At 36.1% G+C, this 1,153,433-nt stretch overlaps 1 protein-coding gene, 3 non-coding genes and 3 pseudogenes across 9 annotated transcripts; 2 read left to right on the top strand and 5 right to left on the bottom strand.

The window, feature by feature from the left end:
• Nucleotides 1-157,619: 157,619 nt before the first annotated feature.
• Nucleotides 157,620-158,831, bottom strand: LOC111759030 (LIM domain-binding protein 1 pseudogene; annotated as a pseudogene).
• Nucleotides 158,832-192,335: 33,504 nt separating this feature from the next.
• NAV3 (neuron navigator 3) lies at nt 192,336-1,087,027 on the bottom strand. Of its 6 annotated transcripts, XM_058308465.2 has the most exons (40): nt 568,808-569,695; nt 435,064-435,181; nt 434,363-434,415; nt 415,429-415,501; nt 412,489-412,672; nt 385,979-386,047; nt 382,381-382,520; nt 372,104-373,100; nt 360,813-360,928; nt 348,120-348,228; nt 346,997-347,380; nt 334,171-334,290; nt 281,965-282,097; nt 280,951-281,221; nt 279,374-280,082; nt 276,932-277,420; nt 272,388-272,429; nt 270,801-270,961; nt 263,491-263,679; nt 261,016-261,068; nt 255,604-255,627; nt 252,756-252,833; nt 244,642-244,725; nt 234,193-234,304; nt 227,014-227,135; nt 226,027-226,047; nt 225,176-225,348; nt 224,834-224,899; nt 223,767-223,920; nt 222,417-222,591; nt 218,728-218,825; nt 216,781-216,876; nt 216,337-216,505; nt 214,977-215,212; nt 207,108-207,262; nt 206,026-206,097; nt 205,307-205,503; nt 204,302-204,420; nt 199,404-199,607; nt 192,336-194,958 (listed from the first exon to the last, which is right to left on the bottom strand). In XM_058308465.2, exons 1-40 carry the CDS (start codon nt 569,048-569,050, stop codon nt 194,839-194,841), a joined length of 7,128 nt encoding a protein of 2,375 aa, XP_058164448.1. In that variant the 5' UTR covers nt 569,051-569,695; the 3' UTR covers nt 192,336-194,838. The 6 variants fall into 6 exon arrangements, with proteins under 6 accessions (XP_058164448.1, XP_058164449.1, XP_071075069.1 ...); XM_058308466.2 differs by lacking the exon at nt 224,834-224,899; XM_071218968.1 differs by lacking the exons at nt 224,834-224,899; nt 272,388-272,429; nt 385,979-386,047; nt 568,808-569,695 and adding exons at nt 822,302-822,695; nt 1,086,690-1,087,027.
• Nucleotides 311,127-311,268, bottom strand: LOC111759038 (small nucleolar RNA SNORA15). Its single transcript, XR_002793135.2, has one exon. It is a non-coding gene; the product is annotated as a small nucleolar RNA SNORA15 (small nucleolar RNA).
• LOC111759034 (small nucleolar RNA SNORA32) lies at nt 482,471-482,592 on the top strand. The gene has a single exon (XR_002793132.2). It is a non-coding gene; the product is annotated as a small nucleolar RNA SNORA32 (small nucleolar RNA).
• On the bottom strand, nt 556,297-556,402 carry LOC111759032 (U6 spliceosomal RNA). Its single transcript, XR_002793130.1, has one exon. It is a non-coding gene; the product is annotated as a U6 spliceosomal RNA (small nuclear RNA).
• On the bottom strand, nt 727,970-729,619 carry LOC101444229 (phosphoglycerate mutase 1-like; annotated as a pseudogene).
• LOC139440106 (uncharacterized) lies at nt 977,062-980,835 on the top strand (annotated as a pseudogene).
• Nucleotides 1,087,028-1,153,433: the final 66,406 nt, after the last annotated feature.

Raw genomic sequence — 1,153,433 nt, 5'->3', positions numbered from 1 at the left:
CTTCTCTTTCCTCTGTGTGCTGACTTCCTGGGGCTCCAACATCAGAAGCCCTCAACACTGTTCTTTGTCAGGCCTTTTAACTGTGTGTCCCATTAAGGGGTGGGAACTCGATGCCCTAATCATAACTCAATCATGCTCAGGTACAGATCAGATTACAAGCATAATTCAATATTTCTTTTTGGAATTCATCAACAATATTAAACTGCTACACTCAACCCTCTGAATTCCAAAAGGACATTACAATATTCAAAAAAGACCTTAAATCAGTTACAATGCAAGGACTTAATCATATTACAATCAAATATTTATTTATTTTTAAAGATTTATTTTTCTCCCCTTCCTCCCCATTCCCCTCCGCTCCCCCACCATTGTCTGTTCTCTGTGTTCATTTGCTGCGTGTCCTTCTTTGTCCGCTTCTGCTGTTGTCAGTGGCATGGGAAACTGTGTTTCTTTTTGTTGTGCCATCTTGCTGTATCAGCTCTCTGTGTGTGTAGCACCATTCTTGGGCAGGCTGAACTTTCTTTTGCACTGGGTGGCTCTCCTTACGGGGTGCACTCCTTGCACATGGGGCTCCCCTACGCAGGGGGCACCCCTGCGTGGCACGGCACTCCTTGCGCACATCAGCACTGCGCGTGGGCCAGCTCCACACGGGTCAAGGAGGCCCGGGGTTTGAACCGCAGACCTCCCATGTGGTAGACGGACGCCCTATCCATTGGGCCAAGTCCGCTTCCCTACAACCAATTTAAAGAAATACAGTTTGTCCTGGGGCAAAGTCATGTCTGCTATAGACCTCTGAAATTACAAAACAATTTATCTGCTTCCGATAAACAAATGGATAGAAAAAGTTTAAACATTTTCATTACAATAAGGAGAAATTGGGAGGGAAACATGAGTTAGTTTCTCTGCAGTTCAGTAGACCTGCAGGGAATCCTCTATTGGATTTCAAAGTCTAAGAGTCATTCTTAAGATGACGGTTTCTTCTCCTTGGGGCCTTATGGGAACCCACCCTTTCCACATGCTTGCCCAACAGCCAATTTCTTAGTTCCACCCTCATCAAACATCTGGGTGTCAATCAAGCTCCAGACCTTATCCTCCAAGAGTGTTGGAGATGATTGCCACACCTTACCCAATCTTTGGGTTAGAGTCTTAACTCCCTAGTATAGTGACATGAAGACAACATCCCCCCTAACCTTTGGCAAACAGGCTCAACCCTCTCAGAGCAATGGGTTGACCACTTGGCCTTCCCTAACCTTTGGGGGACAGGTCCACCCCTTTCAGACCTGTGGGGTGCTGGCCTTAACCACCCTAATCCTTGGGGAATGTGGTCTACCCTCTCTGTACCCTGGGGCAGCAAAACTTTCCCAGAACATTGGACAGGAACATCCACCCTCTTCAAATGCTGGGGCAAACTCACACTCTCTGTATACCTGGGTGGGGTTCCTCTTTTGGCCCAAGGTGACGTCCGGATTCCGGATCTTAGCTTCCATGGTGTTCGTCTTAAAGCTGTTTCTCCTTCAATCTGTCCTTTCCATGTCCTTTTTATTCCAGGCTGACAGTGGTTTTCTTCATACAGCTCTCTCAAAAACCTTGTTGGTTTAGCATGCAGGAAGCAGGGGCCCAAGCCACCAGACAATAAGACTTTCCACAAGTCTTGCCAACATACTGCATCTTTAATCCTGATTTACAAGTTTCAAGTTTAGTTAAGTTCTTAAATGGGGCACTTTCATCTGGGAGCTTGATTTCCAGAGGCTTGGAATTTCCAGAATCAATTTCTGTTTTCTTTGTGCCCAGCAATTCAGTTCTTGGCTTATCTCGCTTGTCTAGCATTTTGCTATAAGCTTCAAGAAGAAGCCAAGCTGCATTCTCCAAGTTTACTTTGGAAAGTTCTTCAGCTAAAAGTCCAGGCTTGTCATTTTCAAATTCTGCCTTATGTAAAACACCAGGAGTTAATTTTGATAAGTTCTCTGCAACTTTAAAACACAAAAAATTCTCTTTAGCATCCATATTGCTATCAAGAGTCTCTTCAAAACATTCTATGCCTTTTCCATCAAGCATCTCACAATTCCTCCAAAAAATACCCCTTACCCATTTATAAAACCTTTCTAGCATTTCAGTAGTTGCAAAAACACTTCCCTACTCCTTGGCACCAAATTCCGTATTAGTCAGCAAAAAAGGGGTGCTGATGCAAAATACCAGAAATTGGTTGGTTTTTATAAAGGGTATTTATTTGGGGTAGGAGCTTACAGTTACCAGGCCATAAAGCATAACTTACTTCCCTCACCAAAGCCTATTTGGAGCAAGATGGCTGCCAACGTCTGTGAGGGTTCAGGCTTCCTGGATTCCTATGTTCCTGGGATTTGCTTTTCTCTGTATTCAAGGTTCCTTTTTCCTAGGACTGGCTTCTCTCTCCTCTGTGAGCTTATTTCCCAGGGCTCCAGCTTAAGTCTTCAGCATCAAACTCCAACTTCAGAAGCCCTCAACACTGTTCTTTGTCATGCCTTTTATCTGTGAGTCCCCACCCATCATGGGGTGGGGACTCAATGCCCTAATCATAACTCAATCATGCCCAGGTACAGATTAGATTACAAGCATAATCCAATATTTCTTTTTGGAATTCATCAATAATATTAAACTGCTACACCCTCTAAGGGTAGATTTTATGAATCATTGGGGAATCTCAGAGACAGCCAAAGTAAATGCAACCTCAGGCAGTGATGCTCCTGAGGGCTATGGAGACACCAAGGTCCTATGGTCATGGCAGATGGCTCCAGAGTTTGGTTCCTTGCCAGTGGGCCCTACTTTGGAATTTGTGCTCCTGAGTGTGATGGAGTTGGACTCAGATGTGACTTCTCTGCACATGCCTCTTCTGTCCCTTTTACTGAACCTGTGGTTGGCACTGGGGTTGGTGTATGCCCAGGAGACTTGACTCTCTGGACCATCCATTTGCCAACTGGACCCGGAGTCTCAGCAGAGTTGCAGCACCTACTCTCCAATGTGTTGGACTTGCCCAGGTCAGCTGACAGGGAGGTGAGAATGGACAACCACCACACCTAGGAACCCAGAGAGTCTACAACTGCAAGCAGGAGAATCATATCCATCAGCCACGTGGGATCTAAGCCCCCTCTCAATTGAGAGGTGGAGTGGGCATTACCATCCCAGGGTCCACAGGATAGAGGAATAAAATATGGATTAGAATGGACTTATTGGTATTCTACTATAGAGTTATTGTGACTCTAGAAATGGAAGAAATTTATATCATTGATATGGAAACAGTGACCACAGGAGTTACTGAAGGTAAGGAGAGGGAAACTGGAGGTGTGATATGGGGGAATTTTCAGGACTTGGAGTTGTCCTGAATGATATTGCAAGAACAGATGCAGGACATTATAAATCCTGCCATAACCCACTGGATGAACTGGGAGAGAGTGTAGACTACAATGTAAATTATAATTCATGCTGTGTAACAGTGCCCCAAAATGTATTCATCAATTGCAATGAATGTACCACATTAATGAAAGAAGTTGTTGATATGGGGAAAGTGGGGGGGTGTGGGGAGGGGGGCATATGGGAACGCCCTATATTTTTTAATGTAACATTTTGTGTCATTTATGTACCTTTTAAAAATAAATAAAAAATATATTTAAAAAAGAATCATTAGGAATTGAATAGGGAAATATTTGGTGTCAATATCCTTTTGATCACAACAAGTAATAAAACAACTTACTACCCCTGCATAAAACTAGTGATATAATCATTAACAAATATGAACCACATTTTTTCTGTTAGTAAACATCAGCATTTATGATTAAAATAATTTCCCCTTATAGAGGAATGGATAAAATAGACTCAGAGATGCAAGGGATCTAAAAGATCATCTATTTCAGCTACATTTTTTCTTTATTTTGTTTTCAGCAACATGCCCCCCCACTTCCTCCTCCCCTCCCACCCCTGCAGATGTCTGCTTTCTTTGTCTGCTCATTGTCTCCATTCATTGGCTGCTCATCTTCTTTAGGAGGTTCTGGGAACCGATCTCAGGACCTCCCATGTGGGAGTTGGGCCCTCAACTGCTTGAGTCACTTCTGCTCCCCTCCACCACATTTTTAATTTTTTGTTCTATGTGCCCTCTAAATAGTCATACAACCTGAGCTTCCTCACACAACAATCCATTCCATTGTTAGCACCTGATAACTGAGTCTAAGTTGTTTCTTTAATGATTTCTCTCTTTCTAAAACTTTCATTTACTGGTTTGGGTTCATTCATTCAGTAGATATTTTACTGTGAACAATGCACTGGGGTATAGAGATACAGTCATTTCTAGGCCCTGTTTATAACGTCCAGCCCACTGAAAGCCATCAGAATAAGTCTGATCCATCTTCCCTGTGACAGCACCTCATAGTTTTGAAGACAGTTATTCTTAAAGATGTGGAAAACTGCCCATTCATCTTTATGAGACATTATCTCATTTGTTTGCTGTTTCACAACTGACAAGTGCAGGCATTGTCCTAAGCACTGGGAATATTACTATGCCCAAGACAGATGTGGCCCTTGTCCCCACAGGAATTAAAGTTTATTGAGATCTACATGATTAAACAAATTATTACCAGATCAGGTATTATGATAAAGGGAGAAATGATGCTATGACAGGCCCTATCTCATCGAGGTAGTCTGAGGCTAGAGTCCTTAATGAACTGACAATTAAATTGAGGTCTGAAGACTGAGGTTAACCAGTAGACTATTCTAGGCCAGGGAATACCAAGTGCAAGGACTCCATTCGAGAAAGAGAATGTTACATTCAAGGAGCAAAGACAATTTTAATAAGTGTGTAGCATGGTGTGGGGAGGGAAAGTGTCATGAGATAAAGCTGGGAAGGTAATCAGGAACCATGTCTGGAAGGGTCCTATAGTTTATTTTAAAAGTTTGTACTTTATTCAAAGAACAAGGAGAAGAAATTCAAGGGTTTTAAGTGACATAATCAGATTATGACAGTGACATAATCAGATTTGAATTCTGTAATGATGGCTCTGGCTTCAGCATTCAGAATAGAATGAAGGTGAATAAGGCTGGAGGCAAGATATATGTCAGTGCCTCTCAAAATTTCATGTGCATATAAGTCATTTAGCTAACTTCTGAAGTGCAGATAATAAGTGGGATTGAGGCAGGGCCTGATATTTTCTATTTCCAACAAGCTCTTAGGTAATGCTGATGCTGTCAAATGAAAGTCCTCCGTTTGAGTAGTAAGTAGAAGGTTGTGTGGTGAGAGATGATGGAGACTGGATGAGGTGATAGTGGTGCAGTTGAAGAGAAGTTGTAGCTTCAGGTGAGTTTTAGAAAGCAGATTCGGTAAATCTTCAGAATTGATTGTGTGGGGAGTAAGGAAAGGATGCCTCTCAAGTCTTTGGTTTAGGCAACTGTGGGGGTTGTGATATTATACATAATTTATAATTTTTAAAAAAACTCAATTTTTTCAGCCTATCATAAATATAACAAGTTTTCTCCAGTCAACTGGTCCTGGTCCATGGAATCAGATATATTTATTCTAAGATGTGTTAAGTGGCTTAGAGAATAAATACGCTTGGACGAATTGCCTTGATACTGTATTTGGATTGTTTCAGAATGAAAAATCTAGGGATTTGATTTCTATATACAAATCTGTAGCCACATGTGCATGCAGGATCTATAGGCTTGGAGGTCTGCAGAGCTATAATTCTACAGTGCACTTGGAATACACAATGGCTTGCATACCAATGGGGGCTCTTTTGGCTTTAACAATAGAAATGAGTAACTAGAGATGAAAAGGCTCATTTCCTAAATTTCTACTACTGGTGTGGTAGTAATAGTGGAAATCAAATTCCTGTGATGAGCTGACATGGTTTTTAACAGCTAGGATTCTTTCTTTACTCCCACAGCACATTCCCTGGCAGATTTCTGTTAAACACAAGAGGTAATTTAAAGGTTTGATTATTATAGATTTCTTGAAGTTTAACCCACATAGCAATAGCAGCCAGCCTTACTATAATAGTTGAGAGAAGAGAAGGGAAAAAAAAGTCTGATGTATTGAAACAACTGAACTTTATTTTCAGAGACAGTTCTGTTCTCTCCTGTCTGAAATATCTTTATTTTGTGTTTTATGAACAAACTGTTTATTTATTAAACTATTCAGGCATGGGAATGATGAGCAGGTCCTAGGCTTGTCAGTTTACTGGGAGAATTGAAATGTTCCTGGTTGCTAAACTAAAAAAATATGATAGTTTATGGTATATATTCTATACTTTTCCATCTACTTAAATTGAAGCTGACAGAGATTCAAAGTCAATGCTTTCCTTGTAAAGTGATCTTTTGTGATGTAATTACAGAATGAAATCCCTTAGCTGAAATAAGATTTTCTCCCCTAGAGATGGCATTAAAAAGAGAGAGAGATTACCAAGAAACAATCTGAGAACCTAGATGAGTAGCAATGAAGTAATTTCTTTAATGTTTTTGAATGCTATCAGAAAATCTCATCCTTTAGCTGAAACAAGCAATTCACACTAGGAACTAAGCAAGCTAACTGGGGCGCGGCTGAAGTCTCAGGAAAAGCCAGATTGCTGTCATAATAGACATCTTTGAGGTATCTTCCTGCTTTACTTTCCTAGGCTGCTTAAAGCAAATATCATGAAATGGTTCTGCTTGAACAATGGGAATTTATTAGCTTACGGTTTTGAGGTTGAGAAAATGTCCAAATCAAGGCATCATCAAGGAGATATTTTCTTCCCGAACACTAGCTACTAGTGTTCCCTGGCTCTTCTGCTCCATGACAAGGCACATGGCAGCACCTGCTGGTCTTTCCCTTCTCTTCTGGGTTTCATTGAATTCAGCTTTTTGCTTCCATGGCTTTTTTCCTCTGAATTTCATTCTCTTATAAAGGACTCCAGTAAAAGGATTAAGATTCATGCAGATTGAGGTGGGTAACACTTCAAAGTAACCTCATCAAAAGGCCCCACCCACAATGGATCCACACCTACAGGAATGGATTAAATCCAAGAATGTGTTTTTCTGGGATACACAGCTTCAAACCATCACACTGGCCAATGGCCAATACTGTTCTCCTCTGAGAACTTCCTGCCTAACCCCCTAGAGAATGGGTCCCTGTGGCAAAATCAATTCCATTTTCTTTCTCATGGGCTTCCAGCTAGGCTGAACTTCACAGTCTCTCTTGCAATTAGATGAGTCCTTGTGACTGAGCTCTGGAAATGGAAAGTGGTTGAAGTGATGAATGCTACTTCTTGGCATGGCCCCTAAAAACTCTGCCAGGAGATCTTCCTCTTGTTCTCTCTCTTCACCCATTGGCTGATCAAATGCAAAGGATCCACTGGAGAACTCTGACATCTTAAGAGATGGAGAAATCATTGGATGGGAGATATTTGGGTCGCTGAAGAAGAAATGGAGAAATCTGGGATGTGACACAGACCTTTACATATTAAACATTTTTTGGGGGGGTGGGGGGAGGTTGTCAGCCAGCACACCTTGATGATTACAATCCTTTAAACTGTGTCTGTGCTGTGTGACTCTAAGGCCTAAGCTAATTGGACCAAGTTCACTCTTGATGGACCAAGCTATTTCCTGGATAGAAGAGAACCCACCTCTGCTGCTGCTCTTCTGTAACTGAGGATATGTCAATTTGGGAGTGTAGAACAGTTGCTTTTGGTCATGTGTAGGTGGAAGTAGATAAAACAAGAGTGCTAAAGAGAATGACAAGCCAGAGTGTCCAGAAGAGACCATGAGAACACAGAGAAGAGGTGAGACATGAGAAACAGCTTTTCCTTTTTAACAAATAGCATAATCCCCCCACCCCACCCCACCACTTTTTTTAAATCTCCAGTGAACTTCTATAAACTGGCAACAAGAGAGCCTTTACTAATCTGAATTCAGGTGATGGATTATACCTAGGGATTGGGAAAGTACTTCTACAAGGCCTCAGATCAAGCTCATTTATTGCTGTTCTTCCAGGGTCTTACAATGGCATTCTAATGAAGATTCAAGAGCTATCCACTAATTCAGGCTGCTCTTCCATAATTGTGACAGAGAACTAGAATCAAGCCCATCTGGACTGCCTGTTGCTCTAGTTCAGATTGCAATGTTTCTTCAGAACAGTGAGGTCCATTAGTCAGTGGTAGGAAAAGAAGAGGAAAGAGTTAAAATCTTTGTATTCAGTTTAGGAAGAAAGAAGGGAGAAAGAAGTAAGTGGTAGAGTGCAAGGGACAGATCAGGACACGGGTGGAGAGGAGAAATAAGACAGAAAAAAGGAAACAAGAGAAAGAGAAAAGGAGTGCAGAAAATGCTTTACTCTCTAGACCTAATACGTCTCCTACCTAGTTGGTTGAGTTTATCACTGATGGGAGAATCAAAAAACAGGAAAATGAGAATGAGTTGCTCTTCTAAACTTCAACCAATTTAATCTTCCTCAAAAAAATATATACTTATGAGAAAAAGATGGGGTTCCATTTGTATTTGGGTTTATAGTGTTCAGGAAGTGAGGGAGAGGGCCTGTTGATATATGTAACTATCTCTGCATGAAATTTAAAAATTCTGCCTCTGAAATGTTATGTATATATGGGAGAAAGAGTAGGCCCTGCATCCAAGTAGGAAAGAAAATGAGGACTTGGAGGCTACTACAAAGGCCTTTATATAGACAACACAATGTGATAATTGGTAAGCCAACTATTATTTTTAAGCAATGGTCACAGCTATCCCTGTTCTGTATCATGTTGCCTCCCTCATCTCTAATCTCATTTCCATTTCTTTCTAGGAAATGAAAGAGAGCTACTAGAACATGTTTAGAACATAAATCTGATCATAATTCTCTCACATAAAAAATCTTCAATGAGTTCCCATTATTTTTTTGATTAAGCAAAATCCTATTAGCTCAATGAAAGTTACCCCTATGATTTCCTTTTCCCTTACTCTATTAGCAAACAAACTGCACCATCTCTTGGTATGTTGTTCTCTTTGGCTGAAGTGTCCTTCTATCCTCTCCCCCTTGATAAAACATTGGCAATCCTTAAAAGGCTATTTTAAAGGCTAATCTCAAGTGTTAGTTCCTTTCCTATTTGCCTTAGTTTGTTGTAAAAATGTCTAAATCAAGGCATCATTTAGTTTACTAAAAACTGCCAATGAAAAATACAAGAAATAGGTTGGTTTTTACAATGGGAATTTATTAGGGTAAAAGCTTACAGTTCCAAGTCTATGAAAATGTCCAAATCAAGGCATCATAGGAGATGTTGTCTCACCAAAGGTTAAGTGTTTACAATCCTGGACTCAAGCTGCCTGGCAAGGCACGATAGAGGCTTCCAGGTCTCTGCCAAGGTCTCTGCCTTCCCCTCCAGGCCCACTTTCTCCCCATGTTCAGCTGTGGGCAATCAGGCACATGACTCAGTTCTCCTCTCCTCCAGGATTCCTTGCTTCGGCTTCAGGCTGCTCCCCTGATTCCAACCTCTCCCTCAGCCTCTCAGAGTTTCTCTTTTCCTGCAGCTGCAGGCAATCCTGGAGGCCTCTTTCATATGGGAGGGTAAAATGGCAGCTTTTCCTCTCCTCTGTCCTCAGCTTATATAGGACTCCAGTAAGGAATTAAGACCCATCCAGAGTTCCTCAAGCAATCTAATCAAAGACTCCTAACTGAAGTGATCTAATCAAAAGTGATCTAATCAAAAGGTCCTTTATCAGAATCCAATCAAATTGTCCCATCAACAATGGCTTTATAGGCAGAGGAGTAGGTTCCCTTAAGAACAGGATTTTCTAGGATCCACAAAAGTTCAAACCAGAACACTAGTCTTTCCCTATTTGGAATAACAGGATTTTTTTTCAAACTATTAGTGAACGTGCTAGATGCCAAGCACTTTACTCAATTAATTCATTTTCTTTTCACAACAACACTACAAGGTAGGTACCCTCGTTATCATAAGCATTATAAAGAAACTGGAAAACAGAGACCTTTAGTAATCAGTTAAAAGCCACCGAAATATTGGGAGGCAGAGCCAAGATTTTCATTCTGGCATACGACTGGAGAGGCCTCTATCCTCCCCATACTACCTCCTTTACTCCTGCTCTCTATGGCTATTTGTAAGTTGTTTATCTCTCCAACTAGGATATAGTGGAAGAGACTATAGTGGAAGAGACTATAGTAGAAGAAATATATCTTTTTTCTTCATCATATCCCAATCAGTGATTAGATTACAGTGGCTATGTGGATTTCATTTAATGGAATTGGAGAAGGATGGTATATTGCCTAAAAAACTATATATGTAGAAGGCTATCAGATTTTGACTGAGTACTCATCTGGGGTGCTTCTTGATAAAGGTAGATAATCCATAAGCAGCAAGTCAAATAAAATAATCCAAAGATTGAGATTAAAAAACTTGTATTTCATTACTCACAGTCTCTGTGACATCAATCTTCTTTCTTGTCAGAAATGTGAATCTGGAGAGAAGGTTTCATTGACCTAAACATGAAGAACATAAAGATGGTTCTAAAATATGATGTGACCACATTCCAGAAAGCTGTCAAAATGACTTAGCTCTTATTTTCAAAATTGTTCTTCATAGCCTTTTCAGATTTTGTTTCCCTGTCTTTACTTCTTCCATCTTTATGGCATTACCAATGAAAATTGTTTTAGCATTAATTTATCCAATATTTCACTCTAGTGTCTTTGACCATCATACTATTTGTTTTGATCCAAATAGTATCACTGGGTTTTTATTGTGCAACTGAAATGTGACCACTTCTCTGGCTTCTTTTCATGCTCACCATTTGAAGCTATTTTATTTATTTGTTTCATTTTATATTTGTCATAGGACCTTTGTAGTCCTTTATTTTATTTTTTTTAAATATTTATTTATTATTATTATTTTTTAATTACATTAAAAAAAATATATGAGGTCCCATTCAACCCCACCGCCCCCGCCCCCCACTCCCCCCTCAGCAACACTCTCTCCCTTCATCGTGATACATCCATTGCACCTGGTAAGTTCATCTCTGAGCATCACTGCACCCCATAGTCAATGGTCCACATCATAGCCCAGACTCTCTCACGTTCCATCCAGTGGGCCCTGGGGGGATCTACAATGTCCCGTAATTGTCCGTGAAGCACTATCCAGGACAACTCCACGTCCCGAAAACGCCTACACATCTCATCTCTTCCTCCCGTTCCCCACACCCAGCAGCCCCCATGGCTACCGTTCCCACACCCATTTCACATTTCCTCTGTGGACATTGGATTGGTTGTGTCCATTGCACACCTATGTCAAGTGAGGGCTTAGATTCCACATGGGTACTGGATGCACTCTTCCCGCTTCTAGTTGTAGACACTCTAGGCTCCATGTTGTGGTGGTTGACCTTCTTCAACTCCATGTTAGCTGAGTGGAGTAAGTCCAATAAGTCAAAGTGTAGGAGCTGAAGTCTGTTGAGGCTCTGGGCCTGGGTGTCATATTATTAGTCCAGAGATTCAAATCCCCTACATATATCTTAAACTCAGCACCAACTACAATTCCAATAAAGTAGCATGTAGTCCTTTAAATGAAGATTTTGATGGATGTTGTCCTTTTCATTTGTATCTTTTAAAAATAATTGCTGAGTAATTTCTTAATGGCCTTTCATTTAAGTAAATATTTTAAAACTCTGGATTTAAAAAAATGTAAATTAAAAATAAAAAACATAGGCTATTTTTTTTAATCCTTAACTATGTTTTAAACTTCTGTTATTTCATCAGACTACTTTGTATGATTGTCTTACCTATTATCTATTAGACATGGTACTGCACAGCCTGCAGAAATGGATAGCTGCTCCTGTGTTTGCTTGGGTTATAAGTTATTTTTCTCTGATTTCTCAAGTCTTGCTACATTAGAATTGTAGCATATTTTCTCCAAAAGAAAGAAAGAAGGCACATAAATGTGCCAGAGACAAGCTTGCGATGCCTTTTTCAAGAGCACTGGACCAGATCAATCTAAACTTGGAATGCTGCACTGCCATCTGGGGGATAAAATTTTAACAGTACATTTACTATTGAGGTGAGATGGGGAGCAAGTGAGAGTTCAAAGCATTCTAAAGATATTTTAAACAATGAGAAATTTTTCTAAGATACTGAGTGAAATTCTATACTACCATTTAGCTTACTTCCCCAAACCAAAATATGTACACCTAAATCTATTCTTATCCTTAAAATAGGGTTGTCTTTATGACATGTCACTTATCTTATTTATTACACTTATTTCCTTTAGATCATAATTTGAACTTAAAGGAATTTTAGGGGCCATCTAGCATAAACCTCTCATTACAGAAATGATGAAACCAAGATTCAACTATTTCTACAGTTTTCCCTTTCATATAACTTATTGTTGATCCAGGAGATATAAATCAATTGAACATCCTCTTTTCTACAAGATCTTGTTCTCATGAATATCAAGGCATAGATGCTTCCCAACCTAGTAAACAGGCACTTAGCCAGTCTCCCAGGAGTAAGATATATGTACAGGTGAGTGAAAGTAGTGTTGAATTTAAGGTTCTCTGAGACCTTACATATACTTTTGGTAGAAGGAAAATAGAATATTAAAGTGGAAGGATGAGTGGTACTGCTTGATTTTTATAATTGTCTTAGGGACTAGTGTACTTATCCCTTATTAGTCTTTGATATTAATTTCCCATAATGTACTGTATTTTAAAAAAGAATAAAAGATCAGGGGAGGGGGCAGATGAACTCCAGGGATTTGTGGGTATGTGGTTGAAACTACAATGTTGGGAATGTTCTTTTGACAAATATGGCAGGGGAGGGTTACTGGTTTAGGGTGTTGGAAATGGGGGGCATGCAGGGCAGGGTGCACCCAGGGCAGGCTTCTAGGAAGTATGTGAGTGTTCATCTTGTCATAGTGGGCTGTATCAGTAGGTGACCCACATAATGAACGGGAAGGTGTTGGACTCCCATACTGGGGAGTCCTGCTATGTTCTCAAATAGAGAGGCAGGGGTTCATTGAGAGCATAGGCAGTGCCTAATAAGGAAGACAGGCCAGTAGGTTAAGCCCTCAATATTGTTCCAAGTAATGATGAATCTTGTTCTTCAAGGGGTGAAGCTTGGTGGTTGCCATGGGCCCTGAGGGGAGGGGAGGAAGAAATAGAATAGATGGAACATGTGACATTTTGGGGCCACTGGAATTGTTCTACATGATCTTGTACCTTCCCAGAATCCTCAGGATTGGGGAATGAATGATGGACTAGAGTGATTTACTGTTATTCTACCATAGGACTTACTGTTATTCTAGTAAGGGAAGAACTTTCATCATTGATGTGGAGGCAGTGGCTACCAGAGGTTCTGAAGGAAGGGAAAAGGAAAAATTAGTGTAATATGGGGGCATTTTCAGGACAGTGGAATTGTCCTGAATGATGTTGCAATGATAGGTACAGCCCATTATATATCATGTCATAACTAACAAAATTGTGTGGGAGTTTAAACTACAATGCAAACTATAATTCACATTTAATGGCAATGCTCCAATATGCGTTCATCAATTTTAACAAATATACCAAATAAATAAGGGATGTTGCTAATGTGGGAAAGTGTGGGAGAGGAGGGAGTAGGGCATATGGGAATCCCCTATATAGTTTATGTAACATTTATGTAATCTAAAGTTTCTTTAAAATAAATAAATAAATACATAAAATAATATTAAGTTAAAATTTAAAATTAATAAAAGAAGAAAAAACTGGCACATGCCAGTTACCAATCCTGAGGATTCTGGGATGGTGCAAGATCTGGTTTCTGATTAGTAAGACAGCTAATAATTGAGTTATATGGAAAGTGGAAGTAAATCATAAGTTACCAAGAAAAGTGGCTGCCATATGGTTAAGTATTTTTATGGTTTGGTTTGGTTTGGTTTGGGAGGGAATCATTTTTAACTTACTTGTTATATGTAAGCAACAATAACATCACTTTATTAATTTATTCATCAATGGTTATGTTATCCCTGCTCACAAAGGATTTAGGTAAGATAATGTCTTTCATCTGCATTAAAATTCAAAAGTCCCAAGTCTTACTCTCCAATCAACAGGATTCCCAAAGGTCTTATCATTATGTACAGGAAATAGCTGAGGTTTCCTCTGAATCCCTGTGTGCCTTGTCAGCATCTTCCCAGTCCTTTATGCATGAAAGTTAGGATACCTTATTCCTGAACCAAGCCTTTGGTAGTCTGCATGCCGCTGGCTCAAAGCACTTTAACTTTGGAGTAATTGACCACAGATGGAATTTCTATGGAAGGGTGACAGTGTAATTACCATGAAAAGACATTGAGTTCATGATTTTTGATCTCCCAGGGTGGCAGGAAGGAGAGAAGGCTTAGGAGAAATGAACGGACATCAAGCTAAAAGAATATTAATAGAATTAATACACAGGAACAATCTAGTTAAACTTGTCTGCAATTGAAAATGAATTTTGTCAACTACACATATGCATATGTGAATTCATCTCTTCATATGCAAGAAAGACAGAGGAATGAGTTAAATAAGAAGGTGGTAGTTCAGTTCATATAAAATTGCGAAAAAGGAGGCCCAGGGCTAGAATGTTGATGAGGCTCCTTCTATCAGTGTCTTTTCTTCCAGATCAGACTATTTTGTTGTTCAAGATGGGTGCTTCAACTCTTATCATTGTGGGTACACTCAATTACCAGGAAGGAAGAAAAAGGAATGAGGAGGACATATCCCTCCCCTGAAAGGGCACATCTCAGAATTTATACATATCACTCCAGTTCAGATCGCACTAGCGGGATATAGTCCTGCAGCCACACCCAGATTCGAGTGAGACTAGAAAGCACAGACTTTAGTTGGATGACCAGGTACCCAATTAATATTCTATTACATGTAAAAAGGTGTTTTAAGGTTGTGCTAGCTGTTGTTTGGAGAGGGAAAAAAAGCTCCCAAAAACAAAAGATCTCAAACACAATAAAAGTTTATTTTTCACCTATGCACCTATGTCTCACATTCATTCAGAAACCAAGACTAATGGCTTTGCCACCTTCAATATAGAGCTTCATTGCTAGAGATGAGGAGAAAAAGAGAATGGAGAAGCTATGCAGGCTTCTTAAACACTTTGGCAAAGAAATGACAGACTCTATGTATCGCTTTCACTCACATTCATTGGCAAAAGTATTTGTATGACTTTACCTGGGTGCAAGAAGGACCCATTTAATCCCTGGATGGACATCTACTTTCTCAGATCAATACCATACTATGAATGGAAGAATGAACTTTGGTAGAAAATCTGTTTGTTCTCCAACAGAAAAGGAGAATGGATAGTGAAGTCTAGTCTACTTTGATTTTTTCCATAGTTGCCCAATTGGGTCACACTTTTCTTCTCATTCGTAATTAGAAAATGCTCCTGCCCTCTTACTCCCCAAGAGAGACAAGTCCAAAGTCCCATCCAGGCCCAGTACCCTGTCTAAATTTTGGAATGTCTGGGTGAAGTGCTTTTATAGCATGTCTAGAAGTGGTTTCTCATGGATTGCCAATCTATAAATCAAAATCAAGGAATCTGCCCCTCCCTAACTCAATATATAATAGTGACTAAGAACAGGATAGACATAACAAAACTTCCATTCTGACCAGGCAAAAATGGGAACAACACAACAGTAAATGTCAAATCTATAAATGGAAATTGCAAAGACTCACTATCATGGCAGTGGAGTAATTTTCTTTAAGCTCTCTGGCAGTACATGGTTCTTCTCTCTGGGGGATACTTTCTAGGTCATTGTCCTAGGAATGTCTGAACTTGCTTTTCAGAGTTTCATGTCTGTCCATTAGTTCTGTGGTCAGATATGAAGTAGACACTGAGAGTTTGCTTATCTTCAAAGCTTCGTAAAGTTGAACAGATTACTTCCTGCTGATTGGTAGAGGTTTAGGGAGATCAATTTTGCTTTAGGAGGTAAACTGTAATAGGCTTTTTCAAGCCTTATCATGATGTCTTTGGCAACAAATGCAGTAAAAAAAACAACAACAACAAAACTAAGTAAATCCATTGACTCTTCATTTTGAAAAATTTATTGAAATAAATTACTCATACATAAACATACACAAACAATAAGTGTATAATAATAGTTGTGAACTTACAAAACAAATATATATAACATCAAACAAACATATATAACATCTCACTCTACCACCAATAACTTGCATTGTTGTTAAACCCTTTTAACTAATGATTAAAGAGCATTGTCAAAATATTACTACTAAATATTTTCCCCAATCAATCCTATTATTGTTATTTTTATATCATTTATATATGAACATACATAAACAATTAAGTGTATGGTAAAAGTTGTAAATGTACAAAGCAAACATGCATGACATCATACAGGGGTCCTGTACATCAACCTCCACCAACACCTTGCATTGTCATAAAATGTTTGTTACAAACTATGAATGAACACTGTCAAAATTTTACTACTAATCATAGTTCTTATCTTACATTTAGTGTGTTTTACCCCAAACCCACCCTATTATTATTTTTTAAATTTATTTTTTTATGACAGAAGTTGCAAACTTATAAAACAATCATGCACATGTGCAGAATTCCCAAACACCCCTCCATCAACACACCATAATGTGGTGTGTCATTTGCTACAGATAAAATAATATCATCTGATTATTGCCATATCCATAGTGTACATTTGGCTCACATTTTCCATACTGCCTCAGTATCAACACAGTACATCTTTTGCATAGATGCAAGAATATTATATTATTACTACTAACCACAGTCCACAGGTCACTCCAGCTGTCTTTTTCCCATGCTTCTCCACATTCCCAACATCATGCAGCAGAGACATACATCACCTCTAGCTAACAAAGGACAGTCTTGCATCTGTACCATCAACCACAATTTTCATCCACCTCTCAGTTTACTGTGCTATCCAGTTCCTAGATTATTCTCAAGCATTTCTGAATACGAGTGCTTTACATCACTGGTTAAGTTTATTCCTGACTATTTGAGTTTTATCTGTTATATTTTACTTTCACCACTCTTTTGACACTTTCAGTTACTTTTATTGATATAATCTTCATTTCTAGACTCTCTTCCAGGCCCCTCTCTCCTGTCTTTTCTTTTTAGGCTCTAGCACACCCTTTAGTATTTCCTGAAAATCTGGTCTCTTACTTAGAAATTCTCTAGTTTCTGTTTATCTGTGAATATTCTAATTTTATGCTCATTTTTAAAGACAGTCTTGGGGGATATAAGATTCTTGGCTGGAAGTTTTTCTCTTGTAGTTTCTTAAATATATCAGACCACTGTCTTCTTGGCTCCATGGTTTTTGGTGAGAAATCAGCACTTAATCTTATTGGATATCCCTTATATGTTATGCATTGCTTTTCTCTTGCAGCTCTCAGAATTCTCTCTTTGTCTTTGGCCTTTGATATTCTGATGAGTATGTGTCTCGGAGTTGTTCTATTTGAATTTTTTCAGATCGGAGCACATTGTGCTTCTTATTCAGGGATATCTATGTCCTTCAATAGGGTTGGGAAATTTTCTACCATTATTTCTTCAAATATTCCTTTTGTCCCTTTTCCCTTCTCTTCTCCTTCTGGGACACCCACAATACATATTTGCATGTCTTTTGCTGTCATTTAGTTCCCTGAGACCTTGTTCAATTTTTTCCATTCTTTACTTCATCTGTTCTTTTGTATGTTCTTTTTCAGAGGCCATTTCTTCAAGTTCACCAATCCTTTCTTCTGCCTCCTCAAAGCTGCCATTATATGATTCCAATGTTTTTTAAATTTCATTGATTGTACCTTTCATCCCCATAAGACCTGCTATTTTTCTGTGTATGCTTTCAAATTCTTCTTTGTGCTCATCCAGTGTCTTCTTAATATCCTTAATCTCTTTAGCCATTTCATTGAATTTATTAAGGAGATTTGTTTGAACATCTATGATTAGTTGTCTCAACTCCTTTATGTCATCTGGAGGCTTATCTTGTTCCTTTAACTGGGCCATAGCTTTCTATTTCTTGGTATGGATTGTAATTTTTTGTTGGTGTCTTGGCATCTGGCTTAATAGAGTATTTTCTCTGGGTGCAGTTTTTCTCTTTAGTTTAGGGCTTTCTATCCTTTCTCCCTTGCTGGTTGTGCAGTAGGAGTCAAGCAAAAAGGAGTCAAGTTGGTGCTGAAAGCTGTGGAAGGTCAAGCTGCCCTCATTGCACCAGGGACCAATGAAGCTTCTTCCAGCTTTCTTCTTTGCCAGGGGTAGGGACAGAGTCACAGTTGTATGGAATAATCCATGTGCAGACCTAGACTGTAGTTGCCCAGAGAGACTGATGAAGCTTCACATCCCACTCTCCCCTGCCTGGGGCAGGGATGGAGCTGCAGGTGTGATCAGCAATCTATGCAGTGGGGGTCTAAGATGACTGTGGTTGCCCTGGTAGACTTCTGATTTTTAGTCTATGCCAGTCAAAGTTACCTGCAGTTACCTGTATAGGCTGGTGCAGGGCTCCTCAGCCTCCTCCCTGCCAGAGGTGGGGCTTAAACCTAAACTAGGGCTGCAGGCTGATCTGCATGAAAGAAACTGGTTCCTTAAGACACCAAGAGATTCAGTCAGCCCGGCTTCCCCTCAGGCTGGGGGTGGAGTCAAAATGGCGGCCACTGGCCTCTTTCTAACTTGCACTGGTTCACACCCCAGCTCTTCCCAGGTTTATATCTTAGCCAGCCAAGTCTACCAATCAGTAGCTGAAATCGGCAGCCAACCATCTCCTCCTCCCCTGTTTCTGGGAAATGGAGCTTCCAATTCCAGCCACAAAATAGTTCCTGGGGTGGCTTGTGCTGCCAGAGTAGGATAATCACTGGCCTCTGCGGCTTGGCTAGTAATTTCCTAGAAAGGCTGGTGCAGGTCCCCATAGCTTCCTCCCTGCTGGAGGTGGGGCTGGGGCCTTGACTGGAGCTGCGATCTGATCTGGATGGAAAGAAGCCAGTCCCCACCAGCACTGTGGTTTTCAGTCCACCCTGCTTCCCCTCGTGCCAGGTGCAGAGTTAAGATGGCTGGTCCCAGCCTCTTTCTGACTTGGAAAGGCTTAGCCGTTCTCAGGATTATACTGTAGCCCGCTGAATTTACTCAATAATCAATAATCAATAGTTGAAATCGGTGTGCAACTGTCTCTTCCTCCCCCATTTTGGGGAAGTGAAGCTTTCAATTCCAGCCATGGAACAGCTCCCACGAAGGCTTGTGCCTCCAGTGGAGGAAGGGCACCAGCCTCCACAGCATGGAGCGCTCTACTTATGAGTCTTCTCGGCAGATGGGCAATCTCCTCCTTCCACTCCTTCAAGGATGTTGCAGGGTGCTCTTCTTGTCTCCTGGAGCCTTCAAACAGGTACTTCAGCTGCTCCAGAGAGCTCCGGGTGTTTGCTAACTGCCCTGTAGCAGGAGCTGACTCTAGGAGCTCCTTACTCCACTGTGATCTTGCTAGTTCTCTCTTTCTTTGATTGGAGAAGGGGAGCAAAACCTGGTCTCTCTCATACTCTGGCAGAAACTGAAGAACCTCAGGATTTGGGTCTTATGCCCTCTCAACTGAGTGGATTCAAGTTAGCCGACTCTTCATTTTGAATCAGTTCTGTCTGCAAGTAAATAAAGACAAAGTTCTCTTTTATATATTGCTTTCTAGGCAGAAAACTCTTGTCTTTTGTTTACTTGCTCCTGTGTCCAGACGATAACCCTCCTCCTCAATTTAATAGTGGTGATCTTGAGACTAAATAAAACAATTGGCTTTAGTAGGAAGGCAACACCCTTAATCTAATGTTTCCCATGGAACTGGTTCCCATTGTCTGGTAGACTTAATGATTTTATCCATTCTTATCTCCTGATAACAGTGTTTCTTGATTTAGAGACTCATTTTATCACTGCCTCAGTTTGGGTATAGAAGTCCTATCAGGACTAATTTATAAGACTCTGAATTACAAGACTATCAGTCTATTTAGATTGCAGGCCAAAGAAGTAGAAAGCCTATCTTACCAGCTCACTGCCATTTTTCCTTAGGATGTGGTCCTTTCTAACTGGAGTTCACTTCTCTTATAGTACTTTACTAAATGTGTCCAGGAGGAGAGAAAGTGGGGAGAGAGGGAAAGGGTGATCAATAGGCAAAAAGAGTCTAAGAGTTCAGAATTTGATTGACAAGTGATCTAACCTCCAAGGTCTCTCCAAGTCAATTTTAGGAAATGTTTGGCCACAGCATTTCTAGTCCAATATCAACAGCTTTCCAGTCCAGGATTTGAATCATCACTCCAAACAATAAACCAAAATAAGATTGTTAGGTTTTGTTCCAGCAGCCCCACTTCCGGTACCATACTCTGTATGAACTGGAATATCAAACCAACCAGTGTAGCAGAGAAGATCCAAAATAATAAAAGTTAAACAAGATAGTATATTTATCTTTCAGTTAGAAGTCAGCTAGGATATTCAGGCTGATATGATTCCACAAACATTAAGGACCTACGCTGCTGCTGCTCTTCTTCTGTCTTGCCATCTTCAATATATGATTTCTATTTAATGATAAAAGGAAGATACTTCAGCTCCCATCAATATGCATGCTTCCAGGTGAAGTGGGGGACAGAGGGGAAGGGAAAGGTCACATTTCCTTCCCTCTAAGGTATAACTCAGACACAGATATATAACTTCTGATCCTATCCCATTAGCCAGAACTAAGTCATATGACTACACAGCTAGAGTCACTAGAGTCTGGGAAGTATAGTCATTAATGATTTTAAAAGAAGTGAATAGTTATTCTGGAATAGGCATCAGTCTTTGCTATTGAATATAAATGTATGTAATTAAAACAAAATTATGATACAAAACCCATCCTAACTATTCAAAATATCCCCTGATACTTTTCAACTTCCATCTATTCTACTAAAAGTGCTTGTCAAATTCACAATATTAATTTTACTACCCATTAATGCAATAAACTCATCAGTTTTAAAATTACAGATCTAAAAGTTTAAGCGCCATACCCTTCAGTCTAACTGCAATTTTGATTATTAAAGGACAGTTACATTTACAGTGATTATAGAGAAAAAACTTACTCTCAGTAAAAGATGAATCATCAACAACAAAGAAAAAAAGGAAAAGAAAACAAATCTTTCCTACCAGCACATGATTGATTATGTGGGCATCCTTTAACTGGACACAAAGTCCTACAAAGTAGAGATAAAAATCTTAAAGATACAGGTGTATGAATTCATTAACACATGAGTGTGAAAGAGTTTCAGGGAGTTTCATACCCTAAAGGGTAATTTCAGTCTACTACTTTTGCTATTTAAAGTAAATAATAATACTCTCATTACCATACCTCAAATTTTAAGCATCCCTCTGAGTTCAAAGTCACATCCTTTTCAGACTGTATTTATCCCCAGCACATGACTAGAAACAGGAAAAGCAGCTATAAGTTTTAGCACAGACCTAAGGGTATACTTCATATGGTTTAACAATAGAAAAAACATAAATGCATATCCTTACAGAACTAATTATTTTCCTTTTAAATTTTTTTCATTTTATTTTTGGAATTACATGAAACTTTGAGGAAAATAAGCACCAATTATCAGTGTACAAAAATTTCAACAGTGAATAAGATTTTGCAACTCTTCAAACAAAAATGAATCTTGGGCAAAGCTTTATTTTTAAAATGTGGTTTGACACAATATATTGACATTTTAGAGAAGGTGGTAGTGCTGAATTTCAAAGCTTCTAGTTTTAAAAATTATTAATATAATTGCTTGTAAAGAAAAAGCATATGCATGTAAGATTCATACCATAAGTGTTTCTAAAAACAGATATAAAAACAACAAAAACATTTCAAGGTAATAAATTATTATTTTGCCTAGTGCAGCAAGATAACAAAGAATCCCTGCCCTTTTTCCAGCAGCCTACTCTATAATAAGGATAATATCTAACATATTTTTCACTATTCATTCTTCTTCACTTTCCACCATACTGTGTAATTGATTGCCACTGGTTTAATATCTCCAGTAATTCTGGATAAAACAGTACACTATTCAGAAGCAAACTTGCTACTGATAAGTGGAAAATGCTATTTCATGAAGAACAGAGTTTTCTACAAACATATACTGAAAGACAAAGGGCATTTCCAAATAGATGGCAATTAAGTGATTATATTTCAGAGTTATGCTTCTCTTTTATGTTCACTCCTCTTTTACCCTTACTCATGCATGCTTCCCTTTTTGACCACCATAGAAAGGAGTCAAGCTGACCTAGCTATGTTATCTGGCATATACAGTCTGCATAGTGATCCAATTAGCTCGATCTATGCAGGCAAATGTTAGCTTCAAATCCTGTTACTCTTTGTGTTATACTTGAAACTTGAGCAAATCTTAATCAGTCCAAACATCATGTGGTTCCAGCTTGAAATCTTTGTTTATGGCATGGCATCTACTTCATATGCCAACTCTCCTCTGTGCTTTCTTAACCCATGCACTGAAATTGCTTGTTTTACTTGTTTTCATACGTTCCATTTTCTTTAGACTATGACTGCCCTCAAGAGCATGCCTACATCTTTCTTACCCTGGCATTAGAACAGTGCCATACGTAGTAACACCTTAATGAAAGTTTCTTAAATGAATTCATAAATACAAAATTATGGAAATGTTCATAGCAACCAGAACACACAGTGGAAGTCTAAGAGGAAGAGGATGATGTTATGAAGGGGAAGTATCCATACAAACTAATACAGAAATGTCATCATTAAACATCTGCAAATTATAATTCTTACTTATGAGCATTTTCCAGATTTAAAGTTCATTTGAATGCAAGTACAACTATACTTATAAAATAAAGTACTGAATTTAGTAAATATTTTCATTCACACAATTTGCAAAGACTGAAATTTTGCCCAAGTTAAGTAATAGGAATCTTTAAATATCAGATCCTGATGCTAAACCAAGTTTTATAGCCTAGAGATTTTGTGACACTGTAGACATTCCAAGTCATCAGTAAACCTTCTGAAGAGCCCAGAATTGGTCCTCATAAAGCAGTGTAGAGAAGTTATAAGAAGGGCCATTTGCATTCTGACAAAAAAGTAACAATGTAACACTTGGTTGCACTTACAAAGAAAATAGGTATAATGGAGGAAAGCAATCTATAAATTAATTACTATTTGGGGTATCTCAAAACTGCTTCTGATGTGGGCTATGGGTGGGAGGCTGTTCATCTCTTCGTAGATAACCTAAGCTGTATGTGTCCTGACCTGTGGGTGTGGGACAGTGAGAGGCTGCAGCCCTGCCCTTGGTGACCATGGCAACGACTCCTGTCCCAGAGAAACAGTTTAGCAATGCAAACTCTATAAACTTTAAATATTCAGGGAAAATGCAAACCAAATGTGCTAAAAGCTTATCTAGAGTGTATGAAGTCCATGCTAAAAGCTTACCTAGGATGTGTAAGATATATGCCAATTCAAGTTTATTGATCACTGAAACAAAGTACCATTTGGCCCTTCCTCTGTATAAAAGGAACTCAAAAGTCTTGTTCGGGGCTTGAATTTTGGAATAAGAAGCTCCGAGCCCAACTGGACGTAAATAGATCATTTTTCCTTCACCAAATTATTCCTGAGTCCTGGCCTTATTATATACAAATAATTGAACCTTTCGACTTCTACTACACTTCAATTGAAAAAATATTTGTTATAATTTCTTTGTATAGCTGCTTCAGTTATAGCCATCATTTGTATGGTTTCTCTTAGGTTGTAATCCATCAGGTACTAAGAAACTGGTGTTTGTATGAAAATAACACAGGTTGTAGCAAAGACACTAACAGTTATATATTATTAACCAAAAAAATGAAAGGAAAAAAAAGGAATCACAAAGGAATGGATACACTGTGGTCTCACTTGCTCGGAGAAGATTTAAAGGCAAGAAAACCTGTTTTCTTCTTGGGAAGCTATGCCTGAGGTCTCTCTAAGCCAGAATGCTGAAGCATTGGCATTGCATTCTTCCACTCTTTCTAACATGTCTGGTTTTGTTGTTGTTGTTGTTGTAGTTGTTGTTTTAACATCAAAGAGAGATATTTTGGGGGAAAATCACTTGAAAAAGAACATGGATATGAACTTTTTCTGTGAAGTATGTCTTTAGGAAACAACCCAGTTGAAAAGCCACTGACAATTCTACAGTGTTAAGAAGCCCTTAAGGAACCTGTTCTAGTTTACTAAAGGCTGCTTGGAAAAATATACAAGAATGTATTGGCTTTTAAAACGTGAATTTATTAGGTTAAGAGTTTACAGTTCTGAGGCTATGAAAGTGTCCAAATCAAGGCATCATCAGGAGATGGGCCACCGGTGATCCTGGAGTCCTTTTCCACATGGCCAAGTACACGGAGGCAACTTCTTCTCTTCTGGGTCTAGGTGCTTCAGCTTCTTGCTGCTCCATTTGTGGCTTCCTTTCTCCTGGGTTCCCTTTTGAGCTCCTGGGTTTCTTCTCTCCATCTCTGTGGCTTTTTCTGTGAGTCTCTATGTCTGCAGTTTTTCTCTCACCCATTTATAAAGGATTCCAGCAAAAGGACCAAGACCCACACTGGGTCATGCCTCACTGAAGGAATCCAGTCAAGATCCCCCAATTGAATCTAATCCAATAAAAGGGTACCATACCCACAAGAATGGATTAGCTTCAAGAAAAGGATCTCTTCTGGAATCCACAAAAACTTCACACTGTCACAGAATCCAGACTTCCTTATAGCCAGTTGCTTGGCTTTCCTGCATTTTCCTAAGCCTAATCTCCTCCTTGGACAATCTATAGGGTGGGCTCAAATAAAAAGAAAAATGAAAGTCTGGAAGGGACTACCTTAGGATTAATCCATCATAGACAGAACTTGATTATCTGTTCACTTGTTCAGAAAATTGAGTACTTGATGTGTACCTCACAATGTACTAGTTCCTGTGGCTACAAAGCCAATCAAGACAGTTGCTCAAAGTCCAGTATTGGGAGACAAACATGTAAGACAATATATGGAATCAATTTTTATATCCTAAAATAGCAGTCACTCAGCACACAGTGAGGGCACAAAGAATACCACCAGCAGGTCAAGGAAAGGTTTCACTGAACAGGTAACACATAGAAAAATGTAGAAATGGCAGAGAAAAGAAAAAATATGGAGTTATGAAATAAAAAAAGGAATTCTGCAGAACTACAAATATTTTCCTATGTCTGGAAGATTTAGGGAGGACAGATAAAGAATTAAGATAGGGAGGATGGTAAGGCTTGATATCATAGATGTCTTTGAACAGCATACTAGATGTTTGGATCTCACCTTGATGTTGGTAAAGAGCCTGAAAATAAATTGCACATAAGCGAGACAGGGATACCTGCCAGGAGTCTATTCCAGTAGTCAAGGAGAAAAATGAAAAGAACCTTAACAAATCAATGACATAAGAATGGAGAGGGGGAAGCGGACTTGGGCCCAGTGGTTAGGGCATCCGTCTACCACATGGGAGGTCCACGGTTCAAACCCCGGGCCTCCTTGACCTGTGTGGAGCTGGCCCATGCGCAGTACTGATGCGCGCAAGGAGTGCCATGCCACGAGGGGTTGTCCCCTGCATAGGGGAGCCCCACGTGCAAGGAGTGTGCCCCATAAGGAAAGCCACCCAGCACGAAAGAAAGAGTAGCCTGCCCAGGAATGGCACCGCACACACGGAGAGCTGACACAACAAGATGACACAACAAAAAGAAACACAGATTCCCATGCTGCTGACAACAACAGAAGCAGACAAAGAAGATGATGCAGCAAATAGACACAGAGAACAGACAACTAGGGTGGGGGGGGGGGAGGGGAGAGAAATAAATAAATAAATCTAAAAAAAAAAAAGAATGGAGAGGAAGTGGTGAAACCAGGAGACGTAAGTGAGAAAATAGTTTGGTGGTCAGCAAATAGAAATCACTGTCTGTTACATGTGTTGTTGTTTTATAACCCACAGGCAGATTAGTTCTACTAGACTAACGGGGAGAGGAAAAGTCTTTGCTTTTTTGTTATGGTTCGGATCCTTCTATTTCCAATAATACAGCAGCAAAATTGCTAGATCTACTGTTCAGCCTAAATCTGATCATGAGAGGCCCTTGTCTGAGTCCTGTGCTTTGGAGAGCCTGAAATGATCTTTTTCTGGCCACATCCATCTCCATGGGGCAAGGAGTTGAGGGGTCCAGGAGACCTGTCTCTTGTCTTCTAGATCAAGCCCCTAGTTCCTAAGAATGCCCAATTTCCTGTCCATATGACTTTAGCCTGTTCCAGGGCTGGCTTAGATCTCTCCTTTGTAAATAAGCCTGTGGTATCTTTAGCCCTTGGCTGGAAGGGTGGCTCAGGGAGAGCATTTGTGGGTGAGTGATGGAGCTTGGATGCATGGGTTGGGGTATCCAGCGGCAAGTGGAGGAATCTCCTATACATTGGAATTGACACAAGGGTGGGTATAGAAGGGGGGCAGGCTGAAGGCTGGGATAGCCTGGGGTCATGGCTGGCTTTCTTTGCATCATCCCATGCTAGCACAGATACCTAAAGAGCCCAAGGATTCTAAATTCAAACCTGCCTTTCATGACTATTATAAAGGCATATTTGTCAAGATTTCAAGATAGGACACATTTTATTTAATGGTCTATTTATAATGTTTAAATAGGTAGGCACAAGATACATGGGCCTCAATTTGTACACTTTCCCTGGGCCCTGAAAAAGTTAGGGATAGAACATTGTGGAAAACTGAATTATCATGAAAAGCATTACCAAACAAAATTCCCATATTAGATATAATTCAGCAAATACTTATAATTAAATAGGCGGTTTCACAAAAAAGTAAGGAATTATTTCTGAAGTCACAGAAAGACCAAGAGATGAAAAATTTAAAAGAAAGATTGAGAGGACAGAAAGAGATCTGTTTTCTAATTCAAAGGAAAAGAATAAAGGGAAAAGGGAAACAGCAATACTTTTGAAGAAATCATGTTTTGAGAACTTCTAAAACTAACAAAAGACACGACTCTTCAGGTTCAGGGAGTTAAACAAAGCCAAAGTTAATAAATAAAAAGGAATTAAAACCTATATTTATAACAGCAAAACTTCAGAAACAAGAGAGAGAGAGAAAGAGAGATCTGCAAAGCAGCTCTGGGCAAAGATGTAATATGCACAAAGGAATAAAAATGGAATTGACAAGATACCTACCACAGCAACACCTGAAGCCAAAAGAGAGTAAACCTTCAGACTCCTTAAACTGAGTACACAGATAAACTATCGTTCCAGAACTAGGGAAAACAAAGTCATCTTCAGACAAAGGTCAATCACTTACAATAGATAGAACCTCACTGAAAGAATTTATTTTGAAAAATAAGCAATCTATTCCAGAATGAAGAATTGAAATGCAAAAGGGAATGAAGAGCAAAGAAAACAACAAATGGATGTTTAAACAAACATCAACAGTAAAAGCTGATAAACATGATCATAATAATGTCTATTTGGGGTGATAAAATGAAGTTTAACTATAATTTTGAAATTAATATAAGTTATATAAGATTGGTGGGAGTTGTAAAATTTTCCAAGGCCTCTTCATTGTCTAAGAATATTGTAGAGATATTGATTAATATCAAATTTTAAGTTAGCACACATGTGAAAATTATAACCACTCAATGATAGGACTAGAGAGTGGGCTTTACAAATTAATTGAGGAGAAAATAAAATTTAAAATGAAAACCTCAAATTTAAAAAGTGGGCCATTAATGAGGAAGAAATATCTTAAGGGAAAAAGGGCAAAAGCAAAGTTTAAAGTGAGATGGTAGGGATATTGCAAATGTTAATAAGTTATTAATAAAAAATTAAATGAGTTAAATCAACAGTTGATTTACATTAAATAATAAAAGAAAACCAAGCAGCATCATTTACAAAGGATGCATATAAAACATATAGGCATGGTCACATGTAACCGAGGACCTATGAGAAAGCCTGAAAAGTGGTTGGAAAAAGAATTAAAGGAAAATTATAGTCATGGTTATGAGTAATATATCCTTTCAAGTATGTCTCTAAAGTGTCATGGCATATTTTTAAAAATAATTTTTAAAATTTCTTAAAACATATAATTTCCTTAGCCACTAAAAGAAATTTTTATGTTAACAGGTAATTGGTGAGAAAATATTAGAAATTATTTGTTCTAATATATGAAAAACATATTGGATTTTAAAAATAAGAACTTTACCTTCCTAAATGAAAACATAGATGCTCCAGGAAGATAAGAAACTTCTTTCTTAATAGTACATTCTTCTGCCCTAAGTATAAATGAATATTATACTATTGTTATAAGAGATAACTATACAGACAATATTGATATTCATCCAATTATTATAGTATTTGTCTAGAGATTGAACATTGGAATAATATTTCAAGTAGGAACATTTAAAATATGTATTTTTCACATTTTTTGTTGATAAATCATGTTGGTAGAAAAATTATTATCTATAACTCATCTAGCTAGGAAAGAATTAGTAACTCCAAATGAGTTGAAAAAATATAATTTTAGAAACAGAAAATAACATTTTTATTTGCTAGAATATCAATAATTATTGACTGATCTTTTCAGAGATACACTATATTGTTTCCCAAAATTAAAAGAAAATAACCACATTTTTCTATATGTTCATATATAATGTAAGCAATATATTAAGAAGTGCCAAAATAAGTGAAAACAATCTAGGAATATTTTACTACTTCATATTTACAGTTATAGTTTCAGATTAGACATTATTTTATGCCAGTAGGATAACCTGAAGGTAGGGGTTAATAATCTCTGAATGCAGAAATTACACTTTACTTACTTGCGTTCTGATTTAATTCAGGCTTTCCTAACCTTGGTACTACTGACATTTTGGACTGGATAATTCTTTGTTGGGTGTGTGTGGAGGGGGTTGGGGGAAAGATAGGGACAGTCCTTTGTATTGTAGGAAGTTTAGCATCATCCCTAGTCTTTACCCACTAGATGCCAGGAGCCCTAAGTCATGACAGTCAAAAATGTCTACAGACATTGCAAAAATGCCCCCATGGGGAAAAATCTCCTTTAGATGAGACTCGCTGATTTAATTTGAGTGTTTCTAGCTAATTTCATTTTTATTTTTTTCTTAGTGAAACTCATGTGTACCAATTTTACTTAATTTTATTTTAGAGTATAAATAAACCTAACATACAGTCCAGAAAATGTTGTCTAAAGTAATGATTGACAGTTCAATGGAAGCAGTGATTTCTATAGAAAGCACATCTTTTACAGGGTATTTTGTTTTTTTCAGGAGATACCAGGGATTGAACCCAGGATCTTGTTCATAGGAAGCAAGTGCTCAGCCACTGAGCTACATCCACTCCCCAATGAGAGCTCGTTTTTTCATTTGTGGTTTGTTTTTAGGTGGTACTGGGGATCGAACCAGGAACCTCATACATGGGAAGCAGGTGCTCAACCATTTGAGCTACATCTACTCCCCTGCAGATTTTTAAAGCAGATCAAAATATTTTTACTTTTCTAATGACTACTGAGGTAGCTCAGTAGCATTTTTGGGGGCTTGCTCTATGTTTTAGTTTTAGCTAAGGATCTTGGTTGCAAATAGAATCTTGCTGCAAATTTAGTTAAATAAAAAGGAGTTAGAGAATCTCCCCTATAACCCAAGAATATAGCAGCTGTACTGTCTTCTGTAAATTGGGTTATTGTGAGACCCAGGAACATTTCACTCTTCTTATTTTTTTTCATATGCTTCATTATTCTATTATTTTAAACTTTTTATTAGAGAGATTTTTAATCATATGCAAATTTAGAGAGAAGAGTAAAATTAATACCAATGCACTTAACAATTTAGCTTTATCAGTTACAACATACTAACAATCTTGTCTCTCATGTCCCTCCTATGTCATTTTGCCTCACTCTATTGGATTATATGAAAGAAAATCCTGGAATGATATTATCTCACTAGTAAATATTTCCATATATACTACTATAAGATAAGTTCTTTTTTTGTAATATAACTATAATACCATTATCACATGTAAATTCAAAATAAAATAATTTTTAATGGAATTAATATCACATCAGTGTTCAACTTCCCTGATTGTCTCATAAATGTCTTTTAACAGTTGATTTGCTTGAATTAGGATCCAAACAAGTTCAACACTTAGCATTTGATAGACATGTCACTTAATTCTGTTTCAATCTATAACAACTTCCCTTTCTTTTTTTTATCCCTTTTTTTACATCTTCTGATTTTTAAGTTTATTTATACTCTATGCCCACCAACCAAAACTCTTCCTTTCCTCCTACCTCCCTTTATCCTTTTATTTGTCCAAGAAGCAAGGTTATTTGTCCTGTAGAATTTCTAAATTATGGATTTGACCAACTGCATCCCTGTGCCATTTAATGTTCTTACTGTCACTGTATTTCCTATAATTTGGTATTTAGATCTAGATGCCGATAAGATTCAGGTTCTACTTTTTTTTTTCAAGAATATTTCATATACTTCTTTTATTTTTTTTAAAGATTTATTTTTTATTTATTTTTCTTCACCCCACCCCACCCCCACCCCGGTTGTCCGCTCTCTTTGTCTATTCTCTGTGTGCTCTTCTGTGACCGCTTCTATCCTTATCAGTGGCACTGGGAATCTGTGTTTCTTTTTGTTGCATCATCTTGTTGTGTCAGCTCTCTGTGTGTGCGGTACCATTCTTGGGCAGGCTGCACTTTCTTTTGCACCGGGCGGCTCTCCTTATGGGGCGCACTCCTTGCATGTGGGGCTCCCCTACACGGGGGACACCCCTGCATGGCACGGCACGGCACTCCTTGCATGCATCAGCACTGCACATGGGCCAGCTCCACATGGGTCAGGAGGCCTAGGGTTTGAACCATGGACCTCCCATGTGGTAGATGGACACCCTATCCATTGGGCCAAGTCTGCTTCCCATCATATACTTCTTGTTGCATTATATCAGTAAGCAAAAAAAAGTCAGTCTCTTTTTTTGTGACATTAAGTTCCCTATTCTTTATTAAATGTCTAATTGTCCAGAATTATGTATTTCACATATGTAGCTTTAGTGAGTACAAGAATATCATATTGACAATACCTTTAATGGGCCATTATCCATGGTTCTTCCTCTACTATTGAAGGACTTTAAATCATGTTTGCACAATAGCAAGATCATTGGAATAAATGGATAAATCTCCCAGTATTATTTGAAGATGCTAAAACTCATTCAGATGGAAAATTGCTAGGAAATTTGTTTAAAACAAAAATGTCAGGAAGGGATGTGGCTCAAGAGATAGGGCTTCTGCTACCATCTGGGAGGACCTGGGTTCGATCCCTGGGACCTCCCAGTGAAAAAGAAGAGAAAGCATGCCTGCACGGTGAGCCAGTACCAGCGTGGTGAGCCAGTGCCCACATGGCGAGCCAGTGCCCATGCATGTGAGTCATGCAGCAAGATGATGACACAACAAAAGAGAGATGAAGGGGAGAGTCAAGGTGAAGCACAGCAGAAAACAAGAACTGAGGTGGTGCAGCTAACTGGGAATCTCTATATTAGAGGTCCCCAGGATCGAATCCCAGTGAATCCTAGAGGAGAAAAAATGAGAAGAGACCCAAAAAGAGAAATAGATACAGAAGATCACACAGTGAATGGACACAGACAAAAAAACAGCAGGGAGAAATTAAATAAATAAACAAACAAATAAATAAATAAATAAAATTTTTTGGAATGCCATGGCCTTATAATCACAGCATAAATCTGGTGACAAAACTAATAATAATAATCCTGCAGATATGACTAGGGCTTTAGAACTTGCTAAGCATTTTCACATCCAGAATTTCATACAGTTCTCAAGGCAGCTGGGAACTAGCAAGCTGGCTTGCACGTCCACGATGGATCAATGGCAGGAGACTGCACTCATACCTGAGTCTATCTGTTGTCCTCCCTCAGAAGGAGGTTGATGGCTGATAATGAGATTGTTTCTTTCAAAAAATGCAGTGTCTCCACCAGAGTTTGCTTTTCAATTTTAATAACCAACTTTAAAATAAGAAAATGCAAGTGGCATAATTGGCCTGGACCTTGCTGACTGATACTATTAAAACAGGCAAAGAAATATCATAATCCCTAGACTGGAAGTAACTTTAGGGATCATCCATGTCACATTAAGGAAGAGGAGGCTGACACTCAAAAGAAGACATATACAGAAGAGGCAATCAGTTGTGGATGTTGTTTTAATTATTAAATTAAATAATTAATAAGGGTCATATTATCTGTGCATAAAAATGCAATATTATCCAAAGCTAGATTTAGGAATTCAAAATTCAATCTCTGTGAGAAAATGTTGACAGAATGTATGATTTCCTAGCCAGGCTGCTCCAAAAAGGCAGGAAAGAGTAAAAAAATTAAATCAAACATATGGATACCTAAGCATAGAAAAAAGATTATTTCATTGAATTAAATAACTCTGATTTGATGATATTTGAGGATCTTATACATTCAAGGATCTAAACTGTACTATACATTAAAGGTCTCAACGACAGACTATGGTAATCCTTGACCTTAAGGATAACATAGGTTGGTGAGAAATATAATAAATGCACAATCATTTGAAATAAAATACTGAATATTGATATTGATATTAATTCACAGTATCAAAAACTAGAATAGAGATACCAGGGGTGGGGGAAGGGATAGGGAATGGGGAGTTAATGCTTATTAAATTGTACAGAGTTTCTATTTGGGTTGATGGAAAAGTTTTAATAATGGAAAGTGGTGATGATAACACAACATTGTGAATGTAATTAATAACACTGAATTATATTATATTTGAATATTCTTAAAAGGGGAAATTTTAGGTTGCATATATGTTACTAGAAATAAAATTCATGAATCAGCTAAAAATATTGCACCAAGACTAAGCAAGCATTTGCTTGAAAACAATCAGGTGGAATTAATTTAATTAATAATCTGATCAATGTGACACCATAGTCAAAATAACAATGTGCTAAAGAATTACTACTATATTAGATACCAGTTTTCAACTAATACCGTATTGTTAAACATTTTGATTGACCCAAAATTTCCCTATAAACTTGGGAACTCCAATTATAGTCATATAGTTTTTCTTTTATCATGAGCAAAAATCACTAAGTATGGTGTAATTTCGTCAAGGTATAGAGAGTGCTATAAATGCCAATAAAAAAATAAGGAAAAGAAGAGTTAAAAATCTTTTTTAAAACTTTATTTCAACTTCAAAAAGCAAAACAACAGATGAAAATCTTTTTTAAATGGTCATTTAACTGAATAAATATTTTCTATAATTTCTTACAATGCATATATGATTATCTTGAAGCCTAAGAATTTTGTGAGTCTCAAAGCATTTTCAGATTGACTTGTACAATAATAACTATAACACCACTATATTTGTTACTTCTCACATAATGTATATAGGGATATGATATGTATTATAGCAGCATGGTTTTCAAATTACACACATTCTAATAGTTAAATACTAATAGGGATACATACAATAGCAATATTTGAAACTATCTGAACTATCTTTTAGATTTTCTTTATTGCTCAGCTTAGAGATTAATTTTGTTTAAGGATCTCCTGAGTTAATTTCATCAATGATTCCTCATGGGTAAACCTCACTATTTCTCAGCCAATGGCAATTTTAAGTGAATATTTTATCAAACATCAATATAAGAGATAAACTTTGAGTTAGGAAGAAATTGTGCAGAGTTAGAGAAAAGAAGGCAACAGTTTCACTGTATTTTGCATTCTTCATATTGAGCATTCGAAATAAAATCTGTTGGATATGGAGGACACTTTTAATTGCTAACCAATAGCCATTCTCTCCTCTGCCCCATTCTTCCTTGCTGGTAGATATTTACTTTCCACACTTTGGAGGCTGAAGATGCCAGGTAGTTACTTTTCCAACTCTCTCATAGCTAAAGCACAGGCATGTGATTCAACTTTCATCAATGGAACCCAATGTTAAAATTTGCTAATGAGTTCCTGGCAGATTTTCTTCTTTGATAAAAAGAGGCTATGAGTGAGCAGATATGGCTCAGGCAATTGGGCACCCACCTCCAACATGGAAGGTCCTGGGCTCAGTTCCTGGTGCTTTCTAAAGAAGCAGAGCTGATGCAACAAGCTGACACAACAAGCAGGGAGTGCATGTGGCTCAAGCAGTTGGGCACCCACCTCCCACATGGGAGGTCCCTGGTTTGGTTCCCAGTGTCTCCTAAAGAAGATGAGCAGACACAGTGAGCACTCAGCAAGCAGACATAGCAAGGAGACAGATGAGGGAGCCATCTCTTGGGGAGGGGGGGAGGCAGAAAAAGAGGTTATGATGATAACAGAATATACCTTTCACCATCAGGTGGCTTTTGGTAAACAAACCTGGAATTTATGAATTTATGGGGTATGGCCAGCTAGAAAATGTCATGTCAGCTACATAATTAACAGTATAAAGTGGACTAGTTTCATGACCATAACAACTCCCTTTGTGTAAGCAATTTCCTATACGCATGGTTTAGAAACTTCATATAATAAAACTTAGCCAGGTGCATACTAATGCTGCAAAGAAAGATTCAGGACACAGTGTCATTTGTCCCACATTTTACCATGGTTCACCTGTGTTTCCTCTGAATTCTTGGTAAAGTTTTATATGGGGTCAGATCTCTGAATTTTGTGAATGTGATCCAGCATGCCATTACTTAACTTTCATTTTCTAATGAGAATTATAGAACAGCAACTCAAGGACAATAATATTTTCTGAGGATGCCTAAAGAGCAAGACAGAGCATTTTTCTCTTTAAGTTCTCCGTGCTGTTTCTAACAAAAATCCAGGGTCTGAGGCTAGCTATGGATAAAAGTTTTATTTTAAACTGTGACTTAAAATCTGAAGAGGAATACTGTACCTCCCCCAGAAATCCTGGATTTTGATCTGAGTACAATAAGTGAGTGTTTGCTTTGAGGAGAGGTGAGCATGCTTAATTTAGAGGAAGGAGTGTGCGCCTGGATAGTTCAGTGGCTTATTGTAGAAACTATTTTTCCTTTCAAAACCATTCTCTTCTCTTTACACAATTATAAATTTTTGGCTGAACACAAAGTTGCCCAACTAAAGTCAACATTTCTACCATTCCCTTGCAGCTAGATATGGTTATGACTAAGTTCTGACCAAATGGAAAAGAAATATGTAGCCTGTTTTCCATTTTGTTCTGATCGGCATACTCATACTGTAACAAGAGATGAAAGCTGTTTGTTAAAAATGAAGGGTAACAAAATAGAAGGAGCCTGGACATTTGATTCTTACGGAATTACCATGCTAGCCTGCCTGGACCAAATGTCTAGACTTTCATAAGAAAGACAAATAGAGCCCTATCTTGATCAAGCTACTATTATCTTTGCTCCCTACTATTGAGCTAAATCAATATTCGAACAATACATTCACCCACCCCTAAATCTAATGATTGTATATATTCTCTCATATATAAATATATCCATATATAAATATAAAATTTGATCTTTGAAACATATTAAGCTTTCATTTATTTTATTTTCATTCTCTATTTGAAAGTCTCAATATATGGCCAGGTAAAAGTATTATTATGCAAAAATGGAGAATAGTTAATTGGGGGACAGCTAACAGTCTGTGCCATAAAAAAAGTATTATTATGCAAAAATGGAGAATAGTTAATTGGGGGGCAGCTAACAGTCTGTGCCATATTTGATTATTTTGGTAAATGAACACAATACAATTTCAATAAACACATGAGCTTATATTATTTAATAAATTATGTGTCAATTATCACCATCCACCTGTTATTTTAAGAAATGTTAACATTTGCCAAAAGTTCTTAATAGAAACTGTTTTGTACCATGAGGCTTCCCAAAATAATCAGGGAGTTTTTTATTTGTTTCTAGAAAATTATTTTGGTTGGAAGGAAATAATTACAGAATCTCCTACATTTATGAACTTTTAAATTAAGAAGTTTTGTGCATATGAACAAAGCTGAACTCCAGGACAAAAGCATCTTATCTGTCTCTTTACAAACGTTGGAAGAAGGGTCATATAAGATTTTTCATTTCCTCCACTTAGTTTTTATTTTTGGCATTTATTTTTTGTTTGAAATTGGTTTTGATGTATTTTAAGAACTTATGTTCACCATCCTTGATAAATGCAAAACATCAAGAATGGGAAAAGTACCTAGAAAATCTTTAATTTGATGAAAATAGTTAATAAAATTAAGTAATATGTAAGAAAATAAAGTTGTGCATGCATAAAGAAATAATAGTAGGAATTATCATAAAGGAAAGTAATAAATAATACAATGTATAAAAAGAGTTGTTTGCCTTTGCAATTTAATAATCACCATATGATGGGAAAAAGAAGTGACAAGTGAGAAAACCAGATCCTTGTGGAGATGCATGGTTTTCAAACTTGACCAGATGTTGAAATCTCTGGAAGGGCATTAAAAGTATGTGTGTCTGGTTGCCTCTCCCCAGAGATTCTAATTTAATTGGTCTGTAATGTAACATGTGCCTGGATCTCTGGATTTTTTGGAATCTCCCCAAATGATTCTAATATGCAGCCTCAGTTGAGACTCACTGGACTAAGGTAATGGCATCAGTGCCAGATATCAAATATTATAATATTAATGCAAGAAAAATTTGGAGATTCCCTGAAAACATCAAACATAAGCTTGAAGCAGGTTCTGATTGTAAAACATCCCAAGCCTCTTACTCCATCTGCAAAGGAACATCAACTAGGATTTTCTGAGACAGGCCAATAGCACTTTCTATGACATTAGAAATATTCTATATCTGTGCTGTCCAATACAATTGCTGCTAATCACATGTGATGACCAAGAACTTGAAACATGGCTAGTGAGCCTGAAGAACTGAATTTCTAAGGTTATTTAATTTTAACTAACTTATATTTAAATATAAATATCTATGCCTGATAAGTAGCTATCTGATTGGACAGCACAGCCCCAAGACAATTTCAGAGAACATCAAGATGGGGCATTATTTGATTAAACAGATTTTCAGAGTTGATAAGGTAGATGGTCTGTTCTGGATAAAGATTCTGGACAGAACATATATTTGCAAGGAAAAAGAGTATGACTATTTTTTTTAAAGTTCTGAAAAACATACTTGCAGAAAGGATGATAAGCTTAAAATACCCTTTGCAAATCTTACCCCTGAACAAATAGATTTATGAACAGATTTCCAGAACAAAAGTTTGGTGTGAAGATGAGTTTAAGTATTGTTTTTATTTTGATGATTTTGATTAAATCAACCACTTGTCTATAAATGGAAAAATATGGCAGTAAGCTTCATGTATAAAATGAATCTACATGAGGACATACAAAGAGGCATAAATTAAGAATCTATGTCAATATAATAAGTATGTGCTCTTTTATTCTATCTTTATATTGATAACTAGTATTTGTGTTTAACATAAACTAAACACTGTGCTAATAGCTTTTATATGCATATTCTAATTTTATCCTCATAATCATCTTATGAAATAGGTATTACCCACATTTTATAGATGAGGAAACTGAGGCTTATAGATATTTAGTAATTTCTTTAGAATTAATGGTAACAATTGACACACCTCCTTAAAATTATAAGGAATATTTATTAATGTTATTATATTTCTTGCTCTTCAACATATAAATATCAGCAATGAAATAATGCTCTATCAACAGAAAATGATTGATTATTATCTAAACAAGGTATTATCTTATATGTGAGATTTATAAATGCATTTTTACTTAGTTAATATACTACTTATGTGTCTGTAGCAATCCAGCAGTACCTTGAACAAAGCCAGTTTCTAGAAACTATGGTAACAAAAATGCATTACTATTCAAAAATTAGAACAATGAATTGTATTCAATTGTCTCCCATAGTCTTGCCAAGGTAGCAAGAGCTAAAGTAGGATAATGATTATCACCCATTCCTTTTGTTTTGGAACTATTCATTAAATAAAGATAATTCAGCCAAAATACATTTCAAAAAGAACTTGATGATTTGCACATTCCTTAGAAATGCATTCGCCAAGTAACAATGGCTTTTAAAATCTAAATTTACAGTTAGGAGTTACACAGGATTTTGAAGAGCAAAGCCATTTCTGGCAGCTGAAGTACAAGAATGAAGAGACAAAATAATGAGACCTTGGGAAGATGTCTATAAATGTGACACCATATACTGAACATCCATCTAAAGTTATCACTGAAAAGCTTGATATATTCTTAAAATGCCCAACACTGCCCCACCAGGCAATTTTTCAAAATTTATTACCTGGTTTTGTATATTTTGCTTTAGATTCCACTAGAAAGATATTGAACTAACTGAATTACTGTCTCTGAAGGCAGCCAGTAAGTTTTTACAATGTTACTCTCTAAATTCTATAGACTAATTTACAAATGAATAACCAGGCCTCATCTTATAGACTAAAGTTGCCATTTTCATTCAGTAAAATAAGGAAGTATATTTGAAGATTCATGTTATCAAATACATCAATGCTGCTATTATTTTTGGTTAGCAGATTATATACATTTTTATTAATATATCAATCTTTTAAAAATATAGATCCGTCTAGAATAAAATCCAATGTCAGTAACTAATAACAGGTACTTACTGAATTTCATTATGTGAATTATGTGGATTCTTTCATTTAATCCTCTCAATTCTATGAAGATGACATTATTTTCCATAATGTGCCTACCTGGAAATTGAGGCTCAGAAGTAAGGAGTTCCCTGATGTATCACAGCTAGTAAGGAGATGTGCCTGGTAAGTAAATTCATGCTTTCAACTACTTTCCTGTAGGCCTAGCTAGGAATATACCTGGAGATAGTTAAAATTTCCTGGTCCTTTCTTTTCTGAAAATAGCCATGACTTGCAAAGAAAATGGTTACTTTGAAAATATCAAAGAATAAAGTCATGTAATCTACTCCAAAGATACCCTTACTTTTGCATAAATTGTACAGGAACAATGAACAGAAAATTTCTTTCATTTTTGTAATGTGATAGAGTAGTTTTTCTTTATTTCTTCAATATTGAGAATGTTTAAAATAGTAAATATATGAACTCAAATGCATTTTATTATGTTTTTATTCTAAATTGTGAATAAATTCCTTTCTTATTTGGAACTCAAATTGAGTCAGAAGGGAACTGTGACTTTATTACAAGCCAATAGAACATGTAGTAAAGTAAGTCTAGAGGGAAAAACAAAACCATGGAATACTAGAAGAAAAATAAAGGCACATTTCTTAACAGTCTTAGAGTAAGGAAGGTTTTCCAAATTATGGTCACGGTTCTAGAAGTCATTAAAAAATTTATATATAATAACAGTAGCCAGAGTATTATCATTTTCTTACATCAATTCCCCAAGCCCCAATTGTCACAGGTTAACATGAAGAGGGCCAATCAACACTTGCTCATGTAGTGGGTTGCTTTACCAGAGAGGAACCCCAAATCTTTGATAATCAGTAAGTATACCTGACCTTCACCATGGAGGGAGACATTATCTTTATTATAGTGGACAATTAAATTAAAAACAAAAGAAAAGAAAACAAAAAAGAACCACTCTTATCTTCCAAGGTTGTTTGGTATAAAATACCCTTGAAAAGATTATTCCGAACAAAGGCCTCTGCTCAAAAGATATACAGAAATGAAAGAGACCTGTGGAGAATTCTCTCAACACCAAACCAATGATCATATTACAATATTGCTTAACAAAGGAGTTATAACCATTTATAATCCCTTTTAAAGAATATATAAAAGAATGTGTAACTTTCCCAATAAATTCACTTGACCCTGGTACAGTCAGCTTTATAATATTTATTAATAGGTATAAAATTATTCCCAAGGTTGATTTAATTGACATTTCAGTACCAGAAATAAATAATTTCCATGTGATTTTTTTTTTTAGGTGATACTAGGTATTGAACCCAGGACCTTGTACATGGAAAGCAGGTGCTCAACTTCTGAACTACATCATCCACTCCCCAATGAGAGTTGGGTTTTTTTATTTGTTTGTTTTTGTTTTTAGAAGGCACCAGGGATCACACCCAGCAACTCATACATGGGACACAGGTGCTCAACCACTTGAGCTACATCTGCTCCCTTCCATGCAATTTTTAATATTTATATTCCCTTCTGTGCATGTTTATCTCTTAGAATATCAAAACTTATATATTTCAGTGAGCTCTTTCAATAGTATAGATATTAACTCCTCATATGTAGTGTAAATGGTTTTCCATTTTATGTATTATTTTCATTTTGTTATATCTCATGAAAAGAAATTAGTATTTTTACACCTATCAACATTTTCCTTCCTAATTTCTTCTAAAGATTATTTCACAGAATTTACATTAAATTCTAATTTGGGCTATATTTTCCTAAATTTAAGTTTATTTTAAATTGTCTCTAAATTAATCTGAACTTAATTTATTAAAAATTTAAACCCATTAAACTTTTCCCCAAAGTATATGTTTTTCAGAATACTTCTATGTATATTATCTCTTATGATCCCCACAAAAATTTTGTGAAATATATAGGATAGATGTTAGAATCTTGGAAGGGATATCATCAGTCATTTGGCCTTATCCTCTTTTTAAAACTTAAATTCCTGAAACAAAACAATTGGCCATTGATGGTCTAGCCAAAGATTAGGAACTGATTTTTCCTTCGAGTGACTCCTTCCATCTTGGGAGAGCTCTGCTACAAAGTTCTTCAAATCAAGGCTAAATTTGTCTCCTTTGTTTCCTGTTTATATCTTTGGAGCCATGTAGAATAAGCTTAGCTTCTTATTCCTGTGGTAAGGAAGAGTCTACTACTTTTCTCCTTCTCTTTAAGTCTTCTTTCCTATTGGATAAATGCTTAAATGGGTTCAGCTCCTTCAAATTTTCCTTTTATTAGTTTCTTGACCATGTGATTTAAGTTTAAACATATGAAACTAAAACTCCAGTCATAAACTGAACAATGAAAGTTGAGAGTGGTCATGTCCTTGCTCATTTGAGATACTCTATCAATTCAGAAAATTGTCACTTATGCCAATTGTTGGTTCTGAACTTTGTCTCACTTTTCTTTGCAGTGGGAAGGGGTATGCTGGGAAAAGTGTTGAAGTCCCAGACATGATGTACTAGATTAGCCCAAAAGACTGTCAGGCACTTTAATATCTTGAGTGCATATATAAATTTATATCATATATCATCACAAATTGAATGAAAATGCCTATAAAAATTACCTCTTTGGATAAAATTTTGGACAGGATAGAATCCTCTAGTTCATGACTGGACACTTTCTTTCTAATTAGAAACAGTATTCATATTCTATCAATTATTAAGTTACCTTTTTTTTTTTTTTTTGAGGTTCCGGAGATTGAACCTAAGACTATGTATGTGGGAAGCTGGCACTCAACCACTGAGTGACATCGGCGACCCTGATTTTGTTTTTCATTTGTTTTGCTCGGTGGTGTTTTTATTTTGTTTTGAGGTCCGAACCCAGGACCTCCCATGTGGGAAGCAGATGCTCAACCACTTGAGCCACATCCACTCCCAGTTAGCTCTTATTTTGGGTGCTGTTCTCAAAGCTTGAACACGAGGCTTCCAAGATCTTTTCAAGTGCCTTGCTGTAGTCAGGATGTACTAGCTTTTCCATATTTCTATTATTATACTATCATAGATGTGAGAAAAGAGTTACTTAAAAGTTAGCAGTGAAGCCCAGCATTGAAATGCTGAATTTTATTCTAGTCAGATTGGCATTAAACTAGGCAAGTGTCAAGAAATCAAAAAGATAGGGAAAAATTGAGCAGCAGTCAGTTATTCTGGAAGCTGTTGCCACAGAACTGAGTGGATTATCTAGAAATCTGTTATAGCTATATTAAAAATAACCGGGGGGTGGGAGGGGGGAGCGACTGTGGCTCAATCAGTTGGGCTCCTGCCTACCATATGGGAGGCCCTGGATTCCCATCCCAGGAACTCCTTGTGAAGGCAGCCTCGCCTGCATGCTGCTGAGAGCTGCCCAGCCCGTGAGTGCCAGAGAGCACTGCCCGGCCCCCAGAGAGCAGGTGCCACAGAGCGCCGACTCAGCAAGGTGACACAGCAAAAAAGGGAGACGAGCAGAAACACAGGAGAGCATGCAGCGAATGGGCACAGAGAGCAGACAGCAAGCAAGTCACGAGGGGGAGGAGAAATTAAATAAATACAGACACAGAAGAACGCACAGCAAATTGACACAGAGCGCAAAAGGGGGGGGATAAAATAAAAACAAAAAAGCTAAAGGGGGGATAAAACAAAAACAAAAAAGCTAAAGGGGGGATAAAACAAAATAACCAGGAGGAGCAGATGCAGCTCAAAGGTTGAGCACCTGCCTCCCATGTACACAGTCCCAGGTTCAATTATCAGGACCTCCTAAAAAAATTTTTTTTAAAGAATTACTTCAATTGTGCACAAAAAAGAAGGTTGAATTTTCTACTACATAGTTTCAGCTATATCTAAAACATTAAGCTTTCTTCTCTGTGATTACTTAAGACAGTCTTGCAAGTTTTAAGGATATAATTTCTGAACATACAAAGTTTTCAGGAGGTCGTATTTTAGACAAAGATTCTGATAGACAAATCAGTTTGTAATTTACAATTGAAGTCTCCATACCTTAAGACTATATAAGTGATGAGTTTACATGAAAATTGGTGAAACTGGGGCTTTAAGATAGTTAAACTTTAAATATGCACACAATTAATATGAACATCTCAACTCAGATGGTTAATCAGTCTATCAGTATAAAAATCAAAACTAATTTTGTCTGAATTTACTGGCTTTTTGTAGAAAAAATGATTAACTAAATTAACCAGCTATTTCAGTCTACCACCATGTCCCACCAAAAACCTTCATATATTTGAGGATAGCAATCATGTTCTCATCTCCAGACTAATGCCAATTATTTTAACTCTTCCTTGTAGGACTTCTCAGCTGTTTGGTCATTGTGTATCTGTCCCTCTTCTCTATATATTTTTTTCATCTTTTAAAAAATACAGTGATCAAGAATGGACATATACTGTACAGGAAATGTAACTGTATTAGTCAGCCAAAAGGGGTGCTGATGCAAAGTACCAGAAATCTGTTGGCATTTATAAAGGCTATTTATTTGGGGTAGAAACTTAGTCACAAGGCCTTAAAGAGTCCAACTCAAGGTACCATAAGAGGTACTTTTTTACCCAACGTCATTTTCCACATGTTGAAGCAAGATGGCAGACAATGTCTGCAAGGGTTCAGCCTTCCTTCTTCCCCTTAAGACTCCGTGATCCCAGCTCTTCCTATCTCTGCTGTAGGCTGGCATAAGGCTAATCTCTCAGGGCTTCTCAGGGGGCTCTCTTTTCTCTTCAGCTGTAAACTATCAGGCTCATCTCTCTTCCTGGGGCCTCTGCCATGTATGTAGAGCTGTCTCTCATTCCTCTGTGTTAGTCTTCTCTGTGTATCTATTTTCCTGTTCTTGATTAAGCATCCATTTATACAGCCCATCAAAGGGGGCTGGGATTCAAACTGAGTCACCCTAATGACGTGTTCAAATCAAAGCCCTAACCTTGATTTAATAAAGTAAAAGCAAAACCCCTGAATTTAATACAATCAAAGGGGTATCACGCTCAGAGGAACAGACCAGTTTACAAACATAATCAACATCTCTTTTTGGAATTCATAAAATAATATCGAACTGCCACAGTGACTAATAAAAATTAGAATGGAAAGATAATTTACCAATCCTTACATGTGATATCAGGCATATTTAATTGAGTAGATTGGTAAGAACAGTTAGTTGTTCACTACAGAACCACAATAATGGCTTATATTTACCTCATGGCATATTTTGCTCTCTTTCCCTAATTACTTCTTTGTATTGTGATTTTATCATCTATGTTACTAGTACTTGCTTCTTGAATTCCATTATGTGCTTTAGGACTATATCATTTTTATTTTCTACAAATAAAGTAACTGTATGTTGGTTCATTTGACCAGGTCAAATAATTTCATTCAACTATATATAATGAAGTCTGCTTTGATCAAATGGGGTTTATTTTTTCCACCTAGTAATAACCCTGGGAAAGAATAAGGAAATAAGTCAAGATTGGCATAGCTACTCCACAATGCCAGACTTCTTTGTTTCTTTTCTTACTTTGCCATCCTTCATGGGAGTTTAACATCCTAATAATGCACAATAGCTGCCGTGTACTCAGAAAAGGGTAGCATGTACCAGTTGTATCTGCACCTCAGGAAAAACAATTATTTTCCCATAGTCTACCCAGTAGATGCCTGTTTACTTTTCATTGGCCAGAACTGCATCAAATGGTCACCCATAGCTAAAAAGAATCCCAGGAGGCAAATATTTGAACTGGGCACATTGTCAATGGAACAAATATTGGGTGTTAGTAAAGAAGAAAGGGAAATTAGCTACGGGTGGACAATTTCCTGTATTTGCCATCTCTTATACTGGTATAGTCCAGATTATAGTTCTTAGGTTACAGATGAAAATGTTTAATTGGGCAGAATAAAAAATGAAATTAATAATATATTTTCTTTTCCCATTACTTGACATGATTACGTCTTCGCTAACCTTGCCACCACCTAGTACTGATCTGGGGTATAACACAGTGACTGGTCAATGATATTTGCATAGAACTATCATTTCTGGAATTCCTGGTTTTACTTCCCCTTAACAAGCTTTGAGGGGATATGAGGCTTGTGCTGCCTTTGAACATTGATAAACAAATAAAATCAATGTTCTAAAACTGGTTATGTCCTCACTTTAAAAAAAAAAAATTGGATGTCTCCTTCCTACCCCACTGTAGGAAAGTCTTGGGAAAAGGATGATGGTGAATTTATTGAGTCTCTAAGAGGTTATGTCTATATAAACAGTTTAGAACTGTAACTGTACTGTTATCTCACTTAGAACTGAGATAAACTGTTTATATTTGCTTTTTACAGGTGGTTTATGTGAACCATACAGTCACCATTCTTGAGAGTACAATACGCTTTTATCTTCTATTTTTTTGGTATGGCTGTTAATTTACTCCAAAATCTAGAGAATTTCAGGAGTAATCTCAATACTTGCTGCATTTTTCATTCAGGAGCCCTTTGACAATCTAATAATCTCTAAGATGCATCAGAACACTCTGGACATATGTCAGTTTTAGAGGGAAAATATCATTGGCTTGAGATTAGACATACTGACGTTCAATTCTCTATTTTTTATTTATTTATTTTTATTTTTTAAAACATTTAAAAATTTTTTATTTATTTATTTCTCTCTCCTTCCCACCCCCCAGTTGTCTGCTCTCTGTGTCCATTCGCTGTGTTCTTCTGTGACTGCTTCTATCCTTATCAGCGGCACCGGGAATCTGTGTTTCTTTTTGTTGTGTCATCTTGTTGTGTCAGCTCTCCATGTGTGCGGCACCATTCCTGGGCAATAATAAAGGGGGGCATGCAACACCAGTCTACTTGGGCAACAGCAGTCATTTTGGAACTATACAGCATAGATTCCTACCCACACCTCCAGCTCCATTTCTGCCCCAGGCAGGGGGTGAAGGGTTGTAAAGCTTCATCATTCTCTCCAGGCAACTACAAATGGTCTTGGCCTGCATGACTTGGATTATTACCCTTGGCTGTGACTTTGCTCCTACCTCTGGCAAAGGAGAAAGGTGGGAGAAGCTCCACTGGTCCCTGGAGCAAGGCAGGCAGCTTCAACCTACACAACTTACAGCATCAACTACATCCTTGGCTCCTCCTACACAACCAGCAAGGGAGAAAGGGCAAGAAAGTTCTATTCTAAAAAGAGAAAAATTGCACCCAAAATAAATAAATCTAGTAAGCCAGATGCCAAGACACCAACAAAACTTAAAATCTGTACCAAGAAACAAAAATATGGAGTCATATAACAGCAGATTTGAGGAGGCAGAAGAAAGGATAAGCAAGCTTGAAGAAATGGCCTCCATAAGCAAACACACAAAGAACAGATGAATAAAAGAATGGAAAAAATTAAACAAGTTCTCAGGGAACTAAACAACAGCAAGAGATGAGCAAATGTATGTGTCATGAGTGTCCGAGGAGAAGAAAGAGAAAAGAGGCAGAAAAAATATTTGAAGAAATAACGGTAGAAAATTTCCCAAGCTTACTGAAGGACATAGATATGTGTCCGAGAAGCACAACATATTCCCATCTGAATAAATCTGAATAGACCAGCTCCAAGATACATACTAAGCAGAATGTCAAATGCTAAAGACAAAGAGAAAATTCTAAGAGCAGCAAGAGAAAAGCAATGTATAACATATAAGAGATACCAAATAAGAGTGTCAATTTCTCATCAGAAACCATGGAAGCAAGAATACAGTGGTATGATGTATTTAAGATACTGCAAGAGAAAAACTGCCAGTCAGAATCTTATTTCCAGCAAGACTGCATTTCAAAAATAAGGGTGAGTTTAGAATATTCACAGATAAACAGAAACTGAAAGAGTTTATAATGAAGAGACAGACTTTGTAGGAAATACTAAAGGGTATGATACAGACTGAAAAGACAGGAGAGGCTTGGAAGAGAGTCTAGAAATAAAGATTATATCAGTCAAAGTAACTAAATGTGTCAAAGAGTGGTGAAAATAAAATAAGACAGATAAAACCCAAAGGTCAAAATAAGAACTGCCTTTACAATAATAACATTGAATATTAATGAATTAAACTCCCCAATCAATAGACTGGCAGAATGGATGAGAAAACATGAGCCATCAATATTTCATCTACAAGATTCTCACCTTAGACCCAAAGATACCAATAAATTGAAAATAAAAGACCCGAAAAAGATATTCCATGCATGCAGTAACAACAACAACAACAACAAAAAAGCCAGAGTAGTTATATTTATATCACATGAAATAGACTTTAAAAGCAAAAATTTTATTAGGGACAAAGAAGGACATTATATATTAATAAAAGGGGCAATTCACCAGAAAATAACAATCGTAAATGTATATGCACCTAACCAGGATGCCCCAAAATACATGAGGCAAACACTGGTAAAACCAAAGGGAAATAGATGGCTCTAAAATAATAGTTGGAGACTTCAATACACCACTCTCAGCATTGGATAGAGCATCTGGGCAAAGGATCAATAAAGACACAGAGTTTGAATAATATGATAAGTGGACTAAACTTAACAGACAAATGCAGAACATTGCACCCCAAAACAGCAGTATATACATTCATTTCAAAAGCTCATGAATCTTTCTCTAGGATAGAACATATGTTGGGGTCACAAAGCAGAGCTCAATAAATTCAACAAGATCAAAATTATACCAAACACTTTCTCTGATCATAATGGAATAAAGTTGGAAATCAACAAGAGGTGGAAAATGGGAAAATTCACAAATATATGGAAATTAGACATCACATTCTTAAATAAGCCTGGGGTCAAAGATGAAATTTCAAGAGAAATCAGTAAATATCTCAAGATGAAAGAAAATGAGAATACAACATATCAAAACCTCTAGAACACAGTGAAGGCAGTGCTGAGAAGGAAAATTATAGCCCTCAATGCTTACATTAAAAAAGAAGAAAGAGCTAAAATCGATTACCTAACTACTCAGCTGGAGGAACTAGAGAAAGAAAAGCAAATTAACCCCAAATCATGTAGAATGAATGAAATAACAAAGATCAGAGCAGAAATAAATGAAATTAAGAACAAAAAACAATAGAGAGAATTAACAAAACAAAAAGTTGTTTCTTTGAGAATATTAAAATTGACAAACACTTTGTAGACCAAGAAAAAAAGAAAGAAGATGCAAATAAATGAAGTAAAAAATGAAGATGGGGACATTACTACTGACCCCACAGAAATAAAAGGGATCATAAGAGAATGCTATGAACAACTGGATGCCAAAAAAACTAGACAATGTAGATGAAATGGAAAAATTCCTAGGAATGTATGATCAACCTACACTGACCCTAGGAGAAATTAGAAGACCTCAACAAACTTATCACAATTAAAGAGAGTGAAACAGTCATCAAATAACAATCCAAGATGAAAAACCCAGGATCAAATGGTTTCACAGGTGAATTCTACCAAGCATTCAAAGAAGATTTTTAATACCAATGTTACTCAAGCTCTTCCAAAAAACTGAACAAGAAGGAATGCTACCAAACTCATTTTATGAAGCCAATATCATCATAATACCAAAGCCAGATAAAGATATTATGAAAAAAGAAAATTACAGACCCATTTCTCTACTGAAAACAGATGCAAAAATCCTCAACAAAATACTTATTAATCGAATCCAACACATTAAAAGAATTATTCATCATGATTAAGTAGGTTTTATACCAGGCATGCAAAGGTGGTTCAACACAAGAAAATCTATCAGTATAATACACCACATTAATAAATCCAAGAAGAAAAATCATGTGATTCTATTGATTGATGCAGAAAAGGTATTTGATTAAATACAGTACTTTATAAAAGTACTGCAAAGGATAGGAATTGAAGGAAACTTTCTCAACCTGATAACGGGCACATAAGAAAAATTCACAGCTAACATTGTACTCAATAGTGAAAGACTGAAAGATTTCCTGCTGAGATGAGGAACAAGACAAGGATGCCCAGTGTCACCACTGTTGTTCAATATAGTGCTAGAGGTTCTAGGAAGAGCAATTAGACAAAAATAAAGAAATAAAAGGCATCCAGACTGGAAAGGAAGAAGTAAAATTTTCACTATTCACAGATGATATGGTCTTATACCTAGAAAGTCCTGAAAAAAATACAACAAAGCTGCTACAACTAATAAACAATTTCAGTAGTGTCAGGATACAAAATCAATATGCAAAAATCAGTGGTGTTTCTATACACTAATAAGGCACAACCTGAGGAGAAAGTCAGGAAAAAAATTCTATTTACAAAAACAACTAAAATAATCAAATGTTTAGGAATAAACTTAACCAAGGATGTGAAGTACTTGTATTCAGAAAACTACAATGTAATCTTAAAAGAAATTTTAAAAAGACCTAAATAATTGGAAGAACTTTGCATGCTTATGGATTGGATGCCTAAATATCCTTAAGATGTCAATTCTACCCCAATTGATATATACATTCAAAGCAATCCTGATAAAAATTCCACCAGTATTTTTTAAACAAATGGAAAGCAAAATTTTCAAATTTATTTGGAAGGGTAAGAGGCCCCAAATAGTTAGAAACATCCTAAAAAGGAAAAGCAAAGCTGGAAGACTTCCACTTCCAGACTTTAAATCATATTCTCTAGCTACAGTGGTAAAAACAGCGTGGTACTGGCATAAAGATAGACACATAGATCAATGGAACCAAACTGGTGGTTCAGAAACAGACCCTCACATCTACTGTCAACTGATTTTTGACAAGTCTGTCAAACCCACCCAGCTAGGGCAGAACAGTCTATTCAACTAACCGTACTGGGGGTACTGGATATCCATAGCTAAAAGAATGAAAGAGGACCCCTATCTCACACCTTATACAAAAATTAACTCAAAATAGATCAAAGACCTAAATATAAAAACAAAAACCATAAAGATCCTAGAAGAAAATGTAGGAAACCATCGTCAAAATGTAGTGGTATATGGTAGATTCTTAGACCTTACACTGAAAGCACAAGCAATTAAAGTAAACATATTATATATAAATGGGACCTCCTTAAAATTAAACACTTTTATGATTAAAAGGATTTCATCAAGAAGGTGAAAAGGTAGCCCACTCAATGGGAGAAAGTATGTGGAAACCACAAATCTGCTAAGGGTTTGATTTCCATTCTATATAAGGAGACCATACAATTCAACAATGAAAGAACAAGCAATCCAATTTAAAAAATGGGCAAAAGATTTAAACAGACATTTCTCCAAAGAGGAAATACAAATGGCCAAAAAGCACATAAAAAAAATGGTCCATAACACTAGCTATTAGGGAAGTGCAAATCAAAATGACAATGAGACACAATTTCACATTGCATAGAATGGCCATTATTAAAAAAACAGAAAACAATAAGTGCTGGTGAGGATGTGGAGAAACAGGACCAGTCTTTCACTGTTGGAGAGATTGTAAAGTAGTGCAGCCTTTTTGGAAGACAGTTTGGTAGTTCTTAGGAAGCTAAAAATGGAATTTCCATAGGATTCAGCAATTCCTTTGCTAGGAATAGATATAGAAGAACTGAAAACTGTGACACAAACAGACATCTCCACACCAATGTTCATAGCAACGTTATTTACAAATGCCAAAAGATGAAAACAACCCAAGTGTCCATCAACCATTGAATGGATACGAAAATGTGGTATATACACATGATGGAATACTATGCTGCAGTAAAGAGAAATAAAATTGGGACACATATGATAACATGAATAAATTTTGAAAACATTATGCTAAGTAAGGTAAGCCAAGGCAAAAGGACAAGGATTGTATGGTCTCATTAATATGAACTAAATAATCAATGCATGGAGTTAAAACCTAGAGTAGGTTAGTAAGAGATAAGAGGAGGGCTGAGAAGGAGTACTGATGCTTAACGTATGTAGAAGATTTTTTTGTTGTTTTTTTTTTTTTTTAAGATTTATTTATTTATTTATTTCTCTCCCCATTTCTCCCGCCCCACCCCGGTTGTCTGTTCTCTGTGTCTATTTGCTGCGTCTTCTTGGTCCGCTTCTGTTGTCAGCAGCACGGGAATCTGTGTTTCTTTTTGTTGTGTCATCTTGTTGTGTCAGCTCTCCGTGTGTGTGGCACCATTCCTGGGCACGCTGAACTTTCTTTCACACTGGGCGGCTCTCCTTATGGGGTGCACTCCTTGCACGTGGGGTTCCCCTATGTGGGGGACACCCTGCATGGCATGGCACTCCTTGCACGCATCAGCACTGCACATGGGCCAGCTCCACACGGGTCAAGGAGGCCCGGGGTTTGAACCGCGGACCTCCTATATGGTAGACGGACGCCCTAACCACTGGGCCAAGTCCGCCACCTATATGTAGAAATTTTAATTAACTTTACTATAAGTGTGGAAATATATAGAGTTGATGGTAACACATTATAGTGAGTAGCAGCTGGTTTATAAATGGGAATATGGTTGGAAAGGTTAGTCTAGGGATGTAAATGTCAACTGAAAGAAAACTTGAGAGTAATCTAGGGTCTGAGTAACATGGTGAAACCAGAGGTGGATGAGAATTGTGGTTGATGGTACAGACGCAGGAGCGTTCTTCTGTAAGCTAAAGCAGATGTACATCATTATTGTAGGGTGGTGGGATGTGGAGAAGCATGGGCCAAATACAACTGATGTGACCTATGATCTGTGGTTAATAACAATATTGTAATATTCATGCATCTATACCAAAGATGTACTGTGTTGATGATAATGGGAAATTATGGAAAAAGCAAGCCAAATATATGCTATGGACCATGGTTGGTGGTAATAGTTTGATGATATTTCAACCTGTAACAAATGTTCCACCACAGTATGGTATATTGATGACGCGGTGTTATATGGGAATTCTACACATGTGCATGATTGTTTTGTAAGTTCACAACTTCTGTAATAAAATATTAAAAAATAATAATAATAGGGTGGTTTGGGGAAAAATACACCAAATGTAAGCTATGGACTATAGTTAGTCATAAGAATTTGACAATATTCTTTCATAATTTATAATAAATTTCTCAAAACAATGCAAGGTGTTGGTGGTGGGTTGATGTATGGGACACCCATATGATGTTATGATGTTCATTTTGCAAGTTCACAACTTTTACTATACACTTGTTTATGTATGTTCATGTATAAATTTAATAACATTTTTTAAAAAATCACAAGCAACAGAAGAGATTGCATTTGATAGACATCCCTTTTCTATAATATTCTATTTGATTGGCATTCCTCTATGATCAGTTCCTAGATAAACATAGAATTTTCTGGGGGGAAAAAAGGCTAGAAGTTGCAAAATGCTTTGATTAAAAGAAAAAAAATCTCAGGGATTTTAAGAGACGTAACGATGATTTCTAGGGAAGAAACTACATTTTATCAGCATAAAAACCTGAGATTGAAAGTGAAATCCAATTGGGAAAGATAAAAGGACAATTGTAAATGAGAAGCTGCCCACTGATGCTGAAGTGTGTGTACTTGGAGCAGGATGATGCATAACTGGAAGCCATTATGATGCCTTCCTCAACTTCCAGTGAGGTGCTTCTCACCTAGAAGTCTTCACAGGCTGAACAGGTGTTCATGAAAAAGAAACCACCATGTACCCACTATTGTCTGATCATAGATCCCTGTAGTAGTTACAAGGGTGCCTGTTAACCAATTACCACAAATTGGTGGCATAAAACAACAGAATTTTATTTTCTCATTTTGGAGACCAGCATCCAAAATTAAGGTGCTGTCAGTGTCACATTCTCTCCAGAGGCTCTGTTCTGTTCCAGCTTCTGATTACTGTTGGCAGTCTAGACTTGTGGCTGCATCATTCCAATCTCTGCCTCCATGGTCACATCACGTTCTTTTCTTTCATTTGAAATCTCCCTCTGCCTCTCTTTTGTTACTACATTTAGGGCTCACCCAGATAATCCAGGTTGATCTCTCAAGATCCTTAACTTTGTAATGGTGCATTCTCTAAAAATGACAGCATGCACAGGTTCCAGGAATTGATGTGGGCATATCTTTTATTGGGAGGGGAGGGGGAGCTCCATTCAATCCATTAAACCCTGGTTGTATTTTCCTTGTAAATTTAATCTCTGAAGAAGTTAAGCGGTCTCTCTTCCTGATGACAATTCTTCCTCTTTCAAGTGAGTTTGAGCTTCGTCTTTCCTTAACTTAGGGAGAATGTGGATGGTGGGGAAAGAGAAAGAGAGAGGGGTCCAGGTATACTTTACAAAGATTGGACATTTTCACCAGCATATCTCCAAGTGCCAGTTCTATATAAAATGTTTTGTTTTTGTTTGTTTTTTTTGATAAATACTTAATACCAACAAAAATACATGAAAAAGACTTCCCATTACCAAAAATAATTTTCTTAGGGCAAGCTGGACATTGAGAGCAAGTATTCATTCTTTGAGATGACCAGGGATATAATGAGTGAATAATAATCATAACAGTCCCAAACTTAAGTTAACTAAAAGAAAAATGTCTAATGTATACCCAAGACCTGGAGCATATCATGACCTTGAACATCTGGCTTGATTTGATATTAAAATGTTATTGTCTTTCTTGCTGCAATGGGCATACTAGATTATCACCAGGGATACTAGGAGGCTTAGTCAATATTTCAACAATAGAAGTGAAAGGACTCATTTTTCCCGGTCAAATGCTCCATTCGTTTTTAACACAATACTCCTCATTTTCTTTCCTAAAGCTTATGGCTAAAGACCTCAGAAGGAGTTACAAATACCAATTAACATTACAAATACCAATTACCATTAGACTCACAAATTGAGAATTTTTTTTAAATCAAATTATAAATAAGTAGACTCTATAAAAGTTAGCATTTTTCTTGGCAAACTGATAGTAAATAAGCAGGCATAAACCTCCAAGATTTTAACTCTTCTAATCTAAATCATACCCAAAGAAAGAAGCAAGAAAAAAATCAAAGAAATATAGTAACAAGATAAACACAGCATACACAGGCCCCCTTCAAAAGCACAATGAATGTCTTGTACCCAATATACATATATGCTGAGACAAATCATTGGCAAAAGAAAGAATGGCACATGGTAGGACAATATTCCCTTGTTATAGGTTTTGTCTTTTGATTTTAGTAATCTGCTGATGCCATTCTCTTTCATAAAGAATTAAGACCCTCACAGAGTGCCTTCTTTCATTTCATTTTCACTCCATAACCTTCACCTGTATGCCTCTTTAAAGACAAAGCTAACTTACATAAACAATTTGCTTCACTGGAGGGAATAATACAGTGCATTCTGATATGTGAAATTTCCATCTTTCACTCCAAGGGGTTAAAAATTACAACAACAACAACAATAATCATCTCTCATTCTTATGTTCTTTCTCTCTTTCTTCTTCTCACCCTTTATGGATCCCACTCTCCTGGCTCTCTTTTCCCCTCCTCCAGATGAGAACCCAGCTGTCAGCATTGTGTTGCAATGCAAAGATGTCAAGGATGTTCTACTCGGTAATGAACAGGACCATTGAGCATTTGTTTTTCTTCAGTGCTTAACAGAGAATCTCAGCAAGAGAAGTACCTTTGCCATGCAGAAACAATTCAGAGTGCTTCAAGGTTTGGGCTTTTTAGAACAACACATTAAGCTTATTAAGTTCTGAATATTCAGCAGATTAAAATAACTGTTTGCTTTTTCATCATTATTGCTTCAAAAATGAATATATGCATTTGCATTTAAAGACATAAATCCAGGGTCTCTGTATAGCAAATACGGGGAAGAAAATCTTTCCCCCTACAATTCTATATGGAAGGAATGCAAGTGGCAAAACAAAACATTCAGGCATAACATTTTAGTCTATTAACTGTGCACTTTGGAGGCAAAAGAAAAAAAGTAAAGAACACTCAAATTACCATTTGCAAAATAACCACAAATTTTTAGTATACAGCATGAAGCATAGAAGCAATACAAGTTGTTCTTTAAAAGCTTTGGATTAGCTTTTAAAGTTGTGGATCTGTAACACAAACAAATTTAAACCTAAGAAGACATCCTGTTGCCATGACAATGTATACACTGGTTCCCTGCCATGACGGATCGTGGGCTGCAGGAATACGATCACATCATGTACTTCAGGGTTCTGTCAGAAAAATGTGTCATGTTTAAACTCTTATTAATATATTACTTAGAAGTTTGATTATTTTAGCCTTAAGAAATAGATGCCATGCCATAGACAAATAAACTAGCATAAATTAAAATGCATTAAATGCATTTCTTCCAAAATATATTTCTTTCTTATGTTAATAATAGCTGTGAGCTTACCTACAAGATCTTTAAATTAGAGAGATAAAGTGAGTCTATTATTCAAGAATGAAAAGTGTCATTTGTTGGGATCACCAGTTATTTAGTGCTTCCCTGGAAAAGAAAGCCTTTTACTAATCTGAAGCCTCAGAGAAAACTTATTGTGATATATTAGTCATCACATAATAATGTCTACAAATACACTTTAAAAACAAAATAGAAGAACAGAGACTGGCCCTAACTTGTCACAAACATCATGAGTCAAAAAGAATCTCTGTTAAAGCACAGAACAAGCAGGGTAAGAAGGTACTTTCTGTCAAGGCAGATAGCAGCTTATTATCACCACTCCCTCCCCTTCTTCCCATTTTCCAAGATTTTCTTTGCCTCCTTCTGTCTTATTATTTTGTAGGTGATAAGAAATGAAATGCTCAACTGTGTTACATTAATTCTTCTTCTCACTAAACATCCATCCATCGAACTTTTAGTATGTTTTGGCTACACAAAAGATGAGAGAAGAATAAGTTCGCCTAGTGAGAAAGGAAGAAAATTAGGAAAAGAGTAATTACAGAATCTTAAAGGCTATAAATTCTGGAATGTGAAGGACAGATCAACGGAGGCCTCAAACAGCCTCCAGGAAGGTAAGAATCCAGAGAGGAACTTTACTTAAGGTAGGCAACAGGGTGGAGGTGGGGTGGAGGCCAGGTGAAAAGGAGAAGCAATATTTCAAGGAAAGGGCATGTACAAAGGCATAGAGAGATGAAGACCATGCTCTGTTCTGAGAAATCCCGTTAATCTGGAATGAGGTACATATGAGAAAACAGCATGAAATCTGCTTGCCGTAGTATGAGTTTATACTTTTTTCTGTAAAGTACAAGAACCCCCCCCCCAAAAAAAAAAATTACAAGTCAGGGGAAAGCAAAATCTGAAATCTGGTTTAGAAAGATCACTCTGAACAGAATGGTGGAGGATGCATTAGGGTTGAGGTGAAATAGAAGACAGGAAAACTAACAAGCTGTAATAACAGCCCATGTGGGAGAGACATAAGCAGTGTCTATATAGAGATTTGGGGAATCTTTGAGTGGTAAATTTAACAAACCTTGGAGAACTACTGGGTGTAGAAGTTTAAAAAGAGGGAATATTTTGGAATAAGTGATTGTGTGTGCACTGCTACAATTTTCCACAATGAGGATTATCATTCAGGAGACAGGCACAGGTATCAGATATGGATTAGAGAACTAAAGGGAAAACCCTGTAACAACCGGTAAGACCAATAAGGAGTGAGGAGAGACGATCAAAGATTAAACGTTGGAAACAGCTACACTGAAGAGATATAGAAGAAGAAGATACAGCAAAGGAAATACAAAAGAGATAGGCAGAAATCGGTAGCTTTTCTTTCAACAAAATCATCTCAAAACAAGAAAGTCTGCCCTATTGAAATATATTTGAAAGATGTTTATTTTGTGAAAGAAATTCACCACAAAATCTGTGTAAGTAGATTAGAAATTATTATCCCTTTTCTTATTTTATGGAAGAGAAAATTGAAGCTCAGAGAGGTTAGCTAAATCCCCCATAATCACACAGCTGGTAATCCAAGAGTGCTGACTCCATTTTCTCTATATATTACATTATATCATCTAGTCATGCTTGTACTACATATAATTTTCATGAAATTAAAAATTTCAAAATTATTTCATTGATGAAAAGCATACCACATCTTAAGTATAGAAATATAATAACTAAAATCCTTTTTGGGGACAATTATATATGAGTACAAATTCATTTTTAACCCTGAATTTGTGGAACTGAGATATGATGGTTATAAAGTGGAGAAAAGAATTACAAAGTAGGGGAAAAAATGTCAGATATTTTTACTCAAGTGGGGGAATCAATGTAATTTTCACTCTCAAATGAATGCTGCTAGACTAAAGGTGATAATTATTATCCATTACCTGTTTCAGATATACAAACAGGACAGTCAATTTTAGACTCACTAAATAATCAGGCAATCTTAACTGAGCTTAAGAAAATAATCTATAGAAAGAATAAATTATTCCCAAGATTTTCTTAAAAAACATTCAAAAGCAGTACTCAGTCTCTTGCATAGATACAGGGAAAGGGTAAAATGATAAAATGTTTGCAAAATCTGACAGGCCCTAAAAAAGTAATGTAAAAAAAATAATGAATATATCAGATTAAGAACCAAAACAAATGCCACATTTGCACAAACATCTCAGAAATATGATGAATCCTGCAAGAGCCATCTAGATGTTAAGAAGTATCTTAAGAGCTATCTTCATCTCAGTATGGTCACTGAGAATATCTCAATCCTTTAAATAATGAAAATTATTTTTTTGAAGTTTAACTGGCATTTCATGCTACTTTACAAGTTTTCTTTTCTTTTCAGTCTAAATGACTGGTAAGTAGCTATCATGTCCATTATTTAAAGATAAAAAAACAGAGACTTGGGGAGGCTGATATTTAACCAGTTTTATCAGAAGGAAAAGATAGAAAACTAGAGCTTGAATTAATGTGTTCTGACTCTACATCCCATATATAACAGGTCAATATACCATTCCACGGTGCCCTACTCCAATCCTCTTCTTTAACACTCCTTAACAAAGCCCATAAAATACTCTTTTGCTAGTTAGAAGTCAAATTGTATTGAGATGTCAATTGTCTCATAGCAATTATGCCTTATGATTTCTGCTTTATGAGATCATTCCTCTGATGCACAGACTGCTGATTCCCTTTTCTACTTGAAACAATGTTCCCAAATAGCCAAGGGTGTGTCCTAGGCTGTGTTAAATTCACTAGTGCATTATTATAGGACTCAAAGACTCTGCATTTTAATTATACGCAGTGATTTTATAATTCAGTCCCATGGCAAATCATTATAATAAACACTTCAAAAGAAGCCTCATCTCTCTATGCATATTGCAAGTATCAAATACAATGACCTTTCCCATATTTGCACATTAGTAATTTTATTTTAGGAAGGGTAATGAATTCCTTTGCTTCTCAATTTGATCTTTGTTTTTGTAAAATTTTAATCATCTGGCAATTCAGGGTCCTTCTTTATAAGTCAAAGTTTGAAGTCTCTTTGCTATAACCAAAAATATAAACAAAGAATTCTCAGATGATAATTAGGGATTCCCTAAGCTTCTTAACATTATTTTAAGTAGGCTAGCTAAAACATGCCTGAAAAGGAAAAAGAGCATTCACTAAGGTTTTATCCCTGGGATAGTCTTAGGAAGTAAAGCAGTTCTGAAGAGTGTTGGGCTTCTTTGGAGAATTGTATGGATTTGGCATAGCACCATCAATATTAGGCTTCCAGAGGGAGGCAAGAATTTAAATTATTCATTAAATTAGGTTTGGGAAATGTTTGTGGAGTATGTGTTTGGGTTTCTGCCAGTAAGTCTCCCAGAATTGATGAGACCTAGGTTTGTACACTGTTAACATGTACAATGCCCCCCAAAAAGAAATACAGATTCACACACCATAATGAATTCTTCTTTCCTTCTTTGTTCTTCAATAAAATATTTAAGCAACTACTCTGTATTAAAAATTGGCTAGGCCCTGGAAATAAAAGTAGGAGGGCCATTATCTGCCTTCAAGGAAGTAACAGCATAAAAATGTGTCTACCAATAAGTCATTATCATTAATAAAAGTATCTTAAATAAATGTAATTCTGAAAAACATAATTCCACATGGAAAAACAAATCCCTCAAAAAAAGCAAAATATTTTCCTCCTGAATTTTCAGAATTTTGGGAGTAGCTGAGTACATCCGCTATTTTCATCCTAGTTCTGTAGAAAATAACATGTGTACTTAAATTTTGGTGGTAGAGGTAATTTCTAGACCTTATATGGGAGAAATGATTCCTGGACATGCTCCTAGATACAACATTACAGCCAATTATGAGAGCCTGGGAGATAAAAGATAGAGAGAAAGGGAAGCACGAAGGAAAATTGGGGGGCAATTTAAAGAAAAAGGATGGAGAGAGGTAGAGAGAAAGAACGAACAAGAGAGATCACAAAGCGAGTGTGTGAAGCAAAGGAAGAGATAATTCACATTGACAGAGTAAAGAGAATCAAGAGATAATATTTTCATTGGCATCAACGTCATAGTTTATCTCGTAACTGGTAACTAGTGACTTGTGAGATGCAATGGCTTATACTACACTACTAATAATTGAAAGAAAGCATTTGTTAATATAGTGCTGCAAATATAGTTAACCCTCAATTATTTCATGAAAGAATCCAGAATTTAAAAGTTTAATAATAATAGTTAACATTCATTGAGCATTTAGTAGGTATAGTCAACATGCTAAGTACTTTATGTTTTGTAATCTTTTGTTGAAACGTGGTTATTTTGATACTTTATTGTGTTATTGCTGGAACTTAGGCTCTGAGATGACAGTGTCTCAAGATTGTATTCAGGCAGTGTTGTGATGGAGCTTTCCTTGAATTCCAGGTACTAGCAACAACAACAACAACAGTAACAACAACATAAAACCAAACAGGAAAAGGAAACGCCTTTCCCAGTCTTTGCAAATTGACCTTTATAAGAGTTCTCTGAGGAGTTTATCCGTACAATGTGTTTAGAGAAAAGCTGGGAGCCAAAGCATAGAGACCTCCCTTATCCATATAGCACATTCATCTTGGCTTGAGTGTGCCTGTGTGGTCTTGGAATTCCCCCATTTTCACAGATAAGAATGTCCCTTCTTCTCTAGGAAACATTTTCCTCAGAGTCCTAGCACTGTACTGTAGGCTCTATGCCAGCAATCCCTGGCCCTAGTCAGCAACTACTTGACTGCTTTCCCACAGTGTTCTATAGCAGAGTCTTGAGCTGCCTTCTATATGGCAAGTTCTGGGGCAACAAGCTTGCCACAGGTGTCCTGGTTCAGTCCCTCAGGCCACCACCAGAAAGAATGGGACAGACATACATTCTCCCAGTAAGCGCACAAGGGTCACCCTTCTCCCTCCAAAAGTGGGCCCAGGGACCTGCCCTGGGAGCATGGACTGGTGAGGGGATGGGGGAAGAGCCCAGCCAGGACACCAAGAGACCTTACCTATCTTGAATTAGCACTCAGTCTGTACTGCAATCCTTTGTTTCCTAGATGTTTTGCCACTTCTTGCTGGTTGTTCAAAGCTTCTGCAAGGGGTGGAACCCTGAAGCTTCTCACTCTGCTCTCTTGATCAGGGGAAGGCCTGCTAAGTATTTTATGTACATTCTCTATTCTTAACACATAAAATGCCATAGATAAGTGCCATGGTAGATATAGACTACTATTATTCCACATTATGTATGATAAAATTGTAAAACATGGGGCTTTTAACAGTCCTTCCCATTTGCCCCTCTCTTCAAAAATAGTTAACGTGTCAGAGTCTGAAGGTAAGGTACAGACAGCTGTGCAATTTTGGATGGGTAGTTTGCCTAAGTCTTACTTATTCATCAATAAAATAGATATAGTAAAATTATAGCATCACCTAAGGATTAAATAAGATAATTCAGATATAAAATTATTTTATTGCTGGAACAAAATAAACGCTCAATTTACCAAAAGAATCATTATTAACATCATCGTATATTTTACAAAGGTTGACTACATTTTTAACATCAAAATCATAAGAGTCCCACTCGTGGTTAACTGGCAAAAATTTATTATACACTAGAGATGGTGTCAGTTTAAAAATTAAGTGCTGGATTGACATATCAGATTATGGATTTCTAAAGAAGATTCTTTAAAGTGGTATGTTAATCCAGGAAAAATAGCACTGTGTTTAATGTAGTAAGATGGAAACCTAAAAATACTGTTACTCTTTGACATTACTGTAAATATAATGAATTCTAAATCCCCTGGGTTCTGAAAAGTGTTATGGTGACATCATTCTGTCAAAAATTCTGCTATAATACATGGTTAAACTTCTAATGTCTATCATGCATGTATAAGGAGTAAAAAATAATTATGAAATATTAAAACATTTCCCCTTTATTCATTCTTTTTTTTGCCTTCTGCTCTGCTCTTGCTCTCCCTTCATATACTCCCTCTCACCCTCCCTCTATTCTTGCAATTGGGCAATTGGTACTGAGAGTGTGGAAAGCAAAGGAAAGAAAGAGTTTCCCAAGCATTGATCTGCAAAAGCCTAGTAACCATTTTAAGTTAAGGAAAAAAATTTTAAGAATAAACAAAATATTTGAGCCAGGTAGATTGAAAAGAGTAAGGATGCCCCAGAAATAGGGATAAGGAACAGCTGGCCAGGTAGATGGGAATAAAGCATGTTTTAACAAACAGCTGTGTAGATCAGATAGGATGATGGTCAATTTAGCAAACTCCCTCTATAAGGGAAATACATAAACTGCCAGAATTTAGTCATATTCCTGGTGGAGGAGGGTGGGGTTTAAATAGTTATTAAATTTATGTCATTGTGAGCAGAATAGGGGATCAGATTGGAAATTTTTTATATAAAATATAATGTTATTTTCTTGCACACCTGAATTAATGGACTCAGGTTTATATTTCCTCTACACATATTCAGCATGTCTGTGTATTTCTATAATACTATACGTTGGTAGATAGAGACAGGCCACTAAAGAGATAGAGATATTGTTATAATGACTTGAAAATATCTTAGATCTCCTTTATGTAGGTATTATAAAAATATATTAATGTTTAATCTAATATGGCCATACTGTACACATACATTTATTTTTTTAAAGCAAAAAGACAAAACCAGAATCATTGACCATATAAAATGTTTTCTGGTTACACAAATAATCAGTGAAAATACTTTTTAAAGGATATCAAGAGGTATCAATAAACTACCGAGGGCAGCAGATGTGGCTCAAATGGTTGAGCAATTGCTTCCCACATGGGAGATGTTGGGTTTGGTGCCAGGTGCCTCCTAAAAAAACAAACAAGCAACAAAAATAACAACAACAAAAAAAAAACTCAGAGAAGCCAATGTGGTTTAGTGGTTGGGCGCTGGCTTCCCACATACGAGATCCCAGGTTTAATTCCCGGCACCTCAAAAAACAAACAAAAAAAACTGCCTGAGGCGTTTAATGGTCTTTAATACAGTCCACAACCTTGGCCTTGAAAAATGTTATTTTATTCCTTTTTGCTAGCATACATATGCATATATAGGTTTATGGGTGTATATATATATAGACACATATAGACATATCAAATGGCTATACAATTACATTTAATTTCTTATAAATTATGCATAGCAAATACTACATAAAAATTTTCCCTAGGAATTTGTAAATGTCTAAAGGGCAAGAATCCTGTTTTATTCATTTTCATATTAACATTGCCTGCCAGAGTTCCTGAACCTGGTAGGTAGTTTATATTATATGTTTATTTAATAGCCATTTGATGGTCATATGTAAGAAAGCGACATGATCAGAAAGTGTGCTGAAGAATATTAATTTGGAAGCTATGAGTAACATAGCCTGGATACGGTAGTTAAGCTAGGAGGCTACTGAAACACCAGGGGAAAAGGGTATGAAGTTCTGGACTAGGTTGGGGGCACTGGGAACAAAAAGGAGGTAATGAATGAGATCACCACTCAGGAAGTGATAGAACTGGCAACAGTTTCCTGTTTTAGAACTAGAGCTCTTTTGGGCTTGAGCCTAGAATGGTTTCTATCCCTTAGCCAAGTAAGTGCTTGAGGATATAAAGTCAATTTTAGGTGTCAGTGAACTAGATGAAATGGCGTTTTAAAATTAATAGCATTCAAGCAGCTCATACATTTAAATTGTTTGGTTTTAAATATTCTGTCTAATTAAGACACGAAATATATCCATTAAGGCTCTGAAAATACCTGTGTATGTTGCAAGTGAGATAATATGGTTCCAAATACTCTCTTTAAAATAACAATAATAATAGCAATTATCCATTTCCAATGAATAATCACATGAGTAAAAGCAAAGCAATGCAGCTTTCCCTTTAAGATACTTTTTAAATCCTTTTTTTTTTTTCATTTCAAACTGAAATTGGAATTGTTGCCAATTCCACACTTAGAGAAACAGGTTAGTAATACTGCAATGCCTGGGGTCTTTATTATCTTTGAGCTACAGTGAAACAGAAGCTGTCTTAAAGGCAAAATAACAAGAAAAGATTCATGTCTCCAAAGACATATTAAGGTAAAAAGTAAAAATGATCATTACAGAACATAAAAAAAATTCACCAACATACCATTTAAATTAAAAATATGCAAATGCATCCTTAGCTTTGGAATATTCCTATGTATAGAATCTTATGGCATCACATTTGTCTGCATTTCATGGTTTATTTCACAGAGCATAATTTAGATGGAATTGGACAAGAACTACAACTTCTCTTTTGTGAAGTTCCTTTTAAATTTCAGATTTGGTTTTGGTGTTCTTTGATATAAATTCTGAGGGAAACCAATCTCTATTATAGGGAAACTTTTCTTTAGAAGGCAGATTTGTACAACATGGTTTAATACAAGATGTACAGCTATGTAATAATGGGATAGAGTTTGTGTTTCCTTTTTTTAAAATTTTAATTGAAACACCAATAAAAACTCCTCTAGTACAACAACAGGCACTCAAATCACACTGAGAAAGGGGCATAAAATAAAAGAAAATTTGCCATTACAAAAATAGAAATATAATAGTTATCAAAATTAAATGACAAAAATAAACTGCAGTGCCATTTTTAGAAGGAATCAAACATTGCTGGAAAACTGGCTTGGAGTTAATGGAGATCAGTGATGAACAGCCAGTGACAAGAAGAGATGTGAATGAATGGGATGTGACTAAAGAAAAGGGGGAAAAAAATCCAGGTTAAGAAGAATGGAGAAAACCACATGCCTCTTAATGGATACTCTCCACAAGCCCATCCAGAGAGCCCTGAGGACATTCTGCCACAACTGTTTTTCTCCAGTGTAAGTATAACTTACTTGTACACCTATCACAAAATTCCCTTGTGGGCATAGTTAGGAACTCATTCTTTATAGGAATTTCATTATTGCATTACAGAATTATTGCTACTCTAGGGAAGAATGGCTATGTCTAAGGGTATGAGGGAAAGAAAAAACAACCTATGTCCACAGCTGCCTTCTGCTAGGGGCAGTGGCCTCGGCAAGAGGTTTGCAGACGTGTAGACCACCATGCCCTCTACCTTAACTACAGCTGACTGCATCTAAGAGGACCCTTCATTATCTGATCCACAGAGTGTCTCAAAGCATTCTCTGGGTGGGTAGGAGAACATCCCAAAATGTCTTTAGATGCAGTACTTTGGGGAGATACCCCTCACTCTACAGAATTCTAAAGCAAGCATGTTGTTTATATTCAATGACTTTACCAAACTATAGGCTGCCACTGGTCTACTGTGGCCAAAAACATAAAGACAACAAACCTGCCCAACAGACATTCCTTGAACTGGATGGTGAAGGTCCAAATCAATTGGAGTCTCTGTAATTTAGCTGTGAGATATGCAAAGAGATACTGCCAAAGCCTTGAAAAAACAGAAACTAGGAAAAACCTTATTAGCTAGAGTGATGAATAGAGGAAAAGTTATGGTTGGAAGAAACTTAGTGGCACAAACAGAGAAAGAAGGGAGGGAAAGAGAGAACAAAAGTCACCAAATAGAGTACTAGAGAATGATAGAAAAATACCTCCTTCTTGGAAACCAGTGAGTTTCCCTGAACAAACTTCCAGTGTCCAAATGACATTCCATTCTCCAAAAGGCTTGGCTGGAAGAAATGTTTGACTTTCATAAATTCTAGCTGTCCTGTTTTCCTGTATATGATTACAATAAACCTCCACTATGTATCCCTTTTCTTAGCAACTTGAAAGACTCGAACACCAATGATACATCCAAGTCTCGAGTAAAAAAAAAAAAAGGAGGAAATTCAACAAATTTTGTAAAAGTTGAACATCTATATCTCCTCAACTGACACCTATGGTCCAAATTCCACTGTCTGAAGGTAGGAGCACTGACTCAGCACCACACAGCCCTGGTGGCAGGCTGCCCACACCACCTATGTTCCTGTGTCCTTGGGTATGCAGAACAAGATTTGGACAAGTGCCATTTTCTTCATATTTAGTTCAGGTTTATTATCAGTGATGGATACACGATGCCATTTAACTGATCAAGGGCCCACTTGAGATGCTAAAATGGACAATAAAGTATTATTTTATTGTTCTTTTATTCCCCTCAGAGAACCTGTAACTTTGTCTCAGAAGACCCTGCCTTTTATGAGCCACAGAGTACCTCTAAGTATCCTGGGAGAACAGGAACCAAACTTGCAATTTCTTCAGTTGCATCACTTTGAGTGGAACACTGAGTATCCAGCAACACCAACCGGCAGACTGGCGACACCCTTATATGGATAGTTTGGGTGGGCAGGGTTACCACACCAAGGACCATGACCATTCTCAGGCCTGCCTGAGCTGTACACACACTGGATGGACTCTGATGAAGATTTATGCAATACTTTACTCAAAGATTCAGGTAATCTACCTCGGCTGTAAAGGTTTAGCAAGGGGAAAGGAGTAGGACGTTATCCCTCATGCCGACCCTTGCCTAGCTAGATAGGGTGGGTATCCTGTGGTGTCATTTGAGCGTGCACACATATTTCCTCTCTGACCCTTAATTCCAAAAGGCTTCTCTCTCTAATCCTTCTTTTTCTTTAGGTCTTACTATGCCTCTCCTATAAAAAAATCAGGTACAAATTATTATTGCCATAAAAGTTTCAGTTTCAGGCATTTACTAAATATCAATATAGTTTCTGCTGGCTCTGAAAGTAGAAACAGGTATTCTGCTCTTAGTGTTTTCTTGTTCAGTGAAAGAAAATAGTAAATTCTGGCCTAATTTGGGGGGATAAGAATGGGGGACATTTACTCCTGGCTCTGGATAGTTTTCTCCTAAAATATCTGAAATTAAACACCTTACTTCCAAGGAGTAATTTTATTGTGAAGAACACCACTGCATCAGCATGAGGAAAACATATTCCTCCTATTAATATATATTTTTATATTTTTGGATTAAAAGTTTTAGAGCACAGAAAATTACAAATATAGTAGAGTTCCCAGACACCCCAGAGTTTCACCTATTATTAACCTCTTAACATTTGTATGGTATATTTGTCCCAACTAATGAACCAATAATGATACATTATTAATTAAGTCCATACTTTGTTCCCATTTCCTTAGCTTTGTCCTTTTTCCGCCCCAAGATGCCACATTACCTTTAGCGGTCATGTCTCCATATATTCCTCTTGATTATGACACCTTCTCAGAGCATCTTTGTTTACAATGACCTTGAAAGTTTTGAGGAGTGCTGGCCAGGTGTTTTGTAGAATGTCCCTGAATTGGGAATTGTCTGGTGCTTTTTGTTTTTGTTGCTTTTTGTTGTTGTTATTTTTACTATCCATAATTAGGGGTTATGTGTTTTTGGGAAAAGACCACAGAAGCTGAAGGCCACTTTCATTGCATCTTATCAAGGGTACATTAATGTCAACCTGCCCTATCACTGTTGATATTACCATTATCACATGGCTGAGGTAGTGTTTTGTCAGATTTCTCCACTATTAACTTACTATTCTTCCTCTTTCCTTACTGTACTCTTTGAAAATAAGTCACTATAAACAGCCCACTCTTAAGGAGTTGGGTGTTACGCTGCACCTCTTTGAGGGCAGAGTATCTACAGAAATTATTTGGAATTTTTCTGCATAGGAGATTTGCCTAGTCTACCTCACTTATTTATTCAACCATTTGTTTATATCAGTATGGTCTCATGGATATTAATATTATACTTTGAGTTATGGTCCACTACTAATTTATTAACTGTGTTGTTCAAATTTTCCAGGTTTGGCTATTGGGAATGCTTTCACTTGGCATCTATGTCACTTTGACATACTCCTATCAAATAGTGTGTGGGTGTTTGTTTTGTTTTTAGTACTTCTTACTTTCTGGGATTACAAGATGCCCCAAGCTCATCTTATATTTCCTGCCCCAACTCTAGAACAGGCCATTTCTCCAAGCAGATTTAAGTAACCACAATCTGGCAACTAGGTGTGCTTATTGTTACTGGGGCGATATTATTTTAACCGTAAATATCATGGACTAACAAATTTGGCTTATCATGCTGAAAGATTTCCCTTACTGACCTGGGTTTATCCAATAAAGACGAAATACTATGTGTAGCAACCTACCCGGCTCAGAGTGAAACACTTAAAATATATCATGATAACCTTCCAAGGAAAGACTAGCTCCATTCCATTTACCAGTGAATTTTAACACATTAAACAGATTAGGTGGACTGGGTTTGAGTACTGTTCTCTTAATCACCACAGTAAACTGTCTTTTTATTCTCTAAAATAAGAATTTCTTTTTTTTTTTTTTTGATTGTCTTATAAGCCAGCAAAAGAAGCCTGTTTGTGTAACTTTCTAGAATGTGGAAGTGTCACCTGTGTAACTTCAACACAAAGGCAAATGGGAGTGTGTTTGCACCACTGTGGTACATAGAGCAGTAACCACTAACCAATTTAGGAACCTGCCATGAGACTATGCTGGTCCTCAAAGGTGTGCTCATCGCAATTTCAATAGGTGCTATTAACTAGTCAATGTCACCATCCCTGTGTAGAATTATTTGCAAAGTCATTCTAAAACTGTGATTAGATGTATAAAGTTATACAGTTCTGATGAAGGTAATTAATGATTTTTTTTAAAACTTTCTCCCTTCCCCCACCCCCAATATCTGCACTGTGTCCATTTGCTGTATGTTCTTCTGTGTCTGCTTGTATTTTCATTAGGTGGCTCCAGAAACCGATCCTGGGACCTTCTGGAGTGGGAGAGAGGCTATCACTCTCTCGAGCCACCTCAGCTCCTTGTTCTGCTACATCTTCTTATTTTCTCTCCTCTGTGTCTCTTGTTGCATTATCTTCTGCACCAGCTTTCCACGTTGGCTGGCACTCCTGCATGGGGCGACACTCCCAAGTGGGGCTACATTCCCTCATGGACCGGCACTCCACAAGGGCCGGCTTGCCCCATGGGTCAGCTTGCCTTACCAGGAGGCCCTGGGCATCAAACCTTGGACCTTCTATATGGTAGATGGGAGTCCAATTGGTTGAGCCACATCCGTTTCCCAATTAATGATTTTTGATTCCCATTTAGAGCATGTAATTAGTGGAGAAACCAGTCTCAAAACAGAAATCCTTTGGACCAAGCCAAAATATGAAGTGGCCATCACTCCCTAAATTAGGAATTGACCATTCAGATCACACATTTATTTTTTCCTCACTGTTAGGATTTTTCCTAATGTAGATATTAAAGAGCTTTACTAACCAAACTTCTGAGGTTGGGAGGTCAAAGTTACAACTTTTCTCACTTTTATTAATGCCCCTTTTTCCAGTTCATGACATTGATATAGTGGGCAATCTTAGGTGATACATTGTACTGTGTCAGTAAGAAATTCTGTTCAATTATATCAAGAATAGCAAACTTCATTTTAGGCAACCCAAATACCATACATGAGATTTTGCTGAAGTTTTTACTGAAAAGAAGTTTATAACTTCCATCCTAAACTCAAATATCCAGGGTGGAAAAAGTACTTCAGGAAATCTGAATTATGTGAATCAAGGCATTAAATGAACCAATTATCTTCTTTTCTGCATTCATCTCAAAAAAAAGAAAAAAATGGGATTTCTGTTGTCTAAGTTACTATCTGGCCTTAGAAAGCAGAAGAAATTTTAATCTCTTGATGGAATTTAAGAATAATTGTTTGTCTGTGGAAAAATTCTACCTATAGAGTAAAGAAAAATAAACAATCTAAATTCTAAATCAAAAGCCATAAAAGATGTTTTAGCATGGCTCAAGAAGTAGTTGAAAATAGAGGCTGCCCTTTTTATCCCTTTCAGAAATTTTTGATAATCAGAAACTAATCACAAAAAAAAAAAAATAGAATGTGGTACATAGAAAAACCAAATTCAAATAAAAGAATGATACTAATACAAGCACATAGCATATAAAATATATGCTATAGAGAAAATAATATGAAAATATTAAGGCAATACAAGCAAAAGGTCCTGATTATTCAAATCATAGAGATATGTTCCTTAATTTCCCTAACAACAAATTTTGATACAAGAAAACTGTATTGTTTGAATGTTCTTTAAATCATTGATCTTTCTTTTAAAACAAAATGGTGTTTTTAAAATCAAAATACAATATGCTTATTGCAAGAAGTAAAATACAAAAGGCTTAAAAACAAGGCAAAAATGAGTATAACACTAACCATTCAGAGACAATAACTCCTACTTTTGGTTATTTTTTCAGATAACCTTCCATGCTTACAAATTAAAATTACATAAATTTGATAAAACAATAGACATATTGTCTAACATTTATTTTAAAGTATGGTATGAGCATCTTTTCATATCTATAACTGACAACATAATTATTTTAATAGTAAAATAATTTTCCCTCCTGGGATTGTATCATAATATATTTAACTAATCTTGTACTGATGAACAGTTATTTCTAATTGTTACTATAAATCATTCTGAGAACATCCATTATATGCATCTTTATGTGTCTGATACTGCTATGATTTCTCTATTAAATGTATCCATTTTAAATTTGAATGTACACTGCCAAATCACCTAAAAAGATAGACAGATGTAAATGTTCATGGAAAAAGCTTAATCATGTTTTGCTATACTGTAAATTTTTCGTCGAACTCTGGAATTGCTACTATCTTGGTCTTTGCTCTGTTTTCAATGTCTGAACTATGCCTGGAATGCAGGCAACAAAATAAATATTAACTGAATAAATTAATATTGATCAAATTGGATTTAAAGACTTTAATTTGCATCTAATTAGTTTTATATTTGAAACTGAAGGCAACTTTTCTTAGCCTCCTTTCTTCAAGATAATCACTGAGAACATTTTGCCTTGGATGTAGGGACAGATTCTCTCTCCATACACTCTACATGAATTATATATCCACTGGGCTCAACCATTTACCAGCTTGCAAAACCTTAGGCTAAGAGCTTAATATCTGTGAGTTTCTCATTTTCCATATGTAGAATAAGTATAATAAAAACCCACTTCGTCTGCCTCTCAAGATTGTTGTGAGATTTAAGCAATAAATGTGAGGTAAAAGTGCTTTGTACAAAATAAAATGGTCTTCAAATAAAAGAGATTAACAATTAAAGACAGGTCTAATGTTCTGAATGCATTATACTTGACATATATTAACCTGAAAAGATTTCTGCAATCATCTTAAAACTCCAGGCTCAGAGGATACCATCTCCAGTGTTTATCTGGGAGTGATGCATCATAATGGTGATTTCTTGTAAGATTGGACAATGACATTTGTTTTCACTTTTAGCTGTCATACTTAGCTGAACAATGCTTCCCAGTGATTTGTGGCATCAAAGTCACTTCCTTTTTCTAAGCATGACTTTTGTTATCTCTTTGCAAGCACAGAAACTTAAAAGTAACAGCATAAATAAATTTTTAAAAACCTCACAGCTTAAGTATTGATTAAAAACAAACTTGGTTCATTAAAACCACTGCTGGGATTTGAAGCACTTAGAGGTAATCTTTTCTTTTCCTCAGCATTAAAAAAAATATAGTGATTTATAGAGCTTAGTGATTCTGAGAAATGTTATTTAAAAATATGCTTTGAATTAAAAATATATATATAGATTGTTAGAGTCCAAATTTCTCCTGTTTTTCGTCTCTATATATGGGGAAAATAATTTCTCTCATTAAAAAAAATACTAATAATTAAATAACACTTTTCCTGTTATAAGGATATTCCATATATTGTATCCTCCATCTTCATCTCTTCCTGGAGCCTTTCTCCTAAAGGGACAAGGTCAGAATGTGGTAGAAGTAAGGCTGAGCAGTCACTAGCAGCTGTCTTTAGGGATCTTCCCAGAGAGGGAAAAATCTGTGCACCTGTCAAAAGGAAATATGTGTCCTGCTCTCACTGGCTGCACTGTGTTCCTCCTTCCAGCCAGGTGTCATCTTTGTTGGAGGGAAGAATGTCAAGTCTCAGATTGACCCAGGCCTTTGCCCTACTAGAAGTGCCTTTAGCTGTCACCCTCCTGTGAACAAAGGGGAAAAAAAGACACTGAATCAAAAAATGATACTCAAACAGGTTTAAAACTCCTTGAGACTAAATTCTGTCATGGATTTATATATTTAGTTTTTTATCATTTTAAAACTGATTAGCCTGTACATTAGTGGTCCCAATATTCAATATTAACATAAATCCATCACCGTTTTTACCATATCCATGTACCAACTGTACTATTACTTTCTCGTTAATTTTCAATTGATGAATGTTTTTACTTAAAATTTATTTTAAAGAGAACTTTAAATCTACATACTTGGGAAACTATAAATATAATTATAAATGAAAATGCAGCAAAAAATGGTAAAAATCCTACATTATTATTGTCTTGCAAAAGCTCTCTCTCCTTTAAAAATGGCAGTGATAAAAAAAAGCGTTAGAAATAGCCTCAAAAATGTTGATCTCAGTTAATCAGAAGACTGAGAGAGAAGTGAAAATAGAGCAATATTCTCACCCTATGAATCATTGCTGTGTAACGCCACATCCACGTACCACCTAAAAGGATCTCTTTCACAACCAGTGGTATTTATCTCTTCTTTAAGGGAAACACAGCAGGACTATACTTTTTCATCATGAGTACTTTGAGCCATTAGCCTCTGTTGCTGGTGCTTCTACTTGAAAAGAGAAGGCAGAAGCATGACAAACATTTTACTGTGCAGGCAACATATCCAAAGTAAGTTTTCCAATTTTCACCCAGATTGATTGTTTTGAAGATATGATCTCTGTCCAATACCAAAACACCATAATATTGATGGCCTATTAATTCAGAATGACCCCACAAAAGCCTTGGATGCAGAAGCAGTGTTCTGTGCTTCCCACATTTCAAGTGCATTGAAATCACCTGCAGATCTTCTTAAAATGCAGTAGGTCTAGTAGGTCTAGTTGGGGCTAAAATACTGTATTTTCAACAAGCTCACAAATGATGCTGATGCTGCTGGTTAGTGGACAGAAATGGGAGGGTTAAGGTCTTAACATTGAGGCTCCATAATCAGGCTCTGGAGTTATACTTTTCAAGCTTGACCACTTGCTAACTATGTGAATATGGACAAATTATTTGATTTCTCAGGGACTGTTTCCTCACTTGTTAGATGGAATAGTAAGGAGAGAAAACTCTATCCCCAGATAGTTGTGAAGAACAAATGACTTACAACATGGAAAGCACATTGGACTATAAATGGCACATACCTAGCCCTCAAGCTCTTATAATGAAAAAACTGATAATGATGACAACAAATTTCAGCAACATTGTATTTATTCCTTAAACAAAGGCCTATTGCTACCTGGGTCATATTCTCTTATCAACAGACCTCTGAATATACCTGCAATCTCTTTTTATGTTGGTTTAGTTCCAGAGGGACAATTAGCAAAGCAGCAAAATCCCTAGTAAATAGTATTACAGAGAAAGATTAAAGCATCCATGTTTCCACCTACCTAAGGAATGTATTTCCATTTGTATTTAGTGCCCTAATCAAGGTGCGATTTTTTCATCCAGAGGAAGAAATGTTTATCTCCACCATGGCCAAAGCACATGCAAAATAAAAAGATACAGAATTCAGATCTTGTAGGGTAGTCTCTTTAGGTTAAAAATAGAACAGCAACACATGAAAGGCATTTAGGACTTTGGCAATTAAATTAAAATTCGGCACTTCAATTCACCCTGCTCTCACACTGAGTGAATTAAAAATTCATATTAAAGAATAAACACGGTTACTTTACTTTCTTATTTTCATTCCATTTTAGCTGTCCACTTCATGAAAAGACCCTAGGTGTTGCAAACACTTGTAACTGTTCCATGTCTGAGTTCTCAAATTCTCTATCCACAGCCTCTTGTATCAGATCTCAGTTTCTGTTCCTTCTATTCCATTTTCTCTTCAAATTTGAGTCCTTATCCCCATCCTGTTTACCAAAATCCATGACCCACTCCTTATCTAACTTCCTCTCTGATCCAGCCTATTCCATAGACTGTGGCATCAAATATTCTCCTGATTGCAACGCCTTTCTGTGTCCCTTGCACCCAGTCTTCCCTTCTCTTTCAATAGCCCTTCATATTATCTCCAACTTTCTAAAATTCATATCTGATCATATCACTTGGTTATCATACTTTAATAACGCCACTAAACCTATATAGTAAAAACTTAATCCCTTGACACGGTCATAAACCTTCACCTGGCTGGCAATTATCCCTAGTCTAATGCTACTTTCTAGCTATTCACATCGAACAATCTACTCTTTATCCAGAACAAATTACTTCAGATCCCCAAAAGACCATTTTTTTCTCATATCTTTGTGCCTTCAAAAGACTGAGCACTGGAAACCAAGCCTATCTGCCTAGCACATTTCCCTTTCCAGGGGAGAATCAGAGCATCTACTATGTGATTACATCCTTGGCACCTTGTTTTCTTGCCATTATACCTTTATGCCATGATTCTTAAAATAACATATTTAATTCTTTGATTCTCCCATTATGTGTTATATACCTTGAAAGCAAGAACCACACATCAATGTACTATCAGCACCAGGTAGGATAATGAGAACTGTCATTCCAGTTCTCATTATACTACTTGGCATGGTATTGCTAAATACTTGTTAACAAAAATCAGAAAATGAAAAGATATTCACATGCCTATAATGCCCACTTCTCATTCAGACACATTTTCACTCATCAGGGAATATCATAACCCTTAACTAGCCACCACTCAATATTTATTAAAAGACCATTATTTTTTTAGAATTCTTTAAACATTGCTAAATTTAGCTATTACTCAAAATCAGTAATACTCAAGCCCTTCATGAAAGAACCTTTGAAATGTCATATTTAAAGTTGTATATCCTATTACATAATACCTAAATGTGTTATTTTAAAATACATAGATTTTACATTAAGTCTAGTTAATTAAAAAAATAGAAAAAGTGTCTTATCTATCCCATTAAGAAATGGGTGAGATACAATTCTTCAATATGTCTGTCAAGTCCAGAAATATAACTGAAATGTAGAAGAACCTATATTATATATCAGATTGTTCTGATAGGACATTTTTTCTTTACTTATATTCCAATTTTCTTATATATGAAGATAAATTAAAAATTATATTTATTACTATAAGAAGCAATATTTTAATATAATTTAACATTTCATGCCGTTTTTCTGTTTCACATTTTTAACCTAATATTTTAAAATCAAAATCATTTTAAAATCTTTAAAGTTACAATTAATTATAATTATAAAGCTTTTTTTCTGTAAATTATATCACTTGACATGTTCTTAAAATTAGTGACCAATAAAATTCGGTAGATGGGAAAAAATGGCAAAAGTGTTGCCACTTAATAAACAAGTTAATGGTCTCTAAGGATAAATGACCAAAATACTGTCAAAGAAGTGATATAATACAGGACACCAATAATGAAAATTTTGATGTGTATCTTCTTGTTAGGAGTTGAAGTTGATTCATAGGAAAGACTAAGAGAGTCTAGAATCCACGTATTAGTCACTTTGACTATATCAAATAAATGCTACCTGAAGGTTCTTCTATGAAATTAAGAGAGGTAAGAGTGCCACTTCTAATTCTGGCTATAATGATCTAGCTTGGTCAGACCATTCCACTCAATAAAAATAGGAAAAGACAGAGACATATAAAACCTATCTGTTTTAAGGCATGGGAGAGCTAAATTTGAAAAGCCAAGATCCTTAGGGGAAGAGAAATGTATAGGGATATTCTGACACTTAGTGCATCTTTTTAAAATCCTTGAGTCATTTGCCAGTTCATTAATAATGACTGAGAATCTGAGTAACTTTCAGCAGTTTTTGGGACTAAGAAGAGAAAAAAGATGTAATTCAGTGTATATCAATGAGGAGAGAGACTGTTAAATCCCCAAGTTTTCAATTTGGAAGATTAAAAGGCTATAACTCAGAATTAATGGAGAACCAGAAATAGAAAATTTTCACAACCTAAAATAAATTTGATCTATGAATAGTCTAAGATGATCTTATTCTAGTCTAACTCTGACCACTTTTTATACCTAATATTCAGTTTTCATACAAACAGGAAATACCAAATAACCCAAACCAAGAGTGAAAAAATAAAGGAGATTCTGTTGTTGTAAATGTCAGGCATGAACTTTTAAATATCTGTGATTAGTATATTAAAGAATACTTGTGAGTATAATGGTTAATATCAGCATATAACTGGAATCTATAAAGAAGAATTAGCATGGAAAAATTTAGAACTAAAGAATACAACTAATGAAAGATTTAAAATAAATAACTCAGTAGATGGATCTGAAAACAAATTAGAGGCAGATGAAGAAAAAATTAGTGAACTGGGGAATAGCTAGCAGAAAATAATTAGACTAAAGCATGGAAAATAAATTCACAATCCAAACTATAAAATATTATTGATAGATATTAGTAAATACATAAATAGCTGGATGTATTTCTGTATCAAAATAGCTGGAAATATCTTCAGATACAGTAATGTTATCAATTTTTTCAAATTGAAAAATTATTTCAGGGAAATCTCAATTAAAAGTCCAGAAAGTTGTTTTTTGTTTTTTTTTTTAATATCATGGTCATTGACAAGCTTATTATAAAAATGATGTGAAGATACAAAGGGACAAGAATAGCCAAATGATCTAGAAGAAATAAAGAGGTTATACAATAACCATAATGTGGGTTAATATTGCCAGAGGATTTTTTCATACAAATTGAGCTTATAATTTTTTCTCGGTGAATAAGCTTTTAAAAGAATCAGTAAATTATTTTATATATTCTTTATTTTTCAATTAATCATTTATTAAATTTTTTGTTTTCACAGATACCATCATTAAAACAGAAGTTCATCAGGAAAGTGGATGTGGCTCAAGTGGCTCAACTACCATATGGGAGGACCCAGGTTCAATCCCTGGGGCCTCCTGGTGAAAAAGAAGAAGAGAAAGTGTGCCTGTGTGGCAAACCAGTGCCCTCAAGATGAGCCAAGTGCCCACGTGGTGAGTTGAGTGTCCATGCAAGTGCCCGCATGGCAAGCCAAGTGCCCATGTGAGTGCCCATGTGGTGAGTCAGTGCCTACACAAGTGAGTCACACAGCAAGATGATGACTCAACAAAAGAGAAACAAGGGGAAAGTCAAGGTGAAGCACAGCAGAGACCAGGAACTGAGATGGTACAATTGACAGGAAACCTCTATCCACATCGGAGGTCCCCAGGATCGAATCCAGAGAATCCTGGAGGAGAAAGACAAGAAGACAAAAAGAGAAATAGATACAGAAGATCACACAGCAAATGGACACAGATGGCACAAACAGCAGGGCAGGGAGGAGGAGGGAAAGAAAAAAAAAGTACATCAAAGGCTGAATAGTTCATATTGATGGTGTACTCCAACCATGAAAATAAAGAATCAGATTCACCTAGTTTTTCAATCATTTGCACAAGTATGAGCACATTTAAATTGTAATTATATAGTATTGTTTTTAAGGAACCTTGTTTTTCACTTTTACTGCCTCTATTTTATCCAAAACATTCTTTGCCATTTTACCATTTTAGCATTGCTTTACCAAACTCTAGGCTAGTCTTTAAGCTTCACCTTCTATGACCTTAAAATAAACTTCAAGCAATTTTATATGTTATTTTGAATGTTATGATTATTGTATTTTGCCCTTCAGACAATATTTTCTCCTTTATCAGTAAAATCTTCTGATGATTTTCATTTAAATTGTCTAGATTATCATGTGTATACTACCAAAAGGCATGAATTAACACAATTTTTTATCAGGTTTTTGAAGCTAAATTTCATCTCTGAAACTATAAGCCTTTAAACACATCTTACTCTTTTTTGACTGTCTATTGAAGCTTACTATCATGTCACATGCTATGATTGGGATGATGCTAGTAGCCTCTTCGCTGTTAAGTATAATGATTTCATGTTCCTTTGAACTTTTTAAATTACATGTTTTATGTTTCAACTTCATACTTCTAATACTCTTATTTTTTAATTTCTGAATTACTGTTTCAAGTTATATTTTTAAGGTAGAATAACGTAAAACAGTAACTTATGGATATATCTAAATTACAAATCTTTGAACTACTTGGTATTTAGTAAGAAAGTAGAATTAAGCACTATAGCGTGTAACTAAAAATTCTGATCTAGAGTAATTTAGCAGGAAGATGAATTTCTTAGTGTAGAGTTTTTTAAGTATTAAAATGAAAACAAAAAGTAAAACTGGTTCATAAGGTGATAAATCAAATTTTCAATGCAATTCTTCATAATTTTAACAATCCATGCCATATATTAGCATAATTTGTTTACTCTAAAATAGTGCACCCTGTTCATGTTGATACATCTGTACCATTGAGTTCCTTATAAATTTTTTTTAAGATTTATTTTTTAATTATTTCTCTCCCCTTCCCCCCCCCCCCCAGTTGTCTACTCTCTGTGTGTTCTTCTGTGACCGATTCTATCCTTATCAGCAGCACCAGGAATCTGTTTTTGTTGCATCATCTTGTTGTGTCAGCTCTCCGTGTGTGTGGCGCCGTTCTTGGGCAGGCTGCACTTTCTTTCATGCTGGGCAGCTCTCCTTACAGGGTGCACTCCTTGTGTGTGGGGCTCCCCTATGCGGGGGACAGCCCTGCATGGCATGGCACTCCTTGTGTGCATCAGCACTGCACATGAGCTAGCTCCACACAGGTCAAGGAGGCCCGGGGTTGGAACCGTGGACCTCCCATATGGTAGGCGGACGTCCTATCCTTTGGGCCAAGTCTGCTTCCCCCTTATAACTCAAAAGAACATTAAAAAAAAATCTATATAGCCAGCATAGCAAAATAGTATTCTGCTCATTTTGCATATGAAAATGTTTGAAAATACTTTTAAAGAATATAAAAATTCAAAACCATTTTTCTCCAAGTGTAGGGAGACATGACACTTCTGTGAAAAGTGCCTTATTATATATCTGTTGCAACACAGTGACATACTTCCATGAACTGTCACCTGTAACATATTCTAGTTTGAAAGCATGACACCCAATACTCTGAAATCTATCACTAGATTAAGGGAGGCTACTAAAGAACAGGCTGCATAGAGCACATTTCTTGATAACCATAGATTTGTTCCTTAAAATTGTGCTTTAGTGTGTTGCCTTCACTGAGTAGGAGGCAGGGATGCTAGTATATTTCTTTCTATGTTTTAATTGATGTGGCTTGATAAAAAATCACACTATCTTAAAAACTTTTAATAATATATATAGCTGAGGAAATGAGAAAGAAATACCAGGAAAATCTGAGTAACTACGACACCTTTGGAGACAAAGTGACTTCATTTCTGTACAATTACTCCTTCTTCTACATTACCCCAAACTTGATACATATAGTGTGAAAAGAATAAATTAGATGTTGTATTTAAAATTAATAGATAAGATTTAATCTTATCTGTCAGTAGAATTTTAGAAGTTCTAACTGTAAGTCATAAACAATGAAAAATATCCCGAATTCAGTAAATCTGTAGGAATTGTGGTACTAACTGATAAGAAAATATAATCAATATTCATAATGGAGTGAATTAGAAAATATATTTGTTGTATCCAACCAGTGGCACAGTCACCCCATTGAGGAGTAATGCCCTAATGAAATTTCCTTTTTGAAGCCATTTACCACATTTAAAGAGGGTCTTGTTACCATATTTAAATTCCACTTATGACATATTAAATATTAAAACTTTTTACTTTTCTCATTGTTGAAATTTGACGATGAACCCGTTGGTTAGTATCTAATGTCTTTGGACAGCACAACCCCAGGAAGCGGATTTCTTATTGCAGTTAATATAAAATAGTACCGCCCAGATTGACAGCCTGGCTACTGATATTTCAAAGACATAATAGGTTTATGAAATTGGTACATTAAAAAAAGAAAGTCCATAAAGTTACTGACTTAAGTGCTTTTTGCTCTCTGTGGTTCATCTGAAATGTTAATTCATCCATCTAGCCCATTTTAACTCACATGCATAATATTTTATTTTTCATCTCCCAATAGCATGCTGTTGTAACTAGACAGATTTTTTTTCACAGCAAAGTGAATTTTGGATTATCTAATATTGCTTGATAATGTTATGAAAGGAATTACAGGCATTGAAGTACTGCACATTACTCCCACATCTTTTGCCTCACTGTGCAGTCAGCCAAATTATATATTTATTAATTTTGTTAAGCTTGCCTCGTGAGTCAATAGATTGAATAGAGTCCCTGTTAATTAAGTTTGCTGATGAAATGACTACAAGCTTGGAGAGTAGCTTTGGAATTTAAAATGAGTTTAACCACTAGAGGGGATTTATGTGTTGGATAAGGATTGGACCAGATGACCTTTTCCACTTTGGGATTCTATAAAAGACTGAGAAATCAATACAACAAGAAATTATATGAAATAAATTCAATATATCAAAAAGTTAGCTGGAATGAATTAAAAATATGTATAATCAAAATTACAAATTGATGGTTAAACAGACATAATTTTGAATTCTAACAGAATCTAAACTTGCTCCAAACTTTTCTATGGAATACATTTTGTGTGCTAGGATTGGCTAAATCTTATAGTCTATACTTCCTGATCAACCAATGATACATTTTTCTGAAGTGGTATGATTAGTTTTGGCCAAGGGAATATGTATAGAGGTAATGTACATCAGTTTCAGGACAGCCTTGTCAATATACCCTCTCTTGTATACTCCTCCAATCTCTTTCTAGGCCACCTAGAATGGAGTGACCCCCAGGACAATTTGGATGCCATGTATCCAAGATAGGCTCATATCTAAAAATACAACACATGCATATATATACACACACACACACACAGTTTTATATATATATATATATATAATTTTCTTATTGCATAATTAAAATGGCTGAAATTTTGAGCAGGTGTATCTGAAAAGAGAATACCAAAATGTTTAATAAGCATATGCAAGGCTTCTCAACTTCATTCATCATCAGAAAATAGAAGTTAGAACCTCAATGAGATACCATTATACACCTACCAGAGTGGTTAAAAATAAAAAGTAAATAAAAATTTTCAATGCCAAATAGTGGTAAGATTATGAAGCAAAAGAAAATTTTAAGCATTGGTAAGAAGAGTATGAATCACATACACTTTAATCCAGAAATTCCACGCTTAGCTATTTCTCCAACAGAAATGCAACATACATTTACATACATACAATGCATATATACAAATGACATGCACAGGAGTGTTCAAAAGAACTTTATTCATAATAGACAAAATGTAAAAAAAAAATCAATGTCCATCAACAGTAGAATGTATAAATTATAATATAGTCATACAATGGAATATCATAGAAAAAAAGAAGAAAAACTTCTTTATTCAAGACTGAATAATATTGTACAAAGAATCCCGGAAACAAATCACAACATAATTTTATTTATATAAAGTTCAAAACTAATATATAGTTACATAAATAAGAACAGTAGTTACTATCAGTGTAGGAAGCAGTATTGACTGTAGGGGTTTATGGGAGGCTTCTGGAATACTAGTAATCTTGTATATTTTGATTTGGGTTACGATTCCCTGGTATTTCTATTTATAAAAATACATAGAGTGGTAAACCTAAAATTTTTGCATTTTAATAGAATTTTTTTAAAGTTTACAAATGAGTTAGAGCCTGACGAGTTTAGGTAAAATGTCCTCAATATACATCTGAAATATTAAGAGTAGAAATGCCATGCAATTTCCTTTCTCAAAAGAGATTCAATGGTTTAAATGCAATCATGTCCAGTGGCAGGCTGGGAGATTAGATCACCTTTCTGGGTCCCTTTCAGCCTTATGATCCTATGATCTTTCCTACGGTGTGCTTTCTCATAAGTCCCCTTCAGTCTTTCTATTTCTTCTAGAATTCAGTTGTCCAGGACTGAACTTAATAATCTAAGGGGTTTCTCACCAGGACGCAAGTAGAAAGTCTGTCACCTCCCTAATAGATAGCATGATGGAGTTGTATCCAGTGGGAAATCTCAATGGCATTTTATACAGACCTGCTACACTTGGATGGATAATGCAAGTTCATATACAATTTTCTCTCTGCTCTCACCTCTGGATATTTTAATATTTCTTCACAAGTTTTCCTTTATGTTGCATGCTTTGCACTAGATTTATTTTTCCCCTAGAGGTACTAAATTGACTTCCCTTTTTCAACTTCAGAACAATTGTTTTTAAGTATTCTAAGTTTGAATATGTGGAATGGAAAATACTGGTGATTTCAAGAAATTTCTTGGAGAAAAAATTTGTGTATTCTTTGTCATTACATAAGCAAGGGGATTAACTGAACAATAACTTATCTTGTTTATAAACATGTATTAGCATTATATGGGAAGAACCAAAGAAAGACAGTCTAGAAAAGAAATTAAATGTTTTATATAAAATCATATTATTATAACTACAAATATTTGAGGTTTTATTCTTTAAATTTTCTTTCATAGTGATTATCTGGCTATTAATCTTACCATTAAAACTATTGATTAACTTAGCTTCAAATTTTTTTAATTGAATCAATTCACACAATATAGAATACTACATTAAGAAAGAAATTATTACTGCTAAAATGTTGCTCCTTTCAAATAAAATTAAAACTAATATCCTCTTAGTTTATGAAATGTGTGACATCTATTTTGCTCTTGCATTGTTGGATATACAAAAAGCAATGAAGAATTAGTTAGCTTCTGTTGAACATAGACATTTTAGGAGCACTTTTCAGTTAGAGAATTCATTAGGTACAGAAACCTATTGTTTTTGGAAGTTCCCCAAGCAAACATTTACTCTGGAGAAAAGAGCTAACAGATTTGAAGACCTTTACATTAAATGACACTACAACATTTGTTCCCAGACTTTTAAAGCTCTCCAAAGGCTGTAATTTTAGGACACCCATTGAAACTTTATGCCACTGAATGGACTGGGGCCACTACAGAAAAAACAGCATTCCCCTGTTACTATGCATCTGTATGTATAGCAATCTCTAAATATAGCTAATAGAATCTCAGCATGGAACCAGAAAGAATTTTTTCAAATTCATTATAGTTGCAACTTACTCTAGTTGAAAAATTGACTTTGCACTGGAAATCGAAAATCTAACTTCACAATAGAGTCAATCATTGGAGAGAACATACCTATTCCTATGCATTGAGGCCTAGATGCAAAAATCATGATTCACAAAAAATCTTTGCATCATTCAAATGTAAGCCAAATGTCAATAAAGAAATGTCAATTTACAGAAATGCAAATTAGTACTGATTTGAAAGAAACTGAATTTTTTAAATACAAAGCTAATTAATAAATATTGCAGTCCATGGAAAATTTGTAAGATAGTGCACAGCAACCACAATTAGTTTTCACTGAAGAAGAATCTCCTTTAGCATACAATGATAACGGAGTAAGAATCCTGTGATACCCATCATATGGGCATGCCTAATGGGCAAATGAGTAGGTTTCATTCATTCAGTCACTGATACATTTAACAGACTTTTTTCTGGATGCAACAACCGAAAAGCCTAAAAAAGGATTTTATGATCCATAATTTCCCTCACTGACACTGTATTTCTGAAAAATTTTTATTCATAGAAGTAAGTCCATTTCCTAACATCAGTAGGCTATTTGGCCTAGTGTTTATAAAAGCAGAGAACTCTAGAACTATTTCTGAAACCCCCAGGATTTTATGGATCCCTGACTGAAAAATGCAGGTCTAGTTGATTAAAGATAACCACATCCTCTTTTCCTAAAGAACTTTGCGCATGTGGAATCATAACCAGCCCAGAGCCCTGTACCATCTGCCCATCATACAGATCTTAGGTAAGTCAGGAAAGAATTTTGATTAATGTCCATCTCATGTATTCATAGAACTGAACATCTTGCAGCAAGGAAATAAGGAAGATCTCTGACCAATTGAGATTTAAAAAATTGTATCCTTTCCACTGAAATAAGGAAAGTTTCCTGCCAATGGCCATCCAACAACAGATCTTGTGAGGAGATGAATCCTCCCAACAACCACATTAAGTGAGTTGGAAGTGGATCTTCCCCCGCTTGAGTCTAAGGATGAGACATGTAGGCTGGCTGGTAGCCTATATGTAACATCATGAGAGAGCTTGAGGCAGCAGCACCCAGATTGGATTTCTGACCCACAGAATTGTGAGATAAAAAATGTTTGTTGCTTTAAGCAACTAAATTGTTCATTTTTTTAAAGCCACAAAGTTTTGAGGCAATTTGTTGTATAGTAACAAATAACTAACACATAACCTAAATTACGTATTTTATATTCCTGGTAAAGTGGCATTAACTTGTCTTATCACATCTACTGACTAGCCCTTCAATTTAAAATTGCTTTGAAAATGTTGATAATTGTTGAATTTGGGTCATAGGTATTTTGGGGTTATGATACTATTCTCTTTACTTTTGTATATTTAAAAAAACAATGCAAAAGTTTCTTAAGATGTTATATAAAATCAGAGATTCATATTTCCCCTTCCCCCTTTTCCTTCAGAAAAAATGTTATTTCCTTTCACATTTTCTTACAGGAATTATTCCTCATCTCTTTCAGCTTATCTAAAAGCCTAATGATATAACTGTATAGAGTTGCCCCAAAGTAATCTGACTTTATATTGCCATAGAAAATTTAAAAATAGGATCTATAGGGGAAAGAGGTTTCTGACAGGATTGTTTAATGAATATGGACTTTTCTTAAGCAAACCTGAGTTCAAAACCATGCATCTATTGCATAGATTGGTTAATATTATTGATTCCCACTCTTTTTTTATATTTAAAACTGATTTAATAAAACCTGTCTCATTTGGGCTACAATAAAGACTACTAATATAAACTTACATAATAATTGTTGAGTCATTTTATGGTACATGGCAATTATTTTTCATGTTTTATCTCATATAAGCTTTAAAAGAGTTTCCATAAAATAGGTTGTTATTCTCCTATTTATCACTAGGGAAACTAGACACCAAGACATAAAGTAACTTTCTTAAGGACATACAAGTAGTAGGTAATGAACCTGGGAATTGAACTGATATTTCAATCAGTTAGCTATACTATAAGACATTATATATTATATGTCTCAAACAGTATATGGCACAGGGCAAACATAAGTTTAATTCCTTTCTCATCATGCTTATGCTAAGACATAGTTGAGAGTCAACAATATAACTACCTGTATTTGTCAGGTTTCTATTGATATAATGCTGTATAACTATCCACAAATCTCCATGGTTTACAACAAAAATCATTTATTTCTAGCTTACTAGTTGTGAGCTGGCTAGGAATACTCTGCTTCACACTGCAGATTAAGTCATGATGCTCCATGTTTTTCTTTTTCCAGACCAACAGCTACCCAGGGCAATTACTTCTCAAGTCAGATGGTAGAATCTCCAAGGATGGTAAGCAGAAGCATTTAATGCTGCTGGAGTCTTCAGCTTAGAACTGGCACATTCTCATTGTGTCCACATTCCACTGGCCAAAGAAAGTCACGTGGTCAATCCTAAAGTCAATGGGGGGTAAGAACACATACTAGGCCAAAAATCATGGCAGGGAGGGGAAGGAAGGGAGAATTGTGTATAAATAATACTACCACAACATCCATGGAAATGTTATAAAAATAAGTATTGAATGTTATGTAATGACATGTATAATAAAATGATTGCTTACCTATCACTGAAGTCATTGTCAGGTTAATATGTCTATTAACACTAGCCAGCATTTTTTAAAAAAGAAGAAGAAAAAAAGGAAGGAAGAAAGAAAAAAAATATCTGTGGTCATTACCAAGAAACCCTTTCTTCCATACTTTCCAAATTAATGCCTAATGGCTCTAGAGTAACATCTATAATTATTGAATTACTTTAGAAATTGTGTCCTCAGTCACCACAAATTTAAATATATCATGCTTTCTGAGTGACTCTGAGTTAGGGCTTTCACAATTTTAGTCCAATTTCTGTGAGTAGAATACAACTGAGATTTGTTTTAACCAATTCTCCTTATCAGAATTCTTTTATACCAGAAAATTTAAGGAATGGTAAAAGACTTTGTGTTTTGATTGCCATCTGTTATTAGCTATCCCTCCTTGACATAATTGTTACTTTCTCCTTTATCCAGGGATGCCTCTCTTGGTGTTTCCATTTTACTAAAAGCTTTGTGTGTTTGTTTTGGATTGAATGGTTTATGTATTTGGCTTTCTCATTGCATTGTAATTTCCTTCAAAGAAGGGATTGGATCCCATTTATTTTGGTTTCATTTTTGCCTGTTATCATGACTAAAACCTAGTAGGTAGCTAATATTTGCATAGTAAGTGAAAATTGGCTAAATAAATAGAAGATATACTTTATTACTACATAGCTTGTCTCTTAAAGGTACAAAACTCTAATTTAAAAATAATAGGTTTTGACTGAAAAATATCTGTTAATTCCTTTTTTTAAATTAACAGAGTGTAAGTCTTGAATTATCACCAAGCGGATGGAAAAAAAGGCCATCATTTACAAACCTTTCGAAAAGTCATGTTGAGAACAAAATGATACATTTAAGGAAATCTGTACACAATTAACATGACACACCATACCTAATAGCACACAAGAAAGCAGCTCTAATCTAAGAGATAAAAGACTGTCACACTGTGTAGAATATCTAGAACTATAACTTGGGGCTTAAAATAGGGTTTCTGGGCTAGATGGAAAATGAAACCCTAAAAGACATTACTTGCATGACACTATTGTACAAAAAAGAGTAGCTAGTAACCAAGGGTGTCAGGATTCCTGCTCCAGGTTCACCTTTAGTAAATCAGAACCAAGATATGATTGGCAACAGATCTCGAATTAAATTCTACCAAAGGATAGAAGAAAAGAAAAGAAGGGGGAAAGATAGCATTATTGAATATCAAATATTTTCTAGGAATTCCATTGGATGTCTTCCCATATATCATTTATTCCTTCAATATATATTTACCGTCTACTTGTGCCATGCACTATTTCATGTTATTTATATTTTTGTTTTATGGTTATGCTATGTAATAATATATTATTTTATGCATTACAACATGGCAAAAATAGAGAAGACTAAATTTCAGTGAGAGACATAGAAATTAAACATAAAATAGAATTATGACATTTTAGACACAGCTTGTTCCATGACAACATAGAAGAACACCTGACCTGGACTTGGGACAATGGGGAAAGCTTCCAATGGAAGAAGTGATTTCTAAATTAAGAACTGTTAACCAGAAGAAGAACATTCCAGGATAAAGAAAGACATGGACAGTTCAATAAAGTTCTCTTATAGTAAACAATGTTATGGAGTTCAGATTGAGGAAATTTAAGAGTCACTCAAGTTTAATTTGCCATTTGACAATGCCTAATACAAACATCCTTTCTATGGGAAAGATTACCAAATTTTTTCTGTTTTTTTCTGGAGTCCCAGAAAACTCTCTCTCCTTTATCACTGTCATACATTTTAACATATGTTCACACCTGAAATAATTCTTGTGGCTAGGAAAATTACATGTATACAGGTTAGGCTTGGGTGCCTCAGGCATTAATAAAGAAAAAGTATACTTAATAGTAATAAAAAGAAAAAAAGTACAAAGAGTCTTAGCTCTTTAAGTTGAAAATATAATGGCAATATATTAGAGGATTTTATCTTAAGAGAATGTTGTAAACAACTTTATGTCAATACATTTGAAATCATAAATAAAATGGACAATTTTGAAGAAAAAATAAATTACTAAAATTACTAAAATAGAAAAGCTGAAGAAACCTGAATCTATTTAAAAAGTAAATCAGTTGGGGAATTTTTTTTCTCTAAAACAGGCAATAGACCCAGTTACTTCCAGTTATGTTTAAAGTCTTTAGGCTATGGCTCAAGCAATTGAGCTCCCCTTTACCAGGAGTGGAAAGGTGCAGACACCCTAGTGACAAAACAAGGCACTGGGAAAAAACAAGCAAACAAACAAAAAAACGATGATGCAACCAGATAGAAAAGAAAAAAAAAGTCTTAAAGACACAAATAATCCTTATAGTACCAAAATACAATTCAGAAATGCCAAGGTAGTTTATTCTAGGAACCCAAGTTTTGTGCAATATATTAAAAAACAGCAATTCAATTAATATTATTGCTCAAGTCCTCTATTTCTTCATTCATCTTCTGTCTAGAAATTCTAGCCATAATTGGAAGAAGTATATTAAAGTCTCCTTGTATGAATGTATAACCATCAATTTTTCCCTTCAAATCTGTCAATGTCTGCATCATATATTTTGGGTTCTTTTGATAGCTGCAAATGTGTTTACTATTGTTAAATCTTTTTACTTAATTGATGGTTTATTACTATATAGTTCCTTTCTTTGTCCCTTTTAAAAGTTTGAGTTATTTTGTCTGATGTTAGTAATAGCCGCCCCACTCTCTATTGTTTACTATTTGCATAGAATATATTTTTCCATACTTTCACTTTCAACATTCTTGTATCTTTGAATTTAAGATGCATCTTTTGTAAATAAAAGTTAATTAGGTCATGCTTTTTTATTCATTCTGTCAATAAATGTCTTGATTCTCTCACCCATTTATGTTTAAAATAAATACTGATAATGCAGGACTTCTACCATTTTGCTCTTTGATTTTTTTAAGTCATATATTTTTTGTCCCTTGTTTCTTCCATTATTGCCTATTAAATTTTTTTTTTTTTTCTATTCTTGGGTAGAAGCCTCTCTTTCCTTTTTTTTTTTTTCTTTTTTTCTTTTTCTTTCCTTTTAACATTGTCGAACAGTTTCCTCTGTAGGTAAAAATTTAAGATTAAGTTGCCAACCGTGTAGCAATCAAAGTATAGAAAAAGACTACTACTACTATTAATATCTGAAATATATTCAGTGATTTGTGTATGAACCTACTTAAACCCTAGTTAAATATTCAAATAACCCAAGGAGATAAGTACTATTCATTTTACTATATTTACTAATAAAAAAACTGAGGGGCAGAGTGAAGTTACCTGGCCAAGATGACAGAATTGGGCAGCCAAGACATTAATGCCTCTTTTTGCATTTAGTTGATCTTTGATAACCCTTTAGAATCCCTTTTTATTTCCTTCTGTGTATATTTTTCTGATATTTTCTTTGTGGTTACTATGAGGTTTCCTAAGTTTAACATCCTATAACAATTTCATTTGATTTGATACCAAATCAATTTCAATAGAATATACAAACTATGTTTCTATGCCTATCTCCCCACCTTCATAATATTCTTGTCACAAATGTATATTGAGTCCACAATCATAGATTTATCATTACTTTTTATGTATTTGTATTTTAGATCCTAAAGGAAGTAAAAGGTAGAGCTACAAACCAAAACTACAATAGTATTGGCATTTTATATGTACTCATGTCATTATCTTTATTGGAGATCTTTATTTCTTCATGTACCTTTAATCTATTGTTTTGGGTTATTTTCTCTCAACATAAAGAACTTCCTTTTAGGACTATGTTGGTGTTGAAATTCCTTGGCTTTTGCTTATCTGGGAATGTCTTAATCTGTTCTTTACTTTTGAAAGACAGTTTGGTAGATGTAGAATTCTTGGTTAGCAATTTTTTTTAGCACTTTAAATATGTCATCCCATTGCTTTCTTGCCTCCATGATTTCCGACGGAAAAAAATTGTTTAATCTTATTGAGATTCCCTTTGTACAGGACATGTTGCTTCTCGAAGTTTTCACAATTCTCCCTTTGTCTTTTACTCTCAACAGTCTAATTATAATGTACCTGCATGGGTTTATTTCAGTTAATCATGTTTGGATGGTACTGAGTTTCTTGGATGTGTGTATTCAGGTCTTTCATTAAATTTGGGGACTTTTCAGCCATTATTTCTTCAACTATTCTTTTTGCCTCTCTCTTACTTCTCCTTTTGTTGTTGTAGAATTTGACACTAGGTTCAATTATTTGCGTATAGAAAGGCCAGGACTCAGGGATGATTTTGAGAAGGAAAAATGGTTTATTGATGGCCAGCTGGACTTGGGAGTTTTCTGTTGCAAACCCGAGCCCTGAAAAAGAATTTTGAGTTCCTTTTATACGGAGAGGAAGGGTCAAATGGTCCTTTCATTTCAGTTCTCAATAGGTTTGAATTAGCATGTATCTTCCACATCCTAGGTAAGCTTTTAGCATGGACTTTATACATTCTAGATAAGCTTTTAGCACATTTGGTTTGCATTTTTCCTGAATATTTAAAGTTTATAGAGTTTGCATTGATAACCTGTTTCCTGGGACTGGAGTCGTTGCCATGGTTACCAAGAGCAGGACTGCACCTTTTACTGTCCCACACCCACAAGTCACAGACAGCTTAGGTTATCTCTTAAGAGACAAAGAGCCTCTCACCCAGAGCCCACATCAGTGAGACTCCCAGAATGTGTATATTGGTACACTTGTGGTATCCCACATGTTTCTCAAGCTCTTCATCTCTTCACTTTCCTCATTTTCCTTTATGTTCTGCAGACTGCTTAAGTTCAATTGTCTTATTTTCAATTTCAGAGTCTTTCTCTTGTTAGCTCCAATCTGTTGAACCTCTCTTGAGAATTTATTTCAGTTACTGCATTCTTCATCTCAGTATCTCTATTTGATTCCTTTTATGACTTCTGTAATTCTATTGAAATTTTTCTTCATTTATCATTTTCCTGATTTTCTTTAGTTCTTTATCCATGATTTCCCTTCAGCTTTTTGAACATATTTAAGATAATTTTTAAGCAATCTTTGTCTGGTATGCCCCAAATCTGATCTTCTTCACTGATAGTTCTAATGCTTTCTTTTACTTTTTCATGGGCCATCATCTCCTGTTTCTTTGTATGCCTTGTAATATTTTCTGCACACAGGGTATTTTAAAATTTTAATGTGTTATACCTGGAATTTAGTGACTGAGATGTCTATTCCTTAAGCTTTTACCCAGCTAGCTTTATGACACTGATTTCCTTGAATGCTTGGAGCTAACAACAACAAAATCCTTTTCAGGCTTTTGCATATTAGCCTGTTTGAATGCTTTCAGGCAGAGCTTAGCCCATCTTAGAATGCATTTAAAGAGCAGTCCAGCACAAAAGCTTAGGGTCTTCTCCAGTCTTTTCTATGAATATGTCTTATCCTGGGCTGGCACATGTGGCCCGAGGAATTCCCTCATCCACGTGGATCCAAATGCCCCCTTTTCCCAAATAAACAATCTTTCCTCCTAGTCCCAGGTGCCACACTGCATATCCCAAAGCTGTCACTCTTTTGCCTCGAGGAGCTGCAACTTGACTGTTCTATCATAATATTCCAGCTATCCTGTGAGCAGCCTCCTTATGCATGGCAAGCTCTGGAACCTGGGACAGCTGGCTAACAAGTGTCCTAATTCAGTCCTTCGCATTGGCAGAAGACAGGCTGGCACTGACATACATATACCTATGTATTTGCATAGGCATTACTCTATTCCTCTAGAACTAAGACCCATCCCACACTGGAAGCATGGGCTGACTCCACACCAAACCAAAGGGGAGGGGGGGGGTAGAGTCAACAAGAGCAAAAAAGGTTTTCCTACCAACTTTAAGTTGTCCTTTTCTTGATTGATCAACAGATGAATAAAGGAGGAGATATACTAATAGTTATACATAAGGCAAAATGAACATGGCAATATTGGCCAATTCTGTGTGGCAGGCACACTGATATTTGTTCTATTATTTACTGTACTTTACTGTATTTTTAAACTATCCAATGCAAGGACAAACAAATCAATAAAAGGTACTTCAGTAGAAAAGGTACTAATTGTTTGCTTTATAAATTTCCTAATAAAGCTTTCACATAAGGAAAATATTCCACACAAGTATTCCATTCCTAGAACAAAGACAGAAGTTTTTGATATAGAGCATCTACCAAATATTTGCTGTTTGAGACCAGGAAATTTCAAAGTCTATTTTAAAAAACAAACAAACAAAAACAAAACAAAAAAATCTTTTGACATAGCAGGCCAGGGATCTAACCTGAGATGTTGTACGTGGGAAGCACACACTCAATCACCTGAGCTGCGTCCATTCCCCTCAAATTCCTTAAACACATTTTTACTCTAGGATTAAAAACTTAGAGAAAAACTAGCAAAACAATTTTCTACCCATTTTATCAACATGCTATGCCAATAGATGATAGGTATTTGATAAAACTACAATAAGTTTTTTCACCCTTTTTGAAAGCAATTATTAAAATAAGCTAATGTGACTAAAAGTGTTGATGAAACAAAGCAGTGTGAGTTTGGAAAAAAATATTTTTTCAAGTGTTTTTTTAATTTCTTTTCTTTCAGAGTCTGTTTAATTCATGTGAATATTCCATTCATTTCTCTTCAAACAATGAGTGATACATATTTTCTGTATGAAAGTTGTTTTAACACCTTTCAGAGTATCCATAAAGTAGGATTACTTTTTCCATGAGAATTAACGAAGACTATATTTTCATCTTATTTCCAAATATTATTAAATATTTGACACTTTTGGCTATTTAAATTACCTTTGATGAATCTGAGATACACTTTTTTAAAAGATTTATTTATTTATTTATTTTCCCTCCCCCCCCCCACCCCGTTTGTCTGTTCTCTGTGTCTATTTGCCGCATCTTGTTTCTTTGTCCGCTTCTGTTGTTGTCAGCGGCATGGGAATCTGTGTCTCTTTTTGTTGTGTCATCTTGTTCTGTGTCTCTTTTTGTTGTGTCATCTTGTTGTGTCAGCTCTCCGTGTGGGTGGCGCCATTCTTAGGCAGCCTGCACTTTCTTTTGCGCTGGGCGGCTCTCCTTACGGGGCACACTCTTTGCACGTGGGGCTCCCCTACGCGGGGGACACCCCTGCGTGGCACGGCACTCCTTGGGTGCATCAGCACTGCACATGGGCCAGCTCAACAGGGTCAAGGAAGCCCGGGTTTGAACCACGGACCTCCCATATGGTAAACGGACGCCCTAACCACTGGGCCAAGTCCGCCGCCCTGAGATACATTTTTATCACATTGTTTCCTTGGACCAAGAGGAGGGAAAATTGCATATTAGTTTTATGTTTTCCAAGTCTAGTCTAAACTAAAATGGGCATAATGAAGATTTTTAAACCAACAAATACCTTTTTTGGGGTAAAATACCAATATATTTAGGAACCTTGAATTTATTTATTCTCCTTATAAAATCTGACAGCAGTTAAACATAGTTTCTACAGACAACTTCATGGCAATGAACTGCAAATCCTAAACAATTTCCTGCCCAGGTATTATGATTGTTTCAATTCTTAAAATTCTACATGTCTAATAGTCCCTTTCAGTTGTCATTGTCTCTAAAATGGTCTCCCAATTCATTAAAATTGGAAATGACCTCTGCTTACAAGCACATCTGGGGTTTTGCATGATTTACACTAGAATCATATTTTCTTAGATTTGGGAAGGAATATTCAGATCATCTAGGTCAAGCCTCTTTCCAATGAAGCAATGATTTCACTATATAACAATACTAGTGGATAGTCCAACTTCTACTTAAACACTATTAAGTACTTACAAACTTTGGCAGACACTCCTCCACCTTGCCAAGCCAATATCCAATATCCAATATCAATTCTCGCCTTCTTACTCACAAAATCACAGAGATTGAAGCAATGATATATATCAAAAGGGTAACCATGTAGTATAGTCCTGTCTGATGAGAGGAAAGCAGCAGCTGATTTTGTTTTCCTAATAAAAAGGGACTTATCTTGGCTGGTGATCAGTTTTTGAAGACATACCTAGAGTATCTTCCTAGATATGGTGTATATGAAGATGAAGAAGAAAGTCACAATGAAGGAAGAAGCCAGAACATTATTGGTATCATAAAGTACATCAGTCTTCCTTATGCATTAAAATAAATAAATAAATTGCTGTTGGGTTAATAGTAGTCAGATTTCTCACTTTTAGCCAAACACAATTTTTATTAAAATGAAAAATAGGTTAAATGATTTTAGAGTTTTGCCAAAACTCAACATTAAATTAGGATTTTAAAGATAACTAAAATCTCCATTGTGCTATTTTTGAAAAGTCTTCACATTTATATATCTCCAATCCCATGGATTTACATCAATTTATCTTAATTATTTTCAAAGATAAATAATTCTCTATTATCTTGATTTCTCTAATTGCTATGTATATCTAAGATCCTACCATATTTTGCCTTTTATTCTAATTATTGGCACTTATATATCTTTTAATATGCTATTTATATCTTTAAAGAAACCAAATTATTGAATATAAAATTATGTAATTATAAATTAAAAGTACTACATAAATATTAATTAATGTTATTAATAGTATATTGTTTTTCTATTCTGCTAATGCCTTTTACCTGGTATATACTCCAAAATAATTTTGAGTGAGCAATTCAATGAAATTTCTAATTCTGACAAATTATAAACATTGGGAGGACTTGGAAAGCTGTCATTATCTTATTGGTATTTCAAAATATCACCACTGTGCTAATAGCTACATGGCAAGAACTAACTAAAACTGTATGTGGATATCTTTCTGAACCTTCTTTTTAAAAGTAAATTGAATTATTTCAATTGAATTATAGAAGTACAATATTTAAAGAAATCCTGTGGTGAAACCCTTTTGCAAATGTAATAAGTCTCGCTTTATTCACCCATAATTTATCTGCTGGGTTTTTTATTGCTCTAGGCAGAATTTGGATGCTACTAACACTTGCAATAACTGGTTATATAAGCTTCAACCAGCATGCCAGGCAAACAATTTAAATTGTTGTCAGAAAGCTGGGAGGAAAGGAAAGTGTATCTCTAAAAAAACCTTAAATTCTTCCAATCAAGAATTTCAGTAAACAAGGTAATTCTATCTAGATGCAGCTTGAGTTTACTTAGCAGTTTTCCCCAAGGGGTGGTCTAGGGACCACTTTATGTTCTATATAAGGCTCATCTCTTATGTAAATCTGAATTTCTCCTGATCAGTTACAATCCTAATCATATATAAAAATTTGAATTTTAAAGTCCACTGGTTCCCTTTTTCAGATCCTTCCTCAGTGTGGATTTGGTGTGATCAGAGCACTGGCAGATGGAAGATCTGATTCAAAACTTAATACTACTTAATATCAATAACCTCTAGGGCCTTTATGGTGTTACATAATATTTAGAAATATTATTTCATAAATAGAAATAATGGTTTATAATTAGGAAGCCAATTATTCATAAGTAATAGATGTTTCCAAATTCTGTAAATATCTCCAAAAACATCTAGTCATATGATGGAATATTATGCAGTTGTAAGAAGAAATGAAGTCATAAAACATACAACAACATGGATGAACCTGGAGGACATTATGTTGAATGAAGCAGGCCAGACACAAAAGGGCAAATATTGTATGACTGCGTTACTATGAACCAAATACATTGTGTAACATGATGATTTTTAAAAACTTTATGTATTCAGTACATTAAAATGAGAAATGTATGTTTTAAATCAACTATAATTTCTTCTTTTTAAATTGTTTATATTTCAATTACTTAATGTACAAAATAAAGCTTAAAAAATGTTTATATAAAGACCCAAAACAATAGAAATTATTAAAGATTAAATTTTAAAACATAAAAATTTTCTCCAAACTCCTCAAACAAAACTGTCAAATATCAGAAAATGTCTGCTATTATGTGAAAGGTATTCAATTATGTTCCTGAGGTTTAACACTTTCCATTCAAAGAAGTTTGTCTTATGAAGCTTTTACAAAGAAAGCTTTAGATGATTTTATTTTGTAAACAATAGTCATCTATTAGATGGCTCAAGTTACAGTACAATTCTGTCCTGCCTATATATCCAGGATTTGTAGCCATAAGAATCTTATAAAATAAGTTTATAAAATGTTTATTACCAAGGTCTGCAGATTGAGTTCAGGGAAGAATAAGAAAATAAAGAGTATTGGAGGGCAACTAAGAAACATATCTGTGAAAGAAGTGTGTGTGTACCCATGTTTAATATTGAACTAGTGATAATGATTCTGCCAAATCTGCTCTGCTTTTGCGGTGTCTACTGGTAATTATTTAAAGAGAGGAAACATTATTTGCACATTTTGTTTGGGTCATTATCTCTTAAATCCCTCTGTTTTTTAACTTTGAAAAAATCTAGAAGAATATGCAATTTGCATCAAACGATGACATCAGGCGCCAGAGAGTTTCAGCATGTCTTTCTGTGAAAGCAAAGGGCACATCAAGCCAAACTGCTCATGGTGACTAACGATTACACTGCCTGTGCCGGCCACTTTCGGTTGAAGACCTCTGCCATGTTGTCATTATTATGGGATGTCTTCTGGCTCACTGACCCCAGCTTCCATTCTGCTTCTCCACAGCCTTCAAAAACACTCAATAATTAATGAACTGTAAAATAACAATCATTCATCAGGATTCCTTCCCATTAATACTGAAAGAAAATACAAAGTTTCTTCCCAGTAGTTGTCAAGATTTTATGGGCAAAACATCTCTTTTTTTGCCCATTTCTGACTGTTTTATCAACCAATTTAGGAATCAATTGTTACACTATTACTCAAAGACCACTTCTTTTTCTACAGTAACCCAAAAGTGTGCTATATGTTTTTCGTCTATTTATTTGAAGTTATTCCAAATCTGTATTCATGATTACTTCCATCTTGCTAGGAGTGAAGAGCCTTGTGAAGGAGAAATAACTCAGTGAAGCCAATAAAATTTTAGACCTTAAGTTCTACAATTTGCATAATTGAAACAGAACACTCAATATGCATAGCAATATTTCTTCAAATAATAATATTGCTTAAGAAAAAAAAAGGTAAAAAGTAAGATAAGCTAAAGAGAGAAATTAAAGGTATAAGAGAAAATATAAGGAAAAATAGATGGGATCCAGTTTAATGCTAGTATAGTGATTTCTAGACCTCTCATCCAAATTGCATTTCCCAACAAACCCCACTTGCCAAAGAATTACAATTCCAATTGATTTAAGAAATTAGTGTGGATACTGAGTATGAACAACTAAAAGCTGACTTTAGCTCTTGGTAAACTTGGATTTAGCCAACATTTTCTAATTAAGTTCTTTTCTGAATGAAATTAATTACCTCTCTTTTTGAAATCATACTTTCTAAAGACTTTTTATTCCAGAAAATTGATAAACAGTGCAATAATACATAATGCCCAGTTATAAACCCACATAACTCCATCAATGCTTTTTTAAATTCCACTGGCCAAAACTATGTTTCCCATATTTTTTATATTGCCCTTTATGGCAGCCTCTGAAACATATTCATTTACATATTTTATTCTTGTTGCATTTATATCAAAGATAAATATTTTGGTGTTCTTTGAAGTGAAAATCAAGCCTAAAACTCAAGTATTCTAACCTTAAAATGCATCTCTTCCAATTTTTTTTTTTCTGAGGTTCATGGCTGGAGATTGAATCTTGGATCTGGTATGTGGGAAGCTGGTGCTCAACCACAGAGCCACATCAGCTCCCCTGAGTTATTTCTGTTTGCTTGTTTTGTTTTTAGGAGGTATCTGGGACCTCCCACGTGGGAAACAGGTGCACAACCACTTGAGTCACATCCGCTCCCCCCACTCACATACTTCCTCAACATTTTGGTAGAGGTTCATTTAGAACAAACATTAGTTATCTAATGACATTTCATCAATAGTCTTGAGAAGTAGTGGCCAAAAAATAAGTTCTAAAAATATCAGGCAGACACATAATGTTGTTTTAAACTTTTAGTATTCACATTTCCTAAAAATATGGCTTATCAAAACAGAAAGCCACCATATTTTTGCATTCTGGATATGAGATGTCTATCCTGGTAAAAGTTTAGCTTCTAATGCTTTCTAACTTGTAGCTACAGAAACACAATCACTGTCTTTAGTATTTCAGTACGGTAAAGCAGCATCATGAGATCATGACAACTGTTAATTGACCCATTTGGGGTCAGTGTAGGTGTTTTAGCATTTTTAAAGGATCACTGTGAAACTGCAAATAACTAACAAAATAGCTTAGCATGCCATGAGAGTCAGTGGTTATTGTTGTTTGTTGTTGTTTTCAGATTTAAGTATTTTCTTCACCTTAGGATCATGGGGCTCCATAAAGGTGCTGATTTTTTTTCACAATTGCTATTTTGAGAGTTGGAAAAAAACTTCAGAAAGCTCAGCAGAAGTTTTGGGTTTTGTGGGAATTTTATGGGTTTTTGTTTTTTGCTTTTGTCTTTAACCTATTCTTCAATATGACAGCTTTCTTGGAGAAAGATGCTCTACAAGGACACAAGAATAGCAGGAATATTCCTGTGAATCAAGTGAATGTGACCAACATGGCAAAAAAAAAAAAAAAATCTGCCAAATATTTGTGTGGCATCATGTTGAGAAATCAGCCCATAGGTTGGCTTTTTCTCTCTCTAACCAGATACTCTTTGATATAGCCAGTAAATTCCAAATAGTATATTAACCACAGGAACTGCCTATGTGAAAGCAAAGCAAGCTTCTGACATTTCTGAGTGTATGGATTTTATTCTGGAAATATTATTTAAAAGCTTGATTGTAATTATATAACTGAAGCACATTTTCCAATTCAGTTTATTCATAATTGTTAGAGGTTTGCAATAATTAACAAGCTGAACCTCAGTTTCTCCTGATATGCATTGGGAAAAAGGTAAACCCCCTCCTGGTGTGGCACTTTCCCACAGGTTAAACAAAGGAACCCCTAGAGACAGGAGTAAAGGGAGATAGAGATCGTCACCATCTGCATATCAGAGGGAAATGGAGATCTTTACTACCTCTACCTGCATATCAGAGGGAGACAGAAATCTTCACTATTTACAAACCCTTTAAAACTTACAGATCAAAAGAAACATTTGCTCCTGCAGCATTCCAAGAAGCCACAGACTCGCTCAACCCCCTCCCACTACCTCACTCAGACCCTCAACCCCCTTGCCACTAACTATCATTTCCCCACTTAGGAAAGTTCTGTATAAACTCAAGTCCCCCCTTCCAGGAGTGAGCTGAAGTCTCTCTTCAGACCCCCACCATGCTGGTGGTGATGGTGGTGGGGTTTGAAGTCTGTTCTTCAGACCCCCTCCATTGGGAGAGCTTCTCAATAAATTCTTTGCTTATGGTCAATCAGTCTCCATGTCCCAGTAAGCGCTGTATTTTCTCCAACAATAATAAAGCTGCATTTTTATTTCATCTCTAAATTGTTTTCTATCCTTAAAATAAAATTTAAAAATAAGTGCTTCATGAATGAATGAATGCTTTTGGAAAAATATAATTAAAGATAAAATCTTGTCCCAATCCAGGAAACCTTTTGAAGCTGACTAGTAAGATAGGGAATCAATAGATGGACGTCAATATCCCCAAGACGGCTGCTGGAAGACCCACACACACGAGACTCTGCTATACAGAACAAGATTTCCTCCAGAAGCCAGGAGAAGCCCCGGATATTCCCCCAAGGACTATAATTGGGCCCTCCTCGGAGATTGATGGGTGGGGTAATCAATCAAACAGCAAACCACAGAACTCCTCCCCTGCCATTAGCAAAGAGGCAGAATAAAAAGAAAGAATGAAGGCTTCTTGTTCTCTTGCCTTCTTCCTGTCCCAATGTCGGTCCTGCCCATTTCCTGCCTTCGGTGCCCTGCTCTTGCCATGTCCCCCTATATGGATCAACATGCAAAGTAAAACCTGGGCATTTATATCTATAAGGGGAAATTGTAGTCTGTAATCAGCCTACTTTATCACTTTTCAGTCCCTTCCTCTATACTTGGGACCCATGGTCTGTTATTTTCTCCCATTTCTCTTCCCTCCCTACCTTAATAAATTACTGGCCTAACTCACCCTAAGTGCTCTTGAAATTCATTTCTGCAGCACAGTCAAGAACCAAGAAAAATCCAGTAACATATTTGGCGAGCCAGCCCAGGAGCTTATTAATAAGTGAAACAATGGCCGACAGTCTGTTTAATGCTTTCCTTTGGTTATCCATTTTAAACAGGTTCACCTATGAGCCTCCACAGGATGTAATATTGGGAGGATGAGGCCAGGGCATGTGAACGCTCTGTGTCCATGCCACATGCCCAGGCTAATGAGATGTGACCCCATTGTGGTGGTCTGGAGCACAAGACAACAGCTCAAAGCAGGGTCCTGCCAAGGCAGAGGTTCCCCTGCCGAGTGCCAGAGGCTCTGAAGCATGTTTTTCAACCCCTTTTAGCAGCCAGCAGCTCTGCCCTTGGGGCTGGCTGACATTGTCTTCTCCCACCCTCTCCCCTCGGTGGCAGCATGGCAATGGTAGAGAACCAGAGGTTTGCCCCTCCCAAAGAGTCCACCTTTGCAGGCCTGCCCTCCTATCAGCCCACACCTGGCTACCTGGACTGGGATGAAGTGGGAAGGTGGTGGGCAGGGCCAAAGTTGGATGCCATGGAAGTCCCCTTCTTCCAGAAGAATAGGAGGAAGAAGCTTTCTGCCCCTTCTCCAGGAAGGAGCAATACTCGGGTTGAAAGGCATCTGATATATTTGGTCTGACTTCTAAGTCCAGAAGGGCCCCAGAAACACCGAGGAGCAGGGACTCTGTGATTCCTGGGGTGGCAGTTAATCAGTCAAACATTCCCTGAGATTTAGCTCAGGACCTTCTGTTTGGGTAACAGTGCAGTCAGTCCTGGACTCTGGAACATAGGGGTGCTATGAACCAGAGCAGTAAACTCTGAATGGTTTCAGATCAATCTCTCTTCTGTTTTAATCAGTGCTTAACTTTGTGTGTAACTTTGAAATCTGTGATTAGCTTTGTCAGTTTGCTTGTACCTAGGAAATCAGATTTGGGGTTCACCTGTTACAAATTGGATAATGGTGAAAGGTAACCAAAAAATGAGGCTTTAAATGTCAATACTATCTTATGAGTGAAATTTAGTATATAAATTACAAGTGGAAGATACTGACTTTTTGAAGAATACATGTCAGTTATCTTGCAAAATGTTTCATATTCTAGATCAAGGTGAGTAAACTTCTGCCTGTTTTTGTGCAGCCCTTGAGCTAAGAATAGTGTTTACATTTTTAAATGATTGTAAAAAGAAGAATGAGAAGGAAAAGAGGGTGGTGGGGGAGGAGACAGAGGAAGGGAAGGAAGAAGAGGAGTAGGATCAGAAGAAGAGGAAGAAGATGAAAAGAAGGAGCAAAGAAAAATCAAGAGAGAGAAAAAAGGACTGGAGAAGAAGGGAAAGAAGAAAAACAGCAGTGATGGAGATTACATGTAGCCTGCAAAGTCTAAAATGTTTACTATCTGACCCTTTACAGAAAAAGTTTCCAATCCCTATTCTAGTTCTTTCTGTTTTCTCATGGAATCATTTAATTTGTACCCCAATTCCTTGGATTTGGGGTAAGTTGGAAGTTACCTCTGTACCTGTGCTGCCCAATACAGTAACCATTAACCAAACTAGCCACACGCGGCTAATGAGCACTTGAAATGTGGGTAGTTGAAATTGAGACACACTGCAAATGTGAAATACCAGATTTCAAATACTAAGGAGGGAAAAAAAAAAAGTGTAAAATATATCATTAATAATTTTATATTGATTCACATATTGAAATATTTGGATATATTGTACTAAATAATTTTATCCTTAAAATGAAAAATAAGAATAAAAGAGGAAAGAAGAATTAAAATAAATAAAAAAAGAAAGAAAAAAATTTATGCCACTTTTTTTTTTTTCTTTTTAAATGTGGCTACCATAAAATTTTAAATTACATATGTGGTTCATATTATATTTCTATTGGACAATTCTGGTCTAGAGAATTGATAAAGTTGGGTTAATTATTTTTGGCAGGAATACTTCATACCTGATCATATGTATATCATCTTTTATCACAGCATGAGGTATAGTGTGACATTGTTCCATTATTAACAATGTTAAGTTTGGTCACTTAATTAAGGGGCGACTAAAAGTATTTCTTTTAGAAAGGTATATTTCTCCCTGCCAATTAGTAATCTATTTCTGTCATAAGAATATCCAAGTCCCAATGACTTTTCACTTAATGGCATAAAATGGCATTCTTTTCTTCCTTCCTTTCCCTTTTTCCCTTCCCTTCCCCCACTTCCTTTCCCTTTTTATATTTAGAATCACAATGGATGCATCAATTTTTATTTATTCAGTCTGTTAAAGTCAATTTTAGTTATTATTCTTTTTTTATATTAAAATTTCCCCATATTTGGCTTATTGGAGTTCCTTCAAGCTGATTCCTGAATCCTTTTATCCCAACTACATTCATTTTTGAGTGCTTCCTTGCTTTCTGGCAAAGAAGTCCCAGACTCACCATATAACTTTCCCAATCCAGAGATAGAATCAGATATTTTTCAAGGAGTCCCCCCTTCTCTTAGTGAAAAATGATACTCCTAATTTAAAATTAGGATGGTAGGTGTGAACAGAGTTATTGATGTGATATTGCTTTTAGCCCTTTCAGAGGACAGAGCTAGAGAATATATTTTAGCAACTCACAAACTCATTTCCAATTTAATTTGAATATTTCAGGGGTTTTTCTTAACTTTTATTTTATATTTGAATTTATTTTTGTGTACAATGAAAACCTTTGTTTGAAAAAATTAATTTATTTACTTATTAGCTTTTTAAAAATAATTTCAAAATTACAATAACAATATTACAACTAATATTAACAAAGTTGACTAAAGTTTGATTACTTTGTAGATATTTTGTCCTCAGAAAATAACCTACTAAGGATGTATAGTCAGAGTGACTTGAAATGCTTATTCAAAGTATTGAAAAGTAACTTGAAATAATTGTTTATCCTTAGAGGTTATGTTATAAATTTGATAGACAGGTTCATTTGTTTCTGTTTGTGTTTTTTGTTGTTGTTGTTGATTTTTATTTAATTTTTTAAACTTGTAAAATATTTACAGAATTCAAAAGTCCAAAAATATATTTTAAAAATTTAGCCACAGAGATCTTGTTCCCAACCTTGTCCACTCCATACTGTTTTCATCCCCTTTGTAGGTAACTATTTTCATTAATTTCTGGTTTATCTTCCCTATATTTCTCTTTTGCAAAAATGAGTGTACATATACTCAAATAAATAAAACCATATACCTGGTTCCATTAAAAAAAAAATTACAAGTGGAATTGGTTCAATTGCTAGAAAAGCAGAGAAATTTCACCAAGTTATTCAAGAGATAGACTTCAGCATTTCAAAGTATTGTGCATTCACGCCAGGCCTTCAATACACTGCAGGTTGCCTCTCCATTTGAGTTATTGGCTACATTGGTCACTGACCCCTAAAACAATAAAGGTATCTACTATATATCTGGCTGTGCTCCTGAAGTTGATGGAGACTGCATTGTAGTTTCAAACTCCTGCAGCAGCCAATGATGACTCTATATAGACAAATGTGCAATGAATGTTGCCTCCAGACTGGCACTGTTTCATAGTGCCAGAGGGTGCTATGCACCAGGCCTGTGGAATACTGGTGCCTACCTTCCTAGAGTCTCTCTAGGGTCAATGGCACTGCAGCTTGCGGGCTGTGAGAAGAATATACAAGTGGAGCAATGATCACCAGAGTACTGTGAGTAGAACTTAAACACAATTGGCATTATGGCCTGCTCCCATATAGAAATAATGTGTATGGTATTACAAACCTGGAACTTGAATCTATTACAATTGAAAGAGAAACCTAAGCATTGGGTAGTACATTAATTATTATTAAGCACTGTACCTATCTCTCTCCTATTCTAGATATATTCCTGATGGTTATGGTGATATCTTTTGGCATATGGTGATCATATGCAGAGAAATACTGAACATGCTAAAAGTCCTGGTAAACTTCATTTTCTAAGTAGTTAATGAATGTGCTTATAAGAAAAAGGAATGCCCATCTTGCCTGAGAGAAGTGGGGGCAACAATCCTTTTAATTTAAAAAGCCACCAAATTAACTTGGGGGTGATATTTCTGTCTTCACCCCACACCACGTGGAAGACATGCGTAGCCCAGGTATCCCTCTTGACCCTTGTTCTAGAACCTGTCCCACACATTTCTTGAGGACTGGCAACCCACATGCCATCCTACCAGGGTTAAGCATTCCAACAGAAGGGAAACAGCAAATGAGGTGGCTAGGACCCAATTCAGCTTAGCCCCTGTCAGATGGTCCATGGACAACCTTCCCTCACCCAGGACCTGGAACCCAGGTTCTGATCAAGCTTGACAAGAAAACAAGTCTCACTCAATTAGAGCCAAAATGTAAGGAACCTTACTCTCTAATTCTGATCACTCCCTCAGCTGTTAAAGTTAAAAGAATTTCCAGCTTGGTGCAATTATCCCAAGTGAAGCCAGTTGCTCAAGGAAGAATGAATTCACCAGAAGCACCTGACAGGATGTACAAGTGTCAGTCATTGGATGGCCTAAAATCATTCTACAAGAGAAAAAGCTTGGCAGTGTCTATGTCAAAGTCAGCTGTTCCCTCTAACACTAGCCCAAATGTTTATTGCTAGGGGAAGAGCAAATCAGACACTCCTTTAAAAATCGTGTCTGTTTTCATCTCCTTTAACTAAAAAAGGGAATACCTCTTTTCATTCCTCTCCTCTACCATAGGAACTGGGATTGGCAATTTATACAAAGCCCCATTATCTATTGCAGTCTCTCCCTAGAGTTAACCAATAGCATAAAATAACTGAAAGAATACTGTTTCCCATCAATTTTGGGAAAATGCAACCTTTATAGGCATTTGGCCTTTTCTACTTTTGTGGTCCAGTATTCTCTTATTGGGACATATATTCTCAAAATTCTAACCAAGTTTATTTCCTCCAGAATCAACATCTTGATAGTCATATAGGGACTTCATCCAGCTTCGCTCAGGATGCCAGATCCATATTCCTCCAACTGAGATAGAATAGCAGGAGGGTTTTATACCTTGTCAGGTAGGGCCTACTGCCTCTAACCAGCAGGAAGTAGTTACAGAAGAAAGACCATCTCCCTTCAGCACTCCTTTAAGAATAAAGGTGTAAATTCTCTGAGGGCGGGGGAATGAAGCTGGCTAGTAAGATGGGGAATCAATAGATGGATCTGGAACCTGACAAAGAGTCCGCATGGACATCAATATCCCCAAGATGGCTGGAGGACCCACACATGCAAGATTCTGCCATTCAGAACAAGATTTCCTCCAGAAGCCAGGAGAAGTCTCAGATACTCCCCACGGACTTTATAATTGGGCCCTCCTAGGGGATTTGTGAGTGGGGTAATCAATCAAAAATAGCAAATTGCTGGAACTCCTCCCCTGCCATTAGCAAAGGGGTGGAATAATTAATGGTTTAAAAAGCAAGCATGAAAACCTCTTGATCTGTTCCCTTCACCCTGTCCCAGTGCCTGCCCTCATGCTGATCCATGTACCTGTTCCTACCTCTATGCCCTGCTCTCACAGTTTTTCCCCTGCCATGGCCACCACACAAGTAAAACCTGGGCATTTATCATTTATAGTGGGAAATTGTAGTCTGTAAATTAGCTTGCTTTATCAATCTTCAGCCCCTTTCTCTCTACCTGGGACCCATGAGCTATTACTTTTTCCCATTTCTCTTCCCTCCCTACCTTAATAAATTACTGGTCTAATTCATCCAACTTGCTCTTGAAATTCATTTCTGCAGCATAGTCAAGGTAGAAGAGAAAGAATAAGAATTTCATTATTCAATAAGCATTAAACCATAATGTGATGCATAGGAAATCCACTAAGGAAATTGCAAAGAAAAGATTGTTACCCTTTTATGTAAAGGTTTGTATACAAACCTTTTCATATGTGGTCTTAAGATAAGTGATAACTAGCCCTCAAGTAAGAAGACCTGATGGCACCATTAGTCAGCCAGAGTTCACATAGATTCACCTGGAAATTATATGATCTGTGTTTGTTAATTGCCTCTATCCATTGGAATGAAAAAACTTTGTAAAAGGAGAACAGTTACAACTTGGAGTCAGACACATAAATTAAACTCCTTTTGAAATGGGGAAATAAGAATGCTCTCTTCCTTGATGTTTACCTTTCAAAGCAATGGCTCCCAGATCCTTGAGAAAGACATTCCTGGTTGTCCATAAAGCTGACAAAAGGCTTAGTCTGGAAAAAAAAAAAAAAAAAAAAAAAGGATTTACACACATATCAATTGGACAGAGAAAAGATTCACAATTAGAGGTTTTCTAAAGAATGGTCTAAAAAATGGAAGACGTCTCTTTCCCTTTTGTACTCCTTTTTTGCGTAGTACTAGAAAAACCCAGTATAGCTTAAATATTGAGGCATTGTACTGAAACTTCATAACCAAGAGTTAAGAATTAAATAGATGCTTTTATATTATAACAAAAATAGCAAAAGTTTAATATCTGAAATTGCTGAAACTGGCTGGATTTAGCCTAGACCTGCTATTATGGTCTTTCTAAAACAGGTCTCATCCTGTTTTTGGTAATGTGTACGGTAATGAAAAACTTAGCCTCTCCCTTGTGTATAAACCACTCCACCCTCCTGTTTGAATCCACATGGAATACTTTGTGACTGACCTCTACTCTGTACTTCCCAGTCCCAGAATCTTGATTTCTGATGATCATAACTTTGTAACTCACCCTGGTTTGGTACCCACCCTACCATGTTCAAACTCTTAATGTTTATTAATGAAAGAGCCTGTGTCCAACTCTGCCCCACTTATTCATTAACATCCCGATGGTAGAAAATATTAGAAGGTCTGCAGTTTGTGGAGGCTGATTTGAGATTGTGTATCTCCAGGCTCCCACCTGTGAATAAACCCTCTTTTCCTTCCTAGCCTAGTTTGGTGGGTATGTCTGTTCGGCCACAAACGAACCCAATAAAGGAACACCCAGAACCTTTTTCATTTGTACCAATTTTTTTTCCCTTTTTTGTTTGTATTTACCCTTATAGTGCACACCAAATAGAGGGTGATAATCCGCTCTGGTATCTCAGCCTTCTATTTTGGGCTTATTAAAATACTCTCTCAAGTTTAAAAAATAGAAGTCTGAGTGCTAAATATTTTTTCAACCAACATTAATGAGAAGTCATGTCAGGTAGAATGCTTTAGATATACATAAGAGGCAAGCTTCACGGACTACTAATCAGCTAAGTGTCTTCTTTTTAAAAATTCAATAGAGCTTTGTGGGCTTTGAGACTATTTTAGACAATAGCAACCTCAAATTCTCAAGAAAATGAGATAACTCTAAATATTTCATGATTAAATAGCTCTTACATAGGATATTAGTGTCTAATATCCTTTCATAAAAGCTAGAACTGACACATAACAAATATTTCCCTACACCCTCCTGAGGTTTTGAAAGAGCCCTTTCTGTACCATACTTTTACTTACTAAGGAAAACCCATTCAATCTGAAGGAAAATAAAAATTTTTAAAGGAAACATTCATCATAAAATTAAAGTTCTGGAGGAAAACAGACATAATAATTGTCAGTATCAATGCAATTTTTAGGAACACCCAGTCCAAGAAATTTCCCTGTATCCAATCTATGTCTAAATACAGCACATTTCTAAAATAAAGACAATGAGTCACAGTGAAGAACTAGACTCCTGGATTCATCAGCAAAGCAAAATATAGTTTAAAGCACAAGTGAAAATCATTTTGTCTTTTTTTTAAAGTGACTTCCAAATCTTTTCTTCTAAATCTCTAAGATTTAGTAGTTTTCTAGCATGTATTCTGTTTCTTTTCCAGAGTGGTCATGTTTCCTGTTATAAGAAGCAGTTTGTACCAATATCATTCTGCTAGAATACAGCAATTACCTAACAATTTAACTGTAACTGTAAAAAATTTTTAAAAATAAACTCACCACACACAACACAAAATCCTCTTATTTTCTGTAGGACTTTAATTTAGATTTTAATTCATGTATTTCACCCTTTAGAAATTTTCCATTTTCCTTTCCATGACTTACATTTAGATTTGAGTCCACTGGAAGGAAATTGAAGCTTAAGCTGTTATGGCCAAGCAGCAATTACAGTATTAACCACTGGCACACAGGTTCACCCATTAACAATGCCCAACAACGTCTGGGATAGAAACTCCACACTGCTGGGGTTATTTCATTGAAGTAAGGCCTCCTTCAGCTGTGATCTCACCATCTAATCACATTTTTCACAAGTTATAAAAGAGACAGTGCTTGTTAGGTAGAAGATGCACTTAGCTTTTCTGATCTAAACATGTCACAATCAAAGTCAAGAGGCAATTTATGGTTGTTAGCCACTTGCTAGTGCACAAATATCAGACTGTTCTAAAATAAAACCCCTCAAATGATTCAGTAGTCTCTCATGAGTTTCCACACATCCCATGTTTGTGTGCAAATTGTTACCCATTTTCATGTGAAGTTTGTCTTAGACATCCCACTTTCCTGCAGATTTAAGTCACCATCTGCAGTATCAGCTTTATCAATAAAAATTTGTATTTTGTCCCTCCTCCCCCATCCACTACACTCTTGTTTTCTAGCTCAGTCAGTCAGAATTCAGGAATTGAGAGTTTTATTTCTTAGCCTCTTAAAAACCTCAGCATGTTTGAGGAAATTATATTTTACTTCATTTACCACTTAAAGGGATAATGCAAAGATCATTAGTATATGTTTGGGGGGAAAAATCACAGGCCTTAAGTAATATTCATTCTTTTCTCAGGTTTATTTTCCAACTGGCCAGCTAGTTTTACAGGTCTTTTAACATAATGAGCCAATGATTGGAATAATCTGTTCAAGTATATAACGGCATTATAATTGCAAGTTAATTTTATTAATTTCAGAGCAATAAGTTAATGTGAGAAAACAGTTAATGTACTATTTAAATGATAGTTAGAAGCTAACATTTATTGTGTACTATGTGAAAATAATTCTACTGAAAACACATTGCCTTATTTAATCTTCCAAATGTCCCTTTGTGAGGCACGGTTATTGTTTCCACTTATAAACTGTTAACTTTCAAGCTTAGAAAACCAGTCTGAGGACATAGGCAGAACTCTTTGAGGATTAAAAGCCAGGTCTGTGTGACCCTAAAGTCCATGTGCTCTAAAACTATACTATATATTGCCTTCAAATAATATTTTCCAGAATTCTCCTGTTAAACAGAAGAATTTGGAAAATATATTCAGCTAATTAAACATATTTACTGAGCCCAACTCACCAATATGCAAAACACATTAGAAATTAAGTAAGGCTAGAGCACTATAAAATTCATGGGTTTTGTTAGGAACCCATTGTCTTTCAACAAAAGATTTATCTGAAAGATAATGCGTAAAATGAGGATTCTCTGGTTGCAAGGGACAGAGTTCGGTTATTGGGCATGCATCCTAAAGATGGTTGGTGAAGTAAAAACAAATAGGAAGCAGGCCCTAGTGCTCCACAATCAATTCTCCTGGAGAACTGAGATGATTTTCAGTGTATAATAACTCTAAAAACCAGTTATCTTATTATTGTCTCAGCAGCACCTCCATTAATTCAAACATTTTGTGCCCAGCAGTGTTGGTGATGACAGTTCCATTTCTACTTCTCTCCAAGGACTTTTTCCCATCTTGCTCCTGGCTGCCTTTACGCTTCCTTCTTCATTGACTTCAGCTTTCTTAAGTCCTTGATTGCGTCATGCCTTTCGTTACAGATGAGCTTAATTTACAACATCATTGGCCTCTGACACTGCTCAGAGTCAAACTGTCATGGATTGATGGTTTATTGCTCTTATGTTTTTTACTCCATCCTACTCCAGTAGTATGCACCAGTTTTCTTCCCAAATCAATGATTTCCCTTTGTGTATACTAAAACTTCTCCCTTTTTTTAATTAAAAAAAATTTTTAGTAGTAATAAACTTTAGAGAAGTTTTACATTTACAGAAAAATTACACCCTTAGTGATTTCCCATATAACCCTCCCCTACACACACCCATACATATAGTTTGAAATCCTATTAAACATTTTCCATTAGTGTGGTACATTTGTTACACTTCTACAACATTGAAGTATTGCTACTGACCAAAGTCTATAGTTTGCATTATGGCTTACACTTCGTGCTATACAGCTTTATAGGCTTTACAAATGTATAATTTCCTGCATCCGTCATTGAAGTATCACACAGAACAATTTCACTGCCTTAAAAATACTTTGTGCTCACCTATTCATCCCTCCTTCTCCCCTCTGAACCTGTGGCAACCACTATCTTTATATCAGTATTGCAAGTTCTTCTTTTAACTCAAGAAACTGCAGTAACAATAAATCAGTGCTGTTAATTAGCATGTTTACACAATCCCCTTAAGTTTGTGCATTCCTTAATTTTGAGGGATTTGGGATAATGTGCGTTCTCAGGCTGAGAGGGGACATACATATTATATGGCAGATGGAAGGAATTATTTTCTTGCGGTTGTAGATACTCCTTATTTTGGGGGGAAGGGATTTGTCCATCATCATTGCTGTTGTTTTTTTTTTTAAAGATTTATTTTTTATTTATTTCTCCCCCCACCTCCACCCCATTGTCTGCTCTCTGTGTCCACTCACTGTGTGTTCTTCTGTGTCTGCTTGGATTCTTGTCAGCGGCACCAAGAATCTGTGTCTCTTTTTGTTGCATCATCTTGCTGCATCAGTTCTCTGTGTGTGTGGTACCACACCTGGGCAGGCTGTGCTTTCTTCATGCAGGGCAATTCTCCTTACGGGGCGCGCTCCTTGCGCATGGGGCTCCCCTACGCAGAGGACACCCCTGTGTGTCAGCGCACTCCTTGTGCTCATCAGCACTGTGAGTGGGCCAGCTCACCACATGGGTCAGGAGGCCCTGGATATCGAACCCTGGACCTCCCATGTGGTAGGCGGATGCTCGATCCATTAAGCCAAATCTGCTTCCCTCAATCATTGTTTTGCTGGTTGTCCAGGACAAGCCTGAAGAACCAGATAGTAGGAGTTGGCTGCAGCTCTGCTGGGTTTCAGGGCTTAATTGAACTTATGAACAATCTGAAGATTTAAGTCTTAGAAATTATAGGTTCCAATAAAAGGAGCAGAAGAATCATGAGTAGAGGAATTATAAAGGGTATGACTATATTATATTGGGGAAATAGATTATCTTACATTCCAATATAGGGCCCCATCAAAGGGCTGTGGATTTCATGAGGCTGTATACCTGGCCCGTGGAGCCCTCACAAGCACATTTGCTTGAGACTTTGTTAGTGAAATCTGCCTGAGACCCCTCTAAGTAACCTGTGGAATGACCTCCCTACTCACTGTGAAATCTCTTAGCCATAACTCGTTATTATTTAATGTGTCCCCCTTTTGGTCAAGGTCTTTTTCCAAATGCATTGCTGGTTACTCTTGACAATAATCACTTGGTGACAGAGAGTCTCATCCCTGAGAGTCTTGTCCCAAGTTGGAGGAAGAGAGAGTAGTGAGTTCATTTGCTGACTTTGGCTTAAAGAAGCTACAATTGGGGGTCACAAGGAGGACTTCAGGAGGCAACTTGTCAGCATTAATTATCACTAGACAAAGTTTCATTTTTACAGGAATAAGGTTCATAAGTACAAGCATTAATATTGAGAGCATAGCATATTGGCCTGCGTTTTTAGTCCAGAGATTTTTGCCATTTCATTCGAGAAAGTAGCAGGACTCCTCTAGGATGGAAATTTACTATTTTGTTAGCTAATGTGTGAGCCTCTATCTATCTAGAAAACATACCTAGGACAATATGAATACATTCATATCCCTTAAAAGTATCCTTTAGGTGCATTTTCCCCCTTATATCATCCCACTATGAACACACTGTACTAGTGACATGTTGTTGTTATAGATCTTGAAAAAACATTCTTATTTTTATTTTCTTAACCACAATCCTCACCAACCCCAGAGTTCATTGAGTTATTCAGTCGCTTGTTCTATCCTCTAGCATCATGGATGACATAAAATTTCCCCTTTCAACCACACTCAAACTCACACTTCAGCACTGTTAAACTCATTCCTCTGTGCCACTATCACCTCAGTCCATTTTTAAACCATTACAACCAACCTAAATTATAAATTCAGCACAGATTAAGCATCCGCTCAAACTTCTCCTTTGAAGTCTCACCATGTTTGAATGTAATTGTTTCAAAGAAAGACAATGGCTTTGCTGATATCCTTGCTTGGTCTAGAAGCCTATATTTACTAAAAGATATGAGTCCATTTAATTAAAAGTTTTTTATACTTCAGCGTCAGCCCATCAGTTTTTATTTTTAATCACCACTGATGATGTTGGCCATCAAGCTACTGATGTAGCATATATCAGTATTAACATACAGCACAGTTTAACTGTATATTTTAATCATTACTGCATCATAAAATTGGGAGTTATGGGTCAGCTTAATCAAAACTGTGGTTTCTTTTCTCAATAGACATAAAATTCCATGCTACCACTTCTTCTAGTGATACATCACACTATGCTGTCCACAGAGGTGGATCATAACCATATGTTCCTGGTCCTATAATGAGTGGTTCAGGGGTAGATTCATGACCTAAACCAGACCAGATTTCATATCACTGATACTAGCAGGGAAATGTCTCTTTCCTCTTTAGAAAATTTCTCTACGGCGATGATTCCAAAAATATTCCACAATTACTTTTTTTTTTTTTGTAAACCACAGGGAAAAAGCTTGTCTATCTAGAGAAAGTAGAGTCAACCAATGACATGCAAAGAGAGATGGAGGGACAGAGATGAATTCTGATTTTGGCCAAGCCCCAGTTTCTGTTCCTTAAGCCCCTGGAGCTGCCCAAGTTCTGAAGTTATTTCTTCTTTATGTGGACTACCCCAATATTCTTCCAACAAATCTTTTTTATAGCTTAAACTAATGCAAAAAAGTGCACTGGACAATGTGAATCCATAATAATGACTTTATTGATAGCTACCATGGCAGGGGAGAGTGGTAGTCTTCTATTGAAACAAGGGACAGTAAGCTTTTTAAAGGCTGTGGATGGATTAGTGGAAAAGCATTGGAAGATAGTGGAGGTTGTTGACCACTGTGCTGGGGGAGGGGCAGTGATTTACTAACATTGCGATCAGGACCTCTTGGTTTGGAATGTTTTCCTTTGTGGTATTTAGACCAGGAGAGATGAAAAGAAAGATGACCTGCCTACTTAGGAGCCTCTCAGTTGCCTGGATAGTACAAGGTAGGAGTCACAGGGAGGCCTGGAGTCAGGGGAAGCCTATCTAAAGTTTAATCAAGCTAAAGGGAAGTTAAGGCAGTCCTGGTCAGTTTCTTGCAACTGAAGAACATAACATCCCTCTAGGGGTCCATGAGCTTTAACTGAAATTTTAAAAACATTATTCTTGTGGGGACGTGTTGGTGTGGGTGTGGTATACTTATTAAATAATACGCAGTATAGTGTGGACTTAGGAATCGGTGGTTTTCACCTGACTGGCAAAGGGGTCCATGGAACAAAAAAGGTTAAGAACCTCTGCTCTAATGGAAGAAATACCATTGTTGTGGAGGCAGGGACCCGTGGATATTCAGGGCTTAGGGAGAGAGAAAAATAGGTGTAATGGGGGGGGCATCTTCGGGACTTGGGAATCATCCTGAATGACACTGCAATGGCAGGTACAGGCCATTATATGTCTGGCCATAACCTACAGAGTCAAATGGGAAAGGGTGCAAACTACAATGTAAACTATAATCCATGCTTAGTGGTGATGCTACAAGATGTGTTTATCAAGTGCAATGAATATACCACACTGATGAAAGATGTTGCTAATGTGGGAAAATGTGGGAGGTGTGGGTAGCGGGACATATGGGAACCCCTATATATTCTCTGCAACATTTATATAATCGAAGTATCTTTTGAAAAATGAAAAAAGTGAAAACAAAACAAAACAAAAACCCTGCTCTAGGGAGATTATGCTCCCTAATACAGAAGACACAATTGTAACTCTCAGACCCTTTCAAGTATAAAATTCTTTCATTTAACCAAGTTCTCATCTATGGAAACTTTTAAGTGCCTCTGATTTACCATATTGAACACAAATTCATCCTTTTTCCTTCAGTTACTTTTCCTATGTATCTTCCCGTGGGTTTTGTGTGTATCAGAAATACTATTTTCCTCAAAGTAAAAAATAAAAATTAATCTTACCATTGTCTCTTCCCTTCTTCTGTCTTACTTCAGTTTTATCCATTGTTCTCATTATCCCTTAAATTTCTCACTTATACATTTTCTCTGAGCTGTAGTCCATATTTTTATGCAAAAGATTTTTATGTATCTGCTTTCTAATTCCTATGTCTTCTACAAAATACTTTCACCCTAATTTACTTTAAAAAAAAAACAACTTTTTTTTTTGAGGTACCTAGGGCTGGGGATTGAACCCTAGACCTCCTATGTGGGAAGTCGTCGCTCAACCACTGAGCCACACTGGCTCCCCTGAGTTGGTTTTTTTCATTTGTTGGTCCTATTTTTTTGGAGGCACTGGAGTCAGAACCCAGGACCCCCCCTCCCCCCAATCTGGGAAGCAGGCACTCAACTGCTTGAGCCAGTCCACTCCCCTTAAAATATTTTGAACAACACTGCTCAACTTCAGATATAACACAAACCTATAAGATAAAATCTAAACTTTTCAACTTAACATTGTAGTTTAGGTTTGTATCCTTTACCATTTCAGCCTAAGCTCTCATTGTTTTCTTTCAGAAATCCTATAATTATCCATACAATGTTCCCTAGTCACATATTTATGTATCTATGTCTGCACCATTCATTTTACCTAGAATGCCTACCATGTTTTCTAAGCTTTGTCAAGCTCAATTATTATCTTCTCCTTGGAGAGTGTGTTCGCCCAGAGGTTAGCTAAACTAGTCAAGAGGAATTGAAACTGAATGTGATGAGGGAAGAGAAAAACATCCAGATAAATATGTAAATCAATTTACTTTGGGAAACAGTAACTATAACTTAAAAAGAGGGAAAACATTGTAGGTGATGACAGTGAGTCATATGAGAAAACATCTGACTGGGAACCAGAAAAAATATTTATGACCCCAAATGCAAATATGTCAATATAAAGAAGCCAAGCAAAGTTCATTTTATATTTTTAGGAAAAAATTAATTCGTAAATTTGGTGGGCTGTCATAAGAGGGCAATAAAGTGTGAGATGGGCATATAGACCTACTAAGAGGTATATAAGAGAGGACCTACTAAGGAAAACTTTGTGACAAGTTTTACATCCACACAGAAAACCAAGATCTGGATTAGTAAGGATTACTGAAGAACATCTAGGAGATTTTTAAAACTCGGTGAGTAACCCAAGACATTTTTCTGTAGGGTTAAGAGTTAGACACACAATAAATGTTGGCACTAGAATTAGGGTTGAGGGTTAAGATTAGGATTAGGGGCACCCAATGGAAATAAGAAACTTGCTCAGGAACAAGACATAGTAGTATGTTAGGAAAATCATTTTAACTCACAACAGAGTACCTGAGTTTTTTGCATATACATATACACATTATAAATATAATTTGTATCTGATGTTGCATTACTTCATAGTGAAAAATAAGTGGAGTTAAATGCTTCATATTATACAAAAGGACTTGTATAAAGAAAGTGTTCATGATATATGGAGAAACTAGGGGCTTTGGAAGGTCTGACAATGCATTTTTGTACCATTTAAAGTTTGAATTATAATATGCACAGAATATGCAAAAATGTGCTGCCCATCACATTTTCAGGCATAAGTTAGATATAGATAACAGAGGATACCTGCATTTACAATCATTGTGTGAAATCAATAAAACCTTAAAATAAATCTAGATATGAACAACTGGAGAAAGAAAAATATAAGAATTATATTTGTGAACATAGATAAATATTGGCAAACAGAATATAGCAATGTATAAAAAAAGCAAAAAAGTGTTCACTTTAGACATTCGAAGATTAATATTTAACATTTGAATATCTAACTCACCATGTTAACCGATAAAAGGAAAAGAACACTATTATACTAGATAGAGGAAAGGGATTTGAAAAAAAAATTAAATTTCTTGAAAACTGATTAAATGGAAACTTTCCTAACCCGTTAGAGGGTGCCTGCCAAAAAAACTACAGGAGCATTACATTGAAAGTCAAAAAAAGATAAGAATCTTGCCACCATCACTGTATCAACAGTTACCTATTGCTCAGTAACAGACTTCGCCCCAAATTAGTACTTTATAAAAACAATAATTTTATTAAATTTCATAATGCTGTGAATTAGTTGGGAATGGCTCAAATGTGGTGACTTGTTTGCTCCTCTTGGTCTCTTCTGGGTCTGCTAATTTGAGCTTAGTTTGGGCTGGAGAATTTAAGATGACCTCACTCACATATATAGTTGGGGCCTCTGTCTCTCTCCTTATAGTCTTTCATCTCTTGGAATCTTGCTCTCCATGTGGCCTCTACAGTAGGATAGTTCAGGCTACTTCTCATTTACTTTACATCTCAGGGATACCAAAAAGTCAAAAGCAGAAACTGAGGATCTTTACAAGATTTAGGCTCTGGAACTCAGGCATCATCACATCCACAATATGTTTATTGGTAAACCAGTTTAAACGCTAGGCCAGATTCTGTGTGGGAGTAGACTATGATGGCATGAGTAGCAGGCAGCATGATTCACTGAGGGTCATTTTGGAACAATCTATCACAGCCACTTCATTTTAAGTTTGTATTACAGATTTTATCCAGCATACTAAAATGATGATGATGATGGGTGATATCAAGGATTTAAGGGGAAACCTCATTTAAGAATTATATGACTGTAAATATAGAATGAACCCAAAAAATTAGAACAAAAAAGATCCCTGCCAACAATCTAGATATAAACATTTAAAAGATGATATGTACCATAGCAGAAAGTCATGAAGTATATAGGAATGTCCAGCAAAGATGTTCAAGACCTTTGAAGGAATTTATAATGTTTTATTTATAGGAATAAAGGAAGACCTATGGAAATGGAGAAATACAGCATATTCATGGATAAAGAAGCTAAATAGCATAAACTAGACAATTTTTCTAATATTACTCTTATCAACTCAATGAAAATTTCATCAAAATGGCAATAAGTAAAAAATTGATAAATTGGTTATATTAACAATTATAAGCTTCTGTATATCCAAAGGAACCATAAAGAAAGGGGAAAGGTAAGCCATAGTGTGGGAGAAGGCTTATGAATTGCACTAATCTACTAATGCATTACTATCAAAAATATATTTTTTAAATCTTTCAAGTTAATAAAGTAAAAATAAAATAGATAAATGGGTAAATAGTATGAAGAGGAAGTTAAGGATGAGGAAACTCAAAGTGTCCAATAAACAAATTGAAATGCCCAATTTTTCTAATTACGATAAATGAAAATTAATCAATTTAGTAATTTGGTAAATTTTAAGCTATCTGAAGGTATTACATACAACTCACAGAAATATAAACTTGTGCAACTTTTTAATTTTTTTCCTTCAAGGAGGTCCTGGAGATTGAACATAGGACCTTGTACATGGGAAGCAGGTGCTCAAATCATTGAGCTATATCTACTCCCCTGGTGTAACTTTTTTGGAGAGTGCTTCAGCAGTAATATAAATTTGAAAATGACTGGTAAAACCTTCACACACATGTCCTGGGAGAATAAATACAAGAATTTTTTTCCAGCAATTTTTCTAATAGCAAAAAAAAAAAAAAAAGGCATGCAATCTATCAAAGGAGAACCTTTAAAATATTTGAAATATCCATAAAATGAAATAGTGTATAGCTGTAAAAAGTAATAAATTTGGGCCATGCCTTGAAACATAGATAAATCTCACAGGTAGAATGTTCAGAGGGAAAAAATAAAAATAGTTTGTATGAGGGCTATGTAATTTAATATCAATTATATAAGATTTTAAATCACTCAAAACCAGCAAATATTTTTTGTTTGTGTTTATTTAGCAAAACTATTTTCTTTAAAAAAAATGAATGAAAACACATTTAATACAGTAGTTAACTCCATTTCAGCTATACCTGTAATGTTTTATTTCATAATCTGGGTGGTAGGCACATGCATACCTATATTTTTGTGTGCATGTCCTTGACAGATTGTAAAAGTTTTTTTTTTTTTTAAGAAAAAGGAAATATAGAGAACGAGAGAGCTGCTGGGAACCTGAAATTTGGCAAATGATTATTTGTTTTTAAAAAGAAGAAAAAAGAGGTATCATTCAATTTTCAGCAAATATTTATTATAATTTAGCTATGTATAGACACTGTGCTAGGTGAAAAAAGAGCAGTGAAAAGACACAGTACTGCAGTCACAACACCTATAACCTGAGTACTGCATAGCCCAAAGACAGTTGAGGTTTATGTGGTTTTGGTTCAAAAACTTTATCACCAATAATTAAAGTGGTGGTTTTTGACAGTGAGTCATACAAGGCTAATTTTCCTTATTTTTGGCTAAATTCATTTATTTTATTGAAAGCATCCTTTATTTTTATGTCCAAGAAAAATACCATGGTGTAGTATATCTGGAATTGAAACAATCTATGATAATGTACAAATTAACTGATATCAATCTGAAGGAAAGTTCAGGGTTTTTGTGTTGTTTTTTTTTTCCGGAAAATTGCAGGACTCAGGGCTCAATTTTGATATATTGAGATTTTGTTCTATCATTGATTTGTTTCTTAATGGCTTGCCAAAAATATAGATGCCTATGTTTATTCCACATGAAATTGGAAACAAATAGAGAATTTGTTAGCATACAGTACATTAGTATGCAAAAGTAACCAGTAATTGCCAAAATTCTAGTTTGCTCCCAAACCACACTTCCTGTCATAAATTTACAAATATTCTTGTAGCATGACTATATAATCCCTCTCTAAAACTGTTGTTAACCGCATTTGCTGAAATGGTTTTTCCCAATCAGTTGTAAGGTGTGTTGAAAATGACATGCTTGCAACAATTTACAGGTCCCCAGTTTTCAATTAATTTATTTTTTTCTAAAGGAGCAAAGGGAGTAGATAAAATATGAATCTCAGTGTAGAAAGCACTAATAATTGTTGCTTTGACTATACAATATATTGTTGCTGCCTTCCATTTCATTTGGTTTTTGGTTTTAGCTACTTCTGTAAAACCTTTTTTGCAAAAGAGAATTTGTCCTTCCAGTTACTGAAATTTAGCAAAAGGAAAAGATACATCAGAGCAGAATATTTTGGCAACCCATAAAATTTCATCAGAAACTTTAGTACATAAATGAATTAATCCAGAAATGCAAGATGTGGAGCAACTAGAACATTCATACATAGCTGGTGAATGTGAAATGGTGCAATCACTTTGGAAAACAGTTTGTCAATTTCTTACAAAGTTAAAACACTATATGATCTAGCAATCCTACTCCTAGATAGTGACACCCAAGTTTCCAGGTGAAATATTTTTTGTAGAGCCACCATTCAAATAGCTACATAATGTACAGCTGTTTCTATAGTACATCTCAGTGCTTTACAAACTTCAGACGTAAGGATCACCTGGAAAACTTGTTCAAAATACAAGTTTGATGAATTCCAGCCTCATCACCAGAGATTGTTATTTGGTGGGCCAGAGAATTTGCATTTATAAAAAGCTCTCAGGTGATGTTGTTCCTGATGATTCTCGAACAATACATTTGTCTATACCATGTTTTGGAGTTAGTTTCTAAAATCTTCTTGCTAAAGAAGACATTTTATTAGTTCAGAGCATTTAGTTATGATCTTACTTCAGGAGAGCAAGATTTTCTATGTCACTCAATGAAACACTTTCCTAAATCAATGTGGTTTAACACCTAGAGAAGACCAAAACATGATTTCCTTGATACTTTCAAAAGCTTATTTGCCTGTCCAAACTTAAAGTGAAAGAGTGCATATCGGGATGAATATCCTTATGATCACTCTATAGTGAAAATGCAGATAGTAGTAACACAGTAAACATCTAAACTTCTAAAATCTGTTGGACTTGAGAACTAAACTCTGTCCACTATTAGCTTGCAGGAACAAACTCGAGACCTAACATTTCAGCCAAAGTTGACTTCGGCGTAAGCAATAGGGCATTTTATATTAGAAGCTCCTTGTACACATTTTTGTTTCTAAAAGAGGAATTGTTTTAGCTTCCTAGGCAGAATTTATTTGCTTACGGTTTTGAGGCTAAAACAAAGACCATAAGAAGAGGCGATCAAGGCAGTGCTTTCTCCTGGAAAACGATGGCATTCTTGGCTGGCTGCTGGCGATTCCTGTGCTTGGCTTGCGACATGCCAATGCACATGACAGCTTCTCCTGGTCTCTCTGTTCTCTTCCGGATTTCCTTGATTTCTACTTATTTCCTGTGTCTTTTCCTCTCTGTCTGAATTCCATAGAACTTATAAAGGACTACAGTAATGGGATTAAGACCCACCCTGGTTGAGGTGAAACGCACCTTAACTGAAATAACTTCAACGAAAGTACCTATTTAAAATGGGTTTACACTCACAGGAATGGATTAGAGTTAAGAACGTGTTTTACTGGAGTACTTACAGCTTCAAATCACCACAGGAAGTTAATGTGGGGAAATACGCAAATAATAGCTCCAGAGATAGAGTGGGGGAGGTTGCTTTGAACAAGTGGAGCACTACATTAGTCAGGTGGGGGAGGGGGCTGTCTACAGAAAGACAGCTGCTTGCATGTAAGCACCAATTAAAGGTTTCACTGAACATTTTACAAGAACATTCTACTGGTATACTTAGGAAGTTAATCAGCCGAATATTCTATTTGAAAAGAAAACATATGCTGAGGGTCTTTTAACATAAGATGCAAACATTGGGGGAAACAGTTTTTAAGTAAATGTGAATATAGTTTGGTTATAAAACCTCTTTCCCAAGTTTCAGCTAGATGTATCTTAAAATGGCTAACTTGCAGAGTTCCTGCAATAAACTTTACTTGCGAACTTGAAGTTTCATGCCTTAAAGACAATTTTCAGGTCTTGTTCTTTTTACTGCCATGTCTTGGCACATACTGCTTAGAAGGTAAAACACTTGTTCTTAATTCTACTTCTTATTGGGAAAGAAGTGCACTTGAGGTCCATATTTTCCATATTTGTATGTAGAGTGAAAAACAATATTTCTTGATGCCTCCGCTGATTAAAAATAAAACAAAAATGCAGAAGGGTATGGGGGAAAGAGAGTGCAAGTTTTAATCCATGCCAGTTCATACTACATTTCCAGTATGTGCTATTTATGTTTTTGTTAGATCTTAAGACTGAGGAATAGGCTATTCTTTGGGAACCAAAATGAAGGCATATTAAAAAATGCTCATAAATTACATTAATTAATGGTGATTAATATAGGTACATGCCTTATATGAAGTCTATGAAAAAAATCAATGCTAATGGTCAAAGGATCTTAATGTAGCTATGTACCTAGAGACTCTCAGCCAAGAGTCTTTTCCACTAAGCTCCTTACTTAATTCAGAATGTAAACAGATGCTTCCTTTCATAATCCAGTGCCAAGCTCAGGAGATGCTACAATGCTACTGAAGAAAATGTGTTTGGATTTGTCCCCTGTTACTGAGCCTGTAAGCACTATCAGGAGAGTAGAAAATGCCTATTTAGAAATTATTTGTGCTTACTACTGTGCCTTAATTATCTTCCAACTGCTATGCTGGAACATTCATTTTGAAGCAAATATTCAGGTTTACATCTGGGACTCCATTAAATATTTATTTTGAGGAGACCTGGGATATTCATGACAAACCCTTATGGGAAGTCCATAGCAGAGCTTTTTTTGCCCAAGGTTTAAATAACTTGAAGGTAGATTTTGAAGGCCTAGATAGATATTTTGCCCCTTTGTAGCTATTATTAAGTATGACAAAAGTGGCCACACTTATATCTAATGCTTCAAAAAATACTTAAATGCTTATTTTTTTGTGTAAGTGCTAAGGAAGAGATTCATAAGATGTTCCCAATGGGATTGAACACATCACCCAACCTGATCTGGCCAGAATGGAAGGATTTTCTTAGGAACTAACTTTTAATCGGAGGCTTGCAGGATGAATAGGAGTCGGCTAAAGGAGATGGACGTAGAAAGGGAAGGGAAGACAGTCATCCAGGCACACAGAACAAGGGGTGTGCAGGCCCCGAGAAAGGAATGTAACACAAAGAGCTTGAAAAACAGAAGGAAGGTCACTGTGATTAAGCTGGAGAGAGAAAGGCAAAGGAAATGACAAAATGAGGCTGGTTAGATAGGGTCTAGATCAAACAGATTTGTCAACCGTATTAAATATTTTAGACTTTATTTCTTTGGAGCTAATTTGTGTATCCTTCTTCCCACCACCCAAAGATATGTAGAAGCCCTAATCCCCAGTAATTCAGAATATGATTTTATTTGAAAAGAATATCATTCAGAGGCTGAGATTGGAATTATGCTGCCAAAAAGCCAAGGATTGTAAGGATTGCTAATCTCAGCCAGGAGCCGAGAGGGAGGCATGGAACTGATTCTTCTCTAGAGACTTCAGAGGAAGCATGGCCCTTCTGACACCTTGATTTCAGACTTCTAGACTTCAGCACTGTGAGGCAATAAATGTCTGTTGTGTTTTGTCACCAAGTTTTTGATACTTTGTTATGGCAGCCCTAGGAAACTCAAAGAGTACCCTAAGAGAGAGACAGTGAATCACTGGGGGTTTTGAGCAGGGAGATATTAGTATCTGAGGGGTAAGAATGGAAGCAAAGAGGACAGGCACGAGACTTTTTTTTTAATAGGCCTGGAATTGAACCCTGGACCACCATGTATATGGGAAGCCAGTGCTCAACCACTGAGCCACATCCTCTGCCCTGAGTTGGTTTTTTTGTTTGTTGCTTGTTGTTTGTTTTTAGGAGGTACTGGGAACTGAACCCAGGACCTCCCATGTGTGAAGCAGGCCCTCAAATGCTTGAGCCACATCTGCTCTCCAGGCGACTTTCTTTAGTCCCAGAAGATGATGGTATTATGCACCAATGTAGTGGGAGTAGAGATAAACAGAAATGGTTAAGGGTAAGAATACGTGGATTTGAGGGATAAGAATGGAGGCATCAAGAATGAGCTCCAGGGAAGCGGATGTGGTTCAATTGATAGAGCATCCACCTACCGTATAGGAGGTCCAGGGTTGCCACTGACAAGAATGCAAGTGGACACAGAAGAACACACAGTGAATGGACACAGACCACAGACAGCAGACAATGGGGGGGGGGGGGGGAGGGGGAAAGGGAGAGAAATAAATGAAAACAAATCTTAAAAAAAAAAAAAAGAATGAGCACCAGATTTCTCACTTAAGAAACTTGGTAAGGTAGCAAAGAAATGGATTTATGCATTTATTCAACAAATATTTGTTGAATACGCTACATGCCAGGTACCATTCCAGAACATGGAGTCATAATAGTAAGAAGGACAAGTATCCTGTCATCGAAGACCTTCCCTTACGGCCGGGGCCAGTGTTGGCTATGGTGACACTGGAGGTAGAGGCAGAACTGGACCAAAAAAATAGCACCTTTTTCCAGATTGGGAAAAACGTCTGGTATGTGTTGAGTCCTTACTATATCCTTGGCACTTTTATAAATGTTTTATGTCCATATTAAATCATTTAATTCTTATTAAGTGTTATGCAATAGGTACTATTATTATCTCCTTTTAGCAGATGAGAGAAAAATGAGGCCCCAAATGTTTAAGAAATACACCCATATTCACACAGTTAGTAAATAATTGGTAAATAAATGGTAAATAATTCAGAACTGGAACCTATGCAGACTGACCCAGAGTTCATGCTTTTAAACACTACACTATGCTACAGAAAAGAATGTATCATTTCACAAATTTGTTTTGAGTGATTTGTTGGGGCAAACACCATTCTGTTCTCTAGAAGGCTAGATCAAGTAGGAAGGGTTAATAAAATGTTATAATTGACAAAACAGATGAAGACACTTGCACAGGCTTTATCTAATTGTAATAGTGTTTCATCATACACATATTTAACTTTCAAAAATTCAAAAGTAAATGGCACTTAAAGAGACAGAAAAAAAACAAATTCAATAGAGGACATTTTGACTGCTATTTCAATCAAATTCAATAGAGGACATTTTGACTGCTATTTCAATCAGTGGAGTTTATGCCTGGAATCAGCAAAGTGGAGAAGGTACATCTGCTGTAAGCTCAGTCTCAGTTCCTACTTGCCCACTAAAATTGGTCACCTCTCCCAGAGGTGAGTGTGATTCTTGTACTTAAGGCCCATAACCACCCTGTCCTCAGTAAGATAACTACTTCATCAGGTACCCATTCAGAGAAAGAAAAGTTGCCTGCATTACCTCTAAAGCTAACAAATAATAAAGATGTTGCTATGTCGTACCTTCTTAAAGGTTATTGTACAAGATTTTGTTGGTTCACTTATTTGTGTGGTAGATTTAATTTTTTCCCTGTTACTGTCTGTACCTCCTATAGTAATATCAAACATCACCATCTGTATTAGTCAGCCAAAGAGGTACTGATGCAAAATACCAGAAGTTGGTTGGTTTTTATAAAAGGTATTTATTTGGCGTAGGAGCTTACAGATACCAGGCCATAAAGCATAAGTTACTTCCCTCACCAGTCTATTTGGAGCAAGATGGCTGCTGATGTCTGAGAGGGCTCAGGCTTCCTGGGTTCTTACATTCCTGGGGCTTGCTTTTCTCTGAGTTCAAGGTTCCTTCCTTCCTTAGGTTCCTGCTTTCCTCTGTGTGCTGACTTCCCAGGGCTCCAGCTTAAGTCTTCAGCATCAAACTCCAACATCAAAACTCCAACACCAGAAACCCCCAACTTTGTCCTTTGCCATGCCTTTTATCTGTCCTAATCATAACTCAGTCATGCCCAGGTACAGATCAGATTACAAACATAATCCAAAATTTTTTTTGGAATTCATCAGTAATATCAAACTGCTACACCATCCGTTGCATGTCATTTGCAATGCCTTTCCTAGTGGAAGATGTATAGTTCCACTTCCATAGGCTTCAGCCTTGGCCATCTGACTTGTTCTGACAAATGGAATTTGAGCAGGTGTGATATATGCCACCACTGAGCAGAAGCTTTGAGAGCCATCCAATAGTTCCTCTATTGACCACCCCTTCATTCTGGATCCCAGAATAAAAAAGACATGCAGAGTCAGGTGAAGCCAGCCAATATATAAAATGAAAAAAACAAACAAACCTTTGCATCTTAGGCTGCTGAAATGCAGGATCTGTTTATTACTTTAGGATAACATAGTCCAAGATAATTGATAATGAAAATTCAAGAATACTTAGGACTAAATTTGACATCAGAATTTCATTTTGAATTCTGCCTTTAGAACCTAGTTCTACATAAGATGCAACTCCATGTACATTTAAGTCATTTCTGCCACTGCTCTATAATGACCACACTAGAGATGTGGTCAAATCTTATCAATGTGGCAAGGAAGAGAGGATTCAGCTCCAAAGAAAAGCATTGTTTTTGGTCCTACAACAAAAGCAGACGGGCTGAAAATCTGACATGGTTCACCCTAGACCCCTTCTGATCATAAGCTACAGTAATTTGTACTACCTTCCCCACCCCATCTTCATGTCTGCCTATAGGATTAACAGTTTTACAAGTTTTATAGTGTGCTTTTTCTGAATGAAAGAGTAAAACAATAACAACAAACATTTAGACACATACATTCTTTGTTTTGTTTTCCACGGTCTTGGTCTCCTAATGAACATCCTGTCTCCTTTTACAGACAAAATGCTGGTTTGCCACATTTCACTAGACTGGAAATCTAATTTATGTTTTGGATTTTTCTAGGTGTAATGAATGCTTTCTTCTTAGAGTCAATGTTAATTCACCAATACACCTTCCTGAACTCAAATAACTGCTCTCTGTTTATATAAGAACTGCTTGGTTTTGCTGAACTTTAGCTTTAACAACTAACTTCACCTTTTGTCAGTAATTCAAATACATACAGAGAGAGATATGAACAAGCCCACAGGCCATCTCTTGATATTTCTAAATACTTTCTTCCCTATTTCATGCTGGCAATCCACCCCAATGGCCTACATAGCAGAGAGTGATGAAGCATTGCCACGCAGATCTAGGCACACGTGGGACAATGCAGACTTTGGTATGAGGTAAAGTGTGGAAGTGGCACTGGTGGCAAAAGCATTTTCTGACCTAAGGACCTTGATCCACGTCAACATGGCATGAGTAGCTGAGATATAAGAATAGGACCAAGAGAAGAGAACATGGGCTTTTTAAATTTTTTCCTTATGGCCTTTAATTTAGTATAATGAGAAGGAGAGTAAAACAAAACCAGCTACCTTGATGTATCTCCTCAGTCCTTCGTTTTTTTGACCTCACATAAAGTCACATAAAGAAACAGTCGTGTGATCAAGAGGTGGATAATTCACTCATTATTACTATTAGTGATCCACTAGCAAAATTTTTTATTCCTGTGACCTAAGTGTTCTGCTGGTCTAGAGGCCTTAGTTTCAAAAGGAAGAATGCTTCCATGAGGAGATCTAACAATTATTTCGTTGAATTGGAAGATGAGACTGCCACCTGGTCACTGTGGTCTCCCTTTGCCTCTGAATTGACACACAAAGGAAGCAGTTGCAGTATTGCCTGGTGTGGTTGATTCTGATTACCAATGAGAAACTGGGCTACTACTACCCAAGGGGGGTAAAAATGAGTTTTCCTAGAATTAGGAAATCCCTTAGGGTGTCTTTTAGTACTTCCATGCCTTGTGATTACAGTCGTTTGAAAGCTACAACAATCCAATTCAGTTAGGACAGACCCTTTAGGAATGAAGGTCTGGGCCATTCTATCAGGCAAAGAATCACAACCAGCTGAGTTGCTTGCAAAAGGCAAAGAGAATATGCAATGTATAGTGTAAGAAGGTAGTTATAAATAACAACTACAACCATGTGAGTAGTTGTAGACATGAGTATTGAAATTGTGCATATTTCCGGCTTATACTATAATGAATATGTTTACATATATGCATAAAGCAAAAAAAATTCTTCCTTCTTTTATCCCTTGTCATGTATCATAAGTTGTATTAACTTTACATCATAGTATTTAGGATTTAAGTGACAGAAATTTTTTTTTTTAATTAAACATAGGAAAAAAAAAAAAAGAGAAGGTCATTCACCTACATAGAAGGAGGTAAATGTGTGGGTAGTCATAGAAAAACTTTGAAATAAACAGCAAGAACTAGGGGAATAAACCCAAACGCAATGATCATTTCCACATAAGATCTGAAAGACACCAAGCTAGATTTCTGTTTACCAGTATCTGGTCATTGAAGGAAAACAAAATGCCTCTTTTCCCTTGCATTCTTTGTATACCAATCTTGCTCATGAGCTATGCTTTCCTCTCAAAATTTAAATACACTTTTCCTCCCACCCATAAGATAGAATGCCAAATTCTATTCTCTGATCAGCTATTGATTTTGTGCCATCTGTCACCCGTGAAGCATGATTTCAAGGAAAGTGTGGCATCTCTCAGCTTAAATTGTTCTAGGCAGCCACCATTTCCAAAGTGCTAGACACAAGCCTGTTTACTCCCTGTCTGATTCATGATTTGTTGGTAATTTTTCATTATTTATAATTTGCATCTAAATGGATTCATAAAATATAATGGAAATTTGCATTTGAGTTGATAGGTTGAAAAGAAGGTTTTTAAACCATTATTTTCCTCAGTTGGAAAGTTCTAATGGACCTGCCAGTCACCCAAATGAGCTTTCCAATAAAACACCATTTACCATAAGTTTTCTCTACTTACTTCTGGCAAATCTAACCCTTACACTTTTCCTTCTTTAGGGAAAAAATATCATGGAGGAAATCTACAGCATTCTTCAATTTGAACTTTGCCACTTACTGAAAGTAGTACAGTAATTGAGCAGACTTACATAGCTAGAGTCTGGAAGATAGGTTACCAGGAGACAGAAAGGGAATAGAGCATAGTGAACCAATGCTCAATATGGGCAAAACTTATGACAAGGAGAAAGAAATGTCAAACCTATAAAAGTGTCAAAACCTATAAAAGCATACAGTGCAAAATGTAAACAATAAGGCAAACCATTAACCATGGTTAGTAGCAGTGCTGCAGTATTTTTTCAACTGTAACACATTTACCATACTCAGGTAAGATGTTATTAATAAGGGAAAATGACAGGAAGAGAGGGAAAGGGGCACGTGGGAAATCCCTATGCTTTCTATGTGACTTTTTTGTAACCTAAAGCTTCTTTGAAAAGAAAATGAAAAAAAAAAATGACACTGGGGAGTATACAGAAGAAATTGTCACTGAACATAAACAATAACAGCTCTTAAGGTGATGAAAGACACAATGCAAAAAAATCATTTGTTTTTTTTTAACTTATTCTTTATTTTCATTATTTTTCATTTATTTGGCTTTATTTTAAGTAGATTTTGGTTTGCAGAAGGGTTGCAACTATGGCAGGAGAGGCTCACTGGTGTGGGTTTCAGTGATGGGGGATGTGTTGGGAGGGGTGCACCTGCGGAGGGCCTCTAAGGAATATGAATGTGTTCAAGTGGTCATGGGATGTTGTCTTGATGGGTGAAGACACATACAATAACTGAAAGAATGTTGAATTCCCATCCTGGAAAGTCCTGCTACAATGTCTAATAGAGTGGCAAGAATCCATGGAGTACATGAGTAGTGCCTACCCAAGGAGGACAGACCAATATACATCAGGCCCTTGATATTGATGCTTGTACTTATGAACATTTTCTTGTGAAATTGAAACTTAACCAAGTATTATATATTGCCTAAGAGTTACCTCCTGAAATCCTCCTTGTTACAAATCCCTCTAAGCCAAACTCAGCATGTAAACTCATTACCTTACCCTGGCTAGAAAATAACTCCCACGATGAGTCACCCTTGGCACGGAGGGATTATTACCAAGAGCCAACTAGTGAAGTACTTGGAAAAAAAGACCTTGACCAAAAGAGGGAAATGTTAAATACAAATGAGTTTTTATGACTAAAAGATTTCAAAGTGAGTTGGGAGGTCATTCCAGAGGTTATACTTATGCACTTCTCAGAAGGAGCTCAGTGACTGCCACAGTTAACAGTGCCACAAAGGGGGCACCTGAAAGCTCTAGAGAAGTCTAGGCACTATACACAGGGCAGACAATCCCAGGAACTCAGCACCCTGTTAGTAGGCCTTAGCTTGGAATATACGTTAACCTATCCCCCAAAGTATTGGAGTTAGACTCATTTATAATTTTCCTACACATGGCTCTTATGCCCCTTTCATCTGAACCTGTAATTAGCATTATACCTGTTAAATATGTGTCCCAGAGTCATAAATCTTTCAAGTGTTCATATGCCAGTAAAGCCCTGAATCTCAATGGAGTTGCAGCCAACACCTCTCCAGTTCATTGGACTCACCCAGGTAAACTAACAAAAGGATGATGATGGACAATGCTATCCAAAAATACAGAGAGTATCTATAACTGCAGGCAAGACAGTTCCATCTACCTGCCCCATGGAATCTAATCTCCCTCTCAATCAGAAGCAGAATTGGGCATCACCATCCCAAAATCTTCAAGATTGAGGAATGAACAAACATAAGGGAGTAACGCAACTATGGACTAAAGTTGATTTGTTGTTATATTAATGGAAGAACTTATAACACTGATATAAAGGCAGTGATCACCAGAAGTTCTGAGGGGAGGGAGAGGGAAGAATAGATGTAACATGGGGCATTTGAGAGACATTGAAATTGTCCTGCATGACATTGCAATGATGGATACAGGTTATTATACATTTTGTCAAAACCTATAAAATTGTGCATTGCAGAGTATAAATCATAATGTGAACTATAGACCATGGTTAGTAGCAATGCTTCAATATATGTTCATCAATTGTAACAAATGTAACATACTAATGAAAGATGCCTTAAATGGGGAAAAGTGTGGGAGGGGGTGTTGTTGTGGTATATGGGAATTCCCTATTTTTGATGTAACATTTAAGTAAACCTCTTTAAAAATAAAAAAAAAAATTTTAAGTAGAGCAGTGTCAAAGGGTATTTGAATAACTCATGGTCAAAGTAGAAGCATGATATAAAATGACCTTAGAATTATAATTACATTCATTTTAAAAACATGTAGCAATGAATGAATAGAACATTTGCTACATTTCACATATACATGTTCTACTTCCCTAAATCTTTGGCCTTTCCCTTCTCTGTTCAACTAACCATCTATTTTATATACATTCTCTTCGGATTAAGGTCCTTTAACTTCAAAGATAAGAAACACATTTCAAGCCAAATCAAGAATAAAAAGTGGGATTATTATTATAATTTTAAACCTGGCATTTTATTGGATACAGAAATAGAAACCAAAGTACCATTGACTCTAACTGGGACCATGGCAGAAACGTCAAGGATAAAGACTCGTATCTCTTTCTCTCAAGTCAAAGAATTTACCACATGTATGTACTGAGTAACCTCTCTGTGCTGGCAAAGTCTAAACAGTAGAAAATAAATGAGAAATTTTCTCTGCTCTCTTGACACTTATAGTTTAGTAGGGAATGAAGACATTAAACCAAGTTTGAAAAAAATTTTAAAGATAGCAAAATCGTACAAAGTAGAAATCCTAGATACAGAGCTTACCTAAGTTTGAGAGAATAGGAAAGGGTTTAGGTTGAACTTTAGGAAGAAACAGAAGGTAACAAGGCAAGAGGCAAAATGAACCTTCAATTAGCACAAACTGTGTTGTCTAAATCCCTTCTTTTCATATACCTGCTTCATTCTTCTACAAATGCAACTTCATTTGCCTAGTCATAAGTTTTTCTACCTACTCTAAATATTGATAACTTCAGTTTTGGAGATCACAAAACCATTGGGACATTATAGACAGACTATAGTTGCTGTAATTAAATCGGGGATCTGACTGACTTAGCCTAGCCAATGGAAAAGTTTGGCTTATGTTAAGTACAGCCGATGGACTAATCATCTCAGAGGAGGAGAGCAATAGCAAAAGTCTCAAAGTAAACAGTTGTGGTTGTGATCAGGAAGGTAAGTAAGAAGAAAAAGTGGATTGTCATCAGGCAAACTGACTGGCAAATCTAGGATACAAGTGTCTGGGTACTCACAAACACACGTAGAGCTTGATGGTAGTGCTCTATGTTGTTTCTCATTGATGTTAAGGAGCTGTGCACATTCTCACCCTGTCCCTGTGGATAGCCTATGGCTGGAACTGAGGAATGACCAGACGCACGAGCAAATTATGGACATGGAAAGAAGTTTAACTTTCATGGGAATGGTATTCATGACCCTGGCTTGATTTGAAAGGAATTATGTTGAATGTTACATGATTTTGATACTCATGACAAAATTACTCTATCAGTATCTGCTAGTAAATTATTGGGTTCTAGAATCAGACAGAATGCTGTTTGAATCCAAACACTATTAGTTACAAGGTATGGGACTTTATAAAATCTGCCTAACATTTTTAAGCTGCAAGATTCTTCATCCATAAAATTGAGATGATAACAATACCTGTGTACCAGTTAAGAATTGTGTTGGAATAGGACACAATTCCAAAAAAAAAAAAAAAAAAAGAGCTCAAATACATACAGTTTAATCTCTCTCATAAAAGATCTAGTCAGCCCAATGTTGGTATGGTAGCTCCAGGAAATCATCCAGGACTCAGGTTTCTTCTCTTTCCACTCTACCATGCTCCTCACTGGCTTCCATCCTTAAGTGACCATGGTCCAAGCTGGCTGTCAATTCATAAGTTTCCATACATGCATTTCAGACCATGTAAAGGAGAAAATGGAATCTGAATGTACAATTCTGTGTACATCTCATTGGCCAATGCTCAGTCACATGGCTGCATGGCAACAAGGAAAGCTTGGAAATGGAGTCTTTTAGTTAGCATTTTGTTGCTGTAACAGGTGAATTTGGGGTACTCAGGAGGAGGGGGGAAATAGATTGGTAGGCATCCAGCAGTTTCTGCCATAACGTTCCTTACAGAATTAGTGTAAGGATTAAATGAGTAAATGTGTGTTTAATTTTTAGCACAGTGCCTGATCCATTGTTAGCACTCAGAAGCTACCATTATTACTGTTAGCCACTTGCCAGAAACATAAATTCCTATTATTTAAAGTTCATTAGAAGTATGCAATCAGATTAAAAATGAAATTCTCTTTGGAACTGATTAAATTTTAAATGAAATGAATCCAAAAACCTCAAGAACAAAATGTGAAGGAAAACAGTTCAAACCAGTAGGTAAAAATCTATAGTTTAGAGAGTTTATAAATAAATTTTTAAAATTATTATTCTACAGATCCAAAGCTAGGAAACTGCAGAAAATTACCTTTATAGGGAAGGAAAATGGTTTCCTTTAATTCTAGAATAATTCTCAATAAATTACATAGAAGAGATGATAATAGAATGTGAGCACTTCCTCAATACTTCACACATTTTCACATAGTTCAGCACATGTTCGTACGTGGGTGGAAAAAGGAGGGTGGTGGGGAAGCAGTGTTCCTGTTCTTCCTTAGATGTCTTTAGGCTTTGCTCTCTCACTTTCTTTTTTCTATTTCTGCCAGCCTTATTTTTTTCCCCCTGTCCTCTCCATCTCTACCTCTTTATTCCCTTTCTCTTTCCCTTTGCAGTTTCCTCTTATACTGTTCAACCATGTGAATTCACGATGTTTTTGAGGTTTTATGCAAATCATAATCAAAGTTTTTTATTCTGTTTTAGAATGTGCTTCATCCTGAGTCATGCTTCCAGACAAGAGATGGTGCCATGTTCTCTTAACGCTAATTTGGTTGTCTCAGAACTAAGGTGGAAGCACACTGGTGGATACATAGTATGGTGGTGAGGAGACCGTGTGGCACCTTAGGCAAGTGAATAAAATGTTCTCAGTCTCAGTCTCCTTTTCTCTAAAACTAGTATAACAATAGCACATATTACATAAGGATTTTTTAATAGATTAAATCTGGTAATGAAAGTAAACTTCCTAGCACATTCAGAAACACAGAGCAAATGTTAACTCTAATAATAATGATGCTGTACATTAAACTAGATACAAAAATTTCCCAATCAAGCTTCTGGCATCTTCAAAATATTGTTTTAAATAAATAACAGATTTTATTTTACCATATACTTTTAGGTCAACAGGAACTTCCACATGGAGCAAAACAAACAAAAACTCAAAAACAAATATGCTATGTTCAGTTCAGCTATTATGTAAATTCTATTCCCTGATAGGATACTGCAGATTGTCCAAAATCCTGTTACCATGGCTCTAGTTCAATAGCCAATACTCTTACACATTTTCTGTGTGAGAAAATATGATGCTTTAATCTTAGATTTACTTCTTTCGGACTAACAGAAATATATCATCTCTCTGGTTAATTTTTTTCTTGTATCTTGAAGTTATTTCCTCATCGTTCATCACTCTTCAGACAGAATAGACTAGACTAGACTTTATAGGGCAATCTGTACAATATTAGCCCTCACTGACACACCTTTAGTCTAATTAGTGTGGATATGTTTACTTTTTGCCTGACCATCTGAGATAAATGTGTTCACTTATTCCCCACCTTCCAAAGCCCATATGGTGTTTTTTTTTTTTTGCCTAATATTCCTTTTCCCAAGTCAGTGGACTTATAATGATAGACTTTCCCGACATCTATCAAAAGTAAAGTTTTTGCCTAATAAATCTTTTTGAGAATCTGATGAAAGAGGTGGCTATTTGCTCTGGAAAAAAAAGAAAGATAGAGAGCATACATGTACATTCATACAAATGCTTTGCACACACGTTAGGGAGATTCATAGACCTCTGGCACCCATCAGCGAACTACTTAGAGACCACTAAAAGGAAATTTTTATTTTGTCAGCAAATTTTAATATCTGCCATAAAATCCTTACTGTATTTTATCACAAATGAAACACATGAAATCATGAACTAAGTTTAGTTTTGCCACAACCCACAACCCAAACTAGCAATTGGTTCAAACAATACTTTTTTCCCCACTTCCCATTCTGTTATCATTTTTTAACTTAGCAGACCACTCACACCTCTCAAAATCTCAATCCTTAACAAATGATTTACAAATAAATGCAGTGACTATCTCTACCTTACAGAACTTAAATAGAAAACAAGTTTTATAATAACTGTAAAATTCATCCAGTGAATGCCTATTTCACTCCCAACTCTTATAAAGCCAAATCCATTTTTCAAATTCCAGTCAAATTCATATATTATCTCCATCCATGAAAAATTTAATTATTTCCCTTGTAGTACCATTATAACCATAAGAAAACTGGGATACATCTTTTCTGATAGACTGTTAATTCCCAAAGGGCAAGGATAATAGTTATTGCTACCATATGTGTAATTTAATATTTGCTAGGGTCTCAAATATACTGTTATTCCCACTTTGCAAATACTTGAGTTTTCAGGGACTCACAAGGCATTTAAGTGATGGTAAACCTGAAACTGCAATCCACTTCTGTCTAAATCCAAAGTCCGGCTTAATTTCACCATGACATTCTACCAGAGAATACATCTAGACTCCCCCCTCGGTCTGTTTATTCATCCTTTCACCCAACACTTACTGAATAACTGCTATTACAGACATACTGTAATTTTTAGCTAAGGAAATACATGACTGAATACAGCTTATGTCGTTAGACATGCAAATTTAACTGTATCCCCTTGGTAAAAAAAGAAACAGAATAACTTAAATACTTAAATTGGTTCTGTTCACTGTTTTACTCAGTGAGTGAGTACCAGAGTAGGCCTGAGGTGGGAGACGTAGATCTGCAGAATGCTCAAGAGGTCACAGTCCCAACATGCCTCTCATAGCAAGAGCAACAAAGCAGGATTTGGAATCATCCAGGATTTGGAATTTATCTTTTGCACATATATTCTTTACTTGGTACTTTACTGTATACAGTAATGTTTATATATAAACATACCCAAAATCATTGTACTCTGAGCTCATTTGCAAATCTTAGGGGTAATTTTGGCTATACATAATAATTTTCAAGTTATGTCTTGACTTAAAATCTAACCTCCATGTAAAATACAGCACTCTACTATTTTCACATTGTATTCTAGGTGAAGAAAGGATGTGTCAACAGTAGGAAGATGGTCTCTGATGCAGCTCTAAAATGGGAGTCTAAAAAGAAAATATCTAGAGAGAAACTATATCTGAAGCAGAGGTTACCCTGGCCATGAACACAAACATCCAGTTAATTTTGCAGTATTACTGGTGGATTCATCTGCTCATACCATAAATTAATAATACAACTCATTGAGATTGTCTAAGTGAATCCCCTCTTACACTGGTTTCATCTTTCCTATATACAACTTTATAATTATAATTTAGTTTTCCTATAGATCTACCTATAAAGAAATAATGCAATCTGCTGCATTTGTGATTACATTTCTCATTGCTTAGAATCCTTTTGTTTTCTGTTCACCAGTATTTCATGAGTTTAAACTAAGAGACTCAGTACCCTGGCATCTACTCATATCTGTGAGTCCTAAAATCAAACTTCTGAGCCTTTCAGTAAGGATAAGACACTGGAATATGGGAATCCCACCAAGGTATTACATTTACCAAAGCCTGACAAATTCCATGTGGCATGGAAGAAATAGGAGATGATGGAAGAAGAGTAAGTTATGACAGGTTGTGAAGAGTTTTGAAGGCCCTGTCGAGTTTAGATGTTACCTTATAGGCAGAGGTGAGTCTTCCATGGCTTACAAATTGAAGAAACATGTTTTTTTTTTTTTGGTGAAAATTTTTTTTATGTTTCTTTTCTTTGATAGGAGAAAGAGGTTATGTGTACTCTGATACGTTAGTTCTCTCTTGTCAAGCAGGATCCTAAGTTTCCCCCTTCTACTTCTTTTCCCTTCATCATCCCAAATGCCAAGCATTTCTCCCTTCGCTTTTGCCTTTCCCACCCAGCTTCCAAATTCTACCCTTCATATCCCACCTACTTGTAAATCCATTCCCAAGGTCCATGTTCTGATTATTAGGACACATCCTTAGTATTTGCAGACCTAATGACTTGGCCTTTCTCAGAGCCGTTTATGTAGAAGTCAGCTGTGGCCTGTCACCCTTCCCTGTGACCTACAGATAACCCTGTGCTCAGGACTAGATGTTTTAGCCTGGCTCCTAGGACAGGATGGTAAATGTGGGCTGACTCCCTTCTTGGATGTATCTTGACATAAAACACATCCTACAGTTGTTAGTGGATTGCCTGTACATTCCTTCCCCTTCTGCCTTGAGCACATATTAACATTTCCAGACTAAGTATGTAAGTTTTAGGGCTCCTGGCCCACCCCTGCTGCAATATCTGTTCTTGAAATGAAGGAACAGAGTCCTTCTCCTATGGCACAGAAATAAGAAGGGTGTGGACAGACCATCTCCCTATGTCAGCAGCAGAGCAAGACCCACTGGCCATGGGGTGCCAGTGCCCACTAGTGAAGCTGATCTTGCTTTGTCTCTTTTCTATATGAGTAAAGATTATTCCACCCAGTTGCTTGGGTGAGTCTTGCTTTTGTTGGTAACCCTGACACCTGAAAATCCTGAAGTGGGTTGGGATCCTAGGACTGCTATTTCTGGTGGCAGGTATTGTTACACTCTTTGCTGTCCTCCACAAGGTGAACCCCTCCCCTAGAAGTGGTAATAGGTGTCTGTCTTCTGACCAACAATCTTGGAAACTCTAGCCCAGTCCAAATTGCCCTCTACTCTCTCCCACAGTAGTTTGTGACCTCCTTTCCTCACTGCAAGGCAGTGTGAGAGACTTCAGGCTGAGTTTTGCTTCTTCTGCTATTTTTCTTAGAATTAGTGTGGAGATGAGTATTTTCTTTCCCTAAATGATGCTGAAGTTGTGGTTTTTGTATAGTTTTACTTTTTCTTCCTTATTGTTCTGGATGGTTTTGGAGGAAAGACTGGGAGATGGGGACCTACGCAGTCATTATTGCCTTCATCTACTCAGAATTTCTCACTAGAGAAACTGGAAAAAAATTCAACTGGAAGAGAGGTTAAAAAGGGAGAAATTAAATAGGATGCTATTTTAATAATATAAGTAGAATACTGTGAGGGCCATAATTAACTTTGAAGTTCAAGAGGATGTAGTGGGTTCAGATGATATTAAGAAGGTAGGTATAGGGCAACTGCTATTTCCTAAACACTGTTTGGGTGAACCCTAGGTTACTGGCCAGAGCCACTGAATACCATTATGGTAGAACCATTCTGAGATAATGAAAACAGGATGAGGACTGATTTGGAGGGAAGGGAGTGTATAGAGAGGGCCTTAATCAATTCAATTTCAGAAATATGAACTTGGAATGCCTGAGGAATACCTTACTCTTGTTCATTGGGAATTTAGAAATAGAGAACAAAAATGTGATGGACCTAAAGTTAGAAATCTGGAAGTCAAAAGCATAAAGCTGCCAGGAGAAGTTGTGTTCCTGTGTGAGGTTTATCAGGGAAAAGATGGGAGAGAGAAAAGGAAAGATGAAAGAATGCTAGGATAAAACCTTGGGCAATACCATCATTAGAAGTGAGGCAGAGGAAGATGAACCACTGCAGAAAGTCTGGAAAAGAGATCTCAGCAAGGCATGGGAGAACTAGGAGAAAGGTCCTTCCTAGAAATTGAGGGAGAAATCACTTTACTGATGGAGGTGCTGATCTAACTTGTAAGTATTAAAGAGGGGATGAAGGAAAAAGTAAGGGGAAATGGCATGTACATCAAGTTGCTTTAAAACTGAAGGTCTATTGACTCTTTTGAGGATTTAGGGGGTCATTGGTGATGTTTGCAAAGAGCATATTTTATATGTTGATAAGGGTGAATATCACATTTTTGTGGGTTGAACAGTGGGGAAGAAGTGAAGAATTGAAGGCGGGAAATACAGACATTTTTTTCCCTCTTTTTTAATTGTATTTTTTCCTTAAAGATACATAGATTACAAAAATGCTACATTAAAAAATATAAACAATTCCCATATACTCCCCACCACCCCCACCCCACTCCTCCCACATCAACAACCTGTTTCATCATTGTGGCACATTCATTGCACTTGGTGAATACATTTTGGAGCACTGCTGCCCTGCATCTGTAGTGCCTTATCCATTGCAGCCCCTGAAGAATAAAATAAAGGTCAATAGTTATAGTAATACATGTAACAAGATTCCTGTAACATTTCAACATTCCTGACCCTGTGACACTTTTGTCTCGACATGAACACGCCTTCTCTCTCCGCTCTTAAATGGAAAGTTCCTTAATGTGAGGCTATATGACTAAATCATCTTCACATCATGCAGGTTCTGTGTATCTGCAATGAATTTTAAGAATCTGTTGTCTAAATGAACAAGTTAATGAAAGACACAAAGAGCTGAAACCCCTCTGTTCCAAATCCCGTAACACTTAGTCCCTGTTTCCAGCTTCCACTGCCTGTAAGAACATTTAGTCTCCTATTTGAAATAATGAAGAGATGCCGAGTCTTAGCTTAATTTATCAGCTCTGAATGACAGTCCCTGGCAGCCACAGCAGAGGAGCTGTTAGGAAGCACGGAAGACTCTGACAACCAGCTGAGGTATGTAAATGGCGGTTCTGACAGCCTTCCTCCAGAAGGGGCTTTCAAACTCTAACATGCTTCACCATTTATCTTTCGTCTTACAAGTAAAGAGACTTTTTTTTTTTCCTATGCACCTACCCACAGGCACTTATTTAATTTTATTACTCTTCTCCACTGTGCTGCCAGGCAAATCTCTTTTAAGCCCATATTGATTAATAGTATGGTTTACAGTTATTGTTCGATTTCAAAGTCCATCTCAAAATGAGACTCCAATGTGGACTTTCAGATCTTCTCCACTTCAGCTCTGTTTGGAAAAGAAGGTTCTGATTGATATGGGTTTTAGAGAACACATCACTGAGCTCGAATACAAAAGCAAGAGTCTGTACACAGAGCCACAGAAAGGAAGAGCAAACAAATGTATCAGAGCTTAGTTTCTAAGAGGAAAGTTCCAAAGGACGAATGCAGACCAACATACCCAGTGAAAGATTTTATAGGCCTTTTGACTTTCACTCTAGGTTTGGCCTCTTTCATAGGCCAGTAAGTTTTTCTGGAAGCCAAATAAAGAAGTACAAAGGAAGGTTTCCTGTTAGACTTGTATCCAAACATCCGAATTTCTCCAGCTGGCTGTGGTGAACATGTGCTTAATATTTGTAGAAACTTGGCTTGATTTCCCCAAATCTCTTATTATTATTTGGGTAGAACTGTGGTGTGCAAGCTTGCATTTCTCCATTTTATTTTGGCTTAACTCCCTATTTCCATTCCAACTCACACCTCCCATGTGTATGTCCCCTTGTTTCACATCTTACTGCCCCATTAAGTGATACTTAGATGTCTTTACCCTTATAGAATCCTCCAACTGAAAGTTAAGTATATTGCAGACTTTGAGAATTTGGAGACATGGGGAAGGGAGAGGATTATTCAGCTGCACCATAGGACTAATGACTTAATGCTGATTATTAGACACCCCTGGCCTTAAAAGTCCTTTAACTAACCCAAAACATTTAAGATGGTCCTTATTTCTACTAGGAATTTAGTCTTGCACCATATTGCGGTCCTGCTTTCTCCTCAGACCAAGCTCACTCACCCGTAGCTCCCACCCAAGGTTTCAGATAATTTCAGATAAGTTTAGCTAGCCCTTTGTTTTATCACAAACCATCTGCTCATTCCCCAAGGACCTCATCTTCATTTTTATGACTGAACATGACTCCTTTCTCCTTAGGAAGAATTCTGTGCCAACCATTAAAATAATACATTTTTCCTCCTTCTGCTACTTCAAAACAAAAAACTGTATTCTTGGGCTTCCCACTAAGAAAATTATATGCTTATGCCATCACATTCTCATGAAAAATACAAATTTAGGGATATCAGGATTTCTCTTACTTCTTATGCTTTTGTTTTCCAAGGATTTATCTTACTCCTTCATAACCTTGGACTAGTCTCCTCTAGAAGGCCCAGCAAAATAGTTAAAGAAGGGAAAGTAGAAATCTTTAGTTTTAAGCACCACTCCTCCACTCCCCCACCCCATCTTGTTTCACTAGGTCCAGAGGGTTTATTTTGTTCTCCTCCAGACAAGTTCCCTCTTTGATATCAGGATAGTCAAGATGTCTACACTCTCACGTTTTTCCTGAGTCCATTATATCCTCCATAATTTCATGTCTTATAGTCCTTTCCTTTTGCTCACTCCTTGTGCTAATAGATATACATTTGTTAAACTTAATTTCCTGAATGAACAACTGCTATTTCCTACACTGTGTGAATGCTGAATATAAAGCAGTGAACAGAATAGACAAAAAAAGTCTACCCTCATAGACTTTCCCCACTCATTGGGGAAAGACAGAAACAAACAAAATAACAGAGGACTTATTTAATATGATGACAGATATTACAGAGAAAATTAAAAACAGGGAAAGTGGATGAAAAGTATGGCGTGGTAGCCGCAATTTTCAATAAGGTTGTCAGAGAAGGGATCACTGACAAGTTGACACTTGAGCAAGTATTGGTATATTATTATCCTAAAGCTGCTGTAACAAATCACAACAATTGAGAGGTTTAAAACATTTATTCTTCTACAATTCTGGAGACCAGAAGTCTGAAATCAGTTTCATTCAGCAGAAACCAAGCTGTTGGTAGGGTAACACTCCCTCTGAAGGCTGTCAGGAAGAACCTGTTTCCCTGTCTTGTACAGGTTCTAGAGTTTCCTTCACTGCATTTTTGGCTCATGGTCACCTTCTCCTCCTTTAAATCCAGCAGTGTATCATCTTGCTTTAGTGATTACATTGCCTTCTTCTGTGTCAAATCTCTCTCTCTGCCTTCCTCTTAAGGACATGTGATTACCTTTGGGGCCCACCTGGATAATCCTGGATATTCTCCACATCTTGAAGTCCTTAACTGAAGCACATCTGTAAAATACCTTTTGCATTTAATGCAATATTCACAGGTTTCAGGGATTAGAACCTGGATATCTTTGGGGGCCATTACTGAGCCTACTACAGGTAGTAAAAGGCAAACCATGAAAATGTGTGTGGATGGGAGGAGATCTTTTATTCCACAAGCAGCAAGGAAGTCAATGTGGCTGGAGAGCAGTGAGCAAGGAGAGTAGCAGATGAGGTCAGAGAAACAAGAAGAAGGGTCTGGTGAGTAGATGGGGCAAATGGGTTACAGCTTTGAATTCCATTGAGAGGACGTTGGTTTTACTCTGAGGTAGGAGACAGCTAATATAAAGAATCCTTCCTGGTGAATGTGTTAGATAATGCTGAAATGCATGAGTCATTTTCCAGCCATTGGCACAAACTCATGACAGAGTTATAATTATTTTTCAACATTTCCCTTTACTCCTACCCAAATTGCACATACACACTGAAAAGTTTGTCTATTCTAAATTCTCAGAAATTGAAGGAAAGCCAGACTTCCCAGAATCATTCATATGTGTGTTAACCTGAAAGTATTAAAAAACACTCTACAAGATTTGAGGTTTTCACTTCTTGATCTCCTCCAAGGAATGCACCATGGGCTTTCTCTTTACAACATAATATACTAACTCTTTGGGGTTCAAGACCCCTTGCATCCTGTTCTAAGCATTGGACTTATAAACATCCTAGATGTTTGAAAAGGGGAGTGTTTACACTGTTTACATGAGGCCATTCACATAGGTGTCAGCAAAGACTCTAAACACAGGTGGGCATCACCTGGTCAAGTCAAGGAAGTCTCTGATGGAAAACTCACCAGGCATTGACAAGAACCTCTAATGAGGCTCCCCAGCACTGGGAACACCATGGGTTTGCTCAAATGGTGGTGATGGCCTGAAAGCATTGGCTTGTCACCCATGCTGCTCCCTGGCACAGGAGATTGACTGTTCAGCAGTCTCTTGGTGCTGACTATCATTTCTGATGTGTGCTTAGAGAGCCAATTTGGAAGTTAAAAACTGAACCTTGTCTCTCTCTTTGCATTCCTACCACAGTAGCCTAGTTCTCCAGGCAATGTGCATGCCTCTGAATGACTGGGGGAAAAATATCATATACAAGGCAGTTTTGTTTCAATATTTTAATATATAAATATTATTTAATGTAAAAAAGTAATGTATAAACTTTAATGTATAAATCATTTAACATAAAAAAAAAAGTCTACATTTCTAGTTGCATACATTCCCAAGTAAGCAGTGAACAAATGACTGGCTAATGCAGAGTGAGAAGAAGCAAATTTAAAGACTGGAGAGTTGCCATATAAGTCTATGTGTTCAGCAATGTCTTTAAAAATCCAGAAAGGAGTAGAACTCTGTAAAATTTAAGTACATCTATTTATTTGGATATTTCTGTCTTCATGCATGTTCTTTGGAGTTGTGGATAAATCCACAGATAATTCTAGATGACTTTTGGTGCAGGGTTTAAACCTAGGGTCTTCTTAGAACTTTTTCTCTCTTAGTAACTATTCAAAAGACTCAGGTGAGCAAATAACAAACCACTTATCTGGTTAGTGATCTTCGTGCTAATCCTATATTTCTAACAGAGCTTGAGTTACCATTTGGCAGGGAGAGATGTGTCTGCTGGAGCAGAGGTGATGAAATTGAATGGCAGTGAAAAAAACTGGGTATGGGGAAATGAGGGAGACTTGGAAGCCATTTGCCCAATCTCAACAAACAGCAACCACCAAGAAAGTTAATGGTCTGCAATCTCCACATGTACTTTGCTGTCCTGAAGAGCAGTGTTTCACAGTTTCAGTGTAAACATGAGCACTCAATATTAATTCAACAACTATTTCCCAGCATTCAATATGATGCCAGGCTCTGTTTTGGGGACTGGAATTCACACTCTAATGTTTGTGCACACATATACAGTGATTTTACTCTGATTTTCTCTTTTGCTTTAGCATAGTAGATGACAAACTTGTGTATAAAGATCACTGTTCACTAGGACTGAATAAACCTGGGTTCATAGTTCATGAACTTTTTTTAAGCAAGTCTATTCAATGGATGGAGTCCTAGTTTCCTCATCTGAAAACTGGATATTAGAGCTTAAATCCTTAGAGCTTGGAGCTTAAGTCCTTGCAAAGATTAAATACAGCAATGCAATGCATTAACATGCCCAATACACAAGAACTTCAGTAATTCAGAACCTATGCATCCTTATAGAATCTACCAGAGCACTACTTGGCAAACTCTGGCCCAAGGGCCTGTTTGTCAGGAATACAGCCACACCTGTGCCCTCACGTAGTGCCTATGCTACTCTCACACTATAATAGCACAGTGGAGTGCTTGTGACAGAAATAATATGTGACCTCTTGGCCCACAAAGCTAGAAATATTTACTATCTGACCCTTTACACAAAAAGTTTGTGTAAACTCTTATCTGCTGGAGAACAAACTCCATCTAATCAAATAATGACCAGGAAAACTTCTGCCAAGGGACTGATGGCAAGCATTTTTAAATATAGGAAAGTACAGATAATACAAACACAAAGGTGGGAATGAGAACATAAGACATGCATGACGGAGTAGATATGCTGGGACTAAAAATGGGAGAGGAGAGAAGGAAAGAAGAAAATAGAAAATGCTCACTATAGGCAATGTGTGAGGGCTAAAGGATACTGAGAAGACAAAAATGGATAAACCAGATGGTAAAATGACAAACAAGATTTAAAAAGGCATCCAAAAGAATTGTAAAAATAATGCTAACCTTCCTAAATAACCAAACCCAAAACTTCTTAATAAAATTCATAGAATAATAATGAATGTGTATATTTTGCTCATTTCCTGAGCAAATGAATGTGTATAGTTTGCTCATTTCCTGAATGGAAATGAGCAAACTATACACATCTTAGTGACTTGATACCAAACATATTAGCCATAACAATAAATGTGATTGTACTTAATTCACTGATTAAAAGGAAAAGATTTCCAATTTGTCTCACAAAACAAAATGTAGCTATATGATGCATGAAAGAGACTGTGTCACAAAGCAGTCTCACTTCTAAAACAAAGTGATACAGGAAGGCTGAAAATAAAGGGAAGGGGAAATTATATCAAACAGAGAACAGCTAATAACAGACAAAGAAGACCCTGATTTGGATATCAGAGTAGAATTTAAGCCCCAAAGCACTAAATGTGGTAAAGAATAAGATTTGTTAATGCTAAAAACTACAACCTACAAGGATGATACAATACATATGGATATTTATGTTCCAAACAGCACACTGATCATCCCTTATTAAAAAAAACAACTATCAGTACAATAAGACATAGAAAAATACACTAGTAATAGGAGACTTTAATACAGTGCTCTTAGTAAGAAATAAATCAAATGGACAACAAATAAGAAAAATCTAAACAACATAATAAGTAGGGAAGATCTTACGAATATATATCAGGCTCTCTACCCTGATAATAGAGAATATGCATTCTTCTCAAGTGTCCATAGCATAGTCACAAAAAAATGATTATTTGCTAGGTCACAAAGAAAACATCTGTTCCATAAAACAGATTACAAAACACACTCTCTGATTCTATGATCACTATACAATAAAAAAAGAATTTGCTAACAACAACAACGACAAAAATCAACAACAAAAAAAAGGCCCTTCTACCTGGGAATTAAAAAACAAACAGCTTTTAAACAACTCCTGAGTGAAAGGCAAACACAACTGAAACTACAGATTGAAACATAAATTATGGCAATGAAAATATATCAGAATCCATGGGACAAATTTGAAAGTAATTAGAGAGAAATTCATTGCACTAAATACTTCTCAATAAAAATGAAAGAAAAAAATAAATGCATTAAATTCCCAGCTCAGATAAAAAGAAAAAGAATAACAAACTATACTAATTGAATGCATAAGAAAAGAAATAATACAATAGCACAGATTAATTAAGGGAATAGAAATAAGTAGATCTAATTAATCAAAATCCTGATATTTTTTAAAATAGACAAATACCAGCTGTATTAGTCAGCCAAAGGGGGTGCTGATGCAAATACCAGAAATTGGTTGTTTTTTTATAAAGGGTATTTTTTTGGTTAGGAGTTTACAGATACCAGGCCATAAAGTATAAGTTAGTTCCCTCACCAAAGTCTATTTTCATGTGTTGGAGCAAGATGGCTGCTGACATCTGTGAGGGTTCAGGGTTCCTGTGTTCCTCCTTTCCAGGATGTTGCTTCTCTCTGGGTTCAGGGTTACTCTCTTCCCGGGGCTTGCTTCTCTTTCCTCTGTGAGCTTACTTTCCAGGGCTCCAGCTTAAGATTTCAGCTTCACACTCCAACATCAAAACTCAAACATTAAGAACCCCCAACTCTGTCCTTTGTCAGGCTTTTAATCTGTGAGTCCCCACCCACCAAAGAGTGGGGACTCAATGTCCTACTGACACAAGAGGTCTACATAATTACTTAATCAAGTAGACCTCTGAATCCAATATAATCTAATATGCCCAGAAGAAAAGATCAGTTTACAAATATAATCCAATATTTCTTTTTGGAATTCAATAATATCAAACTGCTATACAGGCTAACCTGATAAAGAGAGAAACTAGAAATATAAAAGTAAGAAATGACATGGGGAAAACGACCATAGAAACAAGAAATTTTAAAAATCACAAGACACTTTACAGAACACTCTACAAATTTAATAATCTAGATGAAGCAAATAATTTTCTAGGGAAAGATACATTTTCAAAGTTGGCCCCATTCAAGTTAGAAATCTTAAACAGACCAATTTCTTTAGAAGAAATAAAGAAAGTTATTAAAGAACTAAACAACAAAAAAGCACTAGACCTAAATGTTTCCACCAAATCTTCAAAGACCAAACAGTCCCAATACTCTGTAAATTATCCCAGAGCATTAAAGAAGATGAAAAATTTTCTAAGTCCTTTTATGAAATAAATACTTCTTTTTAAACCAGATAGACAATACTGAGAATGAAAACTGTAGATCAATAGTACTCAAAAATATTGATGAAAAACTTTTGAACAGAAATTAGTAATCAGATTCCAAAAGCACATTCAGAAAATTATACACATGACCAAGTAGGATTTATTCCAAGAATACAAGTTTGGTTTAATGTTAGGAAATGTATTTTTTGTTTGTTTGTTTGTTTGTTTTTAGGAAACATATTAATATTATATGTCATATTATTAAATCTAAGGGACACAGTATATGACTATCTCATAGATGCTGAGAATGCCTTTGACAAAATTCAACACATTCATAATTTTAAAAAGAAAACACTCAAGAAAATAGAATTTGAGAGCTAGAGATAACTTCCTTAACACATGTAGCATGTGCCTCTGTGTGTACCTTACTCCTTTAATTAGTATCTGGTAAGTTAAAAGGGAAACACTGCAGGCATTAGCAAATTGGCATAAAGATAGACAGATTCACCAGTGGAATTAAATCAAGAGTTTGGAAATAGACCCTCACATCTATGGTCAAGGCTGGCAAACCCACTTAGTTGGGTCAGAATAGCCTATACAACAAATGATACTGGGAAAACTGGATATCATATCTGAAAGAAAGAAAGAGGATCTTTATCTCTCACCTTTTATAAAAATTAATTCAAAATGGATCAAAGACCTAAACATAAAAACTAGAAGTATAAAACTCCTAGAAGAAAAAGTAGGGAAACATCTTCAAGTTCTTGTGCTTGGTGGTGGTTTCTTGGACCTTACACCCAAAGCAAAAGCAACAAAATAGAAAATAGATAAATGGGACAGCCTCAAAATACCTTTGGAAGCAGAGGCGACTCAAGTGATTGGGTGCCTCACTCCCACATGGGAGGTCCCAGGTTTGGTTCCCAATGTCTTCTAAAAAGAAGATGAACAAAGAACAGACAGCAAGAGAAAACAGCAAGAGGAGGGGGAAGTTGAGGGAGAAATAAAAATATTTAAATTTAAAAAAATTAAATACTTTTGTTCTTCAAAAGTCTGTCAAGAAAGTAAAACAGTAGCCTACACAATGGGAAAAAATCTTCAGAAACCATATATCTGATAAGTGATTGATCTCCATGTTATAAAGAGGTCACACAACAACAAAATTATTCTAACAACCCCATTTTTTAAAAAAAGTGGACAAAAGAATTAAAATATTTGTAAGGAGTGATGTTCAACACCACTAGTTATTAGGGAAATTCAGACCAAACCTACAATGAGATATCATCTCATAACATACAGATAGCCAGTATTAAAAGAATAGAAAACTTCAAGTGCTGGAAAGGATATAGAGAAATAGGAATTCTCCTTCGCTCCTGCAGGACTGTGAAATGGTGCAATTTCTGTGGAAGACAATCTGATGGTTCCTCAGGAAACTAAATATGGAACTGCTATACAATCCAGCAATCTTGCTACTAGGAATATATTCAGAACTGAAAGTAAGGACATGAACAGATATTTTTATATCTATGTTCATAGCAGCATTATACACAACTGCTAAACAATGGAAACCTTGTCTGACAACCAACGAATGGATAAACAAGATATGGTATACTAATGTAATGGAATATTACTCAGCTGAAAGAAGAGGTCAATTGAAGAAGCGCATAACAACATGGATGAACCTGGAGGATATTATGTTGTGTGAAATAAGCCAGACACAAAAGGACGGATATTGTATGGTCTCACTGACATGAACTAAATACAGTGAGTAGACTTATGGAGTTGGGCTATAAAGTGTAGATTGGTAGGAGATGGAATGTGGGATGAGAATGTAGAGAAGATACTGGATGTATGTAGAATGTTTAAAAGGGTCAAATGTGCATATGTGAAAATGGTTGGACCTGATGATAACACATTATAAAGAATGTAACAAACAGCAGATATGGATGTGATTGTGGTTGAAAAGAGTAGTTTAGGAAGATCAATGTTAGTTGGAGGACAGCTGGAGATAATATTAGGAATGCATAACAATATTTTGGAAGTAGATGAAGATTGTAGTTAATAATATAAATCCAAGAATGTTTTTCTACTAGAGGGTGCTATGAATGTGATGATACATGGGAAAATATACATGTAATTTATGGACTATAGTAAACAGAAAAATTTTAATGCTTTTGTAGTAAAAGCAAAGTTGGTATTATATTCTAAGGGGAAAAAAAAGAATATAGGCTTTGAATTTGTGAGATATGAGTACAAGTAAGCATTCTTTTCTCTTCATTTTTCATTAATAAGGAGACTGATTTTGTCATTTAACTAATTTGTGTTCATCTGTGTCTTTTTCTTAATACTAAAGGAACAGCCATGTTAGCAATTGGAATTAGATGAGATGAAATTAGATGAGATGAAATGAAATTAGATGAAAAAGAACTTTTTAGAAGTAATGTTTCCATAACCTGTTGAGCTGCCTTTTTCTGTTCCTTTATTTCTGTGAATTTGAAATAAAGTTGTTAATATTTTTAAAAATTAGCCAATGAAATTAAAAAAGAATGAACAAAGAGTAAGAATAGCTAAGAAGCGCAACTTTCTAGTTATGGATGATATGTTTTGTTTTTATTTTATATTTTGAACCCAGGACCTCATATAGGGGAAGCAGGCACTCAGTCACTGAGCTATATCTGCTCCCTGGATGATATGATTTTATACCTGAAAAAAAGAAACCTAGAGAATTAGTGATAAAACTAACTCAAACAATAGAAGAATTCAGTAAAGTAACAAGAGATAAAATTATCGTCCTGGAGTGGACGTGGTTCAAGTGTTTGCGCGCCCCCCCTCCCCCCAACACACATACATTCAGGAAGTCTTGGCTTTGGTTCTGGTGCTGTCTAAAAATTTTTTTAAATTAACAAGCAAAAAAAAAAAAAAAAAAGAGAAAACCGACTCAGGGAAGCTGATGTGGCTCAGTGTGAGCACTGGTTTCCCACTGGTTTCCCACATACAAGGTCCTAGGTTCAATTTCCAGCCCTGGTACCTCAAAAAAAAAAAATTATCACACAAAATTAAGAGCCTTTATATATACATCTAAAATAACATCAAACAATATTGAATATTTAAGAATAAATTTAATGAGAAACATGCAAAAGCTATATGAGGGAAATTTTAAAACACTCCCAAAAGCTATAGCAGTAGAGATAAAAGACTCCCAAATATACAACTAAAAAAATGGAAATATTAATACATCCTCTCTTCTTGAACAGAATGCTTCAATATAAATGTATAATTTATAAATTTAATGCAATTAAAGTAAAAAACAAGCTATTTTTTGCTGTTAAAAATTGATACTAAAGTTCATATGGAAAACAAACATTCAAGAATACCAAAGAAAACATGAATAAAGAAAATTTATAGGCAGGGAGTGGCCTTAATAGACATTCAAATAGTACTAAATAGTCTCTTTAACCAAAAAAGTGTGGTACTGGTACATTAATAAACATATATATAAATGGATTAGAATACGTGGTCCACAATTGAAGTCAAATCATATAGGAAACTAATATATGAAAATACCTAGATAAAGTGAGTCTTTTTAAATAAATGGTGCTGGGACAACTCAGGAGTCATTTGGGAAAAGGAAGTTAGATATGTATCTCATACCATAAATAAGATCAAATACCAAATGGATTAAGGATCTAAATGTAAAAATTGAAAACATATGTAATAGTAGGAAACACAGGTGCATTCCTTTTTTTTCCCAGAGGCACTGAGGATTGAACCAGAGACCTCATACATGGGACATAGGTACTCAACCAACTGAGCTATTCCTGCTCTCTTGTGCTTTTTTTTTTTTCTTTCATTTTTTATTGTCTTTTCTTTAAAAGATAAACACAAAACTTTACTTTAAAAAACATAAGAGGTTCCCAGATACCCCAATCCCCATCCACCTGCCCACCCCAGCCCACTCCTTCCACATCAACATACCCTTTCCTCAGTGAGGCACATTCATTGCATTTGGGGAATACACCCCGGAGCACTGCCAGACCCCATCAACCATAGTTCACATTGTAGTTCACACTCTTCCTCAGTCCATCTAGTGGGTTATTTTTTTTGTCTTTATTTATTTTTTTAATGTTACATTCATAAAATATGAGGTCCCCATATACAACCCAACCCCTTCACCCCACTCCTTCCCCCATAACAACAACTTCCTCCATCATTATGAGACATTCATTGCATTTGGTGAATACATCTCTGAGCACCGCTGCACCTCATGGTCAATGGTCCACACCATAGCCCACACTCTCCCACAGTCCACCCAGTGGGCCATGGGAGGACATACAATGTCTGGTAACTGTCCCTGCAGCACCACCCAGGACAACTCCAGCCCCCGAAAATGTCCCCACATCACATCTCTTCCTCCCACTCCCCACCCCCAGCAGCCACCATGGCTACTTTCTCCACACCAATGCAACATTTTCTTCGATTACTCATCACAATAGTTCATGAATAGAATATCAGTAAGTCCACTCTAATCCATACTCTATTCCTCCATCCTGTGGACCTTGGAATGGTTGTGTCCACTCCACATCTATATCAAGAGGGGGCTTAGATTCCACATGGATGCTGGATGTATCTGCTTTCAGTTGTAGGCAGTCTTGGCTCCCTGGTGTGGTGGTTGACCTTCTTCACCTCCATGTTAGCAGAGTGGGGTAAGTCCAATAAACCAGAGTGTAGGTGTTGCAAGTTTGTTGAGGCTCAGGGCCTGGCTATCACATGGTCAGTCCAGAGATTCAGGTCCCCTGGGTATACATTAACCCCAGCACCAACTACAGTTCTGGTAAAAGTAACAGGAGAGACTTGTGGACAAAGATCACATCTGAGACCAGTTCCATCACACAGAAACACAAACTCCAAAGTAGGGCCAACAGACATGGCACTGAACTCCATCTGCCATGATCTTGCATTTCTTTTTAATGGCAGTATAGAGAAGGCAATAAGAAAAAGTTTGGTAAATTTGACTACGTATACTTTTTAAAATTTACATGACAGAAACCACCATAAACAAATTCTAAAGGAAATAAACTGAAATAGAACATTGGCAACATATACCACAGATGAAGGGTTAATATCACTAACAAATAAAAAAATAACCCTTAAAATTGAGGGAAGCCCAAAACCCAATAAAACTGTCAAAATGATGTGAACAGGCAACTCTTTTAAAATAAAATACACAAAAAAACAAAAAATGCACTCCAATGTAGAAAAAAATGTTGAAACTCACTCATAATTCAAAGATACACCTCCAACATTACAAAAACATTCATAAGTTCATTCATTGCCATGTTCTTTGTAATTACAATTTTTAAAAAACTGATCAGTACCATACATGACTCAAATAGTCACCCAACCTCCCCAAGAAAAGAGGCATTACCATTGGGGTGGGACATCCATTTTCACCATCTGCCTCAGCTCCTGAGACAATACCCTTCCAACAGTGACAGCTGGAGTGGAGGACCTCAGAATCCAGAGGGGGACAGTAATGCTAATACTTCTGGAACTCACCACAGGAAAAGATAGGAATGTCACAGAGCTAAGTCTAGACTAATAGAAGCAAAACCCTGAAAATGAGGAACCCAGGAAGCCTGAACTCTCGCAGGTATTGGCAACCATCTTGCTCCAGCACATGAAAATAGACAGTTGTGACCACCAATGGACTCCCTAGCTCAGGACATGCCTTCCCCAATTCATCACACTAGAGGAAAAGGGAAGGTAGATGGCAAAATGTTTTCTTGATCTAAATTTCCCAGATCATATAAAATGGTATATATACTCTCCCACTCCTAATCTCACCGTAACAGAGACCTAGGTCCCCATCTGCCAAGAGCAGGGAGGTAGTTGGACTTTGATTAGGGGAAAGGTAGGGGGAACATAAGTTACTACTTAAAATGACATTTTTAAAAAGTTTAATAGAAGAACCTTCTTGTATTTATGCTATTAACCACAATTCTCATCCATCACTGAAATCACTGTTATGGTCTCTAGACCATCCTGTAGCATTCTTTCAACTGACATTAACTTCTCTAGACTAGCTGTTTCAACCACAATCACATTTATAAATCAGCAGTGTTAGTTACACTCTAAAATATATTACCATCGATTCTATCCATTTCTACACATTTACGATCAACCTTGTTAAACATTTTACAGACATTGAGCATCAGCTCCTTCTTCTCAACCCACATTCTGTTTCCTAGTAACCAATACTCTGTAATTTAAATCCATGAGTTTATTCATCATATTTAGTTCACATTAGTGAGACCATAAAATATCTGTCCTTTTGTGTCTGGCTTATTTTGCTAAACATATTTTCCTCAAGATTTCTCCATGATGTCATATGCATCTCAACTTCATTTCTTTTTACAGCTGAAGAGTATTCCATTGTATGTGTATATTAAATTTCATTTATTCAGTCATCAGTTGGTGGACACCTGGGTTGTTTCTATCTTTAAGCAATTGTCAATAATGTCTCTAGGAACAGAGCTATAGAACATGTCTGTCTGTATCCTTACTTTCAGTTCTTCTGAATATATTCCCAGGGTGTAATTTCCAGATCATAGGGCAGTTTGATATTTAGTTTTCTGAGGAAATGTCAAATTGTCTTCCAGAGAGGTTGCACCATTTTACATTCCCACCAACAGTAAAAGAGTGTCCCCATTTCTCCATATCCTCTCCAGCACTTGTAGTTTCCTGTTTTTTTTCCCCCCCAGTGACCATTCCATAAGGCAGGAAATGGTATTTCATTGTAGTTTTTATAGCATTTCCTTATTAGTGATGTTGACCATCTTTTCATGTATTTTTAGGTCATTTGCATTTCCTTTAGGAAAAATGTCTATTCAAGTCTTTTGCCAATTTTTAAATTGGTTTGCTTGTCCTTTTTTTGTGATTGAGTTGAATTATCTCTTTATATAAAATGGAAATAAACCCTTATTAAATATGTAGTTTCTGAAAATTTTATCCCATTGAGTAGGTAGCCTTTTCACCTTCTTAAAAGTCATTTGAAGCACAAGAGTGTTTAATTTTGAGATGATACCAACTATTTATTCTTTTGTTGCTTGTGCTTTGGTTGTAAAGTTTAAGAAACCACCACATACCATAAGATTTTGAAATGTTTCCCTCAATTTTCTTCTAGGAGTTTTATGGTTCTAGTTTTATATTTAGGTCCTTGATCCACTTTTTTTTAAACCCCCACCCCCCACCCCACAGCTTTTTGTGTGCTATCTGTTCTCTGTGTCCATTCACCATGAGTTCTTGTGTGTCTGTGTTTTGTTTTATTTTATTTCCCCTCCCCCCTTGTGGCTTGCTTGCTGTCTGCTCTCTGTGTACATTCACTGCAGGCTCTTATGTGTTTCTGCTTGTCTCCTTTCTTTTTGTTGCATCACCTTGCGGAGTCGGTTCTCCATGGCATCTGCAGGCCAGGTGACACTTCACCGCATGCGGGTGAGCCTACCTTCACAAGGAGACCCCAGGACACGAACCTAGGGCCTCCCATATGGTAGACGGGAGCTCATCTGATTGAGCCATGGCCACTTCTCCCTTGATCCATTTTGAGTTAATTTTTGAATAAGCTGTGAGATAGGGGTCTTCTTTCTTTGTTTTGAATAAGTATATCAAGTTCTCCCAGCACCATTTGTTGAATAGACTATTCTGATACATCTGGGTGGGTTTTACAGACTCGTCAAAAAGCACATGATTATAGATAAAAGGGTCTATTTCTGAACTCTCAATTTGACTTCTTTGGTCACAATTCTATCTGTATGCCAGTACCATGTTGTTTTTACCACTGTAACTAAGTAATATGCTTTAAAGTCAAGAAGTGAGTCCTCCAACTTCATTCATCTTTTAAAAAATACTTATGCTATTCAAGCCCCCTTACCCTTCCAAATAGTGTTGATAATTGGGTTTTCCTTATCTTTTTAAAAGACTGTTGGAATTTTAATTGGGATTGCATGAATCTGTAAATCAATTTCGGTAGAATTGTCATCTTAATATTTGGTCTTCCAATCCATTAACATGGAATGTCCTTCCATTTATTTGGGTCTTTGGTTTCTTTTGGCAATCCTTTGTAGTTTTCTGAATACAGATCCTTTTACCCTTGATTAAGTTTATTCCTAAATATCTGTTTCTTTTAGTCACTATTGAAATGGAATTTTTTCCTGACTTCCTCCACAGGTTGCTCATTAGTAGTGTATAGAAACATTACTAATCTTCGCATATGAATCCTGTATCCTGCCACTTTGCTGAACTTGTCTGTACTTCTAGTAGCTCTGTTACAGATTTTTCCAGATTTTCGAAGTATAGGATCTTATCATCAGCATATGGCAAAAGTTTTACTTCTTCCTTTCCTATTTGTGCACCTTTTATTTATTTTTTGCCTAATTGCTCTAGCTAGAACTTCTAGCACAATATTGAATATCAGTGGCAACAGTGAGCATCCTTGTCTTGCTCCTGATCTCAGCAGGAAAGTGTTCAGTCTGTCACCATCAAATACACTGTCAGGTGTGGATTTTTCATAATTGCACTTTACCATGTTGAGAAAGCTTCCTTTTATTTCTATCTTTTGGAGTGTTTTTATCAAGAAAGGATGTTGTGTTTTGTCAAATGTCTTTTGTGTTTCAAGTGAGATGATCATGAGGCTTTTCCCCTTCTTCCTATTGATGTGGTGTATTACATTAATTGATTTTTCTTATGGGGAGCCATCACTGCATGCCTGGAGAAAATCCCACATGGTCATGGTGTGTAATTCTTTTAAAGAGATATGGATTTGGCTTGTTAGGATTTTGTTGAAGATTTTTGCATCTACATGTATTCATAAAGGATATGGGTCCTAATTTTTTTCTTGTGCTATCTTTATTTGGCTTTTTTATGAGGGGGATGTTGGACTAATGGAATGAGTTAGGAAGTGTTCCCTACTCCTCAACTTTTGGGAAGAGTTTGAGCAGGATTGGTGTTAATTCTCGGTACACTTAGTAAAATTCACCAGTGAAGCCATCTGGTATTTGGGGCTTCTTTCATTGTGATTTTTCTTCTTCAGTATGTTAATGTGGTATATTACACTGATTGGTTTTTTTGTGTTGAACCACTCTTGCATATATGGGATAAAACCCTCTTGATCATGGTGTATAATTCTTTTCATGTGCCTTTGGATCCATTTAGCAAGTATTTTGTGAGGATTTTTGCATGTGTGTTCATTAGAGAAATTGAGTTGAAATTTTCTTTTTTCACAGCATTTTTATCTGGCTTTGGTATTAGGGTGATGTTGGCTTCATATTTTTTCTAGGGTCAGTGTAGGTTGTGAGTGTGTTTCTTTTTTTTTTATTATTTATTTTTTAAATTTATTTCTCTCTCCTTCCCCCCCCCCCCAGTTGTCTGCTCTCTGAGTCCATTCGCTGTGTTGTTCTTCTGTAACCACTTCTATCCTTATCAGCAGCACCAGGAATCTGCGTTTCTTTTAGTTGTGTCATCTTCTTATGTCAGCTCTCCGTGTGTGTGGCGCCATTCCTGGGCAGGCTGAAATTTATTTCGCGCTGGGCGGCTCTCCTTACGGGGCATACTCCTTGTATGTGGGGCTCCCCTACGAGGGGGACACCCCTGCATGGCATGGCACTCCTTGCGTGCATCAGCACTGTGCGTGGGCCAAATCCACACAGGGCAAGGAGGCCAAGGGTTTGAACCACGGACCTCTCATGTGGTAGGTGGACGTCCTATCCATTGGGCCAAGTCTGCTTCCCTGTGAGTGTGTTTCTAGGAATTTGTCTACTTTTTCTATGTTGTCTAGTTGGTTTGAGTACAGTTGTTCATAGTATCCTGTTATCTCTTTAATTTCTGCAGGATTATAGTAATGTCTCCCCTTTCATTTCTGATTTTATTTGCAACATCCCTTTTTTTCTTTGTTAGTCTAGCTAAGGGTTTGTCAATTTTGTTGATCTTGAACAACCAACTTTTGGGTTTGTTGATTCTCTCTATTGTTTTTTGGCTCTCAATTTCACTTATTCCTTCTCAAATCTTTATTTCTTTCCTTCTGCCTGTTTTGGGATTAGTGTGCTGTTCTTTTTCTAGTTCTTCCAGGTATGCAGTTAGGTCTTTGTTTTAGTTATTTCTTCTTTTTAAATGTAAGCCTTGAGACCTATAAATTTCCCTGTCAGCACTGTTTTTTCTGTATCACATAGATTTTGATATTTATGTTCTTACTTTCATTTGTTTTAAGATATTTAATGATTTCTCTTGCAATTACTTCTTTGACCCACTGATAATTTAAGAGTGTGTTGTTTAATCTCTAGATATTTGTGGAGTTTCCCTTTCTCCACATTATTTATTTCCAGCTTCATTCCATTATGATCAGAGAAAGTGCTTTGTATAATTTCAGTCTTTTTAAATTTATTGAGACCTGTCTTGTGACCCAACATATGATCTATCCTGGAAAAGGATCGATGGACTCTTGAGAAGAATGTATATCCTGCTTTTTTGGAGTGTAGTGTTCTAAAATGTTAGGTCTAGTTCATTTATTATATAATTCAAGCTTTCTGTTTCCTTATTTATCCTCTGCCAAGATGTTCTATCCAATGCTGAGAGTGGTATATTGAAGTCCCCAACTATTATTGTAGAAAGTCTATTTCTTCCTTCAGTTCTGCCAATGTATGTCTCAAATATCTTGGGGCATCCAGGTTATGTGCACAAATATTTATTACTGTTATTTCTTCTTGGTAAATTGTTCCCTTTGTTAATATATAATTACCTTCTTCATCTCTTATAACAGTTTCACATTTAAAATCTATTTTGTCCAATATTAGTATCGCTACTCCAGATCCTTTTTGGTTATTATTTACAGAATATCTTTTTCCAACCTTTCATTATCATCCTGATTGTATCCTTGCATCTCTTGTAGTCAGCATATAGACGTCTTACAGTCTTTAATCCATTCTGTCAGTCTATGTCTTTTGTCTTTTTATTTTTATTTTTATTTTAGGAGCTACTCGGGATTGAACCTGGGACCTCATACACAGAAGCAGGTGCTCAAATACTGAGCTACACCTGTTCCCCTAGTCTATTCCTTTGGATTGGGGAGTTTAATCTATTTATGTTCAGTGTTATTACTTTAAAGGCATTATTTACTTTGTCCATTTTATCCTTTGGCTTTCTGTTGGCATATCTTACTATTGCCTATCTTTTTACCTTTACATTAACTACCCTTATGGATAATCTTCATTTCCACACTCTTTTCTAAGTCTCTCACCCTTGTAAAATTCCCTTTAGTATCTCTTGTAAATCTGGTCTTTTGGTAACATACTCTGTTTTTGTTTGTCTGTGAAGACTTTAAACTCACCCTCATTTCTGAAGAGCAGTTTTGCCAGATGAAGAATTCTTGGATGGCACTTCTTCACTTTCAGAACCTTAAATACATCATCTTATTGCCTTCCTGCTTCCAGAGTTTCTGATGAGAGATTGACCCTTAGTCTTATTGAGCTTCCCTTGTATACATTGCTGATACATTGTGATACATTGCTTTCCTCTTGCTGCTTTTAGAATCCTCTCTTTATCTCTGGCACTTGACATTCTGAATAGTAGGTATCTCAGAGTAGGTCTCTTCAATTTTTTCTGTTTAGGGTGTGTCTTCAATTTCTTGAATGGATTTAGTAGATTTGAGTGACATCATTGATTAGTTGTCTTTAATCCTGTGTCCTGTCAGGATTTTTGGTTGTTCCTTTGTGCCATATCTTCCTGTTTCTTGGTACGCCTTATAAACTTTTTGTTGATGTCTAAGCATCTGATGATATTGAAGATTTTATTCTATTGATCAGTTTCTCTCTCTTTCCTAGTGTTTGTTTTTTCATGGCTCTTCTTTAATTTTTGGTTCACCTTTTTCTAAAACTTCTAAGATTGCCCTTTTTAAGTTATCAAAACTGTTGGGGTACAGAAAAGATCCACACGGGCATGGGAACAGGGATGAGAGACAAGCTTTATTTTCCTTCACTTTCCTAGTCTTCCAGTAGATGGCGCTCTTTGGTTAAACTTTCCACAGAGGTGGCTCTTTAAACTTGGACTGACTGGAGTTTCTGAGCCTGCAGTTCAAAGCTAGGTCCTGCTGTTTAAACTTGCTGAAGAGAAACAACACTCAGCCTGCTGCCTCACTCTCCCTCTTCCCAGAGAAGACGTCCGTTACCCTCAGTTGACACCATAGCCATGGTGTCATGGGTTTTACTGAGGCTATTCACCTTGAAAGTGGAAGATGGACACCTTTCCCATCCCCACCATAAGTAAATCGTGGTTTTCATTTCACCCTCTTTGTCTCTGTCCCCAATCCCTCCTGGACGCTGCATGCAGCACTCTCCTGGTCTGCAGGTCCCCCAAACAGCTCCCTTGGATAGCTTCTTCCCTTCCTCCCTATTTTGTAAGAGCACTGCACCTACAAGACCTACCCCAATGCCATCTTCCCAAAACTCTCTAAACTTAAACTTTTAATAACATTAATAAAACAAAACAAAACTATATGCTTGGAGCTAGGATATGGGGCAGAAGGGAGGAGATGCCCAAAACTTTACCCCTCTACTACCAGCCACCTAAATGGAGGGCTTAGAGGAGGGGTGTTCTATAGTCAGGTGATGAGCCTCTTGGGCTTATCCCTTAACTACCCACCAACCACTATCAGGTAGACCTGCTGGAAGGGCAAAGTTACTGGCTGGACTCTTCTTGCTGTTGCTTTTTTTGGTACCGCTGTCCCCCAATCTCCTAGTGCTGCCCCCTGGCATTTCCCATTTCCATGGTTTGCTGGGCTGCTGCCATACAGGCTCTCCTGGTGGAGCTATCGTATGCCACCACTTCTGGAAAAGGCAGGTCTCAGGTCAGTTGGAGGGACTGAGACTGTAGGTCTTATGGCAGGACATGATCTCCTGCATGGGCTCAAGTATCACACAGAGGCATAAGTAGCTGGGAGTGGAATTAGACAACCCAACTCAAGTATCACACAGAGGCATAAGTAGTTGGGAGTGGAATTAGAGCTGATCCAGCATCTGGGGGTCCTGGTGTACATGGCAAGGATGCTGTGTGGCGATGAGCTCTCAGTAATGCCGGCTGCTGAAGGGCTACATCTTTATTGGCATCACAGCATCAAACATGAACTCCAGGTATGATAAGCCCTTGGCACATAGCTGGGTGAACATGGTTTGTTGTGCTGGGGTGGCCATGCTGTCCTGTACACTGTCATGCGACACAAAGTTGCTGTGGAATGTCTCCATTCCACTGGGGTGGAGCACTGGGGTGCTTAAGCACACAGTACAGTTCCAAATTATATCCTTAAAGATGCTGCGGAAGTAGAGTGAAGTCAGAGTCCAGCCATTGGTGTCTCTTTGGTCCATCCAAAAGAAAGTGATGGTTAAAATGGCATCATCCTCAAAGACCTCAGTCGTGAAAACACCCCACCAAAGACTGTTACACCCTCTGTCTAGTTCTGAAGCTGTTAAGTTCGAGTATTCTGTAGTCAGTTTGGTTGCCGTATGGTGTGTGCTTCCCAATCCTACGCTCCAAGTATGTAGGCGAGTACATGGGAGTTGGTCAACATCTCGATCCGGAATGGTGCCAGGATGGAAGAGGTAAAGACATTGCCAAAGCAAGGCTCCTTTGGCAAGCGCAGCTTGAATGACCTTGAGGAACACCAGGACAGGCAGTGCCCAGTGACGTTTTCACATTGCCTGCCACTGGGGGCCCAGCCGAGTCATAGGGTCCACCCCGCGCAAGACAGGCTGGGCATGAGCCACTGCTGCCCCTGCGGCCCCTGTCTCTGGCCCAACTCGGCTCCAACTCTGGTGCAGGAAAGGAAGGAAGCCAGGCATGTGAGCTGCCTCTGTGTGCGTGTGCTCTGGTGTGCATCCCTGGAGTGTGTGTCCGTGCGTGCATGTCTGTGCATTCCCGCGGCACTGCAGCTTGCCCCACCCCCATCCCTCGCTCTCCATCTCACCACAAGAAACTTTAATATATCTAAATATTCATACATAGGTGAGTGGTTGAGTAAACTCTAGCATATCCACACAAAGGAGTAATATATAACTGTAAAAAAAATGAGGAGCTTCTAAGATCTCATGAAATGATTTTGAGGATATACTGTGGGGAAAAAAACAACAAAAGAATATGTGTCGTTTGCTACCTTCATTTAAAAGAAAAAAAGGCGATATAAGAAAACATCAATGTATCTGCTCATTTATGCAAAAGAAATACTGGAAGGTCAAACTAGAACTGCAAATGATTAGTTACCTATAAAGGGTGGGTAGAAAGAGGGGGCAAGAATGGGAAAATGGGGATGGGGTGGCAGGAATGGGAAGGGGTGACTGTTTTCTTTTTGAGCAGCTCTGATTCACAGAACTATAGTAATGTTTCACATACTCAAAGTAAACAGAAATAAAACCAACCAATGTGGGGGAACACCAAATGGAATACAAACAACAAGTGTGCCTTAAGTGTTTTACAGATGAATAACAAACACAATGAAGGGGATGAGGCAGAAAAAAAATAACCTGAAAAACTTTGGAAAATATTATCCATACTAAACATTAAAAGACCAATAAAAAACAAACATACAAACAAAAACCTGTCAAAATATTTCTCAAAGTGATGTTGGTTAGGAATTCTAAAACTATTTTTGTGTATACTAGAATTGAACAAATAAGTAAATATCTTTTGTATCTCACTGTTGGAGAAAGAAATTAAAAATTAAAAGGTGAAAACTCAAAACAAACAATATTGGATTGAAATCTACTGTTTCAGCAAAAACTCCTGGTGCCAAGATCCTATTTCCAAATGAGGTCATGTTTACAGACAGGGAGTTAGAACTTGGACATGTCTTTTGAGGGATACCACTCAACCTCACTATTCTTTAATAAAAGAAACCATGGCTTTTTTGAGCAATAGTTGATCCCAGAACTGGGACAATGAAAATAAAGGATCAACCTGAACATCATATGATATCAGATAGCAAGGATGTGCTCAAAAATAATAATAATAAAAATCCAAGATCCAATATATCTAAAGGAGTTCTTCAGAGCTAAAGCTGGGAGAATTGGAGAGAAAAAAAAAATGGCAGTATTAGATTATAAACACAATATTAGATTATAACCCATAGAAATATTCATAAGACCATACTAATACAAATAATCAGTTAAGTATATTGGAAGAAAACACAGCTCTTCCATACAGTAGAATACCGATTAAGAATGTATATAGTGAATCACCACTAGACAAATGGAATAATAATATTGTTGTAAAAAATATCAACTGATAGATGCTAAAATTAGTGACTGAAAGTTGCAAGAGAAAGAGTATTTACATAGGTTCCAAATAGTCTCCCAGAGATCCAAAAATATCGGTTAACTGCAAAGGGAAAGAGCAAATTTACAGTGGAAGGATGAGGTAGATATTACCTTAAGCAAGTGATCAAAGTCGATTTCAGCATATCAGCATCATGAACACTGTGATATGATGCATTGAGAAGGACACAATATAAAAATGCCACAATAATGCTCAAAAAAATCATGAGAAAATATTACACATAAATTGAAGAAAATTGAACAGATTGAACAAAATTACTAATCCATACTCTTCTAAGATTTCAAGGTCATGAAAGACAAAGACTGTTAAATGAAAGTCAAAGAAAGACTATTAGGAAAAACAAGAAACGACTGAAAAACTGTTATAAGCTGCAGGAATCTAAAGAGAAATTATAATTAAATACAAAATGGAATCCTGATGGAATCCTGAAACAGACAAAAGACATCAGTGGGAAAATTGGCCAAATAGGAATAAAGTCTTTAGTTGAGTTAATAGTATTATATAAATGTTAATTTCCTGGTTTTGATAGTTGCAACATGGTTAAGGGTTATAGGGTATGGACATTCTCTGTACTATTTTTGTCAATTTTCTATAAGTCTAAAATTACTTCAAAATAAAAATCTAAAAAAATTATAATTAATTTATTTCAAGACAATCAAAGTCAAATTTTTTTGCTTGAAATTAAAGAAGCATAATTATTACTGGCTAATTCATAGGAGAGACTTTTCAGTTGTATTGTCAAGGTTTATTTTATCCATGTACAAATGGAAGATTTTTTGAAGGGAAATATAACGCAAGTTTTATGTGAGCTTTCTTTAATCCTTTCGATATAAAATGCTGACAACTTATTATGAAGTAAAACAAGTCTTGAAATTTAGGGAAATTCTTAATTTCAAATAGAAAGATCAACACAGAAGAAATGGTAAAAAAAAAATACAAAAAGGTTTTTGACAAAAATGCTTAATGGTCTCAGTTTTAATACACCATGCCTCACCTTCCTTTCCGACTTTGCCTTGGAGCTCCCTGCTGACTGTGCTATACAAACCTAGGAGTGACATCAAACAGAGTGGGAGGTGTTCATACTAACAACTATTTTCTCATTGTGAGATTTCAGCTCCAACTTTCTAGTCTATTTCTCTCTTCACCCCTCTGTCTGTGCCTCTTGCCGCCTCTTGTGGCACCACCACCACCACCCAAAAGAAAAATGATGGTATAGAACTAGCACTCATTAAGTTAAGTTCTTCATTAATCCAGTTTAGTTCATCATTTTCTCCCCTATACTCCTACAGCATTAGTTTTACCTTTGTTTCTTGAACTAACTAAAGCTGTTTTATCCAAAAGTTATTTTCAATTATCTGTTTCTTCCAATATTTTAGTGACATTTTGAGGGCAAGGGATACTCTAAATATATCCTTGTATCTCTAGCACCTTGAACATACCATCTATACTGAAGATTTGTCATTATCAACTGAAAAATTCATAACTAAAATTAAAAATCTTTTTTTGCAAAATCGTTTTGGTGAATCTAGTCAAGCAAAAATGTTGTGTCCCTATATTTAACTCCCTGTCATTCTGTGATGACCAGCAATATTTTCAAATATGAAAATATTTATTCATTTATTTTTACTTGACTGCTCACATTGTTTTCAGTGTTTAGTCTGGAGCAGTCTAGAAGTATAGAATAACTCCTAAAATTCTTTCCTTGGTATATTAGTCAGCCAAAAGGGTGCTGATGCAAAATACCAGAAACTGGTTGGTTTTTATAAAGGGTATTTATTTGGGGTAGTAGCTTACAGATACCAGGCCATAAAACATAAGTTACTTCCCTCACCAAAGTCTATTTTCACATGTTGGAGTAAGATGGCTGCTGACCTCTGCGAGGGTCCATGCTTCCTGGGTTCCTCTGGGCTCAGCAACCCTGTTTTCACCACAAGGTCAGTTGTAGACTATGAGGCTCTCTAGGTTTTGCTTCTGTCCACAAGGTCAGCTGTAGACTATCAGGTGAACAGCTCTGTCTCTTTCCCTGGGGCTCCAGTTTAAGACTTCAGCATCAAACTCCAACATCAAAACCCCAACATTAAGAACCCTCAACTCTGTCCTCTGCCATGCCTTCTATGCCCTAATGATGTGGCCCAATCAGCCTTAATCATAGCTTAATTACACCTAGGTACAGATCAGATTACAAACATAATCCGATATCTATTTTTGGAATTCATAACTATATCAAACTGCTACACTGGGTTTAACAGTTCCTGGAATCTTTGCTTCTCTAAGCTCTGATTTTGCATTCCTTTACATGGTCACACATTGAAATGTTATCTATTGGAAATGGTCACAAGTGATTAACCTTTTGAAATGATAAATTAGTCATCCCTAGATTAAAATTCAAATAAAGAATTGATCCTTCTCTGATTTTTCCATGATTTACTAGTCATGTAATTTCCTTGTTTCCAGTCAATGTATATGGTAGACACTATGTGCTCTATAGCCCTTAGTGCTATCTACCAAACATTTCCATTCCTCTCCATTTGGGACACATAGAATAATTATATGTTTCCTCCCTCTCTCATTTAGATGTGGCTAAATGAATTGATTTGACTAATGAAATGTGGAAAATGGATGTATGACACTTCTAGGAAGAAGCTTGAAGTGTTGGTACTCAATTATCCATATTCCTTTTCATGACTGCTATGATAATGGGAGCATATAGCAAGATGCAGACTCCATCAACTTCATGGTCTGAGTAACTGTTTTATGCAAAGCACCTCTGCTGACTTACACTGGACATGTAGCATAGTGAGAAATAAGCTTTTGTTGTCTTAAGTTTCTAACATTCTGGGGTTGTTTACTACTGTAGCAGAATCTAGCATGTCCTGACTGGTATACTACCTAGCCTGATTAAGTGCTATGAACATAATCATATTCCCTCCAGGAATATAAGATAGGGCTGCAGAAAAGAAGAGTAAATAGACAATTACAATCCGGGATGAAATAAGCATTTGGTATTTTTTTATTAATTGTACTGAAATATATTCATAAACCATACAATCCATCTAAAGTGTGCAATCAATGGCATTGGTATAATCACAGAGTTGTTCATTCATCACTTCAATCAATATTAGATCATTTTCATTATGCCACAGAAGAAGAAAAGAAGAAAAATCAACAAAAATTAATAAACAGTACTTTTTTTCCAGGTTCTTTTACTTAGAAAGACTTTCCTTTTTTTTTTTTTAACTAATTGATGGAAGATTATTAATATATTACTTCACTGTCCATAGTTTGCTTAGGTTGTATTTTTGCCCATGTATCACCCTGATACTAATATAACATTAACATACTTTGTTCTGTTTCTGAGAAAAACACTATTAACCATACTTATTTTTCACAAGAGGGTTTGCTATGCTATACAGTCCCATATTTCATTTATTAGCTGTCCTTCAAGTGATAGACACAGCCTTAGACTTTTTTTCAACCACTATCATACCCATATATTAGCGCTGCTAATTACCAACACTATGATGTGTTTTCACCATTTCTGTTCATTTCTAAACATTTACAAACAACAGTTTCTGCACAGATTAAACTTCAGCTTTCCATTCTTTCACCTCATTACATTCTAGCTATTAACTCCAGAGGTTAATTGGAATTGATTATATGAAGTTCTGTTGATTAAGCAGCGCCTGACTTCATAATCTCCATTCAGACTTCTATCTGGAACTGCAGACTCATGTATTCAACTTCTCACTGAACCTCTCCACTTGGATGTTAAATAGACATGATGTATATAGTTACTATGGGTAAAAGATTTAAAATGGAGTCGGGAGGTCATTCTGGAGGTTACCTTATGCGATTCTCAACCATATATCACTAACTGCCAAAATTTGCATAGCCACAAACAGCACAGTTTTTCAAAACCCTGAGGACATGGATACCAGAAACAACCACAAGATAAAGAACTCAGTAAACTATCCAGCCTGAAGGTCAGCCCTGAGTATCCACCAATTCCAAACAATTTAAGTAAACTTTTCCTTTTTCTTGAAAAACTTTTGCCTGGAAGTACCCAGGAAGTACCAAGACAGGGCACAATTTGGGTTGCTACCTGAATCTGTGTTCCCAGAATTGTACTTCTAAGACCCCAAATAAATTATTTTGATGCCTTGCAGTTAACTTTTTCTGTCAACCAAGAAATAAAAAACTAAACATGTCAAAACTGAGCTCCTGGACTATCCACCAACTACCTACCTCCTGCCCTCCCCATCGGTTACTAGCAGCTTCATCATTTCAGCTTCACATAGCCAGAACTTTTGAAGTCATCCTTGAGCCCTCTCTTTCTATCACACTTCTCTTTACTCAGAATCCCACCATCCCACCCCATTCACTATATCCACCTGCCCTGGTCCAAGTTACCACCATCTCTTGCCTGGAATATGGCAGTAGTGCCTACCAAGCTTCCCTACATTTAACTTTTGCATACTCCATGCATTTTCCACACCACTGGGCCTTTGCCCTTGCTCTTCTCTCTGCCTGAAAGGATTTTCCTTCAACTCTTCATATGACTGATTGAATGACATCCTTCTGGTCATAAGCAAAAATCACTGTCTCAGCCCAGGTTTCCCTGGCCTTGTCTATAACCAGTCACAGCAGCATATGCCGCCTCACTTCCTCCTTTCCTAGCACTATTTAACCGACATGTATATTTATTTATTTAAATTCTCTTTGTCCCTCTAGAATATAAATTCCGCAATGAATTCAATCGTGTGTGTGTTTGGTGGGGCTGCGGGTGGGAAGTTCCTGTCGCCTAGTGCCCAGAAAACTGCCCGGCATATAGTTTGATGTTCAACAATATTAGTTTATTGACTAAAGTGACTTACAGGAATCAACTAGAATTAAAGTTTTATAGTATTGGGGGTCAGCAACATGAGTATATTACGGGTTATTCAAGGCAAAGGAAACAACAAATGCAAAAACCTTGGCCTAAAGCAGAGATCACACATTAAGGAAACAATAAAAATCCAGCTAGACTGATATGTAAAGTTCAAGGTCAGGCTAATTAGTGTAGGATGAATTTGGATTAGTTAGCAGGAGTTGATTATAAAATTTCTTATGATAACTTTATGCTAAATAAAGGAGAACCATTGAAAGATTTTAAGAAGGGGAGTGACAAGGACATATTTTCACTCAAACACAATAAACAAAACAGACTGCAATTTATATAATGTATTAGAAAGGGAAGAGGAAGAGGAGTGGTTATTTCTAAAAGGATCTTGCTTATGATAAAAATACTCCCGGGCTTACAGTGTGTTCTTAAGGAGTGGGAGCAGAGGGCCAACAAAATTATCCAAGATGGGAGTCTATTTCCTACATTCAGTACAAACAAAACTTATTAGATAAAAAAAGTGATGTGATTATAAGATTCTAAGTCTGTTTTGCACTGAAATAAAAAATCATTTTGAGTAATAAACAAATATAATTGTAACAATGATTTGAGTACACATGGGGGCTGAGAAAATAATTATTTCTACCATCTAAAGTACCTACTGCTGTTTATCAAGTTTGCAAGATAAATGCTTTAATTCATTACATTTACATAAATTCTCTTACAGCACCTTCTTTATCAGTGCTCTTACAAAATGAATTGATTTCCTAACACTTTCTAACTTTTTTCAATTATTATCCTTAGATTTGTATTACATTAAATTTGCTTTTCTTCAGGTAAAGTATCTTATCAACTTATCACCAAAAAAATGGGGATTCAAGAATCAATCAAATTTTGAAAATTTAATTTCCTTCCTTATGAATAGAGTCCGCCTCTTGTCACCTTTTGCATGATACCCACTGCTTTCATTAAGTCAAAGCTGGTAACCCCAGTAGGTTTAGCTGTGTAGCCTTAGAAAGAACTGAAAAATTAAATAGCAAGTTGGTACAAAACCTCAGCACATCATGAGGAAGATTACTAAATGTTTTTTTTAAAAATGAAAATCTCCTGGTATCGAATTCTCTTTCATGTAAATTGGTCATGTCCATCCTCTTTTCAGAGCATAAAGCTTACTAAGTTGATTTGTGATGTCACATTACAATCAAGGAGAAAAATCCCACCCTTTATAAAGCTCACTAAAAATATCAGAATAACAAGTATTAATACACATTTCTGTGCCTATGACTTTCTTTAAGTACCTCTTAGAAGAAAATGATATAGTGTTTGGGAGATGGTAGGAAGAAGCAGAAGGATATAATTATACCTTTAAGCACATTAAAGAAGAGATTAGAATAAATCCAAGACTGATCTACTATACCAACAGCCCTTAGGCAACCCCAAATATTAGCCTGGCTTAGAGAATGTTGGCCTCTTCCTCTTCCTTTCATCCTTGGTATGAAGTGGCTCAGATTTGATTTATTAGGTTATGTTTTATCCATTTCTGAGCCTTCCCAGTACAAAATCGACGCCACCCCCTTGAAGTCTCAGGATGAAGTGATGGAGTGCCTTGGTCCCTGCTGATCTCCTCCACTGATAAGGGCCCCATATCCCTGTTTGACTATAGTTTTAAAGATTAAATCCAAAGGGAAACAGGAACACAAACCTGAAGAAGTGTGTGTGTGTGTGTGTGTGTGTGTGTGTGTGTGTGTGTGTGTTGGCTGGGTGAGTTAGGAAATGTTTTTCTCTTGGTTTCACTTTCCCATTGGAGAGAGGTCCAATAGATAACTTCCCTGTACCACCTATCCTCCCCAAGGGAGGAGTGAATCTACTTGGTAAATTTGGGAATAGATATGCTTGGCTTTGTGGGCAGGGCAATGTTGTACTGGGTAAGCACTGTGAGTGTTAAATTAACCCGTCCCCCCATGAATAAATAAGTAACTAGGTAACCAAATAAATTATTTCCAAACTCAGGGGAGGAGCTAGATCATTTTTTGTCATCTTGAAGACTATGATTTTGTCAGGCCATAATTTTCCCCCTCCCCCTCCCCCTCCCCCTGCCCTGCTGTGTGTTTTTTGCTGTCTGTGTCCATTCGCTGTGTGATCTTCTGTATCTATTTCTCTTTTTGTCTTCTCATTTTTCTCCTCTAGGATTCACTGGGATTTGATCCTGGGGACCTCAGATGTGAAGAGAGGTTTCCTATCACTTGTGCCACCTCAGTTCTTGGTTTCTGCTGCGCCTTACCTTGACACTCCCCTTTCTCTCTCTTTTGTTGTGTCACCATCTTGCTGCATGACTCACTTGTGCAGGCACTGGCTCACCATGCAGGCACACATTCCCTTTTCCTTTTTTACCAGGAGACCACAGAGATTGAACCCAGGTCCTCCCATATGGTAGGCAGAAGCCCTATCACTTGAGCCACATCTGCTTCCCGGTATTTTTTTTTAATTAAAGATACTTAATGTATAAATCCATTTAAAAATATTTAAAGGGGTTTAATTGACTAAGATGCTTAAAAATTAAGAGTTTGAAACATGAAACTTGATCTAATCAGGTGTCAAAGAGTAAAGGTGAGATCTTTATCAAATAAAATAGATTTATAAGTCACAGGATAAAATGCTTTAAGGCCTAAGCAAAATGTGATTTTTGAATTTATAACTCTAATGAATTGATTGTTAATTTAAATACAAAATGTCAAAGTATTTTCACTACTAAAACGTATTCTAAAATTTCAAATTGGCTTTTAAAATTCTTCACTGATGTATCAAAACTTTCAGAGATTGCTTTTAAAAGCATGACCACAGATGTGAATATCAATGAAAGGGCTTTGAATATTGGCTACAGGGAAACCTATCAATATAAACTTCCCTGGATAGTTCCCTCCCTTCCTCCCTCCCCCCTTCCTTTCCTTCCTTCCATCAAAAATAAGACCCCTTTAAAATAAACTTTCTGTATTCTAAAATGTCAAGAAAAATATTATTTGCCCATTTTTTTAAAAAAAATTAAGCTTCCCCACCCCAGATGGCCCCCTTGTCTATCTGCTTGCTTTGTCTGCTCATCTTCTCTTTAGGAGGCTCCGGGACCTGAACCTGGGACCTCCCATGTGGGAGCCAGACACCTAAGTGCTTAAGCCACATCTTCTCCCTATTGGCTCATTTTTTAAAAAAGATTTACTTCATTTATTTACTTCTCCCCATCCCCTTGTTGTTTTTTCACTTGTGCTTGTCTTCCTTGTTTCTTTAGGAGGCACCAGGAGCTGAACCTGGGACCTCTTATGTGGGAGAGAGGTACCTAATTGCTTGAAACATGTCCACTCCCTGCTTTGTTGTGTCTCTCATTATGCTTTTCCTCCCTGCATCATCTTGTCATGTCATCTTTAGGAGGCACTGGGAAACTCTGCTCTCTGCTTTGTTGTGTCTCTCATTATGTTTTTTTCTTCTTGTGTCTCTTGTTGTGTCAGTTTGCTACACCTGTCCATCGTGCCAGTTTGTTGTCTCCTTAGGAGGCACCAGGATCTGAACCAGTGATCTCCCATGTGGTAGGCGGGAGCCCAGTTGCCTGAACCACATCCGCTCCCCTATTTGCTCTTTTTTAATTGATGTTCATTTTAGCTAGTATATTAGATTACAATCCTTCATCCATTACCCAATTCTACACATAGGTAGAATTTTATTTTTGAATGTTTTAAGGAATATGGCACACCTGTATCCTAAAGCAAGCATGATAATCATGCCTAGAGCATTAGTCCCTGCATTACTATATTAAATTATTATACTGGTAAAAGTTACTGTGCTAAATGACTTAATCTAACCCAGTATGAGTATTTCTGTTCCAGTATGAGTGTTGAGACATATATACAAAATACTATTATAAACAAAGAGCTAAACTGAGAGACAGAATAATGTACTATAAGATTTCATTTCTTGCTAGGGGTCCCAAAGGTGTATTTGGTCTAACTCCCATGATATAGATGGAAACTTGACAGTGGATGTGATGCAAATGTGTTATACATAATCAAGAGTCCATTTTCAGATATATGACTTCTCCAGTTATAGAATTGTTCCTATGGAAAATGTGATGTGCTTCAAGGCAATCTAATTTACTCTGTGAGCTTCAGGAAATAATTTAGTGAGAAAATGGAAATTTTCTTTATTAAGATATATGAAGACAGGCTGTGTTTCCTCTTTGAATAAACATCTTACAAAGATAACATTGTCATTTATATGGATGCCATTGATAGGAAATCAGGGGCATTTAATTAAAAAAAGCTAATTGCAGCAGATTGAAGAGGAAAAACCTGGGTGTCCTCTCAGAAGGCTAAGTGAAAAATAGTGGCAGGAAAGTGTAATTAAAGAAAGAGACATAAACCAAGCAAAGAAAAAAAATTCAGGAAGGTGGAGAGGTGACAAGACAAATGGAACAATATACAGAGGACTTTTACAAAAGGTTTTAGGGGAGAAGAAAAAGACACAGTGAGCAAGAGCAATTCAATTCAGATTGGCAGGTACTAAACAGATTGGTCGTTCCCATCAATATCAGGGAAAGGCATTTCTCTAGGGCACTCCATGGTGTGGGGAAGGAGGGCATTAATGAAAACAGTATGCCTCAGGCCAAGTTGTTTTACCCAGAAAGACTTGGCCTAGCTCTGCTAGCTGTTAGAGAAAATTGCATGCACATAGCTGAGAAAAAAATAGAGATCTTTCTATTTTTCATCCAGTTCAAATAAAAGGCAGGGAACAATCAACATAACAAAAGATGTGCCATGCAGATTACTTAATATAATTCTCCTGCATTCATCAAAAATCTTTCTCTCTTTAGCAACCTGTTCTCCACAAGCAGTTTAGGTGTCTCACAGAGCTAATGAAATGTATCATCAAAGAAGTGTTTGTATTCACATTCGCAAAAGCAGAGGCTGGGCCACTTCCTGGGTATGCTGTGAAGTGTAAGAAGAGGTCCCCCATTTTAAAATATCTCCCCCAAGAGCTTGCTACTGCACAGGAATTTCTTTCCAGCACGGTCATTCAGGTTCAGGCATTCTCTTCTTTGAAGGTCCAGGTTAAAATGAAAGTCTGTTACCTGAAAGGAAAACTAGACTCTCCTAGGCATGATCCTCCTCTGTAATGGTTAACAATAGCAACAATTGGCAACTTTGGGATATCTCATCAGCTTCTCTTCTTTGAAAAGCCCCCTGTTTGAGTTTTCCTTGACTGTTCAAGCAAATATCATGCAATGGGTTGGCTTAAACCATGGGAATTTATTAGCTCACAGTTTTGAGGTTAGGAGAAGTCCAAATCAAGACATCATCAAGGTGATGTTTTCTTCCCAAAGACTATGGCGTTCTGGGGCTGCTGCCTGTGATCCTTGGTCCTTAACTTTTCCTGTCACATGACAATGTACCTGATAACTTCTCCTGGCCTCTCCCTTCTCCAGGTTTGGTTGATTTCAGCTTCTGGCTGTTCATTTTGTAGCTTCTCTCTCTGGAGTATTATTATTATTTTTAAAGATGTATTTTTTATTCATTTCTCTCCCTTTCCTCTCTCCCCCCTCAGTTGTCTGCTCTCTCTGTCCATTCGCTGTGTGTTCTTCCGTGACCTCTTCTATCCTTATCAGCAGCACCAGGACCCTGTGTTTCTTTTTGTTGCGTCTTCTTGTTGTGTCAGCTCTCCGTGTGTGTGGTGCCATTCTTGGGCAAGCAGCACTTTCTTTCTCACTGGGCGGCTCTCCTTACGGGGTGCACTCCTTGCACATGGGGTTACCCTATGTGGGGGACACCCCTACGCGGGGGACACCCCTATGCGGGGGACACCCTTGTGTGACCCAGCACTCCTTGCGCCCATCAACATTGCGTATGACCAGCTCCACATGGGTCAAGGAGGCCCGGGGTTTGAACCTCAGACCTCCCATGTGGTAGGCGGATGCCCTATCCATTGGGACAAGTCTGCTTCCCTCTCTGGATTTCTTTTTGCCTCTAAAGGACTCCAGTAATAGGATTAAGAACCATCCTGATTGAGTTGGGCCACGCTTTAACTGAATAACCTCATCAAAAGGTTCTACACCCACAGGAATGGATTAAGTTTAAGAACATGTTTTTCTGGAGTATGTAGCTTCAAATCTCTGCATACTCCAATTCACATGGGTTGACTCTAGACAATTGTTTTACTAGTACCATGTATGTGAACTTACCCTACTGATCAGAGCTGATTGGACAAGTAGGGATACATGATTCAAGCTGAGCCAATCAGAATCTTTTGCTTAAGAATTAAAATGCAGATATACAGAAATTAGGAATCGCAAATTGAGATTAATATCATAGCACTAAGATTTTTTTTTCTCTAAATAGACCTGGGTAGGTATTGCTTTTAAAGGAGAAAAATATCATGGAATCCCAGTATGAGTACACTAATTTATTACAATCTTTCCTGATCATGAGCAAATATACACAATACCTATACTTATAATCCATGTATATTTATAAGATTAAATATAGTTACACATATAAACAAAGTAATTGATAACAGTCAAAAGAATGGCATAAATTTAATATGAAGGGTATATTATTTTGTCTAAAATAAATCACTGAATGCTTAATGTGCCATGGGATGAACTAATTTTCCCATGGCTTAACTTTCACCCAGACAGCATGTTGTGATTCTGTAGGTAGAATGCATTACAGGTATCTTAAGTGCCCATGACCTACACAATGATTTTGACTCTGCTCTTTTATCAATAGCCTTTACATTTGAACATTTGAGTAGCATTGCTCTAGAGAAAATTAATAGAAATGTCTGCAATGATAAAAATATTCCATATCTGTACTGTCTGTACTGTCTGATATAGTAGCCACCAACCACATGTAACTATTGTATTACCTGAAGTGTGACATATTGGATTTTAAATTTTATTTAATTCTTATTAATTTACATTTAAATAGCCACAGGTGGCTAATGACTGTTGTAATGGGCAGCACAACTCTACTTTTTTCTGAACCTCCTTTCATTTGTTGGCTCTCCAAGTTACCGCTAAAACAACATGTTGTAGAGTAAATTAGCTTACAATTTAGTGGCTTGAAACAACAAATTTTTATTAGTACACAGAGTTTCTGTGGGTTAGGAATTTGGGAGCAGGTTAGCTGAGTGATTCTGGCTAAGTTTATCTCAGGGAGGTACAGTCAAGATGTTCCCTGGGGCTGGAGGATCTGTTTCCAAGATGGTTGCTGGCAGGAAGGTGGAGGCTGTCACACGGTGGTTGGCAGGGAGCCTCAGCCACTCGCCAGGTGGGCCTTTCCATAGGACTACTTAAGGTTTCCTCACAACACAGCAGCAAGCTTTCCACAAGAGAGACAAAGTCAGAGAGGTTTTTTTATGATCTAATTTCCAACGCTGCACACGGTCGCTTCCTCTTTATTTCATTTATTAGAAGCGAGTTAGTCAACACTATCTTAGGAGGAGAAATGGGTTCTACCTCTTGAAGGGAAGAGCATCAAATAACATATAACTTAAGTCTGCTCCAGACATGCTAACGTATCTAAAGCAATGCAGCTAAAAAGTGGAAAAGCATGTAATTGAACTTATTTTCTGGACCTGGTATTTTAATCACAGTATTCCACTGCCTAGAACAACTACTCCTTCAAACACATAATTTCTTAAAGGTGCATTTAGAAACCAAAAGACATCTAAATGCACGTCTCTGGCAATGGACACAACCAATCCAATGTCCACATAGAAGAGGTGGCATTGGATTGGGAAAAGTGGACATGGTGGACGATGGGTATGGGGAAAGGCAGGAAGAGATGAGAGGTGGAGGCGTCTTTGGGACATGGAGCTGCCCTGGATGGTGCTTCAGAGGTAATCACCAGACATTGTAAATCCTCACAGGGCCCACTGGATGGAATGGAGGAGAGTATGGGCCATGATGTGGACCATTGACTATGAGGTGCAGAGGTACCCAAAGATGTACTTACCAAATCCAATGGATGTGTCATGATGATGGGAACGAGTGTTGTTGGGGGGGGGAGAGGGGGGGGTGGGGGGGGCTGAATGGGACCTCACATATATATTTTTAATGTAATATTATTACAAAGTCAATAAAAAAAATAGTTAATAAAAATAAATAAATAAATGCACGTCTCTGGCTTAATTATTGATGAAGCAATTATAAAAATAATTATAATAAATATTTTTAAATTATGTGCATTTTATCCATTTGAATTTGCAAATGCTATTTTGCGTTACATTTTTGTCTTTAGTACTTTTTCCTCATTCCTAATAATTGGATATATATACCTTCAGAAGGAAGGTAGAGCAGTCAGCAAGGAGTTTGGAATATCAACAGTCATTGCCATACTGAAAAGTCCAGTTAAACCTTTCCCTTCCAGGAAGCCTCAGAGTGGCAGCCATGCCCAGCCTCCTATCTGAGGTTCTCTTGTGTACCCCTATTGAAGTGGCGTTTGAGGGAAGTGTCATAATCCAAGAAGTACGGGTTGAATGATGTTTCCAATCTCTACCTCTTTTCTCAGAGAAGTAAAAAAGGAGCCAAGTACATAGTTGACAAGAATTTTACTGAATTCCTGGTCTTCTTCTATTATTTAATACCACGGTACACCCCCGAGCCTTCCATTATTCTGACCCAGAAGAATTCTTCTGTCCTTTATGCCAGTCCATTCCTCCTTTCTCTTGCTCTCTCACTCCGCCCACAATGTGCTCTTTCACAAGATTTTTTCTTTAGACCTAATATTCCTCAGTATTTTTGCTCTTCTTTTTTCAACACTTCTTTTGCTGAAAAAAAACTGTCAGGATTTCATTCTTCTGCTTCTTTCTCACTCAGACTCATCATCACTACAGTCCAAAGGACCAGTGACATCAGGGGTAGAAGAGAGAGCAACACGCCATGCTAATCGAGAACCTTCCTCTGTGTGTGGGCAGGAGGGGGAAACACACACAAGCATTTCCTTCACCACTCTCTACACAGCTGCCTGGACCTGGACTGAAGATAACTGTCTACCTGTCCGACAGGATTCTAAGAAGTGGCTTGGCAGAAAACTGCCCAGATTGAGAGGTCCACGTTTAATAGTGACTGAGTAAGCCACTCACATCCTTACTGGACAAAATTTAAATGTGACACATTTGACATGGAAATAAGTTAGTAGAAAGAGCAGAGCAGAGAGATCAAAAGCTACAAGGCAGTATGGCAGATTGACTAATGTACCCCAACAAAAACACACTCTAGACTCAGATTAAGAACATGTATTTGTTGGTGTACTTTACTCAACCTATAGAGCCAATGGGTGCAAACCCATAGGATCATTTGAAAATGTTGTTTTTAGTTAATGTGTGGCCAACTGAACAGGGTGGGCCTTAATCTGGATTACTGGAGGCCTTCAAAAGAGAGCACAGAGGTCACGGAAGCGAGAACTGAGAGGACATCACCATGTGATGGGGAGCAGAAACACAAGCCGAGGAACTCCAAGGATTGCTGGCAGCCAGCACCAGAACACTTCAGTCTTCTGGGAGAAAGTACACCTGGCTGAATCTTGATTTGGGATTTCTTCTATCCTCAAAACCATGAGACAGTACATTCCCATTGTTTAAGCCTGCCCATTGAGTGGTACTTGTCATAGCAGCTTTTGCAAAGCAAGGCAGGCAGTAAGCCTTGCACAGACCTTAGCTGTGAGGCAGAGAGAAGGAAAATAGATTTATGATAAAGTCTAGTTAATTGAGATGAGTCATGTGCCTCCTCTTTGCAATCTGGTGGAAACTAAAGAACCTATTAAATTGGGTAAAATTTGTTTGCTATTTTGATACATCTTTTATATTTGGGGTTTATTACTTTTTTTTTTTTACCACAATGTGAGCCCAATCCTGGATTGTAATTATAATAATAATGAACAACATTTATTGGCTATTTGTAATTTAGGAGGCACTGTTCTAAATCTATAAATATATTAACACATCTCTATATTATCCCCCATTTTACATGAAAAAATTGAGGCATAGAATACCTAAATAACTTACTTCTGAGCATATAGCTAGCAAAAGGTAGAGGTGGGGTTTGATCCCATGCAGATTAAATCCAAGGCTATGCTTCTAACTACTAAGCTCCTCTGCTGTTTTAAATGAAATGGTCCCCTGTTCATAATAGGGTAATTTCTACAGTTCTTACCCTGGCATGCCAGGCCCTCCAGTCTAGATCACAATAACCTTTTCAGCTTCATCTAGTTCCATTACTTCAACCTAGCTGCCTTCTCCAAGCCCTCCAAGCATGTAGCCACAGGCTTTGCACTTGCCTCTCTCTACACCTTTATGCCTTCTGAAACTGGAAAACCTAAATGCATGAGAGTAGTGTGATCACAGAGAACCAGCCCCTAGGAAGCAGCTGGCCTCCCAAGTGCCACAATTTCATACATCTGAATTCTGAAGCTGTAGAATTCAACTTTGACGAACAATGCAATCTTCCAAACTATTTTCTGTGTGTTTAGGATCTCAGTAGAAGAGCAAGGAAAAAGAAATTTAGTGCTGAGCTGTGTGAACATGGTGTGACTCTTGGATAATTTATTTTTTATGACAGATTCCATTTTCTGCTGCTGCCATGATTACACAGGAATACATTTGTCCACTGAGAGTACATTTGCATTTCTTACATGGGCTAACTCAGTGGTAGCATTTAATTTGTGTACTATAATTATTCACTTATTAGACCAAAAGACAGTACATGCTCAAATTACTAAGTTTATTGAAATGTTATTATAAGAAATCAGTCTTGAGAGGAAAAAGAAACATCATTGCATAGCTGGTGATTGTCTCGTTATCTTAAAAGTGCAGATATCATTGAGATGATTAGTTTTCTGGTCCAATTTAGATTTGAAAAGGTGTGAATATGTTCTCTGTCAGACATGTTAGTTTGCAGTATTGTTTATTGTGTAAGGCAGTTGTTGAAAATGGAAACACATATAGAGTGAAATAAACTAGGTATAAGTTAATAGGGGTGATTAAGTAAGGTGAGATAGTGGTGAACTTGATGAGTGAATGGTCATCTGAAAGTGTAAGAAAGAAATCTTCTGGAAGAAAATAAGGCTCACCCAATTGTAGAGAAGAAAAGAATTTATTCTCAATCTTGCAAGAAGGGGTGCACAACCAGAAAACGTGGCTAGCGCACTGAACAAAGAAAAATGACACAATTTATACCCCTAAGCCTAGCATGCAAGCCCGTCCACTGTTTCTCCATAGATTGGATACTTCAGAAGTTACAACCTATTCAAGAAGATCTAACTTTTCCCGCGCAAAAGTTTGTGATTAACCGCTTCCCCATCACATTCCAACCATTTTAGCTTTTACATGCTCCCCTTTGCCAAATAAGGAATGGAATTTAGTGCTGAATTGGTATTGACTTAGCTCTTTCTTGGGCATGTTTTTTACTGCCTATAGGACTGGCTTAAGCTGGTTTCCATTGTTCCTGCTTAACCCGGGAGTGGGAGAATGAGGCAGTAGGCTGCCAGGTTACATTAATTACTATTTTTTTCCTTTATGTGAAAGCTAAACTAATCTTCATTTCTTACAAAAGGTTCTAGCCATTTATTAGGCAAGTCTAGCCAATTGTTGCATTGGTCTAGCCAATTATGACAATGATGGGATGTAACCTGATGTAGCCAGAAGGACTGATTTTTAAGATAAACCAGATAGCTGGATATCTGTATAAAAGATTCTGATTTTTAAATGAGGTAGAATTCTAAGAATGATGCCTCTGCTGGTTTCAGTCTTTTGTGGACCCCAGAAAAGTATATTCTTAAAGTGATCCATTTCTGTGTGTGTAGACTCATTGTAAATAGGATCTTTAGGCAAGTAGGATTTTAACATAAGATGTTACTCACCTCTTTGGGGCTGGGTCTTAGTCCTCTTACTGGGGTCCTTTATAAACAGAGGACTAAAAAGTCACATACAGGAAAAATCCACAGAGAAGCCAGGAGAGGTGAGTGGAGCTGCCATTTTACCCTGCCATGTGAGAGAGGACCCAGGATCACCACAGCTGCAGAAAGAGAAACCCCAAGAGGCTAAGAAAGAGGCCTTTTATTTTGGTCAACACCTTGATTTAAGCTTCTGACCTCTGAAACCAGGAGCCAATAGATTCCCGTAGTTTTATTTATTTATTTATTTATTTATTTATTTATTTATTTTAAAGATTTACTTTTATTTATTTCTCTCCCCTTTCTCCCCACCCCCCTGCCCCAGTTGTCTGTTCTCTGTGTCTATTTGCTGCGTCTTCTTCGTTCACTTCTGTTGTCAGTGGCACGGGAATCTGTGTCCCCTTTTGTTGGGTCATCTTGTTGTGTCAGCTCTCCATGTGGGCGGCCCATTCTTAGGCAGGCTGCACTTTCTTTCACGCTGGGCAGCTCTCCTTACAGGGCGCACTCCTTGCGCATGGCGTGAGGCTCCCCTATGCAGGGACACCCCTGCATGGCAGGGCACTCCTTGCGTGCATCAGCACTGCGCGTGGGCCAGCTCCACACGGGTCAAGGAGGTCCGGGGTTTGAACCGCGGACCTCCCATGTGGTAGACGGACGCCCTAACCACTGGGCCAAGTCTGCTTCCCTAATTCCCATAGTTTTAAACCAACCTATTGTGTGGTGTTTGTTACGGCAACCTGACAAACTAGGTCACCTCTTGCCTAATTCTCTCCCCTTTGAGTGTGGGTGGAAACTGTAACTATAATAAGATATTATTCTTGATATTGTGATGTTATATGGTGAAAGGGCAAATATTTAGGTGGGCCTAATCTAAGGATAAGGGATAAGCCAGAGTCATTCATAGGACAAGAAGGATACAAAAAGCTGTCCTTAGCTTTGAAATGGAGTAGGTCATATTCAGGGACCTGAGAGCAGATTCCAGGAGATGACAGTGGTTCATTGTGGACAGCCCCACCCTAAATCACATTGTTAGACTATCTGGCATAACCCAAGGCCCTCAGGCAAAGTCACTCCCATTAGGCATGCTATCACAAGGGCTTGGATGTTATGGCCTAGAATCCAAGGGCAAAGGCCAGACCTCTTCTGGGCAAGGTTAAATTTTTTACCACATGACATGATACTAAAATTAGTTTTACATCTTGACTAGGCTAATTAGTACTCATCAGCCTCTGAGGCGTAAGTTTGCAAACTCTGGTGTAACTAAGGTGATGTGAGACAGTTCTTATGGAAGGGATTCTGAGCATTTCTCCATCTTTTTATGTGATGACTATACAGTTTGCTTCTGCTTGTCATCACTTAAAGTTGCTTTCAAAAGAAATAATCTTTTGATTGGAATGAAAATAAAAATTATCCACAAAGTGATGATGAGTAAAAGCATAAATTAATGAAATGCAGAAGAGCATCAATACAGACAATTTATTGGCTATGTGGACATTTTCTGCATTTGGTGATTTGAGGTAAAGGGAATTTTCATAAGCATTTTTTTCCTAAAATGATTTGAGGGTTATTGTTTCTTTAAAACTCTTCATTGTATCCCTCTACAAATCTGCTTCATTTATTCTTGATTAAGGGTATATCTTTAAAATAGAGGGCATATGTTTGCATTTCAAAGATTCCCTTCTTGAACAGCATGCAGTAAATGCAGCGAAATTTCAGAAATTCCATAAGATGCATTTACTCTTTTGGGAAACAAGTAATGAAGATTATTCCCAAAGACTCTAGGAATAAATTTATGCTCATCACTTCATGGCCAAAGTGGTTCTTAAATATCAAGTCAATCAAGTAATTGCAATTGCAATCAGTAATTACCTTCTCTTCCAGCCCTCACGAACTATAAATTCAACATCTAGGTTGAACATCTAGGTTGTTCAAGGCATTGTTTTGAACTGAATGGTGAGAATAAAGATGACAAAGACACCATGGCCAGCTAGCTTCAAGTATCTTACTATCCCCTTATCATTTTCAATCTTTCTGTTACAGTTAGGAAATGGGCATGTATAGGTTCTACTGATGATGCTTCCAGATCTCCTAGTTCTACTCCACTTTTCCCAAAACACCAAAAACAGTTGAAGACAAAAAACAGTTGGACCCATATCGTTGCAAGTGGAGAAGATGGAAAATGTCAAACTCTCCAACATCTTGTCCCATTGCTTACAGTGATCTATCCCTGGGGTGCTTACTGTATAAAAACCACTAAGCTGGATTTGAGCACAAGCAGACTTAAAAGACCATCCTGCCTTGCTTGGTAGAGAAATATAGCCTGCTTCATGTCTCACTGTTCCTGTAAGCCACTCCTCCTGCTTTAGAGAGGCTCCAGTGAAGGGTAGGGTTTTCAAAAGCAAGCCAGGGTCCTGGAAAAATTTGGGAAGAACCCTGGCTAAAAATCTTTGCGTGGATTTTTGGGGCCCTTATCCCCTACCCCTGCCTTCCATTTCTGGACCACCAGGCCCAATTATTTGTAGGCGCCCCTTTCCTTAGGGTTAAGGGATGGAGTGAGACTCCTTCCATGGCTCATCCCTGGTTAAAATTCTATTTTCTATGGCTCAAAGCCTAAATGAGGGGAGAGGAGAAGTAGTTTTCCTTTCATTAGCACTTTATTATGTCTTGAAAATCAGCCACTTGTTTATTCAATGAGGTCAGAAGATAATGTACGTTCAATAAATAAAACAAATATCTTATCTTTAGAGGCCACAGATCATTATTAACATCTGTTGTAGAAATACTAAAGCTTATATTAAAGTATAAATAACACTGTCATTTCCTCTGGAATTTTCAAATTAGAGTTCCACATGCATTTGATTAAATAAGGCACCATTTAAGTATCTTACCCTTTGATTGCAAAGTAGTATTAACTCTGGGTTTTACTTTTTCTTGAGTTTAGGTCCCATGATCCCCATGAAGAGTAATATGAAGTCATTTAACAGAAATTTTTAAATAATTGTAGAAATGGTTCGTACTGATGTGGACTATGGGTGGGAGGCTCTTTGTCTCTTCAGAGATAACCTAAGCTGTCTGTGACTTGTGGGTGTGAGATGGTAAGAGGCTGCAGTCCTGCCCTTGGTGACCATGGCAATGACTCCAGTCCCAGGAAACAGTTTAACAACGCAAGGTCTATAAACTTTAATTATTCAGGGGAAATGCAAACCAAATATGCTAAAAGTTTATCTAGAATGCCTGAAGTCCATGATAAAAGCTTACCTAAGATGTGGAAGATATATATGCTAATTCAAGCCTATTGAGAACTGAAACAAAAGGACCATTTAACCTTTCCTCTCTGTAGAAAAGAAACTCGAAAGTCTTGTTCGGGACTCAGGTTTGCAACAGGAAGCTCCCGAGTCCCGCCAGCTGTCAATAAACCATTTTTCCTTCTCAAAATCATTCCTTAGTCCTGGCCTCTCTATAAGAAAATAACTGAATCTCTCTCAAATTCTACAACAGTACTACTTTGTAGCTATATCTCTATATAATTACTAACACATCATGTCATACTAGAAGTTACAGTTGTTTGGCACCAAAATATTTTTTTCATAATGTAACACTTGGGTTGATTTCCAAATATAAAAGGTGATGAATTGTTTGCAGCATTTTCCTATGATTATTTTCAAACTCCTATTCCTTTCTTGCTTTCCTGACTTTGTTGAACTCTGCAACTTGACCTTTCTTCGCAATTAATGGTCACACAGTAACTGTAGGTCTGATTCTAGCAGTATCAATATTTGCTTGGCTAGAGAAGTATTTTCATCTGTTTGCACATGATCTATTCTCCAGTTCTCTGAAGGTCTTGCATATCTTTTGCAATTCATTGTATCAAAAGGAAATTTGCAGAGCAGCCTTCGAAACGGTGGTGTCCTGCAGGAGTAATGCGGGAAGCTGCTCTCATGGAGTTAGCACACCAGCTGGTAAACAAAATACTTGCCTCCACTATTGTTCTATGCTAATGGCATATAGAAATTTTATCTTCAGTTTGATAATTAAGATAACATTAGTACCCACTGTAATTTTATTTTATAGGAGAATTAGTTAATTTTCTTTAAATCCCAATGCATTGGTATCTTTGGGACATTAATAATTTCTGATTTCTGAATATGCCCCAGTATGACAGACATGTTTTTCCTCAAGCCAGTCAATAAAACTATTCATTGATCCTGAAAAAAGGCAGAGTTTAAAAAGTCATAATAATTAAAAAAAAAAAAAGGCTATTTACTGTGTTGGTTTGCAGCGGTACTACTTATATCATGTTCCCATTGTTAGCCCTGTGGTTTCTGTAGACAAACTAAATTTCCAGTAGCAGACCTTCAATAAAACATAACACAGTATAGGAATAATGGTGCTTCTGGTCTTGAAAAGAGATAGCAACTGAATTTTAACATATAACAAACACAACCTTTATAGTTAAAAGAACCTTTACATGTTTTGGGGCTCTAGAAAGCCAGGTTAGTGATTAGAATATTGTTTGGTAAGCAGAGAATGTGGACAAAAAAGAGGTGAATAGCCCTGAGGGATATTTTATTCAGATCAGGGAAAGTACTGATATAAGTAGTCTGTTTGTTCTCCCTCATATATGGAATATTTAGCAAGTTTTCTCTGCCTCTGTCTTTGTCCAACTATCTTCAGTCTCTCAAAATATTCTCTTTATATTGATAGATATTATTATTATTGATGGTCTGTGGGGAAGTGCTGATCTTTCTCTGTGAGTCAGTTCATCAATTAATACTTAAAAGGTCTCTGGGTGATTATGCTTAATGCTGGGTTTTTTGCTTGTTTTTAAAATACAGAGAAAGAGATTTTTCCTGTCATGCAAAAGGACAACCTGAGGAAAGTAAATGTAGGGAAAGCGGACTTTGCCCAATGGATAGGGCATCCGCCTACCACATGGGAGGTCCGAGGTTCAAACCCTAGGCCTCCTTGACCCGTGTGGAGCTGGCCCATGCGCAGTCTGATGCACACAAGGAGTGCCCTGCCACACAGGGGTGTCCCCCACGTAGGGGAGCCCCACATGCAAGAAGTGTGCCCCGTAAGGAGAGCCGCCCAGCATGAAAAAAAAGTGCAGCCCATTCAAGAATGGCACCGCACACATGGAGAGCTGACACAGCAAGATGACGCAACAAAAAGAAACACAGATTCCCGGTGCCATTGATAAGGATAGAAGAACACACAGCGAATGGACAAAGAGAGCAGACAACTGGGGGGATGGGGGGTGGGGGGAAAGAAATAAAAAAAATAAATCTTAAAAAAAAAAATAACGTAAATGTAGGATGCCCAGGCAATCTTTGTCCTGGTATTACAAGGTAAGATTTTTGGATGTCTTGCTGTTTTGAGGTGCTCTGGAGAAGGAGGACACAGCAACAAATAATCAAACAAGCAAACAAACAAACAAAACTGCCCAAGACAATGTGAAACAGGAAAGGGTGATTTTATTCAGGGACGGCTATCACAGGGCAGACAAAGTAGAATTCAGCTCTCTGGAAAAAAAGGAAAGCTAGAATTTTTAAAGAGCTGGGATGGGTTGGAAGATAAAAAAGGGGGTTGATAGATGGATGAGTGATTTACTGAGGTTGCAATCCGGACTACTTGGTTTGGAATGTTTTCCTTTGTGGAAATAGGCTGCCTGGAGTCAGTAAGGGCCTGGAGAAGGAGGAGGGAGAATGGGAAATGGCTGTTTAGGGCCCTCTCGGGAGCCTGGGTAGCATAAGGGCAGGTTAAGAGGCAGAAGGGAGAGGGAGGTGTGGAGGAGGTAAAATTAATATTTAGAATAGTTAGAGTCTGAAGTTGTCTTTTTCGCTCCTTTATTCCTTTTTTTTCCCCCTGCAGTCCTAGTTGTTTTCCTCTGCGGTCCCACAGCTGCAAGATCAGTTTCAAGGAGTCAGGACAGGGAAGGGAGAAGGTAGGGGTGGACCAGGAGTAAGGCTGGCAGCTTGGCCAAGAGAAAGAAAAACAATCTTGGTCAACACATTTATTAAGGAGTCCATGGATTTAGAGCCAATGGTTGGAATTAAGATAAAATGTTAGAAACCAGAAAGACTAAGAAGGCTAACAAAGTCAGTAAAATAGGTACAAAGAAGCCTCAGCACTTGGGTGTGAAGGGAAAAATGGTCTGGGTTTCTAAATTAATGGGAAAAATTACAACCACCCCCACCACCCACCCACCCAGCAACACACTTGCACCTGGGAAGAGGTTCTCTAAGTGAAATGAAAAGCTGTTCAGTGTCTCTAGAGCTGTGCTCTCCAGTTTGGTAGCAGCCAAAGCCCACGTGGCTATTTCCACTGGATGGCTGTAGCAATTTAGGGTCTGAATTTTTAACTTTACTTAATGGTAAATAACTTAAATTTAAGTTTAAAACTGATCACTGTTTATTTTCAGTATGTTTGGAACAATTTGGATACACTAATCTTTTTCAACTGGAAATTTTATGAAATCTACAGACTGAGTTTTTCTGATGAGAATTTAGTGTCCGAATTAATCTGTTATATAAGGATAAGCTACCTGCTGGATTTCCAAGGCTTAGTATTAAAAAAGTAAAATATGTAAAAGACCTTATTAAAATATTTTGGATTGATGATATGCTGGAATAGTAATTTCAATTATTGGGATAAAATAAATTATACTTAATTTCACTCGTTTCCTTTTACTTTTATTAACATGGTGACTGGAAAATTTTAAATTACATAAGTGGTTTGCATTATATTTCTTCTGGAAGCACTGCTCTAGTCTAAAGGGCATGAAACCTTACTGGTTAGCATAGGCCAGGTGAATTTCTCCTAAATCTTGGGATTATGTTTCATTGGTAACTAAAATGTACACAATATTTGTATTACAAGTTGTGTTTAAAGCGACTCCAGGTCTATTAGGTGCATTTTATTTTCCATCAACATTTCAAGCTATAAAGTCTGTTTGGACACAGGTGATCAATCAATTGATTCTTCCTGGAGAAAATACAAAACATGAATTGGATACAGATTTTCCTTCAATTCAATATTTTTTTTTCCTTATATTATACTGACTCCTGTATAAATAAATGTCACATTAAATAGGCATAAATGTATTATACAAATTGAAAAATTAAACCCAACTGATATAAAGAGGTCTAAACCCAATGGGCAATATAGAAGATCTACTTTGTTCATTACATTCTCCTTTCAGTCTTCTCTACATGGTCAAGATGTTCATGTTTGGAGATATCACAAAGCAAGATTCACGTCTTCACTTCTCATTTCTATGCTAATGTTTCATATTTTGATCTTTTCAGTCTCCACTTGTCTCGAGGCTCTAGCCTCGTATTTCCAACTGCTTCTTGTATTTACTCTGTTCCCCCCGCCAAGCATGCATTTAAATTGAACTGTATATAATTAAGGCATCATAAAAAGACTGGAAAAACAAATAAAAAGAAAAGTTTATAAAAAGTATCTAGAGGGAAGCAGATAGGTCCAGGGTTCGATTCCTGGGGCCTCCTGGTGAAGGCAAGCTGGCATGCACAGGAGTGCTGGCCCACACAGAAAGCTGATGCAGCAAGATGACACAACAAAAAGAGACACAGAGGAGAGACAATAAGAGACACTGCAGATGAGGGAGCTGAGGTGGCACAAGAGATTGAGTGCTTCTCTCCTCCTCTGCAAGGTCCCAGGATCAGTTCCCAGTGCCGCCTAAAGAGAAAACAAGCAGACACAGAGGAACACACAGTGAATGGACACAGAAAGCAGTGAGCAAAAAAGATGAGGGGGGTGGGAATAAATAAGTAAATAGTTTTATTAATAAAATTATCTAGAATGTTATGTTTAAAGGAAAAATATATCAAAAGTTAAGTAGCACTTTGCCTGATCTGGGTGGCAAAGTCCTCAGGCTACCCATTTCTTTACTTGCTCACCAAACAGCTTTCTCTACTCCTCTGGCTTTCAAGGAAGCTCCACACCTGTAAAAGTGATTTTCAAATTTAATGCTTTTGTTTAAGGTACATTAAAGCTCAGTTGCTGTCTCCATGTGCAGCAATATTTTTATCTGACATGTATTTGAGAATGCACTATCCAGGCCCTGAGATTACAACTTAATAAGTGGAACACTGTATATGTGTGGTGTTAGAAAAGCACATAACTCAGAATTTTGACTTGAAAGGACACAGAAAGACTTATTTGAGGAAATGCTTTTGAGAACATGTAAGGGTCTTGGAGTAAGGGGAAATAAATTACCTTAAAGAAATATTGTTCCCAACCTAGTCTGGGATAAAATGTTATTGCTTGATATGATTAGTAATCTTCTTTGGATAAATTATGATTCTGCCAAAATGCTTAGCAATTTTCAATAGTTGCCCAATTATTTATAGGATTAATATTTATTAATATCAACATAATATGTTAATGGATATATTAATAAAATTAATTATGTATGGGAAGTTGGTCCCTCACTCATTTACCTGACACTCGAGTCAGGAGATCTTTAAATGAATATTCTTTTCCTTTTGAACCTAGTAATATTTCCTATGTCTGTGCCAGAAAAGAAATGTTTAAACTGGCCAACTAGAGGCTTTTCCCATGCAGCAAGATTATAATAAAACATTGATGCATGCTCATAGCTAAATTGGATAAAAAGTTGTTATTATTTCAACAATAACTTCTAGGTTCGGTAATTGCATTAGAGACTTAGAGAATAGAAAGGAAATGGCGGCAGTGGACATGGTGAAAAAGGAAGCTGAAGGGTAAACAAAAGCCAGACTGAGCAAGGAAGTGTAGGACTTCAGTATTTGAATCTTACCCTTTTAAAAAAATACAAAAGAGATGAGGTACATACTCACATTTACATTTTGTAAAGATCAATTTTTTTTTACAGCAGTGCTATTCAGTAGAAATATAAAGCAAGCTCAAATATGAGCCACATATTTAATTTTAAATTTTCTAGAGAAGTAAAAAGAACCATGGGACATTGATTACATGAATATAATTAATATAACCCAATATACTGGAAATACAAACATCTTACCATTTAGTCAATAAAAATTATTTCATATTTTTTTCATATGAAACCTTTGAAAGTGGTATAAATTTTACATTTTACAGCCCATCTCGATTTGTGTTAGCTACATTTTAAGTGTTCAATAGTCATATATGTCTAGTGGCAGAGGTCTATAATATAAAGAATTGATTGGAGAGTACAAAATTGGTGTCAGGAGACAGGTTAGGAGACTGTATTAGTTTCCCACAGCTGTTGTGACAAATTTCCGCAAACTTGGGGGCTTAAAACAACAGAAATTTATTCTCTTACGTTTCTGGAGGCCAGATGTTGGAAGTCAATGCCACTGTATTGAAATCAAAGTGTCTCATCAGGGCGGTATTCCCTAGGGACCCCTACAGGAGAATCTGGTCCTTGCCTCGTCCAGTTTCTGGTACTACCAGCATTCTCTGGCTTGTGACTACATTGCTTCAAGATCCATACATCTTCAAATCTCTCTCAGTTCCATCTTCATATGGCCTTCTCTGTGTATGTGTGAAATCTCCCTCTGTCTTGTAAGTATATTTGTGATGTCATTTAGGGGCCACCTGGATAATCCAGAATAATCTTCCCATCTCGATTTCCTTAACTTAATCATATCAGCAAAGACCCTTCTCCCAAATGAGATAATGTCTACAGGTTCCAGGAACTGGGAATATCTTTGGGGACCATTATTCAATATACTACAGAGACTGTTGAGTTTATAGGCAAGAGGTGATGGGTGGCTTGGACTAAAAGAGTAGGTAGTAGGTATATAGAGCAATGGAAAGATTTAAGAGCTCTTTAGGAGATCAAATTATAGGACTTGAAATGTATTGGATAAGGGGAGGCGAAGAATGGATAGATGTCAAAGTTACTTTTGGAATTTTGTATTGTGCAAATGGATGAAAGAATACTTTTTATGGAGATAAAGAATGCTGAAAAGCAGTCAGACTTTGGGATCTGTGGTGATTATATATACATGTATGTATATATATATATTTTTAATTTGCTGATTTCAAGATACTTTTGAGAAATTCAGATGAAAATGAGGGAAGTTAATAGCACCTGTGTGTGACAATTGCAATAATGTATGTGGACAAGATTGCCCAATGGAGGAAGAAAAGAAAGCTTGAGGTTAAAGCAAGAGAATGCTGACTTTAATGACTTGGTTGAGGAGAAGCCTACCATGAAGTTCGAGTGAAAGAAGAACAAAACAAGAGTGAGCTAGTATGGAAGTCTTGTAAGAATTAGCAATGTTACTCTAAAGTAACTCATGCCGAATTCTGAGTGTCCTCTCTAGAAATTTTAATTACTCATATCATCATAAATGCTTGTTTTTACTAATATCAAAGAACAAAATGTTAACTGCCTATTGGACCTTTCAGATGAGGTAATAAAGTTATGATTGATAATTATTATAGCTCATACCATTCATATTCCCCAATGTCAAGCCCCCATTACCCCCAAAACAGTGGTGCTTACAAAACTGCTTGTACTTTTAAAAATGTCATCTTAACAGCTAATATAAGTAATAGCTGAAAAATTAATGTTGTTTTGTTAGAGAATAACAAAGCATTAATTTTTAAAATTATTATACTCTAAGTGTTCTGAAGTATCTGCTTATTACTTATTTTAAAAGAACCAAAATGTAGCTCACTGGTTGAGTGCCTGCTTCCTAGATACCAGGTCCTGGGTTTGATCCCTGGTAACTCCTAAAAAAGAGTCTTTAAATAATTATGCAGGTCATGGTTCACATATCAATTTTATCATGTATCAAGGAGGCCATCTGGGTTATATGTCTCTCTTTGTATTTCCATTGTATGCTGTTTTTTTCTCTATTATGTCATTTCTCTTCACTTGTTTTTCACTAGATTGTAAGCACTGAGCTTAAGTGCCTAAAATCTTATTCATCCGTGTACTCTGGGACTTAGCAGAACCTGGCATATACTTTCTTTTGTGTGTGTGAGGTACAGGGCCGGGGATTAAACCCAGGACCTTGTGTGTGGGAAGCCAGCACTCAACCACTAAGCCACATTGGTTCCTGGCACATACTTCTTATTTGTTCAATAAACAAAGGAAGATATTCACTCAACTGCCAGAGATGATGCTAATTTGGGCCTCATCTTTTTTTTTACTTGTAAACATCATCATAAACTGTAGTTTAAGAGTAATATGCTCCCCAGTTGCCTTTGTCTCTCTCTATTCTATTAGAGTACATCAATTCACTTGTAACCTTGTCATTAATTCCCAAATGCCTGGCACCATTTTTTTTTCCCCTGCAGAGTTTAAAGCTGTAGCATAGATATGATTTTCTGTGCCCTGTCCTGGTACACTTTTCTCTGGTGGGCATTCAGATTACACATGTATGTACACATGTATGTATTGATGGGCCTCTGCTACTTTATTAGTTATAAAGCATTTTCACCAATATTACTTCATTTAAACCATCTAAGAGTAACCAGAGGTAGAAAAAGAAAGAGAGAAGATGAAAATAAGAAAGTTTGTGCCAATTGCTAAAGATTACGAGTTGGAGGCAAGTCTGTGACCTCCCAGGTTGTCCTCCACTTGCCCAATGCCCCTCTTTCATTGTAAATCCAGAATGGAAAGCAACCCTCCAGATTCAGTAGGACCATTACACGGTGCAGTGGGATGATCTCTTGTTTTGGATATTTTACTGATTTAGGTACATGTAAGTTTGTAATAGGTAATGGGGCACAGCTGTGTCTCATGTCTCACTATTTTCCTCCCCTCTTTTAAAATAGTTGTTACTGGGAACTCTAGTCACTACTCAAACAATTGAGGCTTGGGCACATTTAATTTTAAACTTCTGTGAAGAACTTCATATTTTAACAAACAGAAATATAATCTTATTAGAGAAAGTTGATTTTATTTTTTCCTTGGAGTTCTTTAAAAACTCTGATTGAGTGCATTATAGGTAGATATTTGAGATAGATAATATAGAGGGGATAGAAAGATAGGAATGTAGAGATAGACTGAAATTGATTGATAGTGATAATTGAGGGTTATCTGTAAATAATTGACCTTTGCAAGATTGTGTTATTTCTGTATTTGATGAATAGATCCTTATGCAGTTCACTAGAAGCCTCTCTTCAAGTTGATATTGAGTAATTAATACTCAGGGTAGACTTGTTCGATTCCCTGCATGACCTTTAAACATCTTGACCCTTTTCCCAGAGATATCATAAAAGACTTTGCCAAAAGCCATTGCTATAGTCCACATATACTCTGGTTATTTTAATTCCCTGATCTATTTATGATCTGATAATTCTCTAAAAATTACAGCAGTCTACCAAGTGAACATATGATTAGGATAGTGTGATAAATGTTTACATATAATTTGGATATATTTTTATATAAAATTTCTCTTAAGATGGAAACACCTATGTAAAAGAAGAGAGAAATAAAAAAGGAAGTATAAAACATAATATGAGAGAGTTTATGTGATCATAGTAAATTTATTATATAGTCATACTATTTTCATATTTCTTAGGAAAAAATGGTATTTTTATGATAAAATTTCCATCAAAATAGAATAAAGCAGAACATTTCCAAAGATTTAAAAGGATGAATTTCAAAATTTTATCAGAATATCTGCTCTGTTCCATAGAACACTTGAAGTTTGTGTATTAAAATTTGAAATACAATAATTATAAGAATGTCAATCCTTCAAATTGAACTGGTTTGTTTAAATTAATCCTATTCTGGCCACTAGAATTTTGCAGCGTTCTGAAGAGTGAAGACTTTGCAAATTCTAAACCTATTTGTGCCAAATTCAGCTTTATGGAAATCCAGAATTATTTACTGAGTTGTTCATCAACTTCAACTCTACCATGCCATTCTGGATTATTAAAATCAAGGTTAAAAATTCCAATGAGGAGAGCACATGTGTCTCAAGCATTTGAGTGCCTGCTTCCCACATGAGAGGTCCTGGGTTTCATCCTTGATGCCTCCTAAAAACAAACAAACAAACAAAAACAAGTAAACAAAGGAAAAAACCACCTCAAGGGAGCTGATACAGCTCAGTGGTTGAGCTCTGGCTTCATCCTAGGTTCAATCTTGGCCCTGGTATCTTAAAACAAAACAAAACAAAACAACAAAAACAATGATACAGTCAAGGCTTGTTATTTTTTTAAATACAATTTCATTTTTTAATGAAAAATTATTTTGGAAAACAAACAACTTGAGAACTTTCTTTTTCCTCTAATTAGATTCTAAATCAGATTGTGCTATTATGTTTAATTTATTTGGAAATGTTTTCTTACTGATGAACTCTTGGGTAACTGGAGAGATAATGTATATTTCACACGGAGAGGAGATCCTCAAACCATTTTCATTAAACTAAAAAAAAATATTGAATTCAGCAGTGGAATATTTTACCTATGACAAGGTGCCAAAAAAAAAAAAAAAAAGAAAGGAAAGCAAAATAAAAAACACAATTGAAGCATCTTTAAATATATCTTAACTAATCAAAGACACAGAAAAACACTTTAAGATGACTCATTTTGTATAAAAGTAATATATTTTAATGTGAAATTCCAAAAGCCTGAATGAAAAGTATTTGAGTTTTTCTAACTTCAGCCATAATTCTCTGGTGTCCTTGATTTTACTGACACCTGAAAATATACACTGTAGCAACCATTCAGTGGACTATTTAGTGGACTTCCCATTGGCCACACTTACAGTAGACAATTTAGGTACCCATCAAAGTAAGAAGCAAGAAGTTTCTTGGCACATATTATGTGAATAATAAACTTTTGTTGAACAATACTATTAGCTCATTCTTTTATAGAACTTAGGATATGCTGCTTTTCTGAGTGCTTTACCTATTTTAAAACATTCTTATTCAGTCTTTAAAACAATCTTTGTGTACTATTATTGTCCCGTTTCACAGTGAGGAAACTAAATGAAAGATATCTTTTAATAAGATTCTAATCTGACTATATTTACCAGTTGAATCCTGGGAATATTTGCAATATTACTGACATTGATAATTTCTTATAATGGTTGTATTAACACAGCAGGCTTTAGTGAAAATTCCCTGAGTGCTACGCATTGTTCTAAGTGTTTTACAGACTTAACCTCAGTCCTCCCTACAGCCTAACAGAGTAGATATTATTACTTCCCCCATTTTACAGAGGAGAAAATTGAATTAAAAGATTACATTCTTTTTTGAAAGTCTATTTTAAAAGAACACCTAGAAATGTCAAAATTTCTTTATACATTGTTAAAATGTTTAAAAAACAAGAATAAACATAATTATTATTTAATAATAATGCTTGCGAGAGCAACTAAATTTTATGGAGGACTTGGTGTTAGGCACTATTTGAGATGTTTTTCATTAATGCCTATTTGATCCTCACAGTGTCAGAGAGATGGATACTACTATTATTACCCTTTTATAAATGAGGAAACTAAGGCACATGGAGTTTGAGTAAATTGGCCAAAGTCACACAGGGAGGAATGACTGGGATGGGAGTCATACATATGCGGTCTGAATTGTATTCAAGTTTAGAATTAATTCAATTTTTAATATAACAAATAAAAAGAACTGTGAACATTTTCTGTATCTGCCAAATGCACTGATTTTAATCCATTACTGATGACTGATCCATTTTAACTAATACCCTTTTATGATTTATGGGTGAATTAACCCTACTTCTATTACCAATGACACATTCAAATAACTGGGATTGAGAAGGTGCCCAAAGTACTTTGGAAAAAAAAAAAAAAAGACTAATTCTAGAGTGTGTTCCTTTTTCTTTTTGTAATTTTCTCTTAAAGAATAACCAATCACTGAAAGGATGATTTTGCTTTAAAGTCACCTTTAGAGCTAAAAGGTCAAAAATTAACTTTATAGAATAAAAACAATGAAGTACTTAATAAGTTGATTCAACTAAGTTAATATTAACAGTTTCTTTATATTAATTAGACATTTAGGTAGTCAATTCAGATTTTTCTAAAGAATATTTACTAACTTTCATTTTAAAAGATATATATCCTTATTTACTTAAAATCTATGATGCCCTATGATGTATATACAATAAAATTCACATCCATCTGTATCAATGGTATATTAATAGTGCAAGCCTTATTTTAAAACTTGACACTCCTTAGTGCATAATTAATTATTCAGTCTTTCATCATAAATAGACGCCACATATTATTGTCAATAAATAATTCCACTTTAATGGCAAAGTAATAATTTAGACAGATACAGGGTGCACATTTGCAAAAAAATATATGCAAGCTGGTTTACAACCTAGAGGAACAATAAACCAATAGAAAATACATCATCCAGTTAAGTCCATTGACACCAAGAACTTATTATTGGGGCTTTACAAAGACTACAAAACTTTTCAGATGATTTATTTCACTGTTTCTGTCTATTTACATGATATGTTACATCAAAAATGTACAAAATATAAAATGTATACAGACAAATGTTTCACAAACTAGTTTAAGTTGTAAACTAGGTGGACCTACTGGTATGTATTGCAGGAAGTTCTGTTTATGCTCATGTTTGGGCCGTGTTTCTCAAAATGGCAGGGAAAGATTAGCAATTCTCTTATATCACATATTTTACAAGGGCAACTAGTCACTCATCCAGTTACATATATCGATGTTCCACAACAAATTTGATCCATGTTTGAGGCTTCAAAGTCAGGTTGACAATCCCATCTGCATAAATTCAGTTCTGATTTCCCCTGGGGCAATAGCACCATATAAGAACCTTTAGACTTAGAGACACTCTGAAAACTGCACAAATGTCTTGTGTTTTTGTTGTTGTTGTTGTTCTACAGCAACTGACCCGTGGGTGGTCACAGAGAATAGCACCAATTACACTTCCTAAAGATAACACATTTTCACATGCATAGAACAAGTCTACACTATGGCCTAGCCCTTGGGTTTTAAAAGTTTAAAACCTGTCCTTTGTGTGTGTGTGTGTGGTGGTAACTTCTCCAATGACTCAGATCAGTTTTCATGCACTCTCTTTAAAGCCTGCCATGACAGATGCACTTTCAGACAGTTTTACTTTTCCAAAAATGTATTGGCTTCATGTACAGTTTTGAGGCATGCTCACTCTAGCACTGATAGCTCCTGCATAGTCATAACAACTGTAAATACAGGACAAACACGCCAGATAATTACAGCTTTGAGGATTTGCATTCTGTATTTGTTTGCAATGTACAGAAAATTTCAGCAAGTGAAACACCTCTTAACACCAACAGGATAAAATACAATTTTTGCTTGTGTTTATTTTCATTTGTGCAAGTTTTAAAAATTATTTACAATACCCACCCAGTAGACTGTGCAAATCTAACCTTCTTTTACAGTATAAATGCTTCCTCTTCCACAGTGACTTCACTGCTTCAGTGTTCTTTAATGCTGAATTTCTCATGTACAACAATAGCAATCAAAACAACATGCGTCAAAACTATTGAAAACAAAACAAAACAAAAGAATAGGGAAGGAAAGCCGAATAGTTAGTTGTGCTCATGCTGCATCTAGTGCTTCCAGCTCTGCTGGATAAGAATTCAAAATCTCCTGCCTTCTGATACACTTTCACCTAGAACTGGATGGAATTTTGTCACCTGTCTCAGCTTTTAAGTGACGGTCAAAGGTGGGTTTCTGGATTACTTAAATACTTAGGATAGGCAAAGCAATCTATTCACACAGTAAAAATACTGATCTTTCTCCTATCCATTTCTTCAGGGAAAAAAGAGGATATACAGAGATGAGGCTACTGTGTTAACTGGTGTTGCTTATTGGTAAATGAAAAGACAGTGGAAATTACCAATGGTTTAGGATTCATAGCAACTGCTAAACTGATGTAGAAATTTGTTTTAAGGCAGTGAGACAGCACCATAGGAAATGTTCCTTCTTTCACTGAAAAGGCTCAAACGAAGAAAGCCCTAAAAAAGCCTTTTGTCAGTGTTGACTAATAATTGGTATAAAACTCTTGTTAAGGGAGTGGGCAGGTGGCTTAAAAAGACCACTGTGGTAAAAACAACCTTATAAAACCTGTGACTCATACACTAAAAAGTTGGTGGAGCACATCGTGGGAACATGGCAGTTAGGAACTAACTTGGCACTTCTCCAGCTTGTCACAGTAGTGCTTTCCTGGGGGTTGCACAATTCCATTTGTGCTCGGGGAGGACTGGCCTCTCGGATTCATTTTGGAATAGGGGGAGCGCACAACACAAACACTACTGGAGCCCTGTGACCAGCACCATGTGGCACGAAGGAGGTGGGACGGATCAGAAGAATGGACCCTGCACCGGGGTACAGCCCCTCAGAGGAAACGCAAGGAAGGGACGAAAAAAGGCCTGCATTGTAAACTTTTAAAGAGGCAAAAAGTAAATTCCAGTTTGGCTATCTCATGTGCAATCTATTCAGTTGCCCTGCCATTAGGGTCCTTTCCAGTTGAGCAATGGAGCCTTATATCACTCCACTGATATAAAAATTCCTAGAAAGAAAATAAAGTTAAGCATCCATTTCCATTTAGCATCTCGGCAGGTCAGACTTAGTTCCTGGTAGAGGATGACTCTAGGTCCGGTACCTTGACAGGGTGTTTTCATGCTGGCAGTGGTTTATTTAAAATGACTTTCCCATGAAACATTTTTTTTTTTTAAAGCATAGTCTTTCCCCCTGTTTTTTCACCCTCTCTAGAGGGTAGATTCAAGAGATGAATCCAAAACGTCTTCATGGTGGCTGGTGCTATCACTGTCACAGCTTTGTGTGCCCGAGTAATTGGCTGCTTCTTGGAGTTTCATTAGCATATTCATCTGAAGAAAGAAAAAGAGACATCCTTGTAGGCAATGATGCATTGAGCAAGCTGGCCCCACAAAAATGAAAGCCCTGAGCCACACGGAGGAACCGTCTCACCCCATCCAAGCGAAATGGGAAAACAATTTTAGATTTCCACTCATTGCCCCTGGCTCCTACACTCTTTCTCCCGAACACGATGAAAACAGCAAACCATAAGGACAAACTAGGGACACTAGATAACTCTTTTATTGGGGCTTGTGGATGTATACCGCTCCAGCAGGGAGACTGGAAAGGAAACTGTATCACAGCTGGACATCTGGGCTTGCTGCTGGAGAGCCCGCCAAGCTTCCCAGCTTTCTGGCTGGGAGAAGCAGAAAGCATTGAGCGGCAACTGAAAGTGGTGAATGTTCACACACACACAGATGCACAGAAAGACGCACGTGCACGGTCCTTTGAGAAAAGGAGTGGAATGAAGCCAGCTGCTGCACACAAGCACACCATGTGCTGTTTAGGAGCTGACCTCGAGAGGAGGTGCTGAATGAAGCGGACCATGAGTGCTTGAAGAGGGAGAGGGAAAGAATCACTGTCAATAAGTTTTTGTTGTTGACTTTCTGACTAAAATTGATTGATTTATCGCTGAAAACAAAATCACCTTCTGGAACGATAGCAGCTGTCTTAAGTTCTAAGCCTTATAGCAGCACGGTAATACTTGTTCTAGTAAAAGGGACATATGAATGAAAGCACCTGGGGAGAAAGGTAGCTAGCACGTCCATGTAAGATGAAGTACAGTGAAGGTACATTCTTGGATCTTGATAGATCTGCAGCATCAATGTTAGAGATGGAAGTTTAAAGAAATTGTTTAAAAGCAAATTGGGGCTAAATGGTTCAACAATTTTAGGAAGCATTGAAAATCGGCATGTGTCTTCATGAGGGTAGTGGAGATGTTTTCTTATTGAGAAAGTGAGAAATTCTTATAACTCCCTAAATTATATTCTTGATATTGCTGCATGCATATTAATCTTATAAAGTAATAAAAGTTTTCCTTTTTTTCCAAACTTGGATAAACAGGGACTCTGATCCAATAGAATTGAGAAATCTAAAAAGGAATACTTGGTTATATGTTATGTATAATTTGTATACGCTGAATGTAAGATGTGTGTCCAATAAATGTTTGTGAAATGAATTATAACCTGGTAATCACCAGTTTCAGTGAGACTGCCTTTCTGACATACAGGCTATAGTTAAAGCATATTTGAAAGCCTTTTTAATATACTTCAGGATAATAATTTTCAACAGATTTTTAAAAATTGGGTTGTTAGACATTTTGTTGTTGAGTTGTAGGATTTCTTTTTATAGTCTAGCTATTAAACTCCAAATGTATTTTGCCATTCTATAAGTTGTCTTTTTACTTTCATAATAAAGTCCTTTAATGTACAAATATTTTTAATTTTCATGAAGCCCCATTTATCTGTTTTTTTCTTTTATTGCTTGTGTTTTTGGTGTAAAAGTCTAAGAAACCATTGCCCAACAGAAGGTCCTGAAGGTATTTTCCTGTTTTCCTCCAGAATTTTTATTATAGTTTTGGTTCTTATTTCAGTTCTCTGATCCATTTTGAGTTAACTTTTGTATATGGTGTAAGGTAGAAGTCCACTTTCATTCTTTTGCATATAGATATCTAGTTTCCTAGTGCCATTTGTTGAAGAGATTTCTTTATTGAGTGGACATGGTAGCCTTTTCAAAAATTAATTGACTATACATGTGTTCTGACACTCAGTTTGATACCATTGATCTATATGACTGTCTTTGTACAAGTACCATGCTATTTTGATTATTGTGATTTTGTAATAAATTTTCACATTGGAAAGAATGAGTCCTCCAACTTCATTCTTTTTTTCCAAGATGTTTTTGGCTACTTGGGGCCACTAATCCTTCCATATAAAATTGATGACAGGTTTTTCCATTTTTATAAAGAAGGTTGTTGGAATTTTGATTGGGATTGCACTGAATCTGTCAATGACTTTGGGTAGAATGGCTATCTGAACAAAAAATGATAGATTTGACATCTTTGTCCCTCATAGGAATTTTTAATTTAAAGTCTGTTTTATGTGATATAGGTGTAGCTAGCCCAACTCTTTTTTTGGGTATTACTGGCATGGTATTTACTATTTCCATTCATTCACTTTAAGCTTATTTGTGTCTTAATTTAATGGGGGTTTCTTATAAACAGCATGCTTTTTAAAAAAATCTATTCTATTAATCTCTGCCTTTTGACTAGAGTTCAATCCATTAACATTTAAGGTATCCATTGATAAGGCAGGATTTCCTTATGCCTTTTTGTTATTTGATCTTTGTAATTCTTATAACTTTTTGTTCCCCCAAATCTTCCATTAGTGTCTGTTTTCATATTTATTTGATTTTTTGGTACTGTATCATTTCAAATTCTTTCTCATTTCTTTTTGCATATATTTTTCATATTTATTTGTTGTGGTTACCCTGGGGCTTAAATTTAACATACTAAATTTAATTTTTTTTCTTTTAACACTTCAAATATTTTATCCTATTACCTTCTAGTCTCCATAGTTTCTGATGAGAAATTCACACTTAATCTTAATGGTACTTCCCTATACATAACATTACTTTCTGTTGTAGCTTTCAGAACTCTCTCTTCCTCCTTGGCATTTGACATTTTGACTTCTATGTGTGTGGGCATGGTTCTCTTTGAGTTTATCCTAATTGGAGTTCACTGGGATTCTTGGATGTACATATTTATCTCTTAAGTTAAATTTGGGAAGTTTTCTCCCATTGTTTTTTGAATAGTCCTGCTCTTGTTCTTCTGGAACTCTTATACTACATATATTGATATGCTTAATGGTATCCCATGGTTCTCTTAGGCTCTTGACACTGTTTTTTATTTTCCCCATTGTTTCTTTTTATGCTGAGCAGCTAGAATAATTTCAATTGTCATGGCTTTTTTTGTTTGTTTTTGTTTTTGAGGAGGCACTGGGAATTGAACCCAGGACCTTACACATGGAAAGCAGGTGCTCAACCACTGAGCTACACCTGCTTCTCACAATTTGTCATGACTTTGAGTTTGCTGATTCTTTCTTCTGCCAATTCCTATCTGCTGCTGAAACCCTCTAGGGAATTTTTCATTCCAGTGTTTAACTCTAGTATTCCTGATTGGTTTCTTTTTAAAATTTATATCTCTTTATTGAGATTCTCATATTGTTCATTCATTATTTTCCTGATATTCTTTTAGTCCTGTCTCTGTATATTCCTTATCTCCTTGAGTATATTGAGGATCATTTTTTAAAAGCCTTTGGTCTTTTTTTATAAGTCTGGTCTTATTTGTTGTTGGTTTATGGACTTTTACCTTGTTTCTTTGGATGGGTCAACATTTCCTATATGTCTTAAAACTTTTTTGTTACATTTCCCATTTGTCTTGTAACTTTTTTGTTGCACATGGTACATTTTAACATTTAAAGTGTTACTCTGAGCTGTCTGAGAGAGTTTACTGAGTTCTAAGAGCTAAAAAAAAAAAAATCACCCCATGCTCAACAAACCAATGCAAAAACTACCTTTCACAGTCTTTGCAAATTGTCTCTGCATCAGCTAGTTTTAAACTTCAGTTTAGCTTTCCTATCAAGAAGATCATCCTAGGCAAATCTGAAGTGCAGGGTCTTCTTTGTCTTTTCTGAGTCCATGCCTTGTACCTGGGCTGTGCTTGCTCTTTGCCTTAGGAATTCTTCTTTCTACAGAAATTTGAAGGATACCTCTACTCCCTATGAAATAGACTCTCTTCTCCTCCAGGGAGCTCTATTATATGACTTAAAGCAGGTAATCCTTAGTTCCAGACTGCCTTTCCTTAACTGTTTCTTATACTACTTTAGCCTTATAGGCTGCATTATGGTAGATTGTCACCTACAAACATGCACCATCATATATACCCAGGGGCTACTTTGTTCCCTGTGGAACAGGGTCTGGGATCCACAGTGGGAATTCAGGCTGGCTCCACATTACACTGGGGAGGGGCTGATGAAGGAACTGGCAAGAGTGCCAGGAACGTCTCCTATCATTTTCTAAAGCTGCCTTGTCTTGCTTTGGGACTAATCTAGGTACTGCAACCCCTTAACTTTTTCCAGAGTTTTGAGAAAGATGACTCTGCAGTTATTGCTAGTTGTTCAAAGATTCTGTGGGAGGGCACCCTGGTGCATCTTATACCACATCCTGGTTGACTGGAAGCTTTTGACTACTTTTAAGTATACATGTTGGGACTTTGGTTCAAGAATTTCACCCAGTGAAAGTGGGTCAAAGGTAAAAATGTTAAAACTGAGTTCCCAAATCAGGGAAAGTCCCAAATATTATGTAGGATAACTAATATCTATGACACAAATAACAAAATACTAATGACCACACACTGTAGTCAAGATTGTATAGGAAGAATAAAATATCAACTTCTTACCAGGGGGTCCCCCTCTGTGTCAGTTTGTGGAATGTGCTTTGAGGTTGTGGCTTCCTTAGTGGATGTGCAGCCCTCATACCCAACATCTTCTGGTCGCAACTGAAGTAATGCTGGGCTCTCCTGAGGCAGAGATGCTGAGCTCCATGGGTATGTGTCCAGCACCCACTTTGAGGGATCTTCCCATGGTGCGCGTTTCCCGTACATCTAAAAGTTGACCACATATTTAGCACATATAAAATCCATTTATACTCAGTAAAAATGGCCTCTGCTAAATTAGAATTCCTTTGCTCATTGAGCTCTCCTGGGACTGACAAGTGAATTAATTCTAAGATTTTAAACATATATCTGTCTATATAGCTCACTTTAAACTCAAAGGCTAGCCAAAATAAAGTTGAACATTTGGGATAAATGACTAGCATTTGGAGAGGTTTATTTTAAATACATGTAGATATGACTACCAACATTTATCTTTATTGTTAATTTTACAAACCACGAGAACACACAAAGTTGAGGAAGAAAAGCTCCAGTTACAGAGGACTGAGAAAAAGTGATCCTAGACATTAAGCTGAATTGTCAACTACAGTGCACTTTGGAAAGATAAAACATCAAAAGGAATAAAAAAGACTTCCTACTCTGTATGGCTTACTGTACTCAAACTTCCTTTAAGAATAAGAATACTTTTTCTGATAACTGCTTTTCCTCAGATTAAGTTTCCTTAAGAAACCTATTGCTTCCTGCAAAGATGTTTTTAGATGTTTATTTATAAGACCATTAGTAAGAGAGGAGAAAAAATGGAAACGTATGCATCAGCTTTGCAAGGACTCATACGGAGACAGAATCCCCATTAAAAAAAGATGATATAACCTGGTAAAAATCTTGGCAGTGGAGTGTAGGGGAGGAGATGAGTTCAAGCGATATTAAAAAGTTAATAGGCTAGAACCAAAGCTGAAACCAACCTGAAAAGGGCACATTGAGGAAACAGAGATTGATAGAACATTTTAGAGGAGCACAAGACCACAGAAATGTTAAAATTAAGAGAGGAGAGCAGTATCTTGGGCACATTAGTTCTTTAATGTACATCCCCTCCCCACTTAGCCTGTTCTACTAAGGGCAATCCTGACCACCAGGTGCATGTTAGGTCCCTGAAGGCATGCTCTGTGGGTATCCTATGTGAATTGTTGTGGTTTAGTAAGACAAAAGCAAAATGATGATCTTTGACATCATGAAATGGCTGTGTCCTGTGAGTTGGACTCATTTGTGGTTTCCCTACACTTGGCTCTTCTGCACCTTCTATTTGAACCTATAGTTAGTACTAGACTTGGTATGTATGTCCAAGAGACTTAAGTCTTTGGGCTGTCAATGTGCCACTTGGGCCCTGAATCTCAACAGAATTGCAACTCCTACTCTCCAGTTCATTAGGCTCACCCAGGACAACTAACAAGGACATAATACGGACAATGTCCATCCCAAGGAACAGAGAGTCTGCAACTGCAAGTAAGGTAGTCTCATCCATCTGCCCAATGGGATCTAAGCCCCCTCTCAACTAGAGGTGGAGTGGGCATCACCATCCCAGAATCCTCAGGATTGGGGAGTGAATGATGGACTAGAGAAGACTGTTATTTTACTATAGACTTATTGTCATTCTAGCCATGGAAGAACTTTTTCTCATTGATATGGAGGCAGTGGCCATCTGAGGTTCTGAGGGGAGGGAGAAGGAATAATAGGTGTATTATGGGGGCATTTTCAGGACATTGGAATTATCCTGCATGACACTGCAATGATGGATACAGGCCATTACACATTTTGTCATAACGTAAAATATTGTGTGGGACAGAGTGTAAACTGTAATGTAAACTATAATCCACACTGAGTGTTAATGTTCCAAAGTGTGTTCATCAATTTTAACAAATGTACCACACTAATGAAGGATGTTTTTAATGTGGGAGGGGTAGGGGTGGGGCATATGGGAATCGCCTATATTTTTTATGTAACATTTATGTAGCCTAAAGCATTTTTTTTTTAAATTTTAAAAAGTATTTTTTAAAAATGTCAGTGGTCTGCCTTAGAGTTGTTTTGGATTTCTCCTGGAGGAATTGTATGAAGCTATGGCATTCTTGCTTAACAAAAGGAATCCAGGTCCCGGTATCTGAGTATTTCCTTAGGAGATTGAAGGTATATCCATTGCATTGGTAGCAAACAAATTTATTTCAATAATTTTCTTGTTTTAGAGTGGGCACTTTCTCTCAATTGATAACCTACTTTTACAGCATAAAAAATAACTTGCTATACAACTAAAACTGAAGGGAATTTGTAATATTTGAAAAGTTTAACTATGTTTTAAAAAAAATATGAGTTAAAATCAATCTTAAATGCCACCAGCCTTTTAAAGAATCATCAGTAACAACAAAATTGGAGGTGACAAGTAAAAAGCTAAACAGGTTCAATTCTGTATTTCAGGGTAAAATAGAGAAAAGGTATTTAAAAATCAGAAATACATGTATCCAGAATCTTTGATTTAATTGCTGAAATTTCAAGAAGGAGAGACTCACTAGAATAAAAATGAAAATCCATTGTATCACCAGTGTTGTTTCCAACTACAACATATGGTAGAGAACAGTGCCTGTATGGTTCTTTACTAAAGCATCAACCTTTATCTGAAAAGAGATCTTTCTATTCCTCTCAGATTTTCACCTTTGCTACCAAGCTTTGCTTTGCCATTTCTTTTTTCAATTTGAGCTTCTTTGTTGCCAGTGGACCTAAGAGTTTTTCCTCCTGCACTTACAGGAAGCATAAATAAACCACCCAAAGAATACCTTTCACCAGTGGATTTTTCTGGCTTATATCCTTCAATGGCAATGAGAACCGTCTATCCGTTAAAGGGTTTTCATATTGGGTCGTCCCCCTAACAGTATCGATTTCAATCTACATTATGGTTGATTCAGATTTCATACTAACCTACTACTAAACATATAGAACCACAGCAAGAAATCTGAGATATTTTTATTGCTGTTTAAAAGTAATTTTTAAGTATCTCTCTGTTTTTGTTTGAGAAACTGGTATTATTTGAGTATACTTTTGCCCAAATGGAAGATTTATAGAATTATAATTCTCAGAATACTGTTTCATAAGTAATAACTTAAATATTACAATTTTCCATACATATATTTACATATAAAACAAATATGAAGAAAGAAGAATTTCATGTGTAAATACTGGATCATAGTTTATTAATATCAAAACTTTATCCAAAGAACAAAGAATTCACTTTAATATTAATTTTAAACTTATTCTTTTTAGAACATTGTAGATAATTTTTCAGACTATTTTTTTTATTTTTGGTAAACTGATCAAAACTGACAGACCTACTTCACATCCTAGGCAGTATAAGAGTTTGAAAGAAATCATGGAAAGTGACATGTTATATTTGAATTAAAATAAAACAAACCAAAAATCTTTGGTATAGTCTATTTTGTTGGAGTCACTTTCTGGGGCTGGATCAACTTATACTCCTAAAAATATGAAATTGTGCTATTTAAATCTAGAGTAGGACCAATCAATAGCAATCTTTAGATCTTAGCTTTTATCACTTAAGCTTCTGAGATTTCCTCATAATATTTCTATGCTTACCAGAGTGACAGTGATATTTCTAAAATACTTCCATACCATTCAGCTAAGTGAGGAAAGCATGATGATAAAAGGAAAGGAAGAAAAATAGATGAGCAATTTTTTCATATAGTAAAATAAAGACTTATATGCCCTGCCATGACCCACTGGGTGGACTGGGGGAGAGTGAAAACTACAATGTAAACCACTATTCATGTGGTGCAGCAGTGCTCCAAAATGTATTCACCAAATGCAATGAATGTGCCACGATGATGAAAGAGGTTGTTGATGTGGGAAGAGTGGGGTGAGGGGGTGGAAGATATATGGAGACCTCATATTTTTGGAATGTAATATTAAAAGAAATAAATAAAGACCAAAAAAAAAAAAAAAAGACTTAAAAACTGCATTACCGATGACAAAAACATGAAAAACATAAACAATATCTTACTTCTAATAGCAGTTGTGACAACCAGAACTACAAATGCTTAAGCAAAAACTGCCTAAACTTTGGATAAGTTATTGAAAATGGTATTGGGGTCTTCCACGATAAGTTGGGTGAACATGTAGTATAAATCTTAAACATTTAACACTGAGTTTTATAATTCTACAATTTCTTAAATTTCAACTCTACTTCTAGAAATATCAAATCTGATAGAAAAAGGATAAGTATTTTATTGAAGACATAAGGTTTTCTCTTTTGGTGATATATTTGACTTTTTAATCATGACTATACAGAAGTCTTGGGTGCAGAGCCTCATGATGTACAATAGAGGAGAGGAAGAGCAGACATGCTGCCAAACCACCTTGTCAGATAAAAAAGCCAAAGTCTTGGAACTTAGAATGCTCCTTAAGAGGTAAGGGTTCTTGGCATATTATGTTAAAGGATTTAGAACTATAAAGCACACTAAAAACAGGTAACCTATAAGAAAACCTACTTGGTGCAAATTATGTGATTAGTTTATAAATGGCCAAGGACCATGTAATTCATGGCTGTCTCTTAATATGTAGAGTTGTACAATTAACTGACTATCTAATGAGAACAATCTGCAAACATTCACGGCAATAAACATGGCCTTGAATGTGGAGTTGTTGGAATAACTTTGCTTTTTTCTTCTCTGATATCTGTTCTCAGAACAGGTGAAAGTATTGTGTATTAGTTGCTCTTTGAATTTTTACCACTATATTTATAGAGTTTACCTTTTGGTTTTTCCTGAAGTGATTTTTTTTTTTTTGCTTTTTAATAAATGTAGGATTTTTTGTTTGCTTTTAATTGTAAAGAATATTAAGTATTATACCTGAAGACCTTCTCTCACTGCCTCCAGAATATAAGGTACCAAAGAATAGTTCCAAAGATCCATGAACCACACTCTAGAACCTTCTACATCCATGGGGCAAGGAAGGAAAAGTCGGGGACCTGAGAAGAAATAAACAAAAGCATTTTTTAGGAACATTATATTTAAAAATCTAAATACATATTCAGACACCATTATTCTTGCAGGATTCTTAGGAACCTATGATTCCAACCAGTTTGTTTATTATTAAAGTAGGCTTTACTCATGATTCAATCTCCCACCTCCCTCTTTCTTTTTGCAATAAAATATTAATCTGAAGCACAATGTATTAGTGTTAGTCTTAAATACCAAAATCCATTCAACACACCTCATTTTACAAATGATGAAACTGTGTTGAAACGAACTGATTAATATAAAGTGTCATTATTTGCACAGGTGGCATGCAATCTGGGTCTTCTGACCCCAAATCTGGATGATTCTGCCTCTAGTGAGTATATTTGTATGAGCCATAACAAGGGGAAAGGGACTTCTCTACATGTAGTTTAAGATAGAGTATAAAAATAAATATCTTTGTGACACTTAAGGAGGAATAATGTGAACAATTTTGTGTTCCTGAAAAATAGAAAATGCCTAAACCAACTATAAAACATCTAAATTATCTCTAATTGAAGAGCCATTAGCTAAAATTTGTTTTTAGCATAACAGTGGTACCCAAAAGAGATGTTGTTTATTTCAAACGGTCATCTGATTTTTAGATATTTGTTTGTATTAGACTTCTGTGATCTCAGTAATGTCTTTGTAAACCATAATTGTTTGATAAAATGAATCTGTAATTGGAGATATAAAATTTAGGAGAAAGCAAACTTTCAGAAGGAAAAAAGTAAATTTGAATCTTTGGAAGCTTGAAAAAGATCCGTTTGACTTGTTATTTTCTACCATCCAATCTGGCCATCTTTACCAAGTACTCTTAGTTCCTGGAGAACGGCATATTGTAATTTTGGAACTCACCAATGGTAACGTCAGAAGAACTGTGTGTTTCCAAAAAACTGTTCAGATGATGCCATGTCTTAGGAATCCAGTCTACAATTTTGACTAGGTCATTATTGCGTGTGTTCCTTTCAATTTCTATCTCAATCAGTTTCCTTCGCAGATATCTGCCTAGAAAGCCTTTTACAGGTTCTGTATGGTTTGCACATAGTACCCACCTACAAAAACAAACAAAAAGCTTCACAAATTAACACCAGGAGTCTTTACATAAAGTCCGGAGTGCTTCCCTTTCCAATATAAAGTGCAATTTAAAATAACAGTGTTTCCATTTTAATTGGTGGCCATATTCTAATGACCAAAGGGGGTTACGAGATTTGCTAGCATTAAAGCTTTAATGCAGCCAGCTCTTCTTTATGAGCTAAAGTGTGTATCAGAGGTGAGTGGGTGTATACATGCTGAGCTCTCTTCTGGAAGGGAATAAAAAATCCCGAAATAGGAACTCTCTTCACATTCCCCACACTTATAAGAAGAGTGCTCTACTTTAGCCAGTTACAGAGTGAGCAGAAAAAAACTTTTTTTTTTTTTTAAAGAAACACTTCTAATTACAAGGAGAGGACCACAAATTGTTTGCTTGAGAAAGTGTATGAAGAAATAGGAATTATTTTCACACAAGAGGTCACCCCTGGCAGAAATTGTCAATGAAATGAAAAGAGACAATTGAAAGAAAAATGTATCTTCACCTGAAATTGTGATGCAGCTCTAGATTTGGTGATGACGAAACTCCCTGATTCATTGTTCCAATAATATAGGGACTAGGAAAAAAAGAATGAAAAGGAAAGGACAGGAAATGTAGATATATTGAGGATAAATGAGATTAATCCATAAAAACTTAGAAAACAATTCAGATAAATATGGATTATTATACTTTAACATTGGAATTAAAAAATGTACTTTTATAAAATTAAATTGGAAAATTGGGCTGGAAATTAAGATTTGAGTTTTAATTTCAGCTTTGGTAACCCCTCTCTGGGCCAGATTTTACTTAGCTATAAAATGAAGAGGTTAGAATGGAAATATCACAACAGTTTCACCCCACTCTAACATCTCAACTTCATTATTTTTTTCTATTTTAATGTCTTTAGTTATTTTTAAAGATTCCTAATAACATGAGAAATTTGCATTTTTGCTTCAACCCTTATTTTATGCTGATCTGTTTTTAATAGCCTTTATCTCTAGCATAGAGTGATTGAGATATTTGGAATCATTATAACTAATATTATATATGTTGATGCTCTTATATGTCCTCTCTTTAAGGACCAAGATGCAATTAATATCTAGCGCATGTTCGGATTTTTATACCATCCTTTCCATAGCAAATATTTAAAAATTAGACTATTAATAGAGGGAGCTACATTTGAATATTTAAAATTTTCTCTGTAGAAAAGTTGTACTTAAACTTTGATGTGGATTGAACATGAAACCAGTGCTCTAAAGGCTCCTCCTAGTTCTTAATTTCCTTGATTAAAACCATTCCATCAAAGATATTTCTTATTCTCCAGACTTTGAGGATATCTGTCGAAGCTAACTTAATCAAGGAAATATTTTCAGCCTTTAAAAAAAAGCCTCAGATACAATTGTTGAATGAATAAACAAATGTTTTAAGGAATACATATGGAATCTTTGGAAATATGCTACGATTTTAATGAGGGTTTATTAGTTTAATGATATCCATGATAGGTATGAAAATGTAGATAGGCACAAAAAAGCTAATTTGATCACCATCTATTCAGATTTCATCAATCAAAAAATTTGATAAGCATACCATTTGTTGTATTTACAGTTGAGAAAACCATTGAAGATGTCACTCAAAGAGCCCACATGGTGAAGATTATCAAGAATTATCACAACTGGGAGCTCTATACCATTATTATCAGCACTGCACTGTTCAGCCAGATTAGCTAGATACTGCTGCAATTCCTTTAACAAAAATAAAGAACACAAGTAGAGCAATAGTAAATTTATACCAATTGCAAACAATATTTTCGGAACAACACTCTTTGTATGCCATCTAGTATCTTTCATTAAAAACACATTGGAGTGTTCCATTGATATAAAACTTTAGTCTACAAAGCAAAGATCATATAATGCTGAGAGGATAAAATTTTTAAAGGAAAGAGACGAACAAAGAAGAGAAGCAAGGACAAAAGAGCCAATAGAAAACACCTGCAGTAAACATAAAAGCGCACAAAGACATCTCCTACTTGCTTTTCTCCTAGAAAGGGGCAAAAAAGAGGTCTAGATAGGAGCTCCTATAAAAAAACACAAATATGGAGACCGGATTCTTATTTTTGGTATCTCAATGATAAAACTGAACTTAGTAAGCCATATAGTTTCAAGAATAGACTAAGTTAAAAAAAAAATGTTTCAATTCTAATTCATTAAGATGGGGTGCAAAAATGCAGCCCCAGGACTGGGATAAAAGTATGATGTTTCTCTTTCTGCATGGCATGGAACTGCTGTGATTTTAAACAGGGACAATTTTTTTTGTCCTTTTGGGGTCATTTGATATTAGCATTTAGCATTTTGTAAGAGTCTTGGTTCTTTTACAAGTGTTATCTCTTTTAAGTAGCTTTTAATCTAAATATGATAACAAGTTCACTGATTGACTGCTCTCACAGATGGGTAGTCAAGACATATAATTAGGTTTCTTAGAGTTATCCTAATCAGTAAAAGCATTTCCATAATATTTGCATATTTACAATGACATTTTCAATTTGTAAATCTTGCTGAGGTTTAAAAAACAATTCCACGATCCCATATTCTGGCAGCCAGGTAAATATGTGAACCATTTACCCTAGATGCAACTTCTCTGTCTGTAATACCACTTTAGAATTAAAAGTAAAAGAGAATAAACCAAGACTATCCAGGGTATTGGGACCTTTAATAAAATATTCATCGAAGACTGAATATAAAATGTATTAAAGAACTAATATACTATTTGTCTTATATTGAGCAACTCACATTGAATAAATGTCTAAATCTGGGAATACAGAAAACTATTTTTTAAACCAATAAATAGTCTGGGAAATTTCATTTCCCTTAAAAGAGAAAATGGAATTTATATCACTTATCTAGCTATTTTATGTCATTTATTCATTTATAAAATAGTCACTGTCTATCTACCATGTTCAGAGCCCTAGACCAAGCCCTGGAGGTATACAAAAATAAAGCATTTTTGCTGCTGTCATAGTGCTCAAATAAGTTTAATATTTATGAAGAACTACATCAAGTCCTTTTCTGGGCATAGGGCTTAAAAAGAATCAAATGAATAAAATATGGTGCATACATACAATGGAATATTTATCAGCTGTTTAAAGGGACGAAGGCCTTTCCTAATACATGTGACAACATGAATAATCCTTGAAGACATCATGTGGATGAAATAAACCGGAAACAAAGGGACAATTACTTTATGGTCTCATGATCTCACTGATTTGAAATAATTAGAATAAGCAAACCTATAGAGTCAGAATGTAGACTAAAGGTTACCAAGGGACAGGGCGGGGATAGAGATGGGGAATTAGGCTTAAAAGTTACAGGTTCCTATTTGGAATGATGGAAGTATTTTGGTAATGAATGGTGGTGGTGGTAGTACAAGATTGCGAACATAATTAACAGCACTGAAATAAATATCTGAATATGATTAAAAGGGGAAATGTTAGATTGTTTACAATTATAAAAATGTGCTCTCATCAGTTTTAACAAATGTTCAACACCAAAGCAAGGTGTTAATAATAGGGTGGTATATGGGAATCCTGTATTTTATGCATGATTTTTCTGTAAATCTACAACTTCTTCAATAAAAAAAAATCATATATAACCCCTAAAAAAAGGTTTTAGACTGTTGTGCCCTATAGGTTCTAAGAATTTCTACATTAGGGATTGAAATTTAAATAAGATAAATAATTTCAATATAATATCATGAGAGTATTTGGGGGAGATGCAGCGACTGTCAAGGCAAGCTTTCTGGAGGAGGTAACCCTGGAGCTTTGTAAGGGCGGCAGGAGCACACATAAATAATGAACTTACAGAGGGTAATGTGAAACATCCTGTGAGAGAGGTTAAAGCAGGAAAGTATTCTACAGAAGGGAGAGGGATTAATTCCAATTGGGGATCCTGATGTATTTCATAGGGAGGGCATTTGAGATGAATGTTAAATAACGAGTGAATTCTAATCGACAAGTAGGCAGCCATTCATTCTCTAAACATTTAGCAAGCACCTACTATGAGTGAGGTACTCTGGCACCAAGGATTTGAGCTAAAGTATAACTTCACTATTCCAGGAATTTAGAGTTAACAAGCAGAGAGGCAGGTCAATAAGTGAATTACAATGTAGTACGATTAGCACACAAACACGATAGGGTGACTCAAGACAGGCATCTAACCTAGGCTTGAGGTTCAGAGAACAATGGGCATACAAAAGGAGAGACCATTTAAGACTAAACAATAAAGAGTGAAGTCTAGAAGAAGTATGTGGTGTGTTTGGGAAATAATCAGTATTCTGTTGTTACTGAAGAATATGATACACAGAGGTGGTGGTGGTGATGCTGAAAGAGAAAAACAAAATAATCTGAACCAAGCAGAAGAGTTTGGATTTTACTATATAAGCAACAGTGTACCACTGATCATTTTTTATAGTAATGGAGAGGGATTTGGTCACTAAAACAGTATGTATCGAGGGAAATGTGAATCATATGATGATTAATTAAAAATGGAAAAAAGCTTTCAAGAAGTTTATGGCCCATAATAGAAGGTTATGCATGTACTTACATAACCATAATTCAGTGAAAAATAATATATTACTTAAAAAATATAGACCAAGATTTTATTTAGAGCATATAAAGATTACTTAAGAAAGCTGCTGGGAAGGGGTTTCTGGTAGTGGTATTATTTGCTATTAACCCCTTATCTTTATGAATAAGTAATATACTGATGCTTAAAAATGGGAAAGGAACTTTCTGATTAGAATTAAAAGAATAACCAATGTCAGAAACATCCATATAGGAAAGTTTTAGTAGTATATGGTTTGTGAAAGCAAATAGTGGTGAATAAATTGGAAAGAATAGTTTGCAACCTTCAATAACTGGTAAGATCCCTGGACTTTTCCATAGGCAATGAAGAAACAGTGACTGTTTTGGGGACCTGAGGAGCACAGTCAAATTCACAATATAATAGTGTGAAAAGGAGTCAAGTGAAATCAAGAGATAATATAGGACTGAAGAGGGATAAAGAAGTGTGGGAAGATTTCTGATCAAATGCAAATAGCAATAGGAAACGACTGGAGGATTTTAATATGACCAGATTATAATTATGAAAATATACTCTGTTTTGTGGTGAATGAATCCAGACAAGAAAGGGGAGAAGGGAAATTTAAGGGAAGATTTGGATCAAGCCATTAGAAAACTATTGAGGTAGCCTAGGTGCCAGAGGGTGCTAATTTGGGTGGAAGGGTATGGTGGTGGAATTGGAGAGGAGGGGTTTATAATATTTTTTCAGAGATGAAATTGGCATTTCTAAACATGAATATTTAATAGGCTAATAGAAACATATTAGTAAGCTAATAGAAACATAGGTCTACTATTTTGGAGGGTTAATAGTGCCCATTTGGAATCAATCACTCAGGGGGTAGTTGAGGCCACCGTGGGAATCACCCAGATGAGAAGAGAAGTGAGAGAGAACAGAATTTTGGGAGATGTTTTCATTTAATTGGTGGATCAAGAAAGTACAGTCAGTGAAAATGACTGTGAAGGAGCTCACTGCAGGGTAAGAAGAAAACAAGGTGAGAGTGATAATCATGAATGTCAGAAGAGTTTCTAGTAGAGGGCAGTCAACATTGTTAAAACATTGTTAAAACATTGTTAAAAATAGAAAACATTGTTAAAAGTAGAAAACAGAAGAAAAGGCATTATATTAGGTAGTTAGAAAATTGGTGGGTGATTTTTGGAAGAGCTAGACCATAAGACTGTGGTTCTCTCTCATCTTTGTTGGGGTTGTAGATCCCTTTGGAATCTAATGAAAGCTATGGTACAATTGAATGTACACATAGACTTGCACACAGAACTTTGACAAATAACTTAAGGGATTTTCACAGAAATCTTTGAAATCACTTCTTCATTCCCCTCTTGCTTGCTTGAGGTAAAATCTTAGATTGAGGAATTGAGGCATTAGCCATTAATAGTTTTCTGTCCAAGATCTAGTCAGGCAGAAGAAAACAGGTATTATCTACATCCCCAACTTTGAAAACAATATATAAAACACAGTAGTTATATAAAAATTGTTGATCATTGCTTCCTCTGGTTTGGACTTCAGATACATTAAAAATGAATCTGCTGGGAAGCAGACTTGCCCCAATGGATAGGGCGTCTGTTACCACATGGGAGGTCCGCGGTTCAAACCCCAGACCTCCTTGACCCGCATGGAGCTGGCCCATGCGCGGTGCTCATGCACGCAAGGAGTGCCGTGCCATGCAGTGGTGTCCCCCGCATAGGGGAGCCCCACGCGCAAGGAGTGCGCCCTATAAGGAGAGCTGCCCAGCTCGAAAGAAAGTGCAGCCTGCCCAGGAATGGCACTGCACACATGGAGAGCTGACACAACAAGACGACACAACAAAAAGAAACACAGATTCCTGGTGCTGCTGATAAGGAGAAAAATGGTCACAGAAGAACACACAGCGATTGGACACAGAGAGCAGACAACAGGGGTGGGAGGGGGGAGGGGGAAGGAGGAGGGGAGTGAAATAAAAAATAAATCTTAAAAAAAAAAAAGAATCTGCAAAGTCAAGTTTCCTGCTCTTTTCCCACCTGGTATTCCAAGTGGCTTCTGCTGACAGTGTATTCTTTACTAAATCCTAAATCCAACCCTTGCCTTCTGGGCCTGCTATATCAAATGTCACAAAGTATAATTGTTTATGTGTACTACTCTCGATCAAACTATTCCAGCTGGCAGCTTGAGAGAGGGTTTGAAAAGTAGGAAGAGGGACAGAATGTAAAATGCAGAGGTACTATAAATATGAAGAGATTGTTTTTGTTTTTGTTTTTATTTGATGGCTTACCGCTTGATATTTTTGGAATCAAGCAATTGTTTAGCTTTTTGTCTCCAGTGCTATCTATGGTATAACATAAAGTATGCCAGAAATTACATGGCTTTGTTTGAATTTTTCCAGGGAAAGGACTTATTAATCCATGCCTCTTTTACATTGTGCTTTGGTAATTCTACACTGTCAGCAGCTATCCCTAATACAATCCGCTTGCCAGCCCTCCCTTCCTTTATACCACCTTCACTTACTGCTACCCTCCCAAACAACAGTGCGAATTCTCTGACAATTATTCTCTGGGAATGACCAGCATTATTGACAGTCCATTCATCTCTTACAAACATAAAAGAAACAATAAACCTTTGTTGTATTTTGTACTTTCTGGGTGCTGAATCCCATGTGATTTTGTTTCATGGGTTTCTTCCTATTACTGTTTCCAGCATCATTTGTTCTGTTCAAATGCACTTGGCAATGCTTTACTTCTCATTATTTTGCAATAACAAAAATTGAACTGACCAAATAATGGCACAAATGATTTTCTTCTGAAAAAGCCGAAGATAAGAGTGTTGGAAACATTTGATCAAAAAAATTTTAAAGGATACTCATAATACAGTATTGACTAAAAATACCTCCAAGCACTATACTGTTATAAAAGAACATAACAACGGATTTGGAGGGAGGAAAATTTAATAATATAAATTATCCAACTTTATTTTAATACATCAAACTACATCTTTAAAAATGACCATTTAACATAGATGGAGTTATTTTTTTTTTCAAAATGAAGCTCAAAGTTAATCAATGATTCAAAACTTAATATTAAGTATTCTCAAACTTTATCACAATGCCTTGGTCTGATCTAATACATCTATTCTTATTTCCTAACCATTTTTTTTCATAACGAAAGTAACTTCTGAAGACTTCTCTCATAGCAACATTGAGGAAAAACCAAAGAAAACACTGAGGATGAATAAGGAACCCTTCATCTATTTGGTTGAAAAGAAAAAAAGAAAGTTAAAAGCTTTTATTTAAAGATATGAGGAGACACAAAACTCACGGGAGGCATTAAACTTACAGGCTGGAGCGAACAATCATGCCCTTCCTATTTCTCCGTAGAGAAGTTAAATACTCGGCCTCAGGTTCCATGCCTCTCTTTACTTGAAATGACAATGGGTGTTCCAACCACAAATTGAGTAGTGCTTGGGTTCCAAGGAAGTATTTGGAATTTATGCATTTTATTTACGTAGCCTTAAGAGATTGCCCTTTCCTTTATGTCCATCATTGTTCTCCTTGAAGAATACATATCAAGACAATTTTGAACAAAAGTGTGGGGTGTGTGTGTACTTGTAAGAAACACTCACTGGGAGCAGCCAAGGGCTATAAATAACATTGCAGGGAAGCTTTATGTTGTGCTCCCTACTACTGTTGCTCTCTTTCACCCTCTCAGGCACACACACACACACACACACATTCATTTAGTCCTTACCACAAACCTACTATTATCCCCATTTTACAGCTGAGGAACTGAAGTACAAAGAAATGCAGTGATCAGCATAAGATCCCACAGCTAATCAGTGTTAAGGACTTAATGAGCTATCACACCAAGAACTTTATATTCACTAAGTTACATGTCTGACTTATTTCAAGAATCAAACGGGTTTGTGTTGCTGTCAGAAATCAGTCTTGTTCCTGAAATTTTGAGGGACTGAGTTTTGTGTGAGAGACTGTGTCAATTTAGATCACCTAACCAAGGTATGTTCAGGAAAAAATCATGATCCCCATATTCTCTGGATCCTCTTAAGTTATTGCTTATAACATTTGTAATTTTGCAGGAGAAACTTATTTTGAATTGATTCAGAATGTAAAAATTACAGGTAAAAATGGGCTAGTGTTAGGAATATGTTAGGAATCAATCATTTCCTTTTTAGGATTGCTTATTTTATTCAGAAGATATGAAAGTACTAGCTAAGTTTTATATTCCTTCATACCTATTTAATAGGTGAGGATATTCAGGCTCACCTATGGCACATTTTAGACATTATTTGATGGTGAAACAGAACATTGTTCAGTTTCCTAAGACTCCTAAGCAGAAATCCTACAAAGATATGACATAAACAAATTGTTTGCTACTCCCAGAATTTCTGCCTGGAAATTCTACTTATCCTGAAATCACCATTCTTGCAACACCATAGTCAACTCCTACTTACTTATCTCTTAGACCCAGAGCAACTATTGCCTTTCATGTAAAACTCTGATTCCTCCAGGAAGAGGTTTTCTTCCCTTTTGCATCTCTAATGTTTGCACAGCCCTCTTTCTATTTAAGCACTTGCTAAGATGTCTAAGAAAAACAAGACAATAGGACCTTGTCTTTTTTTCTCTACCTCCTTGGAGTCGCGTGTAGTACCTGATGGAGAGCTGAACTGAATATTATTGAATAGCAGTCTAGTTCAAATTCAAGAAACAGGGTTCAGTGATCTACCAGACTCTACTTTTAGTCAAAGAGAGGGATAACATGGAAGTCTCATGAATCTTAATATCGAATTACATAAGACATCAGTGGATAAAGCATATCTGTTCTTTTAGGATTTTGTGACTTACCTTACTTGACTTATGGTCCACATTAAATGTAGCAATTGCATCCTCTGTTTTTTTCCTCCCAGATTTGGTTATTACATATTCAGCAAGTTTGTTTGCTAAATAGGTCTTTCCAGTGCCACTTGGTCCCGATAGTATAATTCTGTGATGCTCCATCAATAAGTTAAAGTACCTTTGGGAAATTGGTTTAGGAATCAGCGTATCAAAAACAAAACTATCCAAACTGTTTTCTTCTACCCCTGAAGGAAGAAACAAAGGGGAGAGCACGCCTTATTTTTCTACATAAACTAGAATTCTAAATATGGTGTCAACTGACAACAGAGCTTTGTTAATTGTAGGGGCATAGTCTATGCAAAATAATTTCCTTAATATTTCTTTCCCATAAACATATGTTCCCATTTTAAGACGACATTTCAGTAATAAGGCAGAGTAAACATCCAAATGAAAGAAAGCTATTTCCTTTTGTTCAAGCTTCCCTCCCACTGTCTATTTTATGTTATCTACTAATGTTTCCAGAGAGCTCTTCCATTACTGTTAATTGTATCATAAACGCTTTCTTCCCTTTGAAGGTGGTAGTTTTAAGAATAAATGTGGAGATTATATACATAGATACACATGCATATACAGATAGATTTATGTGCATATTTTTTCCTTTTTCTTATTCTTCTCTTCTTTCTATTTTCTTCTGTCTCTCATTCCATATCCCAGATGCACAATTGCTTAGGCTTTTGAAGAATACAAATTGTGATGTTTGGCAGGGAATTAGGAAGAGAAACAATCCCATTTCCTTTTACTAACCAAAGTGCCATAATAATAAAATCAAACATTGACATATTTCTCTATTAACCTCTGTTTATAAAGGTGTTCTGATTCTTTAACATACATAAGGAAAAAATTATTGAGCAAAATGTACTTCAATTATTGCATTTGCCTAGAATTAATCACAACACCCATAGCAAAGCAAAGAGAGTTTGTCATCCCTAGTTTTCTAATCCAAGGAAATTTTTATTTTAAAATCAAAGATATCATGATGAACTTATTGTTTGGGGATATAAAATAAAATTTTGCTAATGGAGGAAACCTAGAAATTTGATATTCTCTAAATAACATTCCTTTTGTTGAACCTCAGGGAATCTAAAATTTTTTAAAATTTTACATCCCAGGACTCAAAGAAATTCTAATATGTGCTTTTAATAGGATTTTAATGTTTTTTAAAAAGCAATCTAGCTCCTTTCATACAAAATCTATTAAGTAGAGGTTAAAATAGTTTTCCAATATGAAAATTTGAAGGGAAACTGCAAAAAAGGGTGAAATGCTGGTAAAAAGTACAATTGTGCTTTTTATTTTTTATTTTATTTTTTACCTTTTAGGTTCACAGTGATGATGTTGTTATCTCCAACAAGATATCCACAAGGCAGCAGTTCAGGCAAATCTAGTTTATGGGATCTAATTAAATCTCCTATACAGTAGTTAGCAATGCAGTCTGAGCTCAGACCAAGGCTAGAGGATGTATCAATTCGGAACACATATTCCTAAAATGGCACACACCAAAAAAGAAGGTCACAAGAGAGTTTCAATTCATCTACAACAAATACGAAACTCATGGAGCTATGAGGTTGGTTGTCAAGAATTTTAGAAATGTGTACTATAAGAACAGTTAGTATCAAACAGTACAAGGAGATAAAGCTTTTCTTAATATCTGAAATAAGAGGGGAGGAAAACAGATATGTCTAAGCTAGGAAAATCAAGGGAAGCATCTAAAATGAAACATTTAAAAACTAATATCAGGCCATCTTGCCCAGCTTACCTTAAAGAGCCGTCTAATTACACCGTCTAAAACATCCCACTTGGTTTTGCCACTAACACCAATAGCGCCTATCAAATATGCCTGAGACTTCTGATCCTAAATAAGAACAAAATAAAACATGAAATCTAACTGTGCCTCATGTTTTATTACTACAATTTCTACTAAAATTTATTGTAGTTGGTAATTACGACTAAAATATTTGCTAAGCCTGTGGGTTCTATAGTAACAGACGTACATGAAGGATTATATAAAATAAAACATAGTCAATGAACAAAATCAACCAACCAAAGTAAAACAAAAACACAAAAAAGTAACAGTAATAACAGGAAGAAAGAAAGCTATTGGATGAAGTGGTATGTCAAGGAAAACTAATTCATGAACCTGCCAATAGAAGGGAAAGGGGGAAGGATAGGAAAGAATAGTGTTTTGCTTTAATGCTGTGCGTGCCTTCCTAAAAAGCAGCAGTTTGGTGCTTCTTAGGAAGGAAATGGTGATGAAGATGTAATAGAACTACAAGACTTATTTGTCAACAAAGAATCTGTTTACAATACAGATAATGGCTCCAATTAATCTTTTTCTGAGGAATTTCTATATATATTTGAAAAAGTAAACAATTCAAGTTTTGTATTCTAACTGGAGCTTCTTTTATAACGACTGGAAATAGTTATGTGAAATAGCTCTCATGAAACCAGTAAATATAATTAGATGGCTGATATATTACAATCCTGGTTCCAGTTGCCAACTATGTGGTCTTTAAGGGGTGGCAGAATAGTCACTGAGCCAGGGGTAAGAAGACAAGGATTTTACAAAGTACAACCCTTACCACCTAATTAAGCAGTGTGATCTTAGATAAGTCACTTAGTTGGCTCAGAGCCTCAATTTCTTCATCTTCAATATTTAATCCAGTAAGTGTAAATTGTCATCATCATTACTTAGATATAGGCTCTGTTAGATTCTGATATCTTTTTCAGACAAAGTTGAGACATTTACAGTGGAATCACTGTAATATTTTTTACTATTTTCTTAGGGTCTTTATTAGTAACAGTATTCAAAGACATTGTTCATTAGAATTTTTTGGAAAAGGAAAACTTGTTTTGCAATGTAATTAGAACCCAGTTATAATGGATACTTACACAATATTTTATAAGCAGTTGCTTTTAAATAGAAATGGTTTAGGCTAGGGAAACTATTTTATTTTCTCACATAAAAATCCACTTTGGAAAAGCATTGGATTTCCTGGAAGGAACATTTGTTTAGTGTAGAAATTCACAATTTTCTCACTTTTCAAACCTAAATAGTTTAATACTTTAAAAATTTAAAGGACTTTTCTGTTTTTATATTTATTAGAAAAAAATAGAAATAAATTTGTATCCCTGGCTACCCAACTAAAAATTGAATCAGCATAGAGGAATTTTTAGTTTTAAGAAAGGACTAGAGTCACAGTGACATTGCCAATTTGAAGGCAAAATGTGATGCCAGAAAAATAACATGCTTGTTTGATCAGGTAGGTCCTAGTTTAAAAATGATAGAGACAAGTTGCCTCGATGGACTTTTCATTCTGAGTTCAGTAGAAAGTATCTTCCTGATGTCTAGAATGTTCACATAGCTTATAGTCTTTCCTTTGTACAAAGACTATATTAAAGAGTGCAAGTGACAAGTAAATATACATCGTAAACATTGTACATGATCCTGCAAGTGATACTGAGAGAATATTTTGGACAACATGCTTATATTAAAGAAGGTAATTTTTAAAAAAGTTTTGGAACCAAAGGTGATGTAGTTTGACAGTCAATATTACATGCACACCACATTTCTATCTAAAGATGATAATAAGCTAATAAAACATCTTTGATAGTATATTTACCAGAACAAATATTCAAATATAAAATACATGACTCATGGTAACGCCCAACCTTTAGGAATAAAGAATTTAAACTAAAGAAGTACCTTTGTTCGACCGTAGCCTTTGCTTACAGAGACCACAATTTTCACACTGCGGCCATCTTTATGTCCAGTTGCATCACCAGCATCATCCAGCAAAATATCTGCCAAATTTTAAAAGAAACACACACAATACGGTAACGTTAGCATTAATTTCATTACTGTTACTGTTTTCTTCCCCATTATTTTATATTGCTCAATGAGAGTGTTTAGCATCTCTGCTTCCCATTATAATCTGGTTTGAAAAACCTGAGCTTTCAAGAAGATGAATTACTCTGGTTGTATTAAAGTTTCTATTTAAGAATTTATTTCTGCTTCCAAAGATCTTCACCCAAGTGCTGGACCATTGTCTTAGATGAGAAAATAAGGGGTTTCTTTTTCTATTACACAGAAGTTTGAGTAATACCTGAGTAATAGTCAGTCATCACGATAACTGTGACAAACCAAAAAGCAATCTGATTTTGCTATCCAACCTAAAATATCCAAGCTCAATACCCATGTAATTTATGAATGCAAAGGTGCTGAGATTGACTGTCAACTCAAATTATTTTCAAGCATTTGGCACATCCAGCTTACCTCATTTTTACAATTAATAGAGATAGTAAATTTCAACCATGGCATCATATTTCCTTACAGAAGTATATTAATTATAACTCTCCTGTACCCTTAATGCTTATAGTTTCAAAATCAAAATAGCATTTCTAGTAATCAGCTAAGAGTTACAGAATAGTGATAAAGCTAGATAACCTTTAAAATACCAGCCTTCAAATGTGATTAAAGATTAATTTTCAAAGTATTTAATATCAGATTTATGTCCAAGTTGGGGAATTATTATGGTAAACTGTCATGAATATATTTTTCCTTTGATAATGATGTTACTATCATGCTTAATATGAAGATAGTGTTCTGTGGACAAAGGAAGCTTGGTTATGTACTGAAGAGTACACATTGCCTGGTAAACAGAAGTCTCAACTGCTCTGACTCTAAATTTACAGAGACAAGTGCTGTGATGGTAACATCATAGAAACAATACTTTAATAGAATGGCTTCTGAAAAGGCAATGGTTTCTATTATAAGAATACGTGATTTTGCTAAGGAAGGAATAAAAATTGTTTTAAAATTATAACAAGCAAAAAACAACTTTTAGAGCTTAAGGAAAATGGAAAGTTCAGTTAGAAATGTTCAATCATCAGAAGATGTCCCTTACTATAATTGCTTGACCAGATTACCATCTTCATAGTCTCTCACCTTTTCATTTATTCCACTGAAAAATCAAAGTCTTCCCTAAGTGTCACTTTAACTCTATTACTGCTTTTCTCAGAAGTTTAGAGTAGCTGCCATTGACAGTTCACATGGAAACATCTTGTAGTTCCTGACCAAACTATCTCTGGTGTACTTTGCTTAATTATTCATAAAGGTTCATAAATATTCAACAGATATTTATTAAGCATAAAAGACATCAGGGACTGTACTGGGTATTGGGAATGAACACTATGGTGAGAATGAAAATGAGTTCCCTGCTCTTTTGGAGTATACATTCTAAATAAGATAATTTGTTTAGTGGTTTGCAAGAAATAGTGTAATAGAGAGTACTTGAAGGGAACAAGCTTTAGATGGATATGTAGTCCTGGAAGGCTTCCATAAAGAGGCAGCATTTTGGGACAAGATCAGAAGGCTTGTGGAGAGTCATGGAAAGAGAAATTGGGTCAGCAAGACAAATTCAAAAGACTTCATGTCAGAGCTGGGTGTGTAAGAAACGTTCAGGGTATGGCAAGGCGAGATATGAAATGATGTTGAGGTGGGGAAAGAGCAAATCAAAGAAGGCCCAGTCTTCAGTCCATGGAAAAGGGTGTAATCTCATTGCTGATATACATATCTACTCAAGTTTGCTTTGGAACAGGCTATTTATTTCATGTCACTCTTAAAAACTAAACTTAAAAAATGAAATTCCACCTGGCAGAAGGGGGTAAATATTTATACAGCAATGAATGTGTGAATGACCGCCTTGGCTTTTGTCACCTAAAGCTAAATTAATACAGAGGTTAAAAAGTCAGCACTGGATTCATCCACCCCTGAGTTCAAATACTAACTCTTTCCATTACTAGTTGCATGATCTCGGGCAAATTATTATAGTAACTTTCCTAAGTCTTGGTTTCCTCATCTGTAAAATAGGGCTAAAACAGTGCTGCTTCATAGGTTTACTAAAACAGTGCTGATTCATAGATTTATTGAGAGCAATAAAAGACATAGCGCTTTCAAAACACTTCCCTCAGTATTTAGGAAGTTTACTGTTCTCATCATCATTTCTTGTCCCTGTATTTACTTTAATACCTTCTTTGGACAGTGGAGGATCACAGCATGAACCACTCTGGATCCCCCCTGTCCACAGTGTATTGATAGGAGCTGACAGTCACCTGAAGAAGCAACTCCAGGACAAAACAGTAGATATGAGAAATATGAAATATGTCAGAAATGTTGTTTGCATGAAATACACATAGTTCCTTCCCATTTACCCTTTAGGTGTAAGATGAAGGCAAGTATATATCTGGGTCTGTCATTTTGCATTTTATATTTTTAAGGGAAGACAAATAGAAGAATAAAAAACACAGTCGTAATATTTTTTGCATGTGTTTCTAAAAAGCCCAATCAATAATTAAAGCATGATGGTTCCTATTTTTTAGAAGCAAAAGATGAGATTTGTTAAAAATGTTATCAATATCATCATGTTCTGTCATTTCAGTTGTCCTCATTATTATAGTCATTGTTGTAGTTGTTTTCTTGCTTGTCTTCTGCTTCTTCCTCTTTTTAAATTCTATTTGTTAGTGTAATTTAAGACAAGTAGTGAAGGATCTCAGTTCTATAATGGAGCCAGGAATATATATATATATATATATATATATATATATATATATAATTGGATTCCGAGCGTCATCTACTGGCTGTATCTTGTAATTACCACAAATTCTCACTTGAACCTTTCCCAAAGTAAATCCCCTATACATAAAATAATTCAATGCCATAGCAGCACTTAAATTTTAAAATGGAGTAATCCATTTGATATTAAGATGGCATTATGTCACATGACTATTTGCAATTGAATCAAAACCACACCATTTTCCATCATTAGTACCACTGAATACAATAACAGAATCCAATGAGCTCTTTTTGTTATTGAAAATTTAATAGACTTGCAGACTGAGTAAACTAGTAGCATTTATGTTCTCTCTGGGAAACATCACACAAGATCAAATAGCCAAATTTAGGAATAGGTCCTGGTATACTTGTAAATGTGCTTTGTATACTTAAAAAACTATAAAATTTGCCTGGAGTTGTTATTATGTTTATATTCATGAGTATTAATGATCATCACTGAGAATAATTATTATTTCTTCATCTTATTCATAATAACGGTGAAAGAACATCCCCAACTTCACGTGATACTAAGTAAATGATTATGAAAGCCATATCTCTAAGACTTCCCTTCATTCTTTCACAAGAATGTTCTTTTAAAATTACAACTAAGTAGACTAAATTTAAAAGAGATAACTTGGGCTATCTGAGAATTTGAAGTGATAGCATTTTTAAGGGGCTGTGGGTGAAAGTTATGGAGAGGAAGATTCTCAAAATTCCAGGCTGTCCTCCCTCCCTTAAATCATAGGCATGCTGTGATCAGGCAGATACATGCAAAAAGTCACCTGAGGTAACAGACTCTGTGATGTTCAAATTGTTCAGAGAGAGTCCTAATGACTGCCGTGAAGATGAAGAGGAGGTGCTGCTTGAGGATTCTGACGGTGGCCGAGCAGGCTTAGCCGTGTTCCCAGTTTCTGCCTTCAACCGGTCATTTTCAGCCTTGAGAATTTCAATTTCATTCTGTTATAAAGATGGAAAACATGAAAGAAATAGAGCTAGTTTGATGGAGAAACATAGTACTAATCCTTTCTTAAGGGTTAGTTTATTAAATGAACCATGTGGTCATATATTAAATGAACACATGTAAACTGTGAAACAGAATTTCCTTTGAAAGAAGAAAAAGCAAGCTTTTCTGTTTCTTACATAAATATATTCATATATTCATAGACAGAGATACCTTAACCATTAGAGTTTTCAAATTATTTCTTGAATTTGTCATCCATTCTTGGAGTTTCCCAGGATTTGATCTTATTTGAATTAAGAATTATATAATTGAATAATCCATAACATTTCTCATTTTAAAAGTTAAAATCGCAGACAAATAAGATTATGTGTAATTCAACCATGGATAGTTGAAAACAGAGCAAGACAAAAACAATATGAATAAGGTGATTTTAAATTACTTCAGATCCCTTGCTAACATCTGAAAAAAGTTCTTGTTTCTTTGAAATGCTGTACTAAGCCCATAAAAAAAAAATAGCCTTTTGATGAATATATACAGTGGCAGAAGAGCTTTTCAGCAATGAGCTTTTCTTATTTCAGTCTTCTATGGTACCAAGTGATTACTGGATTACAATAATAATATGAAAACTTAGACTGAGCACAGCCTGGTTCTGAATTTAGCCTTCAGATGCATCCAAGAAAAACAAAAGCTTTACATTTACAGATGGCATTCTACATCACTTGTACTTCCATATTCAGAAACTCTGTGATAAATTTTGTAGTTTCCTTAGTACTTTTGTTTTTCGATAGAAAATAGGTAAAGGTATTTGAAAGTCAGATTTCAAAGGAACAGACAGAAGCAAACATAAATTAAGTCATGGAAAGGCGAAGAAGCAAGAATTGTAGCAGATTCTTTGAAAGTTTAGCACTTAATCCAAATCTAATCACTAGGATAAATGTCTTGTGTACTTGTAGAGTGGAACTGCCCTGTTTGTACTCACATTTCAAACACTGGATTTGAAAAAACTCTCTAATTTGGTATTTAGTGAAAAATAAGATGCAAAGATTGAATAAACTGAGTAATATTTCCACAGTAGGTTGGGAAATGAGAACTTTTTATAATGACGAAGAGAAGAAAACAAGCAGCATTTTTATTTCTCCGGTTTGTTCCTTGAAGGTGCTTCAGCACTGACCTGCATCCGGTTCATGGCTTCCCGGATCTGGTCCAGATGATGAGCAGAGCTGAGGGCCTCAAGCCGAATATCTGTTAATTTTAGTTCCTTTTCTCTAAGTTCACTCTTCAGCTGCAGAATTATCTCAGCCTCAGCCTCTGTGCATTCACAGATCCTGCAGAAGCAAACAAACACAAATCAGTGGATGGGGAAAGTCAGGGGATTAGGGAAAGCAATGCCTCTTTTAACAGCCCATCTGCATTATTATCTAGCAGGTACAGAAATTATTTGCTGCTGCAAAACCCAGGAAACAGAAAGTTTGCAAGGAATAACTTATGTGACTGCCACAGCACCTTCTTCAAGTTACCATGAAAACCCAATGTAAATATTGAGAAACAAAAATTAGAGATTAGTTTTGGGCATATAAATAATGAATGAGTGTTACATAACCTTCATGGTAGGCTCAGCTGATTACGGGGCTCACAGTTTATGAAGCTAAACTGCAGGTTTCAACCCATAAGCAGGCTAGTCCAGGGCCGTTTGAAGGGTATACATACTGTAACATTTTTGTTTTGTTTTGTTGACAGTTTTGCAGGAAATCTGTAAAAAGCATTTGTTTTTTATCTTTTCCATTTAAAATGTGAGGACCAGGTTGCTGATCACAAAATGATAGTGCTATGCTCTTTCTTCCTAGGTGGTAATGAAATTATGTAGACAAAGCTTGACAGCTCTATGCTAGTGATTGTCATGGGCATACAAAAGAAATCTGATTTAAACAGTATATATTAGTAAAACCAAGAAAATCACCTCATCAGAGCATTTTTCCACATTCTGAGTGTTGTGTTCTTCCTGGTACTCTCAAATAGTGGGCTACCATGAGAGTGTTAGGTCAGATTATATAATGAGATTAAAGAGCAATGATTTGCAGTTTGGTCTCTAGGGAATTGAATTATGCTTGAAAAACAGGAAGACAGAGGAGATTTCTATTTTTCAAATGCATGCCAGTGTTTTAAAAAAATCCAAAAGCAAACACCACTGTGGTTAGAACTTGAGTCTTTTCAGGTTTCATGCACCACACTCCATTTTACCGGGATCTATGCTTGTAGATCACAGGGCCATTTTGCCGTTTCTTTGGTGGCCAGACAAGGGGTGACCTGCATTTACGCACAGTTAGACAGACACATGGACAAATGCAAGTGAAAAGAAGTGAGAATACCGATTTAGAAAACGGGAGAAAGTGATCAAGAACCACCAGAATTCTAATCCATGAAAAAGGAAAGAAAAACAACCTAAGCAAGGTCTGAAAATGATTGATACAGATACCATGCTGCAGTTGGGAAAGTACAGCCTGATTACATTTAAAGCACAAATAGGCTTGCCTGAAGTTGTTTTTAAAAAATATTTAGCATTCTGAGGCGAGAGACACTTACGCTGAGGCCGACTGTGAAGGCTTCATAGATGCTGACCCACAGTCACCGGCATTATGGGGCAACTTGGGGGATGCTGGAAGGGATGAATCAGTAAGCTCTTCAATGTCTGAATGTGAGGAAGGAGGCTTGGTGGATTTTTTCTTCCCAAAGGCTTGTTTGAATGAGCTTCTCAGCTGAAAGAAGGACAGAAATTACCTTTCTAGTCTATTTGCACTTGGAGAGTTTTTGCTTTGGCGGTTAGTTTGCAGGTGCCATCCTAGCCACTGCCTGGGGTCAGTATGTATAAGCAGAGTATTAAAAGTTGCAGCACAGTATCTCTAAAAACAAGAATACTGTGTTCTGGGTTTTGGGTTTATTCTTGTATTAATCCAGCGCAGCGCAAACATGGAAGGCTTTTAAATAGTGCAGGGTCAAGGGCATGGCTGTCCAAGCACTCATTTAAAACTAAGAACCTTGAAGGGATCTCCACTCCCAAGGCATTTCCCTTCAAGGAAGTTTGTTTTAAATGGCCACTTCAGAGCTACCATCATGTCATTTCCTGTTGACAGTATAAACTTAAAGGTAAAATGAAGTCAAATTCACCTACCATTTCATTAATTGTGAGTTTCTGTTCAAATTTTCAGTTCCCAGACTATTCAAAACCAAAATTGGTATCCCCTACTGCTCTATTCAGAAAGTGGTTTAACTTCTCTTTAAAATTTGAGATTAAAATGAAAAGACACAAAGAAAAGACGCGCAAGGTAATCTGTTTTAAAAAGGTATAAAAGCCTACTGCCAAAATGAATAGCATTCATGCCAAGGTAGGGTTTCTTAAATAGATGCATGCCAAATTGTCCACGGTTTATATTCACCTCACTTCCTCTAGAGTTCACCTTGCAGAAACATGAAAGAGTGTGGAATTACAAATCAAGGGAATGAAGGCTGATCAGTATTTTAAAATATTACCTGCATAAACATTTTTTTAAAACAAAAGAGATATTTCTTTCATTATTCATAGAAGGCACAAAATCCTCTGATAGTTATATTTGGGGTTTCATCAAGAGTTGTACTTATTTAAAATCTAACTCTGTGTATGATAGTAAAAGAAATCCTTTACTTCATTATTTTCAAAGTATTTTACAGTGGTAGCTTCTACCCCTCATTAGTTTTTAGCAATTGCTTAATAGTATCATAAGTTATATCTCTATCAATCCTAAGGCATGGTTCTGTTAAAGCATGGTTAAGGCATGGTTTCCATATTTCTGCTATATTCCCCTGGTTAAAAAAAAAATCAGTCACTAACGTTGTTAATTTTTTATGGAGGGTGAAATTTTATTCACATTGGAAGCTCTTTTGACGTGGGAACTTTCAGGGCCTCTTCTTTTTCTTTTCCCAGCTCCAGTTCTCCTCATCTCCCTCTATTACCATCACCACAACCAACATCACCACTGTCTTCTTTTTTTAATTCTGCCTCTTCATTTCCACCCCCACGACCTCTGCTCTAAGTCATTTGTTTACAGATATCACCTCATTTTTCTTCACAACTCTATAAAGTCATTATCAATTATCCTATTTTGACAGATGAGAAAATGTAGGCCTCCAAAGTTGAAGTAACTTGCCCAATATACAAATAGTAAGTCTCAGAGCTAAGATGCAAACCCAACTTCCCTTCCAACTCCAAAAGGTCTGCTCTTCAGCACCCTGTCACCCTGCTCTTGATGATATACGTAGTATTGGGGTGCAGGTAACTTGAATAGGACTCTTTGTAAACTTCTGTACATCTCTAAAGCCCCAAAGGAAAAAGCCTGATTCATTGTGCAGTAATAAACTTCTGAGTTAGATTAATGCTGATGACTTACCCAGTTTTTCTTTTTCTTTTTCTTAGAGTCAGCATCATTACCACTGCCAATGCTGGAATGGCTTGTGGCACTGTTGATACTAGAAACACTTTCGGAGGAATGCTGTCTTCTGATGCGGAGATCTAGCAACAGATATAGAGAATCAGGTTTGCTTCTCAAGACTCTAATCTGAACAAGTTTGGCTTTTAGTGGAAGTTCTCTAATAAAGGTCAGTAAGGTTTTGTGCAGATCATTTCAATGCAGTTTTTTTTTTTGTTTTTTTTTTTTTAGGGTTACTGAAGTACAGCAGTGTTTGCTTTACTTAACTGAGTTATCTGCATTAAGATTCAATGAGAATCTGATATGTTTTAGCACTAGTAGATTAATGAATTCGGCATTTTGTCAAAAAATGAAATGCTATGCTAGTGGTTTCTGTTGACTACCTGGATCAAACAGTACTTCCAAAATGACTTATTTGAAATAAGTTCCACGGAGTAAATGAAAACTCATATAGGATGAGAATTGATGGTGTCTTTTTAATATTTGTTATTAAAGTTACTGAAGCCAAATTTATTAATTTTCCATTTCGTAGAATCATATCATTTTAGAGCCAAAACAAACCTTGGAATTTATCTAACCAACCACTTAATCTCACAGATGAGAAAACTGAAGTGCATAGATGTTAACTTGATCAAGGTCAAAGAACTAAAGAGGGAAGGCACTTCAAGAGAGCATCTAGGGAGAGTGGGTTTGTGAGTTAACAGAAAATATTTAAGACAGTGTCATTCTTCCACCATACCCATAGTCCCTGTCCATGACTTGGAATAGTAATAGCAGTAACAATAACAATAAATAATAATAATACAGCTAACTTTTGTCATGTGCTTACTCTGCCCCTGGAGTATATAATTTTATTCTTAAACCACTGAAATGAGTTTAATTACTAAAAGTAATTTGCCTATAGTCACATATATGGAAAACAGTGGAGCTAACCTCAGATCTAGGCTGATTCCAACATTTATTGTGCTAACTACTAGACTTCTAAAAAGGCACGCTGTACTTTTCTAGTTACACAAGGTATTTTTGTGAGTATAGAATTTGAAATTTGATCACTTTGATAGTATCCGCTCAGCCCATATACAATCACGTTATAAGAATTTCTTTCATAGTTATTAAAATTAGAACCTAATTTTAAATTTTATCTATGTAGTGTACTGATAGTAAGTGTTAGTAAAAACACTAGGAGAATTCAAGGATGATTTTTAAGGTCAAATTTGCTCTTTGTCATTGCAGTTACTATATGTAATTGACATCAGTGTAGACCAGCCAAGCAAAAAATCTCAGTGGAACCTGTAAGATGCCAATGAGTTTCCATAGAAACAGTAGTATAATATGAACAGTTTTTCAGTTGACTGGTATATTTAATAGTACAATGACTCATAGCAATAAAACTATAACTGATTACATTCAAATACATAATAAATGACTATATGTGTGGGCATTATATATATCCTCACATGCATATACACACTTATCAATTAATATATAAATTTTTCCATTAAGGTAATACACCATACCAACAAATTTCACAGGAGAGAAAAATATATAGCTATTTTTCAGAATCTCCACATTTTTGTCTGTTATAAGTATTTCATATTTTTAAAAAAGCAATGATGAAAACATTTACTGTTTTTGCAAGCCAAGATACTATAAATGTCAAATATAAATTAAAGTATTTCTGTATGATATATATAATTCAGGAATATTGTATAAATAATTCAATAATAAACCTAGTATCCCTTAATTAACTAACATGGAAGTTATATGAATTGAAAATAGAAGAATATGAATAGGTATTTTTTCATGTTTTGATTAATTCCAAATAAACAAAAATAGGTTAATTGGGGAACAGATGTAGCTCAAGCAGTTTAACACCCACCTCCCACATGGGAGGTCCTGGGTTCTGTTCCCAGTGCCTCCTAAAGAAGACAAATAATAAGCAGACAACAAGCAGACATTGAGCAAAAACAACAGCAGACAATGAGCAAAAACAAGAGCAAAGAGCAAAAAAAAAAAGCAAGACAATGAGCAAACAATGAGCAGACAGTAGACAGTGAGCAAAATGAAATTAGCAGGGAGTGGATGTGCCTCAAGCAGTTGAATACCCACCTCCCACAAGGGAGGTCGTGGGTTCAGTTCCCTGTGCTGCTTAAAGAAAAGAAACAAAACAAACGAGCAGATAACAAGCAAAAAACAAACAAACAAAAAACCAGGCAGGCAAAGAGCACAAACAACTGAGAAAAAAACAACACTGAGCAGAAAAAAAAACCCACGCAAACAGATGAGGGAGACAACTTGGGGTAAAAAAACAGGTTATATCACTGGTCACTATATATTGAAATAATCATAGTGTCAAAAGCAGTCCTTGAAGGCATTAGTTACCTTCTGTTATGACTACATTTACCAATAAAGATTAGCGAAGGCATAATTTCAGTAATAACATGGAATGAAAGGAAAGCGTGGTACTTTTCTTTACAGTTCTTTTCAGGTGTGTATAAGTGATTCAGTAGATGGACCATCATAGTGCTCAGTAAAGAAATGAATATCAACATCTTGAAAGAATGGAGCGGCTGATTTTAAAATTATACATTTCAGTTATGTGTCCATTAGTTTCCACTTCTCATTTTCTCCATCACCACTACCTCCATTCAAGCTTCTGCCATTACTTACCTGAGCAACAGCAAGAATAGCTGTCTAACTTACCTTCACACCATTCTACAAACTGTGGCTAATCCCTTTAAAAGAAAAACTTCAGCACTCCCTCACGTAAGGCCTTGCAATAGACTCCCACTTTACTAAGGGAAAAAACTGCAACTCTTAAACAAGGTCTAAAAGTCCCTGAGTAATATGGTTCAATCTTTTTCTACTTATTTCACCTTTGTTTCTTATCTTCATTCTATCAGTTCTACAAAAGCCAAGGAACTAATCTATTTTTCTGGCTCAGGGCCCTCCTGGAATGTTCTTTCACCAATATATACAATATGATTCCATAATTATTCTTTGGGCCTCCTCTTAAATACAAGTTGCTTTCTTGGAAATTCCTTTCTTGACTATGCAACTTCTAGGAGGTTACCTAGTTCTCTCTCTATAGCATCTATTCTTGCCCATCTCAGAACTTATATAACTATTTGTGTGCACATGCTCAGCTATACCAACAATCACATACAATCATCTATTTTCTGCTCTCCCACTAGTGCTTAAGTTCAACAGAAACAAAGACCATTTCTATTTTGTTTACCATTGTATATCCAGGGCCTTGTATGAAGAATAGCATGTGGTAGGCAATCAATAGACACTTGTTGAATAAATTTATTCTTTCTTATTATTCTTTCAAAATAATTATGTTTGCATAACATTATTCCAAAAAATATTTACTGTTGACTACAATTTAATACGTTTTGTTGAACTATACTTGGTACACCTTAGGGAAAAAAAATAACCCACATCGACACACAGAAGTAGTGATTTAAAAAGCAATAGCATATTTTGAAAAAGTAAAATTTTCCATTACCTTCAACTTTCAGTATTATAACAATTATGTTTTAGAAAATAGCCTAAGAATAGTTTATCTTACTCTCTAGTGCACTAGAGTGCACTTGAATGCAAAGGGTATCCTTATGTTTCAAGATCTAATAGACTGCCTATTACACAGCAGGTATTTAGATAATGCTTTTGAATAAATAAATACATTTGTTCTACTACACACTGCTATTACTTATTAGTGTTTGTTAAGAAATGTGACACATAAATATGATGCATTAATATACAGAAAATGGAAGAGCCCATTAATAAGGCGACAAGTGATTTTGCGATAGTTGAACCTGATTTTTAAAAGTACTGTCTTTTGAATATATATCTTAAGACACTATATTAAATACTTATCTGAAAAATTTTAAGGTCCCCAAAACCAAACTTCAATATGATCTCAGAATGCAAATGTATGGCTGTACAATCACCTTAACAAAGATGTAAATATATATATTGTGGTCAAATGACTGTATTTTCTCCATGTAATATTAATGGACAATGTAATAAGAATTACTTTGTGTACTCTAAATTGAATATTGATTTTTAAGGTTAAAGAAACACAATTTAATTATCCTGTATACATTCAACCCCTTATAACGAGTTGTTTTTGTTAGTTTTAAATCTTGGAAAATTATTTTTTAATCATTTGGATAATAATTTATTACTTTGTTCACTTTTAGGCACCCCTCCCCCATTTCTGAGCAAAGGAATTTCTATTTTTTCTCAATTCCTGAGGCTCTATTAAGCTACCTGTTGCCTAAGATAAAATGAATCCTTCCAGAAAGTTTCATTTCAGTGACTTGTGCTGTGTTAAAGAAAGGATTAAGCTTCTTTAAATCCCTTCTGGACCTATTTATGACATGAAGATTTAGAACATAAGCTGCTTTATTAGAGCTCTAAGATGAGCTTTAAATATGCAGCAATTTTCCATGCAGCATATAAATCAACTGCCATGGAAAGTTGCTACATTCTTAACAGAGGTAGCCCCTAGAGAACTAGTTTGTCCTTCATTTTATGTCTATCTCACTTAATAAATTTTTCCCCCCAAATTTAAATTAAAATGTCAAATTGTCATTTTTTAAAAATAAAATTTGATTAAGTTCCTTTTATGTGCATCATGGGCACTAGGAAAAACAGAACAAAGCACCCTGCCAACAATTAGGACAGAGAGACCGAAAATAAAGGCAACAAAGTATAATGCAAATTTTAAGAGAGGAACTAGGGTTATTTCTAGAAATATATAATAAATATATAAGAGGGAACCTCATCCAGTTAGGGGTCAAGGAAGGATATTTAAGCCAACTTCTGCAGGTTCTAAAAGAGTGTTCATGCTGAACAGAATAGGTGTTCCTAATAGAATATTCAGGATGAAGAACTTATGAAAAATTGAAAGAAATTCCAAGTAGTTGAAATATGCAATATAAAATATGAAAAAAGGGAAAGAGATAAAATCTAGAATAGTATATGGTACATAATTAGTAATCAATAAATATTCAACGAGTGAATGAGGCTAGTGGAGATGGTAAGGAGTTTGTACTTTATTCAAAACATACAGGATGCCTGCAGATATGTTTTTAGATGGTTGCTCTGGTTTCAACAAGAAGACTGGTGTATAGTGGAATAAGGTTAAGAGGGAGACTAAGAAGTTGTGGTCATAGCTCAGGGGATAGATGAGGGATTGTGATAGCAGGGAACAGAGAAAACCGAGCAGATCCAGGAGATATTTGAAAGTCAGGATTAACAGAATGTTGTGATTTATTGAATCAGAAAAGGAGGAGTCATAAATGGCACCTAGATTTCTGGCTATATGGAAGGATGGTGGTGCTGTTTCCTGAGAAGGGGAACACTGAAGGAGAAGCAGGTCTGAGAGGGAAGATGATGAGCCCAACTTTGGAGATACATGAGTATAAGGTGCCCAACAGATACATGAAGATATCCAGAGTTTTTCATTAGGCAGTCAGATATTTACATCTGTAAAGGAAGAGATGAGCCTGGCCTAGAGATAAAGATTTGATGGTTATCAGCACATGGATGACAACTCTAGCTAGAATATAGGATGGGTTAGTATTGAATTTTAATAGGGTTATAGAATCGTAAAATATAGACTCATATTGGAAGAGAGCTTAGGACTAGATTTCAGGGAATATAAAAAATTAAGGAATAGATACCAAAGAGTGAACCTACAAAAGAATCTAAGGAAGAGATTTCAAAGAGGGAAAATCAAGAAAATATGATGTCATGCACATTAAAGAAAACAATGCTTCAAGTAGGAATATATGACCATCAGTATCAAATGCTGTTTCTATGTCAATACAAATAAGAGTTCTAAAAGTTTTATTGGATTTAGTGACACACAAGTCACTATTGACCTTGGAGAGAATAGTTTTGGTGGAGTGTGGGAAGAGAAGCCAGATTTCAGGGGGCTGAAAGGTGATTGGAGACTAAAGACAATGAAAGATTCCATAAAATTTTCCACAACCGATCTGGAAATGGAAACAGAGCTGGTAGAATATTTGGGATCTAGGAAGGGATTTTTAAGATAGGAGAGACTTGAGCATATCAAATGCCAGTGAAAAGATTTAGGATATAAATCTAAATAGAACCTATATAAAGAAAAAAATACCGACATGGAATTCTTTTTCTTTTTTTTTTTAGATTTATTTATTTATTTCTCTCCCCTTCCCCCCGTCCCCCACCCCGGTTGACTGTTCTCTGTGTCCATCTGCTGCGTCTTCTCCGCTTCTGTTGTTGTCAGCGGCACTTGGGAATCTGTGTTTCCTTTTGTTGCATCATCCTTCTGCATCAGCTCTCCATGTGTGCGGTGCCATTCCTGGGCAGGCTGCACTTTCCTTCACACTGGGTGGCTCTCCTCACGGGGCGCACACCCTGAGCATGGGGCTCTCCCATGCCGGGACACCCCTGCATGGCAGGGCACTCCTTGCGTGCATCAGCATCGTGCATGGGCCAGCTTCACACGGCTCAAGGAGGCCCGGGGTTTGAACTGCGGACCTCCCATGTGGTAGATGGGACGCCCTAACCACTGGGCCAAGTCCGCCGCCTGACATGGAATTCTTTAGGAAAGATTATTTCTTCAGTGACAAACCGAGTGGTGGGAGGTAGTGGCAGAGATCAATATTTTATTATTGTTTAGAATTATTGGATCATATTGTTCTTACTGTTTTTAAATTATCTATAGGAAATATACCTTGTTATTATCCCCACCCAGGGAGAGTTGCCCCCCTCACCCATTATTTGGCATGTTCCACATGGAAAACTTTATTTTTGTGTACAGATCTGGATTTTCATACTCCTTCCCGGGTTTGCTTTGCTTGAGGTTAGATATACAAATCTTAACTAAACTCCCCATCCCCAGCTTCACCAAAGCAAGAGGAGAGAAATGCAGGCACAACTATAGAAGCAAATTCCTTAAGGCCAATTTAATATTTATATGCTAAAGAAAGCTACAGTTCCCAAATTCTGGGATTCTAATCTCATTAGTACCAATTTACCCAGTATAAAAGGCAGTGTCACTAAGTAAACGCTTTCTTCTAATTAATGAATAAAATAGATGCCGATCGCACTGGAGGAAAAAGGCAATGTTTCTAACGATACCTTTGGGAGGGTGGTCTGGACCGTTTAGCGCTCCCTGTATGGCTGCCTGGGCAGCAGAGTTCTGGGCCTTCAGCATCTCGATGGTTTCTCTTAGTTCTATAAGTTCAGACTCCTGTAGAACAAACAATGTTTGCAAGCTTTAACACCCAGAGGGGAAAATAAAATGCCTTTGTTCATATTCACCATCTAATTGCTTCAGGTTTATGTAGGGCTAACCTCCTAGGAGATGTTGATGCTTGGCTGACCTTGTCAAGTTATATCCAACAAATTCTCACTTAGCTAAACTCCAACAAATTCTCACTTAGTTATTCTCTTATAAACGTGATATGAATAGTCTCTACTCCTTTCAAAGGGTGGCACCTGGAGCTAGCCATTACAAATTAAAACCACATATCATACTTCTCATTTTAGATACTAAGCACATTAATATTGCTTATGATTATCTTAGATATCTAGATATCATTATTATAGTATTGTATCATATTGTATTTACTGTCAACTGAAAACCCTGAGTTTTAATCAAATGAGTGAATTTAGACTTGTTTCATTTATTTTGCACTCAGACAATTGATTCTTTGTATTCAAGTATAACACCTGGAACTCATCCTTAACTCATCTCTATTAAATGTCATTGCATTTAAACATGCCAGTCTTCTGGCAAAACAAGGTCATTTTAGATTCTGAGGATTTCATCCAATAAAATATATTGATTCCTGGTATGGAGACCTAATCTCACTAAGCCAAGGCAACATAGGAATTAGAAAATTAACTGACTAGAAATATATGAAATAAACTGCCCTTAAATGGTAGTTAATTAGAATAGCATAAAAAGGCAGCTTGATACAAACTTTTATGAAACAAACCAACAAAACATTTATATAAATCGTGAAGAATTATTTCACCAGAAATTACTCTGAGATACAATAACCAATAAATAAATAAATAAATAAATAAAAAGGAACTGGACTACTCTTAAGATTAGGGTAATAGTTCCATCAGAAACCCAATTATAAAGATATCCTTGTTGGTGATGACAATCATAAAAATTAGATCCTTTTCAGCCTGTTAGAGAGAGACTTTCTCAGTAATGATTTGTCATTCATCATTTTCTCTAGCATTGTTGGCAGAAAGCCAGAGTCAGGCTGGCTTCCTCATTCCATGTTAAACAGTTTATTCCCGTTCAATGTCTCCTTGAATATATGAAAACCAGCAAGGATCATTGACAACTGCCTTTGCAGGAAACTCTTTCATATATGGGGAATGTCAAGTAACTATTCTAACCTTAGACACTTAAAAAAAAGATAAGTGATGCTTATTGAAATGATATACAAGTTCAGAATAGGCACCTGGCATCTCAGGTATCTATTTTCATTAGATAACTGACATATTCCAGTAGAGAACAGCTAGATTTTCTTAAAAACAAACACTTTTATAGACTTTTAGTAGCTTATAAGTCAAAGAATCCCATAATGAAAAATCAACAGCAATTGCCTAGATTTATGGATGTGTCTTCAAATACTTGATGGTAATCTCATTTGCATTTATTTATCATAAAACAAAGATATTTGTGGAAAATTTCCAGTGTCATGCCACAAAAACCACACCCAATTTGTCATAATTTCTCAGACTCTCCCAAGTTCTACAGTCTGTCTGTACCTTGCCAACTAGTAATAGATAAGTTTACCAAAATTTAATATAATTTTCCATTTAAGTTAAATTCCCCAAGAAATGAAGTATCTACTGGAAATTCATTCTATTTTTTACCAGGAATTTATTTGCAACAAGAATATGTATAGTATATATTTAATAAAAACATAATTGAAATATTAATTTTGCAACATATATGCTAGGATGTATGTTAATTTTAATTAAAATCAGATTTGCATTCTTAAATTTAAAAACAACAATTATTTTACTGTGGATTAAAAATCTGCTAGAATATCTGGCTTTAGCTTTAAAAGATGGAAATGAGAAAGTCGTGCAAAAGTCTAAAGAATGGAACTTAGTTTAATAATTTAGCTGACTCAGCTGACCATTCTAGAAAGTTTTTTAAGTGATTAAAAGTGGAATGTTGCTATTTCAGATAGCAGTGAATAATATGAGATAGAAGAATGATCACTTTCTAATGAGGAGCATCTTTTTGAAAATGACAGACATTAACAGGCCTGTTTCACTCAGTGTGACACACTAAATGCCAAGGAAGAATAACTAGGTAAGAATTTTATTCATTTTATAGCTTGGGAAAATAATGTCTATGAAAAAATTAGTTTACCCTAGTCCATATTGGTAGTTCTTTAGGAGGACTTTGTAAGTGTAAGCAAACACCTATAAAATGTTGCAATGGTCTTCAATTAAAAGCAAAATTCTTATTTATATCATCTGTTCAAACCTAAACTCAATTATGTTTCCTTTCCTGCAAAAAGTTTCTTCCTTCTTTCTTACATCAATTAATGAGATCCTGCCTCATCTTGCTACCCAAGAGAACCATCTCTTTTCTCTCAATCTTTGCATATGCTTTCCCTTTGCTTTCAACACCTTCTTCAGCCCAAAAGGCCATGGTAAAATGCCTCCATACATGTAAAATTTCTTAATTTTCCTCCCAAGAAAAATGAAACGATCCGTTCTCATGCTTCCAGGACATTTAGTGTTTGCGGTGTTTATCTTTTCTGCTGATTTATGAACTCAGTAAATGCTGGGATGATTTTGTTAAAAAGTGCTGGTTTATGTAAAACAGGTGTTTTGCTCCTTCAAACATTAATGTAAAACATCAACTTTACTATGTACATTTTTTTTTACAAAAGGATGTCTGATCACCTAGGGAATGGAATGCCATATTAAAAAGTCAGTAACTGTATCATTCATTGCAAACAGAAGGTCTTAATGTGGCTAGTTAGTGGAATCACCTTCTTTGGATGGCAAGGAAACAGGTTTTCCTTTCCTTCTTTTCCAACAAAGTTAAAGAGATACATTTAAGGCATTTAAAAATAAAAACTTGACTGAAAAACAGAAACTGTTTTTCTATAGTTTATTTCTGGCTTTTCTTTCCCCCCTTCAAAATTAGTTACTAGTCACACTTATTTTTTTAAGCTATGTTTTTCTAAGATTTCTATAATGTATGGAAATCAAGACGTTGCCTGCAAGCACAATGAACTCCCCACCCTTTTTGTTTTTGACCACTGTGGGGAGTGTGGATCAGGAGTATAATTAGAAATGAGTTCCAGAGTAAACTGAATACATAATCATGAGATATCAGAAATATTTTGCACATAGGCTCTTTCTTATTAGAGGACAGTCTAATAGAAGATAATTAATTTTTAAGAATCCCTATAAAACCTTCAGAAAAATTCTTTTAAAAATGTATACACCATCAGGATATGGATTTAAAATCTACTCCTCCAATTGAGTGGTTCCCAATTTTATTTTCTCCTTATTATCTCTCATTAACTGTGGAAAAGAATATTTGGGCCTGGGGTAATTTCACAAAGGCTCTTGGAATTAAATTGATCAGTTCATATTTTGTTGGTGCTTTCCATTTTTCAAAAGTGGTTAGTTTAAAACCTGAGGGCCAAACTAAAATGTCATTGCCCTTCAATGAGTTATTAAAGATAATGTTGCCATAAACACCTGCTGACCATGTAAAATTCTAGTTTGCTGTGATTTTCCTGTGTAAATGAAGCTAGAGGGGGGTCGATATCCTTTTAGCTGTTTAACTGTTTTGTATATGTTTCTGAGGCTAAACAAATTATTAAGGTCAGATTTGAAATGCTGCAAAATAAAATCATCAAGTTTTGTGTCTTAATATAATCTTTCCTCAGCATTCTTTCCAATGTAATTTCCCATGTCTGACCTCCTTCCAAATTTCTCCTGGGCGTAAGCCTGATTAAAAATCCCAGCACTGAATGTTGGCCACAAATATTGTCAACCAACTTGACCTTCTAAGGCAAGACAAAAAAATTCCATTAACTGTATTTTGCTTCATCACATTCACACTCAGTCTCACAATACTCATCTGTGTTTTCTTGGAATGCATTTTCCCCGTAGTGTTAACTTTGAAATCCTTAAGTTTTCTACTGGAAGAACCTGGCAACTCTGCTGCATCTCAGTTCAGATAATCTAAATTCACCAATTTCCAGTAGAAGTAGTTTGGAAAGTATGGATTCACATTACTTTATACACTAAAAGTTAAATGGATGTATCATATTTTCTCTGACCCTAGTGATACAGTGTTAGAAACATTTTCAGATGACTAAATATGCTAACCTAAAGTGGGGGAAATTTAATGTAGTGTCCTAGTTCAATCAATTTTTAATTCTTTTACACTATTATTTTCCAAAGAATTCACTTTGAATTTCCTTATTTTCAACATTAAGTAATTGTTCATTGTAGCAACCAGAAAAGTCATTTCACAGCATTGAGAATGAGAAAATCTTATGCTTTACAGTCAGCATAAGGCTCTATCTGAGCTCCATCATTCATACAAGAAGACACTCCTCTCTCCTGCTCTGACCTCTTAACAACACTAAACTTGACTCTCACAACACAGCTATTGAGAACTGATTTTAAAGGCTTCTGAATTTTAAATTTCTAAATATTATCAGTGAGGATAGCTAGTAAATTTGAACACAAGGATTTAACAGTTTTGTAAAAATTTCACCTATAAGAATATAGATTTGCACAACTCTTGTCTTTTTATGGTTTCTATTTCAGCCTTTCTCAATTGTTGTTCTGTGAGAAAAGTCCTGAAGTGTTACAAAGACAGTACATAGCTAGTACCATTCTGGATGAAGAGAAGTCAGTTCATTATGCATAGTTTATATAATGGTTTCCTTGAGACATTAAGAATTCTGGTGGAGAAACCCTGCAAAAAGGACAAGGACCTGTAAAGAGGATAAATTCCTGATTAAATGATTTCATGATCACAGAAGTAAAATGTTAAGACTTAAGTCAGGAAAAGGGCAATGCCTAGAGACAGTACTGTCCTCTGGCCAGAATTATTGAAAATTATCTTAATTTTTACACATTTCTACATTTCAAAAAATATAACATGTGGTTTTCTAGCAACTATTAGGAAATGATGCTAGATTGATCTTCATTAAATAACTTTTTAGTATGTTAGTCTATGGTAAAACCTTTTGAATGGCTTTTTGTTTTCCAAGACTAGCCTTGGAGAATTTTCTAACCTTATCGCCAAGTTTCCCCCACATTGCACATTTTTCCTAATGTTGTTCACAATTTCTTTCTTTGTTGCTCACACTCATGCTGTTTGTTCATCTATGGTGTACTTTGCTCCGTTTTTCACTTAATAAACACTCTCTATCTTCCCTAAGCCTGAAGTGACTCTGCTCCACAGCCTCCACTCTGAAACCAACTCCAAGATGCAATGGTTCCCTTAAGACCGGTCATCACATTGTACTTTCATATTTCTAATGGCTCCTAGAATTTTCTGCCTTCTGAGTTATTCATACATGTCTTTCCTTTCTTGCCAAGCAATATGTATACAAAATTAGTGTACTGACAGACAAATTTGGCAAGAGAATAATTGTGATTTGGTATCTAGAAGTAAGGAAAATTATTAGGTCACTATTCAAGGGAATGATTCTGGTCTGTAAGCCAAATTAAAATGTGATGTAGTTTTCAACCTAATAATACCATGGGATTGCTGAAAGTCACATACTTTGAAGCCAGAAGAAGCCAGGACACTAGATTTGAATCTTAGTAAATCTATTTCTTAAGTACTTAATAGAGAACAGGTAACTACTTTGATTTTGGTTGCCTCATGCAGTAGCATCCTACCCCACTCCCCAACCCCTTCATTCTCAGCTTTACTTTTCTCAATGGCATCACCTGAAATGATATTGTTTTAATTATGTTTTTAATAATTGTTTTTCACCTACTAGAATATAAATGTCAGGAGAAGAATATACATTCTGTTTTGTTCCTTGCTGTATTCACAATATCTCATAGACAATAGTTAATCGGTATAAATTTGATGAATGACTAAATGGATAAATGAACCCTGGGGCTCCTGGAACAGAGTTTGAAAATCTCTGGTCTATATTCTCTAAGCTTTTTCCTCAGACTTTTGGATCACTAGAGAGCAATATACCCTTTTATCTCAACTCCCTGAAGAAATGCCTTTACTGAAATATGATTAAATGTTATGCCCTCAGCTTATAGAGAAATGTCTATTGGAATGGTGATTTTGTCTTTTGTTATTCTATGACCCCAATTTAAGAACTCCTGCAATAAATTCCTCCTTGAATTCAGTGCCAATTTTTTTGTCTCTTCAATCTAAATTATTCTCTTCAGGGCAGAAAATGAGAACTAAACATGCCAAGCAATCCCCCTTTGTGCCTTAGCCTCCTTGACATTCAATTCAGTTCAGTGCTTTGCGTAAGTAATTATCTAGACTCAGGCATGTAGTTAGATATATTTCTCTATTCCTTTTTCTTACATTCTGCCATTTTTATTTTATTGTACCATATCATATTGTGAGTAATTTTACAGACCACTCAAAACCACTTCGGAAATAGGCAAGCTAAAATCTTAGAATAATAAAATAAAATAGTTATAATCATTGCTGCCTATATACAGCTTTTTTTTTTAAAGAAGGGGAATCATTTCATGTTCAGTTAAACAAAAGTACAAAAACACACTGTGATATTTTCTGAGAGAATTTCATAATTTTGACAGTGTTATTTTTAAGGATAATAGGTACACAATTACGAAACTCCTTATAATATGGAAACGTATTTTTAAATAATTAGGCATTATTCCTAGGCATTGTACATTAACATACCTGTATATTTTTCCAACTTCTATGAGAATATTTATTTATAAATATAGAAGAGTTGAAAGAAATATTAAGGACAAGAATCTACCAATTTTGTCTTAAAAATGTTAAGACCTCAATACTAACCTTGCTTTTCAATGATATATACCTTGCATTTGGCCAATGATGAATTTGGTTTATCTTATATTTTTCATGGGAAAAAAAGAGAAAAACTTAAAGAGATAATATTTGTTGATTGCCTGCTGTGTGCCACATTATCATAGCATCTCACTAAATCCTCCTATTTTACAAAGCAGTTATTATAATCCTCAGGTTTAAATGACAAATTTGAGTTTCAGCAAGGTTAGTTAATATTGGACAAGATTATATAGCTCTTAAGAAATATAGCCAGGATTCATATTCTGGCTTTCTGAGCTCGATGTTTATATTCTTTTCTACCTGGCTACTCTAATAGGCCTTGAATTCTATTTGCTAGGTCCTTATGCTATACATTGACGTAGCAAACTGTACAAAAAAAAAAAAAAAAAAAAGATAAAATTTCAAAGCTCAAAAGGAATTTGTTAGCAGCCCTTCTAGAAAAGGTTTGACAGGGATGGATTCTGTTCTTTTTTATAGGCAGGGAATATTAATGAAATAGGTGGATGGAGGATAAGGGGAAACTAGAATGTAGTTTGCTAATTATACCAGGCAATTATAGGAATATTCGATTTTTTTCTTTTGATTTCATTGGACTGTCCTTTTTGTCTTTAAAAAAAATTAGTGAATTGACAAAATTTACCAATATGTGCTAGTTATATTAAGCTAAAAGCATACCTTATAGAAGCTAAAGACAAAATTGAAGGTATCCCTATGGATAGATATAAGAATTGATTCTGAAAATATGTAAAACCCTTTAAATTATGGCTCTTTTGAGAATTAGATGAAAACTGTGGGAAACTACTCCTGGTATGCACCTATGCAGCTTTAATAAACAACTTCATACAATTCCAGAGGCTTCCCCTGTCTCTGACACTCATCCAATGATGCAGGTAAAGAACACCAGAACACATGGCAGAGAGGTAAATTATTGTGATCAGAAGGAAAGTGTTTGAATTCTGTCATGGCAGATTGGGATGTATCTGCCTTTGTGAACTAAATCCTTTGTTCATTGCCTTTTAGTATTCCTGTTTCCATGCCATAAAATCCTTGAGTTACTTTAAAGCTTTTGATAAACTTAAATAACTCTCTTTCAAAAGTAGCATGCCCCAGATACCAACTCATCCTTGTTATTCCTTAATTACGAGCTCTGTCCCTTGTCCCATAGCTGCTGCAACTGAAAGCTCCTTACTTTGTAGAGTCCTTACATCTGTTCCAGACCTCTTTCCTAGGTCTCTGATCCTATGACCATGGCCTATAACTGGGCTTATAGAAAATGCATCTGTGTTATTAATAGGGCAAAATGTGAGAGGGAGAGGGAGGAGAATATTGGACTTTTCTGTGGCCTAAAGCGTCTTTGAAAATAACTAAAAAAAATAAGACACTGGGGCAACATTCAGAAGAAATTGTCACTGTACATAAAAGATAACAATCCTACAGTGATGAAAGACAATGCAAAAAATTTAATTTAATTTGTTTAAATTTATTTATTTTATTATTTATTTATTTGTTTTCGGCTTTGTTTGAGGGACATTTTGGTTTGCAAAAGTGTTGCAAATGTGGCAGGGGAGGATCATGGGTGTGGGGTGTTGGTGAAGGGGGAATGTATGGGGAAGTATACACATGGGGCACACCTCTGTGGAATATGAATGTATTCAAGTGGTCATGGGGTGTTGCCTCGCTGGGTAGAGACCCACATAATAACTGAAAGAATACTGAATTTCCATCCTGTGAAGTTCTGATACACTGTCTAATAGAGTAGCAAGAATCCCTAGAGTACATGAGCAGTGCCTAGCAAAGGAAGACAGACAAATATGCCAGGCCCTTGATATTGATCCTTGTACTTATGACCTTGCTCTTGCGAAATTGAAACTTAGCCTAGTATTATATATTGCCTAAGAGTTACCTCTTGAAAGCCTCCTTGTTGCTCAAGTGTGGGGTCTCTATAAGCCAAACTCAACATATAAACTCACTACTTCTCCTCCCCCCGCCGCCCCAGTGTGGGGCATGACTCCCAGGGATGAGCCTTCCTGGCACTGAGGGATTATTACCACATGCCAACCAGTGATACATTTGGAAAAAGATCTTGACCAAAAGGGGTAAATATTAAACACAAATGAGTTTTATGGCTAAGAGACTTCAAAGTGAGTCAGGAGGTCATTCCAGAGATTACATTTATGTACATCTCAGGAGAATCTCACTGACTGCCATAGTAAACAGTGCCTCAAGCAGGGGGACTCCTGGGGGCTCTAGAGACATCTAGACACTATAGGCAGGACAGACAACCCCAGGAATCTGGCACCCTGTCAGTGGGCCTTACCTTGGAATATAAGATAACCTATCCCCCAATGTATTGGAGTTATACTCACTTACAATGTTCCTATACACAGCTCTTATGTCCCTTTTATTTGAACCTTTAATTAATACTTTATCCATTAAATATGCATCCCAGAGACTTAAATCTTCTGCTTGTTCATATGCCAGTTGAACCCTGACTCTCAACAGAGTTGCAGCCAACACCTACTCCTCAGTTCATTGGGCTCTCCCAGGACAAGCCCATCCCAAAATACAGAGAGTATCTACAACTACAAACAAGACATTTCCATCCATCTGCCCTATGGGATTTAAGCTGCCTCTCAACTGGAAGCAGAATGAGCATTACCATTCCAAAATCTTCAAGAGGGAGGAAAAACAGACATTAGGGATGAATGCTACTATGGACTAAAGTAGACTTATCACTATTCTAGTAATGGAAGAATTTATAACACTGATATAAAGACAGTGGTCACCAGAGGTTCTGAGGGAAGGGAGAAGAAGAGTAAGTATAAGAGGTGGACTCTTTTGGGATATTGGAATCGTTCTGCATGATATTGCAATAAAGGATACAGGCCATTATCCATTTTGTCAAAACCTATAAAATTGTACAGTGCAAAGTATAAACCATAATGTAAACCATAGACTATGGTAAGTAGCAATGCTTCAATGCTTCAATATGTGCTCATCAATTGTAACAAATATACCACACTAATAAAAGATGTTGTTAAAGGAGAAAAGTATGGGAAAGGGAATATGGGAATCCCTATATTTTTTGATGTAATATTTATGCAATCTAGAGCTTCTTTAAAATAGAAACATATATAAATAAAAAGAAAATGGATCTTTGAAAATTCTTGTTAGAGTGCAATATTTGTCAGCTGCATAACAAATTGTTCCCAGAATATTCTAGTTCTTCTCCTATTCAACTATTTTTCATTCTTAACATTTGATATTCTTTTATTAATGTGAGTGTGAAGCAAAAGAATAGATTGCCTTTGAAGAACTGCACGTATGTACGTGTGTGTGTTTTCCAATATGGTTTAACCTGAATCATAAATCTTTAAAATTAAAATCTAAAAAAAACAGTATAATCTCATTGTTAGGATTTAGTATAGAATGATGCTTAATACATTTCAGGCATTGCTTAAATGGTCTATGCAAATTGCTGTCTTCTGTCCAGCCCCAGGAGCAGTTCCTGAGCATACCTTCTGTTCTGCTGTCATGGTTAGACTTTGCAATCGGCCAGTCATATTCCCTAGACTCTTTTCAAAAGCTGCAACGAGGTGAGCCTGTGAACAAAATGGAAAGAATACATTTTAAATGTCAGAATCTCCCATGGATGCATGAAAATACTTCATTCCACAAAATGCTTAATTTCAGGTATTCTAACACTTTAAATACTATTACCATCATAGCTAGCTCTCAAATGGTGATTCTCTTTTTACACAGACCTCCATTTACCATTTCTAAACTTTAGCTTTTAAACTCAGTGTCTCAGTCTCTTGACATTTCATTTAAGTTCACCTGCTGAAAGGGAATGGGATTTTGCCAATAATAATACCTTATGATTTGTACATCATAAAGGGATTGACACTCAAAATTCTGAATTAAGATATGAGTTGCCAAGTTTTTAGACTTAAAGCTCAAGAGGAAGACACTGAAATAGTCAATGGGTAACTGTTCATCATTTTGAAACTTCTATGATGACCTTTGAAGATATTGTTAGCTCCTCTATTGTAACGACATTCTCCTTCAAGTGTCAGACATATGCTGACAGCACTAACATTATCTTTCCTCTTTTTCTGCTTTCAAAGACTTGAAAAGAGTTGTCTTCTTTTTCTGAGCTCTTTTCTATATAAGGGCTTTTCTTTCTACTTTATTCCTTGTAACTAAGGAAATATAGGGGGACCACTACTCTTTGTTCTATCAATATGACTTGTGTTATCTCTTTCTTTCTCTCTCTCTTCCCAATCCCTTACTCAGAATGAGACACCAAGGTTTGTTAGCAGATTTAAATGGATAAAAAGCATTCTAAGAAAAAACGAGGAATATCTTTTATAAAATTTTCTCAGTGACAAGGAATTTCTACCTTCAGAAATTAGCATAAGGCTAATTTCTTATTGTTTTCTTTTATGTTCACTTTTTTGTAGTTGTGAAAAAACCCACATGGATAGAAATGTGGACAAAATGAAAATAGCTCAATGATTAATTACATAGTCTAGGTTCATGTACAATAGAACATTTCAAGATGCCAGAAGTTCTGTGATACCTCTTTCCAGTCCTCTCTCCTCCCAAGATAACCCTTTTATGACTTTTGTGGTAATTATTTTATTGCTTTTCTTTATAGTTTTACCACCTAAGTTTGCATGCCGAAACACTATATTTTACTTTTGCTTATATTTAAAATGTTATTTAAGTGGAGTCAAATGGTACACTTGTTTTGTGAATTTTCTTTTACTTAACATTATGGTTTTGAGATTCGTCTATGTTATGTGCACCAGGAATTAGCTTTTTCTTAAAGTAGTCCGGCTTGTGAATTCACAGTTTATTTGTCCACAATGGCCGTTTTTGCTGATTCCTGTTTGGGCTAGTAGATATATCAATGTAAGCATACAATGAGTTATTAAGATCTAAACCTAAAATGGCTTCTTATGAGTCAGGAAAGTTCTAGTAGAAAGCTTGTATTAATATTTATGAAATGCAATGCAATATTCTACTCAATTTTGCAAAGTTTAAATCTCTCAAAGTGGAAATTTGTAAATTTTAATTGTTGAATTGTGAGTCCTTGAATATACATACGGCAGAAACTTATTTTACCTTCTGGGCATGTTTTATTAGTATAAGAGGAGTTTAACAATTGACAAAGAATCAGTATCATAAAGACTATATTGTATAAAATATATTGCTTAAATTTTGTACCTACAACTAAATACAAAACATTTACCATTAGAAGGTCAATTTTCAATCCTTGGGAAAATTGCTTTTTATTAATTAATGATAAAAAATCTTATTAATGATACAAAAAAACATTTTAACTTGAGTTATATTCTTCCCCATGAAGTATGTTAAAAAAAGTATGTGTGTAGTCTACTGCTTTTAATTAATGCCACTTTGGCTTAATTTATCAGATTAACTTTGTTATTTTTGGAAGTAACAAATGTTATAATTATAGACCAAGTGAGATAGATGAAAAGGGAATAATAGAGGCAAATAAGGGACCAATTTTTCTACCAAGGATGATATTTGTCATCTTAACAGGTGTGGTAGTTTGACATTATTTATGAATTCCAAAGAGGTATTTATTATGTTTGTAAACTGGTCTGTTTCTCTGGGCATGATACCCTTTGATTGTATTAAATTAAAAGGTTTTCAATTTACTTGATTAAATCAAGATTATGGCTTTGATTTGGCCAAGTCATTAGGGTGTGCAGGGTTGAGCCCCTTTGGTGGGCTATATTAAACATACACTCCAGAAGCAGATATGCAAGAAAAGGGAGAGTTCATTGGCATGGAAGTGGCTATTTGCCTTACAGTTTGCAGTGCCGAGAAAGCCCTTTGCCAGCCCACAGCTGAGATCGGAAGAAGTTGGAACTACAGAGCCTTAAGAGGAAGAAGGAAGAACAGACGTTGGCAACCATCTTTGGTGAAAAGTACCTCTTACGTTACATCGAGTTGGACTCTTTTAGGGCCTGGTAAATCTAAGCTTCTACCCCAAATAAATACCCTTTGTAAAAACCAATAGATTTCTGGTACTTTGCATCAGCACCCCTTTGGCTGACTAATACAGCAGGGAAAAATTAGAAAGTAAATCTTTAAAATATTGGACAATGTATCTTGTCTGGAAAAAATGAACCTTTTAAAAAAGTATAGATTTTTAGGGGAATTATTAAATTTAGTTTACTTTGTTCTGACTTTTCTTTTAGCAGTTACATATTTTTCATCCAAAGTAAAATTGTACCTATTAAATGATGGATATTTTTGGGAGTCTGTCAATATAATACAATAGATAATACTATTAATTAAGGGAAGGTATTTTAAATATACACTGTTTTTAATTTTGGAATCACACAAAATTATCTGAATAGACATGGGAAGAGAGTTATCATGATGCTAAACAACATGATGACATCATTTTGCACTAGTATAAGGCAGTTTACAGAAATTGAGTAACAATCCACCTATCAAATAAAAAAGAAACTAAAATTTAAATCTACATGTATTTTTAGATGGAAATACATAGATACATAAAATAAGACTTTACATTTGAAAATCAGTAGTTAGATGAACTAAGAATATTTCTGGAACTCTATCATAAATAAGGTTTCACATTTCTTTTACACTGCTTAAAATGGACTTTTCAGTGTTTGTCATTGTTGACATGTACAAAATAGTTTCCTCCTAGAGAAGATGCAGGAAAGCAAGAGTAACTGCCAGGTTATATAAAAGTATTAAATAAGCGCATAGAAGTAGGACACAGTCCCAAGTGAAAAAACACCTGAGAAATTTTTGGTTAAAAGATTTATGGACTGAAAAGCAAAAAAAAATCTTTTGTTTGGTGGTGTATTCATTCAGTGCTATTGTTGAAAAATGCTAGCAATAACTCTCTTTGTGTTCATTTCCAAATCATCTAAGAGATGCAATTTGAAATAAAAGTATATAAAACAAGCAAAGCCATCCCTCCTGTCTTGGTTGCATGAAGGCGTGTGGGGGAAGCCACAGGATACCTGCTGACTGTGCAGTGTGACCAAGCATTTGTGGTTGCCCTTCCAAGGGCAGCTTTTGGTTTCCTGCTATTTGTCGGTGGGGTTTTGTTCCTGGAAAGGCCAGGCAATAGCACTTGCCGCATATCCTCCTAAAGACATCCTAATAGAATAGTTTTACAGTCTTCCTCTGTCCTTATGCAGCTTTGATCAGAGCAGTTTCACAATAGGGAGGGAAGGCCTCAACTGAGTGGAGGCTGTACTTCGCTAGTCACACAAGAGATCATATGACTGGGCATTTTTCTGACTTAAAACTGCCCTATTTTTTACACAAAAAAGTAATTTTTTCAGAGAGGCAGATAAACTTGAAGTTTAAAAATTAAAATGTGGATTGTTGTGAGGATTCCATGGAAATATTATTCAGAGCCAAGCATACCAACTACAGGAAGTACCCCAAATTAAGGGAATTCACATAAGTCCTGATAGAATTACTCATATTATTATCATGTAAAAATAAATAACTGGATATGTAAGTGATCAGTAATAGATAATGATATTGTCTTCAAAACCAAACTCATAATTAGTCATTATAAATTATGGCTGATACATTTCTATACAACAATTGTCATTGTATATATACCAGTCACATTTAACCAAAAAGTAAAATGTTTACTTGTAACCTGAAAATTAATAAATAAATAAATAAATAAATAAAGGACTTAGTTCTAAGTCTAAACAGGAACTGGACATAAAAACATCTTGATTTATATTGAAGAAATTGTATACAGAAATGATTTATACAGTCCCGATGACTGATTTAATTTATACACATTTAAAATATACATATATTTTAAACAGATCAACAGAAATTAACCTAGAGGAAATGAAATGGAAAACATGATGAATAAAACGTAAGCCCTGTATTTCTTAGAACCAGGGAAAACCAAGTGTTAAATAATCTTTTGTGGTTCACTATGGTCCTTGAAACTTAATGATAAAAAGAACAATAAAGAGCATCAGTATGAGATGGTCTATAGTTAATAACTGACTTATGAGTAACTCAAATTCATGAATGTGTGAAGGAGATTTTAAAAACATAAATGGGCATAAATATTCAAGTCTCCATATTCTGAAGTTATAATATTATAAACACTTGAAATAAGACTGACAGTCAAATCGCTTTATGAAAATTTATACATGCACCCATTTGTATTAGTTCTCAGGTACTGTAATATTTAGTCTTAAAGTGCATTTTAATAAACTGGTTTGTTAACAGAAGATAATCTATATCCTCATTACCTGAATCTCTTGACTTTTATCTTTTGACAAATTCAGCAAATAAAAGTCGGATAGTAAAAAGCTTTATGGTGATTAGATAAAAATTTCCAGGAAATTAAAAACTACTCATTTTTTAAAAAATTTGGTGATATATCTACAAGGTGATTTTTATTTGATTTTACATTTTTATTTTTTAAATTTGAAATGATACCAGATTCACAAGAAGTTTGCTTGTTTATTTTATTTTAGAAGGTGCTGGGACTCGTACAAAGCGAGCAGGTGCTCAACCACTGACCCCCAAGAAGTTTTAAAGATAGAACAGACAATTTCCCTTCTACCCTTCATCTGATTTCTCCCAATAGTTATATTTTATATAATTATAGTACAATATAAAAACCAAGAGTTTACCATGGGTACATATATGTAAAACTGCATATGAAGATTCATGTAACTGCCACCACAATCAAGACACAAAAATCATTTTAACATCTCCCTCTTGCTTCCAATTTATAGTCACACACACCCCTCCCCATCTCACCATTCTCATCCTAACCCCTGGTAACAACTAATCTGTTCTCCATTTCTATAATTTTATTTCAAGATGTTATATAAATGGAATTATACAGTATGTGATCGCTTGACAGTGGTTCTCTTCACTCAGCATAATGCCCTTGAGATCCATTCAAACTGTATGTATTAATAATTCATTTCTTTTTATTACCAATTGGTATTCCATGATATGGAAGTAGCTCAGCATATTTATCTATTCACTTGTTAAGAGACATTTTGGTTGTTTCCAATCAGTTAGTTATTAAAATATAGCTGCTATAAAAATTGAATATGGATTTTACTGTGGATCTGAAGTATTTTGAGAATAATTCTAAAATATTCTGAAGTTTAAAAAAAGCACAAAAATTGCGTATATATTTGTTCACATCTGTGTATAAACTTGGTAAGATAGATATAGCTGGAGGAAGTTGGGGGTATTATTTGACCCTGCTGCCTCTAATTCTGTCTCTAACCATTTTTTTTTTAATCATCACTCTTCTAGGGAGACATTACAGACATTTTCCTCCTAATGATCCCCTTCTCCCATGCAATTTTAATACCACAGATATGCTGTAGATCTGCTTATGTACTATATGTTTATCTGTGTGTTATATATAAAAAGAGTAAGATTTTTTTTTCACCCTGTTGGTGGTCACATCACCCCTCAGCTGGGAATACATGAAAACTCATCTGTGAAAACAGAGGGACGTGCATGACTGGAGCAGTCGTCACAGGTAAGCAACGGCTAGGTTAACATTTTTTAAGTGCTTGCTCCCCTTCCTAACAATGGCCTAAGTGTTGACCCTGAGGGCTGTTCCCCTATGTTAAGAGTCTGGTTCCTCTTCTCTCTGTCTCTCTCTCTTTTTCTCTCTATGTGTATAAACCTCCTCAAGGATGTATTGTATATATATACACAGCGTCAAATGAAAGAAAATTGTTGGAAGGACACAAGAAAACAATAATCATGACTGGGAATGGGAGTCTCAGAAGGAAAATAAAAAAACATAATGTTCTTTTAAAACACTCTATAATTTGTATTTTCTTTTTGTTTTTACAATATGCATATATTACATTGTAGATAGAAATAGTTTAAAATGTATTTGTATATCAGTCCAAATTACATTGTATATAGCAGCTATTTATTATTTCAATATCTGAACTATATGATGAAGCCCACCTGAGAGACATTCAAAAAATGAAATAAAACCCCAAGTAATAGTTCAAGACATTTGGAAGTGCCAGGACAACCCAATACATAGAATCTATCAGTGAGGCTTTCGAACTGCAGATAAACACAATCCAGTGTATTTTTGGCATTTACTTTGCTTTATATGCTCTGGGTACAAATCCCCCTACCACACAGGAGTGTTTATTATTAAACAGCTAGCCTAAATTATAAGATTCATAGTTGTCTCTGAACCATTTCTTTAAGAATTACTCTTAGAAATAAAACATGGCTTAAATAATACTGTTGTCTTTCAGTATCACCTAAAAATTCTCTAAATCAGCTATTTTTATGTATTCCTAAACAGCTACTATAAAAATAAATAAATACAGTCTAAAAAAATTTTACTTTTCCTAAAGTTGAAAAGATAAAATCAATTCAAATCCAGTGCTTAAATGAATACATTGTGAGTAAAATTACTTACTTATAACCTGTCTAATTTAAAGTACACAATGAAAAGGAAAAAGAAAGCACAAACATTTTACTCTTAAAATGTTCCTTATTCAAACCATACAGGGGCAGCCTACACCTGCTCACTCTTGAGAGGTTATCCTCTGTCAAAGAGAAAGCAAAACTCTCTAATCATTATTGAAGTGATGAATGCATAACTGTGATTATAGCAATACCATTGATTGTACACTTTGGATGAACTGTATGTTTATTAATATGTACCAATAAAATTGATTTGTTAAAAAAACAAAAGCAAAACTTTGGAGTCGTCTTGTTGAGAGGAGGGGTGGTTGGCAGGAAATAGACCAAAGCAACTGAGCAGACTAATGAAGAGTGAGGACAGCAGGGCATAACGCAAACTAGCTGGAGCTTCCTTATCCCTCACCTGTTGCTTCTAACTCTGTCGTTCCTTAGATTAGGCTTAACGCCCCATGTTGCCCTTTACTATTCTGCATCTACTCTGAGTACTCCACTCCCTGGCACATGGGAAGACATTCAATAAATGTTATATAATAGATGATATACATGTTATATAAGAGATGTTCTCCATTGTCATGATTTTTGCCATTCTGGGCTTCTTTGGAACTAGTAAAATTGTATCCTTTTAAAGTACTATGACATGGCCGCCAAGGTTTTTTTGATAGTACTATATCTCATCTAAAATGTAGCTAAGCTACCCAAATTTAGACCATAATTATTTTCTTAATTGCTTGGATACTTAACTTATTGTTCAATTAACTAAGATGAAGGAGGTGAGGCAAATGGATATTTTATTTTCCAAAGGCAAACATTATCAAACTCTATCATACTGTGGTTTGAGAAAGATTTATGTTTGGAGAGTGTTTAAAAATAAGAGAAAAGAAAAGAAACAACTCTTATATCTGTTAAAGGTTTCAATCTTGTAAGAAATAAGAATCCATTTTAACCACAGTATTCTCATCAGTTTGGGCTTACATTTTATAACCAACAGCAAAGAAAAGTTTACATGGGCCCCAATTCAAAGATTTAAATCTCTATTATTCTGGACATTGAAAATTTGTAAGTCTGTTACTAAAATTACTCCATTTTACTGTATAAAATCTCTTTCAATATATTTTAAAAATCAAAAGTGACTTACATTTGCTGAAAGTTGAGATGTGAGGGTAGCTACTTTTTCTTGTGATGCAACTAGCTCTCTCCGCAGTTTATGGATTTGCTTAAGATAAATTAAAAAAAAAATCTATTCAATACGCTAGTAAATTTTAACTTACAGCTAAAAATTCAATCCCCCAAAGCAAATACTACTTTTAGTTTATTCTGCCCCACTGCATCATCACCAATTCCTGAAAATAAATGTGGCATATTAGCTACACAATGACAATCAAATGTCATTTACAAGGACAAATGCCTAAGTTCAAAGTTGTGACTCAGAGTTGCAAATCAATGGATATTTACTTGTTCCATTTTTCATCTTTACCTGACTCAAGAGACAGCTACTTTCTCTTGATTCTTTTCTCTCTATAAATGTGTTGTAATAAAACTTAAGTAGAAATAGAAAAATTTTTTCTTCTTAAAAATTAAATATATATAATATGTATATTTAATGGCCTGTTTTAGCATATTATTTTCCATATTAGTTCTTTTTTCTCAGTATACATTTTAATTTTCCCTGGTTTGGCATCTTCTGAGAAACTGTACAATATCCTACAGTCAATGAAAATTTGACCTAATTCAACATTTAATTTTTAATCTATATTTGACAATAATTTAATTGGCAGGGCTTTTAGTTACTAACACTCAGCAAAGTCTTCTTGAATCTTTATTTTAAAATCCTTTATTTGCAAATTATTGTTATTTCAGAGCAAAATGCTTCAGAGATTATCCATATTTTAAAAATAAGAGGGTAAAAAAGTAATACTTTTCAACTAGATAAACCAATAAAATAAACATTCTAAAATGTTTTCCTTTTTAGTTAAGTTTGAACTCTGATAAACCAAAAAAGGTCAGGGTATACATTGATTGTACATTTTGGATGGATTTATGCTTTATTAATATATATCAATAAAATTGATTTGTTAAAATTTTTTTAAAAAGGATATATTATTTTAGAATTTTTATTTAGACACTTTCCATAGTTTAATCTGCATGTCATATGTTGCCATGAAATATAAACAGTGATTAGTGAGGGTGAAAGATTTATAATTCTCTGAGACTAGGTTCCACAAGTGTACTTCTGGTCTCAAGGGATATTAGTTACTTAGGATGCCAGATATTCTACTCCTATGCTTCTTATTTCTTCAAAAACAAGTCTTCTATTGTTGTAGTTTGAATTTTGGAATGCTGTCTCAGTTCGAAGGAACATTCTTAACATAGCTCATTAACTGTCTTTTTATTTTTTCCTGCACATTAGATTCTATGAAGAAATGGTATTTAATCCTGAGAATCTAAAAAAGAAGAGATCTTTAGGCTGTAAGCAGAGATTGTGAACATTCACATAATTTCAGTAAATTTGTTTCCATTTCACACCTTTTTAAAAAAAGTGATATATCCCCAGCTCAAAATCTCCTTTGAATTACATTTATATGATGACTAAAAATAGTTCCAGAAAGCAGATAATGTATTTTTATTCTTAAATCAATACAAACTTAAAAAGTCTTCCTCTACTTAATAGTCTTCATTACATTTTACCATTTCCTTTAAAATTTAATTCAGGAAAACATAAATTAATGTAAGTTATTATTATTTTAAACATGACTCATTATGGGCATGAATGATAACAGGGAGTTGAATACCAACTAATAAGGAACTTCTTATACCTTGTGATCAATGTTAGGAGCTTTGTCAAGTTCATGTGATATAAATAAAAATAACTTGGGTCTTAACATTTATATTAATTTATGTGGTTTAGCAATTTTAAAGATCAAATTAGTAAAATCAATACTTTTTCAATATTTTTAAAACAAAATAAAAATAGCATAAATTTTACTTAAAGAGGCTAACAAATTAATATTTTAAAGGCAAGAGTTCATCTACAAAGGCTGTTGCCAAGAAATTTATTTTTTTCTGTGGTCTGGTTGCCTCAGGGTAAGCCAATCAAATAGTCATTATCTCATCTTGAATAAAGTCCTAATTAAAGACCTCCTGCTCTCCTTGGCCAGGACACCTCTTATCCAAAGGGAGGGTAGAAGAATATTCCCTCCAGGTTACAATTCGATATGAACATGATTGCAACAAAGGGTATATTTGTGAAATGACTATGTGTAGTACAAAATACCACACTAGACTTATGGCCATTAAAGGCAGTGCGGTCTTGGCATGGCTAGGAGGCTGGTATCATGTTGTGGAGCTCTGGTGCCTAAGAATCAACAGTTCGATTAATCCTAGGCAGATGGTCTCACAGTAAGGAACAGAGGTTGTCATAAAATCATCCACATATTCATTCATTCACCAAAGATTTAATGAGTGCCTACACTACTAGAGACATGCTATTAGGTGTTGAGCTAAGCCTCCAAACTTATATCTGAGGGGTGAGTTTACTTCTAAAAGCTACCTTTCATTTTATGGTTTTTTGTTGTTGTTGTTTATTTTTTATGAGAGAAGTTGTAGGTTTATAGAATAATTATGCAGAAAATAGAATTCCCATATACCTCTCCTCATACCCACTTACAGTTTTCCTGTTATTAACACTTTGCATTACTCTAGTACCTGTTACAATTGATGAAACAATATTAATATGATTATACTGTTAACCACAGTACATAGTTCAATTATGGTTCACTGTATTGCACAATCATATTTATTTATTTATTTGTTTTTAATTTAAGAGGAAATATCCAAGACCATTTTCCAGTTTGCTTGGTCACTTCTGTCAGCAGCCCTGGAGAACTGTGCTTTAGTGCCACAGTGTCCCCTAGTGGGAACAACAGTAATTTCCTCACATGTGTAAATCAGAATAGTTAAATACAAGAATGTTGCAGGCATTTTACCTCTGAATGAGCCTTTTCTTCAGCCTGTAAAAGAGAAATGAAAAAAAAAAGTCACTAGAACAAAATTATATCAATTCATTCCATAAGTATAAACAAATAAAAATAATTTTGTGTATTTAAAATATCTAATAGAAGAATATAATAAAATACATAAAATTATTAAATTAAAATGGTAAAACCAGGAAACAGGAAACTTGAGGATTGAAAGCGAATATTTTCTCATATAAAACCCAAATGGTAATTTTAAAATGTACATTATTTGACTCATGGATATAAAATATGCCTTAAAGACAGAAGATCTAATTAATGAAGTGTTATTCTAAGATCCAGAACATTAGCAACCAAAACCTAATAGCTCTGAAATGACTGTCTGAAAAAGGTAGGTGAAGGAAAAAATGGAATACTGAATTTTGTTTTTTAAGATTGTAGAAAATGGATTTGAGAAATCTCATGAGATCTTCATTCAAGCCTTAGGAGTTAGAATTTTATTCTGTGATTTACAGATCAGAAAGAAAGAGAAATAAAGGTGGGGAAAAGGTTGACTTCTACTGACAACCACAGAAAATCAAGTTTATTATTAATCCTTTCTATTTTCATTTTTCTAAGGATTACTAATTAAGTTTATTGGGCAGCAAGTCAACAAAACAGTGAAACATCAAGTGTTAAGGTGGTGATAAAAGTGGTTGATAAACATTTTTGGTTGTGTAGTTTATGAAAATGAGGACTGCTGTAGGAACTTGCAGGGTGTTTTTGGCCTCAGCTGTAGAGAACTCATAACTCTGTTTTTCTTCTTCATGCTGGGCTGCAAAATGCCAGAAAATGAGCTATGGGAGTCATTATGCTTGGGAAGCTCCCTCTCATTCTGGAATGCAAATACCACTGAACAGGACAATTCTGCTCACTGACTTAAGAGATTCAAAACTGAAACACAATCTCTTATCTCCTATCACTATTTGGGGGGCATTTCCTGATTGATGCCAAAGTAGCAGAGTTGCTTTTTATCTTTCTTTTCCTACAGAAAACATAAAATAAAACAGAGTAAAATAACCAAAAGGATATATTTTATGCATAAACATCTGCTTTAACCTGAGTATTTGATTTTCTTTGTTTTCCCCATCTTAAAAAATTAAATGTATACCTAGTGATATAATGATTAAATAATATACTGGTTAAGTGGTAGAATCTTAAGAGACTTACAAGTAAATTTTTAGTTTCAAAAAGGATTTCAAATGTTATATATATTTTGCTGTTTGAGTCAGAAGTAGGGAAGGAATTTCAAGATACAAATTTGATTTTATGATATGTGGCACAATTAACTATTTATCTTAGCTTTCCAAAATGTTTACATTTTACTTTGCATATTTTCTTCCCAGTTTATTCTGCCCAAATCCTGTTTCTAGGCTGGCTAGGATCATACAAAACTGGTTGATAACAAAAATTTGTATGTTAAGTATGTATTTATGTTAAGTAAAATTAAAGGGCTGCGGGTGTTGCAAGTTGCCCAGGAGGTGTTTATCAGAGAAGGGCTCCTCCAGAAGACAGAAACAATTGACCTGCAGGCGTTTTCTAAGAAAATGGAAAACATGCTGATGAGCAACACCTGGTAATAAAACTAGCTTCAGGCCAGTAGAGACAGCTTCTTAGAATGGACAAGCCTACACTAATCAAAGTATGGCTGTTCCTCACTCTGTGTAAAATGGAAATTTAACTTGGGCCAGTCAGAATATTCCCTCACATGCTTCCATGTTTTCTCTAATGTGCTTCCCCTTTCCACCCCCTTGCTGGAGCTCCCTTCTACTTTCTGAATGGGATACTACCCATTTCATGAACCACTCAATAAAAGTTTTGACATCCTAAACTGCATGAAAAGTTCTTCTTTTACCATTTGGAAAAAGGTGATTTATTACATGTTTTCAAAAGAAAAAAAAGACACTCAGATTTTTTTCATTTAAAAAAGCCCTAGTACATTACATATTCTAGTAGTAAGGATAGCTATTACATATTAGTTCTCTACATACTGGGTATGATAAAATGATCTTTCTCATTGCTAATTTTTCAAAAACAATCATTTTCTTTTATCCTTGTATTCTTTCATACCCTGTGGTTATTAACATTAGGTAGGTGTTGCAATAAAGTTGGATTATGTAATTAGGCAGAATATCAATATTATATTTCCTTCAGTGATTTAAGCACTGGGATTAATAACGTTATCATGAGTTTTGATTACTTGCCATTTTTAAATGATGATTTCAATGTCTTGCAGGATGGTAAGCACTATAAAACACCTTGCCTAAATAAACATATATCAGTCTGACTCTTTATTCTTTAAACCATTCACTGACCATTTATTCATCCAATCAAACTTAATAATTTAAAAATATTTCTTTAGTATCAGCCACATGTTAGGCACTATGCCAAGCACAAAAGGGATACACAGTAAGGCAAACATGGGCCTTGTTCTCAATAAAGCAACAAAAATTAGATTGCAAGTACAAAAGAGGCTCAATATATTTTTAAATAACAAATATATTCAGCCAACAAAAAGTCAAATGTTTAGCAGGACCAAGCAAATAAAGATTAAAAAGGGCTCTTATATTTTTAAAAACCACTCAGCCTTCTTTGTATTTTCCCACTCTTGTGAGAGAGATGGATACTGAGGAGAGTGCATTGATAAATAGCAACATAACCTCACAAAAGAAAAGAGGTGGTGGAAGCTGCAGCTTGCCTGAGAACACTTGCCAACCTATAACAGTGTTGACACAAGATGCTCGTCACCCTGGAGGAATTTTGTCTCAGTATTGCCAGATATTCTGATTTTTTAATCAGGAATTTAGAAACTGAAGTTTTTAGATCAAGTCTCCAGATTTCACAGTGTTGACCTAGATTTAAAACAAATCCAAAGTTTACCAAAGATAACACCTTGTCAAATCAAACAGGGCTGGTAGTTTGCAACCTCCTGGGATCTTTCAGCTCAGAAATTCTACTAGGTGATTTACTCAACTTTATAATAAGATACTTTTGAAAAAGTAATCAAATTGTAGTGTTAAGAGAATTTTAAAGAGCTATATATGAAGAAAAAGTTCTTCCCATGAGATTTGTTAAGGCTGGAGATTTTATAAATAAGTGTTCTTAACAAACACCTTTGTTAGTGTATGCTTTACTATTTTTAAGCTCTACAGTTCCATAAATTGCCTACTTGGATAATATTACACTATAACAGCTCAAGGCTGATAAGAACATTATTTTGCATTATGTAGTGCCTAATATTTCTGGCTCCCTAAATATTTTTTTTCTGAGTGTTTTAATTATTTTATGAAGGACTACCATGTACAGTTGTGTGGGATGTGCATTGCATAACTTCAGAGGGTGCAATTTACTTAAACTGATATAAATGGTGCTTCTTGGAACTGTGAAGTTTACAACCTCCTCTATGGTATACGATGTCCTTGTTCCTCTCTAATATCTCAGAAAATCCACTGGACAGATGTGATAGATCTAGCCATGGTTCTCTAATTTTATTTGATAGATGTAGTCCAAAGAAGTGTAGTGACTTGCCTAATGTCACACAATTGTTACTGATAGAGCCAGGCAATAATGCAAATTACCTGAATATCTGGCTTTAAGTAGGCATAAAAAATAATAATGAATTGCTTTTGCATGTCATAGCTTGAAAAGCACTTTCACAGATATTTTCTTAATGACAATTAAATCTCAATCCACGATCATGGACTTTTGAGGGTGAGGAGAATGACTTCTCACCATCTTTAATTCTTAGTCCTTCAAAATACATTTAATTGTTTCACATCAGCTTATTTGTCAACTCAAATGTATGACATATATGTATAAATATATATAATGTTAATAATTTGAAATGCAACAATTTAAATTTCCTAATTGCCTAGTAATATTATTTTCTCATATGGCTTTTATCACCTAATCCTTTTTCCTTTTCACTCTTAACACCAGGGCCTTATTTCACTTCTAAACGATGGCCTGTAAACATATGTACATATTCAATTTTAATTTCTTTTTCCATTTCATCTTGTACTCTTAATTCAGTAATTCTCATTTATGGCTCTAATTGCCTTTATTGTTTGATATCCCACTACTATTTACCTACAATATTTCAAATTACCCTCCTTTGTTAACTTTAGACCTGCACTCTTGAATATAGTAGCCACTAGTCATATATAGCTAGTTAAATTTAGATAAAATTAGATATACAGCTCCTCAATCACATTAGGCACATTTGAAATATTCAGTAGCCATGTGGGACTAGTGGCTAATATATTAGACAGTGTAGATATAGAATTTTTCATCATCATAGAAAATTCTGTTTGTCAACACTGGTATAGACAAATTACTTTTGTTTTCATTCAAATTTTTATATATTTTGAGTCTTTCTCAGGCTTCATGAAAGTAATTTTATTCAAATATTGTTTTTGTGCATCTGTAAAATATGATTATAATATGTTGCATATTTTGATGTTATATAGAGACTTCAATTGCAACAGTTTAAATCAGAATATATTTTTCCCAGAAGTGGCAGCATTGGCCCAAATAGCAGCCAATGGAGTCTTTTATGAGTTTTCCCCCATTTGCATAAAACTAAAGATTTACCAAAATATGAATAGTTATTTCTTCACTTACAGTAGTGTTTGGCAATTATTATCATTTAAAAAGAATAAGAAAAATCTCTATGCCAATGATAAACTGATCTTGAGTGACTAAAGTAGTAAATATGAGAGACTGACTTGTAGAGAGGACCATGGTATTTGAAACTGGAAACTGAGGGGAAATTAGTATTGCCCTTAACGCCAAACATCTCAGTGACAGTGGGGGTGGTGAATTTCTCATGACTCTTTCAATATGGGAATTAGTAATAATACTCCAGTCCCTTTGAGATTCAGCACACTGCTTTTAAACTATACCTTACTCTTACCTTGGCATTAAGGAACACTCTCGTAAAATACAACTTTCTGTATACCTTTTGTTTGATAAAAAGGAAATGATATTAAGTGGACAGAAAAACTCAACTTGAGAAAAACAGATTATAATTTCATACATTAGGAAAAGAAGTTGAAACATTAGCATTTCTCCCTAAGAAATAATGATTTCTAAAAAAAATCACACTCTATTTCAAAAGATCTATTACAAAACATTTCATACCTCCAATAGGTTTTACTAAATTCATCTTTCTATCTACTTATTAATTATAATGTATGCATAAAATTCAAAGTGAAAGAACATATAATAGTCCACAGACGGGCTGGAGGAGCACTTGCCAACTTACCGTTATGTGCTTTAGCTTAAAGTCTGCCCTTATTCCACTGTGCAACTTTTCTGTCAGTCTATTTAATAAATTATGTGCTTGGCAATGGCAGAAGCTTTATCTTAACAGCCAGTACTTACTGTAGAGTAAAGAGAAGACGTGCTGGAGACCAGTGACAATGAGGAGCCATGAACTACAGAAAGCACAAAGAACAAAAGAGGTAAAGAATAAAAAAGTTCACTTATAAACTCCAGACCTTTTAAAAATGTAAAGAAGTTGTGGCTAGGGAAATAAAATAACAACAAGCAAAAAAGAATCTGAGGACAATTCTACAGTAAGTTTTTGCAGATTAAAATGTTGAGACATGTAAAGACTCTAAACCTATCAGCCAAAGTAACTTATTCACCATATTGTAGGGAGTAGTTGCTAAGCATTGACCTTTATAAACAAGTTTTGCATATGCTGAAAACTATAATAAACTCCCAGTAGTAAACGTCCAATAGATAATAGTCAAAAAATCATGGAAATCCAAATTAAAGCTGCCATTAAACAAAATAATTTTTAGTGTATTTTATTTGTTTTCATTTTTATACAATGATCAAAAGATGGATAAAATTGTGTTTAATAATATCTGGAGAAAAGGTCCTCCTCTTTGCTTTATGGGATAGTAGATAATTATATATATATATAATTATTATTAATAAATCCATCTATTAAACAAGAATTCATTGAGCATACACAATGGGACAGGCCTTTGCTAGATCCTGGGACAAAAAAAAAAAGACCCAATCTGAAGAGTTTAAAAAGATATAGAAATACATATGACTAAAAAGATAACCACAATAGAGGAGAAATGCTATTGAGAGGAATGTGTTGGTTAGTACAAGAGCAGATGGGAGGAACATACAAGCCAGTCTGGGGAGGGCTAGGAAAAGGGTGCTGGAATAGCGGTAATAGGAATGAAAAGAATGGGGAGCACCTGAGAGAAATGAAGATGCACCTCTTTAAAACTGATTGCGTGTAGACCTGTGATCCAAAAGAGGAATGAAGCAGAATCCTCAGATTTCTAGCCTGGGCAAATTCCCCTCGATGAAACATGTTAATTATTAGTCTCAACTCAATTATTTAAAAGAAAAGCCCATTCTTTCAATCTCTAAACACTTGCATGAACAAAGAGAGTTAGCCTGGTATAACAGAAGGAATGTGGACAAAGAACCAAGAGTTCTATTTTTAGGTGTCTGGCCTCACAGCTTATGGCTCAGTCTCTTCATAAGTTAGTATGAACACTGGGTATTATTAAAGTCCTTCTATCTCTCTAATTCAGTAAGTCCTTGATTCTTGACCAAAATGGAAGAATCATAATAGAATTCAATGAACGAGCATTAAAAGGCCATTTGGCTCACTCAGGCTTTCAGCAATCCAGATTATTCAATTCTCATTCATGGAAGTCCAAATTTCCCAGAATAACCAGCATGGTATTTGGAAACGAGACACCCTAGAAAGCAGTCAGTATGCTTGCCAATTATTTTTACAGTATGAAAAGGGTCCTGTCAATACAGGGAGCAACAGAACCATTTCAAAACAGCATTCGCCTTAACTGATTAGTTATATTTTGTCTATCTACACTGCAGAAATTAGCAAAATCTTGGGGGTGTTAATTCACTGTCACAGTACACTCAGTGATTTAGTTAAAATATCCTAAGTGGTACTGGAGATTGCGGTTCACTATTTAGTTCCAGCACGTTAAATGCACATTGATGACCTGAAAAACATGAGGCAATTTCCATAGCTGTCTAAACTTTTAGTTAGAAAACACTCTAAATAAGAAGATGGGAAGTGGGGAGAGAAAGGAATATAACTATTCTTTACTCTAATTGCAACAAATTTGTGAGATTATGTATACAGAAACTAAGGATAATAAAGTCAAGAAATTTGCTGAAGTTCATACTGCGAATAGATGGCTAGGCAGAGGCTCAAATCCTAGGCTGTTTCAAGATTTGGAGCCCTTTCTTTTATATGTAATTATTTAGGACTAGGATAGTATGGATGATTTCTTGTCTGGTTTTATTTTACTCCATTCGAATTTTTACATCTAGTTCCATTTTATTAGGCCAGGTCATAATTTTATTGACATTGGATTAAAAAATATAATTTATAAAGCAAAAAGGAGATACAATATGAATTTTAAAATGTAATGCTATTAAAAACAAGACTATCACAAGAAGAAGTTTCTGAGACTAAAAGTAGCCAATATATGAAAGTTTCATAAGAGAATTTTTCAGATTTATGCTTCTCTAATTGAAGTGTCAAACAAAACATTGGGCCTGATACTTGACACAAGGCAAATTTTCTCTAAAATTATGGAATTTTTGTATGAGAACACTGAAATTATCCTGCACTGTTTCACAAAGTTATTAAATCTAAACAATCTCAGCATATTTTCAAATGCATAAAGATACAGAAGATAATGAAGAAAAACTCTTCTTCCAGCTTCAGGGCTCCCCACCTGAGTTATACTGATTTATTTATTCTTCAAATATCCTTGTGATATGAGTATTGCAATAATTTTCATTTCAGAGTTAAAGTCATTTCATCTTTCTTTCCCCCACACTTACCTTCTTCCATGCTGTCTCTGAATGACCCTGAATGACTGATGGCACGTGGCCTTTCCTCTAGAGATGTGGCACTCCCACAAAGCTGGGAGTCATCATAGAGATCAAAGGAGGAGTCTTGGGCTGGGATGCTGTTTGAGCGCATCATGCTGGGCCCAGGAAGGTTAAACTGAGACAGATTGGTTGGACTCACTGAAAAACAAAGCACACAAAATAGGCTTATTTTGGGGGCTTGAGTGATGAAAGTAGTCGATTGATAGTGAGGATGTGATCCCAACGCTTATGGAAAAATGAATTCATTTGGTAGCCTTCATCAAGGTATACAAAAGTCAGCCTCTGAAATGTTCAGTAACAGTCTTTTAGCACTCTCATGGCAAGCAGCTTATACATTTCTAAAACAACATTAAACAAAACCACCTAGTTACCTCTGTAGTTCATGCTACAAATCTCATAAGATGGTGTTTTCTGCTGCCTGTGATGAAGAAAAGGGAAACTTTCTAGAGTCTGAATGTTTCTTTTTAGAGAATAATATTCATTTAATGGGGAAAGAATCTAAAATATAAGAAATTTTAGTTTTTAAAAAAGCCCATAGACGTTTCCAGATATCCATTCATTTTTAATTATGAATTTATGTAACTTCAAAGTTACATTAAACTTATTGCCACTGTCACTATTGTCGGAGTTATGTCATAAAAGAGAAAGAGTAAAATAAACAACTTCTTTAAATGAAATACGGTATAAGGTACTTGATATTTGCAGCCTGTCACAAGGTTAGGCACATAAAACTCTTTGTACTGTGTTTAAGACCAGACCAGAACGCCACTATGAGACTGTTGAAAGTCACAGCATGTTGTGCTTCAAAAGCATTATCTTGAGACTGTAATTCAAAATAAAAATTTATTTGCCTATTGCCAAAAAGATCTAATGGTATTCAACTTTTATTGAATTGTTGATAATAAGCAATTTAAAGAAAGATGAGCTTGATTGAATATACAACTGAATTGGAAAACAATACAATTTTAATACATGAAATAGAGTAAAGTGGAAAACAAACTGAGAAATATATCATAGATACTCATATTTCAAAAAAAGCAAGTTTATTACAAGTAGTGAGGAAGTAGGTGAGAACCTCTTGAAGTATGAAGGGAACTATTGAGTAAAATCCTGGAGGAATTTATATTGTTAGTTTGGAACTGATCTGCTAAAACTTCAAAATTTGCCCTGATTTTTTTTTTTTTGACAGAGGCATAACACATCTTAATATAATGTAATGTACTGGCTCTCAAAACAATGTAAAATAGGAGAGAGATTTCTTGAGGTACTTTAAAGGGGGATTTTCTCCTATTTGCCAGGCATTGTGCTGTGTATGTTATAGGTATTAACTGAAATAATCCACACAATAACCCTCTGATATTGCTAGTTATGGAATGGGATAAAAGAAGAATAGGGAAGGGGAAGGCAAAATGGGATTAAGAACTGTATCTAAGCATTCATGGACGTGTCAAGCGCACAAAACAATCCTTAGGAAGGAAGGACTGAAGAGAGGGAGAAAGGCAGATAGGGAAGGAAAGGAGGAAGGAAAGAAAGAGGTGGGGATGGGGAGAAAGGAACAGAGAAGAAATGTTTTAGGCACATCCCTTATGCCAGCACCATCATTAGTTCCAGTTTGTTTTAACTGCTGACAACAGCCAGGACACACATTGTAGGACATGTAAGACTTGAGTGTTTATGTTTATGATACCGGGATTGGGGTAAATAATTCTATTCCACAAATACATAGGGGTTGACTCTTTGCTAAATGAATGAGGTATTCAACACATTTACAAGTGTACTATTTAAATAAATAAGGAGAGACAGAGAGAGAGAGAGAAAGAGAGAGGGAGGGAGGGAGGGAGGGAGGGAGAGTGGGAGAGAGTATGAGATTAGAAGAACATTTTATTTTCTGGCATTCTGTAATTTTTACCAATATGATTGCAGAGCTATCCCAATAAATGTTCTTCTGTAACTTAAATACATAACACTTAATTCATCTAAGAAAATATTATTGGGGACTAGGGCAAATTACAAAGAGAATATTTGGTATTTACAAACATTTTGATAGTTTCTCTGGTGGAAATGTACCCATGATTCTTAAAGAATGTTTAAGTTAATATCTATGAAGGGTCTGCTTCGTTGATGTTTAGTGAATAGAAAGATAAATATGACAGAGTTCCTGATTTTAAAAGGCTCCTAATTTAGTGGAGGTGACTGAAAGGTAGAAAAGTAAGTAAATTAGACAAAGAAAATGTGTATAATGGAAGACAAAGGCAAAACAGACAAACTTCCCATAATAGAATACAAATTGAAGCAGAAATTCTAGTGGTGGTTTTGTTTTCCATCTGACTGCAGGCAAATTTTCTAGTCTCTACCCTTCAGTTTCTTCATGAATAAAAAAAAAAAGAGACAGAATAAATGAACTCTAAGATCCATTCAAAGCCAGGGAAGACACCAGAACTTCTAAATAGGAGAGATATATAAGGGGCAATCTATTAGGGGAAAGAGAACCATTGACCTTGTCTTAAACGTATTTGCACAGCAAAGCCATTGTTTTTACTAAGATTATAAACTTACTTGTGGTAATTTAAGCAGAATAGGGACTGATAGAAATGTGGCATGGGTTTTAAATACCTCCAGTCACTCCCTGGCTTTGTATATCTGGACACATTAGCTAACGATCTTATGCTATTTCTTTAAATTGGAAGAGTTGTCATATAGAATTAATTTTAACTTATTTTATGAAATCAGAATATGGAGTTGGGAAAAAGAGGTAGAGATTCCAGAAAATGTTATTTGACTATTACTAGATTTAAGCAATTTTGTTCTGTTAGTGATTTTCAAGTAGAAGATAGAGATGCTGTAAAAATTTACATAATAGATGAATGATTCAACCAGATGCGGGTCTCTTCCAACTCTGAGGTACTATGGTTCCGTGAGTATAGTAAAAAAAAAAACGGATTAATTCTGAATAGGTGAGGGGATGAATGTGGAGGAAGGAAATAGAAGAGTGTACAAGATAGAGGGGCTTTAGAAGAAAAAGCATAGGGGCTGTTTCCATGCAAAGGTGTTTAAGCAGCACTCTGTGTGCAAGCGGGTCTATCACATACATAGAAATCTGGAGTGACAGGTTGCTATTAATGCTGCTGCCTGGTAAGCCTTGTCATGAGCTGTACACTGAATCCAAACTATTGTTCTCACTCATGGAAACACTACAGTGATTCTCCCTGGGAAAGTCATTTACCTCACAAGGACTTTGTGACCAATAATAAATGAAGTTCCATTTAAAGATTAATTTTGTTTATATAAGTTATATCCTGATATGCTTTTTTGAGTGGGATCATTTCCGTTATAGCTAGCATGCCAGGAAATACTCACAAACCATAGCTGACTTTTGCAGGAGCACAGACTAATCTGAGAATGATATAATTGTGGTGTTTTAAACTTTCTAGTGCTTATTACACAAGATTTTTTACTATTTTTTAAAAAAATGTTCTGTATTAATCTATTTTAATATATTATATTATGTTAACATGTATGGGAAGATCTCTCTACATACGTCCTAAGAGGTGAAAATGTTGAGAGCTATACGGAAGCTATAAGAACAATTAGGTTAAAAAAATTTAATTACCTGGGTGAGAGGTAAAAGAGTTTGAACAAGAACAATGTTATTTCATGAGAGGTAGATATGAGATGTTCTGGAGATAAAATTCCAGGTTTTGGCTTGCTAAAAACATACCATATATCAAGATCTAAGTATGGTTCAAATGTTGAGTATATTGAGATTTTGTACTGAAGTGGTTGGGCAGAAGGGTGATACAGTGAAATGGTACAGGAAATAGAATGACTTTGGCTTGTGGTAGCTATGTGGTTTTTCAAGCTGATAGGATTTTCATTTTAAAACTCAAAAAGATCTAAGGGAAAGAGATGTTGAATGAATTGTGCTACCTTGGGTCCTCGCTTATGCCCAGGGTTTCTACCTAATATCTGGCACAATTGTTAACAGTGGCCCCTTTCACTCTCAAAAGAGTGAAAAAGTGTTTGGACAATAAATGATACAGCTCTGTTAAGATGAGCATCCTCTGGAGAACCATGGTTGGCAAAGCACTAAGAAAGTCAGGAGACTGGTGTCAGGAGAGTCGAGGCCTGAAAGCACTTCAGTGGGGAGGCAGCAGTGTCCAATACTGTTTCGAGATGATCTCTGGTAGAAAACACAATGGGCTAAGCCAGGGAGACCCATATCCTAGGCAGGTAAACCTGACCTTTCAGACTCTCAGTTTCTACAGGAACAAAATAAAAGGGACGTATTTGCTAAGTGGTTTACAAATTCACATCATTAGAACATTGAAGCTCCACAGAGACGCTATTATTAGTAAAAGTACAATTCATTTCATCTATTAATTATGCTTCAACTCTTTTAAAACTATATAATAAAAAGCATTCTCAAAATGTGCTATACATTGTGACCATGGACATGTTTGCTTCAGTTACCATGTTCAGTTTGATTTCTGCAACTTTGGAAGAAAGTCTCTTCTCTGCAAATTCCTGGTAATCTTGTAATTGAATACTTGATTCAGAATGTCATAATCCTCTACTAACCCTTCAAAATCCAGGCTGTGCATGTTCCTCACATAAAATTATGTTGTTACTGTTTTGTGGATTACACCCAATTAAATGCAAGTTTCAGATATATCTGCTGAGTGGTACTCTTGAGAGTGTAAAGGTGACTTTCCATAAAAAAGGATGGTGTAACAGAGATATACTTTTCAAGTGACACACTCTCCTGACTGCTCATGTACATTATCTCTTTCATTGTTCACAATATAACCTCTGTCTTAGGTATCCATCCAACAGATAATAAATTTGAAGTCACGAGACTTCACCATGACCAGACATAGTAGATGGCAGATTGTGATTCAAACCCAAGCCTGTCTACTGCAGAGGCCTGTGTCTAGAGCCAGCAGTCATCCCTGCTTTCTAGCAAATAAACCTTTTGTCATTCCTACTTCAGTGATAAAAGATTAAAGAATGCAAGAGATTCTAGGTTTTGGTATCTTCTTGTCTGTCTTTTATATTTATCCTAAGAAATGTGAGTGTTGTTAAATGTTCTTAGAAATTCAACAGAAGACCATTTCCTAAAATTTCTTATTTTGACATTAGGAATTAATTTAATTTAAAAACACACAAGATTTTCAGCTAAGCAGCTTTTTTAAAGTTACCACTTTCAATAACTTATCTGTATGAATCTATATTTTCTCTGCAATATCATTCAAATTAATTCAAACTAATGTTTGCTAAAACAACTAAACTGCTTATACTTGAACTTTATAATATTATGAGTTTGAACTTATAAAACCAACTTGAATTAATAAACCTTTGATTTATGTTTGTAGTGTTGGGCTTTCATACTAGATTTTATGTGAAAAACAATCATTTATAAAAGCAGGAAATGGAAAGATTGAGTATAGACTTCTCAATTGTATATTCTGACAGTGACGACATTACTTTAAATTCTTCCTTGAGAGTAAATTAAGGCCAAGGAAGAAATAATTCAGGTAGGGAGAGATTTGAACTTGATAGTACGTTAAAGAGAGAAATATCAGTATCTGGAATGTTGAAGGTACTTAAAAATATTGAATGAATGAATGCACCAATGAGTAAATAGGAGTACATATGAAGAATCAAGAGGTGGAAGACACTTTATGATGCAATGTCCTAAGGAAAATGAGAAAAGATGGATTATTATAACCATAGGTAAAGGGTTTCATTTGGAATTTTCAGAGCTGCTCCATTCATATGGATGAAAATCATCCCTGATGCAGAGACAATTCGGTAAAAATGGGCAAGAGTTAGGAAAACTCATGTTGGAAGACTAATCTCAGAAAAGTTATGAGGGTTTTTTATTGTAAAGAATGGAGAAGGTGCACATAATCAGAGAAATGTCAATGGAAAAGTAGTAGAGTAAGAAATCAACTAATCAAATCAGTATTTATTAGGTTAATAAATAAAAAGAATGGTAAGAGATATGAGGGAACTAGCAAACCCATAGCATTTTTGGTGGATTTGGATTTAAGCTGTTGCATAAAATTAGATTTAATTTGTTACAGCTATGTCTCTATAAAAACCATTCAAACACATATTTTGAGGCTAAAGTATTTTATGGCTTTTGCTATATTTTCGAACTAAAAATCAAAGTAAGAGCTATACACCATTTGGCATTATGGGGCAAATGAGTCTCATCATTGAGTAGGTTTGGCAAATAAAAATTTGGTGTTTGATATGTATTTATAAACTCATATGGAACAATGGCTAATATAATTGCTTTTCATTGCTTAAAGCCGTATTCAGTATATCTGAAAGTATTACAATTGGAAAGACATCACCTTAAGTGTTCCAATGGGGCTGAAAGTTGGGAAGTACAAATTATTAAAAAGGTTGGACATTTTGTGAGTCCGTTATTAAGGAGAACTTTTTTTTCCAGATGAAAAGAGATATTACTTTAAATGTGACTTTATAGAAATCTGTTTTTAAAAGCATTGGCTCCATTAAATAACTGCCACATTTATACTTCATTGTTTTGTCACTTTTCCCTGTGTTTTCTGTGACATTTATGCAAATGATTTTATATTTCATCCAATGATGCTATCACAGAAGTAATCCAGTGGCTAAACTAGTCAGTCATGTATTTTCTTTGCATTGTGTAATAAAGAAAATTGTGTGGTGTACTTTCTTAGAAAATTTTTTATGCATTTTATGGAAAGTTTTAACTAAAAGTATGAGAAAGAAATGATCTTTGTGTCATGGAACCACATATTTTTTCTTCTTATTTGTATTTAAATTTTATATGAAAAAATGATTAAATTTGTTATAAAATATTTTAACATTAAAACATAGTGAGATGTTTTACAGGTTTTCTAGAGAAAGTTAACAATAGAATGGAAAGGCCCTTAGGTTTGAAGTCAGGTGTTCTGGGATCAATTCCTGCATCTGCCCTTAATAGCAGTGAGACTTTCGTCAATTTAAATGCCCTCCCCAACCCCAAGGAGCTTCAACTGTAAAATAAATGAGAGTTTTCCTTAAGTCAAGCAGTTGACACAAGCAAGGAAGGGCACAACGTTGGGAAATTGTTCTGTGAACAGTAAACAGCCAGACAATGAAAGTATTGGTAATGTGCCTTTTTTCCCCTTTTGATGAACAATTCTTATGGAGAGATACCAGGGCTCATATAAGGGTGGGTAGTAAAAGGAGCAAAATGGAATGGATGTTTTAGAATTTTTTACCCAAGTTGGAAAAGTGGTATTTTCCTGTTGCAGAAGATGACATGGCAGAAGGTGAGACCAGAGGTGACTGGTTACCAGTGTCCTGCAGCCCTCCAGTAGAGTGGGAACGCAACCATTCTTTGCCTTCCTCTTGACTGGCCTGCCGAGATGATGGGGTATATCTGCAAAACAATACAGCTAAGACACTTAAGCACATCCACAAGGGCAAGGAAATACCAGGACAGGAAAGCAATTGAGAGAAGTTTACTATTCAGACTTAATAACATTCTCAAACAGATTGAATTTAATTATAATTGCTCAGTTCTTCCAGATGATTTGACACCATCTGTTTGAAGCTCACAGGAAAAAAAGAATTCTTGAGAAGAAAATTATACTTCTGTGAGATAAGAAGTTGAAAAACCACAAACAATGAGCAGACAACCAAGTTAATTGAGAAGGATTCAAAAGCACAGTATCCGGAAGGATGTGAGGAGGGTGAATAACAGATTCAAAATGCTGGAGAAGGTAGGACAGAAGTCAAGGAAAATGGAGTGATGGACAAAGAAAGCATTGGATATGTAATACTTATTGATAGCTTTTTTTTTTTTTTAAAGGAAAAACAGTTATTTGGTTAAAACATCACAGGACATCATGTCTGGATTAAACAAAAAAGGAGGAGGATAATGTGCTCACTTTAATGGAAAATAAATTCTGGAACAAAGTATTTGGAAATGGAATAATTGCCAGCTGTTTGCTATTGCTAACGGAATGGAGAGGAGAAGGATAATAGGAAATGACCTATATTGGCCAGTACTCATTCCTTCACCAGAGTAAGGAAATTCTTAGCACCAAAAAGCTGCCAACTTAAGTTCATACAATTGCACCTCTCTTAGTAGTTCACTCTATATCCCCTCCTCAGATAAAAGGGTGTAGTAAGGAATGGCTGTGAATTAAATTTTTATTTTCTTTATCATGTACTGAATAATTATTTTGAGATTATATGAAAATAGACTAAATTAGATCTGACAGTTCACTCCTGATAAATGGAAATTACTTTAAAACTATTTTGAGATTTCACCAAAATGATTCTTTAAAAATCATACCTGAATTACATTATTTGTTCTCTGATGATGAAATTATGTATCTTTTGACTCAAATTTGAGCATTGTTCAACCTTTCTACATTAATTGGCCATATCTTTAGCCTACACAGGTTTTGAAGTTTTACAAGCAAATGCCTCCAATATGCAAAATTTAGGAAAACTAGTTTCATTTTTACATCCAGAAGTGACTTCTGCATTCCAGCAAAAGTTAGTGCCCCCAAACATGCAATGCCTGGGACAAGTCCTCTGAAAAGTCTTATTACTCCAAAATAGTGATATTTACATTAGGTTTTATTTGCTTTGAGTCTTGGTCTCTACTAATATCTCTACCTAAACACTATCTCACCAGACTCCTCAGGTCAAAGAAAGCATCAAGATTAAAAGTGATTTCATCCTCAATGCCAGGTGCTACATTTCAAACAAACAAACAAAGAGGAAGAGAGACAGCACACAAAGTTTACATAACAACAGAGAAAAGCAGCAATTGTGCTGATAGAAATATATACCTTAGTCCCTTTTTGGGTAGTGTATTTCTGTCAAGCTGCATGCTGTTAAAACAAAGAAAACCCCTAAGGACATAATGTAAACAAAACTTACAAATTACACATCCAACAAAAATGGTTCTCTGAACTACACAAAACAATTTTTGTAACACATATTTTATGTCTACCTCATAGAAAAGGCTAAGCCAAGGGTAACCAGATGTTCCTTTCTGTAACATATTTGTGTTCCTTTCTGAGTATCATTTAATGATAATTTAATAAAAAGATTATTAGTAAATTAAATCATATGTTGGAATAATTCCGTTGTGGATTCTATTTACCACGTGCTATAGCAGTTTTTCCCTCCTCATGCAACTGACTAGATTTCTGCTATAATTTCACATGCAGGACAATAATAGAGTGGGCATGAGATATATCTGCTATGCCTAAGTGTCAAGTTCCTAAGGGAAGAGTATCTAAAACACTGTTCAAAATTTATATTTTGCATTTTCAAATATTTCAAATAAAAATAAAGGTGTATTTTCCCCACTTATATGCAAGAGAAAAAATTAATATGTAGTGGGTATCTGATTGAAATTCAATGTTAAAATAAAAATTAAATCAAACTAAAGTATAGCAGCTTTTGGAAATTATGAATCAGATATTCAAGAGACTTTAAGTTTCATCAATCTCTATTTTAAAGAATTCTCAGTTGATCATAGGAAGCGATAAAAATTTGTGTCCAGAGAAGATGAGATATGGTCTCTCTAAGGGAAAAAGGGTGTCTGTTAACAATTAAGTGGAAGAAGACTAGGAATTTCTATTCTAATCTCTGGTATGTGATAACAAGAAGTAAAATTAATTTAGATTTGCAAAATTATATCTCTCTTCCATTTAAATCGCAAATGATCAAAATTAAATACATAGGGTATGCATTATGGGGATGACATAATATGAATGTAGACACATTGACTTGGAATTTAATCACTCAAAATCAAAGCTAAAATGTTTTCTTTTATGTATACTCCATTATCTAGCACTACAAGAGAAAGAATCCAAAGTCATTATACAACTACAACTTTATTTACTGAGTATATCCAAATAATGTGGCTATATATTGCAGGGGCCAGTTTCAGTAACATTCCTTGGTATAGAAGATTTCATAGCAGTGTGGATAAAAAAGGGGGGGAGGGGATCATAGTGAACAAATATTAGAAATCTTCAAATTGTGTTAAGCATTAAAGTGTTAATAAGCCATTTTCAAAATGATATCTTTCTGTGTGCAAATTTATTAAAGTTTATTGTTGCAAAGGAAATTGAAAACAAGCATTTTTTTCCGATGCTATCCAATTGTTTTGCTGAGAAATTTAATGTAAAGAAAATAAAAAATACATTTAATTTAACCAATTGAAGTATAAGCCTTAAATAAAACTATCCATTGATGTTGGATACTAATGATTTTATAGTGTAGATGATTTCCATAAGCCCTCAGAGGTCACAAGCCCCTATGTCTGCACAGGCCAGGCAGGTAATAAATACAAGTTTCTTAGAGATTCTACACAGTCTGAAAGGAAGAGGCATCCTTTGGCTAAAACCAATAGCTCCTATGAAGGAATGTGAAAACAAGGTTACCAGATCTGACTTTTAAAGACAAGCCAGAAAACTGGGTTCTTATGAAAAATATCTAAATATGTAAATCTGGTCACTATTTTAAAATTTAAAAAAAATTTAACTTGGTTAAGTCACACACACACAAGCAGAAATGTGGATTAGTTATATCCCAAGGGCCACTAATGATCTAAGCAGCTAAGAGGGAAAATTGTTATTTAGTTATTTAATTCTTAATGAAGATAAATTTGAACAAACGTTAAAATACTTATGAAAAACAATTGACTTAATGGCATTAGGGTATAAAAATAAATAAACAATTCTATAGCTTAAACAGATAAGTCATGAATCTATGTACATCTCTATTATATATCTCTAATTCACTTGCTTGAGACTTTTGTACGCTAATGCTTTCTCTCAGATATTGCTTTTAGTTTTCTTAGCATTCCCAACATTTTGCTGACCACTTAATTAAAATTAAGTCAGAATTACCTATCATGTCTAAGTTTTTCTTCCATAGAATATAAACATTGATAAATGTTCTTTTAAGGATCATGTTAAACTGTTTTTGCTTGGACTTCTGCAAAAAAAGAAAAATCACAACTTCTAACATCAAAAATTATTTCAGTCCAGTAATTTACTAGAGAGAATAAATTAATATCTATATTAATTTATATTTATATTATATACTACAGCTATGAATAAAACTTATTCTTTATGATTTAATATCCACCAATACATTTTATAAAAAATCAAGGGCTAAACATTTTAATGTGTTAAAATTATTTTGCTTAAGTTTTAATTTTGAAAAATCATGAACCTACCTATTTTAACATTAGGCCATTCCCATTTGTAAAATTGGCCTATTTCAAAGAATGAATAATAAAAACTATCTGCATAGTTGCTAGCATATTTCTATACTGAAATTCTATTTTAACTTCTGCCAAAACATAGGCCAAAGTATCAAAATTGTGTGTGTGTGTGTGTGTATATATACATATGGGTATGTATGTATATGTGTTTATAGATAAAATACGCATCAATATGATCAATTGGTTTTGATTTGAGGGCTAGTTGGTTATAAAGAGTTACTTGGATACTTCTCTGAGTCTTTAATGTCTGAAGGCCAAATGGTCAATCTGTTGCGGTCATCTTTATAATTAAAAAACAAAACCCAGTATTTTGGAGGATGATTCTGTTTAATGAATGATTACCTATTTGCAGTCTGATTCAGAATTTGGTTATCAAATTGTTATTTGAACATACCAGTAGACAATTTAATATACATTTATTAAAACTGTAGTTTGCCAATAATATATTCTCAAGATAATTTGATTTTACTTGTCAGACGTTTCAAAAGTGATATATAAACATGCCTGTTTATTTTAAATTGACTGAAATTCAAACTTAAGGAGCTGTTGGAAGCCTATATTCTTAGGATCAAAATCAAATGAAACAAGACATTGGTTTTCATATACGTTGTTCATGAAAGCAGAACCAGAGGGAAACAGGATGCAAATCCCCACATTTTAGTTTCTACCACCCAGTTGTAAGTCATATATCTTTTGGCCCAGTTTTGTTTTTAAGAAGAAAAATGAGTTTTATAAATACCAGCCCACCTAGCAAGTATTAAGGAAGTCCCACATTTCCTTGATACTTATTTAGTTCTAAAATTCATTTCTCAAGGGCAAGTTCCATTTGCATAGCTGTCCATTACCTTTTTTTTTAAAAAAGCGGTTCTGGGGATTGAATCCAGGACTTTGTACATGGGAAGCAGGAGCTACATGGGAACCACTGAGCTACATCTGCTCCCTTGTCCAAGTATCCTGGTCAAGGGCAGTGGAAGCAAAGTGGGATGGAACCAACAGGAAGAAAGAATATTTTGTTCTGGGTTTCTACTTCACAAAGACAAGAGAAACCAGGAAGAGTAGAGGAGGGAAAATTAAGGTCAGCTGCTGGCACACTATATATGGTAAGGGCTAGAGTGGTTTTAAAAAATGATACTGGGAGTAAGGCTGAATAAAGTCTGAAAAGGAGGATATCTGTCAGTATCAATATCAGAGTATAAAAGAGGAAGGTATCAAGCATTTTCAATGACTAATGGTGTCTCCACACATTAACATAATTAAGATAAGTGACCAAGACAGTGTTTGAAAACTTTGGTGTGCCAAGAAACCAATAACATTTAGGGGGAGAAATGGCAGTTTTAAGACATCTTCCTGGGGGTAAGAGATGAAATATTTGAGAAACAATTTCTTTTTTTTTGGGGGGGGGGGAGGGTGGATCTACAGCCATTTGGGTCAACAGTGATGTTTTCTGGTGAGTATATTAGGTAAGGAATACTTTATGTTAAAAACAAACCCTTATAAAACAAATCAGAAACACTCTATCATATGTTTTTAATTTTAATTTTATGGGGCTTATTAAAAATGTCACTAGATTAAGCTTTTCTTTAAGAATTCAATCTGACAACTGATGTTTTTCCCCAATTCTTATTCTTATTCTCCAGTGATCCATTTGCTATTTTCCAGAGAAGTGCTAATAAGGTAAATTTAACATATTGCTCAGAGTGTAATTGTAGAATCCATTTAAATTTGGTTTTCAAGATGTTTGAATTATGAGAGGGAGCTAGTGTTGTCCTGGAGTTTAAGCCAAATCATTCAAAGGCCTTGTGAAGACATCAGTATATAAAAACATGCTTTGAATTTATTCAGATTACCTACTGAGTATATATGTGTTTGCATTCATATAAAGAAACTTAATTATCCACTCATCTTACACTTAATAGTTTTATTTTTCTGCAAAGTTGGTAATGAGAGTAATTGAAAGGCCACTCTTATCAATGTTACATATCTGTGCTACACGGTGGCACTCCCACTGAAATCAAGGGGATTTAATGTGGGGGTGGGTGGGCACAGGGGGGAGGTGAGGACTTCTTCAGTGCCTCCAGGAAAGCTCACCTTTCTGAGAGAGTAGATCTCACACTACCCGTTCTCATGAGCAGGCTCTGAACCTCGTGAGTGCCTGTGGTCAGTCCAGACAAGGAGCCATGGTGGCTGAGGGGGAGGTCAATGGACTCAGAGCTCGTATGGAGGCTAGTCATGGACTGGTAACTCGGAGTGTCCTTGCTGCCGGCAGAGGAACTGCTCAGATTGGCAGCCCACACGAGACCACCTGATGTGAAAGAGTGAACCGATGCTGGGCTGGAAGCCAACGAGTGACTTAAGCTTATAACATCTGTTGTTAAGTCTGAGGGTTTATTGAAGAGAGGGCTGCTGCTGCCACTTAGCCCACCAGCACTGCCCATGCTGCCCGTACCAGACGACGGTGACTCCAGACTGCCTTGCCGCGCTAATGTGGTACTAGGACTGGGCATTACTGAGGAGGATTTCACACCCTCAGTATTAGGTGCAGAGGCAGATTTGCCACCTGCCTTGGCACCAAACAACCTAAAAGAAAAACAAATAACAACTTCAGTTGTTCCAAGAAACTAATATCCACATTTAATTAGGGTTACAGTACACAGAGCCAAGTGTGCTTGGGTGTACTGCACTACCAAGCACTTCCTGTCTCTATGTTAATAAACTTTATAAGCTTGGAGTTGATAACTGAGTGCTGAAAAATTTCATATCACCAGAGAGGTAAATCAGTACAGGGTTGCTACTCAGGGGGTAGGGGGAAGCAGGTAAAGCATAAGTAAGTCAAACATGAAAATCGCCAGCTTTCATGAGGTTTAATGATCCTGAGAATCATTCATGCAAATTTAATAGTTTGACCATACTTGCTGCTACCTATTTACAGAGCCATTATAATGAAACAACTTCTACGCATTCGGTATATAATACTTATAAAGGCTTTTTTTTCCTACTTTTTTTTTTCTTTATAACAGTTTATTTGAAATCTAAAAGGAATGCTTAAGGCAGGTTTAGGAGATTATGTTACATATCTGGTCATCTGAGGGATTTTCAGGGAGTAATAATTTAGAAACAATATTGGACATTGTTGGCAACAAGTTGGTTTATCTGCATATCCCTCAGGAAATGCCAGAGGGTTTTATGTCCATTGCCAGCGGTATTCAAATATATAACAGTGATGTAAAACATAGTTGGTGCTAAATTAGATGTTGGAGTTCTTTTCAGAAAACATTTTAGTTTTGTAAATGAAGCAATGACAATCAAATTTATGTAAATATGGAAATAAAGTGATATGAAGTAATGGCATAATGATTACTATTAAGTTGCAATGAAATCCGTATTTCTATAGTGAAATATTTTATGACGAATATGAGAAATTGTTTCATAGGTAATGGGCCACAGGAGGGCACTATTAGCTCTTACTTCAGCAACAGATATATTTACTCTTACTACAAGTCATAATTTATTTTTTTCCAATGAAAATCAACATTTCAGAAAGCCAGTTCTTTTGTATTAATATTTTCACTGAGGAATATAACCTCTAGACTTTTCAAACAATCATGTTTTTGAGATTGCTTGAAATGTAAGAGTTAATATTTCAAGGTCCTTTATTTCCAAGGTTCTTCATTTAATCAGTAGAATAAACACAAACCTTAAAGATATTTAACATGTAATGGTCTACAGGTCATACTCTATCATTTTCCAGATAAGGAAACACACCCAGACAGGTTTAGCTGTCTGTCCCAAGTCTCTAACCGTGTTCATTTTCCTGCCTCTTAAAAACGTATTTGTAATTAAAAACAGTTAACTGCACATATTTAATACCAAATATAATCCTGGTACAGAAACCAAGTCATACTGCTTATCAGAGTCATGTCTAAGAAAGTTGGTGCTAGGTTGGAATACTTAGTCCAGTCTTTAATTTTTATCCTTTATCAAACACCTGAATGTTTTCAAATTTTCTCAGTATTATACTTCGATTTTCTTTAATAGTCTTTAATAGACAAGACTATTAAATAGTTAAGATATGGTACTGTATAAATATATCCAATGTTAAAATATGTCCAAAGAATGTAACTTAATCTACTTTCCTGATCATCAACTCATTTATAGCTAATAAAGTAATGTACATTGGAAATGAATACCAATAGTCTTAAAGACCCATTTTGTTTTAATGGTGAAAAGGTGGAATGGAAATCTATGAACATTTAACAAGCTATTACATTATGTCGTATCACTACCCCTGGGTGTTGCCATCTGCTTTTACATCTCTTAAAAATGTTGTTTGTGTTAATAAAATTAAAATAGTAGGGAAACCAAGAAGTTTGACCATTTTTCAAAATGAGTACCATTTTTTGTTAGCTATTTATATGATCAGCTTCTTAGGACTCACTGTATATCAGAAACTGAATAAGAGAGTCTAAAATATATGTATCTTTATAAATACAGGCTTTCATATTTTCCCCGCATCACTTTCTGCATCCTTACCTTCGAAATGTAGGTGAGGCAATGTCAGGATACTTGGACCCTGGCTGTCTAAGGCCTTGTGTCCCACAGGCATTAGCAGAGGTGGGGCTGGATTTGGGGGAACCTGACAAAGAAACACTTTCTGAATCTGAGACTGCTACTTTTTCCTTCTCCTTGTCTGTTTGGTTGGCAGTGACTGGACTGGAGCGTCCTGACCCAATCTTAGTTGGCTCCCTCAGTTTCGAGGTGGTGGCACCAGCTGACTTGCTGCTGACATTGGAATCAATGCTGCTAGTGCTGGATCTGTGACCACCGCGGCCTGGAATGCCACTGGGGCTGGATTTTGAAGGGCGGGGCAAGCTGCGGTACTGGAGAGTGCTCTTTGCGCTAACATGAAGCACAACATCATCCTGATTCTGTGAACCGTCCAAACTGGTTTTTCTCCCTGCATTTGACTTCCCACCAATGGCGGCGGATTTGGGAATTTTACCCAGTGTTGCTGAGCCACTTGTTATGGTTGCTCCACTAGAAGTGATCATAGTAGATGACCCTACAGTGCTTGGCTTCTTAAATCCAAAAGAGCTGGTGGCAGTCGATCTTCCAATGCCTGAGGGGGGCTTTTTCCCCTCATCTCCACTGCTTTTTCCTGCATCTGAAGGAGACCTTTGAAGAGATGTCCCTTTCAGGGGAGATTTCCCTTTCTCAGAAGCTTTGGCATCATCAGTTTTCCCTGATTAATGAGAAATATGTAAACATATGCATCTGTACATTTTAATTTCCTAATAACATTTTTTTAAACATTGTGTAAAATCTGAATGCTTCTTTACATTACCTCAATTCCAAAAGGCGTATTTAAATCTAATAGGCAAATTTTAAGTTACAAAAATGTGACTGTCAGAGGAAATGCTATAAGACATTGAGGAGATAAAATAAAAACATAATTTTTGCTATTTATTAACATTATATTTTGCAACTTTCTTTCTTTATAAAGATAGCCCATAATCCTATCAAACTAAATGCTACATGAAATTCATTTGGATATCTGTGAGATCTACACTGTGTTTCAACTATACTTCAGGTGGCACTATTTAAAAAGTAATGAAAGAGTCTTCAAGAAAAAAATGGTGCCTTTTGGCAGATCTCTTATCTCTTCATTTATAAAGTCTATTTTATAAACTTGTTTCAAATCTCCAGCATTTCAACCCATTAGATTAGGATGATAGCTTTTTAACTCTAAGTGTGTAGTAAAACTCAATGACATGTTTAACATGAACATTCCAAACTTTCAAAAGGAAGTCAGGACAAAAGCAACCTTATTATTTATTAACCAGTCTTATTTTATTTCTACATGACTATGGTAAAATAAAGAGAAACCTAATGATCACAAAACATGAGGGTTCTCTCTGGAAAATACCTAGGTTGCTAGATTCATGTGGACTTACATGACAAAGTAGATAAATTTAAAGAGGAAAAATTTTCACCTAGAAGGAAAAAAAATCTGATTTTATAAAGAAGAGTAGTATTAAAAAGAACACAGAATGAAAGGAAACAATACATGAAAACACTTTCATGTAGCAGCTGTAAAACGACAAGCCTACCAGGAGTCTTGAGTGCACCTGTTCCAGCTTTCTGCCTAGATGGTGATCCTCCTTGGGCAGACATGCCTCTTCTCCAAGAACCTGTCTGTGAGACAGACAAGGAGGCTTTCTGTCCCACCTTCTCTGGGTCTTCTGGAAGCCCTGAGGAAACACCCTTCCACTTGCCACCACCGTCCCCATGGCAGTCAGTGTCCTCTTCTGTTTTTCTCAGCTCCTCAGTACTATCCCAGTTTTCATCTGTTGTGGAACGTTTCTCTGCATCTGTCTTCAGCTGCAAAGAAGATATTATAGGAAAGTTGTATGCTGAAAATCTATTAATTAAGGCACTGGAAGGAAGTACTTTCAGAGAACTGTGAAAAAATAAGCACTGATTTATAGTTCAAAAGAATTACAGAGTTTCCTCTATTTATATCTATGTCTTCACTCAAGTTTTATTAATTTTAAATACATAATTCTCACTTGCACATCTTAGAGAATGTCAGAAGAAATATGCACAGAAAAGTAGCAATGGAAATGCCAGACAGGAAGGAATTTTCTGTGTCAAATGCAGCAAGGAAACATAAGACAAGAGAAAACTTCATTTAGTATTCATTATTGAGTTAACACAAGAGATCTAGTAATTTTTCCCCAGAGATCAATGTAAAATTAATCAAGAACCTACCCAAAATTAGAGTATTAAAATACTTATTGGATTTTTAAACAAATCTATCAATATTATAAAGAGAGATATGTCAACATAGGTTGTTCTGGACGAGATTGTAATCAAAAGAAAATATATCTAAGCTGATTTAGATGATTAAAACTAGGCTCTGGTACACATTGTACTTCCCAAGTATTGTAGCTCTAAGGAAGACAAAGACATTGCACGATCCAGGGGTGTCAGCTGAGTCCATGTTTCATGTTACCTTTACCTTATTTAGGGTATGCAAATATGTCAGATACAATCATTATTAAATAATTGGGGGAAAAAACTGGCAGGAGCACTTTGAATCAAAAAACAAAGGAAATTCTCACCTGTGTATTCTTCCGAGACGGGACAGTGATGTTGGAGTAAGAGCTGACTGAGGACGCGGTGTTCAAGTCATCAGTGCTGATGTTATCGAGGGTGTCGCTGAGCCCACTGCTCACTGAACTGCTGTCATCCCAGCTACAGGCAAGACATGCAGCAGCAAATTAACCAAGCACAGGGAGAATGATGCAAGTCACCTACATTTCTATACAACCTTTATCATGCAGCAGAAAGACAATCCTCTTTTTCTACTTTTGAATGAAAAAGTATTTCTTTTCCATTTTGGGAAAATCACTTTTATAAGAATTGAGTACAGACCTCAGAATAATCTTACAGGTATTTCTAAAGATAAGAATTTTGAACAGATGTATGTTGTGGGGCAAGGTTTGTGGAATGAATGAAAACACTGCTACAAATACTGCATTATCAAGAATGAATAACATTACAGCTGACTTTTTTTTTCTGAAAAAGTAACCAGGAGTCACAAGGAGTGTAAGAATTCATCCTTTGTTGTAAGAATCAAAAACATTTGCTTTAGTCAAGAACTGGAAAATAATTTTTCATTCTTTCTCTTACCTTAGTAGCTACTTCCAATCATTCTTGACTACTGAGATTTACTCAGTTACATACATCTCTCCATTGAGATGTATAATTTCCTCAATTATACATCTATCCCTTGCATTTCAGTCTTGGACAATTTATAATATCCTCTGCCTTCCTGCTGTTGTCTTACTCAATAGACTTTCGTGTGCTAAGCCCAGTCAATGATCACAAATTTATATCTGGCAATGTCACTCCCCTGCTTAACTTCTTTCTTTGCCAAAGATTTATATTTGCCAAAGCAGTAGATTCCAAAATGAAATGTACCTGCCTGAGTGCACAAGGCAATCAATCCACTTGGGGATGAGAAAAATACCCAGAATTCTACATATATTCGTTTTGATATAAAGAATACTACAATAGGCTTCATTAATATTCATATGTAAACTAACATAGGCATCTTCAATCTATGTGTTAGATAATGCAGACATAAGGTAGGATAAGCAAGGACACTGGAAAACAATGAGAAGGGGTGGATCACAGTTCTCTCATATACTGGCTGGCTCTCAGTCTACTGTGATATATTACAGCTTAGCTGTCCCCTATTAAATGAATTTATACATACTGAATGCAGATATTAGAACTATTAGAAATAGGTAAGAGCTAAGTCTCACAAATGGGCAAGTGGCTTAAAAAGCCTCCTGCAAATAATCCACATATTCAAGAGAATATTAATAATGAAACCATAACCAGATCCGTGACACAGGCCTATGCTCTCATGGAGTTGAAATGAGAAAAACAGTCTTCTGGCAAGCATGGAAGCAGAGTTGAATCTTCTCTGTTAGCAATCTGGTCTCTACTTCCAAGTGTCAGATGTGCACAGTGGAGGCAATGATGCCTTGATGCTACACTTGGCTAAGAGCCTGCAAATAGCCTGGCTCTCTTTGTGCTAGATATTTCTTAAGAATAATCTAAAGAGTCTCCTTTTATGTTTTAATTCCTTAATGTAGTCAAAGTAGATTCTGTAGCTTATAAATTAAAAAAAAACTGATATAGTCATTTAAAAACACTTCTTTACTATATTCTTTAAAATTTTTCATATTTGTAAATGTTTTATAATATGTATAATATCCTCTCACAGGAATACATGCATATAAATAATAAAAATATAAATATACACACTTAGGACACCACTAGTCTAAAGTAATGTTCAAGTTTATTTAAAAAGAATCACAGGACTTGCTATTATTTGACCCCAGACTTCTTTGTTCACTTAAAGTCTTTGCATCCCTTTCTTCACATTCTGTGCATTGACCTGCATCTTCATGCAGTTCCTACCATCACCATGTTATTTCCAACTCCTATGGTCAAGCTATCCCCTGTGCCGGACTTCCCCCCTTATGACTCAGTTCCTCTCTCTCTCTTTTTTAATAGTCTCTGTGTCTATTCGCTCTGTGTTCTTCTGTGACCATTTCTATCCTTATCAGAGGCACCAGGAATCTGTGTTTCTTTTTGTTGCGTCGTCTTGCTGTGTCAGGTCTCCGTGTGTGCAGTGCCATTCTTGGGCAGCTGCAGTTTCTTTAGCGCTGGGTGGCTCTCCTTATGGGGTGCACTCCTTGTGCATGGGGCTCCCCTATGCGGAGGATGCCCCTGTGTGGCACGGCACTCCTTGTGTGCATCAGCACCGCACATGGGCCAGCTCCACACGGGTCACTGAGGCCCAGGGTTTGAACTACAGACCTCCCATGTGGTAGGTGGATGCCCTAATCATTGGGCCAATTCTGCTTCCCTATGGCTTAGTTTCAGTATCCCATATTCTAGGAAGCACTCTTCTTGGTAAATTGCCCCTTTTATTTCTATATAGTGTCTTTGTCTCTTATAACAGTTTTGCATTTAAAGTCTCTTTATCTGATATTATTATAGCTATTCCTGCTCTTTTTTGGTTATTGTTTGTATGGAACACCTTTCACTTTTAAGCGATTTGTGTCTTTGAGTCTAATGTGAGTCTCTTGTAAATAACATATAGTTCAACAATATTTTTTAAATCGATTCTGCCAATCTGTGTCTTTTGATTGGGGAGATTAATACATTAACATTCAATGTTATTACTGTAAAGACAGAACTTACTTCAGCCATTTTGTCCTTTGTTTTTTCACATATCTTTTTTTTTTTCTCTTTTTACCCTTTAGTTCATTACTGATACTCTTTTCTGCACTCTTCTCCAAGCCACTCATTCCTGTTTTTTTCCTTTCAGCCTGGAGAGTTCCCTTTAGTATTTCTTGAAGGGCAAATGTCTTGTTGACAAACTCTCTCAGTTTCAGTTTATCTGTGAATATTTTAAATTCAACCTTGGTTTTGAGGGACAATTTTGCAAGATAAAGAATTTTTGACTGGCAGGTTTTCTCTTTAGTACCTTAAATATATCATACCACTGCCGTCTTGCCTCCATGGTTTCTGATGAGAAATCAGCACTTTGTCTTATTTGGATACCTTGTATGTGACAAATCACTTTTCTTTTGTTGCTTTCAGTATACTCTATCTTTGGCATTTGGCATTCTGGTTAGTATGTGTCTCGGATTAGGTCTATTAGGATCTATTCTGTTTTGAGTATGTTGTGCTTGTTGGACATGAATATTTATGTCTTTCATGAGAGCTGAGAAATTTTAAGCCATTATTTCCTCAAATACTCTTTTTGCTCCTTTTCCCTTCTCTTCTCCTTTTGGAACATGTATGTTTGTGCACTTCATGCTGTCATTCAAATCCCTGAGACTTTACTCAACTTTTTTCTATTTTCTCTGTTTTTCTGACTGTTTGATTTCAATTGCCCTGTTTTCTATTTCACTGATTCTTTCTTCTGCTTGTTTAAATTTCTTACTGTATGCCTGCATTGTATTATTAATCTTTACTATTTGCCTTTTATCCCCAAAATTTCTGTTATGTTTCTTTTTATACTTTCAATTTCTTGTTTATGCTTACACAGTATCTTATTATCCTTTATCTCCTTGAATTGGTTTTGGAGATTTGTTCGAACATCTTTTATTAGTTGTTCCAAATTCTGTGTCTCCTCTAAAGTTTTAATTTATTTCCTTGACTGGGTCATATTTTCCTGTTCTTAGTATGGCTTGTAATTTTCTTTTGCTGATATCTAGGCATCTGATTCTCTTGACAAGTTTACTCTGATGGTCAGTTTCTCCCACTTGTCTAGGGTTTTATTTTTGACTGGTTTTGTGTTAGGCTCTTCTTTGACACTTGTTTTAAATTATTCTACACCTTAAAATAGGCTGTGATTAACTGATCACAGCTTTTCAGCTCTTTTTCATCTGATTTTTGCCCTGGATATGAAATAAAAGTTTCAAGATTGCATTTTTTGTGCCTCTGTTTCATACCTAAGAAAAGCCTAGGAAGTTTTCTTTTTTTTTTTAAATTTTTAAATAAAATGTTAATATTTATTAAAGTAGTAAACACATATTTACAAAATTATTTTCTTTTTTAAAATTTTTTAAAATTTAAGTTAATAGAACACAAGGAAGGAAAGTTTTCTTTTATTCTCTTCTTTCAGGATGGATTAAGTAGCTATCTTCTGTACTGCCTTAATACCATGTACAATCTCTAGACTGAATTTTTCACATTGTTTTATAAATCCATAAATAGGTCTGAATGGACCATTAGTCTGTGAGTTTCCTAAGTGCTGAAGTATGTCTTGGTTTTTTTTGAATCTCTAGGCAGTGTCTACAACATAAATATTGAATAAAATTCTCACATTTTATTGAGATTAAGAGAAAGACATTTACTGAGCTAAACTCTCATACATGTGTTTTTAAGGAATATGTGACACAATATATGCTGTCTTCAAAGAGAAAATTAAAACAAAAAGATAAACTTTCTAATGATTATGTTTAAAAAGACCATTCCTCTGGCAAGGAGAATAGAAAGCAAAATTTCTAATAACAGCTTCTACATAAATGTAAATCCTAGAGTCAGTGAATATAAAGTTAAATGCAGTAATTAATACTGGAATCACAGCAACAATGTAAGTACTGCTTAAATTCATCAAAATTTTCAGTGAACATTTTTCCATTTTTGGTTACTATGGCACAAATGAAAGAACTTAAAATGTTATAAAGTTTCTGTCTTTCAATACAAAAATCAAAATAAAATGTGTCCCAACAAATACAATATTTTAAACATGAAAAAGAAATTTCCAAAATCAGCCTACTGTAATGGAAAGAACAAAGGATTTATAGGATTAGGTCTTGGATTTGATATTTCTTAGGGGTACACAGATAGTATGTGTATTTAAAGTTGCCTTTATCTCATATTACTTTGTGGGGAAACAAACTAATCACTTAAATGAATCATTTCTTATTTCTTACATTTACCATCTCATCAAATCACTTTAAATATAAGTTCTCAAACAATGAAATGTCACTTTTTGACTACAATCATCCACAATTTCAGCACCTCAAAATCTACCAATTCCTAATTTTTATATCCAGTTTCTTAACTACTTCCTATTTCTCCTTTTAAGCAACCCTCTTGCATTTTTTACTCCACTGATCTCTTTACCAAATTATGCAGGATCCAAAGATTCTGGAGCAAAAAGACCCAATTCAGTGATGGTCTAACTGGTGCATCCCCTAGTTCTCCTTGCCTCCTTAATAGTCTTCCTTGTCTTCCCTGGCTCTATATAATTACATAATAATATAAATTAATTAGAACAAATCTTTTCTCCATTTCCATTTTTGCAAAATGATTATAAAGTCAACTAATTTTAGTAATTTAATCTCTACAGGTTAAAGTTTTCTAGCCTCAGGTGGCTTTTCAGTGCTACTCAGAAATCTATGTTTTACCCAAAAGTAATTTTCTTCAAATTCCAAATATATTTGCAGTGTATTCTTAGTATTTTTAAAATTCTTTTGGATTTTCAAGATCTTCCTCCTGATACTATATTAAAATTGACTTCACAATGGTTATTATGCCCATGGATTGAGTGCTTATTATGTGTTTTACTTTTCTAAGTACTTAATATGTATTATCTAATCCCAAAACAACTCTATGAGGCAGGCATTATTTATTATCCCCATTTTACAACTGGGGATAAAGAGGTTCAGAAAGGTTAAATAATGTGCCCAAGATTCCATGAAGATGCAACTAGAATTTGAACCGAGGGATTCTATCTCCAGAGACTGATTAGCATTATTCTCCTCTACCTGTCATCTTTTTAGTCCTTCTTTCTGGAAACAACAGCCAATGACATGGCCTCTACAGGCTTTTTGCCAGCTTAACCAGAATCTTTAGAGTCTTACTAATTCCTTTTCTTTGGGATTCCCTTAAATTCCTCAATATTCTGGACTTAACTCACATTTAGATAATATTCCTTAGGAACTGTCTAGTTTTCCACAACTTCAACATTACCTCCATGATTGTGACACAGATTCACATCTCTAATTCAGCCTTCTTTCCTGACTACTAGATCTGTATTTCCTGACGTCTCCAGGACAGCTTCTCCAAGTCCCAAAACATCTCAAATGCAGTCTAGAGGGCATCATTTCCCCTTAAAAATTCTTTCCCCTCACTTACTGATATGACCTTTCAAATCCTTAGCCATTAAACCTTATTATTACCTTTCTTCTCTCACTAGCTCCATTCTAAGTCAAGCTGCCTCTAATTGTATAAGATCCTTCTCAACTAATATATATTGGCTATCCTTTTGTTCCACATCTCCACTGTCCATGCCCATCCTTCCTTCAATCAAATCTACTGCTGAGTATCTGATATTGTTCATTAAATGATGACTAATCCATAGCTCCTTTCCTTGAGGAAATTAGTGCTTACTAGGGAGGAAAATATATAAACAAATTATTAAAATATAAAATGGTAAGTGAAGTGCGGTAATAGAGGTGAATGCAAAGTGTATAGAAGGATAAAGCCACTATTCTTCAATAGTTGAAGCATTTCTTTATGATAAGGATATTGCAGGAGGAAGGAATAAGCAGAAGATGAAGTACTATGTGAATCACTTCATTGTGGCATTTTCCACCTGTAATAATTTTTTTTTATATATATATTTTTTGGTTGTCCATCTTCTTGGCTAAAATCTGAATTCCTTAAAGTCAAGAGCCATGTTTTATTTCTCACTATAACCCTAGCACATAACATGGTGTCTACTGTTGAATAGGTGATTAGTACATGTTTGTTAAATGAATGAGGCAGTTTTACTTTATAAAAATGCTACTTATAGCCAATAATGTTATATTGGGTGAATTCAAATATTAAAGCAGATTTTGAGACATATTTTCTCAACATATGCCTTTTCTAAGTAGTCTTGAAGAAACAAATTTTGATTGATGACATTATTTTCCTAATCTTAAAATTCTATGACTTTCATCTTAATTTTGTAGATATAAAAATTTTCCCTGGCTAGGATGCAATTAATCTTGTTTATTATAGCACATTTTAATTAAGTTCATAAAGATTCAGAGAAAATATGTTTTACTGAAAAAATTAGTTTTCTGACATAATTAACTCTGAGTAGTAGGTCTCAAATCTCATCAAAATCTTTTTTTTTTAATTTTAATTTCATTAGGATGTGCTGAGGACTTAACTATATTCTTTATAAAAGGGCAACTACATATCTCCTCCAAGTTACAGATCTATCACTCTGCTGAATTTTTCCTCAACAATCTATGACAGCTCAATAAATTATAAATCTGTGTACTTATTCAAATATCTTGCATGTGCACAGGCAACTTTAGGGCCAAATAATCAACCATTGTTCAAGAGTTTACAAAAGAACAAAAATAGCTAAGAATTATTCACTAGTCCTGAGTAGCATCCCATTATATGTATATACCTCAATTTGTTTATCTACTGCTTGTTGACAAACATTTGGACATTTTCCAGTTTTGAAATACTATGAATAAAGTAGCTAAGAAAATTCACATACAAGTTTTTGCATAGACATATGCTTTCATTTTCTCTTGGGTAAATACCTAGGATGCAATTGTTGTGTTATCGAGTTGAGTATATGTAAGAAAAGTGAAACTCTTTTTCATAGTGGTTATACAAGTCTGTGGTCTCACCAACAAGGTATGAAAATTCCAGCTGTTTCACATCCTTGCCAACAGCTAAACTATTGGCTATGTAGTTGCAATACCCATCTCATTATGATTTTAATTGTATTTCCCTGAAAACTAATGATGTTGATCATTTTCATAGGTGTTCATTAGAATTTGAATATTATTTTTGGTGTCCGTTTAAGTCTTTTGCCTGCTTTTTGGAGCAGTCATTGTATTCTTATTATTGAGTTGTAAACGTTCTCTGAATATTTTTGATATAAGTTCTTGTCAGATATACATATAGTGGATATTTCCTCTCAGTTTGGCTGTGGCTTACCTTTATATTTTGTAATAATGCCTTTCAAAGGGCATAAGTTTATAATTTTGATTAAGTGAAAGGATTCAATTTTTCTTTAGTTTGCTTTTTCTCCCCTGCCCCATTGGTTTTGCCTACCCCAAAGTTTGTCTCTTATGTTTTCTTCCAGAATTGTATAGTAGTTTCAGCTTTTAGTTTTAGGTCTATTATTTGTTATATAAGGTATAGCTTATTGTTTTATATTTTATGCATGACTATCTGGTTTTCCTAACACCATTTGTTGAAAAGACTATTCTTTTACATATCTAATTACATCTGTAGCTTTGCAAAAAATTAAATGATCATACATGTTTGGATCATTTTGAAGATTCTCTGTACTGTTCTTTTGATCTATATGTGTATGTTTTGCTGACATAACACTGTTATGGGTAATGCAGCTTTACAAGAAGTCTTGAAACTGGATAATACCACCTCCTCCAGTTTTGTTCTCCTTTTTATAAGTTGCATTGGCTATTCTAGTCCTTTGCATTTCTATTTAAATTTTAGAATTAGATGGTTGATTTCTATATAAAGCCTGCTGGTGTTCTGATTGGGATTACAATGAATCTATAAATCAATTTGGGAAATATTGGTATCTTAATACTGAGTCTTTCAATAAACAAACAAAAAGTATCTCTTCATATATTTTGTTCTTTTTAATGTCAATCAGCAATGTTTTATAGTTTTCAGTGTAGAAGACTTTTTAAAATCCCTAAATATTTTATGGTTTGATAATATTATAAAAGGTATATTTAAAACTTCGTTTTCCAATTTTTGGTTACTAGTTTATAAAATACAATTTTTGAATCTTGACTTGGTATTCCGTGATCTTGCTAAATTCACTAAATAGATGTAGTAGTAGTATTTTTTTAATCAATTTTTTGGTCTTTATACATAATTAAGTCAATTGTGAATAAAGGCAGTTTTACTTTTTTTTTTCATTTCTAATCTGTATGCCCACTCCCCTTAAATACTTAAATATTTTAAAGCATCAACAAAATTCAAGCCTTTTCTCATAACTAACAGAAATATATTTTTTCTACATAATATTTTCCTAAGAGTTAAGTCCATGAGAGAATTAAAGAAACAATGGATAATTCCCTATATAGGAAATACATAAACTAATAGAATATGGGATAGATTAGTTAGTAAACATTATTTTGAGAAAATTTGTAATGTGAACTATATACAGTTTAGATGTATATCATATTTCAAATTAAATACCAAATAACTTCAGAATTGAAGAAAAAGTAGAGGACTATTTTGTAAAATATACATTTTTGCTTTCTGGATGATGAAGAATATTCAAAACATAAAGCAAGGGACAAGGCCATAAAGAAACATATTAGACTTAAAAGATGATTCTTCTATATGTTAAAAGCATGAAATGAAACTTAAATGAAAAAATGCAGAAAACGTTAGAAAATGTTTAAATGTCTTAATGTCTGAAGCTTAAACCAATAAGAAAAATATCAAGTCCACTGAATAATGGACAAAGAAAATTAATAGAGACTTCACAACAGAAAAATTTCAAATATCACAAAAGCATATAACAAAATTTAACTTCATTAATAATTAAAGATGCAAGCTAAAAGCAATAATTAATATGTTTATAGTCTTTACTAGAGACTAGATATGGTTTTGAGCATTTATATGGCAACTCAGTTCATTCTCACAGCAACCCAATGAGATTGGTAGGACTATTATCCCTACTCCACAGATAAACAAACCGAGGCACAGAGAAGCTAAGTAACTCATTCAAATTTTTGCACATAAAAAAAGGTTAGAGCTGAGTTTTGAATCAAATCAGCCTGACTCCAGGGTCTAGTCACTTAATCACAACAATAATATAATAATAATAATATGCCATTTATGTCCCATAAAATTAGCAGAGATTATTTTAAATATTATTAATCAATGTTGCCAAGGTTGTGAAGAAACAAGGTACATTTATTCAGTACTGATGGGAATCTAAACTGTTGGAACAGTTTAGAATAGTTTGGGAAAATGTATCAAACATCTTAAAATTGTTCTTAAATAATTGTCCTACTAAAAACATTTCTAAGAATATATTCTTAGTAAATAATCAAAGACGTGGGACAGAGATTCATATAAAAAGATCTTCATCCCAGGATTCATTTTACTTAGAATTGAAAAAGAGAAAGGGATAAAATGGATAAATTTCAAATGTATTATGCTAAGTGGAAGAAACAAGATTCACAAGGCTACATACCATATGATTCCATTTATGTGACATTTTAGAAAAGGCAAAACTACGGAGATGGGGTAACAGTGATTGTCAGTGGTTAGGAGTGGGGGAGGGTTTGGCTAGAAAGGGATAGAAGAGGGGAATATTTTGGGGTGATAGAGCTGTTCTGAATCCTGATTATGGTGTTGTTTATCTGACTTGGTACACATCCAAATGCAGAACTCTAGAAAACAAAAAAGCAAATTTTACTGAACATAAAATTTAAAAAAGTAGCCAATTAACTTGTTGAACAATTACTATTTGGATAAATACTACATTTCAGTGTTTAGATTGCCAATGCTCAACAACTCCACAAGGCCAAGTTTCTCTTTACTTATCTGATAGTATTAATATATATGTAGCTCTGACCCTTGTGTTAACCACTAGATTCATCCTTGGAAGCAGACCTGCTTGAAAACGAATGTGTTATATGTTATTTTGTGGTATAGTCAGTTTGCTTCCTACCATTAATAATCTTATTTTTCCTACATTTTATGATGAGGAATTCTGAAATATAAACTAAATAATTGTTAAAATATTTTTGCAGATTTAAAACTGGGTCCAGAGGAAAAAACTAGTCTTATTTCCAGTACTTCTGCAACAGATTCCTGCTTTTGGTGTAGTAGCCCTCCATATGGCAGGTACTCAAGTCAGGCTCTTTGATATTTCACATTGCCAGGTCAACTCTCCAACATGTATGTGTGTGCATAAAACATTGAGATTTCCCTTCAATAAATAATTAATCTGTATACTTCAGGCATTCAGCAGTAATATCAATCTCAATTTGCTAGTTTATTCAATTTATTCATTACTAAAGGAATATGATTACTATTTATTCCTTTAGATTTGCTCAGCCCCAAACCTAATCAATTACAATCATGAGAAAGCTTTCATCTAAGGTGACATTATTTCTGATTTCAATTAAAAACACCTAGATAGCCTTAACTGTTAACAGCTTATCTTTTGGTTTGTTTTATTAAAAGTTTAAATAATAGTCATATAAACAATACTGTTGTATTTTTTTTTCAATGTTTAAATTATACATTGTATGGCTATTTAGAAAATGTGACTCTGGATAGTATAGCATTTGTCAGAATCTGAGTGTTCTTAAGTGAATGCTGTTATAAAATTATGGAACAAGTACCTGATGTACACCATAGTGTTCCAGCAACATGAAATTCTTCCTCCAGGTACCAGTATGTCTCACTGCTTCATTCACTCAGCTCCTTGCTAAAATAATCACCCTCTTCAGTGAAGCATTCCTTTAAAATTGTGACACCCTTTACCATGCACGAAATCTTCCTATCTTTCAGCTGTAGGCTTTCTTTTTATCATTGCCACCATTCAGTATAGTACATATTTAACTAATTAATCATTTTTAATGTCAAACAACAACATGTAAAGCCCTAAGAGCTGGAATTTTTTGTATGTTTCATTCACTATTGTATTCCCAGTTTTGAGAACTATCCCTCACACATAATAAGCTCTCAATCAATACTAGTTTAATAAACCAATCAGTCATAGCCACTTGCCCACCCAATTCTTAATGTTGACAATAACCTATCTGATTGGATGCTAGGTCACAAACCATTAGTAAACTATTGCACACCGGGCTTGAATTTCTGGATGCCTCTCCCAATTATGATTTGTCTTCTAACTATTTCGCCTTCTAATAAATAATCAGATTTATCAGACCAGCCTTAATCCAGGTCCTAGTTCCCCACTCCACACCACTCTGAATTCTAAATTAAAGTCCATACATACATCCCTGGTTCCATTTCCATGCACTACAAGAATACAAATAGTTAAAAAACGGTTCAGCAAATTCAGCATTTTTTAAACACAAATTCTGGACAAAAATTTGCCATTAGTAAAAAATGAGGCAATGTAATTTAAGTGCCCATTTCAGTGCTTGAGAACTGTGGGCATTCAACAAATATATAGGATGTTATGCTAGAGGTATTTAGGCAGAATCAGCCACTCAGATGAGAGTAGAGTCCCATTTATTTCCACAGGTGTTTATTATAAATGGTAATTCTTTAGTTCAGGCATTCTTAATCCGGGGTCCATGGACCCCCCAAGCTTGAATTGAAAAAAAAATCAACTTATTATCTTTATTGTCTCTGACCTCCCATTGAGTGTCATAAAAGAATCTGCCGCTACATTCTGAGAAGGGATTCACAGTTTTTACTTGACTGGCAAAAGGGTTCATGGAACAAAAAAAAAGGTTAAGAACTCCTGTTTAAGGTGTAACGGAGGTAGAAGAAACAGAAAAAAAATTAAAGATGGGGGAAAAAAAGGAGTACAAATTTCTAAAATTTCATCTAATGTCAAATTCTCACAAAATAGACATAACGAGAAAAATAATCTGCTTTCTCCCAATTAGCAAATTATAATTATAATTAGCAAAAAGTCTAATATACAATAAGAGTTCTAAGGATTTTACTATTTCTTAAAACTAAAAATAATTGCTTTATGAAAAGGAAAATAACCTCAACTCTTCATGAGACTGTTTTGACACAACCTTCTGGATAAATTTCTTATTGTCAATGGAAAAGTAGGTGACAATTGTGTGGGCAGCTGCGGGCCTCCAGGAGGGTCGACGCGGATGGCCGGGTGAGCTCTCCGGACGGGGGCTGCCCCACGGTCAAAGGAGAGGAGGGGGGTCGGCACGAAGCCGTTGGGCCCTCGCTCTCTCCGCTCAGGCACGGGGGACGCGCGGTGCAAGCAAAAACACCACGGAGACGAGGTCTGGGCACAAGTCTGCTTTATTGTAGAAGGGGACATGGTTTTATAGGGTCTAGGGATACGTAAAGGGACTTGATTGGTGCCGGCGGGTGCTGTTGCTTGCGTAGACGGTTACTGGACAGTAGGCGGTTACTAGACAGTAGGCAGTTACTGGACAGTAGGCGGCTAAGGGGTTAGGAGCAAGGGAGGGGAAGGGGAAAGTGTGGGCTGTCTAGATAACGGCTAGGCGGAAGACGGAGAAGGAGAGAAGGAGGGGCAGCACCGGCTGCCAATACTGGGCGGGAAGGAGATGGGGACAATTGCATAAAATAATGAAGACACCAATTTTAAACAATCCTATCACATTCAAGACAGCTCTGTTTTCCAGTGTTTACAGAAATTTTAAAAATATTTATAAAGCAATACGGACCTCTTTTAGAACAAATTTTAGACAATATTTTTGCATTTAATAATTTGAAAATACTCAAAATTAACTAATGTACTAAGGCCAGGTTTTAGGTTTTGGTGGCAATATGTTACAATAACGATCTCCTCAAATCTAAATGAACACAAACCACTTAGACTTACACCATACATTCTCTATCAGCAAACACTATGTATAAGCTGTCAAGTTTGAGTACTGAATCTACTGAAGTGTAAATTCTGTTTACTTCAGGGTCACTGATAGAAAGCAATGTAGTGTACTTCAACAAGGATTTATTTGGCATTTCCTTTGAAAAATCTTTTATTACCAAGAAGAAAAGAACAAGTCTTTGAGACTTTTGAATTAGTATGGGAAAAAAACTCTCATTATATATAAACATTAATATACTAAAATGATATATTAAATAAATTCTTTTCAACCTATAAAATGTATGTTTCTATTACAGGTAGTAAAAATTATTTTCTATCTCTTAAGGAGCTTCAGCCTGCCCCTGCTCATTAACTGTTTAATCTGATACAGACTGAGAATTTTGGCTGCAGTCAGACAGTAGCTTCTCTCTCATAGTCTCAGTGCCCAGCTTGGCATCTGACCCATGACACTTTCTTACTACATGTAGAGATCAGTTAGTGATCTAGTCTTACAAAGTCAGAAATTACAGCCCTAATCTGCTACTCAAAAGCTCATTGTAATACTAAAACACACATATAATTATAAATTGTAGTAAAAATTGATAGGATGCAGTGAGAGGAAAACCAGTAAGAAGGACCTGCTTTATTGGACTAATAAAGAGCAGTCTCTTTGACAAGATAACATCAAATAGGCATTAAGCAGACAACAGAAAGATAAAGAGAAGCCACAGAAAGATAATGGAGTGGGGTAAAAAGGAATAGTGGGAGAGGGTACAGTGAGGACAAAGACCTGGAAGCCACAAAAATCTTGGCATATGTGAGGAACTGAAAAGAGACCAGTGGGACTAGCACAGAGTAGGCAAGGAGAAATGTATCAGTGCTGGACTGGAAAGGTAGGCAGGGCCAGTCCTTGGGGGACCTTGAAGACAAAAGTAGGAAACAGGAATTTCTGTAAAACACAACAGAAATTCATCAGATACTTTAAAACAATGAAATGACACAAGCAGATACATACTTAAAAATATTATTCTAGTATTCAGAATATACTAGATGAGGAAGAGCAGAAATGGGAAGCTCAGTGGAAAGGCTATTGCTGACAGACTTCAGTTTTTGACTAGATGGCTGTCAGTAAATTAAAATAAGTTGATTTCAAGATATATACACAATTTCTTCTTTGGTACTAGGGCTGAGGATTGAATCTGGGACCTCATATGGGAAGCCGGTACTCAAACACTATGCCACATTGGCTTCCCTGAGTTGGTTTTTTAGGAGACACCTGGAGCTGACCCAGGACCTCCCGTGTAGGAAGCAGGTGCTCAATAGCTTGAGTCACATCCGCTGCTCAAGATATATTTTTGAGATAGAAATGATAGGATTTGCAGTAGGATGGAAAGCAGTAAGAGAGAAGGAAAAAGAACTCTAGGTCTTTTGCATTCTTCTTTCCACTGGCAACAGAGGAATGAAAGGATTTTTGGAAAAGAAAAAAAATCCACTAACTGGACTAAAAACAAAATTCTAATCCCATACTCTGTTTGTACTTGGTACTATTATTATTTCATATACCAAGGGCAGTCTAGATGAGTTTACTGTATCATAATTTAACTGTATACTCTTGATAAACTAGCAATCCATGTAAACATGAGGTTGAAGTCTTTCCATTTTCATTATTTTAGTACGCAGAAAATGCTTGGATTATCCATAAAATATTTATAGAGACTGGTATTAATACTGTGTGAATTTTGTGAAAGGGAAGCAATCAATAAACTCTATGCAAAGATCTTTTCATTTGCTTTTCTTTACTCTAGAAAAAAAATCATGAAGATTTACAGTTATTCTCATGGCATCAGATAGGGCTAGACAAATGAAAAATGAAAAGCTCTTTTCTTTATAAAAGAGCACCGTAAGTAGACTTGGTTAAATGTAATGAACAACATTAGTTTAAAATGAATTATGCAGTCAGGCAAATTTTATGTTTTAATGGTATTCGAGGCAGATAAAGAACATCTATTTTTTATTATATGAGCTGAAATAACAACACATAAAATAATCTTATTAAGAATTCTCTTGTTTAAACACATTCTTGGAATAACGCTTATGATGGTATTGGTAGTTTATTTCAAAGTTCACTTTTAAGATACTGAAATGGGTGAAATATGTGTGAGGTTTTTTTTAACTCTATTACTGATAAGTTACAAATATATAATAAATATGAAAATTAACTCAAAATATAATAAATATGAAATACAATATAATATAAAACATATAATAAATATGAAAATTAACTCAAAATTCAATTAAGGACCATTTGCATCTCTTTTTATATCTTATATAGATTTAAAAATGAATACATGCTCATTGTTGAAAACTGAGCAATTCAGAAATAGGTAAGAGGCAAAGTTTAAATCATCTGTAATCACATCCAGACTAAATCACCTGCAATCACACTATCATTCCTCATGTAAATTTCCACCCCACTCAAAAACCTTTATCATTTGAAATACTTTTAGCATTAGCTATCTCTTTTAGAAGAATGGAAGGGTCCAAATTACTATAATTTCAAGGTTGAATGAAAAGGGAAACATTATGTAGAAATAAAAGAGTTCAGATAAAGCTGAACAACTGAGCTACAGAACTGTGAACAGGGTTGAAAACAGAAAATGTTCTGTTTACCTCACTTGAAACATCATATGTTAAAGTAACAAGATTGCAACCAATAAAACATTTTAAGAAGAAAACATTATTAACAATGAAGAAATATTTTTGCTCAGAGATACATAAATGTGTTATAATAAAAACATCCAGATTTTTCCATTTAATAAAAACATTCGTAACACTGACTTGGTAAAGAATATTCTCTAAAAAGTCATTCCAGTGAGTGAATATCTCTAGCAGAGGGTAAAAGATAATAGTTCAGAATTAGAGAGATGCTTGCCAGAAATTCACATCCCAGAACTGAAGAACAACAGATGGCAGCAGTAACAATGAAAATTTGCAGCAGATACTGTCTGGCATGCTTTCAAAATGGCCATTTATATTTTCTAGCACAAGCAGCCAACTGCTGTTTCCTTATATTGTCTGTCTGTATGGATTCAGAAGAGAAGAGAAAAATGCAAGAATGACACCTGAATATCTTAACAGATGAAGAGGATTAAACCAGAAAAGCAAGGGTGAGCTGACCACTGGACCCTGGCCAGGTGTGTTAGATTCCTGATCTCCAAAGTGGTCTCCTTATTGACAATGCTTTGCCTAACCCATTTCCATGTCTGAAACATTGGCAGCTGCTTCTGCGCCTCTGCCTCATTCCCCACACCCTGATGTCTGTGTTCCTGAGCCCTGTTTAGTAACTTCCATTTGATTTCTCCTTCCTGCCTAAGGAGTATTTGATTCCATAGATCCTGGACCATAATACCTGATCCAGATTTTCTCTGGGTCCCACCCACTAGGAAGTGAGAAATCATAAAAGATGAGGTTTAAAAGAGAAGGCAGTGGTTGGTAAACAGGGCACCTCTCACCTCAGGCAGGGAAACTGGAATCAGAGCTTCCGCAGCAAGGAAGGGTCAGACAGAAGCAAGCAACAGAGAGGCACTGAGTTCTAGCACAGTCAGGAGGCAGGGATTTACAGGAGGCGACAATGCTCAGACCATAAACAGGACAAGAAATGTGAGGCCCTGGAACAAAGAAACAGCCCTTTCCTCTCAAGGAGCTTTTATGTCACTGAAGCAAAAATCAATTTCCCAGGATTTGTTGAAGGCAAAGAGAAGGGCCATGCCTGAAAGAATAAGAAGACTTGGAGAAAAGCAGCTCCTTTCCATGCAGTTTGTGACATAAGCTATGGTATCATTCCCTGCTCCTCTCCTCTCCAGAGAGAACTAGGTTTCATTCTAAGGACCTGGTGGAAGTAAGGGGATTGGCTGGGGCATATCCTGTGAGATGCCAGTTCATGGAATCGATGGATCTTGAGGATTGTATCCTACACTCTTTACCAAATAATGAATTTACTAACACTGTTTTTTAGATTCAGGGATATGTTAGTGAGTATTCTTCTTATACGAATATAAATTGAAATTTTAGGATTATAATTTTATACCAAACCTCCATATTCTATAAGCCATATGGATTACTTCTAGGACTGCCACTAGCTTGTGTATACATTGAAAGTGACAATAGATGTATATGAAATTGGGGGATTTCATTTCCAGAAAGCTAAAGATGATAAATCCCCTAATTACTTATTGTCTTTCAGACACGGTCTTTGAAAAAAATCTCATCAATTTTATGTTTTCCTCTTCAAATGCTAAAGACAAAAGACGAATTCAAATGAAGCCAAAGATGGAGCAATTTTGGCATTCCTAAATTTGCATCTTTCCACTGATCTTCCTTTCCTTATCATGACTCACCCCTTAGGTGATCTCATACAGTCTTTTAAGAACATACTGAGATTTCTTCAGTGAACTCCATATGAAGTAGTTAAGTTCATATCAAGGGGCCAAGATTTATGCAAGAAATTTATCTTAAATATTAGAATTGTTGCTTACCTCACTCTAAAAGTGGCAAGTGTAAACTAAGACTAAGAGAACAGCAAATATAACTCTTCCATCTGTGCCTAATCTGGGACATGGGGTTCTTGAAGTGAAATGGTTAAATGAAAAACCCAGACTATTTCAATTGAATTTATACTCATATACATTTATATTTGCTTTCTTTCTTTCTCTCTTTGCTCGTCCTTCAGGAGTTCAGTAGGATTGATTGAGGACGTTTATAGAGTTACTTGTAGTGATTGGAAGATCTTTTGGTACTTAAATAACTTGTAAGGTATTCAGGTACTACGTTCTCATAGGCATGCCATGGTAGTGAACTGACAAAGTAAATGTATTACATAAAACATCAGTTATACTCTATATCAAATCAAGAAATATTTTTGTAATATTGTTGATCTGCAAGGCACTGTACTAGAGAGTCTATAATTCAGATTTATAAATTGGCAATTAAAAGCAGCATTACTTTTCTTAGTTTTCATCATATTCCTACTATTTTAGAATAACTCAAATAGCACACATTTATAATTGTGTATTTATAAAGTATTATAATTATGACCTCAAAAGATTAAATGCTTTAGGATATTATAAAATAAAGCACAATTATAAGAGTGTTAATGTCATTCTTGAAGTTTAAATATGCAATTTGAAATCATTTTTGTAATTGCTTTACTTTCTAAAGTACAATTTTTAATCTGAAGAATAATTTTCTTCTCATTAAAATGTTAGACCATTACATCCTTGGAATAATTTTAATTAAAAATAAACAGTCTACTACTATAAAACCTGGGCATAATGTTTAAGCTCAAGCATTTGAAATTAATATTTTCTATATTACTTTTTAGATAAGGGACAAGCAGATTCTATAGTTGCCTGCTAGAACAAAATTCCCAACTGGCTTAAGACTTCAAAACCAATTTTCTGTACAGTGTTTTAAGATAAATTCTTAAATGAAGGGACATATCACATGAATGTCTAATCCTCAATTGTATTCAAAACTGGTATTTTAGAAATGTCCTAAAAATAAATAGGAGTAAAATAAAATAAGTAGCAGTCTTTTGAATATGCACTGGAATTAAAATATCTCCTAAATGTAAAAGTAAAGATGATTTTGGGTAACATACGATGTGTACTGAGAAAGTAAGAAGCTTGTGCATTTTAGTTCTGTTTCTCTTATGTGCTTGATTTTTTTACTTAATGCACTGCTCACTCTTATTTCCTTTTAATCCCCAGAGTCTCATTGTTTTGACAAACTGAAGCCCAAGGTTTATGGCCTCTAGTCCCTATGGCTTTTCTATTGCTCTGGCAAATCTTAATACCATAGTGATGTCTATTTTCTTTCCAAAAATAATGTTTGGATTTTGTAGTATTCCATCACAACTTGATATCCCACAAGGTTTAAAGGTACTTTGGATTTCCTAACCAAAGCTTAAAATGCCCTCTCTCTTCTCTTACCCCATAAAATTTACTGAGCCCTTTCTATATTCCAGGCACTGCATTAATTGTTGATTATAAAAGGGTGACTAAGCATTAACAATTTCTCTCCTCAATAAGCATTATACAATATGGAAAAAGAAAGACAGGTAAACACCTGCAACTGAGAATGTGTTATTCTGGTCAAATAACAGAAGAAATAAAAACTTTTTGTGTAAATCCTACACCTAAATTTGCTTGTTTCCACACAGTCAGATAAATTTAGCCACAGCACCTTGAAAATTATACTTAATGAATCATATGCATTGTTTACTATTGAATCATTTCTTCTTTTATTTATTTATTCATCCTCCATCCTTACTGGGGCTATGAGGATGAACAGAACGCAAATTCAGCCAACCAGGACCTGACCAAATGAAAATGACCGAAGGAAGTAGAAATGATTTGGCAAGTTTCCTTAGGGAATTTAACCAACCAACTAACTCAACCAGTATCTGAAAGCCATGTATGTATCTTGTTTTGTGGTCAGTAATAGGGAGAAACCAAAGCCTGCATCTCCTCACCTAAAATAGCCTTCAGGTCCACATGAATATAGATGAAACAGTTTGAAGAATAATAAATACATTCAAAGGGTGAAATTAATTTCTTGTTGGTGTTAGAAAAATCTTACCATACCATGTGTTATTAAGTGTTCAAAGACTTATTTAATACAATGTGGCCCTCCCTCAATATAAGGCAACTATTTCATATGGGGCTCAATTGACCACTCCTTGCCCTTCCTCTCCACTAACACCATTGCAGTGGTATTTAAATAGCCCTTAATATGAATGTGTACTTTTCAAGAATTCAAGAAATTCAGCAAAAAAAAAAAAAAAAAAAAAAAAAACTAGGCTCTATGGAACCTGTATCCTTGTTTATCTTGTGTACTATTGTATCCCCAGTGCTTAATATGGAGTAGGTGTGGATATTTACTAGATGAATAAGAAATAAATGCTACAGGCTGAGAAACCATTAGGAAAACTAAATAGCCATTTTGTTTCCTAATATTTAGACAACTCTTTAATTCGGGATGAATGGGTGCTGTTATGAGAATGGACTGAGCATGATTATGTATATTCAGTCTAGATTTTAAAATGAAAATATCAAAGGGAAGGAAAGGAGAAACTGCATAAGAAATTCAGGCTATTAACAAGTGAGTTATATGCAAGATCCTGATTAACACTGTCTTCAGTTAACATTTATTTTGAATTATGATTTGGGTAATTGAACATGCTGAATAATGGGGATTGATTATAAGATCAATTCCTGTAGCACTAATTTTTTACAATTAAAAATTGTTAACATTAATCAAAGAATCATGCATTTTAGCAGGACAAGGCCAGTAATGCACTTCAAGGAATTCATTATGATCTTCTAAAGCCAAACTTAGGTATAAAAAAACTTAGGTTATCATTAAATGTTACATCTTCAAGTGAACTTCTCAAACTCAAAACATCAGTAAGAATTGATAGGTACTATTTTTATGATCTTGAACACTCCATGTGCATGCTTTAAACAAGTCTCCATTAATTGGTGATGTTAGCAATCAGCTGTGTTTCAAAAAGCACCTTAAAATGTAACTACATAGTTTTCATTTATATTATTCCATTTTCCTAGATAATAATAGTTGAGTAAAGAGCTGAAATTTAGAACTCTTTCGATATTTTCTTTGACATACACACACACAAAGCACAGAAATAGCTATGACACTTGGCAAGATACCATTCACCTCGCACTTTTTATTGTTAAAGTGTGGAAGTAAAAGACGGAGCCCATGAAAAGACTGTTATTGAATTTTCACATCTTTTTGACTTTTATCTCTGAAATCAATGAATTTTAGAAATATGAAAGCTACTATTATAGGATCTGTTTTATCACTTTAAAGGTAGGTCATAAAGACAGTTATATGATGTGTCGACCATAGCAGTTTTTGTTCTAGAGAAACTAAAAATATGTGGTGGTAATTTAAAGCAGAACCTACAGAGGAAGGACAGACCAGGATTACGCTGTAATAAAGTTCACAGAACAGAGCTCTTTTAAGGGGTCAGTGGACCATGATCACTGGGAAAATATTCTAAAAATCTCATCAGATACTTTATATTAGTCTAATGATTTGGAATCATGTAAGACAAAATTCCTGAGGTGACAGCTAACACATGCCTCCAGACAAGCTTAATTTAGAATTTCAGACAAATAGAATACAGATAGAATTTCAGACAAATAGAATTTTCAGACAAATATTTCAGACAAATATTTAAGCTTTTCATTGATGAATATTACATCACCCACATTCATGTGCAGTACTGGAACCAAAGAAGTATGGTTATAGAAACACTAGCAATTTAATTCAGTTTTCAAAATATTTTTGCATGGAAGCCTATATACAAAGTATGGTATCAATTACTTGATACAGGGCACAGAAAAGATTCCAGAGACAGAGACACTTAGATAAGGATTCTAATGTTAGAAAAAGCAGACAATGCTGGACTGATAAACAAGTAAATGAAGTCACATAGAAGACAGGCCAGAGAAAAATGGAGAGAGCTTTACTCAGGTTTTGAGAAATAGGTAAATTTGAACAGATAGAGAGTGAGAACAAAGACATAAAGGGATTGAGGAGACTCTCTCAGCTGGAAGTCAAGACCTAAATTGAAGAGGAATGTAAAATGAGGTTGGTTAGATATACTGGATCATTAGGGATATGAAGTTGTTCTTCATTAATTGGATTAGATATAGCAAGTAAGGAAGAATTTTCAAGTAGGAGAGAATCAACCTACACATGGTGAGAAGAGAGAAGGAAACCAAAAATACCCTAAACTACCTAGATCTCATCATAACTCCAGAATTCTAGTTTCCATTCTTGACCCTGTCACTAACTGGTCCATTCAAATTGGATACAAATTTCAAAAATCATGATTAGTAATAGGCCTAAATTCCATCATCTAAGCTAATAAAAATAACTGAAATGAAATTCTATTTCTCCTTAAAACTAAAGACAGAAAACAAAGAAAAGAATACTTTGAAAGCCAGCTATAGAATATCTTTGACAAAGCTGAGTACAAGGGGATTTAAGGATTCATTTCTGACAAATCAGAAACCCAACATGCCTGTTAACCAAGGTAAAGTGCCTTGGTTCTTTAATATGTTAAATGTTTGTTAAAAATGTTAAAATGTTCATCTGAATTTTTATTAATTATAGCTTTACCATATGGCTAAGTATTTATCTCTTGTTTTACCTATGCTATTTTGATTTCTCCACTTGAATTAAAGCTACAGGGAGAAGAAATATAAGCCTATAAATGGGTTGAATTCCATAAGTGTTCGTACATGTACAAACATACATGTTTGAGTGAGGAGTGGTTGTGTGGAAAAAATGCCCTGATATGTTATATTTGCAAAGAGAGTACAAGGAACAATCAAAGACTATTTTAGTTTCCTAATCTGCCTAAAGTAAATACCATGAAATAGGTTGTGTTGGACAAAGGAAATTTATTAGCTTACAGTTTGGAGGCCATGAAAGTCAAGATATTATCAAGGAGATGCTTTGTACCTAAGGACCAGATACCAGTGATCCTTGGCTCTGCCACATGGCAAGCTTATGGTGGCAAATTAGCTGGTCTCTCCTTTCTCTTCTGGGTTTCTTGCTTTCAGCTTCTTGCTTCTGTGACTCTCTCTCTCTCATCTTACCATTCATTTAGTTTATAAAGTACTCCAGTAAGAGGATTAAGACCCATGTAATGATATGAATCACATCTTAACAAGTCACACCTTAAATGAAGTAGCTTCATCAGAAGGTTCAACTTACCATGGGTCCACACCCACAGGGATGGATTAAATTTACAAACATGTTTCTCTGGGGTACATACAGCTCGAAACCACTGCAATGACTTTCATGCTGATTTCACAACATACAGAGAATAGAATCCTTTCAAAATCCTATATTCTAATAGCTAAGGAAAGATCAAAATCTAAACTACTTGTCTGAATGCTGACAAGAAGTATGACTGGGAAAATTAAAAATGATAGCAGCTTGAATAATGGGCAGGAATGTTTCATATTTTGCAAGCTTTCTGTGATGTTACATTGATTTTACAATAAAAATAATACTTAATATAATTGCAATCTATAAATGAATATTCAAATTTATCTGTGATTAGGAGTTCAAGTGTGAGACTACTACAAACAAATAGATCCTTAATTTAATACAAAGTATCTATCATCCCATAAAAAAGAATTAGCTGGCCATTTTAATTCTAAAATATTCATGGCACAATGTACAAGAAAAAAACTCATTTATTTTAGTGCTTGAATTTTTAAAACTATAATTTCTAGAAATAGAATTGATGAGGCCCTGTACTTTACAATAGTATACTTGACTGTCTCAGAGAGCTAGAAACTGGAAGATAGGCTTACAGGAAATAGGGGGGAAGAGGAAGGTTGTGAGCCAACATGGGTGAAATCTATGATAAAGTGGAGGTAAGTAGTTGTGCAGTGAAGGGATAAGATGGGAGCATAGGGATACTATTGGGTTGGGCTTTTCTGGAGGGGGGCTAGGGTTGTGAGGATGGGTCAGATGCTCCAAGGAATTGGGGGGAAGGTTGGGGGAAGAGCAGGTGAACATGGGAGATTGTCAGGTATATGGTTGAAACTATAATGTTGAGAAAATGCTTTAGAAAATATAATAAGGAAGGGTTACTAGTTTAAGGAGTTTGACAGGGGACATCTGGCACAGAGTGCACCTGCGGCAGGCTTCGAGGGAGTGTGTGAGGGCTTATCTTGTCATAGCATGTTATAACAGTGGGTGGAGACCCATACAATGAGCAGGAAGGTGTTAAACCCACATCCTGGGATGCTCTCAAAGAGAGGGCAGGGTGTTGCTCAAGAGCATGGGTGGCTCCCAATGGGGGAGGACAGACTAGCATGTCAAGCCATCAGCATTGTTGCAAGTATCTATGAAGCTTGTCCTTCAAGCAGTGAAGCTTGGTTGTCACTGTGGGTCCCAAGGGAAGGGGGAGAGAGGAATAGAATAGATGGAAGAGGGGTTAACTAGGAGGCACTGGAAGTGTTCTGCATGATCATGCAATGATGGATACAGGCCATGTTAAATTTCACCAAAGAGTTATAAAGTATATAGTCTAAAATGTAAACCATAATGTAAACCATACTGTAACCAAAAGTTTACAAAAGTATACAGTCTAAAATGTAAAACAAAATGGAACCATGTTAGTAGTTATATTTCAATATCTGTACATCAGATGCAGAAAAAGTAACATCCACATGTAAAAAGATCATTGCTGGGGAAAAGGGTTTGATCTTGGGTATATGGGAGTCCCCTATATTCTATATGTAACTTTACTGTGACCTAAAACTTTTTTGAAGACATAATGAAAAAAAAAAATGTAGACACTGAGGAAGAAATGGAAGAAACCACCTTGCCATTGTACATACAGGGCAATACCTATTACAGTGATGAAAGGCAAAATGTCAAAAAAAATTTTTATGATAGTTTTCATTTTTTAATACCCCAATTTATTTTTACTTTTAGTTTTTCTAAATTATTATGCATTCTATTTCTAATATTTATAAACCTATCATTACTATTTCATTTTCCCACTAACTGAAATTGGCAATATATTAGGCTTCATTTTTGAAGAAGTTTTGGATCATAGACGGGTTCAACTATGGCAGGAGAGGAGCACTGGTGTGGGGTGTCATTGATGCCTGGGTGGGAGGGAGTTCTCCAGGGCATGCATATAGGGTATAAAGGTATGTTTGTATGTTCCTTGGGTATTGACATATTGGGCAGAGTTTCACACAACAAATGAGGGAGTGCTGAGTTCTCATTCCAGGGAACTCTGTCTCACTCTTCAATGGAACAGCAACAATCCCCCAAATATAAGGGCAAAGACCAGTAAAGAAGGATGGCTCAATGATGGGCCCTTGATAGTGATGACTATGCTTATGAGCCTGTGTATTGGAAATTTCAACTTGGCCTGGAGCTGCAGGATGCCTAAGAGATACCTCCTGAGAGCCTCCATGTTGCTCAAATGTGGCTACTTTCTAAGCCAAACTCAGCATGAAAATGTTATTACCTTCCCCCCAGCAAGGAACATGACTCCTGGAGACAAGCCTCCCTGGCACCAAGAGATTACTCCCAAGCTCCAGCTGGTGATACAACTAGAAAAAGGCCTTGAATAAAAGGGGGAAATAGTATAGACAAATGAGTTTATATGACTGAGAGACTTCAAAACAAGTTGGGATGTCATCAGAGGTGTTGCGCTTACACGTCTCAGCAGGATCTCAGTGATAGCTGAAGTAGATACAATCCCAGCTAGCGGTGCTCCTAAAGGCTAAGGAGACAGTCAGGTCCTATGGCCACGGCAGATGGCTCTGGAGTTCAGTGCCTTGCCAGTGGGCCCTACTTTGGAATTTGTGCTCCTGAGTATGATGCAGTTGGACTCAGATGTGACCTCTCCATGCATGCCTCTTCTATTATGTTTACTGAACCTGTTGGCACTGGGGTTGGTGTATGCAGGAAACTTGAATCTCTGGACTGTCCATATGCCAGCTGGCCCTGAACCTCGGCAGAGTTGCAACGTCTACTCTCCAGTTCACTGGATTTAACCAGGTCAGCTAACAGGGAGGCGACGATGGTCAACCAGCATACCAGGGAACCGAGAGAGCCTACAACTGCAAGCAGGAGAATCCCATCCATCAGCTATGTGGGATCTAAGCCCCCTCTTGATTTAGGGATGGGGTGGATATCACCATCTGTAGCAGTTTGATATTATTGATGAATTCCAAAAAGAAATATTGGATTATGTTTGTAAACTGGTCTTTTCCTCTGGGCATATGAGCTTATATGGGATTATATTGATTATATTATCAGTAGGGCACTAAGCACCCACTCCTTAGTGGGTGGGGACTCGCAGATAAAAGACATGGCAAAGAACAGAATTGAGGTTTTTTGTTGTTGGAGTTTTGATGTTGGAGTTTGATGCTGAAGCTTTAAGCCAGAGCCCCAGGAAGTAAGCTCACAGAGGAAACAGAAGCAAGCCCCTGGAAGAAAGGAACCCAGGAAGCCTGAACCCTCATAGACGTTGACAGCCATCTTTCTCCAACACATGAAAATAGACTTTGGTGAGGGAAGTAACTTATACTTATGGCCTGGAATTTGTAAGCTCCTACCCCAAATAAATACCCTTTATAAAAACCAACCGATTTCTGGTATTTTGCATCAGCACCCCTTTGGCTGACTAATACACCATCCCAGGGTTCTGAGGATAGAGGAATAAAATATAGATTAGAGTGGACTTACTGGTATTCTATCATAGAATTATTGTGACTCTAGCAATGGAAGAAATGGTATCAATGATGTGGAGACAGCGGCCATGTTAGTTGCTGAGGGCAGGGAGAGGGAAGAAGAGGTATGATATGGGGGCATTTTATGGACTTAGCATTGTCCTGAATGATATTGCAGAGACAGATGCAGGACATTATATATCCTGCCATAACCCACTGGATGGACTGGGAGAAAGTATAAACTACAATGTAAAATATAATCCATGCTGTGTAGCAGTGCTCAAAAATGTATTCGTCAAATGCAATAAATGTGCCACACTGATGAAAGAGGTGTTGATGTGGGAAGAGTGGGGGGTAGGGTGGGGAGTGGGGTATATGGGAACCTATTATGTTTTTTAATGTAACATTTTGTGTGATCTTTTTATGTATCACACAAAATGTATCACAAAAGATACATTTTATGTATCTTTTTAAAAAAAAGATAATAAAAGATTTTAAAAAGTATGCTTGAACACTGCTAGATTACTTTACTACCCACTAACATAGCTTTGCTCTCATCAAAAAAAAAAAAAAGTTAAAACAACATAAAATGGAGAGTCAAATCCTACCCAGTTTACTACACTACCTCCTAACAACCCATTTTTTAGTTGTGCATTGCAATTTCATTTGTAATATATGGGTGCTTTGGAATTCTTTCTGGATGTATAAAATAACTCCCAAACTCATCAGTGAAGTACAGGACAGAATATACTTGTGATTGGCAACATATTCTTTAAGGCTAGAAGTTTGGTTCTTAAAATTAGATGATATTTGTCAAGATCCATTACAAAATCAGTTCTCACAGAAGAGTTATGTATTTTGGCAGCTTAGTAATGAAATCCTCGATTTCAGTGAGATCAACAGAAGCATTTTTAGAAAATCACTCCCAGACCTGAAGTTAATTTCTTCTAATTCTACAATATCTGCAAGCCTTGTATTGGAGTCTGGGTTTTAATCAGCCCTGCAGCACCACCAAATGATTAGTGAAACTTAATAAATAAATAAACACCAAAACCCATTTGATAGGAAAACTACAATGAAGCATAAAAGAACAATATGGGATACAGGCTCCAAAGTACACATTTTTTCATTGACAATTTACAAGACTTCATAGACAGTTAATACAAAAAAAGGAAGAAGTGTTGGTTCATAAAGGGAATCTTCATCACTAAAGATTATTTGATTCTTTGTTCACTAATATGAAAGACACCAAGTGATATTACTGTTATCCCAATTCACAGGTGATGGCATATCTCAATAGAAATAGTTGAGGAAAAGACAAAATGCACAGTGAAGTGGGCTACAGAAATACTGACAGTGGAATGGATATATTTCCAAATTGTTAATTGTAGCCAAATTCTAGGGAATACCTTTGTCTGTTACTTTAAACTAAGTGGAATGCTCTCTCAACCATGTTTAAGACCTTGAAAATTTTTCATTACCATCTGACTTCTCATTAAACATAAACGCTTAGGACAGGGGGAGTGGCTATGGCTCAATCAGTTGGGCTCCCGTCTACCACTGGGTTCATGTCCGGGGCCTCCTTGTGAAGGCAGTCTCACCTGCACACTGCAGAGAATCACCTGGACCACAGGTGCCGCAGAGCGCCAACTCAGCAAGGTGACACAACAAAAAAAGGGAGACAAGCAAAAACACAGAAGAGCATGCAGTGAATGGACACGGAGAGCAGACAGCAAGCAAGCTGCAAAGTGGGGGAGAGGAAATAAAATAAATAAATACAGACACAGAAGAATGCACAGTGAATGGACACAGAGAGCAGACAGCATGCAAAAAGCCATAAGGGGGAAGGGGAATTAAAAAAAAAAAAGCTTAGGATGGGTTCTTAACCAGACCCTTGGGGGTTTGTGGACAGATTTCAGAGAATCCATGAACTTGAACTGAAAAAAATGAAGTTATTATCTATTTTCTCTGACCTCTAACTGAAATCTAGCATATCCTTCACTTATGAATGTATACAATAAAAAAATTGTAGTAGTATTCATTTCACCTGACCGGCAAAGAGATCTGTGGAACAAAAAAGGTTAACAACCCCTGGCTTAAGAAGATAAAGGTAAAGGTATCAATATATTCCAAATAGCCCCTCATAATTTTACTAGGATAAAAATATTGGAAGCAATAAACACTCATGCTGTTCAGCCATACTTTTGCAAGGAACGAGAAGTGGGTATCTGGGTGTAATGAATCTATAAATAAACATACACAAAGTGCTGTATACTCTTTATGATTGAATTTAATCTTACCTGCAGTTTTTATATAATTGACTAATAATATAAATTGCTGATATTCTTTTTTTTAAATTTGTGTTCGGCTTTAATAATGATATATGCTATGAAGAAAATTTAGTACACCATCACAATAATTTTAAAGGGAAGACTATATTTTGGCATGGTGTCTGGCTGTATAGACTACTGATAAAAGAACACAGTATTTGGCCACACCTTCAGATATTCTTGTTAATTTGTCTTAAAAAATTTTAACACTAGCAAATACAGAAAACATGCTGCAGGAAAAGACTTCAAATAAAGCAAAGGTAAACAAAGCCCAGAGTTAAGGTTTTCTTTTATGTAATTCTGTTAACAATATACATAATACCAATTCAGTCTTTAAAATTTGTCAATGCTATCTGGACATTTTACTGACATAACCTTATTTAAACTTCTCAACAATCTCATAAGGTAAATGCTATTGCTATTATTTTGCTGAGAAGGAAACAGACTTAGAAATAACTTGTCCAATTTCAAAGAGTTATAAAATAGCTGAGCAGGAACATAAACAGACTCCTGAACCTGTGCTTTTAATCTCTAGGTCATATTGTTCTCTGATTAATTCATAGAACTTTGAACCCTGATGCTGAATGAGTCTGGATGACTTAATAGTGGATCACAATCTACATTTTTATCACAATGCATTTTACTCAGCAGTTGAGTTTGGCTTTTTTTTTTTGGTAATTTGTGATAGCCACTCTGGTTCATAGAGATGTATCTTTTCATCATCCTTTGCCAAGATGTAGGTGTTCACAAATGATCTCTTCCTGGCTCCATTCAAAATCTCTACCCCTGACCTTTCTCCCAAGTGCTAGTTTTCCATTTCAAATTGCCTGCTTTACATCTCCTCCTGGATGTTCAGCCCCCACACAATATGTTCCTTACTGAACTCATCTTATTTCTTCCCAAATTTATCCTTTCTATTAGATTTTCTTTTCTGGCTATCATTTCTACAATACTTCAGAGGATGGAAAGTACTTTGAATCTTCCCTGCTATAATTTGCATTATTGTTCATAAATATTCTATCCCTATTTTTTTGTGTGTGTGGGTATACACGTCTACCCCATTGATTTGATCTTGGCCACATTATGTGCTTTGGCCAATGGAACATGAACAGATGTGCCAAATGGCACATCCTTTAATGGGTAATACAAATTTCTACCAGCTCTCATGCCTTTTTCCTCTACTTCAAGAACAGAGACCTCAAATAAAGCCTGCTCCTGCAGTTTGGGTCTAGGAATGAGAAAATGGGTAAAGGAAAGCCTCAGCAGCTACCACAGAGCTCTGATATACATGTAAAAGGGAGAAATGTTTTTTATTGTAAGCCACTGGTATTTGGGGTTATTTGTTGTTATTGCAAATCTGGCTCTTCTTTATTACCTTCATCAGGACATCAAATCACTTGTTACTTTGTATAAATTTTATATCTGTAAAAATCTTCTATCCCTTCCTTTCTCTTTTTTTTAATACCACCACCACCCTAATTAGGTTAAATATTACCATCCCTTTGATTATTGTAATTCCTAATGCATATAGTTTTTCTTTTATTTTTGCTCTAGTTTCTCTTCTAGGAAGATGACTTTACCTCAAGTGAAATGTGATAAATTCTTTGCCCTATTCAAATAACGTAAATGGCTCTACAAGGGGCAAAAGTAATCAGCTATATCGAATAGCATTGATAGATCAAGTCAGAAAAAGAATTAGAATTTACCACTAGACTTACCAACATGTGTTTGTTATTAATGAAAGTCACTGGTAATTTTAATAAGAAAGTTTTATGACCTTTGTAAGAACAATTTTGAAAGAGTAATGTGGTGGAAGCCTGAATGGAAAGGATTCCAGAGAAAGTAGGAAGAAAAGACTGGAGATAGCAAGATAATTTAAAACATTTTTTCAAGAGTTTTTATATAAAGGAGAGAAGAGAAATAAAGTAGTGCCTCAAAGGGAATATGGAAATAAGGAGGTTTGTTTTATTTTGTCTTATTTTGTTTATGGTGAGAGAAACTTGAACAGGTTGATGTACTGATGGGAAGAATCTTGTGGAGACAAAAAAATTTGATAATGCAGGACAGTTTGGAGATAACTGAAGCTATAACCTTGAGAAGGAGAGAGGTTATGGAATCCAGTGCTTAAATAGAGTGTTTGGACTTGGATAGTAGTTGAGACAGTTCCTACATTGCAACAAGGGGTAAGGCAAACGTAAATATTAGCTGGGTGGTAGAGTGATATATGTATTGCTTCCATTTCTCAGTTAAATGGGAAGCATGCAAACTGGGAATGAGGATGGGAGGAAAGGATTAGAAGTTAGAGAAGAAAAAAGATGGTGTGTGATGGTTATTAAGAGAATGAAAGACTAAGAGGACTAGGGAAAATATGGCATTGCTGGGCACTCTAGGAACCTACTTGAGGTTTCTGGTAGTGAACTTACCATGAAATCAGTCTTCATGGATTCTGAATTGTCCTGAATTCATATTCAACTGGGCAGGTGCAGAGCAGGGAGAATGTTAGATGTAAATAGGGTTCAGGCTTTGCCAGTCAAATAGGCAAAGGGAGAAAGGGGCAGTGGAGTAGAGGGGGTATGTAAGGAAGTGAAATTTTGATAGGTCATGGAATATAAGCTGTGTAAAGACTGTAAGGACAGAGGGAGGGTGTGGAATGCTGACATGTTAAGGATCAGTGGACTGCAGGAATTGGTAGGATTATATTGCTGTTAAACCTAGGATAATAAAGGGAGTGAGCTAGAAAATAGGATTGGTTATTGGAAAGTAGAATGCTCAAAATTATTTCAATGGGAAGGGTGAAGTTTTTATTAATGGCATGTTCTGGGGTATGACCTTAGGGGTATGTGGTTAAGAAAGAACAGAGAACAAGAACATTGCAGGGTAAGGTATCAAGGTCTGAGAAAGTAAGCTATTGGAAGGAGTATGTGAATACTGATTTCCTAATGATTTATGATAGGAGTGGTGTGAGAAATAGAGACACAAAAACAAGGGCTAAAAACTTGAAGAATGAGGGAGAGTGATTTAAAGTTCTTGGGATGACAAAAGCAAGGTGCAACAGGTAGTCTCAACAGTTAGGGCTTCAAAACTGGGTATTTTAGGGAGTGGGGAATGAAAACAGTTTAGAAGAAGGAGGATGTTCGACCCACCTTCAGGTCCTTTAGTAGGACTGGTATGGGACAGGGTTGCAGGGGATGGGAGACCTCAGGAGAGAGGCAGCTTTCAGTGAAAGGAAGAGGGGGAAGGACATATTTCAAGAAGAGATTAAAAATAGGGGTGATTTAATTGACAGTGGATCTTGAATTCTAAGGAACCCAATGGGAGGAGTCCAGGTATTGGAAAGATATGGAATACGCAGTTTATGAAAGAGGATTTCAGGAACTATGGCATGAGAATATGGGGACGAAAGAGACCTTGTTAAGGTAATGACATATGATGTATTCTCTTGAAAGTTTGATACATGGAACAACACAATTTATAAACCAAATATCTTTTGTTAAAATGCTAACAGTAGGAGAACTATATCACACATTGCTTTTGCTTAATGAGATGAACAGAAATCACAGGCAGTAAAAAAAACACAATTTCAAAGCGTTGAACAAATAACCCGTTTCCCCCAGTTAAAACTTACCAAAATTTTTTTTAAAAAGTTGACTAATATGAAAGAACAATTTGTTCTTAAAATATATATTCTGATAGTTATTTTTAAAATGATCATTAATTTGGTAAAGTAATTCATCAGCTCCTACATTTATATTAGAAAATGTGCCAGTACCAGGGAAAGATAAATTAAATAGCACTCGGGGAAACATCTAGCTAACTTTCTTATCTTTAGGAAGGTTCGTATTTTTTGATGAGAAATGATCTCTGTGGTATGGTCAGAGGTGGAAATCTATGGTATGGTTTACAAAGGGAAAAGTACAGGAGAATGTGCAAGGCTCATCCCCAAGGATGCCTCACCTCACGGAGATGACAGGTCGGCTAGGCTCTTCTCTCGGGAAAGGGAGAAACATCATTTCCACACAGAAATAATAACATAGAGCCTCAGTCAAGCCTCTCTCACACTTCCAGATCTGCCCCTACCAGATTACCAGATTTCCCATGTTGTTAACTAGGACCAGATCAGGGTTTGGTAGGTGGGCCAATAAAATATATAAGGTTGTGGGAAGAAAATAGTCCAATTCAGTCACAAAGGTTTAAGAGAGGAAATGTCAAGAGATGCTAAGAGTAAATGATTGAGCAAGAGACTGCCAGCAAGATTGTCTGAGGGCAGCTGAGGTGCATCAAAGGCAGAGGCATTTCCCTACTCATCTCCTGTAAAGGGTCACAATCACCACTGTGCTGCGTACCAAGTCTGCTCTCTGCCGTGGGCACACTGTGAAACTTGCAGTGCTGAGTTAACAGGCTGATTAGTTGTACCAATACATGGGGAATAATAAAAAGCCATGCTAGTGTCTGTTGACTCTGACTGAAACAGATCCTTTCAAGAAAAGAATATTCCTGTGAGTCTAAATTCTCAATTTCATTCTTTCTGAATATATAATTCTATATAGTTCATGATATACTGGAGCTTTGATAACAATATAAACAAATGAATGTTTTATATACACATTAAACCAAGAGTCATGCACCATTAGGTTTTTCTCCTAGAGAAAAAGAAAATTCTGACTCCTCTATTTCCTGCTTTATTGCTTTTCCTTTGCATACTTGCTAGCTTCTCATATGGATACAATCTCTAAAATATACTGGACTCCATTTGTGATTGCTAAATTGTCTGTGGTTGACAGGATTTTGAATGAGTCTATTTCTTATTATCTGGAGCATGTACTCAGCTAAATAAAGTCAAAAGGCAAATGAGTTTAAGATAATTAGATGGTGCTGGTAGTACCTGCAGTATGCACTTGACTTTCATGATTAACTCTGCATTGAAGACTACATAGATCATTATATTTTGCAAAACAGCATCATAGCAGAGAAGTGTCCAAGGTACCTAGTGACCTCCATTATCAACTTCATCATTATTATCTTATCAAAAATAAATGGTCCAATATCTTGGAAAAACTCCAAAGCAGCAGCTGATTAAACATTATGATTTATTTTAGATAGAAATTAAACTGTACTGGGAAAAAAGTGAAATCTAAATGTCATCATCAATACTGACACCCATTGGGTTAATGAGTTCCTGTCATTACAGTAACAATGGGAATTAAGATTTTAAGAAAGTTATCTCTTGAAAGTGTGGTGATAAATACTTTAGTTCAAAAAGCACATTTATGCAAGTGAAAATGTATTTTAAAAGGCATGTTGCAAAGAAGAAAACATTTCAAAGTTAAGTTGAGGCTCACTCTACACAGCACACAGACAATTTTTGAAAGGTTTCCGAAAGGTGTTTAGAAAATGTGAGGTCTACTCTGTTCTTGTGGCTCGCTTGCCAAGGGGATGCGATACTCTCATTTTCTGCTTTCTACTGAATTTTGCACCTTTATACACAACCCACACCAGGAGAGTACTATACTTATGAGAAGTATCCTTTTTTAGTAAAATCATTACCAGTACCCTTCCCCCAAACTATTCTATGTGACTTTCAAGAAAGCCCATGCAGATACAGTCTGAAATTCTCTAGCCTACATAATGGAGGTAAAAAAAAAAAAGGTTCAAAGCCATTAAAACCTACACAAAACACATTTAGTAGGGTAAATGTATTAACTCTTCACGCTTCAGTTGCCTCATTTGTAAAATGCAGAATAGAGTATCGTCAAGTAAGATACTTGGCACAGCATTTGGCACACAGTTAGTTAAATAAATACAAATCTGCGTCCCTTTCTCTCCTGGCTGGGTAGGGGGGAGAACAGCCATCACTGACCATGCCTGAAGAGACTGAAACATTACCTAGTAGCCAGGCATGATCACTTTCCCAGGGTTCTCTTTGGAGACGGTTCCATTCTGCCCATAAGAATACAGAGTATCTAGCCATTCTCCAACTAATTCAAGAAGTCTCATATTTGTTTTCTTATTTGTAAAGAAGTGAGAGTTTAAAAAATTACCTCAGTACTTTCTTCTGTGAAGAAAAGGAAAAAGAATTGTACCTGACACTGTATAAGATACTTGTAATAAATTATCTTGTATATTCTTTATAATAGTTTTAGTAATGTAGATCTGTGATTATAAAATAGATATCAAATAACAAATAGCAAAAAATACCGCCTCTTTTGCTGATAAAAATATCACCAGCCTTGAAAATATTGGATGGATCAATGTCAGGTTAAATAAAATCTCAAAGAGATATGGCAATGTGTGCTTTTTAAAAAAGCATTTCTTTCAAACTTGATGATTATGGACTTATTTTTCCCAAAGACATTTTTCAGGTAATCAACCCATAAATCTAAGTCTTTATATATGAAAATCTCACCCACCCTACATTGGGAAAAAACATCACTTTAGAATTCCTGTGCTAACCCATTGTTGCACTGGATACAAGGCTCTATGGCATGTCAGCTCAGCATGCTGTGACAATTAAATAAAGGAATGACACTTACTAACATCAAGGCATATTCACAGCTGGGGATTTCAAATGACAGTTTTATTTTAGAGTTCAATCTGACTACACTTTGGACACCAGAGGGTGTTAATTGTCTGTGAGCCTTTGTTCTTGATCTATTTAAGGAATCACAGAGTCAATGGCTATTAAAATCCAGCAGACGATTGGTTAGAAATATGATCAAAATTATTTTTTCCTTATAATAGGATTTTTCTAAATTGCTGTTCAGTTGATAAAGAGATTAAATATTCAGATGAAGATACTATTTCACAATTTCTTCTGGGCATTTTGTAGAGTTGGGACAGTAAGTCTTATAGGGTCACCTTTCCACTGTCTCAGTACTGTCCTCTATTGTCATGCTTCAGGGTATTGAGAGAGAAGCTAAAGCTTTCACTTGAGAAGGATAGAAATAGGTAGACACAACTCCCATATTTTTTATTTTAACCTTCTGATAGAAAGAGTTTGATGTAGTCCAAAGAGAACCAGAATAAAACGTCCGGGCTAAAGTATTAGCCCTGTAATAGGAATCCACATACTATGTCACCAAACTAGGGGTCAAATCCATAAGCTAAGCAAGTCTTTTGTATATCCTGTGAGCTAAGAATGGTTTTTACAATTTTAAATAATTGGAAAAAAAAGGTGGCAATTTTTTTTCTCTCTCTTATTAATAGAGTGCTTACTTAATAGCCTTGATTTTGCCTCTTATTCCACTAAATACTTATATCTGGCCCTTTATAGAAAATGTTTGCTGAATCCTGGGTTGGATAAAAATCAAGCTGAGTTCAGTTCTAACTTCACTATTTAATTATCTGCAGTTTACTTATTCAAGCTTTCATATTTTTATTTGTAGAATAGGGTTTTTAGCAACTTGGCTGGCTTCACAAAATTCATATCAAGTTATAAAGAATAAACGAATGTTAAAAAACTTAAGTATAAATGTCTATGCAAATATAGTGTAGTTTTTAAAAATATATTAAATTAAAAATATTAAAAATTTAAAAATCTATAGTTTTAGGTCACAATTTTTTAAAACTTAGTTGGGAGAGTTGTGATTTTTTAGATGCATGTTGAAACATACCAACAGCAAACTTTCCTAAGGGAATTACCACTGGCTCTCCTAGTATTGCTTTGCTACTTAAATTTCTGGTTTGAATGTCTTGGTCAAATATTTTTTCAAAAAAATCACCAGGTTGAAATCCTTGAACTTCTTAAATTGACAGAAGTAAAAAGGAATATTTCAGATAGTATGGTTTTGCGAGACGTTGATACTTAATAAATTCTCCTCCATTATGCCTTCAAATGTCAACACACCTATCTACATTAAATAAACAACTTTCAATAAGATAAAGCATTTCTTTCACTCAGTGATTCATTCCCTCATTGCTTCATTTAATAAACATTTATTGAACACTACCAGGGTATCAGGCTATGTACTAGCTGCTAAGAATATAAAACTAGTTCAGACATGGAATTAATTCTTTCAGTCCAATGTGGAGAGCATTATGATACAAGGATGTATATGATGCAATGGGATTTCAGAAACCATAAATTTTGTGTGAAGAATTGCATTTGGCACTGGGGTACAGGGATGAATAAGACACAGTCCTTCTCCTATGATATTTTACAAGTTACTGGGCTAGGCACATAAAAGAGATTCCTCAAAATAATATGGTAAATTATAAGACTGAAATACACCTAGTGCACTGAGAAGGGACATTGAGCCCACTATAAGGTTTTGAAGGAAGTTTACAGAAGAAACAACATCTGAACTGAGTTTTAGAGGATGAGTAAGTTACAACTGGAAGATTAAACGGGTATTCCAGGGATAAGCAAAGGCACAGAACAGCAGTTTTTTGGCAGGGTGGAACTACAAGTAGTTCATCATTTTCACAGCATAAACTGTAGGTCTTGTGAGGCAAGAAAGTGGTGGGCCAGAAGCCAGAATTCCCAGGTATGGAATAGAAGAAAGGAAGCAGTAGAGACAGGTGCATGGGACTTCCATGGTTTGAGCATGTTAAAATGGAAGGATGGATTTAGGCAGTTAAGATATTACTTTGGCCCTGGTGATTGGCTCAGAAATGGGCATATGATCTAACCTATTTGATCTAAGTGACTTTTAGAAATCAGCAGGGGTTTGCTTTTGCCCACTGGACCTAAACCTTGAATTAGGTGCCCTGGGAGTTTGTTACAATGAGAGGAGACTCTGACATTCAAGTCAACTCATGCAAAATATAATAGCCAAGGCAACAGAAAAGGGGAAATGGGTACTATTATCTCCAGTCACATCTAATTCAGAGCTACCTATGAACTTTTTTGTTATGGGAATGATGCAAATTTTTGTTTCTTTATGTCAGTTTTCATGTGATTTTTCTGCAACTTACAATCAAGAGCAATTATGCGATCCAAGTAGGGGGAAAAATGTGGACATCTCAATGTTTATTATGCAATGGTCATATAATTATCGTGTTTTCAGTCCTCACCTGTGCCATGTGTTCCATCCAGATTCCCTTTCTTCTTACTCTCCTCCAATCTTGCTAGTGTGGGAAAGGGTCTGTTGCCCAGTTTGTCCATTTGGGTTGGGGATCTAGGGAACTGCTTCTTAAAAAGGAATTTAATCCAATTCCTCCTGTTTTTATTTCATATTCATTCCTACATCCCAAGGCAACTGATCCTAAAGTTCCCCAGCCTTTTGGAGCTCTTATGGCATAAATTAGATCGCTTCTTGGCTTTTCCCACAGTGTGCTCAGTGCTGTCTTGGGGCTGCTAGAGAAGCTACCATGCTTGTACTGTCTTGTCACTTTCACAGTTTTGTTGCTATTGTCTCTTCTTCTGTACTCTGGCCCTTATGAGTTTATTATTATTATTTTTTAATCTTTTCACTAGCATATTTGTTAGGTTTCATGAATAAGTGGAACCAGTAATATCTCTGCCATAAAAATCAACTATGCAAACATAATATTTACTTGTCAATTAGAATTTGATCAGTGTGTCTTGGTTTGTATTGGGATCAAAAAGTTCTAACCACCAGCAAATCAAACTGGAGGGAGGTCAGGGGACAATCAAATTACTTTAGTCAAAACTGAAACTGAAAAAGATTTCAAAATAAGCAAAATAATATTTATGACATTATTTGTAACCTGGGTTTAAATCCCAGTTCTGATATTTAATAAGAGTGTGACCTTGAGCAAGTTGTTCAATTTCTTTGAGCCTTGGATACCTCGTGTGCACAAAGCAGATAGTTATAATACCAAACTTAGAAGGTTGTTATGAGAATTAAATTAATATATGTAAAATACTTAGAACTATGTCTGGCATCAGCTAGGCCCTCACTAGGGAGACTATCATATTTTCATTTTTCCTTAGAAAATATGTGGGCCATCAAGTAGAAATGGCTAATAAAACTGATTGGGGGTGGAGTAAAAGACAATATTACAGAAGCAAATGTTAAATATGAAAGAAAAACAAATGATAGAGTTTTGTTCTGTAAGAAACCAGGAACCTCTGCATATTTAATTAGCCTTGAAGATGAAATATTATTTCAATCAATAGTGGTTACTATCTATCCTGTTAGCAGGAAACAATGGCTGATACATTTTTAAATTGCAACAAATTCATGAAGTGTAAAAGCTTACAAAAACCTTAGCACAAACTTGAAATGAAAAAAAATCTTAAATCCTAGAACTTTATCTTAAAGAAGGAAATTTATATGGAAAAATAAAATTCCAAATTTACATGTATATATATTTACACCCACATATACACACAGAGACATGCACAAGCATATAAGTGAAGCATTTTCTTCTAATAGAGCCAAAATTCTATTTTTTTTTACAAGTAAATATATGGATATAAGCACACAGAGAAAGTAAGGTCTGCTAAAGACTGCCAATAAAATCAGAAATTTGATGGATGTCTTCAATTTAGTGGTTGATTTACTAACTCCTTAAATAAAATTTATTCCATGTGGTAGAACAGCATGCAGTCATTAAAGGTCTTAGGTAAGATAATCTTTAATGGTATGTGGTAATGTGCATTATATACCATTAAGTGAAGAAAGCAGAATACAAAATTGTATCTCTGTTGTATAAACAGAGAAGTTGGACAAGACTGAAGGGATATATATCCCAGCAATATTTCTGGTTGCCTTAAAGTGGGAGGATTATGGATTATTTTTTATATTCTTCCTTATACTTTTCTGCATTCTGGGAATTTTTCTCAATAATCACAATTTTTTTAATAATAAGAAAATAATCAATTTAGAAAATAAACACTCATTTGTAAAGAAAACACTTTCATTTAGCACTTATTTGAAACAATCACATGGAAGCTCTGTTAACCCTTGAAAATATCCAGTCTACTGAACATAATTTTAACTCTTTCAAACACAAATTAAGTAAAGCAAGAAAAAAAGAATATAAGCAGTGCACATATTAATACGACTCTAATAAATCCATGCCACCCACTCTGTACAGCCAGAGTGAGGAAGATGTAGGATTTAACTGCTGCCAGCCAGAAGCCCTCATTTTAATGATCCCAAGTTGAATGTCTCACCCCTATTAAAAAAGAATTCATCCTCAGTACTGAGTTGCCTTATTAAAAAAGAATTCATTAGTTACCCTATTAAAAAAGAACTCATCCTCAGTACTTGAAGAGGAAAAAAAAAGTTTCATAGTCATCATTTAAGAAGTCAGCTTCTTAAATCAAATTAAATCATTAAACTACTTGACACTATCATTCCTGTTTTATTTCTCTTTAAGAAAAACATCATATAATCAAAATATACAAATTTCTTTTCCCTTCACATATGAATTTTTTTAGTATTTTTCATGATATCAGCTGAACACATGTCCCCTTTTCTTCTATTTCCTTGAGTCTGCTAGAAATAGATATTTCAACAGACATTAGATTCACGTTTGTACCGTATTTATATTTAAAAAAGAATAAAACACTGCTAAATTGATTTACTGATATTAACAAGCTAACAAGTCTTTTAGAAATTCTAACACATGTAGGGAGATTGTTCTGTCATTTGTGTTTTTAGATCTATTGACAATCTGCAGTAGAAATAGAATATGATTACGTGCTGAAGTAACTTAACATTTTTCTGAAGCTGAATTTAAAAAAAGGAAAATCTGTTCATATTTCATAGCTTTTTTTAGGCCAAAAGGGAAAATTGAAATAATTTAGAAAGTCAGAAAATTTCATCCAAGCATGATGAAACCTTTCTTGAAATAAAAAATTGTATGCATGATAGTAAGAGCACAGGGGCTGAATTCAAACCCTGTGTCTTTGACAAGTTACTTGATCTAAGAGCCTATTACCTCATTTATAAAACAGAAGTAATAAAACACATTTCATAGGGCTGTCGGAAAGATGAAATAAAATAATATATTTAAATAATTTGACATGTTGGCTATATATATTAAGACCTCAATACTGATCTTACTGTTGCTGTTATTATCAAGCTTGAATTATCATTATCAACATCACCATCATCTTTATCTGATACATTAATAAATTATTTTGGAAGGCAATGTAAAATACTGCATAAATAAGAGTACAGGGCTATCTCTTTCATTTGGAGTTTAATTCTATAAAGATAAAGTTTTAGTTTGGCCAAGGTTAATGTCAGGATCAGTCTTACTGAGAGGATCTGCATTTACCTGTGTGTATGCTTTGAAAGATATAGAAAACCATCTCAACCAAAAATATCTGTAACTCAGGTAATTTGTATTGCCCAAGTGTCCTTTGGATTTGGCTTTTAGGTTTTAACAATTCCCTACGTTAACATCATTCTAATGTAAGACCTTGATTGAGCAGAGTCAGCAGAGAGTAGGTTTTCAAGGTATGTTTGCGGTGTGGATCATTTCTAGGATGGGAAACTTATCAGGTCATTCACAATAATGTCTGCTAATTCTAAGTACTGGTACACAGGAGAGAAGCCCAGCACAAATTCCTAAGCTCAAAACGGTGAGCAAGATATCAAAGGAGAGTTGAGATGGTGACAAGAATGCTTTCTCTATGCACGTTTTATTATATTATCACTTTGCAGTCCTTTCCCAGTGCCTTTTGCTTTAACTCCATAACTAGCTCATCGGTAACTTCAGAGCAATATCTAAATCTTTCCAAGTCTCTGCACTTTCCAAAAATTCTAAGGGCAATGCTATAGCTCTATGCAATACATGACTAAAGGTACCAAATAGATGTATACACAAGTGAATGAATAAATACATAAATTTTAATTTGATGGTCACTTTTAAGCTCTAGATACCTATAATTTTATTTCTCATGAATATTTTTTGATCTCTACACTAAAAGAAAATTTTGAAGTTTGTGATTTCTTTCTTCTGTCACCAATAAAAATTCATTGTTAAAAAAAAAAAAAAAAAAAAAGAATGCTTTCTCTACTTCCTCATGTTTTGTATTAGTCTATCTCTACTCTGAGTAAAGAAAACAGGCAAAAAGGCAAGCCAGTTGATTAGGAAATGAAAATAACTATATTTACTTTTTCTATTACCATCTTAACCTACTAATCTATTTTGTGTTTGCTTTTAATTATTATTTAAAGCCAGTAAACTAATGAAGTATATACTTAAAATATGAGAATGGACTGATTCAGTGATCTTCCTGGAACAAATCAACAGTGAACAGAAATAATTATTAGAGTATATACAGACCAGTGACAAGCATCATGAAACTGACCCTGGAGATATTTGCTTTGTGGTTTAGGATAAATGTCTGTTGCCTTTACTTTTCCCTTTCAGGGAAGACAGAACTATCAGAGGCCTCCTACCCTTAGAACAACTACCGATCTGATTAATGAGAAATTTTCAGATTCTCTTTGTAGAGGTAGTGCAATTTTCTGCAAGTTGGTAACAATTCTTGATTTACGGATGTGGAGTTATAATGATTGATAATCTGAAAGGCAAGAAAAATCAAGACCACCCTTGATGCTTTCTGTAAGCTCTTTCATTATCAATGGTTTCACCATCTGGATTGCAGGCTCACAAATCAAACCAGTTACTACAAAATAAAAACAAAAATATCATAATTTCTATTATATATTAGGAATTTATATTTTTAAAAGGTCATGAAACATGCAAGAATCAATAAAAGATGATACTTAAAATGCATTTGTTTATAATTGTAATTAAGAATCAGTATATTTAGGAATGTAGTTTAGGTAATAATAAATGGTCAATTGAAGCTAAACCTGGAAAAGGCATCTTTGTTACTACAATTTGCAGAACTTTGCTCCCTAAGGACTTTCATATCTGGAGCTTTGTCTTCATCTTCTTTGAGACTCATTCTATCATCATGTTGAATTTAATGGCCATCTGGACGAATCATCTAAATAATCAAACTTTGACCTCTATGGCCATTCTACTCTAGTAAGTCAGGCCATAGCTTGGACCTTGCCAATCACCCAGGAAACCCCTCCCTCCCAAATGTTAAACTATATATTATTTTATTTTTGACCAAAAACCTTCTATGATCCAATCGCGTTCATTCCCTTCCTTGTATTAAATATGCTCACAGACCACTTCCAAACTTCTAGTCCATTTAGAAATCATTGTTCTCACAGCCTAACAGTATCTTCTGCTTCTCTGCCACTGTAACTCAGCTTGAACCCAATGGTAAGTTGTTTAAACCATACTTTAACCTGTATACTTTATTATGTCCAATGTGTTAATTGCCAATATCTTGATCAATGCAATCATCTACTTTTTCTATTCCTGCACCCAAGCTGCTGAGTAAAGCTATAGAAAATGCACAGAATAGAATGCACAGATCCATTTGGATCTATAATAAATTTATGATTTCAAATTTTAAATAGATGGTCTTGGTTTAGGTAAATCTTTGGACACCAAAAGCATAATTCATAAAAGAAAAAGAAGATGACAAATTGTATTTCATTAAGTAACTGTCCTGTAAGTTTGAAATTATTTGAAAATAAAAAGTTTACTAAAAAGAAAAATAAACTTTTGCTTTATAAGATACCATTAAGAAGATGAAATGATAAGCTAAATACTGGGAGAAAATATTTATGAATCATATATCTGATAAAGTACTGGTATCCAGAATATATAAAAAAACTCTTACAACTCAGCAGTAAGACAACTTGTTTTAAATGCACAAAAGATTTGAATAGACATTTCACCAAATAAACTACATATAGTAAACCTACTGACAATAACAACTGTTGGTGAGGATGAGGAGAAACTGGAATCCTTGTACTTTTCTGGGAGGAAGGTAAAATGGTACAGGAACTTTAGAAAACAGGTCATCTCGTTAAAAATTAAACCCAATTTTACCTTAAGACCCAACAATTCAATTCCTATGTATCCACTTAAGAGAAACAAAACACACATGTGCACTAAGACATATACAAGAATGTTTATAATAGCATTATCATAATAGCCAAGAATGAATGCAATCCAAATATCCATCAACTGATGAATGGATAAACAAAATATGGTATGTCTATATAGCATTATACCATTCAGCAACAAAAAGGAACAAACTACTGGGATACACTACAGCATGCATGACACTCAAAATCATTTTGCTAAATGAAAGAAGCCAGACAAAAGAGACCATATTTTATATTATTTCTTTTATATGAAATATCAGAAAAAGACAAACCCATGCAGGTAAAAAGTGGATTAGTAGTTACCTGGGGCTAGGCTTTTTTTTTTTCTTTCAGAAATAAATAATTGCTTTAATATTTACAGCCTTGTATTTGGCTACTTATTCAACAGAATTTCTCATTATGAATAACTTTCGATATTTATGGAAATGCATATCAGGATACAAAGGCTTTAATTAAGAATTTTTGAAAGAGCTAACATAAAATACCTATTTCTAAAGGCTCTGGTAACCTTATATCAGGGCTCCTTCAGGTCACTGATGAAAGAAATTCACCTTTATTAGGTGAAATACAGGTAATTTATTGTCTCATGCCACTGGAAACTCCAGTTCTAGTTTCAGCTTGATCCAGGATTTAGCACATATTTTCAAGACCTACAATGTACTGACTCTTTTTTTTTTAATTTATTTTTAAAGAAGTTTTAGATTACATAAAAGCAACATTGAAAATATAGGTGATTCCCATATACCCAACCCCCTCCCCCTCTCACACTTTTCCCCATTTACAGCATCTTTCATTAGTTTGGTACATTTGTACAATTGATGAACACATATTGAAGCATTACTTCTAACCATGGTCTACAGCGTACGTTATGGTTTACACTTTGCACCACACAATTTTATAGGTTTTGACAAAATGTATAATGGCTTGTATCCATCATTGCAACATCATGCAGAACAATTCCAATGTGTGCAAACTGTCCTATGTTACACCTAGCCTTCCCTCTCCCTCACCTCTGGTGGCCACTGTCTTTATATCAGTGTTAGAAGTTTGCAAATGGGCATAAGGGATATTTTAGGGGATGATGGGAAAGTTCTAAAATTGATTATGGTAATGATTGCCCAACTGTAAATTTACTAAAAATCATGAATGGTACACTTAAAATGGATCAGTTTTATTATATATAAATTGACCTCCATAAGGCTGTTAATTTTTTTTGAGGTAGTCAGCACTTCTCCCTAAAGATTTTAGTTTGCCTAAATTTTTAGCCGCAGTCAGTGGTTATCCCAAATTTCCATAAAATTCTCAACATCCTATTGTGCATGTAGGTTCCACACTCTCAACAATGAATTAACCACTTATTTTAGAGAAAATGTATTATCTAGGACTTACAAATTCCAGATATTTTCCTGCAAATTAGTGTTTCTCCAAATTAATGTCAATGACCTCCTTTTTGTTTGTTTGTTTCAAAGGGAGACATGTTCCTTCTCTACGCTAACCTCTCTCTGCTTGTGCTCTTGGTCCTAACCCTTTTCTCAGATTCTTCAACTTCTTAATAATTATTGCCTTGTTTGGTCTAGGAATTCACTCTCTATTCTATGCCAGCTCATGTTCTCTTACTCTTCAAACAAAACAGAGCAAATCAGCAACCAGCTAATCTTCATTCTGGCCCTCGTGTTGAATTTTGTTTGACCTTTCTTTTTAACATTAATGCAACATTCCCAAAGGAGACCTTTCCCTTCATTGTATCAACCTCCTAATTTCCTATTTTCTCCTGAACTCTTTATACTCTAGCATGTTCCCTTACTACCTGTATGAAAATAACATTGATGAAGTCACCAATCAAAATTAGTTGCCCAACTTCACATTACTGTGGACTTGATATTGTTGCCTACTCCTGCCTCTCTCCATTTCAAAAACACCAGTAAACCCCCTCTTTGTTCTTTGACCTTTTTCTTAGCGCTTATTTCTCTAACTGCTTCTTTAATGACTGCTCATCCTTTATTCCCTCTTTAGATGCCAAGGGTTCACTCTCAAAACTTGTTTTCTCTGAGATACAAATGCGTTTTTAGCCTGCACAGTATTGATTCTGTTTTTGAACAAAATTTAGTTACCCCCGTGACAGGTTTCAGGCAGGCCCAGTGCTAGCCCACTGAAGGATGCTATGAGTGTGAAAATGACCTTTGATTTGCTCTGCCTTGTGATAAAAAACTCAGAAACGTGCTTAGATGTTTTTGCCTATTTGCACCTACAGGGCAGAATTCTCATGACTGGTGGATATCTCATTCTGTGCAGGCTTACCCTCACCAGCTGTGCCTCGATGAGAACCTTTAAGGAGCCTGGGAAGTTTACACAACCATATGTGAGAAAAATCATTGTCTCTTGCTTTGCGTAAGCTTCTCTGTGATCTACTAGATTATCTGGTATTATATAAACTTTTCATCTGTAATTATAGCTATTGAACTCACAGATCTATTATAACATTTGCCAATATCAACAAATTGGGAGACTTCTCACAGAAGTCCAGACTCTTAGCTTTGCTTGAAAAATCAAAGAGTTTTGGCAACACTTGGTCTCCTTCCTGAGTCTGTGCTTGTCCACCTGGTAGCAACCTCTGGAATGGAGGGTGGCTTTCTCCTTTAGACAGGCCATGTTCACCTCGACCTTCCTACATCACTCATTTCATGTGATCTACTTAATCCATGTATGATTTTAATTTATGATGTTTACACTGTGAGTACTCACTACACTTTAATTAAGCATATATACTGTGACTTAGCCCATATCTCCAAGAATATACCCACCTGGGAGTTATGCTTACAAAACCCAAGTTCCTCTCCATATTGACATATATAATTTCTTCCTAACCAGTGTCCTTGTCCTTGTGTCATCCCTCTTCAATATTCCTGCCCTACTCTGAGGGCATTCTTTTAAAAATTATAGCATGTGCTTGTTTTGAAATGAAAAGAAATTAATTTTAAAACTAATTAGAAATAGGAAGTGGCTCCCATATGGTAGACAGTTGGGCTCCTGTCTACCATGTGGGAGGCCCTGGGTTTGCGTTCTGTGGCCTCCTTGTGAAGGCAGGCTCGCCTGCACCGCTGCGGAGAATCGCCCAGCCCACAGACGCTGCGGAGCACCAACTCAGCAAGGTGATGCAACACACAGAGAGCAGACAGCAAGCAAGCTGCAAGGGGGGAGTGGAAATAAAAATAAATAAATATAGACACAGAAGAATGCACAGCAAATGGACACAGAGAGCAGACAGCATACAAAAGCCACAAGTGGGGGATATTAAAAAAAAAAAACTAATTAGAAATAATAAACTAGCTCCTTAACACTATGTTTCCCTAGAATGGCCCTCTAGCTTCTTTGTCTCCCATCATCCCTGCCCACATCCCCAGTGCACTAGCAGAATCCCATTATTAATGGCCCCTTAAAGCAAATTCTTCCATTCCTCTATACTTTCATACCCATAGGTTTGTCTGATCTTCCCCAGGTTATATGTCAAAAATCTTATGCCTTCTTTAAGATTTCATTTAAATAATACTACTTTTTGAAGTCTTTCCTTATACTCCCAGGTTGAAATAATTATTTCTCTTTGGTGCTTCCAGGGTATTTTGAAATACATCTGTAGTGAGTCGGCCTATATTATCATTCCTTTAATTTTTGGCTTCTATTTTTTCTATCCAATCATTAAACTCAGGACCTTTCTTTCATTATTTTGTTTTGTGTTTACCCTAAGTACTATTGTGATAGAAGCCATGTAGGAGGTGATTTTATATTTCTTAATCAAATATTTGTTAATGCCAGTATAGAAGCCAATGAAGGATAGTTATAGGAGTTAATAAAGGCCAAAACAACAATCAAACCCTGGCCACTCTTCCCCAAATTTACCTATTATATAGCAATACACAATTATATAATTCTATGTGAACTAGGATTTGCTTCATTATACCAGTGCCAAATGCATAAAGCCCACATTTTAAAATTTTTTTATGAAGTATCCAAAGAGTCTCCAATATGTCTACAAGAATTACATGTCTTCTGTAATCTTTTCATAGTCAGTTTAATAAGGAAATGGGGTTGAGTATAATCATTGATGTTGGATTGATATAGAAAGTAAGGGAACTGGAAATTCTTTGAACAACAAAATACTTTAAAAACACCACAGATGACTGTTGAAAACACTCCTCTTTTCTTTGGGGCCATTTTCAATCTGTTTATAAGAGCAATTCAGCTGTTTTCTACTGTCCACCCACATCTTAACAAGAAGTTGATCAAAGAGGAATTTATAACTTTCATATTATAAAACAAATAAATCAAATCCATTGGTATTCTTGCCAACTGGATGCTTTGTTCTTACGTAAGTAAGAACATTTTCACTTATAAAGCTTTTAAAAGGAATATCTAAGAAATATGAAAAAATGAAACACTGATGATTTTTCAAGCTTTCAAGCTTTCATGTCAATGAACTATACTTGTTATCATCTTAAAAAATGAATCAATCAGTAATATGTTTAATATGACTTAAAAGAACCTTGATTAAGGTAGTTGGGAAACCATACAGATAAAACAAGACCTCTTGTACTATTAGCTACATGATTTTGGGTAAATCACTTAATATCTCTGAATTTCACTATTACAGCCAATTAAATGAGGAAGTTAGACTAAATCAGCATTCCTTAAAATGTTACAGGAATAATTAGTAATCATTATAGAGAAAAAACAACTTAAAGCACACTGAATAAAATAAAGTAGGATTTATTTTGAACTATAGGACCTCTCAGTACCTTTGATATGTTAATATATAATGTGATTCTCCAGAAAGAAATCTGATTCGCAAATGTATCTGACCCCAGAAAACTGATTTTTAACTTGGAACATCACTGTCATCTCATAGGAAAGAAACACTATTTGGAAAACGCCATACTATATGACATTTGAAAGATATTTAATCAGTATGATTAATTTTTGATAACCTTGTTTGTTTTTCACCCTACATCTCCATATTTTATAAGCTAATGTGGTTATTTCAGTGACTTATCAGGCAGATATTTATTGAGATCTTATGGTATGCGAGGCATTGGTGGTACAAAAATGAATTATACACTATCCTTACATTCAAGTGTCACATGTATGAATGAAGTACACATGTAAACATGTAATTATCGATGTGACTGCATAGCAGACAGAAGAACACAGAGTAGGCATTTTATTTTTAACTATCAGAATATGATAAGAAAATTGTTTTGGCTTTTAAAACGCTGCTGCATGCTCTTTGTGTTTGCTTGTATTTGTAGAATACAATTTCTCTGACTTGGCATTTCTAATATATAGATTTAGTGACTTGTATTAATACAATTCTTGCAAATGTACTTGGCATTGTCTTCTGATATGTAGGAGGCAAATCAGTTGAGAACAAGTTTTTCTATTATCTTAATGGTAGCAATTTCCTTTCTTTGTTAAAAATAAACGAACAAAGTCTTACTTTACAGCTGTCGTTTCTTATCCTACCTAGAACAGTTATAAGAACTAAGAAAATTTTATGAGACAACATCCAATAAGGTGTCTTAAATTAATAGACTTAGAAAACTACAATATTCAAGAGCATGTATTTTTAAACTATATGCATCCTGAATCACTTCTGAAATAAAACAGGATTGTATAAGATTTTTAGACTCTTATCTATAATAAAATGGAAACCCCTGTCTGTGCTGAAAGGAGAGTTTACATTCTAACCTTATTGCTATTTAATTTATACAAGTGACTAAAGTGATTTTTATTTAATCTTTACATTATATAATTCTTTCAAAAATCTTTTATATAATTCTCAGAAGTTGAATCTACCAGATGTAATTTATTTGAGGTGTAACATGCCATTATTTGGTTTAATTAAAATAATAGTATATTCCTTGGTATACCTTAGAATTTTGATATTCTCTTTCTCGACAGATAACAGCTTATAGTATAAATAAAAACTTCAGAGTTTTGTATTTCTGTTTACATGTTTATGCCAAGTGTTTATATTTTCATAGGCCTGACATCTATTTGGTCATTTTAACACAGAAATTCTCAAACTTTAGTGTGTACAGAATCACCTTGTGGGCTCATCAAAGCTCAGATTGCTTCAACCACCCAGATTTTCCATTGCAGTAGGTCTTGGACAGTGCTGAGAATTTGCATTTCTAACAAGTTCCCAAGTCACGCTGATGCTCCTGGTACATGTACCACACTTTCAAAACCACTGCTTTTGCAGGCCCCAATTTATTAGACCCTGGTATTGTGGTCGTTCTGTAGGCCTGAGGCTCCTTAGACCCCAAATTGGCCCCTGAAAGAATCAGGGAGTGCTGGTTATTCAAATCCTCTCCAAACTAAAGTCACCTTTGTGTTGATTTCTATATTCTACCATTACAAGTTTATTTCCCAAAGATCACAGATTTTTCCCTCCATTATTTTCCACTGTTGACTAACAATGTCTAGGCTATTAATTTGCAAGGTGTGGCATATATTTTGGATTTCTTCCCTTCTACTTTCTCCTATTTTTTCCATAAAACCCTTCCCTCTCTCTGAAGGTATTTTTGTAGTACCCGTCTCTATCCAATTGGACCCTACTGCCAGCCATATGCATTCATTTGTGACCTGTGATTCATTCACTCCACAAACATTTGTTAAAGACTCAATATGTAATGAAAATGACTAAAGTTTTTAACTCATGAGGTTACATTTTAATGGGGAAGACAGAAAACAGACATGTAAATAAATAAGTGTGATACATTCAGAGAGTGATATGTACAATAAAAAAAATACATATATACATATATACATATATATATATATATATATATATATATATATAAGCAAGAAAGTAACTAGAAAGGAGATACATCTTAGCTACCCAGGTAATGAGAGGGCAATGTTAAATTGAAACTGAAATGATGCCATGAAGGCAACAATGCAAAGAGCATGGCAAAGGGTATTCCATGTAGAGGAAACATCAATTCAAAAGCTCCAAGATGGGAGTGAGCTTCGACTGTTTAAAAGGCAGAAAGAAGTCCAGTGTGTTAAAGATAGTGAACGTGCCCAGGAGGAAAAACTTTGAGAAGTTCAGGTCAGGGGGCAGAAGCAAAATTTTTTGAGTTATTATATTATTATTTTTTTAAACTTTTATTGCAGGAGTGTATATACAACTCAAAATTTCCCATTTTAACCACTTAGAAGTTTACAGTTCAGTGGAATTAATCCTAGTCAACATGAGTTAAGATATCAAAGGAATTTGAGTGAGAAGAAATGGAAGACTAATGTCAGAATTCCCTGTCTTGCCTTTGGAGTTGGTTGTATACAAATAAGTACAATGAGTTGTATATAGTTCTTTTTTTCAGAATGGGAGTACAGTAAGACTTAATCTTTTGTCCTTATCAAAAGTGCTGAATTAAAGATTCACTCTAGGTACAGATATCTAGTAGTACTGGAGATGGAAAATCTCTTCTTGCCCAATAAAGTCAAGATTGTTAGTGAAGAGAGGCCAAAATTAGGTCGGGAATATATCTCACAATATGATTTTACAAAGGCAGTATTCTCTAACAACAATGATTTTTCTAAAATTGTCAATACACTTACCAGCAAAGTAACTAGTATATGAAAACATATACAAACATACACATCTTCAAGCAGTTTGAGACGATGGAAAAAGACAATGGAGAAGCAGAATTTAGCCCCAAGCAAGGACTGCTGTGTAGTTTCAACAATTCTCTCAGGAAAATCATCAAGCCTATTGTACCAGATAATCTGAATTATGTTTGAATCTTTTGATCATTAGCCTCCAGGTAAATCTGAGGGAATCTGTGCTGAAAGGAATTTATTAGCCAGGGTTCCTTTCAAGTAAGGCAAATAAGTCCATGTTTATAATTTTGGTTTTATAGATAGTAAATGTTATCATTTTGTAACCTGAAAATTTTAAAATATTCTCACCAGCAACACAATTTTTTTCAGTAGCACAGAGTGAAAAAAAGTCTCGTAAATGATACCACTTTAGTTTAAAAATATCCCTAAGTAATTATTATATGAGAATAAAAAAATCTTTTGTTTTATACTGTAAAACTCTAATGGTCTCGTTTATGAACCGGCTTTACTCACTGCTCAACATCATATACGTTGGTAATATTACCTGTCTGCATCCACTGTCACATCATGAACCCCTTTCTGGATGACGTCCCTTGATGTTGCTGTGTCTGGTATCCGGTTCAGACTTCTAGTATACAGGTTGAGCCCTCCATCTGTCATGTATCTGAAAACAAATGTCTAGTTAATCAATAAAAAATTAAATGACCTCATTTGTGTAACTTGTCAAAATGCTCACAATTTTCAGTAAGTACTGAAATATGCTCTATTATAATTTCTTCTATATAAATATTCTACTGACCAGGAAGAATTAAAATATTCTCATGTCTGTTAGGAAATCAAACTTCATTATTTCAACAGTAATTCGTGTACTATAAAACCTTCCTTTTTTTATGTATTACTAAACTTAACGTTAGATTAATTCATTTAATAAGTAAGAATTTGGTCATAATTGGCCACTAGAATAAAATTACAACCAAGAGGCATTAAATGTTTAACATGTGCCAGAAACTATTCTAAATAGTCTACATGAAATATCAATATCCCCACTTCAAAGATGATAAAAATACATAGGAACCAAAAGATTAACTACTTGTCCAAGGTCACTCAACCAGCCACGGCAGAAATGAGAGATGAATCAAACAAGTGCATTCCAGAGACCATGATCTTAACTACCATCCAATGCTGTCTGAGCTGAAGGGTCACACTGTCTGCCTACCGTTGTCTCTGAGAATTACAATCTTATCATCACCAGACCATTATCCCCATACAGGATTGGTAGACCCAGGTAGTCAAGTTACTATTAAGGAATCCTACTGCCTTGGTCATGGGGGATTAGTATCCTACTCCATGCTGGGCAAATCAGATTTTTCTCTTCTGAGAATTGGGATTAAGATTTTAATAGTCTTTCTATGTGGTTAGAACTGATAATAATGGAAACTGGGAGTTGTGAATATCTATTTTCCATCAGGTACAAGATCCACAAAGAAATCTGGTCAACGAAGTAAGAAAAATAAAGCAGAAGCAGAAAGAGAAGCAGAGGCCATGTAGCTTTTACCTTACAACCAGCCTTTGGGTTCTAAGAGACATCCCTACTTCCCTACAATTAAGTCCCCTATTTGCTCACACTAACTCAATTTGATTTCTTTTTTTTTTTTTGAACCAAAACAATTTATCATGAAAATCATAACTTCTAACTCTCAAAAATTGGAGATTAACCAAATAATGTAAAGTCAGGATTACAGAATTGAACCAGTTACTTACATAATTAGTAAATTCTGTAACTATTCTGAAATTCTTCTTACTGAAGAAGTGCATAAAGCCTTAAGATAGTCAGAATTCTATAAATAGTAACTATTATTCACAAGCTTTCCTATACATTTTGAAAATAAATTTAAAAATTTTATATGCAAAACAAAAGACTAAATTTCACTACATTCTTCTTTTTTTTTTTTTTTTTTTTTTTAAGATCTTTTTATTTCTTTCTTTCCCCCCCGCCCTCGCCCCCGCCACGGTTGTCTGTTCTCTGTGTCTGTTTGCTGTGTGTACTTCTTTGTCCGCTTCTGTTTTTGTCAGCAGCATGGGAATCTGTGTTTCTTTTTGTTGGCGTCATCTTGGTGTGTCAGCTCTCCGTGTGTGTGGCACCATTCCTGGCCAGGCTGAGCTTTCTTTTGCACTGGGCAGTTCTTCTTACAGGGCTCACTCCTTGCGCGCCGGGCTCCCCTACGCGGGGGACACCCCTGCATGGCGCGGCACTACTTGCGCGCATCAGCACCGCGCATGGGCCAGCTCCACACGGGTCAAGGAGGCCCGGGGTTTGAACCGGGGACCTCCCATGTGGTAGACGGACGCCCTAACCACTGGGCCAAGTCCGTTTCCCTTTTTTTTTTTTTTTAAGATTTATTTTTATTTATTTAATTCCCCTCCCCTCCCCCGGTTGTCTGTTTTCTGTGTCTTTTTGCTGCGTCTGGTTTCTTTGTCCGCTTCTGTTGTCGTCAGCAGCACGGAAAGTGTGGGCGGTGCCATTCCTCCGCAGGCTGCTCCCTCCTTCGCGCTGGGCGGCTCTCCTTATGGGTGCACTCCTTGCGCGTGGGGCTCCCCTACGCGGGGACACCCCTGTGTAGCACGGCACTCCTTGCGCGCATCAGCACTGCGCATGGGCCAGCTCCACACGGGTCAAGGAGGCCCGGGGCTTGAACTGCGGACCTCCCACGTGGTAGACGGACGCCCTAACCACTGGGCCAAAGTCCGTTTCCCCATTATTCTTATAAGATGTTCTAAATGGTTAATTTTCCTGATATCTTGATAGCTGAATAATTTAATCCCACTAAAATAAAATAAAAAAATAGGACATTGGCTCTAAAATATATTGAACATTTACATGCCTTTTTTTTTTTTAAGATTTATTTACTTATTCTCTCCCCTCCCCCCCATCCTCTCCCCATTGTCTGCTCTGTGTGTCCCTTGACGTGTGTTCTTCGTTCTTCTGTGTCTTCTTGTCTTCTCTTTAGGTGGCACTGGGAACTGACCCTGGGACCTTCCAGAGTGGGAGAGAGGTACTCACTCTCTTGTGCCAACTCAGCTCCCTGGCCTGCTGTGTCTCTTGTCTTTACTCTGTGTCTCTTCTTGCTGCACCAGCTCTCCACTCAGGCGAGCTTGTTGTGAGGACCAGCACTTCTGTGTGGGCCAGCTCAACATGCGGGCCAACTTGCCTTCACCAGGAGGCCCTGGGAATCCGACCCTGGACCTCCCATATGGTAGATGGGAGCCCAATTGCTTGAGCCACATTTGCTTCCCCACCTGTCTTTTTAAACAGGGAACATTATTTTAATTTAACTTTTTCTTTGGATGGCTAATTCCTGGTTATGATCATCAATTCTTGTGATGTTTAATGGGGAACTGAAGAGTAAGGGCTATTTGTCCTCCCTACTTTTTGTCAGCTGCCACTTCTTAATGTTGACAGTGTTTTAGTGTTTAATCTTACTTCAATTTCTTATCTTATTTTCTACACAGTTCTCTGCCAGTGTATCTCAAAGCTTTTAATTGTCTCTTCCTGAGGTGGTGCCTATGAATTCCTGGTAAGGTAAGAGTGTAGTGGCAAATATTTTCCTAATTCACTTCTGCTTTTGAAATTGTGTTTAAAAAGGTTGAGGGTGGGAGAAATCTCTCTGGATAAGTGAAATACTCCTTTATTATAAAAAAGCTATTAACATCTATAATCCTAAATCTAATCTCTGGAGGAAGATAAAACAATGTCTACTTTAATGTTACACATCTTAATGATCTGTTTTATTCATCTGTGTATCTATAAAAATATTTAGCAAGGTACTTTCTATCTAGTTTGGAATCAATAAATAAGCTAAATATTTGTTTAGCTGAATTCAGAAGGCTGTGATATTGTAGGAAGAAAACATCATGGGCGGTCTTAGCAACTTTGCCCATAAAGGTGATCGCCTCTGAACAAGAGTTAGGATTGAAGATCACTGCTAATATTAGAAACAAAGTAATCTTTTAATTATGTTGACAAAAGTAAATTCTAGAGACAAAGTAAAGCAGGCTAGTTTAGGGAAGGAAAAGACAAATCTGGGACCTGGCATAAAAATATGTCTGTGAAGCACGTGACTATCGGAATCATTTTTGAGGGAAAGACCCCATAAAATGGGGAAGAACCTCATGAGAATTCCCCATTTGGAATGGGATTTTGTATGGGATCAAGTGGACCTTACCATTGGGCCCCCCAAGGGAATTGACAGGTGGGATAACCAATCAAAACTGCAAAAAGCTGGGACTCCTCCCCTAAACATTAACAAGAGGAGTGGTAATTAATATTTAAAAAGCAAGCACAGAAGTTAAATTGACCCTTTTTTGGCCCTGTTTTTTGCCCTTTCTTGCTTTGCCTGGACCAGCATGCAAGTACATCTGGGGACTTGTAATCTGTAATGAGAATTTGTAGTTTGTAATGGAGATTTGTAATCTGTAAAGGGATTTGTAATCTGTAAATCAGCCCTTTTTACCCTTTCTCTCTCTCTGCCTAGAGCAGCCCACAAGTATACTGGGACCCATAATCTGTTAATTTATTTCTCTTCTCCCATTTTCTTAATAAACTATTAGCCTAACTAAACCAGCATATTCTTAAATTCTTTTTTGTAACATAGCCAAGAACCTAGAGAAAACCAGCAGCAAAAGGTTAACTGCTTTGAAAATTAATTTGAAGAGGGGGCAAAAAAAAAAAACCTATACATTTAAAAACTTCATTGAATTTCAATGAAGTTTTTAAATATATATATATATTGTTTTTTCAGGAAGTATGTCAAAGTATATTCTTGGGCCTCTAAATTTTTCAGGTTAAATCAAATAAGTTTACAACCACTAAGTGTTAAGTAGACCCCAAATCTTGAGTGTATCATTCTTCTGTTTACTTACCTATACTTGTTTAAGTGTTAGTATGGCATTTTAATGATAGAGCCATGCATTTGTTAACTGAAAAATAATTTACAGGCATCACATGAGTATGACAAATTCCTGTTTAAAATTTTTTTCCTTGAAATTTCTTCCTTCTTTTCATTCCTTCTGAAGGAATAAAAATGGAAAAGAACATGAATTTCATAATTTATCTAGAAAAATATGCTATAATCTGGATGTTATAAATATTAGGGGATAATTTCAAAAGAATAATGTGAAAAATTTTAAAAAGTTTTCCTAATAATGTTATGTCTAATCTTCAAAAGTATCAGCCAAAGTGAATTTAAGAGGAGGCTAGAGTAAGAGAGGACTGCTTCTTAAACATAGATTTAGGAATACAGATACAGAGTAGAAGTGATGATGGATTATCTTCACTTCTAATGGTCATGCTTCCTTTGTATATGCTGATACAGTTACAGGGAACACACCAACCAATCTCGATGTACGACTCTTCTTCTTCACTCTAATCTGTTCGAATCTGTGAATCTGTTATCACTAGGCTCTAGTTATTTCTGGAATTCACTGAAAGAGGGAAAAATTGTAAGAATGTTTTTTAAATGCTCAATCCTATTTTCTCAATCATCTAAATGATATACAACTTAACATCATAACAATCCATGTTTTTTAAGCTTTATAAGGACATATGTTATATGTATGCAAAAACATATAAAGTATAAAAGTACATAGTAAATAATAAAGTTAATATGAAACTTTCATGTGTACATTATCCAGCTTCAGAATTAGAGCATTTCCAGTACCTTCAATGTTCCCTCTGAGCTCTTACCAATCACACACCTATCCTTTCCTTCCAGATGTATCCAATGTTCCAGGGATTTTGTTAATCATTCCTTACCTTTTCTTTATAGTTTTACCACATAGTTACATACTACTAAAAATATGTTGTTTAACATGATTTTGAACTTTATATAAATAGAATCACACTACATGTATTCTTTTGGGGCTTCCTTCTTTCATGCAAAATTATATTTTTGTACATCATCCATCTTGATATAGGTAGTTGTATTATTCATTTTACAGCTCTGTAGCTCCATTTTATGAATGCAGAATTTATTCATTTAAGTACTTTGCACATGTGACCTGATTTTAGTCCTCTTGCTGTTACAAACAAGGCTGCTATGAACATTTATTTATATCCATATTTTCTTGTGCTGACAGGTGTGAGCTTCTCTGTGACCTATTTCTAAGATAAGAATAACTGGGTCATAAGAGATACATATATTCTTTTACTAATCATTGCCAAATAGTTTTCAAAATGGCTATATCAATTTAAACTTCTATGAATGAGAAGTCTGATTATTCCATAACCTTGCCAATATTTGGTATTTTTTGATAAAATGATGGATATGAAATGACACCTAATTTGACTTTAATTTACAAGTCCCTGATTACCAAGCAGGTTGATCATATTTTAAATTTTTATAGGATATTTCTGTTTGTCTGTGAAATATCTGCTTCGGCCTTTTGCTCATTATACTTTTGGAAAATAGAAAAATGTTTGCTTGTCTGCTTTTTCTTCTTCACCGATACTAATCCTTTTTCAGTAATATGTGTTCCATGTTTGTGGCTTGCATGGGATTTTGTCTGGATACTTTTCTCTTTCTCATTTCTATATGAAATTAATTTTTCCTGAATGATTAGAAAGAAGCTTGATTTAGATAGCTTTCCTACTTACTTTCAAATAGCACTGTCTTCGTTATTTTTGTGTAATGTATGAAAACATGAAGACTTGTTCTTTAAAATTTTCGTGCTTGTTCCCCTCCTCCATCTTTATCTAGAACTTGTCTATCTTTATTTCTATTGCCATGATCTTGTTCAATTGATTTCACTCCCACAATATTAACTTCATGTGGGGCTCCATCCTGAAAGGGAGCTGTGGCTGGTAGGTTTATCAAGTTTATAGGGGCTAGACTCCTCCAGTCCCTTCATCCCTGACCTTTATACTCAGTGATGAGTCCAGCAGCGTCAGCTGCTATTTGCAGCTCAGTACTGTTCGTTTTCTAGTCAATTTCTATTGGCTATTTTGTGATTTTCTTAGCATCATCCGATGCCCTTTGTTTCTGTTTCTTCTCACACAGATGGTGATAGCATGCAAGTCATTTGGCTGCTGATGGTCTGTGCCCAGTTCCTTGGGGTTTGAGAGGATATCTTGTCACCACCATTTCTGTAAATAATGGTCATGGGTTTCTGGTTTTGTTACATAGTTACTCTGCTGCTGTTTTTAAGTAGGGATTTGAGAAGATTCAAACCTATGCTCCACCATATTTGCCATGTTTCCAGAAGTCTCTGTTTGTATATTCAATATAACACAACTGCTGTTTTTGACTATGAGCTCATTTTTAACCACATTCACCCACGGAGCATTTAAACGTTTTGTTATTTTCCCCCCTCAAAAAACACCCCTTTTTGCATCTTTTTTTAGATGAGCACAGAGAAATAATAGTGAGACCCTAGATCAAATGTGCCAGCTAAGAAATCTATACTAGTAATGAATGGCTGCTATGAAATTTGGTTATCCTTTTTTGAAAAAAAAAAAAAAATCAAGCTCCTACGATTGAAATGTGTATGTACAGACATGTAGACAACCTCATAGATCACTCTGCCATGATGGTTAAGGATACTGACTAGAGCCAGGTTGCTTAGGTTCAGTTCTCAGTGCTGCTAATTACTGGAGGTGTGGACTTGAGCAAGTCCCTTACACAAGCTCCATTTGTAAAATGGAGAGTAATAATACACTTACTTCTTAGGGTTGTAGTGAGATGTAAATGACATATATAAAATGCTTAGAACATTGCCTAGCACATAGTAAATGCTATATTATATGTTGGCCAATATTATCAGCTGTTATACCATCAAAATTTTTACATTTATTAAAAATTACTCTCATATCTTAATATGAAATTAGTAGAAACATTAAGATGAAGACTCTCTGTGGTTCACAAAAGAAATCTTTTCACCCAGTTTAGGCCACCTTCCCTTTCCACTATTACATATTTTTAGGCATCACAAATTTTACTAAAGGAGAATGGAAGAATGATCAAGCCAAAATGGGAGTAAAGTATTTCCCTTTATTTCATTGTTTCATTTCAGATTTTAAAAATTACTCTGTGATTTGGTTATGTGACTTAAAGTGGAGATTTAGGTATATTCTTTGCCAAACTATCATTGTGATACCTGCAGATAACTTCAAGTTCCACTCAGTTAAAATACATTACTTTCTTCCCAATTTTTTTTTGTTTCCTTAAGAGACCTTTTCAAAACTTATTATAAGAGGACTTTCTCTGACTAATTCCTAATTACTGACAGATTCACATCCCCAAGTGTTTAAAGTAATTCAAAAAAGAGAATAAAGTAATAAGCCTTTTTGAGCTTCACGAATTTTTGAATTCTCAAAATGCCTATTAACTAATTTTATAAGTTCTACATATAGTACAGAAAAAATGAAACATCATCCCCTTTTACAACCAAAAATAATCTTAAACACCTTCATCAATTACTAGAGCTTTGAGTATTTTTCCCTTTAATCTGCAAAACGAACTTTTAGAAATTGGGAAAAGAAAGCCAGCTTTGCGTTTCAATTTTTCTTGAGCTGTAATGCAGACATTTATTTACCCTTTTTTTCTTATTTAAAGAAAACACCATCAAATTAAAATCCTCCTGGGATGTCTCTAGTCCTCTTATCTTCCCCTATTTTAACCCTAGGCTGAAACGTTGGGCTTCCTCCTATAATGCCAACAGGGACATACTGGGTGCACTGGCTGGTGAGCAGTGAATTTGAGCAGCACATCCTCCTAGGGATCAGCCACACAATATCCCCAACTACCCTGGAACTGAGATACCCACATCCTCTGCTGCCTTGCTTCATCTTCCTGCACACAGGAAACAGAACTCGAAGACATTATTTAAAATTCAATGTCCTGTATTCTACCATAGGATATGGAAAATTTATAGGTTTAAGCAGGTCACTATCACCAAAGGAACTTTTTGTAAAGAATTTTCTTAGTTTTTTTTTTTTTTCCTTCCACTTTGAAGACTGAATACGGATAATTTTGTTGGTGAACCATACAGACTATTGATGCATATTTTAAGAGAGTCATTTGACCCAAGAACTCCTTTGAAAGACTGATAAAAGGAACAAAAATGGAGGAGATCAGAGTTCAAATCAGCTTGCAATGAGGCATGAAATAAATAGAATGACAAAAGATATAACTTTTTTTCCACTAGCGAGTTCAGCAGAAACTAGGGAGCTTCTTGTCAATCCAATTTTCTCCTCCTTTTGAGCACACAGCTAAACATTATTTCCTGGCCTTTCTTAGTGTCCATGCGGCTGTTCTTCATAAGGGAATCTGAATCTCAGTGACATGCCTGGTACATGCAGAACAGTCTTACATGATGGTTCTTTCTCTCTTTTTCCATCTGCCTGTTGAATGTCACTGCCCAAGAAGACATTGCAAGCTAGGCTGGATGACAGCTAAATGACCATCTGTCTTAGACTGCATCATGTCCATTACCAAACTGAAGATCAGAAACACCAGTGAGGATTTTATGAAAGTGAGAAATGCACTTCTTTGATAAGCTACTGAGATTTTAATATTTATCTGTTACATAATTGAGTGTTAACTAATACAACTATAGTGCTAGAAAATATAAAATGCTTCTGAGAGTAGGTATATGCTTATAAAATGTATTACTACATACAGAATTCTCAGTTGCTAAAAAACATTGCCTTAAAAAACTATTTAAGTATATTTATATAGATGTGTATATTTTCATTCATTATTAAGTGATCACTAAAAATATGAAAACTCCTAGCATGTAAGTCACAGGTGGGCAGATACTTTGTCTATATTGTTTACCACTACACCCCCAGTGCTCAGAATGTTGACTGACACATAAGATGAACTTAATAAATACATATATTTTATTATGTACATATATGATTTAGCTCATAATCCCAGTTTCTCTACATTTTTTGCCATGAGACCTCATGCCTTCTACAATTTTGCTCTCTCCCATTTGAGATGAATGTCTACATTATATCTCTACCTAAGGCACTATTTTTGCTTTTTTAACAAGTATTTTTATTATACTGTCTCAAATTTCACAGTTCTCACTCTACACTTAACTCCCCTCTGCCTTCTCACCAAACAAATCAGTTCTCCCTGCCTATTTTCTCTGACAGTATCATAATTATCTTGGTCTTGGTTTTATAATCTAGAGCACCCCCGCCCCTCCCCGCCCCCACCCAGTTGTCTGCTGTCTGTGTCCATTCACTGCGTGTTCTTCTGTGACTGTTTCTATCCTTATCAGCCACACTGGGAATCTCTGTTTCTTTTTGTTGCATCATCTTGTTGTGTCAGCTCTCCGTGTGTGCGGTGCCATTCTTGGACAGGCTGCACTTTCTTTTGTGCTGGGCGGCTCTCCTTACGGGGTACACTCCTTGTGCATGGGGCTCCCCTATGTGGGGGGCACCCCTTCATGGCAGGGCACTCCTTGCACGCATCAGCACTGTGCATGGCCAGCTCCACATGGGTCAAGGAGGCCCAGGGTTTAAACTGCAGACTTCCCATGTGGTAGGTGGACACCCTATCCATTGGGTCAAGTCCACTTCCCAATCTAGAGCACCTTGTCTGAAAGCTTTCCCTATCTTATACCATCATGAGTAGTCCGTCATTTTTCCTTTGCATTTCCTCTTACATCAATTAATTTTCCTCATTTCATTCCCACCAATGCCTCTATCACCATGCCCAGCTCATTGACTAGTAGGCAATCTCTAAATTAAAGTAACAGTGCTTTCCACTGCATATGGTCCTCAGTTAAGCTTCTAACAATAATATGAGGCCTCTAACAAGAGTCCCCGTCTGTATTTGTCTTCCATGAATCTCAGTTAAGGAGAAGAGCAATGAATGTCATCTTATCCAACTACTCCTCTGATCTTGAAAATTAAGTGTTAGTAAAGTTTAGTTAATTACTTATACAATATTTATACTTTGATTACACATTTTCTCTTTTTTAAAATGATATCTCCTGTCTCTGGATATTTAAATCAAGGAACGTAACTCAAAGTCAAATATTTCCTTTTTTAAATTCCTTCCTTCCTTTTTCATGCCAAGACTTAGGGCTTTGTCCTTATTCTGAACTCTTAACTCAATTTAATCTACATGAACCTTTTGAAATGACTAACATATTGCATTGTGGATGACTCATGATTTCTGATTTAAACTGCTCCCTGGATATGCCTTTGCCCTCCAGCTATGCATCTTACACACGTCTAGGTGTGTGTAAATAAATGAATAAATACTGTGTATAAAATTAAACCTTTATCCAAATGCCTCCCAGGAGTGAATATCAAACATGGACATACATATATGAACACATTTAATGATATAGTGAAAGTAAAGGGGGTAGAGATAGAGGAGGGAGAGTGGCAAGAATGGAGAAGAAAGAGGGGTAAGACTGAGAAGAGAAAGTTTGTGTCTTTGATATTCCTCTGTTGCCATCGAATTCTCTGAACTCCTGGATATTCCCTCTTAGGTAATGTGAGATACATACAAATATGATACAGATAACAAAAAAACCCAGAAGAAATCAATATTATTAATGACAATAAATGTCATGAAGATAATAAATTTACTGAGCACTTATATGATGCCAGGTATCGAGCTAAGAACAATTTTGTTGTTTACGTCCTTCATTTGTAACAACTTGTTTGAAATTCTTTAATTACATCCTTAAAACAGTTGACAGTAAAGAAGTCTGGTTAAGTTAAGATCTCAATTATAGCAAATGACAAAAAGGGAGTGAAACCAGACAGACTCCAGTGAAAACTCAATTTCTTCCTCTTCTAATTAGCCCTAGTTCTAAATCTGTCTGAAACTCAGATAGGGTGGATACTGGGAATAAACCAGTAGATACCAGGATATCAGAGCAGGATCAAAAGCGGTTATAAACTTTTTAGATCTTTTCACAAAATCAACTGTTGAACACTAGCTTCTCAAGAATGAAATCACAAAGAGTAACTCATATTGAAGAATAATTTTCTGCATTGGTCCTATTAGAAGCACGAGGACAAGGAGTAAGTCAAAGTCCAGACCCACATGAAAATTATAGGTAAAGTTAATTGGGAAGCACATCCATGTGTTACACAGCTTAGGTTTTAAAGTCAGACATAGCTGAGTTCTAATGCAAGTATGATCTTTCCTTAACTTTATACAATTGGGACCTACTAGCCTCAGTTTCCTTTTCTGTGAAACAGATATAAAAATACCCACTTCATAATGGTTATTGGGGGTGAAGTGGTTAAATGAAATAGAATCTTTAAAGAACTTTATAAAAGTGTATAGGTGGTTAGGGCGTCCGTCTACCATATGGGAGGTCCGCGGTTCAAACCCCGGGCCTCCTTGACCCGTGTGGAGCTGGCCATGCGCAGCGCTGATGCGCGCAAGGAGTGCCGTGCCACGCAAGGGTGTCCCCCGCGTGGGGGAGCCCCACGCGCAAGGAGTGCGCCCGTGAGGAAAGCCGCCCAGCGTGAGAAGAAAGAGCAGCCTGCCGAGGAATGGCGCCGCCCACACTTCCCGTGCCGCTGACGACAACAGAAGCGGACAAAGAAACAAGACGCAGCAAATAGACACCAAGAAGAGACAACCAGGGGAGGGGGGGAAATTAAATAAATAAATAAATCTTTAAAAAAAAAAAAAAAAGTGTATAGGTAATAGGAAGTACCCAAGATGGCAATTACAATTCTTAACAGAAGTAGTTTTAATGGATATCTCACTGCCTCCATTGGGGATCATCCTCCGATTCAGCAAAAAAATCCCAGATTGCTAAAATCAGAGTTTTACAATTACAATTATTTTGAGAGTGTAGCATAATAGAAAACAGAAGAAAAACAGGGGCTAAGATTTTTTTAAGTCTTATAACACCAAAAGAGAATAAATAGATTGAAACATTCAACTCCAAAATGATTTTTCCCTCAAGTTAAATTAGAGGTACATAATTGAGGGATATTAGAAAATATTTATTCCTCAAAGCAGTTACAGGCAGCTTCTGGCGAGACACAAAAGAAAAATCAAGTGCTCAGCAACTCTTCCTGTCTATGTCCCACATCATTCACTACAAAATCTGTTATTTAATTATCATCTGAAAATCACTCTGAAAAACACAGGATACAAGCTTTTCTCCAAACAATAGGAAAACTTAATGACTTATTAGGAAAATAATGTATACAAATTTTGGTTATTTTACTTTTAACGAATGAGCAGAAAAGATGGCCTCACCCCCAAAAAACCTGGCATATCACCTTCTCCAATGGCATCATGAGCTAACCTACATGCCCTTCATAAATCTAATGAATGAAACTCTCCTTTTCACCCAAGGAGACAAGGGCCACTTACCCACTATTGATGTCATCAGTCCTGAGACTTTTCCCAAGGATATCCCCATCACTCATATATCCACCAACATCAACTTCAGAAGACATATCCAGGTCACTGCTCGCTTTCTCACTCATGTCAATTTGTGCCATGTTCCCCAGCCGGGAGACAGCAGCTCGGCGGAGGGGCGTTGTATACATGAACCTTGAGGGGTCCGTATGGATGAATCGACCAGTACTGCTGCGAGGGTAGCCAGCGCCCAGGGAGGGAGCATCTCCCGCCTGAAGTCGAGGACAAGCCTGGCCCAGCCTCCAAGTCATGGGAGTGGGTCGACTTGCCAAGCTGGATATGGTCCTTCCATTCACTTCTGTTGTCACCGTGCTATCAAATGTTGTCTCCAGAGTGCTGTCAATTAAAATACGGAAATAACTGTTCTGTAGTTCACTGGGGAGCATAGACCAAGAATGCATGGAGACAGGAAAGGCTAGAGTTGACAATCAGTTCTTAGAAGTATGTCATTTTCCTGAAAACCAAATTGTATGCTCATTTTGAGATGCTAATTATCTCTGCAGATGACAAAATGGGGGAAGGGACATTTGTCCTCAGGTTTTTTTGTGTGTTTTTCTGTTTTGCATGTGTCAGTTTTTGTTTTGCTTCCAGAATAAAGGCTATCATTACATTTTGGATAAAACAAGATTTATTTCACAGTCTCAACAAACTCTTAAATTAAAACCATCATGACCTTTGCAGAACTATAGGAAGCTAACTACAATTATGTTTGAAAGTCTCCCTACCAGGCCCTCCAGATGCATCTGAAAGGTAACCTCTGTCACTGTTCTCTAAGGCAGGCATAAAAATCCACTTAATTGTGGTGGTGGTAGTTGCAGTAGCTAATTCAGTTTGAATGTGGAATTATATCAAAGAGGAGCCAGACAGGAGGAAGAAAAATCACTGGGTATGTGCTAAGAATTATGTGCTATTCAGTTTAAGGACAGCAATTGATTGTCATGTAAAATTTAAGTGAGAAAATAGGAAGGAATACTGAAAGTCATACTTTATCATTATAAGAAATTAAGCTCTCTATTGCAAGTTTTGTGTGTTTTTTTTTTAAATTGGTACAAAGATACGCAGAACTGAGAAAAACCTGTGACTTATCTGGGTCCCACGGAGACTTGACATAGTCTCTTCTAAATTCTGCCTCAAATCAGCTATGTTTTTAACTGTTCTCATTCTCCTTGCTTCAGGGTCTTCACCTAGAAAAATCAACAAAAGAATACATTTGTTATTAAATGTCATTATTGTCCTCAGAATAATTGTATACATAGGTAATATAAATTCATTTTCATAAAAGTAAAAAGATAGAGGAAATTCCAAATAACTGTTATCATCTGAAAATTATAATTCTTCTTCCAAAAAACAAAATGTGAATAGAAACACACATAATGTCACAAAGAATAATTTTAAAGTGATGATAATACAAATTTAATACTTCATAGGACTATGATCTTAATCATTGCAGAGTGAGACAGTAACAAATACACTGTATATTATTCCATGTTACTGAACTTAAAAATCTGAAATTATTTTGGATACTGATTATCTCAATAATCACCCATTTTTAAGAACACTGAGAACAGTTGAGATAAAGTTGCCTTATGTAGCCAGTTTACATTTGGACTCTGGGGAATAAGATGGAGGCCATTTCTTATAGAAGTAACAGCTTTTTCAATGTTTTGTGTCATTGGACTCATGGACTAAGATTCACGTTATTGGGTGGCTTTATTTTTTATTATATCTCCATTTTCTACAGGGTACCCAAATTTCCATACTTCTACACTAGAGTTCAAGTAAAGTCATAGACATCTAAACCCAAAATGTGACTAATGTGTATGATAAAAATGCTCTGCCAGGGTGATCAATGCTGGCTTCTACAACCACCACCTGTCCTTTTGGAGTAGAAGTACCAGGAACCATTTTGTTTATGTCCAAATACTGCTTCCTGGGTCAATAACCAATGCAAACTAGTGAGTCTGAATAATAAGAACATGGGAAGAGATTAGGGGAGGCATAGTTTTTATACTGCTCACTTGGTGCTCAGAAGGATGCCCAGTGATAAGAGGTTTTAGGAAGGAAGGAAGAAAGGGAGGGAAGGTTGGAGGAAGGGAGGGAGGGTAGGAGGGAGAAAGGAGTGACAAAGGAAAGAGAGAAAAGAGGGAAGGGAAGGGAATAGAAAAGAAGGGAAGATAATAGAAGGAAAGGGAAAGGGGATGGAAGGAAAAGAAAAGGGGGAAGAAAAAGAAAGGGAGAAAAGAATACACACATTAAACTACACTCAGAACATTATCATAAAGACAAGTCACTATATATTATATATCATATATCGTACATCCTATATCATATACCTACAACCTGTTATAAGGATATAGGTAGATATTCAATCTGTTAATTTTCTTCCTTAGCATTAGATTTTTAAAAATACACAGATGTGTCCATTTAACATTTATAATCACAGAGTTGGTGGGGATTTTTGTGATTGTTTTACCTTTCAGTAAGTGAACTCATCACCATCTCACTGAGAAAAGGTCTACCTGCCTCTGCCTGAAATCCCAATACTGGAAAGGCTACCCCATCTCTGGACAGGGACGGTGACGCCCAATATTAGAAAGGTCTAATCATAAAACTATTCATCAGGGTGAGTTACAATTATGTCTCCCTTTAACTTCTACCTAGTTACATCTAGCACCCCCTAGTTTTGGCCTCTGAAACGAACTGAACAACTTTATACCATTTTTACCATGGCAGCCAACAAATTATTGGAAGACAACACGTGCTAATCCCTCTGCTATTTTCTTCAGCTAAACATTACTACTTTGTTCACTTATCCTAATCCTGGATGGTTGCCAAAACAACCACCATGCTGCTGCCAATCTGCCAATCTTTTCTTTTTAATTCACAAATTATCTGAACCATAAAAATATGCTTAGAAAGATCATTATTATTTCAAACTTTAAAAATATGGAAAAACTTCCCTAAGGAAGTTATAGTTTTAGAAATAGAAAACTACATATAGTACCCTCTTAGAAATAGCATAAACTTTTCCTACAGCAATTTAAGTCACACAACTCCTACCATCACAGATTAACATTCTTTAAAATCTCAGAGCTTTTAATAATCCTTCATACTCTCCCCACATTCTCCTGGAACTTCTGTCTATCCTTCTATTAATAAATATAACACAATGCATTTGAGAATTGGCTAGAAAGAAGTCTGCCTTTCCCTTCCAAATAATCTGGTAGAACTCTGAAGTAAAGAAGAGGTTTGTAGGGAAAATAGTGAAAGGAGGGAAAAGAATATCATTATAGTCAAAGGCAAAGCAGAAGTGAAGAAAAGATTTTATTCACATTTTGTCAAAGGAAATATTGAAAGAGACAAAATTGGAGAAACCCTAAACCCACTGTTTAGTATGTAAAATTTCTTTTAGTATAGATGTCTTAGATCCTAAGGGATGGTAAGAGAGAGATGAGAAGGAAAGAGGAGGAGATTATGGAGATGATCTTTTGGGGGTGAAGGAAAGGTTACAAGTCATTGTCCTTATGCAGGTTCCGAGAGTATATATTTCTCCTATATCTGACCCCGTTCCCTCTGGTAGAAATTTTTAGTGTTACTCTTGCTGTATTTCAACCATTTGCCAACTGGCATAGTGTCAATAATAGTAATATTTGAATTATTTTCAGTATCTTTCTATTAACTTTAAGAACATTATCTTTTCAGATGTTGTTTCACTAAATTTCATCTCCTTTTACATGCCCTTCTTTTAATCCTACAAGCATCTTAGATCCTTGGATTCTTCCAGTTGAATCCATTGTTTGTTTACATACCTTCTCTCAAGCTCTAGAGCCATAGCCAGCCTCCCTCCCTTCCTTGGCTTTCCTCATTGTGACATCCACTCATGACAGTGTACCACTCATGATAATCAGACAAATGGGCCTTTCCCTTTCAACACTTATTGTGAATGATAATAACCAACTCAAAATTTATTTCAGTAAATGCTTTCAAAGACCCACATAAGGCAAGATAAAATGGAATGCACAAAAATCCCCTAAGGATTGCACAGTCTGAAATAGCTTGCAATTTTGTACCCAAATGATGTCGAGAGGAGTTTTTGGGAATAAAACCCCACAATTGAAAGGCAAAATATAAAAGCACAAATAAAATGAAATGTTTAGTAACAAATGAAATTTAGCAGAAAAACACACATGAAAAATATATTTAATCACAAATGTTATATCACCTGTCACTTGTATAATCTTAAAGTCACTATGATTCTTGAAGGAGTTTTTCTTGTGTCAGACATAATGGTGGGGGTTTTCACACATTTTCTAGAACAGTGTATTCTGAAATTCACTTGAGGTTTTAACATTGGTACAAACTGCTTTCTCATTGCTTATAAGGTCTTCTCTATGAGTAGAGCACAGAATAATAGGCTCAATTTGGTGCTTCTGAATTATTACTCAGTGGCAGATGTACTATTTAATCTAAATGGTCCAGCTCCTACTTCTTAGGTCCTAATCATACACACTGTAATTAGTACTGCCAGCACTGTCATCTTGTAATAGGAATTCAAATTATATGTGTATGAATCTGATTCATTGACAATTATCTCTTATGTCACCTACATTATAAATGCTATTATCTAGGGTAGAGATGCCTGATTTGAGAAATAACTGAGTTTTATGGATGATCTCAACAGTTATATGGATGAAAAATTTTCAGCTCCTCTGGTTAATCCAGATGCTTTAGGCAAAAATAACAAAATATGGCCAACGGTTTTATTGTTAACCTTTAAGCACTCTCCAACACAGTTAGAGTATAGACCCTAGTCTGTCTCAATTATTAGGATATCCCATAGTAAAGAGTTGGACTCAAAGAACCCTGACTAAAAACTAACTTGGAAGAGGCCATTTTGAGTCAGAAACTGAACCTAGTCAAGCATGTGGCAAGAATCCTGTAATTCTGTAGGCTTGGATATATTCACCAAACTTAACATTTATCATCATTTTAGGAAATTGTCCTAAGTCATGTTATTAATATCAGAGCTATTTGAACAAACTCATCCTCTTATTTTTTCAATTGCATTTTTGAATTCTGGTTTAAGGAAAAGAAAAAAGAAAAAAAATCCCCTTAAAGAAAATAACAATCACACAAACTACAAAAAAGCAGATGCTTAGTTTAAAAAAAAACATGGCATACAGAGACCTCTTTGAGAGCTTACTGTCTGACAGTAATGCTCCAAGTTATTTGTGCACAAAAAAGGCGTGTGTCATGTATATATCCACCCACCGCATGCTATAATTTAACAGAGCAACTGACAAATGCTCTCAGGGAACTGTACTCTATTCATATCTTTGAAAACGCTTACATAAGAGGTACTTAGATCAAGATAAATGCTACTATTTTAAAAGCAAAAGATGAATATTATTTGATACTACAGTTTCAGAGGATCAAAAAAAGACTCATAAGGATACTGATTCTCTCTCCTGTCTTTGTCCTCTTTTATGAAAAAAAAAAGCATCTCATCACAGAAATCACACAATGCAGAAGAAGTAAATCTTCAATAGCTGAGCACCTGGTATACTCAGATTCAGAAATTACTATTCCAACAACTGTGGAAACATTACTCTTTTAAAGCCAAACTGACATGAAAAATTGAGCAATATTTGCCTTTGCTGTCCCTCTAAGCTTTCTTCTTCTAAAGCTGTTTCATGAAAAGATTCCAGAAAACCTCATAAAGCATCATGTAACAGGAGGGTCTACATAGAGAGTAAAAACAATTATGTATTTAGCATCAATTGCATGACTAGAAACAAAGACATCACTAGCCAGATTTAATTATTTTGAATTGATGAGGTCCTATATAGGATCCTTTAAGAAAATATACACTGACACAAAATATGATGTGGTCAATTTTTTTTTTTTTTTACCAATTATGGATTTTGGAAGAAAGGACTGTACCATGTAACTATATTTTGGCATAGAATTACATTTTGAAATAACAATTAAAATGGTATTCATTTTAACTGTTTAAGCAGGTTGCAGAGTTGACTTTTAAAATGTAATCACAAAGCTCCTTCAGACATCTTCAAATTTAGTTATGAAAGATTATGTCAAAAGTTACTGCTGAAACTCATGTCATTGAAAAGGCCTAGTGTATAAAGTAAGCAAACAGTTCACAGACACCCACATAGTAGATTAGCTATAAGATACAAACTCAGGAGCACTTTTTCATCAAACACACACCATACACAAAATGAAGTGAGAAAAGCTGGCAGAGAGGCACCTGCCTTTCTGAAAGTGTTACTAGAATGCATTGTCCTTATCACTAAGGTATAACTATGGGCCATGTCTTCAGATGTCACCAAGCTGCAGAAGAAACTCAATTATATGGAAAATATACTCACAAGGCCCTTCATTCTCTATTCCACATTTCTGGTGAGGTCACCTTGAAGGAAGTTAAATTAATAGGCCCCATTAATGATTAAGTTAAGAAATGTTTGGTGTCTTAAAATGTATTTTTAATGATTGTTTACAATGTACAGGACACTAGGCCAATAAAACCTATGTCAGATCGCTACTATTTACTTTCAACGAATAGACTTTGTAACTGGTTCTTAAAGGCTCAGCTTGACTAGGAACACAATTTAAAGAAGGAAGAAATTAAAAATTTTTTTGAGTAACTATAGTTTAAAAAGACCAACCTGCACAAAGAAAGATATCAGGTTAAGATACATGTGCAGTTTCTTAAAATGCTCTACTTATTTTAGGATTAAACCCAACTTACCTAAGAAGTCAGTGTAAAGTGCCTGCTCCAGATCGCCCAGCATTGTGAGGATAACATCCTCGTCTAGATGAGCAGTCCCTTCTCGCAGACAACTTTCTCCCTCTTCTTCGGCCCAGCTTCTGCTGATGCTGCTTGGCTTGGAGGAGCCATTTTCATCTTCGGACCTGCTATCTTCATCACTCTCACCTTCCAAGTCTGTTTTTGCTGACCAGTCCTCTACACCCTCACTGCCTGACTGGATGCCCCCAGTGGGCAGGAGGTTCCAGGCTCCTGAGCTGCCAGGGTGGTAGAGGGACTGCACAGACCGTGAGAGAAATCTGGATAGCGAGCGCCTCTCAGCATAGCTGGATTCTCTCTGGCTGACCTTTGCAGCATTTCCAAACCAGTTGGAAATGCGCACAGTGGGTCTCCTCTCTCCCTCACTGGTGAGGGAAAGATTGGTCAGAGATTTTTGCTTCTGAAGGCAAGCTCCATTTCTCCTTATTTCTTTGCTCCTAAACACAGAGAGTTCAGCAGGGCGCTGCATGGTTCTTCTAGAGGCTTCACCTTTTCAGTTGGACTTCATCTTGTCTTCTTGCACAGAGATCTCAACTGGCCCTTTTGGTTTTAATTAATACATGCAGCTCAATAAAAGCCCCGGCTCAAACATTTACATAAAATTCCACAGATACAGTACATACACTTGATAAGCCCACACTTTAGCTTGCTACATCATTTCCCTAATCAGCATACTTACAAACATTTTTCTTGAATATATCTGAAGCAGAAAAGAGTTCACCAAAGACTCTACTCCAGCTGAAAAGTAACACAGGCAGCCAACTACGTTTTCCCTTCTTCATCCAATCGCATGTCTCAGCAGGACGATGGGTCCACATTTCCCTCTACTGCTTCTGTGTTCCGAAATGCAAGGTATTGAAACACGAGTGATGTCTCGCCCTTTTCTTCCCTTCTGTTCTCACCAGCCCTTGATTGATTTAGGTCCGCAGCCCTTTACTCTCGATGAGCTGACACAGTGCAGCAAGTACAGCTTCCGCATCGGAGCCCAATAAGAGCAGAATTAAGCACTGACGCCCAGCCCTGCACGAGCCTCTCGCGTTTTAGTATTCCACCTGCATTCTCAGATCTATGGCTCTTCCTTACTGCTGCAGTGGATGCTGCTGGCTGCCATGGCAGCAAACATCCTGCTAAATTAAAACAGAGGCACGGAAGCCACTATGCAGCCTAGAATGCCACAGGTTTCAGAGCCAAGCCTGAATGAGATGCTATGCCATTAACCCTTTGCATACTTAAATCACTCTCAGCCACCAAGCCTCAGACACACTGACACACACACATGCACAGATGCCGAGAATGACAGACTAATTCTCTATAGCTGCAGGCAGCTGAAGCAGGCAGATCTGCCTTCTAAATGTTGGGATTTGTGATGTAAAAGCAAAACTCAAATTGAAGATTGTAAAGGACCTAAAAAGTGAAACATGACACTCTCCACCCGCTTGCAGATAATGCTTTTAAGAGAAACACTTGTCCTTATCTTTTAAAGAATAAACCAAAGGATTTTTCCTTCTGAAGCTATTTAGTAAAATCTTATTTTAGATTTCTTCCTACCTTCTTGTAAAACACAGCAAAAACTATAATACAAAATATTTTCCCTCATATTTTGAATCAAAGACATAATTGAAAGTTTATGGTCAAGTTTGTAAAACATAATGTTGTCACATAAAATTCATGCTAGGTCTTTTGAAATTGAGTGGTTTTTCCAAATCTATTCCATAAGCCTATTGTGGCATAATCAGCTTTTAAATTTTAAAATATTTGATAAAACAGAAAACCCAAAAGGTAAATTTCTTCTGATTAAACACACCACCTTGAAACTCTGACACTATGAAAACTTTTTAAAAATAAATATTAGGTATGGTAGAGATAATATGCAACATGGACAGCTAAAGAGATGAGAATTATAGTTAAACTTTTAAAAGGGAGAAGTGGAGAAATTTACGGAAATACCAGATTGTTTCATTCAAATATATATATAAATCTACATCATTTTCAGAGCTAAGGCAGTAAAATTAATTTTTATTTTCCACCTCATATTGTGAATCTCCATTATAATTTATATAAAACTTATACATCTCTATATAATAACAGGCTAAATTGCAAAGTTTAGCTTAAGGCAGATCATATGTAGATCCATTTTACAAATATTTAAAAGGAATCAGATTGATTTACCATAAGAATAGCAATTATTTGTGACAAAATTTTGCAACAAACAAACCAGCCTGAGACTGATACTCAATTCTTCACTCTTTCAAAATAAATTGTGTTCTTTTAAATAAAGATACAAACGTTGAATCATGGAAACTGACAATTGTGTTTCTAACAACATATTTCGTAAAATATATTTTAAGACACCAGAATGTCTCCCTTCTTGGGATTCTTCAGCATAAGATTGTTTTTCTTTATTTTGAATTATCATGACGCAGTGAATTGCCAAAATTCACTATTGTGAACTTTGTTGACATTATAAAACTTCAATGTGTTTAATATGTGTTACATTGATATATGGTAGTATACACTAAAGCCTTAGATATTATAAACACAACGCTACAGATGTTGAAAGAGTTGGCCTTACTCATCAATAAAGGAAAGCAATAATTATGCCTTTTCATACAATGGTGGGCATGTACCAGTCAGTTTACACTAGCAGTTCTTAAACTTTATTGAGCTTTATTAGATCAGAAACACTTTGAGGTCTCATTAAATAAAACACAGATAGCTAGACCCTACCCTCACCTCTGCTGATTCAGTAGGTCCAGAAAGGGACATGATAATTTATATTTCTACCATATTCCCAGATAATGTGGATGCTGGTGACTTTGGAATTCCCACTTAAAGAAATTATTTAAGCTTAGAGTAGTGGTTTTCAACTGGTAGTGACTTAGCTTTCTTGGGGAATTTGGTAATATCTGGAGACATTTTTGGTTTTCATAACTTGGAGTGTGGAAGGGACAGTACTACTGGCATGTAGTGGGCAGAGGTTGAGATGCTGCTATATATGCTACAATGTACAGGGCAGCTCCCCATACAAAGAATTACACAGCACACTATGTCAATAGGGTTAAGGTTGAAGAATCCTGACTTTAGAATAAATAGTGTTGCATTTACAAACAACTTCAAAGTGTCAGTGGCTTATAAAAACAAAGATGTACTTTTGCTCATATTAGTGTCCACTGAGTTGGACTTCAGCTCTGGTCCAGGTACTTTTTAATTCTAGGATCCAGGATGAAAGAGCAACCCTAGTCTAGAATACGTTGGTCCCATGACAGAGATAAAATAGAGATGGTAGAACCAAGCAATTCAGAAATTACCCATGCCATTATTCCACTAACATTTCATTGGCCAAAGCAAATCACTTGACCTGCCTGATTCTTTCTGCAAGGGTGAATCCTGGAAGGGGCGGGCCAATTCCTTTGGAGTTGGTAAGATGGTACCGATAGAGACTGCAAATATTTTTAAGAAACAAGCCCACAGAGAAAACATCAAAAGTGTTTCTTTTTTTTGTCATCTTGTAGGTACAACAGTTTTGCCTCTGGAAATACACTGGTCTATGGTTTTATCCTGAACAATTACAGGGAATCCATTTATTGCCTCTTTAGAGACAGATATCAATGCTTGCTTTGGTTGTGCATTCACACATGAGTATATTCGTACTTACGTCTATTCATAGATATAAATAAATGGTATTCAAGGTGGCGAGGGAGACCTCAGTTCAAAGGAGACAAATATGTCCAATCAATACTCAAAATGAAAATCACTCTAATTCTGTTAAGCCCTAACAAAGTGTAGTTACTATGATATTCTGAAAAGGAATGTTTTTGAGCTCTTTAACATAATTATAAAATGGTTATTTAAGTAAAAGATCTAAACTAGTTTATATTATCTTAGTTTCACCTTCTTGATCTTTATAAACATTCAAGAAAAGGCAATTTAAGTGACCCTTTACAAAGAACTCAAATGTCAGATATTTCCCAAGCTTATCTCTGTTTATTTTAAGTTCTCACTTATAAAATAATTTCCCGAATTCATCCAATTATTTTAATATTACTTTTTTACAAATGAAATGCCAGCTTCACTGATATTGAATCAGTCTGCCATCTACCAACATTTCTCAGTTGAATACAGATTCTAGATAAAGGTTAAAAAATGCATTAAACAGATGTCATACATGTTGGTAGATAGCCTTATGCAAAAGAGGGGCAAGTGTGAACTTACATAGAAAAAAAATATCTAAAACTTTCTTGGATGGTACCAGTGGAAAAAATCTTATGCTCACTTTGCATTTGGCAGTCTTTCTGAGCACTTGATAGAGGAGATGGCCTCTGAGGCCAAATTACTTTTTGTCAATGAATGTGAGAATGAAGTCAAAGCCAAAGCCTGCATAGTCAATCCAGCTGGCCTTCTAGTATTGAGGTCATGCATGAATCTTAGAGAACTGTTTGAAAGAAAGAAGCTCATTCATTCACAGTCACTTGAGTTATACAGTGTATTACACCTGTCTATAATAATTACTGGAATCACCATAATCAGCTTATATATATATCATTAGGTTTTCTCCCTAAAAATGTGCTGAACAAAATAAAAATAAGTGATGTATCTGGAAACTTCTCAAGATTTAAAAAATTACATGTCTTATCACCATATACCATTTATTGAGTGTCACTGGTTTCTGATGCGTATCTTCACACAACAATTAACTACTTTAAACATTCATTACCATTTAATCACAAAGTTTTTAAAACTTCATGTGAGTAAATGAATAGATGAAAATTTATAAACTAAGCTCCTTGACTAACTTAGTTAATCCCTTTAACAAATCAACTTTGCAAGTTTGTATATAAATTTGTTCCTTTACTGTATGTCAAATCTTTTGCATGTAATGGATTTTTAGGTGATGTAAATAAGGACACTTTTTTCATTTGTTTAAGCACAAAAGGGATATTTTTCCTCTAGTAACATAACCAAAAAATTCAGGGAAGTGGGGAGGGATAGATTTAGATACAGTTTGTTCAGGGACTCAGACACTTCCTACAATGGCCTTGGGCTTATCTCCCTTTTTCTAGGTTCTGTTTCCTCAATGCTTGTTTTGTTTCAGGGTGAAGAGAGCTTCCAACAGTTATAAGCTTTGTTTAATTAGCTTCATATCTAGTGGAGAAAGAGAGCTTCTCTTTCCTGATAGCTTCAGGAAACATTCTGAGATTGAGTCTCACTGGTTCTGACTGAACTAGACTGGGTCAGATGTCCATTCCTGAAGCAGTCACTGTGGCCCAAGGATATTGGGTATTCTGATTGACTGTACTTGGCTCAATTTCACTTGAATCATATGGACAGAAAATGATGGGATTTTCCCCAAAGAAAAATAAATTGCTCCTCTCAAAAGATGTGGCAATGGATACTGGCTAGGCAACTACACCAGGGCTCCGAGGAACACTATGACGTCAATGGCACTCAAGCTATAGAGCCCCTCAAATACCTGGTTCTTCCTGGAGTGACAGTCCCTGTTTTGATAGATTACACTGTGCCCCTCCCCCACCAAGGCATATTCATGTCCTTAACCCAGCCCTGTGATTGTAAAATCATTTGTAAATAGGGTCTTTGAAGATGTTATTAACTAAACTGAGACCACACTGGATTAGGATGGGTCCCAATTTAGTATCATTACTGTACTTTCAATAGTCTTGGACTCAGACAGAAGGGAGACCCTAAAAAAGATATACAGCATTGTTCTGGCTCTGTGACTACACGGAATTATAGGAAAGCCTTATGGAATGCTTCCCCAATATGTAGAAGCCTATACAAATAACATCCCCATAGGTATGTCACGGCATTATCATTTGTACCCCGTCAGCACTGGTCCTTTGTTGCAATCTTCATGTGAAACCTGCTGCCTAATGCTGTTCTGCGGTTAATTCCATAAGGTGCCCTTGGGATGCTGTTACTGTCAATATCCACTAGTGCACACTGCAGTCATGGCTAATGTTTGCCAGGGGATGCTTCAGGTCTGCTAAAGTGGGGGAGTTTCTTCACTCCAAAATTCGTCATAACATAACCTTTCTGAGTTTCAGAGTAATACATGAAGTAGTCCTTGGAGTACTACAGAAGTTTTAAAATGAAATAGTCCTTTTGGCTTTTCGCCTTGTACTTAGTTGTGAATACACAAGGGCTGCTACATCCAAATAACAGACATACTTCTACTTTAACGCATTCTTATTCTTAGAAACAGATAAAATGTCCTTAAATGCTCTCTATCCTTAGGACCACTATATTTTTCTAGGCAGCTGCTTTGCTCCTCTTGAAAATAGATTCACATATAACAAAATTACTCCAAAGGCCTTCTATATATGCCCAGACTTATCTGGATCCTAGGAAAAATACTAGGGCTAAAGCTGAGAATCCTATTTTATACATATAAAAATATTTTTATTTTATACCCCAAAATCTGACAAACTATATCTGTGGTATATATGTATACATATGTATTTTTTCTTATATTATTTATATAAAATGCACTAATTTATAAAAAATTCCTAATTAGAATTTTTTTCCAGAATGAACATTTGGAGCCAGCTTGTAGAAATGTTCTAAATAATGCAGAATTAAAGAGAACAGGTTGGATTGGTCATGGAAAATGTATTCTGACACCTGATCTAAAGTATTTTCAATTTCTAATTATATACAAGGAATGCCTTATTAACAATAGAAGATTATTCAGTTTTCTTTGATTATAATCAACTTGACTGAGAGACTTATCGTGTTTTAAAACTCAGCTTCTGAAATACTACATTCTTTACAGTACAGCAAAGAGATCATCTTAAACAGAAGAATCAAATAGTTTAAAGAATATCTTCTGAACGAGGTGCATATGAAAAACAGTATAGTAAAAAGATTTATAGAAAGACCACAGAAATTCTGGGGTTTGACCTACCCATCATTCAGATTACTTACCAGATATCTCCTCTAGGCATTGCTTAGCAGTCTTACTATATGATAAATCCATTTTAGTAGGACTGGTACAGGAGTCAGCAGATGGTAAAGAGGTACCTTCATTTTCTGAATGTGCTCTGAAATTAACCAAGAAGACAGAAACAAAGAGCAATTGTAGTCACCAGTGACTCATCAAAGTGGCAATTCTCTCACACAAGAAGAAATCAACTTAATAAAATTTTCTATCAAAGTAAGTAAGCTTTTCTTTATGGCTGGGGCCTTCCAGTTTTTTCTTGTGGGAAAATTTTATTATTTTTGCATATGATCCAAGATGGAGTGAGATATCAAAACAAATTTCTTTGATTTTTCTAAATTTAGAAGTTTGTATCTTCCAACAGTTGATTACATTTTTGGGCTAAAGACTTGAAAAGATCCAACTTTTTTTTTTCCTGATTTAGGGACACTCTAGCTAAACTGTGTTCTTATGAGAATAATTAATAAAAACACTGGGACAACCCCTACAATTTTTTGTCCATGAAGATCCTCTTATGAATTATGTGTTTTTTACATTGCTCATAGATATTTATGTGCTGTCTTCAGTAGCACACTTTTGACAATGAAGAAACACTAACTATATATATATACACACACACACGCACACATATATTTTTCAACAACTCTGGCCAACTGTATAAAGCTTAGACAAATATTTAACATATATGCCTTGAAACACTCTCAAACATACAAAATAAAAGAGAAAATAAATATTTAAGTTGTTCTGGGCTGAAAATGTGATTATGATGGTTTGATTACCAAAGACTGCTGAAAAATCAAATGCAATTAAAACCAAATTCTCAATCATACAACCACCTTTTGCATTATGTGTTTTATTTTTGTGTGTTATGTGCATAAATGTGTGCTTGTGTGTAGTTAACATGTAAAAGGTTGATCTAATTGAATGGAAAGTATTCAATGGAGGGTTTTTATATTTTTTGACATTCTAGACTTCATGCATTTGTCTTCCTTTTATGCACAGACAGCAATTTTAATACATATGTCATTCTCAGTGCAGCTTCAAAATCTACATATATTTGATACTTTCAAAAGCTACATATTTTATCCCAACCACCATATTTTTAAAAAATTCACAGCACAGACTGCTAAAATATAGAAGGAAGTAAGACAAAAAGTATTAGATGTTGGACTGTGTTCTTTGTGAGCTTCCCATTTGCTCTGAATCCCAAATTTCTAGTACTGGGTCTGGCCCATGGAATATGATCACTAAATAGTTATTACTTCAAAAACATCTATAGAGAATATTTATGTGTGAAATAAAAATTTAATGTATTTTTATGAATTAATTAGTATTTTATTTTTATTCTAAATTCTGATTTCTCTTGAGAGAAAATAAAGAGTAACTATTAGTGACAGAAATATTTGATAGATATCTGACAATTCTAGAAACTCTGATCAATTCATAAGGATTTTAAGAAATCAAGGAAAACTATATGCTGTATGTATGGGTGTATTTGTACATATATGAATTTACATATAAAAGGAAGACAGAGCTATGCAAGAATTTCTGTATGAAAGTATCCTACCTTGGCTTCCATTATAAAAATTCTCTCCTTTGTTCCCCATTTTCTATGAATGCTACTCTGTTTCTCTTTTGTTCTCTTATACCTAATCATTAAATGGTATGGTTTGGGGTAGTATAGAAGAGATACAAGGGGTAAAACTGTTGGGGTTCCTCAAAGCAAGCTCCAAAGCTGCTTTCAGTTTTCATTCTACGGTCTCTCTAAATGATCTAATCACATCATTGTTTTAATTATTACCTATCCACATACTAATTTCAAATTTATAAGTCTAACCCAGGACTTTCTGCTGCATTACAGATGTGTATAATAACTGCCTAATTGACTTTTCTCTTGATTGTCACAAAGATATTTCAAACCTATCATATACAGAACTGAACTCATGCGCTTTTCTAACCAAATCTGGTGTTTGTTAATTGTATACCTGAATAAAACCCCTAACATTAAGTTTTGCATGGTCTGGTCCTTGTCTGACTCTTCACCATCACTTTTCACTGGTCTCCTCTTTACTCTCTCCATTATGACCCCAGTCTCTTCTTCACTCCCCATGGCTCCCTGTCTCAACAGGACCTTCATATTTGATATTACCTTTGTCAATAATTTATTTTCCTTTCTGCTGCATCCAATTAATATTTTTCCTTTAGATCTTAGCTCAAGTGACTCTGTCTTAAGGATTTGCCCTATTTTCACTAATCAGGAGAATTTCCCAATTATAATTTCCTGTACCTTCCTTTACAGTACTTCACAATCTTGTAATCTGACATTTGTGCAATTATTTGATTAATATTTATCTCTCTAACTAAACTCCATTGTCCAGGTTTAAGCTCACCATTGATTCCCAACATCTAACTCCATGTCTGCATGCAATAATATTTCATAAATGAATGAATGAATAAATCATATCATTACTGATAGTTAACTGGATTATTGGTAGGCAAAGTATAGGAAAGGAAGTTTAATATAATGGGTTTAAGATATAAAATTTGGCTCTGTCACTAATTAACTCATGTGACCTCAGACAAGTTACTTAAGCTCTTTGAACCTCAGTTTGCTCACCTGCACAAACAAAGAAAAATGTGTGTCTTGCAAAACAATTGTGAACTCAAGTTTTATTATTAATAATGCTCTGGGCAGGCATTTAGACTTGTGGGTTTTCATCAAAATTAAAACACTGGAAATATATTTGGCTCTCTGTGTAACTCATTTCTTTTCTTCTCTGGACTCCAGATTTTTCCATATCCTGTGTCTAGCTATAGTCCATTGCCCTCCGCCCACAATTTCTGAAGTCTACAATAGCCTACTCTTCCACTTGGGCTCCTTTCTCTTGGGCCACCATATCTTCCTTATCTCTTCCTCAGTCTGCTGTCTCCAAACCAAGGGAAAAAAATAGTCTGAAGTACCCTAAAGGTTTTTGTTTCTTACTAAGAAGTTTAAATGGAAAGCATATAGTAACACTGGGGACTCCAGGGAAGACTGGCTACCAGCCAAAAGGCCTTGCAGAGGCACCTTGCTTTCAGGAACTGGCTGTGAGCCAGGGTCAAGCTACAGTTCTGCAGGCTCAGTATCCACATATTCATTGATCTCTCAGAAGTGAGTCACATGAAGTAGTTCATAGAGGTACTTGTCTAGAGCTGAATGACAATTGTTCTTGTAAGAATAAGACCAGCAACTCTCACAGGACCCAGAATGTCTGTGGTCATGTGTTAGTTATATAGATTCAGGGTATCTCTCTGTAGGAAAATCTGTATGAAATGAGAAATTATTCAGAATGTGCTTTGGGAGGAAAGTTCATTCAATACAAACAGGTCTTAGAAAGTATTCCTTAGGAAATAACTTGTGTGAGATTTAACATGCAACTCTGTTGCCTAAGTCCCCATTCCCCTTCTCTGAGACACTCTTGTAAAACATTTTCATATATCTGACAGTTCAATATTGCCTTAGGACTTTTATTTTATTTTATTTTTTTTAAGGTGGCAGGGTAAATTTCTGGCTGACTCACTCTTCATTAAATTTTTATTTTAGTTACAAGGGATAATCTAATTTAACTTATTTTCAAGTATTTTAGTGTGTTTCCCATGGTATTTCCTATATGAATTATCCACATTAACAATGATAGGGAAACAGATTGATAAAGGAAAGGAACATGGTGAAGTTAAAGTTCAAATAATTGTAAACAGGATATTGAACTCATCTTTGCTTTGTATTCACATGTAAATAGTCCATATCTCTCTGGTTACATCCATTATAAGCCCCAGGACTTCTACCTCAGCTTTTGTTAAAGTGGAATTAGATTCAGTCTATAATCAGTATTAACTGGCAAGAAGTTAACTTTTATACCATTGATCAAAGAAGTTCAATTAAATCTTTGAAGGCTCTTAACATGCATGTCTTTTCTTTTACTGCATGCTTCATAGTAGTAAAACAAAAGATTAGTTGATGTAATGACAATTTATGAAGACTTCAGAATCAATAGTGTTCTCCAATTGGAAGTTAGGCTTTGATAGATACAGTGAATATTGCACTGGTGTCACTTACTATTACCACAAAAACTCATATGATGGTAAAAAAACAATGAGCACCATGATGTTCCTTCAAACTATCTAGGAGGCACAGTTCTGTGCAGCCAATCTTGCTATGAAATTTACAACATGGTCATCATGTTAGAAATACCTACTGAGCCTATAAAATATAGCGTTGTAAAAAATGAGGTGCAGAGGTGCCCAAAGATGTACTTACCAAATCCAATGGATGTGTCAGGATGATGGGAACGAGTGTTGTTGGGGGGGGGAGAGGGGGGGTGGGGGGGGTGGGGTTGAATGGGACCTCACATATATATTTTTAATGTAATATTATTACAAAGTCAATAAAAAATAAAAAAAATTAAAAAAAAAAAATAGAGTTTAGAGTTCTGAAAAGCCAGGTCTCCTAGTGACAGTACCTCTTACTAAGAGATGACTTGGTTAAAAGCCTAGATTTCACCAATTATTAGCAGCAAGGCTGTTTTCTATTTACACTTACCTGACTGTATCTAGAGTTTTACCTCTGGCACATCCTTTAAAATTAACAACAATCCTCTCATATAGATGCTGCAGATTAATTAAGGCTTCTAGAAGTTAAAGTAAGTTGTTCTGGTAAACACTTAATCCACATTCAAACTTGGCTCCCTGTAATCTTCAACTATTAACCACAACCCTAAACTTTAACTGCATCCAAATGCCTCTGGACCCTGAATATTTTATTGAAATTCAGCTGACAAATAGCTCTGTCACCAAGTTATTAACAGAAAATATTTGAATGCTACCATAACTACTGGTCTGTCCTAAATTTTACTCTTTAAGAAAAAGGGGGAGCAATACTTGCTATTTAAAAGAACTCAGCAATAAACCTTAGATACTATCAAACTTCAAATATTCAATTTCATAAAAATGATGTTTGCCGGTTGGCTGAGAAACCAAGAAATCTACTGGTTTATATTAGATTCATCTTGATATGGTTTTAATCACAAATGTCAACAGAACAGAAAAGAACTGGTTTGAGTCAACAAAATTAACTAATGGCCTTATAATTCCTATAGGAAATGATAAGAAAATATCTTTCAAAAAAAAGCAATGATGGGCTTACTTTCTTCTTTCCTTCCTGGTGGGAAGGCAGCCAGGTGTCAGTCAGATTCCAAGCCAGGAACGTCAGAGTGCAGAGTAGCTCAGTGAGAACGAGAGTTTGTTAAATTTAGGGACACTGAGCAAATAAGAAAACATATTGAGGATAGTTGAGAGGAAGCCCAGGTATGAAAAGGGTAAAGCTAGAATGAACCCTATAGTTTGGGGCTGGAATTAGAGGTAATAGTTTGAATTCATGGTTTTCAACATACTGTCAAATCTCATTATTTGTGCTAACTACGCTCTGTAAGGTTGCCATGAGCACTGAATTAGTGAAAACTGAGCCATCATTCTTGTGGGAAATGCAAGGTTAGATTCCTCTGAGCCTCTGGTTATTTTCCTCAACCAATTAATATATAATCTTGCTTTGTGTGGGTTTCTATTTAAAGATTCTTATTTAATATACATTGTTAATTCATGAACATGGAACTCACAGTCAACAGCTCTATAACTCAGGCTTTGGCAAAGCTTATCTAATACATGTATTTTCTCCATAAGGCATATTATGGCCTTCTTTTGCTTAGGAACACTAGAAAGCACTTCAGCACTATATTTGAGGGCCATCTTAAATAGCAAAATCACCAAAAAGGCACAAAAATGTGAAAAACATGGCACTAAAATATATCATGAAAAGGAGTCATGTTTCAATATGAGAACTAAAACTAGAAGACAGAGCACTGCCCTGTTCAACCTCAGCTGGGAATGTGTTCAATAGGCAATGTGAATTTTTCACATTCTACCCATGTCCATGAAGGTGCTGTTATTATTGATTTTGGGGTTACAAATAAATGTTAGTGAGTAGATGAATCTGAATCTGTGAAAAATGATGACCAACTGTATTTCCTGACTTTGAACACTGATAAAACCTAGAATCAGTAAGATCTTGGTTTCTAAACTTCACTAAAATAAATTAGGGTACCTTGGATAAAGGCTGATTCCAAGAATGGTTAGAGAAAGTATAAGTTGAAACTGGAAGACCTTGTACCAAAAAGAAAGTTCTCAGAGTTATGCGGTATGTTAGAAGGAAAGTCCAGATTTAACAGTCTCTCAGTGGTCAAATGTGAGACAATTTAAGAATCAAAATAAATAATGATAGCAATAGATTGTAACTTATTGAATAAAATAGGAATCTCTATTAGTCCACACAATATAAATAAATAAATACATAAATGATGGTGAGAACACAAATCTCTTTCTTAAAGGAGAATGCCAATTTGTAAAAGTAGAAGGAATGAAGGAATTAGACAATCATCACTTGGCAACTATTAGAAAAAATAATTCAAGCAAGAAACTTGAATGTATGCTAAAACTTGTGGGTAAAAGTAGGTAATGGAATTTTTACAGTCTCAAAATATCTATCCACACATAAGTTTGTTATATACAAATGGGGGAAAAGTAACTTTAGATTAAAAAATTGTGGCATACATCATCTTAATCAATTATCCAAATTTAACAATACCTGATAGTCTGTAATATGTAAAACATGACATCATCTCTGTGATATTACAGACTATATACATATCAGAAAATATTTATCAGAGACTATCAGAAAACCCAAATTAAGAATTCCTGGCCTTCCAAATGTCAATGCCATGAAAGTGGAAAAAAATTACATCAGAATTGTTCCAGACTGAGGGAAATTACGATGAGATGACAATTTGTTTTAGCACGTCATCCTGGAGTATATCCTTTTGCTAAAAGTGATAATTTTGGGAAAATTGGTGAAATTGAATAAGGTCTCTGTGTGCTCTGGAGGAAGGGTACATGGGAGTTCTTTGTACTATTCTTGCAAATTTTCTGTATGTTTAAAATGGTTTCCAATGAAAAAATACAACATGGAAAGAAGATAAGGCAAAGGTTTGGGAAGCAATCTGGCAGCAAACCTTGGATATTGAGTACAACAAATGTAGTTTATAAAATAACACCCTGAGAGAATGCCAACCCATAGCAGTATTTTATAGAACAGAGTTCTGCATTGTCCGTCTTTAAAATACTATCGTGTGAAAGAGTTTAAACTGCTGCAAAATGCATGTGTGTTCGTGTGCGTCTATGAAACCTAGCAAAAGACAAGTTTGCAAGGCAAGAATTCAATAAGCTTTAGTCTGTGCTGATGATCAATTTTTGCAGTTCACATAAAACCACGATTGCAGCACAATCTGTAATTGTAGCTGCAAGGCTTATACAAACTTTATGTGCCTGATGGCTCTATGTTCTACATGTCAATCTTTGTAACTCATAGCTCCTCCTACTCAACGTTCTGATTCAACAGATAAATGAAATTTCAAACCATATGAGTAAGCATTTTTCAAATGTCATGTTTTGTATACTTTGTTTTTCTGTATTTAATATATTCAACCATCAATTTCCCATTTCACTTCCTAGGCAAATGTGAAATCTCACAAAAACCTGTTACATAAAAAATCTCTTCTGAGAATCCATGATGTGGTTGTGTAAGACACACCGTATAATAGCAAAATAAAGAAAACCTTTAAATTCAGACTACTTTTACCTAGTTTTATATTTCAAGTGTGTATAGCGTCTCCCACCTATGTTTAATTAATGAGTTTAAGAAGCATGATTTTTTTCCTCTTTTACTAGTGTCTTGCCTTATCTAAGAGTTGTTTTTATTTTTCGTTTTTCTTTGAATTACTCATAGTCCTTTTTCTGTTCCTCTCCCCCCTAGGAGTTTGCTTTATAGTCAATGCATTGCTTTCTTAGCATTTACTACAAATGGTTAGAAATTAAGGAAAATCATATAGTCCTAAAAATAGCAAGTGACATACTGGTCAACAGCTACTTTGAAATTGTGTTGGAGGGCCCCTGTTAAAAAGACCCATAAAATTAAGAGCTTGCTTTCTTAGGACAGAGTTTGTATGCTTTATTGCAAGCATTTCTCTTCTGTTGCCAATGTTTATCTTAGTGCTAATCAGAAATCTTAAAACAGGTGTCACTTAAGGAAAATATATAGATGCTTAACATCAACAACAAAAATGACCAAAGTTCAGAGAAAGTATACAGGACTCTACTCTCCACATTTAACCAATTACAACACCATGCTATTTCACATACCCTTACAAGCATGGGGAATACAAGTCTAAAGTGGTGAATGCAAAAAACAATGGAAGGAAAAAGATGTGAGAACACAGGAAAGATGTGAGACCGCACATATTTTTGATATTTCCTGGGAACTAAGTTAACACTTTATGGACTCCAGGGAAGGAAAAACAAGTTCTAAGAATACAGCAAAAAGGGTGACACCAAGGTATAAGAGGAACAATGAAAATGAGGCTCCCCCTGCCCCCACTATATTCTCTTCTCCTTTGTTTCCTATAATGTGGCATTCAGTTCAGGTCTTAACAAAGCTACCTCTGACAGTCTTGTTAAATTCTCCTGCTTCTAGCCACCAAACCCGGTTGACACCATGCTGACCTCTCTTACAATGATTTCAGTTTACACATGGAAGACACAGTAATTTTCCTTCTTATGCCACACACAGACACACATACACAGCCCAAGTCCAAGTTCCTGATATTAAAGACTTCCTACTACAATTTGGCGCCAGTCAATCTTCACTATTTTGTTTTCACTTTATCGCCTGCTACCCTCATTCATACAATTCCATTTCCAGAAAAACTGACATAACTTGCTGAACATGCTACATATCTTGCATTTAATAAGTTTATTTGATTCCTTCGGACTTATTTACATTTAAATTTCTGCCCCCTTCGTATTTACCTGGCCAAATCCTACCTATCTTTTAGGAGCCCGGACAAGCGCCACTTTCCTGGTTTCAATAGCTGGAAGCAATTTTCTACTTTTTGAAATCTCAATGAGCCAAATCTCGTTGACCCCTAGGAGCTTTACTCTCCCAGCCTCATTTTGTAGTTATTTTTGAGCTGGTCTCTTATTTACTATACTGTGGGCAATGCAAAGAAAATGAATATGGGATATGAGATAGTTCAAGAAGACAGAAAATAAGTGAGTAAACGTCCTGAATAGTAGATATGGTTTTATTCTTTAAACATTTTAATTAAACACTCCCACTTATAGAAGTAAAGCACTTCAGAATATGTTTCTATTCCATTGTACATTTTCTGAGTCTAACCCAGAATGATTGTATTTCGTTCAATGATATTTATGGGATGCCGTACTGTGGGTAGTCTCTGTTCTTGCCAATTATGCTACCAAATAAGAAAGACAAGAATGCTCTCAAGGCGCTCGCTTAACAGATAACAGTGAGAGGTGGCTGAAGTTACATTTGCTAATAAGTAAACAAGAAAATAGCAGATAATAAAAAAACTTTTTGAATAAAATATAAGAGGATGATGAGACAGAATCCTGGCATGACACATGATAGGTGCTCCTTTAGACTAGATGTTTGGAGAAAGCTTCTGGGAAGAGCAGCATTTAAGCAGAGTTCTGAATGATGAGAAGGAGCACTGCAGTGATCTGGAGGAACATCAGTACAGGCAGAGGGAAGAGCTATGGCAAAGGTGCTAGTTTGGTCTGTTGACAGGCTAAATGTTGGTATTTGATGAACTAGGAAAGAGTGCTGTGAGTGTGGCTTGAGGGTTAGGTAGAGGCCAGGTTAGGTAGGGACTTGTAGATCAGGACAAGGCAACTTCATTTGTAAGTGTAATGGAAATGAATGGTATCACAAACTGAGATGGCATGTTTGATTTAGAATTTTAGAAGACCAGAGTGCCTGCTGTGCGAAGGATGTTATTGTTAAGGGACAACAGTGGCAGCTGGAAGACTCACTAGATACTAGGTGACACTAAGTGGTGACTTGGGTTGGACCAGGGCAGGGAGACTAGAAATGGAAAAAGAATGACTGATTCAGGTTGTATTTTGGGGGAAGTCAGTAGGCGTAGATGAAAATCAGATATGTGGGGAGGAAGTTTTTGAACTAGAAACAAATATAATTTTATTCCAAATTCTTTCCCTTTGTCTTTCATTCCAATAACCATGAATCCTAACATTTAGTCTCTGTGATACTTTTAGTAACTTGCATTTGCATAGCACTTCACAATTCACCTATGTTTTCTGCACAAACTGTAGAATGTTATATTTGGATGAGCTAAATTCATCCTTCTACAGGGCAAATTCCAACCCATCCTTTCAAGTTTCACCTCATCTCTTCTATGAAGCATCATTGACTCCATTCCTATGTGAGACTTAGGAAAACCATCTTCTACATTATTTTATATTCTTCCATAATTTAATATTCTTCCATAATAATATTCCATTATTTAATATTCTTCCATAATAGCAATGATTTTATATTTTCAATTACAGTTTCACCATTGTCACCAATAGATTGAGCTCATATTGGACAAAGAGTTTTTTTTTTTTTTTTTTAATCATTGTATTCCTTCCTACATAATACTGGCAGATGGGTGACAGGCACATAAATGAAAAACAATTTGGTGATTTCCATTTTCTTAAACTATGATCATGATAACACTTCCCAAACGTCTATAGCAGTTATCTTAACACTTAAAAAGGCAGCCTGTTTCAATTTCAGATAGATTTAATTGTTGAAAACTTCTTAAATTGAGATAAAACTTAAGAATTTTTTTCACCTTTTAATTTTACTTCTATCCACTCATTAAATGGATAAAAATAACAAATTCAAAACCACTTTTATCACATGGAGTTACAAATACATAGAATAGTCATACTTGGGTAGGAATTTGACTAATATGAAATCCATTAACTTCTAGAACCCGGCATTATATTTATAGGATTCTGAATATTCAATTTATAAGTATATTATGAAGCATAGATTAGAGTCCCAAAAGGAGTATTTAAGAACCTAGTATGACCTAGAAATGGGCTGGAAGAGATAAAAATCACCATGAGCTGTTACTTATATATATTTTTCATTATCACTCAATAGCCCATACATATATAATATAATATGCATATACATTTTAAGTTATACTAGTGAATAGCAATTAAATACTTCGCATTTTAAAAGTGAGTTCTGAGAGCGAGTTTTCCAAATTCACTACTGAGTATGCAGACTCGTAAATGTGCTTACAGCTAGGGACCTTACCTATAAATGAACGGAGCCACAGTGGCAGTATTCGGGTGACTGTGCTGCTGCTGCTGAGGGAGTTGGACAGCACCATTTCCTGTGCTCTGTCCACTACTTTGTGCCATTGGCAGGGTACAGGAACCAGAAGGAGAACCTTGGCCAGTTTCTGTGCTTGCTTTCTCAGTAGTTGTGGGCTTAGGTAAAGACTGGGAAGGACTTCCCTTGGTAGTCCTGAATTTTTCAGACTCTTTGCTGGCTGCACTGCTGGGAGAAATGGTTTGCTTGGCTGTTGGCACCTTTGAGCCTGGTTTTGGAATCCCACTCGAGGATGGGATTAAGCTTTCCTTCTTGGCTGCCATTGTCTTGCTGCCCTTTGGGATCAAGCTGGCAATTTTAGAGGTCTTTTTTGGGGCTGTCTCTGTCACCTGATCCTTCTCTTCCTTGACCAGTTTTTCAGTGCAAACTTTATTTTTGTCCCTATTCTTTTCTTCTTTTTCCTTTGGCTGTAGCAAAGACTTTTTATTGCTGAGATTTTTGCTTCCAGCCTTTGGAGGAGCCAATTTAGGTGACACTTTGGGACTGCTATTTGTCGAGCCACCACTATTCATACTGCTGTTAATACCATCCATTTCACCAGATTCAGAAAAAACATCCTCATCCTTTCCACCATCACTTAGTCCTGAACTGGGACATTGCGGGGGGCGTAAAGCAGTTCGGGTATTGACCAGTTTAAATTTTTCAAGCATGGATTTCTGTCCTGACGTTGCTGTTTTGGGCCCTTCTGAGACTGGTGGCTTTAATCTGTCTGAAGATGGTGTGGGAGAGGTGGCTGGGCTCGACTGCTTTACAGCCAGCATGGTGGAGGTTGCACTGTGCTTGACATTCATGGACTTGCTGCGCCAGGGCTTGCTGGCACTAGGAGAAGGGATGGCGGAGGCAGGGGGCTGCCCAGCAGTGATGGGAGGCTGCATGTTGCCATTTACACCTGAAGATGGTTGAGGCCCTTTGGAGGAATCTAGACATTGTTCAAAAAATAAAAAGAATGGTTAGTGTTGATCATTTATACCAAATCATTAAGTACTTGCTAAATATAGCTGCATAGAAACATCTTTCCTCTGAACTGAAAACAGGCTACTTCCATGGCATCAACTACTTCTGTGATGTGGCTGTTTTTGTATGATATATCAAAAATGAAGAATGCTTGGATGGTATTGATTTTTGGAATAATTTACTATTTTTCCCTCTGAAATTAACTCCTACTTAAATGGATTTTACTAGCCACAGATATCTAAAGATGAATAAAGTAATATTCTCCAACTACCACCATACTTCATACCAATAAATAGAAGTTCCACATTGCCTTGTAAAGGTATTTTATAATGAATATTGAGAAATTGCTTTAAGCTACAGAAAGCTTACTTTATTGTTATCTGATTAGATATGTTTATGAATCATTAATTTTTGTTAATTGTGTTTATTTTTATTTGCATAACAGATTAATTTTCCATAGTTTACCATTTCCTCTATTATAGTCATAATCATTCTACTGTAAATGTCATTTTCTCTGTGCACTGTACATTCCACACAAAGAGCTTGCCTGTTTTCATAGTTTTATACTATGCATACAGCCCCACCATGTGCCAGGCACTGAACTATGTATATGAAATATACTAATTTAATTAATCCTCCCAATAACTACATGAAGTTTTCATTATTAACCCCAGTTAACAAATGAAGAAACTGAAGTATAAAGAATTTAAATAACTTGGCCAAGTAACACAATTTGTGACAAAATTGAGAATTTAGTTTGGATTCTTGGCTACTTCTGTCAATCATTATTTTACATATTTTCCAAAAATTAGAAGGGCAAATTCAATGGCTCATCAACTGCAACAATTATTCCTTGAATGTAGAAACATAAAACTCAACAAAAACAGTAATTGTTAAATTAATGCTGCTAATAGGATTATAGCAGTGAATTTTATTTCTCAAGTATCAAGATTCAACTGGAAGCTATGATTACCTCCAAACAAAATGAATTACAACTGCAGTGAATTGTAAATATGCCCATGCATTTCACACAGTGACCTACCTCTTTTACTGATTCTTATCTGACATATATCTCTCTATTTTTCTACTATTTCCAGCAACATTAATCAATGCTATTTAGCTCCTTCTATCTTTTGGACTCTAAACTTGGCATACAGCTCAGTGGTTACTTTATGCAAAACACTCAGAAATACAAAATAATATAGTTGGGGGTAAAAAACAGGCTCATAAAAGATAAATGCTACTACATGCCAAATGAATGAAGGTGGGTAAGAAAGTGATAGAAAAGAACAGAGTTGCAAGAGATAACAGAAGGCTGTATAATCTTTAATATGATCAAGGTGATGAGATGAAGATATGACAGAAGGCATTCAAGACAGGAGGAACATTAATAAAACTTTTTTAAGGAACTCTGTAAAATTTTATTCTCTTTATTTATATTTAAAAATATGTACATACATATACTGGGATATAAATTTGGAGAGATATAGAGCACCCAAAAAATCAGAGGCTATTTTACTGGGAATGCTGTTAAGAGGAATAGGATGACATCATATTTAATTCATCTTAACTTTCTAATATTAATTTCAGAATCTATTTGCCATATTGAATATATTATAATGAACAAAATTATACAATTATGTATATAATTATTACAATCATAACACTAATTGACATTTTACTATTTCACATTGCTGTTCATAGTAATCTGAAAAGGTTGAAAGTGCTCATATTTTTAAATCACCTTTGTGGAAACCAAAGGTTGGAGAGACTATGCAACTCATTCAGTGCTGTTCAATTAGTGATGGGTACTGATCTCACATTGTGTGATTCTAGATCCCGAGGTCTATAATTTTCTTAGAATGATGGACATTCTAAGTGTTGAACACAGTGGCTTTCAAATTTTAATGTGCAGGGATCTTATTAAACGTACATTGTGATTCAGCAGGTCTGCAGTGGACCCTGAGATTCTGTATATCCAACAAACTTCCAGATTATGTCAGTTTTGCTGGTCACAGATCATGATATAAGTAGCAAGGATTGAACAGATTCATAAACTATGGCAATTGCTGACATCCACAGTTTTAAAGGGTCATCTCTGATGACAGTATCCAAATTGACTAAAATCTTGAAATGTTTCATAGCTGCACAGCATTAATATTATCCATTCTTTGGACTTTCAGAATTTTGGCTAGCTGTGAATTTACCTGAATGCTTGGCAGTTTGAGGAGAGAAACTGCTAAAAACCAAAATGAACCCATCAGGTTTTCCCGGCATCATTTTGTGTCATCACTTTAGGCACACAGTGTTCTTGCAAGCTGTGCAACTGCAACAAGGTGAAGAATCAGGGGACTCCTGCCCCCGTGTGCCTGGAGCTACAGTGGGGATAAGAGTAGGGTGTAGAAGGGAACTAATCAGGATGCTTTTTAAGCATACTTGTGAGCAAGGAAAGTGGGAGAGGGAGCTCCTTCCTTAGAAAGTGAAAACAGGATGAGAGCATTAGCTAGCCAGGATGTTATAGCAGTCCAAGTTGAGAAGAGGAATTTCAATATCACTACTGTCAAAACTGAGACAAGGGAGAACTCAAAATTATGACCTTCATGGATAATCCACTGCAATAGCCATAGAATGGGCATTCCTCAAAGCTCAATTAAAAGTGTTTCACCAGCTTGCCTCTATGCAGCAGCAATGAGGTGCCTCAGATTTTATTCATCCATCAGGAATGAAATGGATAATAAGACTATGAATTCCTTACAATGAAGGTTACAAAACAACAGCAACTGAAATTGCAGCATCTGTAGCATCCTCATGGTGGGTGCAGCCACAAATTCTAGTCTCTCATTTATTTATATATTCAATATACAGTCACTTGGTCTCTCTGATAGCTTCCTGAATATTGAGAACTCATTTTCTCATTATGTATGAGAGTTATCTGGGTATAGGAATAAAAACATATATTTAATGTGTGTCTTTAAAGATGTTCCTGAAATGACTTTGTGTATCTATTTACTTCCTTGCTTCTTGTCTCTGGCCCCCAAATAGCAATTTTCCACTCTCTCTTCTCTTCTTCTTCTTCTCCTTCTTCCACCAATACCTCCACTACAACCAAATGATACTATTTATTAACTGCTTACTTTATTCCAAAGCTCTTCGTGTATGATATCTTATTTTAATCCCCAATAATAGTCAATATAGTAGGATTTCTCTTGTTAGAAATGAGGAAACTGATGCTTACAGAAAGAAAGAAACTTGTTGCAAATCACCTGTATTGCAAAACTTACGAAAGATAAAATCCAGTTTGGAACTCAAGTTGATTGGACTCCAAAATTTGGGGCTACCTATCTCTTCTTTATACCTGTTTGCTCCATAACCAGAAATTCTGCTGATATGACTCATTACAAAGTCACATGTTTTCACAAAGGGGGAAGTAAATTGGGAAACCCTTAAAACATGTTTTCCTTCTTCCTCAATTAGCAGAATATAAATGGGGAGAACATCACATAAAATGCCATCTACTCAATAAATTATATATTGTATTCTTGTGCATCCTACTTTCATCCATTCTTCTGAGCTGATATGAGAACAGATTTTAATTCATGCTCAGAAGACATCTAAACTCATCTTGCAAATACCATTTATTTGCAAGATGAGACAATTATTTCATCTTGTAAATAAATGTATTTGTGGCTTGAGAACAGGACTACTCATTTCTAAAGTTTATACATTAAGTCAAATTTGACAACAAACATAAGTGAAGTTTAGGGACTCCACACTTCTCTATTGAACTTCAGCTAGTATTAGTTAGTGCCATATTACCAATAATGCTATTAGCCTGACAAATTTGTGAACATAGGAAGCATTCTGAATCTCTTTACTTTTTCTTCACTGAAGAGTACTGTGCTTAGATGAAAACAAACCAGATTTCATCTTAGAAATACATAAAGTAATAACAACAAATGATGACGATAGCAGCATTCTTTTTAAAGTAGTCATGGTATGGCAGGCATTGTGCTTCACTCTCTGCTGAACACAAGACACATTAATTAAGCATTACAGATCACTGTGGAAGGAAGAAATTATTAAGTAGTGTGGTCATGGAAATTAGTTTGGTAAATAATTAACTTAGACTTTCATTTCACAATAACATACTAGAATATCTTTTGAAATATTTAAAAAGTTGAAAAAAATAGCATTAAAATTCAAATATGATTTGCTACCAAGTAGTGCCTCTCAAACTTTAATAAACTGTCTTCCATAAATGAATACTTGTGAGATGCCTCAGTCATCAATTTCACAATGACTCAGCAGAAACATGGAATAGTGTCATAGGAATTCTAAAGTGGCTGTGCTTTCTGTTCATGCTTATATAGTATCATTTGCAATAGTAGAGTGCCACTTTGTGGAGTGTGGTGAAATCAAGGGAAGCTTCCATTCACCAGCTGCTTTCAGAAAAGTGTGTGATTTAGATGTGTATAATATGTGTACATCTCAAAATGTATGCATGTACATATAAACAAACATATACACTCAACTATATTTAATTATATTGCATTATATATGTTCCTGTTATTTTGTGACAATCTCTAAGATTAACCTGAAATGATAAATTGACATTATATTTTAAGCTTGCATAAGTAGTAAGAAAACGAAGCAAAAGCTCAATACATAATTAAGATCTGAGTAAAGAAATATAACTATTGCTTTGAAAATAAAACAATGTAGTCCCTTGACCTTGTAGTAATTTCAGAGTAAGTTTAAAGATATGTAAGGCAGAGAAACAGCTTAAGAGTACCTATGCTTTAGCTAACGATGAACATCTAAAATTTCATGACTAATGCAAAAATTCACAGTAGACCTTACAGTTTTATAAAATGTAACTAAAATGCTGCTAAATTCTTGGCATCAATCCTATACGATAAAAGTATAAATGAAAGTAAACTCTTATACAGAAATTATTTCATCAGAATCCGTAAGTATAGAAAGAAACTCCCTTTTCCGGTAAAGGCCCTGGTATATTGTAAGAATCACATGGGAAAAATAGTAAAATGATGTTCTCTGGTGCCATGGCATGTTTCTTAGCAACATGAAAAACACTTCTCTACTAAGGAACTCTATCGAAGCACAAGTGTTTACAGATCATAATTCATAAACTGAATTCCAAATAAAGCTAGAGGTATTTACATTTTCAATAATATTAAACTTTTAGCATCTTTCAGACTTGTTACCCGGAGTTTATAATGCAAGTAAGATGTACTTAAGAAAATAATTTGCTTCAGGTATACAAAGTATAAGTACCAGAGCATGGTTTTTATGTGATTCTTGATTTCCAATGAACAGGCATTTCTTTTTTTAAATAGCATATATCTGTCAAAAGTATTCTCATGGGGCATGCAGGCCAACTGATAAATGCCGGTGTCAGAACATATTATTCATTGTCAGTTTCTGAATGCCAGGTGTGACAGTTTGAAGTTGTTCTATGAATCCCAAAAAGAAAAGGATTATTTTCTTGAAGTAGTCCATTCCTGTGTGTGGGGGGCCCTTTTGATAGTACATCAGTAAGGCATGACTCAGCATGGGTTCTTGCCCTCTTACTGGAGCTTAATAAAAACAGAGACCCAGAAAAAGAAAGAGACAGACAGACAGGCAGACAGGCAGACAAAGGAAGCTGCCATTTCGACCCTGTCATGTAAGAGAAGACTCGAGGATCACTAGCAGCCAAAGCTTAAGCCTGAAGCCCCCAAGAGTCTGGGCCCACTGAGCAGCTCAAGACTGAAAAGCCATATGCCTGATGGCCCACAGGTGAACTTGGGAAGAGAGCCAAGCAGTCAAGACTGAAAGAGGAGGCCCAGAATATGCCTAAATCATATGCCTAATTGCTCATAGCTGGGTTCCAGGAGACAGTAACTCTTAAGGAGAAGGCAGGGACTTTGTCAGAGATGGGCCACCATCCTGCTTCCCCACATGGCAGGATACCAGGTTAACCAGTAGCTGACTTTGGTGAGAAAGCATCTCTGATGGTGCCTTGATTTGGACATTTCACAGTTTTGGAACTGTAAACTTTTACCCTAAATAAAATTCCCTTTGTAAAAGCCAACTTGTTTCTGGTACTTTGCATTATAGCCCTATGGCAAACTAAGACAGCAGGTCATCAAGACTCTCAAAACAACTCTCAAAAGAAAAGCATCTCTAAAAGCTATGCTATCTTTAATTCACCATGTGTTCTGAGAAATCTGTTCCCACATTCCACTTCAACAAACTAGAGGGATGTCAAAGCATGGCATTCCAGTGTAACATTCGATTGCAGCCTCCTTTGTATATGATATTCTATGACAATGTTCAGTGACAGCTTAATTCATTTAGAGAAATGGTAAAATGAGCACATTGTTTTTTGAACTGAATAGCTATTAAAATTATATTAGATATGTATCTTGAAATATGCCTTGTGATCTATTTTTTCAAAGCATGCATGTGAAAATTTACCGCATTTATGACAACTTTCCAAATATGAAGTTGCTTTAGTTGTGAATAAACTTTTACAATCTAATATATATTCTTTTATTTTTAAAGATTTATTTATTTGTTTATTTATTTTCCCTCCTTCCCATCTTCCCACCCAGCTGGGTTTTTTGTTTGTTTTTGCTGTCTGTGTTGTCTTTTCTTTTTATTTTCTCTCCTTTAGGATTCACCAGGATTCGATCCTGGAGACCTGACGTGGAGAGAGTTTCCCTGTCAATTGAGCCACTTCAGTTCCTGATGTGCTTCACCTTCACTCTTCCCTTGTCTCTCTCTTGATGCATCATCATCTTGCTGTGTGACTCACTTGTGCAGGCACTGGCTCACCATGCTGGCACTTCGCTCACCATGCCAGCACTCACACACGCACTGGCTCACTACACAGGCATGCTTTCTCTTCTTCTTTTTCACCAGGAGGCCCCAGGGATTGAACCCAGTTTCTCCCATATGGTAAGCAGAAGTTCTATCACTTGAGCCACATCCACTTCCCTAATATATATTCTTAATATTCTAAAGTTGTTGATATAATTCATCAGCTAAGACTTGTTAAAGAAAGTATATCTCTGCTTAGAAGCATTTGGAGAACATATTACAGAATATTTGCTAATCCTTTAAGGAAAAATTCTTTATTAAATTTAAATGTTACCAATTTCTAATATCTGAAAGGGAATAAGAGATTAAAATGCTCAAATTTGCTTTCTGAATTCTCTCATTCTAATACTGTAATCTTTGAAAATCCTTGTTTAGTTTTCAACTTACTTGGTCATATCCAGGATATGCATGCAAACTAGACTGTGATAGAGAGCAACTTGTCAGCAGATGGAGTCTTACATTTTAAATAAGTTGTGCTACCACTACAAATATGTCAAAAAAGCTAGATCAAAATTTTTAATAAAAAATACAAAGAATTTTAAATAGTCTAAAGAAAAATTATAAGTTTTATGTGGAAGGTTTGTTTTGTTTGTTCTTATAATTTAATATTTTGGAAATATAAAAGAACATGACACAATAATTAATTTAAAGACATTAAAATTGGTATATTGACATAGTATTGTATCTCCATGTTTAAGAGTAAATGCCATGTTGTACATTAAACAAATCCCAGATGACTGTATTACATCATATGCAATTTAAGCATGTCACTATTGATAGATTAAACACATTTCATGCCTACACTTAATGTATTTCAAAATAGTCGTGAATGAGATCTCACACTTGAAGAATTTAGAATTTTACATTGGTTAGATTTAAAAATGATGGCTAACTTACCATGAAAAACTTAAGAAACTCATAAAGTATGAGATCTATCTCCACCTTGTGGTTATTGTAAATATTGCTAATGTTCTAATTTTGTACTATTTCCTAGACAGGCAGAACAGAGGTTGAATGATCATGGAAAAATATTAATAGTTGTTTATCTTTGGATTTTTCTTTCATACATCAGAAGTAAAATTATTACACATGACAGATAAATTCAGATACATTATACTTTCAAGTCTTAAAGTCATCTAAGGTATTTCTATGTTTCTTTGCCAATATTATTCATAATTTTTGCAAAAATATCATCTGGTATCATGAAGCAAATTGGACACCCGGGCAGTCCATACATTACATTTCCATTTATAAGCATGTTTAGCTTTCCCAGAATTTCATAAACAGATACAGGCAGTATTAGCCCTGTTTCTAGGAAAGTCATAAAACTTGGAAACACAAAATGTTAGCAGGGAATTGTCATCTCTCCTTTCACTAGGAAAAGTATAAATCTTCAATAATATTTCCTAGGCTCTTAAATCAGAGGTTTTATTGTATATTTTATTGAAAAATTCCTAATTTCCAAATACAGATTTTTTTCCCAATTAAATTCTAGAGCTGGGGATATTGCAGGGATCAAGACAGATAACTCCGCTAATAAGTGTTTGCAGTCTGATGGACTTTGCTCTAAAATTGGGGAGAGGGGAGGCAGAAATTTCACCAAATAGAGTTTAATTCATAGATTACTCCTCCATCAATTACAAGATAATTCAAGTCTGAGTAAGAGAAAGTTGTCTAATCAGATTGTCTATCTAAGTAATTTGAATAGTCTAATCTGAGCAAAAAGTTTCCTACCTGGTCAGACCAAATTTGCCAACTCTTCTACTTAACAAAACATAAATTTGTCACTTTTCAACTTCCTGTCTGGTTCCATGTACTGTCAAATATTGTGAAAAGAAGTTTAAAGTTCTGTTGATTTGAAAACACTACCTCAAAATCCTGTGGAATGCTCTAGTCCCTCACACAGCCACACTACTTACAACAATATAAATTCTTGATTTCCTCATGGTTTATGTGCAATTTCACACCCTTTCCCCTTGATATGATCAAACCAGCATCTCCTTTCAGGCACACTTTGCATGTTACAGAATACCATATGGCACATAGATAATTTATAATTTGCCCTTAAAGCAGATCTCCATTAAGCATCCTTTCTTCCCAATGATTTTGTGATTTGATATTTTTATAATGCACTATATGCCAAGAAAAATAAAACAACCATGAATAATTTGTCTCTTTAGAGAAAAACAAGGCCATATTATTTCTCTGTCCTGCTGCTTTCAGTGAGAAATAGCTATCATAATTATTTCTCAACTTTTGATGTTTAACCTTAATTGCCTAAACACTTAGGGCACTTATATGCCATTTAAGAGACTCCATTGGTTAGACGTGTGCTGTAATGATGTAACGCAAACACTTACCTTTTTCATTTCCATTTGCATAATTTGGAGGCTTGTTTTTGTCAATGCTGTTAAAGCTCTGACTTCTCCTGTTTAAATTAGAGGCTCCCTGTACCTTGTTGCTGCTGCCTGCAGCTGGCACCCTAGAGGGCCCTGGAAGCCTGAAATAGTATAAGAAAAATTACATCATTATTATACTCTATGAAAAGACAGGGAGAAGAAGTTCTGAGAAGGGAAGAGTTAAAAAGGAAACCACAATATATGATATTCTAGTTAGCAGACAATGGTGGTTTTAGTGACAAATAAATTGGTAAACTGTCTTCAGAAAAATCTTGTTTCAGTTTCAAATACGCATGTCCCAAAAGTATATTAATAATGTGGAAAAACTAGAAATAAAGTATCTTGTAACTGAAAAAGTCATATGTACCCCAACACCCCAGTGAACAAAACTTTGCCTTAACAGGACCATAACAATTACATGAAAAATGTGGAAAACAATGACATTTAACTATGTTCTCAGTGTGGCATTAACCAGCTATCTGCAATTGTTGTCATGCTGCTCTTTTCTTTAAAATTTGTTAAAAACAAACTTTAGGTAGCTGTATCCTAAGTCAGTTTGTATACTGATGACAAGAATGAAGATACTAAACAAATTGCAAAGAGCACATGCTTATTGAATATCTAAGCTAGTCGGCTACTTGAATTAAGGTGTGATACCGAGACCAAGGTCCTGTATCTTATTTGACTAGCCTGCCTTACAAAAAGACTTTTCATTCTTTTACCAAAATAAGCACCTAGGCTTTAGCTGGTTATCTTATAAGTGTGGCCAACTGATTACACAGGTGATATGACAAGAAAGGATGCTGGTCTCAGAAGAAAACTGAGCTAGAGGAATGGCAATTTAAAATGCAGAAGAGATATGGTGTGGGGCATTTTCAGGATTTGAAGTTGTCCTGGGTGGTGCTGGAGGGATGGATGTTGAACACTGTGTGTCCTGCCATGGCCCACTGGGTGGTCTGGGGGGGAGTGTGGACTACAATGTGGACCACTGTCCATGTGGTGCAGGGGTGCTCCAGAATGTATTCACCAGGTGCAGTGAATGTGCCACGATGACGGAAGAGGGTGTTGATATGGGAAGGGTGGGGTGGGTGGGTTGGGGGGGGTGGTATATGGGGGCTCATATTTTTTTTAATGTAACATTAAAAGAAAATAAAGAAGAAAAAAAAGCATCTAGAGTAACAGTAGCTTCATCTACTTTATGTATGAAGAACAGGGCATGAGGAAATACATAGGCATAATAACTTATCATTGGAGGCAGCTGGGAAGGAGGATATGCTCTAGAGGCATTTTATTTGGACTAAAATTAAATATCAGTTTGGATCATTCATTTTACAAGGTAAGCAGTTTCCATGTTAAAATTTCAATATCAATTACTTCATGAACTGCACCTAAATGTACAATTACTATATTTCAATTTATACTACCATAAGTTGTATACATACAATAAAGTCAATCTACATAAATTAAAAGCTAGAATTACCCAAATTGAGAATAGAATATTGGCATTCTGTGATCTATTTAGAAAGAATGATATTGAAGGTTGCCAACATCTTTGCTAGTATTTGCTGCCACCGTGTGTCATTGTGCACTGCTCTGAAAAAAATTTTAAAATAAAACAAGGAAAATCAATCCAGAACCTATAAATGCAGCACTGTTTTTTTTAGAGATGTCTTTTACAACATTTTAAAACAAAAGAATGTTTACATCTGTCAAATTAGTGCCCAATATATCAAAATTTCACAATCCAATAGCTATAATGCTCAAATTTTAACTCGCCTTTATAATTCTATTTTACTATATTCTGCCTAAAGATTATTAGAAAATCAAGCCTTTAGATAATATAAATACCTTTCTAACAATAAAAAGTATTGTGATATGGAGTGAACATTAGGAAAACACAAATATCAGTTTAAAAACAGAAGTATTGCTTTCTGGGAATAAATAGTTTTAGAATGTTGCCTGTATTTTGCAGTTTTAAGTACATATGGCAAATAAACAATCCTTTCAGCTATTTTGCTAAATGTGACATAAACAAGATTGGAATATTTTCCAAATGATTCCAGCATTTAAATTTGGTCAAAATTTTGTAAGTATAGCACATAACCACAGACACTAAAAATTTACAGGACCACTGACTATACTGCAGAAAGAACTCAGAGCTCAACTAATTTGGCCAAATCTCCCAATCATAATAAATCTGAGACCTGGTTCTGTACACATAGCCACAGACTTAGAAAGTTCATTCCATGTACAAGCAAATATTGCCACAAAATCTCCCTTATTTGCAATGAAACTTGACCTGTTTCTAGTAAGCAATTAAAATGCATTTTAATCTTTACTGTGACCCATGAAACCAAGTGATCTTTAGTTCTCAGAAGAACAAATTAAAACAAATTAAAAACTCCATTTGTTCTTTTCATTTTCCTAATTTGATGGGCAGCCAGAGCCTCCAGATCATTCATCAAAGTAATAAAAAGAGAAATGAGACTGAAGCAAAAAAAAAGAAAAGAGCAAGAGAGCGAGGGGATGTTCTAATAAAACAAAATACATTAAATATATTTTACATGCACAAATCTAACAAGAAGTAATTTTTAAAAAGCTCATTATACAAGGCGAGGTGACTGTTTTTTGCACATCCTAATTTATATCATTTATTCTAACATTTAATTAAATACCCTTTTTATCTCCAGAATCATTGTAACTATTATGGAAATGGACATAATTAGAAAGCCAAGGCAAGGGAAAAAGCGCATACCTCAAGTGAGGGCATCAGAAGCAGTCCTTGTGGTCATACATTACATAATATGATTCATTAATGCAGTAAGAACAGTAAACCACCACTGAGATGCTTCCCCAGTAAGTGAGATGGCACATATAATCACATAATAATCAAGAGCACGAAACACATTTGCTGTGGCTTTACTCAGCTGTTCCATGCCTTCAGCAACTTAATATTTAAAAAAAAATAAACTCCTGAAACATGTTTACATACCAGTACTTTCCCAACATTGCATAATGTACTGTCATTTATTATAACAGACTATCTTTAAAATACTTAAGAGTTAGAGAAGCAAAAATTTGAACTTATTATAGAAAGAACAACAGTCCAGGCTGACCTGATGCTAACTTCCCCACCAAAATCTGCCAGTGTTTCTCAACTGTGCTTTAAAATGTTTAATAATTTATGCATGCCCATCTCAAAAAGTAATTACAAGTTTGTTATGCAACTTCCAAATTCTGTCACCTGGGAAAAAACAGGCCTTCAAAGTACTTTTTTGTTGTTCGGTTCCTCTAAGTCTAGCACCTAGACTTCAGGTCTATCACTGCACTGTGTTAACTAAATTAAGATAGAAGTAGCAAAACACCATTTAATGATTTAGCAAAATATGTTCATCTCTGAAGCTGCATGTGGAAATCCACTATGGAGGAGTTCAGTGCTCTAAACTTTTTATCCAGAAGTGTGTCCGTTAAAAAAAAATTTTTGAGTGACAGAACAAAATCTCACTGGGCATTTACGTGAATATCACTAACAAACAATAAATTAGAGATGTTAACTGACCTAGTAGGCTTTTTTTGACTGGTTGCAATTCCACTGTGATTAGACTGAGTTGCATATCTGGCTGCCAGACTGTATGAGGAGAAACAGAGAAATTGAATTAAAGAGGTTCTTTGAACATGGGAAGAAAGCACAAACTTACAAGAAAACTATGAGTTAATGAAATGCAACTGGAACATGTATAAGCATGTATAAAGAACAAATCAGAGAATTATGATAATGCAACATATATACCATGACCTTTGATTATGAACGCACTATGAAATAATGCAGTGCACCACTTGTAATAAAATGTGTCATCACTGACTTTAAAATTATGGCTGCATGATATTATTTTGACATTATTATGTAATTTATAAAGATTAAATATTTGTAAATGACTGTGAAAACCTCAGGGAAGCTGAAGTTTGATTTATGTGCTAAGGTTTGACTTACGTGATAGAAAGTTCTTTTTCTTAAAAAGGTTAAAGTGAATAGTAGGAGATCAGAAACTCATTTTTGTTTTTTTTAAATGTAATTTATTTTGAAAACCAAATGTTTTTAAAAATCTAGTTTTTGTCTAGTAAGTTATTGATCTCTAGTACTAAGTAAATTATTTTAAGTACGTAAACAATAAAAACACTTTGTCCAAAGTAAGATATATATAAAAACACAGTAAAGTGGAGTTAAATTTCTCAAAAACAAACTTAACTACTAAATGCCAACTTCTGGACATTTTAAAATTACATTTCTTAATGATTTTTAAAACCAAAAGCTTTGATCAAAGTCACAAGAATGCAATATTAAACCCAAGTTAAAAGAAAAATAAAAATCTCAAAATCTGTGCTTCTAATTAATTATTTGAAACAAGTTTAATGGTATACTGATAGACTAAGGTCTTCTTTTTACACTCATTTTAAAAGTTTTAAAATCAACAGTTTAGAAACAAAACACAAATTTGAACTTTAAGTTAAATTGTTTTCTGAGTTACCTAAAGATTCTGAAACATACAGTAATAATAGTGTGACCAGGACTTGACTGAGTGGATAATCCTTCTTAGGTGAACTGTGGATGATTCTATATGAGCCTGATTGCAAAGCATACACAGTTTTCCAGGCCCCAGGTGCAAAAAAACATGAGTAACATGGGGGGTGTTGCGATCAGGGTGGGAAGGGTCATTTGGAGTCCAGTTGCAGTCGATAGAGTTGCTTTGCTGCTAAGTAGAGTGGATTGTAGTCAAGGGAAGGATTCCTTAAGATGATCATATGTTTCCCACGTTCACTATTACTCCACTGAGCCAGACTGTGGTGGGAACATACAGGTCCTTGAATTGCTTGGCTTGAAGAAAACTAAGTCAGGATCCTCAGACGGATGGAGCTTTACAGGTTCACAGAGCACTTATTTCTCATATTTGCTACGTGGTATAATGCTATTTGAATATAATGGGCTCTGTATTCTAACTACACTGGGCACTGAGGCAATTTCCCAAATTCCCTCAGTAACAACAATATAGGATAGTAATTTAAAAATAAAACCCAATCTGTCTCAATGCAATAATATCAGATATTAATTTAAAAATAAAGGCACCCAAAGGAAGAAAATTCTTTCATGAATGCCTCTGTCTCCTTTGTCAACACAAAAGAAGTACTAAAAGGATTTTACCACTATGTCTTATCCTGTACCCTCCAAAGTGAACACAAATGTAAGCAGGAGAGACAAGAATAAAAAAAAAATGTGCCTTCTTTCTGGCATCAAAGCCACCTCGTTGATTTTTCCTCTATGATTTTAAAGTTCCAAAATATATCTCCTACTTTAGAAATGGAGGTGGGAGGACACTGACAAGTCCAGAAGAGTTAGGTGAATTGGCCAAAATCAATTTGGTTTTATGGCCTATGTGCATTTTCTGATTTGTTATTGGAGGAATAACCTACTCGCTGTCTATATTTTTATACCAAGTCCTCACACTTTCATCCCCTGAAACTTCTTTTAATCCCCAAATCCAAGAAAGTTTCTTTTTTTCACTTTATTTCCATTAACAGTCACCACCATTTTCTTTAGTCACGGTGGCTTGAAACATCAATAGATGACTCTCGCTTTTTTCCTTTCAATAATTGCAGGTATGCAATGAGTATACAATCATGTTGATTCAACCTCTGCAAATTCATTTACATCTATGTCCTTCTTCAATCCCCATGCTCAACATACTAATTTAAGTTCTCAATAGCTCCTACAAAACCTCTAGCACAGAGTAGTTCAAATGCTGTACTGCATATCTAATTCATTCTCTAGAATGTATTTGTCCAGAATGGAATATTAAGACCAGAAGAGACCACAGAATTATGTAGGCCTATTTCTTTATGTTATAGGTAAAGGAAAAAGCCCAGAGAGATTTAACAAACTTCTTCAAACCATGCAACTGATCAGTGGCACTTTCAAATCAAATAGTGACATTCATAGGCCTTTATATATGTTGTTATGTTTCTACCATTATGCTTTATACTGTCTGTCATCTAACACTTATTCAAGCCAAAAGAAATTCTTACCACTACCTGATCATTGCTGGTACTTTTCCTTTTTTCTCTGCCTTTATTCTTGATGTTACCCCCTGGGAATGCTTCCTACCTGTGTCCATCATACACAATTCTATCCATTTCTCAAGTCCAGCTTAAACGATAGTGAGTACATGTAATATTTTGCCATCTCTTAAACCTATACTTAAACTCTAAACTCCTAAATATATGCTTTTACCCATTTTATGTAATTAAGATTTTACAATTTTACTTAGTTCTTTAATTGTAAACACAGCAAGATTTCTTCAAGGTAATCCCTTAAATTCAATTATTTGGAAGTACAGAATAATTTATAAGTACATTTTCTTGAAAGAATTTAAGTACATGTGAAATACTGTGGTCAATTTGAAAAAATAAAAAGAGACTGTGAATGTACTGTGAACTTTTTTAAGGAAAATAATTATTTCTATTTCTTTCCAATCAATAAGGTCTACTAAGACTTTCACAGATATTGAGAGTTTACCTACTTTTTCTGATTAAGGGGGAAAACTAACATATTTTGAGAACATAATATATGATACATCACCAAATCAATAGCTTAAGTGTAGTAAAGGAAGTGGATCACAAATACAATTATTGATTGACCAGTAGAGAGAATTTTTCAAAGACCTCTATGCCAGGAAACAATAATAAAATACTGGATTATAATGCATTTGACAATAAATGACAATAAAAATAAATAAATTTTTTTTAACAAATAAATATCAAGAAAAGGAAAATATGGAGAAAACCTATAGAGAGACAAGAAGTTAAAACCAATTGTAACATATAGAACCTTATTTGGATCCTCATCAAACAAACAACTTAAAAATTCATGAGAAATTAGGGAAATTTTAACACCTAGACATTGAATGATGTTAATAAATATATAATAAATTTTAAAGTGTGATAATGGTATTGTGAATATATTTTAAAAACATTATTTTAGATATATTTTTGAATATTTATTTATGAAATAAGAAGATGCTGAATATTTGACTCAAAATAATCAGTAGGGGAAGTAGGCTTCAGAATGGTTGGTTATAAATGAAACATGGTTGGTTATGTAAGTTGACAAGAGTTGAAGCTTGTTGATGAGTCCAGGTAGGAGTATTATTTTATTTCCTTTACTTTTTTATGTTTGAAATTATTCATAATACAAAATAATCTGTGGTCTTCGTCTGTGTGTAAATTCGGAAACTCTGTTGACCCTCTACAAGCCACATGTTTTCAATTTGTGAATTATGGCTGTTCAATTTGATGACCTTTAAGCTATATCTTCTAGTCCCTGCATTTTATAAATCTATAAAATTAAACTTGCTTTTATAATTTATGAAATGCATATAAGATTTTTCTCTAATCTGTGCATGGAATTTAGTATGTTAAAAAATAAAAGCTAGAATAAGTGCTATTCTTGTCTATTATTATAATTCTCAAGAAGAAAGTACTTGTTGAAGGAAAGACAGTAGAACTGTCATAAATGCTTAACCTCTCTAAAAACTAGCAAGTATATTGATAGGGCAACATCACCGTTTCATAAAGTCTATTTCCAGTACGGATAATAAATAAAATATTTTTTACCAATGAACTCATTGTTATCACCAATTCTAAGAGTCTTTGTTTTTCATGACCCCCAGCTACTATCAGGTCATACTGTAGTAATGAGCATTTCTAATGTAGAAAAACCACTGCCTTGGCTCTATATAGTTTCTAGTACTTATAGATGTTTACAGAACAAGCAGCACAGACTTCTTGGAAGAATAATTTTTGAACAAATTTTGGGCTCTATAGATTCTACCTGGAGCCCAGTGGATAAAGTAGTAGGATGACATACACCTTATATTTCCGTAGTATTTTATAATGTAGGTACATATGTATGTAGGTGCAATTTAATTAGAAATTTGTTAATTGCTGGTTCAAATTACAATTTTCCTGCCAACTTACACTAGCTTTCATGTCTTTGATTATGTCACTTAAGTACCTGTTACCTCTCCTTATTTTCGTTTTCTCATTTGAAAAGAAGATAATAATGGAGGCTTAGATGAAAATTTGCATTCCATTCTCTAAAATCAAGCTATTACTTCAGTTTAAAATCACCTGTAATCTGGGGTACACTGGAATATCAAACTCTCAGTCTCAATATTCTTTTCCCTTTCTCTCAGCTTTCCTATTCAAACTCTTATATGGTCAATCTTGCCCATATCTCTTTTGATGAATGACTTAAAATATTTCCCTTTAATAGATCCTTTTACTTTTCTGAACATTTTTCTCTGTCTCTTTCCCTCTAAGCAGCAAAAAAGCATCTTTCCACAGTGCTTGCTAACACTATTTCCCAATTTTCAGATTTACAGACAGACTTGTGCACATAGAGTGTGAGTAGGCAAGCTAAATTTAAGTTTATTGGTGAAACAGACACAAGGGACATGTAGACACAGCTCTGAGGAAAGTAGGGAGAGAGTCAGAACACCAGAACACCAGAAGACCAAAGATTTTCAGACATCTGGAGTGAAGATTACATATTATTTTTCTGAAATGTCAAATGAGACTTCTTTTAGCTAATGGGTGGGCAAAAGATTTGAGAAATGAAACTGTTGTTCTCTTAAAGGAGTAATCTGCTCATCTTTCTGATAAGGTGGAATTTCAAGGGAATGTATTTTTTTCCCCACCCTAACATGCAATACAAGAAGAGGAGACTATCTATATATAGTCAACAAACGGAACAAGAATTCATCTGGTGTTTAGTCCATAGCAGGAATCAAATGGTAAAACGTTCTAGCCCAGCTTCAGTGTAAACCCCTACATGGAATTGTATATGACATTTATTACAAGGAAAGGAAGCGTTTCTAGGACATAGAACCTGAACTGCAGTTACCTATTTTTACTAACTACTAGAACCCTGCTACTCAAAGTGTGGTTTGTAGTTCACCAGCACTGGCATCACCTGGGACTTGTTAGAAATACAAAATCTCAATTCCCACTCCAGACCTAATGAATCCGAATCTGTAATTTAAAGGTATCCAATGCATAATAAAACTGGAGAAGCTGTGCTTTCCAGAATATCCACAAATATTCAACCTCATGGGGAGAAAACCTGTGGTTTCTAAAGTCAAACAGCAAAATCTAAACATTCCAAGCCATGCCTCTTTTAGTCCTCATGTTCCATCATTTTGCTGCTTTCAAAACTTAGGAAAGCTTCCTTTATCTAGAAATTCCCATTTTACTTATTTTTCCTGACTCAACATCTAACTCTTCAGCTACTCATCCTTCTTTCCTAATACAGTTCCATTCACTGTTCCCACCCCCTAAATTTTATGCTATGATAATGGATATTTTCAAGATCATAATTCTAGCCAGGAGCTAATTCACTCCTTCATTCTTTTCACAGAAATTCTAAATTGAGAACTCTAATCTCAATCCTAAACTTCAGAGTTTCCTTTTGAAACACCTCTTTGATACCTACTAGATATTTCACCTAGATTTCTCACCTGGATTTTTCCAGATACCTCAAAAAATTTAAAAACTTCACTCTATTTCTTTACTAACAAGCTTGTCTGTCTGAATTTGTTCTGACTTTGCTTTAGTATCACCAATATTTCCCCCTTTGTCCAATATGGAAACTTTGAGTTGCCTGACCTTTTCCCTCTTCTTTGACCTCCTGTCATCTCTTTCATGGACTCTAATAATGCCTCTTAGTCTCCTTGTTATCAGTCGCTTGTAATATTCAGTCTAATCAAATCATTTTTCTCACAGCCAAAAGAATTAACTTCCTAAGTTCCCTAAAAATGTCAGTCTCACTCTTTAAAATTGCTGTTGACTTCCAGTTGTCTGCAGGATAAAATCCAAGCTCTGTGCTTTGATTTATAGAGTTCATCATTGTACTTCCTTAACCAAATTTACAGTTTTATCCCCTCTGCACCTTCTCTACCCAATTTTCTCCATTGTCACCATAATTCTGCCTCCTGCCACTTGTCTCAACTAGTTTTAAATAACCACAATAATTTAAAATATATTTTTACTTTTCTTATTCACTCATTCTGCAAATATTCTTTTAACACCTACTATTTGCCCAGGCAAAAACCTAAAGAACCATGTCAACTTGCTAAGGAATTTGGCCTTTTTTCTGGCTATAGTGGGAAACTGCCAAAAGCTCATACTTCAGAATAAATAGTAAACTTTCAGACTCTCTTAAAGATGTAAAGGAGGACTTGAAGGATGAAAAAGAAGGCTGGGAGATTTAGCAAGACTGGAAACAGGAAGACCAAATAGGAAATCACTGCTATAATCCACGCAAGATTTGTGAGGATCTGAAGGATGGCAGAGGCACTAGAAATCAAAGTAAGGATTAATGACAGACATATAACGTTATCATGCTGGACATAGGTACTGAAGGAAAGAGAGAATCTAAGATGATTCTTGGGCCGCTGGCTTGAGTAGCAGAGTACAATTACCTAGGAAGTAAACTGTAGAGAGATAGTGCATCCTGTGCATAGTGAACAAAAAGAAAAAAAAAATCAGGCCTCCAACTATAAATTATGTCAACAATCAAGTGGTAAAGGATGGATATTCAGGAATGAATAACTTCACCTTCACATTAAAGATAAAGTAAATATCATTTATCTTCTAGTGATTATTTTATAAAGTACATGAATATTATTGGGTGTTGAACTGATGAATAAGTAAGAAACCAACCTATAATGGTTAGTTAAGTCTCAACTTGGCTAGGCTATATACCCAGTTATTTAATCGAATACTATCTAGGTGTTGCTGTGCAGGTATTTTGTAGAGGTGGTTATCATCTACCATTAGTTGACTTTAACAGAAATTGCCCTCAATTATGTGCATGGGCCTCATCTGATCAGTTGAAGATCTTAAGGGTAAAAACTGAGGTTTCCTGCGGAAGTAGAAATTCTGCCTCAAGACTGCATCATCAAATCTTGCCTGAATTTCCAGCCTGTTTGCCTGCCCTGAGGATTTTGAACTTTTTTCAATATCACACAACTGTGTGAACCAATATATATTTAATCTCCTATTGGTTCTCTGTTTCTCTGGAGAAACCCTGACTGATACATATCCCTATGGTTTTTATTTTTTGTTTTTGTTTTTCTCAAAGATTTCTTTTTTATTCATTTCTCTCCCCTTCCCCCCTCCCCACCCTCCAGTTGTCTACTCTCTGTGTCCATTGCTGTGTGTTCTGTGTCTGCTTGCATTCTTGTCAGCAGAACTGGGAATCTGTGTCTCTTTTTGTTGCATCATCTTGCTGTGTCATCTCTCCGTGTGTGCAGCACCACTCCTGGGCAGGCTGCACATTTTTCACTCAGGGAAACTCTCCTTTCAGGGTGCACTCCTTGTGCGTGGGGCTCCCCTTTGTGGGGGACACCCCTGCGTGGCATGGCACTCCTTGTGCACATCAGCACCGCATGTGGGCCAACTCACCACATGGGTCAGGAGGCCCTGGGTTTAGAACCCTGGACCTCTCATATGGTAGGCAGATGCTCTATCAGTTGAGCCAAATCCGCTTTTCATCCCTATGGTTTTTAAATTGGCAAACAGACATTGATATGTGAAATTTTGATACAATTCTGTGTTCTTCTTATTCTAATAAGCATAATTATTAGAATAATTCCTTATTCTTCAAAAATTGCAACCTAGTGGTTACCATGGATTCTGAGGGGAGGGTGAGGGAAGAGTGGATGGAGCATGGGACATTTTTAGGCATTGGAATTGTTCTGCGTGATCTTGCCATGATGGCTACAGGCCATTATGCATTTTCTTAGAACTAATAAAAGTGTATGGTGCAGAATGTGAACCATAATGTAAACAATTGAACATGGTTAGTGGCAATGGTTCGATATTCATTCATCAACTGTAACAAATGTATCATACTCATGTAAGATGTTATTAATAGGGGTAAATGTGTTCAAGTGGTCATGGGGTATTGTCTCAGTGTATGGAGACCCACACAATAACGGAAAGAATATTGAATTCCCATCCCAGGGAGTCCTGCTACATTCTCTAATAGAGTGGCAAAATCCCTGGAGTATATAGGCAGAGCCTAGCAGAGGAGTACATACCAATATGCCAGACCCTTGATACCGATGCTTGTACTTATGACCCTTGTTTTTGTGAAATTGAAACTTAGCCTAGTATTATATACTGCCTAAGAGTTACCTCCTGAAAGCCTCCTTGTTGCTTTACTGTGGCCTCTCTCTAAGCCACGGAGGGATTATTACCAAGGACCAACTAGAAATGCATTTGGAAAAAGACCTTGACCAAAAGGGGGAAATATTAAATACAATTCAGTTTTTATGGCTAAGAGATTTCAAAGTGAGTCGGGAGATCATTCCAAAGGTCACATTTATGCACATCTTAGGAGGATCTCATTGACTTCTACAGTAAACAATGCCTCAAGCAGCTTTCTAGAGAAGGCTCTAGAGACTTTTGGACACTATATGTAGGACAGACAACCCCAGAAATCCGGCACCCTGTCAGTGAGCCTTACCGTGGAATATATGATAAACCATCTCCCCAATGTATCAGAGTTGGACTCATTTATAATTTCCCTACACATGGCTCTTCTGCCCCTTTTATTTGACCCTATAATTAGCATATACCCATTAAATGTGTACCAGAGGCTTAAATCTTCTGGCCATCCACATGCCTGCTGAGCCCTAAATCTTAGCAAAGTTGCAACCAACACCTACCCTTCAATGCATCGGACTCAGCCAGGACAACTAACAAAAGGATGATGGTGGACAATACCTACCCCGCAAAACAGAGTGCATCTACAACTGCAAGAAGACAGTACCACCCATCTGCCCCATGAGATGTAAGCCCCCTCCCAACTGGAAACAGAGTGGGCATCACCATCCCCAAATCCTCAAGTTTGAGGAATGAACAAACATAAAGGCGGAATGCAACAATGGACTTAATTAGACATATTATTTTAGTTACGGAAGTACTTATTGATATAAAGACAGTGGTCACCTGAGGTTCTAAGGGGAAGGAGAGGGAAGAATAGTATAATATGGGGCATTTTGGGGACATTGGATTTGTTCTGTATGACATTACAATGACTGATACAGGCCATTATATATTTTCTCAAAACCTATAAAATTGTGCATTGCAAAGTGTAAAACTATATTGTAAACTATAGACCAAGGTTAGTAGCAATGCATCAATATGTGTTTATCAATTTTAACTAATGTGCCACACTAAAGAAAGATATTGTTAATGGGGAAAAGTGTGGGAGGGGAGGCAGTGAGATGTGTGGTAATCCCCTATTATTGATGTAACATTACTGTAATCTAAAGCTTTTTTAAAAATAATAAAAATATAACTACATTAAAATTTTGATTTTTTGCACATTATTAGACATGTCAGTAGTAAAGATCTAGTATTATTGGTTAATAGAGCCAAACTACCAACCTGAATCCTAGCTAAGGTCCTCTCTGCCTATTTCCACATCTGTTAAATGAGGGTAATGCCTTAACCTACCTGAAGGTTTTTTAATGAGAATTAACTTGTAAAGTATTTAGAAGTAGATCTGGCACAAATAAGTCTATAACAGTTAAAAAGAAAATACGGGGAACAGATGTGGCTCAAAATAGTTGAGCTCCCCCTTCCCACATGGGAGGTCCTGGGTTTGGTTCCTGGTGCCTCCTGAAAAAACCAGAAACAACAACAAGCAAAACGAACTTAAAAAGAAAAAACAAAAAACAAAAACAACTCAGGGAAGTCAATGTGGCTCAGTGGTTGAGTACCGGCTTCCCACATACAAAGTCCCAGGTTCAATCCCCGGCCGCTGGTACCTCAAAAATAAAAATAAAAATATGGTGGAATTTAGATACATATTTGAGAGTCCTTTGATGCACTAAGCTCCCACAGGAGGCTCTTAAAACATTCTGGTGACTCCAGTACTTACATTAGTATAACAGCTGATATTTCACAATGTAACATATTGCCCTGCCCACAAATGCTACTTAGTAGTTTCCCCAATATCACATACTTTGGTTTTCGCCTGTCACTTTCTATGTAACTATTCTTATTCAAAGCACAGAAGCACATAATTAATTGTCAGCAAAGTAGATGAGATTTTATCTGTGTCTCTCAGTATCAGGGTTTAAAATAACTTTGGGATCATGGCTTCTTGAAAACAAATACAAGCAAGTCTTATTCTCCCTAAAATCCCCCTGTATAACACTCACACTCCTTGTCTCTTGAACTCAACAATCTACATCTCTGTAGGTCCTAACTTTATAAAGAATCATAAGAAACTGTCCCAATAGGTCATCCAAGAGCCACCATTCACAAAACATCATACATAGGAGGGGTCTTCCAGAACCTATATTTCTAAACACTGTACATAATCCAGAAAAATGCCTTAAATACATGGTTAAGCAATGGTTTTGCTTTATTAAATAGTGATTGGATGAAAATATAGTTTTTATATGCTTATAAGATATTGTATATTAATAACATTCCAACTAGAATTTGGTGTTAATTTTGTAGTCTAGAGTTCACAAACAATTTGAAAGACAAGTCTAACATGTCTCATAAGATGAAGCACTAATCAATTGAAAAAAACAATTTGCCTTTAAGGAGATAGCAAGAATAGCTGCCTTAACCCTGAATATATTGTAAAACAAAAGAACATCCTTCATTTTTTCATTATCACGTCACCCATAAAGGTTTGTGCTCCCCAGAGTTTTATGCCAATCCCTCCATTTTTTTCCCCTAGCTTTATACACTTTTAAGTAATCTTCATTTCTATTGTTCCAATCAATAAAACACTACTAATATTAGAATTGTTCTGCATGATCTCACAATAATGGATACAGGTCATTTTAAGTTTCGTCAAAATTTATAAAAGTGTACAGGCCGAAATGTAAATCATATTATAAACCATTACCCATGGTTAGTAGCAATGCTTCAATATTTGCACATCAACTATAACAAATGTACCACCCATATGTAAAATTTTATTAATAGGGGAGAGGGAAAAAGTGGAGGGCATTGAGTATATGTGAATCACCCATATTCTCTCCATGACTTTTCTGTGACCTAAAAGCTTTTTTGATGATAAAATGAAAAAAAAAAAAAACAAAAAAAGACACTGGGGAATATACAGAAGAAAATCTCACTGTACATACAAGACAACAGATCTTAGAGTGATGAGAGACATATTGTCTAAAAAAGTTTTTCTATTATTTAACATTTTTTAATTTAAAAAATTGTACTTTGTTATTTTTAAAACTATCACGATTATTTTGTTTTCTTATTATTTATATTAGGTTACTTTCTTGGCTTCATCTTTGGACAGGTTTTGGATCACAGAAGGGTCACAACTATAGCAGGGGAAGAACACTGGTATGAGGTGTCAGTGATGGGGGATGCATGGGAGGAGGTTTGCCTGGGGTATGCCTCTAAGGCATATGAATATGTTCAAGTACTCATGGGGCATTGCCATGGTAGGTGGAGATCCATACAATAACTGAAAGAATATCAAATTCCCATCCTGGGGAGTTCTGCTGCATTTTCTGAGGGGACAACAAGTAACCCCCGAGTACAAGGGCAGAACCTAGTGACCATCGCACCAAGGCCTTGATACTGATGATTGTACTTATGAGTCTTTTCTTTTGAAATTGAAACAGTCTAGAATTATATGTTGACTGGGTGTTGCCTCCCGAAGACCTCTTTGTTGCTGAGTTGTGGCCTCTCTCTGGGCCAAGCTCACCATATAAACATGCTGTCTTCCCAGCTTCCTGGGAGTGGAACATGGCTCCCAGGAATGGGCCTCCCTGACACCAAAGGATCACTACCAAATGCCAATTAGTGATGAACCTGAAGAGAGACCTTGACCATAAGGGGGAAATTGTAAACACAGATGAGTTTTTATGCCTGGGGGATTTCAGGGTGGAGGAGGTCATTCTAGGGGTTACACTGATGCAGATCTCAACAGGATCTCATTGACTGCCATGGTAAATATTAGCTCAGACAGCAGGGCTCCTGAGGGCTCTGGAGACACACAGACACTATAGGTAGGGAAGACAACTCAGGAGTTTGGTGCTCCGCCAGTGGGCCTTACCTTGGAACTTATGCAGCCCAGGGTGACAGAGTAGGCCTCATTTGTGGTTTCCCTACACATGGCTCATCTGCCCCTTCTGTTTGGACCTATAGTTATTACTATACTTGTTAGGTGTAAGTTCAAGAGACTTAACTCTTGGTCCATCCATGTCCCAATTAGGCTCTGAATCTCAGCAGAGTTGCAATACCTGTTCTCCAGTTCACTGGACTCACCCAAGACAACTAACAAGATGATGATGATGGGCAATGCCTATCCCAAGGAACAGAGAGAGTCTGTAACTACAAGGAAGAGAATTCCATCCATCCGCCCTATAGAATCTAAACTCCCTCTCAATTTTAGAGGCAGACTGGTCATCACCATCCCAAAGCAAGCCCTCAAGATTATGAAATGAACAATGGACTAAAGTAGACTTACTATTATTCCACTATAGAGTCATTGTTATTCTAGCAATGGAAGAACTTTTATCATTGATGTGGAAGCAGTGGCCACTGGAGGTTCTGGGGGGAAGGAGAGGGAAAAATAGGTATCATACAGGGACATTTTCAGGACATTGGAATTGTCCTGCATGATGTTGCAGTGATGGATGCAAGTCACTATTTTTGTCATAACTTACAAAATTGCATGGGACAGACTGTAAACTATAATCCATGGTTAGTGGCAATGCTTCAATACATGTTCATCAATTTTAACAAATATACCACATTAATGAAGGATGTTGGGAAGGTATGGGAGGGGGAGGGAGTGTGGCATATGTGAATCCCCTAAATATTTATGTAACATTTATATAATAAAGAATCCAAAGATTCTTTAAAATAAATAAATTTTAAAAAACAAAACAAAACACTACTAAGCTATGCTCCAGGTGTCTCTCGTGTTTCAGATCCATGTACTAGTCATCACCATCTAGAAGTCCCATTGAAATCTCAAACTCAGGAACTTTTTCCCTTCCATTTCCTACCTCTTATATCTTTCCACTCTTTTATTATCATCTTTCTTATTTAAATGCTTCACCATCCAATGAGTCAATCAGAACAGAAATATATAATTTTCTCTCACCCTTACTTGAAATCATTCACCAAATTTGATCAATTGCAACTAAAACATTTTTTTTTCCCAATCAGACCACTTTTTCATCACTATAGCTGCAGTGTACTCCCCCTTCCCTCTCTGTAGCACATCTTTCCTGTCATCAGGGTCATCTTTCTTAGTGCAAATAGCACCATTTTCCTCCTGCTAAAAAATGCATAGAGCAATTTTCCTTTACATTCAGGAAACAAGTCTGAATGCCAAAACATAGCATTAAGGACCTATGCAAACTGATCTGTACATACTTCTCTAGTCTTCTCTCTCAAAATACCTTGCAGCAAATTAAACTCATGGCTATAATAAATTCTTTGACACTCATCCCATTGAGAAGAGCAGTATTTTCTTCCTCTTCTTGAATGTAGGTAGGCTTATGACTGCTTCAATCAATAAAGTACACTGGATGGGGCACTATGAGAAGAAACTTGGTCATAAAATATGCAGCTTCCAAATGTTCACTGAAACACTGAGTCATCATGTAAAGAGTACCTCCCTAAGAGTGCCATGTGTAGGTTCTACTCCAGCTAACATATGTTTACCAGGCATGTGGGTAAAGAACTCATCTTGAAAGTGAACTCTCTAGCCACAGATGTTCCTGGCAGTTTGCATCATGTGTGCAATTTCACCCTTCTCAGTTGAGGCCCAGACATAGTGGAACAGAGACAAGCCATCTCCATGGTGCCTTGTCTGATTCTTTAGTTGATAAAAACCCAGGAGAATAAGGAAATATTATGCCACTAGATTTGAGGTGATTTGTTAAGTAGCAGTAGGTACTCAGAACACACTACTACTTAAACTTTCTCCTTGGTCATACTTACAGAAATTAGTTACAGTTTCCCAAACGTGACATGATCTTCAATTCTGCAATGACTTCGTGTGGGTTCTTTCCTCTAACTATGGTCACTGAGAAACTTTGTACTCTGCTAGATCAGTTAACACACCTTATTAACCATCTGTTTAAATGTCCAGTTCTGCTAGTTAGGGGGAAGCTGAAGATAAAAGCATCACCGTATCTCAATCTTACAACTAGCATAATTCTTGGCACAAACTAGAGGCTGAATCTATTCATTGAAAAATCACACTTGAACTCTCAAATCACCAGTGAAAAAGAACACTGTACTCTGATGTAATATATAAAAGATCATTAGCAATATCATCTTTCCATATGCCATATGGTATTCATTGTCTATGCCAAAACTGACTGTGTTTGATTCATCGAAACAAGATTCAGGCACAAAACTGATTTTTAAAATAGGTGTACTTAATACAAAAACAGTTGGATAAACTGAGTTTATAGAATAAGGTAGTGTGTAGAGTAAAGGCAATTATCCACATTATTTAGGTTTTTAAAGATCCTTATTTATATTAAGAGGTTTTATAGAGAATTATCTTAGAACCATCCTTGTTTCTTCCATTGCCTATTTAACTTTAGCTTGGAGTCACACAAACTCATCAAAAGTTTGGAAATTCCTGTGCAGAATAAGTTGGACATTTAATACTCTTGATTCTCAAAGAAGAAGAAAAACATGATTAATCCTAATACCACCTTTGTTCTTTCAGCAACACTGTTCCCAAGGAAGGATGCAAAGAAATAAATCTCAGAATATGAAGTAATGAATTTCTTGAGTTTGGGTTTTAAAGGACATTTTTTTTACTTCCCAAATTTACTTCCCTTTTATAAAATCATATTATGTTCAAAAGGCAGGAATGATTTCCTTTCAAAACCACTGAAAATGGCTTCAGAGAAAATTGGGAATAAATTACCCAAGATAAGATGTAATTAAATATACAGAAAAAAGTCTTAAACTAGAATTTTTTTTACAAAAGAACCAACATTAAAGACAGTAAAACACATTCAATAAAGATTTTTAAGAATGAGATAACACTGAAATATGTTGTCTTATGGACTATGGGGTTATAGGATTGCTCAGGGTACAAATGAAACAGCACTTTCAGGATTAAGATTTAAAGAGCTCCTTAAACCAAAATCTTCTTTGACTATAAAGATTTTCCCTCCTCCAAGATCCTTGTGAAATCCTACAAAACGATGACAAGTTAATTGCTCTAAAGAAGAGGGAGGTATTTGGTTACTTCTGCAAATATCCCTTTTGTAGCTCAAATCTATATATGCTCCCTTATTTAAGACTTTTTATAACAACTGTCCTCACATCAGAATATGTACTAAAAATACTTTGTCCCTATATTTAAATTTTTCAGAGTTCACTGAAAAGTTATTGCTTAAAGCATAAATGAGTTAGAAACCTGGTTTTAATCCACATGTGTTTCTATTTAGTAAGTGGGTGGCTGAAATATCATCCCAATTGCATTTGAGACAGGTTACTGTGATAACTTATCCCATTAGTGAACTATGGTAAGAAAATATATTATAACCTCTGTCATCTTAAATTTCTGCAGACAGATAATAGGGCCACCTGCCTGGTCTGCTTTTGTGAGATCTCAAAACAGTAACCCAAGAAGGAGATGCCCGTCTTAGATACGAGATCCTCAAAGTCTCATGCTCTTTTAGGAATGTAGAACGTCAAGATAAAGGAGAATTCAGGAAAACAGGCTCATTTCTCTTGCAGTGTTACCATAAATTAGATTTCCACAATTCTTTTACTTCTATATAGCTCAACACACTATGCTTCTCCATGGATCTTTTTCTAATTAAAATTTTTAGTATGGAGTAAAATTATATCACAATACATTCAAAGTACCATTCTTCCTTTCATTCATTTTAAGACAACCATCTTAAGAAGCATGGATCCTGAATATTGGTAAGATATTTTGTTAAACTGAAAAATTAAAACTCACTGTGGTTATGGACCACCATGTTCAGTAAAAAAAAATCAAGGTCACTTAATACTTTATTTTAAAATGTTGCAGTGAACACAAAATATAGTAACAAAGTATTTTTTAGTGTATCAGCTCATGAAAATGACTGTCAATTATAATATTTATAAAATATGTAAATAATATCTAGGAATTATTTGAAAATCTACAAGGAAGTCTGTTTTATTGAGTCCTTGTAATGGGGATACTTTCAATTTATTGCAAAGTAAATGTAATCATCAATACAATCAGTGTTATATTTTAATGGGTGGTTGGAATCTCAAAACATCTCTGATCATTCACTGTGGTCCAGAGTCTGTCCCACAGCCTTGACGGGAGAGAAGACTGATTTTTTTAATACAACTTATGAGACTGATGAGTCAATGAGAAAGGGGAAGAGAGTGAGTGTGGCCAGAAATAGAAAAGTAGAAAAAGGTATATGGTATGGGCAAATGTTGTCAGTGTCTTCTTTAAGCAAGAGGGACATTTGATCAATTATAAAAGTCTCATTGTCAAGACTATTTCTGTTACAGGAATGTGTTCAGTTCCATAGATCCAATTCCATGCTCAACCAGTCATGCCTTTAATATAATTTGGTTTTCTATAGACATCTGACTACAGAAAGTAATTCAATAGTCATATTGACATTATTATTATAGCTCTTATGACAGGAGCATTTTCAATTGTAGATTAATAATTTAATATTTTGAGATATAGTCTTTAGTGGAATATAGATTAATATATAATAGTTTCATATGGTGTAAGTTAAAAGTATAATAATCAAGTCTGTATTATCAACATCCATTTGAAGAAAAATGACTCCAAATATTAAAAATCAAATAGCTGCATTTAGACTCAAACAATACCTAGTGATTGGGGAAAAATGTTCATAAAATCTTTAAACAGGTTATGAAAACATCCTAGGGAAAAGTTCTAAAGAAATGAATCAACATTCTGAATCATATCTCTATAATTATATTCTGAATCATTGCTCTGTAATGATATACATCTCACAATTTTTTTTAAGATGTGGTAGCTAGAAGACCAAAATATAAAAATGTTGGCTCACTACTGTTTTTATCTAGACATATTTATGTCAAAAAACAAAGTCTCAGCTTAAATTCTATAAGTTAGGAGTAAGTCTAATAATTTAAAATACATTTTAGATTCTCACAATTATCTTGGAAAGATAGAGTACAATTATGATGTTTCCATTTTATACCTGGAGAAAGTAAACTCAGTTGATTTCAATTTTGTTAAGTGGGGAGAACTATTAGACTTGAGAATGATTCTGTCCATGTCTTCTAAGATTCAAACACACACATTATTCCTTTGTCCCTAATGTGATACTAATAATATGTTGATAAAAGAATAATAACTATTTAAGTTCACAAAATCAAATAGAGTAGGATAGGGAATAGGGACCATTGTGGGAAAGATATTTTAACAGATTTTGGAGAATTGAAGGTAAATAGAGTACAGTTAATGGAGGACAGCATAAGAGAAGCCTCGCCCTGTAATACCCATGGAGGGAAAATTCACTTTAGAAGGTAAAGAGGGATGCTGGACTCAGAAACTGTAGGTGAGATAAATGGACTACAAAAAGGGAGAAATTAATTAAAAACCTATGCCAGACCCCATATGTGGACTACTCTAGGCCAGACATCTTCATAGGCAAAAAATAAATTAACCAGCCATCTGAACAGTAAGCATTTTACCTGTAATTAACTGAATAATCCCAGAAAGAAGGATTCTGGCATATAGAGGTCCCTCAGTTTAACTGAACTGATCTCTCTAAAGCAGAATCCATCATAAAAAATAAACCCTGGCCTATAGTCAAAGCTATCTACAACTTTATGCTTAAATTCAAACAAATATCATGTTTCACCAGACATTCAAAGAAGGTCCTTAACAGGAAAGAATAAGGTATTGATTCTAAAGAATATTTTTATAATCACCATGATATAAACACTCCACTGGTTTTCAATTTTTGGAATCAACTTATACTAAAAGTTTGGAATAACGTTTATGTGTACAAAATAGAATGTAAATGTTATGAGAGTGGAAATTATTAGCAAATGGGAGACAACTGAACAAAATACTAATATACACATTTTATTGCTTCCTCTTCTTCCCCACTAAAATATATTGTCTACACAGCAGCCAGAGTGACTCCTTGATTTATATGCCAATTCATGTACCTCTTCATGGCAATAATAACTTCCCTTCTCTCCTGGAGTAAAAGCCAGGCCTTCACAATGGCGACAGGGTTAAGCTAATGTCTCTCTGCTTTTTTCCTGCCTCTTTTTCTCTGATACAGCCCAGGTGGGATACTGTATATTCTTTAAATAAACTAGAAAGGCTCTTGGTCAAGGTCTTAGGACTTGTTTCATCAGCCAGAAACATTCTACCCATGACAACCACACAGCTAGTTCTTCTGCTTCCTTTGTTCAACATCATCATGTGAGTGAGAACTTCCCTTAGTACCCTGTTTCAGTTTGCAAAATTATGGCTCCTACACATCTTATTTATCCTCCCTGATTTATTTTTCTCCATAATAATCTGCCAAGTTGCTAGTATTATTTAAATTAAAATTTATCATTTTATTTTCTCTTCTCACTGGAAAAAGAAACTTCAGAAGGATGAAGATTTTTTTAAATCAATTTTGCCCTCTGCTTTATTTCCAGTACTTTGAAGAGTATTTGGAACATGCGAGGTGTTTGGTAAAATTCATTTACTGGTAGTGAGTTAGGGAAGATGCAGCCTTGTAAATCAAGTGGTAATGACCAAATTAGCCAATAAAAACTAGTGGTAGAAGTATTTTATTTAACTATATTGGAGTAATGACTAAAGGAAATATCTAGATGAATTAAAGAGGTTGCCTCTATGTAGCCAGACTGGGCATGGGAAGAGCTATGTCTCAACCTTTGATTTTTAATCATAGAGATGTTATTCATTTGAATTGTGTTTAAATAGTCAATAAAAGTAGAATGGACAGAACTTTATTAGAGAAAGTGAGAAAGGGGGAAAAGAGTGATGAGTTCGACACAAGTTTTCAAATGTGGGTCTATATATTTTATTATGCATGTGATGTACTCTTAAATTGGGAGAAGGAACAAAGAAAACTACTTGTTTGAGTGTGTTGGGTACTGTATACATAAATTATTTCTGTGGTCCTCCCAAGAGCCCTATGAGAAAGCAATCGTCATTCCAGTATTACAGGTAAGAACCTTCAAGGGTATTTGAGCGGGCTGAAAACCATTGCCCAATGCCACACTACAGGGAATTGGTGGGTGGGATTCAAACTTATGTCTGCCTAACTCTAATGTAACCAAAACAGTACAGATGCTTTTCCATTTATAACAATGACGTAGGAATAGTTGTTAAGCTTTTTAAAGAGTGGAATGAAGCATACAGCAACATAACCAAAGAGTGTACATGTGTGTCTGTGTACACATCCTCTTAATACTATGCCCTTTTAGTTTCCCAGTTCAGTCAACTAAAGCATAATTTCTCCCCCTTCAATCATTCTTCTCTAGGACATTTAAAAAAACCTGTGTTTCTTGGTTTTGATTCATAAACAGCCTAAATTTCTTTTTAAAGTTTAGTTGATTCACTGAATTTCAAGAGCACAGCATAGGATATAACACAGAACTGAGTCAAACAACTAATTGAAGCCAGGTTCACAAGGGTTTACATTACCGAGCCTTCCTGTCATCTTTAATTAAACTTCCTTCTATATTTTTCAGGATTTATAGCCTCAGGCTGAAAAGCTGTAAAACGGTCCTAGTTTCAGAGTGAATCCCCCAGAAGGAAGTGATGTTGTCTGGAAAAGAGACCCTATAAGGCAAATGTCCTCATTAGGTAGAGGGTTCCAAGAACAACGTGTGTGGCAGGGTCACGGGAACCTTGAAAAGGGCTGCGCGGGAAGAGACAAGCCACTCCAAGAAAATTTACCCAGGGACTCTGCAATTTGACATGTGAATCCTATGGGAGCAAGTTTCTGTAAACTGTAAATGGACACATTCTTGAATTACTATTACAAAATGAAAAGCAGAAGGATAACAGATCTGTGGAGATTGTAATCCCCATATTCCTAAAATAGCTCCTTAAATTTCTAATTCAGAAAGATTTATCATTGTCTCTGACTTTGCCACTTCACTCATCCACCTATGCCTTTTTCTTCCTCCACTTTGACATTCATTTTTTGTATGTTTTAATTCTATAAAACATAAAACCAAGATATTTACTTGATTTAATTACCTCTATGCATGAATTGGAAAAATTCATCAACTATTCAATAACAGGATGGTTAATAATCTGGACAAAAATTAAGTGAAAAAAGCCCATACTTTAATGAAAATCACTTTTATTTTTGAAGCTTTTAGTTTAGAAAAATATCATTTTTACATATACTATCACTCTTACACCTTATGCAACCCTGGACCAGCAAATGAGAAAAATGAATTTCCATTTTATAATTTTCTTTCACTGTAATTACTTTACAGGGTCTCAGAAAAAACATGCCCTCACATTCTGGACACTCTGGGCTGCCATCATATGCCAGGCATTTGTATATGGTCTTAGTTACATTGAACTTTCTGTTACCTTTCATGTCTACTAGAACTCTAAAGATCAAAAATCAACTTCTGGAAAAGAACGATTAGCAGAAATATTCAAAATGGTGAAGATTTATTTGCTTATGGAAATGAAATTTTTGGATTTGAAAATCATATAATCCATTTCTACCTTGTTTTCTAGATTCACTTCCCAGTTAAGAATATGCCTGAGTATACTCCTATATAAGAAATTTAACACTATGTAAGAAAATATTTCTCATATTTTACTCTTGATGGGAGAGAGTATCTTTCATCTTCTCTTTTCAAAAACAAGAAAAACCAAATAGAAAGAAGTAGTCTTACATTTTTGTATTAAATAACTGCAAATAGGATGTTTAACTTTATGGAATGAAGCAAAATATTTAATTTTTATCCATAAAATACTTCCAAAGATCAGTGACCTAAGAAAACAAATCTTATTTTTATATTAAATATATTTAAAATTTTTGAAATATTTATTTTGTGACTCAACCAATAAGCTCTCTATCACTCTAAATATAACCAAATATTTATCTGTGGAGGATTTAAGGAATTTAGAACCTGAACCCAGCTTTATTTTAATACATATAAGAAGAGTGGATAATTAAAGTGAAATGATAAAGATGATAGAGTCAGTGATTGAGGAACAAGATTTTTTTCCTATTCCTTAATCAAAATCACATGCACAAGGCCATCTTAGGATTAATTCAGAAGTATATAGCTTTGAAATATTCTTTCACTTGTAACACTAAATTATACCCACAAGATATGGGCAATTCTTTATATTAGGATTCATTATTAGTAAACTATACTAATAATCTGAATATCTTACACACAATACTTTTGTGCCAGTTTAGTTATGGTACCAAATTTTTTTTTAACCCACCTGGTAATGAAAACTTTGGGGGAAAAAAAGAGTATGCTGTGCTAATTGGAAATATCATGCATTATTTCTGAATACCAGATCATCTCTCTTATTTGGCTCTTCTAAGCAAAACATGCCAGAGAAGAAAGGAGTTGAAAACATAAATGACTTCAAGCCATTAGTGACATTAGGTAGCCCAAGCACTTCACTTTTGCCACCTACTAATTTTAACTGATCTCAAATGCTAACTTATCTTGACAACCTGCTTTCATATTTTCCAGAACAGAAATCACATATTAGAAAAGGAGTTGTGCTATAGAGATGCAGAAATGCTGACAGCAGTGCAGTACAATGAATGATAACCAGAAAGCAAGGGAGGAACACAGTATCTATAATAAACAGATAAAAGAATCCAAGAAGCCTACAATCTGGAATCAGTTAAGATAGAAGCAAACAAGTTCCATGCACTGGGTAGTCTCTGAAGATTCCACTACATACCATATGGAGCCTAAATGCAGTTCTATATCATGATTCTCTTAAATCAAGAACACATTTAATTATTTTTATCATATTCATTTTTAAATCTATGTCAATATTAATTTTAACAGATTTACACTTAAAACTGTAAATCTTATTAAGTGTTGCTTTGTAAAATTGGGGACAGTTATAATCCAGATTTATTAATATTTACATTATTTCATTTCAGAAATAATTTTTGAGCACCTATTATATGTAAGGCTCTGTGATACAGTAGGGAACAAAACAAAAATATCACTGTCCAAGAGGTGCTTACACTCTGGAGTGTGGGGAGACATGATAATCAACAATACACATAATAAGTAAGTAAATTATAGTGGGTTAAAGGGAGATTAAAGCTACAAGAAAAAAAGAAGGAATATAGATCAGAGTGCAATGGAGAGTGGAGATACGCAGGTTGTGTACTAAAAGGGTCTTCAAGTTAAGCATGATTGAGAAGGTGACATATGAGCAGTTGGTAAGAAATTTAGTCAAGGTCCTATCTGGTAAAAAGTATTATAGGAAGAAAAATTAACTGGCCTAAGTTCCCTACTGTGTGCGCATGCCTGAGTTGAGATCATTGAGGGATTTTGAGCATAGGAAGAACATATGGTAGGTATGTTCAAAAGGCTTTCTATGTTCTTACCCATTTAACCTCTAAATCAATTGGTACCAGGTGTTATTCCATTTTAACAGTGGCGGAAACTGAAGTACAGAGAGGTTAGGTAAACTGCCTAGGTCACATAATTAGGAAGTGGTGGAATAGGTATCCTAGTACAGGCAGTCCAATTCCAGAGGAGAGCTCTTAACAAACCAGAAGTCTAGGTGCCATTTTAACAGAACACACACACACACGCACACACACACGTACACTCACACAATGTTGGAAAGGAAGCTGAGAGGCCTGAAGAGGTTCTCTTGACATTCTATTTCTCTTGGTCTCTGTTTTATTTTTGCTCAAGTATACTTTTTCTCTAGTATATTGCTAATCTTTAGATCAATTTTTAAAAATAAAATTGCTCAAATTTATTGAGGTCATCAATAGTTATTTTCGAAAGAGGGGAGCTAATTTAAAAATTACTAATGTATAAAATATAGAATCATATATAGTGATGGCAATTTATTTTAAATAAACAAACAGAATAAAACAAACACCCTTCATGGACTGAAGCAATGTGTCAAAGAAATGTTTATTAATATACAGAGAAAAGTATAAGTACATTTTCTGGCTAAATATATAGGATAAAATAACAAGTGGTCATTTAAGCTATGTACTTGAGAACTTTGGAATCAATAAGAAGGTATCACAAATCATGATACCTTCTAATAAATAAAGAAAAAGTGTCACTGGGATTTTTTTCTCTGCATTAATTATCTTTGCTCTAATATGTAAAGACTATATTCCTTTCTAATGTATAAAATCAAAATGGGCTTCTTAGAAATACTTAAATATATTAATTGTTGCATGTAACTTCATATAAATTCTAATTCATAGATTAAGTCAAAACAAAATCTATACAAATGTGAATAAGTATTGATGTCTGAAATAGTTATATTTTTAAAACATCATAAATTCTATTAAAATATAGTAATAATAAAAATTATCATTATCAAAACTAACACAATTCTGACATATTTCTGTATACTACTTAACTTTGAGATCCTCTATATCAAGGCTCTGTCGCCTCAATCCCAGGATCCCTTAGCAGAGAGTACCATATTCAGTATAGGGAGTAGACCACAAACAGTTAATTTCTCAATCCAAAAAGTAATTAAATCCAATTAATCAGAAGAAAATTTATCTAAGTATACCTCAGTCTTAAAGATATTGGTGAAATGAATATTTTTCATAACTTTTCAATGAAAAAATAAGATGCCATGCCTAAAAATGGTGTAAATTTACTGTGCATATTAAATATAGCTTTATATTTAAAACTGCCCAACAGTGTCATAACAGTCATATATAGCCAGCCAGAATAACAGGGAAAGAAATAACACTCCCTCCCCCTCCCAAAAGGGTCATCGCAGCTGAGAAATTCTGGGCAAGGAATTCCCCATGACAGATACAGAAATAGAGTGAGGTAAAGCAGAAATAAGTGATAGTCCATACCGCTTCCAGAGTCAACATGCTTTGTACAAAATCATTTTACTTCCCTTATTTTTTCAGCTATTATTCTTGCTTCTTGTCCATTCAAATAGCTTACACCAAGCTCTAGAAAAATATTATTTCTGGCAGGTCTCAAAATCTGGATTTCTTTTTACTAACCACCCACAGAAAAAACTGATGTTTCCCTTTTCTCTCATCTTCTATTCTTAAGGAAATCCAAGGAATTTACCCTGTAGAGAACATTTTTTCACTTTGACTCTTACATAATTTCACTTGACATCACAAAACTCAAAATGAGCTCAAAGAGCTGAAGCATATTTGCATTATTGAATAATATAAAATATCCCCACTACTCTACAGCCTTATAGTATACTGTAAATTTTCTGTAAAACCATGGTTTAAAAAAATTATTTAATAATTCACTAATGGATAAAATCTGCCCATGTGAATAGAGTTTACATGGCTATATAAGAAAGAAGTGTTATACAATACTAAACAAAAAACAGGATTCACATGTGGGATGGTTGAAAGAGATAAAAGAGAGGGATTTTCTGAAGAGTCATACAGTAAATGGGGGTGGGGAAGTTTGTGCAAGTATTTTTCTATTTTCATTTTAAGTTTTTGAGTCAATTCTAATTACCAAAAACAAACTAAAAGTATACTGAGTATTTTAGGTTTAAGTCCTGACTTCTAAGATGGAAAAAGTCAAATATTTACATATGTTCAGTATATGTATATGTATATATCAAAAGATGATGAAGGATATTTTCATCTTGGAGTTCCTCTCTCCTTAAGAAAAACAATCACAGCTATTTATATGCAAGAGTTCTAACTATTGGCTACCCAGGTATCAAATAGTTACCAGTGCAGTAGACTCCATAACATTCATCAAATTTGTTCTGTGATGGTCTTTATCATGTATTGACATGGCTAGGCTATAGTCCCAAGTTATTTAACCAAGTGCTAATCTAGGTGTCATTATGAAGGTATTTTTTAGATGTGATTAAATTTTATAAATAAGCTTCTCTTAAATAAGAGAAGTTATCCTAGATAAGCTAGGACATTTAAATCAGATTTATTTAAATTAGAACATTTAAAACAAATTCCACCAGTTAAAAGGCTTTAGAAGCAGAACTGAGAGAAGAAATTCTCCTAAGTATAGCAGTTTAGGCTCATGCTAAGAGCCCAGCCTACCTTTCCTGATCACCTGCCCTTCAGATTTCGGACTTGCATGGCCAGCCCCTATGGTCACGTAGACTCTTTGTAATAAATCCTTTTGTAGAATCTGCCACTGATTCTATTTCTCTGGTTTAATCCTGACTGATAGAAATCCAAACAGGAAAAATGCAATAATGGAGAGGGAGGGAAGAACCCTACCCCAAGCTGTGTCTACATGTACCAATTGACTCAAGTCAGACAAACACAGATAGGCATGTGTGTATTAATGCACACAGCCACACACATAACCTCACACCAGAAACAATATACTCCCAAACACTCAACCCCCTTTGTTTAACAGACCTGAACTTTTTGACAGACTTAAGTAGTTTAATCAATAGCAAGCATCAACAAAACATGATTCAAGAGCACACTCTAAATACTGAAGTAATTTGTAGAAGGAAGTAGCCATGTCACATTACTTACACAAAGACATTTCACACACATTGAAACAGAACAACAATCCTTTCAAAAACAAAATTTTCACCTGAAAGAAGACAGACATTGCTTGCCCAACTAAAAAGAAAAGTAGTTCTAACTTATAAAACATTAGTCAAATAATCCCAACACACTAATACAACCACAAAAATGCAGTTTTTCAAGGCCACACACAATAACTGGTTTGCAACAAGTTGAATCTAGCCAAAAGAATCTTTACAATGTCCACTGCCTCCTTCCTTACCTGGACTGCATATCTTGCTGGGGTTTGGCCTGACTGGCTTCCGCCTGAGGGGAAGTATGAGTGACTCGCTGCTGAAGCTCCACCAAGGACTGGTAATACTGCTGCTGATGGTGCTGTTGCTGCTTGTAGCGAGACAAACTGAAAAACAGCCCTAGAATGGCTTTTAAGTTTCCATTTCTTATTTCTGCATAAAATGGAAAATATAAACACAGCACAATGTAAATTGAATTTTTTTTTTTTTAACAAATGAAATTCTAGATGCAATCCTCTTAGATGGAATCTATGAGGATAAAATATAACTCAAGTGTCCCAGTTGCGGAGTCAAGCCAAGTCTGAATTTCTGAAACATGCTAGCATTTCCAAATAGCCTGGAATTTCAGGGGAAGAATGAGGGGATGGAGGATGGGGAGAATAAAGCTCATTCAAGAGAGATGCCCTGAGCTATATTTTTTCCCCCTAGCATTAGCTTCCTCTTAGAAATAAGTGGACTCTCTGCCTTGTGCCACTCTCTTGATTTAGCTCTCTCCTTCCCTCACAAATATGCACAGATGCTACCAACATAGCAGTAGATATGGAATGGAGCAAAAAGCCACTTAAATGTTGGTTGTCCTGCATTTATAAATATTGGCTGTGTGGGTGGACCTTATAATACCAACTGGATTTATACCAGTCAACATTCCTTCTAAATCACTTACCAACCAATTAAGAAATTATAGATAGATACAAATACAGATATAGATATATATTCCAAAAGCACACCACAGTAGGTTTTGTGATTTAATCCTGATTCTTCTATTTTAAATCCATGCTACTACTAATAGATAATAATGATCAGCTCACACAACTTTAGATAATGTAATTGGAAAAAATTTATGTAGAAATCCTCCTTCGGGGCCTCCTATTTAAGTTATTCTAATAGTGAATAAAAACTTAAATGCATGAAGTAGGCTACATGTGGCTAGCTTTTGCTCTTGTCCGAAAATTTATTAGGAAAAGAAAAAGAAATGGAATCTGAAATAAGGCTATACAATATGTAATCATATTTTAAATAAATCTTACTGTTGGCATAAAATATATCACGCTGTGAGGTCAAGGTTATGTCTCCATTTGGAGTTTTGGAACATTAATAAGATACTTGGATTGTTTGCTCTCTGATTGTTTATCATATTACTCAGACTATGCAGTGGATTACTCATATAAAATAAGTCTCTGAGTTCAATTTTTTCAAGACCTTCCTCACAGTTTCTATACAGTAGAAGAGTTGGCTTTGTCAAACTGAGAAAATTATTTTCTCCTGTTGAGGCGATTGGTTGTTTTTAAAGAATGTTTATTAAACATATATAATAAAGCAATAAAATTTTTAAAAAATGATTTAGAAAATCATTTTTGAGCATTCATATATTTTAAAAGATAAATAAAAAGCAAGTAGGCTTATTTTAGTTATGGATGTCATGAGAGAAGGAAGAGACATAAAACAAATAAATGAAAGCATTTCTAACCTGCCTTTACCACTTAGAAAGCAAAATATCATCCTGGGGAAATATATTCAAATTTTATTCTACATAAGAGAACCATAACTTGGGTGTGAATTTAAGCTTTTTGGTAGTTAAATGTGTAACTCAATTATACATCCCAGTATAAAAAGATAAAAGATAAAAGAAATGTGAAATTTAAAATAAAAGCATTTAAATATAAAAGAAAAATTTGTGAAAATTATGTATTTCTACTAAGTGACCATTATATTTCAGAAACCACATAATTTCTCATTTTCCAATGACAGCAACATTTTAAAGACTTAGAATTTTCTAATATTTCTAATATTTGTAGGAAAAAAGGCTTCTTAAACAAATTTACTGTAGTAGAAATAGTTTGCTGACTTAAAATTATCAGAGTGTTTAACAGTATTTTGTAGGAATTACTTTTGACATACAGTTAACATTCAAATTAAAGATGATTCTTTTTGATCCAGGTCCCAAATGACTTGCAATTTCATTATTTGGAGCAACTGGCTTTGTTAATAGTATTTGAAAATTTTAGAAAGCTGCCCTAAAAGGAATATTAAAATTCAAATTTCCCACTTACTAGGAGTAGTGTATCATTAATAATCCACATTAGCAAAACAGCATCTTATTATACTTTCATGAATATGATATTTAAAATTTGGAATGATAAATGAATAGATAAGGGAAAGGAAAAGAATGATAGGTGAATAGAATGACAGATGATTGAGGGAAGGAGAGAAAAACAGAAACATCAATTTTCTTCATTATGACAAAGCTTGTCTCATGTATGGCAGGTTTTGCAAACTTTTGCCAACTTCCTATGAAGATGAAAGAAAAGCTGAGAAAAAAACAAATGACAGTAATTCAGTCCTTTTCCACTTTGCTGTATTTCTCTTTTAAGGAGGACTTTTCAAACCTTTAATAATTTTATAGCCTTTATATAAAACAATTATAAATCTGTAAGTAATAATTATTTAAGAACTCATGATGACTTAAATTTGTCAAATATTTTGACTATCATCGATCTGATTATATTATAGAAATGTTATTAAATAACATTAAATATTATTAAATTATGTTTGAACATTAGTTACACTTTTTAATCTGTATGTATGTCCATCTATCATCTAGCTTTTATCTATCCGTTCTCTCATCTACTTGAGACTGTAACAATACTGTACCTTAGTAATAGCATGAAGATATTTTGCTAATCCTCACTTTCCATATACTGAATCATAGAAAGAACTCAAGAAAAATAAGGAAAAAATAAGTCGCTAATATGTTTACTAATAAGTATTATGTTTATATTTCTATTATTTTAGAAACTTTACTGATTCCCTTTACTGTGTTAAAGAGTTATACATCTAACCCTACATTGCTTACATTAGGAAAAATCTTTAAAATTTGACCTATTTGTGACAATTGTGCTGTTTCTTACCTTCAGCAGATAGACCTTGGACATTTACTCCTCTGGCTGCTAGAAAACTAAGGCAAACATCAACATTTTCAATCTGTAACATGAAAAGCAGTGAAAAGGTAATTTAGAGGATTATTTTAAAATAAAGAAACAAGCTAGAATGAAACTAGAAAGAAACATGAAGAAATAAAGAATGAATACTTTACATTCATTACATAGTAGAGATCTTTACCAGAGTTTAACTAGAATTATTTTGACTAATTGTGGAATGAATATAAAGCTTTCATTGTCCTGTTTGGTACTTACAAACAATTCATAAAGGCCTAATCAAGAATGGCATTCTGGCAATCAGCAACCCACCTACTTAACATAAAACAGGATTTTGTGTTTTACAAATAAGTTCCAGTGAAAGCGTCCATACAGGACGAGACTTGCATGTATGCTTTACAATGTTAGGATGTACATAGAGACTCAATAAGTAATATTTGACAAATAAGACAAAGATAGATGCAATGGAGTATGTGGTAACATGGCATCAAAGAAATGTAACATATTTTTTACCCTAAACCATAGAAAATGTTTATTTTTAAATTTTATGCATTTTACCGTATGGTAAATAATTCTCTGATTAAATATAGGCATTACCATTGCTATTTAAAAGCACGGATACCCATGGATTTTGAATAGTTGGTTTCAAAATATTAACTGGTTTGTTAATACATGGGATAAGAGGCAAAATTTAAAAAAAACAATTGACTGAGTCATATTAATTCACAGATTTTATCTCAATATTGCTTGTGGTGTTATACAGCTAATTTTTACAGCAAAGACTAGAAAATTCCAGTTCTTTCTTAGTCATCTCCCTGTTTTATTTTGTTTTTGTTATTCTATAAATCTTGAAATTCTAAAGTAAATAAGAGATTTAAAGTTAATAACTTGGCCTGGTTTTGTTTTCCATCTTATTAAATTCTCATCAAAGCTATACATCAGGACACACAAAGTTCTACCAATGTCCTTTCTAACTTGGCTTCATAGTTAGCTAAAAAACGCCTCATAAAGAAAAAAAAAGAAAAAATAGATTCTAGAATATGTGCTTATAAAATGCACAAAGTTTACATTCCTTTTTAAATGTAATTTTGTGCAAAAATTAAAGTAATAATATCCAATGAAATGTTCTTTTCTTTAAAATAACCACAAGCAAGTTCAAACATCTTTGGGGGAAAAAAAGATTTTTATATTCATCCATTTCAAAGTCATTCTTATTAGAATTATTTCAAAAACAGAATATAGCTAAAGATGCTGAATACTATATGACCTAATGAAGCGTGTTGCTCTATCCATCAGCAAAGGCTACAGTGCTCAAATGCATATCCGATTCTTTCCTTTCTTCACATTTCACTCTACTCCTAGACATAAGACTTGATACAAAGAAAGGATGGATGGAAGGGAGGGAGAGAAGGAAAATAGAAGAAAGGGAGGAAAAAATGGAAGGTAGGAACAAAGGAAGAGAAAAATAAACATACTCTTGTTTCATTGCAAGGGCTGCTTCTTCAAAATATTCATTTTTAATTTTACAAGGCTCTTGGCAAAATTCTCTGTGTCTGGCCTTTGTGAAAACCAGTTATTTTTCTGCTGTATTAGTTGTGAAAATAAACTTGCAAAACCATACTCCTCATTTAAATGATTAAAATATTTTGAGAGACTGTTATTTGTGATGAGAGGCTGATATACTTAGAAAGTTTTCATGTATGTAGTTTATCTTTGCTAAAACTATTGCTAAAATAAACAAGAGATTTTTTCAATAGTTTCAACAGAATTGGTAAGTACTCTTATTTCGTAATTGGTACACCTCAAAGCAAGAGTAGAATATAAACTTAAATCTTAGGGATTTGAAATAAATAATCCTAATTTCCTTAAAGCTGTCTTTGGGGCAAATTAGATATTGTACCGTATCTGTGCTTGGGGAATGGCAGTAGAATTTTCAAAGGGATAAACTCCACAGTACTCTTTTAAATTTATCTTTTCTGGTATATTTAGAAATAAATAAAAGAAGAAGCAAACAATTAATGTGGTCTAGTATTAAGAAAGGGAATTGGCCTTGAATCTCAAAAATGTCATAAAATTTTATGTAAAACATGAATATGGGTGATATTGCATATATAAGACTTTTTACAAAATATAAATACAAAAATACTAGAGAGAAGGAAAAAGAATAGCAGCTAATTATGGCAGAGGAAGCTTAGAGAGGTTGAGAGGTGATAAATTTTGTTTGGTTTTTGTTTTTTATTATTGGAATAATGAAATGCTCTAAGAATGAAGTGATGAAGGCACAAATGTGTGATTATACTGAAAATCATTGATTGTACACTTTGAATAGATTCTTGCTTTATTAATATTTATCAATAAAATTGATTTGTTAAAAAATATTGTCATAACAGTATTGATTCTTTTAGTTTCATATAAATTATATGCCTTTTATAGAAAGAAGAGGATTTCTGATACAAACATATACAACTCACTGCAAAATATTAGCAGACAGTGGTGTCTACATTTAAGTTACTTTTATTATACATGAATAGTTTGGTTTACTGGAAGACCTGGAAAAGATTAACAAATAGAATTTGCACTTAAGTTTGTAAGGAAGCTTTTTTAGACTATCATTTAACCAGCATATAAAATAAATTTATAACTAGACAGTGTATTACAGCCACAACTCTCTCAACATATGTCATAAATTGGAAAAGAAAAATAAAAAGGCCTAATAGAGGAAAGAAAAAAAGTGATAGAAAATACATTCTTTATTTCTTTCTATTTATTTATTAGGAGCATCAATCTTTTGTAATAATCTCTCATAGTCTTTCAGTATGAACACCAACAATTTGAGGTAGTTAATATAGTTCCCCATTACTTACTATATTTGTTAAGTAATATCAACAGAATAAGTACCTGCATATACAATTTTCAAATGTCTATTAAATGCCAATGTATTTAAGTTTGTTTATACAACACTATCCCCTTGTTCATTTGTCAAAATAAAATTTCTAATGGTGTAACAGCATAATAAAAATAACTTAAGAAAATAATGTCTTTTCCCTGCTTCATTCCAAAGTCCTTCCATAAATTCAATCATTATTATTAGTACTATGCGACACTTTTTCTTTTTTGTCCAGCAAAAAAGTTATAGTTAAAAGAGTAATAAATTGGCACTGAAATAATTTGAGAGCACTTTTCAACATTATAATAATATACTATGTTAAATGATCATTTTTTTTATTTCAACAAATTTTAGAGATTAGTTTCTCATCATTCCTGTTTTTTTTTTAAATGGATATATTTATTTGTTTATTCAAGTATAATTTAGATGTTATTACAATAAGGGTTTTGGAGACTTAAGTTGCAGGAACAGAGCAACTTATGTAGACTCAGCAACCCAGTACTATATTTGATATTTGATAGTTGCTTAATGCATATGAGGAAGAATGGAAAGGAAAGGACTTGGTCACCTTGTATTTATGGAAATTATTTTTTTTAAAAAAGAAATGAGATCACTGAATCCAGAGACTGCATATTACATTTTCTTTGGGATCTTTTAAAAATATACTAACCCCCTGGGCCTGACAGCAGACAATACCAGTCAGCAACTCGTGGGTTGGAAAGCAACATCAACGTTTTAAAATTTTAACTCCTTGTCTCAGTCCAACCTCCTCTTTATGGATGAGGCAACTAAGCTCCAGAGAAGGTTTAACTTAAAGCTGAGCAAAAGAAGTCATGCCTAATTTACATAAAATTCAAGAAGCCAGAATAGTGGTGCCCTTCAAAGGAGTCTAATTTGGAAAGCGGCACAAGAGAAAAAGGTGTACTGGAAAGGCCCTTTGTTCTGATCTGACTGGTGATTACACAGATACATATATATATAAAAATCTTTCAACTCTATACTTAGGATTATGCACTATATACACTTTCTAAGTATTTTCAATTTCTACTACAGTACTTTATGCACTCTTCTATGAATGTTTTACTTCAATTAAAAAAGCGTACGATGATTGTTCTGTTGCTTTGTGAGAATAGATTGATACACGCTTTGTTAGGTGGTTGTTCCAAATAAAGTGAAAGCTGATGGTTTTCTGACCAGGCTAGTGGCAGTGAAGAAGGGGTTAGAGTCTGGGTATAATTTGAAGGTATCTAGTGGGTGGATACGGTATAGGAGAGGAAAAGAGGAGTCAAGGATGACTCCAAGGTTTTTGGCCTCAGCAACAAGAAGGATAAAGTCTCTGTCATCCTAAATTGGAAAATGAAGTGGATGGAAACAGGAAGTTTATTCTTGGACATGCTGACTCGTCTCTTAAATATCCAAATGAAGATATTGAGTAGGCAGTTGGACAGTTGGGCACAGAAATCTGAACTTCAGTTGAGAGGACTGCAATGGAGATCTAAATTTGAGAATCATCCTCATATAGATGGTATTTAAAGCCATGAAGAAATGGATTAATTTACCAGGGGAGTGTAGACATGAAAGAGAAGAGAAACAAACACTGAGCCATAGGAGATTATTATTAGAAAGAAGAGGAGGAAGCAATAGAAGAGACAGAGCAAAAGGAGGAAAATCAGAAGATAATATGTAAATCACTTAGTACAATAGTCTGCCCACAGTAAGAACTCATCAAACAGTAGCTATGATTGTGATAAGTCTTTAATATTAATAGAGGGTGACTAATTTATAAAGTGGCATCACAGCCTCTTTTGCTTTTGGCAATACATCAACTTTCCTGAAAGCCGTCTCTATTGCATTAGACCTATTTTCCACTTCTTTAATCCACTGGCTCCTAAACTTTTCTATAGGTTAGAATTGCCTAGGCTTTTAAGAATATAGATGCCCACCTCACACCCTTATCAATTAGGTCAGAAGGTCTGCAGATAGGAGCCACTTACCAGGAATTTTTTAAAAATCTCCTGGTGATTCCAATGTGTAGCAAAGTTTGGAATCAAGGGTTTCATTATGCTCTTTCAAAGAAACTAACTGCATATAGTTTCAATTTATCTCCATTTGCTTGGAGAATTTTACTCTTCAGACTGTAGCAATATATTGTCTTTTGATTATTTGGGTCAAGTTGCTATATAGTTCAGTAATTTTATATTTTATTCCTGGAATAGTATATGAATGCAAATGCACACATATACACACACTTAAACATACATAAATATATATATATACACACACACATATGAGAATACAATAATGCAAACAAATTCATTCTGAGCTCTGAGCACCACATTCTCACTTCGGTTCAGGTAACATTCACATCTGTGGCTGATGGAAGTTACTTCCAAGACTTTCACGTGCATATTATAATGTCATGCGTAATAACTTGGGTCCTTTCTTCAATTTGTGTTTTACATTTTCTTGGTATGAGGCCCCTATTTGTCTGTGTTTCATGTTAATTTAAGCACAGCTGGATAACTATAAAAGTATGATTACAAAATGACAATAAAGCAAAACGTTTCTAACTTCTAGATACAGTCTAGAACCTTGAAGCTTTTGGAGTTTATCCAAATAAAGTTATCACAGTGACTGAAACAAAAAACACAGTTTTGTTAGACTAAAGCTGAAAATGGACTTTTGTGTATTTTCTTTATTAAAGAAACTAAACAAGTTCAATAGAAGCTGGTTCATATTTTTAGAACTGAGTTTCTATTTGTATAATTAATACTGGTATCTTGACATATCACTATGTAAAGCTGTCATGTTCCATAAAGTAAAAACATTCATTTATTCTTTCATTGAACATGTACTCAATTTACTCTGTGCCTGAACTGTGTTCAGTGCTGCAGATATAAATTTCAAGACTTGGTCACTATTCTCATATTGTCTAAAGACGCATTGACTTATTTCTGATATTTTTAATACTCCCGTGAAAAATAGCAGCTCATTTTTCAAAACAGAAATTTGTCCATTTATTTAGTTGTATATTTATTCTTATTTACTTGTTAAATATGAATATATCTAATTGATAAATCACAAATTGGGTTTCAAATAAGGAAAGGAAAGACTTTCATTATCTGTATTTATAAGAATTTAAGACATTCATCACAATATCTGTGCCTTCAATTACAAAAAAATCTTGGGGCCAATATTCTTGACAAATCAAATGCAGGGTTTGTATTGGGACTACTTGTATTTATTCATTTCAATGTTAATAAAGTGTTCAAAAAGAAATGTAGGGTTTCTTCAGCAGAACTCTTTATGCTGTATGTTATATGCTAACCCAGGTTTTTAGCATTTTTATTACAAAACTGTTATAACTTGTTTTGAGATATGTAACTGTAGGCATCTTTTACAATATTAACAAAATCATACACTACCTATTCATAGGTTTCTTTCAGTTTTATTTATGAATTTTGAATGGAAATTACATTTAGGTACTAAATATCTGGATATGATTAATATCAACATCATAGTTGTGATTAAGTTTAAAGCTATGGCACAAACACTTAACACTAAGTAATTCATTCAGTAACTATTGACTGTTTATTATGGGCAAAATGCTCTGCTAGAAGTTGAAGGGATGTAAAAATGAATTACAAGGTCTTTGCCTTTGTGAGTTTGTAAAATAACTGAGGAAACAGAAAAGATACATAAATTGCCCTAACCCAAACCATAATATGATAAATTTCAAATGAGAATTATAAACAATGTTGTCTGACAGCAAATAAAATTCAGTTATCAATTTTCACTACAGACATGGGGAAAACATCACAGAAGTGTTATTTAGACTCAAAGGCTAAGTCAGATTTTGATAAGTTTAGACAAGCATTGGAAGGAGGAGTGGGACATGTCACCTAGAGATACTATAAGCAAATTTCTTCACAAGGATGTTTAAGAATAGATTACACCAGCCTTACTTCCTGCAATCAAGCTCATGGAGCTTGCCTTGATTGGCAGGGTTTGAAGACTCTGTGCCCTTGGTTTTTAAACTGCCACAATATAAAAAGTAAAAAAATTGTATACCAGGTGGCAGACATACACCTTCAATGACTTCTTTTTCACTACAGAAGAAATGCAACCTTGTTAGGACATGTCTGAGGCACTAGATACAACTGCTATGAATCAGACATAGAGAATGTCAAGAAGAATATAAACCAGTCTTTCTATTTCTAGATGGTGAATTCTGATTGGCTACTTTTGTGACTGGTGCTACTTTTGATTGTACTTCCTAATTTTATGCTAAACTTGTATTACCAGTGTCATTATATAAATTAACTGAGCAACTAAATGTGATTTCAACCAAAAAAAAGGTAAGATGGTTCAGCAAACTTTCATCCTATCGTATAATTCATAACATTAAACAAATTTTAAACAAAGATTTTTAAACAGAAATAAATTTGTATGAAAAATTAAAGTAAAATGCAATAGTATTTTGCTTTGGTTAAAATTTTTATGATGTTTTCTTTCTTTCATTCATTTAACAAATATTAGTTCATTGAGACATTTCCCATTCATTAAAAAATATAGTTTTAAAGAAGATAGTGAGATAAGTCCAACATAAATCCTATGGATGTTATGATCATAGAAGTACATAGAGGAACTATTAAAGATCAGAGGCTAAGAAAGTAGGAAAGGAGAAAGCTATTAGTAGCTAAGACTTATTTATGTAGCATAGTTTTAAAGATTTTTTCTGAAATTGACATTTTACAATGAGAAAATTCTTCTCAGAATATTGAATTAACTTGCCAAAGGACACACACAGTGAGTAAAGGTCAAAACCTGAGACCCTGTCTTTAAACCTCACATTTTGTTGCTAGTCTCTACAAACGTAGGAAGGGTTAGCTAAGTAAGGGGATGTAGCATGAGGTGAACCCAAGAAAGGAGCATTATGAGAACCAGCCATGGTTGAGAGACAGCTCTCAACTACATGGGGATGTTCAAATGTTCACTAGATCTTTCTCTATAACTTTCTTGTTTACCAATGAAAAAATCAGCTACTCCAAAGGCTGGTTGCCTTCAAGTTGGTTTGAAGAATCTGTGTATGAGGAGAGATAAGGCAAAAGGACCTCCTGGAGCAAGATTCTTGAAACAGCAGGAAGTGGGGCTGTGGAGATAAATAGGAGCTAGATAAGGACTAATTCCATATCATGCTAAGGTTCTGGGCTTGATCATAAATCTAAGGGAGCTAAGGACATGCTTTAAGCAAATGAATGAAATTATCATTGTTGCATTTAGAATATAAATTTTATGATGACACAGTACATACACACATTTATTGACAGATCCTAATAAAAACAGCACATACCAATTTTCACCCATACGATCTGTAATGATCTCTGATTATTTTGCCTGTTGTAACCCACTAACTTCATAAAACTCTAAGGATACAAGCTGTGGTTTGAAAATCCCTGTACTACATGTCAACAATGGAAGCAAGAATACTAGTTTGAAAGGTACTTCTCAATTTTCTTCTCCTTCAAACAACAACCTAGCACTCAAAGGAAGTTTATAAAGAATTTTAAGCAAGCATAATATTTACATGCAAACCATTTTTCAACTTTACAATAAACTTTAGAAGTTTATTGGTTTATCCCAATAAACTTTAGAAGTTGATATGGTTTATCCCACACGACAGATGCTCAGAGAGATAACATAATTTTTACCAATTTAGACAAAACTAATAAATAACAGAGGCAGAATTCAAACACAAGCCTGCCAGTTTCCAATGAACTTCTTTCCACCATCCTAAGCTCCCTACCACTATAATTCTGACTAAGTCATTTCCACCCTCTCCCTCAAGCTCTCCAGCCTATGGGCAGGTAGAAAGGACAGCATCTGTTACAAAATAGGTGCTCACTAAGTATTAGGTTGCATGAAATGATGAAATTCCGTAATATGAAGATAAAGACAGAAATAATGGGCAAACTCCACTTAATTTACACATATTCAAAGTTCACAAGATTTAAATACTTCCAAATTATTTCTCAAATGTCCAATGAATTCTTTATACCCAGGAAATTAACATCTTAATGACTGATAAGGCCAAAAGCCAAGGAATCCCAGAAGCTACAAGAAGGTGGAAGAGGCAAGGAATGAATCGTCCCCTAGAGCCTCCAGGGGCATATGGCCTGCCAACACCTTGATTTTTCCCCAGCGATACAGATTTGAGACATGGAGTCCACAACTGTGAGAAAATAATTTCTGTTGTTTTAAGCCACCAAGCTTGTGGTAATTTTTTGTAGCAGCCACAGGAAACTAATACTATTTTGATACCTGGAAGTATGGTACTGCTTAACAAGTATCTAAAAATGTAGATGTAACTTTAGAATTGATAGGGAGGGTTAGAGACTAGAAGTTTGAGAAGCATAATAGAATAAGCTTAGACTGCCTTGAACAGACTGTTGGAAGAAATATGGATGTTAAAGACTCTGCCTGTGAAGGCCCAGGAGGAAGTGAGGAACGTGGTAGAGAAAGCCTGCTTAGAGAATACAATTATCATCATAATTAGATTGTTGGTAGAAATAAGAACTTTAAAGGTGCTTCTAGTGGGAAGTGGATGTGGCTCAAATGATTGAGCTCCTGCCTATCACATAGGAGGCCCCAGGTTCTGTTCCTAGTGCCTCCAGGGGAAGATGAGCAAGACAGCTAGCTGGCACAACAGGCAGGCACAGCAAGCAAGTTGACACAAGATGACCCAATAAGGAGACAAAAAGAAGAAAGACAATGAGAGACATGACACAACAAAGCAGGGAGCTGAGGTGGCACAAGTAATTGAGCACCTCTCTCCTACATGGGAGGTCCCAGGTTTGGTTCCCAGTGCCTCCTAAAGAGAAGACGAGCAGACACAGAAAGCACACAGCAAACAGACACAGAGAGCAGACAATGAGTGAAAACAATGAGGGGGGAGGGAAAAAATAAACAAAATAAATCATTTAAAAAAAAGGTGCTTCTAGTGAAGGCTCAGAAGGAAATGAGGAACATGTTATTGGAAACTGGAGGAAAGGAGATCCTTTTATATAATGGTAGAAAACAGCTGAATTTGTCATAAAGTTGTGTGGAATGCAGAATTTGTGAGTGATAAACTTCAATATTTAATTCCTAAAGGTGTGATCTGATTCCTTCTTGCTGCTTATAATAAAATATGAGCAGAAAGAGATAAATTGAGAGAAAAGCTGTGAAGCAAAAAAGGAAACAAGACTTGATGATTTAGGCAATTCTCAATCTATCCAGATGGGGAGAAAATACTAAAATTAGGAGATTCACTGTGGAAAAAAGTGTGCCCTGGAGAAAGGGTTAAAGGTGTAGCCAGACAATCTTTTGTTAATGCTGAGGAGATGAGGCTTGTGACTAACAGATCCCCTCAACCATCTCAGCTGAAGCCAGGAATAGAAAGGGGCTATCGAGGAAGGATCTGTAGAAGATCCTCTTATCTTATGGCATGACTCCCATGACACGCATGGAAGGTTCTTAAGATTTTTTTTATAATGTTATACCAGTAGAAACTGCCAGCTTAGATTAAAAAGGACAGAGATGGTATGAAATGAAGAAAGGCTGTCAGACTCCCAATATGCTATAGGCAGGAAACAGGCTGATAAAACTACTCAGCTGCGAACATGAACCATCCTTCAAGAAAAAAAAAAAAGACTCATTCCAAGTTCAGGGTCTTGATCCCACAGGACAGAGGAGTATTCTCAGGTCTTGAAATAAAATGGAATATACCCTACTGATACTGAAACTGCTTGGGAACAGGGACTCCTTCCTTCCTTCTATTTTCTTCATTTTGGAATAGGCATGTCTATAAAAATTGACTGTTGGAAGCAGATAAACTAGAGTTTTCTAGTTTCACAGGTCCACAGATGAAGAACCCCAGGCAGGATGGCCCATACTCAGAGGCTCACCCAGACCTGATTTAGGAGATCTAGATAACGAAAGTTCAGATTTCTAAGCTGATGAGTTTTAGATGCGATTGTAGATTTTGTCTTGATGCTGTACTGTAATGGCTTAAGACTTTTAGTAATGTTAAGACCGGGTAAATGTATTTTGCGTGTGGAACAGACAGATCTTTGGAGGTTAGAGGTCTGACTGTTCTAGGCAGAGTAACCCCCACCCGTGCCAAAAATGAAAAAAAAGAGATATCCCCTTCCTAATCATTGGAACCAGTGAATGTTCTCTTATATGGCAAAAAAGTGTCTTTGTGGATATTATTAAATTAAGGGTTTTGAGATGGAAAGATTATCCTGGATTATCCTGATGAGCTCTAAATGCAATTACATATATCACTATAAGAGAGGAAAGAGGGAGATTTTAGAGAAGGCAGAAGAGAAGAAGGAGATGTATCCATGGAAGCAAATACTGGAGTGATGTGATCATGAGCCAAGGAATGTCAGCAGCCACCAGAAGCTGGAAAAGGTAAAGAACTGATTTTCCTCTAGAACATTTGGAGGGAGTTTGGTCTTTGAATGCCTTGATTCCAGCCTCATTATACTGATTTGAGATTTCTGGTCTCCAGTGCTGTAAGAGAATAACATTCCTTTGTTTTAAGTCACCAAGTTTATGATAATATGTTCTACCAACCACAGGAAATTAATTCAATGATCTACTCAGTAAGGCAGGTGACAGCTTTAGCAAACATAAGTCTTGTGAGCATACAGATATGCTGGCCATGGATTCTGGGGTTTTGAAAGGCACACTTTAATTACAATGTCATTACAATGCTAAGGCTTGCATGTTTCATTCTCTAGCTCTTAAGTTTGCCTGTGTTGAGGGTAGGAAGTGGGGTAGGGGGTCGTATTTTTTTTGTTCTTGGGCTCATTTTTTTATTTGGTTCTATATCTTGTACCATTTGGTGATAAAATACAAGGAATGCGTTTATTTATTAAGCACTACATTATAGTAATTAAAGGTTTTCCAAGTCAAATAAATCTGGGTTTGCATCTTGGTGTTTCAATGTATATATTGTGAGAACTTGACAAATTTTTTACCTTCCCCAAACCTCAGCTTCCTCATTTGTAAAATGGGTGTGAAAATAGTACGAACAACAATATATTCTGTGAAGATTAATAATGATTATTAATAATGAAGATTAATAATGTGAAGCATTAATAATAATGCTTTGCTCCATGCTTGGCACAAATTAATCCTCATGATGATGATGATGGTTAGCATAACAAAATACCATATGTAATAGATTCATTTATTTACATGTGAATATATATATAGAGAGAGAGATACAGTTATATAGAATTCAGGAGGATTTAATCAGATATAAATACTTTTTGTCCAAAATTCTACTTGTTCACTTTAACTGACTTGGTAATTAAAAAATAATGAATACTATTGAATATTTTTGTCAATTATAGTTGACATTAAATTCTCATTGCGAACTAAAGTATTAAAAATTGTAAAAAATTGCATCAGTATTCACTGACCTAAGGATGTACTCTTTTGGTTTTCTATAAATTTGTGCTTTTTGGTATGTTCCAGGAAAAACAAAACAAAACAATCTTACTGCTTTTTTATGAAGTTATAAAGTTGCTCTGAATCTAAATAATATTTATATATATAGGGCTCAAGTTACATATAACAAGTAACTACCAGCTCAAGGTGTCATTTCAGCATAAAATCTATACATAATTATCTCATCTGCTCTTATACTTTTCCAGTCTCACCAGAATTTATATTCCTGCCATATATGGAAGAAGCAAATAATAAAAAAGAAGAATGTTTATTTATATTGCATGGGGGTCATCTGAACCAAAACATGAAAAATAATTACAATAATAATAAAGTGTTAAAATTCAAATCTCTTGAACTCCAGGCCTTATTTTGTTGAACTTATTTCTTAATATGTTTAAAAACAATCAGGCCAAGATTTTGGGGTCAGGTAGACTTGAGTACAAGTCCTATTCTTCCATTTGCTAAATGAGGGGATAAAAGTAGCCCCATTGAGCCCAGTTCTTTGCATATTAGCTGTGGTGACTAAATGAAAAATGTAAGCAAAGCACCAGAGATATAGTTGGCATTCAATAAATAAATGAAATCAGTATGTGGTGATGATAATGCTGAACTTTCAGGTCCATCTCTAAAATTATATATTTTTATGTAAAGATTTTACAATATTTCTTATGTTCGAAACATGGCTAATAAAAATCGGGAGGATGGAGGACAAAATGATTTTTCAAAGTTTAACTAGGCGTCCCATTATTTTTGTCTCTGTCTTTCCACACAAATCAGTTTAACTGAATTCACTATCACAACCTTTTAAATATAATTTCATGAAGGAATTAGCTTGAACATACGTGAATTTCAAAAAAATTATCCAAGGTTACACTTTTTAAATGGTTGGACTGAGGTCAAGCGAACATGATTCCTCCTACCTTCACTTCTTCTTCTTCTCTTAAAGAGAAATTTTAAAATAAAATTATTTATCAAGTGCATCACAGTTCATATTTAAAGTCTCTCAACTTTGGTATTTTGTTTTCTAATCTAGGATTTAAAATTTTTTTCTACTATTCAATATTTTACCACTGATTATTATAAGTAATTTTTTTCTGCTAAGTTTGATGGGTAGGGGAAATTTGGGAAAGATAGAGCAATAAGTTCTTAAACAATGCTAGATTACGAGAAGTAAAAATACTCTAAAATTATGAAAGGATGTTTTCTAATGTTAAGTTTGATTGTACTGTGTGTTTACTGATAATGGCTTATCAGTGGGAAATAATTTTTAGCTTTTTAAGTATTTAAAAAATCAAGTTTAAGAGCATACTAAATGGTTAAAAAAGTACTCAGTATTCAGATACATAGAAGAAATATTTACTGTATTTGCCTATGGTAATAGGTACATTTACAAAGCTTACTAATTGCTCTTAAAATTAATCCTTATATCTTCTCTCCAGAAAGAAAATGAAAACATATTCAAGAAAGTTGGAATCCAAACCAAAACAAATTATTTTATTCTAATTAGGTTGCTCATACTAATGACACAAAACCAATTTAAATATTATAAAAATCATAAGAAAATTTAATATATTTACTCTATAATATAAAGTTAATATAACAAATGATTCTGTTATTTTTAGCATTTATTTAATTTCTGAATGGCAGGTCAGTTATTTCCTATAAAAAATAGTTCTCATGTTGCTGTTCTTCTTTGTAATTTAATACATTTTAGGAGGTATCTTCTTCATGGTACTATGAAAGTGATTTTTAAAACCTGTAAAGATTGAAAACCCAAATAGAATTCTAAGATACAATTCTGAAGAGAAATCATGGTTTTTGGTGCTTTGCTAAATCAGTCTAGCAAATCAGAGTTGCAAAGGATTTTAGAGTCCATCGCTCCAATTCCCTCATTGCAGCAATGAGCTGAGGTCCTCATCAGTGACTACTTCCGTCCTCACGCACCCTCAGGGTTAAATAGAATTAGACTTCCTACGATCACTGTCCTTTCAAGATACCATACTTCCTCTGAATGCCTCCATGTTATATCAGTTATTTAATTTGAACTTTAAATTAGCACCATAGAGAACAACTTCTATACACAAAGCCAATTTGAAAAAAAAAAACTGTCACAGTGATATTCTCATAACTTAAATGTAAGTTTCTGAGTATTAGTAGTTTATGCTTATTTCCAAAGTTTGAGCCTATATGAAAATAATGAATCACTAAGGAAACCACAAAGTAGAAACTTCTGCTTAATGTTTCTTTGGAGAACAGACCTATATTTGTATTAAAACATTTGTCTTCATTAAGCTATCTTTTTGTAGCCATTCCAGAAGATGAACAGTTTCAAAAATGGCAGAGGTATCATGTGAATGGACTAATTTAGCAATATTCCACCCCTCTGAGTCACAGTGCTAGGCTCCTGCAGTATGCCATTCGTAAGATTTCATTAAACCTTTAAGAGCATTCCAATATTTTATCCCTTCCCTATTTGGGTAAGAACTTCTTATCTTACCAAAAAAGATTCTTTAAAAGAACAGCAATTACAAGCATTGGCTGAAAGAATTAAAACTTTAAAGGACAGAATAATGATAACAGCTTGAGGCAATTTCAATATGAAGAATCATTTCACTGTCCAATGAACTATAGAAATAGAATAAAGATGACTCTGAAATCCATAACGGTATTTATTCTGGAAGCCACGACCCTTTGGGATATAGAATAAGAAGAAAGAGAAGACTGAAACCTAATTTTCCATCTTCTAGGAATAAAAAAATTCATGAGTGTCATGACCATTTCAAAAATCCTTACACCAGCAAATTTTAAGCAACATATAAGTGATATGATAGAAAATAAATTGAAGGATGTGGCTGAAAAATAACCGAGCTTCTAGGGTGAAGTAAAGGGAGAGGACAGGAAAGAGAAAGGACAAGCTGTGAACCACAATGCCAGATCCTCAACTATGCCAGATAAGCTAATTCTGGGTTTACAACTACTTCACATAAGCAAATTTCCTAATCCAATATATGTGTTTATGAAGAGCCTTTGATATAATGGTCTGTTAAAATAAAGGAAAAATTGTCTTCTAAGCAACTCTTCTCCTACATATCTTACATTTTCGTCTAAGAACGTTGCACTTGTGCCTCTACATTTCAAATAAATGTTGGACATTTTTTCCTGCTATTTTTAATCTGCTGAGCATTCTGGACATTCTAGGTATTTATAGTTTACCAGCTTATTTCCTCATTTAAACTCACCAAAGTTGTGGCATGCAGCATATATTTTGAATCCTGACAACACCCACCTAGAAACTACTCAACAGGTGTCATCCATATCAGTAACTTCATCTTTAGATGAGGATAAATATAGTGTTTAGTAAGCTCTCACAAACTAAATTCTGTTTTTCTAGATGAGTTTATTTCAAATGAAACAGAACCATGAGTTTAAAACTTAGAATACTTAGAATACTTATGAATCGAAATCTCTCACTAATAGTGCTAGTAACTGGTAAAAGACAAGTTCATAATTGTATTAATTTTCATAAATATTTGGAGCCTCATTTTCTTAGCTTCTCTTCTCTACCTATATTGCTTCTTCCGTATTTGCTTATTTATCCTCCTTGAAAAAACTCCCGTCATACTCCCAATATTCCTCATTGCTCATATCCAACTGGAGATCAAGATTTACTATTTCTATAGTTCCTGGAAAGCATCCAGAACAATCTTTTAAATATTTATATCAGATCATGCCCAGTCCTGCTGCCAAAGACTCCTCAATCAACTTAGAATTACATACAAATCCTTACCTGGGCCCTACATGATCATGCTTCTGTCTTCCACTCCAAATACTTTTTTACTGTGTTCAAACCAGTTCAATTTTTTCTGGAATATACAAATCTGACCCCTTTCTCAGTCGCTTTGGTTTTGCTTATACTTATCTGCTGTTGTTATTTATTTAAATACAACTCCATTCTTCAGGTGTAGTTCATTAAGCGTCCCAATACCTGGAACCTTAAGTGCTCAGTAACTATGGGTTAAGTATTAATTATTAATTACCTGGCTGTTATGGGAATTTATCAATATATTGCACTATCAAAAGATAATTTGTATTCTTAAAACCTTAAAACGATTCCTTAAGGTCACCAAATTTGAAATTTAAATAAAGGCAATTTTGAGTAGAAACAGCAGCAGACTTAGTTATACTTTACATTTCATTAACACAAATGGCAAACTAAGACCACAAAAGACCAGATAAACAAACAAACAAAAAAAGTGGCCAAAGTCGTTCTGTGAGCAAGGATAGCATTCACTATTACTAAAGCAGCACCTTTTGATTGTTATGCAATGATGAAACAGGCTACATCCTGTTTGGAGCAAATATGTGAAATTCATAAGCCTACTCATGCTACCATAATTTTCTCTCCCCTAGTTTTGTGTCTTGGTTAAAGTCTGGAATTTTTATTCATTAATCACATAGTGCAAATGCCAGTTCTCAAGAACAAAGGCAAAATGATCAACCAAAAACATTATATTTACTTTAAATGTGCTGCTCTGAATTAACATATTGAGGTGAAGGCATGCCCAATTTCAGATTTGAAGTTCAACCACATCAGACAAAATGAGGATTTAAGTCATTCTTACTCAAAATGCAATGTGATTCTGACCAATATTTTTTGGCAGGAAAACTATCTTTTTTTATAGCATTTGCTTTACTCATGATTTATCTTTTCTATTTTTTTTAACTCAGAAGTAGATGTATCAAAATAACATGCATACTAGCCATTACATGACATTTTGGGGCTAAAAGGAGTAGGAAGTAATAAAAAATTAACATAGTCTGATACTCATTAGAATCCTTTCCCAGATTTGGAGAAGCTTTTGGTACAGATGTTTTAGATAAATATCTAAGGACCGGATATCTATCCAAAGTTATGAGGCTTGGAGATTTTTTTTTTCCTGTCATCAAGTACAAGCTTGCCTGTTTATCAGATTCTCTTTAACAAGAATAATATTGGAACAATAGCAGAGTGGTAAGAGCTTCTATATTATCAAAATGCTTTATATTACCCAATATATTCTCAAGGTTGAAATAATGAAAGCAAAACCAATAGTGACAGATTCAAGAAGCAGTATTTTTAGGGACTAAAGAGCTTTTAATAAAACCCTAAAGATTTCTCAACAGGTGTTACATTGTGAAAGTATTGTAGTACTATTTTGCAGTTGAATATCAGTTTAGTTAGTAAAGACTGTTCATATACACATCTCATGGTCACATCTTAATAGGGCTTATTTTACAAATGAGAAAGCTGAGACTCAGATAGGTTACATGTCTTTCCTCAAATCACACAACTATTATGCAGCATAGTCTAAACATATGCTAATTCAGCTTGCTCTCAGTAAAACTTCAGGGAACAGCTATAATTAATTTCCATGGCGCTATATTCATGCCCAGAGTAATTAGATCAGGAAATTTCCTCTAAACTGAAGTATTTTACAGAGACCCTATCTTTTATAGTTTTTTTTTTTTATAACAGCTATGCAGATTCATGACATTTATAATAGGTCTTTGGAGAGTTTATTATTTTAAAAAAACAGACCTGTTAGTTATTCATGCTTTGAAAATAAATTTCTTTTGTTATTTTGGATTTCAGTTTTCTGATATTAAGAAAAGCAGGTCATGAGGTCAAAAAAGTTCATTTTCCACATTCTTTTATTCTCTGACAATTAAGAATTCATTGAATTTATTGATAATGATTATTCTGTGCTAAAAAGAGTTTTTGGGGAGTACCATCGTGTAGATTTTTAGCTTTTATTCCTGCTTTTGGGCTGATGTACATTTAGTTAAGGCATTTTTTTTGTATTTCAGGTCCTATAATACTAAATTATGATTATCTAGTAAAGAAAGGGATGGGTTTTTATGGCAGTAGCTTAAACTTTGATCTTACTATAAAACTTCAAGTTTTACCCCTTAGTAAAGATACAAGAGGGCTGGGTAAGAGACCAACTTCCAAATCAATGGCTTTGTGAAAGAGGTTATAATCCTATCTCATAATCAGTCACTGCTAAGAAAACTTCCAGCAACATGCCTCTGGAGTTATTTCCAAAAATGTTGAAGAGTCCATGTGTTTACATTGGACTTTGTTATGAACAAGGAAAAACTTTTTATAATACACATGGCAAGCTCTGTTCTACAAACTGGTTGTTCAGACTAAAAGACTCCACTTAAAACTGGAAATGGGATTTATTGCCCTCAACACTAAAGTCAAATTATCTAGGACATCAGAACAAAATAAGCCAAGAAGCTGATAAAACACTGAAGATAGGCTATACAGGAGTCATACTTTCTCAACTGCATTGATGCTATCACTTGTTCATAAATTGCACCCTAGAAATAAATATGATAGAATGTGATCAACAGTATCCGAAATAAGCAGAAAGACGTGCAGGGAAAAAAAATGTCTACTACATTTACAAATGCAGCCAATTATGGAAGTGAAGACAAGCAATATTTATTGAGAATAAATTTGATTCTTACCATCTGAGACTGACTCCTAGGACATCCATTGATATCTTCAACTTTTTCATTTGCTAAAGTCAAGAAGTGAAATAAAAGGGAGAAAAAAAGAATGACATGCTTAAGAGATGATGTGAAATACAGTCATACAAATGAGACCAAAAAAAAAAAATTCAAAATAACAAAAACAAGCAAAATTGCTGCTTCCACATTTACTCTGTCTCCCCAGCCATGTACTAAAGAACACACAACTTGTTAACAGCCACCAAATCCATATGCACAAATCAGGCAAAAAAAAAAAAAAAAAGAGTGAGAAGGAAGTTGTTGCTAATTCTTTAGCCTGTGCCAAATGACTGCTGACATGAAGCCTTTCACAAATGTCCCTGCTGGATCAGGATACAGTTTCAAGGAATCTCTGAGTTTATGAGTTACTCCAGCTAACAAAAAACCACACATGGGAGACATATGGTTTAATGAAGCATTCATTTCTGACAATTCAGTATATGTAAAGATTCCGTTCTACCCATTTAAAAGTATGGCCAAACTACCTTTTCCCAATAGCCTTATAAAAACATTTTAATTCAGTCATGGGAGAGCTACATTAATCTCAGGACACATGGACAAAGTCAATACACATTCAACTTTGAATTGTAGTTCACCAAAGCCCGGGGGAGGTGGGTGGGGACAGGAGGTCAGGTTTTCTCTCAGAAGGCAGGTCTTACCAATTATCTGGATGATTTCTGCTAGCAGTACTCCATCTGCAATGTCTTGTTGCAAATCCTTGATCAGCCGCTTGTGGCCCGATTTTGCTAAGTAGTGGTTGGCCCAGTCTGTATAAATCTGTTGAAGAGAGGGAGGGGAGAAATGACATGGGGTGAGGAAAAGAGAGACATAAAAATACTGAAGACAAATGCTGGATTCAAAGGGAAGCTATTCTGGATCACATTCCAGTTTAAGAAGTCAGAGCTCAAGAGGAAATAGTTGTAAAGTAATTTTTAAACAGCCCTTTCTCCTGCTTATCTCTTGTTTCAACAGAGGATGATTCATTCTGTTTCAAAATTTGGGGCCAGTCACTTGTGACAAAGCAAAATCTCCTTTCCCGGATGACTACTGAGGAAACTCCTGTTGCAGAGCAGTGTGGTGCTCTCTCACTTTTTCCTGGTTCTATCATTTTGAAAATAATCCTGCCTGTCCTTGTAAAAGGTTTGAAACCACCTGGATGGATTTATACAGGAACCCTACTATATAAATTTATTTCTCTGAGAAAACTTTATTGAATCTGTCATATGAGATACTACACAGGACAATACTTTGGCATCACTTAACGAAGTAATTATAAATGCATTACTGTGAAAGTTATTTTATTTTGACTGTCATCTCCCATTTAAGCCTCTTGAAATGTGTTAATATGAGAGAAAAGAGGTAGTAGCAAATGAAGTTATTCCACACAAAGTATAATATATAATTGAGAAGTGGATTGCAAGCCACAGTTTGGCTATTTAACCTAGAGTTAATGGCTTGTCAACAATCAACAGATTACGAAATGAAGAAACGCTGAAACTGTACAAAAACTTCACAAAAATAAAATGTTACTAATTTATCAAATGTTATGGTACATGTAATAATATAGAGTACTATTTTAAAGTAAAGAAATAAGTATGAATATCAATTTCATGGAAGACTCATAAGGATGTGTTAGTAAATTTCTTACAAGGCACACGGTATATGGTTTAATAGAAGAACAAAGAATTTGAAATGAGAATAAAGAAGGGAAAATAAATAGGATATATATATATATATTTTAGTGCTTCCATAATGCTTTCATATATATATATATTTTCATATATATAGAATTAGAACTGGGAACATAATGGGACCTGGATATAAGAAGTGAAGTGAAGGGCCTTTCCAGAAGAGGGCTTGTGCAATGCAGAAAGGTAGAGAGGCAAAGGAATCCAGGACACAGTTGGAAACACTGTAACCAAGGCAGGATGCCTGGAATTAAGCCAATTCAGGACAGAAAGGTAAAGTGAGTCTAATATTCATGAACACTGAATATCAAGTAAAACTGTAAAACAGCTTTTTATCTTTAACAGAACCAATACACGTTGTTGTAAAAAATTAATCAGGAGTATAAAACTAAGAGGTAAAAGTCTCACCACAACTTGCAATCCCTGCACATCTCTGAATAATTTGATTTGAATAGTTGTAATTTTTTTCCCATGACAACACCAGACTACATATTACACGCACATATACACATCTGGTAGGATTTTTAACCAAATTTGACTCAAAATTGACATATTCTGCAGTTTCAACTTTTTATGTAACAATACTTTAATAACTTTTCTAATAGTCTTTCACATATATTTATTTCATGATTTTTGGCATTTGATTATGCCTAATATCAATCCTTATACTGAAGAATATTTACTTTGTCTAAGCATGCTTCTATTATAGCTAATGCTGTAAGAAACAGCCTTACATATGTAGAACAGGGTTATTTATGCTATCTTTGCGCACTCTCATGTTAATAGTTTTCTAGGACTAAAATATAGAAGTGGGACTGCATTTTTTGATGGATTCTAGGGGCAATCATTCCAAAATTACAACATAGAAAGAAGAGTATTTATTTGTTTATAAAATACAAAGTGATATCTTAATGCAAATGGTGATTAAGTTTCCTGAAGAACATAAATTATTGGAGACATCAGTGATATAAGAAAAATATATATGATAGGGAAATTACATCTCCCCTTTCCACACCCATGATCTTCTTTCTTTTGAAGATACTAAGGTAGAAGAAAAATCACTTGCAGCAGTGCATTGAGAATTTGAAAACAAATGCAGACCATCTTATGTGGTGATGATTACCTCATTAAAAATTTCACTTACTTCGAATTATTGTAAAATTGTCTTTTTATAAGGATTTACCCTTATATCCTTACCCTTATATCCAGGTATAAGGATTTACCCTGTTTGGAACACTTTCCTCTTAACTATACAATATTCAAATGTTGGCATTAATCAATTAGCCTTCTAGCAGAAACTTCATATCAAAACAGTCTTGATTTGAGCCAAGTCATCTGCAAAGGCAATGAGCCACAAAAGTCACTGGACTGATTTTAAAGGATGGAACAAAGATGACAAGCAAGGGTTCTGGAGTCAGACCTGGCTTTGAGGCCCAGAACCACCACTTACTACCAAGGGATCCTTTCTAAGCCTCAGGTTCCTCATCTTTAAAACAAGATGTATTCATTTTTTAAAATAAGGTGCCTTCACTTTCCAAGCTGCTATGACAAATACCACACAAAGGGTTCACTTAATCAATGGTATTTTATTGTTTCATGGCTTTGAGGCTAGAAGTGAACATCCAGGCATTAGAACAGTGATACTTTCTTAAAGTCTCTAAAACTCGGGTGCCAGAAGTGGATTTGGCCCAATGGATAGGGCAACCACCTACCACAAGGGAGGTCCAAGGTTCAAACCCAGGGCCTCCTGACCTGTGTGATGAGCTGGCCCATGTGCAGTGCTGATGCGCGCAAGGAGTGCCCTGCCACGCAGGGGTGTACCCTGTGTAGGGGAGCCCCACGCTCAAGGAGTACACTGCGTAAGGAGAGCTGCCCTGTGTGAAAAAAGCTCAGCCTGCCCAGGAATGGTGCCGCACACACAGAGAGCTGACGAGCAGGATGACACAACAAAAAAGAGACACAGATTCCCGGAGCCACTGACAAAAATACAAGCAGAAACAAAAGAACACACAGCAAATGGACAGAGAGAGCAGACAAATGAGGTTGAGGGGAGGGGCAGGGAAGGAATAATTGTCTTTAAAAAAATCAATCAATAAAAAAATAAAGCTCAGGTGCCACTTGCTGGTGGTCCTTGGGGTTCCTTGGTTTGTAACATGGCCTCGGCTAACACGGCCTTGTGCCCTCCGTTCTTCGGTTCTACTGACTTCCAGAGTACAGCAATTCCCCTTGGCTTTCCCTTACCATATCTGAATTTCTTCTGCTTATAAATGACTCCAGTAATCCTGATTAAGATATAAGCCCATCAGTAGGGTCACGCCGTAATTTAAAATAACATCTTCAGGAAATGCTATCTACAATGGGTTCACACCTACAGGGATGTAGATTAATATTATGAACCTCTCTAAATTGGGTCATATAATTTAATCTACTATATAAAGATAAAAGTATTACTTTCAAAAAATAAGGGTGTTGTTTAATAAGATAGGACTTACAAATTGTCAGCCAGAGTTTGTACTGAAGAAATATTATTTTTAAGATTGCCTCAATCTTTATTTTGTTATGATAGCTTTTCAAAAAGTATTTCTTGAAGTTTTCACAAAAATAATTGAGAGGACGACTGTAAAAGGCTAAAGAAACTGTGTTCCTCTTCTCACACTTGAATCGCTGACTCCTCCTGCCTTTTAGTTCACAGGGTCACTCATCTGCCTGTCATCCAAATGAAGGAAATGCTTGGCCGCCATGTTCTCATGCAGGCCTGCAATATCGCTAATGTGACACCACCTCCGTCAAGTACTACGTCACGTGGATTTTGTTCAGGGAAGGCATTAAATTATGGAAGAAAATATCTATTTAAATAACAGAGTGGAATGTATGAAAAATGAAAATCAAAATACTTTCTTTCTCCAAATACATTTCAAGAGTGTCTCAGCCTCTATCCAAATCACTCCTGCGAGTTAAGTGAAAAAATAATTGGGAAACAAGCTGGTTCACTTCAAGATCTAGTCAGGAAGGCCTCCAAATTTAGCTCACTAATCATTTTTGACTTGGTCAGGGTTTTTCCCAAAGGAATGCCATATCTAAGTGCTTGAACTCATCCAGCTTCCCCAACATCTGAAACTTGCTCAGACCATGGTTACAACTTTAGATAGAATCAGTTAAATCAATTCGGACTATTTAAAATAAATCTCCATTAAAAATAAGTCTATGCACCTTATTTATTTATTCTAACAAGCATTGTGTACCTATTGTGCATGCCCTGTTAAGATATAAGAGGCCCTTCAAGAAAATCACAAGAATGGGGAAGCCAGTACCTTCCAAAAAGATGTTATGATCTAGATGGGGAAATATAAACAATTACAAGATAAATTATATACATATTTTTAAAATATTTCATAAATTTAAATTAATCCATCTTTTAAATTGTTGTATCTTCAAACTGAAGGAAGAGAGGATAAGGATGAGGTGTATGTTAGTAGGACAGTCTTCAAGCAAAATTTTTTGTGTTGATGAATGTATAACATTGTGATTTTATTTTTATTTTTATTTTTTATTTTTTTTGTGATTTTATTAAAAACCATTGATTATACACTTTGGACAGATCATATTGTATGTGAATATATATCAATACAACTACTTAGAAATAAATAAATGTGCAAGAATACTCAGAAAGAGCAGCTAAATACAGCAGAGAAGCATAGAGAGATTGGGTGATGCATTTTTTTTATTATTAAAATAATGATAATGTTTTAATAATGATTGAAGTGATGAATGCACAATTATGTGATTATATCAAATACATTGACCATACATGTTGGATGAATTGTATGTTTTATTAATATGTTTCAATAAAATTGATTTTAAAAAAACAATAAAACATGGCCTTTCTCTAACATTTGTGAAATGTTAAAATTAATGCCCCATAATATATATTATTATGGCATATATGTACAATAATTATGATGAGATGTTTTCTAACATAATGTACTATTATCCTTGTTAAATCTTGCCCAGGTATATTTATCCTAACTAATTTAGAAAAACTGCTGTAAGTTGTAATGACCAGTTGGTTTAGTCTTTTTTTTCCCATAATATCTCTATTAGAGTACTTATTCTTCATTATAAAGTAGTAGGGTCAAATAGAAGATTAGAAGACAATATACATGACACCATATTTCTTTTGTCTAGTTAATCTGTCATAGTAACATAACATCAGAAGAAGATCTCCTTTGATTCTTCTTGGTTGATTTTTCTCTACTAATAATGTAACACACTGTCTACATGTAGGTTCATACATTTACCACTGCAAGCTGCAGTTTCCTTTAACCATTATTTATTTTATCACTTGATGAATGTTTTATAACTACCTGACACTCAATATAAAAACAAAGATTGCAAACATTTTTGTTATGTCAATACACTGCACTGAGGTACATAAACTCCACAAGGAAAAACAATGATTGATGTTTTGGTGGGTTATTTCTTTTTAATTTTTAGTTTTATTTTTAAAAACACTCCCTCTTCTCCCCTCTCCCCAGTCCCATTCTCCTTACCTGGGTAAGCTTTGTGGAAGTGCTATTTCTAGTTATAAGTGATTTCACACAATTTTTTTTGTTTTGTCTTGATTATATCATGAACATAATGTTTTCAAGGTCCTTCCATGTTGCAGCATGTCTTATAACTTCATTTTTTCTTATGATTGAATAATATTCCATTATGTGCATATATATTTTGTTTATCCACTCATTTTTATTGATTCTTGGGTTGTTTCCAGGTTTTTGTTTTGTTTATAATACTACTATAAACAATAGTTTACAGGTATCTCTTCATGACCCTATTTTTCACTCTCTCTGTATATAGCTAGAAGTAGGATTGCTGAGTCATACAGTAATTCTGTATTTAACTCTTTGAGGAATCTCCCTATTTCATTCCACCCTGGCTGTACCATTTACATTCTCATCAACAGCACAAGAGAGTTCCAATTTCTCCACATAATAGCCATCCTTATGGGTGTGACGTGGTATCTCATTGTGGTTTTAATTTGCATTTCCTTAACGGCAAATGATGTTAAATATCTTTTCACATGTTTATTGGACATTTTTATATCTTTGGAGAAATGTCTATTCAAGTCCTTTGCTCATTTTTAAAATTGGGTTGCTTGTCTTTTGCTGTGGAGTTATAGGAGTTACATATATATAGAGGGGGGGTATATTAAGTCCTTTCTGATATAGGGTTTGAAACTATTTTCTACTATGCTGTACATTTTCTTTTCACTTTGTTGATAATTGCCTTACATGCAACAAAAGTTTTAAATTTTGATGTTATCAAATTTATCTGTTTCCTTTGTTGCTGCTGCTTTTCATATTATATCTAAGAATGCATTGTCAAATCACAGGTCATGAAGATTTGCCCCTATGTTATCTTCGAAGAATTTTATAGTTTGAGCTCTTATACTTAGGTCCTTGATCCATTTTGAATTGATTGGTTTGAGATAAGGAGTTTAACTTCATTCTTCTCCAGGTGGATATCCAATTTCCTTAACACCATTTGTTGAAGAGACTATTGCTTTCCCATGGCACTTTTTAATTAGTTCTAAATAGTCCAATAAATGGGAAGAATAGAAGAAAGACAACTTCATTATTCAAGAGTCCATTTGAATAGAAGCCACTAATCTGATTGGAAAATATGAGTGTACCCAGACAACTTTAAGTATTAAGCTCAGGTGACTTTAGCCCTGGATTTATTTGTACCCATTACTTTCCCCCCCAACAGTCAAACAATAGCAATATCTTCATATAAGCATTGTGCCCTGATATATTAAAATTATTGCCTTTGAGAAGCCAAATAGAATAGTGAAAGCCATAGCAGCAATACATTTTCTTGACAACCAAGGATTTCAATGGCAAGAATTGAGATTTTGCCTCTTAGAAGGCAGCAAAGAACTTAATGCATTAATTTAAATAAATGGTTGATTAGGTAAAAATGATCAATGATGTAAGAGTACTTTCCCCACGAAGAAAAAAAAACCGGTAGAGGGAAAAAACTGTAAGGAAGGCAAGGTCCTGAGAATAGACCCAACTGGCCCCATCCCTAGGCTTTATTAAATACTAACATTTGGGCCTGAGAATGGACTCACAAAACACAAATTCTACCACAACTGTTTAGGAAAGTACCCTTTTTCCCTAAGTCCCTGCAAAGCAGACTAGTAAGATAGGGAATCATTAGGCAGATCTGGAACCTGGCATGAAGTCTATGTGAACACTGATATCCCCAGAATAGCTGCTGGAAGACCCTCCCCAAGATTCTGCCATTCAGAACAAGACTTTCTCCAGAAGCCTGGAGAGGCCCAGATTATTCCCAGAGGACTTTATCATTGGGCCATCATGGGGAATTGAGGGGGGAGTAATCAATCAAAACAGCCAACAGCTGGACCTCCTCCCCTGCCATTAGCAAAGGGGTGCAATAATAATGATTCAAAAAGCAGGTACAAGGCCTGAACTCCCTCTCCCTTTTGTTCCCCAATTCTGGCTACCTTCTCCCCTACATGGATCAACGCACAAGTAAACCTGGGCATTTATAATCTATAATGGGAAATTGAATTCTGTGAATCAGCCCTCTATCACTTTTCAGCCCCTTTTTCTCTATCTGGATCCATGATTTGTTATTTTGTCCCATTTCTCTTCCCTCTATACCTGAATAAATTACTGGCCTAACTTACCGGACATGCTCTTGAAATTGATTTCTACAGCATAGTCAAGAACCTAGACAAAATCCAGTAATATAATAGGCAAGCCATACCAGGAGCTTATTGGTGAGTGAAACTATGGCCTACAGCCTATTTAATGCCTTCCTTTGGTTCTCCATTTTAAACGGATTTGCCTACGAGCCCCCACAGCATGTAATCCTGGGAGGGAAGAGGCTGGGACATAAGAATTCTCCACATCCATGCTGCATACCCAGGCTTATGAGAGCTGACTGGGGTGCAAGACAGGGGCTCACTGTGTCACTCTTTCAATCCTTTTTAGCAGTTGTGGGCTCTGCCCTGAGGGCTGGGGATCATTGCCTTCTCCTACCTGGGAGGGGGGATCTTCATGGGTCCATGCCTTTGCAGGCCCACTTTTCTAGGAAGGGGCAAGCAGGCCAAAATGGATGCTGTGGGAATTCCCTTCCCCAGGGGAGTCACAGGCCAGGATACCCTTGTATAATTAACTTTTACTCACGTTTTTTACCTTCCTACTTATTGCTACTGAAATCTCTCATTACAGGTTTGTGTTAAAGTGCTTTGGAACATCTTAAAAACTTTAAAACTGAAAATGCCTTTGCTAACAAGGAAGTTATTGCCTCAAGGCTAGAAGGCCTATTAGCTAGAACAATTGATCTCTAATCACTTAATGGCCTTTTGATGGCTGGTCTAACTGGGAAACTCCTAGACTAGGAAGGCTTTAAAGACCTCTGTAAGAAAAGAAAGAAACTTTTTGCCCCTTCCAGGAAGGAGCAATATTCGGCTTGAAAGACATCCGATCTGTTGGTCAGTAGTCTTCCAAGTCTAGAACAGCCCTGGAAATGGTCGGCAGCAGGGGGTTCTGTGATTCCTGGGGTGGTAGGAATCAGAGAGCAGCCAAACGTTCCCTGAGGTTTAATTCAGGAACTTCTGTTTAGGTACTGTGCAGTCAATCTCAGACCCTGGAATGTAGGGTGCCGACAACCAGAGCAGTAAAGTCTGAATGGCGCCCATTCTTTGGGCCCTTCCATTCAGAGGGCAGTCAGATATCCCCTGAGACTTATGTCAGGCACTTTGATTTAAGGCAACTTCTCAGAACATCTCCCACTAACTCAGCTTGGACACATTGGTCTGATCTCTGGAATTTAATCAGACATCCCTCAGGACTTAGGCTGCCTACAGGGACGCCTGTAGGACAGGCTCTGAAAATTAAAATTCTCAGGATGCTGAGAACAGAGCATCAGCTTCAAATTGTGTGAAGTGCTGAACATACTAGTCAGACTAGGACTCTGGGACACCAAATCCGTCGACTAAAAAGTGCTTCTTCATTCTTTCTAGAATAAAGGGTGCAGCCTCTAGCATACCAGCGAACTTTCCATAGGAGTCTCTTCTCAGGAATCAGGAAATTCTACCTGCTGCTGGTCCATGTGACCACAGTATAGCCAAGAGCAGCGTCTATATGAAACCCTGAAATCCAGTTAAATGAGTGTAAAAAAAGAGGACAGATAGATCTGAGGCCCAGAAACCTTATGTCGTATCTCCTTAAATAAATGAGGAAATATACCTCAAACTTTCATTAGTTTAAAACTCAGTTGTGCCTATAAAAGGTGTGAATAGAAATCAAGATCCAGACTGGTTACTAAACCTCTCCTGGAAAATAAGAAATTCCATGTGCTATCAATTAAAATCAAACAGTTCATATAAATGCTAAGGGTATAAAATTCTCTTCTGTTTTAATCTGTGATTAACTTTGTGTTCAACTTTAAAATCTGTGTTTAACTTTGTCAGTTTGCTAGCACCTAGGAAATCAGATTTGGGGTTCACCTGGACAAATTGGATAATGGTGAAAGGTAACCTAAAAATGAGTCTTTAAATGTCGATACTGTCTTACAAGTGGAGTAATGTATAAATCACATGTGGAATTGATTCAACTGCTAGGAAAGCAGAGGAACTTTGCAAAGCTGTTCCTAATAAAATTCTTGAGGCTTAGTTAATAAAGGTACCCAATTCACCTTAACATAAAAATTTACTAGAAACTATAACTAAGAATTATGATATTAATGGCAAAAAGTAACTTCATAGCAGTGAAACCTGTCTGGAATGTGCATGTTCAAGTGCTGATAATGAAAAGTTACCTTGATTCCATTGGGAATCTTCAGTTTTCATTTTTTAATAAATGGAAAAAGTAGTTTCTTCTCTACTGCTAAAGTAAAATACCTGCTAATTAACATCTTTATGGTAAAAGTGTAGAAGCAAGAAGCAAAGTATTAAAAAGTTCATTTTATGTGTTACACATTGCATTGGAAGTGTTTAAAAAGTGTATAAAAATCAAGAGATAAACTTCAGCACTGTCAAACTCTCTTGTATATTCAAACTGGGCCTTCATTTTGCCTGAGAGCAGTGGGGGCAACAGCCCTTTTAATTTAAAAAGCCACCAAATTAACTTGGGGATGACCTCTCCATCTTCACCCCATGCCAGGTGGAAGATATTCTTGGCCCAGTTCTCCTCCTAGCCCTCATCCAGAACCAGTTCCACTCCTATCCTTGGAAGGACTAGCAAACCCACATGACATCCGACCAGGGGTAAACATTTTCCCACCAGCAAGAAACAGCAAACAAGGTGGCTAGGACCCACTTCAACTTAGCCCCTTTGAGATGGTCCATAGACGATCTTTTCTCATCCAGGACCTGCATACCAGGTTCTGATAAAAACTTGGCAAGAAAACAGCCCTTACTATCAATTAGAATCTAAATGAAGGGACCTTATCCTGTGGTTTTAAGCACTCTTACAGTTGTTAAAGTTAAAGGAATTGCCAGCTGGGTGGACTTATCCCAAGTGAAGCCAGCTGCCCAAGGAAGTACTGACTAAAGAAGTACCTGATGGGTCGTACAAGTCCCAGCCATTGGATGGCCTGAAATACTTATTCAAGAAACAAAGCTAAGTATTGTCTGGGTCTCTAATCCATCACCCTTAAAAAACCCTTGTCTGTTTTCATTTGAAAAAGGCAATGTGTCGTCTCATCCTTCTCTTGGCTGTTATAGGCATAAGCACCACTATTGAAAACTGGGGTTGGTAATTTATACCAAACCCTATTATCTATTTCAATCACTCCCTAGAGCTAAATAACAGCATAAATGAAATCAGTTATGCCTTAGAAGCTCTAAAACAGCAAGCAGACTCTCTTGCTGCTGTGGTGATGCAAAATTGCAGGGCACTTGACATGCTAACTGCTGTACAGGGAAGAGTATGTCCTTTCCTTAAGGAAGAATGTCATCTCTATGTACATTATCCTGAAATAGTCCTAAACAGTATTCAAAACCTGCAAAATAAAACCCACTAATGTCAGGGAGATGCAGCCTTTATAGGCACTGACCTTTTCTACTTTTGTGGTCCAGTATCCTCTTAATGAGACCATATATTTTCAAAATTCTAATAAAGTCTATTTCTTCTAGAATCAAGATCTCATTAGCCATATGGAGACTTCATCCAAATTTGCCCAGGATGCCAGATCTGTCTTCCTCTGATTGAAATAGAGCAGTCAGAGAGTTTTACACCTTGTCAACTAGGGCCTACTGCCCCTAACCGGCAGGAAATGATTACAGAAGAATGACCATCTCCCTCCAGCACCCCTTTAAGGGTGAGGAGGGGTGAGGGGGGAGTGAAACAGGCTAGTAAGATAGGGAAACATTAGACAGATCTGGAACCTGGCAAGATGTCCATGTGGATGTTGATACCCTCTAGATGGCTGCTGAAAGACCCTCCCCAAGATTCTGTCATTCAGAACAAGACTTCCTCTGGAAGCCAGGAGAAGCCCAGGATATTCCCCAAGGACTTTATCATTGGGCCCTCATGGGGAACTGGGGGGTGGGGTGGGGCGGGGAGGATCAATCAAAACAACAAAAAGCTGGGACTGCTCCCCTGTCATTAGCAAAGGGATGGAATAATAATGGTCAGAAAGCAGGTGCAAAGCCTGAGCTCGCTCTCTCTCCCCTTTGAATCCCAATTCTGGCTGCCTTCTCCCCTGCATGGATCAACATGCAAGTAAAACCTGGTCATTTATAATCTATAATGGGAACATATAGTCTGTAAATTAGCCCACTTTATCGATTTTCAGCCCCTTCCTCTCTACCTGGGATCTATGATCTGTTATTTTCTTCCATTTATCTTCCCTCCATACCTTACTAAATTACTGGTCATTTGATGTGCTCTTGAAATTCATTTCTGCAGCATAGTCAAGAATCTAGACAAAATCTGGTAACACCTGAAATCCACATGGGATCGTTTGAGAGAAAGCCAGCAATCTTAGAAAATCCTTGAAATAGGAAGAGAAAGGATGAGTAGAACTGATACAGAAGTAGAAAGTACACAAAATATAAGAGGACAGATTATGATAACTCAAATCTAACAGGCATCATATATTTAAGCACTTACTAGACAAGAATGTTGGCAGGTTCTGATGGCAAAGAACATGATGCCACGAAAATAAGTAACCAGCTTTGCCATACTCCGCAGCCCAGATCACTCAAGAGAGAAAAGATGCACAAGGCAAGGGGAAGAATCTGGACTTGAGTGAGCGTTTTCCTTAAATACTAAGTTTGAAAATAGATGTGTTTGAATTTACATTGAATTGGCAGAAATATTTTTATTAATACCTATTGTATAGAAACAGAAGCTTAAGAGGTGAGTTCACTTATATGCTTTTAAAAAGCTATAATTTTGTATACCTCATTTTTATGACTAAAAATCCAAAAGCAGTAGGAAATGTTACACAAAGAAGTTCAGGAAATCACAATATAACATTTATATTTGGTCAATTTCAAAAGTCTACCACAGAGTAGATCTTAATCTGCTGTTACAGACTGACTTGAGCAGGAAATCCATGGAGTCAAATCCCACAGCTCTTGCAGATCCTTCTTCCAGAAATCTCAGTGGGCTGAAGGTTATATGGTAGCATTACGAATTAAACTCTTTAAAAGTTTATGTAACATGTTTCAATGCAACACATATATAGATCCACCCACTAAATGGTTTAACTCAAATAGTATATTTCTTCATTTTTACATCACTAATAATGGTGACTGTTCATGAAATAATTTTTAAAAATCCAAGTTTCAAGATTGATGTAAACATGAATATTGGGAATGGATGTGGCTCAAGAAGTTGGACACCCACCTCCCACATGAGAGATCCCAGGTTCAGTTCCCAGTGCCTCATAAAGAATACAAGCAAGACAGCAAGCTGATGCAATGGGCTGGCGCGGCAAGCTGATGCAACAAGATGATGTGGTGCGAAGACCACAATTAGATGATGCAATGAAAAAAATGCAATGAGATGATGTAATAAGGAGATGCAATGAGAGACACAACAAGTAGGGAGCAGATGCAGCTCAAGTGACTGGGCGCCTCCCTCCACCATGGATGGTCCCGAGTTCGATTCCCAGTGCCTCCTAAAAAGAAGACAAGCAGACGCAGAGAGTGCACCACAAACAGACACAGAGAGCAGACAATGAAGGGGGAGGAGAAAATTAAGTAAATAAATACATCTTTTTAAAAAATGAATATTAATGAATCAATAACCTTAGAAAATCAGTGGATGGTCTAAGGGTGCAAGTAATTTCTAAACATGAAATGACCTCTCTGATATTTTCCATTTCCTTTTTCCTTTATTTCTCACATCTAATCTCTAATCCTACTCTGTTAATTCTATCTCTTTAGTACCTTTTGACCTTTCCACTCAATTCCAGTATACTTACCCTGGTTCAGCTTCTCATCACCTATCACCCAAATTGTTTTAACAGTCTTAGAAACAGTCTATGAGTATAGGTGGGCTAAGCATTCAACTATTCTATAGACTACAACTAGTGATTGCTTTAAAATGAAAATCTGATCGAGTAGTTTGACTTCCTACTTATAATCACAGAACAGCTCCCACTTAACTCCAGAATTATAAGATTCCCTCTGAAGTTAATTTATTAAGTTTTTAAAACTAAATTGGTTTAAAGGAAAATGGCAAGAGAATGTAAGAAAAACACAAGTATAAGTTGTTGAATGGCTAAAAATTGAGGAATACCATGCAAAAGGATGAACTTTGACACATAGAAAGGAGTGGAAAGCAAATTCTATTCAGAGGATACAGGAATAAAGGAACAGAAGTATGAAACAACATGCTGATTCAGAGAATATTTAGAAGATTTGTTTATTTACAGCTTACGGAAGAGATACATGAGAAAGACCAGAGAGAAGTGGACAGAAAAACAGGTAGGGATCAGGCAAAGGGGAATTGTATTGAAGCAGGCTAGATAGGGAATCAATAGATAGATCTGGAACCCGGCAAAAAAACTGTGGCCATTAAACACGTGTTCTTTGGTACCCCCAAGATGGCTGCTGGAAGACCCTCCGAAGAACTCCCATTCAGAAGGAGATTTCCTCCAGAAACCAGGAGAAGCCCCAGATATTCTCCAGAGGTCTTATCATTGGGTCTTCCAAGGGGATTGAACAGCAAACAGCTGGGAATGCTCCCATGTCATTAGCAAAAGTGGCAGAATAATTGATGGTTTAAAAGGCAAGCGGGAAAATGAACTGGCCTTTTCTGTGTGCCTGTTCGTGCCCTATTCTGGACTTCTCCACCCCCACCTGGATAAATACGCAAGTAAACCTGGGCATTTATAATCTCTAATGGGGAACTGTATTCTGTAAATCAGCCCTCTTTATCACTCTTCAACTCCTTCCTCTCTTCTGGTTGAACCAGAATCAAGAAATATGTAACTAACTCTTTCTTCCATCAAGAGCCAGAAAATACAGACTCTAGGAAAAAGTTGGACTATGGTTCCAGGAACAGGAGGGTGGAGCCATAGGAATGAAAACCATTGGGGGGATTAAGTAAAATTATGCATGCTGATATTGAGACACCTTCTCCCAATCCACTTCTCTTCACTTCTGTTCAGGAATACAGGATTATATCTCCACCCTGACCACTGTCAAAAGTATAGAGGATTCTTCTCTGACAACAATGATCATTCCTAAGAACAGTAGACAATAGCATTCAGGGTATTCAGTGAATTGACCAGTTGGCAATCAGATGGTCCTATAATGAATGCCAGAGGACACTAAGAATTGTGTGCACAGCTACACATACAAACAGCTTCCATGTAGATTTTCAGTGTCTCACAGTCGATATAAGGATTGAGAGTTACTACACATTTGATGTTAACTTCTGAAATAAAATACAGATACCAAAATAAACAGATAAAATGAGGTCAGAATAAAAGAAAGAAAAAGCAAGAAGAAAACTTCAAGGAAATTACAATTAATAACCCAGGCTAGATACCTAGATAAGAGATGTTGTATCCATCAGAAAAAGAGGGACTCATTTGCATAATCATGCAGTAAGTACCATGTAGAACCCAGAATTTCTGACTCAGTATTTGAACTCTTAGCCTACACAAAAGGAAATATTTCAATTATGAGACTTCTCTATCTCTAGCCTCCTACAGTTACTTCCATTGCATGTAATTTCTATCTCAATATGTGGAAGGAAACTTCCTTTATGCAATGGGTTATAACATTTTGTAATTGTAGAGTGTGCTATGGGAAATCCATGCTAGCAACTTGCAAAATTCTAATAAGGCAGGCAACAACATGAGCTAAGATTTGCACATTAACCGGTACCAAAGAATATCTTAGAAAAAGAGTTAAGAGAAACAAAAGGCATGATACTTGAGATTCTTCTCCCTTCTTTTTGTCTGTCTGAAAATCAAGGTAAATAGAAAGCTCAAATGAATTCTTATTACTATTCTCCAAGGACCAAATAATACAGTAGAAGAGATGTGTAAGAAAAGAATGTTAATGAAACACAAAATTAAAAGAGAATAAAATTGCTCTGTATTTCTAGCCTTCTGAACTGATTATTTCCACTCATATTCCAACAATTAGCAGTGATGAAACCAACTGATACAAAGGTTTGACATACTAGTGATTCCCGAAGTGTTGTCCCTGGACAAACACATTAGAGTAATCTAGGAACATGTTAGAAATGAAAATTCTTAGTCCCCAACCGGGATCAACTGACTTAGACCCTGTAGGGAGCCAGGCCAGTGGTCTGTGTGTTACCGAGCTCTCCAGGTGAAACTTAAGTTGCCCTGAGGTTTCAGCGCCACTGGCATAAACCAATGATGCTCATAAACGAAAGGGCTTCATTTTTAATACCTCTGACTGTAGTTTAATGCAAAGGAAACTGTAATTCAATATAAGAGAAAAGTAACAAAAGGCCCATAACCTTACCTAATGTTTTTCTTTACCTCCTAAAATAAACCTCACTTACTATCAAGAAAAACATAGTGAGCAGTGAACATACTTATTGTAAATGCTCTTTGCAAAGCATTCATTCCTGTGTTTTAAATCCTTTAGATCACTAGCAATAAAAGAAGGTATCTATCTCAAAGTTTTTTCAAAGTAGAAAATTATTTATTTATTTATTTAGAAAGACATGGGTAAGGGATGGTTTACATTTACTTAGGCTAAAAACATAGGACTTGGAAGCCGAGAGAGAACACCGTTCCTGCTGTGCTAAAAAGACACAGTGAAAGCTAATGACTATAAAAATGCAGTACCCCATGGGTACTCATGCCACTGACAGGCAAGAGCAGTGAAATTTCAGGGGAAAAAAAAGACAAAAACGTTTTTCTTGTTATATCTCTTTTCTTTTTGTTACATGAACTCTAAACAAACAGCATTATTTGGAAGACTTTACTGACCCCCAGTAGAGGACATTCTATTTTCTTATAGATATTTTGAGTTTAAAAAATTATAATAAATTATAATGAAACCAGTTATAGATGTATATATATATGCATATATATGTGTATATATGTGTGTTTATATATATGTATATATATACACATATTATATAAGAAATATGGTGAGATCTGTCTTCTAGTCTATTTGTTAATGTTGGAATCAATTGATATTTCAATCATACACTGTTACTGACTTCTTGCACCATGTCTGTCCAGTGATAATGCTATAGCTCCAAATCACCACAGGTAGGGGCTAGATACACATAACTGCAAGACCATCAGCCAACAGCTGCTGCTCCTATGTAGTGCAGCTTTGTCATACTGTAAACCAAAACTGCTCAATAATAAATTAATCACATGTACACCAAAAAGCACTGAGAATTTAGAAGTCATTACATTAACAGCCACCTTAAAAATCTCCAGATTTCATTTTGAAACCCTTTATTTTTAAGTGTACCCCCAAATTGTTAGATAAATTAATCACATGTACACCAAGAAAGCACTGAGAATATAGAAGTCATTACATTAACAGCCACCTTAAAAATCTCCAGATTTCATTTTGAAACCCTTTATTTTTAAGTGTACCCCCAAATTGTTAGATAAATTAATCACATGTACACCAAGAAAGCACTGAGAATATAGAAGTCATTACATTAACAGCCACCTTAAAAATCTCCAGATTTCATTTTGAAACCCTTTATTTTTAAGTGTACCCCCAAATTGTTAGATAAATTAATCACATGTACACCAAGAAAGCACTGAGAATATAGAAGTCATTACATTAACAGCCACCTTAAAAATCTCCAGATTTCATTTTGAAACCCTTTATTTTTAAGTGTACCCCCAAATTGTTAGATAAATTAATCACATGTACACCAAGAAAGCACTGAGAATATAGAAGTCATTACATTAACAGCCACCTTAAAAATCTCCAGATTTCATTTTGAAACCCTTTATTTTTAAGTGTACCCCCAAACTGTTAGATAAATTAATCACATGTACACCAAGAAAGCACTGAGAATTTAGAAGTCATTACATTAACAGCCACCTTAAAAATCTCCAGATTTCATTTTGAAACCCTTTATTTTTAAGTGTACCCCCAAATTGTTAGATTGCTGAGGATTCCATTTGAATTACCAACAAATTATTGTACTACATTTAAGGAAATGGGAAAATAAAAATAGAAAAATTAAAAAGGACTGCTTTGCGACTTCTTACAGTGTTTATATACATATATGAGGTAGTCAATAAAAATCAAATATTCTAAATCAGCCAAGATATCCAGTTCAAATCTCCAAACCAAATTCTACAGAATCTGTTCCCTTATAAATTTATTTCTGTAGTTGAAGCTGTTCATCAGGAAGTATGTGAAAAGTGATAAAGTGATCTAAATCATCCATCAACATTAAAGACTCAATAGGCAGGGGAGAATGATGGAAGTTGATGTCACACACAATCCCCACCCTTCCAGAAAAAAGGTAAAAAAGAAGTTAAATTTTGAAGGACTTCAGAAATGGAAAGCATGGAGCCTCAAGTCAGAAATTCTGGGCTTCTCTCCCAGTCCCACCACTTACTACCAGATCTTGAATTTCCTCTTCTTTAGTACAGGGCTCATATTTTTATCTACCCTGCCTGTGGCACAGGATTATTGCGAGTTTTAAGTATAATTGAAAACATTAAATATAATTAAAACATTTGCAAAAGCAAAATGTGTTATACAATATAAGGCATCATTATTATAATCAATGAACCATGCTACCCAGGAACTACAATTAAAATCATATTCCCCCAAACAAACATGCGGTAATTTGAAATAACTCTTGTACAAGTCAATATTGAGACCAACTATTTTTAATTTTTAATTGCATTAATGAAACATGGAAACTAATTTACTTCCATAAAAATAATCTGTAATTATTTTTTCTCTGTTCATATAGGAAGTGCTATCTAGTCAGTACTGCGGGAGGTTATTATACTTCAGCTACGTATTTTGGCAATGAATGATTATAGATCAACTCCTTACCTGTTACAAAGAGTTGACCCAGCCAGGGATGCACTTTCAGGCTGCATCAGGCCTGGAAGCCCCCACGCCCTCTCATTCGAGAACCTATCCCAATATAGGTGGTATTCACCAAAATTTGTGCTGCACTGTCCTTAGCATAGGATTTCCTTTATCAAGCAGTTTTCTAGATAGGGACTTCACTTTCAGTTTTTCTCCCACTGACTTTTGGTAGGGTTATGTGGACTAGGTGCAATCAAAGAAATGTGAACTGAACTGATGTGCACCTCTTTCAAGCCTGGCCCATAAAAAAATCTCCCATGCCCTATTCTCATTTCTCTTTGCCTGTCACCTTGCTGGAAGTACATGTCTAGATAGAAATAGAAGCCACAGAATGGAAATGGCAGAGCTTTCATTATTTTGAGTTTCTGAGTGACAGAGCAGAGGATTCTAACCCCACACTTGACTAGAAAAAACCTTGGCAAAGTGATGGGATACAAGATTAATATGCAAAAATAAGTAGTGTTTCTATACACTAGTAATGAGCAATCTGAGGAGGAAATCAGGGGAAAAAATCTATTACAACAGCAACAAAAAGAGTTAAATATTTAGGAATAAACTTCACCAAGCACATAAAGGATCTGTATTTCAGAAAAGCACAAAATACTGCTAACAGAAATCAAAGAAAGCCTAAATAAATGGAGGAGCATTCTGTGTTCATGGATTGGAACACTAAATATCATTAAGATGTCAATTCTACCCAAAATGATATACACAGAGTCAGTGCAAGTTGAATAAAAATTCAAAGAGACTATTTTGTCAGAAATGAAAAAGCCAATTTATCAAATGTATTTGAAAGGGTAAGGGGCTCCAAATAGCCAAAAACATCTTGAGGAGGAAGAATAAAGTTGAAGGACTCACACTACCTAACTTTAAAGCATATTACAAAGATACAGTGGTAAACAACAACAATGACAACAACAAACAAACAATATGGTACTGGTATAAGGTAGACATATGATAAATGAAATTGAATTCAGAGTTCAGAAATAGACCCTCACATCTATGGTCAAGTGATTTTTGACAAAATTGTTTACTCCACTGAACTGGATTAGAATAGTATACTCAACAATGGTGCTGAGAGAACTGAATATCCATATCCAAAAGAAAGAAAGAGAACCCCTAACGCATACGCTATACAAAAATTAATTCAAAATGGACCAAAGACCTAAATATGAAAGCTAGAACCATCAAACTCATAGAAGAATATGTAGGGAAACATCTTCAAGATCATTTGGTAGGATCTTAAACTTTATATCCAAAGCACAAACACTGAAAGGAAAAATAGATAAATGGGACCTCCTCAACCTTAAATACTTTTGTGCTTTCAATGACACATCAAGAAGGTGAAGAGGGAGTCTATGGAATGGGAGTAAATATTTGGAAACCATGTGTATTAGGTAGCCAAAGGGGTGCTGATGCAAAATACCAGAAACCTGTTGGCTTTTATAAAGGTTATTTATTTGGGGTAGGAGCTTACAGATACCAGGCCATAAAGCGTAGGTTACTTCCCTCACCAAAGTCTATTTCCACGTGTTGGAACAAGATGTCTGCCAATGTCTGCCAAGGTTCAGGCTTCCTGGGTTCTTCTCTTCCCAGGTCCTGCTTCTCTCTGGCCTCAGAGTTCCTCTCTTCCAGGGCTTGCTTCTTTCCAGGCTCAGGGTTCCTCTCTTCCTGGGGCTTGCTTCTCTTTCCTCCGTATGCTCCCTTCCCAGGGCTCAAGCTTAAGAGCATAGCATCAAACTTCAACATCAAAACTCCAGCATTAAGAAACTTCAACTCTGTTCTTTGACATGCCTTTTATCTGTGAGTCCCTACCCCTTGTTCCCACATGCTACCGACATGACCCAATCAAAGTCCTAATCATAATTTAATCATGCCCAGGTACAGACCAGTTTACAATAATCCAATATCTATTTTGGAATTCATAACTATATCAAACTATATCAAACTGCTATGCTATGTACCTCATAAGGGTTTGATTTCCATTTTGGGAGACCCAATCCACCTTAAGTCCTCAGCACATAGCAGCTTGCATGAGTTGACAAAAATTAAAGGTTAGCAACCCTCCCCAGAGGGGAGAGAATACATAGATGGTATCATAAACTATAATCTTCCCAGCAATCAATGTCCTTGGTAAATTTCCTTTCTACAAGTATAGTGAAAATATCAGCAGACCACCATGTTACACTTCACATCAAAGAGTCTCTCCTGTTCATAAGACCACCATGTTATACAGCCACCATCAAAGAGTCTCTCCTGTTCATAAGTCCCAATAAAGCTTATGCCTGACTAAGTGCCAGGTATGTTCTTTGGTCCTGTGGCCTAACCAATTTGTGCCCTTCAAGAGTTGAATTGTAACATCATGATTTATAATGAGATCCTACAACTCAATGATAAAAAGTCAAGCAATCCAAGTAAGAAATGCATGAAAGACTTGAAGAGACATTTTTTTCCAAAGAGGAAATACAAATGGCTGAAAAGAACATGAAAAGATTTTCAACATCACTAGCTATAAGGGAAATGCAAATCAAAACTACAATGAGACATAATTTCACACCTTGCAGAATGGCCCCTCTTAGAAAACCAGAAAACTACAAGTGTTGGAGAGGATGTGGAGAAATAGGAACACTCCTTCACTATTGGTGAGAATTAGAATGGTGGAGCCTCTGTGGAAGAAAGTTAGGTGGCTTCTCAGGAAGGTAAATATAGAACTGCTATATGATTCAGCAATCATGCTACTGGGAATGTATTCAGAAGAACTGAAAATAGGGACACAAATTGAGATTTGCATGCTGATGTTCACAGCAGCATTATTCACAATTGCCAAAAGATGGAAACAACCCATGTCCACCAACTGATGAATGGATAAGCAAAATTTGGTATAAACATATGATGGAATACTATTGAGCTGTAAGAAGAAATGAAGTCAGGATGTATATAACAACATGGATGAATCTTGAGGACATTATGTTGAGTAAAAAAAAATAGACATAAAAGGACAAATATTGTATGGTCTCACAAATATGAACTAAATATAATGAGTAAGTTCATGGAGTTAAAAGCTACCATATGGATTATTAGAAGACAGAATGAGGGTTGAGAAGGTGGAGATGATGCTTAATGTCTGTAGCATTTTTAACAATGTTAATTATAAATGTTTGGAAATGGATAGAGATGATGGTAACACATTATCATGAATATAATTATCATTGCTGATTTATACATGTAATAGTGGCTGAACGGGGTAGCCTATCGTTGTAATTGTCAACAGAATGAAATCTAGAAAATAAACTTGGGGCTGTATAACATAGTGAACTTGGTGGTAGATGAGTAATGTGGTTAATAACTCAAATACAAGAATTGCTTCCATATACTAGAACAAATGTACATCAGTATTACAAGGTGTCAATAATATGGTGATATAAGGGGAAAATCAAACTAATGGAACTCATGGACTATAGTTAACAATAATACTGTAATATATTTCAATCACTTGTAATAAAGGGACTATATCAATGCTAAGGGTCAAAAATAAAAGGCTGTAAGTGGGTATGGGACTTTTTTTTTGGAGTAGTGAAAACATTCTAAAACTGACTGTGGTGATGACAGCATAACTGATTAGACTGAGAGCCACTGAGTGTACACTTTGGATGGACTGTACAAAACATGGGACTGTGGTTGACTGTATAAATATAAGAATGTTCTTTCATGAAGTATAACAAATTTTACAATACTATTAAATTGTATTAATAATAGGGTGGTATATGGGAACATATACCTAATGTAAGCTATGGATTGTAGATAGTAGAACTATTTTAAGATTCTGCCATCTTTTGCAACAAAAGTCCCACACTAATGCAGTGTCAACAATAGTAGGGTATATGAAAATGTTGTATTTTTGCATGACTTTTCTTTAAACCTACATATTTTCTAATTTAAAAAAACAAAAACAAAAACAAAAGACTATAACAGAGAACATTGTGGACAATGACTTGCTAATAGTACAAATAAATGGTTTTCCATGAGCTAGAACAATTGTACGTCACTATTACAAAGTGTTTATAATAGGATGGCATATGGCGAAAAAACATCTAATACAAACTATAGATTATTATTAAAAGTAGTATTTTAATATTCTTTCATCAGTTGTAACAAAGTCACCATTCTAATGCTTAATATCAATAATAGAGGGATTAAAAGAGCATGGGGTTTTTCTTTTTCGGGTTAATGAATGTATTCTGAAATTGATTGTGGTGATGAATGTACAACTCTGATTTTCCTAAGAACCAATGATTGTATACTTTGGATAGATTGTATGGCATGTGAATATACTTCTACAAAACTACTTAATAACAAATAAATAAATAAAACAAATCTCAGGTCCTGCTAGAAGTTCAGATGCTTTGCAAATATATCTGTACTTCATGATCCATCTATTCCCTCTGACTTCTAGCATTTTCACATACTTTACCAATTCTGACTCCCATAATTGTGCTATCTAAAAAGAGTGTTGATTTCCATCAACCACACAGGTTAACCCTGGTTCCTCCTATTCCCTTGAATGAATAAAGATATTAGGAACAATGAAAAAAAATAAACACCTTGGACTATTAATATGAGTGAGAAATAAACTTCTACTATGCTGAGCTATTGAAATCTGAGAGTTTATTACAATGCTGGTGTTGATTTAAATTACACAGGCACTGTCCTTGCAGCCAAAGACGTCCCTTTATCTAAGATTTCAACTGTGACTTCAACAGAGGGCTAAAATCTATTCTCAGTACTCCTGTTTTCCTTCCAGAAACCATTGCACTGAACCCAAAATCTTTCTGAGGACCTGATCTTCATTTCTGGTAGTCCTTTCATTAATTAATTTAATAAGAATCCTTTGAACACTTATTAGGAGCTCTTCACTACTGGGAACTCTTCTCCCTTCCTTCCAAAACTCTGAACCTGTCCCCAGCAGTTCAATTTACCTTATTACTACTGGTCCAGGGGCATGTAAGTTGGTTAAATTTCTACTGCTTGGTGTTTTGGAACTTGGTATTATTGTTTTTTCCAATAACAATGATGAAAATAGGATTAAACATTCAATGTATCTAATCATGTAATTTTGCTTTACAATTTAAAAATTGGTCATTTCATTTGTTCTTCACAATAATCTTTTAAAATGAGTAGGGTATTATAATCTAGTTCTATTTTGCAGAGCTACAGAAGAAGTAATATGGGTTTAGGTGGACTGCTCAGGGGAAGTAACCACCGTTTATAACACTGTTTCTATGGCAAAGGTAGTTCCAAATTTCACTGAAATAAATTTAAAAATATCTGGATGATAATCCATTTTTAAGTCCATAGCTTCCTCTTTTCTATTTTAACTTTGACATTTTTTACAATAAATTACAATTAATTAAATTGCTTATAATATATGTAAAAATATAAGTGACAGTTTTTGAAATTCAGAATTTGTCACCATTATAATCAAATTGGTAGAAATCCACAGCGACTTAAAAAAACTTACTTTTTAATTTTTTAAATTGGTTTTAGACATACCATACAACCTTCTGACATTCCTTTATTTTCTTTACTTAGGTGCATTTATGTGTCAAGAAAATGTAACTAATAATAGCAGTGGTAGTACTAAAAATTAGAACTAAAGTAAATACCCCAAAATAGAGAAATTATTATTACTAAACTATGCTCCATTTGCTCTACAAAATATTTAGTAGCTATGACAAATAAGAATTATGATGTTGTGTAGCAAAATAAAAATATGATGAGAAAAAAAGTTGACTATAAAGCAATCTTGCTTTAAAATGACAAGGGGAGAGTTGTGCACATAAAAATCTAAAACATGTTAATATTTTTAATGAGCATGATTAGGTTACAGATAATTTACTCTATATTTAAAAATTGGAAAGGAGCAGATGTAGATCAAGTGTACCTGCTTCCCATGTATGAGTCCTTGGTTTGATCCCTGGTGCCTCCTAAAAAGAAACAAACAGCAAAACCAATTCATTTCAGGGACAGATGTAACTCAGAGGTTGAGCACCTGCTTTCCGTGCACAAAGTCCTGGGTTTACTCCTTAGCATCTCCATATATATATATATGTTCCAGAAAGATGGTGTCAGAGTAGGCAGGCAGGGCTAGACTTTCTCACTAAAACAATGGAGAAAGGGCCAAAAGCTGTATAAGGGATCTGTTTTGGGGGTCAGCTCACCAGGACTCACACAACTCCCAGAAGGGTGAGGGACAGACAGACAAAGAAAAACAAAACAACAAAATTGAGTTACAAAGTCCTGCAGCAACTGGGAAGGTCTCCCATCCCTCACCTACATACCATTAAAACACCTGACCCTCTGGAGCGAAGAGCGGAAAAGATGTCTTCCTATCTGTCAGCTGTTACAAGGGAAAAGGGATGGGGAGGTAGAAGGCTTCTATTCAGTGAATTCAGCCAGTACAGCTGGCTTTGCATCTCAGCATTGGCCAGAACAGAAACACAGGAAAGCAGAGATAGGAAGAAACACTTCTGTGGAAAGCTTTGATGAAGAGTGCCATCTGCTCGCTAGCCTCGAAATTATAGATTTAGGGCTCTCTTAAGCCTCCTGGTAGAAAATCTGTACCCTATTAGTGAGCTGCTGGCCTGATTTTGATAACTTAAGCTGGACAATTTTAAAGACTTATAATAAATTGAACGAAATATCAAAGAAGAGAAGTGGAAAAAAAAAAACAAAACAAAACACTAGGCAAAAGAGAAAAATTGGCCATCAGAATAAATTCACCAAAAATACTCATATACCTAGACATCATCAAAAACTTAAGAGAGGCAGCAGACTTGGCCCAGTGGTTACGGCATCCATCTACCACATGGGAGGTCTGCAGTTCAAACCCCGGGCCTCCTTGACCCGTGTGGAGCTGGCCCATGCACAGTGCTGATGTGCGCAAGGAGTACCCTGCCACACAAGGGTATCCCCGGCATAGGGGAGCCCCACGCACAAGGAGTGCGCCCCATAAGGAGAGCCACCCAGCGTGAAAGAAAGTGCAGCCTGCCCAGGAGTGGTGCCACACACACGGAAAACTGACACAACAAGATGATGCAACAAAAAGAGACACAGATTCCCATGCCGCTGACAACAACAGAAGTGGACAAAGAAGATGCAGCAAATAGACACAGAGAACAGACAACTGGGGTGGGGGGGGGGAGGGGAGAGAAATAAATAAATAAATCTGAAAAAAAAAATTTGGAGACATACTAGGAAATAGGAAGAGATGGCTCAGTCAAAGGAGCAAAACAAATATTCTGATAGATACAGAATTTAGGACATTAGTTAATGATAAACACATAAATCTCCTAAATCAATGAAAAGAATCGGAAGAAAATAAGACAAAAGAGATAAAGGATATTAAGAAGTCACTGGGTGAGCATAAAGAAAAATTTGAGAGCCTGAAAGAAAAGTATCAGAGCTTATCAGAAGGAAAGACATGATGGATGAGATTAAAAATACATTAGTGGAACATAAAAGCAGATTCAAATTGCTCAAAGACAGAATTAGTGAATGTAAGACTAGAACATCTGAACTGAAAAAGACAGGAGTACAGAAAGAAAGAGAATGGAACAGGGTCTCAGGAATTGAATGATAACATGAAATGTACAAATACATGCATTATCGGTGTCCCAGAAGGAGAGAGAATAGAAAAGGGGATGAAAGAATATTTAAGGAAATAATGACCAAAAACTTCCCAACCCTTATGAAAGACATAAATATTAATATCCAAGATGGACAAAACACCTAAAACATAAAAAATCCAAAAGACCTACCCCAAAATACCTATTATTCAGAATGACCAATATCAGAGATAAAGCAGGGACTCTGAAAGCAGCAAAAGAAAAGGACAGCATCACATAGAATGGCAGCTCAATAAGGTTAAGTGCTAAACTCTCATCAGAGACTATGGAGGCAAGAAGAAAGTGGTGGATGCATTTAAGGTACAGAAAAGAAAAACTGCCAGGCAAGAATCTGTATCTGGCAAAACTGTCATTTTTGAATGAGGGTGAGTTCAAAGTCTTCACAACAAACAAAAACTGACAGAATATGTTACCAAAAGACAAGAATTACAAGAGATACTAAGGGGAGTGCTGTAGCCAGAAATGAATAAACAAGAGCAAGAAACTTGGAGAAGAGTGTAGAAATGAAGATTAGTAGAAAAGGTGAATTAAAGGGCAAAAAGACAAACAACAGTAAGGTATGACAACAGAAAGCCAAAGGACAAAATGGATGAAGTAACGCTTTTAAAGTAATAACACTGAATATTAATTGCTTGAACTACCCAATCAAAAGACAGAGTGATAGAAGGGATAAAATAATATGAGCTATATATATGCTGTCTACAAGAGACTCATCTCAGACATAAAGACAAAATCAGATTGAAAGTGAAAGGTTTGAAAAAGATATTCCATGTAAGTAGTAACCAAAAAAAGCTGGAGTAGCAATACTAATTTTGGACAAAATAAATTTCAAATGCAAAACTGTTATAATGGATGAAAATGTTATTATATATTTTTAAAAAGGGCAATTCACCAAAACAAATAACTACAATTAATATTTATGCACCAAGATACATGGGGCACACACTGGCAAAATTGAAGGGAGACATAGATGTCTCTACAATAATAGTTGCAGACTTCAATACATTCTCAGTATTGGATAGAAACATCTGGACAAAGAATAACTAAAGAAAGAGAAAGCTTGAATAAATGATAAATGAACTAGACCTAAAAGACATTTATAGAGGACTGTACCCCAAATAGCAGGATACACATTATTTTCAAGCACTCATGATCCTTCTTCAAGATAGATCAGATTTTGGGACACAAGGCAAGATTTTAAAAGACGGAAATTATACAAAATACTTTCACTGACCAAATAGAGTGAAGCTGGAAATCATAATGGAAAAAGGGAAAATTCATAAATATATGGAGATTAAACAACATACTCTTAAATAATCAGTGGGTCTAAGAAGAAATTGCAAGATAATTCTGTAAATATATTGAAACGATAAAAAATGTGAACCCAACATATCAAAGGCAGTGCTGAGAGGGAAATTTATAGACCTTGATGCTTACATTAAAAAAGAAGAGCTAAAATTGAAGATCTAACTGCACACCTAGAAGAACTAGAAAAAGAACAACATACTAATTCCAAATTAATCCAAAGGGAAGAAATAGTAAAGATCAGAACAGAAATAAATGAAATCCAGAATGAAAAAACAATATATAGAATCAGCAAAAACAAAAGTTGGTTCTTTGATAAGATTAACAAACTGACAATCCCTTAACAAGGAAATAAAGATAGAAGACACATTTAAATAAAATGGGAAATGAGATGGGGGATATTTCCACTGACCCCATAGAAATATGAGAGCTCATAAGAGGATACTATGAATAAATTTATGCCAAAAAACTAGACAATTTAGAGGAGATGGTCAAACTCCGAAAAACACACAAAACACCTACACTGACCTTAGAAGAAATTAAAGGCCTCAACAAACCAATCACAAGTGAAGAGATTGTAACAATCATCAAAAACATCCTGAAAAGCCCAGGACTAGGTGAATTTTATCAATTATTCAAAGACATTCTAATAACAACTTTGCTCAAGCAATTCCAAAAATTTTAACTCATTCTATGAAGCCAATATCACCCTAATACCAAAACCAGTTAAAGATACTATGAAAAAAAATTACAGACCAATATCTCTAATCACTATAATGCAAAAATCCTCAACAAAATACCTGCAAACAGAATCCAAAATACATTAAAAGAATCATATACCATGATGAAGTGGTTTTACCCCAGCAATACAAGGGTGGCTCAACATAAGAAAATCAATTGGTGAAATAAACCACATTGATAAATTGAAGAAGAAAAATCACATGATCCTCTCCTTTGATGCGGGAAAGCCATTTGACAAAATACAGCACTCTTTCTTGGTAAAAACACTCAAAAGATAGGAGTAGAAGGAAGCTTTCTCAATATGGTAAAGTACATGTATGAAAAACCTACATCTAGCATTATACTTAATGTCTTATTCCTGCTGAGTTTGGGAACAAAACAAGGATGTACACTGTCACCACTGTTCTTTAATATTGTGTTAGAATTTTTTGGCTTATGCAATTAGGCTTGATAAAGAAATAGAAGGCACCCAAAAAGAAAAGGAAGAAGTAAAGCCTGCACAAATTCACTATGATATGATCCTACATCTACAAAATCCTGAAAAACCCACAATAAAGTTACTAGAATTAATAGACAAATTCAGTGAAGTGACAGGATACAAGATTAATACAAAAAATCAATACTGCTTCTATAGACCACTAATGTGCAATCTGAGGAGGAAATCAGGAAAAAAAATTCCATTTATGAGAGAGACTAAAAGAATAAAATATTTAGGAATAAACTTAACCAAGGACCTCTATTCAGAAATCTATAAAACATTGCTAAAGGAAAACAAAGAAGACTTAAATAAATGGCAGGACATGCTGTGTTCATGAATTGGAAGACTAAATATCATTAAGATATCAATTCTATCCAAACTGATTTATAGATTCAGCACAATCCCAATAAAAATCCCTACAGTTTTTTTTTTTTTTTTTTTTTTTTTTTTGCTGAAATGGAAAAGCAGCCAATTATCAAATTTATTTGAAAGGGTAAGGGGCCCTAGATAACCAAAACTGTCTTTAAAAAGAAGAACAAAGTTGAAGGACTCTCACTTCCTGACTTAGAGCACATTACTTAGCTCCAGGGATAAAACAGTATGGTACTGGCATAAAGACAGACAGGTTGAACAATGGAATTGAATGAAGTACTCAGATATAAACCTTCACAAGTATAGTCAAGTAATTTTTGACAAGGCAGTCAAGCCTTCCCAACTGGGACACAACAGTCTGTTCAACAAATAGTACATATCCAAAAGAAAGAAGACTTCTATCTCACACCTTATACAAAAACTAACTCAAAATAGATCAAAGATCTAAATATAAAAGCAACAGCCATAAAAGTCCTAGAAGAAAATTTAGGAAATATCTTCTAGATTTTGTGTTAGATGGTAGTTTCTTAAATCCTACACCCAAAGCATGAGCAATAAAAGAAAATAGACAAATGGGACCTCCTCAAAATTAAACACTTTCATACCTCAAAGGATTTTGTCAAAAGAGTGAAAAGGCACCCGACTCAGTAGGAGAAAATTTTTGGCAATCACATATCCAATAATGGTTTATTATTTGTGATATATAAAGAGATTAAAAAAACTCAACAATATAAAGACGAACCACCTGATTAAAAAATGAGCAAAAGACTTGAAATGACAATTGTTCAAAGAAGAAATACAAATGGCAAACAAACACATGAAAAAGATGTTCAATATCATTAGCGAACAGGGAAAAATGCAAATCAAAACTACAGTGAGATATCATTGCATACCTATTAGACTGGCCACAATTAAAATGTCAGAAAACTGTCTGTGCTGGTGAGAATGTGGAGAGATAGGAATGCTTATTCAATGTTGGTAGGAATATAGACTAGTACAGCCACTGTGGAGGACTATTTGGCATTTCCTAAGGAAGTTGAATATAGACTTGCCATGTGACCTGGAAATACCACTACTATGTATATATCCAGAAGAACTAAGAGCAGTGACACAAACAGACATCTGCACACTGATGTTCATAGCAGCATTATTCACAAACGCCAAAAGCTGGAAAAAACCCAGGTGTCCATCAACTGATGAACAGATAAAACAAATTGTGGTGTATATACATGATGGAATAATATACAGCTCTAAAAAGAAATAAAGCTGTGAAACATATGACAACATGGATGTATTGGAGCACATTATGTTAAATGAATCAAGACAGACACAAAAGGACAATGTGCATGATTGCACTCTTATGAACTAAATATATTGTGTAAACTCATGGAGTTAATAATTAGAATATAGGTCACCAGGAAATAGAATGAGGGCAGGGAATGGAAAGTTTACGATTAATCTATGCAGAATTGGTTAAAAGGTTGTTTGTAAATCTTTGGAAATTAATTGAAATGGTGAAAAGCACAGCATAGTGTTTATAATTAGCAGAGCTATTATAGGGGTATGACAGTGGTTGAGAGGTTAATTTTAGGTCATATATATTACTAGAAGAAAAGTTTAAAAATGTAACATGTGATTATATAACATAGTGAAACCTCTTGTAAAATATGAATATGGGTGATATTGCATATAAACGACTGCTTTTGCAAAATATAAATACTAATGAATTAGAGAAAGAAACAGAATAGCTGTGTAGAGGAGGGGAAGCATAGAGAGATTGAGAGGCTATGAGTATTTTGGGTTTGTTTTTTCTTTATTATTATTTTGGAATAGTAAAAATGCTCTAAAAATGATTGAAGCAATGAATGCACAACTATATTATTATACTGAATATCACTCATTGTATATTTTGGATAGATTTATGCTTTATTAATATGTATCAACAAAATTAACTTGTTAAAATTTATTTAATGGTATGTTTCTTTTACAATTAAAATTAATTTCAAACATTGCCTCAAAGGTATTTAAGAAAATAGCTATCCATTTATTTGTCAGTTACTCTTTGCCAGGCATTATATGAGTTTTCCATACATTTAATCTTCACAGCACTTTATGAGATAGATTAATCTGTCCATTTTACAGCTCATAGAGGGTATTGCTCAAGATCACAAAGCTAGTGAGAGGATAAGACTAGTTTTGAAATCAGATATATCCGATTCCAAAGTTTGTTTTCTTTCCATTCATACAGAACCAGATTTCAGCTGGTTGTAAAGCACCACATGAGTTGCTGCAAAGATCTTTCCCTCAAGCTAGAAAGGCATGGCATATTCAAAAAATGAAGGTGCCAAATTGATCATTCAGTTTCTAATTTGCCATTTTATTTCCTTAAATGATAGCAAGTGTCTGCTTGAGGTCTTCACAGCATATCACAATGATGTGTATTAAATTGGACAGGCTACTAGTTAAGTCATAGTTTAGCAATTACCAGGGCTTAGTTCTACAACAGGTACAGTACATGGAATTATAGATTCAAGAGAACGGCAGAAGCAAGGTTAAGAAAAGGAGGGGTAACAGTGGAAAAGACCATCAAAAAAAGATCTCTGAGATTACTTTCTATTAATTAAAATATCTTATTTGAAGGAGTTTTATTTTATGCTCAGAATCATATTGATTGGATTTTACTCACAATTAAGTATTGAATATAAAGAATTTGTGAATCCTAAAAAATTCAAAATCTAATAAAATATATGTTATTCTAACTATGTCATCATTCTCACACTAAAACTAAACAAAAATCACTTTTTCTATCAGGATCTGTATTTTCAAATCATATATATGTAAATAAAAATAAATGTGCCTGTCCAAAAAAATGAAAAAGAAAATTAATGTGACACTTTAAGAACATTTTTAATCTTCTAGAAGGAAAAAACAAAAGATGCAGTCAAACTATGAAATCAATATGAACACTCATTAATATTTATTGTTCCTATAGAGATCATCACAGACAACAAGAACGTGTCTTGAGTCAAACATAAATTGGAGAACACAGGTCAAAAGGATAAGAGTAAAGATAATGCTATATAAAGCTTGGGACCAAAGCTGGCACAGTGGTCTGAAATGACAAGGCACTTTAGAGTGGCCCATTCAGATCTAAAAAGTCAGACCAAAACCTTTGTAGGAAAACAGGGTGCAGGAACAGGAGAACTGCAAAAGTCAGAGTAAACACTGGTCAGGGATTTTCCCAGAAATGGAAGGGTGGAAGCAGGTGAATAATCAGAAGATATAGGACCTAGACAGAACAAGGAGGCCAGGTGGCCAGAACAGCAATTAGGAGATCAAACGCAAAGCACTGGCTTCCACAAGGGCAGAGATCTTTTAAAAACTCCCTGGCTTATAGCTCAAAGATATTAAAACATGGCGGCAGGGAAGTGTCCCTTGGTAGCTATTTCATCATCTTCAGGGAAAGTAGGTAGTTGGAACTGGCAGCTGAATAAGGGAAGTCTTCAAGACAAGAGGCACTTTCGTTAAGCAGATGTGCAGAAGCATTTGCACTCCAAGTTCACTGATAAAGATTCAGAGATAGAACTTTAATTGCTGCAGTTCCCACCAAGTCATAAATGGCTCCCACCCTAGCACAACTTTTATTTGCAATGTGCTGGGCACTATAAAGATATTATTACATTTATCCTCCAAAGTATATTAGGAGAGGACCTTGTAATATTCATCTAACAAATGAGACAACTGAGGATCAGATCAGTTAACTAATTTTCAAAGTCAGTATGTAGCAAGTCACATTGCCAGATTTGAAAGTGTTTCTCTCCAATACTCATACACTTTCAAGACACCATACTATTGTTTCTGTTGATATATACAATCAAATGGGCAACATTAAAACTTTTGTCAAGGTATATAGTCATACATTGCCTTTGTGTGACCATAAAAGAACTGTTTTTCTTAAAAACATGTAATATTAACCCTATGTTTTCGAGTAGATATTTCATCTTTTCACATTAGAAGGGCCATGTGAACTGAAGGAATTTAGTTATGATAAAACCTTGTTGTAAGACAATCTTAACCAAGTCAGTTTCAAGATGCAACTCTTAACAACAGCATCATTTTCCAGCTCTAATATATTTGACTTAATAATAGCCACATTTCATTGTCTCTTCCAGACTATTAGTTCTATGACAGGGTATATTTGGTTTATTCTGGGATGCAGGATTTGCACATTGTTACCACTTGCCTAATCCATGTTCTCCAATATTTCCATCAATAAAAATGTGAAATTTTGATCACCATCTGACTTATCTCGTTGACTTAGCTGAAGATCATTTTCTAGTCCCTAAAACTCCAAATTAAAATTTGAGTAAAGCTTAACCTTACAGAATTCTATATCTTGACTATATATGTACTCAGTTACTAGATTTACGATGACCAAAAAATGGGTTTTCAATCTTTTCTCAAAATAGCCTAAAGTTAAAGTTAAACCTTTTAAAAAGGATGTTGGATATTCTCACATCTCTAGCCATAAACCTCATCTTCTTCACTGGCAGGTGAGCCTTGAGAATGGGTTTTCTTCCCATGTCCTTACATTGAAATAGTTAGAAAACCACGTCCAAGATTCTCTGCTCAGAAACACTGCAGCAGACCTGTCCATTCCCTTTTGTGATAAAAATTATGGGAGAATAACCCACTAGCACGTGGGTGGGTTTCAGAAGGCAACAATATCATCCTATTCTCTGATAATCTTTCTTTCCCAAGAAATAAGCTGTCTAAAGTATAATTTACCACCCTTTTGATAACTTTCCTTTTGTGGTGGTCATTACTGGTTAGAGTTCAAGCTTATACTTGTAATGAATTTGGGAAGAGATGGCAAATATTTGGCTTTATGACCCACAAGATGTTTGAGTCTTGTCACATTGAAGGAAGTACAAATTTCTGTATCTGTCTTTTGATGCTAATTTTCATAAACTTTTAAAAAATATTATTTAAACTTCAAAAATAAAATAACAGACAAAAGGCAGCTTAACAGCATTATTCACAGTTGCTAAAATGAACCAGCCCCAGTGTCATCAAACGATGAAAGGATAAACAAATTGTGGTATAAACACACAATGGAATACTATTCAGTTGTAAGATGAAATGAAACTGGGATGCAGATGTCAGCGTGGATGAATCTAGGGGGTATTATTTTGAGTGAAATAATCCAGACACAAAAGGACAGATACTGTATGGTCTTATCAATATGAACTATACACGATGAGTAAACTCACAGAGGTAAACTCTAGAGTAGGGGTTCTTAATCTTTTTTGTTCCACCACTTTGCCAGTCAGTGAAATGAATACTACTATAATTTATTTATTGTATACATTCATAAGTGAAGGGAATATTAGATTTCAGTTAGAGGTCAGAGAAAATAAAGATAAGTTGATTTTTAAAAAAATACAAGCTCACAGGGCCCCTAAAATCTTACCATGGGGCGGGGGGGTTGGGTCCGTGGGTTCCAGTTAAGAACCCCTGCTCTAGAGTGTAGGTTACTAGGAAATAGAAGGTGGGTTGAGAATGGGAGGTGATGCTTAATGTACGTGACATTATTAATAAGGTTAATTGTAAAAGTATGGAGATGAATAGAACTGAGAGTAACACATTATGAGTATAAGTGAAACTGCTGACTTATAAATGTGATTGTGGCTGAAAGGAGTAGTCTGTGAAAGTAAATGCCAATTGAAAGGAAACTAGAGAATCATCTAGGGTATGTATAACAGCAATTCTGGTGGTAGGTGAAGACGGTAGTTAATAGTATAAATATAAATATGATCTTCTTTTATAAACTGCAAGAATATGGTGATACATGGGAAAATTAGAACTAATATAACTTATGGATGATAGTTAACAGTATTATTGTAATATTTTGCAGCATGGCAAGAGAAGATATGTTTTTCAATACTAAGGGACAACAATAGGGGTTTATAAGCGGATATGGGACCTTTCCTTTTGGAGTAATGAAAATGTTCTAAAATTGATTTTGTTGATGTCAATACAACTCTGTGACAAAAATGAGAGCCACTGGCTATACACTTTGAATGGATTGTACAGAGCAAGGGGCTGTATAACACAGGGAATCCAGTGGTGATGATGGATTGTGGTTAACAGAACAAATATAAGAATGTTTTCTCCTGAATGATAACAAATGCTTAATACTATATATAATATAGGGTGTTAGTAATTGGGTGGCTTGGTGGAAAAATACAGCAAATGTAAGATATAGGCTATAGTTAATAGTAATATTGATGATGCTCTTTCATAATTTGTAAAAAATATTTCACAATATGTAAGGTGTTGGTTGTGGGAGATGAATGAGAACCTTGTACAATAATATGCATGTTTTTCTTTGTAAATTCACCAATTTTACTATACATTTATTGTTAATGTATGTTCATGTATGAATGATACACTACAATAAAATTTTATTTTTAAAAAAGGCAGCTTAACCAATTACGGGAGCATTACTTTAAAAAATCCTGTCCAGGCACATTTATCATATTTAATCTTAAAAACAAATTCAATTGTTTGCTTCAGTGTTCTGAAAGATGAATAAATGAACACAGATTAGTTAAATGACATGACTAAGGTCTCCTTGTTAATGAAGAAAATGAAAAAACAAAAGCTTGATAATATTCATATCTCATAAAACTAAATCCCACATTCTTCTTTTTTGCTTTAACATTAAGTGCCTTGTCTTTGCTGCGAAAATATTACAATATGCTTGTTAACTATAGTCTATAAGTTACATTAGTTGTATTTTCGCCATACATCACCATATTCTTAACACCTTGTAATAGATGAACATTCTTGTATTTGTATTATTAACCATAATTCTCACCTACCATCAAAATCACTATATTATACAGTCCCTTAGATTATCCTCTAGCTGTCTTTCAATTACCTTAACCTCCCTGGATGATTCTTTTCAGCCACAATCACATTTATAAATCAGCATAAATCAGATAAAATAACTGAGAACATACATACAATATATGGCATGATATAAATATTCTTAACTCAAATATTAATAATGAGCTTTAGAGAATTATCTATACCTGAGTAATAATAGTAATAATAGTAAAATGTATTCAGCTATATGCTCATCACTGTCCTATTCTCTACCCAGGTGTAATTAATACATTTCTCAAAACAATTCTTTACAGACAGTATTCTTGTTAATTCTGTTTTGCAGATAAGAAAGGTAAGGTTCAGAGATATTAAACAGTTTGCTAAATATCACTAGTAACCCAAAGTCTGGGTTACTAGTCAGGGTCAGCCAACTCTGGTGCTGTTGACACTATCCTATATCTTAAATGCATTTTGATGGGTAGTCCTGAAAATGGTGGTAACTTTTAAACCATGCCATATTTACAGTTTCATTTCCAAAACTGAAATATAAATGATTTTTTTAGTCTTTTATATAAATCATGGGCCGTTCATTTCAAATTCCAATTATATAGCTCCCACAATGACAAAGGGCCATCAATTAATTAGGTTTCCAATAAAGTTAAATAAACAGGACCCCCTGAGAGCCATAATTCTGCTGATCTGATCAAATTTAAAACAAAAGGACTTTAATTGCCACGGAGAGCAGTGTACATGCAAATTGTCTCAATGAAAGCACATAATTCTCATAAAGAAAACATGTTTGCTAAATTAATATGATTTATTTTGCCTTAAAAGATATAAAGATGCCCTTCAGTAGTTGTTAAGTAATACATTTTTGCTTAATAAGTATGCTAAATGATAGACTTTGGACATTTTTCTTAATACATTTTGGTAAAACAGGTAATTAAAAAATAGGTAAGAACAAAAGGCAGTGGATTAATTTGGCATGCTCTTATCCCTGTTGTCCCCATCTGCACCTATTCAAAGTTACAGTAGTGTCAAATAGCATTTTCAGAAGTTGGATACCCTCATGTACTGACAGTATATGAGGTGTAATTTAGTGACTACAAGTGGGACTTGTAATATGAAACTTCTAAATATATTGATTGACATATATTTGCTTCATCTGAGGTCAGCAAACTTTCAATTCAGGTAGATGCTTGATTAAGGTTTAGTTTAGAAAAAAAAAAATCCTTGACCATTTTGTCCCTTACCTCGGACAAATTCATGATTAAGAATCTGTTCTCCCAGACTCCATTTCTTTTTACCTATGGAAATGAAATGTTTCTGCTGTTTGTTTTCTTTCTGGGATATCCACACTCATTCCAAACCTAAGTTCTTCCTACTTCAATCCCTAAAATTTCCAATTCTTCCTCTACTTTAATGTCTTTGAAATTATTCTTTAGCATATAGTTCCTTCTATCTACTTTACCAGTTGTATGTATTTGATGTGCTATATTATGATAATGTGCATAACTGTCCACTCTACCCATGGGAAAGTGCAGACAATTTCTAGTCTACAATCAGAGCTGACCATTTGACTGCTTTGGTCAATGTGATCTTAGCAAACATAACACATTTACTTATACATTTGGTCTTGCTTGCTTGCTGCTATTGTAACCCTGAGGTGCCATAAGAATATGCCTGGGCACTATTGCTGGCTGATAAGACCACATGGGATGGGGTTCCACTCATCCCAGCTATGCCAGATTAAGTCATCATAGACTATCTCATGAAGAGCCATAAAACCCACAGAAACAGTTACCTATCAGCTTACCACAAACTTGAGTGAGCCCATGAAATGGAGATGAACTTTCCTGAAAAACCTGCCCAAATTACCAACCTGCAAAGTTGTGAGTGAAATAAATGGTTGCTGCTTTAAGCCATAATGTTTGGGTTTGGTTTTGCACCAAAAGCCACTTGACATATTTTCTAATAACTTATAGGTGTGAATATTACAGCACTATCGAACTTCTAGAAGAAAAAGTAGAGAAGCATTTTCATGGTCTTGTGTTAGGCAATGGTGTCTTAGACTTTACATCCAAAGCACAAGCAACAAAAGAAAAATTAGACAAATGGGACCTCAGCAAAATTAAAACCTTTTGTGCTTCAAAGTACTTTATCATGAATTTAAAACAACTTATACAATAGGAGAAAATATTTGAAAACCACATATCCAAAATAATTTTTAATATCTGGAGTATATAAAGAAATCCTTCAACATAACAGCAAAATTCCAAACAACCCATTTAAAATATGGGCAAAAGACTTGAATAGAGGGAAGCGGAGTTGGCCCCATGGTTAGGGTGTCCATCTACCACATGGGAGGTCTGCAGTTCAAACCCTGGGCCTCCTTGACCCGTGTGGAGCTGGCCCATGTGCAGTGCTGATGTGCGCAAGGAGTGCTGTGCCATGCAGGGGGGTCCTTGTGTAGGGGAGCCCCATGCTCAAGGAGTGCGCCTCATAAGGAGAGCTGCCCAGTGCGAAAGAAAGTTCAGCCTGCCCAGGAATAGGCACTGCACACACGGAGAACTGACGCACAAGATGCTGCAACAAAAAAAAAAAAAACACAGATTCCTGTGCTGCTGACAACAACAGAGGCAGACAAAGAAGAACATGGTGCCACTGATAACAGTAGAAGCGGACAAGGAAGAACATGCAGCGAATAGACACAGAGAACAGACAACTGGGGCGGGGGAGGGGGGAAGGGGAGAGAAATAAATAAATCTTTAAAAAAAAAAGACTTGAATAGAAATCTCTTCAAAGATGATATACAAATGGCCATAAGCAGATGGAGTTCAGTGCCATGTCAGTTGGCCCTACTTTGGAGTTTGTGTTTCTTTGTGATGGAGCTGGACTCAGATGTGATCTTTGTCCACAAGTCTCTCCTATTAATTTTTACTGGAACTGTAGTTGGTGCTGGGGTTTAATGTACACCCAGGGAACCTGAATCTCTGGACTGACCATATGACAGCCAGGCCCTGAGCCTTAACAGACTTGCAACTCCTACACTCTGGTTTATTGGACTTACCCCACTCAGCTAACATGGAAGTGAAGATGGTCAACCACCACACCAGGGAGCCAAGAATACCTACAACTGAAAGCAGGAGAACTGCATCCAGCATCCATGTGGAATCTAAGCTCCCTCTTGATGTGGAGTGGACACACCCATTCCAAGGTCCACAGGATGTAGGAATAGATAATGGATTAGAGTGAACTTACTGATATTCTATTCATTAACTATTGTGATTAGTAATTGAAGAAAATGTGGCATTGGTGAGGAGAAAGTGGCCATGGTGACTGCTGGGTGTAGGGAGTGGGAGGAAGAGATGTGATGTGGGGGCATTTTTGGGACTTGGAGTTGTCCTGGGTGGTGCTGCAGGGACAGTTACCAGACATTGTATGTCCTCCCATGGCTCACTGGGTGGACTGTGGGAGAGTGTGGGCTATGCTGTGGACCATTGACCATGAGGTGCAGCAGTGCTCAGAGATGTACTCACCAAATTCAATGAATGTCTCATGATGATGGAGGAGGTTGTTGTTATGGGGGATGGAGGATATATGGGGATCTCATATTTTTTGAATGTAACATTAAAAAAATAAATAAAGACAAAAAATATTTAAAAAAAAAAGATTCTCAAGTCAATCTTAACAAAAAAAAAAAGAAAAAGAAACAAATGGCCATAAGATGCATGGTAAAAATGCTCAATATCATTAGCCATTAGGGAAATGTAAATCAAACCACAATGAGATACTATTTCATATGCATTAGACTGGCTGCTATTTGAAAACAACTGGGATTCAGTTGGAAGATGGCATTGGACTAATAGGCAGAACTCAGTACTTTCACAAAAACAATAACAAAGAGCCTAAAGCTGTTCAAAGGACCTTCTTTGGAGGTCATCAGACCAGGACAGTGCTACACAACTCCCAGGAGGGTGAGAGACAGAGAGACAAAGAAGCCGAGACAACAAATGTGAATTACCAAGCTGCTGCAGCAGCTAAGAAGGTCTCCTCTCTCCCACTCCCAAGATACTAAGCTGGGGTAAAACCTCTGGTTCACTGAAGCTGACTGAGAGGGAACAGACATCTTCCTCCCTGGCAGCTGTTTCAAGGGAAAAGGGACAGGGAGTCTGGTGAATGTGGCCAGTGAAGCCCGCTTTGAATCTCTGCTCTGGGATTTCAACACAGGAACAAAGGAAAGTGGAGACTGAAACACCTGGGTGGAAAGGTGTGTGGATGAGCACCATCTGCTGGCTGGTCTGTAAGGTACTCTCTGCGTCCTAATTTCCAGGGGCAGGGGGGGGGCTGGAATCTGTGCCCCATTAGTGAAACCCTGGCCTGATTTTGATAAATTAAGCTCAACAATTTTAAAGAGTTAGAATGAGTTGAACCAACTATCAAAGAGTTGTGGAAAAAACAGTATGCAAGAGAGAGAAAATGGCCATCAAAGAAAATTCACCAAAATATTCAGATTGTTTTGACATCAGCAAAAAGTACATACTAAGAAATTGACCTTCTACAAGGAGAGTGAGTTCAAAGACTTCATAGACAAACAAAAACTGATAGAATATGTTACAAAAAGAAAGGAATTATAAGAGATACTAAAGGAAGTGCTGCAACCTGAAATGAAAGAACAAGGGCGAGAGATTTGGGAAATATAGGAATGAAGACTGTTAAGAACGGTAAACTAAAGGGTAAGAAGACAGACAATAGAATAATATGACAACAGAAAGTGGAAGGATAAAATGAATGGCATAAGCAATGCCCTTACAGCAATCAGGTTGAATATTAATGTTTTAAATCCTCAGTCAAAGACATAGACTGAAAGAATGGATTGAAAAATATGAGTTATCTATATGTTGTCTATAAGACCCATCTTAGATGTAAGGACACAACCAGATTTAAAAGGTTGGAAAAAGTTATTCCATGCAAATAGTAATGAAAAAAATCTCAAGTAGTGATACTAATATCAGACAAAATAGATTTTAAGTTCAAAACTGTTATAAGCATTGAAGAAGGTCATTATATATTAATAAAAGGGGTAATTCGACAAGAAGAAATAACTATACTAAATATTTATGCACCTAATCATGGTGCCCCAAGATATATGAACCACACAATGACAAAATTGAAGGGAGAAATAGACATCTCTATAATAATAGTCAGAGACTTCAATACATCACTCTCAGTATTAGACAGAACATCTGGAAAGAGGGTAAATAAACTGAGAGCTTGAATAATATAATGAATGAACTAGACCTAACAGACATCTATATAGCATTGCACCACAAAACAATAGGATGCACTTTTTTTTCAAGTGCTCATGGAATTTCACACAGAGAGACCATACGTTGGATCACAAGACAAGTCCCAATAAATTTAAAAAGACTGAAATTATACAAAACACTTTCACTGATCATAATTGAATGAAACTGGCAATCATTAACAAATGGAAAAAGGGAAACTTCATTAAGATATGCCGACTAACAACATGCTCTCAAATAATCAGTGCGTCAAAGAAGAAATTGCAAGAGAATACAGCAAATATCTTCAGATGGATGAAAATGAGAACACAACATATGAAAACCTATGGGACACTGCAAAGGCAGTGCTCAGGGGAAATTTATAGCCCTCAATGCTTATATTAAAAAAGAAAAAAGAGCTAAAATTGAAGATATAATTGCACACCTGGAGGAACTAGAAAACTTACAGCAATCAAAACCCAAACCAAGCTGAAGAAAAGATCAGAGCAGAAATAAATGAAATTGAGAACAACAAAAACAATAGAGAGAATCAACAAAACCAAAAATTGGTTTTTTGAGAAGATCAACAAAATTGACACACCCTTAGCTAGAGTGAAAAGAAAAAAAAGAGAGAAGAGGCAAATAAATAAAATCAGAAATGATTCTACAGAAATAAGTGAGATCACTACAGAAATAAGTGAGATCATAAGAGGATACTATGAACAACTGTATGCCAAAAAACTAGGCAATGTAGAGGAGATGGACAAATTTCTAGAAACACACAAGCCACCTACAATGACTTCAGAAGAAGTTAAAGACCTCAGCAAACCAATCACAAGTGAAGAAATTGTAATAGTCATCAAAAACCTCCAGAAGATGAAAAACCCAGACTAGATGGTTTCACAGGTGAAGTTTAGCAATCTTGTTCAAATGCTTCCAAAAAAATGAACAGAAGAGATCACTACCAAACTCATTCTATGAAGCCAACAACACTCTAATACCCAAACCAGATAAAGATAGTACAAAAAAAGAAAATTACAAATATCTCTAAAAATATAGATGCAAAAATCCTCAACAATTACTTACAAACAGAATCCGAAAGCACATTAAAAGAATCATACACCATGATTAAGTGGGTTTTATCCTAGGTGTGCAAAGGTGGTTCAACACAAGAAAATATCATTAAGATGTCAATTCTGCCCAAACTGATTTACAAGTTCAATGCAATCCCAATAAAAATCCCAACAGTCAGGGGTGGGGGAAGTGGGGCATATGGGACTCTCCTATATTTTTTAATGTGACATTTTGTGTTATTTATGTATCTTTTAAAAATAAATTAAAAATATATTTTTAAAAAGTCCCAACAGCCATTTTTACAGAAATGGAAAAACCAATTATCAGTTTTATTTGGAAGGGTAAAGGGCTCCTAATAGCCAAAAAATCTTAAAAAGTAGAATGAAGCTGGAGGACTCTCATTTCTAGACTTTAAAGCATATTATTTAGCTACAGTGGTAAAAACAGAATGGTACTGGCATAAAGACAGACAGACTGACCAATGGAACTGAACTGAAAACTCAGAAATAGACCCTGACATGTAGAGTCAAGTGATTTTTGACAAGGCGGTCAAGTCCTCTCAGCTAGGCCAGAACAGTCTTTTCAACAGATAGTACTGGGACAATTGGATATCCATATAAAAAGAAAGAAATAAGACTCCTATCTTACACCTTATGCAAAAAAAAAAACACTCAACTCAAAATGGACCAAGGACCTAAATATAAAAGCAACAACCATAAAACTCCTAGATTAAAATGCAGGAAAATATCTTCTAGATCTTGTGGTAGATGGTAGTTTCTTAAACGTTACCCACAAAGTACAAGCAACAAAAGTAAAAACAAACAAATGAGACCTCAAAATTAAACACTTTTACTCTTCAAATGTCTTTGTCAAAATGGTGAAAAGGCAGCCAACTCAATCGAGAAAATATTTGGCAATCACGTATCTGCTAAGGGTTTAATATCTATAATACATGAAGAGATCATACAACTAAACAATAAAGAGTCAGACTACTCAATTAAAAAATGGGCAAAAGACTTGAAAAGACTTGTCCAAAGAAGAAATACAAATGGTGAGGAAACATATGAAGAATTGTTCAACATCACTAGCGATTACGGAAATGCAAATCAAACTACAATGAGATATCATTTCATACCTATTTGACTGGCTGTTATTAAAAAGTCAGAAAACTGTTAAGTGCTAGAGAGGATGTGGAGAGATAGGAACATCAGTGAATAATCACTGATGGTTGGAATGTAGAATGCCACTGTGAAGGACTGTTAGGCAATTCCTAAGGAAGTTGAATATAGATTTCCCATGGAACCTTACAATGCCATTACTAGTTATATGCCCAGAAGAATTAAGAACAGAGACATGAGCAGACATCTGCACACTGGTGTTCATAGAGGCGTTATTCACAATTGCCAAAGCTGGAAAAGAACAGGTGTCCATCAACTGATAAATGAGTAAACATACTGTGGTGTATACACATGATGGAATATTATGCAATGTTAAGAAGAAATGAAGTAGTGAAGCATATGACAACATGGATGAACCTGTAGGACATTATGTTCAGTGAAGCAAAAGAACAAATACAGTATAATGGAGCGATTATGTATTATGAACTAAATATATTGTATAAACACATGGAATTAATAATTAGAATACAGGTTACCAAAAAATAGAAGGAGGGCAGAGAATGGAAAGCTGAAGGTTAATATGTGCAGAGTTGGCAAAAAGTTGTTTGTAAATCTTTGGAAACAAACAGAAATTGTGAAAGCATATCATAGTGTTTGTAACTAGCAGTGCTATTATATGGGTAAGAGTGGTTCAAAGGCAAGTCTAAAGTTATGTATATTACTAGAAGGAAAGCTAAAAACTGTAACATGGGACTGTATAAGAGTAAAACCTCAAGCAAAACACAAATATGGGTGATATTGCATATATAAGACTGTTTTTACAAAATGTATATAAAAACATACTAGAGAGAAGGAAAAAGAATAGCAGCTACGTGTGGGAGGGGAAGCATAGAGAATTTGAGGTGATGAGTTTTGTATGTTTTTTGTTTATTATTATTATTATTATTGGAATAATGAAAGTGCTCTAAGAATGATTGAAGTGATGAATGCACAATGTGATTATATGGAATAGCATTGATTGTACACTTTGGATGGATTTATGCTTTACTAATATGTATCAATAAAATTGATTTGATAAAAACCCTAAAAATAGCAAGTATTGGAGAGTATGTGAAGAAATAGGAACACTAAATCATTGCTGGTGGCAGTATAAAATGGTACAGCCACTATGGAAGATAGCTTGTCAGTTCCTCAGAAAGGATGTAGGGAACTGCCATACTACCTGGCAATCCCACTGCTAAGTATATACCCAAAAGAACTGAAAGCAGGGACTCAAACAGTTATTTGCACACCAATGTTCATAGCAAATTGTCAAAAGGTGGAGGCAATCCAAGTGTCCTTCAACTGATGAATGGGTCAGTAAAATGTGGTATATACATACAATAGAGTATTAGTCAGTCTTAATGAAGTCCTGATACATGTGACAACATGGATGAACCTTGAAGACATCCTGTTAAGTGAAATAAGCCAGACACAAAAAGACAAGTATTGCACGATCTCATTGATTTCAAGTAATTAGAATAAGCAAACTCATAGAGTCAGAATCTAGAATATAGGTTACCAAGAGATGGGTGGGGATAGGGAATGAAAGTTAAGGCTTACAATGGATTCCAATTTGGAATGATGAAAATGTTTTGTACTATTAACCCAAATTGTTAATAGTACAATTTTTAAAATGTGTTCTCATAAATTACAACAAATGTCCATACCAATGCAAGGTGTTAATAATAGGGTGGTAGTTGGGAATCCTGTATTTTATGTATGACTGTTCTGTAAATCTGCATCTTGTCTAAAAAAGAACACAATTTGCTAACACACTTAGTAGCAAACACCCCTGAACTGACCAGTTTGGAAGGACCCTGTAATATAGTCTACAGCCATACCCAGACAAATGGTTTCTCTTTTAGAATCACTAACAGAATGCAAATGAAATATGCAAGGTAATTCATTTCCTAAAAGAAAGTAGCCTGACCATGGAAATTTGCCCGAAGGAAGGGTCACAAATGGTGATTAATAGATTTCATTAAGGAACAGCTCAATAACATCAGCCAGGGGGATTCCTAGAGTCCAGAGAGAAGGGAGAAAGTCACAATTAACCATTCAGAAATGTTAGGACAGATGCCAGAATGTTGTTCTTTAGATATAAAAATAGACTCAAGTGCTAATGCTGGATTTTGATCAGTTTGTTGACCCTCCTCCTGGAAGAGAGTGCTGCTGACTGAAGAAGAGTGCAAGTCATTCCAAGCTTTCCTAGAGAACATCAATTATAAGGATACATATTTAAGTCATTGCCTTTGCATGCAAAATGGAGCCTCTTTGAGTTAGGATCTGGTCAGGAAAACAAAAAGTAGATACTTTAAAGAAAGGAATTTAAGTTGGGACTTTTGACTAGGGTGATGGTATAGCAATGAAGACAAATAGGGAATATTGAAATAAGACATTTTTTCACAAGAGCAGGAAGTCACGATCATCTCTATCACTGGAGGGAAAAGGGAGGAGGTACTGTTGCCAAATTCTAGAAGCTGGGGTTAAGTGATGGGGGCTAAAACCAGCAGGATATGAGACCACAGGGGAGACACACACCCACTGCAGAAAAGGCCAACCTGCCCCTCACAAGCAGAAAGAGTGGGAGGAAGAGATGAAGAACGGCCTGACTTTTCTCTTCTTCCTGTCCTTCAACCTTCCCACCAGTGCCTTCCATAGGTGCCAGTTGGTTGGCAAGCAAGCTTAAAAATGTAGTTTGCAGGAAAAGGGCACATAGGCAATACTCACACACCACACAGGCAATACTCAGACACCATAAGAAAGGCAATAGGAGAAAATAATGCTGTTTAGAAGTGCAAGCCATCCTTTAAACTATATAATCTCAAGGAGGCAAGTGAGCTTCAGCATTATATTTAAATGTGTACCCAAGACTGATAATATAAAAGATACATTGCAGCATTTTCTTGCTCTCTCAAATTGTATGTTTTAACATATTCTTATGAAAGTTATCAATAGTATTTTACATTTCAAATTAATATGCAAAACAGTAGTAAAATATATGGTCTCTGGAGACAGTTTACTTAGGCAACAATCCCTATTCTGACACATAATAATTTTATAAACTTAGACAAGTTAATTGAATTGCAGTTTGCTCATATTTAAAAATGGATAAAAATAGTATCCGTGTCATTTAGTTACACTGAGGGTTAAAGCATTAATGTAGGCAAACTTACTCCCATGACATGTGGCATGGGATAGACCAGCAATAGACATTAGTTGATATTATTAGCTCTTATGTATGAAAATCCATATTATAGGAACTATATAATGTCAAAAATTTAAACTGCTTGTTTTATTTTTAATTTGATTTGCATATCATAATAATTCATAACTCTATAAGACTAAATTAACAGTAAATATCTTCTTGACTTGTGATATTGCCAGAGAGGACACAGAATTCTGCTTCTATGTCTTCTGGTATTGAGTCCATGTTTTTAGTGTTTTTTTTTTTTAATATTATGCTTTAAAAACTTCACTCTGGGTCCATTTTAGTTTTTTAAGTCTCTTTCAAATAAGAAAGCAATTGTGTTCTGGAAACTGAGAGGATATCAATATTCACATCATGATTTTCAGTAATTTTTTTTCTGTTTGATGGTAATGAAAATCAGCATCCTTTGTGATCTGAGCCAAACTCTGATGGAAAGATGTACATTTAATCAAATGTATCTTTGCTTTGGATATTGCAGGTAGAATGCTATTCATAGATTAAAAACATTTTAAAATTTTAATAAAACAGTAAGAAAAAATATATTTGGTAGATTTTATAGTTCAGAGTTTTGTTGAAAATATCATTAAAATCTACCGAATGGTCATTATAAAGGTTTTTAGAATACACTGTCTGATTTGCTGAGGAATTGACAATAAAAAAGCCTTCCCCCTAGGTTTTCTTTTTGCTACCTTGCTAGCATTCAGCCTATTGGGAATATTTTATCTCCTTGTTTTATTTCAATACACTCCTTGTATCAGCACTGATAAATAAATAATGCAAACTACATGTAATTTTCTAATATCATGTTTAATCAATACGAGTTTTTTTTTTTCATGCTATGTCTTTGAAAAAGGCCTAGGCTGCTTGCAAATGTGGTTTACCTGGCTAATCCAAAAAACAGTCCTTCTGGGTTGCCACTGACCACGTATTATGTAGTAGCGCTAACAGAAGAAAGCTGGCTCCAGAACTCATTCCTTGAAATAACCTTTATGTTCCTGTTATTCTGTAGGCCTGACTGAAAACAGTAGGATTCTTTTTAAAAGAGCTATCTTGAAGATAAATCTGGTTTCAAACTGAAAAGGAACTAAGTTGACTTCTATAATTAAGCAGTGGAATGACTACATGTTGAATTCTATAAATAAAAATTTATTGATTTATAATATGCTACACATAATAAAAATACTTGTTACACTGTAGAAAATCAGAATGTATTTTTGGCTCAAAATTTCTCTAGTGTTTCTGTAGAGGAAATAAAACAAATTTAGCAGTTTCAAAAAAACATCTGCAGAAAACTATTTCCTGCCTTCCTCCCATTTATTAACGCCTAATAAACTTTTACTCTGTTTCTACTCTCTCTGTACCACCTCTTCGACTCTAGGCAGGACTATCACTCCTTCTTTGCCTCTGTATGATTAGGTGGAAGCAGCTGGAGTCCACAAGTTGCACTTGGCAATGGACCTTAGTCTTTTCCTTCAAACCAGTCCGCTGAATTTATTCTTTCCTCTACTATGAATTAAATATTGGACCAGTTGTAAATATTGTCAAATGCCTTTCAAGTAATAAATATTCCTTTTGCTTCCATATTAAAAAAAAAAATTGCAGCGCAATCTAAATCTCACATAACTCTAGTCCAGCTTCAGGGTATTGCATTCACTGCTCCCTTTGCTCATAACACTATCCCCCAATATTCAGGCAAGTCTCTGCTCAAATGTCACCATCTTGGAGAGGCCTTCCATGGCTTTCTTGATTGAATAGTCTCCCCACTGCATTCCCATCTTCTCTATCCCTGTATACTGCTTTATTTTCTTCAAGTGCTTATCACTACCTGACACATTATTGATTTGTCTCCCCAAAACCCCCACACCCTTATAAGAATATAAGATCCATTTCATTCGGCATTTTGTCTTGTTCACGTCTATACTTCCAGTGCCTTGGACAGGTTCTGGACTGTAGGAAGTGTCCAATAAATACTGATGGGTAAAATGAATGAATGAGGAATAAACAAAGTCATAGCATAGACACAGCAAAGACCTGAACAATTTATTACTTCCTTTTCTTTGCACCTCTACTACAGAAGACAATACTGTAGTTAATTCAATTTAACTTGTCAAAGATAAAGTGACTATCTTCAAGGAACACAGAAAATTTACCCTTACAAAAATTTGTTGATAAAAAATGACAAAATTACATGATAAGATGCAAACAATAAGCTAGATGGATTACTTGATTCAGTTGGAAGACTCTTTCTTTCTTTTAACATGAAGAGACCCAGTGGGAAATAACCTGGCTTGTATGCCTGTTTTTTTCAAACGTTCAACAGTAACCGATAATCTCTACATCTGTTATTTATTTGACAGATCTCCAGAGGGCCATACGAGTGGAAATTTCAGAGAAATCCTAAACAAACTCCACAGCTCTATGCAATGCCTGGAAGAATTTTTAACCATTATATAAATATTAGGCTTAATTTAATTATTCACACAAATGGCTATTGATGCAATCTTCCACATAATGCGTGAAATGTAATTTTTTGTATTTGTCAACCAATGTATTTTAAATGAAAATAAATTACATTTTAAATTAAGCCAGTTGACTCTGGAAGGAGGCAAAAGTCAAAGCAAATTTGCAGCTGGTGGGGAAATAAATCTAGGGTGGAGAAATTTTGGCAGCGCTCAGATATGAGGATTGCAAGCATGAAGGAAGATATTTAGGTTTTGTTAGTGTGTTTTCAAGGATCTTGTATCTGGAATCTTTAAAAAAAAATGTAATGTATCTCTTAAACATATATTATATAACTGAAATAGATATTTAGAAATTAATGAGCTATATTTGGCTTGGATTATTTTCCAGCCATTTAAGTGACTTATTTTCTAAATAATAGGTATGTTGCAACACAGGCATTGGGTATAAAACTGCAAACATAATTAAATAAGTACAAATTACCTATGTATTTCTTAATCTTATAAAAGGTTTTAGTTTATTGTTTTGAACTTAAAATGTCTGTTTTCTGAATGAGAACAGATTTCTGAAAATTGCTTTTTACAGGATATTCAGTTTAAAGAGCAACTTTACTTCACATCAAACTAGGTAAATCCCCATGGATTGTTATTCCACATTCACACAATAAAAAAAGCAAAGCATACAAATTTATTCCAATGGGCATTAGTTTACTTTTTGAGGGAATTTAATCCATTCCTGTGACCATAATTTATTTTAATTGAATCTCCAAACAAGAAATTTCCTTTAAAGATGATTTTTAGATTAAAGCAAAATCATTTATCTTACTGTTTCATGACATGGAAACATCTGCAGCAAAACATGAGAGAGCACCCCTCATACAAAGATATCAAAGTAACTGCTAAACTCAGAGGCCAGCTGAAGAACAAGAAGTATAAATCATCTGTGTACCTCCAAAAATATCTTATTTGTTCTTAAAAGTTTGCTTGAGGGACTGACTGATGAATGAATAATAAATGAATGAGTGAATGAATGAAGGCACTGAGAGTGAATCAAAGGAATGATCTCTTTACATGCTAACGAACCAATTTGTATTAGTCCATAGTAGAGATTGCTAGATGATTCTCTCTTACAGCAGATTAAAAAACTGGCATGTATACAAATGTTAAAATGATGGGAAACATTAACCAGCTTAACATCTGCTGAAATTTTCATTCAATTAAAAGCAGAGCATCTCATAAAACTTCAAGTTGGCTTCCTTAAAATGACACGGCTCAAAGATAGAAAAGGACTTCTGCTCTGGGTGTGATTAAGATCCACAAAGAATTAAGAAAAAAAGAAAGTCAATATTCAATAATGAACATATCTTATACACCAAGCACAGTACTCAAAAGAAAAAAAGCTACACAAGAACTACCAAGATTCAGATCAGACTGAATAAAGGACATGAACAATAGACAGAAAGAAAGGGCATATAACTAAGGATACAATACTTTAAAAATTCTCTATAATGATGGCTGAAGACCAGCATAAGCTACAAATAATGTAAACAACATTCTAAAGCTAGAAATTAAGACAGGCATGAGAGGATAAAAATATTTAACTCCGATTTTGTTTATAGCCACTCAACACAGAAGAGTATACTAGAGTTAGTACCACTCACACACATACTCCCTGAATTCAGTCTAATTTTGCAGTAAACTACATCTCTATCTCAAGGTATCTGATAACTTTAAAAAGTCTATTAAACTGCATTAATAGAGTACACACGAATCTCTTAGAATATTTCCTAGCAAATAAGATAAATTTTAGTTATCATTATCATCATTAAAACATATATTACAGGGGTTAATTGAATGGATTAATATTACAGAAACTGTTCAGCATTTTCTACCTATACCCTAACACTAATGACTTAACTACTATTATACATATACATTTGTACTTTCCTTTTTTTCCGCTAAGTGACTCTTTCCATAGCATAAGAATTGCTGTGTAAATGATATATGGTGTAAAATATATGTCGATCTATAGAACAAAACCATATATACCAGGTTTGGGGGTCAGTTATACTATTTTAAGTTGTTTGTGCTTGTTTTTGTACTATACAGAGTTTTTTTTATGTCATCAATAGACTTTAGAAGCTCAATTAAGCAAAACTGACTACAATGTAACTGGTTAACTTGGAAAAAGAAAGCATTATTAAGGTCACTGAAATACCTGAGCAGGAGAGAGAAAGCAATAGATAAATTATCCAGACATTTTGAACATAGTGAAAGCTTCAAGTACCTATTGGTTATTTCCCAAAGTTGTTAAAGAAACATATTGTTTAAAAATCTGTAGAGAAGAAGAAGAAGAAGATGATGATGATGGATGATGTGCTAATGATGATGATAAACTTATAAGAAATAGAGAATGGGAGAAATGGCAGCAGATTATCGGTAAACAACCTGATTTTCAAAATTGGGAAAATGTATAAGTATAGATCACTAGCTTGATGCTGATATATGGAAAATCACAGTGTGAATTACTGAGCAGTGGATTTGAAGCATTTACAAAATAAAAGATATCTCTAGCAGTCACTAGAAATGACTTGTTCACTAGAAACACATCAATTCAAATTAATATCCTGTATTTGTAATTTGGCTCTTAAAGCCAGAAGATAAAAAGTTTGGCTTTCAAAGAATTTATTTTAATTTTAGAAAAAAGAATTTCAGAGCTGTTATTATATCTTGTGGACATACGGGGAAATATAAACTAGATGGTCATTTATTCACTTTGGCTTATGGATTATTGTACAAATAAATATATATATATTATACTTATATACACACACCTTTGGAGATACACAATGGGTGATCAATGGTATAAAAATCTTTCTGATAAACATAGCCCACTTTTAGCAATGTCATTTATATAATGGCAAATGATTTAAAATATTAGTTCATATTAAACAAACACATTTGTAATAGAATGTAAAATTCACAAAGGGTATTACTATAAATAATCAAAGCTTCATATACATTCTCAAGTATGAAGAAGTGATTTTGTCAAACTCTTAGAGGTTCACTCTTCCAGGCTGTGGGTGCTTTTGGGTGGAAAATTAGACAAACACTGCCAGAACTGAAATTGTTTTTAAGAACAGAATGGCTTATCAATTGCCAGAGATGTTGGAAGCAAAGTGCAGCTTAAGACACAATTTCATGAACCCAAACTGACAAGAGGCCAAAATCTTCTCTCAGTATTTGATTTTTTAAAAGAAACACATACATAAGATTGAGATTGAAAATCTTAAATACTTCTGCCATAATGGACCAACTGTTTTGTAAATTTTCTTAGTGACAAAGTTTCATCTTCTTATTGTGCAACATATCAGATAAATTTTATGACAATCCCAGGCTTCTGGCATTACAGGTTGGTGTATTCTACAACAATGCCAGTTCCTAATCTTGTTTCTTCAAAAGAACTTTAAAAAAACTTCTTATGGCTAGGAGAGATAACTGTCTTTTGCTATGGTGTCTTGATGCACTTGATAATTTTTCACATTTAGATGGCTCTTTGCTCCCTTCTCAGAAATACTGCTATGTAGTTATTCTTAACCTAATTTTTATTAGAATGACACAGCAGTACCCTTAGAGTATTTATTCATTTATTCAGAATTTCTTTACTGTGAAGACAGTATTTGTGAGGTACAGTGTAAACAAGATGGTCATTCATATCTATCTAACACACAAAATTTTTTTCCACCCTGCTCTTCTGTTTGTATGTTTCCAGTGGTTAGCATCTTCACTAACTCATAGCGTACACATTCTCTCCATGTTTTACATTATTGCCCCCTATTTTTTCTTTCATGCCACCACTGTCAAGTAAAAGGGTTTGTAGGTGCACCACCAGTCAATCAGGTCACTTATTTTCTTTCAGAACTAGGGGAACCTCTTAATCACAGAATCTAGGACACAGCCTATGTGTCTTCAGTTCAATTATATCATGGAGGTCACTTGTGTGAAGTGCTTTCTATGTTACCATTTTTGGGTACAGAGACAATTGTTGGAACTGTGATTTCTCAGAGATGACGATTTAATGCTTTTTGTGGTCAGACACCGTTGCTGAAGTTCAGATCAAACACAAACTTATATACTGGCAAGGGATAGTGTCTAAGTATGATACATTTTAAGCAATCTGTTAAAAATAAGAATACCATAAATTTCCTCTTTAATGGAACTCCCCATGGCATGCAGTTTAAGAATGTCTTAGCAAAATAAGGCAATCTTGACAAGAACCTTAAAATAAAAACAGTAAGGACATTGTAAAAATGTCTCAAGAATGACAACAGCAAAGACATTTAAATGATAGTCTAAAATATGACATATTTTAGTTCTTCAAAGACAACTATCCCAAAGGGGAAATGTATATTAAACCCATTCTGAGACATTCATTTTTGTATATTAAAGGAAATTGTGACACATTGGGAGAATTTACATTGTAACTATAGACTTTGACACTAGTCCAATCAGACAAAAAAAATCTGTGCTAGTCATAAAGATTGCAAGAAGTTATTCCCCAATCTATGAAGCTTTCCTGAATATATATTTGTAAAAGAAAACTAAATTAAATTTTCTACTTCAATTGAATCATATTAGATAACAGGAGATGCATGGCAAAGGTGGCTGCACTATATTCCAGTAGATGATTTTAAAAGGCAAAAGTAGTTTGTACCTGATAATCTTTCAATAAAAACTATTTGTACTTAAAAAAGAAATGGCAAACTGCTTTCCCTTTCCCACCATGACTAGAAGCACCAGAATGCAATGACACAGTCTCCTAATATCCTAATAACAGACTGTTTCTTCAGACCCCTTCAGTCACCCGGATCAGCCTTGACTAGGTGGTGGAATGGAGTCATTATCTGGAAGGAAACAAGCCTCCCTAAATTGAATTAATGACTTGGCAAGATCAGGGAAGAAAACATCCATGAGAACATTGCAACTACATGTGTTCAGGTGCATTTATTGAGTTTTATTTCCTGTTTGAAAAAAAAAGTCACCTTTAATTATGAAATTGTTATAAAACCCAAACCTATACAGTATTAATCTAATAATAATAATTAGTACATTTAATGAGTACTTGCTACATACTTGGAACTGCATTAGGGACTTTATATCTGGCATCTAATTTAATCCTCAAAACAAAACTATAAGGAAGATATTATCATTCACGTTTTACAGATAAGGAAACTGAGGCTGAGAGAAATTAAGCAGCTTGAGTAAGTTCAAACACTAAGTGGATGCATTGTGATTAGAATCCAGTCTTTCTATTTCCAAGTCTACATTATCATCACTCAATTATGGAATTTGCAGTTTGTCTTTACTTTCCATTTATTCAAATACAAATCATTCTATCTATTTTCATAGACAAAGATAAAACACTCATTATACAGAAGGAACTTAGTGCTTCCTTCTGGATAATTAATGCAAACGATAAAAATAAATTATGCAAAGGAGGAGAATAAGCTCTTGGATTGGTATGTTGAATATTGCTCTGAAATAATGTGACTAGCAAAGCAATGGAAGAATCCTTCCAATAGTCAGGGTCTTATAACTATATCTAAGCCAGTTATCAAAAAAAGCATTGCTTTTATGATTAATAGTAGTTTCAGAAAAAAAAAACAGTAGAAACTTTAAACATTACAAACGTCATCATAAAATAAAATTAATATGATCACCAACACCAGCATAGACATCATAAGCTAGACAGCAACAAGGACATACTCTTTTTAGTTATATTTTCTCCTTCTTAAAAATATTTGTGATGTTGCCAGAAAACAAACATTTATATGCATCCTGGAAGGTGATGCCAATTTAGCAATAAGAAATTAAGAGAAAAGAAAAGAGAAAAAGAGAGCATGAAGGACAAAGAAAGAAAGAATGATGGGGGAGGGGTAAAATAGAGGGGGGAAAAAGGGAAGAAGGGAAAACGTTAAGCTTTCCAGTGAAGTGCAAGACACTTAGCCTATAAAAAGTCACAAATCATGTCATCTCCAATACTTTCTTGAGGCATATGTTGTTGGCCTTATATTACATTTAAAATAAGGTGATATTAATATTTAGGTATATTTTCAAACATGTAATTAGTAGCCTACATGGAAACAAGCAATTCTGAATATAATTTGTTTTGAATATCTTGCTGACAAACATTAATTTGTGATTTCGTCTTACATGAAAAAGCTTTTATGTTTTAAAATAACAATAAAATATAAGAAACATGTTAAAACCCACTGTTAACCACAATTCCACAGGTTTTACATTGGATTGGTTTATTTTTGGCTTTCTGGAATATTATGGAAGAAAATAATATGGAGATTGCAGTTTAAAACAATGGGCAATGACTTTACTAAGTTGTACACTCTGAAAAAGAAAGTTCACACCCCAACCTACATACAAGTGTGTGACACATGTGTCATGTTATTAAGACAGGAAAACCTCAGTCGATTAACATGCACCAAGACTGTCCACTTACCCAGCATCACATATGTGGCCAATATATCAGACACGTTAGCTGTATCTTAGGAAATGGTGCTGCAGCATTTGCTTTCTAATGTGAAAAACAGGTGCCATACAATCTATTATATAGGGTTGTTGTGTGGAATAATGGATCTAAAACAGGTAAATAAAAATAATTTAATATGTTATAAAGTGCATGATAGAGATAAATAGTGGCTTGTGTGTTCACAGAAGGGAACAGCCAGAAGATCTGGAGAGCATGAAATAAGTTTCACAGCAGAGATCAGAGTCAGTTGGATTTTGAAAGATGGAGAGCTACCAACAACTCATGCCTTGTGGCTAGAAGAAACTACCCTAACCAAAGCTCAGCCTGTGGGAAGGTAAGGAGGAAGGCCTTTCCATACAGATGAATAAAATGTGCAAACACATACCTGGGAATAAATACATGTTATTTGAATGGACCATGATCTCTCTTGACTCCAGATCTTTGCCCATGCTGTTCCTTCTGACTTGAATACTTTCTTTTTTTTCTCCCAATTCTGTCCAGTAACCTTCTTTCTTTAAGTTATATCTTTTTGGGGAAGATATTCATGGGCTCAGCCTTCCCACCGCTCCCTTCACATTAAGCCTGTCTATACACCTGCCAATAACCTCGGGTGTCTACTCTTTCTCCACCACTCTGGAACTCCATGATCTAAGAGTCTTGTCTTCTCCCTTTGTTTACCTGTAGCTAGGAAAGACCTGTCACACAGGAAACTCTGAACAAGTTTACTGAGGTTAGCGACTGAAGACATGTGCCTGGGACAGGAAAGAGAATGGTCTGACAGAGGCAGAGAAGTGGGTGACTAGAAAACAGATTGTGAATGATCCAGAAAGTTAGGCAGACCTTGTATTTTAGGTTATTTGGTAGGTGAGTGACAATCAAGATGACTTCTTAGATAGTGGGGATAATGGAGGCTGGGAGGTCTGCTTGCAGGTGGCTGAAGCCATATAATTAGTCCAGAATGGTGGTGGAAGAAAGAGGCAACTGCCAAGTATTGATGGAAGCTGGCAACTAAATAGGTACATAATTCACCTCTGTGAAGTGTTTATTCTCTTCAAATTTATATGTTAGCTGTTTTACTCCTAGTTATTAAAAATGTTATAAAATAATAGTTTTAACAGTTAACACACACATATAGTTATATGTATTTACTGTGCCAGGCATTCATAAACCCTTACATGTATTGTTATTTAGTTCTCATGCCAACCCTTTAAGGTAGGTGTTATCTCTTTTATCCTGAAGACCAGTGGTCAAGAAACTTGCCCAATCACACAGCTAGTGTGTCGTACACTGGAAATTTGAAATCAGGATGCCTGGCTCAGAGTCTGAGTTTTAACATGTTGCTATACTGCCCAGATATAATGTTTAATCCCTCAAACTTGGTCTGTTCCCACCAGTCATCTTTCTTTTGCTGGTAGCATTAATGATTGCCTCAGTGTGTTATTCAAATATAAAAAAGCAGTTGTTTTATGTTGATTGCAAGAAACAAACTCACGCAAAAAAGATTTAGCCACAAAAGAGGAATGTCAGTCTGGCTCTGGAAAAATCAGAAGCAGGTATTAATTGGAAACACCCTTGGGAACAAAAGCTTGCTTGCTCTCTCTTCTCCCTTGCATTCTCTGTATGTCTTTGTCTCTAATGGTCTTTCATGCCCACTTTTCTTTGCTTCCTTCTTTTCATTGCAGGTAGTTTGCTTCCTCTGTCCTGCAGGTCCATGGCAAATCCAGGTCTGATGTGTCTGAACTAACAAATCCAGTGCCTGTCGTTAGCTAACTTACACTCTTGGTCCACAATTTCCAGGGAGAAGGGGTAGAATTGGCGTAGCCTGGATCAGAAGTCCACTTTTTATCTAATTAGAATTGACCACAGGGGGCACAGTCTCCTGACATGCTGCCTACTCAGCAGATTGTGGGAAGAGGACACAGGGAAATTAAGAGAGCTCCCAGGCACCGACTGCATGTCTACTTCGTAGTTAACAGGAATCGAAAATGTTCTACTCACCTCAAAAAGTTCCCATTGTAATTGACGGTGTTAATTACAGGGGGCAGGGGGCGAGTATGGAAAAAATATTCCAAATGTAAACTATAGACCATAGTTAGTAGTCATATTTTGATGACGATGTTCTTTCATAATCTGTAACAAATGTTTCACAAAGTTTGGTGTAGTAGAAGGGTGATGAATGGGAATTCTGCATATTATGCAGAATTGTTCTATAAACTCACTCTCTAATATGTATATATTTTATTTTGCTGAACTCTGTTTTAGATCATTATCTTTTTTGCTATATGATACATAGTTTTCTGGTTTTGTTCCTGAATTGTTCTTTCACCATAAGTATTTTTAAAATTTTTTCCTATTTTATTTTATGCTTTAGAATCTTATTGACTACATAAAATAATACAGAAAAACAGCACCTATGTAACTACTAACTTGTAGTCATGTTATTTTATTGTTTCTGATCAAGTTTTTATAAAAGAAATCATTTCAGATAAAAGTTTCTACTGTGTTTAACACATAAAAGTAAATTAATGTGATCATTTTTGTGCTAATATTTTTATGGTTTTGGTAATCCACAGTTAAGATGGCTTTTAGGAAAGAAAAAAAAATGAGATAACAACTTTTATGTAAAAGATAAACGTATTTCTAGATTCTTGAGTTACAAAAATATTGAAGAGCAAGAAATGCATAAAACTTGGAACTAAAAATATAGTGGAGTACCTACTTTTCCACTTAAGAAAATATAAACTGAATATATTTGAAATTTTATATGAAAAAGGAGAAACATACTTCAAGAAATTGTAGTACCAAGCAGATATAACCTTGGACAAATTCCCTAAGTTCTCTAGGTTCTCACTAGTCCTAAACTTTGACATCATGTGACTCATTTATTTTGAAGATCTCCTCTACTTTTAGAATTATATGGCACTATTTTTCTCATAAGTATAGTATTAGTGGGGATAATCTAAAATTCAGAGAATTCCCTTCAAACAAAATGATTTATTGATGATATAAAGAAAAATCATATACTGCAAATGACAAATATAAGGAGATTATTTATTTTGAATTTTTTCCCAAAGTAATTTCTATAACTTGTAATACATTTATTGATCTTGGACCTGAATTTTGACATTCTAGCTGATATTCAAAAGTACCAAGTCCCAGAAGACATGTATACTTGTTTATAACAAAAGTTGAGTGTTTGATGAAATGATTTCAGAAATAACCAAAGCACCATGGGGAAAGTATATTCACTTTGCTGTCACTGAGAAGTATTAGAATAACTTTTTATTTCTTGATTTACACATTAAATACATACTTATTTCAGAATTTTTACTTGGCTATGTTTTTAAATAAGTTGTTTATTCAAATTAAAGTAACCATTTGGCATGTCTACCATATTAGGAAACCAAACCCTAAATCTTATGCTGATAAAGCATAGTAGGAAAATTAGAGCAGACATAAGTATAATGAGCCTAAATGAAGTTCAGATAGAATTAAAGAGCATCTGGCCATAGTTGTAAAGTAAATTTAGTAAGTCCTGCTATGCCTTTCTACTCCTTCGCTTGGTTTTCATGACCACCTACCTTTTGGAATAATCTTTACTGTATTTTTCATAGGCTCGCTTTCAATATCAGAGCCTATCTACGTAAAATAAAAATAAGTAACAAAATGGTTCATCCCAATCAAATGTCTAATCAACCAATTAGACCACTGGTTTGATGGAACTGAACCAATTTGTAGAGTAAAAACAGTGAGCTTAGAAGTCAATTGTAGGTATAGCAGCATCCTAACTAGAGAAGGGATAAAAGTTAAGAGAGATGATTAAGAAAAGTGCATTGTCCTCAGTGGGAGAAAATATTTGGCAATCATATTTCTGATAAGAGTTTAATATCAATGATATATACAAAAACCACACAACTCAACAACAACAAAAAAAGACAAAGTATCTGATGAAGAAATGGGCAAAAGACTTGACAAGACAACTGTCCAAAGAAGAAACACATGAAAAAACGTGCAACATCAGTGATTTGGGAAATGCAAATCAAAACTACAATTATATATCATTTCACACCTATTAGACAGGCCACTATTAAAAAATCAGAAAACTGTAAATGTTGGAAAGAACATGGAAAGATAGACAGGAATGCTTATTCACTGTTGGTGGGAATGTAGAATAGTACAACCACTGTGGAAGACTGGCGTTCCTAAGGAAGTTGAATATAGATTTGCCATGGGACCTGGCAATACCATTGCTAAGTATATACCCAGAAGAACTGAGAGCTTGAATAGATATCTGCACACTGATGTTGATAGCAGCATTATTCATGATAGCCAAAAGTTGGAAACAACCCAGGTGTTCATCAATTGATGAATGGATAAACAAATTGTGGAGTATACACAATGGAATATTATGCAGCATTAAGAAGAAATAAAGTTGTGAAACATATGACAAGATGGATGAGCCTGGAGGACATTGAGTGAAGAAAGCCAGACACAAAAGGACAAATACTGCTTGACTGCCCTATTAAGAACTAAATACATTATGTGAAATATGAATATGGGTAAAATTGCATATATAAGAGTTTTTCTTTGAAGCTGAACAAATGTGAGTTAATAATACAAAATGTTAATATCAGGGGAAAAAAACACATTATATTAAGGAGCACATAGTACTACAAATTATACTATTCCATCTATATAAAATGTAAATATAAATCAATTTATAAAGATGAAAGGAGATTAATGGTTATGTAGGTCTGAGGAAGGAATGCTAAGGGTGTGGAGTCTTACATTTCTTGGACTAACAAAATTGTTCTAAAATTTTTGAGATGATGAATGTACAACATTGTGATTATACTAAAAGTCATTGATTATACACTTAGGATAAAATAACCAGAAACAGCAGCTATGTATAGTGGGGGAAGCATAGAGAGATTTAGATATGAGGGATTTTGTTTGTCTGTTTTTTATTATTATTGAAATAATGAAAATGCTCTAGGATGAATAGACAACTATGTGGTTATAGCAAATATCATTGGTTGTACACTTTGGATGAATTGTATGTTTATTAATATGTATCAATAAAATTGATTTGTTTAAAAAAAAGAAAATCCCATTGTCAACAAAATAATCATATAAGGTTTCAGGAGATAATTTTTTAAAGCATTGTTTAACAACCAAAGTGCAATGCAAAAAATAAAAATTAAGAATATAAAGCACTAGTTTCAGACAGTCTCTATTCCTCCCCAAGCCCCATGTGTATATTCATACAATGGACAGATATAGCTAAATACAAAGGGAACTGCTTATGTACTGCTCAGAAGGCATTATTGGGGGATTTCAGAGCTGCATATTCAAGCAAACCCAGGGACGCCAAACAGAAACTGAAAAAGAGGCTTCCACTTTAAAGAGTCAAGGTAGGGAAGCGTACTTGGCCCAGTGATTAAGGTGTCTGCCAACCACATGGGAGGTCCGCGGTTCAAAACCCGGTCCTCCTTGACCCTTGTGCAGCTGGCCCATGCGCAGTGCTGATGCGCACAAGGAGTGCTGTGCCACGCGGGGGTCCCCCACGTAGGGGAGCCCCATGCACAAGGAGTGTACCCCATAAGGAGAGCCGCCCAGCCTCAAAGAAAGTTCAGCCTGCCCAGGAATGGCACCACAAACACAGAGAGCTGACACAACAAGATGACGCAACTAAAAGAAACACAGATTCCCATGCTGCTGACAACAACAGAAGCAGACAAAAAAGAACAAGCAGCAAATGGACACAGAGAACAGACAACTGAGTGGGGTGGGGGGGGGGGGGGGGAGAAATAAAAATAAATCTTTAAAAAAATAAAGTAAAAAATAAAGTGCATTCTTTATTTTAAAAAAAGAATCAAGGTAGCTCCTCTGAAACTTGTAGAAATGGTGAGCAACAGCTTATCTGACTTTGAGTTAGTGGAGAGCAAGGTGGCTTAAAAAAACATTTATAGTTGATTTAGAGAACCAGACTAAGAGGATATATATCAGGAACTGGTTTTGGGGTGTAATACAGAGCAAGCATTATGAGTGAGCTTATTTTCCACTTTAGACTTAGGTGCACTTTATAATTACTGAGTTTGCATTAAATTTTTTTCACATCTAGAGTTGTGCATTTTCCTGACCTCAAGAGAGTGCAGAACTAAAGATGACATACTATGGAAAAAGATAAACAAGAACAAGCAATAACTTGCTTGATCTTTAGTAAAGAAGCATAGACACCTACCTTGCCCCACGTGCACAGAAGATTTAATGGGATTCTAAGATGGAAGAAATTGGAGGAGGATAATGAGGTCTCTTCTACTGAAAGCCTTATTTACCAGATTTGCAAACGACAGGAATAAAAAGATGGTGATGATTTCAAGAATGTAGCCAAAGGAAAAAATGACAATTGGGACATAGCAGAGGAAACATTAGAATAAGCAGGTAAATGAGAAAAATTAGGAATAAGAAATTAAATTGATTCAATTATGGGTATACAGTAGCTGATGAATGAGCAGCTTATTTTGAAAAAGGTATATCAACTTTCAAATTTCTAACACAAAAAAAATGCCTCACTTTATCATCCTATGAAATTTTAGACTCTGCATCCTCCCCTGCCCATGAACTCACATGAATCATATTTCATATCTTTTTTCCCACTTCATATAAATCCCCTTAAGAAGCCCTGGACAGATCACCCCATTCTTCCCAGCATGTAGCACTGGTAAGTCTCAGTCTCATGCATTTTCAGACTCTATCTCCCAATCCTCCCCGTACACTGCCTTTGTCAAGGTCAATAATGATTTTCAAGTGTTAAATTCACCGGGCAATTTTAGTTCTCATCCAGTTGACGTATTGGAGGCATTTGATGTAGTTGATCATTAACTCCTCCTGGATTCCCCTTTACTTGGCTTCCAGCGTACCACATTCTCCAGATTTTCCTCCTGCCTCCCTGGCTGTTTCTCTGCAGTTTTCTCCTCATCTTTCCTATCTATAAACATCCATGTTACCTCTGTCTCAGTAGTTAGGTCTCTTCTTGTATATTTCATCAAGTTTCATGGCTCAAATGCTCTTGTATATTACTAGTTCCCAAATTATTAACTCTATCACCTCTCCCTGAATTCCAGATGCATATATACAACTGCTAACTTAGTATCTCCACTTGGATATCCAAAAGACATTTCAAGGTTAACATTTTCAAAACTGGGCTACTGGTACCCACCCACATGGTATTTAGAGCAAGTCATTGCTACTGCATTCTTCTTCTTCTCATTACAGAGTGATTATACTGGCCAGTTGTTCAAACTAAAATTCAGTGTTATCCTTGACTCTGTCTTCCTCTTATATGCTACGTATGGCCAGTCAGAAAACTCTGACAGCTTTATGTTTTAAACTACAGTTAATTTATATTTTAACAGGATCACTTTGGCTGTTGTATTGAGGAAAGACTGAAAGGAGCAAGAGCAGAAGCAAGGAAATAGGAAGTTTTATTAACACAGTCCAAGCCAAGAATGATGGTGGCTTTCATCTGGATGGATCAAAGTGGAGGTGGTGAGAAGTGGTTGGCTTCTGGACATAATTTTGAAGCTAGAAGCAACAAAATGAATATTTTCCATCCTATAATAAACTCATTGTCCAAATTTCAGGCAATTACAATGATTTTCACTTGCAGAAAATAACCAGTTTTACATGAAAATAAATTATTTATTTTTCTGTGTATGTCTCAGCATATCACAAGGCCCCTTATGTCAAGGTCTATGTCTGGCGTCCTCACCTGTGCACAGTCTTAATAATTAATACTTAATAAGGAGTTGTTGAACAAAAAAGCACACTATTTTACCCTTTAAATTACTGGCTTAAATTTGAATGAACTATGTCTTCACTTAGTTTAGTCTTTCTGAAAAGTTTTTAATTCCCTTAAAGTTCTGTAAATTTATATATTTTTCATCAGAATTTATTCATTTTTCCCTATCGTAACCATAGTAGGATCATGGAATGCCTATCACATTTTTACCAATTGAAGTCTTTTTTAGATATGCTTAAGTCTATGGAAAAATCATATTCATTTTAGATATGTTCAGTTTGATTAATTTGATGGAACTTGAAATTAAATGCAAAAGGATTTTAAGGAGGTTTCTTTATCAGGTTTGGGATAAATATCATGATAAAATATAAAAAAATAACAAAGACCAGAAATTCAGTCCTGGTTAAGGCAATTAACAGCTGTGTGTGGCCTTAGGCTAATTAGCCATATTCCATAATCATTATATTCTCTTCTATAAAATGGACATACAAATACCAAATCAGTACTGGTTGCTAATAAGAAACAAACAAACAAAAAACACACAAATTTTAATAGCAATCAAATAACACAAAAAAGTACGTATTTATAATAAATATTACTGGTGAGCTAAAGCATTCTAGGTCACCTGAGATGTGACCTTGGAAAAGGAGCTGTGAGGAAACGAAGGAGTATAAGATCAGAAGTTGAGCTCAACTAGAGTAGAATCCATGATAAATACATCAATTTACTCTCTTGAGACCTCATTTGAATTACAAAATTTCCCACAGTTCTTTGGAAAACTTGAATACCAATGAATACTGACATACTTTGCATACATATCCCATTTGCCAAAAATCCCGTTACCCTCCCCCAAAATCTTCTACAATAAAAGGACAAAATATGAGCCCAGGATTGGCTGATGGAAGCCACAGGAGCATCACATGGAGACAAAGTGGCAAGTACCCCAGCTGCCAGAAGAGAATAAGCCAAGGACAGCCTATAGACTTGCAGCCTATAGGCTTGCAATTCTAACTGCTGTGACAAAGTAGCTGGAAACTGAAGCTTACAGAAGTGGAACCATAGAGAAAGCCAGCAAACACTCAAATCTGCTATTGAATTAAAGGAGGGATGTGATATGGCACTATATATTAATCATTTATTGTGACACTGAAGGTTTATTTCAGCTATTTAAGATTGGCTGTTCTCTAGAACAGACTGTCAGCGATATGGTTGACAATGGGGATGGGGAATCACCAAAGGAGAAGAAAAAGTGAAAGGCCAATAATCCAAAGTCATGGTATTTATAGCAAAGTCATTTTTTTTTTTTTCTAGATGACTTGTAAACAAGGGCTTCTCAAGTATTTATGAGCCTACAAATCAGCTAGGGAATTCTTGAACTTCAGATTCTATTTCAGAAGGTCTGGGGCAGGGCCTGGGATTCTGCATTTTTAATAAGCTCTAAGGTTACACTGATGCCACTGGTCTAAGGACCACATTTTGAGCAGGGAGATACTGTAAAGTAAAAAACTTCAGATCAGGCAATGGGTCATCTGTGGCTGCACCCTGGCTTCTTATACATCATGGCCTACAGCTTTGCTCTGTTTGACTCACTCCATTTAGAGTCTAGATTTAAAGACAGGAGATTTCACATAAACATTGGATGTCCAGGTTTTCTTAAAACACTTAGGACAGCTGGCATTGCTGGGCCTGAAGTTTTGCAAGGCAGCAATTATCTGGAGCTAAGTGAATGTTGCCCCTTTAGTGGAAGCATGTTTTCTCCAATCCCTCATGTCCCCTTCACTCACAAACACATCTCAGATAGAGGGAGAGGCCATCTGCAATTGTTATGCTATGCAATATACAATTGCTAGGATGATTTTATTTAGTAGAGAAATATTACCTAAACTATGTCACAATAAAAACTGAGAAAACAAATTTAAAATAAGGTGTATTGTGTTTTATACTTTCTCCACAGCAATCATTCACATTATCTGCCAATTCCATTTACGAAGTAATAGGAATAAGGGAGAATGAAAAGTCAAGAGATTTGCTGTTCTTGACTGGAACAGGCCCAATTTTAAGGTAGTTTTTAAATGAAAGGCAATAGTAGTATGTCTATGTGTGTGTGTTCTGTGGGAAGAAGGAAGGCAAGGAATAGTAGATTGTGGATGGTATGGATTTCAAAACCTTCCAGTCAATCACTTCATGGTAAGCAACAAACGGGACTTTTATTTTTTTTAATACTTGGGTATTCAGCAATATATAAAAATCTCCAAAGAGAAAATAAGTACAGTACTTTCATTAGAACTTGCTTTCTTTATTTTGGCTTTGATTTCCTGTTTTTAATGTCTCAATAGTTTTCTTCTCAATGAAAAATCGTATTCCTGAGCTAGGAATAAAAGACATGAATAGTTATATATTTTCTGAAATATTTAGAAATATCTCATTTAAATGGGTTCTGTAATTCTGTTTAGAATCTTCTCTCCTTAGATGCCATTCAGCCCTCTGCTACCACATATATACACACTTCTTTCTTTTTCGAACAATACACAGGATCTGGTAAGAGGCATCCTGCCTACTCCTTTTCAAAGCACTTCATATAAAAGTGTAAATTATGATTTATAACCACTGCAAGTGTAATTTCATTTCATTCTGACCTTCTGAGATCATTTAGCTTGCCTTTCGATCTTAATTTTCAAAAAACAAATAATACTTTATACTATTCTTAAGACTGTGGAAAACTGTTACAAAACTGTGAAAGTGCCTATGTTAGAAAATCAAAGAACTAATGAGAATATGGTAAGGATGCACTTAATTTTATCATCATTTCTTGGTCTGCAAATTTTTTTGGAAGACATCAGTATAAACAGAGAGGAGCAACATTATGATTACAGTTGTAGTTTCATTTTAATATAGATAAGTAAAATGAGGTTCTTAGAGTAACTTGAAGATGTTTCTTCAGCTCTGACAAATTTACTTTGCTTTGAAAATTCTGAATTGACATTGTTGTAGTCAACCTTCACTCTATGGCCTTGGCCCTTGACTTTGTCTTTGAACAAACCTCATCTTTTGAAAGCTGTATCAAGTTGGTCTGCACAATTTCAATTCTTTTTAATAAGATGCTTTTTAACATATGCAAATGATAATGTCAAATAAATACTCTATGCAGTTTAACTGTATATTATGGAGTCCAACTGAGTCTTTTGTTTTGTTTTACTTTTTTTTTTTTTTTACACTATCTCAATTAATCTCCATGGTTTTATGCTTGAGGAAAAATTCATATTGAGCAGCAAAGAAAGTTTGACCTAAGGGTAAATTCCTAAGAATATATTTAATTTGACAGAGCAGATTGCCTGTAAACTTTATGATTAGAAGATCTGTGCCATCAGGTTAAGTTGCAGGTGATTATCTAGCTTTTCCCTTGAGGTTCTCAAAGATTCCAAATCCCTTTGCTTGGTCCCTTTATGCTCCTTTGATTCCTATTTTATTTTCATAAAGACCCTTTTCCATACCATGTAAGGAAAAATTCTATGGTTCGCTATAAAAGAAGATCTCATATCTCAATCATTATTTCCAATCATTGTGCAAAAAAACTAGCACCCAGTGAGATATTATTATTAACACGTGTCACTTGATGGCACTGAATGATTATCATGAAGCTCACACTCACGGACATTACTACTTTACCTACTTAACCAATATCAAAGCTGGTTACATACCCAATAGTAATTACCCTTTTTCTCATTTTTAATAGCTAACATTTATTTATAACTTTTTACCAGGCACTATACTAAGTACTTTTACACATTTTAGCTTTATGAGCTCCATTATTAGATGAAGGAAATGATGCTTAGTAGGTTTAATAATTTCCTCAAAATTGTAAGCTGGTAATTGATAAAGATTACATATAAATCCAGAGGGTCTAATTCTAGAGCTTGCCTCCTCTACGAACAAAAGGAAACCCTTGGCCTTTACTTGATGCACAAAGACACTTTTTCACCAGCAAGGAGATATAGGCAGCATTTGTAAACTCACTTTCGCATCAAATGCTTTCTACCAAAGGGCTATAGGCTATGGCGTGGGCACTGTCTTACAACTTCAACATATTTATTGTATGTTAAATATAATTCAAGTGTTGATAATTTATTGTAACAATCAACCTACGAAGACCTTTTTTTTAATCTTCTATTTTAATGTTAGTTTGAATGACTTATCCTGATTTCATGTGGGTATGTTGTCAATATAGTAATATGACCAAAATTATAATTTTCAAAAAATATGTCATGATCAAATAAGTTTAAGAAATTCCTATCTAGGTCAATTCCTTTAATCCCATAAAACTGATGAGTAGATAAAACTTCTCAGAGACTTCTGCTGGACTAGCGGATGAGGAATCACACCTGTGAGGCTTGTAGGTCAGAAAGCACCAAAGGAGAAAGAGTAAAGGACCAGGAAAACCCTTAACTGTGGAGGAAAATAATTGGATAGGGGCATAACAGCACTTAAAGGGAACATTCCTTCTCTGGAAGGCAGTAGAGTGTAACAGAAGTGCCCTAGACTGGAAAGGAAGCTCCAATGCCATCTATATAGCTGTCCACTTTGAGGATCATAAGCAGGTCCTTAAACTCTCAGAGCTTCAGTTTCACTAAAAAAAGTGTTTGCTTTTTCAGCTTTGTTAGTGATTTATGTGATATATTGCATCATATTAATTTACCTTAACTTATATTATTATAATTAAAAAAATAACAAGCCACAAATAATAGGAATAGAAATAAAATAGAAGTGAGATGCTCATTAGCCCAAATAGATTCTGTAGATTTTTCTGTTACACATATAAACAAGGAGATTAAGAAGGAATTTTATAGAGTTTTTTGAGTATAGCATAATATGAAAACAATTGTAACCACAAAAACATTTAATGAGTTAATATAAAAACTAATTTTTGGTAGTAAATTCATAATGACTTAAAGATTCAGGAGACTATCTAAATCACTGGAAAATATAATAGTTGTAAGTTATTTTGTTACTGAAGTTTGTTTCATTTATCAAATTTTAGGGCAGTGATATCAAGGAAACATTTTAATATTTCGTCACAAGCACTAATTTAACAGGAAGTCTACTTATAAAATGGGATAATCTTGCTTAAGAGAAGAAAGGGTGGAAAATATTTGAATAACCACAGGCTGCTTTGGAGACCTATCTTGTGTCTGAATTATTAAATCATTTATCATATTTGCGTATTGGGTACAAATCCTTTATTATTAACTAGTTTCTGAAATGTTATAGATGTTTCAGATGCTGAGGGGACTTGAAGTTACTTTTTGGAGAACTTATACAGATTTCACAGAATTTAGAGAGAGGTGTTTAAGACACCCTTATATATGTTCAAGGAATACTTACTGAGAAGTACTTACTTAGTGCAAGAAATTTTCTATACACTAATTCTAACATTAGAATTGTCATTTGGGTTTTAGGGATAATTTTGTAAGTATAACAAATATTCTCAGTAAATTAAAAAGAAATAGATGTATTTTTCCAATATCATGTTTAGCTCAAAATCATGGATAGTCAAATATTAAGTAGATACGAACTAGTTCATAAAAATATTAATCACCATCTTTTTAAATGTCATAATTTCCAGACATTTAAAGAAATTAAAGTTGACTATAAATAGCAAAGTTCTCAGGCCTTTTACTCATCAAACATTTTAACTTAGTTAAATTTTGATTTAATTTGAGTTACAATTTCTTTAGAGTAAGAATTTATAAAACAAAATCTTATGAGCCTACCCAGTATAATTCAAGGATTCAGTTCTAATCCTTAGGTTTTCCCTTATTCTCTTCAACTATTGGACTGCTTCAGTTTTGAATGTCTACCTAAACCAGCCTTCTGATAGCTGCAGACCAAAAGTGATAACTACTGAATGCATTGACATAGAGTCTACATTTATAATAGGTATTCTTTGTATACTGCAGACATATCATGCTCATATGAACAGTAAATCTATTGGACACATTTTCTTGTGCTCATATGAGGACTAATATCTTCTTCTACCCAAAGAAGCAACCAAAGTTACTGATTAAAAATACATCATTAATATACAAAGTTGAACTACTCTGTTTCAACTATTCAGCAGCCACCAACCCTAAACTGTCTAATAGTGACAAAGATGAATGACAAGGTACTTTGAGTTCTGTATATCATGATTTATTGAGTTGAGTATAACATGAAAATTTACTTAATATTCACTAAGTTGTTATTGAAATAATTTTGAGTAAAATTAAGCTAGTTGAGTTTGCTATTAATTGACCAACATTTAAATTTTAATCTTAAATAAGCCCACTCAAAGGTAAATGTTAACTCACTGAGGGTTCACCAGATGCAGGTTTAATGGGGGTCAGGGTTATTTTCAAGTTGAAGCAATACATTGGCCAAAGTGCCCTAAAATATTTTTTAACAAATCATCTTATTTTGTTCATATCATATCATATAGCATAAGACGGGCTCTCTTCTGAGTATCTGTCAAAATGCTTTAGCAGGAAAACATGTGTCCTATCCATATGTACACACCTATGGCACACTTCTCCAGGAACCAACAAATGTGGAGCTCTGAAACACTAATTGACTCATGCCAATTCTATATCCCATGTACTTATTGCCCAATGCCTAAAAAACTGTTTCTTATCAACCAAAAGACTTTGGAATCTTCAGAAACTTAGCAGACAATTCGACCAGGCATCAACTATAATCCAAGGCTTACTTGAGCTATCCATTTAATACTCACAACTTATCAAGGCTATTAACTTGTACTTCTCTTAGGTACTCCATGTTATTATCAAAACAAAATCAGAGCAACTGAGCAGAAATTTATTGAGTAAGTTTGTAGGTTGTTGTTGTTGTTTTGATGTACCAGGGCCAGGAATTGAACCTGGGACCTCTTATGCAGGACACCAGAGCTCAACCACAGAGCCACATTGGTTCCTGGAGTAAGTTTATAAGATCATCAGCACCTACAGAGAATGTGCATGGAATGCATATTTAAATAACATGCCTGAATATTTGCAAGGCCATGGTTGCAATTATCATTAACTATATTACTCCATATTCCTCATTAAAGAACCAATGAGCAGAAAGCTCTTCAGGGATTCAGTACCAGGAAAAAACAACAACAAAAAATGCTTTTTATCTTTAGATATGCTTTGTTATTTGCTTTATTCGATAATATAAACTATAAGATCCAAAAGGTTCCTATTACTTACCCTCCCCTCACTCCATTTAGGTACCTGGAAACTGGATAATTAAATGCACAATTATATTAACTTATACTTTATAAAGTTTTTAATAACATCAATTTCATTGCTTTGTTGGACTGTGTTTCCATCATTTAAAAAACCTCCTTTTAATAGTCATTACATTTTGAGATAAAATAAGGTTTCTTTTTGTTTTAAATATAGTTTACTATCTATATATTTTTAAATAAATTAAATCATATATATTGAATTAATCTAAAGCTCTAATAAAGACCATTCATAACTTACAGAAAACGTGAATTCAGAATTAAAGATTACAAATGCATTGGGAATAAACAAGTTTATCAAAAGGAAAATACAGTTGAACAGGTAATGACTCCATTTATCCATACAACCTCTTATTAAACGCTGGGCATTTTGCTAAATGATAGTGATATGGAAGTAACAAAGTATATATATATGTGTATATATATGGTTTCTTAGCATGGTACTTATACTCTAATGAAGACAGACATCACAGTCTCACAAATAAATACAAATGTTGATAAAATTTATAAGATCGGGGAGGTTTCTATGAGGTAGTAACTTAGCAAAATTGTTCTACTACAGCTCTAAATACATTGCATAACAATCTTTCCATGGATACTGGTTCTGAACTCATCATCATATAATGCAAAAATTATTCATATTCAAATTTGCCCTTGAAAATCCTTGAGATAACCATAAACTAGAAGATAACATTGTTTTAAATATAAATACTGTATATTTCTGTAGAATTTGAAACAATTAAGGGATTCAAATCTTCAATCTCAGGACAATTCAAGTGTACAACTAAATGGAATGAATTTCCCATAGCATTTAGGTTCTTTACTCTTGATCTCCACCCTAATTCTCTCCTTTTTGTAGCAGCAACTATAACTGAATTTCCTAAATTAAGTCAATGATGGTAGGACATTACTGAATAGGTCCCTGTTTCTGCAAAATGCAACCTTCTGTAAGAGAAGGTCCATATTTGTATTACCACCATCAAACATTATGCCTGGTACCTAATAAATGTTTAATGAGCAAGGAAAACTATTGTGAAATTCCATTAGCTTAGGAAGGAATGTTCCTTTTTCAAGGAGCTTGGCATCCAAACTATGCTAACTGAAAACAATTAATGTCATACCAAGTCATTTTAAGTTGACTCCCATGACTAAAATCAAGTGGTGGAGCTATAAATCATGACAAAAGGAAAAAGCAGACTGCAATTCCAATTATACAGCTCATTTTAGCCCAACAATTATTTTATGAGGGCTGGCAATGGGCTAGGCACTGTTCCAGATATTTATTAAAGAAAAAAAGATTAAGAAACAAGAATCCTGAAGCCCAGAAAGATGAAAGAAATGACTTTAAATATGTACCAGAATTTAGCAGTTTTTATTCACCAAGTCATCAGTTAAAAATAAGGACATCAGAGAAATTATGGGATGCATCTATGTCTTTGAGAAGAGTTTAACAAGGAGTCTTCCAAGGGCAGAGACAACAAAATGCTTAAATGATACCCAAGACAAATGTGAGATAGATTAAAAATTTAAATAAACTATGCCTATTGGAAACAAAATATGAATAAATCATGTTTCCTATACTTGAGAGACTTCTAATGTGTTAAACTAAGACACAGATCTTGTATATTAAATATAACATATTAGGTCCAAGATAGACACATATGCTGTTGTGGTATTGGGGGAAGGTATGAGAGTTCAAAGGAGCTGGGACATTAAAAATAAAAAAAGGTTCGAACCACAAAATAGCAGATCGTAAGAGGGGAAGCCAGCCATTCAGTGTTACTAAAGCAGACAGGAGGTTGTAAATGCATGCAGGGACCAGAGCATGGAGAATTTGTATACCATACTATGCAATGTAAATTCATCCTGTGGCAACAGGGCATTCATAGGACTGTAGTATACTGAGATTTGCATTTCCTCGGGAGCACTTGAAAGACTGGTTGGGAGACAGTAAAATTGGATTAGAACTATTAAAGAGGTGATATGGATTTAAGCCAGGGCAGTGATAACAGAGATAGACAGGAGGTAGGGGGATTGAAGGAATATTTAAGACATAAAATAGCAGGATTTAGTGATTGCTATGATGTCAGGAATGAAGAACAGGTTCTGGTTTAAAAAATAGGTGAATGGTGTTGTCTTAACTCAGAGGAAGCACTGCCAAAGAAATCTGCGTTATTTGTTTAAATAAAACTGTTCTTTAAAGGAAAGACTTAGTTGTTTCTTCAAGAAAAGAGAGAAAGATGATGGGACTAGGATTATGTCTCACTTTGGATTAAAACCAGTCTTAAATAACGGGGTAATTATGCAATACCTCACATTGTAAAAGGGTTATTTTGCTTTAACTAAGCTCTTTTAAGAATGTAGTCCCTCCAGTGCATGTTATCAGATGATTACTTAATAGCAAAGGAAAAGGAAGAAGAGAGGCAGGGAGAGGAAATTTAGAATCAGCACTAGAAGTCATTTCCAATTTAAGATCAGAGCATTGTCATAAAATGTGATTCAAAAGCAACTCTGCTGGGGAAGACAGAAACTGTCCCAAGTCAGGAACCTCCACATAATGACCAACACAAGTTTTATTTTTATGTAGGTGCTTCTTTAGGTATCTATTGGACAACACACCAACAAAATTTATTTAGCATCTATTCTGCAGAAGGTATTATTATAAGTAGCTATCTTTTTTTTCTGAAAATGAGAGACTAATATACATACATATTTACAAAACACAAGAAGCGGTCTCACCCTTGGCAAATTACATTACTGAAGCCTTAGACTTCAGATTGATCTCAAAATTTAGACAACTGAATTAGAAGGGTCTTTTTGACTCAGTGACTATGGCATACATAGAGGGACTTGATCATATTTCAGTTGTATTAAACAACTACTGTAGCAGTTTGATATTGTTTATAAATTCCAAAAATAAATATTGGATTATGTTTGTAAACTGATCTTTCTGAGGTTTCACTTTTACTTGATTAAATTATAATTAGAGCTTTAATTTGGGCCATATCAGTAGAGCATTGAGTCCCTGGCCCCTTGGTGAGTAAGGACTCACAGATAAAAGACATGATAAAGGACAGAGTTGAAAGTTTTAATCCTGGAGCCTGTGAAGGAAACAAATAGGGAAGAATACAAAAGAATAGAGACAGCTCCATACACACGGCAGGGGCCCCAAGAAGAGAGACAAGCTGTTCACCTGATAGTTCACAGCTGGCCTTGTGGAGGGAGCAGAGCAGCTGAGCCCAGAGAGAAATGAGCAGAGGGAGAGAGATGAGACTTATCCCAGCCTACAACTGATATTAGAAGATGCTGGGACCCTGGAGCCTTAAGAGGAAGAGGAAGGTTGAATGTCAGCAGCCATCTTGTGCCAACATGTGGCAACAGACTTTGGGGAAAGAAATAATTTATACTTTACAGCCTGGTAAATGTGAGCTTCTATCCCAAATAAATACCTTTTAAAAAAGCCAACAGATTTCTGGTATTTTGCATCAGCATCCCTTGACTGACTAATACACCTACTAATTCCTAGAAAGCTTAATATTTTGCTTATTTTCTAGCCTATAAAATAGGGATAATCTCATATTTCCATAAAAGATGATGAGATGATTAAATGGTTGGACTTTAACCTTAAGCAAATAACAAAATTTGATAACATGATATACTAGTCAAGGTAGATATTGTGTTTCATGAATATAGTCCATTTTCAGTAAAAATGAGACTGCAGAGTAGTATCATCCATGCTCTCATCATCATCATCACCATAATAGTGCTAAGACATACATATTTGTATAAACATTTCCGAAAATGGGATGCATCTAATAATCATTTGGCATTGCAAATATTTTTCACTCTCTAAAGTATTATCAAATTGATGACAAAGCTGAGAATTGCTTAAATAAAGAAATAGAATTACCATTTATTGATAAAAGACGATTCTTTTAAATGAAACAGCTGGACCTGAATGAGCTGTCAAAAAATGTCAACTCTATAGTAGGCCCCATACCTGTCAGAGAGATTACTTGGGCTTTTTTGAACTTACTGCAAGTTTACATGAAAAAATATTACAGGTGACCAGGTAATTTGTTTTGTGACTCCTTTATAAAATAATGGTAAGAAAGAATAGCCAATCTTTTCTAGAAAAGATTTCCATCTGGACATGTGATTTCCAATTTTCCTAATAGTAAACAGAATGCTAAAAGAGAATCAGAGGACCAATGGAGTAACTACAGATCACAGCAAAAACCCAAATGTAACACAGCCTATCTTTGAGAGAAAGAAATGTGAAAAAAACTCTATTGTGAAATATGCTGGTTAGCTGTACATGCTCACTCTCTTGCTTCCCACTAATAGCTTCATAACCAAGTATAATATCAAAAGATATTGTTGACCAGTTGCAAAAGACCAATAGCCATTTTCTATGTATGCTGATAAATAAGTAAATCTGATCCTGATATTCAAATACATCAAGGAGGAGTTTAGCTGAGCTACCAACCATTTTCAAACATTTGAGTGACTTAAGATTTCACCCTGGAAAACAGTCAAATCAAAGGTTAGAATGAGGTAGTGAGAGAGACAAACTTTAAAGTCAACTCTTAAGGTCAAGAGCACTATAACCAAAATTAAAAAAAATAAAAAGTAAACCTGGAATGCATTCATTCTTATGCATACTCAAGTTTGAGATTCACTGAGTTAGCCTAACGGAAAGATGAAGTACAGATATCTGGGCATTGTGCCCTTAAGATAATTATGAAATCTCTGGTTATTAATTGGCAGGGTACATGGAGAGAGAATCAATGCACTGTAAAACTCCAGAGGGCACCATTCATATAACTATGTAAACAATATCTGTTATAGATGTTGTAGCAGTTTAGCATTGTTTATGAATTCCAAAAATTGATATTAGATTATGTTTGTAAACTGGTCTGTTCTTCTTTGATTGTATTAATTCAGATGTTTCACTTTTACTTGATTAAATTAAAGTTAGGGCTTTGATTCAGCCATGTCAGTAGGACATTGAAAATGATAGGGCAGAGGAGATAGTTCGAGTTTTGATGCTGGAGCCCCAGGAAGTAAATACACAAAGAAGCAGATGTGTGAGGAAAAAGAGAAGGCTCCATTAGACATGGCAGAGGCCCGGGGAAGAGAATGAGACTGATAGTCTACAGTTGACCTTATGAAGAGACCAGAGCATCTGAGCCCAGAAAGAAACTAGCCCCAGGGAGAGAGACAAGCAGTATGCCAGCCTACAGCTGAAATTGGACGAAGTTGGGGAGCCTTAAGAGGAAGAAGGAAGGCTGAACCCTCACAGAGACTGGCAGCCATTTTGCTCCAACATGTGGCAATAGACTTTGGTGAGGGAAGTAATTTATGGTTTATGGCCTTGTGATTGTAAGCTTCTATCCAAATAAATACCCCTTATAAATGCCAACAGATTTTTGGTACTTTGCATCAGCACCCTTTTGGCTGACTAATACAGATGTCCAGTGCTTAGTCTGAGCAACACTAAACTGAGACTCTGGATGGAGGAGTTAACACTATTCCTATGTTCCTGCAGAATTTATTCCCCTTCTATGTAAAATGAAGCCTTTATAAAGCAAATGCATGCTAATAGAATTGTCCATTTCCTGACAGTTAGGGAGAATCACTTCTTACATAAGCATAAATATACTCAACTAGGAACTGAAAATCTACAAATTCAGTTCTGCCTCCCATAAATGTCAGGATGGGCTCATGGACATGTATTTTATACTTTCAGTTATAGTCCATTATTACTTTATTTTGCTCAAATTGATCCCGTTTTGGCCTTTGGGAGCTCTATTCAGTTGGCTCCTATATCTTTTTGAGAAAACTCTATCAGGTTGTGTATGTGTGTGCACTTTCCTTAGCACTTCTGTACTTTCTGGCCCAAGATGTTCCAAGATCATTGTCTATATTTCCTGCGCCAGCCCTAGAATCAGTAATTCCTCCCAAGTTCCTTTTATTAGGAAATGGTATTAGAAACCAAGGTCTAAGTGCTAGATGTATGCTCCTTGCTACTAGAGTATCCTTATATTTAGTCCTTCTCAACTGACAAAGCAAAGAAATATAGTATATGTGTATACACACCATGGATCTACATGGATCTCTATATATTTCTATATGTAACCATCTATACCTATAATAAGCATAAGTTCTTACTGATGTCTCAAACTTTAATCCATTAGCACACATATCATTCTAGACCCCTCCCCTTGCCATCTGTGAATTCTCGCTCCAATAAGATCACATTAATATTTAATGCCCGCATTTCAATGACACTTCCCCTCTCCAGGTCCTTAGTATGGCCATAGCTCCTCTGAAAGTATTTTCAAGTTAATTCCAGCAGCCTCCAAAAAGGCTTGCTAAACGCCTACAATTGGGAGCATCAGGCACAACCACGCGTGAATGGTATCTGCCCTGTTACTTCTTTTCTTTCCCAGATTCCATTTGCTAGTAGGAAAGGTCCTTAGCCAGGAAGCCAGGCCCTTGTGATGTGGACAGTTCATTTTTAAAATACTAACATCTGTGCTCAGCATGATGACCCCTAATTCTCAACTCCAGAACTATTTTGGGTTCAATTCAGAGCCCGGAGAACCTCCATACCAACTTCTTGCCACTAGGCCCAAAGCTGCTCTGCTTATATCCATTGTCTCACTATCTCTGAAAAATAGTGCTTCAGTTTCTGGCTTTCATCTCCTTTCATCTGGCTCACTTTCCTTCTAGATAAAATGAGAAAAAGAAAGCTACCAAATAATCTCCATGTACTGATGGAGAAAGATGCCCAATACATATTGTTAGCTAGAAACTGCAATTATTTGAACAATAGATAGATGGCTAGAAATACAGATATGATTTCATTTTTTATTTTTACAAATAAATGGAAATTTGTACAGTGGACATGTGTTGTTCTGGCTTGCCCATTATTTTTTTCATAACAGCCTTCAGGTTCTCTTTGGTGATACTTCAGCATCAGTGGGGGTTCAGAGCCAGGACTGACCAATCAATATGTTTCGTAAGTCTATTTCAGTCAGAGATAAGATATGGCCTAAGCTGGCAAATAAATAACCTCTCCAAGAGTTTTCCTGGAACTATCTATCAGGTAAATGACCTTGTCTTAGCTTTCCAGTTATGTAAGATATTATATTTCCTTTTTATTGTTTGACACAATCTGAGCTAGAATTCTGTCCCTGAAAACTGAAAGGTTTTTGACTGAACCACCTTTAATTCTCTGTGTATAGAGAATATAATTAGAACATATAATATATGTTCACAAAAATATTAACGATAGTCAAATTTGGCCATATTTTTATTTTCACATTCTACCTACTTGACTCTTAAAATATTCACATGGATCATTTGTTAATTTTATAATGTGTGTTTAGTTAACCTCTCACAACTTTGCTCTATGAATGGAAATAGCAAATACAAAGTCATAACATTATATTAACTTACTGAATAAATTACCAGCTATTATTAGAGGATATTATTAGAGGATATCATGCTGTCCAAAAACATAACAACAATTCCTAAGATATATGAAGCTATTATTATGGGCCGGTGCTATTTTATACATATTAGAACACTGCTCAGACTAACCCTACAAGTTGAATATCTCCATATAATAGATGAAAAGTCTGAGGCACAGAGAAATTAAGTAATTTGCCCAGGGTCACACAGCTTAAAAGGAGCAGAACCAGGATTCCAACCCAGAAAAATTGGATCCTGGGCCTGCTCAGTTAACCAAAATGCCATACCACTTCTCAAATATCAAAAGGAAATGGTAGAAAAATCATTTCTGCACACAGAATATAATCCAGGGAGACACCTATGACCAGATAAAACTGTCTTTTGCATTGGAAATCTATATTGTCTCCCAAATAACCTTCTGTTTAGGCCTACGTAAGTATCTTTAATGCTGCTTTGTCAGCACTGGATAATTAGCACCTCAGATTCCAGCATTAACATGATCTGACCATTCAATAAGCAAATATACTTTCTAGTATTTCTCCTAAAATAATTGGGAATTCTTACTTCACATTCATTTTCTGATGGACATGGTGAAACAACATTATACTTTTTAATATTCAGCTTCCCCAAATTTCATATTTATGGTATATCAACTTTTGCTTTATTTCATTTTAATTTGGCAGGAAATAATCAACTCATCCCAACTGATTTTGCTGAGTGAAGAGAAGAACACAACGGATGTATTCACACATTCACTCTGCAAACATTTATTTGATGACTGCTCTGTGCCAGGTTTGTCCTGGGACTGGGCACACAAATCAAGCAAGATCTAATCCTTAGCACACAGAGCTCAAGCTTGTAAATGTAGTACAGAGTAGCTTGAAAACATACCTGCATTTCCATGTTGGTATAAGAATAGAAGAATAATGTCTCCTATTTCATAATACAATTTAATCTCCTTTTTATAAGTCCTATGGAAAAAATGCAAGTTTAGACATAGAAATGCCAGGAATATTCAAGAAAGAGATTATAGCTTTGAGAATATATTGAACTTAAAATTCAAAATGTTGGTGGAGGACTTGGCCCAGTGGTTAGGGCAACCATCTACCACATGGGAGGTCCGCAATTCAAACCCTGGCCTCCTTGACCCGTGTGGAGCTGGCCCATGCGCAGTGCTGATGCGCGCAAGGAGTGCCCTGCCATGCAGGGGTGTCCCCGCGTAGGGGAGCCCCATGCACAAAGGAGTGTGCCCCGTAAGGAGAGTTTCCCAGCGCAAAAGAAAGTGCAGCCTGCCCAGGAATGGTGCCGCACACATGGAGAGGTGACACAACAAGATGACACAACAAAAAGAAACACAGATTCCCGTGCCGCTGACAACAACAGAAGCGGACAAAGAAGATGCAGCAAAATAGACACAGAGAACAGACAACAGAGGTGGGGGGGAAGGGGAGAGAAATAAATAAATAATCTTTAAAAAAAATTCAAAATGTATTATTTCATGTGAAAATATTGAAGATTGTTGTGATAAGAGTCTTTAATTTTAATACAGTCTGAGGTTTAAATTTTTGCCTTTCTTTCATCAGTTAATAATGAGATAAATTTGTATTGCAAAGATTATGTTTTTGTTAAAGTGGTGGGCTCTGTATGCTATAATTATTTATAAAGAGGCATTTGGGAGCAGATGTATCTCAAGTGGTTAAGTGCCTGCTTCCCATATACGAGGTCCTGGATTCAATCCCTGATACCTCCTAAAAAAATTGCATTGTTCTATCTGCTCATCATAAAATGCTCAATGATAGAATATGTTAACAGAATTCTGACATTCAATGTGTGCACTGTTAAAGTTCCCTCCAAAGGAGAGGTTGCAAATTGACTACCCACAAGTTCAATGGGACATATGAATATATTTGATGTAGAACTCTAAGTTTGTTTCCAACAACTAAAAATTGAAAATTCACATAAAAAATTATGTAAGTCCAGTTAATCATGAAAATTGTAAGATCTGGCCACACTAGATCCCTTTATTTGCATGACTACCCTCCTTAGATAGGACCTGTGCCCTCAACTTATCGCATGTGCCCATTTCATTCAAGTTAGCTACAAAGACTCTGAAATTATTAGTTTTGCAAATCTATGTACAACTAAGATATTTTCATTAGACAAAAAATGATACCACAGGAGAGAATCAAATTTTCTAATGAAAATGTCATGCACCCTTATATTACGTTGAAAGAAGATCAAATCCAGCAACTAAGAAGTTACTTTTAAAACATTACTATTTTGCTAGGGTCTACCAATAATATCTGGATATGCTAATGGTTCCTAATAAACATCCTTCTTGATCCCTAAATCAATAATTGACTTGATGGAGAACACTATCATCTTCCTGTCTTACATGAGTATTTAATTGATTGACTATTATCAGTCCCTCAGCATGGAAGTTAGAAAACTTGTTGTTTGTATTAGTTTGGGAGTTTCATCTATATCAGAATTAGATCTTCAAGTGGATCAAGGACTGTGTGACTTCATTAATACCACTAGCAAACAATGAATTTTGTCTTAGAACTTTGCATTACAATACTAATTCAAGTATTATAATTAGTAAAGATTACATATCCTCAACTTGGAGACTAGGAGCAGAGCTCTCACAACAGATGAGTTTTGGGAGATTTAATACATACTAGAGGATCTGGGATCATATAAACAGTGTCAAGTGTCATAGAAAGGCCTGCCAGATCTATTTTTAATAGAGTATTTGATGAACCTCATCTATGTTCCATGGATAGCAACAGTACATGCAGCAGTACTGGAAGGGAATTCATTTAAAATTGCAAAAACCGCAGCCACAATGGGTCATGCCACCGGTTTACACAATGTCTGTGGCAGTTCCACGTAGTTTTATGGGAGTACTTCTAATACCACTGCAATTAATATAAAATAGCATATTATATACACATTGCGGAAACAATGAAAAGAAACATCATGGATACATAGAATATCTTAATCACCTCTGGAGAGAAAAAGTGGACTATATACAAGGAACAAGGAAACTGGTTGATTTCAGATTTCTCATCAGCAAACTGGGTACAATTAGAAGATAATGGCAGGATGTCCTCAATGCTCTGAGAAAAACAGTCTATAAACCCATATATAGTTTTATATCTAGCCAAACAATTAATCACATGTGAAAGCAATATAATATTATTTTCTGGTATGCAATGTCTCACAATATACTGCCACCTAGCCACATTAGAAAAAAATATATTAGAGAATTAATTCCCAATGGAAATAATTTAAGAGATAAGAGAAATATTGGTCAGCAAAAATCACTGAAATTATTAAATTTAAAACATTTACTATTTAAAAAAATAATAACTGAAATAAAAATCCCCAGTTGTATCAACATAGAGATGGAGGGAAGAAATAAAAAGGTAATATTCTCACTTTCCTTTTTTGTGTATTTCTTGACATTTTTATTTTTTTATTATTTATTTATTTTTAAAGATTTATTTTTATTTATTTATTTCTCTTTCCCCCCCCCAACTGCTGCACCAGTTGTCTGTTCTCTGTGTCCATTTGCTGCATGTTCTTCTCTTTTTTGTCCGCTTCTGTTGTCAGCGGCACAGGAATCTGTGTTTCTTTTTGTTGTGTCATCTTGTTGTGTCAGCTCTCCATGTATGCAGCCCCATTCTTTTTATTTATTTATTTATTTATTTATTTCTGCACGTGGAGCTCCCCTATGCAGGGGGCTCCCCTGCGTGGCACAGCACTCCTTGTGCACATCAGCACTGCACATGGGCCAGCTCCACATGGGTCAAGGAGGCCTGGGGTTTGAACCGCGGACCTCCCATGTGGTAGACGGACGCCCTATCCACTGGGCCAAGTCCGCTTCCCAACATTTTTAGAGCATAATGCACTTTGGCATTCCTTGTGATAATTAAAATAGAGCAAACCAACATTTATAAAAAGTAACTTTAAAATATTGCCCAAAGTTCTCAGTGAATTTCCTGTGTACCTTTGATGAAGGTATATAGATGTTAATGGATAATAAATATTTTGTGGGGTGATTCCTAAATTTAAAAATAAGAAAATTCTTAAGCATAGTTATTAAGAACATAAAAACATCTATTTTCATGTCTTTCAACATGCGTAGTGAGAATTCACGCTGATATTCATGGAGAGGTGAGAAAGAAAAATGACTTTCCACCAGAAACACATAAGCAGAAAAACTTTAAGTTAGCAGCAAAAACCTCATGCTCTGAAAGCCTGAAAACATTGATTAGCAAAATTAATATTCTTACTACACTGAAAGAGCCAGAAAATGGCTTATAAGTCATCAATATTTCTTATACTTTACCATGGGATATACAATTGAAGCATATTTGTTTTAAACTATAAGGGTGCATGGTTTTTCTATAGCCTTTTAAAGTTTTTTTTTTAACTGAGAAAACATCTCCTCCCTTATGTCCAAATGGTATCCATAAATACATTCATCATTCTTTTGGACAAAGACCTGCCAACTAGATTGAATACACAAGTGTGTATGCATTATTGCAAACCATGAGAAACTCAAAAACAATTTAGGAAACACTAACAAAAATTAATTCATCAAGTCACAGGCTATTCACTTCATCTCTTTAATGAATGATCTCAAGTTATTGTGGTTCATCAGATTTTCCCATCTTCCTGCTTCTAATGCCTAGACTGCTTTGAACTCTTCTAACAGTTAAAGCTATTTCACATTAGTTTTCTCTCCTCTCATCAGTGTTCTTGAAGGAGAAGGGCAAAGGTCCTATACCAATTCATGCAATCATAAAATATGGTAGGAACACCCATTTCAAATTTGGTGATCCTGTGTAACACTCATGTCCAAAACAATTCAAAACCACTTAAGATACAATATCATATATAAAGTCATGGCTAAAAATATTGATAGAACCACAAATTGGTTGGATTTCCAAGTTCATTTTCACATCTGCATTATTTTTTTGAGGTTTTTGGTGGACATAAGGGTAGTTATAGATCTCAGGGCTGTGCTCACCATATCCTATGTAAAAGCCTGAGAAGCTGAAATGTTAAGCCAGTTCTCTAACAGACTTTTTTCCAAAGGACTACATACAAGGGCAAGGAAGAAATCATTATGGTTCTCTGTGTATTGCTATTGAAAGATTAACACATGATTGGAGATATAAAAAGTTATTAACTATTCATTAATAACGTATCTGAAATGTACTAACTAGCATTCCATTTATATACAATCTAAATAATTACAGATAATAAAATATATAACTATTATGGGCTGGAATATAATAAAAATACTGTATATTTAGATAATTAAATAACTTTTCCTCATTACTAATAAACCCAATTTAATAATTCATTCATAAATTTATTCATTTAACAGATATTCATTGTTCATATTTTCTATAAAAGATTGAGTTTTGGAAACTGAGAACTGAGTAGTGACTGAAACAATGCCTTTGTTTTCATATAATTAACACTCTAATTGGAAAATTAATCAAAAATTAAAATACACTGTTCAGTGGTATTAAGAACAAGAAAGCAGGATAATAAGATAAGGAGTGATAGATTGAAGTGTGGCCAGAGAAGATTGTTTTTAGGGGGTGACATTTGAGCAGAAGGCTGCAAAAAATATAGGAATGTACCTTGTAAATAGCTAGAGGAAGGTATTTTAGGCAGATGCAATAGTAGGTACAAAGGTCCTGAGGTAAGATCACAAATGAGGTATTTAAGAATAGTAATTTAAATGTTGATAGCCTGTTGGAAGTTTGAAGTTGAAGGGGTTTTCTCAAAAATATCTTTAAAGAAAAACATTTTAAATGGTTTTCAGATAGATAGATGGGTAGAGACCTTAAAAGACAACTGGTGGCAGCTAAAGTCTTGCCACATAAAACTTTTATTATTTTCCCTGTATCTGTAAAGCTCATGTAAACATATTTTTCTTAAAATGAAATATAGACTGGTTATGCCACATTGGCTAATTCAAATGTATATTTTTTTTACATTTTTCAGGGAAGCTGTTAACTACAATCAGAACTTCTAAAAAATGCATAGAGGGTAAAAAGAAAGAAATAATTACTTAGGGAGGTTACTACCTTGATGTTAGGCAACTCTGAATGCCTAATTTATTTACTCCTCACAACAGCATTGTAAAGTAGGTATTATTAATCCCATTTTCAAGACTAAGAAGCAAAAGCATATGAGGTTAGTGTAACTTATTCCAGATCTCCCACATGGTAACTGTATATATAAATCCATTCTGTGAGGCTTATATGAATTCCCTTTCACCATAGTACTAACATTCTAATTAAAAAACAATTGATAGTTTGAATGCAAGCGAGTTTTTTCTGCCTCCACAACAAAGTCCTCACTAGTAATTGAAACAATGCAAGAAAACTTATATTAAAAAAAAAATCTATCCACCTCATTTTCAAAGATTACAAAGAATGTTAACATCCACTATTGGCTAGGTTATGGAGAAATATATACTCTTAAACCTTGTTATTGGAAAATCAAATTGAGAGATTTAGAGAGAAATTTGACAAAATATAATTTATGACATGACATAATATGATAAAATACAACGTGTCTTTTCAACATTTTTTACATCATTAACTTTTCTAGAAATTTACCCCAAGGAAAAAATAGTCATGGATCGTTGCTAAGATATAAAAATTTCAAACAAAAACTACACACAACAAAAATGTTAAACACTAGGGATGTATTGAAATAATTATAAATATTTTCAATCATCAAAATCAACTTCCTCAAAATAGGGAAGTATTTAAGAAACAGTTTTAAAAGGATATTGCGTGGATTATATAAATTGTATATCTTCAAATATATTCAAACTGGAAGTACACACACTATTATACTTAAAAAAGGGTAATATCTAAGAAATAAAATTAGAGATTTTTAAAAAACTTTCTTCTATATTTTCCAAATTCTCTGAAATGAGTATACATTACATTTATCCAACACAATAGACAAAAGAAAAATGACTTAAAAAACAAATAAACAAACCAACAGCTCCACATTGACTAAACCAGAGCTGTAATCACATATTTAGAGGGTTTCAAAATTAAGAATGCCAATCTTCCTGACGAACATAATTTAAGTAAAGTGATACAGTGCCGAATGGCCTTGCCTGGAAGCAATGGAAAAGATTTAATCTACTTTTCTCAGTACTTGTGCACCTATTATATATTTCTTTGGTTCCCTGGGATTGTCATGAAACAGTGGTTCTGTCCTCAGATTCAGACATTAGTCCTTGAAAATCCAAGTGAGTTTCTTCAGACCCGAGGTCTTTTCCCAAATCCCAAATCTCTCCCTGAACACCAATATTTTCAGGTCCACCCGCAGCTCTAACTCTTGCATGTTGCTTCCACTAACCATACCCCACTGATCTCTTCTTTCTCTAAATGTTTCTGTCTTTTAGGAGTTTAACACTTACAGTGGGGTTGCAGCATATATAAACTTAGCTGTACTTAAGCAACAGCATGGACAGCATTTGCTTTTTTCTTATAAGCTGATCTCAAACAGGCCTACTTTATATTTCATGTTCAATGAAAGAAATGACAATCTGTTCCAGTGTTAGAGAAAGAAATTGATCAATAAATTGAAAGCTAATATAGTACCCAAAACACTACATACATAACTCTTCAATTTAAGAAAATATCAAGGACAATTTTTAATAAATGTTTTTGTCTACTTTCATGACAACTTATAGAAAATCCCTGGTATAAGGTTCTATCCACATAGATCTGCAATGAAATGTATTTCTTGTACATTTAGCCTCCTTAAGCTACTGGGAAATGAAAATTGGGCATATACAGTTTTACATACCTTTGTAAATGCTTAGATTTAAGGGCTAAAACTAACATTAATGAACCTTGTCTTGTGGGACAAATACTTTCACATGTTAAATTATTTCATCTTCCCCATATGTGTGTGTGTAAATTTGTGTGTGTTGTTTTTTTTTTAATCTGTATGGTCTCCAAGATTTCCTAAGGATAGAACAGAGTACATGTTAATAAGAAAATGAGGCAATATTTACCCGGATTTCACCTTGCTTTTAATTTATGGATGATGAACATACTGGTGTTTCAAGAAAATTGAATTGGTGCTTTTTAGAATTCAACTTAGAACCTCCCCCTCTCAGTTTTTAAGATCTCATGGATTAACTTCTTCTTGCCAGGTCTCCCACTGTCTTTCTTCCTCTTCCCAGTTCTCCTTAAACATTAGTTATTTTTTTCCACTCCAGCTCACTTCCTTTCCTTTCCCCAGAGTGTGGCAGATTCCTGAACCATGTATTCTCCAGATCTGTTACAGTAACACCATGACTGACTTGCTGACTTATTAAAATCTCATTTGCAGACCTAATATTTCTCTCAGGTCCTGATTCCTAAATGTCTTAATAATAAAAATCAAAATGCTCCAATGTTCTAGGCATTACATTCTGGCTAATTAAATCTCTGAAAATATATCAATTTGATCCCATGGATACTTTCCCCATATTATAGAGATACAATTATTGAAAGTTTTATATACATACAATGTCTATAAATTTTAATATTGCAGTAACTTATTAAGATATTTTTCTGGGTACAATTTTATAGACAAGTGAATTGACTGATAATAGAGTATTTGTGTATTTACTTATATGTATCCCAGTACAAAAAATGATAGGCGAAATGGAACTGAATGTTTTACCTATACATTAATTCATTCATTCAGCACAAAGTTAATGTGTACCTGGTATGTGTTAGACACTTGAAATATAATGGTGGCAAAAACTCAAGAGTTTTGCCTCTGTGAATCTTGTGGTCTGGTGGGAAAGAAAGGCATTCAATGAATAATTATAATAACACATAAGTTACTACAAATGGAGATAAAGGCTCTGAATGTAAAGGAATATGATTTTATGGGGGAACATAAAGAAAAGGAAAATTAATCTAAATTTGATGGGCAAGGATGAGGGGGCAGGTGGTTTTGGAAGCCTGTCCAAAGGAAGTAAAGCTTGAACGGAATCTGAAGATGAGTAAGAGTTAACCAGGTTAAGAGCAAGGCAAGGAAACTTCAAAAAGAAGGAGCACTATCAAAAACCCAGAGAGGTCATGCTGTTTTCAAAATGGCGAACATGATCAGAATCACATGTACTAAGATAAATTTCCATTTATTCAATAAATGATCATGGGCATAATATATCATTGCATTGGATGATCAGTTTCATAAAAACCACTGCTATCATAACACATTTTCAATTCCAAACAGTTTTTACTTAAGATTTAGTAAGTGTATTTTTCAAAAGCTGCGGACATAAGGTAATCACTTACAAGTCAACTACTTCATATTATTATTTATTCAAATCCTTACAACAGCTGGATAACTGAGGTTTAGGAGACTGACAAGGCATAAACTTAACTGAACAACTCCTGTCCAAAGTCTAGCTTCTTTTCACAAGACCTCATACCCCCTATATTAATTAATATTTGGACTTACATTCTCAGTAAGTAGAGAGAGCATTCTTGCTTTCTCTTCTTAAATAACAATTTAAAATTGTTTGTACTACTCTGTGGCAGTCATTTTCAGATGGTGATGTTTAAGGCACTCAACACAATTCTCTAAATCAACCAAGCTTCAGGCATGAGATGAGTTTTGGGAGGGGCATCAAACAAGGAGAGCTTTGGTTTAAAAATGCTAGAGAACTTCCCTGAAGACTACACTGAGAAATGATCAAATGCATAGTCCTTCACAAATCTGCTGAGGAGAGTCTGAAGTAGGGAATGATGAGGTAAAATGGGAAGAAAATTTTCACACACAGATCTCTGCTATAGTACTTCAATCTCCTCCTCAGCATTTCCGTGTAGAACCATTAATACAATCACTCAAGTCATAAGGATTTGGGGCACCTTCTCTTTCCTGTGGGAAGACCTGAAGTCTGAATATTACTGAGGAGTCACAAAGGGACCAGGGCCTAATCTTAGTCCATATAGGCATATCTGCTGGTTCTCTTTCTCTCCATACTCTAATCTAGCATGGTGTTGCTGTATTCTTCTCAAATACTTCCCAATTTTAATAGCTCTGAGTTAAAACTACCTATAAAACCTATAAAACTAGATCAGATTTGAACCCAAACATGGGTAAAGTCACTTCCATTTTGCTTTAGGATAGACCCAACAAATTCAAAGTGCAGAGAATATACCTGAAATGAAGGACAGCAGCTAGTTAACTCCCTCTTGGCTGATAGACACACTCAAAATTCAGTGACCTATGCACCCTGCTTTGAATGAACAAGCATACTGCATTGTGCATCAAGAACTGCAGATTACCTACTGTTTACACTGTTTGGTGCCTGAGTGGTAAAATCATAAACAGCACTCTAGAGTCATAAAGAAATAGTTTGTTTTGCTACAGTTGCTCAAACAAAATGCTTTATCATTTTAGTTTTTATCACATCATTAGGTCAACTCAGGGGTTATATTGAAGAACACGTTAAATATAGGTCAGAGATTTTCAAAAATTTATCTTCATTGGGGAGGAATGTTTCAAGTTATTTGTTGGAAGAATTTTACATCAGACCAAAGATTTGAATTGGTGCTAAGATTTCTTTTCATTTAAAGCTATTCCTAGGATTGCATCCAGTAACCATGTGGAATCTGAGCCTCCTCTTGACATAGAGGTGCAACGGACACAACCAATCCAAGGACCTCAGAGAAAAGGTGGCAATGGAGTGGGAAAAGTGGACATGGTGGCTGTTGGGTATGGGGAATGGCAGGAAGAGATGAGATGTGGAGGCGCCTTTGGGACTTGGAGTTGCCCTGGATGGTGCTTCAGGGGCAATCACCGGACATTGTAAATCCTCCCAGGGCTCACTGGATGGAATGGGGGAGAGTGTGGGCCATGATGTGGACCAATGACCATGAGGTGCAGAGAAACCCAGAGATGTACTTACCAAATGCAATGGATGTGTCATGATGAGGGGAGTGAGTGTTGCTGGGGGGGGGGGGGAGGGGTGCGGTGGGGGTGGTGGGGTCGAATGGGACCTCATATTTTTTTAATGTAATATTTTTACAAAATCAATAAAAAAAAAAAAGCTATTCCTCATTGAGTACTTGAGACAAATATAGAGAATATAGTGGTGTATTTTCTATGCATCAAACATGAGATTTTAAATCTTAATCAAAAGGCATACTTCTTGACCATAGAACCTGTGGGTCTCCATAGCCCTCAGGAGAACCAGAACCTGGGGTTGTATCTACCTTGGCTGTCTCTGGGGTCCTACTGAGGCATACATAAGCGCAACCCCTCTGATGACCTCCCAACTCTTTTTTGAAGATTCTTAGCCATATAACTTCATTTGTCTTTGCCATTTCCCCCTCGAATTCAAGGACAAAAACCAGTTTTTAACATATGATCCTACACATAGGCTGTGATATTCTGCCAGTCTGAGTTGACTCTTTTATTCAAGGTCTCTTTCTAGTTGCATCATCAGTTAGTGATTGGTTATAAACCCTCAGCATCAAGGAGGCTCATCCCTGGAAGTCATGTCTCATGCTGGGGGGAAGGTAATGAATTTACACACTGAGTTCGGATTAAAGAGTGGCTCTGGAGTTCAGTGCCATGTCAGTGGGCCCTACTTTGGAATTTGTGTCCCTGAGTGTGATGGAGTTGGACTCATATGTGACCTTTCTACACATGCCTCTTCTGTTACATTTACTGAACCTGTGGTTGGTGCTAGGGTTGGTGTATACTCAGGAGACTTGAATCTCTAGACTATCCATGTGCCAGCTGGGTCCTGAGCCTCAGCAGAGTTGCAAATCCTTCCCTCTGGTTTGTTGGTCTTACCCAGGTCAGCTAATAGGGAGGTGAAGATGTTCAACCACCACACCATGGAACTGAGAGTGCCTAAAACTGCAAGCAGGAAAATTGCATCCATCATCCATGTAGAATCTAAGCCTCCTCTCAATATAGAGGAGGGGTGGACATCACCTTCCCAGAGTCCACAGGATGGAGGAAGAGAATATGGATTAGAGTGGACTTACTTTTATTCTGCTATAGAACTATTGTGACTAGTAATGGAAGAACCCGTAGCATTGATGTGGAGAAAGTGGCCATGGTAGTTGCTGAGGGCAGGGAGAGGAAAGAAGAGATGAGATGTGGGGGCATTTTCGGGACCTGGGGTTGTCCTAAATGGTATTGCAGTGACAGATGCTGGACATTATATATCCTGCCATAACCCACTGAATGTACTGGGGGAGAGTGTAAACTACAACATAAACTATTATCCATGTGGTGCAGCAGTGCTCCAGAATGTATTCACCAAATGCAATGAATGTGCCACAATGATGAAAGAGGTTGTTGACATTGGAAGAGTGGGGGAGGGGGGAGCTATATGGGAACCTCTTATATTTTTTATGATTTATGTATCTTCAAAAAAAATACTATTAAAAGAATTGATGGGGCGGGGGGGTAGGGAGTGGGGTATATGGGAATCTCTTATGTTTTTTAATATAATGTTTTGTGTGATCTATTAACTTTAAAAAAAGAAATTCAAAAATAAATAAAAAATTAAATTTGGTATAACAGGCTTAAAAGAAAAAGGTATATTTCTTGTAACTAACCAACTGAGCAAATTTGTTCTAAGTTGCTTTTCCAATTTCTCATGCAATTATAAGTAAACTGTGTAAAATCTTAGTTATTGGTACTGATGTAGGGTAGAGGAAAATGCTTGATTCAGCATCTTGTGGTTGCTGGATCATCTGGCTTCTTTGATTCTGTCTCATGTTATGCTTAGATTTTAAAAAGCCTGCTTTCTTGTATCTAGTATCTAAACCCTCAAAACCATTCTAATTAAACTCTAAGCATTATGTATCAATCTCTCAGTTCTCCAATAAAATGTACACAGAAAATATTCTAACATCCACATAATTCCTCCACCAATACTCATATATTTGTATATGTCGATCAATCATTCAATATAAAAGTAACTGTGTGCAGGTATTATTTTTCTAGAGTGGATTTGAAATTTTGATGTTTGCAAAGTTAAAACAGTTTTTTCTTTCAAACCATATGCTTAGAATTTTTATTAATTACTCTTCCTAAATTATATTTGATAAACGAGTATTGGAAAATGTTATCACATATTGCTTCAGTTGTAGGCTGATAAACTACCACAAAGTATGATCAATGAACATTTCTGAAAGCAGCAGGTTGTCATTCCATTCACTTAAAAAATGTGTATTTATGACCCACTAAGAACAAAGAAAGGAATCACCAAGTTTAGAAAATTGGGAAAAATGAGGAAGTTTACTTCAGAGTGGTAACTGAGCAAACAGATTAAAGTGACAAAAAATGTATATAGAGGAACAAAAAAATTAGTTGTAAATGTTATGCTGTAGAAAGTGACACAGTAGAAATTTTCATTCATTTGTTTTTAAATAGATCATCTTGAAAAGCTGTCTATCAAATATCTATATATTACTCTTAATGACATTCCTTTAAACAGTAACACATATAAAATTCATATTGAAATTATTTTATATTACTGTTATCAATAGCAGTAACTAAATACATTTTAAGGGATTGTAAATTAACTAATGAGCATAACCCCTATACTTCAAAGACAGCTGTAGTTCTTTTTTTTTTTTTTTAAGATTTATTTATTTTTTCTCCCTTTCCCCTATCACCCGGGTTGTCTGTTCTCTGTGTCTATTTTGCTGCATCTTCTTTGTCCACTTTTGTTGTTGTCAGCAGCACGGGAATCTGTGTTTCTTTTTGTTGCGTCATCTTGCTGTGTCAGCTCTTCGTGTGTGCAGCACCATTCCTAGGCAGGCTGCACTTTCTTTCGTGCTGGGTGGCTCTCCTTAAGGGGCGCACTCCTTGCGCGTGGGGCTCCCCTACTGGGGGGACACCCCTGCGTGTCACGGCACTCCTTGCACGCATCAGCACTGCGTGTGGGCCAGCTCCACACGGGTGAAGGCGGCGGACTTGGCCCTGTGGTTAGGGCGTTCATCTACCACATGGGAGGTCCGTGGTTCAAACCCCTGGCCTCCTTGACCCATGTGGAACTGGCCCATGCGTGGTACTGATGCACGCAAGGAGTGCCCGTGCCATTCAGGGGTGTACCCTAAGTAGGGGATCCCCATGCGCAAGGAGCGTGCCCTGTAAGGAGAGCCGCCCAGCATGAAGGAAAGTGCAGCCTGCCCAAGAACGGCACCGCGCACACAGAGAGCTGACACAACAAGATGATGCAACATAAAGAAACACAGATTCCTGGTGCCGCTGATAAGGATAGAAGTTGTCAGGGAGGCACACACAGAGAATGGACACAGAGCAGACAACTGGGGGGTGGGGGTGGGAAAAGGGAGAGAAATAAATAAATAAATAAATAAATCTTAAAAAAAAAAACAATCGGCTGATGTGGTATGTAGTATGTAGGTAGAGGTGTCTTTAGCTGAAAAAGGGATTGCTTAAGGGTTGAACAGAGATTTCATTTGAATATACAGTTGAAGGAAGTATACTTCTATTGAAATTAGCCTCAATAATTTTCATAATCTTCATTTTCTCAGTCATCTAAGAAATTACATCTGAGAACATCGAGGCTGTACAATGCTTGAGAAGAAGAGTGCAGTTTGTATACCAAGGCCCTCCTCCCTAATGCACCACAGAAATTCTTTCACTTGACATATGCTAACACACATATAATACTCTTAGGGTGGCTAGAATAAGAATTATTTGGTATTAAAAGCATGCAAAACTATATAATAATGTGTGTTTTATATCCCAAAGGCTATATACTAAAGTTCAAGATTAAAACTTAAATGAGTTTGTGAAACATTAGGGTCTATTTCTGATAAGATGAGTGACTCATGAGGTGAGAGGAAATGTTACTTAGCAGAACCCAGTAAAGGACTGAAAATGGGAAGAAAAAGAAGATATAAATAAGGTGCACATGATAAAGCTATAGTATGGTAAAAGTACAAATCAGTATAGAGCTGCCCTATTTACAGTATTTAAGGAATCTTCAGGTTTATGTATTTCCTAAGATGTAACAAGAATGTGCCCTAATACAGACCCATTTATAATTTCTGATAAATGATATAAGACATATTTTTATAGTTACAGTTGAATTAAAATATATATGTTTTGAGAATTTAAGAATCTGTTTCTATTAATTTGATTACCCCTTAATGGCTTTTGTTTCCTTTTCTTAATTCTGATTTAAAAATTCTATTAAATATTAAACTGAATTGTGAGCACACTGTCTTTAAATATCAGTTTTAGTCTTAATTCTAAGCATCTCCACTTTATAAGTTTGCCATATTCTCAATGTAGCCTTAGAACATGATTTTATTTTTGTGATTATGGGAATTTCTTTTCCACTGTACAGGCAATTCAAACTTTTTCACCAAAGATAATACTTTAAAGATTCCAGGAATATTGCTAACCAGATACTCCAATATGCTTTTATGTCAATGGATGCAAGGAACTATAGAAAAAGAAAATTAAAGAGAGGAGCATGTCATGACTCAAACCAATAGGTTTTTAAATACCTTATTAAACTGTTTGGTGGAATCATTTATGCTATTAATAATATTTATTTTAGGAAAAATATTTGAAATAATTATGATGACTTCAAAAAGTTCCCATCAAACAGTGACTGTAATGAAGACAGTACTAAGAGATTGAAAATACCTGGGTGGTCCTGTAAAAGTTCAGCTAGAGGTGAGAGAATGTCTTCCCAATATATCTCTTGCCATATGCTGATTCATTTTAACAGTCCTTAGATAAATGCATTAAAAATTAATCTTGTCATAAAGTATGTATTCTCATCTGCAAATCTTGAACAGAATTGGTATTTGTTTACATTTTACATTTCATTTCTCTATTATTTGGACACTTGGCACTCCCAGCTCTTCCATTTTAAATATAAACCTATTATAGTTTATATTTATGAGCAGCTGCATATGATTTAACAAAGACTTTCAGGATGGCAATTCCTTAAGTATACACACACAGTTCATCAGATGATGGGGGAAAGTTTTCACTATGATTAATATGATAAAAATAAAGAAACTGAAGTTTTTATTCCTGTTCTTTTTTAAAGATGAGAGAAAAAGGAAGTTGAAGGTTTCATGACCTTCTAAAATTGAGTGTGACAGTATCCTCCTTTATCCTCTCCCCATTCAAGTCCTAAAATAAATAGTTGCTTCATCCAAGAAACTTCTACCTGATTAATATGGAAACATTAGATAAGCTATTGTTCAGTCAAAATAATGTTAAAAACAAAAGTCACATATCACCACCAATGAAACAATACTTTCTCTTGGGCTTTAATTTATTGACAGATTCAAGCAAAAAGAGAATAATTATGTTTTCATCTCATAATTTTTGTTAGAATTTATTTGGTACACTACTGAGTCTTACTTGGAAGGAAGAAAGATTACAAAAAAGACCAATTTAATAAATATTTTCTCTTTTCTTTCTGTCTCAAAACAGAGCATCAAGCCAAAGTAAACACTCTCAATTATTCAACAGACTCTACAGGCTGACCACAGTGGATTTAGCATTAGTTATAAATGATCTTCCAACTTTCTCTTCACCTTTCCACAAACTCCTTTGGCATTAAAAAACTGGAACCAGATTCATCTTGTTGACAAGCAGAACTGATTCAGGGAAGGCAAGATATCTCATTATCTTTGTCATTAAACTTTGAACAATTAAAACTCACACCAGATTTTCCTTTGGACAAAATGCTCTTCAGAGACATAGAAGAACTGCTCTTTTCTATACAATTAACTGAAATGCATTTTAAAAAGTTAATTTAATGATATAAAAAGAAAAATTAGGGTACTGTTACTTTATTCAGTACACCTCCAAAGTCCCATGAACAGAAACACTATGTATATATTAGTAATTTTTTTAAAGATATAGATTACTTAAATGTTACATAAAAAATATAAGGGATTCCCTTATGCCCTGCTCCCTCCCCCTCCCATACTTTCCCACATTAACAACATCCTTCATTAGTGTGTTATATTTGTTACAATTGATGGACGTATATTGATGCATTGCTATTAACCAGGGGTCAGAAATGCATGGTATTGGCACAAGGAGAGACATAATGATCAATGGAACCAAATTGAGTTTTCTGCTATAGATCCTCATATAAAGTCAACTGATATTCCACAAGGCCACCAAGCCCACTCAACTGGGAGAGACTGGCCTCTTCAACAAATGGTGCTTAGAAAACTGGATATCCACATAGAAAAGAATGAGAGAGGATCACCACCTCACACCCTTTATGAAAATTAACTCAAGATGGATCAAAGAGCTAAACATAAGAGCCAAGATCATAAAGCTCCTAGAAGATAATGTAGGAAAGCACTTATGAGATCTTGTAGTAGCAAACCCAAAGCATAAGTAATGAAAGAAAAAAATAGGTATATGGGATTTCCTCAAAATTAAAAATGTTTGCTTTTCAAAGGAGTTTGTGAAGAAAGTGAAAAATGTATTTTAATGTGTGTCCCATATCTAGGGAAACCTCAGAAAAACTGCATTTGCCTGTCAAAATGAGACAGCAGAAAAGTGTATTTTGGCATGTGGGATTTCCTCACCTTCAATGTGTATTTGTTTTAAAGATAATTCAGACATACATAATTTATATCAATCAACCAAAGTGGTTGAAATTCTATCTAATGTTTAGTCACATTGATATTAGCCTGGGGAAGGGTAATATTTTTCCAATGGCTCAAAAGAATGAATTTCATTTTGACAATCATGGAAAGTAAAGTATATGATAGAATATAAAATAGTAAACAACCTTCAGGAAAAATATTTAAGATCTCAGGAAGTTTCTTTAAAGCCTCCTTTAAGATTTCTGTTTTTCCCATAATCTCTTCTCTCCCCAAACTCAACAATATGAAATCAAATTGGCTGCCATAAATGTCTAGCCAGAAGGTAATAGCACCCCATAGTTATACATCCTATTGCTTATGGAGCATGTTGCTAATGTCCAGGGGATTCTGCTGGCCTTATTTCATTTGTTATTTAACTGTCTCTGCCTTTTTTAAGCAAACAACATGAAAGTAATTACACTTGGACTGTTGATGTATTTCTTTAACAATGTTATATTAAGAGAGACAAACAAGCTGGTTTCACTAGATAATCATTTCAGATATCTTAGCATTCGAACAGAATGGAAATAGCATTAATTTAATCAATTAAATATCATTCCGATCATGGTACATACTATATGAAAAAAGACTGACCAAACAAGTCACAGAACTTCTGGTCATGCTTGGTTAAATAATAAAGCTTCATGTAGACAGATGTATATAATCATCTGCTTAGTATGTAAGAAGAGAAAAGGATGTATATTATAGTATTTTTAGGTTGGGGAGGATTTTTATCAGTTTTGACCTATAAATATCCCAGAGCTATATAGTTTTGCAATCACTTGCTAATTTTATCTCTACTACATAGGAGATCACCATAGTTATGGCTTCAAGTTGAACTCTTTGACTGAAGAACATAATGTTCAGGACAAATGTCTTCATGATAAAGAAAAGAATTAATGGGGTTTCCCAATGCTATGCTTTTAAACTACTCTTCTGCATTTTTCACAGCAAACATCAAATGACTACTGTAGAGTATAGCCAAATAATTCAGACTAAAATGATCACGTTTACCCATTCTGTGAAGGATAGTTTTGATTCTCAAGCCCTTTATTTCCCTTTTATAGGCCAATTAAAACAACTTGACCAAGAATCACTGAAATGCTAAGTTCATTGCCTTTCAAAATTGTATGTGATACTGCCAGCAACCCTCCCCATTTTGCTTGAAACCCATGTGGAGCTCTATTTTAAAATATAAACGTGATTTTAGGCATACACATCTGCATCTAATATTTCGACAGTAAAAACTAACTTCATTCTATTTGAATGTCAAATACAGACTTGGGAGTATTATATTTTATTCAAATAGAATAATGCCAATTTATTTCAACCTCAAAGTAGTAGTGTTTTATTGAAAAATGGCAATTCATGCCCAAAAAACATTTAACAAAAAAGACATTGTCTAGTAGGTAGAAAAATAAGTACAAGCATTTTTTTTGTTCAGATACACATAATTGTTGTGCTTTGTGTAGTATAATTTAGAAATAACTAATTTTAAATCAAATATGAAAAGGATATAATGGTCATTAATTAAATCTCAGCAATATTTTAATAAAGGTTTTCTAATTTTTAAATAGTTTAAATAATGCAAGTATAGATATGCATATTTTATATACTTCACTTTTATACAAGTAAATTTACTTTTACAAAGCATACATACACATATATTCTATTATGGTAAAATAGAATGCAGTGTAAAAGAATAATAAAAATTGTGAGAGTGTGGGCAAGAGAAGGGAAAGATAAATTCAAGATTATGATCATGTCAGGGTACAAATTTAGGACAAAGTTATCATGTAAATATTTTCTAGTAAAGTAGAATAATTTTCTAGTAAAGTAGAATAATGGCAAAAAGATTATCAACTTACTCTTTATCCATGTAATTTGCCAAGACCAAAAATCACCCAAGAAACTGTTCTTTCAAGTGAGCCACATTTGATCTTTCTAAACCTGAAAAATTATTCACTCCGTTGTAAAACTTTGGCCCAGAGGCCAAAAGCCATATTTCAAGGGACTATATATTTATGAGGACAAAACTGAATAATTTAAAAGGAAGAGTTTTATATTAGATTGTTTCTGAGACATATTTTCAATAACAGTTTCCAGGAACTTACAATACAGTTTCTAAGGTGGCTACTTAGGAATATAATTGAACCTCAAGGAGAGTTTGTGAGTATGATACAATATGCTAAGAGTTGCATGAATTTTTTAAAAATTACACTGAAATAGAGATGTCAACCAGTTGAAACTGACTACTACTTCTTATTCTTTGGTGAGGTAACTGAACATACATAATTGTGAATGGCACTTTTACTCATTTAAAAATAGAGTAAGAGTCGACTCTTTCCATAATTGTGAGAATACATTAGAAGATATACCTGTCAACCTCTAATGCCAGTCAATTGAAACAAATGATTTATGAGTTTAGGTTAGGGCAAAGAACTTGTGTCCCCCTTTTATAGGAAACTCTAACTGAATTATGCAGAGCAACTTCTCCTCTGCTAAGCACTGTACATGCAGTTGTAAATTTAACGAAGTTTTGTTAGAATTTACTTGGATTGATTTGGTGTTTTGGTAGCACAGCTATTGTTACTTGGACAAGCATTCTTATGTAGCAGGATTTTTCCTTTTAAATCTTTTCTTGAGATTTAACATGAGCAAACTTTTGATTTGTGAGCCTTTGCTTTCCCTGAAGAAAAGTGGTCAGACTAAAATGAAAGTGGCGAGGTTCCCCTAGTTCTGGAAGTTGAATTCCCACAGTGTGAAAAACCACAATGAGATAGTGGTAATAAAATATGGCTGTGAGTTCTCAATCCATCTTCAACAGAACAGTTTTCTCACCAATTGTCCCAATAAATCTCTATTAAAATTGTGTATGTAAACAGTTGGAGGCTCAGATATAAACTTTAACGTGGTTGCTCTATGTATTATACTTCCTGAGAACCAAGATACTGTTGACCTTTGGAAATCTTAATTAACATTCAGAGTCCTTGCCAAACATTTCCTGGAACATATGTATTTTGAGTCAAATTCTTCATCCACATGGAATCCAATCCCCTCTAAGCCCCCTGTCTCCCATTTTCATTTTCTTTTCATGTTTTCCACCTCCCATGAATAGTGAATTTTTCAAGTCATACTCCAGAGTTTAAAATATTGCAATATACTTTACAATGGGAGTGATGGATAACTTTTTGAAATATTATAAGCTATTGTGCTCTATTTCAGAATCCACTGCCAGAAGTAAAAGTCACAGGCCAGATTCCTAACTCCATTGGAACTCTCTTATAGAAGTGACCCCTTGAAATTCCTAGGCCCATGAAATAAATATGGATTGCATTTTGTCTCAAATGCAGAAAGTGTTTTAGCTCTTGGCAAAATGCATGGATAACATTTGGTACCTAATGTAAATTTTCCTTTTATTCATGTAATCTCTTCCTTTAAAGGATATTAAAAACAAGCAAACAAATTATGACAACAACAAAACTCATTCAACTTCGTGTAATAAAAATGTTACCAAAGGGGTGAGAGGTGGTCACTTTTCATCTAAATATTTGGAAGATTTTTATTTTTCCCAAAATTTCATATATGGTCTTATATTTGAATATGTAATTAACTTTTGTGAGAATATACAAATAAATTAATTCCTTTGATAAAGAGATTATTCAAGACAGTATTTTTCTAAAATCCCAAGATTGTTTTTTCTTGTTAACTAAAATATCCAAGAAATGTCATATATAATTAAAGATAATGCTTTCAAATTCAGACAGTGAATTGTTAGGAACTAAAATGTTATTTTAACAATTATTATTTATAAACACAGCTGATTACTTCAAAGGAATATAATTGATTAAATATTTATTTTAGTTGCTGAGTTAATGAGACTTTAAATATTTTAAAGGTTTCAACCTTGCTACCTACTGCAACCATCATCACTAAAAAATAAACAAACACAATTATAACTTCAAAAAAAATCAAAACCCAAATCTTGAAGTATATGATAATAGTTATTACATTAAAGACCCACTTTATTTCAGGCACTGTGCAAAGATAACTAACCCTTACAAAAACCCTATGCAAAGCATATTATCTCCATTTTAAAATTAAAGGGCATGTAGCTCAGAGAGGTTAACTAAAATATTCCAGGTCATACCATCACTAAATGAAAGGACTGGAATGTGTATATCTATCTAGTTCCAACTTCCAAGCTTGAGTTCTGTCTCAAATTTATCAAATATATATAAGTTTGAATTTTTCCTGGATGATGTCTAATTTTTAAGATTACCGAAATGAATACATAGATTGTAGAAGTTAAGGATTTTATCGAGTGCAAAGTCAGAAAAACAGTTTCAAAGATTTAATAAAGCTAAATGAAGACTGAATAAGGAGGGTTTAATCATTTCTATCCTTTCATTGTTGAAAGTCAATCTAAGGAAGCAGATTTGGCTCAACTGATAGAGTGCCCACCTACCCCATGGGGGATCCAGGGTTCAAACCCAAGGGCCTCCTGACCTGTGTGGTGAGTTGGCCCACGCGCAGTGCTGATGTGTATGAGTGCCGTGCCACACAGGGGTGTCTCCCACATAGGGGAGCCCCACGTGCAAGGAGTGTGCCCTGTAAAGAGAGCCACCCCATGTGAAAAAAGTACAGCCTGCCCAGGAGTGGTGCTGCACATACTGAGAGCTGATGTAGCAAGATGACGCAACAAAAAGAGACACAGATTCCTGGTGCCACTGACAAGAATACAAGTGGACACAGAAGAACACACAGCAAGTGCACACAGAGAGCAGACAACTTGGGGGGGTGGTAAGGGGGAGAAATAAACAAAAAATAAATCTTTAAAAAAAAATGAGACACAGCAACAAGTTTCAGAATAAATATAAAGTTCAAATAAGCTACAGCAGTATAAGCTGCCAAGCCTAAAAAAGAAAACAGACAAACAAAAAGTCAATCTAAAACTTTAGAACTACTCAAGATAAGATCTAAAAAGCTAATTTTTAGGAAATATCACTTCTTACTTCAACTAAAAAGAGTCAACTTTATTATTACTTTTTAATAACACATTTTTAAAATTAAAGTTAATAGATCACATAGAATATTACATAAAAAAACATAAGAGGTTCCCATATAACCCACTCCCCACCCTCACCACTTTTGTTAATTGTAATTTTTTTTAAGATACATACATCACTATAAAGGTTACATTATAAAAAACATAAGAAGTTCCCGTATAGAGAATCAACTTTAAAATGCATAGTTCTATCAGTAAAATGTCAAGAGTATCTGTTGAAACATTTTAAAATGCCATTCATTGATATTTAAGTATTAATGTTTAAAAAAGAGATAATTATCTGGATTTTTCTTCCTTTCAACTTAACATTTTCATCGTATGTATTCACAACCACTGTAAAATATTTTATAGTAAGAATTTTATTTTTGTTTTTTCATAGTTTATTACATCAATTAAAATGATGTGACATTCTTTTTCACTTAAAAATATTCCAAAGATAATATTTTTCAATTATTTTTGAAGTTAAAACTTTAATTTGAAGATTGAGTTAAGCCAAATATAGTCTTAATTCAAATAAGTAGAGGTACCAATATCTGACTTTATACATTAGAACAAAGACAACAAATCCTGGGTGGATTCTGCATGTGAGAAAGTAGTTCTCAGGGGTCAGAGCATGCCAATAGCCAGCATGAGAAATTTATGAGCAACTCATCAGGATTTCCTCTGTTTTATCACCTCATTAGTATCATTTTTAGAATACTATTTATACTAAGAGTTACACAGCTATGTGTTACAAAAACACATAAGAAAAAGAATCCTCTAGTACTTTGAAAATCAATACCTGCATATATATATATATGCATAGCATTTACTTTTCACTCAATAGCCATATACAAGGATGAAATGGGTTTCTCAAAAATTATATTAGAAGGGAAGACAATAATACTCCACAATTCATTTAAAAAAACATGAATTTTAGAAATAAACCTTACATGGAAATAAACTTTACTTTATGAAAATAAACTTCATATCTGTATCTAAATTAGTACATGACTCTGTGGGTTGGCAATTTGGGTAGCCCTCTGCTGATGGTACTTCTGCTGATTTTGGCTGGGCAAACAGTTGTTATCTGCAGTTAGCTGGCATTTGATGACCTCATTCATGTCTGATAGTTAGATGGTGTTGGTTGGGGTCGTGGGCCACATGTAAATTATCGAGTAGCCTAGGTCTGGCTTGTTCTCTTAGAATTGTTAAGAGCAGCACATGGGAAAGCTACAGGTCTTTTGAGGTCTAAACATAGAATGTTCATAGTGTCTCTTTAAATATATTCTACCTTTCAAAGTAAGCTCCAAGATTAGATCAGTTCCAAGATGTAGGGAAATAGACTCCTGTTCTCCAACTTAGTGGGAAGAGTTGCAAAAATTTTATAGAAATTGTCTACTCTAGCACAATAGCATTGAACAAAGAACTTATGAGAAATTAGAAAAATAATTCAATACCATTTAGGGATATCACAACTTCATTAAGTATAGATTAGGTAAAACTAATATTTTCTTTTTTGACAGTATACCAAGATAGTAGCTCAAGGAAACAGAGGCATAGATATTTTGATCACAGGATATTTTTGATGATGATTTCATCAGATATTTCATAAAATATACTAAAATTCAAGCAATAGAACAATTGCACAAACATTTAGACAATTACAACTAAAGAATGTTGATTAACAGATCATTGTCTAATATTTTTAGAGGACTTCCAAGTATTAGATGATTACACTTCAAAACTTAAATAGCATTCCATCCAAATTAAAGATCTGGAAAAGCTAGTAGGAATATCTAACATGATTGATTTAAAAAATCAGAAAACCAGCATAGTTGAATATATAATTATATGTTATTTTCCAAATTTAAATACTATGAGTATTTAGTGGATTTATTTCCACTTATTTACACACACACATACAATTGGGATTATATAGCTTTATATCCCATATTTTCATTCCCTTTTATATCAAAACGTAATGCTGCATCATTAAGTATTCTTGGAAAATGGGTTCTCTAATATCTAGCAATTTTTTTGCAGTCACAAAATAACTGACAAAATTGGAGGGCATTTGGTTTAATAATCATAAGAATAAGATCTAGGGGATTAATTCAGATATATTCAAATTCAAGTTTAGTATGTTCAAATATTATGAGGTATTGCCAAAAATATAGTAAAGTTGCCTTTGGCTGAATAATTAAAAACAGACTACTTTTTAGTTGTAAGAAATAATAGAGCCATGACTTCTTTGCTCATAAAACAATATGTAAATTATTCTTTTCCATTATTATTTTTTTTTATTTTTAAAGACGTCAGTAACTAATTAGGCAAGTGCAAAAGATGAATAACCAGGACAGTGAGAAGTAATCCGTATCATGTATGGAACAGCCAAAGGTCTCCACCAGAGAAGACAGTAATCATTATCCTACTACCTTATAGAGCTGTGAGCTCAAAAAAGAAAAGAAAATACACCCTTTAACATGCCTGCTTCTCAAAGACATCTCTGAGTTCCTTTTGGTATCTCTAGAAACCTGAACAAATCTAGGATGTGATAGGAACTCAAAAAATCTGTTGAATAAATAAAGGATGGAACATTAAATGAGTGAACTGGAACCACAAAGGGGCAATTTTTACCTCTGTATAAGTAAACATTTATACCTTGTGAGATACTAGCTCCTAATTAATCAAAAAGGACTCTCTTTACCTATAGAAGGGACTCCTATATTAAAGTAAGAGGATTCACCAGATTACTTGATAAATTCAGAAATAATCTGACAAAATAAAATTTGACATTAGTTTTTTAAATTTAGAGATTATCAATATTCTATACATTTCATATGAATTAGTATCTATATTTAAATGTAGCTATCAGAGATATTATACACATTCAATTCAATTATGTAAAAAAATAGTATTTATATAAGAGCTTTATGACTACTTTCCAATAGGCAGTGTTTCTTTCTTTTTTTTTTTTGGCAGTGTTTCTTAAACAAGACATAAAAAAATGAAAAATTATATTACATTAAAATTAAGAACTTCTTTTAACCAAAGACACCATTAAAGGCATGAAAAGGCAACCCACAAAGTGGCAGAAGATATATGCAGGCTGTATATCCAACAAAAGATTCATACCCAGAAAATATAAAGAATTCTTAATTAAGGAAAGAGACTCATCACTCAATAGAAAAATGGACACAAAAAAGGACATCTATGTCCTTTTTTTAATTGTCCTATGATCAATTAAATATATGTAAAGATGATAAATTCCATTAGTTATCAGAAAAATATAGATTAAAACTACAACAAAATCCTACTACACAGAAAATACTAAGATTTGTGTTGGCTCATAGCAATGGGGATACCTAGTGTTGGCGGATGTAGAACAGAGATATAATATAAGGTTGGTAGAAAAGCAATTTGGTATAACCACTTTGGAAAACTGTTGTAGTATTACTAATGTTGAATATATACATTCTCTATGGTCTAGTAATTTGACTCCTAGGTAGTTACCCAACAGAAATTATTTCTCATGATCATAAAAAGATCCAAGAATTTTCACAGCATCATTGTTTAAAAAGCCCCTAAATTTTAGTTATCCAAATACCCACATTAACAACAGAAGGAACAATTAAATTATGGAAAAATCACACAATGGAATACTATATAAGCATAAGGATAAAATATCTAAAAGCACACACAACAATATGGAGGAAACTCACAACCATAATGATGGGTTAAAAAAAAACATGGCAAAAGTGCATATTGTATGATTCCATTTGCACATGATATACAAAACAGGCAAAATTCATCTAGACTTAGAAATCCAGATAGTGGATAATGTTGGTGAAAAACAACATAAGGTGGCTTCTCAATTGCCTGCAAGATCTGTTTCTTGTTCTGTGCTAGCTATGCAAGTGTGTTCCATTTCTGAAAATTCAGTGAATTGTACAGTTATATGTGCACTTATTAGGATATACATGTATATAATAGTTCAACAAAGTAAAAATAAGTTTAAAAATGTTTTCCTTTAGTAAATTATTTTACCAGATACTATTTGTAGTATTACAGTGAATATATTTTATTACATTTCTTAAGAAAAAAAGAAATTGTGAAAATTTAAACTAGTATTTCAAAGATCAGTTCCTTTATTGTTACACATGAATTTTGTGATGAGCGTGCCACATCTAACCATACTTAAAAAAAAATTTATATTTCTTAATGATCATCATTTGTGTTCTACTCTCACTCTTACCATTGTCATTGAGCACCTTTATGCCTTGGTTTTCTTATCTGTAAATTAGGGCTAATAGTAGTAAAGATGAAGACTAAGTGAAAATGTATTTAAAGCACCTTCAATAGTAAGTACTACTAAATAAATGATAGTCATTATTATTATTGGTCTTTTATGAAGTTGTAGTAACAATAGACTTAGGGGACAAAATTAGAAAATACTTTCAGTATTCTAAGAAAAAAACGCAATAAGTTGTGACTATCACCAAAACAGGATGAACATATTTATTGTATTAATGTAGAAAAGAACATTTTTAAAAATAATGAATCAACATAATTTTATTTCTTAATCCAACCACTGAAACAATGACATTTTGAAGCAGGCTATTAAGATAGGTAATAAATAGCCAGATCTGGAACCTGGCAAAAGTCCACATGGATATCAATAACCCCAAGATGGCTGCTGGAAGAATCCTCCCCCCGCCCCCACCCCCATCCCCAAACACACACACAAGATCCTATCATCCAGAACAAAGATTTCCTCTGGAAGCCAGGAGAAGCCCCCAATATTCCCCATGGACTTAATCATTGGGCCCTCATAGGGAATTGACGGGTGGGGTAATCAATCAAAACAGCAAACAGCTGGAACTCCTCCCCTGCCATTAGCAAAGGGGTGGAATAATTAATAGTTCAAAAAGTTAGAACCAAGGCCTGAATCAACTCTAGCTCTTTCTTGCCTGTGGACCTCTGCCCTGCCCTCTATGTACTGCTCTTGCCATTTTTCCTCTGTCATGTGGCCATGCAAGTAAACCTGAGGATTTATAACCTTTGATAGAGAATTGTAGTCTGTAAATCAGCCCACTTTATCATTTTTCAACCCCTTCCTCTCTACCTAGGACCCCTGATCTGTTATTTTCTCCCATTTATCTTCCCTCCCTACCTGAATAAACCACTGCTCTAACTGACATGCTCTTAAAATTCATTTCTGCAGCATTGTCAAGAACCTGAATAAAATCCGGTAACAACTTGCTGCTTCAAGAATCCAGCCTATAATAAAGAAGTCATTGTTCTACTTTATTTCAATTTTTTAAAGTCCATTGTGATAAAAAGTCTTGAAAGTCAGGATTTGTTCAAGTGTTTTCTTCACTTATGAAATGAAAATCCTTAGAGAGTAGAGGATAGAGTTGTCCTACAAAACACAATACAGATGATGCAGTATATATTGTCAGAAAAGCTAACTGTGACAGGGAAAATAAATGAAATAGCAGGAAGGAAGGAGATTCACAAAAGTTAGACCTAAAGATAAGACATCATTAGACACCCTGAGAAAGGAACTATGTCTCCATACCCCAGGGGCTAGACCTGGGATTGCCTCTTACATAAGAAAAATTCCCAAAAAGGTTGAAAGCTGAGAGGAATCATAACCCACTTCCTATTCGGCAGCGGGGAGGACCAAACACAACGTAAGGTGCCCCTTTGTCAATATGGGATAACCACAATAGAGAGAAAATGGCAACAGGGTACAGTTAGGCAGATACTGCTTGAGAAAGAATTACTGGTATGCATGTATTCAGAAGTTCATGTATATTCTGGTGGGAGCATCAGGAATTCTGAGAGGACAGAAGAGGCTTGGCATCAGGATATGGTGATGCAGAATATGCACAATGATTATCTTTATGTGCATTTGGCAGTGGGTTCCACACAATACCAAAAGCCCAAGTTTCGGCAGAGAGTAGCACTGTCTGCCTGTGAGCAGACACCAGCAAGGATCCATCCCCGATTGCCTTGGGACACACGAAATTCCCTAAGCACAGTGCATCCATCTGAAGAGGCCATTTTGTAGATAAGAAGGATGGAGAGGGATGTTGCCAGAAAAAGAAAAGATAGCACTGACAAGAAATTTGAATTTCAAATTAACTAAATGCTTATGCAAATAACTTTCTGAAACCAGAAGAATGGAGTTTAATTTAGGTTTCTCTCATCCTAGCCAAATTCTTCACTACCACCAGCAGCAGGAATGCCCGTTTGAGTGCAAGAAGAGCTCTGTTATAGAAAATACTAAAAGTTATATTTTCTTATACATCTGAGAAGTAGTATATGAACATTTACATAGCAATAGTCTTGAAGTCCTTTAAGTAAGGCTTATAAATTACAACATACTTGACTAAATTCACTACACTACAGTAGACTTAAGATTACTTAGAAGATCCAGATCATACATCACCCTAGACAAGGAAACCTCTATTAATATCCGCACACCTACTCTGGCAGTAGAGCTTGGACACTGCTACTGAATAAGGTGATCTCACCAGTTATGTTCTCCCTGACAAGGAAATGAACGAAAGCAAGAAACTTTTAGGTGTTGGAACATGACCTTGAACACATTCTTTCTCCTTACTGAACCTCTAGCATATAACTGTGACTAGCTTTCTATGAAACTATGAGCTTTGGATTTGATGTTTAAAGTCACAATCATTTTCTTAAGCAGGTTTGTTAGAGTAACCAGAGTAATAGTTAACAACAAATGGGATACTCAGGAAATGGATTTAGAATTTTGTATTCAACTTTAAAAAATGATATGTCTTTGAGATAGCCCACTTCAATTTGCTGGGTTCTTCATGTACATGAAGGAAACACATATTATCAAACCACTAAATTGGGTTGCCTTTGAGAAGGTGAACCAAAAAAGCAAAAAGGAACTAAACTTAGGCCCAACTATGAGGTTTTTAGCCTTGGATCACAGATAACACAAATATAGCAGAGCCAATATTTATATTCAAGCAAACACAAATAGGGTCTAGCATGACTTCTTTTGAAACATAAGCTTGAGTCAAAGGAATAAAGTTATAAAAATCATTATGCATTCCTTTATTATATGTATATTTTAAAATATACGCTACATTCAAGACATTGTGTTAGGGATATCAGAGGATGTAAACATGAATTAAATTGGTGACTTCTCCTAAAACAAGAGTTTAAATGAGAAGTTTAGATTTCCATCAAGTTAAGGGGATAACTTGAGTGAATCCTGACTTCACAGTTGTGTGCAGGAAGATTAATTTGGCGACAGTGTCTAGGAAGGACTTGTATTACTTTTATAGAAATAAAAATCAAAGAATATATTACTATTATGCAATCATTCCTGAGAGATTCAAAACCTATTATCTATTAACCTGAACTTACTAGAAAGCATAGAACACATCTTTCTTTTTTTTTTTTGAGTAGATGTCATTAAAAGGAATAATGCCATTTTTTTTGGTTGTTATTTTGGAAATTTCTCTGCATTTATCTAGGTTCTGATGTCTAAAATAAAGAGCAGCAGTGGAATTTAAATCATGTTGTGTTCCAGAACATATGGCAAACCTAACATACATTTTATTCAATAGATAAGAAGGTACGTACCTTTTTGTCCTTTATGCCAGGGTCAGGATAAATGTCCCAAGTGTTTAATAAATTTTGTGCTGTATTAAAAACAGCATGACTTCATAATTCGTTATTTGTAATGGAGGACAAAGTTCCTGTATGTCTCCAACTTGATCTATTTCCAGCCGAGAAAAGGTTTTGATTTATTTGGTTCAAAATACTTGGAGTACAATAGAAGGAGGGTAAGAACCTCTCGCTGATTTTTCCCATTTAGCATTCCCGGGCAAACCTGAGAAGTTACTCCACAGGATAGATCTTGTATTCATTCAGGGACCTCACTTTGCAGTTAGTAGCAAAATTCATCAGCTTAACTGGAGCAGTCTTGTTATTTTAACATGGCTGTTTCTATTTATAAAGTTACACAATCCAGTTAGTTCCTTATTCCTCCCTGTCTGAGACACAGTTTACAAAAAGAAACCACACATTACATAAATGCACTGCCAGGAAATCCAAGTGTTGTTTTTTGGTGGAGAGTAAAAGTCCCGCACCTTGACTTATGTCTTACTCATCCTAAATCACATCTGCTCTCTGCCGACACTTTCTCCTGGCTAAAGAATGTACTCTGAAGTTTTACTGTGTTCATTAGAAGGCCATCTTTGCTATTCTAACTATTCATGTTGTGGTTTTACAGATGTCCTGTAAATCAAAGCCTGCTGCACAACAGGAAGTACTCACTGCCAAGTCTTTTGGAGAGTAGCAACACATCCACAAGAGGATCCAGGTGGTAAGAAATTAGAACAAAAGCTTTACATAACAATTGAAAAGAAGGAGGCAAGAGGCAGGGCAGATGTCAGGACTCACTCTAACTCTCCTCTCAACAGCAGCTGCACCTACTGGATATGTTCATACAGTCAATATAGTCACAGACTTTTTTTCTATGGGAAGTTTTCTGTGGAAGAGGAAACAAGCTACATACACAGGAGAATGCATATGATGACAGGACATCCTATTTGATTAAGGTTTCAGAAAAGATAGTGCTTCTGATACTCATACTCCATGTATCATATTTTCCCATTTTTCATATATGACTTGTAGATAAACCTGGACCTCTCTCCATATATTCCACCTAGAAGGATTTCTTTCCTACTGAATCCTCTCCAGCATTACTGTTTAGTTGGATATTTTCTTCTCACCCTTTTAATTCTCCTAGATTGATTCATATAGACCATACATGAGGGCTTAACAAATTGTATTTAACACTGACAGAATCAGTTATCCACCAGGGATAACTAGAAAAAAAATGTCATGCAGTTTCTCCCTTAAGTTTAAAATGGTTTGTTTTCTTGAAATCAATATTCCTCACTCAATAAAAACAGAAGGAAAATGGGTGACCCTAAAAAACATATCTCGGAAACCTAAGATTTTCATACACACAATGCCTCTAATAATTTGAGGTGCAGACAGATGTTCTCTTCCTTTTTGCACTTCCCCCAAACTCTGTCAGTCGTCTATTGTTAACTGTGGACTTTCTCCCAGACCACATCCTGTCTGTCTTTTGAAGGAGAAGCATGATGTTAAAGTAAAATGAAAGTCCTGATATTTGTGTATAGTCTCTGTAGGTGTAGACAAAATAAATTAACTGCAGTATCTCAAGATACCACTACATTCAGCTCAGGGCCCACCGGACTTCTGTTGGGAATTACCTGATGAATTCAGGGAACTAAGCTATGTTTATCTTATTGATAACTTTAAACTTTTCTCACAAAAGGAAAGAAGAGTACATTCAAGGCCAACACTAGTTAAACTGTATTATATAGGAATGAGAAGCACATGTACTTGACCATCCTTTTAAAAAATAATTCTTTGAATATCCAAAATCTCCATAGAAGCTACTTCCAATTTGAGTAATTACTGTTAAGGAAAGGATATTTTTCTCTTAAATCAGAAATAGAGAAATGACAGGTCTGACAATAAATCTTTAAATCTGGTATAACATATTTTTAAACTACCATAAAATATAGAAAAATCAAAATTAATAATTAAGCAATTACAAAAATTAGAATAAAATCAAGAAAAAAATAAAACAAGAAAATGTGATTCATAATTAGGGTTACCAACCCATCCCAGTTCGTCCAGAACTAAAAAATTCCCAGGTTGAAAATTTTCAGTGTGGAAACCAGAACATTACCAGGAAAACCAGAAGAGTTGGTCACTTTATATGATCATTAACCATCCCCTACCCACCCCCGGGATGGCTCCCTTGTCTGTCTGCTTGTTGTGTCTGCTTATTGTCTGTTTGTCTTTAGGAGGCACCAGGAACCAAACCTGGGACTTTCCATGGGGGAGGCGGGCACCCAACTGCTTGAGCCACATCTGCTCTCCATCATTAATTTCTTAATCCAACATTTTTCTTACTCATCTTTAGATAAATTTTTCTATTAGAATTATATTCTAGTTCATAATATCCTAACGAATTCTAAATATCTCAGGTTAATTAATTATGGAATGATAAAATGGATGAAGTTCTAAGGAATAAGCTGCTTCTTGACACTCTCACAGAGTTCATAAATAAAGCAATAAACACAAAATCTAAATCTTAACTAAAATTTGTAATGCAGCAGAACTTGCTGTTACAGAAACTCCCTGCTATTTTGTATTAAATAGTTTCACATACTTTCTCTTATTAAGTGAATCCATGTATCAACTACATAAACCCATCACTCTCTATTTCCCCCAAGGTTATTTTAACGAGAATAGGGGAGCTGGCTCAAAGGTCAGTAATTTTTACCGTGCAGAGTGCCCTGAATTTTAAAAATTTTAAATTTTGGTAACTGTATTAGTCAGCCAAAGGGGTGCTGATGCAAAATACCAGAAATTGGTCAGTTTTTATAAAGGGTATTTATTTGGGGTATGAGCTTACAGATATCAGGCCATAAAGCATAAGTTACTTCTTTCACCAGTCTGTTTTCACATGTTGGAGCAAGATAGCTGCCAATGTCTGCGAGGGTTCAGGCTTCCTGGGTTCCCCTAGGCTCAGTTTTTCTGTTTTCTCCACAAGGTCAGCTGTAGACTATCAGATGAATAGCTCTGTCTCTCTCACCAGGGCTCCAGCTTAAGGCATCTCTGTCAAACTCCAACATCAAAACTCCAACATTAAGAACCTCTCAACTCTGTGCTTTGTCATGCCTTTTATCTGTGAGTCCCTACTCTCCAAGGGGACTCAATGCCATAATGATGTGGCCCAATCAAAGCCCTAATCATAACTTAATCACATCCAGGTAAAGACCAGATTACAAATATAATCCAATATCTATTTTTGGAATTCATAACCATATAAAACTGCTACAGTAACTTAATATTTTAAGGAAAAATTAGCCTGGTCAAACAAAAATCGTAAAATGTAAAAACAATAAAAAACAAACAACAAACCACTTTAGAGAATATCAACTAATATCCAAAAACTTCAGTTAAAAAAAAAAGTCTCCATTGCTTCCATTTTCTTTCTCTTTGTCAGTTTTGTTCAATCTAATTATATATGGGATCAAAATCATTTAACAGCATTGAAGTTAATATGGTGATGTATAAACGTAGTTCTTTCAGATAGTTTCCCTTTCAGCTATAAAATAAATTGTTAAAGTGCTTGGGTCCTTTTAAGTGCCATGGCAAAATCTAAAATGATGCCATTCACGATTGGGATGGTACAGGCTGTTGGCCCAAGTTCAGGTGTGCATGGTTCTTCTCTCTTGGTACAGTCCCAGGCTGCACTGAACCCCAACTTTAGTATAAGCAAACTGAGATCCAGCCCATAAATCACCACTGAGATCACTTCTATATAAAACAAGATAGCCTGAATTGGGAAATACAATTTATATTCCATAGGATCCACTATTATTTCATTAAAGTAGATGGAACCAAGAGTTTTTGAATAACACATACAGATTTACAAAACTCTATGTATATTTCTCCTTGGATTTATTATTACTACTATTCTAGTAAAAAAAAAAACAATGAGGCTTACACTAAAAATAAGTTGTTTGGATTTATATTTTCTCACCATCTTCCAAAAATGATAGAAAGTGTCTTAACATTAAGTTGTTCAAAGTTATTTTATTTTGAATTGTATTTTACACATAGAGCATTTTTAATCTACACTATGCTTTTAACTCTTTTTATAATTACATGAGGTTGATATTTTGTTTGAATCTTAAACTTGAATAAACAGTGAAACACATACAAGCCCATAGGTGGTGAACAACAAAGCCAGGCTCCTAAGCCAAGCTCTCTGACTTGATGTTTAGTGCCCTCCCATTACACTACTGCCATCCTACTGCTGTGTGCAGTGTGTGCGCTACATATTTACATCATATGACCATTAAACATGTGCATATATAATACTTATTTGTGTGTGAACACATCCCCAGTGAGTACATATACAATGTAACCATTAAAATAAGTTATTTTTTATAACCAAAATCTATAATAAAAATGTTATTGAGAAAGTTATTTAAATTACATAATATTATCTATACACATGCCCCTAGGATGGATTTATTGTACACCCAGAAACATATGTGACTCTCTTGAGCAAATATTAGCTTTCATTTTGAGAGCTGTTTAAAGCAATATCACTTCTTTAATCATTATAGCAGCTAGAAAGCTTAGCATCAAATGTGTGGATAAACTTCTAACTGTATAGAACACCACAGTGCAAATTCTATACACCAGACTTTCCTTCAGCTTTATTCTCTTCTATTGTTCTCTTCTTTTTGTAATAGCATTTCTTTAAATATGTTTTAAAATCTTATAGGATGCATATTCTCTTTAATTCTACAAAATCCTTTTTACAAATAAAGTATGGTCTAAATCAATACTTCTCACCTGGGGATAAAGTTTTCCCCCAGAGGACATTTGGCAATGTCTGGAGACATTTTTGGTTGTCACAACTGGAGGAGGCATCTATTGTGTAGAGGTAAGGGATGCTGCTAAACATCCAATGATACACAAAACAGCCTCCCCTATTCTCTCACCTTCACATATAAAGAATTATCTGGTCCAAAATGTTAATAGTGCTAAGATTGAGAAAACTGGTATAAATAAAACAAATATACACAAAACCTATAATAAAATGTATTACTATTAAAATTTTGCATTATAATTGTTTCAAATATTTCTAGGTGATATTTCACAGGAATTTAATGTTGCCCAAATGAGTGAATATAAATTCCTTGAAAGAGTCGAAGGACCTGTATATTCCTTAAAGTCTATAATGGTAAAATAAGTACACACACACAAATGCATTGCCTCATTTCCTTGTACACAATACATATTCAATAGTTGATAATGCACTGATGACTGGATGAATGATTAACAAAGACAAGGAGCCATGATATAGACTTCCATGGTAAGCGGAAGGATTTACATTTGTGAAATAGTAGCTTGCTTTGGAATCCAACAGCTCTAGCCAGAATCAAAGGAAAATAGCTGAGAGAACATATTGTTAGAGACGATGATAAACCTTATGTTCAATGGAAGAAGGTAACACACAAGAGTGCCTATCAAAACGCCAGCCAAAGGAAGGAAGAAACAGCTATAAAAAGCAGATGTTTGAAAAAAGGAAATGTAAAAACAGAATCCAAAAATATATGGGTCATATAATAATATAAAAAAGTTATGCCAAAAATATCAGGAAGTAGAAAATCAATAAATTTTCAAAAAGGCACAGCAAGATTATTTTTAAGATATAAGAATTCAGAGACAATAAAGAGAAATATATTAGATGTATATAATTTAGAGTAGAAAAAATGATTTAAATTATTCCAAACTGAAGTGAAGCAGTAAACACTGTCAAAGAGAAGTGAAAATCTGGGTAGAGTTAGTCCCATATGGACAACTAAGTCTAAAGACAAGTTAAATCACTTAGAGTTCACCTTATATTTGAAAAGAGTTCCTTCTATGTGCTGTTCTTTATAGTTACTTACCATGGTCAAAAGGATTTAATATGCATTACTTTTTTTGATATTAGTGGTGGGTTTTTCAATGACCTGTCCACACATTCCCACACTGTTCCTCTTGGAACCAGTTTGCAATGTGCTGAAAGAAGCAATGTGGTAACTCCAGGCAAAGAAAATAGACTTTCCTTCACACTACTCAGCCACCCACTTGGCAACATCTAGAAGCCAGCAAATGCCTCCTTAAAATTGTGATGCTTGACTCCACCCAAACTTGTTAAACTTCACTTTTAGAATTCAGATCTGACTTTTAGAATCAGATCTGACACTGCCTTGGCCTTTCTGGTTCTGGCTCTGATTAAGAATGTCCAGGTTTATCAAGAGAAGAATGCTTAAAACAGAGGATGGAAGTAGTGGGGCTGAAGCAAAGAGAACCAAGTATATAAAATTGTCTTAGTTTCCAGGCTGCTATTGCAAATGCCAAACAATGGGTTGACTTAACAATGGGAATTTACTGTCTCACAATTTCAGAGGCAGGAAAGTTTGTTCCTTCTGAGGTCAGCAGCTTTCAAGCTGGCCAGCAGTCCTTGAGTCCTGTGGCTTTCCTATCATATGACAATATCCTCTCCTTTCTCTTCCGGGTTCCTGGCAATGGGCTCCTCCCCATGGCTTTCAGCCTTCAGTAATAGGATTAAGATCCATCCTGATCCAGTTGGCCACAACTTAACTAAAATAATATCTTCAAGAGATGCTATTTACAGTAGGTTCATGCCCACAGAGATGTGGATTGAGATTTAAAACATATATTAATTGGAGTACATATTTCAGCCTACCGCGGGGGCCAAGAGAGTGCTGCTTTCAGAGCTGTGAGTTGTATTTAACAGTTGGAACATGCAATGTAGAAAGAAGTTACCAAAATCATATGGTGGAGCAAGGGGTAATAGTCAGGATACCATACTGAGCTTTTTATATGTAATTTTATATGGATGGACTCAGTCTAAGAGGCAAATTGAATTATATACCCCATGGAAGGAGATGTTATTCCTTCAAGTTCCTGTGAGTGTGAAACCATTTGTAAATGGTGTAGAGTCATTTGTGAGTAGGGTCTTCTAAACTCCTGTTTAGGTGTGGCCCAGTTGAATCAGTGTGGGCCTTAACCCAAGGTACTAGAGACCCTAAACTAAGAGAGTCTATTTTTAAAATGCTGGGTTAACAACCAGGTTTTTTTCTTTCTTTATATTTAGTCATTTGAGTGTAATTATGAGTCTGTTATTCAATGTTTTTGCTTTTAAAGACATAATGCAAAATAACTGATGTTTATTGACCATCTGAGAGACACTTCCCGATACCTTATAATGTTTATAATATGACAAATCCTTGCTTAATCTTGAATATTTTGCTAATTGACCAGTTTAGCTAAACTAAAACCTGACTAATAGTTCACCAAACCACTTCCCTTAATTTCTGTGCACACAACTAGACTGTATTTCCTAGCTTCCCTTGCAACTAGGTATTGTATTATGACCTAGTTATGACCTATGGAATAGATTGGAAGCCTTATGTGTATTTTCCAAGCCTCCTGAGATACCCTCCAACTTCTTTCATTCCTGTTCATTAGACATGAGATGATGGAACCCCATGTTGGGAGGAGCCTGGGTGTCTTGAGTTACAATATGCAATGTCAGCAAATTTTTCCTGCAGGGACAGATCGTAAATGTGGTTTTGTGGAACTTATGGCTCTGTCATGGTTACTCAACTCTGTCATTATCATGAAAAAGCAGCCAGACAACTTGTAACTAAACATGATGGCATGCATACCATTAAAAGTCGACTTCCAAAATCAGGCAGTGACCCAGATTTGGCCTGTAGACAGTAGTATGTTAACCCATGATTATATGGAATGGTTAAAGGGATCAAAAATAAACTACTACTATGGCAATCCTCCGATATTTGGGGTTTATCTGTTAAGAAACTTGCATTACCTTACTAATAAGATGCCATTTTGATTGCTTATAAAAATTATTTTCATATATTTCACTACAAAACAGAGGAAACTTATCCACCAAAGGTTTTCAAGGTTTTATAGTCACTTTTCCACATCAAAATATGACAAAGAACAAAGATATCTTTTTGTTTTTATTCTCTGTGTGTGTACTGCATCATATTATTTTACTGGGAAAATAGTGAATTTTTGCCACCACCCTCTTTACCTGGTGACTTTTGCTCCAAGCACAATTGCAGCACTTTTTAAACAGATGATTTAATTTACTGGGAACAGTGGGCATATCTTGCCATGTAACCAATTAATGAACTATTCCACATATGTCAAATTTTTCTATTGGCCCTAATGAAACCAAAAAGAAACAAACAACAACAACAAATAAACAAAGCAAAAAGGAGCAACAGGAAACAGTAGTGTTTACAGGAGAAAGAATTGTTCAAAGTGAAATTTGTCAAAAATTAACTCAGCAGTCCTGGTAATAATCCATGATTTTCTGTTTTCCTTTACATAACTCAATTTCCACAGAGAACAAAATAACATTGATTTTGATGAAGGCTTATGCATTGTTGCAGGGTAGACAGAGAAAAGGAGATTGAGAGAACAAGAACACAGGAGCCAAAAAGACCTGATTTGAAATTCCAGCTACACCCGAGGATCTCCCTGAGCTTCTATATCTGTGTAATTTGAATAATAAATTAAGTAAATTACCTAGTGCACAGTAGGTACTCAAAATGTGTTAGTAATTTTCATTAGTTTTACCTGCTACTTGATGCTGAGTTCACAAATTAATGTTTCCAACTTAGCTAAAAATTTCTGTCAGAAGAAAAATGGATATATCCTTCAAGAGTAAGATTTGTGAGTTGTTGATAATTAATAACTTAATCATAACAGCTATGCTTCTTGTACCAGATTCTGCTGAGCTTGAGTTCTATTTCAGTTTAACTTTTGCTCTCTTACACTCTCCTCTTCCCCTTTCATTGTAACTTTCTATCTTTTCCTTCAACATCATTTTTGTAAGATATAAACTTAATCAGGTCACTTTGATACTTAACCTCCCCCCAATCCTCTACAGAACAAATCCAAACTTTTTGCCTTGACATTTAATGTCCATCTTCCCACTATCTTATCTCAACCTCACCTTTCTTGCTTCCATTCTATATTCCAGAAATAGTGAAATATCTGTAGTTTCCTAAATATAGCACACTGTTTCATACCTTCATAAATTCTATTCTATTGAAAATGTTCTTTATTCCATATTTACCTGGCTAAAACAAACTCATTCTTCAAGACTATTAAACATTACTTTCCCCCAATAAAGGAGAATTAATCACTGCCTCCTTTGCCCTTATATTATTTTTTGTTTTAAGTTATTAGATTCATTTATAATATTGTAATATTAATAGGTAACAGATACTGATCAACAAACATGTACTTAAGATATTTGTCTCGACATTTATTTTTTAAATTAATTTATTAGAGTATATCACTCATATATACACATACATAGACAGTAAGTATATAATAATAGTTGTGAACTGACAAAACAAACATACAGGATTCTCATAACTCACCCTACCACCAATACCTTTGCATTGTTGTTAAACCTTTTCAACTAATGATAAAGAGCGTTGACAAAATATTACTACTAACCAAAGTATTTTTCCCACAACCAACCCTATTATTATCTTTATATCATTTTATATGAACATATATAAAGAATTAACTGTATAATAAAAGTTGTGAACTTTCAAAGCAAACATGCATAACATCATACAGGGGTCCCATACATCAACCCTCCACCAACACCTTGCATTGTCGTGTGGCGTTTGTTACAAATTATGAAAGAATATTGTCAAAATCTTACTATTAATCATAGTCCTTATCATACATTCGGTGTATTTTTCCCCCAACCCACCCTATTATTATTTTTTAAATATATTTTTTATGATAGAAGTTGTCAACTTATAAAACAATCATGCACATACGCAGAATTTCCAAACAATACCCCTCCATCAAAACACCACGCTATGGTGGAACATTTGCTACAGATAAGATAATATCATCTGATTGTTACCACATCCATAGTGTACATTTGGCTCACATTTTCCATACTGCCTCATTACCAACACAATACATCTTTCACATAGATGCAAGAATATTACATTATTACTACTAACCATAGTCCATAGGGCACTCCAGCTGCATTTTTCCCATGCTTCTCCACATTCCCAACACCCTGCAGTAGGGATAACACATTTGCTTTAGCTCACAAAGGACACTCTTGCATCTGTACCATTCACCACAATTCTCATCCGTCTCTTCATTTACTGTGCTATTCAGTTCCTAGATTATTATATAGCATTTTGTCATTTGGCATATACATTTCTAGACTACCATTTTTACTCACATCCCCATTTATAAACTAGCTGTTACTCACTGTGTTACCAACCACTCTATCCATTTCCACACTTTTACAGTAAGCTAATTCAAATGTCTACATACATTAAACATCAGTAGTCCACTCAGTCCTTCTTTTATCTCCTTTAAGAATCTACCACATATCACCAGGTCTTAGAGATATTTTCCTACAATTTCTTCTAGAAGTTTTATGGTCCTTCCTTTTAGTTTTAGGTTTTTGATCAATTTTTTTAATTTTTGGATAAGGTGTGAGATACGGGTCCTCTTTCCTTCTTTCAGCTATGAATATCCAGTTCTCTCAGCACCATTTGTTGACTGGATTGCTTTGCCTGAGCCATGTGAGTTTGACAGGCTAGTCAAAAATCACTTGACCACATGTGAGGGTCTGTTTCAGATCCATAAATTTGGTTCCATTGGTCTATTGTGGCTATCTTTAGGCCAGTACCATGCTGTTTTTACCACTATAGCTAGGTAATAAGATTTAAAGTCTGGAGATGAGGGTTCGCTTTTCCTATTTAGTGATGTTTCTGGCTATTTAGGACTTCTTACCCTTCCAAATAAATTTGATGTTTTCACTTTTTTCTTTAATGCTGGTGGAATTTTTATCTGGATTGCATTGAAACTGTATATTAATTTGAGTAGAATTTACATCTTAATGATATTTAGTCTTCCAATCCATGAGCACAGAATGTTCTTCCAGCTATTTAGGACTTTTTTTATTTCTTTTAACATTGAGTTGCAGTTTTCTGAATACAAGTGCTTTACATCATTGGATAAATTTATTCCTGACTATTTGAGTTTTATCTGTCATATTTTATTTTCACCATTTTTGACACTTTGTTATTTTTATTGATATAATCTTCATTTCTAGACTTTCTTCTAGGCATCTCTCTCCTGTCTTTTCTTTTCAGGCTCTAGCACATCCTTTAGTATTTCCTGCAAATCTGGTCTCTGCTTAGAAATTCTCTCAGTTTCTGTTTATCTGTGAATATTCTAATCTCACCCTCAGTTTTGAAAGACAGCCTTGCTGGATATAAGATTCTTAGTGGAAAGTTTTTCTCTTGTAGTACTTAAATATATCAGACCACTGTCTTCTTTGCTCCATGGTTTCTGGTGAGAAATCAGCATTTAATCTTATTGGGAATTCCTTATATGTTATGTATTGCTTTTCTCTTGCTGTTTTCAGAATTCTCTCCTTGTCTTTGGCATTTGACATTCTGATTAGTATGTGACTAGAGTCAGTCTATTCGGTTTTTTTTAGATGGGAAAACATTCTGCTTCTTGGACATGGTTTTTTATGTCCTTCAATAGGGTTGGGGAATTTTCTACCATTATTTCTTCAAATATTCCTCCTGCCCCTTTTCCTTTCTCTTCTACTTCTGGGACACCCATGACATGCATGTTTGCATGTCTTTTGCTATCATTTAGTTCCCTGAGACCTTGTTCAATTTTTTCCATTCTTTTCTCATCTGTTCTTTTATATGTTCATTTTCAGAGGCCATATCTTCAAGTTCACCAATCCTTTCTTCTGCCTCCTCAAATCTGCTATTATGATTCCAACATTTTTAAAATTTCATTTATTGCACCTTTCATTCCCATAAGATCTGCTATTTTTCTTTGTATACTTTCAAATTCTCCATTTTGTGCATCCACTGTCTTCTTAATATCCTTAATCTCTTTATCCATCTCATTGAATTTATTAAGGATTTGTTAGAACATCTATGATTAGTTGTCTCAACTCCTTTATGTCATCTGGAGGCTTACCTTGTTCCTTTAACTGGTCCGTGGTTTCCTGTTTCTTGGTGTGGATTGTAATTTTTTTATTGATGTCTTTATATCTGGCTTACTAGAGTATTTTCCTGGGTGCAGATTTTTTCTCTTTAGTTTAGGACTTCTTGCCCTTTCTCTCTTGTTGGTTGTGCAGTAGAAGCCAAGTATGTAGTTGGTGCTATAAGTTGTGGAGGTTCAGGCCATCCTCATTGCACCAGGGAACAATGAAGCTTCCTCCAAGTGTCTCCTTTGCCAGGTGTCGGGACAGAGTCACAGCTGTGTGGAATACCCAAGTTGTGCAGGCCTAGACTGTAGTTGTCCAGAGAGACTGATGAAGATTCGTGTCCCTTTCTCCCCTGCCTATGGCAGGGATGAAAATAATTTTTAACACTTCACAAATTTGCATGTCATCCTTGCGCAGGGGTCATGCTAATCTTCTCTGTATGTTCCAATTTTAGTGTACATGCTGCTGAAGCAAGCACTTTACATTTATTTTTGACGTATAGTTTATTTGCAGTATCTCATTTAATCCACACAATAATGTTATGTGGTAGTTTATATATGTTTATCTTCATGTTACTGATGCAGAAACCAAGGTATGAACTGACCTGCCAATGTCATAATTGCTAGTACATATTGGAGATTTCCAGAAAGAGAACTGTGGTTAACAGATGTGAAGTGTTGCGAACATAAAAAAGATAAGAGATGAAAGGCTAATCAAGAAGAGATGTCTTTTCAGAAGCCATTGGTGAACTTTAGGGAAACAGAATATATGTCAGAGATCAACAGAGCTAGAGCAAAATAAAGGCTTACGATAGCAGAATGAACATTGATCATCTGAAAGAGGGTGAAAGAATTGATGATGATGGTGATGAAGAAAAGTAGTAGAGACCTGAGCATTTTGGGAACTTGAGTCTAAAGTAGTGATTCTCAACTGGGGACAGTTTTGCCCCTCCCCCAGGGAATTTGGCAAAGTCTGGGGACATTTATGTTGTCACAACTGTAGGAGTGCTAATGGTATCTAGAGGGTAGTGGCAGGGATGCTACTAAACATCCTATAATACACAGAATAGACTCGCCACACATATACATACATGGCACAGAATTATCTGGTCCAAAATGCCACCAGTGCTGAAGTTGAAAAATCCTGATCCAAGAGTCATTGGACACCCCTGCATGGCGGGGCACTCCTTGAGCACATCAGCACTGTGTGTGGGCCAGCTACACATGGGTTAAGGAGCCCAGGGTTTGAACCACGGACCTCCCATGTGGTAGACAGATGCCCTAAGCCCCACAGGCAAGGAGTGCACCCCGTAAGGAGAGCCACCCAGCACGAAAGGAAAGTGCAGCGTGCCCAGGAATGGTGCCACACACACGGAGAACTGACACAACAAGATGACACAGCCAAAAAGAAACACAGATTCCCATGCCCTGACAACAACAGAAGCGGACAAGGAAGACACAGCAAATAGACACAGAGAACAGACAGCTGGGGTGGGGGTGGGGGGTGGGGCGGAGGGGAAATAAATAAATAAATAAATAAATTCTTAAAAAAAAAGAGTCATTGGAGAGGAAGACATGGACAATCTAATAGAAATGTGATAACTGATAGGACAAAGTCCTAGAGGAAGGATAAAGGGACTAGATAATAAAAATATACTAGGAAAACCTTATCGGTTACTATTATCCTCATTTTATTTTTTTACAGATAGAGAGATTAAAGTCCAAAGGGCTTAAATGATTTTTCCTTTAAAGATGTAGAAGTTGAATTCACAACTTTGAGATCCTAGTCCAATATTCTTTCCACTACGCCATCTAATATATTAAAATCAAGACTGGTGAAGGGTATCTGTTGCATATATGATGGTAAAAAATATCAGTAATATATATATAAGTAATTGCTTAAAAATTTATGACAAACTGATCAATTTTAAGTTTCAGAAAGCAATATATTTGATGCCTTCTTTATAATGAAGAAAAGATATCCATGCACTGGAAAGGAAGATACTAAGAAGTAAGTGTTTGGCAAATTCACATCATATATCAACATAATATTGATGCTTGCAAAAAAATACAACCAAAAAGTTATACCAGTTTTAATTTCACAGTTAAAAGCATTATAAACAATTCTTTAAAGTCTTGGTAAAGTGCAAGCTAAAATAATAGAAAAATGTATTAGATTGTCACATTTCTACAGATTGCTACTCAAAGGCAATAAATGTATGGTACCAAAAAGGAGAGGCTTCTGCCAGTAGAGAAAATGCAAGGGCCATTGCAACATTCTTCATACCATTGGGGCCACAAAGGCAAAAACAATTAAAAAGACCATAACAGAGGTAGCCAAGATAGCATCAGAGTAAGAGGCTCCTAGAGTCAGCCTGTGAAACAAGGCAGTTGGTGGACACAGCTACCTAAAGCACCTGTTGGAGGACCTAGGAGACCAGAGGAGTATCCTGCAACATCTGTGAGAGTGTGGAAGGAGGAGACTGCCCATCTGCACAGAGGAATCATGAGTAGAGCCCTGCATGCCACGGAGGTTGGTACTGTGGCATACAAGCCACCTCGGGAGCTATTCTGTGGAGTTAGAAGTTCCATTTCCCCCAATTGAAACAGGAGGAAAACATGGTGTGGCACCAACTTCAGCTACTGATTAGTGGATTCAGCAGGCTGAAGAAGAATCCTATAGGAACAATTGAACTTTGAGCCTGTCCAGGTCAGAGGGAAGCCAGTGGCCACCATTTGACTCTGCCTAGCAAGCCAGATGTGGAAATGCCAATGAAAAATTACAATCCATACCAAGAAACAAGAAGAGATGGCCCAATTAAAGGAACAAGATAGCCTGCAGATGACATAAAGGAGTTGAGACAACTAATCTTAGATGTTCAAACAAATCTCCTTAATAAATTCAATGACATGGCTAAAGAGATTAAGGATATTAAGAAGACACTGGAGGTACACAAAGAAGAATTTGAAAGCATACATAGAAAAATTGCAGTCTTATGGGAATGAAAGGTGCAATAAATGAAATAAAAAATACACTGGAGGCATATAAGAGCAGATTTGATGAAGCAGAAGAAAGGATTGGCGAGCTCAAAGTCAGAGCCTCCAAAAGCAAACAAACAAAAGAACAGATGAGGAAAAGAATGGAAAAAATTGAACAGGACCTCAGGGAACTAAATGATGGTAAGAGACGTGCAAACATATGTGTCATGGGTGTCCCAGAAGAGAAGAGAGGGGAAAAGGGATAGAAGGAATATTTGAAGAAATAATGGTGGAAAATTTTCCAACCCTATTGAAGGACATAGATATTCATGTCCAAGAAGCACAACATACTCCCATATGAATAAATCCAAATAGACCATGTCCAAGACACATACTAATCAGAATGTAAAATGCCAGAGATAAAGAGAATTCTGAGAGCAGCAAGTGAAAAACAATGCATAACATATAAGGGATATCCCATAAAATTAAGTGCCAATTTCTCATCAGAAACCATGGAGGCAAGAAGGCAGTGGTGTGATATATTTAAGATACTGCAGGAGAAAAACTATCAGCCAAAGATTTTACACCCAGCAAGATTATCTTTTAAAAATGAGGATGAGATTAGAATATTTATATTTATATTTAGATAAACAGAAACTGAGAGAGTCTATAACAAAAAGACCAGCTTTTCAGGAAATACTAAAGTGAGTATTACAGGTTGAAAAGACAAGACAGGACAGAGAGGCCTGGAAGAGAGTCTAGAAATGACAACTGTATCAGTAACAGTAACTAAAACTGTCAAATATAAAATGACAGATAAAACACAAAAATCAAAATGGATGAAATAAGAACTGTCTTTACAATAATAACCTTTAATGTTAATGGATTAAACTCCCCAATCAAAAGGCACAGACTGGCAGAATGGATAAGAAAATATAAGCCATCTATATGTTGTCTGCAAGAGACTCAGCTTAGACCCAAGGATACCAGTAAATTGAAAGTGAAAGGTTGGGAAAAGATATTTCATACATGCAGCAACCAAAAAAAAAAGCTGGGGTATTTACACTTAAATCAGATGATATATACTTTAAAAGCAAAATTGTTATTAAAGACAAGGAAGAACATTACATCTTAATGAAAGGGATGATTCAGCAGGAAGAAATAACAATCATAAATATATATACACCAAACCAGGATGCCGCAAGATACATGAGGGAAACGCTGGCAAAACTGAAGGGAGAAATAGACATCTCTACAATAATAGTTGGAGACTTCAATACACCACACTCAGCATTAGACAGAACATCTGGGCAGAAGATCAATAAAGAAAAAGAAAGCTTGCATAATATGATAAATGAACTAAACCTAATAGATATATACAGAACATTGCACCCCAAAACAGCAGGATATACATTCTTTTCAACTGCTCATGGATCTTTCTCTAGGAGAGACCATATCTTGGGACACAAAGCAGATCTCAATAAATTTTAAAAAATCATGATTATACAAAACACTTTATCTGATCATAATCAAATAAACCTGGAAATCAACAAGTGGCAAATAAAGTGAAAATTCACATATATATGGAGATTAAACAACACAGTCTTAAATAATCAATGGGTCAAAGAAGAAATTTCAAGAGAAATCAATATCTATCTCGAGACAAATAACAATGAGAATACAACATATCAGAACCTATGGGATGCTGCAAAGGCAGTGTTGAGAGGAAAATTTATAGCCCTCAATGCTTACATTAAAAAGAAGCTAAAATCAAGGACCTCTCTGTACAACTGGAGGAACTAGAAAAAGAACAGCAAGTTAACAAAGATCAGAGCAGAAATAAATGAAACTGAGAAAAAAAAAAAAAAGAGGAAATTAACAAAACCATAAGTTGGTTCTTCAAGAAGATTAACAAAATAGACAAACCCGTAGCTAGCCTGAGTAAGGAAAAAAAGAGAGAAGATGCAAATAAATGAAATAAAAAATGAAAAGGGGAACCTTACTACTGACAGAAATAAGAGATATCATAAGAGGATACTATGAACAACTTTATGCTAAAAAACTAGACAATGTAGATGAAATGGATAAATTCCTAGGAATGTACAAACAACCTACACAGACATTAGAAGACACAGAAGACCTCAACAAACCAATCACAAGTAAGGAGATTGAAATAGTCATCAAACAGCTCCACAAAATGAAAAGCCCAGGACCAAATGGTTTCACAAGTGAATTCTATCAAGCATTCAAAGAAGATTTAATACCAATCTTTACCCAAGCTCTTCTAAAAAAATTGAACAAGAAGGAATGCTACCAAACACATTCTATGTAACCAATAATACCCTAAAAACAAAGCCAAACAAAGATATTACAAAAAAAGAAAATTACAGACCCATTTCTCTAATGAATACAGATGTAAAAATCCTCAATAAAATACTTGCTAATCGAGTCCAGTAACACATTAAAAGAATTATCCATCATGATCAAGTGGGTTTCATACTGGGCATGCAAGACTGAACAACACAAGAACATCAATCAGCACAATACATCAAATTAATAAATCAAAGAAGAAAAATCACATCTTATCAATTGACACAGAAAAGGCATTTGACCAAATGCAGCATCCTTTCTTGATAAAATAGTAAAAAAAATAGGAATTGAAGGAAACTTTCTCAACATGATAAAGGCCATATATGAAAAATCCACAACTAACATTGTACTCAGTGGTGAAAAAATAAAAAAATTTCCTGTTAGATCAGGGAGAAGATAAAAGTGTGCACTGTCACCACTGTTGTTCAATATAGTGCTAGAGGTTCTAGCAAGAGCAATCAAGCAAGAAATAAAATAAAAGGCACCCAAATTAGAAAGGAAGAATTAAAATTTTCACTATTCACAGATGATATGATTGTATATCTAGAAAGTCCTGAAAAACCTACAATAAAGCTGTTAGAGCTAACACATGATTTCAGTAGAGTGTGAGGATACAAGATCAATATGCAAAAATCAGTAGTGTTTCTATACACTAATAATGACAATCTGAGGAGGAAGTCAGGGAAAAAAAATCCATTTACAGTAACAACTAAAAGAATCAAATATTTAGGAATAAACTTAACCAAGGATGCAAAGCACTTGTATTCAGAAAATTATAATGCATTGCTAAAAAAAATTTTAAAAGACCTACATAATTGGAAGAACATTCCATGCTCATGGTTTGGAAGACTAAATATCTTTAAGATGTCAATTCTACCCAAATTGATATACAGATTCAATGCAATCCCAATAAAAATTCCACCAGCATTTTTTAAGCAAATGGGAAACATAATTATCAAATTTATCTAGAAGGGTAAGAAGCCCCAAATAGCCACAAACATCTTAAAAAGGGAAAGTGAAGTTGGAAGACTCTCACTTCCAAACTTTAAATCATATTACGTAGCTACAGTGTAAAATCAGCATGGTATTGGCATAAAGATAGACACATAGACCAATGACACTGAACTGATGGTTCAGAAACAGACCCTCGCATCTATGGCCAAGTGATTTTTGACAAGTCTGTCAAGTCCTTCCAGCTGGGGAGAACAGTTTATTCAACAAATGTTGTTGGGAGAACTGGATATCCATAGCCAAAGACCCCTACCTCATACCTTATACAAAAATTAACTCAAAATGGATCAAAGACCTAAATATAAAAGCAAGTACAATAAGACTCCTAAAAGAAAATGTAGGGAGACCTCTTCAAGACCTGGCAGTAGATGGTGGATTCTTAAACCTTACACCAAAAGCATGAGCAACAAAAGAAAACACGGATAAATGGAATCTCCTCAAACTTAAACATTTCTGTGTTTCAAAGGACTTCATCAAGAAGATGAAAAGGCAGCCCAGTTGATGGGAGAAAATATTTGGAAACCACTTATCCTATAAGGCTTTGATTTCCATTCTATATAAAAAGATCATACAACTCAACAATAAAAGAGCAAGCAATCCAATAAAAAATGGGCAAAAGATTTAAATAGACATTTCTCCAAAGAGGAAATACAAATGGCCAAAAAGCACATGAAAAAATGTTCCATATCACTAGTTATTAGGGAAATGCAAATTAAAACAACAATGAGATAACATCTAACACCACATAGAATGGTCATTATTAAGAAAACAGACAACAAAAAGTGCTGGAGAGGATATAGAGAAATAGGAACAGTTCTTCACTGTTGGTGGGAGTGAAAATGGTGCAGCCTTTGTGGAAGACAGTTTGGTGGTTCCTTAGGAAGCTAAATATAGAACTGCCATATCATCCAGCAATTTCTCTACAAGGAATATATCCAGAAGAACTAAAAACTATGACACGAACAGACATCTCCATACCAACATTCATAGTGTTGTTCACAATTGCCAAAAGATGGAAACCACCCAAGTGAATTGCCAAAAGATGGAATCCACGAATAAATGGATAAATGTGGTATATACATATGATGAAATACTATGTCACAGTAAGAAGAAATGAAATGGGGATATATGTGATAACATGGATAAGTCTTTAAGACATTATACTAAGTGAAGTAAGCCAGACACAAAAGGACAAATATTGCATGATCTCATTAATATGCACTAAATACAGATAATAAACACATGGACTTAAAACCTAGAGTATAGGTTATTAGGAGATAGAGGAGGGTTGAGAAGAACTATGGATGCTTAACGTATGTAGAAGTTTTCATTAACTTGACTGTAAAAGTGTGGAGATGGATAGAGTTGACGGTAACACATTATAGTGAGTAGCAAATTGTTTATAATTGGGATTGTGACTGAAAAAGTTAGTCTGGGGAAGTAAATGTCAAGAGAAAGAAAGCTAAAGTATAATCTAGGGACTGAATAACACAGGGAACCCAGAGACAGTTGCGAAATGTGGTTAAGGGTACAAATGCAGGAGTCCTTCTGCAAGCTAGAGAAGATGTACATTACTATTGCAGGGTGATGGGAATATGGAGAAACATGGGAAAACTACAATTGGTGTGACCTATAGACTATGGTTAACAGCAATACTATAATATTCTTGCATCAATGCCAAAGCTGTACTGTGTTGATAACGGAGGTGTATGGAAAAAGTGTGCCAAATGTATGCTATGGACCATGATTGGTGGTAATAATCTGATGATATTGTCTCATAATCTGTAACAAATGTTCTACCAGGGTGTGGGGTTGTATGGGAAATCTAAACATCTGTATGATTGTTTTGCAAGTTCACAGTATCTGTAACAAAAATATATTTTTAAAAAATAGCATGAGTTTGGGAGAAAATACACTAAATATAAGACAAGGACTATAGTTGGTAGTAATATTTTGATGATGCTCTTGCATTGTTTGTAACAAATGTTTCACAACAATGCCAAGAGTTGGTGGAGGGGTGATGTATGAGACCCCTGTGTGATGTTATGGATGTTTATTTTGTAAGTTCACAATCTTTACTATACACTTATGGTTTATGTGTGTTCATGCATGAATGATATACTTCAATAAAAATTAAAAATTAATAAAAAAGACCATAACAGTTGAGCTGTGGAACTTGGAGTATGAGTTGTTACAGGAAAAATAAATAATCATTTATCTTTAAAGAAGAATAAGCAAATATGCAAGCATAGCAGAAACAGGCAAGGAAGACAGAATCATCTAGGGACCCATGAGCTGACCTTTGCAGCTGTAGACCTGGCCAGCTCTGGAAGCTCTACCATGTGAACAAGCCAACAGGAGTGTCTACAGTCGTCAGCAGTCAGGCATCTTCTCCAAGAAGGAAACAGCTGGAGGCCAGAGCCGGCAAATCCACTCTATTGACATCTGCTGCTAGGCTGCTATTGTAGGGATCCTTTTGTTAATTTTTGTTATTCAGGCAATTCAGTAGAGATCATGTGTCAGCCTGATTTCTTCTTATAATTCTAGGCACTTGAGAACAGCCCATGATTTATTTGCTATTCACTAGCAATGTTAATTTAATACTTAAATCAAACCCTAGTATTCTACTTATAAATTGAGTTTAAGTCAACTATTCTCTCCCCCATCACCCCTGCCTCAATCCCAGTGGAAGTTGTTATTTGCTGCACTTTAGTTTATTGGTTTAGAGTAAATCTTCTCAAATCAGACAGCATCAGTTTGAATCCACCTTGTACCACACTCTAGTAGTGGAATACTGGCAAGTAACTTAATATCTCTGAGCCTCAGTTTCCTGATCTGTAAAACAGAGACAAGTATAACCTATATTAGAAGGCTATTTTGAGGATCAAATGAGCACTCCAAATAAAGTGGCCTGGTACTGAACTTAAATGACTCTTCTATAATTGTAGTTATTGTTTGCTATGACTTCTAAATATCCTTGCCAGAGTAATTTTTTCTTCCCCATATTCTATCTAATAAAGTCTGATTCCATGTTACCCAACTCTGTTCCTTTCCATAAATATTCTCTTCCAAATATAATGGTTTACTCCCTGGGAATTCTTGTATGAAACCTTTTCTTTAAATATAAAAGAGTTTTATTCTCTACTATACCTGAGTCTTATCTCCCATTAAATTCCAGCTCCTTACTAAAGCCGTTTCTGAATTCTCCATCCAAATAGAACAAGTCTCAATTAGAAAATATTGTGGAAAGATTTTCGCTCAGTAGCACTTACTAAGCACATAATATATTTGCTTGTTTATATTGCTACTTGGGTTTTTAAAAAACATTAAATTTACCTAAAGCTGTTGAGCATCTTCTGTTTCCAAAGATAGCGCTAGCATAATATGACCAAAACAGTAAGAAATAATCCCTACCCTGATCGCTCTTATAACTAGTGGAGTGATTTTCCTACATTAAACATGTACATAAATGCCACTACTCTTTCAAGAGGTTTCTTTAGCTCTCCCTAACTGAACGTAAACTCTCCTTCCTTTTAACCTCCACACCCATTTGTTTATACTTTCCTTTTACTTTTGAAATGAGTCTTGTGGGTGAGATTTGAAGGATAGTTTATACCTAGAAAAAATACTGCAACTATATCATGGGAGACAGAGAGTAGAATGTGAAAAAGGGAGAAAGGCCAAGTATTATACTTGGATTTGAAATCTGGATTTTGGTACTCAGCAGTCTGATTGTGAGTGTCTCCTACTCTCTCCAAGCCCCACTTCATGTCTGTGTAACATGTGGGTAATAATGCCTTCCTTGAAATGTGAGCTGAGCATTGTGTGATAAATTTCTTTTTATAATATTGAAAAATTATTTTGAGTTTATATAAATAGTTCAGGAGGCAAGGTGTGAATGGTCCCAAAACTGGGGAGTTAGAAATGAGAGTAGGGGTAAAAGAGGTGACAGACCATGGTGGAAGGAGGCTAATAATTGAGGAGTGATTGCTAGTGAGGAACTTCCATGTACAGAGATGTCTAATGCTAAATTGCATATAGTTGGCTGAGCTGTGGCAAAAGAGGACCTTCTTTCCCAACCCATTATTCCTAGATTCTTAAGGAATATTTCCAAGGCAAAGTGACTCTGCTCGCCTTTTGGATGAATGCCCAGGCAGAAAGGAAGAATAAAGCCATAAGAGAAGCAATATTAGAAAACTCAAAAAAAAAAGGTAAGAAATCAGACCAAGAGGTAACTAGGGAAATTATAAACCCTTGAGATATGTGGAGTCTGGAACAAATGTGAGTCTCTATGCAGTCTAGATAACTTGGGTTATCCTTGCAGGAGACATCTGAGATATAGTGGACAGATGGAGCTATGATTGAGAAAGTGGAAAATGTGGAGGAGAAAGATGAGAAGGTAACAGTAATTGATATACAGTCTGCCTGGATAAAAAAATTTATAAGGTATAAGAAGTTATTAACGTTTTTTGATTAAGCAGGATGGTGAATGTGCTGGACAGATGACAGTTAAGGGACAGAGAAGAGAGGAGATCAATTTAGAATTATTACAATAATTTAAAGAAAATGTAGCAAGGACCAATGAATGCGTGCTGGCAATGAGGATGTATAGAAGGGGATATATCCAATATATAATTCAGAACTGAAATCTACAATTTTTAGCAAATTGAGGGATATGAGGAAAGGATATATATCACCAAATATTAGCCTAGGGAATTTGAGATTGGATGAGTGGAATGGTGGTATTCACACTAATCAAAAACAGGGATAGAGAAGGAAATGCTGGATTGAGGACACACTTCTGATGTTGTCATACATAGACTTGTTCTAACAAGACTGTAAGGCTGTTTGGTGCAGGGACTAGCAAAGTACCCCACATAAATGTTTCTTAATGAGTCATATATTGTGGATATTATCCATTCCTTCTTCTACCTTAGAAATAGCTGAGTTTAGCTGGACATATGACTTCCAGGAATAAACACTATATTTTCTAGTGTCCATTGCAGCTACATGGTCTTGGGACTATATACAAACCAATGAGATGTGGAAAATTCCTTAATGAAACAGGGTGCATCTTTTTAATCTCCTTTCTCCTTCTTGCTAATAATGGAGCTCAGTTATCCATACAAGACTTTAGGAGAATACAAAAATGAATGACACTGGGTAACATAGAGAGTCTGGTTCCCTGACAATTTCATGTAGTCACTCTATCGGCCAGGGACTGCTTACCTCTAGCTCTTTACATCAAAAAGAAATAAAATTTTGTTAAGCTATTTTATTTTACTCTTTGCAGTCAAATCTAAGTCTGTCTAACAAAACTACCTTGACTATTTTTCCTATTTTCTTCAGTTTTTTTTTTTCAAGTTTACAAAAATCTCTATATTTTTTCTAACATTTTGAAATATTCCAAAATGCTGACCAGGCATACTTTACATTTGAAAAAGGTTTTAATCTGATAAGTGGCATGGTAAAAACATTCCTATAAGTACAACATTGCTTACCACAGAGACTTATTGGAATATCATATGTTTGATTGATATGTTTGCTAACCAAGGAGATCAACCAAAATTCTATTGAAAACAGTACTCATAGTGGTCAAGTCTTGGGCCAAGGCCATTTAGCAAAGGAGAAGTTTGACTAAACCTTCAGAAATGACAGCCATGGTCACCAAACAAAATGAGTTTATCTGTTCTTTCCAGATAAACCAGGCAAGTCATTGGAGTACGAAGAACAATAGAAAATAATTTTATGTATAGAAAGTTAAAGATTTTAAAAGGTTTTTTTGGTTAGTAATGCACACTTTCTTACTTTTACCCTGAATTGCTCACTTTGGACTGAGAACCATAAGATTAAAATCAAATACTTTTTAAACAGATATTTCTTACTGAAGACAATCAATGCTTTCTTAACACACAAAAGGAATAATAAAATATCATAAATCAAAGGACTAAAAAAGATGTCAGTAAGAAGTAAAACAGTAGGGTTTCAATTTACAAGTGAAAATCCAAACAAATGAACAGTATCAAGGAAAATTATATTTCATTTTTCCTCACATGGCAACAAATTAAGACACCTAGGAAGTAAATTTTCTAACATAGATTGTTTAAACTGCAAATGGCATTCTGAGAAAAGTGATGGCATCTATATGGGTTAATACAAATAAACCTTTCTTTATATTGTAATATGTTTGGAAAATAGGTGCCCTCTTTTCACATCTGTGATTGGTTATGCTTATCAGTATTATAGTGATATCTAGGACTAATAGGTACTTCACCAACAAGTAGTGCCAAGTGATTCCAAAATAAGCATATTCAGATAATTTTGTTCATGACTTTCGCATCAACAATAAACTATAAACACAGATTTTACATAGACCAAGTATTCAGCTTTTCAGCTGTTCAAACGACATAATTTCTAACACCAGTGTTCTTCTACTAGTCCCCATTTCACAGCATGCTTTCTATTTTGCCTAAAAGAAAATTTGCATGAGCCATCTAAGTCTGTAGGTAACTTTCACCACTAACCTTACTGTCTTCTGTCTCCTTGGCTTTTCCTTGCAGGGCTTTCTCCTCTCCAAATTCACAGGTTGATTTTAATGTGATCTGACAAGAAAGCATTGAGCTTTCTGTTCCAGGCAGTTCCAAAGGTCTCGAAGAACAGTGCTGTGACCCAGTGGTGCCAAGATTTGGTATCGGAAGAGCAGTATGAACAGGCTTTGACCCAACAGCTGGCTGCCTCAGTTTTGAGGCAACCCCAAGTACAGGCATAACTTCTATAAAAGTATCTTCTTGCTGCCAAAGAAAATGCTTCAAACCTCAGTCTGGTAGACTCCAACTTTAGTATTTCCAGAGCAAAAACTTTAAACAAAACTAGCAGTCATCCTCCTTTTTTTTTTTTTTTTAAGCTAATAATATTACTTTCAGGAAAAGGCGAAACTTCCCTTCATCTTTATTTAAGTATCTTTTTTGCTGGCTCAGATTCACATTCTCTCTCTCTCTCTCTCTCTCTGTCTCTCTCTCTCTCTCTCTCTCTCTCGGCAGTGATTCAGTGTCTGAAATACTAAATACTCCTTTGGGGAGTAAACTTTTCTTGAAGGTAACTGCTATAAAGTTCTTTCTCTGGGATTGGAGCTCCTAGTTTTGCTTTTTCTTCTCACTACAGCAGTCTGAGTCTGATCATTAAGATTAAAAAAGAGAGAGAGAAAAAACAAACAAAAGGAAAGCCCTTAGTCCAACTGTCAAAGAAACCAGTAGACCACAACAGTGGAAGGACAGGAGTTCTTCCTGACTTTAGAAATAACCAGCCTACATTTTTTTAAAAAAGAAAATCCTATTTCCCCTCAGCTTTAAAAAAAATCAAAAAGAGAGAAATGGACACGATTAATGGCCAAAACAAACAGCTGTTGGAAGAACTTTTAGCCCGGAAACAATCTCAGCAATGAAGCTGTTTGTCTGATTTCCAGCTATTTTTCACTCCTGACAGCCATGAGCCAGGGTGTTTATTCTGTTTCATCCCATGAAATCAGGTCGAATTCATACAATAGTGCAACTAGCTAACACTGCTAAATCATTCAGCAGACAATGCCTGTGCCTAGGTTATGAAAATACAGCAAATACTTAGAGCAGGACACCAGACATACAGTAATCAGTGTTTCTAAATTTAATAATGATAATGATAAAAATAGTCACAGCCAATACTTACGTGGAAAGCACTGCATAGCAGTTACTAACCAAGCATTTTCTATGCAAGATAACATTTAATCATTGGAATTACTCAATGAATAGCATATTCACTTTCTTCACTTTATAGAAAGGATAACTAAGACTGTGATACACAGAGTAATTTGACCAAGAATTATTTACTTAACTTTAAAAACCATTTAAAATAATAGTAGATCAATATGATTAAGTCTGCTTTGAAATCCTAAGCTTCTAAAAACTATCCAAAGATCAATGACTACTCCTATTCATAAAATTATTATAATTAGATTTTGTTCTGTTTTTGGTAAAAGCATGTCAGGACCTAGAAGAAAAGCAAGGGGTAAATTTGTAAGAAAACTCTAAGGTACACACATCACTGTACTGGAAGTAATTACATGTAGATGATGGATACAGAGAGAAGTTTCTCCATTACTTAGTAAAACTCACTTTTACGTGACAGTTTTGAGATTTCAATAGCAATTTCTCTATCTAACAAAAAGAATTATTTTGATTTTACATTTATTATGTTTCTGTTAAAGAATTCTGCAAGGCATAGACAGATTTACTCTTATATTTCCCTTTATTTTCTTTAGAAAATATGTTGGGTTTATCAAATATGGTAAGAAGTTGCAAAAGTGTAAGGGGAGTTCCCTGAAAAAAAAAAGAGCGGCCACTTACATAAACTTGGTAAATGGTGACGATTATCAACATCATAACAATTATTATGGAAAACGTCTCACTATAGTAAATAAATTATTTCTTTTGGCTACTGTTTCCACCCTCTATAGACTACTGTGTACTTTTAGGTAGGAAGTAGTAAATCAGAGATAAAAGATAATTTATGGTTCAATCAAATTGAAAAATAGTATTTACATTCAATAATGTCTTTTATTTTGAAACATTGTTTGTATATTAGACAATATCATCTCACTAGGTTTGAAATATAGGGTTGGAAATAGTAGCCACTCTTGACTAATGATATGAAATCACACCAACCAGCAAGGGCAAGAAAAATCAATTAACTTATTACAGAGGATTTACTCTGTGCCGCTAGCTATCATCTCCTTTCATCCTAAAACAACTTATCACTATTTTGAGAAGTGGGAGACAAAGGCACTGAGAAATTATTTGATAAGTAATTGGCTTAAAGTCATACTTACTATGTAAAATACGCTATGAAGCTCAAAATAAGGTACTTAGCTGGATGTTTGTTTTTGTTTTCCTATTTCCTGTTTTGTTTTCTTTTTTTCCTTCATCCTTCATCCAGGTACTGGCGGGAAGGCTGGCTGTGAGGTTAATAAGGGCTCTGTGTGGGGGCTGTGCGTCTCTTCATGAATAACCTGGGCTGTGATTGTCAAACAATAACTGCAGCCCCACCTTTCGTAACCATGCCAACCACTCCAGTCCCGGAAAGCCAATTAAGCGACATAGGCTCTATAGACTTTATTCAGGGAGAATGCAAACTAAATATGTTAATTCAAGCTTATGGGGAATGTGGGGAATATGTGTTAATTCAAGTTTATCTAGTACTCAAACAAAGCACCATTTAACTCCTCACTCCTACATCCTCTGTATAAAAGGAACCCAAAAATCCTATTTGTGGTTCGGGTTTTTAAACAGAAAAGTTCCCCAGCCTATCTGGTCATTAATAAATTTTCCTTCCCAAAATTATTACCGAGTTCTGGCCTTCCATATGCGACCATTGAATCTCTCTCCTTCCACAACAAGGTAACTGGTTGGCAGATATAAATACCTGGAGAGGCTGGTAGCCTGGGAGATAGGCCTGTCTTTTTTTAAATCCCAGCCACGTCCCCATTCTCTTGAATACCTGCAGAAAGCGGGATTGTGGGATGATGGATTGGCCAAAACAGGCAGCCTGAAAGGAGACTAGCCAGTCCTGGTAGTCTGAGAGGGAGACCCAGATTTTTTGTTTCCTTTTATTTTGCTTATTTGGTTTTTTTCTTCTCTTCCTTATTTTCATCCTTTCTCCTGTTTTTCTTCTTTTCTTTCTTCTCTTTCCATTTCTCTTGTCTTTTACTTTTTCCTTTATTTTTTCCCTCCCTTTTTATCTTTTATTATTTTACCCTCTTCTTTCTTTTTTTCCTCTTTCCTTCCTCTCATTTTTTAAGTTATTTCTTTTTTCTCTCTCTCTTCTTTTCTTCCTTCCTTTGTCTTTCCCTGTTTTGTCTTTCTTTCTTCTCACTTATCTGGCCTTTATTTTTTTGTTCTGTCTCTTTTTTTACCTTTTTAATTTTTATTTTTGTTTACTATTTTCCCCTCATTTATTTTTTGGTCTATTTTTAAGTTCTTTTTCCTTCCTTCTTTTTAATGTTTTCTTTTCCTTTCTATCCTTTGTTTTCTTTTATTTTGTGGATCTAATATTTTTTCTGTTAACCACAGGCAACTACAAGGATATAGAAAAAGTGGAACCAAGTGATAAAGAAGACCCCTAATACAAAACCATGCATAAATAAAACCTTAGACTAGAGAGAGAACCTAACCAACTGAATAGGCCCCCTCAAGATAAACAGATGCCTAGAAATCAGCAAAAAATTACAAGCCATACTAAAAATAACCTCATGGCCCAGTTTCATGAACAAACTAAAAACCAGGAAGAGATGCACAACATGGAACAACTAATCAAGGATGTCCAAACAAATATCCTTAATCAACTCAATGAAATAAAGGAAGAGATCAAGGATATCAAGAAGAACTGGGAGAACATACAGAAGAAATTATAAACATATATAAAAAGATAATGGATCTTATTGTGATGAAAGACACAAAGCAAGAAATAAAATTACTGCTTCTCCATTTTCTCGCTGTATGAACTTGGAAGTTGCTGTGCTTCAAGTTTTCATTTGTAAAAATGGATAACAGGATTACTGTAAGAATCAAAGAAAATACATATTGTCATTAGAACAGAGCCTGCCATACAGCAACTGCTCTAAATTTTAGCTATTAATGTTATAGGGGATATAACGGTTTTGAAAAATTAGAGAGGTAAGGTCAAGGGGCATAACTGAATTAATTTGGCCAGGACCATAAAGGTTAACATAACTAAACTCAAAGGAAAAATCCTGAACATTAAAATGAGATAAATCACTTGATTTTCTTCCCACCAAAATGAAAAGTAAAAGTGACAATGCTCCTGAAACTCACTGTGTTCTAAAACCACAATAGAAGTTCGGTGAATAATAGAATTCTAACCTGGTTAAATTTTATTATCAGTGAATTTTCAAAATAAATAATTAAGTCACACTAAAGGAGAATTTTCTAACTCACTATTTATTGATGAGTGAGAAAGAGTAAGGGAATTAGAGCAAGAATAACCAACTGCCACAACATTATAGACATGCTTGCCAAAGGACAAATATGATTGGTGAGATAATTCTGATTATTACTAAATAAATACAGGAGAATCATATTTCTATTTTCAACAGCTTGACTGAGGAATAATTTATATAATGAATTAATCAATTTTAGTTTATCAATTCTATGTGACCATCACTATGATCAAGATGTCTTCATTCCCAAAACTTTTCTTATTTCCCTTTGAGGTCAATAACCTCCTTCTACATACGTGCAACTACTACTGTGTTTTCTGGCACTATAATTTTGTCTTTGCTAGAATTTCATATACTTGGAATCATACAGTTGTTTTGTACCTGGTTTCTTTCATTTAGTATAAAGATTTTTATATTTACTCATGTTGTTATGTGTATCAGCTCTTTTCCTCTTTGGCTGAGATGTATTCCATTTGTATGGATACACCATAATTATTTATGCATTCACCAGATTAAGAACATTTAGGTTATTTCCAGTTTAGGGATATTATGAACAAAGCTCTATAAATATTTGCATATAACTCTTTAATATTTATTTTCTTCTCTCATGGATAAATAATTTGGAAACAACTCAGAGCAGTATCGTTGAGTTGACTGTTTAGTATATATTCAATTGCATAAGAAACTGCTAAAATGTTTTCCAAGACACACCATTTGAACTCCTACCAGCAATGAATGAGAGTTGTAGTTACTCCACATCCTTACCAATACAATTAATATTTTCAGTTTTTAATTTTAGCCATTCTAGTGAAGTGCAGTGGTATCTAATTTCAGTTTGTGCAAATTTAAATTTAAAGTGTCTTAAGAAATAATTGATGTTGGTTATCTTTTTATGTGTTTATTGCTGCCAATATATAATTTTTGGTGAAAGGTATATTCAAAACTGTTGCCATTTTTTGTTTATCCTATTATTATTAATAGTCATTCATATATTGTGAATATATTATTTATTACATACATGTTTTGAAAATATTTTCTCCTTGTCAATAGTTTGCCTTGTTGGGAGACAATTCTCCATGGATCCCATCTTTTTGCAGTCTTATAAGCAAATATCCTACAAATACATTTGTTCTGAACTATCTTCTCAAAAATCTTAAGCAGCAAACAGCCTTGGAAGATAGAGGTGGTGTTTTAGTTTGGTGCAAAATGTATACCTGTTTACTGTCCATTATAATAAAGATAATATATCCCTCTGAGAAGAAAAGTTAGACAGTCTTGCTTGCAGTCAATTATAAAAGATTTGGGTTGAACAAGCTCAAGGTTCCTCTCCTGTAACTCTATACCACAGCATCGCCTAGCCCTTATCATGTTACCAGAAGGAAACTGGAGCTTGGAAAACTGGCACAAAAAGATAATGGCACTCCGCCAGCTGCTATCACTGTGCATAATATTCTGTCCTTGGTCTCTTAACAAAGAGTCTCGTATCTTCAGCTAATGTCCATGAACATGTGCCAAGTTACTTCTTAGCTTGCACATAGCATAAAATCTCAGACCCCTCACTGTTCTTGAAATCTTTCTGTTCTCTTAAAATTGCCTTTTGACAAGGTTATTAGGTTTTGCTTTTGTGTATTTTGAAACTCTAATATTGGCTTTATACACATCTAGAGATATATATATTTTTGTTGAACTGACCACATTAATACAGAAGGGGAAGTCCCTTTGTATCTTTGTTAATATTCCTTATTTTAAGTCTACTTTGTATGATAGTTTGATACGTCTTTTGATTAATATTTGGCATAATTTTTCATACCTTTACACTTTTAATCTGTATCTTTATAATTAAAGAATGTCCTATAGGCAGTACATATTTCATCTTGCTCTTTTATTCAGTTTAGTGTTAAACTATTTCCATTTGATTATAATTATAATTGGGTTAAATCTACCATCTTTCAATTTGTTTGTTTGTTCTTTTTTTCTTTTTTATCACCTTTTTCTGCATTCTTTGGTTCAATTTTATTTTTCCTGTTCCTCCTTTCTTTCTAGGAATTCAACTGCACATCTGTAGAGCCACTTGCTTTTGCCCCACATTTTACTAATAACCTGCTATTGTATGTCCTTTTTTACTCTCTGTGCATAATTTTAACTTCGGTTAACTTCTCTTATTAAGTCTTTAAGTTCTGATCTTTATTTCTGCAGTGCCTAATCTGCTGTTAATCTATTCCATCTCTTTTAATTTCAGACACTGTATTTTTCTTCTCTAAAAGTTCCATTTAGTTCTCTTTAATATCTACAATTTTGCTCATCATATTTATGTTTTCTTTTATCTTGTTAAGCATGTGGAATGAATTTACAATAATTAACATAATTCTGTTTTTGTCTTTATTTTTTTAATGTTACATTCAAAAAATATGAGGTCCCCATATATCCCCCACCCTCCTCCCCCCATAACAACAACCTCCTCCATCATCATGAGACATTCATTGCATTTGGTGAATACATCTCTGAGCACCGCTGCACCTCGTGGTCAATGGTCCACACCATAGCCCACACTCTCCCACAGTCCACCCAGTGGGCCATGGGAGGACATACAATGTCCGGTAGCTGTCCCTGCAGCATCACCAGGACAACTCCAAGTCCCGAAAACGCCCCCACATCACATCTCTTCCTCCCACTCCCTACACCCAGCAGCCACCATGGCCACTTTCTCCACACCAATGCCACATTTTCTTCAGTTATTAATCACAATAGTTCATGAATAGAATATCAGTAAGTCCACTCTCATCCATACTCTATTCCTCCATCCTGTGGACCTTGGAATGGTTGTGTCCACTCCACATCTATATCAAGAGGGGGCTTAGATTCCACATGGATGCTGGATGCAATTCTCCTGCTTTTCAGTTGTAGGCACTCTTGGCTCCCTGGTGTGGTGATTGACCTTCTTCACCTCCATGTTAGCTGAGTGGGGTAAGTCCAATAAACCAGAGTGCAGGAGTTGCAAGTCTGTTGAGGCTCAGGGCCTGGCTATCACATGGTCCATCCAGAGATTCAGGTCACCTGGATATACACTAAACCCCAGCGCCAACTACAAATTGGGTAAAAGTAACTGGAGAGGTTTGTAAACAAAGATCACATCTGAGTCCTGCTCCATCACACAGAAACACAAACTCCAAAGTAGGGCCAACTGACATGGCACTATCACATTAACATAATTCTTGTCTGCTAATTCCATATTGGTCATTTTTGGGTGTGGTTCTAATCTCTCTCTTTTTTTTTTTTGGTTATGAGTAATATTATACTGTTTTTCATATACTTTAACACGCCTGAAAATTTTTTATTGGGTGACAGACATTTTGAATTTTACATTGGTATGTCTGGATTTCAAGTAGACTTGACTTTGTAATGACACACAAGTTACTTTTGAGATGTTTTTCTTATAAGCTATGTTAAAACAGGTTCAGAGAAGCTTTTAGTCTAGGGTTAAATTAACCTTACACCTAATGTTAGACTTTGTGGACTACCAAATACCTCATGTAATGAGCAATCTCTCTACCAGGTCTAGGAAGAATATCAATTATTCCATGCCCTGTGTAATCTCTAGGAATTTTTTGTCCTACTACCTTCAGCTAGTTCTTTCCTCAGCCTTTGGTAGTTTACTCTCTTACATGTATAGATTCATCCTCTGTCAAAAATGGAATGGACTCCTATGTAAGCATCCAGTGTGTTCTCTCTTTCTCTGTGCAGTTCTTTCCTCTCTGGAACTCTTCCCCCAAAATTTTACTCCTCTAGACCTTCTAAATTTTTCTGTCTGTCTCCACCACTCATCACAACCACTGGACTCTGTATGGATTTCCCATGCATTTTATCTGGTTTGGATAGTGCCTCCAGGAAGTAAACTTGTAACACAGTAGGTTTTCTCTTTTTATTATCCCTCTCTTAGAGATCAAAGTCCTATCCTGCCTATATATTTTTGTTCAATTTCTAGTTATTTAGTATAGGGGGATAAATATAATTTCTGTTCATCTGTAGTAGTTAGAAACTTAAGTCAAGAGTCATATTCTTAATTCTGTTTTTGTTTTTTTCCCCAATTCATCCTAAAAACATATTAGGTGTTATTAGTTTCACACTGAATCTCAAGAACTTTCTTTTGATTGTTTATACTTCTTCATCTAGTTGTAAACTGCCTTTAAACCTAGAGAAGAAATCATTTGTAGGGACAGGTTGCAAAATGTCTGATTGATTGGATTAGATTGTTTTCTCAGATTTAATGTGAAATTTTAAATAGTGCAAAATATGATAAGATATAGTGAGTAAGGAGTTAAAACTATTGCTCAGACCTGGCTTAAAACACTTAAAACATTGAGGTCTGTTTTAGACTTTTCTTTCCAGAATTCCCAATGGCATAAGTTTTTCAGATATCTGGGGAAATTTTGATGATTAAAGAAATGTTAACCATACAGTATATTTGAGAGGGGCAATAAACCAAGATGTGCCTTTATTGTGGTTTTGAATCGGGGGAACGGGAAGGTAAACCAGCTGGCTAAAACATAAAGGCAGGTGGTGAGTTCAGAGGAGGCAATAATAAAACAGTTCACAGATTTTTGGAAATGCACACAATACCCACTAAAATGATGAACATCTAAGGAGAGTTAGAAACATTATATTTTCTCTATGGCATATATTTGCCATCTTGCAGACTTTCTGACAATATGCTGCTAATGTAGTTGATTGAGCAAGTAAAATCCATCAAATTCATAAGGCCTCTTAATAAAAAGTACAATGAAAAGCAAATGTAGTAAGCTTTGAAATGGAACTGCACATTGATACTCTCACTTTTAGAGTATCAACCCCAGAGTCAAAGACATACATATCTGGAAAAGGGACAGCCATTTTATTAAAAAGAAATCACTTGAATAGGTTAGCCAGATGAATTTCAGTGCGTCAATAAGACAGTAGAACTTACAAATGTAAATGAATATTCCAATAAAACATTAGCAACTTTAAAAATAGTTATACCTGAAAGAAATATATTTATCATACATGTGCAAAAATGCACTGTACTACAAAGGTAGAGAAAAGATTCTTAAAACCAACTCATGAGAATTTGGTACTGAGAAATAACATCAAATCATTGTTTTAGCCATGTAAACATACATAAAAATATATAATTTGTTAAGAGTATCTGTTCTACTACTGTTCCCCTGCCAATGTTACTACTTTCACATGTTTTTTTGCATATTATAGGCAATTTAAAAGTAGCTAAAATAGAGGGTTGGTACAGCAAAAGAAAAAACTTTTGAAAAAGCATCAGTAAGAATGCTGTTTGCAAAAGTTGTAGCCTATAATTGAGAAGAATTTGTATGTATAGCTTGTAATATTACACATTCTTACCTCCAGGCATCCTAAGGCATGATATTTCGCTGCTATTCTTAGCCTTTCAGAGTTTAAGTGTTAACCATCCCTGTTTTATTTCAGATATACTTGAAGGCATATCAGGTTTCTTTCAGGAATTGAAAGAAATCTTTCCTAAGTTCTCTATTTAATCTTTACTAATTGTTTTACTTATTTAATTTTATGTTTTAATATAGAGTGTCAAAATTATAGACTATGATTTTAACCCCCAAAATGAGTTAAAATACATTTTTGCTTGTGATCAGGAGATATTTCCTTTAGTCCAGCAAAGTTTCTAAGGTTTCGGACATAGTTATCTTTCAGAGTCATACGAGGAGACCACCCAAGAAAGCCATCCAAATCAATAGCTTTACAGTGGTAGTCTTTATCAGGTCATGCAGCATTTTGCTAGGAAGACTGGGAATATTTTAAAATGTGTGTGTGTGCATGTGACAGAAAAAGGAGAGAGTGAGAGAGAGAGAAGGGCAAGGAACTGAGAATCTTGAGAAAGTCAGCAAGAATGTGTTATTCAACCTACATGAAGACATAAACATAAAAATGGTGAATTAAGAATTGTGAGAATGAAAAATATGAGGTCTGATTATTATTCACTGATTATTCTAAGTTTTTATGTTATTCAGCTGCTTGGTCTATATTTATTAACTATAAATAAAATATCATCAGGTCACTTTAAGGAAAGATTGTGGCTACATTTAAATGGGAAGCAACAGAAATCACATAACAATTCAAGCACTTATTTATTCCACTGAATAGACAAGCTCAGGGCTCTAACTTCAGGTACAGCAACTTCCAGACCTGGAGCTGTGCAGTACCCAAACTACCTAGCTGTAAACAGTGGCCCTGTGCTCAATAGTCCAGAAATGCATCTAGTCAATTTATTAAACAGAAATAAAATATAAGCAATAACTGGAAAATCATGTTTCTTTCTTACCATTATCAATATAGTATATCTATGAGTGGTTTCTATTTTACAACATGAAAATTTAGTAAGGCTAAATTGTTTTGCTTCATATCTCTGTTTTGTTTTCTTCATTTTCCCCTTGTACCACATATTTTTGCAGAGTACTGTTTTTCTTCATTTGTTTGTTTGTTTTGTAATTCCTCCACAGTGCTTCTACAAGGTTTTTATAAGGTATACAGGGGAGGGGCAAGGGTAAGAGTAGGAAAAATGGATAACTAAGTTTGGCTTCTAAAATTAATCTTTTAAAAAATTCAATCCTTTTTTTTTAATGAATTGGAGTAAAGCCACAAATTTAAAAGAAAAGAGAATATAGAGAATTTTGTTGATAATCTGATAATAAGTAGTGGGTGATAAGCTTGATTTTCATCTAATAGAAGAGGACATTTGACACTTAGGAACCTTGGTTTAAAAATCTTCATTATCAATTGCTTGCACTTTCAGGATGCATACCATATTTATATCAAAATGTAGTTCATAGGGAAACGGACTTTGGCCCAGTGGATAGGGCGTCCGTCTACCACATGGGAGGTCCGCGGTTCAAACCCCGGGCCTCCTTGACCCGTGTGGAGCTGGCCCATGTGCAGCGCTGATGCGTGCAAGGAGTGCCATGCCCCTCAGGGGTGTGCCCCGTGTAGGGGAGCCCCGCGCGCAAGGAGTGCACCCGTGAGGAGAGCCGCCCAGCGCGAAAGAAAGTGCAGCCTGCCCAGGAATGGCGCCGCCCACACTTCCCGTGCCACTGACGACAACAGAAGCGGACAAAGAAACAAGACGCAGCAAAAAGACACAGAAAACAGACAACCGGGGGAGGGGAGGGGAATTAAATAAATAAAAATAAATAAATCTTTAAAAAAAAAATGTAGTTCATGCATAAAGGAAAGGATGGGGGGGTGACTGAAGGAGAATACCAAAATATTTATAAGGTTTCTGTAACATTTTGATATGGTTATGAATTCCAAAAATAGATACTAGATTATGTTTGTAATCTGGTCTGTACCTGGGCATGATTAAGTTATGATTGGGGCTTTGATAGGGCCCCTTCATTAGTGCGTTGAGTCCCCACCCCTTGATGGGTGGGACTCACAGATAAAAGGCATGCAAAGGACAGAGTTGAGGGTTTTTGATGTTGGAGTTTGATGCTGAAGCCTTAAGCTGGAGCCCCGGGAAGTAAGCTCACAGAGAAAAGAGAAGCCAGCCCCAGGAAGAGAGGAACCCTGAGCTCAGGAAGACGCAAGCCCCGGGAAGAGAGGAACCCTGAACTCAGAGAGAAGCCTGAGGAAGGGAGGAACCCAGGAAGCCTGAACCCTCGCAGCCACTAGCAGCCATCTTGCTCTAACATGAGAAAATAGACTTTGGTGAGGGAAATAACTTATGCTTTATGGCCTGGTATCTGTAAACTCCTATCCCAAATAAATACCCTTTATAAAAACCAACCAGTTTCTGGTATTTTGCATCAGCACTCCTTTTGCTGACCAATAGTTTCTACTGGCATTATAAAAAATTCCCAGAAACATCTATTACAACCTCAAGTCCTTTCTTTGACATGTTCTATAACAGCAACAGAAAACTTGGAAATCAGTCATATCTTCTCAGTCACTAGAATTGCCTGCAACTGTTTTGAAGATGGTGGAGGAAATTTTCATAGCCTAATAAAAGGGCATAAAGTACCATCAGTTTTTCTGAAAGTAGGATAGGCTGAAATCTATCAACAGCTGACAGAAATACATATTACATATGAACATGAAATACAGTATCAGGGAAATGCATTATTTGCTAACTTTTTAAATATTCTAACTTTTTAAATATTCTGACTTTTTAATTAGTTATGCTTGGCTTTCTAGAAAATCTAATTCCTTTAATATTCTTTATCATAAGTGAAATAAAATCACTCACATACATTTTTGGAATTGATAGAATCAAAGTTCTTTCTCTCAAATGCAGTTAAAATAAAAGACTAAATGCTAAAGATGAAAGTGTAATACAATATTTGTCTCTTCTTCTGTATATTTTTTCTGATGGAGACATCAGATACTAACTGGATTTCTGATAATGCTTTCCTTTACTTCAGACTTTCCTAACAGAAGTGTTAACTTTTAAATAAGGTCCCTGAAAATCAAGGGCTCCAGCATTCACATTCACTTAAGGCCCTTTGATAACACTGTCAATTTTCCACACTTTCTGACACACACACAACCAGGCAAACAGAACAAAACGAAACACAAATACTTTGAAGAAAACACAAAATGGGAAGTTTCAAAATTCTAATGGGATGGAATGGGCTTTTCTTCCCAAAATCCAATTTTCCCCATTTCCTGTAAAACATTAAAATCGGTCATTACAAACAAAGTTATTTTCATAGAACTGTTTTAAAAACCATGCCTGAAAACATGGTACATTCTACAAGTTTTATTTCTGTTATTCTTTCTGCAATAATGAATATTTGTGTTTTCTATTGTACATATCCCAAGAATTTTCATGTAATAAATACTTGGGATTTCTCTAACTGTAACATTAGGAAAAGTAAATTTGTATAGCTTAATGAGAGTTATTTAAATTATTAAACATTCATTTCCCTTAAATTATTTTTAATTATATTCATTAGGAAGCAATCTTTACCCTCCCTATAAAATCTCAGTTTCTACATATCAGTTTCTAATTCACCTGCATATTGTATCTTATCTATAATGTACTATTCTCAATAGTCCAAAGCCATTGGTGATCAGGACTTACAAATTTGGGCTTCTTCCTTCATGCTATTGGATAAACTATACAAAAATATCACCTGACAGTTGAAAGATGCATAGGGATACAGTTACCAAGCTGAATCTGCTTTTAAGGGTTAAAATGAGATAAATGGTAAACCAGTGGTAGTTTTTTTTTCTCGACAGCTTGCATCTATCAGCTGGGTTTTAAGAGCTATCTTACATAATAAGCATATGGTAACCATAACTGCTACAGTGTACATAAACAAGAAAAATAATCAAAATAATATGCTGTGAAAACTATAATAAAGGTGAAGTGACCATTTAATTGCACATCTGGCAATGCTAAGAGCTGGAAAAGAGAAAATGCCTTGCTAGAGAAAACTCAGGAGAGGTTAATGTCTGCCTCTGCTGTAAAAAGTACAGTGTGGTCTTGACGGAACCACTGAGAGAAATTGCAAAGCATTTTAATCAACAATCAGTGCCATCAAGCAAACTATACTGAAAGAAAGACAGAAAGAGAAAGAAGAAAGAAACATTTGTATTAAGTAAAATTCAGCAGCTTTTCCTCTTGATTTTTCTCTAAAGGATTTGATTTAAAGTATCCTGGCAAAGAAGAGGGCTTATTATTCTTTCACTGAGAATATTTGATAAAAATGTAAAATTACTAGCAAATCTTAAAGAAAGTACAGCAATTCCAGGCAAGCTCAAACTATTATGTTTCACTTAGGTAAACTTTGAATATTTCTTACTCTCTTTCTCTCTCTCCCATTTACATTTTATTGGTGTCATTTCCTCAGGACCTCAGCCCCTAAAATTTTCCCACCATAAATCAATCACTAAAGCATATGTAGTAAATAAGGATTAAGGGTCAATAAATAGCCAATCCAGAGATGGAAAGAGTATAACAACTGGAAAGGAGAATGAAACATTAAAACAGAAAAGAACAACTATAGTTTGATAAGTAGAAAGTTAAAAAAAAAATTGTGCAGACACACATTTGCACAAACCAGTTTGTCAATCAAGAATTCACAGAGTTGTTAGCACATATGATACTGACTGCTCTTTCTGAACTGTTAGCTTTAAATATTCACTGGAAAACTTATTTAGCCACAGTTTAGGAATCGTGAAGATAGAACAGAGGTGAGCTGCAACAAAAAGTCCTAAAACTATATTCTTTATTTCAAATAACCTTTTTGTATATTTGCCTATTGATATTAAATTTATTTTTCCCCCAATTCTGACTTGGGGAATGGGGTGGGAGATTGGCAGATAATTTAAAAAAAAAAGTGAAAACGGATCTAAATGGATTAGGATATTGAGTGCATAAGTGAATAGTAGGGTGCCTGGAAGAAGAAAGCTAAGCACATGTGGAGTCCACAACTGGGCCCCCTGAGAAACTGATGCAGATCAGTGTTTGCCAGATGCTAATCACAGTATTTGCCAGATGCTACCTGGTGGCTTTACTTTCCATTTTTCTAGTAATGTGTGCTTGCATTAGAGGAAGAACTTCTGGATAGTCCTGAATAGTGAACTCAAAGGAAAGGGAGAAAATGGAAATGCATGCCATCATTTTCAAATCTATCTGCAAAATATGGATCCAATAACAGTGCTATCCAGAAAGGAAGAACAGTGGTTTCTGATTGTAGCCACTTGGCAGGAGGCTGTCAAACCCTTCTCTCTCTAAAAATGTACCTTCTTCTATTACTGAATTAAAAGTGTTATTTATATATTGTTCATAAATACAGGATAGCCAATTAATCTGAAAATATAGATGAATTCATTAGATGGTATACTGACATCACTCTAAATGAATGATAAAATAACAGTTTAAGTTTCCATGCTTTCTGACTCTAGCATTTTTAAGTCTTCATTCTTAACTCTTGCCAAAGAATACCACGTTCATCTCCCATTTAGAGCCTTGGCATGATCCATGAATCTCCACCAAATCATTCTTAATTATTCTCCCATCAGGCATCTTCCTGCCTTTGAAATTCTATCTTATATTTCCCAATACTCTCCTCCTGCTTCTTCTCCCTGTCCTCTACAAGCATTTGATATATGAGACCAGCTTGACACATAACATAATACATTTCAGTTTCTCAGCTCCATTGGTGCATACATACATACTGAGATTCCAAAATGCCAAAATACATTAATAGAAAATTATGCAGCTTTCCTTAGATATTAGATTAGTATTTTATTGGTACATCTAAAAATTGCTAACTACCATATCCAAGTTCTAGTTTTAGTAGATCATACTTGACAATCTAAAAATTACAGTGTACAGTTTAGAAGGGATGTGGAGAAGAGATGTAGAGGGAGAACGATTTGAGGAATTATGACATCTCACTAAGCCATGACCACATTTTATATTATAACTAATATGCTTTAATGTACAGTGATAATTATAAGAAACTACGATGTAACTTTAAAATCTGCAACTTACTGGAGATGATATACTAGATATTTTGAAAAGCCATACATAAGGGAAGATATATCAGGATTTTTTAATGCATTATATTTAACCCACTTAACCATAGTAGAGACTCTTAACTTACACATATATTTAAAAGAGAAAAATCAATCTTTTCTATGTGCTATTGAATATATATTTACTTCAATTTTAACAGTGAGGAAATAATAGCATAGCAGTATTTTCACAGTACAAGATATTGTTGTTTCAACACTTGGATTTTTAATGTAATTACATCAGTTTTCATTCTAGCATTTTCCTGATCAATGTACATCTTTATTTGCTTCAATATAATCAATATTACAGTGATCCCATAATTAAAAGACTGCATTCAGTCAAATCGTAAGTATGACTAAAATGACTGTCTAGAGATTACTTGCTTGTGTGTTATTTATTTTTTCAGCCAAAAAATTTTACTTTGAAATAATGAAGAATTTCTGACTGCAGTGAATACAATCAGAACTACAACTGAAGAAATGTATAACCCTTACACCGTCAGGGCTTTCCAATCACAGCGCTGCTATCCTCGCTCTGAGGATAACTTTCTGTTTCCTGGTAACTTTCAAGGACGTCTCCATTAGGAGTGACAATTTCAATGAGAGCAAAGTCAGCACTCTGGCTGCATATATCTCAACACTTCAGGAAAATAAAAAAAATTTTCTTCCTCCCTGTTGAGAACTAATCACGTCCCCCCAAAAGAGAGAGTGTTCAGGCCTTGATCTCTGGTCCTGTGGGTGTGAACCCATTTGTAAAGAGGTGCTTTGAAGGTATTATTGGTTAAGTTGTAGACAAACTGAATGAAACTGGGCCTTAATCCAGTATGACTGAAGTCCTCATAAGCAAAGGAAACTGGACACAGAAGACACAGGGAGCAGCCAGAAGCTGGAAGTTAAGGGAACTCGGAAGAGAAAGAAGATACTGCCTTGTGCATTCTCATGCAACGGAAAAGTCAAGGAACCCCAAAGGTTGCCGGCCAGAAGACACTGACTCCAGGAGTTAGCAAGCCTTCTAGTCTCTGCAGCCCTGAGCCAATACACTCCTGTTGCTAAACCAACCCATCGCATAGTATTCTTCTTTTTTTTTTTTTTTTTTTTAAATTAATTTTTTTTTATTGACTTTGTAATAATGTTACATTAAAAATATATATGTGAGGTCCCATTCATCCCCACCCCCCCACCCCCCCTCTCCCCCCCCAACAACACTCGTTTCCATCATCATGACACATCCATTGGATTTGGTAAGTACATCTTTGGGCACCTCTGCACCTTATAGACAATGGTCCACATCATGGCCCCCACTCTCCTCCATTCCATCCAGTGGGCCCTGTGAGGATTTACAATGTCCGGTGATTACCTCTGAGGCACCATCCAGGGCAGCTCCATGTCCCAAAGACGCCTCCATCTCTCATCTCCTCCTGCCCTTCCCCATACATAGTATTCTTCTTAACAGCAGGAAACAGAAACAGCCCCACACCCCCAAAGTGGGGATTGACACTTAGATCCAGGTAAAGTTCCTGGCCCCACTGATTAACAGCAGCAGGGACAACTGCAGAATTCCAGTCAACATTTTAAAACCATGAGTAAGGTAAAAAGCTTAGAAACAGTCTTCACTATTTTTTAAAGCCTGCACATCCAGTATTTTACTGTTCTGAAGTTGTTGGTTTTTTTTTTTTTTTTTTTTTTAATTTTTTTATTTTTTATTGACTTTGTAATAATATTACATTAAAAATATATATGTGAGGTCCCATTCAACCCCACCCCCCCACCCCCCCTCTCCCCCCCCCCCCAACAACACTCGTTCCCATCATCATGACACATCCATTGGATTTGGTAAGTGAAGTTGTTGGTTTTTAATCACAGGTGAGCTCCGCTAATAGGCAATTTCAATCTAATTAAGGGAGAAAGTAGGTCTGTGCTATTAAGAACTTGCTTTCTCAATTTAAGAACTGCTTCTCCATAGTCCTTCCACTTCCTTCTATAACTGCCTCTGCTTACCACATATCAGCTGTTTTTATTGGCTCCAACCCAGTCATTCCCTTTGAATTCAACCTCCTCTTCTTGTTGTTTTCATGGTACAACAATTCAAATAAAGATCTCCATTGCTTTGGTGTTATTGTATTTATTTCTCTTTTAATTTGCATAATGTAGAGGGAGAAAGTTTGGTGTAAGCTGAGTTCAATGCAGCACATGGCAGAAAAAGCAAAATATCTTATTTGGAGAACATGTCTTCCTAAAAGAGTGGGATCATGCAGATTCTTGATAAATTGGGTCACATGGCAGGAGATGTTAGGAAATGGTGGGATGTTCTCTCAACATCAGTTTTCCTTCAACGTGACAGGTCATGAGTTTTTTTGGGCATTACACTTAGATTATTTTTTTGGGAGAGTGGGTTTTGAGTGACTGTCAACCTCTGGCAGGATATTAGAGCAGTGGTTCTCTACCTTTAGTGTGCCTCAGTATTTCCTGGAGGCGTGCTAAAACAGAGGGCTGGGCCACACCCCCAGGGTTTGAAGCAATAGATCTGGGGTGGGGCCATAGGATATGCTTTTCTAACAAGTTCCTAAATGATGCTGATGCTGCTGGTCCAGGGACCACGCTCTGTGAACCATTGTTTTGTAGAGTTTTATAAAGCACAGAGAAAGAAAGATGAGAAAGAGAGAAAGAGAGAAAGAGAGAAAGAGAGAAAGAGAGAAAGAAAGAAAGAAAGAAAGAAAGAAAGAAAGAAAGAAAGAACTTATTTTTGACAATTCAGATATATTTATATTATTACATCCAAGTGAAAAAATATATTGCTGAAAAACTGAGGGTCTTGAGGTCTTACAGTTTGCCATTCTTCACTGACATATTTTGGGTAAATGGCAGATAATCGTTTGAGTTCTTGCTATAGTAGTCACGTGGAGCAAGCTAATACTGGCTGTGTGGTTGCTGACCAATCCTTCATGCTTCCTTTGAACCTTCTCTTAGATATATTTATTCCGTTCTCTCTATGCCTTTTATTTTGATGGGCTCTTTTACCGAGACTATTTTCTACAGGATATCTTTGGGATGTGGATAGCTGTTGCAAGTGTCTACTTGCTACAAACAAAATAAATACTCCCATATTAAAATTTAATCATTGTAAGTTATGGAGGTTGTAAAGTTTCCCACAGAATGGAAGGAAAAGCTTTGCCATTCAGTCCTGATGATTTGAGTGCTGGAACTAAGAGGCAGTTTCTTCTTCAGAGTCTTGCTGGGATTAATTCCAGATTTGTTTGTTACTCTGCTCAGGATCGCATTCCTGGGGAAGAAATTTGACTTACCAAACTTCTGCCCCTACCCCTCAAACAAGAAAGGGAGAGCACCTTGATATGCAGCTCCAATTTTGAGGGCTGGTTTCTTAAAGTAAAACAAATGTGTGATCAGCAAAAGAAGTACTGAATATTGGGCGGGTGAAAACAAAATGAATTCACTACAAACAGACTCCCTGTTTGTATATAAACTCTCCCCAGGTATTCATGGATGGAATACTAACTCAGTACCATTACCTAGTAGAGACTGATAACTTTTTACTTACGAAGAATGTCTGTCAATTCCTGCAGTCTGCACAATGATCAAATGTGATTTTTATATTAGAAATGAAGTCCTTGAATCCTTCAATTTGACTATATCTCTGTTCTGTGAAGTGGTCATGGAATGCTGAATAAACAGCATTAAATTGCTTAAGTTATTTATTGACATGTTTCATTAATATGGGTTTTCATCATATTGGAATAATCCAACACTTCTAGATCAAAGAGGGTAGGAAGCTAGTTGAAGGAGGAGAACTGGTAGTTGAAGTTTGTTCCTTTAAAGAATTTGAATGGCCTAGAGTTTAGCAACAGGATATAGTATTGTTCTCTCAGGCCAGAGACAGTGTCTTAGTTTGCTGAAAGTTGCTGTGAGCAATCTACCAGGCATGGGCTGGCTTTTATTATATGAATTTAATAGGTTAAAAACCTATAGTTTCAAGGATGAGAAAAACATCCAAATCAAGGCATCAGGCAAAGGCCTCTCCCCAAAGTTCAGCTGCTGGCGATCCTGGACTCTGGCCATGTGGCAGGCACAATGGTGGCTCTATAGTCCCTGCCTTCTCCTCTGGGCCACAGGGCTATCAGCTTCTTGCTCTCCATGGGCTTTCTCTCAGCCTCTTGCAGACCTCTTCCCATGCCTCTGTGCTCTGCTGATTTGAGACTCCAGCCTCTGGTACCTCTCTGTCTCTGATGCCTTCTTTCCATGCCTAGGCTTTTTAATCCTCCATTTAGAAAGGATTCCAGTAAGAGGATTAAGACCCACCCTGGGTCATGCCCTATTGAAGTGATGTAATCAAAAGGAATGTTCTTTAATTGAATCTAATAAAAGGTCCCAGCTACAACAAGTTTACATGCATAGGAATGGACTAGGTTTAAGAACAGGATTTTCTGGGATCCGACCAGCTTCAAACTGTCAGACAGTAAAAGAACACCATAGAAAATGGAGACATTTTCCAATGAATGAAAGAATCCAAGCAAAATGGGATATTTCTATGCTTATGTTTGCCTATCTGCTCAAACAATGAAAAAAGGTCAAGATTGAGAGTACATAAAAATATGGTGATGATGAAATCTAGAATGCTAGTGGAATTAGTCAGCATCTCCAAAGTCAAGTGTCATCTTATGACAAGATTAATTTTTGATATTAAGAAGATAAAGGGGCGGCGGACTTGGCCCAATGGTTAGAGCATCCGTCTACCATATGGGAGGTCTGCAGTTCAAACCCTGAGCCTCCTTGACCCATGTGCAGCTGGCCCATGCACAGTGCTGATGTGCGCAAGGAGCGCGGTGCCACGCAGGGGTGTCCCTGCGTAGGGGAGCTCCACGCGCAAGGAGTGTGCCCTGTAAGGAGAGCCGCCCAGCTCGAAAGAAAGTGCAGCCTGCCCAGGAATGGTGCCGCACACAGGGAGAGCTGACACAACAAGATGATGCAACAAAAGAAACACGGATTCCCATGCCACTGACAACAACAGAAGTGGACAAAGAAGACACAGCAAATAGACACAGAGAACAGACAACCGAGGTGGGGGGGGGGAGGGTAGGGGAGAGAAATAAATAAATCTTTTTTAAAAAAAGAAGATAAAGGGCCTAAGAGCTAAATTCAAAGTAAGAAGTAGGCTTCTATTTTAAACTCTTATACAGTAGAAAATAATTGTAATAGGATATACTGGGGAATGAAACAGCTATAAAGTTGAAAACAAGCCTTCCATTAATGTAAATATTTAATAAATGGAATGTAGTTTTAATATTCTCAAACTTATCTCTTCTTGTAATATTGTGTAGATATCAGGTCATAATTTGCTCTGAAATCACTAAAACATAATAAAAACCTGTGAATGCTGCCTTTTCCCAAAAAATTCATGAATCATGGCTTTAAAATATATGTTTTTTCACAACCTATGTTTTGTTAAATACTTTTTGTTCGTTAAGATCCCTCCTCCATGGCTGCTGGTACCTAGAGGTCTCTAATGAGAGGCAGACTTGCTTGCCACATATGACCTTCCTCTGACAATTGTGAATCTTGCGGAATTTCTTGGCTCAGGGATGTATAATTAAATTTAATTTCTTCCTTTTGATTTATTCTCTGCCCTCAGGAGACAAGTGCTTTAAAAACACAACCCACATCTCAAGTCAGGATTTTAGTCAGCTTCATACAACCAGGGATGTACAGAAGCCCCATGTAAGTGGCCACAAATTTTTCTTCCCATCTCCATCTCAGATCCTGAATCATTTTTGTTCTTGCCTTAGCTATTCTTCAAAGAACAATGCAATTATAGGCAAATAGTAGTAGCAAAATTACAGTAATTGGGATTATAAAATATCACCAGCTTTTCTTCAACAAACACTTTTAAGTTCTTTTTCTACAGAGTTATGGAACTTCAGTGACACCTGTCTTTGAAAAAGTATAGAAGAAAGAACAAAATGTTTAAAATAAGAATTAAAAATTTTTAAGTTATAAAACTACATTCAAAACAAAGTATCAAAGTGATTATGAAAATTGAGAGATAAGTGCTTAAAATCAAGTTAAATCTAAAGGAAAACAAGCAATTAGGAATTTAAAAATGTGCCAACTTGCATAGGCTTTGGCTGTCCATTTTCCCCCCTTGAAATTCTGATGTTGTGGCAAATACAGAACACATATGCTCACAGTCATTTTCAGATCCCCTCTGTCCCCATGAAAATGTGAAACTCATTCATCTAGTATTCAAAGCCCACCTACCCATTTGTATTTCTCATTACTCTTCAATAGCATTGTCCTTTTCAGTTAGGCCAATGTCTTCATACTTTGTAGTGAATTTTTCACTCCAATACTCCCAAACAGTGAATGCTTCTCTTCCTTCTTTCTACCTATCCATGCCCTTCCCTTCTTTTAAAGCCAATTCCAATGCCATTCATTTATTAATATCTTCCTTGACAATTGAAACCCTAAATTAACTTTCACTTCTCTGAGTTTATATGTTATAATTCATATTCAGTCAGTAATTCAGTCAACAAATGTTTATTAATCACCCACCATGTGTTGGGTACTGTGTAAGGCTCTGGGAAAGATTTGGTGAGCAAAAATAGACATAGATCCTACTGACAATTAGGAAAGAATGATATGATTATATCACTGAACTAAAGAATGCCTAGAGATAAACAAAAAAATGGTACTTTGAAAAAAAAATTTGAGGACTTATAACTAAAGAATTTGACAGATGTAGGGATGGTTGTTATCAGGAAAAGCTTTACTTAATACACTTGATCACATACTCTCGTAATTATTAATGCCTATAATTATTTTTTCAGTTAGAATGTAAGATCTTGGAGACCAGGAGCTTTTATATTCTAGAAAACATGGCCAGATACTATGCAAATTAACTTGCTCTTAAATGTTACTAAATGACTAGAAGACTGGATGAATGATGAGTAACTATTAGCAGACAAAATGAGTAGATGATCCAGAATTGAATGTAGAGAAATTGGCACCAGTATAGAATTTCAAGTTTCACTGAAGAGAAAACCTGGACCAATCCTTAGCAGGAGAGTTTGAATAGTCAGACAGTTGAGAATCTGGTTTTAATAGATCATTGATTTAATGTTTTCACAACAGCAAAGGTGACAAGCCAATAAAAATATTTGGCAATTCAATTTTTGCTGCACTGGAACAACCAGGAACCCAACCAAAAGCTGATATGATACACTGACCACATACATATCTGTCAAACATTAAAGCCAAATTGATTTGTAATTCACCATGGAAAAAGCCACATAACAGTGGTTTTACTATAAAATGGAAATTAGCATTTTAACCTAATTTAAAGAGCAAAGGTCAAATATAAAAATAAAATGCACACAAAGTATTTTCTATTATGAATTTTTTTTTTCATAACTAAACATAAAGAAGAGAGTTTCATTCCTCAGGTCCACAAACCAAAATGTAAAAAGTACAAGAAAGCAAGCTAGACTATAGATAATGTGATCTTTCTGTTAAAATGTCCTTGAATATATGATGTCATCTAATAAACGCACTCCTTCATATTGCCTTGGTGAGTTATCAAAGCACTGGAAGAGAGCTGTTTTAAATTGTGTTCAGCTTCATTAATATAGCTTACTTTAAACACATTTACATTACTGTAAACCATTTCTAGAAAGTAAATAATTGAATCTCTCAGAGATGAGTTTTGTTCTCCTTCTGAATACCTTGGAATAATGGTAAATACATTTCTTCTTTTTTCTAACTTTTCTTTCTAAAAATTATAACTTTGAGCTATAAATAGAGACCACGCAATTACTCTAATATGAAAGTCATGATACACCTAGCTTTTCTAATCCCTTTATGTTTGGTTTTCCTGTGAGTAAATTTTTATTGTAGGAGGATTAATTGTATCTGCTAAAGAAAGTTATTAATATCTTATTAGTTGATTCCTGTCCAGCAGTCCTTGGACATATAGGCTAAGTTGGAAAAGGAGGAATGGCAGAAAAAGGTGAATCGATTGCAACAGAAAACCAACCAAGGTCTCTGGGTTAGAATCATTACTTATAGTCTAAATTTATGCAAACAGGTTTTTAGACCAAATGCTCCTTTTAAAAGATGGCTTCTTTTTAATATTTGTTTGGTCCATTTTTGTATCTATATGTATAATTCAAGGATGCTCAAATGGGGCCCCTGAGACATCAAATGATCATTCGTTCGCTCAAGAAATATTTAATCCGCAGAAACTTTAAACAAAAATGCTGTAAAAAGTAGAGACGTGTAAGACATTCTGTTTCTCACTAAGTAGCTTTCTAATTGAAAAGGAAGCTAAGACAAGGACTATTTCATTTAGAAATAACTAAAGAGTAACATTGTCACTAATACGTTAAGGAAGTTATGAGCAAAGGGCTGGGGAATGGGGTTGCTAAAACATGGTTTTTCTAGACAATAAACTGGAATACTAAAGATCAAGTTATAGCAAACATTGCAGGTTGTGGTATTAATAAGAACAAAATCCTAGAAAGAAAAATGTAGGTTTTATGTATTATGATTTCCAATTTAGATGGAGAATGCTACTTTTTAGGATCTTATTAGCATAATTAAATATACTATGTATTTTTTTTTATTGACTGAAGAATAAAAAAGACATATTGTTTTCTTAGTTTCCAAAAAGTAGTACTGTAAGGATATACTATCAAAACATAAATTTCTAGAAATTCTGAAATTATGGGGAAAACAAACACACCACTCTCCTCCTGGATGTATATGTGTATAAGAGATATGCAAGTAAATGGTAAGAATGTGAATTTTTAAAAATAGAAGAAATGAAAATTCATGTAATTATTTTTTAAAAATCTATTACATATCTAAAACCACTTTCAGGTAGCATAGTTTTGCTCATAGACATGGTGTTTAATAGACAGTATACAATGTTATAAATGGGGTAACTGAACTAACACTTATTGAGCAATGCCTATATGCCAGCCACTCTTACTGGATTATTGTCATCTACTTAATTCATTCAATCCTCAAAATCACACTTTGAGGTCGGTTATCATATAAGGGTTTGTTTTGTTGGTTTTTTTTTGGTGTGGTAACTAAGACTTCATGAGATTATGTATTGTATGGAAGGTCACTCTGGATTAGAATCTGGATTAGAAAATAATGTTTTAAAGACTAATGCTCACATAAGCAGAGAAAGGAAACATTTCAGTTCTGGTGAGTAAAGATGGTTTTATGCTTTTCCTACTTACCTCTAATAAAATCACAGAATACTCTCGGAATAGTTGTAATGTTCTAAAAAGTGAAGGAGAATATCTGAGATGAAAAAAAATGATGTTCACTAAAGAAAAATACAATAATTGCTAGGATCTCTGTCCCATGCCAATCATAGAAAGAAATGAGGATTTTTCTATTTATATGTTTTATCTCACAGATCTGTATCCACTAATAAGCAGATCTGAAAAATGTTTCCCCAACTTATTCTTCATAACTCAGATAGGCAGGCCAATTCCACAGATGCCAAAGTGTGTGGTTACTTCAAATTCTAAAGGTATAGTTAGTTAATAATTTCTAAGTAAAATGATCAATGTTTCATAGACCATAGTAACTTCATTGTACTTAGTGACCACAGGAACAATATCAATTTTCTTACTTTTATATACTAGTAAATATTAGAAAACAAATCCTAAAATCCAGCCAACTTTTGTGGGGCAAATACTAATTATTTTTGAAATATTTAGTAAGCATCATTTTCACATTCCCTCAAGAAGAACATGAGGCCAAAGAACACCAGACAACTGTACAACTACTAGGACCCATTTGCCTTCCACCACAGGAGAAAGCACTTTCCTATGACAACAGCCAAACTGAAGTTGGTGTGATTTGTAGATCTGAATACCTCATTTTATTAGGTTTGGGCACCAAATTCCGTGTTCCATTTCTGCACTGGGAATAGTTTCATTACTAAAGCCCACCCATAAATACAGTCAGATCCTTCCCCCTCTACCCTTCTCCCTCTTGGCTTTTGCCTATGTTTAGCAGGTCAAATTGAATCTTCACAGTGACTGCCATGTTCAAAACCTAAGAGTCATTTTATGACACCATTATTGATGTTCCTCAAGAGTAATATTCTATTATTGCTAAGCTATTAGTCATAGTTTGACATATATTAACTCAACTATAATTCTTATGAACAAAATTGGTGATAGTGAAAATAATGCCTTTTAGAACATTAATCTAATTTTGTCATTTTTTTGCAACATTGACTTCCAATATTCACTGTGATTACTGTTGATATTCTGAAAAATCAAAAGATACAATAGCATTGCCCATAATAAATTCAGATAATAATGTGTGTGTGTGTGTGTACAAACACAAAGCATCAGTGCTCCTGTGTATACAGTGGTTAAAAAGTATACATTCTGATGTCAGATCAACTGACATCAATTATCAACTCTACCGTTTGCTAATGTATGACCCTGGGATATTCATTAGCCTCTGAGTACTTTAATTTACTGTTTGATTATTAAAAATGGGGTAATACTACTACTACTCTCAAAGAGTTAAGAGGATCAAATATAATGTATGCAAAGAACTTAGTATAGCATGTGACACACTTTAAGGATCATTTAATGATAGGTGCTGTCACCATTATTAGCATCACCATCATCAGGGAAGTAATAAAACTTCTTAGTATTTATCTGGAGAAATAGCTATTGAAGTTTGGCCAAGTCACATTTTGACATAAAAATTAAAATTAGACAATCATTCTTAAAAAGAGATCATGTTGAACTTAAGATCTTTAAAATTAGTTTCAACAGTAACACCACTTTACTTCATGAACAGAAAAATTAATTGACACATTTAACATAATGTGAAAATATAATAAAGTCAAAGCGAGCTCAAACATTTATATTGTGGGAGAGAGTTAATAACCATGGCTCCCAAGAATCACACCTCCTGATATCTACACCCTTGTGTTTCCTTTCACATTGATTCCATACTTAGCCATGTGACTTGCTTTGCCCAAAGGAAAATTAGCAAACACTACACAAAGATCTTACCAGGACATGTACATCAATGTACACCCCCTCTCTTGCTGTTGAGGCCCAGATAGCATGATAGAAATATGTGGCCAAGTACCAGTACCAACTGCCAGACATGTGAACAAGGCCATCAAAGGGACTAGCCAGCTGACTGCAAACTGAAGAATGCAACCAAACCATTGGAGCAGAGAAAAGCTGTCCCAGTTGAGCCATAGAACTTCTAAAAAATGTGGTTTGGGCTAACCACAAAATGGCAAAATGCAGCAATGGCTAACTGATACAGTATTTCTTGTCCAATGAAGTAATTTCTACACTGTTCATTTGAATGAAAGAGTAGACCTGTTTCATTAATTAGTTGATTTGCTGAGACATATTTATGGAACATTAACATTGGAAACCCTGGTGTCAGCAACAAAGACTGATCCTATGAGAATCTTGCCATCAAGCCTACACAGTTTAATTATGGAGTTTTGTTAAAATCCCTTCTTATGAAAGATGGGGTAAGAAGGAAAGAAGTCTCTCCAACAGTAACCACAGCACTTGTTACATTTTAAATAAACATAATGATAAAATAAAACAATCACATAGTCAGGCATCATAAATTTTCTATTTAATCCTCACAAGAGCTTATATAAGAGTTTTTAGCCTATTATCATTTCTCATGAGGTTAGTAAGACCCAAGATGTTAATAATTTGTACGAGGCCACAGAACCATTAAATTGAATCATTTTCATCATTTCTATGTGCATTTTATATATAGTTATGCATATTGCTATGCTTATAAGAAAAGATTGTTTCACTTACCACTACATTTAGTTATAAAACACATTAACAATGAGTTTATAAAGGGGAAAATGTCAATATAAATGCTTGATTTCAAACTACCTTTACTAAAGTATGTTTAAACCTCCTTGTGTGATTATTCTGCACCTACTTTCTTCCACACTTATCAAATGAAGGTGTTTGAATAAATAAACTTTAAACTACTTTGTACACTAAAAATTCTATGGGAAGAAGATGTGTCTCAAGCAACTGGGCTTCCATCTACCATATAGGAAGTCCAAGGTTCAATACCCAGGGTGGAGGCAAGCTGACCCTTGTGGCGAGCTGGCCCACACAGAGTGACAGCCCATGCAGGATGCTGGCCCATGTGGAATGCTGCTCTGTGCAGGAATGCCACCCCACACAGGAGTCCTGGCCAATGTGGAGAGCTGACACAACGAGATAATGCAACAAAAAGAGACACAGAAGAGAGACAATAAGAGACTTAGCAAAAAAAAAAAAAAACCCAGGAAGCTGAGGTGGCACAAGAGAATGATCACCTCTCTCCCACTCCGGAAGGTGCCAGGATTGGTTCCCAGAATCACCTAATCAGAATACAAGCAGACACAGAAGAACACACAGTGAATGGACACAGAGAGTAGACAATGGAGGTGGGGAGAAATAAATAAATCTTAAAAAAAAAATTCTATGTATAAGCCTGAAGTAGAGATAATTAAACCAATAAACTAATATGTTTATTAATTTCTTTATCAAAAATATATAATGAAAAATAGCCAAATTATATTTTTGAATCAGTTTAACATAAGTCATTTAGGTATTACTTGAGACCCACAAATGTTGCTTTTATAGAAAGAACACATGTAGAAAACAGTTTATGGAAAACAATTTTGAGCCAAAATGTCTTGGTTAGTACTCTTTATAGGTCTTCCACTTGCTGGCTGGGCAAGTTGATTTCTCTGTGTTTCAGTTTTCTCATGTGTACAATGTTGACAATAATGCATATTCTATGAAGATTTTGTGAGGTGTAAATGAAATAATAAAAGACAGTAATAACAATAGATAATAATGATAATAATAGCAATAATAATATAATTATAGGAACTGTTTATTTAGCTTCTAGTTCTTTTGTTCTAGACATTATGCATACATTATTCCCATTCTCACAGAGAGCTTGAAAATGGCTGCTTTCATTATAAAACAAAAAGAAGTTGATAGCCCAGTGGTTAGGGCATCCGTCTACCACATGGGAGGTCCACGGTTCAAGCCCTGGGCCTCCTTGACCCGTGTGGAGCTGGCCCGCGTGCAGTGCTGATGCGTGCAAGGAGTGCCCTGCCACGCAGGGGTGTCCCCGGGTAGGGGAGTCCCACACGCAAGGAGTGTGCCCCATAAGGAAAGCCGCCCAGGGGTGAAAGAAAGTGCAGCCTGCTGAGGAGTGGTGCTGCACACATGGAAAGCTGACAAAACAAGATGATGCAACAAAAAGAAACACAGATTCCTATGCCCCTGACAACAAAAGAAGGGGACAAAGAAGAACACGCAGTAAATAGACACAAGAGAACAGACAACTGGGGTGGGGGGGCGGGGGGGGGAAGAAGGGGAGAGAAATTAAAAAAAAAAAAACCTTAAAAATTAAAAAAAAAAAAGAAGTTGGAAAGGTTTACTAAGGTCACACATTGTATAAGAAAGCAAGGGACTACTCTAATCCAGGTGTCTGACTTTACCATATTATGTTCTGGAAAATAAAATAGCTGATATTAAAATAGCATGGTTTTAGATAGCTAACTAGATAGATCTTCTGGATCAACAGCTAATTAGTAGTTTGTCTTGACTTGTGGACTGTTAGAAACTGAAGGGACTTTAAAAATCACCTAGTTTAAACACAGTAAGGAAATGGAGACACTAAGAAGTTTACTTATTTACCCAAGATTTTCCTGATAGCTAGAAAAGAAGATTTGGCATGAACAGATTAATCTCCTGGCCTCAAATTCAGTGCTTTTCTTCCCTAATGCAGTCACTTAGAAACTATACCTTAAAAAGAAGATAATAAGAAATAATTATCACTTCTTTAGTTCTTAGGTAAAATACTACCTTCTTAATTAAGTCCTTGTGATCTTAATGTAACATCCTCGAATTCTTTTCATTATATATCTCTTGCTTATTTTTTCCTTCATAAGATGTATATTACTGGCTGCAATTACTTATTTACTAACTTTAATCAACGGATTCATTGGTTGACTCTCTACATCTTCCTACTAGAATATAAGTTCACTGATGCCGTCTCATTTGGGTGGGAGCAACTTGAAATTAGTAAATCTTCAGAAAAGTTTTCACTTCCAGGAATAGCTAGGTTCACAGAACTGCATGTAGCCTCTCACAACATTTCTGCACTTGAAGCAGAGAATGAACAAGTTGACAGCTTCTGGACTAAAAGGGCATTGGTAGCATGTCTTCTGAGAGACATGGTAACATGTTCTTAGTAGTAATGTGGGAAGAGATGACTTCATGACCATATCCTCTCAGGCATTAGAATAGATTTTCTGAGAAACAGGAACCAAGATAGGGTTAAAAGAGCAAGAATTTTATTAAGAGAAATATCTGAGAAAGTTGGGAGGGACCCTTAAAAGCCTATGATTGCCTTGAGACCACAAGTCTGAGCCTGAATCAAGAAAAGAGGAAAGAATGTTGGAATGGAAGTGTCTGATTGCTGTGCAGCAATTCAGCAAGACTGCCTGAGAGTCTTTGAGCCAGAGTTGCCCATCAATGGAATCTAACATCTACCAGGAATGGGCCTGCCTTTGTATCCCTGCGATGCTCAGTCATTGGCTGGGAGCAGAATCAGGGAAGTATGTGCAAAGTAGAGATAGATTTCAGAGCACAGCAGCAGGAGCTGGAGATCAGTCATGTACCCTACAGTTTATGGTCTGAGAGGTGCATTCTCATGGCCATTGAAAAACATATCCAATGCCTTTGAACTACATGTTTTGAGTGGATGAGGGGGCCCTAAAAATGACTCACGATATTAGTTAAAATAGAAATTAAATTGTATTTGAAACAAAGATTGTTTGCCCACCTGAGTTTTTGAGCTAAGATTTACTCTTGGATTTAGGAGGATAAAGTATTCCAAATAAAGAGAAAAGCAGATGGTCCAGGGATTTAAAAAAAGAGAGAAAGAGAATGACAATTCAGAGCAATTGGAAGAAGACAGCCTAGCTAGCTAAGGTGTCAAAGTGAGAATGGGAATAAAGATAGATAATGCTGATGAAAAAAATATACTGTGTACTCAGAAGACTGTCATAGTAGTACAGTATAGATATTAGAAGCATTAGGTTCTCACATGTACCCGTAGTGAACCAACTTATTTAATCTCTGTGAGTCTCAGCTCCTTATCTATAAAATGGAAATAAGTATAGCAAGTACATCATGGGGGATATATGATGATTAAATGTGATAATATGTTTAAAGCACCTTTAGTGAACGTCTAAGAGATAGGCCTGGTGAGTCTGATCATCGAATTTGTTCCATGATGCAAGAACAATTACTCTTGTCTATCTTTAGGGCCTATCAATATAAGAAGGAAAGAATACCAAAAATGAGAGAGGAACCTTCTTCTTCTCTTACAGAAGCAAAGAAAGCACAAACATAGGTCCATGGTTCTTGCCTTTTTAGCCCTCCACCTATTTCTCCTCCTTTGAGGAAAGACACTAAAAAGGTATATGTGGAGGAAGGGAATGGAGAGGACTGCCTCTATAAACATGAGATTAGTGGAGGAAAGTATGAAGGTAAGGTGGACCTGAGCCAGAATGGGTCATCCTGAGTGGAATGGTCAGGTGGAGGGAGGCTCTAGTTTGTACTCCTGAATGTTCTTATATTGCCTAGACTGAGTTGAAAGCCACTGGGCCTGGTAAGGGGCTCTCTTGGTGGTGAACCCAGTGGTTGGATCACAGAGCCAGAGTATATGGCAGAGCCTTAAAAGCTCCAAGTTTCTAAAGGCAGCAGGAGCTAAGACCAGGCTTGGCCAAGCAGGGAGCACAAGCAGAACCTGAGTAAGTCAGAGTCAGATTGCAAGTTATACCAGGTGAAAAGTAATTTTTTTTTTCTTTTCTGAACTCAGTTGCAAGTAGACCATGGTCACAATCCCAGGTATAAGAAGGACCAGCAGCTGCTGTATCTAAGAACCCCAACTCTTTACTTGACAAGATAATGTAAATCATTCATCATTCATCCCCTAACTCTACAGACAGACAAATCTCAGAAAAAAAGTCTAAATGTACAACAGAAGACTGAGATATCAGAATCTGAGCATTTTAGATAGAAATGCTGAGCATCACCTACACAGCCAGTTTAACATAGCACATAAATTTTTCTGGTGAGTCAGAGGATTTCGCTTGTGAAGAAGACCAGTTCAGTTTAAGAGCATAGGTGTCAACTGTACATCTCATAATGGTGTAAGTTTGCTCTCTTTATTTATGGTTATTAATATTATAAATGGCAGAGGGGCTCATCACTGGTGGTTACTGGTGGTGTGAGTTGGTGGGATGGTAAAAGACATCGTCATAGAGGTGGAAATTGCTAAACAGAAACACAAAGAGTCTCGAAAGATTTGTGGGTACTCACCTGGCAACACAGGGCACATGAAGATAAAAAGGCATTTAGAGAGTGGGAACAGGAAGATAAAGATAGATAGCAGGCACCAGCAAAGAGCACATGGGAAAATTAAGCAGTTCAGCACTAGCTGGAATGCAGGGCAGAGGGAGAAGGGGCTGGTGACTTATCAGCTCAGTGAAGTAGGTAGGAGGCAGTTGATGAAGAGCAATTTATGCCAAGCTAAGGGATCTGAATTAATTATAGCAGGGGAGAGACATATAGTCAGAAATACATCCCAGAAAACCTCATTCTTGCATAGAAGTGAATAATTTATTAGAGGGATTTGAGATCTGAATGAAGGAAACCAGTTAGTAGACGGCTGCAGTATTCCAAACAAGAAATTATTAGAGCTTGAAGTAAGGCAGTGGCAAGGGAAATGGAAAGGAGACTATGGACTATTAGTTGAAGTAGGTAGAATAGTCAGAGCTTTGTTACTGAAATACTGCAGATACTGTAGGGAGTCAGAGAGGCAAATCTATGATGGCTTCTAGAACTCTGACTCAGGGAGCTAGGGTAGAAAGTGATATCGTTCATGAGGTTTGGAAAAGCAGGAGGAAAAATTAGCTTGGGGAACTAGGGAATGGAGAAGATAATGAGTTAAGTTAGGAGGGGAAATTAAATTTTTACTTTTTGTTTTTGTTTTGTTTTATCCTACTATAAGAATTTTATTTCTTGGAATCTCAGGTACTGTGTGTTAGAAATGGAAATCTTATTATTTACCCACTCTGAAAGCAGAAGCCATGTCTGGAATCTCTTCAAAAGATACATAATAGAAGGAAGGAGAAGGAAAAGGGGGTGGAAAGAGGAGGAGGAAACACCTGAAAAAGCCCTTGTGTTTTTTTTTGTTTTGTTTTTTTTTTTTAGAAAAGAGAAGCAAAATGCTTTCAAGAATATTCCATGTGCAAAACTCATTAAGTCAAAGTATATTGACAGATTCATAGACTTTTAGAGCTGAAAGACACCTTAGAGATCATGTAATCCAAGTTAGCAATTTTATAGATGAGGCAACAGGGGCGAAGAGCGGTCAAGAAACTTGGTCAAAATAAGAGAACTGAGCCCATTGCAGGCTTGTTTTTCCCTGTGGGCTGTGCTGCTGTTTTCATTGACCATACTTTGTAGTGACTTGTGACCAAAACTACCCCAGGTGGGGAAGTGAATGCAGCACATCTTCACCTGTTGTATTTCTAACATTCAGGATTTATAGTTTTTCTATAAACATTTCAACAACATTCTGAAGAATCTCTCAGAACATAAAGAAAAAAAAGTGCATATATCCATATAATATGCTTCTATAAAATCCACAGTAAAATATGATTTATGTCTATAACAGTCCCTGCAATTCCACAAGGATTATCCATATTTTCAAGATGAGAACACCGAGGCACAGAGATGGTTGAATATCTTACCCAAGGTCACAGAGCTAACAACTTGCGGAGTCAGGACTTGAACACTGGCAATCTAGCACCAGAGCCTACATTCTTCCTCACTAGAATATACTGCCTCTCAATCACCTTAATTTTTTCTGTGTCCAGATGACAGGGTTAATAAAACTTTATAACAATATTGTGAATGTTTTCAAACATGTTGCCATTGAAACCAAGAACTAGGCAATTTCAAGGTGAGTATGTGAACAATTTTGAAATATGTCTATTTACAGAATTATCAGATTGTACATTCCATATTATCTTGATGATCTTCAAAACAAGCTAGGTGAGTCACCTTTACATAAAATAAAGTTTTCAATAAAGTGGCTAATTAACAAAGAAGATTGTTTTTAATAGCTACTTAACCTCATCCAAGGAACTGCTATTATATGGGGGCATATGAAACCAGATTCCTTAGAAAATGACATCATAAAGTAAACAATATTAATTGCACCAATGTTTTTGCCCATATATTGCCAACAGGCCATCAAAGCAAAGTGCTGCTTGAAGGAAAGGTGAGACACATGAGCTACACAAGCTGGTAACCAAGAGCTTCTCAGTTTCTGCCCAGTCCTCAGTAGCATTCATCTGCTCTTCAACTCAGGATGTCATTGTTTAAGCACATCGGAGGTCAAAGGGAGTATTTTTCAACCAACAAAGTAGTAAGTAATTCAGAAACATTGAAGACCTTCGTACAAACTGTGAAGTAATGGGGAATAAAGGATGGAGTTTGAGCAGAGGCATGGCATGAACAGAATTGGTGTTAGCGTCTGCAGAAAGACTGAAGGCCAAGATATCACTTAAAAACAATGTAATACTCCAAGGATGTGAAAATAAATGCCTTAACTCTGAGATGGTTGGGGGATTGGAAAGGAAAGGCCTAAGCAATTGGAAATGATAAAGATTGGTGAGTAACTGGATATAGGATAGGAAAGAGGGAAGAATTAAAGATTCATGGATTTCTTCCATATAATCCTTGCATCTGTAATAGTAACCCCTTGCATCTGTAACAGTAATCCCAACTCTCAACAATAGTTTTAATATGACCTTTTTCAAGGATCCTTTAGAATGTGTACTCTCCATCTTGTATACTGCCTCCATCCAAACTGCTTCCAAATGTAAAATTAATAAAACAAAATAAAATAAAAAGGTATTTATTGTTTGAGCTATATGGCTAATGATATGCTGCCCAAATGAACAAAAATATTTTATTTGGCCCATTCTATAGTGAAATAGAATGATTTTTCAAAAGCATTCCCTTTAAATTATCACAGTATTCCAAAGACAAAAAGTCATTTCAATTTTAACATATGAACAACATTAAAATGACATATGAAGAATATTAAAATACATGTGTAACAGTCACCATTTGAAAGTGATAGCAGGCAAAGGGATATATGATGAACAATCCAAAAACATAAAGCTTCAACTCAGAAAAAAAATCAAATAAAATAATATTGATGTTCTTTTATTTCATTATAATCAGAATTCTCTCATTCTCTACCATACTTCTCAAAAAGAGCTAAATAGCACCACATTGTAGTTAGGAACATAACAAAATGGATGTTTTCCCTTAGTTTTGAGAAATGACTTAAATAATTTAGAGCACTATTTGGCAAAAGTCTCAACTGCAAGAATTTTTACTGGAAAGACTTCATGCGGTCCCACAGCTTAGGTGAGAGAACTTGATCCCAAACTGCAAGCACAATTTTTTATAAATCTACACTCATAAAATAATATCACTCAGCCCGTTAAGCCTTAAATGTTTACAGTTTAATATGACAAACATCTCCTCGTCCCAATATACAGAGGCCCTCCTACTGGATTAGTGCCAGAAGTAGAATGGGAATGGATGACCACATGTTTATTCAAATTACAAATGTCCTTCACAAATTCCTCCTGATAAAAATATCTTGAAGCTAATAGAGCAGTATACCATTATTCCTTTCCTCAGAAAGGCCATGGAGCAAGTAGCCCACACATACCCAGCACTCCAGAAATATTAACATGCTTACAAACAAGATAGGAATTCTCATGAGACTTTGTTTCTACTTACATTGGCCCTGGCCTTCTATCTAGAATATCTTATTGCTTATTTCTTTTTTGACTGAAGGATCATGTTATTTCCCACCTTCTCCTCTAACCCTCCCCAATACAATTCATTATCAGAACTGAGATTTTTTTCCAAGAAGCTTATCTTCTTTCCATGCCCTTTTGCCTTCCTCTGTTGCCTCTTCCCACCTTCTAACTCCTCACTTCAGTGTCTCCTTAGAGGCGTTTCTGACCTCCAAACTCTTTTCCAATGAGCACCCTACTCTCCCCCCAGCCCCACTGCACATTATCTTGTGCACATTATTATCCCCACTACCCTGTCAAGGACAGAGTCCAGACAAAGGTAGAACAAAGGTCAATCTGAGGTTCTCTGAGGTTTTTAAATGATAAGTAAGTGATAAGAATCATTGATAAAGGGAAAGATGGAGGTCAGAGGGGAGGCATGAAGACTCAGTGAACTTCACTGTGGCTCCTGCTGATCAGCCCTTTGGTATATCTGTGGTTCCTGTTCATTTTCCAAGTCTGCATCTCTAGCTTCCCATGATTCATCAAACCTGCCTTATTCCCATAAATTCCCATTTTGCCTCTGTGGGCAGGCTTCTGTGCTTGATGCTAGGATTTCTGACTGAAGTGCCCTTCAATATCGATTCTGCCTGAATAGATCCTTTCAAGTTATTTTACTTCTAGCCATACAAGAACTATAGAAAACAATAAGATGCTAATTAAAGGAATAGCTTCAGTGACCAAACCACCTGAATCCTGGCCTGAGTTCTATTACTCTTCTGTTGTAGGTTCATGCTCTACATTGGATGATAGTATATTAATTATGTGTCCTTTAGTTTTGTGGTCTCTGCATGGTCTAACTTCTAATAGATAGTTGTATCTGTCCAGCTATCAAACCTTACAGAATTTTTACTAATTAGATATAAGTTGAGCCCTCAAATCATGATATCCATCTTAATATGTCTATCAGCTCCTTAATCTTTAGTTCTTGCTGTTATTCAAAGTGATTGTCAGAGATTTAGATAAAGAGTGAAGAACCATTATTCTCTGTGCAGACAAGTGCTGTAATAGATTCCTCCCTGCCCAACCTAAACTACAGGCTCCTAAAAATTCTCTCCAAGTGTTTTCACCTCAGGAGTTCATTCTAGGCTCCTCAATTCCACACGCTTTCCATCTCCTTTGATGTTTCTGTTGATTTTTGTTGCCTTCTACCTGAATTTTCCTTCTCTTCATTGTTAACGCTATTATACAGTCTAATGACTTTGATGGGACTCTTTGCTCAGTTCAGTGTTCTAATTCATTTGGCAACAAGCTAGGTACAATGAGGTCAGCTTCTACTTCTCTGTGGTACATCCATAATTTAAAAGAGTAATTCTTTCAATGTCAATGGCATTGTTCTCCTTTGTTTTAGCTACTGATTACAAAATGCTATTACTGAGTGGCAGATACTTGCCTTAACCATTTATATACGTAATCTCATTTAATCCTCAGAATGCCCCTACTATATAGACATCATTACTAGTCATTTATTGATGAGAAAATTGAATGTCAGAGGCATCAAGTCTTATACAAGTTCATATGGTCAGTTGGTTGCAGAGCCAGATGGAAGCTCAAGTTTCTGTGATCCCAAACTCTGTACTTTTACTACTGTATTTTATCACATCTCATTCACACACACATACCCACTGAAAAGTCAAAAACTCCTAGCCCTCTGTGATTTGCTTCTATCTGCCTTTCCAGAGTCTTCTCTCCCTTTTTTGTAACCTCTCTCAGTCACATGGAACTCCATCAATTTAAACTTAGCTTACTAATATACTTAGAAGACTATCCTTATTTTAATGCCATTTCCTCTAATGTAAAATCGTCTCAACCTTTTTTTACTGGCTGTCTCACCCTTTTAAACTCCATTTTCTGTACTACTCATTCTATAAGATCCAGATTAAATACTCCCTTCTCCATGATGCCTGCTTCATTCTCCCATTTGGAGATAATTAGCCCCTTATTTCAATTCCTTATTACTTTAATTCCCCATCTCAGGCTTACTTCTCTTGCCTTGTACACATGTTTTCTCTATATACAATCTACCTTCCACTCCAACTAGATGTTGAGTTCTCTTTACTATATGCCCTCTGTGTACTACACCCTTCTATGATAAATTCAACCGCTGACTTCACTTAACTGTACATCTGCTTGAGCACATTCTCAGCACATCCTGTGTAAAGGGAATGTGGTTTCCAGACACTGGCAGTCAGAGGCAATCTGAATCTGCAGTCGCTTCTTTTTCTTCACAATCCCAGACTCCATGTGCTCCATCTGGGGAGGTTCTCCCACCAGGCCTGGAAAGGTCATGAGTTTATACTTCACAGGCACAAAGGAGCGGACTGGGTCCAATAGTTGAAATAAGTAAACCATTAAACAGCAACTGGAAACATGTTAGTACAGGACCTTTTAAGATGGTATTCTTAATAGTACAGATTGAAAAACAAATAGATAAATGAGTGGCTGGCACAAAGTAATTTAAATATATGTTCCAAGAATGCCTTTTGATGAGCTGCCTAACAACCTGAGAAAAACAATGGCTAAGGTACTTTTCCTTCCCCTTGCTTCGTCTCCCAAATCCCCCTCCAACTTCACAGAGTCTGTAAATACAACCTGGGACATTGAGTTAGCATAAATTTCACTTTCTACAACAAGAGGATGAGAAAGATAGCTTTACAATTAAAAAAAGACAAAAAAAAGTACGCTCTCAAATGTGGGTAGTTCAAATAAGAAACAAATATTCAGAATGATAGCAACATGTGATTTGGTCACTTCTCATCTGCGTACTCCTAGGATTTTTCTTAGATTTTCCTACTATTAATAAGCTGATTCTTTTTGAGAAGGCATAACTATGAAAGACCCAAGGATATGTACAGGATAAAGTTTGAAATTGTTTTCCATGTGACTGCAAAAAGCAAGCCACCAGTTTACAAACTGTTTGCACAAGATAGGATTTCTTTAATTAAGTTCTCCCTAGGACAAGTCCCAAAATAACCATGGCTAGTCAAATTAATGAGGTTTCAATTTTAAATTTTATGAATCAGGATTTTCTAGACAAAAGTGATCATAATTATTATCTGATATAATAATTTTTCATTATTTTTTAAGAAATTGGAATCCCTTTCAAAAAAGAAAAGAAAAGAAAGAACAAAAGAGAAAGAAAGAAAAATTAAAAAGAAGAGAAATGAAAAGCCAACTTTCATAAGGAATCTCACTATGTTGCCTAAATTGAAGTAGAGATAGGGAACAGAGCTCTATTATATGAAGATGCCCACCTCCATGACCAAACTGTTCTAGAAGTGACTCTGAGGACTCCTGGGGATCGAAAGAAACTATTATTAGTTAAATTGCTTTAATTTTGTAAACAGGGTATTTGGCAGACATACTCCTGGTGTCCGTGCCTTTATGTAATGCCCCCCCGCCCCTGGCCTTATTGTGGGCTAGACTAATGACTTGCCTCTAACCAACAAAGAAAACGGGAGATCAGTCCTATGGTCATCATCCTTTTTGCTAACAGACTTTCCTTAGTAGCTCTCTCAAACTCCTTTCTTGCTTTGAAGCAGCAAGATGCCATGAATCATACAGTCTCTGGGATTCAAGTGAAACTTAGATACTTCCCCAAGTATCTAAGTAAAAATTCAGTCCTGGTCAACACTTTGATTACAGTCTAGCAAGACCCTGAGCAAAGGACCTAGCAAAAGCAAAGCCCAGACTTCTGACCCATGCAGACTGTGAGATAATAAATGTGTGTTGTTTTAAGTCACTAAATTTGTGGTAATTGTCATATATCAAAGAAGAAAACTAATACAAGGGAACAAACACCTGAAAAGACTATCTGAGCCAGAGCCAAGGATAAAACTGACTTCTTGTGGTTAGATTTCTCTATCTTCATGCTGCCTCCCAGGAAAATGAATGAAATGGTCAAAAAAGTGAGAGCTTGATTTATAAGAAGATTTAAACATACTCGGGTTCTTGAGCAGAAGGAGTCATTGAAGGGAAAGGAATGGCTTTTTCCAAATCTGTGGGACTTTGTAAAAAGGGAGGCAAAAATATTCTCCCTCCCCTTAAGTAAAATGATTCTGATTAAAGCTGGGACAAGGGCCACAAGGACACCTTGATGTAGAGATAATTTGTGTTTGTCTAATTCCAAAGTACCATTTATACTTTATTCATATTGAACTTCATGGAGCTGTGCAACATGGGTGTTCAGCCATACATATTCTTTCTCACCAATAAGCAGTTTGGAAAAGTTGAAAATTCTCTTCTTCAGCAGTTCTGGATGACCTAAGCATATATTACAAATGATATAGGATTCAATTTGGGAATATGTCCATTTTATTGGAATGTTTAATTTTACAGTCCTTGAGAGGTTATTTTAGTCTTGGTTTCACCCAACTCAAGTGTAGAAGCCAAATATTTAATTTGTATCCTCTGGGTGAGATTTTTCAGTGTAGTGACAAAATTTTAACCCCAAACCACAAATCTGTGTTTTCATGACTTCTATCCAAGCCAACACTAGTAGCGGAAGTAAGTAATGTGACCAACTGCCACAGAAGTATCATTACAAAACAAACTTAAATATGGACTCCGATAATTCATGTCTGGTGTTTATGTTCACAGAAAGGCACAAAGCTTGTACATAAGCAACATTTTTTTACATGTACATGTTCAAAGTCTACTAATAATTTTTAAAAATATTTTGAGAAAATTCTAAATTCCAAATGGACATTATATATTACAATTTAACTTAGTCATTTAAAATAGCCAATCTCAATAATGACTAGACAAATTGTTTATATTTGTCCCAAAGAGGATAGTGAAAGTTATACACCCATATATACATTTATTAATTGGAGTAAGAACTCTTTTGCTGAAATGAAAGTTTTCCTTTGACTAATGTATATAATTTCCTTCTTCCAGCAAACTATTGTCTGCATTTTCAAAATATTTTCCCATTTATAATGTAGGGTAATGCATGTTCATTAAAAAATAACTTAGAAAATAGAACTGAAAAAGAAGTAGAATAGAAAACTACCCATATTTTTACCAAAGAGAGCACCAGTATTTTTGATGTAGTAACTTAAGTCATTTTTCAATGCATACTTTTTACTATAAGTTGTAATTATGCTAACTGAACTTTTCTGTATTCGGCTTTATTATCTTGACAGTGTACCCAGTATTTTTGTAGGTGATTACTAATTCTTTGCAAATATCCCTTCAAATTGCTATAAAAATTTCACTGAAAAAGTATATGATTGTTTAGTTAATCCTTGCTTTTCTATTATAAATTTGTATTTAACTATCAGAATAAGCTAAGTAGAATTTGAACTACTGGGTTATATGGATAAGTAAAATAATCTTCATTCCTATTAACCACTGTTTGAATAGCATTAAATCTGTCTTCTCTCATTTAGATTTGTTTATAAACCATGTATATCAGAGGAGTACTCACATAGTCTGTCATCAGTGAGCCCAGAGATTGGTGCTTTTTAAGGCACTAGGTCTGAGAGGCTCAGTACCTTCACGGAGAGTCATCCTTTCCCAATGTGGTAGGATGAATTATGTACCACAGGAGAAAACAAAACAAAAACATATTCTTAATTCTAGTTCATTCCTGTGGGTATGAATCCATTGTAAACAAGGCCTTTTAAAGAGGGTGTTTTTAGTTAAGATGTGGTCAACTAAATCAAGATGGATACTATTACTAGAGGTCTTATAGAGAAGGCCAAAGGGAGAAATCCACCAGAAAGGAGATGAAGCTGCTGGAAGTCAATGGACCAGGAGAGAAGGAAGAAGACATAACCATATGCATTGCCATGTGACAGAAAAGCCAAGGACCCTAGGATTGCCAAAAGCTAGCACCAGTTTCTGGGAAGAAAGCACCACCTTGCTAAGGCCTCAATTTTGACTTCTAGCCTCAAAACGGTAAGCCAATAAATTCCTGTTGTTAACCCAATCCAGTATATGGTAGTTGTCTTAGCAGCCACGAAACTAATACTTCAATCTACTGAACAAATGAATGAATGAAGAGTAATTCTCCATAATCAATAACTGGAGTTTATCACCTTAAGTTTTGTAACTTCCAGAAATCCTATGGAAAAAAAAAAAATATATATATATATGCTTATGCTTTTGTGTGTTTTCCTGTCAGAGAGACAATAGCTTTCATCGGATTCTCAAGAGGTCTTTGACCTTCCAAAATACACTTGGCATTAAATACAGTAAGTTCAAACATATCAAGAAAAAGTACTTTGTTTCATAACACATATCCATCCTTTGCCTTATCTTTCTTTTCTGTGAAACTAGAGTGCTTATACTTATTCATATGTTTATAAATTGTTCCCAACTGTTATTTAGCCCATCAGATCTCAAGCTTGCTTTCCTTGGTCAGAAACATGTGGCCGATGAACTCCTACATGGCACACAAACAGTTTTGCTAATGGTTGGGCAGGTGCCTTCCTCAATAGTTCTTGTTCTACAGGGGATGTGGGCTACAATCACCCACCTGAGTTGTGACTGCTCTTTACCTGAGGAAATTTTGTTACTTTCTTGGCCTTTCTAGCCCTTTGTTTTTGTAATCTCTAATCCAGAGAGGCAGATGACCTGCATGTCCTCCAAGGAATCTTCTATAAATAATATTCTCTCAATCCAGCTTTTGATAAGAATTGTGGAGCAGTGACTTCAGAATCCTATCCTCTGAGAAGTGTCTGGAAAGCAACTACTTTAAGTTACCAATGGAGCAGTGATTGTGCAGCAAGTTAAGCAGACAGTAAGATCAGCATCAATCTGTGAAGGCTGATAAAGTCCACTGTACCTCTGCAGAGAAGTAGATCAAGGGATAGCAATGGTCATATAACAGAATGAGCTTCCTATTATACCTTTCTTAGTTTGTGAGACTATAACCCTCTGAGTGGAAGATTACATTTTTTCTTTCTAGTCTCCATTCCTGGGCACTCATGCCATTCATCTGAGAGTAGAAATTACTGTGAGAAATTGCCATTTAATTTCCAAGAAAACCATTTCATTCCCAATGATTCAGTAATAATAATGTAAAAATGTTGTAAAAATGGACTCAAGCAATTTTAGTCTAGGTTCAATTTCTAAGCATGAGTTCAACAGTCAAGGTGATTGATACAACAGATTTTCCTGACAACATAATAAAATCAGAACAGTGATCAATAGTGGAATAACCATAACTAATGCCCACCAGCTCCTGATACAGAATATTAGCCTACAAATCTATTGCTTTTCTTATTTATATCATGACATCAGGGATTGTTTGACATAAACTTAAAGAAGAAATAGTATATTTACATAATGACATAGATGATTATACCAAAGATGTATATTATATACATTCAGCAAAATTGCATATAAAGTTGTCAAAATACATACTTGAGGGTTTAATCTATGAGAATTATTCTAGTACAACTAAAAACCTCACCCACTAGTCCCAATAGCATTCCCTATTTGCTTTTCCTGCTTTATTTTTTCCAAAGTACGTACCACCATGTAACACCTAACATACTGTGCATTTTACTTATTTATCCTGTTTATTGCTTGATACCCCACCCCCTAGATTTTAAATTCCATTAGAAAAGGATTCTTTTCTCACTTTATTGGCAAAGGGACTGTATATCTCTGGTTTGTAGAAGCATTCCTAGCATCTAATAAGTACTTGATAAATATATGTGAATGAATAAACAGAATGAGTTCTTGTAAACTTTCTCCAAAATGTACAAGACCTTGTAAAAAACAAAGTCATATTATAGAGACCTTAAATAGAGTTTTCTGATGGAAAGTGTTATTGTTCTTATTGCTCTTCTTTTTTTTTTTTAAAGATTTTATTTATTTATTTATTTATTTATTTCTCTCCCCTTCCCCCCCCCCCACCCTGGTTGTCTGTTCTCTGTGTCTATTTGCTGCATCTTCTTTGTCTGCTTCTGTTGTCAGTGGCACGGGAATCTGTGTTTCTTTTTGTTGTGTCAGCTCTCTGTGTTGGCGGCACCATTCTTAGGCAAGCTGCACTTTCTTTTGTGCTGGGCGGCTCTCCTTATGGGGCGCACTCCTTGTGCGTGGGGCTCCCCTACGCGGAGGACACCCCTGCATGGCACGGCAGTCCCGGCGCACATCAGCACTGCGCGTGGGCCGGCTCCACACAGGTCAAGGAGGCCCGGGGTTTGAACTGCAGACCGCCCATGTGGTAGACGAATGCCCTAACCACTGGGCCAAGTCCGCTTCCCTTGCTCTTCTTTTTGAGATTGGTAACAATCATAGCCTATTTGCTTTTATCTGTAATGATTTCACTAACTTATTATCTCTGAGAATAATCACTGGGTAAAACAACAACAATAAAAAGCTGATAATCATGGCAAAGAGAGCCAGGTCTTGGCCAACATGATACTGTAAATGATCAACACTTTGGGAACAGAAAGATATCACTGATTGTGTGTTACCAAAAAGCATGAGAATCAGATAAATATCACATAATGATGTCATATCTGTTACTAGATGCCTTTGTAGCCAACAAGAGCACCCATCTGTTTCTGCCATTTAGATAATTGAAATACTGAGATGATAGTCTCAGAAATAACTTATTTTTCACTATGACTATCCCTCCATAAAATGTATCTGCTATTGAAATATCTAGATTTATCTGTTGTACATGAAGAATCATAAAGCAAAAAATGAAAGGAGACAGGAACAGCTGGTAGGAAAGCCAAGCAATCTGTTTAGAGCATTAAAGCAGGTCTGGGTGCTATCATGTAACATGTGTCCCAAAAGCACATTTTGGCCATCAACAGTCATCTTAAACCTCAGTAAGAATTCAGCACAGGTTCCAAATGCTTGAAGCATCAAGGATTTTCCTTTTAAAACAGGTTGTTGTGTGGCTGTGAGCTTATCCACTGAAACAGAACCTCCTGAACCAAGAAGAAATGAAATTTAAGGGTAAAATGATAACCAAAAAAAACATTCAGTTCTGCTTTCAAGTAATATGAAAATCTTTATCTGGTAGCATCTCCTTACTAATTTGGTTCAGTGAAGTCATTATCGGCATTATCGATATTCATCACTAGCCTTAACAAGGATTTGGTTCTGAGGTTTCCCTGAAGAAACGGACATTCATAGAAGGAGTGGCAAGAAGAGTTGAAGTACAATTTTATGATTAAAAACATTTTATTTGATGATGTCATTGCTTTTTTCCTAATTAATTAGAAGGTTTCAGGATTAAAATGATCAGCCCTTACTTGTCTTTTGAAATCATCTTTGTGTTTTATTATCTGATGTTCAGGAGGTATAAAGGATACAAAGTTCTTGACAGCCTTGACAGACTCAGTGTAATTTAGCAACCAGACAGATCTAAGATGGATTACTGGTTTTGATTCTCGATAGCACTGTGATCTTGAGCAAGTTATACAGCCTCTCCAAGCCTCAGTATCCTCAACTGTAAATAGAGCTAATGATGCTATCAGATTCAGGGTGGATATGAGATCTAAAAGTAATCATGTAAAGTCCTTAGCACAGTGTCTGAGAGGAGGATTGTCAATTATTAGAAGATACAAATGTAGAATATATATTATTATTTGTCATGCTTGGGTACATTCTGGGATAATCTGAATGCAAACGGTGAAGCTTTAGATTTTTGATAGAAGTCAAGATAGCTGAGAAGGCTCCAGAAGCTGTGGCATAAGTATGATTGTGAGGCTATCATTACATTTAGATCTGAAGTTCTTGACAACTATTGAAGCAAACTGCATCTACATCAAATTCAACTTTCTAGGTCTATTCCTCAAATACTCTGGTGCAGTCCAGGCAAAAGTCCCTCCTAAAGCACTCTCTCCTGGCTACCTGGAAGCCAAATGATTGGACTCTTTCATGCTTAATGACATCCATTCCCAAAGCAACTTCAGCAGCAAATTCTGAGAGGTCTCAAATTCAGATGTCTTCATTTAGAATTGCTCTACCTCCAAGACTGCAAACAAAATATACTCTCCTTCCACTTTTAAATTTTTATTTATTTATTTATTTATTTATTTATTTATTATTGAACCTAGGACTTCATACATGGGAAGCAGGAGTTCAACCACTGAACCACCATTCTCTTAATAGCTCCAATGCCAAATACATATATATATGTATATATATATATTCCCAAATCTACATTTCTAGCCCTAAACACTTTCTTGAGGTCTAGTTTCATGTTTTCATGTGCCTACTGACATCTCAAATACAGCATATACAAATTCAAATTCATCTTATTTTCTAAAAAGACAATTCCTCCTTATCTGCCTAACTCTATAAAAAGAAATGCCTGTCCCAAAAACCTAATACTCCTTTCTTGCATCTGAAAAAAAAAACAATCAAGTTATCCTACTTACTGGTCAAATGTTCCTTTCACTAGACCGACTTACTGATAGTAACTGATAATAGGAACTTATGATCAACTGAGAGTAACTAACTTACAATAACTAATAGTAAGCAACTGATAATAACTGATAGTAAGGGTTTTTATTAACATTTACTGCCTGATTAACTGAAATAAATCAATACAGGGTATACTTAATTAATATCTAATAATAATGTCCATAACTGCCTTGAGAGTCACATCTTGTTGAAAAAATCTGCCTTCCTAGAATAACAGCATATTTGAAACATTGGCACCAAATATATAAATTTAATTACAAAAGGAAACCGCTTTAATTGAGATTACTGTTATTATTTCAATGATTCAAATTTTACTTTACTGATTCATAAGAATGTAATAACTTGATTTTTATTAATCCATCCATGATCACCATTGTCTCTCCAAATGTATCTCTGACTTTTCTTGATGGTTTGAATGTTTATTCTTCAGGGAAGAAAATGTATAGAGGAAGCTTCTGATGCCAAAGTATGTATCTAGCTAAGAGTATGAAACAGATCAACATTCCTCTTTTCAAATGCAGTAACTGTGTCACTATCAGAAAATGCTTCTGACAGACTGTATGACCACTCTAGAGCGCAGAATTCTGTTAGTTATCACAGACAAACTAGGCATTTTACATATGGCTAAAGTTATAGTAGAAATTATATTTGAAAACTTAGAAGCCATATACAGTTGTGCTTCATATCAAATATAATTTATATCAAAAAGCATTTGACTAAAAATTATTACCTAAATATATAGCAATATAATGCAGTTAAAAGGACAGGCTCTGGAGCTGATCTACCTGTATTTAAATTTGAGTTTGGTTATTTACTATATCATTTACTTTACAAAAATGACTGAACTATAAAATTGCAATGAGGTGAATAAATTTATGCAAAGTTCTTAAACATATGTCTGGCTTATTATAAATGTCTACTAAATATTGGCTATTATTATTTTTTGAAGAAAGGCAATGAAGATCTATAAGCAAAAGGAATTTGGGAAACAAGATCCCATAAATATTACCAGGCACCCACTCTGAGCCATGTTTGTGCTGGTTATTTTATATAGATGATCTTACATGGGTCTACAAGAGTCCTGTACGAAATTATAATCATACCATGTCCATTATGGAGCAGTTAAAATTGAGACTCAGTGAAGTAAGGACCTAGATAAGGACACAAAACTACCAAAAAAGAAGCCAAGATTGGAACCTGCTCTCTGACTCCCTGACTTTCCACCTGACTTCTTAATAATCATTTTCTACTTTTAATAAAATTCTTAATTGCCTTATTTTATAACACTAGAGTGCTTAATCTGGAAGACATCTTTGATATAATAGTCAATACCACTATTTAAAAAAATAAGACTAAAGATTAGAGAGTTTAAGTGACTTGCCTGGGGCCAGTAACTGTCCATCCCCTGCCTGCCCTCTCCCCTTATTCTTTCAATTGTCAATGACCTGGGCTTTTTTGTTTTGTTTTGTTTTGTTTTTTCAATGTTAAAACCTTCCTCTCTGAATGGTAAAACATTCTCTTGACCATAATCCCAATAACCCCCAATCTGATGAATATTTATTTAGGTCATGATAATCAGGGAATGGCTTGGGTCAGTCACTAAGAGGAGTGAGAGCTAGGTTCTGAGATGGAGAATTTAAAAAAGGCTTTGCCGGTGAATTACAGTTGTGCCAAAGGGGGAGTTAAATTTCTCTTGGAGAGGAAATGGGGAGAGGAAAAGGTGGTGTTGATGTGTGAAGGGAAATGGCAGATTTTCCACACTTTCTTTTAAAGCAATTATAAATTTCATTCTCTCCACCAATAAATGAGATCTAAGTTTTTTCTACTTGGGATGAAAGAAAAACAAAAGACACTTCCCTGGATAAGTGTTCAATTACCACTTCCTTTCTCTCTTGACTCCTTCAAGAAATTTGACTACTCAACATCTAATCTTTCTCACACCCCTTAAATTTCTCAACCTGTGGCACTTTCTCTCTCCCTACCATTCCAGCCCAACAGATCTTGCTCTCAAAATCAACAATCATTTCACATTTTTCATTTGATTTCATGTCCCTCCTTCACATTTTATCACTGCCTCTTTGCTCCTTCATTACATATTTTTATCTCTCCTAGTTCCTATGCTATAATGTTCTCTTGCTTCTCTCTTTTTTCATTCTCTGACTTCAGTACTCTCCATATCTGGTCAGTTTCCTCAGGGTTAAAGTTTCTGCCTTCTATGCTCAGTCTACATGCCTATGTAACTGTTTCTTTGATTTAGTTTTCTTCACTTATACCATCTCTTCCTTTCCAGTCTCAGCTCTTACCCTCTCCTCATATGAACATTGGACTCCAGCCACACTGCTCCTCTAGTACCCCATGTTCTTTCAGACATGAATGCCTTTGTCGGTGCTATTTCTTTTATTTGTATGGTTCTTTGTCCTTGGCTACCTGATAACTCAGCTTAAATATCAATTTAACTGCCTGAAACGCATCTGCCATTGCTTCTGTATTCTCATGAGTCTCCATGGCACCTATGACAGTCTTTTGTAATTGGGCTGGTTCCTCCAGTAGAATATACTCTTCAAGGGCACCTCTTTGGAATAGATCATTTGTCTTCATAGCCTAAGTAATTGGCATGGTACTAGAATTTAGGAGAGAAAAGTTGTTAAGGAAGAAGGAATAAGGTGATGCTAGCAACAACAAAGTATTTTATTGGGTTTAAAAACAGAATGAGACCAATTGAATAAACAGGACTTTATTTTTTTAATCCCATGGGAAAAACAAAAACAAATTAATCTCATGGGCCAATCAATATCAAATTATGTAAGGTTGAATTATGTTTTGGAACTTGATTAAAGTGACCTTGAAATGTTTCAAAATTAAATTTGTCATTAAATCTCTGCATCTAATTGTTTAAATCTAGTTTGTTTTCATCTTCTTTTCAAAATCACCACTGACTGGTACCATTACAAAATGGCCAGAGTCCTACATCTAGACCATAAAACATGCACCAAAATGACTATTACTGGCTATTTGTAGCATTTGCATTTGACAAGTGGCATGTGGGTGATTTTACTGATTTTGAACATATTCTATTATTCGGTATATGACTGCCAAACAAACACATAAACAACACAAATGATATAATGTGCAACATAATTGGAAAAGACACCACCAGTGCACAGATGTTTACACACTTAAAAAGAGGGGAATCTAAAATGTTGTTATACTTCAGAAGTCATTCATTGACTGGTGGGAATAAAAAAATTCAAGAAGCAGCGTATGGAGAAGAAAAAACTTAGGGAAGAGAGGAAAAACTGCACAAAATGAGATAGCTATCGAGGACAGTGCCCCCTTTACAACTTGGCAGATGAACCCTTACCCCTAACCTGGGCTCCAAGCCTCAGGGTTCTGTCACTTTGGAACACCTTCTTTTGAAATTTCCTTGAAATTTTCTAAATCCCTCTCTGGTGCCTATGCAGACTCTAGGGCCTGCAGTGCTATCTGAATAGAGTGTCGCAAATCCACACTCATTCCTATATCTTCTCCTTGGAGTGATCACCAATGATCTACCCTAAAAAATCAACCAGATTCTCCCAGACCTTGGTGGGTAGTACCTAGTTCCAGGAAGGTGGCTAGGCAAGAGATTCCCTCCTCCACCACTGGTCAGTGCACAAGATTAGGCCACAAAAATGGTGCAGGAACACTGATTTGGGGTGATGGTTATTCATATCAGATAAATCAACCCTCAACAAGCAATAGCCCACCATTGACTTTAGGGTCTGAGCTTCATGTGGGGGCCTATGTATGCATTCTTGCAATATGTTCCACCACAGTGAAGACACAGGCTTTCTTTATCCTGTGGGTCCCTTGACACTAGCACCCAGCGCTATCACCCCTCCCCATTTGCAAGCCCTATTCCGTGTCAAGGAGTTCTCCAGGGTGGCCATGTCTATCTCCTCCTCCAAGGGCTTTTAAGACCATTGTTGCCTAAAGCCAATGGGCCTTTCTGATGAATGTTCTCTCTTGCCTTCTAATGATGCGATAATGCTAGTCCTAAGTAGTATGGTCAAGGGACAGAAATTCTTTGCATAAATGAATGCAGATATGGACCACTCTTCCCTATCTACCCAAGGACCTCTAACCTATCCTCCCCATTTGTGGCAGTCTATAGAGGGTTAGGGGTCTAGATTGAAAGTGATCATATTCTAGAAATGTAGTGCTTAAGGACTAAGGATCACAAGAAAAGACATGGTCAGAAGAAGCATGGTTCTCGCTCTAAAATTCTGAAAGATAAATTAAAATGTCTAGAGAACAAATTATGGTTCACATTGCCCTGCATACTCTGAATATGACTTGCATTTGTGGTATTATTGTGCATAATCTGAGAGCATCACCAGTAGCTGGTAGTCTTTGAGGGCACAGTGGACCCGGGCATTGCCATGAATAATAATGTAACCAGTATTAAATTAAGGTTATTAGGAACTGTAGAGACAAGGAGACCCATGCTGTTTCAATACAAACAGGTTCCAAACAGTCATGACATTGGAGTAATAACAACATTGTTACATTTTTCTTGAAGTGGGAAATATGCAATTGGCCAGAAATTGTGCATGTAGTAATAAAGAACATAAGCAATGGGTGGAATTTTGAGGAGTAGTGTTCAGTTGACTAATACCTTTCCCATGATAAGAGAATAATCAACATTGATCAAATATCAGGAATACTAGGAGATAAAAGCTGTGTCATGTGGTAGATTAAAAAATGATCCTTAAGGTACCGCTGAATTATAACATTCTCATATCTCTACTTTTTAGGGAGAGACAGTGGAATTCCTAAAATGTTTTCCAACCAATTTTCCATGTGACCCCAGATTTCTACTAGATACCTCTTAGGGATTTCCTCTCAAAATAAAAGAGGAAAATTGATAGAGTTTTATGAATTAAAAGTGTTAATTTGAATATCAACTGGCAATTTTGGGGTACAAAAAAACCTATTGGAAACACAATTTTTATAAATTTAGTTCCCTTGGAAAAGCCCTATCATGCAGAACTAATTTTCGCCCTGCCTCCTAGGACTGATAATTGCCTACATAGCACTTGAACTTGCTAAAAGTTTTGGCCATTATGTGTTTGGCTACAGTGCAACAGGGGATTTTCTATCCCCTGTTCCACTCCACTCAAGATTTCCTGGGCTCTAATGATCCAGGGCTTTCATCTACTTTCCTCATTCATCTCTGCATGCTTTGGGTTGTTCTGAACTCACACTGAAGCCTGCTCACAAGTCAACAATGAAAAAAGTCACAAAATAAACCATACATGATTTATAATGTTTCTTTTGCTTTCTACCAAGAATTTCATCTAAAATGGAATTCATTTTCAACGCAACATTTTCATAATGATGGCTTTGAAGCACTACTTACTGACAGCTACAGTAATATTAAAAACAAGGCTAGAAACGCCTTTTCAATCCCCCCAACTGCTGATACTACAAGTGACACTAAACAATAGCCAAAACCAACATCCAAGGCTTAGAGATGCTAATGCAGGTTAACATTCTACATTAAAATGCACATGTATGGCAAGAAACTGTTTCCTAAGCAAACTTGCATGCTGCTTTGTGGTTCTCTAGAACTCTATCTTCCCACTTCTATTCCACTTAAGAAAAGGGGCCAAGCCAAGTTATTTCCCTAGCATAAAATTAATCTCTACCTGAATGTGTAGCTAAAATTCCAACAAAAGGAAAATTATTTTGGAGTAAGTTTTAAAAGGTTTTACATGGCTACTCAGAGACTTAAAAGACACTGCTTTCCTCATCCACATAGATATTTCCTATCCTATCTGCATTTAATATTGGTTCTGAAAAATATTTGAAATGTTAAACACATTCTATCACAGAGAACTTTTGATTTTGACAGAGTCCGGAAGTCTAGAATGTTCAAATCACCATTAAAAAATTTCCAGCTGCCTCAGATTTAGAACTGATCTTGGAATGCAAGTACATATACCTCCATATATACAAACAAAAGGGTGCACTTTTAATTCTCTTAAAAGTGATTAAGCCTGCTGCACAGTGAAACATAACTTCAAGCAGAAGTTATGCAAAAGAACTTCAGAAACTGGAAAAACAGCAGTAATGGCAAACAAAGCTGCCTTTACTAGAAAAAAGTAGTTGGTTCCTTTGGAATTAAAATTGGTAATCACCCAGAAATGTTAAAAAGAGAAGGGGAAATAGACGAGAAGAGAATGGAGAAGAGAGAAAAGGAGACTGTTTTCTTCAATAAGCAACTTTAGGCGGCGGACTTGGCCCAGTGGTTAGGGCGTCTGTCTACCACATGGGAAGTCTGCGGTTCAAACCCCGGGCCTCCTTGACCCATGTGCAGTGGCCCATGCACAGTGCTGACGTGGGCAAGGAGTGCTGTGCCACACATGGGTGTCCCCGCCTAGGGGAGTGCGCCCTGTAAGGAGAGCCGCCCAGCACAAAAGAAAGTGCAGCCTGCCCAGGAATGGTGCCACACACAGGGAGAAATGACACAACAAGATGACGCAACAAAAAGAAACACAGATTCCGTGCCACTGACAACAACAGAAGTGGACAAAGAAGACACAGCAAATAGACACAGAGAACAGACAACTGGGGTAGGGGGTGGGGAGGGGAGAGAAATAAATAAATAAATCTTTAAAAGAGAAAAAAAAAGCAACTTTAACTCTTGTACATTTGCACATTTGTTGAATATCCCCAGCATGGTTAATAAATTTTGTTCATTTGAACAAACATTGCACATAACCAAAATAAGAAAATTTAATACACTTAGAGTCCTTTTCTCAGGTTAATTTCATTATATTGGGCCCCAGGAAAGGTTATATTTGACAAGTTACCTAAGAGTTGAAAGGCCGTATTTAGAGCTTCACATTTATTTCAATTAACATAGTTTCTTTGCCTACCAGATAAAATTCAACTCATAGCTACCAAAAATCTCAAGCCCCACTGGCTCTATAAAAATTCTTAAGTCATTCAAAGAGTAAAAAGATCTGAGATAGATTCCCAGCTCCACCATTATAAGCTGTGTGAATTTAGGAAAATTATGTGACCCGTCTGGGCCCCATTTTCCTTTTAACACCTTTTTGGATTTAGAGAGCTGGATAACATTTGTAAAGCAACTACTACAATCCCAGCACATGTTGCACTCAATAATATTACCTATGATAATCCTTCCTGCTAATTAAAAATAAACCTTAAAAATGATGAAACATTGTTTTTGTCCACTAAACTTGAAAAAAGTAAGTGGATTAAAAATGCCACGAGAAAGCTTCCTCATGTATTGGTGTGGCAGGTAGACTGGAGGTATACTGTTCAGTATGCTAGCTAGTAGCCACAAGTAGTAACTAACCACTTGAAAGGCACACCAGTTTTCAAATATTTAGTATGAAAAAAGAATGTAAAACTCCATTAACAATTTTTACCTTGATTATATATTGAACAGCTATTGTAACTGACATGAATATCTTAGCTTCTTAAATTCAAAAAATCTTAGATTTTCAATCTTTTCAAATATTGTGAAATTATTTAACTTTCTTACCACTAAATTAATTTATGGAATTCAAAGCACTGTTTGATTTTTCTTGTTTCTTCATTATTTTCCAAGGAAGGAATCAAGTTTTTCCTTATCCTTACCCCCATCTGCCTAGGTAAAATGTACATTTCAAATAAGCCAATTTCTGCCTATAAGAAAGAACATTTGAAAGAAATTCTTTTAATATATATTACAATCATATATTTTACAATTCTTTGCAATATCAGCTCTTTTTCACTATTTAGACTGTATATAGTCAGTTTTTGACTTGGGAAATAAATGAATATGATCAATAATTATTTAATGTGCAATTTTTCCATGCCAGGTTTTATGTCTACTGTTATGAACACATGTCATGGAACACTTGTTTTCTCTGAGCAGTCTCATTATTTCTTCTCTTGAGTGTTTTGATTATAAATTTCATTTATTCATTCATCATTTATTAACTACCCAGTATGGGACAGGTACCATTACTGCTGACAGAGTTTGAAATGAATAAAAGTCTCTGGCCTCATAGTTTATAGTCAAGAGGGAGAACATTAGAAACTAGCAAACAGATATGTCAGGTGATGAGAAATCAAAATAGGAAAAATATGCCAAGATAAATGCATAGAGAGTGATGAAAAGTTTGCCATCTTAGAGTAGGCAGAGGCCTCTCTATGAGATGACCTTTAAGCAGAAAGAAAGGAGAGGCAAGCCTCACAGTTATCTAAAGAAGAGGCATCCCAGTGGGAACAGCAGGTGCCTGGATTGTGCTTGTGCGTTTATGTTCAGCAAGAAGCCCAAGGTAGATGGAGCAAAGTAAGCAAGACGTAGGAAGAGGCATGGGGCCAGATCATTTTGGACTGTTAGGGCCACAAAACTTCTGTGTTAATTCTGAGTGAAAGGAGAAATCTTGGAGGGTTTTCATGGAGATGAGACAAAATAAGACTTGTGTGAGGATTTATACTGTGCTAAGCATTATACCAGGTGATTAATAATTTTCTGCAATTTAATCTTAGAAGAACTGCTATCTCCACTCTACTATTGACCAAAGTCACATGGCTAATAAATCAAAGAAGTAGAATTCCAATCATATCTCTCTTACTTAATTCCAATTCACCTGAAATTTGGCATCATAAAAGCTGAGGGAGAAAAAAGTTTCAAGGAAATTATTATAGAAAGTACTCTATGCTTACAGAGATTCTAAAAGCTAAGAACAAAATAGTCTTTGAACTTATGAATCTTGATATTAAAGTTTGTACTAATTACTAACATCATTGAGCACATGTAATAGTAATGCTCAAAATATGTTTAATAAATAAATACATAATATTTTATAATTAGAGAGGTGAAGGTACATTTCAACATATAAAAATGGCAATATTAAGGTAGTGTGGTAGACTGTATTATTGTCTAAATATTCTAAGTCCTCCCTACTATACCCTTCACTGAAGGAAGATTATATTTTTCGTCATGTCTCTTAGGCTTAGACACATGACTTGCTTTGGCTAATGAAATGCACGTGGAAGACATACATGCCTCTTCTAAACAGAAGCCGTTAAGGTCCAGTGTGGTTCTAAAATCTATTGTTTTCTATCTGACATAATCCTGACATGTCGCAAATAGGGGATGAACCTTAGCTTTAGTTCTAGCAAGAGGAGGATATGGAGAAAAGAAAAACTCAGACAATACTTAACAGGAGCAGGATATAAAGCTTGGTCCTCAGGGGCTGTTTGTTACTGCAGTGCAACCTACTGGATGGTAAATAATAGAGGCAAAGGGTCAAAGAGAATACATGGTGAAAGGGTGTGACTGGAGGCTTAGTCAGGAGTTTCTGATGATTAGAATAATATATGAGTCCTTTCAGGAATGAGATGAACTACTAAATATAATTTTTTTTAAAAGGCAAGTAACAGTTAAAGAGTCAAGCTAAAATGTGCCAACCAAATATAAATGACAAGTAACTGTGGATACTTTATACCTCAAAGACTTCCAAAGTATATCTGGACATTAGTTATTAGAAACTCTTCACTTTCAAACAAGAAAATAAGGGGGTATGGGATTTTTTCCTTTGGAATAATGAAAACATTCTAAAATTGACTGAGGTGAGGACAGGACAACTCTGTGATGAAACTGAGAGCTACTGAGTGTACACTTTGGATGAATTGTTTAAGGCAGGGGATGTATAAAACAGTGCACACCATGGTAGATGATGGACTGCAGCTTACAGTACAAGTAAGAGACATTCTCGCATAAACCACAACAAATATGCAATACTAATACACGGTGTAATAATGGATGGTTTATGGGAAAAATACACCAAATGTAAGCTATGGACGATAGTTAGCATAATATTTTGATGATGTGCTTTCATCATTTTTAATAACTGTTATACAACAATGTAAGGCATTGGTGGTAGAGGGTCATATAGGGGAACCCTGTATGTTGTGCATGATTTTTCATAAACTCACAGCTTATCTAATAATTATAAAAAAGAATAACAAAATATCAATTTAAACCATTACTGAAATAATTTCAAAATAAAGTTAACCAAGAAACTTTATATAATAATGTAATCCTCAGCCATAAAATATATAGTTATAGATACTTGCTTTTTTTTATATGAGATTCTAGACTCATAAACTACATGGCTCCTGAAGGAGCTTGTCTTACTGACATCATTAAATGTAACAAGAGAATAGTCAAGATAATCTAGACATTACCAAGCACTCCTTCATTTCCATGTTCAAAATAATGACTAGGGTAACATGTTGAGTGGAAAAAAAATAAAAGCACATGCACCCTGGAGATGGGAGAGGGAATTGAAATTTTAAAAATAAATTTGACAGTTAAATCAGCATGACTTCAAAAGTCATCTGAGCCAACATTCTGCAAAATTTTCCTGCTCTAGGATTTTCAAATTTTCATAGCTCTATTTTATTTCCATAAGCTCTCATTCTAAATAATGTCAATAATAATAATAATTATTATAATGGCACATATTAAGAATAAAATCAATGGCAGTCTTTGTGTGTATCTCAAATAATCCTTACTCATCTCTATGAGGATAATAATCTTATTACCTCAATTTTATAGAACAAAATGAGGGTTCAGAAATGGAAGTATAATTTGTTCTTGTAAGTAACAGTGAACAGAATCAAAAGTTGCTATTTCTATTCCAAATTCAAGGCTATGTTAGTATTTTAGACTTTTTCCTGTGCTTGCCTACAACACATTAAGATATTTAAAATGATCTCACCTTTCAATATTTTTCCCAAAATGATTTCTAATTTGACTTATTATTTTAAGCTATTATTTTACTCAATATTTTCACAAAAATAGAGACTGTAACCCTCAGCAGATGTAAGCAGAGGGATTAGTGCCCATCAGTCCTCAGCATACAGTTAGTACATGGTAGACCTGAATGAGCAGCAAGATCAAAGTATCTGTGACCTTCAGTAAATCAGAGTCATGTATTTTATTTATTTCTTACAACACTCTTCTTAGGAAAATACAAAGTAGAAATTATTAATGGTGATGTAAGAGAACTAGATCAATTTCAGAAATAGTCCATTTAGTTTATCAAAAAAATGAAACTTTGCAAGACAATATGTTTCAGGATAAAGAAACTTACACATATCAAGATGGTTTAGCTTACATCAGTATGAAAAGGTCTAACTTTAAGTTTAGTGTCATAGCTAACTGGGAAACAAGGGCAAATTAAATTATTTGATTTTTTCCCTTTATTCCAGTAAAGAAAGCTTCCCTGACATTGATAAAAATTATTCATAACATCAAATTTAATTATTTTGATAAAAGACTGCCTATTCATGCCAATTCTCTATTCAAACGTTTATTTTCTCCTTCACTAATCATTACCTGACAATGTCTTTGGTGCAAATCAGGAGCAAAATAACACTATTATAAAGAACATGACTCTGGCAACACTTCAGTCCCAAAGCAGAGGGGGAAAAAAAAACTCAGAGAACCACTGGTCTCACGAGGAATTCAGACAGTTTCATACACACAGTTAATCCATTGGAAACACAGCCAAAAGGAGCATTAACATTTTCCTAGGATTTTCACAAAGTCTCACTAATACTGATCAACAGGGCTGCCATCCTGCCTGTTTTGGTAGCAGCAAGAAACACAAAATTGTGATTAAGAAACTCGCTTTCTGCAACTATCCAAGACTTAGTGGGTTAGAATGAGATATTCCATTAACTCAGACTGGGCTATGCAGAAATAAAAGCTACAATTCTATGCTATGAATTGAGAACAAGGAAGAGAAAGATTAGGTAATGCAGTCCATGAGTGGATCTAAATGGATGAAGTTGGTAGGAAGGTATAGGAATATGAAATTATGAGATATCTATCATTTCTTTGGAGAAAGAAAACTCAGGAATATTTATTAAATAATTTCAGTGATAAACCTCAACTGATTGGGTCAGAAACAAACTCAGGTGTAGGTAGCCTAACTTCTTTCCATATGTCACAATCACAGTCAGAACTATGGCAATTTAATGGCACTAAAAGTGGCAGTCTGACTAACGTGAAGAACTTTGGAACTTTGTTAGCTGGTCATAAGGTGCAAAGGCAAAACATCTTTCACTCAATTTTTAAAATATAATTCCATGCATTGTTAACTCAATAAGCATTAATTGCCTTTATCTGTTAAACAATTTTCCTTTAGAACAGAATTACTATATAGCGGGTACAATGTCTGTGGTATTTCTGAAAAAGCAGTTGATTCAGTGCTGTAGAACAATAGTGATGGACCGCCCATTCTTCTCCTTCCTCTTTCCTAACAAACCATGGCAAAGGATCAAAAAGAAGACAACACTTCATTTTTATGCTATCATCACGTACAATATGACCTAACCAGTAAAAACTGCAAAATCAGGAGAAGATCCAGACCTAGGGATTGTCTTTTAAAAAGAGAGAGAAAAGAAACACACGTGTTTCATCCAAGAAGCTGTCGTTAGAGTCAGATATGAAGTTTGCTTTTGGCTACTGCTAAGCTCAGCAATTGCTACTGCTCCACTTTTGACTGGTTATCTACTCTAAAAAGAAATGATATAGAGAATATCTTAAAAGGAACATTTACTGTGAAAACTTGGTCATAAAATACAATCCAACAAAATTTTATTAGGGATCTACAATGTGCAAGGAAGGGTGCTCATAAAAATGGTAGGTAGTTTTCTCCACTGTGTAGGTCCTAGGCACCAAATAAATTTGAACGAAGGGATTGACAGGTAAAGGTTGGTAGGAATTCTTTTTTACTATTTCTGTGTTTTTTAAATTCTTAGCTTTACATAGCTCTTACAGACCATAATTTGAAAAATTTCAAAAATATGAAGGAAACGAACTTATAAAACCTAAATTATGCATAAAATGTGACAGAAGGGTTCATATTTTAGAGGTGTACTAGCACCTTCAAGTCAAAGAGTTGCCATTCAGTTTGCTGTATAAGAAGTGAAAGGCTGTGCCTCTGGCATAGTAAGTTACAAGAGTGGTAATGAGGACAGAATGTCCAAAGCCTACTCTTTAAATACCTTAACCCAACATCTCACCAAAAAGGAATTTAACTTGTATATTCAACTTTGAGAGATGATGATGATAAAGATGATGGGGATATTTCATGCCAATCGCTGTACTAAATCACTTAAATTATTTACTCTTTCTAAGCATTCTATGATGTCAAAGTTCTTAAAAACCTTCATTTTGCAGTTGAGGAAAAAGTGGTCAGAGAGGCTAAATAATTTGTCTCTGGTCCTACAGCATAAATGTGATAGAGTCAGGATTCAAATTCAGGCAGTCTGTATCTAAATTCTATGCCATGCTAAGTTAGCCCTGTAAAACTGCAGCAGTGAAAAGTCACTGGGTTTGAAGGTATTATCAGTCCTGGATTGTTCTACTTTCCATTAAACTGAGATATTTTGATGTGACTTTATTTTATCTATAAACTAAGGAAAAGGGTCTCTTGTCTCAATTTTTTTTTTATTTAATAGCAGTGCCAGCCCTGAACCTGTGGGTACTGGCACATTCAGGTACTATAACTGTCCTTATGAGAGTATTACAAATATCCTGTCTATATATTCCGTTAGAGAATGTCAAACAAATAGTTTCTCCCCAGCTGCCATGCCAAAATGGAGTTTGTTTCATGTTTTACACCAAAGAGAAAATCTGGGCCAAGATTAAATTAAGAACAAAAGTCTAAGTAATGGTGCATCAGTTGTGGGTTTGGCAATGGCAAGAAAAGATAGCCTCAAAGAAAACTCATACCTTTTATGGAAACCAAATATTGACCACAACTGGCACACAGAAAACTGCACAGACAAACAAAACTGCTGGATAAACAAATCAAAATTACATAGGAAGCTGACACCCATTCTTTACAGTGGAAAACCAAAGATAAAAATGAGTCACAAATTTTATATTCTTGGAAAGGATAAATGTTCACCCATCTGGTAATATGTTTAAAAAATATTTCCCTGAAGATGTCTAATATTTTCAATATTTTCTTAAATAAAAAACTAGGAATAACTTCAATGTGTTAATGTCACTGAACAACTGGCTCTAATCTCAGTTGTGAAGGAAAAAAACCCAATGGAACAATGAGTTATTTTGGAATATATTGTCATATACATATAACATATTCAGATTATTAAAACAAAGCAAAACCAATCATTATGTGTATATTGTGTGTGTGTCTCAAAAGGCGTGAGTTTTGGGTTTGAGGAAAAAGGAGTTTTTTAAAAAATAGCCTTATGCAAGATTGGCAATTTTTAAGTAAAGAGACTTGTATACTTCATTAGTCACCTTTTTTTGTCTCTTTTGTTATCCAGTGTCCTCATGTCTACTTCCCATGGCCCACACTAAAATGACATTTTGTATGATTAATTTTTTATAGGACCAACTTTTTTTCGAACTAATATCTATGATATCTTTGCTAAACTATACATAGCAGAAGCCAAACCCCTTAAAAATAAAAGGGAAAAGAATGACCTCTCCAAACTGTGAGGTTACGATCACCGCTAAGCAAAAGAGATGGGGAAGTCAGGTAGCCAGCAGGACCTTCTTTTTCAGTTCTAAGTGAGCTGTATTTTAAAAATGATTGTAAACTCATTAGTTCATGAAAACCTTCCAGGTGGATAGATTCTCACTTCTGTTAAGTTCTGTGTTGTTCTGCTATTATTATTATGTACTCTTACCTGATTTGGGATAAACTCTAAGTGAAACTATTTCTGACCTTCCCTTTCTAATGCTAACAGTATGCCTTGTAACATGCTAGTACACCACTCATCACTGTACATGACAATCATTCCAGTTCATTTCAGTCCTTTAAATGGAACCATACTTTACAAAGCACAGACTGAATGACAATCCCAGTCATACTTCAACTGACTCCTTGTCCAGGATAATCTTTCTTTTTGTCTTCTGGAGATTTTCATTTATATTAAACTAATCAGTTCATTTGGGATTGCTAAAAGGAAAAAATAAGTTATTCTGTTTAATCTCCACGGACCCCCAAGACTCGTTTACTTCGTTTCTCTCAGGCTGGCCAGGCAGCAGCTGCCTTATACTCCCCAGAAGAGTTAAATCTGCTTCTTGAAGCTTTAACTTGAAAGAAAAGAATTCTAGTATCTGCTCCACTGGCAATTCAAATGTTTGAAGAAAACTGGTCAGTCTTGTTTGGACATGTACTGATATATGAAGCCCTCTCCTAAAACATGGTCTCGAAGAAGGCAGCATAACTCTCCAGATGTAGCCTAAACATCATAAAATGGTATGTGGCCATGACTTCCTTTGATCTTTACTACCTTTCTATCCTGCCTAAGGTTTTTATTTTTAACAGTTACTTCCTACCACTTGCTCATATTAAATTTATAGTCATATAAAAAGCCCCAGTCTGACCTTTTAAAAAATTATCATTTGCTATCGAGTCTCGGTCTTGAATTGTTTTCTATCAAGTCTCTCTCTTACATTGTACACATTGATTTTTAAAAAATAAATGGCTCACATTTAAGTGTATTCCCATAATTTTTGTGGAATCGCCTTTCACCCTGTCTACTCTGTGCACCGATTCTCTCATCCACCATATTAATACTCCCTATCATCTGTAAGAATTGCTAATACAGTTTTTAGTTTATTTAAGTTTTACTATTTTTCTAAGTTTTTGTAAATGTTAGATCCTGTGTAAGGGCTGAGCCCTGAGGGTTCTGCTACTCAGATGCCCTCGATATAACAGAATAATGAGAAATGGGGCATTCCCCATCTGTTTACAATTATTTTCCCTCTGTTCATCTGATGTTCATCAGTGCAGCCTGGTTAAGAACGACTCTCTTTAGAAATATATTTCATATCAAGTTTTCTTTCATCATGCCTGTCATTGTTAAAGAATAACATCTCTTTTCAGCAGCTCTGGGTAAAGTTGTGGTGGGAGAGTCTTTCCCACTTTGTAGTATGGAGAGTTCATTGCCAATAATGTAGGCTGGTTTCATAGCACAAGCTAACACATTACATTTATTTTTACTTAAAATGGCAATTTGAAACTTAAAGCCTTGAAAGCTCAATATACAAAATTTTTTGGCATTTAAAATAACAGCAATCTCATATTTGACAGTGAGTAAAACAAAACACAATGAACCATGCACATTGAATATAGCAATCAAATTACACAAGCAGTTTATAGAGACACTACATGACAATGAACAACTGATGCTTTAATTTTTTCCACCTAGAATTACCAGTTGTGTCTTATTGTAAAATATCTAGTAGAAAGATGTTAACACTAGGTCCTTCCAATGTACTGTCCTTTTGATATTTTTACATTCTGATTTCTGATTACATTGAAAATATGGTTTTTAAAATTGTTTTAATTCAGCAAACAGTAAATAGAATTTGTCCAACTCAGTCTCTATTTTTCTTAAATCTTAACAGATTTAAGAAACAGTCACATAAATTTATGTTACAATTCAGTGAAATGTTAAAAAAAATCTATATTAAATATAGTAAGATACTACACTTCCAAGGCATTAACATTTTGGAGGAGTATTATCATACCTGTCAAAATGTGACTGAGTCTGAAAAGTGGCCTTTTAATTTTTAGATTTTTCCCATTTATAAATAACTCTGTTAATACTATATGACATTTAGCAGAACTAAGCAGTAGAAATATAATCCTGGAAAAATGAGTCATTATTTCATCTTTCCAAAGCACGAGAGTAGCTGAAATGTTGTAGGCAAGAGAAGAGTCGGCTATTGCCTTGAATCTCCAGTCCAAGCAGAGAGAAATCTTCCTGCTTGGCATACGGGCCTTTTGTACTCAAAGTCATTAAGTTACTTTTTAGCAGTAATTCTCTGCCTGACTGTGTCACTTATTTTCTAATTATTTCTATTCCTCCTTCTCCAAATAGATAGGCATTTTTTGGAAAACAAATCATTGTTTTAATTTCTATCTATTCTCCATAATTAGATAATATGGAATATACATAAATATACATACTTCTGTATTCCTATGCACACAAATATATATATATACATATATATTTGCATATAAATTTACTTACATATAAATAATTTGAGAAAAACAAATCTTTAACTCCCAAATAGGCCAGCAAGCCTATTTTTACAAGGCCCTTATCACTGCTTACACCACACTGAGATGCCAGTCCCTTGTCTGTGTTGACTTCCTATGGGGTATCACACTGATGTTTCTACACAACCACCTGTGGTTTCTCCTCTAAATTAATTTATGTATTGTCTAAGGTTATTTTCATGCTATGACAGCAGGGTTGAATAGTTGAGATAGAGAACATGTGGCCTGCAAACCCAAAAATATTTATTATCTAGCCCTGTAAGAAATGTGGGCAGACCCTGATGTAGGTAAACTACGCAGCACAGAATGCTGTATTCCTAATTTGCAACATTTAGGGTAGAAGCAATATGTTTAGTAATAGTTTTTCTCTTGACTGCTTTTTTTACTGTTAGTATTATAGACTTGCCAATTGAGCATCAGATTACCACGCTTCACTAATGGATCCCAGGATACACTCCCATATTTTGACCTTAAGTTTTCTGTCAATCTTGTGCCTTGCCTGGATTTTTAGTTTAAGTGTTCAGAGTCAGGCCTTCTTGACCCCTGGTCCATTTTCCCAGATAAATCCCTGGTCTTCTATTTGCTTTGAGAGTTCTCTGTTGTCCCATATATTTTGGAAGTTTATTTTTCTCTGTCCCCCTCTGTTAAGGACTACCAGAAAAGGTTAAAAAGCCATGCTGATTGACTCAGAAGGCACATGTAACCTGATGGAGACCTCATTATTGCTCAGCAAGCTTTTGATTCAGTTCTAATTGACTCCTTATTGCATTCTCCACCATAACTGACCCCAGCCTTTCTACTATCATCAAATCTCCTCAGTCTTCCTTCTCTCTCTTTGTGCCTATAACTCAATTAAGGTATATTTACTGAACAGATGACCCTGCTGCATAATTTACAGAGAAAATTGTGGCCTCTGGAATTGACTTCTTAAAGTCTCATTTCTCTCATCCTAAAAATATGGCTGGCTTTGCCTTTACCCATCTTCTTACCGTATTCCACTTTCCAAGGCAATATATTGTATCTGTGCAGAAGACCCCATTTTCTGCTAGGCAATTTGGTCCATCAATTGATCTTTACTCCTTCATCATTGTCTCTTTTTCTAACTCACCCATCTGATTCAAATTTTCCAAGTTTTCATAAGAACCAGTGAATGCCAAGACAAGTGGTCCAAACTGCTATTAAGATATCGAAAGGCCAAGAGAAACCTCAGTCGCATGTGCAATGAATGATGCAGTACCTACCAATAACAAAGTGTTGGTTTTAATTACTAACTTATATGACAATGTCTAATGATTATTAAAACCAGCAAAAATATTGCATTGCTAGGTTTGAACCAAAAGACAATGCATCTGCCCTGGATTGTTAACTTTGTTAATAAAATAAGGCTAAGTTAGAGAGTTCCTCATCACTTTTTTTTAGCACTTCACTCTCTAAAGTGAGGCATAGAGATTTGGTTATTTTTCATACGTTGTTCTGAAGTACAATTGCCTAGAAAGGTAGAGGTGCCTAGCATTAGAGGACATTCTTATGACCTATTTTAGATCCACTGGACTCTTCTAAGTACATGTTTTCAAAGAAGAGTCCATTATCACTTCTGATTTCAAATAGTTAAATATCTTAAATATTGCTATTAGTTTGTCAACATACCTTCCCCAAACTTTTCTTTAATATACCACGGAAAACAGTTCACACAACAATCAAAAGCTATGTGTGGAGGAAGTAGCTTGGAATGCAGAAATTAGATGACAACAAGGACCTCGCAATGGAGGTAGCAGGGAGCAGCAGGATCTGGAGGCACAGGCAGAAATGCCATGGATGGTGATTGTGGCCCTGGCATGCATTTGGCACCGCCTGGTCTGATGGGCCAGCAGCCAGTCCTTAACCACAAAGCATCCAGAGGAAATAGGATAATGACTAGATCCACGAGTTACCAACTCCCCAATCACCTCAGCTGCACTGTAGGGCAACTGCTGTACACCCCATCTTCTACTTCAGGGACACAGCAAAGCCAACTCCTGGGCAGCAAGGAATGAACAGGGAAAGGGAGGGGGTCTAGTAGGGGTAGCTGGGGGGTAAATGGCGCCCTGTGAGGAGCTTCTAATTGGGAATCCAGAAGGAGGAGATGGGGTAGAAAGAAACAAGGAAACTCACTGAGGACTTATTGCACCCAATGCTGTGTATATAGGGCATTTTTATCTCAGCTGATTTTCCTTTAAAATTTTCTACCTCTTTTTCTCATATTATATTGAAAATGCCAAGCAGTGTTTTAAAAATAAGAAAATGCTTATTTTCTTAACTTTCAACATGATGTTCCTTTCTTCTTGCTCTGTAATTTTTATTGCATCTAAGGTGTTTGCTTTTCTTATAAGATTTGAAAGCTTATTAATAAGTATATGTATAAATGGAATCATACACTGTATCTTTTTGTGTCTGGCTTCTTTTAATACATTCCTCAGATCCATCTGTATTGTTATGTATATCAACACTTTGCTTTTTTTTGCTACTATTGGAGCAGAATCCCATTTTATGAATATAGCACATTTCATTTATCCCTTCATCTTTTGATGCACATTTAAGATGTCTTTAGTTTCTAGAAATTAGGAATAAAGCATCTATGAATATTTGAATATAAGTCTTTGTGTGGACATACATGTGACAGTTCAAAATTCTTTTATGAATCACCAAAAGAGAAAGATTATGTTTTTTTTTTTTTTTTACTAATCTATTCCTGTGGATATCAGACTCTTTTGATTGGACTATGTCAGTGAGATGTGACTCAGGTTGAGTATCTGCCCTATTACTGGACTTATATAAGAAGAGACAGAGAAACAAAGAGACAGACAGAGAGACAGAGAGAGAGAGAAAGAGGAAAAGGGAGTGCCACCATTTTTTAACTCGTTATGTGAGAAAAAGGACTCTGGGTGTACCCACAGCCACAGAAAGGCAGAGAAAGGCCTGGAAGAGCCCAGTCCTAGGCCTGGTTGCCCACAGCAGAGCTCCAGGAGATGACAGATTTTAAGGGGAAGGCAGAGACCTTGGCAGATATCAGCGGCCATCTTGCTTTGCCACATGGCAGAGCCTTAGGATCACCAGTATCTGTCCTTGGTGAAAAAGCATCTCTGGTAGTGCCTTGATTTGGGCATTTCACAGCCTTGGAACAGTGAACTTTTACCCCAAACAAAATTCCCATTATAAACGTCAATCCATTTCTGGTACTTGGCATCAGTTGCCTTTGGCAAACTAAGACAATGCATTTTTATTTTTTCCAGGGTAAAAAAAAAAAAAGTATACATTTAACTCTAATAAGATGCTATGCCATTGTACATTGACACTATCAAAGGCAATAAGCAAGATAAAAATGTTAAATGAGGAAGAGCTACAAGGATATTAAAATTGTACCAGCTGAACTAATAAATCAAAAAGAGCACACCTGACGCTGTGGTCAAATCATTAAAGCCAAGTCAAGCTTGAAAAAAAGTCTCCCTAAATAGAGATAAAACAGCAAAGAGTTAAAAAATTATTGGAGAAGACAATTTGCACAGAAGATGGAGAATGAATCACAATAAAAAATACTTGAGTATAGCTGAAGAAGCCAGAAAACTAAAAATGAGATCTCAATACATATCTATTCCATATGAGTGGTAATAATGAAAGGAAACTTCATGAAGCAATATATACTGATCAAAAGAGATCACTGTGTTCTTGAAAAAGGAATTTAAATTGATTAAATAAGATCAATAGCCTGATACCTGTTGGATTTTCTTTCGTATATGAGCCAATTAATGTCCAAAAGCATGAAGGCAGGGGGGAAAATTATCAAGAAAAATGAAAGAAATCATCTACAAAATTAAATCCCTGGGGAGGAAAAAAGCAAGCAATGTCTATTATTTTAAGGGGAAAATCATTTTCCAAACAATAATTTCATTTTGGCCATACTGTCACTCATGTACAAGAGAAAGGCATTTTCAGAAATGCAAACAATTAGAAAATACAGTACTGGGAAAGAAACTATTTGAACATGCACTTCAGCTTATTGAGTAATACACCAAAATTAAGAGGCCTTGACTAAGGAAGTGAGGGTTGAGAATGCTGGCAGTAAGAACATAGATTATTGTTTTGAAAATGTCTTGTTTTAAATACTGTTAAAAAACTGAGTGCAAACATCAAAAACTGAAAATATTTATATATGATGTGTCTATATGTAACATAAAAATGAATAACTTAGCAATGACAATCTAAGTCCAGGTCTTGACCTAGCAAGCTTCTGTGCATTCTTTATATTAGAAAACCTGTGGATTGGAAGGTTGCTCAGAAGTCCTCTCGTCTTTTGCTCCCAAGCAGTATCTTCAAGTCACCACATTACTAAATGGACTACTCAGGTATTAACAGTGCTTGGGAGCTGACTTCTTTGCACATCAGCCCACATCAGGAATAGCTCTAATGGGAAAAGATGCTTCTCTTCTAGGAGCTATAATTCACATCCTAGCACTATTGAACCATTTGTTCTATTTCTGCTTTTTTGAAGCCTACTGACAAACTTCTTGTTTCCAGGGTAATCATACAGTTTATTCTCATTGCAGACTGTTAAAGGTTGCTTACCCTCTCAGTTATCCTCTTTTAGTGACTTCAAGAAATTGATCCAGATATGGTTTTAGCAATGAGTGGGATTTGTCGCTACAGTACAATGGGTGAAATAGTTCCTTTAACTAGAAATAGATGAAGTTTTAATTCTGTTGTTGTTTGAATCTTATTGACATACTGATTCAAAATCCCTTCGCCTTACACATATCACACACATTTTCCTACTTTTTTTTGGGTGTGCCAAATCAGATTTCCTCCAAACAATATTGTACTTTTTTTACTTGCTTAATTCCCCTTACTTTGTTGCATATAATCTTATCATTTTCTAGATGGCTATTTTCATAGACATTAAAACATTCTGAAATTCTTTAACAGTGTTTGAAATATTACAAATATCAAATTAAAGAGAAATGTCCACACATTCATTGAAGTACATTTAAACTTAAATATTGTTAGTTTCTCATATTTACATAGGGATAATAATTACATCACAAAAGTTATAATAAGAGAAGACATATAAGTCTACCAAGTATAGGAACAGACAAATAGTGAGTATGTAATGATGGTAACTATAAGTTTTCAATCCAAATCTGGAAGTGGCATCTTTTATTTTCTGTATTTATAATTGAAAGAATAGCCAATGTTTTTAATTGACATTTGTTGTTATTAAGTTAATTAAAAAGAATTCAATGCTTGCAAATTTTCTTTTAAAGCACTGATATTCTCCTATTTCATATAAATGATTGATAAATCATACAGCCTTTACCTTTTGTGCTTCAGTTTAAACAGTTTAAACATGTAATGTAAAAGTCATGCCTGAATCATTATAAAACATTAGGACATTTGTCTTTTAGATTTGAATGTTTAAAGCTCCCGAACCATAGCTACTCTCTACTTATAAGAGACAATTATCCATGTGGATCTGAATTTCCCCTCATATGACATTATTCCAATTTAATATTACTGTAATTTTCTGGGATATGAAAGGTTGAGCAGAATAGTTGAGGTTAAAATAAAATCTGTTTACTTCTCACAAACTTTATTTTCATATCATTTTAAAATTTGCTACTAAAGGAATAGTTAAGCTTTGGGCAGATTTGCTTTAAATTAGTAAGATACAATTTTCACTACCAGTTAGGAATACCCAATTTAATCAGACTTTCCAATAAAAAGTGTCTTCCTGTGATCTGGTATGACCCTAATGGTCATTATATAGTCATTCATTCAATCTTGATTTTGCCCTTACTAAATGTGACTTCATGCTAAATGCTGGAGATACACGGAAGTAACAAAATAGTACAAATCTAATTAACTCATGAAGAAGCATACTACTTATATAAAGATATGGGGTACACACTGAAAATGATATGTATTCTAGAAATATATAAGGCCTATTGTTTAAAGACATATATACACACACATACTATCTATTTTAAAGCAGTGATATATTTTCAAAATAATGTTGCAATTTATCAAAAGACATAATGATAAAAATAAAGCAACCATTTATATGCTTTTTAAGATGTGTCAGGCACTATTTTTAATTACTTCCTTTAAATATCACAAGCCTCTGATATAGGTACCTTTTATTAGCCAGATTGTGCTAATAAGGAAATACATTAAAACGCTAATTACTTGCTTCAAATGACATACCCAGTTGGTTCTGAAGCCAGGATTTGAGCCAAGGTACAATTAAAAAATCCACAACCTTAACCACGCTGTTATTCTGCTTCAAATTATACTTTTTTTCCCAAGTAATTATTGAGGTATAATTTATATGCATAAAATTCATAAACCTTAAGTGTACAGCCCAATAAATTTTGGCGAGCATATATATATATATGCCTGCATAACCATTACTCACATCAAAAAATATATATGCATATATGTATGTGCTTACATGTTTTCTGTGGAACTATAAATAAGTTAACTATACTAAAGTATAGTTAACATATTTAGTATAAAGCTAATTAAAGTTTAATAAGGAAGAATAACAATAGCTAATATTTACTGAACACTTGCTAAATGGCTGCCACTGTTCAAAGGTGCTTTACACGTAAGGCCTTATAACCCTCATAAGGACCCCTTGATAGAAATGTTTCAGTTGTCACTATTTTGCAGATGAGCAACTGAAGCACAGAGAGGTTAAGAAGCAGCAGCAAGACAACACTTGCACTCTACTAACTGATCAATTAAATTTATGAGGTAAAAATAGATGGCAAGAAACAGGTGTTAGAAGAAATTTTAAAAGCCCAAGAAAGAATTTGATAATTACCAGTTAAAATTTTATCTGTCATCAGGAATCCCTGGACTGGGGTATATGCAGTAAGAGATCCACTCCTGAACAAATGGAAAGAAGTTAAATTTAGGAAAATGAGGAGGAAAAGTGAGTTGAAATCAGGAGATATCCTTGCAGGATGTCCAAATTAAGAAGGATGGGGTAGGGACATTAAGGGAAGGGATGAGAGTAGAGTTAACAGAATTGAGGAGAGGTAGAAGAATGATTGGCCCAATCACCAAAGAAGGGAACACAGGAAAGCATGCTTGCATCTTTCTAGAATATGGTAAGATTCTATCACCAGATCAAAGTGAAATACTGAATACTCTTATAACTCAAGAAAAACAGTGGCTGTTAAATTATATTACAGTGGGTGCAATTTCTTATATCCAGAAATTTCATATACAAAGCTTCGTCTTTAATGTATGATAGTTAATAGTTGTTTTTCTTTTTTATAGTTTGTAGTTGCCACCATGAGATCACATTATCAGTTTTGGCCCTGCCTCTTTGACTTTTGTTTCCTGGGATTGAATCCCCATCCTGCCCTTATCACCTTCTTTCAGGGTTTCTCAATCCTGGGTGTGTGCATCAGAATCTCCTGGAGAGATTTTAGAAGAGAATGATGCCCAAATCCCCTGAGGGAGAAAGGCACCTAAAAGGAGTACCTGGGAGTTTGTTATTGGGTATATCCATGCAGAGTGGAATGGTAGTCAACAGCTACTGTTTTTTCTGAGTCTTTGCAAAATATAGTGAACAGTAAATGCAGTTTAGACTGTCTTTTGGGGTAGTAGATGGGAAGTGCAGAGGATGCAAGCATACAAACTGAACCAATGAACGGTAGTGTTAATGTTTTACTGTGATTTTGATGATTGTTTACAGATCTTAGTTTATTTTTAAGTTCAAGGAGTGGTATGCACTCATTTATTACATATGATTTCTCATTTATTTTATGAAAGGGAGTGGGTAAAGCATTACAACAGGAGATTCAAATGACAGATACTTCATGCATCAGAGAAATGACTTAAACCTCAAAAAATAAAACCTTAAAATCCCATGTAAGGAAGTGCATTTTTATAAGTTTTCTTTCCAAAATCAAGATATATAAATTTTATCTGATTATAATGATACAATAGTTAATAATATGGAAAATTCAAGCAAATCGAAAGGAAAATAACCACTCAGAATTCTAAGGTCGTTTAGTCAAACTAAGAAAAAGAATGGACTCCTGCCAGAGAGCATTTTCCTATTTAGAGGAAGATTTAACATGTTTCCTTCTTATTATTATGTCATTACAAGTCAGCTAACCATTGCTCCTACTATGAACAGCACCATGCACTTCCCTTTATGTTCACTCATCTATTAATACTATTGTTCTTATGCTTTGCTTTATTGAAATTCAAATCCTATTTAATAACATTAAGCCAAGTCTTCATATTCAAAAGTAAAGATCATTTCTAGTACTTTCATTAAAATATTATAAACTTAAATGATGAGTGAATATATTTTCAGTATATATCTCATAAGACTTAGAAAAACCTATAAAATTTTGCACCATAATTTTAGTTTTTCTTTAAAGTACTTTTATCCTATTGTATCTAAACAATTACAATTATGGGAATAATACCATATTCTCTATATATGTGTAGAAAAAGACTTACAAGTACTATTTAAGAACATGTACATGGTGTCACTACTGATATCTGTGTATCAGTTTGCATATCGTTAACTTTTTCAGAGAGAAAATTGAATCAACTTAATCTTATCTTTGGTAAAATGAATTACATCTGACTCTTCTTCTTAAATTATATCTGACTCTTCTTGTTAAAGCTATCAGGGGAGAAAAAAAAGATTTTCAAGCCCAATTGAAGGAAGTAACATTGCTACTGCCCTTCAGTAGCTATTGTTGTTTTAGCTTCCTAATTTTTCCTTTCATTTAAAGGACCTGGTCAAGGTTGACACATTAGGCAGTCTGGGTCTAGCAGAGAAAATTTTTAATAGCAATTTGCTGGAGGCAATGGTTTTGGGTTGTACAGTGTCCCTGGAACTAGCAGCTTAAAATCCCAGATAGGCTGACTCATCCCTTCCACATTTGGAGGTTAAAAAAGGCACATGTCACAATTTACTGCTTGCAATTCTCTGAGGCCAGGTTGTAGATCATCTGCACAAGCTGTAAAACTATATCCAAATGCACAAATCTAAAACTTCAGGTTCTCAGTCACTGTGGCTGTGACTCTGTCCGACTTCTACAAAGGTCATCAGCCAATGCTTCAAAATTCAGATTCATTCTAGGTCAGGTATTACTCATGTATAGATCAAGCTATAGGAAAGATTTTCTTTAAAGATTACTATTGTGGCTAGCATATACATGGAATATGAGTAATTAGAGAGCTGGAAGGACATGGCCACTGATTTCAACAAGTTCAGTCTTCATGAAGATTAAAAATAAATTATGCAAACGAAAGGACCATGAATAACGGAAATTCAGAGAAAGGAAAAATGACTGATTCGTGGACACAGAAACTAACAGTTTGGAGTGTACATCCCCTGGAAAAGTATTCCCCTTAGAATCAACTAATAAAATGGCAAATTCCATATGCATAGAATTCTGAAGGACAATAGAGACTGGAGAAGGACTAATCAAATGCTGAATTGAAGATAAAGAAAAATAATCACCAAAATCTGGTAGGAGAGTTTCTTCTTGGATACACTACTCTGGACCTCTCCTCCTCACTCCATCCTGTGAAACTTAGGAGTTACACAAAGGCAGTGCAACCCAGATCCCTCCTGTTGCAGATGCAAACCATGGTGCCACTCATAGCTGCAAGTTAGAATCACATACATATCCAGGCACTGGGACCCAAATTCACAGGGACCCAGGGCAGAAAACAAGTGGCTGGGAAGTATCTCATACAAATGTGCTCAAAGGCATAAGAGAGAAAGAAAGAGAGAGACAGAGAGAGAGAGAGAGAGAGAGAGAGAGAGAGAGAGAGAGAGAGAGAGAGAGAGAAATTGGCAGAACTTTTGGCAAGTAATTTACAAACTCAACCCAGCCTCTCATTGTTGAAACACCTAAATGCAAAATGGACCTTTCTGTGACTCCCCTCTTGGGTGGGATACCATAATAGAGAAGAAACCAAAGGCAGAAAATACTCCTGAAAAAGAAATGGATGTGTCTCAGAACTAAGGAGTATAAGGAAAAGGGGTATTGAGTGAAGGAAAGGATTTAAACAAGTCATAGGACCTGGGGAGAAAAGTGTGCACAAAACAAATAGAATAGGTCAATATTCCCAGAGAAGGAACAGGGGAAAGAAGCTTTCTCCTGGAGCTAAAACAGTTGCATAAAAACTGCAGCCTTAAAAACTATAGCACATATCTGGGGCAAGAATCAGAGGAAGAAGAGCTGAGAAAATGTGAACAGTTAAACATGGACTATGCTAAAGGTCCAGAATAAGTTGGACCAATTGACAAAGAATATCCTTAACACAAAACTAATCCACAATAAAACCCTAGACAAGAGGGCAAAATGGACGTTCAGAGTTAACTCATGAAGATAATCAGATGCCTAGATATCAGCAAAAAATTACAAGCCATACAAAAGAAAAAAGGAATATATGGTTCAGTCAGAGGAACAAATGAAAACTTCAGAAAAGACACAAATTTGGAACAACTAATCAAAGAAGTTCAAACAAATCTCCTAAATCAATGCAACATGATGAAGGAAAATATGGATACAGAGCTAAAGGATATTAGGAAGACAATGTGTGAGCATAAAGCAGACTATGAAGGTTTAAAAAGAAATATTACAGAAATTATGATGATGAAAGGCACAAAAATGGAGATTAAAAATACCCTAGAGGCATATGACAGAAGATTTGAACTGGAAGAAGAAAAAATCAGTGAACTAGAAGACCGGATAATCAAAATCATGAAGCCAGAAGTACAGATGGAGAAAAGAATAATGGGGAGCAGGTGTAGCTCAGTGGCTGAGCACTTTTTTCCCATGTATAAGGTCCTACTTCCCTAGCACCTCCACACACACACACAAAAAAAAAACAGTAAAAAGTTTAGCAGCGTCTCAGGGATTTGAGTGATAGCATGAAGCATCATGAATATTCCAAAAGGAAAATAGAAGGGAAAGAGGCAGAAAGAATATTTGAAGAGACAGTGGCTGAAAATTTTCCAACTCTTATTAAGACATAAATATACATGTCCAAGAAGCACAACTTACCCCAAACAGAAGAGAAATCCTAATGGATCTAACTTAAGATATGTACTCATCAGAATGTCAAGTGCCAAAAATAAACAGAATTCTGAAAGCATCAAGAGAAAAGTGAACCATCACATACAATTTTCAGTCAATAAGACTAAGTGAATATTTCTCATCCCAAAACCATAAAGATATTTAAGGTATTGAAAGTAAAAACTCTGCCAAAAACTATATGTCTGGTAGAACTGTCCTTCAAAAACGAGGGAAAGTTTAATATAGTCACAGATTAAACAGAAACTGAGATAGTTTATCAACAGGAGACCTGCCCTACAAGAATTACTAAAGGGAATTCTGCAGGGTGAAAGGAAAAGAGAATGGCTTAGAGTAGTGGAAAGAAACATAAATTTTCAGTAAAGGTAACCAAAAAGGTAAATGTAAAACTCAATATTACCGTATCTTCAATACACAAATCAACTCTTTAATTCCTACAGGAGTCAGAAAACAATTGACCAAGCAAAAGACATAATTCCTGATAATGGAGGCATAAACTCGTAAGAGGTAATGTGGGGCAAACACAATATAAGGAAGGGAAAGAAGGAGATATAGGAGTAGAATATTTATACGCTACTGAATCTAAGTTGGTACTTTTCAAATAGTAGGTTATAGAGGTAGATAGCATATTACAAATCCCAGGGTAACCACAGAGAAAGTATTTTTAAAAATATACAGAAGCAGAAATAAGAAGGGATCGGTCAATAAATCAGAAAAGATCAACTATACAGAAAAGGGTATTGTAATAAAGGAAAAAAGACTAAAAAAAGACATGACATATAAAAAAATGACACATCAAGACAAAATGACTGAAGTATTGCCTTTACAGTAATAACACTGAATGTTACTGAATTAAACTCCCCAATCAAAAGACACAGTTTGGCAGAATGGATATCAAGGCATGATCAATCCAACTATATGTTATTACAAGAAATTCACCTTAGACCCCAAAACACAAAAAGGTTGAGAGTGAAAAATTGGAAAAAGATATTTAGTGCAATTAGAAACCAAAACAAAGCTGGAGTACCTATACTAGTATTGGGAAAAAAAGATTGAGATAAATGCTGTCAAAAGAGACAAATAATGACACTATAATGTTCAATCCACCAACAAAAAATAACAGTCATAAATATTTACACACCTAACCACATTGTCCCAAAACACATGATGCAAACACTGGGAAAACTACAGGGAGGAATAGACACCTGTAAAATAACAGTTGGAGACTTCAATACGCCACTTTTACAATGGTAGAACATCTACCATTGTAGATGTAGACGTATAATATAATAGATCAACCAAACCTAACAGACATATACAGGAAATTGCAACCCAATTTAGTGGTATACGCATTCTTCTCAAATGTACATTGATTGCTCTCCAGGATAGATCACATTTTGGGTCACAATGCAAGTCACAATAAATAAAAAGATTGAACTCATACAAAGCATCTTCTCTGATTATAATGTAATGAAGCTGGAAATCAGTAACAGGCAGAGAACTGGAAAATCCACAATTATCTGAAAGTTAAATAATATACTCAAATGATGAGTGGGTCAAAGAAGAAAATGCAAGGGAAATCAGTGAATATCTTGAGACAAATGAAAATGAGAACACAACATATCAAAACATACAGGATGCAGTGAAGGCAGAGCTGAGAAGTAAATTTATAGCCCTTAATGTTTACTTTAGGTAAGAAGAAAGAGATAAAATATAAGGCCTCACTGCATACCTGGAAGAATTAGAAAAAGAACAGAAGATTAATCCAAAGCAAGCAGAAGGAAAGAAATAACAAAGATTAGAGCAGAAATAAAGGAAATAGAGAATAAAAAGAAAAGAGGAGAAGCAGACGTGGCTTAACTTGTTGGGATTGTCTGCCATATGGGAGGTCCTGGGTTCGCTTCCCAGGACCTCCTTGTGAAGGCAAGCTGGCCCATGCCTGTGGAGAGCTGACAGCCCTTGCCTGCAGAGAGCTGGCACAGCAAGATGATGCAACAAAGGGAGACAAGCAGACACAGGAGAACTCACAGTGAATGGACACAGAGAGCAGACAGCATGCAAGTGGCAAGGTGAGGGGGATAAATAAATAAAATAAATCTCAAAAAAAAAAAAAAAAGAAATGAGAACATTAACAAAACCAAAGTTGGTTTTTGAAAAGATGAATACAACTGGCACACCCTTAGCTAGACTGATAAAGAAAAAATGAAAGAAGACAAGGTTAGAAATGAGAGGGGGGATATTACTATGAACCCCACAGAAGTAAACAGGATCATAAGAAGATACTCCGAAAAACTATGCTAACAAATTAGACAATCTAGATGAAATGGACAAATTCCCAGAAACATATGAACAACATACACTGACTCTAGAAGAAAAGGAAAATATCAACAGACCAATTACAAGTAAAGAGATTGAATCAGTCATCAAAAAACTCCCACAGAGAAAAGCCCAGGACCAGATAACTTCACAAATGAATTCTAAGAAACATTCCAAGAAGAATTGATACCAATCATGCTCAAACTCTTCCAAAAAATTAAAAAGGAAGGAACAATACCTAACTTATTCTATAAGACCAAAATCACCCTAATGCCATACCTAGATAAAGATGCTTACAAAAAAAAAGAAGAGAAAATTGCTATTTCTCTTATGAATATAGATGCAAAATTCCTAAACAAAATACTAACAAAAAGAATCCAACAGCATACTTTAAATATTATAAACTGTGATCAAGTGCATTTTATCCCAGCTCTGCAAGACTGGTTCAATACAAGATCAATTAATGTAATACACCATACTAACAAAATGAAGGGGGAATACCACATGATCACCTTTCTTGATAAAAACAAAAAACAAAAACACAACACTTAGAAAAACAAGAATAGAAGGAAACTTCTTCAATATGACAAAGAAATACATGAAAAACCCTCACCTAACATCATACTCAGTGATGAGAGATTCAAAGCTTCCTTTCAAGATCTGGAACAACACAAGTATGCCTACTGTCACCTCTGCTATTCAAAATTGTATTTGAAATTCTAGCCAGAGCAATTAATCAAGAAAAAGATATAAAAGGCATCCAAATTGGGAAGGAAGAAGTAAAACTTCCAGAATTTGTAGATGATATTTATATATATATAAAGCCCCCAAAAATCTGTAACAAAACTACTAGAGCTAATTAACGAATTCAGCAAAGTGCCAGGGTACAAGATCAACATGTAAAAATCAGTAGTGTTTCTATACACTAGCAACGAACAATCTGAGGTAAATCAAGAAAAAAATTCCATTTTCAATAGTAAATAAAATAATCAAATATCTGGGAATAAATTCAATCAAGGATGCTAAAGACATACACACAGGAAACTATAAAACTTTGCTAGAAGAACTCAAAAAAGTTCTAAATAAATGGAAGGTCATTCCATGCTCACAGATATTCACATGTTTATTCTACCCAAAATGATTTACGGATTCAATACAATCCCAATAAAAATTCCAAGAACCTACTTGGAAGAAATGGAAAAGTCAGTAATCAAATTTATTTGGAAGGGTAAGGAGCCCAAAAAAGCCAAAATCATCTTTAAAAAGAAGGAAGTTAGAGAACCTACACTTCCTGGCTTTAAAGCTTATTCAAAACTACAGGTCTCAAAACAGCGTGGTACTGGCACAAGAATAGATATGTCAATGGAAATGAATTTAGAGTTCAAAAATAAACCCTCACATCTATGGCCAACTGATTTTTGGCAAGGCTGCCATGTCCACTAAATTGGGGAAAAATAGTCTTTTTAACAAATGGTACTGGGAGGACTGAATAACCATATACAAAATAATGAAGGAAGACCCCTATCTCACACTACATATAAAAATTTACTCAAATTGGATCAAAAGCTAAATACAAAAAGCAAGACAATAAGACTCCTAGAAGAAAATGCAGGGAACTATCTTCAGGATCTTATGCTAGACAATGGTTTCTTAGACTATACACAGAGCAAAAGCAACAAAAGAAAAAATAGAAAAATGGGACCTAATAAAAATAAAGATCTTTTGAACATCAAAGGTCTTTATTATGAATGTGAAAAGACAACCTACTCAATGGGAGAAAATATTTGGAAACCACATATCCAATAAAGGTTTAATATCCAATATATAAAAAGGAATCCTACAAATCAACAATTAAAAGACAAACAACACAATTTAAAAATAGGTAAAAGACATGAAGATACATTTCTTCAAAGAGGATACACAAATGACTTAAAAGTACATGAAAACATGCTCAACATCATTAGACACTAGGGCAATGCTAATCAAAACCGAAATAAGATACCATTTCACACCCACTAGAACAGCTACAATTTAAAAAAAAAAAGAAAATTACGAGTGTTGGAGATGATGCAGAGAAATAGGAACACTCATTCACTGCTTTTGAGAATTAAAGTGGTACAGCCAATATGGAAGATAGTTTGGCAGTTCCACATAAAGTAATAGAATTATCATATGTATAACCCAGCAATCCCTTTACTAGTTATATACCCAAAAAAACTGAGAGCAGGGACTCAAAGAGATACTTACACACTGATGGCTATAGCAGCATTATTCACAACTGTCAAAAGATGGAAGCAACCTAAGTGTCCATGAACTGATGAATGGATAAACAAAATGTGGTATATATATGCAATGGAATATTATTCAGAATTCAAAAGTTAGGAAGTTATAATTTATGCAACTACATGGATAAACCTTGAAGATATTACATTTAGTGAAATAAGCTAGACACAAAAGGATTAATGTTGTAAATCTCACTACATTAAATAATTAGAAAAAGCAAACTCACAGAGTTAGAATCAAGGATATAGGTTAACAGAGGCTTGCTTGGGGTAGGGAATGCGGAGTTAAGAATTAACTTGTACAGAATTTCTATTTGGGTTGATTGTAAATTTTGAAAAAGGTTAATGGTGATGGAAGCACAACTCTGTGAATGTAATTAACAGCAGTGAATTACATATATGATTGTGGCTAAAAGGGGAAATGTTAGGTCATTATGTTACTAGTATAAAAATTAAAAGATGAAGCACAGGGGAAAGCACCTGTGGCTCAAACAATTGGGCTCCTGTCTACCATATGGGAGGCCCTGGGTTCGTGTCCCGGGGCCTCCTTGTGAAGGCAGGCTCGCCCGCATGCCGTGGAGAGCTGCCGGCCTGCAAGCACCGTGGAGAGCTGACTCAGCAAGGTGACGCAACAAAAAAGGGAGACTAGTAAAAATACAGAAGAGCTCGCAGCAAATGGACACAGAGATCAGACAACAAGCAAGCCACAAGGGGGAGGGGATAAATAAAAATAAATACAGACACACAGAAGAATGCACAGTGAATGGACACAGAGAGCAGACAGCAAGCAAGCCCCAGGGGGGCATATTAAAAAAAAAAAAACGGTAAAGTGCAGGACTGTATAACAGTGAATGCTACTATAGACAATGAACTATAGTTTATAGTACAAGAATGTTCTTTCATGAATTATAACAAATGCTCAACACTTTTGTACACTTATATACAATGTGTTAATAATTAGAATAAGTGAACTCATAGAGTTAGAATCAAGGATATAGGTTACCAGAGACTGGCTTGGGGTAGGGAATGGGGAGTTAATGCTTACCTTGCACGGAATTTCTATTTGGAATGTTGTAAATTTTGGAGAAGGATGGTGGTGATGGAAGCATAACATTGTGAATGTAATTAACAGCAGAGAATTATATAGGTAATTGTGCCCAAACAGGAAAATTTTAGGTTGTATATATGTTACCATAATAAATTAAAAGGTAAAACACAGGGCCATACAACACAGTGAACCCTACTGGAAACAATGAACTATATTTAATAGTACAATCATAAAAATGTTCTTTCATGAATTATAACAAATGCACCACACTAATGTAAGGTGTTTAATAATAGGATGGTATATGGAAAAAATACAGCTGAATGTAAACTATGGAATATAGTTAATAATACATTCTTTATTTGAAACAAACGTACCACACTAATGCAAATTGCTAATAATGAGGCGGCAGGATATGTGAACACTGTTTTCCACATGATTTTTATGTAAACCTACAAATTCTCTAATTAAAAAAAAAATTTAAGAGAGAAACTATCCTCCCTTCCCCCCAAAAGACACTTAGGAGATAAATGTGATATGCAGAATAATGCCCCTCAAAAAATGTTCACATTCTAATCCCCAGTGCATGAGTATCTATGTCACATAATAAGGGGGAATTACGGTTACAGATAGAACTAAGATTGATAATCAACTGTCCTTAAAATAAGGAGTTTACTCTCTATTTTTGGTTCTTACCAATGTCATTACAAAGGTTATTTAAATGTGGAAGACTAAAGCAGAAGAGTCAGAGTGATGCAGAATGAGAAAGACTTCACCATCCATTAGTGGCTTTGAAGACGGAAAGGGGAAATGAGCCAAGGAATGAGGCAGCTTCTAGAAGCCGGAAAAAGCAAGGAAACAGTTTTTCCCCCAGAGCTTCCAGAAAGAATGAAGCCTTGCCAACACCTTGATTTAGCCCAAGAAGACCCATTTTGAACTTAGGATTCAAGAACTCTAAGATAATAAATTAGTGTTTTTAATAAGCCACCTACTTAGTGGTAATATATTAATGTTATATAATATAATTATGTATTTTATGGCATAGATGGCAGTATTGTGATAAGACTACTTTATTTCTACTGAGCACATATCCAGAGAATATTCAGAGAAATTTCATATTTTCTCCATTAGATGAATGAATCAATTTTCATCAGTTAAATTAATTTTATACAATAACTTTAGAAAATTGCCTAGAGATCTTGATATCTTCTAGCATTGAGACAGCATTGCCAATAAAATATTACTATCCCTTTACTGTCCTATTATTCTTCATAGCAGTAATAAAATAAATACTGGATTTTGGAATTTAGAAAGCAAGTTGTAGTTCCTGAATGGGGAAAAAGAGGGAAATCTTCCTTAGAAATTACTTATTGCCAGCATCTCCTAGATGCTTAAACTGTGCTGAAATAAACTATCCGCATAAAATATACTTGGATATCTGGTAATATTTTATATTTAGGAAAGTTGGAAGAAAACAAATTATTTTAAGGTTAGTGAATTTACTCACAAGATTAGAAAATGTGCTTAACTCTAGAATTATGCATGCAACATTATCATGCTCCGTTCACTCTGTTTTTGCTTGGAGTATAAATTTAAAAGACCTGAAATTTAGATTAGCAAAGAAAATAAAAGTTCTTTATGATATTAACTTACAAGAGGAATTTCAAGTGTAAAACTTTATATTCACTTACATGATTATAATGTTATCAATTTATACAAATTTACTTCTAAAGACTGTTATTTCTTATAAACAGATTAAAAATCTGCATTTGTTTATACATATGGCCAAATTCTTGAAATTCCATAGATACAATACTGAAACCATATGAAAATCTGTTACAGAGCAGAATGAACTACCTAATAAATATAGAGAGGACACCACCAAGAGCAAATGAAAAATACTGCAAAGCAGTCATAAAAGCATGGTGTTATTTCCCTCTCACACCTTCTAGTGGCAAACACAGTGTATTGCTGAATTCTAGAGCAATGCATCAATTAAGGTATTATTTACAATCTTGGTTCCCCCAAAGCAGCCTAATAAATTTTCCTGATTTCCAATACATATCAGAAAATATAATATATAAGTATCCTTCCAGAACTGAACAACTTTTACCTAATTTATTTGCGAGCACTGCAAATTTTTTCAACCTCTCCAATCTCTGAAAATAAAGGTGAGGGAGGGGGGTAAAGAGGTAGGGTCTGTTAGGAATTTAGACAAATGTACAGATGCCCATGTAAAGTGTCAGCCAAGATTATAGGTAAAAGAAGCAGCTCTAAGAGAATAATCTCAGATTAAGAACGTGGTACTATCTAGTATCAATTATATTACCTAACATTTCTTAAGATCTTACATGTATACCTGGGATGCCATTAAAGTATGTTGTATACATTATGTTATTCAGTTGCACAAAAGACTAATGAGATAGGTGTTGGTATTCACATTTAACAGATATAAAAATGTTATAATTTCTTTGACATATTTAAAAATAATGGATAGAAAAATTTCATAGACAAGGAATAAAATGCATCCTCATAATCAAAAAATAAATGAACGGATACGTTACTTACAAGGACATACATCAAGGACCTATTATGGGCCAAATATTGGGAAGTCAACATGAAAAAGGTTCATTCTTACATGAATTGCAGAAGGTAGAAATGAAAAAAATTTGAGTAGCATGGAAACAGTCATAACAGAGATATATGTACAAAGTATCAGGATTGCCAAGAAGAAAAATTCCCAGCTCTGTGTGGAAACTCAGGAAGAGCATCCAACAGCTAGTCACCAAGACCTTTCAATTAATCCTCTATCTCCATTTCACTGAGCACCAATGATTATAATTTGACTTCACACCTAGATTACCTGCAGGGAGAAGATGTGTACAACAGAAGAATCAAACCCTTCAGAGCAGCTGTCGTAATTTGAAAGTATACATTTACTTTTATAAATGGGCAGGGACCATGTCTCTTTTGTTTGCCACTGAATTCCCAGTAACCAACAGAGTGCTGGACACATAGCATGACTTGATAAGTAACTGCTTAATTAATTTGCATGGCCTTGATGTGTTCTGCTAGCTTCCTTAAACAACATCTCATCATGATCTTTTAGCACAATGCTAACTGTTATGCACATTCAAACATTTTCAATACTTGCCAGTAGCAGTAAGTGAAGTAACTAAGCAGTATAAGTAAACAAAACGGCAAAGGGGTTAAGGCATATAGATGATGGTCTCCTCAGTTGATTTTATTAATAATTACTTCAGTCAGGGGCAAGGCTAAGTAAAGGAAAAGGAGCTGGACAGAGGGAGGGAAGTGTTTTGGCATGACATACAGCACCCCAAGAAGACAGAGGCCATGCCACTGTTACTGCTGCATTCCAGCACCCTTCACAGTACTTGGCAAATAGTAGGCAGACCATCAAGTATTTGTTGAAGAATAGAACACATTATATAGATAACTGTGAATATTTTACAAAGTTAAATCACTATGAAGTTTGAGGCTTTTATGGACCCCAGAAAATCATGTCCTTAGGGCTTATCCATTCCTGTGGAATGTCTTTTGATTGGGTTATTTCAGTAGGGCATGGTTCAGGAGAGGCTTAATCTTCTTACTGGAGTCCTTTATAAATGGAATGAATGCAGAAAAAGACATAGAAAAAAGGCCACAGGGGCAGAGAGAGAAAGTCACCAGAGCAAGGAGCTGAAATCAGCAGAACCCAGGAGAGAGGAAGTCAGAAGCTGATGCAATGTAACTGGGAAGAGAAGGGAGAGAGAAGATGCCTCCATGTGCTGGTCTTTGGGAGAAAGCATTGCCCGATGATGACTTGATCTGGACAGTCTCACAGTCTCAGAACTGTAAACTTGCAATCTAATAAATCCAATAAGTAAAACCATTGTAAAAGCCAACCCATTTCTACTATATTACTTTCAGCAGCTTTTAGCAAACTAAAACAATCACAAATTAGAAAAAAAAATTTAATAAGAATCTATAAGGCAAAATAAAAAATATATATATTTAAAATCACTTCAGCTGACCACCAAAAACAACAGCCATGCCTCTTTATACAAATATATTTGGGAAGATACTTTCTACAATTTCTCCGGGACCTAGCCTCACTGAATCTTATCTCAAGCAGAGGGAGAAAAAGAGCAATCATTTCCAAGTGGGAGAGCTGAACTTCATGAGTAAGGTTTTGGCTAGAAGACTGCCTTTACCATAAATATTGCGAGGTTTCCAAGGAACAGGACAAAATTTCTATCAATAATGCCATAAGATAAATATTTGGCTTAATTCAAGAATAGTTCAGATCATTCTTTTATTTAAAATATTTCCCTATATAAACAAAGCATGGAAACAGCCTGGATGTTCTTCAAAAGACTTTAAAGAATTCAATGGTCCATATAATAATATCATTTAACAAAATATCTCCCAGACTATATAGAAGAGTATTCCTATTTTTCTCATTACTGCAATTTATGTGTAACCTGAGTACTAGCCATTAAAAAAAAAAAAAGTCCCATTGCCCTATAGGGATCAAAAAGTATTGTTGAACAGCATTAGCAGCATAATGCTTTGTAGAAGCAAAGGCTTAAGCATCAAAAAAAGCTGAAAGCTCTTCTATACCATATTAGCACAATTTTAATACTACCTGGTGCTTTAACATACAAATACAGAGCATATGCTTTTCCTAAAAGGACACAAGTGTATTAATTACAGAAAGTCTTGTATTCCCTTTTTTCTTGAACAAAGGGTGTTTTGAATTCCTGTTAAATGAAGTATGTCAGTCACAGCCCAGTACACAGTGTAGAAAAATAATAAAAACAAGACTGTACTACTCATTTCCATGTCTTCCTTTGTCTATAGAAATCCTGCTTTTACAATCAAACAAGAGCATAAACAGAAATGTACATTGTGCTGAAAGTGTTGTTTGTGGGTTATGTCATTGCCTTTTTCAATTGAGTTGGGTTTTCAGTTCCATTTAAACACAGGGGGCATGCAGTTGATGGCAATACTTGGCTCAGTGTAAAAACTCATTTCTTCCAGGTGTGCTATTCTTGAATTTCATGCCAATAGAAAACCTGAGCAGAGCAATTGTTTTGAAGTCCTAGTTATGGCTGGCTCTCCTGAATCAGAAAAGCTTCTGAAGAGACTCTTTCCTTCAGAGTGTAGACTTGAGGATTTTAAACAAAGCATTATGTAGCAGCAGTACAGGCAAATATATTTTATAATAACTCCCGTGAATCAGATAATGGCCATAAACTACCTTGAATTCCATGGAAAACTGCGCTATGTAAATGGCTATGTTTGTATAGAGAACTTTCCAAAAATGGTTGTTCAGAGCCTGATACAGCTTTCGGGATTTCACATCTTATTTCAACATAAAAGGATAAATAATACGAATCACTGGTTTTGAAAAGAAAAAGAAACTAAGAGCTAATCTTGTACTCTTTGATATAATGGTTCATATTTTTATAGCCATGTTCCTTACTTATTACTAGGACTAATTCAAATATAAAATACCTACCTAAATGAAAGAATTTTAGGATTTTTGCATATTTGGAACGAAAATGGTGTTATTTATGTATATGAGGAAATTAAGCTAAATAAAAAGAGATGCAAAAAAAATTATTACCCAGAACTTGCAGTGGACTTAAATTTCTTTGCTATGCTTGTTGTACTTAGAAAAAAGTTGCTACTGTCAAAATGAATTAATTGCATGAATTAAGTGGGAAAAAATAACATCCAGATCATCAGGATATATCCTGTAGTCAGTATATTTAATAAATAACAGTAGGGTTTTTACAGCCTCACAATGCACTTAGTAAATTATTGATGAATAATAGACTACTATCCACATTTTGCGGGATAGTTTCAGAGAAGTTAAATATTAATAACTACTCTCCAGCTTACTCAGACAGAGAGCAGGGGTCCATTGGATCTGGATGTGGACTGTGGTCCCGTTCTCTAAAGCACATGCTCCTCCTGTTAACTCACCACTACACCCCTCCCCCTCAAAAAAAAGTCTGCCTCTAAACCAGACTACACTGCTGAACTTACTGTGCTTATGGCCCTAAAAAATAAGAACTTATCTGTGAAATATTTCTGTTGATTAACACCTCAAGAATAATAGAGTAGAGATGCTCAAAAATTACCTACACATATACATACTTAAGCACATACAAATGTCCCATTTTCAGCAAGCCACAAAACAGTTGCTTTTCTCCAATTATCATGATCTCTCCTATCACAATTTTGATGGGTAGTTTTCTAAAAGCCTTATCTGATAGGATTTGTGCTGTCAACATGAGGTATCTAATTTGCTTCCCAGATGGAGTTTGCTTCATGCGTATCATGTTTAATATTCATGACAGACTTTTTAGGGGGAATTGTATCCACCTTCTTATAGGCAAGAAAATTGAAGCATAGAAAGGTTAGATAAAGACAAAGTGGTATAGCTTGGATTAAATTAGATAAATCTGGCTAGAATTCCACCCATAATTTTAGCCCAAGAGAAGAAACAGGAACTTGAGTTTTTACTACAGGCAAAAAATAATTTCATTATCGCTTCTATATTCCCAGTCCATAAGGCATGAGTAATTATATGAAGTTAAATAGTTATATTGGGATAAGAATGTAAACAAATATTTTTACTAAAATTAATTAAACTTTGGAAAAATTATAGAAACATTAGGAATCAGTGATTTTAAATTTTTTGATTAAAAATGCACTTTCCACAAACCTATATCAATTACATCAATTTATTATATAATGACTTCTCCCTCACTAAATCAAATTCTTGAGAACAATGATTATTCTTTTTTTCCTAGCAAAAGTGTATTTTTTGATAAACGTATCAAATATACATATACATACTTGTTTTGAAAGGGTTTTAAATAAACATTTTGTATAACGTAGCTATTTAACAAAGCATATTTTGTACTAACTAAATTAAAATCCCCTTTTCATAAGGTAGAGAAAGATATATCACTTTCTCAATGAAATGCAACATATGTGAATGTCTCAAGAAATTATTTCATTTGCTTAGGTGAAGTGTTTATAAATTTCCATGTCATAATTGAAAAGCATTGAGTAAAGATAAAGGCCATGTTAATTTCTGCTACTCCTCCAAATAGATGTGCTATTTCAGGAATGGACGAATATAACTGGTCAAACATGTGGAGGAAAGAAAACCTCATTAATCTTTTTCTGAAAATGAAATTAGACTTTGGGAAGTCCAAAACTTATTAAAAGTACTTAGATAGTATGTATTTAATTTTAACTCTTATTTAGAAAAAAAATAATCTTGATGACCTTGAGATTTACACTGGGTGGAAAAGTGAAAAAATGAGACAATAAATTACATTTTACAAGTCTGACAAATTCTAAGAGGTTAAAATTCTAAGTTATAGGTTTTGAACACTATAAATATAACTTGTAGATCTATGTCAAAAGCAAAATACAATGCTTTTCCTTTTGCCTTTAAATCTGGATAACAACTTCAGTTTTCACAGCTCTGAAAACCTGAACTCTAATTATGAAATAGTATCTATAATGTACCTAGAGTATGATTTGATAACGACCTATGCTCCCTTGATGTAAATAAATGGCATTATACAACAGTGAAGGCTACTATAATTTTTCCGTCACTCTCAGCAAAATGGCATACCATTCAGAGAAAATGCATGGACTGAAGAAAATGGCTAAGTTGGCAAAGCTTTGATACTCAGCCTGTATGTGCCTATTTAGTTAATGAGACAACTTGTGGTATAGTAACAAAAGACAATAGAAAAAGGACTTTATTTTTAAAATAATTAATACTTTAATATATATAAAAAAGAGTGTCCTTGTTCCTGGCAGATTTTATTTCACTGGCAACATCTGTTTCCCAGTAATTTAATGATCCTATTTCATTTTTTGGTAAAAAATAATATATATTTTGTCAACTATAAATTTTGAAACTTACCTCTTAATAATTCACTATGTATACACACATATAAAATATACATAAATATTATATTTTGGGAAATTTAAAAAATACTGAACATTAAGTTTCAAATAGCACAATAATAGGAATGTAGAAAGTAAACTTTCAAAGTTAATTTTAATACCTATAATGTGTACACTTTTACTTGACTTTTTTCTTTATATGACAACTATATACTAATGATCATTACCCAACTGAAGATTTCATTTTTAATGGAATGATAAAGGATAGCCTATATGTTATTCAAGTTTCATTCTCAAATCATACTTGTATATCAAACATCCCCTCTTTAGTCCATGGGTTTAATATCACTATTGTTTGATTACCAAAGTAATATTATGGCAGGTAGGATTATAGTTTATGTTTTATAGTTCTTATTTTTCCAGCATCAATGGGTGAGACAAATATATATCAAAGGTCATCTGCCATTTATCGGCACTTATAGGGTATCTAATACCTTAGAATCAATCTAAATTAAATACTTGCAGGTTACCAAATAAGTAAAAATCTTATTTTTTTTCTTATTTTTTAAGTAAAAATACTTTATGAATCTGAAGACTTCAAGGACAATTTTATATATATTTAATTCATTATGCTATGTGAAACTTTTAATAACCTTTTTAAAAACTTCTCTGGAGTCTTCTTTAGATGGCAAAGATTCCCAACTTTTTAAAGTATGTTTTATGAAAGGAATGGATCAAATGTCTTTGGAAATTTCCTTTCAGAAAGCACATAAGATCTGAAAGCAGAGTCTTTTGATCCCAAGTGTATGTATAGAAGTATTCTTATAAACAAAACTGTATGAATGATATGAAGTCTAATTTATTTTAACAATTTTCCAAGAACTTATGGGCAGATGCCTTTTTACTACGTCCTGCTTCAGAAATCCCCAAAGAAGCTAATGTTCTAAGGTAACTGTTGGCCTTATTCAAATATTTACTGGAAGAATAAGAAAAGAATGGCACCTGTGCCATAGGTGAGCCCCTTCAATTCTACAAAGCTTTCATAGGCTGTAGGATGCAAGATAAAACAGATCAGGAACTAGTCCTACAAATCTGTGAGTCTGTACAGGGTTCATTTAGCATAGTTCAGTATTGTTCTTTCATAGTTCTCATTTCAGTTCACAGATTTTCTCCCCTCAAAAATGTATATAAACATATATATACAATGCATATTATACATAATAAATTATATTTCCAGTACTAAATGTAGAAAATTTGTCATTTTTATTTCCAGAAAATAAAATATTTTCTACCATGCTGAAAAAGATAAAGGCAATAATGTTATATTATAAAAATAATAATGATAGTAATAATAATAGTAATTAATGCTTATTGGGTACTGCATTATGCTAGAAAATATTATCCTTCCCTTTTCAGAAATGGTGAAAATAATATGTGATTAATTACCTATCCCAAAATAGCCACTGAACTGTATTGCAGATGAGATTCAGATCCAGAGTATTTGACAGTAAAGCCCAAACCCTTAGCCATTACTCAATATTGTATACATTTGCTCCATCTCCATTTCTGGTTTGCTAATTTCCATAATTAATCTTAGAATGGAGAGAGATAAAAAGCAAGGATGCAACAGGTATAACAAAGACACCAAAAGATCAAATAGGAAAAGCTAATGAACATAAAAAGAAACTTAAAAATATGATAAAAAGTAAACTAAAATAGGTAAGAGTGCTTCCACTCTAAATATTAAACAAATTTTATGTATTTTATAAATTTCACCAAATACCATTTCTATATCTGGATTCATTCACTTTCAACTAAATGTGATATTAAGAAAGGACATATTAAAAATCAAATTTGGGAAAAATATTTCACTATGTGAAAATACTTCACTATGAGTTAAAAACAGGATATAAAATGGAATATACATTATAAACCCAAAGTTTAAAAGGCCATCTCTAAAGGAATAGATACAGATATATAGTATAGCATAGTGAGGTGAATTTCTGCAGGCATCCCATTTTTTTAGTGCATTGTATTATTTTTAATTGGAGTGCTTAACAACTCAGAAACAAATGCATACACGCCATCTTCCCTCTTTAATAAAAACAAATTGTTGGGAAGTGGATGTGGCTCAAGCAATTGAGCTCCTGCCTACAACATGGGAGGTCAGGGTTTGGTTCCTGGTGTCTCTTAAAGAAGACAGCGAGCTGGTGCAATGGGCATGCGTGGCAAGCTGACACAATAAGATGGTGCAACAAGAGACACAAGAAGAAAACCATAATGAGAGACAAAGAAGGGAAAGGAGGCGGCTCAAGCAATTAGGCTCATCCTTCACACATCGGAGGTCGCAGGTTCAGTTTCCAGTACCTCCAAAAGAAACAAGGAAGATGAACAGACACAGCAGGTGCAAACAATGAGGGTGTGGGGAGAAATAAATAAAAATAAATCTTTAAAAACCCAATTGCTCATGATTTTAAATCCAAAATGAATATGGAAACACACAACATAGGCATGCATGGGTTGGGTGTGCCTCTTAATCTAATGTTACCAAAAAAAAAAAAAAAAAAGCCATTTTAAGTCCTAGTATTCTCTCCGTTGGAAGCAGCTGAGCTTTGCTAGGTGACAAGGACTGGACCTGAGCTAGCTTCCCTGGTGGTCAGCGTCTGAATCAAAAGCAGTTGGGACCATTGCCGAAACAGGCTGTTAGCCCTAGAACCATCACAAGAGCAACTGCAGAAGGGCTGAGTGAATGAATGGCACACTTTTTTAAGAAAACTAATTACAAAGCATAATTTGTGAAAGTTAACCCTATGCAATTGTATTAAATGATTTCCATCAAATCGCTTGCCTGTTTAATAATCTGAGTAATTCACCTGTATGAATTTATTTTGTGTCTAGGCAAATTTGGGTTCATAAGACCCCCAGGAAAAAGTTACTATCACAGAGGGATGGGAATTATTTGACATTTTATAGGAGTCCTACTTGAACAGAAATATCAATTGTTGGGAACCTATTACAACTATTAGTTAGATAAATATAAAAGGCAAACTAATGTTCTAAATGCCTTTATTGGGTCACTATAAACATGCACTGGTTTAGGATATCAGTTTAATGTTTACCGTATTGGAACCTCAATTCTAATACAACGTGGACTTTCAAGGGGAAACTTAAAGCTTTGGACTTCAAAATATGTAGGTCCCTAACTCATTACTCTGGCCTCTTCCTATTTCATGAGCTTTAAGAATGGGGATTTTCATGTATTTCATTTTGTGGGAGCCTGTGTGTATTTGAACTGCTGCTTCCTGCAAACAGCGAGTATTCTTACAAGCAGAACAAATTCATGAGGCAGAAATATTATATGGTAAACATAGAATGATACCCCCATTCCACTTAAGCTAAAATACCTTTCATTGCTCTAGCAATGTTTCTTCTTCCTGGCTTCAACTTAAGTCTCTGCCACTTCCATAAAATTTTATCTCCTTCCTTCTGAAAAGGACATTGTGACTTACAGAGGGAACCAAAGCTAGACATGCTAAAATGCAATAATGGAAAATAATACAGGACAGCACAAACCAGTGTTGAACAGGCTAAATTGCAGATGGTTTCAATGACCTGGAGGTTGAAGGACAGATGCAGACAAGACTTAATTTGAAAGACCTAAAAGCTTTTTAATGGAGTTGTGGGTCTTGGAAAAAAAAAAAAAGAGAAAAGATAAAATGTGTTTTTTGAAGGAGATGGGCTAAAAAAGAGCCTACCAAATAAATGATAAAACCAAGTGCAGGAAGCAATGAATAGGAAACAGGAAGGGCAAGACAAGGGGAAAAGAAACTTAACTGAACTCTAATTGACTGACAGAGACTGAGCAGTACAAAATTCCCTAAAAGCAAACTTGTTGGGTTGGTAGTGGCTAGTATGACAGCAGTTTTTATCTCAAGTTATAAGGGGATACCTATGGCTGAAAATGAAGACCTATCTTCTCCCGAAATGTAGGGCTGGAAAGCAGCTTGGCCTAGGACCAGTGCTTAATGGGGGAAAGGAGTACTCAAGCTCAGGGGCCTGGAGCTGATGAAAGGGCTATAACAGCACCATACCTGAAGGAGCTGTTCAACATTTCATGCCTGCATCTAACTAAATATAATCAAACAAATACATAGGACTTGCCACAGGCAAAAAGAGCTTTCAGTCTGTAATTTCTTCCTTTTTTGAGAAGGAAGGGCTGAGGTACTTGATGATAGGATGGTATATGTGATGGTTAATTTTATGGGTCAACTTAGCTAGGTTATGGTGCCCAGTTATTTCCACAAACACTGGCCCAGATATTGCTGTGGAGGTATTTTTAGATGGGATTAGCATCTACAGTCAGTTAACTTTAAGTAAAAGGGATTACCCTCCATAATGTGGGCAGGCCTTATCTAATAAATTGGAGGTCTTAAGAGGAAAGAACCGAGGGTTCCAGAGAGAAGATGACATTCTGCTTAAAGCCTACATCTCCTTCCCTTAAAATTCCCAGCCTGCCAACTTCCCTTAGGAATTTTGGATTCAAAACTTCAACTTCTGGCAGAATTTCCAGCCTGCTGGCTTACCCTAAGAAATTCAGACACATGAATTCAACATCACTCATATCAGAATTACCCGCCTTAGGGAATTCAGACTTGACAGCCCCCAGAATTATATGAATCAATTCTTTAATATATAGATAGATATCTCTCTCCCTCCCTCCTTCCCTCTCTCATCTATTCTGCTGATTCTCATCTATTCTGCTGATTCTGTTTCTTTGGAGAGCCCTAATATAATATTAATACTGGAACCCTAAGAAGGAAAGGTAGAAAGAAAAGTAGCAAAATAGGCAGGAGAATCTTAGAAGGACATCTACCCTTTTTTAGCTCCCAGGTGATGGTTATTAAAAAAAAAAAGTCACAATTCATAGCAATTAGGATTTTTGCCCAAAACCTTCCAATCTGTGGGCCACCCTCAACGCAGAGACCTCCCTGCTTCACTGACATCCTGGCTAACCTCCTTCAGGCAGCAGGAAAAACACAGCTAGCAAGCCATGAAGGGTGCCTGCCCTTCCTCTGCCCCCATACTCCATGCCACAGTCAGAATAGGATAAAAGCCCATCTACTATTCTTCTAGCTTTTAAGCTATACTTTTGAGATTGATTCAAAGTTCTTGCCCTTTCTCGCAGATTCTAAAAGTAAAGAGATGAAAACAGAAAATTATCACAATATTTTTTCTTCTAGTTTTGACCATTTACCCTGAAGTCAGGGAAAGAGAATCATAACACAAATACCAAAGAAAGACTGGTAATTTCCCATGGGACTAGTGATGTGCAGAGTGAAAGTCAGGGCAGAGGCCATAAGCAAAAAAACAAAACAAAAAAACTGCACTTTAATCCCGACCATATTACAATGATGAAGACAACCTCACTCACAATGGTAATTCTAATGCAAGGCAATAAAAGAACTGCAGAGCACAGGGGGCTCCAAACAGGTTGGGTGCTTTCAAAAAATGCAAAGCACTCAAATAATTTTGTTGTGTACCAAACAGATTTAATCAGCAATTATTCCCAAAATACATACTTTCCAGTTGCTTACTTTTTTTGAGAAGACAATGACAGAGTATTTGAAGATCCTTTTAATTCAGTTTGTTTTATAAGGTCTAGGGTATGAAAACTGATCACGGTACAAAAGTTTTGAACAACAAAAATTGAAAAAGTTAAAAATTCACATAAACAATTTTTTAAAACAATGCTTGAAGGAAGATGCCAAAAAAATGACAGAGAAATTTTGCCATACATATTAGATTTGTTCATTTAATTCACCGCCAAGAGCTAGAACAACTCAAATTGTTTTTAGAAATACGTGTAATGAGAAATGCTATTTTTTAATGTGAGTAAAATTCTACAAAACTTCAAGAGAACAAAAACAAAGAACTCAATCCCCCGCCTGTATATATGTTTGAAATAATCTTTCAGGACTCTGTTTTCTAAAAGTCACAAATATCATTTCTATTAATTTTAGCATTAAATAAAAATTGTGAAATATATTGTATTTCTAAGTATTTTTAAGTATTTCTATTGGCATCTGTGGGGAAAAGGGACATAAATCACATTACCATCCATTTTTCAGATGAAGAATTTGGTACAAAGAGGATAAGTGAGTTTCAACATCATACAGAACATTGGCAGGTTCAATTTTGAACTTGGTTTTCCATTTCTGCTTTTAATTCACAGAGTCAGTAAGCTTCAGGACATCCAAAATGCTAACTGTTTGACGAGAACATCAAACAGGTAACAGTTGCCCAGAATCAAGTCCAGGAAAAAGCGGCAGTTTTAGATTCACAAGCTAAATCTATATTCTACCTTGTATGCAAAGAATTTAATCTTCTAGTGGCTTGATGCATATTATGATTGGAGTACACTAGGATATTCAAAAGAAAAATGTACCTCCTAATAAGAATAATCTTTGAAGCCGTGCTGTTAAACAGAACTAGTCTGCCAACCACCATTCGCTGCCCACCCCTTTTTTGTACTACCTATATAAATTCCCCAATACTTTGGAACACCTGCTTTTACTTGCTGCTTTCCAAATTGTGAATTAATACAGCTCTCTTCTTTCTAAAAATAGGGGAGCGGATATGGCTCAAACAGTTGGGTGCCTGTTTCTCATAGGACAGGTTCTAGGTTCAGCTCCCCATGACTCCTAAAAGAAAAAAAGCAAAACAAATGAAAAAACCAGCTCAGGAAAGTTGATGTGGCTCAGTGGTCGAGTGCCAGTTTCTCACATTGAGGTCCCAGATTTAATCCTCAGCCCCCAGCACCTCAAAAAAAAGAAAGAGATAATCATTGACTGAGTTTTTAAAAACTTAGAATTTATTATAGTAAATAACTACTATTTTCAAAATGAAGCTTTCTATAACTAAGACACATACTGGTATAATTTCAAAAAGTATTGCAATCTGACTTTTGTCTTTGGTGATGCTTATATTGGGCCTTGGGTCCATATTAGACAAGATTGTGATTCCAATAACATTTCATCTGGATTCATGTGGTGTAACTGTATCTGTAGGATCTGGCCTAGTCTTCACTACTAGCATACTGAACAGACATACCCTAACAAATAGTAAAATAGGGAAAGAAAAATAAACTTTTAAATTAAGGAAGCATCTACTGAGTGTCTATTCCATGCTATGCAAAACGCTCTTTGTCAGAAATACAAAATTAACATTGAGAAGGCTGCATTTAACAGGGAAGTTTGACATATGCAGGAGAAAGAGGGTTTATATTCAGAAGCCCCTACCAGACTGGTGCTAAGTATGCTACTTAATTTCTCAATACTTTAGTTTTTAAACTGTCAAATGAGCACATATCTAATACGAAGTTGTTCTTGTTGATTTTAATAAAGCAGAGATTTTATATTTAGAAAATGTTTTATACTTTAAAACACAATGTTTGATGTGAAACTTTACTGGATCTAGCAAACTTGTATGGAATCTAAAACATTTGATTGAATATATATATTCACTCTACCGCATGTCTCGTAAAAGTAAGAGATGTTTATAAATTCAGAAGCCTTGCAGAGTAGGACATAGAGATACCTGATCATTGCCAAATAAAGATACTTTGACACATAGAGGAAAAGGCAATTAAAACTACTTGGTAGTAAAAGTAAGGAGGTAGTAATTCAAGTTGGGTCCTGAAAGAGGGAGTAGGAATTTAGTAGGCAGACGAAAGAAAACAGGCATCACAAACAGGAGAAACATGCCTGCATTTTCAAGGAATAGTAATGTGTCTAGAATATAAAGTGTAATGTAAGAAAAATAATGGCAATCAGCCCAAAAGGATGGTCTGAGGCCAGGTTGTATTAATAAAAGGTCCTTGATATTGTGCTAGGCAGATTGTAATTTATTTTGCCCACATTGGGAACCCATCAACAGCTTTAAGCCTTGTATGAAATGACCAAACCAGGTTTAGAGAAAGAAAATGTAGGTGCCTGTGGATTTAGTAGTAGTGGATTCAGTGGGAGTGGGGGTCAGGTGGTGATGGGAGGAAGTAAAAAGACTTCTAGGAGATTAGGGGAAAGGCCTGCAGGTCATAAAAATGTTTAGGGTTTATGCAAAAAAACCACAAAATCTAGTCATTTCAAAAGGACTACATATCTGATTGTAATATTAAGAAGCTGTTAATGTAGGATAAATAGATAATATTAAAAAATAACAAAGGTGTTGGATTCTCCTTTTGGCTCTGGTAGAATTTTTGAGATTTGCTTTAGGAAAACTGCTCAAGTCTGAGAGTACGTTTCATCTACATGGAAATCAGAAAAAATATGCCAGTTTTCTGGGACCTGCTTACTATCTATATGCACTTTTTTCCCCCCAGATATTTTAATTGTGAGTCTACTATAGTTCTTGGTTTCTAGTGTAGGAAAAGTGATCAGAAACAACCAAGACAATCACAATAACTTTCCAATAGGTAGTTTTAGATTATCTACATTAAAAATAGTTTCAAGAAAGTGGGTGTAGCTCAGTGGTAGCATGCCTGCTTCCCATGTACAAGGTCCTGGGATCATTCCTTGGTGCCTCATTAAAAAAAAAAAAGGTTTCAAAGTACCTCTCAATGCAGGATTAAAGGTATAGATAACCATATTGAATTAGCTCCTAATTTGAAGAAAGTCTCTTTATGTGAAAAAGAGAAAACTATCTTATAGGCTTTGAACAACTATTGGGAAATATGGTATATCCTCTTGGAAGTTTAATTTACTTATTAAAATTATAGTTTCACCATTCATAACAGAGATCTGTTGATGTTAATTTAGTTCCCCAAAATGATTAACTAGGCTCTCTAGAGTAATTTGCATAGTGATAGGTCTACCTGAAATTTCATTAACTTTTTATTAATTCCTATCTCTTAGCTACATAATGGGGTTATCTTCTTTGATTTGAAATTGAATCATAAAAGGCAAAGGTTGTTAATAATAACTTTCCTTTTTAAATAAAATATTGTATTTCCTCAATTGTAAACCTACGATCTATATATAATAGCTTTGGAGGGACAAAAATAACCATATGGATAAATACACCAAATGTAAGACTCATTCTTAGAAATATATACATGTAAGAAAAAAATGTAACATAATCAGAAATATCTGAAAACCTATATAAGACAAAGGAAAAATATCAACTATAATTCCACTATAAGACATTTCCATTATTAATGACAGGGAACTCAGTCTGTGACTAGATCACAAACTTAAAATTGGCATAAACTTGAACTGTTTGTTAGCATTAATAACAATACGTGCAATTTCAGAGGGGCTGAGTCCATCCCTGGTCCCAAGGGTAGCAAAAGATCCAGGTGAAACCAACAAATGTGTCCCATCTGGTTGGAGCTGCTGATGACCTGAGAAATCCTGACTAAAAGTAGAGCCACTGGAGGAAAGCAATGCTAGGAAATGGAAAGACAGTATCCTAATAATATAATTTGGGGGTTGTGCCCAAAGCTATTTCATAGTTTTTAATATCCAAATTTGGTAAGCCAATAAATTTTGTTTTTAAGTTAGTTGTAACCAGTTTCTGTCATTTCACTCACTTATGTGAGAACATAAGTGAACATAACATTTGCAATATGCAAATGTTACAAACACAGTCACTTTGGACTAACCTAGAAAGAAGTTTAAGTTCAGGTTAACAGAATGATCCCTCCACTCAGCTTCTTTCTGTCTCGTGCACCTTTAAAAAATGACTATTAGCTTCAAAAATTCTAAGATACACCACAAAACCTTTAATTTCACAAATATAAACTAGATTTAAAATTCAGATATCTCAGAGAGAAATAATGCTATTCCTGTAACGAACATAGCAGTGGAAAGTTACTAGCTATGCTAAGGGTCTTTGGTTTGATAGGACAAGAAGAACAGAACAGAAAGATGGATGCATTTTTTAAATGTGAAAGTAAAATTTTGAAATAAAAAATTTTCTCATACATCTTCTTTGGTTCATTTAGATTATTTTTTTAATATTCATCTTTCGTCCAGTCTATTTTCCTAATATCCAGTTTGTTTAAGTGAGGTCCCTTTGACTCCACTCTAGCAAATATTGAAGGCTGACTTTAAAAGTATATATAATTGTGGGAAGTTAGCATTGCATTAACAGGCAGAGTTGAGTGTTCTCACAAAAACATGAAGAAAGAGAAAAAGTGTCTCAGCGACCCAATTTGGATGTCAGAGACCAGGACAGTGCTACATAACTCCCAGGAGGGTGAGGGACAGAGAGACAAAGAAGCCAAAACAAATGTGAGTTACCAAGCTCCCAAAGCAACTGGGAAGGGCTCCCCTCCCCCATTCCCAAGATATTAATCTGGGATAAAACCCCTGGCTCACTGCAGCAGACTGAGAGAGGAATAGACACCTTCTTCCCCATCAGCTGTTTCAAGAGAAAAGGGGGGGGGGGGGGGTCTGGATTCAGTGAATTCAGCCAGCAGAGTCCACTTTGAATCACTCTGGATATTCAGCACAGGAACACAGGAAATCCAAGACTGAAACATCTCTGTAGAAAGATGTGCCGATGAGTACCATCTGCTGCCCAGTGTGGAAATGGCTTGGACAAAACTTTTCTATCTGTATCCTAAACCCTGGAAGAAAATCTATGCACACCTAGTGAGACCCTGGTTCAATTTTGATAATTTAAGATGGTTAATTTCAAAGACTTAGAATAAGTTGACTCAAATATCAAAGAAAAGCTGTGGGAAAAAATAGGCAAGGGAGAGAAATTAGCCATCAGAGCAAATTCATGAACCTATTCAGTTGCCTAGACATCAGCAAAAAATTACAGACATACTAGGAAACAGGAAGTGATGGCCCAGCCAAAAGAACCAAATATCCTGAAGAATACAGTACTTAAGACAATAAATCAGTGATAATCACACAACTCTCACAAATCACTTCGAAAAATTTAAAGAAAAAATGGCTAAAGTAAGAAGGGAAAACAAGAAGACACTGGGTTAGCATAAAGAACAGTTTGAAAACATGCAAAGAAAAGTAACAGCTTTTATGGGAACGAAAGACATGATGGATGAGATTAAAAATACATTAGAGGCATATAAGAGCAGATTTGAAATGCTTGAAGACAGAATTAGTGATTTCAAAGACAGAACATCTGACTGGGAAAGACAGTAGAACAGAAAGAAGAGAAGACAATGGAAAAAAATGGAACTGTTTCTCAAGGATTTGAATGACTATATGAAACATACAAATGTTATCAGTGTCCCAGAAGGAGAAGAGAATGGAAAAGGGGCAGAAAGAATATTTGAGGAAATAATGACCAAAAACTTCCCAACTATTATGAAAGACATAAATATTAATATCCAAGAAGGACAACACACCCCAAACAGAATAAATCTAAATAGACCTACCCCAAGATATTTACTATTCAGAATGTCAAATATCAGAGATAAAGAGAGGATTATGAAAGCAGCAAGAGAAAAGCAAAGCATTGCAAACAAGGGAAACTCAATAAGTTTAAGTGCTGACCTGTAATCAGAAACAATGGAGAAGAGAAAAAAGTGGTATGATGTACTTAAGGTGCTGAAAGAAAAGAACGGCCAGCCAAGAATTCTGTATCAGCAAATATGTCCTTCAAAGATGAGGGTGAGTTCAAAATCTTCACACACAAACAAAACCTGAGAGACTATGTTACCAAAAGACCAGATTTTTAGAATACCAATGGGAGTGCCACAGGCTGAAAGGAAAAAACAAAAATGAGAGATTTGGAGAAGAGTTTAGATGAAGATTATTAGAAAGGATAAACTAAAGGGTAAGAAGACAGGCAATACGGGCGGGGCCGGTGCAGGCCCCGGCGGCGGGCCGCGGTAGCGCTTGGAGCCGGGCGGGGCCGGTGCAGGCCCCCGCCGCGGGCCGCGGTAGCGCTTGGAGCCGGGCGGGGCCGGTGCAGGCCCCGGCCGCGGGCCGAGGTAGCGCTTGGAGCCGGGCGGGGCCGGTGCAGGCCCCGGCCGCGGGCCGAGGTAGCGCTTGGAGCCGGGCGGGGCCGGTGCAGGCCCCGGCTGCGGGCCGCGGTAGCGCTTGGAGCCGGGCGGGGCCGGTGCAGGCCCCCGCTGCGGGCCGCGGTAGCGCTTGGAGCCGGGCGGGGCCGGTGCAGGCCCCGGCTGCGGGCCGCGGTAGCGCTTGGAGCCGGGCGGGGCCGGTGCAGGCCCCGGCTGCGGGCCGCGGTAGCGCTTGGAGCCGGGCGGGGCCGGTGCAGGCCCCGGCTGCGGGCCGCGGTAGCGCTTGGAGCCGGGCGGGGCCGGTGCAGGCCCCGGCTGCGGGCCGCGGTAGCGCTTGGAGCCGGGCGGGGCCGGTGCAGGCCCCGCTGCGGGCCGCGGTAGCGCTTGGAGCCGGGCGGGGCCGGTGCAGGCCCCGGCTGCGGGCCGCGGTAGCGCTTGGAGCCGGGCGGGGCCGGTGCAGGCCCCGGCTGCGGGCCGCGGTAGCGCTTGGAGCCGGGCGGGGCCGGTTCAGGCCCCGGCTGCGGGCCGCGGTAGCGTTTGGAGCCGGGAGGGCCCGGGTCAGGCCGCGGCGGGTACGGAGCCGGGCAGGGCCGGTCCAGGCCGCGGTGGCGGGAGGTGGATGCCGGAGCCGGCTGGGCCGCTGTAGCGAGCGGAGCTGGGCGGAGCCAGGCCAGGCCAAGGCGGCGTGAGGAGCCGGGCAGAGCCGGTCCAAGCCTCCGCGGCGGGCGGAGCCGGGCCTGCGGAGGGGTTTCTGATTTTTTTTTGTTTTTTTTTTTGTTTGTTTGTTTGTTTGTTTGTTTGTTTGTTTGTTTTTTAATTTTACTTAAATTTTTTTTTTTTTTTTTTTTTTTTTTTTGAGCATCTGCAGTACTGGGGAGTTCGTGGGCCCTGGGCGGCCTATTGGGGTTTGTGGGAAGGGAGGTGCTTGCAGACCCATTTGGGCAGACAGACGGGGGGGTTTTAGGGCAAAGCGGGGGGAAGTTGTTGTTTTAGATAGTGTTGCAATTGTGACACGTGTGTACCTGTATCTCTCTTCTCCCTATCCGTTCCCCACCGTTTGCCCATCCTCTTTTTTTTTTCTTCCTTTCTTCTTGCCTTTCTTTTTTCTCTATTATAATTAGTTTGTTTTTTTTTTTTGTTTGTTTTTGTTTTTTTTTCGGTTTTCTCTTTCCCTCTTGTCCCTCATCTTCCACTTATTTTTACTTTAATTCAAGTATACAATAGGTGCTACAGGGAACACCTCACATTTGCTGGGTTTTCCCATCCTCCACTGCCTCATTTCTGTGTGAACTGATTTAGGCTACCTACACTATCCCCCTTCCCCTGCATCTTGATATCCACTATCATCTACTGTCTCTCCTATATTCCACCCCCCACCTCCCGTTCTTTGATCCACAAAGTGTCTAACTCTTAATTTCTAATACCTTTGTTCTGTTTTCTGTCTATTATCCACTCTTGAAACTATTACCTTTCTTTTCTTTTTCCCTCTCTCATGAAAACAATAGCTGTGTAGTTCATACCATATTCCTCCCAAATTCAGTCATCAACTTCATAAAAGGTACTCTACCTACAGCTATAACTCTATACAATCTACATGAATCTAACCTCCATCCTTCCAGATCTCATATTCCTGCTTTATTAACATACATCACCAATACAACTTTACACTTTTCCCTTGCTTACACAATTGCCTTTCCCCAACACTAATACTTTCCTCTAAAGTGAACTTAACCAACAACAAGTAACTAGAATAAGAAGAAAAAAGTGACAAAGAGAAGATATAACACCTGTGCAAAAATAACAACTAATTTACCTCCAAGAGCAGACAAAGAAGCTAAGGAACTGATTAAATTCGTCAAAATAAAGAGATGACCAGAAAGCAACAAAAATCTACGAACCAAACCAATAATCAGGAAAACATGGCTGAATCCAATCAACAAACCAATAATCACGAAGGGGAGCAAAACTTGGCACAAGCAATGAAAGATCTCAGAACATTTATCACTGACAAATTTGATGCAGTAATGAAAGAGGTTAACAACATGAAGACATCACTTGGAGGGGAAATTGCAGACATACGCAAAAACATAACAGATATGATGGGAATGAACACCACAGTTCAAGAAATCAAAAATACACTTGCAGCAAATATCAGCAGACTAGAAGAGACAGAGCAGAGAATTAGTGATGTGGAAGACAGTACATCAGAAATCAAACAGATAGTAGAAGGGGTCAATAAGAAGATAGAAAAAATCCAATTAGGATTTAGGGACCTGAATGACAATGCAAAACGCTCAAACATACGTATTATAGGCATTCCAGAAGGTGAAGAGAAGGGAAAGGGGTCAGAAAGAGTGTTGCAGGAAATAATGACTGAAAACTTCCCAAATCTACTGAAAGAGACAGATGTACATATCCAAGAAGCACAGCGCACTCCACAAGTCATAAACCCCAACAGGCCCACCCCAAGACATATACTTGTCAAATTATCCAATGCTCAAGACAAAGAGAAGATCCTAAAAGCAGCAAGAGAAAAGAAAACCATCACATACAAGGGAAGCTCAATTAGATTAAGTGCTGATTTCTCTTCTGAAACCATGGAGGCAAGAAGACAGTGGTATGATATAGTCAAGGTACTAAAGGAAAAAAATTTCCAACCAAGAATACTCTACCCAGCTAAACTAGCATTCAAACATGATGGAGAGTTCAAAATATTCGCAGACAAACAGAAACTGAAAGAGTATACCAACAAGAAACCTCCCCTTCAAGAAATTCTAAAGGGAGTTCTGCAGGAAGAAAGGAAAAAACAGGAAAGGAAAAGTTGGAGGAGAGTATAAGACCAACAACAACAACAAAAAAGACAAAAAAAAATATACAAACAAAATATGACAAACACAAATCCAATCAAAGTATGGCTAACACAAATAATTCCTTGATAGTAATAACACTGAATGTCAATGGATTAAACTCACCTATCAAAAGATTCAGACTGGGACACTGGATAAGGAAATATGACCCATCCATATGCTGTCTACAAGAGACACATCTTAGACCCAGAGACGCATGGAGATTGAAAGTGAAAGGCTGGAAAACAATCATACAAGCTAACAATAACCAAAAAAAGGCAGGAGTAGCTATATTAATATCAGACAAAATAGACTTTAAATGTGAAACAATTGTGAGAGACAAAGAAGGATACTACATTTTAGTCAAAGGGAAAATCTGTCAAGAAGATCGAACAATCATAAATATCTATGCCCCTAACAAGGGTGCCTCTAAATACGTCAGGCAAACGCTGGAAAAACTAAGTGAAAGAATAGATACATCTACAATTATAGTGGGGGATTTTAATACACCACTATCAATTCTGGACAGAACATCTCAAAAGAGAATCACCAAAGACACAAAACATCTGAATAGTATATTAGAGGAGCTCGATCTAATAGACATATATAGATCGCTACACCCAAACACAGCAGGATATACATTTTTCTCAAGTGCACATGGATCATTCTCCAAGATAGATCATATGCTAGGCCACAAAGAAAGGCTGAACGAATTCAGAAAGATTGAAATCATACAAAACATTATCTCTGACCACAGTGGAGTCAAGCTGGAGATTTGCAAGGGAAAGAAGCCCAGATTTCACACCACGATTTGGAAATTAAACAACACACTCTTAGAAAAACAGTGGGTCAAAGAGGAAATCTCAAAAGAAATCAATGACTACCTTGAAACAAATGATAATGATAACACAACATACCAAAATTTATGGGATGCAGCAAAAGCAGTACTGAGAGGGAAGTTTATAGCCATAAATTCATATATCAAAAAAGAAGAAAGAGCAAAAATTGAAGAACTAACTGCACATTTGAAGGAATTAGAAAAACAACAACAAAGTAACCCAACAGGAAGAAGAAGGAAGGAAATAACAAAGATAAGAGCAGAACTAAATGAAATAGAAAATAAGAAAGCACTTGAACAGATAAACAAGACCAAGAGCTGGTTTTTTGAGAAGATTAACAAAATTGACAAACCTTTAGCAACACTAACAAAGAAAAAAAGAGAGAAGATGCAAATACACAAAATAAGAAATGAGAAAGGCGATATCACCACTGACCCCACAGAAATAAAGACTATCATAAGAGGATATTTTGAAAAACTATATTCCAACAAAAATGACAATCTAGAGGAAATGGACAAATTCCTAGAAACACATAAACAGCCCATATTGACAAAAGAAGAAATTGATGATCTTAACAAACCAATCACAAGCAGAGAGATAGAATCAGTTATTAAAAATCTCCCAACTAAGAAGAGCCCAGGGCCAGATGGCTTCACAGGTGAATTCTATAAAACATTCCGGAAAGAACTGACACCAATCCTGCTGAAACTATTCCAAACCATCGAAACAGAAAGAACATTACCCAACTCCTTCTATGATGCCAACATTACCCTAGTACCAAAGCCAAACAAAGACATCACAAGAAAGGAAAATTACAGACCAATTTCTCTAATGAACCTAGACGCAAAAATACTTAACAAAATACTTGCTAATCGTATTCAACAACACATTAAACGAATTATACACCACGACCAAGTGGGATTCATCCCAGGTATGCAAGGATGGTTCAACATAAGAAAATCAATCAACGTAATACACTATATAAACAGATTGAAGGAAAAAAATCACATGATTATATCTATTGATGCAGAAAAAGCATTTGACAAAATACAGCACCCTTTCTTGATAAAAACACTCCAAATGATTGGAATACAAGGAAATTTTTTGAACATGATAAAGAGTATATATGAAAAACCTAAAGCCAATATTGTTTACAATGGAGAAATCCTAGACTCCTTCCCTCTAAACTCAGGAACAAGACAAGGATGCCCACTGTCGCCGCTCCTATTTAACATTGTCTTAGAAGTACTTGCTCAAGCACTGAGGCAAGAACCAGAAATAAAAGGCATTCAAATTGGAAAGGAAGAAGTCAAAATTTCATTATTTGCAGATGACATGATCCTATACATAGAAAACCCTGAGAGATCTACAACGAAGATTCTAGAACTCATAAATGAGTTTAGTAAAGTCGCAGGTTATAAGATCAATGCGCAAAAATCAGTAGCATTTCTGTACACCAATAATGAGCAAGATCAGGAGGAAATCAAGAAACAAATACCATTCACAATAGTAAATAAAAAAATCAAATACTTAGGAATAAATTTAACTAAAGAGGTAAAGAACTTATACACTGAGAACTATACAAGATTGTTCAAGGAAATCAAAGAAGACCTAAATAAATGGAAGACTATTCCTTGTTCATGGATAGGAAGACTGAACATTATTAAGATGTCTATCCTACCAAAATTGATCTACACATTCAATGCAATCCCAATAAAAATCAATGCAGCCTTCTTTAAGGAATTAGAAAAACTAACTATGAAATTTATTTGGAAAGGAAAGAGACCCCGAATAGCCAAAGACATACTGAAAAAGAAAAATGAAATTGGAGGAATCACACTACCTGACTTCAAAACATACTATAAAGCTACGGTGGTGAAAACAGCATGGTATTGGCATAAGGAGAGACATATAGACCAATGGAATCGAATTGAAAGCTCTGATATAGAACCTCACATATACAACCACATAATATTCGATAAAGCCACCAAACCCTCTCAACTGGGAGAGAGTGGCCTATTCAACAAATGGTGTCTGGAGAACTGGATAGCCATATGTAGAAGAATGAAAGAGGATTACCATCTCACACCTTATACAAAGATCAACTCAAGATGGATCAAAGACCTAAATATAAAAGCCAAGACCATAAAAACCTTAGAAAGCAGTGTAGGGAAACATCTACAGGACCTTGTAATAGGTAATGGATTTATGAATATCTCACCAAAAGCACGAGCAGCAAAAGAACTAATAGATAAATGGGACTTCCTCAAAATTAAAGCCTTCTGCACCTCAAAGGAGTTTGTCAAGAAAGTAAAAAGGGAGCCCACACAGTGGGAGAAAATATTTGGCAATCATATATCTGATAAGAAACTTATAACTTGCATATATAAAGAACTCCTACATCTTGAAAATAAAAAGATAAACAATCCATTTAAAAAATGGGAAAAAGACTTAAACAGACACTTCTCCGAAGAAGAAATACAAATGGCAAGAAAGCACATGAAAAAATGTTCCAAATCTCTAGCTATCAGGGAAATGCAAATCAAAACCACAATGAGATACCATCTTACACCCATAAGATTGGCAGCTATGAAAAAAACAGAAGAATACAAGTGCTGGAGAGGATGTGAAGGAAGGGGAACACTCATCCACTGCTGGTGGGAATGCAGAAGGATCCAACCATTCTGGAGAACAGTATGGCGGTTTCTCAAAAAACTAGCCATAGATTTGCCATATGACCCAGCAATACCACTGCTGGGAATATACCCAGCAGAACTGAAAACAAGAACACAAACCAATATATGTACACCAATGTTCATAGCAGCATTGTTCACTATTGCCAAAAGTTGGAATCAACCCAAATGCCCATCAACAGACGAGTGGATCAATTAAATGTGGTATATACACACAATGGAATACTACTCGGCTGTAAGAACAAACACACTACAAACACATGTGATAACATGGATGAATCTTGAGAACCTTATGTTGAGTGAAGCAACCCAGACATTGAAGGACAAATACTACATGACCTCAATGATATGAAATAAACAAGCTGCCCTAGATAGCAAGAGACTGAACGATAGGCTTGCAGGAAATCGGAGGGTGGAGGAAGGATATGAGCCGATGTCTACAGGGGTGGAATTTAAGACGAGATGGTGGTAAGTATGAACACAAAGAAGAGATAAAAGGGGGGCAAGGGGTTGCCTTTGCTTGGGGCTTTGCGGGTTTGAGGGTGGCTGGGGAGGGACGGGTGGGTAACGTTGCCCAAAAGTGGGGGGAGGGAGGGGTAGCATACGAACCAGGAGAGGGTCAGGTGTTGGTGGAGAGTAAAATGCCGAGAAAATCATATCAAAATATAATAAAGAGGGTTACCTGTTTAGAATGCTCGGAGGGGAGGGTCTGATGCAGGACGGGCTCCTGGGGAATGTCTAAATGCTCATTCTGCCAGAGTGGGTGACACCATGGGGTAGAAACCCAAGTAGTGAGAGTGGGGGTGGACCCACATCCTGGGGAGGACTAATGCCATCCAATAGAGGGAACTGTATCCCTCGAGAGAAAGGGTGGCTCCCAGGGCATTGGGGCAGTTGAGCAAGTTAGGCCCTGAACACTATTCCATCTATCTCTGGAAGTGGCTCCTCAGGAAACGGAGGTTGGCTATCACTGAGGGCACTAAGGTGGAAGGGAAAATGGACGTTAAATGTGTGGAACCAAAGTAAATGGGGGGTAAGAGAGGAGTTTCTTGAGAGTACACAAGGATGGATATAAAACATGTAATATTACACCATAACATATAGGAGATGACAGACTGATAATGTAAACCATAATGTAAAACATAGGATAACTAAAAATGTAAAGAACTGTGTATCCTAAAGTATGCACCATAATGTAAATACAGATGTCACCTTGTTAGAAAGCTAATGTCTCAGACTCTGTACATCACTTTAAGTAAATATGATATGAATAGGGCGTAAGAGTATCACTGTGGAAGGGAAAAGGTTTTCTGGTGGATGTGTGGGAGTGCTGTATATTATATATATACATTGCTGTGGTCTAGGACTCCTGTGAAGAAAAGCTGAATAATTAGGGGGGGGGGGGGGGGGAAAATAGGATGTGGAATTTTTTCAAGTCAACATTCTTTATCTAAGTTCTTTATCTAACTTTATCCAAGTTCTTTATCTATCCTTTAAACTCATCGCTATATGCCATTCCCTAGTAAGGGACCATGACATTATATTGGGCTTCAAATTTCGGGGAGTTCTGGATCACAGAGTGTTTCAACAATGGCAATGGAGGGATACTGGTATGGGATACCAATGACAGATGATATATGACTGACAGGGAGCTGTACAGAACATATGTCCAAGGTGCATGGTAATGTTTGGATATACTCATAGTGGCAACAATTAAAAACCACAGTAGGGGGGGTACTGGGTTCCCGGCCAGTGGTGCTCTGTCGTGGTCCCTAGGGGAGCAGCGACAGTCTCCCAGGTACAGTGGTGGGGACCGGGAGGGAGTGAGGGTTCAACAGTGAGCCCCTGATACTAATGACTATGCTTGTGAGCTGATAAACCCAAAATAATAACAAGGCCTAGAGCAACTTTGTGCCTGGGAATTTCCTTCTGTCAGCCTTCATGTTACTCAAATGTGGCCAGTCTCGAAGCCAAACTCAGCATGTAAATGCAATGCCTTCCCCCCAGCGTGGGACATGACACCCGGGGATGAGCCTCCCTGGCAACGAGGGACCACTATCAACTACCAACTGATGATGCAACTGGAAAATGACCTTATACGGAAGGTTCAATGCGGATCAGCAGAATATCCATGTCTACATAAAATACCATGACTTTAAAATGCTGTTTGACCTAAAGTAAGGGGGAAATGAAAAGGAGAAATGAGTTTATATGGCTACGAGTTTCTAAAAAAGAGTCTGGAGGCTGGCAGAAGGTTTGCCCTCATGCACAACTGAGCAGAGTCAGAGAGACAGATAAAGCAGATACAACCCCCAGATATTGGTTCCTTTGAGGGCTAAAGAGACCCATGGGAGTTATGGTCATGGCCGATGGGGTTAACTACCAGGGCAGATGGCCCCTCTTTGGAAATGGTGTTTATGTGTGATGAATCTGGACTCAGATGGGATCTCCCTTCATAAGACTTTCATGCTAATGTGCTGGAGGTGCAGTTAATGTTGGGGTTTAAGATATATTTAGGGGATTTGAATCGCTGGACTGACAATGTGATAGCCAGATCCTGAGCCTCAACAGACTCCAGCACCTACAATCTGATTTATTGGACTTACCACACTCAGCTAAGATGGAGGTGAAGGACAACCACCACACCATGGAGCCTAGAGTGATTACAACTGAAAATGGGAGGATTGCATCCAGCATCCAGGTGGAATCTGAGCCTCCTCTTGACATAAAGGTGCAATGGACACAACCAATCCAGTGTCCACATAGAAGAGGTGGCATTGGATTGGGAATAGTGGACATAATGGACAAAGGGTATGGGGAAAGGCAGGAAGAGATGAGAGGTGGAGGCGTCTTCGGGACATGGAGCTGCCCTGGATGGTGCTTCAGAGGTAATCACCGGACATTGTAAATCCTCACAGGGCCTACATGATGGAATAGAGGAGAGTATGGGCCATGATGTGAACCAATGTGTGTGAGGTGCAGAGGTGCCCAAAGATGTGCTTGCCAGGTCCAGTGGATGTGTCATGATGGTGGGAGCGGGTGTTGTTGGGGGGGGGGGGAGGGGGGGGGGTGGGGGGGTGGGGTTGAATGGGACCTCACATGTGTATTTTTAATGTAATATTATTACAGGGTCAATAAAAAATAAAAAAATTAAAAAAAAAAAAAAAAAAAAAAAAAAGAAGACAGGCAATAGAACAATACAATAATAGAGAGCAGAAGGATAAAATGGATGTAGTAATGCCTTTACATTAATAACAATGAATGTTAATGGATTGAACTCCCCAAGCAAAAGACATAGACTGATAGAATGGAAAAAATACAAGCCATCTATATGTTGTAAACAAGAGACCCATCTCAGATGTAAGAACACAACCAGGTTAAAAATTAAAGGTTGGAAAAAGATATTCTATGCAAATAGTAACCAAAAAAGAGCTGGGGCAGTGATACTAATATCAGACAAAACAGATTTCAAATGCAAAACTGTTATAAGGGATGAAGAAAGTCATTATATATTTAAAAAGGGGGCAATTGACTAAGAAGAAATAACTATACTAAATATTTACGCATGCAACCAGGGTACCCCAAAATATACATGAAGCACTCACTGGCAAAACTGAAGGGAGAAAGAGATGTCTCTACAATAATAGTTGGAGACCTCAATACACTACTCTCAGTACGGGATAGAATATCTGGACAGAGGACAAATAAAGAAACAGAGAACTTGAGTAATATGATAAATGAACTAGACCTAACAGATATCTATAGAGCAGGATATACTTTCTTTTCAAGTGCTCATGGATTGTTCTCCAAGATAGACCACAGTTGGGTTATAACAGAAGTCTCAATAAATTTTAAATAATCGATTGAAATTATACAAAACACTTTCTCTGATCAAAACTGAAAAATGCTGGAAATCAATAATGGATGGAAAAAGGGAAAATTCATAAAAATATGGAGATTGAACAGTATATTTTAAATAATCAGTGGGTCAAAGATTAAATTGCAAGAGAATTAAGCAAATCTCTTTAGATGAATGTAAATAGAATAACACATATCAAAACCTATGACACAGCAAAGGCAGTGGTCAGAGGGAAATTTATGGCCCTCAATGCTTACATTAAAAAAGAATAAAGAGCTAAAATTGAAGCTCTAATTGCACACCTGGAGGAATTATGAAAAAACTGTATGCCAAAAAGACAAGACAATGTAGAGGAGATGGACAAATTCCTAGAAACAAAGAAATCACCTAAAATGACCCTACATGAAATAGAAGACCTCCACAAACCAATCAAAAGTGAAGAGTTTGAAACAGTCATCAAAAACCTCCCAAAGAAAAGGTGGATTTTACCAATCATTCAAAGATGATCTAATACCAATCTTTCTTTAAAAATAGATTTATTTATTTATTTTCCCCACCCCTCCCTCTCCCGCCCTGCTGTTTTTGCTGTCTGTGTCCATTCACTGTATGATCTTTTGTATCTATTTCTCTTTTTGTCTTCTCTTCTCATTTTTTCTCCACTAAGATTCACCAGGATTCAATCCTGGGGACCTCTGATGTGGAGAGAGGCTCCCTGTCAGCTGCGCCACCTCAGTTCCTGGTTTCTGCTGCACTTCACCTTGACTCTCCTCTTCATCTCTCTTTTTGTTATGTCATCATCTTCCTGTGGGACTCTCACCTGCACAGGCAATGGTTCACCATGTGGGTGCTTGGCTTACCACGTGGGCACTGGCTCACCACACAGGCACTGGCTAGCCACACACAGGCACACTTTCTCTTCTTCTTTTTCACCAGGAGGCCCCAGGGATGGAACCCAGGTCCTCCCATATGGTAGGTGGAGGCCTTATCACTTGAGCCACATCTGCTTCCCTAATATCAATCTTGCTCATACTCTTACAAAAAATTGAACAGGAAAGAATACCACCAAAGTCATTCTATGAAGCCAACATCACCCTAATAACAAAACCAGATAAAGGTATTACAAAAAAAAAATTATAGACCAATATCTCTAATGAATATAGGTGCAAAAATCCTCAACAAATTACTTGCAAACAGAATCTAAAAGCATATTAAAAGAATTATACATCACAATCAAGTAGGTTTTATCCCAGGTACACAAGGGTGGTTCAACATAAGAAAATCAATTAGTGTAATAAACCACACTGATAAATTGAAAAAGAAAAAGCACAGGACCCTCTCAATTGATGCTGAAGAAGCATTTGACAAAATGCAGCACCCTTTCTTGTTAAAAACACTCCAAAAGATAGGAATAGCAGGAAGGTTGCTCAATATGGTAAAGTGCATATTTGAAAAACCTATGACGAGCATTGTACCCAGCAGTGAAAGACTGCAAGTTTTCTTGCTGAAATCAGAAACAAGACAAGGATGTCCAATGTCACCGTTCCAATTCAAATTGTGCTAGAGGTACTAACTAGATCATTAGGTTAGATAAAGAAATAAAAGGCACAGAAATAAGAAAGGAAGAAGTAAAATTTTCACTATTTGCTGATGATATGATCCTACATCTAGAATCTCCTGAAAAATCCACAACAAAGCTACTAGAACTAATAGATGAGTTCAGCAAAGTGGTGGGATACAGGATTAATATGCAAAAATCAATAGCATTTCTATATACTACTGATGTGCAATCTGAGGAGGAAATCAGAAAAAAAAATTCCACTTATAATAGCAACTAAAACAATCAAATATTTAGGAGTAAACTTAACCGAAGACATAAAGAGCCTATATTCAGAAAATTATAAAACATTGCCAAAAGAAACTGAAGAAGGCTTAAATAAATGGAAGGACATTCTGTGTTCACGGATTAGAAGACTAAATATTGTTAAAGTGGCAATTCTCCTCAAACTGATTTACAAATTCAACATAACCCCAATAAAAATCCCAACAGCCTTTTTTGTAGAAATGGAAAAACCAATTGTCAAATTTAGTTCAAAGGGTAAGGGGCCCCAAATAACCAAAAAGTTCTTAAAAAGGAAAATGAAGTTGGAGGAATCTCACTTCCAGACCTTAAAGCATATTACTTAGCGCCAGTTGTAAAAACAAAACAAAACAAAACACCATGGTACTGGCATAAAGACAGACACATTGACCAATGGAACTGAATTGAGAACTCAGAAATAGACCCTCACATCTACAGTGAAGTGATTTTTGACAAGACAGTCAAGCCCTGCCAGCTCGGCCAGAGCAGTTGATTCAACAAATGGTGCTTGGAGAACTGGACATCCATATCCAAAAGAAAGAAAAAGAAGACCCCATCCATACCATATATAAAAAATAACTCAAAATGGATCAAGGGCCTAAATATACAACCATAAAACTCCTAGAAAAAAATGTAGGAAAACATCTTCAAGGTCTTGTAATAGGTGATAGCTTCTTAAAACTTACACCCAAAGCAAAAGCAACAAAAGGAAAAATAAAGAAATAGGACCTCCTCAAAATTCAACACTTTTGTACCCCAAAGACTTTGGGTGAAAAGGCAGCTGACTCAATGGGAGAAAATATTTGGCAATCACATATATGATAAGGGTTTGATATCCATGATATACAAAGTTATCATACAACTCAACAATAAAAAAAAATCTGATGAAAAAATGGGCAAAAGGGGAAACGGACTTTGGCCCAGTGGTTAGGGCGTCCGTCTACCATATGGGAGGTCCGCGGTTCAAACCCCGGGCCTCCTTGACCCGTGTGGAGCTGGCCATGCGCAGCGCTGATGCGCGCAAGGAGTGCCGTGCCACGCAAGGGTGTCCCCCGCGTGAGGGAGCCCCACGCGCAAGGAGTGCGCCCGTGAGGAAAGCCACCCAGCGTGAAAAGAAAGAACAGCCTGCCCAGGAATGGCGCTGCCCACACTTCCCGTGCCGCTAAAGACAACAGACGCGGACAAAGAAACAAGACGCAGCAAATAGACACCAAGAACAGACAACCAGGGGAGGGGGGGAAATTAAATAATAAATAAATCTTTAAAAAAAAAAAGAAAAAATGGGCAAAAGACTTGAAGAGACAATTGTTAAAAGAAGAAATACAAATGGCAAAGAAACACATGAAAAAATGTTCAACATCAGTAGTGATTAGGAAAATGCAAATCAAAACTACAATATGATATCATTTCACTCCTATTAGATTGGCCACTATTAAAAAGTAAAAAAATTGTAAATGTTGGAGAAGATGTGGAAGGAACACTTATTCACTGTTCGTGGGAACGTAGAATGGTACAGCCACTGTGGAAGACTGTTTGGCAGTTCCTAAGGAAGTTGAAGATAGACTTGCCATGGGACCTGGCAATACCATTACTAGGTATATACCCAGAAGAACTGAAAGCAGAGACACATCAGACATCGGCACACCGATGTTCATAGCAGCATTATTCATGAAAAGCTGGAAACAACCAAGATGTCCATCAACTGATGAATGGATAAACAAATTGTGGTAAATATGATGTGGTGTAATATGATGGTTTATTAAGCAACGGTAAGAAATGAAGTTGTGTAACATATGACAACATGGATGAACCTGGAGGACACTGTGTGTTAGCAAGCCAGACATAAAATGACAACACTGTATGATTGTGCTATTATGAAGTAAATATATTGTGTAACTCCATGGGGTTAATAATTAGAATACAGGTCACCAGAAAATAGAAGGAGGGTAGAGAATGAAAATCTGAGGTTTAATCTGTATAGAACTGGTAAAAAGGTTGTTTATACATCTTTGGAAATGAATAGAAATGGTGAAAGCATATTATGGAGTTTGTAACTAGCAGTGCTATTTTATGGGTATGACAGGGGTTCAAAGGGAAAGTCTAAAGTCATGTATATCACTAGAAGGAAAGCTAAAACACTGTAACATCATACTGTATATGACAGTAAAACCTCATGTAAAACACCAATATGGGTGATTAGGGCATATATAAAACTGTTTTTGCAAAATATAAACACAAATATAGTAGAGCAAAGGTAAAAGAATAGCAACTATGTGTGTCAGGGGAAGTTTAGAGAGATTGAGAAGTGGTAAGTTTTGTTTTTTATTTATTATTATTATTGAAATAATGAAAGTGCTTTAAGAATGATTGAAATGATGAATACACAAATATGTGATTACACCAAATACCAGTGTTTGTAGACTTTGGATGGATTTATGCTTTATTAATATGTACCAATAAAATTGATTTGTTAAAAAAAAGATATATGTACATTGAGTACATTCACAGTAACATTGTTTATAATAGGGAAATAAAACCAACAGCAACTTAAAAAAAGTGCATATATTATAACCCTACACAGTTAATGACTGGAAAATCTGCAGACTCATTAACAGAAAGATTTTTGTCATGAAAATATGTTTTGCTATGTATCTGGGGATTTTCATGGAATGGCATAAACTTTTTAAAGGGTTTAAGACCAACAGTTACTGAATTATCATGGAATTTCCATGGCATGTGCCTGAAACACTTGTTTGGAAATAAGGCAATCAGGAAACAGAGCTCTTGGTACTGAGTAGTGTTTGGGATATTGCAGCATTCACATTCAAAATCTAAACTCTGTTAGTAATATCTTACAAAACCCCAGACTAACACTATTAATAGTAATCCACCTTATATGAATCCCTTGCCAATTATTTTTAAGTAGTTCACAAAAAGAATGTTTATGAATGTAAAGCTTTTTAATACTTGTAAATATTATTGAAACTAAGAGAGAAGAAAGTTCTTTACCAATTTAAAAGTGACAGTGAACAAGAGGCATGAAAATAAAATAGCAAAGACCTTTAACTGCATATCTAATTATTTGTTCATTCAATATATGTTTAATTGACCTGCTACGGCTCAGATTAATCACATAAACTCAAGATGGCAGTGACCTTACCATTTCACTCCTCTAGCTTTACAAATAAGAGAAATGATAGTTGAGAAATCAAATGTGACATACAGGTCTAGGAAGTGATAACTGGCAAATTCAGGTGTAGTATTAAAATCAAGTCCAGTGGCCCAACAGTCTTTCCACATCTGTAATTTATAAGTGACTGATGTTGCTGAGGAGAGTCACCATTTTTATCTGCTCATTGGTCATTCTTCTATTAATAGGACCTTATTTTCCCCTAGAAAGTTACTGCCTTATCATTGAAATTAATTTTGTGGACTTGTCAAAAAGAGATTCTACTCTCTCCTGACCAAGGTATGGGTACCTGACCCAAACCATACTACCTGGACTTATTCTTCCAGGACCTTGAGCCCTCAGACTTTGCTTGTGGAAATGGAAAATAGTGCAGAATTTTGGAGAAATTTTGACAATTTCTTATAAAGTTTAAACATAAATTGTGAAATAGTAAGTTTATTCCTAGGTACTTGGTAAGAGAAATGTAAACAGATGTCTAAAAAACAGGCTGTGTGCAAATTCTCATAGAAGCTTTATTCAGAATAGCCAAAAACTAGAAACAGCTCAAATGTGCCACAACAGATGAGTGTATAAATAAATTGTGGTAAATCTATACAACAATAAAAGCAAACAGACTCCCTAAATAAATAATAATGTGGATGAATCTCAAAAATTTTAGGCTAAGTAAAGAGAAACATACATTCTTATATATTGTAGTACTTGATTTATATAAAATTGTGGAATAACAATTAACTTTAGGAACATAAAACAGATCAGTTGTTGCCAAGGAATGGGAATTGACATAGAATATGCATAAGGAAACTCTTTGATATAAAGCAATGTTCTATATTTAGATTGTTGTGTTAGATACAAGACTGAATAAATTGATGAATACTTATCAAAATATAAAGTTAAAAAGTATAGTTTATGTATGTATCATAAACCCTAAAGAACCTGTTGTTAAAATAAAAGAAATTAGGGTGAAATAAAGACATATACAGAAAAATAAATTGGAGGCAATTTGTCAGCAGCAGAACATTCCATCACAAGAAATGGTAAAAAGAGTTTTTTCAGACTGAAGGATAGACAAGCTTGAGAATCAGATTAATAGGAAAGAATAGAGGCAATGAAAATTTTTATATGTAAATAAATATAAATTCTATTTTCTATTAATTCATTTGAAATGCAATTGTCTATTTAAAGCAAAAATAATGTTACTATATGTTGGATTTTGTAATGTATATAGAATTGAAAATATATGACAACAATAGCACAAAAAACAGAGGTAATTAGAAACATTCATACACTTTATGTGAATGACACAAATTAACTGTAAATAGAATTTGATAGGAATATACTAGATCATCCACTAAAAAAATCAGAAAGCTATAAAAAAAAGGTCAACAAAGGAATTATAGTCAAGTAGTAAGCAAAAATAAAAATTGATAACTCTGAAAGAAAGCAGGAATGAAAGAACAGAGGGAGAAGAATATATGTTGCAAGTAGAAAACTAATAGCAGGATGGTAAACTTAATTCCAGCTATAAGAATAAATATAACAAGTGTAAATATACTAAACACTCCAATCAAAGGGCAAAAATTGAAAAATTGGCAGAATAAAAAGGCAAGACACAATTACACTCTTTGCAAGAAACAGACTTAAAATAGAAAAGCACAAAGAGGTGGAGAGTTAAAACAAAGTTAAATCACAAACGTAGTAAGCATTAGGAAGCATGTATAGCTATATTAATCTCAGACAAAGTAAACTTCAAGACAGGACCTATCATCAAGGTTGCCAGGACATTTTGTAATATAAATGAGTCAATTGATTGGGAAGACAGAGAAGTCCTAAATATGTAAGTACCTAATGACAGAACTTCAAAATGCAAAAAGCAAACTGACAGAATTAAAGGGAGAAATCAATAAATTCAAAATCACATTTGGAGATATCAATACCAATCTCTCAGTAATTGTTCGAACAACTAGAAAAATTAATAAGGATATAAGAAGAACGAACATTATCAATTAACTTGATTTAAACTGATACTTACAGAATGCTATGCTGAATAAATAATATATATTTTCAGGTATACATAGAGCATTCATCAGCTAAACCATATGCTAGGTCATAAAATGTGCCTTAACATTTTTCAAAAAATTGAAATCTTAAAAAATATCTTCTCTGACACAAAATACTTGAATTTTATAAACTAATAGCATTAAGACATATTTAGCAAAGCCCTCACATTTGGAAATTAAACTATTTAAAATCATATGGACCGAAAAAGAAATCACAAAGGAAGGTAGAAAATAATTTGGACTCAAGAATAATGAAAATATAACAAAGCAAACTTTGTGATATGCAAGAAATAATATTAACATTACACAAATCATTTCAGAAATGGGGAAGGAGGTAATACTCCCAACACATTTTAAGAGACCAGCACTACCCAGATAGTAATCGCATATGCAACAAAAAGCACGAGAAAAGAAAATTTCAGACAATAAACCTTTTCATTATTGAAGCAAAGTTCCTTAAAGTATAAGAAAATTAAGTCCAGCAATATAAAAAGATAATATATAATATATTATGACTAAGTGGTGTTTATTATAGTAATGCAAGGTTGCAATTTTGCTTCAACATTTAAAAACAACTCAATGCAATTTACTCTAACAAAATAAAGAAAGAAAAACATATGATCATCTTGATAGATGTAAGAAAAGCATGTGACAAAATTCATCACCTACTCACAATAAAAGTCTCAATTAATTAGGAACAGGAGAAAACTTCCTCAATCTGATAAAAGAAATTTATTTTTAAAAAACCTACAATTCACATCATACTTAATCATAGAAGACTGAATACTTGTCACCTAATATTAAGAATAGGACAAGAATGTCTCTTCTCATCATTTCTATTTGACATTTCAATGAGTATCCTAGCCAGTTAAGTAAGAGAAAAGAAAAAAACCTACCAAAACAGAACAGAAAAGAAAAAAGAGAAAAGATCATAAAGACTGGAAAAAAATTAAAACCGTCTTTTTCCTTTCTTCTCAAAAGTCTTGATTGTTTTTTTAAAAGTCCTAAAGAAACACACACAGTCACACAACAAAACTATTTTTAATTTTTCTCCTTATAAAACTCCTAACGGTTCCCTTCAAATTGCCCAAGCACGTCCATTCCTACTCCCACTCCTCCTTAGCATTGATATCTCCATTTTATTAAAAAGGTGCTTGCTCATGGTGCCTGGCCCCCTCCAACTCCAAGTTCATTTCAAGGATTAGTTTTATATATGTTACTCCTACTCTTCCTGAAATTCATACTTTGCCCTCTTCTTACCCTTGCTTCGATTTTCACAAAAGTATTAATCAATCGTTTTAATACAATTTAGCAATAACTTGGGAATTAAAGTCTTGACCTCATTAAGTTAATATAAAAAAACAGAGGAAAAATCCCAGAATTTCAGAGGAAGAGGAAAAGCAACTCAAATAATGAGAACATTTATATCCAATAACTGGCCTGTAGGCTTGTGTCAAAACAGAAATGGCCACTGTAGAACTTCATGAGGTCTCATACCATCCCAGGCCATTTTAAAACATACTGAAAATGTTTTGACATTCATTCCATCTAGAGATGAGGACTCTACCCATTTCCCTTGAATTTGTACCGGCTTGTGACTCTTTCAACTAATAGAATATTGTTGAAGTAGCACTATGTGATTTCAGAGAGTTTGTCATAAAAACCACAAAGCTTCTGCCTCTTTCACTGGGAAAATCACACTTGGTGTCCTGAGCCACCATGTAAAAAATTCAGCTACCTTAAGACCACCAAGCTGTAATAAAACCCGAGCCACATATAGAAGCCACATGTAGGTGCTTTGGTTGAGTCTTAGATTATCCGAACCATCAAGTCACCCCATTCCAGGTACTAGAAACGAGAATAATGAATCAAAGCTGCTCCATATGATTCCAGTCCCCAGCCATTCAAATAAACCCCTGCCTTTAATTCTTTTCACTTGAGGCCCAAGCGTTTTTTAGCACATCCCTGCTGTGCTCTGCCCAAATTCCTGATCACAGAATCTATGGGCATAATAAAATTATGATTGTTTTACTCTGCTAAAATTTTGGGTGTAGCGATCTCCTGGTGGCATCACAGTAGAAGACCACAGAATCCACAGGCAGTTGAGACATTCAAGGCATTGAGAATTGCACATAAATAGCTGCCCCTTGTGTAAGCAAAAAGACCCAGGATAGAAATATGAGTTCAAGGCCTGCCAGTCTTCTCTCTTGACAGCCCGCAGGCCTCCCTTTGCTTCACATTTTGCAAGGTTCCTCTGCTGAGAACAAATAATTCTTTGTGCCTCATGCCAGTTGAATCTATCAAATAAAAATGGATAAAATTATTAAATAAAATTATAACATAACCTCTAAAACTAACAATGCATTATGTATGTAGAGTATGCCTGATTATTACATAGTGAGGTTTATTTTTACATTAGAATAGCCTGACTACATAGAGATGAAACATTCTCACATGGAGCACTTAGAAGAAATTGTGCAGAACCATGCTAGCATAAACACTACAAAATAAGAAACAGAAACTGTCATTCCAGCCCTGTTAAGTAGGGCTGATCGATGGTTCATTTTATAATTATTTACTAGTGTATATAGAGTCCTGAAATTAGTACCTGAATGTCAATAATCAAAACATTAAGGTAGATGGTTGTCCACAGCCTTCAGAAGGATACTTCAATTGTATCCTCACCCCTAAAATATTGGTGATCTTGAGGGTTTTGTCTTTAATTCTATCCTCTCACTTCCTGCACTCTCTGATGACCACACCTATTCCCACAGCTTCAACTAACAGCTTTCCCACTTTGAATCTACAAACTGATAGCTTCACCCCATGCACCGCATCTCTCATTAAATCTTGGCTTTTACATTTAACGAATTAGTTGACATATTCAGTTAGATATTTCATAAACCTCCACCCCCAAATTTAACATATTAAAAATTTTATTCTCTACCTACACCCCTGCTCCGCTCCCATTTGGTGCCATTTATATTCTCTATTTGCATTATGAGTATCAGTCATTCTTCTTCCATTAATAGAGGATACAATAGAAGAATAGTTAAGTCAAAGAAAAATAAATGGAGAAATGACTTGGAGACAAGTAACTGAGAGAAAGATATACACCCCAGGTTCTCAAAAAGCCAAAAAAGTGAGTCAAGGTGTTAAAACTTTCTTGACTAGAAGAATGTTAACAAGGTCAGAGGTAGTAACATGCAGCTGAATGACAGGCAAGTAAAGAAAGAACTCAGCTGTTTAAGCTAAAAACCTGAATCCCCCTTTTCTCCTATCACCTGTAGTCACTACATCCTGGGTCACTCCCAATCTCATGACCTCTTATGTTTATAGTGTTACCTCCATCCCCTTCCTGCAAGAGAAACCTACTATTATCAATTATTTTCTAGCATTCTAAAAACTTGCTAGGTTCTTACAAAATGCTGTGCCTTTTACAAATGCCGTTTTCTCTAATGAGACTATCCTCGCACTGCATGTTAACTCATAATTTCTGCCCATCTACCAGTTCAGTTGTCACCTCTTTTCAGAATCCCTGAATTCTAGGCTATTTGTTCCCACCTCTTTCTTCTCAAACTCATAGAAAACACTTTAGCTTCTAACTCATGGAATTGTATATAATTGTATATAATTTTCCTTCTCTCATTCTAGAATGTAAGCATATGAAGGAAGAAGAAACATCTTACTAATCTTTTTATTCATTTAGGATCTGCCACATAATAGGCACTCACTGAAAATGTATTTTATGCATGAATGGTTAAGGGAATGAGTCATAGTAGAATATAAAACATTGAGTATCTGCCAGTCTCAAACAGTGAAAATGTGAAATGAAAGGGAGATTTCTGCAAGTTTAATGTGAGGAAAGAGGATTTGGGGCAATAAAATACATAAAGAATTACCATCTTCATTCCACAGATGAGAAATTGAGCAAAAGAGATTAAGCAGCTTGTTTTTGATTATGGTTAAGACTTAATAAATCTAAAACTGTGTTCTTTCAGTGTCCCTTATGGTAGCCACTAGGCTTAGTAGGTTGATTGAAACCATTTTGACCTGAGCTTCAGAGAGATGCTCCAAGACCAGCCTGAGGACAGGTATGGCGTGAAGGAAAAGGGAGTGGACGATGACACTGGGATAAGGCATCAAGGCTCAGGGAGGTCTGGAAAAGAAATAGGCTCAAGAAAGCCTGAAGAAAGTAGTGACTGGAAGGTAAAAGAGGTGAGGGAATTAATTATGCATCCAGAAGAGTTACAGAAGACACCACAAGGTGCTGATTCTTCTGGGAGAAGGAAACTGTGTTAAAAGCAGAGAAACACAGTTCTCCAATAAAGCAAGAGCCCAGCTGCCAGAGGGAGTATACAAGGAAGAGAATGTCTCCAATTCCATTAACAAAGATGAAGTAGAATGAAATGTTCTGTAAGCTTAATATTTTGAACTGGTAGTAGACAGAAATAATTAGGGAACATCATGAGCCAAAATCTATAACCAAGGAGGAGCTACTAGTTCCCTTCTGGTATTTTACAGAGTTTTACACTTTTCTTTTCCTTCTTATAATTTATATGAAGTATATTTTGGAAGGAATATTTGTAGTCTTGTGTATGATACTTTACAAACAATACTCACAAATTATTAATCACATTTTGCATTTTTTCCATCCAGAAAAAGTATAAAATGTAAAAAAAACAAAGATTAGGTTAGTTTTCACATAAAAAAAAAATGTTGATTGGTGTAACTTGGTGCCCTGCTGCCTCAGTCTCCCACTCCAGAAAAAGTATAGCCTTTTGTCAAAACTTAAACAAGTCTTGGCCTATTAAAAAAAAAGATACTTCGAGGATGTAGAGTAGCTTGTAAAACTCCTAGGACAGTTTCTGGCACTTATGAGTTTTGTTATTATTATATGTATTATTCCTTACCCAAGGCTAGCACAACTCCACAGAAACCTGTTTCTCTTAGTTCCTATATCTGAGTCTTTCTCCATGTGGAGTCTGCTATCTCACATTATGACACTCAAAAGGTCCCCAAATCATTTTGACATCACATGGTTAAGACCAAAAAGGGGGCTCATCACCCATAGTCCATTTGGGGCTCTCCTTTTTCTAATCTAAAACATGTTCTTATATCCCAGGTGATACCCTAAATGACATCAGCCCTCAGTTCAGACAATCACCTATGACACATAGGCTTTACCCTCTGTGTTAGTTTCCTGGGGTTGCCCTAACAAAATACCACCCCCTGGGACATTAATTGTGTCACTGTTCTGGATGCCAGAAGTCCAAAGTCAAGGAGTTGGCTAGGTTGGTTCCTGGGCTATGAGGGATAATCTATTCTATGTCTCTCTCCTAGCTTCTGGTAGTTGCCAGCAAACCTTAGCACTCCTTGGCTTATGCACACATCACTCCAATCTCCGTCTCTCTTGTCACATGGCAATTTGCCTGTGTCTCCTTGCCTAAATTTCCCTCTTCTTATAAGGACACAGACATATTGCATTTAGGGCCCATCCTAATCCACAATGACCTCACCTTAACTTGATTAAATCCACAAAAACCCCTATTTCCAAATATTGTTGCAGTCACAGGTTCCAGGTAAACAAGAATTGGGGAGTTGGGGTCATGAGTATTCAACCCAATATACCAGTTAGATCTAATTAGCATTACATAAACTTAATTTAAAACAAAACCAGGATATGGGGATGGGGGCGGGGGGGGGGGGGTTATGGACAAATGATGCCTAAGAAGGCTCTAGGCACAGATTATCTAGAGCGGAGGCGGCTTTTTCCAGGAAATAGGGGCCAGAGTTGTTTCTTCCTTTTATTTTTTATATTGATAAAAATGTTTGTTTTATATTAGCTCATCCACATAACAAGAATATATTGTTTTAAGTGCAGGAAAAACATCAGCAACAGGAGAGACAAAACCTGGTCTTTAAAGGGCTTACATTTAAGTAGGGGAACATATTTGATGAACTGAAGATTTTGATAAAAGATTCTATTTAATGTATGGTGCATTCCAGTAAATGGGCTAAGTGCTTCACATGTGTTACGACCTTATTAATCTTTTCTACTGAACACATTATATAATTTAATACCCTTGTGTATTAGATACTAATTTATGTCCAGTATATGTCACATAGTAAGTGGTGGATATGTGTTTACAACTCAGGTCTAATTCCAAAGTCCATAGCCTTAACCTCATACTACACCACACTTAGTTCAGAGAGTTATCAGTTTGACAAAGACAGGAAGAGTGATAGGAATAAGGTCAAAGTATTAGACGTTAAGTATGTAGAAGGGATAGGCAAAATGGAGATAGCTCAAGGAGAGACCAGTCATGTTAAGGGTAGCCTAGCAGTCATAGGCTCTCATCTGTCAACACACGATCTAGACAATGAAATTGGATATGCAGCGTTATGCTAGGTTTTTGGGCATGACAGGTTATTGCTTCAAGGCTATATATAGCATTTTTAAATGGCCTTCCCTAATGTAGAGATGATGGGCTATGATGATATCCAATCAAAAATTCAGTTGCAGGTATTAGAAAATAGGGATATACACACACATACCCCTCATGGATATATATATATATGTGTGTGTGTGTGTGTTTGTGATTCTTTCATCAATATCTCTCTTTCAGTAGACTATTAAGCTCTATAAGGGCAGAGTCATTCTTTTATTTTTAATTTTATATATTTTTTGCTTACCATTATCTCTCTAGCACCAAACAGAACTCAATAACTACAAAAATGAATATCTGACAGAACTAATGAAATATAATTACTATACTTCTATAACATTTGCTTAAAGAACATTTTTGTTCTAAGCATTAACATGAGCTAAGAATCATCCATCACTTAATGCCTGTGCTGGATGTTGACAAGGAGTATTTGGCCCTACCATGAGTAGTTCATAGTGCTAGATTCAAAAGAGTGTAATACCCCATACTCAATACATTTTGACAAATTTACTAGATCCTCAGCACATTCCTATAAAGTTGCTAACATTGTTCCCTAATACAGATTAGCACAGTGTTTTAATTGCCTTGATGTTAAAGAAAATGCCATGCAATGGGTTGACTTAAACAATGGGAATTTATTAGCTCACAGTTTTGAGGCTAGAAGAAGTCTAAATCAGGGCATCATCAAAGGCAATGATTTCTTCCTGAACACTGGTATTCCGGGACTGGCTGCTGGTGATTCTAGGTCCTTGATTCCTCTGTCGCATGGCAATGTACATGGTGGCATCTCCTGGCCTCTTGTTTCTCTTTTGGGTCCCACTGACATTCATCTACTGGTTGCTCCCTCTGTGGTTTTCTCTTCTGTCTGAATTTCATTCTGCTTATAAGAATTCTAGTAATAAAATTAATACACATCCTGAGTTGGGCCACACCTTAACTGAAGTAACCTCGTCAAAAGGTCCTATTAACAAAGGGTTCACACCCACAGGAATGGATTAAGCTTAAGTACATGTTTTTCTGGGATACATAGCTTCAAACCACAATAAGATCTAGAGAGAAAATTATTTAATTGCCATAAAACTACTAAATGGTAGAGCAACACCTTTAACTGAAGTTATTTGAATCCTAGTCTCTTTCTCTTTTAAAACAATATCAATTATAAAATAAATCCTTACATATTAAAACCATAAATATAAATACTTCATTATGTATTCCTTATTTAGAATTAAAATATGATCTCTGTATACCTATGTAACACAATATGCTTACTGTATAAATAGATAAATTTCATAGTTAATACTCTCGGTATTCATTATTCTTGTCTCTCATCTGTATAATCCAAAATATACTAAGACACAATCTAGGACATAGGAATTTCCAAATTTGGTTGTATACTAGAATCACCAGAAGGAACCTTATATAAATACTAAGTAGATCCTGGGTAATTGCTAAAGGTAAACTAAAGGATTCTTCAAAAAGGTATGGCCTCTATTCTCCCTGAGCTTAGAGTTTAATAAGAAAGAATACATATGTACACACACACTTGACATAGAAAAATTATGCTTTGGACTCTGACATATCATAGTTCAAATCCCAGATTCTCCATTTACTAGTTTAATGATATTGAATAAGTTACTTTTCTGAGCCTTAATTATTTCATACGGAAGTGATAATGACACCAATCTCACAGAATATCTAGTATAAGATTTTTGAGCAATGTCAAAAATGGAAACAATAATAAAATTTACTTTAATAAAGGTACATTATATGAAAATTCAAAAAGGGAAAATTACTTTGGGCAAAAAGTGTCTTTGTCATTAATGCCTGCTTAATCAAATCAAATTGTATTATTCCCATCTGACAATACTATGTTATGTTCATTTCATTCTTTAACATTCATAGAGGCATAAGAATGAATAACTGTAATAATGATTACTTGCTATCCTGTATTGTCATAAGTCACAATTTTCTAAACCATTGCTTTCATTACTTTGATATAAGAATTTGATAGCAGAAAAATTTTAAAAAGATAAATCATAGGCATCACAAGATTGTTAATTAAAATTATGAGATGCCATTTCTTTTGAAGAATCACTTCTACTTTCACAATGGTGACCTAAACACTCGATTTTATATTATTGTATGAGAAGTAGCCATATTCAACACTCTGTAGTGATGATGCCAGATACTACTATATGAATTGCCAATGTGACACCTTAATAATTAAAGATGCAGTTTCAAATATATTAGGCAGAAATAAAGGATGCCTTTTAAGAAGGAATGTTATACACTAATTGAATTGCAAAGCTGTGGCTCATGACAATAATTGAGTTGTTAATGGATCTAAAAGAACTTTCCCCAGAATGATCAAATCCCTTCTGATCAAATCTGTCACCTGCTGCCCCATATTATGTTTTCTAATTATTTGGTTTCCTTTGCTATTGTTTTGTTTTTACTTCCAAATCGTAATTTTGTACTTTAAGTGCTATATTAAATATTCTAGAATTTTTAAAAAGACATGATAGGAAAGATGTTTACTCATATAATGCTTATCAGCACTATATGTGGTTATTTGCTTTCTGTTAGTACATCCATAACAATAAACAACTTTTGACTCTAGTATAAATTTAGGTTTCCATTTAAGATAATTTTTCATTTACTAAGTCTTGAATAAATACTCACTCCAATTATATACCATGACATTTCCTGCTGCAGGTGATGGGAAAGCAAATAACAGATAGAACATACCTTAGTTTCCTTAAATTTTATTTCCTTGTCTCTAAGACAAATATGATTCATTTTTTTCTGTCATTATTTCACCCAGAACCTTTATTTCTTTCAATAATTATATTAGTTTAAAGGTATGTTATCTAACTTGGCTTAAAATTGGAAGATTTATGTAAGGAAAATGATATAATAAAAATATAAAAAAATAAATTTAGGACAAAATTTATTGTTAAGCTTTAGATATGGTTTAAGACGTTGGTTTTATTTTTAGCAATCTGAACTACAGAATCATACTCTCATAAAAAATTTAACACTGGATAAATGTTCTTTTTATATAAGGAAAAATAAATCAATATTTGAGTGAATATTATGCTATATGCCACATATACATTTTATTATTCACAACCATCCAAGGTTCTAGTTACCTTAATCCTTATTTTAACAGAGGAGAAAACTGAGGCTCACTTGCTTAACATCCTTCTATTATATGACAGAGCTGAGATTTAGAACTCAATCTCAGTTATCTGGCTGCAACCCCCAAACTCTGGCTGCAAAACCCAAACTCTTTCCATTCCACCAAATAGATCTATATAAAGAAGAGGTGAGATAAGAGTGTCTTTGACAGTGGAAAGAAATAAAACTGTAAATTTTAGGAATTTAAAATGTATTTATATTAGAATACATAGTACAAAATACCTCAAGTGATACATTGCATTTTAATTACTTTGTTAGTAATGGCAGCTGAAAATTATCCTTTCTAAATGCATTTTCCAGAAAAATTTTAATGGTGCTTTTTTTTTTATGTTCCAAGCCTCACATTATCAACAGTAAATTTATCTGCCTTTTTTGGCATCTCTCATTTGTCAAGGTAACCCAAGCCTTCCCTAGGGCATCAAGCTGAGACAGTTTGTTTCTCAAGTGTGGTCTAGAAACCACCTGCATCAGAAGAACTTGTGATCCCGAGAAAAGTGTCCAGCCCTACTGAATTGGAATGACTGAGGAAAGGACCTGAGAATCAGTCCTTTATCGAGTACCATACATTATTCTGATGTGGAATGCTCCTGAGAATTGAATTTTAATAAATGCTAAAGTGTAAGAACTACTAATCTAAGAGAAGAGAAAAGCTGAATGCTTCAATTTCTTCTCAGAAAGACAAATAGAAAAAAAAAACTACTTATGATCACATTTCTTTTTGAGATGATCACCCCACCTGGAGATGGGGATCACAAGTAACTTTAACAATCTAAAATCTAATTGTTGACTTGGTAATAAAAATTAGTCCAAAACTAAAATGATTTCTGGGCACATTTAGATATTCAATTTTATCATAAAATTGTAGTAGGAAAAATATGCATTTACTAAAAATGTTGACTTCCCATTTTAATCAGTGTCTCACATAAAAATAGCTAAAAATGAAATTCCACTTTCATAAAGGTCATTTTGGAAACACACCTTTATGATAAATCTTTACCTCTGTCTAGGTTCCTTTTCATTTCCCTTTTTACTATATCTGAACACTAAGATAGTGTTTCTACAATCAGCTCTCAGAGAAAAACATCTAAGTATAGTGCATTGCTACAGTTGCTAAGGTAACCACCATCTGCTCGTCTGTTAAAAGTTCTCAGTTCACAGACATCTTAACCCACCTTCCTGAAACAGCCAACACCTAAGCCACTGCTTGGAGGAATTTGGACTCTCTTGTACTGAATTTACATCTCAGACTAGATTGTGTGCAACATCAAAAAAGGTGGATTTTTTAACTTTATAATTATTATTGCACTTCAACCATCGGTATAGGACACGATGTGTTCTAAAAATGGAATCTTGTATGAGCTCATCTTGATTCACTCAGTGATTTTAGCACTAGTTTTACTTGGATATTGATATGTAATGCTGAGCTTTCTGAGTTTTTTTCCCTGACAGCAGATGTTCAAGACAAGAGAATAACATATTTTGCTTTGGGAAAGAAACAGCAGTTTCAGCAGGAAATTTTAATTTTTTTTACACTTCTTAATAATCTGCCAAGTGTGTAGAGATCTTCCATATTCAGTTCTGTGAATGAGGTCTTTAATAATGCTTTCAACTCCATTACCAACTTAACCCTCTGCTAGTGCACCCTAAATTCTGGATTATTCCCATTATCTACTTTCTATTTTGATGGTTTCAGCTGAACCCTTTCTGAAAAAGTTTTGGAACCATATAAATTTGGCCCACCACTAACTCAAACTTGGCAATTTTGGTTGGCTTCTTACCATTTCCCAGTTATCCTTTCATTCCATCTTTTATTATATACCACATTCTGAGAGCAGCTACTCTTAACTCTACTCCCAAATTTTTCCATCCTATTTAATTTCTCTTTTCCTCTCCTTCTTTACCTAGTCCTTAATCACCTCCAAAATCTGAATTCCAATAACTCTATTCTACACAATCTTCATTCTCCAAAGTCACAAATGACATATCCAACACCAAAAGCAATTGCAAAAATTATTTTCTTGTAACAATACTGCATTATTTGACCTCTTTTTTTCCCAATACTCTACTCTCCTAGTCATGCTTACGTCAGCTCTTTCTCCTTCACTTACTGATTCCTCAATAAAAATCAACTGAACAAATATTCAGTGCCTCTACTATTACCTTGTCCCCCTATTAGACCTTGGAGATAAAAGAGTGAGCAAGATAGACAAGGGCCTTATCATTTTGGCACCTGTGGTCTAGTGGGGAAAGAAGGCACAAAAAAAGTAATAAAAATATTAAGAAAGCAGTAGTGCAAGATGCCATGAGTGCATATAGTGAGCAGACATAACCTTATCTAGGAGATCAGGAACAGTTTTCCTGAGGAAGCGTTTGTAAGCTTCTTGATCAAACACAACTCCTACTATCTCGTCATCTCACTAAGAGATGTGTTTTGAATGAATTTTTAAGCAAAGATAAAAAATGGGACTATATTTATGCTGTTTTGCATTTTGGAATACTGATAGTAAGTGTATTATTATATAATCCAGAAGAACAAATTAACACAAAGTACTTTGTGCTAGATATACATTTTTATAAAAACATAAAAGTGTGATCAATAAAAGTCTTTCAAGTGTGTGTTTTTTAAACATTGGGATAAAATTGTGTGGGTAAAATTCAATGGAAGGAAAATTTCAAGAGGAAAACAATTAAATATTTCCAACTGTTAAAATTGAGCTTTTACACACACTTTTCAAAAGGAAACCAGTGCATTTCACTTAGCTATAGTATTTATATTCCATTGGATACATTTTAGAAAGTGACACAACTTTATGTAAAATCAATATTTACAAATGCTGAAAATTTTGTCTTTTTTTAAGATATGATGGAAATGAATTTGAATTAGAGAACAGAGTTCAGAAAAATATGTGGGGAGATAGTAAAAAATGTTGAGAATCCTATATATATGCAGTGTTTTATTTAAAAGTTATCAGTCAGTAAGACAATATATAAGATTCTGTCCTGATCCTCAACTAGCATATAATCAAGAAAGGCTTTAGCCATCTCTTTGGTACAGAGAGTTTAAGAAACCTATCTAAAGGTCACAATACCGTTCAGTGGTGGAGTCTAAGAATGCAAGTTCTCTGGTATATTTTTCTTTTCCCTGTGCTAGAATGTTTCCATATGCTTTTGTTTTGTTCAAATTTGGCCTTATACTTAGCAACTAAATAATCCATTTATAACACTGGCAGATATAAGCTTGATTAATTAAGTCTTTTCCATTAAAACCAGGCATTTCCTTTGTTCATTTCCAAACTCCAGATTGTTCACAGATTCAGGCATTTGAGGTGTTCTTAGAGCTTGGATTCTCAGAAATGAATTTGGATGGCCCCAAGAGTGGAAGGAGAAAGTGCACACTGAAGGGCTCACTTATGAATATGGGCTCTGACACAGCTTTTTTCCATATGTCCTTTCAAACACACATATGTAAAAATAGAAATAATGACCAGTATGTCCAAATAACGTATCCATAATAAAAATCAAGTATTGGGTCTATGATAATAAAATGCGCCAGGCCTCTTCTTTCTGTTTTGTAATTTGTAATTGTCTGTTAGAAACAAAACAAAACAAAACAAAACAAAACAAAACAAAACAAAACATGGAACACTGCACATTAGCTGCTCACATTTTTCTACCCTGGAGGTATGGAAGAAGCAGAAAACAGGATTGACCAGAGTTAGATAAGACATTTGAAAATACTAGTAGAAAAATCAATTTTTTAAAAGTTTTTGACCAAAATGTATATATATTAATACTGATAAAGTATCAATATATGATATTGATAAAGTTAATATGAGATGCACAGAGGTGAATGGGATAGTAAAGCTGCAAAGAATGTTATGGAAAAAAGAACCCACAGAGAGGCAGCATTGCATCATACACATGCACTTACCCTTAGTTTTTCTTTTCCCCCCTAAATTCTATGTTCACATATTACAACATAAATCTTAATCACAAAAGAAGAATCATGATTTGAAAACTTTATCAGAGTGTATATATGGAAAGCGGTTTTTAAGAGGGTAAATTACTGACAGAGAAATCAGATGGACCTTGTTAAAATCCTGGCCTCCCTTACTATGTACTAATCATCTGGGATAAGTTACCTTAGCCAGTTTAGCTCAGTTTTCTCATCTGATAATGGGGATAACAATAAAATGAAATAAAACATGCAAAATATTTAGCATCTCGGATGCTGTGTGCATGGACATATCCATCATTGATTTTGAGAATTAAAATGTTCTCACAAATCAAAGTCTGTTAGCTCAAATATCACTTATACAGAGAAGGTATAAAACAATTTACTAAAAAGAGCCAAACTGAAAGAACAACATTAGAATAAAAGTCTGATTTTAATGAAAACAAAACAAAAACCTAATAATCACTTTGGCTGGACTCTTAGTATCCATACATCAGGATTCTTAGAATCAGAAATAACTGTGAAAGAGGATTCTATATATAGACAGTAGAATCAATCAATTCCTATTCAATTAAACATATACTTTCAAAAACTAGACATTTCTGTTTAGTTGGCAATGCTGAAAAGACACACCACGCTAGTAGTAATAGTCCATGCTTACAGTAAATATTTTCAAAGTTTCCTCGAATTTCTCAAGCCGTCTAAGTGGTGAGAGTATAAGAGAGGTGAAATGTACTCAGTATATTTGAGTTTTTCTATTTATTAATTATATATAAAAACAAATTTAAAAGTTGCTAATGGATCCTACTTCCCATTAGGCTTAGAGACTACACAGAGTAGTTTAACAAACGCTGAACCTAATTATCTTACTAATGAGGTTTGAAATGGATTGGCAATGACCTGACAAAAAGCCACTCTTACAGTTCTCTGAGGCTTACTCAAGTGGAGATCCAAATCTTTGGGGCTGTTCCAAAAGGCTCTTGGGAAGGGAAAAATGTTAAACTTGGTAATTGAGTAGGAAGGATAAAAATGAATAAGAAACAAAGATATAAATGAATCTTGGTAATTGAGTAGGAAGGATAAAAATGAATAAGAAACAAAGAATAAATGTGGTGTGGTATGTGTGTGTGTGTGTATTAAAAGGAGTATCTGAGGAACCTGACATAGAAGACACTAAATGAACAAAGAAAGTAAGTCAGAATGTACCATCAGACAATGCAATTGGAAACATCAATCAATAGATGGCACACATGACAGGAAACCTGTTCCACTGCACAAAAGAATTGCTCTAAGATGCTTTACAAATTTTATGGCAAGTCACACCTTGCTTTTAGGAAGCACAGTTAAAAATATATACATATTCATGTGTTTGACTTCTTTAGTAATCCATTCACAAAAGTCATTTTTTCAAGGAGAACTTAAAAATAATAGACTTGATATGAGTTCAAATTAACTACAATTAAAAGTTCCAGCTTGGAAACCTTGAAAAGGAATAATTAAATTGAGAACAGTAACTGATTTTAAGACTTAACTGTAACAATGTGGTGCTGTAATGAGGACAATGACCCAAATGATTTTTGACAAAAGTGCCAATGGAATTAAAGGGGAACAAAAAAATTGTGCTGGATTAACTAGATATATGTATAGAAAAAAATGAACCTTGATTTATCTCTTAAGCCATATGCAAAAATTAATTTAAGATGGAACACAGACCTAAATGTAAAAGATAAACTATAAAGGTTATAGAAGGAAATATGGGAAAACATCATTATGACCATTTAGGACAAGACTTCATGGATAGAATGCAAAAAAGACTAATCATAAAATAAAAATTACATAAACCTAACGTCATCAAAATTTAAAACCTCTGTTCCTCCAAAGACACCATTAAGAAAATTTAAAAAGGCAAACCACAAAATGAAAAATATTTGCAATGTATATCATATTCATGTATCCAAAACGTATTTTAAAAACTTCTAAATAATAACAAAAACAAAAAATATATTAGTTACATATGGTCTAAAACTTGGACAGACATTTCACAAAAAAATATGTGTGAATGCCCATAAACACATGAATACAAACTCAATATAGCTGTCAGAGAGATGCAATTTAAAACGACTAAGAGATCCCACTTTACCATTAGAATGGCCCAAAATTGGGGGGAAAAAACAAATGAACCTGAAAAAAGCATCAAATGTTAGCAAGGATGCAGAGCAATGAGATCACACAGAATTTGCTGGTGGAAGTGTAAAATTGTTCAACAGCTATGGAAAATAGTTTAGAAGTTTCTTTTTAAATTATACATATTGATCTTATGATTCATTAATTACACTCCAAGATATTTGCTCCAAAGAAGTAAAAATACATGCCCCGCAAAATATTAGAACATATATTCATGGCAACTGTATTCATGAGAAACTAAAACTGGAAATAACCCTAATGCCCGTCAACAGAAGGGATATACAGCTGCGACATGTCCAAACAATGCAATACTAGTCATCAATAAAAACAAAGAACTACTGATGCACAGTAAATGGATGGATTTCAAAAACATGCTTAATAGAAGAGACCAGACATAAAAACATACTTACTCTACAACCCATTGTTGCAATGTTCAAGAATAAACAAAAACATTCTATAAGGATTGAAACGAAAACACTGGTTGCCTCTGGGAGAGAGTGGAATAGATTGGAAAGATAATTTTAGGTCCAGACAGGGGTGTTGGTTACATGAGCATACATATTTATCAAAATTCAGCAAACTATAGACTTAAGATCTGTTAATTTAACTGTTTAAAATTATGTCACAAAAAAAATGGGGGAAAATCTAGCCAAATAGAAAGCTTTGGCCAGAAAACTATCTAGGAAAAAAAGTTGGTTATTTAACATGTTACATTGCTCTTACTGTCTCATTGTCTCTCTGCAAATTCCTTCCACATGTAGGCATTTAAAACCAGGTGAGAATATCTTTTGAATGAAATTTTTAAAAGCTCAGCACTTTCTGTAGTAAAATAAGCCTTTGCCTTATTGAAAAACACATGGCAACTACTGTCCTTAAGCTTTAGTACTCTTTTTTCCAAACACAAAAGGAATGCCAAAAGCTTCCTGGGACAGAATTGGCATTATCAACATAAATAACTGTTACCTACCTCCCTTGCACCTAACAGGTATCCAAACCACATTTACTAAATCGGATGTTATTATTTACTAGGCTTTTAATTTCATTGCTCAGATGGGAGATACAGTAAGCTGAGGACCCACTGCTCTGAAAACTTTCTAAAATTGAAAGATATATCGCATAAAGAGCTCATGGAAGACAGTGACCAAGCCATCATAGAGATACTAACATTAAAGGGAAAAATACTAGGTGTATTTAGATATAACCAATGACTTTAGAAAAAGTGAAAAAGAAAAGACGGATATAATCCAAGGGCTACAGATTTAATGAAGAATGTGACTCAGAAAAAAATTTATCTGATCTCATAATCATTGTCAATTCTGGTGAAAGAAAAGTGTTCTAAAAAAATTCTTGCCTCTGCTTGATGAAAAAGGCTAATCAACACTCTTTATGGGTGTCCACATGTGCTCTCCCTTCAGGTCCTAATCTACTCATCACTTTACCCAGCTGTTTCCATTGTCTCCTATATGAAGCCAAAATTAGGCATTCTTACCAATCCAGCCACAACAGTAATGGAAAAATATAGGAGAATTCCCAACAGGAAGGAAAGAGAAAGACTGGGCTATGACCACCCAGGTTTTTTTTTTTTGTCTTCCCATATTCATAAATTAAGTAGGTAATGACTCCTTCTACCCATGAGGGAGGAACTGGTAAGAATATAGAAAGAAGCAAAGAGTGTTATTCTAATAAGTATCCCTTCTTCCTAGAAGGAAATATCATTTTGGGTTGGAAAAGGAGGACATCTTCCCTATCCCCCCCTTGCCAAATCTATCAGGAACTTTTATCAGAAGCTAATTCAGATGCTGGAACTCTGGATCCTGTTATTTCTCCTCTCCCTCCATCAGTTTCTCCTGTACCTTCTCTTCGAATTTCTGTGTCATTTCACACTGTTGGCAACTCTTTCCTTCTCAAATCTATCCATTAGTTTCTCTGATACCACCTTAAGCTACTTATTTCATACTTTTCAGGTTCTGTCTTCTCGATCTTCTCAGTGCTTCATCTTCTTTCAGGTAGGTGTTCCACAGAGCTCCATCTCTAACCTTCTCTTTTTACACTACATATCTCTGCTGAGCAGACTGTCTCACCACTCTGGAGTGAACTACCATTTCAAAATAGGTACCTCTCTAATTCAATATTCCTGCATCAATTTTCTATTGCTGTTATAACAAATCACCAGAAATTTAGTTAAAACAACACATATTTATTATTTTACAATTCTGAATATCAGAAGTCTGAAATTAGTTCCACTGGGCTGAAGTCAAGGTGTAGACAGGTTTGTTTCAGTCTGAGGGCTCTATGGGATAATCCATTTCCTTGTCTCTTCAGCTGCTAATGGCTGCCATATTCCTTGACTGTGGCCCTTCCCTTCATTTTCTAAAGCGCTTCACTCAAATCTTTCCTTCCACCATTATAATGAAGTTTCCTCTGTTCTAACTCCTCCTGAATCCCTTTTATAAGTACCACTGTGATTACACTGAGCCCACCTGGTTAATCCAGGATAATCTCTTATTACAAGGTCCGTAATTTAATCATATCTGCAAAATCCCTTTTTCCATATAAGATAACATTCACAGGTCCTTAGGATTAGGATGTGTACCTATTTAGGGGTCATTATTTAGGGTACCCATTTCCTCTCTCCTGAACTCCAGATTTCCCCGCTTATAAATAAAGAAAATTCAGTTTGAACTCAGAATAGAACTCATCTTACATTCTACTATCTTCTATGCCTCTTATGATAAATGTCATCAATTTCTAACCATTCACTTATAAATTCTCCTACAATTCAAACTCTCATTCATCTCCTCATGTCCAATTAATGCCAAGTCTTCCTCTTAATATTATCTTGTCCTTCTTAATTTCCCCATCATCTCTGTTAGCCTCTACTAGGCCAGTAGAAGTACTAAGCATCTCTTTTGTGAACTATTACAATATTCAAATGTATCAAGTTATCATTATTGCAGTTTAACAGAGCTAAACACAAAGTGCTGAATTTCAGTTAAAACCAAAGTAAAAGATCCAGAGTTAACAATGAACGGTAACTTCTTAGAGGCGTAATACAGACATAGTCATATTTAAGATACTTCTGTCCACAAATAAAAGAATGCCAGTTCAAGCTAGAATTGTTTTAAAGGTTTGGAATTATGTAAAAGATAATGGGGTACTTATAGACTCTCAAAAGAAGTAGGACCTCACAAAGCTCTAGAAACAGAAACTAGAAAGCTGTCAAGAACCTGGGCACACTCTCTTTATCTTTTCTCTTCTTCCTTTCTGTCCTTCTTTCTGATCTTTGCAGGACTAAATTTCTCAACCACTTAGGGTACCACATGGTAAAATAAAATGGCTGCGGCACTCCTCCTGAGTTTTTATAGACCTCATAATTCTAGCCATATAAAGAGAATCAAAAATATGAAAAATGATGAAGCGGCAGAAACAGACCCTGCAATATCAATAAAAGGGTCATTAGAAAACAGAACTTGTGCCAAGTAATGAGACAAATGAGTACTCAATAGAATTCTGCATGGGCTTGGGGGAATTCCTTGAAAGAAGCAGAGAATTCTTCTGTCTCTTTTTAGTCTCCAAAGGAAAAACCATATTAAATGTGTGATGTTAATAGTGATGAACTTAAATCATCAATAAAGGGCTAAATAATGCTTAGTACATTCTATTTTCTGAGTCAGATGCTAGCAATACTTAAAATTTCCATGGAAACAATTTCCATAAAAAATATGTCCAAGTTAACATTACATATTTAAATGATCAAACTTCAATTACAAGAAAAGCTCACTTATCCATTCCCCTGTCGATGCTGGATGGATAAGTATTCTGCCTCTATTCCTTTATCAAATAAGGTTGGGGCTTACACATTTTAAAAATATAACATTATTCTGTTATGTTTATTGTCTATTTTATGTATCAAAGTTCATGGGCATTTAACATCATAAATTAATTTACAAATCTAGATCAAATATTAATTACTTAAAATAGAAGATAAACTGCCAATGAGGTCTACTATCATAACCTGTTACCTCTCCTTTAGAAAATCATGTTATTTAACAATCTTAAAGTTGTACGAAAAAAATATCCCAAATGTAATTTAATTTTGTGAAAAAAGAAAACCCGCCCACTTATTATAAGAAAACTAACCAGTGAATAGTAAAATAAAGAGGTTGGCAGACTTAGGGCAATACCTTGGAATTTTTAAAATGACTTTATATTGTTTTTATTTCAGTACAATGAAAATTTATTTACCACATTAACAAATTGTTCAGGCCTAAAAAAAAAATGTTTGGCTTCTAAACACATTCATTTACGTAATAGCGGCAGCAGCTGCCAAGTTTTGCTGCATGCTTGGTATTTTCCAAGCACTGTACTAATTACTCCACTTGCACATTTCATTTTAACTTCTCAATAGTCCTATATAGGCACTATTACACACCCATTTTGCAGATGAAAGGGGGTTTAGGGATTTTAATTGACTTGCCAAAGAGCTACCTAGTGAAGCCACGATTGGAAGCCAAGTCCACTGCTCAGAACCAGTTCTATAATTTGCAGGGCCCAGTGCAAAATAAAAATGTAAGGGCCCATTCAAGAGTCATTAAGAATTTCATAACAGTGACAGCAGAACATTCAATTCAGCATGGGAGCCCTTCTAAGCACATCATGTAGCTGGCCCCATCTCTGCTTTCAGACCACAAAATAGGGGAAATTCTTTCCTTTCTCCAGTCTATCTATCTACTTTACCTTCTTCAAGCAAAAAAACATCTGTAATGGCTAGTCAATTATATAAACTAAGGATCAGATTTCACAGAAATATTTGTTGAGTAAATGAATTTACTCTTTGGCCTCAAGTCCCTCTCTTCAGTAACTCCTGCTAAAAGTGCCTCTGAAATTTGGAGGTGGGTTTTGAAAATACAATGATCAGAAACTTATCAGCACAGCACCACTGGTAGAAGATTTCATTTGTGCATTTTAGACATTTTTAAAATTCAGTTATCGGGAAGCAGCTGTGGCTCAATCGATTAGGCTCCCGTCTACCAAATGGGAGGCCCTGGATTCGCATCCCGGGGCCTCCTTGTGAGGGCAAGCTAACGGCCCATGCCCACGGAGAGCTGGCACAGCAAGATGACACAGCAAAGGGAGACAAGCAGACACAAATGAACGTGCAGTGAATGGACACAGAAAGCAGACAGGAAGCAAGCTGCAAGGGCGGGCAGGGGTGGGGCGATAAATAAATTTAAAAATAATAATTTTAAAAATTCAATTATCTAGATTTGACAATGAAATTCAGGGCTCTAAGCAAAGCTTTCGGAATACACTCCTTGCTCTACACCTAACAGCATGCCCTTAACTTTCCCTGAAAAACAGATTACCAGCCGTGCAAAAAATAAAAATATTTTCTCCTTAATTCATAGCCAATGAAGGACAATGCAATCAATACTGAAACTGTGTCTTTCAAAAGACATTAAAGGGTTAGGCTTGCAGGCTACAGAGATAAGTTCTGCAAAAGGAAAAAAAAAGTCCCATTGCTTTCTGACCTTGAGAGGCTGTCGTATGAAAAAATAAAAATAAAAACGAACCTAAGACATGCATGATGGCTATGTAAAATGAGCACTAAGGACAGGGTATCTTCTGCCTGAAGGAGGCCAGGGGAGGTCATCACCAGGCAGGCTACTCTTTGTTGAGCTGGGAAGCAGCCATACCAAGGTGGTACAGTCCTGTTGGGCAGAGGGTGGCCTTAAAGTTAAACTTTCAAAGCTATTTCCCATGTGAAATGGATGCTGCATTGAGAGGAAGTGGTCTTGCCATTGAGTTCCATGTTGAAGGAGGGACTGGAGAACTCTCCAGGTCAGGGGAACAAATGTAGGATAAAGCTGACTGCTGAGGGAAAGCCAGAAAGGCACTGACCAGGTTCAAGTATAGGATAGAGGGGCATGACAGATCAGGGACAGTAATCTCCAGCAGCTAGTGCACACCCAGGTCCCATACAGCAGAGGCATGACACCCAAGACTGTGTAAGACAGCATTCCAGAATTGCTGCCTTCTGACACCTGAAAGTCATTATAGGGAGAATTTGAGAGGGAGGTGGTCTGCGTAGAACATTTTTATCAAAATAAGAAGTGGAAGTTTCCTTAAAAAGGCCATTTAAAGGTGCAAGTTGGACAAATACATATTGTATTGTGATTCAATTTTGTGGGTCAATTTGGCTAGGATTCAGTCCTCAATTAGTCAATCAAATTCTAATCTATATGTTGCTGTGAAGGCATTTTGTAGATGTGATTAAAGTCCATAACCTGTTGATTTAAGTAAGGGAAAATATCCTCGATAATATGAATGAGCATGATTCAGTCAGTTGAAAGGTTTTAAGAGTAGAATGAAGCTTCTCCAAGGAAGAAGAAATTTCACCTATTGACTGACACTTTCACTTCTTCCCAAGAATGCTAGTCTGCCCTTCCTGAAAGCCATTCCAGTGGAGTTTGGACTTGCTTAGCATGTCCAAATCATGTAAGCCAATTCCTTATAATACATTTCTTTATCTATATCCTACTTGCTCTGCTCATTTGGTTGAACCCTGAATGATATAACCATATGTTCACAAAGATCAACTTAATGATGAATGACTTAAGTATACTTTAAGGATTATATTTTCTCTTTACTATACGCAAATAAGCCCTGCATACAAAGATTTCATGCATGCCTCCTCCCTCTGCCTGAAGTGCACTAACCTCTTCTCTTTTCTTCCAGTCTCCAACTAAAGATATTCTTCCTCAGGAATGCTTTCTTTGACCACCCATCCATCAGTTCAGGTCCTGCTCTTAGATATGATTTGTTACATTTGTTCTTCTCTTGAACTTACTGCAATTGTAATGTATATTTAATTATTTGACACTTATCTGTCTTCCTCTCTAGAGTATAAGTTCTGTGAAGACAGAGAACATTCCTACCTTGGTCACAAATGTATTCTTACTATGTAACATACATGTTCAAAACATGTCCACTAAATGAGTGCATAGATATAAATGGATGCAGAATTTCAAAAATAAACATAAATTCAAATTTAGTAGTGTTAGAAAATAGCCGATCCTTAACTATTAGACATCTTCCAAAAAGAGCATGTGTAGGATTCAGAATGTGCAATTTAGGGGTAAAAAAAAGAAGTGTTATTATAGTTGTCTTTGTAGGCAGCCCACTGAATATTGTGAACTCCTTTTTAGTTCATATGACCCAAATTATATGAACTAAGGATGGCCTAAAGTCAGCATTGTATGAAGGAAACCTCATAAAGCCAATATTACATTTATACAGAAAAATGAATTTTATGGTTCTCTGAGACATCGAAATGGCATAATATTTTATGACATTCTTAATATATTTTAAAATCCCTTTGGAAATAATGATTCCTCTCATGACTTATGATATTAATTTGGAAGTTAACATGACACTATTGTGAGTTGTAAATGTTTTTAATTATATATATATTATATTATACATATATAATTACGATTCTGAAGAGTAATCAAATTCTTGTTCTCCTAGTAAAATAAAGTTGAATATAAATATTGATCATCATCTTAAAAAGCACAATTACACTGTGTATTGATCATAACATTAGAAAGAAAAATAGACATCAAATAGATACTGCTTATAATTCTAGGTATTTCATAGTTTAAGCAATGAAATCTTTCCTGTTGAATATCCATCCCATAAGAGAAGGATAGTCAAGGATTCCTCACATATCTATTTAAGTAGATAAAACTTAGGAAATGATGAAAGCAAATATGCTACACCAAAATTCAGGGATATTTCCTTTCAAATGAATTTTATTCCATTTCTGCATCAGAATATTTGGATGAGTTCTCAACAAATTCTTACATATTTTATATTCACCAATTAAATTCTTTCATTGGCTCAAGAATGATTTCATGCTGAAAGGTAGACTTAGGAACTTGAAAATGTATGTTTTACTTGAGGTATAAAAATAAATGAAAATCTGAATGGTTCTCACTAGTGTTTATTAATGATACTCCCTTCAACAAATGATAAGAAATTACTAATACAGCTATTAAGCTCTGTTGAAGCATTTATGAGCCATACCGAGTCCCTCATAATGAATCTGATTATAAAGAGTAAATTTTAAATCCAATTACATATGAAAAGCAAAAACTAAAATTCATTGCCAGTGGGTTGTTTTATCAAAATGAGAGAAATGCGGTCCAATAAAAAAGATGAATGAAAAAATTGATATTCCCATAAAATTATATCCCTGGCTTCATGATTGGATATGAAATTTTTAAAAGGCAACATAATTTATATAGAAAATACACTTGATTACTACTAAATATGAGCAAACACAAGTAATTACTAATTTCTACATTTCATAAATGTGCAAATACCTATCAAGAGAAACAAGGGTAGGAAGGAAGAACAAGGGACAAATATTTTATTTGGAAGCTCTTACTTTTCTTCTTACCTTTCAAAATATCAAAATAGTCATAAAAATTTTAAATCCATTTCATGCAACTATTACTTGAATTCTCACTTCACATTCTCCACAATTAGGGCTGCTATTTTAAAGATTTGTATATGGACTTACAAATCATAAATAAAAACAAACAAACAAAAACCTCCCTGCATTCTAAAAATCAATCTCTAAGCTATTGTTTCTGAGTAATTCAGGACTCTTAGTCACAGGCTACATTTCAGTTCATATAATTTGCGTTCAACAAGCTCTTCATTTATAGAATAGGCTTATTTTAAAATGTCCACTGAAACTGTTTTGTTTTTCTCTGAAGTTAAATATGAAGTATAGGAAAAACAAGTCTACTTCCAAAAGAAATCCAGTGTTACCAACAGGATAACCAGAATATAGGAAAAGTTCAACAGTAGTTTGATGAATCATACCAACTTTACAAGAATTTCTTTACAAGAATATACCCAATCTGATGTGAATATCAAAGCAGAATTGTAATTCACATCAAAATAGTTAATCCAGATAGAAAAAAACTCAAAGTAGAAAATATCTCTTTAAATAAGGGTATTTAATTCATAATTCAATTTAATAATTTTAGAAGAATATTTAGATTCACTTAGCATAAGCCAATTGCTCTACAATCTATGAATTCATTCTCAGAATGCATTTATCTGAAACTGTCATTTTCTAGTGGGCATTTTTTTAATAGTATATATTTAGGGCATTTGGCTTCTTATTTAATAGACGTCAGATTAGTTTATAGAGTCCCTTCATTTAAGTGATCTAACTTCATTTTTGGCAGTTTAGGCATTATAATTACATTTATTCATTCAAATACATACCAAGTATGTGTTGCTTATTTGCTATGTACAAGGCATTTGGTTTAGCTCAAGGAGTTACTGAAATACACACCAAGAACTGATATCAAGTTGCAAGTAATTTTCTTAAAATTGTTAATGAGTGGGTTGAATGGTACCCCCTTCAAAAGTCTAAATTCCAATACCTAAAATATGTGAATGTGAATGTGAACTAATTTGGAAAAAAAAAATTATTTGCAAGTTAAGAAGCTTGGGGTGAGAACCATTGATTATACAGGTGGGCCTTAATATTTTTTTGATAAATATTATAAGACACACAGAGGAGAAACACAAAGAGGAAAAGACACAGAGACAGGAGGAGAGTACCATGTGAAGATGGAAGCAGATTCACAGAATAATGTATCACTTTACTTTTGAAGTTGAACAAAATTGATGCCTTAGGAATTATAATAGTATTGTGAGTATATTATCATCTATCAGTTTAGCAAAGATACAATTAAAATAATACATTTTCACTAGATCATTTTTATCATTATTAATGATACTGTCAAAATCTCTATTACTTAAATATAATGACAATTGTACATTAAAAGTGTCAAAAAGAATATGTCTTAAAATATTCTCAAGCATTGAAAGGAAGTAATGGATATAGGTTCATTAAATATTTGGACAACTCTACCAGGAAATAAAAACAAGAAAATGGTAAATAGAACTCCATTCTTCATTGACCATCACAATTATTTGGAGCAAGACTGCAAAATTGTTCTGAAATACATTGGCAGGTCATTTTTGTGGTTATTTCAAAGAATTTATAGTTTTATACTGCTAAAATAATTTGGAACCAAACATTTCCATTAATTATTTAAAACATTGTTAATTTCATGTATGTATTTTATCACCTCGACACATTCCAAAAAACTGAATGTTTGGCACATGCCATAAAACTGAATAATTTTTGGCACATAAAAAACTGAATAATTTCATAGTTTTATTGATTTACTTTATTTTACACCCTTTTTTATTTACATCAAACTCTGTACATGCTAAAGGTTAATATTAAGAATTGGCTTATGGGAAGTGGATTTGGTTCAACTGATAGAGCATCCGCCTATCACATAGGAGCTCCACAGTTCAAACCCAGAGCCTCCTGACCCGTGTGGTGAGCTGGCCCATGTGCAGTGCTGTTGTGTGCAAGGAGTATTGTGCCACTCAGAGATGTCCCGTGTAGGGGAGCCCAATGCACAAGGAGTGCACCCTGCAAGGACAGCCACCCCGTGCAAAAAATGTGCAGCCTGCCCAGGAGTGGTGCCACACACACACAGAGTTGATGCAGCAAGATGACGCAACAAAAAAAGACACAGATTCCTGGTGTTGCTGACAAGAATGCAAGTGGACACAGAAGAACACATAGTGAATGGACACAGAGAGCAGACAACAGGGGATGAGGGAGAGAAATAAATTTTTTTAAAATCTTAAAAAAAAAATTGGTTTATATGCCATCACTTCTATATGCCATCACTTCTGATAAACATTACACCAGTGCTCTTCAACCCGATTTAATAATAATAGCTAAAATATATTGAGCACGTTTACCTATCAGTCACTACTGTTCAAAACAATGTATATATCTATCTGACTCTCTATAGATATCTATATACACACACACATAGACATACCCTCACAAACATATTTCTCCCTGTGTATATGCATGTCTGTGTATGTTTATATATATGCCCATGCACACAACTACAAACACATAGGTATACAGGGCTAAAGTGATAAGCATATATCTATCCTGTAACTACCCAAGGAAGTAGGTACTACTATTATCTCGATTTTATACATTGGCAACATAGAATTAGATAGGGAAAATAAGTTGCACATGGCCAAATAGCTATTGTGATTGAACTAAAATGTGAACCTAGGAAATGTGCTCCAGAGTCCTTGCTCTTACCCATGGCTTAGAGCTATCTCTGGGAGGAGTGGTGATAAAGAAATAAGGCATGTGGTGAGGAAGGATGGATTGGCTAGGAAGGAATGGTGACATGAATGGATCTTGAGTTTACATTGATCATACATGAGATTGAGCATGGTTGAGGGTATACATAGTGTTTGTTTCCACTAACAAACACTGGAAAGGCATGCTGTTATACATGCAGTAGAAAAGCTACTTATGGTTGGAAAAGTTAGTGTTTTGTATTGCATCTGTTTGCTTATTTGTTTTGTAGAATACTTTTCTTTTTATTATGTAATTTCAATACTGACAAATTTGGTTTCAAAACTGACAAATTCTAAACTCCATAAACTTGTCTTTGGCTTGAAAAGTAAAATATGTATTAACATAGCTCAAAGAGTAGTCAGAATATGATCTATGTTTTATAGTATACCAGTTAATACTGTGGGAAAAATAGGTGTTGTGCTTTATGTAGTTAAAAATCTTGACTCAAAAATACTTAAAAAAATGTTCCTCCTAGTAAAGTATGATAGGTCTAAAGTGACTCAAATTGTTAGTTTTCTTAAAAAAGAAGACTTAAGTGAATAAAAAAGATTAGTACTTAATGTATTTCTAAAGAGAATAATTTACAACATTTAAGTGAAAATTAAAAAGACGGATTGTTGCTTTGAATTGCAAATTGTGCAAGAACATAGGCATCAGCATTTTTTAATGAAATCAGAGCCTGATGTAAAGAATGCATTCTTAATGGATTAGTATTGATGACTTAAAACTCTTATCCATTTGAAAAGAAGAAAAATAATTTTATCATGAAAAAATCTATTGGAAAAAATATCTATTTTATTGCTGATTTTGTTTTGTTTATTTCCTTTTTTAACATTATTTATAGTCTAGGAAATGGAGTGTAAAGGATGAAACATTTGCAATATTTTAGTCCTTAGGATGTAAATACATCATCATTCACCTAGGTATAATGTCTCATTTTTATAAAGTTAAAATACCTATGAAATATAATTAGGAAAAGCATAGTGTCTGCAGAAATATATGCAGAAATTCATTCTGCTATTCAATAAGCATTAAGCTCCCACTATGTCCTAGGCACAGGTCTCTGCTCTCAGGTAGATTATTGGCTATTTCTGGGAGACATTCAGAAAAGGATAGCTTTAAAAACAGTCCTAAGAATACTATGAAAAAATCTACTAGAACTAATAGGAAATTTAGCAAGCTTACAGGATATAAGATCAATATAAAAAATCAATTGTAGTCTATATACTATAAACAATCTGAAAAATGTATGTGAAAAAAACAACTTATTCACAATAGTACTAAAAGAATAATATATTTAGGAATAAACTTAATAGAAGAAGGGAATGACTAGGAATCTGAAAACTATAAAACATTGCTGGAAGAAATTAAAAATTCTAAAAAAATGGAGCTATATACCCACATTCACGGATTGGAAGATAGTCTCAGAATCATTAACATAACAGTTCTCTCTCTCCAAAATAATCTATAAGATTCAACAGTATCTTTATCAAAATCCCAGCAAATATTAGTGTAGAAATTGAAAAATTAATTCTAAATTCTATATGAGGAGGACAAGAATCCAGAATAATTAAAATAATTTTGAAAAGAGGTCAAAGCAGGAGAACTTACACTACTCGGTTTAAAAAGTTATAAAACTACTTGATATACAACTACAGTAATCAAGACAGCATGGTATTGTCATAAAAATAAACAGATATATCAATGGAAAAGAATAGAAAGTCCAGAAACATACACTCACATTATGGTCAATTTATTTTTATGCCAAGGCAATTCAATGGGGAAAGGAAAACCTTTTCAACATATGATATTGGGAAGATTAGATATTGTATTAGTTTCCTAAGTCTACTGTATCAGATTATCACAAACTGAGTAGCTTAAAACAATAGAAAACGACTGCCTGCCCAGATCAAGACTGCAGAACGAGACACTTCAGGGCTCTGTCCCTCTCCACAGAAGCTTTCATCAACCAGCAAGAACTTGCAGAAATCTCTCTCTCTAAGCTCCAGAAAACAGTTAAAGTTAAAGGACTGCAGTAACAAGGGGAGCATAGAATCAAAGGAAAAGAGTACTTAAGGATCTCCTGGGGCCCAGGTCTGCCCTGCCCTCACCCATCAAGGGCTCAGTGCAGAGTGAGCCTGTGCTCCCAGTGCAGGGCCCTGGTCCTTGTTCCAGAGGGGGTAAAGTAACCCATGTACATACACTAGGAGCATGTATGTGTCTCATCCAATCTGTCTGACTGTCCCAGAATTTGCCCTGTGTGTAGAAGGAAGCTCACCAAGCTCTCCAAAAGCAGCTGTGGGAGAGCATTCTGGTGGATGCCTAGGGCAAAAGGTGTACATTATTGAAGTGCCTGGCGCTGTACTGAAACTATTTCCTGGAGAAGAAAGAACATTTGGAACCTTGTAAACAGTGGAATTTCTAGGGCCAAATGTGCATGTCAATATTCATGCACATTTCATAGCCTGGGACTATTCTCTGAAGTCATTGTAAGGATAAGCTGTGGGTACCCAAGATAATTATGATCTTGATCAGATCACCTCAGTGAAGGGTGTTTGACAAGTTTAGAAAACAAAAAGGTGAGGGTGGTGGAACACCAGTTATATACCACTGAAATTAAACATCATCTCATTATATTATAGTTGTATGTGTGTGTGTGTGTTTTAAGGAGGTACTGGGGATTGAACCTGGATCTCATACATGGGAAACAGGTGCTCAACCACTGAGCTACACCTACTCCCTATCAAAAAGATTTTTTGTTTGGGCATACTCTGGCCAAAATACTTCATGAAGGCAGCTAGGAACCTGAGATTATCTGGCAAAGAGGAAACATAAAGGGAGACAGTCATTTTTAAAATAAAGAACTATTAAATCATTCATTTTTAAAAATGTATGCAAAAATCTTTGGTCATACAAAATCTAGCAAAGAGATATCATTATAGGCAAAATGATCTCATGTTTGTCACCTTATGGAGTAGAATACTGAATGCTCATATTTTTGTTTATTAAACATTTAAAAATAAGATTATAATATAAAGGTCACTAGAATATACAGTTATAGTTCACATGAATGTCACTCTTTAATTTTAAAACTAAAATTGAACATTTATAGTTCAGATTTATTCTTCCTTCTGTTTGTTGACTAGTACTTTGCAGATAAAAGATAATCCAATCCTCAGCTATATAATTAGATGGAAACAGTATGATGTGCTAATTTGCACCTTTTACTTAAATAGGATAAAATTAAAGCTTGAAGTACTAATGGAACAAAGAAAAATGTTAACATAAAGGGTTGCATTTAACCAATTATCTCCATTTTATTACTACTAGCCAAAAAAGAAATAAACATGATCAGACTAAACAGCCAAAGCTCCATGATGACCTATTTTTTATTTACTAAATTATTCTCAGTGCCTATCAGAAGGCCTTCCATATAATAGGTTCTCAATAAACATTCATTGATTGAATTCATTGCTGAATGAATGGGTCTTCTTTCCAATCAAGGTCTACCCATTTGGCATTAGGTTCTCTGCTGAGGTAATTGGCTTGAACGAGGTCTAGCCCAAATTATATTCTAAAAGTTATTTAAGAAGCCCAGGCCTGTAAGAAGAAGCCAGATATTGGGGATAATCTGTGAAGACAGCAGATCGCCTGGGCCTGATCATACCTGGACCACCTCCCTTACCTTTCCTGGTTCCAAATGGCTCATACTGTGACTTACTGAATGGGTCGGTGATGTCAAAATACTTCAAAATATATGGTGCAATCAGAGGATTTCTAAGAAAAAAACATGTCTTCATAGTAGACACATTGAAAAAATAAAATTTAGCCAAAGTAGAAAGTTCAGGATGTCCTCACAGAAATGAGAGTTGAAAGGAACTTCAGCAGGACTAATCAGGTCAGCTTCACACGAGACAAAATTGAGATAACCATTGAAAACAAATGAAAATTTGTCATCAAAATTTTCATAATATCAGATATTAGGAGTCCAATCTGATCATAGATTTCTTCATAGTTTTTCTCTATAACTGGATGAAGAATTGCAAGGTCAGGATATCTCTTCCAGTGAGTGCTGAGCTCTTAATCAGTAAACTGAAATACATGAATAATCAGATTACCCCTAATTCAACTATTACCATTTAATAACCAGTCAGTAACATATTCTAACATTCTGTAACTTGCGAGTTACAAATACTGCTATTAAATTGCTTGTCTGCAATGTTCATCATCTTTGATGTTTTTTGACTTAAAATACCGTATATGATTTAGTCTTCAATCAAAAGCCTTATTAATGACGTAAAATTAGAGGGGTGTGCGTGTGTGTTTTGGAGATGATAATACAGATCAACTCTCTAACCACAACTGAGTTACAGCACAATTTAAAATCAGACCCTATTGGATAATAAATTACAACAGCTTTTGTACTTCCCCAAAGAAATTTCCTAGAAATCAGGCCTTTACTTTTACTGAACAAGGCTGAAATACTCAAATTTACTTTTTATGCCTTTTCAAATAGGCATGATTTTTCAAATAGGCCTCAAATCTCTGTTTGGCCAATGATAGACAGTCCACAAGGAAAAATCAGGGTCTGTTTTCTTTTATATCCTTATTTTTGAACTGCTGTCAGGTTCTTCTCTTGGTCTTAAAAGTCCAAAATGTAATATCATTGCATTTTTCCGTCTGTTTTGGGAGAAGGTGAGAAATGTACACTGTAAATTAAAGAATAGCAAAACATATATATATTTTTAATATGACATAGGACTAGTAGAGTTATGCTTTAAAATCAAGTAATTTCCTGAGTAGCAGGTTTTATTTTTCTGCACTAGTAAAATGCAATACAGTAGTAATCTCAATAGGAGAATGGTACATCTATATTACATTATGCCAGCCCTAAAGAGAGTTGGCATAGTATAATAATAGTACTGGCTGTAAAATATTAATAAATCATTTTGTAATCAGATAGAACAGGATCAGAAATAAACAGCACTAAACAAGCAGAGACTTTATTTTCATCACATGGCTTTTACAATATTTCTAGAAGGATGCAAAGATGGGTAAAATGGAAATAATATCTCAATTTCTAAACTTTCTTAAATTCCTGAATTAAAAAAAAAAGTTTTCCATCCAATTTCAGCAAAGAAAATCATGCCACAACGTCTGCAGCTGGTTGCAGCACAGAGCATTTGCAGAAGACTAATGACTTAAGCTTATTGTGATTTTAGCTGATGCAGGAACACAGAATAAGATGTAATTTACTCTCCCAGCTAAGGCTTTTAAAGACTTTCTAATGCATAGGGGAGCTGTTCTCCCTCGCCAAGAAATTAGTCACTCCTTTTTTTTTTCAGTTTTATTGTAAAAAAGTTAATTTTTAAAACTCTTTACATTGTATGAATATGTCATACTTTACTTACCCATTATCTCTTTAGATTATCTCCAATATTTTACTACTATAATTGTACTTGCACACATGGGCAAAATATATAGGTTATACTATATGAAACTGCCATTTTTGTAGGTCGATAATAGTCAATTGCCTGCAATTTCAGATGGTTCAACTTAATATTCAGAGAGGAATTGATAGGTCAATTCAAGATTACTAGATTTTGCCAAATTGCCCTTCAAAATGGGTTTCCAATTTATACTTTGTCAAAAATATTTTTAAGGAAGTTTTGCTTTACTCTGGTCTTCTCTGCAAAATTATTCATTCCCCCACCGAGGAATTCTTTCTTCCTGTATGCTGCCTAAGTCCCTTTCTCTCTGCTCTGTGTTTCTGTGATTAGCTCTCTAAACTCGTCATTTCTTTTGTACAGTACCCTAGGCAATTAAAATCTTCTACTTCTCTTAAGCAGTTTAGAACCATAAAACCTAGTTACATGGAAGAAAAGTATATCTGTACAATGGGGAAATTGCCCGATGCAAGAATTACCAGGGAGCCTTAATCTCCAGGATCTGGACCTCAGATGAAGGCCAGGCAGATTCTCTACAGATACCTTTGCCTGATTTGTTCCCTCAGCCATGGAAGTTATTCTCAAAGCCCAGATCAAATGTTTCTTTTCACCAATTTCTTTTTCAGACGTCCAGCCAGACTTTAATGTCTGCTTCCTTTGGGCCTTCAGAGCAACAGGTGCATGTGGTGTGTTTCTGTATGTGCAGCTTTCTGCCTGTGGGGTTTGCGCAGCTGAGCAGGGGACGGACATTAAGATAGATCCTAGTATCTTGAATTCAAAGACTGGCAATTGCTTTGGGCAGTGAAGCTTGTTCCAGCATCATCTTTAAATTCCATTGGAAGAATGTGCATATATATCCATTACAAACATGAGACCATGACTTCAAACAGGAAGCAGATACCCACATTTGATGGGGCACCAAAGGGGAGAAAATGTGAAGAAGAGGTGTGAGGTGGTAGAAAGCTGACGAAACAAGCATATTACATGGATTCCTGCTTTTGGTGCTGGTGAGATCCATAAAGAGTAATTCTGAAATTTTATCCTTCACTTTCAATAATGGTGAAACAATTCTCCGTTACTCCCAGAATAAGACTGCATTATGAAGTGATGGTAATTCATAAAAATCATTAAAAGATTATATTTTTAATTAATGAACTTAATTGGGACAAGATATTAATTTCTCTCATAAGTCTTAGCGACAATTTAATTTTCCACTAATGATCAATTGCTAAAGAAATCCCTATAGACAAGAAATACTATGTTATATTCTCTAGTGCAAAAATAAGATGACAAATATCATCTAAGCATACCACAAAGTTGCTTTATGATGCCTCAAATAAGGTCTATTGAGAACCTTTGACTTGTTAATTAAAGTGTCAATCAATTCGGAAACTCGCTGCAACAGTAGTCAAGTAAGGAAATGTTCTTTAAAATCAAAACTATGCCATATCACAGCACAATTTAAAAATAATTACATTCTTTAGAATTACAGCTGACAGTTTCTTCATAGAATATAGAATATTGTGAAATAGATGTGATACATTTACAATAAGGCCACTGATTGGACTGTTTAGTTAGGTATTTTTAAGGTATTTGTAAGAAGCAGCATTAAGCATAGATTCTGGAACTAGCTGGCCTAGATTTAAATCCAACAGCTATATTTACTACATACGTAAACTTGAGCAAGTTTGTTTCCTCTTCTGTAAAACAGGCATAATAAAGATATCTACCTCATGGGATGAATATAAGTATTAAATAAATTAATATTTATAAAATGCTTAGAATATTCCATTGCCTATAGTAGTTGCTACATAACTGTGATAAAACTTAAAAAACTTAAACATATCTTTGAAAACATTATATTTTTCATCAATATTGGAAATCACTTTGAGTCTAACTTTGAACAATCAAAAACTAAAAATTCAGCAATTTTACCTGATCATGGGCATTTGTTTCCTTAGGACACTAATAAATATATAATCTTACAGCTACAAATAGTTAAATTGCCATAAACATTTTTAAAACTTCGTGATAGTTTAAATATATCACAAATTCTGGGCCCAATGTTTTGTCACAAATACTAATAATCTTCCAAAGCCAAATGTTTAAGGAGCTGATTTGTTTTACATATTAAAGTCATTAGGTCATCCCTAAATGCTAATAAACCAGCTGATTTTTTTAAAGAAAAAAATATTTATGCCCATGACAGTTTGATATTATTTTTGTGAATCCCAAAAAGAGAAAGATTATGTTTATAAACTAATCTGTTCTTCTGGGTGTGATACCTTTAATTATACTGGATTCAGTTGAGGGGCCCTTCATTAAACTACCTGTTAATATTAGCACTTTGATTAGACCATGTCAGTAGGGTGTGTCTCAGGTTGAGTCCTACCCCCATGGTGGGCTGATACAAATGGAAACTCATTTGTGATAGACCAGGAAGAGGAAAGAACTTTGTCATTTTGATCCTGCATGTGACAGAAAGGAGAAGGCTCAAACAGTTAAAGCCCCAGGGAGAGATGGATCGTTTGTCTGATAACTCACAGCTGACCTTGGGAAGAGAGCCAATATTGATATACGAAGCCCTGAGAGACAAGCCTAATGCCAGCCCAGAGCTGAGATAAGGAAGAAGTCAGGTCCCTGGAGCCTCAGAGAAAGAGAAAGCCCAGAGGGGAATGCTGAGACTCGCCAGAGAGCAGCATCCATCTTGCTTCAACACTGACTTTTTGGTGAGAAAGCAACCTTGAGTTGGTCTAAGTTTTTACCGCAAATAAGTATCATTTTTAAAAGCCAACAGATTTCTGGTACTTTGTATCAGCACTCCTTTGGCAGACTAAAACAGCCCCTTTTTCTGTTGTAATGAAGTAGAATACAAACGGTAAGAGCATGCCATGACTTGGAGTTAAACTAGGATTCAAATATTGTGCCAAACTTATATTAACTCTAAAACTTTGGAAAGTTTATTTAACCTCCCAGAGCTTCAATTTCCTCATCTTAAAAGAAGGATAATAACTGTTCGTACCTTACAGTGTTTGGGATGAGAGGATTAAACAATGTAACTCAAGGATAGTGTTCATCTCAGAACCTCAACCATAGTGTTTACAATAAGATGCGCATTCATCAGTTTTCTATATACCTCTTCTGTAAATTAGAAAAATTAGAGTTTAATCCCAATTTACCAGGAAATCTCACTTAAAGTCATAGTTATGAAGTGTTAGGGCACATGAAAAGATCCTTCATATTTTATTTTTTAATCAACTATTGCTCCTAACACATAATTTAGGCTACTATAAAAAACAGACATATAAACATTTCAGGAGAAAATTTTACCTAGATTTATTTTCCTACCTTAAATTACATTTCTTATTTCATATAATTATTAACCTCATTTAGAAGGCTAACTTCTCATTTGCTAGGGGTATAATTTGAAGATTATCATTTATAACAAATCTTTGGATATGAATGATTTACTCAGATTTTTCTTTTAAACTTTTATCTTCAGTAAATTTAACCAGATAGATTACATACATATATATATATTTAAGTACTGCTGAAATTTTAGAATACTTAAGAAAAGAATATAGAATTCCCATCATTAACATTCACACAGAATATTTTTAAGGCAATTCCAAAATGGGAAGAAAGTGATGCCTACTCCATAGTTTTACACCATGATTTTCATGTTTTACATGTTATAACATATATTTCGGGGCTTGAGGATGCAAAAATTGGCATATCTATCAAAGGTAAAATGTTGCAAGGAATAGAGGAATATGTTTCAACATTTTTCATAACCATGCTGCTTACACTGGTTGTGGTCCCAGGTTAAGATTAATTTTCATGCTGGTCCCTTGTAGTAATGTTTATAGAATGACAACATTTTGGAACAAACTATTTGCTCATGCTGCTTCAAAAATTATAAAAAATCATCTTCTATGTAAAAACTATCATAAAATGGCAGATATTCAATAAATGCTATTTAAAATCAAAGTGAATTGATCAAATCATCAAAACAATAAGGCATATACTTAACACTGGAGAGGAGGTTCTATGGACGAGGACCATTCAATCTGAAAATTAAACCTCAGATTATTAAAATAGGCACAGCACTGGTTACCAAGGACTTTTTCTGTGTCAGGCATCATTTAAGCTCTTAAACAGTCTGTCTCAGTTTAATCCTCTTAAAAACCCATAAGACATTTGTAAAACAACCTGAATTAAGAAGATTTGCCAAGGTGGCTGGAAACATGATTAAAACATACAAAAACAAGCAAGAAGTAGAAATAAGAAATATTCCATTTACATCAGCCACAAATTTATTAAATACTTAGAAATAAATTTAACAAAAGAGACCATGTTTATATGGAGAATACAAAAAATATTTTGAAGGATACAAAACATTTAGAAACTCATTTTATATTTTAGGTGGGAAAAAATGTGACATCATGAACATGTTACATCTTATAAAGTAAATATATAAATTTATTGAAATTCCAAATAGAATTGGAATGCTATTTTTAAATAGAATATTATGATTATATTTTAATATCCTTACCTAAAGAAGTAAAGTTAAAGTAGCAAATGGAAATAGGGATCCTGCAACAGCTCCATCAATAAAATAGTGGTGGACAATTAAAACATTTCTTGACTTTAAACTTTACATATATAAGAAGAATTGAACTGAAATAAAAATAAAAATAATTTCAATACTAATATAAAATGTTACTTTAGGATTTAAACTGGTTTCGTTTCTTCTTTCAACTTTTAAGTCAATTATTTATTACTTATAAAATGCTTTGAAATCTTTTAGATTTTACTTCTGGCATAAGTGTCAAAAACAATATACAGTTTTTGTTGATGAACCTCTTTACAGATCTCAGTGAAACTCCACATTTCTAGGGAAAAATGCCTATTATAACTATCACTTTAATTACTTCAAGAGCAAGACTTGACATGCAGAAACTCTAGATTAACTTCTGAAAATAATTATTTTTAAAATTATAAGACAATTTTCTTGATTCTTCATCCCCATCTCAATTCTTCCCCAAAGCTCCAAAACAAGCAGACAAGACCAGACAGAGAAGTCATAGTTAGGCTTCCCTCTCCATTCAACCCACTCCCCAGGTGGTAATAAGAAATGGAGAAGGAACTAATGATTTCTGGTTGCCTGTAATATGCCAGGCCATGATAGTTATTTACGCAAACAGTACATAGTGATTGAAGAGAATGGATAGGCCTTTATATACCACCAACTGATCATGTGACATTAGATGCCTCTGTGCTTCAATGTCACCTACCTATTAGGTGGAATTATATGAAATTGCATTTTTTTATTTTAAGGTCAAAATTGTGGAATGTCCACAATTTCAAAAGTTTCAATCAAATAAAATAGTGGAACTTACCATGCTTATCTGACATAGTACATAGAAGAGCATGGAAGTGAGTAAGAACATAGGCAATGTCAAGTTTAATTACCATCCTGATGGTGGGGAAACTTGGTGTAGTCACAGCCTTAGTATGGGACCCTAGAATTTGAATTCATTTCATTGACTGAAAAATCACTGCTGTCTCTTCTAAAGTATGCTGTGAACCACAGTTTAGAAATCTCTGCTGATAATATCAAAGTTTTTCTCTTCAGAAAAATTAACATAATACCAATCCTGTTTTCCAGGGACATTTTATAAAATAAAGCAACCCTGATTTAATCACTAGAGAAGCAGCCTTTGTTTCTTTCTTTTCTTTTCTTTTTTTTTCCCCATGATGGATTATTTCCTTAGAGTAGCTACTTGCCAAATGGTGCCCTAGTATCCTGAAAGAGTTCAGGCAGTTTGTACATTTGCATAATTTACAACCAGGGAGTAGCTGAGGGACAGGGAGAATCTGGTTCAGTAGGCTGTTTAGAAATTCGTTAGCATTCATTCACTCCTTATGTTTTTTCCCTCATTACATCCAGAAACTGAAGACAGCAAAAATGTGTTTCCAAAAGTAAAATACAAAATGAGGTATAACCAATGTGCTTACATCTATAACTGTAAACTCTTTAAATCACCCTTTTGTTTGGGTGCTTTTTCCTTAAACACAGACACTTATTCATACGTTCACATTAGGCAGTTAATTGAACAGAACAGAAGTTGCTATGGAAACACTATAGTATGCCCTAGTACTTAGTGAGGAAATGAACACTACTAATTATCACCAAATGTATGATATTTCTGCCTTTGTACTCTATAGTTTTTAATGTATAATCTGTTTAAGGAGCAGCAAGTTGTTCACCCAGCATACAGAAGCCTAAAAATAGGTGACTAAAGTCTCAAGTGTGACTTGTCTTTGTCCCATACATCTGACAAAGGAAGGGAAGTTTATTGGAGGCTAAAACTTGAAATATAAACAGTTAAGACAATAGGAAAATGCTGCCAAGAAAATAACACCTGTTCTCTCCTCATTTTATTAAAATATTTCCCACACAATTAAATACAAAAAGACACTTACCTATGGTCAAGGTGATAGGGAGGAATAGAAGCAGTGGTCCAAAGGTATATAGTTTACGCTGTTACAAAGCCAACTCTATTAGGCTCCATAAAACAATTTAAAAAAACACATGCTATTGGAAGCACAGAACACAAAGAGATCGCCTAGGAGATTGAAGAAAACTATGTTCATCAGACATCCTTGAAGGACAGCAAAACTCCTGGCTGACTGAGGTGTTGAAAGTACCAGAAGTAATAATTTGCTAATCTGGAGGCAGAGTCCACCTCTCAACCAGTATTAAGATAGACTCTGTAGTGGGAGTTGCTTCACCATGAGTAAGAGGAAGCTGTAGATTTGTGTCCTGTTCATATTCCTACTTCCCCAGAGCATCTAAAAGAAGACCTGGCTGAAGCTTTCCTAGCTAATGTTGACTCTATTCAGTTGAGTCCTTGAATCCATTGCTAGTTCCTGATTGCTGTTTTTCTCTGCACTTGCTTCCATAACAACTTGTGCTTAATCTGTGGATTTGTCCTCAGCAACTACTACTGCAACCGTTGTTGCTGTGAGTTGGTCTCAGACCAGACTCCCTTAGAAAGACCTTGGGAATTTTAAGGCTACTGGACCTGGAAGGTAGTACTATTTACAAAATCCTGTCAAGAACCCAACCTCTGTACAAGGTAGTTCCTCCTGTTCTCCTGCAAACCTGCAGTGTTCCAATTTTTACCATGCCAGGCACTCCCAGGACACCCAACAGAAAAATATAGCAAGAATAACATCATTTTAAGAAGAACAGAATTTTAATTAATGTAAAACGTTAATAGGGCATACTGTACATCATGACAGTAGCATAGCATACATCTAGAGGAACATAAGGCATTTTCCTTGGAAAGGTAGTTTCATACCACATTGCAGAGGAAGTTTAATGTTTTAGAGTTTACTATAGGGAATATTAGAGTAAAAATGTATTGCAATAATTCAAGCAAGAGGTAAAGAGAACGAGAGAGAGAAAGGAACCATACTTACCCATAACTTTCCCAAATATTGTCAGGTCAGATTCAAAATGTCAGACTGGAGGTCACTTATCACAATTACACTTTGCAAGCCATATTATTTACTGCTCTATTTGTGTAATACAGCATTCTCAGAATTTCTATTTTACTTCATTTTGCACATGAAATTTATAATGAGACATTAATCAAGACACAAATATTTACTGAATACTTACATTCAACCCAGTAAGAACACTGTTACTAGTTTCTAAAGAAAGACGGTATTTATGGGTTCAAAAGTTAGTCAGCCCTCGTTTTTGACAAGTTTATTATTTCTATGCCAGGATAAAGTTATGAAGCATGAAAGATATCAATCAACATTTGAAAAACTGTTGTTTTAGGTATTCTTAAAAAGCTTTCTTCAATATGGTAAAATGATTTACCAATATCTGAGCAACTAAGGCTTACTAATATGCACATTTTAGTATCTTCAATGTATTTGAGATTCTATTAAGAAATTTTAAATTCTGGAAAATGCAGAAGATCCATTTAGGTTTTGGATTTCTGCAAAGCAATTCACAAAGAGAGCGAGAGGAAAAAAAATAACAACAACAACAAAAAACAAGTGAATAACATAATAACTTAATGACACAAATAATTGTAAAAACTTGTGTTTCTTTGCTCAGGTTACAAATCTAAAATGTGTTAGTCAAGAGTAAAGTTATATAATTTTTAACATATCAATTTATCAACTGAGTTTTGCTTCTTTATTTTATTTTATTTATTTTTATTGCACATCACTCCTTTATTATACTAATCTGGAAAAAAAGTTCATACAGTTATGCTCAAACTGAGTACTGAGCCCAAGTGGTTGGGCCAAGCAACTGGAACATGATTAAGAAATCGGACACATTGTTTCATGATCAAGGGGTATTTTGCTGTCACAAAACAGTGGAGGACACTCCACATAACAGTAGAAGGAGGGATTCTAAAATATACAACAGGATGAACTCCTACTCCTTAGAAGTAAAAAAGCTTATCCCACAGTGGTGTAAGGAATGGCTTATTTTCTGATGACCACATGTGGGACTGCTATTTCAACTGCCACTAGAAACCCCAGAGGGTTTTTGTATTTTTAATATACATTTTGCAAAAGTAAATGTAACACATAAACATTCAGGGTTGATCCCAACCTTCCGGAGCCAGCTCCTCTGGGGTTAGGGAGGAAATAAGTCATTGTGTTTCTTAAATCACCATGTAGGTTACATTCATCTTCCACTGGAATGACTAGTGCAAAGGCCCCTGATAGGGAATGAACTGGCTAAGGAATAGTACAGGCTCCTGGGAATAGGTTCTTGCTACCCCTCCTTGGTCATGACTAGCATGGTTGCTCCCTGTCTCATGCTCAAGCAGGTCCTCAGTAAATAAGGCACTCGCAAGAACGCCAGGGTCACTACCTAGGTCCTGGACCATGGACCCATGCCCCAGAGGAGCCATTCTAACCAGCCTTTTTGAGTGGAGTGGGTACAAAAGACTAAATGGCTGAAATGAAAATGGGAGTCACTGGTCCCCCATCTGCAGCTACAACTTACAATGCCTAGAGATGTGGTCAATGTCACAAATGTAGGAGCAAGATGTAGAGGAAGGGGATGGGCAAGGAGGGGGTTCCTTGAGATAGTAGTCTGCTAGTCTTAACTTCTTGGCCTGGGCAGCCACAGCTTCCATGGCCTTACATATGGTCTCTTCATCCCCTAGGAGCTGCATGGGCTTGATTAACTTTAAGGTCTTGTCCAACTCATAGACAATGGGAATACCAGTGGGCAGGTTCAGCTCTATGATAGCCTTTTCAGAGAGACCTTCCAGATGCTTGACAATGCCCCCAAGACTATTGTCATGTGCTGCAATCAATACCTGTTTCCCCTCCTTGGTCTGGGGGAACTATTTCTTCATTCCAAAAAGGCAAGGCTCTGGCCAGAGTATCCTTTAGACTCTCACAGGAGGGGAGCTGATCTTCAGTGAGGTCTACACACCTGCGACCCTTAATGATGCTGATGTAGAAAGGATGGTCAGGTTCCATCAGTGGTGGTGGGACATGATAGGAGCATCTCCAGATCTTAACCTGGGCTTCTCCATGCTTGGCAGCAGTTTCTGTTTTATTGAGGCCAGTCAGACCCCCTTAGTGCTGCTCATTGAGTCACCAAGACCTCACTACTGGCAGCCACATCTGGTCAATGGCTTCCAGCATGGTCCACAGTGTCCAGATTGAGCTCTTCTGCACTGAGGTGAAGCAGATGCCAAACTCAAAGCCAGTATCTTGCAGTACCTGTCGGCCACGCTTTGCCTCCTGATGCCCCACTGGGCTCAGGTCAGCGTTGTACCAGTTGCTAAAGCAGTTCTTCAGATTGCATATGTTCTCGCCATGCCAGATCAGCAACAGTTTGAAGGCGGCCACAGAGATGGCTTTGAAATGCGGCACACCTATTCATTTTATGTAGAGCTAATTTTCAATTATTCATTTTAGCTTTTTGAGTTTATGCAATATTCAGAACATTTACCTCAATAGATACCACTTTTTAAATGTAAATCATTACATAGCTATTCTAATTAGCAAGGGTATTAATAGATAATAAAAAACCACTAAGCACCTACAAAGAACTTATAAAGAATTTACAAATGAGAAAAAAAGGAGGGTAACCAAAAGTTTCAGAACTCATTAGTGATGGTGTCAGCATTTAAACCCAGACAGTCTGCTTCCAAAATACACACTTTAACAACTTCACCGTTATTTATACTGCAATTCTCTACAAAGTATTCCCTACATGTGTATATAAACCTCATCCTATGTGTTGACTATTTTACCACAAAGCCACTGAAAAGCAAAACCAAAGGTTGGAAGAATCCACTGAGACACTGAGAATTAAGGAGGGAATAGATGACTGCCTAGAATTATACTGTAGTATTTTAAGGGGCTTAACAAAGTTGAAACTATTTTTATAATGTCAACTTTAAATTTTTGCAACATGTTAGTTCCTCAAATGAAATACCCCATAAATTGTAAGTAAAGCATAACCCTGGAGTCATCCTCGACTCTGCCTCTACTTCTTTTCCAACCTAAATTCAATCCATCAGCATATATTACATTTGAATATAAAAAATACATTCAAAACATATACATCCAGCAGCCATTTCTTGCTCCGACATGGCCATCACCTGGGCTAAGACAACCTTCATCCTTCATGGACACTGTTACTACTCTCCCTGTTATACTCTTAGCCTACCCCCAGCTTTTGGACACAAAGTGCAGGGTGATCCTTTTGAAATACAGATCAAATCATATCATTTTTCAACTTAGTATCTTCCAGTGGCTTCTTAGCTCACTCCAAGCAAAAGCTGTTCCATGAACTACCAGAGAGTTCTAAGTGTTTGGCCCTTGGCTACCTCTCTGAATTTATTTCCTGCTTCTTGACTCTTGTTCTCTGGTCTCCTTACTGTTCCTCAGTATGACCAATTAGGCTCAGAGGTTTGCACTAGCTAACTGCTCTGCTGAATTGCTTCCCCCACCCCCAACTCTGCCTGCCTTCATATTCACTTGCTTTATTTTGCTCTTTATTTAGTTTTTAGTCTGAAATGTCTCCTCCTGTAGGAGATTGAATCATGTCCCCACAAAAGACATATTCAGGTCCCAACTCCTGGTCCTGCAGAAGTGAACCCATCTGCAAACAGGACATTAAAAAATGTTACCAGTTATGGTGTACCCAAATTGAATGAGAATGGGCCTTAATCTAATATGGTAGAAATCCTTATAAGCAAAGAAAATTAGGTACAGAAAAGCAAGTCACAAGGAACAGTCAGAGCTGGAAGCTAACAGAACCCAAAAGAGAAAGAAGACACTGCCATGTGTATTGCCACATGACAGAAGAGCCAAGGAACCCCAAGATTACCAGCCAGAAGATACCAACCCCAGGAGAAGCAGACCTTCCATCCTCTGAAACAATGAGCCAATAAAATCTAATTGTTAACCCAACCCATTGGATGGTATTTGTTTTAGCAACTAGGAAACTAAAATATCTCCTCCGAGAGTTCTTTCCTGGCTAGCCTATCCTAAAATAACACCCCTCTGTCCTTTTCTACCCCCTTACTCAGTCTTTCCAATACTTCAGGCACTACTTGTCATTATATGTTACTTTCTACCTTCCCTATTATTATGTTTCTATTAAGACATCGTTTCATGCTTGATTCCTAGAACAGTGCCTGATACACAATGAGTGCTCAGAAAAATGTGTTGAAAGAATAGGTGAATTTAGATATAGAATTTCTTTCTATAATCATTTCACTTGTGTAGCAGGGGAATGAATCTAGTTACTTGTAATCTTATTTTCTTTAAGGAGATGTATTCTTAAATGCGTACCTTAATTTTGGTTTTGTTCTGTTTTGTTTTGTTTTGTTTTTACAAATCTTTTCATCCATAATTCTCCAGTGGATAAAGTTGCCAACAATTTAAAGGTTGAAATAGTTGTCTTTATGTTCCTGATAAGAATTATCTTCCTGATTCTTTTACAACAAGGACAATTGTGGGATTTGCATATTCTTTGAGACAAGGATGACAAGTGATAAAGACACTTCTACCTCCAGAGAATATGCTGGCCCTTAATAACAGTGAGAAAGAGTAAAACAGACTCCTCTGAAGGTTCTTATCCCCAATTATGCTTTCTCTTGGATAATATCTCTCCAAACTCTCACTAACACTGGTACACAATTCCTAAAATGGTTGTGCTGGCACTTTGGATGGGAAATTCTCCATTGTGCAGGGCATCTCTCATAATTTTGGATGTTTCGCATTCTTGGCTCTTATTGACTCAATGCCAGAGGCATCACCCAGGCATCATAATAACTAAATAATATCTCCAAACCTTTTCACATTCTCAGTTAAGAACCTATGATAGACTATAAGCCCTTGAGATTTATTCTTGTTCTTCTGTGACATTCTCCTCCCCATGTCCTCAGTTCTGTTTCCTTCTAATCCATCAAATATATTATCAGACTAACCTCTATGAAGTCATCTTAAATCAAGATGCTCTTATCATTGACTAAGATAAATAAAACAGATTTTATGTATGTATGTATGTATGTATGTATGTATGTATATATTTACATTATTTTATTTTTTGGCCTTAAAAAATTTTAAGTTAAGAATCAGTCTACTTTTAGTATCAGAAAATTTCTATCTTTTAATTTGAAAAGAAGATATTCATGCTCATAAAAATGTGTTCTAACCTCAAAGCCACCCCTACCAGGATGTCCAAAGCAGACACTTGTGTGTATCACTCCTCTCCGTGCCCTGATGTTTGCTAAATCACGCATTCTGTATGCTTTGTTTGGAATCCATCACTTTCTATTATGAAATAATATTCTAACATAAATATCAACAAATTTCCAACTAGAAATCACTGTGTTCTCAGGGCACATACAAATTTGTACTTTATGTGGCTATTTGGATGACAATAAAAAGAACTGCTTTCTCTGCATCTCAATTTCGGTATTGTTTTAGACACCAGGCAATGTGGTAGAAAATAAATTTTTCTAAACTTTATGTATGCATATATGTCTGTGTATATATACACATTTAAATATGCATGGTATATTCATATACATTTGTATGGACATACATACATATATATTTCATTCAAATTTACATGTCAGAAATTCTCCACATTAAAATTTATTAGAAAATATAACAAAATTAACATGATTAATATAACACAATCTGCCAAAGCCAGAACTTAAACAGGAAGCCTTCATTTTTTTTTTGAAATACAACTAGCTAATACATCATATTTTCTTAGTGCCCATAATCATTTCTCCTCCAACTTCTACCACAAATTTCATAAGGATGCACAACATGCAGAACACAATACACCTTCATCAATGCACTGCAATGGGAAACTTATTAGACTTGGAGTAAAAAGCTGTGGGACAACCAGCAAGATAGCGGCGGAGTAAGGAGCTCCTACAGTCAGCTCCTGCTACAGGGCAGTTTATAAACACCCAGAGCTCTTTGGAACTAGCTGAAGAACCTGTTTGGGGACTTCAGGAGGCCAGAAGAACATCCTGCCACATCCTTGAAGGAATGGATGGAGGAAACTGCCCATCTGCAGAGAAGTATCATAAGTAGAGTGCTCTGCGCCCCGGAGGCTGGTGTCCATCCTCCACTGGAGGCACAAGTTGCCTCAGAAGCTGTTCCACAGCTGGAAATGAAAGCTCCACTTCCCCAAAACAGGGGAGGAAGAGATGGGTGGGCAGCAACTTCAGCTACTGATGAGTAAATTCAGTGGGCAACAGTATAATCTGAGAACTGAAGTTCGAGCCTTTTTGAGTCAGAAAGAGGCCGGGAGCCACCATCTTAACTCCACACCTGGCAGGAGGGGAAGCAGGGTGGTCTGAAAATCCCAGTGCTGGTGGGGACGGGCTTCTTTCCATCTAAGTCAGATTGCAGCTCTAGCCTTGGCCCCAGCACCCCTACAGCAGGGAGGAAGCTGTGGGGACCTGCACTAGCCTCTCTGGGGAATTACCAGCCAAGCTGCAGAGGATTGTGGTACAAGCCACCCCAGGAGCTATTCTGTGACTGGAATTAGAAGTTCCATTTCCCAAAAATGGGAGGAAGAGATGGCTGGCTGCCAATTTTGGCTACTGATTTGTAGACTCAGCTGCCTAAGGTATAACCATAGGAACAGCTGGGGTATGAATCTGTCCAAGTTGAAAAGAGGGAGTGGCCGCCATTTTGACTCTGCCCCCAGCCTGAGGGGAAGCCAGGTTGACCGAAAATCACAGTGATGGGAGGAACTGGTTACCCAGATTGGCCTGCAGCCCTAAGCTGGCCTTCAGCCCCATATCTGGCAGGGAGGAGACTGGCAAGCCTTTTACCACCCTATCCTGGTAACTTCTGGTATCTTTGGCTGGCACAAACTGAATAATAGGAAGTATACCAGGGTGACTGCAGCCATCTTGGACCCACACTGCATAACTTGCTGCCCACACCTGCAGCTCCATCCCCACCCCAGGCAGATGAGAAAGGGGTGTGAAGCTTCATCAGTCTTTCTGGGCAACTACAGTCTAGGCCTGCACGACTTGGGTAATTACACACAGCTCTGACTCTGTCCCTACCTCTGGCAAAGGAGAAAGTTGGGAGAAGCTTCATTGATCCCTGGGGCAGTGGGGGCAACTTGAGCCTCCACAGCTTATAGCACCAATTATATCCTTGGCTCCTACTGCACAACCAGTGAGGGAGAAAGGGCAGGAAACCCTAAACTAAACAGAAAAACTACACCTAGAATAAATACTCTAATAAGCCAGATGCCAAGAGACCAACCGAAAATTACAATCCACACCAAGAAACAGGAAGATATGGTCCAGAAAAAGGAACAAGATAAGCCTCCAGATGACATAAAGGAGTTGAGACAACTAATCATAGATATTCAAACAAATCTCCTTAATAAATTCAATGGGATGGCTAAAGAGATTAAGGATATTAAAAAGACACCGGATGAGCACAAAGAAGAAGTTGAAAGCATACATAGAAAAATAGCAGATCTTATGGGAATGAAAGCTGCAATCAATGAAATTAAAAATACACTGGAATCATATAATAGCAGATTTGAGGAGACAGAAGAAAGGATTGGTGAGCTTGAAGAAATAGCCTCTGAAAGTGAACATACAAAAGAACAGATGAAGAAAAGAATGGTAAAAATTGAACAAGGTCTCAGGGAACTAAATGACAGTAAAAGGTGTGCAAACATACATGTAATGGGTGTCCCAGAAGGAGAAAAGAAGGGAAAAGGGGCAGAAGGAATATTTGAAGAAATAATTGTGGAAAATTTCCCAACCCTATTGAAGGACATAGATATCTATGTTCAAGAAGCACAACGTACTTCCATCTGAAAAAATCCAAATAGACCAACTCCGAGACACATACTAATCAGAATGTCAAATGCCAAAGACAAAGAGAGAATTCTGAGAACAGCAAGAGAAAAGGAATGCATAACATGTAAGGGATTCCCAATAAGATTAAGTGCTGATTTTTCACCAGAAACCATGGAGGCAAGAAGACAGTGGTCTGATATATTTAAGATATTACAAGAGAAAATCTTACAGCCAAGAATCTTATATCCAGCAAGACTGTCTTTCAAAAATGAGGATGAGATTAGAATATTCACAGATAAACAGAAACTAATAGAATTTCTAAGCAAGAGACCAGATTTTCAGGAAATACTAAAGGGTGTGCTAGAGCCTAAAAAAAAAAAAAAAAGACAGGAGAGAGAAGCATGAAAGAGAGTCTGGAAATGATGATTTTATCAATAAAAGTAACTAAAAGTATCAAAAGAGTGGTGAAAATACAATATGACAGATAAAACTCAAATAGAAATAAACTTAACCAAGGTAAAGCACTTGTATTCAGAAAACTGAAACTCAATGTTAAAAGAAATTTAACAGGGCCTAAATAACGGAAGATCATTCCATACTCATGGATTTAAAAACTAAATATCATTAAGATGTCAATTCTACTCAAATTGATATACAGATTCAATGCAATCCTGATAAAAATTCCACCAGCATTAAAGAAAAAATTGAAAACATGATCATCAAATTTATTTGGAAGGATAAATGTTCCTGAATAGCCAGAAACATCATAAAAAGGAAAAGCGGACCCTCATCTCCAGACTTTAAATCTTACCTAGCTATAGTGGTAAAAACAGCATGGTACTGGCCTAAAGATAGACACAATAGACCAATGGAACCAAATTTATGGTTCAAAAACAGACCCTCACATGTACGGTCAAGTGATTTTTGACTAGTCTGTCAAACTCACACAGCTCGGGCAGAGCAATCCATTCAACAGATGGTGCTGAGAGAACTAGATATCCATAGCCGAAAGAAGGAAAGTGGACTCCTATCTCACACCTTTTCCAAAAATTAACTCAAAAAGGATCAAAAACCTAAAACTAAAAGCAAGAACCATGAAACTTCTAGAAGAAATTGAAGGAAAATATCTTCAAGACCTGGTGGTATGGGGTTGATTTTTAAAGGAGATAAGAGGAGGACTGAGTGGATTACTGATGTTTAATGTATGTAGAAGTTTTAATTAGCTTTACTATAAAAGTGTGGAAATGTATAGAGTGGATGGTAACAAATAGTAACAGCTGGTTTATAAATGGGGATGTGGCTGAAAATGGTAGTCTAGGGATTTAAATGCCAATTGACAGAATACTGGAGAATAATCTAGGAACTGAATAGCACAGTAAACTAAGAGATGAATGAGAATTGCGGTTGATGGTACAAATGCAATAGTGTCATTTGTAAGCTTGAGCAAACATACATCACTACTGCTGAGTGTTGGAAATGCAAGGGAAAAATACAACTGGAGTGACCTATGGACTGTGGTTAACAGTAATAATATAATATTCTTGTATCTATGCGAAAGATGTACTGTGTTGATAATGAGGCAGTATGGAAAATGTAAGCCAAGCGTACACTATAGATGTGGTAACAATCAGATGATATTATCTTATCTGTAACAAATGTTCCACCAGTGTGATGTGTTGATAGAGGAGTGTTGTTTGGGAATTCTGCACATGCACATGATTGTTTTTATAAGTTTACAACTTCTGTCATAAAAAATATATTTAAAAAATAATAGCATATGTTGGGGGAAAAACACACCAAATATAAGATAAGGACAATAATTAGTAGTAAGATTTTGCTAATATTCTTTCATAATTTGTAACAAACGTCTCATGACAATGCAAGGTGTTGGTGGAGGGTTGACGTATGGGACCCCTGTTATGCATGTTTGCTTTGTAAGTTCACAACTTTTACTATACACTTAATTGCTTATGTATGTTCACATAGAAATGATATAAAGATAATAATAGGGAGGGCTGGGGGAAAATACTTCGGTTAGTAGTAATACTTGACAATACTTAATAATTAGTTAAAAAGGTTTAACAACAATGCAAGATGTTGGTGGCAAGGTGAGTTATGAGGGTCTTGTCTAGTGTTATATATATGTTTGTTTTGTAAGTTCAACAACTATTGCTATGCACTTATTGTTTATGTATGTTTGTGTGTGAATGATATATTTTAATAAATTAATTAAATATATATATGTAAAAGCTATGGGTTTTCTGCTTCCTCTACTCAATTTCCTCATCTGCATAAAGAAATAATAATAACAAATGTGGTAAGTGCTATGTAAGAAAGACAAGGGAGCCAAAATATTCTCGGAAGACCATGAACCTGAAATTTGGATGTGCCATTCCAACATCACCCCTGACCCAAATCACAGATACCTATATGCTGTATTTGCACAAATCTGATAATCCTGGTGATATAGAATGTGGGACAGTGAAATATGAATTCTCTGATAATCATTTGAGGGTCATCTTCATTTGCTGGGTCTTTTTTAGTTCAAAGGGGAGGTGCAATAGAACTTTGTGGTTGAGAGCTAGAGTTCAGTGCCAACTATTTTAGCTTTGCTTCATCCCAGGGTTTAAACACAGTGAGTACTGGATTTTATCCAGAAGGCTTTAGTGGTTCATTTCTCAGATGTGATGGGCTGTCAAAATGGAGGTTTTGTTGGGTAGAAGAATATTGCTAAGATGTGTCTGCGCCTATAACCACAGCAACAAAATGCAGCCACACAGTGGTAGGAAGGCTTCTAATGCTAACCATATCCTGGGATACTGTAGTTATTGATCTAAAAAATATAGGTGAAATCATTTTGCAAATGATAAATTTAATCACACAAGTGTTTGCTTATCACCTCTCTCAGAAAGTCTAAGTTTCAGAATGAAATCACCCACATAAAAATTCCAGTCCTTTACAAATGGCTTATCTAATGTATTAGAAATTGAGCCAATTGTTTTTTCTTTCTTTAGTTTCTCCCATTTCTCTACCATTTACACTACCATATCCACAAGAGTTTCAAGCATTTAACATGATATCAGGTAAGTTTTTCAACTTTTTAATTGATCCCAAATATTTTATACCTATTGGTTTTCATACATTTGCTGTATTTTCTTTTCATTCAATTCCATATAAATGTCACAATATTTTTGTTTTTTCCTCCTTCAGCAACCAGTTATCTTGGTTCCTTTTTCTTAAAAGCACAAAAATGGGTGATTAAAATCAGAAGTGTTAATTTGAATATTGGGTGCAAACACAAGTCTTTGCATGAGTGGTATTTCATTGGGGTATCTGCATTTTTGACTTGGCAATGCCTGACAACATCATCATGACTTTTTAAAAAGGCTAACTTTAACTGAGCATCTATTATGTATGAATATGTGATAAGCAATTTTCATCATCACTAATCATGAAGCCCCGTTTGTAAAGAGGAGAAAACCAAGGCTCAGGGAGATAAATAAGGTATCCAAAGTTTCATACATTGTGAGTGGCAAAGTTGGGGACAGGAGGAGGGGAAGGCTGAATCTCACATATTTCCAAAAATAGCTCATTTCTATGATTTGGTCTAAATGGTACTTATCAAGTAAAACCCCTCTTTAATTTTACAATGAAGAAAATTTACTTGTTTGTATTTTAGCAATATAAGTAAATTCAGAAGTCTCCTTTGTTACACCCTTTACATTTTACCACCTAGAACTAGACTATTTATCTAAATATTTGAAAACTTCCAAGTGGTTGAGAGAGAGTATGCATGTGTGTGTATGTGAGAGAGAGTGAGAGAGAGGGAAAAAGAGAGAGAGAAAGAGAGAGAAAGGAGGAGAGAGAGGCAGAAAGATCAAGAGAGACGAAGGGAGAAGGGAGAGATTGCAATATTTTTGTCATAACTACTATAGCACATATAATTTTATCACATAAAATTGCAGCTACCCCCCACCAATGAACCATTTCAAAGTCATCTGAGAATGGAATGTCTCCTCATGTTCCTTTAAATAATAATAAAGAAAAGATACGTATGAAGAGAAATGGTGATTTAAAGAAAGTAATTCACACTGTGAGAACTCAACATATTCATTTTTCTTCCCAATTATCTCCTGTGATAGCAAAGGCATTTATCTCTTCAATAGTCCAAAAAGAATTAATTTCATGTATCATGTGTGAATCCATCTGACAGGGCACAGCTGCAGTGAATGCTGAATGCCTTCTAACAAGGGCTGAGCACACCTGCAATCAAAGTGCAAAGACAAGAAAGTGTGCCAAGATTCACAGCAAGAGTTTTCATATATACAATTTGTTTACTTTATGACTAGAGGGCATTGTCAGAGTAAAGGAAAATAATGAAATGCAGTCACTCTGGTCAGAACAAAGGGCCAGGAGAAAAGACTCAGTGATGATTTCTGGATGTGTCTGGGGTGGTTTATGGCCTTAATCAGCAGAAGCTTATGAATCTAAAATACATTATTGATGAATGTGTATTCTTTTTAAATATTTCAGAAATGTGGCTTCTGACACATTCATAAACTTACGGTGATGAGAAAAGAGTTTCTGAGGAAGAATGAAGAAACATGGAAGACAGTGATCTTTACCCTTTGCAATGTTTTAAACCACTTTTGGAAGATGCTCAGAGTGTTTTATAAAGGTTAAGAAAGAAGAATATTACATGAAAAGAGTTCAATACATTTTTAGACTGATATACAAAAAATATTCTTTGCAAAGATTATAATGAATCTCTTATTTTGTGAGCAAACCACTTGAGACAACTCTTGTGTCCCTTAGACTTCCAAGCTACAGCTCTTAAATAACACAAAGCTTATTCTGACAATGTAGCAAAAAGAAAGAAGCCTTTTGGATACTAGCACCAACCTAGACAGGCTACTTATAGTTTATTTAGACTTTGTATGCATTCAATTATTTATTTGTAAACCCAGAATAATATTTACTGCCTTATCTTCCTTCAATTCATCTTTCTTCTGTCTCTCTTGCTCTGGGCATTACCAAAATCAACGAATAAATTTAATAAAATACTGACATTAAGGAAATATGCAAAGATTAGTACCATTTTTATATTACATTAAGGGAGAACCTACTCAAGCTATTTTGTTAATAGTACGAGAAACCATATAAATAAGTTAAAAATACATTGCAACAGTTTATTTTGTCTGACACTTTAATTTTATTTGTTTTCCACATATCTCACTTATTTTCAATTTAAATGTTAAAATACTAACAATAAAATCAATTAATAGAATCAGTATGGTTTCAAATTGAGCACAGATGAACAAGTAAAGAGTGTATTTCATTTAAAATAGACGAAACAATAGGTAGAGCACTTAATCTTTCACTGATATTTTAGCAATTCCTAACTATTAAGAAGTCTAAAACCATTCCAAAGAAGTATTAGTTAACTGTTGCTCAGCATAATAAATTACCCCTAAACTCAGTAGCTTACACTTTTTTTTCAGAGTTTCTACAGGTCAGGAATTTGGTAGCAATTTAGCTAGATTCTGGCTCAGCATCACTCATATGGCTACAGTCAAGATGCCATGTATGGCTGCGTCACCTGAAGGTTTCTCTGAGACTGAAAGATCTGTTTTCAAGACAGCTCACTCACATGGTATAAGCAGGGGGCTCTCAATTCCATACCATTGGACCTTTCCACAAACTGTTTAAGTGTCCTCATAAGATGGCAGCTGGCTTTCCCCAAGGCAAATTATCCAAAAGAACAAGACAGAAGTCTCAATGGGTATTATGACCTAGTCTTGGAAATCACACGCCATCATTTCCACAACATTCTACTGGTTACAGAAGTCAGCCCTACCCAACTTAGGAGGGTACTACTCAAGGGTATGAATGCCAGGAGGTGGGAATCGCTGGGGGCTCTCTGGAGGCTGCTAGGCCACTACAATGATTTCTTTTGTATGATGGTCACATTTAAGACTTGTCTAGTCCACCCTAGCAAACACAGTGTTCACTTGGTCAGATATCTTCCAGTAAGGGGTAAATCAGTGAGAAAAATGTCAAAGATACAATCACAGAAAATATCCTTGGGAAGCTTAAAAGAATAGACAAGTGATCACTTCGTATCATGTGAATGCTACAATGATTTCTACTATGTTCTTCTTTAGTTATGAAAAAAGTAATAAAACTAGTGATGTCAAAATAATCAGAAGTTCAAGTCCAACATCAGTAGGTTAGAATTATAAATTATCAAAGAAATGCAGAAAAAAATGTTACATTTTTCTGCAGATCAACATTCCAGCTGTGCAGCCAACAAGAGGTCTTTAAAAAGAAGCTGTATACATGGGGCATGTGTTGATACATAATTGTTCCTGCAGAGGAAATAGAGGAGTCAGGAAACCCTCCTTTCCCTGCTGGTTCTGATATTTACTGAGTCAACTTAGCCAAGCAAATTCACATTTCTGAGCCTCATTTCCTCACCTATAAACTTGTCCTACCTACCCCATGGTTTACTTTTTGTATCACAGAAATCTACCTGTAAGTTTTTGAGAGTACCATGTCATACATATGTTAGAAAGGAGTACAATTTGTTTTTGAATACTACCCTTGAATCACAGTACAGCTGAACATTCATCGGGCTCTGAGGATCTGCCCAAGGATGACTAGATCCCTACTCTGATGTAATTAAAGTAACTAAAAAGGAAATCAGAGACAAGCTTCTATTAATAAAACTGTTTATTTTTATTTTTTTTAAAAGGCTAAAGGAAGTAAAAAATATCCAGACTTTCCTAGGTCTGGAATCAGAAAGAATCATAAATTTAGACAAGAATGTAGTCCTCAAGGAAGAATAAAACACTCATTAAAATAGTTGTTGAGGGAAACGGACTCTGGCCCAGTGGTTAGGGCATCCGTCTACCACATGGGAGGTCTGCGGTTCAAGCCCCGGGCCTCCTTGACCTGTGTGGAGCTGGCCCATGCGCAGTGCTGATGCGCGCAAGGAGTGCCGTGCCACACAGGGGTGTCCCCCGAGTAGGGGAGCCCCACGCGCAAGGAGTGCACCCATAAGGAGAGCCGCCCAGCACGAAAGAAAGTGCAGCCTGCCGAGGAATGGCACCGCCCACACTTCCTGTGCTGCTGATGACAACAGAAGCGGACGAAGAAACAAGACGCAGCAAAAAGACACAGAAAACAGACAACCGGGGGAGGGGAGGGGAATTAAATAAATAAAAATAAATCTTAAAAAAAAAAAATAGTTGTTGAAAGAATACTGCATGAAGTTTTTATAATAGTAAAATAAACTTTTTATCAATTGTAAAGTTCTGTGGCCTGAGAGATAAAGGTAGAATTTAAAAGCCTTGATTCCATTTTTAAAATATTTCAAAGAAATAAACAATATTTATATTTATCTCTCTGTCTAAAATTACACATCCAGAGAAAAGGTAATCTTTCTGATGGAATGTCACTCTCCCTTCTCTTCACCAAGCTATCTATTGGCTGGCCAATCCTCCAGGACTTAGCTCAGGGCTCAACTTTTCCAAAAAGAGTTCTTAGACCCTCCTGATGTTGCCACTGCTCCCCCACTAAGGATGAGATGCTGTTCTCCAGAAGGAGCACTGCACCCTAGATGATAACGCTGCTGACGAAGATAACACCATATAACACAACGAACATTCTCTAACGACTTACTATGTGCCAAGCACTGAGTACAGTGCTTTGCATCTCACTACTTCATTTAATCCTAAAAACAAGTATGTGAAGGCAGGCATAGGTACACTTCATTTTATTGTGCTTTGCTTCATTTTGCTTCACAGATACTGCATTTTTTAAAAATTGTGGCAAGCCGTCTATGGGCATCATATTTTCAACAGCATGTGCTCACTTCATACCCTTGTGTCACATTTTGGTAACTCTCTTGCTATTTCAAATACTTTGATTATTATTAAATCTATGATGGTGAGTTGTGAAGAGTGATCTTTGATGTTACGTTTGTAATTGTTTTGGAGAGCCATGAACCACACTCAGATAAGACACAAACCTCATCAATAAATGCTGTGTGTGTTCTGACTGCTCCACTAACCTGCTGTTCTCTAGTCTCGTTCCCTCTTTTTGGGCCTCCTTATTCCCTGAGATATAAGAATATTGAAATAAGGCCAATTAATTAATCCTACAATGACCTCTAAATGTTCAAGTGAAAGGAAGAGCCATACACCTCTCGCTTTCAATCAAAACCTAGAAATGATTGAGCTTAGTTAGGAAGGCATGTTCAAAGCTGAGGTAGCCCGAAAGCTAGGCCTCTTCTGCCAAACAGTTAGCTGAGTAGTGAATGCAAAGGAAAAGTTCTTGAAGGAAATTGAAAGTACTACTCCAGTGAACACATGAATGCTAAGAAAATGAATCAGTCTTATTTGCATATACGGAGAAAGTTTTAGTGGTCTAGATAGATCAAATTAGTCACAGCATTTCCTTAAGCCAAAGCCTAATCCAGAGCAAGGTCCTAATTCTCTTCAATTCTATGAAGGCTGATAGAGGTAAAGAAGCTACAGAAGAAACGTCTGATGCTAGCAGAAGTTTGGTTCATGAAATTTAAGGAAAGAAGCCATCTCTGTAACATAAAGGTGCAAGGTGAAATAGCATGTGCTGATGCAGAAACTACAAGTTATTAAGAAGGTCTAGCTAAGATAATTAATGAAGGTGGCTACTCTACAGGACAGATATTCCATGTACATTAGACAGCCTTCTATTGGAAGAAGATGCCTTCTGGGACTTTCATACCTGGAAAGGAAAAGTTAATGCCTTGCTTCAAAGCTTCAAAGAACAGGTTATGTTTTTAGGAGCTAACACAGCTGGTGACTTAAAGTTGAAGTCAATTCTCACTTACCATTCTGAAAATCCTAGGGTCCATAGGAATGGTTCTAAATCTACTCTGTCTGTTCTCTATAAATGAAACAACAAAGCCTAGATGACAGGACATCTGTTTACAACATGGTTTACTGATTATTTTAATCCTATTGTTGAGACCCACTGCTCAGAAAAAGCGAAAGAAAAAAAAAAAAAGATTTCCTTCAAAATATTACTGGTCCTTTACCTGCTAACCCCAGAGCTCTGAAGGAGATGTACAATGAGATTAATGTTGTTTTCATGACTGCAAATGCAATATCCATATCCACAGATCAAAGAGGAATTTTGACTTTCAGGTCTTATTACTAAAGAAATGCATTTCATAAGACTCTAGCTGCCACAGAGAGTGATATTTCTGTTTCATCTGGGAAAAGTCAACTAGAAACCTACTGGAAAGGATTTACCATTTTAGATGCCATTAAGAGCATTTGTAATTTATGAGAGGAGTCAAAACATCAACATTCACAGGAGTTTGGAAGAAGTTGATTCCAACTTTCAAGGATGACTTTGAGGAGTTCAAGACTGCAGTGGAGCAAGTAACTGTAGATGTGATGGAACTAGCAAGAGAAGTAGAATTAGAAGGTGACCCGGAAGATATGACATGATAAAATTGTAACAGATGAGGAGTTGATTCTTATGGATATACAAAGAAAGTGGTTTCTTGAGATGAAATCTACTCTAGGTGAAGAAGCTATGAATTTATTTGAAATGACAAGAAAGGATTTAGAATATTATATCAACTTAGTTGAAATAAAGCAGCAGTGGCTTTGAGAGGATTCACTCCAATTTTTACAGAAGTTCTACTGTGGGTAAATTGCTATCAAATAGCATCATATGCTGTAGAGAAATCTTCCATGAAAGGAAGAGCCAATCTATGTAGCAAACTTCATTGTTGTCTTAATTTATGAAATTGCCACAACACCCCAAACTTCAGCAGCCACTACCCAGATCAGTCAGCAGCCACTGTCATCAAGGCAATACCCTCTTTTGGCAAAAGAGATGACAACTCGCTGAATGCTCATATGATGGCTAGCATTTTTTAGCTATAAAGTGTATTTAAATTAAGGTATACACATTTTTTAAAAAAACATAATGCTATTGCACACTCAACAGACTACTGTATAGCATAAACATAACTTTTTTATACACTGGAAAACCAAAAAAAATATGTCTCTCACTTTATTGTGATATTTGCTTTATTGTGGTGGTATGGAATAAAACCTGCGGTATCTCCAGGGTATGCCTGTATTATTACTATTATTGCTTCGATTTTACAGACGGTGAAACTGGAGTATTAAGTGTTGAAGATGACACAGTCAGATATGTGGGAACCAGGCTTTCTGACTCCAAAAAACAAGTTCTTACCCTTATGTGAATACTGTCTCATCCTATTTATTCTCATATGCTTACTGTACAGCACAGTGCCTGATCCACATAGGTATTCAATTACACTTTTGAAAGAATGATTAATAACTAAAAACAATTACATTTTAGTATAGCAATAAATATTTTAAAATAGTAATAAAAGTTTCTTCTCTCTAGTACTGACTGAAGATAAAAGGGAAGATACAATATAGGACTCCAAATGCCCACATTGAAAAGTCAGCACTTGCATTATGAAAAGCTGTGTGTTCAAGAGGCATTTATGCCCAGACTGCTTTTCCCTATAAACAATAATGGTCCTCAACTGGGGGAGATTAATTATCTTAGCTTCTCAGGGATATTAGTCAATGCGATGCCTGGAAATGTTTTTGTTTGTTACAACTGGAGGGTATGCTTTTGACATCTAGTGGGGAAAGGGCAGGGATGCTGCTAGTCATTATACAACGCCTACAGCAGCCCCCCAAAATAAAGAACTCTTTAGTCTAAAATGTCAGTAATGCTATAGAGAAAGTTAGCCTTGAATATATATACTTATTCCAAAGCTCTAATGCATATATTTATATTTAGGGACTCATCACCATCCTACATCCATGTTTTACAAGGTTAAATAGCAGGGAAAACTGGAGTTTCAAAGCTCAAAAGAGAGACTACAATGCTTTGGAAAATGACTTCTGACAGGATGAACACTGGCCTTACAGAACCCTGGAACATCAAAAGTGGATGTAAGGGGAAATGGTTCTGGCTCAACCATTGTACTCCTGTCTACCATATAACCATATAGGAGGTCCAGGGTTTGATGCGCAGGGCCTCCCGGTAAGGGCAAACTGGCCCACATGGTAAGCTGGCCCATATGGAGTGCCAGCCCGTGCAGGAATGCGGCTGCACACAGAAGAGCTGCCCTGTGTGGGAATTCCGCCCCATGTGGGAAAAGCCGCCCTGTGTGGGAGTGTCGGCCAATGCAGAAAGCTAGCATAGCAAGATGATGCAACAAGAGACACAGAGGAGAGAAAATAAGAAGGCGTAGCAGAACAGGGGAGCTGAGGTGGCGTAAGAAAATGATCACCTTTCTCCCACTCCAGAAGGTCCCAGGATTGGTTCCCAGAGCTGCCTAATAAGAATACAAGCAGACACAGAAAAACACACAGCGAATGGACACAGAGAACAGACAATGGGGGGAATAGGGGAAGGGGAGAGAAATTTTTTTTTTAAGTAAATGTTGGGACTTCTAGGAAGACAGCATCGGAGTAGGATGGCAGGGTCCAACTCCTTCACAGAAACAATTGAGGAAGGGCAAAATGTTATCTGAGGGAGCTGCTTTGGGGATCTGCAAACCAGAAGAGTGCTGTATATCATCCAGAAGGGATAGGGACGGAAAGACAAAGAGGCCAAATGAAAAACCGTGAATTACTCACCCCTGTGGCTGCAAGTGGTACATATACCCCACCCTCAAGATAAATAGCCTCAGTAAAACCCCTGGCTCACTGCAGCCAAGTGAATGGGAAAGAACGTTTGCCTCCCTGGGAGAAAGAAGGGTCTGTTGGAGGATAGAAACTGGTTTCTCTTTGAATCTCAAAAAAGCCCCCAGCCAGCACTGAAGCAGCCTCAGGGTGAGGGGAGGAGGGATCTAATCAGGGAGGCTGTCACATCCAACCACCCTGGAATATAGAGGAACTAGGTAAGTGAGGGGTAGTTGGACAGGCATCTAACCAGCCCTGGAGAGAAGGAAACTAGGAGAAATAGCCAGCAAACTGTTAGAAGCCCAACTAGCCTAAGGGAAAGGGGGCAGGGAGAGCCAGATAAAGTCTCAGAAGCCTACCTAACCTGTGGAGTGAGTACAGCTCAGTGGAGAAACACTTGCCTCACATATACTAAGTGCCTGGTTAAATCCCGTGTCTCCTTAGAGAAGGGATCCACAGTGATCCAGCAGGTTGTTTGGCACCCAGCTGGTACATTATGACAAGTAACTTACACTGAGATTTTTTTTTAAGTTTTTCAATCTGTTATTTTATATATCGATTATTATTACTATTTCATTCTTTCCTTTATTCATTAAAAGTGGGCACCTTACCTATGGAGGGCAAGCTGTGGGGTAATTGATGGATGAGCACTAGCAGACTGAGATGATTCCCTAAGGCCCTAAGAGGGAAGCCTGTTTTTCCTGGGTTGATTTTTTGGGTTTTGTTTTTTCTTTTTCTAAGTTTCCTTTTTTTTTCTTATTTTTTTCCCCTTAGTCTCTTTAAATATTTTCTTTCTTTCACTCTTCTCTCTTCCATTGCTTTTCTTTCATTCCATGTTCTTTGGTTTGTTCTTCACTTTTTTCTTCTCATCTTGCCAGTCTTTTACTTTACTCTATTTTTTTCTTGTTTCATTTTTATTCCACCTTTTTTATACTTGTTCTTTGTATTTTTTATGATTTTTCACTCTAATTACTTATTTTATTCCTGGCTCCTTTATGGTTATTTTTCTATCTTTTTTATTGTAACTTATATTTTTTTCTCTTCTTCTCTCTTTCCTTTTCTATGGTCTTAATATTTTTTCAAGGGAAAAACAGACAACTACAAAGACATAGAATAAATGGAACCAAGTGTCAAAAAGGAACCTTAACAAAAAAAGCAAAACAAAATAAAACCCTAGTGTAGAAAGAGAAGCTAACCATCTGAATAAGCCCATCAAAATAAACAGATGCCTAGACAACAACAAAAATTTTAAGCCATGTTAAGAAACAGGAATACATGGCCCAATCTAATGAGCAAACTAAAAAATAGGAGGAGATGCAGAATATGAAACAACTAAAAAGGATATCCAAACAAATATAATGAAGTGAAGAAAGATAAAAGATATTAAGAAAACATTGGGGGAACATACCAAAGAAACTCTAAACATACCTAAAAAGACAGCAGATCTGATGGCAATGAATGGCAAAATGCAAGAAATCAAAGATATGCTGGAAGCACATAACAGGAGATTTGAACAGGTAGAGGAAAGAATTAGTGACATTGAAGGTAGTACATCTGAAATTAGACAGATAGTAGAACAGAAAAATAAAAATATACAAAAAATTCTGCAGGAACTCAGGGAACTGAATGATAACACAAAATGCAGAAACATATACACATTATAGGCATTCCAGAGGGAGAAGAGATGGGAAAGGGGGCAGAATGACTGTTGAAGGAAATAATGGCTGAAAATGATTTTACATGCAAAAAATAACCAAAAATGGGTGGGAGTAGCTATACCAATATCAGACAAAATAGGCTTTAAATGCAAAACTATTGTAAGAGACAAAGAAGGACATTATATGTTAATAAAAGGGGTAATCTATCAAGAAGAAAGAACAATCATAAACATTTATGCTCCTAACCAGGGTGATCCAAAAACTGAGACAAACACTGGAATAACTAAGTAGATAAATAAATGCCTCTACAATTACAGTGGGGGATTTTAATATACCATTATCACCATTAGACACAACATATTGACAGAGGGCCAATAAAGAAACAGAGACCTTGAATAATATGTTAGAGGATTTAGACCAAATAGACATATACAGAACATTACACCCAAAACAGGATATACATTCTTCTCAAGTGCACGTGGATCATTCTCCAAGATAGACCACATGATAGGTCACAGGACAACTCTCAATGAATTCAGAAAGACTGAACCAGAGAACCAAAATAGGCACAAAGATATGGAAGTTAAACAACACACTCAGATAATCAGTGGGTCAGGAGGAAATTGAAAAGAAATCAGCAACTACCCTGTAATGAAAGAAAATGATAACATAATATATCAAAACCTATGGGTTGCAGCAAAGGCAGTGCAGAGATGGAAATTCACAGCCATAAATGTCTATGTTTAAAAAAGAAACAGGAGCTAAAATCAGAGACATAGATGCATACCTAAAGAAACTGGAAAAAGAACAACAAACTAACCCCAAAGCAAGAGGAAGGAAATAACAAAGATTAAAGCAGAGCTAAATGAAATTGAGAATTGGGAAAAAAAAACAAAAACAACCCTAATAAAGGTTAACAAACCAAAAGCTGGTTCTTCAAGAAGATTAATAAAATTGGCAAACCCCTACCTAGACTAACAAAGAAAAAAAGATGCAAATTCATAAAATAAAAAATGAGGAAGGGGATACCACCACTGATCCCACAGAAATAAAGGGTATCCTAAGAGGATACTTTGAAAAACTGTTTGCAAACCAGATGGATAAGTGAGATGAAATGGACAAATTTCTAGAAATATATAAAGAGTGTACACTGATGAAAGAAGAAAGTGATGAACTCATCAGACTAACCACAAGTTACAAGATTGAATTAGTTGTGAAAAACCTCCCAAAAAAGAAGAGCCCAGGTACTCACAGGTGAATTCTACCAATCATTCTGGAAAGAACTAACATCAGCCCTGCTTAAATTCTTCCGAAAAATAGAAGTGGTGGGAACATTGCCTCACTCATTCTATGATGCCTTAAAAGCAAAGTCACATTAAGACACAACAAGAAAACCACAGACCAACATCTTTAATGAATCTAGGTGCTAAATCCTCAACAAAAGAATTGTTATTCATATTAAACAATACATCAAATTATATACCGTGATCAAGTGGGTTTCATCCCTAGTAGGCAAGAATAGTTCAACATAAGAAAATCAATGTATATGCCATATTAACATACTGAAGGGAAAAAATCATATGATCATCTCTATTGATGCAGAAAAAGCATTTGACAAAATATAGCATGATTTCTTGATACAAACACTCCAAACACTTGATACAAACACTCAAAGGAAACTTTCTCAATATGATAAAGGGCATATATAAAAAACACACAGCTAACACTAGTGAAAGACTAAATGCTTTCCCGTTGACACTGGGAACAAAACAAGAATGCCCACTGTCACCACTGCTGTTAATATTGTGCTAGAGGTTCTAGCTAGAGCAATCAGGCAAGAAAAAGATATAAAAGGTATCCGAATTAGAAAAGAAGAAGTAAAATTTTCACTATCAGCAGATGACATGATCTTACACATTGAATGTCCTGAAAAATCTACAACAAAGCTTCTAGAGCTGACAAACAAGTTCAGTAAAGTGGCATGCAGAAATCATAGCATTTCTGCACACTAATAATGAACATTCTGAGGAGGAAATCAAGAAAAAAAATTCTATTTACAATAGCAACTAGAACATCTAGGAATAGACTTAATTAACAATGCAAAGGACTTGTACACAGAACATTATACAACATTGTTAAAGGAAAACAAAGAAGGTCTAAATAAATGGAAGAATATTCCATGTTAATGGATTGGAAGACTAAATATCATTAAGATGTTTGTTCTACCCAAATTGATTTACAGATTTAACACAATCCCAAGAAAGATTACAACAGCATTTTAAACTTAATTGGACAAGCTAATTACGAAATATATTTAGAAGGGCAAGGAACCCCAAATAGTCAAAAACATATTGGAAAAAAACCCTGAAACTGGAGGAATTATGCTAACTGACTTTAAAGCATACTACATAGCTACAGTGGTCATAACTGCATGGTATTAGCAAAAGGACAGACATCTTGACCAATGGAACAGAAAAGAGAGTTTTGATATAGATACTCACATATGTAGTCAACTGAAATTTGACAAGGCCACCAATCCCACTCAACTGGGACAGGATGATCTCTTCAACAAATGCTGCTGGGAGAAGTGGATATCCATATCCAAAAGAATGAGAAAGGATCACCACCTCATGCCCTATGCAAAAATTAACTCGAGGTGGATCAAAGCTCTAAATACATGAGCCAAGACCACAAAGTTCCAAGAAAATAATGTAGGGAATCATCTGTGAGATCTTATAATAGGAAATAGTTGCACAATCTTTACATCCAAAGCACGAGCAATGAAAGAAAAAATAAACCAGTCATTAAAAGACAAATATTTCATAACCTCACTTATATGATCCAAGCAAATTGAGCAGACTCACAGATCTAGAGTCTGAAAGATAGGTTACCAAAAGACAGAAAGGGGGAAGTGGGTGTGGCTCAACTAATGGAGTGTTCATCTACCATGTGGAGGGTCCAGGGTTCAATCCCTAAGGCCTCTTGACCCATGTGGTAAGCTGGCCCACGTGCAGTGCTGCCACGCGCAAGGAGTGCTGTGCCACGCACAAGGAGTGCCGTGCCACAGGGGTGTCCCCATATAGGGGTGTCCCATGCACAAGGAGTGTGCCCCACAAGGAGAGCCACCCCATGTAAAAAAAGGCAGCCCACCCAGGAGTGGCATTGCACACATGGAGAGCTGACGTGGCAGAATGACACACCAAGAAAGAGATGGAGTTTCCCAATGTCACTGAATAATGTAAGCAGGCGCAGAAGAACACACAACAAATGGACACAGAGAGCAGAAAATGGGGAGGGAGGGGAGAGAAATAAATAAAAAATAAATTTAAAAAAAAGACAAAGGGAGTAGAGTGTGGAGAGCTGATGCTCAATATAGGCAAAACCTATTAAAGGTGGAAGGAGATGGTTTGGCAGTAGATGGGGGTGATAGTGGTGCAGGGAACTGAGTGTGGTCAATGGTATTGGAATGAGAGGGTAAGCAGGGTTGGGGGTGGGTTGGACTAGCCATGAAACTGGGGGGAGGGCTGGAGGAAGGAACAGATGAATTCTGGGAACTTGCAGGACTGTGGTTATAACTACAATGATGGGAATGTTCTTTTAGCAAATATGGCACAGAAGGGTTATTGACACAGGACGTTGGTGGGGGAATATGCAAAAACAGCATACCTGGTGCATATCGATATGGAATATGAAAGTGTTCGTCCTGCCCTAGGGTGTTATCTCAGTGGGTGGAGAATCACACAATAAACAAGAAAATATTAAACTCCCATCCTGGGGAATCCTGCTAGTTCCTCAAATAGAGGTGCAAGAGTCTCTCAGGAACATAGGCAGTGCCTAAAAAAAGAATACTGACCAATATGTCAAGCCCTCAATATTAATAATCCACGTACCCATGAAACTTATTGTTCAAAAATTATAACCAAGTGGTTACCATGGGTTCCAAGGAATGGGGAAGAAAAGAATGGATAGAGCATGGGTCATTTTTAGGCATTGGCATTATTCTGCATCATCTTGCAAGGATGGATACAGACCATTATGCATTTTGCTAGAATTTATAAAAGTATACAGTACAGAATGTGAACCATAATGTAAACCACTGGCCATGGTTAGTGGCAATGCTTCAATATTTGTTCAATTTTAACAAATGTACCATACTTGCATAAGATTAATAGGAGAAAATGTGAGAGGGGGAGGGGATGGGGTAAATGGGAATCCCCTATATTTTCTATATGACTTCTTTTACTTGAAGTTTCTTTGGAAATAAATTGAAAAAATACAAGACACAGGGGGAACACACAGAAGAAATTGTCATGATACATAAAAGTTAACCAGTCTTATAGGACTAAAAGACAGAAAGCAAAAAATTTTAAAATATATTTTAATATATATTTATTTTAATTCTATTTTTTAATTTGTATTTTTATTATTTTTATTTTTTGGCTATGTGTTTTGGGAGGTTTTGCGTTGCAGAAGAGCCGCAATTCTGGCAGGGGAATATCACTGGTAGAGAGTGTCAGTTGTAGGGGGGTGTGTGGGAAGGAGTGCATCTGGGACATGCCTCTGTGGAATATGAATGTGTTCATGTGATTATGGGTTGTTTTCTTAGTGGGTGGAGATCCACAAAGTCATCGAAAGAATACTGAATTCCCATTCTGGGGACTCCTGCTACATTCTCTAATAGAGTGGCAAGAATCTCTAGGGTACATGGGCAGTGCCTAGCAAAGGAGAACCCATCAATATGCCAGGACTTGATATTGATGCTTTACTTATGAACCCTGTTCTTATGAAACTTAGGCAGTTATATACTCCCTAAGAGTTTCCTCCTGAAAGCCTCTTTGTTGCCCTAATGTAGCCTCTCTCTAAGCCAAATTCAGCATACAAACTCACTAGCTTACCCTGGCATGGGATGTGACTCCCAGGGATAAGCCTTCCTGGCACCAAAGGATTATTGTCAAGAACCAGTTAGCAATGCATTTGGAAAAAGACCTTGACCAAAAGGGGGAAATATTAAATACAAAAGAGATTTTTATGGCTAAGAGATTTCAAAGTGAGTTGTGAAATCACTCCAGAGGTTACACTTATGCACATCTCAGGAGAATCTCACTGCTGCAATAAACAGTACCTCAAGCACCAGGGGCTCCTAAGGCCTCTAGAGCAGGGGTTCTTAACGAGGGAGTCTGTGAGCTTGAATTGAAAAAGATCCTTATAATCTTTTTTTTTCTCTGACCTCCAATGCTGAATGTCATGAAACTATCTGTCCCTACTTTCTGAGAAGGGGTCCATGGTTTTCACCTGACTGGCAAAGGGGTCTGTGAAACAAAAAAAGGTTAAGAACCCCTGCTCTTGAGACATCTGGACATTATAGGCAGGACAGCCAACCCCAGGAATACATCATCCTGTCAAAGGGTCTTACCTTGGAATATATGATAACCTCTTCCCCCAATATATCCGATTTGGACTCATTTTTAATTTTCTTACACATGGTTCTTTTGATCCTCTAGTTAGCACTATACTCATTAAATATGTGTCCCAGAAACTTAAATCTTCCCTCTATTCCTACGACAATTGAGCCCTGGATCTCAGCAGAGTTGCAGCCAATACTTACCCTCCAATTCATCAGACTCACCCAGGACAACTAAAAAAAGATGTGTCTACAACTGCATCCCAAAAAGAGTATCTACAACTGTAAGCAAGACAGTTCCACCCATCTGTCCCATGGGGTCTAAGCCCCATCTCAGTCAGAAGCAGAGGCATCACCATCCACAAATCCCCAAGACTGAGGAATGAACAGACATAAGGGGAAACTGCATCTATGGACTAAAGTAGATGTATTTTTATTCTAGTAATGGAAGAACATTACTAGTATTATTAATATAAAGGCAGTGGTCACCAGAGGTTCTGAGAGGAGGGAGAGAAAAGAATAGGTATATTTTGGGGTATTTTGGGGACATTGGAATTGTTCTGCATGACCTTGCAATGACAGATACAGGTCATTATACATTTTGTCAAAACTTATAAAATTGTTCTGTGCAAAGTGTAAACCTTAATGTAAACTATAGACCAAGGTTAGTAGCAATGCTTTAACATACGTTTATCAATTGTAACAAATGTACAGCTCTAATGAAATATGTTATTAAAGGTGAAAAGTGTGGGAGGGGAACACTGTGAGGTATATGGGAATCCCCTATATTCTCAATGTAACATTTATGTAATCCAAAGCTTCTTAACAATAGTTATTATTAATAATTATTATTAATAATAATATTTTAAAAAGCAAATGTTGGTGGGAAGGAGAGTTATTCATTGAATACACCTACTTTGTACAGGCCATTGGCTAGGCATCTAGCATCATCCTAACACCTTATGAGATTTCACACAAGAAGAAATTGAGGCACTAAGGCTTGGAAAGGCGAAGTCGTTTCATGGGGTCATCGTTTTAATGAAATGGCAGACTCATCTGTCCAGTCCAAAGCAAACACTCCCTCTTTCCAAGATCACACAATATGGTCCAGGGTAAATGCAGGAGGAGGAAAAGAAAATCAAGTTCATCCTGATGTGTATGAAATCAACAAGAAGTTGTCAGGTAAACTGAGTTTGTAGTTAAATAAATAATTCCTTTGGAGGAAATCCCTTAAGTTCATAATGGGACAAAAAGAATAAGTCCACAAAGAAGCAAAGCTCCACTCAATAGACATATGAGACATTAAAACAAATGATGGCACATGTTGATTTACGCTGCGAAGGGGGTATTTTCCATATACCATTCTTCTAGTCTCACCCACAAACACTGAGAACAACACTTTTCCAACTTATAGGCACAAACTGGTAGAATACTGGCTGCTTGAATACCACAAATTTTCCTCTTCCATTTTCTTTAAATGAAACACTAAATAATGGCAAAATAGAATATTGGGAAAATGAGACAGCATACATCAAGGACAGAGGAAAGCTGAGTCCCTGAAGGACAATTTTTTTCTGTAAAAAGGGATCCCTAAGGGTAAAAGCTAATTAATCAACTCCTAAAACTCCTTCTTTGCTACAGTGCCACCAATGCTCCTGAATTATGTATCAATATAATGAAATTTCTTAGATTTTGGAAATACTGATAAAAAATAAATGAAAGTACTTTAATAAACAACAAAGAACTGATTAAAAGAGCAAAGGAATCATATGTGCATAAAATCAATTCATTGCATTGTTTAGAATTCTATTCTGAGCAAAGTATGCAAATTACTGGCCAATAAGTAAATAAATAAATAAATAAAAGCTAATTTATTCTGCTTTCATGGCAAGATGAATCTAAAGGTCAATGAGAGATTGATAATTGCTAAGAAAAAAGACTGTTTTTGAACTGCAGGGGATGGCATTTTAAAAGTGAGAAGAAAGAACACAGGTCATCATTATATTTCTGGAAAACTATAATTTTATACAACAATGAAGCAGCATTAGAGAAAAATACTTCCTTGCTCTAAAATCTTTCAGATGTTTTTGAATCCACAGAAGTTGTGAGGAATTTGGATGAATGCACACCCTCTTTAAGCCAAATTACACAGAAGCAGCACTGATGCCAGCAAGGGGAATGGGTATCTCTGCCTCCCACCAACAGGTTGGGTAAGGAAACGTTAATTCTGAGGACAAGGGACTGCAAAGGGAAGGTTGACAGGAATAGGTTGACTTCACACAAGCAAATCATCTCTGCTAGAAGGAAAGGAATAATTACAGAAAGTACAGATTTATCCAAAGGTGGGTCAGATCTTCAGGCTTTGCTCTATACAAATTCCAAATTACATATTTTCTGTAGGTACCGATCATGCTTGGAAGGCACTGACAAGGAACTCCTTCCACCATCAGGGTTAAATGATGGTTGTATTCCCACCCATGTCATATGGTGCATGTATTTGAAATAATACTTTAATATAAAAAAATCTGTCCACATTTTCCACTATGGAATTATGAACTTATAAGGTCTAGTCTTTCCTTGTTAATCTTATAGAGCTTTTTTAAAATAGTTCATTAAACATCTAAAATAAAGTACAATAAAATCATATCAAAACTAATATTGCTTTCTCCTTAGCTCACTAACAGCATTTACAAGACAAAATTAACAGCAAACAGTTCTGAGCAAATGAATACCACCTTCTTGGATCAACACGTTAAAACATAAAGAGAAGCTCATTCCATTTTCTCCCAATTAGACTAGTATTATAAATATGTTTGAGGTAAAAGAGTATATTTGATAAGCTAGCCTCAATTATTTATTTCTCTTTTGTTTTTATTGTAACAGTTTTTTCTCATTTTTAAAATGATGTACTTTTATAATATTTCAAGAAAGATAAATTTCCATATGATAGGGAGATCATAATTCAGTTTCTCTCTGGTGTGTGTGTATGTATATATATTGAAAAGATATACAAAAAATCTGTTAACCGTGGTTGTCTCTTTGGAGTAGAACTGGAGAAAAAGAGAAATTTTAAAGGCTTTTCATTTTATATATTTTTTATGTGCTTGAATTTTCCACTGAGTGCAGATGTTTACTTTTTTTCTTTTTCAGAGAAGCTGTGGGTTTACAGAAAAGCCTTCATAAAATACAGGATTCCCACATATCACCTCTCCACCAAAACCTTACATTAGTGTGGAACACTTAATACAATTGAAGATAACACAAATTTTTAATTGCACTACTAACTAAAGTTCGTGGTTTCACTTAGAGTTCTCTGCTTTTGTAGTGTAGTTCCACTGATTTTTTAAAAAGTTTATTGTTACCATATATGAGATCAAATATTTCCACTTTTAATATTTAAATATTTATGTTAATTGTGTTCCCCCTATTGTACTACCATCATCACCATCCATTACATAAACATTTCCATCACTCCAAATAAAAACTCTGTACATTTGAAACCTTACCTTCCAATTCCCTATCCCAACCCCATTCCCTGGTAACCTATAATCTAGATTCTGATTCTATGAGTTTGCGTATTCAAATTGTTTCTAATGAGTGAAATCATACAATATTAAGTCATTTTGTATCTGGCTTATTTCACTCAACATTATTTCTTCAAGGTTCATTCATGTTGTCACACGTATCAAGGTTATCCCCTTTAATGACTGAGTGATATATATTGTATGTACATATATTTTATTTAACCATTCATCTGTTGATGAACACATGGGGTTCTTCCATCTTCTGGAAGTTTTAAATAATACCTCTATGGACATTGGTATGCAAATATCTGTTCAAGTCACTGCTTTCAAATATTTTGGTCATATATATAGTCATAGAATTGCCAGGTAACATAATTCTTTACCTAGCTTTCTGAGGACCCACCTAACTGTCTTCCACAGAGGTGCTACCTCTTTACATTGCCACCAGCAATGAATGAGTATTCCTCTTTCTCCACATCCTCTCTAAAACTTATTATTTAATTTTTTAAATAGTAGCCATTCTAATGAATATGACATAGTACCTTACTGTAATTTTGATTTGCATTTCCTGATGGCTAAAAATATTGAGCATCATTTAATGTGCTTTCTAGCTATCTGTATATCTTTTTTGGATAGATGTATATTCAAATTTTTTGCCCATTTATTTTTTAAAGAGGTGGAAGAGAATTTATTTAGCCTTTACTTACACAATTATAACAGGCCCTTAGCACAGGAAGACCTCATTAAGGTTTCATGAAATCTTTTAGGTTGCTTTTACGAGGCTTTCAGACATTATGTTTGAGAAAGTTACTGGTTATCAAGATTTGTGTACATGATTACAAAACTGTAAAATAAACCAAACAAGACATTTTAACACCTACCAAAATATCATTGCAATTTCTAGTCAAACATTTATTCCTACACTATATTCAGTTTGAACTCTTATTTTCCATTTTATACTGACATTTTTTTCTAAATATGTTATAAGTAATAATCTTCTGCTTTATGTCCCCAGTCTCAATATTTATCCTTTAGAGTAGTATATGCTTATTAAGCTGGTTATACTACAGTAACCTTGTCAATGTAAAAACATTAAAGAATAAAGAACACTGATCCAAATCAACAGTAAGTCTGCCTGGTAAATTCTTTCCATCTCTAAACAGCACCTGAAAGAAAATGAAATTAGGGGAAACTAATGATATTTTACCAGACATTGTGTGCTTTTAATAGTTCAACAGTGATAAAACTTTATGAGAATAAATCAGGTTAACATTTAAAAATGTATATTTTAATAATTATTAAGCTTATAAATACTCATGTAAGCTTGTGGACAAGTTGACCAAGATACATAAATTAGGAGATACAAGTGTCCATCTAAATTTTCTTTCATTTTTTATAGAATATTTTATTAAAATTGTTTAATCATTTGGAAATCCCTTTATTGTAAAGATAATTCTTTTGTCTGATGATAAACAGCAGCCTTGTCAGTGATTATTCTGGACCTCCACGTTGGATAAATTCGCTTTCTTCTTGAGACATAAGTTTCCTTCTGTATTTCTGAGGTAATGATTTTACTATTTCTGCAGTATCTGGAGGGCCCTGATGCATCAACAAATCTGGTGATTTACTTCCCACAGAATGCTGAGAAAGTGCAGAAGAGTGAGATGGTATTCCTTCTGATCTCAAAGCTTCTGATACACTGAGTTTAGGGTTGTCTCTTCTGTCGGGGAACCTTATTAAAGGAGTATGTGGCTTGACTACCTGAATGACCCTGCTGGCAGACGCCATCTTGCTGCCCATCATGACACCCAACTAATTTTGCCCATTTATTAATAGGGCTGTCTTTTTGTTAAGTTGAAGCATTTATTTGTATATTTTGGATATTAAACTTTATTACATAGGTGGTTTCTGAATATTTTCTCTAATTGTGTAGGTTGTCATTCTACTTTCATGATAAAGCCCCATTGAGTTGCAAAAGTTTTTATTATGACGAGGACCCATTTTCCTACTTTTCCTTTTGCTGCTTGTACTTTGGGTGTAAAGTCTAAGAAACCATTTCATAACACAATGCCCTGAAGATGCTTCCCTCTGTTTTCTTCTAGGAGTTTGCTAGCTCTAGCTCTATATTTAGGTCTGTGACCTATTTTTAGTTGATTTTTGTAGGTGGTATGAGGTAGAGGACCTCTTTGTGTTTTTTTTTTTTCCTTTTTTGCAAATGGAGACACAGTTTTCCCAGCACCATTAGGTAAACAATTTTTTTTTTTCCCAATTGAGTAGTCTTTGCCATCTTGTCAAAACTCAGATGGCCATAAATGTGAGGACTGATTTATGAGCTATCATTTCTATACCATTAGTCTATATGTCTGGTTTTTTTTTTTGTGTTTTTTTTTTTTGCCATAACCATGCTGTTTTGATTACTGTGGCTTTGTAATAAGTTTTTTTTTTTAAAGATTTTTTTATTTCTCCCCACCCCATTTTTGTTTGCACTTGTTGTCTGTTTGTTGTGTGCTCGCTCATTGTATGTTCATTTTTTGTGTGCTCAGGAACCAAACCTGGGGCCTCCCATGTGGGAGGAAGTGCCCAATCACTTGAGCCACCTCCACTACCTGTTTTGCTACATATTTCACCATACTTTTCCTCCTTATGTCTTCTGTTACATCCTTCTGTCATGTGAGCTTGTTGCACCTGCCCATCGAGTCAGCTTGCTGTCTTGCTCATCTTCTTTAGGATGGACTGGGAACCGAACCCAGGACCTCCCATTTGGCAGGCAGTAGTTCAATCACTTCAGCTACATCCATTTCCCTGTAATAAGTTTTAAAATCAGGAAGTGTGATTCCTCCAACTTCATTCTTTTTTAACATTGCTTTAACTATTTGGGGTCTCTTACCCTTCCATGTAAATTTGATGTTTGCTTTGTCCATTTCTGCAAAGAAGATTGTACAACTTTTGACTGGGATTGCATTGAATCTATAAATTGCTTTGGATAATATTGACATCTTAATGATATTTAATCTTCCAAAATATGAACACAAAATGCCCTTCCATTTATTTAGGTCTTCTTTTATTTCTTTTAGCAATGTTTTGAAGTTACTGTTTACTAGTCCTATACATACTTGGCTAGATATATTCCTAGATATTTGATTCTTTTAGTTGTTGTGACTGAAATTCTTTTCTTGATTTCTTCTTCTGACTGTTCATTGCATATATACATAAACACTACTGATTTTTGGATGTTGATTGTACCCCAACCCTTTGCTGCATTAGGAACTTTGTTATGGATTTTTATGTTTTTTTGTATATAAGATCATATCATCTGCAAATAGGAAAAATTTTACTTCTTCCTTTCTCATTTGGAGGCTCTTTCCAACTAACTGCTCTGACTAGAACTTCCAGTACATGTTAAATAACAGTAGTGACAGTTGGCATGCTTGTCTTGCTTCTAATCTTAAAGGGAAAAGTTTTAGTCTTTCACCATTAAGTAGGATGTTGTCTGCAGACTTTTCATTTATGCCCTTTATTATGTTGAAGAAGTTTCTTCTCTTCCCAGTGTTCTGAATGTTTTTATCATGAAGGGATGCTGGATGTTATAAAATGCATTTTCTGCATCAACTGAGATGATCTCATTTTTTTCCTTCACTCTTTTAATGCAGTGTATTACATTGATTTTTTAAAAAAAAGATTTATTTATTTCCCCTCCCTTGTGGCTTGATTTTGCTGTCTGCTCTCTGTGTCCATTCTCTAAGTGTTCTTCTGTGTCTGCTTGTCTCCCTTTTGTTGTGTCATCTCACTGCACCAGCTCTCTCCCCGCTGTGCCGGCTGTCAGCGGCCAACTTCCCTTCACAAGGAGGCCATTCCAGGGCCTCCATATGGTAGACAAGAGTCCAATCAATTGAGCCACAGCTTCTTCCCCAACGAAATTAATTTTTAGAAAGTGGTTAGTTACATCTTGTGATGTGGTGCCTAGGATTGAATTTAAGGGTTAGTTGAGCTGCTGAAAAGTTCTATATAATGTAATCTGGGTGGAAATTACATGGTGTATTCACATTCAAAAATGTCAGCACTTCAGCATCATGTCCTTGACTATGTAATATTTTACCTCACTTAACTTTTTTTTATGTTTAATGTAATTTAGTCTTACATTATACTTAGTATATCTCTTACTCTCACATTTCAATGATCTAGTTTTCTTATACAACTAACTGTCCTAATTGGAGTGTGCTGGCTCCAAAGACTCTGCTCTCCATTATTGTGTTGGTTAATCATCTGTATTTATCCATTTATCTAATATACTGTATATATTATTTCTATTATATTTTTCATATGTTATATTAAACTTGGTTGTCTTCTATTGTTTCATAATCTTGAGTCAAAACAATGTATTGTTAATATTTCCTTATATTCATAAGAATATTTGTTGTGCTTATTTAAGAGTTTTAGTCCATCTGTTTCAAATAAGTAGTTTTCAGTTTGTTCTCTGTTCTCTGGTGGTAAATCTACTCCTCAGGTGTGTGTTATTGAGAATTGTGTGCTGATGATTCCAGGGATGAGAAGCTACTCTGTGATGAATACTGTGTAAGGGCTGGAGGGTAGGACACAGCCTGGATCCATACTGATGAGTTCAGGAGAGGGAGAGCCAGGCACCAGAGAGTCACTGTTAACCTCCTTCCTAGCTTTCACTCTACCAGGCAACTCCCATCATTAGGTTTCACCATTAATCCCTAGAAAAGAGACAGTCTCCCTGGAGGTCCATTGGTCACTCCCTGCTTCTCACATGCCCACTTTCCTCCTGGGCTCCAGGTGGTGGTGAGTCTCCTGTGAGGTCCCATTTCCTTGTCCAGGGAGTCAGACCAGTGATTCACAAGGAAAGGGCACTGAAGACAGGAGGTACAGGGGGACTGGAAGACAGCTGGGAGGTGGGGCAGATGAAGGAGGAGGGTGGGGCCTTCATTTGTTTTGGTTTATTTTCAGGCTTGGTTTAGGGTGTGGGAACTAATGAACAGAAAAATCAAAGAGGAGGAAATATTTAGACTGTGGGGCTGGGGAAAGGGAAGGCAGTGGAAGGTGGAAGGTTCTAGCGTGTGATTGGCACCCAAAGTGGACAGAAGGCTGAAGGAGGGGAGGGGCCCAGTGGGTCACCACAGGGTCTGCCACCAAGCCCTGAGGACACGTGGCACAGAAGCAAGGCCTGTGAAGGCAGCAGGGATGTGCAGAGCCTGGACGAGCAAGCAGCTTCCCGTAGCTGGCCTGCAGGCTGGGTCTGAGGAGCAGAGACAGGATCAGGGGAGGGTGTGGCCCTTTTGATACCATTGATCCAGGAGGTGAAGTGGGAGACCCTGGTGAAGACCCCAGGGTAGGTGGGAGGCTGGCAGTCCAAGCTCCAGCTGGCCAAGCCCACCAGAACCCAGGCACTGCTGAGCTGGCTGATGAGGGGCCCCCCAGAGTCGCCCTCATGCACCATGATCTTGCCTTCAGCAGTCCTGTGCTCATATAACATATTACAGATCTCATTTTCAGTGAGGTTCACCTTACTCTCCTGGAGAGGGAAGAGGGGGAGCAGCTGTGGAAGTGAAGTTCACAGGCAGGTACACTTGCAACATGGCAATGACACTCCTGAAGGGGTGACACTTCTCAAAATCTGGGTGAGAATCTGATTCACGGCTAATTCCTGGGTGTGCTGCCTTTGCTGGTACAGTTGGGTGTTTCCCAGCACAACCTGGTAGTCCTTAGGGGCCTGAGTTTTGCTGGAGCCCGGGAGGGGGTAAGAGGAAGGGGCTCCCTGGCACCAGGGGCGGGGCCACATCCCCCGCAAGCAGCAGCAGCTGCAGGCTCATTTCCCAGGTGCGCCCTGCAACAGCGCCCATCGCCAGGGCTGCATCAGGACCCAACACCCAGTGAGGGCGGGGCCTGGCTGTCCCTGACCCCAGACCGCATCCCGCCCCCTCCCGGGACAGCCTCTGACCCCTCACCCCACCCGAGCCTGGCCTCTGCTCAACATGGGAGCCCGTCCCCACATTAATTGATTTTGTAAAATGTTGAGCCAACCTTGCATACCAGGGATAAATCCAACTTGACCACAGTGTTTAATTCTTTAACATGCTCTTGGATTTGGTTTGGTAGCATTCTACTGAGGAACTGTACATCTATATTCAAATAGTTATTGGCCTATATACTATTTCTTTCTTTTGGTATCTTTATTTGTTTTTGGTGTTAGGGTGATGTTGGCCTTGTAGAATGAATTAGGGAGTGTTTCTGCCTCTTCAAATTTTTAGAAGACTTTGAGCAGTAATGTAGTTAAGTCTTCCTGGAAGAATTCCACTGTGAAGCCATTTGGTCCTGGACTGTTCTTTGTTGGGTGATTTTTAAAAATTAACGATTCAATCTCTTTATTAGTAATTGGTTTGCCGAGATATACTATTTCTTCTTGAATCAAGGTAGGTAATTTGTGTGTTTCTAAGAATTTTGCCATTTTATCTAGGTTATCTAATTTATTGGTGTAGAGCTGTTCATAGTACCCTTTTAGTCCTTTTTATTACTGTGGCATTTGTAGTAATGTCCCTCTTCTCATTTTTTATTTTCATTATTTGTATCTGCTCTCTTTTTGATTTTGTCAATCAAGATAAAAGTTTGTTAAGCTTACTGATATTTTCAAAGAACCAACTTTTGACTTTGTTTTCTATTTCATTTATCTCTGCCCTAATCTTTATTTCCTTCCTTCTGCTCATTTTGGGTTTAGTTTGCTCTTTATTTTCTATTTCTTCCAGTTTTGAGCTTAGGTCTCTGATCTGAAGTTTTTCTTCTTTTTTAATGATAGCATTGAGAACTATAAATTTCCCTCTCAGAACTCCCTTTGATGCATTCCATAAATATTGTTTCTAATATTTCCATTTTCATTCACCTCAAGATATTTCCTAACTTCAATTCTAACTTCCTCTTTAACCCATTTGTTGTTTAAGAATACAATGTTTCATTTCCACATATTTGTGAATTTTCCCTTTCTCCCTTAGAGTGCTAGCTTCATTCCTCTGTGTTCAGAGAATATGCATAATATGATTTCGATATTTTTAAATTTACTGAGTTGTTTTGTTTTTTTGTAACTCAACATATGCACTATCCTGGAGAATGACCCATGTGCACTTAAGAATGTGATATATATTCTGTTTTTGTTGGGTAAAGTGTTTTATATATGTTTGTTAGGCCTAGTTGGTTTTCATTACCATTCAAGTCTTGTACTTCCTTATTGATCTTCTGACTAGACATTCTAAACATTAATGAGAATAGTATATTAAAGTCTCCTACTATTAATGTAGAACCATCAATTTCTTGTCAGTATTTGCTTCATATATTTTCTAGCTCTGCTGTTAGGTTTTATTTATAATTGTTACATGTCCCTATTGAATTGTACCCTTTATCATTATGCAATGACCACCTTTGTTCCAAGTTTTTTACTTAAAATCTATTTTATCCAATATTAGTACAGCCACCCCAGCTCTTTTTGGTTTTCTACTTGTATGGTATATTTTTTCCATCCTTTCACCACCAGCCTACTTGTATTTTAACTTTAAGGTGAGTCTACTGAAGGCAGCATATAGTTGCAGCATGTTTTTTAAAAATCCATTCTGCCAATCTCTGCCTTTTGGGTGGAGAATTTAATCCATTTGTATTTAAGTCATTACTGATAATGCAGGACTTTCTTCTGACATACTGCAATTTAGCCTTTGTAAGTCATACCTTTTTTGTTCCTCACTTCCATTAATACCTACTTTTACATTTATTTGATTTTTTGTGTGTTGTACCATACTAAGTGCCTTCTCATTTCTATCTGGATATATTTTCCATCTAGTTTCCCTGTGGCTACCATGGGGTTAAATTTAATACCCTAAATATATAAAAATTACATTTCTTTCAATACCAACTTAACTTCAATGGCATGCATGTGTACTTTTCCTATTCCCCTCTGTTCCCCCACCATTTTTTGTATTTGTTACCATTCACATCTTTGTACACTGCATATCCAAAAATATAGATTTATCATTACATTTTATGCATTTACATTTCAGCACCCATAAGAAGAAGTGGTGTTACATACCAAATGATACACTACAATAATGCTGTCATTTTTAATTACCCCAATTTTTACCTTCACTACTGGTCCTTATTTCTTCATGCCACTTTGAGCCACTGTATAGTGCCCTTTCCTTTCAGTCAGAAGAACTCCCTTTGACCTTGCTCGTAGGGTAGGTCTGGTGGTGATGAATTCTCTCAGCTTTTGTTTATCTGAGAATGCCTTAATCTCCCTCTCATTTTTGATAGAACATTCCACTGGATATAAAATTCTTGGCTATCAGTTTTTTTCTTTTAGCACTTTAAGGATTTCAACCCACTGCCTTCTTGCCTCCATGGTTTCTGATGAGAAACTGGCACTCAGTATAATTGGGGCTCCCTTTTACATGACACATTGCTTTTCTTTTGCAGTTTTCAAAAGATACTTTTGCATTTGATAGTACAGTATATGAAGAGGTGTGTTTTACTTCATGTTTATCCCATTTGGTGTTCTCTAGGCTTCTTGGATATGGATATTCTTGTCTTTTGCTAAGTTTGGGGAGTTGTCAATCATTATTTCTTTGGACATTCCTTCCGCCCCTTTCTCTCTTTCTTCTTCTGTGATTCTTATAATGCTTATTGGTGCACTAATTGGTATAATTTATTTATTTTTTTTGCTTTTAATATTTCATTTTTCTTTCTCCTTCTCAGCCTGACTCATTTCAAATGTCTTATCTTTGACTTCCCTAATTCTTTCTTCTGCCAGCTCCAATCTGCTCTTGAAACTGACCTGGTAATTTTTCATTTTAGTTATTATAATTTTCTGCTCCATTAGTTCTGTTTGGTTCCTTTTAAAATTTTCTCTTTTTACTAAGACTCTCATAGTGCTCATTCATTGTTTTCCTTTAGTTCTTTCTCTGTATTTTTCATCTCCTTGAGAATTTTTAAGGTCTTATTTTTAAAGGCTTTTTTTGGTATGTCCACATTCTTGTCTCTTCATTGACCTTGCCCTGGGCTTTTGTTTGTTAGTTTTGGAGTTCCCCTATTTACAGAAGTTTGGTTGTTACCTCTGTATCCCAAAAGACAGAACTCCCTCTCTTGAAGCTAGTATGCCTTTGCCCCAGACTGTCTGCCTCTATAGTTTTTTATACTCCTTTTGTTATCTAATGCTGCTTTTTTTTGGAGGGCTGGTTCCAAGAGAAAGGCACAACAGAAAGGACTTTTTCCCAAATGTTTGGGAGAGGGGATTAGGTTCTGCAATGGCTCCCCAAAGGTGAGCTTTCCTGGCCTTCCCAGTAAATGCAGATAAATGTCCCCCAAAGTCCTGAATAAGCACAGTGTCTTTAAGTCTCTACCACCACCATCCCTGTCCAGGGTGAGTTGAGACAAATCGCTGCTGCTGCCCTTGTCCACAATGTGTTTAAACAATAGCTGCCCTCAGAGCCTGGCTCCCATTGATCCAAATTCACTAATCAAAACTGTGACCAGTCATGTTCACCTCTGTTCTTGGGGAAGAGGATTTTTATGTCACCTTCTTTCACCAGCCAGAGGCTGATGAGGGGATGGGTACCTGGCACAGCTACACAGAGAGGTTAATTTACTCTTTATCATAACATATCAGTCTCTTCCTCCCATTCTTCTCTGGATGCCATACAGTGTTCTACTGGCCTCCAGATTTTCAAAGTAGTGTGTCAGATAGTTTCAGCCTATTTAATGGTTGTTTTCATGAAAAGCTTGAGTCCTGGTGCTCTCTACTCCATCATCTTCCCACAATTCTCTTAAAATAAAATTTAATTTTAAAATAATTAAGAAAGAAATATTTTATAAAAGAATGAATAGCTAGTATAAATATTTAGAATTCCCTTCTGTCTTAGTTTGCCTCAGAGCTATCAATGCAAAGTACCAGAAAGGGGTTTGGCTTTTATAATGGGGACTTTATTTAGGGTAAAGCTTATAGTTCTGAGGCCATGAAGTGTCCAAATCAAAGCACCATCAGTGATGCTTTCTCACCAAAGTCAGCTACTGGTGATCCTGGCATCTTGCCATGTGGTGATCAGGCATATGACAGGGCTTGTCTCCTCAGCCTTTAGCTGCTCTGTGGGCTCAGCCCCTCAGGGGCTTCTTTCCATGCCTCTGTGCTCTGCTGCTTTGAGACTCTAGGACCTCTTTCAGCCTTGTGGGGCTTCCCTGCCTTTCCGCAGCTGTAGATGAATCTGGAGTCCTCTCTCTCCTTTCTCTTATATGCCAGGATAAAAAATGATAGTTTCCTTTCTCTGTGTTTCTCTGTCTGTGTCTCTGTTTATATAAAGCTCTGTTTATATATATTGGGTGGAGACCCAATCTGAGTTATGCCTCACTAACTAAAGTCCAAGAAAAAGGGCCCCACATCCACAGGAATGGATTAGTTCAAGAACATAACCATTTTCTTTCTGTAATTCATAAAATAACTTCAAACTGTCACACCTTCTTTTTACCTTCTTTTACCCATTCTTACCAAACTCAAATGAAATTATAATTCCTTATTCTCAGAGAGTTATAAAGATCTAGGCCTTGCAATTAATTTTCTTCAACTCAAGGAAATAGTTTCTGACAGAAGGGAACAATAAATAAAATGGAACATTAGTAAATATTGAAAGTTAGAAAACGAAATTCTTGTCAGGATGGAGATTTTTCTGGGATCCATTGCCCTAGTTAAAATACTTTTATTTTCACTCACTGATGTGGGTTATGGGACACAAACTAAACTCTCCTCTTACACTGGCACTTAAAATGAAAACAAAATATTATCAAACACTGTAAATGAGCAAACATGAATAGTACTACTAAGCAGAAGTAAACATTTTTTTAAAAATTGTGACTGGAAACTGGACATCTTTCTTAAAAGTTTAATACTTAATACTCTCTTACTCTATTTTCTTGTCTATCTTATTTCTAAAAGCTTGTAGATCACATACATCCTGATCAAATATATTTATACTCTTAAAATATTCCACTTTGCAAACAAAAAGGCAAAAAAGGTGTGCTTTGCTTCTTCATGAGAGCTTGGGATTTGGCTTATAGTCTCAAGACCTTCAGCAGAACTAGACTTTTATAGTGCTTTACAGAGACAGGAAGCCCTATAGTGCCAAGCATGTATGAGACGTTCTTTGAAATTCTCTTCTGAGTCTCAATAAATGGAGTCCTATTGATTATAAAGGTGAGGTCTAGGATGAAATCTCAACTACAGAGTGACAGCTCTATCACTAGTTCCATCTGTGATGAGAACAACTCTTTTATCATACCTGGGCCACAGTCTATATCTATCTATAAATGTGAAATAGAATGGGCTACATAAATGGTTAAGTCTCTCCCACCACTAAAATTCTGATTCTGAGGGAACTGTATCAATGGTGAGTATGTCCTATTTATTTGTCCATTAGCAAACAAATTGAACAGAATTCCACAGAGTACCAGAAATCCTAATCTATATGGATACCTGACAAAGAGGACATGAAAATCAAATGAGAGGTATACTTAAGTAAAAAGCAATATGAGGAGCATATCAGGAAGATGTTAATATTTTCAGACAAAATATTTTCTATGCTAGTGGCAGCACTTAAGGTTAATTAATAGGGATAAGGGAAGGATTTTTTTTTCTGTTTTAAAGAATGTAGACAAGTATTGGCATATTTTAGAAATCGACAGTTTATTTTCCTGAAAATAGTACTCACCAGAACTCTTATTTAATTTTAAACGGAAATGTTATTCTAGAATGCCTTATGAGATTTTAAAAATTGAAAGGAGAAATGTAAAGTTATGAGGAAAAAGTAGAAAAAGATTATAAAAGAAGAAACTTTCAAGTGATTGATACACATTCAAAAATATATATTGAACTTCCCTCTCTTGTATAACCACTAGATATGTTGTACAAGGCAGGAAATGAGATGAAGTCTCAAAGCAATTTATAATCTAATTTTGATTAAAGTATATAATAATGTGATCAGAGGCAGAAAAAAAATGTTGGTCAGAAAGCTAAGGAGAGAAAACCCTTCCACCTGGAACCTCAAGGGTTACTCTACAAAGGCAGAGACCAAATGACACCAGTTTGGTAGAGGAAGATGCTAGGAAATGGCAAACCAGGACAAGGAACTAACAGAAACTAGTGGTTCCCAAAGTGTGGTCCCTGAACCAGCAGTATCAGCATTGCATGGGAACTTGATTAAATGCATATTTTCAAGTGTCATCCCAAACCAAACCTATTTTATCAGAAACTAGGTTTGGGCTCCATAATCTGAGCTTTAATAAGCCCTTCTGGAGATTCTGATGTGGACTGAAGCTTGAGAATCACTACCATAAGTAAAGGCATAATGAGAAAAATGCAATGTTTTCCAAATGCTTTCTAGTGGATAAGCAGCATCAGAATCAACTAGATTAAAAAAGTCTTTGAATTCCACATGGGTGTTTCTCAGTCTGAACAGAAAATTCCCCAGGAAATATTGCTGTGTGGATGGGTTTGGGGAACTGCTGGAGTGCAGGAAAAGAAAATGAAAACTTTACTTGAGGCCAAAGTGTTGAAAGGCTTAAATGCAAGTTTGCAGGATCATATTTCAGGGGGAGGTCGTAGAAAGCCTGTTATTTTTTTTCTTTGAACTTTGTAATTGAAATATAATACCTGTGTACAGAAAAGTGCACAAGTCATAAATGTAAAACTCAATGAACTGTCGCAAAGTAAACAGTAGTGCAAGTTTTTGAGGGAGATAATTAAAGTAATGCTTCAGAAAGTTATATGGTGGCAACCAGCAATCCTGACTTAGGGGACAGATAGAGTGGTGGCAGGGAAATCATAGCATTTCCTGTAGAAAGATACAAACAAAAGCATCCAGTCCAGGGATATTTCTCCTATATCACACTCTGCATGTCAGTAAAAGATTTAGACAAATTTCAAAAGGAGGATTGATGAGACTTAACAAATGATTAGATGAAAATGAAACAGAGAATTCCTATTCACTCTGGAATCCTTGGGTCTTTGTGACTGGGGAAATGTTGCTACTATCCTGCACCCTGGGCAAATCAGGTTTCAGACCTTGAATGAATCACTGCTCTATTCAAAAGGGCATGACCTTTGCTATTTAGCATTTCGAACCTCAGAAAGACCAAATGACTCTCTCTTATTAGCATCTTGTTATGGTGCAACTCCACATCTAAAACAAAGCAAATATTTTGCACTTAGGATATAACAGTGTGTTTACATTGCATGGAAAGGATAATACTGCCTCAACTGACACTGGTGACTAATTCTAAAAAGGGCTTTCTAGAAGGCTTTTGGCAGAACATTATAGGCTGACAGTTCACAAAAGACAAGGACTTCACTGCTTACCACAGCAGCAAATATGGGAACAATAATGATATTGCACCATCTCTCATTTCTTGCTTCTATTTTTCTAAAAAAGGAATGTTTGAATAACACTATGGTAATTCATATCTTGACATTTTTATGAATTTTATGGAAATAAAAATGCAGTGACACTCCCACAAAATTTTCTTCTTTTATTATCTGTTTGAAAATCATTAGAAACCTGGCATCAGAAAATCAGTGAAAACATTTCCAATTGGTTCCATTCCCTTTGAAAGGGTTTCAGTGGTTTCTTCTTATTGGATCTTTTTCTTTGCATGTTAATATTTAAGTTTCAATATGAGTTTCTCAGTGGGAAGAAAAGCTAAACACTTTCACAACATTGTGGTTCAACCATCTTCACCCAAATCACCTTAAAATAGATCATTTGATTCATTTTCCACAAATATTTATTCAGCACCAACTATTTCCTAGCAACTCAGAAATGTTGGGTGAATAAGGACAAGACAAGAGAACTTGCTCTTGGAAAATTTACATTCAGTTTAGGAAGACAAGATGCGCAAATGAAAAGAGTTAAATGATATTGCAAGGTCCTATCAGATTAAGAGACAAAGGCACAATTGGATTTGTGTGGGGTTGGGGCAGAAGGAAGTGGGGCTTGCATGGAAGCAAATGCTCGATAATCACACATCCCACAGGAAACCTCCTGAGATTTTTTAAAGCTGGCTCCACCCCCACATCACTGGTTCTAGTTTTCTGGCCACAATCCCCTCCACTTAAGCACTTCATTCATTTATCCATCTCCTGTCAAAATGTAATTGCTCACACAAAATTAAGTTTTTAAGAAAGTCAGAAACGTTGGGGAAAATGCTAGGCAAAACTGTGAGTCTGTGAAGTTCAGCTTCCTTCATTTTCCTTTTGCTTTCTCAGATCTAGTTTTCCAGTTATTTTTTTATTATCAAAAGACTAAAATTCTTCAGTAACTTAAGGGTATAGACCAGTGGAGACTGAGAATTGCAGAAAGGTTCTTCCTAAATTGAAGCATGAAGATATCTGCCCACTATGACTTTTGGTAAGGTAAGTCTTAGAGTTTAGTTAATTGTATGCAGCCAGAATTATTACTAACAGATTTAAATAAACTATGTAAATGTGCATAAAGTATTTTTGAACTAGTAAAGAGCAGTTATTTCTCAGATTTCATAGGGAAAAAAAACTTTAAAAACTTTTGGCTCATTTGCCTATACTTCAGTAAAATGCTCTAGAGACTTGGAATTCCATTCATTAATTGTAGTAAATATGTGTTTATTACTTCCTTGCATTCACTTTCCCCTCATTCCAATCAGGTTTCAGGAACACATAATCCAAGCAAAGCCAATCAGTATATTCTATGCCCTGACCACAGTTATTCGTTGAGGGATATATAACTTAAAATGGTCTTATCAGAATGAATTCCAGAACTAGCAGTGTGAGAGACAGACCTACTCTCTTGGCCTAAATATGACAAGATAAGCATTTTGTTCCCTTGGAGCAGACAGCATAAAGGTGAAGTTTTGACATGGAAAGGTAAAGAGCTAAAAGAACTGAAGAGAGGTGTGGTAAGAATCATGATCAAATCAAAACTAAATTACTGGATCAAGTTCCTTTATTGTTCAAGGCATTTTTAATGGAGTTTCCTTTACCTGTAACTGAATACATATAATTCACAAATTAAGTGAATATTTACTGAGTACATACCATATGCTAGGTGCTAAGACAGCAGCAAAGAATGAAATGTCCTTCTTTCCCTGAAGTTTCCCAAAATCAGAAAAACAAAAAATCATATAAAATAAACAGACTAAAACTATCTAGTGTGATAATGAGTTGAGAAGGTAAAGAGAAGATGCTGGGAGGCTGTGAAAGGGGGGTACCTAATCCACCACTGGGTCAATAGACAAGTTTAAAAAGTAAGCATTAAAATGTCAGACTAAACCAAAATAAACATAAACTAAAAATATGAAGACTATTTTATACATAACTGTCAGCCAGTTAAAAGTACAACAAATTCCTTTGGATTCAGTGTCAGATGCCTGTGGCTTAAATGCCAAATAGCTACAATGCTCTCATACAACATTGATCCCCTTGAAATCAGCTGATCATTCCTGAAGCAAATTTTCATTTATTGTGTGGCACAATAAAGACATTCCAATGGACAAAATGCAAATATTAAATCTCAAGCTGCTACCAGGTAACTCATTTTACTGGTCCCTTTTTTCAGGAGGAATCCCTAGGGACCTGAAAATCAACAACTTCCATGAGGCAAAAATTAACTGCTGTTTTTAAAATCCAGAGTGGTAAAATATTGGCTGAATGTTTAAATATGTTCCAGTATGAGAATAATGCTCCCTGTAGAATCATATACAGTAAAGGATATGAAAGCAAGTTAAAGATTATAAAGCACTCAATACTAATGCCGGTTATTGCCATTACCATTCTCCTAGTGTGAACACTGTTATTTTAATCAGAGATTCAGGAAGTATGATTATTTCATGCACTTAATTCTAGAAAAAGATTACATCTTTAATTTTAGAGGACAAAATGAATAGATTAAAGAACTTCCAATACAAATTAATGTATTAAAACAGGGAACAAACTCATTCTTCTTCTTTAAGTGTCTACAAATACAACCGAAAGTTTGGAGTTTCGTTCCCCTTTTTCTCACAGAGAAAAAATTAATTGACTATCTTAATGTTTCAGTACAAAAGAGAAGGCACAAGAGAACTAATAGTTAGAGGTACTTAGCATAGGGCACATGTTATTGATTTATTCTCCTAACTACCCTATTGGATGTTTACTCTCATTTTACATATGAGGAAACAAACTCTGAAAGCTTACATGATTTGACTAAATTAACAAATGTAAGGCATTTCCTAGGTATGATTTTAATTTATGTTCTAATCATACTATTTATAACTGCTGCAGCTAAGGGACACTACTACAGTATAGAAAATTGCACTACTTTACTACTTTTAAAACAATTCATCTTTAGACATGTTTTGGCTCCTTCCTTCTGTCCCCTTAGTATTGAATTCTCAATTCATTCTTTGTAATTTAAGCCACCGCTTAATTTAAATATTAGACTCTAAATAAATGCTGAATGAATGCTAGAGGTCAACTCCTGAAGCAAATACTGTTCCACAGTATTACATCTTTTTTATGACAAAAAATTCAAACTTTATTTAAATTTAGATTTTAAAGGAACAAAGTTCATTTCTGCATGAAGTGGTATTAATAAAAGAGTCAAATTCTGTGCCAGTGAATAAATCTTCTTAATAAAGTACCTAAACATCCATCCCCAAGCTAGTTGGAATTTTACCCACAAGTATTATTTGTATAAAAATTTAAACCTATCTAAATAAGGGCAGAAGAAACAGAAATGAACTAAGGACTATATCAACACAAATTAAATGGCCTACCAGATATTCAAAGAGAAAGAAATATTATCAGAGTAAAAACATGTCCTGATTTAGACCTCAACTGCATTCTAGAGAACTATTTTCCCCCAAATGCCCCCAAAATAACTATACAAGAATACATTTATTGTTTCTAGGAAAAGAAAAAAAATCACTTATTTTTTAAAATATTTGTGGCTATGGTGAACTAGACACTTCTAGGCTCTCTCTTCATGGTTTTATTAAGGTATTTATATCAGTACAGATGGTTTTAAGTGCCCTTCATCCATAATGAGATTAATATTCTCCTGTTACTTTCACATTTTCATTCTTTTTTTTTTTTAAGATTTATTTATTTCTCTCCCCTTCCCTCCGACCCCGGTTGTCTGTTCTCTGCGTCTATTTGCTGTGTCTTCTCCTTTGTCCGCTTCTGTTGTTGTCAGTGGCATGGGAATCTGTGTTTCTTTTTGTTGCGTCATCTTGTTGTGTCAGCTCTCCGTGTGTGCGGCGCCATTCCTGGGCAGGCTGCACTTTCTTTAGCACTAGGCGTCTCTCCCTACAGGGTACACTCCTTGCGTGGGGCTCCCCTACGCAGGGCACTCCTTGCGCACATCCGCACTGCGCATGGGCCAGTTCCACATGGGTCAAGGAGGCCTGGGGTTTGAACCACGGACCTCCCATGTGGTAGACAGACGCCCTAACCACTGGGCCAAGTCTGCCGCCCACATTTTCATTCTAAACTGCACTTCTCTTGCAGATAGGAACCTCTTATAAATTTTTCTGGCATCCTCGATTCATTTTTTTCTCTTGTCCTGCTGCTACACCCACTGACCCCTCCACCCTGGAAAAGACATCTCCACTCTTTCCTGACTGCCTACAATTGAAAGTGTTGCTGGAGAAAGCTACATATGTAGACTGGCTTCACAGTTAATGGTTTCTGACTCTCTCTGGGTCATAGGCAGTGTTCTGCCTTCATCATCCTTAATGGGTTCATCTTCATTTTCTTTAATGAGTTCATTGCTGCCTTTCACTCTCAAGTCCTCCACCCTTCATCCCATTATACACAGTGGATAAACCAGCTTTCTAAATTATATGGAGAAAAATAGAAACATCAAACAGAAACTCTCTTGTCTCCTCAAACTCCATCTCTAAACTTGCCCAGTACACACTCTTGTCCTACACCCTTTGTTCCTATATGTCTTCTGAAAGGGATTTCTTACATACATTGAAATTTTCCCTCTTGCCCAGTAAGCATCTCCCTTCCACTGGCTTCTTCCACTCAGCCCATAGACATAGTTAAACGTCCCACATGGGAAGAGGTGGAGGAAGAGGAAGGAAGAAGCAAAATAAGATGTTGTGTGGGAGGAAGAATATAGCTCATTATACATTTGCCCTCCATTCAAGATTCTATCCTGCTTCTCTTTCATTCATCATGAGCATCTAGCTTCTGCTCATTTGCAATTCTAGTAAACCATATTCTAGGTCTTTGTGTTCATTTGCTGGTTTCATTACTCCACAGCTCAGTGTGCCTTACTCCACATCTCATGATCCTCTGGCTTTTGTTAATGGCAAAGAGTTCATTAATGTTATGCCCCATGAACTAGTTTTAGTTGTCACCTTACTCCATTTCTTCTCAGCACTTGCTACTTCTCAATGTGCACTCTTGCCTTGGAATCCGCACACCAATGAGCATGAATTGTTGAGCTTACAGGTGAACCTGAGGGCCAGCAACTTTCTGTCAGTTCTCAAGTCTTCAAACTTTGAAGGCTAACTTGGATAGCATCAGAAAATTTAGGATTTCTGTAGCATTGCCCTTGCCATTATCCTAATAGTTATAAATAGAACGAAAACAAAGGATAATACCCCCACAATGTGTGCATACTTACTGCTCAGACTGACTGAAGACGCTGAGAGGAGAAGCAGAGAAGAGAGGAGAAACCCCTTCCTTGCAAGGAGCTAAGGAATAGTATATAATCCAAGTCTCTGAATTGAAGGCCAATTTACAGTTTTTTGGGATTCTCTGGGTCTCCTCTTGCATTGAGATACACCTATCCCATGAAAAAAGTGAATAGTAGATGTAGCTCATGTTTGAAGTCCATTATGACTGAATCCTTACGGAAGTGGAAGAAAATTTCTGGTAGGTAGGAAGCTGTAGAGTGGACTCACATTGTTGGTCATGGTAGTATATGAAGTGATGTAGGGCACTGCTCCTACAGAAGCAGTGAAAAGGGATCCACAACTTAAAAGGGAAGTCCAAACATCATTCTTCCCTATCTCTCTGTCTACCTCCTCCTTTATTCTCTGTATGACATTTCTGAAGTATTTTGGCTTCTGCTCCTATCTGTTCCTCCCAATGCTGTCCTTTAGATTATGTGTTGTCTTCAGTCTTCACTATTAATTTCTTCTGCAGTTCTCTTCATGTCTTCAAATTGCTGATGGCTGATGCCTTTCTGTCATGAGCGAAATCCTTATTTGAAACCTATTTCAAAACCTATTTAAAGCTATTTGACACAGTTAGCAGATGGCCTCAGACACTGAAAACTTTAATATATCCAAAATGGAACTTATCTTCCCATATCTCCCTAAATCTGTTCTTCCTCCTCCATTTCACATTTTCATTAGTGTGATCATCAGCCACCCTGTAGCTGAACTGCTAATTGTACCTCAATATCCACACTCTCTCTCCTTTAATAGTAGAACCTCTCAAGTTTTAGCTGAAGATATGACTACCTATAATAAAGACTATATTTTCCAGTCTTCCTTACTTGTGGCAATGGTCAAGTTGACTAAATTGTGGCCAGCAGAATGTGACAAGCTTCTAGGTCATGCTTTCCCCTCTTCCTAATTTATAGACTGTGGCAATGAGACCTCTTCAACCATGTGGATGAGGGTACTATCCTAAAGGAAATCAGAGCAACAAGAAAGAATATGTCTGGGTCTACAACACTGTGGAGTCCCATATTATCCCTAGACTATTAAACATGAACTGTTGCACAGAAAGAGAAATAGACTTCTTGTTTATGCTTCAGTTGTTGAATTGGATTTGTGTTACAGTGCTAAACCATGATCCTAAATAATACACAACCCATTTCACAAGCTAGAAACCTCAAAACCACTGCTTCTCACTATACTGCACCCTCTTCCTTCAACTATTCATCAAATCTTATTGATTCTATCTCAGAAAAGCTTATTAAATTCAACTCCTCTTCTCAAATTCAAAGGCACTGCTTTACTTCTAGCTGTCAAAACTCCTAGCTTAGATTTTCTAAGTCTCATAACCAAAGTCCCTAATTCTATGGTCTATTCTTCAACAGCCTACAACATAGTTTTCCCATCCAACAAAACTTTTGATTTCACTCTTCTCTATTGAAATTTCTTGACTTTCCAGCATCTATCAAACATAATCCAAATCCCTTACCTTGGCACACATAGCTTTTTGAAATCTTTCTCATTTCTGACCAACCCTCAAATGTACAATGTGCTCCTACCTCACAGAATTTCCCATTCTTTTTCTAATGATCTCAGCCTTTCCATGGCACTAACACTTTGCTCATAGTGTCACTTCTGTTTAAATAGTCTTTTCCCTCTTCTTGGGCAGAAAAGCACTTAACCCTTAGATCCTAGCAAAAATGTCATATCCCCAAGGAAGACTCTTCAAAATCTCCAGTAATGATTATTGCTCTATTCTCTGTGCTCTATTATATGAGTTTGCTTATGTTTTTGTAACAGCAGCAATAAACCACAGTTTTAATTTATCTGTTTGTGTGTCTGGCTTACTCAACATTTCTGGAGAATAGAAACAATTTCATATTCATCTTTCTATCTCTGTCACTCCAAAATCTATTAGACAGTAAATGTTTACTGAATGACTGAAAGAATCTTTCAAAATTTCAAGTAAGCAATCACCTACAAAGTCTTGTTTCAATGGATGAAGCATTGTGTCAGTATAAAAACATACCATGGTAAAAGTCTTCCCTTATATTTAACCTGGAATCCATCCATCATAATGCCTATTTTTGGCCATAAAAGAATAAGGCATTATTTGAGAAAATAGTGTAGCATTTCTTCTTTGAAGTCACAGTGCCTGGTTTGGAATCCTAACTCTGGCACTCACCAGTTCTATGGTCCTGGACAAGACACTTAATCCCTCTTTACTTAACCTTCCTTATCTGTAAAATGGGGGTCATAAATGTACCTACTTCATAGGGTTTTTGTGTGGATAAAATGAGTTAATACATGTAAATCACTTAAAATAGGGACTGCCATAGTAAGTACCAAATAAGGATTACTGTTATAATTTCAAAATGAAATCTGAGGAAGTCTGAGGGCCCTGGGAGATTTGAGTGAACAGTAGGTGAGTTTGATTATTTGCATCTTTTCTCATCATTACCTGGTGGGAATAAATTTCTAACACTGGCTAATTGTTAGGGAATATCTATCAAGTTTCAGTGATTAGGATGTCCAGCAGAAACTTGCCACCTTGAGGCTCTGCACACATAAAGATGCAGGAGACCAAACCCAATGCCTATTGGATTTGTCCTGAACTAAACTTTCCTTCCTATCAAAAGGTTATCCATTGCAACTCGTCCTGGGCCAAATCCTACTTATCTTTCTTTCTGACCAACTTTCTGCATATTTCTTTCTGACTCTGCCATCCAGTCGATGGTTCCCATATACCCCCCACCCCCCTCACCTCACTCCTCCCACATCAACAACCTCTTTCATCATCATGGGGCATTCATTGCTTTTGGTGAATATGTTTTGGAGCACTGCTGTACCACATGGATAATGGCTTACGTTGCAGTTTACACTCTCCACCAGTCCACCCCGTGGGCCATGTCAGGACATACAATGTCCAGCATCTGTCCCTGCAGTACCACCCAAGACAACTCTAAGTCCTGAAAATGCCCCCCTGCCCCCGCCCATCATATCTCTTCTTCCCTCTCCCTACCCTCACCAGCTACCACAGCTACTTTCTCCACATCAATGTTACAATTTTTTCCATTACTAATCACAATAGTTCCATAGTAGAATATCAGCAGACTTGCATCTCCTATCCTCTGGTTTATTGGACTTACCTTGGCCAGCTAATAGGGTGGTGAAGGTCTACCACCACACCAGGGAGTCAAGAGGGTCTACAACTGCAAGCAAGAGAATTGCATCCATCATCCATGTGGACTATAAGCCCCCTCTAGATATAGAGGTAGAGTGGACATAACCATCCCAGGGTTCACAGGATGGAGGAATAGAGTATGGATTAGAGTAGACTTACTGATATTCTACTATGTTTCTCTTTTTAACTAATGTACTTGGTGATTGTGTCTCAGGTAAGCTCCTTTGTCTCTTGATCTAGTCTTAGGACTGTGTTATTTGTAGTTTCTCTCCATTGCCAGAGCAGCCCATATCACACTGACCTACTCAAATCCTGCATCAGTTTGGATTTGGGGCTGGCGAAAGACTAGAAGATGGCAATCATAAGTTGGAGAGAAAACAGTTGTAAAGGGCAAATGGACCTGAGTTAGAAACTTCAGTAAAAAATAGGATCGAGATGTATGGAGACATTGTTCTATACTAGATCATGGGGCTGAGCCCATGTATCAGTAATCATGCAGAAAGGAGCTGAAAGAAGAGAATGATGGCAAAGACATGTTTTACCAATTTTTGCTGGCCTAGGTACTAAATATTTAAGCACAAACGTCAAAACTCTAGTTTTGCATTCCCTGGAGTAAATTTGTATTAATGCAGCATTACTCTTTAACCACATGTATTACACATTTGCTTAAGCATCAATGTTTCCAAATATATTCAGACAGCCAGCACTGCTACAAAGGAGAAGAAAACCTGTGATGTTGTGTAGTTTTTCAAAGATCTGATAAGCGTCTTTAATAATTAAAAACCTGCTGTACTGTCCTAATGGCAAACTATTTCTACAAATTAACTTTCTATTCATGGTGTGAAAAGATTGGACTAAACTCTGGATAATCATTATTGTATCTTCCTGTTCTAAATTTCTCAGTTTTTAAATTGCATTAGGCATCTTATAAACTGAAAAGAAAGCCACGTGAAAAAAGTAAAATCCTACAAATATGAATCAAAACATTTTACTTTGGAAATAAATCTAATTCTGAGTTTACTTTTAACAATAACAATATTATGTTTAATAAGAAAGCCTGAGAAAAATATTGGGAGTTTGTAAATTACAATTGTTAGGAAGACCATTATAATTAATGATAAATCAATTGTTTGAAAATATTTGAACACATATATTATTACTACGAAAAAAATTGAATGACAATAAATAACATATCCTGGAATCATTTTACCTTGCAGAGTTGTGTTTCATATTTGACTAGTGGGAAATTTATGGTCTGCAGATTATTTTTAATAACTGGAACCAGCTTTACCTTTATAAAAATATGACTGAAGTATACCTTCAAAGGTCCCAAAATAGAACATAAGAAAGCCCTGTTTAATATTGTTACAAGATTTCTGGAGGACATGTAGCTACTACTATAAATAGCTACAAATATACATTTCACTTTTACAAATTTATTTCCCCAAATGAAAGTTTTATGGAAAGATTTAGCAAATGCTTACTTATTAAGGATGTAAATTATGTGATGTGTAATTGCCAAAAAAAAAAAGAAATGGAAACACTTTAATTCCAAACAAAATTGAAATGGTTAAAGATTGGGATGCATCCACACAAAGAAGACTATTCAGCAATTTAAAAATGATTCTGTAGACCAAAACAAATATTTTTTTAAAATAACCACTTTATCTTGAAATTAAAACATCCAGTAATAAAATAGTATTTTGTGACAAAAATGTGATCACAAATTTGCTGAAAATGAATATATAAAACTATATTCATACAGCTGATGAATGGGACTCTCTTGCTTGCAGTTGTAGACTCTCTCAGTTGGTATGATGGTTGCCCACCCTTACCTCCTTGTTAGTTGTTCTGTGTAAGTCCAATGAAATGGAGATATATGCTGCAACTCTGCTGAGGCTCAGGGCCCAGCTGGCATATGGACAGCCCAGAGATTCAAGTATGTACACATACCAACTCCAGCACCAACTACAGGTTGAAATAGAAGGGACTGAAGAGGCATGTGTAGAGAAGTTATGACTGAATCAAATTCTGTCACACTCAGAAGCACAAATTCCAAAGTAGGGCCCATTGGCAAGGCACCAAACCCTGGAGCTATCTGCAATGACTGTAGGACCTGGATGTCTCCAGTGCCCTCAGGAGCCCCATTATTTGGGGTAGTATCTACTTTGGCAGTCTATGAGATACTGCTGAGACGTGCATAAGTGTTACCTCTGGGATGAACTCCCAACTCATTTTGAAATCTCTTAGCCATATAAACTCATTTGTCTTTACCCTTTATCCTTTTATTCAAGGTCTTTTTTCCAGTTGCATTACTAGTTAGGGCTTGGTAGTAATCCTTTGGTGTGCCAATAAGGCTCATCCCCAGGAGTCATGTCCCATGCTGAGGAAAGGTAATGCATTTATATGCTGAGTTTGGCTTAGACAGAGGCCTCATTTGAACAACATGGAGGCTCTCAGAAGGTAACTCTTAGGCACCCTACATCGCTAGGCTAAGTTGCAATTTCAAGACTCATAAGCATAGTCATCATTATCAAGGGTCCATCAATGGACCATCATTGTTCACTTGTCATTGCTCTTGCACTTTGGGGGATTGTTGCCGTTCAATTAGAGAATGTGGTAGAGCTCCCCAGGATGGGAATTCAATATTCTTTCAGTTATTGTATGAATGCCTACCCACTGTGACAATGCCTCACAAACATTTGAACACATTTACATACCTTAGATGTATGCCCAGGTGAACTTCTTCCCAATTATCTCCCATCACTGACACACCGCACCAATGATTCTCCCCTGCCACAGTTGTAACCCTTCTGTGATCCCAAACTTCTTAAAAAATGAAGCCCAGAATATCATCAAATACAATTAGTAGGAAAATGAAATAATAATAATAATAGGTTTATATATAAGAAATAAAATACATAATTTAGAAAAATTAAAATAAAATAATTGGAATATTTAAAAAAAAGAAAAATGTTTAAACTTTTTTTTACATTTTGCTTTTCTTTACTATAATATCTGTTGTCCCATATGTAGCAACATTTTTTTCTATTTCTTCGGCTGTATGGGATTGAGGCCCTCCCTCAATTAGAGGTGGAGTAGGCATTGCCATCCCAGAATCCTCAGGACAGGGGAATAAAATATGGACTAGAGTAGCCTTACTGGTTTTCTACTATAGACTTGTGGTTCTAGCAATGGAAGAAATGATATCATTGATGTAGAGACAATGACCATTGGAGGTACTAAACACAGGGAGAGGGAAAAAGAGGTGTAATATGGGGTAATTTTCAGGACTTGGAATTTCCCTGAATGACATTGCAATAACAGATACTGACCATTATATATCCTGCCATAACCTACAGAATTGAGTGCGAGAGAGTATAAACTATAATGTAAACTATAATCCATGTTAGTGGCAATGCTCCAAATATGTTCATCAATTGCAATTAATGTACAGCGCTAATGAAAGGACTTGTTGGAAAATGGATGTGGCTCAAGTGACCTGGATTCAATCCCTGGGACCTCCTGGTGAAAAAGAAGAGAAAGCATGCCTGAGCAGTGAGCCAATGCCCACATGGTGAGCCAAGTGCCCATGCGGTGAGCCAAGTGCCCGCGCGGCAAGCCGAGTGCCCATGTGGGTGCCCACTTGGTGAGCTTAGTGCCCATGTGGTGAGCTGAGTGCCCACATGGTGAGCCAATTGCCCATGTGGGTGCCACCTTGGTGAGCTGAGTGCTCGCATGGTGAGCAAAGTGCCCACGCAAGTGCCTGCATGGTGAGCCAAATGCTCACACGTTGAGCTCAGTGCCCATGTGAGTACCTGTGTGGCGAGCCGAGTGCCCACGTGAGTGCCTGCATGGTGAGCCAATGCCTGTGCGAGTCATGCAGCAAGATGATGACGCAACAAAAGAGAGACAAGAAGAAAGTCAAGGTGGAGTGCACCAGAGACCAGGAACTGAGGTGGTATAATTGACAGGGAGCCTCTCTCCACATCAGAGGTCCCCAGGATTGAATCCCAGTGAATCCTAGAGGAGAAAGATGAGAAGACAAAAAAGAGAAATAGATACAGAAGATCACACAGCAAATGGACACAGGCAGCAAAAATAGCATGGTGGGGAAGGGGGAGGGGGGAAGAAAAAAACAACTCTGGAAAAAAAAAGAAAGAAGCTGTTAATGTGGTGGGAGGTATGGGGAGTGGGGCATATGGGAATACCTTACATTTTTTTGTTTAACATTTTGTGCAATCTAACTATCTTTAAAATATATATAAATATACTATATTCAAAGAAAACATTCTGAAAGGAATGGTCTAACCATCCATAATGAATGTGTATTCTATATAATTTTGTTTACTTTTTAAAGCCATGTGTTTATGAAGGTGGCATGAAATTTTATACAAATGAAATATAGAGGTGACTAGTCAGCGCCTTCCTCACAAACTTATTCTATCTTTCCTCCTCTTGTTCTTACCTTTCCCCTCTTTCCTTCTTCCACCTTATCAGAGAAGTAGGAGGATTTCCTCCTCCCGTCCGATCTAGTCCCTGCATACACACCTGGCTATTAAAGTGATAAACTGTCACTTTCTCTGTTAAAACTTTTCCAAGCATCTCAAGCTGACTTGGGTGTTGCTTTATCTTACTATTTATTGTAGACACCTGATTTCTTACAGTATTTCAATTGCTTGCATGTATCAGAGTACAGAAATTGGAAGCAATTTGAGACCAGAAGCCATGTATCTTCATCTTATTATTATTATCTAGTACAAATACATTGTACTAGATGCTGGGTATAATAATACACATAATCAATATTTGTTCAATAAATTTGAATAAAAACCTATTTAAAAATCTTGAAAATACAATTGAATAACTCAGGATCCTCTAAAATTTAATCATATTCATAATCACTATGTTGGCCACAATTTTATTCTTAATGTCACTGAAAATCATGAAGCTTAGGAGATAAAAAAGTTCAAATATTTATTTACTACCTGCCTTGTACACTGTAAATATCAAGACTTCATGTCTTAATGGAGGAGACAAGCACAGAAAAAAGCCATTTTATATCATATGAGTAGTACTGAATAGAGTCCAATTCAAGGGGCTATGTATACATAAGAGTGAGAAACAACATATCACAGTAGTGGTGCCAAGTTTATCCAACAAAGAGAAAATAGCCTGAAGAAAGGAGTTATTATTTTAGGTCCTAAATACAATTAAATTCTTATTAATCATCACCTTGAAAGAGCTCTTCAGGGTTTCCGCAATGCATGTGAGATGCTTTGACCCTAGCAAATGCTCACCAATTTTAGAATAACAATGGGCACAGAGCTCTTTCTGCCTATTGCTGTCTGAGTTGAAGAAATGATCTTGATTCCATTCCCTTGAATCAGCAGAGAATGGGCTTAAATGGATGCACAGAGAAGTAACCAAATCTTGACTATAAGCCCCTTCATGATCTCACTTTTATCTCTCTCCATCCCACTGAAAAAGCCAAACTGCATATAGATGCCCAAATATGCCAATCTAATTCGGGTCTCTGTACCTTCAAACACAAACATGACTTTGTTTCCCACTGGAAGCCACCCAAGTCTACTTCCTCCATAGGTAATCTCCACTTCCTCTGTGCTACTTTTGTCCATTATATAAGTTTTTCTTACTTCATAAGTTATTTTGTGTCATGTATTTAAATTGCTTTTAGACTGAGTGCCTTGAAAGCTGAGTCATTTGCATTCTCTATTCTCAGCACCTAGTACACACTGTCTGGAAATAAATTATTGCTTCATGAATAGATTATTTAACTAATCTTCAATTAAAAAATATAAAGATGTGCTACCATATTCTGATTTACCCTGTTTAATCAGTGAAATTGTTTTAGCATTTAATTATCAGAAATCAATCTGAGAATAATAATGTATGCAATTTTCCTTTTGTCTAAGAAATCTGAACCATGAATTATATACCCTGGTAACATTCCATTTAAAATTTTGCTTTACCGTTATTTAAAGAGTAAAATATTCATGTTTGAATATGTCACTCAATAAATATTAAGACAATTTGGTTAAAGGCTAAACTTTTATCAAATCCAGGGTCTACACAAAATAAAACCTGTCAATATGATCTCAAATAATTGAAAACCATCATTTTTTTTAGTTCCTATCATGCATCATGCACTTGCTAAAAGCTTTACTACATTACCTCATTTATCTTCCCATTTGGCATACCATGGATATGATTTTATCGTCACTGAGTAGAAGAGATTTAGACAAATCAAGTATCTTGTCTAAGATCAAAAAGCCAGGAAGTGGTAGAGCTGGGAGTTGGACCCAGATATGCTTGGCCCCAGAGCCCAACCTCTCAGTCACTATTAGTTATCTGACTGAAATGACACATTATTCAAATATCACCAAAACGGACCAGAAAATTTGATAAAAACTGTAAATCCAGTACATGGACCTAAGTAAGTCTCCTTCCACCAGAGACATACAATCTTACAGTTCAGTGCATTGCTTTCCCCTTCCCTATTATTTGTTCAGACAAATATATCTGTCATGGAGTTAATTAGCCCTATGTGACTATGACAGCAATTCAAGTACGTGACATGACACATACATGACAAAGGAAATACACTTCACATCTGCATATGATGGTTTATGCCTTCCATAAACTTTTGCTAGGCACTAAAAAGATGTACCAAAACTAAATATAAATTATGAAGGTATTTGTTCAACAAGTATTTACTTAATATCTACTATACGTCAGGAGCTAAGACTGAAAAATAAAAATCAACAGTATACTGCCTAAAAGGTATTCTGTGTCTATTAGGAAGTATATCTTAGTAAGTATAACGAATTAATGGTTGCAGTTGGAGGAATACAAGTAAGGAAATTATGCCAATACATTCTACTGTTCATGATTAGTGTTACTGACCATTTCCTTGGAAAACTTTTTGCAAGTGCTTTGCAAGAAAGTGAATACTACCACAAGATCCTTAGAAGTTAATAAACAACAAAAACACCCACATGAACATTTTATGGTCCCAACCACAATCTGTAACTTGTAACTCACATAGAGAAATCAGTTAGGGTGAGAGAGAACACATTGTGAACTTTCGTTTTGTTAAAATTACACATTTATGAGCAAAACAATTAAACTACAAACCAAATGGTTACAATGCGAGGCATTTTAGGCAAAAAAACAAGCCAAATGACAGTATTAATCATAATCAGTACTGTATTCTAATCAATAGACTCTTGTACCATTGAAGCACTTTTACAAGTATTGCATTTTGGTCATGAATGCTTTTCTTGTTATAATGGGGTTTTACTTAGTGGCATTTATAAAAGCAAACTCCATTTAAGAAAAGAATAGCTAATTACAAATTATACAAAGTAAAACAATTATCCTATTGTGTTTTGTCTGGTTCCTATTTTAAATCCAGTAAGGATGTTTTCTGGGAAAAAATGGTCTCTAACTTTCAGTCCATCTGTGAAAGGAGTCTCATCTCTTCCTCATTTCCTTTCATTGACTCTTTTGCCTGTTGCTGTCTATGTGTTTCATGCCCCAGAGCAACCTGATCTGGCACTTTAGTGCCTTAAAACCCAACAGTGAACTTACTCCGGTTGGGGAACATTCCTTCCAAGTAAATATCCAGGCTGTTCTGCCAGATGTTCAACTAACAAAATCAATTACCGTACAGTATTTCTGTCCAGTCTTGCCGCTGGCAGGCCATTATCACACGCAAGGATTTTTGACAAGTCAGTGGAAACTGGTTAAAATAATTGGGCACATCTATTTAAACACTGGAAGAAGGGCTAAGCTATTTTCATTTTTTTTTCTTTCTTTCTTTCTTAGCACAGATAGATGATTATAGAATTCTATGAGTAGATATTCTTTTCTCTGTGATAAGACTTTCAATACAGTGGACTTTATTCGTTTCTTCCCTCACAATCCCCATGGGCAAACAGGAATGATTAAATAAAGTGTCTGTGATTGCAAATGTGTGAGCTAATACTCATAATTCCTCTGATAAAGGCATAAAATTAGTATCTTTTTTTTTAGTTGCTCTAATAGGCATGGAAACATGGTAAGATTTTCCTTTTGTGATTTTGTTCATCATGAGCATTATATAGACCTGCCAAAAATGAGAAAAAATATAAATTATGTTTTCTAAATATTGATTCAGAAATTGCCTAAATGCTATGGGTCAGAGGCTATGTCAATGTATGTGTAAGTTTCATATGTTTGGGATGGCAACAGAAAAAGAATTTGTGACATTAGAAGGAAGGCAAAAAATCAACCAAGGGGCATTAAGACATTTGACAATATAAAGAACTCTGAACATCTAATTTCACTTCCTTCCACCCCAAACAACCTACCAATAAGTACACCAACACTTGGCCTGATTTTGTTTTTTTTTTTCCCTCTCTCACCCTCTGTTTCTCCCTCCTTCTCTTTTCTTTCTTTCTCCTAGTGAGAGAGAGAAGAATGAAGGGAGAGATAGAGGGAGAGTAAAAGGGAGGAAAGAAAGAAAGGGAGAGAGAGCAAAAGTGAAGGAGAGAATCAATAAAGGGAAGATAAACCTGTTAGAACAAGATATAATCAGCTCTATACCGTTTGCTGAAATTTGATAAGAATTTTTGGTAGTTCAGAGTTAACAAATATTTTTAAGGACAGGAATGAAGGTTTTCTCAACTGCTGAGAGGTGGGGTCACCTTAGTATGGAAGGGGATTGCAACCTTTGTTAGGATGGAGAAAGCAAAGAATAATTTGCAATGTTTATTAGCTACCTTAGAAGGCCAAGTTCTATAAAGGCCACCATCTGTATCTGTGATTTTATGTAGTTATCCATATCAAAATTTGAGAGTTTACTGTATCTAGGTTCTAGGAAGAATAAAGATACTAGAAGTTGAAAAAGAAAAAACTTAAGGGAGAAAACTGTGCACGCACACACAGACACAAACACAAACACACCAGAGTTAATACGTGTAAATAGCTTTGGTGTCACAATGGTGCTCTTTTTCAGCAGATCCGTTGTTTTACACAACTGTGATCATTACTGGATGTTCAAGGGCCATGTGGGTTTCTCTTTCCTCTCAAAGGCACAGTCTTCTCTGAAAGCTGGCTTCCATCCTTGTTTTAGACTGAAAAAAAGCAGGGCTGTTTGCATGGCACAATACCAAGTCCTTTAACTCAGAGACTCATGCCATTTAGAAGCTCAGTTTTTACCACCTCCATCTGCTGCCCAAGAAGAATTAGATCCCAATTGTCTAGGCCATTGAGAATGGATATTTGAGAATTCCTCTGGCATTACCAAAAGCCTCTGGCCTTTCCATTCAAATGTCAGCATTTTCTTTCCATTTAATAGGCTTGCTAAACAAAAAAAAAAAATCTGACACTGTATGAAATAGTTTGATAAAACTAGGGCAAATTCAGAATACCCAGTATATGGACAACCTGAGTGATCAGATGCCAGAAGAAATCATTCAGCCAAAACATTTAGAGAAATTTAGGATAGTTTAGCAATTTCATGCATGTGAGCAAGTACAACATATGTAACTACATCAAACAAGATATTAGACCAAATGACTAGGAACAACTGTGTGGTTACAGGGCATAATATGATTATCTTCATTAAGGGAGGTTAGAAAATAAATTCCCCCTTGAGGCTTTTCCATATTATAAAATGGATTGTTTGAGCATATTTGGATTGCTGTAGGAAAGGTAAATGGTAGGGAACTACTTCCATTAGAGTTTCAGAGGGACACAGAGTCCCTCTAATCAGCCAAAATAAGGCTTTGATGAAACCAAAGAATGTCCATTCTCTTTTTGCAAACTTTGTTCACAAAGACCTCAGATATGGCATATATCTACAGGAATATAGCATTCTGAAATGGATATTTTACCTTTCTGGAGCTGCTTTAGAGTAGGAGCAATACTCAACAAGTTCTAAGAAGCATTAGCACAGCCCCTCCCTAAGTGACCCACTGGATGTAACAGGGACAGTGCCTCATCAGTCCCAGTCCAGCTTCCAGCTCCATGTTGACTTTCACTAAGCTTGGTAATGACAGGCAGCAGCTGGCCTTCAATTTTCTGATCAGGAAACCTGGGAGGAAAGCCCAGTGAGTGAGGAAGGATCCAAATCTGATTTCAGAGCCAGACACTGTGCAAAGCACCCATGTTGCCTGCCTAATGAGCTGCCCAGAATTCCTACTTTCTAACAACAAAGCAGCAATCTACTATAGAATTCTCTTTTAGATGTAAGGTATACCTACCTGGCTTCAACAGAATGAAAAGTATATTTCACACTTCACAAACCACACACCTCAGAAATCATAACATTCTTTATATTTTACTAAAATATATTTTTATATAGTATTGCAATAATAAAAGACATTGCACATTCCTATTAATCAATAATAAATTAAATATGATGTCCATATACACATGTACACATTTAGGTACACAGCCAAACACAGAGCATTACACACACACATATATAAGTAAATACACATACACAAAATCATGCTTATCTAAATACACACATGCACATCTTTGTATTTACATGGGATTAATTTTTTAGATATGCAAATTTAGAATAATTTGCTATATGTTTAAATGGTTTTAAAATCAACTGACACCCTGAATATAGCCAAACAAAGTTTTATATATATGATCCCTTACCACTTATTTTATCTATATTCTCTATATTGGCTGGTTTTGTGAACTCAAGAAATTGTTACTCTCTAAGTGCCCACCTCTTCTATCTATGTAGAGTTGATACAGTTGACTGTATGTTTTATATATTTTCCAAATATATCTTCAAATTTGAAGTTAGTACAAAATAATTAAACAAGATATCACAAGCATTTTATAAACTGTAAAATATCCCATGTTAGCAATCCTACATACCTACAGAGGAAATCTGACTAAGATTCATCCCATTATTCATAAAAGTAACAAAATAGACAAATATCGTCAATGTATTTGGGATTGATAGAAGTGTCAGATATTTTTTAAAGTCACATCTTTCTGTTAAATAAGATTTTCAAATTGAAAATGATTCATTATTGAAGGTTTTTATGAAGAAGATGCCGATTTTAATGAGGAAGACATTTACTTTATTCTACATGAGGAGAAAAGGATTTCTCTCATATGCTTTCCACTTTCTAAATTTCCCAGTTTAATAACCATTAGCATTTAGGGGGACTAGTTCAGTATGATGGCAATGCTGCCTCTCTGATGACAGTATTCCTAATCCCCTTCTTCTATTTCTAGAGCTATTCTTACACATTAGACACTGTACAAGGGGGCTTACATATCCATCACCCTTGGTGTCACAATGATGTGGATATTATTATCTCCATCTTCCAGATGAACAGAGTGAAGCTAAAAGGGTTATGATTACATGGAAAAGAGGGCATAATCTCAGCACTCAAACACAGATCTGTAGGATTCCACAGCCTGTTCTTTAATTACTAAATAATTTTATGTCTAATTCCAATTTCACATAAGAGTCTATGTATAAACTCTTGATTACCAATCTCCATGTGGGAGCACATTGTTGTGAATAATGAACACCACAAGTGCAGGATCTTAACTCTATTTCTTCTGCTGGTGAATCTGCTGAATCTGAGACATCTTCTCATCTTACCTATGGAGGGCCTGGCCAAAAGGCAACCAAGTTTACCTCATCTTTGATGAACTACCCATAGTCCTGCCCACCAGCTATCCACATTCCGCCACGGTCCTGACCTAAAGTGCCAAATGCAGATTTAAGCGCACAACTTCTACTGGGAATTCTTTGTTATTTATCCTATGGAACAATGACTCAGCTCTATATATAGGCATTTGTTCTTCTCCCTTCAGAGAGTTAAGGTTCTGTTTTAGTCCAGGAATTATAGTAGCCAATACATCTCAACTTTTTTGGATGCTAACTCTGGTCCAACAACAACAAAAAATAGTGACAAACATTTTATTGTTTCTGTTTTAAATAGGAGGAAAATAAAGCACAAAGAGTTTAAGGAACATGATCAAGTGCACAAGGATAAGAACATAACTGCTGTCCAAGTCCAGCCAGTATCTGGATCTCAGAGTCCAAAATTTAAACCTTGATTATTTGTAAAATATGCTGGGTGGACATAAATTCAGGGACAGTTTATGACATACCATGTTAAAGTTCTTTGTATTATTTCTAGGAAACAAATAAATTGTTTTAAACTAAGTCTTCAGTTACCATTTCATGTTAGCACAATGTCCTAAGACTTGGGACTCTGTATGTTCAACAGTTAAGTTAAAACTGGGTAGCTATGAGTTAAAAAAAACTCTATTCCCAGCCTCTGTTAAAACCTTTGTCCAGGAGGGTCAGGAACAAGAGCTTTGGTGAACCTTCTCTAAGATAGGGCTTTAGCAACAGCGATCTCTCATCACTTTACACACTACTCAACTAAGAGCTCACAAGAGTCCAGATAGTAGGAAGACATAACACTGGAAAATGAATTTCAAAAGAAGTATAATTTTAATTTTATTTTTAAGTTTGGCCCAACTAAGAGTAACCACTTTCAGATATTTAAAACTATAACGTGATTTTGTCAACATATGACATTTCTCTGATTAGATATTTAGCAGGCATATTTTTATATATTCACATGTATAGATTTTATTTATACATATATACATACACACATGCATATGCATATTCATACATAGGAACTGCACATGAATATAGGTTTTTTGGCAACAAAAAAATAGCGATGACCCAAGCATGGAAGAGTATTACTTGTAACATTTATTTTTATAATGCAGATTCCTTTTTAAAATGATGTCCAATATTTCTCGGAATCTGTTTTGGTTTGCTAAATGCTGCTGAAAGCAATATACCAGAAACGGGTTGGTTTTTAAAATGGGGATTTATTAGGTTACAAGCTTACAGTTCTGAGGACATAAAAGTGTCCATATCAAGGCATCATCAGGTGATGCTTTCTCCCCAAAAACCAGCACATGGAGGCATTGGCTGCTCTCTCCCTTCTCCTCCCGGTTTGGTTTCTTCAGCTTATGGCTTCCCAAGTTAGACTGCTTTTAGCTTCTTGCTCCCGTGACTTTCTCTCTCTGCTCCTGTGGCTTTTTCTCTGTATCTCTTTCTACATTCATCTCATTACAAAGTAATCCAGTAAGAGGATTAAGATACATTTGGGTCATGTCCTACTAAAGTAACAATCAAAAGAATTTCCCACCTACAAGTGGTTTACAGCCATAGGAATGGATTAGCCCTAAAGACATGATTTTATGGGGTCCATAAATACCTCACACTACCAGAGAATCCTTAGTGTTAAATATGCCATCTCCAAAATAGAGATGACAAAAGTAATGTCAAAGGAGCATCCATATTTTCCCTGTGTTAGATAATGTTAATCTCTGAGTGGGCTGTCTTCTGTAAAAGGGAGTTAACATTGGAAACCCATTTTATAGATGAGGAAAGTGAGATTCAGTGTAGTTAAATAACCAAATCAAAGTCATAGAGCTAAGTAATGGAGACAGGATTGAAATTATCTGCCACATTCTAGGGCCTGTGTTTTACAAATTACCAACTTCCAAGCTCTTCCTACAGGGGAAATAATTATAAAATATTTCCTCTCTGAAGTAATTTTGCCTCATTTTTAAGAACCTTTATGTCAAGCCTCTGTTCACCTGGCTACTTGGAAGGTTTGATGCTCCTGTACTAACCTCTAATGCTGGTTTGAGCTCAGGCTCCTGCCTGCTGGGCTGCCTCTGATTCAACTCTCAAATCTGGATAATCTCTTCAATTTGCTCCTACTAGTGATTCCCAGGTTTTGCCTTACAGCACCCAGGCCTACTTTTCAGCCCATCACTCTCATCCCTAGCTACTCAAAATCCAGAGAGTCAGTTGAAACTCCATTCTAGAAGGAATTTACAATTTTAAAAGGAGAATCAAGTTTTGTTCTTCCACTTCAAACAAAAATATCAACTTTGCAATAAAATTACATTTTTTTTTAGAAAAAGGAAAAAAGGCATTTTTACAATTAAGACATCATTTTCATGTGAATTATATTTTTACAAGTAAGAATTATCCTTTTCATGTGAACTACATTCTGTATAAATCACTTTCAAATTATGACTGTCATTGGAATGATGTTGTTCAGTCATCATTCATTCATTCATTCATTCATTCAACAAACACGGCAAACAGTGTGCGATAGACCTTATGCTAGGCACTGGGAATACAGAAATGCATAAGACTGGGAACTTAAGGCGCCTACAACTTTGTGTTTACAAGCAAAGGATTCCATGAAAATTTACAGCACAGGTATGGTGAGAATATCAGTGCCTGAAAGTTCCAAGAGACAGCGAATGAAGCTCAATTCAATCACTCTGCTGCATTGTTTCCACCCCATTATGGGTCAAATGTAACAGCAAACACTGCTTTATTGGCTCACATTTACCCAAGCTTTCCTGAGACTATTAAATTTGGGAATGACTGGTATATACAAAATTAACTTATGTTAAAAAAGCATGTGTAAATTATAAGCTGTTAAACATTATAATATGTAGCCTGGTTTTAAAGCCGAATTTAAATCTACTTGATGGAATTGAAACTATCATATATGTGTCCTTGGTCACAACTCTGATTCCAACCAGCAGAGTGACCTTGAGAAAGGTACACGGTGGCTGTGGGCCTCAGATTCCTCATCTTCAAAGTGATTTATGAGATTTTAAGATTTTCTTTTGTTTAAAAGTCTGTAACTACTACATGGAACATATGCTTCTGTCTACAAAGACTTAAAATTCCTAGTAAATTAAGAATTCATACATCTTATTTACTTTTATTTAAGGGGTTAATCATATCTTATTATTTAAATTCCATGTTACTCTTTAATATTTAATGACCACAATAGTTTCAGAAACCTTTTCCCTGGGCCCCTTTTGTTTTATATTCTGTAACTAAAATGGTCTGATATTATCTCACTGAAAATGGGTTTCAACATCTATTGGGTCAACACTGCCTGGAAAAAAATTTAACTGATGATGCCTGGGTAACATTTTACTTGTCTTAGCTTTAGTAAAATTTCTGTCCAACAAGGGTTTAGAAAACATATGGCTCTGTTGATTTTAATCATTTGGCAAAGAGAAAATGTCTATTTGTGATTGATGAATTGAGCCACAATGTAAACGGATACAATCATAGCTTTAAATGATTTGCAAAAATGATGGAAAATATTACATATGTATCTTTGTATTTTATGATGCTTTTTGACCCTAATACTTTTGCCCTGGTACTTGTTTGTTGGCTGACCTTATTATGATCTAAAATTTGAAATACTATTAGACCCCCATGAGATCATGGAAAACATTTTTTGAAAGTCCATATGCTGGTTCAATAATGAAAATTTACTACCAAATAATTTATTACAGAAAATTTATGATAATTTAAAATTGTTCTTTTTTATAGTAGAAAACTGATTATGTCATCCATTGCTCATTTACATTGCTTCTAAACATAGGGAGCTTCCAGTTCCTCCATATAAACAGAAATATGCCATATAAATAATTCAAATATTCATTTGGTAATTGAACTAACTGACCTTTAAGATCATTTCAAACACTCAACTGTAGCAAATTTATTAGCAAAAGAAAAAGTTATTGTCCTTTCTATTGCAGAACATTAATGGCCTCCAATTACAATTCTATAAACTAAAAAAAGAGCAAAATCCCTTCCATGACTACTTTTGCTCTTCTAACTTTCATTTGTCTTAACTTTCCACCGTACCTTGCAATTTAATCAGGACATTTCAGCAGCTCTGTCCAAAAGAACCTTCTGGAATGGAAATAGTCTACATTTGTGCTGTCCAATATAGTAGCCACAAGCAACATGTGACAAGCAACTGAACTATGGCTGGTAAAACTGAAGTACTGAATTGTTCATTTTAATTATTTAAACTGATATAGCTACATGAGGATAGTGGTTCATGTATCAGAGAGCACAGATTGAGCATTCAAATATTTTTTAAGTTCTAATTTCTATTTTGCAAATATTATTTACTCCAGCTTTACTTTCCCTTAGAAATCACCCTAACTCTCTATCAGGTGCTCTATGATACTTTAAGAAAAAATTGAAACCACTTCAGTTAATCACCATTCTATTGGAATTAAGTTCCTCTCCACAAAACTCTATAATTATGTTTGTAAACAACATTTTATGAAAAGCCCATTATCCTTGAGAAAAGATAAAACAACAGGGTGTGCAAAAGGCTCCTTGACTTTCTGAATATTGGAAATAATCCAGTCATATCAAAAAGCTGATTACAATTTTCATTCTCATATTTGGAAGAGTACTTTTTTAAGCACCAAAAATGAAGTCTTTCTTCTAGGGCAGAATCTGAATACTTCTGGTCAAATGATAAATACTTTTATAGAACTCATGTGCAAGGAGCTAATGGAAAGAATAAATGATACGGGAAGCGGACTTGGCTCAGATGTTAGGGCGTCCGTCTACCACATGGGAGGTCCGCGGTTCAAACCCTGGGCCTCCTTGACCCATGTGGAGCTGGCCCATGTGAAATGCTGATGCACACAAGGAGTGCCCTGCCACACAGGGATGTCCCCTGCGTAAGGGAGCCCCACGCGCAAGAAGTGTACCCCATAAGTAGAGCTGCCCAGCGCAAAAGAAAGTGCAGCCTGCCTGAGAATGGTGCCTCACACACAGAGAGCTGACACAACAAGATGACGCAACAAAAAGAGAGCCCGTGCGGCTGACAACAGAAGCGGACAAAGAAGAAGACGCAGCAAATAGACACAGAGAACAGACAACCGGGGTGGGGGGAGGGGAGAGAAATAAATAAATAAATCTTTAAAAAGAACACACAGCAAATGGACACCGAGAACAGACAACTGGGGCCAGGGGGGAAGTGGAGAGAAATAAATAAAATAAATCTTTAAAAAAAAAAGAATAAATGATATCATCACAGGTTTTTGAAAATGGATATTTATAATATTTCTGAGGTAAGGAAATCAGCAACCTTACTGACACCATATACCTTATGTAGTAAGATGTCTCATGCAATAACTTGTTGGTTTTTAATTTTTTGTTTTCAATTCTTTAGGGAGAGAAATGCTGGAAAATTATGTTGGAGTCATTGAAATTGACTCTCTTAAAGGTTCCAGCAAAGTATACTAGATGCTCATTACCCAGATAAAAGAAGTATAATCAAATGCTTTGTGTTTGACAGTAGAAAAGAAAGAAAGGTGACTGACACCTAGGGGTGAATGTCTGGGAAGGGAAGACCCTGGAGTCAGTTCTGATGCAGTGTCTCTAGGGCTTGCAGATACTGAAAGGAGGTTATATATGTGTCCTGAATAGAATGAACATTAAACACTGCAACCACAGGTGCCCGCACACAGTCCAGCTTAGCCCTAGGAAGCAGGATCATCTTCTCTCAGAGAACCACCTGGATCAGCAGTAGGTGAGTATCACCAGTCAGGCTAAGCAGGAACACCTGTCAGTGCCATCTGGCAGCAAGAAATAGTGGCTTGGAATGATGAGAATTGGGTTTATCTCTACTTGGACCCTACTCTTCCCTACTTTCAATTGTATCATCCCCCAGCATTCTCAAATCATAAATTACATTTGACCATACTTTCTTACTATATTTGTGAAAAAAATCAAATTCTAAATGTTAAATAACTTCAGCTTTAAATTTTGATGCAGCCTGATCAGCCTGATACAGATTGAGAGTCTAAATATTCCATAAATGTCTGTATTTATCAGTATTACAAAGTTCTAAATTCTAGGTAAGTCTTCACTTAAGCCCATGCATATCATGGATGGTGTTATGGGTTGAATTGTGTCCACAAAGATTTATTGAAACCCTAAACCCCAATACTTCAGAACGTGATTTTGTAGGAAATAGGGTCATTGTAGGTGGAATTTGGCAAGTTAACATGAAGTCATACTGAAGTAGGGTGCACCCTTAAATCAACATGACTGGAGTCCTTGTAAGAAGGTGAGAAGAGAACGACACAGAGAAAGAAGACTGCTACATGATGACAGACTCAGGAACTGAGCTATGCTACACCACAGAGAACGCTAAGGATTGCTGGCCACCACCATAAGCCAGGAGAGGGGCGGGGAACGATTTTTTCCCCACAGGATTCAGACTGAGACTGGCCTTACAACATCTTGATTTCAGACTTCCAGCTTCCATAACTGCAGCAATAAATTTCTGTTATTTTAAGCCACTTGTTTTGTGGTACTTTGTTACAATAGCCCTAGGAGACTGAGATGGATTCATAAATATGTATCTAGATAATCTGTAATGGAAATAGTAAAAATGTTAAAGCCATCATTCCTCTCACTTGTGAGAACTAGAAGTCTTCAAGAAAGTCAGTAGAAAATGCAGGTAGTGGGTATGGCTAATCATATTTTGAAAGTTACACTCTTCCTTCATAGGGAGAAATGCCAAAGGGTAGGAATAGATAAGAGAATATATGAGCATTTCTCTAATAAAAAAGACTTTGTCCTGAGTTAAGTTTCTCCTTTTCTCTTATTTTATGGATTACTAGTCTGACAACTGTTTTGGAATTGGATCCGTGTTTCCTTGTTTAGCTTTTTGTCAGCAGTTACATCCCAGTTTGATAAGTGCTGCATGAATGGCTGTTTATGGACCCACATAGTTGTCTTCTTTAATCCATAGCAACAGATAGTTACTGAGCATGCCTCTTATACGAGGTATCCAATACATTGGTGAAAAAAATAGGCAATGTCCCTTACCTAGTGGATGGAGACCACAAGCAAATACAGGGGTAATAGTACAAACTGAAATAACAGTTAAGAAGAAACCAACAGGGAGCGATAACACAATATAATGATGGAATGGGTGGCGGAACACTTTCTCTGTGGAAATTACATTAACACCAGATACATAAGTGGGGAAAAGCCACCTATGCAACAAGTAGAGCAGGGAGAACTCCAGACAGAGAGAGCAGTCAGTGTAAAGGCCATAAGATAAGAAAGTACTTGGTAATGTATGTTCTAAGAATTCAGAGAAGGATCATCAATATGGCTAGAACAGAATGTGTGAAAAAGGTTCAGAAGAGATGGTTGTTGAAGAGTTGTGACTAGATTATGCAGAGCCTCATGTCAAGGGCCCCAACAAAGTTTAAATACCTTAAAAGGTGACTGAAGGGTTTTCAGAAGGTGAGTGATAAAACTGCATGAACTATGGATTCTAAAAGATCATTGTTATACTCCTGTACACTCTTAGTGGCATAAATTTAGCTAGACCACTAATTTACTCCCTGATAATGGAGATGAAAAACCTTTGTAAAAATGGTAGGTGCTATTCAAATGTTAAGGCACTTTTTCATTTATTATTAATTTGTGTTTTCCCCCAAAGCAAGGGGAGGATTACTGCATCAATTCTTGATTATATAAAAACATTTTACAGAGCAGATTTAGCATTAATTAGGAAGTTCATGTTGTTTTTCAAGTTTAACCCTGAATCCTTTCCCAATATTAATTAGAAAATAACATCTACATAAAAGGTGTTATTTATCTGTTATTTGCAAACATTTTAATTTGCCAATACCAGCAACTGTTAAAAGATAGTCTCTTCTTACTGAGATAGCATGAGCCAAAACTACTATATTGTACCTAATAATGTTGCTAGTAAAAGTTTAAATGGAGAACCTCTAACTGTAATGAAAATATGAAGTATAAAATTAGCTGCCAGGAGCAAAAAATGAAAAGCAAGCAGGAGAACCCATACAGTTACAGTGACATTCTTAAGAGGATGTCTCACCTCAGAACTGAATGTGCACATTTGATAAGTACTGTGCAGCAATTAAGCATGTGTGAAAACACAAACAATAGAAAATGTGATGCTTCCAACTATGGAGCCATTTAAATATATTTATCCAAGTAGAAAATCAAAGGGGCCATTTACAGAGATCGTTCTTCTCATCTCCATTTTGTTTCAGACATTCAAACTCACTTCAAATTATGTCTGAAGATGGGAACACTTCTATTTTTTTTTGTTTCTATTCCCTCAAAAATGATGCGCATAGGCCTTGAAATGGCTAGCAATTGCCCCTCTGGACAGGGCTCCACTTTCCAATCATTTCCACCATGGTAAGTAAATACTGAATGTGAATGTGGTCCAAAAGAACATCCTGCCTCACCCCAGGAGAACCCGATGGCTCACATACGTGCATGTACTCACATGTGTCATTGGCACAGCCAGGAGTCCAGGAAGCCAAGCTCGGTGGGTTATCTAGTAGCTGATGAGTTGGGAAATTAAGAAGCCATGATTCTGGTGACCCTACCTGTGTGGACTGACAATGACTTTTATGTAGCTTATCAAATTTAAACATACTTTGCATTCTTTGTAATGTATTTTCCTATGATGAATTGACACTTCTTAATGTAATTTTATGAAATGAGACACTTTTAATAAGATCGATGGGCAACCTTGAATTTAAGGTCCCATATGTAACATGTGTAATATGATCAAGTTTACTGCCAACAAATAACAGCAGTTTCCCTGAATATGTAGGTACTCTCATTTTTCACATCTTTTCAAAAGTCGTTTTGAGAGTCAGAGTAGCTCCTGATAAATTGTGCTCAAAGAAATTATACCATACTCAGACTCATGAGACATAAATGTTTAATAGAAAAACTATTTGAAAAAAAAGATAAATCATTTGATATGTAATTTCCATGCACATAGAAAACATGCTAAATGCAAGTGGATAAAGATTAAAAAATAAAATCATAGACCACTAACCAAAATTTAAAAAGATACCCGTGACCTTGAGCAAGTCCCTGCCTTTAAAGTAGATATAAACAATATCTGACCTTCAGCATCACAAAATTGCCATAAGGTTGTAAACTGTGGGTTTCCTATTCAGATATTAGGAGTTTAACCCACTTTGTGGAGCAAAGGAGTAGTGATACATGTAAATGAATAGCGCATTAGTAATGCGGTTAACCTACAAAAGCAGTATTACTGCTACCTACCACAGAGCTACCCAATAGATACTCAATAAATTTAGTTACACATTAAATTCAGCCAAAATATTGTATCATGTAAATCTGTTTTCATATTTTAAACTGAACTCCTTCTTCCAACAAAATATTATGCTAAAATCCAATATATAAAACACAGAAAAGTAGAATGATTCACTTGAATGGGTCAAAACTCCATCTCTCTCTCTGACTTAAACCTAGACAGTTCATGGGAACATAGTAGGCAATATATAGAGCCTTCTGAATGTATAGAACTTTCTTAGCCAAGAGCTGCATCCACTGGCCATAAAAGGAACTGCTTTACCATTATACTAAAATGTACATAAGAAATTTGGATTCTAAATAGGCAATATGTTTCATATTTTTTTATTAATGATTAGTCAACTATACTGCCCAGTGTAATACATATCAAGAAGTATTTATAAAAGATGGTTTTGGGTGCGGCGGCGGCGGCCGAGCGGGCCACGGTCGTGGGCGGCCGGCGGCTGGAGCGCCGCGCCGGGCAGGCGGGAGGTGCCCGGGCGAGGTGGGGATGGGGCCGCAGGAGCGCGGCGGCCGAGGCGGCGGGCGCTGCTGAGCCCGCGCGCGGAGCCCGGGGCCGGCGGCGGCGGAGCGCCGGGCAGTATATCTTCTAACCTGGAAAAGTCTTCTATGAAAACCTTCACCTTTTAAAAATAAGTAATGCCATCTGTTTTCCTAAAAGACTGAAATGGGGGCTATCATTTCAAGGGAAGCGGATGTGGCTCAAGTGATAAAGCCTCCACCTACCGTATGGGAGGTCCCAGGTTCGATCCCTGGAGCACCCTGGTGAAAAAGAAGAAAGAGTGCCTGTGCGGCGAGCTGAGTGCCCATGTGGGTGCCTGGATAGTGAGCCAAGTGCCCATGTGGTGAGCCTAGCACCCATGCAAGTGCTGCATGGCAAGCCAAGTGCCCATGCGAGTGCCTGCATGGTGAACCAAGTGCCCACGTGAGTGCCCGTGCAGCAAGCCGAGTGCCCGCGTGGTGAGCCAGTGCCTGTGCAGCAAGCTGAGTGCCTGCATGGTGAGCCAGTGCCTGTGCAGCAAGCCGAGTGCCTGCATGGTGAGCCAGTGCCCGTGCGGCAAGCCGAGTGCCCGCGTGGTGAGCCAGTGCCCGTGCGGCAAGCCGAGTGCCCGCGTGGTGAGCCAGTGCCCGTGCGGCAAGCCGAGTGCCCGCGTGGTGAGCCAGTGCCCGTGCGGCAAGCCGAGTGCCCGCGTGGTGAGCCAGTGCCCGTGCGGCAAGCCGAGTGCCCGCGTGGTGAGCCAGTGCCCGTGCGGCAAGCCGAGTGCCCGCGTGGTGAGCCAGTGCCCGTGCGGCAAGCCGAGTGCCCGCGTGGTGAGCCAGTGCCCGTGCGGCAAGCCGAGTGCCCGCGTGGTGAGCCAGTGCCCGTGCGGCAAGCCAAGTGCCCGCGTGGTGAGCCAGTGCCCGTGCGGCAAGCCGAGTGCCCACGTGGTAACCCAGTGCCTGTGCGGCAAGCCGAGTGCCCGCATGGTGAGCCAGTGCCTGTGCGGCAAGCCGAGTGCCTGCATGGTAACCCAGTGCCTGTGCGGCAAGCCGAGTGCCTGCATGGTGAGCCAGTGCCCGTGCAGCAAGCCGAGTGCCCGCGTGGTGAGCCAGTGCTTGTTGCGGCATGCCGAGTGCCTGCATGGTGAGCCAGTGCCCATGTGGCAAGCCAGGTGCCTGCGTGGTGAGCCAGTGCCTGTGTGGCAAGCTGAGTGCCCACATAGTGAGCCAGTGCTTGTGAAAGTGAGTCACAAAGGCAAGATGATAATGATGCAACAAAAGAGAAAGGGGAGAGTCAGGTGAAGCTTAGCAGACCAGGAGCTGAGGTGGCGCAATTGACAGGGAACCTCTTTCCACATAAGGTCCCCGGGATCAAATCCTGGTGAGTCCTAGAGAAGAAGTGAGAGCTAGATACAGAAGATCACACAGCGAATGGACACAGACAGCAAAAACAGCAGGTTGGGGCAGGGGAGAGGTAGGGGGTCAAGAAAGAACAAAACAAAACAAAGAAAAAAACCCCAAAACCAAAATTAAAAAAAGCCTTTCTCACATTAAAAGGTCGTTTTATAGTCATGTACAGTATAAATAATCTCAATGATCATAACAATTTGAATAAAAATTTTAGATCCTTTAAAAAAAAAAAAAAAAAAAAAAAAAAAAAAGATGGTTTTATTTTAAGAAGTACAAAAATTTGATCATGGATAATTATTCCAAAACCTATATTTAAAAGGCATTTATTTTTATTGCGTTAATGATTAGAATTGACAAATCTTCAGATTCAAACTGGAGCACAATAACAATGATCTTCTATGGAACATAAAAATAAATATTAGTATTTTTAAGCATTTGTAAGTCAAGGAAAAATCAATGCAAAGGAGATAGGGTCCTAAAATGGATTTTTACGTCAGTCGTTAAATATTGGGACTGTATTTCACATATATCCATGTAATAAACACTGTTTAGGTTATTAGACCCATTGAAAACTACCCAATACAACTAAATGACTAGTAATAGTCTGAAATCAGTCTACCTTAACTCCCCTGAACGCCTCTAAGATCTCTTGATAGCCAAGTTACATTGAGGGGGAAGATCAAGGTTGGAGAAGGGGGACATGGAACATATAGATATGCTACTAGACTATAAACCGTATTGGAAGAAAGAATCACATCTTATTAGTTTTTCCTCACACTGAGGAAAAATATACCCACATATATACCCAAAGACTCTACAATTATTATAGTATTTTACAATGCATGATTTATCACTTATCTGTTACATATTTTTGAAGTGCTTTTTTGCCACTTGTTTTTCCTCCTGGGAAAAATGTCTATTTAAGTCTTTTATCCATTTTTAAATTGGATTGCTTGTTCTTTTATTATTGATTGCATGACCTCTTTATATAGAATGGATATCAAAACCTTTTCAGATAGGTGGTTCCCAAATCTTTTCTCCCATTGAGTGGGTTGCCTTTTCACCTTATAGACAAAGTCTTTGGAAATTCAAAAGTGTTTATGTTTGAGAAGATCGCTTTTATCCATTTTCTTCTTTCATTGTTTGTGCTTTTGGTGTAAGGTTTAAGAAACAACCACCTATCACCAGGTCTTGAAGATGTTTCTTATGTTTTCTTCTAGAGTTTTATGGTCTTTGCGTTAATATTTGTATAAGGGATGAGGTAGGGGTCCTAGTTCTCCCAGCACCATTGTTGAATAGACTGTTCTCACCCAACGCAGTGGGTTTGACAGCCTTGTCAAAACTCATTAGACCACAGATGTGAGGGTCCCTTTCTGAATCATCAGTTTGGTTCCACTGCTCTATATTTCTATCTTTATGCCACTGTCAGGCTGTTTTTACCACTGCAGCTAGGCAATAAGATTAAAGTCCAGAAGTAAGGGTCCTCCAACTTTGTTCCTCCTTTTTAAGATGTTTCTGGTTATTCAGGGCCTCTTAGTCTTCCAAATAAATTTGACAATTGGATTTTCCATTTCATTAAAAAAAAAAAGGCTGTTGGAATTTTTATCAGGATTGCATTCAATCTGTATACCAGTTTGGGTAGAATTGACAACATAAAGGTATTTAGTCTTCCCACCCATTAACACAGAATTTTCTTCCATTTATTTAGGTCTGCTTTGATTTCTTTTAGCAATGCACTGTGGTTTTCTGAAGACAAGTGCTTTATGTCATTGGTTAGGTTTATTCCTAAGTATTTGACTCTTTGTTGCTATTGAAAATGGATTTTTTAAATGACTTCCTCAGTTTGTTCATTACAAATATATAGAAATACTACTGATTTTTGCATATTAATCTTGTATCCTGTCATTCAGCTAAATCATTAACTCTAGATTTGTTGTAGATTTGGGGGGATTATCTAGGTATAGAATCATATCATCTACAAATAGCCGAAGTTTTATTTCTACCTTTCCTATATGGGCACCTTTTATTTCTTTTTCTTGTCTGACCACTCTAGCTAGAACCTCTAGCACTATACAGAACAACAGAGGTAACAGTGGGCATCTTCAACTTGTCCCTTATGTCAGCAGGAGAGCTTTCAATTTTTCACCATTGAGTACAAAGTTAGCTGTGGGTTTTTCACATATGACTTTTATCATATTGAGAATGTTTCCTTTGATTCCTGTATTTTGGAGTGTTTTTATAAAGAAAGGATGCTGTATTTTTGTCAAACACCTTTTCTGTATCAATTGATATGATCATGTGATTTTTCTTTCTTGATTTACAAATAAGGTGTACAGGGGATTCCCATATACCCAATACCTTCCCAATTTTCCATTCTCCCCTGTTAATAATATTTAACATGCAGATGGTACATTTGTAAGATGTAAAAATATTAAAGTTTGCTACTAATCATGGTCGATGGTTTACATTATGGTTTACATTTTGGAAGGTACATTTTTATAGGTTTTGATGGAATTTAAAGTGGCCTGTGTCTGTTATTGCAAAATCATGCAGAACAATTCTAATGCCCTAAAGAATGCCCTATGTTCCTCCCCTCAGAACCTATGGTAACCACTAAGTTTCAATTTTTGAAGAATAAGATTCATAGTTACTTGAAATAATATTGAGGGCTTGCCATATTGGTCTGTTTTATTAGGCAGTACCTAATTTCTCCAGGGATTCTTGTCCCTCCAAATGAGAACAAAGCAGGAGGTTACCCTTATGTATGTCTCAGCAGGATCTCATTGACTGTCACAGTTAATAGTGTCCCAAACAGTAGGGCTCCTGAAGGCTCTAGAGACATACAGACACTAAAATCAGGCAGAAAAGCTCAGGAATTTGGCACCCTGTCAGTGAGCCTTACTCTGGAATTTATACTCCCCAGTATAACAGAGTTAGACTCATTTATAGATTCCTTACACAAGGCTCTTCTGCCCCTTTTATTTGCACCTATAATTAGCATTACATTTTAAGTATATATCTCAGAGACTAAAATCTTTGATTTGTTCACGTGCCAGTTGACCCCTGAAACTCAGCAGAGTTGCAACACCTACTCTCTAATTCTTTGGACTCATCTGGGACAACAAGGAGATGATGATGGACAATGCCCATCCCAAGGAACAGGGAGTGTCTGCAACTGCCAGCAAGATAGTTCCATTCATCTGCCCCATGGGATCTTAGTTCCATCTCAGTTAGAAACAGAGTGGGCATCACCACCTGAAAATACTCAGCATTGGGGAATGGACAGTGAACAAGTAGACTTATTATTATTTACTATAGACTTATTATTCTAGCAATGGAAGAACCTTTATCATTGATATAAAGGCAGTGGCCACCAGAGGTTCTAAAGGGAGGGAGAGGGAAGAATAGGTGTAATATGGGAGCATTTTGGGGACACTGAAATAGTCCTGAATGGCATTGCAATAATGGATACAGGCCTTGCAAATTTTGTCATAACCTACAAAATTGTGTGTGATATAGTGTAAACTATAATGTAAACTAGAGTCCACAATTAGTAGTAATGCTTCAATATATATTCATCAATTGTAACGAATGTACCATACTAACGAAGGATGTTGTTAATTTGGAAAAGTGTGGGAGGGGGAGAGTGTGGAGCATATTGGAATCCCCTGTATTTTTTGATAATATTTATGTAATCTAAAGTGGCTTTAAAAATTTTCTTTTTTCTGAATTCATTTAAAAAAATTTGGTGTATCATGCTGATTTTCTTGTGTTGAAACACTCTTGCATGCCTGACCCACTTGGTCATGATAAATAATTCTTTTAATGTGTTTTCTTTTAATTAGCAAGTATTTTGGTGAGGGCTTTTGCATCTATATTCACTATAAAAATGAGTCTGTAATTTTTTTTCATAACATCTTTATCATGTTTGCTATTAGTGTGATATTGGCTTCATACAATGAGTTTGGTAGTATCCTTCATGTTCAATTTTTTGGAAGAGTTATATCTTCCTTGAATGCTTGATAAAATTCATCTGCAAAGCTATATGATCCCGGGCCTTTCATTTTGGGGAATTTTTTGATGACTGTTTCAATCTCTTTGCTTGTGACTGGTTTGTTGAGGTCTTCTATTTCTTCTAGGGTCACTGTAGGTTGTTTGAGTGTTCCTAGGAATTTTTCCATTTCGTCTATATTGTATAGCTTGTTGGCATACAGTTGTTCATAGTATCCTCTTATGATCTCTTTTATTTCTGTGGGGTCAGTACTTAATGTCCCCATTTTCATTTCTGATTTAATTTTCATATTCTCTCTCTCTGTCAGTCTAACTAAAGGTTTGTAAACTTTGATGATCTTATCGAAGAACCAACTTTTGGTTATCGTAATTCTCTCTACTGTTTTTTTGTTCTCAATTTCATTTTATTTTTCTTCTGACCTTTTGTTATTTCATTCCTCCTGCTTGCTTTGGACACAGTGTGCTGTTCTTTTTCTAGTTCTCCAAGTGTGTAGTTAGGTCATTGATTTCAGCTTTTTCTTCTTATTTAATGTAAGATTGGAGGGCTATAACATTCCCTCTCAGTACTGCTTTTACTACATCCCATCAGTTCTGACATGTTGTGTTCTCATTTTCATTGGTATTTATTGACTTCCAATTTCTTCTTTGACCCACTGATTAATAGTGTGTTGTTTAATCTCCATGTATTTGTGAATTTTCCCTTTTTCTGCCATTGTTGATTTCAAGCTTTGTTCCATTATGATCTGAGAAAGTGCTTTGTATAATTTCCATCTTTTTAAATTTACTGAGATCTGCTTTGTGTCCCAACATATGATCTATCTTGGAAAAAGAACCATTAGCACTTGAGAAGAATGTATATCCTGCTGTTTTAAGGTGCAATGTTCTATATATGTCTGTTAGGTTTTTACCATTTATAATATTATTCAAACATATTATTGAGTCTCTGCCTAGATCTATCCAATGATGAGGGTGGTTTATTGAAGTATCCAACTATTACTGTAGATACATCTATTTGTTCCTTCAGTTTTATCATGTCTACCTCTTGTAAGTTTGGGCATCCTGGTTAGGTGCTACACATTTATGATTGTTATTTCCTCCCAGTGAATTGTCCCTTTTATTGGTATAAAATGACCTTTCTTGTCTCTAATGATAACTTTGCTTTTAAAGTCTATTTCATTCAATATAAATATAGCTACTCTAGCTTTTTCAGCTTTTTTTTTTTTTTTTTTTTTTTTGGTTACTACATGCATGGAATATCTTTTACCAGCATTTCCTTTAAAACTCTTTGTCCCTTGGGTCTAAGGTGATTCTCTTGTACACAGCATAAAATGGCTTATATTTTCCTATCCATTCCTCTAACCTGCGTCTTTTGACTGGGGAGTTTAATCCATTAACATTCAATGTTATTACTGTAAAGACAGTTCATACTTCATCCATTTTGATCTTTGGGTTTTAGCTGTCATATCTTGTTTTCACACTCTTTTTACATGTTTAATTACATTTTAAGACTCTATCCCAAGCTTTTCTCTTCTGCCTTTTCTTTTCAGGCTATAGTACTCCCTTTAGTATTTCCTGTGAAGAAGGTCTCTTGGCTGTAAACTCTCTTTCTCTTTATCTGTGACTATTCTAAACTCACTTTCATTTTTAAAAGACAGTCTTTCCAGAGACAAGATTCTTGGGTGGCAGTTCTTCTCTTTCAGTATCTTAAATATATCATACAACTACCTTCTTGCTTCCATGACTTCTGATGAAAAATCAGTACTTAATTTTATCGGGCACCCCTTGTATGTGATGAATCACTTTTCTCTAGCTGCTCTCAGTATTCTCTATCTTTGGTATCTGACATTCTGGTCAGTATGTGTCTAGGAGTAGGTCTGTTTGGATTTATTCAAATGGGAGTGTGCTGACTTCTTGGACAAGAATATCTACATCCTTCAGTAGGTTTGGAAAATTTTCTACCATTATTTCCTTAAATATTCTTCTGCCCCTTTCCCTTTTCTTCCCCTTCTGGAACACCCATGCTACATGTGTTTTCACATCTCTTACTGTCATTTAGTTCCCTGAGATCCTGTTCAATTATTTTCAATCTTTTCTTAATATGTTCTTTTGTATGTTCACTTTCGGAGACCATGTCTTCAAGCTCACTGATGCTTTCTTCCACCTCCTCAAAACTGCCATTTTATGCCTCCAAGGTATTTTTATTTCACTTAGTGTGCCTTTCATTCCCAAAGTATCTGCTCTTTTCCTTTGTACGCTTTCAAGTTCTTCTTTGTGCTCACCTAGTGTCTTCTTGATGTTCTTAATCTCTGTATCCCTCTCATTGAATTTATTAAGGGGATTTGTTTGAACATCTCTGATTACAACTAATCTCAACTCCTTTATGTCTATGTCATCCGAAGGCTTATTTTGTTCTTTGACTGGGCCATACCTTCCTGTTTCTTGTAATTTTTTGTTGGTGTCTCAGCATCTGATTTTCTAGATGTATTTATTCTTGGTCTCTTTCTTTCTTTAGTTTAGGGCTTTATATTTGATTGGCTTTGTGCTACAGCCCTTCTTTGATTTGGTTCAATTTAATTTGGAACTTTTTAGTGGATCATGGTTAGCCAATCTGGGTTTTTTTTTTTTTTTTCCAGCTCTTTTTCATCTGTTTCTTGCCCTTTCTTCCTTGTTGGTTGCAGAATAGGGGCCAAAGATATGGTCAGTACTGTAAGTCATGGAGGCTGAGGCTGCCCATGTTGTCCCAGGAAAGCTTCTCCCACCTTTCTACTCTGCCAGGGTTAGTGATGGATCCACAGCTGTGACCCTCAGTCCAAGCCATGCAGGCCAAGACTGTCTGTATGTATTTGCCCAGAGAGACCGATGAAGCTCCATGCCCCTTCCTCCCCTACCTGGGGTGGGAATAGAACTGCGAATGTGGGCAGCAAACTAAGTCATGCAAGTCAAAACTGACCACAGTTGCCCAGATAGACTGATGAAACACTGGTGCTCCTCCTCCCCTGCCAGAGGTGGAAACAGTGCCTCTGATGTGCTCAGTAATCTAGTGTATGCAGGCTGAAAGTGATTGCAGTTGGCCAGAGAGGCTGAGAGAGCAATGACTCTTCTACCCTGTCAGGGTCAGGGATGGACCACAGAAGTACCCAACATTTTAGTTCCTGTAGGCCAAAATTACCTACAGTTGCCTGCAGAGGTTGAGGAAACACTGCTCCCCTCCTATCCTATTGGGGTAGAGATTTATCCACAGGCTTGCCTACCAGTCTAATCCGTGCAGGCCAAAAGCAAGTGAAGTTGCACAGAGATGCTGAGGGTGTACTATCCCCTCTTCTGCCCTGTCAGTGGTGAGTATGGAGTCAGAGATGTTTCCAACAGCTTAGTCCATGCAGGCTGAAAGCAGCTGCAGTTGCCCAGAGAGGCTGAGGGAGCACTGTCCCTTCTGCCCTGTCAGGGCTGGGATGGAACCATAGGAGTGCACAGCACTCTAGTCTGTGTGGGTTGAAAGTACCTGCAGTTGCCTGGAGAAGCTGGGGAAACACCACTCCCCTCCTGTCCTATGGAGGGGTGGGGGTAGAGCCAATGATGTGTCCAAAAATATGGTCCATATGGGCCAGAAGCACCTGCAATTGCCAGGAGAAGTTGGTGCAGGTTGCCTCAGCTTCCTCACTGCTGGAGGTGGGGCTAGAGTCTAGGGTAGGGCTGTAATCCAAACTGGGTGGAAAGAATCTGGTCCCTACCATCACTGAGATGGGCAATCAGCCTGTCTTCCCTACATGCTAAGTGTGGACTTAAATTGGATGCTACTAGCCTCTTTCTAACTTGAGCAGGTTCAAACTTTAGCTGTCCTCAGGATTGGGCTTTAGCCAGTCAAATTTATTAATCAGTAGTTGAAGTCACTGCCCAATTGTCTTTTCCTCCTCCATTTTTGGGAATTGGAGCTTCCATCTTCAGCCAGGGTATAGCTCCCAATGTGGCTTGAGCCACCAGAGGGGGATGGGCTCAGGCCTCCATGTCTGGAGTATTCTACTCATGAATTATCACTGTAGATGGGCAGTCTTCCTTCTGTTCTTCCAAGGATGTTGCAGGATGCTCTTCTTGTCTCCTGGTGATTTAGATAGCTCTGGCTGATTACTAACTGTTCTGTAGGAAAAAATGACTCCTGGAGCTCCTTATTCTGCCACCATCTTCCATACTCTTGTTATATACATTTTTTACATTCCCTATTTCACTATGGAAGTGGTAGGGATAAAGTATGCATAAGTTGATGCATTAAGAGTTTTCCCCTGGCTCAATGCTCTTTTTCTCTGCTTGAAAATAGAAACAAAACTGAAACTAATATTTAGAATTTAGAAAGTAAAATTTTATTTAAAATGTACTGTATGAATAATACTATAAACCAACTTGACCTAACAGATACATTTAGAACACTTAATTCAACAAAAGAATACACATTCTTCTCAAGTGTACACAGATCATTCTTCACGATAGATATTATGTTAGGTCACAAAACAAAGTTCAACACATTTTAAAAGCTTGAAAGATTGAAATCATACAAAGTATATTCTCTGACCACAATGGAATGAAGCTAGAAACAGTAACAGAGAAAACAGAGAGAAAATTTCTTTTATTTCCAGTAATATGTGGAAATTAAATAATACACTCAAACTATCAATAAGTCAAAGAAGAAAGCATGAGGAAATTAGGAAAGATCTTGAGATATTTAATATCTTGAGATACATAAGCACAACATACCAAAACTTAAGGGATTCAGCAAAGACAAGGGTCCAGAAAGGAATTTATAGCTATAAATACTTACATTAAAAAAAGTAGACCACAAATCAGTAACTTGACCTTACACTTGAAGGAACTAGAAGAAAAGATTAAATCAAACCCAAAGTAAGCAGAAGGAAATGATAAATGTAAGAGTGAAATTAAATAAAGAATAGAAAAACAATAGAGAGAATCAACAAAACTATAACAAAACTTTAAAAAGATCAACAAAATTGAAAACTCCTTATCTAGATAGAGAAATAGAGAGGACACAAATAACAAAAATCAGAAATAAAAGGGGGTGGGCATTACTACTGACCTTAGAGAAATTAAAAAGGATTGTAAGAGAATAGTACAATCAGTTGAATACCAAAAAATTAGATAATCTAGACGAAATTAACAAATTCCTAGATTAAAAATTTACCTAAACTGACCCAAGAATAAATAGAAACTCTCACCCAACCAATAGTAAATAGAGTTTGGATCAGTAATCAAAAACTTCTCAACAAAAAACTTCAGGCCCAGATGGCTTCACTGGTGAATTTTACCAAATATTTAAGAAGAATAAACATTAATACTTCCCAAACTCTTCCAGAAAAAAACTGAAAAGGAGAAAACACTATATAACTTATTTTGTGAGGCTATCACCATAGTAATAAAGCTAGATAAAGACATCACAAGAACATTATAGACCAATATTCCTTATGGAGGTGTATACAAAAATCCTCAACAAAATGTTTCAGACTTAATCCAACAGCAGAGCAAAGGTATTATACACAACTATTGGGTGGGATTTTCCAAGGAATGCAAGGGTGACTCAACATAAGAAAATCAATCAATGCAACACACTGCATTTATGTAGAAAAGGCACTGGGCACGATCCAGCACACTTTCTTCATAAAAGTACTCAGAAAACTAGGAATAGGAGGAAAATTCTTAAGCATGATAGAGGAAATAGAGTTAAAAAACAAAAGAACAGCTAACTTCACACTCAAAAGTGTATGACTAAAGCTTTCCACCTAAGATCAAGAAGAAAACAAGGGTGCCTGATTTCACCATAGCCATTCAACATTGTATTATATATTCTAGCCAGAGCAATTAGACAAGAAAAAGAAGTAACAAGTATTTAAATTGGAAAGAAAAAAGTAAAACAATCTGTATCCACAGATAACAAAATTCTATATATAGATAATCCCAAAGAATCGAGAATAAAGCCATTAGAGCTAATAAATGAATTCAACAAAGTGGTGGTGTACAAGATCAACACCAAAAAATCAGTCATCTTTCTAAATGCCTACAATGAATAATCCAAAAAGGAAATCAAGTAAACAATAGCATTTACAGTAACAAATAAAAGGATAAAATAAATCAAACATAACAACAATGTAAGGAACTTGCACATGGAAAACTACAAATCATGAATGAAATAAATTAAAGACCTAATGTCTTTTTTTAATTTAATGTGGGCACTTAAGTGAATAACCTTGTTCTTAGGAAATGTACATGGAAGTATTAAGCATTAAAGTAGCATGATGTATGCAATCTACTCTCAAATATTTGAAAATTAGAAGATAAGGAAAGAAGGGAGGGAGGATTGAAGGGAAGGAGGAAGCGAGGGAGGAGGAAAGGAGGAAGGGAGAGGAAAAACAGAAGGAAAGAAGGAAGGAACCGAGGGAGGGAGGCAGGAAAAAAGTGAAAGAAGGGGAGGAAGTCAGAAAAACACATAGCAAAATGTTAAAAGTCGGTTATCTGGTATTTGGATAGGGTATTTGGATATTCAAGTTCATGTATTTTTTTGTATTTTTTTTTTTGCAACTTTCTGTAAGTTTCAAATTATTTCATAATAAAAAGTTTAAAAATGCACATTAGATTAAAGATAACTTTTTATTTGCAACACGCTATAATTAGAAAGTATTTATTATATTTACTACCCTCAGGAAAATAAAGTGTGAGCTCACAGACTTCTCAGTCCTGGCTTTTAGGATTAAGCTTTAATCACTGATTGGGGTTGCTCTGCTTGGCAATGTATACATATTTTAAAATGAGATATTCTAGGGAATTACCAGACTAAGCCATGGCCTAAAATGAGCTACTAACGCTAAGACCAACATAAGCAAGGAAAGATTACAAGACCCACAAGGGAATTCCACCATGGGGCTAGGATGAAAAATCAAGGCTTCATTTATTAGTTCCACTTCCATCATGTCCTTTTTTTTCTTTTATCCTCACACCCAAATAAAGAAGTCCTTTACTTTTTGAGAAACCTGGTGTTAAGAGTGCTAAAATTGTTCACTAAATGAAGATAGAAACAAGAACATCTAAAATAGACTGCTGTAAATTGAGCTAACCTGGAATTCATTCAGCATTAGCATGTCCAGAGCCTCAGAAAATCAAGTGATAAGGAAGTACACGTAGGCCCCTCAGGTCACATTTTGGCTTCTGCTCATTTAAGCTGGACCATGGCCAACTCTTTAGCCCAGCTCTAATAGCTAGTAGTTATTGAGTGTTTCCTAGGTCTGAAGCATTGTTCCAAATGCTTTCTAAATATTATCACTTTTAATACTTCCAATCATTTTATGAAATAATGCCAATAAGGACACTGAGGGAAGTGAGAGGCTGAGTAATTTGACAAAGTGGCAGAACCAAGAATTAAACTGAGGCAATCGTATTCAGAACCTTTGCTCTTGACCCTTTGCTATACTAATCTTCACTATATCCTCCCAAAGACATTGCTCGTCTGACTGCTCTGGTCATGAGTGATGAATTGGCCATGTGTCACTAGTGGGTAGGGTTACTATCCACTAAAGGCAGTATTGTGGGTACCATCATTTCTTTCTCATTACCTTGCTCATTTGTGATTTTACCTAAGAAAATTTTCTTTCTGGCAGGCTAAGTGTAGGCACCCTCTGTCCATCTTCATCCACACAACTAATATGGTTAATAATTTTCAGGTCTGCAAAATGGAGCAATGATTCCAACTTTAAGGAACTAGAAAACCTAGTTTTCACTTCAGGATCTAAGATCCCAAATCTCAGAAGATCTGCAATAGGGAGTACATGGGTACATTTTCACACACACATTTATTAATATAATGCTATCCTTTCTCCCCATTTATCTATTGTGTATATATAGTTCCTTTGGCAGGGAACCCTAGAGGAGGGAGGAATGAGTAGGATTCCACATTAAAACCTACCATATCCCAAACACCAGACACCTGGTTCAATAAATGTCTCAATTGCATTTTGTTTGCTTTTTAATGTGTGAAGTGAAGGTAGGAGATAGAAAGTGGTATTGGCAGCTATTTCACCAAATACTTGGGACAATATCAGTTTCATCAATAATGGAGAGGCAGTGGGTATTGACAGCAGCTTTTCCTATGTGTGGGTCACCTGAATTGTGTGTTTATAACTCAGGGCCACTCATACCAAACAAGTGCTGAAATTATCATACAACCATATATGCCCTTAGGTATCCAAAAATAAAATCGGAATTGAAAAGGATGGATGTGTTCTTGAAAATTTTAAATTCCAAGCCACTGTGCTAACAGAGTCTAAGAACATGATTTTTAAAAATAGGCTCTAAGGATACCACAATTCTTGATACAGAATGCTTAGTTTAGGTTTCCCAGAGCAGACCCTGACACGATGGTCCAAATGCAAGTAGTTTATTTGGCTAACGCTCACAAGACACATTGAGAGGGGAGTAGGGGAGACAGGAACTGGAAGGCAGACAATAAATGGTACCTTAATACACACATTACCATGGCAGGAAGCTAAAGTTTGATCCTACTGGTGAGGTCTCAGAAATGGTCTTTAGAAGAGTGCTTCTCAAATATTAATCTACATAAGAATTGCCTGGGGATCCTGTTAAAATGCAGATTCTGATTCAGGAGGTCTAACTTGAGGCTTGAGACTATTTCTAGTAATTCCCCAATGATACCGATTATGCTGGTCCTCAGAACATAATTTGCAAAGATTTAGAGGTTTCTTAATGTTTGTTTTATTTTTTATTCCAATTTTCCAAATTAGTATTCAGAATAGACAGAATTCCTTATGCCCACTCTTTTTATAACACATTAATAGAAGTGCTTAGTTTTATATAAATCTTATCACAGGTATTTCACCATGCTTTGAGTTTTTAACTCTTCACCCCAAATAAATTTACTGAGCTACCCAGCTCCTTGCCCTAGAAGCTTTCTAAAGTTGAGAGAAGACCCTGATCAGCCCTCAACCTAGATTCTCTTCAAGCAATCTTGCTCCTATCAAAGAATACCATCAGTTCAGACTGCATATTCACTGCATATCATTAGACTTTGAGATATTTGGACAGTTCCTATGTAAGGAAAGCAAATAAAATTCTGTCCACCCTTTCTGGTGCTATTAAATCAGATAACCCTACTCATCAGCATGCAGCCTACTGTTCATAGAAACAAATGGGACAGGTCAGCCCATTCCCAACTTTTCTTTGCTCTTCTGCTCTGTTTATACCCTTGTTCTTTTGCCCCACTCCATTCTAGTGCCAAATCATCTTCTAATCTTCTGATTAGTCTCAGATCTTTGGTCCTTGAAATATTTTTCCTGTTTTTTGTTTTGTTTTGGTTTTTTGATGCTCAGCATTCTTTAATGATACTCTTGCTTGCCCTTTCCAGTTCTTATATACCTGGCTACCTTGGGGTAAGATTTCTGGATCTCAGTTTACCTGGGGCCATGTATTAGCCAAAGGGGTGCTAATGCAAAATAAACAGAAATTGGTTGGTTTTTATAAAGTGTATTTATTTGGGGTAGGAACTTACAGATACCAGGCCATAAAAGCATAAGTTACTTCCCTCACCAAAGTCTATTTTCACCTGTTGGAACAAGATGGCTGCCAACGTCTGCGAGGGTTCAGGCTTCCTGGGTTCCTCTGGGCTCAGCTCCTGTTTTCTCCACAAGGTCAGTTGTAGACTATGAGGCTCTCTAGGCTTTGCCTTTCTCCACAAGGTCAGCTGTAGACTATTAATTGAACAGCTCTGACTCTCTCCCTGGGGTTTCTACCATATCTAAGGAGCCATATCTATTTTTCTGTGTTCCCCTGGCACAGGTTCTCTCTTCCCGGGGCTTGCTTCTATTTCCTCTGCATGCTGATTTTCTAGGGCTCCAGCTTAAGACTTCAGCATGAAACTCCAGCATCAGAAACCCTTGCCTCAAAAGCTTCAACTCTGTCCTTTGCCATGCCTTTTATCTGTGAATTGCCACCCACCAAGGGGTGGAGACTCAATGCCCTAATGACATGGTTCAATCAAAGTCGTAATCATAACTCAATCATACCCAGTAATAGACTAGATTACAAAAATAATCCAGTATCTACTATTGGTATTTATAACCATATCGGACCTCTACAGGCCCCAAGAGGGATAACTGGACATCATTGAATTTGTATATTAAAATGGGTGTGTCCTGTTCAAATTTATTTATTTTTAAGATCAAATGGAAAAAATTCCCAGCCTCTTTATAAAAACAGTTTAGAAGGGAAATTGACAGTGAAATGCTTGACTATTCAAAAGAGGTCACAAAATATATTTGCTTTATAAAGTTACATGTGTATATATACTAGAAAAATAGCAAAGACATAAAACTTAATGATATTTGTATGGAAAGGTAAGAGCAAATTTATGCTATAAGGTATTCCATTTTTAAAATTTTCTGCACTGGGTATGTACATAGTTTTTCAATATATTTTAGAAGAAAAAAGTACTTTCAATCTAGTTGTCACTTTATTCAATGAAAAAAGCCAGGAGAAACATGTTCAGAACAGTATCATATTTTGGACCTGTGTTTTTGTCTCTTTATCTATGTGAAGATATATAGTCACTGTACTTGTTGACATCACAAGTCCACGAATCAGGAAAAAGCATTTGGTCCGGTTTAGAAAAAAGGGGTGGGACCACAAAGCATGCTTTCATTGTGTTCATTTTACCTATCTGTAGTTCTTTCTATCCTAAGTCTGTTTACATGGAAAATGTGTACTATCAGGAGTAAAAATCCCAGTGGCCATATCAACCCTCAGATATCTATGTGGGACTTTTAAAGCAAGTTCCTTCCAAGTTCAGATCTGAGAGAGAAATTTCTAGAATTACTTCTGAGCAGAACTAATTCATCCTTAGAACACTCCAGGTGAATGGGTGGGGGACAGCTGCTTGCAGCATCATTTTATAAAAGGTAATATGGCAGAGAGAGAAATGAGTTGCAGCATTGATTGGCATCACCTCTCAGCGGTCCATAATTCCAATATTAGTTTCTTTGTGAACCTGACATTCATATTTGCGTCTGCGTATTAATTCTAGATTATGTAATAGCATTGGAAGAATAGTTTACTGTATTTCAAAATTCCTAAGTTTAATAAGTTACTGCATAATAGCTAAGCATAATTTGTGGAAACTTCCAGTACAATCCATGTACATTAGCACCAATGCTTCAGGATCAAATGATTAATAAGCAATGTGGTTTTAATCCAGAAACCTCCTCCTCCCCCACCATTCCTTTAACCTATTTTACGCACACTAACAAAAAGGAAACCTGGAAGATTTATCAAAATAAAGCACCATTTAATTAGCCCACCCTTCGAGATGATCAAAGAAAGGTAGGGCTGAGTATATTCTGACTAAACCTTCTCTTCTTTGGTGACTTTTCTTCATCTGTTCTCTTAATAAGACAGATCTTTAATCACTTTCCAACATAAACGATTTCAAGTAGTCCTCAACACATGTGAGTAAAATCCTAATGTACTTCTTGACTCTTAAATGATGCAACTTTATCATCACTGCAAGAAAATGCAACAAATACATGGCCTAAAAGAATCAGCACACTATGGAAAATGTAGTAAAATAAGAATTAGGCTAGTTTTAAATTAGTAAATTGCTATTACTTTGAAAAGCACTGGCAATCAGAAGGGGGTGAGCTTTTCTGTAAAATTATTAGAGTAGCCTAACATAGGTGCATACACATGCATGCACCTGGCCCACAGTTCTGTTTGATGTCAGTTGAAAGAGAAAGAATGAAAACACTCTACCTGGATTAACACTGATGAATTTCTCACTGTCACTTACAGAAGATGCTTTTTCTAAACCCCTGTTTAAATTTGGTCTTAAGTCTGAAATATCACAGGGACAGCTGCTAAAATAATAGGTGCTCTTCATATCAGCCTCCCTCTTCTCGTGCAATTACTGCAATCGTTTATCTCATTTTACATGATTCTACATTTCAAACACCCGCATTCACTACACTCATAGTGTTTCACTTCTGAAATAATTGACATCTCTTAGAGAGAAAGACATAATGTATTGAAATTTATCTTGTGCTTTCTGCATGGCAGGGTGAATATAATGCTGACTAACTGAATATGTAAAAGATTTGATTTTAGGAAGGACTGAGATGGTGTCAGTCAAACTTAGACATTTCCATAAAAGTAAATACTTCTGAATATATGTAATAATACGGTTCATCCCTTTTGGTTTAGAAAATAGAGCAATAAAATAATTCCAACACGTCACCAAACATTTAATGCACTTCTACAGAAATAATCAATGATTTCAAAAGGTGCTTCCTGCTACCTTTTAAAGTAGTACCCAGTAAACTATTGACAGTGACATAAGTTTTGGTTGAATACACAAAATAATCATGGGACAATAAATCAGTGTCCAAGGCTGTCTGAATTGGAAACAGCTGCAATTTGATTGACAGTAAAATCTACTGAGTACTGTTTTTCAATTCAAGGTCACAATTAATTACACATAGTGACATTTGTACCTATGGGCTTTCACTATTCTAGGTGCTTTTACAGGAATAATCCAACAAAACAATAAAATTAGTGGAAATAAATATACCAACCCCAATGGCATCAATCTATGAAAAGGTTCAAAAGTAAAATATTTCATTGTGGATATTCAGGAGCTTTGGGATGCCATAATACTTCTCCCATCTGGGACATTCCAGAAACTGAATGCCAAGAGCTGGATTATAGGCCAAGCCTATCTAAAAGTTCTTTTGAAAAAACCACCCAGGAATCAAAAAGGCAAATTAACTCTTATCTAGTCTTATATTAACCCAAGATTTTGAGATTCTTAGAAGTATTTTCTTCGACTCCTATAAAATCAAAATTGTTGATTTATCCACACCCCAGGACCAGGAGGAGTAACTAGCAAATGGCTTTTCTTTCTCATCTGTTGCTAGGTGCACCAATCCATGACCTGCCTCTTCTGACAGGAGCCCTTTAAGTCCCCATTGCTGAAATTCCACTAGCTTCTTAAGCAAGTCCCTAATGACATCACAGAGCTAGCACCTCAGCCCTGGGCGGCACACCACCAGACCTCTGGACTTCTTCCAATATGTGTAGCAGACCTGCTCCCAGCCAGTGCTCTCAGCACCTGTCTTCTTTCAGGCAGAAGATGACACTCACCTTGACTCACCTCTTCCCCAGGACCAGAAAAGAGTCTCTACTGTCTCAGGCCCATATTTTTTAAACTTTTTTTTTGGAAATACTTTCACACTTAACATGATAGTTGCAAAAATAATACATACTCCACACAGAGAACTCTAACCACATACCCCTCCCCCCAATACCCAGCCCCACCAATTTTAACAGTTTGTCCTATTTTCCACATCATTCTATCTATCTATTTTCTGAACACTTGAATATAGGTTGTATGTATTATGCTACCAACACTTAATACTCCCATGTACACTTAGATATTCCCTTATATAACCAAGTTGTCAAGTTCAAGAAATTTAACATTGATATAAAGCTTACAGTGTATATTGCAATTTTGTATGTGTCCCAACAATGTCTCTTTGAGCCTTTTCTTTTCCCTTACTAGATGTCATCTAGGATCATGTACTTCATTTGATTGTCATTGTCTCTTTAGTGACTCTTTTTATTTATTTTTTTAAGTGGGAATATATATATACAAAATTTTCCCATCACAAAAAAAGATGACTTCAGATGGCACTCGTAGATATGATACTTTTTAAATTTTCAAATGTGTTTTCCTTTAGTAAAGTGATTTAGTAAAGTGATGAGGCATTATTTGAAAGAAGCCCATGAAGTCACGCGTATTTTTGAAGTCTTTAATTTGAGCAACTGATGATTATTTCTATAGGGCCAAAACCCCTGACGAGGTAAAAGCAGCTTCCATCTCTCTAGGAAGATACTTTTTGAAGAAATTGGAAGGGATCAAGCATGCCCAGCATATCATAAGCTCTCCATAAATAACCTTTTCCCTAGCATTCACTTACTTACTTCAGTTGAACATATTCACAAACTCATGCATTCAGAGTTCAAAGAGTTTATATTTAGAAGCGGGGCATAAGAATTTCATATCCAGATATTTTAATTAAGAACAAAAACTAATGAGCTATTTGTCCACCAAACAAGAGATCAGTTGTACAGGGGCTGAAATAGGTGTCTACATTCAACCAAATTCAATCCATCTTTTCTTGAATGTCTCCAATAGGCCAAACCTGCTAAAAGCACACACTTTTTAGTAATGTCAAAAATTGCTTTGACTATAGATTATATGATGAATTAGGAAAAATGTATTTTATTTCACTGATGTGGAATCCTGTGACTACTAAATTAATTCATCATGAATTAATATAATTTCATGAAGGATTTTATAATCTCTACTGGTGATTATCCTGGTGGCAGGGCTATCCCCAAAGTTTAGTCTACAAAGATTTATGATGCTACAGTTCATTTCTACTTCATACAAACGCACCAAAGAGGCATTAAGAGTAGATGTTTCATCTGACATTAAAGAAATCTGAATGTTAAGAATATACATATCTGAGCATTACCTTGCTTTCATCCCTCATATATCAAAGCTCCTCGGGGAATGCCCATACCAGTTGGGTGGCCAGGGAGTCATTACAACTGTGTTTTCATCTTGACACTGCTGAAAATATTCACTCCTGCCTCATTTCTACCCTGACTAGAAGGTGAGGCTACAGTGAGATGGGGATCCTTCTGTAGCTCACCACCAAGCTAGTCTTTTGAATTTCCCTGCAGAATCATGATTTTCCACAGTTTTGCCTAAATTTATTACTATTTGCACATTCTTTATGAATTGAACAGTCCTTTGTGAATTGGCCTGGGAAACTAAGCACCATTACTGACTACTAAAGTTCCACACAAGAAATTTTCAGAATGACTTTTAGAATTCATTTCATTCTTCAACTTGCAATCCCTTTTATATTTACATATATCTCTTATTGAGGAAATACAAGTATAGCTCCTGTAGAGGCACCTTTTTTTCCTGCCAGAGCAGCTGGACTTCTATCCAAGATTAGAGTTGTAAAATATTAATTGCTAACCAACTACCCATTTTCCTCTTCACTTACCAATGCAGGTGGCACATCACCATCAAAGTTAATGACATTTTAAAAATGTAAATAAAAATTGATTAAATGGCTCCTTAGTATTTAAAAACTGCAGAGCATGCTTTAGATGGAAATTTCTCCCAATTTTTTCTGAATTAATACCCTTAGTGCCATCAGGAAAAAAAAATGTTGATCATTTGTAAACCAATGGCATTCTTGGTAACACACTTATTTTGCACAGAAACTTATATTCATATTGAAGTGAAAATTAATTCCAAGCACCTTGGATTTTAGAAAACTTTGTATTTTCTGAGATTTACTATACTGCAGGTAGAACCAATGAATGAAACAAACCGGGCATAAATAATCCATCCATTTCTGCCTTTAATGATGGCAGTCCCCATTCAGCTGGCATCAGTCACAATGGCAGAGCCAAATTAATAAGTTATTGACTCTGCTTAGCCTCTTCTAATCTTATCTTCAAAACTGTGAAAGAGCTAGTTGTACTCTGGGACATGCAAAGTGACCTGTAAACAACACTTCTAAGAGAGATGGAAAAACAAGCCTTAATCATCATGCCTCTTAGATCCATGTCTAACCAAAAATCTGCTTCCATTATCTCATTATTCCTTGGTTTTATGCCTTAACCCCCTGGGGCCCCACATACCTCTCCTGTATTAAAAGTCAATGAAAGCACTACAAAAGAGAATACCTTTTATTATGAGTTGACCTTTTTTTCCTGGGCACCGTGTCTGACCCTTCTGATAAGTGCTGTTTAGATTAAGGATCTGTGAGCTCGAATTGAAATTTTAAAAAAAACAAACATTCTTGTGGCGACGTGTTGGTGCAAGTGTAACATATTTATTAAATAATACACAGTATATTGTGGACTTAGTAAAGGGTCCATGGTTTTCACCTGACTGGCAAAGGGGTCTGTAGAACAAAAAATGTTAAGAACCCCTGTTCTAGAGGTTTTTCACCACATCACAGGAGTTTAGCAGCAGGTAAGTGTTTATAAAAAGGCAGAAAAACAAGGATTAAATGCAACCCTCAGTATTCAATTCCCATCTTCTTAGTCAGAAGCTCTTTAAATCCATTTTTTTTAATGTTAACACCATCCTTCCTTGATATTTTCCATGAGTTCCCTCAAAATCACATATGAATCAAACCAAAGATGATATTTTCCCCCAATTTCTGTTCCCAGGCTGTTGTAAACATGATAAAACCTAAGTTTGTTTGCACTACAACATGAATTTGGAGCATTTTAAATGCCACCTATATCTTCAAATGGCAGCAAAGCAGGAGCTTTTTTAGGAAAGCATCAACTTGCTCCATTATTCCAGAGATGCCCCATAAACCACATATCACCCAGGAACCCAGGGACTGCTCAGATACCTGAAGGCCAGCATGTCACAGCACAAAGTCAACAGAGAGCGAACACAGTGAAATCCCTTGCCCACTCACTTGATGGTCAAATGCAGAAGATATTAGAAACAAAATCAACAACTAGTAATGAAGATCATCTGCACATCAATACTTGGCTGTATGGCAGGATATTTGACCATTAAACTATGTTATTTTATCTAATAAGGCACAATCATTTTCAATTTACAAAATTCTCCTTAATGCCTAAACAAAAAGGCCGAAACAAAAGGAAATGCATTTGTATTACCTTCTTCTGATCTTCCAGTTTGTGACTCACTGGATTCTTCCCATGTCTATTCATTTCTGAAGATAAATCCATCACATTTGGTTCTTGCACTTCAAAATGGAATCTCTTCAAAAAAGCAGCAAACTAATCCAAGATGCAATTACTAGGAAAACACCGGCATGCCGCATTTCCCATTACACACCTTCTCTGAACATCGTCGACTCCAAAGAATGATAAAGAAATCCATCGATTATATAGAAAAAATAAATTTTGCAATTTACTCCTGGGACCTTCCAAATGAGCATATCGTTTTTAAGTGATGACTTCTCCAAAAGAGAATTTTAACTCCAACTGCTATCTTTTTCTTTCTTCACAGTTTTCCATTTTAATAACAATTTATAAAGTTTCTGTGAACCTGTGATTTAAAAAAAATAAGCATACAATTAATCCCCCCACTATGGATGGTGCAATTAATTAGTGATGCAAATTCTTATCTGAAATTTTCAATTTAGAAAAAAATTTAGGCATGGATTGTGTTTGATTTAAAAACAATAGTAGGATAAAGTAATCAGAATACCAGGCAGAATATTAAATAGAATATTAAAAAGAGACCCATAGCATACTGAAGCTAAAAAGTAACAGGAACACAATACACCCATCAAATAAGAGTATATGTTAGACCGATTCATTCATTAATTTCAGTATTCATAGAACCATAGAATTTTAGAAAATAGCCCAATTTGAGTAAACACTATGCTAGACACTTTGAAACTTTTCATAAATAACTTTACAAAAGCTTCAAAGTAAATATCTAAAGTAGTTATAATTACACCATAAATGAGGAAATTGACGTTGAGAGGTTAAGCTAATTTTTGAAAGTCTATTAAGTAACTAGTAAGTAAAAGGTTTGAGTTAGAACTCAGATCTCTTTGACTCCAAAACTTATTCTTTGTCCTAGATGTACTCTCCCCAACTCATATTACATTATATTCCCAAACAAGGATGCCATAAATGATTTTGCCTAGTGCCTCACTGAAAATAGATACATCATTCACAAGGCATTCTCTTTAAAGAGGGTTGGTCATCTAATCCAGCCAAAGAAATAAATCAAATATCCTGATGAGATACAGGATTCAAGATAACTAATTTAGGACAATCACATAAATCTCCTAAATCAATTCAGGGGCTTGAAGGAAAATATGACTAAAGACATAAAGGATATTAAGAAGATACAGAGTGATCATAAAGAACAATTTGAAACACTGTATGTAAAAGTAAAAGGTCTTATGGGAAAGAAAATGACAACGGGTGAGAATAAAAATATATCAGAATCATATAAAAACAGATATGAATCGATGGAAGGCAAAATTAGTGATATCAAGGACAGAACATCTAACCTGGAAAAGACAAGAGGACAGAAAGAAAAAAGAATGGAAAAAAATGGAACAGGGTCTCAGAGAATTGAATGACAGCATGAAACACACAAACATCTGTGTAATCAGAGCCTCAAAAAACAAACAGAAATGGAATAGAAAGAATATCTGAGGAAATAATGACTGAAAACTTCCCAACCCCTAAGAAAGACATAAATATCAATATCCAAGAAAGACAATGAACTCCAACCAATAAATTCAAATAGACCTACTCTGAGACACTTATTATTCTGAATGAAAAATATCAGAGATGAAGAGAGGATTCTGAAAGCAGCAAGAGAAAAGCAAAGCAACACATACAAGGGAACTTCAATAAGATCATGTGCTGATCTCTCACTAGAAATCATGGAGGCAAGAAGTGAATGATATGATATACTTAAGGTAATGAAAGAGAAAATTTCCAGCTAAGAATTCTATATTTGGAAAAACTGTCCTTCTTAGGTGAAGGGTGAGTTTAAAGTCTTCACAGATAAACAAAAACTGAAAAAGCATGTTACTGAAAGACCATATCTACAAGAGATACTAAAAGGCATGCTGCGGCCTGAAAGGGAGAAAAAACAAGAGTGAGAGACATGGAGAAGAGCGTAGAAATGAAATTTAGGAAGGGTAACTTAAAGACAGACAAAAATAATGTGACAATGGAAAGGCATATGATAAAATGGATGTAGTAAGTAATTCTTTTATAGTAATAACATTGAATGTTAATAGATTGAATTCCCCAAACAAAAGATGTAGACTGACAGAACTGATTAAAAAAACTGAGTTATCCATATGCTGTCTACAAGAGACTCACCTCAGACATAAGTATACAACCAGGAGAAAGGTTGGAAAAAGATATTCCATGCAAATAGTAAACACAAAAGATCTGGAATAGGGATACCAATATTGGAGAAAATTGATTTTAAATGCAAAACTGCAATAAGGAATTTAAAAAGTCATTGTATATTAATAAAAGAGGCAATTAACCAAGAATAAATAACTCTAATATGTATGCACCTAATCTGGGTACCCCAATATACTGAAACACACTGGCAAAACTGGAGTGAGAAATAGATGTCTCTACAATAATAGTTGTAGATTTCAATACACCAATCTCAGAAATGGATAGAACATCTGAACAGAGAATAAATACGGAAGCATAAAGCTTGGATAATAATATAAACGAGCTAGACTAAGAAGTCATTTATAGACCATTACACTCCAAAACAACAGGATACACATTCTTTTCAAGAGATTATGGTTCATTCTACAGGATAATGGTATGTTAGGTCACAAAAAGGTCTCAATAAACTTTAAATATTAAAATTATACAAAAATTTTTTTGGTCTTAGTGGAATGAAGCTGGAAATAAATTATGGACAGAAAAAGGGAAAATTCATCAATATATGGAGATTAAACCACATGCACTTAAATAATCACTAGTCAAAGAAATTTCAAGAGAATTCAGTAATTATCTTGAGATGAATGAAAACAAACACAACATATCATAACTTCTGGGACACATCAAATGCAGTGCTGAGAGGAAAACAGATGCTCATCAATGCTTTTACATTAAAAAAGAAGAGCTAAAATCAAAGACCTAACTACACACCTGGAATAGAAAAAGAACAGCATACTAATCCCAAATCAAGCTAAAGTAAAGAAATAGTAGAGATCAGGACAAAATAAGTGAAACTGAGAACAAAAAACAATAGAATCAACAAAACCAAAAGTTGGTTCTTTGAGAAGATAAAATAAACCATTAAACTGACAATAAAAAGGAGAGAATATGCAAAAAATAAAATCAGAAATGAGAAGGGTGATATTACCACTGACCCCACAGAAATAAGAAAAATCATAGCCAAAAATATTTTTAAAGATAAGAATGAAGTTTGAGGACTCTCACTTCTTGACCATTGAGCATATCACTTAGCTACAGTGGTAGTGATCAATGGAACCGAATTGAGAACTCAAAACTAGACCCTTACATCTATGGTCACGTGGTTTTTGACAAGGCTGTCAAACCCTCATGGCTGGGCTAGAACAGTCTCTTCAACAAATGGTGCTAGGAGAGCTGGATATCCATATCAAAAAGAAAGAAATAGGACCCTCTTTCACACATTATACAAAAGTTAACTCAAAATGGGTCAAGGACCTAAATATAAAAGCACAGCCATAAAACTCCTAGAAGAAAATGTCGGAAAACATCTTCAAGATCTTGTAGTAGGCAGTAGTTTCTTTAACCTTAAACCCAAAGCATGAGCAACAAAAGAAAAAAAAAAATAGATAAATGGGATCTCCTCAAATTTAAGCACTTTTGTTCTTCAAAAGACTTTGTCAAGAAAGTAAAAAGGCAGCCTACTCAATGAGAGAAAATATTTGGAAACCACATATCTGATAACAGCTTGATACCCATGTTATATAAAGAGATAAAGAAATCATGCAACTCAATGATAAAAATACAAGCAACCCATTTTAAAATGGGGAAAAGATCTGAATAGGCATTTCTCCAAAGAAGAAATAAAAAAGGCCAAAAAGCACATTAAAAAAATGTTAAACATCACTAGTGATGAAGGAAATGCAGTTCAAAACTACAAGATACCATTTTATACCTTATAGAATGGCCATTATTTAAAAATAATAACAAAAAAACAACAGAAAACTACAAGTGCTGGAAAAGAGGTGGAGAAACAGAAACACTCCTTCACCATTGGTAGTAATGTAGAATGGGGCAGCCTCTTTGGAAGAAAGGCAGTATCTCAAGAAGCTGAATACAGAACTGCCCTATGATCCAGCAATACCATTACTAGGAATATATTCAGAAGAAGAACTGAAAACATGGATACAAACTGACATTTTCACACCAATGTTCATAGGTGTGCTAAAATATGGAACCAGCCCAAGTGTCCATCAACCAATGAGAGGATAAACATGTGGTATATACATATAATAGAATACTACTTAGCTGTAAGAAGAAAAAAATCAGGATGCATATGACAACATGGATGAACCTAGAGAATATTATGTTGAGTGAAAATAAGCCAGACAAAGAAAGGATAAATATTGTATGGTCTCATCAATATGAACTACATGTGATGAGTAAATTCACAGAGGTAAACTCTAGAGTATAGGTTACTAGAAAATAGAAGGTGGGTTGAGAATGAGAGCTGATGCGTAGTATATGTAGCATCATTAATAAGGTTAAATGTAAAAGCATGGAAAAGAAAAGAATTGATAGTAACACCATAGCGAGTATAATTAACACTGCTGTTTTATAAATGTGATTATGGCTGAAAGGGGTAATCTGTAGATGTAAATCTCAATTGAAAGGATGTCAGAGAATAATCTAGGGAATGTATAACAGTGATTTCAGTAGTGAGTGAAGATTGAGGTTAATAGTGTAAATATAAGAATGCTCTTCTTTTACTAAGTTTTAGGAATATGGTGATACATAGGAAAATTACAACAGTATAAATTATGGATGATTGTTAAGAGTAATATTATAATATTTTGCAGTAATGACAAGAAGATATTATTTCAATTTAAGGGCCAACCATAGGGGGCATAATATTTTTCCTTTTGGAGTAAGGAAAATGTTCTAAAATTGAGGTGATGACAGCACAACTCTGATGAAAATGACAGCCACTGAGTATAAACTTTGGATGAACTGTACAAAGCATGTGGCTGTATGACACAGGGAATCCTGTAGTGGAAGATGGATTGTGCTTAACAGGACAAATAGGACAACATTCTCTCATGAACTTTAACAAATATATAATACTGATACATGGTGTTAACAATAGGGTGGGTTGGGGGGAAATACACCAAATGTAAGATACAGGCTAAAGTTAGTAGTAATATTTTGAGGATGCTCTTTCATAGTTTATAACAAATGTTCCACAACAATGCAAGGTGTTGGCAGTGGGGTGATATATGGGAGTCCTGTATGATGATATACATGTTTATTTTTTAAGTTTATAACTTTTACTCTGCACTTATTGTTTATGTATGTTCATGTATGAATGATATACTTCAGTAACATTTTATTTTTAAAAAATGGCAATACCAAAGACATGGTACAAAAAGAACAGTGCTGACCAAAAGACAAACTGACAAACTCTTTTGGAAGAAAAGTTTGGTATTATTTACTAAGTTTGAAGATGCTTTACTAAGCATACTAAGTTCTATGACTCAGCAATACTACTCTGAGGCACACACTCAACAGAAATGTACATGCATATGCATAGAGACATTTTTTGTGAAACTCTGCCTATTCAACATGCATCATAACAAAAAGTCAACTGAAATGATTCAGAGGCATGCATGTCTTAAGTGTTATCATGAATGGTCTCCAATAAACAATACAGTACATGAGTTTAGATGAAATAGTGTCCAATATTCTTTTTAAAGGTTATGGGCCAGCTGTGTGATTATGGCATAGTATTTTGGCTGGGCACAATGTTGAGCTTACTGATACATGGTCAGTCAAAAGAAAATGTATTTATCCCTTGACTTCCAATATTTCTCCCATTTTCTTTACAGAATTGATTTATCATAGCCTATCAAAGGTAATGGTATCACTGGTATTTCTTTATATTAGCATGAAATAATATTGTCAAAAGTATCATAAATGTTCTAACATACTCAAATGCATCTGCCCTAACATCTTCCTCACAGTACTAAAAGGCATGAGACACGCAGCACTAAGTGCCTAATGTGTGCTCAACACAGTGAGGCCACACACTAGGAAATTTAATAACGTTATCCTTGTCTGTCAGGAGCTTAAAGTGTAGGGGAATTAAATGTAACTAAAATGCAGAAACTTTAGTATACTTTTTCAGACATTTCCAACATCAGAATCTTAGAACACTGATGAATTTATACCAATAGTAAAAGGCAACTTCATGTGGACAGAATTAATGGAATTTCAAGCACATAAAAGTTAATTTTGAAATGATTTCAGCCCATTTTACATGCATAAAAATCTCATAGGACTTATTTTGTGGAATGAAAAACCATCTATAAAGAAGCTAAGGTAGCTAGCAAAAAAGAAGAATGGACTTATGCATATTAAGATGATTCTGAAAGGTCATTCTTTTGTATGAAGGTAATTGTCTATATGTTATTTTACATTGCTGCCACTCTTACCACGTACTTTCTTCAATGGTTCCATAACACCACAGTGGTTGGGTTTGGCAGTGAAATCCTATCACTTTACCTTATCTTAAGTATAAACAGTTTCCTTTTTCCACAGCTTAAGACAAGGTTTCCATATTACTCAGACTCACTCACTCAGAGGATGAAAAAGGATTAAGAATCTAAGACTCTGAAAAGATTTTTGAGAAAGATTAGAGAATGACTGGGGTGTGTGTTACTTCCAAACCCCAGCCTTGTGACAGAGATCTTAATGTGACCATGCAGAGACCTCGAGGTGTATTCCCTGCAGTTGAGGGGATATAGAAGCCCAATAGCTGTGCAAGCTAAAGTGGACTGTGGCAGCAGGGTAGAGTGATGCATCTAAGAAGTAAATGCAGCCCTCTCTCTTACCAAAGATCAAAAATGTGCAATTCTTTGGTACTAAAAGAAAAATTTGTGATATATTTGCTTGAATTCATATATAAGAGGGATCTCTCTCAAAAGACTAATTTTCCAGAGTAAGGGGACCCTGCAAGAGGATGCTGTAGATACTGCTGGGAGCAGAAGAGAGGAGAGATCCCGAATATCCAGCTCCAAGGAGAAGCCACTACCCAGGTAAAGAGAGGTTAGAGCAAGGGTTACAAGGGTGGATCCTTCAAAGAATCTGGGAAATAACCATGAGAGTCCATTTCAAACCTCTCCCAAATCTATAGAATGAAGCCATCTTACAACAGTACTAACTAATCAGAGATTTTCTGATCTGCATAACTCTGCAGTCTTCTCCATCACCTTACAAAGACCTACTGATTTGGAGAGTATGTGAAAGAACAAAGTCCTTTCCAAATAGCCAAGTGTGGTAGGGAGAGGCACTGGTATCCAGCCATGGTTTGGGTAAAGAGGCAGAAGCTTTTGAGCAAAGATCTAAGTGTTGACAGATCCATTCAAATAAATATTCTAAAATCTGAGTTGAGATTTGTTTTGTGGCCCAAAGTGAACATAAGTCTTATATTTTATAAAAGCGAACAGAAATATGATAAGGCAATCCAAATTTGCATCCAGGGTCAGAAAAACAATTATGTCTACCAGGAAGTTTAAATATATAGGAAAGACGTTTGGAATAGAGATTTAGATTAGGGAGTCATCAGTCTAGAGAGGAGATCACTCAGAGAAGTTTCACAGGTTGAAAAAAAGTACCAAGGGCAGACCGCCAGGGAAAATACAAATCATATTAAATACATTTGCTAAAATTAGCTCTAAAACTGCGAGTTTAATCATACCAAGTACTTTCTTCAATGGTTCCATAACACCTCAAGCCAAAAAGAAAAAAAAGAAAAGTCAAAACTTCTTTTCATGTCATCAACACTCCATCTATGCTGAGCTATTTTAAACTTTCCAGATTCATATATTATCACTACCTAACTTCTATATTTTGTGGTTCCTGAGCACATGCTGTTTCATACCTTGGCATTTACATATCCATATGTGCCACAGAATCTACCTGGCAAACTGCTACTCATTATTAAAAAGAAAAAATAATGACCTCAAATCTTTTTTCTCTCTGAAAGCATCCTTTTTTCAATACCTTGATTCCCACCCCAGACAAATTAGGCTCTTATTCCTCCATGTTGTACTAACATTTCTTTACTTCTCCTACACTATCACTCTTACTTAGTTACCTGCCCCTGATCTACGTTGTTAGTACCTACATATTTGTCTCCTCAAGCTATGACACAATGCCCTGATACTGGTAATTATTAATTGATTCATATGTTTCTGAAGAAAACATATGAAATACATACATAAGTAAGTAAATATAGACACAAATCAATAATTTCCTACAAGCCTGAGAAATTTGTACCAAATTGTCTCATTCTATCGAATAGATATATAAATATATATCAGTCTACCAAATATATATACATTGGCCTTTTTGAAATTATTAATTTTTAGCCATAGTCTTTAATTGACATGTTTCATGCATAAAGTATAAAAATCTTAAAGCATACAGACTGTGAATTTTTACATAGGTATAAGCTCAAGAACTGCCACCCAGAACAAAATATAAAACATTTCCAAAACCGCACAAGACTCCCTCTTTTCCCCTCCAGTTAATATCCCCTAAACGTAACCACTATTCTGAATTTACTCTGTTCTTAATGTATGGTGTAAGGGAATGAAGGGCTAATTCTATATATGTGTCCCAATATTCATAACTGACCAAAGTAAAACCTAATTAAGCTTTGGGATGTTTAATTATCCTGACATCCAAATCTTAATTCAGGCTTTCTAGACTATTCATGTTTACAAACAAAATTTTTTAAAAGTTCATTTTATTTCACATATTTTTCCCCAGGTCCTGTGAACTCTGTTCAAGCAAGAGAATGCAAAAACATTAACAGTTCATGCAGCCAGATTGTTGACAAAGCAACAAATTACAGATCAATAAATCATTAAAAATAACTGGAAATTTCTTTAGGAATTTTAAAACTCGTACGGGGGAAAGATGGTCAGTTTACTCTTTGAACTCTGATATTGAGCTGTTAAAACACCTCTATGTAGTAGCATTTCTAAAAGAAAATGAAAAGGATTCAACCCCAAATGGACAGAATGAAAAATTGTTCTTTTAGAGGAAGGTCTTGGGGCCAGTAATTCCACCTACTCTTCTACCAAGGTGCCCCAAACCCATGACTCCAGGGTTATATATAATCAAGGACTCTATCACCACAGAAAAATTAGAAAATATTGGAAAAATATGGCCATCCCCAAAGACATTTAAAAAAAAAAAAACATTTGATAAATTTCAACATCCATTCATGATTTAAATGTATTTTTTTAAAAACCTTTAAAAATAACATCAGGAAGAGAAGAAAGTCAAAGAGTAGAAAATATCATACTTAATTGTTATCTACTAGAAGAATATATAAAGTAGGAGGCCATTTACATGAAATTTAAAAACATAAACGATTACCTATTATTTATAGGTATGAACTAATATAGTAAAAGTATGAAAATATGTATGAAATGATAAATTCCTTAAAGTCAGAAACAAGATAAAGATGCCTACCATCACCTTTTCAATAAAACATTATAGTATAGTCCTCATAATGATGAAACAAAAATGATATAAGAAATATAAGGAGAGGAAGGTAGAATATTACTGTTTGTATATAATTGACTATACAGAAAATTCAAAAAATTGTAAATGAATTATTCAGAAGCTATAAGCAAAGCCATCATAAATAATACAACAGCAAAATATACCTTCATATGAGTGAAATAAGAAAGGGAGGGGAGAGAAGGGAGGAGAAGGAAGGAAGAAAAGAAAGATTTTAAAACAGATTTTCTTAGTAAGACAAACAGAATATAATGTCTCTAAGGATAAAAACTAGGGAAAGAAATGCTAAACAGCTAAAATTAGACGTTCTAGAATATAAAAGTATTTATTATACAAAAATTGATCGTCAATCACCTACTGAACTAAAAGCAAGCAGTTTTCTGTAGGGAAAGGACCTCCCTACAGGGTAACATGTGGGAGGCCTCTGCTTGGATGGTCCATTAACTGGAGAGCAGTGCTGGCATATACTGGGGGCAGGATTTTAAAGGACCTGCAATGCATGGAGTAATCCAATACAAGGGAAGTTTGTCCCCAGATCACCTGCTGCTGGACACAGGCACGAAGTGATTCAGAACAGTACCTGGCTTGGCCACAGTGTTGGTGCAAGCTCCTCACCAGGAAAAAAAATGGCTTCTTCCTTGGTATTCTTACTTTAGTAAACATTTTTCCAGAGCCTCCTATGTGTCAGTAATTGTTCTCAGACCAGGAAGAGAAAAGATGCATAATTGCCTGAGTATCTTCTTAGCCAAAGGGTTGGGCTCCACCAGTTAACCCCAGGAAATCTTTACATTGCACCTGACTCTGCTGTACACAACTAAACCCGTAGTGCTACTGGTTGCCCCATAAATGACCCCTCCCTTTTCTTGTCTTCATAGAGAATCTGGCTATCACAAAATCATCACTAACATAGCAGAGTTTCATTGGTTAGTTTTCAGAAAATTGCAATCCAATTATTTAAGACAATTATTTTTTTCTCATATATACAAAGTGTTCAGGAAAACTATTAAAATATACCATCTTACATTGTACATCATAAATTAAGTTCTTGTGAAATTCAATCTTCCACACTTGTGATATATAGAAGAAATAAAAACAGCAGGGGAAAACATTATGTGCCTTTCAACATGGCTGCTCTGCTTCATTTCTGTAGACTGAAAATGGTAAGTTATTTCCTTTTATCAGATAAATTGACTCTGAAACCCACATTTAAAAGAGCATACACTGGTTTTTAGCAGGAAGTTTGGACTTGATTAGTTCAAGATAAAATGATGCAAGGAAAGTTGAGTATCATTCTGAGTCAATAACTGTCTGAGTAATGGAGATGGAACAATATAAAACATTCATTTTCTTAGGTACTAATGATAAGTCGAAAAAAGCTTGCATCTTTCAGCTAAATTTGTTTTTGCCTGAAAATTCAATGCAGTAATTCAAAGCCAAGTGACAGGAAATTACAGTTTCCTGGCTGACATCAATTTGATCTTCAGTAATAGATCTGAAATGGGGCTTCTGAGCTCTGACAAAAGGTAAAAATACATGCACACAAAATTTCCAATAACTCAGGTCACAACCCAGATGATATGGCACACATCATGGGGATAAAATTATGATGTATGCTTACAAACATGCATGCCTTATTATGTAATTTTAATCAAACCTTTCATTGATCAGGTTCTTACTTTTAACCTGTATGTGGACTTGATTATTTAGAGAATACTGACTCCAAAGGAAGATTTGAAACACATGGTTCTTTCTTGCTGCAACAGCAAATAGAGAATCATTTTACCCAGTTAAACACATTCAAGGTTTTAGCTGTGAACAGAACCTCAGAAAAGAACTTAGGTTTACCAGTTTCCTCCATGGCAAGGTCTTCCTATTTGTCTCTGCTGTAGCCAATGGAATATAGGCATAAATGGCACTTGCCAGTTTCAGATCATAAAATTTCAAAAGGAAATTGTGTGACACTTTCTCTGTTTCTTCTTTCCCACGGACTGGAATGAAATGCAGTGCTGGTGAGACAGCTTCAATCATGTGGCAGTGACAGTTTCCAATGGAATGGCAGCAATGAAATGGAAGGGACCAGTGTTCCTTGGAAGGAACTTCCCACCTGCCTGGAACATCTACCTACATCTAACTTGTTGAGAGAAAGGAAAACAAACTTCAATCTTGTTTGAACCATACTACATTTCTCTTTTTGTTACAGCAGATTATTCTGTACTCCAAACAATGCAGAAATCATGGTCTGATGGAAAGAGAACAGACTGTTTTCAGGAAACTTTCCTTCCCTTCCCTTATCCCACTGATTTACAGCTTGTCCATGGATACACTTTGCACAATGGAAAGTGAGTGAACGGATACATGGAGAGGTTTTAAATTGAAAAGCATGCCTTGGGACATCATTGGCCCATGAAGAGAAAGAAACTATATGGAGGAGTCCTAAACTCTACCTGCAGCATGATGCCAGGGCCAGCTAGTCACAGCTGAGGCATAGCTGATCCATGAACAAGAAAATCAACGCTTGTTGTAAGATATTCAGGGGGTTGGGGTTAGGGAGAGGAGGTTAGGCAACATTAGTGAAACATTAAATGCCAAGTACAGAGAAGAAAGAAGATCGAATGGCATATTAAAGGAAACAGTTTGTACTTTATAAAGTCATAATTTGAAGTTCGGGAAAGTTTTACATGGGACTCATAGTGGTTTCAATTCAAATTCCTAGTCTTCCAAATAAAGGATGAAATGCACCATCTCTAAAGATCCTTATAACTTTACTATTCTAAGATTTAATAAATTGCCTCCTAAATTCTGGCACTTTCTTAGCTAAGGCTCTGCTCTATCTTAATCAGTGTCATTACAACCTACAGATACTCTGAGTAGAAGCACATTCTCCTAATTAAAATAAATTATGACAAGTCATTATTTGTTACCATTATATAGCACAACGGACGACATTTTTAAAACTTTTTTATTGAAATATATCACTCATACATAAACATACATAAACAATAAATCTATAATAGTTGTGAACTTAAAAAACAAATATATAACATCAAAAAAACATATATGTCACCCTACCACCAATAACTTGCATTGTTTTTAAACCTTTTTAACTAATGATTAAAGAACATTGTCAAAACATTACTACTAAACGAAATATTTCTCCCCTAACCAATCCAGACTACATTTTAATTTCTATTATGCTTAGCTTCTGGAGATTAATCCAACACAAATGGAGTAACTTTTATCGTTGAATATCAGAAACTCTACATTAAGTAAGGAATCAGAAGTCTAGCATCTAAAACTGGGACTTTTCTACCACAGACCAGTGGAATATTCTGAAGAGAGATATCAAAGAGAAACTAGCACTCAATGGGGAGTCACCCCTTTTGTAAGATTAGTGAAAAAATGGAGTGGGGGAAACCCTTCAAGGAAATGTGAATGGTATTTTGCATCAGGGACAAACCTTGCTTTGAGCATATTTTTTCCTTGATGCAGTAGAGTATTTGCATTTTTCACTATTCACAGTTGTAGTAGAAACTATACCATATGTTCTCCACAGCACTTTCTCCTCTTGTACATATAGGAAGGCCACATTTCTCAGGAAAGGTTGGAACTGTGTTCCTTAGTGTATTAGTCAGCCAAAGGGGTGCTGATGCAAAATATCAGAAATCTGCTGGGCGTTATAAAGGGTATTTATTTGGGGTAGAAGCTTATAGTTACCAAGCCATAAAGCATAAGTTACTTCCCTCACCAAAGTCTCCTTCCACGTGTTGGAGCAAGATGGCTATCGATGTCTGCGAGAGTTCAGGATTCCTGGGTTCCTCTGTGCTCGGCAACTCTGTTCTCTCCACAAGATCAGCTGTAGACTTTGAGGCTCTCTAGGCTTTACCTCTCTCCACAAGGTCAGTTGTAGACTATAAGGTTCATTAGGCTTTGCCTCTCTTCACAAGATCAGCTGTAGATTATCAGGTGAATGGCTCTCTTTGCCTGGGGCTCCATTTCAGCATCAAACTCCAACAGCAAAACTCCAACATCAGAAACCCTCAATTCTGCTCTTTGCCATGCCCTTTATCTATGAGTCCCTTCAATCATGCCCAGGTACAGATCAGGTTACAAACATAAACCAATATCTATTTTTAGAATTCATAACCATATCAAACTGCTACACTTAGTTTTCATCAACAGCAGAAATGAGGTATGACCTCAGGAATGAGAAAGTAAACTGCATGAGTGCAACTTAATGAGTTCCTAACACTCCCATCCGCTGGAAAAATCCTGGTAACTACTAACAAGGAGATGAGACTGAGAAATGATGAATGTGAAAAATAAGCCTGTGTTGTGTTAAGCCACTGACATTGGAATTTTCTTTTTCTTACCATAGATATCCTAAACAAAAGAGGGATATCTTAGTCCCCTCTCCATAGCATTGCATGGCTCCTCTTCTTTTTTGGAATACTGCCATCACACATTGAAAAGCTTTTTGTTTCCTTAAACTATAAATGAAATTTTGTGGAGCCAATAAAGTGTGACTATAGAAAACAAAAACTAAAATTTTGAAGAGACTCCATTTTTGCCAGTATATAAAACATGCCAATGCACAAGAGTACTCAGGAATATATTAGGTATTTTTATACAGTTGATCAATTTCCAGATGGACTAGAAGTTTTACACTGAGTCCTATTTGCAATATAGACCATTTTTCTATATTAATACCTTATTTTAATATACTCATGAACTTTAGGGCTTTAGGCATAAACATGAGATGCAAATATATGCTCTGTTATGCATAAACATTCATGATAGGTTTAGTAGATATATATTGGGAAATATAAAATATAGCCAAGAGTTATATTCACATGCATTCTAGTATCCCTCTAACTATGAGTTGCTTAAGTGCATGCACAAGACTGTCTTATTTTATACTCTTCACGAGTAATTTAACTTAGCACAGAGCTTAATAAATGGTACTGTAAAGTAAGAATGAAATGGTAAGGGAGAAGAGGAGGGAAGGAAGAATTCATTAGTCAACCAAAGGAACTTGATAGGTAATCCTTCTGCAAAGGGAATTATCCATCATTTGTCTTTCTGAAAATCTGGATCTTATTTTCAGATTAATAGTTAAATAAGAGAAAAAACTTCCATAAATGGAAAATTTGTATATAAAAATATTGGAGCCACCATTAATATATCCATACTAATACAGATTTTATACTTCAGATATTAGAAATTAGACTTAATTTTTCTGTAATATTACTTTTGAAAAGAATATCCTAAGCAAAAATAGTATAAATAACAGCTTAAAAGTACTTCAGCCACATGTAATTTGTTTACAAGCTAAGGCTATATATAATGGTTCATTTTATTTGTCAACTTGGTTAGGTTATGGTGACCAATTGATTGTTCACTGTACTAACTGTTGCTGTGGAGGTATTTCCTATAGGATTAGCATCTACAAACAGTTGGTTTTTAGTAAAGCAGATTAGCTTCTAAAATTGGTGGTCTTTGCACAAACCAAGAGTTCCAAAGATCAGAAGGAATTCTACCTCTACTACATAATCTATTCCTTCCTGAATTTACAGCCTAAGAAATTCAGTCAAGAATTCAACATCATACTGGAAATTCCAGTCTCCAGTCTGCCTACAAATTATGACTTGCCAGCAATCACATAAACCAGTACTGTATAATAAATCTATTTTTGTTGTATATACCATATCCAGTTGGTTCTCTTCCTCTGGAGAACCCTGACTGATGCAATGTATTAATTACAAATCACTCATATCATAAAAACTAGTTAGGCATTCCTTCATTCAATGAACATGTATTGAGAACCTACTAAATGCATTTATATTGTATAAATGCACAATAAAATAGCATTTCCTCAAACATATTCTGTAACAGAGACATGTGAAAAAGATAAACTAATCCTAAATCCAATTCTCTAAATTAGCAAAATTTTAACATAATTGTTAAAATTTTGTAGTCTAGTTTCAAAAGAGAAAGGATGATGGGAAAATAATCAGGAAAATAGTTGCTCTTCAAGATGTGCCTTCAGAAGGAAAAGGGAATTTAATACGGTTTACAAAATGACAGCCTCTCCTGATCAGGAATTTATGCATCAGAGTATATGTGAGGAGGCTGTAGGTCAGGTTTGGGGATGGATGATGTCAGGAGGGGCGTTATGGTTCCATTTTTTTGTTTGTTTGTTTTGAAAATTCTTAAGGCAAAACATACATGCATTACCAATTTGCCACAGGCCTTACCAACACTTGCTAATGCTTATAACAAATTACTTTACACACTTATAGTATGCGCCTAAATTGACAGATCCATCTAAGACTGCAACCCTTAATTCAGAAGGGTAGAAAAGAGGAAAAACTTTACATTAGCAGGAACAAGGGAAGCAGATAAAGCCCAGGTTTGTTTAAGGAGAAGGAGACAACCATATTGATTCATGCATAAATTTGGAGCCATTCATGAAGAACGAATCCATCACTTGCCTTATTAAATGGTATAGCTTTAATCTAGGCAGTTAAATTGGGGAGTGTAGCTAGCATGACACAATTTTAAAACAAAAAAAAAGTGAACAGAGATTAACAAAAAATGGTAGCCTTGGTGCTGCTCTCCAGTGAAACTGACTGGTTCCAATGACAGCATTTCTACTTGTCTTACATCACAAGCAGGAAAGATGTAGAAATAGCTTTACCCACTGTCAGTGAATGAATCATGACCCCAAAAATGACACATTCAGGTCCTAGAGCCCATTTGTTAATGTTATTAGTTAAAATGGGCCTGAATGAGGGTGAGCCTTAATCCAATACAAAGGAAGTCCTTATAAGCAAAAGCAACTGGACATAGAAATAGGAACCAGAGAAGGAGACAGAAAGAAACAAATTGACATGTCATGGAAGATTCCCAGGAAACTATCACTAGAATACTACAAACTTGGGAGCAAGCAGGCCTTGCCAACACCATAATTTTGGACTTCTAGCCTCCAGTACTGTTGTTGTTAAAACCAGCAAGTGTCTGGTATTTGTCATAGTAGCCCTGGCAATCTAAGACACCGACTACATTAGTCAGCCAAAGGGGTGTTGATGCAAAGTACCAGAACTTCGGTGGCTTTTATAAAGGGTATTTATTTGGGGTAGAAGCTTACAGTCCTAAGGCCATAAAGCGTAAGTTACTTCCCTCACCAAAGTCTGTGGCCACATGTTGGAGCAAGATGGCTGCTGGTCTCTGGGAAGGTTCAGCCTTCCTCTTCCTCTTAGGGCTCTGTGGTCCCAGCGTCTTCTGATCTCTGCTATAGGCTAGGATAAGTCTTGTCTCTCTCCCAGGGTTAGTTTCTCTCTGGGCTCATCTGCCCAGGGTTCTGGTCTCTGCAGCTGCAAACTATCAAACAAATGCCTCAATCTCTCTTCCCAGGCCACAGGATCCAGTTAAATAAACTGTTACTCTTCCTCTGTGTTCTCGTTCTCCATGCACTTACTTCCTGGTGCTCCAGCATCAAAATTCCAATACTCTGCTTTGCCATGCTATTTTCTTTGTGAGTCTCCAAGGGGGTAGGAAGACATTGTCCTACTAAAGTGGCCCAATCAAAGCCCCGATCACAATTCAATCAAGTAAAGGTGAAACCTCTGATTCCAGAACAATCTGATATGTCCAGAGGAACAGACCAGTCCACAAACACAATCTAATATCTATTTTTCGAATTCATAAACAACACGAAACCGCCACGACGACTTTGGCATTGAAATGTAAACATATACGCTATTTTACATAAAAGATTTCAGCAACATTAATTCATATGGTAGACTACTGTTTTTAACCAAAAAGAAAAAAGGCTAATTTAAGACACAACATGCATTTTCTTTTGATAGGCTTTCAGATAAGTTAATTTCTTACTCTATTTGTTCAGCAATAATACAGAAAAAGAAAACCCTCTTTAACATCTGCATAAAGATAATTTCTTGGTATTCTTGTAAGGACTAGTGTGCTTCCAGGGAATAAAACATGTCATGAGCCCAAATTCTGTTCTAATGGTGATCACAGAAAAGTATTGGTATTGGTGCTGTGAGTGGATTATTTGACGTGATGCTCTTCTAAGTGAACTATAGACTACATAACAGTAGCTTGCACATTCCTTGCTTGCTATAAGCCTTTCCCTGTGCTAAGTGTTTTATGCACACTGCCTCATCGCTTCCTCACCAAAGCCCTGTGGGTTTGACACTTGTACCATCTCCAATTTACAGATGAGGAAACTGAGGAATAGAAATGTAAAATAACTGACTGAACCCCAGATAGGCAGTCAATGGTGGAGATAGACTGATTTCAAGTTACAAGTGTGCTTTAATCACTTTTCTCCCCTACATGAAATGAAGTGGCCCTCAGGCATATTTGTTCAATGAATGTACAGAAGGTAGTAAAATGCCTACCTATAGATGTAGCAGAAGAAATGATTTTTAAATTTTATTATCACTCCTGTGTAGTATGTAATGATTTATAACATTTTCCCATCCCTTAAATCATTAGAAAACTCCTTTCAGTAAAAAAAGCACTGTAGAAAGTATTGCAATGTACAATAATTTGCAATATAATCACAGCAAATAGCTGTGATTTAAGTTACTTGTTTCCATATGGGCTTCAGTGTTCTTCTCTGTAAAGTAATAAACTTAAAAAACATATAAATTTCCTTGACTCTAACTCAGAATGGTTTATTCATGGTCACACACCCTATCCAAGGAAAGGGTCTATTTTTAACCACAAATTCAAGCTTTTCCTATGTAAAATGCAGTCTCTTGTTCATACAGCTTCCCTCAGGACTCTTGCTTCCTGTAAAATTCCGAGCTGTTCCACTCCAGCTAATGTTCTTTTGTCCATTATCCTCCCTTCATTCCACCTTATTCACTCAAGGACTCCCTCTTATTCTTAAACTCTTAATCTTCCAATCCCTCATCAACAATATCTTGGTATTTCATTACTTTAGGTGAAGTTTAGTGATATAATTGGAAGATACGGGACCCATGGAAAAAGTTGTCCTTCTTTTATACAAATACTTTAAACATTTTACTAAAAATGCTAAGGCCTCCTGAAGGAAGGTCTTAGTGGGCTTCTTGATGGGTAAGTCAAGCATTCTGACAAACTGATGAGAAGGACCTTCTGGACCTTTCCTAGCCCTTCGTGGATAGCTGCCTATTCTATACCAATATTCCTATTATCAGAATTCTATTGCTTCTGACCTGCTGGAGGCATGAGGCATCATGCATTATTCTCTCTCATGTATTCTCAAAAACGTACAAAAAATGGAGAAAGTTCTTTCAAAGAATTGGAGAGACAGTCAAAAGACACGTCTTTCTGACACAGAAGGGGACAGCCACTTAAATTAGGATCTGAATATATTGAAAATGATACATTTGTACATTTTGAAATCATTTTAGACTATAGAAAAAGGCAAAAACTAATAGAGTTCTAGTATAACCTTCACCTAGCTTCTCCTAGTGTTAGCATCTTATAAAACATAGTGTGATTATCAAAACCAAGAAGTTAACAGTGATGAAATACTACTAACTAAATGTAGACCTTACATGAATTTCCCCACATTTCTAATGTCTTCTTTCTTTTCCAGGAATCAATTCAGGATTCCACATTGCATCTAGTTGCCATGTCTCCTTAGTTTCCTCAAACTTGTGACAATTCCTCAATTTTAGTCTTTTATAACTCTGACACTTTTGGGGATTACTGGTCAGTTATTTTGTACAATGACCCCCCATTTGCTATTGTCTGATGTTAATCAGAGATTGAGGTTATGCAATTGCACAAGAAAAATAGAAACGATGTAAGCTTCTCAGTACATCATACAGAAGGTATGCGCATAATATCAATATGTCTTACTACTGGCAATATTAACCTTGATCTTGCAGGTTCTCCACTGTGAAGTTACTTTTTTTTTTCATTTGTCAGTAATAGCCACCTTGTGGGAAATTATTTGAGTCTATACTGTTTCTCATCACACTGCTGCCCATTAACTTCAGCCTTTAGCAAGGATCTCGCCTGCAAAAGTTAATGACTGCGGTATATGTCCAATAAGAATGTTCTATTTTCCTGATTCCTTCTACACTTATTAACTGCATTTATTTCATAACGAACTGACCCTTCTCCACCATTTATTTATGTATTCCTTCATTTTTATCATTGTGGATTCATGGATATTTGTTTTAGTCTATAAGTTATAAACCAATACTCTAATTATATTTTTGTTCAAATTGTTCTAGGTTTGGCCATGTTGAGTCCCTTCAGTTTGGCTCTTGTGTTCTTTAAACATCCCCCATCACTTTTTAAGTACTTATTTTCTGACAACACTAGACATTCCAACCTCATTTTGTATTTTCCCTGTACCAACCCTAAAATCAACCATTTCTCCAAAGAGCTACAGTGTTTATTATTGGAAAATTGTATTTAGAAACCAAGGTCAGGGTATCGGGGGTACTCAACTGCCACTGAATTATTTTTGCTTTTAGGTCATTTCAAGCTAACAAAGCAAGGAAATAAATTTACGCATATTAACACATTTACTTTTTTTTTTTTCATTCCTAGTAATTTAGAATTTTTGACCCACAACCCTGTGAGAAATGCATTTACAAACTATAGTACAGTATTCATGTAAAGTTTTTTGTTTTTTGTCTTTAACCTTACAGTATACAAAGTACTATTTTTCAAAGTTACTTAGGTTGGCTCTGTTATTTCCCTACCCCTTCAGTGTGAATATCTCATGTTAGTAGTACAAATCTGTTCGTTTTTTTCTATTCCAGTCTCAGTTCCCCCCACCTCCTTGTTGATTTTCTTTTTAGTGTGTGAAGGATTACCATGGTTCTAAGACTCAGTACTATACAAAAAGCTATACTTAGAGAAGTTTCACTCTCACCCCAAACCTCACTTCAATTTTCTCACTCCCTTCCTAAGGTAACAATCTTAGTAGTTTCTGTTTTATCCTTCCTATATTTATATTTCTTTTGGGAAAGTGACCAGATACATTATATTTTCTTATATCCCTTATTTCTTATATGAAGGGTAGCATGTTATAGGTACTCCATTGCACTTTGCTTCTTTACTTAGTATATCCTGGAAATCACTTACATTAGTTTACAAAGATCTTCCTCATTCTTTTTTAACATGGGATAGTACTTCATTTTGTGCATATGCTATAGCTTATTCAACTGTTCTCCAGTCTGTAGACATTTAGGTTGCTTCTATCTGCAATTATAATTGCAATAAATAACTTTATATATGTCTACATGTTGTTGGACATATATCTTCAGAGGAAATTCCTCAAGTACAGTTGCTGGTCAAGGGCTAATAGCATATGTACTTCCGTTAGGTATTATCAAATGCCAGATGTTTTATTCAAACTTGCATTCCCACTAAAAATGTTTGAAAATGCCTATTTCCTCACAGTCTCACCAATAGAGCATGTTATATACTTTTTAAATGTTCGCCAGTCTGATAGTAGAAAACTGGCATCTTGGTATTTGTTTCCTCAGTATTTACATGTCAGGAAATTTGAACATTTTTATATTCCTATGGGCCATTTTTATATCTTTTTTGTGAGTGAATTGTCAGTCCATGTCTTTTTCCCATTTTTCTTTTTCCTACTTATCTTTGGCAGTTTTTTCCTTTTTATTTTTTTTGTCTCAGTCTACGAATAATTTATTTTTTAACAGCACTGACTAATATATTTGAATATGGTTACAAGGGAAACACATATATACGTTACTAGAATAAAAAAAAAGTTTAAAAACCCATGGAACTGCACAATACAATGAACCTAAATTAAACTCTGGACTATAGTTAATAGTACAATCATAAAAATATGCTTTCATCAATTGTAACAAATGTTACACACCAATGCAGAATGTTAATAATAGGATGGTATATGGAAATCCTATATTTTATGTATGATTGCTCTATAAGCCCACAACTCTAATAAAATTTTTTAAGACGAATTTATAGTTGGTTCATTTCCAACTAGGCCTAATTTTTTTTTTAGTTTCATTAAAATATTTTTATTTAAAGAAATTTTTAAAAGCAGCTTTAGATTACATAAGTGTCACATAAAAATATAGGGGATTCCCATATGCCCCAACTTCTCCCCCTCCCACACTTTCCCACATTAACAACATCCTTCATTAGTGTGGTACATTTGTTACAATTGATGAAAACATACTGACACATTGCTACTAACCGTGGACTATAGGTTACATTACAGTTTATACTCTGCCTTGCACAATTTTATAGGTTATTACAAAATGTATAATAGCCTGTATCCCTCATTGCAATGTCATTCAGGACAATTCCAATGTCCCGAAAACAACCCCATATTACACCTATTCTTCCCTTTCCCTCCCCTCAGAACCTCTGGTGGCCACTAACTTTACATCAGTTATAAAAGTTTTTCCATTGCTAGAATAATAATAAGTCTACAACAGAATAATATTAAGTCTACTCTAGTCCATTGTTCATTTCCCCAGTCCTGAGGATATTGGGATGGTGATACCCATTCTGTTTCTAACTGAGAGGGGGATTAGATCCCATGGGGTAGATGGATTGATCTATCTTGCTTGCAATTGCAGACACTCTCTGGTCCTTGGGATGGTCATTGTCCATCACCATCTCCTCTTGGATAAATCCAATTATATATTAATGATGTTATCCCTTTGTTTGTTGTATTTATTGCAAATATTTTCTGCCATTCATCACTTTCTTTTGATTTTGCTTATGATGTTTTAGCCCATGAACTTTGTGTGCATGTGTGTATGTATGTGTATTAGTCACAGTTATCATTTTTCTTTTTCTTGCCTCTGGATTTTGAGTCTTAGTTAGATAAGCTATTTCCTACATTAAGGTTAAAGAAAAAAAATACCCATGTTTTCTTCTAATATATGTGTCCTATCATTATTATTGCATATAACATATTTCTACTATGTGATATTAACTTTAAAACAACAGAGGAGGCAATTCTTAATTTCTTCAAATAGAAAGAACTGTTTACATTGAAAGGAAGATAAAAAGTGTCCATTTTAACTACTGCCTAATCTTTTATAGTTTATCCTGTATTTTTATTTTGTTAGAAGGGGATCATTAAAAAATCTAGGATTCTCAGTAAGATGAGAAAAAAGTACAGCAAGCATTTCAGGAAAGTTTTGAATATTCCCAAATTCTTCATATCCTAAGTAAGGCTTCAGATCCAAAAGGAAATAAAAAGGCCTTGAAAGTTTTTCCAAATGAAAATAAAATCAGGTGCCTGAGCATCTTTAACTGCTCTGGGTATAAAAATTCTAGTGTTTTCTTAACTGACATGTCAGAAATAAACTTTTTTATAATGCAGTTCTTGTCCAAAAGGAGATCACACTTTAGCAAACAGTTAAAATATAAACAAATACAAGGTAATCATTAATAGGTGCCAAAAGAAAGGGATGAAGTGATCTGCTTAAGCTGAACTAGATTTGTATTCTGCCCTTCCACTAAGATTAGGCTTAGTGTCCTCAGCTGTAAAATGGGGAAAATGTCATCTACCTCTCATATCAAGAGGATTAAATAGTATAATATAGAGAAAGTATCTACTTCTCACAGTTAGGCATAGTTAAAATATTTTTAATGAAATAAGGTACAGAAAATAATTGCTCTTCAGATCAGAGGAAGAAGATCTCATGAAACCATATATCATAAATAGTAAATCTATAAAAATGCATGGTCTTGTACCAAGGATAGTATGGACTATTTCCCCCTCCAAATAAAATTAAGGCAAATTAAGTATTTTTTGGCATTTCTCTATAAATTACCTTACCCAGTTATGTGTTTTTTAATGGTAGATTGGTCCAGTTTAATTGAATACCAGAACAAAATTAATTGAATAAATCTTTTATATTAAAAGTATACAAGATAAATATCTGAGAAGGGCAATTTAATTACTAGCACTGTAACTAGAAACTTCTCCCTCTATTATAACATGACAGCATATATTTGTCTGTAAATATTTACTTGGACACAAACACACATACATACATGGAGTTCAGATTTTATGTATACTACATTAAAACATATTTTTATATATGTTTGAGGACAAAAAGACACTTGAATACCGAAAAAGCAGTTAGAAATGTAGAATGCTTATCTCTAAAATTTAAACTGTTTTGACTGAGGAACTGTTGAAAATATAATTGAAAACTAAAATGAATTCATGCAATATAATTTAAAGGTATCCCTTCACTATAAAAGTTTGGCAAATCCTGAAAAATACTTTGAATACAAGTCAACTATATCATCATATATGGCATTAAATAAAAAGGATAAGTGTTTTTGTTATTTGAGGAATGGTTTCAAGGTTATTAATTAGAGTTAAAAATACTGAAGCTAAATTTAGATGTATAGCTGAGGTTACATTCACATTTGGACGTATAATGTTATACTTCCCATGTTAACACTTTATACACTTTAGTCTTATACATTATAAACTTATTCAGTGATAATGTACGTGTGAGCTTTGTCTTGGTTCATCAGTCAAAGATTAAGGGCAAATTCAATGCAAAAACAGAAAACAAAACCATAAAACAAAAAGAATTCTAAAGACACCATGATTTAAGTAACTTAAGCCCTTGATGCCTTTTCTGCCTTTTATGTTATCCATTCTCTCTTATCTTCTTGATATTAGTTATTTATTAATCATAGAATATAGGCCAAAATACTGAAATACTCTACACAAAGCCCTACCATTACAAGGTGTGGCTATTCGGAAATTCTTTAATGAATCCTGAAATGAAAAAGATTGTGTTTGTGAACTAATCCATTCCTGTGGATGTAAGACCCTTTCAATTTGGACTATATCAGTCAATGAGGTGTGACTCAGGTTAAATCTCTGCCCTCTTGCTGGGTCTGAAAAAATAGACCAGTTTTGCCCATACCTGCGCTGCAAAGAGAGATCATGGGAGACTCAAAGAGCTGAGGCCCAGGGAGAGATGAGTCACATGCCTGATAACTTGCAGCTGAACTTGGGATGAAAGTAGAGACACCCAGACTGAAAGAGGCTGCCTGGTAAGAGACAAGACCTATGACAGATTTGCCTATAGCTATAGAAAGGTAGAGATCTCCACATAAATTGATAGCCATCTTGCTTCACCACACGGCTGCTGACTTTGGTAAGAAATCACTTCTTAATTGGACCTTTCATGGCCTTGGAACTTTATAAATAAATTTGCTTTATAAAGCCAGCCCATTTCTAATTCTTTGCATCAGCAGTCCTTTGGCAAACAAAAACACATGGAGACTAAAGCAATTAAAAAAATAAACAGTGTACCTTCCACATCTAAGAAAAGACTTCTTACCAAATACTGGCTGAACAAATAAAAAAGAGTTCACTCTAATTCTGTAAGAGTGTCCAGTTTCCTATAAAAGCAACAATATGCTTTAATGACACAAAGATTGGGGAAAAAATAAATGAGTTGTCTTGGCCAAATTGAAGGAATAAAAGGATTTATTCCCTTATCATTCTGGTTCCCAGTATAACCTTCAGTTCTGTAATGATATACTTTTCTCCTTGTTGAAGGAAAATCAAATGCAGAAAGGATGAGTATTTTTAAAAGGAAATTGGGTCCTAGAAATCAAACCCATGAAAAAACACAGAATCCTGAAAAGATGTTTTAGAATTTGACTTTGATTTAAAATTAATCCCTTTGAAAAAGTGGAATTTCTAATTTTCAAGGAGTAATTCAACCAAGCATTTAACTTTATAAAGGCTACAAACGTAATGCTAGGGGTGGTCTTGATCTGTTGAGCTGGCTAAAAAAGTCTATCACTACTATGTGACAAATTTCTCAAAAAAAATCATTGCTATTTTATGCATGGGACCAATATTCAGTGAACATTTATTTATTCATCATATAACAAATGAAAATTCAATGCTCAAGACAATTTTACTATTTTCTTAAGGGTTTGTTTGGAAAATTAATATGCAAGTCAACATCTAAAACATGAGACGTGGACTAAATATGATTTTATTAAGTGTGCAGCTATCTTCTGATATTTAAAAGCATGAAATTACAGCAAAGTCAATATAAGAAGATGATATAATATACAAATACTAAAAACTAAAACTGTTTGCTTCTTAGTTCTATCAACCAAGAACAAGTTTTGAAGTAGGTATTAAAGAAAAACTTTTTGGGGAGCAGAAGTGGCTCAGGCTGTTGGCATTCGCCTCCCATGTGGGAGGTCCTAGGTTCAGTTCCCAATGCCTTCTGGAGAAGGCGAGCAAACAATGAGCAGACAGACAGATGAAAGAACCATCTGGGGGAGGAAGGGATAAATAAAGAAAAATAAAATAAATCTTTAAAAATATATTTTAAAAAAAGGAAAACTTGATATTATGTTTGCCTGGTAATAATAGTTTAATAGTACCATCCAAACAAAATAAAGCAAGAAACAAACCTGAATGTATAACTCATAATAAATTTAAGTTATAAAATACAAGAATTTTTTAAAAACTCATATTATACTTTAAAATATTTTTGTATTACTAAAATTTCTAAATTCCTGCCCTATACTCATGAGTAAGAAGGACCACTAAATTTGCCAAGAATATACACAAAACTGTTTGTGCCAAGATTCTATACTACAATTCACTGATGGTTTTTCAGGCTATACTGTTTTTGCTAAGCATCATATTTCTTTTTTCTCTCAGATCTTGCCACCAGAGCTTAGTGCTTCACAGGTGCTATATCAAGTTTTATTATTATTACAGTGTGGGAAGAATAAAAAGCACTACAATGTTAATGGGGAATAAATAAATAGACATTAGGAGAAAGCACAGTTCATGTAGAGATAGATTTTGGTGCTGAAAACTTTGCATTTGCATAATGCACCAGAAAAATTATTCAAAAATGACTAACCATACAAAGGAAGGCTAGTCCCAGGTTCATAGAGTTGTACTGAGAAAGTCTTTAAAAGTTACACAACCAACTGCTCTGTGAATCTAAATTAACTTACCATAATCAATGCAATTCTTTCCTATGCCTGGACTTAGAACTTTCTCTAGTGTTCTGAAAACTGTTGTAAAAGTGACTAAGTCCAACCATACCAGGAACGTTTCTTGTGCAACTCTAAGGGAAAAAAGCCAATCACTCAGTGGAATCATGTGAATTTCAGCCAATGGCCCAAGTTAAAGTTAGATACTTTTAAAGCAAATAAAGATTTAAAATAGAAATGTTTTCTTGAAAGCTGTGGCAGTTTGAAATTATTATATAAATTCCAAAAGGATTATGTTTTTAAACTAATCTATTCCTGTGGTTGTGATACCCTTTGATTGCATTAAATTTGGTTGATGGCCCTTTGGTTAGATTACTTGATAAGATTGCTTTAGGGCTTTTGATTGGACTACCTCAGTGAGGTGCACCTCTGGTTGAGTCTCCACCGCCTTGCTGGGTCTGATAAAAACAGAGGCATGGAGAGACACAGAGGAAAAAGGACCAGCTATATTTGATCCTGCTATGTGAGAAAGATTTTGCTCACAGCTGAGCTGCAAAGAGAGTAGTCCCCCAAGAATCTCAAAGAGTTGAAGCCCAGAGAGAGAGAGAGAAGAGGTCCAGTAAGAAGCAAACACTATGCCAGATTTGCCTAAGCTTCAGAAATGCAAAGGCCTCAGCAGAAATCAACGGCCATCTTGCTTTCCCATGTGGTAGCTGACTTCAGTGGGAAAGTACCTTTTATGGTGCCTTGGACTTCTCACTGCATTGTAACTGTAAGCTTTTATCCCAAATAAATCCCTTTTTAATAAAAGCCACCCCATTTCTGTACTTTGCATGGGAAGCCCTTTTATAAATTAAAACAGAACCTTAGTTCTGGAGGATACCTTAGGTTATGTTATGTAAAGATGTGTCCTGTTTTGTTGTCTGTTTTTTTGTTTTAAGACTAATATACATACATACATATATATATATGTATGTATATATATATATGTATATATATGTATGTATATGTATGTATATATATGTATATATATGTATGTATATATATATATATAATTATATATAATATATAATTATATATATATATATAATTGGTCCAGAGTATGGAAAGGAACTTATACATATGAAATTGATGCATACTTGGGTTTTGGGGTGGCAGAGTATATTATGGAGAGGCTAAGAAAAAAGGAGTCAGGAGGTAAGTCACTTCTTTTGTTGAAGGAGTCATGACCTAAGGTGTTTATGTATTTAAAACCTAATGGGAGCTATCCACAAGTCACAATGTCACTGGAAATTATATTCTGCTCAAAACTGCTATTTGAGGGAATTGAAATAAACATTATTTTTCAAAAAGTATAAAACCACGATCCCTTTAATAATGTGGAATTTGAGAACTGAAGTAGAGAGATTTCTTTTTCTTTCCTAAATCAACTACCTGAATCCTATTGGAAAATATAGAGTGATCCACAATAAGAAGTTCACAAAAAAGGGCCCTCATTATAAATGCTCATCACTGAGGAGATGTGCATCTCCTGCATTCAGTCCAGTTCTTCCAACTTGGGCAAAGATGCTTTACAGATCTAGTACAGCATATACTAAACTGAGATCTTATAAAAAGTGATTAAGAAGGACCAAGGGGGATTAAGAATAAAAATGACCATATTGTCTCCAAGAAGCTGTTGTTAGCTGACAATAAAAATCTAACCTCTAGTTTAATACAGTGTTATACAAATCACATTCGTGTCACCATAATTAATGCATAAGTCATGAAGCAGAGAAAGTTAAGTGTTGGGAGGGGAAAAGACATAGTATTTCCCATTTAAATTTACTTCCATTTAACCAGTTCCATGTTAGAGCACAGCAGTTTCAGGAAATAGCTAAAATACCCTCCGATTTAATCTTTATGAATTCAATTAAATACCCATAGATCCTACTATGTACCATTTTAAAATCCAATTTTTTGACTTCTTTTTTGTTTGTTTTTTTGGCCTACTTGAACAATCTAAAAGTGGTGCTGCTAGAATTTCTAATCAAAATCAAAATAAACCATTGATAAAGAAATAAATAAGCCCTCTTTGGAAAGATCTCTATCTTGTCATTTTTTTTCTAATTATGAAAATGTGTTTTGTGTCACAACCATGCTCCCTGTGGAATCAGACCACAAAATGAGAGTCTTACTAACTTGTTTTGACATCTAGTTGTCGTCAGCCGCACAGGTCCAGGTACTGATTATCATTCAGAGGTGAATTCAATTGATCAATTACCAGACACATACAAAAGGTAGGGGTTAGTAGCCATCATCACACATCTCCTGGGGACAATCTGAGGCATACATGTCAATAAGGTGGCAGATACATAAAGGGCATTCAGCTGGACCCCAGGCCACCGTTGATATCACAACCTGAATTCATTCATATCACATAAATTAGGAAGCCACAATCATTACAGCTGCTATGTAAAGCAAAAGAGAAGCCAGAAGAATAGTGTGTTGTGGAAGGTCTTGGCTTATTTTTGAGCCAAACAATTTCTTAGGGGGCAACATGTAGAAGAGAGAATATAGTATTTATTGAACACACATACTACAGAAGAACAAGAGGGCAAAATGATGTCTTAAATGAAATAACAAATCAATAAAAATTCACTCCATTCTACTTCAAATAAGAATCTCAGAGGATTGTTCCCTGACTCTGTAATAAAACAGGCATATCGCTTTGTACTGGCAAAGCAATAATAGTTCAACTCCTATACTTATTGCTATTTCAGTGGAAGGAAAGGGATTTTTAACACTTTAAAGTAAAGATGGCTCACATGATGGTATAGTTAGCAATGTAAATAGTAGGCTTACATTTCAGTTCATACATCTCCATATTTTAATATTAATTTAAAATGGACATTAGTCCAATCTAGCTATTCCTTAATAGACCTCACTGTTCTTCAAATATTAAGTCTGATTTTTTAAAACCTATACATGAACAGTGTTATAATCACATACAATTTCTAGCATACCCTAATAAACAGACATCACCAAGTAAAATGCAACATTTATTTTTAATAAATTGCTATCTTTAAAAAAAACCATAACCTACAAATTTATTTTTTCTAAAGATGACTATTTACATACTTTTAGAGATAAGGTTTACTATGAAGAATAATGCTTTGGGGGCAGGGGATTGCTGAGCCTTTCCCCAAGAATGTATCAGTCCCCTGACAGGAATTCTAATGTTTCCTCAGGACTATAAAATGCTCTAATCTCACATGACCTTACACATCACATCAAGTACATTGACAGCTCATTCTCCCTGAATAACAATACCAAACAGAATGATGCTGCCTAAATTCACACAAGATGTCTTTTCATCCTAAACTGTGTATGCAATTGCATTTCTCTTTGCATAGTATTTTCAGAAATCTCAACCATTTCTTTTATAGTCCATCATTATATTTTCACGTTATATTTTTAAAAAGTAAATATGAAAATTAGCACGCATCAGACATTATACTAAGAGATTTACAAACACTAACTCATTTCATCTTCACAAATACCCCATAAGGAAGATGCTATTATCCCCATTTTATAGATGAGGAAAACTAACGCACAGAGCCTACTAATTTTCCCAAAGTCACAGAGATATTATTTAGCAAAGTTGAGAATGAAACCCAGGAATCTAGCTCCACATATATTAATTCTAATTCTAAGGCTTTCTGCTAACCATGATAATATTGATGAGGTAAAATCACACATCATTTTGGAAATCTTAATTTAAACTGATGAAAGGACTCTAAGATTCACTTGAAGCCTAAACATATATAAATTGCAAAGGTAATTCTGAAAATTCATAATACTTTACACTGTCAGTTGTCTAAAAGACATGAGAATTTAGTATACAAATAAGAGCAATTCAAAGTTAAAAGAAGAAATATTCTACAAGAAGTATAACCAACTGGCTAGTATTTGTTCTGTAAAGAAAATTTACTGAAAATGTCAATAAAAGTATTCATTACACTTAAAGAACAATATTCTGAAGTTCTGAATCAAAATAAATATTTTATAAAACCAAAGGAAGAGAACAATTGTGTAAATGAAAAAGATTTGCCACAGACGACACAGAATAGCTTAGAAAGCATTTGCTTTATACACTAAAAACAATTTAAAAACAATAACCACTGATTTCATAAAAACTCTGATAGAGATTCCTAGTGTTCACCCATATGTAGTTCTCCTCTCTTTCCAGGCATATGCAGTTTGGTGGGCTATATGACAACTTCTGCTCAATGAGCCAGAAAGATTAAGGCACAGTGCTCTAACAAAACCATACATGACAGATGGCACGGGGGCAAAACCATGATCCTTCATCCACTTAGATCATCCAGCATGCCTTCACCTTAATTTGAAGATGTAGCAGAAGAATCAGAAGAAATACACATTTGTTTCATTGAGTTATAGAGATTTGGGGGTTGGTTGTTTACTCCTGAAGCACAGGTAATTCCATCCTGATTAGACAAATGCAAGCATGGCAAAAATAATATACTATGGGGGACGTATAAAAGAATGATAAGTAATTAATAAAACCACAGTGGAATTTTAAAATCATATCAAAGATGGTAAACAATAAACAATGTAAAAATAACACTAAAACAACATTAAAGATGGTAATAAAAAATGTAAAAATCAAATGAAGAATCCAAGTTTAAAGTGGATAAGCTTTCCACAAATGGAAAGGAAAAATACAAGATTTGACTACAACCAGAGAGTTGATTATAGAATTAAAGAAAGACTTGATTTTCAACATATGGATGTACACTTAATGAAGAGACCAGGACAAATGGAACAAAGGTAATAACGCAACATATTAAAGAAGAAAAATTAGAGCTAAATAAAATCTTGAATGATGAAATACAAAGAGTCAGCATGTACAAATTGAAATTAACAAAAGAAAGAATCATTGGGTTGAATTGTATTAAAGAACAATTTCAATAAGTATACAGGACAAAAATATATAATAAGAGAAAAAACTGGACAAGCATCAGACATTTGCTATGAAATAATACACTACAAAAAAAAAAGAAAATCAGTATGATCTTGTAGCTCAATATTTTAAACATTGAGATAAGCTATATCCATAATGCAAGTTTATATAAAAAAAGAGACTATTAGATTTTCTTACTAGCATTATTTGCAAAAGTAACTTCAAATTATGGGAAGTAAGAGTCCCCTGCATAAATGGGTAAGTAGAAGGTAAAGAAGGGAGTATATTTAGCTGTGAAGGAAGAGCTCTGATAATTTAGCATGAAAGTGGCTTCATATGTTTATATGTTGAGAGAAAAGAGTTTGTTTTACCAGTAGCATGGATAAAGCAATTCATGTGTTTTAGAGTACAGTAAATCCAATGGGAATAGGTCTTATATCATGATCACCAAGATAATATATAAGATATTACACTATGGTGCTATTTAGCACTTATCAGAACACACCCAGAGAACTGAATTCCACTTTGGGTATTATTCTTTAAGAGGTCGATAGACCAATTCAGAGGAGAGTATCCAAACATTACAAGGACTCTAAACAATATCATATAATGCAAAGTTGGAAAAAAAAAAAAACCTGAAAATGTTTTACCTGGGGAAAATATTTAAAAGGACATAATTCATTATATATTTGCAGACTATGAAGTGGAAAATGAAGGAGGCATTTTATAAATGCCTGAGAGACGGTTCTTAAACTGTCAGCAAGGCAAAACAATCCTGGGTGCCTAGAAAAACAAGAAGAAAAAAAATATTCACAGTTATTCATAGGAAACCAAGGGTTTCATTTCTTTCCCTTTTTAAAAATTTATCTCTTTTAGTCCAAAAGTTTTAAAGATTGTAAACTACAGTGAAATCCATGGTACATTATAAAAATGTGAACACAAAAGGAATTCTTGTGGGAAAAATGAGAACTTATGAGGGCATAAAAAGATTCTGAAGTGTAAATACTAAATCAGACTTGTCTTACATGTATGAGCTTGTGTATGCATGACTGTCAACTCTGTCAACATTTATGTTCAACTAAGAAAACTGAAAAAACTGCATCTCATTTTCTTCATCTATTTCTTGATGCTACCATAAAATATTTTTTTTGCAGCTGACAAGGAATTTCAAGCTCTCCATCAGCAAATAGGAAACATTTGCCTGAGAAGATCCATTGGTTTGGATTTATTATTAGTGACTTGATTATGCCTTATTACAGAAAGCTCTATCTGTTGTGATAATGAGAAAAGTATTACTTCTATCAATAAATATTTATTCATTTATTGGTCCTCTGCATATTGTTTATATATAACAAAATTATGAACATAATAACTTTCTGATCGCTTTTTTACACATTAATGAGAATAAGAATAATTTCTAGCACATCTTGCCTTTTAGGCTGAGGGCATATTTTTATGGTTTTAACACTTCAAAACATTTTGTAAGTATTCATATTTACATTTTATGTTACAGACATTAATTGTTCAAAGCCTATATTGAATTAACACAATCAGATATTTTAAGATACAAAATAATGGAGCGCAAAGTACTTCCAAGGGCTTAAATATAAATTTAAGATGACAAATCTAAAACAAAGACACATGAAAAAAAAACCTAATTGAAAATTGATGTAGTTGTGTTGTGATATATGTAACATGCCAAAAAGAAAGTCAAAATGTTTTAAAAGTGATGGAAATTAGGAGGGCTTCAAGGAAGAAAAGATATATATGTATATAAACACATACATATTTTATGTTTAAGTATATTAGTGATGTTATCAAAACAGAAAACTAGAAAAAAAGAGCTGACAATATAAAATGCATCCTTCAATGAGATTAATGGAAATTGCAAGCCAAATATGACATGAATGGGAACACAATTACATTTCCTTATAGAACCCTCATTAAATAATGACACAAAGTCTCTATCTTTGTTGTTTTCTTACCTATTCAAATGTTTCAATATTTGGAGCTTGCGGTGTTATACCAGAATAACGTTACTAAGCATAACATTTCGATAAAAGAGAAAAATGATAAAGAAAAGGTTTATAGAAAAGAGACATCTACCAATTATATAATTCCACACAAAATTAAAGGTAGTTTTTCCTTTCTAAAACAAGGCTTCATAGCTTTCTAATTCCACATTTTTTCACTTCTTCCCACCGAGTAGGAGCAAGGCAATGATAAGAATTAGTCTACATCATTCATGTTAATTCTATTTCCTTTGTCAGTACTTATTTTAAAGATATACCTGTGACCCAGTTATGGCCAAAGTAACGGGAGGCTTCAGGAAGAGTTGAGAGAGAGTCATAGGAAGTAGCTATTGAATACAATCAGGAACATGCGGTTCCAGCAGCCACCTCAATCATCTGGCAACTATGTGAGCAGGCAGCAGAGTGACATGCCACACAGGAGGAATTAAAAAGCCCAGGGACCAAAGAGAGTCAGAGCAGCACCTGACTGAACCACACCTGAAGACCACCTTACCTCTAGACTTTCTCTTGCATAAGCCAGTAAAATTTCTTATTGTTTAACACAGCGTGATCTGGGTTACGTTATCTTCAACTTTCCAAACAAAGTTGCATGCTCTTCCAGAGCCCACAATTTACTCATCTGTGAAATGAGGGCTTGAACCAGCCAAACTCTAAGGTGAAGTTTTCAAATGTGGTCCAATAACCATATTCCTCAAAATCACCTCTAACATTTTAAAAAATGCAAATTTAGTGACCCTACATTAGACCAAATCTCAAAATCCCAAAATGCATGGAAAACTATTTTAACCAAGCACTTCCAGGTAATTAACAATATTTGAGACCCACTGTCCTATCATCTTTTCTAGCACTGAGGTTCTATGAATTTATGACTGATAAAACAAAATCACTTTCCTTAAAATGATTAAGTAGCGATGAACATACATACAAAAATAAATGATGTTTTAAAGAAATTGCAGATTGAATAATTCAGATGAAGTCATAATCAAGCTTTAAAAAGAGGCTTGAAATTTTATATCATGAAGTTTGCTACTTAAACATGAGAAACTAGCTTTCTCACCTTGCCTAACAGCTATGATAAGGGGAGTCACTTTAGCCCAGAGTGTCGCCAGCAGGACTCATGTTAGCAGAGGGTTGCTCTGGAGGGCTTAAAGCAAGACAGACAGACCTACTACATCAGACTCTTGTTTGCTGTTTTCTATTTTGTGCTTTTCATGCCTCCTTGAATAAACAAATTAATATTATAATATAATGCTAATCAGAAAGATTTATTAAGTAGTTAACATATGCCAGAACTCTGGTAAGTATGCATGTATGTGTGTGTGTATATATATATATATATATATAGTGTATGTGTGTTTGCATGAAATAGAAGGTAATTTTAAAAAGCAAATCAATGTATAGTGGTAGAACAATTAGACAATTTCAAAACAATTTTTATTATTTTATCATTTCATTTCAACAAAAAAATAAAAAAGACCTACACATTGAAGATTAATCAAGCTGTACTTGTTAAGTTTTGGTAGATGCTTTGCCTTTAGCACATAAGTGATAGAAACAAGGCGAATATCATCTCTAACAATAAGAAGGGAGAAACATGAAAAAAAAAAATCCTAACAGTATATTTGGGTATGTAAAACGTTTGAAAAATTACTTGATGTCAAATACCTTGGAAATGTCATCTTTATTTCCTGCTCTCTTCATCAAAATCCACATTTTAAAAAAAGGAAAAACATTAGAAATAAAAGATCATTGTATTATACTAGAACTGGTTATCATTTTCTAAGTTTCAAAATGTCAGACTCAGCTTAGTTCAAGGTGCTTTTGATTTAAAGCTGTTATTGGATTTCTTCTTTGGGGCACCTGCCTAGACAATCTTTATGAAATATACAAAAAGACTTCATCTTAACATCCTGTCTTAATTTTTTTTTTTTTGAGAAAAATAGAACTAGGTGTTACTATATGTCCTGGAGAAAAGCTGACATTATCAGCTAAAATATATTACTTAAATATTCAGCTAAAATAATGAAAACTCTTTCTTGTTTTAATATTTCAAACCCAAAACAATTTTATAATATAGAATTTATTCTAGATGTAGGCTTCTGAATGATAGCAGGTTTCCTTGGGCCTTATGTTGACCCATTAATCAGTATTTCCTCAGGAACTTTCAAAATACAGATGAAACAAATTTCCTTTCAAACATGAAGTAAGACCCTACATCCTATTGGCATAATGTATAGGACCACTGCTTGAACAATCCAAAGGATTTGTTTAAGAAATGGCTTTCAAAATGGATTTTATAGGTAATTTGGCCACAACTGTCCAATTCAATTTACACGTGCAGAGATTTCTTAGCTTGTGATGGACTGATTCCAACAACCTATGAAAGGTTTAGAAATTCTATCTACTTTCAATCAGTTGTTCATACCACTATTGGGAAACGATGTTCCATGAATATGAATATTTTCATATTTCTGCACAGTCAGGGCTTTCTGAGCAAACGTTACTGGCAAACTGGGTTAAAGGATCATTGGGTGGTAACCAGGCCTTGCAGGTTACAGGTAGTGAATTTCTCTAGAGAGATTTAAAGACATATCTCCCTCAGAGCTATTTGCTGGAATAGTAAGGGCAATTAAGAAAAAAATTGAGGGACCTTTCTCCTCTCCTTCGAGAGAATTTGTCTTTCAGGAGGGGAGGAGGGAGAGATCTAAGCTACCCTATATAAATTCTGAGTTTCATAATTCGGGGTACCTCTCCTTCAATGGAATACATTGGATCTTCATTGTATCACCTTGAGGGGAATTGGGGTATGGGGACAAGCACCACTAAGAAGTTCTGTAAATAACAGGTCTGGCCTCTGCTCCAGAAGTCTTGTTTTTCAGTTAGATTGTACACTCACACACATACACATACAAACACACAGCTGTGGCGGGGTGGCTTTTCAGCTTGCAAGTCGAGTGAAATGAAACCTGTACAGTTTCCAATTCAACAACCTCCCAGCTATGCTTTTTATTCAGAGTCATGATTTTCCACCTGAAATATGGCTATAGTCTACCTTTCCTCTAGTCCCTTCCTTCCTCTATTGCCATAACTTCCTAAAGCATAGATCTCTCTGGCCTTAGTTACCCTACTTAGAAATTGCCATAGAAGCTGCTAAAGTATTTCACTGTTTAAGAGCAGAAACTTTGGAATCTGCCACTGCCTGTCTTCAAACCCTGCTATGTTAATGATTAGCTATGTGAGCTTAGTTAAGTTTCTTAACCTCTGTGAGTCTCAGACTTTTTATCTACAAAATGGGAATGAGATAATATATGTAAATCACTTTATCCCTTGCCTGGGTTTAGTCCTCAATGAATGATAGCCATTATCATCATTGTTACTCTAGGCTTGAGAACAAGGTCTAAACTGCATAGGATTTACCAAAGGAGGACAGCCATTCTGAACTGCGCACTTTACCTCCAGCCCTGCCACATATCTCCTCATCTCAAGGCATGCTCTACTTTCACAACTCTGGGGCTTTACTTATGCTGCTTCTTTTGCCTACAGGCATTTATTCTTCTCCACCATGGGAATGACTGCTCATCCCTTAAATCTCAGCTCCTCTGTGAAGATTCCTTTGTCTGCCTTAGGCAAAGTCAGTCATTCCATCATCTGTGCTCCAGCAGCACATCTCTATCTAGGCTCTCTCTGCCCCAGCTGTAATCAACAGGAGGTGTTTAAACATCTGTTTCCCACACTAGATGGTGTGTTATCCAAGACACACTCAGTGTATAATTCTTTGTGTCTCCATATCCAATAAATCGTTAATGTAAAAATGACAATTTAAGAATGTATTATTGAATGGTCAGAAATTTTATAATATCCACAATTTTAACTAAAACTACAGTACAAATTTGTGGGACAAACATATGTACAGTCACAGCATTAGATTTTTCTTTCCATCATGAAATGAAATAAGCTATGCTGTCTCAATTTTCTTACCAATACTCTTCCAGTTTCTAGATAAAACAAATGAAAATAAGGATACAAGTCTCGCTTTATTCTTTTTTCAATTTTACATCCCCCCCCTTGTGGCTTTTTGAGTGCTGCCAGCTCTCTGTGTCCACTCACTGCGCGTTCTTCTGTGTCTGTATTTATTCATTTTTTTAATTTCCCTTCCCCCCTTGTGGACTGCTTGCTCTCTGTTCTCTGTGTCCATTCGCTGCACACTCTTCTGTGTTTTTGCTTGTCTCCCATTTTGTTGTGTCATCTTGCTGAGTTGGCTCGCCACAGTGCTTGTGGCTGGGCGGCTCTCTGCAGTGTGAGGGCCAGCCTGCCTTCACAAGGAGGCCCCAGGACACGAACCCAGGCCCTCCCATATGGTAGACGGGAGCCCAACTGATTCAGCCACAGTCACTTCCCCCCTCGCTTTATTTTTAATTGAGTATCCTTGAACAGAAATGTTGTTGAATATAGCAGAATTAATTTTTGTGGCTTATAATGACCATTATATTAAAATCATAGTAAGTTTTTCAAAATATATTAAAACACACAGCCTTGCACTGAATAAACATTTACAAAATCTGAAATGCAAATTTAATAGCAAAATCTTCCCCTCTCTCCCTGCCTCACTTTCTCACTCTCTACTTCACTCTGCCTTTACCTTGCTCATTAATAAACATGTACATTTATGGAAAAACAGTAAATAAAACACTTCGTGATTTTTTATTGCTATGATCAAAATCAAAGTAATTGTATTAACACCATGGGTTAAAAATACCAAGAATGACATTTAAATTCTTCTCAAAATGGTCAGATCTTTCTCTTCCTTGAAGACAATATTAAGCATGAAGCCTCTAATACTGGATAAACTGTCATTTCATAAAATATCATTAACAAATGTGCCAAATGTCACAAATGTTAAAAGCAGAATAAAAAAAACCTTCAGTATGTTTTTACCTATGAAATAAACCTGTGATACCTGCTAAATTACCTAGAACTGGGAATGAGTTACGTATGTGTGTCATAACATTTCCTGTAAATTATAGAGTAGTGGACAACTTGATATATATAACAAAATATCACATAGCATGGATAGTGAAACTATATAAGAAAAAAAACTTCCTTTTCTTCCTAGATAACCTTTAAGGGATCTTATGACATTATAAAGATGAAATATACAAATTTTCATACATTTATCTATATTTTATTAAGATAGATTACTAGGACAGGAAATTTTTCAAGTTTGGGCATGCTCTTTTTTTAGTCAACCAAATTATTAAGTAAATAAAGTCTAGTCAACTTGAAGAATGGTTTATTTGCAAAAAGTAATCAACTGTTCCCTTTCTGCTAAGATAATCTGATGTGATTAAATTAAATCATTTGATTACATTGAGTGTTCATATATTTTTAAATAAAACCACTTACATATAATGTACTCATTATATGTAATAACTATATGCATACAGTTGCTTACAAGAATTTACATTAGAGAGAATATTCTTAAATGTTTACCTTTACCAAAAAGTGTACTGAATAACACATATCCATAAAATTCAAAGTTACCTAGTTCCACTAGCAGAAATAGTGAATGAAATCAACTAAGGAAGTGAAAATATATCAGCATTGTTCCTCAAACCTGTACTTTTACATTTATCTTAACCCAATCTTTCAACTTTGTGACTGAATTTATTTACACTGCTTGTTTTAATGCCATTTCTTGACAGCGATATTTTATTTACTGAATACATGTGTCAAAATAATTGATTCATATATTTTTATGTTGAGAATAGTATATGCATTTTTCCCAAATAAAGGAAATATGAGACTAGAAGGCAAGGTTGTACATGAAGAAAATAGATTTTCTACTTTTAGATGAATTAAATTATATTACATGATGATGTTAATCACTCACAAGTAAAATAAAACAGAATGTTTTAAATTTACTCCAAACATTGAATTATCTTTGATGTATTTTAAACATTCAGATTGAAAATAGATCAGAGCTTTTAATAATATTTAAATATCTAGAAGTAGATTTCTATTAACAAATACAAGTAATATACAAAATACAGTAAGCAAAACAGTTCCCTCTTACTGCATTGTTCTAAACGACAAATAGGCCAAGAGCTATCAGAGTTTTAAAAACAACAGCATTGTCATAAAAGTGAGTAAACAAGGCGAAGTAAAAATGGTGGCAGAGTAAGGAGCTCTGAGAGTCAGATCTTGCTACAGGGCAGTTAGTAATCGCTCAGAGCTATCTAAAGCACCTGTTTGGGAGTCCCAAGAGACCAGAAGAGTATCTTGCAACATGCTTGAGGGTGTGGAGGGAGGAGACTGCCCATCTGCAGAGAAGATTAGTAAGTGGAGCCCTATGGCAAGGAGGTCGGTGCCCATGGTGCAAGCCACCTTGGGAGCTATTCCATGGCTGGAGTTGGAAGCTGCATTTCCCCCAAAACAGGGGAGGAAGACATGCTGTGGCACTGCCTTCAGCTGCTGATTGGTAAATTCGGAGGGCTAAAGTGTAATCCTAGAAACAGCTAAATTTTGGGCCTGATCAGGTCAGGAGACGGGTAGCCACCATTTTGACTCTGCCCCTAGCATGAGGGGAAGCAGGGCTGATTAAAGGTCACAGTGCTGGTAGGAACCAGCTTCTTTCCACCCAGATTGAACTGCAGCTCTGTCCTGAGGCCCCACCCCATCTCTGGCAGGGAGGAAGCTGGAGGGACATGCACCACTCTCTGGGAAACAGCATGCCACAGCACGGAGGCTGGAACCCATCCTACTCTAGCAGCCAAACGCACTTTAGGAGCTATTCCATGAATGGAGTTGGAGGCTCCATTTCCCATGAACAGTGGAGGAAGAGACAGTTGTTCACCTACTGCAGCTACTGATTAGTAGACTTGGCTGGCTTAAGCATAATCCTAGAAATGGCTGGGGTCTGGGCCTGTCCATGTTGGAAGGAGTCCAGTGGCTGCCATTTTGATTCTGCCCAAGCATGAGGAGAAGCCTGGATGACTAAAATTCAGTGAAGTTAGGGACTGGCTTCTTTCCACCAAGATCTAACTGCAGCCCTAGGCTAGGCTCCAGCCCCAACTCCAGCAGAAAGGAAGTTGGTGGGACTGGCATTAGGCTTTTCAGGCAACTGCAGGTGTTCTCCACCAGCACAGACTGAATAGTTGAACACTGGGAGCGGCATCCCCATACCCCAATAAGATAGGAGAGGAGCTGGGGGTCCTTGGACTCTCCGGGCAATGGCAGGCATTTTCAGCCTACATGAAATGGTTTATTGAGTGCCTTTAAGTCCATCTCCATCTCTGTCCCCCCAGAGGAGGGGGCTGGTATCCCTTCAGCCTCTCAGGGCAACTGTAGGTGCTTTTGGCCTGCACAAACCTGACTGTTGGACACCTGTGGCTCCATGCCCATCCCCAATAGTACAAGAAATGGATTGTGTTTGCCCAGCCTCTCTGGGTAACTGCAGGTGCTTTAGGCCCACACAGTCTGTACTGGTGGGTTCTTGTGGATCCACCCTCACCCCTCAATAGGAAAGGAGGGGGCTGGTGTTTCCATAGCCTTTCCAGACAATGGCAGACACTTTTGGCTGGCATGGACTAGACTTTTGAATGACTATGGATCCACCCCCACCCCCAATAGGATAGGAGGAGTCTGGTGTCTCCACAGCCCTTCTGGACAATGGTAGTTATATTCAGCCTACAGGGACTGTACTGTTAGGTGCCTGTGGATCCAACCCCATGCCCTAATAGGATAGAAGGGGGCTAGTGTTTCCTCAGCCTCTCTGGGCAATGGCAGGTACTTTCAGCTTACAGGGACTGAACTGTTGGGCATTGGTAATTCCATTCCCACCCCTGAAAGGGCAGAAGGGACAGTATGCCCTCAGCCTCTCAGGGCAACTGCAGGTATATTCAGCCCAAACGTATTATATTGTTGGGCACCCCAGAAGGTCAATTCCCACCCCTGACAGGGAGGGGGACTGTTGCTACATCAGTTAACCTGGGCAACTATGGTCATTTTGGACCCACATGACATAGATTGCTACCCACAACTATAGCTTCATCTGCGACCAAGGTAGGGGAAGAAGGGGTGTGAATCTTCATCAATCTCTCTGGGCAACTACAGACAGTCTTGTCCTGCTCAACTTTGATGATTATAAATGGATGATTATAAACCCTTGACAGAGGAGAAAGTTGGAAGAAGCTTCATCAATTCTTGGGGCAATGAGGGCAGATTCAGACTCCATAGCTTACAGTACCAACTACATCCTCAAATCCTAATATACAATGAACAAGGGAGAAAAGACAAGAAAGCCCTGAACTAATGGGAGAAACTACACCCAGAATAAATACATTTAGCAAGCCAGGTGCAAAAACACCAACAAAAAATTACAATTCACACCAAGAAACAGGAAGATATGGCCCATTTAAAGGAACAAGATAAACCTGCAGATGTCATAAAAGGAATTAAGACAACTAATCATAGATGTCCAAACAAATCTCCTTAATAAATTCAATGAGATACCTAAAGAGATTAAGGATATTAAGAAGGCACTGGGGGAGCACAAAGAAGAATTTGAAAGCATACATAGAAAAATAGCAGACTTTATGGGAATGAAAGGTACAAAAAGTGAAATTAAAAATACACTGGAGGCATACAAGAGCAGATTTGAGGAAGCAGAAGAAAGGATCATTAAGCATGAGGACATGGCCTCTTGAAAGCAAACATACAATACAAAATAACAGATGAAGAAAAGAATGGAAATAATTGAACAGGGCCTCAGGGAACTAAATGATAGCAAGAGATGTGCAAACATAGGTGTTATGGGTGTCCCAAAAGGAGAGAGAAGGCAAAAAGGGCAGAAGGAATATTTGAAGAAATAAAGGTAGAAAATTTCCCAACTTGATTGAAGGACATGGATATCCATGTCCAAGAAACAAAATATACTCTCATTCAAATAAATCCAAATAGACCAACTCCAAGACACATACTAACCAGAATGTCAAATGCCAGAGACAGAGAGAATTCTGAGAGCAGCAAGAGAAAAGTAACATAACATATAAGGGATACCCAGTAATTATGTGCCAATATCTCATCAGAAACCATACAGGCATGATGGCAGTGATATGATATATTCAAGATGCTGCAAGAGAAAACTGGCCAGTAAGGAATTTTATATCTGGCAAGACTATCTCTCAAAAATGAAGGTGAGATTAGAATATTCACAGATAAGCAGAAATTGAAGACTTTATAACAAAAAGATGAGTTTTGTGGGAAATAATAAAGGGCTGTTACAGTCTGAAAAGACAGGAGAGAGAGGCTTGGTAGAAAGTCTAGAAATGACTGTATCAGTAACAGTAACTAAAGTATCAAAAAGAGTAGTGAAAATAAAATGACAGATAAAACCCAAAGATCAAAATGGATGAAATAAGAATTGCCTTTATAGTAATAACATTGAATGTTAATGGATTAAACTCCCCAATCAAAAGCCACAGATGGTGGAACACATAGGAAAAAATGAGCAATCTATATACTGTCTGCAAGAAGCTCATCTTAGACCTAAAGATACCGATTAAAAGCAAAAGGTTGGAAAATGATAATCCATGCATGCAGGAACCAAAAAAAAGCTGTGGTAGCTATACTTATATCAGATGATACATACTTTAAAAGCAAAATTGTTATTAGAGACAAGGAAGGACATTAAATATTAATAAAAGGGATGATTCACCAGGAAGAAAAAATAATTATAAATGTATGTGCACCTAACCAGATGACCCAAGATACAGGAGGCAAACATTGACAAACTGAAGGGAGAGACATCTCTAAAATACTAGTATTGAATAGTATTCAATACTGTTGAATACTAGACTTCAATACAGCACTCTCAGTGTTGGATAGAACATTAAGAAACAGCATGAATAATATGATAAATGAACAAAAACTAATAGACACATACAGAAAATTGCACCCCATAACAGCAGGATATACATTCTTTACAAGTGCTCATGGAGCTTTCTTCAGGATAGACCATATGTTCGGCCACAAAGCAGATCTTAACAAATCCAACAAAATGGAAATTAAGTGAAACATTTTCTCTGATCATAATGGAATAAAGTTGGAATTCAACAAGTGGCAGAAAAAGGGAAAATTCACATATATATGGAGATTAAATAACACACTCTTAAATTATCAGTTGGTCAAAGAAGAAATCTCAAGAGAAATCAAAAATTTGTCAAGATGAATGACAGTGAGAACACAACATATCAGAATCTATGGGATGCAGCAAAGGCAGTGTTGGGAGGAAAATTTATAGCCCTCAAAACTTATATTAAAAAAAAAAAGAAAGCACTAAAATCAATGACCTAACTACACATCTGGAGGAACTAGAAAAGGAACAGCAAGCTAATCCCAAACCAAGTAGAAAGGAATGAAATAACAAAGATCCAAGCAGAAATAAATGAAATTGAGGAAAACAACAATAAAAAACAATAGAGAGAATTAACAAAACCAAAAGTTGGTTTGTTGAGATAATTAACACAATTGACAAACCTTTAGCTAGACTAACTAAGAAAAAAAGAGAGAAGATGCAAATAAATGAACTAAAAAATGAAGACAGGAATATTACAACTGACTCCACAGAAATAAGAGATATCATAAGAGAATACCAGAACAAATTTATGCCAAAAAAACTAGACAATGTAGACAAAATGGAAAAATTCCTAGAAATGTACAAACAACCTACCCTGACCCTAGAAGAAATAGAAGACCTCAACAAACCAATCACAAGGAAAGAGATTGAAACAGTCATCAAACAGCTCTCCAAGATGAAAAGCCCAGGACCAGATGGTTTCAAAGGTGAGTTCTACCAAGCATTCAAAGAAGACTTAATACCAATCTTACTCAAGCTTTTCCAAAAAAATTAACAAGAAGAAACAGTACCAAACTCATTCTATGAAGCCAATATAACCCTAATACCAAAGTCAGATAAAGATATTATGTAAAAATAAAATTATAGAACCATTTCCCTAATGAATACAGTTGCAAAAGTCCTCAAAATACTTTCTAGTCAATTCCAACAACACATTAAAAGAATTATTCATCATGATCAAGTGAGTTTATCCTAGGCATGCAAGGGTGGTTCAACACAAGAAAATCAATCAGCTTAACATACCACAATTATAAATCAAAGAAGAAAAATCACATGATCTTGTTGATTGTTGCAGAAAAAGGTATTTGACAAAATACAGTTTCCTTTCTTGATAAAAACACTACAAAAGGTAGGAATTGAAGGAAACTTTCTCAACATGATAAAGGCCACAGATGAAAAACCCACAGCTAACTTCATACTCAATGGTGAAAGACTGAAAGCTTTCCCAACAAGATCAGGGACAAGACAAGGATGACCATTATCACCACTGTTGTTCAATACAGAGCTAGAGGTTCTAGCTAGTGTAATCAGGCAAGAAAAAGAAATAAAAGGCATTCAAATCAGAAAGGAAGTAGCAAAACTTTCACTATTCACAGCTGATATGATCCTATATCTAAAAAGTCCTGAAAAATCTACAACAAAGCTGCTAGAGCTAATAAACTATTTCATTAGAGTTACAGGATACAAGATGAATACACAAAAATCAGTGATGCAGTGGTGTTTCTGTACAAACAGTAGTGCGCAATCTGAGGAGGAAGTCAGGGGAAAAAAACCATTTACAATAGCAACTAAAGGAATCAAATATTTAGGAACAAACTTAACCAAGGATATAAAGCACTTGTATTCAGAAAACTCTTATGCATTGCTAAAAGAAATAAGAAAAGATCTAAATCATTGGAAGAACATTCCATGCTCATGGATTTGAAGACTAAATATCATTAAGATGTTAGTTCGACCCAAAGAAATATATAGATCCATGAAATCCCAATAAAAATTCCACCAGCATTTTTTAAACAAATGAAAAACACAATTATCAAATTTATTTAGAAGGGTCAAAAATAGCCAGAAACCTCTTAAAAAGGAAAAGTGATGTTGGAGGATACTCACTTCAAAACTTTAAATCACATTGCCTAGCTACAGAGGTAAAAACAGCATGATATTGGCATAAAGATAAATGCATATACCAATGGAACCAAACTGATGGTTCAGAAAGAGACCCTCATGTCTATGGCCAAATGATTTTTGACAAGCCTGCCAAATCCACCCAGCTGGGGCAGAACAGTCTGTTGAACAAATTGTGCTGGGAGAATCGGATATCCATAGCCAAAAGAAAGAAAGAAGACCCTTATCTCAAACCTTATACAAAAATGAACTCAAAATGGATCAAAAACCTAAATATAAAAGTACCATAAATTTCCTAGAAGAAAATGTAGGGAAACATCTTCAAGTCCTGGTAGTAGCTGGTGGATTCTTAAACCTTATACCAAAAGCACAAGCAACAAAATAAAACATGGATAAATGGGACCTTCTCAAACTTAAACACTTCTGTAATGCAAAGGACTTCATCAAGAAGGTGAAAAAGCAGCCCATTCAATGGGAGAAGATATTTGGAAACCACATAACCACTAAGGATTTAATTTCAATTCTATATAAAAAGATCATACAACTCAACAATAAAAGAGCAAGCAATCCATCTTAAAAATGGGCAAAAGATTTAGATAGACATTTCTCCAAAAAGTAAATGCAAATGGCCAAAAAGCACATGAAAAAGACAAATATTCCATATCACTAGCTATTAAGGAAATGCAAATCAAAACAATAATGAAATATCATCTAACACCGCATAGAATGCCCATTATTTTTAAAAAAATGGAAAACAATTGCTGGAGACGATGTAGAGAAATAGGAACACTCCTTCACTGTCAGTGAGACTGTAAAATGATGCGCTTCTGTGGTAGAAAGTTTGATGGTTCCTCAGGAAATTAAATATAGAATTGCCATGTGATCCAGAGACTCCTCTACTAGGAACATATTTAGAAGAACTCAAAACTATGACACAAACAGACATCTGTACACTGATGTTCACAGTGGTGCTATGGCGCCAAAAGAAGGAAACAACCCAAGCGTCCATCAACCAATGAATGGATAAACAAAATGTGGTCTATACATACAAAGGAATACTATGTGCAGTAAGAAGAAATGAAATTGGGACACATATGATAACATGGATGAATCTTGAAGACATTATACAAAGTGAAGTAAGGCAGACACAAAAGGTCAAATTTTGCATGGTCTCATTAATATGAACTAAATATGAAGAACAAACACATGAAGTTAAACCTAGAAACTTAGAGTATAGGTTATTAAGAGTGTACTAGTCAGCCAAAGGGGTACTGATGCAAAATACCAGAAATTGATTTGTTTTTATAAAGGGTATTTATTTGGGGTAGGAGCTTACAGATACCAGGCCATAAGTATAAGTTACTTCCCTCACCAAAGTCTATTTTCATGCATTGGAGCAAGATGGCTGGTGATGTCTGTGAGGGTTCAGGCTTCCTGGGTTCCTCTGGGCTCAGCTCTGTAGACTATCAGGTGAACGGTTCTGTTTCTCTCCCAGGGGCTCCAACTTAACACTTCAGCATGAAACTCCAACATCAGTGCTCCAACATTAAAAGCCCTCAACTCTGTCCTTTGCCATGCCTTTATCTGTGAGTCCCCACCCACTAAAGGGTGGGAACTCAATGCCCTACTGGCACAAGAGGCTTATATAATTACTTAATGAAGTAAGTCTATGAATCCAATATAATCTAGTATGCCCAGAGGAAAAGATCAGTTTACAAACATAATCAATATTTCTTTTGGAATTCATCAATAATATCAAACTGTTACAAGGAGATAGGAGGGCTGAGAAGAACTACTGATGCTTAATGTGTGTAGAAGTTTTAATTAACTGTAGAAGTGTGGAAAGGGAATGAGTTGGCAGTAACACATTATAGTGCATAGCAGCAGGTTTATAAATGAGATTGTGCTGAAAGGGGTAGTCTGGGGGAAATAAATGTCAGTTGAAAGAAAGCTAGAGAATAATCTTGGGACTGAATAACACAGTGAACCCAGAGGTGGATGAGAATTGGTGTCCTTCTATGAGCTAGAGCAGATGTACATCACTGTTTCAGGGTAGTAGGAATGTGGAGAAGCATGGGAAAACTAATTGGTGTGACCCTCAATACTATTATAATATTCTTGCCTCAATGCCAAATATGTACTCTGTTGGTAATGGAAGTGTGTGGAAAAAAATATGCCAAATGTACTCTATGGACCATGGCTGGTGGTAATAGCCTGATGGTATTATATCATAATCTGTAACAAATATCCCACCACGTGTTCTGTGTTGGTAAAGGGGTGTTGCATGAAAATTCTTCACATGTGCATGGTTGTTTTCTAAGTCTACAACTTCTGTAATAAAAATGAATATTTTTTTAATAGGGTGGGTTTGGGGAAAATACTCCAAATGTAAGGTAGCGACCATAGTTAGAAGCAAAATTTGGATGATACTATGATATAGTTTTTAATAAATTCTTCACAACAATGCAAGATGTTGGTGGATGAGTGATGTATGAAACCCCTGTATGAAGTTATACACGTTTATTTTGTAATCTCTACTATATACTTATTGGTTATGCATGTTCATGTATGAATGATATATCTCAATAAAATATATTTTTAAAAAATGAGTAGGCAAAATTTTTAATATGGGAATTAATGGTTTTTTAAATGCACTTTAATAACTCTGTTGAAAATCCATTGGATTAAAATTCAGAGCTGAATGTTCCCTCCCATTCTCTAATTTCTAGTAATTTTATAAGCAGCAGCGGAACCTGAGCTCTAAACAAGTGAATTTCTTGATTAATATGTATCACAGTCATCTTTGCATCTAGCACATGGGCTAGAATATAATAGGTGCTCAATAAATGCTTGTTGAGTTCAAACATGCAGATGCTTATTAATCAATATTTTGAACTTTTTTCCTTTGGTCATGGCTTCAGAATGAGAATGAAGGTGCCAAGATCTTCCATGCCTTGTACCCAGAGTGAGCACATTTTTTGCAACACAAGTCCCAAATCAACCTGCAATCCAGGAAGACACACACTTGAAAATCAAGGCCAAGGGTGACCTTCTTTCATAATCAAGTAGTTTCCCAGTCCAGATCCTGCTCTCACTATATATTATTTAAATAACATCTTTATTGAGATAGAATTCACATACTATAAAAGTCACCTTTTTTTAAAGTACACATTTCACTTATTTTAAGTTTATTTACAGAATTGTGCAACCATTACTACTACCTAATTTTAAACCTTTTCTACACCCCATAAAGTAACCTGTACCCATTTATAGTTATTCACCATTCCCGCATCCTCTTAGCTTCTAGCAACCACTAACCTATTTCATGTTTCTGTGGATTTACCTATTCTGAATATTTCATGCAAAGAATCATACAATATGTGGACTTTTGTGACAGGCTTCTGTCACATAACAATGTTTTCAAAGTTTATCCACAGTGTGGCATGTAGCATTACTTCATTGCATTTTATTACTGAATAGTATCCCTTTGTATAGATATACCACATTTTGTTTATCCAGTTATCACTTGAAGGGTATTTTATTTTTTTGGCTACTATGAATCATGATGCTATGACACTCATGTACAGATGTTTCCATTTGGCATATGATTTCATTTCTCTCAGTGTATAACAAGGAGTAGAATTCCTGGGTCATATGGCAGCTTTAGGTTTAACATTTTGAGGAATTGCCAACCTGTTTTCCAAAGTGACTGTACTATTTTACAATCTCAGCAGCCTTGTATGATAGTTCTAATATCTCTATATCCTGGCAACACTTGTCTTTTTTATTTTAGCCATCTCTAGTGGGTGTGAAATGGTTTAGATTTGCATTTCCCTAATGACAAACAATGTTCAGCATTTTTTCATGTGCTTATAGGACATTTGCATACCTTTTATTGAGAAATGTCTATTCAAATCATTTGCCTTTTTTTTTTAAAGGAGATACTGGGGAATTGAACCCAGGACTTCGAACACAGGAAGCAAGAACTCAATCACTGGGCTACATCCACTCCCCAATAAAAGTTAGTTTTTTTGTGTGTTTGTTTTTAGGAGGTACCAGGGATCAAACTCAGGACCTCGTACATGAGAAGCAGGTGCTCAACCACTTCAGCTACATCTGTTCCCCGACCCATTTTTCAATTATTTGTGCACTTATTACCAATCTACAAGTGTTCTTTATATTTAGAGGGTGCCAGTTCAGTGTCAAATATATGATTTGCAAATATTTTCTTCTATTCTGTGGGTTGATGGTGTTCTCTGAAGCATAAAAGCTTTAATTTTGATAAAACTCAATTTATCTACTTTTTTTGATTTATTACTTCTGTTTTAGAGTCATAGCTAAGCAACCATTGTCTAATCCATGATCATGAAAATTTTCTTGCAAGAATTTTATAGTTTTCACTATTACATTTATGTTTATAATCCATTTTGAGCTAGCATCAAAATTCACTCTTCTGCATGTGGGCATCTAGTTGTCCCCAGCACCAGATGTTGAAAAGTCTATTCTTTCCCCATGGAATTATTTTTGTACCCTCATCAAATACTTTGTGTCTTCTTAAAGACAAATATATATCTCTTTAGACTATATCTTAATTTTCTATTTGTTCTACTATTAATTTTATTTAGTTTTCTGAGATTTTCTTGTGCTTGTATCCTCAGATTATCACTTTAAAATGGTAACAACAATTTTCATTTCAAAGATAATGTATTTTTAAGCTAATATTTATTTGAACCTTATTATGTGCCAGATATTATAGTAAGGTTAATAACCTATTGACTCTTCATAACACCACAATGAAGGCAGTTCTAAAACATATATGTTCATTAACTTATAAACTCTATTTATAGTTGATTACTCATTGAAAGAAGGACTTATGAGCAAGAGCAGTACTAATCATGCAATGTCAGACTGCCTTTAAATGTTTAAATGAACAAAGATTAATCAATGAGTACAATGAATTTCTCTTGTCTTGGAGTTGCCCAATAAGCATTTGCTTTCCTAACAATATCCAATTTCATTTTGGGAAATTACTTTCCCTTCCTATGTGCTATCTTGGTGGTGCATTCAGTCAAAGAGTTCTGCTTATCCACTATATACCCCCTAGACATTCCTAAAGGTACTATCATCAATTCCTTCCTCGATGACATCCATATACACCCAAGGTATGAGGGGAACTTGAAACACTGGATCTTTGAAATCTAAACAGGATGATGTGAAGTTACATTAAATAGTTTGAGTTCACTCATCCCCATGTAACTGCCCAGCAAAGGTAAGTAAAAATATCCTACTACAAAGAGTTACATAGATATGCCTAATTCCTATCTATTTGAAACCTGATTTGTAGTATTCCTTTCAATCCTGAGAATTCCATATAAGCCTCAAATAAATTCCTTTATTTTTAATTAAGAAGCCCTAGTAAGCTTCTATTGCTTGATACCAATGAACCCCAACTTATATAACCAATTTCAAAGATATCACTGAAGATTTTGTTCTTTTTTTCTTGTATGATTCTCTTTAGATTAAAAAAAAAAACTTTCTGAGAGTCTATTCAGTAGCTGTGTCAATACAAATTACACAATTGGTTCCTTTAATGGGCTTGTTTTAGCTGTGTTTTCTAACATCATTAAATATCATCATAACTTGTCATTTATTAATAGTATTGGAAATATCATCCCACTAACTTGCATAGGGCTCTGTACATGAACACATTCCTCAGTTGCTTGACTTAAGTTAGACAAGCTGCTTTCCAAGCATTTTTCAAGGAAATATTAATTAGTGCCTGATGCTAAAACCAGGAGAAGAATTTAATTTTGGCAGGCGTTTTCAACTTAAAGGTAAGAGAAAGTGATGTGTTACGAGGCATATTAGCTCCCATCCAAATATTTCGCATGAAGGTTCAGTTTGCAGGAACTACCAAAATAACATGAAGTTGTCTGCTGACACAACTAATGGCATGGTGGCATTCAGGATGCAGAGTTTCACTTGCCAGGGCCGCATTTCCTCCAGAGTCCAGGAACAAACACCATGATGTAGGAAACTGTGCTGTATAACCATTAATTAGTGAAGTACTACAAATTGACTCAATTCTTTGGAAAATTTAGCTGAAGTCATTTATCTACTTTATCTTTTATTTTTTTAAAAGATTTATTTATTTATTTATTTATTTATTTATTTATTTATTTATTTCTCTCCCCTTCCCCCCCACCCCCACCCCGGTTGTCTGTTCTCTGTGTCTATTTGCTGCGTCTTCTTTGTCCACTTCTGTTGTTGTCAGCGGCATGGGAATCTGTCTTTCTTTTTGTTGCATCATCTTGTTGTGTCAGCTCTCCAGTGTGCAGCGCCATTCCTGGGCAGGCTGCATTTTCTTTCATGCTGAGCAGCTCCCCTTACGGGGCACACTCCTTGCACGTGGAGCTCCCCTACGCGGGGGACACCCCTGCGTGGCACAGCATTCCTTGTGTGCATCAGCACTGTGCATGGCCAGCTCCACAAGGGTCAAGGAGGCCCGGGGTTTGAACCGCAGACCTCCCATGTGGTAGACAGATGCCCTAACCACTGGGCCAAGTCTGCCACCTTATCTAGTTTTTAAACACACTAAAGTTCTCATAGTGTTAATGGTCTCTTTGGTTCCTCTCTCTTTTCATGTTTTCCATAAACTTATCCCTGTTATATCATACCCTTTCTCTTCTAGGTTCTTCAGCTTTTTACAGTCAGATATATCACAACATATTCATGAGCATGCCTCCTGGGGTGTTCAGTATACTAATGCTGGTACGTTATTACTTTCATTTGTGGTCACTGAGTATACCTGTCTACACAGAGAGCTAATGACTTAAATCTATATTTCTTTGTGCATACACAATTCATTTTAGTATTTTTTTACAGTCTCTATAGTTTTTTTAGAGTGTCCCTCCGTAAGATTTGACAATGTTCAATTCAATTATGATAAAACTATTCATGAAGTGTCTTGAATTCATTAAGTGTCTATTATTTGCCAAACAATAAGTCAGACCACTGGAAAACAAGATACATATGATGGTTTTAAAATATGGCTACACGTTCTTTGACCCTCTTTCCATCAAGAAGTAGGGGAGAAGCAACCAAGATGGTGGAAAAGTAAAGAGCTCCAAGAATCTGCTCACCCTACAGGGCAGTTAGCAATCACCCCGGAGCAATCTAAAGCACCTGTTTGGGGACCCGACGACCAGAAGAGCATGCTGCAACATCCTTGAAAGAATGGAAAGAGGAGACTGCCCATCTGCAGTAAAGATTTGTCAGTAGAGCACTTCATGCTGTGGAGGCGAGTGCTCATCCTACACTGGCAGCACAAGCCACCCTGGGAGCTATTCTGTGTCTGGAGTTAGAAGCTCCATTTCCCAAAAACAGGGCAGAATGAGACAGTTGCGCACTGACTTCAACTACTGATGAGTAAATTTGGCTGGCTAAAGTATAATTCTAAGAATAGCTAAAGTTTGAAGCTATCCAAGTCAGAAAGGGGCTGGTAGCCACCATTTTAACTCTGTCCCTGGTTTGAGGTAAAGTGGGGCTGACTGAAAATCACAGTCATGGAGTGGGGACTGGCTTCTTTCAACTCAGATTAGATTGCAGCCCTAGTCTAGGCCCCAGTCCCACTTCTGGCAGGGAGCGAGCTGGTGGCACGTGCACCAGCAGGCACTTCCAGCCTGCACAGACTGGACACTCAGAGACCTATAGCTCCATCCTGCCCCCTAGTAGGATAGGAGAGGAACTGTGTTTCCTCAGCCTCTCTGGGCAACTGTATGTGCTTTCAGCCCACACAGACTGGATTGTTGAGCAAGTGGGACTCTACCTTCATGCCTCTCCATAGGCTAGTAAGGGCTGGAGTTTCCTCAGACTCTATGGGCAACTGCAGGCACTTTTGGCCTGCACAAACTGAACTGTTAGGTGACTGTAACTCCATTCCCACCCTCAAAAGGACAAGAGAGGGGTGGTGTTTCTCCAGCCTCTCAGTGAAACAACAGCCCACGTGGACTGGTTTTGTTGGTCACCTTCAATCCATCCCTACCTCCTCCCTCCCCCTAGGAGAGAAGGAGGGTGGTGTTTCTTCAGCTTCTCTAAGCAACTGCAGGTACTTCCAGCCCTCACAGACTTGACAGTTAGATACCTGTAGCTCCATTGCTGCCCCCAATATGATAAGAGGGGAGCTATGTTTCCTCAGCCTCTCTGGGCAACTGCAAGTGCTTTCAGCCTACATGGACTGGTTTGTTAGGTGTGAAAGCCTACATCTCTGCCCCCCTCTATAACAGGAGGGGGGCCTGGTGTTTCCCCACCCCTCTGGGCAAAAGCAGATTTCATCCTGCACAGATTAGTTTGTTGAGCCCCTTTGATTCCATTCCTACCCCACCAATAGGATAGTAGGGGCTTGTGTTTCTTCAGCCTTGTTGGGTAACTGCAGGTGATTTCAGGCTATACAGATTGTATACTCAAACATCTATAGCTCCATCCTGTGCTCCAATAAGATTCATAGGAAACTGTGTTTTCTCAGCATCTCTGGGCAACTGCAGGTGCTTTTGACCTGCAAGAACTAGTTTGTTGGGCACCTGTAGTTCCATCCTCACCCCTTAATGGGTAGAAGGAACTGTACTCCCTCAGCTTCTTGGGCAACAGCAGGCATTTTGGGCCTATGTGGATTGGACTGTTGGACACTCCAGATGGTGAATCCTTTCCGGTGGCAGGGGTATAGGGGGACTGGAACTATGTTAGTGTACCTGTTCAAGTGAGGTCAGTTTTGATGTGGATGGCTTAGTTTACTGCCTACACCTGCAGCTCCATCCCCACCCAGGCCAGTGGTGAAGGGGCATGAAGCTCCACCAGTCTCTCTGAGCAACTACAAATGGTCTTGGCCTGCACATCTTGGATTATTACATATGACTATAGCTCCATTGCTACCCCTGGCAGAGGACAAAGGTGGGAGAAGCTATATCAGTTCCTAGGGCAATATGAGCAGCTTCACCCTCCATAGCATACACTATCAACTACATCCTCAACTTCTACTACACAACCAGCAAGGGAGAAAGGGCAAGAAAGCCCTAAACTAAAGAGAGAAACTGCACCCAGAAAAATATATCTAGTAAACCAGATGCAAAGACATCAACAAAAAATTACAATCCATACCAAAAATAGGGAGATATGGCCAAGTCAAAGGAACAAGATAAGCCTCCAAATGACATAAAGGAGTTAGACAACTAATCATAGATGCTCAAACAGATCTCCTTAATAAATTCAATGAGATGGATCAGAGGTTAGGGATATCAAGAAGACACTGGGTGAGCACAAAGAAGAATTTGAAAGCATACATAGAAAAACATCAGATCTTAGGAGAATGAAAGGCACAATAAATGAAATAAAAAAGACACTGGAGGCATATAATACCAGATTTGAAAAGGCAGAAGAAAGGATCAGTAAGCTTGAAGACATGGCTTCTGAAAACAAATATACAAAAGAACAGATAAAGAAAAGAATGGGAAAAAATTGAACACAGTCTCAGAGAACTAAATGATGGTAAGAGATGTATAAGCATACATGTCATGGTTGTCCCAGAAAGAGATGAGAAGGGAAAAGGGGCATAAGGAGTATATAAAGAAATAATGATAGGAAATGTCCCAATCCTATTGAAGGACATAGATATCTGTGTCCAAGAAGCACAACGTACACCCATACAAATAAATCTGAATATACCTAATCTAAGACATAATAATCGGAATGTCAAATGCCAAAGATAAAGAGTGAATTCTGAGAGCAGAAGAAAAAATGATGCATCACATACAAAGGACACCCAATAAGATGATGTGCTGATTACTCATCAGAAACATTGGATGCAAGAATGCAGTGGTATGATATATTTAAGAAACTGCAAGAGAAAAGCTGCCAGTAAGAATCTTACATCAAGCAAGACTGTCTTTCACAAATGAGGGCAAGCTTAGAGTAACCACAGATAAACAGAAATTGAAAGTATGTAACCAAGAAACAAGCAATGCAGGAAATACTAAAGGGAATGCTACAACCTGAAAAGAAAAGACGGGAGACAGAGCCTTGGAAGAGATCTAGAAATGAAGATTATATCATTATATAGGTAAAAATAACTACAAGTGTAAACACAGATGTGAAACCAAAATATGACAGATAAATCCCAAAGGTCAAAATGGGTGAAATTAAGAATTGCCTATACAGTAATAACAGTGAATGATAATCAATTAAATTCCTTGATCAAAAGACACAGACTGGAAGAATGTGTAAGAAAATATGAGCCATCTATATACTGTCTAAAAGAGACTCACCTTAGACCCATGGAAACCAACAGATTGAAAGGGAGTCAGGAAAAAGATATTCCATGAATGCAATTTCTTCAACCAAAAAAAAAAAACCTGGAAGAGCTATACTTATATCAAATGAAATAGACATTAAAAGTAAAACTGTAATTAGAGACAAGAAAGCTATTACATATGTTAATAAATGGGACAATTAACCAGGAAGAAATAACAATCATAAATGTATATGCACCTAACCAGGATGCCCCAAGATACATGAGGTAAATGCTAGCAAAACTGAAGGGAGAAATAGACATCTCTACAATACTAGTTGGAGAATTCAGTACACCACTCTCAGCATTGGATAGAACATTGGGCAGAAGATCAATAAAAAACAGAGGGCTTGAACATTATGATAAATGAGATAAACCTAATAGATACAGAATATTACACCATAATATACATTCTTCTCACATGTTCATGGATCTTTCTCCAGGAGAGGCCATATGTAGGGTCACAAAGCACATCTCAATAAATTCAACAAGATCAAAATTATACAATGCACTTTCTTTGATCAGAATGGAATAAAGTTGGAAATCAATAACAGGAGGAAAAATGAAAAAATCACAAATATACAGAGCTTAAGCAACACACTCTTAAATAATCAGTGGATTGAAGAAGAAATTGCAAGATAAATCAACAAATATCTTGAGACAAATGAAAATGAGAACACAACATATCACAACCTATGTTATGTTGTGAGGTAAATTTATAGCCCTCAATGCTTACATTAAAAAAGACAAAAGAACTAAAATTAATGACCTAACTACACAGCTGGAGGAACTAGGGGAAAAAAAAAAACTAGCAAACTATTCCAAAAGCAAGCAGAAGGAATGAAATAACAAAGATTTGAGTCAAAATAAATGAAATTGAGAAAAAAAAAAAAACAATAGAATTAAACCCAAATGTTGGTTCTTAGACAGGATTAATGAAATGGACAGAACCTTAACTGACTGACAAAGAAAAAAAGAGAATATGCAAATAAATAAAATAAAAAATGAAAATGAATACAGTACTAATGACCCCACAGAAATGAAAGATCATAAGAGGATACTATGATAACTGTACAACAACAAACTAGATAGACAATTTCCATAAAATGGAAAAATTACTAGGAATGTATGAACAACCTACGCTGACCAAGAAGAAATAGAAGACCTCAGCAAATCAATCACAAGTAAAGAGACTGAAACAATCATCAAAAGCTCCTCAAAATGAAAAGCCTAGGACCAGATGGTTTTGCTTGTGAGTTCTACCAAGCATGTAAAGAAGATTTAATACCAATCTTACTCAAAATCTTCTGAAAAAATAGAACAAGAAGGAATATTACCAAACTCATTCTACAAAGGCAATATCACCCTAATAAAAAAAAAAAAAAACAAATATAACATGAAAAAAGAAAACTACAGAGCCATTTCTCTAATGAATACAGATGCAAAAGAAGTCAACAAAATACTTGCTAATCGAATTCAACAACACACTAAAATTATTCATCATGATCAAGTGGGTATTATAACCATGCATGCAAGGGTGTCTCAACAGAAAATAATCAATGAGCATGCTACACAATATGAATAAATTAAAGAAGAAAAATCACATGATCCTATCAATTGATGCAAAAAAGACATCAACCATTCTTTCTTGATAAAAATACTACAGAAGATAGGAATTGAAGGAAACATGGTAAGGGCATAGATGAAAAACCACAGCTAATGTTGTATTCAATGGTAAAAGGCTGAAAGTGTTCCCATTGAGATCAGAAACAAGAAAGAATGTCCCCTGTCACCACTATTGTTCAATATAGTGCTAGAGTTTCTAGCTAGAGCAATAAGACAGTAAAAGAAATAAAAGGCATCCAAATTGGAAAGGAAGAAGTTAAACTTTTGCTATTCATAGATGATATGATCCTATACCTAGAATATCCCCAAAAATTCTAAAACAAATATGCTAGAGCCAATAAATGACTTTAGGAAGTGGCAGGATACAAGATTAATATGCAAAAATCAGTACTTTTTCTATACAATGTCAATCTTAAGAGGAAGTCAGGAAAAAATTCTATTCACAATAGTATCTAAAAGAATCAATATCTAGGAATAAATCTAATCAAGGAAATAAAGTACTTCTATTCAGAAAACTACAATGCCCTGCTAAAAGAAATTTTAAAAACCCCTAAATACATGGAAGAACATTCTGTGCTCATGTATTGGAAGATGAAATATCATTAAGATGCCAGTTCTACCCAAATTGATACACATATTCAGTGTAGTCCTGATAAAAATTCCACTAGTATTTTTTTGAGGAAATGGAAAACACAATTATCAAATTTATTTAGAATGGTAAGGGGTCAAGAATAGCCAGAAACATCTTAAAAAGGAAAAGCAAAGTAGAGAACTCTCCCTTCTAGACTTTAAACCATATTACCTAGCTACAGTGGTTAAAAAAAACCAAACATGGCACAGGCATAAAGGCAGACACATGGACCAATGGAACCAAACTGATGGTTCAGAAATAGACCTCACATCTATGGTCAAGTGATTTTTGACAAGATTGTCAAACCCACCTAGCTGGATCAGAACAATCTATTCAGCAATGGTGCTGAGAGAACAAAATACGCATATCCAAAAGAAAGAAAAAGGACCCCTATCTCAAATCTTACATAAAAATTCACTCAAAATGGATGAAAAACCTAAATGTAAAAAGTAGAAGAGGCAGGGCAAGATGGCATCTGAGTGAGTGCACCTTATAATCTCTCCTGCAAAGAAGCAGCTGAGTAGGGTTGGAATTTGGCTGGACCAGACTGTTTTGGGTGTTTGCAGAGCAGGAGGTGTCTGGACATCGATTTAGCGGCACAGTGACAGAGAAGATTCATGTATAAGGTAGAATTTTGGGTCTCTTTCACGGAGATTGGGGCTCTGCATGGGACACTTCCCCCTGGGGCGGGTGGCATGGCAGCAGCAATTCCTGGAGGCTTTGCTGCACTGGGGAATTCCCAAACCCTGAGCAGGCTATTCGGGGGCTTGCAGGGTGGGAGGTGTCTGGAAGTCGATTTGGTGAGACAGAGATGGACGCATTCTTGCGAGACGTGGAATTTTGGGTTTCTGACATGGAGATCAGAGCTTCCAGCTAGAGCCCCTCCCTCTAGGGCAAACGGCCCATCTGTGGCATCCCCGAACTGCTTGTAGTACAGCAGTGCCCCAGCAGGCTGTTTTGGGGGCTTGCAGGGTGGGAGGTGTCTGGAAGTCGAATTGGTGAGACAGAGACTGAGGCATTCTTGCGAGATGTGGAATTTTGGGTTTCTGACACGAAGATCAGAGCTTCTGGCTAGAGCCCCTCCCCATAGGGCTGTTGGCCCATCCATGGCGGTCCATGAATTGTCTGTAGTACAGCGGCACCACCAGCAGGCTGTTTCAGGGGCTTACAGTGTGGGAGGTGTTCTGAAGTCGACTTGGTGAGACAGTGACAGAAGAGACTCGTGAGAGGGGGAATTTTAGGTTTCTGACACAGAGATCAGAGTTTGTGGGTGTGACCCCTCCACATAGGGCTGGCGCCCAGCTGCAGGGATCCCTGAAGGCTGTGTTGCACTGCAGTGCTCCCAGGCTCCCTGTTAACTGGATTCGTGGTTCCCAGGTCTGTGTCCTCTAAACCCTGGTGGCCCACACCCCAGAGACTCACACCTCTTGAGTCTGCAATATCACAGACTTCCCATCCCTGAATCCACCATGCCCTGAGGGCCATCTTAGGTCCTTGATAGTCCTAGCCCTCAGCATTTTTTTTTTCCATTTTCACTTTTTTCTTTTTTTTAATTGTCTTAGTTGCTTATATTGCATTATCTCCTGGTCTTTTCTCCCATTGTATCCCCCAAGGCCCTTTTTCATTTATTTAGGTTTTTTTTGTTTTCTTTCTTCTTTTCTTTTTATTGCTTGTTTCCCTCCCTTTTCTTTGCCTACCCCCCTTTTTATTCTTCTCTTTTTTTTTCTTTTCTCTCTTTTTCTTCTTATTTTATGTTATTTTATTTATACAATAGGTGCTGCAGGGAGTACCTCACATTTGCTGTGTTTCCTCATCCTCCATTTCCTCATTTCTGTATGAATTGATTTTGGCCACCTACACTATCCCCTTTCCCCCACATCTTGCTATCCTCCATCATCTACTGTCTCTCTTACATTCCACCTCCCTTTCTTTGGTCCCCAAATTGTCTAACTTTTAATTTCTAATACCTTTGTTCTGTTTTCTGTCTTTTATCCACTCTTGATACTATTGTCTTTCTTTTCTCTTTCCCTCTCTCATGAAAATACTGGCTTTTTAATTCATACTATATTGCTCCCCATGTTCAGTTGACTATCTCATTATAGGTACTCTACTTACTGCTATAACTCTACACAACTTACATGAATTTAATATCCATTCTCCCAGATCTCATATTGTTGCTCTGTTAACATTTATTACCAATACTACTTTACACATTTTCTTTTCTTACACAATTTCCTTTCCCTGACCCTAATATTTTCCTTCAAAGTGAACTCAGCCAGCAACAAGAAATTAGAATAAGAAAAACAAAGTGACAAAGAGAAGATATAACACTTACACAAGAACAACTAAATAATCCCCAAGACTAGACAAAGAACTAAGGAACTAATTAAACCCATCAAGATAAAATGATGACCAGACAGCAACAAAAAACTACAAACCAAACCAATAATCAGGAAAACATGGCTGAATCCAATGAACAAACTAAAAACCAGGAAGGGGAGCAGAACATCGGACAAGTAATTAAAGATCTCAGAACATATATTAGAGACCAACTTAATGAAGTAAAGGAAGAGTTTAACAATATGAAGAAAACACTTGGAGAGGAAATTGCAGACATACGCAAAAAGATAACAGATATGATGGAAATGAACACCACAGTTCAAGAAATCAAAAATACACTCGCAGCAAATAGCAGATTAGAAGATGCAGAAGAGAGAATTAGCGATGTGGAAGACAGTACATCGGAAATCAAACAGATAGTAGAATTGATCGATAAAAAGATAGAAAAAAATCCAGCTAGGACTTAGGGACTTAAATGACAATGCAAAATGCACAAACATACATATTATTGGCATCCCAGAAGGAGAAGAGAAGGGAAAGGGGACAGAAGGAGTGTTGCAGGAAATAATGGCTGAAAACTTTCCAAATCTACTGAGAGAGATGGATGTACATATCCAGGAAGGACAACACACCCCAAACATCATAAACCCCAACAGGCCCACCTCAAGACATATACTTGTCAAATTATCCAATGCTCAAGACAAAGAGAAAATTCTAAAAGCAGCAAGAGAAAAGAAAACCATCACATACAAGGGAGGTCTCAAAAGATTAAGTGCTGATTTCTCATCTGAAACCATGGAGGCAAGAAGGCAGTGGCATGATATAGTCAAGGTACTGAACGAAAAAAATTTCCAACCTAGAATACTCTACCCAGCTAAGCTAGCATTCAAAAATGATGGAGAGTTCAAAATATTCATAGATAAGCAGAAATTAAAAGAGTATGCCAACAAGAACCCTGCCCTTCAAGAAATACTAAAGGGAGTTCTGCAGGAAGAAAGGAAAAAACAGGAGAGGCAGAGTTGGAGGAGAGTGTAAGAGCAACTAAAAAGACAAAAAGAGAAGGAAAAAAAAAAACAAACACAAGTCCAATCAAAATATGGCTAACATAAATAATTCCTTGAAAGTAATAACACTGAATGTCAATGGATTAAACTCACCTATCAAAAGATTCAGACTGGGACATTGGATAAGGAAATATGACCCATCTATATGCTGTCTACAAGAAACATATCTTAGACCCAGGGATTCATGGAGGCTGAAAGTGAATGGTTGGAAAACAATCTTACAAGCAAACAATAACAAAAAAAAGGCAGGAGTAGCTATATTAATATCAGACAAAATAGATTTTAAATGCAAAACAATTGTGAGAGACAAAGAATGATACTACATATTAGTGAAAGGGACAACCTCTCAAGAAGAATGAACAATCATAAATATTTATGCTCCTAACAAGGGCGCCTCCAAATACGTGAGGCAAACACTGGAAAAACTAAGTGAAAGAATAGATGCCTCTACAATTATAGTGGGAGACTTTAAAACACCACTATCAACTTTGGACAGAACACCTCAAAAGAGAATCACTAAAGAAACAAAATATTTGAACAGTATATTAGAGGAGTTGTATCTAATAGACATATACAGATCATTACACTTGAATACAGCAGGATATACATTTTTTTCAAGTGCACATGGATCATTCTCCAAGATAGACCATATGCTAGGAAACGAAGAAAGGCTTAATGAATTCAGAAAGATTGAAATCATACAAAATAATATCTCTGACCACAGTGGAGTGAAGCTGGAAATCTGCAAGGGCCAGAGGCCCAGATTTCACACCAAGATATAGAAATTAAACAGCACACTCTTAGAAAAACAGTGGGTCAAAGAGGAAATCTCAAAAGAAATTAATAACTACCTTGTAACTAATGATAATGATAACACAACATACCAAAACTTATGGGATGCAGCAAAAGCAGGACTGAGAGGGAAATTTATAGCCATAAATTCATACATCAAAAAGGAAGAAAGAGCAAAAACTGAAGAACTAACTGCACATTTGGAGGAATTAGTAAAAAAAACAACAAAGTAACCCCACAGGAAGAAGAAAGAAAGAAATAACAAAGAGAAGAGAAGAACTAAATGAAATAGAAAATAAGAAAGCACTAGAAAAGATAAACAAGGCAAAGACCTGGTTCTTCGAGAAGATCAAAAAAAAAAAAAAAAAGACAAACCCTTAGCAAGACTAACAAAGAAAAAAAGAGAGAAGATGCAAAAACTCAAAATAAGAAATGAGAAAGGATATCTCACCACTGATCCCACAGAAATAAAGACTATCATAAAAGGATACTTTGAAAAACTATATTCCAACAAAAATGACAATTCAGAGGAAATGGACAAATTCCTAGAAACACATAAGCCCCCTTATTGACTAAAGAAGAAACTGATGATCTCAACAAACCAATCACAAGTAAAGAGATAGAATCAGTCATTAAAAACCTCCCAACTAAGAAGAGCCCAGGGCCAGCCAGCTTCACAGGTGAATTCTACAAAGCATTCCAGAAAGAACTAACGCCAATCTTGCTGAAACTCTTCCAAAAAAATCTAAACAGAAGGAACATTACTTAACTCATTCTATGATGCCAACATTACCCTAGTACCAAAGCCAAACCAAGACACCACAAGAAAGGAAAATTACAGATCAATTTCTCTAATGAACCTAGACGCAAAAATACTCAACAAAATACTTGCTAACTGTATTCAACAACACATTAAATGAACTATACACTGTGACCAAGTGGGATTCATTCCAGGTATGCAAGGATGTTTCAACATAAGAAAATCAATCAATTTAATACACCATATAAACAGACTGAATGGAAAAAAATCACATGATTATATCTATAGATGTAAGAAAAAGCATTTGACAAAATATGGCACCCTTTCTTGATAAAAACACCCCAAAAGATTGGAATACAAGGAAATTGTTTGAACATGATAAAGAGTATATATGAAAAACCCATAGCCAACATCATTTACAATGGTGAAATCCTAAAATCTTTCCCTCTAAGATCAGGAACAAGGCAAGGATGCCCACTCTCTCCCCTTCTATTTAACATTGTCTTAGAAGTACTTGCTTGAGCACTGAGGCAAGAACCAGATATAAAAGGCATTCAAATTGGAAAGGAAGAAGTCAAAATTTCATTATTTGCAGATGACATGATCCTATACATAGAAAACCCTGAGAGGTCTACAACAAAGCTTCTAGAAATCATGAATGAGTTTAGTAAAGTCGCAGGTTATAAGATCAATGTGCAAAAATCAGTAGCATTTCTGTACACCAATAATGAGCAAGCTCAGGAGGAAATCAAGAAACAAATACCATTCACAATAGTAAATAAAAAAATCAAATACCTAGGAATAAATTTAACTAAAGAGGTAAAGAACTTATACACAGAGAACTACACAAGACTGTTCAAGGAAATCAAAGAAGACCTAAATAAATGGAAGAATATTCCCTGTTCATGGATAGGAAGATTAAATATTAATAAGATGTCTATCCTACCAAAACTGATCTACACATTCAATGCAATCCCAATAAAAATCAACACAGCATTCTTTAAGGAACTAGGAAAACTAACTATGAAATTTATTTGGAAAGGAAAGAGCCCCTGAATAGCCAAAGGCATATTGAAAAAGAAAAATGAAATTGGAGGAATCACACTACCTGACTTCAAAACATACTACAAAGCTACAGTAGTGAAAACAGCATGGTACTGGCATAAGGAGAGACACACAGACCAATGGAACTGAATTGAAAGTTCTGATATAGACCCTCATATATATAACCATATAATATTCAATAAAGCCACCAAACCCTCTCAACTGGGAGAGAATGGCCTATTCAACAAATGGTGACTGGAGAACTGGATATCCATATGTAAAAGAATGAAAGAGGATTACCATCTCACACCTTATACAAAGATCAACTCAAGATGGATCAAAGACCTAAATATAAGAGCCAAGACCATAAAGACTTTGGAAAGCAGTGTAGGGAAGCATATACAAGACCTTGTAATAGGAAATGGCTTCATGAACTTCACACCAAAAGCACGAGCAGCAAAAGAACAAACAGATAAATGGGACTTCCTCCAAATTAAAGCCTTTTGCACCTCAAAGGAGTTTGTCAAGAAAGTAAAAAGGGAGCCTACACAATGGGAGAAAATATTTGGTAACCATATATCAGATAGGAGACTTATAACTTGCATATATAAAGAACTCCTATATCTTGAAAATAAAAAGATAAACAACCCATTTAAAAAATGGGAAAAAGATTTAAACAGACACTTCTCAAAGAAGAAATACAAATGGCTAAAAAGCACATGAAAAAATCTCCAAATCTCTAGCTATCAGGGAAATGCAAATCGAAACTACAATGAGATACTACCTTACTCCCATAAGAATGGCAGCTATGAAAAAAAAAACAGAAGAATACAAATGCTGGAGAGGAAGTGGAGGAATGGGAACACTCATCCACTGCAGGTGGGAATGCAGAAGGATCCAGCCATTCCGGAGGACAGTTTGGCAGTTTCTCAAAAACTAACCATAGATTTGCCATATGACCCAGCAATTCCACTGCTGGGTACATACCCAGCAGAACTAAAAACAAGGACACAAACCGATATATGCACACCAATGTTCATAGCAGCATTGTTCACTATTGCCAAAAGTTGGAATCAACCCAAATGCCCATCAACAGATGAATGGATAAATAAAATGTGGTATATAAATACAATGGAATACTACTCGGCTTTAAGAACAAATACACTACAAACACACGTGATAACATGGATGAATCTTGAGAACTTTATGTTGAGTGAAGCAACCCAGGCATTGAAGGACAAATACTACATGACCTCAATGATATGAAATAAGTAAACCAAGCTGCCTCAGAGAGCTAGAGACTGGATGATAGGCTACAGGAAATCGGGGGTTAGAGGAAGAATGTAAGTTGACATCTACATGGGTGAAATCTATGATAAGCTGGTGGTAGTATGTACAAGGAAGGGATAAAATGGGGCATAGGGTTACCTTTGGGTGGGGCTTTGTGGGCTTGAGGGGGGCTAGGGATGGGCAGATGGGTAATATTGCCCAAGAAATTGGGGGGAAGGTGGGGCAACATACAAACATAGGAGACTGTCAGGTGTTCGTTGAGAGTATAATGCTGAGAAAACCTTTTCAAAAATATATTAAGGAAAGTTACCTGTTTAAGATACTTAAAAGTGATAACCTGATGCAGGACAGACTCCTAGGGAATATGTGAATGCTCATTTTGCCAGAGTGGGTTATATCATTGGGTAGAGACCCATATAATGAGAGTGAAGGTATACCCACATTCTGGGGAGGACTGATGCCATCAAATAGAGGGAACTGTATCTCTCAAGAGAAAAGGTGGCTCCGAGGGCATTAGGGCAGTTGAGCATGTCAAGCCCTCAACACTTTTGCAAGTATCTCTGAATATGGCTCTTCAAGAAATGAAGATTGACTGTCACTGTGGGCCCTAAGGGGAGGGGGAAAGAGGTACTGAATAGATGGAACCAATGTAACTATGAGGGCAATAGAAGTGTTTCACAAGAGTATGCAAGGATGGATATAAGACATGTAAAATTATACCAAAAATATATAGGGGCTGATAGGCTAAAATGTAAATCATAATGTAAAACATAGGATAACTGAAAATTTAGAAATTTTATAGCCTAAAGTACAAACCACAATGTAAACACAAATGTTACCTTGTTTGAAAGCTATTGTCTCAATATCTGTACATTGGTTTCAGTAAATATGGTATGAATATGTTAAAAGATATTGCTGTGGAAGGGAAAAGGTTTTATATTGGATATGTGGGAGTACTGTATATTCTATATATGAATTACTGTGATCTAAAACTCTTGTGACGATAAGCTTAATAATTAGAAAAAAGAAAAGAAAAAGATAGGATGTAGAATTTTTCCAAATTAATATATATTCTATATCTAACATTTAAACTCATCACTATATTCCATTTTACTATTAAGGGAACCTGGCAATATATTGGGCTTCACTTTTCAGGAAGTTTTGGATCACAGAGAGGCTCAACAATGGCAGAGGAGGAATACTGGTGTGGGATGATATTTACAGGGGACATACACTTGACAGGGAGTTCTACAGGGCAGATATAAAGGGTACATAAAAATGTTTGGATATTTTCATAGTGGAAACAATTAAAAACAACTGAGGGAGTATTGAGTTCCTAGCCAGGGGAGCTCTATCACAGTCCTTAAAGGAACAGCAACAATCCCCCAAGTGCAATGGCAAAGACCAAAAAGGAATGAAGGTCCAACAGTGAGTCCCTGATACTAATGACTATGCTTGTGAGCCTGTGCACCTGAAATAACAACAAGGCCTAGAGCAGCAGTGTGCCTAAGAATTCCCTCCTGAGAGCCTCCGCGTTGCTCAAATGTGACCAGACTTGAAGCCAAACTCACCATGTAAATGCATTGCCTTCCCCCCAGCATGGGACATGACTCCCGAGGATGAGCCTCCCTGGTGCCGAGGGATCACTACCAAGTACCAGCTGATGACGTAACTAGAAAATGACCTTGAATAAAAGGTTCAACTCAGACCAGCAGAATATCCCTGTCTACATATAATAAGAGGAGTTAAAAATGCTTTTTGACCTAAATCAAGGGGGAAATGGAAAGGACAAATGAGTTTATATGGCTATGAGTCTCTAAAAAAGAGCCTGGAGGTTATCAGAGGGGTTGCCCTTATGCACACCTGAGCAGAATCTCAGGGACAGATAAAGTAGATACAACCCCAGGTACTGGGTCTTCTGAGGGCTACAGAGACCCACAGGTATTATGGTCATGGCAGATGGGGTTCACTGCCATGTCAGTTGGCCCTTCTTTGGAGTTGGTGTTTCTGCGTGATGGAGCTGGACTCAGATGTGATCTCTTTTCACAAGCCTTTCCTGTTACTTTACCAGAATTGTAGTTGATGCTGGAGTTTAAGATATACCTAGGGGATCTGAATCTCTGGACTGACCATATGATAGCCAGGCCTTGAGCCTCAACAGACTTCAGCTCCTACACTCTGGTTTATTGGACTTACCCCACTCAGCTAACATGGAGTTGAAGAAGGTCAACCACCACACCATGGAGCCAAGAGTGCCTACAACTGAAAACAGGAGGATTGCATCCAGCATCTACATGGAATCTAAGCCCCCTCTTGACATAGATGTGGAATGGACACAACCAATCCAAGATCCACAGGATGGAGGAATAGAGTATGGATTAGTGTGGACTTACTGATATTCTATTCATGAACTATTGTGGTTAGTAATCGAAGAAAATGTGGCATTGGTGTGGGAAAAGTGGCCATGGTGGCTGCTGGGTGTGGGGAAAGGGAGGAAGAGATGAGATGTGGAGGCGTTTTTGGGACTTGGAGTTGTCCTGGGTGGTGCTGCAGGGACAATTACTGGACATTGTAGATCCTCCCATGGCCCACTGGATGGAACGTGGGAGAGTGTGGGCTATGATGTGGACCATTGACCTTGAGGTGCAGTGATGCCCAGAGATGTATTCACCAAATGCAATGAATGTGTCATGATGATGGAGGAGAATGTTGCTATGGGGGGAGTAATGGGGTGAGGGGGGTGGGGGGCACATGGGGACCTCATATTTTTTTAATGTAATATTTTTTAAAATGAATTTAAAATTAATTAATTAATTAAAAAAAAATAAAACCCAACCTCAGCTGTAAAAAAATTTTTTAAATTTTAAAAAATTAAAAAAAAAAATAAAAAGTAGAACCATAAACCTTCTAGAAGAAGATGTGGCAAAACAATCTTCAAGACCTGGTGGTAGATGCTGCCATCTTAAACTTTACACCAAAAGCACAAGGAACAAAAGAAATAATAGATAAATGGGACCTCCTCTAACTTAAACATTTTTGTGATTCAAAGGCCTTTGTCAAGAATGTGAAAAGACAGCCCACTTAATGGGAGAAAATATATGGAAATCACCTATCTAAAAAGGGTTTGATTTCCATTTTATATAAAGAGATCATATAACTCACTAATAAAAGATTAAGCAATCCATTTTAAAAATGGACAAAAGGTTTAAATAAACATTTCTCCAAAGAGGAAATGCAAATGGCCAAAAAGGACATGAAAAAAATGTTCAATATCACTAGCTAGTAGGGAAATGCAAATCAAAATGACCATGAGATATCACGTCACACCACATAGAAAGACCATTATTTAAAAAACAGAAAACAGTAAGTACTGGAGAGTATGTAGAGAAATAGGAACAATCTTTCCCTGCTGGTGGGATTGTAAAATGGTGCAGCCTCTGTGGAAGATACTTTGGCTGTTTCCCAGGAAGCTAAATATAATACTTCCATATGATCTAGCAATTCCTTTACTAGGAATATATCCAGAAGAACTCAAAACTATGACACGAATAGATATTTGCACACTGATGTTCATAGCGTCATTATTCACAATTGCCAAAAGATGGAAACATCGCTGCACAAAATATGGTATATACATATGATGGAATACTATGCTGCTGTAAGAAGAAATGAAATTGGGACACACAAAACATGTATGAAACTTGAAGACAATATGTTAAGTGAAATAAGCCAGACACAAAAGGACAAGTGTTTCATGGTCTCACTAACATGAAAAAAATATGCAGAACAAATGCAAGGAGTTAAAACCTAGAGTATAGATATAGGAGAAAAGATGAAGAAGAAGAGTTACTAATTCTTTTTTTTTTTTAATTATTTATTTTTAAAAATTACATTCAAAAAATATGAGGTCCCATTCAACCCCAATGCCCCCACCCCCCACTCCCCCCACAGCAACACTCTCTCCCATCATCGTGACACATCCATTGCACCTGGTAAGTACATCTCTAAGTATCACTGCACCCCTAGTCAATGGTCCACATCATAGCCCACACTCTCCCACGTTCCATCCAGTGGGCCCTGGGGGGATCTACAATGTCCCGTAATTGTCCATGAAGCACCACCCAGGACATCTCCTCGTCCCGAAAACGCCTCCACATCTCATCTCTTCCTCCCATTCCCCAAACCCAGCAGCCACTATGGCTACCCTACTAATTCTTAATGTATGTAGAAGTTATAATTAACTTGACCGTAAAAGTGTGGTGATGGATAGATTGATGGTAACACATTATGGTGAGTAGAACAAACAAGCTGGTTTATAAACAGGATCGTGCCTGAAAAGGGTATTCTAGGGATGTCAACTGAAAGAATGCTAGAGAATAATCTAGGGACTGAATAGCATAGTGAGCCCAGAGATGGGTGAGAATTATGGTTAATAGTACAAATAGAAGAATGTCCCTCTATAAACTTGAACAAATATACATCACTATTGCAAGATGGTAAGAATATGGAGAAGCATAGCAAAATACAACTAATGTACACTATGGACTATAGTCAGTAGAACAACTGTAATATTCTTGCATCAGTGTCAAAGATGTATTGTTAACAATTAGGGGATATGGAAAAAATATACCAAATGTATATGATAGACCATAGTTAGTGGTAATGGTCTAATATTATTTCATAATTTATAACAAGTGTTCCACAACAGTGTAGTTTGTTGGTGCAGGGGTGTTGTATGGGAATTTCACCCATGTGCACAATTGTTTTATAAGTTCACAACTTTAATAAAAATATATTTTTTAAAAAGAATACAATGAATACCTACTTATTCCTTCACTTAGGTTACACTAATTTCTAATTAACATTTAGGCATGGAATGCTTTTTCTCCTCAAATGATATTAATACACAGAAAGATGGTTGAGAACAAAACAACTCTAGAATGAAGAACAGAGCAAAACGAAGCAGATAAATGAAGAAGAAAAAAGATAAAAGAGAATCCTAGTGACACCCAGCATACTGTATTTCATGACGTGTGTTCTATGAGATACTCCAGTGTTGTTATATTAAATCACGTTTTGGTCTTATTAAAAAAAAGTAGGGTCATTATCTCCTTGCCATGTTCAGTGGGTGTGAGTCTGGGTCACTGGTCACTATGGTGATGATTCGGTTTGTGTGTGAGTGAAGACTGCATGTGTATGCATGTGTGGGCTTCCTGTCCACTGGCAGGTCTTCAGACCTGGTTCCATTTGTTGAAGATCAGGCCTCAATCTCCTTTAATCTGGGGGCGACTGATTACAATGTCCCCCCCACCCGATGCATATACCCTAATCACTGGAACCTGTGCAAATATTATATTGCATGGCAAAGAGTATTTAGGTTGCAAGTGCAATTATGAGTGCTAATTTAATGACCTTGAGATGAGGAAATTATCCTAATTTATCTGAATGGTTCATTGTAATCAGAATCATCATTATAAGTGAAAGAGGGGCTGGAGAAAACGTGATACTTCTGATGGGCTAAATAAAGCAGTGGCTTTGAAGATGGAGGGAAGAGGACAGATTTGAATGAGTTAAATGGTAAGAAAGAGGAGAGCGAGGGTCAAGGATGAAGCCCAGTTTTCAAGCTTGAGCAAGGGACTGAAGGGTAGTACCAAACCCTGAGAAAGGGAACCCAGAGGAAGAATAGCTTGTGAGAAGGTTGGTAAGTCATAATGAAATATATGGCTCCTTCTAACTATAAAATGAAAAAGGTTGTATTGTTAACATGAGAAATGACAGGCTTCTCATATGGGACAATTTCTCTATGGATATTTTTTAAATAGATTCTTAAAATTTTAGTAAGAATCAAATACATTTGTGCACTAAAAATCAAAGCATTCAAAACAATTCACAATGTGGAAAAGGGATCAACCCAACAAAAATCAATAGTTGCTATTTCCAGATTTCATTTTCAATACATAAATATTCCCACCAGAAGAAAGAAACTATCCTTTACAAGACTGCCTCTTCAAAAAGAAAAGATACCCAGATTTAGCTTTCTAGTCTTTCAGGAAATGGGAAATCAATGAGAATCATCAGACCGATGCGTTTAGAAATTCCTTAACAAGCCATCACATGACCAATTGGTCAAATTATCTCTCACATCACAGCACAATACCCTCATACTGAGAGGCCAAATTAGCTAAACTCGTAGACTAAAAATAAATATTTCCTTTCTTACCGCAATTTTCTTCTCAGCTCAATGGGGTAAAACCACACAATATTCATTTTGATTGGCAGAATACTTTCATATCTAATTTTAATTTTCAACAATTTCTGAACATGCTGTGTTCTCAATATAAAATCCAACACAATTGGATGATTCACGCATCAGTAAGACACTGGTGATATGTCTGTATTATTGCACACACAGATGATAAATTGGCATAACCAGTTTGTTTATTTTGTTAAGAATAATATTAATAGGGGCAAAGTTAATAGCTTAGTCCATTTTCAATGAATTTAGAATTGCTTTCTCTAGCTGAGCACTACTAATACAAGTCAATATGTTTGTAAATTCATACCACTGATTCTAAGGTTATTCTTGAGTCAAGGCTGCTTTATGAAATGTCCATCGACACTTTTAGAAAGTCAAATAAAAATTAATGCCTGGGTCACTGTGCATCAACATTGGATAGGGCCATTAAGCTCTTGTGTTGGCCCACACACCATTCAGTCAGCCCCAGGCAAAAAACGGTATTCTAACAGTCATTTTTCACATACTTACTGCTGAAGCATTTGCCCTGATTTATTTTCTGCCTTACTTCATTATCTCCTAATTCTGTAGACATGTGACTTTTGATTAGGTTTTTCATTTCAAGTTGTTCCTTAACCCTTGTACCTGGCAATCATAACCATTTTCCAGCTACATCACTCTATCTTCTTACTCGAGCAGTATTTGACCATTCCTCTCTCGACATGGCCTCAGCCACCATGACTCTGTTTGCTACAAACCAGCCTGGCAACTAAATAACTCAATCTTCATTCAAACCTTCATATTCACTCCAGCCCTTCAAGCAGACCCCACAAATATCTCTCTAAGCTTTAGGGCTGCAGTGCCAACTGCCTATTTCATATTATCATTTGAATGTTTCCCAGGCCTCAAACTTAAAACTAAATTTGGGCCCTATCCCTCATCTTCCCACCCATCTTGACAAATGGTTTTCTTCCCATGATTGCTCATCCCAGAAATATGGACCTTGGTACATTTTTTGCCCTCATCCCGCATCAAACCCTGCCCTGTCAATTCTATTTCCAAAACCTAGTAAAAGTTCCCAAGTATTTTTGAGTTACCTGACTGCTCTTAGAACCAACTTTTACAATTAACCAACAAAGTAGCACAAATTATGTTAGATACTACTACTAATAGGTAACATTTACTGAAATCAACACTGCACCAAAAAAATTCATACTCATTTTATAGATAATAAAACGGAGCGCTTGTTCTGTATATCTCATTTCTTTACACTTCTGTCCATTGCCACCTTCAGCACCCTCATCTGTATCATTTTAATAGCTCTTATCTTGTCTCCACACTTACACTCATGCAATCTCCAATATACATTAACCAATGAATAGCAGAGAAGAAACAAACAAACAAAAAAAAATAGCTCTGATTATGCTATTCCTCTACTTAAAACTCATCAATGCCTTTACACATAGAAAAACATTCAAAATCCTTATAGTGGTTTCCAAGGTTCTTCATGATCCAGCACTTATATATTTCTCCATCTTTACTTCACAAAACACTCCTCCTTGTTCATTGAATCGCAGTTGCTTTGGCCTTCTTTCAGTTATCTCCATGTGCCAAGCTCTTTGCCATCTCTATGAATTCTCCCATGATGCTTCTGTTGCAGAAGTAAAAAGTACTTTCCTTCATGCTCTGGTTTTCCTTCACCTTTCAGATCTCAACTTGAGCATCTTCTCATCAGAAAATTCCCCTGATTTCCCAATTTAAACTCTTCCTAATAAATTCACACATCATCCACTCTTTTTCTTTCACAAGACCCATCACAACTGATAAATACATATTTATTTATGCAATTATTTAATCCCATCGTTTCATGGGGGAAAGGGCCGTGTCTTTTGGTTTACCTCCCCAGTCCCTATCTCAGTGTCTTAGACATAGCAGATATTCTCACAATTATTTGTTGAATGAATTAATCCAATCTTTATACCTGAAGTAGAGACAGCCATGTCTTCAAATGCTCACCTGACCTATAATATCACCCTCAACAAAGGGTTGCCTAAAAATACTCAAAACAGTCATTCTTCAGTTATATACTATTAAATATATTCAGATATGAGGGACTCTTCAGTAACCTCCATTATTTTCTGGTCCTAATTTAATCATTATATTTATGATGTCTAATTTATGAACTGGGAATTCTATTCCTTCTTTTTTAAGGTTTCAGCAAATCTACCTAATAATGTCTTGTAATATTAGTGTTCACACTCAAGTTCTTCTCTTAGGATATCATTGAGAAGGTTAAACATATAGATCATTTGATTGTATATTAACAGAAATAAAAAAATAATTCCTATAGCAGAGCCCTCTAAGGAAGCCAGTGGTCTGTCAACACTAACACTGCTCTTATGCCATGAACTGCACTTGAAAAGAAACCATCAAGTCCTCACTAAGGCTCTATTCTAGTGCTATTTTAGAAACAACTCCAACAACCATGGTTTGCAGTCAGAAACAGCAAATAAGGAAAATTGATTTTCTAGAAGTAAGCACATAGCCAGTGGTGAGAAATAACAGTAGATAAGAGAATTCAAAAACAGACAGCTGTCAGGACCTATTTTGTGATGGTAAATTAGGGCTCTACATTTGAGTATACCCTGAGGACAATATTATGTCACTAGGCAGTATAAAAACAAAAACTCCTAATGATTACGCTGCATTATGAAGAAAATATTACATTATATTCACTAACACTGCTTTGTAGGAAAAGAATGAGGATAACACATTGTAGGAAAAAGTATCATCTGAAAAATGAATTTATCTGGAATATATAATTTCCTGAAAACATGGCAGAAAATCAAGGTATTGCCATAACTGGGAGCTTTGTATGTGCCTCATTAAAATGAAAAGAAACGGCTCTGTAAAGTTTGGAACTTAAAATGTATCCTTTCCAAACCTTCCCCTAAAGAATAGGCACAAACATGAAAACATAAATTACCATAATGAAAGATGCATTGTTCTACTTAAGTGATTTTATAATTGTGAAGTACCGAACTATTGAAAATATGACTCAGGTTAATAAAGAGCATAAGAAAATAATATAGCATATAAGATTTTACAAAATAGTTTTGTGCATTAACTTGACAATTCTCAAAATATGTGAAATAGGTTGATATAGACAAACATTTGAAGTTAATACAATAATGCTAAGTGGTCACATATATATATTTGATTTCCAAGCATAATATCGTTGGGTTTTCCCAAAGTATTTTAACCACAAACTGTAAAAATAAGAGCCCAAAATAAATACAGTAAATGGAAACTTTTATGAACAGGAATCAGGTAGATGATTTCAATTCAAACACTCTGATTACTAAAAATATAATTACAAATAAAAACTACATAGAGATTATAAAACTTCAAGCACAGAAATTTTAATAGAAATAATGTTTATTATAATGAACATTGTTCTACTGTAAGCACTTTATCAGAAGGATCTGATTTAATCCTCAGAACAAGGCTAGTGGTAGACACTTGTTATTTCAAGTTGAGGAAACTAAGGTCCAGATACAGTTTATAAATTGCTTAAAATCACACGAGTAAAGATGAACCTGGGATGCAAATGTTGGTAACCCATCTTCAGAATCTACTTTCCACAACTATCAAAGCAACATTACTGAGTTCTTTGTACCCAGAACATAATTCCTTCTATTTCATTTTTATAAAGTTATTAAGCTGAATAGATGCAAAAGTGATATTAAACATTTAGGGAACCCATTTTGGGTAAATCTAAGTTTTTATTATATGTGAAGAAAAAATTATTTAAAAAAGGAGGCAATGATATAATACCAAATAAGATCCACTCAAAGGTCTTAAAAAAAAAAAATCCTACTTCAGCAAGTTAAAAATATTTTACTGACTGTGTGAAATTAGAGGTTATAGAGAGAATAACAGTATGTTCTTCTTCAAATAATTTCACTTACCAGAAGCCAGTGGTCTATAAACAGTGCACTATTGTATAAATTAACAATCTAACACAGTCATACCCAATATTTTAGAATCAGCACAGGCAAATGGCATGCATGCATTGTAGATGTAAATCAGTATCCACTAAATTTAATATCTTCTCAAAATCACAGAAACATAGATATTAATATAACAGTGAAACAACTACAATGCTCTAACAAATGGGTATTAAGTAATTTATATAACTTGTTAGCAATGAAACTTTCTGGCTTGAAATTTGTAAAAAATTCTGATAAAGGTACAAAGCCTTGCATTTGCAAGGTTAGATCATTCAAAAGGTTCTGAGACTGCTGATGGTTACTTTAGATTTGTTCTTCATAGTTTCCATCTAAATATTTAATATTTTACTTAAGAAAATTTTCAAACTCAAATATGAATTATTAATCTCTAGATGATTTACAGCCTTTTCCTTTCTTCTTCCTACATCCTGGTTGGTTTCCCTACTGATTTCTAGTGAAAAAGTAAAAGGGGAAATAAAAGACAAAATTTTAAGATACTGAATACATTATTCTCTGCCTAAAATGTGTCTCCTTGTCCCCTTTAATCCTGTCCATGTCTAAAGTCTGTCTTTGCCACATTAAGGACCTCCCTCTGATTCCAGCCCCTTCCTGGAACTGAATTTAAACAGGCTGCTCTTTTTAGAAATTGATTGTTTTGATTTGGGAACTCTCCAGGTTTGGATTCTTTACCAGATTCTAGGCCAGATAAAACATAGAGCAAAATTACATAAACACAATGTATTTGAAACCTGACCCAAAAGGCTCAAAGAATTATGTTGCCATGGGCCCTTATCCCTGATTTCAAAAGGCTCCTGAACACCTTTGCATGCCTTACAGAGAGGAGAACCAAGCAGGTGTACAACTATTCAAGGAGGCTGGCTTCCATTGTGCCAGTACATCTGAGAACCTGGAACCTGGGCTGTCACTGGTTTTCCTACCTCTAAATGCATTGGATTTTGAGTATAGAACAGCAGAATTCAAAGCTACCTCCTTCTCAGTGGCAAGCACATTTCTATTATTTTGAAAGAAGGAATAATAGCTCATAGAGATGGTAGGTTAAAGATGGCTGGCCAATAAATACAAGTATTTTTGGTAGGGCTAGGGAAATTCATTCATTCACTCACACAGTCAAGTGTTTTACCCATCCACCTACTCACCACACAATATAGTGGAAACATTTCTGGCTTTGGGGCTGTATTTTCTTAAGGCTTGACTTTAATTACTAGTCAAATACCCTTGTACAAGTTATTTAACTTAATTATAGCTTCAGTTTCTCCATCTGTAGAAGAAAAATAATGATAGATTTGTTCTGGGTTGTTCTGAACTATTTATCCATCTAATAAACATTTATTAACTGCCTTCTGTGTGCCAGTGATTCTGCCAAGGAATGAGTAAAAGAAACACGGTCCCTAATCTCAGAATGTTTACAAAAGACCTGGATGACTTTTATAAACACATGACAGGTGCTCAATAATTGGTTGCTGATACTGTCACTGTTAATAATATCATTTTAAAAATATTGTTGTGGGTCCAAACAAATGCTGCCAACACTGAGCTAAGAGCTAGGCACTTCTCTCCACTGTGAATGTACTATTCCAATGCTCTCTACAATGTGTCTTGAAATAAAGGAAGTTTAAAGGAGGATATAATTATGAGAGAGGGGGGAGATAATCCCTCATCCATTCCATTGAGACCACTCAAGCATGAGTGTAAATCCTTTGTGACAAGTAACTTGGCTGAAATAAGAAGGTGCAGAAGGTTCCTCATTTCAAGAATGATTTGGAGCTATAAAATATTTTTCAAATTAAGGGCTGACCAGCAAAGTTTCTTCCATTGCTGAAAAATGCTTCTCTATCCTGGCTCATTGCTCTTCTGCCTCTGGGGTCTTTCTTTACCTCCTCTATGTACTCTATACACCTAGGGAATAAGATCACTACCTCATTCTCAAGCTGGTATATCTTTATATGAGGTGATTAGGTGATATTTCTCAGGAAGGAGAACACATAACATATTCTGGGAGAAATATCCTCTCCTTGGTCCAGTTATATATTGCTCAGACCAAGTACAAACTTGGCTCTTGGAACCCAAAGATGGAAGGGGACATTGTGGTTGGAGAAAAGAGTATCATGGACTGAACAAACAGCACCCAAACAATTTACTAAAATTATCAATGGGAGACATCATCAACATGGAGATGTAAGATGTCTGCTAAAAATGTCTTACAAGCAGGACAAATCCTGCTTGCTAAGAACTCTGGAAGAAGTAGAGACAGGAGAAGGACTCCACAAACTCTGATTCAAAGAAACAGAACAATATCATTTAAAAGAATTCTGACCAAGATGCTGGTTAATTCCTAATCTCTCCCCACACTTCACTCAGACCTGCACAGCTTGAGAAACACATAGAAGCAGCACAGCCCACATCCTGCCAGCCATGGATTAAACCTACATGGCAATCACAGCAGTGACTTAAAACTCCATGCACATCCAGGCATAGGGACCTAAGTCCACAGAGACAGAACAGAACACAAGGTGAGAGGAGAGAAACATAAAACCAAAGGGACCACAGGAGTAAAAATGAAAGTGAGAGACAGAGAGTCAGAGATAGACAGACAGACAGACACACCACAACAGAAAGGTTGGGAAGAACTGCTGAGCTCTTACTCAATCCAATTTCAGTCACCTGGACACCTAAAGACAAAGTGGACTTTTCTGAGGTAACCCACCTTTTTGGATTGACTCCAGCTGGTGTCCCAGAGTGAGATCCCTATTGAGGAAGAAACTAGAGGCAGAAAAAGCATACCAAGAAAAAATAAGGGGGAAGGTGTTAAACTGAATTGCTGGACTGGGTAGTATAAGGAAACTGAATTGCTAGTACTGGAAAGTATAAGGAAAATGGGGCACTGAATGAAGGAGAGCATTTAAAATATTATAGGAGCTGGAGAGAAAAATCTGCAGAAAAACAAACAGAAAGGTCAAGATTCCCAGAGAAGGAACATAGGAAAAGGAAGCTCTCTCTTCAAAAGGAAACAATTGTACAAAAAGTTCAATCTTAAAATTTTTACCACATATCCAAGGCAAGAATCAGATGAAAAAGAACTGAAAGAATCTGAACAGTTAAACACAGGCTAGTCTAAAAGTCTAGAATAAGTAAAAAAAATGTCAAAAAAGAGCCTTAACACAAAGCCAATCAGAAATACAATACTAGATGAGAAGGAGAAATGGACCTTCAGAATTAACTCATCAAAATAATCAGATGCCTAGACAGCAGCAGCAACAACAACAACAAAAAGCCATATTAAGAAAAAGAAAGACATGGCTCAGTAAAGAGAACAAATTAAAACTTCAGGAGAGAATCAGAAGTTGGAAAAATAAATCATAGATGATCACACAAATTTCCTATGTAAATTCAAGGAGATGAATGAAAATATGCTTAAAGAGATAAAGGATATTAAGAAGACAGTGTGTGAGCTAAGAAGAATTTGAAGGTATACAAAGAAACATAGAAATTATGAGGATGAGAGGCATAATAGGAGAATTTAAAAATATACTTGAAGTACACAACAGCAGATTTAAACTGGTAAAAGAAAGAATCAGCAAACTAGAAGACAGGACAATTGAAATTATACAGTTGGAAGAACAGATAGAGAAAAAAATTGAGCAGAGTCTCAGGGATTTGAATGACAACTTGAAATATAGAACCATATGCATCATGGGTGTCCCAAAAGAAGAGAAAGGAAAGGGGGCAGAAAAAATATTTGAGGAAATAATGGCTGAAAACTTCCCAAATCTTATGAAAGACATTAAACATAGGGGTCCAAGAAGCTCAACATGCTCCAAACAGAATAAATCCTAATAGATCTAATGATAGACACATATTAATCAGAATATCAAATGCCAGAGATAAAGAAAAAGCTCTTAAAGCAGCACAAGAAAAGCAGTTCATCAAATACAAGGGATCCTCAATAAGACTAAGTGAAAATTTCATATCAGAAACCATGGAGTCAGGAATACAGTGGTATGACACCTGCCCTACAAGAATTATTGGATAGAATTCTGCAGGTTGAAAGGAAGAGACAGAAGAGAGTGGCTTGGAGTAGAGTGAAGAAATGAGGATCATCTCTAAGGGTAACTAAAACGGTAAATGCAAGCCCAATAGTATTATATCCCCAATATATATCTACACTCTTTAATTGCTATAAGAATCAGAATAAAATTGAACAAGAAAAAGGCATATTTCCTAAAAATGGACATGCAAAATATAAAGTGGTAAAGTAGAACAAAAACAACATAAAGAGGGAAAACACAGATATAGCAGCAGAGAATGTACACACTATTGAAACTAATTTGGGACCTTTTCAAATTAGTACCTTATAGATACATGAGAAAATTTGTAATATAAACCTCAGGGAACCACAGAGTATCTAAAAATATATAGAAAAAGAAATGAGAAACAGATCAGTCAGATACGTCACAAAAGATCAACACAGAAAAGGAGGTTTCTATAAAGGAAAAGAGAGGCCAAAACAAGACATCGCAATTAAAAAAAAGGACAAAAAATGGTTAAAGTAATTTACAGCAATTACACTGAATTTTAATGGAGTTAATTCCCTAATCAAAAGACACAGGTTGGCAGAAAGGATAAAAAAGCATGATTAACTACATGTTGTTTATAAGAGAGTCACTCACCTTAGAGCCAAAGACACAAATAAGTTGAAAGTGAAAGAATGGAAAAAGATATTTCATGCAAATAATAACCAAAAGAGCTGGGAAAGCTATACTAATATTGAACAAAATAGACTTTATGTCAAAAGATCTTATAAGAGACAAAGAAGGAAACTGTTTATTAAGAAAAGGGGCAATCCACCAGAAGAAATAACAATCAAAATATGTACCTAACTATGGTGACCTGAAATACATGGGGCAAAACTAAAGGGAGAAATAAACACCTCTACAAGAACATTTTGAGACATCAATATATCACTCTTATCAATAGATAGGCCATCTAGACAGAAAATCAATCAATAAATGAACTGGACCTCACAGACATATACAGAACAGTGCATCCCCCAAAGCAACAGGATATACATTCTTCTCAAGTATACATGGATCATTCTCCAGGATAAACCATGCTGGGTCACAAAAACATCTCAATAAATTTAGAAAGATTGAAATAATATATCTTACCTGACCATAAAGGAATGAAGGTGGAAATCAATAACAGCAGAGAACTAGAAAATTCACAATAGAGGAAAGTTGAGTAACACTCTTAAAACAATCAGAGGGTTACAAAATAAATTACAAGGGAATTCAATAATTATCTTGATATTAACAAAAATTAGAACAAAACAATCAAAATTTATGGGAAGTGGTGAAGACAGTGCTGAGGAAATTTTTAGCCACAAATGCTTACATTAAAAAAGAGCTGAAATTCAAAACCTATTGGCATGCCTGTAGGAACTGGAAAAAGAACAGCAAACTAACCCTAAAGCAAGCAGAATGAAAGAAATATCAAAGAGCTGGGGCAGAAATAAATGAAATTGAGAATAATAGAATAGAGAGAATTAACAAAACCAAGAGTTGGTTCTTTGAAAAGATCAATAAAGTTGACAAACCCTTAGCTGAACTAACATAGAAAAACAGAGAGCAGATGCAATTAAATAAAATAAGAAACAAGAGGGGGACATTACTGCTGATCTCACAGAAATAAAATGGATCACATGAACAATTGTATACCAACAAATTAATCTAGATGAAATGGGCAAATTCCTGGAAACACACAAACAACCTACAGTGACTTGACAAGAAATAGAAGTCCTTAGCAGACCAATTACAAGCAGAAATTGAATCAGTCATCAAAACCTTGCTAACAAAAAGTCCGGGACCAGATGGCTTCATAGGTGAAGTCTCCAAATATTCCAAGAAAAATTAAAATCAATCCTGCTTAAACTCTTCCAAAAATTGAGGAGCAGAGAACACTACCTAACCATGCTATGAGGCCAGCATCACCCTAATACACTTCCTGTCTTTAAAACTTTTTACAAAGCTAGAGTGGTCTAAACAGTATGGTACTGGTACAAGAATAGATTATCAAGAAATGGAACTGAATTGAGAGTTCAGAAATAGACCCCCACACTTAAGGCCAACTGACTTTTTATAAGGCTGCCAAGTCCACTCAATTAGGAAAGAATAAGTCTGTTCAGCAAATCGTGCTGGGAAAACTGGATACCCACATGCAAAATACTGAGGAAGACCCCTATCTCAAACTCAAAAAATAAAAATTTACTTAAATGGATCAAAGACCTATATATAAGAGCCTGGACTATAAAACTCTAGAAGAAAATATGGGGAAGCATCTTTATGATCATGTGGTAGGTAATGACTTCTTAGGCTTCATAGCCAAAGCATAAGCAACTATAGAAAAATATAGATAAATGGGACTTCTTCAAAATTAAAAACTTTCCTGCAAAGGACTTTGTCAAGAAGTGAAAAGACAACCTATTCAATGGGAGAAAATATTTGGAAACCACATTTCCAATAAGGGTTTAATATACAGAATATATAAAGAAATCCTACAACATAGCAATAAAAAGGCAAAAAATAAAACAAATTAAAAAATGGACAATAACTTAAATCGACATTTCTCCAAAAAGATTATACAAATAGCTATATATCACATGAAATGATGCTCAACATGACTAGTTATTAGGGAAATGCAAATCAAAACCACAATGTGATATAATTTTACCCTACTGGAACGGCTGCAACAAAGAAAAAACCATAAAATTACAAATGTTGGAGAGGATGTGGAGAAATAGGAACATTCATTCATTGCTGTTGGGAATGAAAATGGTGCAGGCACTGTGGAAGACAGTTTGGCAGTTCCTCAGGAAACTAAATAAAGAATTTGCATGGAATACAGGAGATCCTCCAGGGCATCTTTTAGTACTACCATGCCCTGTGATTAAAGTCAATAGAAAATTGCAACAGCCCAATCCAAGCATGACTAACAATGGCCCAAAATCTTCAGGAATGAAAGTTTGGGTCACTCCACCAGGCAAAGAACCACAGCCAGCTGAGGGTAAAGGGAACATGGTAGTGGCAGAAGGTAAAGATAAATACAAACTTCAACCACATGACCAGTTCCATGATCACCATAATGGTGATAAATATGTCTTCCTTGTTTTGCTATGAGTGTGATTGCCTATGTACACAAAATGAATATCTTTGTTTTCTTCCCTAACTTTTTTGTAATACAAGGATATTTATGGACTTTAGTCATCAGTGAGTTTACTGCATAGATGGCTGATTATATCTGCAATAAATCAAGGAGATTGCTGTCAGCAATGAGTGACATCCAATCATTTGAAGGCTTTAAAAAAGGGGAAGGGATTTCAGCACCTGGAGTATTTCTGCACTACTTTGGACAGCCAACGTTTCCTGTGAACTTGTCAAGGAACTTCATTTGAGCCCCTGGTTTGCTGCCTGCCTACAGAATTTGAATTTGTGCATCCTCACAGCTGTGTGAGGAATTTTATAAAATCTCATAAAAGTTATAGATTATCTCCTGTTGGTTCTGTTTCCCTAGAAACAGAAATTTCCCTAGAAATTCCCCACCTAATACAATTACTTCATGACAGTAGAGATTTTCCTCATTCCATTTTATAACTGCATAATAGTCTACTGGATGAATGTATCATTTGGTTATTCAATCATTCCTCTATTGATGGGATATTTGGAAGGCTCCAGTCTTTTAGTATTACAAGCTGTGTTGTAATGAATATTTTTGCGCATGTATCATTTTGGATTTGGGGCAAAGTATGTGAATATATCTCAGCAAACTGCTTTAAAAATTATCAATAAGAGAACTAATTAAAATTAGATAGTATGTGGCAAAACAATACTTACATATACAATGCAAAGGCTATATACATTGTCTAATATGCCAGACATTTCTACTCACATCAGATGCATGAGAGAGTACTACACGTAAATGGAAGGGGAAAAGTCACGCATTATAATAAATGAAATAAATTAAGAAAGCATAATTAAAGTGAGTGGCTTTTATATATGTACCAATATTTCATTTGAGTATCCAAAGTTCCTTCAATATTCAATCAACTTATATTTATTGAATATATAATGTATGTCTGCTACTGTCAGACTCTGTTAGGAGGAAAAGTCCATTTGATTTGACAATTAGATTACAGATGAAAGTTTCAGTAGAGAGATATGGGCAGAAACTAAAAACAAATTGGATTAAAGAGTAAATGGCACAAGGAAGTAGAAAAGGTAAATGTAAACTTCCTCTTACAAGACACTGAGGAGAAAAGCAAAGAGAGTGAGAAAGACCACAAGCAATTGAGCCGCAAGATACTTTGTGTTTGCCTGAAAGTACAAAAATACGTGCGTGTGTACGGGTGCCTCTGTGTATGTGTTTATTTTAAAGCTGAGCCAAACTAGCTTGTTTCTAGTCTTGGTGAAGAAGCCCATAATGGGGGAGAGTTTGAAAAATAAATAAAAAGAAGAATTAATTGATAGAACCAATTCATGGAGAAGAAATGATGGAACTAGAGCAAGGAAAATTAGCCTTGGGTAGGAGAAACCTCAGGGGAAGCAGACTTGGCCCAGTGGTTAGGGCATCCATCTACCACATGGGAGGTCCAAGGTTCAAACCCCGGGCCTCCTTGACCCTTGTGCAGCTGGCCAACACACAGCGCTGATTCGCGCAAGGAGTGCCGTGCCATGCAGGGGTGTCCCCTGCGTAGGGGAGCCCCATGCTCAAGGAGTACGCCCCGTAAGGAGAGCTGCCCAGTGTGAAAGAAAGTGCAGCCTGCCCAAGAATGGTGCCACACACACGGAGAGCTGACACAACAAGATGACGCAACAAAAAGAAACTCAGATTCCCAGTGCTGCTGATAAGGATAGAAGCGGCTATGGAAGAACACACAGTGAATGGACACAGAGAGCAGACAACTGGGGGGGGGGGGGGGCGAGCGGAAGGGGAAGGGGAGAGAAATAAATAAATAATAAATCTTAAAAAAAAAAGAAATAAAGCAAATGTCTTAGGGGGGAAAATTCAATTTTTGATGTTTTCCTTAAGCTACAAAGTATATGGAGTGAAAAAAAATGAAATAGTCATATTTCCAAGGATAAATTCCATAAATAGAAAGACAAACACATGAAAAGTATATCCATGTATCTTACCAAATGCAACACAGAATGCCATTTTGGTATAATATTTTTTCCATTATTGTTTATATAAATCAATTCTCATGACAGAGCTTTTTTACTGGAATGCCCTAAAAATATGTTCTCTTTGATATGGGAATTTTTACATTGTAATAACATCTCATTGTTACACATAAAAAGCTATCTAACAGATAGTAGAATCATTGGTCTATTATGAAAATCACAATTTGTCATCAGAAAGATAAGATGTTTGAGGAAAGAATTCCCTTACTCACAGAATCAAAACATGTGTCAGGGTTTAAATAAAGGACAGAAAAATCGAAACGTAGCTTTATCATAAAAAAAGTTATGCCCCTTGCTTCCAAAGTTTAGTAAAAGGGAAAAAATAATAGCTTTTCAGTGAAGAAACCTGGAAAATATTACCATACCGAGTGATTAAAGTTAATACTCCCAGAAAAAAGCCATGTGGATATCATGTACCCCTTGATGAGGTGACAAAAAGGGACCTTCACCTCTGTGGTATTCTTCCCCTAAATCCAATTACCCTAATCTAATAAGAAGAAAAACATCAGAAAAACATAAATCGAAGGAGATTCTAAAAAATAACTAAACCAGAAAATTGTCAAGATCACACACACACACATACACACACAAATGGGAAAACTGAAAACCTGTCACAGGTCTGAGGAAACTAAGAAGACATGACAACTAAATGCAATGAGATATCCTGGATTGGATCTTCAAAGAGAAAAAAGGACATTAGTGGGGAAACTGGTGAAATCTGAATAAAGTCTAGAATTCAGTCGATAGTCATATACCAGTATTGATTTCTTAGTTATGACAAATATACCATGGCAATGTAAGTCATTAACCTGAGCAGAAAGTAGTGAGGGATTTATTGGAACTCTATATTTATGTAACTTTTCTGTAAATCTAAAATTACTCCAAAATAAAACGTTTATTCAAAAAAACGTATTTTCAAAAAAAGAAAAGAAAACCCTGGTGTCCATTTCTAGTCCACTTCAGAAGCCCCTAAAATGGCAATTATACCACTACAGAACCAGAAGCAATCACTTCTCAAGTTATATTATGAGAAAAAAATAAACAGTTCATTTGAAATGTAGTTAGAAAAATCTTTAAGCAAAATTAGTAACATGAAATCTACTGCCTATGTTGTAAAAACTATTCTGTTTATAATTTCTTTCCTTCTGTTCTTGAGTTATTTTTGCCATTTTATTGGATTTAGTTTTAGATTATATTTCTGAAAATACCATTTTTTATTATGGACCCTGATTTTATACACATAGCTATGCTGGTTGTGCTCTTTAGAATGTGAAGACATCTTGGGTAAGGATTCTAATACGAAAAGTAAAGATGTAATCTATCCCCAAAATATAAGTACTATAGCTTGGTTCATCAAATGATAGCACTTTTTTAATGCTTCTACTCAAACCTAAAACATATATTTCTTTTTAAACAGGTTTATTGAGATCCAACTCACAACATAAAATGCACCCATTTTAAATGTACAATTCAGTGAGTTTTAATACACTCACAGTTATGCAAATATCACCATTATCTAATATTTGAATATTTTCATCACCTCACAAGGAAACTCCATATCCATTAGCTGTTGCTCCTCATTCCCCACCCCATCCCCAGGCTTAGGTCACCACTGATCTACTTTCTGTCTGTAAATATTTGCCTTCTTCTGGACATTTCATCTAATTGAAATCATGATACAATATGTGATCCTGTTTGACAGGCTTTTTTTTTTTTTTGAATACTACATTTCGTTTATTTATCATTTGACGGCAATTTGAATTGTTTCCATTTTTGGTTATTATGAATAATGCTGCTATGAACTTTCATTTGTGTATAAGTTTTTTGTGGGGAAACGTTTTTATTTTCCTTAGATGTATAACTAGGAGTGGAATTTCTGGGCCACATGGAAACTCTGTGATTAACAATTTTTTTTAAGATTTATTTTTATTTATTTCTCTCCTCTTCCCCCTACACCCACCCCAGTTGTCTGTTCTTTGTGTCCATTTGCTGTGTGTTCTTCTGTGTCTGCTTGTCTCTTTTTTCGTTGTTGTTGCATCATCTTGCTGCATCAGCTCTCCATGTGTGCGGTGCCATTCCTGGGCAGGCTGCACTTTCTTTCACACTGGGTGGCTCTTCTTACGGGGTGCACTCCTTGTGCGTGGGGCTCCCCTACGCAGGGGACACCCCTGCATGGCATGGCACTCCTTGGGCAAATCAGCACTGCACATGGGCCAGCTCCACACGGGTCAAGGAGGCCCGGGGTTTGAACCTTGGATCTCCCATGTGGTAGGCAGATACTCTATCCATTGAGCCAAGTCTGCTTCCCTTTGATTAACATTTTGAAGAGCTGCCAAACCGTTTTCCAAAGCTGCTGCACCATTCTACACTACCATCATAACACATGAGGGTTCCAATTTCTTCACATCCTCACCAACATTTGTTTTGTATTCTTCAAACATGTATTTCTATTACCTTTCAGTTCCCATTTTTTACTCCGTATTAAAATTCTTTTCTGTGATCTACTCCCCACTCCATGTGAAACTTGGGATGCTGCCAAGTAACTCTAAAAAAATTTTTAAATGAGTCAAAATATACACAATCCAGAATTCATCTTAATCCTATTATTTTCAAAGTGTTATATTCCATTCTCCTCTGACCTAATAATTATTCTTCTTTCTTTCATTAGTCAGCACTTTAATAAGACTTCTTAAAATACAAATTCCCACAAAATTAATTCTTAGCAAAGCAACTGTGACAAACATTTATATGTATGATGGGATCAAAATAATTCATTTAGAAATATCTAAATATCCACAGATTTCCCTTTTTCACTAATTCAAAGATAACTATGTAATTTCTTATTGCTAGAGATGACCCTCAGTGGATCAAAAATAAAAAAAAATAACTTGACGTGTCATAACCAGAATTTTTTTAAATGAAAGAAAAAAGAAATAGAAATATTAGAGTGCACTGCATTATTTTTACTTCTCACTTGTCGTGTGTGCGCTGTTCTAAATTGAGAAGTATAATGCATTTCTTCCTGAAAGTGGTGTTCGAAAAAGTTTGAAAGTCACTGTGAAATAATAAACATGATCCTTTCCTAAATAGAAGAATTCTTTCCTAAACTGAGAAGAATTGAGAAGAGGGTGACAAGGTGATATTTTTAAAATCTCAAGAAGTAAAAAATGAATTTGAAGAGAGAGAAGCTATAAGTTAGAGAGAAAAGAGGGGAAGTTGTTTGTGAGCTACATATTTAGGTTCTTTTCATTTCCAATGAGGGTCACAGCAAATAAATAATAGAATATAACTGTATTTATTTTAAGCTATTAAACTTTGTCTCCTACATACCACACTGCTCTGATACTAATTAATGGATTTCTAGGTTATTAAGAGCTAAGAACATGCACATGATGAGAAATATCTGTTCATCATGTAAACAAGCATTTATCATAATTGGAAAAGATGATTAATATCTCCCAATGGAAAGGGATTTTGGTCTGTTTTAGAAATGACAATAGCGTACAGTTAAGAACATAAGCTTTGGAGTCAGGCAGACTTTAGTTAATCCCTGCTTTACTTCTAATTACTGGTTCTCTATGAAAACCCATTCAACTTAAGAGACTTGATTTATACTGGAAACTCACTTTGATGCTTTAAAAATTAAATACTATAAAACATATTTAAAAACTTAGTACTGTATCCTATGACAACACATAACAAGTAATCAATAAATATAGAATATCTTTTATTAAAATGAACTGATAGCACATAAATATTTTCAGAGCAGCTAAGAAAAAAGGTAAAGTCAATCTTATTCAAAAGACAATGAACAGATGCAGAAGAAAAAGTTGCTAATATAAGGAATCAGACAAGGACTAGCACCTTTTAGTAATTCGGTTATTACTACCATTTTATGTATCTATTATATTATTATATTATATTAAAAATAAATTTTAAATTAACACGTGACAAGCAGAAAAGCCAGATTGTTTCTGTATTCCAATTTTCAATAATGAAAGGAAATTTAAGACGTAATGAGCTATATAAGAGTACAAAGAGAGCACAGGAAAACTTCAAGTTTTCAGCCATGTAAAATCATATGACATTAAGACAAACAGAAATAGGATATTGAAAATTCAACTCTAACTTACCCATTTTTATATAACATTTATTAAACTATGCCGTAATTCCGAAAGGTTAGCAGATGAGCACAAATACTACTTGCTAAACGTGGAGCAACAGGGAATATTGGAGGAAGAGTTAGAATCTAGAATATAGGTTACCAGGGTGGGGAAAGGAAATCGGAAGTTAAGGCTTAAAATGTACAGGGTTTCTATTTGGAATGATGGAAATCTTTAGGTAATGGATGGTGATGGCAGCACAACATTGTGAATGTGATTAACAGCACTGAAATATATATCTGAATGTAATTAAAAGGGGAAATATTAGATTTTATATATGGTAACAGAATAAAAATTTTTTAAAGAATCCATGGAACTTTACTATACAATGACCCTAAATTAAGCCAATATAAAACCAATTATTAAAATATGCTATCATCAATTGTAACAAATGTTTCGTGCCAATATAAGTTGTTAATAGCAGGATGGTCTATGGGAATCCTGTAGTTTCTGCATGGTTGTTCTGTAAATCTACAAATTCCCTAATAAAAAAAGCAGTCACAGCCAATAATAAAAGTCGACAAAATTAAAACAAAATTGGAATAATTACTTGAAATCCATGGTCCTGTTTTCACTTGGCTAAGTCCTTTCTAATACACTTATCCAGAAAACATCACTGTCTTAGGATCTCTAATACTTATTCACACAAGGAAATTGTATACACATTAGGGCAATTACATGGTAACCACTGATAAACAGCCTTCTATAAAGGTGAGCTTTCTAAAATACCTCTAAATTATCTAGTAAGTCACATGTTCCAATGGTGCCTGATTAAAAATAATTCAAAGATATTAAGGTCAAAAACAAATCTGAGTTAGCATTTAGTCTAGTACCTGTGCATAGTAGATAAGTCTGTTGAAGGGAGACATGAAAGAGGGCATAAGATCTATTATCTTAAATAACTATTTCATCCAGTTCTCTAGTTGCATTTTTCCCAAATTCTAAAAGTAAGGTTTTAATTGTCAAACAAAATTGCAAACATTGATTGTTTATATACAAAGATCTATACAGAATATTATAGCTCCATGTATTTAAGAGCCCTGAGTTCATAATAATACTGGGCAGGGGATAGGGTGTCAGTGCAAGATGAAGACAAATAAAGAGAAAAACAAAGTAACTAATTAGATAGCACTTGAGAGGTTATGACACCAACTTATTTCTCCTAATCAATGACTAAACAGAAAAAATTAAAATTTATGCTGCCTTTCCTGCTGGAAATTGTATCTTACTGTAACCATTGGGGAATATTATATACGGAAGAAGTCCAACTAACAAATGCAGAAGAAATGAAAGAATTAAAGACTGCTACCATTTTTCAAAATGTTGTAATCACTGAGGAGTGGTAAAATCTTTAAGTTCAAAGTTGATGGAAAGTTACAATGAAGCAATCAGGCTGTCACCTATCACCACCTGAATCCAGTAGAGGCATCATTAAAAGTAAAATGTACAGACATCATTTACCCCATGATGACACAATATGAAGTACACAGCACCATTTATTAATTTTTTTATCAAAAAAGTCATACCTAAGTATAATTAGGCCTAGCTATGTAACTTCTGTCTACAGAGAACATGAGGAATAGAAGAGAAAGTTACCTCCAAAAAATGGAGGAATATGTCAGATCTAAAATGTAAATGTGTTACCTTCAACAGGACAACTGACTGACTGTTTCTATATGCTAATGAAAATGGAAAAGGGAGGGAAGGAAAGAAGTGAGTCCTCTGATTAAAAGAACCCAAGACACTTAAGGGACTTAAAGAGAAAACCAAATACAATGAATGCATCTTGTTTGGAACCTGTAAAACACATATACATTTCTTAGACAACCAAGTAAATTTGTTTTTTTTTTGATTTTGTAAAAATATTACATTAAAAAAATATGAGGTCCCATTCGACCCCACCACCCCCACCGCACCCCTCCCCCCCCCAGCAACACTCACTCCAATCATCATGACACATCCATTGCATTTGGTAAGTACATCTCTGGGTATCTCTGCACCTCATGGTCATTGGTCCACATCATGGCCCACACTCTCCCCCATTCCATCCAGTGAGCCCTGGGAGGATTTACAATGTCCGGTGATTGCCCCTGAAGCACCATCCAGGGCAACTCCAAGTCCCAAAGGCGCCTCCACATCTCATCTCTTCCTGCCATTCCCCATACCCATCAGCCACCATGTCCACTTTTCCCACTCCATTGCCACCTTTTCTCTGAGGTCCTTGGATTGGTTGTATCCGTTGCACCTCTATGTCAAGAGGAGGTTCAGATTCCACATGGTTACTGGATGCAATCCTCCTGCTTTCAGTTGTAGGCACTCTAGGCTCCATGTTGTGGTGGTTGCTTTGAATATGAACTGAGATTAGATGACCTCAAGTAAGCATTTCCCATTTTATTTGAAGTAATAACTGCATTGTGATTTTGTGTTTAGTGGTCTAACAGCAGTGGAAGAGACAGCTCTAAGCACTCAAAGGTGGAAGGTTCAGTTACATTAGATGAAGATCATAAGCTCCAAGAAGACAAAAAGTATGATTGTTTTATTCACTGCTTTATCCTTAGGGACTAGCACAGTATCCAAACAAAATATTTATTGAATAACTCTACCTAGGATGGTCTGAGGCAATATCTTAGATTCTTATATGAGCTCTAACAAGTAAACAACAGTGAATTACATTTATCTATAGAAAGGAAACAAAAGGAAGTGTTTGAGAAATTGCAAATTGCTTGATGTACCTAGAATGCCATGCATATTTGGAAGGGTGAGAAATGTAGCTCAAATGGTAAGCAGGAAGCAAGCCATGATGTACTCCATCGGCCATGTTAAGAACCTTGAGTTTTACCCAATTGACAGAGGGCTTTGTTGAAAGGGTTTGACTAGACACAAATTAGAATAAGGTTATAGAAGGGTTTCTCTAGAACAGGATTTTTCAACCTCAATACTGTTGGCACTTTGGCTGGCTAATTTTTTTTGTTCTTAGGACAGTCCTGTGCATTGGAGGATGTTTAGAGCATCACTATCATTTTCCAACTAGATGCCAGTAGCAAGCCTCAGTTATGAAAACCAAAATGTCTCCAGACATTGGCAAATTTTACCGGGAGAGGAGCAACTTGCCCCAGTTGAAAGCCATTGCTCTAGAAGTTTTTGTGAATCACAGCAGGGGGGAAACAAGTCAGAAAGATGGATTAGAAGGCTACTAGAGGGAAGCAGACTTGGCCCAATGGTTAGGGCATCCGTCTACCACATGGGAGGTCCCTGGTTCAAACCCCAGGCCTCCTTGGCCTGTGTGGAGCTGGCCCATGTGCAGTGCTGATGCACGCAAGGAGTGCCCTGCCATGCAGGGGTGCCCCCTGTGTAGGGGAGCCCCACGCTCAAGGAGTGTGCCCCATAAGGAGAGCCACCCAGTGTGAAAGAAAATGCAGCCTGCCCAGGAATGGCACTGCACACACAGAAAGCTGACACAACAAGATGACACAACAAAAATAAACACAGATTCCCGTGCCACTGATAACAACAGCAGCGGACAAAGAAGAATACACAGCAAACAGACACAGAGAACAGACAATGGGGGGGAAGGGGAAGGGGAGAGAAATAAATAAATAAAAAAGAAGGCTACTAGAGAGAGAGAGAGAGAGAGAGAGAATTGGTTAAGGGCCTGAACTAATGCACTGGTGGTAGAACTAGCTCCCACCCGCAAATATTTGAGTGATTTTGAGAGATAAACGTAACCTGGGCAATTAAAGGTGGTGATAGAGATTGAACAATGGATCAGAGATGATGTTTAGCTGTATTGTCTGAGTACTTGAATGGTGCTTTAGTTTCCGAGGCTGCTTGGCTTAACAATGGGAATTTATTAGCTTACAGTTTGTTTGGAGGCTGAGAAAAATGTCCAAATCACAGCATCATCAAAGTGTTGCTTTCTTCCCAAAGACCAACAGCCAGCTTCTCCACCATGTGGCAAGGTACATGGCAGCATCTGCTTGTCTCTCTCCCTTCTCTTCTGCTTGATTTCAGCTTCCTGCTTCCATGGCACACACACTCATATTCTTTCCATTCCATTTATAAAGGAGTCCAGTAAAAGGATTAAGTTCCTTTAAAGACCCTGGGCCATGCCTTACCTGAATTAACATCATCAAAATGTCCTGTTTACAATAGGTTTATACCCACAGGAATTGATTAGCTTTAAGAAGAGGATTTTCTGGGGTATATACAGTTCCAAACTGAGCCTAATCATTCAAACAAGGACTATAGATGAGGGTTATACATTCATACAAGTACTTACCATGTTCCACTCTCTAGATGCTCACATGGTACACAAAATAAACAATACCACACTTCTCATGGACCTTATATTCTACTAGAGATAGACATGTGAATGAATAGAGGAATTAAATCTGAGAGCTATAACTGCTACAAATGGATTATAACTATGGACATGTTTAATAAATCTGAAGTAGGAGACAGAGAAAGAGGTATTATTACCTCTTAGTGTATAGTGGGTTTATCATGCAAGTTTTGGAACTGGAAGACATGATCTGGGATGCCAATTCTGCCATTAAATTGGTTGTGTTACTTTGGATATGCTTCTTGGTCTCTTAAAGTCTCAGTTTACCCAATTCTGAAATGAGGATAATAATAGTACTTACTAGAGTCATTCTAAAGTTTAAATTACATAAATATACACATACATATGTGTGTGCACATATGTGCCTGTGTGTATATCTGTCAATGGATCCATGTGTGAGCATGTATGCATAATCTTAGTACAATGCCTGGCACATATAAGCACTCAATAATAACTATTACTGTAATCACTAAGTTGTATGTGGTGGAGTAGTGTTTGGAAGCATTTCTCAAGGCATTGAGCCCTTATGTTTTCCATGCTTCTCCCTGCCTTCATTCAACAAATGTTCATCATGTGCCCACTCTAAGGTTGATACTGTTCAAGGAGCCAAGGATCCAGCAGTGAGCAAGACAGACAAGGTTCCAAGGCTTTGGCAACAAAGCTGTTACTGGCAGTTTTATCATTCTCAGCAGCTGGGTCTCTTAACTTCACAGCCTGTCTGGACAGCTCTTTGATGTAAAATTTGCAAAAATTCCCAACATGATCTTGTATTGGTCCATTTCAAGGGTAATATGTAATAGCCAAATGTTTCATGGAGGCATGGAGAAAATTAGAGAGCTGTTTCACCCTTGACATTAAATTTAAACTTGTTTGAGAGAAAAACAGTTTGGCTCTAAAAAAGCAATTCCAGGCAACAATGGCAGCCAAGCTGGAATCTTGCTAAAACTGCATCCTGGGGCCAGTTGGGCTCTAAATAATGATACTTACATCTTCTAAATGGAACAATGCAAGGAAAAGCCAAGAGAACAGGATCAATGAATTTAGGAGATACAATGCTAACTGTCTTCCTATGTCCACTTATAGACAATAAGCATGTGAGTCAGTTCTCAATCGTATACATATGTGTATATATGTGTGTGTATGTGTGTGTGTGTATATATATATAATATAATTGGCTTGAGAGTATTCCTTGAAAACAAAAGTGAAAATAAACAAAAGAGATGGATCATCTTTATTTTAAGTGTACAAAGAATAAATCAAGTATACATTCTTAGAGGCATTTTTGTTTCAAAATTGTATAAGAACATTATATGACATTGTTTGCTTCACTTCTAATTTGCTCAAAAAGATCATTTCATGTTCAGTGAGTCACATTGCATTTACATTATATTTTAGTGAATGACTGCCCATGGTGGAAGTTGATGCCTAGCTTATGAAAAGATGTCAATTGTAAGCATAATGGATATTTGAATGTAGACTACTTTTCAGATAAATAACAGTAAATATCTTGTTATAACAATGTTTGCTCTCTACCTAACTTTAAAAAAATTGATAGGACTCCCAATTATATATATTTCTCTAAAATTATCATACAACTGAATAAGCTGATTAGTCATTGAATTATTTACTAATTTGGTCATCTATAATTTAAAGGGTCACTTTTAAAGGTGTTCTCACACACAAAATAATCACAAGCTCAACAACTATTATCAAGATCCAATTTTATTTTGAAATCCATTATTGATCTTCAAGTAGAATATATATGAGATGCAAAGGTTTTGTTCTAAGGTAGAAATATAATATTTTACAGTCCCAGTGAAACCCGAGTAGTGTTAAAGTATAATTATAAGATGACATTGTAATGTTTTACACCGTGTTTTGCAGTTCATATAACAAGAAGATAATATCATTACTCCATTTTATAGATATGCAAATTGAAGCCAGGATGTTTGGTAAAAACTGGAGATAAGATTCAAACCCAGATTTCCCTGGCTTCAAATAAAAAATTTTGGGGTTTCTAAACTGTATCATAGCTTAGGATTTTTTTTTTAATCCTTAATTATTTTTAGCAGAAAGACCAAACATTTCTTTCCTTATCATATCTAGGAAATGGGGGCATTTTCTTTTTTATAATTTACAGGACCAGAAAGATTAATTTTCTAAGAATTGTCATTTTGAAGCAATTTCCATCATTCTTAAGTCACATCTGTCCATTCATATTAACACCACAAAGAACAAACTCTTCAAAAACGCTTGAGGATACTTCATCATCGAATCTGAATTTCAGCTTCTTTCTGAAGATTACTTAGCCAAAGAATTACAATTAATTCAGGTCACTACAAAATCTCCCCAAACACCCAATTAAGTAATGACCTTAACTCATCATCCACAGTGGAAACTAACGGTACTGATTTAAATTACCTTGTGCCTCACACATAGTAGTTGCTCGTTAAACTGAACTGCTATTCTCCCCATCAGATGGTCTTGTGACCTAGTTATAAATTCACATTTGTGAGATGATTTGATTAATGCCTAGCCCCTCCTTTATATTATAAACACATGAGGGCAGCACTGTATCTCTTTCTGTCAGTATTCATATCCCAGAACACAGCAAGCTTCCTGACACAAAGTTGGCCTTCTTCTTGTTATAAGGGTTTAATATAAAGTCCTTAAAATAGTGTCAGGCAAATAGTAAGCAAGTATGTGCTTCTGCTGCTGTAGTTGTTATTGTTTGCTGAATAGATGAATTATTGACAAACCACAACCTAATAGAGCAAATAAGACAAATTTTACATCTATATTTTTAACAGAATTGTTTTTAAAAACTGAGATTTAGAGAAATAAGTTGACCAAAAATACTTGGCATGCATAAACTCTTCAACACCCATATCATATTTATTAAATAAATCAGTGTAAGTTCTGATACAAAGAGGAGGGACATACCTAATCTTTGCAGCTCTTAAAATATGAATTACATCAGAAACTTGGTACCATATGGAGCAGACAAACCAGCCCTCCTGAGTGTATCCCAGTTCTGACTAGCATCCAATTTCTTTATTAGGCTTAGCAGATTGTGTTTTCCAAAGATGGCGGCAACAATATTTTCCTTCATGCTCTTCTTCAATGTGAACTACCCCTTCCCAAACCAAGAGTTAAAGTCTAACTCACCTCCCTTTGAATCTGGACTGGCCTTAGTGACTTTTTGACCAATAGAATATAGTTGACGTGAAATTCTAGGATTTACAAGGAGAGCTCATAAGAAGGCTTGCAGCTTCTATCTGGGTTTGTTGGAACCACCCACCTATGCCCAGTCAACTCACAGAACCAGAAGAAGCAATGATAAATTGCTGATGATTTATGTCACCAATTTGGGAATGGTTTGTTACAAAGTAATAGAGAACTTGAAAATTCAGGAAAAATGTATGTGGCTGCTACTATATGCAGGTATTGTGCAAGCTTTATACTGTGTAACAAAACCTTGAGTTTGACTGAAAGTGTCTGATAACCCCAAGTAATCACAATGCCCATACCCTGTTCTCTCACTCTCCTAACAGACGAGTTGCTTGCTTCCATGGGATAATTATACAACCCATCTGACCTCTGCCTGGAATGCTTAGTCCATCCCACTCCCTTCATTTAGCTGACCACTACTCAATCCCAGACTGGGTTAGTTTTCTTTTTTAACACTCTCATAATACCCCATACTTGTCTATTGCAGTATTTATCATAATTCTAATTAATCAACTACTTGTGTGATTATTAGCTTAATATACATTTCTCCCAAGAAACAACTCCATAAGGCACCATGTGCTTCTTATGTATTACTATGTCCCTAGGATCTGGCACAGCACTCTGCACATAGAAAGAATTTTTTTTTTTTATCGAATGAATTAATAAATGAGCTTAATGGGAGAAAGGGGCCTTCTGTCAAATCCAAGGTTTCCTAACTTTATTTTTGTCAAAAATGACAGCTGTGGTTTTCAATAAGCTCTGAAAGTTCTAGGAAGATAATTGGACTGGCTCTGATAGGAAAGTCTTTACACAGTAAGGTAGAGCTTGGTGATAACATTTCAGTAATACATGAGACAATATGCTCAACTTCCACGCGCCCTCCCTGCAAGGGCCCTGAAGACCTCTGGCATCTAACTCCATTACCCAGAGGTGTGGTAAAACGAAAGTCTGGAATCAGACAAGTCTAGCATCACATTCCAGTTCCGTAAATTATTAGTTATGTCTTAATGGACAATTTAGTCCTCTGGGTCTCATTTTCCTCATATATAATAAATGGATATGATAATATTTTCATGAAGCTATTATGAAGATGAAGTAATGTATGGACAATGTTTCACATGTAGTAGGTTACTCAATGAATTTAATTCTTCTTTTGGAATGTGGAAGCACTAGTCCACCATATTTCCTAATAGATAATCACACTGCAAGTATGCAGCATCTTCTCAAGAATATAGAGGACTGCTTACTGAATTTTAATCTATTTATCTGTAAGTCACTGATTAAATGAAAGGAAACATTTTTAAAGCCTTATGTTTAAGACGCCATATGTTTAAGGTGAGGTTAAACCAGACCAGCTGGAGGGTCCCTTCTGTAGTATTCAAAAGACATCAATTTTTGCCTATGCATGTTCAAGCTCAATCCAGGATTACTTTTCACATTTGAAACTGAAAATTTGCAAAGCAGTTTATATTCCAGAGAAGAAAGAATAGTACTTCATATTTCATACTGACTACAAATCTGAGTGAAAAGAATGACAGTCTCGTTGTCATTGTTACAGACCCTGGGGTTCATAGCGTATGCCAAAAAGCTAAGTCATCCTCATCTTAGTTTCATTACTACCAACTGGCATGATCATATGAGAAAAAACTGCAAATGAGGCAGATACAGAAGCTGTCAGGAAAAAAAGTATCCAGCTTCGATTTGAGTATTACCCCTTCCAGATGACAAAGCTCTACAAAGCTCCTTTCCAAACATTTCTCTACACACAGTATCTAGTCGTTTTGATTACTAAAATTTGTAGCCACCCTATGCTTAAAAAAAAATAGATAAGAAATGTTTTACAATAAGAACGTTAAAAACAGAGTAAGAGCCGTTAAAATACAAATTTTTCAACACAAGAGCAGAAACTGTTTAGAACTGAAATTAAAAAAAAAAATTCTTGTGGGGACATATCAGTGCAGGTGTGATATATTTATTAAGTAACAGTATAGGTGGACTTTCACATGACTGGCAAAGGGGTCTGTGGAAGAAAAAAGGTAAAGAACCCCTGGTTTAGAGTAAGGAAAGAGAGATCCTGGAAAAATGGTATAAAAGAGTTCTGTAATTGAAGATGACATTTAGTGTTCACATTCACCTAAACTTTGTGGATTTCTATACTTCTCTTTGTTTGCAGGCAAGTTCATCTTTTGATAAACTTTTGTTGGCATTTTGTTGGCATTAAATCCTAAGAAGAGTATATTTTGTGGATCCTCATATATAGAGAAAATTTTAAGAAATGGGATGAGAAACATCTTTAGCTCTGGTTTTTTTGAGGTTGGCCAAACTATCTACTTATGGGGTCCTCTGTCAACAACTTTTGATGAAAACTGACAGAGCAATAGTTTCATAAAGTTTAAATAATAAACCTCTTAATGTTACTTCCTAGAGATGCCATCTGACCAAAAATTTAGGGAAAGTTATGAAATGGATTCTCACTGGGAATCTTTGACCTGTGGTTCAAAGACTTTAGGAATTCTTCAATGAATAAAATTGGAATGGAGGTGGAGAGGGGTGGTGAACAAGGAGGCAGAGTTGGCAAGTGTTACTGTTGTCAGATAAGGATATTTTACATCTACCTTCATGATCATTCAAAATGAAAGGCTATTTGGAATAGCAAAAATGGCAGGAACATTACTTAAGTTGAAAGGTTAGGGCTTTTGGTAAATTTTATGAAATGTATAAGAAGTTCACAACATAATTCTAATGTTTTTCCCCTATTTCATCACAAATAGTGAAAGCTTTTTAAGAGAAGACCACTAGAACATAGATATTAAGGAATCTGCAGCCCTACAAGGCCCTGCATTCAAAAGGGACCCCGCATTTGGATTTAATGCTGGGGGTCATCCTGAATTCTTAAGTTTTAACAAGAGGCCCTGTATTTCTATCTTGCACTGGGTCCTGCAAATTAGGTAGCCAGTCCTGCCCAAATTATTATTGGCATCATGTATATTTCATAGTAACCCTGCTAACAGTCAATTCAAGATTTAATTTCTAGCAAGTGCCCAGAGTACAAGCATGAAACTGTCAATTGAAAGAGAAGTGAAAGCCTTCAGAAACAAGAAAGATAAGAGGCAAGCAGGCATTTTACAATGAAAATTGAGAAGTCTAATTCAGCCAGAAGGAAGGTTATTCCGGGCTGCAGATAAACCTGGGAAAAGGCCAAAATTGCCTTTAAATAAAGGTTTGAATCACTTAGGACCTGTACTAAGTGCAGACTGTATAGTTCTGTATCTGAGAACATGCAAAAAAGTTGAATTAGGCAGGGGAATTATTAATTTTTTTTTTCATTATCACTCCTCAAGCACACGCTAGCAACTCTTGAAGGACCTGCCAGAATGAATTAGCCCTAAAAGCTACACTCAAGTTGTCTTCCCAGCTGCGCTGTTGAAAATTGTTTACTCTTGTCCATGTGAATTTGGACAATGTGAGCCAAAAATAATAATCTATATCTTGAATAGTTGAAGTAAAAATTGTTCTTCCCAACAGTAATTAACCAGTGTTGCTTGGCTTTGGAGCCAAACCAATATGGAATTAAGCTCAGCTGGCTCTAACAGAGCTGATAGCTGTTTGATCCAGGGCACATAATCTCTCTAAACCTCAGATTTTTTACCTATTAAATCAGTATAGAATTATTATGGTGACTAGATCAACAGTTTAACATAATGTTTAAGAGCAGGCATTCTAGAGCCAGAGCCCTACCACTTACTTGCTTGGGCAAGTCACTTTGTCTCTGTGTCTCAGGGGTTCATTCATTAGCTTCAAAACCAAAAAACCTAAGAGGCAGATAACCCACTATTACCTTTGTTAGCTCCCACAATCCACTGAATGTGTCCCAACATAGTTCCAAGTATACAGTCACTCCTGGCTAGTACAGACTTTGCACTGTCAGCTCCTCTGCAGATGCTGAATAACATAACTGTTTCTGTCCCTTCTAGGATCTGGTTCTCTAGCACCAAAAGAGCAGAATCACCCTTGAAACATGGACCTGGAACAAATCATTTTGCCCCCCCACACACATTCTGATGAAATAGGGTGCCATTGACTGGGCTCAGGTGTATCTAGTATGTCACTTATTTCACATATCTCTAGGCATTAAATGAATCATAATATATAGAAATTATCCATGCCTGTCCCCCATAGAATACAAATTCCTAAGACAAGGGCAGTGATTTACTCATCATCTTCATTCCATCAATGCTCATCATTCATCAATCATATTATTATGATTGATATTAGCTAATACAATTAATAATACCTAAGCTAATTGATATTGGCTAAGCTAATGGCTATTTATTTATTTTTTTTAAAGATTTATTTATTTATTTTTAATTCCCCCCACCCCCTTCCCCTGTTGTCTGTTCTCTGTGTCTATTTGCTGCATCTTGTTTCTTTGTCCGCTTCTGTTGTCGTCAGCCGCACAGGAAGTGTGGGCGGTGCCATTCCTGGGCAGGCTGCACTTTCTTTCGCGCTGGGCGGCTCTCCTTACGGGAGCACTCCTTGCACGTGGGGCTCCCCTACGCGGGGGACATCCCTGGGTGGCGGGGCACTCCTTGCGCGCATCAGCCCTGCGCATGGGCCAGCTCCACACGGGACAAGGAGGCCTGGGGTTTGAACCGCGGACCTCCCATGTGGTAGACGTATGCCCTAACCACTGGGCCAAGTCCGTTTCCCTATTTAATTTTTGAGTTAAATATTTTACTTGATTCTTATTCCTTGAATATTAGTAAACCATACATGATACATATAGGAATAATTCAGTTCTCTAATACAATTTTTTTCAATTCTAGCCCAAAGGTTGCCCCTAGCATGATGTTTTACAAACACTAGCAACTTGATATTTGATGAATAAGTGAATGAGGACTTTTCAAATCTACCTGAATACCTCTTTTTCCATCAAATTGTATGTTGCTAATAATTTATAGCAAACCCACAGTTCTAAATTCACAAAGGCCAGAGCACATACAGACCAGCAGAATAGGTATCCTTAACTCCAACTCTAATTCAGATACCCATCCTCAGAGGCAAATGATCTTTGTTTTGCTAAAACACCTGTGAGTAGCTAACCTTCGGCGCTTCTCCTGGGCTTGTGCAAATGAAAGATGCACAATCTCAAGTGTTTGGCTATAGAGGGATCACCTGTACTGTAGTATAAAGAATTACAGTCTCTGGCACTCCATCATCTTCATTTAAAAGACTGCCTGAAACTATCTTCTCTCCATTTTATATATTTTCAACTACGGTCAGTTGTATGACACAAAGGAACTATGTAAAAGTATGCTAATGGTTGTCCATGGTTTCTATATTAATTTTGTATCATTTTCCTCAGCTTCCAAAAAGTAGAAAGTCCCTCAAGAGGCAACTACAGTCCTATGTAAGATATCGTATAGGGCAGTAGTAGTTCTCAAACTTTAGCAGGTCAGGATGACCGGGGACTTCTTAAACACAGATTGCTGGGCTCTACCCCTAGAGTTTCTTATTCAGTAGAGCTAGGCTTGTGCCCAAAAATGTTCATTTCTACAAGTGTCCAAGTAATGCTGATGCTAATGGTTCAAAAATCAACCTCTGAGAACTGCAAAGGTAGTTCTGAGGACACACAGTATCATGGTTGTCTTTGTTCGCCACAGGGCTGCCAATGCACAGTGCCAGAAATGGGTTGGTGTTTATAAAGGGGATTTTATTTAGGGTAAAAGCTTACAGTCCTGAGGCTATGAAATGTCCAAATCAAGGCATCAGCAGAGATGCTTTCTTGCCAGAGTCAGCTACTAGTGATTGGGGTCTGCCACATGGTGGAGCAAAATGGACAGTGATCTCAGTCAAAATCCCTGCCTTCCCCACCAGAATCTACAGTCTCCTGGAGCTCAGTGGAGGGCATAGGGCTTGCCTCTTTCTGGTTCTCCTCTCACAGTCTCATCTGCTCTGCTTTCTCCCCGAGTTCAGCTGTGGGCTATCAGGCATGACTCTTCTCTTCAGCCTTGAGCTGCTCTGGGGGCCCAGCCTCTTGGGGGCTTCGTGCTTAAGCTTTGGCTGCTAGCGATCCCCAAGTCCCCTCTCACATGGCAGAATCAAAAATGGTGACATCCTTTCTCTGTGTGTCTCTCTCTGTGTCTCTGCTTAGATAAGGCCTACAAGAGGGTGGAGACCCAACCTGCGTCATGTCTCACTGATGTAGTCCGATCAGAAAGGCCCCACACCCTAGGAAAGGATTAGTTCAAAAACAATTTCGTTTCTGGGATTCACCACATTCAAACTTTCATAATGGTTAAGAACACAGACTTTGGAACCTGATAGGTTAGAATTATAATTCCCCAATTTTATTAAATATAGGGTATTAGTGGTTGTGAATAACTTTCCCTTATTTAGGGGGTCTCCCATGTTATGAGTCCCACCTTCCCAATGTTGAAGTCAAACTCAAATTGGAACCAGAACACAAATATATGATATGTGCTTCACACTGAGATGCACCCACTAAGCCATCAATTCAGAAGCAAGCAATCTGTGGAAACAGCCTTTGTACACAGATTCCACATTGCTGGCAAAGAGAATGGCAGGCATTGGGTTTCCTGTGGCAGCAATGGTTGCAAGATCATGTTCCAGATTCTCAAGAGGCATCAGTGCAACAAGGTCAAGTTTCTGGCACTTATTGCTTGGTGCATCAGTTGAGGAGCATGGCTTCAGTCATTGTTCCAGGAAATACAACCTTGACTTTTGTCTCCAGCTGCTCAAATGTTCTATCAACTATCTAATAACCTATAATAAATTCCTTTCTACTAGAATGGATTTTAAGGTTTGCACCTGAGAACCCAGCCTAATGATACCCACATTCTATTACTGCAACCTTGAACCAACAAATGTCCTTAGAATCTCAATTTCCTTCTATGTAAAGTGAAAATATTACAAAATAGAGAGTGGTTCAAACCTTGTATTATATAGTATAGACTAGCACATACAAATGTATTGATTTTCTGAAAGATATTTTTAATCTCAAATGTATTTTGTTTTGTCACAAAGCTCCAATTTCATAATATTAAATCTAACAAAATACAATAATAGGTAATTTTTCAAACAAAATATTCCTTTTAACTGATACCAAGTTAGCAAGAAAAATTAATTTATCTTGGAGTATTTCTCTCACATCTCTTATTTTCCTCTATTAGAATTTTGGATGTTTTAAAATCAAATATTCAATATTTCAAACTGAAAAACAGTTATTAGTAAACTTCTCAGAAGAAACAAAAAACAGTATTGGAAGTGATAGCTCTCAACATGTAGGCTTTCCCGAAGCCATCTCTAAAAGAGAGGAAGAGAAACCAAAATATCTTTCTCTTTTCTCTGCTTTTTTCCACAGCCCCAAGAAGGTCTCCTGGCAAAGCTGTCACATCTAATCTCACTTTCCTAGGTGCAGTTTACTAACCTCTTAGTTGTTTTTTAGCTGACAAGCTAAAGAGTACAAATGCAGTTTCTAGTTTTGACTGCAATTTTCTTTTAACCTCCAGTCTTCCATATAGATATATCAGATAATTTCCCTACTGAAATTCATTTGACTAATGCAGAGCACAAAGAAAGCTGAACAATGCATTCACCTTCAGCCCCTTGCCCTCGTTTTCATTGTTTCTCTAAGTTCCTGGAGGCCATGGTGGTTTGAATCAATAATAATAGGCTTGTAATCAATTGCTATAGGCCTCTTATTTTAAGAAAACTGAAGTTGGCAGAGATTCTATAAATTTGCCCAAGATCACACACCTATCAAGTGTTGGCAAAAGGATTTGATCTCAGATCTCCCTAGTTGCAACATCCCCAGTGCCTAACCAATTGGCAATACTTCCTCAATTGCTAAATACACATGAAATTGGAATTTAAGCTTATCCTGTAAACTTCTGATGATTCTAACTTCTTAATAATTAAAATTGATTTTTAGAATATGTAAGTATTTACTCAAGTGGAAGTTACCAGACCATCTATCAGAACTCCTGCTTTGAAAAGGCACTTGTATCTTAGTCCCAATTTCTTAAAATCCACCTGAGAGGCAAATCTCACATACTAGGGCTTTAATGGAAGATGCAATTCCAAGGCAGCAAGAGTACAAAGGAAGAGAGAAAATACAGGGAAGGAGGGAAAGAAAACACAGGGCATGGCCATCATGAAGTTTCACAAGAGAGCACAAGAGACAGGATGTCTTCCAGATAGGCCATGTGGAAAAATGGCACCTTAAAACATCAGCAGAGAATTCCCTTACAGGTTTCTTTGACCTCTCCTCTCTCAATGGTTAGAGCCAGCCAGCAGGGTGGTTACCATTGAACACTTCTTGTTTGTATTATCTGTCCTGTATGCAAATGCTGGGAAAGGAACCAGACCATATCTTCTATGTGGGTGGCACTTCTAAGCCTGGAAGTGTGAAAGAGGCCTCTGTGAACCTTGTCCGCTTGGACCTAAAAGTTGGGCCTGGCACTGTGAACATAATTAACAGCACTGAATTGTATACTTGAATGTGGTTAAACAAGGGAAATTTTAGTTTATATATATGTTACTTGATTAAATTTTTTTTTAAAAATCAAGAACATAGGATTGTACAACATAGTGAACCTCATTGTAAACCATGGACTATAGTTAATAGTACAATTATTAAAATGTTCATCCAAAAATAAATAGTTAGATCTGGGTGTCAGAGCCACTGGGGCCAGGTCCCAACACAACAGAGGAAGGGTTAGGAGATGAAGTGGCATTGGTGGCAAGGCTTTCCATTAGGCACATTACCAAGGACTAGGGTGGCACACAAACTGGGTCCAATAGAGTTGGACAGAGAGATACTCTATGGTCCTTCCAACTGTAACATCCTATGATTTTTTAAAAAGGCCAGGGGTCAATGACTTGATGTAAATCAGACAAGCAAGCACCAGAAAACTGAAATTCAAGCATCCTGGGAGTTAGTCTGGAATGTGGTTTTTTTTTTTTTTTTTTTGGATCCACAAGGTTCTTTAGGCCAGAGGTAGCAAAAAAATACCTAAAAGGATCAGACAGGTACCATGAAAGAATAAAATGTGCTGATTTTCATAGTAGACCAAAAACATATTCCCTGGCATTTTTCTTGTAATAGGTGGTCCTTTAGTCTATATTTCATGTTTCCAATTTTTATTAGAACAAGGAATGGAGAAAAATAACATAAAGCATGATAATAAATGAAATTGCCAGGGGTGTGCTGGAACCAGCCTGTACTAGCCTGGATGGTTTGTATCTCTTCCCTCCACCTCCTTCAGCGATTTCACTTTGTAAACTTGAAATTGGCCATGGTGGGAAATCAGCAATTGCTACAAATCAGGGCTTTTTATTTTCTGGAAAGGCAGGTAGTAAATAATGTTCAGCAAACTACCGCATACACCTCAGTTTTAGAGAGATAACAGGAATTCTTGGCGCCTGTAGCAAAGCGAAGAGAACATGCTCACTTCAGTGTGATCAAGCCTAGAAAAACATTGCCATGAGAGAAAGCAGGGTCAGCATGGTTGAACTTCCACGTCTTCCAAAGAAGTCAGAAACCCAGATATTTAAATTAAAACCTCCAATTTTTAAATGTCAGCTTAAATTTTTTTTGTTATTTTCTTGGTTTTTATGTTTGTTTGTTTTTCCTACATACCTCCCAGAAAAATTGGGAATTCTGACTTCAAGTTTGCAAATCCCATTTTAAAACAAGTAAAATCCCCAATGGTAGACTCCTACACATCTTCAACGAAATATCAATAATAAAAAATTGGTCAGAATTTGTTTTCCAGAAAATGTTAGCAAAAGACTCTCCCCGGAGTTTATTCCATACAAGAGAGCCTTTTATTTAACTAGCAGCAATATTATTTGAGATTTATTGGGCTGCCATAAGTGTATTCACCTAATTTGGAGTGCTGTGGGGTTCAAGTCTTATATTCCCTCTCCCAAATCCCCTCGTTGAACAAACTCCACCCATTTTCCTTTACAAACTTCCACCTGACTTAGAGACTGTTGATTTTAATAAATGAACTCCTTGAGCAGCCTCTCAGTGAGGTAACTGGCAACATATAAATGTATTTTTTGTCCTATTTGGGGGAATATCTTTATCGATGAATGAAAAGAGATGAAAAATATAGGGAAAAAAAGACTTGTTCTTATAGAAATGATGTCATTAGTTGCAAGAATGTAAAGCAGTCTAGCATATCTTGGATGATTAGTAGATACATCTACAAGATAGACACAGGAGGTGGTCACTTGCTTAGTGGTTGGAGCTGCAATTTGCATAATGGCCATGGTTTGCAACTTTGCTACACAGACACCTGGTGAATCTCAAGATTTGGTACAAAATGTGACCGTATCCCTTGAATCTACATTCATGCCTAATGGGCAGGCTATTTTTCTCATTTCTTAATGTATTCTTCTACTGATTTCTTGCTGGCTCCACAAAAGCTGCTTGGCTAGATATCCTGCTGTCAGAGATTCTATATACCTATCTAGATCAGTGAAATTTCACTAGTAAGCACAGCTGGGGGACTTTGAGAGCATCACTTTGCAAGTAGTTACATAGTGCTCAGTAGTAGGGAATGCAGGAAACATGGATGCAACTTCACAGTCAGATGCAGAAGAAACATACCTCTAGATTCTGCTCCAACCTTACAAAGTTTTAGTTTAGTCTAAATTTTAATTCTCTTTGACAGCACATTCTGTCCAAAGTCTTTGGAGCTAATTTTTAAAAATTTGTATTTACAATTCACATACCATCTAAATAGGTGAATTTGGCAGTATCTTTCAACTTTGTCGAGTCAAGCAATAGTTGTCTATCTGTACTGGATGTCTGAAAGTTCAAAAAACACAGGAAAACTATTTCTAAACAATTTCTTAGCTACAGTTTAAAATATAATATGCCCAATATGTTTTACTTTTATGCTTAAAAACCATTTTGAATTTTAAAAATATCTAAAATTGTTAATACACTGCAGAGGATCCTAAAAAATCTGGGAAAATGGGGAAATATGAATTTATTGTACTTTGTATTAACAATTAGAACCTTGAGTACATTAAAAATGCCTTTCCCTATTCAGTGAAAGAAAGATTGTGCAAGTGATTAACAATTTTATGTCTCAGCCAGAAGGAAAATAATGCTATCCAAATTTAAAATACCCCTCAGTCCTTTCTGTAAAATTGTTCAAGCATAAAAATTATTTCTAAAGCAGAGTGGAGGCTACTACAAAATGGACACATGTCCAGTGACCTTGAGGAAGTATCCAAGAACTCAAAGTCTGGTTCACTTTCCCAGCAGCTAAAACAAATATCACACAATGGGTTGGGGCTTAACTACAGGAATTTATTGGTGGCAGAGGCTAGAAAACCTGCTTCCTCCCAGGGTCAATATCTTCTGGCTCACTGGCAATCTTTGGGATTCCTTGGGTTTGCCCTCACATGACAAGTCACATGGCAGTAACTTTTCTCCCCAGTTCTTTTGACTTCTAGCTTCTGACTGCTGCCTGTGGCTTCTCCCCCCATGTCCAATTTCCTTTGCTTATAAGGACATCAGCCATATTGGATTAAGGCCCAATCTCATTTAGTTTGGGCATAATTCTACTAATAACATTATCAAAAGTCCTATTTACAAATAGATTCATACCCACAGAAACACTGATTTTTATCTTTATTTTATGGGGGGGTGGGCAGTCATGATTCAATCCCCATGAGTCAATGCACCTGTGAGTAAATAGGAAGAAATAGGAGACAATTAACCAATGGGCAATTTCTCAAATGTAAATATTTTGGCTCAAGTTGAAAATTTATATTGTTTATAGACACAATGTTTTACAATATCAAAACCAATTGTTCTTTTTTTCTTATCCTCCTCCCCCAAAGAAAGTGACTGCTTTAATGCATTAGGTAAAAAATTTTCCAAAAAAAAAAAGAAAAACAGAAATTGATGATCTGTCCCTATTCTAATAAAAAGTTAAGATTCACTGCAAGGTACGTGTGATTAGACCCAATTTAGGGGGCCAAGCTGATGGCAACCTGGCCTCCAGCACTTCTTCAGGATCTCAGTTCTGAATACCCCTTCTGCCAGAATCTGCTCCAGTTTAACAGCATCTGCAGTAAACTTACAGATATCCTCTGAAAGATACTCTATCTGGTCCTTACTAAGCAACCAACCAAAGGTCATCTTATCTAGTGGACTTTCTTCAAGGCCTGAGCTGCCTTGGCCAAGGGCACCAGCCTGAATTTGGAGCTGTCCTTGAGAATCTCCTCTAGGAGCTTGGGCAGAATGGTGAGGAAGTCACAGCCTGCCAACACCTTGATCTTTCCTGAGATATGGAAAGAGGCACCCGTCACAATGGTTTTCTAGCCAAACTTTGTAATTAAAAATAAAATACAGTTCTACTAACCAAACATGAGTATGTTCAGTCAAATATGTAAATGGTAGGGAGAAAGACTGACAGGTTCAACTAATATAGGCAATTCAATAAGCCCTCTTCTTTTAGAATATGTTAAGCATCTATATCCCAAAAACACTAGTAGTTAGAGAAAGCAGAAAAACACATGACAGAAAAAAATCATCCAATATTTACTCTTGAACTACTATAATATTCAGTGGGTGTAAATGTCTCTAGGAATTTCTGGACATAAGAAACTGTCTTCTCCTGCACATAAGAACTGGGTCAATTAATGCTGAAGAAATTTTTTGAAAGTTACCTGCATGTCTTGTCTCATAGATTCTTATTTTTAGAGTCTTAGAGGTACTGTATGCTTGAGAAGAATCTCATGCTCATAGTGGGAAGGGAAAAGTTGACGAGAATTTGGTTGAGAATCTTCAGGACAGAGATAAGAAGAGTCTCTTTATATACCTGATGGATTCATATATCAAAATGAAGCAAACCAGTGTTTTGGGGTTGGGGAGTAGGGAAAAGTCTATCACAATGCTACTAAAGATATTTGTAACCCTCTCTTCTCCCTGCACTGGAGCAGAAAATGTCAATGTAGACTCAGCAAAGAAGATCTGTGATTAAAGCTGCAGTTGCTGGCACCTAATCCCTCACACTCAGAACAGACAGCACTGGGTCCTACATCCCCTGGCCAGTGAATACAGACTGAGGGAGCCAAAGGGGTCCACTTGCCCAGAAAAGGGAAGTAGGAGGGACTCAGCCTACAGATGATCCTGCTTTAGGCCATCAAATTTGATCTGCTGCATCCCACAGGTAATGCCCTTCCAGGAAAGGCAGGGCCATGCCATTGATATCCATGGTAGTTCCCAAGAAACTAAAGATAACCTGCCTTCTTGAAAACCCTCCCTACTGACTTGTACTGGTTGTTGACAATGCAGAGGGGAGAGGAAATTTATTTCCTCCCTGGGAAAAGCCAGCAAAGGGAGGAGAGCAGCTTCTGAGCAGGTCTGATTTGTAAGGCTTGGTTCTGAAAAGTCTGTCCTGAGGAGGATTTCTCTAAGACATTGCTTCTGCTCTGTCCCGCCTGGGCAGGGTTCCAGTGAACACACCCTCCCCCCCCCCCCCCCCCCCCCCCCGCTAGGGTTTAAGTGGACAGGTCTAATGAAGAGTGTCATCTGCTGACAGGCTAGGAAAGTGCATGTAGTTTGTTTTCTTGTCTTTCCTTCCTCTTTATCCCCCCCTGGCCCCCCTTCTTTTTCCTCTTTTATCTTTTTTTAGTTTTTTCTTTTTTTCTATCAGATGCTGCAGGCAGTGATTCCTATATGCTGTGTTTCCTCATCCTTGATTTCCACTTTTCTGTGTGTAATGATTTTGGCTACCAATACTAATCCCTTTCCTATACATCTTTTTATCTTCCGTTGTCTATCATTTCTCTTCCATTTCACCTCTCTTTGTTTAGCCCCAAATTTTTCTGACTTTTTATTTCTAAATCTCCATTCTGTTTTCTAACTTTTATTTACTCTTTATGTTATTGTCCTATCTTTTTCTTTCCCTCTCTCCTGACCACATTGGCCTTTTAATTCATACTATTCTCTTCTCCATATTCAGTTTACCATCTCACTGTAGGTATTCAACTTTTTTACTGTAATAATTCTACACAACTTACATAAGTTTAATATCCATTCTCCTAGGTCTCACATTGTTCTTCTGCCAACATTTACTATCAATAATATTATCATACTTTTTCTATTCTTGCCTCTTTTGCTTTCCCTGGTCCTATACTTTCCTTCAAGGGAACCTAGAAAGCAACAAGGAAATAGAATAAGAAGAACAAAGTATCAAAGAGAAAACTTAACACACACACAAAAACAGCACCTAAATAAACCCTGAGACTAGAAGGAGAAGCTAATCAACTGAACAAACCCATTGAGATAAATGATGAGCAGACATTAACAAAAAATTACAAACCATACCAATAATCAGGAAACCATGGCCCAATCCAATGAACAAACTGAAAACCAGGAAGAGGAGCAGAACATCAAATAACTAATCAAAACTCTCAAAACATATATCATGGACTAATTTAATGATGTGGAGGAAGAGATTAAGCATATTAAGAAAACACTTGAAGAGTATACAGAAGAAATTGTAAACATACACAAAAAGATAGCAGATATGATGGTGATGAATGGCACAATCCAAGAAATAAAAAATACACTGTGAGCAAATAACAGCAGACTTGAAGAGGCAGAGGAAAGAATTAGTAATGTGGAAGATAGTCTATCTAAAATCAAACAGATAGTTGAATTGATTGATAAAAAGATTTTAAAAATCCAGCAGAGACTTAGGGACTTGAGAGACAACATAAAAGGCACAAACATATGTATAATAGGCATCCCAGAAGGAGAAGAGAAGGGAAAGGGGACAGAAGGGGTGTTGGAGGAAATAATGATTGAAAACCTCCCAAACCTATTGAGGGAGATGGTTGTACATGTCCAGGAAGCACAACACACCCCAAACAACATAAATCTCAACAGGGTTACTGGATGACATATACTTGTCAAATTATCCAATGCTCAAGACAAAGAGAAAGTACTGAAAGCAGAAAGAGATAAAAGAACCATCACATACAAGGGAAGCTCAATAAGATTAAGTGCTGAATTCTCATCTGAAACCATAGAGGCAAGAAGGTAGTGGTATGACATAGTCATGGCACTAAAAGAAAAAAATTTCCAGCCAAGAATACTCTATCTGGCAAAGCTGGCATTCAAAAGTGATGGAGAGTTCAAAATATTCACAGATAAACAAAAACTAAGAGAGTGCACCAACAAGAAACCTGCCCTTCAAGAAATACTAAAGGGAGTTCTTCAAGAGGAAAGAAAAAAAAAAAAAAAAAAAAACAGGAGAGACAGAGTTGGAGGACAGTGTAAAAATAACTAAAAAGCCAAAAAGAGAAAAAGAAAAAATGACATACACAAATCCAAGAAAATAAGGCTAAGGTAAGTAATTCCTTGAGAGTAATAACACTGAATGTCAATGGATTAAACTCCCCTGTCAAGAGACATAGATTGGAATAATGGATAAGAATATATGACCCATCTATATGCTGTCTACAAGAAACACATCTTAGACCCAGAGATTCAAGAAGGCTAAAAGTAATGGCTAGAAAACAATCTTACAGGCAAACAATAACCAAAAAAGGGTAGGAGTAGCTATATTAAATTCAGACAAAATAGATTTTAAATGTAAAGCTATTGTGAGAGACAAAAATGGACAAAAGAACAATCACAAACATTTATGCTCCTAACCAGGGCACCTTCAAATATGTGAGGAAAACACTGGAAAAACTAAGTGAAGTAATAGATTCCTCTATAAATATAGCGGGAGATTTTAATACACTACTCTCACCATTGTACAGAATATCACAACAGAGAATCAATAGAGAAACAAAGGCTTTGAACAATATATTAGAGGAGCTGGACCTAACAGACATATACAGAACATTACACCCAAATACAGCAGGATATACATTCTTCTCAAGAACACATGGATCATTTTCCAAGACAGACCACATGATAGGCCACAGAGAAAATCTCAATGAATTCAGAAAGACTGAAATCATACAAAATAACTTCTCTGACCACAGTGGAATGAAGCTGGAAATCTGCAAGGGTCATAGACCCAGATTAGGCACCAAGATATGGATTTTAAACAACACACTCTTAGACGAACAGTGCATGAAGAAGGAAATCTCAAAAGATCAGTAACTATCTTGAAAGTAATGAAAATAACACAACATGTCAAAACTTATGGGATGCAGCAAAAGCAGTACAGAGAGGGAAATTCATTGCCATAAATTCATATATCATAAAAGAAGAAAGAGCTAAATTGAACACCTAACAGCACAATTGAAGGAATTAGTAAAAAAACAACAAAATAACCTCAAAGGAAGAAGAACAAAGAAATGAAAAAGATCAAAGCAGAACAAAATAAAATAGAAAATAATAAAGCACTAGAAAAGATAGACAAAACAAAGAGCTGGTTCTTTGGGAAGATCAAAGAAATTGACAAACCCTTAGCTAGACTAACAAAGAAAAAAAGAGAGAAGATGCAAATACACAAAATAAGAAATGAGAAAGGGTATTCCACCACTGACCCCACAGAAATAAAGAATATCATGAAAGGATAATTTGAAAAACTATATGCCAACAAGAAAGACAATTGAGAGGAAATGGACAAACACCTAGGAACACATAAGTAGCCAACATAAATGAAAGAAGAAATTTATGACCTCAACAAACCGATCACAGGAGAATCAGTCATTAAAAACCTCCCAACCAAGAAGAGCCCTGGGTCAGATGGCTTCACAGGTGAATTCTACCAAACATACCAGAAAAAACTAACACCAAGATATTGCTTAAACTCTTTCAAAAAATTGAAATAGAAGGAACATTGCTTAACTCTTTCTATGATGCCAACATTACCCTAATTCCAAAGCCAAAAAAAGACATCACAAGAAAGGAAAATTACAGACCAATCTCTCTAATGAACCTAGATGCGAAAATCCTCAACAAAATACTTGCTAATCATATTCAACAACACATTAAATGAATTATACACCATGGCCAAGTGGGTTTCATTCCTAGTATGCAAGGATGGTTCAACATAAGAAAATCAATAAATGTAATACACCACATAAACAGATCAAAGGGAAAAAAAATCACATGATCACATCTAAACACAGAAAAAGCATTTAACAAAATACAGTACCATTTCTTGACAAAAACACTGCAAAATATAGGATTAGAAGGAAACTTTCTGAACATGATAAAGGGTATATATGAAAGACCCACAGCCAACATCATTTACAATGGTGAAATCCTAAAATCTTTCCCTCTAGGATCAAGAACAAGACAAGGATGTCCTCTATCACCCCTCCTATTTCACAATGTGTTAGAAGTACTTGCTCTAGCAATGAGGCAAGAACCAGATATAAAAGGCATCCAAATTGGAAATGAAGAAGTCATAATTTCACTATTTGTAGATGACATGATCCTATACATAGAAAACCCTGAGAAACCTACAACAAAGCTTCTAGAACTTTTGAATGAGTTCAGTAAAGTCACAGTTATAAGATCAATGTGCAAAAATCAGTAGCATTTCTGTATATCAAAAATGATCAATCTGAGGAAGAAATCAAGAAACAAATACCATTTACAATAGCTAATTAAAAAATCAAGTACCTAGGAATAAATTTAAATAAAGATGTAAAAGATCTATACACAGAAAACTACACAACACTGTTCAAGGAAATCAAAGAAGACTTAAATAAATGGAAAAGTATTCCCTGTTCATGGATAGGAAGACTAAATATCATTAACATGTTTATCCTACCCAAACTGATCTACAGTATCAATGCAATCCCAATAAAAATCAATAAATTATTTTTAATGAACTAGAAAAACTATGAAATTTATTTGGAAAGGAAAGAGGCCCTGAATAGCCAAAGACATTGAAAAAGAAAAATGAAATTGGAGGAATCACACTAGGTGACTTCGAAATATACTACAAAGCTATAGAGGTGAAAATGGCATGGTATTGGCACAAGGATAGACATACTGACCAATGGAACTTAATTGAGAGTTCCAATATAGATCCTCACATATATAGTCATCTGATATTCAACAAGGCCACCAAGTCCACTCAACTGGGAGAGAATGGCCTCGATAACAAATGGTCCTTGGAGAACTGGATATCAATATGCAAAAGAATGAATTACCATCTCATACCTTATAAAAAATTCAATTCAAGATGGATCAAAGACCTAAATATAAGAGCCAAGATCACAAAGACCCTGGGAGATAATGAAAGGAGGCATCTGCAGGACCTTTTAATGGAAAATGGTTTCATGAAAATCACACCCAAAGCACAAGTAGCAAAAGAACAAATAGATAAATGGGACCTCCTCAAAATTAGTCTTTTGCACCTCTAAGGACTTTGCCAAGAAAGTGAAAAGACAGCCTACTCAATGGGAGAAAATATTTGGTAACTATATATCTGATAGGTGACTAATATCCTGCATATATAAAGATATCCTGTATCTCAAAAATAAAAAGACATGCAAGCCATTTTTAAAAATGGGCAAGAGATTTGAATAGAGGCTCCTTCAAAGAAGAAATACAAATGGCTAAACAGCACATGAAAAGATTCTTGAAATCACTAGCTATTAGGGTAATAGAAAACCATCTTACTCCCATAACACTGGCTGGTATTAAAAAGCAGAAGTGCATCTTACTCCCATAACACTGGCTGGTATTAAAAAGCAGAAGTGCACCCTACTCTCTTGCCTCTGGACCTGTTCCTGCCCTCTGTGCACCACTGTCACCATTTTCCTCTGCCATGTGGCCACACAAGTAAAACCTGGGCATTTATAACCGATAATATGGAATTGTAGTCTGTAAATCAGCCCTCTTTACCACTTTTCACTCCCTTCCTCTTTATCTGGCACCCCTGCTCTGTTATTTTCTCCCATTTCTCTTCCCTCCCTACCTGAATAAATTACCAGCCTAACTCAAAAATAAACAACAGAAGACTACACATGTTGGAGAGGATGTGGAGGAATGGGAACACTCATCCACTGCTGGTGGGAATGCAGAAGGATCCAGTCATTCTGAAGGTCAGTTCTGAAAAAACTAGCTATAGATTTATCATATAACCCAGTAATTCCACTTCTGGGTATATACCCAGAAGAACTGAAAACAAGCACACAAACCGATATACACACACCAATGTTCATAGCAGCATTATTCACTATTGCCAAAAGTTGGAATCAAGTCAAATGTCCATCAACAGATGAATGGATAAACAAAATGTGGCATATACATAGAATGGAATACTACTCAGCTATAAGAAGGAATACAGTACAAACACATGGGATAACATGGATGAATCTTGAGGACCTTATGTTGAGTAAAGCAAGCCAGGCTTTGAAGGACAAATACTATGACTTCTCTGATATGAAATAAGCAAACCAAGCTGTCTCAGATTGTCCGGTATGTGCTTGAAATGATAATGTTGAGAAAACACTTTAGAAAATACGAAAAGGAAGGATTACCTTTTTAAGGTTCTTAAGGAGGGGCATCTGGCACTGGGGCAGGCTTCAAGGGAGTGTGTGAGTGCTCATCTTGTTGTAGTGTGTATATCATTGGGTGGAGATCCATACAATGAGTGGGAAGGTCTACCCACATCCTGGGGAGGCTTGATGTTCTCAAACAGAGGGAATTGTGCCTCTGGAGAGAATTGGTGACTCCCAACAAGGGAGAACTATCTAGTATATCAAGTCCTCAGGATTGCTTCAAGTATCTGTGAATCTGGTCCTTCAAGCAATGAAGCATTGTAGTCATTGTGGGCCCTGAGGCAAGGGGGGGAAGAGTAATAGAATAGATGGAAGCAGGGTAACTGGGGGGCAATGGAAGTGTGCAATGATGGATATTGGACATGTTAAATTTCACCAAAAATGTATGAAAGTCTATAAGCTAAAATGTAAACCATAATGTAACTTAATATTAGAAAATTGTACACTTTAAAATACAAACCATATAGTAAACCAAAATGAAACCATGTTTGAGTGCCATGTTTCAAACTCTGTACATAAGCTGCAGCAAATATAACATGAACATGTAAAAAAGATCATTGCTGGGGAAGGGGGAAAGGGTTTGATGTTGGATTTATGGGAGTCCCCTATATTGTATATGTGACTTTACTGTGATCTAAAACTTTTTTGAAGGCAAAATTAAATATTAGGAAAAAAAAAAGGATGTAGACACTAAGGAAGAAATGAAAGAAATTACCTTGTCACTGTACATACAGGCAACACCTATTATAGTGATGAAAAGCAAAATGCCAAAAACAAAGTTCTATGATATTTTTCATTTTTAATACCCCAATTTATTTTTACTTTAGTTTAGTTTTTCTAAATTAGCATGTATTCTATTCCCAATCTTTAAACCTATCATTACTATTTCATTTTCCTATTAATTGAATTTGGCAATATAATGGGCTTCATGTTTGAAGAAGTTTTGGACCACAAAGGGGTTCAACTATGGCAAGGGAGGAATGCTGGTGTGGGGTGTTATTGATGGGGGACACGTGGTTGGGAGGGAGTTCTCCAGGGCATGTATATAGGGTATATAAAAATGTTCAGATATTCGTTGGGTATTTTCATAGTAGTTACAGTGACAAATGACAACTGAGGAAGTGCTGAGTTCTTAGCCAGGGGAGTTCTGTCACATTCCCCATTGGAAAAGCAACAATCCCTCAGGTGCAAGGGCAAAGATCAGTGAAGAAGGATGGTCCAATGATGAGCCCTTGATACTGATGACTATGCTTATGAGCCTGTGTGCCTGAAATTTCAACGAGGTCTAGAGCTGCAGGGTGCCTAAAAGTTTACCTCCTGAGAGCCTCCATGTTGCTCAAATATGGCCACTCTCTAAGCCAAACTCAGCATGTAAATGCATTAGCTTCCCCCTAGTGTGGGGCATGACTCCCAGGGATGAGCTTCCCTGGCACAAAGGGATTACTACCAATCACCAACTGGTTAGGCAACTAGAAAAAGACTTTGAATAAAAGGGGGAAATGGTGAAGACAAATGAGTTTACATGGCTAAGAGTCTTCAAAAAGGGGTCAGGAGATCATCAGAGGGGTCATGCTTAAGCATGCCTCAGCAGGATCCTAGATACTGCCAAAGTAGATACAACAACATGTACTGGTGCTCCTAAGGGCTATGGAGACACACAGTTTCTACAGTCATGGCAGATGGCTTTAGAGTTCAGTGCCTCGTCAGTGGGTCGTACTTTGGAATTTGTGTTCATGAGTGTGATGGAGTTGGGACTCAGATGTGACATTTCAACACATGCCTCTTCTGTCACTTTTACTAAACCTGTGGTTGGTGCTGGAGTTGGTGTATACTCAGGAGACTTGCATCTCTAGACTGGCCATGTGCCAGCTGGGCCCTTAGCCTCAGTAGATTTGCAACTCCTACTCTCCAGTTTGTTGGACTTATCCAGATTAACAGGGAGGTGAAGATAGTCAAACCATGACACCAGGGAACTGAGAGTGCCTCCAATTGCAAGCAGGAGAATCACATCCATCAACCATGTGGGAATCTAAGCCCTCTCTCAATATAGAGGTAGAGTGAACATCACCATCCCAGGGTCCACAGGATGGAGGAATAAAATATGGATTAGAGTGGACTTACCGGTATGCTACTATAGAACTATTGTGACTAGCAATGGAAGAAAATGTAGCATTGATGCAGAGAAGGTGTTCATGGTAGTTGCTGAGAGCAGGGAGAGGGAAAAAGAGACGTGATGTGGGGGCATTTTTGGAACTTGGAGTTGTTCTAAATGATACTGCAGGGACAGATACAGGACATTATATATCCTGCCATAACCCACTGAATGTACCTGGGGATAGTGTAAACAACAATATAAACTATTACCCATGAGGTACAACAGTGTTCCAAAATGTATTCACCAAATGCAATGAATGTGACACAATGATGAAAGAGGTTGTTGATGTGGGAGGAATAGCATGTGGTGGGGTGTGGGGTATATGAGAATCTCTTATATTTTACAATGTAACTTTTTTGTGATCTATGTATCTTCAAAAAAGTACAATTAAAAAAAGGAAAAAGAAAAAAAATACATTAGAGGCAGTAAGCAGATGTGGCTCAAATGTTTGAGTTCCCACCTACCACATGGGAGGTCCATAGTTCGGTTCCCAGTGCCTCCTAAAGAAGACAGCAAGTTGGCATGATAGGCAGGCACAGCAAGCTGACATATCAAGAGACACAAGAAGAAAACATAATGAGAGACATAATAAAGCAGGGAACAGAGGCAGCTTAAGCAATTAAGCACCTCCCTCCTATATTGGAGGTCCTAGGGTCAGTTCCTGGTGTCTCCTAAAGAAACAAAGAAGTTGAACAGACACAGCAAGTGTAAACAACAAGAGGGCAGGGAGAGACAAATAAATACATGAATACCTTAGAGGCATAGAACAGCAGAATTGAAATCAAGAAGAAAGAATCAGTGATGTAGAAGGCAGAACAGTTGAAATGGAAAAGAGAGAACAGAAAGGGGAAAAAATGAGCTGAAGCTCAGGGAGTTGAATGATCGTGTCATGAGAGTTCCAGAAGGAGAAAAGAAGAGAAAAGGAGCATAAAGGATATTTGAGGAAATAACAGCTAAAAAATTCCCAACTCTTTTGAAAAACAAGAATGTATCACTGTAACAAGTGCAGCGTAATCCAATCAGAATAAATTGGAACAGATGTACTCAAAGACATATACTAGGCAGGATGTCTAATGCCAAAGACAAGGAGAAAATTCTGAAAGCAGCAAAAGAGAAGTGAATCATCACATACTAGAGATGCCCAATAAGACTTAGTATGGTTTCTCATCAGAAACCATGGAAGGCAAAAAGATCGTGATATGATGTATTTAAGATACTGAAAGAGAAAAACTGCCAACCAAGAATTCTTTATCCAGCAAAATTGTCCTTCGTATATGAAGATGAGTTTAAAATATTCACAGATAAACAGAAACAGTGTTTATAAATAAGAAACTGACCCTGCAGGAAGTACTAAAGGGAGTTCTGCAGCCCAAAAGGAAAAGACAGAGGCTTGAAGGAAAGTGTGGAAGTGAAGGCTATTAAAAAGGGTGACCAAAAGGGTAAAGAGATGGACAAACATAAGCTATGACATATGAAAGCCAAAAATAAAATGATAGAAGAACGTAATGATTTACTGTAATAACATTGAACATTACTGGATTAAATCCCACAATTAAAAGATAGAAGTGGACAGAATGGATAAAAAAAAACATGGCCTTCCATATGCTGCCTGTGAGAGAATCACCATTGACAAAAATATATAAATAGGTTAAAAGTGAAAGGTTGGAAAAAGATATTTCATACAAACAGTAGCCAAAAAGAAGAGGGGTAACTATTCTACTATTAGACAAAAGAGACTTAAAAGGCAAAAAAGTTATAATAGGCAAAAAAGTAAAATGAGAGAAGATTAAATAAAATAAAGAATAAAAAGAGGAAATTATGAGTGACCTCACAATTTTTAAAAAAAGATCATAAGAGGATAGTATTATAAACTATATGACAACAAATCAGACAACCTAGACGAAATGGAGAAATTCCTAGAAATTCACAAACAACCTACATTGGCTCTATAAGATTTATAAGAACTCAACAAAATAATGATAAGTAAAAAGATTGAATCAGTCATCAAAAATCTCCCAACAAAACACAGTCCGGGACCAGGTGGCTTCACAGGTGATTTCTACCAAGTATTTTGAAAAAGAATTGATACCAATCCTGATTAAACTCTTCTAAAATATTGAAAAGGAGGGAAAACTACCCAATTCATTTTATGAAACCAACATTACCCTAACACCAAAGCCAGATAAACATACTACAAGAAAATAAAATTACAGGCCAATCTCTAATAAACAAAAGTACAAAAATTCTCAACAAAATACTTGAAAATCAAATCCAACAGCATATTGAAAAATATATATACACTATGATCAAGCAGTTTTTATTACAGGTATACAAGGGTGATTCAAAACAAGATCAACATAATATACCACTTTAAAAAATTAAAGGAAAAAGACAGCATGATCATCCCAATTGATGCAGAAAAGGCATTTGACAAAACCTAGTGTCCTTTCTTGATTTAAAAAAAAAAAAAAACTTTGAAAGACAGGAATAGGAAGAAAGTTCCTCAACATGATAAAGGGCATATATGAAAAACCCATAGCCAACATCATACTCAGTGGGGAAATTTGAAAGTTTTCCCTCTAAGATTGGGAAAAAGACAAGAATGCCCGCTGTCACCACTCTTATTCAACATTGTCCTAGAAGTTCTAGCTAGAGAAATTAGGTGATAAAAGAAATAAAAATCATCCAAATAGGAAAGGAGAAAGTAAAAATTTCACTATTCAGAGATGACAGGATCCTATATTTAGAAAATTCCAAAATATCTACATCAATGGTAGGCAAAGAGAGCCTGATTAGCCAAAAAGCCTCTTAAGAAGAAAAAGAGCAAAACTGGAGGACTTTGTGTCCTGATCTTGAAGTGTATTTTAAAACTACAGTGGTGAAAACAGCATGCTGTTGGCATAAAGTTAGACACATTGATCAGTGGAATCAATTTGAGAGTTCAGAAATAGACCCTCACCTCTATTCAAGGATCTAAATATAAAAGCAACAACAATAAAACTTCTAGAGAAAAATGTAGGGAAACATCTTCAAGATCTTGTGGTAGGTGGTAGTTTCTTAAACTTTATACCCAAAGCATGAGCAACAAAAGAAAAAATAGATAAATGGAACCTCCTCAAAATAAAACACTTCTGCACCTCAAAGGACTTTGCCAAATATTGTGAAAGGCAGCCAATTCAATAGGAGAAAATATTTGGAAATCACATACCTGATAAGGGTATATTATTCATGATAAAGAGATTATACAACTCAATGATAAAAAGACAAATGACCCAATTAAAAAATGGGCAAAAGACTTGAATAGACATTTTCCAAAGAAATACAAATGGCAAAAATACAACCAAAGCAAACTCTGGTTAATAGTGCCTATATAACAATGTTTCCGTCTGAAACAGAAGAAATGTATGTTAATGTTATAAGATGTTAATAAAAGGATGATATTTAAGCAAAAATACAACCAAAGCAAACTCTGGACAGTTGCACATAGTAAGATATTAATAATAATAGTAAAAAAGGAAGCATGCTAATTGAAAAAATACACAAAAGTACTACATATTATTTGACCCTTTCAATACAAAATGTAAATACAAATAAATTATAGAGACAGAAATATATTAGCAGTATGTATAGCAGGGGAAGGATTGAGAGATTGAGAGATGACTACTAAGGGGGAGGGTTTTTTGTTTTGTATTTTGGAGTAATGAAAATGCTCTAATATTGATTGATTGAAGTGATAAATGCACAACTCTGTGATTACACAAAATGCCATTGATTGTACACTTTAGATAGATTGTATAGTTTATGAATACATTTCAATAAAGTTGATTATTTTTTAAAATGTCAATTCTGTACTGCTTCTGCAGAAATTGCCTGGATTCAGACTCACTAGGTGTATTTCTACTCGATCAATATTTGCTATAAAAATATTAGTATCCAATGTGTTAAATTCTTCTTAATAAAGCAACACTTGGGAAGACCATCCATCTGTTGGTCTAACTTTATTTCACATGTAGCTACCCATTCCCATTTTTCCAAGCCTGTTTCCAAACCATTTACTACACACACACATACAAAAAGAGTCAGCAGAGACTGTGCTGATACTAATGGGGTTTAAATTATCAACCAAATCCATCACCTTGTTAATAATTCTGACCACCTCACATCTAAATTCCTATCCCCACGTTCTCCAAACCAGTCCACATGCATTACTGAAAGGCCCTGCCACATCTAGCTGCTGGACACGGCTGACCTCTGTCAGATTCAAGCATGATAGCATGGCAGAGGTGATATTCATTTCAAATCCCTTCAGCCCCAGAAAATCTCAATCCTTGTGCAGTTGAGTAGTTGTGTGCACTCTTTCGTAATGTGATTTTCAAAGTTAACCCCTCAAATAGAATTACAGAGGAGAAAAACAGCAAATACTACTCCAAATCCATTTTTTGTAATCAAAGCTGTGACTTCAGCCTCTGTCCCTCAGAAAAGGTTAGGAGACACACAGCACTTGAAGAGAGCACCTTCTGACCTCATGATACATCTCTGCTTCAGGAGAGCGGGCTTTTCCCAGGTTGAAGTGCTGAACTATTTCCTGAATTTTCTCTTTATTCCCTGTAATTTCCTTCTCCTTCTTCTCTATTGCAAGTATCTTTAAAACATCCTAATCCTTTCCAAATGAAAGTCAATTATATTAGCCTGGACTTCTCACCCTTTGCTCCTCTAACTGGCTTTTCATTGCCCTCTGGCTCCTGTTCATACAAGCAGGATCTTTCTCTCCCCATTCAACTCCTTCACACTCAAATTACCACTTCTTTGTTCTCTGCTTTTCATCTTTCCTTGCATGTGAGATTATCTTCTTATATTCTCCCTAAAACCCGTGTTCTCTTTTTATATTTTCTAGAGGAAATGTTACCTCTAATCTTGTTTTCAGCTCTTTCCATATCTCATAATTTCTTTCATGATTAATTTATGTTAATACTGGGATTTATTACAGTTGTCTCCAGCCAAGTCACGAGTGGGTTTGTATAATTCAAGGGTAATCAATTAATTATCACAAATTGCTTTTAAAAATGCTTTCCAGTCTCTGCAATTCATATGTACTTACACATAGTGACTTATTTAGGAAAGGAAAAGGAAAATAAAATTTCATCATCTGATTCTTCTCATACATAAATAATGGAATATAGATTTCTCATCACCCAAAAATACATCAAGGAGGGGCAACTGCGGTAATTCTGGTTTCTTTAACGAAGGAAAACAACTCTTTGAAGCAAAATAGCATAGCTTTTAGAGTATGGATCATAAAACTAGATAAATTGCCCCCATCCCACCAAAGAAAATTGGACTGAAAATCATTTGGTATAAGCCAAACCAGAGACAAAGCTTCCTAGAGGACTGAAGTTATTTTCATAACACCCTGAATAGGTAGGCTTGCCAGAAACTTCATTAAAGTCCAAAAATATGGATCTTCCAGACAAGTTATGCTAATGTATATCATTTGCAAGTTATGTAAATACCTCATTAAAAACTGTACAGGATTAAACATTTGTCATATTTTCATAATGAATATTGTAGGTTCTCAGATCCCTAGTTCTATATTTGCAATAATGTGTATTTACGTCGTCATGCCAGGCTTTCAAGTCTATTTTAAGTACAATCCTGATTGTCATTTCACCAATTTTAATTTAATATGTGGACTCTTTACATAAAGGAAATAAATACTAGCAGAAGTTTTAATCTCATTTTTGGGGGGGGAAGGGAGATAGTTTTATGCCTCTGAGAAACAGATACAAGGCATAGACTCTCTTTCCATAAAAACATATGGGTACTTGTGCATGCATACACCATATGCCCACACAAAAACAGAATTTTATCTGTAATTTCAAGAACTTTCCAGACCTCCTAATAATGCATGACCCAGAACAGGATCCTGAGAGCATATGACCTTAATAACACTAAGATGATATTAAAATTTCTAAATGCTCATGTACACTATACATGAAAAAATATTTCTAAGATTATATTTGGCAAAATACAAATATGAGAAATGCCCAGAAACTATAACTCTACCTTTTTGAAGAGATATTAAAAAAAACTTTAAAAAAAAACACATGTCCCCACCTTTGCTGCCCAGTGCAATTGCTACTAGCCAAATGGGGATATTAAGCACTTGAAATATGGCTATTCTACATAGAGATGTGCATTAAATTTTAGTTAACCAAATTTCTAACACATAGTAGCAAAAAAAGTAAAATATTTCATTCATAATTTTCATTTGATTACATATTGAAATGATAACATTTGGGAAATATTGGGTAAAATAAATTATATAACTAAGACTAATTTCACCTATTTCCTTTTTTATTTTTTTAATGTAATTACTAGGAAATTTTAAATTATATACGTGGCTTGTATTATATTTCTTTTGGATAACATAGGTCTAGACAATATAAATCAATGGTTATTGATTATACACCTAATCCCACACTAGGATTTGATTGTCTTACTCTTCCACGTAGAGGGAATAATTACGTGACTCATAGTGAAATTCCTGATCTCTGGTCCTGAAAAACTGCTACTGCTCATGCCTTCCTCCTCCACGACTACTGCTAATGCTGCCCTACAACTTTCTTTTGCCTCTGCCACCTTCACTTCTTCCTTTACTGCCTGCTGCTGGGTATGGTTGTTCCCCGTCAGTCATAGCCCCCACTGGCCAGAAGAGTGGATGTCCTTTCTCATTCCTTGGTCAAGGTGCCTTCACCCCATCATGTGTTATGGAACACTAGCCTCAGAAAAGCTAGTAATTCTGGTGGCCATCCCAGAATCTGATGCTCCCTGCCCTGAAGGAGGTTAAAATCAAGATATTCTAGCAAACAAACAAAAAAAACAAGACAGTATTAAAAGGAGAAATATAATCAACTGCTGAACTGTATGGGACAAACTATAACCACAGCTCAAGATCTTTAAAAAAGAAAAAAAAAGCATAAATTATTACCTATCAAGTTTTCCCCCTTGAATTTTACTGATCAAACCACAGTCAACAAAATTATGTTTATACTTTTTCAAAGCAATTAATTGAAATATGAAAATCTGAAAATTTTTATTTATAGGGAAAAAAAGAAAAATTTGTTTGAATTGAACATTTTGATGACTGCAAGCATTATCTGATAGCTTGGACATCACTTCATATGCCAAATACCCACATGCAATGTCAAGATTTTTTTCAAGCCTATGTAATATTTTATATGAAGAATTCAGGCCCCTGAGGGGTGAAAGAAAAGAATTCTGAAGAAATTTCAAAGTAGGAAACTAGAAAATTTTGATTTGAAATTTAGATGTATATAAACCAGAGTTTCAACTGCTACTACTTAAGTGGATGACATATTTTCCCAGGATTTTGTTTGGTACGTCTTAAATTTGATCAAGATGTGTATGTCCACAAGATTTTGTCAATGATATGTATTAATCACCAACTATGTGATTTTTTTAGCTGAATATTTTTCAACAGAACTCATTTACAATTCAAAGGGTGGCATTTAACAAGGAGATATGTCTGTTTGTTATAACATTTTTAATCTTGAGCAGACATATGTGGCATGTAAAAGGGCAAAGTTCACAATCTTCCCAAATCCTAGATTTCCATTCTTTCTGGAAAATCCATACACCATATATTAGCTGCAAGTCACCTTCCACCTTAACCATGGCCTTTGCCCATGATTATTAAATGATCTTGCTAATAGCAGTAATTCAGTTTGTACCTGTTTGGGTGGTAGGACAGTCAATACTGCTGCAACACTTCACACATGATCTAGCCACTATGCTCATTCTGTACAAGAATCTGCATAGAGTCTACATCTCTGTATATAGGAATTTAAACACTAGCTGGCAAAAAGAAAATAGCCATGCAAAAATAACTGCAATAGAAACAAAAATGTTAGACACTGCAAGATAAATGAAAAGAGGACAGGGAAAAATGTGAGTACATATTAAAGTATTTCCAGTTTTGGGAATCTATAAAAGTGTGAGATTTTTATATCAATCATAACAATATCCTATACATATTAGAAAATTACTGGTAAGCCAGAAAATGAGAATACCATATTGATTGCTACTATTTACATAAAGGTAATCTAATTCCTGTATATTTTCTACATCAGAATACATCTGAAGGTATTTTAATATCTTGTATGCAAATAAAATATGGAACAGACAAATTGAAATGAATTTTGAACTAATTTTTCCTTAGCTATGCTCCAGAAATGTGATTGTTATCTACATGATACCTGGACAACAAGGACTCAATTTATTTGTTGAATGAATAAATTGGTGAATAAGTCAAATCCTGGATTTTTTGTCAACCAAAGCTTACTGAAATCTACTATAAAATTTCTGTACAATGTAAAATGTAGATTCTCATTGGTCCCTTCCCCTCAAGACATACCCTTGAATAAAGATCAATGGGTGTGAAGAGGGGTGGAAAAAGGGAGGGCAGAAGATTCATCAAGCCACTTTAATAACATCTATTCTCAGTACCAATAATTAGCTCAGCAGAAATCCTCTTTAGATCTGTTGTCTCATACTTTTAAATTAATGATTTGGGAGGAAGACAAATTTGGCTTATGACACTTCCTAGTTATACTGCAAACACGAGTGAGGACACAACAATGAAAAGAACAGACTAAATATCAATAGGAAACAGATATACAATGCTTCAATTGAATTGTGGTCAGGAAAATAATTCCAATTCAAAATGATGGAGATAATACAAATACATCAAACATACACACACACACACAATCATGACAGGAAAAATAAAATAAGAAATAAATATAAGTATTGTCATGCAGTAAATGTTTTTCTAGTCGTGTGGATAGTTTACTGAAGTATCCTCCACAATTTTATTTAGTCCACTGTGACAGTCCAAAATTAAGAATAGGTCTACAGACATTTAATTGTTAAAAGATAAAAAATAACTCTAAAGAGTTTGTGTATCCAGAAATTACCAAGTTCAATTTCTTTTCAAAAGCTAGGTAATGAAATACATGACAATCATTTTCAAGGTCATTTATTCACTTCAGATATCCACAGCAAAATCAAAATGTTATTTTCCAAGCTTTCTGGATTCTCTGCACTGGTAGAAAAATAGACTATTACTGTTTATTATAACTTGGCAGCAAATTATTTCCCTAGTGTTTATTCATTCAAAGAAAATGCATTCTTGTGACCTTTTGCATTAGAAAATTAAAATGAATAATTGGAGGAATTATTATATAATTGAGAGCCACAGCATGTGTATTGGCAGCTTACCACTAGATAATTTTACCTTTCATCAACACCTCATGAACTCTCTAATGAACATTACCATTAAATGACATCAAGTAACAATGATGTAGGGCTTCTTAAGATGCTCAACAATGACACAAAGCACTTTTCAGTGTAGAAAACAGAATTCACAAGGAAATAATTTGATTACAATGAATTATTGGTTGAATTTCTGGTTTTTCACTTGCTCTCATGAAAATTTTATACAGGAACATAGGGCTCAATTTATTCACTTTAATTTGATCATCAGCAGGTAAAAATGCATAGAAGAATTATGTGAACAGGTTTGCCAGCACAGCTCTCACCTTTAAATGGACATTAATCAAGGTTATCCAAGAACAAAGGCTCATGAGACTCTGCTTTTCTACTCATACTTTTTGCTGTGGAACAAATAAGCTTACAGGGAACTATTTATCATGCTTGCCTTTACCACTTCATTTACAATTTTTCTTCACATTTTCCTGCTCCAGTTATCTCATATTAGGATGTTTTGTCCTTTTTTGAAGAAAGCAAAGATTAAGCATTAGCTCATGTGAAGCAAGTTGCTGCACCGTGTACTATGGCAACAGGTTCAGGCACAACAGAGACTTTCAGCAAATGACTGCTTTATTATTTATATGGGAAAAGGGGTCCAAAGAACAGGAGGAGAGATCCCATCATGGCCAGTCCTCCAGGGAGGCCAACTGCTTGGGTCAGGGTTGACAGCTCCACATACTGCGCTTCATGTCTGAAATCAGACACACTAGTGCTGGCCAAGTAGTTGAGTATTTATACACACAGGGTGGGGGTAAGGGGAGGGCCCTGCCAATGAGGAAAAAGAATTTACCAAGCAATCCCTGCGCTCTGGCAAGCATAAGCTGAGGCTGCTTATGATTAGCATCTTACCCAGTTTTGCAAAATAGAAAATACCAAACACATGCAGGCAAACAAGCAAAAATGGAAACATAAAGAGCACCTGCACAAAAACACCATAGGGCTTTCTCCCCTGAGGCTGCAGCAAGAATGAAAACATATAGAACACCTGTATACAAACAAGCACAAGAAAAAGAGAAAGGGGATAGGTAAGGGCTGAGAGATGGCTACTAACTGTGACTTCCCCAGTATCATCAAGACCAATACTTATTCAAGCCACACAGTTTGATATATTAACAAATTAATATTTATAATCAAGTATAAAGGAAGCAAAAAGGATTGGGACCATTCTTAGCCTGGAGAGGTGGCAGGCTGCAAAGCAGGATGAGGTGGTTGCTGGTAAAGCGTCCCATTGCATGAGCAGTAGAGCTCACTTCAAGTCTGGGGTTAGCCTAAGTGTATTTCCCACTTGTGGTTTTGATACCTCATTCACCAAGTGCTACAGGCAAAAGTAGAGTCATTTCTTCAAAGGATCTTTATCAGGATTTTGCCAAGAATCTAACTGTAAAGGATATTTCTGGGCCAATACTAAAAAGGAAAACTTATTACACAATATATTAGGCACTTCATATTCATTGAACCAGTTAATTCTAACTACTATCCTATAAAATAGATACTACTTTTAATCTTATTCTGTAGATTACTACAACCAAGCCTCAGAAAGGTTAAGTAACTTTATCAAAATCATACAACTTCCAGGTGGCATTGTGATAGTTTGGAGCTGTACAACCAGATAAATATGTTCTTAAAGTTAATCCATTCCTGTGGGTGTGGAAGCATTGTAAGAAGGATGTTTTGATAAGACTACTACAGCTAAGGTGTGATCCACCTCATTCAGGATGGGTCATAATCCTCTTACTGGAGTCCTTTATAAATGGAATGAAAACAGAGAGAGAGAGAAAGCCACAGAAGCAAGAAGCTGAAATCAAAGAAACCTGGAAGAGAAAAGAGAGTCCAGCAGATGCCACCATATGCATTGCCATGTGACAGAGGAGCCAAGGATCGCCAGCACTGGGTCTTTGGGAAGAAAGCATTGCATTGACAATGCCTTGATTTGGACATTTTCTTGGCCTCAAAACTGTAAGTTAATAAATTCTCTTTATTTATACTTTATCTATACCTGATCCATTTCATGGTATTTGCTTTAAGGAAACTAAAACAGGCATGGACAACCAAAGTGCTCTATTCTGTAGGTATATGTAAGACCATCAATAGCTAAATTGTACCAGTAAAATAATAGCTGAGAAGATTTAGCAAGGCTAAATAATAGCTGGTAAATAATAGCTGGTAAATAATAGCCAGTAAAATAATAGCTGAGAAATGTAGCAAGGCAGCCTCAGGGGAGAAAACCCTATGGTGACTAATTATTCTTTCTACATACTTTCAAAGTTTCCAGTATACCAATAGGCTGTTGAGGTAGATGTGGGCCTTGACCAAGCAAAAACAGCCTTCCCATTCAATAAAATGAATAAAATTCATGTTTTCCCATTACCACTTTAACGGTTTGGTCTCCAGTCAGAAAGCCAGATTCAAATTTCCCAGGAAAGAAAAGAAAGTAGATGTGGCATGGTACTCATCAGGGATGCAAAAGAAAGAAAAGAGATTCCTTTAGGAAAAAACATGGGAGCTATGTCAGTATGTAGTAACAACCCACTTTCGGACCACTCTTGGGAAAGTGGGAACAGGGATTTTGCAATATTGATGATGCCGATGCGGATGCTGATGGTTGTTATAATAATATAGTAATAATAATAGTAATAACAGCTGCAGCAACACCAAAAACTACAAATCTTAACACAGATGCTTACAATGTACCAGGTATTGCTCTAAGAGATTTAAGTTAATTAACTCATTTAATCCTCATAACTCTATGACATAGATATCAATATTAACCCACTTTTACACAAGAAAACTGAGAACAACGTCACACTACTAGCAAGTGTTTGAAGAGAGGGTTAAAACTCTGTAGCCTTGATTCTAAGCATGTGCTCCTTGGGACCTTTCTGGATTTCACCATGAAAATTAGGACTCTGAATAGCATACAAAAATAAAAAGCAGACCACAGAAAAAAGGACCAATTTGGGGCTTGAGGTGAATGGGGAAGGGAAGGAGCAACCATTATTTACATAAAAAGGAACAGATACTGGAGTGAAAAAAAATTTAAAATAAGGGATATTGTTCAAGACAGAGACACACACAACAGCCTCTCAGTTACATGTAATGTTGTCAGGTATAGAACCTGGGGGGTTAATCCTTAATAGGTTATTCCTTCCATCATCCATGGTAAACTCTTGAAAGAAACAAAAGTGAGCCTCTTAGTTTCTAGTGCGCACTAGTAGTCCTGAGTCAACTCTCTGTGTTACTGAAGTTTACCAATAGTGATGATGTCAATTATTTGCTGCACAGAACCATCAATAAGTATAGTATCTGAAGGTGTACATATCCAGCAGAAGGGCATACTTTAGAAAGAAGAGACTCTTGGATTTAGCCATGTAAAAGGGAAATTAGGAACATAACCACAGGTTTTGCCTTGTATTTGGGGGACCTTTCCCTTCAAATAACTCTAAAAGTACTTTATTCATGCAATATCACTTATTCCTCTAAATTTTTAAAGCCATAAAGTCATTTGCACCTGACTACAGAATTAGCCTTAATGAGACAGCAGTTTTGCAAATGTTGAAACTGAATCCAAATTAATTTTAAACAACAGTATATGGGTAATGTATTTTTTAAATAACAGTGCTATGTCCTTAACCTCATCCTTGAAATTTTTAGAAACCCTAAAGTGAGAATAAATTTGTGCCTTAACACTAAAGAAAATAAAAAACAAATAGAATTCCCAAGACAGAGTTTTGAACTCTTATCACAGAAAGCTACTATCTCAAAAGCATCATGAAGCAGTCACATTTTTCCCACAAGGTTTTAATCACTCCAATTTTATTACATTTAGTGTTTTTCTAACTCAGATCACACCTATGAAACTTGCCTCTGATCCTGACTCAATATTCTCTGAACAGTTCATCGCTAGTCAGATTTGCACCTGCTTTCTGGTTGCCTGCACCCATTTCTAAGTTGATATCAATGAAACCTATTAGCGTGTTCTCTACTTAGCAATTTAATTTTGGATAGTAATGTATTATTAATGCAATCATCCCGACAAGCCTGTTTCAGCACCAAAAATTACAATTGAAAGAGTTACAATAGAGAAGTTTAACAAGAATTCATATTAAATTGTACTGAAATATAAATACTTGAGTGTATCCTCGATACAAAATTTAAATTAAAATGGATCACCCCAAGTAGGGGGCCATCATGGAGAACAGAGATCCTTAATATCTTTGAAAGACAAAAACACAATTCCAGCTATGTACCACTGAATTCATGGCACCTGACAAAGATCATTTATTTCTACATCTTAAAATGATTGCTTCCTTTTTCGTGTTTTATGCAATGCTGGGCATTGTCTATGAATAAAAGCAATCCTCCTTCTCCAAGTCAGGTAACCATGGCATAGTATCTCTAATGTTTTTACCCCATAGAAGGTTGAACAACTAGACACTAAGTATCAATTTAATTTGGTAAAATGTAAAGACCCTCAAGAGAAAAGTTATTGAAGGTGTTGAAGAATTAATGCATTTCCAAAAAAGAAGAAAAATTTTAACGTAGTAGAATTAACAATTAAGAAGATAATATAGCTAATTTGTTATTTTAATTTATCTCACCAAGAACCATCTATCTGAAGATTAATATTCAGTTTTCCTACTGCTTGCTTAATAAATATTAATGTGAGAACATGATCATCATAATCAAAATAAATTTATTAATTTTCAACATGCACCATGTTGTTTAAGAACATTTACTTTCTATATTCTAGGTGCTTACAATTAAAATAGTTATCAGATATCTCAGAAGGGTAGCAACAGAGGGACATTAAGACAATGGTTGTCATATACATAGGAAGCCATCTGCTTACCGTGAAAGTGTCAAAGTGAATACGAAAGTAAGGGCTCAAGAACTGAAATACATTATAAGGTCAGCGTGACATTACCAAATTCTAGAGATAAATCACTCACTCTACTGGGTTGTGGAATTTGAGAAATCTACATATTTTCTATTGGGTTGGCTGTTTGGGACTAGGGATTGATGATTTAATATATTAACCTACTCTATATACATAAGGTATTTGCTTCATCCCAAAATAGTGCACTTCTCCACTCCTTAAAATTAAGGCAACATTTCCAGATAAACATCCTGTTTTCTTTCTTTTTTAAACAGTCTGCCTATATTTCCTCTCCGACACAAACTATCAACCACAGAGAATGTAGTTGAGGGGTACCAAATGGGAAAAATACTTACAAGGTTGTTAAAGTAGGTCAGGTAAGAATGCATGAGAGCCCAAACCATATAAGAAGCAATGAAGATGAAAAGGATACATTTGAAATTTAATAATCAGTTCAAATTTATTAGGGTGTATGATTGATAAGATATGTATATAAGCAAGAGGATGGAATCAAATATGATATACAAGGTATCTAGTTAGATGGTGAATTATTACAACCGAGATAAAGAAAACAGGAAAAGTAATCTACAGAGGTGATGGGTTCAGTCTGAGCCCTCATGAGATATCTAGGTGAAGATATCCAGCAGAATTTTCATGCTTAGAATTCCAATAAGGGGTCTGGACTGGAGACAGAGATTTGGCAGACAACAGCACCTGGAAGTAATGTTCAATAGAACTATAATGCAATCCACATATGACATTTTAAATTTTCTAATAGTCACTTTTAAAATGTAAAAGAAACAAGTGAAGTTATATTTTAGTCAACCCAATATATAAAATATATTTCAACATTTGGTACAAGCCACATTTCAAGGGCTCAAAATAGTCACATGCAACTAGTGACCCCCATATTGTAAGGGTAACTTGAAGGCTTGAAAATGGAAGCTATTACACAGAAAGTGGGGTACAATTATAGCGCAGAACCAAGAACAGAACCCTGAATAACTTCAGTACAAATGGTGGCATAACAGCCTACAAAGAGATGAGCAGAAACTTTCAAAAGAACAAACTGGGAATAACAGGAACCGAAGGAAAGAGATTTCTGTGAATAGGGGATTAATTAATAATGTCATATGCAACGAGAAAGTGCAATTAGACAGACCTTAAGCTCCTATAATTACTGATAATTTTGACCTTAGCAACATTTCCATAATGTACATTAATAGATGTTAGGGCAGATATAGATTTTGTGGGATATGAGAATTAATTGATTTGAGAGTTTCCTTTAAAAGAACAAAATTAAATACAGAGTTACATGACCCCTCTGGAAGCTTCAAAAAGAGTCCATGAAAATGAGAAGCACTGAAGGTTAAGCTTCAGTAGCCTCATTGCAAATCTACCTCTTAATGGACTCAAGATATCACTGGAGGTGAGAATATTTTTAAGAGAAGTATGAAAAAGAAGAAAAGAAATTGTATGGTGCCGTAGGTATATTAAAGGAAGAAATTGTATGATGCCATAGATGTATTAAGGATCAAAATGCAGGTTTAGTATATTTGTTATAGTTCATGAGAGAATGTTCTCATATTTGTCCTGTTAAGCACAGTCCATCTTCCACCACAGGACTGCCTGTGTTATACAGTCCCATCCCTTGTAAAATCCACTTCAACTGTACACTCAGTGACTCTCATTTTCATCACAGAATTGTGCTGTCATCATCTAAGTCAATTTTAGAACATTTTCATTAAAAACAATTTAAATGAAAAAAAAAAGATGAATGTTTATGTATAGTACTAGACTACAAAAACTTTACATGAGTTAAAAGGTAAGAGGGTAGAGATATAACAGAGGCAAGAACAGAGCTAAAGATGGAGCTCATGCCATTTAGAAGCAGTCCACAGTAGCACATCTGCAGTCTGGGCTCCCTGTTGACCATTCTAAACATGAAAGAAACTGGAGACTTGCTGATCTCTTTTCAAGTACGTTAGATTATGCATAAAATGGCTCCAAATTATTTCTTTAAATGAGATAGTAAACCACAGATTTATAAGATTTTGCCTCCCTTTTCCCCATGCACACCTGACTATTTCTAGCCTATATAACATTTCTACCACTTTTGCCCTTACTTAATTTTCAGGGTTCATAAAAGAAAAATAACCACACACAAAAAAATCTTCCTTGTTCATGAAATAGTAAATATGGAATTACACCACATTACTTCTTTGCTACATTTATTTTCAGAATGAAGCTAAATATTATAATTTTGTATAAATTAGAAATCTAGCAAGTCATAGGCATATATAACATTTTGAGTAAGGCTTTTGGGGTTCTTCATAATAGAATGAATGAAAGATTAAAACTGAAGATTCTTTGCCATTTCAAAAATAAAGCTTTCATTCAAAGTGATCCTTTACCATATGGGATCCCCTCATGGTTCACAGCAAAATTATGTCACCATGACTACTGAACTCAAACTTTCTATAACATCTTTAGGCATCTCGTGACATACCCTTTCCTTCAAGATCTCCTTTTGCTCACAAAAAATTGTTAAAGCTACACTGTTCAATGAACTATTCCAATGCCAAAATTTTTTTAAAAAGCAATTATCATATAGTCCTTTGATGAACTGGAAGAACAACCAACACACAGAGCAAACGCTCTACAAAACTCAGGTGAATCAGAATGGTTGCAGACCACTGGGAAATTACAATACTCAACCACTCCAAACGGAAGATAAACAGCCAATATTGCCAAGCCTTTTAGAATATATACAGCAATTACAATGTACAAATCAACCTACTGGACTTCAAACAACACTAGAGGAAAGAATCGTTTTCTCTCACTTTATAAATGAGGAAATTGCAGTGCAGAGAAATAAACGACTTCCCTAATCCTGAAGCAAAAATAATTTGAGGTTTCTGATGTTACCATTCATGATAGTCCTTAGAAGCACAGGTTTGAATTCCAATGAACAGTCTAGATCTGTTTCCACAGAAGGGAATATTAGCAATATACAGGACATTTTAGCCACAGACACACAAAGAAATAACTGATTAATAGCAAGAGAGTTCTTCAGTCCAAGAGCAGGCAACTGCCTCGTTAAAAAAATCCATGTCAAATGACTGTGCCACATTTTTTTAATCCTGTTCTCCTTCAAATACATTAGAAGTATGTGTATTTTCCAGTTTACAGGTTTTCTCACTCTCCTTTTTAAAACATTCAGTCATTTGGTCTTCAGAATGTTTCAGCTCATTAGCACAGAATTTCAGAAATCCTAAGAGAATAATTAACTGGGATAGGATCCTTAACTATCTTATATACATTTTTAATTTGACATTCAATGAACAGTAAAATTATTATAGCCCCACCAGTTTGACACATGATACCTTTGTAAGCTTCACCAAGAAAAACAGTTTATTGGGCAAATTAAAGTATTCAGTAATCAGAGAAGGCCCCAGATCAAAGGAAATTTAATTCCATTATGTGAAATTAGATATAAGGCTTAAATAATAACTGAAGCAAGACAAGAGAATTGCCACAAGTAAACAATATGAACGATACTCATTCTTTTCCACATGCCAAGCACATCTGAGAACATTTAGAAAGACAGTAACAAGAAAGACAGGAAAAAGGCAAAACAAAACATATTTCTCTAATGAACTGTGCATGGACACCAATAGAAACACATCTTTCTGGGTCTGGTTCACATTTGTCCATGGCCAGCTGGTGTTTGTTGTGTTACAATGATCAAGTCTCTTTAAGGGTTACCATTTTATCTTTCCAAAGACAAGAAATTGCTCCTCCAAGGAATGCTATTCCTGAGGAGGCCAGTAGGATGCTAAGGGCCCTCCTCCTACCTTACCAATCCAGCTGCTCTAGGACACATATCAATGTGTTCTATAGTTCAGTATTAGTGAGGAGTGATTTCCAAACACTGGAAAAGCACCTGCCTAGAAAAGATGTGGGTAAACAACTTCTCAGAAAAAGAATATTTAGTTCAGAAGCCCAAAGGCAGAAAGGAGCCTCAGAAACAGCTTCTCTCCCAGAATTATCATAACAGGAGATAAGGTACAAATAGAAACTGTTTTGTTAGTACACAGCATGGTTCTTCAAGGAGAGGTTTCCACTTCTTGTTGCTGTATGTGGAGAAGTCTTGATCAAGAACCTACATCAATCAGCACAATCATTTTTTATTGAAGTGGAGTACACAAAATGGCTAATGTGTTTGTTCTACCTCAAATCTCTGCAAGAACCCCACTTCTTCAATAGTTGATATATTTTTTCTGATCATCAGTATTTACCTACTGGGTCTAAGTTTCAGAAATTGGCAGACTGTGAACTCATCCAAGCAAATAAAGGGGTAAAGACTATTAAGGTCTCCCAAATTTGATTGTTGTCAAGAAGACTTTGCAGATTTAACAGCAGAAATCAACCTTGTTAAATTATTTGTATGGTAAAACTTCTTCGGGTCTCTACTCTATTTACATCTACTCTTTGCTCATTTTTAACCACATGGCTTAGTCGTTACTCAGGACTGTGGACCTAACACCAGAAGATCACCATCACTCAGGGGTTACAATAAGCCACTGATAAACTCTAAATTCATTCTTTGCAGAGTGACTACCAAAAGGCACAATGATTAAATGTATCACCTGAAGAGTCAGCTGGCATTGCTTCTTTAAACCTATATCTCACAGAGTAGCAAAGGAATACAGCAACTATATCTTTGGCCAAGAAACTAAGTGGGATCAACTGGGATCCCTTATAAATGAATCACATAATACAGAGTCAAAAAAGGACATCATTTTGCTTCTAAGTAAGGGAGATTGGGTATTCCATATGCTAGAGAGAAATTTTTCTTTAGTATCAGTGTTTTCTTTTTGTCCTTTCCCACCCTGGTAATCGTTTACTTTTAGTAAATGTTAAGGAGGATTAACCAGATGTGTTTTGCTTAATATAGAGGCTGACAGAATTGCAGTTAGTATTACTCTACTCATTTTTCAATTGAGGAATCTAAGGAGCAGTATTTTGGTAATTCTTCTCAGTTTCCTCATCTATAAAAAGGGGATAGTAATAATACTTCAGGATAAGGTTTAGAATGATAATTGAAAGAATTAATGTTTATTAAAATATACAACAGTATCTGATACAGAAGACTGCCATATGTTTGCTTATAATTATAATATTACAAGTAGTACTGGTAGTAGTAAATTGAATGTCTCACAGTTATTGTGGTAAAACTGAAGTTTGAACCTGTCTCAAAAAGTAGAGCTCCTAACCATGATTTTACACTGCCTTTCATGAAGGAGAAATGGTATATGAAGAGTTCAAAAAGGAAATATCTGCAGAACCATACTACTTATAACATAAGCATGATGGGAAGTGGTTAATTGTAGTGATGTATAAAAAGAAGGAGGTAATTTCTGAGGTGAACAAGGTCCTGAATATTTAGGAATTGATAGACCATAACCAGTTCCCTGAATTGTACTTGAAAGCAAATTGGCAGCCAGAGCAAAGTGAGTGAAGAGCCTCAGTATAATGTGCTCCCTGTGGCTCACTCACTTAGCACTTTATACCACCAGAGTCTGTTCTATTTGCTTAGTTTAGAAGTCAACAAAACCATACACGAAGCTGTTAAACACACATAAAACACAACATACCTAGAAAAAAAATAATCAAAGCAAAACAACACTGCCATTCTTTCTGAACCCATCGGTTCCAGCCAAGGTTCAGGTATATCAAACTGACAAAAGTATGCCCTTGACAACTAACTGGGTAGTGAAAGTTTCACGGTGATAAACAAGTCCCTTTAGGACTATGTTATACACTGTAAGTTGAAACAGTTCCTAGATGTGGCCACTAAATACAGCTGAATAAAGAGTCACTTGGAAACCATGGATAGGGAAGTTAAACACTTGAGCTCCAAACCTTAGTCTTTTCTCAGAAGGACTTCTTGGAACCAATAATAAGAAAGAATATGACTTTGAGGGAAATGTATTTAATTGACTGAGGCTTTAATCTAATATCATGAACCCTAACCGGGAATATCTACCAGGCATACTGTAGTTTTGCAATCTAGAATTAGAGCTCTCCAAAATCAGAGAATAAGCCTTAGCCACTGTACCAAACTCTTGTGCCTCTTGCTCCCAGAGCAGAAGTCTCCTAATCAGAGTAGGACTGACGAAAGCATTCCCACAGAGAGGGGGTAGTATTAACAAAAACATATGACCCAGATCTAAGTCACTCACATATAATTCTACCATCCACATATCACATTTGACTGCACATACATTTTTGATGCTATCTAAGGATAACATTTGATAAGGGGAAGCGGACTTGACCCAGTGGTTAGGGTGTCCTTCTACCATATGGTTGGTCCATGGTTCAAACCCTGGGCTTCCTTGACCCATGTGGAGCTGGCCCATGCACAGTGCTGATGCTTGCAAAGAGTGCCGTGCCATGCAGGGGTGTCCCCCGCGTAGGGGAGCCAAACGTGCAAGGAGTGCACCCTATAAGGAGAGCTGCCCAGCATGAAGGAAAGCGCAGCCTGCCCAAGAATGGCACCACACACATGGAGAGCTGACACAACAAGATGACTCAACAAAAAGAAACACAGATTCCCGTGCTGCTGACAAAAAGAAAAGCGGACAAAGAAGAACACACAGCAAATAGACACAGAAAATGGACAACTGGGGCAGGGGGAGGGGAGAGAAATAAATCTTAAAAAAAAAAACACTTGATAAGAATTAAATATAAACTAGCCAAGAAGTACAAATAGTTTAATAGTCTTACATGAAAGAGAGTGCAGCCTCCCCAAGAATGGCGCCACACACACGGAGAGCTGACACAACAAGATGACGCAACAAAAAGAAACACAGATTCCCGTGCTGCTGACAAAAACAAAAGCAGACAAAGAAGAACACGCAGCAAATAGACACAGAAAATGGACAACTGGGGCAGGGGGAGGGGAGAGAAATAAATAAATCTTAAAAAAAAAAAAAAACTCTTGATAAGAATTAAATATAAACTAGCCAAGAACTACAAATAGTTTAATAGTCTTACATGATTGGAAAAGTCAAGGTGTAAGACTAGAGTTTTAGTTCCATTCTGACTCAGTCTAATATTCCCACTTTTCAGTGATTAGAAAGGAAATGCCTTACTTATACTGTTACTGTCCCAGTTGTTTTATATGTTCATATGATTTGGCGTATGAAAGTTATTAAAATGCCTTGAGCCTAATACAGTTGTAATGCATCTGATAAACCCTGAGGTTTAAAAGGAATAAGGAGAACACTCAACCACTTGTTTTTCTTAGCTTTGGGAATCTGAAACTGTCTTTGGCAAAATCATTAGGAAGATAAAGAATGAATAGTGACTAAAAATAATGCCAAAAAACCAGTGGATATCATACCAACATGGCCAATTGCCTTAGCATAAGAATTAAGTACCTCTACTTGGTGGAATAGATATGTCTGACCTATGGAGGAGTCTCTTGAGAAATAAATGCAAATGCTTATCATATAGTAAACAAATATGATATACTATGTATAATTCTACCAGAAAGGGTTTTAGGTTAACTACTATGAAGCCACTGGAACTTACTATTACCTACAAGGACAGCTATTTAAACCTATAATCAAATCAAAGGGGGACAATGCAAAATCAGTGGGTATCAAAAAGAAATATCTCTTCAGATCTTAGAGTCTGCCAGACATAAAAGAGCCTCAACAATTTCATAGTGCATGTTTGGACACGTCTTGTTTTTCCCACTGTTCTTTCAGGCATCAAGTTTAACCTACCCGGGAAATGGACTTGGCCCAGTGGTTAGGGCGTCCAGCTACCACATGGGAGGTCCGTAGTTCAAACCCCAGGCCTCCTTGACCTGTGTGGAGCTGGCCCAAGCACAGTGCTGATGCATGCAAGGAGTGCCCACAGGGGTGTCCCCCACGTAGGGAAGCCCCACGTGCAAGGAGTGAGCCCCTAAGGGGAGCCGCCCAGCATGAAAGAAAGCACAGCCTGCCCAGGAATGGCACCGCCCACACGGAAAGCTGACACAGCAAGATGACGAAACCAAAAGAAACACAGATTCCCGTGCTGCTGACAACAGAAGCAGACAAAGAAACAAGACGCAGCAAATAGACACAGAGAACAGACAACCGGGGTGGGTGGGGGGGGGGGAAATAAATAAAGAAATCTTAAAAAAAAAAAAAAAATGTTTAACCTACCCAAGGGCAGGTCATGTCTATAGCAGGGAATCTCTAAAAACAAAGGTAAAGAAAATAACATGAAGAATAATAAAACTCAATTAGAGGCAGTGAAAATAAAGTTATTTCATACTGACTGTAGGTGATATTTAGTCCTTATTAATGAAATCTGTTGCAACAGAAAGTGCAATGAGTTCATTGTAGCATTTCCTGGCACTTAAGAATACTGTGTTTCCCTGTCTTCTTGAGTCTATATGGAGCCATGTGACTGCATTCTGGCCAATAGAGCCTGGACAGAAGGGAAGTTTATCACTGCTAGACCCACCTAAAACCTCTAAACACCCTGTGAACTCTACATATTCTCTCTCTTCACTCATTGGTAGATGAGTGAATGGGGAGAATTCCAAGGAAGTTCAGGGAATCGACAGAGCTACAATACCTTCAAATCTCATATCTCTGAGTTGTCAGTTGAAGGAGAACAGCCAAGGTGAGCTTCCTGAGTTTCAACTGGTAACGGCCCATACTAATATAGCTGTGATTGTTCCAACTGATTTTAAGATTCCCAAACTCTTACCAAACTGTAAGTAGGGTGTGGTATTATATTTCTAAAAACTAAAGCTAACATTCTTGGAGCACTACATCTGCACCAGGCACTACATAAGTGCTTCCTGAACATCATCTCATACAGTTCTCACAAGAATCCACTGAACCTTATTATCCCCTCGAGGGAGCTGTAATTCTGAGAGATTCAGTAAATTGCCAAGGTTACACACCAAGAAAAGGCAAAGCTTGGTTGAAACTGAGCAGTCTCTCTCCAGTCCATAAAACAAATATTTCATGGAGTTCCTACTCAGTAAATCCCAAGCACTGTACTGGACATTTGAGATACAGAGAAGAAGGTAGAATAAGTGAGCAGCTTACAGCCAAGAGGGGACATGACTGAAAGAAAATATTTTTAGAACTAAGTGAACTACTCTGATAATGGATAAAACCCAACAAAGTACAAGTGAAATAAAAAGAATCTCCAGGTAAATTTGGTATGGTAGCTTCATGTGAACACTGTCACTATTCTTCATTGGACTGAAGAGACACAACCTATAAGCATGATTCTGAAATCTTCCCTACCCTGAACACTTTGAGGAACCAACTAAAGAATCAAATCATCTGTTACCATCTGTTATTGCATCTGTTATTGCATCATCTGTGATTGCATCTAGGATCTTTGAAGGACTTCTCTATCCAGCCTGGGATTTAGTGAGAAATTAAGATATCTTCTGATTAATTTTTTGTCCATCCATTTGGTGAATGTCACTGAGTTCAAGGAAGCAAACAATATACCCCTTAGGCTCAAGCTGTGTTCTCCCAAGTGCTTCAAAAGTTTTTGTGTCTACCTTGCTGCTCCCATGCTTAGCACAATATCCTATATTTGGTTTAGTGTCTTACTACTGGATATCATTTCCTGGACAATCAAGCTATGGCCAATTACTACAAGCCCACCTATGATACATGGATAATGTCTCCTCAAGTGCTTAATGCTCATATCTTGTCCAGACACCTAATTTAAAATCACTAAAATATTAACTCAGTTAACGGTTATTTATAAATGTTGACTACTTTCAAGGTATTGTGCTAGGTGCAGGGAATAAAACTGTGTGAAAAAGCAAACAGACCTGACACCATAGAGCATGCAGTTTAGTGTTGGAAAGAGACACTAACGAAATGATTCCAACAAATGTAAACTAAAATAGTAATAAGTGCTATGAAGCAATAAATGACAACTGAAATGTAAAAGACAGGTATGTTAAGAAAGAAAGAACACAGTAGAATAGAGACAGAAGAAGGGTAAGCAGAAATAAATTAAGCTGAGATTGGTAAGAAAAGCATTTTATATTGTTGACCCAGGTTGTAAAAGGGCTATATGGTAGAAGAGACCACAGTAAAGATAAGGGGCTTAAAGAATGCAAAGAGCAAGGGGGAGCCTAGGAAAAGATGGCAAGATGGGCCAAGGCCAGAGCATGTATGGCAATACAGGTCATACTAAAGACTGGAAACCAGGGAAGGTTTTAAGACCTTCAGATGTTTACAGAAACACTACCAGTAGATCACATAGCCTTCAGAAAGTTGTAGAAATCTCTCTAAATCTACCTTTATTCTATTGGGGAGTTTCCCAGAGGGATAACTGACTAATTCATACATACCCTGTATGAAGCTTTACCTACAATAGGAGTCATCTAATTCAAAACAATAGTATGAAATTTTACTCTGACAAATTTAAGAAAGGACACATCCTCTGTCATCAAAGGCATTCAGGTCAGCTTCAACCCACTGGCTAAGGCTGTTATGGATGAAAGAACTGCCTTGGATGTCCTCCTTGCAAGCCCAGGTGGAATAAGTACAATCAGTGATACTTCCTTCTGTGCCTGGATGTACTAGTTCACACTAAATGGAAAGATAAATTCAAAAACTTAAGGAGAAAGCCACCAGTTTTTTCTGAGACAGACTCTGATATTTCATGGGGATGTGTTCATCTGGCTAAGTGTGGGTCCCTGGGAATGTGGCTGAAGTCAGAACTGCAGGCTCATTCCTCCTGCTGCTTGGAGTCTGAATGATAATTAATTAAATGCATCATGATAATAATTAAGAGATTTGATCCCAATCTATGTCAGATTAATGTGAATGGCCATTGGAGTGGCATACTTATGGGAAAATTCCCCAGAGGTAAAGGTGATGTACAAGCAAGGTATAGATACTGTTGGAGATGATTTTCCATAGGCTCCTCATATTTATGTACATCTTACAAGATGCACTGAAAGCCTTTTTTCCACACTATCTTTTCAAGGATGGTTGTGCAGCAAACAGCTTTGGAAGACAGTAACAATGACACCCTCTGGAATAAAGAGAAGATTTGCTTACTGTCTACTAAAATATATATAACAACTCCATCTAAAGCAAAAGTCAGGCATTTTTGCTTAAGAGTCCATTATAAAAGATCCTGTTGGGAAGTGGACGTGGCTCAACTGATAGAGCGTTCATCTACCATATGGAGGGTCCAGGGTCCGATCCCCAGGGCCTCCTGAGCCATGTGGTAAGCTGGCCCACGTGCAGGGCTGCCACGTGCAAGAAGTGCCTTGCCACATAGGGGTACTCCACGTGTAAGGAGTTCATGCCCCTCAAGGAGAGCCGCCCCATGTGAAAAAAGCGCTGTCCACCCAGGAGTGGTGTCACACACACAGAGAGCTGATGCAGCAAGATGACGCAACAAAAAAGAGATGCAGTTTCCCTGTGCCACCAGATAATGCAAGCGGATGCAGAATACACAGTGAATGGACACAGAGAGCAGACAACGTGGGAAAGGGAAGAGAAATAAAATAAATCTTAAAAAAAAGTTTCTGTTTTCCTATTTTAGATTGGGGTTCTACTTTAATGCAACTCATTGCAGGCATCATCTGACTCTCTTTGCTTTTCCCTGTGGGGATAAGGGCTCATAAAACTAGTGAAAATGTTGATATTGCCATTATAGCTAATATTGTGAAAATAAAATCCTTTGTCCTGAATCGGAAGTCTTGTGTCTTCTACTAGCGAACATAACATTGAGCAGGTTAACTTATAGGCTTGCAAAATTGAGTAAAAATCTCAAAATCTTTACACATAATCATGCATAATCCTCTCAGATAGATGTTATTGGGCTCCTATTTTTTAAAAGCATTTTTATTGAGATATATTCACACACCATACAATCCATCCAAAGGGTACAATTACTGGCTTTCAGTATAATCACAGAGTTGTGCATTCATCACCACAATTAATTTTAGAACATTTTTATTACTTCAGAAGGAAAAACCTCATACCTCTTAGCAGTCACCTCTCAATCCCGCTATCCTTCTCCAGCCCTACATAACCACTATTCTAATTCTACTATATAAATTTATTTTATATAAATGGAATTGAACAATATGAAGTACTTTGTATCCAGTTTTGTTGACTTAGCATTATATGATTTTTAAGTTATTTTAATATTTTAAATTGGAAAGTTGTAGGTTTACAGAAAAGTCATATAAAAGAGACAGTGTTCACATATGCTGCCCTATTGTTGACACTTTGTATTAGTGTGATTCTTTGATTACAACTGTCAAAAAAAGTACTGAAATATTACTTCTAACTCTAGTACATAGTTTATATTACATGTATCTTTACCACACACCACCCTATTATTAACATTTTTAATGGTGCTGTACATTTTCTTACAATTCATGAAAGAATTATACTAGTAACCACAGTCACACAGTCATCATCCACAACAGAGTTCACTATGTTATACAGTTCCACATATTGTCTTCTAATTTTCCTTATAAGTAACATATATATTCCAAAACCTCCGCTTTCAACCACATTCACAAACATAATTCAGCACTGTTAATTACACTCTACAATAATGTGCAAACATCACCACTATCCATTTCCAAACATTTACAATCAATCTAAATAGAAATTCTGTACTAATTAAGCATAAGCTCCCCTTTCTCTCCTCCCATTTTATATCCCTGGTAACCTATATTCTAGATCTAACTCTATGACTTTTCTTACTATAATTAGTTCATATCAAAGAGATCACAGAATATTTGTCCTTTTGTGACTGTCTTATTTCAGTCCTCTAGATTCATCCACTTGTCATAGTTGAATAATATTCCATCATAGGTATACAACACTTTTTGTTTATCCATTCATTTCATGGACAGTTGGGTTGCTTCAATCTTTTGACAATTGTGAATTATGCCACTATGAACACTGGGACAAATCAAGTCCCTGCTTTCAGTTCTTCTGGGTATATACATAGCAGCAGGATTACCTGATCATATGGCAATTCTATACTTAGCTTCCAAAGGAATTGCCAAACTGTCTTCCACAGTGACTACATCATTTTACATTCTCACCAGCCATAAATGAATGTTCCTATTTCTCCATATCTTCTGCAATACTTGTAGTTTTCTGTTACTTTAATAGTGACCATTCTAGTAGTTGTTAAATATTACATTGTGATTTTGATTTGCATTTTCCTAATTGCTAGTGATGTTGAGCATCTTTACACAGGCTTCACAGTCATCTTGAAACCTTTAATTTCTTTTTCTTCCCTAACTGTTCTAGCTATAACTTCTAGCACAAATTTTAAATAAAACTGGTGACATTAGGTATCCTTACAATGCTTCAGATCTTGGAGGGAAAGCTTTCAGTCTTTATACACTGAGTACAATGTTAGCTTCAGTTTTTCATATATGCCCTTTATCATGTTGAGGAAATTTTCTTCAATCCTTATCTTTTTAAGTGTTTTAATCAAGAAAAGTTGATGGATTTTGTCAAATGCCTTTTCTGCACCAATTGGGAAGATCATGTGGTTTCCTCCTCCTTTGATGTGTTATTGTAATGTATTACATTAATGGATTTTCTTGCAGTGAACTACACTTGCATACCTTGGATAAAACCCATTTGATCATGGTATATAGTTCTTTTAATGTACTGTTGATTTGAGTTACAAGTATTTTTTAAAAATGTTTGCATCTATAATCATGAGAGAATTTGGTCTGTCTTTTTCTTTTGTGCGTATCTTTTTCTGCTTTTGGTATTAGGGTGATGTTGGTTTCACAGAATCAGTTAGGTAATGTCCCCTCCTCCTCAAATTTTTGGAAGAGTCTGAGCAAGATTGGTATTAATTCTTCTTGAAATGATTGACAGAATTTACCCCTGAAGCCATCTGATCCTGGGTTTTTCTTTGTTGGGAAGTTTTTGATAAGTGATTCGATCTTTTTACATGTAATTGGTCTACTTAGGTCTTCTATTTCTTGTGCAGTCAGTATAGTTTGCTCATGTGTTTCTAGGAATTTTTCCATTTCATCTAAGTTGTCTAATTTGTTGGCATACAGTTGTTCATAGTATCCTCTTATTAGCCTTTCATCTGTGGGTTCAATAGTAATGCCCCCCTCTCATTTTTTGTTATTTATTTGTATTTTCTATCTTTTTCCCTTTGTCAGTCTAGCTAAGGGTTTGTCAATTTTATTGATCTTTTCAAGAACCAACTTTTGGTTTTGTTAATTCTATTGTTTTTTAGTCTCAATTTAATTTATTTCTGCTTAAATCTTTGTTATTTCTTTCCTTCTGCTTACCTTGGGATTACGGTTCTTTTTCCAGTTTTTCCCGGTGCAAAGTTGGATCTTTGATTTTAGCTTTCTTCTTTCTTAACGTAGGCTTAAAATTTCCTTCACAACACTACTTTCACTGCTTCCTGTAAATTTTGATATGCTATGCTCTCATTTTTATTTTTCTCAAGATATTTCCTGAATTCTTTTGCAATTTCTTCTTTGACCCACTTATTGTTTAACTTCCATATATTTGAGAATTTTCCAGTTCTCCACCTGTTATTGATTTCCATCTTCATTCTATTATGGTAAGAGAAGATGCTTTGTATGACTTAAATATTTTTAAATTTATTGAGACTTACTTTGTGAACCAACATGTGGTCTATTCTGGATAATGATGCATGAGCATATGGGAAAAATATATATCCTTCTATTTGGGGTACAATGTTGTGTATACTTTTCTTATATCTAGTTCATGTTTAATATTATTCAAGTGTCCTGTTTCCTTATTGATCCTGTCTAGATTTCTATCACACTTAATCTTAGCCAAAAGGATGAGAAGCAATAGATCTATTGTTGTAAGTGGTGTATCAAAGTCTCCAACTATTATTGAAGAGACAGCTATTTTTCCCTTCAGTTTTGCTAGTATTAGCCTTGTGAATTTTGGGGCACCATGGTCAGGTGCATATATATTAATGATTGTTATTTCTTCTTCATGGATTGCACCTTTTATTAACATATAGTTTCCAACTTTGTCTCCTATAACAGTTTTATGTTTAAATTTTCTTTTTTCTGATCTTAGTATAGCTACCCTAGCTCCTTTTCGGTTACTGTTTGCATGGAATATATATTTCCAAACTGTCTACTTTCAATCTATATGTGTTTTTGGATCTAAGGTGAGTTTCTTGTAGAAAGCACACAGTTGAATCATATTTTATCCATTCTGCTAATTTATATGTTTTGATTGGGGAGTTTAGTCCATTAGCATTCAATGCTGTTACTGTAAACTCAGTACTTACTTCAGCCTTTTTATACTTTGGTTTTATGTGTCACATCTTTTCTTTCTCTCTCTCTTTTTATCCTGGCTGATAATCTTCATTACTACACTCTACTCTAGGTTTCTCACTCCTGTCTTTTCCTTTCAACCTGCAGAAATCCCTTTATTTTTTTCTCTTGGTGCAGGTCTCTTGATAACACAGTCTCTCATTTTCTGTTTATCTGTGACTATTTTAAACTCTCTCTCATTTTTGAAGGGCAGAATTGCCAATAAAGAATTGCTGGCTGGCAGGTATTTCTCTTTCAGTACTATAAATATATCTCACCAGTGTCTTCTTGCCCCCATAGTTCCTGATGTGAAATTGCATTTAATATTATTGTAGTTCCTTTTTATGTGGTGAATCACTTTTCTCTTGCTGCTTTCAGCATTCTTTCGGTATCTTTGCCATTTGATGTTCTTATTAGTATGGGCCTAGGAGTAGGTCTGTTAAGATTTATTCCATTTAAAGTATGTTGAGGCCCAATGGCTAGGACATCCGCCTACCACATGGGAGGTCCACGGTTCAAACCCCAGGCCTCCTTGACCCGTGTGTAGCTGGCCCATGTGCAGTGCTGATGCATGCAAGGAGTGCCGTGCCACACAGGGGTGTCCCCACATAGGGGAGCCCCACATGCGAGGAGTGCACCCCATAAGGAGAGCCACCCAGCCTGAAAGAAAGTGCAGCCTGCCCAAGAATGGTGCCACACACACGGAGAGCTGACACAACAAGATGACACAACAAAAAGACACACAAATTCCCGGTGCCACTGATAAGGATAGAAGGAGTCACAAAAGAACACACAGCAAATGGACACAGAGAGCAGACAACTGGGGGAGGGGGGGGAAGAAATAAATAAAAAATAAATATTTTTAAAAAATAAAGGATGTTGAGCTTCTTAGAAGTGTATATTTATGAGTTTCATAAGAGCTAGAAATTTTGGGGCCATTATTTTCTCAAATAATTACTGGAAAAGGCATGAACATCTTCTATCTTAACACAGATATTAGACATCAAGAAATAGATATCAGGATCCTGTAGCCAGAACTTCAGAGTTGGCCTCAATTGATAAACGAATACTATATTTGAAGATTTTCATGTAGTAGAATGTTTATACAGCATAGAGTAGTGGGAGATTAATTTGAAGAGACAGTCTCATGGGAATTAGATTGTAAAGGGCATCATAGTTTTATATTCAGGCTAAGCAGTTTCATTTTTATCCTGCAATTCATATGTTTTAATTTGGAAGACATTGACCATATATGGGGTCTGCAAACACTTTAAGATATGACAACACTGTGTGTTTGTTGAGTACACAAAAATAATGGAAAAAGTCTATAACTATCTTTAGCTTCTAAAAGGGGCCATGGCTGAAGAAAGGTTATAAACTCTCTTGGGGGGCATATGCAGGAGGAAGACTTCCTCAAGGGTTTTTTGGGACAGATGAGTCTGGATGCAGGATGGTATATCAATTGGACAAAGGGTACACAATATTGACTGAAGGGAAATCTGTTAAGAGACTATTAAAACTTCCCAGGCTACAAAAGAATAAAGACAAGACTTAAATCAAGCACCTGAAGATAAGAGTTCCTGCTGAGTAAAACCAATAAACAACAAAGTCCTTGCTATAATTATGTATAGCTGTAACAGATCTAAGAATGTATACATTTAAAAGTGTAAGAATATGCTTACAAAGAATAGTATTCTATAAAGAGTTGCTTCTCTTGTAAGTCTCTGGATTAATTTCAATTAACATTAAATTTAATCTTGGTTGTTGTTTTTTACATCTTTATGAATGTCTTGCAGTTTTCAGACAGTAAGAATTTCTGGCTAGCAAAATCTCAGTCTCAGAAATAAACTGCAGGAAGATCCCACAAAACCATGTGAGTAGGAAGAAATGGGAGCAAATGTTCTTAACCTGAATAATATAAACCATACTTGTATGATGATAATTTACAATGTAAAAAGGCAATCAACAAATGCAATTAAGAAATATACAAATGAAAAGATACTAAATATTATTAACAATCAGGTAAACATAAAACCTTGTTTTTATACCTGAAAATAGTAAAAATATTAAGTTCTTATAATATTAAGGGCAAACAAGGAAGTGGGCCAACTCTTGCACTGCTAGTGGAAGAATAACTTGGTATAAACAACTCTGGAGAGCAATTTGTCAAGACCTAGTAGATTTGAAGATGCTTATACATGTGGTAGGCAGAATATTGGCCTATCAAAGATGTCTTTGTCCTACCTTCTACAGATGTGATTAAGTTAAGGATCTCAAGGAGAGATTATGCATGTGGGTCAAATGTAATTATAAGAGTCCTTATTAGAGGGTGGTGGGAGGGTCAGTAGTCAGAGAGATTTGAAAATGCTATACTAATGGCTTTGAAGATAGAGGAAAGGGCACGAGTCAAACAATGCAGGTGAAATCCAGAAGATGGAAAAAGCAAAGGAAGGGATTCTGCCCTAGAGTCTACAAAAAGAGCACACTCCTTCCCAGCAACACCTAGATTTTAGCACAGTGAGAACCATTTCAGATTTCTAACCTCTAAAACTGTAATAGAATATATCTTTGGTGTTTAAGCCAAAAGTTTGTGGAAACCTGTCCCAGCAGCAATAGGAAATACCCTTAAACCATCAATTCCGCTCTTAGAGTCTAGAGAAACTCACACATAAGGAAACTTGTACAAAAATGCTTGCTGCAACATTGTTTAGGAAATATAAACTAGAAACTACCTAAATGCCCATCACCATGCTAAAGAATACACTGAGATATGATAGAAAAGAGTATCATTTAAAAGTGAAAATGAATAAACTAGAGCTATGTGTGTCAACATTAACATATCTAAAAAATGTAGCACTGAATGAAAAAATTTAACTTAGCTTTTTAATTAGAATTCAGAAAGAGAATAAAATATGCACAAGAATGATAAATATACAATTTGGGGCATGAATCCCTCTGGAAGCAAAAGGCTATTCTGACTTGAAGAAAATCTAAGCAAATATGGCAGAAGATTGAGATTCAGTAAAGCTAGGTAGTGGGTATGCAGTTGTTCATCTTTCTGTTTCTTCTACTCATTGTCCACTCTGTGGGAAAGGGTTAAGTTTAATTTTCACAAGGGGAAGCCGGAGCTGGCTCTCCTGTTCAAGGAGGGAGAGTAGGGGTTCCAACGGCTTTGGCACACCAAGAATTTGAAAAGTGGTGCCAAAACAAGGGAGGGCCAACAGTGAGTGCTGGGAGCAGGGCCAGTAGTGAAAGCGCACCCAATTTGAAAAGCCCACCAAGAGTGAAAGTGGTGCTGAGCCTGCCCTGCCCATCCTAGTGTAGGGAGCGGGGGAGCGAGGAATCAGAACTGAACCACATAAGCTAGTTAGATCTTTCGGATAGGCTGTAACCCCTGAAGTATCCAATCAATGGGGAACAAGGGATGGACTCAAGTGTTAGGTTTAGGGTATAAATGTCAGTGTTTCTTGCTATTTGGGGTGCCGGCCACTTTATCCAGGTTGAGCACCCGTTCTTGCAAAATCATTAATAAAATTCTATTCTCCTCCACAATTGGGTGAGCTTTTGTTTTGTTACAGGTGCAGTTTTCTTTTTAACAATCTTGGGGGCTCATCTGGGATCCAAAGCTTCAGAAGGGGACCCCCAGGGCAGACAAGGGGAAGGTGCACCCTGCTGATTGAGTGGTCTCAGACTCCAACACTGGGGGCCCTCCTTTGACAGCTGGAAGGACCCAAGACCAGACACTTAGATCTGCCGATTGTGGATGAGAAAAGGGGAAGGGAAAACCTGCCTCTCGCTGACCAGGTAAGCCTGTCCACAGGCCAAGGTAAGAAAAGTGACTATTAAGTATTGTCTTGGTGGTGGGGAAATTCTGATGAGTCTGGGCTTAAAAGAAGCCCTGAAAAGACTCAGAATGGGGAATAGAGGCAGTTGGTCAACCGGGGAGGGAATATCTGTAAGAGGTCATGGGGACATTCCCCCAGATAGTCATTAGGGAGGATGTTGGAACATTGGACTGATAATGATCAGACCAAGGGAAAGGAAATGACTGCCTGATGTATTCTGGCCAAAATATGGGGCAGATGAGGATAGGCTCTGTAACAATCTTGTTTCCATAATTATTTTTGTGTCTTTCTTCCTGTTTTTTTCAGTGTGTGTTTTAATGCCTCCGGGTAGAAATATTAAATTGACAATGAAAATTTTTAAAAGAGCTCTATTCAAATGGCTTTAAAAAAAGGAACTTATATTAATAAATAAAGTACAGAAATCTTGAAATACCTAAATTGAGAAGAATAGTTTATTTTTCACAGAACAGAATGAGGGATATGAGACTTAAGTAGATATAGAAAGGCATAAAAGGTTTGTGGGAGTGCTGACTAAAATTTGATAAGTTTGCTTAAAAGAATGTGTTTTTTTCTAAGATAAGATAGCTGGTTTTCATAAAATCAGGATGGCTGTAGGACAAAACTTGAATGCATATGGCAAGTTATAGAAGGTATTGTAGAAGGTGGTATTAAGTAAGAGAATATGTTTCATGAAGGCAGAATTTGTCTTGAGATGAAGCAACTATTGTCTTTGTGGTTATGAATAGTTATAAGAAGTTTGTAGAAGGAATGTTTAAACCAAAATGTTTGAATAGCTAATTCCAGTAAGTTATTATTAAACAGAAACTGAATTTATTTTAACAACAAAAAGTAGCTTTATAACAGGAAAAACTGTCAGAGGCCACCTCAATCTGCATATAAGTGGGTGGTACAGGAAGGTAATCTTGATTCCACTGGACTGTATCACTGAAGTAAAATACTTGTTAATTAACGTCATCATGGTGGAGGTGTAGAAGTAAAAAGCTCCATGGTGCTGAAGGGCGCTATGCACCAGGTCAGTGGAATACTGGAGCCTACCATCCTTAGCTTCTCTCTAGGGTCAATGGTGCTGCAGCATGCTGGCTGTGTGAAGGCCATGATAAGTGGAGCAGTGATTACCAGAGTGCTGTGAGTAGAACTTAAATATAATTGGCATTATGGCCTGCTCCCATGTAGACACAACTTGTATGGTGTTGCAAGCCTGGAGCTTAGATCTATTAATAGCAACTCAAAAAGAAACTTATGCATTCTTTAGTGCATTGGTTGGTATTGAGTACTATACCTATATCTCTCCTATTCTAGAAATATGCTTCATGCTTGACGATTATGGTAATATCTTTTCTAGATCATATGCAGAGGGATACTGAGCATGTTAAAAGGTCCTGGTAAACTTCATTTTCTAAGTAGTTAATGAACATGCTTAATCCAAGTCTTCCTCCTAGCCCTTATTCTAAACCTGTTCCCACTCCTATCCTGGGAAGGACTGGCAAACCCACAAGCCATCCTGCCAGGGCTAAGCATTTTCCCACCAGGAAGGAAACAGTAAACGAGGTGGCTGGGATCCACTTCAGCTTAACCCCTTCAAGATAGTCTGTGTGGGAAGTGGACTTGGCTCAATGGATAGAACCTCTGCCTACCACATGGGAGGTCCAGGGTTCAAACCCAGGGCCTCCTTGACCCATGTGGAGCTGGCCCACGTGCAGTGCTGATGCGCGCAGGAGTGGCATTGCACACATGGAGAGCTGATGCAGCAAGATGATGCAACAACAACAAAAAGCGAGACATAGATTTGCAGTGCCGCTGACGACAATACAAGCAAATACAGAAGAACACACAGCAAATGGACACAGAGAACAGACAACTGGGGTGGGGGGAGAAGGGGAGAGAAATAAATAAAATAAATAAATCTTAAAAAAAATAATAAAAACAGTAAAGTTGGAAAAAAAAAAAAGGATAGTCTATGGATAACCTTTCCTCACCCAGGATCTGGAAACCAGTTTCTGATGAAAACCTGAAAAATAAAGCCCATCAACTTTGAGATGTTGCGGCCTTTAGGCACCTGGCCTTTTCTATTTTTTTGGCCCAGTATCCTTTCAATGATAACCCTATATCCTCAAAATTCTAATTAAGTTTATTTCTTCCATCTTTTTAGCCATACAGGGATTTCAGCCAGTTTCACCCAGGATGCCATAGCCGTCTTCCTCTAACCATGATAAAATAGCAAGACAGTTTCACACCTTGTCAGGTAAGGCCTGTTGCCCCTAACCAGCAGGGAGCAGTTATAAAAGAGTGACCATCGTCCTTCAGCAGCCCTTTAAGAATGAAGGTGTAAGCTCTCAGGGGGAAATAGTCTGCAGAGGGACTCAAACGGGCACTGGTGCAGGTTGCTGTTCTAGATCTCCCCTCCCTTGAGAAACATTTCCATCTGCTTGTTACAGTGATAAAGGAACAGGCTTAGGGATTCTGGCCCTAGTCTGGGGAAGTCAAAGGAGACCTGTAACCTTCCTTTCCTAAATCCTGAATCCTGTCTCCAGGGGATGGCCTGGATGCATTTAAGCTGTGGTGGCAACCACTCTCCTGGTAGAAGAGAGCAGGAAATTGACTTTCAGAGGAGCCTTAGTCTTTAACCCCATCATCAGGTCAGAACTATTCTGTCTCAGAAAGCAGAAAGGTGGTTGACTGACTCCCAAATTCTGAAGTATGACGGTATTCTAATGGAAAAAAAAATAATTTGGTATTGACAACAGACCATAGCCTAAGCCCAGCCTCCTCCCTTTGGAAGGGATCTGACCAAATGGAGGCTCCTGAGCATGATTGTTTAGACCTGATTGAGTATCAGACCCGAGTCCAATCTGACCTCGGGTACCTTCCCCTGCGCTCGGGAAAAAATTATTCAGACAGGCCCTCCAGAGTCCTAGAAGGGAGGAGGCACAATGCCTATGCAATTGTGGATGGACTAACTTGTGAGGCGAAAGAAACTAGGCTGGCTGATTGCCCAATGACTGGTCAGCTCAAACCTTCAAACTGTATGCATTAAATCAAGCCCTCAAATTAGTAGAGGAAAAAGATAGTACAGTCTACACTGACTCCAAGTATGCCTATGGGGTAGTCCACACCTTTGGAAAATTTTGAGAAAAAAGGGAACTAACAGCAAAGGAAAAGGGTTAGTCCACAGGGAATTAATAAAACAACTATTGGCAAGTCTACTTTTACCTAGGGAAATATCAGTGGTACATGTAAATCGACATCAGAAAGATCATACATTTGAAGCAAAGGGCAATAGGTTAGCAGATGAAAAGGCTAGGGAAGCCTCCCTTAGTTGCCCTTTGAGGTTGATGATCCTGATATCCTCCATTCCTGAAGAGTTCAGGGTCCCCACATTCTCTGAAAAGGAGGTAAAACAGCTGGAGCAGTTAGGAACGACACTGGATGATCAAGGGAGGTGGCTCCTCCCAGATGACAGGCAAATGTTGAATAAACAAGTGATGAGAGAGGTATTAGCAGTCTAACACCAAGGGAATCACTGGGGGTACAGGCCATGTATGATCTTGTTAAGTATTTTGAATGCGTAGGCCTTTATACTGTAGCTAAACAAATAAGTGAATGATGTATAATTTGCCAAAAGGTTAATAAGAAAGTCTTAAGGAAGCAAGAACAAGGGAGATGGGAGCCAGGCTCAAGTCATTCCAGAGCATTCAGGTTGATTACACTGAAATGGCCCCAATGGGTCAGCTAAAGTATATTTTGGTTATTGTAAATCATCTGACAGGATAAATGGAGGCATATCCTCTGGCCTCAGATACAGCATCAGGAACTTCTAAAATTATCCTCGAACAAATCATTCCTCATTATGGGTTAGTGGAAAATACAGACTCAGACAATGGTAGCCACTTTACCTCCCATGTACTCCAGAATATTATGTGAAGCCTGGGTGTTACATGGAACTTGTATACATCTTAGCACCCGCCATCTTCAGGGAGAGTGGAGAGAATGAATCAGACTTTAAAGAAGCATCTTCCTAAGTTGGTCTTAGAAACAAAGTTACCCTGGACTAAGTGCTAACAAATAGCCCTATTGAGGATTAGAACCACCCCTAGGAAAGAACTGGGAATCTTTCCTTATGAAATGCTTTTTGGCTTGCCTTTTCCTAAGAGAACTGGAGACTTTCCTTCCTTAGAGTTGAAAGGATCTCTTCCTTAAGAATTACATACTGGCTTTGTCCTCTGCTTTGTCATCCCTCAGGCATTGTGGTTTGCTGGCCCAGATTTCTTCTTTCAAATTCACTGCCCATCAACACCAACCCTGCAGCTGGGTCCTAATCAAGTCATGGAAAAGTCCAAACATCAGCCAACCTGGGAAGTTTTGTTAACAACTTGACAGTGGAAAAAGGCTGAACCCAATACTCCAGAGTAAAAGGACCAGTACCCGACCCAGACAATAAGTACCCAACAACACCATCCGAGTTCCGGGAAATAACTCTAACTTCAGATCCCTTAAGGATCACTCTGAGAAGGCAATAGTTGGGAGGGAAAAAAGAGAGAGACTGCTCGGACTCTCTATCAATGAACTTTGCAGGAAGATATCCCTCCACTTACCTGTAACCACCTTGCCTAGTGCCTTAATAGACTAGCAGATGAGGGATTATAAATTTCTGAAAATGAGAATAATTATTCTGACTATGATGTTTCAGATTCAGATCATGACAAACCCCATTAAATTAATAGTAAATATAACCAAAGGTCTGGAGTTCCAGACCATGCAGTTTGATGCCTGCCAAGTAATAGCCTGTGGGAATTTGGAGCACCAACAATGGCTGAGAGGGGAAAATAAATACCTATGCCCAGAGCCAGTGGGGAATGGTTACAGTCAAGACCCCCCTTGTCCCACCTGGGAAGATGTATAGTGGACTACCCAATATAAGGGATGGACCATGAATATGGGATGGGTCTCACCAACTTTGAGGCCATTAAAGGGTAAAAATATCCTTTTATAAAAGTAATACCCTACCAGACTGCAAAAATCTCCAGTGTAACCAGGTAGTAATAACCATTACGAAGGCAGACAGACTCAGCAAAAACAACCTTTTTTCTTGCCCTGAGAGAGTCTATGGTATGGGGGTGGGTGTTATAGGTAGAGATCCTCTGGGGAGGTTCCATATTCGAGTCCTTCCTCCCCCTGTGGATATGATGTCAACAACGTCCCCTCCAACTAACCTTTCAGAGATACCAAGAGAAAACCCAACAAAGGCCAGTTCCCCAATGCAGAATGATCCTAAAGCAGTCAGGATACTTAAGGTAGAAGATTTAAAACAGACCGCAGAAATAGAAACAGAATATGGGGATGCAAATTCTTGGGTAGAATGGGTCAAATATACAGTCCAGAGTCTGAATAAAAACAACTCTTATGCTTGTGCAACACGCTGACCCACTACTAAGTATGGGAAAACATGAAAGAGAGTTTAAGTGCATGATACTCCTCTTCCAGAATGCTACTCCTGGTAAAAAAGTGTAGTATGTTGTCCTCTCTCTTCCCTCCTGTCAAAAAGGAAAACACCAAAGCCATACTGGCTTCCCGCCTTGGTCCAGGAAGTCATTCTGCCTGTCTCTCTAGATGGGAAAAAGGGCCCCAGGATCTTGGGATCATAGCCTTGGGTACACAAGTATGGAACGTGACTGAGGATAGTACTGGCAATTTCTCCAGTTTGGCCATACTCTGAGCAGACCTTTGATGGTACTGCGGAAAGGGCATCCTCTGACCAGTATTATCTGAGAAGTGGGGAGGAACCTGTGCTCTGGTTCAACTGGCCATCCCATTTACCCTGGCATTTGAAAAAGGAGAAGAAACAGAAAACCAGGGAAACAGAACAAAAAAAAAAATTTACTTGGTTCATTTAATGACCAAATTCATCTAGATGGTATAGGAATTCCTTGGGGAGTCCCAAGCATATTTAAAGCTAGAAATCAGGTAGCTGCAGGATTTAAGTCTTTCTTGTTCTGGTGGGTCACCGTTATCAAAAATGTGGACTGGATTAACTATATATATTATAATCAACAAAGATTTATCAGTTATATAAGGGATGCAGTTAAGGAAATAGCAGAACAGTTAGATCGTACTAGACAAATGGCCTAGGAAAATAGGATAGCCCTAGACATGATGCTAACAGAAAAAGGAGGCATCCGTGTTATGATTGGAGGTAGTTGCTGTACCATCATCCCCAATAATATGGCCTCAAATGGGACTATCACCAAAGCCTTGCAAGGCTTAACAGCTCTATCTGAAGAGTTAGCAGAAAATTCTGGCATTGACAACCCACTCACAGAATGTTTAGAGCTGGTTTGGAAAATAGAAAGGGGTGGCACTGTCTGTCCTGACCTCCCTTATCATCATGGCTGGGGTACTCATTGCAGCTGGATGTTGCATCATCCCATGTGCCCGAGGGTTAGCTCAAAAACTCATTGAAATAGCCCTAACCAAACATGCCCATACAGTACAAGCAAAACAACTTGTACCCCCCTTAAAAAGGAAGAACTCCATGATGAAGAATGTGAGGAGGCTCTTAACAAATTGAGAAACTAAATTGTAAAAACTAAAAGACTCTAAAAGAAAGAGGGGGGATTTGTGGGAAAGGGTTAAGTTTAATTTTCACAAGGAGAAGCCAGAGCTGGCTCTCCTTTTCAAGGAGGGAGGCTAGGGGTTCCAGTGGCTTTGGCGTACCAAGAATTTGAAAAGCGGCACTGAAACGAAGGAGGGTCAAAGGTGAGTGCTGGGGGTGGGGCCAGTAGTGAAAGGGCACCCAATTTGAAAAGCCTGCCAGTAATGAAAGCAGCGCTGAGCCTGCCCTGCCTGCCAGAGTGTAGGGAGAGGGGGAGCGGGCAAGCAGAGCCAAACCATGTAAGCTAGTTAGATCTCTAGGATAGGCTGTAACCGTGAAGTATCCAATCAATGGGGAACAGGGGAGGGACCCACGTGTTAGGTTTAGGGTATAAATGTCAGTGTTTCTTGCTGTTTGAGGCACCGGCCATTTTATCCAGGTTGGGCAGTTGGGCGCCCACTCTTGCAAAATCATTAATAGAATTCTTTACTCCTCCACAATTGGGTGAGCTTTTATTTCGTTACAGGTGCGATTTTCTTTCTAACAATTCCAACAGTTTCAGAACCGACATTTTACTGCAACTTTCCCACCTCCAATTGCCACTCCCCAAACCAGCCAAGTGTCCCTCGGGATATATCAGAAAACTATGTTCTGTTCTCTCTTTTAAGTATCTACAATGAAATAGAAATTATTTACATAGCCGCCTGAAGGAGGGTAAGGCAGCTATTCTCACACTTTGTGGTCGCAGAAGCCCTGTAAACCTTAAAAATCACTGAGGGCCCCAGTGATCTTCTGACTATATGGGCTTATCTATTAATATCTACCTATTAGAAAGTGAAACTGAGATACTTTTAAAATAATAATATACCCACTCCATGTTAAATCATAAATATACATTTTTAATGAAGAGTAACTTTTGCAAAGCAAGAAATAACTAGTGAGAAGAGGGGCATTATACATGTTTCTTTAACTCTCAATTGTCTGGCTTACTAAAATCCAGCTAGATTCCATGGAGATATGTTGGACTGATTGGAGCAAATGAAGATAATCTGAACATAGACATTTGTTGGAAAAGGAAGGAGTTTGTGGGTCGCCTGAAAAGGTTTTGAGGACTCCCAAGGGTCCTTGGTTACACTATGTGAATGGCTGATGTAAGGAATATTCTTTCTTAAAAGCTAAAGAAGAATATGATCATAAGTGTGATATTATTACATAAAAGCAAAATAAAGACTACTGGTAGTGTGAAGACTAATCAAATTATAGAATACCAGAACTTTAATTTCTACCTACCCCACCCACTTACCCTGAAGCTTGAAAGAACATTTTCAGGACAAAAACAAAGAAATTCTACTTTTTTCATTAGGTGTTTGTTGGAGAAAATATGGCACTTACTGGGACACGGAGACTGACTGACCATAAACAAAGAATTTATTGAGAAGCTATCCCAAAGAAGGGGGTCTGAAGAACAGACTTCAGCTCACTCCTGGAAAGGGGAAATTTGAATTTATACAATACATTCTTAGGCAAGGGGAATGGTCGTTAGTGGGAGGGGGTTGAGGGTCGGAGTGAGGTGCAGGGACCAATAGGAAGCTTTAGAGGTGAGAAAATTTTCCTGATAGTGATTAGGGGGTTTATATTCTCTTAGAATGCTGTAGGAGCAAATGTTTCTTTTGATCTGTAGGGCTTTAAAGAGTTTCTTTATTTCCTCCAGTATGTAAATATGAAGGTTTCCCTTTCCCTCTGATATGCAGGTAGAGGTAGTAAAGATCTCCATCTCCCTCTGATACGCAGATGGTGAAGATCTCTATCTCCCTTTACTCCTGTCTCTACTGGGTTCCTTTGTTTAACCTGTGGGAAAGTGCCTGCCCTCAGACACCGGGGAGGGGGTTTACCTTTGTCCCAATGCATATCAGGGGAAACTGAGGTACAGCGTGTTAATTATTGCAAACCTCTAACAGTGTTAAACATAAGAAGCTTGAATAAATAATAAAGGCTGAAAATATAAACACTTTAAAAGAAATTAGATAATTTTGATTAAAAGGACTTAGAAATATTAGTAGGTATTTCAGGCTGGTTAAGAAAATATAGTGAAAATTTCCATTTCCATAAATGGAAAAAAGAAATGAAGACATGCTGAACAAGTAAAAACAAATAGTTATTTCTCTACTTTATCTCCTATGAAAGAGAAAAATCAGCTGAGGAAAAGAAAATCAGAATACCAGATTATTTGCAATGGTGTTATGCAACCATGTGACAAAATTGAAATAGAAATAGTTTAGGCAATAACCATTTGTTGCAGTTAGGAATATTTAAATTTAAATGTGTACTTAGATATCTAAAGGGTTATTTCAGCCCCATAGATAAATCAGTGGGAGCATATTAAAAACAATAGCAAAAATAGCACCACAACTACCCCATGGTACTTTGGGATATACAGGAAGAACCATATGCAAAAAATAATTGAGGACAGCCACAAATTCATGGCCCATTTTCATCCTGTTAGCATATACCTCAAGTTAGACAAGCAACATTTTCTAGGTCAGATTCTAATAACTCCTGATATAAATAAAAGTGCCTGAGGCTTATTGGTAACATAACCAACCTGGAGCTTATCTGATAAAATTCCAGAAGGAATAGAAGAAGGAGAGCAGGAATTTTTTACATATCAATGGCTCCTAACTATGGGAGATATTTAACTCTATGTTAACATATGCATAGCTCTATATGATTCTTGGTTTAAATATTGTGTTATACTGTCAGAAAACAAATACAATTATTTTTTCTCAACAATTTAAAAGTCAGCCATTGGTTTATTTTTTAATAAGCTTTCTCTAGCTTTTTAGAGATCAAGTAAAGACATTAACCATTAACTAGATGAAGTGTTAGCAGTAGCTAAAATCAAGATAAAAGAGTAAAGGAAAGAAAAGCATTATTGTTGGTACTGTAAATTAAACAAATTAGTAAATTAGCAGGGCTTCTGGATATACTCTGTAGATTTTCCCATTAAAATTTTCTTTCTAGCATGGAGAGGCCCAGTCTGTTTTATGGAACTCCACCATGATTAGCATAATCTTCCAACTTTAAAATTCAAGTATTGCTATCAACACTGTAAGTCGGAATCCTGGAACAATGCCCAGAATTTTCTGTTAACTGAAAACATCAAGCATATCCCAGAAAGAAAGAGGTCTCCTCCTTCCATGGTAAATGCACATTTTTTGCTTCTCTATAGTTTTGGCAACACTTCCGTGGAGTCTCTATTTCTCTGCCCTGCTCTGTGATGCCAGGTGATGTGTGTCATTAGCACAATGGGTGGTCAATTTTCAAAAGTACTTAGCCAAAATGAAGTATGACATGATTCATTTTAATTTAAACAAATATTTGATACAGAGCACCATAAAGAAGGAAAGAAGGTTCGAAAATCTATGGCATATCATAGGATTGCTGGTGCTACAGCACCCAGGAAGCTATTATTACCTAAAGCCATTCAAATTATATTGTGTTATTTAAATGAGATCATATGATATATTTTTTTGTATCTGGCTTATTTCACTCACCATAATGACATCGACTATTCTAATTTCTATGGTATTAGCATCAATAGGAATTATAACTTCATGATGTTTTTATACAAATAGGTTTAAAAAACTGAATACATGGAGAGAAAAACATTTTATGATAGTGTTATTTAAATATGAGAAGTTGACAATAATGTAAATACCTTTATATATAATGTAAAATACAATTGTACATGTATTTTAATGTATAAGTGACTAAATTATGTCCCAACTGACAGAAAATTTTGAATTGCTTAAGATTTTGTTTTCATTTGATGAGTCTTAAACGACATATACCTCTCTCTCAAGATGACCAGTTTCTCTAAGTCCTGGATCATCTCACTGTAGAGAGAAAGCAATACAGGTTAGCATAGTTAAAGTATAGTGATCTCTCCAGATCTTAGATCAAAACCAAAGTCAAAAGTAATAATAGATTACTTTTATACACTTATCTGGTTAATTGCATTTCTAAAGAAAGGACTGTAACATAAATTAAGCAAGATAAATATTATCTCATAATTAGAGACTGCATTCAAGTTCAAGTTTCCAATACCTAACTTTTCATAGAAAATATTATAAATACTTTGGTGCTATAAATCATAAAAATTTCCAAAATTCATTGAAATCAGGGAATCCAATAATATTAAATATTAATTAATATGACCTGAGTGCTTTATAAAATTCTTCTGCTGTTTTCTCATCATGTCTAGTGTCATAAAGTTCAGAAATGACTCATCAGTAGTATTTTGACATGTATCATTAAAGGGACTCTAAGTTGCTAATAATTCTTCATGTTTCCTAGGCATATTTTACTTTTTTTTGTTATAAATTTCCTTATAGTAAACATGCATATAGCAGTTTGATATTATTTATGAATTCCAAAATCAAATATAGATTATGTTTGTAAACTGGTCAGTTCCTCTGGTGGTGATAACCCTTTGATTGTATTAAATCCAGCTGAGACGTCTGATTAAATTATGTTAAATGTTAAGATTAGAGTTCTAATCCAACAACGTCATTAGAGTGCGACACAGCTTCAAGTCCCAGTCCCCTTGGGGCTAAAGCAGATGCTCACAATGAAGTAAACACCCGGAGAAGGAGAATACAGAAGCAGATACGTAGGAAGAGAAAATACAGCACTGGGAAGAGATGAGTCTGATAGTCTACAGCTGACCTTGTAGAGAGACCAGAGCAGCTGAGCCCAGAAAGAAATGAGCCCTGGAGAAAGTGGCAACCCTTCTGCCAGGCTACAGCAGAGATCGGAAGAAACTGGGACCACAGAGCCTTAAGAAGAAGAAAGAAGGCTGAACACCCTCAAATATTGCCCACCATCTTGCATCAACATGTGGCAACAGATTTGGGTAAGAAAGGAGCTCTCACGGTACCTTGAGTTGGATTATGCTTTACGGCCTTGTAACTGTAAGCTTCTACCCCAAATAAATACCCTTTATGAAAACCAACAGAATTCCAAATACTTTGCATCAAGACCCCTTTGGCTGACTAATACAATGCATTTTCTAAATCAAATTGCAGCTTTTCAACCAGAGTCAAAGTAGGGATCATTTTCTCAAAACTGGCTATGCAACATACATTAAATTCCTTCTTAAGTTTACCAAGTAATAATGAGCCTATAAATTTGTAACTGGTTCCATTTGCTTTTTCATCTAACCCATTAACTTAAATTTACTGAGATAGAAAATTAGAAAATCAAAATAGACAGGCAAATATACTAACATATAAAGGAAACTTAGTAACTATAGGTTTATGCTCAGTTAGAAAGGAAAGCAATTCATAAAATTCAAAAGCATCATCATTCTAATAGCTAAATAGAGGTTATTCTGCATTATCTCATAGTTAATGTTTGTTACAATATATGTAACCTGAGTTGATGTAGGAAGCCAACAAAATGGGTCACCCACCATACTCTGCTTTCCTAAGTCACTTTCATACTGCATTTGTGATTTTGATGAATAAGTGCCTACCTAAAAGGTTTAAAATATCCTCCCAATTAGTGGTCACACTGTTTTCCCTTAAAGACTCTGGATAAAGAAACAAACTAAAATTAGATTTTAATCCTCCTGCAAATGAGTATTGGTCCAGAAGATGTGTCTGAAATAACATCAGCCAGACTTGAAACAGAGACTTACAATACCAAAAATATTAATAAAAAATAATGGTCCCCCAATCCTGGAGATAATGCATATGCCTCAGGATACAGAATGTCTCTGTCATATATATATGATTCTGAAAAATAAAAAATAAGATTTTTGCAGACTGACCTTTTTCCAGGATCGAATTAGTTAGAAGCAATCTATAAGGTTTCATATTTTCTTGGCCCTCAAAGTAGTTTACAGCTGTAGTAAATGTGTATTTTTGCTTAGAGCAAAAGGATGTTTGTATCTGATAAGTGGAAACCTACAGGTATTGGATTAGGAAAATTTTTCATCACATTGATCATATCCTTCCCAGATAGCAGACCCAAACAGGCATGGCTTAGGCATAGCAGTGCTTTCACTAATCTTGGTATAGAACATACCATCAAATGATAACCTGGCATCTATTTTTCATTTCTCACTATACCATTAAAGCATCAGACAACTTACGGTGTTGATGTATAATTTTTCTCACATTAGAATGTCTTAGAGAGAAATAATGGCAAAGAAAAGAGGAGTTTGCTTTTTATCCCACAAAGTGCAATTAATGACAAGCATTATGTAGATGAAAAGTAAAAAGCTGGAAAGCAATTTTAAGGAGATGATTATAGAAAAAGTAGATGCACTATTCTAAATTTCATCATGTATAGCTCCTAGAAGACTTAAAATTTCATCCAGCTGAAGGTCAAAAATCAGGTCTGGGTGAGAATACTCTGACTGGGTTAAGCTATTCAGAATTGAAGATAGTCTGATAAATCCGAGACTCTCATGACCTCTGGCAGCATTCACATCTCATCACAGTAATGAATGTTCCTTGATGCTTTGGAGAGCATCAATCACACTAGCCGACTGCCCTGGCTGTGAACCAGGTAGGTGATTTATAAGCATGGGCAGCCTGATTGTGGATACAACAGGAGGCCTCCCAAGTCATTTAGGTGGAAAAAAACTTTCATTTGCTGTTCATTTCCATCTTTTTGCAAGCTGAATTCTAATAATCTCTTAGGGATATGAGCAAGGATTTGCCTATAAGTTTCCAGAACCTTTCAGGACCCACCTTTTCCTTTAAGAATCTTCTAAAGACATTTCACAAAGTGATTTGTAGTTTCCAACTTGTATAAGGTACCAGTAAGGTAACAGTTTAGAGGGGATAGAACCACTGTCTATTTAAAAAAAAAAAAAGTTAAAGAAAAGGAATTCAAAGGCTCCTTGATGCAAACAGGGTCAAGTTTTAACTCCTTGGATGGACATTTGTCACCCTCCCTAGTCTCGCCAGGGTTTCTCAATCTCAGACTACTGACATTTTGGGCCACATAATTCTTCCTTGTGGGACACTGTCCTGTGCATGGTGGAATGTTTAGCAGCATTCCTGACCTCTATCTACTAGATGCCGGTTGTACCCACCTCTACCAGTTAGGAGAGCCAAAAACGTCTTTAGACATTTCCAAATATCACGAGAGGAGCAAAACCACACCCACCTAAGAATCACTCATGTAGCCCCAAAGTATCTTTCAACTTTCTTCTGCCAACTTGTCCCCACACAGAACTTCTGGTCCACCAGGACTCAATTGCTCAGTTGTCCTCTGGAACATGGCTTAGACTTTCTCACTTCATATTTTTCCAGAAGCCTATACCTGTATCTTGTTCAGGATTCAGTTTATATTCCAAATCCTTATGGCCAACTCAGTTTAAATCCTAAGGTTTACTTTTTAAAGATCTTGATTTTATCCCAGGTCCTATATTTAGTCATTACAACCTCACACAAGTTCTCCTACTCTCTAGTCTATTTTTTATTACTTAAACGGCAATAATGTTTAGTCTGTGTGCCTGGCTATTGTGAGAAGCAGGTAGGCTGATGTACTTGGAGTACTTTGAAAATTTCACAATGCAAAACAATTGTAAGGTATCAATAAATCATGAAATGTCTTTTAATATTTCTCCTGTGAACACCAGTTATTGCTTTTTATTGTAATTTACGTGGTAGCTTCTCTGTGAAATCTTCAACTACATTACATGAAGACAAAAGCTTTCCCAATATTATAGTTTTCAACTGTATCCAAGACAATTAGACATTTTAAAAATATTTGTTTACTTAAAAGAATTTTAAAATCATTGTCTCTTTAGTCATACAGTCACCATAAGAAAGAGAATTTAACTTTAAATTCCATACATTCCTACAGTCATCAATTCCTCACACCTGAAAAAAAATAAAAAGTTCCACATGGTAAAAATCGACTATACTGCCTACTATTCATCACCTCCCAAAGTCAGAGTTTCATTAGAAGACCTGACAACAATCTCTGAGATTTAGGAAACAACATTACAAAGCTTCTGAAGGACGGAAAGGGACAATAATTAGGAATGGAGTGAGCAAATTCTTCCATCCTATCCATCTCACAGACTTTTCAACATTTTCGCCTCCTTTGACACAGGCAAAGCTAATTATATTTCTAAAGTTCCCAAAGTCAGCAACAAACATGATTTGAAAGCTTAGCTGTCAAACGTGCATTGCAGTTGCATGAATATCTTCATTATTTGAAGGCAGATTTAATTTTGGGTTACAGCCAAGTCATTCAGAAAAAAGGTCTAGTAAATAAGGTTGGCAATCAATCTGTGTAACATGGTGAGTTGTATAAAAATCAATTTATAAAGTTAGCCTGTATGATTCAAACTCTGTATGCAATTCTAAAACAGAAGTGACAAAAGTGTTTGGAATAGTGGAAATATTTATTGAAATAAATGCATAATTTCACGGTGATTATTTTAAAGCAATATACATTTGTATATTTTAGTTTTGATACTTAATTATAAAAACAGTCATATTAGTGTAAAGACACAGATCACACATGAACATAGTTACAGAACCTCTTTTGAAGTAGAGATAAAATGATACAGAATCTTATCAGTGGTATTCCGTATTTTATGTAATGAATCACCTTTGTTACTGAATAAGTTATATTATGATTTGAATACTTGTAAATCTGATTATATTATCAATGCTTTGAAAGAGTTTTTAATGTTTCCTTTCACAGAACATAGGGCATTTCTTCTAATTTGGACTATGAGTAATCTAAGATTCCAACAGAGTTGATTTACTCAAAATGGACAATATCCAATACAAATTATCCTAAGTAAGCAAGGAGGATTTATTTTAAAATCTTTACAACCTCTAAACTTGAAATGCATCTTTCAAAACAAAAAGCATGCTCTAAATGCAGTGTCTGCATTTCCTGCTTGCATTAAACAATGAATACCCATGGGTAGCACATTTTAAAAACAGACCATACATAGTTCACTTCAATTTGTACTCCAGCATCACACAGGCAAAGGTTGGGGAAACCATCTGAGTTACAGATTAAGTCTGTACATAAATACACAGAGGTACTCATGTGGTTTATAAGTTCTATCTAGGATAAGAGCCTTTTTAAAAAAAATCAATACATTCTTTAATTGGTCCACTAGAAGTTTCATTTTGACAGTGAGGAGTAGGGTCAGAAATAGTATCTGGTTGATTTAATTCAGCACTTTACAACAGAGGACCATGATTCAAATGCGGTTAGAATGAAATCTATTGAGATTTAGTTAGATTTTAGAGGCTATTCGAGTTCTAAAGCAGCAAACTTGACAGCTAATTGATAACTTGGAATTGTAGATGAGCTGTAAAGTTGAGCCAATTTCCCAGGAGTTAAAGAAAGAGGTCTTACAAACCCTTGTCCTCATAATGGATCTGAATAAATACATTTCAGAAATGTCAGGATATGAAAACCAAGTCATTTAAATCTATATAAATCCAATGAAAACAACAGTTATTTTTTCAAACTATGAGATCAATTTTTTTAAAATTCAACTAATGGTTTGTAGACTCTTAGAAGGTCTTCAGAGTTCATGCTCAACAGCCTTCTGAAGTTCTTGATTCAAAGTTATCACATATGCTAAAGCCAGAAGAGTGTCAAAATTTAAAGAAGAGATCATCGTCTAAAGGCACTTAAGGAAAACAGCAAGTGTTCTCATACAAAATAAATTATTCTAACTAAAAAAAAAATCAAAGTCCCTTTTCATCAAAAGACATACAATCTTAAAGTCTAAATGGCCTATACATTAGTATTATCAAGAGTTATATCAACACAGTAGAGACTATATTCAATAGAGTGCTGAGAAAATCTCACGAAAATAAGGAATATTCTATCTGTAACTTAGCCTGCCTCCTGCCTGAGGGTAATATATCTAAGAAAGAAGGCCTAGGAGGAAGAAAGGAGTCCCAGATCAAGGGAAATACACCCATTGCACAAAAGGTTGCAACTAGTGTAAATAAAATAGCAGGCACATTTCCAAACAACTGGTCAAATTCTAAATATTTTCATAGCACAAAAGTAAAGGACTGTCATAAACTCACTTTTAAAATGCTATTGATAGCAGCTAACACTAATATAGCCCTTACCATATTCCAGGCTCTGTTATAAGTCATTTACAACAGTCTAGCACTCCCATCAACAGGAAGAAACTATTACAACCCCCAAGGTCACACAACAAGGAAGGGGCAGGAGTAGGATTAGCCCATGTGCTCAGCCACTAGTGTACATCTGCTGCGACAAGCAAACCACATAACCATAAAAAATTTTAAAAAAAGAATGCAGTCCAATCCACTCTAAATAAGAAAAGACTAGTAATACAAGCAAAAGGTTTACTGCAAAACAAAAAGGTAGAGATGGGAACCCCATTTACCATGGGGGCGGGCCTTAGGAAAGAATCAGTTTTGGGGATCAAATCTCAGATAGCAGTTATCCCTATTCCCCCATGGAAAGGTAAGAAAGTATAACTGATTAGTAAGTATTTGCTGCATACTTACTAAGTGGTCAGTAAGTACTGCTATGTGTTGTGGCGCACAAACAAGGAGGGGAAGGCATGTTATTTGATCCCTGGGACACTAATAAGGTTTATTGTAAATATCTTACTGGATGCAGGAAAAAATTAATAAACAAAACCTTTGGAAATCAAGTACAAATAATAGCACAAATAGTAACTACTCTAAAATTTCTACTTTCTATTTTGTGGAGACTCTTCAAAGTTTATATTGACCTATCCACATTGAACAACTCCCACACAAGCTGCATTCAGATAACAAAAAAACTTACTTGAAACAAATATTGACTCCATCATAGAGAATTCCAACTTTAGGAATAAATAGGAAAAGAACAGTCTGAGTTTATTTTAGAAGATTTGAGCTAATTTAATTGTGGTTATTTTTGTATACTTTCCAGACTCTCTTGACCTCCTCCACCCAAAGGGTACAAGTGGGGAATATAAAAGTTAAATATAATTTCATTGTGCTTCTTGTTCCTATAAGGTGTCTACAAGGTGCTAGAGGAGGTGTTCAAGATTGAGCCCCTGTATATTTTTTTTTCTGTCATGCAGACCTGATAGATTTTTGCTACAAAAGAACTGGAGAAAAACTAACTTCTGCCTGAATGGTTTTACTTCCCCCATTGAATTCATAAGCCAGAAAACTCCCACTTATTCTTTGTTTCTTATGTAACAGCACCATACCTCTTGCCTCCTGGGCCCAGAGAAAAGCAGACTCAAAGATTCTTCTTACCCAAAGAAAATATCACATTTAGTGTTTCTAACCATAGCAAGCTACCATAAACTGCAGTGGCACAAGGGGAAATATGGTGATACAAAAGGCTAGGGTATTTGCAGAAATGCACAATGATTATTGTCATTCTTCTGGATATGGCACTAACTACACCTTTCTCCTTGATTTAGCATCCAAAATTATAAAGGAAAATGCAATCATCGACTCCAAAAGTACTGATTGCAATAACATCTCTGTTGTAAATGTTATGCACTGCTTACCAATTAAAAAGTGAACACCTGTAAAATTTTATAATAGTTATATCTCCTTTTAGACCTACTCCTAGCTCTTAGTGATGACACCAACTCTCTGCTGTATGGAACAAATAATGTTAAGTGCTCCATATTGTGTGTGGAGTGAAAACTTTATAGTCATTCTTCCATATGCCAAAAAATCTAGAATATTTTACCTTCTAATATTACTTCTGAAAGACTAATTATAATGGGGGGCGGGGAACTAGAGAAGAATCAATCCATTTCTAGAGTATTCAGAGGGTTTCTATAGGTAGGCATTCATTGAGTGTGACGTACTGGAATGTTTCCACAGAGTCAAAAACCTTGACTTCACAATGTGTAAAGTCTCAAACTTCATCATGAATAAATGGGGCTTGTTAAATGCAGATTCTTTCTGAAGGACCGCAGACTTGCCATAATCACTCTGGAGATTGAGGAGTTTGAAAAGAAATTGGTTTCTATCATATGGTTATAATTTTTGTTTGTAATTTTTTCTGGGATTAAAGAATGAAGGATGTTCTCAAGAGAATAATGCTCATAATAAAGGTTTACATTCATATCACAATATGTGAGTACCAGGCATTGTTCTAAGCATGTGCCATAGAGTAACTCATGTTAACTTCACCACAACCATATGAGGAGGTGCTGTTATTATCCCCATTTTATAGATGAAGAAATGGAAGCACAGAGACTAACAGCAAGAGAGCGGCTGAGCCATGGTTCAATCTCAGGCTACATAAGTCGAGTGTGTTCTTTTATCCTACCCTGTGTCTCAACCCCACCATAAATATTAGGTTGGTGCAAAAGGAATTGAAGTTTTGGACTGTGAATTTTAAATCATTATATCTAGGCTCAAACACATCTTTATTAATCAAAATAGGAACCATTACAATCAACATATTTTGGCCAATGAGAAATAAGTTTGTTGATTCCCATAGGGTAAACATCCATGATTCGGGATTCAATGAACTCTTGGAAAGCAGTTTCTGCATCCTGCTGGTTGTGGAAGCGTTTTCCCTGCAAAAAGTTGTCGAGACACTTGAAGAAGTGGTAGTCGGTTGATGAGAGGTCAGGTGAATACGGCAGGTGAGGCAAAACTTTGTAGCCCAATTCGTTCAATTTTTGAAGCATTGGTTGTACGACGTGTGTTCAGGCGTTGTCGTGGAGAATTGGGTCCTTTTTGTTGCCTAATGCCTGTTGCAGGCCTTGCAGTTTTCAGCAGCTCATTGATTTGCTGAGCATACTTCTCAGATGTAACGGTTTTGCCAGGATTCAGAAAGCTGCAGTGGATCAGACCGGCAACAGATCACCAAACAGTGACCATGACATTTTTTGGTGCAAGTTTGGCTTTGGAGCTTCTTCTCAGTCCATCCACTGAGCTAACTGTCACCAGTTGTTGTATAAAATCCACTTTTCACTGCGCATCACAATACGATAGAGAAATGGATTGTTGTTGTTGCATAGAATAAGAGAAGATGACCCTTCAAAAGGACCATTTTTTTGATTTTCAGTCAGCTCATGAAGCACCCACTTATCGAGCTTTTTCACCTTTCTAATTTGCTTCAGTGCTGAACAACCACAGAATGGTAGACACTGGGTTCTTTGGCAACTTCTAATGTAGTTAGTTGTAAAAGGATCAGCTTCGATGACTGGTTATTGTTAACTTCTGATAGCCAGCCACTATTGGCTATCAATTGGTTGTTGTCAACTTCTGGCAGCCGGCCACTCCGCTCCTCATCTTCAAGGCTCTTGTCTCCTATGTAAAACTTCTTGAACCACCACTGCACTGTATGTTTATTAGCAGTTCTTGGTCAAATGCGTTGTTGATGTTGCGAGTTGTCTCTGCTGCTTTATGACCCATTTTGAACTCAGATAAGAAAATCACTCAAATTTGCTTTTTGTCTAACATCATTTCCATAGTCTAAAACAAATATAAAATAAGCAGCAAGTAATAAGTCAATAGCAACAAAACATAAAGTGAGAAATGCACATTAAAGTGATGTATAACATTACCACATTTTTTAAAGAATGTATTCCAATATTAAACGGCAAATTTCAACAATGCAAAATGACACTTATTTTTGCACCAACCTAATACCAACCCTGTGCCATATAAAGTTACTCAACTGAGGGACCACATGTGAACATACTACAGGATTGGCTTTTAACATTTTTAAAGTTTGTTTCTTAATACTACAATTATTTAGTATTTCTCTCTCAATATCTTTCCTGAAAATATATCTTCCACAAAGCTATATAACATTTCTACAGTAAAGGCAAAGCTAAAATAACATGTCACAAGAAACTGTTTCTCATTAACTTATAGCATAATCAGATAATTTTTCAATGACTTTCTACCTACCAGACTTGTGGCAATGAAACACAGATTTCATCTTACTATCATTGTACCTCCTGGTGAGTGATAATGCGTTCAGTTGGCAACAATGTTCAAAGGACTCAGTGATGAAAGCAAATGCTTTCTAAGTCTCTCAGCTTTTCATAGAAATCAAAGCTCATGTTAAAAACATTGCAATGGTAAGCATCTAGTTGTGTTTGTGAATTTTAATGTGGCACGTAGATTCAAATAAACTATTTTAGTGATGAGTAAAGTCCAGCATAAGCATTTCCTTGACAGAATGTAAGAATCAGTAATCCAATTTTTTTAAAGATTTATTTATTTATCCCCACCACCATCTCATTGTTTTGCACTTGCTTTCTGCTCTTTGTGTCCATTTTCTGTGCATTCTTCTGTGTCTGCTTGTCTTCTCTTTAGGTGGCACTGGGAACCAACCCTGGGACCTTCTGGAATGGGAGAGAGGTGCTCAATCTGTTGCACCACCTCAGCTCCCTGGTTTGCTGCATCTCTTATTATCTCTCTTCTGTGTCTCTTTTTGTTACATCATCTTGCTGTGTCAGCTCTCCATGCGGGCCAGCACTCCTGTGTAAGCCAGCACACTGCATGGGCCAGCTCTCTGCATGGGCCAGCTCTCTGCTCAGGCCAGCTTGCCTTCACCAGGAGGTCCCGGAAATGGAACCCTGGACCTCCTATATGGTAGACAGGAGCCTAATCACTTGAGCCACATACACTTCCCAGTAATCCAATTTTGTTAGAACTCTAACTCCAAAAAGGGAACCTTTTTTAGAACCCAAGGCCAACTCCTTTTAGAACGGATTAACTAGTTATAAAAATCTGACTCATCACACTGTATACAAAATAGTCAAAGCACATACAACTTTCTAACTTCAAGGACCAAATATTTCATACATTATTTAAATTTATATCATCTAAATGAGAAACAGAACAAAAGCAATACTAACAGCAACAACGAACTCTGGAAACTGATTTGAAGCCTCCTCTTTAGACAAGCAGTGCATAACTCAAGGAGGAAGGAGGAAGGCTGGGAACTGAGATGGGCTGGCAAGTACAGAACATGACTAAAGCTAATCCAAATCCAAAGTCTTTTTAAAACCTCGCTTGTTCTAAAACAATATCACTGCAGATATTGTTCAGTCCTTTTGAGTGTCAGTTCCTAGCTCCTGCTTTAAATAATGTTCCCATCTCCTTCTCCACCAAGGTCCTTCCTTCTCAGACCCTGTATTTTGAAAGAATTTGTTGTAACTTTAGCTCAAATCAAAGAACCTTTTAGTTCATTCAGCAAAAATATTAAATATATTGTTCATCTTACAGTTTTGAAAAATTAAAAACAATTTACAGATTTCATTAAAAAGTTAAATATAGGCTCTGAGGCCAGAACAATCTTGCTATGCATCTCATTTCAGTCACCTGTTAGATTATGACCTTGGGCAAGTAACTTAACATCTCTGTATCTCAGTTTCTTTATCTATAAAATAGGGGTGATAGCAGCATCTACCTTACAGGACTGGTAGGAGGATCAAGTGATTAAATACTTGATAAATTCAGCACCTAATATTTCCTCCACAAATGCAATTGACCTCATTTACAATTTTGAACACAAGAGATTACTAGAGATCTCTAAACTGACCACATATAAAACCATTACCCAGATGTCTTCTTTCAAAAAAAAAGTTCACAAATAAGAAAACAAATTAAGACATTCTTCTATTAGTTTATTATGAAATAAAGTGCTTTAGTGGAACGATTTATTAACAATTGGCAATTCCCTACAGATGAGGGTTCGTTTATGACAAATAGGCTCATCAGAATTTTGCTACAATTCCAGCAAATGCTTATGTTGACATTGTGTTTTAATCCTCCATTTATAGTTCTTCACTGTTTTCTCCTTCATTACTTCATTATGGAAACATATGCTTTCAAAGTGTTATAGTACATCTTATACTACTTTTATTTCTTTTTTTTTTTTTTTACTTTTATAAAGGGTGTTTATTTGAGGTAAAAGTTTACAGTTCCAAAGCCATGAAAAGTCCAACTCAAGGCACCATAAGAGGTTCTTTCTCACCAAAGTCAGCTTACCACAGGTTGAAGCAAGATGACCACCAATCTTTGCCTAATTTTCAGCCTGCCCCTTCAGACTCATCCTTTTCTCTTGAGCCCTGTGGGCCCAGCCTCTTGATGCTTCAGGCTTAAATGATCCTGTAGCCCTCTTTCTCCTGGCATAAGGATTATTTATTTCCAGACCTCCTGTAAGCTATCAGGCAAATGGCTCATCTCTCCCTGTGGCCTCAGCTGTTTGAGCCTTCTCCTGTCACATGGCAGGATAAAAAATGACAGAGGTCTCTCTTTCTGTGTCTGTCTCTCCACTTTTATTTCTTTATGCCTCTTCATGGAAGGGCTTTGACTATCACCTCCTGTCATGTAACCTGGACAGTTTCTACTCTCAAATTTCCCTGCTCCATTCACATAGCCATGTCTAACTTCACTATCGCTATTTCACTTCTCAAGACCAGTATGCTCTATCAGGTGGAAAGAACTGACCTTTGGGTTTGAAAGGTAACTAACCTTTAATTTATTGAGGAATTGCCACCATGCACCAGGCCCCGTAGCTCTTCACATGCATTAATTCTTACCAGAAAACTCTATAAGGTAGTGTTTTAACCATGTTTTCTGGCGTTTACAACTTGATGTTTTAACATTTATAAATATTCCCAGGTGACCAAGCCCTACCTATAGCTCTATTACTCCTAAAGAATTCTGGCCCCAGTCCACTGACAAGCAAATAAAGTCACACTTGTGGGGTCCCATTTGCAAATACAGGCTTACCTCATTTTCTTGCATTTCTTTGCAGATATTTCATTTTTGCAGACTGAAGATTTGTGGCAACCCTGCATCAAGCAACTCTATCAGTGCCATTTTTCCAACAGCATGAGCTCATTTTGTGTGTCTATCACATTTTGGCAATTTTCACAATATTTCAAGCTTTTTCATTATTATATCCGTTATGGTAATCTGTAATCAGTTATCTTTGATGTTACTATTTTAATTGCTTTGGGGAGCCACAAACCACGCCTATAAGACAGCAAACTTAATCGATAAATGTTGTGTATTCCGACTGTTCCCTCAGCCTTCTGTTCTCCAGTCTCTCACCCACTCCTTGGGCCTGCCTATTCCCTGAAACCTAACAGTATTGAAATTAGGCCTACAATGGCCTCTAGGTGTTCAAGTGAAAGGAAGAGTCGCACGCACATCTGGCACCTTAAATCAAAAGCTATTACTAGAAACTATTTAAGCTTAGTGAGGGAGGCATGACAAAAGCCAAGAGAGGCCAAAAGCTAGGCCTTCTGTGCCAAATGGCCAGCTAAGTTGTAAACGCAAGGGAAAGCTCCTGAAGGAAATTAAAATAGTTACTCCAGTGGACACAAGAGTTATAAGAAAGTGGCACAGCCTTCTATTGCTGACATGAAGAAAGTTTGGTGGTCTGGATAGAAGATCAAATCAGTCACAACATTCTCTTAAGCCAAAGCCTAATTCAGAGAAAGGCCCTAACTCTCTTCAATCCTGTGATGCCTGAGAGAGGTGAGAAAGCAGCAGAAGGAAGTCTGAAGCACGCAGAGGTGGGTTCATGAGGTTTAAGGAAAGAAGTCATCTCTATAACATGAAAGTGCAAGGTGACACAGCACATGCTGAAGTAGAAGCTGCCGAAGTTATACAGAAGGTCCAGCTAAAATAATTGACACTGGTGGCTACACTGAACAGTAAATTTTCCATGTAGACAAAACAGCCTTCTGTTGGAAGAAAATGCTTTCTTGTACTTTTAAACCTAGAAAGAAATCAGTACCTGGCTTCAAAGCTTCAAAGGGCAGACTGACTGTTTATCAGGGCTAAAGCAGCTGGTGACTTTAAGTTGAAGCCAGTGTTCACTTACCATTCTGAAAACCCTAGGGCCCTTAAGAATTACGCTAAATCTACTCTGTCTGTGCTCTATAAATGGAACAACAAAGCCTGTATGACAGCACATCTGTTTATAGTATGACTTACTAAAGATTTTAAGGTCACTCTAGAGACCTATGCTCAGAAAAAAAAAGATTCCCTTCAAAATACTACTGCTCATTGATCAGGCACCTGGTCACCCAAGAGCTCTGATGGAGAAGCACAATAAGATTCACGGTGTTTTCATGCCTGCTAATGCAAAATCCATTCTGCAGCCCAGGGATCAAAGAGGAATTTTGAATTTAGGCATTATGGAAGAAATGCATATCATAAGGTTATATCTTTATAGCTGCCATAGATAGTGATTCCTCTGATGCATTCTGGCAAAGTGAATTGAAACCTTCTGGAAAGGATTCATCATTCTAGATGCCATTAAAAGCATTCATGGGTGGAAGTCAAAATATCAACATTCACATGAATTCAGTGAAGTAACTGCAGATATAGAATATAGCAAGAAATTAGACGCGTAGCCAAAAGATTGAATGAATTGCTGCAATCTCATGATAAAACTTAAACAGATGAGAAGGTGTTTCTTGTGGATGAGCAAAGAAAGTGGTTTCTTGAGATGTAATTTACTCCTGGTAAAGATGCTATGAACATTGTTGAAACGACAATGAAAGATTTAGAATATTATGTCAACTTAGTTGCTAAAGCAGTGGAAGGGTTTGAGAGGACTGATTCCAATTTTGAAAGAAATTATACTATGGTGAAAATTCTATCAGCATATCATCCTACAGAGAAATCTTCTGTGAAAGGAAGAGTCAGTTGATGTAGCAAACCTCACTGTTTTCTTATTTTTAAAAAGTGCCATAGCTACCCCAGCCTTCAGCCAGCTCCACCCTGATCAGTCAGCCCCATCAACATCAAGGCAAGGTCCTCCACCCTTAAAAAAGATTATGACAAGTTGAAGGCTCAGGTGATGATTAGCAATTTTTAGCAAAAAAAGGAATTTTTAATTAAGGTATATACACTGTTTTTATACAGAATGCTATTGCACACTCAATAGACTACCGTATAGTATAAAAATAGCTTTTATATATACTGGAAAGTCAAAAATTTGTGTGACTCACTTTATTGCAAAACTCACTTTATTGCAGTGGTCTGGAACTGAACCTGTAATATCTCTGAGACACACCTACATAGCCAGTCGATCTCACTTTTATCATACCTCTGCCTCACACTTTCACACTTCCCCAGAAACCACAACAAAGGCATTTATTTCTTTTCACTCTCACTCTCTCTGTCTTGTATTTTCCCCCTACAGCCCTTCAAAGCATGCTGTGTTCTCCCCAGAGGTGTAGGAATAGAATAAATCACTCAAACTCTTTTAACCTCTCTCTCTTGATCTGCCTAGGGCTTTACCATACTAGCAGAATAGGAAAACAAGTGACATGACTATCCACACTATACTAAGTGGGAAACCAGAGCACAGAAAGTCACATAACTTGATCAAGTCAAAGAGCTAGAAATTGGAAAGGTCTGAATTCAAATACAGGCAGCTTGTTTCAAAGACTGTGCTCTTCCCTGGTACAAAAAAAATCTGACTTATATTATGTGACTTTGTTTGGACAAAATACTAAACTTCTATGTCTTAATTTCTTATCTATACTGCAGGCGTATTAATATCTAACTCACAGTCTGTTCCAAAGTCTAAATAATATAATATAGGAAATGTCCAGTATAATGACTAATATTAAGTTGCCCATTAAATAAAAGGTAATCATTTTGTGTTTGTGTGTGTTTATCTGTGTATTTATATGATACACATATAAGCTTATGCCTATAGACATATATACACATATACATTCATACATGTTCTTTTTGACTAAAATAACTAACTGCATGAATTCAGGTCCCCTTGCCTCTGGTGCTTCTGGAAAACAACTTAGATGAAAATGGAGGGTTGTGGTGATTTGGATTGGTGATTTGGATTGCTGTTCACGCATCCTATCACACCCCTTATGATGTTCCTCCCTACAGGAAGATAAAACATCCCACCAGTTTAACTCAGGCGCAGCTACATCATTTGATCTGGCCTATAAAATAGGGCAGAAGCAATGCATGCCATCTCTGGCTTTAAGAACCAGTGCATTGTTTACCACCTCTTTTCTCTCTGTCACAAGACCAGTGGTGTTCTCCTATCTATCAACCTGAGAATTAACTGAAGAAAATGTGGAATGGAGTTGCAGCTAATAAAACTACTGTTCCATTAGTGAGAAATAAGGTTTTGGTTTTGTAAGCTGCTAAGATTTTGAGTTGTTATTGCAGCGTGCCCTAGCCTATGCTGATTGACATGGGGGTCCTTCCATCAAAGTGTGGAGGTTAATAAACACACAATCATCCCATAGCCCTGCCATGTCCTTCCCAACATGTGCACCTGCTCTACAGCCACAATCGCAGTAGCTTTTGTTTGCCCTTAGGATTTTTTTTTCATTTTATTTTAAACTTCCTAGGTTTTCTCAATGTTATTTATTAATGAGTTGAGGGAAAGATAAGAAAAAATAAACCATATTCAAATTTTCCCAACTAAAGCCTTAAAACCTTCAAATATTTGGGTCTTATATTTTGTCTAAAAGGATGATCCCAAGTTAAAATTCTAATATCCATGAAATTATGCCAAGTGTCATAAAAAAAATAAGTAATGAAATAGAAATGTTTACTGAATAATACTATGGAAGGAGGCCCTCAATTTAGATTCATAAGACCTAGTTAGGAATTCTGGTCTTGCTCTGTAGCAGTTATATTTTGAGATACCAGGCCCATCCACACTCCTTTATTTAGAAGTAATTCTAACTGACCTTCCCAGATAAAGTGCAGCTATGTCTGTGACAAGTGAGTACTTTGTCTTTATGCCAAGTAGCTTCATACTAAGAGTTGCAAATCTTCAAGACCAGGTACCATATGGTCCAAATAGCCTTCATTTTTCAAGCCTTAAATGTTCAAGAGATTGCATTATAATAAATATCTCCTTACTTATTCTAGATTAAGAAGGATTTTGGGGTTTTTTTTATATGTAATGAAAAATATCCTGAATAAAACATGTATGCCTTTAAGTGAATGATTTTCTGAGACTGAGCTTCCTCATCTGTAAAATGGGAATATTAAAACATCCTCACTTGGTTGTCCTGGGATTTCAATAATGTAAATATGTTTAAATACATAAGAATGGTGATTGATATTTCAGACAAGCAATTCAAATCATTCCTAAAGTAAATATTCTTCTAAATTCTCAGTCAACACAATCATTAGTAATCTAATGTTTGTATCAACCATAGCTGTCATAATTTAAAAATATGTCAAATTTTATGAGAATATTTAAGTACAATATATAGTGTATTGCAACTGCCTACATAATTAATAGAGATATGGTACTGTTCAGTGTGCAGGCATAAAATCATAATTTTATTGGGGAGCAGATGTATCTCAAGTGGTTGAGCACCTGCTTCCCATGTACGAGGTCCTGTGTTCAATCCCTGATACCTCCTGAAAAAAATCATTAATTTGTTATTTTAGATGATAGTGGATTTTAGCTGCATCTCCTGAGGTTATACCTTTTTGTTTAGCAAACTCTCTAGTCCTCATTTAGAGATGCAATGCTCTTTGAAAGCAGTGTTTCTTTGGAAAAGTAGAATGTGCATCAATACGTAGTCTCCTGACACTGCTTAAAGCAGAAATCTAGCACTGACAGGAACCTACATTTGGGGAAAAGAGGGAGGAATAAGCTGGGTTTAAGCATATCCTTTGGGTGTCCAGGAAATACTCGTTTCTTTTCTCTTCTGAACACAACCGTGAAAAAAATAATTCCAGGAGGAACCACCATTTTAGTTACCTGCTTAACCTCATGAACATGATGTTTAATAAGTACATCTCTCTGCTGGTGTTGTTTTCTCTGCAGGAAAACATTTACATTTTCCTCTAAAATTACCTGGAAAATTTTAGGAAATATTGCTGGGAAATATATTTTAATATATTGGATGAATTCTCAGTAATATATGACTCTGCTTCCTAAAGCAAGACAGTGGTTTTAAATATTAACAGTGGTTAGAATATTAACCACTCAATAAACCATGATCATCATTTTAGATGCAATTCTGTTAGTTCCCTAATACTCTTTTCTTTGGGACCCCAAAGCTGTACTTTGATGTCTAAAATGTTAAACGGGTTTTCCAGAGACAGTTTTTAACATAAGAAATTATTTTATTTTACTATAACACTTTTTTGTGCATCCAAGTTTGTAGAGTTATGATTTTGTCCATAAAGGCTATTTTTAATAAAGTACCTTAATCTTACAAATATTTTCAAGGTCTCTCATCTATGTTTCTGTAAATTACTTTATAATGTAAAAATTGTTTAAATGTCTCCACTTGGAAGGACACTGACTATAGAGGCATCAGCATATTGAAGTTTAATGACTAAAGTAGCTGTGATTCAATCTTGAAATTGATTTAGTTTAATCTCAGCTACACAGGGACAGATTTTTTTTTTTAATTTAACCATTTTTGGTACCATTTTGTTAGATCTCAGTGCTATTTACTGCATAGTTTTCTCAGTCTCCTTTAACATAATAATGCATAACTTTTCTCAGGAGTTGACTTAAGAGAACTTAACCACACAGTTTACTGATCAAATTAAGGAAAATAAGTATACGGAATGATTCATAAGAAATCAGAAAAATTTGGAGATTAGAGTCCAGAAATTCAAATATCAAGGCAAAATTTAGCACTGAACATGTTTCTTATTTATATAAACATCCTAGTAAACAATTGCAATTCCAAATAAAGGAGGCAGTTATATAACACATTAGAATATTTTTAAGCTAAAAAAATTATTTGTGTTATTTCCAAAGTCTAAAGCAATAATTAACAAAAATAGTCGATAGATAATTGTGATCTGTGAATACGCACTAGGTAGTGTTTAAGGAGACATGTTCTACGTGTTATACAATTCACATGGAATATAATATTGAGTGTGATGAGTAATCTATAATTGTTCCTAGTGAGGCATTGAGAATGAACTTTGCCCATCTTCCCACTTATAATAACAAACTTCATTTTTCCTGTCTTTTTCTCAATTACAAGCAAAAATATATATGACATGATACCAGGGCCTTCTGTCTAGAATCCTGTATCTTGAAAGCATTAACTAAAAAAGAAACAATAAGCAAGAGTTGGCTTCAATGGATGGAGAGTTGATCTGTGACATAGGAAAGAAGCAAATAATTGATCCCTCAGTGGAGGGGCTATAAGTTTAGCCCAAAAGTCACAAACAAATAAACAATTACCAAGGACCTATGTTTTAAGAAAGGAAGACATGTTCCCTGTTAAGGGAAGATACATAGGGCAGTTTTCAAAATCCTGAGTTCTAAAACCAAATTAAATTCAACCTCTTGCTGTATCATCTACTACTGGATGACCCTGGGCGAATTACCTAACATCGTTATCTGTTTCTTCATCTTAATAGCACGGTTGATTTGAGGGTCAAATGAGGTAATATAGTAAATTACCAACCAAAATGCCTAACACATAGCAAACCCTGAATAAGTGTTACCTATAATTATCATTATGGAAATGACTTAAGTATCAACGGAGGTTCCTAGGCTATAACTATGTACAATGAACCAGCAATTAGGGCACCAAAGAGGAATTGATCCGTTTCATAAAAACAAGGTCAGAAAAAATATCAGAAAGGAGGTGACCTCACATGAGTTGTTAGAAACAGAATTATCAGGAAGACAAATTAGGGAAGTACAAGCAGGGGGGGAAGAAAAAAAAAAGCTTACAGCAAGGCCTAGAGATGTAACAGCACATTGAGAAACTTAGTATGGTCACTTGGTATGGCCAGAGCCTGGGAAGGTGGTAGGCGAGTAAAAGCTGAAATTGTCAGCTGGCATCTGTTATATTGTGTAGAGAAGGATATGCCATACTAAGGTGTTAGGGTTGATCCTATAGGATCTGGGGAATGGGGAACTACTGATCATTATAGGAAATAAATTCTGTCTAACTAAAGATGGAGCTCTTCATACTGAACAAAAGACATTGAAACCATTCCAGGCTTCAGCAGGCTCTACAGCAGCAATTACATTGCCTAGAGAGGTATGAAGAAACTTAATTTCTGCATTGTGCAGATTGGTGCAGTAGTGAAATGCTGAATGCAGCAGGTGAAACAATAAAATGACAGTTAATAAGATCAGTATCCAGACTGAGCGATTTTGAGAAGAAAATGTGTACAATTAGTCTATTAGTTCTAACTGACAGACACAATTGGCCTAGAGTAGTGCTGCCCCTTAGAACTTTCTACAGTAATGAAAAGGATCCATTCTGCTTGTCCAATATGGTAGCTCTTAAGCCCCATGTAGCTATTACAAATTTGAAATGTGGCTAGCGTGACTAAGGACTTGAATTTTTTATTTTATTTCATTTAAATTACTTCAGATAGCCACACGTGCCTAGTGCCACCATGTTGGACAGCACAATCCAGAAAACCTCACCATAAAATGTGGGCTAATATGGTACAGAAAAAAGAACCGGTGAGAAATAATAGCAGATGAATAAGAAGGAAAAAGCATCTTTACCATGTGAATGTAATAGGATTAAGGGTTCTCAGTTCCCTAGGTAGAGGGAGGAGTTGAATCCACATCAAAATTACACTGTATTTTAACTTTCTAAATATGTTTTCACAAATAAGTACACTGTTTAGCATATTTCCATAACATTCTATATACAAAATGTGGGTTTAATTATTTTAGGAGTTGTTTTATAAATGAGATTAGAGATAAACACATTGTAATGAATGTACTACACTAATGAAAGAAGCTGTTAATGTGGGGAAGGGTGGGAGGTGTGGGGAGTAGGGCATATGGGAATCCCTTACTTTTTTGTGTAACATTTTGTGTAATCTAAGTATCTTTTAAAATATATATATATTTAAAAAAAAAAAAGATAAACACAGCCCTTAGCATAGTTCCTTGTGTATCGTAGTATTCAATAACTGTTGGTCCCTCCTTTTCAATATCAAGGTAACTTAATATTATTATTATATTAGGGTTTGTTAAAGAAAATTACCTCAGCCAGAAGGAGTCACATAGAAATGACACTTAAAATGCTGTGCCTTGAATGTGCAGATCCGGTAAGCGACACTATCAACGCTTTAAAGAGTGGTACTTCTACAAGGTTTTTTCACACTTGTGTATATCACATGTTAAAATCACTAATTTGACTATTTTAGATTGGCATCATACAAATTGGGAAATTTTTTTTTTACCACATAAAGACGCTTAATTTTCAAGGTATCTTAGCAGTATTTTTATGGTGGCTATAAGAACTAAATATCTTAAAATATTTAATAAAAGGCAATAATTTTGAAAAAGGGAAGATGCTTATTTCTGTTAGCATGGATGAATCTGTACTAGAGCTCAGAAATTCAGATGTGTAATCACAAGGATTACACTCTGTTGGAGAGAAATTAAGGATTTTAAACATGAGAGCACTCACAACAGTCGTTTTTATCTTACAGTTTTGGTACTTGTAAAATTAATCTAAAATATGCAGAAAAAGCAATTATTTGAGGCTGTTAATAACTAAATTACCAGCTTTAATAATAAATGATATATATATATCAAGAGAAAAACGTTCACTTCATGTCTAGCTAATGACGTTTGAACTTTGAATATTTTCATTATAATAGAATTTTAACTTGATTTTATGTTAAAGCTGCATGATCTTAGCACCTTTTAATAATGAGTTAGGAGAAAGAGTTTCATGTTTAAGCTTAAAATGCTGCATGCTTAACACGAGAAATGAGGCAATATGTCAAAGAAACAAAAACCTGAATCTTGGCTCTATTGACCTTGAAAGGTTTTGAAGGTTCTTAGGTAGGAAAAAAGCAAACAAACAAAAAAATCTCAAATATGCAAATTGCATAGATCTCAAAACATCCTACAGCTTTTACGGAAGATTCAAATCACGCGAACTATTAAGCACATTCATGCTGATCATCTTTTAGTCTACAACTTATCTTTTTAGAGAGGTTTTTGGGTTTTTTTTCCGAATGTACCAGGAATTGGACCCAGAACCTCGTACATGGGAAGCAGACACTCAACCATCTGAGCTACACCTACTCTCCTAGAGATTCTGTTTTTGAGGAAATTAAAAGAAGAAAATCTTTATCTTGAGAAAAGAAATACATGAATTATCTGAAACACATTTTTTCCAAATGAAAGTTTCTTTCTGGTGCTCAGTTTATTTTTTTCAGCTTGAATATGGTTGTTTTCTTTCTTTTTTGTTTCTATATGTAACAGTTCTTCGAATTACAAAAAAAATCTAGAAAATAACATTAATAAAAAGAGCAACCTACTCTAAAGTACCTGCCTTATACTAAGTGACATATTAAATGATTTATGTACATCTTTTCTCAAAACAACACCTATAAGGTAGCTATTGATATATAAAGAAAATTTCTACCAGAGGCATCATTCATAATTTTATTAAGCTTTATTTTTTCAATTATAAACAGATGTTAGTAGGGATGCTAAACTAGGAGAATTGTAGTACCAACATTTCTTAATAATGCCAAAAACCAACAGCAACAAACCAAAAAATAAAAAATGATAAAACTGATACACCAGACATCACTAAAGCTAAAAACTTTTGCAGTTCAAATACATTATTAAGAAAATGAAAAAACAAGCCACAAACTGGGAGAAAATATTTGGAGATAATATATCTGATAAAGGATTTGTTTCTAGACTATATAAAGAACTCTTACAACTCAATAATAAATGGACAGACAAAACAATAAAAAGGTCTAAACAATTCAATAAGCATTTTACCAAAAAAATATGTAAGAATGGCTAATAAGCACATAAAAGAGATCGATATCATTAGTCATTATAGGAGATTCTAATTAAAGCCACAATGAGGTAATACTACATACACACTGGAAGAATTAAAATCAAAGGCAGACAATACAAAGTATTGGCAAAGATGTGAAGCGCATTTCTGGTGAGAATAAAAAATGGTAGCCATTTGGGAAAAGTTTTGTAGCTTCTTAAAAAGTTAACATAAATTTTCCATATGACCCAGCAATCCCATTCCTTGGGATCTAACCAAGAGGAATAAAAACATGTTCATACAAAGACTTGTATGCTAACCTTCAGAGCAGCATTATTTATAATAGCCAAAAAATAAAAAAGGGAACAATCCAAATGCCCATAAACACATAAATGGAAAAACCAAATGAGGTATATCCATGTAATGGATCATTATTCAGCAGTAAAAAGGAATGGACTACCATATGGATGAATCTCAATATCTTTAAGCCAAATGAATGAAGCCATCCCCATAAGACTACATATTGTATGATAACATTTATATGAAATATCCAGATAATGCAAACTTATGGAGACACAAAGCAGGTCAAGTTCCTAAGATTGGGATTGACTGCAGATGGGCTCATAGGAATTTGGAGTATGATACAATTTTTAACGATTGTGACAATGGTGGCCAACTCTAAAAATTTACTGAAAATAATTGAAATGTACACTTTTAATGGATGACTCTTAGGGCATTGCACTATATCTAAAAAAGCTTTAAAATTAATAATGCCTTACACAGCTATATTTTCATTTTCTAATTATTTTTTTTTTAATCCAGAAAAAGTGCAAAGAGAAGTCACTGTGTCCATCCCCAGGATTAAGAAATGTTGGCCTGCTTTATACTTTTCCCACTGTTTTTATATGTATTATGTCATCTACTTCAATTCTGTAAGGGAGATAGAACCACTATCATCCAATATTTCATATGAAGAAGCAAGCAGAATTATCAAGAGAATTAGCTAAACTCAACTACAACTAAAACTTAGTTGAATAAAAGAACATTTTTTTTGTAAAATTCTAACTTGCTGCTTTTTACTTTTCTAATTATTGTAGTGCATTAAAAATGAGAAGCCAAAAAAGAATAGATTTCTTCTCATAATTCACAGATAATTCCAAAGAATTAAAGGCTGTGAGAAAATTTATTCTGTTTGGCTAAGTATGTGATATCAGTCAAAATCCTAGACTCTATGCCTTCTTTTAGGTAAATCCTAGTTTCAGTTTTGAAAATATTATGCAACTTGTTTCTTTTCTCTTAGGAAAAACAGAGAAGCAAATAAGTCTTTCCTCCTTCACAGGGTTATGACAGGCATAAAATTCAAATTATATTCATACCCTGTAAGTCTGTGACTACAGTTTTAGAGCTGTAATAAATCAGATGTACAATCTCACTTCACTGGTTATTGAAAAAGCCCCTGAAAATTGTTGAGAATATTGTCCAAGCTGAACTACATGAGCCAGGTACTGTGTTGGGGGCAGACATACCAGTTGAAAGAGGCATCCCTGTCCTTAATTTCAATTTAATACAGTCAGTTCCTTTTCTCTATCAGCTTATGCATTTACAGATTACATGCAAATATATTTTTCCTGGCAAAATTTCTTTAACTGTAAATGGTTTCAATTCTGCCAAACAAAAGTGCTACATCATTTAATTTGCCATGACTTATATCACTTCTCTGCCCCCATGAGAGTGATTTTGGAATGCTTCACATCATTCTGGATTAGTCAGGAGACATAATAAATTGTCCATAATAAGGTCCTATTGGGTTGCCCAAAGAAACAATATGCAGTTGTCTCATGACAACTTCCTCAGGTGACAATGAGTTTCAACTACAAAATGGAAGTCCTGAAGTTTTAAAAATCAGATTAATTTTTTTATCTGAAAATGGAAGCCCTGATTCAAAAGAAAAGGAGCAATTTCATTGCTCAATGGGGTTTCTAAGAAAAGTTTGCTCTAAGTTTGTATGAATAAACTAAGTACATCCCTACAGCTGTTCCAATTAACTGAGGATAACTTAAGCAACAAAAACTTTTGGATACGATCTCAACAATAAGAACAACAGTATATTGTAGATTCATGCTTGGAACTGATTCAAATACTTGGTCTTTTCTCCCAGAAACTGAATGCACACCATGATGGTATTCCTTAATATATCCTCAAGTCTGCCTTCTTTTTCACTTCCAAATGTCAGGAAATGCCTGTAATCTGTAAAAATGTTCCACCCAGACACTATTGCTTGAACACTGGTCAACGATGTGCAGTTTTGAAATGATGAGCTGCCTTTCCATTTATCAGTCAGATATTAAGAACATCTGTTGGTTGAGCTCATTGGAGGGAGAACATTGGTTGGCCACTGCAGAGAGAAGTTTGCATCCATCACAAAGACTTCCCTGCTGTCCAACACTCTGTTTTTTTTTTTCTTAGTAAGCTTAAATGAATAGAAAGTTCTTGGCTTTCTCTCGTTACAGGGAATGCCTCATGTAAGATTATAATCAATGATAATAATACAATGCTTTAAATTTCTGTGTTGCTGTTAATCAGAAGAGACTAAAAAGTCTTTAACACAGGAGTTCTACATTCATTATTGAAACCGAGCCATGCTTGAGACATAACAGAGGAACTCATGAAGCCATCCGGATTTATTCAGCAAGCAAAGAATATCACAGGCTGGATGATTCAGAAGAGGCCCCAAGAAGGCACACAAAACTATTGTCTAATACTGTGGCTTTCAACTTCTGAAGAACTTTGTAACCTTTCAAACCATCCCTCTGGCTCCAGAGCCCCTACCTAACTTTCCTATGAATCTACACTCAGGAACATTTTCATTCTATTCAGCAAACGCTGTACCAGCACATATAATGTGGTGAGCATTTTGCTGCAAACTGCAAAACAAACGTCAATGAGAGCTGATCCTTTTTTATTATTTAATGGCAACAACATTTACAAAACTCAAAACAGACACATTTAATGAGATATTTGAGTCTGCAAGTTTGGAAAAATCATTATTCTGGGGACTTAGATGTTAATTTAGTTCTACACAGTTATTTGACCCATGGTTAGAGAAAAGACATGTCATCCCCTTTTTTGTGGAAGCACTGGCATGGAGTGGCATCGTTAAACTCTATTCATAAATTGGAATACAGAAGATGAAATTAGGAGAATTAAGATTAAGAACCAAATGCAGGGCAGGTTCTTTGGGGATTCTGTCACTAGAAAACTGTAGGAAAATTTGACTTCCATTCCCATATTTTCATACAGTACACAGATTTAAGGAGGTCTCCACAATTCCTGATATTGGGTGTAACTTCTTGACACCAACAGCTTTCCAAACCATAACACAAAGAATTATAATAAAACTATTCCCCCCAGCAGATCTAGAACCTTCTCAATCCTATATTCCATCTGAGTTAGATAGGGCAAGGATACTCATTTAAATATTTTCCAGCTTATCTGTGGTCTTAATCCTACCAAGACCACCACTTAACCACTTCATTTTCAAGAATTCTTATGGATTCAGACATTGTTTTAGTTCTAAACTGCTACTGCATTCCTTGTAAGATTTCCCTAGTATAATTTGGTACATGACTTCATGTTTCTGTAAGTTGATATATAATCATTAATGTGGTGTTGACTCAAGAGTATACAGGAAAAAAAAAAAAAAAGAGTATACAGGATGTACATGCTTTCAAGGCCCAGAATAGTACCTATCACAATTTTCAAACCATTCTGGTTGGGGCAGAAAAATACCCCAGAGGGTTTCAGGCAGTTTAACATTGGTTGTGAGAATGCTTATGTGTCTCAAATGTGTTTAAAAAAAGCAAAGCAAATATGCTATTTTGTTTTGAGAACAGCTCACTTGCTTTTACAAGATTTTAAAGCAAATCACCAAATTTGCTGGATAAAACCTAGAATTCAACCCACTAGTTAGTATTTTCATGCATCCACTATAAAAGAACCTTGTACTCTCTTATTGTGAAGGATTGACTATATCTACATGAGAGTGTTGTAAATTTCTAAAACATTTGATCCAGTTCTAAGGGACATGGATTATCTTAGCTACCATTAAATTACTGGAATACTCAAGCAACTTTTAAAATAAGATTGTATGGTTTGGCACAAATTAGCAATTTCCAGTATTTTCTGAGGAACTTAGTTCCTTGATATGATCCACAGAGAAGAGCTGCGTGGTCAAGCAAGCTTGGGAAACACTGTAGCCTCCTGCTGGATATTCGTAAAGCACAATGACATATTAAAGGCGCTGAGATGCCTTGCAGTATGGGACCTTAACTATTTAACCCATAATTTCATAAATTTATTAGCCACTGAAATCTTTTCTCATGTGATGCTTTTTCTCATATGCAGTCTGTGGCACTGGTTTTCCCAAAACACACACACTTTCCCTAACTATACCTCTGCTTTAATCCATGAGATTTCTTTACTTTATATGACTCAAGTGATTGAAGAGATAATGAATAATGACAGAGATTATTCAGAGATTTGTTTTTATTTACCTGACTTCTTTGTTTCTATCTCATAACTTGACTTCCAGCTCCTTAAGGGAAAGGATGGCATCTTTGCTGTTATACTGTCAGCACCTAGTAGGTGTTCAATAAACATTTGCTGAATGAGTGAATGAACAAACATGCTCCAGGTTTCCATCATCAGATTTGTATTTGCTCAAATACCTACTTGTTCTGGTTTGCTAAGAGCTACAGGAAGCAATATAGCAGAAATGGGTTGGTTTTTACAATAGGAATTTCTTAGGTTAAAATATGACAGTCCTGAGGCTGCAAAAGTGTCCAAATCAAGGCATTATTAGAGATGCTTTCTCCCCAAACTGCCACTGTGGGTGATCAGACATATGGCAACGTTGCTTGTCTCTCCCCTCTCCTTGGTGCCTCATTGCTTCAGCTTCAGGCTGCCCTGTCTATGGCTTTTCTCTCCCCCAAGTTTGTTGATTTCAAACTTCTGGAGCATTCTCTCTGTCTCTGCAGCCTTCTTTCCATGTTTGCAGCTTTTTACTCCTCTGGTTATAAAGAACTCCAGTAAGTGAACTAAGATCCACCCTGGGTCATGCCCAACTGAAGCGATCTAATCAAAAGGAAGGTCCCTTAGCTGAATCTAATCACAAGATCCCATCTATAATAGGTTTACATGCACAAGAATGGATTAGCTTTAAGAACAGGATTTTCCAGGATCTACCCAACTTCAAACGACATGTTACTTTAAATCTGTTTTTAAATGTCAGCTTGATATAATGAATTCAGTCAGTTATAAATTATATTTTAACAGCATTTCTCATAATGAGTTTTTATGTATTATTTCTGCAAGTTGAATTTTAGGTTTCATTCAGCAAATCCATATCTTTTGAAGAAAATCTAGACTCAAGCAAAATATAAAGAAAAATTAAGTTAATGTCTGATAAGCATTACTCTTAAATGGAAAAAATCTATAGAGAGGACCTCAAAATTTCACTGAATATACTATGCCTCATATACTCCACATCAGGAAAAATTACGTACAATAAGTCTTTTTATTTCCAGATAATATATAGCTACACAGAATGCTGATAAACTTGTCCTTTGCTAAAGTTCTAGGTCAAGATTCAGCTTGTTTTGATTCAAGCAGATATGGTCAAAAAGGAGTAATGCAATTATATATTTGAAATTGGAAGTGTCCATATGTTTTGTAAAGAAACATTACTTCACACTAATTGAGTTCTTTACACTTTCTTAATGCACCCACACATGTAATGAAATTTCTCACAAAGGAACTGAGGGCTAGAATAATTAAAGAGCCAGAAGAGCAGAGTCTAGATTTCAGAACTAAAAACATCCATAAAGAAAAAGTACTTCCTGAATTCAGATAGCTTTAGGTATGGTCAACAAGACAGCAGCATTCATCTACTCTTCCCTCCAGTCGGTTACTAGGGGCCCTGCTGGTTGTGGCTGTGAAGGGCCCATAACCACAGTGGCCAGTAAAGAGTCAGATTCCACTGGCTCAGCACACATCTGCTTGAGGAAGATAAGGGGTAATTTTCTCTTATACCATTCAAGAATATATGGGAAGCAAGAAATATTGTACAAATATCTAAGTTTGGTATTCACTGCCAAACATTAGCAAGATGTATTATTTTCTTCTAGTTATTCAAAAAAACAAATTCTCAACTAATATACAACCCCTCACACTTTTAATTTAAGTTATAATTACTAATACAATATAACATTAATTGTTTGAATAACTATATGTATACACATACATATATATTATCTCATTATGAAAAATGATATTATCTCATTAAAATTCCCCAACAAATTACATAATCTTTATTGAGAACTCAAACTTCTTTGGACTATATTATTTAAAAAAGTAGACAGGGAAGCAGACGTGGCTCAAGCAATTGGCTCCCACCTACCATATAAGAGGTCCAGCATTAAATTCTCAGGGCCTCCTGGTGAAGGCAAACTGGCCCCCTTGGTGAGCTGGCGTGCAAGGAGTGCTGCCCTGTGCAGGAGTGCTGCCCCACACAGAAAGATGATGCAGCAAGATGATGCAACAAAAAGAGACACAGAAGAGAGACAATAAGAGTGGCAGCAGACCAGGGAACTGAGGTGGCACAAGAGAATGATCGCCTCTTTCCCACTCCGGAAGGTCCCAGGATCAGTTCCTGGAGCTGCCTAATAAGAACACAAGCAGACACAAAAGAATACCCAGAGAATGGACACAGAAGGCAGACAATGGAGGGAGAAGGGAGAAATGAATAAATCTTAGGAAAAAAAAAAAAAGTAGACATAACCAACCAAAGAACATTGGAAAACAAATGCAGAGACCTAGGGAGTAATTATTTCTATTAAGTGGCTCAAACAGAAAAATTAAGAAACAACAGTGTAGCAATTTGACATAGTTATAAATTCCAAAAGTAGATATTGGATTATGTTTGTAATCTGGTCTGTAGCTGGGCGTGATTGAGCTATGATTGGGGCATTAATTGGGACATGTCATTAGGGCATTGAGTTCCCACCTCTTGGTGGGCGGGGACTCAATAGATAAAAGGTATGGCAAAGGACAGAGTTGAAGGTTCTTAATGTTGGAGTTTTGGTGTTGGAGTTTGATACTGAAGTCTTAAGCTGGCACCCAGCGAAGTAAGCACACAGAGGAAAAGAGAAGCAAGCCCCAGGAAGAAAGGAACCTTGAACCCAGAGAGAATCAATTTTAATGATTTAAACATATTAAGATGGGAATTGCTTGCTTTGTAACTACTTGCAAATAATCTGCTATATATTCAGCTAATGCCTGATGTACTTTGGCTGGCCAAGACATATTGAAAAATATTAGGTGGCAGACTTGGCTCAGTGGTTTGGGCGTCCATCTACCACATGGGAGGTCCGCGGTTCAAACCCCAGGGCCTCCTTGACCCGTGTGGAGCTGGCCCATGCACAGTGCTGATGTGCACAGGGAGTGCTGTGCCATGCAGGGGTGTCCCCCACGTAGGGGAGCCCCACATGCAAGGAGTGTGCCCCATAAGTACAGCTGCCCGGTGCGAAAGAAAGTGCAGCCTACCCAGGAATGGCGCCACACACACGGAGAGCTGACACAACAAGACGACGCAATGAAAAGAAACACAGATTCCCGTGCTGCTGACAACAACAGAAGCAGACAAAGAAAACGCAGCAAATAGACACAAAGAACAGACAACCGGGGGGGGGGGGGGGCAGGGGGAAGGGGAGAGAAATAAATAAATAAATCTTTAAAAAAGAAAAATATCACACAGTAAAGAACAATGTTCCAATACTCTAGGTTCAACATATCATTATTTAATAATTAGGGATGCATATCTAATCTCTTGGCACCGTACTAAAAATGCACTAATGCTAATCAACAAGCACGACAGCTTACAAGCACTGGATATTTAAAACCTAGTTCTGGAAAGCCATCTAGTATAGTCATCAGAATTGTAATGACCTTTTAACCTTGGGCTCAAAGACTAGATTTTATAATAGTTTGCTTTGTTTAAAAGCCAAGAAATCCCAATCTACTTCTCTAATATCACTACATGTGAAAATAATACAAGAAATAGAAGTGCCAAAATACTTTAAATTTTATGCTGGTATTGGGACTTCAAGATATTACCACTTCAGACAAAATCAAGAATGTCTGAATTCAGAGAAATTCAAGCAATCTTTGATATCCCGTAGACAGAAATGCTACAGGCTGTCTCCACTGCAGACATCAAGCTGCATGCCCTGGAACAATGCCAAAGAGAACCAGGCATTAATGAGTTATTTTCTATTGTTACTCATTGTATGGCAATGCCTTATAATTACAGAAACTACTGAAAGGACCATTTAAAACCTATTCAAGATTAGGAAAAATGCTTACACATTTTTATAAGTCACTATTGTTTTAGTATCTACTTAACCTAAGTGCATTCCGATATGTCCCTCTTATAATAAATCAACTTGAATTTATTTTGCCTTCATGTTTCTTTACACACTGTAAAAATTAGTTAGAAACTGACCTCCCCCAAAAGACTGTCAGATCTAATTAGTTTATATTAAATTGGTAGATGAGAGAACATGAATCATTGTGACCTTAAAGCTTCATTTTTCATATCCACTTGTAATCATTTACATCCTTGTAAAATATCAAATTGTTATGAAAACATTTGAATCCCAAAGAAGAATACTAGATTGTTTAATATAAAAAAAGCCAGAACAATCACTTCTAGACCAAACTTGATGCACAGAATAAAATTCAACAGAGTATGTAGGCATATGAATTGATTTTGTCATGTATGCACGGCAAAATTCCAAAAATTGTAAGATATCAATGCCCTTCCCACAAATTGGTTTTCCCATCCAAAAATTAGAAGATAACTATAATGCAGTATGTTTTCTATCATAAATATTGACATAAATACTGGAAAAGTAAGACCTGCTTATAATAGAAATTCAGATATTATGAAAGGAAGAAAATGAAATACACCCCCTTCTACCTCTCAGGGTTGACCCACTTAATTTATTACATAATCTCCTATACATTTTCTGTACATATACAAAGAAGAGCATTCTGTAATTTATTACTAATATGTCTTAAACATCTTCCCAAGTAGATCTTTGTCCATCTTTGTAATGATCACACATTTCATCATATGGATTTGCCATAATTCAGTTACTTCCTAATTTACGAGCATTTTCATTGTCTGTAGTTTGGAATTTTTCAAACAATGCTATTGAGCACGCTTGTTCATATATCTTAAGAATTTAGCCTTTGGCTGCACAAATACACAAATGGTACATACAGCTTCAAACAACCCCAACAGTTATTTTGTTCCATAAACATGTAATTATACTCCATGCTGCATTGTTTCCTAACATTATGTTGGGAAAATATTTCAATGTTAACAAGTAAAAATAAATAGCCTCATTATAAATAAGGAGCTCAAATATGAATGTACAAAATTTAAGGAATGCTCTACTATTGAAGACGCCTCCCTTTTCCCCTCCCCCCTGTCTATATAGAAGTAATCCTTTGGTCAAATCCTCGTACATATCCCTTATAGCAGGGGTTCCTAACAAGGGGTCTGTGAGCTTGAACTGAAAATCAAAAAAACATTATTCCTGTGGGGACATGTTGGTGTGGGTACGATATATTTATTAAATAATACACAGTATAGTGTGGACTCAGTAACGGGTCCATGGTTCTCACATGACTGGCAAAGGGGTCTGTGGAAAAAGGAGGTTAAGAACCCCTGCCTCACAGTTTCATTAGGAAATACTCAAGAAAGTACACGTACATTTTAAAACCTTTGTTATGCATTTCCAAACTATCCTTCTGAAAGACTGTACACTCTTACACCCCCAACAAGTAGTACAAAAGACTAACTTTCAGAGTTTTAACTGAAAATCAGAGGCTATGACTCGAGAACTCCATTTTCATTACCATGAACCTCGACATCAACAACTGTCATACATTAAGTAGCAACATGGCTGTTATGGCCACTGAAAGCAACTTTAGAAACTTAAATTTTCATTCAAGAAAGCGACCTTGTAAAAATACTATAAAATAAAGGACTTGTCTATAAACACAAAGGGAGTGAAAATCTAAGCATCTAATACAGGAGAAATAATGCAATATGGAAAATTAAACATGTATAGGAATGAATTCTATCAGGTAAAATTTAAGTTTTATAATTTTGAACCAAAGAGAGTATTAGGATAACACAGTAAAAAATCACTCATTTATCTCACTCAAAAGTCAATTTCTATATAATGTGTGAAAGAAAACATTATATTCCTTCACACATTATATAGAAATCAGAAAAATATATATATTCCATATTTTCCGAGGTAAGGAGTCCACATTACCATTTATGAACATATTCTTAGCAGTAAATATTAGTGGATATTCCCAAGAAAATTTATAAATAAAATTTATAAATTATGATATGGGCAAATTTTAAAAAGTCATGGGACATATAAGTTAATGGGGAACATCAATCTTAGCACAGTAAATGAAAGGATCCAAGCTTTTAGAAAGTTCAGTAGAAGATCAACATCAAAATTTTAAGGCATAAATTTATCCAAAAGATTTTGAGCTGATTCATGCCAATGAACATGATAGCTTTTTGGGGTATGTTACACAAATTTCTGTCTGCTCATAAGTCTTATTTAGTCTCCATTGCACCTAATGTCAGTCATCTTCTAATAGAATTAACATTAGCTTCCTCCCCACCCCAACGAAATTACTGACTAGCAATTTTATTTGATTTATAAGATCCTTCTACAGTTCCAGCCTGGGTCACAGTCTTGTTAAATATACAACAATTGGATGATTTGGAGGCCACCAAAGACTTTTAAGGACAAGTCTGAAAGGAATGTGATGATGGGATTAGAAATTAGGTTTCAATGACATCTTCCTGGTGGTCTTATCCAGCATGGGCAGGAAAAGCTGGGGGGTGAGTAGGTTGTTTTGTTTGCTGTATTTTAAGCCTAATTATGTTTCAGCAAAAGCTATAGCCTCTGCCCATGAAAGAACACCATCTACCCATGTGACAACACTGCCTATAGCTCCCAAAGACTCAGTCCCTAAAACACTTGTTTACCTGAGGGCCCTTGTATAACCTTGACATCTGCAGAAAATACAAGAGTGACCATTTTCAAAAGATTGGCCCAAAAATGTGGAGTATTAATTCAGGAAAATGATCTATTGATATATTCTTTACTTAAATATTCAAAATGACACCATGGATTAACTTGCAAAGTAAGTTTTTATTTAAAAGGTAACTATAACTTCCACAATGAAAATTCTTCAAGCATTTTCTAAGACATGATAAATGCTTGTTTTTCACTATAACTGGGCTCTAATAAAAACCACTGAATTATTTTCTATCTTGGTGAAAATTCACAGTCATTTGTTTATCTGAGGATCGAATTGCTAAGACACCAAAATCAACGAGAGTTCTGAAATTAGAGGGTGAGGGTTGAACTTGACAGCCACACCCATCTTAACTTCTTTTTTAAGTTATTAAAAAAAAAAGCTTTTAAGCTCTCTTGTTTCCTAGCTAACTTATTTATAACTACCACAGCACATCATTATTCCATGTTCCATGTTTGCATTTCCTTTTCCTCTTTCTCTATGTTGCACACCTGTACTCTCTCTCTCTCACACACACAGACTCAGAAGAAAAAAACAATATCTTCTCATCCCACGATCAGAAAATTGAGAGATAAATGGGTAGCTTAACCACAAAATCAAAGTGTGGTAATTTCATATACTGCAAAAATAATTATATTCCCCCAAACTTTTTATTAACATTTCATTTCTAAAAACTAAAAAAATTCAACATATATATATTGTGTGGTCTTTAATAGAGATTTAATGACTAATTTTTATTTTACATCATTATGAAATTTTTAAATATCTTACCCTAAAACATTAGTGGAACAAAAAAATTTTGAGAAAAATGTAAGGATTTTAAACCAAATAATTTTTATATCTCATTATAAGGATGGAAACTAAGTTTCAAATTCTTTTGGTGAGCAAAGTTTAAAGAATTACTTTGAAGATTGAGTTTCATCTTAGACACATATTTTTCATCATAATAAAAGGATATTTAATTTGCTATTCAGCTACAGTCTCCTTTTTGCTTTCCAACTTTATCATTATCCTATATAGCATCCAGAAGCTACACTGAAAGTCCTTGTTTAACAACAATCTTTTTTTTTTTTACTAGATGTACTGCAGAGACAAAAAGATACAAATAAACCTTCCAGCATAGAATTTTCATTTTTTGGACTAAATGCAGAGAAACCTAAAGGTGAATGTTAGGATCCCTGACTCAAGTTAGCCTGTTTAACAAAATATCATAATGGATAGTAATGTAAGTACCAAATATGAAGAAATTTCATTCATCTGGTTTTTTTAAGTGTTCATATTTCATTATTGTTTAAAAAAAAAAAACCTTCTAAATTATCCACAACCAAGTGATAACATTGATAAATTTTTATTCAACTAAGAGCTATTAACTTTTAGGGGACTAAGCTGAATTTTTAACTCTTTTGATCAATCACCCCCTTCCATCTACCCATCTACACCAATCTTCTCATCCACTATTATAGATTGAATCATTTTTATGTTTCCATATTTCAATTAGGTACTACATTGAGTTGAACTGCCTTTACTACTAATGCCCAAATAATAATTTCTTTGATTTCTACTTAAAAAGCACATTATAAGATAAATCTCAATTAGGTTACAGATTCAAAATTATTCAAAGGGGGATTTCATTTAGTTGCATTTTTTAGTGCAAAAAGGAGTGCATGTAGCATGATGAGATGAAAGAAGGGCTCTAAGGAAAGTTACACATAATGTTAAGAAGGTTTTGCCATGTAAGTGATAATTAGTGTCATTTCTGCTTATACTCCTACAGAATTTGAACATATATAAAGATAATACATGCAAAGCACAAAAATGAAAAACAATTATAAAATTTCAATGCATCATATAGGCTAAGAGAAAGTAAATAAGATGAAAGCATGCTAGTATTAGTATACTGCTTTTATTTTGCTGTTATGCTTTAACACAACAAAAAAGAAAAAAACTGAAGACAGGAAAGTCTTTCTCTGAAATTATGACTAAACCAGAGTACAGTAATACAAAAGCCCTTTAAATTTTATGTGGTTACAGGGGAGAAAATTAACACTAGCTTGTAGTCTTACGTCATATCAGGATTTCACAATATATAATTAGTTCCATTATAAAAGCAAATTTTATTACACGTGTATGTGCGCAATTTTTAACATCACAAGTACCTACCTTTACATCATGGAACTGTGAGAGTTTGAGATGCTGGATCTACATCCACACACACAAAAAAATCTGACTGCAAATAGACTATTCAAGAAGCCCAAACAATGCACAATCATGACTCAATGATCTTAGTTTGCAGATGTGACCATGTCTTTATTAAAAGGGTTATTTCTCAAGATGAGAGCAACAACATCAATTAATCTCCATTTCTGAACATCTACATGCACAATGAGGGGATCAGGGCTTGAAACAGTGCCATGGTGGAAAAGGGAAATGACGGAGAAGAAATGGGCTTTGAATTAATGAGCTGGCATGCACACCACGGCCTTAATGGGCAGTGCTGACAGGGTTCAATTATAGGAGAACGTGCAGCCTCATTACCGACAGTGGCTGTCACTTAGGGCACTGGTGCAAAGGAGCATCCAACAGACTACAAACAGACAAAGGAAGGGAAACACAAAAACAAAGACATTTAAAAAGCATCTTCAGGAGCAAAGACCCTGCTACCCCCCACACTCAACACACACATGCATACGAAACATACATATGCATATAAAATACACACACAATCCTCAGCCCCACTTAGAATCCAGCACATACACAGGATCTTTGTATTTACTCAGGAGGAAGTTTCCTCCAGTTTGCCTCACTAATTGATTATTACACCTAGGGCTTTTAGACAGAAGCATAAGAGAATTAAAAGCTAGTGTCAAGACCATTTTTAAAATGGGAACTTAAATAGTATTCCTCCTGAAACAATAAAACTATTTGTACTAGTCACTGGTCCCTTATATTGCCATTATTCTGCATTGTCTTACTAGCCCTTACCATCCATTACCACATAATTTTTATAACAATATCAAAATGAAAAATGTAATAAGGAGGCATTTCAATTCCATGAATAGCTATATGTAAATTTCCTAGGCTATTTAAATTCTCTTCATGTCCTAGGGTTTAAATGGAGGGGGAGATGTGCTAAATGGAAATTTGAGAAGGCCTGACTAATAAAAGTTTCAACAATGTGTGGGATAAAGTCTTGCCACAGAAAATGTATTTTAAAAATGCATTCCATGAATTCACTTAGAAAAGACAAAACGCTGCCCTCTTTCTTATGAAAAATCACCCTCTGCCTCTATGAAAACAAATACACATTGGATTAAAAAAATGGCTTGACATGAACAACAAAAATAGTCAAAGGTATTAATATAAAATGACTGTATATCTACTATACATTGACATGAATTTGACTTAGAAATTTTATCATGCAATATATAATTAGCATTATTTGATGTTCAATATAATTTCAAGACAGTAATTTGAACACCAAATTAAAATACTGTCATTTTTTCTCCTAGAAAAGCATCCCTTGCTGAATCTTAAAAACCCTTCTTTAAATAATAATTAACTTACTTTTTCAGTTACATATGACCATTCAAAAACCAAAATCGATTTCAGTGGAGATGATTCAGGAAATGCCTAGTGGCTTTTAAAAGGAAAGAAACAACAGAAAACTCTCAGGGTTACTGAGAGGATCGTTTCCAACTCCCCTTCCTGAATCCATCATAAAAGCATGCAGTCGAATTTGATTTAAGTCTGGGATATGTTTCCCAAATAAGAAGGAATAATCCGTAAGTGTACAGAGCACAGATTATGGGATCAAATGAAGACAAAATAACAAGAAACAAACAGGGAAAATTATCTTAAATGAATGGGCACTTTCCATAGCAACCAAACTACACCTTGAAAAAGACCGATATGCATTCACTTTTTTAAGAAAATGATTGAAAGTAGCCATTTTCTACAAGGGATTCAAATGAAGTCCTTTTCTAAAATAATTGAATGCCAGAAGAAAGACATAATTATGATTCTGAATGGAAAACACAATAGAAACAGCCAAATGATAAATATTTCCATTTTTTATATTATCACACATATTTGCATTCTAAACTTAGAAGTAAATAGAACATGAGATCAACTTATTTAAACAAAGCACCATTTTATCAGGGATGGCTATACGCTATTTGGTAATTTCCAATTTGAAACAGTAGCTTAGACCAAAGGTCTTCTGGTCATCCTAGTTGTTCAAAATCCAGGAGCTATTGGTGCCATGTACTACTTCCTACATGGCAGCATCATGAGGCATGAGGAAGAGGGAATGGGGCCATCACCTGCCTGCCCAGGAATAGTGTGAGTGCCATTCCTTCATGACTGGCTGGAGTCTACCATACCAGCTCCTCATTCTACCACACATACCTCTCAACCCAACCTCAATATTCTAGTGAATTCAAAGACCTCAGGAGTTCCTCACAAAATAAAATGTCAAGAAGTCCTGTCATGGGCATCCAACCAAATACCAACAAACAAAAGATTTTATCATGTAACATCCATTTAATACCAAGAAGAGCCAGGCACCATTGCTTTGGGGGGCTCAATTTTGCAACAACTAGCCCCATGAACAAGAACAAGTCACTTAGACCTGTCAGTTTTGAGGTAGAGAAATTAAGACAAGTCTTGCAGAGTTTTAATAGGATATAAATATAGAAACAGCAAAATGCGTATGAAGCATCTATGTACAAAGAGCCTGGCTACTGGAAAAATGTGAATTTTCTCCCTCCCTACTCTTTACCGTAATGCATGACTTCATTATGTCCTAAGACCCATAGCACTTTGCGGCTTATGTGCCATCTCAGATCTGCCAAGCTAACCACAAGAGTGTAGGATGAGGAATGCCACAGCTTAAGTGCTGTACAACCACTAAAAATATATTTTATACATACCCCTGATCTCACTGACATAATTGGCACAGACCAAAATATACTGCAAACCATACCATCATTTCCTGCCTCCAGTGCTAGTAGTTCAAAGAAAGATCTTGTCTTTTGGTCCTCATTATAGTCTTAAAAAGCCCTATGCAATTTTTATTCAGAGGATTTGTTGTTACTAAAATATGCTTTTTTCTTTGGAAAATTTTAAATGCTATCATGAGTAAGATCTTTTTCCCTCCTAAGATCTGGAAGGTTACATACTAAGCTGTAAGCATGATTATCAATGCAGAGGAGAAGGAAATTAAATTAGGAGGGAGTATATATAAAGGGTTACAATCTACTAAATATTCTTACACTGTACTATAGATTGATTTAAATTTTTACTGTCTTCTTTTAACCTTTTAATAACACCATGTATGTATTTCTTTTCTTTTTTTTAAGAAAAAAAATGATTAACAAAAAATAATTGCTGTGGCATTTCTTCAAATGAGAGATGGGTGGCTTTCTGTTTATTTCCAGCAGAAATTGAATCTTACTGCTTCCATTTCTTAACTTAGTAAAACCTCATTCTTTTTTACTGTGTTTCCATCTTTGGGAATGTCCCACAGTCCTGGGTCCTAGCATCTGGAGAGGACATTGAAACCAGAGATCCTCACCTGACCTGGAAGATGGATATAGCTAAGCCATACTTAGAAGCATCCCCTTAATAAAATGGCTATTATCTTGGGAGCAAGATTTGGCTGATTTTCCACCCCCAAAAGACTGACTCATCTTTAGCCAACGACATCCATTTCCCCAGACTTGACTCAGCTCCTGAGTCTCCCACCCTCGCCAGACTTCCCAGCTTCTGAGCTATTCCCGTGTTTAATAGCTACCAGATTCCATTGTCAGCCAGTGTCTGCTCCACCCCACCCTTAAATGAGCCATTCCATGCACGCTCCATAAAAGCAAACTCCAAGCAACAATGATGGATCTAGCCATGGCAATCATTCAAGATCCCAACCATTTTTTCCTTTACCTCAGCTTCCCATCACTAAAACAAACAAACAAAAAAATCTTTATACCTTCCTTTGATCCTGATTCCCTAGATTCAATTGAGCTTCCCTGGTCTTAAATTCCTGGACCTTGATATTCCTAATTTTTAGGCCTAGCTTGCTCCTCTAGTATGGTGTTCCTCTTGTGAGTTGCCACCAGCCCTGTCCCACACAGTGATTATCAACAACATCCTAGTACAAACATAAGGCTGTAACTACTCAATATCAAGACAGCCATTCTTCATGGAAAAAGTCAACTTGGTTACTGTGGGTCATGGAAGTCCAATAAAAAACCATCACACTCATCATTTATATATATATATAATATTTGGGCTATTAAAAATACTAAATTCTCCATTCATTTAAATGAACATAATGTTTGTTCAATGTACAAATTAACCTAAAAATAAAGATCTGATTCTCATACTATAATCCCACATATGCCATAATATCTTGGTCACACTTTTCTATTACCAAAATATATAGGTATGATCAAGGTTTCCTGTACATTCCCAGACTGCAGAGCACTTGCACTCTGTAAGAAACAAATCAATATTACTTTACCCCAATGTTGCTTCTTCTTCTAATAGCACAGGTTATATAGTAATAAAATAATCCCATGTGCAAGCAAACCACATGCCCCCATCACAGTCCTCTAAAGACTGTTTCACAGAAACATAAAAAAACAGCCCTTTGCAAAAGATTTAAGGGAGGGGAGTGTCAAACAATGTTTAACACCACAGTTAGCAGCTCAAACTACTCTAAACCCTACAACTACACATAAATAAAGCTATATTTCATTATGGGCCCGACAGCATTGTACAGCCCTACACTTTTCTATTTCAATCCCAAACAAAAGCATAAAGAAAAGAGGTGCTTATGAAGTAAAAGAATGCATCATAAACTATTATTCCAAAAAAATGAATCAGAGAAAGTATGTCATTAAATCAAGAAATGCTTTCAATATATTTAACGCTTTCTCAAAAATATAGGAAAATTGTTTCAAGCACATCTCTCTTTACATTTTATTTTGTGTACCTAACTTGAGCCATATTTTCAGCACCGTAATTCTGATTACCAAAATCAATGTACGTTTCCCAACAATATTTTTTAAGCCAATGGGTTCTTCCCATTTATGACTGCCCTCATTACATTCTTTCACCCCGCATGCCATTGGTGACTCCTTCTAGCTACAAACAGCTTATGGCAGTTTCCCACGTGAGAGGACAGTTTCCCCCGGCCGAGGTCACCTCCAGCAGACTCAGTAGAGAACGGAGCTTACAGTGCCTGCCTTTAGGCATTTTATTACTAAATAAGCAATTCCCTGCTCCTCAGATTTGCTTCCAGGAAAACCTGATCCTCATCACACATTAGAAGACTGGATACAAATGATGCAAATGTTACGAATCTGAATGCATGTTTACCACTTCACTGATAAGATCTGAAAAAGAAATTTGCAATGGACATTGTAAATAATTTTCCCCAGTGCTCAAAATCCTAGTGCTTCACAGACAGCTATTTATCCCTTTTCCAACGCACTACGGAATTCACAATCTCTCTGGGCTTTTCCTATAATTCCTCATTATTCCTAATACAATTCCTAATACAATTCTTCCTGCCATTGTAGATGATCAGCCTTAGTATTTAGAAACGTGGATGACATTTACTGTCCTTCTTCCAACTGTTCTTCACAAACAATCTGTATCTAAAACACCATTTATCTACACATGAAATAAGTTTCGATTCTTGCTTTTACTCAGAACCTCTATTTCCCAAAAATTAGTCATGTGCCAGATGTTGCCAGTAAAGAATATTGGAGAAGGATTACCCCATGATTCCTATATGCTACATTCCTGTTTAAACATCTCTACCTCCAATTTAGTAGTCTGAGGAAGGCAGAGCAAATTTGAGTTTGATCAGGGTTAAGAGGTGTGTCTCTCAGGAATTAAATCAACTATATTAATTCAAGGAGAACTACCATTTTTAAATACCAATTGATGTTTGTAATTCCGAGTGTTAATAAAAAATAAGAAAAATCAGAATCCAAACATGCTTCCATGAGAAGAGAACAAAGGCAAATGACCTACTCTTAATTGATTCCTGTGAGTAATTGTAACTTCTTAAAGAGTGTGCAGCACAAAAAGGAAATTCCCACATTTCTAATCTAGAATTTTAAAACATTGTAAATTAATCACTGTTCTGGAAACTCATACACTAACTGAAAATAAATCACTCATGACCTCCAAATACAATTAATTCTGGCATTTTCTTTCTAAAAATGAAAATACTGCATTTATTTTTCTAAATAAGAAGGAAGGGAAAAAACTTTACTGAAAGAAGACATAAAATTTGTACCTTGACAAAATGACAGAATAGGTGAGGCAACACTTAAACTTCCTTCATGATTCTGTTCTTGCTTTATGAGTCAAAATCTGGAATTTAAATGCCAGTCAGACATATTCCACCTGGGATCTGAAAATACGCTATAGTATTCCTGCTTATAATACTACCACAATAATAGAAGTTCTGCAATCATAATCTACATCACTGACATTTTCAAAGATAATGCAAGAAAAAGATTCCAGCTCTTTCTTTAGAGTTGGATTGCCTCTTTGATGCTAACAGCAGTATGTACTTTACTTTTTCCTGTAAAAGAGGTAAGTATAAATCAAACACTGTGGTTGATGACAAATTCAGTCAGAATGTGCCATTTACACATAATCATCTTTCTGGACATCTTCATGTTTTAATCCAAAACCAGTCTTATATTTTCTGAAGTTGAATACCACTCCTCATTTTTTGACCATTTCATTTCCACCCAGAAATAATAACTGTTGAAAATTACTAATGTATCTCTAACTTGGGCGTATACTTTTTTTCCTGGTTGCCTTTTCTTGAAGTCTGTGGCAAAAAAAAAAAAAGGGCAAGACAGTTACAAATGACAGCCAGCAATTCTGAGGCCCTACTCCTGTGTCTGTTCAAGCAGCAATAATAATTGACCAATGCATTCTCTCTCTCATTTCATCGACACTGTTCACCTACGCCGCTTTAGCAGAAACCATCTTAGTCTTTGCAGTAGGACTAATTGAGATATTTCACTGGGAAGATGGAGTGTAGGTTCTCACACTTATCCTTGAAAGGCTACTCTCCTTAAAGCAAAGAAATGAAGATTTTACTGGCAAAATTCAGTTAACGAGGGATGATTAGACAGCTGCAGGACAATTCTATTCTTCTAAAAGAGAAACTTAAGAGAAATAGTGAGAAGGCATACATTTAGAGGGTATTTCCTCTTTGATCAACTTGAGGAACACTTCCCTCAATTTAGAGACATAACAACAGAATCTCTGGGGGTGACTTTGTGCCCAAAATCACAAAGGGAGTTGGAAGTCAAAGGAAGAACTCAATCTCTTGACTCCATTAGGTATTTTACTATTAGAATAGGGATTTGATTGCATCAAACTTCCATTAACGATTTATTCCTAACTTTCCAGTCCCTTACCCCACCCTCAACATTGGACCATTTACAGTTCCCAGAACTTCCCTTGAAGAAAACTGGGAGGTGGGGAGGTGGGCAGGCAGAACCTGCCATAAGCAAAAGCACACAGGTATACCAGTTGTTCAGGGGAGGGTCCTCCGTGAAAATAGAGCCTGCCCTGGAATTTCATTGTTTTGTGGAGAATCACAAACTACATGAAAAAAAAAGAACTGCACCATCTCCAAAGGAGTTTTCTGCATTTCCTAGATGTGACCCAAAACCAGAACTGATTTCCCAGAAAAACTTAAATGGGGCAAAGTGTTCCAAGAATCTACCCAGAATGACATAAAATTAATACAGAGGCATTCTGGGATACTCCCCCATATGGTGACACCATTCTCCAAAGCTGCAGGTTTGCTGCCCAACCACTAAATTTCTCTGCAGCTGACCCATGTGGAGAGATGCCCAGAGGGAAGGGTCTTCACGTTCCATATGTATTCCAAGCCCGTCTCTAGTATTGTGTATTGACTCCACTCTAATCATCATGCTTTTGCAAACTGAGAAAGGAAAACTATAATTTGGAAACGGCTGTTGTGTTTTGTTTGTTTCTTTTTTCATAGTCCCAGCATACAGCACAATGTCTAGCCCATTGTAGGCACTTAATGAAGGTTTGTTGAAGATTTTTTTTTCAATATTACTTTCTATTTGTTTTTGTAGTGCCCTGTTTTGAATGAATCTACACCGGCTCTGTTGAGGTATAGAGAGGAGGGTCCTCTTATTGCTTTCTGGAATTAAATAGCAATCATTGCCACCTTCCTGGCTTCTCAAGAATGTCATCTAGTAATAACAGAGTATTAGAGTTGGAAAGGAATAAGTCAAAACTTTCATTTTACAAATAATAAATCCTCATAGCTCTCTTATTTGCATGGTTTCAAATGTTTTTCTACAGTCCTTCTAAACTTTCTCCAAATTTCCTTTTCACAGTATCTTAATCTCTGACACAGATAAGTTTTCCGGTTGCCTTTCTCCTATAAAGTTATTTAAATCTTCAGAAAAAAAATTACTTTCTCCCCCAAATAAAACTATACTCCACAAAGACCTTTCACATAATTTACACAAATAATTTTTAAACTTAGTTTCTGTCCTCCAGCACCTTGTATCAACACACAGCTTTCTGCCTCTATGTTCATTTTTTTATTCATTCCCAGACCAGTAATACAGAAAAACTACATCAACAATAACAACAACATCAGTATAATTAGAACATTTGGTTAAATCCAATAGAGGAAAACACTAAGGAGTTGCAAGGGTGGCAAGAAGATGAAGTAACCTCTATTTAAAAATTCTTCAAACGGGGTGCTGGTTTTCACCGTAGAGTGAAAGTGGTTGTCTGGGAGACATGACTTAGGAGGTGCTCTTGTATCTAAAACTCTCTTACTCATCTGCCTAAAATTCTTCATTTAACTTGTGTATAACCCTTGAGATTAACTTAAGTTAGAAAGTTTTACTTTCAACAAAACACAAATTAACAAAACACAAATTCTAAGAGTAATACGATGAATCCTATCAATCATTCCTAACACATCATTGATAGATCACCTGCTGTAAAGATTAGCTGAGCTCCAATATATTTGGGAACCTTTGTGATGCATGGAGTGAAAGAAGAATGCTTTGCATTATAGAGATTAAATAAGTAATAAGTTTGAAGTTTGAGAAAGGGATCATCAGGAGATAAGCAAGGAAAGAGAGTAGATAGTAGGGCAAATGTCACTTGCCTCACAATTTTTACAAAACTCAAGCATTCCTCAACATGCTAAAGAGAAACAAAACTATTTACTACTTTGATTTTCTGAGGATTGTTGTTGCCTTAGAGACTTTTGTAATTACCGTGCACTTTAAAAATAAACCTTGAAATCTCTAAGCCTTAGTACTCACATAGAGTGGTTTTGTACTTACTTCAACCTAAGTAAATTGTATTCTCAGTACAAGAGTGAAATGGATTGAGCTGAAAGCATGAATGACAAAGAAAGGAAGAAATAAATAAGAGATAAGCAATAATCCAAAGGAGGCAGGAACTAGCAGAGAAACAAACTTGGTTAGGTTTAGACTAGTGCTCTCGAGCAGGAATGATTTTGTCCCTCAGGAGACAATTGGAATATCTAGAACAATTTGGATTGTCACAAATGAAGGGGGAGGTGAAAGGGGTTAGGACTATGCTTCTAGCATCTAGTTAATTAATCAGTTAGTAGATGGAGTCAGGGATGCTGCTCAACATCCTACAATACATAGGACAGTTCCCACAACAAAGAATTTTCCAGTCCAAAAATGTCAATAATGCCAAGACTGATAAACCTTGGCCTAGACTGATACAAAATATGAAAAAGTGATTTCAGGAACAGTCAAGCAAGACTCTTTTACCAGATACAAAAAGATTCTCCGGAGGACACTTCACTTCATTTGTGCTGATCTGAATATCCCAGAATCAAACCTATTTTTCCTCTAAGATTTTAGTAAGATAAATGTAGATATCAGCGTGAATGCGTCTAGTGGATTTCTGAGACTTCAACCTCAACTGAAAACCAAAGAATTTGAGAAGTCAAAGTGTCAGTACCCAAATGTGCAAGGCACTTTGATAAGATTAAGAGCTCTGGGTTGGAGAAATACCAAAAATTTTAGGAACTGCATCCAGATTTAGAGATGATAAGATTTGGAGATTTTCAGCCCACCTAATGAAATGTTTAGAAGTCCAGATGAATCCTAATGATGATGGTGGTGGTGATGATTGCAGCTAGCATTGATTCAAAATTTCCCGTGGGCCATAACCAAGCTAAATTCTTTACATACATGATATCATGTGGTCACTGTAAATTATTCATGCTACAGTTAAGAAAACTGAGGCTCAGAGAGGTAAGGAAATAATTAGAAAGAGCCAAAGTTAGGATTCAAACCTAGGTGTGTCTGAATCCAGATTCTGGCTTTGACCATTACATTATCGTAACCTCCTAATGATCTAGAGTATTAATCCAAGAGGAAGATGAAAAAATTCATTTACTTTATTTTTTTTAAAGATTTATTTATTCATTTATTTCTCTCCCCTTCCCCCCGCCTCCACCCCGGTTGTCTGTTCTCTGTGTCTATTTGCTGCATCTTCTTTGTTCGCTTCTGTTGTCGTCAGCAGCATGGGAATCTGTGTTTCTTTTTGTTGCGCCATCTTGTTGTGTCAGCTCTCCGTGTGTGCGGCGCCATTCCTGAGCAGGCTGCACTTTCTTTCGGGTTGGGCAGCTTTCCTTACGGGGCGCATTCCTTGCGCGTGGGCCTCCCCTACACAGCACGGCACTCCTTGAACCCATCAGCACTGCGCATGCAAGGAGGCCCGGGATTTGAACCGCAGACCTCCCATGTGGTAGATGGACGCCCTAACCACTGGGCCAAGACCACCGCCTCCCTCAATTACTTTAGTGCCTCCTTTGTTCTTCCCTTGATCTCGGAAAACCAAGAAACTAGTGGGGATAAAATCCATTGTCAAACTCCAACCACCCCTTTAAGCTCACAAGGCTGTGGCAGGAACAGGAGCTTTTTATTTATTCAAGAGATTTTCATTCCCTTTAACCAGGCCCGATGCAAAGAATAGTTTAATCACATTCTGAGTCCTCTGCTTAGTGAGAAGTCAAAATGAAACCTCTCCCACTTTTCAGACAGACAGATTGCTCTCTCCCAGAGACTATTCAAAGGCAAATTCTAAATAAGGACTTGACATTTTCTACCCATCCACTCTAGGGGAAATAGGTTTAGTGCCTCCTTGATGGGAATTTGAAGTCCTCAGATCGCAGACCTCCACTCAAAGAACAATAAGAGCCATCAAAATACTATAAAATAAATAAGGAAAGACACTGCAAAAACAGTTGTCTGATGAAACAGCTGCTGCCTATACATGAAATACTTTCATACATTGTGAAGGACACAGCAGAGCAGGAAATATCCCCTGGATTAGGAACATAAGATTGTATTTCAAGTCACATTTTATCACTTACTGGTCATGACCCTGGGTAAGTCAATTAACCCTCTCAGAATCTCCATTTCCTCACCTATTAAATGAGAATAATGGTTTTCCTGTCCAACTCACAAAACTGCAAGAAATAATACATATGGAGGGCACTGTAAACACTTTAGGCTTGGAATCCAATTTCATCCATCTCTAATTGTTCGAGGACAAACATTTGATTAGAAACGCAGGTGCCAGCAAAAAGCATAGCACACCAAACCCTCTGTGTCAATGCCCCATTTCCACATGCCCACAAGCTGGGGTTCTGGAACTGAAGGGACTACCCCTGACAGCTGTGCTATCACCACGAGATGGCGCTGGAGGTTCCTCATTTGTGTTCCCATCTTTATTATTTTGCTCATAGTCACAGAACCAAATAACTTACTTATTTGCAGCCAAGAACTATCATGTTTCATATTTTAGCACATCTCTTAAGAGTTTCATTTCAAATATGCCCCTACCCCATCCCACCCAATATGTTAGGGACAGACATTGGGGCTTTTATAACATGGTATATGGGAAAAGGGTGAAGTCACTCCACCTCCCATTTTTGGTACAACTACAAACCATAGTTAACACCAAAAATAACAAAACTGTGGGTAGAAAATTGAGCAGATGTGAATTCGAGTACTGTGGAAATAGTCTGCCTGAATACTCAATCATTGAACATGATGAATAATACATTTAAGTAACTAAGGGCATAGATTTAGTTGCCAGTAGATATGATTTGGAAACTGTCCAAATATCATGGCCCTTCACCCTGACGTATATCTTCTTCCCATTACAAGCTTAACATACCCAGAGGAATGTCTGAAATAAACTAGTCCAATTATGCCGCAATAGTTGAAAGTGTGGGTTCTGGATAAAACTACCCAGGTTCATACAGATACTACACTATATAACCTTGAACAGGTATCCATGTGACATTGGACCTTAAAGTCATTTAAGCCTTATGGATAAAATGAAGGCAATAGTAGTACCTACTTCCTAGGGTCACAAAGAGGATGAAAAGAGATGATCGAGATCAAGTATATAGCACCATTCTTCACTTACCCTAAGTGCTCAAGATATGTTAATTATGATTAAATGATCAACCCAGAGATCTTTAAGGTCTTTTTTTCCCCTAAATAGGTAAGTGACCTAAAAGAACTCCTAATTCCCCTCAGATACACTTTACTTTTAACATAGTTGCTGAGCACAGATTCAGCCAGGGAGCACCTGAAGGATAATTTTTCAGGAAGCAAGACCTCCTACATCTAAACTTATCAGCAGCAACATAAGTAAAAATGACCAATTTGCTTAGAAACCATACTACAGCAAAACTCAAGGAAAAGCAGGGTCTGGGAAGCAGTTGTAGGACAAAACTGAATTCTTGGAACTTAGGCATTAATGCAGATCAGGTCTGACAGGAGATGATGGGAAGGCAAAGAAAGAGACCAGACTGTAGACAACAAAGAGGGCAACTCTCAGGCACAAGCAAAGGTCAGAGTCAGGCATTACCATCATGGTGAAAATCCCTCTGAGGTACAACGGGGAGACCTGGAGAAAGCAGAATTGACAGGAAACCAGGATGGTCATGAAAGATCAAATGGACTTGATGGAAATTTAAAAAACCCATAATGACTTTTACAAATGGCAAAGTATTAAAATGACACTGGAGATGGGAATGTAAAGCCTTATCCTGGAATCCCACCCTGATTCATTTCCTGCCACTCAGCACCTCTCTTCTACTCCAAAAGTACAAGAAACATAGTCAGTTTTGCTATAACACTTGTATTGAAAATATAAACGTGTTCCATGCAACTGATATATTAGGAAACAATTTGAGCATAATCAAATTTTCCTTTTCTTATGCCAATTTCATTTGAGAAACATCAGGTGAACACAGAAAACTGTGCCCATTTGAACAGAGCCATGTAAGAATACAAAAAACATACACATGCACACATTTCAACAACTACCAGTGACCTCAGTGTTACAACTTTTATCCTGATTTCAGATAACCCTCTTTTCACAACTTGTGCACAATAATGCACCCTGCAGACCCCAACTTCTACAAGAAAACTTCAGGTTTTTTTCAAAGTAATATGCCATATTTATTGTCATATAATGGATTTTTTAAACCATTTGACATGGTAAAACGCTGTCATTTAAGTTCTTTCTTTTTTTTCCAAGCTTCATTGATGAAGTTTTCAAGTGTTTACAGCTCTAACTCCACTTTCCCCAAAACCCCGGTTCTTGTTATGGGTGCTGTTGCATAGCACAGTGATTCTTAGGAATGCATACAATGCATTACAGCAGAACTCATACGACTGTATCTTGTAGTGACCCATATATACTGTCCTGTTTTATATACCATGTAAAATGCTTCCCACTGGCTGGAACTCTGTACAGCCTCTTAGCCCATGCCAGTCCCTACCTCTTCTACCTAAATCCTACTTCCCCTTAAGGCTAATAAGCTCTGGTAGCTCCTTATCCAGGGAGCCTTTCCTGGTGGCAAGTTTGGACACATGCCCTTGCTCCAGGCTCTTGTAGCCTTCCCCGTGCATGTCTCTATCACTATACTGACCAAACACAGAAATTAGACCTTACAGCTGTTGGCCCCCTGGAAAGAAATTGAAAAGCAGGAACCTACCTATGTATTTGAGTGTCTTCAACAAGACTCAGAAGAGGAACTGAACAAATGCTTGTTGAGGTCAATTGAACACAAAACAAAACATTCTCAAGTGTAACAACATATCTGGTACCCATGACTCAGAAACAACCTCTATAGTCTACGTGGTCTCAGTAAAGAAGGAAAGAGAAGAATGAGAGGAATTGAGGAGCATTAAAATAAGCTTAGTACATTCAGTGCTGCCAGATCAACAAAAGATGAGCAACATTAAGAGGACCCAAGAGAAAAATGCATACAAAACAAGACACATATATTTAATATTCGTATGTAGGGAGAAAGGTAACATATGGGAGAAATGTACTTAGAAATAAATTGTGGGTTTCCTATATGGGGAATCTACTCAGTGACTCCTGCCAAATTTTTCAGAATAAGTGCTATATAATATTTCCCCCTTACTAATCTTCCTTATCTTTCAAGGAGGATTTTCCATATGTTGTTGAAGAGTAGGGAAGGCTCACTAACTTTGACATAAGGTGCACTTAGGCCAACCACAGGGCATATTTCATCATCTTCACTGAATAAAGATTGTAATGTAATAAAAGATCTTTCTTATGTAGGTATCTTATATAATGAGGTTGACTTTATTATTTTTTTTTAAGATTTATTTTATTTATTTATTTCCCCTTCCCCCTCTCATCCCATTGTCTGCTCTCTCGTATCCATTCACTGAGTGTTCTTCTGTGTCTGCTTGCATCCTCAGTGGCACTGGGAATCTGTGCCTCTTTTTGTTGCATCATCTTGCTGCATCAGCTTTCTGTGTGTTCTGCGCCACTCCTGGGGGTGGGCTGTGCTTTTTTCGCATGGGGTGGCTCACTTTGCAGGGTGCACTCCTTGTGCATGGTGCTCCCCTATGTGGGGGACACCCCTGCGTGGCATGGCACTCCTTGCACGTGGCAGAACTGCATGTGGGCCAGCTTACCACATGGGCCAGGAGGCCCTGGATTTGAACCCTGGACCCTCCATATGGTAGACGGACACTCTTTCATTTGAGCCAAGTCCACTTCCCTATGAGACTGACTTTAGAAAACTGTATCATAGATTCAGAGCCCACATATATAAAAAAGCACTCAGAAAAGAAGCTAACCCAATAACTTGAAAGAACTTTTGCAGAAATGAGAACCACAGCCAAATTTCACCAAATGAAAATTACTCTTCATGCTGTGCTCGGACTTGCACACTGTATGCATTGCAGTAACACCGTGAGCCTGATATCCACTTCTGCTCATATGTAGACACAAGAATAAGACAATGTAGAAACTGAATTAAACACATGTAAAGTCTTTCCATTTATTATCCTGTCCTCCGCCCCCCCCCCCCCATAAAAAAAGTAATCCTCCAATTGATAAGAAAAGGGAAAAGGGAAAATACAAGGAAAGGACAAGAAGCATTACAAAGAAATGCTATTAACAGAGGGGGAACACAATTCACAAAACACAGTAAGTTCCAGGAAAAAGAAAAAGGCACTCCAAAGGGAAAGAAAATTAGGTAAATAATTAGCATGAATGAGAGTGCAAACAAACCAAGACTGTGCTAAGCAAGCTTTATTTATAAAAGCTGTATAAGATGAGACTCCTTCAAAAAGCCTGCCACAGGCAACTACTGGACCACAAAACCTCAAGGGTGATTTAAATTAACTAATTACTGACCTGACAAAAAAATGAAATACTTGAGAAAAGAAAAAAGTGTTCCTTTGAATGTAGAGCAGCAAGGTTGTACATGGAAAATTGGTTAAAAGCAGTGGACAGAGAAATGGCTATTGGCATCTATTTATTCCTTTTTTTTTTTTTTTTTTTTTTTTGTACCAAGCCTCCCAAAAAAGCCATCTTCAAGGGCTAAGTGTGTCTTTGTCAAAACAAACAACCTTAATCACACCTATATCTGTTATTCTCTTTGAATATATACTTTACATATATTAATTTATTGTAAGAATTAAATAAGTGCTTACTACTATTTCTTCTTTACAGATAATGAAAATGAGGCAAGGAGAGATTAAAAAATCTCTAGGTTTATAAAGAGACAAAGCTTGAACCCAAATGATCTAGATCTAAAGTCTATACTATCACCGTTTATACCAAACAATAAACAGATTACCATTGAGAAAGGGGGAAATGTTTAACATTTTAAATGAATATTTGCCAAAAACTATACCTTAAGAATCTATTTTAGAAATGCTGCACAAAAGCAACCAACTATTTTGTTTGCTTCATGAGGTGATTTCCTATTGTACTTGTATGGCTCAAGGGTAGAGTATACAGCCAACGTGGCATTTCCAGGTATTCAGCTAGAACCACAGGACTGGATCTAAGGGACTTAGCCTCAGTTTGCTGGAGTGCAACAAGGCTTCATTCACCTAGGTAGGAAGATAAGCAAAATGTACATGGCTAATAGGACAGGCTCCAAAATGGGAAAACAGCATGCTTTGAATTATAATTTCTCTAGAGATAACACATTTCCCTCTATTCTCAACTGCAGGCAAAAGTTCCTTCATTTAACCCTGGGTCATTTAAACACCAATTTGTCAATAGCAGAAGAGTTAACTGGGCCCCACTTTAACTCACCTTCACAACAAGCCTCCTACATTACTCCTCCTGGGCAATTGCTCTTCGTAAACTATTATGGCAGTGCTTTCCCCTCCTGGTCTATGGATTCTAGGAGGGAGGGGATAAAGCCAGGTACCATGCATAATTATGCCTTACAGAGTACATCACATTTTCAAAAAAGAATATTTAGATGCTCCATGATGTTAAAGATCCAATGCCAGAAAAGAGAGAATTTTTGAGAAGTGACCAGGTATAGAAGAGAAAGGACATAGTTGGAAACCCAGTGCTTAGAACGAGTACCCGTATCCAAAAACACAAGAAGATTTTAATATCCCAAATTATATCTCAATAGTATCAATGTCTTAAGTCATCACTGCTTCCAAGAAATCATCCCTGACCCACAAAAGCTTAGGAACCCTCAAAGAACTTCTCATTCAGCCTCCTCATGGCCTAGCTTACATTATAGTGTGATTATAATTGCTGATTAACTTGGTCACTTCACTGCTGGGCTTCTTCCCCTAGCAGCTCTATACCAGCGGACACTGTGTCTTGTTCACCATGGATCTGCCATGCCCATATTATAACCAGCACTTAACAGATACACATTAAATGTGTTTGTTTGGTGGTTTAATGAATAAACAATACAGACAGACCCAAACTTTTCTTGAGGTCCAAAGATGTCAAGAGCTTGACTCAGATCCTAAAGAACTCAAGACCATAGGAAAGCAATTGAAACTACCACAAATATTTTATGAAACAGGAAAACAAACACATTTTATGAAATGGGCCGCATGAAGGCGTTTCCAGAAGGAAGACTATTAATAGAGAAAAGTGGGAAAGAATGCTAGAAAAAAAAGGTGATTAGTGAAGATACAATTCTGACATGACTTTTGGTCTACATTATTAAGGGTTAAAATCCAAAGAGAATGCCAGGTAGCTAGATAATTGGAGTGAGAGTCTGCCTTATTTTATTTCTGATCTATATTCTGCTTCATTTGCCTACGTTTTATTTTATTGTCTGTTTACCTTGAACTGAACACCAATTTGGAAATTTGTATTTAACTGAGTTTAGATATATTAATTTTCCCCTAGTAAAGTTGAGGTAGGGAAAAAAAGAAGAATAAGCAACATTTTTATAGCTGAAAAATTACATGACTCTAATGTCCTTCCCCCAAATTACTATTTATGTATTATATGTTATCATTTTAATATGTCTTTTTCTTCACAAAAGTGAGGTCAAATGATTCTCAGAATCCTTCAACAGACCAATTGTAAAATAATTTCAGTCATACAAACTAAAATTTTCGTAGGTATTAAATCTGGAACTTGATAGAAAACTGGGGGAGAAGGCATAGAAAAAAAAGAAAGGTAAAAAAAGCATTTGCATAATGACACAACATCTGTTAACATAAAACATACAAAGATAATGTGTTCTGCTGTCCTACATCAAAACCAGAAATAATTGCTTGAGCCACATGAATCTGCATCCATTTTAGCCTGGTGGGTCAAAGACTAGTGTTCATAATATAGCAGTGCCAGGAAGTCTGTCCACACATTGCTGAGTACGCATCACCAGCAGCAGATACTCATTCGTGGGAAAGAAACAGTGAAAAAATAAAATGTTCCTCTAAGGCACTAGCACATTAAAAATGAGCAGAAGGAAGGCATTCAAAGGTATTCATTCATTTACTCATTCAACTAACCAATGTTTCATAAATTCCTGCCACGTAATAGGCATTCTGTTAGATTCTAGGGATATAAAATTAAAGCAATTCTTGTTTGCAGAGTTCATAATCTTTTTAAGGAGGGAAAAATATAGGCAGATAATTTTCATAGAGCAAGCACAAATATACATACTGCTGTGATAAGTAGAGTGCTATGAGGGATTTTGTTTGGGAAAGAACACCCTAAGAGAAGAAATGCCACCTCAGCTAATCCATAAAAGTTATAAGAATTTGCATATGTGTACCCATGCCTATGTTTGTGTGGGATGGGAATTAGGTAGCAGGAGTAAAGGGAAGGAAGGTGATGAGAGGACATGGAAAGGAAGGATAGCCCAAGAGAGTGCATAAACAGAAATATGAAGGTGAGAAATAACACAGTACAGTTTTCATGAATAAAGCAGAAATTGTGAGGAAAGAGTGGCAAGAAATGGGGCACAACAAATGGGCAAGGCTGATGGCAGAGGGCATTGTACAGCATGTTAAGAAATGTGGACTTTTTCCCATAGGAAAGGGAGGGATAACTAGAGGTTTTAAACAGCGAAGTGGGTCATAGTTGTTCTTGCCTAGATGGATGTATTTGGCTCAATCAGTACAACTCTGACAAGTCATTTTATCACCAGGTCCTAGTCAACAAGTGACCTGATCTCAGAAAGAAGGTGAGGAACAGCATAAAACCTGTTGTTCTTAAAATGGGAGTCATCCACGCAGTGAGGGGCCCAGGGAATTCAGGAGAATGGACAGAGCGCGATTAGAATGAAGGTCCATAAAGAATATGTGGAGCAAACTCAATTGCCACTAATTAAATACTGTTACACATTGCCAGTGGGATAGTATATATTAGGATGATGGTACAACACAATTTGGAATTATGCAACAAATCCCTTAAAAACATTCATATCCTTGGGCTCAGTAATTATACATCTGGAAAAATAGTTTAAAGAATAATCTAAATTTGGGGAAATGTTTATAGACAAAGATGATAATCACCTCAATTTCATGGTAGCAAGTAATTTTTTAAAAATATCCAACAATAGGGGAATGATTGAATAAACTATAATAAATGTATAGTAAACTATAAGTAAACTATTACACACTCATTAAAAACTCACTGCAAACATAATTTTTAAAACACAACAAAAAAGCTTCCAGGGAAGCAGACTTCACCCAGTGGTTAGGGCGTCCATCTACCACATGGGAGGTCCGCGCTTCAAACCCTGGGTCTCTTTGACCCATGTGGAGTTGGCCCATGCGCAGTGCTGATGCATGCAAGGAGTGCCGTGCCACGCAGGGGTGTCCCCCGCATAGGGGAGCCTTACGCGCAAGGAGTGCACCCCATAAGGAGAGCCGCCCAGTGCAAAAGAAAGTGCAGCCTGCCTAAGAATGGCGCCGCCCACATGGAGAGCTGACACAACAAGATGATGCAACAAAAAGAAACACAGATTCCCGTGCCGCTGACAACAACAGAAGCAGACAAAGAAGAAGATGCATCAAATAGACACAGAGAACAGACAACTGGGGCAGGGGAAGGGGTGGGGACAGGGGAAAGGGAGATAAATAAATAAATAAATAAATCTTTTTTAAAAAAGCTTCTTTTGCAATAATAAATGAAAAAAGCGAGATACAAAATTGTATATAATATGATCACCTCTTCCAAACAACTAAAAAGTGAGTAGGCTAGTATTCATAAAATTTAAGTTGTGAGAATGAGGGTAATTTTTTCTCAAATCCAAGTTTTGTATTTCTCAAATTTTCCATATTTTTTATATTGACAAAATTATCTTTATTTTTAGAACAGCATTTTGGATGGCTGATGCTGGCCAAGATGGAATAAACCCACTACAACCTCACACACACACACACACACACACACACAGATTTCAACTAAAAGCTCTAGACATAACTTGAATGAACCTGAGATTCTGGAAAATAAACAAGAGCAGGTGGATCAGGGAGGGAAGTCAAACCTTAAGGAATGACCAGTATGATTGTGGTTTCCTGGATTTTTCCCCCTTCTTTATGTTCCTGCTTTGACCCAAGGATGTACCTAAATCTCGGAACTAAATAGCAGGAACAGATCGGTCCAGAGTACTTGGAAAGTGGTACCCTGTAAACCAGAGTGTATGGAAGGATTCCCTCTTTCTTCTTTTTGTTCCTCATTTTTTTCCCCCAGTTCTGTGTGGAGGCTACTTCCAGTCACAAAGTTGATCTACTGCCATAGATGCTGGACTGGCATTTAAAATTTAGAGGGGAAAAAACATCTCTCAATTCTAAGGAACTGAAAAAATGGACCCCTGTGGTTGGAAGACCATCAGAGCTTCTGACAGTTTCTCTCTCTCTCTGGTTGCTTCACTCCAATGGTGTTCCCAACTGTGCAGAACTGTACAAGACAACAGCATGCTAAATTGAGAGAAGCACCCACCTTTTTGGCCAAAGAAACAGGAAAAGCGATACTCATAAATCAGAAATTATCAAGTAACATCTGATGAAGAAAGAGCTAGAGAAGGGGATCCTATAATTCTGTGTATGAACCAACAAAAGTCCCAGGTTGACTTCTAACATGCACTTGTATGCTACAGACACAAAGAAACATAGCAAAGGTTTTGAGAACTGGACAATGATAAAATCACCCCTCAAGTCCAGACAAACCTCAAAGTGACAAATGTGCAAAGGAGACCCAAAGCACCACACCAAAGAATTTGGAAACCAAACTGGCACTGGAAAAATTACCCCCTGAGGAGGAGACAGAACATGATCTAAATGTAAATATAAAAATTAAAAATCGAGAGTAACAACTTCTACAACTAAGTTTAGGCAAGACATAGGAAATAAGTTAGAGATATAAAAATCAAAACTTTCTGTAAGTAGCCACAAGCAATTGGAAATATTTTTTTAAGTAGAATTTACAATGACATACCCAAAAATAAAATAATTAGGTAAGTATAACTTCAAAAAAAATATGTATACATTAAACCCCAGCACCAACTACAGTTCTGGTAAAAGTAACAGGAGAGGCTTGTGAACAAAGATCATATCTGAGTCCAGCTCCATCACACAGAAACACAAACTCCAAAGTAGGGCCAACTGACATGGCACTGAACTCCATCTGCCATGACCATAGAACCTGTGAGTCTCTGTAGCCCTCAGAAGATTTTAATGTATACCCAAGGGACCTGAATCTCTGGACTGACCATGTGATAGTCAGGCCCTGATCCTCAACAGAGTTGCAACTCCTACACTCTGGTTTATTGGACTTACCCGACTCAGCTAACATGGAGGTGAAGGTCAACCACCACACCAGGGAGCCAAGAGTGCCTACAACTGAAAGCAGGAGAATTACATCCAGCATCCATGTGGAATCTAAGGCCCCTCTTGATATAGATGTGGAGTGGACACAACCTTTCTAAGGTCCACAGGATGGAGAAATAGAGTATGGATTAGAGTGGACTTACTGATATTCTATTCATGACTATTGTGATTAGTAATCGAAGAAAATGTGGCATTGGTGTGGAGAAAGTGGCCATGGTGGATGCTGGGGGTAGGGAGTGGGAGGAAGAGATGTGATGTGGGGGCGCTCTCGGGACTTGGAGTTGTCCTGGGTGGTGCTGCAGGGACAGTTACCGGACATTGTATGTTTTCCCATGGCCCACTGGGTGGACTGTGGGAGAGTGTGGGCTATGATGTGGACCATTAACCATGAAGTACAGCGGTGCTCAGAGATGTATTCACCAAATGCAATGAATGTCTCATGATGATGGAGGAGATTGTTGCTAAGGGGGGAGAAGTAGGGTGAGGGGGGGTGGGGGGTATATGGGGACATCATATTTTTTTTAATGTAATATTCAAAAAATAAAGACAAAAAAATATGTAGTATCTGTGTGCTGAAAAGTATTTTTAGAAACTGACGAAAGAGAAATAAAGACTATCTAAATAAATGGAGACACCGTGTTCTTAGATTGGAATACTCAATTTTCCCCTAAAAGGTCTACAGAGTCAATGTAATCCTGATTAAAATGTAAGACAATTTTTTTTTCAGATTTTTACAAGCTGATTCTAAAAGTATACAGAAAGGCAAAGGAACCAGAATAGCCATGCTAATTTTGAAAAAAGAAAAAAAAAATTTGGAGGACTCACACCACCTGATTCCAAAGCTTACTATAAAGCTATAATAATCAAGAAAGTATAGTACTGGCAAATGACAGACACAGATCAATGAAAGAGAAAGGAAAACCCAGAAATAAACCACAAAAATATGGTCAACTAATTTCTTCATATACATACATATTTTTATTAGAGAGGCTGTGAACTTAGAAAACAATCATGGACATGTGTGGAATTCCCATCCAACACACTTCCACCCAACACACTACCTTGTTGTGGAGCATTTGTTACAGATTATGAGATATCAGACTATTATCAGTAAATGTGGTCTATAGCGTACATTTGGTATATTTTTTCCTTACCCTCCTATTAGTAACAGTGCATCTTTGGCACTGATGGAAGAATATTACAGTATTTCTGTTAACTATAGTCCATAGGTTACAATATTTGTTTTTTTTACCATGCTTCTCTACATTCTTACCACCCTGCAATAGCGATGTACATTTGTTCTAGTTCATAGAAGGACATTCTTGTAGTTGCACTGTTAACCACAATTCTCACCCATCTCTGGTTTCACTATGTCACTCAGCCCCTAGATTGTTCTCTAGCTTTCTTTCAATCGACATTTATATCCCTAGAAATAAAAATATGGCCAAATTCAGTTCTGACAAGGATGCAAAGGCAATTCATTGGCCACCGAAGAGACTTTTTAACAATTGGTTCTGGAACAATTAGACATTCATGGGCAAAAAAAAAAAAAAAAAGAACTTTGTCATATATTAACTGAAAATGGACCACAGAGCTAAACATAATTGATTTTAAAAAGTTCTTATAAAACTTTTATAAGACAACATAGGAGTAAATGTTTTCAACCTTGGGTAGAAACCTTGGGCAAGTAGTTCTTAGATACAATACCTTAATTATGATCCAAAGAAGAAAATAATGACAAATTGTACTTCAAATTAAAAACTTTTTGCTCTGCAAAAGACCCTGTTAAGAGAATTAAAAGACAAACCACAGACTGGGAAAAAATATTTGTAAATCGCAAAACTGAAAAAGAATTTGTATCCAGAATATATCAGGAACTCTCAGTTCAACATTTAAAAACAAAATTTTTTAGAAGTGCAAAAGATTTGAACAGACACTTCATTAAAGAGGTCATTTAGCATTATTAATCACAAGTGAAAAGCAATTTAAAGCTGCAATGAGTTAACAATATACATCTACTAGAAAAGCTAAATTTTAAAAATAAAAAATTGAAAATGCTGGAAAAGAGGCACAGCAGCTGAAGCTCTCATACTCAGCTGGTGGGAGGAATTTAAAATGTTACAGCCACTTTGAAAAAGTTTCGCTATTTCTTATAAAGTTAAATATACATTTACCATATGAACCTGCAATCTCACTCCTAGGTACTTACCCAAGAGAAATAAATAATTACATTCACACAAAAACCCGCATGCAAATGTATGTATATAAAAGACTCACGCATAATTGTCCAAACCTGGAAACCTCCAAATAAATGTCTTTCAACTGGTGAATGGTGGGCAAACTAAGATACATCCATACAAAAGATTACTGAGCAAGAAAAAGGAGCTATTTATACACACAACAGCTTAGATGAATCTCAAACACATTATGCTGAGGAAAAAAAAAACTGAACTCATAAGGTTGCATACAATATCATTCCATTTATATGAAATTCTGAAAAAGGTAAAATTACGGGGAAGGAGAATAAATCAGTAGCTGCCAGGGTTTAGAAGGAGAATGAGGTTTGACTACTGAGGGGCCGTATGGACGAATTTTGAGGATGAAGAATTATTCTGAATCTTAATTGTGATGGCAGTTAACATTACTCTAGGCAATTTGTAATAACTCATAGAAAGATACATTTAAAAGTGACTTTTACTGTCCGTAACATTGAAATCTAAGTAACTTTCACACCCTCTTGTTGCCTTTCATTTATGTATAGGTCTCCCAAATCCTCTAAGAATACACTGCAATCACTTTGGAACAAGAAAAGCAGTAAGCAAGCATACACATGGGCACATATGTATACACACAAACACACACACCAATTATTTAATCACAGGACCATCAATAAGCATTTTTCCATTTTAACTCCTTAACAGTGAAGCAAAATATATGATGTGCTGGTATAACTAGCCTCAAGATGCATCTATATAAATTCCTGCTTTAATCTTAATCTAGCTCGGCAAACATTAATACTTATTTGTTTATCATTGAAAAGACAAAGTCAAGATAAAACATTTCAGAAAAAAGGTGAGTTTTCATCTAACAGAAACAAGAATTCCAAGCCACTGAATGTTGTTCAGAATTGAATAGGGATGACAGAGGAAAAGTCTATGTCATCAGAATTTCCACCAAAACATGCCTTACCGTGGCAATTCTGCTTTATGCATTACCTGAGATAACAAAACCCACAGAATTTTATCTTCTCTCTACACACATGCGTAAGCCTTTGAAATAAAAAGCGCAAAACAACAACAAAAACACCCAGCCAATCACAGCCAATTGACAGCATTGGACAAATAAAAGTTATCACAAAATTGATTTTTTTTTTGAAAAACAAGCTCTTTATTATGAAAAAAATCTTTCAGCTCATCAAATAATTGCCACTATTTCAAAAGAATGTTATGCACGCTGGTAACAACATGAGGTTTTAACTGAGACACCTCAGTATAGTAGCCCTTTACAGCTGTCAAGCAGTCTCTCACACCAGCAGAGAGCTGGGCCTTCATTTACAGTCTAACTGGGGTTGCCCATGTGGAGCTCCAGAATCAGGAGCTTACCATTTGAAGGGCCAACCTAAGGACAACAGACCAGGAGAAATGAATCAATTGCCTACCTTTGCATAGCAAGGTTTATACCTCACTGTAGGAAGAGGTAAAAAGTCTAAATACTAGGATGTTACCCTGAAGGATGAAAGTGACAAGAGAACAATGGCAGGCACATCAACAAAGACAGAGAGGGAAGTATGACCCCATTCCTGGAGAAATGCTGGGGATTAGCACTTTCACATTTGCCTTCCTGATTCTAATCATCACTAGGATCCTCTTCTGCATCAGGGTCCATGCTGGCAGCCCCTTCAGGCTTGGTAGCAGAAGTAGGTTTGGGGAAAAACAGCACTTCTCATTTTCTCTTCCATATTTGCCTCCAGTGGTAAAGATAATTGCTCAGCTTCGTATGTGTAAACGGAAAGAGAAATATAAATACGTTAATATGAATGTCACATACACTATCAATGAATATATTATATACAGTGGAGGTACATGAAAATGAATACTGACCTCAAGTTTTTTTACTTACTCTAAACTAAACCTTTAGCTCTTTCATAATGAGAACTGTTAGCAAGGAAGAACAGCAATGAGCTGTACCCGCCCCACACCAGGTCCTTTTTGCATCCACTACTTCATCTAATGCTCTCTACATCGCAGTGCAGTAGGTATGCTATTGTCTCTTCCCTACAGATAAGGAAACAGATCCTGAGAGGGAAAGCTAGCTACACAATGGGGCCTGAAATCAAGTGACAAATATGATGCCAAAGACTGTTTTTCTTATCACAATCTGCTTCCATTAGAACTAAGATGAAGGTTCCCCTTTTGCCTGTCACCTTTGAAGGGCGCCAGGGGAAGGACATCATGCCAGGAATGGGTTTGCCTTGCTTAGTTTTCTTGATAGTGATACCAAGTAGAATTCCAAAAGCCTATATTTTTATGGGTTTTTGGGAGCACCATGTCAACACATAGTAGACACTGCAGAAGTGTTTACTAAATTGAATGCAATTCAAGTGATGAACTACACAGTAGAAACATTCGAAACACACTAATGAAACTGGAAGAAGTTGTGCCTCTGGAACATTCATGCAAACAGCACAGAAAAAAAAAAAAAAAGAAACATAGACTTTGGCATCAGAGACAGATGGGTTAAAAACCCAACTCAGCCACTTTCTAGGTATTTAAATCTTTCTGCAGCTTCACCTCCTTATTGGTAAAATGGGAATTATAACACATCCTGGGAATGCTCTCAAATAAGAATGTATGTGATTAACTAATGGAGTACCTAGCACACAGCAAGCGACCAATAAGTATTTTCAGAGTATAATTCTTCTGAACTTTTCCATAGTTTCCATAAGTGCTAGAACAAGTACCTCTGAAGAAGAATCTAATGTAATAAGAATGGAACTGAGTGAAGATAGCCAGCCGCGCATGAAGCTGCCTTTATAAACTCTTTCAGATAGAGCCCCGGAGTCTTTCCTGCCTGCCGCCTTTACTCAAGTCCACAAACAGTGCAAAGTAGTTCCATATCTTACAGTCACTCAGCATCCCACATGAAACAGCAGCTCTCACAAACCAGTTCAGACTCCACTGTGCTGGCCATATCATGGAGTTCCACTGCCTATCAACAGCTGCAGGCTCCTACTGCAGGCTGCCACTTAAACCAAAAAAGAAGGCTGGCAGGGAGAAACCTGTTTTGAAAATGGCTAAATATTTGCAGTGCCTCTTCTTCTCCTGGTCACTAAATATTCTGATTCAAAAGTCAAGCAGTGTGCATGAAAGGAGAGTAGAAACACTTGAGAGATCAACCATCCTTCCCTCCATCCCTCATTCATTTCTGCCTTCTCTCCTGCCTTCAAACACCATGCACCATGTTCAGCTCAAACCTTACAATACATGATTACCGCCTAAAGTTAGACATGTCTTTTAAAATGTAACAACGGAAGGGTGCTTGATAGCAGTTCAATGTCAGATCAATACTTTTAAAAGGAGGGACGGAAAGAGAAGGGAAGGAAATTCAAATCTGTATGAAAAAAATGTGTAGAAGTGGCTGCCTAATTATGATCTCAGTGATTTTTTATCCCTCTCATGGGGGGGTTACCATGGTTATTCCCACTAACATGTGCTAATGTCCTTTCAGTCAGTGGAGAAGAAAGATGCTAACATGAAATAATAATTATGAAAGTACTATAAAATTTATTATGATAATTATGGGGGGGTTCCTCCCTTGCTGAGTAATTCTGACTATATGTGCTTTAATGAAATGATAAAAAATTGTACATTAAAAGTGTGGAGGATTAACAGTAAATATAACTGAAATGTTCACTGTATCCATATAAAATATCTTGGCTATATGAACTTCACTCTTAGGGAACGTATGCATTTCTTATCTAAAGCTGTGATTACAGTTATTAGAATTTGCAGTTCTTAAAATCAAACACATTACCTTTCACAATCTTGGTCTTATATCTCTAATTGCTTCACAACAAAATATCAAAAATTGACTGAGATGCTACCTATATCTAAATCTAAATGGCACGTTTTAGAATTTCAAAACTCAATTATGAACATATATTGAAAATAAAGCAGGCAGAACACACATCCCTAGACCCCACCTTTCCATTTCTGAAAATAATGCATAAAGAAGTTGTGTCAAATAGAAGTGTTGAATTGCAAATGTTCTAATAATTAAAATAGTAGAACTAAGTGATTCTGATCGACATGGATACATATGTCTACATGTACAACTTAGCATGAAATATCTCACTAGAAAAAAATGTTTAGTTTCATGGTGCAGAATAACTAGGTTTTACCTTTACAAAGGAAAACTACACAATCTTGTAAAATAGCCTTCTAAATGTAATAAGACTACACATTCAAGTCTACAACCATAAAAAGTTCCTTTATATATGATAATGGTTTTCTCCCAGAGTGTGGTTTAATAGCAGTCCCTCTCAATTCACAAAGACAATAATATGGTCAGCTCAAATCTATACTGTCAACAGGTTTACGATCACAAACACTTGATGAGCTGAACACGGCATGTACCTTTCAGTAATGTTTGCAGCGTGACAGGGTCTGACGGTTACCATAGTGATCATGTGGCAGCTTCTGATTTATTACCTTGTTCTGCAGGACTGTGGTGGCTCTTGGGCTACACCGTCAGCAGCTATTTTAGATTTGAGAGCTACACTACGATAAATGTCCACTATCTGAAAGATATACCCAACAGAATGTAACCTTGGAGAGCAGTGCTTTAAATGCAAATTGCCGGCTTTGCCTTCCTTTTAGAATATGAAAGAGTGATCCCAAAGCCCTGGAAAAGGGATACCTATGCCCTCTGACACACTGTTTCTTCTCCTGGGGGATTGTCATTCCAGGGATAGCCAGTGAATATTTAAGCAGTCTGGAATATAAAATGAAGCAATAAATTCTGCCGACGCTAGCCCAAGCAGCACATTGATTACAAAAGCAGGCATGCGACTGAGCAATTAGTGAGGCATTCAGTTATGTGGCACCAAATGTTCAATGTATTTAGAAAGTTATCACCACCGGTCAATAAATTATGTCATTTCATTTCAACTAATTGACACAGCTAATGCTTTCACACAGAACCCTGAAAAGAGCATTTCAGGGAGTAAATCTCACAGTCGGGTGTCCATTTGCCAATGCCCTCTAGTTGAATATGCCAAAAGATAATGACTTCCCACAAAAACTACTGATTTTTGCTTTAGGAAAACGCACCACACAGTGATGTGTCACAGAAGTTTGTCAAGCAACTAGGTAGTACGTAGATTTCAGCTACTGCTGTGCATGTGATTTACCATCTAGGAAAGACTATGATATATATTGTTTTATTCCATTACATTGTTTCTATCTATTATTTCATTTGATGCATGGCAATAAAATACTGAGAGAAAATGGCCTTTCAAGCTTATCAAGCCAATAGGCACCACACTCTAATTTGTGTATTACCTAGTCCCACATGGACACCAAGTTATTGATTCTGCCATCTAAATCGCTTGCTTTGACAGGAAGGATATTGCTTTTAGGATAAATAAAGCAATATCCACAATCATTTATGTTCAGTTCTTAAAGCTCTGTTTTCAGAAACCTTTACTAAGGATGACTATAACACAGTATTTTCACAGCATAATAGATCAGTACCTAGGAAGACCAGTTTGCTTTCTCTTCTGCAGGACTAATACTAAAGTACTGCCATGGCCAGGACAGTGTTCTTCCTGACTCACAAAACCCTGAGGAGGATATGTGTTTTCCATTTTCTGCTTTGTTGATTCATCAAATCGGTACAGTTCCTGTCTGTGTAGTACGTTAATGGGTTCCCCATAAATCATGGCTGACTTAAGCAAAGACATATGGGATATTAAGCCTTATTTTCTCCCATTGGTAGATAGTTACCTCACACATGGGACCAGTTTTAACTTCAAATCAAATACCCAATAAGGAGAATTCATAATAAGATAAGGTATTAAAAAGTGACAAAATAGCACCTAGAATGGAATATTTCATTATTTTTTTTTTAAATGTACCCATGTATTTGATATTAAGAAGTCCCAAAATTAGAGGGGAATTTTACATTCTTCATAGCAGCTCAATTGTGCACAGAAACAAATTAGGCAAATACAAGATCTGCAAGGTTTGCTAGGCCTTAACTGTGACAAGAGAGATCTAGTATTTTCTTACTGGTCTCCATTGTGTTCCTGTCCTTGAAGCTACAGTATCAGCCCCAACATTCCCAGAACCTGGTCTTACAAACCCACCTTCCTCGTCCCAGTCCTCATCCATAATACAGTTATTCTACCCACCCACCTGAGCCCCAACTGGGACCCCTTCCCTCAGGACAAATCAAGGAAAACACAACTGATTTTTATAGGACCTGTTTATTCTGTTCTGTTTCCTCCCTACCACATGAGCCTCCAAGTTTAGAACAGACTTGATTAAAAGCAAAACAGAATGTAAATCTACCAACTCTTTTCTGTCATTTAAGTCTGAACCAACTAGATCACTACCCATCCAAAGCCAGTGCTAGAAAAGAAAAGAAAAAAAAGTGTTGATGAGAGGTCCCCAGTCTTCAACACCTTCTGCTTCAAGAGCTCCTGTGAATCCTATCACTTCACTTTTCTTACCTGTACAGCCCACTAGGAGTTAACAACTGTCAGGCAGGCAGGAGTCCTTCTGGCCCAGAGGTCAGCAATCTTATTAAATCCCTACACCACCGCTGGGACTAAGTAATGCCCACGCTGTTGAGTGCAAAGCAGGAGGAAAAACTGGCTGAAGAGAAAGAGTTAGAAGAGACAGAGGGGAAAAGAGAAAAAGAATAGGAATGGATGAGAGCAAGCAGAAAAAGGAAAAACCACCCAATACTTCTACCAGCAGGCTCTGCCTCCCTTTCTTCTAGGTATTCGGCAAACAAGAAGGCACTTGGGTGTAATTAAATAAACGTCTGCAGCTGGGAAACACTTCTAAGAGCACAATTTTAGATTTTTGTCTTAGATGTTATTCTACTATGAAGACACTGTCCTCACCCAGAAGAGCTGGTATAGTCATCCTTTGGCATTTTGTAGACAAGTGCTAAAATTTTGCAAGCATGAAACATATTGGCATTTATTTTTATAAAGGCAGTACTCCAAGATAGAATGCACTGTCTTTCATTTTAATGAAAGAAGAATTGGGCTAAAGAATACACATGATAAAGCTTCTCATTTTTAATCTCATTTATATATGCTAACTATATTATTAAACAATCTTTCTAGCATTAAGTCTTGGTTATGCAATTACAGGTTTATGTCCCTTCTGTTTCTAAATGTTTATATCTGAGGAAGAACTAATGATCTTTGAGTTTGTTATAAAGATAATAATGTTAGATGTGGAGGCCTGCTGACCATTTTCAATGGTGTGGTGACTATTTCAAATTGAAAAGTGATAAATGCTTTACTTATTAGTGTAAAACTTTTACTTCACAATACACAAACTTCACATATTTCAAGAGAAAGTCTCTGTGATTACATCCAAGAATATAGCTTAGCCTGTGCTCACACTGTCCAGAATTAAAAAAAAAAAAAAATACATTTAACAAAAGAGATACAGTTAATCTAAAGATTTCGAGATGATAAGCAGAAGCAGCCACATCATATGAGAAGCAATTCAAGGTCTGTCATTTTCAAACCTGGAGAAGTAGACTTAACCTAAGATGGGATATTTATCAGGGGGAAATTAGACATGCTTTATAAAAATATGCTGTATGTCTATTACATGATTTTTTCTTTAATGAAAGAAATTATAGGTTGACAGAAAAATCATGCACTAAATAGAGTTCCCATATACCGTCCTATTAATAAACACCGTGCATTAGTGTGTGTTACAATTCATGGAAAAACGTTTTTATAATTGCATTGTTACCTATAGTTTATTGTTTACAATTGAGTTCAATACTGGTGTTGTAAAGTCCTATGTTTGTTTGGCCTTTTTATTTCTATTCTAATAATTTATATACAACCTAAAATTTTCTTGTTAGCCACATTAAAAATTTTTTATTTCAGTTCTATTAATTATATTCACAATGTTGTCCTACCATCACCACCATTCATTACCAAAATTTTACCATGAAACCATAAAGAAATGGCACCAGTGATCAAGCAGTAAAAATGAAGAGTTTTAAGAAAGCAGATGCCAGCTTAACATAAAGGGATAATTTTTTTGAAAATGTATTATTTAAAACAGAGAAAGCTTTATTTAGAGTGCATTTTCTAAAAAGAACACCTAGAAAGAAGGTTAGAGAAAATTCAAGCTTGAGGAAAAAATGACTATAACATTTCAGGTCCTTTTGGACCAGATAACCTATAAAATTAGATCACTGGAAATGTTAACCAAATATAGAATAACAATATACTCTATTTTGACACACTCTAAGGACTAATTTGCTACCCAGTTACTTGTTGCCAATGCTAACTGGTCAACTACCAAATTTAAATTACTAAGCTTTATTTTCTTTTTCTAAAAATGTGGTTTTAATTACAAACAAAGCACCAGGAAAAATACTCTAAACCTTCTATATGGCACCAAACACAACTCAGATACTTAATTTCTCTTTCCTACTCCTAATCCCAAGGCCATTTTCCACTGGCAGAGAAGATGGGACTGAAACAGACTGAATAAACACAACAGAAGGATTGGTTCTGATCTTTCAAATTAACAAGCCACTGTTGTGCCCCTTCGGTTGACATCACAAATCACATTAATATAATGTAATTTTCTGCAGTTCCCATATAAATAATCCTTTCAGTGGTGAGCTAAGGGGGAAAATGTTTGAGGAATCAGTCCCATCTCACAGTTGTTTCTGAGGACAAATTCTTCCTGTGAAAATTACTTATTGATGTTCATGTGTACTTAACTCATTAGCGGTTCTGTGGTAGAAAAGCTAGATTAGACTGCTTTAAGTTCCCTTCCAAACCTAAGAGTTTATAAACTAAAGCACTTGGAAAACCAAAGCTGAACAAAGTACAAGCAATAAAAGAAACCTGAAGAATTTCAAAATACTGTTTTCCTTCCTCAGGGAGACAGTGTTTTGAGTGTTCACTATGTGCAAGTTGCAGGGCTCAGGGTTCAGAAATAAAAGACATTGCCCCATGTTCAAGGGGTGGGTTCAGAATAGACTAGCCAAGATCACAGCAATATACAAATACAGAAATCAGAACATAATACTGTAAAAAAAAAAAATGACCATGAGAGTAGTTGGCAGTGCAAGTTCATCAATTTCACTGCACATAAAATATGCAGAAAAGGACTCCAGAAAATATCCTTCTTACCCAACCCCTTATTTTATACCTTCCTTGACTTTCCCATCCCAAAGGAGACAATTACTGCCATAACAGTCAGCACATACATTTGGTGGTTTTTTTCCCTTCCAGTTGGAGCAAGTGCTTTTATAAACCTAAGAGCACAATCCATCTCATTTAATTTTGAATCCCAGCCCAGTGCTTGTTTGATGCATGGGTGAATGAATGACTCCTCAAGACTTCTGAATCAACCAGCAGAACTGGCATAAAACTGAGAAAGATCATCTATAAAAGGTAGAGTGTAAAGGCAGAGCATGAAAATGACATATTCCAGTTTCCATTTCTCAATCCCAGTTTTAAATTAAATATACCCTATCAAAGAACTGTTTCCTGGTATTACCAAGAGAGTTATGAATAACCTGATCTCCTAATTAGAAGAAACATTGTCGTATAAAACAATGATTAAAATATAACTAAAGATACAGAGGGAAAGGAAATACTGTAGAATAAAACCCTAGACAAATAATTAGATGTTAATTGGGTGTTGGGCCTTTCTCCCTTAATGACAGCATAAAGGTAAACAGATGTGGTCGACATCTGAGTTGTATTTAAAACATGTGTCAGGTCGCTGGGCCAGGGCATGTAAAAATTAAGATACTGTAGCAACTATAAAATACTTCAAAATACCATGACTTTAAAATGCTGTTTGACCTAAAGTAAGGGGGAAATGGAAAGGAGAAATGAGTTTATATGGCTACGAGTTTCTAAAAAAGAGTCTGGAGGCTGGCAGAAGGTTTGCCCTCATGCACAACTGAGCAGAGTCAGAGAGACAGATAAAGCAGATACAACCCCCAGATATTGGTTCCTTTGAGGGCTAAAGAGACCCATGGGAGTTATGGTCATGGCCGATGGGGTTAACTACCAGGGCAGATGGCCCCTCTTTGGAAATGGTGTTTATGTGTGATGAATCTGGACTCAGATGGGATCTCCCTTCATAAGACTTTCATGCTAATGTGCTGGAGGTGCAGTTAATGTTGGGGTTTAAGATATATTTAGGGGATTTGAATCTCTGGACTGACAATGTGATAGCCAGATCCTGAGCCTCAACAGACTCCAGCACCTACAATCTCATTTATTGGACTTACCACACTCAGCTAAGATGGAGGTGAAGAAGGACAACCACCACACCATGGAGCCTAGAGTGATTACAACTGAAAATGGGAGGATTGCATCCAGCATCCAGGTGGAATCTGAGCCTCCTCTTGACATAAAGGTGCAATGGACACAACCAATCCAGTGTCCACATAGAAGAGGTGGCATTGGATTGGGAAAAGTGGACATAATGGACAAAGGGTATGGGGAAAGGCAGGAAGAGATGAGAGGTGGAGGCGTCTTCGGGACATGGAGCTGCCCTGGATGGTGCTTCAGAGGTAATCACCGGACATTGTAAATCCTCACAGGGCCTACATGATGGAATAGAGGAGAGTATGGGCCATGATGTGAACCAATGTATATGAGGTGCAGAGGTGCCCAAAGATGTACTTACCAAATCCAATGGATGTGTCATGATGATGGGAACGAGTGTTGTTGGGGGGGGGGGAGAGGGGAGGTGGGGGGGTGGGGTTGAATGGGACCTCACATATATATTTTTAATGTAATATTATTACAAAGTCAATAAAAAATAAAAAAATTAAAAAAAAAAAAAAAAAAAAAAATACTTCAATATCACTGCCAGGCCATCATGTGAAAAGAACATAAGGTGATCACAGTCTCTCTAATAAGCAAAGAAATCTAAGAATATGAAAGCTGCTGGGGTGCATATATTTGGAGATGGGGTGTACAGTGGTGAAACTGTAGCAATTGTTATTACACACAGGAATCTCCATGGTGTTTGTTACTCTTAAGGTAGGTACCAATGAAACCACAAGTTCCCATTTCTAATGTGTTTATTCTATGTCAGGCATTATGTCAAACACCAAAAACATATTATCTCATTTGATTCTCATTCCAAGCCTTCACAAAACATTTCCAATATATTATTAAGTCTTGAGAACAGCACCTGAATTTCTCTTTACTTACCTTCTTCTCTCCATCCCCACTGCCACTATATCATTAACATAAGCTGCTGAATATACTTTTTTATTAAATTCCTAGTCAAGTCTCAGTGCTTTTTCAACACAATCCTCATATTTCTGATGAGTAATCTTTATAAAAGACAAGGCTATAGGTCTCTCTCCATCACCATGGGTTCTAAATCCTTAGCACAGCATACAAGTCCCTGTATGATAGAGTCCTTGTCTGCTCTGGGAACTATTGTCACTTCCAACCATGTCCTTGGGGTCATCTTTCACTTCCAGCATTTTTTTAGTTCTCTAGAGATGCCACACTTTTTCACATCTCCATGCCTCTTGCCAAACTCTTACAGATTCTAGAATACTCTATTCAAACATCCTCTCTGAAGACTTTAGTGACACAGACCCTCATCCTCAAGCAACCATCACTCACCAAGAAATCACATTCAAAAAGTAGGCAATTCCTCTTCACACTCCCATAGCACATGGCTCATTCAGCAGGCAGGGGAGAGAAGGGGTGGTGGTGTGGGGGACAGTCCGGATGCCCATCCAAAGGGCATGCTTTCAATTCAGTATTTCACCACAATCCAGGGTATGGTCCTCATATAGCTTAATCCCATCAATGACACAAAATTGACCTGGCTGGAGAAGCCAACTCATATTCACTAGCCAACCAAAACCTAAATGATGTAAACAGTCTTTAGATCAGCAGTTAATCGGCACAGTAGAGAAGCATGTGAGATGATGACAAAGTCAACAAATGCCTTGTTTTTATTATATCTAACTATTAATGGATTCTGGTCCTATCTATGCTGCAGAATGTCTTATTTTTATAGCTTCATTGAAGTAGCATAGATGATTTGTCTGTCCTGCCTTGGGAGATAATTTTCAAAAATCCCAATAATTATATCTCCTTTCCTTTTCGTTTTAATCATCCAGAACACACACCTTCACCACATCATGCCAGGAAAGGAGTACATGCAAAGAGCACCTAAGAAAATATGTAAACTATTAACACTACTGAAGCCAAGAAGAATTTTTAACACATTGTCTTTATCTGATTTCCCTCCTAAAAATAAAAATTGAGTGAATGTACACCAAGAAGTATATTTTAATGGGCAAATATGTCTTAAAAGTTCCACTTTACTCCAGTTTTTCCTAATAATTTCTTCCTAGAAATTACATACTCATATTAAACTAGTTATTATGTTTAATGAAAATAAACATAAAGTCAGCATTTCAGCAGTCATAGAGATGAGAGGCTATGTCTTCTTCCTGAGCACTCTATAATACTTAAATATTTTTAAACAGCTTATACAACTTCGAGTTATTATCTGTTGATTGCTTCTAGCTCTAATTTGTAACAAAGAAAAAGGAGAAAATTACCCGAAAATTTTCAACAAAAGCATACATTTGGGTGCAGTATTATCAACTTATACTAGCATACAATCCCTTCGGCTAACAATACAGACAGTGCTGGATGAATCTAACCCCCCTTGCTTTAGAACCACATTCATTTTTCTAACCAGAAAGTAAATGCAAAAATCAATTACTCTACAAATTCAGACACTGTTGTTTCAAATATTTTTTTTTAAAAGAGATAGAGGAAAAGAAAAAAATAAAGCACATTAAAGTCTAACAAGTAGGACACAGGGAAGCTCTTTAGACAGAGATTTACAACTGCCTCAAAATCAAGTGGCATTGTTACTTGGATAATGTCATCCGTGGGTAGACAACAGAACACACAAAGACTGTTTTGAATTAGAAAAGTTCCTGACTCTGCTAAATTACATACACCACACTGACCACCAGCACTCAAGGGATTTTGGTCAAATATCCAGCAAGCCAATAGGGCCAGAAATGGACCCCAGAATATCTATGAAGTAAACAGTAGTCAATGACGTGGGTCCTGCCTAACCAGATACTCAAATATGCTTTACTTCAAGCTCTTTGGGATTGGAAGAAAATAATTTTAACATTGGATAATGTCTGGGATAGGAATTTGCATAGAGAACCATCCTAAAATTTCCATTCCCTAATAAGTTTGTATTTAAATAAACAGGAAAGACATTACAGTACCAACAGCTATGCAGACTTAGCTTTTTCCACCTGGCTTCTTAAAGTAAGGATGACATCAATATCACTTTCCTAATTATTTTTGTTCATCTTAATTTCTTAAGATTACATTAACAAAACAAGGAAATACATTCTTAGGGAGTCTGGCTTTACAGCCTGTTTTCTGATTTATTGACCTTGGGTAACTCATTTCTTTAGACATAAATTTCATCATTAAAAGAAAGGGATGACCACCTCATTTCTAAGATTCTCTCCAATGTACATAAAGAGCTTACAAATTTTATTATTAAGCACTAGATGTCTACATTTTTTAATTGTCTAAAAAATAATAGAGACTTCAATGTAGGTTTTAGTATGTTTCCTGGAAGACTAAATTCTAGTCGCTCAAAAAAATGGTGGTTACTCTAAATTTGTTTTTAGAATTCTCCAAGATAGACTTCATAACCTCCCTCAGCAACACACTCAAATTTAGAAAAGCATGGGAGAATGGCTCAATAGAATGTTGTACATATTGCTCAATTCAATACACAGATAGAATCTTGGATGGTGCAGATCACAAGAAATGGTCTTTTAACACACCTAAAGGTAGAAAATGCATCAGCTCTCAAAAAAGAATAAGAGTACTGAGACTGTCCCATAGCTGACTCACCATATGGAGGTCTAGGAAGAGAAGATGTAATTGTGACTTTGGTTTCCTCTTCATCATTATTGCTTCAAAGCACTGTTTCCCAAACAGTATCCTTTGCGATGTCCACAGATGTTCTACTGGAAAGGGTGCTCCCTCTATGCTCTGTGAAACTGTTATTAGACAGATTTCTCTGCTGCTAGACTTTTCAAAGTCTTGGAATGGAAGTATAGACTCTCTAGATCCCAGAGGAGAATAAAGAATTCATCATTCCCCTGGCTCTTCCTTTTCTTCCAAGGAATACCTATTAACCTTCCAGAAACACAGAAGAATACTCTTCTATCCATTAGAATACAAAACAAAATCCTCGTATGTTTTCCCTCAAATTTCCACCAACTCATCTCAGTTTCTCCAGATGCAAAATTTAAATACTACTGATTACTTATCATCAAGGAAAGATTACACATTAATGGTTCATGCATATAGAATGCTTGAATGAGAAAATGATTGTCTTCTTTGATTGCACCATCCATACCCTTTCCAGAGTATGTCTCATTCACTGCATAAACAATGTTCAATTTAGCATTATTTCAAGTATTTTCTTTTTATAACAGAAATATATTACTGTGATATTCTGTTCCAAGAATATCACACCCATCTACCCATTTCTTCACCACTCTCCCCTTCCCTCTACATAAACACATATAATACCATGATAAAATTGCTCAGGAACAAAAAGCAGCACAATCACTGTGTTATTCCAACAACTTCCCTTTATACAACCAGCAGCTTAAAGGAAGGTCAACAGCATTTAAAAAAGTGATGACTTTGAAATGTGTGTCATGAAAGAGAGTGATTTATCAATACGCCTGACAAGAATAAGGTGAGCCCATTCAGCTGGCCAGAGAGCCTGCTATACATCATACTCTGAGGCAGTAAGCCAAGACAAAATGAATATTACCAAGTTGTTATGGTAACTAATCTGTGGTTGGTTCCATAAAACATGAGCTTTCTATCCCAAAGACTGTGTTTAAAATTCAACATGAGTTAAGGTCTCTACTCCAAATGGGCAGTAACAGTCAACTCAACCTACAATGAGCCATACCAAGAACGAACTCCTTAAGAGCACAAAAGCAGCCACAAGCCAGGAAGACTCAGCTACTCCAAGCTCAAGGGCTTCACCCGTTAACTCTCAACACCCTGACATCACAATCTAAGTGACAACATTGCCCAGCTGACTTCATGGGTAAAAAAGCAGCATCCATAAAGGGAAACAAAACAAAGAAAACAAACAAAGTCTAAAGAAGCCTCAGCTGAAAGCACAGAGCACAGGAAGAACAGAGGTCTGATGATGTTGGCAAATACAGAATACTGTTTAAGACAGTCTGTGGAGTCTAAGAGACTCAAGTTGAATTCTGATCCCATTACTGATGGCTGATGTGACTCGGAGAAAGCACCCCCTTTTCACTTATCTGTACGAAGGGGTAATAACTGTGTAATTGTGTACGGGTAAGAGTAGAAGCACTGGCATCAAACAGCCTGGATTTTAATCGTTTCTCTATGGCTGACTTGCTGTGTGATGTCTCAGTGCCTTCAATTGTAAAATGAGGATAATACTGCCTACCCCTTCAGGTTGTTGGGAAGATTAAAAAAGACAGCGTTACTGCCTAGAACAGGGTAAGACCCTAAGACATGGCAGCTATTGCCTACCTAGAGGAGGGAGAACAACGACATTCTCATCCTAATTCCTGGAACCTGTGAATATGTTATCTAACACGACAAAAGGGATTTTGCAGATGTGATTAGTAAAGGAATTTGAGACAAGAAGATTATATTGGGTTATCCAGGTGTACTCAGTGACATCACAAAGGTCCTAATAAGGGAAAAGAAGAGGCAGAAGAGGCAGAGATGTGATGAGGAAATGGGGGAGTCAGGGCAGGGTGGAGAAAAAGGGAGATTTGAAAGTGCCATGCTGTTGGCTTTGAAGATGGAGGAGGAAGGGGCATGAGCAATGGAATGCAGGTGACCTCCAGAAGCTGGAAAAGTGAAGGAAACAGATTCTCCCTTAGAGCTTCCAGAAGGAACACCGCCCTCCCGACACCTTGATCTTGGGACTCCTCAACTCTAGAACTAGAAGATGATGAATGTGTGTTGTTTTAAGTTACTAAATTTGTGATAATTTATTACAGCAGCAATAGGAAAATAATATACCATTTTTCTCCATATATTAAGTGGGAAAGTGTGTGAAAATGCATTGCATATATAAGGCACTGAATAAATGATGGCCGTTGAGTAATATTTGACAGGTGGCAATGGGTAGGGGAGACTGCCTGCCTCTCAGAGCAACCAATTCATCTAGCATTCCTGTGAGGCTAATGTCTGTTACCTATAGCAATCTGTGTGCCTCTTACCACATGTCAGACAGCTGTAGATAGATATCATTGCTTAACCTTTCATTCTCAGATAATTTTACCGAAAACAGTCCAGATATCTAAATGAACCAGAAAGTGAGGTGCCATTTCAATCCAAGAAGCAGATGAATTCCAAAGATTAGCAAACGTAGGCAGTAATATCATGAGGCCAAGGCAGTCTTTTAACTTAAGCAGCAAATACCTTAGTGCTTTGAAAAGAAATAAAAAGGACTTGCCTTGGGTCAGGTCTAAGACTAATGAGCCTTCAAAATTAGATTGCAGCCACATGAGAAGCTTCCAGAGGATCACCAAGGTGGGCAGAGACATCAAAATTCAAGAGTCTGTCCCAGTCAATAACAAGGTAAAATACAAACACAGGAGTGATCAGAAAAGATGACTTTCCCCACCCCCTTGTTCAAACTAATTGTCCAATATGGGTAGAGTAATACAATTCCTCTCACAAGTATGTCTGCCAGTATATCAGTGACATGGGATGTAGGTGTTGAGTTCATTCCACTCCTTCCAGAAGGAGCTTGGCTTCCTGCTGCGTGGATGCTACAGGTCTAGAGGAAGGACAGCTTTATTTGAATGAATGACAAAGACACAGTGGTTAGGGTGATGTTAGGAACAGCACTCCCAAATCTCAGATGGATGGGGCATTAGCAATAGAGACACTAGGAAGGAAAAAGGATAGGTCAAGAAAATAAGGAGACAGAGAATAAAAGAAAGGCTTCACTGGTTATTCCACTGGGGCATTCATAAGCAGTTCTGAGCAGCTACTTTCTTGGGCAGTCAAACCTTGCTGAAAATAGTCTTATTTTATATTGTGTATAACCTCAGTCTTGACACTATAATGTTCACCTTGAGGACTGTTGAAGGCCATGGAAACTGGCTCCTTTCCTGGGTACACAGAAGACTTTCCGATTAGATGTTCATTTTTAAAGGCTTTGTTGTTGTCTCCACCACTAAAATGATATTCTTCAGGTTCAGGTCTTTCAAACAGGAGACAATAAAAAGGTCAGAAGAAATAAAGGGTGGCTTAAATTCATCCTCCAGAAGGAAAGACAAAATAAGAGGATGCAGTCCAAAAGGAATACCCTGTCTTCATAGGTGAGATTATCTAATTTTCTTCTGATAGGATTTGCATTTGCCTAACACCTCATCCTGAAGAGGTGGCATGAGATTACAACTAAGGGCAAATGAAGGTGGAATGTATACTTATGGAATGTCAGAATCAAAGCAGGCCTAAGAGATTTGCTGAGTAACAGTGATTTTTTTCATAAGGTGCTCCTTCAGGCTTCTTGGATGGAGTATGCATGGAAGGGAAGGTGAGAAAGTCAGAATCCTTTCCCCTTCCATATTTTCAATCAGATCTTACCCCTTTTTTTTTTTTTTAATTTTTGGCTTCTTACAGCAAAATTCTTTGAAAACATTTATTGAATCCAATCCCCCATTTCACCAACAAACACAGAGAGCTGAGGATAGGGTGACTGGCTACCCCGGGAGAGTTTGGGTTTATGCCAAATGACCCATTGTAAATGTGCATAGCATCTCCACAGAGCGGATAAATTACATAGTCATCCAAACTAGAGGGGTTACATATTGCTGAAGGTCACAGACTCATCTGTGACAGTAATAGAACGTGTCTCCTAAGGCTCTTCCTACTACTGGTACTTTTCCTTATCAGGCAGAACAGTTCTTGCTTTTTCACTTTTTGTTTTTGTTTCATCAAAAGGGAAACTCATTCCATTATAACCAATAATAGGCACAAAAAATGTTTTAATTGTCACCAGATATTTTTCCTTATTTTATACTATGCTGATTCTTTGTCTTGGATATTCATAAAATAACATAGAACCTGGTTGTATCATCCTTTTGAACAGTCTTGTTAGACTGCTACTTTTTTTTTTTTTTGGTAGAGTTATAATTCCTAAACTGAGGTACAAGAACCTCTGAGATGACCCAGAGAGGTATACCAGAAGATAAGTGAATTCCCAGTGTAAACAGTACACCTGTTTCTGGAGTTTCCATTTTTCTTCTTCTTAATTTAAGTACTGCAAAAATTGAGTTCAAAATCTGGATTCATTTTTAGTATGAAAGGTGCAATTTCAGAGCATTTCCCAATTGTTTTCAAAAACCACACAATAGGGAAGCTGATGTGGCTCAAGTCTTTGGGCTTCCATCTACCATATGGGAGGTCCCAAGTTCAGTTCCCAGGACCTCCTAGTGAAGGCAAGCTGGCCCATGTGGCAAGCTAGCCCATGCAGAGGGCTGCCCACATGGAGAGCTGGCATAGCAAGATGATGCAACAAAAAGAGATACAAAGGAGAGACAATAAGAGATGCAGCAGACCAGGGACCTGAGGTGGTGTAAGAGAATGATCACCTCTCTCCCACTCTGGAAGGTCTCAGGATGAGTTCCTGGTACTGCCTAAAGAGAAGACAAGCAGACATAGAAGAACACATAGCAAATGGACACAGAGAGCAGAGAAGGGCAGGGTGGGACATGGAAATAAATAAATAAATCTATAGGGGAAAAAAATGGACAATGAAACTAAGGACATCTATTTAGAGTCTTCGTCCATCTTCCAAGTGGATAAGCATTACTATAGGGTTTCATGACGACACTTAATGACTGACACCTTTGGTAGTCTCTATCACTGCCTTTCAGAATGTGACACCTCTGTTTATAGAATACCTCTTATTCTGTGCTTCCCTGAAAAAAAGCTCTACTTTTTTCCCCAACCTTTAAGGCCAAGCCCCATTTTGTCTATTAATATCTTTTTTTTTTTAAGATTTATTTATTTATTTCTCCCCCCTCCCTTGTCTGCTCTCTGTGTCCATTGGCTGTGTGTTCTTCTGTGTCTGCTTATATTCTAATTAGGCAGCTCAGGGAACCAATCCTGGGACCTTCTGGAGTGGGAGAGGTGATCATTCTCTTATGCCCCTCAGCTTCCTGTTTTTTTGCCAAGTCCCTTATTGTCTCTCCTCTGTCTCTCTTTCTGTTATATCATCTTGCTGTATCAGTTCTCTGCATTGACCGGCAATCCTGCGTGGAGTTGGCACTCCTGTGCGGGGCGGCATCCCGCGTGGGCTGGCACCCCACATGGGCTGGCACTCCATGTGGGCCAGCTCGCCTTCTCCAGGAGGCCCTGGGTATCAAACTCTGGACCTCCTATATGTTAGACAGGAGCCCAAATGCTTGAGCCACATCCACTTCCCCATTAATGTCTTAACAGGAATTCTTGCTAGCTTGGGGAACGAGAAACTTCTGAAACACACTCAAAATGAGACTATGCATTGTCCCTCAAATGCTGACCCAGCCACATACACTTTAGCCTAGCCATGCTGCCTTGACATTCTGAGGCTTGCCTAGAAAATGTAAATGCAGAGAGGAAAAAACAAGTATTATATCAAGTCCTTTATCAGTATACTTCCAATACTGTTTTCTTCAGGTTCCCAGATACATGCTAAGCTGTTGATATGAGAAAATCTTGTAAACATCTGCTTTTTTCCTAATGCTTCCTTTTTTTCCTAATGAAATCTTATGGGTGGAGAAGAGAAACTAAATAATAGAAGTAGGAAAAGGGCAAAAAGTGGTGGGAAAAGTTATATATATCCTTGATTGGAACAAAATATTTTCCCATCTCTTGTAATTTTAAAAAATATTTATTGTATGTGCTTAGTGTAATAGATGCCTAACTGAGATATGACTTCCTATTGTAACTGAGACTACACCAGTGGCAGGAAGATGATTTGATTATTTCACCTTCACAATTGCATTACTTTTGATTTCCTAGATTAAATCCAAAGATGTGAAAGGAAACAGAACTGCATTGCTGTCTCTGCTACAACACTAACTTGCTTGTGCAAATATCTTAACCTCGCTGGGCCTCAATGGGATGAACATATATTCTACTAATTTTGTAGGATTATAAACCTAGGTCTTTTAGAAAAACCTAAGCCATATACAGACTCAAAGAAATATTATTCTTCAAAGGATGGCCATAGGAAGTTTGAACACTCTTTCCAAAGAGGGTCAGGAAATTGTCCCTATGCCAAACTGATGGTTTCACTGAGAAGTCAGGTTGTGTTCTTGGTTTCTCCTTCTCTGACAACACGACACCTGCAAGACTTGGTGAGAAAAGGCTATTCCATAAAGAAAGCATGGAGATCAGTGAACTTATTGGGAGAAGGAGGAGTAATGCTGAGCTAATTTTCTTTCCTAAATCAAATGTTTCCAGATTCTTCCTAAACTAATGAGCAATTATTTCAAAATTTAAAATGAAACCAACAAGCATTGAGGTTGTGAGGCATGTTCTACACAAATATTACTCCAGCTGAGGTCTAGGATCAAACCTAGAAAAAATCCAGGACATAAAACATTTACCCTTGTTAGCCTGGTTTCCTCATCAGGGCTGTATACTTAGAGTTATTTCTCTCCAGTCATTTGTTTGGCAAGAAAACCTGATGTGCTTTATGTAATTAGCTGATTAAAGGTGGTATTCGAATTGCACCCTAGCTATACAAAGTGATCTTGAGTCGACCTAAGGACAAATTCAAACCCTTCGATTGACAATATTTGTGTTTAGGATAATACATATTTACTCAAGGAGAGAATAAACATTTCTATTTACACAATCCCAACACCTCTAACAACATATTTATTCATTCCAGAGGCAAGTTTCATTAGTCCATTTCTAGAACGAAAAAACATGACGAATTTTAAATCATACAATCCTGAGACAAACAAGCAAATTATTCACAACGATTATTTATTGTGAGAATGGAAACAAAAATTATCATACTTGATTCATTTATGACATATAGAAGAAAGATATTATATCATCTAACCGTAATTCACCATCGCTATTGACTGCAGAATCCTATTTTAAATATGAGACACACTGACCCTAAAACACAAGCAGGAAAGAAGTGCTTTGCTTAAGGAGAGCTCCTTCCATTCATGTATCCCTAACAAAACAAGCAAATCATGTTTTTTCCCTTCAACTGTTGTTACTGATTTTTAAATATTTATAGCTTTTCCCAGCATGGTAGAGGAGTAACTAGCCTATTATAATTGAGAATGCACTGGAAGTGAAGAGAGTACTAGAATCCTTGGCTGCCTTAGCAACTGCATGCCTTTCTATGTCCTAGCTGTCAATTCCAAAGTCTAGAAATTAAAGAATATGAGTCCTAATTCCTCTCCACCACAATCAGTTTTATGAATCCGAATAAACTACCAAACTTTACTATGAGCCTCGGTTTAGTCACCTGTAAATTGGGGACAAATACATGACTATGTACATTCCAAATCTGAAACTATCACATACTAAAATACTTGGGAAAAAGTCAAGAGAACTATATAAATGCAATAAATTGGCATTTCCAATTAACTTTAAATTGCCACTGAAAGAGAAAATATCCTTCTCTAGTCCTCCTAGATATTTTCTCTAAAACAGTTTTTAAAAAGAGAAATGATTTATTGCAGCTTATGTACTTTAAATGCTACCATTTTTTTAGATTGTTTTTAACTAGAGTACAAAATAGACTTTGAGTACCTTCAGTTACCACACTTTGGGGACTCTTCTATTACCTCTCTAACCTGGTCTGACTCTCGCCACAGGCTATTTTCATTTACACCCCATTGTCATAGCTAGCTAGGAGAGTCAGTCTTTGATCAAATGAGTCAGGCCCTTAAAAAGGAAAAAAAAAAAACAAAAAACACTCTGAACAGGCAGCAAAGAATGGATATGGTGTAAAAAAAAAAAAAGATAGCTGAAATAGCAAGTAATCACACCCACTTATACATAAAGCTGATTGATTATTAATAAGTTGTTACAACTTTACCATTTGGCTTGATCATTTAGAGACTTCAAAGCCTCCTTTGTCAACATATAATGATGAACTGAGTTTCCACCAGAAACAGAAACTAGCAGTTAAATTCCTTCATTCCCCTCTATTTTATGTTCTCTCAGCCCACTAAAGCTTTAATACCCATGCAAAATAGAAGACTTTATACTACTTGGCTACACACACCAAAAATTCTCACCATAAACCATTTCCCCACATGATAATCCCATCATGCCCAAATAAAGATACAAGCATGTTTTGAGGATAAAGTAAAAACTGGTTTATTTATTTGCTGGACATGCCAGGAGGAAAACTAAAATGTTGTACTACCACCTTTACAATTAGAACTCAGCCAATTTATTGTCCACTGCCTGGATGCTGAATTTCAATCTAGTCTTTAAATATAATTCACCCAAAAATAAAGGGCTGAATATCAGGTATAAAACACAAATTATTTTATACTGACAGCAGTAAAGGCATGTAATGAAATCTTTTTCTGTCTACCACGTCATCCATCTAATTCATAGGAATTCATTTAATCCTTAGGTCCAATTCAATTCCATGTGTACCTCTCTACAAATAAATCTACAAGGGTCCTTAACAAGAGTCATAAGCGGGGGCTCAGAATGCAAATGAGAAAATCAACCATAAGTTACACACAAAAGAAGCCTTATTCTAACTTAAATATCTTTTAGATGGCAATAAACTGCTTTATTTGAAAAAACTGAACTGTTAACTCTGAGCAAAACTTGAAACTAATAACAGATACCAGAGGTTAATTTTCAAGGACTATGATGTACAATTTACCACCCACTTCTTTTTCATTAACAGCACCAACTCTTCATTAAAACCTTCTCTAGTCTGTTCCTTCCTTTGGTATTAGTGATTCGCATGACTGGGAGAATAATAATTACTTACCACTCAATCTTTAGGAAACCGCTCAGCAAAAAGGACCAAGATTTGACTTCTGCTTCGTATTACATTTGAGAGATTATAGAAGCCACACACATTTGAAGTTCAAACACATAAAAGTCCTGCTCTCTTTAGATTTATCTGATGAAATAGAACGTTTCAATATTAATTAGAAAGTCAATGAAATAAAACCACTTACTTTCCCACCAAAAAGCTTCCACGGATAGTACCTTAAAGCCTTGTCAAAAATAATTGGCATATAATTTAATAGATAATTTATTAAATAGCAAAGAAAACAATGATCAGTTAAAATCATAGATATGCTGTAATGCATCAGCCTTTCCTTCCATCTTATAAAAATGTTATTTTGATTTTTTCACTACAGAAAACCAGTTTTATATATATATATATATAATATACATTAGCATGAAAGAGATGTTATAATGTTAGAATCTGCACTTCAGTTTATTTGTGAAATACTTTATATTTACTCACTAATGCATACATTTTTACCAGTTGAAGCACCAAATCAGTGTCTGATTCTTCTCTGAAGTTTTTGATTCAATTAAACATTTAAGTGCTTATCAGCTGATTCACAACATCTAAATATAGTATGTGAGGGATGTAAAGGATGCTGTTTGAGTACAGTTTCATGGTATCTACACTGACAATTATTTGGCCTTCCAAGGAAGCAAAAGTCACAGCAAACCCATCGTCGTGAGCTAGGCCTCAAGGTCACATTGCTTGGGACCAACTGAGTCGCAGTGGGGAAGCGCTTTCCATCTCAAACAGTCCCTGATTTTTCATAAATTGCCTAATGTGTGATTCTACACAATAATCAAATTTGGTGTGAGGATGCAATAATCTCACCCAAATTTGGCTAATCCCAGTCAGGGAAACATACATTGTTTTTTTTGGTACACTAGCATTTCATTTTAAATTTCAACCACATCTCATTTTCTAATTATTCTTCCTCAGGCAGGTAAACAAACAACCTCAGATTTTAAGAAATATTTAAAATCCAACTTTTACTTCTGGATCAGTTTTATGAGGTTAAATTTAATACAACTGGAATTAACCATTAAGGACCCTTTCAGTTCCCACATTGCTAACTTCTTGTTGAAGATCTAGTCACTCTTAATATTAAAATGCATAATAAATGTACACCTATTGGATATTTACAATATAGTTGGAATCTTTAGAAACAAATTTCCATTTAATTCTTAAATCAAATCTGGGACAAGTGTTATTATCAGCCTCACTTTGTAGATAAAGGTACAGATGAAGAATTCTCTACAAGAAGTGGGATCAGATTATGAAGACTCAGCTCCTGGCTGACACATGATATTGCTTCTGCATTAAAAAATATTTTATATTAAGATGCTATAAATCCTGACATCTGCCCGTAAAGGGATATGTCATACCTTTTTAACATCCTTCAAAGATCACTGCTACCTCCAGAATAAGGTATAAACTCTGTGGTCTAGAATCTATACATTTTAAGGGCTGCCCTTCCAGCTTCATCATACTGCACCTGCTCCATGAACACAGTTTTGCTGCTGGGACTGATCATTCCCAAACTCTTCATATTGCCTTATGCCTTTGTATACTTGCACAGGCAGCTGCCACCTCCTGAAACATCCTCTTCCATTGTGTCCATCTGGAAGGTTCCCACTCATTTTTTCATGACTCATTTCAGGCATCTTATCTCTTGGTAAACTTCCCTAATGCCCTGCTCCCAGGCAGAATGGTCACCCCCACCTGTTTTCCCATGCACCTTTTCATACATCTAGAGTCACTATAAAAATTTCATACCAAGTCTCATCTCACCAGCAGTGAGCTCCTTGAGAGAAATTCAATTATTTTATCTTTCATCCTTGTCTCTTCAACACTGAAAAGAGACACGCTGTTAATGCATAAATTGTACAAAGCTTCTATTTGGTGTGATAGAAAGGTTTTGGTAATGGATGGCGGTAGCACAACATTGTGAATGTAATTAACAACTCTGAATTATATATTTGAATGTGGTCAAAAGGGGAAATTTTATGTTGTATATATGTCATTAGAATTTTTTTAAAAACCTATAGTACTATAACACAAACAGGGCACCTAAAGTAAATCATGGACTATAGTTAATAGCACAATCATAATAATATTCCTTCAACTGTAAAAAAAAAAATATGCCACACTAATGGAAGATGTTAATAATAGGGGTTTAAATGAGAACTATTTTCCACATAATTTTTCTATAAACCCACAAAGCCTCTAATAATAAAAACAAGTAAAGGAAGGAATGTATAAGTGGGATTAGTAGAGTCAAGCAAGAGAGATCACCTAAATACAAGCTCTAGAGTTATAGGACTTTGTGGATGGCAAGAATGAACAACTATGAAGATGAGATTTATAAAGAATATTTTCTACTTCTGGAAATGAAGTTTTAAAAAAATCATGAAAATTATCTCGGTAGTATTGGTCCAAAGTGGAAAGAGCATGACACTTGTAGAACAATAAACTACCTCAGTCCAGCTGAAACGTGAGGTAAAGAGGGCTAGACACAAGAGGAAGCTGGGCCAGATCCCATAAACCCATAAACCACACAACAGATTGAATATTGCTTGAACACTTTCCCAATTAGAACATCCTTACTTCTCTTTCTGCATATCCAAATCCAAGGTTCAAATACCACTTCCGCCATGAAGCATCTGCATTTTCCCCAACCAGGAGCCCTTCCTTCCTCAATCAGTTCCTCTCTTACAGCACTTACCAACATTTTCTTTGTACAAGTCTTATCTTTCCAGCTAGAATTAAAGTCATTAAGGACAAGGACTTCACCCTTTTATTCTCACCCATTCCAAGAACCTAACATGTGGTGAGATAAATAAGGCACTCTCTAAGTTTTGAATATGAGCAAAAAAGCATTAAAAACAAATTTATAACTATGTAGCATAGCAATTCCAAGATAGACAGCACATGAGAAAATCTCTTTCCCAAGTTCCCAATATGCTAGATTTTACATTTGGACCTATGATGTAGATAAAAGTTATTTAAAATTTTTGTATAAATAGCCATCTCATTATTAATCACAGAGGTCTCAAACCAGTTATTTATCCAGAATAACTTGTATAAGTTGTATTTGAATCACAATCACTTTTATGAGCTAAGAAAATATATCAAATGCAGCATATTGAAAATGTTGGTGACAGAAAGCATTGTGTTGGCAGAAGGGAAGCATGGGTACTGGGTTACAGCCGTTTGAGATTATTTTATGAATCCCAAAAAGAGAAAGATTATGTTTGTAAACTAACCCATTCCTCTGGGTATGATAGCCTTTGATTGCATTAAATTCAGTTGAGGGGACTTTGATTAAGTTACCGATGATTGCTGTAGGGTTTTTTATTGGACAGTGAGGTAGGACTCAGGTTGAGTCCCTATTCCCTTGCTGGGTATGATACAAATGGACTCACGTAGACAGACACAGAAAAACTGTTGTTTTTGATTCTGCCATGTGACAGAAAGGAGAGGCTCAAACAGCTGAGGCCTGGAGGAGAAATGAGCCATTTGCCTGATAATTTACAGCTGAACTTGGGAAGAGACCAGACTACCTGAGGCTGATATAAGAGACACAGAAACAAAAAGCCCTATGTCAGGAGAGAGAGGACTACAGGATGGCTTAAGCAAGAAGCCCAAGAGGCTGGGTCCACAGAGCAGCTCAAGAGGAAAGGCTGAGCCTGGAGGGGAAGGCTGAAACTTGGGCAGAGATCAGCAGCCATCCTGCTTCACCATGTGGCAGCATGTCAGGATCAACAACAGCTGACTGGTGAGAAGGCACCTCTGATGGTACCTCAATTTGGAGTTTTCAAGGCCTTGGAACTGTAAGCTTTTGCCCCAAATAAACCCCCTTTATAAAAGCCAACAGATTTCTGGTACTTTGCATCAGCAGCCCTTCGGCAAACTAAAACATGGGGCAAAGAGAAGATATGTGTCTTTATTGAGGAAAAATGTTTGGATTTACATTTGATAATAAACTACAGTTTAGAAGCTACCAAGATTTTAGGAAACTAAGGGAAAAAATTCACAAACACACACACACGCATAAGCATGCATACAGCCACACACAGAATTGCCAGACAGGATAAGAATCGTTTTCGCAGCACTTAGACATCAAAATAATCAATAGGACAAGTGATGTTCCTTAAGATGCAGCTATAGATCAAGGACATAGCAAGGTGCATGCTGGAAGTTAGCATTTTAATTTAAATCAGAGCCACCATTCATTCTAAAACATTTCACTGAAATATAACCTTCAGACATGAAGCAGGCAATGGCAACCATTTCATAATGGAATATACACAGCATCACAAGAGAAACAAACACTGTATTTTCAGTTTAAGTTTCTGCCCTGTATTATAAAATATGCTTTACACTGTGTGGGAGATTTTCTGGGGACAAATTCCCATACGTAGACTTTGGCCCTGGGTGCTGTCATGGGAAAGATCAGACCGTGGGTAATATTTTCTCATCTAAAATCTTAATATAATTAAGTGGTTGACAATGAGGTACATGGATGAATCCAAAGGTCTCCACCCTTTTTGTGTTGAGGCATTTATTCCAATTGTCAGCTGCCTTGGAGTCATACACACTGGAGAGAATAAGGAGACAGAAGAATTTCTAGTAGCTGCAAGGAAGAGGCAGTTTAGCTGCCACATTCATAAATTCACCCTGTAGTACTTCCTCCTCTTGAGCCTCAATCACCCAAAAGGAAAGAAGAACAGGAAAGGAATACAATCAATAGGGACCAATGTACATTTGCATAATACTTTAGAGGAGTCTGGGATCCTTCACATTTATTACCTCAATCTAATTTACAGAGAAACAAGGTCCATGGTCAGCTAAATTGGCCACAGCTACCATAGACCTGTGTGAGATCCATAACGGCAGTGGAAATGCACACAAAGTATTCGGCAAATGCTCAAAGTACTGGGACTACAATATTAAAAGGCTTTCATATAAGGAGTTTTTCCTCCCACTGTTAGAATTTTCTGACAAAATATGCTCATCCAGCTGAAACATCACGATTCCTGATTCCTTCCACAACTCCACAATCCCTAACTGTAATTCCTAATCCCAAAAGCTCTGAAATCAAAAGGTTTTTCATAACTGATCTGACCTTTATCCCCCTGGATTAGTATTCTATCACTGCTGTAACAAATTATCACAAAATTAGTGGCTTTAAAAATTGCAAATTTATTGTCTTACAGTTCTAGAGGTCATGGGTCTGACACAAGTCTGTCTGGACTAAAATCAAGGGATTGGCAAAGGTCTGTTCCTTTCTGGGGGTTGTAGGGAAGAATATGTTTCCTTGTGTTTTCCAGTTCTAGAGGCCACCTGCAGTCCACGGCTCATGACCCCCTTCCTCTAGCAGGACAGCATCTCTCTTCCCTGCTTCAGTCAACACCTCTCTTTCTCTTACCACAGCCAGAAAAACATTCTTTGCTTTTTAGAATACATGAGATTACACTGGGTTCATCCAGAAAATCCAGGATAATCTCCCCACCTCAAGATCCTTAATTTAATCACACCTGTCCACCCCCTTAAGAGGAAGAATTATTATTCTAACAGGCCAAGCCCCAAAAACAGTGACAGGGCCACAATTATTAATGGGCAGATTCCTTATGCTTTGAAGGGCATAAAACCAAGGTTACTCCCTCTTTCTTTCTCAGCTTCCTAGTTTTATATTGAAATTGGAACCTCTCTTGGGTATAGTCATGCCTTATTCTCTTTGATTTGCTTCCTAAACTCTGGCTAGATCAGAGGGTATGAAGTCTAAAAATATATATTCAAGGAGAAGTAGAAGGTGGTCCTGCTTTATCTTCCAGGTGTAAGTAAGGTATGTGCTCCCAACAGTTTTTTCCAAAGAGCATAGCCATGCATTAAGGAGAATTGGCACCATCTCAAGCTATTAATGAAGTGCTATTCTGATTACCATTTGGCTGCTATCCCCTGCATATATATCTTCCCTGGGGACCCTGCAGAGGGATAGAGGTAATTGGCAAGACAGAATCAAGCCTTCCTGGGACCCTAACCATACCATTATCAAAACCCCACCTCAATTCTTAAAATACACAATTAGCAAGCACTAATAACAGGAAGTTTCTGTAAAAGTTCATGGGATGCTCTCCCATTATGGCAGTTAAAAAAAATTTTTTTTTCCAGAGAACTATCCTGCAGTATAATACAGACATTTATCCTATGGGGAACAGCTTGAACAGACATTAGTTGGCAGAAAGAAAAAAAAGCTATAAGTAATGGCACATTTTCTAATGTAACTTCCTGTGACATTATTGAGAGTTTATCAGCTATAGGCAGAAAAGCTCTTGTGGTTATTGAGTCCATATATAGGAGTCCTTCAAAAGAGCATTAGTATTCATCAACAGTGTAGAACTCAGGATAACTCTCAATTATGGTAATATAACACAACCCGATCTTGTTTTGAGCACAGCCTGACCATAATAAATAGTGACTAGCTATAAATAAGGAGCTCGATGTGCAAAAAAAAATTTAAATATATAGATTGAACATACTATTTTACTCATTTCTGAACCCCTATTATACTAATCACCATGCAGAATGCAATTAATATATATCTGTAAACTTTATTTTATTTAAACACCATGTTTGCTTTAAAGGGTAAATGAATGTGATGCCAAATGTGCAAAGCACCATAAAACAAGCTCACAAGATGGGACACATTTCCAACAATTAAACAAAACCATGCTTATCAGAAGACATCTAAGAAAACATTCCCAGATGCCCTACATGTCTGTCATATTCTTGTTAGAACTAGGTGTGGTTTAATTTCTACACATTTTATGAAGAGCAGAAAAATTGTGTAGTTTATCCTCAATGCTAAAGGCCTTTCCTATTGCACATTATGCTCAAACATAGAAAGAACTAATGCCCTTATCAACTTTATCCTATGGCATGTATTGCAACTCATTTGTGATGCCCTAAAAAAGAATTTCTGAATGGTTTCACATTGGTTTTACTGAATCGTCCCAGATGGTGCTTTGCCAAAGACCAAAAAAAAAAAATCAATTTCAATTCCCAGAGAGCATGATGTTGGTGTAGGTCCCCAAACACCACCACTGCTTTATATCAAAATAACCTTGGGTCTGAAAAAAATCACTGGGGACAAGAATTCTCAGAGCTATCCTACCTAATAAATTAAGCAGGAAAAAAGACCAAAAATAGTATGTTTCAAATCAAAATGGGATCAGCAGTTCAATAGGAAAACCCCCTAATATCCATGCCAATCTAAGGGGTCAAAACTCTCCTCCTTAGTATCCTTGAAAATTCCAGCTACCCACACACACACACACACACACACACATATAAAACTTAAATATATTAAGGATTCAGTTGCCTTTGAAAATTTTATTGGACAGTAATTTAGAAAAATTCACCAATATTTTTGTTCTCTTGTTGACACCATTTTATCTGCAAGAATGTACCAAACCTTTGTATATAATCTATTCCAGCTTTTGATAATATCCAATTTAGGTATCTTTGGTGTTCTAAAATAACAAGACAAATTCACACATACAATCCAGACCATTTTTAAGGTGGTTCCACATGAAAAGCCAAAGTGCAGATTCATGAATAATGACTACAATAAGCAACGTGCTAACCAGGGCCTCATGTGGAACATATAACATTTTGGGCACTTTAATCTTACATATTTCAGAAGGCAACAGGAGAAAAGCTTCTGTGACAACCAAAACCCAAACTAAAAAAGGCCTTTGCATGTATGTGCAAAGCTCTTTTAGGTAACCTAAAGGTAAACTATTAATACTATCTCGCTGTTTACCCAAAAATCAGCTAAAACATGTCCCAGCTCTTGAACCCTCAAGAAGCACTCTTCCTTTCCCTCCCTCACCCCTTTCATTTTCTTTCAAATTCCAAAACAATTTATTGTTGACAGATACATTGCCAAAAGAAAGGAACAGGATGGACTTCTATTAGCAATAAATGAAAGAAAAGACAATGTGTCTTCTGCCCTCATTCATTTATGGAAAATGTCCACAGAAGATTCAGACCCAGGAATTAAAACTATAAAAGAAGGGTAGAAAAACAGTATTTCACTGTGATAATGCAGAGTTAAATTGCATTCTGTCAACTTGAACTCTATTAACTGGCACTTCAACATATCTATAAAATAAAGACAGATAGTATTTATAATGTCAATTCTGAGATAAGTAGTATAAGGTTTTTGTATTTGTTGTCTATTGCTGCATAACAAATTACTCCAAAATTTAGCAGCTTAAAACAACAATAAACTGTGGTTGTAGTCAAGATATTATTTAGGACTTAACCAGGCCTAATGGACCCTCCTCCAAGATTACTCATTCATACAGCTGATAGGTTAGTGATGGCTGTTAGTAGGCCTCACTTCCTTGCCACATGCACACTATTAACTGCTTAAGTGTCCTGAAACAAGGCTACCCTGTGAACGAGTGATCCAAGAGAGCAAGGTAAAAATGGCAATGTCTTTTATGACTTAGCCTCAGTAGTCATACACTATCACTCCCACCCCATTCTATTGCTCACACAGAACCACCCTGATAGAATGTTGGAAGGGACCCCGAAAGGGCATGAATAGCAGGGGGCAAGGATCATTGAGGGTCATTGGGGCAACAATACTGAAACAAGCTTCCAAATGAAAGAAAAATGAAGGCTTGAAATCGTTTTGGAATTGTTCATTATAACCCAATTTCTTGAAAACTATTCTTAAATATCTTAATTTCTTGAAAATTATTTCAAGACTATGAGAGAACATCTTATAAATTCTTAGAGGGAGAATGTTTTAACCCTGCTTAGTGCATTTGCTCAGTTCCAACACACTTTTCAGGGATCATTTTGTGTATATTACTTTATTGACTTGCCATTAAATGTATTATATATAATACCTATATAGTTTAGTATCAGTATTATTTATGCTTTCATCAATGTTACACAAAAAAACAGATATTCCAGATTTTCAAAACCAGAGTGAGTTAGAAGTCCCATAGCCCCCAAAATATCACAGAATCATAAAACTGGGAAAGATCTTAAGAGGTTGCCTAATTTGTTGAAGCTGAGTAATGGATATATGGGAATCCATACCATTCTTTCTGCTTCTGTGTTTGCTCAAAGCTCTCCATAATAAAGAAATATTTAAGAGTTATACTAATAAAATACATTCATTATGTAGATGACTAAAAATGTAAAGAAAGTTACCTATGCAATGAAGCTCTTAACCTGAGCACTCAAAACAAAAAGAAAATAAGGCTGAAGCATAATATCTTTAACTGTCTTTAACTCCCCATCAACGAGACTTCACAAAAAATTATTCAGCAAACTTCTTTAGTAAAAGCTGGTAGTTTTAGGATTACATTAGAGTTTTAGTAGGCAGTTGTAGCTTGTGAGTAAACAGCACTACAATGCTGAAAAGTTAGAAGTTTTATGTTTGTCAGGATTTTCTTTATAAATGACTTATTATATTACTACTATAGCTAATTTTGATTTAGACATCAAAATTTTTAATGAAAAAAACCTATGCATAATCTTGATACCACATATAAAAGGAGTTAAGATAAGCTTTTATGGAAATTAGGAGAATGAAGCCAAAGGATGGGTATTTATTTCCCAACACCTAGTCATTTTTCAGCTTGAGACTACTGGGGAAAACTAAGGAAAAGTGGGGTGGAAGGAGTATATTGCTATGGAGACAGCATTATGGTTCACATTTAGACTTGGAGGAAAAGTAAATCAAAACAGGGAAAAAAAACAAAAACAACTGCCTTCTTCATGCCTTCAACAGCAGCAGCATCGACAGTAATAGAAGCAGCCAATATTAATGAGTATTTGCTATATGCCAGATTCTAAGTGCAATTTTAATATATAATTTAAAAAGTTGTGGGTTTACAGAAAAATCATGCAGAAAATACAGCGTTCTCAAATAATGTCCCTGTAATTAGCACTTTGCCTCAGTGTGATACCTTTGTAACAACTGATGAAGGAATATTAAACTGTAGTATTAACTATAGTTCTTGGTCTATATTAGGACTCACTGTGTTGTGCCTGTTTTGATTTTATTCTAATAATATATATACAACCTAAAAATTTCCCCTCTTAACCACAAATACGTAGTTCAAATATATAATACAATGCTGTTAATTACGTTCACAATGTTGTGCTACCATCACCACCACCCATTACCAACAAAAATTCTATACCAATTGAGCATTAACTCCTCATTCCCTACTCCATCCCTCATCTCTGGTAACAGGTATTCTAGTTTCTAAGTATGAATTTGTTTATTCTAATATTTCATATCCGTGAGATCAAGCAACATTTGTCCTTTGGTGTCTGGCTTATTTTACTCAACATGATTTCTCCAGGGTTCATCCACATTGACACATAAAAAATTTTAGTCCTTTCTAATGCTGAATAATATTTCATTGTATGTATATACTACATCTTGTTTATCCACACATCTGTTGATAGACACTAGATTGCTTCCATTATCTAGCAAATTGTAAATAATGCCACTATTAACATGAATTTGCAAATATTTGTTTGAGTACCTGCCTTCAATTCTTCTGGGTATATACCTAGAAGGGGGATTGCCAGATCATATGGTAATGCTATTCTTAATTTTCTGAGAAACTGCCAAACTGTCTTCCACAGCAGCTATCCCATTTTACAATCCTATGAACAATGAATGAGTGTCTCTATATCTCCACATCCTTTCCAGCACTTGTCATTTTCTGTCTTTTTTTTAATAGTAGTCATTCTAGTGGGTTTGAAATGGTATTTCTCTGTGGTTTTTATTTGCGATTACCTAATGTCTAAAGACATTGAGCATCTTTCCATGTGTTTTTTGGCCATTTGTATATCTTCATTGAAGAAATGTCTGTTCAAGTCTTTTGCCCACTTTTTAATTTTTTCTTTTTGAAGAATTTTTTTCTATATGCTAGATATTAATCTTTTATCATATATGTGGTTTCTATATATTTTCTCTCATTGTATAGGTTGTCATTTTACTTTCATGATAAAGTCCTTTGATGCACAGCTGTTTTTAATTTTGATGAAGTCCCATTTATTTATTTTTTAAAGATTTATTTTATTTATTTATTCCCCACACCCCTTGCCACTTATTTTGCTGTCTGCTCTCTGTGTCCATTCGCTGTGCATTCTTCTGTGCTGGATGGCTTTCTCCTTCCATGTCGGGGGCTTATACCGACCCGCTATGATTAAGAGGAGCCTTGGATTTCTCGGGAGCGCGCACTTGCATGTCTGAAGTAATCCTACCACAGCCCTACGCCCTCCTCTCTTCTCACCTTGGGACTTCTCTCCTGCAACATTGCTGCTACCTGAGCCTTGGCTACCTCATACGATCCACGGCGGTCTGGGAGAATCGCTGGATGGCTTTCTTCTTCCATGTCGGGGGCTTATACCGACCCGCTATGATTAAGAGGAGCCTTGGATTTCTCGGGAGCACGCGCTTGCACATCTGAAGTAACCCTACCATAGTCCTACGCTCTCCTCTCTTCTCACCCCTATCTTTTCGCTCTGCATTGCTGCTCCTGAACCTTGGTGACCTCATAAGATCCACGGCGGTCTGGGAGAATCGCTGGATGGCTTTCTCCTTCCATGTCGGGGGCTTATACCGACCCGCTATGATTAAGAGGCGCCAATAAAACTCTCAGGAGTGCGTGCCTGAGCACCTCCACCCCTGCCTTCACCTCTGCCTTCTCCCCTCTGCGCTTGCTCCCCTTTGCCTTGCTCCACTGCTCATCGTCCCGCCCTCCCCTCGTCGGGGCCTTCTCTTGGCCCGGGACCACCGTCGGAGCCCCACCGGCTCCGACCCCTCGTCTCACCGCGCACCTCGGCTCCTGACCACACTTCTGTGTCTACTTGTCTCCCTTTGTTGCATCATCTTGCTGCACCAACTCTCCATGGGTACGAACCATCAGTTCTCCATGGCACGTGGGCCAGTTTGCCCACCATATGGTAGACGGGAGCCCAATTGGTTGAACCACATCTGCTTCCCCCATTTATTTTTAATTTTGTTGCTCATGCTTTTGTTGTAAAGTCTCAGAAACCACTGCCTAACACAAGTTCCTGAAGATGCTTCCCCTTTAGTTTGCTTCTAGGAGTTTGATAGTCCTCTTTGATCCATTTTGAGTTGTTTTAGTAGATGGTATGAGATAGGGGTTCACCTTCATTATTTTCCATATGGATATCCACTAACAAGGGGAAACAGGAGTGCAAAAATACAATGGAGATAAAGAAAAGGGTAAAGAAGAATTTGCCTGGAATATAGGACATCCTGTAGGGCATCTCTCAGTACTATCATGCCCTGTCATTAATGTCAGTGGGAAACTCCAACATCTCAATCTAGGCAGGACTACTAATGGCCCAGAAATTTCAGGAATGAAGGTTTGGGTCACCCCACCAGGCATAGAACCATGGCCAGCAGAGGTGCTTGCTGAGGACATAGGGAATGTGGAATAGGTAGTGGAAGAAGGTAATTATAAATATAAACTGCAATCATATGACAAGTTAGAGAAAAGAGGATTATAATGGTGAATATTTCTTCCCTGTTTTGTTATGAGTATGTTTGTATATATACATAAAGCAAATATCTGTTTTCTTCCCTATTTTATCCCTTTATCATATGACATAAGTTGTATTAGCTTCATGTTGTAGTATTTAAGTTATTGGATATCAAATTTAAGACTGAATATAAACCCAGGACTAATCCTAGGGAGAATCAGTGGATCTCTGGTTGTATGGGTTGTATGTGGGACAGTCAAGCACTGTTAGGCAAAAATATGACTATTATGCTTTTATTTAGAGATTGAGTACAGTTTAAGGAAATATGTATGGCTTCCATGTTGACAGGGGGCCCACTATGGTGTGTCAACATAGCCAGGTTTTGGTGTTTAGTTGTTTGGTCAAGCAAGCCCTGTCCTGAGTCTTACTGTGAGGATATAACATGACTTTAAATCATCAGTAAGTTGATTATAGATGTAATCAGACACAGATACAATCAACTTAAGAGACTGCCTTTAACAATGAAAGGAGTCTCATCCAATCAGCTGAAGACTTTAAAAGAAGAAGTGATGATCTCATTAGTCAGAAAAGAGACTTTCCATCTCTACTTCAGTCAGCCAGCTTCTTCTGGAGAATTCATCAAAAACCTTCAGGGAAATGGATGTGGCTCAAGCAGCTGGGCTCCTGTCTACCATGTGGGAGGTCCAGGGTTCCATGCCCAGGGCCTCCTGGTGAGCACAGGCTGGCCCACCAAGCAAACTGGCCCACACCAAGTGCTGGCCCATGTGGGAGTGCCACCCCATGCAGGAATGCCACGCTGGCCAACGGGAGAGCTGGTGAAGCAAGATGACGCAACAGGAGACACAGAGGAGAGACAATAAGAAGACATAGCAGAACAGGGAGCTGAAGTGGCATAAGAGAGTGACCGCCTCTCTCCCATTCCGCAAGGTCCCAGGATAGGTTCCCAGAGTCACCTAATAAGAATATAAGCAGACACAGAAGAACACACAGCAAATGGACAGAAAGAGCAGACAATGGTGGGTTGGCGGGGAGGGGGGAAATAAATAAATAAATCTTAAAAAAAAGAAAACCTTCATAGGAATTCCTAGCTTGCAGCTGGCCCTACAAAATTTCAAGTTGCCCATCCCCAGTCACATGAGACAATTATTACAAAAACCCAAAATATTTAAAATATTTACATCATATATATATATATTGAGGATATATATATATATCTCCTATCATTTGTTTCCCTGGAGAACTCTAAAATAAGATTCATTTTAGTTCTCTGCTAAATACTCTTAAAATATACTCATTAATTCTTCACAAAATTCTTTCTCAACAACCATAATATAGATGAGGAAACGGACTCATTTAAAAATTTACCCAAGATGTAATCAGTAGCACAGTTAGTATTCAAAGTCAGGCAGTCTGACTCTAGAAGCTACATATTTAATATCAGTACAAAACTGCCTTAAAATGGATCAACACAATCAAGCAACCATAATGTTTGATCCCATCTTAATAAGGTAACATAAGATGGTATGCAATATCAAAACTGGTCAGAGGCTTCCTTTGACTGGAAAGAAAATCCAAAACTCCCAAGGTATGACTTGTCATATTGTATTTGCAAGGCTGGCATATACAAGTTATCATTTCTTCCTAAATACTACACTTACAATCCTACCAAAAAGACACCAAGTAAGGATGGTGACTTAGATGATATTCCCTAGTAGACAAAATTGAAATGTGGGTATAAAGCCTACAGTTGTACATATAAATGGACTGCACATAAATATATACAACACAAGAGTAAAAGAAATATACCATAAGTTTCTTTCAAACTTAACCTGTGATACCTGAGCTATCACAAGTCACTTCTTGTCAAAACACTGACTTTCCTTTCTATTCTCAAGAAAACTTTGGCTTTATGTCACTGGCAGTGCTTCCAGATCTTGAAATCCCTAAGTCTCATTAGCTCAAGTACTTATCCAAACAAACACAATAGCAATTGTCCCAATTGCTAGCACTCTTATGAAAATGATGCTGCATGGATTAGCAAAAAGGATCATTGTACAAACACTGTAATCTAAAATGAACAAATGGCTTTTAAATCCTTACAGGGACCAGGCTTATTTCCTCCAAGTATTGAAAAATCCTTTTAAAATAAGAGAATTTTATATATATATACATATATATATTTTTTTAATTTATATATATATATATTTTTAATTGTAAAGACCTGGAGCTTTAAAAAAAAAACAAGATCATTGAGTTACATAACCAAATTGAATAAAGCATTAAATTCAGAATTGATGCCCTGTAATCCTTGTTCTGAGACTTCATCTGGGACAGAGAAAGATGATGATGACCTATGGAAACATCACCACCAGACACTCATTTATATCAGATATTATTGTTGACAGTCAGACTTGGGAGGAAAATGAAGTCTGAGTAGAAAGATAGCTCTAGGGATTCTTCTTACCCTGAGGTCCACTTAGCCTTAGAGAAAATTATTCTCTTACAAAATGAGATGGGGTTTGGGGGGAAGAGATCTTAAATGGTTAAAAGCAAAGTGGGGGAAATGTATTCCTCCCTTGCATTAATGTAATTTAATGGATGATGTCTCCTGGGATTATTCAGTTCTGCATATTATGTTATGTGACTAGTGACTGAGTATCGACTGCCCATAGGCATAGACCACTGGGGAAATGCACTGGCCTTCTCCTGAATGGAAGGAAAACTTCAGCATCCTTAGACTCCCATCAATGGTCCAAGAAAGGCTCTCTATTCAGAACTCTCTTCTGTTGCCTCTGAATGTGTGCGTATGTCTTTTAGCATCTACCCCTGCTGCATACATATACCTGTATGTGTACATGATTAAGTATTTGAGAATTCAAAAGCAGGAAAAAGATTATTATGCCCATTTTTCTTCTGGGGAAAACAAAGCTAAGTGACAAATGTGAATAAAGAGGCCACCACAAGAACAACTCTGTGCTGCAGAAAAAGTAGGACTATAACCATTGCTGCTCAGCTCCTACCTTCCATACACTGCTCCCTGACTCCAAAGCTTCTGAAGTTGACAGTCTCTCATGTTTGATTTGGTGATATCCTCACTAATTAACCCAGCTCCACACAGTCAGGTGCACATGAGGACTCCTCTATAACTTCTTTTCATTTAAAAAGAGGCAAAATGAAAAGTATGATTTTCTGTGAATGTTACAACACTCCTCCAGTGAATGAGAAGTTAAGGAAACTGTTGTTTTGATCAGAGTCAAAAAGTTAATGTCAGTCTATAGAAAGGAGCCAGCCACCAGTTCTTCTCATATCAAGTCCCTGAATGATGACAAAGTGTGGATCTGTGTCCACATATCAGCTTGCACCCAGGACAACCATTTCGTGTTACAAGAATGATTCACTTGGAGCTCTCCAGTCAACTTCAGAGATGTGTTGTAATTTGAGAATTAACACAATATATTCTTGGTAATTAGCAATGTTTGGCAATACAATCTATTAAAATAGATGAAAAACACTGGTTACATACTGGCATGAAAATAGTGAGTTGAGGTAGGAAATTTGGGGGAATTTTTTCTTAGTAGAAAACATAACTCATCACTGCCAATCTTTAAATGATCCATATATAGATGTGATCCAGGGTGGGGTTGGGGGTGGGGAATGAAGGGACCTGTTTCAGTATCAATGTTCCATAGATAAGAATAACTTATGACTTATCACTAATATGATATACCTTTTAACCTCTAATCACACAAGGGTTAATCAGAACAAACTTTGTTAAACCTTCATATACACACAGAAAAGAAGGGAGCAGACACACAAAAATATTAAATGACCAGGAGGGCATAACATCTCTTAAACTAAGAACAAGAAAAACGGACATTTTATTGCCCTTACAATTAATTGTGCTTTCAAGTTCCATTCAGCCTGCCAGGAGCATCTTGTAAACATGTCAAGGGACCCACAACCCCACCCACCCAGGAAACAACAAAATTGGAAGTACATGTGAAAAGAACAATGTGGGACCTTTACTATGTCAACTTCACTAGGAGGAAGAAGAAAATGTTAGGGGAAAATTATAAAAACACGCTTGGTGGATTTCACTAGCAAAGGGATTTTAAATATTTCACTAAACTGGATAAATATGACCTCTGGTATGAGAAGTATTGGGTGTAGAATTAAGATGAAAATACATTTAGAACGTACAGATTCTTAATTGGCTAAAAACAAAGACAACAGTATTGCATGGCATGGCATGGCATGGCATGGCATGGCATGGCGTGATTATTTTTTCTTGGTTTAGGTATAATTTCCATTAAATGGTAGTTTTTTCTTCTTCCTGATCCATTCTCTGCTCCAAGATCCTTTATCCTGTATTAATAGCTAGATATAAAAACAAATGTGCAGACAAAGGAGAGGAGGCAAAAGAGGGCTCTCTAAAACTGAGACCTTCTTTCTGTATAAACTGTCTACCACTGAAACACAGTGGAGGAAAATCATTGATTAGTATTGTTTTCATCCATGAAATATTTTGACCTCAGGAAAACTTATGAGCATAACAACTATAATTTTTAGTAAGAAACAAAAAAAAAATCCATATAAACTATATTTCTAATTAAATAGGAGGCTTCCTGTTTTTTTTTTGTTTTATATGATTCAGGCATCTTATGTTTCAAAGAAAAATAAGACCACAGTGAGGAAGTACGTCAACATAGACAAGGCAGAATGGATTCCAGAGTTGACTTTTTTTAAAGAAAGAGTATTAATTTATACCTACCTAGTATAGTTATATGTGCACTACACAAATTCCCAAAGCAAAAGGCCTGGTTTTATTGTATTTCCATGTTTTTAGTACTAAAGCCTGGGTCAAGTTATGTATTTCACACAAGAGTTGCTCTGCTTATTCTATTCTTTGGTAGGGTCTGTCTGGCCTTTGGGTTCTCTTAGCTCCTCCTACCAGAGGTTGCTACTTCAGTCACTTCGGCCTTTGGGAAGCAAGCCTCTGAACCTTAATTACAATCCGGTCATTCCGGTGACTCCCAAGCACAAAACTGAAAAAGGATCAAAGAAGAGACAAGGAAGGTAATAGAAGTTGCTTGTTCCCCAAAAGCTGGGGGTAAAAAAAAAAAAAAAAAAAAACTGCCTTCCAAGTCTCCTAAAATTAAATGTCAAGGAGGCCAAAGAGTATATTAATAATTTAGGAGAGAAGTTTCTCTAGAATAAGACTAGGTATTTTTTAAAGATATATTTACTTATATACCTTGCTTAAAACTAGGCAGCCCTTACAATACATGTCATACTTGAAACACTGAAGCACGCTGCAGAACTCAGATTCTGCCATACAGACGCCCAGCTTAGAAGGCATTTCTGCAGAATCGGGGAAGACCAATAGACTCCGGAAACAAATACGTTGATGGATGAGGACGGGTCTGCAAACCACCAGGTTGAGGTGGTAACGCTGCAGGTTTCACAGCTCTTTTCCTGTTAGCAGAACGGGCTGCAAACGATTCCCTTTTCTTTTATTTTAAGGGTAAAGGAAATAAAGAAATGAAGGGGGGGGGGGGGGTGGGAAAGAGAGACGGGAGGGAATAAAGCCGAGAGGGTAATGAGAAAGAAAAAGAAAAAAAAAACGAGGACGGGCAAAGAGAATGAGAAAAACCCAAAGAGGGGCGGGGGAGTAGGAAGGAAAGCTATGATGTATTGACGCTCGCCAGCCGCCCATCCAAGCGCTCCATCACCCCCAAGCCTGCATCCCTCGCTCCTTCCTCTAGAGACATGTGGCTCCCGGGTTCCGCCGCCCTGATACTGACAGGTCTCCCCGCGACCCCAGCCCGGCTCAGGCAGTGCCGGGATGTCCAAAGTAGCCCACCGCAGCCGGCCCATCCGAACCCGCCACTCCCTGGACCGCTCTCGCCACCCCTGCCCCCGACTTCTCCCCGCTCCCCCATCAGTAGTCTCAGGGGAAAAAGCAGAGAAGAGTGCAGCGAAGGGAAAAATCAAAAGGCGAAGGGGACAACCAAATTATTTTTAATTATCTGATCATGGGTCCTGGGAGGCAGCAGAGGAGGCGACCCATCGCAGGCACCTGGAAAGGAACATGCTGTTGCAAATACCCCCGGCTCCTTCGGGCTCGGCGATTTTCCACAAAAGGAACTTTGCAAGGAGCGCCGCTGTTTGCAATGCCAGAGAAAGAGATCGCCGCGTTACCTGGCCGTGGTCATGCCGGCGGGCCGCGGAAATCCTCAGGTTTGCGATATTGAGCCACTTGATCAGGTTACTATGGAAATCGTCTTAAGCAGGAGAAAAGGAAAAGAAAAAAATAAAAAAAATAATAAAAAACCACCCGGCACATCCCGGTCACGCCAAGGGAAATTGCTCCGGTCACCGAGAGCGGGCGCGGGACCCGGCGCGGCACATCTCGCGGCCGGCTGGCTCTTTCTTCGCTCCTGGGCCGGGCCGCGCCTCCCGCCCCGCGCCGCCGCCCCCGAGCAGCCCCGCCGGCGGGCCGAGCCGAGCTCTCCGCGCGCGCAGCCGGGAGCGAAAGCGCGAGCTCGCTCGCAGCCGCCGGCCGGCCTGGGCGGCGTGTGGCGCTGTTTCCCGGCCGCGCAGCTGGAATTTAAAGGGACAGACGCGTCGCGGGGTCTTGGGGCCCTGGCCGGGAGAGGAGCCCTCAAAAGACGTCCACTGCCTCCGCCCGAGCGAGGCCTTGCGGAGATTAAAAAAAGTTTCCTGCTGGGAAGGCGGGAGGAGCGCGGGAGAACCAGCCTCAGCCTCCTCGCCGGAATGCAGAGCCGGCTGGAAGGAGAATGTAGAAGGGCTTTTTTCTTCTCTCCCTCCCTTGGAGACTAGGGGGGAAGTGATTTGTATGCTCAACAAGTCGTGCACCTATTTTCAGCCGCTCGTTTCTGTCCTTATGCACAGACTTTGCATTGAGAGCACATAGAGACAAACAGGGGTTCACTCCTCGTTTTATGACAGACTCTAAGCACCCAAGGGCTTGGGGGAAGGTGATGTTGGGAAGATAAAGCTGCCAAATATCTGGGAAATCTTTCCTTTCTCAGTCAACGAAGCATCTCCTTTTCTCTTCCCTCCCAGAAAGGGAGAACAGGCTTGCAGGTCTATTCCAGCTTCCACTCCAGCTTCATCCGAGGCCACTCGCTTGCCCGCACCTTTTCTCTACAGATATGAATGCAATTGTCTGTTTCTATTGTTGATAATAAACAACACTCTAGCGTAAACAAAATCTAGTTTGGCCCTTTTCTAATAGATAACGGAAAGCCAGCGTTCACAGTCAGTTCTCTCACACTTTTTACAAATAAGATCCAGATTTGTGCTATTCAAAAGTACATTTCAAACAGAATGAGTTGATATATTTACATAGTTTGATGTCACGTTTGTGGAATCAGAGAAATTATGATCCAATCAACTTACGTTCTTGTTCTAATCATCACCTTTCCATTTTATATACTAAACTCTTTGTGGTACTAGTTCAGTCCAGTTTTCCCCAAGTGTAAAAGGCAGCAAGGATTCTCCTTGTAGTTCTGTCTCGATCAACCAGAGTAACTGTACAGAATCACTCCTGCAGAGACTAAGTAGTTGCTCAGTAAATACATATGGTGCTCTGTTGGCTTGTTAGAAGGTATTCTTCGAAGTAATGAATCCAAGTCTAGATTATCAACATCATATGGGCAGAAACCAAATATTATTATACTTTATATCATAAACCTAACACACTGTTATGAGCACTATACTTAACAATTACATTCTCTCTCACTTCTCAAATTTCTTCCTTGTCTCCCTATAACTTCTCTCTACTATTCATGCATCCTCCATGCACCTGTCTCATTTCTCCTTTACCTTGCTGCCAGGGTGTCTTAAAAAAATAGTAATATCTTATGTAAAATCTTTCCATGGTTCCCAATTTCCTTCAGGATAATGGCCAAATTTCTCATTATGGTATAGAACAGTGTTTCTCTAGCTTTACTGTGCATCACAATCACTTAGGGGGCTTGTTAAAAACAAAGAATCCTGAGCTCTGTGCCCAATTTTTCTCATTTAATAGGTTCAGGGTAGGGCAGGAGAATTTGTATTTCTAACAAGTTCCCAGGTGATGTCAACACTGGTGCTTCTGGCCTGGGGACCACACTTTGAGAACCACCAGCATAGGTCTTTTGTGATCTGGCATCTGCTTATCCTTCCTGCCTTACCCCCACACTTACCCCATAGTCCCCAAGCAGATCAACCATCCTAACCTATGGCATGCTTTCTCACTCACGTCGGGCCCCATTTATTCACATGCTGTTCTTGGCCAGGAATTCCCTCCCATCCCCCTCCCCTCCCCTCTTCCCCATGTTTCCTGCCACATCTGGATAACCCTTGCTCCCTAGGACTAATCTCCTTCAGGATACATCCTCAAATACTTCCCAGACTCACCTCTGAATTTAGGTACCACTCTTCTGTGCTGCTTCTGTTCTGTATCCACTTTTCATACCTTAGGTATAATATCCACATGTGGTGTGTGTTTGTTTTGTCTGCTTCCTCACTAGACTGGGTATGCTAAGGGCAAGGACTATAGTTTTTTGTTTTTTGTTTTTTTCTTTTTCTTTTTTTTTTATAGTTTATTTAAACTTGTATTCTTTAGTGCCTACACACAGGATGAGATTTTGTAGCAGTCCAATAAATATGGAGAGAGAGAAAGGGAAATTTTTGAATGATGATGATGATGGGCAAAGACAAAGGAGAGAGTGACATTAGGAAACTTAATAATAATCTTTTTATATTAATATTAGAAAGGGCAGGGGAGAAGAATTATTGTTTCTGAACTTCTATTACATAACAGGTACTGGGTGAAATTCTTTGAATGTTACCTCACCTATTTCTAAAAACCCTTTCAAGATAAATATTGTATTACATAAGAGAAATCTAAGAGATGAGAAAGTTAATTAACTTACTCAACATCATGCAACATTTGGTGGCTGATTATGTGCTAAGAGTAGTTCAAAGGGAGGACATGCTGTACTCTACAGCCCAGAAAGGAAGATATAAATACGTTTAATGAATATCCTGTTAAAATTCAGGAGCATCTTGTTACTTTAATAAGTATCACTCAAGCTCTTACTGCCCTGACCACCAGAAGAGGATCTGCTTCACAGACCAGGGCTGGGACTTCTAAGAGTTTATTGATGCTTCCCTAATTCGACACTCTACTTTGAGGAGGGTTTCTCTGGCTGCTGTTGTTTCTGAGAGGTCTTGCTCTACCTAGTGCCATATCCTTAATGACATACAAATTTGTAACCAATCAGCCAAACCAGACAGGTAAACATCTGTTATAGCGGCAGGCCCAGAGTCCTTTGCTTGTCTATTATTTTTCACTGTACTGAAATTTAACTAGAACAGAGATAAACATTAACTGGCAAGAAATGTGTGAATAAAATTTTCCCACTTTGGATTTTTGCCCAAATGAAAATGTACACAGTTTGAACAAAAGTGAGTTTGTTTGAAACTAAATACATTTCTTGGCCATTTAAGATAAAAATTCAAAATTTAACTGATTTGCTATAAATACAACATCATAGCCAATGAAATCAGTTCAATATAAACTTGGGAATCACATAATGACTATGGAACAAATCAGTAGTCCTCTCTATAATAATGTTTGTTTCCTTGAATATTGTGCCCTTTACATAGTGTTATCCTAAAATCATGAACTTCTTAGAGCTAGAGGAGATCTTTGGGACAGTGGTTCTTAACTGCTTATTAGAATCATTTATTCTAATAAGTGCATTTCAATATTCCAGTATAAATATGTTTATATGTATTCAATATCAATATAAATAAGTTAAATTCCAATGAAATAATCCAATAAGCTGCTGCTTATTAGAATCACTTGGGGAGTGAAATCCCAAAGCCCAGTTTGCACCTTAACCAATATCTTAACCAGAATCTGTAGGACTGGGGTCCAGGCATCAGTGTTTAAAAGCTCCCTTCTTTAGGGATGACCATCAGTGGAATGCAAACGTGGCTGCTCATTAGAATCACCTAGGAACTATTAAAGGCTACCATGCCTAGGTCCAATTATACAGTATCTGATTGAATAGGTATAGGGTGCGGCCAAGGCCCCTTTACAGTTACAAACTCTCCCAGGTAGGGAGAAGAGGACTTGGCCCAGTGATTAGGGCGTCCGTCTACCACACGGGAGGTCCACGGTTCAAACCCCGGGCCTCCTTGACCCATGTGGAGCTGGCCCATGCGCAGTACTGATGCGCGCAAGGAGTGCCCTGCCACGCAGGGGTGTCCCCCGTACAGGGGAGCCCCGCTCACAAGGAGGGAGCCCCACTTGCAAGGAGTGCGCCCCGTAAGGAGAGCCACCCAGCACAAAAGAAAGTGCAACCTGCCCAGGAATGGCACCGCACACATGAAGTGTGTGCTGACACAGTAAGATGACGCAACAAAAAGAAACACAGATTCCCAGTGCCGCTGACAACAGAAGCGGAAAAGAAGAACACGCAGCAGATGGACACAGAGAGCAGACAATGGGGGGGGGGGAGAAATAAAATAAATAAATCTTAAAAAAAAAAAAAAAACTCTCCCAGGTAATTCTATCATGGTTGAGACCCACTTTCTTAGGCCAGTGGCTCTCAAAGTGGCATCCCCAGAACAGCACTATCACCTGGGAACATGTCAGAACTACAGCTCCTCATGCCCCACCACAAGCCTGCTGAATGAGAAGGTGGGGGCTTGGCGAGCTGTCTTCCAGCCAGCCCTCCTAATGATACTGATACACACTAAAGTTAGAGAACCACTGCCTGACCATATATTGGTTACATTTTTAAAGTTAAGAAATCAGCATTATTTTCAACAAATCTGTTGGGCTCCAATTCTTAATAACTAAATAATAGAAATCTAGAGCTTTTTGTTTGTGTTGTCTCAAAAGACACCTATCCCAAAATGAAACCAATGTTTTCTGGTTCCATCAAGAGTACAGCTTATAAAAAGAAAATCTTGGACCTAATTTTCAAGGGTAAAAATTTAGGAGAAGATGGTATGTGTAATATATTTTTTTACCTACTCTGACTTACTTGGTCAGAAAGATATTGGCATTCAGAACCACACTGGTAACAGAAGCTAGGGGCACCTTAGTTAGGAAGGTGGGGTTTTTTGGTTTGTTTAATATACTTTTATATATTTTTTAAAAAAGAAACTTAGATTATGTAAATGTTACATAATAAATATAGGAGATTCCCATATGTCCTGCTCCCTACACCTCCCACATTTTCCCACATTAACAACATCTACCAACAACATTAGTGTGGTAGATTCGTTACAATTGATGAACACATTTTGCACCATTGCCACTAAGTATGGATTATAGTTTACATTGTAGTTTACACTCTCTCCTGCCAATTTTTGAAAGTTATTACAAGATGTACAATGGCCTATATCTGTCTTTGCAATGTCATTCAGGACAATTCCAATGTCCCAAAAAATACCCCCAAATTACACCTATTTTTCCCTCACCCTTCCCTTAGAGCTTCCAGTGGCCACAGCTTCCACATCAATGATAAAAGTTCTTCCACTGCTAGAATCACAAAGTTTATAGTAGAATAACTGTAGGTCTATGCTAGTCCATTGTTCATTTCCCAATCCTGAGTATTCTGGGATAGTGATGCCCACTCTACTTTTAATTGAGAGGGGCTTAATTCTCTGGGACAAATTGTTAGAACTATCTTGCTTGCAGTTGCAGATACTCTCTGCTCCTTGGGATGGTTGTTGTCCATCATCATCTTGTATGTTGTCCTAGGTGAGTCCAATGAACTGGACAATAGGTCTCCAGTTGTAACTCTGTTGAGATTCAGGGCCCAATTGGTTCATGCACAGCCCAAAGATTTAAGTCTCTTGGACATATACCTATCATCTCTAGTACTGACTATAGATTCAGATAGAAGGGGCAGAAGAACCATGTGTAGGAAAACAACTGTGAGTCCAACTCTGTCACACTGGGGAGCATAAATTCCAAAGTAGGGCCCACTGACAAGGCACCAAACTCCTGAGCTATCTACCCTGACTACAGTGTCAGAGCCCTCAGGAGCCCTGCTATTTGAGGCAATATTTACTTAGCAGTCAATGAAATCCTACTGAGACATGCATAAGTGCAATCCATGGCACTGAGGGATTACTACCAAGCATGAACTAGCAATGCAACTGGAAAAAGACCTTGACCAAAAGGGGGAAAGGGTAAAGACAAATGAGTTTATATGGCTAATAGACTTCAAAGTGAGTAGGAATGTGGTTTTAAAGAGCCCAGGAACTGTATTTGATTGCAGGAAAACCTCTGGGGTAAAAAAGGATTATCCTTTCTCTCCTCAAACCAAACCACCAGGTTCAAGGCACAGGAAAAGAGGAAATTAAAAATGAAATCTCTCTGGCTATACAGATGACCTGATTTGCCTTCCAAAGAGGTTACCCTTCTTCCTTAAACTTTATTTGCTTTAAGTAGAAAGAAAAATCTGATCATTCCTAAAAGGTAAAGATGTTCTTCTTGGTGCCTGCATGTGAATATTGCTATGTAAACCCTGTCCATTCTAACCTACAAACATTAAAGGAACCCCTGATTCCCACAGCCTGGGTTTCATTCTGAGGGGAAAGGAGAGAAGTTCATATGACTGAACACAAGCACCGTGTCACTAATCCTTGCCTCTAGTTAGGCAGCCAAAGAAAACCCCCAAAGCATGCAAAAGACAGCTGACACCCCAGACCATGAAATCTCCTTTCATCCTTTCAGCTGCATGAATTGATTTCAGGCTATTAACCTGGATCCTTGAGGAAGGATCTTTCCAGGATAAGCATTTATATAATACACACACAAGCGCGTGCACACACACACATATATATGGTATGAGACCCTGCTTTTACTTGGCAATTGCTTTTGAAAAGTTCTGAAATAGACTGTTAGACTATGTTTTCTTCTCTGAGTTCAATTGCATTTCTCTGCTCTTTAAGAATCTCTCCTCATCCCAGGGAGAAGATCCTAAAAGAGCTCAGAGCTGCCAGCCAAAGTATCAGGTGCTAAGCTGTTGATAAGAGCAAAGGCTAAGAGTGATCTACCCGCATATGTTTTGCCTGTGACTTTTTTCACATAGCCACAATATTAATTACCACATCAGCTACTGAACTACTTACTCTAGAATGATCTTAAAGTTTGAATGAAACCTCCTCCTACCAAGACTGGAGGAAATAATAGTCACCCACCAAACTGTAAAATATAACCAAGGTTTCTTTTTTAGGCATGTATATTAAAATAAGCAATGCAGCTAATGGCTTAGCTGAACAGAGAACAGCAGTAACTGGCCTTTAAAAATATCAGTTGTGAGAGAGAAACTGTAAAGGGAACAAAAGGTAGATGAAGATGAGAGACTGAGAGGAAAGGGCATGCAAGAATAATTGGGCAGAAGGTTGGTGAGAGCAGCAAGGTAGGCTTCATTTTGGGAAAATCAATCATAGACAGACATCAGGGGCTATTTCATTATGGAGTTGATCTCCCTGGAAAAAAATAATAAAAAGCTAGATTTTGAAATCAGAGTACTCTTACAAATGAATTATTATCTGAACTTGAAAACTGCAGTCAGGTTATATAAAAGAATCCCCTGTTCTTAAGAGATTGCAGCTGAACTTACATTCAAATGGCTAAAAAGATTTCTTTATGAAAATAAGAATGTTAATATATATATGTGTATAGTTTATATGTGTGTGTGTGTGTGTGTATATACACATGTATATATGCATGTATATATGATATGCTCTAAGGCTATTGAGCAGACTCACAGAAGCAGAGTCGGGAAGATAGGCTACCAGGGGATAGAAAGGGAGTAGAGAGTGCTGAAGTGAAGCTCAATCTGGGCAAAATCTTTGATAAGGTGGATAGTGGTAGTTTGGCAGTCGATGGGGGTGATGGGGGTGCTGCAGTCTGAGTGGGGTTGTTGGTGCTGGAGTGTGAGTGAGAATGGGGTTGGGGGATGAGTTGGGCCATCCACAGAACTGGGGGGAAGGCAGGAGAAAGGAACAGGTGAACACTGTAGAGGATGAGGACTATGGTTGAGAATACAATTGTGGGAATGCTCTTTTGGCAACTACAGCAGGGAGGGTCCCTGTTTAGGGTGTTGTTGATGAGGGGCTGGGTGGGGAAGCACACACCTGGGGCATGCCTCTGTGGGATATAAATGTGTGCATGTTGTCATAGGGTGTTATCTCAGTGGGTGGAGACCCACACTATAAGAAACAAAATATTAAATCCCCATCCTTGGGAGTCCTGCTACATTCTCTAGTAGAGAGGCAAGAACCTCTAGAGTACATAGGCAGTGCCAAATAAAAGAAAACAGATCAATATGCCAAACCCTCAATATTAATGCTTGTACTTATGAACCTTATTCTTGCAAAATTGAAACTTAGCCTAATGAGAACTATTGCCTAAGAGTTACCTCCTAAAATCCTCCTGGTTCCTCAAATGTGGCCTCTCTCTAAAAGTCAAACTTTGCAAATAAACTCACGATGCCCCCCAAGAGAGATATGACTCCTGGAGATGGGACTCCCTCACACCAAAGGATTAATACCAAGTGCCAACCAGGGATGCATTTGGAAAAAGGCCTTGACCAAAAGGGGGAAACATTAAATAGTAAAGAGTTTTTATGGCTAAGAGATTTTAAAGATGAGTCGGGAAGGTGTTTCAGAGGTTGCTGCACGTATACGTCTCAGGCAGAACTCACTGACAGAGCAAACAAAACCCAAAGAATGGTGTCCCCAGGGCTCTAGAGACATCTGGACACTATAGGCAAGACACACAACCCCATTAAACCAGCACCCCATCAGTGGGCCTTACCTTGGAATATATAACCTATTTCCCCAATGTAACAGAGTTAGACTCATTTATAATTTCCCTACACATGATTCTTCTACCTCTATTATTTGAACTTACAACTAGCACTATACCCATTAAATATATGTCTCAGAATTAAATCTTTGGTCTTTTCATATGACAATTGAGACCTGAATCTCAGCAGAGTTGGGTCCAACACCTACTCTCCAGTTCATAGGACTTGCCCAGGACAACTAACAAAATGATGATAATGGACAATCCCTATGACAAAAAAAAAAACAAATTATCTATAACTGCAAGCAAAACAGTTCCTTCCATCTATTCCACAAGATCTAAGCCCCTTCTCAATCTGAAGCACAGTGGACATCACTGTCCCCAAATCCTCAAGACTAAGGTATGAACAAACATAAGGGGGAAATGCAATCATGGACCTAAGTAGACTTATGGTTATTGTTGTAATGAAAGTACTTGAAACATTGATATAAAGTTAGTGGTTACCAGAGGTCCTGAGGGGAGGAGAGGGAAAAATAAGTGTAACATAGGACATTACTAGGGCATTGGAATTGTTCTGCGTGATATTGCAATGAGTGATACATGCTATTATACATTTTGTCAAATCCGATAAAACTGTACAATGAAAAGTGTAAACCATATTGTAACCTATAGACCCTGGTTAGTAGCAATGCTTCAATATTTTTTCATCAATTGTAAAAAATGTACAATAACGTAAGATGTAATTAATAGGGGAAAATGTGGGAGGGGGGTGGAGTGGGGTAGAAGGGAATTCCCCATACTTTCGATGGAACTCTTACACAGTTCAAAACTTCTCTATAAATTAAGTGACAATAGGGGAAAAAAGAAAGAATAAGAATGTGTTTACATATATGTATGTATACACACATATGGAGAGAACATGCAAATGTAGCAAAATGTTATGAGAGGTATATGTAGGTGAATTGAAATAGTCTTCAGATTTGAATTCTTTCCAAAATAAAAAAAAGTTTAATTACAAAACAATAGATTTATAAAATTGTTGCAAAGTAAGGCACAACATAAGAAGGTTCTGAAAACAGGTTTCAGTCTGTTCTAAAACCATTAACAAGAGATTGGCAACTTGTTCCTCTTCGTATCACAATTATTGTCATTTGAGATGTGGCATACACATTTTAACACATCATATCTTCTGAGTAATGCAGCAATCTACTCTGTACCATGGTGACCTTTTTAGTATTCTGCAGATTGATTTCCAGGTTATCCCTGCTTCCCCTTGTTTATAGCCTTGGTAACCTAGAAGAAAAGGAGTAAGACTGGCCAGATGTGAGTCCTGAATTTCTCTGCTCAGAATCATATTTCTCTCTCTCTCTCCCAAAGGCCTCATGACAATATTTGTTGTTGGTGTGGAGTGCTGTTGCTTCTTATAAGGACAGGCTTAAGAGATACAAGTAGTTGCATGAAGTCCTCAGTACTCATTTGAACATCTAGAGCAGCAGATTTAGACTTTTCTATATTGTGAATTATATATACAGTAGAATTATAAACCTCTAGAAAATGTCACACACACAACCTTTGAAATCTCCATATATCCAGATTATTAATGGGTTTAATGAAATCACCTTTACCTATTTTTTTTTAAGATTTATTTTATTTATTTCTCTCCCCTTCCCCCCTGTTGTCTGTGCTCTGTGTCCATTCGCTGTGTGTTTTTCTGTGTCCACTTGCATTCTTGTCATGTGGCACCAGGAAATTGTGTCTCTTTTTTGTTGCATCATCTTGCTACATCAACTCTCCGCATGTGCAGCGCCACTCCTGGGCAAGCTGCACTTTTTCACATGGGGCAGCTTTCCTTGCAGGGCACACTCCTTGCACATGGGGCACCCCTCCATAGGGGACACCCCTGCATGGCACAGCACTCCTTGCATGTAGCAGCACTGCGCATGGGCCAGCTCACCACATGGGTCAGGAGACCCTGGGTACCGAACCCTGGACCTCCTATATAGTAGGCAGACACTCTATCAGTTGAGCCACAACCGCTTCCCGCCTATTGTTTTTTGATCCATAAATGTGTCATCCGTTTTGCTAAATTTACATTGATGCTTATTGCACTGACTCATGCTAAAATTTCCTCTATACATCACGCAATAACCCCCACCCCCTACATCACACTCAGATCACAAAAGAGGATGCCTGAAGCCTGAGACTTAGAATTCCCCTGCAGACATATATTCCCATAAATACCCAGCAAAAACAGAATCAAAATAAGGAGAATATATTCAATTTTTTCAAGCCCACCACCCAATTCTGTTCAAACAATCCTGATTTTCTAGATGAAAAGGAGTAAAAAATTTGATTTCCAGCACTAGGTCAACACTTACTTGCACATATTTCTTTTCTTTTGGAAAAAACAAACAAAACTGGGAGAAATAGCATGAAAATAAAATGAAACAGTGATTCATTTCACATTTGAGGATGCAGAAAAAAGGTAAAGTTAGAAAAAAGTTTATCATTCCTTGCCAAACACTGACAGCATAAATCAAAATTCAGTAAGCCCTTGCTAAGTAGAGACATCAAGAGAGGAAGGTTTTCCTTTCCTTTTAGGGGTAAGGAATCAGGTAGCAGAATTTCTATTTGAGAGGTTCAATAGAGAGAGAGAGGAATTATACATTGAATTATTATCCTTATAAGTGAATACAAAGCCACTCTCTAAAGGGACATTCAGTAAGTATAAGTCGTAAATGGAAAGCTATTGTTACCCTTTTTTTATTTAGGGTAGTTAGTGTTATTCAGCCCTACAGGGAGTCTTATTGAATATACAAAAAGTTAAAAAACACTCGAATTTTGCCCCTCAAATAAACCGGTCTCCATAGAATTTATTTCCCCTAAATGGAATCCTATTTATTTCTATGTATTCAAAGTTCTAAGTCCTAAACTAAAAGTTATATGGAATAGGAGAGGGAGGGAAGAGTCACAAACTCTTGTAATAACTGGAGATGGGCAGTATCAGTGGCATTTTGCTTATTTTTATTCCTTCAAGCCCAGTTGACAGGACTGTATCTTTTCCTCATACCAAGGAAATTGGTTCGGACCATTTCTGTTTCATGCTTTGGCAAGGTGCCTTTAGGAACTAAAAAGACAGCACAGACCAGCTATGAATTGCTTATTCAACTCACAAAATGACCCCTTCCCATTGCCATTGGGAATTCAGACATAGTGAAGTCAACTTATGACAAATAATGTAGTTAATGGACAGAGAGCAGGTATAGCCCACAGGCAAAATATTTAGTTAAAAATAATATAAAGAGCTTTGTTCCATAACCTCCACTAAACCAAAGCTACTTATAACTGCCTGCAACCCTTAAATACTCAAGGTATACATTACATTTTGTTTAATATATATGTGTATGAGTATGTACATATATGTGTGTATACATATATACACTTATATCTAAAGGTATTTAACTCTGTACTGTAAGTCTGATTTATTGTCTGAAAAGATTTTAACCTGAGTTCCTAATATATTGAAGTGTACTTGTAAGGATTCAGTCTACATGTTGTCTGAGAATGAGCTGTCTGATTTGTTATCAATTTCATTATTGGCACTTAGAATCAAAAGTGTGTGTATGTGTGTGCATGCACATGGGCATATATGTTTCAATTTGATCCCCTATCCTCACAAATTCACAAATATTTTCTGATTCTTAAAAGAAGTGTATTATTTAACATTTAAGGACCCAGACTCTGTTTATGACAAATTGAAATACTCTATTTTGAAACCCATGACATTTTACTCATGGTATAACTCTGTTCTGCATAAATACTTGATTCAAGCTGCAATTCAAGATACTGAAAGGATGGATTAGAACTAAATCATGTGATTTAAAATGCAGAGTCATATCTTAGCTCCTGTAGGAACTGTCATAGCAAAAACAGATGTGAAATGCTAATGTCTATCTCAATGTTTGGCAAATGAAAAAGGTTTTCCTCGTAATTTATAAGCTTGTAGAAGTCATAAGGACTTGTGAAGCCAGTTTCATTTTTAGATTCATCAAAAATCTTACCTGAAAGAGGGACACTTACTACCCTAATCAAACAACTCTGTTTGATATATATTAATATGAGTTATCATGAAACTGCCTTAGAATCAAAGTCTACTTAGTCTCCCACCCCTAGATGTGCACAGTATCCAGTTAGAATGACAGCTGTTAGTGCCAAGGATCCTTACAAGAAAACTGCTTTAACATCTCTAAAAAACTCTAGATAAGGACCGTTCTTTCTTACCAATGCCACCAAATGGGATATGTGTAGAGAAATATAAATTAAATGTTGGTCGTGAGAACAAACATCCAAAGAATATTTCATTAATTTAAAAATGAAGCAAAATTGAATAGAATCTCATAGTGAATGATATATATTACACATCTGGAAAATATTCAGCCCTTCCAATTTCTTTCCTGAACTATGAGACCTTTAAGAAGTTATGAGATTTTCTTAAGGAAAAGGTTAAAATTACTGTAGACACATATTTATTCCATTGAAGGCGATTGTAAACCCTTGGCAAAGTACATACTTTGCAATATATACATCCATAAAATTTACTCAGGAGCATCTGACTTCCTCTGAGAATTTTAAAAGATGACTCAATCAATACATTCATTTATAAACAGAGATCCAAAGTCTGTAGTGAAGATTTTATGACCATTTTATTCCTTTTTAATTTTCTAAAATTTTCACCAGCTTTTCTTCAGGCTGTTACATCCTGATGTCTGTGGGAGGTTTCCAACTGTGTCTCAAAGTTCCGAAAGGAGAGTTTATAGAATGTTATTTCTGTAGACCGTCTAACTTTTGAAATCCTTTTTAAACTCTTCAATAGGAGTTCTCTGTGAAGATGTATTCGACCTATGTTAATTGATTGTATTTGTGTTCAAGAATGCAATTTTATATAAATAAATTTGGAAGTAATTGTCAGGATTATTCTAGAAAACTTGTAATCAAAACAATAATACATGTTTTCCTAACTTGGTTTGTAAAGACTATTCAGGTTAATAATATTTTTAAATATAGATCTTTTGATCTAGTGTTGTGATTTGATAATTCAGCATTTTCTTCAAATTGCTCTTAGTTACTCTCTTTGAAGATATTTTATAACTTTGCTTAAAATATTTGCTTGTTTCCAAACTGTAAATTTAATGTGTCTCAAGAATTATCAATTTATAGAAGAATAAGAAGACATCTCTTAAGCATAATTAATCAGCATGCATTGTGCACCTACTATGCAAGGCATTAAAACCCCTATTATAGGAAAGTGCAGAAGTCAGACAACTTACCCGCACTAAAGAAGCTTTCCATCTACCTGGAATGATACCATATGAGCAAGAAATATTTTAATAGCAATATTAGAGAATATATACTTGAAAATGAATAGTTTGTCATTAAGAATAGCTGAAGACAATTTTGCAAACCTTTATCTAGACTTTTGAAGAAACGGAGTTAACTAGAGACTTGAATGAGGCCTCAAAGAGCCTTGATGCTCAAAATGTATTCCACGAACCCAGCAGCAAACGTATCCGCATGGGAGCGGGTTAGAAATGCAAAATCTCAGGCCTCAGCCCAGATCTAATGAATCAAAATCTTCATTCTGACTGGATCTCAAGATAATTCATATGCCCCATAAATTTGAGACTGCTCTCTCATAGAGGAAGTAATCTGTGGTCTGGGCCTTGGAGGAAAAAGAGGTGAAACTGAAGTCGTGGGCAGAATCCAGATATTGAAGGACCTTGAAAGCTCCTCTGTATTCATCTTCGTGTTTGCTGTGATCAAGTGAAGGGAGTACCGGAGAGAGATCGTGGTAAATAAGGTTAACAATTAGGAAGCAATAGCTTGAAGGAGACATACCAAGTATTTTGGGGATCATTCATGCAAGTTCCTTTCACCTATTAAAATATTTAAAAAAGAGCTGAATGCAACATTTTTACCTGCACCCAAAGGAGAAGGAGGTAACCCAATTGGTCACAGCCTGAGATTCACTGAGTTATGTTTTGCCAGTGCACCTAATTTCTGGACCTCAAAAGCATGACTTCTGCCTGTCTATAGAACTCTTCTTCTTCTTCTTTTTTTTTTAAAGATTTATTTATTTATTTATTTCTCTCCCCTTCCGCCCTGGTTTTCTGTTCTCTGTGTCTATTTGCTGCGTCTTCTCCGTCCGCTTTCTGTTGTTGTCAGCAGCACGGGAATCTGTGTTTCTTCATGTTGCATCATCTTGTTGTGTCAGATCTCTGTGTGTGCAGCGCCATTCCTGGGCAGGCTGCACTTTATTTCATGCTGGGTGGCTCTCCTTACAGGGCGCACTCCTTGCATGTGGGGCTCCCCTATGTGGGGGACACCCCTGCGTGGCAGGGCGCTCTTTGCGTGCATCAGCACTGTGCATGGGCCAGCTCAACACGGGTCAAGGAGGCCCGGGGTTTGACCTGCAGACCTTCCATGTAGTAGACAGACGCCCTAACCACTGGGCCAAGTCCGATTCCCATGTAGAACTCTTCTTGTACTCCTTGTTCCTGTGCAATAAGCATAGCCATCCATCTGTGGGGTGAGGGGTGTGGAAGAAGTCTGTTTCTTCTTTCTCTGCTTTGCATGAAAATGAACATATGAGGTAGCTTTGTGGTCCTTGTTGGGAAGCTGATTAGTTAAGTATGTTCAAAATATGCAGGTATTTTGCCTGAGGGTCAAAGTCCCAAGATCTAGATTTTGCATAGGAGGTAAGAGTTTCTTCATTAATTCAAAACCTGTGAATTCAAGGTTTATAAGGAGAGTAATCATTTATCATCCAAATTAGACAACTTTGAGGATAAAAGAGAAAACTATTCAAAACTACACCAGGATAACAGGTGGAAACAGACTGTCTTGAGCAAACTGGGACATATGGTTATTCTATAAATTTCAGAGTGCTTGCATGTGAAACTGATATAAAATGCCCCCAAAATTCACAGGATGTAAATATAATCAATATTTCACATTTCCAAATAATACCTTGTGTCCCTAATTTATTAGCACGAAGTTCCATATCTTATTTCTCAGAACACTCCTCCCATTGACCAAAATATCCAGGGTTCACATAGTCCAACTTGCACAACCAATCAGGGAAAACTTGGAGTGTCATGCACTGTTTCTTGCTGCTATGTGTTGCCCGTGTTTAAGCTGATCTCACCAAAATCCAAGTGTCAGATACAATCCACAACTCAAATGATGCCTCAATAATTCAGATCCTAGACAGGCCACTGTGGGTCTTCAAGGAAGTATAGGGACCCATTCCCTCAGTGCTAAACTAGGAAACAGTGCCCCTCACTTGAGCTTCCAAGGCTGTAGCTCTTAGCTCTCATCTCTTTGGGGTCTGGATCAGTTCAATATCTGTCACCCAGCCATCCTGTCCCTCCCTGCAAGGCACTGAGCAGATTTTCCTATTATATTCTCCAAATGCAAAGTTGTAACTCACTCACCCTTATGAGGAAGGCAACCCTCTGGGAATCAAAAATAATTACCCCTTCTTTGGGAGAATCCCTGTATGTTATGATGGGGGAGAGAAATGAAGGTTAATGATGCATTTTGTGGCATCTCACTGATGAGAAATGGGGGAAAAAGTAAACTCTGATGTGACATTCTGCTACCTACAGATTAATAAAATTGAAATATCTCCCATTAGTCAGGTAGATCTCATTGTGATTTACTAACAAAGACCTGGAAAAAGGTACCAACCGTGGTGTGGGATGTGGAGAGGAAGAAATACCAACTAGAGTTAATTTCCTAAGAAAAACTTTACTGGAATCAAGAGACTAACTGGGCTTCCCAAAAATAATGATAGAAAGAGAAAAAAAGTCTAGAGTGAAACAAACATCTTGAGTACAGCTGATGAAGGCAACACTGATGCATGAGCAGACAAGGAAATAAAGATAGTATAGATGATTTGGGATAAAAAAAAATACATTCTCTTTGAGAAATACTGGGTTTGAGATAACAGTAGGACATCCAAGTGGAAATATCTAACAGACGATCTGAAATTTAAAAAACAGAGTAGGGTTAGGAAATTAGAGGCTCAAGACAGTGGGAGTCTTACTTCTTAGAGGATTGGTTGCCGGCTCATGGATAAGCTCATCAATGGGAAAGAGTGGGATAAAAAAGACAAGTCATTAAAGAAATCAAAAAGTATGGTCAAATAGTAGTACAGTTTGTGACTTAGGAATAGGAATAAATGTCAGGATAACAGGAAATTCAATGTGATGGCAGTCAATGGCACTAAATATCATGGAGCAATCAGAGGAAACAAACATTGAAAATAAATGCTTGGATTTTATAAGAAGGAAAATAGCACAAGTATTTGAGTACCAACTATGGACTAGGTGCTTTTGTTTACAGTAAATATTAAAAAAAAAAAAGAGGTCAGTAGTGACCCTTAGATGTGAACACCAGAAAGAGAATTTTGGCAGGGATAGGAGTGAGGAATACATATTGATGCCTCAAGCAAACAGGAGGGTCAAGCTAGAAAATTGTTTTTGTTTATTTCTTCTATCAAGATGAAACAAACTTTGCTCATTTGAAGGCAAAGAGGAATAAGCTGTTGAGGGATGTGGAGTTATGATGGAAACTAATTGTGAAAGTAAATGTTGAAAATGTTGGAAAGTTAAAGGTTTAGCATTAATTAGCAGTTCTATATTCTCCGTAAAAGAGTTAATTGTTTAATTATGCATGGAGTGACTGTGTTTCTATATCAACTCCCCTTGTCTCCCTAGCTTTTGCTTTTTGGCTTTCCAGTCTTATAAATAAAGTCTTTTTTCATTTCGGTATACCCTTGTGAACAGTTAATTTTACAAAGAAATACTAATTTCGAGTAATCAGTCTAATTGTTGACCCAATCCTACATTTATAAATTATTTAAAAATCTACCGGGGAATTTTATATTCCCTAAAAAACAACCAGATGTCATTCACATTCATTTATCTCATAGAAGTTATATTCCTACTCCCCAAATCATCTTGACTCAAAGAACACTGATGTAGTCTAAAATTAATCTAAATGTATTTGTGAAGTAGACAACCAAAAAAAGTAATTCTCCCATTTCTTGCTAAACTCTTTCAAATACCAAGTGTTATAACGCACTCATCTAAATTGGCAGGTTATTTCCTGTATTCAGACTAAAGTGTTGTCTTACCTAAAACAAAATACAAATATACTATAATCCCTCTTCATTCCTCTAAGCATTAGCAGCCCATTTCCCTGGGACTGAGAACCAGTCTCTGCTGCATCAGCCATTCCCTTGACATTTCTTGGCTCACCTCCCTCCCCTAAGTGTCTCTGGGGCAAGATAAAATGCCAGTGTGATAGGATATCATTTTCTCTTACAATTAAATCCTATCCTAGACATGCAGATACAATAGCAGCTTCATCTCTGCCCAATAGCTAGTCACTTTGGGGTGATTATTACTAAGTAGAGAATTACTTCCTTAGAAATAAGCAGCAAAGACTGTCAAATGAATAACACTTGGATATTTCCCTCTTGTACTCGTAGAGGATGCAAGTGGGCTAAAATGCAAAAGAACAGCAGCTCTTGATTTCTTTCCATGTAAAACATAAAGCTAAGCAAAATTTGGTCAAGAATTTAAAAAATACAATCTGGGCTTAGAGGGGCAATAAAAATGGAACTAAAAATACTTTAGATTATAAGATCATTGAACCAGTGCCAATATTTATTAAATTGACTTTTCTGACTTGAAAGAGGGTGAAAATACAAGTGAAGAAAAAGTATTTCAGAAGTAACATCTATTACACAAACAAGTTGAAAGAATCTCATTTGCTGTTGATGTATTTGACCCTACTTTGAAAATTAAAATGTTATCATTGTTAGAAAATCCAGGATATTACTAAAAGAGTTGTTGCTAGTAACCACAGTTTATCAGAGGCCAGATTTCACTATAATTAAATGTTAAAATATTTTGAGGAACTTGCATTAAGTTTATTTCTAATAAATTCCAGAATCTGCTTATTAGTGCTAAAGGATAAATGTAAGTCAACTACGGTACATTATTATATAAAAACTGATAGCATCTCTAAAAGATTTCTATGAATCAAAATTTCAAAAGTAATTTTATTTTCTTGTCATTGCAAAATTATTCAACAAATGTTATGCAAAATTCTTAAAAAAAAAGAAAAGAAAACACCTTTGCTACAATTCCCCTATTATTCTCTCCAGAAGTATTAATGTCAAATAATTATAAGGTTCTTTTGTATTTTTATTCAGTAAAACAAATTATATGCAAAGACTTCAAAAGAGTCTAAAGAAGTACAAAAGAATTTAGAGAGCATACAAATCACCTAGGATCTTGTCAAAATATAGAAAGTGATTCAGTAGGCCTAGGGCCTGTGATTCTGCATTTCTAAAAGCTTCCCAGGTTACACCCTTGCTGCCAGTCCATGGACCATACTTTGAGTAGCAAGAGTCTAAAAAGAATTATCAAGGTTGGGTGCTATTGCTACTCTAATGTATATGTTATTTCAGTCAAGTATTAATAATGTACTTAAAATAACTCCAAAGAATGTATTTCCAATCTCTAATTTACTATAAGCCTGGCCACAATAAATTAAGGAGGTAGATAATGTTGATTGATAGTACCTGCTTTTAAAGGTATAAAAATAATCCTTTTTATTTAAGGAAGACAAATACGGCAGATTTAAATGTTAAGATAGGACCAAGTTGCATATCTTTATCAACAATGTATTATGAATGGCCATTAAGATTGAAAAGCTATGTCAAAGACATATGTTTTATAGGAAAAAGAAGGTTATCATAAACTATGTGAAAATTTTAAGCTAGACAAAATTAAACCACATTACTTACTCTAAAACTTCATAGAGTTTAAAAATGCTACCTATATATTGCAAATATGTAGAGGTATATATCCTTCCATATAATCTAAGAAGGAAAATATACCATAAGATGCCATCTAATGTTAAAACACAGCATTACTTTATATACCATTAAATAGGTATTAAATTGGAAAAAATGTGGCCAATTAAATATGACACAATGCTTTCTTAGTTGCTTATGAATGAGCTCTGTAAACTTAGAGGTAAAGTCTAATCATATCACTTACTTTCTTATATTAAAAGGAATATGTTAGTGAAGGTAATTTGTTATAGTATTAACAGAATTTCTTAGCATTCATTTCCAACTCCTCTGAATCACTTTTCAACTCAGATTTAGTCTTTTATTCCCACATATATTGTCCCCTGTGCCATTGAGAGCACTTGTGATGCAATGTTTCTTAATAGTCTTTCACTATTTTTTTTGGAATATTCTTCCAAGATACTGACACCTATTCTGAAAGTTTTGATGTTGGCACTTCATTGATCAGAAGGTGTCAGAGATTTTCAGAGACAAGCCAGGACTCACACACAAATGGTCTGTAAATTGACTGAAGCATCCAGAGGTTTCCATTTTTTGGACACAGTACCAGGAATAATAATAAAGTTTGGTGTGTGTGTGTATGTGCATGCACGTGTGGGTAGTCCAAGTCAGCTACATCATACCTGCCATTTGCCCAACTGTATTTGTAAAATACATCTTGAATTCAGAGATGTTAAAATTGGAAGGAAAAAAGCCCTTCATTTTATAATCAATGGAAATACACTCTTTCTCCAACATATTCAAAGAACTCCTCGCTTTTTAAAGAAATATCTCAAGGGACTAGTATTCCAGGAATCTTATTTTTTGGAAAATGTTGCCCAAAATGTATTCCATCCCTATGCCACATTATATTTTTCCAGCACAAGTTGATTTAAATAATTCTTTTTTTTTTTTCTTGTGTGTATAAGCTTTCTGGATAAGATGCATTCATTATATTCCGGGTGTTCAAGAAAAGTTTCTACATGAAATACCAGACCTAGCATCATAGAAATATTCCCAGTCTGCTTCCCAAATGAGCTTAAATCTCGTGTTCTCTCTTATGACTAAAATTTTCCTAGAGTGTCTACCAAGGAATTTCTTACCTTTTAATCTCATATAAATATCCACTTTTCCTAACATACTTCAGCAATCACTTCAACCCTATTCTAATGTGCTGGTGTTTGCTGGCATGTATTAGCAGAAGAGGGATGAGAAAATCTGAGTTCTAATCACAGCACTGCCATTTGCCGACTAAGCAAGTTACTCCTACACTCCTTAGTGAAATGAAGATAACACTTTTCCTACCAGCATTACAAGGCAGTTTTAATGATCATTAGAAAAACTTATACCAAAAAGCATTCTAAAGGGTGCAAAATACAATCTCTGCTTTTATTACGCATATTGCATTCAGTTCAGTCCTCATTTTGGCTTTAGTTATTTATCTGACACAAACTATTAGCTCCTCAGAAAAAGTTTGCCTATTTCAAGAGTTTCCTTGCAAAAAAAGAGTATCCTTGCCACTGAAAAACATCACTAAACAGTAACAGTTATGAAATTTCTGAGAACCATTTTAATTGAGACGATAACCACAAATATGAATCCCCTATGACCCAGTGAATCCATTCATTGTGGACCTTCCTATATTAATTAAAAATTGAAAGTTTGCTTTTGTTTGCACTGAAGAAATAGAAATTATAATAACTAAAGCCTGTTCTTTACTGTTAAAGAACTCTTAAAGCATACAATTCTTTGACTGATATTTTCTCATTGGAACATTTTTAAAGCCCAAGCTGGTATTAATATCATCTTGCTTTACAGATGAGAAAAGTAAAGCGCTGAGAGGTTTACTACCCGGAGTAAATCCTTTTGCTTACAAGTTCATGGCAGAGCTAAGGTTTTCCTCTCACTATACTGGGCTTACTCATACATCAAGTTTTCTCACCTTGGCACTATTGACTTTGGGGGCCAGATAGTACTTTGCTGCGGGGGGCTGTCCTCTTCATGTTTAGCAGCATCCCTGGTTCTACCCACTACATGCCTGTCCCACCACACACACACACAAATTGTGATTACTAGAGATGTCCCCAAACATTGGCAAATATCCCTTGGGGGAATAAATTTGTTCCGAGTTGAGAACCTGTCATACATCAAGCCACCTTTATACTGCAACTTTATAATTTTTTGAATAATTTTCATGAGCTTTATATTGCTGTGGTTAGGAAAAAAATAACTTAGAACTAGATCATATTTTCCAGAGACTTCTAAACACTTTCTAGATAATCATCTCATTAGTTCAAAAAGATGTCTAGAAAATAGGGAAAAGCAGGTAAAGAAATGAGTTACAAATTTAGTAAAATAATCTAGTCCATGTCCAGGGATTTCCCCACTGGTCCTAGAATGGTTAAGACACAAATTGAATTGCTTGCTGCTGTGGGAACCATAAAATTTACAAGTGAATTCTGGTGGGAAATTGAAAAGTAAAGAGAACCCAGCTGGATTTTCAAATGCTTCTGTTGATTTTTTTAAAAAGTCAGAGGTAGATTTTTAAAGTCAACAATACTTTCTGTAACCTAGTAAAAGGTAAAAAAGAAAAAAACAGGGAACCCCGTAAGGTGATTTAATAAAGTTGTTTCTCAATGTGTCTTTAAAATTCATCCCCATAGTACTGTATGTGAATTAAAAAAAAAAAATCTGTGGTTATAGAGCCATGAACAAAAATATAGAGCATTAGCTCTCACAATGAATGCTATTAATTGCACTCTCCTATACTGAGACCGATTCTGCAAATAACTATGAGATCATGCTCACTTAGAGCTTAGTCAGAAGTAATGGTCTGCTGATTTCCCCAAAACATTGCTTTTTTTTTTTTTTGATACCTCTGCATTTTCATTCTAGGCAATGCTGACATTTTAACCAGTGTATCCAGTAAGTTATGAATCACCAGCAGACAGAAAATGACTCAGTTACAGAATTACAACCATGATTTGTCTAAGAAGCCTTTTTAAATATAATATATCATAACTGAACAATCCCCTTGATTTCTCTTACAACAATCATACTCTTTCTTCTAAAGATTAACATGAAGATGTCCACTTACCCACTTTTTTATCTCCCTTTACAACTGTAAGCTGAATTCACCAAAATTATATCCTTGGGATATCCTTTGTTGAATGTCCTAAATTTCATTTTAACACTTTGTATTTACTAAAAAGGAACATTCTCATGGTTTAAAATTTTTAAATAGTGAACAGGAATATAAGATGCAAAATAATTTCCAAGATCAGGTCCCAGTTCTTGGAAACAACCAGTGCCGACAGCTTCACTGGTGTCCTTCAGAAACATTTTAGTATATACTCACATATCTTTTTAAAGAAAGCCCTTTTTCCTAAAGCACAAATCATTCTTATCTAATCAAGAGCTCTCATTTTTTTTAGGCCATAGTCTCTGGCAGAATTAACCCAACCTGCCCAAAATCCCCTTAGTAGATTTTATCAGGTCTTTACACTAAGTAGGCATCAACTCATAATTTGGAAATAGAAGCATATTTTTTAAAACATATTGTTAATGAGAAGTCCTCAATGACACTTACTCTGAATATTCTGTCTATCATAATCAGCTCAAACTTCATAAGTACATTTTGATTTTATTCTCATGGAGAAATAACATTATCTTCTTCAAATCAGGTTTCAAATGGCAAATCTCTTACTTCAAAAATAAATATCCTCAGGGTTCTCTATTATATATTCCCTGGAATCACAAAACCCTTATCTTTACTTTGATTTTACTTTTTAAGAATTGAGGTTGTTAATGAACTCATCTATCATATGGGAAAAAAATGTATAGGAATGGATAAACCAGATTCAGATTACAATAGATCATAAGAAAAGCCACATATGACAACTATAGAAGCCAGCACATGACCCAAAAGAAATCAGGCAAGATTTAAAGCATATGAAAGTTCATTGCTAATTAAGTATTATACATGGCATTGGAACTATTCTTTCAGTTAACAACTGTTCCATGCTTTCTGCCAGAGTTATTGTAAAATTTAGTATGAGGGGCCCCAATGGATGTTTTTTTTAATAAAGATTTATTTATTTATTTATTTATTTCTCTCCCCTTCCCCCACCCCACCCTGGTTGTCTGTTCTCTGTGTCTATTTGCTGTGTCTTCTTTGTCCCCTTCTGTTGTCAGTGGCACAGGAATCTGTGTTTCTGTTTGTTGTGTCATCTTGTTGTGTCAGCTCTCCATGTGTGCGGCACCATTTCTGGGCAGGCTGCACTTTCTTTCGCACTGGGCAGCTCTCCTTACGGGGCGTACTCCTTGCACATGGCGCTCCCCTACACGGGGGACACCCCTGCGGGGCACGACACTCCTTGCGCACATCAGCACTGTGCATGGGCCAGCTCCACATGGGTCAAGGAGGCCCGGGGTTTGAACCACGTACCTACCATGTGGTAGACGGACACCCTAACCACTGGACCAAGTCCGCCACCTCCAATGGATGTTTTATAATATTGTAAAAGTTTCTGAAGCCTAAGGATTCTCTAAACCAATGAATAGCCAACAAAAATGGGTGAGGGGGTTGGGTATGGTTACAATATAGTACATGATTCTGATTTTGTACTCCTCCTCTAACATACCTTTCAGTCAGATCCTTCAAGATGAAATGGACAAGGCAATTAAATATGCAAGAAGTGGATTAGGGACCTACCTATAAGAGAAAATGGGGAGAGGCTGGGCCAGCAAACTGTGATGCAAGTCTGCCTGAGTGAAGGAGAGAGGGAAAAGAAAGAGAAAGATGGATGGAAGTGTTTTAGTCTGTAATATATCCTAAGGAAAAGTTGGCAAGGCCATCAGGGTGTCCTCAAGCCAAGGTCAGCCCTGTGCGTTCATTGGCTGAAAACAGCCTGTGGGAGGTATAGATTCTGCACAAATTGGTGATAGATTCCAGAGCTCAGCATCTGGGGCCTTCTGTCAATTATGGTCCCCACAATCTGATCCCAGAGGTGATCCCCTACTCCAACCATGTCTTAAGACTGACCTCTAGTTTCATATACATATAAAATTGAATATCCTTATCTTCAGAGTTTCAGCATGACTCCCCAACTCTAGGATTAGCCTCAAGAGAAATGTTTCAAATTCAAGAAAGACAACAAAAGATCAGTAAAGCAATCTGATTAAGCTAATCCATTCTAAGAAGGGAATGATTGCTATGCTTCCCGCTTAACCCTTCTAAGAGCCTTAACTTGCCAAGCTAAATGGATTTTTGACAGACAATTTTATTAAATTAAAATGTATATACAGTAAAACACACAGACATTAAGTGTAAAAATTGAGTTTTGATATTATACTCATGTAAGTATTACCCCACTCTAGAAAGAATATTTCATTCACCCCAGAAAGTTTCTACATGCCCCCTTTTGAGCAATTCCAACCTCCCCTTAAACAATTACTGTTGTAATTTCTATCTTGAGAGATTAATTTTGAATATTCTTGAACTTCAAATAAATGGAGTCATACAGTATATACTTTTCTGTGCCTGGCTTTTTCACTATTTTTGAGATTCACCCCTATTATAAATATGGTCAGTACATCATTTTCTTTTTTTGCTAAGTAGTATTTCATTGTATGGATATACCACAATCTGTTCATCCACTCTCCTGGTGACAGACATTTGGATTGTTTTCAATTTGGTGCTAATATGAATAAAGCTGCTCTAAACATTTATGTAGAAGTTGTTGGGTGGGCATGTGTTTTAATTTCCTTAGGTCATTATCCAGGAGTGCAATCTCAGTGATATAAGGTAGATGTATATTTACTTTATAAGAAAGTTTTAAAATTTTTCCAATATTTGTATCATTTTACATTCCTTAATCGGTGGAATTTTAAGAAGTATGGGTTGATATTTTAGGTCTTTTCTCAAATTACACTACTCAACCAACTCCAGCTACATAAAAGGCTAGCCCTAGCAATAAAAAGAATAAAAATTCATAGATCACTTTCTTCTAGAAGACATATAGATGCCTCTAACACCTCAAAATTCAGGGAATATTAAAAGTTGCCCAAAGTCAAACAGCTGCTAAGTTCAATAAGGATTCACACTCAGCTCCTTTGACAGCAATGTGAATGGTGTTTACCTGAAGCATAGCACTGGAGAAACTCTAGCTTTAACCATAGGCCAGAGGCTGAGGGAGAAGAGAGAGACAACTAAGGGGCAGACTCTCCTCTACTTACTACAGAAAGGAGTGTGAGAGACCACCAGCTGTCCCTAATCCTTCCCCTGCCCAGGTCTATTCTTCAGTTCCATATACTTTCTTAGAAATATAGGGGATTTGATAACCTGATGTCCCTTAAAGTTACATATCTGGGAAACCTGAAAGGAGCTTCAAGGACCTTCCTCATAGTCCTTCCTCCTCAATCTGATCCCAAGAGATTGCTGTTGCTGTTGTCACTGTCAATTAAAACATAAGGAAACAGACTCCATGTTTATATAATTTATCAAGGATCACATAGAATGGTGTCTTTCATCATCTCTTAGTTGTTGGCTTCTTGAAAACACACTATTGCTGTTTTAACAATACTGTCACTGCCAAACATTGTAAAGACTAAGAGCCAGGCAGACAGAGAATGGTGAATAACTGAATGAATCCCAACCAAACCTTTTGGCTTCAAGTTCAAAGCTCTTTTATTAGGCAATGTATATTAGAACCCTATTTTCTTCATTTTTAAAACCAAGAGCCCCTACAAGAGACTTCTAAGATTTCATTCAATTTTGAAAGGCTTGGTTGGCTTCCATGTCTGCACTCAAGACAAATCTTTATCAGAAAGGCACCAGCACTTTTTTTTGAACACACCTTACATTACCAAAGAGACAGATCTGAATCCTCAGTGCAGAAGGGGTACCTACTGTGACTCATGAGTAAGAAGTTTCATGGGATGAAGGTTGCAAAGAACCTGAGAGTCAATCCCAAGATGACGTTGAACACATTACCCTTCTCAAATGGCAGAGGCTTGAAAATCAGAAGATTTCTACTTTTCCTGGGGAAACTGTTAGGAGTTCTGGAAAAATTAATTTCATGAAAAATACAAGCCCCTTATCCACATTTGTGATAACGTTCTAGAAAAAACAGAATACAAAAATATAAATTAAACTAAGGAGCAAGCAAAGTGAGAAAACTATCCACCACATATAATCAATCCTTAAAAAATAAGAAACCCCATCATCTCTTGATCATGAATACCACTCCAACTGTCACTAAGAGAATCAGGTGCTTCCCTTTGATTTTCTGCCAGTGTCATCTCTGTGGTGTTCCTGAGCATCACCACTTGCCCTCATATCAGATTGAGAATTCAGATTAAAGACACTAGTTTTGCCATGTATTTGTGCCTGATATCAGCCAAGGGTCCTTTTCTATAGCACAAACTCTAGAAGAAATTAAACCTCCACATTCTCTTCAGAAGTAGAAATCATGCTAATCCTACCTTTTCAATCATGCTTACATTTCCAGTCCAGACAAATAGGCAAGTTATACATTGAAAGTCCCTCTTAAGGAATGCTAAAGGGTGTGGCATCTTTCTTTCTGGAGTAATGAAATTGTTCTAATATTTTAAGATGATGAGTGTATTACATTGTGATCATACCAGAACAATTGATTATATACTTTGGATAGAATCTATTGTATGTGAGCATATCTCAATAAAACTGCTTAATAAACAAATAAGTAATTGTTCACTAGCCAGAAATAGCCGCTGTGTAAAGCAGGGGAAACGAAGGTGAGGAATTTTCTTGTTTGTTAATCTGTTTATTATTGGAATAATGAAAATGCTCTAATAATGATTGAAGAGATGAATGCACAACAATGTGATTATACCAAATACCATTGATTGTACACTTTGGATGAATTATATGCTTTATTAATATGTATTAATAAAATTGATTTGCTTTTTAAAAAGTTCCTCTCTATTTTATGTGAAATGTCAAGAAATAACTCATTATTCAATCCCTTTACTCTATTGCACATGTATCAACAAAATTTAATCTATGGGTAAAGATCAGGCTGAACAGTAAGCTTCTTTGGTATGTCATTTTACATAATTTAATGGAAACTTCAGCTATCAATCCACTGGGTATATTTTACCATTTCAGAGAGTTCTCTTAGACACAATATTCAATCTCTCACCAAGCTGAGTGATCTTACCCAAAAAGATAATGAAAAGACTTCTAAAGTTCTTCAGGTAACCAATTAACAACTTTGGAATAGGCTGATTTATCTGTTTTTGGAAAGGCTTTAATATATACAAATCGTGCATTCAGTCTTCAATTCAGAAGTCTGTTGCTTCTGAAAAGAGAATATCCTTGGTCCTGTAGAAACAAAAATTGATCCTATTTTCATGTATGGAGTAACTCCTATTTGGACACTTTAATTTGTTTCACTGTATGCATAGGAGGAAATACTATAATTTTCTTACGACTATTAACTTGAACTGAGAAAATAAACCAAAGACAAATTATATCATTTTAAATGGATCCTCCACTCCCAATTCCCTTCTTAAATACTTCATTGACTTTTCATTATTTTTGGGAAAATACCAAATCCAGTCTTGGCCCCTGTGGCCCTGCATGACCTTGCACACACCTCTTCCTCTGCAGTGCCTCCCATCGCTGCTCCCTGTATATTGACTCTCTGTGCATCAGTACACACACCTAACTTCAGTTTCTCCAACAGGCTTTGCTTCCTTCCATGATAGGCACTATGAACACACTGAAAACCCATGCACACCCCCTGTGCCTACCTACACACTCCCCTAAGGGGGTTACATTATTATCTTCTTCCTTCAGATCTCAGCTCAGTGATCATATCCCTCAGGAAAACTCTCAAGCAGCTTACTGACCGAGCCTTGTATTAAATATGTGTTTCTCCATCATAATGATCAAAGTAGTAATTTTCTGATTCTTTGTTAAATATCACCTTCTCCAATAGATAAATTTCATGAGTCAAAGACAATAACTTTTTTTGTAGTCATCCATGCAGCTCTTAGCACAAGGTGTTGAATAAATATTTGTTAAAAGAACAAATAATTTTAAGAAACTGGAAGTTTTTTTAAAAATTTGATCTATATAAGGAACAAAAATTTTGGATAGAAAGATGCTAAACAAGGATAATTATAACATATAAAAGAGAGCACTAATCGAAATCTAGGGGAAATTGAAATAATATTGGCTTTAAAGAAGAAAAAGTATGCTATTTTGTTGGGAAAGAGAAGGACTCATAAAAATCAATTTGGTGACACTATATCAAAATCCCTGGTATTTTGCTGGGTTATTTGTATGGAAATGACTCATTCTTCCTTTCAAGCAACAAAAGCTCAATCTCACATTCAAAAATGTCTGCAGCACAATTGTTGTTTCAACACTTTGACTACAGAGAAACTATTTATAAGTTTGTGTATAAAAAGATATTTTCCTCTAACTTGCCTTCTTATTCAGGACCAATAAACACCCTGTTTGTTTACTCCCAGTGTGAATGGCATAGGCAACTATGAGCTAAGCCCTTTCACTCAAGTAGGCAGAATCTAGAGGAAATCCCATTCACTGATAATATGCAAAAATCCAAAAATTATAAAGAAAACTGGATTTACCAAACTTTAGTTTGGTTTTTACTGAAACTTTATCCTTCTAGATTTAAATTGTTTTATTGTGAAACTGTTAAGTATCCAGGATGTGGGTGTCTCAGGATAAAGTGAGCAAAGATGAAGTACTTACTCAGAATCAGTCATCCCAGGCGCTGCCTTGAAATGAAAAGGTGACCTACGAATGGTGTGTGAAGCACAGGGGTATTACTGAGTGCATAGTCCTCTGAAAGAAGGAAATTATTCTCTTCCATGCACCCAGCCACTGTACCTGTACATATGTTGCTCATCATTTGTTGATTGAGATAAATGAATAATTTGATAGCATCACAGCATGAATTTGTAAGGCATTGTACACCCAAAAAGAAACAAGTCTTGCTAGGCCAGTTGAGTTGCTTACCTGATGTTATCTACCTGGGGCACCAGAAACTCACCTTCAATAGGGAATTTCCACTTCCAGTGAAATGACTGAATAATTTAATAAAATCTGGAAAGAGTCTTTAACTTGGAAAATTGTAGAAAAAGTAAAGGGAGAATAAGAAAACCAAAAATTGATAAGAATTTTAGGATAAATGTGAACAAATTTTGTGATCAGTAATTTGGAACACAAGCCATTGAAATTCTGCTTTAAAAAAAAAGTCCTTAAAGTCCTTGTCAGATAAGTCACCATTCCATTATGGTCTGAATACCTCCTTTTGAATTTCCCAAGTTCTGCTCTTCCCCTTCTAAGATTTACCTTTCACAGCAGGCTAAATGTTGCAATAAATAATCCACAAATCTCACTGACTTTAACCAACAAAGTCTCTTTCTTGATCAAGTCACAATCAGTACAGACTGACTGAAGGTGGAGGGATGGTCTCCTCATGGTTATTGAAGGACCAGTTTCCTTTCAGTAAGTGGCCCTGCCAGGTTCTATCTTGTGAAGTACACCTTGAAGTCCTCCTCTGGATTCTCTACACATAGCTGACAAGAGACATTTGAGAAAGATATGAAGGCTTTCAGTGAGATGTATAGGCCAGACCTAAAAGCGATATGCATCTCTTTTGCACACTACCATGGGTCAGAAATTAACTACATGTAAGGGAGTTGGGAAATTCAAAAAAGCAAAAGACCAAGAAAGAAACTTTTATACAACTAGCCAGTTTTTGTCACAGAATCCCACATCTCCTGGCCCTAGGTGCTCTGGGCTGGAATGTCACTTCAAAGCGTCAAGGATTTTATCCATAATCTCCACTTATGAACTTGCTTAAAATGGACTTTATTCACATTTATCCATTTTTTTAATACCTCAGAATACTTTTCCAACCAATATGCTCTACAAAATGCTTACCATGAGTTAGCTATTAACGTGGAAATTGTTTCTCTATCTTGCTTTGAGACCCTTTTGTTGTGCATTTGCCTGATGTGTATTCTTGCCCTGCATTGATTGAAGAATGCCTGAAATGTTCTTCTCTGTAGGAAGAAAGGAGATAACCCCCACTGAGTTGAAAAACCCATCAAAATTGCCCTCAGTTGCAACAAATGCAAACTATTCCTTAATTTTTTAGCCCTCCATCTTATATTAAATTACCAATATTTAAATATTTGTTTCTATCTGAGACATCCAGGAAACATTAGTCCTAAAGTATTACTCTTCTTTCCCCAATACACTGCTTTCCTGGACTCAAAAAAAAAAAAAAAAAGTGATAATGAATGACCTGAAAACCACTGTTTCCTGGACAAATTACCTGACAATACTGAAAAGCGTCACTTGATCCATGTGTGTTCAGCTCGGTAGAATCGCTAACCCAAACCTTTGCACTTTTTTTTTCTTCCCAACTGGAAGAAGAGAAGAATTGCGCTTTAATTTTGTTTCAGTAAGAAAATTAGTTATTTTATATTAAAAATCTTAATATAGTCTGGAAACGTCCAACTTTTTTTATCATCAGAAATTACTTTAATGGATTTTCTCTAGGATGTCATTAATACAAATCCATTTTGTTTTATTGAGGTCAAGTTACATTCCCTGTTTTGTTCCCTAGGAAAAGGAAATTAGGTAAAAATTAGCTCACTGTGGTTGTATTCACTTTATATTGCTGCATAAAAGAGAGAGCTGACTAAAAGGCAAGCTGGTACCTTGCAAAGATTAAGCTCTTTATTAGGCCAGAGTTCCTGTGATGATGGTAAGGGGAAAAATAAAGTGGGAAAGGATCTATAAATAAAATAGTCAAAGAACCATTGAAGGTAGAGGTTATTGACTTTTGGAAACTTTTAAAAAGATTATTATATATTTTATGTGTAAGTGCATCAGTTATTAAGCCATACAAAGTCAATTTTAAGGGTCTAATCTCCTTATATCCTCTTCAGTTACAAGTAGAGCTAACCACAAATATATATCTTTTTCCTGTAGGTGTCATTTTCCTAAGAGCTTAAAGTTTACTTTATCTTCTCAGTTATAAGTACAATATACACACATATATAAATGTATATACACATATATAGTATACATACATTGTATAAATATATAAATGCATGATATATATACAGTTAAATATACAAATATGAATACATGTAAGTAAACATCACACATTTAGTGGATATTGGAAGTTGACTCTTTCAAACCTCATTATGTCTTCTAGTTGGAGGGACTAGAAAGCTTAAAACTACATTTTTAGACCCCTTTGAGCAAAGGTTCTAGATATAAATTAGGTTATGCCATTTAGATGTACTTATGCAAAATTTTAAAGACAAAAGTAAAGTGGAAGAATTTTCCTGTGTCTTTTTTGGTTCTTTCTGCTGGTAAGCATTGTCACTGAAATGGAAGTTGCCTTCTGCAGCCATGTTCCAAGATCTATTCTTCAACTGTCTAATTATTACGAGTAGATATGTCAGCTTCTTGCTTCCTGTTCTTTGGATCACTGAATGGCTCCATTCTCCAGAAACATGACTGATGAGAAGAAGTTGTATGCAGAAACTTTAGTGCAGATCTGCTTTGTTACAGGTGTTGATATATAAATCACAGTTATAAGTGTGTCTTGAACTTATAGCACTATTTATGGTACCATAAATTATCAATTGTTCTGGAAGTTATCTCTGGAGGCCCATTGTCAAACCTATTCTTTTCCTTCTAATAACATGTAAGAATCTAATTTCATATATTAGATTCCTCCCCAATGAAAGGGAACCGAGTTTTTAGTTTACTATACCGAACTCTGTTACCATATTACATTTTATTTAATTTTTCAATGTGTTCAAGTATTGTCTGTGTGGTCCATTTGCCTCTGTCTGTATGACTGTTTTAGCTCAATACTTACAGGTAAAGCCACCTATTGAAATGTCCTAAGACTCTGCTCAAGTTTTCCCTTAGAATAACTTGTGTACCTCCTCTAAGCTGTTACAACCAGTGTTCTGTCATTGTCCATGTATCCTAGGGACATCTTTTGCAAAGGGCTTTCTTGCCCAAGTCTATCTAATTTCAGTTTCATCTCTGTGGTAGATAGAATTATGTACCACAACAAAAGACATGTTCATAATCTTAATCTGCATTCCATCGTCACAGGAAATCTGGCCTACTGGGTGTGAACTCATTTGCAAACAGAATCCTCTGAAGATGCATTTTCAGATAGGGCAAGGTCTCATTTCATTTAGGATCTTAGAGGAGCCTATTTAAATGTAGCCAAACTGAATGGAGTCAGGCCTTAATACATATGACTGGAAACTTAATTAATCAAGGAAATTTGGACACAGAGGAGCCAGAAGCAAAAACTGGAAAAGCAAACACAAGGACAGAGAGATTGCCACACAATGGGAGCAGAAGTGCAAACCAAGGAACCCCAAGGACTGCAGCAAGCCAGCAACAGAACATTACAGACTTCAGAGATAGCATAGCCCTGCTGACAACTTCCTTGATTTTGGTTTTCAAGCCTCTGAAATCATGAGACAATAAATGTTTGTTGTTTAAATCAATGTATTGTGTGGTAATTGTCACAGCAGCCTGGAAAACTGAGATAGTCTCAGGCTTTTTGCTAAGTTCCTTCTATCTTGACCATGATACTGAAACCACTTTATGTTAGAGATATTTAATGATACACCTTTGCTGCAACTTTGATGAGGCAATATTGTCCCTCCATTATTACAAAAATATAAAATATTTATAACAAATTACCCCGTTCTATGCTTGTGAAAAGAGAACTATGACAAAAAAAGATGTGAAAATAAAGTAGTTCAATAGGATCATCATTCCCTCTGTGGGAGAAATTAACCAATCAAAAGATGAACCAGTGATCCAGAATTAGCTCCAGGAAGAGCTTTAGAGGAAAAAGTCAACATTTCTTGCTGCTTTTCTCTTCTCATTCAGGAATGTCATCAGAGATTTTTCCTCCAGCCCTCTCCTTCTGTTTCTATCTAACATGGTTTGATCATCAGCTGTAGCACTGAGCCACTATGTGTTGCAACTCATTCTTACTCCATTCTCACTCCACTAATGAGTCCCATGCTCTCCCAGCAAGATTCACAAGAACAGAGTCTGTCAACACCGAGTTAAGATTGCTAAGACAGATTGCATGAGAAAAAGGCTTCTGCCACCTTCCCACCCCCATACCATGAAGACAAAGTCAAATACCAAGACAGTTATGCTACCTCTACAGCAGAGTGAGAACAGCATCTCAGAGGAGCAGCAGGTGAAAGTTTCCATCTTTGACAAACTGGTTAAGAGTGTATTATAATTTACACATATGTGAATTTTCCAATTTTCCCTCTGTTATTGATTTCTGGCTTAATTCCATTGTGGTAGGAAAATTTTTAAAACTTATTGAGATATTGCGTAACAAAGATATAGTCTATACTATAAAGCGATCCATATACAACTGAAAAAATATATATCTTGTTTTAGGGTCAAGTGTTCTATATGTGTCTGTTAGGTCTAATGGATTTAATATTTTTCACGTCTTCTATTTCCTAATTGATCTTCTGTCATATCTTCTATCTGTTACTGAAAGTGGCATATTGAAGCCTTATTTACTTAGAACCATCTATTTCTCAGTTCAAATCTATCAATGTTTGTTTCATATATTTTGAGGCTTTGTTGTTAGTTACATATATGTCTATAATTGTTCTATCTTCCTGATGAATTGAAAGTTTTATCAATATCTTTGTCCCATTTAATATATTTTTAACTTGGTCTATTTAATCTGATATTTGCATAGTCACCCTAGCCTTCTATTGGTTAATATTTGCATGGAACATTTTTTTCCACTCTTTTATTTTCAAGTCTTCTTGTGTCTTTGAATTTAAGTTTAGTCTTAAATTGGCAGACTAATACATGTATATGTACTATGCCTTGTTTATCCATTCATCAGTTGATGGACACTTGGTTGCTTACATCTTTTGGCAATTGTGAATAATACCACTATGAATATAAATGTGCAAATATCTGTTCAACTACTACTTTCACTTCATTTGGGTATACCTAGCAGAGGGATTGCTGGGCCATATGGTAATTCTATACTTACATTTCTGAGGAACCAGCAAACTGCCTTTAACAGCAGCCACACTATTTTATATTGACACCAGCAATGAATGAGTATTCCTATTTCTCTACATCTTCTCCAACACTTAAAATTTTCTGGGTTTTTGTTGTTGTTGCTGCTGTTGTTAGTCATTCTAGTAGCCATTCTACTGGATGTGAAATGGTATCTCATTGCAGTTTTGATTTGCATTTCCCTAATGTCTAAAGATCTTGAGCATCTTTTCATGTGTGGTTTTGTGTTGTTGTTTTGGGGTTTTTGGAGGTTTTTTTTGTCATTAGTATACCCTCCTTGGAGAAATGTCTATTCAAGACTTTAACCCAATTTTTATCATTAATTAATTTATTTAATTATTTTTGCTGCATATAGCAGTGGTGTTACTTTATTATTTTTTTAATTTTTTCTTCATTTTTTAAAATGTTACATTAAAAAAATATGAGGTCCCCATATACCCCCCACCTCCCTCACCCCACTCCTCTGACATCAACAACCTCTTTCATCATTGTGGCACATACATTGCATTTGGTGAATACATTTTGGAGCACCATTGAACCACATGGATAGTGTTTACATTGTAGTTTACACTCTCCCCCAGTCTACCCAGTGGGCTATGGCAGGACATACAATGTCCATCATCTGTCCCTGCAGTACAACTCCAAGTCCTGAAAATGCCCCCACATCATATCTCTTCTTCCCTCTCCCTACTCTCAGCAGCTACCGTGGCCATCTCACCACACACATTAATGCCACAATTTCTTCCATTACTAATCACAGTAGTTTCATAGCAGAATGTCAGTAAGTCCACTGTAATCCACACTCCACTCCTCCAGTCTGTGGATCCCGGGATGGCTATGTCCACTCCCCCTCTATATGTAGAGGGTCTTAGATTCCATATGGATGATGGATGCAATTCTCCCACCTGTAGCTGCAGGCACTCCTGGCTCCCTGGTGTGGTGGCTGACCTTCTTCACCTCCCTGTTGGCCAGTGTAAGTCTGATAAACTAGACGGTAGGAGCTGCAAGTCTGCTGAGGCTCAGGGCCTGGCTGTCACATAGATAGGCCAGAGATTCAAGTCTCCTGAGTATACACCAACCCCAGCACCAACCACAGGTCTGGTAGAAAGGTCATATCTGAGTCCAACTCTTTCACACTCAGGAACACAAACTCCAAAGTAAGGCCAACTGACATAGCACTGTACTCCAGAGCCATCTGCCATGACCGTAGAACCTCTGGGTCTCTGTAGCCCTCAGGAAAACCAGTACCTGGGGTTGTATCTACTTTGGCAATGGGACCCTGCTGAGGCATGCATAAGAATTACCCCTCTGATGATCTCCTGACTCTTTTGAGAAGACTCATACCCATATAAACTCATTTGTCCTTTCCATTTCCCCCTTTTATCCAAAGTCATAAAACAATTTTTACCTTCTGATATTACATGTAGGCTGACATATTCTGCTGGTCTGAGTTCACCCTTTTATTCAAGGTCTTTTTCTAGTTACATCATCAGTTTGTGCTTCATAGTAATCCCTCAGTGCCAGGGAGGCTCATCCCTGGGAATCATGTCCCATGCTGGGGGGACAGTAATGCATTTACATGCTGAGTTTGGCTTAGAGAGTGGCCACATTTGAGCAACATGGAGGCTCTCAGAAGGTAACTCTTAGGCACCTTGCAGCTCTAGACCTAGTTCATATTTCAGGCACACAGGCTCATAATCATAGCCATCAGTATCAAGGGCTCATTGTTGGACCATCCATCTTTATTGGTCTTTGCCATTGCACTTGGAGAATTGTTTCTGTTCCATTGGTGAAAGTGATAGAACTCCCCTGGCTAGGAACTCAGCACTCCCTCAGTTGTCATTTTTAACTGAAACCACTGTGAAAATATCCAAATTATTTTATGTACCCTGTATACATGCCCTGGAGAATTCCTTCCCAACCATGTGCCCCCTATCAATAACACCCCACACCCGTGTTCCTCCCCTGCCATAGTTGAACCTCTCTGTTGTCTGAAACTTCTTTAAAAATGAAGCCTAATATATTGCCAGGTTCCATTAATAGTAAATGAAATATAGCAATGGGTTTAAAGGTTAGATATAGAATACATACTAATTTAGAAAAATTAAATAAAGTAAGAAGAAATTGTGGTATCAAAAAATGAAAAAATGAAAAAACTTTGTTTTTGAAGTTTTGCCTTTTATCACTGCCATAGGTGTTGCCCTGTATGTATAGTAGCAAGACAGTTTCTTCCATTTATTCCACTGTCTACATCCTTTATTTTTTCTACTTATTAAGTTTGTTTACACAAGAGTTTTAGATCACAGTAATTCACATATACAATATATGGTACTCCCACACTTACAACAACAAACCCTTTGTCCCTTCCCCAGCAATGATCTTTCTACATGTTCATATTATATTTGCTGCAACTGATGTACAGATAATGAAACAATAGCTTTCAAACATGATTCCATTTGGATTTACATTATGGTTTATATTTTAGACTATACAATTTTCTAAATTTTTGTTATCTTATGTTTTACATTATGGTTTACATTTTAGCCTATAGATTTTTACACATTTTTGGTGTAATTTAACATGTCTTATATCCATCATTGCATAATCTTGTGGAACACTTCCATTGCCCCACAGTTACACTGATTCCATCTATTCAATACCTCTTTCCCCCTCCCCTCAGGGTGCACAGTGACAATCAGTCTTCATTACTTGAAGGACCATATTCAGAGATACTTGCATAATGTGAAGGGCTTGACATACTCGACTGCCCTAACCCATTGGGAGCCACCAATTCTCTCAAGAGATACAATTCCCTCTGTTTGAGAATATCAATCCTTCCCAGGATGTGGGTATACCTTCACTCTCATTGTATGGGTCTCCACCCAATGATATAACCCACTATGACAATGAAAACTCACACACTCCTTAGAAGTTTGCCCTGTCAGTTGCCCCCCTTAACCTCTTAAACAGGTAACCTTCTGTATTATATTTTCTAAAGAGTTTTCTCTACACTATAATTTCAACTCATACCTGACAAACTCCTATGTTCAAATGTTCCTCCCACCTTCCCCCTAATTTCTTGGGCCATTTGACCCTTCCTCCCATCTCTAGCCCCCCTCAAGCCCACAAAGCCCCACCCAAAGGTATCACTATGGCCCCATTTTATCTCTTTGCTGTACAAATACTTTCCTCCAGCTTATCATAGATTTGACCAAGGTAGGTGTCAGCGTGCAACCTTCCTCTACCCCCCAACTTCCTTTAAGCCTATCATCCATCTCTAGCTCTCTGAGACAGCTTTGTTTACTTATTTCATATCAGAGAGCTCATATAGTATTTGTCCTTCAATGCCTGGGTTGCTTCACTCAACATAAGGTTCTCAAGATTCATCCATATTATCCCATGTGTTTGTACTGTATTCATTCTTATAGCTGAGCAGTATTCCATTGTATGTATATATCACATTTTATTTATCCATTCATCTGCTGATGGGCATTTGGGTTGATGCCAACTTTTGGCAGTAGTGAATAGTGATGCTATGAACATTGGTGTGCATATATCACTTTGTGTCCTTGTTTTCAGTTCTACTGGTTATATACACAGCAGTGGAATTGCTGGGTCATATGGCAAATTTATAGCTAGTTTTTTGAGAAACTGCCAAACTGTCCTCCAGAATGGCTGGATCTTTCTGCATTCCCACCAGCAGTGGATGAGTATTCCTATTCCTCCACATCCTCTCCAACAATTGTAGTCTTCTGATTTTTTGATAGCTGCCAGTCTTATGGGGGTAAGATGGTATCTCATTGTTGTTTTGATTTGCATTTCCCTAATAGCTAGAGATGTTGAGCATTTTTTCATGTGTATATATCTTCTTTGGAGAAGTGTCTGTTCAAACCTTTTTCCCATTTTTTAAATAGGTTGTCTTTTTATTTTTGAGATATAGGAGTTCTTTATGTATGCAGGATATAAGTCTCCTATCAGATATATGGTTACGAAGTATTTTCTCCCGTTGGGTAGTCTCTCTTTTCACTTTCTTGACAAACTCCTTTGCAATGCAGAAGGCTTTAATTTTGAGGAAGTCCCATTTATCTATTTGCTCTTTTGTTGCTCATGCTTTTGGTGTGAAGTTCATGAAGCCATTTCCTATTACTAGGTCTTGTAGATGCTTCCTGACATTGCTTTCCAAGGTCTTTATGGTCTTGGCTCTTATGTTTAGGTCTTTGACCCATCTTGAGTTGATTTTTTTTTTTATGGTGTGAGTTGATAATCCTCCTTCATTCTTTTCCTTATGGATATCCAGTTCTCCAGGAACCATTTGTTGAAGAGGCCATTCTTTCCCAGTCGAGAGGGTTTGATGGCCTTGTCAAATACCATATGACTGTATATTTGAGGAACTATATCAGAACTCTCAATTTGGTTCCATTGGTCAGTGTGTCTATCCTTGTGCCAATACCATGCCATTTTCACCACTGTAGCTTTGTAGTATGTTTTGAAGTCAGGTAGTGTGATTCCTTCAATTTCACTTTTTTTTTTTTTTCACTAAGTCTTTGGCTATTCAGGTTCTCTTTCCTTTCCAAATAAATTTCATAGTTAGTTTCTATAGTTCATTAAAAAATGCTGTGTTGAATTTTATTGGGATTGCATTGAATCTGTAGATCAGTTTTGGTAGGATAGACATCTTAATAATATTTAGTCTTCCTATCCATGAATAGGGAATATTCTTCCATTTATTTAAGTCTTCTTTTATTTCCTTGAACAGTGTTATGTAGTTTTCTGTGCATAAGTCTTTTACATCCTTAAATTTATTCCTAGGTATTTGATTTTTTAATTTACTATTGCAAATGGTATTTGTTTCTTGATTTTCTCCTCACATTGCTCATTATTGGTGTACAGAAATGCTATTGATTTTTGTGCATTGATCTTGTAACCTGTGACTTTACTGAACTCATTTATAAGTTCTAGACGCTTTGTGGTAGACTTCTCAGGGTTTTCTATGTATAGGATCATATCATCTGCAAATAGTGAAATTTTTACTTCTTCCTTTCCAGTTTGGATGCCTTTTATGTCTGGTTCTTGCCTCAGTGCTTGAGCAAGTACTTCTAAGACTATGTTAAATGAAGGGGTGATAGTGGGCATCCTTGTCTTGTTCCTGATCTAAGAGGGAAAGATTTTAGGATTTCACCATTGATAAATGATGTTACCTGTAGGTTTTTCATATATGCTCTTTATCATGTTCAGAAAGTTTCCTTCTATTCTGACCTTTCACAGTGTTTTTATCAAGAAAGGGTGCTGTATTTTGTCAAATGCTTTTTCTGCATCTATAGATATGATCATGTGACTTTTTTCCTTCAGTCTTTTTATATGGTGTATTACACTGATTGATTTTCTTATGTGGAACCATCCTTACATAGCAGGAATGAAACCCACTTGGTCATGGGGTATAATTCATTTAATGTGTTGTTGAATACGATTAGCAAGTATTTTGTTGAGGATTTTCACAACTAAGTTCATTAGAGAAATTAGTCTGTAATTTTCCTTTCTTGTGGTGTCATTGTTTGGCTTTGATACTAGAGTAATGTTGGCATCATAGAATGAGTTAGGCAATGTTCCTTTTGTTTCAATTTTTTGATAGAGTTTAAGCAATATTGGTGTTAGTTCTTAGTTAGGAGGTTTTTAATGACTGATTCTATTTCTTTACTTGTGATTGGTTTATTGAGATCGTCAGTTTCTTCTTTCATCAATGTTGGCTGCTTATATGTTCCTAGGAATTTGTCCATTTCCTCTAAATTGTCTTTCTTGTTTGCACATAGTTTTTCAAAGTATCCTTTTATGATATTCTTTATTTCTGTGGGGTCAGTGGTGATATCCCCTTTCAATTTCTTATTTTGTATATTTGCATCTTCTCTCTTTTTTTCTTTGTTAGTCTAACTAAGGGCTTATCAATTTTATTGATCTTCCCAAAGAGCCAACTTCTTGTTTTATTTTTTCTAGTGCTTTATTATTTTCCACTTCATTTTGTTCTGCTCTGATCTTTGTCATTTCTTTTGTTCTTCTTCCTTTGGGGTTACTTTTTACTAATTCGTTCAATTGTGCAGTTAGGTCTTCAATTTAACTCTTCTTTTTTGATGTATGAATTTATGGCTATAATTTCCCTCTCAGTACAGCTTTTGCTGCATCCCATAAGTTTTGACATGTGTTGTGTTGTTATTTTCATTAGTTTCAAGATAGTTATTGATCTTTTGAGTTTTTCTTCTTGACACACTGTTTGTCTAAGAGTGTGTTATTTAACAACTTCCATATCTTGGTGCCTAATCTGGGTCTCTGGCCCTTACAGATTTCCAGCTTCATTCCACTGTGGTCAGAGAAATTATTTTGTATGATTTCAGTCTTTCTGAATTCATTAAGATTTTCTCTGTGGCCTCTCATGTGATCTGTCTTGGAAAATGATCCATGTACAGTTGAGAAGAATGTATATTGTGCTGTATTTGGGTGTAATGTTCTGTAAATATCCAGGTCCTCTAATATACTGTTCAAAGTTTTTGTCTCTTTATTGATTCTCTTTTGAGATGTTCTGTTGTCCAAAGTTGATAGTAGTGTATTAAGTCCCCCACTATAATTGTAGAGGCATGTATTCTTTCACTTAGTTTTTCCATTGTTTTCCTCATGTATTTGGAGGTGTCCTGGTTAGAAGCATAAATGTTTATGATTGTTCTTCCCTCTTGAAAGATTACCTTTTTGCTAATATGTAGTGTCTATCTTTGTCTCTCACAATAGCTTTGCATTTAAAATCTATTATGTCTGATATTAATATAGCTATTCCTGCCCTTTTTTTGTTATTGTTTGCCTTTAAGATTGTTTCCTAGCCATTACTTCCAACCTCCTTGAATCTCTGGGTTTAAGGTGTGTTTCTTGTAGACAGCATATAGGTGGGCCATATTTCTTTATCCATTATTCCAATCTATGTCTCTTGACAGGGGAGTTTAACCCATTGACATTCAGTGTTATTACTCTCAAGGAATTACTTACCTTAACCATATTTTCTTGGATTTGTGTATGTCATTTTTTTATTTTCTCTTTTTGTCTTTTTAGTTTTTTATACTCTAGTTTAGTTTTTATACTCTCCTCCAACTCTGTTTCTTCTGTTTTTTTTTCTTCCTTCTGCAGAACTCCCTTTAGTATTTCTTGAAGGGCAGGTTTCTTGTTGGTGTACTCTCTTAGTTTTTGTTTATCTGTGAATATTTTGAACTCCCCATCACTTTTGAATGCCAGCTTTGCCAGATAGAGTATTCTTGGCTGGAATTTTTTTTCTTTTAGTACCTTGACTATGTCATACCAATGCCTTCTTGCCTCCATGGTTTCAGATGAGAATTCAGCACTTAATCTTATTGAGCTTCCCTTGTATGTGATGGTTCTCTTTTTTTCTTGCTGCTTTCAGTATTTTCTCTTTGTCCTGAGCATTGGATAATTTGACAAGTGTATTTCTTGGGGTAGGCCTGTTGGGATTTATGCTGTTTGGGGTGCCTTGTGCTTCCTGGACATGTACATCCATCTGCCTCAATAGGTTTGGGAAGTTCTCAGCCATTATTTCCTCCAACACCCCTTCTGTCCCTTTTCTCTTCTCTTCTCCTTCTGGGATGCCTATAATGCATATGTTTGTGTGTTTTGCATTGTCATTTAGGTCCCTAAGTCCATGATGGATTTTTTCTATCTTTTTATTGATCAGTTCTACTATCTGTTTTATTTCAGATGTACTGTCTTCCACATCACTAATTCTTTCCTCTGCCTCTTCAAGTCTGCTGTTATTTGCTGAGAGTGTATTTTTGATTTCTTGAATTGTGCTGCCCATCACCATCATATCTGTTATCTTTTTGTGTATGATTGCAATTTCTTCTGTATTCTCTCCAAATATTTTCTTAATATTCTTAATCTCTTCCTTTGCTTCATCAAATTGGTCACTAATATATGTTTTGAGACCTTTAATTACTAGCTTTGTGTTCTGCTCCTCTTCCTGATTTTTAGTTTGTTCATTGGATTGGGGCATGTTTTCCTGATTATTAATTTGGTTTGTAGTTTTTTGTTGCTTTCTCATCATCATTTTATCTTGATGGGTTTAGTCAGTTCTTAGCTTCTTTGTCTAGTTTGGGGTTTAATTAGTTGTTTTTTGCATGTGTGTTAAGTCTTCTTTTTGTCACTTTGTTCTTCTTATTCTATTTCCTTGTTATTGGCTAAGTTCACTTGAAGGAAAATATTAAGGCCAGAGAAAGCAAAAGGAATAAGAAAAGAAAATGAATAATAGTAGTATTGTTAGAAAATATTAACAGAGGAACCATGTGAGATCTAGGAGAATGGATATTAGACTCATGTAAGCTCTGTAGAGTTGTAACAGTAAGAAATATAGAGTACCTATAATGAGACAGTAAACTGAATATGGGGAGGAATATAGTGTGAATTAAAAGGCCAGTGTGTTCAGGAGAGAGGGAAAGAGAAAAGAAAGGACAATAATATAAAGAGTGAATATAAGACAGAAAACAGAACAAAGGTATTAGAAATAAAAGTCAGAAAAATGGGTGCCAAACAAAGAGAGGTATAATGTAAGAGAACAATAAATGATGGAGGCTAGAAAGATGCAGAGGAAAGGGGATAGTGTTGTGGCCAAAATCAATACACAGAGAAAAGAGAAAATGGAGGATGAGTAAATACAACGAATATGAAGTGCTCCCTGCAGCACCTAATATAAAAATAAAATAAAAAAGAAGAGAAAGAAAGAAAGGGGAAAAAAGGGGACAAAAGGGGGGGAAGCAAGCAAGAAAAAGAAGAAAAAAAAAAGATAAAAGGGCTTTGGGGAGATAAAGAGGAAGGAAAAACAGGAATACAAACCAACAAAATACCAGGCAAAGTTTCAAGCATGGAATCCTCTTTGCAGTTAAATAAAATGCTTAGGAATCTGACATTCCCCCTTTCTCCCTTCCCCACTTCCATCTCTCCTAGGGCAGCAGGAATGGTGCCTGAGAGGTCCAGTAGAAGATTCAAGTGGGTTCTTGTTGAATCAGCTCAGCACAGAAAACAATGACTCTCAATTTCCAGAGAGAGAGTACCCATACCTCACCAGGAACCCCAAGTATGCTATTAGAAGCTTGGAAAGTACCTCCTACAGTTCCTCTCCCTTAGGTATGTTACAGGAGGGCTAGTTGATTTTCTGACTCCACCTTCTCCCAGGCCAAGTTTCCTATCCCAGGGTGTTTAGGTAAATTGGGCTTTCTCAGCAGATTCGCCACTCCTTTCTTTCCAGGCTCTCCCCAAGCCAGCTAGTATGTTCTTGCAAGTGCAAAAAAAAAAAAAAAAAAATTAAAAAAGAAAGGGGGCAGACTAGAAAATTGAACCCGCACTCATTTAACCCCTCTGCACCTCACACTGAATCCCTCCCACTCACAGTCAGTCCAAAACTAGATGGCTAGGATAATCCTGGATCTGAGAGCGTTGGATTCAGGAAAGGGAAGTCTGGGATACTGCAGGCTCAGGGTATGTTGTCCTGTGGAACATGGGCTATGGGGGCTTAGGGGACATGGACCTGGGGACCACGCATCTGGGGATCATGGGGCTTGGGGACACTGCCACACAACTGGGAACACTGCGGCTGCCAGCCCTAGGGGGAAGGGTCCCACCTCCCCACAACTTCCAACCTCTGTGCTAGTAACCTGCAATTCTACCTTTAGCAACCACTACTTCTGTCACGGTCTCTCCAAATTGATGTCCATACACCTGCCTTGCAAGCCCCTGAAACAGCCCACTCCAGCAAGATTCCAACCCCACTCGGCTGCTTCTTTGCAGGAGAGATTGTGAGGTGCACTCACTCAGATGCCGTCTTGCTCTGCCTCCTATCCCATTTTTCTTAACTTAGGTTGATTGCCTTTTTATGATTGAGTTGTAGATTTCTTTATATATTCTGGATATTAAACCTTCACTGGATATATGGTTTCCAAATATTTTTTCCCATTGAGTAGGTTGTCTTTTCATATTCATTATATGACACATTGATGCATAAAAGTTTTAAATTTTGATGAGGTCCCATTTATCTATTTTTTTCATTTGTTATTTGTGCTTTGCATATAAAGGATAAAAAAACCATTGCCTGACAAGTTCCTGAAGATGGTTCCCTACATTTTATTGGAGATTTGTAGTCTTGGTTCTTATATTAGGTCTTTCATCTATTTGAGTTAATTTCTGTATATTGCGTGAGATAGGAATCTTTCTTCATTCCTTTGTATATGGATATTCAGTTTTACCAGCACCACTTGTCAAAGAAACTATTCTTTCCAATTGAGTGGACTTGGCAGCCTTGTCAAAATTTAATTGGTCAGGGAAGCGGATGTAGCTCAAGTGATAGGGCTTCCACCTACCATACGGGAAGACCAAGTTTCAAACCCTGGGTCCCCCTGGTGAAAAAGAAGAGAAAACATGCCTGCATGGTGAGTCAGTGCCCATGTGGTGAGCCAGTGCCTGTGAGGCAAGCCAGTGCCTGTGTGGTAAGCCAAGTGTCCATGTGGTGAGCCAGTGCCCACGTAAGTGAGTCACGCAGCAAGATGACGACCCAACAAAAGAGAGATGAAGGGGAGAGTCAAGGTAAAACACAGCAGAGACCAAGAACTCAGGTGGTACAATTGACAGGAAACCTCTCCACATCAAAGGTCCCCAGGAACAAATCCCAGTGAATCCTAGAGGAGAAAAAATAAGAAGACCAAAAGAGAAATAGATACAGAAGATCACATAGCAGAGGAGGAGGGGGAAATAAATAAATAAATCTTTTTAAAAATTAATTGATCATATATGCCAGGGTGTATTTCTGAACTTCCAATACAATTCCATTAGTCTATCAATCCTTGTGCCAGTACCATGTTTTGACCTCGGAAGCTCTGTAATAAGTCAGGAAGTGTCAGTCCTCAGGCTTTGTTCTTATTCAAAATGGTTTTGGCTCTCTGGAGCCTCTTACCCCCAAAATTTGATAATTGGCTTTTCCATTTCTGCAAAGTATGCTGTTAGAAACTTGATTAGGATTGTATTGATTATGTAAATAATTCTGGGTAGAATGGACAACTTAACATATACTCTTCTAATTCATGAGTAAAGTATCTTTCCAAAAGTTTAGATCTTTTACTGATTTTACTAAAATTGTGCAGTTTTCTATGTCCAACCCTTGACATGCTTACTTAAATGTATTCCTTGATATTTGATTCTTTTAGTTGCTATAGTTAATGGAATTTTTCTTTAATTATTCCTCAGACTGATCAGTACTAGTGAATAGAAACACTACTGATTTGGGGGGTATTGATTTTACCCAGCCACTTTGTTGAATTCATTTATTAGCTTTAGAAACTTTGTTGTAGAATTTTTAGGATTTTGTGTGTATAGGTTTATATCTGCAAATAATGAAAGTTTTACTTCTTTCTTTACAATTTGGATGCCTTTTATTTATTTTTCTTGCCTAACTGCTCCAGCAAGAACATCTAGTACAATGTTGAGTAATAGTGATGACATAGTAATCCTTCTCTTGTTCCAGGTCAAAGAGGAAAATTATTCAGTCCTTCACCATGAAGTAGGATATTAGCTGTGGGTTTTTCATATATCCCCATTATCATGTTAAGAAAGTTTACTTCTATTCCTAGTATTCTAAGTGTTTTATCAAGAAAGGTTGCTGTATTTTGTCAAATGTCTTTTCTGCATCAATTGAGATAATCTTGTGGATTTTTTTAGTCTGCATTCTGTTAATGTGGTATATTACAGTAATTGATTTTCTTATGTTGAATCAACCTTACATACCAGTGCTAAATCCCACCTGATCATGGTTTATTATTATTTTAATGTGCTTTTGGACTTTTTTTTTGTATTTTGTTGAGGGTTATTTCCTCAATATTCATTAGAGAAATTGATGTGTAGTTTTCTTATAGTATTTTTATCCAGCTGTAGTATGAGGATGATTTTGACCTCTGTAGAATGAGTTAGGGAGTGTTCCCTCCTCTTCAATTTTTTGGAAGAGTCTGAGCAGAATTATAGTTAAGTCTTCTTGGAATTTTTTGCAGAATTCCCCTGTGAAGCCATCATTCCTGGGCTTTTCTTTGTTGGAAGATATTTGATGACTGATTCAATCCCTTTACTAGTAGTTGGTTTGCTGAGGTTTTGTATTTCTTCTTGAATCAATGTAGGTAGTTTGTACTTTCCTAAGAATTTCTCCATTTTATCTCTATTATCCAATTTATTGGCATACAGTTGTTCATAATATCTACTTATATTTATTTTTTATTTCAGTGGGGTTGGTAGTGATGTCCCTTTTTTCATTTCTGATTTTCATTATTTGTATCTTCTTTTTCTGTCAGTCTAGCTAACGTCAATTTTGTTGACTTTTTCGAAGAACCAAGTTTTGGTTTTGTTGATTCTGTTTTTTTGTTTGTTTTCTATTTCATTTATCTCCACCCTAATCTTTGTCATTTCATTACTTCTGCTTTGGATTTAGTTTGCTCTTCTTTTTCTAGTCCTTCCAGTTTTAAGGTTAGGTCTCTGATTTGAAGACTTTCTTCTTTTTTAGTGTTAGCATTTAGAGCTATAAATTTCCCTGTCTGAACTGCCCTCACTGCATCCCATAAATTTTGGTTTGTTTTATTTTCATTTTTGTTCACCTCAAGATATTTCCTAATTTCCCTTTTGATTTCTTCTTTAACCCATTGGTTGTTTAGCAGTATATTTAGTTTCCAAACATTTGTGAATTTTCCATGTCTCTTATTGATTTCTAGCTTCATTCCATTGTGATTGGAGAAAATACATTGTATGGTTTCTATTTTTTTTAAAGATTTATTTTTTATTTATTTCTCTCCCCTTCCCCCCCCCCCCCAGTTGTCTGTTCTGTGTATCCATTTTTGCAGCATGTTCTTCTTTGTCCGCTTCTGTTGTTGTCAGCAGCATGGGAATCTGTGTCTCTTTTTGTTATGTCATCTTGCTGCATCAATTCTCCGCGTGTGCACCACCATTCCTAGGCAGGCTGAACTTTCTTTCACACTGGGCGGCTCTCCTTATGAGGCGCACTCCTTGCGTGTGGGGCTCCCCTATGCAGGGGGCACCCCTGCATGGCAGGGCACTCCTTGCATGCATCATCACTGCACATGGGCCAGGTCTACATGGGTCAAGGAGGCCCGGGGTTTGAACCACGGACCTCCCATGTGGTAGACTGATGCCCTAACCATTGGGCCAAGTCCACTTCCCTCTATTTTTTTAATTTATTGAAATTTGTTTTGTAATGCAACTTACGGTCTATCCTGGACAATGATCCATGTGCACTTGAGAGAAATGTGTATTCTGTTTTCATTCAGTGCAGTGTTCCATATACATCTGTTAGGTCTAGTTAGTTTAGTGTATCATTCAAATCCTCTACTTCATTATTGATCTTCTGACTAGATGTTCTATTTCTGAGAGTGGGGTGTTAAAGTTTCCTACTATTAATGTAGAATATCAAATTCTCTTGTTAAATCTGTCAGTATTTGCGTCATATACTTTAGGGCTCTGCTACAAGATGCATATGTAATTTATAGTTGTTACATCTTCCTATTGAATTGTCCCCTTTATCAGTATGTAATGACCATCTTTGTCCCACATAGCAGTTTTTGACTTGATGTCTATTTTTCCCAATATTAGTATAGTCACCCCAGTTCTCTTTTGGTTATTACTTGTGTGATATATTTTTTTCCATCCTTTCACTGTAAACTTACTTGTATCTTTACTCTAAGGTGAGTTTCTTGCAAACAGTATATAGTTGGGTCATGTGTTTTTATCCATTCTGCCAATATCTGCCTTTTGACTAGAGAGTTTAATCCATTTAAAGTCACTACTGAAATTACAGGAATTTCTTCTGCCATTTTCCTATTTAGCCTTTTGTAACTCTTATACCTTTGTTGTTGTTGTTGCTGTTCTATATTTCTCTTAATTCCTACACTATTTGATTTTTTTGTATTGTGCCATATTCAGTGCTTTCTCATATATATCTATATATATTTTCCTTGTGATTACCACAAGCTTAAAATTTAACATCTAAATATGTGATAATCATATTTGTTTTGATAACAACTTAATTTCAATAGCATGCATATATACTTTTCCTACACCCTCTGTCCCTCTGGCTTTTTTTTTTTTTTTTGTATTTGTAGCCTTGTATCTTTGTATTCTGTGTGTCCAAAAACCTACGCTTATCATTACTTTTTATAGATTTGCATTTTAGCTCTTGTAGGAAGTAAGAAGTTGAGTTACCTTCCAAACAAAATACTGGCATTCATAATTACCCAAATGGTTACTTTTACTGCAGATCTTTATTTCTTTATGCTGATTTGAACCACTGTCTTGTCGCATTTCATTTCAATCTGAAGAACTCCGTTTAGATCGCTTGTAGGGTATGTAGAGTGATGATGTACTACCCAACTTTCATTTATCGTTCCTTTATTTTTGAAAGACAGCCTCACAAAACATAAAATTATTGGTTGGCAATTGTTTTCCTTTATTATTTTAAGGATTTCAGCTCATTGCCTTCTTGCCTCCATGGTTTCTGATGAGAAATTAGCACTCAGTCTAATTGGGACATCCATTTAAGCAACACATACTTTTTTCTTGCTACTTTCAGAATTCTCTCCTTGTCTTCTGCATTTGGTAGTGTAATCAATATATGACAGGGTCTATTTTTCTTCATGTTTATCCTGTTTGGTGTTCTCTGAGCTTCTTGGATGTGCATATTAACATTCTTTGTTAAGTTTTGGAAGTTTTCTGTCATTATTTCTTTGACTAATCCTTCTTCACCTTTTTCTCCTACTCCTTCCAGGACTCCTATAACATGTATTTTGGTGCACTTGATAATGTCCCATAACTCTTAGGCTATTCTTGTTTTTAATATTTTTCTCTCTCTGCTCTTCAGCCTACCTCATTTCAAGTATCCTTCTTCAAGTCCACTGAGTCTTTCTTCTGCCAACTCCAGTTTGCTCTTGATACCTTCTTGTGCATTTTTCATTTCAGTTATTGTGGTATTCCACTTCAGTAATTCTACCTGCTTCCTTTTTAAAATTTCTAGCTCTTTACATAGATTCTCATATTTTTCATTGTTTTCCTAATATGTTATAGTTCTTTCTCTGCACTTTCCTTCATGTCCTTGAGTATTTTTAAGATGATTTTTTAAAAAGGCTTTGTTTGGTATGTTCATATTCTGGTCGTCTTTGTTGGTGTTTCCTGTAATTTTGTCTTCTTCCTTTCAGTGGGCCATCATTTCCTTTTGGTTGTCTTTTACTCTTGTTTTACACTGTACATTTAAATATTTTAAAATGTTAACTCTGGGATTAATTCCTGGGGATTTCTTTTTCCTATTTTTATAACTAGCTGGTGATTAGACAGAATTTCTTGAGCTTCTGCTCTCCTATCAGGAAAGTCTACTCAAGACAAGTGTTCTGTGTAGGGTTTTCCCTTACTGTGCCTCTGTCTTGTCCAGGGTTTTTGCTTGTTATTTGTTTTGGAGTTCTCCTGTTTAGAGGAGTTTGGTTGTTCCCTCTGTTTCCCAGGAGACTTCCCTTTCCCAGGTATCAGAAGCTCTTGGACTTTTGTCTCAGACTGTCTGCCTCTTTAGTTGTATCATGCTGCTATTACCTGTAGAACAAGTTCTGGAAAGAGGATCACCTTGGGAAGACTTTCCCAATTCAATTTTTCCGAGCCAAAACAGGGCCATGAATCCACAAAGGGGGCACTGACTTTATCCAAAGTGCCCTGAAGAAAGGGTCAGAAAAGATGGCCCAAATTTCTCCCAGGGCTCCCCAAAAGCTGAGCATCCTGGCCTATCCAGCAAATGCAGCCCTTCAGCTAACTTTCCACTGCAGCTCTGAGGGAGCTCTATGTCTTTAAATCTCCTCCACCTCTGCCTGCCAGAGAGGGTTGAAATAATGGCTGCTACTGCCTTTGTCTGGGGCAGTGTTTAAACAATTCTTGACTCTTCCTTTGTCAGGGCAATGTTGAAATAATAACTGCCCTACAGGTGAGACCCAGCAATCTGAATTTGCTAATCAAAAGCCTTGATCAGTGATCAAACTTGTACCCCCCTATTGTTAGGGAAGAGTATTCCTCCTTCTGTCACCAGCCTCTAGTCAGGGACTGGATCCCATGACCGTCTGCCCTGAGAGTGGGAGACAGCCAACATTAGCCACCACACAGATAATAATTTACAGTTCTTTATCATAATTTATCAGCATCCTCTTCCTGGCTCTTTCCTAGGTGCTGGACAGTGTTTTTCCTGCCTCTGGAGTTGTTTCAGACAGTTCCTGCCTCTTTAATAGGTGTTTTGAATGAAGCAATGAGCCCTGGATGTCCCTACTCCACTATCTTCCCTGGAAGCGACTTGTACAACTTTTTTTTTTTCCCCCTTCTCCTTCCCCTCCCCCTACCCTGCTGTTTTTGCTCTCTGTAGCTATTCACTGTGTGATCTTCTGTATCTATTTCTCATTTTTGGTCTTCTCATTTTTTTTCTCCTCTAGGATTCACCAGGATTCAATCCTGGGGACCTCTGATGTGGAGAGAGGTTCCCTGTTAGCTGCTGCACCCCCTCAGTTCCTGGGCTCTGCTGTGCTTCACCTTGACATTCCCCTTCATCTCTCTTTTGTTGTTTTATCATCTTGCTGCGTGACTCACTTGCACAGGCACTGGCTCACTGCTCAGGCACTCTCACCACACAGGCACTGGCTCACCACGCAGGCATTGGCTCACCACATAGGCACACTTTCTCCTCTTCTTTTTCACCATGAGGTCCCAGGGATCAAAGGTGGATCCTCCCATATGGTAGGTGAAAGCCCTATCACTTGAGCTATATCTGCTTTCCCAGTACAACTTTTAATATTGTACATTTTATGCAATTTTTCACCTCCAAGAAAAAGCTTCGTTTTCTCTGTGGCTTCACCAGGAATCATAACCTGTTCTGCTTATTTTTGTGCAGGATGTTCTCCCCACACCCTGTGATTTGTTTAAATTCTCTCCCTCACTCAGTGCTCCCTTTGCCTTATACTTTTCAGCTCTGGGACCCGTCCTGTCTTACAGCAGTTCTGCTTTTCCTTTTTATTTCTCCCAGAGGCTTTTCTGCCTCTGTTTAGGTATCCCATCCTGGAGGGCCAGATGGCAACATCCAGAAAGGTTCATTTTATGTTTAGGTAGTCCAGCAAACAGGAACTGGATGGAGTGTGTGCACCTCTTGCCAAAACAGTTCTGCCATGATCTCTCTTTTTTTAATATTTTATCCTGAGGGCACTTTTGTATGCAGCACTCCTCAGTCACTTGTCCTCTGCCCTGGGTTTTACCTACTTAGATCCCGGTGCCTAGATATGCATAGTGTTATATCTGGCTGTGGTGAGTGGCTCTGTTGTCTGCACTTACATCAGGAGGGACCTGGGTTGTGCTGCTTTTGTGCAACTCTCAAGCTGCCCAGGACAGAGCCTGCGGAAGGGGTCCAACTGGCAGGTCCAGGAAGAAAATCTCCTACCTGATTTTAGAGATTATTTTTCTTTCTCTTTGATTCAGCCTTTGTGGAGTCTTTCTCCAGTCTCTACAATCCTCCAGAGCTCCAAGCAAATGGGATTGATCATTTTATTAGTTGATTCTGAGAGGAAACTTTTCCAGGACATGTCTTAGTTTACCAGATTGATGACATCACTGTGTCCTTTAGTTCTTTGCCTATATTTTCCTTTAACTATTTGAGTAATTTTAAGATAGTTTTTTAAAAAATTGTCTGTCTTATATAGCAAAGTCTGAGCTTCCTCCTTGATGATTCCTAATGAATTTTTTTTTCCTTTGGATGACTCATCACTTCCTGTTTCTTTGTATGTCTCAATAGTTTGATGCAATTTGGACATTGGTATTTTAATTTGTTAATGCTGAAATTTAGTCATTGAGATTTCTCTTCCTTAAGCTTATTTCCAGTTTGTGTTATGACAGAGAGATTCTTGAATACCAGGAGCTAAAAAAAAAAAAAAAAGAAGAAGAAGAAGAAGAAAACACCTTTTCTAGTCTTTGTATATTGGCTGTGTGCAAATGCTTTCCCTCTGAACTTAGTCAGCCTTACTATGAGCCTGAAGTTCAGCCCATGTAAGAAGGATAGGGTCCCCTCTGGTCTTTTATGAGATTAATTCCTGTCCTGGGTATGCATGTGTGGCCTTATGAATTCTCTCATTTACACAAATTCAAAAGGCCACTCTTCTTTCAGCAAATTTGCAGTCTTTCCTCCCTAACCCAGAATATCTCTATTGTAAGGACTTAAATCCGGTAGCTACAATTTGAGTGTTTCCTTACAGCATTTCACTGCATGAGAGGCTCTTCTAAATCCAGGGACCACCCAGACAGAGATTAGCATCCTGGTTCAGTTCTTCAGGCTGCCAAACATGTTGGTAAGGACATATTCACCCCAATAGCATAACAGTTACTCTGTTCCCCCCAGAACCTTGACCAAAAACCCATACTGGGAGTGTGGGCTGACTGCACATTGAGATGAGGAGGGATTGAGGGAAGGGCCAAAGGTATTATGAGTTTCCCTGCCATTTTCTACTTGCTTTCTTCTTCACTTGGCACTTGCCCAGTTACTGCAAACTTTTAATGTTTTCTAGAGCTCTGAGAAACATGGTTCTGCCAGATTTTGCTTTTTGTTCAAATTTCTGTAGGAGGGCAGAACTGTGGAATGTCTCACTCTGCCATCTTTGTAATGTCACTCCTCCCGACTGATTCTTGATAGGCAGTACAATCCAGCTTAGAGTTAAGTAAAAGCATCCTATCCTTTATTCATTCAAACAGAGTGAAATGTTTCCTGAGTCACATGTACCAAACTAAACTAGTAGCAATGGAAAACAAAAAAGGAAGCTGTATTAAAAAACTGTTTACATGGTAGACTTAAAAAATTGAGATATTCCATCCCAACAAAAGTGTTAAGAATATGAAAATGGTCTTCACGCTGTCCTATGTACATGACAAACTATTAAAATAAAAACCTTCATCCCATTAAAAACTGACACTGTCAAACCATTCCTAGGGATCTACTAGGGAAGCTCAAACCCATTGTTATAAGCCTCTCTGAGCTTTACTAAAATACCCAACATGTTTAAATCCAAACTGTCTTCAGCAGAGATTCTCCCTGCCTTGACCTAAGTGATAAAACTTTTAGAATGTGTTTTTATATCTCTTTTTACACATGTAGCACGACAGTCACCATACATCCAAAAATGGATTTATTGGTACCCTATTAATTTTAGACTTAAATGTTGTTCTCATTTTCAACACATATTGATCATCAGAAATAAATTCTGTCTTATATCATCATGCATGAACTTTCTATTCTTTTTCTTTTATAGATAATAATAGCTAAGTTATTACATAGATATTGATATGTTTAATCAGTCAACTGTGAGATCAATCTGAAAAGTCCTGTTATAAGGTCTTGTAATCAATGGTTAGACAGAAATAAAACACATGCACTTTGTTCTGCCATTACAGTTCTGATGTTTTATTTATATATATGTAACTTTGAAATTAGATCAAGATTGTATTTCAAATGCACCCTAGATGGCATGGACTTCCTTGCAGTTTATTTATTCATTCATTCATCTGTTTAACAAATTGCATGCCTATTATGTCCTAGAAGTTTTTTAAGACACCAGGAATTCCAAGCAGTGATTCTTTCCTTAGAGAGTGCTCAATTTAGTGAGTGATTCAGTCAACAGATTATTTTAACATGGCTATATATTGTATGCTGAGTTGTTAGAACTGGTCAATGGATACATAGAAAAGAAGTAACTATCCCCCAGAAAAGATAGGGGAAGGCTCCCCATCACAAGAAATTTCTATGCTGAGGCCTGGTGTCTAATTAGAATTATGTAAGAGAAAAGGGAGTGGGAAAAAGGAACAGCAAATAGACAGAATGAGAAGATAGAGAATGAGAGAACCATGGCATCTTTAAGCCATACATGTAGTCAGGATCTACCATCAGGCAATATGGGGCCATTCTTTATCCTTCTTTCTCCACTCAATCGGAAAAGGCGCTGTTTTTGGAGATGATCTCAGGGATAGAAATTGCTCCTCTTGTCTCCCCAACCTTCTCTCTATTTCTAGATTCACTACTGCTTTGAGTAAATGAAAGAATCTCCATGTGGCCAAAGAAAAACAACTCATGCAGAAGGTATGGAGAGGAGAGTATTGACAGAGGGCTACAGAAAAACTAGTGTTATTTAGAACTTCTGTTTCTTGGTCCTTGTTTTACCCTGACACCTGTTGATTGAGGGATCCTTCAATGTCAACACGACTTCTTGACTCTTCAATTCCTATTCTTTGTCTAATGAATACTACTTAGCAGTCACTGAGACTACGAAACAACATGCTGACACATCCAGGCCAGGGCTACTCAGGAGTTGACAAGAAATGAGTCTTATTTTCTCTGTAACCATGTGCATACCTTCAGTGTCCTGTCATTTTTGACTCTTTTGTTGGAAGGGACTATGGGTAGAATGCTTTCCTGCAAGGCACAAAGCCAGGTTCTGGCTCCAAAGATGTTCCAGAAGGTGGAAAAACATACAAGAACTCAAACCGTTGCAATTTTGGAATCACAAGGCAGTGCTAATAGGAAACTTAACCTAGTTTTCCTGATTACATTTCCTACTTTGCATCCAATTTGAAGAAAATAAATTTGTCTTGTACCATTATTACAAACATTATTGTGTTTGACCTATTTTACCCTTAGTATAATGTTTAAGTATTCAACTTCCCCTTCCTCCTTCTACCTATGGCACAAGGATTTGTATTGTTCCTGGGTGATGTTTTCCATAATAAGTGGAGAGAAAAAACAAAGAATTTCCTTACCAATGATTTTAAAATAACTGTGTTTACTGAAAATTGCTTCATATTTGCTGGCACAGTGGCAGTGTAATTCAGAAACAACCCACGGCATGGGAAATAGTATTGGTGATTTTTCTTTGAATGTTCTTAGCAATCACCAGTTAAATACCATTTTCACTTGATGGAGGGCTGAGTCTAGACTTTGGTGAGTTGCTGTAATAAAATATATAGCTTCCTTCTCTTAAAGGTTTGAGACTATCTAGATTTAAGTAATCAAAACACATTCATAAAACTTTCAAGTGGTATCTTATTTTGACAGTACTAGACACACACAGTTTTTCATAATTAAGAGTTGATTCATCTGCTTTCAATTGTACCCAAATTGAGCTACCAACTAAAAGATATATGGATGAGGGGGATATAGGAGTTGTCAAGTCAGTAGATGAAGGATTTAGAGTTATTTTACCAAGGCATTCATGATGATTTTCATGTTATAAAAATGAGAGGTTTACCTTCATTTCTTGAAAAGACACATTTTAGGACATTTTGCATCATTTCTAAAAGACTTTCTAAATTTCAGAATTTATCAAAATTTAACAGACTTCAGAAAAGACCTTTAAATTGTAAAATCACATGAGTACAATGTGTATTTCTTAAAAGTTACTCAATCTCAGGGTCTTTTAATAGAGAAAAGGGGAAAAATGGTTTCTCTGATGTAAGACTAACTGTTGCTGTACTTACAGCCTCAAAACATAAAATACTAGGTTAAGGCTAAGGCATGTCTCCTATCTAAAAAGGAAAAAAGAAAACTAGTACTGCAAAAATATAGTGAAATAGCTTGTGATTTTAGCTGACAAGTTGTATTGCTTAGTCTATTTATTGGTAGAAGTTGATGTTTCCACAATTTAACCATTCCATAAGAAAAATAATAATTATGGGTATCAACTTAGCTCTGAAAAGAAGAAAGGTATAGGTATGCTGTGTGTGCACACACATAGTCATGGTGATAGAATTCCTATATTTTAAATAACAAAATAAACTTAGACTGTGGGAAAAGATCCTTGTTGACATGAGAAAAAGTCTGGATTATAAACAAATTTTCAATAAATGTGTTTTCATTAATTTCAGAAACAGTTGGGAAATGGGGCAGTTTTTTGGGTGTACTTAATATATAGTGATTTTACGTTTATATATTATATATAAACAAATGCTTTTAAGATGCTTTAAAATTGTAATAAGATAGTCATTTTGTTAAAGTCATGTTTTAATATTAACTTCCTTAATATCCTGTAGATTATTAGGTCTTCTATTTTTATGGATTTATAGTTACAAGACATTTCACATACATATTCTCATTTAATCCTTACACTAATGCTGTGAGACATTTACTTTTCTCTCTTTTTCACAAAAACAAGGTCTTAGTAAATTTAAGAAGCTGGCCCAAGGACATGAACAGAAAAGAGTGGCAGAAGGAATATACAAATCCATTTCTTCTTAAGCTATGGCTCTTTCCCTAACAAAACAAAATATCAGCCCAGCCTATAAACAAATTATCACCAATTCTTTTTTTTTCACTTTTTTTTCTTTATTTTTAAAAAAGCTTTAGATTACATAAATGTTCCATGTAAAATATAGGAGATTCCCATATACCCCCTCGCCCCCCACTTTCCCACATTAACATCTTTCATTAATATGGTACATTTGTTACAATTGATAAACATATATTAAAGCATTGTACTAGCCAAGGACTATATTAATAATTTGCATTATAGTTTAGTTTTGCCCCACACAATTTTATAGGTTGACAAAATATATAATGGCCTGTATCCATCATTGCAATGTCATGTAGGACAGTTCCAGTGTCCCCAGAATGCTCTCGATTGCACATATTCTTCCCTCTCCCTCACCTCAGAAACTCTGGTGGCCACTCCCTTTATATCAATTCTACAAGTTCTTGCATCCTTAATTTGTGAAATGAGGATATTGGGGTTTCACTGTATCAATCATAATTCAGAGATGCCATTCAGAGGACAGCACAAAAATAACATGCTTATGTTAATACATGCCAATTATGCTCATGGTTTAGGATCTGCAAGCTAATTATTATCTGTTCTTATTTTTAGTTGAGCATTTTATTGATATATTTAGTTGAGCATATATGCATACATAAATGGTTGGCTTATAAGATATTTCAGGAACTCCCAAACACTTTCAGAGCAAAAATCCAATTCAATGACCATCATTTCTAAAGACTTCTTCCACCACTACCTCAGTGACACACTTCTGTTATCATGAAAGCTGTAACTCTAAGAAAATTCTTAATTTATGCATCCTACTCTTTGGTTATAGCTATCTAACATTTCCAGGTTTCTTGCTCAACTATTGCTGCTCTAATGCATCTTTAACCTTGTCAGGCTCGAAGTCTGTAGTATTCAGTGACATTCTTGCTCATATTCCAATGGCCCCTACTAATTTTTTGTTATAATACCAATCCTCTTGCAACCAATCTGATTTTTCCGTGTCTACATCCAGACAGCTGAGAACCAGTGGAGAAAATCTATTCAACAGAGCAATTTGTACCATTCAAAGTTCATGATTATCATCCTCCAACTGACCCTCAATTCTACCTGGCATCTCTATTGGATTTCTATGGCCTACTCAGTCTCCTAGTCTCTCGACTAGTTTCAACCTTCTCCACTCTTCAGGAAACCTCCAACATCCCTGAATTACCCAGACTTTTATTCTTAGAAGATGACCTCTGTTTTGTTTAACCTTGCAAGAAAATAGAACTCAGAGAAGGAAATTCTTCAACTTCCCTCTAATTACACACTTACAACTATGCTTTTATTCTTTCCTTCAAAGTGTGTTTATGATCATCCCAGCAACTGTCATGAAAACTAGAGCAATGCTGTAAACAAGATGAAATCCTGCTGCTCCCTGAATTACCTACCAGTGAATAAATAAATAAGATCATTTCAGGGAAGAAAAAGGTGAAAAGGTGTTGTGAGAAACATGAGACAGGATAATGGGTTAGACAATGATTGAAGACAGTATTATAAAGTGACAACATATGATAGGGTACTCAGGGAAAGTCCGACTGAGTAGGTGGCATTTTAGTTATGAATAAATAGAATCAGCCATAGGAAGATCAATAGGAAAAGGAAAAAGTAAAGTCCTGAAGCAGGAACAAGTTTGATACATGTCCAAGAAACCAAAATTAAGGTCCATGTGGTGGGGACCCAAGTGAACAAGGAGAATTGTATGAGAAGGGATCTTCCCCTTGTCCCTTCCTATAAGACAGAGGTTGACCTGAATTCAGTCTTTTCATCTGGGCTTGGGAACCCTCCCCCTTTGGCTTCCCAAGAACCCTCTCTACTGATTTACCACATTTGCCTCTTTTCATGTCACGGTCTATTTAAACATAGCCATGATAGTCACATCTTAAAATGCATCCCCACCTTCCCCTTGAGATTCAGAACCTATTCAAGCTTTCCCAAAGAGTAATTTATATTTATCCCCTTTGTTCTCCTTCCACTCACTTCAAGATACTCCAGTCTGTTTCATCCCAATCCTTGACGAAAACAGCTTTCTCTAAAGTCAGAAGCGATCTCCATTTTGTTTGATCTCACCAACATTTGAGTCTGTTGACCTTGACCTTCTCCTTGAATTATTCTCTTCCATAGGCCTGAATATCCCCAACCCTCTCCTTGTTTTCTGTTTATTAATTGGCAGCTCAATCTCAGTAATTTTTACAGACTCATTTTCCTCTCCCTTCCATTATCATTGGTTCTCTAACTTTAGTGTTCAAAAGAAACATGTTTCTGCCACTTACTGTGATTGTTGCTAGGCCCCACCCCAACCTTTTTATTCATTAGGTCTATTTGCATGTCTAGAAGAGTCACAGGTGATTTTGATGCTGTTGGTCAAGGGACTACACTTTGAAAGCCAGTGTGTATTTAATGCATTTTAGTACCTCCAGGCTTAGTACTAGCTGCCTTCTCTTTTCACTTTCTACTCTTTCCTTTTATGATTTCATGTATACCCATAGGTTTAGTTCTGAACTTTATTTCAATGACATAAAAAATTATATGTCTATCCCAGACCTCTTGCCTAAGATTCAGCCCAAATATCTAACTGGGGTAAAAAAATCTCCAGTTGCATGACTCAGTTACCCCAAACTAAATGTTTGCCCAAAATTAACTTGAGGATTTAGCTCAATGGATAGAGCATCCACTTACAACATTGGAGGTCCAGGGTTCAAACCTAGGTCCTCCTAACCCATGTGGTGAGTTGGCCCATGTGCAATGCTGATGCGCACAAGGAGTGCCATGCCATGAAGGAGTGTCTCCTGTGTAGGAGAGCCCCATGCGCAAGGAGTGTGCCTTGTAAGAACCACCTCACATGAAAAAAAAAGCACAGCCTGCCCAGGAGTGGCACCTTACACACGGAGAGCTGATACAGCAGGATGATGCAACAAAAAGAGACACAGATTCCTGGTGCCGCTGACAAGAATACAAGCAGACACAGAAGAACACACAGCGAATGGGCACAGAGAGCAGACAGCTGGGGGCAGGAAGGGGAATGAAATTAAAAAGAGAACTTAAAATAAACTAGTTACTCATCCAGGGAAATGATGCCCCATCCATCCTATTATGAAAGTCATAAGCTAGGAGCCATTCTCAATCCCTTCCTTTCATTTAACTCTCCCCATATCTAAAACTTTAATTCCTATGTATTTTATCTCCTAAATATCTTTCAATGAATTCTTCCTGGTTCTGTAATGTCATTACTATCCTTGTCTAAACTTTTACCTTCTTATGCTGAACCACTGGATTTAGCAATCTATTTCCCTTCTTCCAATCCATTCTTCACATTTTGCCTAGGTTGATCTCTTCAAAGGGCTTATGACACCTCTTTAAATTTTGATGGCTTCCTTGTTTCTAGGATAAAAAATGTTAGTGCAGCCTACATGATCTGATGACCACATTTGTGTCTCCATCTCATTTCACATCTTGTTCCTGTTCTCTGCCCTCCAAACCTTTCTGTGTTTCTTAAAGAGCCATGCTTTTTCAGGTCACAGGCTCTTTATATATACCTCCTCTTCTAACAAGAGTTCTCTGGCATTCCTCTTCTCCTAGAATCCCTGGTAATCCCTGATCACCATCAGTCAAGATCAGTTTCTTCTTTTATATGCCTTATACCTTTACTTCAAAGTCATTTTCATAGTTGTAAATATATATTTTTTCATGGTTGTTTCATTAAAATCTATCTCTTTCTGTAGATTTAAACTCCAGGAGATCAAGGAGAGGGTCTGTATTTGCACACAAGGACACCTCCAGGGCCTATCCATAGATGACAGAAAGAAGACTTTCAATAAATACATGCTAGACAAATAAATAAATGAGATTGAATGTTTAAATTTTAAACAAGGAGCTTATCCCTTTTTTCCTAAAGGGCTTTGTTCTGAGCCTTCGAGTTCCTTCTCCAGAATTTCATTAGCTGATATCAGCATCTTGGTTATTGTTATGCAAAAGCTACTAAGTGTGTATCCCTGAAGGCTGTATTTTTCTTAGACTCTCCTAGGAAATGTGAGTGTGTATGTACAGACAGTGGGTATTTAATATTTAACTGACCTCCTACTGTTGCTCAGAAAGCAACTTGTGATTTGCCGCCACTCTAATTTTCTTACTAATATTGTATCATGACTTCCAAATCCTCAATGGGTTTTCAGCAGCTGTTAGGGAATATAGTAAATTTTGATTGTGCATGGAAAATTAGCCTGCATAGGAGACAAATAACTTTGGTTTCTTTACTCCATTTACTGTACTATAATTATCTGAAATCTCAACCTCATTAGATTGTAAGAAACTGCAGCAGTTTTAATTAATGCTTTTGCCACTGTTTCTATTGATTATTGCAAATGTCTGTATGTTTCTCCTAATGTTGTCTTCTGAGGATTTGGGTACTTCAAAGGACCTCCACTGTTGCTGCTGCAAGAGAGCTCATTAACACTTGTATTAAAAAAAAAAAAAAAGAAGGCCTCCTTGCTTTTATTTCACCAGGTTTAAGAACACCACAACCCATGCTAATTTCAGATCTCATCCCTACTCCTTGTTTGGAGAATCTATGCTTTCCCCTAACATAGCTTACTTTCTAGTATTTAATTTAAATTTCTTTGCAGTCTCTCTGTTTGGGTGGCACACAGTGTAAACTTCCTGCAGGTACTGCAGTCAGAATGCCATTTTAAGATTTGCTAAACCACATCATCAGTTACTAATGAAACTCAATGGGATTTTGGATCTATGTTTCAAAAAAAAAAAAAATTCTGCACTGTTTTGAGGCAACATTTCTTTTCCCGTTCTTGTTGACCTGTTTAGAAAGAATATATGAGAACTAGAAAATGCCTTATTTAAACTTCTAGATACTCTGTAGTAACCCTTTTCCAGTATAATTAGGACCAATAGGTTGTGAAATGCCTGGAGCAAATCCATTAAGATTTAACTGCTTCTCCTCTGAATCTATACTGCACTGTCTGACAGAACATATAATCACCATATATTTGATGGGGGCTAATGATTTGATAATGCATTCATTGTGCCAAATGTCAGGTGTCAATATGACCGTGATCTCTAAAGAAGAAAAGTAGAAACAGCATTTGTAGTCGTCTTCCTGTCTCCCACCCCCATCCCTGCCTGGTAGGGTCTAACAGAGCAATCATAGTTCCCACAGGTGCTGACAGAGAAGAGCTCCTGCAGGATCAAGGGCAGCTTTGCAGTGGTTTCTGTCCAGACCTCGGTCATGAGGCATCCTGATGGCCTGCTTCGTGTGTGAATGGGGCTGTGTGGCAACATTTTTGCTTATCAGCTGCAGCCCTGTCTCTGTCTGGTGGTCAGGAATCCCTAGAGAAGGAAAGGAAATGAGCCATATCTTCTCAGAGTTCCCAAGGGTTAAGGGAGCTGCTCTCATGGTCTGGTCTATGGCAAGGCAGCTGGCATTTAATGAACAAGTAAAGCAAACTTTTAGAGAAGTCAGCTCCGCTTCTCACATGAATCAATTGCAGAGTCGATTATTACAAAAACCAAGAGTGACTGCATTAGAGTAGAACATAAAGGGGTAGAATATCCCCCAACTGCTCTATACAAAGAGGTGGAAACAAACAGAAGTTTCTCTCGTGTACTTACCTTTCCTTGAGTAATGAATTATTATAATTTACCTATGTTATTTATTCTCATCTTTAAATTACAAAGTAGTAGCAATTTTGACCTAAACCTACAAATTAATATGACTGGCTTTTTAACAAACACAATGGAATTTTACATTTTACCCTTTTTAAAAAGGAAAGCTATATGTATATTTTTAAGGATTCTATCACCCAATCTTTTGCAAACTTATTTTTGGAATGGTTTTTGGGACCTGTGAAACATTATTTTGAGTATTATCCAGTGTGGCAAATCTTCATCACTCCAGGGCGTATCTAATTTGTGAAAATAGAAGCCCCATTTGGGGTTAAGTTCCATGATTAAAAGCAGATGACCAGAATTCAGATGGATTGTGGGAAGGTGGAGTAGAAAGCTCCAGGAATCAGTCCCTCCACCAGAACTATTAAATAGGGAGAAACTATCTAAATCAATATTCTAAAACTCTGACTGTTTAACTCTCTAGAATATTGTGCAGCATCCAGGGAAGAGTGGGGGAAAAGGTTGGTAAACTGTAGTATATGCCAGTGAATTGTTCCCTGCGTATGACATTTACTTCCAACACATCTCTTGTGGTAGGCAGCAGTGGGGTATGACCCTTGCGAAAATTGCTGGTGCCAGAGTGGGAAATAAAAACCTGATTATGGTGTGGGGGGTGATGAGGGAGGACATAGTCCACTAGCTGATCACTGTTTTTTATTAGTTATTTTGGACTGCTGGGTCCTGGGGTCCTAGCCCTTAGGATGGCCATTATTCCAACCTGCTTAAACAAAGGTGGCAAAAGGAAACAAAAGTGGTACATTTCCACAAAGCTGAAGACCACTGAAGGGCTGCATTTCCTGGGCAGGTGCTGAATCAAGAATGCTCAGCACTGAGGAGCCATGAAAGACCATTCTTCATTCCCTCCCCGGGGTAGTTTAGAGCTGGCCAGTACTCCCTTTGTGAGTCCCTGGTCTTATTCCAGGTTGAAAAGACTGACTTGGAAAACTCATATCTAACATGCACCCCATCCCAGAATTTGCTCTCCAAACAAAAGCAGCTTGAGATGACAAAAGCAGTGTAAGAAACAACTGAGGCAGGAGGGCGAGGGTAACAGCTTACCTACTTTAGGACCCAAAGTAGAACAGGAGTGGGAAACCATTTCTTTCCTAGGAGTAGAGGGTGCATTCAAGTTCCTGTGAACAGGGGAACTCCTAAGGCCACTAGCAAGCACAAGCCCAGGACAAGACACAAGCCCCCAAAAAGATAGGGAGGACTCTGCACTTGGCATTCACCTTGGGATGACCTTGCCGATAGTAGGGTAAAATTCTGAAGGAGCACCAGCCAAAGCAAAGTCAATTTGAATGGATTGTGCAAGGTGTTTTTTTGCTTGGTTTTCACAACTCCTAACACTAAAGTAAGTCTGTCACAGTACTAGCTAGATACAGACTCAAAAATCAAAGCCCTACTATTCTTATTAGGTAATTTAATCAAGGTCCCTTCAACTGAATCCAATATAATCGAAGGGCATCACACCCAGAATAGATTAGTTTATAAACATAATCTTTCTCTTTTTGGGATTCATAAATAATCTCAGACTGCCATGCACCCTTATCAACAATGATTTTTAAAAGCAACAAAAATGTTATGTAAATATTTATGTATACTATGGAATATTGGGCAACCATTGAAGTGGTAACTGTAAAGAGTATATGGCAATAGGGGAAAGAGTATTCCTATAATGCTATGTGGGGGAAAGCATAGAGGAAAATTATATATTCTGTGTACTTACAACTAAGCCCAAATAAATGCGCACATGGCCAAGAGAAGAAAGAATTCAAGTTCTGCAAAGTTTCCTGAATCCAGCATTATTTTTTACATAAGCAATTTCCTCTGCTGAGGATATTCTCTCTCATACCACATATATACACACATGCACATATTCACATATACACATTCACATGTGCCCACACAATATACATGCATACATTCATACACATATGCCTTTGTCCACAAATACATACACATGTATATACAAAGTCATATACACACCCAAATTTGACACTTATCTCATTGTATCAGAGTTTGTTTATACATCTGTCTTCTTGCTATAAGCTCATGAAATTGCTGTCAAATGATATTTTTATCTGTAAAGCAATTGGCTTAGTAGATTTCTGCTGACTTCATCGATAGATGGATGGATACATTTGCCAAAATAAGAGTTGTGTTGGGTTGCCAGAAAAAATATGTAATCTTTTGTTGCATACTGTATAAGACAAAGAAAAAGGAAATGATGGTCCATTCAAAGGAAGAGGACAGAAATCCAGAAAACATCAACTAAGTAGATCAGACTGTGGACATTCTGTGGACAAAGACTTAAAACAACAACAAAAACAACAACAAAAATATATCAATATACTCAAGGAAATAAAGGAAAATAGAGAAATAGAGAAAATGGACTAAAGGATATTAGGAATGCAATGAATGAACAATGAGAATCTCAAGAAAAAGAAAATTTTAAAAGGAGCCAAACAAAACTATTGAAGTTAAAGACCACAATAACTGAAGTAAAAAGTCCCAGGTAGTGGGGAACCACCCGCTGTGAGGTCTGTTTACAGCCTCTCACAACATGGCGGAGTTCACAAATATGCCCTGTCATTTCCTTATTCTTTACCTCACTGCTTCTTTGTTCTCCCCCTCCCGCCACTACTCAGGTGACCACAGCAATACGCATGCGCAAGGCGCGAAACTCCACAGACCTGGTTCGAACTGTCGGCCAATCCCCTCCTTGGACGTCTGCCACCCACAAGACCAGCCTATCACCTATGGACACATTCCCTTCCCTCTCTCTATATTCCCATGTTCTACCCCCAATAAATGAGGCTTGATCAGAACCCTGTCTTGCCTCCATTCTTCTCTCGACTCCTGCCCCACCCTGCTTCTTCCCACAGGTCCCTGGACTCGCCGCCGCTCGCTCGGGCGGTGAAACAAGGTAGGTTTCAAAAACAGATTGGAACTGGAAGGAGAATGAATCAGTGAGTCTGAGGAAAGACAATCGAAATGAATCAGGATGAAAGGATCAGAAAGAAAAAATTTTTAAAGCAAAAATCATCTAAGACTTGTTGATACCATCAAGGGTAATGGTATATACATCATGGGAAACCCAGAAGGAAAAGAAAGAAAGAAAGAAAGGGTCAGGAAAAATACTCAGAGAAATAGTAACAGAAAACTCCCCAAACTTAGCAAAAGAAGTGAATGTAAACCTCCACCTGGCCGAGAGAGCCCTAAGTAGATTGAACTTGAAGGGAAATACGCTCCATTACAAAGTGATCAAACTGTCAAATGCAAAGGCAAGGAGAGAGTTCTCTCAACAGAGAAAATTCTCTGTTGAGTTCTGGAAGCATTCTCAAGAAGAGAGTCCCAATTAGATTAAGCACCCATTTTACAACAGAAACCACAGAGGCAAGGAGGGAGTGGGTTGAAATACTTAAAGTACAGAAAGAAAACAACTACCAACCAAGAATTTTATATCCACTGAGACTTTCTTTCAAAAATGAGGGAAAGATTAAGATTCATAGATAAACAAAAACTGAGAGAGTTCACCATTATAACTGTCCTATGAGAATTGCTAAAGGGAGGTTTTTATATCTGAAAGGAAAAGGCATGAGACAGTGTTTCAAAGTGGCATAAAGGAATAAAGACCTCCAGTGAAAATAGCCATGTGGTAATTATAAACTCTAGTGCTCTTGTATTTTTTGATATGTAATGCACATCTTACTTCCTTCAGACACTAAAATGCAAATTCATAAAGAGTAATAATAATTCTATGCTTTTGAACATATTCTGCACAAAGATACAATCTGTAACAAGTAAAGGTGGAGGGATATAAGAAGTGTATGGGTATGCGATTGGAGTCAAGTTGGCATTAAATTAACTATGATTGTTATAGATTTAGGATGTTAAATTTTAA

Source organism: Dasypus novemcinctus, chromosome 12 (genome assembly GCF_030445035.2).
Source record: "Dasypus novemcinctus isolate mDasNov1 chromosome 12, mDasNov1.1.hap2, whole genome shotgun sequence".
Taxonomy (NCBI): Eukaryota; Metazoa; Chordata; class Mammalia; order Cingulata; family Dasypodidae; genus Dasypus; species Dasypus novemcinctus.
This window is presented reverse-complemented; position numbering and strand designations above follow the sequence as displayed.

Bases quoted from the DNA above. Each gene is read 5' to 3' on its own strand.
- NAV3 (XM_058308465.2), bottom strand. From the start codon at position 569,050: ATGCCTGTACTTGGGGTTGCCTCAAAACTGAGGCAGCCAGCTGTTGGG. The intron at 255,628-261,015 runs GTAAGTACTGGC...TCTCTTTTACAG, and splicing joins CGTCTTCTCTTTACTCTACA to GCTGAAGAAAAGGCTCATTC. The intron at 207,263-214,976 runs GTAAGTCACAAA...TTTTTGTTAAAG, and splicing joins TGGACCATAAGTCAAGTAAG to GAATTGCAGCAGTATCTAGC.